The sequence below is a fragment of the Podarcis melisellensis genome, assembly GCF_964234715.1.
Source record: "Podarcis melisellensis genome assembly, chromosome: 9".
In the NCBI taxonomy this organism is placed as follows: Eukaryota; Metazoa; Chordata; class Lepidosauria; order Squamata; family Lacertidae; genus Podarcis; species Podarcis melisellensis.
Window position 1 is genome coordinate 45089636 of NC_138541.1, and position 1153433 is coordinate 46243068.

General features: G+C 41.9%; 7 protein-coding genes and 5 long non-coding RNA genes across 37 annotated transcripts; 4 read left to right on the forward strand and 8 right to left on the reverse strand.

Annotated features, from left to right (window-relative positions):
* Nucleotides 1–761: 761 nt before the first annotated feature.
* On the reverse strand, nt 762–5405 carry LOC309377245 (uncharacterized protein; the record flags this gene model as incomplete). The annotated part of the gene is made up of 3 exons (XM_081924236.1): nt 5032–5405; nt 4724–4886; nt 762–1336 (listed from the first exon to the last, which is right to left on the reverse strand). Exons 1-3 carry the CDS (start codon nt 5386–5388, stop codon nt 762–764), a joined length of 1095 nt encoding a protein of 364 aa, XP_081780362.1. The 5' UTR covers nt 5389–5405.
* A 298030-nt stretch (nt 5406–303435) lies between these two features.
* On the forward strand, nt 303436–756301 carry GALNTL6 (polypeptide N-acetylgalactosaminyltransferase like 6). Of its 4 annotated transcripts, none has more exons than XM_081926064.1 (13): nt 303436–303659; nt 304882–305214; nt 479998–480106; nt 491710–491848; nt 505161–505327; nt 659446–659631; nt 661144–661327; nt 705238–705355; nt 719893–720000; nt 726578–726799; nt 736908–737024; nt 744775–744924; nt 755379–756301. In XM_081926064.1, the coding sequence occupies exons 2-13, from the start codon at nt 305077–305079 to the stop codon at nt 755547–755549; spliced, it is 1809 nt and encodes a 602-aa protein (XP_081782190.1). In that variant the 5' UTR covers nt 303436–303659; nt 304882–305076; the 3' UTR covers nt 755550–756301. The 4 variants fall into 4 exon arrangements, with proteins under 4 accessions (XP_081782190.1, XP_081782192.1, XP_081782193.1 ...); XM_081926066.1 differs by lacking the exon at nt 303436–303659 and adding an exon at nt 303928–304020; XM_081926067.1 differs by lacking the exon at nt 303436–303659 and adding an exon at nt 303978–304000.
* On the reverse strand, nt 694380–800588 carry LOC309378244. 13 transcript variants are annotated; one of them, XR_014171921.1, is made up of 5 exons: nt 800469–800588; nt 793990–794028; nt 751534–751647; nt 750458–750627; nt 713952–714271 (listed from the first exon to the last, which is right to left on the reverse strand). It is a non-coding gene; the product is annotated as an uncharacterized lncRNA (long non-coding RNA). The 13 variants fall into 13 exon arrangements; XR_014171922.1 differs by having other exon boundaries at nt 751534–751650; XR_014171923.1 differs by having other exon boundaries at nt 800419–800568.
* An 834-nt stretch (nt 800589–801422) lies between these two features.
* GALNT7 (polypeptide N-acetylgalactosaminyltransferase 7) lies at nt 801423–844048 on the forward strand. Of its 5 annotated transcripts, none has more exons than XR_014171834.1 (13): nt 801423–801557; nt 822717–823177; nt 828623–828789; nt 830514–830644; nt 830891–830970; nt 832982–833164; nt 834263–834380; nt 835851–835973; nt 836572–836790; nt 837905–838003; nt 839586–839714; nt 841288–842273; nt 842311–844048. XR_014171834.1 is itself a non-coding variant. In XM_081926055.1 (13 exons), the coding sequence occupies exons 1-13, from the start codon at nt 801432–801434 to the stop codon at nt 841423–841425; spliced, it is 2157 nt and encodes a 718-aa protein (XP_081782181.1). In that variant the 5' UTR covers nt 801423–801431; the 3' UTR covers nt 841426–844048. The 5 variants fall into 5 exon arrangements, 4 of the variants coding, with proteins under 4 accessions (XP_081782181.1, XP_081782179.1, XP_081782178.1 ...); XM_081926055.1 differs by adding an exon at nt 832646–832828 and having other exon boundaries at nt 841288–844048; XM_081926053.1 differs by lacking the exon at nt 832982–833164 and adding an exon at nt 832646–832828 and having other exon boundaries at nt 841288–844048.
* Nucleotides 844049–846383: 2335 nt separating this feature from the next.
* HMGB2 (high mobility group box 2) lies at nt 846384–850490 on the reverse strand. Of its 2 annotated transcripts, none has more exons than XM_081926237.1 (5): nt 850341–850490; nt 849736–849919; nt 848290–848432; nt 847983–848157; nt 846384–847492 (listed from the first exon to the last, which is right to left on the reverse strand). In XM_081926237.1, the coding sequence occupies exons 2-5, from the start codon at nt 849883–849885 to the stop codon at nt 847325–847327; spliced, it is 636 nt and encodes a 211-aa protein (XP_081782363.1). In that variant the 5' UTR covers nt 849886–849919; nt 850341–850490; the 3' UTR covers nt 846384–847324. The 2 variants fall into 2 exon arrangements, with proteins under 2 accessions (XP_081782363.1, XP_081782364.1); XM_081926238.1 differs by having other exon boundaries at nt 850443–850460.
* Nucleotides 850491–860615: 10125 nt separating this feature from the next.
* On the forward strand, nt 860616–867643 carry SAP30 (Sin3A associated protein 30). The gene is made up of 4 exons (XM_081926227.1): nt 860616–861592; nt 863764–863886; nt 865525–865623; nt 867350–867643. Exons 1-4 carry the CDS (start codon nt 861254–861256, stop codon nt 867470–867472), a joined length of 684 nt encoding a protein of 227 aa, XP_081782353.1. The 5' UTR covers nt 860616–861253; the 3' UTR covers nt 867473–867643.
* Nucleotides 867644–871810: 4167 nt separating this feature from the next.
* SCRG1 (stimulator of chondrogenesis 1) lies at nt 871811–926872 on the reverse strand. Of its 3 annotated transcripts, XM_081926259.1 has the most exons (4): nt 926503–926839; nt 880916–881129; nt 877143–877413; nt 871811–874081 (listed from the first exon to the last, which is right to left on the reverse strand). In XM_081926259.1, exons 3-4 carry the CDS (start codon nt 877376–877378, stop codon nt 874027–874029), a joined length of 291 nt encoding a protein of 96 aa, XP_081782385.1. In that variant the 5' UTR covers nt 877379–877413; nt 880916–881129; nt 926503–926839; the 3' UTR covers nt 871811–874026. The 3 variants fall into 3 exon arrangements, 2 of the variants coding, with proteins under 2 accessions (XP_081782385.1, XP_081782384.1); XM_081926258.1 differs by lacking the exon at nt 880916–881129 and having other exon boundaries at nt 926503–926850; XR_014171853.1 differs by lacking the exons at nt 871811–874081; nt 877143–877413; nt 880916–881129 and adding an exon at nt 920174–921997 and having other exon boundaries at nt 926503–926872.
* A 2027-nt stretch (nt 926873–928899) lies between these two features.
* Nucleotides 928900–954148, reverse strand: LOC309378236. Its single transcript, XR_014171903.1, has 3 exons — nt 953842–954148; nt 929735–929988; nt 928900–929250 (listed from the first exon to the last, which is right to left on the reverse strand). It is a non-coding gene; the product is annotated as an uncharacterized lncRNA (long non-coding RNA).
* Nucleotides 954149–957474: 3326 nt separating this feature from the next.
* LOC309378268 lies at nt 957475–967030 on the reverse strand. The gene is made up of 3 exons (XR_014171975.1): nt 966539–967030; nt 964816–964905; nt 957475–958259 (listed from the first exon to the last, which is right to left on the reverse strand). It is a non-coding gene; the product is annotated as an uncharacterized lncRNA (long non-coding RNA).
* Nucleotides 967031–969888: 2858 nt separating this feature from the next.
* HAND2 (heart and neural crest derivatives expressed 2) lies at nt 969889–975717 on the reverse strand. 2 transcript variants are annotated; one of them, XR_014172021.1, is made up of 3 exons: nt 974467–975717; nt 970373–970717; nt 969889–970270 (listed from the first exon to the last, which is right to left on the reverse strand). XR_014172021.1 is itself a non-coding variant. In XM_081926335.1 (2 exons), exons 1-2 carry the CDS (start codon nt 975046–975048, stop codon nt 970619–970621), a joined length of 681 nt encoding a protein of 226 aa, XP_081782461.1. In that variant the 5' UTR covers nt 975049–975717; the 3' UTR covers nt 969889–970618. The 2 variants fall into 2 exon arrangements, 1 of the variants encoding a protein (XP_081782461.1); XM_081926335.1 differs by having other exon boundaries at nt 969889–970717.
* A 158-nt stretch (nt 975718–975875) lies between these two features.
* Nucleotides 975876–983090, forward strand: LOC309378333. 3 transcript variants are annotated; one of them, XR_014172022.1, is made up of 4 exons: nt 975876–975991; nt 976784–976849; nt 980177–980329; nt 982097–983090. It is a non-coding gene; the product is annotated as an uncharacterized lncRNA (long non-coding RNA). The 3 variants fall into 3 exon arrangements; XR_014172023.1 differs by having other exon boundaries at nt 976787–976849; XR_014172024.1 differs by lacking the exon at nt 975876–975991 and adding an exon at nt 976007–976074.
* An 89866-nt stretch (nt 983091–1072956) lies between these two features.
* On the reverse strand, nt 1072957–1097852 carry LOC309378227. The gene is made up of 4 exons (XR_014171894.1): nt 1097843–1097852; nt 1096200–1096252; nt 1079356–1079473; nt 1072957–1073105 (listed from the first exon to the last, which is right to left on the reverse strand). It is a non-coding gene; the product is annotated as an uncharacterized lncRNA (long non-coding RNA).
* Nucleotides 1097853–1153433: the final 55581 nt, after the last annotated feature.

Genomic DNA, 1153433 nt, shown 5'->3' on the forward strand with positions numbered 1-1153433 from the left:
ATCACGCCAAATATAAATATCATGTTTGAGTCAGCATAATAAATTTTCAACTTCAATCCTATACCTGGGAGTAAGTCCCACTGAACATAGTAGGTCTGACTCCAAGTAGACAGGCATAGGGGTGCATTGTTAGCAGTCTTAATGCTACTAGTTACTAATGTACAGTGGCATAGCTTGGGTTGCCATTGCCCAGGGCTGTGCAGAGGGAGGGAAACGCACAGAGTATGCATGCACTTTCAACTGCCTAACGGCTCTGTGTTACCCAGGAGATTGCAACTGCAGAGATAAGAAAAGAAGAGTTGTGTGCTGAGGTCCCCAAAACATCCCTTCCCCAAATAACTCACACATCACACATAATTTTTGTTTAAGGTTTTTGGCATAATTTTGGCCACAACTTTATTATCATACAAGATTGTGAAATGGTTGCTTAGGCATTGGTTATGACTAGCTATCCCCCCTGCCTTGGGGATAGCACTGACTCCCGGATTCCAGCGTAAGTCAGTGTGGAGGAACAGGCAGGGCAACTGGGGCTGCGACTCAGACCCTTCAGTTCCTCCCTGCGTGCGCCTTGGGGTCTTACACGGCCCGCACCCGATTCCAGGGGTTTGGACAAGGGGGATGGTAAGCCCCAGAATTCCTTTAACGGAATTCCCATTCCGCATCAGCATTGGAGGGGTAGGCACAGCCAATCCATACCCCTCCACCAACCAATTTAACCAATGCCTAACCGCCACCAGAGCCCTTATGCTCGCCGCCACCATTCACAAAGCAAGCCACACTCTCAACTTGGACACCACTGCATCCAACCATAAATCATTCCCAAACATGGAAAGATGAACCCCATCCGCCCTGTATAAAACCTCCTCCTTAAAGGAAATACGAGGGTGAGGAATCACCAATCCGCCCAAGCTCGCCACCAACTTGCCCACCGCGGAATTAATCCGCTTCCTAACCTTCTCGGTGGATGCTGGGCAAGGACTGCCCCGCCAAATGCGGCGCTGAAGCAACTGTGACCAAATCAATGTAGCATTAGGCACCATAGCCGCTAGCTCCTTTATGTCCTGCAAAATAACAGTACGCAACGTATAACACGGAAAAGAAACCACATCATTTTCCCCCAACTGCACCACAATCGCCGAGGGTGGACCAAGCAGGAGGACACGCCTTTTCATAAGTGGCAAGAATTCCCTCCAACGCATCCCCCTTCTGGAGATCCAGGACACCTGCACTTGCTGTGGAAGGCCCAGGCCATCTCCCAATCCAGCGTGACGAGCTCTGTCAGCAGCCCAGTGCACAATACTGTGGCCCACTATCCATATGTGGACAGTGCCCGGACCTAGGGTTAAACAGAAACGTAAGTACACAGCACATTATTACCGCACATAAGCCCTAAAGGCATTCGACCTCCACCGACCCAGGTCCTTTATTCTCTTCACGGATAAACCCCAATGGGCAGCTGTCGTTGCAGCACCAATCCGGAAGGAGTGAGGAGCGAATTCAGATGCCTTGAGCCCGCACGCTGCGATAACTTTACGCAGCACCTTAGCAAATTGATGCCTTACCAAAGGGTGCCCATCTTCATGAATCAGCAGGGGACCTTCACCAACAGGACGCAATGACATGTACTTGTTAAGATCCCTTACCGGACAAGGGCCAGCTTCCCCAGTTGCCAAGAGCCTGATAACGGCTCCCCTACCCAGCTGGTCCGTCTTAGAGTTTCTAATATGAATATGTAAATCAGACGGAGAAATACTCACGTCCTGCAACAACAGGCCCCTGGATCCTCCATCCCGCATAGGCTCAAGGACCACCTCTCCTACCCTTAGGGCCCCAAAGAAAGCCAATGAGAAGGCTGCTGAGAATAAACGAGTCTCAAATTTAGACCAACAGATGCTACGCAGTTTAGCATGCATCTGCGCCAGCAATTCGAATGTGATAGGCCGTCTAGGGGTAGGCTTGGAGGGATTGAGACGCCCCCACCCTTCCAAAGCTCTGCGCACCACAAACTTCCCACACGGATCCTTGTTAAAAAATGCCTTGCTAAAAAAGGAAATTGCTGCCGAATGCATTCGCAGGGTCCGGGGCGCCCGGCGCATCTGGAATAGATGCGCCAAATACCTGAGCACCTGGGAGGTAGAATGGGGGGCAGTGACCTCCCCAACAACCGTCTGTCCATTAAATAATAAAAAATCCGCCCAGGCCTTTTTATAAGACCTTAAAGTTGAAGGGGCAACAGATGCAGCTACTCCCTGTAAAACTAAGTGCTGCCAAGGTTCCAGAGATGATCCGGGAAAATTTCCGGACGGTCTCGAGCCTCTGGCGCCAAGGACCTGAATCGCTCCATCTGAAAACGGGACAGAGCATCAGCAATCTCATTAGAAATACCCGGAACAAAACGAGCAGAAAATACAATATTAAAACGCAAGCAATGCAAAACAAAAACCCGCAGCAAGGCCGCTACTCTAGTAGAGCGTGAAGCCTGCTTGGCCAGTATCTTCACCACCGCCTGGTTATCTGACCAAAAACAAACGCGATGGTCCTTGAAATACTCAACCCACAGATGCACAGCCACTACAATGGGAAAAAACTCTAGAAAAGTTAAATCCCGAGTTATAGCCTTCCCACGCCAAGCAGAGGGCCACCGCTCGGCGCACCATCTGCCGTCCCAGAACAAACCAAAACCCAGGGACCCCGCTGCATCCGAATGCACTTGAAAGTCATTATGGAGGTTCAAAGTGTCCTGCCACAACGACACACCGTTGAATTCCTCTAGGAATTCCATCCAGATACTAAGGTCAGCACGTACCTGGCTAGACAGGCGCACCCTATGGTGCGGAGCCTGCAAGCCCGAAGTGAGTTTAGCCAGGCGGGAGCAGAATGGTCGCCCAGGGGCGACCACCCTGCAAGCAAAATTCAAATGGCCCAACAGCGACTGCAGCTGACGCAGGGTGACCTTCCTCAAAGGCATCAATTCCTCAATAACACATTTTAAAGTAACTATCTTATCTGCGGGCAAGCTGGAGGTTTGGGCCACGGTATCCAACAAGATACCTAAATAAGTAAGCTGCGTGGAGGGACCCTCCGTTTTTTCCGCTGCCAACGGAACGCCCAGCTCTTCCGTTAAGGAAGCAAATGCCTGCAACAAAAGAACACAGTCCCCCGTATCACTAGCTGAGGCGACCAAAAAATCATCGAGATAATGAGTGACACCATCCAGGCCAGTTTTTGCCCGCAAGGCCCACTCCAGAAAAGAGCTAAAGCACTCAAAGGCTGCGCAGGCTACAGAGCAGCCCATAGGCATGGCCTTATCAAAATAAAACCCTCCTTCAAACTGAAAACCCAACAACCAGAAATCATCTGGATGGATCGGAAGCAGCCGAAATGCTGATTCAATGTCGCATTTAGCTAAAAGGGCACCCGGCCCAAACTTCCGAATCATCTTGATCGCATGATCAAGAGTAGCGCAGCGCACCGAACAAAGTTCCGGGGGAATCACGTCATTTACTGACGTGCCTCTCGGGTGAGATAGATTATGAATGAGGCGGAATTCTCCCGGGACTTTCTTGGGAACTATACCCAAGGGTGACACATGCAAATTAGGAAAGGGGGAGACCGGAAAAGGACCGGCCATACGCCGCAGCGCCAATTCCTTTCTAATCTTTTTACGCGCCACCTCTGGCATATCTTTAACAGATTTCTGGTTAACTAAATTCCCGGCTATGGGGGGCGATGCCACTGGAATCCTAAAACCCAAAGAAAAACCCTCACGCAAATAGGAGGCCGCTTCCTTGTCAGGATATACATCCAACAAGGAGAGCAACGGCTGCAGCCTCACCGGAGTGTAGGCTAAGGAGAACAGGGTACTATTTTCCGGCTCCAGCGGCTGGCACCTGGGGGGCAGCTTTTGGGGGCTGCTGAGAGCCCCCACCCTTGCGAAAGGGACGCCGCACCCCTGTACAAACAGACGCTGAGTGGCTCCCTGAGCACTTTTCACAAAGGTGTGTGTACCTACAGGACCGCCGCTGGCAGGCGCCTTTGTTGAAATCCCAGCAATACAACCGGCGACCCGCCTTTTGAGGGGGCGCTTTAAATCCCAGCTGATCAGGGGCCCTTTTGTCAATGCGAGGGGCAACGTAAGTAGTCCATACGTCTAAATCTTTTCGATCCCAGCGGGCAGTAGGGATCTTGGCTGCTCTACGCCTGAAATTTTGATCATAAGACAAAGCAGCGGTCTCTCCAGCCATCGTGAAAGCCGATCGGACTATGGACAGGTAAACCCATAGATGCAAAGACCTCCTAGGATAAGCTGCGGAGACTATGCCAGCGAACACTTGAAAACTGTCCAACCAACGCTCGAACGTCCTATCCGCTTTGGCTACAGTTGCCCGTTTTTTGGCGGTAGCATAGCCTTTGTCTAAAGGCTCCTGTCCCTCCAGCGGAGGGGCTAGACTAAAAATATCGACATAACGACCATTCAAAATCCTGGACCTCAATTTGGCCGGCAAATGAGCACCAGGAATAAGGTCCCTGGCTGAATTGGTGGAGACTTTAACGTCAGGCACCAAAACCCCCTCCTGACAATCCTGTACTGCCCCATACTTTGCCCTGTGGGAGTTCGCCCTACGCTCCCAAACCCACTTAGGGAGCCCTGAAATCTCACCAAAGCCCCAATAAAGCTTCATAGAAGCATCCTCATCGCTGCTGGAACTCTGCGAAGAAGTACCTGTCGAAGAGGACGAAGTATCCTTCCGTCTCCTCTTGGAGCGCCTCCTAGAGCTTCTTTTGCGATGGCGGTGCCCACCCGAAGAAGCCCTTGGCGGAAGAGGAAGACTGTCCTCGACCGATGATTCAGATACATCGCCACGTTGCGCAGAACCTGAAACTGACTGGAAAGAGACAGCCTGTGAGAGATCTAGTAATGAACTACCATCTCCCAGCGGCCGCGGCGAGGGACCCCGCCCAGCTCGTGCCCGCATTGGTGCCCTGCGTCTGGCCCCCCCTAGCAACACTCCGACCCCTTGGCGCAGCAACCTGCTGCGCGGGTAAGGCCGGGGGCTGGGCCAGTTGCGAATCAGGTAAGAAAACCCCAGCTGAAGACGATTCTCCTTCCTCTTCACTAGATGCCGACGCCGGCGAGGAAGCGACACGTGAAGATGCTGGATGCGCCGAGGAGGTCGCCGGGGTTGAGCGGCGCTGCATCATATTTTCCACCTCAGCCTCGACCCGTGCCAGAGCGACCGGGTCATTTGCCAAACCAGATACCATGGACTGAAGGCGCTGCAGCGACTGGTTGGGCTCAGGAGAGCGCAAGGCCTGGGAAGGGCCCTTTATAGGCCGCTTCGCCGAGCGGACCGGACCCGGCCTCCCTGTTGCCTTTTTAGGAGCCATCCCTACTACTGGTGTGAAAAAACAAAAGAAAAGTTAAAATTAAAATTAAATTGTAGAATCAAAATTACCAAATTAAAAAAAAAAAGTTGATAACCAAGATTAATGGCAGACAGAATTTAATTCAAGAAATTAGATTATTGACCAGTAAGTAAGTGACGCCCCAACCCCACCGTTCAGTGGCACGGCACACTTAAGGCAAATTGGATGAAAAACCCCCACCACCAGGGGGCGATTCGAGCAGCTTCAGCAACCAGCAATATCCCAACAACCACTAGAGGCCACCCTTGCTGCAAATAAACTTCTCAATTCCAGGGACCTTGCAATTACAATGCCCGGCCACCAGATGTCGCAGCGTGGCCAGAAAAGGAGGCAAAATGGCGCTCCCGCCGAATCACCACAAAATGGAGGGGCTGCACACACCACCCTAACCCGAGCCCCCCAGGAAGCCTGCCTCCGGCTAACGAGGCCCCCAAATCGCCGGGAACCACCTGCGGAGGTCGCCCACCACGCGAGGTAAGTCCGGCGCCCAGACAGCCTCCCCCCAGCACCACGAAGACCGTTTGGGATCAGCCGCGGTGCTCTCCTGGCGCCCGCAGGCCTTGTGGCGGTGAGCCAGCAATTCCCGGCCCCAGCGCAGGCCGCCGAAGCAACCGCGCGGCGCGCGCGCTGCGCGCAAGGATCAGGGCCTCCCCTGGCACCTCGAAGGCCGGCCGGATCCCCGCCGGGCCAAGGGGCGATCCCCGGGACCCGCAGGCCCCTTCGGGCACAGGCAGGGAAGCCGAGGAGAGGGAAGAGGCCACCCAGCCAATCCCACCGCTCCGAGTAGTGGGGGGGGAGACCCCGGCCGGGCTAGAGCAGCCACGGCGTGGTCACGACGCCCGCAGGCCTCCCGGCCGCGGGCCGGCAATCCCCCGGCGCAGCGCCGGCCGCCGAAGCAACCGCCCGGCGCGCGCTCCGCGCGCGAGGATCAGGGCCTCCCCCGGCGCCTCAAAGGCAGGCCGGCTCCGAGCCGGACCAAGGGGCGATCCCCGGCGCCCGCAGGCCCCTCCGAGGTACGGGCAAGGGGAAGCCGAGGGGAGGGAAGAGGCTCCGAGGAGATGGGGGGGTGAGAAGGCCCCGGCCAGGCTAGAATAGCCGCAGCGCAATCACGACGCCCGCAGAGCACAGGGCCTACCAAACCCCACGGGAACGCCAGTCATGCAGGGTTGTTTCCCCCGGCCCGGGTCCCAGGCTCGGCCGTGAACCGGGCCGTAAGCCACCCGGGGCCTAGGGTACCCTCCCCCTCCTGGACACAACTAAGAGGACCAATACAGAAAGGTAGGAGACAAATAGGGAGCTAAAATAAAATAAGAGTGATAACAATAAAATAAGGAAGGAAAAGGAGAAGAGAAAAGGGGGGTAATTAGGGGAAGATATACGACCCAACTCTCGCTGTTTCTGCTCCGGTACTGATCCGGTGTCCACAGCGAAAGAGAAAGGAACATTCTGTGGACCTGGTATAAATAACCTCTGATCCCACCCCTTAACTGGCAACATCAATTTTAGCCTAGTAACAACAACCACCAATCAATCAATTACCTTGCCACAGCCTGGCTGGCAACTAGGAATGCTTTTGCTGGCCCCAACCGCAACACGTGCTCTCTTTTAATGAGAACACGCTTTGTTCCATTGTCGGGAGAACCCACTTCCTGGTTCGCATGGAGAAGCTGTTTTCAATGGAGCCCAGCGATGGACGCACACAACTGTTTTGAGGCAGCACTGGGTGTTGAAATTTTGTGCCCTCTAACAATTTTGTGCCCAAGGCTTCTTCCCCCTCATGCTACACCACTGCTAATGTAGTTAGTAATTCCCAATGCAAGACCCCATGTCCTGAGCACACCAGCCCAAGGAGAATAACAGTTGATCCTTTAATTCTTTCTTGACAAAGCATGCACTTACAGTGGCTCCTAAGGTGCACCAAACACACACACACACACACACACACACACACACACACACACACCCCACTTCTGCTTACTAAGCAGCTGACATCCAATCCCCAGGCTTGTGCTCTGACCTGGAGTTTGGAGCAACAGCCTGACCACAAATCAACCCAAACTTTAGTGCCCTTGCCCGACGGGGTGCATGAAAACAACCTGTGACTTCTCCTACATGGGAGTTGCTGCTGTGCCTGCTTCTTCAAGCCCTTCCTGGTCCTGGGACATAGCTGAGAAGGGGACGGAGTGGATTTTACCAGCCTGCCCCTCTCAGGAACAGTCTCCACCCCTGGTGTGTCCTGCACCCACTTCCCCATCTCCGACTGCTCAGCCTCTTCCCCTTCCCCCGCCCTGCTACTGCTTTGTGGGAGGCACAAAGCCCCATAATTCGCCACCTCCTTTCCTTGACTCAGCCTTGAGCCCTGCTGCCTATCACACACTCCTCTGAGCCCTGCCAGTCCCTGCCATCCCATGAAATGTGCTTTTCAGAAGGCAGTGACACTCCATGGGTTAATGGAGAATTTATCCATTGAATTTTAGCAGTGTGGTGCTTATGATGTACAGATGTGTAGTTGATTTAATTTTTGGAAATAAGCGGTTGATTTTTGATTGATTTGCCCTGTGGGATTTTTTTTTTTTGCAGAATATTGACAGGAAGGTATGGTTTCAAATGAATGTTATGATTTTATACTGATGACAGGCATTTTAATATTGCTGGGGGATTATGCAGGGGAGAATAGCTGCAAATGAACGTGAAAAAGAAGGTCTGAATGAAGAGAAAATGCATGTAGAAGCAATTTCCTTGGTTGGAAGAAAATGAGATGGGAAGGATGTCATACTAATTAGAAAGTGTTACACAGTCTGCTTTTATCCCAGTCTGCATACAGGTTATATATGCCCATTACATAAAGTGGGAAAATGCAAATATGAAAATGAGCCTTTTTTCTGGTGCAGAAAGTACTTTGGGAACTAAAACTTAAGATTTGATTTACATGTTTTATGTAGGTTTTGTGGGTTTTGATCTTATGTTTGTCTACTGTATCTGCGAATGTGAGTATGCGTACTCTCTACTCCTCTAGTTGCCTTAATGCCTATCTAGTATGTTTTATTTATGTCTGATGGTGCTTTAATCTTATGCTGGTCTATGACCATAATAAAGATTTGATTACTGATTTGTACGTATTTAGGGAAAGTGGCATAGCCCTCCCTTGGTGAAGTCCATGAGTTTCACATAGATTTGTAAATTGTGAGTTCCACATTTCCCTTCAACAACAAACTTCAAATCCTTCCATTCCCTATTGCCCCAAACCGCGCACACACACACACACAGAGAGAGAGAGAGAGAGAGAGAGAGAGAGAGAGAGAGAGAGAGAGAGAGCTATTCAAATTCAGGACAAAATTTTTAGGCTGGCCACTTTTAGTTTAAAGGAAAAACAGCCACATATGGACCTGATTCATGGTACACTCCCAAATTCATACACACCCACCCACACCCATCCAATGTAACAAAAAGAAAAAAAGGAACATTGTCAGCAGCTATTAAAAATAAAATTAATTCCTCAGTCTTCACTTAAACATATATATTTATATAAGCAGTCCTTATATCCAAATAGATATCCAAATGAGATGGGTGATGATAAGATATATGCTCAGATGTAGAAAGAGAAGTGAGATATTCAGATCCCTAGGGGAGTAGATGGTGGATGTTTATCCCTCCAGACTTGAAATATAAGTTACTTTGTAACCCTAAGGTCACAGGATCCACTGTCGTTGTTCACAATCCCCACACCCCAGGAATATAATTTAAAAGTGCATGAGCTCCAATGTATATAAAGGATTTTGGAGGATAAAATTGAGGTTTCTCCATCAACTTGCATGGGGAAAGGCTTCAATAATATTAGTTTCTCCACCAAATCACTGCAATTGCAGTGCCCTGGGGAAACAAGCAACTATAGCCGAAAAGCAAGATGTGCACAATTGAAATATCCCTCATTTAATCTCTACCCCTCCCATCTAAACTCCTGGACACTTTCCCAGTACTGTAAGCTGGGTTTTGTTTCTCAGGGAAGCAAAAGTGGCTGTGCATGTTATTGGACGCTGAAGCCAGTTTGGAAGCTTAGAGTGTCTTTCATCCACCTTGAGACACCTTGCTAATAGAGCAATCCATCTGGGGAAACTTGAGAACTTTCCCTGAACCACCATGATTCCTCCTGTAACCTGGGGTGCACACAGAGCTGATGCACACCCCAGGATATGTGACGTGCTGCTCCTTTTGGCTGTTGAGATTTGTGTATTTCATTGAGGAAAATGATTATGAAGCAATTCAGCAGCTTTGGGTATGTACCAGTGGATCCGCTTCCTGCTGCAATCCTATTAAGGAGGTCTGGATTGTGATTTTTACTGCAGAGCTATGGAAAATATACTTCATTTACATTAGCATTATCGTGCGGGATTACACAGCTATTCAACGACTACGCCGTAGTTTATTGTATTCCTTTCCAAATCCTTTCCTCCACTTTAAGCTCAAGCGTTGGAAACTAAGTATTTTGTTGAGATGGAATAGAACCATTGGATATTAAGAGCCAAAATGGAAATAATGTGGGTTTTAAGTAGAAGGCATCTCATTTCACAGTCAGTGGTCTCTCAAACTTTGCAGTGCAGGCAAAATGTTTGCAAAATAATAACCATGCCTTTGCCATGGCCCAAGATGTCTTCTATACACACTAGATTTAGATTGCTTTGATATTTGCCCAACAAGTCCTCCAATTTTTCTTCAATGACATCTGAATTATTTAATGCCTCCTTTTTTATTATTTTTTGAGTGCAGCTCTCAGAAACAGCTTGGCGGCATGACCCTGACTATTACCGCATAAATAATGTATACCTGGTCTATATTTCAAGAGGTATGATTGGACCCATAAAAAGTATTTGAACAAGCTGTTTGTTATTTAACCCTCATCCGCACAAAAACTAATCAAACTCACACAAGCCTGTGAAAGATAAACTAATAAATCTTTGGGAAGAGCTATGGAAACCTTCAGTTTTTGCTTTTGAGAATGTGGCGCTGGTGAGGAGGAAATGTACCGGTGAGCAAATATTGATCGATACAACTATCCTCCCTAAAGCTCAGACGCTGTGGCTCATAGAGACTTAATTGATGATAGTCATTTAATTTTCACAACCAATCATCACAATTTATGATCTGGAACAAAGCTATAGGTAATCATTGTTTTTTTTAAATAACCCCTGGTGGAGCGCATTTACATGCAGCTTACATATTGAGAAACATATTGGTGTGGATTTTTTTAAAGCTAGATATCTTTCTCATAAAGCAGACAATTAGATTTAAAAAAAGAGTTTAAAACTGTGTTGAACTGAATCCTGGCCTGTTTTATTTTTCAAGGCAAAAATTGGCCAAAATGGCTCCCCAAAACAACCCTAAAAATGCAAAACAAAAACAAAAAAGCCCCTCCTTTCATCCTTTATTTTGCTGTCATTGTTCTAATGTCTCCCGATACTTTGGCAACTTGTTGCTGTGCCTCCTTCTTGGGAGCAGTCATACAATGATTTCTGGGGGCAGGCAGTTCACTGGGATTCCAGCTAATTCTGGAGAGTGGCCAATTGTTGGAGCAATAAACTTGAGAAACTGGGTCAATTAATCTTGAGGTCCTAATTTTTTAGCTTTGTGCTTGCTGGACTATCTAAATGGTGGTGATGTGGGCCTGAGGTTGTGCGAAGCCAGAAATTGTGACAGCTGTGGAAGGGGGGTGTTGAGATCATGCAGTTACACAATGAACAGTGTTGGCCCAACCAATAGGCAGAGTGAAGCAGCTGCCTTAGGTCAGGGCCGTCTTAAGCATATCCAGCGCTGTGGTGCAAAGATCCCTCAAGCGCCTACCTCCCCCGTTTTCCAGAGTTGCCGACCTTTTTTAGGGAGGACAGCACTGCCAGCGACGGGCCCAGCCTTGCAGGAGGCAGGCAGCAGCTGGAGGGCAGCTCCTCCAGTGGGGAAGAGGCTGAGGCTGGACGCGGCGGCTCCTAACTCAGCTGGCCGCTTTGTGCTGTGGTAGCCACGGCAGGCAAAGGCTCCGGGTGGTGCGGTGCTTCGGCGCGGCATGATTGAGGTGGGCAAGGGCAGCAAGCTGATCCTGGGAGGCACCACATCCAGCCTCCGCCTCTTCCCTGGTGCCCTCCAGAACTTGGTGCCCTGGGGCCCTGCGCCACTAGCCTCTATGGGTAAGACGCCCCTGCCTTAGGTAACAGGTATTGGAGGACATGGAGTGGTAAGAAGGTGTTAGAAGTGAGTGTACCACACAGCTTTTGCCCCTAAGCTAGCCTGCTGTCATCTGGAGAATGAAAAAGAATGCCAGAGTGGAAGGTAGATTCAGCTGCCGGACTGTTCAGCACCTGAATGAAGAATGGGGAGAAGGCATCATGATACAGTGGTACCTCGGGTTACATACGCTTCAGGTTACAGACACTTCAGGTTACAGACTCCACTAACCCAAAAATAGTACCTCAGGTTAAGAACTTTGCTTCAGGATGAGAACAGAAATCGTGCAGTGGTGGCGTGGCAGCAGCGGGAGGCCCCATTAGCTAAAGTGGTACCTCAGGTTAAGAATGGTTTCAGGTTAAGAACGGACTTCCAGAATGAATTAAGTTCTTAACACAAGGTACCACTGTATTACCTTAAAATGTCTTAGCGTAGGGAGATTTCTGTAGATTTGGAATGCTGCAGTACATAATTTGCAAAAATGGAATATAGTTTGTAATGCACAAACTATAGAAAGTATTTACTTTAATTAGTGAAAGAAAAACCTTTTCACAAAGGGGAGAGGGACACAGATAAACTAGGGTTACCGTAAAGAAGTAAAAATCTGGAAACAAAAGGTTGTTGAGCTTTTTGAGGGGAAGATTTTCAAAAACCCAGACATTTTGCTGATTTCCCGAAATTCCCAATGGACACTTATTCCGTAATTAGAATCCCGGACATGTCCAGGAAAATCTGGATCTATGACAACCCTAAGGTAAGCTGAACACCACATTTCCGCTCTGTCAGTGTCAAAATTATGGTTTGGCTACTGTTTTAATAATCCTGAAAACTAAGTATGATCAAACGTGATTGTTCATGTAGTACAATCATGAAATTCTCTTTGGAGCAGGTTAATTCTGGTCTTATGAATGGATCAATGCTTGTTTGGAATGCAGCCCATAAATGCTAACCACTGACTATTCTAATAGGCAGCCAGAAAAGCAGAAAAACAGGGCTTTGACAATTTTTATCCCAGAAGCATTTTTGGTATGGAAAGCATGCTTTTTTTGCTGGGTGTGTTTGTGTCTGTTTGCATCCATTTTACAGCTCTCTCTGCTTTTCTTTTAAATCCATTTTTCTTTGTTTATGAGGGCTTCTTCCCATTCCTGGAGATCCCAGGCAATCAGGAATCAAACGCTTTTAGATTTGACTGGGTGATGACATCATAGAGAGCTAAGAAAGCCTAGTAACTATGAGGCCAATGCTTCCTGCATTGAAATGCCTCCCCCACAGATTCAGATTCAGAACTGGGGTGTGGCCACTGCCTATAGAAGTCCCAGGGAAAGGATTCATTTATTTTTGAGGACAACTGAAAAACTGATGAAAGAGGGTCACTTTGTGGAGGAGACAAAAGTGTTCTGGGAATGTGACTCCCATTTTGGCTCAGACTTACAGGCACGTGCCATCTGTAGCAAATTTTACTGGCTCACGATACTGCATTAGACAGAATTTTTGTGCATGTTGTTTGTGAAAGACATCACCAGCACCACCACTTGATGACATCTTGATTATTCCCCACTTTTTTCCTAGCTACATGCTTAAATTTGCCTTATTTATGTATGACATAGATTTAAATAATCTGCTAATTTTGTCAAGGTTATAAATTTACACATACACTTCTCTTCTTTTTGCTTTTTGTAATCTTCTCAACAATAGAATGCATTTGAAAATGCTCCTGCCTTTCTAAGCACAGTAATTCTATGTTGATTCTTAAGCATTTCCCTTTGTGCAATTTTTCATTTTCTTGCTTCTCATTATCATCCGACTGACTGACATCCAGTAACAATACTGTGGCATATCTCCAGAGCATTGACAATTTCTAACTAATAATACAGCATGAGCTTCTGAAAAATGACTGCTCTAGTTTACTTGCAGAACAAAAGCTAATTTCATAGTGATATTGGTTTTTAATCAGATGAGACTAAGTACTGCAGAGAGAGTTTGCAGCTTAAAGCAAAAGCTGTTGAGGAATCTTAACAATATGTGTACAGTTTCTGCAGCGTTCACTACATAATTTGCAGCGTAAATGTAAATTTGATTTTGTATCTGAGCTATAAGAGACTCTGAACGACTTTCACAGATAGCATCCCATTAAATATAAATCTAACTATGTAATGCAGTTACCCATTTTAATATACTCACCCAACTCAACTTACAATGGTAGCTAGTTTTGTAAATTTTATCCTGATTTCCAAAGGAGGAATGTCTGGTCAGACATCTGAGGTGAAGCCAAATCATACGGTTTTGACGCAGACTAGTCTCCATTTTTTATTATACAGTGGTACCTTGGGTTAAGTACTTAATTCGTTCTGGAGGTCCATACTTAACCTGAAACTGTTCTTAACCTGAAGCATCACTTTAGCTAATGAGGCCTTCTGCTGCTGCTGTGCCGCTGGAGCACAATTTCTGTTCTCAACCTGAAGCAAAGTTCTTAACCTGAAGCACTATTTCTGGGTTAGCGGAGTCTGTAACCTGAAGCGTATGTAACCTGAAGCATATGTAACTGGAGGTACCACTGTATAAATAAGGAGGTTCATATAAGTACACCCCCATTACTCACTTCCCGTTGTGATTGGCATCTATAGGTTCAGTTTTAGAACTTGACAATATGTAACTGCATCTCTGTAATTTGTCTTTTATACTGAATATGCTCTTTACCTGGCTATATTAGTGCCTGCCACAAAGCTTCAGACACCTCCTCCTCCCAGTCTTCCTCTTCTCCCTCTGACCACTCATCACTTTCCCCCCACCAATCCCTGGGCTCTGAGTCTGCTTCCCTTGGCGGTTCCCAAGCTGGTGCCTCCCACCATTCCACCAATCCATTACAGACTATTTTTTAAAAAATACTTGAGAAAACAAACAGAATGTGCATATTGAAACCTCAGGTTCAGCTTCTCTACAGTTCAGGGGATATGTACAGGTGAAACTTGAAAAATTAGAATACCGTGGAAAAGTTCATTTATTTCAGTAATTCAACTTAAAATGGTTTTTTTCATCAGCTGTATGCCTTAATCATCACAATTATAACAAATAAAGGCTTGACGTATCTCGCTTTGCATGTCATGAGCCTATCTCATATATTAGTTTCACCGTTTAAGTTGAATTACTTATCCAAGTTCATTAGAACAGAAGTGGGAAGTGACAGTCATTTGGAAAAAGGCCTAGTCATCTTGAAAGGAATTTGCAGAACAAGTTTAAGGCTCTTTCCCCCATTTCTTCCTTCAACAAAATCTCTTGTTTTGAAAAACTGGGAGGGGGAGAGGGATGACATTAATTGTTTAAAAAGAAAAATGAAGAAAATTGCCAGTTGCTGCAGATGTGTGTCAGATTTATCTCTCTGCCAGCTTCGGTAGACAATGTGATATTTCTTAAAGCACTTATTTTAAAAGTAATTCTAGGTGAAAAGCAAAAAGATGGAATTGATTCTGTCCTCAGAAGACCTGAGCCAAAGCCTCAATCAACACTGTACTGCACATATGGACTCCTCCCTAATGCTGCTGTATTAGAGGGCAACTCCATTTAGGAGAAAGAGCTACCACTAGCATCAAATTAAATGGGGACGCCTTTTATGTGGCCTTTGCCGGTCCCTGAAAGGTGGAGTTTTGGCCTGACATACACTTTTTGGTAAACGCTAGACAGTGGGACTGAGCTGTGCATGTTAGGTTCATATACCCAAGGCAAGGAAGAAATAATGTGCTTCTACTAATTGGCTGGGGAATCACAGACTCCCCTGTAAATATGCCCATTGGCTAGTAAGATGCATCCCTACCAGATTTCTACAGAACCTCAAATGCCCTTATTTTCTGTGTTTGACTAATCAGGTTTCAGATCTGTTGTATTTAATACAACCATTTCGTTAAGTCTGGAATCTTCTTTATGGCTATAGGGGCAAACAACCTTTATGTAGCATTGTCCTGCACCTGCTTATATCTCTCTTACTTAGTTCCTAATAAAAGTTCCTCCCAAGACCTTAAAAGTTTGAGCTGTGACTTAAGCGGAAATGGGAGAACAGCTCTAACGATGTAAACTAGTTTGAGAAGAGCCTCAGTCATGAAAGCTGTTTGCAGATTGGGACCAAGTGGCATGTCAGTCAACTGGATAACACCTAAAGTACCATTCACTCAGAGGAACATAAGCATTGATGGAAAAAATTGGAAGAGGCAGGTTGAGAGCTTAGGGTTCCTTACCTCTCTTGGAAACCATATGTTTCACTAAAGTATTTCTTCAACATTGTCAAGCTGTAAAAGCTTTGAGGGAATACATGTAGGAAACAGCACTTCCTGAAGTATTCAGCTTTAGGAAGGAATGGGGAGACATCTGCTTAGCTGCTGCTTGCTCTCTGGTTGCTTCTTCAAGGCAAATAGCAGAATGTAGGCCATCCTTGTTTTCTTTTGGGTTTATATTTGGTGACTATGCTTCCTATTGGCTTCTTTATATCATATTTGCCTGCCTGCATCTATCAGGGTTTTCTTGCACTGAGCCACAGCCACGGACAACCTACTATTATTGTAAAGTACAAGGTACAAGTATAAAGTACAAGGTTCATTACGGAGCTTCATTTGAAAAAAGACATATCCCCATCTCCAAAGAGTTTATAGTCTGCATTTTGAGAATGGAGAAGACCTCAATGGCCTCACACTGAGAGACAAATGACCAACAAGTCCAAGTTGGGCAGTTCTGTTCATCTCTGAATATAAGATGAAATTTCCTGTAGTGGGTATAACTTTCTGAATGGATCCCATTAAAGAAAATATAGCATATTTAATCACCCTCTTAACAAAATCACCAACTGCGCAACAAAACAAGAATATTGGGGATATGGGTTTAGTTATTATATGCCATAAGGGAGGTCTATTAATGCTTTGCCCTGTAGTCCTATTTATTGTGTACTGAGGTATGCGCTAAGTTTGTGGTGAGTCAATCACAAAGAAATTCTGATTTCCAAAACTTTGCAAGGAACCCATCCAGGTTTTTCCTCAACATGCTTTAGATGTATGAGTTGACCATGAGCAATGATCAACCAAAGAGATATAAGATATATGGAAGTTGTGTTTTGCCTTGAAGCAGAGTTATTGGAATCTGTAAACACATTGTATGGCACATGTGCTCTGAAAGAATTCCCAGTTGCATAGAAAGAACACACAACAAAAGCATCTGGTTAAATGGTTGGAATATGGCCACATTTAAAGCATAAGGGTGCTAACACATCTGCAATTCCCAGCATTCCTTGGGAGGAGAGATTGGTTGTTAAACCACTCTGGGATTTGAAACTGTCAGGAGAATAGGAACAAGAGCCATACAATGTGTTTGCAAATTCCAATAATTGCCTCCAAAACTTGGGCACAGTTATCACCTGTGCAAATCTTTAACTATCAGGAAAGGATGCATATACCACTTGCACGACCTTCAAACGTCCTGAGCTGTTATGGGAGACCAAGGATACAAGTTCCTATCTCTAAAAAGTGTAGAAAATTCTGTGTGTCAAACATGTGCACATTAGGTAGAGTTAACCTCATTTATATCATCTAGCCAAGAATTTTAAAACAGATTATGTATTTTGAGTTCCCAAATTTATTCTTAACTGATTTGCAGAAGTTAATGAGCAATCACAAGATGCCAGTCAGCCTGATTCAAGGTGTTCCAAGTTAAGAGCTGCATCCAGAAGCACCTTAACTCCAGTTTCTGATGCTGACAAAAGTTTGAAAGATACATGTCTTGTCTCCTCTTGCCACTTTACTGCATTTCAAACTTGATTTGATGCGACACCGGTGTCACAGCTGTACTGAAGAAGGTTTAAATTCAACGACAGTTTCTAGTGAAGTGAATACAGACAGAGCAAAGCTGTGGTCAGCACATGTGGGGAAACTGATATCGGCTTTACGCATCAAAGAACCATTGGGCTCCACATCATATCTATGCAATGGCAGACTGGGGAAATAATGAACAGAACTGGTTTTCTGGAGACCAGCAAGCCAGAAACCAGAACAAAGCATACAAAAAGACTTGTGGGGGATTGTTGTGCACTGCCAAAGTATGCCTTGGAGCAAGATCCCTCTGCCCAGTTTTAGATGGTTGCTACCTCCGACTGAAATTCTGGTAATTTTGAATCAAGATGCACACATGCCTTTCAAAACATTATGAAGAGGTTGAACACGGGGCTTTGTGTTTTTGTGAGCTCTTTGAGGCATCTGCAGCAGCAGACTTTATTTATTTTGTTATGAGGTTGTTCTTGGATCAAACGACCTTTTGAAGTAATTGATTCCTACATGATAGCATGCATCCCTTTATCTTACTTGATACTCAGAGCACTATCCTCAGACGAGCATTAATCTATGGCTTTTTTATTTTATTTTATGTGCTGAGTCTGCGACTTTGCTGTGTTGGGTGATTGAGTTATTGTTCCCTTTCCTCATTCATATCAGTTCCAAGAGAAGACAATATTATTCAAAGTGAATAGATGTCAAGTGTTACATATCCACTTCATTTGTATGAGGAATAATCTCTACCTAGAAAGGGAGACCATCTGTCAGTTGTGCTCAATAAATTTTGAAGTATAATGGAATAAGCTCCTTGGACATGAACCTCAAGTAAAGACAAGGGCCATTGTTGGCTTTTTAAAGAGATGAAAGTTCATGGTTCCATATGAAGGCTGTTCTTCCAGTTGCATGCTCAGATATGGCAAACCTGCCTCTTGGGATGTGTGGTCATGATCTTGACCTTTACTGTATCCAGTGTGACTAACAGCACATATCTCCTGTTTGAAGGCTGGCCGCCCTTTTAGCCATTGCTCTTGATGGTGTGATTAGCATTATGGAAAATGACAGCATCAGTAACCTGTTCAGCAGGCGGTAGTGGTGTGTCCATTTTTATGCATCCTCTTCCTATGTGTGATGATGATTTGATAAGGCCCCAAATACGTTGCAGATTATAAAGCTGTATCATAATTAGCTCTTACAGCCATAGAGTCATCAGCATTGCCTGGAATCTCCCCTCCCCCATGGCTTATGCTCTTTTGTAAGACTGCAAGTGTGTGGATCAGTAGAACACAGCTATTGAATAGAGAATCACAATTACTTCTTGCATATGTTTTATTAAAGCTGGTGTCCTCAAGGAGTGTAGAATTTGCAATTTGCTGACTTTTGCTACCAAGGGGGTGGGTGGGTAGGGCAGTGCAGAGCAAGGGAGCCAACACACTACCCACCAGAAGTTTACAACTACAACTTTCGTCATCTCCAACCATTGACTGGCCATGCTGGCTGAGGCTGCTGGGAGTTGTAGTCCACAACACTGGGTGGGCACCACATGGACTAGTATAAAACCTTTAATGGAAGGATTAAACTTAAATGGGTTGTGAAGGGACATGTTCCCTATCAAAAACTGTTGTCAAGCAGAACAGCAGGATAGAAATATTTTAAATATTTACAGTATATGGTGGTGGTCTGGTGCCAGTAGAGAATTGGATGGGCAGTGAAAAGGGGGGAAAAGTGAGGAGCTGCTTTGGTATATGAGCCAATACTGGAGGGCAAATGGTGACATATTTTTCTAGAACAAGAGCTGTTGGAACTCACCATAAACACCTTCCTTGTTTTCTTATAATGGCAATGGCGCTCACCTGAGAGGTGCCAGAACTGAGTTCTGCCTGAAAAAAAGCCCTGGGGAAATGGTTTTAAAATTCATAGGAATTTGAAGTTATATGGGGCTTCTGGTTAAGGGATAGGATAGCACAATGGTACTGGATGGCAAGAGGCATTTTAAAAATAAATCACATTTTCTACACCTCTTTCCCTCCCCCATTTAAGTTAGTTCCACCCCCCCCCATTAAAACATCATACCCATCTACATTTCAATGTGGAACAATCCATGTGGACCATCTGGGTATGTTTTGTCACTCTCATCTGTCCAGGGATAATTCTGAATTCCTATATTTTACCTGCAAGCCACAAACTTTAAGGAAGTCAGTAAATATTTCCAAGTTTAGATCAAGCCCACTTTAAATCATATGCTCTTTGCTGTCAGCAAACATGTAAGTGAATTAAGAAGGTTGACATCCAATTAACACAGTCCTTTGCAGGTTTAATGAGCAGTGATAAATTTAAATCCTTTCTTTGGCACTTTTAAAGAAAGTGTAATTACATGCGGAATGAACTAGAGAGATTGTTGTTCCATTGATTCATAATAAATTTCTCCCAATTTATTTGCACTGAGTCAGAAGGCAGCGTCTTTGCCGTGGAAGCCATAGGTTATTTAAATAATCCCCTCTGTTGTAATAATATGCAATAAAACATTAATTCCTACAATATGTGGGATAATAACAGAGTAAGATGAGCTACAACACGTTATTACTTTTTATTTTTAGGTATTCAATTAGTATCATCTCTGCGTCTGTGTGTACCCTTTCTTAATACTTTTTGTTAGTACTGAGAAAATCTTTTGCCTTTTGTTGTCTAGGCAACATTAGACTATTGGACTTTTTAATTAGCAAATAAAGCCATCATATGCCAAATTGGTTCTACCTAAAGATGCAAATAAGTTTAACCGCTCTTTTATAAATGGTTTTTTCCATAAATTAAAGAGAGAGCATTTTTGTGTCATGCCATTCCCAGTGGTATGTGAAATGGGTATTATTTTAGGGTGGCAGCTATAGTTTGGAGAGTCTGATTTAGGGGAAATGTCTGATTTAGATCCTACATGAGGAATGATGCCTTACAGAGGAGATTCTAAGCCACTACCTTGGAAACAATGTTAGAAACTGAGATATGAAAGCTAGGAGCTAAATGCCATCTTAAGCTTAGGCTATGGGCGCAACAACAGAATGTCTAGGCATTCCTTTTCTTTATAACAAGAATACAAAGCTGAAAATGAATGAACTGCAGCTAATAATAATAATAATAATAATAATAATAATAATAATAATAATAATATATTATTTATACCCCACCCATCTGGCTGTGTTTCCCCAGCCACTCTGGGCAGCTCCCAATCAAGTGTTAAAAACAATACAGCATTAAATATTAAAAACTTCCATAAACAGGGCTGCCTTCAGATGTCTTTTAAAAATAGGATCGCTGCTTATTTCCTTGACATCTGGTGGGAGGGCGTTCCACAGGGCAGGCACCACTACTGAGGAGGCCCTCTGTCTGGTTCCCTGTAACTTCACTTCTCACAGTGCGGGAACTGCCAGAAGGCCCTCGGCGCTGGACCTCAGTGTCCGGGCTGAACGATGAGGGTGGAGATGTTCCTTTATGTATACAGGACTGAGGCCATTTAGGGCTTTAAATGTCAGCACCAACACTTTGAATTGTGCTCGGAAACATACTGGGAGCCAATGCAGATCTCTCAGGACTGGTGTTATGTGGTCCCGGCGGCCACTCCCAGTCACCAGTCTAGCTGCCGCATTCTGGATTAATTGCAGTTTCCGGGTCACCTTCAAAGGTAGCCCCACGTAGAGCTACCTTATGTTCATTTTTCACATGGTCTAGTCCTTTCTCTTCCCCTCATCCTAATATTCTTATGAGGGTCTCTTCTCTAATATTCAGAGAGTAGCTGGAATTGGGAGGCAGAAAAAGATCCTCCTTTCCTTTCACTCTGCAATTTTAATCTGAAATCTTAGGCACAGTACTGCGCCCAGAGCTCCGAAACTGCTCACACTACTGAAATTCCCTGTCAATGGAACAATGGGAACAATGGAAGTTTAGAACACTGCTTGGAAGTTGTACCACTCAAGACATTTCTCTTCTACCCCAATGGTGTTTATGAACTGATTGTCAACGTCTGGCTTGCCCATTATTTGACTGGGCACCTGTGAGCATGATCATGTGACTTCAGAAGATGGCCAGCTGCAATCACACTCAGTGACGGTGCATGAGGGGTGGGCAGCAGCGGCAGTGGTGCATTCACCAGGGTAGGACACAGGTAGGGGGAGATGCTGGGGATCCCAGGCAAAGTGGTCATTTGGAGGAAAGTCGTTGTATATTTTAACTGCTTTCCAAATCCAGTTTCTAGGGAGCCACCTCTTTTCCAATATTGGTATGACAAATATTCTCCATCATTGGCTAATGAAGAAGCTTTACCATTGAGATCAATGGAAAGTCTTTCCCAGGATACTTTCATTGGTAGTGAAATATAGAATTGTATCAAGGGTTGTGTACACAGCAAGGACAAAAAAACCAATGTTAGGTGCATGCACAGTTTGTGCTAAAGAGATGTAGGAATTGGGAGATTATTTTCCAATGAAAATTGCTGTGTGTTATTGAGTCCAGAAAAACATTGCGTCACCTATTTATTTTTCTTCCTTGCAATTAAGAATTAAGGATGGAATAAATCCTCGTGAGTTTTGAAACTTGATTTATATTGAACATTCTTTTTGCCATTCAAACCATCTCAAAATTTCCTGCTTGCCAGATGGGATTCTTGGCAAAAATTACTCAAAGGTGATGCCAACTTAGACTCTTTTGATTGCTAAAAGATTCCAGTATCACAGCACTGGTTCAGCTGTATGAATTGCCAGCCCGATGATTAGATTTGCATTGTAAGGGTGTAATAGCCAGAGTGACAGTAATTTGAGATTGGGACCTAATCCAACAAAGTACTGAAGATTATGATTAGCCTAAATATGATTAACCCCTTGCATTTAAACTCAATAGCTTTGTTAGATGAAGGTGCTATCTATACAATAATCAGCACACTGCTTACTTCATATGGTTCCTGTTTCAGTTTGACTAGGTGTATAAAGGATCTCTTTATTAAAACCATTTTTTTGCAATACAGACAATTTGATATCTTACAGCAGACGGAGAAAACTGAATCAACTTCGCAGCAAAAAATAGCACTGTTGGGGTTGGGGGGGCGTGTTGTCAGAGAATTCTTGCCACTGCATTAAATAGATGTGCTCCTTGCAAAAATCAAGCAGGGCACTAAATCACTGGAATATTTATAAACAGTAAGACAACAGCAATTCACTTCGATTGTAAATGAATAGTGCACATTCTAAGTGAGATCTCTCCTTTAGTGACACTTCATATACCACTGGCTCCCAATTGGCAAAAAATAGTAAATCACAAAGGATTATACTTTCTATCTTGCTGATACTGAATTTAAATGAAGATGTTGCATCAGTGGGATTTTACAGGTCAGTGGGTAATATGTAGATTTCAGTAGGTATGCAGCCTGATTGAATATCATAGAAGAAAACATCCATAGCTCTGTGGTAGAAAACATGATTTACATGCAGAAGATCCTCAATTCTAACTCCAGGAGGATAGATCAGGTAGCAGAAGATGTGAAAGGCTTTGGACTGTTGAGGTTTCTGTATACAGCACAAGAACAGAAATACTCATTATAAGAAATGTGAACAGGAAGGTATTGAATGTAATTTAAGTGCTAAACAAAACACAGCCAATATCTTGTTTGTTTTTATTTGGGACTCTGAGATATTAAGCTGCTGATTACAGGACACTATTGAATTGACACTTAATGCCATAGTCAAGGCTTCAAGTTATGATCAAATTTTTTAATACAACTTAAAAAAACAAAACCCAAGATAATTTGGTTGCTCTGTGTTATGAAAGACTCTGCCAGAACCAAGACCACAAAGTGGGTGTCATGATGTCAACCCACAGGTTTTACAAGAAGGGTGGGCTTTTGAAGAGGCTGCTGAACAGGGGCTATAGAATGGAACACGTGGAGAATGGACACATCACACAGCTACTTTGGAACTTTATTAAGGTAAACTTCAAACCACTTGCCCCAGTGAAAATTTCATAGAAATTCTGATCCCCCCCCCCCGACCCAGGAAAATGGCTGAGCCATTGGTATGCTTTTGGTATCCTGAAATTGGTATGCTTTTGAAATACCATTAATTTCAAAGGGCAGTAAAGGGTGTTATTCTTATGGGGTTCCACGGTATAAATAAGTATATAATAGGCACAACTTTGATAGAAGAAGACCCCATGCAGAGCAAATGAGTGCAGATTTAATAACCGTTCCCTCTCTCCAGGCAAGCCTGGGACTATAGGCCTGGCAGGGTGAATGAAGGCTCTCTAGCAGAAGCCCTATGAACTAAACTTCCCAGGATATTTGGAGGGGAAAGCAATGGAAATTAAGGTGATGTTACAGTATTGATATGCCCGAAGGTCCGTAGAATAAAACAATCTATTCTTGGCACAAATAGAATGGCAAATGGCAGTTTGTTGCATACAATATATAAATGAAAGAAAGTTTTGTTTGGCCCACATTTTTAAGCAAACTGACCTAATTTGCAACATAGGACCTGTAAATGGATCAAAACCCTTTGAATTTCACGTTTCTCTGAATTTTGTGAGACAGTTTCAGCTCAAGAAATGTACCAAACTGCACATTTTTGGCAGATTTTGATATAAATGTTTAGAAATGCATACATTGAGATAAAATGGTTAATCTGGGCCCTCATAGGCCTACGTATGTCACTCCCAGGAGTTATGATATGCTTGATGCACACAGTAGAGCTGCCATGAAGGATCAAAATGGATGGCACTTCTACCATGTCTGTAGAACTTTACCATTTCCTGTAGAAGCTGCTTAGACTTGGGTGCCCAGGCCCCCAGAGAACATGGAATTTCAAAAAACATTCTAAAAAGAGTTTAAAACATTGATACACACATGGTGATTTCAGAGTTGCCAGGATGAACAGTATCTTTCAGCCATCAAATACCTGGGTTAACAGAAATGTTTAAAGTCAATGTCAATAATGAGGGTGACAAATGCACCTAACCAGGTAGGGGGATTTCACAAATGGCAAACCACCACTGAAAAAGCCCCAGCCCAGGCCGACACCAACTGGGCAGCCCCTAGGGTGGCACCACCACCAAGGCTTCACCTGCAGACTGTAGCATCCAATATGCTTGATATTGGGAAAGGTGCTGTTTCAGCATTGAAGATAGTTGGGGATAGTGTGAGAGAATTCCTAATTTGGATGCCCCATGTTTTCCAGGTTAAGGGACCCAATCTGGGTGTCAGGGACTGGGCAGAGGAGGAAAGGTGGAGACCGTCTCCCCAGCCTGACCCTTCCAGAGAAGAAGAAGACAGTTCAGAATTACAACAGGGGTTTGAGGGAGGTCATAGCTCAGAGGCAGATGAGGGGAAAAGCTGGGAGGAAGAAGAAGCACCAAAGGGGGGAGAGCTGACGGACACATTGTCTTTAGAAAGCATTCCAGACCCACCCACCACTCCCAGAACCCAGCGAGCATTGAAAGTAGGGGAGCAGAGAGCTAAGAGGAAGAGGGCGCTGCTCAGCACCCGTAGTGATGATGCATGAAGAGGAGAGAAGGAGCGGGTGGAGACTCAATCGGAGCAACGCCATTATTCTGAGAGGCCACATTCCCAAGCCTCTCTCTGTGAATATCGAATAAAAGCCAATGGTAAGAACTATTCCATGTCTTGTCTGTTCCTGGCAACCTGCCTTGGGCGTTGGTTCCTCTGCTGCCTGACACTGGGGTCTTGCTTGATGACCCCCCAACATTCTGGAGCCTGCAAATCACTTCCCAGGATATTACATATATATGTATTATTTGGTTTGACATTTCTTCAATTTCCACTGGGTTGTTTACATAAACTGGCACTTCTTTGGTCTTTCCAGGGTTTTCCATCTATTTGGAATTATGCACACTATACCGAAGCACAGCTCTGAAGAGCTGGATGTTTACTAACCTATTTAGTTATCGTTTGCTGACTGCAGATTCTAAAAGGCCAAATGGGCACACTTAAAATTAAAAATACTGACAGCATTGTAGAGATTATGTCTCAGTTCTCTGTTTCTCACTACTGTATAATCTTAACAGTGTCTATGGGCAAAAGATTATTATAATGTTTTCCCCCTGATTAACCTGCCTAATCTGGCACCAGCTAATTACCCTCTTGCCAAAGCCTGACTATAATAACACACATAAAGATGAAAATTTTAGCTGAAATTTTGTAAGTGAACTATTACAGTCCATCCATAATATTCAAATATGAAAAAAAACAAGAGGAGCATGCAAAAACAGGAAGGACCAGAGGAGGCGGGAGGGTTTTTAAAAAAACCAAATAAATGCTAAGTGATTTAGAAGCTCAACAAACATTCACAAATATTTCTGTTTTCTGTTGTGGGTAGGAGTCCTCCGTTAGTCATCTTAGTAGTCACCAAGATCTTACATTAAAAAGGTGTTGCTATCATCTCAAGCTTCTTCTATGTTCATAGTTAAATTTATGTAAACATTGGCATTTGCTATGCCTCACTGTATTTAAACTCATTTAAATAATTAAATATACAAGTCCGGCATTTTCCCTATAGAAAACTGGATTTGCAAGGGCTTCAACACAGTTTCTTATTGCAACTATTATACCACTGCAAGCATATCAGAAATATTGCAATGGTAGGTGTTCCCACCTCTTGCAGCAAAATGTCCTGAGGCCATTTGTGATATTGGGTTGTTGTTGTTTTTTGTAGACAAAGGCATATTTCATCTGCTGCAAGCAAGGATAGCTGGACAAATGACCCAACTTGGCTCTTGGTGGTTCTATGAATCTCTCCTAATAGCATTTTTCCTCTAGTGGGGTAAAGGAATAATATATTGTGATTCGAGGACCCGCCCCCCGCTTGGGAATAATAAAGACACATGGACACGGCATATAAGGTTAATGGGCTAGAAAAGACCACAACTTTATTGATTACAGCATGTGAGAAGGTATTAGCTTAGGCATTGGACAAGAGCAATTTGACTCCACCCACTCAGAGAGGGGCGAGTCTGACGAGGGGTTAACCACCAGTAGGGGGAGCCTGTTGTTGCAAATACAGATATAAGCTCTCCCCTGATGTCACCAGGGGTCGTGCCATGGCCCCCGCCACAGAGGGCATCGGACAGGATCCACGGCTGCTGGATTCCTTTAACGGAATACCCATAAGTGAAGGGGTAGGCGATGGCCACACCTTGCCCTTCCATACACCAACAACACATTCCAATGCCTAACCGTCAAATACCAAGAAAGTTGAGACGATTGCTAAGAGGTAGGCAAAAAACCCAAGAGGCCTGTGCCAATTTGCCAATTGGAAAAAACTCCTACCAGGCCCCCTGGGCAACCAGGGCGACCAACCATGGGTCCATAGCAAGGTCAAGCAAGAAACTACACACTAAAGGGAGTGGTGGGTGGGTGACTTGCAGAACTCGGCATGGCAATGGTGGGGGAGAGCTGGCGTGGCTGCATTTGAAGGCGTGGCGCGCCAGTGGTGATGGCTGGGCAGGCGGCAAAACGCCCCCTGCGTGATGCGGGAGTCGGCTCCCGCTCACAACACCTCCCCTCCGGAAGAAGGAAAGGCCTTTTCAGCTACATGACTGAAACATACAAAAAAAAAAACCCCACCACTTCTCAGTGATGGCACCTTGACTTTTGAACTTCCTCCCCAGGGAAAGTGTGGTTGTTCCTCATATTCAGACACCAGTTAAGAACGTATTTGTTCACCTGGGCATTGAGGCCATATGCTGGTTCTGGGAGTCAACCATTTTGTTATTATGCTGCAGTGTTATATCATTTTAAGTGCTTCAATTTAGGTGCTTCAATTACTGATTGCAATTTTTAATGTTTTGTTCTTCCCTTTAGGGGGAAGGGCAATCTATAAATGGCATAAATAAATACATTGTTTGCCTCCAGCACTTCTGTTCTACACATGCAGTAGACATCTGTTTGTGGAATGGGACTTTTGCTTCCATTCCTCTCCCTTGCAGCCCCCCATGTATCTTAAAAATCTGCTCCAGAGGATTGGTGGACCCTCCAGAGGAGATTTTGGGGACACATGAGGAGAGGAGGTGGAAATCAAACAGAACTCCACTTGCACAGCATTGGGTTACAGATTGTTATGGTTATCACACATTCAACTTTTTTTATTCATATATCAGCTTGGATGGGAAAATTACTGAAAACCAAGCTTAATCTTCATGGAATAAAAGTGCCAGATTGTTTGAATTTAACCTTTGTTGTTAACTTTCATCTCATTTTTGAACACTGGGAAATAAAAATGCCCGGAGATAATAATATTTTAGATTCCCCCATCAACTTGCCGAGTAAAAGAGCTTTAAATGACCTTCTGAAGAACACAAGAGAAAATTGATGCTGTGGATACAACACTGTAAGACCAAGGACAGACAGAACATAATTCTGTATAGTGAACTTTTTTTTTTACTGGCTGGTAGCAATCCATTACAGTCTGTGGCTGAATGAATATCAGCCAGTTCTACAGAAAATGTTCACTTCTAGGTGATCTTTTTGATTAACACTGCTTCAAACTATTCACCAGATAAGTCAAATTCTTGCAAACAAACTTCTTTCTGCTGCGCGAATTGGCTTTAGGACAGTTTGGTTCAGCACAAAGTTCAGTTTCTCTTTAAATGAGCACCTGCTTCTTGTACTTTTCTAAAGATGGAGACTAGTTCCTGCCCTTGTAATCTACCCCTATGTCTTTGAACTTGGCTCTTTCAGTGTTTGCTCAAACTGAAAGTCCCAATCTTGTTTGACCAGTGTGGCTGCACTTGTCACATATAAGCACATATGCACATTTACATGAAATAGCATCTCTTCACGAACACAGATCAGTCTTCACCAACCCTTTCCCCTCCAGATCCATTATCCCCAGCTAGCACAGCTGTAGTCCAAAACATCTGGAGGGAAAGAGGCTGGCAAAATGTTGCAACAGGCCACTTAGATATTTCACTCCTGACAAGATCTTCCAAAAATTGTTGCCATATTGGTTAAGATTGTTCATAAAGTGAGAATAAAGTTGTTGAGCTTTTTTGGGGAAAATCACGAAAAATAGAGAGGTTTCTGAGCTATTTTTAAGGAAATTCACCAAAACATACACTTCCGACATGGGCTGCCATATGTCTGGATTTTCTCCCAGATGCTGTTTCTGTCAGCTTCGCCTTTGAACCGGTGCCAATGACTGGGCTCAAGCTCTTCAGCCGCGACTGGGCCTGGCGAGCTGGGAAAGCACTTCTTGAGACCTTCCACCGCAGGGAGCAGGTCTAAGTGCTTTGGACTCACAACTTAGAGCTGTGAGCACCAAACTCAGTTCCAAAAGTCAGTGGAGCACAGCAGAGTATGAACCACACGAACGACGGCTCTGAAGTATAACTTCTTTTATTCTTTACAGCTACTGCAGAACTAAAATAAACTAACTAAAGACAATTGGAGACGCTGGACTGCATGAGTGTTACAGTTGCTTGAGCAGTCACCTTATCTCTATACAGATAACACTCGGACTCCTACAGGCTGGAGCGGAAGAAGCGATGAGCAAATTCCGCCCCCTCCTTTCTGAAACATTGTCAGCAGATTCTTGCAATGGGAGGGGTGAAATATCCACAGTTTCCGACTGCCGAATCACAACTGTGTCCGAAACTTGGGGTGTGAGGGAGTCTGCTCACAGGATATGTGAGGTTACATAAAACCAGAGCTTGAAAAGTTCATTTTTTTAAAGGATCTGGTTCTAGGTTAAGTTAATGCCGTTCGAAAAGAAACACAAACATGCCTCAAAATTCATGCATCAATCTTTTTGGGTTGGGCGCGCATTGAATTTTTGGGGAAAAGCCATGGGCACCATAAGATGCTGCGCAGCACAAAGACTGCCACGGGGGAGGTGCAATAGCCTAGCACAAAATGGCTGCCACAAAGTCAAATGAATTAGAAGATTAACAGAAATCATTCAGAATTTTACCCCAAATTGAATTTAATTATGTTCAGTTCACCCAGCAATTACAACAACTGCTTTCAGATATTTGGCAACTAATTCAATGAACTTCATTCAGTCAAACTAATTAATTCCAAGCACTGCATAATACTGGAAGCGCAACTGATACTATACACCCTTTCTAAAAGTTTTGGTAATCATAGTTTGTAGGAATCACGATAAAACATCACAGAAAATAGGATCTCAAAAATACGTAATCTCCTCCCTCTCCCTCCCCAATTCTTTGAAGATCAATTTTCCTTTCACTCCAAAATTATTACCAGCTGTCATTTTGTGTAAGCGGATATCACTTTATTATACAGTGACTTTTGTTTGACCTAACACTCACACAAACTTATCACAAAATTGCAGCCTTTGGGTGATAAATCAGTATATTTCACTTTTTAAACTTTGTCATTGTTAATACTTTTTAATCCTACGCTGACTTATTGAGGAGAATTCACATGTGAAAACACACAGCCCAATTTCCCTTTTAGACTTCAAAGTACCACAGGGCTTACATTCAGCAGCTACAGCATTTATTCTTCAGGATAAAGGCTTTCACTTTCATCAGTGTTTGAACTTTAATAGTTTTATTATTCGAGCATCTTCATTGCTGTTCCCCCCCTCCAAGCATACCTGAAGTTCTCACCCTGCTTAAATACTTCAAAGAATTAATAGCAAACAGCTTTCTACTACACAATCTCATCTCTTGAAAGTATGCAAGAATGGCAAGAGGAACTTGTGAAAATTCTTATTTGAATCACTTCCTGATTGGTTTTCAGTATTGGAAAACTCTCTTAAAAAACTGTAGCCCTACCTCCACTAGCCAAAAGACATTCACAGTTAATGTACAGTGATGTACATTACAGTCTCTACTGTCCCTCATTTCAATAAAACCAAACCATGGGTAAGTGCCTGGAATCCCTGGAATTTCTCACTGCTTGGAGATAGTGGTGATGTGCAACCGTATATTACACTTAATAAGGTAAATTCCAAAAAATAGATACCAAGAGGTTATGACTTGGGGTGAAATCAGGTTATAATTCAGATGGGGTGGAGTACATAGAACAGGGAATGAAATCAGGGTTATAATTTTTGTTGAATCGCAACTGCAAAGAATTGCAGTTTCAAGCAAGAAAGATCTTAAACCATTTAAAGTAGATCTATATTAAAAAAAACCAGTGCGTTGAATGCTTCTACAAAAATCAGATTTTAAAAACAAGATCTTTCCTTGCCGCAGAAGAAAGGAAATTGAAATCAATAATATCGTATTCTTAAAAATGCTTCTCTATTCCCAAATCAAATGAAAAGCATGCTTGCACACACAGAGTAGACATGTATAGGAGAGCGCTGTTAAGAGTTCCATAAAGAAGTCCACACACACAAAGTTGAAGGCCACGTCTACACTAATGCGTAGAGAAATAAATGCCATAGGAAGTTCTCTTGTAAATGCTCAGTTGCAATGACCTCCAGTCTGCACCATAGTAAGCTGCTATTATTAGCCATTGCTATGAAAAAAAGTCACAGTCATCATACTTTCTTTGCCGCAACTTTGCCTGAATTCAGCTTTGCAGTTGTGAGCAGTGTTAAGTAGCTGTGGAGGGAATATTTCTCCATATTTCATGGGATGCCTCTCCCAATCTTTCATCTATTTACCATTTTGCAAGGTTATAAGGTTGACTACAAATCTGTGAAGTGCCACAGGTCTATGCAGGCATAGCACTGCTTAGAAAGAACAATGTGTGTGTGTGAAGCTTGCTGTCTAAAAAATGAGAAATGGAGAATCTAGTAATCCTAAGGCATTTATCGGTTGAAAAAGGAGAACATTGTCATGAAGCTGGTTTTATGTAGAGAGAGGAAACCTTCTCTCCTATATTTTCTCTCTCTTCCTCACGCCCATACATTATCTGTGTTAAAGTAGCCATTGTGAGTCATTTCCCTAATCTTTTTATTCAGCAAGACATAAAGATTCCTCTTGGGCTGGGATAATACATGATTGACGAGTATCTTCCACGTGGTACACATCAGGACACAATAAGCCCAAGATAGTCCCGTGGAGAGTAATTGCAGTTTTACAGCACGTATCATTTTCCCCCTCTTCAAGGAGAATATTGGGATCCTGATGCCACCATATTGTGCGCTTGCATAATTTTAGAATCATTTTGTTTACTGTCACATTGCCTGAGCTATGTTGCTTTGCAGTTTTCATTGTGAAACTCCTATACTCAGAGGCTTAATTCAGCAAAGCTGTAAAATGTGACCACCCAGTCAAGATATGCAATCCTATTTGCAAAAGATCAAACTGCTTCACATATGGAATTCCAATATATATATATATATATATATATATATATATATATATATATACACACACAGCACACCCATGTACTTTGCTTTGGATTGTTGTGCCTGTTGTTAAACAAAATCTGCCCTTCTTCCCTTATGGGGTATCCAAGAGCCCGTATAGAGTCCTTAAGTGGGTTCTCTATCAGTAGGAAAAAATAACAGAGGCCAACCAGAGAATATTGAGAAGCAAAGCAGCTAGTAAGCCTGATCTTTATTAAAGCTGTTGCAACAAGGTGCTCCCCTCACATGCAGGAGGACGGAGGAGGACCCAGAACAAAGGTGAGCCTGCCCTTATATAGACATTTTAAATTCCCTGCTCTGGAGCTCAAGACCACCCCTCCATACATCATACATACATCTCAGAAGGGGTGTAACCCAAGACCCCCCCCCCCACAAACATCATACCTACGTCACAGAAAAGGCAGTCTATAACAGAAATTTGAATGTTGTTTTTCCCGTCTGCCAGGTTATCTGATAATGCCTTATCTGATTGCCTTTCCTGGTAGTCTGGCCATTCCTTTGAGATGGTGATTACCCAATTCCTGAGACAATGGGAAGGTCCCCTCAACCCCTCCCTCCTTGCAGAGAAAACATTTGGTCAGTTTGGAAGTCAAAATGGTTCCAGGACGGTCTTCCTGTGCTGCTCCAGACATATCTATGTACGTGCTTGGTTGGTACATTTATGAACATTTATTATATATATAAGACATTAAATTTTTTATTACATGCCCTTTATGTGCCCAGTATACACCTTAAGGCATTATCAGAGATAGGCCAAAGTGTTGTGGGTCAGCTGCAGGTACTCCAGGAGGAAACTGATTTTCTGGGCCCATTTCAATGTGGGACAGAATCAGCCTTGGTTTCACTGATGGATAACATTGTCTGGGAGAAAGACAGTGGGAGTATGACCCTGTTAGTCTTGCTGAATTTATCTGCAGGTTATGATACCATTAGCCATGTTGTTCTCCTGGGGTTCTAGGCTGGGGTTTGGAGGGGGTGCATTATGATAGTTCAACTTTTCCCTGCAGGAACAGTTCCAGAGAGTAAGATTGCCCGTGCCTCAGCCCCCTTATAACCGAACAAGGGACCATTTCCATTGTTCCCAGTGTTCCCAGTGCTATTTAACAACTATATGCAATGCTTAGGAGCAGTCATTAGGAGATTTGGAATGAAGGACCATTAATATGTGAATGGTGGGGGTAGTGTTATGGCTTTGCAGGGGGCAAGAATCCCCTAAAAGTCCAGGGTGCCAGGTTCTGCCCATAATTTCTGAAATTAGAAAATGTGGGGTTTGAAGCCAAGCCAACTTTTCTCAGGAGATGGGCTTAGAGGTGCCATGCAAGAACAAATACAAGTGACAGAAGATTCATTACCCTGACAAAAGGTGAGACATTTGCCATCAATACAAGGAAGGAGAAGGCTGCCAGGATTACAGGAGGTGTGATGTCACCACATGAAAAGCTTCCTTTCGCAGGAGGCTTTTGAAACTGGAGGTTGCTAGGGTGACAAGGGGGATGCCGGAAGTGGAAGAGGAAGAGGAGAAGTTGTTTTCTGCAAAGGCAGCTGAGAAGTAGCCATAACTCCATGCATGCTGGCTGAGAGGAAGTAGCCATAACTCCATGCATGCTGGCTGAGAGGCTGCTCTGAGAGACCATGATTGACTGATTTGGACCCAGGCTTGCTGACACTATGAGAGGAGCAAAGAGAGACTCTCTTGGGATGTAATGTTCTGCACCCTCTCCATTGAAGGCTTTAGGCGAAATATGTGTAAAATAAACCATAATTCTTAAAGACATTAGTCTTCGCTGTGGATTTTCCAAGAGAAACCTAACATTCAGTGAGCACCTGGAATCCCTGGAATCATGCAGAGATTGGGGGTGCCACGAAACAACTGATATTATTTTCAGTAAGGGGTTCTGGGGTAAGAATCACATCATTGACTTATTTCCTTCATTTCCTGTCCTTTGAACATTTATCTTCAGGGTTGTAAAGGGACTGTTGTTTAAATTAACATGCTTGGTGATTTAATACAATGAAAGTATTTTAATGCAGTGTGTCCAATTCATTCCTGAAGCAATTTGTCAGTAGAATTAAAACTAGGTAGAAATCGTCAGACATTTCTAAAGAAAAAGAAACAATCCATGAGCCGTTTTCCATTTTTGGCAAGCAAGAAGTTTTTGAACAAAGTTAGTCAATTAACCTTTAAAACATGGTGCCAAAAGGAATTGTTTGGAGAACGTGTGCATTAGAGACGAGTGTTGCATGTTAAATGATAGCTCTGTGGTAAACTCTGCAGACTTCACATTACCAGTCACAGTGTTTTGCTTTTGTAAGATCAGCTTTGCCCCCAGACCGTACCCTCTGACAAAAAATTATATCCAAGGACAGTGTGTTTTTCAACAAACGTTTCTACTATATGCGACAATATATGAATTTTTCAGTCAAAGGGCCCGTTTGTTTCTGGAAAACACACTCCAAAGATTTCTGTGCATCATCTCACTGTACATCATACTCCATGTATCCAAGTACCCTATCATTTGGTCACCACAGGAGACAAATAATGTCTGCACATCACAGTGGATTGAAGGCAGGGCAAGGAGGCCAGAAGAGATGGCGTCCAAGCTGATTGAGCTTTTAGTGTGAGATGCAGGTAGAGGGAATTATCTTTCAGGATAGGTTTCTGCTCTAGAAAATGCAACGTTTTCATCTTCAAAGAAAGGCAAATCGACAGCAACTGTGAAATCTGCAAACATAGTATATTGGGGCAAAATATTGGGCAGAGCAGGTAGCAGAGAATCTTGTGTGACAAGGTAGGGAGCGCAGATCAGGTTGTTGGGTAGTCATTCAGCCTGTGGTCTGCTGGACATCAAGCAGGGCACAGCTGGTGCAGCACTGCAGGGTAACTTGTCAGAGTAGGTGATGTAATAACAACTGACACCAATAAAATTGTGCATGGTGTTGTTCCTGCTCTCTAGTCTGAATGACTTCATTTGCCTTGTCTCTGTCCGAGAATCTACTGTCTACTGCCCTACAACCTTGGCAGTGGCAGAAACTTCTATGCTGGCAGGGGGGCAAAGAGATCCAAAAGTAGGAATAGCTAAGCCTAAGTCAGGAATATGAACAGTATTTGGCCCGGAAGTCAATTTCTCTTCAGAAACATTAAAATAGCAAGGTGGGATTGTATGTACTTGGCTGGTTAAAACATGTAAGGTTATTATTATACCGTACAGTGCAAAGTTTGCCATTGAAATACTCATAATCAAAATCTGACAAGTGAGGATATTTCTGGATGAGAGAAATTAATTATCTTCCCTTTGCTCAATAAAGATGTTTTTCCCCGTGACAAATTCTCTATCTTGCTAATGGTCCAGAAAGCCACTCTGTCACACAGATGTGTGGGTGGTTTAATTTTTTATATATAAAAAGATCCAGGTTAAATCTGTCAGTAATAAGATCTATTACATTGTGATATATCAAGACTTTAATCTTCTAGTTATTGCTTTTTCTATAAATGCTCATTCATCAAAACTGCATTCTCAGAGAGAATTAGTGGAGATTAAAATAACAGCCATTTTAATAACTTCAATGTTATTTTAATGCATTTTGTAAAATAAGAGAAATCCTATTTGTAGAAGGAGGATTTATGATTAACATTTTAAAATGTTATTGCCTTTGTCAGTGGTGAAAATGAGAGGTTAAAGTGGTTTAATTCTGCACACCTAACCCTGATCTCCTGTGGAAGTCTGCTTACAGACAGGATGATAATATTTAACTGCAAAAAGTTGCGAGATTTGGTGACCTCATTTCTGCTCTGCTTAAACCATGTCACGTACCATTTCTGAATACATTCTGTTATGAAATTCTAATCCACCCCCCGTGCAAGGTAAGATAGACTAGCCTACTCTAGAAAGAATGAACACCTTTGACAGCAAAGTTAAGCCTCAGCCGTTCCATGCAACAGTAATTTGCTTGTCAACTAATTGGTAAAGACTCGTGAATAACAGAACCATATGATTAGATATTTCTTTTGTTAATTCAATTACAACTGACATCTAAGAGATATTAAGAAATTCTAATTGCTCATGCAGAAACTAAGTGTTCTTAGTGATAAAGTCAGTGGTGGGGAGAGACTGCGGGAAATGAAAGTGTTCACCATGCAATGCATTGTATAGAAAATACCGTATTTTTTGCTCTATAAGACTCACTTTTTCCCTCCTAAAAAGTAAGGGGAAATGTGTGTGCGTCTTATGGAGCGAATGCAGGCTGCGCAGCTATCCCAGAAGCCAGAACAGCAAGAGGGATCGCTGCTTTCACTGCGCCGCGATCCCTCTTGCTCTTCTGGCTTCTGAGATTCAGAATATTTTTTTCTTGTTTTTTTCCTTCAGAAACTTGTGGTCTGGGGCGTCTTATAGAGCGAAAAATACGGTACCCTGAGAGCCACAAAAATGTTAGTTCTGAATCCAAATTGCAAATTCCACTTTTGCATTAGTTATTAAAGCTAATGATATGAACAAAAAACTATACAGTTGCATACCCTTCAGGTTACAGACTTCGCTAACCCAGAAATATTACCTCGGGTTAAGAACTTTGCTTCAGGATGAGAACAGAAATCATGCAGCAGCGGCATGGCAGCAGCGGGAGGCCACATTAGCTAAAGTGGTGCTTCAGGTTAAGAACAGTTTCAGGTTAAGAACGGACCTCCGGAACAAATTAAGTACTTAACCCGAGGTACCACTGTATTCAATACTCACCTTTCATCCCATATTATTAAACACAGCCCCACTAAATACCAGTTGCTGGAAATTGGAGGAAGGCAGAGTGCTGTTGTGTTCATGTCCAGCTTGCAGGCTTCCCACAGGCATCTGGTTGGCCACTCGCAAGACAACATCTTGTTTTGCAGAATGCAGTAGTTTTATTTTTCAAAGCGATGACAAGGACACTTCCAGCCCAAGATCCAAAAATGTGGAAGAAATAGTTAATGATTCAAGTGCCCTGACCAGCATGAGATGTGGAGGCTGGAGCTTAGGTCAACAATGTAGTCAGAACAGGGGCAAGGGAAATGAAGCATTATTGAGCTCCGAAAGACGCTATTAACACAGCAAAGGTCCAGATGAGAGTAAGGGACTTATATTGCCACGACCTCTACCAGGTTCTCTGCTGGGTCATTTCCTGCATCTGGGTGATGGCTCGCATCCTCCCAAGTAAATTATTCCTCCCAAGTAGATCCAGAATGAAATAGTATTGGCAGCTAAATGTCCAGTCCTCCTGTGACTTGTGGCCTCCTGTCTGGGTATCCACTGTTGCCACTTGACATTACTATTTTTAAACTATTTTCTCTGATCATCAGCTACTATGGAAACAGATCACCTGCACCTGGCCAACTCTTTTTGTATTGTTGTTTACATTGCTGTGGCAGTGAAAGACCCTGGGGTCTCAAATTTCAGCGGTGTCCTGTGCAACACCAAAATTCTGCGGCCCCACCTCTTGCACTCCCATTCTAAGTCATAGCTGTGGTGTCTGCTTCGGCACCCAGTGCGACCGATCTGGTTGCAGTCCCCTAAATCTGCCTCTGGTTGTTATTTCATTGATTATGCCGCACCTCACTGGGACAGCTCACAATAAAAACACAGCATTAAAAGCACAAAGAGAACCACTGTTATTTAGGTTGAAGGAGAACAGTTTTTCTGGGTTAGTGGTGACAAGGAAGAAGAAGTTGGGAGGCAAAGAATACCATGCGGGATGACTGGCAGGCTGTAACAAAGAGACAGAAAACATAGATGATTCCTCTGTTCTTAGCCCCAAGGCTGCTGTGTGTATGGGAGAGGACAGCACCCCCTTGGAGAGTAATGTGTTGAACCCCTCCATCTAGACTCAGGTTGTATGTATGTCCAAATAAACCATATATCATTCATAAAAACACCACAGTCTCCTCTGTGCCTCATTGTCTGAAAGGAAACACAGGGCCTGGGTAAAGTGCATCCGCATTCCCTGGAATCTTGCACCACTCATGGAAATTGGTGGCATGTAACCATATTTGCTATGTTATTCAGAAATATGAAGAGGTTTCCTTGACCATAATCTGTCCTTCAGAGCAAAGTCGGGCCTACTGGGATTTACCAGAACCTTGTTCTTTATTTTATTCTACATTGTTAATGCAAGTGCTGCAGATAAAGTAGCCTGAAAAGTAACAACATCCAGAGGGAATTGTTCTGAAAGTAAAGTTCTGCATTCTAGCAAGATGTCTCTCTCTAGCAAGGTCAGGATTGTGTTAGTGGGTGATGAAAATGCCAGCATTCTTAATTTGAATTTTATCTTTAATAATGTTGAAGGGGAAAAAATATATCATTCGGAAAATAAATTATAATGAGGAACTTTAGAAGAGTGAATAATAATGACTGAAGCTGCACATTCATTAATTCAAAAGAGCAGGTGACAATTAGCATGTTCCACTTTCAAGTGCTTAGAGAAGATAGAATGAGATAGTTCAACTGATATAGAAGCAGACTGGCCATGGAAAGAGGGAGACATCATAGCTGAGGGCTAGGCAGGTATTCCACCACATTTTCAATCTTGAATTATTGTTTTTATTTCCTTGTGTTCCATTCACCCTGATTTCTACAAGAGGTCCTTATGCCCAACCACTCTTCAAGCTATGCACAAAATAGCAAATTGGCAAAGTGGATAGGCAGCGGATGTTGGGAGTAAAAAAATTAAAACTGAGATGGGAAACCTGTGGCTCTCCAGATGTCTTTGGACTCCACATCCCTTCAGCCCTAGCCAGCATCTCTGAGAGCAAGAGATAATGGAAATGGCTGACCAGCAACACTGGGGCGAGAGGAGGGTGCTGGATCCCCACCCCTGCTTTTAGCTACAGGTTCTTTATGAATAAAAACGAAAATCTCAACCAACTTCTATAAATCAAGGCCAGTGTAATCACTAACTTGTACTGGTGTAAAAGGAAGGACCTCTCTATAATGTAACTGTTTGCACATGTCTTATGACAAGGTCACCTGTTTTGTCTCAGGGCTTTTATCAGTTCTGCTCAGCAGCAAATCCTGCTTTCTAACTGACTACATGCTTTCAAGTATTTTTTAATAATGCATCATGTATGGCTGGACTAAGATGATTAGCACTGTATCATCTGTGGCTGTACCTTGAATGTAAAAGATGCAAATTCTGTTTAAGCTCAAAAACATCAATATCACCTTTTATTTTTTACATTCTGAGGGGATGTATATTTAAGTCTAAGACTGAGGTGCCAAACTTGGTGGGGGCAGAAGTGGAAAGGATATATATTTGAAGCGTTTTGAGGGGGGAAACTCTTTAAAACTGGATGATTGATAGCACAGAGGCAATCAACTCTAAATGAATGATGAATGTAATTAGAATGGCTCAGAATCAGTTAGCATCCACAACCAAGGCTGGATTAAGGTGGCTGTGAGTTCTGGAGCAGTTCCAACACCAGCCCCCGCCCCATCCTTATCGCCAAAAATGAACACGTGAAATCCTTTAAAACCCACAAAAAACCCACAGTGAATTAAAATGATTAAAACCTGCAAGAAAACTGTAAAGACATTCCAGAGTACCACCATTTTCCTTCCTTGCTCAAGAGCTCTGTTATAGCTGACCAGCCCTGTTAAGGTACAATCTCAAACAATACCACCCTAAAACAACAAAGCAAAGCAAAGCAAAGAGAAAGAAGGGAGAAAAGGTAAATGTTGCACTGAGCATGTACAGTTTGGCTTGCCCACTTGATGTATGTGAAAATGCAGAAATGCAGCAGCCTTTGAGGGTCAAATTCCCACCACTTCCTGGCTGCAGCATGTCCAGAATGTTGTAAATCTTCTCCCCAAACATCCCCACATTCCTCTTCCCATCTCCGCCCTCTGCACCTGATGCAAGCCAGAAAAGGGCAAGGCAAGGCAGTACTGGAGGTAGAACATAGTCATCATTGGTTCTAGGTATTAAGAATCTTATCCTCCATGAATTTGTCTAATCCTCTTCTGAAGCTGCCCAGGTCGGTGGCCATCACTATGTCATATGCATGTGAATTCTTCACTTCAAGTATGTGCTGCTGTGTGAAAAGTGCTTTCTTTTGTCTGTTCTGTTGAGTGAATCGTGTATTATTAGAAAGGGAGAAAGAAACTCCATCCACTTTCTCCAAACCATACATAATAGTATACAGTCCTATCGTGTTGCTCCTTACTTGCCTTTTCTCCTAAGCCCAAAGGCCACAAATGTTGCAACCTTTAATAATAATTTTATACACACACACACACACACACACACACACACACACAAACACACTACCCATCTGGCTGGGTTTCCCCAGCCACTCTGGGCGGCTCCCAACAGAATGCTAAAAGCATGATAAAAGATCAAACATTAAAAACAGGGAAGCTTTCAGATGTCTTCTAAAAGTCAGATAGCTGTTTATTTCCTTAACATCCGATGGGAGGGAGTTCCACAGGGTGGGCGCCACTACCGAGAAGTCCCTCTGCCTGGTTCCCTGTAACTCCACTTCTCGCAGTGAGGAAACCTTCCCTCATGGATGTGTTGCTGCAATCCCATTATTATTTTGGCTGCCCATTTCTGCATCTTTCCCAACCCTATACTATCCTTTCTGAGGTGTGGCAACCAGAATTGAACACAGTATTCCAAGTGCGGTCACACCATAGATTTGTATAATAGCATTATGATATCGCTAGTTTTACTTTCAATCCCTTTCCTAACATGGAATGTCTCCTTTTTCACAGCTGCTGCGCAGCTGAGGGCCCCTACAGCATCAAAGGCCCTGGAGCAATTGCTCTAATTGCACCATTATAATCTCTCCTCCGTGTTCACGACAGTGATTCTTGAATATCTGTGGCAAATGCACACTTATTCTTCACTGAACCTGAAAGTTCTAGAATTCTGATTAATCCCCACTGTGTCGGAGAATTTTAGGTGCCCTGGAAGCTGCTTTATGCGGAGTAGCGCAAGGGTCTGCTAAGGAGGCATATCTGCACCAATAATAAACTGTACAGGCAAAAAATAAAGCATTTGTTTGAAGAGACAGGAAGAAGAAGATATGTGCTTATAGCACATATATAAACATAGTAAAAAGTCAATTTTATTTAGTTAATGCATTAATCACCAGTTGAAACAATGACACTACAAGCACACTGCATGCCAAGGGGGAATGATCCCCACCCCTACATATAATTCAGGAATTAAACCCTAAGGCACCAGTTCTGTATAAAGGTACAAATGAAGTGCGGAGTGCTTGGGGAGATAATCCTGCAGTTCTTACAGCTCTGTTCTAGCAGAGGAGCTCTGAGTGGCTCCTGTAAACTTCAACCAGAAATCTAGCCTAAACACAATATTGGAAAGAGGGTAAAATTGAAGCTCTAGTTCTGCTATCTAAGGGCCAAGGTGCACCCTTGGTTAGTGGAATGTCTTTATACAAATCCATGGTGCGACCACATGATTGGGATGCTGCTAGTCTTGCGATTTTGCATCTGCATAAGGATATTATAGAGCTGGGAAAGGTTTGGAAATGGACAGCCAAAATAACCAGGCAACTGGAGCAACTTCACTATGAGGAAAGGCTACAATGCTTGGGATTTTCCAATTGGAGGAAAAGTGAGGAAGAAGGGACAGGGGAGATGTTTATATAAATGGATTGAGATATATTTTCTCTGGGGGCATCCAATGAAGCTGAATGGGCAGACAAAAGAAATACTTCTGCACAGAGTCCGTAGTTAATCTATCAAGTTATATATTAAAAGATGTGTGACCACTAAGGGCTTACCCACACCTCTATTTGCCCTGCCGCTTTCCCCCTGGAAAACCTGTGCATTAATGCTAAATGGGAATAAATGGCAACTGGGTTTTCTGTGGATTGCTGTTTGTTCCGATTTAGCACTAAAGAGTGGGTTTTCTGGGGGGGGGGAGAGCAGCAGGGCAAAGGCAAAACCACTTGGACCCATGACTAGAAAACACGGGGCTAGCAGAAAATTTCTCAGACCTATTCTCTCTAGTCATGAGACAAGCAGAAGTGTGGACGAGCCCAGACACATTAATGGGTGCTAAACCAATAAATGGTTGTTAGTTGTTGTCTCTACTAGCATATCTCTGAAGATCAGTTTCTGATGGATGTTTGGGGCTTCCTATAGGCATCTGTTTGGCGACTGTGAGAAGCAGGTTGTAGGACTACAGTCTCTGAACTTTACAACAATGATCACAGAGAGGGTGACTCTTACTAATCTCTGTTATAGTATGAAGCTCCCATGGGCTCTACTTTGGAACAAAACCACAAAGTTCAAAATGAAGCTCTGTACTGCTACAATATCCTTAGAAGTGGAACTGGTGGACTTTACAAAGAATGCTGAAGGGGGGAAAATACACATTGGAAGAGGGACCAAGTAGCTTTTTCCATGTGGAAAAAATCTCTTCATTTCCTGTTATAATTTACTCTTTGACTTCGTGTTGATAGCACCAAATTTGAAGGTTTATTAGTGGCAATAGGAGGAAAAATAGAGTCCCTTAATTTAGTGCCTTTCAAGTGATTGAATTGGATGCTTCTATTCATTTACATTTTGGTAGAGAGAACACAAGCACTGATTTTGACACTGAAATTAGTTTTGGAACACATTTACAAGCACTTTTTAAAATGTCTTATTATCATCTCAGTAATTGCACATCACTCCTTCGATGAAATGTCAAAGAAGGTTTTATTACACGCATTTGTTACTTTGTGCATATGTGGCCATAAATCTTTGTTGATTAGTTTACTTGTTCATTTGATGGTCAAACCATTCAGTAAAGAAAAACTGATGCCAATGTACTACACTGAAAGATAATTTCGTTGCTTTATTGCCCAACTTTGGAAGAGATTAATTTGTCACGTAGTTGCCAAAAGGTTAATATGATCATTGGTCTCTTTGAATTTGCAGTAATCAGTATATCCAGTGTAATCTAATGTGCCTACCTACAAGGCATACATCGCCGCAATAGAGAGATTGTGCATTTCTTTATTGCTTAATTAAAGGAAACATGAATAAGAATACAGGCGTACCTCATGTTATTGTGCTCCTCTTTATTATGCTTCGCAGATATTGCCCCTTACGAAGACATGGGTGCGGCTGCAGGCAGCCCAGCCACTTCCAGGGGAAGGACGTCCCCCCCCCCATCTTCTGGACATGAACTACTTTTCACTGAAAGGTCCTGAAGAACAGATGAGAAGCAAAGAGTGTGAGATCATGCCCTGCAGAAGGCATCCAAGGAGCTCATAGAAAGAATGTCAGATCTGAACAGCTGGCTTTCTGGCTGACACTTTTGGCCACTAAAATACACCCACCTCTTACTGGAAATAACCTCCCACAACAATGGAACATTGAGAAAATGTCCTCTACTGATCTCAAAGCTTGGGCAGGCTGTTATTGGGATATATTCTATGGTATGGTATGTTAAAGACATAAGAACAGCTTGCTGTATCAGACCAAGGGCCCATCTAGTCTGGCCCTCTGTTCTCACAGTGGCCCATCAGAGGCTCATGGGAGTTCCCCCCACTTGTGTTCCCCTGCAATCGGTATCCAGAGACACACCAACTCCTTCCATGGAGACAGAACATAATCATCATGGCTAGTAGCCATTGGTATGCTACTGCCAAACTCTGCAATGCAAAAGGGTGGAGCAACTGAGAACCAAAAGGAGATAAACGATCATTTCCAGCACTTGGGCTTGTGCCAGCAGGTAGGATTCTTTGTGTTCCTCTATTCCAGCTCCCACCCCCTCATCCAAAAGATTTCCCTTCCATTGAGAACAGTGGGAGAAGAATTCACTATGCCAGTTCTAGGGCTTGGTCCTTAAGATCCATATCATCTTCAGATCCACTCAAGCACATCCCTCCAGCCCTCCCTGGGACCATGGGATCACATAGGTGAAAGAGAGAATTTATTCCTAATGTACAAATTCTTTAGGAGTGTTGAATTGATCAAACAACAATGCTCCAAAGGCATATTGTTAATTTTGTAAAACTGTAAACTAGATATCAGACAAGAAGCACTTTTAAATTGTAACTAGCGAATTAGCTAATAATACAGCATGGTAGGTGGTAAATGAGCTAATAAAATATGTAATATACTTCTATGTTGGAGTCCAAAATCGAGTGTTAAAAAAACATTTACCATTGCGCTTCTTGTAATTTGTATAAGCCGCTTGGCAGGAGGCGAATTCATTGGACTATTGCAGAAATTATACTGGGAACAATCTCAGCACTTCTATCAGTGATGAGAGGAAAATCAAAGACTTCTCTATAAACCTCATTTTATAGGTAGGTACCTTCGACACAGATTGATAATAGGTGTTCTTCTGAAGTTGGAGGAGAAAAAACAGACTTTCTGAAAGCATCACTGCCTGCATGATAGCAGCACACCGGCTGACTGAACATTAAACTAAAAAAAATAAAAAGCCACTCAAACTATTTTATTCTATATAAAAAATGGCTCATGAAATGCATGTACAAGCAATTTCTGCTGAGGCTGCAAAAGATCCCAAAGCACAAATACTAAAAGGCAGCTGAGAGACATCATAAAAGTAGAAAGCACTTCAACACAGACACATACACCATTTCTGATAAAGAAATTCTGCCCTCTGGATGTGGAAGTAGATGCAGAGACAGTAATTAGAGTTCAAATGAGATGTAACTTTGTTAGATTGGTATCTAATACAGAGAGGGAAAGGCATAGCATGGACATCTCCATCCAAAATGAATTCTATTTTTTCCCCATTCTTCATCTCAATCAGATTCTAATTTGAGAGAGTGGCCTGAATTGTGCCCTCCAGCTGTCAGTGCAACCCTCAGTAAAGTTCTCAGAAGTCTATGGCCTACAGACAACATATTCAAAATAGCTCAATGCACAGTTAAATGCTCCAGAGTCAAACGTATGAGCCAATATCTTCACTCCCTCCAGCCATAGCTAACCAGTAGTTCAGACCCTTCTGACTGATGGCTGTTCTCTCCCCATCGTCCCTCTCACCTGAACCTAAAGAGCAGCATTCATAAGGTCTAGCTGACATTGATATCCTAGATGTTGCCCCAGGTCTTTTTGGCATTCAAATAAAAGCTAGGCTGCCTGCCAAAGAAAGTGCTTTTGCTCTATTTGGGTCAGAGGAGGAGATGAAAAAAGTCCAGCCAAGGTGATACGTTTCATGCAACCAATTTTTCTAGCTGAAATAATTAGTGAATATATACATTAGAAAGCCTCCTGGCTTTCTAATCTTGGCTTCCTGGCTCATTACAACAGTCAGTGGCCCCTGCTGGTTAATGTATTGTGTATATATAAAGAAAGAATGAACAAAAGGAGGCAGTTTTTCACACAACACACAATTAACCTATGAAACTCATTGGCACAGGATGAAATAAATGGTTTTCAAGAAAGGAATAAATGTGTTCATGAAGGATAAGTCTATCAGTGGCTGCTAGCTGCAGCTGGGAATGGTCTGATTATCATCTTGCTGCTTAAGATCTTCCCTGGCATCTGGTTATCCTACTGTTGGAGGCAGAGTGTTGGGTTAGTGAGAGCAATTGTTTCACCCAGCATGGCAATTCATTGGTTCTTATGCAGTTATGAAAGTGAACAAGCTACTAAATTGCTGATGTGACTATAAATATCTGCCTTTGAGGAGGGACTGCAGCTCAGAGACAAAGCACAGGCTCTGCAAATGGTCTCAGCTTCAATCTCTGGCATGTAGATAATATTGAGTTAAATCTTTAGGCACTAGGCGAAAATGTTTCTATGTAACCAGACCTCTGGATCATTAACATTCTACGGCCTTTTAAATATGTTTGAGGGGAGAGTTATTGGTTGTTTCTGTTTTCTTGTGTATTTTGTCTTCTTATTTTGTATTTTCATGTTGCGAACTGCCTAATGGTCTTTGGATGAAGGGTGATATACAAATAATAGTAATAGTAATGCACCTTCATATTGTTGCATATTTCTAAAAACAATGGGTTGTATTCAATGCCAGTCCTACTCAAAGTAGACCCATTGATGTTAATAGACTTGACTAACTCAGGTTCACTATTTTAAATGAGTCTATGCCAGGGGTCAGCAAGGTTTATCTTGCCTGGGCCAGATCAGTGTCGTGGAGATCCCTCCGTGTGCCAGATAGGGCGCACCCGTGAGCACATGCCCCCATGATTTCCGCTGTCTGTGCAGATGCAATTTTCAGCACCACAGAAGTGAGTCCCCATGTCTCGCTGAGCTGGTTTAGCGCAGCGTGTGAGTGGGCACTGTTCAACAGAAGTGGCTTGCTGGGTTGGGGGGATCCACCATACTAGTTTCCCATCAGGTGGGTCACTGTTGCTTACCAGGAAGGTGAGACAGCAGAGAGGTTAGCATGGTGCAAACACACCAGGGGGAGGACCAAATGTGTTTGCACCACATCAACTTCCCTTCCATCCTGCCCCTATCCCTCTCCTTCCTAGAAGCAACAGTAATCCATCTGCTGAGAACCTAGTATAGGGCCAGCTTGCTGTTAGATTTATTCTTCAAGCCTACCCAAGAAGGAAGACTCCTTGCTGATGAAGGGCATCACTGACACCACATCTGTCTGCAATGATATTGCATTGGGGTGTCTGATGTTTCCCTGAAACCTGCTTGACCCATCTCACAGATCCACCTATCAACCAACTGGGTCCTTCCCATGGGTCAGACTTCTTCAGCAAGTCCAGAACATCACTTTCTAGCCCCTTAGAACTGTCCCCCAAGTCAGACTCCTACAAATCCTCGATCTCTTCCCACTCCTCCTTGTGCTAAGACTACTCCCTCCAAGATGTCACCATGTTGCTGTTGGCATTGGTCTGTCTTGAGAAACAATGGAGTGTGCCTCCGGGGGCTGAGTCAAACTGCTGCAGTAGCAGCACTGAAGTGACCTTCCCAGGGAGCAAGCCTGGGCAATGTGTATGCAGGTCCTGGGCTGCCCAAATGACAAGTCCATGCTCTTGGCCTCACTGATGTGGTCCAAAGGAAAGCAAAGCAATACGTTCAGCACCAGATTGACTGCAGGAGTTGCCAGAAAGAGGTGTACAAGGCGTCATCCAACCATCTTAGGGTCTCTGCTCTGGATTTGTAGAGGGTTTATTCTTTAGCCTTTTCTTCTCCTGAAGATGTCCCGCAAAGCAGTAGAGGTTGAGGATCAGAGTTTTCCTTCTCCTAGGTGGGCTACCTTCCCAGGTGGACGAGCCCCGTCTGCCCCTCACTTCCCTGTACAGCACATGCAGACGCCACTTTATTGATCATGGGACCCACTATTGGTCTCATTTGCCAACACTTGTATTTGCATGCTGGGGAAGTCCCTAACTCACTGAAAGTTTGAGACCCATTGGCTACCATCACCTGGTTTAGTCGGCCAGCCAAAGCCATCCCCAGGGTGTGGCTGCTGTCACATGCTCACAGTTTCTTGGAAACTGTTTCCAGTTTCTTGGAAGTTTCTGAGTTTCTTGGAAGCTCAGGTGAGAGCTGAGTGCCGGTTGGAGATCAAAGGTGGAGAGACTACACCATAAGGAGCATGAAATGCCCCCCACCAAAGGTACTGCCCCTCCCCAATGCCTCCAAGAGACTCGTGACAAAAGGCAGCCCCACACACAGTGCAGTCTGGACATCCACCAAGGCCTGATTAATTGTGGTCATTGCATTGTATTCTGCTTGTGGGCTTCCTAGAGGCATCTGGTTGGTCCATGAGGGAAATAATAGGATGCTGGACTAGATAACCTGTTGGTCCTATGAGGCATCACGGACTCAAACATCTGCATGTGAAACACATGCCCCTTCCCCAAATAGCCTAGAGAAAGCACTTACAACATGCTCAATGGCATCTTCCTTACACTGGCAGAGCAAATGTAAGGTGACCTAATAGGTATAGTTAATTTCTAATTGTATAAAGCTGAAGTCAGAAACAGATCTTTCTTTTTGACTGCAGCAGAGAGTTAGGCTGGTGATGAATGAACTAAAAAGTGCCCTTTAGTGACAAAGAAAGATTAGGGCATTAGAAAACTGCTTTCCTGTGACTGAAACAGCTAGATCAACATTTGATTAGTTCCCAGATTGTAATTGAATCAAAGCTTTGAAGTGAAATGCAAAGGGGGAATCGATTTTTCTTGTTGACTAATCAAGAAGCAACAATTTAAATGCTGAGACGGGGGGGGGGGGAGGAGGAAAGAAGAAGTGTGCCAGAAAACGTAATTGCTATTAAAGCATAACATATGACAAAAATCAATAGATGACTAATATCATGCATGTCTGGATACTTTTCATTACTTGAAATTTAACGGGTTATGTTCTGTACTGACTTACACTCCAGCTAACCTCATTGATTTCTGTGTAGAAGCTCGCGGAATACCTGCACATCCATCTAATTATATGACAGACGTGTTGTGTTTCCTTTTCACCTGATCTACCCTTATTGGAGCAAATGACAAAGCTCCTGCTGGCTGAGCATGATTCAGGATCAAGCATCTGATGTTAACCATTAGACGCCCCCCAGCCTTCGCAGTGGACACACTGCGCTTCATCTGGGGCCTAATTGAATGTTCATCCAAGCTACCTAGTTAAATTACCATCCGCTTAAAATGCAGATAGCTGCTATGGACACAAGTGATTAAAAAAAATGCAATTAGAGTTCTCTGCTGATTGGGGGCAGTGGGAGAACCTGGCATGGTCTTTCTTTCTTTCTTTCTTGTTTGTTTGCTGGCTTGCTTTTCAACTACAGTGGTACCTCGGGTTACATATGCTTCAGGTTACATACGCTTTAGGTTACAGACTCTGCTAACCCAGAAATAGTACCTCGGGTTAAGAACTTTGCTTCAGGATGAGAACAGAAATCGCGCAGCAGCAGGAGGCCCCATTAGCTAAAGTGGTGCTTCAGGTTAAGAACAGTTTCAGGTTAAGAACAGACCTCCGGAACGAATTAAGTACGTAACCAGAGGTACCACTGTAGTTGCCAGATATGCAAGGGGCAAGTTCAGTTGTACCAGCTGGTTTTTATTTTATCTGACCTGCTTAGATGAAAAGGGCAGTATTTGTGCTGGGTTTTGCCCATCTGGACTTCAAGATCTGCTGTAGGCTGAACCCTCATATCAGGGGTTGGGGAACCTGTGCCTGTCCATATGTTGGTGGACTACAAATCCCATTAACCTTGACCATTGACAGTGCTGGCTAGGGTTGAAGGGACATTGGATCCAGAAATTTCTCTTCCCCCCCCCCCCCACACAAGAGCAAACCTAGACTCAGAATCCCACCTCTTCCCACCCATTAATTAGAATTGTTTATGTTCAGAATTGACAATCTATTAGCAGTATAGAAACAGTTTTTCTGGGCTGCCATATAAATACCTACTAGTAGAATGGAGGGTGCAAGTTTGCAGGAGCCGTAATGACATTAGCAGAAGGTTTTTGCCCCAGGAAGGTGTCCCTCTACTAATGCACTAGTTCACCTGGGTATTTGAGGACCGAGAAATTCATTTAAAAAAAGTAAAAGATATAGTGAATTTAGTTCAAATATCATCGTTCCTTCCCCCTCTCCTAAAACTGTAGTGTAGATTATTAAATGATAAGCTCAGATTCGTTGGACAAAACCAGAAATTGGAGGGAGCTGAACAATAAATAAAACTGCTGTCAGAAAAACAAAAACAAAAATTGATTTTAGGGAAATTTAGGCTGCAATCCCATACATGCTTACCTTGAAGTAATGGAGCTTTTCCAAGTAGACATAAATTGCACTGTTAAATGCACATTTGAACATACAGACCAAGGTGATGAAACTCTTCCTTGGCAGCTGTGGGTCATTTATAGTGTGCTAGACAATTGTTTTCATTTTGGAATCCCATTCGTTTTCAGTATAAAAATTCTCATGGATTTTGATACTAATTTGTTGAAATTACTGCTCTGTGAGTGTCAGGTGAGAATTAGTCTGTGTGCTTGTCATTATGAGCTTCAGTTTCTACCACTATGCTATTGCTCTATGGTGACTCCTAAGAGTCAGAAGCATTAAGGAGACTAACCTGCATCTCCCCCAAGATACATTGAGTTGTATGCATTGAAATTAATGGACATTACATTTTTGGTACCCTTCATGGATCACTGCCTTGTCATGGCGAAGGGTCTTGAATAACTCCAGGAAGCTATGAGATATGCCATGCAGGGCCACCCAAGATGGACAGGTCATAGCTGAGAGTTTAGACTAAATGTGATCCACCTGGAGAAGGAACTGGCAAACCACTCCAGTATTTTCCCAAGAAAACTCCATGGACGTAAAAAAGGAGAAGCTTTGAGAAGAAAGTGAGAGTTTCCAAGGCATTCTCTGGTTCATGGGGTCATGGAGAGTTGAACACAACTAAGACGACTAAACAACAACAATATTTTGGGTGCATTAAGTTCTGTGGGCCTACTCTGAGTAGATATTAGTTGGATGCAATGTATAATACAAAGTCATAATGGTGTTCACTGTGTAACTGAGAATCATGATACGGAGCTCCACCTCAAAATCTAAACCTACAAGCTCACCAGATTAATGGTTCCCCCACCCCTCATTAGAACACACACACAAAATTAGTCAACAGATTTGTGGGTAGGGAGCCTCTTTAAAATGGCCCTCAGCAATTTTCCATCTAAAATAAATGTTGTGCATTGTTTATTATTTGCTTGATGAAAAGTTCCAGACAAATAAGATGCAGACAAATAAGCATATGGGGCAGTGCAGGGTTTCTAACTGTGAAAGAATATCAATGTGCAGTATCTGAATGTGCATTCTAAACACATACGCAGAAATCAGAGGCAAGTCTCAAATCAACGCTGCATTTTGTTACATGAATAAGGTTTGTTTCATTTTATTATTAATCCTTCCAAAGCAAAAAGCAACTACAAAACCAGCAAATGTATTATCAACTTCCCTGCATATTGCACTATCATATTTTAAGAGTGACTCAATTAAATGTAAGATGGAGTTTTGTGTTAATATCATTTGTTATTGTTGTTGTTATTGGCATCCATCTGTCTCAGGAGACAATGGAAGAGTGTGCCTTTGGGAGCAAAGTCAAAACTGTTGGAGAATTACAGCGCCTGTTGCAGCTACAGAGACCGATATGGACGATACATGTTTTATTGCAAGATGAAGACGTCCTGTTTTGCTTCTACAGGTGCACCGTGGCATTTCTTCTCTGTCTCTGGTCATTCATCCTCTGGCCACTACTGTGAATACATGACCTGCCTGTCTCCAGGCACTGCAGTCATGCGCAATGAATTCCCATATGGCGGGTTTTCATGCCAGTCTTCATGTCACAAATGAAGACAGCTTTTAATGCAGAGTGCGTCTGCCAACATGCCTAGTGCCTGAAGCCAGTTCCCCATGGAGCCCATTCCATTCTGTGTCCATGACCATGCCAGCATAGATGTCACTGAAACAAAAGTGTAAACATGTGGGCTTGGGAGCACACATCTTTGTTTGAGACTTTGTCCTGCCAAGTGATGCCCAAAATCTTCCTGACACAGCGCATATAAAAGGCACTGAGGCATTGCTCCTGGTGGGTGTAAGTTGCCCATGACTCACTTCCATAAAACTGTTAGAATTCCTGCTACATGATTGCAGTCATAGGATTGTTGTCTTTCACATGACGGTATATGTTTTGACTCCACAGAGTGGGAAGTGACAGAGACAGGATGATTGTGTTACTGTGTTCCGTGAAGTGGGACTATTGTCCTTTGTTCTTTTTCTCTTTGCTGTCTGATGCTAGAGAGAGAGGGAGCCATGTTGCAGTGCTCCGTGTGTGTTTATATGTAAATAAAGTAGATTAACCAACATGCTGAATTGCTGAGGTCTGTCACGCGCATGCGACGCAAACTCTGGGGATTCCTAAGTGTGCTGGTGTCGGTTGGCATCGGTCACTGTGATGTTCGGGCAGAAGGAGGCTTATGAAGCTCGCAAATGATAGACCAGGAGGGAGCGAACATGCCAGTTGGGCATGTGTCTCTGCCAGAGTCCTACTCGAGTGTAAGCTGAACTCCCGACAAAAACAGCATGCTTATCCTGGTAGACCTTCATCTAGCTATTGGTCATTAGCATCTCATTCTTCCATACCCTTTTGGAGAGCTGAGCCATTGCCAATATGCTGCCTTGCCAATTCACAATTCCCCATCACTTTACTAACTGCAAACCCCCCTTTTTAAAAGGAAAAAGGGAAAAAAAGAAAGACAGAAAGCTTAAATCCACTTGAATTCTGCAAACCTAAATGATAAGCAGAGACAGGAGGATGATTCAAATGGTTTTGGCACAAGAACACAAGAAGAGCCCTGTTGGATCAGATTAAAGGGTCATTAGCCTGGTGTCCTGTTCTCACAGTGGCCAACCAGATGCCTATGAGAAGCCCTCAAGCAACAGGGCTCCTCCCAGCTTGTGATCCCCAGCAACCAATATTTAGAGGCTTACTGCCTCCAACCTCTTCCTTCATGGAAGACTCAAGGAAAGCTGTGGTTTAGTACATGATGAATCTGTGGTTCTGGGTGGCTGCTGTTGGATCTGGCAGGGTTCTCCTGATGTTCTTATGAGATCAATTACTTGAAAGTTCATTCAATTGCTTCAGTGAGAGATAGTAACAATTTCTGAAAGTCAAGCCACTTGTTTAAATCCCCCCAATGGTGCTTAAGCTGTACATTTTTTTTTTGTCTTAAATGAGTCACTGCAGTTGGTTGGAGCTTATCTCTATTTATTGCCAGTGCTGTATCCAGCAATGTGGATAAGGTCTCATTAAGCAAAATATATAATACCATCTCCCTTGAGTTATACTGGATGTCTTTAGTATTCACTGCGGTCTCTCATTTATTATTATTTTTTTCCAGTTTAGCCACCTAATGGGCTAGAGGATTTAAGGATTTGTCTATAATTGCTCCCTGATCTCTTTTTAGGTCAATACATCGCTGTTCATTTTCCATTTAACTGTAGAACTGTCTCTTTATTTTTTGTTCCAAAACTCATTAGTCCACATTTATCTGCATTTGTCATCCACCAGCCAGGTGCATTAATTACTCTGCTCATTAAGTATTACACCATTACCCACTATTCATGTTGCAAAAAAACACACCCTCCAACACAAAATTCCTCTGATTTATGAATATTTTAGCAAATAAAAATGGTAGTTCTGCAACTTCCATCAGAATAAGACATTATCAGATTTGTCACCAGACTATCAATGGCTCCTTCCAAAATTTGTCATGGAGGCTAAAAGTTTCTTAAGAAACTGACTGCTAGGTCAGGAATACCCAATTTCATATTTTGATCCTGATGTGGCCAGATAAAACTTTCATCTGCACTGATGCAGCTAAACAAAGATCATATGGTCCAAATGCCAAATTGGCTCTGCATCCTCCTGATTGATTCAAGTGTAGGCATGGGCCCATGACCAATTCTGGCTGACTTGGAAGTGCTTGGAATTGGACTAGAGCTTGCCCTGAAGCATTTCTCTCACTTTTTGGGAGAGGAAAAATCCCCACAAATCCATAAAAAACCACACGGAATATTCATACAATTATTAGGATAATTTATTAGATTTGCTAGTTGTTTGTTAGCCAAATGTCTCCAAATGGTTTACAACACATTTAAACACAAACATCAGACCATTAACAAATTCATACAAAACAACTTCCATTCATTTACACACTTTAAAAAATAAAATAAAAAGTAGACTAAGGGCTGCCTCTCTATCTACTCTTTGCTATCTTTTAAAAGTATGTTTTAAATTAAATTGTTGCCTCTTAAAAGTATGTTTTAAATTAAATTATTATTTTTTTAAGCTTTAAAAAGCGGCTCACTAGTGCATGGGGATTCTGCTGCCTTGTTGAAAACAAATCAGGTTGAAAGGTCCTTGATGTCATGCCATCACAATCCTGTTATGGGGAATAATATGTACAAAACATTGTGCAGTAAGCCTGCAACTTACGTGGGATTTATGTTCCAGGAGTCGCACCTAAAGCCAAAACCGTGTATAGTCAAAACACATTGGGTTCAGTTGTGGGTGGGATTGCCAAAGTCATTATTCCTGGAACCCTGACCCCTTTTTAATGCACAAATTAAATGCACATAAATTGCAGATTCCCTCCCCGCAACATACAGTTTCCCCTGAACAAATCACCAATAACTTTGTATTGTATGCGCCTGCAAACAATACATAAATCAATGCCTTTTAAAATTATGTTTTGACATTTCTTTACATTTAAATTAATGTATGTTACATAAAGTTTTGTAAAATAGTGGACAGTGAGATGAATAGTGTAGTATTTCGCAGAAACCAAACTGTAGTGGAATAGAAACAGCAATGATTGTGACAAATGTAGGTTGGAATGAAAATTGCTGCCTTCTTACAACACACCTACTCATACAGTGGTACCTCAGGTTACAAACACCTTGGGTTACAAACACTTCGGATTACAGACTCCGCTAACCCAGAAGTAGTATCTCGGGTTAAGAACTTTGCCCCAGGATGAGAACAGAAATTGCACGCCAGCGGCACGGCAGCAGCGGGAGGCCACCTTAGTTCAGGTTAAGAACGGACCTCCGGAACGAATTAAGTTCATAACCAGAGGTGCCACTGTACCTTAATAATTTAGTTAACTGTCTGCAGATCTTAATGCTGTGCAATAAAGATGACCTTTCTACTAAATACTATGTCTTTCGAGTCTTCTTTCTTGGTGTGCAGACAAGTAGCCTTTCCAAGGAGGCAAGTGGCTTTCATAAGCTAGTCATACAATATCTACTAAATATCATCTGCTGCTGTAATCCTTCCATCATTCAACTCCAATTTTGACATTTGTCGGTTTATGACTCATTTAGCAATGTCTACAGCATCATTTAAAATCTCATCCTGGCTGGCAAACATCCTGATGTATTTACACCTCATTCTTTCTTGGTACATATCAGGCCCCCTCCAGTATGTATAATAATCATCATTTTCCCTTGCAAAACATAATTGCATAAATATTTTTCTCTGGGAATAAAGCTGAATTATAAATTTTTAAGCATGGTTCAGTAAGCAACGATTTTAATATGTGCCATACATTTTGGCTGTAAGGCAATTAAAACTCAGAATATTTGCTAACATCTATTATAGAGTGATATTGATTTGTTCAGTTGCTCTAAGCTGAATGGATAGCACTCATTTCCTCATGCTGTTCATTAGAAAATGCAAGGGCTCAAGCAGGTGTAAATGCCTGACAAAATGTTTATGGGACTAGACAATGGAAAACCTTAAGAGGAAACGGAATGTTAATTTGAAATGGTTTCCATTTACCTTGGAACTACAAACTGAGCAAACCGTAGCCTGGTACTTATGTTCCTCACAACGAATGTGCTTTGAATGCATTCTAAAAGTGCAGGATAAAAAAAAAATCTCACCTTATTTATTTATTTTACTTATTTATTTTAAAATATCTGCAGTAAACGTAACAAAATAGTGTCTAGGTGGAAATCATAAACAGAAGTGGAAATCACAAATAGGAGGGTTGTTTTTTTTTTTTTTAAGAAAACAAGCAGAAGGGTTTGCCAATGCTGGATAAAATGTTTTTTTAAAAAGAAGAAAAGAAAAGAAACACAGCAACAGCACTCCTAGGAAGTTTCAAACTTACTTTCCAATTATATAAGTGTCATTCACCATCTGTCAGCCTCCATATCTGGCCATTTATCTGTATGATGAGTCACTGCAGGGAGCTATCAGTATTGCCATTACTTTATTTAATGAGGGCTTTCTCTAGTTGCACCCCATTTGACAGCTTGTGTCCGTATCACTCATTCATTGCCAGACAACCATCAACGTAGCAGGGGATGCAATGCACGCGGCCATTATAGCCTGCTGCTATTCATTCTGTTAACATCATTCCTGGGTAAATGTCCTACACAAGTCCATCCATCCTTTGAAGGCTGACAGCCCGATCCCAACATGTTTACTCTGAAGTAGGTCCTGCTGAGTTTGATAGAACTTACCTTCCTTGTTTAGGATTACATCCTGAGTCTACACTCCCCTGGGGGGAAAAATCATTTCAAACAATGCCCTGTTTTACAACACACTGAAATCAGAAGCAAGATTAAATGTGTCCAGGAAAACTGAACCCTTTTGGTTTTGAAATGTGCTTCCAGTAGTTCATTCTGGTCTTTGATGGAGAAACACAGAGACATCCTCATCTGAATGAACAGCTGCTTTGAATAATTTACGCTCAAGGGGCTCCCATTTTATCTGCCCCAAGCTATCACTTATTTGAGCAAAAACGAACCAGCTTCCTAAATCTTTCTGAGACTTTCTCTGAAAAGTCTGATGTCAAATGTCCATTGGATATTCAATATCTGATATTCATATTTGACACCTGGTATCTGATGGTATCTGATGTTTTGATGAAACTTGACAGTTAACCGACTGAGGTATTTAATTCCTGACACCTGTTGTTTCACATCAGGCATTTGACAGCTGATGCCATTTGATGTTTGACTTCTTATATTTAACATATGACAGCATCTGACACTTGTCACTCTAGATTCTAGAAATGTGAGGGCTAATGACGTCAAAGTGATTTGGAAGCTGAGTTGAATGAATCCACTATTATCTGGACTCCAGTTGTAGAACTTTTTTACCGGGTCTTTCCAAAATAAGCCAATGTCAGCATAATCCCATGTAACTCAAACCCCTCTTTACTGAAAAATTCCTTTTATGCAGTTATTGAATAACATAGATTCCATGTTTAAGGTGAGCTTTTGATTATCATTTTTATTATAAAATGATGCAAAGTTACAGTTGATCTGGTTAACATTGGGTCCCATAAAAAAGGGTAGCTAGACTGAATGATCCCACAGCGATGTTCTCCAGTGTAGAAACATGTTTGATGTACAATTCTGACAGTTCTTACAAGGTTAGCAAAAGTCAGAGTTCTGGTTCTGCCTTAAAATGTATTCCCTTCAAGTTATTTGTTCCTCCACAGCGTGGTGGGTAGAGATAGTGAAAAATGGTGCACATGTTGTCATGGGCTAGCCAGTTATATATAGAAGCCACTGCAATGTTGCTTCATATTTCAGAATCATAGATTCATAGAATTGTAGAGCTGGAAGGTACCCATACGGTCATCTAGTCCGACCCCTGCAATGCAGGAATCTCAGTTTAAAGCAGTTTAATTCCTTTCTTTCCTGTTAGAAGTTGTGAATGTTTGTACTGGCTTCTGTGGCTCCTTTGGCTAAAAGAGGTCAGCATATTTTTCTTCTTGTTTCTTTAAATACACAAATTCCAAGAATTTTCATGTGCACATAGAGATAAGAAAAGCTAGTTTTGCTGAAATCTACTCTCTAAATAATGTAATCCAGCCCACTGCCGAAAGCTCTTGCTTCCCTACTCCAGGTACATAGTCTGGAAATGACAGGACTGCTTGTGTGGATGAAGAATGTATTGTGTGAACTGGCCTTTTAGGGTTAGGTTAGGTATTGCATAGGTTAGTACTGAAAGCAAGTTGCATGTTTAAATGTTTAAGCTTTTTCTTCATGTGAAATAAAATTTTAATAAAATTGAACTAGCCAGAGACTGAGGACTATTAGTCAATTCTGACATCCCACTAATACTCACTGAATTTCTCAGATATATATAACCTAACCTAGCCAGTCAACAATGAAGTTATGCCGGCGTAATTTATGGGTTATGTGCTAAAGGTTAAGCCAGCAAAACAGCACAATGGGCATCCAAGTAAGTGCTCTGGCATTCAGACATTAAATATCAACTCAGTGACATTTACAAACCCTAATGCACTTAACCACATTTAATATTTTAATAGGCAGCTGTCAGTTCACGCCAGAACAGTAGCAACACGATGCGGAGTATAATGTAAAATAATGTGTCCAGTTGTGTGAATTATGGATTATTAATAATGACTCAAGGAAGCTAATGTAGTGAGATGAATGGCAAAAGGGAGGGAGAAATTAAGCCCAATAGATTTCATATAGGTTTTAGTGCACTGGATTATGGCTAAAATGCCATAAATAAAATTCAATTTCTTAGTCATAGGTCACAAATCTGTAACTATTTAGAAACAGTTCTACACATTGCACTCCTAATACTGACGAAGCTATCATACATACTGTACATTAAAAAGTATCTTCTTTATTACATCCCATACTTTCTGTTGTATATCCATCCAATCTGCTTCTTCCCACTTTAGCCATTGAGTTGTCCACAATGATAGCCAGATTCCTTGCTTTGAATGAGCTTTTGAAGTGGGAATGATCACTGTACTTCCATTTGTGAACACTATGTATTAGTTGTACAGAATAATCTGTTGCTGAAACATGTACTGCAGTCAAAGTTTTGAGAAACTCGTTCCCAAAGATATTATATATATGGGGGGGGGGGGAGAGAGAGAGAGAGAGAGAGAGAGAGAGAGGCTGTACAGTCTCGTTTCGTTCATTATAGCAAGAGCTGAAATAAATTGTTCTAAAAAAATTTCTGCTGTATGGGTTTTCATCTTTAATATTCTCTGGTACTTTGAACCTGTTTGAATATCTCATATAACTTTGACACCCAATGATACTCAATTTCATTATTTGTTAGCTGAGTGTTGGCACTTCCCAGTAGTTGACATGCAGTGTTGTTTAGATACAGCTGTATTAATAGCTGATATGCAATGGCACATCATGTCAAAGAAAATACTTCTGTGTTGCAAAGCATTCTATGGTTTGCCCTCAGTTATAAGGATATGGGTAGAACTGGATTGCATTGATCTTGCAAACCACTACTGCCACCCACTCCCCACTCCGCAAGATACTTCCCACTTGGAGCAGAGGAGACATAGGAGCAAAGGAGAAAATGGAGGCTGTGCTAGTTGTGGGCAAACCCAGTCCCCAGTTAAGATTTTTTCCCACCAGGGACTAGGACTACCAGTCCCAGAATCCTGATAGGAAAGTAACATTGCAGAACCTGTCCTGCCAAGTAGACCTGGGTCTGTATCACCGTAAGACTCCCTAGACCCACCTATTGACCTCAGATCTTGCCAGACTTGCCCAGCTGACATTTATCGAATGAGAAATACTTGCTTGCCATTGATAGTACGGGATTTTCTTTTCTTTTTTGTGTTTTTAATAATTCCTTACAACATTGTGACAGATATTGTGTAATAGTTGTTAATATATGTTACCATTTATGAGGTTCCATATCTGAAACATACTGAAATATATCACCATATTTCAAATTTATAGTTCACATTAGGAATGAAATTTTACCTTAAAATTGCTCAAAAACATGAATTATAAAACTGGAAAACTGAATGCTTTCAAATATTTGTGATTGTACTTGACCTAATGTTTTTTGAATATAATAGCAGACCATCCTTTTTGGGTTTGACTCTTATAAATAACTTTGGATTCTCAGCAGATTTACTAGCTTTTCTTCTGGATCAATAATAAATATATTTAACTCCACTGCTTATACTATGCAGACCTCAAGCTGGTCCCTGCTAACCTTTGACAGTGATGAGAAATGACCATTTATTTCAGCTTTTAGTGCTTTGACTTGTATCCAGTTGTCAATCCTTTAAAAAAATACTTTTCTAACATTTAAAGCATACATGCTGCAAAGCCTTCTGCGGTGATTTCCTTTCCCTAGAGGTATTCTATGCCACTTTCCATTTATTTTAGGGTATCAGTAAAGGTAAAGGTAAAGGTACCCCTGACCATTAGTTCCAGTTGTGGATGACTCTGGGGTTGTGGCTCTCATCTCACTCTATAGGCTGAGGGAGCCGGCATTTCTCCTCAGACAGCTTCTGGGTCATGGGGCCAGCAGGACATGGGAACGCTGTTTACCTTCCCGCTGGAATGGTACCTATTTATATACTTGCACTTTGAGGTGCTTTTGAATTGCTAGGTGGGCAGGAGCAGGGACCGAGCAACAGGAGCTCACCCCGTCGCAGGATTCGAACCACCGATCTTCTGATCGGCAAGCCCTAGGTTCTGTGGTTTAGACCACAGCACCACCCACGTCCCTTAGGGTATCAGTACCAGATTTGGTTGGATTCCAACTCCCTTCACTTCCCAAGTAAGCATAGCTGATGGTCAACATTGATGGAAGCTGTAGTCCAAGAACACCTGGAGGGCCACAGATAGGTTCCCCACCCCAGAACACAATATCTATACAGTGCTCTAGAATTTCTGGGGCTCATTAGAGGGGGAATCTTCTCTTCCTCTCATTTAGCATTGCCACAGTGGCATCTCATATAAATGGGCAAGTCACTTCTGAGAACAAGGGGGTATTTTCAAGTTTTATCTATGAAGCTATTATTATTCCTGCCACCAGTCTTACTTAGCAGGACATCAATGAACAGCAAGGACAGAGAGGAAGACCTCTGTGACAAGGATAAATGCTAGATGTTTTTTATGCAATAAAATAAAATAAAAAGCCACCTTGTTTGACAGTAGTGCATTACTCAGCATAGTGTTTCTTTCACCTTTCAATGTCAATAAATACTTTATAACAACAGTTGACTGAAAATGGTGTCTGTCAGCTCTTAGATCTTATCTGCACACGTATTGTTTTGTTTTTTGCTTTTGCAAATAACCATAGAAAAATGCATACAAATTTGTGGTGCCATGGCACTTTTTTCAGGGGTGGGGGAGCTTTTTTTCAAAAACATATATGGCTGGGGAAGACATGTGCAAAGAGAAGGGGCTTAGCAAGATTTCTCCAGGGAAGGAATGTAGGCAACCACTGGAAAAAATGACATGTCTCAGGGATTCACTCTCCTAATGGCTCAGATTTAAAGGGAGACTAGGGAGTAAACAATAAGGAACAAGTTCACATGGATGAAGGTATCCTTTTCATAACCGGCACAATTAACACTGAAATGCTTTGAAAGGAAGTGTGAATAAAGAAAAACAAAGAGTTTCATATGTATTGGAAGTAAATACTTTGCCAAGTTTCACACATTCAAAGTCAGGCTTAGGTCACCTCAGAATGAGACCAGCTGTAGATGATTTCATGCTATGTTATTCACTAACCATGCGGCAAATATGTGCCAAAGAAACTGTCTAGGGTTATCTATCTTGCCCTGTGCCTTACCTTTCCCCACAGACTTCTCATTTTAACTTGAAAAAGTACTTTTATAGCTTTTTACCGACTTTTGTTAAGGTCTTGGCACTTGTTGTGACTGTATCTGTGAAGATACTGAAACTCACAAACCCACTATTCTAATTTGTACAAGCTTTTCTGGCCTTTTCCTCAACTTCCTTGGTGCCCCTCCTGCCATGATATCTATCATCTATCTATCTATCATCTATCTATCAACCATCTATCTCATGGGTAAGCAAACTAAGGCCTGGGGGCTGAATCCGGCCCAATCGCCTTCTAAATCCAGCCCGCGGATGGTCCAGGAATCACCATGTTTATGTGTGCTTTTATTTAAAATGCATATTTGTGGGGCATAGGAATTCATTCATTATTATTTTTTCAAAATATAGTCTGGCCCCCCACAAGGTCTGAGGGACAGTGGACCAGCCCCCTGCTGAAAAAGTTTACTGACCCCTGTATCTATCTATTTATTTATCTATCATCTATCTATCTATCTATCTATCTATCTATCTATCTATCATCTATCTATCTATGCTTCCTATGAGATATCTTGAAGGAATTTACAATACAAATAGATAGATGATAGATAGATGATAGATGATACATAGATAGATAGATAGATAGATAGATAGATGATACACCGTTAAAACACATTTAAAAAACACTTAAAACAATTACATTTAAGAAACAATTACATATTGACAATTATAAAACAGTAACTAGATAGATATAAATATAGATTTAGATATATGTATATAGCTATAGAGAGAGTTATACAGATAGAGATAGAGATAATCAATTTCAAATCTAGTACAGATACCAACTTGGAAAACAACCTGCACTTAGAAGGCTTGCTGTTTTATGTTTTAACTGTCCCTCAACTCACTTTGACTCTCATTTTCAAGCTTGTACATATCAATAAGACTGGCTTGGGGCATTTTACCATCCAAAGAGAAGTTTGCATGATCTGAGAGAAACATCCTACCAATTAATGGATTCCACCCATTTAATCACCATCAGACCGAGCATAGCTTTCAAGTATCCTCTGTGACATTGCAGGGAGTTATGGGGGATTCCTCTCAGAATGCATGTTGTGTTGCTTCCATTGTTAAGTTTTGCTATCTCAAGTAACGGTGTGAATTACTTATGCATGCCAGTTAGCCCTTTCCTTCAGTATGTGCTGGTACCACAAAGCCTCATCCTCTGCATCTTTCTTCTTTTTAGGAACATGGCTGGATTTTGCTAAGTGAGCATGCAACTCCATTTCCTTATCATCTTAGTTTATGGTGATTTGCTTTCTTAAAATCTCATCCACCGTCATCACCCAACCGCCCTGATATCATTTCAGACTGCAAACTCATCAGCATGAAGGCCAGTTTCTTAATTTAGTTTTTGAAGCTGCATCAATTAATTAAGTGGCAATCAAGGCAAGGGTGGATGGGAAAAATCGTTAGCCAAGGCCGTGGGGGGAGGGGTGTCTTTGTCAGCTTTATGCACTCATAGAATAATTTATTGCCAAAACAACAGGCTTGTAGATACTGGATGCTACCAGTAAACTAATTACACTATGTCTTGTAACTGAGAGTGCTGGCTGTGTAAACGCTTATTAGTAGTAATTCTTTCATAGTTAAGGCAGCATATGATAGTTTGATTGCATAGGCAGCCAACATTTCCAGATGTTGCTGGACTACAGCTGCAAACAGCCCTAACAAGCATGGCCAACTGTTAGAGATGATGGGAGTTGTAGTCCAACAGAGTATACCCTGTTGGCTACCACTGCTTTAATGCAACCATTATCAATAGAATACTAGGCGGTCACATAAATTCTTCTGACTAAACAAAGGTGTACCAGGTTTCAAGACTGTTGGCAGATAGGAAGCTGCCTTATACTGAGCCAAATCATTGGTTCATCTAGCTGAGCATTGTCTACCCCGATTGGCAGCAGGATTTCAGACATGCATCTCTTCCAGTCTTACCTGCCAGGGACTGAACCTGGGATATTCTGCATGCAAAGCAGATGTGCTATTGCTGAGCATCACACCCTTCTTCCTATCATTCTTCAAAGAGTCTCCCTGATTTCCCCCAACTAGGGGAGGGAGGGCATATATGTGACTGTGTAAGTGCTAATGGAATTGAACCCTGTAAAACTGCAGGTGTATAGTCTCAATCCAACAGAGTAAAAGTGGAATGATGAAAAATAATAATATGAAATTCCGCCTGTTAGCCATATAGTAGAGAACACAGAACAGCTGAGTGATGGGATTCTATGGTGGGTCTTATTAAGGACTTTTTAAATATATATAACAAATCAGTGGTGCAACCACATCTGAAATATGTTGTACAGTCCTGGATGACCCATTATATATATATATATATATATATAGAGAGAGAGAGAGAGAGAGAGAGAGAGGGAGAGGATATATAGATATAGATATATATAACACCACAGGGTTGTATTATTGCCCAACTCTATTCATTATTTTCATTGCCATGATCCTACACTTTGTTGAAGGGAAACTCTCCACCAGAGTAGAAATCATATATCGAACAGATGGAAAGCTCTTCAATCTGAGCAGGCTGAAAGCAAAGAATAAGGTTACCGTAACTTCCATCATAGAGCTTCAGTATGCTGATGACAACGTAGTGTGTGCACACTCAGAGGATGACCTCCAAAGCATCCTAAATATCTTTGCAGACGCTTACAAAAAGCTTGGCCTATTACTCAACATCCAAAAAACCAAAGTGCTGCACCAACAAGTACAAAATAACCCCTCTGCAGCGCCACAAATCCAACTCAATGGTGTAACGTTGGTTAATGTTGATCACTTCTCCTACCTAGGCAGTTATTTTTCCATAAGGGCCAACACTGATGTCAAAATCCAGCATTGCCTGAGCTCTGCGAGAGCGGCTTTCTCCCGATTGAAGTGCAGAGTGTTTGAAGACAGGGACATTCGCAGGGAAACCAAAATGCTTGTTTACAAAGCTATTGTACTACCAACCTTACTATATGCTTGTGAAACATGGACCACTTATAAATGCCCTCTCCAACTCCTCGAAAGATTCCATCAACGGTGTCTCCGAAAAATTTTACACATCACTTGGGAAGACAGGTGAACTAATATCAGTGTACTGGAAGAAGCAAAGATCACCAGTGTTGAAGGAATGATTCTTCAAAATCAACTTCGTTGGACTGGTCATGTTGTGCGAATGCCTGATGATCGTCTTCCAAAGCAACTACTCTATTCCAAATTTAAAAATGGAAAACGTAATGCTGGTGGTCAACAAAAGAGGTTTAACGACTGTCTCAAGGCAAATCTAAAAAAATGTAGTATAAACACTGACAACTGGGAAAAACTGGCCTTCGAGCACTCCAGTTGGAGAACAGCCTTTACCAAAGGTGTCATGGGCTTCGAAGACACTCGAACTCAGGATGCAAGGGAGAAATGTGCTAAGAGGAAGGCACACTTGGCAAATCCACACTGTGATCAACTCCTGCCTGGAAACCAATGTCCCCACTGTGGAAGGACATGTGGATCCAGAATTGGCCTCCACCGTCACTTACAAACTCATTGTTAAAATCATGTTTATGGAAGACAATCTTACTCAGCTATGAGTGATCGCCGAAGAAGAAGAAGATTATATATATATATATATATATATATATATATATATATATATATATATATTAGTTACATGCATTGTTATAAATAGTACTTCTATAGTACCATACAGTGACTTAGTGCTGATTCTGACAGATTACTGCAAGAACTCCTCTGTATCATCATAAGCACCTGAAGCTTTAACCCCTGCATCAAAAACTAGCTGGCTAGGGGCCTGATGACCTCTCACTTAAATTGAGCCCTGGGCAATGCATAACCAATTTCCCAGGTTACGTTAGTGCTAACTAAGCATTTCAGGTTAAGAATTGTTGGCTTCTTTGTGCTGCATGAGACCTATACATCACTGCTGCAACAATTAAGAACAACATTGTCTTTAATCTAAACAGAGAGAATCAGAATCCCTCAAAAGAGGAAGCTAGAGTAAAGCATCTGAATTTATTAAGCTATTTAAAAACCAATTGCTCCTAGAAGTGAGAATTAATGGAAATGTACCTTAATTGATTCAAAATGCTTTCGACATCAATGTAAATGAACTGAATGAGCCACCACTACCCAAAGTGTGCTGATTTCAGAAAGCTGCATAAACCAAATTGCTATGCAGGAACTTGCCAAAGTGAAACACTTAAGTAGCAATAATGCTTCAGCTCAATGAGCATTTCTCCAATCAAGCACAAAAGTCTCATAAATAGACCTTTCTAATAGAAGCAGTGTTGGGTATCAGCCCGTCATCCTGTCATTCTCTCAGATGTACATTACTCTATGTTATAATTGTATCTTTTATTCAACACAGTTGCAAAGCATTATAATCTGAAAATGCACATTGCATTTTAATTTTTTTTTAAATGCTCCCGAAAGCTCAGGAGCGTAAATCCTCAAAGCACTTTCGACACCAGCAATATAAATCATGCTCACAATGACTTCTTCATATACCTAGAAGGAAAACACTCCGGGTGCGTCATTTTGACTTCACAAATGTGACAGCTTGAACTTTAAAAACTGAGATAGAATTTCAAAATTACTCCAGATTGCCCCATCACTCATCCATTGAAGTTAATCGACATTTTTTATATATGTATGCCTAAAAGAAATGTATTAGAATACTTTTTTCTTGTCAATCTTTGGTGAATAACTTATTTCGGTACATTATTATCTAATTTCCATTGGTTCAGCCTTCTGAGTTTACTTTTATTTATTACAGCTAGCATGTGTGAAGTATTGCTTGCTCTGAGTGACAACCTTCCCTCAATGGTGCCAGATGCAGATGTGATTATATAGCAGAGGAACATCCATACACTATCATTTATTTAAAAGAAGTATCTCATTAAGGGTAGTTTGCATTTTTAAAATACACTTCAGTGGGTGCTGTACATAGGCGGGCGGTGGAGAAGCATAACATACTTCTTTTGTATGGGAAGTAAAATGGATTCACAATAGCAAATGAAGATCCCATTTATACTGTTTATACTGTTTGCCTGTAGACACCAACAAAAAGCTGTAAAACCAGGTAGTAAAGAAAAGGTTTGAAGTCCTCTTAACTGAAACCAGTAAATGACTTCTAATACACTTACGTCTTTCCTATTTATTCTGCTTTGGAACAAAATGATGTTAATTCAGAAGTCTTTTTGTTAGGAATTGTAGGTGCTGAGATACCGAAGGAACTGAAAAGACTGTTTATGTACGCTACAACAGCTGCAAGGATGCTCCTTGCCCAGAGATAGAAAGATGACAGATGAAATTACTGGACTATGCAGAGATGGCAAGATTAACCGGGAAAATCAGAAATCAGGAGGCTCAAACCTTCATCAAGGAATGGGATAAATATATAATGTACTTGAAAAGGTAAAGGTAAATGACCCCTGACAATTAAGTCCAGTCACAGACGACTCTGGGGTTGCAGAGCTCATCTCGCTTTACAGGCCGAGGGAGCCGATGTTTGTCCACAGACAGTTTTTCCAGGTCATGTGGCTAGCATGACTAAGCTGCTTCTGGTGAAACTGGAGCAGTGCACGGAAACACCGTTTACCTTCCCGCCGGAGCGGTACCTATTTATCTAGTTTAACTTTTGGGGTGCTTTCAAACTGCTAGGTTGGCAGGAGCTGGGACTGAGCAACGGGAGCTCACCCCGTCATGGGGATTCAAACCACGACCTTCTGATTGGCAAGCCCAAGAGGCTCAGTAGTTTAGACCACAGTGCACTGTAAACACTTGAACTCTTTGGCGGCTTTAAATAACTTCTGCAATGATACATACTTTGGATATAATGGAGGATGATAAATTAGATAGATTTATAATATGCAGTTTTAAAAGTTAGTTAAGGAACTCATGGAGGGGAGGAGGGAAGTCTTGAGATTCAGAAGAATCTTGTGTAAAGTTTAATATTTGTAATAATGCTATTTGTGTGAATGAACTTGCAAAAATTTAATAAAAATTATTTCCAAAAAAGAGAGGAACAAACTGACGTTCATAAAAGCATAAACATCACCTTGCCAACAAAGGCCTGTATAGTTAAAGCTATGGTTTTCCCAGTGGTGATGTATGGAAGTGAGAGCTGGACCGTAAAGAAGGCTAATTGCCAAAGAATTGATGCTTTCGAATTATGGTGCTGGAGGAGGCTCTTGAGAGTCCCATGGACTGCAAGAAGATCAAACCTATCCATTCTTAAGGAAATCAGCCCTGAGTGCTCACTGGAAGGACAGATTGTGAAGCTGAGGCTCCAATACTTTGGCCACCTCATGAAAAGAGAAGACTCCCTGGAAAAGACCCTGATGTTGGGAAATATTGAGGGCACAAGGAGAAGAGGACAACAGAGGGCGAGATGGTTGGACAGTGTTCTCGAAGCTACCAGCATGAGTCTGACCAAACTGTGGGAGGCAGTGGAAGACAGGAGTGCCTGGCGTTCTCTGGTCCATGGAGTCACGAAGAATTGAACAATTGAACATGACTAAACGAGTAAACAACAACAACAATGGCAGAGATCTGGTTTCCAATCCGAGTCTGGCATGAGAAGACATCAGGATTGTGAGATCCATACATAAACATATATATATATATATATTGCTAGGTCTGAAGGGCCACCAACTACAGTAAAGCCAGGTGTGAAATGGTGGCTCAGGGGGCAGACAGGTACAAAATAGTGGTGCTGGGGGATGCAGACAGGCGCAAAACAGTGAGTGAAGTGGCAGACTCACCTGCATACTTCCCATGATCAGCCATACACTGCATAGCACACATATACACTCTACATGTGAATAGAGGAAGGATTATAATACAGTGGTACCTCAGGTTAAGTACTTAATTCATTCCAGAGGTCTGTTCTTAACCTGAAACTGTTCTTAACCTGAAGCACCACTTTAGCTAATGGGGCCTCCTGCTGCCACTGCGCTGCTGCTGCATGATTTCTCTTCTCATCCTGAAGCAAAGTTCTTAACCTGAGGTACTATTTCTGGGTTAGCGGAGTCTGTAACCTGAAGCGTATGTAACCCGAGGTACCACTCTAATTTTTATTTTTATTTTAAGTGGGAAGGGCAAAGCCTTTTTGTTGTAAAACTATTGGCAATCAGAAGCTTTCACCAATCTATCACAAATCATCCAGTGGTTATGTGTCAATGGTGATACGGTTCATGCTTATACCGGTAGTGATGATATGTTTTAATTGCTGTTTGTATTCATAATTAGTGTCCCCCCAATAATGGCACCATTGAAACATAAGTTGTTGGCTAGGCTGCCTTTTCTGACACTCTGGAGAATGACTGCTCATGAGCTTCCTATGTTTTATTCACACACACACACACACACACACACACACATGTATATAGTCCACATGCCAATTTTATACATTGCACATGCACAGAACCAAGTGGACAATATATAAGTTAACCAGCCAATGCACACACCACCTTTTCAGGCAAATTATCCAGTCATGCATGCATCTTTGGCTGCACTCCTATAACACTTTCCTGGAAGTAAATCCCATTGAACTAAGTGGAGCTAACTTCCACGTGGACATGTGTAGGGTTTCACTAAAAGACATGCAGTTTCATCTGAAGTCAGAACATCAAGTCTGGAAGAATTAATAGTTTATAGATCACACCTCTTTAACACATGCTTTTCATATTACAGTACAATATACACATTGATAACAGAATGTCCACAAAGCTTGGATGTTAATTTGAAGTACTAGCTGTTCATTATAGCTGTTCATTATTATCAGAATAATTTTGCACAAGACATAAATGACAATAAATGCAAATTTCCCTCCAGGTATGTTTAGGACTGCATCTTCAGATGGGAGTTTGGTCAGCAGATTTTATTAGCATATGTTTCCTTTCACTGACGCAATTTTATGAATTTAGATTTGCTAGATATAAATTATTTCTTATAAGAGCAGTAGCAAGAAATGGGTTGAAAAGCAGCTGTTCAGTGACAAATGACGGTCACATAAATTGTACCTTTGCTGAGATTACTTACTTCACATGTATTTTGGCAAAGTACACGATGAACAGAAGAGGAGAGCATGACCTCTGTGTCATAGTGGGATGTGGCAATTAATTTCTTTTCATTGACAATTCAGTGAGCTTTTCTGTTGCTATAATGTTTTACCCAAATCCCTCTTTTAAAGTTTTTAGCAAGGTTACCGGAAAAGATCATCTAAGCATGACTGTGTTAAAAGGCAGAGGTAAAGAAAACAAATTATTTCTATTGTGTACAAAATTGAGGTCACTTTAGGTTAACTGAATCTGATTCCTCCAAGAGATGAAGACTTTCCACATCATGAAGAATCATTCACAGAATTCTAATTGAAAAAAAGAAGACATCAGTTCCCTAGAAAACATACCCAGATTAGTACAACTGTGCAGGAAAATCTGAAACAGACTTTACAGACTGCTGCCTTTGTGACCCTTGGAAAAGAGCAATTGTCAGGTGAAAACAAAGGTGAAAGCTCTGAGGATTGCAACATTATATTAAACCACAAGGACAGTTAGAAAAAGGCAAAAACATCTTTAGCAGAAACCTTCAGTGTTTCTGCAATAGACATCCAGTTTCTAATGGTAACTATTCTTTAGAGATGGGATGAGTAGCTAATTTCATCCTGCTGCAGACTTGGGGCTCAATTCTAGGTTTGCTCTGTCCCCCCCTCTCTCTCACTCTGTGTGTGTGTGTGTATGTTAACTACACTTAAAAACCCTTTAAATGCTATGCATTTTGTACACACTAATTAAAACATGCATATTTAATGTCAAAAATGCACTTTCCAGTGCTTTTCAACGCACTCATCCATAAAGTACACATCTTTTATGTAAAATATGTTTTTTGTGCATACTTTTTGCACACCAAAGATGCATCACAAAATCCAGAGAAACACATAAGTTGCCTAGAAGCTGTCTTCTGATCTGCAAGCAAGTTTCGGAGTATCAGGTTGATCTGCTTTGAAACCATGTCAAACCAATTCCTGCCCATCTAGTTTTTTTCTGGAGCCTTTCCCCCTTTATTTTACTTTCCTCTGTGCTTTCTCCCTCTTGTTCCCTTTTGTTCACTTCAGTTTTGAAGAGGGCAGTGTTGCAGCTCTTTCCACATTCTGATGATAGACTGAGACCGAACTGTTTACCCAGGCATTTATAAGAGGTTAGTGACTGATGCAACGGATGAGACTTGACCTACAGTTCTGTATCCATTCTCTCAGCTGAGTATCAGTTTTGTTAAATGCTTGTTTATTGCACCTTATTGCTAGTTGTTTTAACGCTTTTGCTATCTTGGGATCCTTATGAAAGGCAGGATATATATAGAATTAAATAAATAAATACTTACATAAGTAAAATTAGTAAAGTATTGTGTTGTATAGCACTATTCTGGGACTAGCCAAGATTTCAGAGTCATAGATATTCAGAGCTAATTTCCCACAGTGATAATGACATTGCGTCTCATTCTCTTTGCAGTAACCTGTTTGTGACTCACCCCCTCCAGTGCTAGAAAGAAGCAAATGTGCAAGTCATCTGGAGTTATTGATGCCACAGCCATCTCCCTGCCACATGTGAAAACTATAGCCTGAAATGTGAAGGTGGATAGATGGTCCTGCTTTTTGGGGCAGGAGGTTGAAGGCTTCCAGGCCTTCCAACTCTCTGATTCTGTGAAATGAGGGCAACAGTACAGTTTATATCACAGGGCTGAGGCAACAGAGTTGATAGAGGTCTGACTGCAGTCTATTGCAAATTCTTAAAAAAAAAAAATAGGAAGGAAGAAAAGAAATTTCCTGCTGCTGCTTCTGCTACTACCACTACTACTGTTATTATTACTACCCATCATTCACCAGCAGGTCACAGGACAGGTCACAATGTGTTCAGTGATGTATTATTATCTCCCAAGTTGCATGAGCCCAGCTGTTGGCCTACACTCACTCATGGCAGAAGAGCAACATCCTTTACTTCAGCTGGGAAACAGGACAACACATGGCATCTAGTTTTACCTGGCAGCCAAATTTGGTTGCTGTAGCTACAATGACAAGCTTGGCCCATGGTGTATGTTGTATGGAAGTGTGAGTTTCTGCATGCAGCCCATCTTCATGTTTATTCTCTTTCATCAGATGCATTTGTTTTTGTCTTACCAAGTGACAAGGATTCAGGTAGCCAATAAAAGAAACACCAAGTTGATACTTTAACAGGGCTTAGTTGCTAAAGCAAAGTATTTAAAAACAGGGACTTCACAGCCCTTTGCATTGCTTGAAAAGTTCCTCCAGAAAAGCAGCACATGCTCCCACTCTGTTGCTGATTTTGGGATTTCCATCTAAACATAGGCACTACCAGGCCTTATATACTATTTTGCATCTTGTATAAATTTTTCTACTGTCCTGGTTGCTGGCTGGTGACTTCAAAGGCTGGCTAGTGGCTGATCCCATGCTGATCTACCTGGGCAAGGTAAGTATCTTACCCTGACTGTCTTTAAGGGAAGCCCACCACACTTGTGACGGTATCTTCTCATGCTGTGGTCTTATATAACAGATATCCCTAGCCCCTCCTCATGACATCATATATCTCCACACACAATTAACGCATAATGTAGGATGAAGCCTAGAAGGAATCTTCTATTAGCTAAGCAGTTTCAGGTTAATATACAGACTCTGTATACAGTAATACCTCAGAGAGATAACTTGTCGAAATGGTACTTTTGCCTCATGTTCACAACATGTGTTTTCCATACATAGCAAATGTACCTTTCCTCAATGTAAGAATGTTTCCTCTTGGAATCAAGTAACTTCCTTGGAGAGATAAACATTCCTGAAGTCCCGCCACTTGTGAAAACTGCTTTTAGAGCCTTAAAACACTTTTGAGGCGTTATCATCTGAGGAAGTTCTTCAAAGCCAGAAGAACTTAGCCAGAATCCTTTTGTCAGCTGCTTAGATCATTCTTCAATACAACAACATTTTTTCGTGCTGCATAGTTTGTTGTAAGCCTTGCTGAAGTGTATCTTTCACTGAAAGAAACCTGCACCTTTGAATATAGACTTTTGTGCATTATTTTTTTTTAAAAAAAATCCATACAAAATAGTATGGAACAGATCAGGATGGAATAAGCTGCTCAGCCCATTCCTACTTGTGAGTTATGCTGCCCAGTAGGCATTAAACCATAGCAACAAGCCTGTATTAAATGTTTATTCTTTCAGGCACCAATAACTAGCCATGTAGCTCAGTGCATTTGCTTGGACTATTTGAAATCTCCACATTGTAATATATGCTGTCTTTTCGTCCTAATGCAACTCAGAATACTGATGTTCCACTGGGAAATATTACTAAAAGTATAGTTCAAAATATTGTATGTGAATTCAACACTAATGCTTTCTGTTTTAATCATCTTATTCACTGGAGGAAAAGAAAAGTTTCATTTTGACATTCACATGGCTTCAAGGTTTCCTGATAAATGCATCCCAGCCTAGGGAATTACAGATGCTAACTGCCTAGTATCATCTTGCTTCCCTGCATCTCTGAGTATTTTCATTGATCATCTATGCTGAATTACAGTTTTATTTAAAACAACGTCAACTGGTTTGTTGGGGAGAAGGAATGCTAGGAATTCATCTGTCTTACTTTTAAAACTATACATTGCATGGCTGAGATGTGCTGTCACTGAGACGTAGGGTGTGCTGTTGCAGTGTTCCCTGGTGGATCATCCTTTCCTCCTTAGCCAAGGAGGGGAGTGGGATACAAATCCCAGTATCTCCAGAGCTATTCACATGAATGCAGAAGACTGAGCTCTTGAGAGGGAAAGTGCACCTGCCCCTACCAATCTACCATGGGTGAAAATTAGATTCAGACAGAATTGTAGCAACCCAAACCCATCTACTGTGGCATTCTTAAAGTATTGTTATTGTGGAGCAAATTCATAGGAAATCCCATCTGTAGTGGGCTTGAATCAAAGAATATGGCTGCAAGGCATAGACTGGCACAATTTATGGGTAGAGGATATGGCTGACCTTAGCCTTACTGCTCCACAGTACCAACATGATAAAGCCAGGAAGAGCTACTGTAGCTTGTTAGCATAGCTGGATCAGGTGACCAGGATAACCAATGGGGCCCTGTTAGTCTTGCATAGCTAAAGTCGCAAGGGTAACCTCCCAGCTGGAGGACTCAGAGTAGCTGCCATACAAACCTCTGCAACCCCACCTATGATTGCTTAGGAAATGTCTCTCTCAACATCATTTCCATGTTTTGGAATAAGTCCTGATACACAAATGGCTGAGAGTCAGGAATCTCTCTCTCTCCATTTACCAGCATGATCCTGGCTGATGCCAGTCCTCCTTAGTGCTCAGAAGCCATCAATAGGTGTATTGATTAGTTTGAAACAGGGTGGAAGCAGAAGGGTATTTATACTCTCTGTAGATTCACTGCTAATGCACAGTAAGTCTTCATTTGCCCTCTGCAGCCCATCTTCTTTTTACTTTGTCAGGCCTGCAAAATCTGTGATGCAGCTAGTTGGGCACAGCTCGCCAGCCCGGTCTTGTGTCGGCTGCCAGGCTCTTAATAACAGTAGCAGGCAAGTGAGAAAGAGGAATTTTATAAGGTCGCCAGTGGACCGTCATACATGTTTTGTGGCCTCATTTGGCTTGATGGTTCACACTTTGTTCTGACCTTCTCTCTGCAATCTCACAGAAGACGAAGGAGGAAATTGAATATCCCAGGAATTAGAAACTCCCCTTCCTTATACAAATGAACCAAAGCTAAAGCATTAGCAGGTGTAGAGGGCTCAGTCTGAACCAGGACTCTGACACAGGGAGAAGGAAGCTTTAATATTTTGCCCCCACCACAGCCTTGAAATGGAATCTCTGCCACCACTACCCCATATCTGCTCTTTGTATTGCAAGGAAAACTCCCATTCATGCCAATGGAATATTTTATTCCATTGCCAGTACAGAGGACCTGATCTTGATTAAGACTGAGGCACAAAGGATTAAAGCCTTCCTATGCCCCAGCAGGATCCCACTTTATACTGGACCCTCTGTTTCTGCTGTTTGTTTGTTTATGAAAGAGAGAGAAAATGTATACAATTGTTATTTATGTGACAGGTATCACATCTAATCTAGTCCTATCATTAAAAAAACTATATCTATAATTTGGTTCTCTGCACTCACAACTAATTTAGGAGTCTATTTCACAATTGGATTAGAAATTTCCAATCTAAATTTAATAATAGCCAATTTGTAGTCATTAGTTTTGTAGCTAGTTATCTCTTAATATAAATAACTTACTTCTCTGCTGTGTTATTTGTGACACAGCAGAGCTGTGCTGTACTATATTTAAAGAGTGTAATCATATTGCTGCTGTACTATTCTAATATATTGCGGTAGAGGAAAACCATAACTCAGAAGGTATTTGTGAAAAATGTCCCAACTGGGTTTTTGACAATAATTAGTCCCTTGGGGGAAAACATGCATTGTTGTACAGAAAAGGCTTTCTTGTCAAAGCTATTGCGTAGGTGTAGAATTCTACACACTTGCAAGAACTGTACATTACAATAATATTAGAAAATGTCATATATGTACCCAAAAGTGTGTGTGTGTTTTATTTATAATAACCAAGAAAATACATCCTGAGTATATTCCAAAGAGGCCCAGCATACTGCAAATAAAGTCATAACTAGATCTGCAATTCTAGAATATAGTGGTAATCATAAGTGATGGTAGCTCCTATATAATTATGGCTAAACAGAGCTGAAAATGTTCATATTTCTAACACTTGGAAACAGCCAGTGCTCAAGCTGGGTTTGTTTGCAGCTGTATCTTATGGTAAGTCACTGAACTGCATGCTACAGCATCTGCCTAAATCAGGGGTAGGGAACCTGTGGCCCTCCAGATGATGTTAGACTTTTCCAGCCAGAATGACCAGTCATCAAACTCAGTGGAAGTTGTAGCCCGGCAACATCTGGCCACAGGTTCTCCATTCTTGGCTTAGATAGCTAAGTATCCTCAGACACTGGGCTGACCCTACCCAACCTAGCTAATTACTGGCTTGTCCTAGACAGGCTTTCTATACAAGTTAAGCCTTGGTTGAACAACAAGTAGTTCCTGAGGCATGGTATCTTTCTATAATCTTTCGTCCTGACTTCCTGTCCTGCTCTTCAGTCCTGTCTACTTGCTTTGTCCAATGGCTCTTTGTCCAGCTCCCATCTGACCTGAGATTGCTGCCCATGGTTCAGCCTAGACACATTCAAGACCAGTGGTAGGAAACCTTTGGTCCACATGCCTAATAAGGCCTGGTTGGTCTCAGAGATTGGCCCAACTGTCCTTATTAGGCAAACTACACCCCCTTTTCATATGATGTTCACCAAGGGAAACTTCAAGCCATGGCTAAAATGAAGAAGAACCAGGACCACATACTAAGGATGCTCCCTAGGAGTGGTTTTCCTTTTTTTCTTTTCCTTTGTGGTGCCTTTTTCTGTCACCCTTTTAGCTGTGACTTGAATGCAAGCTGTGGCTGCAATGAAACTTTCCCCCTTCACATCCCCAACTTTAACTCAAGCTGTGTTTGCAAAGGAAGAAAGGAAAGAATCAGGAGAGCACAGTATGCACTCCTGATTCTTTTGTTGGAAGAAGGCTATCAGGTGACATCAGGTAATAGACAGATGGGTGGTCCTATCAACTTGTAAAAATGACCCATGGTGTGGGTGGGGAGCTCAGGTTATTGGACCCTGGCCCTGCCTTAGACTAACTTGCAGCCTAGGTCAGGGATGGTATTAAGGTGGAAATTTGATTGTTTCTTCCACTAGGATTGCCTTCAGTGAACAACTCCAATTTTGAGATGACAATTAGTAAAATATTTGAAGGATATGCTCCTTAGCAATGTGGACGGTGTTTCTGTGAATTAGGTAGGTGGGTAGAGTTATGGTAGTTCTGGAAATGGTCCAGCTTGCACAGAACAGTTATGAAGAAATGTGTAGCAGGAAAGCAGGAATACCAAGAGAGGGAAATAAAGGCAAAGAGCATTGTGAAAAGGATATCTAAATTAACAACTGCAACACAGACTAATAACGCTATTAGTAGCCCCAGTTGTTTGTAACATTTATCTGCTAACTTCAAGTAACTTGTTAATTCAAGAACACAAGGGAATACATTATGTTTGGATAACCCCATTGATTTCAATGGACTTAAGAATTCTTAACACTCTGCTGGTTTGTGGCCAAATCTCCCCACAAGACTAATGCCTGAATTTGGCTGAATTTAAAAGTCGGCCATTTTCGTATCATTAAGGAAATGGGAGGTTTGTAGCTTTGGGTTGCAGCTGTCCTCTTGAGTGTACACACAAACACACACATTTTTATTTTTATGTTCTTCATTCCTCAAAATAGTGGTGTGGTGGCTGATGGGAAAATATTCCCACTAAATTCAGACTTAATGGTCTTCTTTTCATTTAATTTCTTCGAAAGAAATGCAAGAAAGCTCCAAGCTGGAATGATTTTAATATGTTTTTTTTTTCTATAAAGCTTTCCACCTTTTTTTAAAAAAATATATTCACTTCTAATTTAGGGCAGACATAATCAAACGCTGTTGAAAATGGAGCCTATCTTTGAAAGGCTTAAGGGCTGATTTTTCTACTTATTTCCTACTAATTCCTTCCATGTTTTGACAGGCATTCCATACACCTTCTGAATGGGTTGTCACTCATTTACAGGCTAGCTCAGCATGAAAATGGCATGTTCTGTCCAAATATTAGAAGCTGGCTGAAGTTTGAATGACTGACCTTAATCCTTTAGAGAAAGTTCAGCATTTGATAAATGGGAGCCATTTGATTTGGCACCACTGGTTGCCATTGTAGGCTGCAATGTCAAAGGAAACCTCAAGGTGGCATTGGCTGCCTTTCATTGATTTTCTAGGGAAAAAATAAAAAATTAGTTCTACAGATTATATAAATTAAATCACATTACATTAGGGAAATATTGGCAGCTCTACAAACAAGCAGCCCTATAGTCCGTGTAACTTCTCCCCCTACTTCTCCTGCATATATTCAGGCTTAAACTATGTGTTATGAAGACCATGTGAATTCTGTGGAAATGCATCTCCCCGGTGATGTTTAGTTGAAGAAGATTCATTGCATGATTTCAATGAACTCTTGCTACCTGCAAGTGAAGGCCAATGAAGACTCATATTTATTATAACAATGGTTTTCTATCCCCTGACCATTTGAAAACTTCTGGAGATCTTGGTGGACCACTTAATGATTTTTCTGCCTATTGTAACAATTGTAAGGTACTGTGCTAGATGCTGCATGGTTTTTTTATTGGTTTTTTATAGATGTGCCACTTATCATCTGAATGAATCCTGGTGCATGGAGCATTGTTTGAGAAACCATATTTCGGCCTCAGTCCACTCCTCCACCTATATTAATTAGGGTTGAACAGAGAGGAGTTTAAAAGTGACTGGCAAGTGTCCTTTGTGAAGTTCCAAGTGATTGTGAATGATTGCAAATAACACTAATAGAATGCCACATAATATCAGAGAATGCGCTACCCTCGTGCATTGATATGCACAGCACATGAATGCTGTGACAGAATGGAAAAATCTCATTTCTTCACAGAAAGCATAAATGGGACAAAAATGTGTATTGCAGCACATCTCTTTTGGCTGGGGTGGGGGGAGCGCAAGCAGGGAGGGGAGGTGAAGAAAATGCAGAAAAGGATGATAATGAATAATTATCAGCTTCGAGGCTGATCATGAGAGCCAGCCAAATCCACACATGACACAATGGTGAGACATACGCAATAGACATAATTACTCTGATCACTCAGCATTTGAATGGGACTTAAGTTCCCATAATTGTAAAACATCAACCATGACTGCTGTATGTACAGGCAAAGCAGAAACGCCGTGGAATTGAGGTAACTTACAAAGAGATAATAAGTATCTCAGAATGTCTGGTACTTTCCCTTTAAATCAAGCTTTTGTTTGAGCTGTTTTTAAGGAAAGAAAAGGAAGAAGTTTCAAAAGTGACATTGTGAATGTTGGAATATGTATCTCTGTTGGTCCAGATCAGGGGTCAGCAACCTTTTTCAGCTGTAGGCTGGTCAACTGTCACTCAGATCTTGTGGGGGGCCGGACTATATATTTTTTTGGGGGGGGGGATGAACGAATTCCTATGCCCCACAAATAACCCAGAGACACATTTTAAATAAAAGGACATATTCTACTCATGTAAAAACACGCTGATTCCCGGACCGTCCGCAGGCCAGATTGAGAAGGCGAATGGGCCGCATCCGGCCCCTGGGCCTTAGGTTGCCTACCCCTAGTCCAGATGCTTGACCGAATGTTATATATGTCTCCAGGTAACTGCTGTGGTGTTTTTACCAGTTTTCTAATGAAGCATATAATGAAGACAATACACAGTTGAGTTTGAGGTATGATGGATGTTCTACTTTCCAAGGGGAACCCCATCTTCACGTACCAGATGACATGCTTAAACTCTAAAGTCTCTTTGCTGCTTTTCCAATTATAGTCTGAAAGATATAAATCCCACGGTGTGTGTTGTTTCTCTTCTAGATTACTGTCACTATGCACACCAGCTACTAGTTCACAAAAGAGAGTGCTTCTTTTCAGCAATGAGTTTAGAACAAGCACGTTAATACATGGTTCGTGGTACAGAGCTGTGTTGACTGATTAAGGAATCTGATAATAATACTAAATCAGGAATAGCAAAATTTTCTAACCACCACTATGTATTATATACATCATTCCAGCCTCAAAGAGTTGGGCAGTTCTTTCACAGAAGCTTATCAGCACTTTGTACTTGTGAAACACAAATTGTTAAGACAATAGTTTCTGTAAAGAGGCGCAACTCTTTAGCTTAGGGATGACTTGTTTGAAACTGCTATGCCTTATTTGTGTCACAAGGAGGAAAACGTGTGCCAGGAACCCCCACCCCCCCCATTAAAACACCACACTATATACTGGCAGTGATTTCTAGACTTTTCATGGTGAGAATTGTGACATGGATATTAAATAATTTTTCAATACTGGGACTCATCCCTTTCCTCCAGCACACTCCAGCATTGGTGATATGTGATAGGATGTGATGGAGAAGTACTTACAGCGGTACCTCGAGTTACAGACGCTTCAGGTTACAGACACTTCAGGTTACAGACTCCGCTAACCCAGAAATAGTAACCTCGGGTTAAGAACTTTGCTTCAGGATGAGAACAGAAATCGTGCGGCAGTGGGAGGCCCCATTAGCTAAAGTGGTGCTTCAGGTTAAGAACAGTTTCAGGCTAAGAACGGACCTCCAGAACGAATTAAGTTCTTAACCCAAGGTACCACTGTATTATATTGAAATAGTACAGATTGATCTATGGGCTTATATTCAATGTAGCACTAAGGAGAATGTTCTATCGATGCAAACATTTCTGCTTGTCCATTGGAACTATCTGCCCACGCCCTGCATGCTGTTTTGGGGATTCTCCTAATTCTGCCAAGCAGATTTGGGGAGGGGGGACATGCAGGAGGAGGTGAGGAGGGAAGTTCCCCTGTGCTAATGGGAATCATTGTGCTGGTTTCTGCTACAGCAACAATTGGGTTGGAGATGATCCATGGACTATTATTTTGATGCTTTCCAACTTCCTTCATCCATTCAATTTGTATGCCACTTATCCACCCCCCCAAAAAAATGTGCTCAAAGCAGCTTACAACAAAGAAACAGGAATGCATTTCAAACAAACAATACAAAAAAATTCATCATAAGATACAAAAAAATCACACATTTAAAAACTATAAATATAGCAAGATTACTTAAACAACATGCAGCATGCGATAGCAAAAATTAAAAGGGCACTTCACAGTTTTGCCTTAATACTAGGAACCCACCCCCTCCCTCGTTCACAGTCCCTCTCCTGCAGCAGCTTCTTATAAGGAGTGTAGCTAGAAACACTATTCCCTTGATGCTATTCACTTTATATCGGTGCCATTTCTCTTTGGGAAACTGAGTTTGACAAGGATGGATACAAACATTCAAGGAAATGCCAAAAGATCAGATGGTGCTGAAAACAAGAGGCAGGCACTGCCTTCTATGTTATTTCAAACAGGAGCTATTTTGATTATATAGTCTTTCTATGGAATGCAGAAGCTATTGTGGATGGAGCTGTCCAAGGTAGCAAAAAGACTGCTTCAGAGAGACTTGTACAGCTTATGAAGATGTAAATAGTGGCACAATTCTTTGCCAGAAGGAACCTCCCCAATTTGGCTTGATCGGCTGTGAGTCAATACCACTCATTCACATAGACAAAATAAGTTAAAGCGATTACTAATTTGGTTTGCCTCTTCCCACCCCACTTGAAAATGTTTCTGGGGTGCGGATCTGTCAAGCGCATGATAAAGAACCTGACTCTTTTGGTACCCTGGGGAAGATTTTAATTTTAGCTAACTTTGGTATTGGCACATTTTTCATTCTACTCCCCATTGCGTTTGGTACATTTCACATGAAAACTGACAAATGGTGCATATTTAAAAAAGGGGGGGAGGGGGAATCAGACCTGTAAGTAACCAATGTGGATATGTTGCAGGAGACAGAAGCAGAACTAATGCTAAAGTACACATGTTTGCAAGCATTTACCCGCTTCACCAACTATCCAAATTATCTTTAGTACATCAGCACCAAGGGTCCATCAGCATTTGAAAACATCACCCACTGAGAGAAGCATTAGAAGTAAGGTCACTTGGGGAAATATCGACATAAAGTATAAATAGTAAAATAACATTTAGAAACAAGGGTCCTTTGTAGTGTTGCTGGGTTGTTTTTTTCCTCATATCCCTTCTGCGAAGCATAGATGTCAAACACTGTATATTTTAACACCTAAAGACACACTTACGTAGTCTTTGGTGGTGTTTGAATTGAGAACTCCTGTTTTCACTCTTCTTGTTTTCTTCACACCAGAGATTCAGAAAAATAAAGTCTGGAAGGACAACTCTCTATTGCTTTGTGAATTGACAACACTATGAGGCTTCAAAGCAACAGGTATTCTTATGACAAATGTAAATGGGGAACATTCAAATAGTTAAAAATAAATAAAGAAAAGCCAAAAAAAGAAAGAAAAGGTTTCGCCCTAGACCACAAATTTTTTTGATGCCATGCTGATCTCACACAAACTCTTCTTAGTGCTTTGACTAGTAAGAACAGCTTCACCTTGACACATACCTGTTCCAGACATGTAGTTTGTACTCAATTAATGGTATTGATGTAGAATAATGTAGAGATGGAAGGTAGCTCATAGGTCATTTAGTCCAAACCCCTCCATAGGTGCAGAAAACTCATTGTTACAGCAACCCTGGTTGATGGATTTTGTATATTCATTATTTATTTATTTGTGTATATTCATTGTTTTTTTTATTTGTGGTTTTCAGCTATTGCTTGCCAGATTTTATTTGTTTGTTTGCAAATTTGTAAACCACTTCACAGCCTGACACAATCAAAGCACGTGCAACAAGACAAAGAAAGGTATAATGATTTCCTGGAGCAATTGTTTTCCTACTTGTGATGTTAATAAGATGAGGAATCTATCAACCGTACTTATTAGAAATGTAATGCTGATTTTGTAGTGGCACTGTTCGTCTCCTCCTCCTCCTCTTACAATTCTGCTTTCCAATTCCCTCATCTGGGTTCCTTAGACTGACAGAGGCAGAGTTTGGTTTTTCAGGAGACAAACAGTAAACCAGTCATTTTGAACAATGGCAACAGTAGTTTTTTCTCACTCCCTGAGCTGACTTTCCCCCTTTCTGCTATGGCTCAAATGATCACGTAAAACCCATCTGGCAATCTGGCACCCCATATTGGCTAATTAAACTCAGCTGCACCTGCAAGCTTGCAGATGAAGTCTAGACAAATGTTCCAGATCCATCCATACAGAATGTTCTCTGTCACTGAGAGAAGACTGAATGACAGAATTCTACTCAGGGTGCCATGGTGCCAGGCTGTTCTGACAGGTCCGTTATTACCTCCAGGAACTGGTGCAAACTTCAGACCAGGCCTTGCTTTATGCCAGTCAGGTAACTCCTATTCCCCCTGAGAAATCATGTTAGGGCAGCAGGATGGAAGCATTCTGTTCCATGCAGGCTGCAGAGAACCACCCCAATGTTGGTATATATTGTTGACAATGCCAGCACCTAAAGATCAAGGCTAGCATCACGGGAAAGACCTCTGAAGTTCAGCATTCTGGTCAGAATGTGGCTTCAAAATGCAGCCAACTTAGGAGTTTTAAACTTCTAATGCAAATGTACACTAAACAGTGACTTGCCTTTGTCCATGTATCATATATTTCCAATTTTAAAAATGGGTTTCCTTGCTATTTTCCCAACAAGGCTTCACCTTGCTGCACGATGACATCTGAATTATTGAAAGATTGCATCCTGACTGCAAGACTCACAGAATGTCTGAAAGAGCCTCAAACTACTCCAGACAGTATAAATAATGCATAGCCAATTCTTCTTTCTGCTGTTACGGCAACACTGCTAGTTATTTACAGCACATTTTCAGAGGGCAAAATATCACACTTTATTAAAACTTCTCTGCCATTCAGGAGACTTGATCACAGTTTCTTTTTGGAGCTCCTCAATACATTGAAACAAATGAAAAGAGGGGACAATCGGGACGTGACATTTTGGCAGCTTTATGAGGCAGCTGCTCTAGCTGTCGATTAGTTTTAAGGATGAGAATAGATTGCATCAGGCAAATTCAGTTAGAAAAATATTATTGATCACTCATCTCTGGCCATGTGAATGAGCTCTTATTTGTTACCAGGGCGGAAGTATAATTATTCCGGGGGGGGGGGGGGACAGTTCCAGTGAGGAGTAGTTTATTGGGAATTATGAGAGAATTTAAACAAACAAGCAAACAAGAATCAAACTAAGTATCATGAGAATGCAATAATGATTCTGTAAATAAAGTCATCTGCATCCCTGCCTTCACTCCTCCTGGAACATTTGCATAGCTGCTTGTTTTTAAAGTCTTCCCTTCTCTGAGATGATTTTTTAGTTTGAGTTTTATGGGCAACATACGGATGATTCCTTCCAGTAGCACCTTAAAGACCAACTAAGTAAGTTCTTGGTATGAGCTTTCGTGTGCATGCACACTTCTTCAGATACACTGAAACAGAAGGCAGGGATGCATACTTCTGTTTCAGTGTATCTGAAGAAGTGTGCATGCACACGAAAGCTCATACCAATAACTTACTTAGTTGGTCTTTAAGGTGCTACTGGAAGGAATTTTTTTTTTTTTTTTTGACTATGGCAGACCAACACGGCTACCTATCTGTAATAGGGATGATGTGAGAGTTGACAGACATAAAGCTCAACATGCAAATTTCCCCTGTTGCCACTCCTACTGCCACTTGAAAACCATTTTGAGTTTGGGGCAGCCCCTTGTGAGCTCAGCTCAAAGTGAGGTGTGCACCGTATCTTTAACACGGACCTATCAGTAACCCACACACATCCCTCAAGTGAAGCAACAAACATCGACAGTAAAGCCTGACTGACCTTGAGAAACAGTAAGAGAATAACGAGCTCCAGACATTCTTTTTCTTACTTGGATTGTTGTTGTTTAGTCGTTTCCGACTCTTTGTGACCCCATGGACTAGAGCACACCAGGCACTTCTGTCTTCCACTGCCTCCCGCGGTTTGGTCAAACTCATGCTGGTAGCTTCGAGAACACTGTCCAACCATCTCGTCCTCTGTCGTCCCCTTCTCCTTGTGCCCTCCATCTTTCCCAACATCAGGGTCTTTTCCAAGGAGTCTTCTCTTCTCATGAGGTGGCCAAAGTATTGGAGCCTCAGCTTCAGGATCTGTCCTTCCAGTGAGCACTCGGGGCTGATCTTCTTGCAGTGGGATGGGACTCTCAAGAGTCTCTTCCAGCACCATAATTCAAAAGTATCAATTCTTCGGCGATCCACCTTCTTTATGGTCCAGCTTTCCCTTCCATACATCGCTACTGGGAAAACCATAGCTTTTACTATATGGACCTTTGTGGGCAAGGTGATGTCTCTACTTTTTAAGATGCTGTTTAGGTTTGTCATTGCTTAGTGACTTAAAAATAAATAAATCACCAATCAAATTTGATTACTGGATGGTGAATATAAAGTTGAACTTACAAGAGTGGAAGATACAGTGGAAAGGGGTGGAAAGTTATTTAGACTCCCATCCTGGCTTTATGGTTCAGAACATAGCAACTAACTCTGCTGCAAATGCTGACCCAACACCACAGGCTATTAAGAGGGGCAATGAGTCATTATCCCTTTATAGCTACTTGGCTTCCATTCATAACATTCATAAAGATTACACTGGTTTGGGAACCCTGAGGTCACAATCATAGCTCTAGAATGACCTGAAACCACAGGAATCTGTATAATAATGTTCATTTTTATTTATTTAATTAATAACGAAGTGTGTATTTCATTTGTTGGTTGCTATATTCATTATTGCTGATTATTTGTTATAAAGCAAATGAAAAAGTAGATTTTTTAAAAGACCCATAAAAATGTTTTAAATAAAATCATTAGGAAATAATTTGGTTCCATGATCTACCCTTCCCTTCCCTTCTCCTCTGTACAATTTTCTATGCCCAGACTCCTTAGAGGAAGAGAAGAGGGAGTAGGACTTCTCAATATTGCCAGAGTCCCTGAAGAGCCTTTGGATCCAGAAAGTCCTACCCAAGGGCTGCCTGGTGGCTCTTGGACCTTTCCACAGGAACAGAGGCAATTTGGATTTTCAAAGCTGCCAGTAAGGTGCCTAGATAGTTTCATGAGAGGCTACTTGGGAGAAGGAGAAGCACATGGAAGCACCTGCCCTGAGAGCCAGAAAGAGGCAAGGCCTCTAGCTCCTACAGGTATATAGGCTCCTCACTTGAGCTGCTTCTTCTACACAGCTGGTTTCCTGACCTGGGAAATGGACAGGAATTTCTCTACCATCAAACTTCCTGCCCTGGCATATCCCAAAGTGCACAAACTTGCACAAAACCATTGTCACAAGCAGAAAGCAGATTTGACCTGCTTGAAGATTTTGGACACATGTTAGAATGTATTCACTAGTCAGATGCCCTGGATAAACTCTTACTAGCAGTAAGCTGAGATGGAATGGGGTGAACATTTCCCTCCTCCACTCATATCCACAATTAAATACTCCTGCATATGGAGTGGCTTTTGTGCATCCCTTGGTAAGATGGTGCAAAACTGTTCACCAGGGAGTGGGTGTCAGGAGGAAAAGTCTCAAGACTTTCCAGTTGCCAAGGCAACTGGGCTACTGTTTCCTCTCCCCTATTCTGCTGTGCCTTAAGTGATTTGTGTGAGCAGACAGTGAATGCATATTCCAATTTGCACCTGCATGCACATCCCATTGACAACAATGCAATGTAAATAAATGACATCTGAATATGAATGCTCCTCTGGATACACATTTTGAATGTGGATGTTGTTCATCCACACTGCATTGCTTTCAATGGGACACACATCCAGATTCACAAGTAGTAAAGGTAAAAGGTTAAGGACCCCTGGACAGTTAAGTCCAGTCATATTTGACTCTCACTTCAGGCTGAGGGAGCCAGCGTTTGTCCGCAGACAGCTTTCTGGGCCATGTTGCCAGCATGACTAAACCACTTCTGGTGCAATGAGACCCTGTGATGTGTGCCAGAGCACATGGAAATGCTGTTTACCTTCCCACTGCAGCAGTACCTTTTTATCTACTCACACTGGTATGCTTTCAAACTCCTAGGTTGGCAGCAGCTGGGACACAGCAATGGAAGCTCACCCCATCATGGGGATTTGAACTGCCAACCTTCCAATCAGCAAGCCCAAGAGACACCAGAGCAATAGTTTTGCCATGGAGGAGCGATGGGCAATGAAACTGCCAGAGCAGCACAACAAAGGAAAACAGAGGGAGAGGGGTTGCTTCAATTACCTGGGCAATGTGAATGCATTCTCTCTTTCCCCATATTTCGATGAAGTTGAAGGGTGGGGGAACTAAGTCACTTCCAATCATTGGCTATATGGCACTGTCAAGTCATAATATCTTACTATCCACTCCCTGACCAACCGAGGAAATAGAGAGGCTTAAAAACAAACAAACAAGGAAACCAGCAGCACATGAGGGACAATGGTGTGAAAAATGAATGGAAGGTGTCTATGCGGGCGAGGAGAGTTCTCAGCACTTTTGCCAGCTCTCAAAAGGGCAATTTTCACTTTGAAAATTAAACTTCTTGGAAGCACACCACAGCACTAGCTTATTAATGATGTTTGTGTCCTAGTGCTGGCACAAGGGGATCCATATTTTGGAGCTGGGGTTGCAGCTCCTTGTTCTCTGCACAAGTCTTTGCACCAGGCACTTGTAAAATTCCATTTAAAAACCCATAACATTAAAAGAAACTTACTAGATCTCACATAGGCTTTTAAATTTGAAATTAATGTTAAAATCTAATTAAGATCCTACTGGTAAGTACACATCATTGGAATATTATATGAAATGGAACTATTAATAAGATCTTAGTTGTTTAAATGGGGGAGGAAAAACCGACCTCTGCAAATGAAAATCAAGTTAATTCAATAAAGCCTTATTGGAAAGGCAGTGTAGAGCTGCTGCCTTCATTTTCTTGATAGTCTTCTTTGCAATTAACACCTAAAGGGCAGTCTGAAATTGAACAGGTACAGGTTTTTCCATCACGGCATCATTAAACCGAAATAAGCTTACCTGTTGCATGACTTCTTGTCAAAGGGCTTCTTGTGCAAGCAGAAGGCATTTCCTGTAGTCCAAAGGTGGTTCCTGGCTTCCAACTTTTTGTGCCTCCAAATGCAGGACCCCTAATTTTTCTGTCTAATGCAAAGGACTAGATGCCTCTGTCTTGCATTCCACGTACAGAATCTGACTGGTCTGGCACTTGACTTTCACTTCAGCACCAGGCATGGAACAACATCCTCCACCATGCCCAAGGACAGCAGGCTGGCATAGCAGGTGCAAAGCAGGCTAGGTTATGGGACTCATGGGGAATGGCTGGGGGCTGGTGCCACATCCAGTTTCTGCAACCCATTGAAACATTTAAAGGAGAAATTGAACTACTTCTATCAGCATACTGATGACAATGCAGCTCAAATCTCTGGATGACAAGTTTCATATAGATGATAGCATGGAGGTATGGAACCCCACATTGAAGGCTCCATGGGTCCAAGCAGCATCTCTCAAACACATTTCTCTGAAGACAGCCATCCAAATAGGACTGGAACCAATGCAGGGAAATGCCACCTAGTTCCAGTTCAGACAGCCAGTCCTAGAGGATACCATGGTTGGTGGTATCCAAAATGGTATCAGTGTTCCAGACTTGTGAATCAGGTGACGGATAAGCCTAAGACATCATCATCATTAAACCTTTAGTGGAAACCACTAAACGAGTGTGGTAATACTTGATTAATACATAAGAAACAAAGGAACAACTTTGATGCCCTGTTCCTACTTTGCACAAAATGGGAGAAATGTGTATTAAATTCTCTATTAAAACAAATTCTGATTACAAAAGCAACACTCTCTTCCATTCAACATTCCTGGGCCCATGCAATCAGTGTTCAATAGGTGGAAGGGAAGAGCAACAAACACAGTATTTTCAAGGCTTCAAAATTCATTTCTGGACCTGATTTTTCATAGGCATCTCTAGGAAAAATGCATCCCTTCCCCACTTATTCTCCACCATGCCCAGCTCACTGCCATCTATTTCTCTAGAATGTGGGGATTTTTTTTATTAAAAATAAAATAAAATAGAGAACTGAAAACCACAGAGAGGAACAAAGTTGGTATTGTTACTGATCAGCATTCCATAGAGAGATGTGGACTTTGAAAAGGGGGACAGAAATCAACCTGAAGCCATATTGTTGATTAGAGGCCGCCGTGGCTCCTTGACAAGTACAAAGGAACAGTTGTGTCATGTGAAATCTCTTCAGAGTCGTGCTTCTAAAGCATGGGATTTGAGAAAAACCAGGGGAATTCCAATTCAAAGAACATTGCAAGAATGAATTATTCATACCACCTGCTTGTTAAAATCTTGCTTATTATCAATCACAGGTACATGATCTTGCATCCTTGATGGCGTTTGTGAATATGAAATACGATGTCTGGTGTGCTGTACATCTAAGCTGTAGCATTTTACTGTCTCCTTCAACTATGGCACAATGCTAAGCCTGCCTACTCAGAAGTCAGGCCAGTGGAGCTCTATGGAGTTTACTCCCAAGTAAGCGTGCTTAGGAGTGCAACCTTAGTTTGGCACAGATGGTTGTTGCTATATCAGTCCAAGAGAAAGAACTCAGATCATTTCCTAAGCTAAACCAAGACATTCTGAGCATGGCGTTCCTGTTATAGTTCTCGTTGGTTAAACAACGAGGTGAAAGAGCTGGCAAAGACCAAATTATATATCACTGTAACAACATCCCTTAGGATGCTCAGGTCAGAATATATATATATATATATATATATATATATATATATATATAATAATTTTTTATTCATTTTCCAAACACATAATAAAAAACAGACAAAGCACAAAACAAAAACATACAAACATTTAAACATGTATAATTTCATACTCTTATCTTCATATACCTTCTTTCCCCTGACTTCCCCATACCTCCCTTTCACTGCATCCTTGTTTTACATTTCTTTAGCAACTCCTCCAATCAATTAACTTCTTAATTCCCTTTCATTAAATTTTCTTTAACTTATTAGTTACAGCTGTAGTTCTCTGTTTCTTATTCCTTGACATCTTAACACTCCTCAACTTTACAACACTTTTTAAGATATATTTTGAATTTCTTCCAATCCTCTTCCACTGTCTCTTTCCCCTGGTCACGGATTCTGCCAGTCATCTCTGCCAGTCCCATAAAGTCAATCACCTTTGCCTGCCATTCTTCCAGAGTAGGTAGTTCTTGCATCTTCCAATACTTTGCCAGAAGGATTCTTGCTGCTATGGTAGCGTACATAAAAAACGTCCTATCCTTCTTCAACACCAATTGGCCCACCATGCCCAGGAGAAAAGCCTCAGGTTTCTTAGGAAAGGTCCACTTAAGGACTTTCTTGATTTCATTATAGATCATTTCCCAAAAGGAAAATGCTCAGGTCAGAATATAAAAGCAATTTGCCTACTGTAAATGTGCTATATTAATATATGCATATTTCCCTCTGAAAATGCCAAAAACATTATTTTAAAATATAAGTACAGATGGTCAAACATTAATAAGTACACACTCCATTTTTTAAATGCACTTCTTCAATAATAACCCGAGGCAATTTTCAGAAGCAGAATAAAAAAAATAAAATAAAGCATGACAGCAGCAAAAAACACAACTATATTGTGCTTTAAAGAGTAGCCACTGATTCTTGAGAAATCTGACTTACTCGGTAGATCAAAAATGGTAAAACCTTACCTTCCTGCCTATTGTTTTGTTTGTATTTCTTTCTCACCTCTTCTGTCCTGCAAATAACCCTATAACAAAGCCCTATGTCTAGGTGTCAGCAGAAGAGAGCAAGAAAAAATGGCCTGGAAATAATATTCATGCCAAAGGTTCTGCCCAAGAACTTGCTTTGCATCACTTAGATGATTTGTGATTAGGGGTGGGCTGCTTCCCCCCAAGTTGACATTATTATCTCTTCTTTTGATTAACAAGTGACACCACGTAATAGATAACAGGAGAGTTCTAGAGGCTTGAAACTTTAATTATATTGAACTAACCACACCTTACATCAGATTTCCCCAACCTGGTGCCCTTCAACTCCCATCATCTCTGACCGTTAGTCATACTGGCTAGAGATTATAGGAGCTGTAGTCCCAGATATCTGAAGAGTAGCAGGTTCTGGAAGGCTGTCTTACATGAATGATTAAATCCCAGACCAAATGTGGTGGAAGTAGTATTTGCCATTTAAATTTACTGGCAAAATCCTGATTAGCTTTGGTGAAAGTCTGGTTGTACTCAACACTGGAAAAACCCAAACACATATTCAAATGGTCACAATGAGAATACTCTGGTATGGTGCTTCACTTCCATGATATTTGGCAAATGACTTCCATTGAAAGCTGTTTAATTTAATTAGAACTTCAAAGGCCTTTCAGTAATGAATACTTATCTACTTTGCCTCACCAGCCCGGAATGAAATTTATGATAAAAAAACCCTAGTTGTTAATCAAGTAAGAGATTATGGACTCACATAGATAGAGAATAGGAAAATCATTCAAGCCAATGCTGGGGTTGACGAGAACTGGCAATGACAGCCAAATCATATTTTACTCTTTTTGACATCTATTAAGCTGAATTTTGGCCTTCAGAAATAGACCTATGAGGAAGAAGTATAGAGGACCACCCTCTGATGTCTTGCAACTATTTGTGAAGTGATTGATTGACTTTAGACTCATCCATTCTTCCTTTTGTGCCACACATTCTAGGCATAGGTACACTATTTCCAGGTCCAAAAAGTCCCCCCCCCCTTTATCTGCTGCTTTCCCCAGGAAAGCCTGCGTTTTACTGTTGAATCAGAGCAAATGGCAATTTGTAGAAAAGCTGTTTGCAGTTTGCTCTGATTCAGCAGAATGTGGGTTTTCCTAGGGACCTGTTCCTAGAAATGTGGTACAAAGGGGAAGATTTATATGCTTAGTTTATTTATATGCCACCTTCTTCACTTGCCTTATCCCAGCCTCATATCTTCAGAAAGGAGCTACTGTATTTTTTGCTCTATTAGACTCACTTTTTCCCTCCTAAAAAGTAAGGGGAAATGTGTGTGCGTCTTATGGAGCGAATGCAGGCTGTGCAGCTATCCCAGAAGCCAGAACAGCAAGAGGGAATGCTGCTTTCACTGCACAGCGATCCCTCTTGCTGTTCTGGCTCCTGAGACTCAGAATATTTTTTTTCTTGTTTTCCTCCTCCAAAAACTAGGTGCGTCTTGTGGTCTGGTGCGTCTAATAGAGCGAAAAATACGGGTACTTCCAGAACTCTAAAGGCACTTTCTGGGCTTTGAGGTTTATTTATTTATCCTTTATGTAGGTTTTTTTTTTTACATTTTTATCCCACCTTTCCTCCAAGGAGCTCAAACTGGTGTACATGGTTATCTCCTCTCCTCTTTCCTATGAGATGGCTAGGCTGAGAAAGAGTGACTGGCTCAAGGTTAACCAGGGAACTTCATGTCTGAGCAGGCATTAGAACTCTAGTCTCCAAGCTCCTAGTCCAACACTCTAACCATTGTGCCACCCTGGCTGGGTTGAAGCAAAAGAGACAGAGAATAAGTTTTACCCAATATTAATATCAACAGTATTTCCGCAAAACGACTGAGAGCTAAATTCAGTTCTGGTACTGAAAACGATTTCCTAGGCTCATAAGATTCTAAGATGCACCCTGTTGTTTAATATGGATTATATATCTTGAGTAATTGGCTCTGAATAGGAGTTTGGGGGAGTTTGGGGGTTTTACTAAAAAAGCAAAGTAGATCCAGGATGTCTCAAGCCTACCCACCCATATATTATAATGTGAAAATTGCCATGGGATAGCAAGAACTAATATGTAAAACAAGTCTACATGAAAAGGCCTGGGGTCCCCCCCATCATTAAAATATCATACAATGATATTTCTGAGACCCTTTCTTCAGATGTAGAATTCTGTCAAAAATAGTAAATATGTATACCTTAACTGCAGTGCTGGAACATGTGAAAGATTGTTTGCATGTGAATAATGGAGTGACTGTAGTTTAATGAAAGAGATAAACTCTTTGCAAAGATTACTCTTCACAAAAACTTTTTCTTTTTAGGGGACACATCTAAATATTTCGCTCTTACAAATGGATTGCATTTCAAAGCTAAAAAAACTCCAAAGTTGCATTAGGCTGCATCTGTTCTGAGTGCCAGGGTTTATTTCAACAACATTTAAACTGTGCTTGTCAAGTAAATTACATAGCCAGGAAATACAACTGACAAGTACATTGGTAGGAGTACAGTCTGAACTGCTTTGAATGTTAAGCACTCTCATTTACAGTATCCGTGAAAGAAGTTCTTAATGGAAAACATCAAACTCCTCCTTGTGAAAGGTTTACATGTCTTGGAGCTGCAATTCCTGACTTCCTTTGTCCTTTCTGTCAAGAATTATTTGGTGGAAGCATAGATGCCTTCTTCCCTCTTGGATTCATCAGCATTCTTGCAGTGGGTTATTTCTGTTCTTTGCTGTTGGTGCTGCTTTCCATTTTGTGCTGCTGCACTGAAAAAAGTAGAATCTGACAGGCAAAGTAATGCAAAATATCCACTGACTTTAACAAGATTTTTGCTTTATTCTTCCTTGAAGTACATTTTTAAAGCATTCCGCTGCTGTTCTCTTTTTATATCACCTGTGTTATTATTGCTATTAATTTCATTCATCCAGAGTGTCATAGAGATGCACAAAATGCACAGAGCTTACAAATATTTAAATATAAATAAAACAAGAAAATTTGATACAAAGATGCTTTGTCCTCATTAACTAGTGAACCTGCAGTCTCATTCACTCACAGAGGGTACCAAAATGGCAAAGATACATTTCAGTGTCGGATAGAAAGCTGACATGTTAAAAACATCCCTTTCTCACAATGGCCAACCAGATGCCTGCAAGCTACACATTTGGTGCATGTGCCATGCCAAACTACAAAAATCTGCCAAGGGAAATGCTATATGTTTCTTGTGCAAACCACATAATCTGAAGATGGCACACTAGGCAGTAAACAGTGTGGAACTTCGCCTGTTGGATATTCACTTCATCAGCAGAGAGGAAGGAGAATGATGACTGGCAAGGGCTGACTGTGACCAGGAGTCATCATTGACGGGACAGAACTAGATGGTGTAGTACTTCTGTCTCCGGCTGCTGATTGGGCAATAATGAGCTGGGAGTCCATTAGGGAACCTGAATCAGGTGCTGGGTGATAAAGCAAAGCAAGAAGTCTGAAAAAGGAGAGTCACAAGGAGCTCCTTATGAGTGTTCTTCCTTGCACACCAAGACTGTCTTAAAGGCACTTGGTACTTTTTCTCTCACAGTAGAAGCAGCACGGTGGATCCAGATGTGGATAGAGGTAAACCCTCTAATGTCCTTCAGTTGAGGCCTGGTAATTCCCAGATGGGAAGAAAGGGAGTTCTCCTTCAATGAACACACTGGAACAGAGTCAGACCATTGGTCCATCTGCCTCATCTTTAGCTATGCTGACTAGCAGCATGAAGCAAAGCAGCCCCTTCTTATATAGAAAATAACCTCTACTTACAAGGGAGCAAATACATCTAACTGTGGACCCAGCATTATTTCTATAGTATCTATAGTTATTAGGTGAAAAGGGGAATTTTTCCTAGCAGGGTGTTAGAAGACCTTGGTGTTCATTTCAAAATCCAGTATCTTCATCGAGATGAACATTAATTAAGATAAATGGAGTGTCCTTACTCATCATTTTAATTGGATGAAAAGATGGTGACTGATTTGCTGCTTTCCCTTGCTGCCTCAGATAATGAGAAATGTAATATTGTTATTGAGAAGCGGGATATGAGGGTTCCATATACACCTGTGTTTGCGATAGCATTAAGAGCTTAATGAAGGTGGTGGAGGCCTCATTATCGATAAAATTCAACTGGTGGTATTTCATGAATTTCTTTTGTTGCCGAGCATAATTGCAGCTTTAATCATGTCTTGGAACACTGGGCCTATTGAATAATGTTATCTGTACCTACCGCTTTCAAGAAGGAGCTAATTAGGAAGACAAGGGAATGTCCCTTCTCAGGGCTAAGGCCTCCTGACGAACCACAATTGTACTTGAACATTCATTCTCTCCACTCAGCTGAAGCTTCTGCATAGATTAAATCACTCTCTAAATCCTTTCAGTGAGGATTTCCATTAGCATATGTTGCACCTACTTCACACATGAAATTGATAGAAATGTAGTGATGTAAGTGATCCGTCCCCTAGGTTAGCCTCTCTCAACTGGTGTCCTCTAATGCTTTGGACTCCAGCTGTCATCAGCACCTGTCAACTGGACCAATGGTGTGATGGGATTTGTAGTCCAAAATCTTCGGAAGGCACCAGGTCTGGGAAGGTAGCCCTAGGTAACTGAACATCATTTTGAGATTGTAAAACATGATGTTAGAGTTCAATTTTAAAACTTCTGAAATGGCTGTGTATTTTACAGTAATCTTGCAAAGCTGTTGAAACAGAGTTCTTGCATAATTACACAGATCATAGGAACTAACAAAACAGGGTCGTTCTGGTGAACATCTAACATTACTTCCCTTTTAATAATTATAATTCAGTAGGAAGAACGCTGGAAAATCTCCCCTTCCAATAAAAGCAGCAGTGGTTTGTTTGTTTGTTTTTAGGGCTGGTTGAAAATGTTTTCTCCAAATGTTCCATGCTATTTGTTGGTGGTGAAATTGAGCTGGAAGGGTAGATTTCCCTCAAATTGTTGATAGGGTGAAATTCTCCAACAGTTTTTTTCTCTCAGACATGTTTGGTTTGCTTAATATTGAATGAAATTCTAGAGAAGCGATGGCCTAAGAGAGGAAGCTTAAAAGGAGTAGGGAACAAGTCCATTGCGTCTTTCCATGATATTATAATATTTTAAAATAATAAAACTGAATGCAAAAGTTGCTCCCCAAATTCATGGAGGAATTCATTTTTCAGATTGAATTCATTTTCCAGGATAAATTCACCAGAAGTTGCATGCGTGCAGGGGGGGGGGAGGACTTGAAGGGGGGTGGAATCAAACATTTGACAGATACCTTTCTCCCTCAGCTCTAGTTTTGCCTCTTCCTTTTTACCCCTTTTCCTTTTCTTTTTTGTATGTTAGCTAAACAAAAACCCTGGGGAGAAGCTTCACACAGGACCTTTCTATCAAACTTTTCTACCAAATATTTTACTACAAAATCCACATTTCTGAACATATTTGCTCTCAAGGAACATGTTTTTGAATTCATTCATTCTAAAATATACTCTCTCTCTTTTTACACATTTTAGTATATATGTATGCATGGGAGCGGGTGGCGCTGTGGTCTAAACCACTGAGCATCTATGGAGAAAGTTCCTGCCAACCTAGCAGTTCAAAAGCATACCAGTGTGAGTAGATAAATAGGTACTGCTGTGGAGGGAAGGCAAACGGTGTTTCCCTGCTCGCTGGCACTCATCATGGTGAACTGTCCACCAGAAGTGGTTTAATCATGCTGGCCACATGACTCGGAAAGCTGTCTGTGGACAAACGCCGGCTCCCTTGGCCTGAAGCGAGATGAGCACTGCACCTCATAGTCACCTTTGACTGGCCTTAACCATCCAGGGGTCATTTACCCTTTACCTTTCCCCCACATGTCTGTACATCTGAGAACTGCATTATCTCAAGTAGTGTGAAATCTAAAGGATAACTGCTTGAAAATCTGCACAGTAGTCCAGAATGTTCAGGTCACTTTAGTTCACAGTAAAATTTGCAAGGAGAGTGTGCTTAGTTCAGTCTTCTCATGCCCCCAAAGATAAAGAGTGCTGAAAAAGAATTTACATCTTAGCATATTCACTTAAATGTGTATATGGGTGCTTGCCACTGAATTTCTATCAGCTAGTCAGGGCTATTGATATGAAAACCTCTCTCTTTGTTTTTAAGGTGCAATTTATTCTCTCCAGATGCATAAGCTCCTTGCTTTGAGAGAATATACTTCAATCATCAAAAAATGTCATGGGTTTCCATTTTTATTACTTTTTTAAAAATCTATTGACTCTAGAACAAGCTAATGTTCATTAAGCACATTGCACCAGGGTGAAACAGGCTGCTAAACAGAGGCAGGGTGATTCTATATAGCTCCTTGAGATTTGTTTATCTGGTGACTAATGATTCATCTTTGTTCTTTGATGGAGGAAAAAGAATACAGTACCCTGGTTGTCTTGGCCATGCATCTTGACTTATGTTAAGTCAAGGATTCCTCCTCTTACTGATCTGAAAAAGTTTGATCTGTGCCTAGAGAAAACTGGAAATCAGATGCCTGGAAATGCCTGCAGGTTCAGCCCTTAGCAATCATTATTATATTATTGATTCCAAAATCACCTGACATACTGCAACTTCTTAATGCTTATTCAAGACATTTTCTGTTCAATGGTGCAGTGCAGATATCTGGGAAGAGGGCATCATTAACACATTTACACAGGTTGTTAGGCTTGCCAGCCTATTATTTCCAAATGGTGGAGTGTCTTATTTATATGGAGATATAGTGCAGCTTCTAAAAACCTTCCTTGACCTCTTGCCCTAATATTTTCACTTCAAACCCAATAATTAAAAGGAAGAAGGATCAAAATTACAGTTTTGTTGCTGCAATTATCATTATCTCTATTTATAAATCCAGCCCTCATTTTGCCTTCTTTGTGTGCAGCTTGGTGTGGGATGCTGATGACGACAGCCTAGTCCATAGTTTCCAATAACAAACACATTAATACCATTAGACAATAGCAGGTGCTTTATGCTGTTGTAGTGGCTCAAGGGATTTGCCTTCCAGAATGATTTTACTTGCTGTTAATTAAATCACTGTGTGCAATAGTATTTGCTATGCAGTATCAACGCACCCTAGTTGGTTTCAGTTGTTAGAATAACTTTCTAACATAAACCTTTTTATGTAAACAGGGTCTGAGGATTTTACAGAAGCCCTCAGGGAGAAGTTTTGCGTTTTTTATTAGTTTTATCATTATTTTTGTAAACTCTCTAATAATAAGTTGAGAAGGGAAGGGAAGAGGAAAATATGAGAAAGGTTTTAAAAGCTGATATTTTAAATTAATGTGATTTTCTAAAAGGCTAAAATAATATTTATGTACATGTTTAAATACATATCTTATGAAGTACATTAAAACAAAATTTCATATTTAAATTATATTTTATTTCAATGTACACATTTCTAAATTTACATTCTGGTAGGTTTTTCGAACCAAGAACTATATCACAAAATTCAGAGAAATCCACTGATTAATCTAGGTTTGGAGCAAGGAACCTATAGCCACCCTGCTGTTGCTGAACTACAACTCCCATCAGCCCAAGCAAGCATGGCCAATGATCAGGCATGATGGAGGGTTGTAATTCAGCAACAGCTGGAGGACCAAATATTTCCCACACCTGGTCTAGGTGCTTTGGATCAGGCCAGTTTGCCCTGGGATTCACACTGTTCAAATCCTCCAAACAGCCCCAGTAATGTTGAAGTTCACAGCCATCCTTACAAGCGCTATTGTAATGCTCATTTGGTGGAAGTGGGCATTTCACTCCAACAATCCTCATCTTCCTTTGTCAATTTTGTAATATACAGACTAATTCTGTAATAAAGTAATAGATCATGGACTCCGTTTGTGGCTTCCCCAGCTTATGCCCTGTATCATTAGCAGTGTTATATCTGCTGGCGCTAGGCTTAGCATTTTTTCTCTGTTGACTCAGAAGAATGGGGGCATTACTGTTAGAACAGGAACTACTAATAAAATGTCATTAGATTGTGATTTATGTGGCTTTCACAGAGCATCCACAGGCTCTGTAAATGGATAGGAGGGAAAGGCAGTGTTTCTGATGGATAAGAACATGTTGAGACTCGGCAAACAGAGGCTAAGGGTGGAGATTCCACACAGCCAAACTCTACAGCTCTGAAGCTGTAGAATTCTTTTGTCTAATCATGTTGCTGTTCCTTCACTTTTTCCACTATTGCTGCTCTTACACTAAGAATAAGCATTGGCTCTCTGTTTTAAATTAAATGCAACATCTTCCTCCAGTTGTTGACATTTTAATTATTTTCAACTACTAACACAGGTGGCACTTTAGATCCGGAAAAAAATATCTCAGTAACAAATTACACAATGTATAAGGGAAAGAAGGGGATTAGAAGTGGGAATAAGGTTAGCCGTTTTGAACAAAATAGCAATATGAGAGTGGGGAGAGAGGTGGGGAGCAGTAAACTGGCTGCATACACACTGGCTGCATGCATTCAAAGTACACTACTTTCTGCAGAGAATCCTGAGAACTGTACTTTGCAAAGGGTGCTGAGAACTGTGCCCTCCATCTGTGAGGGGGCAAATTACAGTTCCCAGGACTCTTGAGGGAAGTAATGCACTTTAAATGTGCGGTGTATACATAGCCCACTGTCTCATGGTGAAAAAGCAAAGCTGGAAACCATCTTGCTATTGACAAAGATTTTGGATACATTGGATGCACCTGGACATAAGAATCTGCTGTATCAGACCAACGATGGCCCTTCAAGTCCAATATCTTTCTCGCAGTGGCCAAACAGGCATCGGTGGAAAACCCACAAGGCGGACTCAAGCACAAACCTCCCCTCCTGTGGTTTCCAGCAACTGCAAGTCCAGCATATGATGAGCAGGTATGAATAGCCCTATTCTACATAATTTTTCTCATCCTCTTTTAAAGGTTGGTGGCCATTACTGTCTCCTGTAGGATTGAGTTCCATAGTTTCACCATGTGTTGAAATTTTATAGCTAAAGTGTTCTTTATTGGTTTTCTAATATTAGAATTCCCTCCCACCAGCTACCTTTCTCTAATGCATGTAGAAAGTTTCATGTCTGGTTTCCCAGGGAGAAGCAAACAATGTCTGCTTTCATACGTGCTGGTCTCTTTCAACGTATTCAATCTGATGTGTTCAATATGATGCATCACTTTACAGCCTCTGTGCCACTGCATCACAGTGTTGGTTCACATTCGATATGTCACATTTCATAAAGTTGTGGCCTGGATGACTCTTGTGTCCATGGTGCTTTGGGAGCCCACTAGCAATGGCAGATGTGGTATAGACCGAAAAGATTGTGCTGACTTCACTTTCTGTTGTGGCCACTGCAGCCTCCCTGTTCATGAAATCCCAATCAAACACAGGAATTGTGCAGGCCTGTAACCCATTAGGACACAGGTGGTGCTGTGGTTTAAACCACTGAGCCTTGGGATTGCCGATCGGAAGGTCAGCAGTTCAAATCCCCGCGATGGGGTGAGTTCCCATTGTTTGGTCCCGCTCCTGCCAACCTAGCAGTTCGAAAGCACCCCCAAAATGCAAGTAGATAAATAGGTGCTGCTCCGGCAGGAAGGTAAACGGCGTTTCCATGCAGCTGCTCTAGTTTCGCCAGAAGCGGCTTAGTCATGATGACCACATGAGCCAGAAAAAACTGTGGACAAACGCTGGCTCCCTCTGCCAGTAAAGCGAGATGAGCACCGCAACTCCAGAGTTGTTCGCAACTGGACTTAACTGTCAGGGGTCCTTTACCTTTTTATAACCCATTAAATACAATGTAAAACTAGTAATTCCAAAACAACAACAACAATTTATTATTTCTACCCCGCCCTTCTGGCTGGGCCTCCCCAGCCACTCTGGGCAGCCTCCAACAAAAGGTTAAAAATACATTAAAACACCAGTCATTAAAAACTTCCCTAAACAGGGCTGCCTTCAGATGTCTTCATAAAGTTGTTTATTTCTTTGACATCTGATGGGAGGGCATTCCACAGGGTGGGCACCACTACCGAGAAGGCCCTCTGCCTGCTTCCCTGTAACTTCGCTTCTCGCAGTGAGGAAACTGCCAGAAGGCCCTCGGCGCTGAACCTCAGTGTCCAGTGAACAATGAGGGTTGAGACGCTCCTTCAGGTATACAGGACTGAGGCCATTTGAATTGTGCCTCGAAACATACTGGGAGCCAATGTAGATCTTGCAAGACCGGTGTTATGTGGTCTTGGCGGCTGCTCCCAGTCACTAGTACGTGATTATACTAGTACGTGTTAAAAACTGCAAGTCCAGGTAGGCTTGCTGAAGCAAACAAGCAAACAAACAAACAAATGAAAGGTTTTAGCAGGTGCCAAGATGCTTTTTAAGAATCTGCACACTTGGTCTACCTGGAAGATCATTTCACCTTAGTGCACCTATTTAATCTGTGGGACTTGGGTTGGAGAGGTATGCACAAAGACAAAAATCTCTCATGGTGATGAAGGTTGCAACGAAGACCAATATTGCTGCCTCCATCGCCTCCTCAGGTAACTGCCCATTTCATGTGCTTGTCTTTACTGTCTCTCAGTGCAGACCCAGGTTCTATTTTTATTTTATATGCTGTACTAAATGTGCATTTTATATTTGACTTCCTTTAGTAATGTTTTCTTTTGAAATCATAAAGATAATTTGTTGTGGTGGTTGTTAACTTTCCTGTGTTAAATGTGCACCCTGTAGTTGACCTCCTAAGCAATGTTTTGTTTTGAAATCCTCAAGATGATGTTTTAGTTTCCTGTTAATTATGCTGCTTTGTATGTATGCTTTATATTTGACTTTCTTCAGTAATGGTTTATTCTGAATTGTTTTACCTGATGTTTTAATGTGTTGTACACTGCTTTGAGGTTTTTTCCCTTAAAAATATAAAGTGGTATAGAAATGAAATGAATAATAATAATACATAATAATAATTGATCAAATCGCTTTGTGGAGGTTAATAACAACTGAACCCTAGAGTTGGGAAAGACAACAAATCTAAATTATATTTTATCATTTGCCTTATTTGGCAATTGTTTTTTCTGGATAATATCCACCCTCTTCAGATATAACATGTATAATTGCATGTTCTCTTCTATCCCTGATTAAATATTTTTAAGGTCACAACCTGTATGGTACTCACATGTGGAGATTATGCTCCAAATTCATGTTTCTTTTTTTAAAAAGAAAAAAAGAATCTTGACTATTATGAAATGTCTTGTGTTACATTGTTAGTTTTTGGCTTTTTAAAAAAATAAATCTTCAGTTTCTTTGTTCTTTCAAAAAAATCAACAAAAAACAAACCACCCCCTTCAGGTATTTCCCTACACAGTGATACCTCCGAGTTTCGAGTGTCTTCAAAGCTGAACATTTCGATTTCTGAAAACCCGGAAGTTATTGCTTCCATGTTTGAACGTGCCTTTGAAGTCGAACAGCTTCCGCTGAGTCGTCCCCCCCCCAATTTTCTCAATGGAAATTGCAGCTGGCCCTTTGCGCCTCGGTTTTTGAACGTTTCAGAAGTAGAACGGTCTTCCGGAATGGATTACATTCGAAAACCCAGGTACCACTGTACATATGTGGGTCAAAATCCTTGCAGGTTCAACTCCCATTGCCACTTTGCATGTTGCCTTATTTCAGACCTGCATGCGCTGAGAGTTAAACATCTGAACAGGACTTCTACCTCCTTCTGACCAGCTGAAGATGATCAGAACCGTTTTGAGACTTCCATGCTTAGCATGCAGAGCTGAGGGGAGGAGGGACATGGCAAGGAAGAGGTGGAACAAATGCCTGTGTCTTGGCCCCTGCTCATAATTAGTACTCCCATGATCAGGCTCAACACCTGAATAGTCAAGTCATACTTAGAATTGTTGCTTGAAGTTGTCTGGAAGTCATTTTCTAGAAACACTGCAAACAGCCCTTGAAAGGTACAGTCAAAATGTTGCTATACAGGCTTGGTAACATTTTATTTTAAAGTAAACCTGAGTCTTTCTTTCTGGATACTTTGTCCCAAACTGACAAGTATGCAAAATGCCTTAAGGTTAATGAAGTTTTTAAAATATTGTTATCTAAAGACATTCTGCCAAGTTAGGAAAGATAAAGTCCAGCAAATGATAAAAGTTTTACCATTTCAATGCGGTATGCATTAATGATAACAGAGATTTCCATCTCATTTAGGGAGATAAAGCAATTTGCACAGTGCCTATTACAACTGTACGATTAAGGAAATGGCAAATAAAATAGTCCACATTCTTTCCTGGTTGCTATGGCAAATGTATAATATGTACAATTTGAGAAGATAATAGTTTCGAAACTCAGGTAGCCAATTTTTCTGAATAAGATTGAAAACTATTTCTGGCAAAACCTAATAGAAAAACATTGCAATTGAATAATGAATTGAAGCGGCTACAACCAGCTCTCTGACTTGGAAAATAGACTTCACCTACAAATTAATACATCTAGAATATTAGAATATCAAGTGCTTTCTATTACAATAATTGACATTCCAGTCTTGGATTCTGTGAATTCTCATCCTGTGCCCACATCTTCAACATTTTGACAAACAGATATTGGAGAGATAAACTTAAGTAGATGGAAACTATAAACCTGAATGCAAACCTGGACTATTTAGAAATAAAAATATTGAAAGAGGAAGACTCAGTCAACCATTTGGTGAGCTAATCATTTGTGAAATGATTAGAGTATTTGAAGCTATTATACTATAAAATATCAACTGTTTTGTTTATTGCCCCAGCTTTGGCACAACATTGTCCCAACCTATCCAACCCCAAGATGGCAGGGATCTGGACTAATCATTATCACCATCATAAATCCTCTCCATTAAAGGTCCTGATATTCAAAGATATCCCTAGATTTAGTTGAGGCAATATTTGGAAGTGCTGGGGTCAAAACATCAGGCTCAAATAGCCTGTTCTTTTCTAATACCTGTTAAACAGCTATTGCTCAAAACAAATGGAAACAAATAATGGTTATAAAAGTATGATTATAACAGCTAGGATAAATGTTTGTATGTTTGTTTGTCTGTTTTTTTATATTGTAATGTTTTTTTTCTTTTCTGTTGTTTATGTTTGTTATAAATTTGAAAAATTAATTTGGAAATTTGGAAAAAAAGACAATGTACTATATCTTTGCATATTGGTTAAGTGTTTATGTTGAAGACTACTGCAATTATATGCCTGCATGTAAGCTCCACTGAACTCATTGGGATGGACTGCTGTTAATACTTGTTCTATTATGACTATGTATACTAAAGATTCTGTTTTGTAATATTTATGAAGTATATTTCGATTTGCTGTTAATATAACATATATACAAAGAGGAAAAAATGGCGAAAAGCACTCCCTGGTTTCAAGTGCATGAAATTACTCACCAAAAGACTTATAAAATTTTTGCCTGCTTTGAAAGTCTAAAATTTACAAATCATTGGTGAGTTATCTATTTTCACAATGGCACCAATCCAACTTATTTCAATAACTAGGGCTTAAGCTAGTCACTAATAATTCACCTCATTCATTTAAATGAGACTGAGGTGTGACTAACATTATTTGGATTGAGTCCATTCTCTCCCCCCTCCCAAATATGAACTAATAACCTGTTCTATAGCTCTCTGAAACAGGCTTTCTTCCTGACGAGCAGGTGCAATGTAATATTTAACCTGTCCCAAACGTCTGGTGCCCGATTAGCCGACCAAAGAAAATTATCGTGTTGACTATTGGTTTACTTTCCCTGCAGCATGTCGGAAATAAAATACATGGTGAGACATGTCATTGGTCTGATTGAGAATGGCAGCTCTTGACTCTTTGTAGCACTGCATGAGAGAAAGTTGAGCACACTTTTGTTATTCCAGGCACACAACTTTTATGTTCCACTGCTTGAGGCAAAATGGGTGCAATGTGTGAAACTAGAGTCTGGCAGAGTTCTGTTCACATAACCTTGCTGTAGAAGACTTGTGGCAGATGTAGAGTTCTGTCAGGTTAAATAGAAATCACATCTTGGTTAGCTATGTGACTTGGCAGGTCTAAAAATGCTAAAGGCTTCTCCATCACTGACACACCAGCTTTGTTTTCCTTGTTAGTTTTCTAGCAGGGTGGGGGACTTGGTGTGCCTTCCATGTTCAATCTCAGGTTTCAATCTGAAACTAAAGAAAAGACACCCCCCTCAACAACAGGAAGATTCAACTTAGAATATGGATCTGTTTCATGATACTAATAACACTGTGAAAGCCCTTTCTTGGATTTTTATATTGGACAGCTTTCTTCCAGGCTACCTAGCTTGTGCATATGCATCTTGCAAAATACTGATAGTTAATGGGTTGGAACTGGACTTAATTGCACTTGTTTCCCATTGATTTCAGTAGGACTTAAGTCATAACTAACTTGCCCCATTGATTTTGATGGAACCCACTTTCAACTCAGATCCAGCTCAATTTATATGTGTGAAGATCATTAGGGAAAATGCTTGTGAAGACTTTTAAGGTTATTTACAGCATAGTTCCTTCTTTTTTTGCAGAATCATTAATGTTCAGTAGTTCATTCTTTACTAGACTGCAGTCAGCAGCAGTTGGAGGAGTGGAGCAGGACAGAGCAGTGTTGTCTCTTCTCAATGCAGGGATCCCTGCCAGTTACCAAGAAGAAGAGGGGAAAATTGGTGGGGAGGATGGTGCAGATGCATTCATGGAAAAGTGGATTGGCTCTGCTGCTTCACCCATACTACACCGACATACCCACCGCTACTCTCAGTTACTGGCATTGACCACATTGGGAAGCTTGGTGTGCACTGCTGCCCACCCCTGCTCTGTCCCACTGACCGTCCACCTGTTTAAGAACCAGTTTCCTTTTCAACCACCTCATGCACATAAAGCCAGGCTGTTGGTTCCAATTCTACTGTTACACCAGTCTTGAGTATCCTCGCAGAAGGGATAGGTTATTTCCATAGCGCATCTTTGAAGAATTAATGCAAAGGTAAATGTTGCATTTTTTCCTTATAGAATTAGGCAGCATAGGATATAGCGTACCAAAGGCAACGAACACAGTAAACATAGCTGCTCTGAAATCCATAACAACTCTGACTTGTGCCTCACAACTTCAGCATTAAATTTTCCACTGAAAACAAAACAATCTGAAAAACTCATTTTCTAAAAAGTATTGCTTATTGAAAAAGAGCACAAGCTTCACTGCCTGTTTTGGCATTTTTTATGTGGACCTTTAAAACTTTTGGATGTTACTCAGTTGATTTCATTTTTCTTTTTCTGAGCTTGAAACTGCTCAGGTTGTATATAGCTTGAGACTTTGTAATGAAAATTTCACAGATGTCTAGTTCACTTGTGCTGCTTCTGCATCTAATATATCTAAGCACTCTTCTTGCACCAAATAATTTTATCTGTGTGGCTTGGAGCTGCTGAGCACCTCATGAGATACTTGCAAGATAAAACCAAAAGCTTTAAAACAAGCAGAGACAAAATGTATGCCATACTCAGAACCTCTCCAAGAATTATTCAGTGATACTCAGCACAGTTGTGGATGTCTCCACTGCTTCTGAATATCCAGTGCTTTTTTTCTGGAGGGACGCAGGAGTATGCATACCCCTAAATATTTTGTGAATCTAAGTTTGGCCTCATTGAGGGGCACTATTTCAATATGAGTAGGAAAATAAACATTTTTTTTAGAAAAAAAGCATTGTGAATATCATTCCAGGCCCAATGTCATAGTGGGGGTAAATAAAGGTAAAAAAGGTAAAGGCTGATGACATTATCACCCATCTTTAAAAAAAACCAAAAACTTTTTTTTTAGACAGTTCTCAGTAGGAAAACTCTGAGCACCATCTTTATTTTCCCAAAATGCCTCTGGGCCTCAACATTAGGTGGGTCCAGAGACATTGTTTTTCTGAGTGCTGCAGCTGCCTCGCCTGGTATTTCTCTGAATTCTGCCCATCCCTGCCACTTCCCTGGTAAGTTTATAGGGAGGTCAAGTTGCAGGCGGGGGCAGTGGAGAGAGGTGATGGTGTTCAGTTTAGCACGCACCAAGAAATATGTGAAATGGCATATTTCTGAGAGAGCACCAGAGTGGTGTTGGGAGGCAGCTTGCCCAGGGACCCCTCAAAAGGATTCCTTTCATCCTTTGAACATTCCTCAGTACTCTTTTTGCTTGACTCTTTATATAAAAACTGCTTTTTGGGGAAGTGTACATTTAAAGACACTGTCAAGAAACAGAATGTACTTTATTACTCAGAGATAAAAGGGAATGGCTGAGAAAGCTGATCAGAGATTTTAATGCTGATGAGAAGAGGGAAGAAAGTGTTGAGAATTCAGAAAAGGAAAGCACATGACATCTGCTGAGTTGGATGTGGGAAAGAGCTTGAAAGACGAATGCTCAAGAGTCATTTCTGGCGGGTGGGGAGGAATACCCTAAACATGCAATTGACAATGTTATCCATTCCAGTTACTTAGCTCAGTACAATTAAATACTCCATGCAAATAAACCAATCAAAGAAAGTAAATTAGAACTGCTCCAAAATATTTTGATAGTATTTTTCTTTGAACAGGCAGATTTGTTACTGAACTTGTGTTTATGTTCCTAGCAGTGCTATTTTTCTGGGAAAAGAGGTACCAGAACTCACCATGAACACCGCCCTTGTTTTCTTGGAATGTCAATGGTGCCCACCTGAGAGGTGCCAGAACTGAGTTTCGGCGATTTCCTGCTGGAAAGAAAAAGCCCAGGTTCCTAGTGTTTGTTTCTAAAATGTTGGGAGCCCATTTCTTCAATGCAGTTCTTGTGTTCTTTCTGTACTGGTTATACTTGTACTCTTGCCCATGAGAATGTTATCTGAGAATGATGGGTATTTTAAGGTGCCACACATGAGGGCTGAGCTGAAGCCCCCAAGGCTGTCACTGCTTCTCTCTTTTATGTTTGGCGATGAATTAATAAAGAAGATTGCACAGCTATATCCAAAGCGAGGTGACAAAGCAACTAACTGATGCTGCGCAGTGAAATCCCTGTGGTTCAGTATGTCATACAAAATGGATCAACATAGCCAATCCGATACAATATGGGGGTGTGAGGTGTGTTTTGCATTTTCTTTTTGTACTTTTATGCTGTAAGCCACCCTGTGGTCTTAGGATGAAGGGGGCATAAAAAATTAATAATATTAATAAATATTAATAAAGAGTACAAAAAATTATGTCTACAATGTTCATGGAAAAGTGCACAATTAAGTTGTGTGTGAATGATCTTTTCTGAAGACAGATAAAATGGGCCCCTCAGCACCTTTGTTTAAAAATGTAGCTTCCAACATTGTCTTCTCTGGGGCAAAATATGATCCACATTATGATCCCTTGGTCCAACTTCTTAAACAAAATCACGTCTTAATTACTTTGTTAGCACTACTCATTGCAGAATTGTTCCTGGATAGTTTTTGAACTGCATACTTAAGCTAGCAGACCCTCCAAGTGTCCCTATTTTCCAGGGATATTCCTGATTTAGAGAAGCCATCCCAGTTTCTGATTTGATCCCAGAATGTTCCGCTTTTCCTTAGGATGTCTCTATTTTCATTGGAGAAATATTGGAGGGTATGGAGTTATCTGACCCCCGAGCAGTCTGAAGGCAATCCTGTATAGGCGAGTTTTTTTAATATTTAATGTTTCATTATATTTTTATATATGTTGGAAGCTGCCCAGAGTGGCTCGAGCAACCCAGTAAGATGTGTGGGATATAAAAGGTAAAATTATCATTATGGAGTGGGACATTCCTATTTTCATTGGAGAAATGTTGGAGGGCATGAGCTAGTGCTTACTATAGGATTGAAAGTACAATTTACTTTCCAAAGTCCAGAGGCATTGCTTAGCTCCTGCTAGTGATATTGCTAGAGTTTGTTATTCCTTTATTCAGAACATGAATTTGTAAACATTTGGATTTGCTCTGAACTTAATACCATTTTCCCAAGACACTCTTTTCCAGCTCAAGACATAAAATGAGATTCTGAGCTTGAGCTTCCAGCAAACCATGTATCCAAAGCCAGCTGCCTGGAGCTACTGCTGAACCTCTCATTAATTGCTTTGAACTACTAACGCGGGTGGCGCTGTGGGTTAAACAACAGAGCCTAGGGCTTGCAGATCAAAAGGTCAGCAGTTCAAATCCCCGTGATGGGGTGAGCTCCTGTTGCTCGGTGCCTGCTCCTGCCAACCTAGCAGTTTGAAAGCACGTCAAAGTGCAAGTAGATAAATAGGTACCACTCCAGTGGTAAGGTAAACGGCATTTCCATGCGCTGCTCTGGTTCACCAGAAGCAGCTTAGACATGCTGGCCACATGACCCAGAAGCTGTACACCAGCTACCTCGGCCATTAAAGTGAGATGAGCACCACAACCCCAGAATCATCCGCGACTGGACCTAACAGTCAGGGGTCCCTTTACCTTTACTAACCAAGCAACACAGCTGAGTACCCCTTTGTGTGATAAGTGTGTTATTCCCTTGGGTTAATAGTTTGAGTGTCCCTTGAAAGCTGTTGGGTGTTAGTTTGCTCCCATCCAGACCTAAACCATCTCTTGGTTCTTTTAGCCTGGGCATGGTGAGAATGGTGACATTTCCAAATAGCTTTCCATCATGATTGGTTCTGGAAACTATAATTCCCAAGGGGCAATGCAATAAGTGTATGCATGCAGAGTCATCACCATGCAAATGCAAACTGCATCCTAGAAAATAACTGTTGGAAAACAGGTGAGTTTTTCCTCTCAATATTCACTGAGAAAGCCTTCATTATTGGGCTAAATTGAGATGACAGGTGTTCTCCCATTACTTGTCCTGCTGGTTTGCAGAGTGGTACTGTAGTCTAAACCACTGAGACTTTTGGACTTGCCAATCAGAAGGTCAACAGTTCAAATCCATGCAATGGGATGAGCTCCTGTTGCTCTGTCCCAGCCCCTGCTAACCAAGCAGTTCAAAAACATGCCAATGCAAGTAGATAAATAGGTACAGCTGCAGTGGGAAAGTAAACAGCATTTCCATGTGCTCTTGCGCTCATCATGGGGTCCCATTGCACCAGAAGCTATTTAGAGAATTTCATCAAAATGAACATCGGAATGAACATCATTTTCTCAGGCTGAATGAGAACTGATTGATGCCAAAAGATAAGGCACAGAGCGGGGGGGGGGGGCTCACAGGTGGGCAGTACCATTATTGGGACCAAGCAGAATGTCACAAAAGCATGTCAAGGTTTTGATTTCTGCAGAATTCTTCAGCAGGCAAGACGTTACACAGCAGAAAGACAATGAAGTCAGGGGCAAAGATTGTTGTGACTGAAGGCTGAATAAGTTCCTTCCAGTTGATACAGATATTGGGTTACCCATCCAGACTCAGTGGCTGCTCCCCATTCCATGAAAATAAAGCTGGGCTGATAACTCACACCTGTCCCAAACCTCAAACAAAACACACAGGTTTCTCTTGCAGTTCCAGAAATGTGGCAACAGCTATGAATTCAGGAAATATATTTTAAGCCAAATCTGAGTTATAATGTGTACTTCTATTATTCTTGTAAATGACACCTCTCTGATTCATTTTCTTATACACAAAATGTGTGAACTTTAAACAAAAACACATTATGTTTCATTTTCTTCTGCATAAGATTTTTTTTTCATAAAAAAATAAACCAGTGTTTACTTCCTCGGTTTCTCACAACAACAAAACTTCATTGCCATTCAGTACATTGCAAAAGAAATCAGTCTGGTATATAAGACTCCGGGTGTAGTTTAATCCCTGATAGTAGATTCTCTGTAGTGCAGAGGTCAAAAAGGAAGTTTTATCTTTAGTAGGATATGACAGCCATTCAAAATATCAGCATAAATCCATATCTGGATTTTCTACAAAGCTTTCACTCTATCAGGAAGCATCTCTTGCTCTCACTAAATCCCAAAAGGGATTTACACCTTGTTGATCTTTGACTCAGGTGTTAGTGTAATATGTGGAAGAAATATATGTTTCTCTACTGGCTGTCCATTTAAGTCAATACTATAAATAAATGATTTATTTGAAGCAAAAATCCTTGTAATCAGACGAATTTTGATACTCAGAATGTTATTGTAATCTTTCTATGATACATTTTATTTCAAATAATGTTTCGAAGTTGAAGAGGGCTTTGAAAACTGTTAGTTTTATTATTATTTCAAACAACCAATAAAAAAACCTATCTGTCAACTGCATCTGGAAATATCCTGAAATGCAGATTCCCATGGGTGATAAATAGCATGTTCATGTATCAGGCTGAAGACATTGACACAACATTGCTTAAATTGTTGGTCAATTATTTATAAGAATAGTTAGTCTGTAGGATTTCTGAGTCCCACCCAGTCACATTTAAAAGGGCATATCTCCCTTACATTTTTGTGGTTATCACCTTAACTATTGATTTTAGAAGGCAGTAGGGGGCCAAGATTTGATCGGAAGGAGTCAGGAGGTGAAACTTGATAATATGTTGCCAGGATTCTCATGTGCCTCATGGACTGGTCATGTTTTGTGGATGCCTGATTATCGTCTTCAAAAGCAACTACTCTATTCTGAACTAAAAATGGAAATCATAATGTTGGTGGTCAACAAAAGAGGTTTAAAGACTCTCTCAAGGCAAATCTTTAAAATGTAGTATAAACATCGACAACTGGGAAACACTGGCCTACGAGCACTCCAGTTGGAGAACAGCCTTTACCAAAGGTATCATGGGCTTTGAAGATGCTCGATCTCAGGACAAAAGGGTGAAATGTGCTAAAAGGAAGGTGCACTTGGCAAACCCTCACCATGATCGAGAGCCAATGTGGTGTAGTGGTTAAGAGCGGTAGACACGTAATCTGGGGAACCGGGTTCGCGTCTCCGCTCCTCCAATGCAGCTGCTGGGTGACCTTGGGCCAGTCACACTTCTCTGAAGTCTCTCAGCCCCACTCACCTCACAGAGTGTTTGTTGTGGGGGAGGAAGGGAAAGGAGAATGTTAGCCGCTTTGAGACTCCTTCGGGTAGTGATAAAGCAGGATATCAAATCCAAACTCTTCTTCTTCTTCCCACCTGGAAACCTATGTCCCACTGTGGAAGGATGTCTGGATCCAGAATTGGCCTCCACAGTCACTTAAGGACTCACTGCTAAAACAGTGTTTTGGAAGACAATCTTACTCGGCTACGAGTGATTGCTGAAGAAGAAGGAGGAGGAGGAGGAGGACATAAGAAGAACCCTGCTGGATCAGGCCAAAGACCCATCTTGTCCAACACTCTTAGAGTGGCCAACCAGAAGTCCAGGGGAAGCACCCAAGCAGGACCTGAGCACAGCACACCCTCACTTGTGGTTCCTAGCATTTGAGCTTCATGAAGTGCCCATAAATTAGTTGAGTTCTTAAATTATTATTGTTTTTAAAGGGCTGTCATCTTTCATGTGAGCCTGCCCAAACTGGCATTTTAAACTGGAATGCTGTTTTAACCACCTTGAAATATGTTGCTGAAGGATGGCTAATCAAATAAAATATCAAGCACCTCTGACAGCTGAATGAAAAGGGTCAGCTGATATATTTGAGTTACTTGTGTAAAGGCCTTGACTAGCACTGTGGAATAATTGACCCCACTTTCATTTCTCTACAGTTAACCTCCAGGTCATGCTGCCAACTGCTTTTGAAACTGGGAATTTCAAAAGCAGTTGGGCATGCCTGGTTCCAAGTTTGAGTGGACCTCCTGTGGGCTCCTTCTAGCATTAGCTGTGCCCCTGTGATGTTGGTGGGGCTCCCACAGGGGACGGCAGCAGTTTGATCTGTAGCAGGCAGTTATAAGCGGTCCCCTATTTTGAATTTCTCCAAATAATATTGCTCTAGGACACTGTGGGAAATTCAAAATGGCGGGTGACAAGCCCAGACCAGAAGAACAGGTGGGCGGATGGGCCCAAGCCTAGAGAAGGCATCAAATACACTATACCCTCTGGATTTCAGAAGATACTGGTTGCTGGTGCTGGGGCCACAGGTGGGCATAGAATGTGGGGCCACTGTTCAAGAAACAGTCTAGAGCTTTCTTGGGCTCATGGGAATACTTTAACAGTTAACTGTCTCAATGCATTTAAACCACCACCATTATTTCCCTGCCTCTAATTCCCAAACCAAAGGAAAACTATTGGTTTTAGGTATGAAGTAAAACATAGTGGAAAAGCTACAGTTGCTAAATAAGCTGAATAAAAGAATCAACCAATATTGGTGGGTTGTTCCCTTCCCTTCCTGCTATCCTTCCCTAAAGCAAGCCCAACACTTTTTAAGTGCATGCTATCAAAACTGTTAATACATCACTTAATTATTTATGGTTCATTCCTCTTGTCAGAATCCTGGCAATTAACTGGAAATGTGATCCGATAATGCAACTCAAGAGACGAGCAATTTGACATCTCTACCTTCATGTGTCCAATTAGAAAAATTATGTAAACCTGATAGTCAGTAAAACCAGGAGGGGGTTGCTGGAATGTTGTTTAAGAACAATAGCAAGCCTTGAAAATCATGATGGATTTGCTATCTTCAGTAACTGCTCCAAAGTTACAAGTTGTTGTTTTTTCCAAACCCACTCTGCAGTTAATATAAAGAGGGAATAAGGGACTTTCACAGCAGGACAAAGTTTAAATTTATCACATTTAAAGCATGAACACATTTTGTGTTCTCATGGGCTGGTCAGACTCTTGATATACTTGGATTAAGATATTTGTGTGCTTCCCATTATAATTGGCTTCATCCCAGATTATTATTTCCCTGCTTATAATATTCCAGCCCCCACTTTTCCCTTGTACTGCACTTGTTACACTACAGTCAATTCTGTATGAAGAGACACACAGTAGTGTCACGAACAGACTGTTTGAACAGCAAGACCACAAAACAGCAGCAGCAGACAGAAGTTTGCTAATGAGTTACTTCATGTATTGAAATAGCAAGAAAAAGAAAGCAGAAGGAAGCTAAGGCTGAGTCTTAAAATACATCTCCCCAGTTGTTTTTAATAGATAATTCAAGCATTATTTGACTTTAAAAAAGGAGCCATTTGTGCAAATCATTGTACCGGATGTTCACAGTGACTTAGTTGTATAGTGATGAATCCGGCTTGAACATGAAGTGTAAATGCCCTTTGTACTCATTTCAACAACACTAGGAATCTTTAAAAGGAAGGAATTTAAACTTAATCATAGCTACGTGAACATGCTAACATATAGTGGAGGTCAGCTATCATTAATCCTCATAAATCAGAAAAGCCAGGCAATGCTACTCCCCACACTGAATTTTGGGCAATCCTACCATTTCTCTGGACCGAAACTGAGCTATCAGACCCATTTTCCAACCCTCACGGCCACATCCATTCTCACATCAAGAGTACCGGAGAAACCTGTGAAGTCGTCTTAGACCACCGTACCACCAGATCTCTCCTTGATTAAAACTGTCCTCAGCCAAAGGGTTTTGTCGAGACATCCAAGACAGATGTCTCAGGTTGCCTGTTAAATACCAAACAAGGTTTTCTTCCAAGCTTGCTAAAAACTTGGAATGCCAGGCAAAAGCCAATCACTTCCCAGAAACCCCCTCAGATTAATCTGTCAAATAGACACCAACAAAACTGCAAGGCCCAGACAAACAAGGAACTCCAAATCTGAGTCCCCACCTCCCAAAGGTTAATGAGGAAATCATTTCAACAAAACACCTAATTTACTACCAGGCTCAGCCTACAGTGTCATGTTAAGTGAAATGTGTGTGGGTTGGTAGTTAATGTGAATTTAATTGGTCCCTACTAGCTGCAGCTAATTAGTCCCTGTTAAAAAGCTGTTTGTGTATGAGTACATGCACACACACACATGCACGCACACACACACACACACACACAAACAAAAACACAAACACTTCGCTGTGCTGTTGATATTCCTACTGAAATGAACAGAATGAGGCATGTGCTTCTTGAGAGAGAGAGGCCTTGGCTGCTTGTATTTTGACAGGGAGAGAAGAAATGCTTACTCCCAGTACAAAACTGATTTGGTCTCAATAGGGATGCTTTCATGTGCTGCTCTGGGGCTATCCAGTCTTCATGAAGCTTTCCTGACAGTGCTGTGTTGATCCAGGAGTTCCACATTGTCAGGATGTTAGACTGACAGCAAAGTTTCATGTTTTCATCCCCCACCCTCCAATCCTTACCTATTTTTCACTTTAGGAGGCTTCTTCATACTCCTAACCAAGGAAAGAAGAAGCTTAGATGTGGTGCTATGTAGTGCTCGAAATCAGCCATGGGCAGAAACAGGAGTATGCACCACTTTCAGTGGTGCAGTTAAGTAATTTTAGAATCTGGAGCGTTGATTTTAGGAATGCTGCCACCCTTTAGTTGGCAATGTGTAAGACTGCATTTACTTCAAAATATGTTAAGAAAGTCCTGCTGCATTTGAGGGCCTTCCTGCCCAAGTAGGGTCCTTGGCCTTTGTCCTCACAACCCTGGCCTGATGACATGAGGGAATTAGCAATCATAGCTGCAAAACTTAAAGTAATATGGATCCTTCAAGCCCTGGTGGCTGCAAAGAGATTTCTACTTCAAGGTTGGAAGGATAAGCACCCACCACCATTGATTAGGCAGAGGACTGAAGGTCCTGCTGTCTTTTCTACATTCTAGCATATATCTAAAAAATGTTAATCTCATTTGGATATATATTTAGGCACATGGACTTCCTATATGAATATATATCTTTAAGTCAGGACCAATTATTTTTATTGTGAATGTGAGAGCCGGTACTCCTTTTTTTTCTTTTTCTTATATTTTGTTATATGTTGTAAATATTTCTTTTTCTCGGTAGTGGTGCCTGCCCTGTGGAACACCCTCCCATCAGATGCCAAGGAAATAAACACCTATCTGACTTTTATAAGACACCTGAAGGCAGTCCTGTTTAGGAAAGTTTTTTTAATGTTTTATCCTGTTTTTAATATCCTGTTGGGAGCTGCCCAGAGTGGCTGGGGAAACCCAGCAAGATGGGTGGGGTATGTATAAATAAATAAATAAATAAATAAATAAATAAAAAAAATATAAAGGAACTAGAGTCAAGGTTTTACACACACACTAAACTTCTTCTCTGCTACTTCTACAATATTTGTTGTGTGGTGTTTTCTTCCTTTCCTACAGCACCAAGAAGGGATGGACCAATATGTCAATTTCAGTATCTCTTAATTCCTTATTATTCAGTTTTCCACAGTTCCACATTAGTTTGTGACTTCTTTTTCTTTTTTTTAAAAAAGGACTGTGTGAAAATTTGCATGTGTTTTCATGTGCATTTAATATAACATTCATTTATTTAAAATGCACATCTTTACAGACAATTTTGCCTAATATATTTGCAAGTAATTTTTCTGAATACAATGCATTTTAGTACATTATTTTATCCAAAATAACATTTTTTACACACTTTCGCCTAATATACACATTTTTGTATGCAGCTTTTGGTTGGAGAACAGCGCCCAAAAATTCAGATAAGTACAAGTTTTGAATGATAACTCCATGCATTGGTTTAGGAAGCACAAATTAGGTAGGTTTGCATTAAAAATGCTAAGTGAATTAATTTCTCCCTCATTTTTAGCACCAAGATCCTTCATATTTTGTGTATGCAAGCACCATTTGCATTGGCTATCAACCTGCTACCAGGCCCAGTTCAAGGTGTTGGTACTAACATATAAGTCCCTATAAAACTGAAGACCTGGGCTGGATCTAGACACATTAAAAAAGTGTTACAAGAAAACACATTCTAAAGCTCAGAAAGGAAAATCGCATTGCTGAAGGATCAAACTCTTCAGCGCCATCTGATGTCACAGGTTTATAACACACTTCTAATGATATAATTGCCTGAATGTAGCTGAGCCCCAGGTTACTTGAAAGACTGCTTCATCTTTTATGCACACAGTAGATCACTGCTGTCTGCAAGAGAGTTGCTCCTGAAAGCTCTAAAGTTCTCAGACGCCTTCTCTGCAGTAACTCAGTGAAAGGAGCAGCTGCCCCTGTTCTGTGAAACAGGATCTGTGTTGAGATACGGCAGGCGTCCATTATCTGCACTTTCAGGAAACATTTGAAAACATTTTTCTTCCAGCAGGCTTTCCCAGCTGGATAAATAAGTCTTTACCACAAGTGTCCACTTGTTAGAGTCTTAGCCTTGTTTTAAATATATGTGTTGTTGCTATTGTTGTGTTTACAATTGTTTTAATTATTGTGCTTGGTTCAGTGGTTTAGAAGGCAATTCATAGATCAATAGGGATGGTGATGGTGATAATACACCCACTGAGGAGGGCATAACAGGGATTTGAGAGTTAACCTGCCTTCTTTGTAGTCTCTTTCTCCCATTTCTTTCTCCTTTCAGAGCCACTCTAAGCATCCACCTTCAGCAAAGCAGCATTAAATGCTAGTCAGGGTGCTCTGTAGGCTCAGGGTTTTCTGTAGGGTGCCCTGGCCCTCCATTTTTCCTCCTACGTTTTGACAACTTTCTCTTTCCCAAACCAATATGTCATGAACAATTTCACCACCAAGGAACAAGAAATGCTTCACCATCTTAATTTCAGATTATAGGAAAGTCTTAATTAGGATCAGAAGGATGTTAGCATCTAGTAGTAGCAGCAGTCCAAGGAACTGTCTGTGAAAGAAACCTAGCAGTTGCTATCTGGTTGTCATGGAGAAAGAGTTGATGTCATAAATATGCTGACAGACTCTGTGCTAATTTACCACTTTGGTGAATGTTGCTAAAGCAGCTAAGGAACAAAAGAAGAAGAGATAAGTAATGATTTATTTCTTACAATGAGCTAATGCCATAAATAACAAAGCTACCACATCCAAACACTTTTCCTGTTCTTTTTTTAGGACTGGCGAATGGCAAAGCTGAAATTCTTCAGCACAGGGGGGAAAGGTGCCCAGAAGATGCACATATAATCTGGTTATATTTAGTACCTCCAGGAGAGCTGGAACCTACAGCAAACTCAACAAGGTCCCGTGCCAGCGCATAGCATATTTGCATACATGCCAGGACCCTAAGGATCCTTCAGGGCACACCAATTTTTTCACTGGGCCCACATCAGTAGGACAGGAAGACAGCCGGGCTAACTTAACTTTCCTGCACTATCACTTCAGTTACTTCATGAGTGCAGCATAAGGAATTTGGTTGGTGATACTGCCAGCAGGCCATATTGGGAGGGAGTCCATTGGGAAAACCCACAGAGAAGACCAAGCTGTTCTGAAAAGGCTGCACTGAGATCTCTCTGCTTTTTCTCCCTGTGCTTCAGGGAGCAGATGCATCACAAGTCTTCCAGTGCTTCTTCCATCCATCAAAACTGCTGTTCTGGACTTGTACTGGTATCCAATGTTCTTTATATACTTAGAGAACAGGTCCCGGCACACTGTGTGTCAGGGAAGACTGCTGACCCCCAACAGTTCCTGCTTTCCATTGCTGCTGCTCCTTCTAATGAGCCAGAGCCCTTGGAGAGGGACAAGAGCGCAGTGGTAGAGCACATACTGTACCTTGTATGCACTGAGACGATCAGGTAGCTGCTGGTGGAGAAGGGGGGACAGTCCCTCTGAGAAAAGCTGTCAGTCAGAGCAGATAACAGTGGACAAATAGGTAGCAATTTACAGTATAGAAATGTATTAAATAAAATTCATAAATAAATGCTGCTAGCTAAATCTGAGTCACAGGAGAATAACATTGTGGTGGTTGATCCCAACAAAGCTTCATTGAGCTTTATTAGGGTATCCTTCTGAAATTTGCCCCCATGCTTCTGGTGAATGACTTTCTTTGTGGCTCTCAGGGATGGGTCTCTTCACTCTTAACAAGGGATGCCATTTCTTGACATTCCACATACATTTAACTTAGTGATGGGGAACTGCGGGTCCTCCAGATGTTGTAATACCAGTGCATTTAGATGTGGGAACTATTGCATTACTTTTCCTGGTTATAATGCTAACACATCTGCCTTGGTTTCTAGTGTTCCTTTTACACTGCATCGCCTGTTGGAACTTCGGCTTTTGATAAATCTACCACTGTGTTGCACTCAATTACACACACAACAGTTGGCATGATGTGACACAACACTGGATCTCATTGGAGATATTACAATCCTTCATGCACATGTGTGCTTCTGTTCACCTGTGATTAACTCACGATGACACCAGGAAAGAACTGGAACACAACCCTGAATTTTATCACATGGCATGATCCATGTAAATGGCAGGAAAATTACACCACAAAACTCAAATTTTCTGGGTTAAAGGGGTTGCGAATATACTTTTCTGGGAGCAATTAACACAGAAAGGAGTGCTAAACCTCTGCCTGGTGTTGCTAGATTTCCAAAAGCAGCTTTTACACTGTGTGAAAGATCACACAAAACACAGAAATTATCATGTAAGGAAATGTCAGGGAACAGTTTAAAGCACTGTCTCAATGCAGACTACAGCTCTCATAATCTATGAACGTTAGCCATACTGATAATAGTCGAATTCCCAACAATGAACAATGCTGAGAGGGCCACAAATTCTTCATCCCTGGTTTAAATAAAATGCCCACATGTATTTTTTAAATATACTCTATGAAAGAACAATGTATATGTCTAGGTTAATAGCAAAAATCTAATAGCATTGCACTTATGCAATCCATTAGCTTTCCCCATATTTGTAACAACTATGGATTCAATTCCACCCCACTTTAGGGTTGTTTTTGTTTGTTTTTAAGTATTTATCCAGTTAACAGGCAGAAGTAATAGAGATGCTTCCCTGTCTTCAAGGGGGTTGCAAATTATTGAAGCAGACTGACCTTAATAACAGACCCATGGAACAGTTCACTTTCTGGTAATGAAAATGAAATCTCTGCTTAGCAAGGTTGGCAGCTGTCAACTCTCTTTGCACTTTAACAAGTCTGTTGCTATACATGTGACCCACAGTATAAGGAAAAAGTCAGAAATGTACTGACAGCTGCCTAGCTAAAGATTGCTCCACCCAATCAGACATGGCTATCAATATTTAGACAGCAGGAAGACTGCTTCCATGCATCCAAGAAGGACTATTCCATACTTCACTTGAAGAAGTCTGTGTGGAAATGTTTTTAGGAACAAGGAGATGCAGTTTACCGCTACTTGATGTAGCCTACAAAGTGACAAAAGGATATGAGAAAGAGACTTGGATGCGATTGCTGCCTTGTGTCCTGGAACAATGGTGTTCTGGTCCTCCTTCCTGAAGAGAATTGTTTGGCGCGGTGCGCAGAACTGTATGGCCGTTGAAAAAACCAGGAAACTCGTAAATCGGGCAGTGGCCTGTTGGGTGCGCTTTATGAATGGCCGAGTCATTTATCATGACCGTATCTGGATTGGCGACCAGGCCTTGTACCGGAATGACGGGGTGCATCTCTCAGACCCAGGGAATGACATTTGGCTAGTTAGCGTCATCAGCAGCATTAGGGATTGGTTACAGCTGTGAGGGTATTGACGGCAAGTCTTTTCGGGCTCGGGTGGCGGTTAGGCATTGGAAAAATGTGTTGTGGTGTCGAAGAGCTAGGTGTGGCCATTGCCTATGCCTTCAATTTTTTTGGTATTCTGTTAAAGGAATCTGGCGGTCGTGTATTCTGTCCGATGCCTGCTTGGCGGGAGGCCATGGCACAACCCTCGGTGACATCAGGGGTGAGCCTATAGTTGGATTAGCATCAACAGGCTCCACCTACTGGTGAATAAATCCTCCTTGTTCTAGACATCCAATGCCTAAGCCAATACCTTTTCACTGCTGTAATCAATAAAGTTGTGGCCTTTTCTTGCCCATTATATCACATGTCCTTACCACATGTCCTTATATCACATGTCCTTGTGTATTCATTCCACATTGCGGGGGTCGGGTCCTCGAACCACAACTGCCTAGCTAAAGATTGCTCCACCCAATCAGACACGGCTATCAATATTTAGACAGCAAGAAGACTGCTTCCATGCATCCAAGAAGGACTATTCCACACTTCACTTGAAGAAGTCTGTGTGGAAATGTTTTTAGGAACAAGGAGATGCAGTTTACCTCTACTTGATGTAGCCCACAAAGTGACAAAAGGATATGAGAAAGAAAAAATAGGTTGGTATTGTGAATGCACTGGCCCATTGTCCTTAGAGCATGTTTTTGACATCACTCCATAGATTTAAGGGCCAATCATAGATGGTCTGAACAGTCAGGGTCAAAATCCGGCATCTAGCAATTCTATCAAGGTCAGAACAAGATGGAAAGAAGCTGATGAGGGATAGGAAAGGAAAGGGGAAAGGGCAACAATACAAGGGGGATGAGGTGAAATTGAAAATGGTCAGATAGTGCAGGCATTTATTTCTACGATAGTGTGAAACAATAAATAGCAACAAGACCAAAGGCAGACTTTTAAAAACTGTCTGCAGAAACTTTAAGTCTCTGCAAGACCTGTTGTACTATCAGGAAAACAGCCACGCTGAAGGAGAAAAACTGTCTGCTTATGATAATAGAGTGCAATTTTTATTCTTTATTTTAGCTTTGGGTTATATGTTTATTAAGACTGATATCTCATCCTGAGGTCTCAGGTATCTATTCTCTTTAAGACAGGATGTGGATTAATAGGTGATTCCCAAGACTCAGAAACGTGTATGATCTTTTGCTAGATCTGTCAATTAATTAAAGGCTGATGACATTTTAACTCAAGCTGGACAATATCTTCTTGCAAAACTGAGGGAAGAAGATATATACAATAGTTTTTAGAAGGATGGATTTCAAAAATGTTAACTATGAAGTGGCCAAATGTTTGCTTTTTCTTATTTTTTTCAAAATAACTAAATAAGAAATAATCAACCAACAAACTGGCAAATATATCTCAAAAGGCCTTTGAATAAATGCAATATTAATTCAGGAATATTTCCCTTCATGTAAAGTACTTTTAAAATAAAGGAGCTTTGAAAACTAAGTGACAGACCTCATCCTCCTATCATCTGCCATTTATATACATGATGGACTCCATTTAAATCAAAGATGGGAAGACTGACTCTCTGCCAACATGACACACATTTGAAAAGCAGAAGAGTTCTGTTACACAATGCTATGGAACTCATAGGATGTCATTTATTCACTAAAAAGTGGGAGGCGGGAGGAAACAGAATTTCATAGTTAAAGCCACAGAAGTTCAAACAAGATTATAGGTTGTTAAGTGCTCTGATTGTTTTAAAGCGACTGTCGACATTATACCCATTATCATGTTACAGAGTTAAAAATATTCCTTAAATAACTGAGCATATTGCCTATCCATAGAGGACCATTTAAAACAGTGGTGATGATATACCAATATATTTGTATACCATAGAGAAGCTCCCCCCACAAGTCCCATTTACAAGCTCGTTATAATCTATGGCTCATTTCACAGAGCCATAGGATGCCACCCTCCTTTCAAATGAATCAATGGCTGATCTAGTTGGAACAGAGCAAATATAAAACTGAGGAGGGAAACCCATGATCCTATCAATGTCTCTGCTTGCTCCATATCTTTATCGTTTCTATCTTCTTCATCACCAGCCAGTGCGGTGAAGTGGTTAGTACTGAAGATTAAACTTCTTTTTGAAACAGAGCTTATTGCTCATCATTAATTGAAATATATAAAGAAGAAAACCACTGTAAATGTTAAAAATAATCCTTAAGCCGATTTTTTCCTCATCGAAACTATTATTTGAAACAAGTAAGAAATGTCTGGTGCTTCCTTCTGGAAAACACTTAAGTTGAAAGGAAATCTTGAATTTCACAAGCTGAACAATGCATGCTGAAAAGTATAATTTTTCTATGACAAAATAATAGGAACCTGGCAGTCTCTAACGATTCTGCTGCAGCAAACGTGCTAATCATAGCAGATTGCTATTCAAATGAGAAAACATCTATATCTGCAGAAGTTTTTTTCTTTCTTACTTTTTTAGCACAGTAGTTGCTTGAATTGAGGAAAACAGCAGAGTTTTAAGGATAAAAGGCAAAATCTTAACTAGGCACAAAAGTTTAATAATTCACTTGAGCCAGGATTCACCAATAAAATAATTTCAAATTACATTATCAGAAATCTAAATCTGATATTGAAATATATCATGCTAATAACATGTCTGTAAGTATATCTGATGTCAGCTTCATTTCTTACCATCAAAGCTTTTTGTTTTGTTTTTAGAATTGCTCTGTTTATTAATTATGAGCTTTGAAAGAAAGAGCATTACTTGCCCAATGTTAGAGCCTCTCCATATGGATAGGCCAACTTTAACTGATTTTGAAGACATGAGTTGAGGGGCATGAGCCAATTGCCCTAGAATGTGGCTTAAAGATGGTGCAATTCTTCAGCTTGCTACCTCTGGATGAATCATCTAGTGAAAACACCCAGCACAGAGACACATCAGCTGGAAAAGCCAAGGAACATGTAGGTCTTAATGCTATGTCAGGAATAAGCCTTCTATTGATCATTAGAATGTGATTTTGACTTGGTGGGGCATGGGCAACTGGCTATTTGGCCAGCCTGTGACTGCTGTTTTGCAAAGCTTTGTACAGCTCCCATCACTGTACAAAGGAAGCCAAGAATAGGAACACGGGGTGGTGGAATTAAGGTCAGAAGGAAGACCTTTGTTGAATTAATTATTGGATTTAATAGACTATTCAAGACTGCTTGGACATGAATTTAGATATGGCTTGTTTTGAATTTTCACATAAGGTATATTGTGTTATATTCACTTTGGTTCTGAAATTTTGTGTTAATTTGTTTTCTGTTCTTTGGACTTCCGAAAGGAAATAAATCAATATATAAGCAGCAAATGAAATTGAATATTTGTAGGCACTTTTCAGATAACATCACCAACATCTGCACTAACTTGCATGCCACACTGAATGCTGTTCTAATGCAGGAGGCGTTTATGGCTTTGGTCAGTTCCAGTGGCTTAGATGAGTTCCAGTTGATTCCATCTAAGAATGTGGGCAAATTAAGTGTTCACAAACAATGCATGCCCTTGGCCCTGACAGTTCCCATGTGCTTCGCTGACCAGGTTGTGGCTACCTGACCTATGCTGGCCAGCTTGGGTGAGAATATAATCAATGTCTCTCTTTTGGACAGGAAAATAGTAAGACAGGCACAGTATGCAGTGCTTGTAGTTTTGACTGAAGCCAGGTAAACAAGTCAATCAGTTCTTTGAAGCATACAACTCCTCTTTTATACCAGTTTCATTGGTTTGCAGTCCACTTCCAGGCTCAATTTAAAGTATAGGATCTTTGAAGCTCTATACAGCTTAGGTCTAGGGTTCTTAAAAGACCACTTCTTCCCACTTGCCCCTTGTCAAGCTCATGAACAACCAGGAACTCCCCAAATATGTAGGTGGGAGGTTCACAGCAGACGCATCGACTGGACCATAACACACAACCCAGAGATAGATAATGTTGATTAAGGCACTTTTTTAATTAGCAAGGAAATTGACAAACACCTTCTCACACCCTTTCCTAGAGCTTAGACATAAGCTTAAAGCAGAATAGAGTAAGGAAAGGCATTTGACACCTCTAGAGTTGGGAACTTTCATCAGAATTCTGGAAAGACGATACCTTCCTGAGCTTCAGACGTCTGCCTTTATAGTTTCAAAACTGACTTAGGCCCAGCCTCAAAGCATCATCTACGATCCCAATCTTACAGCGATTGCCATTGAACAATATTTATGATCTCATTTACAAACTCCCCCATGGGTTCATTTCAGATTGCCTCACCCTAATTTTGCAAAAGGATACATAACTGGTTTACTTTTGCAGGTGTGGTTAATATGAACACATATATGAAGGCCCCTTCTGCGTTGCTGCACTCAGGCAGTGGAATGCCATGTTCTTGGAGATTCATCTTGCTTTCATCTTGATGATTTATTCATTCTCTCTTGAAGATCTTTTTTATTTCAGCTGGCCTTTGATTGATTATAATTACCCAATGTTTCTGTTGTTTAATCAATTATTTTTATTTGCTTATATTGTTTTGTGTGTATATATTTATTATTTTGAAAACTGTGGTGTACACCTGTTGTATTTCTGCTTTAAAGGCTAGTTTTGTGATGATGGTGATGATGATATTAAGGAGGAGGGAAAGTTGGGATATAATCAAAGAGAGAGAGACACAAAGAGAGAGTTGGTTTCAGGGAGAAACAGGCAGCTCTTCTCACTAGAGAACTGCTTTTTGCCTCTTCTGAGACTGCTCAGCATCGTGAAGGCATTTCAATGATCTACCAATTAGGAGAACCCTCCATCTGACTTTACTTGCAGTGACTAATTTGCAGTTCCTAGAATGCAAGCATATTATGCTCTACACTAAAAGACGCGTCAATTAAGGGAATGAAAATTCAAGCTCTGGAGTAAAAAGGAAATCCTAAAAGCACAATCTGGCAGACATTTGGCCATAAAGAACCAAGGAGTGCGCTGTAGCCAAGTGGAATGTTTCCTCAGAACAGTTTAAAGAGTCATCTATTCCTTACTACCTCCAGGGGACAGATTGAATAGATTAGGCATACAGTGCAATAAAAAAAAGATCTACCTCCATTCTTTAAATGGCTCAAATCTAGCTTCCAAGCAGATAAAAGGAGATAGTCCAGGCCAGACAGAGGTGGATTTAGGGGAGTGCGACTGATTCGATCACACTGGGAATGGAGCCTCAGGGGCACCCCAGTGGACGCCACAACTATTATTTAAAATGTAGCATAAGATGTGGGGGGCACAGACTTTTGGCATTGCAGAGGCTGCCACTGAAATTTAGCACCCCAAGGTCCATCACTGAGGCCAGATGTAAATGCATATTTCTCATACCATTAAAGTTGAGAAGCCACGTATCTTATTATTTGCCATTGGACCTAGTCAAGAAACACGGCTGTCATTTGTTAGGTAAAAAAAATAAAATCAAATATTTTGTATGGCTTTTAAAGATGGAAGTGAGAAATCAAATTAGCTCCCGTTCAATGTAGAAATGAGACTTTAAAGATTTTATGCTTACAAATATATACTTATGTCTATGAGTAGATATGTCTGCTGCTGAATATTTCTAAAGATTGATGCAGTCTATAACATCTTTAATTTTTGATTTTCATTTTTAAAATGTCTTGAATTTATGTATGGCAAAACATTTTCATGGTATGACTGAATATGGCTTATGTTTATAAGAATCTTGATAATAAAGTTTATGTCATCTTTGACTGAAGTTCTTGAAAGAGTAATATTGGACTTGTTTTCAATGTTTATTTATTGTTTGTTGTACATATCCCACCTTTTTCTCCATGGAGCTCCATCTGGCTGCCATGGTCCTCCCCCTCCTCATTTAATCCCATCAACAACCTGCGAGGTCATGGCAGACTGGAGATTCAAACTTCTAGGTCCTAGTCTGATATTGTAACCACTACACTGCATTGGCTCTCAACAGAAGAATAAAAAATGAAAAACTTTCATTAGTAAGCACTGTTTGCTTGGACTAAAAAACCTCTCAGTTCCAGCCAGTGATAGTCAGTAGTTTGGGGTGATAAGAGTTGTAGTTCAGCAACAAATGGAGAACCAAAGATTAACTATTCCTTATCCAGTGGGGCTAGCAGCGGAGAAAACTGGTTTCAAACTTCCACTGATTCATGAACCTCATTTAGATAACCTTGGGAAAGCACCAACTTTCATAAGTCCTTGAACAATGACAGGATACAACTGCAAAAGACCTGTACCAGGACAGTTTGAATTTGCTGGTATATTCATATTCCCAATAGATGTGAAATGTGTCCTCCAATGAGTTTAGCAGCTTACCCAGGCACTATTCCACCCAGAGCCTCTTAGAAACAGAACTTTATTCTTACGCCTTCCTAAGATGGCGGGTGAGATTGGGCTTTCCATCCATTGCACATGTGTATAGTTCAGGTGTAGCCAACACAATGCCCTCCATATGCTGTCCCTTATCTCTGACCATTTGCTATCCTGGCTGGAGCTGATGGGAGTTGAAGCGTGATAATGTCTATAGGGCACCATCATCATAATCCTTAATCTCATGGGGGGGGGGTAAGTAGTAGAGCATGTGCTTTGTATGTAGAAGATCTGGTAAAAGGTGATGTGAAAGAGCTCTATCTTAGACTCTGGAAAGCTGCTGTCAGTAAGAATAAACACTGAGCTAGGTGGACTGATAAGCCTGTCCTGGCATAAAACAGCTTCTTGTGTTCTTATTTCTATGTAGGTGTGTCAGCTTAACTTCGAAGGGGCTATGTATTCAAAGATTAGGCTGAGGAATTGAGGCATTGATTAAAGGCAACTGATATCTACATTTACAGGATATAACTGGGCAGGGCAGTACATTGCAATGATTTCATGCAAGTCAAAATCAATTGTACAAAACAAAAGTACCGTATATCATATCTAGCATCTGCCTTGCCTATATCAGTGTGATTCTTAAGAATATGTGAGCTCATTTATGCTGAAGCTAGTTAAACAAAAATCTTGTGTGATTTCCAATTACAATCAAATATTTCTTAAGAGTTGTACAGCTATCACTTTAAAATATATTAACATAGCATACCCTCCAACACTGAGATCCAGCACCGAGGGCCTTCTGGCGGTTCCCTCACTGTGAGAAGCGAAGTTACAGGGACCAGGCAGAGGGCCTTCTCAGTAGTGGCACCCACCCTGTGGAATGCCCTCCCATCAGATGTCAAAGAAATAAACAACTATCAGACTTTTAGAAGACACCTGAAGGCAGCCCTGTTTAGGGAAGCTTTTAATACTGGATGAATCATTGTATTTTAGTATTCTGCTGGAAGCCGCCCAGAGTAGCTGCGGAAACCCAGCCAGATGGGTGGGGTATAAATTATTATTATTATTATTATTATTATTATTATTATTATTATTATTATTAAACATTCTCTTTATAATAATTGGGACATGAGAGTGGGACTCCAAACGACATGTGGCACCACTGTAAGTGCTAGCTCATCCGCAGGGCATTCCAGGATCAAATCAGAATGTGGGACGGCTTCTATAAACCTGGGAATGTCCTGTTAAAATAGGGATGGTTGGAGGGTATGACCTAGGCACTGAGCAGGCAATAAACACCCAAAAGTGCTTTCCTAAATTAAAGCTGTACATATCTCCACCCCCAGCTAAAATAAACAGAAACTTCCAAAGCCTTTGGTGAGGAATTCATAATGAATCCAATTTTTTTTTTTTTGGCCAGATTCAACTAATTTCTTGTATACAATGAGTCCTGCTAGCACAATGGGACTTCCCTGACTCTCATTTCTGCCAAAACAGCACATGGAGGATGAGAGGGGAGAATGTTTCACTGAGCAAGCAGAAATGCTTAACTGGTGGAATGATCTTCTTAGAGCTACGTTGAATTCTACCCAGTGTGTGGCTTGCTTAGTATTCAGTGAAAACGGGGAAAAAAAGTTGTATAGGAGAAACGTTTGGGGTGTGTTTCCATGCAAGTTCCATTGAAATGCACGGGAGCTGCCATGATGAAATATAGTGGAGGCTGGTCCATCAGGATGAATGGGGCACTGCCGCCCCCCCTCCATTTTGCTCTCAGGCAGCTCCCACCTACCTGCTTACTTACAATCAGACCAGGGGATAGAACTGACGTTGCCCTTGTAGACCTCAGCAGGGAGGAGGGTGATGGTAAAACTAGAATTAGTTGACTCTGCCTGACTTTGGCTCTGCATCCACCTATTTCACCAACTGTCCTTTGCCCCTACCAGCCCCAATGTGTCCCCTTCTCCTTTTTATATTGAATGATATGCAATTTAGTCATTCCTCGAATAGATGTACTGCTATTAATGGACTTTCGTACCTTAGCTCTGTTGGTTTCGGTGGCTCTACTGCTAATATAAAGAAGAAAAATCAGAGCAGTTTACTACAGTTATACATAAAACCACCTTTAAAGTCTTAATTACCTGCACAAGCCTCTCCGAATAGTTTTCAGCAGGCCTTTAGAAGTTGAAACAGGAGGCATCTGCTCTGTTGGAAAATTATTCCACAAGATGGGTTGATAATACTGAAGGCTTGGTTGATGATAAATCAGCCTCGCCAACTCATGGAATGACTTGGTTGAATATCACCCTTATTGCTTATTTGTTACACTATACTATTAGAAACTTCCACAGCAGTTATCCACAATAAAACCCACAATAACAATAAAAATCAGATGAGAGCAGACCAAACATTAAAGAAAGGGAACTGGTTAAAAACATAACTCAGTTTTAAAACAATACGAATTAAAAGCCAGAGAAGAAGCAAATTAGCTGCGTAGGCCAAACTTTCCTACAAAAAGAGGTTTCCTTGTCCACAGAAGTCCATCACCAATGAGCTAAAGGAGCATAGAATCAGAGTTGGAAGGTACCTTGAGGGTCATCTAGTCTAACCTCTTGCAATGCATGAATCACAGCTAAAGCATTCATGATCTTCCCTTGGTATGGAGTTCCAAAGTCTGGGCCCAGCTACTTAAAACACCCTATTGATAGAAAACTTTCGTTTTCATTTTATTTGCATGTGAATGAGGTGGCGCTTCTTTCATTGCACAGATTAGCTCTGCTTTCCAGCTATAACAGCCGTGCATTCTTCCTTCCTTTACTGTGTGTATTTTCCTCATTATATTAGATTTTGCCTAGAGAATTTCAGATGCACATTGATGTTGAATGCCTTTCCCAATGCACTGTCAAGAGAAATAAATACTTTAGGAATGATTGACTTGGAGAAGAGGGGGGTGGAAACCCACAGATGATAAGGAAGAAAGCAGCACGCAAGTTTATTTTCAGATAAATAGCCTAAAATCTGTGACTAATGCTCCCTGGGGATCTGGAAGGATCATAAGATTTAGTGAACTGGAAATGCAGAGTTCTTTTCTGTTTGGAGCGCTGTGGGGACTTTCAGGGTCTTGAGGGGGTAATATTGCAAGCAGATATACAAGGCTTTGTATTTTTTCCTCAGGCAGACCATTTAATACACAATTCTCTGAAGGCTGAAACACTTTAATGGAAACTTCTTATCCCGTCCAATTGCTTGTCTGAGAGTTTCTAAAAGTTATGATATTTGTCATATTGATAAACAGCTGAGGGATAATCAAGGAGATGAAGGTCTGCAAATTATCTAGGTTATTAGGAGAATGTAGACAGGAATAAAGAACCACAGTTTAAAGCCAATTCCTATTTCAGATCAACCCGCTGAACTAATAAGAGTAATGGGAGATTTGGGTTAGGCAAAAGCAATCTATGGCCTCAAAACCTTTCACAAAATTATGGGCTGCTAGGGATGGAGGACTGTTTTCTTGTACATTAGTTGCAGGATGTAGTATGCATTATACTGAATTCTCGTATCTGGGGAGGCCAATCTGCCATGTGAGCTCTCAACCCTTTAATAGCACAGTATTGCTAGGGAGGAGACATTTGTGCTATAAGTCCAACACAACATACCTGCCCCAGCTGCCAAAACTAATGTAATTGTTTGGGTTTCTCAAACAGGGCTGCCCTCCTTCAAAGCAACAAAACGTAGTCTGCTGTGGATTTTTCTGCTTCTGTGTATGTGTATAATTACAAAACAGAGGCTGAGGTAGAAGGTAAAGGAGGCAATCAGACTGTGTACACATCATAAATTTTAAACATCCCCAAAATAATCCTGGAAACTGACAGTGCTGGGAACTGTAGCTCTGAGAGGGGTAAACCACAATTTCCAGGCTTCTTTAAAAGAAGGCATGTGCATTCCATGGATACTTTGCAGGCAGCCACAAAGGACCGGCCCTGTGATGGGGCAGAGTGAAGCAGCTGCCTCACACAGCTGTTGCTGAGGGGCAGGCAGTGGACAGAGCTGTGAGGGCCATGCAGCCTCATTATTCTGTGCTAGCCTGCTATCCTCAAGTGCAGCGGAAGATAATTGGAGGGGAGGGTTCCATTTTGTCCTTCACCTTGTTGGGAAATAACGGGGCAACACCAGTTACCGGTAATCCTAAAGTCCCACTTGTAATGGGAACTGTAAAAAAACAAAACTATAAAAAAACAAAACAAAACACATGGAGCTCGACTCACTCTTTAGCCAAAACAGCTCCCAGAAGAGTTTAAATACAGATCTATGCAGTGTTTGCAAACTGCAGGAATTACAGGTTGTTAGATATTTAGATTTCCCAGCATTAAGCATTCACAGTTTTCCCCCTCTCAGAGTGAATAGACCAAAATCTTTGGCAACTTTACATGCATGCTCACTCATGCATCATCGAGCAGAAACAACATAGGCAAAAGCTTCTTCAGTACAAAATGGAAAAGTATCTTCAAACATAGAGTCTGGGCGAGGAAACAATCCCTACTCCCTCCCTCCTTGCAGAAGAGGGAATATGACATCACAGAGTCTACTCTACAAACTTAGAACTCTGTGGTCATTAACCCCTTCACATACTGACTAGCATAGATATGTATTGTTAGGTTTGACTGCAAAATCTTCCATACACCTCAGGCAGCAAAATGTCTTGAGCCGTCTCTGAAGCCATAGTAGCATTCACTAGTCTCCACAAGGACAGGTCCCCCAACCCACTACAGCAGATTTTGAGAGTGCAGTGGGGGCTGCAAGAGGGAAAAGTGAAAGGAGAAGTCCTACTTATGCAAAGCAGCATTGGATACCACACATGATGCATTCTTGAATCACTGATCAAGTGAGTCAGTTATAACACACTGAAAAGAAATTATTAACAACTGAAAACAGACATTACCAAAACCAATCTTTTTAATTTGACATGGAAATAAAAGATATCAATTAAAGAAGGAGAGGCTTTTACTTAAATGAATCGTTGGCGTATTTAGCTGGCCTCAATCCAGCCAGATGATTGGTTACCCCACAGAGCTATAACAAAGTAATTAAAAATAATAAAAGTTCACATAGTGATGTGTTTTGCTTTTTCATTATTTTACTGCCCCAAGCTTATACCTCAAAGAAAGAGAAGCAGCACTGGATATTATTTCAAGATGAAAAAATAGTCATATTCCAATTTACAGTGATATACCTCCCAAGTAGATCCAATGCATCCATGTTGTGGCCATGTTTTTGTACCCTGGACATGTACAAAATGCTGTCTTAAAACCTGTCTGTCTCTCCATTGAGGCTCCCTAAAGAATCACAAAAAGCACAAGCATCAGGAAGACAAAAACATCTTAGACATCAATCCAAGGTCCTCATGTGAATTTGGGTGTATATTGAAAGTGTGGGCGCTTCTGTTATGGATGCATCAATAAAGGTGGGATAAAGCACAATCAATGGAGGGGCACCAGCCATGGTAAGAAAGATAGCAAACTCTTCAATTTGTCAGTCATTATTAAATGCTCTGTCTACAGAAAAGAGTTTAGAGCAGCACTTTTCTCCCAGCCACCCTTTATGTCTCTCTTCTCACCACTACACACAGAGAAAGAAAGAGACAGACAGAGATAGAGAAATATTTCTCTAACTACTTTTAAAGATTCCTAAGCTTTCAACTCCAGCAGCTACTCAGTTCAAAGGAAGAACAGCTAAAATGGAGAAATATGGATTTTTGGAAATATTGACAAGAAAGCTGCCTTTTCATTTTACTTAAAAAAACACACCAACCACCCATATCCCTAAAAAGCAAGCATATGGGAATTTATGTTGCAAGTTCTTACAGACGTGAGCTAGCTTTTATTCTTGCAAGTGCCATCTTTTGTAGGTATTCTTGCAAGATCCAATCCAATGAAAGTAAGAGGAAATAGTGTTCAGACAAAAAAAAACCTTCCCATGCCATTATTCTGAACTCCTTCCAGAATTCATAGCAGCTGGCAAATTGTCTACATTATGTTCTTCTCTAAATATGAATTAGTGCATTGTGAGAAGGACGCAGAATTGCACTTGGCCCAAGTAAACCTTTGCTCACATCTTTGCTTAGCCATGAAGCTTACTTGGGCAAGCCACTAGCCCAGTTGAGATGTCATGGGAAACCATGATGTCCCACGTATTATATAAAGCTTCAGGTGCTCTCCATTCTCTTTACTCTTATGTGCATTTGAGGACTCTCCAGAGCCAATTTATGGGGGTATGAAGGACTGCAGGACGAGGAGGAAAGAAGGAGATGTTCCACTGCATCTGCTCATGCGATGTTGGATATTGCCAAACAACTTTGCATTCTGATAGAGTCTTTTCAGATAGACCTAGTATTTGCCTACTTTTACTTTAAATGACCAAAATGCATCTTTGAATAGTTTTACAGCAATATAATATACAAAGAGAAATGCAAACATGAACTGGTTCGGTATGTGATCTGTAAATCAAGATGTCTGTTGTCTAACTTGATCAGGCTACACATTTCAGTAATTCTTGTAGCCTCAGCGCTCTCATCAGCAACATGGGACTAATGATACTGACTGACTTTATAGAAGAGCTAGCCAACATGTAGGACTGATGGGAGTTGCCCATCAGGCCCAGTCAACATGACCAATAATCAGGGAAGATTGGAGCTGGAGTCTATCACGTCTGGAGGTCACCATGTTGACTGCTTCTGCTTCATAAGGTTATTTTAAGAGTTGTTGGGATAAAATATCTAAAGATCTTTGAACAGTCTCTAAGAGTAAGTATAAGAAGACATGTGGAATATAAAAGTTCAGATAATGGAAGGTCTGCTGAATTTACTCTTGGAAAAAGATAGAAAAGAGACAGGGTCATGATATACAGAACTTTGGTTTGCCATGCACCAAACTAGCTGCAAATAAATCTTGCCAGCTCTATTCATTTTTATCTGTTTATTTTATTGATTCATCACAGAGGAAATGCAGGGATTATCATCGATTGAGATTGTTTCTCTCTTACTTGCTGTGAGAGCACTGCAAGCATGTGGAGATAAATTGTACTTGTTAAAGTGGATTCTGGAAATTATATTTCTTCTCAATGGTATGAAAAATATATCACTTGGTATAATTTATTCATGTGCATTATACTGCTATGTGTTTGCTCTACACTGACAGAAAAGACTTTTAACATTAGCCCATGCTGGATGGAAGAAAGCAGCCGGATAACAATCTCTACCGTCATGTTTGGGTTTGAGATACAATATGTAAAGCTCATGAATCTCTCAGGGCTGATACACTACAATTAAAACACAAATGCCAAACAAGTTATGCACCAAGGCTCCAGAAAAGCATATTTTGGTTCCTGCCAGAAATATGTGCCCAACACAGAACAAGAGAGATTACTGCTAGAACAGTGCCAATGCATATTGCTCTAAGAATTTGTCATGAGAAGAAAGCAAAGCTCAAGTAATACAAAATAAACATTTGCTCTTGGAGCTGAGATTTCCCAAGGAGGACTGGTAGCAGTTAGATGTCTAATCATACAGGTGCTGAGCATATAATAAATACAATTAAATGAATAAATAAAATCAAAGCAAACTAGGTGGTTAATGAAGCTCAAATTAAGATAGGGAGAACTTCCAAATGGCTGGCTTTTGTAACTAGTTGAAGGGTAGTTGTTATTTATATTATAATTATCTCAGATCTTTCCCACATTATGAGTCTAATCTGGAAGAATTAGATCTGTGAGGGAACAATTTAAGGATCAGCTTTCAGTAACAGTACCCAGAAGTGCTATATAGTAACACTGGAAAGGTTGAGGACGTTGTGATTGCAAAAACTCTTCTGGATCATCCACATACCTTATGCCACTCTTGAAAGTATTTGGTGTGTGTGTTCGTTTACCTGGTTTCTTCTAAGTAAAAACTAGAGTTGCCACTCAAGTTTTGCCTAAAAAGAAATTATAAGAAAATGGTGGGATCTCTCCTTAGGCGCAATGACTGAAAAGTTTCAAGGAATGCCTACACAGCTTCAATATGACTAGTGACATTTCTTGATGGAGTTTTGCCCTTCATGCTTGTATCTCATCACTAAACACTACATGACTTATGTCCCCCTCAACTTTTGGTTTAGACTAAAAGTACAAAAAGATGCACAAAACCTCAGAGGGGATAAGCATGGCCATCTTCTAACTATGGGCATTGTAAAATAACATAGGTGAAGGCAATATCTAGGAATGATAGCTTGAAAGTGGTAGGTTAGGCCTTTGCTATGGTGGATTGTTATTTAAACACACATGATTACTGCGGTGTGTCTTCTTTTATACAACAAAACATCTCTGAACACTGCAGTACAAGACACGGTAGTGCAAATCTTTGTATAACCATACAGAGGAGTTGCAGATGCAATGCATGATGGTAACAGGAAGAGTGTTGAATAAATAATGAGGCATGCGTGTAAAAGTGCTCACTTCATTGCAGTCCTGAAGGAAGTTGGCAATCTGTTTTAAATATATATATCTGTACACATATAAAGCATTTTCCTGAAATATTTCTTGTGTCCATATTCACTCTTGTGCTCCCTAATTTCCTGTTTCTCTTCCATTTGTGACACAGTCTCAGTACTTATTATAATTGCAGCATGTTCTTCTGACAGCTTTTCATTGCTAAGTGCTTGGCATTAAGTTGGACTCACTGGCTTCTTAAAAAAGCAGCTGCATTTTGCCTTTGTCCAGGGAAAAGCAAATTGTCAACTTCCCGTCAAGCTGATGCCACACTGAATTACAGGCTGTGATTGTTAAGCAGTGTCCTAATTACAGGTAAGGTGATACATTAGTGCTGTAAAAATACCAGCTATGATGCAAGGAACATAGCATGCATCTCAATCATTTTATTTTGCACAAAATATATCGGGTCTGGAGGAGTCAATATGAAATGATTACACATTTCTGGAGGCATTTTGATTATGCTCCAGCAGCATTTAAACATGACTTGAAATATATTCAAATCTAACAGCAATTAAAGTTGTTTTTCTAGCATTTGAAGTGGGATCCTTAAGGGTTGTTAAAATGTTTAGTGAGTCCGAAATATTGCAGAACATGCATCAATCTCTTCAGAGTAGCCTCACACTCAGATTTGCCTCTGTTTCCAGTAGCAAGTAAGGGCCACTGAGCTTAATGTCCTAATGCCGTTGCACAGTTCCTCTTCATCTTAGTCTGCCTGATAGATGCAAAGTTCCTGATGGATCTGTTCTGCTCATGTAATGGCACTAAAACAAAGTATCTGATGGATTTATAAACTTCTGAGATGGCAGCTCTGGGGCTGCAGTTCGGGGGGGGGGGTTGCCTCACCTATTGAGATGTGAAATTAATCCTGAGGGGCAAGAAGACAATATTACAGATGACAGGGGAACACCTGGTACTGAGGATAATAGCTTCACTGATGCACAGAAAACTGAAGCTACAGAAACCTGCCAGAGGGCAGGAACCTACAAAAGGGAAGCAGCTGGAAGGAATTACTCATGGTTTCAGTTGTCTCTATACTAATACTCAGAGTATGGGAAGCAAGCAAGATGAATTGGAGCTCTTAATACACGATAGCAAACATAACCTAATAGGCATTACTGAAACCTGGTGGGTTGAGACTCATGACTGTAATGTAGAAATTGAGGGGTATAACCTATTCAAAAGCAACAGACCAAACAGAAATACAAGAGTAGCAGCATTATATGCAAAGGATGTGTACACATGTGAAGAATCCATGACCTGGAGCATGGAAGTCAGATGGAGACTATAGAAATTGAAGAGAAGGAAACAACACTGACCTTACTGTGGGTTTCTGCTATAGACCTCCAAGCCAGACTGAAGACTTGGATGATGCCTTCCTAGAGCTGATTAGGTACATCAGACAGCTACCCTGCTTTCTTGAACTTGCCGTATGGGATTAGCCAATCACCATTTGTTCTGAGTTGGAATTTTGGGGCTATTCCCCTCAATTCTCTATTGGGGAAGAGGGTCCATTACTTCACACTAAAGTTCTGTTTCTTCTTGTTGTTGTTTATTAATCATTATCAGCACTAGTAGCAACAATCTGATTCATGTTTTGCCTCCATCAAACAAATTAGTTTCCACTTGCAACAAGAATAAACTACCAAAAATGAAACACATAGAAAATATATCAGTTAAAAATACCATGGGGCAATTCAGAAATAAAAAGCCTAAAATATATTCTTGACTAAAGCAAGATATGCTTGACTAAAGCAAGATAAGCTATGCAGGCCATAGCTTAAATGCAAATAGTCCAAATATAAAAAGGCTGGTTGACATTAGCTAGCAATGTTGATAACAGACATGGTAACATAGACAACATTGTTATAACAGTCTTTGGCTCAAAATATTAAACTTTTCAGGATGCCATTCCAGCAGTTAAGGGAGCCACAGACAGAGGCTCCTGCAGTGAAATGTTATCATGTAAAAGAACAAGTAACCATGTAAGAAGATGCTAGTTTTACAGGAGTTGGTGAAGCATATGCTTCCAAAACATAGACAACTATCCAACAAGTGAACTGCAAGTGAACTGCAAGTGAAAAGTAGGGTGATTGGGGCATTTAAGGCATTTCTCCTTTCTCACAACAGTCTTTCATACTCTCTCTGGGGGATATGAAGCATGTGGCCCTCAAGCTGTTCTGAACTCCGATCAGTTCCTGTCAGAACAACAAATGGTCAGGAATGATGGGAGCTGTAGTAAGCCACCTTCTGGAGATGCTTCTCCTAGGCTGCAGGAGGGGGCAGGGACAGGAAAGGAAACTTTATTCCATTCTAAGTAGTGTGTGTGTGTGTGTGTGTGTGTGTGTGTGTGTGTGTGTAGATAGATAGATAGATAGATAGATGATAGATAGATGATAGATATAGTTTTATCAAGTGTAAATATTTACATTTTTGTACCAAGTTTTTTTGTCAAATCTTTTTTATTAAGTTTTATATTGATATTGCCAATTTACATTCAAACATTAAACATCAACATCGTCATTTAGGATTCCCTGAATATTTTGACTCCCCTCCGCCCTTCCATGGTTACCAATATCAACCCCAACCCCCTGCCTCTCTTGTTTTCTTTATTTTTCTTAAATGATAATTTTTTACCATAATTTTTTAGAACATTACAAGCGTTACTCAAATGCTGCCAAAGCTTTTAGTTGTTTACAGTGTATAAATATTTACATTGTACAGCAGGCATGTCCAAAATCCATTCCAGGGGCCTAATTTGGCCCACCGGTCGATATAATCCAGCCCCCGTGGCAGTATATGTCCTGGGGTAAAATCCCTCATGCATGTTCACTTAATCAAATCTGGCCCTCTATGAAAAAAGTTTGGGCACCCCTGTCCAAGTTACTAAGTTATCATTATTTATTTTTCCAATAATATGGCATGTCTATCCAGTATGTAGATGTGTGCTGCCATTTTCTCCCTTCCAGAAAGACCGAAAACATTTTACTCTGGCTTTCTCCTGACGGGATTTATTTATGCATTCTGATGACATATGGTTTATTTACACATATATACAACCTGAAGCCACAACGGAGGGCATTGCTAGTCCAAGATGTTCTGTCCCTCTCAAAGGCATGGCAGCACCCTTGCCCTGGCAACTTGCTCTCCCACCTGTTCTAGCCTTGCTAACTTTTCATAACACAGAGAGAAGCCCCATTCATCTGCATTCTCACACCTAATTCTTTGATGCTTTGTTGTGCTAATGGATCATTACTCCCAGGCTATCACCTCAAGGAAATTAGCTTTTACACGTGTTGATTGCCTAGGATTAAAGGTTGCCGCTGATACACAACTTAGGAAGTTTGCCTAGGTTAATTAATTCTTCACATGTGCTAATTCCAGGGGCTTTGAAGTAGTCTCAAACACAACCTAACATACATATGGATCTATCCTAAGACAGAAGGGTCGGACATTCTGTTTTAGCATACCAGTCTAATTAAAATTTAACATGTATTAAACCCAGGCATTTAGCCCCCACACAACCTATAATAATACCGTTTTAGCATGTAATGCAGAACAAGTAGTTTCTTCAGTAATACAGACAAACCCTTATAAATGCTGCCACAGAGCTATGGTGTCTTTTCTTTCACATTGTCTCATGCTGGTTTGCATAAGTGGAAGACACAACTGCATTTCTTGAACAGAAATATCTATTAGAAAGATAGGTCCTGGAGGTATTATACAGCCTCTTCAACTGCTCTATCTTGCCCACTACAGATAATTGAGCTGCTGGGTGAACCAGAATACATTTTTCTTTGTAAGAATGATGTGGAAAAAACAAGAATGAGTTCAGAAACATCTCTATAGCATGGACAAATATGTTTGTCCTACTTTGCCATGTTAGAAATCTAATTAAAAGTGGAATATCTTTGTGTGGTAAATTGGCCACGATGGAGTGATTTTATTGAAAGAGGCTGTTGAATTTACATACTTGAAATAATGAAACTTTAAAGCCCATCACGGATGGAATAAGAAGGAAAGGCTTGTTCTAATTGCTCTTATTATGTGTTCCAATTAGGAGGCAAGCACTGTTGTTTCATAGGTGTTCAGGGCAAAGTTCTCACCTCATCAATGTTACTGTTGCTCATTTTGTGGGAGCCTCTGGATGTGACTGATAAAACTCACTATGTAACTTTGATTGATGCACCATTCAAGGAGATACATAAGGAAAACATCAGCATGAAACTAATGGGTTTTTCAGCGTAGATTGCTAACATAGCATTGGCCAGTCATTTAGTACCAACCTTTCTATTTATTTGAACTGAGGTAACCAAAAGGCAGTTCAGTCCCTGACCTAAGATTTGTGTGCATGCATTAAACTGCCCAATTACTTCCATCCCTATCTCTGCATTTGGGAGTGCTTGTTGTGCAGATCTTTTCAACATTTCCTGAGCTAGGCAGCAGGACCATTCACATACTGTACCCAGCATGGGCTTTGCAGTAAAGTACTTAACATATGTCAACATGGGATTTGACCATGCCATCTTGTACCTGCTTTTTATAGAAACACTTCCGATACTTCCAGTTCACTGCTGAAGTATTGAAATGGGAGCGTGGAAAGCTCTTGGACAAACATATTCCTAAATTTGCAGTCTCATGATCTAAAGTGCCTGAATCCATTCTCACATTTAGCAGTATGAAGAGAAAGAGAGTCTGTATATAGGTTACAGTCACACAACATTTCCAGTGATTAAGGATATCTGCATAGTATATGAATGAGAGAAGACATAAACACATTTAGGCTTCCAGATTGCAGAGTAGTTGTTTTCGCAAACATGACCCTGGGGGAGATTACACACATAATCCTTAGACAGGGGCTATGGGATGTTTCCAAACACTTTGTGTAACCTGTAGAGATCTAAAGGAAGCCGCAAAAATATGAGACTCTAGTTCAATATCAAGCATAGAAATTGCATTTCCTCTGCTCCTTGTTGACTTTTAAGTGTTTACAAAAACTGCAGACTGGAATCTAGTTTTAATAAATAATCATTTCCATTGTATGTATAATTTAGCATCTGCTTTATTTTTGAAAGCAGTGAGCATATTGTTTAGTGCCTTGAAGTACACATCAAGCTACTCATTTCAAGTCAATGAAGAACTGCTTCTATTTTATATGAATTATATCAAAAGGAAACACCATAATCTTCTGATAGGTCTGTGCATCCAACTCAGTAGACACACTACTAAGACAAACATTATGAATAGTTAATAGGCAATAATCAAGCTATATTAAGTATATTTTTCTTGTTTGTAATGCCAATCCAGAAGTTGCGAAATAAAATACGATCCCTTTTTACTTTGTATTTGAAGTTTTTTCACCCTGATCTTTAAAACAGTATTTTGGAATAAATCTGAATGATGCAGTGAAGATGGTGCTCAGGGAGACATGCCTAAGAGCTTATCAGAAGTTTCCAAACCTCCTCGAACTCTTAAACATAGATTTCTATGCAGTTTGCCTCCAAATGCATAACTGCACATTGCTCTTTTTCTTTTAATAAAATGTTTAGGGGTACTCTCCTTTTAACTCAGGAAAATCACCATTTTATAGTTCACATCAGGGAAAATATAAACAGTAAATGGACAAAAGTACAAAGATTCACAAAATGTTTAGAGATCTGCGTACCCCCAGAAAAAAAGCACTGGGTCTAATAAAAACTTAACAGTTCAGTTCTATGAATATCAGTCAATTCCACTTAATTCAATGAGAGGCAGTTTAAGTATTTATAGATTGCACCCTGAATTCTCTTAAAGGAGAACATTATTTAAGTCAGCTTGTGTGAACTGGGTGCTACAATAATGTTCTCTGTCTCAAACTTAACATACCTGAAAGACCTTGCCCTCTACGGCTATGAAAGTAGTGACAGCAACCACAGGCTTAGAGATGGGAAAGTTTGACCCTGTTCACCACAGACTGAGTTAGAGATGAACCAGTTTTTTAAATATACACACCAAAACCAGAATACCCCAATTCTTTTCCCAAGTCAGCCGGGCTTAGGAGGGAAATCCACCCTGATAACCATCTGAATCTCCAAACATTCCCTTGAAAGCTCATCTCTTCCCAATACCCTCCAGCCTCTTGAAGACGTCTCTGAATGGATTGTGACTGGGGCAGAAGTGGGAGTGTGCAGGGAGAGAGGAGGAGACAGGTCTGACCCTTCTTTCCCGCCCTTGGCCTCCTGCACCAGTGCTGCCTAGTGCACCAAGGCAAAACACCCAGTGGTCCATAGGAGGGGTCTGCTGAGAGTCCCACAATTGCATTCTAATGCATAGGAAAAACTGAGAGTCTCAAAAGATAAAGCTTCCCCCACATGTACCACTTGCGGCGGATCTACACTCATGGATTATAACATTAAGGAAGAATTAAGGGATGGTTCTCATAACCTTCACGGACACATTGTGTCCTACTTTTAATGTTCATAATGCGTTATTAAAATGTGATGCAGAGCGACCAGGAACCGGCAGCAGGGAAACAGCATTTTTACAGAGGAAGGAACGTTTTTAATATACCATACCAGTATGCCCTGTAACGATATATCTAATATTGTTCTAATAAAGGTCAGTGTAGATCCAGCCTTGCTTGCTTGGTTGTTGGTAATGTGAGGAAGTGATTCCCCTTTCTATAGAGATCAACAGTGGTCTGCCAAAGAGCTGCTTGTCTCTTACATTAAGGTTACCAGATATCCCCATTTCCTAGGGACAGTCTCCAGATTTACAAATTAGTCCCTTGACAAAATCCACCCATTCCGATTGAAGTTCAAAAGTGTCCCCGGATTCATTGGAAAAAATCTGGTAACCTTATCTTACATACCCTTGCAGTACTTGATTTTAAGATTGGTATTCCAAGTGTTGTTTGTGTCATTTGAAAGTTTTAAATATTTGCATTAATCTTGGGGAGGGGGGTTGGGGGATATATTTACTGAAGCTTTGCTCTGCTTATGGATTTCTTTTCTTACATGTGCATACAATGTCCCATACCTTTTCTTTTTTCTTTTTTGTATACAATATTGCAACCGTTATGCAGTGGGATGATCACCAGCAGCCATCAATTTCATAGGAATCATAAACAAGAGACTAAAAACAATGGATTTTCTTCCCACATTTCCTACTGGAACAAAATAACTTCACATCCATATACTCTAAAGTAGCGTCACTTAAAAGCCCACTTGCATCAGTTACATTATGAAATGAAGACGGATCCAATTCCCCAGTAGCCTCTTGTCTCTTTTTACTATCTGTTAAGCTGAATAGCTAACACAAATTGAACTTAGGCACATTTTTAATCTCTTTTCTACTTCAGTTCTACCATCTACAATGCATCTTTAAAAAAATAAAAAAATCTAAAAGTTGTAAGACCTGCCCTAATAACTTGTTCCCCTGAGTGCTTGGATTAAACAGTTCCCTGTCATCTTTTCTAAAGGCTTTATTTCTCTTTTGTAACACTTGAAAGGGGCTTACGAAGTGCTCGTGATTTCACACCTATGGGTCTGTCACTGCAACATTCATGCTGATGATGCTATAGCCTGTGCAATGCCAACTTCAGGCATTTGGGATGATGGAACATGGAAATTCCATACCCTCCCTTGCTGACAGTGCTCACTTCTTTCCTAAAGACCTGTCGAACCTCCCCGCCACAGACACAAAGATGCACACATGGTGAGCGGAAGGACAGAATTGCCCATGCTCTTACAGCGCAAGAGTATAAGGGCTTCTAGGCTGTTCCAATTGTTCTGAAACTGATTCAGCCCTGCACCAGAACCATGGACAGGGAGGGCCAGTTGGCTGCACTGCCCCACCCTACAGCAACTATTTGCTCCACTTAAGTAAAAAAAAGTAATGAACTGCTCGTGATCTTGTACCTTATTGTTCCGGTACATTCTCTATAATGCCTATCAGTTTCAACATTTAAACTAAATCCCATATCCAATTCAACCAATCCCTTATTAACGGAGGTTCCTGTTGTTTCCACTTATGGCTGATTGCAGTCCTAGCTGCTGTATGTAAAGGCACAATCATTTATCTGTTCTCCTCAATGTTTCTCTTTAAACTTTGCCAAACACGGTAAGTATCAAACCAGATGCTAACTGATATTGTGACGTTTCCTTGATGATAGCCAACCAACACTGCTTCCATACACACACAGACAAACATACACAGACACAGACACATATTCTTTTTTTTATAATTTTGAAAAAACCCTGCATATTGTAAAAGCATGGTAGAACAGAAAAATACCCTTACTGTACAAAGCCTGAGGCTCCCTGCTGATCCTCCTCTGACTTTTTTTTACTCAACTTGCAACGGTGAGCAGTTTCTCTCAAGTGTACTTTTCCATTCCTTCCCCATTTGTCACACCCTCCTCTGATACAGTAAGAGGAAGATTGACTCACCCGCAGGGGTAACAAGGAGACTATTTGCGCTATAGGTGAGAAGTCAAGATCAGGCTATTTAAGCCCACTCCAACTTCTATCTCTCCTCTTCCCTCTTCTTATTGAGACACCCACCATCCCATTCCTTTTCCAGTTTGGCTTTTGCTAAATGCCTTCATTGAGGGGACTGAGTAAGTATTTGGGAGGTGACACTAATTGGTCCGTCATATCATCTTCTTCTTTTTGCTTACTTCAAGCCTGTTGGGTGTTGCCTGCATGACTGGAGTGATGAATTTGGCTAACTGACATTTGGTCCAGGTGGGTGAGTGGATTTTGGAAAATATCTGATTAATATTGGAGCCAGAGTGGTGTTTGAGCCTTCGGGGGGGGGATTATTTGCAAATTACAGGGAAGTGAGTGCTAAACAAGGAACTGGCTTTTATGTCACTTTAAGCCAGAAATAAACAGTTAGGAAAATGTTGGGGAAAGGAAATAAACAGTTGTGTTAATGCTGCCTAAGTGAATTATTCTCCCTGCCCAAGGGTAAGAATGGCTAGTTAAATTTACTCCGCTACATTTTTGTTATATTCTGAATGAGGCTTTGATTTGACAAAATAACCTTTGAAAATTCACACAAAAGAACCAGAACAAGGTCCTGTACCATATGAATTGATTAAGTCAGCAGCAAGCTGCTATTTGTTTAAATTAATAATGAAGGGCAGGGGAAAATGCCTGGTAGTTATATTCTTGGCCTATTTCAAGCAGAAATCTGAGCCTTTGACCTGGTATAATCATTTCCCCACCTCACACGATCCTTATGTTGCAAGCCACAGAGCTTAACATTTAGCTCATAAATGGATATAATAAAACTTGACTCAGTTCCAACTTTCTTTAAGAAATTTAATGAGTTTATTGATTAATGGGAATTATGATTCTGCTTTTAAAAACTTGGTGTGTATGACAATAACATATGAAGATTGATGAAAAGTTCCTTTTACATACAATTGACTTTTCCCCATTCTGTGCAAACTTCAAACTCTTTGATATATTTGACTCATGAGATTATGAGTGAGCACATGCAAAAATGACCCAGACCAGAAATAGGGTAATTCATCTATCCCTAATTTCCCCATATGGCAACAGAAGTTCATTTCAGTAAGAGACTTCCTCCATGATAGTGTAGGGATTTGAATCACCTTTCCTATATCCAAATTTGAAACGCAGAACTGTAGTCATACTGGAAAACTATGGTTAAATGTGTGACAATTCCTCAGGTAGCTATGGCTACAATCCTATACACACTTAACAAGGAGAAAATCATATTGAACTCATTGGAGCTTACATAGTGCATATGATTTCATAGAAAATCAGTCAGAGGAAAATAAAGTCAAAAATTATTGCTTAAAAAAAATAAATTAGAACTGAGTCCTGTAGCTTATACCCATTCTTGTTTAATGTTCCCCCTTGCGACCCATGTTACTGTGCTAAGAACCTTAGTTTTAAGCAATATTATATCTGGCAGGCAGGATCTTGATTAAGATGAACTTCAATTAAGATAAATGAGGGCTGCTGCGTCATCACTTTCACATGATGAGGCTTGCATCCTTGGAATAGTGCTGGAAGTAATGAGGATTTTCAATTTTCTTAGTGAAAGCACAAATTAGATTTGTGCAGGATTGCCTTCCCACCTGGGTTGAAAGTGTATGCACCTATTAGGGAGCACTGAGGCTGCAATTTCATTACAAAGCTCTCTTCTCTGTATAATGGCATTCTACTACCTTCCAAACAGGTGAGTCAACAGAGTCTATTTCTGAGCAAACAAACAAACAAACAAACTTATTTACATAAGGTTAAACTTTTTAAATATTTACTTTTAAAGTGTCAAAATGAAGACAGAACAACAAATACATAAGGATGAACTTAATTGCTGCTGATGCAAATAGATTTCATATCTCTTCATCCCCTACATATGAAATTAGTAGAAAATTGAAGGGGTATTTATAGCATGACCTTCCTCCCAGAGTGACAAAGACATCTTTAAAACATTGCTACTAGTCCCAACACAAGTATTCTTATGCCATTCACTACTCCTTGTGGTCAAAGGCTTCAGGAAATGTTGCTTATGTACATACATTGATGTGGAAATGTGGCAAACTGGACTGAAAACTGGGGGGGGGGGAGGAATGAGAAACTAAAATGGACAGATTCAGCCATCCTTTAATCCTATCATTGCTTACCTGCGAGTAAGTCCACTGGAACTCAGTTTGGCTAACTTCTGGGTCATCACCACTCACAGGACAGGAAGCTCAGTCAATAGAGTATGAGGCTCTTAGTCTCAGGGTTGTAGGTTTGAGACCTGCATTGGGCAAAATGATTCCTGCATTGCATTGTCCTTTCTACAATTCTATGATTTTGCCTCGGGCAAACCATCTCATCCTTTGCAAACTGGCCCCAAACCTGCATATATTCACCATAGCAGTCACCCTGTTAATCTCATTACAAAATTAATTCTAATTGGCAACTCACAGAATAGTTGAGGAGGAGTCTCTTTATGATATAATAAAAAGATACACTTAATATCCCCACACACCATTATTTATAGGAATGAGCTGTTTACTGATGGGTTGTTTCTGTTTTTAACATGACTGCCAACTGCCCTCAAAAATATCTGTGAAATTTGTACCGACCGTGCATTATTCATTGTTTACAATTTATCATTCATGAGCCTTATTTAAAAACTTTCAATCATCTAGTCAGGGTAGAAACAAATAAATCCCATGAGATTGTGGAATTCATTGAAAGCTTTAAAAACCTGAATCCATTTACCAGTTAGAAGCTGGTGTGTCAGTGGTTCATGAAGGGGGGGGGGAGCACATATTCTTCCAATTATGTACTATTATGCCTTCCCAAACAGTACATGTGGCTGCAAGATAAACTGACAAGATTGGTGTGCCTGCCAACCTGATTATTAACATCCCTGCAGGTCTCCATAAGGAACAATATTCCATTAGTATGGAATCGGGGGCAGGATGCTAACTGACCACCACCTTCTTAATTACAAGGGGTTAACTGTATACTTTTGGCCCTAATCCAGCTCTAGTGGACATGAAAAACATGTCTGAAATGTACAAATAAATGCATTATCAGATTGTGCCTGCCACTGAAAGCAATGCAGAGCAAAAAGCCAGCATGCTGCATTGAAATGCACTTTCTAACATGCATTCCTATGCACATCCAATATATTTTTGAAATTTGTAATACAAAAAAAAATATGCGTGCAGATGCCTGCTTATCTGCACCAATATCCTTTGCTGGATCAGGATTGGCATTGACAGTTTTAACAGTGTTGTCAGTAAAAATTCCCATTTTTCTCTAGTCTGTGTTTCCTTTGGTTCTAAACCTGCTGTGTCTAGTACACATGATTTCACCCGGCCATCACCACTACCAAGTGATTACTGAGGAGCCCAGTCTATCAAAACAGCTAATGGGTCTGATTGTAAGAATAATGCAGACTATATTCTTGTGTAGAATATAGGCGTTTAAGGCCCTTCTTCTCATTCACAAGAGCACATTTGGATGTTTGTTTAGGAGTGGAAACAGTAAAAAACAAAAATAATGTTGATGAACTTGGTCAGTTATAACAAAATGGAACCTCATTTAGGAAACTGATAGCCACTAAGAATAAGCTGGAGATCATGAATACAGTCAACATTGATTTCACCTTTGGGGTTGAGGACTGTTGCTATGTACAGGGCATGGGCTTGTTCGTGGCCCATGGGAATTTCAGATATAAACAGATAAAGAAGCACACCCACTGAGAGCTGTTGGAGCACAGGTATACGTGAAATCCTGTTAGCTTAATAATGTGTTAGACGTGCTCTACAGGATGGATTGAGTCATCTTATCAAAATATTGTTACAGCCTAGTTTGAAGCAAGACCCATTAGTCATTTAAGAGAAAGCACAGTGAATGTCATATTCCGTACTCTGGTAGCTTTCAAAGCTATCATGAAAGCTATCATAATAACAAGGTTAGGGCAAGATCATCTCCAGGCCATTGTCATTGGGAAATTCCAGCACTTTAACAAGCATGATACAAGTCAGCACAAAAAGAGCAGCATTTGAACGAATTTGATTTCAGTGTTTGAAAGAATGTCATAGGAACACGACGAGCCAATAGTAGTGCTGTGACAGGTTATACCAGGTGACCCAAAAAGCTGTTTGTTTTTTTAAGTTTCTGTGGGTTTTTTAAAGTTACCAAATAGGCTGTTAGGATGTGCAAGTTGTGTGGGTTTGGTGGGTCATAAGCTATACAGGTTTGTGCTTGGCTTCCTGCTTGTTTAAATAGATCCCCCCACCCTACCCCACCCAAAAAAGAGGGGGGGGTCAGATACAGTCTTTTCAAAGGGACATGGAGAGGCATGACTTCCTTACTCATTCGAATATTCTGGGAAAACTAAGCTGTGAAGCAGTGACATGCAGATAATACGTGCATTATGTCTATGTGCTTACAAAGATACTTGAATACATGAGGCCCATCTGCTACAGCTTCTCAGTGTTTTCCACTTGTGCATATGCAAATCTGTTTTAAAAAATCTGTGTGTCTCACTTTAGTCTTTTTAATGTGCTGGGAATCTTTGCCTTTCAGAGGTGGCATAATGTTGAATGGAATGGCTCCTTCCAGTACAGAATTTTGTACATCCACCTTCCCAGCTCATTACCAAGTTCCTGTTCAGCTACATCTTCACTGGAGATGGCAGATTCATTTGATGGCCTCAGTAAGGGAAGATAGAAGGCAAGTGCCATATGGGTATGGCTCACTACTGTCTCTCACAGAAGCAATTGACTACAATCAGTTCCAGAGTACATCAGTCACTATCACTTTGCAGCTGTGCCACAGGGCCATAACCTTGTTGAAAACAGTGAAAGGAGAAAAGACAGTGATAAGGGAAGAGCCTTAAATAAATGGGGTCCTTTACAATGTTACACACTCATTCAAGAGCAGAATAGCTTTGTTCTGACATTTCAAAGCAGGCAACAAGTTAGTTACAATTCTTCATACATGGGAAGGCTGTATGTGCACCTATAGATTTATCCTAAAATGTACCACCACCTGAAGTGATAACTTTTCTTTGTGATACTGCTGAGATACATTGTGTGGTAGCAAAGACAATAGTGAATTCTATTCAAGGGCTGATTAATAAAAGGGTTTTGCATAGTATTATAACACTCTTATAGTGTCGCCACATTTGGAATGCTGGGTTCAGTAGCAGCCAGCTGGATGGTCTGCCCAGCTACCCACCTGACACGGGTTGAACTGCACCATACCTAGAAAGTGTTGGGGTGAGGTAGGGTGGCAGAGAAGTTGGTGATATATGGACAGACCAGCAGAAACATCAAATTGGCTCAGTTCACCTGGTGTAGCCACATGATCCCAACCTCTGCTCCACCCGAAAACTGTCCAGGTAAACTGCAGAAATACCTGTGCCAGGAGGGCCATTCCTCCCTACCACACTGGCATGAAAGTTGTGGTTGCCCCATGTGGAAAAGGTTACTGTAGAGCTGAAAAATGAGAACCAAAGGCAGATATTCGGCGTCCCCTCCTGTGTTCCAAACGCAGCATTACGACTCGAGGCCTGCCTTCCATCTGTAGAAACTCAGACCTGGCAGAGAACATTCAACTATTGGCTTCGTCTTAATCTAAATCCACCTGGTCTACTGCCTCTAGTAATGCAAGACCCTCACAAAAGCAAGTGGTTCAAAACTGTGCATCAAAAACTCCTTACATGCGGTCTGCATTCACAGTCCCTACTATCAATGGGCCTCATTAAAGCAAAGAGTCTAATAGGCCAGCGCCTGAAAGACATTGAACGACAAAACAACCTGATTATCTTAAAGAAACTGTGCCCATGGTATACCTACTTTCCCCCTTCTCATTTTGACTCTCCAGCTTCATATTTGTTTAAACTAACCATCCCAAAATACAGACGTGCCTTTACATTGGCTAGATGGGATGTTCTTCCCTCTGCTGTACTCGAAGGTCGTTACCAAAAGACTCCATTTGAAAAACGACTTTGCCCATGTGGAGATGGTAACACGGAAACAGTGTCCCACGTCCTTCTATCTTGCCCCCTTTACAAAGACCTAAGGAACGAGATTATTACTCCACTCATTCTCTCCAACCCCGGCCGTTCACCAGACATTACACTGTATTTTCTATTATCTGATACGGATAGTCAGATAACAGAGAAGGTCGCGAGGTACATCGAGAGAGCTGCGAAATTGAGGGCCACCATCTGAGTGACAGACTTGTTCATCTGACGGACCTCCTTTTGCTTGTTCTTTTCTTCCTTTTATCCCTATTTTCACTTTTAACTCTTGTATAGCTGTGGCCTGTTGGCTTTGCTAATAAAGTTTTGATTTGATTTGATTCTCTATATATTGCTCAATTGCAAATAGAACCTCTAATATGTTTATTTAAAAAAAATTAAAATTGTTAATAAACACAGATGCCTTCTTTCTTTCTTTCTTTCTTTCTTTCTAAATCAAAATATAATTGAAATTAATTGTTAACATGAAGACAGATTAAAACACATGTGACCTCCTACATTTTGAGATAGGCTTGCCTAAACAAAAATGTTTTAAGCAGGCACCAAAAATTGTTCAGCGAATGTGCTTGCTTGCTGTCAACGTGCAAGGAGTTCTGAAGTGTGGGTGCTGCTGTGCTAAAAGATGGATTTTTACAAGTGTGGAATGAATATTTCATGGCACAATTGAAACAGTCAAGTGGGATACCTCAGGGAAATGGGTCCCAATCTGCTAAGGACTTTGTTTCTGGGCTGAGTTCAAGGTTTTACTATTTGTGTCTAAATAGTAAAGCTTTGAGCTCAACCCAGTAACGAATGACAATGAGTGTGGTGTTGGACTACAACTCCCATAAGTCCCAGTCAGGATCACAGGTATTTCTATCCAATATCTAGATGACACTACATTGGCATTTGGGGCTTAGAAATTTTAAAAAGCACACAAAGTGAAGACATGATTACATAAATAATACCCAGTTGTTGAAGTATGAACAGTGGGTGTGGACTCTTACCTTCCTACCTAAGTTGTGGGTTTTCTAAAAGTATATGGCTGTTGGAAGCAGAATACTGGACTAGAGGGAACTTTGGCCTGATAGACTGGGGCTCTTCATATACTCTTGTATAACTCCTTCTGCCTCTTTTTGGTCATGTTTCAACTTCAGGTTTTGAAAACTTGCATGAGTGCAAATATTGTAAGTTTGAGTTTGAGAAGATACTGCAGTCAAATGCTTTGTATGTTTGTCCTCATTTCTCAATATATTTCAGGCTTTTACTTTGATACTATAGAGTCTTTTGATAGTCAGCCAGATGCCATACAGTCAAATTTCAACATTCACTGAGAGATTGGAACTTAGGGAGCAGGTGAAGAAACCTCTTCACTGGGCAATAAAAGCCTGCACAAAAATTATGGGAATGCATCAACAGTGGCGTTAATCAGCCCTCGGGGTCAGTTTATACTGCTACAGTTATTATTGCAGACGGTGCTCTCAGCACACTGGATGGAACATGTTTGAAGCCAGATGTTAGGAACAGCATTTATGAGTATATATGTTTTTTGTGTTTTCAACTATAAAATTACAAAAAAATGCCATTGAACCTGACAAACAGCTAATAGTTGTGTGGCCCCTTCAAGATTTGCAAACTTATTTACCATAAATGTCTGTGATGCATGAAGTGTAATCCTAAATTGGCAGGCATATGTACACTTAAGGTATATCCCTCCACCAGTACCAGTTTAGGATTAGATGTCATGCATCTGACAAAGTAAAATATGATCCACAAAACATTACCCCATAAAAAAATGCTTAGCATTTCAGAAGCCATGGGAGTGTGTTATTTTTTGCTGCAGCTGACTAACATGGCTTCCATTCTGGAAATTAATGTAATGGGAGTTTCTTTGCAAAATGCATTCCAAGAATTAATTACACAGATTCCAGTTGTCCTGCTCCTCCAACATCTACCCAACATTTGAAGTTCTGAAATACCCAAGCTTTGTTTCCAACATGGAACCAGCATGTTAGGGATTCTCCTATTTCTGTTTCTTTGTTTCTGAACTTTGTACAGAAAGCTGTGTGCCACCCATTCTTTATTAGTAATACAAATGTGTATGTTCATAAAACGTCATAGTATTAGGGAGACACTACATACAGCGATTCTTTTTTTAAGCATCTCAGGGCCAATTAGACTTATTTATTTATGGCACTTGTATGCCACCCATAACATAAAGTTATCTTTGTGGCTTGCAAAGCAATTTTGATATAAAACACAGATCTATTAAAAACCAACCAACACCTCCAAAACTGAACAGATATTTAAGAATCAAAAGACTGCACAGTTATTTAAAAGGCCTGCATGAACAAAACGGTCTTCACCTGGTTTAGAAAAGACTACAAGGATGGTTCCAGGTGAGACTCATTGGGGAAACTTCTTCCATAACTGGGATGCTACTGACCAAAAGGTAGCCTTCCTGGTCCAGGGTCTTCTTATGGTTCAGGTAGGCATATATGAATGAATTTATTTCACATAGCAGTTTTTTTAAAGCAAATGCAGGAAGGAGTGAATATCGGGATCAAGATCATGTCATATGGGGGAAGGGATTTAACACTTTCTTCCCATGTCACAGTCCTGATAAAAATGGCTTCCTGCTCAGTCCTACTCAGTCTAGACAAGACTATTTATTATATTTAACATATGGTAAAATGAGGAATTTAAAAACTAGTTAAAGAAGAAATGGAAGGTGCACATAGGAATTCTTAGAATAGCTTCAGACTTAACCCTGTCACTTAAGCCAGGCAAATCAATCTGTTTTCTAGGAGAAAGATCTCTGAATGCATCCCCCCCCTTTTTTTACTAAATTTAGACTGGCAGCCAACATTTATGTGAGTTACTGAGTCTGACATCTAATTAACACAGTCTTTACAGGTTTAATGAGCAGAGATAAATTTCTATCCTTTCTTTGGCACATTTTAATTAGTTGTAATTATGAGTGGAGTGACCTGAAAAGATTGTTGTCCCATGGATTCACAATAAATTTGTATAATTTTTATATGTGGGGACAGAGTGAGCTTTTATGGATTGAAAAACTAAAGGTTATTTCAACCATTACACCAGCCATATAATGCCCTTCTGTAAAGCTTGGGTAACCCAAACACTGAACATTAATATTTTATTGCACTGCAGTTGATGCTTCATAAATTATATTTATTGTTTTCGATCTGAAGAATAAGTAAGCATGGTGATCATCGTTGGTCAGCATCAGAGTTGCCCGGATCATGTCTGTGGTCATTTGTCTTTAACATGGTTTTTAACTTTCAGAGCAGGGAGGGGGAATTCTGTGTGTGCGTTTTCTTTATTTATTTGAAATGCCAAGTAACTCCTAAAATGTAATTGACAAAAACAAGATGAAATGCAGCATCAAAACAGACAAAAATGTAGAACCCCTGAGCTAAAAAAAAGGGGGGGGACTTCATAAATAAACTGTAACGTTGCAGTTATTGCATTTAGGTGGAATTCTATACAAATTTACTTGGGAGCAAACTCCATTAAATGGCGAGGGGCTACAATTCTGATCACACTTAATAGGGTGCGGATAGCTAATGCCTGTCCCAGGTGCATGAGACCCCCCCTAAAGAGCCTACTGATTTGGCAATGGCAGCAAAGAGAAAAAGAAAAGGCACAACACTGGGGTGGGAAGAGAGAGGTTTAAACTGATATACCCAGCAATCAACCCGATGGTGATGCAAACTGACTCCTCCCCGTCATCAGATTAGTGGGCATGGGGTGATCTGCATCTCTACTCCACTGATCTATGTAGATCATCTGAGGAGGCAACTGCGTACCTCTATGTGTGCCTTGTGTGTGTGTGTGTGTGTGTGTGTGTACATGCACATGTGCCACAGTATGAGATGGTCACATCTGCTTTTTACTTTATGATCGTCAATCAGCAGTTTATAACGGGTCCGGCACACTTCTTCAAAGCTGCGCCACTCTTGCTCCCTTCAGGTCACGGCTTAGCAGAGTAGAACACAGCGGTGTAAAGCAGTCTTACTTCCTTCAGGCAAGCATACACAGACAGCTCCGTCTATTTACAGCTCTTTATTGAAACATTTCATCAACAGAATCCATCACTGCTTGTGGCCATATCCAAAGGCACTTCTTTCTCTCTCAGAGACACAGAGAGAACCGAAAGTACAGGAAACAAGCTCCTCCTTAGCTTCTGTCTCCTCCCAGCTTCTAAAAACTGACGTCAGTAGGTGACGCACTCACTCAGAACACTTAACCATTTAAGTTCTGAACTATCACAATATCCATATCATAGGGACGCGGGTGGCACTGTGGTCTAAACCACTGAGCCTCTTGGGCTTGCCAGTTGGAAGGTCAGTGGTTTGAATCCTCGTGACAGTGTGAGCTCCTGTTGCTCTGTCCTAGCTCTTGACAACCTAGCAGTTCGAAAGCATGCCAGTGCAAGTATATAAATAGGTACCGCTGCGGAGGGAAGGTAAACGGCGTTTCTGTGCACTCTGGCTTCCATCACGGTGTCCTTTTGCGCCAGAAGCGGTTTAGTCATGCTGGCCACATGACCTGGAAAGTGGTCTGTGGACAAACACCGACTTCCTCAGCCTGAAAGTGAGATGAGCATCGCAATCGCATAGTTGCCTTTTACTGGACTTAACCATCCAGGAGTCCTTTATCTTTTTTACCATATCCATCAGTATCCAGAAAATTGACCAAGGGTGAATGTGGCTTTTAGGCAAAAAAAGGTTAGCCACCCTTTCACTAGAGTTAAATATAGTGGCACTTACTTTTCAGTGTATGTATATAATATTGTACTGTTGGAAGGGGAATGCTATACACATACCTGGAATTAACTACTCAATATTTCCTTAATTAACTTTTGCACTTTTCTTAAATTACCACCGCCATTCCTTGTAGCATCGGTTACTTTTTAGTGCATGGTGACATTCCACCAGGGTATTATTTGAAATTAGTAATAATAATAATATACATAGCAAAGTGATGCCGTGTTGGTGTGCTTAATCATGATGAGACAAGAAGACGTTGCTAGGTGGGTGGTTTGGAGAGATGCATAAACATTGATTTGAAAACATCCTCCACTAATAAAAATGCCTAAGGTAAATAAAACAGTAATAGTATAGAAAAAAGAAAGAAAATATGAAGGTCCCAATATATGTCTTTTAAAGCCATGCTGGCCTTTTAACACTTGACCTGAGTCACAGTTGTGCTTAATTAAGCAGTACAAAAACTTTTTTGTTTGTTTGCATTTGGCAGCAAAATGCTCCCACCACTACGACAGTGAATAGATTTAGTCAATTTTACTTCTTCCCAATTAGCACTTCCTTGTACACCACTCAGAGTGATAAATGGAACTTGACTATACAGTACTTGCAAAACGTGGTGCCTATTTAACAGAAAACGGAACAGCCACCATAAAAATTAAACCGCAGTAGTTCAACTTTGCAGTGGAGAAAGGAAGTCCTAATTTAAAAGCAGCGCAGAAGGGAAAGAAAGGTCTTTTTTTAAAAGGAAATGGTGGACTTGATCCATAGTGCACATTCTATGAATGGAAAGACTCCTTTCATTAAAGAAAAGGACTGAAATCCAGGGACAGAGAAGAATGTTGCTTGGTCCCTGTTTGCAAGCAAATTAACCCAATTCACACCTCCTGTGTTAGGGATATAATTATTGTTTGGATTTTGCACTTCAATGACTTTTGTGATACAGTTCAAAAGCGCATTCCAAAATGCATTTAAAATGTGTATTTTAGAATTAAATGTCTTTAGAAATAGGTATCTTGAGATAAAATACATATTTAATAGATAAAAAACATATCAATGAGACTACTGGGCATGTATGAAATTGACATGGACCTACAGTGGTACATACGCTTCAGGTTACAGACTCCGCTAACCCAGAAATTATACCTGGGGTTAACAACTTTGCTTCAGGATGAGAACAGAAATCGTGCTCTGGCGGCGTGGCGGCAGCAGGAGGCCCCATTAGCTAAAGTGGTGCTTCAGGTTAAGAACAGTTTCAGGTTAAGAACGGACCTCCGGAACAAATTAAGTACGTAACCCGAGGTACCACGGTATTTGTCCATCCCTACTGAGGAATCAGCAAAGATGGTCTTCCCCACTTTCTCCAGTGAAAATCCATAAGTTGAATTCCACTCACAGGAATCCAACTCAGTACTGCTATTTTCTAACCATGTATCGCTCTACTAACTTGTGGAGGAAGAGGATCTGCATACAGTTCAAATGTTATATATTACTAAATATCAGTGGAATTAACAACAACAACAACAACGTGGCACTGTATGCTCACTTCCTAACAGAAATGTCCCCATTGAGAGTGCCAGCCTGCCTTTGTCCAAGATAAAATAAGCTCCTTTGGACTCAAGGAAGCCAATTCAATCTCTCCACCACTCATTTTTCAGTTTTTCTTTCCTGACTGATACATAACATTTCGAGGCTCCTAGTGTCCAGTGATCAAGTTTAGTCCCACATTGGCTTTTTTTTTGCGGGGGTGGTGGTATGTTTTGTGTTGGTTTTTTAATTGCATTTCTTCACATTTTGGGCTTCCCTTGAGCATGCTGTTACCTCACTCTTGTGTCTCAGTAGGTGCCTCTTTCTTCCATTTCTGTTGACATGAGAGCGCTGAGTTGGAGGGTTTTTTTCTTACCAGGGGAGAAAGGAGAAAAGGGATGTTGGTGTTCGTGGCAGCTCCACTTTTGCTGCATGACCATAAAATATATGTGATTGACTGTCTGCAACTGTGTTTAAAAGCAGCTCTTAGAAAAGGAAAGAAACTCTGCTGGTTTTGTAATATATGAGACGACTTGGAAAAGCTCCTGTGAAATCCACTTTCTCTCACTTAATGCTGATTTAGGTGTTACTTCATTAGCAGGAATAATAGATATGAGACTTTCTCTCCACCAAATCAGTTTTTCTTGTTAAAGGCAAAGGACTAACAAATGTAACTGCATTAAGAAAATACAATTTGCACAACTTTAAGTAGCCCACATTTTTTATTTTTTTGCATTTTCTTCTTTTTATTATGAGATAATGTACAGCTGGGGGGAAAACCACTGTAGCACTGTGGAATTAAAGGGTAAAAAGTAGAAAACACCATTTAAACCAAGGAAAACGAGCCTGTGGCCCTCCAGATGGACTCCAACTCCCCCTAGCCCTAAGCTTCCCACCCCTGATTTAAACCAAGAGCAACAATTTATGCAGCACATATTGGTATTACAAAAAGGAGCACTGATATTGTATTTCATAATAGACAGAGCAAATAATAGACAGAGTCAGGGACTAGGAGAAGCGAGACCACAACTTTTTTTATCCCTTGGTAATGGTTATAATCAATGTTGGCAGGATATAGGCAGAGACATATGTAGGGGTTGGCAAAACTGGCCCCATTAGGGGCCCATGCCCAGGGTGGGACGCTAATATCACCTATCAGACTATGGCGTGTATGGTTTGTATGTGTATGGTGGCGTGTCTCCGCTATTGTGAGATCAAGCACAGGAGAAACTTCCCATCCTTACACCAAGGCACAAAGGTATGTAGCAAAGTGATTTTTTGGGGAGGGGGTTGAGGGGTGCCAATAAAGCTCTTTGCCAATGGTGCAATGGACCCTTGGTATGCCTCTGGGTATAGGGCATGGATCACATGATCAAGTAGTTTGTCTGTTGGCTATTAACTTGCCAGATGGGGAAGCCATTAGGGAGTTAACAGGCATCAAGAGCCCACTCCAGCACAGGCCCTTTAGGTAGGTTCCACCTGCCAACATGGATGGGCAAGAAGTGTCCAGGTCTTTATGGTTATATAGGAGGACCTCCAAAGCAGTCATGGCTTCCCCCAGAGAATCCTGGGGACTCTAGTGTCCTTGTACTCTTACTGTGCTTCTTTTTTGGCTGGATGGGGGATAGAAAGGGTTGGGGTGTGTTTAAATCAGTCTACTGTACAAATATATAATTTATATTTATTTCTCCAGCCTTGGGCTGAAAATGGATCCCTATTCTTGTTATAGCATGATAACGCAACTACTCAAGTATGGCATGAGGTGTCCAGGAAACTTGGTCATACTGTATGAAGATAAAGTGCCTCACTAGTAAAGTTCTGGGATCAATCTATTCCATCTATGTTTTCCACCTAGTAAGCTAATTTCCCCCCTTCTAACACCTTATCTCCTCCCACTCACACTTTACTATAAAATATCTAATACAATTTGTTTCTGGCATAACCAAACCCAGTGCAATGTCTGTATATATCACATTCACAATGTGGTAAAGGATAAAATCAATGTTCTTGTTTTGTTTGGATGTCCATTGCTCAAACTTCCAAGCATAATATTACACTAATATGAATACAGTAATATTATTTCTGGCTTCCAAAAAAATATTAGAGTTATGAGAGCTAGAAGCTTTAAAACTGACAACTCCCCCCCAAAAGCCCCCTGACAACTAAAATGGTCAGGATTCTAATTCAAATTCATGGGGTTCAATAAGTTTCCTTGGAGAGAGGAACACATCCTGCCCATGTTGTATAATGATGACAGATATTCCCGTGATGTGCTAGCATTCATAATGATACACTTGTGGTGAAGGAGTTCTTATTGCATTGGACAGGTAACCTTCCCTCAGCAAACTGATACAAATGGTCTACTGAAGATGTTGATTTTTTTTCTGAAAGAAAACTTATTGGGGGGAGAAGTAAATTCTTGATTGCTTTTTAGATTTGTGATTTCATTTTTTTAAAGGGAGCGAGAAATGAAATGATTGGGTGAAAATATGTACATGGTTCAAATAAGTTAGTACTGATGTTATCTTTTAAAGCTTTTATCTTTTCGTGCCTGCAGTTATATTTAATGTTTTTCTTTTTGAGCCAGTTTCCTAACTGTCCAGTTGCAGACCAATATATTCACTGTGATATCATGAAGCCTGTGCAACGTTTCACAGTATCTCACAGACCTCATCAGTTGTCCAAGTGTGCTGTGTGCTGCTATCTGCTAAGGGGTCAGGAAGAAAGAGAAAGGAAATGTCACCCTTTTATTGCCTGTCAGGACTGGTTGTGATCATTTAATTCTAGGTCAAAATGGGCCCTTGTTGTGATAGCTTCAGCCTTCCAAAATATGCCATGGATTTTCTTCTTATTATTTTCATTACATTTAAGCTTAGAAAAATCACTGGACTGAAGAGTAACTATAGTAATAATAATATGGTACCCAGCTCTCTCTCTCAGTATGCAGTATGAGATCACATACCCACCAACTGTCCCATTTTAAGCGGGCAGGCCCAAGGTCTTAATGTTGTGGTTTAATAACATGGCCCCAGTTTTGTTCTATACCTTGTGTCTGAAACAATTACAAATGTCTTATATAAACTGGGTTCTGCCTTGGTTTCAGCTGTGGGTTTAGGGATTATTTATTTTCAAACTTGATTCCACTCCTTGCAAGATGATGGAAAAGGATTGTTATTGATCTGTTTATGAAATCTGGGTGTCACCAGCAATTAACTTTGGTTTGAAAAGCAAGACTGCTTCTTTTCTAGCAATCTAAATGCCTGGGGTGTGGAGCTGGGTGGGTGCTGAATTAAATAACTATCTCATCTCTGAAAACCATTTGTATGAGTAAACAAAGCAAACTCCCTTCACTTTCTTGCCAACCAGCATCTGGCCAGGAATGTGTTCTACCATAGTCATAGCAAGGTGCTTGGCTATTTTTTTAAAAAAATGTGTAGTGTTATGTGTGTTTTGCATAAATTCACTGGCGCCATACCTACCTAACACTGCAGCAAACGGGTGTAGTAGAAACACATTAGAAGATCCATTGCATTTTGAGCAGGCATAGTTAGCCTGGCACAATTGGTTCTTCATGTCACCATTATATGGGGGCTGTCAGAGAAGCAGGCCTTCCCAGCTTCCCTAAGCTTCTAGGCTGGCAGTGGGTAATATTATTGCAGAACCTTGCTTAGAGATATTATAGCTGTGGCACATCCAAAGGATCCCAGCATTAATTACACTGTTTAGCTTCTGGCTTATCCATTGGCACATAGCCCAGACCACAAGACCCCTGGTGCCAGGTGTGAATAATTTAGCAATAACACCTCATGCTGCATGACTTGTGACAGACTAAGGATATAAACCCCCAAATTTGACCTAAGGGGGGAGCTTTGACTCAGACCTGAAGGCTGGCATAGGTGTTGCATAACCTATTGGACAGCTAGGAGCCTCAACTCCACTGCTGTATCTCTGGAGCTCCCAGCAGCTGAACGGAGGTGTTCTCATTTGCTTGTTGGGCATGCCGTTATCCTTTTGAATAATTTGCCTGCTGTTTAATACATCTTAGACTTCCTCACCACCTGTGTTTCGTATTTGCTTCTGAGTCTCTGAAGAAGAACTCCTCGGCGTTTGGCAAGACAACAGGCTACTCATACTGTGGGAATAATCTGAAAGTCCTGCCCTGTAGTGAAATTCAACATGATTAACTCTGTACCCTTTCATGCATGTAAAACACCTGTCCCCTGCATGGCTATCATCAGGCTCAAACTTGTGCAGAAATCAGCAAATAGGAAGGTACACAACTACAGTTGGCAGTGATTTCTACAGTAGTGACAACAATTTTAATGACCTCTGCAGTCATGGAAACCACTGGTAGTCAGAGCCATGTACCACCTAGGTCACGCAATTAAGGCTGGCTGAGGGATGAACAAATATCCCAGTATCTCATTTTTCGAGCCATTTATGCTCAGTTTGCCCAATTTCTGCAACAGTTTTTGTGTGTGTTTTTAGAAAGGTTCATATGAAATTTCTATATATTTTTGTGTTTCTCGCAATATATACATCTTTTCCCAAGCAATTTCCCTTAATATACTGCATTTTTGTACATCATTTTCAAAAGATAGCTGGGTTTTAGCTCATGTATAGTACAAACTAAGTAGGTTCATATTAAAATGTATGCTGAATGAATGACCCCTCTAGGCTTAGCTTGATCCAAAATGACAATGGTCATTCCACTGTTGTTTCTCTCAAAGCAAAATGAGTTGTTTTGATTTGCCAAAATTTGGCAAAGTGGCAAAATAACTGATGATTTATTGCAAACACCCCTCTCCCCAAGATGCTGTGTAATACAGCCTGTATTTGAAACCACAGCCCAAGGTTTAATCCTATGCATTATTCTTTTTGTGAGGTGGAGGGTGCAAATAAGAGAATAACATTGAATACTACTTTCTAATCTGAACTAATCTCCGTTCAATTTGGTAGCATTTACTTCCCAGTAAATGAGTTTGAAGACTCAGTGCAACAAATTTAGAGTATTTCACACACAAAAAATCATAAATGTCATTGTCAGTTTTACAATTTTCTGATCAAATCATTGTTTTTTCCATGAGACAGAGTCCCTTCCATCAGCTTTGTCTTGTGGCAGAACTGCATCCCTATCTGGACAGGGAGAGCCTAACTAATGTTTTCTGTGCTCTGGTAACTTCTAGGATCTATCACTGCTTTGCTTTATATGTAGGGCTGCCTCTGACGATGGTTTGAAAATTCAGCTGGTGCAGAATTTGGCAGCCAGATTCATAGCTGTCAACTTTTCCCTTTTCTTGTGAGGAATTCTATTCGGAATAAGGGAATGTCCCTTTAAAAAAGGGGAAAGTTGACGGCTATGGCCAGATTGCTCCCGGGGCACGATGGTTTGAGTATATTACAGCCACGCTTTGGTTTTCAAATGTTTTGGAAGTCGAACGGACTTCCGGAGCTGATTTTGTTCAACTTCCAAGGTACGACTATACACCAATCGTGACCCAACTGCACTGACTACCTTTAGTTTCCAGGCCCAATTCAAAGTGCTGGTTTGGACCTAAAAGCCTAAAATGGCTCAGAACCGCAATACCTCAAGGAGCGCTTCTCTCCATATGAACCTACCCAGACCCTGCAATCGTCATCTGAGCTCCTTTTTCATGTGCCTTTCCTACAAGAGGCTTGGAGGGTGGCAACATGAGAAAGGGGCCTTTTCTTTAGTAGCTTTTGTAGAATGCTCTCCCTAAGGGTTTTTGTCTGGCACCTTCATTATATTCTTATAGGCACCAGACAAATATGTTCCTTTTCAACTGTGCCTTTGGCTGATTAACATCCTATGCCCTTTTAAATGTGTTTGTGGAATGGGGCACTATTGGTTTGTGAGGGTTTTCTCTTCTTGTTTTAATATGTATTTTGTGTTTTTATCTTGTATTTTTATGTTGTGAACCGCCTGAGATCTATGGATGAAGGGCAGTATACAAATTTAATAAAAATAAATAACTAGGTTATTACCTGGTTCAAGAACAAGTACATCAGTTAAAATGGCTCCTGACTACTGTTACTCTCTGAAATAGGAGAGGGCATAAAAGGATTATAGGCAAATAGTTATTATTTTAGTCCACAGAAAGACAGAGATTGGGGAAAGGCACTAAAATATGCAGAGATTTTCGCAGCTCTTTATTTAGAGTATATTTAGCTTTTTATAAGATAATTTTTTCAGCTCAAATTAATTTCACTACTTCCCATTTTCATGAAAAGTTGTTGTTAAACTGCACTTCTTTCTTCAATTGCTCTTCACCAAGACAATGGAAAGCAAACTTATCAAGTCTGCAATGTTCTGTAATATTAGAATATACATGTAATTGAGATTGTCATTTCATATTCCATTCCATTATATTTTCAAGTGTGCAATTAATTTTTTTTATTATGTTCTTCGATAACATATTTTCCCCGATTCTGCCTATTATACTACTCATTTCGCTCAGAACATAAATGTGTGCGTATGTGGGGGACGGGGAGGAATCTATTCCCTTCCCATAAATTTGTGCTATGAAAGTACAAAAAGAGTTTTATTAAGGAGATCTACCCATCCACATTTTTGCCAAAACTTAAAGGGTTAGATCCATTTAAACAAGGGGCTGAGATCGAATAGAGACTTCCACTGGAGTAGGAGGGCTTTTGATCCCCTCAGCTGACTAAAAGCAAAACTCTTTGTTCCTACTTCCTCCAGGTGAGTTTCTCATGAGCAGGGCTATTTTTCAGCCAGAACTTGCAGGAACTCAGTTCTGGCACCTCTCAGATGAGCACCATCACCATTTTAAGAGAACAACGGAGGTTTTTCTAGAAAAATAGCAATGCTCATGAAAGAAGCTCTACACTGAGGATCTAACCCAGTGTTTCCTAACCAGGGGCCATATGGCCCCCTGGGGGCCCCCAGGATATTCAAGTGGGCCCCAGGTGGAATTCGTGTAAATGGGGGGGGGGCAATGGGTAGGGCTGGGCAAGCCGGAGTGCTTGTTGCTTCCACCAGTGCTGGGCCCGGCGGCAACCTGGGTCTGATTCTGCAAGGTGCAGGGTACAATCCCAGCACCTAGTGGATCAGGGCCTTTGGATGTTGCCGAGGGGCGTAGGACCCAGCAGCAGCAGCAACCTGGCTCTTCGAAGTGTGGGGGTGAAATCCACCCCAGCGCCTAGCCCAGCAGGGTCATTTGGTGCTGCTGACTTGCATCTAGTAAATAACTAAGTGTCTACTGAGAAGAAAGCTGCCCTGAGTTCAGTGGGGCGTACTCCCAGGTAAGGGTGTGTGGGGCTATAGTGTTTTATCTAGGCAGCCAGGGCTCCTCCAGATGACAAGATCTTTTTGCACCAGGTCAGTGAGGACCAGTTGCTTTTTAAAATTATCCCATACATACATAACTCCCTGTTCACGTTTTGGACTGTGAACAGGAGTCTGGAGGACTTGGGAGTCAAATAAGTGTTGTTAGCTTTTTATAATACATGGAAGATGGATCTCCCTGGGGAGGTTTTGGACTCTCCTTCCTGGGCGGTTTTTAAGCAGAGGTTGGATGGTCATCTGTCATGGATGCTTTAGCTGAGTTTCCTACATTGCAGGGGGGCACTAGAATGATGACCCTCAGGGTCCCTTCCAGCTCCATGCTTCTATGTTTTTTCTGCTTCAACAATATTTCATTAAGTTCCTATCATTTTATACAATGGTATTTTGTATACCACTGTATACCAAGCTGAAGCTGAGGCTCTAATACTTTGACCACCTTATGAGAAGAGAAGACTCCCTGGGAAAGGCCCTGATGTTGGGAAAGATGGAGGGCACAAGGAGAAGGGGACAACAGAGGACGAGATGGTTGGACAGTGTTCTTGAAACTACCAGCATGAGTTTGGCCAAACTGCGGGAGGCAGTGGAAGACAGGAGTGCCTGGCGTGCTCTGGTCCATGGGGTCACGAGAAGTCGGACACGACTAAATGACTAATCAAATTTTATATACATTATATTTTTTATTGTTTGTTCTATTTACAAACAAAACATTTAAATAGCTATCTTTGTACTGGTAGGACGGGGAGGGGGCATGGGCGTAGCCAGGATTTTTGTTAGGGGGCGGGCTTATGTTAGTGGGGCAGAACCTCAAATATGTATTGATTTGTATTGATTTGCCTCTCTGCCCCGCCTTGACTATGCCCATGGGGGGGAGCACAGGAAGGAAACCAGGTCGGAAGGTCGGTAAAAGGTTGGGAAACACTGATCTAACCCACCCCTTTTTCTGGACTCAAGTTCTTTCTTTTAATGAGAGAGAAAAACAGTAATGGGGGGGATCTTTGCACTTAGGTCTCACTGAACCCAGTACAAGCACTTAGTCATAAACAACTTAAGTCCACTTTACTTTAATGAGACCTAAATGTAACTACCATATGTACTTGAATCTAATGCTCACCTTTTTTGACCAAACTAGGTTGCGAAAATTAAGGTGGGCATTAGATTTGATGGCACATTTGCATTTGCCAGCAAATACTTTTTTTTGTTTCAAGGTTCTGAAAATTGAGGTGTGCAGTAGATTTGATGGCACAGACTCGATTAAATATGGCAATTTGGTCTGCATCCAACCAAGCTGGGAAATCAATTGCCAAACTGAACCATCAGTTGTCAGTTATTTGCCAATATTTGACTGTAGTCAAATGTTCCATGAAGTTTAGAATTCTCGGTGCAGAGATGATAGTCTAACATTTTAACTGATTTATGTTGTCATCTGATAGCAAAGGTCCGATAGGCATCTGACTCCTCAGCCCAATGTGGATCTTGGGAAAACATATAAGCACACTTTTTCCCATGGGCAAACAATGCCTGACCTGGACTTTGATTGAGCCCTGATTTTGAAACTGATTTTTGTTCCTATGCAGATTGCATTTCTTTGATTTGATTTTTAAGAGAACCCGTATCTACCTGGGATTGTCTCTGGGTTTCTGAGAGAAGAGGAAATAATTGTCCAGTCTCTTAAATATGTTACATATATGTATTATTGTAACATTGTTTCACAGGATTTCATAATTTGTTTCAGTTCTGCATAAATCAATGCTTTCGATACTCAATCATTTGAAACCAGTTGAAACATCTGCCTGATCAAACGAACCCTTGTGGTGCCACTAAATTGTTCTTGTGGCATCTTAGTAACTTACCGTACATTCATAAACTTTATTGCGCTAGCCAAAGGCCAAGGCATCGTTCACAGGGGGAATAACCATAAAAACGTTAAAAAAAACATTTAGCACTACCGGTGCAATAAACCATTGTCAAGTCTCCTGGAGATTATTTGTTGCATAAACTGGAACAGCTGGGAAATCTCAGGTAAAATATGCCAGTTTAAATGTCCGAAGCCCCTTTGCAGTTGACCACTGTTTTATCTAGCTCTTTTCTCCTGATCTTCTTAGCTGCCAATGCATATAATGCTACTTTATAAGTTAGTAACTTACATAATAACTTGCATGTTTAATACATATTCTCTGCTTAGATGTGAAATCTTGTCATTTATGTGACAATTGCATTATTATCTCTCCTTTCTCATAGAAGTATTTCTCTTATAGGAGATCTCCAGGAAATCAAGCACAGAGATGAAGGTGAGAGGAGATCCCTCCCTGACAACTATCAACTTTCTCTAGCATCATTTGGTGTGTTCAGTCCTGTGCCAGAAACTACTTAAAAGATAGAGCTCTATTGTGTATCTCGTCGTTTCTGACATTTTATTCTTGTTCAGAAGAAAATTACTTTTCTATCTTTATTTCTGCAAGCCCTGAGGAACATAAAAAGTAGTTCCATTGGTATAACTTTATTGCTAACTATGTTGTTGTTTTATTATCTTTTAATATTTATTATATTTAATATTCTTTTTTAAAAAATATTGTGGTGTAGTGATTATCTTGGACCCCCAAGTGAGGGAATGGTGGAGCACAGAAAACATTAATTTTTTTTACATCATCTACCTTTCAGTAAGTAAAGAATGTCCCAGATACATATGTGGAATAAAAGTAACACTGATTTGTTTTAATTTCCATTAATAAATGTGTCAGCTGCAAGAAAAATAATCCTTGTTTCATTCATATAAAAGGAATCAGATAATCACAGGAAACATATACCCTTGAGAGACCAAAATTAACAAATAATTATAATGGAATTAGAGTCCAGAGAGGCCACTTTGAGTGTGGGGAAAGGACTGCTTAATTCATTTGCCATTTGAGTGACAGATGCCAGCATGGCAGCGTTCTATGAATCGTCATAAATTCAGAGCATTACAGATGTACCACCAAAGGTTATGACTGAATAATTGATGGCCTTAATGATACTAGGGAGCGATTAAGAGTTGCTCCTTTGGAATAATTTGAATAGAGATGATTAAATGCCACCTATTGCTTGGCATTTGCCGGCATTCAAAAGGACTTAAAAGAGCAAAGCTGCTTGGCAAAGGCACAGCTTCTGCTTAATAAGCACATATGAAATTACAAACAGTTGTTGTCATCACTGCTCATGTACCATCTTGCATTAGCCTAATACGTTCCTAATACTGAATTGTACCATATGGCAATCCTTCAGACATATTTTAATTATGCCACTCACCCAACCATAGAATCCCAACTAAAATTCTCTCTCTCTCGTCAAGTTACAATAGTTGTGGCCCAACCTGTTTAACATAACCCACTGTGGCGATCACACAGGGCCCCCGGACGTTTGGCAGTCTGTTGACCCTGTGCCACTACTGTAATTGCTTTTTTTGATGCCACCAACCCGTTTCTCCTCACGGGTAATCACAGAGTCCAGACAGTTGTTAACATTAACAAATAATCAAGTTTATTTTATAGGCATGAACAAGCTTATGGTTACAGTTAATTTTTCTTGGCAGTTTCTTAATCTTAGTTCCTTAACTGTCCTATTCATTCCTAACAACTTCAAACTGATTATCCCGACTAACAATCTAACTCCACCTAATAATTCCTCTAACTCTCTCACCACACAACTCGACCAACCCACAGACTTATATCCTCCCTCTTCCTTCACCAACTCCCAACTCTCAACTGACTTTCACACCACTCCCCCTCTAACCCTAACTCCTCCTATCAGTTTCCACTGGCCAATCACATCACACTCATTTTAACCCTTTCCTTATGACCCACCTAGGAGGTAAACGCCACACCCACTCTCCCCAGGGTTGCAGTTCTCAGAGAGACTGCATCTCTCCTTCCACCTGGCAGGTTGAGAGAGGAGAATTGTGCCCCAGTCTTTGAGTGATGCATGCTTGCATTGCATTGCATAATCATTTGGCAGTATATCTGGAGAAAGCTGCACCTTTCCCTATTTGATATCTCCTGCTCTTCTTGGGAGAGGGGGGTCCCTTTGTAGGTATTTTTTAAAAAAGACAAAAAATATATAAAATTGGAAAAAATAATAATCTGTACTAATGTCCAGGTTCTCTCAGACCTCTCCATGCCACCCTTTGATTTCAACATACGATTTTGCTAGCAAAATAAATATTAATTCCACACCACCAGAAAAAAACACAAAAGCAATTTTGTTGGTTTGTTAGCTCGTTTATCTGCAGCAGAAATACTTGTCTTCCAAGCTGTTCAAAGATATCTCTAAACAGCAGCTATTTCATTACAACCATATGTAGCTCCATAAGCTCAGCTTGCTCTACTTTGCTACCTACTAAAAGTAGCTTTCTTGTTGCAGAACAGATGGCCCATAAAACACACATCAGATATGTTTACATTTAATTCTCATGGCTGAATCTTACATTACTGGGCAAGGGGCGTAGGTGGAGAGGGAGAAAAGGGATCAAGATATTTTGAAATAGCTTGAAAAGCTGATAGGAAGCCAATAGGTATTGTAAACAAGACTTTTTAAATAAATATATAATGATGCCAGTTAAATATACATACGGAGTGAGTTTCATGATTTGGTTGCCACCGCAGAAAGGGCCTTTTCTGTAGCAACCACCAACCTAAAATCTGAATAGGTTGGTGGAGATCAAGATTTCAGTTTACAGACTTGTTTGTATGGAAATTCACAACAGAAAGGGCTGCCTTTATGGTGGCAGCCCTGAATTATTTGTAACATATAGTTTAACTAGTCAAACGCCACTGCCTCTTCAATGCAAGTCCTTACCCATTTAATGCACCTTAAGCGAATGCATTCATGAAGTGAGCTAGGGCTAAATTATATTCACGTTTGATGAAGCTCTAGGAGTTTTCTCCATGAAGCAATTCAAAAGGGGAACAAATAATTAATATTTTCATACAATCTTAATGTTCCCCTCACATATTATCTGCTGTACGTCCTCATTATCAATGGACCAGTACATTGTAAAATATAACGTTTAGTTGTGAGGGCTTTCTTCCTCTTAGAAACCAGTGATATATAGGACCATTTGGTTTTACTAGCTCCTCAAGTCATTGGCTAGCCTTACATATATTATTGTCACTTGAATCTCTGTTGCTCATCAATTACGTCAGGCGTAATGATAAAGTCCATTGCGGGATAGATTTCCTTGATTGAAATCTCAGCCTTGCCATTCTACGTGCTCCTTTTGTATATAATCATCTAAAACAGAATCTTAATTATAGAGTTACCACAGTTCAAATATGGTAGTGTTATTGTTATCCAAAGTAATGGGTAGCTTAATTGCAATGAATATGAAAAAAGATCATACATATTAATGAAACATTTAACACTGTTTTCTCGCACAGTGGGGTTTCATTGACATAAGAATATTAAATTTGAAACAGTGTATCTGAAAAATGCAAAGGTTCTGCTACAAACCACAAATGCTTGTAATTTAAAAGAAAGACACATTAGAAATCATTAACTTATGCTGTTGAACAGTAGGATACATGGACCTGAAAAGGGAATAGGTATCATCCCTTGGAATGTAACAGCCTCTCTCTTCCTCATTGACACAACAAACTATTTGGGGAAGAAGCAAAAGAATATTAAAAGTTTCAGCGACTTGCTAATTTATTTTTCAGTAATAATCTTTTTATGAAAACACAAAGTTTAACAATTATTTGACACCCTGGGGATGGAGAAGCAGATTTCTTTTTTTCATTTAATAATGCACATGAATGTGAACAGGTTTTGGAATAACAGCTACAGATTTGTTTTCAGTCCAGTTCACTGATCCAGTTATTGAGCTTATTATTCAACAGTTAGTCATGAATACTCCATGATATCATAACATCTCTGCCAATCATACTGGTAGATAGGAGGGGTAGCTGTGATGTACTAGCCTCAGATGACTTACAGGGAGAATTATTATTATTATGTATATATATGATCTATTAAATTGTTTCCAGCAACTGTCTCTAACAGCAGAAACAGAGCTTAACCATCATGGTTAGTAGCCATTGATAGCCTCATCCTCCATTAATCCAAGTTGGCGGCCATTCACTGCCATCATTGTCTTTACCATCGCACAAAACTGCAGAAAGCATGTATTGTTTGCCTTACCTTGTTTTTGACAATAATTTTATTTGTAAGACAAAGGGAAGAATACAGACTGACAAAATATTTTCTTTTTATGCCAGTTGCCACTCAGCTGGCATCTTTTAAACTTCCTATCCTAATCCTGATGAGACTCAATAGAAACAGTGTCCTTTGACTGACTGACTGACTGATTGATTAACTGAATTAAAAGAAAGAGGAAATACAGTTTTACTGAACAATGTAAAATTGTTTATAGATAGATGGAGGATCAAATTATGCATATTTAAATACTCAGAATAAGAGTGGTCCATGTATGAGTATATTTATATTGCCACAACAATAAGACGATGCACATGATTTTACTTAGAAAGACTATCTATTATGCATTATAAAAAGTTCAATTACATGGAGGAAGGTTGTATACTGGTAATAATCAATGAATTGGATTCTAGGACATTTGGCTCTTTACTAGTCTGTCCATCCATACTTAACCAAAAAAGAAAGAAAAAACTAACTGTATTATATTTCATTATTATTTTTTAATGTTTGAAATCAGTGAATAAACTAATTCAAATTTTCAAAGAGATTGTTTAGGGAAACCAGTGGCTTCCCTATAATCAGAGAAACTGTGGGTAGTTTTCTAGGGAACTCGCTTCCAAAAAGAAGAAGGTAGACAGAGCGGCGTGAAACCTCATCCCTAACACATGGCGTAACACCTCTCTATCATGGTAGTTAGCGACATGCTTATTAAGACAGCAGCTCCAACAAATATGTAAATCAGACTCCATGTCAGTTTACAATAAAGGGATTTCTGCAATGGAAGCTCAGTTTTCAGATGCTAAGCAGCAGCATTTTTAATATAGGGTCAAATGGCTTCCATTACAGCCACATATAATCTGGCAGCAACAAAGCAGCTTTTATTCTACTCTGTCTTCGAAAATAGAATCAGCTCTGCAGCTTTGTTGAGGAAGCATTGGATAATGTAATATTACAACAGACTGGAACAAGTGCTGAACAATGAGTTCTATAGAAACGGCTGCACACAAAAATTGGGAAGACAAGCAAACCAACAGGGAGACATAAAGATTGGCAAACATTGTATGGCGATGGTTTCATTGTTTCTCAAATAACGGAGGAGTTTGGATTGATTCTGTAGGTGATAATAGTTTTTGGTGTTTATGAGCAAGCCGTTCCACAATTCTAACCAGTAGCAAGAATAATAATGTCAGACAGATCCCTCTCAAATTTTGAATGGGACCTGGAGACAACTAGTTAGGGAAATGTAGAAGCCTGCTTCTTTCCAGAGAGTGCCACTCTACAGTCACACAACCATATACCACCTCAGGCCTATACACTTCCCTGGAAATACTGGTTCTAAAAAGAGTGAAGGACTACTTGCACATAGATCCTGGTGAAGCAATGTAGAACATAAAATGTATAAATATTGAATATATTTCAAAATCTGAAATACATTGTTCACTGTTGCAAGTCTTAAGATTAACAATGTTTTCTAGGAGAACTGTTTCAGCACTGAGCTACCAGGCATAAAAAGAATATTGACCTCCATGACCAACACTACATACCTGAATAATAATAAAAATGAAACTATCGAGAGTTCCTTCAATCTCTAATAGACAGAAAATCCAATATTCTGTACGACAAGAATGATGATGCCTATACTCTCCACTGGGAGTCAATGGAAATTTGAAAATTGGTATAATATTCATATACAGTACCTTTGACATTGAGAGAGAAGAGGAGCAGCTAAATTTTTGACCATCTGGGAATAAGGCAGTGAAGTGAAGCAGGTCACCTTGAATTAAATCTGATATATTAGACTCTCAGCTCCTGTGGCTGAGCAGAACGACATGTAAGCCATACCTTTTACTGGCAGTCCCAGGGTTCTCTTAATGAATGGGATGCTCTAGTAAAATAGTGTTTTATTTTCACTGATATCAAATATTCAGGAAAATAATCTATTCAGTGATTGAACAAAGCTAATTCTGCTTAGCCTCTCATGAATGTTTTCACACATTACAAACAATGTCTCCCTTTCCCATGATTTTTAAGCATGCTTTGTGAAAATATTCACTCATTAATTCATATATCCCTCACTCTCAGTTGCCCTCAGTGACATCATTGCAGAGCCAAATATGACAGAAAATGCAATATTGTTACATGATCCCATTTGCTTCATGGTCCGTGGCTAGATGGAATCATTCAAGCTGTTGTTCCAGGTTCACGGAAGGAATAGCCACCTAGAAAAAGATGATGTCAAAGAAGAAGCCAGAGAAAACAATGGTTTTATTAGCATTCTTAATTCTTTTATTAAAAAAATAGTGCCAAAAATAATTACAAAAGATACCAAAGAAACTAGAAGAGAACTGTAACAACTTAAACAAATAATACACAACATTATGAATATCTAAAAATGCCACTAGCATGAAACAAAACAAAAAATCACCCCCCAAAAAGAACTTACATTTACCATCCAATGGTATATATAATGGGACTGTCACACACTATCAAATGCCTGGGAACGGAAGGAGGGCTTAACCTGGCAGCATAATTTTCTGATGATATGCACTAAATCAAAATTGCTATTTTCAACTTGGCATGGGTGACTATTCAGTACAGTGTTACATGATAAGGGTAAGAGGAATCTATCCTCCCCATGTTATTTGCTTGTGAGAAACAGTTGAACTTCATAAAAGACTAGAGATTGGTGAGCTCCCCAAAGCTCTCCTCAGATTGGTTCAGATTTCTTTTGTGAGTGTATGTGTGCGGACCAGGAAACCTTAGTGGGAAATCCCAAGCCAATCCTAGGCTTCTGAAGAATGACACCCACCCTGCTAGTCTAGTGCTCCTAAATGCATTTTCCCTTTCCCACTCCTTAAATTAGAGCGGGGAAAGTGGCGTAGCGTGGGGGGTGCAGGGGGGGCCGGCCGCACCGGGCGCAACATCTGGGGGTTAGGGTTAGGGGGTGCAAATCCACGGCTTAGGGGGCGCAAATTACTTGCCTTGCCCCGGGTGCTGACAACCCACGCTATGCCACTGAGCGGGGGGCAAGGAGGGGAGATTTTTCAGCCTTAAGTCTGCATTCTTTCCTGCATAGCCTTTGGAGGAACACATGCTGGTGGTAGTTTGGGCCAGAGGCAAAAATGGGTGGAGCAATTAATATATATTATACTTACGTGAGTAGGCTAGTTTGTACACAGACACAAGCGCTCCTTTCTCTCCTCCAGCCAGACAAGCAAACGTCAATACCTGAGTTCAAGGACATATCCCAACCAGGCAAAACAACAACAAGTCCAAACCTTCAGGTCACACAAAGAGACAGAGAGGCCTTGGAAGGTTCGAGGTTCCTTAAACTTGCCTTAAATGGTGGAAGGGTGGTAGCTATGTGAGATTGTAGGATTATATCTCCCTTTATCTTTTCCACCACAGCATCTTGCTCAGCTGGTGCAATAAGGCAACAGAAAAGAGAAAGAAGAGAAATCTGCGCATGGTTTTACTGTGCCACTATTCATCTTTGAAACGAACTGTATTGAGGCCCTGAAGGTCTGTTTTGAGAGCCTGCTCCAGGGGGCTCTGCAAGCATTTCTATTGCAGAACATGAAAACAAAGAGAGGATATCCTGGGATGAGACTGCAGCTCAGTGCTAGAGCACATGCATTGTTTGCAAAAGGTCCTGGGTCCATTCCTTAGCATCTTAAGGGAGGGCTGAGAAAGACTCTTGTCTGGAGCTCCAGAGTGCTTCTGCCAGATAGTGTAATCAATACTGTGTTAAATGGACCATTGGTCTGAATTGTTATAAGGCAGCTTCTCAGGAGCCCGTCATGTAACTTTGAGCAACGCCTACTGTGTTACTTTCTTTGGCAAGCCAATCTACAACACAGTCTAAAATATCACATAGTGCGGTCATCTTCAGATGGGAAATGGTATGACTGAAGTTCCATGACACTAACATACAAGCAACCCTGCACATAGTGTGGTGCTTAATTTATGTTTTACCTGCAGAAATTAATTGACCATTACTAAGTTAAAGCCATTGAGAGCAATAGGTCTACTTTGAGTTGAACTTGAGTTGAATATCACCCACAAAAAATTACCCACATTACAATATTCTTCCTCATTGGCTAGCTTTCTATAAAGTAATAATATTATTAAGATGGGTGAGCATTCAGTCATGTAGATTGCACCAGAATATTAATCTCTATCTCTCAGTCTTCTTGCTCTACTAATAATTTTATTATTGAAAACTTGAATATTAAGACAGCAGTCTACACAAGTTGAAAGAAAGGAGATTCCGACTAAGCATTCAGAAAAAAACTTTCTGACAGTAAGAGCTGTTCGGCAGTGGAACAGGCTCCCACAAGCGGTGGTGGACTCTACTTTCTTAGAGGTTTTTAAACAGAGGTTGGATGGTCATCTGTCATGGGTGCTTTAGCTGAGATTCCTGCATTGCAGGGGGTTGGACTAGATGACCCTTGGGTTCCTTCCAACTCTATACTGACTTATTTGAGAGTAAGTTCCATTGAACTCAATGGGGTTACCTATGAGTAGACATCCACAGGATTACACCACATGTCTCTCATCAAATTTTAGGGAAATAGATAGATTTCAGTAGAGCAACTTACATTCTTAAATAGTTTGTTAAAATCACTGAATAGTTTCCACTGAGCATATTCTTATTGCTCAGTGACTTACTATCAAAGCACAGTCTGCTTTCATTTTAGAAAAACAGTTGCTTTTGATCTCACCTCTGAAAACAGAATTGATTCTCTTATTGACAAATTAATGATGTCTTGAAACTTTATTCTTACTGAACTTTACAAAAAAATCATCCAAGAAACAACATAAAGCCCAGGATTTCAAAAGCTACTTTAAGGCATTCCCAAGGGTTTGGTGCAATTTCTAACACACACACACACCTTGGCCTTCACATCATACCATAAACTTTTAGAAATTCCATTTAATTTCAAAGAAAGGTTGCCATGTATAATTAGAAATGTGTGGGGAAAGACTCCTCCTTGCTTTGAAATCTACCTGGGTTTTGTGAGCATGCCCTGTGAATACACTCCTGACAAATACCTCCCCCAGCAACAAAACAAAACCTAAGGAAGGTTGCAAGTACTTATAAGGAATGCTCAGATGAATACTGCCAGAGTAGGCCAAATTATAGACATAGGAATTTGTATTTTACCAAGGCAGATGATTGGTCTACATAGCTCAGGGCAGCCAACATGGTTCCAGCTAGGTATTGATGGACTCCCATCAGCCCCAGCCAATATAGTATGATCAAAGGTTAGGGATGATGGAAGTTATATAGTCCAACAACATCTGTAGGGCAGCGCATGAGCTATCTTTGACCTAGCTCATTATTGCCTATTGAATGGCAGTGGCTCTTCAGAGTTTGAGGCAGAAGTCTTCCCAGGTATATCTGGAGATTGTGACTGAACCTGGAATCTTCTGTAAAGCATGAGTTCTGCTACTGAACTACATACAGGTCTTGCATGCTAGGATGCTCACAAGCAGTCTGGCCATTCACTTGAAAATTGCACATCCTTTGAAATTTGCACTTCTCTGAATTTTGCAATGCAATTCTATGAATTTTGCAAGTAATGTGTTCAAAAATAAATTTCCTTCAGGTTACCCGCAACTCTGTTTCCACCTGAGCTCTCAAAACACAGCATTCATACATGGACCCTTTCTACTCCCTCCCCCCATTCTTAGGTGGCCATCCAAAGCATAGAAACCCTAGATCTCAAAAGTCTTCCAAAAGTCTGCAGAGAATACGCACAGCAAATTGTTCCTTTCCACAGAGCATTCTGCAGGGAGGAGGGATCTTGGAGGGCTCAGAAAGCAACAAGACATGAAATCTGTCCAATCTGCAGCACAAAGCAATGGGAACTTTAGAGGATGTCATTCACCGTGGTTAAATTGCATCTAAAATTGGACCTTTTTGTCAATCTGTCTAAAACTTGTCAGGTCAGATGCTTTTTGGTTAGCAGTAGAACGCCTGTAAATTGTATGTCATTTGGATGGAAACTGTCAAGGTTATAAAGCAGGAGAATACAGAAAGGGTCTCCATTGAAAGCAATGGGAAGCATATGGGATCTTATTCCTTGGGAATTACGCAGATAAGACAGACCCTTTGTTTTTCTGCTTGAAACAGCGCCCATTACTTTCATGCCATTTTGATGCAAAATCCAGAATTTTATGGGCAGCAGAAGGCTCGGGGTGTGTGTGTCCTCCACTGTAATCAGTAGGACTCAGAGGAAATAAGAAACTTGAAAAAGAAAGTCAACAAAAAAGAAGAAAGAAACTATGAGCCTATAATGAAAATGAAATTCATGGGTCTGCTAGAAATAATAAAACATAAAATACCTATTTTCTTTAAAGGAAAAAAATATCTTTGTGGTGGGCAGGAAGGGTGCTTTCTATTTACATCTATTGATGCTTAAGGAAGTATTTAGATGGAGACCCCTGAACAGAAGGAATGAAGTGCACATATGTGACTGCACAAGAAATAAAGGTTGTGCACGTGTCTGAGTGTTCTCTAGTTTCCAGTTCCCTTGTTCTTTTTCACAGCGCACCTTTCTGTCACCCTGACCATCTTTTTTCTCCCCTACAATTTAAGATAGTTTTCGTTTCCATGTCATCCTTCTGTTCTTCCTGCAAACCCATTCTCTGTCTATCTTCCGCCAACATTTTTTTTTGCCCTGTTATTATTTGATTCTTACAGTAGGCCATTCCCATATCTCCTGCAAATAGCCTGTTTCCACATGATCATCCCCACATGTGTACAAGAGACACCCAGAATGTGCTCATTTTTTCTCTCTCCCACCTTTTTTATTTGTCCTGTGATTTTTTTTATACTGCAAATGTTCCAGGCCCCTCGAGATGACAGTAATGTGGTGTCACTGGGGAAGCATCTCAGAATGGTGGAATGCTCCATAGACGGTCCAGGATAAATCCACCACTAATCCACTATTATTGCATCATAGAGTCCCCAAAACACAACGGTCTGAAGGCGCCCTGCAGCAGAGAAATGGAAGTCTTTCTCATGGGAGAAGACGAGTTTTCAGAAATTGGATGATAGATTTTGGCACAACACTGTTGCACTTTTATAATTGCCATTAAGTTTCTTCTGCGGTCATTGGACAGTTGCTTGTATCACTGATGTAACTTGAGTACAAAAACTAAAAAGTAATATTGACTTGCATTGATAGATGAGCAACCAGCATTTCATCTGAGCCTTTAATGTTTAGTCAATAGTCTCCCATCAGCTGCACTTTTATCTTGTTTATTAATCTCCCTTTCTTTCACTTTCCTCTTATGCAAAGTGTGCCATATTTACTTCTAATGCTTTATTATCGGCCACAGGGTCAAAAGTGAGATAAACAAGCACTCCTAAGCAGTTTTCTGCATGAATGATTTTTCCCTCTTACCTTCATCTTACAATAAGCTATGGATCCCCAAGAGAGCTTTCAATAAATAGTGTATTTAGAGGCAGTACAGCTGGAAGCCACAGTTCTCAGTGCAGAATGTCAGATTATTTGCTTGTGGGTGTTTGCCCCTCCAAAAATAACCACAACTGGTGACAAATAAAACATAGTATAATTAATACATTGTTAGACTTTCATGAACAAAGGTCCGTATACTTAAAGCTATGGTTTTCCCAGTAGTGATGAATGGAAGTGAGAGCTGGACCATACAGAAGGCTGATCGCCGAAGAATTGATGCTTTTGAATTATGGTGCTGGAGGAGACTCTTGAGAGTCCCATGGACTGCAAGAAGATCAAACCTATCCATTCTGAAGGAAATCAGCCCTGAGTGCTCACTGGAAGGACAGATCCTGAAGCTGAGCCTCCAATACTTTGGCCACATCTTGAGAAGAGAAGACTCCCTGGAAAAGACCCTGATGTTGGGAAAGATGGAGGGCACAAGGAGAAGGGGACGACAGAGGACGAGATGGTTGGACAGTATTAAGTAGTGGGTTGACATAGCAGCCGGCACAGCGATTTCTTCAAGTAGCTCTTTATTTTGTAAGCTGGAATAGAACTGACTCCAAACAGCTCAGCCGGCCTGCTTTTATAGGCAGCCGGCTGTCAACATTGTAACAACAGCCCAGAGTTCCCGCCTAAAATAACTGATGCGGACCTGAGTGAAAACTATCTACAGACCTGAGTGAAAACTATATACAGTATCCCCCTGTTGGCCCAGGGTGAAACTACACTACATAACACCCCTCCCCACCGAGATAAGGCGTTAGTTACAATCGTAATGGTATTCTTATATACAGCACTACGCGTAATGGTTCAATTAGCCACAAAAGCATATCGGTTACATTTCCCATACTTAGACCAACAGTGATACATGTCCAACAACATAGTCCTTTAAATAAGTTGGCCGCTTGGAAACTCTGCCAGACCGCCGGGGACTGGTAGCCAAGTCTGGAGGGCCACACAGTTCTCGCTGAGGCTGTGGTGCGACCCTAGGTGGCGTTGGAACCAACTCCCCTGGATCCGCTGCTGTGGGTGGAGCCTCCGCAAGTGGAGTGGTCTGAGTCTGTTCTGAAGCGGCTTGGTTCGGCTCCATGCTGGCAGTTTGCGAGGGAGGTGTAGGTGGGGCCTCGCCATCTGTACGTGTCTCTTCTGGAGCCGCAAGCGCAGTTGGGGGCACCTCGGTAGTGTCCAAGTCCCCAACCCTGCGCCTAAGCTGGTCTATGTGCCGTCGCCACAAGCGTCCGTCTTCGAGTGCCACCTGGTACGAGCGAGGTCCAGTGACTCCCACTACTGTGGCTGGCACCCAAGGAATGTCCCCCACATAGTTCCGGGCAAAGACCTGGTTTCTTGGGACAAATGACCGTGGCGCGTTGGCACAGCCTGGGGGTTCAGCCACGGCAAAGTCCGGGTGTAGCCGGTCGAGCGGTGACCTGAGGCGGCGGCCCATAAGCAGTTCAGCAGGACTCCTCCCTGTGGCCGCATGAGGGGTGATGTGTTGCACGAACAAGTATTCGGCGACCCGCTCATGCCAGTCTCCCCGGTCCAGGCGCGCCAGTGCCTCTTTTGCCGAGCGCACCATTCTTTCCGCTTGCCCGTTGCTGGATGGATGAAAGGGTGCCGTTAGGGCATGGCGGATGCCCAGTCCCAAAAGATACCGCTCAAACGTGCCTGACGTGAACTGCGGTCCGTTGTCAGAGACAAGGACATCAGGACACCCATGCGTTGCAAACAGGCCTCGCAGCACCCGGATGACAGCTTCGGTAGTGGTGGAGGGCATCAGGGCGACCTCCAGCCATTTGGAATAGGCGTCCACCACTACCATAAAGGTCCGGCCGTGAAAGGGGCCAGCCAGATCGATGTGCACCCTCGACCAGGGTGTCTTTGGCGTCTCCCAGGTGTGTCCCTTAGCTGACGGTGGTGCAGGCCTCGACTCTTGGCACGCTTGACAGGTGGACACCCAGGCAGTGATGGCATCGTCCATATTAGGCCACCAGACGTAACACCGAGCCAACGCCTTCATTTTGACAATTCCCGGGTGGCCAACGTGCAGAGCCTCCAGGACGCGCTGACGGAGTCCCTGGGGAATCACGACGCGGTCTCCCCACAGCAGACAGCCGCGATGAGCTGAGAGTTCCTGTTGTCTGGTTGCGAAGGGCTGGAACTCCGATGCAAAAGGCCCTTGTGGCCACCCCCTCCACACCCAGTTGAGCACCCGGCTGATGGTGCGATCCTGGGCAGACGTAGAGGCCACAGTGGCAGCCGATACAGGCGCTGCCGGAAGATCCTCAATCAGAAGGAGCGATGAAGCTGGAGCCGGGTCTTCCACAAATGCTGGAAGAGGGCAAAGGCTGAGGGCGTCGGCATGGCCCATCGATTTCCCCGGGCAATGGATGAGCCGGTAGTGGTAGGCAGCCAGGAAAACAGTCCATCGCAGCATGCGTGGCGAGAGGACCGGTGGAGTTGGACGATCACCGGCGAGGAGGCCCAGGAGTGGCTTGTGGTCAGTGATGAGGTCAAAAGTCCTGCCATAGAGGTATTCATGGAACCTCTTCACTCCAGCCACAAGTGCCAATGCCTCCTTGTCGAGCTGGCTGTAATTCCGTTCCGTCGGAGATAGTGTCCTGGAAAAGTAGGCGAGCGGTGCTTCTCTTCCATCTGGAAAACGGTGACTAAGGACAGCACCGATGCCAAAAGGTGAGGCGTCGCAGGCAAGGACCAGCGGCCTGGATTCACTGTACTGTACCAGCACACTGTCTGAAGAAAGGAGAGCCTTGACCGCGTTGAAGGCCGCCGTCTCCCGATGACCCCAGGCCCAAGGCGTCTTAGTGCTAAGGAGTCGGTGAAGAGGCTCAGCCACTGTGGCTTTGTGGGGCAGGAACATGTTATAAAAGTTCAGCAGCCCCAGGAATGCCTGCAACTCTGTTTTGTTCTTTGGGGTGGGGGCCTGCTGGATAGCGCGGATCTTGGATGTGGTTGGGTGAAGGCCGGAGGCATCGATAAGATAGCCCAGGAACTCTACCTGTGGAATGGCGATCTGGCACTTCTCCCTCTTTACCTTGAGCCCGGCCTCTTGGAACCTGGTCAGCACGGCACGGAGGCGCTCGAACAGCTGCTGGTGTGAGTCTGCAGACACCAAGACGTCATCAAAATATGGTACCACGCCCGGAAGCCCTTGCAGGAGACGCTCCATAAGGCTTTGGAAGATGCCAGGAGCCACACTCACCCCGAACTGCAACCGGCGGCAACGGAATGCCCCCCGGTGGGTGACGATCGTCTGGGCTTCAGCAGTGGCATCATCGACTGGCAGTTGTTGATATGCTTGGGCAAGGTCCAGCTTAGCGAAGATCTTACCCTCACCCAGGGAATGCAGCAGGTGTTGGACAACAGGAACCGGATAAGCGTGCTGCTGAAGTGCCTTGTTGATCGTGCACTTGTAGTCAGCGCAGATTCTCACCGACCCATCTGGCTTGACAGGCGTGACGATGGGGGTTTCCCACTTGGCGTGGTCAACCGGCTCCAAAACTCCTTGGGCGATCAGTTTGTCCAGTTGTTCGTCCACCTTAGCCTTGAGAGCAAAGGGAACCCGGCGTGGCTTTAGCTTGATGGGGGCGACTTGTGGATCAAGGCTAAAGGAGATGGGCGTACCTGTATATTGCCCCAAGGTGCCGTCAAAAACCTCGGCAAAGTCTTTGACCAGACCCTCAGTCTCTGCGTTAGAGATGCAGTTGATGCCGGTGACTTCCAGGCCGAGGGCATCAAACCAGTCTAGCCCTAGGAGGCTTGGCCACTGACCTTCGACCACCACCAACCGGAGCAGGCCCGAAAAATCCTTGAAGGCGATCCGGAACCGGCCAACGCCTACCACGGGAATGTCGTTTCCCTGGTAGTCTCTCAGGTGTACGCGGTGAGAGTCGAGTTGCCTTTTGGACACTCTGGGTACCAGTCTTCTGATGGTGCTCCATGACACGATGGACAGGGCAGACCCGGTGTCGATCTCCATGTCACATGGAGCTCCTTCAATGAGCACTGTGACGTTCAGCTTGCGTCGTGTAGGCGAGTCGGTTTGGCCAATCGTGGTTCCAGACGGGCAGCGGCAGTTGGTGAGAGCAAAACAACTTTCCTTGGCAGACTGGAGTGAAGACTTGGACTTGCGAGACGATGAAGGGGGGGTGTCAGACGGAGCCGATCGGCAGACCTTAGCGATGTGGCCCCTTCTGGAACACTTCCTACAGATGGCGTCTCTGAATCGACACTTGGCACGGGAATGGTTTCCTCCACAGCCGGCACATTCCGGTTGGCCCTTGGACTTCTGTTGGAACTTCCTGCGCTCCCGCTTTGTCTGGTGCACGTCATCGTCTTCACTGGAGGATGCCTCATCACTGCTGGCCTCTTCATGATGCACCGGAACTGGCTCCCTAGCATGACGCGGGCTGCTGGACTTGCGGATCTCCTGGGCGGAGCGTTCAGCAGCTTCTGAGGCCACAGCCTCCTCAATGGCTTTCTGTAGCGTGAGGTCTGGCTTGGCTAGGAGACGCCGTTGCAGATGGATGTCCCGGACCCCGCAGACGATTCGATCCATCAGGGCATCGTCTAAGTCTCGGAACTCACAGTGCATTGCAGCCTGGCACAGGGCAGTGGTGTAGTTGTTGATTAACTCCCCCTCTGCCTGGTTCCGGTGGTAGAACGCATGGCGGGCAGCAATCTTGGACGGCTTTGGTGCGTAGTGGTTGCGGAGCTTCTCTTGGATCGTGTCCCATGGTGTTGCCTGGACTGCTTCAGGCGCAACCAATGCTCGGGCCGTCTCAAACACCTCAGGCCCACAGAGGCTGAGGAATAGGCCCCGCTTCCGATCCTTTGATACTGCTGTCAGCTCATTGGCTTGGAGGTAGCAGTCGAACCGAGCGAGGTAGGAGTCCCATGATTCAGAGGCTGGCGCAAACGGCAGTAGAGGCACAAGTGAAGCCATGATTCCGATGCCGGAGAGAAGGGCGATGGATGGAACACAGTGCTCTAGCCAGAGCAGTCAGCTCTGAATTGGTTCTGCCCAGTGATTTCGCTCAGTGATTTCGCTCTGTGATTCAGCTCAGTGATTCAGCTCAGTTCAGAGGCTGGCCGCATCTGGCTGTGCTCTGATGTCCATCCATCCCATCCTCGTCGCCAGTATTAAGTAGTGGGTTGACATAGCAGCCGGCACAGCGATTTCTTCAAGTAGCTCTTTATTTTGTAAGCTGGAATAGAACTGACTCCAAACAGCTCAGCCGGCCTGCTTTTATAGGCAGCCGGCTGTCAACATTGTAACAACAGCCCAGAGTTCCCGCCTAAAATAACTGATGCGGACCTGAGTGAAAACTATCTACAGACCTGAGTGAAAACTATATACAGTATCCCCCTGTTGGCCCAGGGTGAAACTACACTACATAACAGACAGTGTTCTCGAAGCTACCAGCATGAGTCTGACCAAACTGTGGGAGGCAGTGGAAGACAAGTGCCTGGCGTGCTCTGGTCCATGGGGTCACGAAGAGTCGGACACGACTAAATGACTAAACGACAACAAGAATTTCATCATTTCCCACTGATTTACAAAGAATTTACCCACTTTGTATAAATCAAATCAAAACTATCTACTATTGCATTTCTATTCCACCTTTCTTCCAAGGAACTCAAGGCAGCCTATGTATTGGCCTCCCTCTACCCCTTATCCTCAGAACAATACTGTGAGGTAGGTTAGGGCTGAGAGTTGGTGACTACCAAAGGTTAGCAGCCAGTGATCTTCATGGTCATGGAAGGATTTGAATCCTAATCTCCCAGGTCCTAGACCGCCACTCAAACTAGTACACACTGCACTAGTGCCGGCTGTCTTCTGAAAAGAATTCCATTGAATGGTCTGCGGGCCAAATTAGATGTCAAGTGGGAATTCCAAATTATAGTTACAGATAGGTAGCCGTGTTGGTCTGCCATAGTCAAAACAAAAAAAATTCCTTCCAGTAGCACCTTAAAGACCAACTAAGTTAGTTCTTGGTATGAGCTTTCGTGTGCATGCACACTTCTTCAGATACACCAGATACACCGGTGTATCTGAAGAAGTGTGCATGCACACGAAAGCTCATACCAAGAACTAACTTAGTTGGTCTTTATGGTGCTACTGGAAGGAATTTTTTTTGTTTTTTCCAAATTATAATTCCACACAGCTTTCTTTCCTAAAAAGCAGCCGGGGGAGGTGCCTAGGACTCGGTTTCCCAATGCGCACACACATTCCACATGCAGAAAGAAGCCGTGTGGACTGGCAGCCCAGTCTTACCTCAACACAGGCAATGAGATAGCCTCCATCAAGCCTGTCAGTATCTACCAAACCTGACAGCAACAGGATAGCTTAGGTCTTGATGGGAACACTATGTGCTACACACAGCTTTATCCTCCAACACCACACTACTGCTCCCTCTCCCCTGGGATCATTTGTCCTCTGCTCCTAGCCCATCTGCCTATTGGTAGGGCTGGCCCTGCCCACCCATTTAGATGGGGTCTGTGGAGCAATTGTGGAGCATCTAACTCTTTGCGTTTGCACTGACCCATTGACTTAAATCAAACCAATCTTCTTCATAAGTATGTTGGAGGCGGGGAAGAGGGTAGTGCCCTAAACTTTGTGTTTGGGATGCTAAGCTTATTCTTGTAATGCCAAACTATGGTTGAGTGTTACAGCTGAATCAGCCCACCATCTCTAACAGCTCTCATTTTGTAGAATCAATGTAGCTAGTACACCACATTGATTCTGAAGGGTCCATCCCATTGATTTTGTGGGATCAATGGAGCTGTTCTACTATTGGAGTAGGTCATTTTACAAAATGTTTCTCTATATATTCCATACTAATGTGATTGTTATTTAATCCATGATGCGTGCTCCAAAAGTTTTCACTGCATAATTTATATTTCTTCTAATTTTAATATCAGTTTAATATCAAACTAAATGTAAAGGCTGGGGAAGCTGTACGTGACAGGCTTGTTAACACACTACGCTTCTTTCCCATAAACGAGTGTGCTCCTTTAATAGTACCGCAAAACACAGAGAGGGATCTTCTAATTATTTACCTGCCTATTTTAAGAGAGAGCAAACAACGCTCCACTGGGCATGTCAACTTCCCATGGATTTCAAGTGATTTAAAATACTCTCTTATGTAAATTGGAACATACTGTACTATAATTCAAATGCACCTCTTCTGTAAGGTTACCCAAAAAGCTGTTAATAAAAAAAGTAATTTCACCACCACCTGGGGGTAAATCCAGAATAGTGGTCATTCATATTAAATTTATATCAACTTTATGAGATTTTTGTCATCATGACACTTTTATGGAGCTGTTAAATTTTTGCTGCCTGGGGGATATAATGTACTTGATGTGACCCCAACAAACGAAGTCACGACCAAATGAGTTATACTTATTGAATGACATTCAGAATAAAGCAAGAGCCGATGTTGTTGGCTTTGGTTAATTTACATGGGTGCAGTTCAGAAAGGTATCAGCAACTGCACTGAATAGGCTGTCATTAAAAAACACACAAAAAACCCACTTGCACTTAACTAACCTGTTGCCTTTTTCCATCTGTGATATTGCTCGTGGGGGAAGAGTCACATTCAGCACGTCTTGCAGTGACCCAAATATGCTATATTAGATGCAGTTATGAATTAGAGAGCATGATCATATTTGCCTCTTAATTTTAACAATGAGTGCCAGTGCAGATAATTCACATTTGTAACATAGTTGGAGAGCGCCATGTTACAAGTCACCTTCGAGTCCACCATTTCTTCAGATCCTTTGATACAAAACTGGGCAAGATGAAAATATGCCCGTGGAAGCACTGCTGAGTTGAAAACTATCCCATCCCATCCCATCCCATCCCTTGCAATTTCCATGTTGCTCCTGCAGTCCTACTTACTGCTTCAAGTCAAAGGCCTTTGCAAACTGTACACTGCAAATAGTTTGATACCTATCTGTGCATAACCTTTTGGGGGTTGGACCAAGGAGGCCTCCACCTTTTGTGGTTATTTTCATTTTTATAGGTACTGTGTGGAAGGGAGAGATGGCTGTGGGTGCTTTCTGGTGAGAGAAGGAAGCTGCGGAGTTGGGGAGTGTGCTGGTTTTCCCCACCTTTGGGTGTGAGTTTAAGTTGAGGAAATAAAAGCGGGAGAGAGACTGCTATTGTCTCTGCTTTATTTTGGATCTGCTAGTAGTTATCATGGTCCCTACATACTAGCTGCTCAAGTTAGAGGGGATACTTTTTAAGATGTCGTGTGCTGCTCTTAAAATTATGAAATTCTTTGGTTTTTTAATTTGCATTTTTTTAAAAGTTGTTGTAAATCACTACTAGAATTATTTAAAATATGAAAGTGGTATATAAATTGCTTGAACTAAGTAATGAATAGCATGTTCCCTTTGGCTGAAAGTCTCTTAGTTCCATAAAAATCATAAAATGCAGATTGAAAAATGGCCTCATTACTTCTGGTTATCAACAGTACTAGTCAGTACTGTAAAAAAAAAAAAAGTTAGCAGCTACCACTGCTTTTCTTAATTTTACACTCTTCCTTTCCCTATTTTAAAAGTTGCAATAGCAAAGGGCTGCAAAGAGGCAGCCAAACACAGGTGAAAACGAAACTGCAGACTCTTGCTTCAGGAGCCAACAACCTGTTTTGTTACCCTGCAAATGAAGTTAGTTGGAGTTTGATTTATATGTAAAAAGGGGTTCATGCAAAACCTAGCATTGCTGAGACCCAACAGCGCCTGATGTGGACAAAGTATGTGCCCCAGAAGTTCAGTTTCAAATTTTCTCCAGCAGATATTTTATGCAGCAGAAAGAGTTCCCTCAAGCTATCAAGTTTGAAAACCACTTGATTAACCATTTTTCCATAATACTGTAGCATTTTTGTTCCCTTTGGCTGAAAGTCTCTTTTAGCCCTATGTAATGTTTTGTTTAGGGTTTTGTTTGCATGCACATTTGAACACATCTGAAGTTCAAATCCCTGTAACTGTTCAGTGAACTCACCGCATTTCTGATGCATGTTTTTTAAAAAAATTAAAAAGTATGCATGTTTGTTCAAGCGAGGCTTTTTAATTAATCATTTTAAACAGAGAAATACAGCTTTCATTTTAGCATTGGTTAATATCTAAAGAGGAGAAAACTGGCACCATTTGCATATTATTTATGTGGAAAATATAACCCATACCAACTAATATAATTATTAATTAATCTGAAGCCTGTTTCTGTTTCAGATGGCAAATTAGAGGGTTATCATGTTCTCTTACGGCACTTAAATCTAAGAACAGAGATTATGGGATGCAGAAGATGGGCTCCTAATGAAACATCTCCTTTTGTTATTTCCCCTTTCTTCTCAGCCTACGATCACATCACCATTCATCATCAAACTACTTGGACAAGATGAAAATTTTGAGACGAGTAGATAAACTTTTTCATTACATCTTTTATTACAGAGGTGGAAAAATGTTTTTCTCCCAAAATTAAAACTGTTAAAATATTCAAAAACAGTAAAACAAATTATTGAAGAGAGCCTGCTGTGAAAATTACATAAACCAAACTATTTAGCTCGTTCATTCAGCTGGGTAAAAGTAGAAATGGTGGAGTTTGCTTTTGGATTCTAAGCATGCCTTTGTATCTGCTTCATTCGGTTTGTGGAGGTTAAAATATGCATAATTTTGAATATTCCACATTCTGCCATTCATTCCTTTGAGAAAGTCAACACCTCATGTATCAACTCAAAGTTGTTGTTTTTTAACCAGTGTCCAAATTATTTTATAGTTTGTCAAACATGTCTGCCTTCTATATATTAGATTTTTTTTTGTCTTTAAAGTACACTGCATTTCTGGTTTCCAAAATGATATGCAATACAGATGCTACAAGGGATAAATCTTTTCCTCTTCAAGTCTTTCCCATGCCTCTCAGTCATTCCCGCAGTCAGCATCTACTAGCCGCTCTATGTTGCACACTCATGGAAGCATTGGTGCACCAGGACTGTCAGGTAGCAGCCTGTCACTCCTATTTACCACTTCCGTCTTGAGAGAAGGCTATTCCCCTTGAAACTTTTCCTTCAGATTCATATCTTGCAACCATTCATCCTCCTTTTGTCACCTAAGCTGGCCACGTGACAAAGAGGACAGACCATGCTGCATCTTCAATAGTTTAATAGTGACTGTCATGGGCTGGCCTCTGCCCTCAGATGGGTCTCCAAGTCTTGGTGATTCTACTGAAAGTAAGCCTTCCTGAGATCAAAGTCTCATACTTCCTTCAACCCAGGTGCTTAAAGCGGATAGTCGAAAAGAGCAACAGTCTTCTCTGACACTCCATTTGGTTCTGCAATCCTCTTCCTACTCCAAAGGAAAGACTGCTGGGAAACAGGAAAAGTCTGGCTCACATTCGCAGCCTCTAGAATGGGGCTGAGGAATCTGTGGCTTTCCGGACTCCAACTCCCAGGAGCCCCGGTCAGCATAGCTGAGGAAAATTATAGGCCAACATCTGGAAGGATCCAGATTCTTCTCCGTGCTCTACCAAAAAACAAAAACAAAATAGTTAAAAATAGCCACACATTGATAACTTCACACAGAATATATATGAGAAAATATTTTACCTCAAAAAACAAAAAAGCACAGCAGGAAAAGAAATAAAAAATGCCGTTTTCACACTTTTTCAACAAGCAGGCCTTTGTGTAATGAGCATGCACTGCTTTGAAAATTATTTCCCTAAGTATGTCTGTGGTTTTCTGTTGGCCTAACACCAGTAAAAGATTAAACACTGTGACTCCAAGGAAAAACTAGGTAGGTGGGGTGAACCCTTTATCAAAACCCAAGTAGGCCTCCTTTAAATTCCACCTCAGTTGCGTGAAAGAAGAAATTTCAGTAGGTGCATCTTATCTGATGTGATGAAGAAGAGCTGTCTCTGGCTTCTCTCTTAAGAGCCAGGGGCTGCAGTGGTTCCATGAGTACCTAAGGCTATTGTTGCCTCACACCTTAACTACTGCAATATGCTTGACAGAATAGGAGGAAGGTGTCTCATACCAAACTGAACCATTGGTTCAAACTAGCTCAGTATTGTCTATGCCAACTGGCCGTAGCTCTCCAGGGTTTCAGACAGAGGTTCTTTTCCAGTCCTGCCTGGAAATGCCAGGGATTAAACATGGGGCTTTCTACATGCAAAGCAGATGCTCTTCTACTGACCTATGGCTCTTCACCTAAAAGAAGTTCTGTGGAAGCAAGAGCAGCAAGTGCCATTGATCGATCATGTACAGGAGAGGCAGGCCAAGATTGAGGGAAAACAAGGTCTTCTTAGGCCTAGGAAGACCCTCATTATTTGGGAAGAAATAGGATATTCCAGCTCCCAGAGATACAGCATGGCTGGCAGTTGTGTGAAGCGAAGATTATAAAACACAATAATGAAAAACAAGCTTTGCATCATCTATGTTAACGTCCTGGTTTAATATCAGCTGCCAACAAAATAATGAACGAACTATTGTGGTAGATTTTGCAGTTGCTAAGCAAGGGAATGTCTTAATCACTTTTATATGGAGCAATACAAGTTAGCACAGGAAACATGAGGAGGGGACTTTATCCTTTGAATATTACCAAATCAATAAAATAGCTAATAAAGATTAATGGAAAAGAAAAAGACCATCTTCTGCTTTACTGTATAAACATCCCACAGAGCATACAGACCAAGCCTTGGAGAACTTTAAAACTTCATCTTCTGATTTAGATTTGATGCCATCAAATAAACAGTTTGGGTAATTTGGGCCGCAAACCAAGCATTGCAAGCAGCACAGTAGTTGCTTGACTTGCAGTTCTCCAATGCAATATACTAGACTGAGCTCATAATTTTTATCAAGTCCCCCCCCCCCTCTTGCAAGTTTAATACTCTGAATTTATACACAGGTGCTTCGACTTCAGAGTCAGTGGCAGTTCCTTTATCTTTCTGTGGTGGGGGAGAGGGGTGTACTATGAAGCTACTAACATTATGCAAAATTTCAGAGGGTGAAGATTCCTGTGTACAAGCCATGGGACAGAGAGAACTGGGTAACAAAGTGCAGGTGTCATTGAAGTATACAGACATGGGAATCTTCACTTATTAGCAGGGATGGGAAAAATCTGTCAATTTCAGTTTCTCACTTTCTCACAATTCTCTACACTTTTGCATCAGTCTGTGATTATTATTTTTAAATTCCTCATCAGCATCTTAGTGCAAATTTCTCCTACTAGACACAAGTTTGTATGTAGCTTTGTTTATTGTGATTTTTGCAAAGCAGTTGCCTCTAGTAGAATGCATTTGGCATGTTGTTTTCATGAATCCACGCTTTCTTATGCACACTTTACCCTAGTAAATGCATCTTTGTACACATTACCCGGCTGCAGTACATTGCAATCTTTGGAAAAGTGTAAATTTCAAAGGATGGGTGTATTTCAGTCTACATATTGTTTCAGAAAGTGCAAATTAAGGTGGTTCACCTGTAAAAATGACCATCATTTCATACTGATAATCGCAGAAAAGTGTACAGCGCTACCCTGACGACTGTTCTATTATTTATTTATTCAATTTATATCTTACCCTTCCTCATAAGATAGAAGTTCAGTACAGTGGTATCTCGGGTTACATATGCTTCAGGTTATATATGCTTCAGGTTACAGACTCCGCTAACCCAGAAATATTACCTCGGGTTAAGAACTTTGCTTCAGATGAGAACAGAAATCGTGCTCCGGTGGCCCAGCGGCAGTAGGAGGCCCCATTAGCTAAAGTGGTGCTTCAGGTTAAGAACAGTTTCAGGTTAAGAACAGACCTCCAGAACGAATTAAGTACTTAACCCGAGGTACCACTGTATGGGGATTCTCCTCTGAAATCTCTGCTGAATAAAGATGGATATGGGTTTATAAAAGAGGCCCCTTCTTAAAGGGTTATATCCAGAACAAACAGCTAAGGCAGAGGCACTAAGTGAGAATGAGGAGAATGAAAAGGTAGCACACACTTGCACTCACAGTATGGACCAGGGCCAGAGTGAGAAAGGAAGAATCACACTAAGACAGAAGAAAGGGTTAAAAATGGACACAATATTATTGGTTATGGTGGCAATGCCCAAAGCTTGGCCAGGACCTAAATTTATAGCCCAGGATTGGACCAGAGCGCAGAGCACAGATCAATCAGCTGACTGGTCTAGCATTCATGACAGGTGACAGCAATATATTTCTTAGCTCTCCCCTAGAAGGTAGACATCCATAGCTTACAGAAAATTCATTTGCTCTCATTGCAGATCTTGTTAAATAATAAAGTTGTTTTCCTTTCCTTTCTTTTCCTAATATCTCATTTTTTTCCCAGGGTGAGGGGCCAAAGGTATTTACTACTTCCACTTAATGATGTATTTTAATTTTACATACAGATATTATACATTTTTCCTAATTATAATTATGGTAATTTCAGGATTGGGGGAGAAATATGCTTTTTGTCCTTATTTGGAAACATTGAAAACAAATGTAGACATTTCTGTGTTTCTCCAGAGTGGCTAATGCAGTATATAAATAACATAAATTTTATATTAGTTTATCACTATTTAATGTGTTCTATAAAGTATTAATATATTTGAAATGCAAATGTAATATATTTCTATGTTGTCTTTTTACAAGCTTCGGATGGGTTTTTCTTCTTCATGTTACTGTTCCAGACATCAGAGTAATAAAATTGCTGTGCCCTTATCTGATAAGCCCAGAATGGAAACTTAGAAACAAATAGCTCAAAGCAAAATAAAAAGGATTGCACAGAATTAGCGTCTTGGGAAATGGGTAGGGAAGTTTATTTTCCTTGTTAGATTTATAGCGTATGTTTGATTTTAAACCATCATTAATGAACATATTCTTATCATACTCCTAAACTTGATTTTCCTGATCAGCACCCCAGTAACTGTTAAAACAAAGCTTGGCTTTGAAATGCATGCAGGCATTGTGTCTTTTACTGTCCAAGTTGTCCTGTTCAGTGTCTTGCTCATGGGTTCTACACAAGCAAAAGTGTCAAGTGCAGAACTTTTATGAATTGCTTTTCTGCCCTTCAAACATTAACCTGAAGGTTTTGAGCTCCTTTCAGGTTTTCTGCTGCAAAAAGCTATTTGTCATGTTTCAATAAATACTTAAGGAACAGCAGATGCCATCTCTGACACTAAACAATGAATGTTTCCATCTGAAAGCAAGTAGGTTCCATCTGTTATTTTTATACTTTGTGGGAAAGTCACAGATTGTGGTGTTGCAACTGGGAAATGGGAATTTAGGGGTTTATCCCACAGTATTAGTGTAAGGACACAGGTAGCACTGTGGTCTAAACCACTGAGCCTCTTGGGCTTGGCGATCAGAAGGTCGGCAGTTTGATTCCATGCAACGGGGTGAACTCCTGTTGCTCTGTCCCAGCTCCTGCCAACCTAACAGTTTGAAAGCACACCAGTGCAAGTAGATAAATAGGAACTACTGTGGCGGGAAGGTAAACAATGTTTCTGTGCACTAGCTTCTATCACTGTGTTCTGTTGCACCAGAAGTGGTTTAGTCATGCTGGCCACATGACCCAGAAAGCTGTCTGTGGACAAACGCCGGCTCCCTTGGCCTGAAAGCAAAATGAGCACCACACCCCATAGTCACCTTTGACTGGACTTAACCATCCAGGGGTCCTTTACCTTTATCTTACCTTTATTAGTCTAAATGATTATTTGACTTTAATCAAATGGGAAAGACATGGGCAAAATATGACTAAGATCAGGGCATTGTCAAGAGAGGATTATAGCAGGGGTGAGGAACCTCAGGCCCAGGGGGCAAATGTGAACCTCCAAACCTGGCTTTCCAGACTCCCCTCATGGCATCCCCCATCCACAGCCATGGCCCTCACCCACTCTCCTTCCTAACTTCCTTAGTATGTATACATGAGTGGAATGTATCCCTGAAATAAGGCTGCTTGCTTAACTTGGTAGAAGATTGAGAGAAGCGTGTGAGTGTGTGTAGAAAGAAGCCTACTATACAAAGTTTATACTCATTCCTTTCTTCTCTGGCTTTTTCCTCTGGCTTCAGTCACCCATGGGATGTTGTCCCCAGGAGGGACCTCAGAAGAGCAATCCAAGTGTCATGGACTAGTTGGATGCGAAGGAATGGTGGAAAGAACCAGCTGGGCAACCACCAAGAGAAGAAAGATCAGAGACCAGGGAGTGGTGGTGGGACAACGACGAGTGGCCAGAGGGAGAAAAGGAGGAAGATTGGGAAGAGAGGGTGTCAAAAGCTGAAGGGGTAACGGGGCTTAGTGAGTTGGGGGAGTCTGAGACAGAGAGCAGTCCAGAATCAGAGGCAGAAGCTGAAGCAGGAGGGTGGGAGGAGGGAGGCCAAGAGGCAGAAATTAGTCAGGCAGGGGAAGAGCCATGGGTGCTCTCCCCCCTCACCTCCCAGAACCAGAAGAGGCATGAAGCAGGGGGAGCAAAGACAGGCATACAGGGGCAGTCTCCGATTGTTTGGAAACAACCCTGGAAAGGAGGAAACAGAGAAGATGTGTGGAGGCGGGGACCTTTATTTTTGGCAACTGATCCATATGGCAAGAACTACCAGGGATGAGTTCCTGTGCTCATAAGGCCTGGCACTCTGTCAAGTCTGTGCTGCCCCTGTTCTTGATAATAAAGAGTTAGCTCCAATGAGCCACTGCTCCAAGGCTTCCCTTTCTTTCTCCATCATCACCTGTGTCTCTGGAAGACTCCCTTGGAAGGTGGTGGACTGTTCTTAATTGGAGGTTGGATGGCCATCTGTCACGGAAATTTTAGTTGGGATTCTTGCATTGTAGGTGGTTGGACTAGATGACGCTCAAGATGCTTTCTGACCCTACAATTCTATGATTCTGTGATATGCAGTGGAGCAAAGCAGCAAAGTGAAAAGGCAACAGAGAGGATTCCATCCATGCTATAAGGTACCTAAATAGGTTTCTTTGGGTCCACTTTAGAGTCCTGCATTGGGCCAAATAAGAGAGAGAGCGAGAGCGAGGGAGAGAGATCCTTTTGTTTGGTCTTGTATCTAAGTCAACATGATTGTTCAATACTTTTCTTTGAATTCTTTCCAGTTTGTCCAGATCATCTTAAAATGTATTGACCACTGCAACACTCAGCTGGAGCCACATCGTTACTGTGAAGTAGCAGTAGTAAGTCATATGAAAGTATTATTACTTTCTTGCTATTTTTTGCTACATTGACTATTTTATAACCATTCAAGCCAGGATATAAAAAACTGAGAGGCACTTGTCCCATGGTCTTAAGCTTTCCAAATCGTGGGAGAAATTGCAGCGTTTTGGCCAGCTTTTAATATTTCTTTTTCATTTCTTAGATGAAAGAAGATAGGGTGGTAGAGCAATTTCATCAGGTGTTCGTCGCTTTCAGGCACTCATTATAGGTTGTTTAAGAAATTGTGCTATTAGTGATTACATGGAAACCCAGGGTCAGAAATCTCCTATCATATAGAGCTTAGCAGCCTTCACATGGATTACTGTAACTGAGTAAAGACTCAGAGTTCTTACATGGAAATCAGATTGGTATCCATACACATTTATTTGAGGCTGAAATTAGTCATACCATTTTATAGTAATTTCTACCTGGTGTTTAATTCCTGTTGAGAATATAAGCCCAAGTATACATTTAGAAAAATGTTATTTTGCCTTTGAGCAGAAGTGGAGGCAATTTTAATCAGAACACCTAGAACTGTGACAGAACTCCCATTTTCTATCCCCTTTATAATTATTGCTAGCTATTACACATATTTAATTCTGGGTTAATTATTGACCCTTCTCTTTCAGAATCAGCTTTTCCTCGTGGCTGTTTCTGGGAACAAGGCCCCATACTGGCTAATTTGCCATTAACCTCATATAATCTATTATTTATTATTAAGGTTAAATATCCCACCCTTCAATCAAATTATCAACATGGTTTATAATATAATATTTTAAAACACAATAAAATAGCATGAACAGAAACGTTAGCTAAAAGCAGAAAATAAGAGCATCACTATATAATACAAGGCAGAATAAAACAGACCACTAAAAGTTAAAAAGCATAGGAAAATAAAATTTCACATCACAAAGACATTAAATATATCTCTGAAGAGAACCACCACTGAAAATGGCCTCTGCTGATGATCTCAGAGCATGGGTAGCATATGTGGAGACAGGCGATTCTAGATACCTCAGCACCAATCTGTGAAGGTTTTAGAAGTTTATTTTGGGTTGAAACCAACACTGCACACTTCCCTTTCCTCAACTCCAGAGGGTCCCCAAACACTCTAAAGCAGGTTTTGAAGGTATATGGGAGTCTGTAGGAGACAGAAGAGGAGGAGAAGCTTCATTATACCAGAAATCTTTTGCATGAGCAGAATGGCAGCACTGAACAGAACCCTAGATAACTGACTGTACACAAACACAACAAAACTTCATTTATTACTGCTGAATATTATCTGCTTACTAAAACAATCCTGCAGCCAAATTTTCCCACTACAATCTCAAAATCCAATGAAATTTAGACAAGGCCATTTGGGCCCAAGTGTAGTAAAATCCCAGCTACTGTTTGGCTTAAATCATTTTGTTTTCTCTCAGCCTTACTTATCTAATTTGGAATGGTCTGCTGCCTGCTTCACACCTATTGGTAGGATTATAATAATTGTGAAATAAATTAAAATTAATTATCCTGTTACAGCCACCTTGAATACCTTGTTTGGTAGAAAGATGAGGGGAGGTATTTTTTTAAAAAAATGAAAATTAATAAAATACTGAATATCTGGAGATGAATATACAACATGTGGAGAACCTTTTATTTAAACACAAATATCTTTGGCAATCAGGGCAAAATGGTAGAACCAGTTAAGTAATTTATGCTAATATTATAGATAACTGGAAGCTTTTGCCAGACTCTGGAGCTCATGGGACCAGTCTAAATGGTATCTTCTAACAAAAAAAGTCCCAAAGTTTGGCCTCCATGCCAGATGATTGAAAAGCAGCCAACATAACACCAAGGAGATCCAGGAAATTACAGACAGATAGCTTAGCATCTGTTCTGGGTAAGTTGGTTGGAAGTACTATTAACAATAAAATTATCAAGCATAGAGAAGAACAAGTTTTCCTGAAGAGGAATCAACATGGGTTCTGCAAGCTTACTGCAAGCTTACTCCAGGACCCGGACAAAAGACAATATTCCTAGCTGCAATTTCCTGGGAGTAAGCCTAATGTAATTCAGTGGAGCTTACTTCTGATTAAACCTGAATAGAATAGCCACCTTAGTGGGAGAGTAAGTAGAAATTGAAGTTGCATGTGAAGACCCCCAAAACCACCCCAAATGAAGACACAATAGACACAGATTTTAGTTTAAGGTTTTTGGCATTAAATTTTGGCCACAACTTTATTGATTACAGCATGTGAGTAGTTGCTTAGGCATTGGTTCCAGACTACCTGAACCTGCACAGTGGCAGAAACAGGACTGACCCTGGGCACCACCATATGTCAGTAAGGGAAAGCATCCTGGGGGAGCGAGAGGCTGGCTTCAATCTCACAACTCACCCCAGATGCTCCCAGGGGCTTTGGCGTGGCCCTAGCCCCTTGACAGGGTTCAGACAAAAGGAAGGTGAGCCCCCTGGATTCCTTTAACAGAATTCCCTAGCAACAGCAATGGAGGGGCAGGCAGAGCCAACCACGTCCCCTCCCCTAAACACTGAACCAAATGCCTAACCACCAACATTACAAAGTTGTGACGATTTGCTACATGGTAAATAAAAACCAAGTGGCACCAGCCAATCAGCCAAATGGCAAAATTCCTACTGGGCCCCTGCTCCAAAACAGACGACCCCATGACAGGCATATCAAGGCCATATAAGAGCAGCCCTAAATTTAGGGAGAGGAGGGCGGGTGATCTGCTGCACGTCGCAAGAAAGTGAAACTCTCCAGCAACGTGCAGCAGCTTAAGTAGCCCCTCAGCAGCCAGTAGCCAACCCAAATGAACAAATTTCTGCCCCAACAATGGAGGGGCAACCAATGGGGTGTTGTGGCCATCCAAAAGGTCCCACCTCACAACAGGGAGGCAGTTTCTAATGATCTCAGTGCAACACGTGCCCTCCTTGATGGAGGACCCAACTAACCCAAGAATATGTATGTGGACCAGTGCTTTTAAAATGTGTCCATCAATGTTCTGGAGTTACAGGTGAGCACAACATAGCCAAGGCTGCTGGTGACACTACTTTTTTCAAGGTGGTAAGAATAAAGAGATTTTTTGAAGAGCTCTACCAGATTTGATGAATTGGTGGAAAGGCAAAGGCAAAGGCAAAGGCAGGTCAGTTAGGTAAATATAAAGTGAGGCATGCAGGAACAAAAAATATATATCGTAAAACTTCACATATGATGGGGGGTATGAGATGGCGATGACTGGCCAGGAAGGAGGTTTTAGGGATTGTGCTGGCAAACTGAGTGGAAAAAAGTAGCAGCTGCAAAAAAGGCAAATCCCATGCTAGGAAAAGAAAGAAGCACAGCTGTTGGAAAAGCCCTAGTTTTGTCGTAGAAACAGATTAATGCATCCACAGATATCATGCTCTAAGCTGCATGGAAAATATACTTAGATGAATGGATTGAAAAGGTCATTACTGGAAGGAAAATAATATTAGTATTGGTGATGTGAGATTAAACTAAAGAGGAAAAATCATGTACAATCGCTAGTTCCTGCTTCTGACAGTAAACACGAGCCTGCAGGCTTATAGGATTGTAAAAGGCAACGTGGAGCAGCTGCCTTGATTTGAATAGCCTGAAGAACACAGGAGAGCAATCAAAACACACCCCAGCAAAGAGCAATCATTTCAGTACTTTAGGTGACTTGGAATCCAATAACAAGTTAGACCCTGAAGACTGTGAGACGGGATGCTGTGACATGGAATGGTTAACTGCTTTAGAGGAAAGGCATTTAGAAAAGAAAAGGACTGAAAATGTACACAGCAGCCAGAGACAGCTGCAGGAGGTAGTTTCTACAAGAAATGCTGCAGAAATTCAGGCTCAGTGTTGGCAGTTATTTTCTGTTCCAGAGGTTTTAGCAGCAGCCCGACATTGTGATGCCAAGAGAAAAGGACCCCCGTACATCTATTATTTTTGTAGACGTTGTGTGCTGTTTTGGCCAACACAGTTTGAAGTTGTGGATCTACTGAAGCTCCCTTTCAGAGGAAGCTTCCTTTAAAATAGGACACATTTTCGGCTGAATTATGCCACTAAAATGATGAGCTCTTTGCCAGGTTAACATGAAATGTGATCCCAGGTATAATTTGGATGGCAGAAAAGGAAGCTGGTGAAGCTCACCTGGTAGAGTGGGGCCACCACAATAGCTTCCCAGCACCAAAGTTGCTTACCAGGAAGGGGTGGAGGAAGGTTGCTGTGAGATTAGGGCTGCATGGATCAGGCATAGGCAAACTCGGCCCTCCAGATGTCTTGGGACTACAACTCCCATCATCCCTGACTACTGGTCCTGTTAGCTAGGGATGATGGGAGTTGTAGTCCCAGAACATCTGGAGGGCTGAGTTTGCCTACGCCTGGCATGGATGCATCAATGGAGCCAATCCAGGGCTTCCATTGGTGCATAAATGCATTGCTGACCTTGCCCTTTTCCTTCAACCTCCCAGCAAGCAGAAGCAACTCAGCTCCTGGGATTCTATTTCTGCAGCTCCACCCCACCAGGGAAGTTGTTCTTGGGTGTGTTTTTTTTACCCCTGTCTTCTATTAAAGATTCAAGAGCCCAGTCCTCTTGTCATCATCCAATATCATCTGGATGAAAAAGAGTGTTGAGGGGCTCACCAGGTGGTCTCCAAAAGTAAGAGACCACCTGGAGTTGTAAATATCCTTGGGTTGGAGTTGGAGAATTGATCCTAATAGTCAATTCCTGCATTCTATATAGAAAAAAAGGTAGGCATAATTATTCATGATACGCATAGCCTACATGGCTGGAGAAATGATGCGTTTCATGCTAGACCATTGCAGGCATCATTTCTCATGCTTCTGTGTTAGCATTAGAACAACAGTCTTCCTGCTAGTTTTAGACGAAGTGTCAGCAAAAAACAAAATGAAAAATTCAAACTATTTACCCCCAAGAAAACGGGCAAAACACCTCTAGCTCTTCCCAAAAGTACAAGCTACTGCTTCATTAATTCCAACATGCATATGCTATGAGCAAATGCCTTGAGCACTACATTGGCTTCCAATAGCAAGTAATGCAAATATATTAGTTATTATACATCATTATCTTTTCATAAGTCAGCCCAACTATCCTGGTGTTTTGAAGCGTGCTAAAGCTGTTACAATTCCATTCTGGAAACTTCAGGTGCCCATCAGTTTTGCGCTTGACAAACAGTCAGCTTTCCTGTCCATATAAGGAACAGATTCCTGTGAGTTGTTTTCTCACGGGCAAATAAATCAGTCATATTAAAGCTGAGCTGCAATTTCTCAAACTCCACCCCTTCAAAGGTGAGAATTTTGTAGAATTTGTTCCAAATATTCTCCACCATTTTTGTGATATCTTTCATCCCCCTCCACACACACACACAGTCTCTCTCTCTCTCTCTCTCTCTCTCTCTCTCTCTCTCTCTCTCTCTCTCTCTCTCTCCCCAAGTCACCATGCATGAAAAAAATAGTGATCAGGCTGCCAACACAATTGCTGCTGTCATTTGCAGGAACCGGAGGAGGGGAAGGCTATATTGGGGGCTGGGAAGAAAAGAGCTGTGCAACTGGCACTGCTAATGTTGAACCCCACACCTGAGGAAGTGTTGGGGGGGGGAATCTTATTTCTGGAGAAATTATGAATCAGCCTCACCACCCTCCAACAATATGCTTCCTCGTTTTTCCAATACAACGCCACTGAGAAGTCAGAATGGATCTCATCACTTTTTTCAACAATCACTGGAAGTGCTGAAAGTATGGCAGAGTATTTTTCGCTACTGATAAGAATATTGACATAAATCACACTCCTTTTAGCTATGGTGGTAGACATAATGGCTGCAGCCCTAACCTCATTTACCATTGAATTCTGTAGGACTTACTTCTCAATAGACATGGTCGGCATTGCACTAGATGTTATGGGTTGTTGTGATAATGACATGAAGATAAAACCTGAGCAGAAGCATTATGGTTGTATTTTTCAGTACAGCTTGGCAAATTCTGGTGAGAAATTAGTGGTCACTATCTTTCCCTTTTCCCTTTACTATTTTGCTACTGGCTATCTATCTATCATCTATCTATCTATCATCTATCTATCTATCTATCATCTATCTATCTATCTATCTATCTATCATCTATCTATCTATCTATCATCTATCTATCATCTATCTATTTATCATCTATCTATCTATCTATCTATCTATATCTATCTATCTATCATCTATCTATCAATCATCTATCTATCTATCATCTATCTATCTATCATCTATCTATCTATCTATCATCTATCTATCTATCATCTATCTATCTATCATCTATCTATCTATCATCTATCTATCTGTCTATCTATCTATCTATCTATCTATCTATCTATCTATCTATCATCTATCATCTATCATCTATCTATCATCTATCTATCATCTATCTATGACCTTAATAGCAATGTATGAAAAACCAAACAATGAACAAAATGGAAACAGAGGCCTTCTCCACCTGACAGTTAGTGCCCTTCCGTAAAATCAATATGAAGTCCTATTTATTTAACTTATTTTCTTAGAAAATATGTAGGCCCTGAAAACCATTATTGCCCAAAGTTTATTAGACCACGATTTATTGATTTTTAAGAGGTTACTATAGACCTGAACAATGCTGATAACAAAATAGTACCAAGGTCAGCACAATACAGTAGAGGCAAATAAATCTTGATATTCACTTATATAATCTGATACAGCACATGAACTGGGAACTGTATAGAAATGCATTTTTTTAAAAAAAAAAAAACTCCCTCCCCCCGCCTGCTCCAACCTCTTCACATTTTGTCTCTTATTGTGTTGCTTAAATCGGTAGCTATTCCATTTTCAAAGCCACTGAAAATAACCATGGAGTCTTCCAGCTATAGCTATGAGAAGAGGCAACCAGATTCTAGACTGGTGAATACTTAAAGCACTATTTATTTGTACCATGAATTAACTCAGGAATCTTTAAGTAAGCATAGAATCATAGAATCATACAATCATAGAATCATATAATCATAGAGTTGGAAGAGGCCACAAGGGCCATCGAGTCCAACTCCCTGCCAAGCAGGAAACACCATCAGAGCACTCCTGACATATGGTTGTCAAGCTTCTGCTTAAAGACCTCCAAAGAAGGAGACTCCACCACACTCCTTGGCAGCAAATTCCACTGTCGAACAGCTCTTACTGTCAGGAGGTTCTTCCTAATGTTTAGGTGGAATCTTCTTTCTTGTAGTTTGGATCCATTGCTCCATGTCCGCTTCTCTGGAGCAGCAGAAAACAACCTTTCTCCCTCCTCTATGTGACATCCTTTTATATATTTGAACATGGCTATCATATCACCCCTTAACCTCTTCTTCTCCAGGCTAAACATGCCCAGCTCCCTTAGCCGTTCCTCATAAGGCATCGTTTCCAGGCCTTTGACCATTTTGGTTGCCCTCCTCTGGACACGTTCCAGTTTATCAGTGTCCTTCTTGAACTGTGGTGCCCAGAACTGGACACAGTACTCCAGGTGAGGTCTGACCAGAGCAGAATACAGTGGCACTATTACTTCCCTTGATCTAGATGCTATACTCCTATTGATGCAGCCCAGAATTGGATTGGCTTTTTTAGATGCCACGTCACACTGTTGGCTCATGTCAAGTTTGTGGTCAACCAAGACTCCTAGATCCTTTTCACATGTACTGCTCTCAAGCCAGGTGTCACCCATCTTGTATTTGTGCCTCTCATTTTTTTTTGCCCAAGTGCAATACTTTACATTTCTCCCTGTTAAAATTCATCTTGTTTGTTTTGGCCCAGTTCTCTAATCTGTCAAGGTCGTTTTGAAGTGTGATCCTGTCCTCTGGGGTGTTAGCCACCCCTCCCAGTTTGGTGTCATCTGCAAATTTGATCAGGATGCCCTTGAGTCCATCATCCAAGTCGTTGATAAAGATGTTGACCGGGCCCAAGACAGAACCCTGTGGCACCCCACTAGTCACTCTTCTCCAGGATGAAGAGGAACCATTGATGAGCTCCCTTTGGGTTCGGTCAGTCAGCCAGTTACAAATCCACTGATTGGTAGCATAGTCAAGACCGCATTTTACCAGCTTCTTTACAAGAATATCATGGGGCACCTTGTCAAATGCCTTGCTGAAATCAAGGTAGGCTACATCCACTGCGTTCCCTTCATCTACCAGGCTTGTAATTCTGTCAAAAAACGAGATCAGGTTAGTCTGACATGACTTATTTTTCAGAAATCCATGCTGACTATTGGTGATCACAGCATTCCTTTCTAGGTGCTCACAGAAAGTATGCCAAAATCAACCAAACTATGCCTAAATCAACCAATGCAAAGTAATTTCTAATCATTTGATGATTTCACATGCTTTTTGTGGTTGGATATTAGTATTTGCTACAAAGAAAAGTTCTCATATATCTATTCATTGAGTGTACATGGTTTGGATCGCTCTGTACATCTCTGTTTCTTGTTTTCACCCAGAAAATCACCTTCTCCTCCTCTTTTCCTTTCTCTTCTCACCACAACCAACATATTGTTGTGGTTAGACTGTCAGACTAGGACCTGGGTGAACAGCATCGAAATCCCACCTGGCTATGATGCTCACTGGGTGACCATGGACCAGTCACTGCCTCCCAGTCTAACTGCTTCACAGGGTTGTTGAGCAGCAAGGAAAGAACCATGCACACCTTGAGCTCCTTGGAGAAATACATGAAATATACAGGGAGTTCATCAATCAAACATCACCAACTTGTTTCCGACTCTACTTGACTTCCTCCTCACATTGTATGCTGCTCTTTTCATTCATTCCACATAACACAGGGTGACATTCTTCAGCTAAGTTTCACTCAGAATAAACCACTGACATTAATGGACCTAGCTTAGTCATGTTCATTTATTTCAGAGGGTTGAATACCACTCATACCTTAGTTGAATACAAGCCATAATATTTCCTCTCCCCCCCTCACACCCCTTCAATTCAGCTGGCTCCTCATTATTAACTGAAATTTATACATCTCTCTTTACCGCACAAGACAGGTGTTAGTCAATATACAAAAAGTGAATATTTGTCTTTGAACGGCTTAATCCATAGTTCCAAATAAAATTAAAACAAACATTAGGGAAGGGGATTCAGCTGCCTAGCCCCTTCCTGCAGCATTGTTCAGGTTGCAGGAGTTTGCTCCTATTGCCTTCTCTATTTGCAGCCCACTAGTAAAGAGCTGCGCTTAGAAGAGACTTAACAGTCCTCTACATGTAACAAAAAGGGGGGGGGGAGGGAGAACCAATTTCAGCATCCCGCTTCCTTATCACACTCCCTTTCAGTATGTACAATGAAAGCTCAGGAGAGCCGAAGCCACCGGACCCCACTTAAATATGGTTTGCAACAGCATGCAAAATAGCCCACTTCTTGGGGTGACAAATGCTTTGTGTGGCCAGGTTGCTTAAAGCTGAGAGCCAGTGGGAAAGCAACATTGAAATGGCTCCTACATGCCCTATAATCATCAGTGTGTTCGTTGGACCAGAAACCCTGTACCAAACACCAGCTTACAATTGCAACTGTTCTGGATCTATTCGTTCCCTACATTGTAAAGCCCTTTTAAATGATCCACTCGGACGTAGTTATTGCTCCTGTGGAAAATATTTACTGACAGAGCAATTGTGTGAATGTCTACTCAGAAGTAACTTACATTGAATTCAATAGGACTTATTCACCAGTAAGTGTGTATGTGATTGCAGCCTGAATCAGGTTAAACTAATTTGCTGAATTTGGCTTGGCTTGGCTTTAATTTTTAAATTTTTAAATTTTATTTTAGGAAATTTAATACATTGATGTTGATGCTTAGACTGTATCAGACACTTTATATCAGACTTTAACTGGTAGCCTATAATTCTCATCACTCTGAGTTTTAAATCTATTTTTATCAACCTGAAGATCTCATCTGTCAATATTTGATTAGAGGTCCTTGCTGCCTGGAACAGCTTTTCTCAGTTTGATAGATAATCTCCAAGCTCCAAGATCATCGATTGAAGCTTCATCCCAGAAAAAAAAAGGGGGGGAGATCATTTTTGATTAGACTTCAACCCATGACTTCTCCTGCCTTGAGCCTCAGTGGAAAGACTGTATCTTCCCCCCTTATCACTGCAAAGACAGACTACCCCTGTATTGATTCAGACAGAGCAGTTCAAATGCATTCCACCTTGACTATTTTTTCATACCATTTCATCTAAGGTTAAAGAAAACTATCCTGAGCGTTTTCTTTTTCATCCTCAGCTTTATTTTATATACAATTGGGGGAAGATGCCACATAAATCAGGGTGAAAACATTGCACCAAAAATTCCTTAATAGGAAATCAAAGAAAGGTCCTCATCATAGGCATAGAAATGTGTGTGTATGTGTGCAGAGCTGCTCCTAAAGGGGAACTTTCTAATTTATTTTAATGGGGGAAAACATTTTTGATGTTCCATTTGCAATTTTTCCACTTCCCTGTTTACCGAAGTTGAGTAGCAGCTGCCACTGGGAAGCAGCAAATTTCCTTTTCCTCCTTGCACATCCTATTCACTTATGCCAGTCTCTTCAGCACATTCTTGCCTTTTTTCTGGTTCTCTGAAGATGGAACTGGCAGTACTCAGTGGGAGAAAGAGGAGGTTCTGTTCCCAGTTCTGATTTATTCTTCTGGCCTTCAGAAACACTGACCATGTTCAGAGTAGGGATGCTTGAGAAATTTAGTGGAACAACCTTCAAACTCAATCCATACTTCCTGGATTGGTGCATGGGTAACAATATATTCATCTATGGAATCCACACTCCAAAGAGGAGGTCCAAGGGCTGCCTTTAAAACTTGTTTGAAACAGAATAGCCACTTGGGGCTACAACTGCCATTGGAAGCAATGGGGTATGATGATGCACTCAAGGACATTGTGCAGGAAATATGTGGCTTCTCCAGAAGGAAGGGGAAGTTTGCTATTTAGATTCTCCCCAATGGCAATTCCAACAACACAGGCAAATGAGGAAGTGGGAGACTCAAAATGTGACATTGCAAAAGTCTATTTAAATAATAATAAAAGTGCCAAGGCAGATCACATTTTGGAGTTAGACATGTATGTTTTATATATATATTTAATGTAGTTTTTTAAAGTTGCACATTAATGTGCAAATGGGATACAATGGATTTGAAAATAAGGAAGCAAAATAGGCACAAATTTAGATGAATCTATTCATTCCTAGTTCATACAAAAGGCTATCGCTCCAATGAATGAATATTCATTGGGAGAGAGCCCATGCACTCCCTACACACCTTCCCCCTCCCTTCTTTCTTATACCTAAATGCAAAAATTCCAGGATTTATTAATTTACAGTGTGCTGTTACATACAAATCTGGAAACTCTAGTTCAGTCTCTGACCTCAAGTGGAAAGGCAAACTGCAATTTGATCCTGGTTTGCAAGCCAGAATTACAGGGGGTTTGGGGGCTTGGACATAACAGAAAATAGTGGTTTAACCTATTGTGTTAAGGTATGTTAGAGAAAAGAAAGGAGCAGAGTGAACGTGCTTCTTGATGTGATAAACCACAGATTATCATTACCTCTGGGGCATAATGTTTTCCTAACTGAGCAGCAGTTTGGGGCTAGCAAGGCTAGGAAAGGCTCTGGTGTGACCACTGAGTGTTGGGTAGATATACATCTTAGCATACCCAGAATACAAAAGGCTTTCATGCAAGCAGCTTAATCTCCCCCTTGGTCATAATGTAGCAGCTCACTGTGTAGCCACATGAGAATTGTACTGGATTAATGTGGTGATGGGAAAAGTAAGATTGTACGTTTCACTGATTGCTCTTAGGCAAATGCCTCCTGTTACTTCCAGTTAATTCTCCCCCCCCCCCAAAAAAAAATAGGGGAACGAGTTTCTTTTAAAAAATCAAAGTAAGAGTAATCAGCACAATTATCCATTCACAAGACAAAACAAAGCAAAAGTGAGAACGTCTGTGTTACATAGAACGATAGCTCTGGCTGCAGTAGGTCTGATACATGGAATGATTTAAGTCAATAGGCACAGATAACATCCCCAATTCATAATCAATTAACCTGATTAATCCAGTGCCTCTTTGGACTGTTTTAAGTCCACTCCTAGTAGTAAAAGGATCATCAATATTCTGTTAAGGTATTTAGATTATTCATAACTATTCCTTTCCTTAAGAAACAAAGAATCATTAATGCTGCTGAGACATTATTCCTATATGCAGAGGTTATGGTCCAGACAGCCTAAGGCAGGCTTCTTCAACCACGGCCCTCCAGGTGTTTTGAGACTACAATTCCCATCATCCCTGACCACTGGGTCCTGCTAGCTAGGGATCATGGGAGTTGCAGGCTAAAAACATCTGGAGGGCCAAGGTTGAGGAAGCCTGGCCTAAGGGCTCCCACTTCCTATGAAAAAGGGAGGACTCCATGTCTTTCTTTGCTCCTAATCAATTGAAAATGAAATCTTGTTATAAACTGTTTGTTTGTTTTTTTAGCCAAAGCTCAAGGCAATTTATAGTTTATAGACTCTACAAGGCACATATTGACAATTTTTACTAAGGAGATGAAGGTGTATTTTTTATCTTAACTTGATTTATAACATTTGCAACTGACAGTTCTGCCAAAGAGTTCTATGCAACACTGTCTATATGTGTTGTATTTCACTCTGTGAGGTTGGCTAGACTAGGTGACTTGCCTAAGGCAGCCCACTGAGTTTTATAGATAAAGAATTTGAATGAGGTTCTTTTAAAAATAAAATAAAATAATTAAATTAAACAAACAAACAACTTTCACATGGAATGCCCTGGTAAGAGCAGGACTAGAGAAATTAGTTTCAACAAAATACAGTGGATGCAAGAGAACTGGTTTTAATCCTGTGTATCTTGCTGTTGATTCAGTGCCCTTGAGAAGCCAATAAAAGTAGCCTATTCACCACACTCCATGAGTAGGTCTGGCTCTTCATGCCAAAAAAGCAAGGAAAAGCAGCAGCAATCAAATATGAGTGAAGAGGTTGTAAGGTTAAACAAATATTCCAGATATATGGAAGACAGAAGGCCTGAGAACACAATAAGACACTTCTGATTACATTTTCTGAAAAGCAGTCTGAGGTAAAAGTTAAGCAATAAATCAGTTCGAGGAGAGACTTTAAAAGTATGCCATATTATTGCAAATCAATGCAAATACAATCAATTAATTACCTACAGGAAATAAAATATTTTAAACAGCAATGTGAACCTTTTGCATATTTAACCTTTAAACACCCATAATTATTTCACTGAGGGAGAATGGGGATTTTGTATTTAGAATAATTAACATACCAATGTCTTGAAAAATGACTGTTCGGCTGGTCATTAAACATCCATTTTGTGGCATCAGTAGCAAGCCATACCTTAAGGCATATTTCTGTTTTCTCTGCTTAATTGACTGTACATAATGCTGTATTAATAATCCATTTTAACATTACTTTGCATGAATTAGACTTTTAACATTTAAAATAGGTCACGATATAACTATGGAAGAAAATGTTTGATATTATTACGAGAGGGCACAAGAAATCAAAAAATGTACCACGGAAGAGAAATTATGCACACACTTAGCTCTAGTGGGACTAAGAGATCACTACCCCATACGAGTATTGCATTTTTTTGCTTCAAAGAGTCCAAGATCCACACTGCGACGTCTTCCTAACCCAGTAAGAACAAAAACCACCCTTGTTTCACTTGACTTAGATCAGCAACTCAGTATTGCTAATAGTTTCATTATAAAGCGACTTGTTTGTTTGTTTCTCCTACGGTCCTCTGTGACCATCAATCAGTTCTTTAAATGAGTTCACCTAAGACGGCTGGAGCAATTATTCCAGGCAAAGGCCTCAGCAGTGACTGATCACCACCTAGGTTCATATGGACCCCATCTGGCAAATGACAAGCCCTTATTTTATTTATTTGTAACTTAGATTAGTTCAGTCAAGGTCTCTCTGTATGGCTCCGGATCAGAATATATGCCCCTCAAGAAAACATGTGCTCTTTCTGACATTTTTATTACACAGAGTTCAAGAAGACAACTGGCACCATTTAGCGGCTGGCATTCTGCCAACCAGCCCCTGAGAAGCCATCGGCATTCCCCACATCTTCCCGTCCTGACAACCGCAAATAGTAAGAAGAATAAAAAGAGTATTTCGCTTTGTTCGCCGGTTTTCCTTTACTGAGACCCCCTCTAGTGACTTTAGATTTTGAATGAGGAAGAGAGACCTATGTGGAGCTGGGTGATATAATAGCTAAATACTACTCTCAAAAGTGGTGGCATTAAGATGCTGCACTAGGAATGACCTTGGGACACTCATATAGGAATGAGGTAGTCCAGGAACTTACTTTGCAATTTCTTTTAAATGCCTCACAAACATTCATAAGCATTTTAGTGTGCATTTATCCTAATAATCACAAATTTGTAGGCAATTTTCCCTAATAATAATGCATTTTGTATGTTATGCTAACTAACAGATGCACTTTTATGCACACTTCTGCCCAATATATGCTGTTTTTAAAACAACTGCTGGCTGGCCATGAGGGAAGTTCTGAGGCATAACACATGGAGGCTGCACTAAGTGATAAAAGTCTGGATTCTGATTTTGATTTTTTTACTACTACTACTACTAAAACAACAACACATTACTGTGTATGGCTTCATTTTCCATTACTACTCACAGCTAGGAATACTTGCAGAGTTCATTCATTGTAATTTTCTATGTGAACTGGCCAAACATGCATCTACCAGCCTTGGCTTCTATGACAGAAGAAAGCTAGGGTATAAATGGAAGGCAATAGAAAATAATGTGCAAATAAAAACAGTTATTCTTCAGACTTTGTCCTACGGAACTTTGCAGTGCAGTTTTTGATTCAAAATGCATGTAAGAATGTATTTTTTTGGGGGGGGGTGTAAATTAGCAGACTTTAAAAGAAAATACAGTTAGAAAATAGGTTTGAAAATACATTTAAAATATGTATTTAAGTGTGCATTTTGTGGCATTTTTAATAAAAAATACAGATTAATGCATAAATATTTTAGACTAGAATTATTTATGAACTAATAGACCAATCTGCCCCTCCCCATCACATAGCACATATTTTCTATCAGACCTGGCTTTTTGCTGTATATTGAAGCAGTGAATTAGCAATAAATGCCATTACATATGATAATCTATGTATGGATTGGACATTGTTTTTCACCACAGAGGTAGGCACTTCGTAACATGGAAAGTAGCCCTTAGATGTACACAGGTTATTAAGCCTAATAGGGTTTTTCCAAGGGATGCAGGTGGCGCTGTGTCTAAACCACTGAGCCTCTTGGGCTTGCCAATCAGAGGTTTGGCGGTTCGAATCCCTGTGACAGGGTAAGCTCCCACTGCTCAGTCCCAGCTCCTGCCAACCTAGCAGTTCAAAAGCATACCAGTGCAAGTAGATAAATAGGTACCACTGCGGCGGGAAGGTAAACGGCATTTCCATGCGCTGCTCTGGTTTCAGTGTTCCGTTGCACCAGAAGCGGCTTAGTCATGCTGGTCACATGACCCGGAAAAACTCTCTGCGGACAAACACCAGCTCCTTTGGCCTGTAAAGTGAGATGAGTGTGCAACCCCAGAGTCGTCCTTGACTGCACCTAACAGTCAGGGGTCCTTTACCTTTACCTTTAGGGTTTCTCCAAATACTGTAATAAAAATGACATTTAAACACACACACACTTCTGGACTGAATAATTACTGTTATGAACTAAAAAACCATTGATCAGTACATGAGTCCAGTTGTATTTGTCCATCAGATGTAAGTACTTTGTTCAATTTGTCCATGACATTAAATCCTATACACTTGTGTACTGCTGAACAGGCATAAGCGGATTCCTGCTTTTCTATTTCTGAACACTTTCTAAACATGCTGCCAACAGGAGTGGAGGAAGGGGGTGTGGTGGTGTGGGTCACCCTGGGTGTCACTACTGAAGGAGGCGACAAAATGCCAGGCAGCACTCAGCACAGGGCCTGCAGCGTGCCCAAACCATGCGTCTCTCCGCCGCTGGCTACCAACAAAGCAAAACAGTCAGATCCTTACAAGACAATTCACTAATGAGACCACCTAAAATTCCAAGTAAGGGTAACTTAGGGGTTGGGTTTAGTTTGTTAGTTTTTTTTCCAGATTTGAGAAGCAATGCCCTTTGACCAAGAAGAGACTGGAATAAATTGTTTGTAAAGAAGGCTCAATTTTAGCTGTCACTAACAGTCCAGGTATCATTTTTAAAATGGTGTATGGAAGGCTATCCTGTCTCTAGCTTCTGACTTTATAAATGGCAAACTGCCTTTTCATGTCTAGATGCTTGATTTATAAAGATTTACAGCACTGTATTAAATGCTAACTAGGATGTTCAGCTTGTTCATTTGTCATCCAGTCAATTTCTGGGACACGTGTTAATGTGTCCTCTACTTCAATATGTAGATATACACCAAAATGCTCCTAGTAAAAAAATCTTTTTCAGTAAAACTACTGTTCAGCATCTTGATGATGAATTATTTTGATCTTTATTGGGAAAGTCAGAGTAGTGTATAGATTCAGCGCCAAAAAATCAACACCCTCTTCTACAGGTTTAACCAGTGATTCAGTGACAGTGATGCTGTTTATGATTCTATATAACTTCCATATATACATTTTTTCTGAATTCTCATCATTTTCACTTCTCTGAGAAAACAATATATGTAGCAAAGTCTATATACACAAAAAAATATAAACATTAAGAACAATTTATTTATTTATTTATTTGTTCATTTATTTGCTATATTTGTATAAGCTGCCCAATAATATACGTTTTCTGGGATGGTTCAAAAAATAAAATGCAATACAAGAGGAAATAAAGACAGTCTGAGCCACAGTGAGATACAGCCATTTTAACACCACATTACGCATTGAGTATTCAGAGTTCAGATTCGAAGATCACTTCACTTGAGCAGGCAGAAACATCTAAAGGAAAAGTTTGGAATGGAACAGAATGCCAAGGAATGCGGTGCAAACTTAATGATCAAGGAGCAAAGCTTGTGGAGCATTAGCAGTCAGAATCTGCCTTTGGTGAAACCAGGGAATAGATGCCACTCAGTCATGTGAACTGAATATCTATGATCAAATCTGCCCTTCAAAAAATAAGAACCTAAGGGGAGTTTTGAATGACTTCTTCAGCTGATTTTTTTCCTCTCTTTTTTGCTGTACAAAACTTGCCCTTGTCAGATAGGGCAAATGAACACAAATTAAAGCGATGGATGATATTTTGTAGCTGGTATAGAAAGTGAGCAAGGTTACACCAATGGAATGAGAATGGAATAAAAAAGGATTTTTTATTGTACCCTCTGCTCCATCATGTTGAAAAGCAAACACAGCTACGTTTGTGTATCTGTGGTCATCTGATTTTCATTTATTTATGCATGACTACATACATACATACATTAAATGTATCATATATATTATATGGAATCAGACAACTCATCGGTCGAGCCTAGTCATCTTTTCTCTGACAGCACCTTTCTCTGCTCTTGTGCAGAGATCTTTCCCAGCTGTGCTGTGTTGGAGCTTATTAAACTGGTCTTATTTTGCATACTGCACTGATATCTAATTCATGGAGGGTAGTTGATAAACAAACAAATAAATAAATAAGTAAATGCAGAACAAGCTAAGGGGAAATCAAGAAAGTTCTGTATGAAAAGTATGAGCTCTGGGTTGTATCCAGTGCCAGATTTACGTATAAGCTAAACAAGCTATAGCTTGGGGCCCACTCTCTTGGGCCCCCCAAAAAAATTTAAAGAAAACAAACCCTGGATGTACATTTCCAAAATATAACATAAAAACCAAATAAAATAAGACCTACATACAGCAACAGTATTTTGTGTTGGGCAGGCTCTTATCAGTTAAGTAATGGGCCCCGCCTGCTAGCCTACTCCCTAAAAAAAAAAAATCACTGGTTTGCTCATTTCTATATCAATTACTTTGATAAAATATATATTTTGTTATGTGCAAATGGTTTTAGATACCTATTAGGTCTATATATTACCATATAGCATATATTCAACACAAAAAGTGACAATTTGTTGTTGACAAAGGACAGCTGGACATATAAAGGGCCCTATTACCTTCAAACCTAAATCTGGCGCTGGTTGTATCCAATGAACTTCAGCTTGTGCTGAAGTTCCCCAGATCTGTTCTGTTGACCTCCCAACTTTCTGGAGCAGATTTTTTTTTGGGGGGGCAGTTCTGCTGTGCAAATGGAAGTCCTTGTGTGCATAGAACACCTTTGTTGGATCATGCAACCCTCTGTCGCTGATCATAAGCCCTTCCCTGGTCTACATACAAGAGACTATTGGGTGTGTTGCCATCAGTGCATCTGGAGATGTTTATTCCACTGCTCCACATTTGCTCATTTCCCGGCTTCATGTTGACGAAGGACAATGACTGGCTCTGACTGCTACAAAAATGGCCACATGCAAATCTGGAGCTATAGCAGAAAGATCTATGGCTACATACCGTATCTCCTGCCCTGCTGTTCCGGGGGGGGGGGGTGTCCATTTTTTTAAAAAATCTGGAATTTAAAGAATAGGTTTAATGTTTAATGTATTTTGCTTATAAATCTTGAACGGATTCCAGATGGTGCCCTTTGCACTCATGGAAGGGCTTTTAATCTTCTTTTGAGCCAACTGATGCCTTTGCTAATTTAATGTGAACAAGTGATTTGATTTGATTTTGCTCTTGTCGTTGCAACCTCCATCATCCCTCAAAAATCACATCCAGAAAGCTGGATGTTTTCCAGAACAGTGGGTGGTGGTCTGGGGACTTGCAGGGCGAAGGACAAATCCGGGGGGGGGGGGGGACATCCTGCTCTCACAGTGGCCAACTAGATGAGCCAAAGCGAGACCCACAAGCAGGACTCCCTGCAGTTTCCTGCAACTGGTATTAATCATTACTCCCTCTAACCAAATAGGTAGATCCATAGCTGTCAACTTTTCCCTTTTCTTGAGAGGAATCCTATTCGGAATAAGGGAATTTCCTTTAAAAAAAGGGGAACAGTTGACAGCTATGGGTAGATCATAGCCATCATGGCTGGTAGCCATCATTAGTGTCGTCTTCCATGAATTACACCTTTTGAAAGATACCAATATACATTTTTAAAGTGATAGTGAATGCATGGTTAAATAAGGAAATTTGGTAGCGGCAGTGGGCAAAACAGCCTTGTCTCGATCTGTATCATCACCATAAACTGCTGGCCCAGAGGCTTGCACTAATTTAAAGGCTTCTTGCTTTACAATTGCAAGATTTCAGGATAAGCATATAAACTTTAAAAAGAATATTACCATTAAGAAGCTTAATCTCCAAAGTTATTTAAAGACTAAACCTCAAACTCTCAAAATCCACTCAAGTCTGAGGAAATTAGTGAATATTGCTAACAGCTGGATTTGTTCTTAAAGAGCTAGATAGAAACAATCAAGGAGGACATTAAAAATACGTACTTAGGAATACTTAGGAAGACTAGTTAAAGATGAGCTGTGATTTGGGGAAAAAAATATGAAGTGAGATTCTGCCTGCAGTCTGCACTGGGAATGGCATGTAGCTCATTAATTAAAAATATGTCTGACTTATGGTATCTAATAATTTGTTGTGTTTCCTTGAATTCTTTTGCCAATTGAAATGTGAGCACATTTCTCCCAACTCTAATTATCTGCTGCAATCTAACTGTAAAGGCGGCACATGTTGTGCACTTTTATCTTACAGCCAAGAAATGCCTCCAAGGAATGTGCCATTAGATGCCAATCAAGAAACAGAGCACTGAAAAAAGCTTTCCATTCAAACACAATCCACTTTCACAGATGATGCATTGTTTGCATTAGGCAACCGCACATGACTGAGGGCACTACCACCTGGAAGGTCATAAAACTGTAGAATGACTCTACCATGATAGCGCACGTGTACAACCTATGATGCATGCATTAAAGGTAAAGGGTCCAGTTGTGGCCAACTCTGGGTTGCGGCACTCATCTCACTTTATTGGCCAAGGGAGCCGGCGTACAGCTTCCGGGTCATGTGGCCAGCATGACGAAGCCACTTCTGGCAAACCAGAGCAGCACACGGAAACACCGTTTACCTTCCCGCCGGAGCAGTACCTATTGATCTACTTGCACTTTGACGTGCTTTCGAACTGCTAGGTTGGCAGGAGCAGGGACCAAGCAACGGGAGCTCACTCCGTCGCGGGGATTCAAACTGCCGACCTTTTGATTGGCAAGTCCTAGGCTCTGTGGTTTAACCCACAGTGCCACCTGCATCCCTTTGATGCATGCATTAGGAAAGGTTCAATCATGCAGATCTATTCAGTGGGGTAGAAATCAATATGTGGAAGAAGACTTGAGATCATAGCAGCAGGCTCGTCTTCTGATGTCAATGCATAGATCTGTCTGGTGCGCCCAGAGCTTACATGTGCATAAACTGTACTCATGTGGGCTCTGTGTTCTTCAGAGTCACCAATCACACAGAGAGAGCTGCCATGCATACAGGTTGTATATGCATAGTCTGTGCACATATATCTGACCAATACTTGCTCCCTTGATATTTTCTCGACTCAGTAATTCTCCCCATTTAGGGCTTCTTTTCCTAATGATCTATTCTGAGACCCATGAGGGCCAAACTATATATATAACAGATCTATTGTATCTGTTGTAAAAGGGAGGTGAGGGTCATTTTAACAGCAAGATTGGTGTATGGGTGTCGAGTGCAAAATCCTTTCCTTCCTCAGCTTACCTCCCTACAGGCTGCCTACCAGGTGCTTTTCTCATCGACTGATGTTCTGTGCTGGAAGCATGCTTGATGGAGACAAAAGCATTGGGGGAGAGGGGCTACTGGGACATAAGAAGTAGTCATGGAGAAAGGTCTTAATTCCTTACCCATGTGGTCCATCTGCTGTTGAAACAAACCCCACCACCCACTTCCTATGTGACTGGGTTAGGTCCATATTTGAACACATGGGTTTAAATACCACTGTTACCATCATTGGTCCCCCAAGTGCTCTCCAATGCCCACATGGCTCCTGCAGCCAATCGTAAGCTGTGGAAGCCCTGTCAGACGTTTGGCTTCCAAAAGAACATTCAAAAACTAGAACACTCACTTCTGGTTTTCGATCGTTTGGGAGCCGGAACATTCAACTCCCAAGGCGTTCAGGAGCTAAGGTACGACTGTACAAGGAAACATAAATGGGAGACAACTAGATTTGTCCCTTGGCCCAGTCAAGATGAAGGGAAATAAGGGTCACAATTTAGCTTGGGCCTTCCCTTGCAGCAGTTTGTACATCAATAAAGAAGCCCTCCTCACCTTTTGACATTTGTAGGCCTATGACCATTAAACTAATTTGGATCCCTTTCAACAGTGCCTGTGGCAGGAGCTAATATCTTCTCCTGCAGGTTCAATATAATGCTAACCAAGTTCTGACCAGAATATTTCTTTGATTATTAACTCAGATGCTGATATTCATAGAAAGTTAACAAATCAGCAGCAAGAACAGCAAGAAGCTACAAACCTTAATGAGGGATGTGTTTCTTTCTATTCATTACTTTATTTACAGCTTGGCTGTTTATTTAATCAATTTGTCTGGAGGAACCAGAAGAAAATTGCTCTATACTGAAATTACATGGCATTTCACAACACAGTGGAGAAAGTGTGGGTGGAGTTTTAATTTCTTTTGTCAACAGGGAAAAAATAATGATCTTCCTAGTTAGTGTTATTAAATAAAATATTGGTTAAACAGAACCTTTATAAATAGAGCTTCCATTTACCTGCATGACTTTCAGACTGCTTATCTTCCACACTGACAATGATACTTTTCCCTGTGAAGAGGGTGTGATTAGCTTAGTCACCAAACAATAAATTGATCACAATGGAGAATCATTACCACCACCAGCATTATTTTACTGGCCTTTGGCATTAATTGTAACTTCCAAAGTCGAAACTCTTCCTAAGTATCTTCCTGGAATGCTCCCACTGTTAGTGACATTAAGCCAACTGCATGGTCCTTTTTCATGGAACCAGTCCTTGCAGAATGTCACCTGAGTGGTCAAGGAAGCAAATGATCAGCCCTCTCCTGTGTCACTGGTTTTCGGGTGTAGGTCCCCAGGCCACCCCTCAAATAACTTCACACATAACACGTAATTTTAGTTTTGGTTTTTGGGCACTATTTTGGCCACAACTTTATTAAAATACAAAATCAGTGAGTGGTTGTTTAGACATTGGTTATGACTATCTGTCCCACCGCCTGGGACAGAACTGACATCCTGAGGTCCGATCGATAGCCAGTAGAAGAGAAAGTCAAACTTGGGGGTCATTTGAGCTAAGCGTCGGACCCACGCCACTCACCCCAGCAACTCCCCGAAAGCTTGCCTGCCCGGTCCTATGACAAGGATTCCCATAACAGGGATTGGGCGGCCCTGGTCCCATAACAGGGATTGGACGAAATCATAGCAAGCCCCAGGATTCCTTTAACAGAATTCCCTTCAGCGCAATAGGAGAGGCAGGCCCAGCCTGACCCCTCCACCACCAGCATATTATAACCAATGCCTAACCGCAACCTTCCAAGTTGTGACGAATTGCTGAGTAGTAGGCAAAAACCAAATGGCACAGCCAATCACCAAATGGCAAAATTCCTACTAGGCCCCTGCTCCAAAGCAGACGACCCCATGACAGGCAAAGCAAGGTCAACCGGAAAGAGGACGGGCGGGCGGGTGATCCGATACACTCTGCAAAGAGAAAGAGAAACTAGAGTGCACCAATATTTAAAGACTATGGTCCCACCCACCCAATTTGCAACATACAATTTGCCCCAGCAACCCGGTTACCCAATCATGATGCCAGGCAACAACTATTAACCTGCCTGGCAACAAGAGGCCTGGCCTGGTGGCCCACACCGCAACACGTGCTCTCATTTATTGGAGAACACGCTTTGCTTGTATAATCAGGGCCTTCTTTACCCGGGGGTGCAAGGGGTGCAGGGCTCCTGGTGCCGAATTCTGGAGGGCACCAGGTGTCCACTGCTGAAGCCGCCTAAGCTCTTAACTATCTACCTGTTATGAAATAATAAATAATTTTGATTAAGCTAGAAAAACAAAATACATATATACTAAGGTATTACTGAAATGTATACCTACTGTTTCACTAAAGGATTTTCAACTTTGTGTGCTCATTTACCATAAACTCGCCGCGCCAGCGGCGGCGCTTATCATTCACAACAGTGCTGTGCACACGAAATTAACTCTTACATCAAAATATTATGTTACATATTGTGTTGAGCTGCTACACGGCAGCAGGGTCAGCAGCACCTTTGACACGACTGTTGTTTCTCCTCAGTAGGTGTCTAAACAATACTTATAAGTTGAAGTATGGTGGTGTTGTATACTTAAGTATAAGTGTATTGCAAATAAATGAGCAAATAAAAAAGTTCGTTTATTTTTCCTCCCTTCTTTCGTGAACAAGAGATAAGGCGTAAGCATGGTGTCTGACATAAGCATACTAAAAGTTAATTTGGAGGCTAAAGTGCATTTGGGGCACTGGGTAGATCTTTGCACCCCGGCAGCACATATGCTAAAGACAGCGCTGTGTATAATATCCCAGTGGCATGACAGCTGTTTTGGGAAACGTGGTTCCTACACAACTAGGATAATGTCTGAAAAGCCCCAGTAATTTGCTATGATGATTATAATAAACTTCCTGTGTTTTCAGGAGGTGTTTATTTCTGGGCAAGCTTGAGGCCTGGTGCTTACTGATTTTGAAAATAACAGCTGTTACACAGGCAACATATATTATGAAAGTTCTGCAATCTACAAACAGTGTACATCTAGCCTATTGGATTACTATACTTTGTGACCCAGGAAACCTATTTTTGCCTTTCACTTTAACAAAGTGATGTCTGTAGCAGGAAATCGTTTGCTTACCATACATGCCATACATTTATTCCTTTTGCTCTTTTGCATGCACGTGAATAGTTTCTTGGGGGTATGAAAGAGAAGAAGAGAGAGCTCTGTTAAACTGATAGGGGATGCTCTCAACATCATTCAGGGGGTCATGGACCAGACCATTCCCTTATAATCTATATAGCATTTTATGTATGTGCTCAATGCATATTTGCTCAAATTCTAAAGTGTTACTTTATTCACATAAAATAAGTGGGGGAAGTATACTGACCAACTCTCTTCTCTATATCTGACCTCCTGTGTCAACTTGCAACATCACTTCCAATGGCACCCCAATCCAGGAGCAGATTTTCAGGGGGCACACGGTGACACAGAGGAAAAATGAAGGTGGAGCAAGCTTTGCTCATGTAAGTAAATTTAAGATTCTTCTAATTCTGTCTGTAATTGTAATGCGTGGTTTTAAGCTGCTTTTAATGCTGTATTGCAAGCTGCTGTAACCTCCCTTGGGGCCTTCAGGTAGCCTAATAAATCTATCCATCATCACCATCATCCTTAAATATATCATGTGTTATTTCTACTTCTCATGGATGGAGGACTGAGACTGAGAAGTAGTGAGTAAGGTAACACTTTCCGGTGAATTCAAGGTAAATTACAGCTTGAATTGTGGGCTTCTGGCTACATCAGCTATTCTCGTGTCCGCTGTGCAATACCACATTGCCCCAAGTGCAGGTTCACCTTCTTTCAAGCCAAAAGAGGAAAGCAAATTCTTCATCACAAAGGGGGCCAGCCTGCCCAGTGAGGAAGTCACTGTGAGGAAGTGAGGAAGTCACCTCAGGTAGCAGATCTAGCCTTCAAGGAATGCACCGCTTGCCACATTCTGCGCTTGTTGGCTCCTGCTGCTTTTGCCGCCTGCCCTTCTCCAGCCTCCTCTTATCCCCCTGTTGCCTTCAGTGTGCTGATGTCAGGCACTGGCAGAACGTTGATGAGTGTGCATTGGGAGAGGAGGGCAGTGATTGTGGGGAACTGTACTGGCTAGGAGACAAGAGTTGGAGGCAAGAGAAACCTCAGAGCTAGAGGGTGGAGCGTGGGATGGGTCAGAAGAGGAGAAAGAAGATGCAGGTCCGGCATGTGAAGGGCTGGATGCTTTCCCACCCTCTCTTGCACCACTGTCTCCCAGAACCAGGTGGAGATTGAAGAGGGAAGAGTAAAGGCTTCCCATTACGGTGGCTTCTATGCAGGCGCACAGCCTGTTGGGAGAAGGTACATAAACTGGTGGCAGGGAATGGCCCTCTACTGCTGCAACAGCTGCACAGAGTTCAGACATGGTAAGAGCTGCCTAGATACTAGACTGGTGTGCAGGAGTATTTGGAGCCGTAGAAACGACTGTGCCAGCTTTGGCCATTAATTAACTTATCTGCTGTGTGCATTCCTATGCCTACGAGTGCCTTTAACTGTTGATTTCCCCAAGTTGGCCCATGCTACTTCAGATGGTGGCTGTGGAGGAGCAAGTGGCAGTGGCTGCAGATGAGGCAGTGGTTGCAGCAGAGGCAATGGCTGTGGACGAACAGGAGGCAGTGGCAGGCTGCAGAGGTGATGGAGGTAGTGGGGAAGCTCCAGAGGAGGCAGCGGTGGGAGGTGGTATTTTCTGTTTTGCCTCAGGCAATATTATTAGGTTTGTCAAAACTAAGCATCTAGTCTGAGAGTTTCTAATGCTCAGTGCTACAAGGAAATCTCTGTTCACATTTACCCTTTTCCCCCATGCTTATTTATAATCTGTTTAAAAAACAAGAACATTTCAGGGTGAATCATGCCTTAGTGGACAACAGGCAGTGTTATCTATTAACATGTCAATCAACATGGCTGCACTCCCCTAAAATTATAGGTTTGCTCTGAATAAGATAGTGATTCATAGTCCTGAACTGCAACAGAGCACAATCCTTCTCCTAAGCCAGTGAAGGAGGAAAATGTTTGGTAATAAGAGGGGCTGTGAGCCTATTCAGATCTAATAGACTTTGTCATGTATACAGCCAAATACCCTTCTTTCAACATAGAAACAGAATCGTAAGATCACAAAATGAGAAGGGTGCAGAGGGGGAGAGGCTGCTGAGCCACAGAATTTCTCAGCCAGTATCCAATTGTTGCATAAAACACAAAAGAAGCTATATTGGTATGTTTAGTGTTACCTTCTAGCAATTATCTTTCAGGCACCTTCTCTGTCTATTACATTGAAAAGAAAATCTGAACAAAGCTAAAGAAAGGAAATTGTGTAGGTAACTATTGCAGCTAGATTGAATTAATCTACAAAGTTTCTGTTTGCTTAAGTTTTCCAAAAATATCTAATTTAAAATGTTCCTTCTTCAGAAACCCTCTGGGTATCTGCTGTTTCTTATTTTATTTATAAATGTAGCTATGTACCACAGTCTGTATCCACATATAATATAAACATGTAGACATTTAAAATCAGACACCATGAACAAACAATAATGGAAATATCTAAATATATCTGTCCAAAACCTCAGAATGCTGCCAAGACTAAAATACCTGGCAACCAAAGAACCCAAGCCTGAGGAAAGAAAGGTTACTGAGCTCCATCTCTGACTTCTAATTTCCACTGAATCTTCTCCCTGTAAGACTTCTAAAAACAAAAATAAATATCTGTAAATCAGGGATGTGGAATCAGTGGGCCTTCAGATATTTATTGACTCCAGATCCCAACCCTGATATGCTCTGGTCAGCAGGGTCAATAATGATGATGGGAGTTGGAATCTGTTGGACTTTACACTGAAAGAGCTGGGGCAGTTACTGATGCCCAGTGGATGGGAACTTTTTGTGTTTGCATATGCAGAGAACGCAAAGAAGAAAATAGGTTAAAGAATGGCTCCCTCATACTAAATATAACTGGATAGATAGATGGTGCAGTAAGCGAGGAGAATCAAAGATATGGCTTGTATCCAAAGTCTCTTGTTCCATTAGTGCAAGAATTTACCCTTGTGTAATGCAGCTTTCCCCACTTGCCTTTCCCTGCACCCTGTCAAATTTGTTCTGGGGTTCTCTCAACTCTCCAGAGTACAACTGGGGAGGGTGTGTGGCACATGCAGATGGATGCATGTGCAAGTTCTGCTACACAAGCATAAATCCTTGCACTAATGGAATGAGGGCACCGGATATTGCCTGAGAAGACATACTCCTTTTTGTACTAAGGATGTGAATTTATACTACAGTTGCAGAGCTGTACCTTAACTGGAGCCCATGTGAGCCATTTTCTCTTATCATTACCTCCTAGGTCAGAAGCTTATGGCTCTCCAGATGTTATTGAACTCTCCGTTCCATCAGCCCCAGCCAGCATGACTAATAATCAGGGATGGAAGCTGTAGCCCAACAACATCTGGAAGAACACAGGTTTCCTATCCTTGATTTCCACAATGGTTACAAATGATCAATATCTCATTTGACCCATGTTAGGATGGTAGAGCTGCACACCAAACCATCTGAGACAGCACTAAGAGGTCATGAGTAACTCCCATCAATGACATGTGAGACAGGGTTAGAAACATATTCACATAAAATAACAATGAAAAGGATGGTACACCTCAAACGGTACTATAATGTAGTTATTCTCTCAATTTGTAATGAAACAATTGTAATACAATTTTTAAAAAGAAGAGAAAAAAGCTGAAGACTCCTATTTTCCATATAGTAAAATTACTTCATTTAAGCTGGTGGTTAATAAATCTATACAGCACTGTTGTAAATCATATATTCTAATTTGCTCCTATAAGCACATTTCTGAGAGCTGTTATTATTTACAGTAACTTTGAATTATAGCTTTGGGTTTCTGTTTTCCTCACATTCACAATCTAGACTCTACAAAGCATTCATATTGCAGGGCTCTTTTAGTACTGAAGAAGCTTCTGGCATGAATTCAATGTTGAAAATGCATAAATCTTACTAAATGTATTACATATTCCGAATTAGATAAAAACACAGAAAAATGCAATTATCTACATCGATTGTCCATTTGCTTACAGTTTTAAACGTCTATTACATAATTTATTGCTGCAGGAAACAGCACCCTGATGTCTTATCCCATCATTTTGGGAGCGAGCAGGGGGAATTCTTCCACATTTTGCCTTTGAGCTAACTAAATGTTGGCTCAGGTTTTTGCATCAAACTCAGGGCTAAGCATAATGTATGAAGAGCAGAGGGTGTGGGACTCATTTCCTTGGCAGAACAAACTACAGGACAGCGTCCCTTCAAGCCTGACCTAGTTGGAAGGTCTCAAATGTAATTATATGGCTAATGTTCATGTACAACTGTGAGCATAAAAGTCTGAATTGTGGAAAATAAAAGAGAATCACTTTATTATTATTTTTTCACTCTGGGCTGCTTGCTCATAAGTCTCCCATGCTGTTAGAAGGGACAAGAAGAAGCAGAAATTAAAAACTTGGCAAAGTACAGGTGCCAGGTCCAGATCCCGAGAAGGTTCTTGCCACAGCTCAGACCACATGGTTCCTACAAGCCACTCTTGAGTTCCTATACCAGTAATTTAGGAACTTTCACCACTTTAACTAAGCCAGGTTTTACAGCCTATGCAACTTTTTCTGAATGCTGCATGGGAAAGAACATGAACCTGAACTTTGGAGAGCTTGTAAGTAAACCAATTTTAAATTACCACACATTGTCTTTTCCATGTTGGGGAAGAGGGAAACTTTGGAAGGAACTCACAAGGGCATATTTTAAGGGTCTAACATCCTATATTTCCACGCTTTGTTTCATATTTTGTGTTTTTAAATCTCTTCTGGAGTTCTCTTGCCCCAAATCTGGATCTTGGCATCCAGGAATCCTCTATTTATATGTTCCCTACATGGCAACAACTCTTTGGAGTTCCACCACCCTCAGAGGTTCAAGAAGTGAAAAATAGGGCATTCTCTGTGGTAGCCTCTAAGTTGTGGGATTTCCTCCCCACAGGGGTGCCCAGAGGTACCACTATTAAGTAGGTTCCACAATTGTTTCCTCTTTACCCTGGCCTCTGACATCTGAGACAGATATATTTTAGGACCCACCCTATTCTTTTAACTGGAATTAGTTTTAAACTGTTTTAAAACTGTATTTTTAAATTGCTGCGACCTTGGGCCTTCTGGTGCTGGGCAGGTGGGAAATCCAATAAACAACAATATTAAATAATAATGATATCCACTATTAGTTATACACAGAGAGTTCTGGATTAGGATTAAGCTAAACCATAAATCAATGTGGGATAATACCTTTGTATTAAATACTTCACTTCTATAAGCTCTAATAATGGAGAAAGATATGATTACTAGTGACACATATGAATTATTTGTTGGACTTTTCAAACAGAGAAAAAAAATAGTCACAAAAGTGAAGGGAACCTTAATGGGCTTTCTGCTTACAAGAATATATATATATATATAATGGGCCGGAACAAGGTTTAATGCTAGAGAAGATGATTGGAGTCAGGTGTTGCTAAGAAATGCTTTATTATTTTATGCATGCATAATGACAACCACCAGAGCAGAGATAACAAATGTTCAACGTTAAACTGGAACCATTTAAGACTTTTATTTGCACACACTGCCAGGGGAATCCTAACTCTACTCTCTGCTGGAGGTATATGACACACAGGTGGTATGTGTGTTTTTTTAAAGAATAATAGAGAGAGAAAAGAACAGCAGGAACATTCAATTGAAATTCAAGGAGGGGGGTGCCCTCCTTCATCAGCTGAAGGATCCTTAATTGTTATGGGACTCCCTGGAAAGAGGGGGGACTGTATACTATTAAGCTTTTATCAATCAGTCGGGGGAAATATTTGTTGTGTCATTTCTTCAGAAAGGACCGAGTAGCTACAAACAAAAAATCCAATTACAATGAAGTGAAAAATGAAGCTGGGTGGGCTTTTTGTTTTGTATCTCCTGGCGCCAATGCAACCCACAAGGAAAACTACTAGGAAGTAGTGAAAAGTTATTTGTGGGCTGCAAAGGGACTCTCACCCATCCTTGCTCAAGTGGGGCAACAAATGAAGAATTTTATAGGGCACAGATCCTTCTCCCCGCCCCCTCCCCAGAAGTTTATAATATAATAAGGATGAAATAAAATTATATTCTAGGGATAGACCTATTTTTTGTTTTAATGGCAGAAATAATAATACATTTCATGGAGTTCCCATCTAAATAGTTGTTTCTGTTTTGTTTTGTTTTACAATCATGCATTCTAAAAATTTAAGAAATCAATCAATAAAACTAGGTCTCAGACTGTGGTGCATATATATTGGTAATGGACTGGATGAGAGCCAATGAACTGAAGCTCAATCCAGAAAAGGCTTGGACATTCCCTAGCTTGGATGACTGAGAGGTTGCCTGTTCTTGATGGGGTTACTCTCCCTCTGAAGGAGTGGGTATGCAGCTTGGGGCTCCTCTGGATCCATTGCTGTTGCTTGAGGCTCAGGTGACCTCGATGGTATGGAGTGCCATCAGCTTCAGTTGCACCCCTATGGAGCTGCCTCTGAAGACAGTTTGGAAACTTCAGCTGGTGCAGAATTCATCAGCCAGGTTGTTCACCAGGGCAAGAGAGTTTGAGCATATTACACCAATCCTTAGTTTCCAGGCCCAATTCAAAGTGCTGGCTTTGACCTATAAAGCCTTAAATGGCTTAGGACTGCAATACCTAAAGCAATTCCTTTCCCCATATGAACTGACCCAGACCCTGCAATCATCATCTGAGGCTGTTCTTTGTGTGTCTCCTCCATGAGAGTTCTGGAGGGTGGCAACATGAGAATGGGCCTTTTCTGCAGTGGCTCTCCATTTGTGGAATGTTCTCCCCAGAGAAGCTTGCCTGTCTCCTTTCTTACATATATTTAAGTGCCAGGTGAAAACATTCCTCTTCTCCTGTCTTTGACTAATTATACAATCTATGGCCTTTTAAATTGTGGAGGGAGGGGTACTGTTTTTGTTTGTTACTGCAGCACATGTTTTTGTGTTTTATATTGTAAACCACCCTCTGATTCTTGGATGAAGGGCAGTATGGAAATATATGATAGTATGGAAATAAATGATAGATAGATGATAATGATAGATAGATAGATGATAGATAGATAGATAGATGATAGATAGAAGATAGATGATAGATAGATGATAGATAGATAGATAGATAGATAGATAGATAGATAGATAGATAGATGATAGATAGATGATAGATAGATAGATAGATAGATAGATAGATAGATAGATAGATAGATAGATAGATATAGATGATAGATAGATAGATGATAGATAGATAGATAGATAGATAGATAGATGATAGATAGATAGATAGATAGATGATAGATAGATGATAGATAGATGATAGATAGATAGATGATAGATATAGATAGATAGATATAGATGATAGATAGATAGATGATAGATGATAGATAGATAGATGATAGATAGATGATAGATAGATATAGATAGATAGATATAGATGATAGATAGATATAGATGATAGATAGATGATAGATAGATAGATAGATGATAGATAGATATAGAAAGATAGATGATGGATAGATAGATGATAGATATAGATAGATGTAGATGTACACACATACACCATAGCAGTCAACGTTTCCCCCTTTTTAAGGGAAATTCCTTTATTCCGAATAGGATTCGTCGCAAGAAAAGGGAAAAGTTGACAACTATGACATACACTGACAACAATCCCACTGGACAGAAATAGTCCAGCCACAGTTATCCATGGCTTTGTAGATTCTAGATTGGATTATTGCAAGGTGTTTTACATGGAAGCGCCATTAAAGACAGTTCAGAAACTATAGCTAAACACCTTCTAATCCAGAACTATTGATAATGGCTGGAAGTGATTATTCAAAGGATTCAGACTGAAGTCTTCCTAAGACGTACCCAGTGATACTCATTGGTATGAAGTGCCATCACTTTTTTTTTGGCAGCCATTTTGTGCTAGCACCTGTTGCACTTTTATCAAGATATAAGAACCAGCACATAACTTTTTACCCTCCAAATAAGTGCTGGCTACATCTCTTTCTTTAAATACAATTTCATTTTTGGAGATTTCAGCAGAAGTGTAGTCTTTCTTACCCCTTCTATCTCGAATAGAAAACTGGTAATTAATGAACAAAGACTGAAATTTGCAACATTTTAGATTACAGGTATCAGAGTTGACAGCATTAGTGAAATATGTTGTCTGGCTCCAACCTACACCTAATCATAAAGTAATTCATTAAATGAATGTAAACAAAACAAGTCCTTTATAACTCAAAGTAATCAATGCACTAAATAGAGCATTGCATTTAATGAGCATACACCCGCAGGAATGCTTAAGTTCAGAACCAATTTAGGAAGCTTCCAAAGGAAAATTAAACTAAATTGGGGTCATTCTACAAAGAAGGATGTAAACACTAAATAAGAGATATTTCTGAGTGTGCTCAATCAAACAGGTAAAAATGAAAGCTAACTGAACCCCAGGGATGACTATGTAGCATTCAGACTTACAGGTTAACTCATAGCCAGTCTCTTCCCAGTTTAGCTCAATGTGTGAAGCAATTGGACCAAATCACTTGACTTATGTGGAAATGAAATAAAGGAATAGCATCCAACAAAATGTTGCTGTAATTTTGTGCAACCAGTACATACGGTTTGGTTGTGTGATGATGTCATGAAGTCAAGTCAGAGTGTGGGCAGTACCTTTACACCTCACTCTGAATGGACAAACAATTGATTTCTGTTTCAAAAACACACCTCATCACAGAACAGTACATATTACAGGGGATGAAATTTTCCACAAACACCCCAGGTTATGCTTGAGCCTTAGGAACACCTCGTGCTAAAGATGCAGACATTTGAACCAACATTGTTACACATTCAAAATGATGACGAATACATACTGTATGCATTTCCCCCCTTCAAATTTAGTAGTATAAACACTGTTCTCAGGAAGGAGCATCAGCACTAGTTTTACCTAAATAAACATGGCTCTTCAATAAGATAATAAGCAATAGTTTGACCTGAAAAATGAAGGATTACATTCAACTGAATTAGCAAGAGGAGCTTGTGCAAAGCATAGTTGATGTTGACAAGTGAACCATGGAGTCTGTCTTTTATTGAGTTTTGTTCAGTTCAATAATGTATGAAAATGACAGCAGGAAATGTATTATACTTATACATATGGATGGAATAGTCATGCATGAACATCCTGGACATGAAAAACTACTTAATCATTGACTCAGACAATGCTATCTTACATTGTTCTCAAAATAGTTTTAAACACCAACAGTCAATGTGACCGTCGCACTGGGATCCAGTTCCAGAGGTATTCTTTAAAAGCATCATGAATATGCATTCCAGTACCTCCTGCCACTGGACTAATTATCAATGATTGTCAAAGCTCATGTAGCGTGACCACAGCGCTTGGTAATCAATTCAGAAACCTATTACGCATAACAACTTGTGGCAGGGTGGGAGGGAGAGCAAAGAACTATATTGCTCAATGTTTATTGTTACAAGAAAATGTAATTTCATTTAGTCATAATAGGTGCCATTGGGTAGCAATTATATTTTTGCAAACTATGATAATAGCAAATGTATTTATAAAAACCACCCTTTCTTTCTATATAAAAAAAATGGGTACGTTGGATTTCCCTTTTATGGGCTCTGTTATATCACCCTTTTAAATAAATGGCTTCAGATGACCAGTGTACCTGAACGTATGCGTCCCTGAACAATACGTTTGGATCTTTAATGAAAAGCCACAGTGCCCCAGAGCAAAAACCGAGCTCTCTCTAATGGGGAAATTACCAAGATAACAAAGCAAACTTTAGAGCAATTGGATATAACTTAGGAGGAACGGAAGAGTGAAAATTGTAACAAATAAATGTGGTTTCGTACAGAAATTGATAGTTTAATGACAAGAGTCAAGAGTCAGTTTGGATTCTTTAGTTGGTTAAAGAAGGAGGTAAAAAAATGGAGTAAGATAGGACAGCATATGTGATGACCCTGTCATGACCCCAACACTGGGACCACACAGGGCATGGAGAAAGATTCAAAAGAAGGGAAGCTTCATGGTGCCATCCCAAAGTAGGACCTTTCTGAATGTTCCTTTGACTCCTCCAAGCAAGAAGATGTAGACTTCCCTTCATCTTCAGGCTCAGAGGACAAGCTGTCAGTCAACTCCTTAGCTTCACAGAAGCTTAAGAATACCAAGTCAAGTCTCTTTTGAGTACAGCCAGCAATTTCCAGAGTGCAGATCCTATGACAGAAAATGTATTGTCTGCTTTTTAAGGCCTTAGATTTCTCCAGCTCCCTGCTGTCTGTGGAAGTTCTTGCAAACTGTTAAGACTTTTTGAATGACTGTAATACCAATGCAGCCAGTTTCTCCTGACTGCTGAAAGTAGTGCAACCGACAACCTGTTCCCTTGATCTCTGTTCATCTTGGCTTCCTATAACTAGCTAGGAATAGCTGGGTGGGTTCAGGGAGTGAGCAATGACTTAGTGGAGGATGGGAGGTAGCACCCACCTTGAAGGAACTTATTTGAAAGGGCCTCCCTGCACCCAGAAGTGTTAACTATCCCCCAGTGGGAAATATCTTCTTTGGGGGCAAGGTGCTTAAGAGGATGGTGGCTCAGTTTCAAGCAAGTCTGGGGGAAACTGGTGATCTGGATCCAGGCCCAGTTATGGCACTGAAACTACATCAATTGCCATGGTGCTGCTGCATCCAACACTGTCACTGGTGGCATCAGGTGGCATCAGTGGTTTGGAGTGCCAATTTCCAGCTCCACTGAGTTCACCAGCTGTAGCCCCATTTGTACAAATTCACTCTACATGCAGCTGCCCTTGAAGAACATTTGGAAACTTAAACTGCTCCAAAATCCAACAGCCAGATTACTGGCTGGGGTTCTGTTTAGAACTCTCATAACTCCAGTATTTTTTAATTAAAAAAAAAAACTGTGCTGCATTTCCAGGCCCAATTTAAGACACTCACACGAGTATTTAAAGCAACATAGGCCCCTGTGTAGGTCTCTGAAATACTACATCCTTTCCTACAAACCTCCTTGGCTTCTAAGATCAGCAGAGGGTAGTTCCATTGTCCTCAGAAGTAGGAATGTGGCAGCCTGGGAAAAGGCATTGTCTGTGGAGGTCTCTATGCTCTGGAATTCCCTACACAGAGAGGTGTGTCATCTTGCAACTTCATTGTTTAATTTTTATCATATGCTATTTTTTTGTAACTAGTCTGGAACAAGAAGAAGTAGAAGAAGCTCCACCAAGACCACATTTTCTAAGGTTTTTTCTTCTTTCCCTAATTAAACATTAGCTCCACCTTCAAACTAAAGCAGTACTGGATATAAAAGAGGGCTAGGTAAATAATAATAATAATAATAATAATAATAATAATAATAATAATAATAATAAATTATACCCTGCCCATCTGGCTGGGTTTCCCCAGCCACTCTAGGCGGCTTCCAGCAGAATATTAAAAATACGATAAAACACCAACCAGTAAAAACTTCCCTAAAGAGGGCTGCTTCCAAAAGTCAGATAGTCGTTTATTTCCTTGGCATCTGATGGGAGGGTGTTCCACAAAGTGGGTGCCACTGCCGAGAAGACCCTCTGCCTGGTTGGCTCATGGCAGGTCAGTCTGACTGAGGGCCCCTGGATTGGAGCCAAAGGGAACAAGCCTGTGCACAGTTTGTCCGAGGCCCAGGGCAGGAATCTTGTTAGAATAAACTTATAAACTTCTTCTTCTTCTTCTTCTTCTCCTTCTTCCCCTCTGTTGCTAGATCCCATAGTTTCTGCCAAATGACTCCTGCCAGGGCTTTGCCTTAGTAACTGAGCCGGCTGCCCATGCCAGTTCTGATGTTTCCTTGCCTGGTTCACATTGATTTCTTGGGTTCTACAGCTGGGATTTTAACAAACACTCAGAAGAATGGCAATTGTGGGGAACAGTAGAAGGAAAATAGTATCCATTTATTATATGTTGGTTGATTAAAACTCACTGTCTTCTCTCTGAAACCTTGAAGGAAGAGCACTTTGGGTATAGCTGTCACAATATCTGCCAAGCTACAGTGATATTACATGCTATAGGGGATAGTCATTTTTAAATTTCCACAACAAATTATACAACTGTGTGAGATGAATTCCCTCCTCTCTCCATCCCTGGATGCTGCCAAATCATCCTTGCCAGTGACAATTTACCCAGTCTGCTCCTTTGAAGAACAAACTTTTGGCTTTGAAAGGATCCAAATAGTCCTCTCCCTAAACCCTACAAGTTATGTTAGATATATGGCTTTGAGAGAGTGGAGCACAGAGTAAATAAGATCCAAATCTATTGACATCTGACTTATAAACATTTCCTCATTTGCCTGAGAGATTCAAGAAAGGAGAGCGGGTCAATTGCAACCTCCCCCAGCCTCTCTGCCTGACTCTTGGGACTCTTCACAGGCCAAAGACCCTCCAAAGTCTCACCCTCACCAGCCCTGCTTTACACCCTCCCCCAAGTGATTTTGCCAAACTAGAATTTGTCCTTGAATGCTGATAATGCTTTTTGCTTACTGAATGGAGGATAGAGATGGATGCCTGAGTACAATGAAAGTCCATCATCTAAATTTGGGAAATTTGCCCCTAACAATGTGAAACAACAACAGCAAACCATGTGATTTCTCATGAGAACATGTAGAAAAGATAACAGACTTGCAACCTGGCAGGGACCATGCATGGAAAGGCCAGTGATACTGACAGGTGTCCACCTAGGGCCTAGGGCTGCCACTGGCATGATTTCTATAACTGCAGCAGCCCCTTTTCAAGTTACCATAATCATGCAAATCTTGGCAGCCACACATTCTCAAAATTATTGTTGGATTTTGCTCCCCAGGTCACCACATGGGTACACCACTTTGCCCTGGATCTGGAGCAAGCACATGATCGTATGTGATTAGGGATGAAATGCCAGATTCTGCTACCGTGAGGGCTCTCCCAATCTCCTGACAAGTCACAGGCATAACTGGGGTCCAGGAATCAGTTGACGCAGCAATTGTTCAACAGTATCCTGCACTGCTATGATGCGTGCAGAGCCATCTCTACCCGGTGGTGTGAGGGCGCCAGAGAGTTCGGGGAGAGTCTGGGCAGTGGCGGAGGAAAGGGGGAATGGCAAAGCATCTGCAAGCACCGGCACCCCCTGGCGGGCAGGCGGCTGCGCCAGTGGGCAGGTAGGCATGCCAATTGGCAGGCCTGGTGGGCGGGCAGATCATGCGGCTGCACCAATCGGCACCCCTGACGAGACTTCCCTCCCAGCAAAGAAGCTCCCTCCCCCCCAGCAGCAGCACCAGCAAAGCAGCTCCTCTCGCTCCCTGTCAAACCGCAAAGCAGCTCCCCCTTCCCCCACCACTGGGGCAGGCACCTCCTTGTATTGCTTTTCAAAAGGGAAAATAACCCATCAGTTGGTTTCCCCTCTTGTCTTTCTCTGGTGTTGTGTGTGTGTCTCTGTCTCCCTTTCCTCTGCCGGCTGCAGTAAGCCACCAAGAGGCAGCAAACTTGAGGGCTTATGCCTCCCAGTCCCTCACCAGGCTTGGCTAAAAGAAGAGGAAGCTTCAGCTGCCAAACAAAGTCACAAGCGGATCTGTGTTGGGAGGCACCTCCTTCCAACCTCCTCCAGGTCATTTTCACCCAATGCATTGTCAAATTCACCTCTGCAAAAGAGTGTTCTGCTTTAAATGTCCCGTTCAAACCTCAGTTTGCAGAAATGAATTGAGCGATCGTCTCCCCCTTCTGCTTCCCGCACCTTGGATCGTCATGATGCAAACCCAAGATATGCATTTGTATTATTTAATATTCTTCGTTGTTGGGAACACACTTCTTGGAGGGAGGAATCAAGTTTTGTAATGACAAGTAACAGAAGGCACCCCACCTATCAAGTCTTTGCTGGAGAGAAAAGATCTGCATATGACCTTCTCCACCTGGCCCCTCCCTTTTGCTTCTTCCCAGGAGGGGTGAGGGGTTAAAATGAGAAGGAGCTGGATTTTATTTGATCACTGGCAGTTTATTAATCTTTAAATCCTATCTAAGATAAAATGGATCAGCCCTATAGATAGATATAGATAGATCCTCAGCCAAGCTCTCCTGGGCAGCCCCTTTCCACTGTGGAGTGCTCCTTCGGCTCACCTGGTCTCACCTGGTGTATGGGGCTTGGGCTAGAGGGTGGTTTGGCCGGGCACATACCTAACTTTCTGTGGGATGGCTGCCCCTGGAGCCCTTTCCAGTGACTGCCACAGAGAAGCCCATTTATCTATTTCTTGGAGTATTTTAATCATAGGATGACAGAACTGGACGGTTGGAAGGACCCCCGAGAGTCCTCTAGACCAACTCCCTCCAGTGCAGGAATCACAACACAAGCAGCATCTCTCATTAAACAAGTTTGCTCCATCTTCCCTGTAAACAGCCCTTCAGATACAGCAGAATAACAGAACCATTCACAGAGTTGGAAGGGAACCACCAGGGTCATCTAGTCCAACCCCCTGCAATGCAGGAATCTTTCGCCCAACATGGGGCTTGAAACCACCACCCTGAGATTTAGAGTCTCATGCTTTACTGACCGAGGTTTGTTTATGTTTCCTGTTTTCCCAAGCAGAGATAATGTGTAAGCGTGGTGTCAGCTCCCCCCAAAAAGTCAACAACTTTGGGGTGTCCCCCCCTTAAAAAAGGTCGACAACTCTGGGAAAGGGTGGGGTCAGAGCGATCTTTGCACCATGGTGCTGGATATGCTTAAGATGGCCCTGGATGCATAAGAACACATCAACATCTCCCAGTGCAAAGGAACCATAAATCTGTAAAGTTCTGATTCTCAGTGCTGGTATGGGTGATCATTGCATGAATTTGTGATAACTTTCAGAGATACCTGTATCTGGGACTCATTGGTATTCACCGGTACTGAAGAAGCTTTTGTCAGTGCCACACATCAGATTGGTGGGCTGTGTAGGGACAAAATCTACAATAAGGTGCTGGTGTGTTGCTCTACTGGAGGCCTCCACTAATGGAAGAGGCAAGGCAACAGTTCCCCCTTCCCCCGCAGCTCTCTCAAATCTGAAAACCCTTCCCCTCCTGTTCTAAGAGGCCTCCACTAGATCAAAGAATCTCCCACAAATTAAAGAGCTCCCTCCATTCTATTAATGATTAATGACTAAACAAAAAATCTACAAAAAGCAACAAATGATATGTAAAAGTAAAAACTAGGAAGATTTAGGGAATCCAGATTGCCTGAGTTAAATATATCAAAATCAAATCTCATTAATTCCATCTGTATTTCATATCTATAGATCGTACTGAGATACATGCTACTCAAGGAAGAGAAACATAAGTTGGGTAGAATGGACTTCTCAACCTACTTTAGACATGAATGAATCTAGGAAACAAAAATTATTTGTCAGAATGCTGTAAAAATAAACAGAGACAAAAACCTTTACTAGCTTTGGGCTGCAATCCTAAACACACTAAGTAGGGAGTAAACCCTACTGAAAACAAAGGACATCCATATTTGCACCAAATCCACAGGATTGTACTGCAGAAAATATTTATTTACCTTCACTCATTTGTTTAGGTTTTGGGGGTTCTTTTCCTTGTAATTTTTTAATGCAAAGAGGATAAGTTATTAACATTTGAAAATAATCCTCTGCAATCTCTATCATAATATATCCATATTGACATTTTAACAGCTTCCTCCTGTGATAAATCCTTATGACCATCTGCCGAGGATCATTGTCAGCTATAAAACACAGCAATATACATTTTCAAATGACTATATTAATCTTCCTATGATAGACTGGCCCAATGTCTCAGCTCTTATATCTTCCCATGAAATTGTTCTTTATCTAACTTCAGCTCTCTTCTGACTAATACATCAAGAAATAAATAAAAACAACACTGGCAGCCATTTCCTGCAAACATGGGCATCCAAAGGGGTTCATGATTGGCTTCCAGATGCCATTTAACTACAGTGATTTAATTCACTGGGCCTGTCAGGCAGGTGATCCCCCACACCCACCCATTGCTGACTGCAAAGAAACTTCTAATCTGGATAATTCATAAAAACAGCCCTATAAATATATTCTGAAGCCTTATATCACAATCCTAATTAGCTTCATGTGCTCTTGATAGCTGTGCAGCTTCTTTGTTCTGTATGTTGTCCTCTCTCTGTCCTTTCTCTGTTCCTTTCTGTTTATGGGCTGTGGTCAGACATATGGCGCCGCCGGATCACATCAGTGCATAGAAATGTTGCGGGGAGCCATTGCATTATCATTTAATCATTGTTAATTGGCTACTGTTCCATCCCAAGGACCTCAGAGAGACATAAGTTCAATCTATTTCGTTCTGACTTAAAAACTCATGAGGTCACCATACCTCATCATGACCCATTAGGTGATTGTGAGGTTAAAATTGAATAAGGGCATACAGCACACCTTAAAGCATGGATAGGAGTCTATGGTCCTCCAGATGTTGTTAGTGTTGGATTATACCCCCCCCCATCATCCCTGACCATTGGCTATGCCAACTGGGAATGAGAGGAGCTTGATAGATTCATCAATAGCTGGGGGTCCAGAGATGTCCCATCCCTGTCTTGAAGCAAAGGTTGGGTACAAAGGCGATAGATGGTGATTCATGGCCATCCCTGTGCTTACCCTGAATAAATTATTCCAAGTATGTGCATGCCAACAACTTAGGTGTGTTACTGTATGTGCATACATAAACTGCAAGAGCTTGTAACTGCCTCTACTACTGCTCTCTCTTACCCAGTGCATTAGAGGCAGCAAAGGCAGTGACACCTGCTCCTCAGCAAAGCATCTTTTCCTGCAGCATCCTCAGTGACAACATAATGCTGTTCACATAGCTATCCACTGGGAGGTCTGAGTCCTGTGTCCCAGGCTCCATCCTTGGTAAGAAAGGACACCTCACTGAGGAGCTGGAGCACCAATCATTGCCTTCACCACACTACCTCCCCACTTCTCATGCCTCAGGCGAGCCTGGTGGACCCTTGAGGAGGCAGGGAAAGGTAGGCATTGGCAACAAGAGCTCAGTCAATGTTTGAGGTGTGGATCAAGCAAGCCCCACTCACTTTGAGAAGAGTCTCTATTTGATGTGCCATGATGAATACATCTATGTTATGCTCAGGCATTTTTTCAGCCGGAACTCAGTTCTGGCACCTCTCAGGTGGGCTCCATTGCCATTATAAAAGAACAAGGGAGGCATTTGTGGTGAGTTCAGTCACCTCTTTTTCTAGAGAATTAGCACTGGTTACGCTTGTGTGCCACCCTTCCTCCAAGAAGCTCAAGGAGATATACAGTGGTACCTTGGTTTACGAACTTAATCCATTCCGGAAGTCCATTCTTAAACCAAAGCGTTCTTAAACTAAGGTGTGCTTTCCCATAGCAGCGGGCGACTCAATTTACAAATGGAACACACTCAACAGGAAGTGAAACATGTTCTGCTTCCAAGGCGAAGTTCACAAACCAAAACACCTACTTCCGGGTTTGCAGTGTTCTTAATCCAAGTTGTTCATAAACTTAGCTGTTCTTAAACCACGGTACATGGTTGCCCTCTCCCTAATTAATCTGCACAAAAACCTTGTGGGGTAAATTAGGCTGAGAGACAGGTCACACAGTGAGCTTCATGTCCAACTGGGCATTTGAACTCTGGTCTGTCAGGGCCACTTCTCTTACCACTACACCACACTGACTCGACACCACAGATTAATGCCTCCATACGGAATAACCCTAGCAGAACTTGCATCGGATAGTGGATATGAGGAGGCAAAAGCATGCTTCAAAAATATTTACCACTCCAAGGCAGATGAGGCAAACAGAATGGCTCAGAAGAAGTTTTTCTCGAGGGGAGCATTTGGGGAAAGAGTGTTCCCCCTCCTTTCTCTCTCTCTCTGCACATATCTTTTGCCAGATGCTGATAAACAAGACGCAGAAAGCACAGACATAGCTCCTGGGATCTCTGTGAAAATGTAGCTTTCATTTCAGTATAAGCTGTAAATATTTCATGAAGGACATATAAGTTAATAGAACTACTCCAGATTGAGACCTATGCAACTTAGATCCGCATCTGGCCTATTACTCTTATTATCAGCGGTGGTAGCAAATGTGTGCATTGGTGTGTGCGTATCTGAGGGCAAGAACTATGCCTGAATGGGAGTACAACTGTTCAGAATGTTGTAACCCCAAGGCTTGAAATAAAGACAGAGTAAAACAACAGCGAAGCAGTCCTCTGAGCCATATAAACTGGCAAATGGAAAGAAAGAGCAACATTCTCGTCTTCTTTTTTTCTGACAGCACATGAATTATACACCGTACCGCCAAGTCACACCTCTGGTGACGTGTTTCCCATGGACAGTTTTTAGCAGTGTCTCGGCTACACTCCAGTTTTGCTTACAGCTCTTGTTTTTTCCCTCTTCTTACTTCCTAGCACAATCAGCACTTTGTATGTATTCAAGCTCCACCCTTATGAAATGTTTCTTTAGTTTTCAAATCATTTTCAAGCAGGCTTTTGTTAACCACTGTAGACAGCGACGTTTCAACAACCTGTCGTTCGCACTTACATTTCGGAAATCTAATTACCTGAGTAAAATCAAGGTTAATGTTCACGGGACTGCCTTCCGTATGCCATTTAGTGACAGTGATTGTTTAATTCACTGGGTCTGTCAGACAAAGGATTGATTAGTTGCTCAGTCAGTTTTTCTGGACCATGGGAAAGAAACTTCCATTTTCAGCACGCTAAGGATGCAATTCTCTTAGGGATAGAGAAGAAATTCAATTCAGCTCACATTTAAAGGTGAACTTAAGCAATTCCTGTTTAAAGGTGAACCTAAGTAATTCCTATTTTCCAAAGTCATCATTTCAAATTTGTGCTTCTCCAAAGTTTGTAGTGCAGTTCTCCAGCTAAGTAATGCATACAAAAATGCAAATACTAGGGTCAAATATGCAAAAATAAAAGCAGCTGTGACTGAAAATAATATACAAAGTGCATTATATTAGGGGAATTTGCTTTGCAAAAATGTGTATATTAGACAATGTTGTGTACAAAAATGTGTATGTTATGATAAAATTGCACGAGAAAGCTGAAGAATTATAAGGACTTTTTAAAAAATCATATGTTGATGTGGAAATGTGGAAAACTGGACTGAAGACTGGAATAATGAGAAACTAAAATTGCTAGATTCAGGCACCTGGGAGTAAGTCCACTGGTGCTCGGTTTGCCTAACTTCTGAGTGGTCACCACTCACAGGCCTGTTAAGATAAGAACCTGTTGTTAGTGTAAAAAGTGTATGACACAGAAATTATTCTTGAACTCATATATGTCACACCACATGATGATGATGTATTACATTTATTAGTCACTTTTGTTTTTTACAAACAGCAACCCAAAGTGACATATAAAATAATGCAAACATTAAAACTGAATATAAAAACCAGAACAAAATAAAAGCTTAAAAATGTATCCATACAAAAAGGTATGTGTAATACAACCCAATCCACTTCAAAAAGGTAAGGATATGAATCTACACAGTACCCGCCAAATGAAGCCCTCCAAAATCTGGGTAAAAAGAAAAGAGCAGATGAAGATGGTGCCAGGTGTGCCTCCCTGATGACAGCCATCTGCAAGTGGGGAGCCACCACTGTAAAGGACAATTCTTACATTGCCACCATCTTTACCTCCATCTGAAGGGGTGCATATTAAAGGGGCTCAGTTGATGAATGGAGGATCTGGGTTGGCTCATGGCGGGGACAGGGTGATGTTCAAGAGGTGGTGGTCCATTCTGCCACCAGAGGTGAAATGAGATGATACCACCTGCCTAGCTTGCTGTCCCCATCAAAGCCTCGCTTACTGGTGGTATGTGGCTGCAACTTCCAGGTTCCAGTTAGATCTCATGAGAGCCCGGGGAGATCTCATGGAAGCCTCAGTGAGATCTCTCTGGAACTTGGAAGCCATCAGAGCCACTGATGGGACGCAGGTAGGGGCATCTATGAATGCGCCCCTTGAATTTTGGCCACCTGAGGCACCTGCCTCAGACTGGCTGAATGTATACAATACTGTACATACATGCATTCATATTTACATACACACATGAAGTCTACATGGAGAGACCATACTTCAGACTTGCTATCAGCTCAGCCTGTTTGTTGGGCTCGTGTGTGAAATATCCTCCAAGAGATTGCAATAAAGCCCTGCCTAGCATTACAAAGTCAACAAATTTAGAGAGGCTGGTTTCTTAGCCTGCTATGCTTTAGAAATCAAACCTTGTGGGGACCCTAAATAAAACATGGATTTGTCTAATAAATGAGTGATGTGGAAGTCACCACAAATGTGTGATAGGTGTTGCTTGCAACCTTTATTTATTTACGAGCATATTTAAAGATTGTCCCTTTTTTTGCATAGCCGTGCAAGGTGTCTTACATATCATAAAGGACACAATTGCAAGAAGAAGAAAAACCTACATAATTTAAATGGCAGCCAGTTAAGAATAAAGCAGTAGTTATAGATCCAGTAGTTTAAAGAAGTTATATGTTGTAAAATTGCTCTCTAATTTAAGCTTTTATATTAAATTCTTTATAGTACTATTGCTTACAGGTTTTTATTTTTATTTTTGACCTGATGTAAGAAAGAAGAGAATCTGTTATTTTTTAAAAAAGAAAAGGAATTGGAAAACACTAGCAAATGAGAATATCATGTCTTTCTGGCTTGTGGCACAATCTGTCCCTGATAAATTGCTTCTAATCTTGTTGATATTCAAATATGGAGGATTGTAGCTAATGGCACTTCCATAACCATTGGGCACAACAACCCCACAGAGAAGGGAGAGGAAACATCTCAGATGTGATGGGATAGTTCCATTTTAGTCTGTCAACAGCCTCTTCTCAAAGGAACAAAAAGAGTTTCCCATCTAGGAGAAAACCACCACCAGGCACAGAATGAGAAAGTGAAATATCGATCTTTTAAAATATCCCTACCTGTGTGGTCCTGAAGTCACATCATAGCAATTCTGATAAGAGGAGAGAGGGATGTCTTAAAAGTCATGAGGTCGAGCATTTTTCTCCATATACGAGACATTATTGAAATATGAGGTGTACAATTTGCAAGGGAATAACAATTTTAACGGTATTACATGTTTAACACCCCAGCTGAATATAATGTAACTTTAGTACCTCATTTCTCCTGAGGCATCAACACCATTCATCATTGCTATTGCCATGTGGCATATCTGAACTATCATGATAGGGATTTTATGGGGAAATGAAAGTATTCAATACAATCTCTCTTCCCTAATGCTCTGAGGTCAGTGACAATGTTCCTAGCAGCGGTGAGCATGCATTTTTAACACACACTTGAGAAACATCTATTTGGCATATTTTATCATTTTTCTGGGTTAAAGCCTAGCCAAGCAGTTCTTTATTGGTGCTGACCTGGCATGGGGGCATTCTCAGTAATAGTTTTCCTGACGGGTGCAAAAGTTTTTCGAGCACATCGTTGATTGATAATACCATAAGGCCAGTTGAGTGGGTTTGTTTCGCAAGGGTGTTGATGTGTCTCCAGGAATATTGACATATTCTCCACCTCCTTCCAACAAGGAGAAGGACAATCCCAATTCAGCCTACATTGCTTCCAAAGTGCCTATCGCTGGATGGGTTGAGAGATGAGCGAACTCTCGAGATGTGATGCTCTCTAGCAGTTACAATTCTTCCTTGCTCTTCAGGGAACATATGCATGTGTACATGCATAATACACATGAAGCAAAGGGAGGCTATCAGGGTATTTGAAAGAACTCAAGACCACATGATAGTCAAGTATTGGATTCGTGTTAAGGTCTCGAGAGCTCAACGTGCATTTGATGTTTCTCCTGATCTCTTTAGTTCTCACCTTGCCAGTTTGCTTTTTAAACTCACATCATTATGGCCCCCTTTTTTAGCTCAGTGATATATCAGATGAAATACGCTGATACTTATCAAAGCTTATAAATGATCCAGGATAAATAAGTTAAGGTAAGGTTACACAGTTGGTCCTAATACAGTATTAGTCCTCAGCCCTGAAAAGAGATACTTAGGAGTGTTCGGATCACTTCATATACATTATTTCTATCATTACAACCCTGTAAGTTAGGTGAATATTATTATCTCCATATTGCACTATGGAACTGGAGGCTGAGAATGCATGACTGTGGAGAGGTTTGATCGAAGGACTTCCTGGCTCACACTCCAAGGCCCCTTTCAAATATTCAATGGGTTGGAAGTAAAGCAGCAAGCTTGGAAAGGAGTTCTACAAGTAAAGTGCTTAGAAGATTACCACAGACATTGAGAGAGTTCATGCAAGAAGAGGCGTTCTCTTAAACATTTTGTATCAAGCATCTTTACATCTGTGAAGATGGATGGTTCTGAGGGATCTGGGAATGTTCAGAAGTCAACAGGGTCATGAAGAGCCTAAAAAGACTACTCTTTATGGAGAGTGTTGCATTGCTTAATGCACTGTAGTTACATGCAAACTAAATTCTCAGAATAATAGACTTGAAGAGGCTGCACACTAATGAAAATAAAACAACAGTAAGCAGTGGGCTCTTTTAATTCTGCTGGTTAACATCTTGGCACGAAGACAATTAAATAAGCCTGGCAACAATTATCAGCAGCCTTTGTGCCTAGTTCTATACATGCTCCAGCTACATGAAATTAAATCAAACAAATATGACAGGACATTAACTTTTATCTGACCTCATCCTGTGGCATACCCTACCATTTGTTATCAATGATGTTGCAGGCAATGTCTCATGGTGGGGTTGCATACAGCTTTTGTATCAGCAAGTGTATCTGTCGGGATAAATTAAACGGACCCAAATAATCATCAGCATGCATATGCAGGAAAATATTTATTGTCCCTTGAGATTCAGTTCTTTCAATAAGGCGGGCATAGGGATGTAGTACAAACGTAGGACCATCACCACTGTATGTATACACACAGACTGCCCTCCTTGCTAATTGTTATTCTCATATTCCAGAAATATGCCTAGGTCTTTATCAAGCTACTTAGTTAGCTTTCACTAAATCCTTTAGGCTGAAACCCTCTACATATTTACATGTGAGTAAGCTCCAGTGACACCATGGGACTTGATTGATGTGTAGATATGTAACAGTAGTGTAGTGGCAAATTCAGAAGAGTCTCCACGAGACTCAAAACCGCATCCACTCACAGCCACGCAACTTCTAAGATTATACAATAACTTTATAATTACACAATACTAGCAATTAGGGGTGCATTGCAATGATCAATGCAGATCTCCTTGTGTTGCCTTTCAGCTGGATATACTATTTCTGTGCATGGGCAAATGATCTTTCAGAGTAACTTAAGCCATCTTGGCTATGAGTCCTGGAATAGCTGCTCCCTGTCTTGCTGGCCACATGGCCTAGGAGAGCAGGGCCCCAACCGACTCCAGCTACAAAAGCTGAGGTTGCTGAACCCCACAATCTGGGGTATTGCTTGTTGGTGTTTTTGTTGCTGTTATTGATTTTAATCTTTTGTATCTTTATTTTTAGTTCTTTGTATGATTTGTGTGGACATTCTTTAATTTGGTTGTGTACTTTTTGATGTGTTTATTACTGTTTATAATTAGTTATGTTTGTAATTATGCAAATCGTTTTCATGTTGTAAGCCACCTTGAGCATGGTTTTAGCTATAGAAGGTGGCATTCAAATAAAATGATGATGATGATGTTTTCCAAATTCCTTTGTATTTAACAGTGCATTCTCTTGAAACTAAAACACTTGGTGTTTTCAGTATGTATTCCTAAATGCTTTGCTTTGGTGCATACAGAACAATTCCTTCTTGGTATTTTTCCACATACCTTCTCCAGAGTGACCCTGGAGCCCATTCACAGTGACCGACTCACCTCATTTCACTCTAATTGGCTCCAATGAGCACAAAGAGTGACAAGACTTCTCAATGGATAAAAAACTCCCCTTTTGTTCTTTCAGAGTAGCTCTAGTACACTGGGACCCTGCTGCTGAAATAGTAACAGATCTTCAATCTCTCCACCCCTCACCGACTCCAGACCACTACACCTCTAGATATGCATTGGGCTGTTAGTAGTGCATTCAAAAGACTGGCTGAATCTACAGATAGAATTTGGCATAGTTATCCTCAATGGTGATTTACATAATAGGATTTCCCATTATAAAATCTGTTGCTTCTATCTTAAGAGGCACTCAGGCTGACCAAATGGAAAAGGAACATGAGGATAGCAGTGGCAGCAGTCAGTGGGAGCAATGGGTAGCTTCATGCATGGAAAAAGGTATATTGTCATGCACATTAATAACACACAAATGAAGCATGCAAGGCATCGGTCAAGGGTCAATGTGATAATGTTCATGCAAAGCGTGTTCTCACTGAACAGAGAGCACGTGTTGCGGTTGGGACATACAAGCCACCCTGCTGTTTCCAAACAGATGGAGGCAGCCAAAGGCGGTAAGGGTTAATTTGTGTTGCCAGTGAATTTACATATGGCCAATAAGGGAGGAGGGATCAGACGGTATATATATTCAGGACGCCTCTCTTGGACGTCCTCGTGGCTTCTGCACCGGATCAAGTAGCGGTCTGCTGGAACTGGTTGTATACTAAGCCCGATATTGCCTTGCTGCTTTTCTAATTCGTACTATTTGCTAATTCCTCTCTCTTCTCTTGTTTCTACTTTTAATTTCCTTTTCCCTCCTCTGCCTCTTTTATTTACCCATCCTTTCCCCCCCTGTTTTATTGTCTATTTAACCGGCAGAGTTGCGGCTGGGAGTGGGTTCTCCACCCTCGCCCCGCGCCTGGGGGGGAGGCTTCCTCCCCGGCCTGCTGGGCCTTTCCTGGGGTGAATCCGGGGGGCTACGAGGGCGTTTTTCGGGGCGGAGGGTTGCAGCCATCCTTTTCAGGCCGCGGCCTACCCCTGCGTTTCGGCAACTGCAGTGCCGTGGCTGCTGAGCGCCAGCAGGCCCCCCCCCCAGCGCCGCGGCGAACGTACCTTTTATTGCTGGAGACGTTGCCGTGCCCTCGTCCCGGTGCTTGGGGCCTAGTCCGCGCGATCGCGCGGTAGCGGTGAGGGGACGCCCGCCGTCTTTGCTTGCTGTTGGCCCTGTCTGGTAGCGAGCGGCTTGCGAGCGTCGCGCCGGCACGAGTGGGCCTTTGGGGACCTTGGGCCGGGGCCGCGTGATCGCGCGGCTGTAGAGTTTGGGCGTTCGGAGTTTGGGGCTGCTAGGCCCCGTCGGAGGCTGGTGCGGCCTGCCTGGCTTCGCGCACGCGCGCTCGGGCCGGCAGGGGCTTGAGGCCTGGTTCGCGCGACTGCGCAGTTGCGGCTGTTAGCGCCCGCCATTTGGGGCTTCTGCAGGCCCCATTTTCAGTTTTCAGAGGCCGGTTTGGCTCCGTGCTGCCGCGTTCGGGCCCACAGTAATCTGGGGTAACCCCCCGGCGCGGCCTGGGGCCTTTCCCCTCTATGTTAAATTTTGCTGCGTAATCGCAACTATTTCCCCGCTTTGAGCTCCCCCTAGTGGCCCAGGGTGGTACTGCACCTCCGTTTAATTTTACTTTGAGCGGCTGCCCCCTTCCCCCTGCTGGTTGTTCGAATATTCTGCACTTTTAGTTAATTAGTTGGACTTTGATTGTTGCTGGGCCGGAGGGGGGGCCTCTTGGCTTGGCTCCAGTGCTCCCGTGGGTTTGTGAATACCTGCTTTCATTGGTTGGGCCCGTATCTAGTTAACTAGGTAGCTAGTTAGTTAGTTAGATTGATTGATATTGAGTTATCTACATTTTTAAATTTTATCGTTGCTTTCAGCCAAGAGCTATTTCTTTGCTCATACCTTCGGTATAGGTCGTTTGCCTATTGGTTCCTTGCAGGAGTGGCTGGACAGCAGTAGTGCTAAGGCACGGCAGTGGTAATTCTGGTTGGAGATTTGTTCGTTCTTTAGCAACGTTCCTGCTTTGAGAATTAACTGGTTTCTTAATTTCTTTCCTGCTAGCAGGTATGGCACCAAAGAAAGCTGCTGCTTCCTCCGTCTCAGCCATGGCTTCAAAACGGCCTATTAGAGGCCCATCTCAGGCGCTTCGCTCACCCTCTCCCAGTCAAACAGTGGGGAGAGTGCAATTGTTAGTCGCAAGCATGGCTGGAGATCCTGCGGCCCTTTCCCGCTTCGCAGCAGAAATGGACGGTGTCCTGCAACGTTGTTCTTCGCAGCCATCCACCTCTGGGAGGCCGCCCCCTTCAGCTTTGTTGTCTTCGCCAGCATCCCCGTCATCTAGCGAAGACGGGAGTGATGGATCTCCATCAGGGGGATTACTAGGGGACCAGCATTCACCCCAGTCTCCTGTCCTTCCTGTTATACAGAACCAGCCCCGGAGGTCGGGCCACCTCTCTGGGCGGGCTTCCAAAAGAAGCGCCCCACTGGCGGTTTCTACTCGCCGGCGTACGCCCGCTCGGCCCCTAGCTGAAGTAGCATCGGGTTCTGGCATCTCACGCGTTGTCTCTATGCAGTCTGTTCCAGTTCCATCTCAGCCGGATCCCGATTCAGAATCCTCTATCGAAGACAGTCTCCCGGTCCCCGCCAGGAAGTCGTTGGGGGGGAAGCGTCGTTGCAGAAGGTCATCCAGGAAGCGTGCGAAGCGAAAGAAGGACGACTCTTCTTCCTCTCCTTCGGGTACGTCTTCCTCTAGTTCGGATGATGAGGGTAGTTACATGGAACTTTATTGGGGTTTTGGTGAATCGGTCTCTGGGCTTCCACGATGGGCCTGGGAACGCAGGTCGAACACTCATCGGGCGAAGTATGGGGCTGTCCTGGAATGTAGGGATGGCGTGTTGGTTCCTGACGTTAAAGTCTCAACTAACTCGGCCAGGGATATTATTCCGGGCTCTCATTTGTCTTCAAAATTACGGTCCAGAATTCTGAATGGGCGCTACATAGATATCTTCAAATTGGTTCCTCCTTCTGATGATCAGGAGAAGGGAAGCTCCTCTACCAAGAGGCGTTCCGGGACCGCTGCGGTTGACAGGACTTTTGAGCGTTGGCTCGATTGTTTTCAGGTCTTTGCCGGCGTAGTTATGGCAGCTTATCCGAGGAGGTCCCATCATTTGATGGTCTATTTATCTATTGTGCGCTCCGCCTTCACCAAAGCGGGTGAGAAAGCGGCGATTAAGTATGATGAGAATTTCAGGCGCCGTGCTGCTAAGATTCATTCTGCCCGCTGGGACCGTAAGGATCTTGACGTGTGGACCACTTATGTGGCTCCGCTTATCGACAAGAAGGTACCAGAGCAGCAGAGGTTTAAAAATTTTGCCTTTAAACCAGGCCGTCGCCTGCCGTGCTGGGATTTTAATAGGGCCTCTTGTCAGCGTCTAACTTGTAGATTTGCCCATACTTGTGAAAAATGCAACGGAGCGCACCCCGCTTCCTCCTGTTTTGGTGGCAAGCGGCCCTTTCGTGGGGGAAGAGGAGGTTCTCAGCAACCCCCCAAGCCCCCCCACCCCTCCACCTCCACCTCAGGTATCGCAAAGTAGTGTATTGACTTCATTGGCCTTTACTCCCGTTTTTTGCCGGCCCTGTTACGGTGGCTTCAGCTCTACCCTGACAGGGTAGCGGCGCGCTATCTGAGTGAAGGCTTCCCTGTTGGTTTTCGGATCCCGGTGGCCATGCCGCCGGTGGCACGGAATCCGTCTAATCAAAAATCGGTCCGTGATTTGCCTGAAGTTGCCCAAAGAAAAATTTCTAAGGAAGTGGCTATGCATCGGATGGCTGGTCCTTTTTCTGCCCCTCCATTTCCTAATTTGCATGTGTCCCCATTAGGTATTGTGCCAAAGAAAGCCCCTGGCGAGTTCCGATTGATTCATAATTTGTCACATCCTAGGGGTACATCGGTTAACGATGTGATTCCTCCGGAGCTTTGCTCAGTGAAGTATGCCTCTCTTGATCATGCGATCAAGATGATCCGGAAATTTGGGTGGGCTGCTTTGCTGGCAAAATGCGATATTGAATCGGCATTTCGTTTACTGCCTATTCATCCGGAGGATTTTTGGCTTCTGGGTTTCCAGTTTGAAGGAAAATATTATTTCGACAAAGCCATGCCTATGGGCTGTTCGGTTGCTTGCGCTGCGTTCGAATCTTTTAGTACCTTTTTGGAATGGGCCATCAAAGAGAAGACAGGGCTGGTCGGAGTTACTCATTACTTGGATGATTTTTTACTGGCTTCGGACTGTTCTACTGATAATTGTTCGGTGTTGTTGCAGGCATTCGCGGACCTTACGGTGGAATTGGGGGTGCCCTTAGCGGCTGAAAAGACGGAGGGTTCTTCGACCCGCCTCACTTACCTGGGTATCCTTTTGGATACGGTGTCCCAAACCTCCAGCTTGCCGAGAGATAAGCTGGTTGCATTGCAGACGGTCATTAGAGAGTTGCTCCCACTAAAGAAGGTGTCCCTACTACAATTGCAATCGTTATTAGGGCACTTGAATTTTGCATGTAGGGTGGTGGCTCCGGGTCGCCCCTTTTGTTCTCGTTTGGCTCGCCTCACGGTGGGTTTGAAGGCCCCGCATCATCGTGTGCGCCTCTCTAATGGGGTGAAGGCTGACCTCAATATTTGGCTCGAATTTTTAGAAGATTTTAATGGGGTGTCGTTATGGCAAGACACGTTGAACTTGCATAACGATTTCCAGGTCCACTCTGATGCGGCTGGGTCCCTAGGTTTTGGTCTATATTGGATGGGCAGGTGGTGTGCCATGCGTTGGCCTACGGATTGGCAAGGGGAAGCCATCACGTGGGACCTAACTTTTCTCGAGTTCTTTCCCATTGCAGTGGCAGTGCACTTGTGGGTCAAGGAGTTCAGGGACCGACGTGTATGCTTTTGGACTGATAACCAGGCGGTGGTGGATGTGCTGGCTAAGCTGTCCTCCCGTTCTCCGAGGGTGTCAGCCCTGTTACGGGCTTTCGTTTTACATTGCTTACGTTTTAACATAGTGTTTTCTGCTCGTTTTGTTCCTGGGGTATCTAACGAAATTGCCGATGCTCTGTCCCGTTTTCAGATGGAGCGGTTCAGACTTCTGGTTCCGGAGGCTCAGGAACGTCCAGAATATTTCCCGGATCATCTTTGGAGCCTTGGCAGGAATTAGTTTTTCAGGGAGTAGCGGCCTCTATTTCCTCTTCTACTCTCAGGTCATACACTAAAGCTTGGAATGATTTTTGGTTTTTTACGCATCAGTCAACCGGGAAGGAAGGGTTGACTTCACCCTCTACTTCTCGGGTGCTGAAATATTTGGCGCACCTATTTCAGTTGGGTCGCGCGCCTAAGACGATAAGGATCCAGGCAGCTGCCATTGCCTTTTTCTGTAAGGCTTACTTTGGCAAGGATCCTTGTGAGAAGTTCGTGGTGCGTAGAGCCCTGGAAGGGTGGGGTCGGCTCTGTCCTTCTCGGCCAGCTGCACGACACCCTATTTCATTTGATTTGCTGTGTAAGATGCGCAGAAAACTGAGAAAGGTTTGCTGGTCCAAGTATGAGGCTCGCCTTTTTTCTGCAGCCTTTTCTATCGCATTTTTTGGGGCTTTGAGGGTTGGTGAACTCGTATGGGAAGAGCATAAACATGGCCTTTCAAGGGGATTATTACTTTGGGATGCTCTGTTGTTCCCGAATGAGCTAAGGCTCTTGATTAGAAGTTCTAAAACTGACCAGAGAGGAAAGGGAGCCCTTCTTCGTCTTCCTGCCACAGGTAGGAATGGACCTTGTCCGGTTAAGGATGTTAGTAAATACCTGGCTATTCGGGTTCCTGGGGAAGGTCCGCTGTTGAGGCATGAGAATGGGTTGCCCCTGTCTAGGCGCCAGTTTGCAATGGTGATGCGGAAGGCCATCGTGGCTTGTGGCGATTCTGCTTCTGGTTTCGCCCCACATTCTTTTAGGATCGGGGCAGCCACAACGGCAGCGCATTGGGGCCTGTCTGCCAGCAGAATAAGGAATCTGGGTCGTTGGAAATCGGATGCTTTTAGAGGTTATGTTCGTTAACATATGTTCTTTATTTACATGTTCATCCCAGGTTTAGAAGCAGTCCGTATATGGATGGTGGGGCACAGCATCGTGCATTGGGCCTGCATCGAGGCCAGGCGGCGTGGACTGGGATCAGGTCTCGGCCTTCCTCCTCACGTACATGTATCATGGCTGTCCAGAAGGGGAATGTCTTGGACTGAGTTTCTACCGTTGATCCGACGGCAGTTGGGTTTTGAAGGTCCACCCACGGCCATTGTGGTGCAGCTGGGGGAGAACGACCTTGTTTCCATGGGCTGTGTTTATTTACGGGCTGCAATATTGGGTGACCTGGAAGTGCTGCACGCAATGGTGCCGGCAGCTAAAATATTCTGGTCAAGGTTTTTGCAAAGACGAGGTTGGAGAGGCAGTCGTTGCCCAACGGCAATCGAAAGGGCCAGGAAGCGGATCAATGCCGCTGTCTCAAAAAAGGTTTTTGAATTGGGCAGTGACGTGATTTCTCATCCCGAGATTCTTGCTAGGGACGAATCTCTTTTCAGGGATGATGGAGTGCACCTTTCGGCCTTAGGGAATAAGGCATGGCTGGGGGCTGTGATAGCCAAGCTGAGGTCTTGGCTGGGGCTGTGAGTGGTTTGGCGGTGAGCTTAGGGCTCCATTGGCGGTTAGGCATTGGTTAAATTGGTTGGTTGAGGGGTAAGTGCCTACCCCTCCAATGGTGATGCGGAAAGGGAATTCCGTTAAAGGAATCCAGGGGCTCAGCCATTCTTTGTCCTTGTCCCCGGAGTCGGACCTGGGCCGTGCTAGCCCCACAGGAACATGAGGGTGAGAGGTGTGAGACTGAGTCCCGGCTTCATTTTCTCACCCAATACTTGTTTCCCACGCTGGCTTCCGCTGGAATCCGGAAGACCAGCTCTGTCCATGGGCAGGACAGATAGTCATAACCAATGCCTAAGCAACCACTCACGTATTTGTATTCTAATAAAGTTGTGGCCAAAATTATGCCAAAAACCTTAAACAAAATTGATGTGTGAAGTGTGATTTTCTTGGTGGGTGGCCTTGTGGGACTCAACACGCAACAGATCCTCTAAGTAGACATACATGCATACAACATTCTATGCTTGAAGAGACCTCTTTGAAATAACTTGACTCCAGAAAAGTGTGTGAAGACTGTCAACATGAAAATGAGATGGACAAGTTTGCCCCGTAATAATAATAGATAGTAAACTTTGGTTTTTTCATCTCTCCTCCTTTTGAATTTCCTTCATTTTTGTGTGCACATTTTCAAAGTTTAACTTGAAAAAAATATATTAAAGGACAGGACAATCAAAGACAGAAAAGTAAATGACAAATGGGATGTAATGCAGTATAGGTTCACACAAGGTAGAGCTGCAAGATTAATCAGATAACATTGAAGATAACAGGTTTTTCAGCCAAGAGAATTGAAGGTGGCCTAATGTATTGGGATTTCAGCAAAGCAGATGCATATGCGTCATATGATGAAAAAGTCAATAAAAAAAAACATGGCATTCATGAAAATTAGGAAAAAGACAGGATTATGTTGAAAGGAAACCTTCATGTTAAAGACAAGAATGTCATGAGGCCTATGTTGTTTGATGTTCTTTTAGTGATCTGAGATATTAGAGAGTCAGGAAATGTAGGAAAGGAGGAAGGACTGTTAAAAATTATAAAGTAATTCAATTTCAAGCAGAATATAAAGATAAATAACAAGATATTTTAAAAGTTATGAAAGACACACAGATAAATAATTGGTCTTAAAATCGAGAACTCAGCTTGGTGAGCACAAAGGAACGCTAACACTAAAGCATCACAACACAAACACAGTGGTAAAGTATTAAGGTAAGAGGTGAGGGAAGCACCTGCATGAGTTCAGCTGCAGAATAGGGAGGCTAAGTTCAGTAAAGTCCCTTGTCCACTACAGCAAGCTTACAAACCAAGTCTGTAACTTTCAAAATGAAAATGTGAATGTTTTTGAAATACAAAACTAGCATGTTTACAGTGCGCACACACATTGGTACTTCTTAATAGGAAAAGTGACATATAAACATTTAAATAAATAAGTAAAAACAGCCCCCCTGAATGCTTCAGACTCTCCTCATAGGATTCATTTTAGTTTCCACTTTCTGTGCCTTTCACAGCTCCTTTCCCCTTCATATCATTTCCCAAGATGCAGTGACCAGATTGGTACACATTCTCAGTGCAACCGCATTATAGATTTATATAGTGTCATAAATTATACTGGACCATTTTAAATTTTAACTCCTTTTTTTAGTTATCCCTAAATGGAATTTGCCCTTTCCATTATTGCTGCTCACCACATTGATGTGGTCATTCAGCTATTCACCATGAATCAAAGACTTTTCCTTCGTTTCTAACTATCTGTACTGCAGGCCAAGGACCCCCACAGGACATATTCTTAGTTCTCTCTTATTTAACCATGATCAGTAACCATAGGACAACCATCAGTAACCGTAGGAGCTTGCCAGTATGGGCTCCTCTGAGAGGAAGGGTGGGACATAAATTGAATAAATAATATATAGTAGTGTACAGCTTGAAGTTAAGGAGAAGAGGCCTTAATCCAGATTTTGGATTCAGACAACATGCTTACCCAAACCTTGGCTGAGCTGCCGAACTAACTAAGGACTAAGGAGGTGCAAGGATGGTGCAAGGTTCTCTCCAGAAGCCAGCACACTCACATAATTCTGGTAAGCCACAGATAATTCTGGTAAGCTTGCCTTACTGTGATGTGCATACAAGGTCAAAGAATGGAGTTTCTTTTTGTTGTACCTGTGCAAAGGAGTTGTGGCTCAGTTCTCATCATTTCTGCAATCCTGCTGAGATTTGGGCGATTCTGAAATGCTCCTCTCCTTTCTTTCATAAGCACAACCCATCGTTCACTTCCAGCTGGCTACATTCTGGCTGTCCCTTGTCGAGTCGTTGAGTCTGAATAATATTATCCCAAACAATTAAACACGGAAAGGCTTAATTGTAGCAGAAACCCATACAAGTTTACAGTAATGGAGAGGTAACACCAGCAATCCTATGGGACCTTCTAAACTGTTCTGAGAACCAAAATAATTGCCTGCACTTCAAAGAGGAAAAAGGGATTGAACATAAATGGTTAGCTTAATAGAAAGCAATACTGCACATTTAAAAATGCAACTAAAGAAAAATTCAAGTATATCCCTAAAGCAGTCATTTATTTATTTACAGGATTTAATGCGACCAATCGAAACATTCAAGGCTGTAACCCTAAACACATTTTCTAAGGAGTAAGCCCCACTGACCATACTGGGAGTTACTTTTGTGCAAAGATGTATAGGATTGCACCCTAAGGTAGAGTACAGAAAGCCATCTAATACATTAGCATTCCCAGAGATAAGAATAAAATGTCACAATAAAATCAGCATACAACAGATATAAACATAAAGACCACAGACTCAATAATATAAACACAGACTACCGTACACATTGTTCAACAAACATATTTTTACCTTCATAATGTAGTCAGATATGGCAGTGCAATCCTAGAAGTAAGCTGTGGAAGGTCACCTCCAGACTGGAAAATAAGGAATCCAGTGCATACAAAAATTTTAGGTTTGTGAAATTAAGGCGGCTTGAAGTGTTCTGTCACCCTACAGCAGGTATGGAAAAACTCTGGCCCTCCAGATGTTACTGAACTGCAACTCCCATCTTCTCTGAATATTGGCCTTGTTTGCTTGGGCTGATGGGAACTGTAGTTCAGCCACGTCTGGAAAGCCAAAATGTTCCACACCTGCCCTAGAGCAACAAATGCACTTTTTTAAAAAATGACTTTTTGCAGCTAGGATAGTGACAGGGAAATACTCTGAAAAGTGTGGGCTGAACAAACAATTAATGGAAACATCTATAAACATCCCACAAGAAAATCAGGATGAATGCATATTGTTGTATGACCTCCTCACTAAAAAAATTAGAAAAAATGCTCAAGAAAGATTGGAAATAATCTAACCCCTGCATAAGCTTTGTGGAAGCAAATCAGGATGAATGTTCAATAAATAGGTTGCCTGGAGCAGTCAGAAGAACGTGGTTGGTTTAAAGGCTGGTTTCTCCTTTGAGACGCACTCTTCACGTTTCTGAAGCTTGTAAATCTAATACACCTATCAATCAAGACTCTCCTTATGTTCTCCATGCACCATTTCTTTTGAACAACCAGGCTAACGATAGCTGAGACCAATATAGCCTGTGCAGTCTTTATAGTTAGGTTTGTGGTGCACTGTTGTGAGGAGAGGTGAGATATATTTAGTTTCTGTTGGAAACAGAGATGAGCTGCAGTTCTAGTTCATAGCCTCAGGTGGACATTACTAAAGAACTGTCTGTTCTTCTGTGAACCCTTTACACCAGGGCTTCCTAAAGTTGGGTCTCCAGCTGTTGTTGGACTACAACTCCCATCATCCTTAGCTAGCAGGACCAGTGGCCAGGGATGGTGGGAACTGAAGTCCCAGAACAGCTGGAGACCCAAGTTTGGGAAACCCTGCTTCACACCCCTTAGGAACTAACTGGCGCCTGCTTTCTGCCTTATCATTGCAGCAGATTAAAAACATGGTAGCAGTGAGAACCAGGGCCTTTATGGCAGTGGTTCCTACAATGTAGATAAAAACAAAAATCAGTGTGCTTGCTGGGATTAAGAGGGAGGCACAACAGAAATAGAGATGCTCAAATTTAATAATGGTTCCATGCTTTGTATTGCATTCTGAATTCCAAGAAAGCAGTTTATAATTTAGATAGAAATATGTACAGTAATAAGTGCATATATAAAAGTATGCTTTAGAACTGACCTGCACATGTTTTCATTGAGTTGTCCATTTATCCTGAACTTCCTCCCCTTGCCTGCTGCAGTGAAAGACGATGTGCTAATTGCATAATCAACACTCCTCACTCCTAATCAGGCCTTCCCTTTATGCCTTTTCCACACTTCCCACCCAAAGAAGGGGCATAGATGTGTCTGGAATAGATCAATTTACAGCACACCGGAGATGTTTACAAGCATATTGACAGTATGAAACAAAAGCGTATATTCAAAAGACCTCAACAAGAGAAAGAGCCATTATTACCAGCTATTGAGGGAGGAAGATTTCAGTATTCATCCCCTTTTCCCAACTCAAGAAAAGAAGAAGTAGATAAACAAACAGCAATCGGAAGTGCATAATTATTGTCAAGCAGAGCAAATTAACAGGCAGAATTGATCAAAACAGACAATTATGTGTATTTAAATAAAAATAAAAGGCATCATTTCTCCCCTCCCCCAGGAGTACATTTCTGTTTTGGAGTTTGCAGCTTACTGTATTTTGTGTCTCAAATTAATGCATACATCTCATAATCAATCTAGTAGCTAAGGAGTTGAAATATAGTGTATTGAGGAGCAGAGTGTGGGCGAGAGCTGATCAGCTGTTCCTATGGAAATAGAACTGTCCAATTTTCAGTTCTTTCTGCAGCGTCTCATTTGTTATTTCACATATTACGCCCCTCTTCCTTGAAAGCTGCTAAATCAAGAAAGAAGCAAGAGGGAGCTGCACATCACAGAGATATAGAACAGCTACGTGGCACCAAAATAGATATTTCACCCAGGGAATGTTTCCATATACTCCAACAGTCTGTCACAAGTGTAATGCATTATCAATCAGGCGTGGCGTGGCCCGTATCACAATGTGAGATGAAACGAAAAGTGTCGTAGTCCCACACCAAGACTTGCTGACTGGGGTTGCGTGGTGGCAGCAGCTTCAGCAACATCTTATGAGAGTTCCATGAGATCTCACCAGAAGCCACCACCACATCGCTTTGCTTCTCTGGGAGTGATGGCAGGGGTAGGTGGGACATCGGAAGAGGCTCTGCCCCATGGGATTCCACCGCCCAATGCAGCTGCCTCAGTCCGCCTCATGGGCAGGCCGGCCCTGCTACCAATATAGGCAGACATTCATCAAGGAGGTCTTGATGGCTTTCCCGGATCCACACAAGGGTAAGCCTCTTTGTTGGAACTCTTGAAGCTTACCAAATGGTTACACACACACAGGTAATAGGAGATGTTCAGCCAATTCTTAGGAAGAATCAGGCTGTGACATGGCACAGCTTTTTATATGTGAACACGCTTTTGCATTTCTTGTTTTATGGTTCCTACAATTAATAATGGCATAAAATGTTGCCCTTTCTATGAATACAGAAACCTCCCTTTATAAAAGTCATTCCTTTAAAATGGATTGGGATTTATTCTAGGGAGTTTTTACGTGTATGTCTTGGTGGTGATTTCATACCATAAGACTGCATTAGAGTAACGCTGATAGAAGTGGAACATGAGTGATTTTTGCACGACTGAGCCGAGAAATTAACCAAGAGCAAGCACTTGTTGCACAGCAAAGCAGCAGCCAATTAACAGCACAACCCTATGAAAGTCTACTTGGAAGTAAGCCCCATTGCCTTACTCCTAGGTAAATGTGTAAGAAAGAATGCCTTACTCGCTTCTACTTGTGACTGGCATTCTCTTGCGTGATTCCCCTCTATCTAAATGGTGCACAGTTAAGACAAATTTACTTTAAAGCACACCCACAAAACAGAACAAAACCTAACTATGTATTCAAATAAATGGTGTGTGCTAATTATATCATATGGCAATTAATTAAAGAGTCCTGAATATTTCTAATTTCAGAGTCATTTGTTTCACCGAGTCTTCAGACGATGCCGAGCTGCTCCTGGCATCTAGTGCTTAGGCAATTTATTCAGGCTTTCAATATAGTCTGAAAATGTCGAAGTTAATGAAAGTTCTTGAATAAGTTCCAAACAGCCAGCATATATAAACAGCAGAATAGCAAAAACAACCCTGCATACATTTGCATCTTTGAGTCACAGCATTCATGCATAAAAATAGTCCAGAAGCAAATGGACAGTACAGATTCCAAATAATCTGAATAACAATATTTGGGATTTTAACAGGCTGTCAGGCATAACATAGCGATGCTTTGCAGATGAATTTACTTGATGATGATATCTTCATCATCGTCATCAATTTTTTTACCTAGGTGGCCATTGTTATCCCTTTATATATTCCGAATCTTTCTTTATTCTCTGATTGAGTCATAATGTTCAATCAGAGCCAGGGAAAATTTAATCTGTGGAAGATGTGGCTGATAATACAAATTAATACAAGTCATGCTAATGATCCGAGGAACATTTTGCCTTAACAGTAATATATTCAAAAGACGAAAATGAAACAATGGAAAGAGACACCTTTCACCTCTCTCACTTACACCAAGTCTCTCTCACCCACACCCACACCCACACCACATTTATTTATACTGGAAATAATCCATAGACTTGCAAGGCTGCTAGTCAAATTCACAGCGAGCAAGTGGCTAACATGGGGATTTTCTTCACCCAAAGGTGATGACTGCTGCTATTAAAATCCTTAAAACTTGCAAAATACATTTTATTTAAAACGGTCATTTAGTTCAAGGTGTTTATGTTTACTGTTCTGTTGCACTTGACTTTTATATAGCCTGCATAAACTCATCCACCCAAAAACCTGTCCCTTAAGGAAGGTGTTTATTGTTACATTTCCATGGGGCCAGGTTTGTGGGGGCTCAGGGCAAAGTGTCCTCAGGTACACCCCCCCCCCCATTGGTCTGCCAGTGGGTCTTGATAAGTTTACCAGGATTTAATAGCAGTTCTGTAAGCACCACTGGCTGGCTGGGTCTAGCCATGCGGTCACTTTTCTGCAATGTCCCATAGTGACCCTAGTGCTATTTCCTGTGTTGGGCCGGAAAAAAAATTGGGGTACTGGGCTAAGCATGGATGGATCTCTCAATTTCAGTTTATCTCTCCAGTTTTTATAGTTCTCCACATTTTTGTATCAATTTGCATTTTTTTTAAAAGGCATTCTTAAAAATTGTTAATTTGTTAGTATTTCCATGCACATTACTCCTAAAATGAACTTTTTGCAAAGCAATTTCACCTGCTATAACACATGTTATTTTTATTAATAGTCTGTGCATTTTTTGTACAATTTACTGCATTGCAAAACCCAGAGAAGAATAAATGCCATAGGATGGCTGCATTTTGGTTCACAAATGGTTTTGGAAAGTGGTGGTTCAGTAGATTTGCCCTTAAATACAAACTAAACTGCAAAATTCCCCAATCCCTAGACAGGGCAGGCATCCTCGGCTGGGGCCCTGACAGTTTCCCATGTAGCTGCCTGAAATAGCTCTTGACCCCAGCGCAGATGCTGATGCAACTAACAGTGGTGTTGTCAAGGCAAGACGTCAGGACAATCAACAGATTGAGTAGCAGACCCCCATCCACAGCAGGGCTTACTTACCACGTTTGGAATTAAGGGAATTAAAGCACAGTAAAGGTAAAGGTATATAGACCCATGACCATTAGGTCCAGTCGTGACCGACTCTGGGGTTGCAGTGCTCATCTCGCTTTATTGGCCGAGGGAGCCGGCGTACAGCTTCCGGGTCATGTGGCCAGCATGACTAAGCCGCTTCTGGCAAACCAGAGCAGCGCATGGAAACACTGTTTATCTTCCTGCCAGAGCGGTACCTGTTTATCTACTTGCACTTTGATGTGCTTTTGAACTGCTAGGTTGGCAGGATCAGGGACTGAGCAATGGGAGTTCACCCCATCGCGGGGATTTGAACCGCCGACCTTCTGATCGGCAAGTCCTAGGCTCTGTGGTTTAACCCACAGCGCCACCTGTGTCCTGCTAAAGCACAGTACAGAGCCTCAAATTACCAAACTGTACCACTGCAAGTGACCACAGCAGTTTGAATTGTGCATTATACTGCCTGGGTGCACACCATCAGTATACATGGGAAACAGGCGATGTGGCATTCAACCATGCCCAGTGCCACATGTAATGACACTGCATGCTTATGTACAATCAATTTGCTAGGTGTGCATAAGAGAAGAATGACAGCACTTGTCCACTCAGAAATAGACCCTATCAAATTAAGTGGGACTTACCTCCTTGGGAAATGTATATAGGACTGCAGCCTTAATGGTTATGTTGACTACAATAATATAGTATCTGAATTTGGTTTGACTTAAGATGAGGAGCATGGCAGTATATGCAAAGGGGTGAGTATGTATTTTCTTGTGATCCTAATTCTAGAAACTAGCCAGAGGCAGTTCTGCACCCAAAGCATGACATTACAATATTATGCAGTTTGACACTTTACCGCATGTTAAAAATATATTTTGGTCTCCTTTTCCCCATTGCTCAAAATCCCACAAATGTTATTTTAATATTAAAATATGCCACAATGAAACATGCTGTTTTGTCTTCTGCTTTTCTTTCTCATTTCTTTTATTATTCAAAATCCCTTCAGAATAGTTTGTATGTGGAAGGAAGCCTCCCATAACAACAAAAATAACTTAAGCCCCTTTATCCTTTTTAAATGTATAGTTGCCATAACAACTTGAATCTTCTCTCTAATCTTGTAATTTCATTATAAAATGCTAGGTGCCATTAAAAAAAAATAGCACTACATTCACACACAAATATATATTCCAGCAATGGATTTGAGAGACTGTACAGAAAAGCAAATCATGTGTAATTTTTCCTTTAAGGCAGGCCTAGCATCAGCAGGAATCGCAAACTGTCAAGGACACGTTCCAGTAAGGCAAAAACACTCAAGAAAGATGCAAAATAGAGCCAATAGGGGATGTGGCTGGGGACTGCATGTGGACTGGACAGTGTCCCAAAAGCTGAATGGAGCAGCCACATTTGGGCTCCATCCTTGCATTAGAGCACCATTTGGAAATCTGATATGCATACCTGGGGTGTACAGGGCAGATGGATATATGGCTCTTTCTTAAGCTCTGATTCTTCTCCAATACACTACTACAAGGGTATTTTTTTAAATTAAAAACACACACATTAAAAGTCATTCTTAGCACTAATATGTCAATCGTCAGAATGTGCAGTAGCAGGAGTAGCACCATTGATAGAAAATGTATTGGAATGCTTTTATATAACCATATTCAAAGAACAGAAAGCTGCAGATGGGTTCAAAACCGGCATTGTGTTAATTCATTTGCAGCTTGCAGCTTTCTTGCCTTTCCATGCTTTCTCAAGAATAATTGTGTGATTTTGATCTACTTTCTTCCCCATTCTGAAAGATGTGATATGCAGATAAAGGATTACTTTATCTCTTTTTAATCAAAATCTGCACTCGTAGCTGTCAAGGTCATCATTACCAATTATCCACATACTACTTTCTTTCTGCCCCCCTCCCCTTGTAAAACAAATATTGAAAACGTCCAACTAATTATTTCCTTGGAAGTATTACAGAGGTTCTGCTGACAAGCACATTTCAAAAGACGTGCATTTATAGTAATGAAAGCCCAGCTTGTCGGCAGTTCAATTAATTTCCTTTAACCAATTAAAAGTCCTGGGAGAGCTGCTGAAGTAATCATTAAGAGAAGGGATTCTGAGCTGGGGAATACCTGGATCAAATCCCACTTCAGGCACGAATTAACTAGGCAGGCTTAGGGAAGCTCAACAATAACCTCTGTCAACCTGTAATTTTTCTGCTGCCCCATGAGTAACCACACCTTCAGGGCTATATTACTTAAATCAAGGAAACTTTGCTGGGGAAAAGTTTAATCTCCTTGCAAATCACAGCCCTGATCTGAATGGAGGCAGGCAGCTCCAGCTCTACAACAGTGGCCCTCCCAAAACTTTGGTTCTCAAGAGAGAGCAAGAAGTCAGAGGTCAGCTTTTTAAAATTTTGACTAGAGTTGACCCTGCCCATAGGCTCATAGGGCAGGTCAGAGAGAGTTAAGGTGGCATATGCCACCCAAACAAGGAGTGTGAACATCTACACCCCCCAAAATCACTTTGCCCTTGGACTTATTCCCCAAGGTGGAGGATGAGGAAGCTGCAATCTTCATTTCCTCTTTCCCTCCTCCCATATTCGATTCTTCAGATTGTTGGAACAGTTCTAGATAACCTGTCACTCAGCAAAGGGAAGGTTAATGGCTCAGTGGCAGAGCGGTAGGTATGCAAAAGTTCCCACATTGATCTGCAATAAATAGGGATGGTAAAGTTTGAATCTGAAACACTGGAGAGTCAGTGCTAGTCAGTGTAGGCAATACATGGACCAATGCTCTGTCTCAGCATCCTCCTGGAGAAAGGGCTGTAGTTTAGTGGTAGACCTCATGCTTTGTAGACAGAAGGTCTATGTTCAATCCCCAGCATCTCCCATGTAGGGCTGCAAAAGATTCGTGATGGAAACCTTGACAGGATAGGCATTACTGAGTTAGAGAGACCATAAGTCTGACTCAGAATACGGCGGATTTATTGAGAAGGGAGTTTCAAAGCTGGCATGTGGCTAAGTCATTTCACTACGTAAATTTCTTTGATGCATGGGAGATATGATTATTTACAAAGAATTACTCATTGGAAACAACATATCATACATAGGATAGCAATATGTTTGCAGACTTGGAGCAAATTGGTAACAGAAAACAAGAAACTGATTATGTTTGAAGCCCCAAAATGGGATCCTCCTCAAGGAGGGTCCTGCTTGGGACCCCACAAACATCCAGGGGCTGGGTGAAGCCTGGGTCTCTCTGGGATGGCCCCAGGATCGCACCAGTCCCAACAGACAGTTGGGCAGGCTGGCGTGAGCATAGGGCATATAAAAATGGCAGCATAACACATCAGAGGCACTTCCTTTGTGCTGCCGAACTCCCGCCCACCCTCCCTCTTTTGGTGTCTGTGCTTTGGCCTTGCTTGGGACTTTGATTGGTTGCAGGGGCCTGGTAGGAATTTTTTCTTGTGGCAGGGGCCTGGTAGGAATTTTTTCCACTTGGCAGATTGGCACAGGCCATTTGGTATTCCGTTAAAGGAATCTGGGGGTCCTGGATCTCGTTCAAAGTCCGCTTGAGGGGCTAGGGCCATGCCAGGACCATGGGAACATCGGGGTGAGCTTTAGTCGATTTGCATCGATGGAGCTCCCTTATTTGGTTTCCCCATTTAGACTCCCTGCTGAGAGGGCAGGAGTCAGTTATAGTTTGTCAATGCCTAAGCTAATACCTCTCACATTGTGTAATTAATAAAGTTGTGGTCTAAATTATTTGCCCATCAACATTAAAGTAAAATATGTTTCTGTGTGAATTTATTTGGGGGGAGGCGGGTCCTGGGGTCCTTGAAGCGCAAGTGATAGTTATGGACAATAAGAGTTTCTCTGTTGCTGTATTCCATTGTTATATATATAGTACATTCCATAGCCATACAGTTTTTGCATCTACTGATGTGACTATAAACAATGGTGACAGTGAATAGCAATTTGAGGTACTTCTCAAATGTAAACATTGCATGGGATCATACCTTTCTTCTCCGGTAATTAACTTGCAAAATGCCTATCTCTCCATGTGAATATACCCTAGGAAAGGTTGAAGTGTCAGTTAAATCCTGTCAGTTTTTGTTTATGTTGCAAACTTTCTAACACCAATTAAGGAACCATCTGGGTCTCATTTTTTCACTTTACCATGTCGATCATACCACTTTACCACTTTACCACTTTACCTTATGGCGATCATGAATAACTCAATTATTAACATGTTTGCATGATTAACTATGGACTGTGTGCATTTAAGTGCAAAGAAAACATTTGATGGGGGCGCTAAGGATGTTTGAGATAATTATAATATTTCCCCCCAAATCATTCCAATGTCATATGGTAAATTTGGAAACTAAAATAAACAACACCTGAAAACTTTATTGAAGGACAGTGTCGCCATCACAGAATCCATAGTTTCAAGACAACTAATATATATTCTATATAGACAACTGTAATATATTCTGATGCTACCAGCTCTGCATAAGTGATTATTTTTTAACTGAAAAGCAGACTTTGGTGCTGCTGTCAGGAGCAAAAGAGCAGAGAGGAAGAAGATATATGGCCTTCACCTTCCTGTCATATGTACCCTCAAGATCTGCTGCTTTCCCACTTTTGGGGGGCGAGCGGTGGGGGGAGACTGCTTTATTGCTACATGGAGGAAGAGAAATTTGATTAACTTCACATTTAAAAGTGAGCCACTCTAATTCACACTTTTCAAAACATAGATATTGCTGAGCATTTTAGGATGTTTTTACTCTTGCTTTTAAACATAACATACAAATAACAAAAAAAAATGAATTAGGGGATAGGTCTTTGCAAAAAAATATACAGTGGTACCTCAGGTTACATACGCTTCAGGTTACATACGCTTCAGGTTACAGACTCTGCTAAACCAGAAGTATTACCTTGGGTTAAGAACTTTGCTTCAGGATGAGAACAGAAATCATGTGGTGACGGCGTGGTGACTGCAGGAGGCCCCGTTAGCTAAAGTGGTACCTCAGGTTAAGAACAGTTTCAGGTTAAGAACAGATCTCCAGAATGAATTAAGTTCTTAACCCGAGGTATCATTGTATATGTATATTTGGCAAAATTGCTCACAAAAAAACTACATATTCTGGGAAATTTGCACCAAAATGTTGATGAGAACTTTAAAAAAGAAAAGCAAGCTGAAGTGGAAATGTGGAGAACTGAGCTCAAGGTATGAAAAACGAGAGATGGAGAGAACCAAAACCTGACAAATTTATCCATCCCTATTTAGCAGTTATGAGTTTCAATGGCCAAGGTGGGAGATTGTAACAAGGCTTGATCCCCTGTTTTTAATCATTAAATGCATAATGTAAGAATTTGTTCTATGACTCATGTGACTCATTATTACCAGCGTTATCACCCAAATGAACAATTGATCTTTCTGTGTAACTGTATGATTAATCACCAAAATAACAGGCGACACATTGCTGGCTCTTAATATCTTTCCCCTCTAACGTTGTCTCCTACTCTCTCTCTCTCTCTCTCTCTCTCTCTCTCTCTCTCTCTCTCTCTCTCTCTTACATACATTTGAGACTCATACAGTGTGACCTTCCTCTCACTAAAGGACAAATTATTGGTAAGTGAATAGATCACATTTAACACTAATGATTTGTTACAAATAAAGTACTGTAATAAGCAATAAGATATAGCATCCATCAGTTTTAAGAACATTGCTGCAATCTAATCAGAACCATTGCCCCTCTTGCTGCCACACTTCTGCTGAAAGTGAGAATAATTACCCAAAACTGACCAAACTAGGAGGGAGGGACACCCACAATGGTTCATAACATCAGCACATCTATTTTCCCATGGAGGAAATATTTTGAAGGATACTTGGGTGTCATTGCTCAAAACTGTAATCCTAAACACACTTACAAGGGAATACACTGCTTGATCTCACTGGATTGTAATTAAAAAGAAGAAGTTATAATTCATTTGAAAAATGAAACGTTAATTTAAGAATTAAAATAAAATTTTACATCCTTTTTGGCAATGTCTGATGGCTCAAGCTCTTCATGGATGTTCAAAGAACATGTGAAGGATGCCCCACATCTATGTCCACCATGCATGCTGGCCCTGCTAGCTCCACATTTGATCTTCCCATGTTGAATGGGAAGGTCTGAATAGGGATTCTTCATAGTGTTTCTGCTGCGGACTGCAGGGAAGAGTCTAAGCACATTCCACCACATTCCACATATGCAACGAATACCCCTTCAGACATTCTCTCATGAAGGTCTAAGAATGCCATTGGTTCGTCCCGCTTTCACAAAACCCATCAAATAAGTCTTAAAAGAATCAAATAGACCAGGCGTGTCCAACTCCTAAGAGATTGCAATCTAATCTTGGGGGGGGGGGCTCAATCAGGATCCCATGATCGACCTGTAGATCGCGATCGACTGGTTGGACATGCCTGAAATAGACATTCTCAAGCCACTTCCACATGCACCTTATTCCAATTTCCACATATTGCCAAATGAAGGCATTAATGGGCACTAACTACTTTAAATGTAGTTTGACAGCAACCTGTGATTTCTACCCAATAAAACAGTTTTAGTCCTATAGCCCTGTACATGTCTATTCAGAAGGAAGCCCCACTGAGTATAATTAGGCTTCCACAAGTAAGTACCGGCAGCTATCAGAGTGGCTCGCTGCTTTTGGATTCCAGCCTAAGGCTGCAATCCTATGCAACACTTGGTCACTCTACTCTTGCTTGCAACATTTACATCCTGCCTTTCAAGGAGCTGAAGTGATCATACGTGGCTCCTCTCATGTATCTCTGTTTTAACTCCACAACAACCTTGTGGGGAAGGTTAGGCTGGCAGATAGTGATTGGCCCAAGGTCACCTAGTGAGCTCTGTGGCCGAGATGGAATTTGGCCTCCCCATGCCACCACATCCTGCCTCCACATACAGTTTGCTGTGATTCCAGTACTGCAGTAACATAGCTCAGCAGCTCAAGACACAGCAGTTCTCAATATATCCATTCAAATAAGTGTGTCTCATAGTAAACCTCTAACTGCATCCAGGATTGGCAGACAAAGGTATGAAATCTTCTGGAACCCAGGGCACACAGTTCATGAAGGTTTCCCCAAACACTGTCGCCATATACACAGAGGCTGCTTTTCTAATCTTTTAAATACAGTAAAGATAAAAGAGTATGAATATAAGACATTTAAAATATATAAAAAAATCAGGGCTTGTATTTTCTCTGGCAAAAGAGGACCACTGGGAGTCCCTTCAGGTATAACTGCGGCTTGTGTGGGATGTATCATGGAAAAACTGTAAATCAACCTAAGCTGGTATTTCACTCACATGCTGTATAAACTGCTTTATCCTAAGACTGCAGCACAAACCCCATTTGATTTGATTACTAATATTAGTCCACCCTTCATTCAAAGGTCCTAAAATGTGTGTGTTCCCAAAGTTGACAATATACACAAAAATGATCTGCATCCACACCATCAATAAATGGTTTAGCAGTAAAATTCACAGCAATTCAGCAACAAAATTAGAAAGCAGTAGCAGCAGCGATGAAGCATAAGCACCCTCAATACCCACTGCACCTTTCACTTTTACAAAGAGATGTATTATCACCTGCTGATGAAAACAGAACCAGGTTGCATCATGAAACACCTCAGAGAGGATGTCATTTTGCAGGTACGAAGCCACCACATCGAAAATCCTCGTTAGGTGAGGGAGCCACCAAAAAGGGATCCTTTTAATACATAGGCAAGATGGCATGGAAGGATGTTTCTTTCAGATATCTTTCAAATAATAAAATCCTTCTAATGAATAAATATTTTAATGGTACTATGGAGCCTAGCGGCTGTACTCCCAGGATAAAACCTGGGGACAGGTTGATCTTCCTTGCTGAATTCATGCTTGGTTAGAAGTGCTGAAACGTACCCTGCAGTCTTCCGGCCAGAGGCAAAGATGTCCCAAGGCAGTAGAAGCAGAATTCTTCCATGCACTCAGAAAGTTAGAACTACTACTAATAACTATTAAACAGTACCTAACATTTTTAACACTGGTATGTTTTTAGAAGTTTCTGAGCAATGGTATGTAGAAACTGCAGGTGTAGTCTACAGTTATAAGTACTACTAGGGTCACATTTAAATCTAACACTGCAAGTCTAACCATGTCTACTTAGAATTACCAGTACATCCAAGTAAAATCAGTGATGCTTATTTGCAAGTAAATGGTCTTAAGTCTGGAGCCTAAGTCTCCAAACATTTCACTTTTGGTTTTCATGCTGTTTCTAAACCTAAACCAGCAAGGGAATTCCAGGTTGTCCTCAAATGAAACAAGTTATCTGAAAGGCCCACAGATCTCTCACAGCTACATAAATTTTGCAAACAGGATCAAATCTTTGTACCCAGCAACAATGAAAAGGGGATATTTGCAGGCTCCTGTTCAGGCTGCAGTAAATAATCTACATGCAATCTAGGGCAGTGTTCACATCAGTGCATATTATTGATCAAGCCATATCATTATGCTCAGTCGTGTCATTATGTTGAGCATTGTTAACATTTATTTTCATTTAATAATGCAGAGGTTTACGCAGCAGAATAGAGCATACCTTGTTAAACAGCAAAGATGGATAAAGCATGAGAGAGATGATACATTCAATTTATAGGGAAGATGCATGGCTCTGCAATCCAAAATCTCACTAAGCTGAGATAATTGCCTGTATCACCAGGGAGTTCTAGAATACATTGTGTGATATGGTCCAAATCATTTAAAGTCTTTGAACCACAGGCACATCTGCTTACCTGAGCTTTGTTTTGGATGGTTTTGTTTATTTACAGCACAGTGTTTGACTTTTCTTCCCGCATCTTAGATCAAAAGGCACAGAAAAGAAGGAAGTGATTATGATATCCAGGGAATAGGAGATGGGAGCAGGCAAGGGAGTCTAAAGAGAAACTGGAGCTTTAACGATTGGCACTTAAAAAGTAATGGAGCCTGTAATGTCTCACATGACAATAAGCTCTGGCTAAAGCACCAGATTCATAGTAATATGTAGCTGTTTGTGACCAGGAGATGGTAATAAATTATAAAATTATTACTGAGGATAATATACAAAGCTGCACACTTCTTATTTAATCACAGCATATTTCAAAGCAGGCTGGATTCAAAGGGTAGCAAGGTGAGATATTTGCCCCAAACCAACCAATATTGGCAAACAGTGTCACCATTTATTCTTGGCAAACAGTGTCACTGATCTTGTACAAATGATGTCACAAGTTAGTCTCACTTTTCATGGAGCCTCAAAAGGCTTATGTATAGCATGCAAAAATTGACAGTTTGCACACTCAATCCTTACTCTGCCCGTTTTCTGTTTGTTCTGGCACTAATGCTAAGGAACACAACAAAATTATGAACTGGAAAGTGTATATGCTGAATATAGTTGTGGAGTATTTAATTTGACATAACCCGCCACCCTAAATCATAGTAGTAGTAGTAATAATAATAATAATAATAATAATAATAATAATAATTTATTTTTATACCCCGCCCATCCAACTGGGTTTCCCCAACCACTCTGGGCGGCTACCAACAGACTAAAAACAGAATAAAACATCCAAATTAAAAATTCTGTAAACTGGGCTGCCTTCAGATGTCTTCTAAAATAGCACTTTAAATGATCATCTACAGCAGGCATAGGCAAACATCTGGGGACTACAACTCCCATCATCCCTAGCTAACCGGACCAGTGGTCAGGGATGATGGGAATTGTAGTCTCAAAACATCTTGAGGGCCAAGTTTGCCTATGCCTGATCTACAGCCAAAGAAGGATGCTGCCTCAACTTCCACAGTATTTGTATTAAAAGGGGGGGGGTAAATTAATGAAAATTGTTGTTGTTGTTGTTTAGTTGGTTGGTCGTGTCCGACTCTTCGTGACCCCATGGACCAGAGCATGCCAGGCACTCCTGTCTTCCACTGCCTCCTAATGAAAATTACTTAATGAAAATTATTTCTGATGAATTAGTTAAAAGTTTCTGATGCTTAAATAGTTCTAAACTGAAAATGCTATGTTGTTGCTTGTAAATGTATGATAGATTTGGAAAGGCCCTGCCTCAAAATGAATTTTCAGCACTCACCTTTGGCATTGTTTCTTCACAAAAGGAAGAAGGAATGGCTCTCCCAGCCACCATTATAATCTTTCCATTATTTGATTTGTCCGCATGGAGCACATTGGATAGCACTCTTTGTTTTTGTCAGTCCCCACCAATCAATGGGGATGGGAAGTGGGGATTTGAATCTGCCAAGATTAAATGGACTATTTACAGTGCTTCATCAGTGGACCTCTAAAAGATTTAAGCTGCAACCTTGAAGACACTTGGAATCCTTTAAAGCTCTGGACTGCATTGCTAAACACATTTACCAGTGAATAAGCCCCGTTAAACTTTTGAGTAGAATCATCCTGTAAATGAACTCTGTTGCAATTTGGTGGTCTTTTCTTGTACAAAACACATTTTGTTATTATCTGAAGAACATTTGATATTTAATCTTCTATATATCCTGCAATATTTACTCCTACGTGGTGTCAAAGTTGATTTACCTTGATGCTTAGGAAAATGCTTGAATATGACTTGCTAAAATTGACCTTTTGCTACACAATGTGACATTTAGACTTCAATATTATGATAAAACAGCCTGCTGTTTCAAAGGTATTACTCACCCTGACCTTTCTTGCACTAGAATGTTGCCCCCAACCTGGGTAAACAGCAGTGGGGACTAGACCTTACCTATTTCATGGACCACGAGCAAGAGAATTTCCCAGTGTAACTACATTTATAAAGAACAGGCAGGTATCAGGTACTATTAGTGTACAGAGTTATTGGAGGCTATAGTATTCTAGAGAGTGAATTCTCCACCTGGATATTTCTGAATTATTTCAGCTTGATTATGGAATGGCCTGTCAAATGCATTTTGCTGCCTGAGTCAGAACAGCAAATAATGCCCCCTATGTTAATTCTGCCTGATGATAAGGTCCAGGAATGTAGTGGCAAATTTTTAAGGGCAGGGGTTCATCATGACGGTTCCCAAAAACATGTTTCCAGGGGAAAGACCAAAAATGGAGGCAGTTGTGTCAATTCCCCATCTCACACACATCTAACAACAGTAGTTTATAGCATAATATCCAATTTATTAGGCTCATATATAGTTTCCTGAGAAGGCTGATCGCCGAAGAATTGATGCTTTTGAATTATGGTGCTGGAGGAGACTCTTGAGAGTCCCATGGACTGCAAGAAGATCAAATGCATCCATTCTTAAGGAAATTAGCCCTGAGTGCTCACTGGAAGGACAGATCCTGAAGCTGAGGCTCCAGTACTTTGGCCACCTCATGAGAAGAGAAGACTCCCTGGAAAAGACCCTGATGTTGGGAAAGAAGGAGGGCGCAAGGAGAAGGGGACAACAGAGGACGAGATGGTTGGACAGTGTTCTCGAAGCTACAAACATGAGTCTGACCAAACTGCGGGAGACAGTGGAAGACAGAAGTGCCTGGTGTGCTCTGGTCCATGGGGTCACGAAGAGTCGGACACGACTAAACGATTAAACAACAACAAATAGTTTCCTGAGTGTAAGCTTCATTGAACATAGTGTTGCTTACTTCTGGCTGTTTAGATTCAGCTTGCAAAATACATTGAGCTTGATCTTTAGCTACGTGGAATGAAACCTTTAGCTCTTAATTTGGAAACACTAAAAATCTTGCAAAGCAGTTTTATCATTTAAGCCGCAAGGATAAAGTAGGAACTCTGGCAAAAATATATAAAAAACAATCCAGCCTCAGCTTTATTATTTTACCCATCCTCTGATTTTCTCTATACTAATTTATCACAAACTTAAGAGCCTCATTATCACCCCACCTTACTTGAGAGCCTCATTATCACCTCACTCCTTGCCAGAGCAAGGAGAGTTCATCAGTTCCCCTGCATTCTATCAGATGATTATTTTGCTCCTGTTCTGGACAAAGTCCAGGACCTGCAGCCTCCTGTGTCCCCCATCCGCAACACAACAGGTGATAGAGCCAAGCTACATAGCCCTCAGAACCCATTTCTTCACTTTTATTGTAAAAACAAACAAACAAAAAACCCTTCAAAGCAGTCTGATTTCCAGACTTCATGGAGTTTGCCACAACTCTAATTTCCCTCCTGTCATTTTCATCAGTTTCTTTTCTGCAGGCATTTGAATAAGTGCACCTGAACAACCACTTAGGTGAATTTATGGAACACTGCACAAAAGGGAATCACGGCTGACTTATCTGGCGGTATGTGGTGTTTTCATCAATGATCACTTGTGGCCACTGGTAAGGTGGTGCAGCTGTGTGGGACGATAAGGCCAAATGGAAAGAAATGAAAACCACTGCGGATTGCATCTGTGCCAGTTCCAGAATTCGTGTTGAACCGGAAGAATTCTGGATCAAGCACTGGCTGGCCAAGCAAACACACAGAACCAGGAAATTGCCCAAGCTCAGCAGTATTCCTCACCTATCGGAGTAAAACCCCATTCAATAAATAAATAAATCAGGGGATACTGTGCATTTCTAGATCAGGAGTGAGGGACTATTCCCAGCTTGCATTTCCTTGAAGGTGTGGGGTCAGAGGCAAGACAGGGCTGGGCCAAAGAATGTGCAGTATTGGCTACATCCCAGTTACACAAAACTCATCATATCTGACACCCATACCCATCTTTTATCCTTCAACCAAGGAAACCAGGGACATTATCAGATTTTAAGGACATATTGCAGTCAGGTGAAAGCATTGGGGGGGGGCAGCTGCTCTGAGGAAGCCTGTTGCCTAGGAAGAGTCTCAAGGGGGCAAACAGAGATGCCTGGTATGTAGGATTCTGTCCCTGAGCCCCGTTCTAGAGGATTGTTTTAATTTTAATTTTTCTGCTGCAGGGAAACAGGTCTCTACTGCCCCTGAGTATTTTAATTTCAATTTTCACACTGCAGGAAAACAGATTGGGAACCAGTGTAGGTCAGCAGAAATTACGTTTGTTGTGCCAGTTTGTTCTGGCTTTAGTGCCAAAGTTGCATACAAAACAATAAAGTTTGCCAGCTCAAATGACTTCTGTCTTGAGAGGACTGCTTAGCTCACTGCTTTCCTCATACCCCCACTCCACCCCCCCACCCAACCCCTCCCAATCGGAGAAGATAGCTTAATTGCTCTATAAACTTTTAAGGACTTAAAACGAAGAAAAATCTGCAATAAAATTAAATGAGATTTCAAAAGAAAAACGCTAAACACTTGTGTCAGTTGATTACTCCATTTTTGTTTTTGTTGGAGTGGAAAATGGGGTCAAGATCATTAAAATTGTGCTGGCCGAAATAAAAGTGGAGGCAGCAATTTGCCAAGTTTTACAGATGTACGAATGCAGCAGAAACTAAATAAGGAAATCAGAATTTTGTACTGTTTTGGCTCAAGGAGACCACTGAGACTTTCCAGTGTGGTGGGATGATGTCAGAGGTCAGTATTACTGGACAACAACCCATGCAGAAGAGCTGGCTTCCAGAGTCCCCTGGCCCTGCTGTGCCCACTTCCTTGCTGTTGGTCTTAACCAATTAGCAATGCAACCCAGTCTTCTTACTTGGTAAAATGTAGTCCAAGAACTATTCTCTGAGAAAGCGATCCATATGAGCAAGCTGCTCCTGCAACACCACACGCTGGTAGCTTCTTCTCCTGCCGAGAGATGACTCACTTCAACAAAGACTCCTCCATCTCCTTCCAGCATCAGTGGCCCATACACCTTTGAAAGAAAAACAGATTCCTTCAAATACAACATGTAAAGGGAATTGGGGTTGCTCGTGCGTAAGTGGCCGCTGCTCTAGGCAACGTTGTCTGGCTAAACCTTTCCCTGGCTGGACAGCCCTTTCTCCATGGCTGTGTCAGTCACTGGCAGAATCCGTCAGTGGGCGTTTCCTGAACTTCTTCCAGCATAAAAGCTCTTTGACACCAAGTCTCCGCCTAGCCTCCCTGCGTGGAAGTTTTCTGCGCAGAGTGGGTGTGGCCAGCGGAGGTCCTGGGCTCTCCCAACTGGTCTCTGTGGAAGAGTCTTGGAGCCATCTCTCCGAATCCCTCCCCTGCTCCCCTTTCTTCCTGGTGTCACGCTGATTTCCTTCCTCAGAGGAAGTGTTCCCTCTCTCCCTACTGGGCCCTTCTCCTGCATCGCTAGGGAGCCTTACCTCCACTCTTGGCTCCGATGGCAGTTCCCTGACACAGCGTTTAATGCACATTAAACTTACATCTTTAACATTCCTCTCAAACAGCTACAGTTCCCAGAGTGGTTTAGCAGTCACTCCCTCTTCAAAGGGAACTCTGGAAATTATAGCTCTGAGAGGAAGAGTGGTCTCCTAACAACTCTCAGCACCCTAACAACTATAGCTCCCAGAAGTTTTTGGATGAAGCCATGACTATTTGGCATGGTATCCTACAACATTTGGAGGGCCACAGGTTCCCAACCCCTGGCCTGGAGCTAATAATATTAAGTAGTCAGGCTATGATAGGGTTCAGACACTTACAGTACAATCTTACACATGTCTACTGAGAAGTAAGTTCCATGGACTTTCCTACCCAGCTTAGTGGATATAGCACTGCAGCCTTAAAGGTGAAAGAAAATAATTCTTCATTATGTTGGGTGACAGTAGGACAATAAGCAGTTTTTCTACTGCAGTACGGGCTCAATATTAAGAAATTGTCTCTCACAGTCTAGGAGCAGTTCAGTTCCAAATTCTTCATATTTTATGTTTACTTAAAGAAGCCATCGTGATTTGGAAGTGAGTGGAAATATATGAAGAATTGTTCTGTGCAGGGGGAAAGCTATCATTTCATTTTCATTTTTATATTTTAATTTCTGAAATGCTGAACTCATTTATTTTCACTGGTGATAGTCCAAGATGGGCTTTTAAAGAAAAACACAGGGGGGAATTTTGCTGATTACCCTAACACTTTAGTGCATTTTCATTCTCAGTTTCACATTCTCTGCACAGGCTGAGGAGGTGCAATTTTTTACAGCAAAAGAGCTAATTGTAAGTGGTACTTAAATAAAATGCTGCCACTGGAGAAAAACCTTTCAAAGTTTCAACATTGTGCAGATTAAGATAATACCCATCTCCAGAGTCATCTACATGTGCAGCTTTGTTAAGCGCTGCCATTATGGGGTTCAGTTGCTGGTTTTATTTTAAAGATTCCCACCCATTTTGGGTTAATTTTTATTGTATTTTATTGTATTACATTCTGAATCACTAGTCTACACATTGTCCCATCAAATGCCAGGGACAGTTCCTATGTTCTGATATATCAAAGCCCCTATTTAGGGGGATACCTTTTTAAAAAATTGTACTGAAAATGGCTAGAGTCCATTCTCCTGCTTCCTCCGCCAGAAGTTATGCTTTCCATATCCCTGACTATCTTCATTTCGTCATCTGGACATATTCCAATTTGTCTCTCACCTTCTTAAAGAACTAGACATCGTACTCCAGTTGAGTTCAGACTACTTCACCGTAAACTGGAAACTACTTCTGCTCAGAATAAAATGGAACTACTGCTTCACATGACTTGGAGACAATGTTCCTATTATTGTAGCTTAAAATTGCATTAGCCTTTCTTGCAGCTGCACCACAGGGATGACTCAAGGCTGTTCATCTTGTGACTGACTGCAGCCCTGGGGCTCTTTTCATATGTACTGCTACCAAGCCAAGAATTTCCCTATCCTACAACTGTATGTTCTATTTTTTGTTTCCCCACCCCCACCCCATGCAGAAGTTTGCATTTTTAGTTTCCAATTTTTTGCTTTCCAATTTCATTTTAATCATATCAGACCAGTTTTCCATTCTATCATGACACTTAGTGTTAGCTATTTCTCCCAGCTGTGTGTAGTCGGACACTTAAAAATAACTAAAAAATAAATAACTAAAACTACAGAGTCCTGGACTAGGCCCCATTGGGTTAAATGGAACTTTTCCCAGATAAGTGTTTATAGGATTATACCCTTATCATTATTCTTGGGGCACATGGACTGTTTCCCAAATTTTAGTAGTACTGAGTCAATTTAACAGTAAAGGCCACATTTTTTTGACCTCCCACAATTCCTTCATCCGCTATTCTCTCTTACCTGTGTAAGGTGCAAGCTAAATGGTATTGACTTATCCATAACCACTCATTATCCACTGCCTTTTCAAACTGAAGCCTTTACATTAAGCACAAGCCCTTTAAAGTCACAAATAAAGTGAAAGTGATCTAAATTAGAATAAATGCAGTCAAAATGGAGCTACCTTGAACTGCATGTTCTCGGGGGTGATTAATTCAACAGCCCACTATATTTCAACTAAGGAGTTGCTCAATTGGTTGACTGCCCATTGAATTAATCAACATTAAACCACTACTAGAGATTCTGAAAGTGCCCCCTCTGCATTCCTTTAACGTAATATATACACACATTTCTCAACAATATATCTATACCAGCCCTAACGTAAACTCTTGGGGTGATAATGATCAGGAGTTAATCAGAGTTCCGATCTATTCTTCATTTCAAGGGAAAAATCACTACCCTAAAATGACTTTTTGATTGTGATTTAATGCCTTCTGATGAAGAACGTAGTCAGAATTCAAGTGAACCTGACCTTTAACCAACTGTTAAGTATGTTGGAATTCTAGCCCGTCTTGAGGTATGTGCCTATCTGTTCAGGCACCGGCTGAATTCCTTAGACCTCCCTCCAGCGACTCCCGGCAGGATAAAACATACTCGAGGTCCGTTCCGGCGATTTTCCTCAGGCTGTGAGGAAAACACACCAACTGCTTCTCCTCCCCTTTGGTGTCCCCAGGGAGGGGAAACAAGCAGACAGAAATCTATTTACATCTTTTATTCCTGTCTTTTACTTCAGTACAGAGAAAACATGTCTGCACTCATCAGCAGTTAGAATAAACTCCACCCATGTACTTCCAGCACAGGTCATATGACAAACCCACTGAGCTAACATCCGGTGCTCAGTACAGAATGGACTGCCCCTTTATTCCCATGGCAACAGTCACAAACTTCCTGTTTGGCTTTCCAGCCACAAGCAGCAGACTTGGCTGCTATAGCCTTTGCTTGCTGCCGCATTGGTGCTTTAGAATAACATACTCCCCCTAAAGTATCAATGCGTGCTGCGAGCAAAGCGTCATCCAGAGAAGAAAACAAACAGTTGTTATACTTATAACATTTCCCTGTTGTTTCAGTTCCACCCTTGGAACTACCCGCCACTGGTTTTACCAATGTACCTCTCTGGTTGTGTGACTTCCAAGGAATGAGTGCATCTGCATTACCTTGGTTAGCAACTCTCTGTTGTGCCTTTGTCTCTGACTCAGACACAGCTTCAATTTGACCTTGGTCGTTTACAACAGCAACACATAAGTTAGCAAACTCTTGTGAATACCTCTTTGGTGGTACACCCTTCGTTGCTCTCTCAGACCTACGTAAGAGGTGCTGCTCTCCCTTGCTTTCTGGTTCAGCCTGTGAACTCTCTGGAGAACCAGTACTAAGCTTAATCAGTGGTTCATCCTCCTCTTCTGAGGGTCTAGTCATTATGTGAGATTTCCTCTCAATGACTGTGACAACTGAGCTGTCTGAGCTATCGCTGTCATCATCAGTACCACTGAACTCAATAAGATCAAACTCATCATCATCATCATCAGAATCATCATCACCTGTGGGAAATGTGTGAACAATCACTCTCTCCTGTTCAGGAGCACTCTCTAGAAATTTTGTGAGAATCACCTGACCAGATCCAGACAAAATTACTCTGTAGAGACCCTTTTCATAACCCACAAAAATGCCTCTGGCATTCTTTACTCCACCTGGAGCTTCTGTTCTCACATGAGACCCAAAAACCTTGAAATGGGCAACAGAAGGTTTTCTGTGGAACAGTTTCTCAAAAGGAGAACTTCCCAACTCTTTTGAAAACTTTCTCAACCACGTTTAACAGAATGACATTAGCGACTCAGCCCAGTACTCATGTGGCAGATGTGAACTAAGCAATTGCGCATGCATTCCCTTTTGCAATTCTTTGTTCACTCTACTACAGACACATTTGTTCCAAGCTTGTTCGGAACTAGCAGTTTTGTGTCTTATCCCTTTCTTCTTCAGGAACCTCTGGAACTCCTGTAAAAGAAAAATTGGCTTCTCATCTGTGCAAAGACAATCTATGTCAGCATCATGCATGTTTTTAACCTTGTCACAAAACTCTTTAAACCTTTCTAAGGCTTCTTTCGGTCTCTCCAAAAGATAAATCCAGACAAAACCTGTGAAAGAATCAACACATATTAGGTAATACTTTGCATTGCCTCTAGATGGTGCTAGAGGACCAATCACATCAGCATACACCCGCTGAAAAGCCTTGTCGACCCTCGAGGTGACCTGCTTGGCGTTCTTCTTGGCTACACCTGTAAAAGAGATCATGTTAGAATCACAAGAATTACATTCCATGTAATCACTTTGATTAAAAGTCAACAAATACAGTCCATCTTTCTCTTTGGCAGAAAGATACAACTCTCCATCTTTGTAGATCTCGCAGTTCTGATCATCATAGGACAGTTTTAGTCCCTTCTTGGCAATCTGCGAAACGCTGAGCAGATTATACTTCAACTCTGGAACCAAATAAACATTGTCTATAGTCAAGTTCAGACTTTTAAGATACACAGTCCCAATTCCGGTCGCTTCCAGCTCTTGACCGTTGGCTAGTTGCACAGCGAAACTTTGCTTCTCAAACGTAGAAAATAGTCCTCTGTGTCCTGTCATGTGAACCGTCGCGCCCGTGTCTAGGACAAAGAAGTTTCCCACCTCTGGTGTGGCTTTTAGCGACATCAAAGCTTTTGCTGTCTTTGCCTTTGGCTTGGTGTGACTTTTGTCTGACGCCTCAGACTTTGCGGAGCTCGCCTTGGCTCCTCTGTGCTGACGTGGCTTCTTACAGTACCGCTGAAGATGCCCAGTTTGGTCACAATTGTAGCATCGGACAACGTTTAAAGCTTCAGCGCTTTCTCCAGTAGCAACAGCAGTGGGGGTGTCAGAACTCCGTTCTTGTCTCCCCCTGTCTTTCACTTCCAGGGCGGAAAGTCTGTCATGTTCATTCAGAACCACGGCAAAGACCCTCTCCGAAGTCAAATCCGCTGCTGGGAGAGACCCCAGCTGACTGGCAACTGTTTTGTAAGTCCGATTCAGGCTGTTGATCACCATGAAGCAAAACACTTCCTCCTCCAGACGGAAGTTGCGTTCCACCATCTGTTGACGCAGAAATTACATTTCCGTCAGGTGCGCTTGAACAACTCCATCAGGTGCAAGCCTCAGGTTGGTCAGCTTCTCAAAATACAGCAACGCTGAAGAACCTGCATCTCTCTGATGTGTCCTTCTCAGCGTTTCCCAAACATCTTTCGCGTGCAGTAAATCTTGTATGTGGATCAACTGCGAATCTGACACGCACAGAATTATAGCAGTTCTGGCCTTCACATCCTGTGACTCCCAAGCACGCGTTGGTGCTGCTGGAATGGGGTTCTCAATCACCCCAAACAGTCTCTGATTCTGCAGCAGGGCCTTCATCTTAATAGACCAAGATGCATAATTGTCACTGGTCAGGAGGTCTGGAGTAGGCAGGCCTCCCCCCCCTTGGCATCCATTTTGAGTCCTTGCATTGACTCTCAAACACAAGCCTCTAAAATCCAATAGCTGGCTTGTTTACACTCTGTGCACCTGGCAGCTCTCAACGCTGGCTGCGTTGGAATTTTCCAAGAGCTCTTCAGACTGTGTAGTCAAAACATTCCATTTTAACTTTCACTTCTCCTCTCTGAGGCATGGCCTTCGTTGCTAAGCAACAGCATTCCTTCCCTTGAACAGGATTAACCACAGGAATGTTTGGAATGCGGTTTCTCTTTTGACTGGAGCTGTTTTACCCAAACGCTGCTCCCCGTGAAGCAGAGAATAACTCAATCTGCATTCACTCCTTTAAGCCCGAAAATCTCATACCTGGGCTCCGTTGCTTGGCTTTCAGATTCTTCTGGTCAGCTTCTGGCTGCAGAGAATCAGCTTTCTCACTTCAGGCTTCCATGGAGGCCACTCCTTGATGCAGAGGTCGATGAAAACAGCAACCATCCTCTGCTACCACTGTTGGAATTCTAGCCCGTCTTGAGGTATGTGCCTATCTGTTCAGGCACCGGCTGAATTCCTTAGACCTCCCTCCGGCGACTCCCGGCAGGATAAAACATACTCGAGGTCCGTTCCGGCGATTTTCCTCAGGCTGTGAGGAAAACACACCAACTGCTTCTCCTCCCCTTTGGTGTCCCCAGGGAGGGGAAACAAGCAGACAGAAATCTATTTACATCTTTTATTCCTGTCTTTTACTTCAGTACAGAGAAAACATGTCTGCACTCATCAGCAGTTAGAATAGACTCCACCCATGTACTTCCAGCACAGGTCATATGACAAACCCACTGAGCTAACATCCGGTGCTCAGTACAGAATGGACTGCCCCTTTATTCCCATGGCAACAGTCACAAACTTCCTGTTTGGCTTTCCAGCCACAAGCAGCAGACTTGGCTGCTATAGCCTTTGCTTGCTGCCGCATTGGTGCTTTAGAATAACAAAGTACAGACATATCTATGACCCAGTTTCCAGATTCTGTCATCTGGCCATGATCTAGTGTGACCAAGAGATGCAACCCAGGAATTATTTTTGGAAAGCTGGACTGGAGGCTATTTAGAAACTGGATCCCAGTCACTTTCTCCCCCTTAGACTTTCTAGCTGGGCAGAGCTATAAGAATACAGCTTCATATTTACTGAAATTAATGAACATGAGTAAATTAGGTCCATTACTTTCAATAGGTCTATGCTGAGTAAAACTTTGCAACTCAATTGATATAAATTAAGCAGAAATACAATGCATTTTACTATGTCAAGAAGTGCTGTTGTCCTCATGCCTTGCTCTTTTAAGTTTTCCAAAGGCATTTGGCTGTCTACTACTAGAGAGTCCTGGACTTAGCAGGAAAGCTGCCCAAGACCACTAACTAAGTACAAAGCAGAGGATAGGTCTGCATCCAAAATATCAGTTCAAATATTCAACCTGCACATTTGCTACTGCAACAAACACATTTGCTATTGGGGTCTATAGCCTATAGATCCTTATGAGGAATGGATTTTGCCAAACATATAAGACTAATTGGACTTTGCACCCAGACAGCTCTTCAAATACCAGATTGGCCTGCGTGAACAAGGGCCCCTTACAGCCACCATTGGAGGAGGGGACCTGCAACAACCTGGGATCCAGGCCTGTCTTAAGGCCAGTTTGGGTGTCGTGTAAATCCTACATGCAAGCAGGCAAAACATGGATTGGTTTGCCCCTGCATTGCTATCCCCACCGTCCTCCATGAGCTGGAGGTTGAAGACCCTGCAAAACTCTAGTATTTATGGCAAATGCATTCTCTAAATAAGGATCTTCAATCCAAAAATATCCCAATGAGAGCTGAGCATGCTTAGTTACCCCAAAACAATTTGGTGAGAAGTAAGGAAAACATTTAAGGGGCTGTCTTGAAAAACTGGTATGGCTGTAAGATACACAGAACCACAGCTTAGTTCCCTCAATTTACAGTGCATTAGTGATGGAAGTACACCATGCTGACTTCATCTGTTACCAGAAGGTGTTGTTCTTGCTCTTCCAGTTTGAGCTGGCCTGTTTATTTCACTGTGCCCCAGGAGACAGCTGGGAAGGACACTTTTTTCTGTAACCTCTCCAACTGGGTTTCTTGTGTCCAGGGCCACACCACTGCACATTCGCCTTTAGTGGAATCATAGACAAGCATACTGCTACACCCATGGCCCAGGTAAGGCCCAGCTACCACTTCTTGATCAGTCTCAATAATGGTGGCAGTTTCCATGTGAGAAGGTTGGGACCCATTGAGTACAACACAACACATTGTGTGTCCACCCTGCCAGTGACTGCTTAGTTCCTGGCCACCTGTTCCATCACTCACCAACTTAACCTTCCGGATTTTTGCTTTTATTCCATTTCCCTTTCTTTTTTTGGTTCGTTATTTGGCTCACATGTCACATTGCTCCAGGTGCACTTAATCTTAATGCCAGGATGTCTGATGGCAGCAGGGACTATACCTGAAGGAGCATCTCCACCCCCGTTGTTCAGCCCGGACACTGAGGTCCAGCGCCGAGCGCATTCTGGCAGTTCCCTCAATGTGATAAGTGAAGCTACAGAGAACAAGGCAGAGGGCCTTCTCGGTAGTGGTGCCCACCCTGTGGAATGCCCTCCCATCAGATGTCAAGGAAATGAACAACTATCTGACTTTTAGAAGACATCTGAAGGGAGCCCTGTTTAGGGAAGTTTTTAATGTTTGATGTTTTATTGCTTTACTGTTATTATTATTATTCTGTTGGGAGTCATCCAGAGTGGCTGGGGAAACCCAGCCAGATGGGTGGGGTGGTAATAATAATAATAATAATTAGTGATGCACTGCTGCAGTCCCTCACCCATTTTAAAGGATGGGGAGGGCCTTCCTGGCTTACACCACCCCCATTCCAGGAGAAAACTCAACTACTGATTGGCTATGAATTTGCTGAGAAATGATGCACACAGCTGGGTAAGGAGGCATCAGAGATCCCTCCCGCCATTGCTGTGCAGGGTGTACAACCCATCCCCACCAAACGCACACTTAAGAAAGGGAGTGAGTACTTAAGAGAAAGCTGGTATTTTTGTCCTACAGCTTTGGCAAAGTGAAACCCATTATAAAAGTTTGTGTGTGTGTTGTCTTCCAGATATCAGTAGTGACCTTCAACAAAATATTTAGGAAAATATGCAGAAGTGGATATCCTGTGGGCTGCATAATGGAGTGAAAAGTAAGGATGCCGCTACAGGAGTTCATCAATATTCAACAAAGTAAGGAGATGAAGCAACTGTGTGCAAATGCTCTATCAGGACAATGTTCAGAATTCTGTCGGATGAAGAACAGAGAGCACAAAGATGCAATTATTTTCTTGAAAGGCTGCAGTCACTATTGCATGGTCATATTTGACTGCAGTATATTTTTTAAGCATATCATTTCTAATTCAGGTATTCATAAGAATATTTTCTTTCTTTCTTTCCCTCATCAATTGTATACTACTAGAAAATAACCCCAACATAATGTGCTGCTAGGAAAAAGACCAGGAACGGGGGGGGGGGGGAATTGCAAATGCTCCACATTGCCACTAAATATTTACATGATCTGAAGTTATTTTTGCATCCCATTGCAAGGATATTCCAAATCTGGACACAGTGCACATGCAATCCCAAAGGAGAGGTCATCTGAAAAAGAATATTTTATAAAGGTTAGCTGCATTGCTATGTATCCTAACTACATAGCCTTGTTGAAGTGGTCTGTATTGCAGCAACAGGGAACCCATGCAGCTTCCATCAACACCAGCCCACATGGCCAATGGTCAGGGATGATGGGAGTTATGGTCCAACATCTGACTGCCTGAGCGCTTGAATCCCACCCCATTCACTCAGATAGGACCCCTGTAGATTATCTCAGTGAATGGGTTGGGATACAAGGGCTCAGGCAGTCACATGTTGGGCCACAACTCCCATCATCCCTGACCATTGGCCATGTGGGCTGGTGTTGATAGGAGCTCAATGGTTGGTTGCCCCCTGTGTTGCAGAGCCCCAAGTGGTTGCATCCACACATAAGGCACTTTGTGTAGCCAGTGCTATGCTATGGAACACTACATATGGACATATTTGTTTGTAAATAAATAAACAATTGGGGGAGCGAGATCAAAATTTGATGCCCTCCCAGCTCTCTTGCTGACTTTCCAAAGCCAGGTAAGTGAGGTGGTGAGCTTTGGGAAGGAGGCTGTGACAGGGTCCTAAAACTCTTCCACCTCCTTCCTAAAGGTGGGAAAGCACTATCTAGGCTTTAGGAAGGAGGAAGGAGGACACACTGGGACCCTGTCAGAGCCTTCATGCCTCCTTCTCAAAGCCTGGCTTTGGGAAGGCAATGCAAGGGTTGCAGGCAAGGGTTTCACTTGTTACTGATGGCCACAATAAAGGCATTGAGGTCCACAACCAGCCCTCAGGCCATTTGTTGAACTGCCCTGCACTAAAACAAAAACAAAAACATGTCAACATAAAACTGATATAATGTCAACATAGAACTGATATCAAGTAGTATAAAATCCATATCAAAAGACAGGACTTCTGATAAAAGGGTTGGGACTTTTGGCAAGGAGGCAGGGCATTTGTCTCTTTTAGTTAGAAAAATAAAGGGACTACTATTTGGCAATCGCGTTCAAAGAGACTCTCCCCCAGGTAAGTAGGAGAATACAGATTGTATTACTGCTTAGAGAGGGACTGAAGAATGTCTTGGGGGGGGGGGACCAGTAGCTAAATCTGAATAGGTTGCACAGTGATGATTCCTTCCAGGAGATGTAGCTGCTTGCTTTGTTTTGTAATGATAGTCAGTTTATTTCAGTTTTTGCTTGCATATTTCACAAGATTGTAGACATAGCATGCCTAGTCTGTGAAGTTGAAAGACTTCATTGTTAAAGATTAATGTGGTTATCAACACATTTGAAGGTGGGAAGATTGCGGAAACTTCATTAAAAGGAAACACCACAGTGTCCTATCAGCTGAGGATGCAGCATGAGCACAAGTCACACCAAGGAATGATGTTCAGAAGAGAAAGACTTCTCAAGATCAGCCCATGTTAGTGCTTGAACATCACTGTAGTTGTTCTATAATCTACATCAAAGAAAGGAGATTTCTCTGCTCCTGCTATTTTAATGCTACTGCATAATGAGACACAATCAAGAGCATAAAACTACATGGCGAGGATCCAAACATACTAATAAAGTACGCTGTTTTGAAGGCTCAATGAGCTTCACCGAATGTATAATTCTTGTGTCTGTTGCATTCATGCCCTTAGGCACTGTCTTTTTCTGGCGATTGCATCTTGTTAGCAAAAAGCAGACCCCCAGCAGCAAGAAAAAGCTCAGGCACTGCTGCCTAACTGCCCATGAATTGCAGTTTCCTTAGAATTCTGCCTAACAAGATACATGATTACTAATTTGATTTGTAGAAGAGTAAAACTCTGGCAAATTAAAAGCAGCAAACACTCCCAGCTGATTTACGGCAAAGCAGAACAAATTAATTGTTTGTTTTAATGTATGATGTTCAGCTCATCTAACATAGAATATTGCCACAAGCATCTTTCACATTAGTCTCTCAAAGCGTGCCTTGTTATAAGTTCTGGAGGCGTAGTGGGGTAAGCTTGCATAATTTTTATTACTGAAGACCAAGGTTCAAGTAGTAACTGCTATAGAACCTGCTGATACTGTATAAGAAATCCAGATACTTTGAAATCCATAGAAAGAATCTCATTCATCAATTTACCCCACTTCAGCTTCAAATATACATTTACACCCAGATTTCTTCTATTTAAATTCGGGTTTTGGAATGCACAGCGTTTGAAACCCTGGAGCATCTGAGTATCATTTAATTTTAAACATGGCCTGAGAGCCTTCCAAATCATTACTGGAGTTCTCCAACCACCTGGCACTGTTTCAGAATTTATAATAGGCACTCTCACCCTGACCAGAAATTTATAATTGTGGCAACCTTTCACAGACACTCACTGCAATCAGGGCCATGTCCATGACCCCCCATTCCCAACGTCTACCTGTTCATGTGAGCAGAGTCGGTGACTTCCACCCACCCAAATGTTCAGCAGGCAGGAGGTCAGTGCTGACAGAATGATACTTGTGTACCTCTGTCAGTGGTATGAGGCCAGCTTAGGTGGCAAAGCTAAGTGGAGGTGCACCTCTGCACAATCCAACCACAGCAGTGCAAGAGGGGTTTGGATTGCTCTCCCAGTTGGTAACTGGGCAAACAGAGCTTGGCTTCCTTGATATGGGAAAGCACTCTCTGAACCCAAAGCTGGAAGTACAGTAGTACCTCGGTTTTCGAACGTAATCTGTTCCGGAAGACTGTTCGAGTTCCAAAACGTTCAAAAATGGAAGCCTCAATACGGAAGCCTCAAAACGGAAGCCACGTTTCATGTTCAACTTCTGAGGCGCGTTCGAAAACCAAAGCATTTACTTCCGGGTTTACGACGTTCAAAAACCGAAATGTTCATCAATGGAGACATTCGAAAACCAAGGTACCACTGTACTCCAAAAGAGAACTTTAGGGCAAACTGTGGGACAATTTCAGGGACAATAGGTGGCCAAGATTATTCACTCAATTTTGTCTTACTTTGATACCTGTGTTGCATGGTGTGTGCAGTAGCAACAGTAGCATCCCTCTAAGTGTCTGTTAGCTAGTGATTGCCATTTTTTTTTCTCCCAGAAGTTCCCCTGCAAAGCTCTGTGTCAATGCTGAGAGGTGGCTTTGGATTGGTGGGGTAAATGGCGGCTACTAATAACAGCCACATTGCTGCTGCTCTCCCTGAGGTAAATTCTGCCTCTCACTTTCATTTACAAGCCATGAAAAAAGGCACCCAAAGTCTGCTCCCCATATTGACTGTCTGAGTATGAGGCAGCCATTTTGGTTCAGACCTTGACTTCTGTCAGAATATTTGTATCTGAGGAATACAAAGTCCAGCCTTTTTGCAGAAGTCTAAACGATGCCTTCCAGGTCTTTGGGTGGTTTCAACTTGGTCTGTGGCATTTGTTCATTCAATGGCTTTTTGACAGGCAGTTGAGAATAAGTGGCTTAAACAGCCTTTTATTGCCTAACCATATTTTATCTTAGGCAGCCTTTTATCCTACAACTTGCAAACAACAATTAAGTTTCCTGTATGTAAGCACATAGTTTCCACTAACAGAGGTTTAAGTCTAGGAGAAATCATTTTTATGAAATACTGAATATATATGAATTGTTACTTAGGAAATGTTGTTGTCTGGACTAGGATCTAGCCACTTTTCTAGCCTTGGCTAGCAGCTAAAATAACCAAACAATAAAATATAAGCCATCTTCTTAACCAAACACTAAATAATTATATTGCTACCCATCTTAGTTGTGTTTAAGGGAATAATGCTAAATAATTAACAATGTTATTGCAGTGGTTTTCCTGCTGACACAATTTGGATGCATTTTAAATCCCCACTATCAATAATATAAGCGACACTGCACAAAGAATATGAAAAAGTGCACTGAGGAGGTAAAAGGGGCCTGGAGAAAATTAGAAAATTTGAGTTTTCCTGGTTTGAATGTAAAACTGGGATTTAGATTTCGGGTTTTCCAACTGCCCTGCAATGAGGCCTCACACAAGTAACTTCTCTCTTAGGAAACTGGCAAGGAGTCCCTTACTGAGTTGGAGAATTGTGTTCATTTCACATTCTTAAGAGAAACAGCCTAATTTGCATTTTTTAAGACTAATACATGGATTTTGATGCAATTACCTTTTGGATTTTGCAGTCAATTTCAATTTTTTGCAATACATGTTTCAGGGTTTTTGTTTTTTTTAAAACTATACCAGACTGTGTTACAAACTGCATCTTTTAGAACATTAGTGTGCACTCACCCCTAGAATCACCCCTTGGTGAAGGAACATATTCAGTGGCAGAGCAGCTGCTTTGTACCCAGAAGATTCCATTGCAATCCCTGGCATCCCTTCCTGAAACTTTGGACAGACACAGTCAATCTGTGAAGACAATACTGAGCCAGATGGACCAACGATCTGTGCCAGTGCAAGGCAAGTTTTTTGGGTTCCTATAGCTACTCTGCAACAGAGCAGACGTTCCTATCCCTGTCATATACAATAGTAAATTGAGATGGTAAGCTGTTGTGGATGAAATGGGTTGGCCATGGGCTCCATCCTAAAGCTTCATTTCACGTCATTGCAATTGGTATTGTTAATCTCAGTATTACTACAAGAACATACCAGTAGTTGTCCATGAAGCCTACAACATGCTGGGTTTTGATGCGAAAAGAGTAGGCTCAGTTCCTTCCTCAGCCATGAAGCTCACGGACTTAACCTGGCCTATCTTTCAGGAGTTTCTTCTTGGGAATGTTACTTCAATGGTTCCCTGAGCTCCGCAGAGGAAGAATAATGGGCTCTCCATTGCTAGAGACCTTTAAGCAGAGGTTGGATAGCCATTTGTCAGGGATAATGTGCTTGCATTATATTTTACCTTCTGCACTGAGAAGGGGGTTAGACTAGATGATGACAAAGATCCCTTCCAGCTCCCTAGTTCTACGATAATTTACCTGCCACCGTTTCCATCTAAAATTTGATTTAACTTTTAGAAATGGAAGCAACTTGCTGGATTATCACAGGCTGCTTCGAGTTCTTTGTTCTTTAAAAAACCAAAAGCAAGACAAATCAAACAACTCACCACCTTTTTTTTTTTTTACTTTCAGTCTAAAAATCGAGAGAATTGAAAGCTTCTCATTTCAAGAGCAAATGTATTAAAGAAATATAAGCTGGCTTTGTAAAGTGGTGCACTCTGTCCTTTATACAATTTTACTTGCTGCTACACATCAGCAGACATTTTTTAATCCTAGAATTCATGCAAAAAGCTAATGTAAATGGCTCTCTGCCAGAGCAAGAGGAAAGTTCTTAAGGTGCAATATTAATGGAAATGACTTCTGTTAGGAAGCGGTCTAAAGTTTCCTCTAAAGCCACAGGTCTTTGCTAGCTTCTTACTTGAGGTGCTCCCATGAGTTCATTAATGAAGTAGGAAACAGAAATGTAGATTGCCAGGGTAACACTGCATACATTTACTAGAGAGTAAGCCCTACTGATTACAGTGGAATTTTCTGTGAGTAAAAATGCATACAGTTGCACTGTTAAGAGCTAAAGTATTCCTGTAAATATAAAAGTAAAATGGAAAACTGTCTCCCTCAGATAACCTAAGTGAATTAGGGACCTTTCTTTCTTCATTTCAAATTAACATATAAAATGAAAGGACCATCATTTTTTCCATTTAGCACAAGAAATATTCTGGGTTGTAGCTTTAGTTATATATTAGACCATTTAATAGTAGAAAAAATATACAATAAAAAGCATGAAATGACTAAAAGAATCATAAAAGCATAAAGAAGAAAACACAACCTGACGAAAATAAAAATCTATGTGCATCATTCAAGAACTGGAGTTCTAACATACAGTATTGGTGCTGCCTGTTTCATTGGGATTTAGTGCAGAAACGAAGGGGTTATTGAGATTGAGATGCAATAGAATTTGTATCCTTAGCACATTATATTGTCCTTACTCCAATTTGTTTAATAGGAAATGAGACAGGAATGTTTGTTCAAGGTTGGTAACTGGTCTTTTGCTTATACGTAAGTGACCTTCTAGGGATGCGGGTGGCGCTGTGGGTTAAACTACAGAGCCTAGGGCTTGCCAATCAGAAGGTCGGCGGTTCGAATCCCCGTGCCGGGGTGAGCTCCCATTGCTCAGTCCCTGCTCCTGCCAACCTAGCAGTTTGAAAGCACGTCAAAGTGCAAGTACATAAATAGATACCGCTCCGGCGGGAAGGTAAACGGCGTTTCCGTGCGCTGCTCTGGTTTCGCCAGAAGTGGCTTAGTCATGCTGGTCACATGACCTGGAAGGTGTCTGAGGACGAGCGCCGACTCCCTTGGCCTATAGAGCAAGATGAGCGCCAAAACCCCAGTTGTCTGCGACTGGACCTAACAGTCAGGGGTCCCTTTAACTTTTAGGTGACCTTCTATTATGCATGTAGGGCATTATAACTTCACTTGATAGGTGATGCATATTTTAAGATTAGAATAGAAAAAAATGAAAACAGTTAAAATCATGACTGAGGAAGGGGTTTTAACTCCGGTATGGTGGATCAATGCACTTCAAATACAGATGATAAAATAATTAGGTGTGACCATATCAATTGACATTTTAACCACTTATGTAATGTACATCCATTCCATCAAACTGTGTACTTCAGAGGGGAATCCAGTTACTTCTGCACATGCAGATTTCAAAATGGAGGTGGTGCTTTTATGTATTTTGTAGTTGGATTCCTGCTACCCAATAATAGTGTAGGGATGAGGGAGAAATTTGATTAAGGTCGCATTTTAACGCATTTTATTCTGAAATAATATGCAAACCAAAACTCAAAGGCCCTTCAAGATTCACTCCCCTCCAAATTTTGTGATGCAGTTCTTCTACCAAAAATCTTTATTAAAATACATCTGTTGGGGAAAGTGTGCATAAAAATGTGTTTTGTATGCATTAAAACAAAATACTTTAAAATACTTCAGAGTTCAGTCAACATGCAACCACTTCCACACATTTTAGCACATGTCTTCACACTGTCTTCACACAGTGGAGGTGTGTTTTCCAGAAATTGAAGTTATATTTAGGAGGATAGCAAACTTACCAAGTATGCTGTGCTAATTTTAAGTACTGTATAAATTTCTCCAAAGGTTTTATCACTAGCCAAAAGAAGCTGAAACAGAATCTTTGACTACTGGGCAGATTGGATAAAGAAACCACATTTAACCTGCAATTCTATGCAGTTACCTATGATTAAGCTTCATGGACATAGTGTGACTGACTTTTGAGCAAATATACATGGGAATGCACTGTTAGCATGAATTACATGTTATAGTTGAACGAATTCAAAGCTCTAAAATTTACTAAGTTTAGCATGCAGAAAGAACCGTTCAAATATGTGTGTTTTTAGGGATAGTCAACCTTGATATTGGGTTTGACTAGTATTGGATCCATTCCAGTTGATCAATTTGGCTTGTATTGCATTTTGTTGCCAATTCATTTTATGAACAATGCATTGTGAGAGGAGAGAGAGAACATTTCCCATAGAGTGGGTGGAATTGACTCCACAACAGCATGTGACCCCCACATCTGCATCTTACTCTAATTATATAGAAGCAGAATGTCAAAACACATACTTACAGCTGTGTAACATAGGGAAGAGCAGGTAAGTAAACATGAGCATCAAATGCAAATTGTCAAATCCATTCAGTTCAATGGGTTCCCCCATCTCACTTAGAAAAAGCTGTGCACGTCTAATGCAGTATCTGTGGTGCATACAAAATGGAAAACTGCATCTTGCTACAAACACATTATTTGTTTTACAGCAGACAAGTTCTCAACATGAGGTCTCAGAAATTACTATGCTAGATTGTAGAAAGATAAGAGAAGGAAATATACACAGACAGACAGAATGGAGCATGACTAATGATGTGGAAATATCACTAAAACCCTCAGTATGATGGAACTGAAGTAGTTATGTTGACCTATGGGAAAATAATCTGGAAATTATTCCTAAATAGGCAATACTAAGAGATTATGGAGGGGAAGAACAGAGTTTAAAGCCCTCATTTAGAACAGCATGGAAATTTAGATTTTCTTCTTTTGAATATCTGCTTAAATGATTTTCTTCTTGTCACGGGAGGCAATGTTAGAGAAATGTACTGATTCTCAGTAGAATTAAAAAATTTCCATTTACAACCATAGTACAGAACCTTTTTCCTGATAGCCAAATTCCTTCCTGGGTAGTTTTTCAGGGACTGCATGTCAGCAATAGGTTGACCAGAGGCAAAAAAAGTAGATAGTTCCAGAGGTAAAAGTGGCCAGAACAATTGATTGACTATTACCTTTGTATAGGGCTGCCATAAATTACTGGGATTTCAAAGGCAGAATTGATGTCAGGAAGAATTTCTGAAGGACGGTGCTTTGTCCTGGATCTTAGGCAAGTCAATCGAAAAATCATGTTTATGGGGCACTTTTGAAAAAAAAGAGAGAGAGAGACAGAAAGCTGAACAATTTTGGGCTTTTCCTAAAAATGCTCAACAACTTTCAGGATCTCCTGGTTTTTACTTTTTGAAATATGACAACACTACATATGTACAGCAGGTTTAGTCATTGACTGTTGATGAATGGGGAGATCAAAAGTCTCCCCAAAGTCTGAGTGTATAGTCTCCATAACCTCTAGATTCGAGTCAAACATTATTTGATAAACTCTTTTTTCGTCATTTTTTTGTTATGTCATATGGAGGAACAAGTCTCTCTGGGTTAGATACCCCTAAGGCTTCTGTGAGTCTTCATGGAATAGATGATCTGCAGCCATAAAGGGATCACTAAGAACTGCAACAGTTCATCTTTTTCAGGAGGAATTTATTCTGAGTTGGCATCCCAGACAAAGGAATATGAAAAGCCCAGTCACTACGGGGCCCTCTCCAGAGCAGTTTGATTCCTTGACCATAGAAAGTCCAGTTGAATGGGATATCTAGTCATCTGTGAAGTGGATGGCTAATAAATGCCTGTCTTTTCTTTCTATCCATGGGTTGTGGTTCGAGGACCCAATTCCCGCTTTGTGGAATGAAGACACACAGACACAGAGTATAAGGTTAATGGGCAAGAAAAGGCTACAACTTTATTGATTACAGCAAGTGAGAAGGTATTGGCTTAGGCATTGGACCACGACAGATTGACTCCACCCACTCGGAGAGGGGTGAGCCCAAAGGGGGTTTATTCACCAGAAGGTGGAGCCTGTTGATGCTAATACAACTATAAGCTCCCCCCTGATGTCACCGAGGGTCGTGCCATGGCCTCCCGCCAAGCAGGCATCGGACAGGATCCACGACCGCCGGATTCCTTTAACGGAATACCCAAATTTGAAGGGGTAGGTGATGGCCACACCTAGCCCTTCCACACACCATCAACACATTCCAATGCCTAACCTAACTGCCAATACCAAGTGACGATTGCTACGAGGTAGGCGAAAAAACCAAAAGGCCTAATGCCAATTGGAAAAATTCCTACCAGGCCCCCTAGGCAACCTGGGCGACCAACCTAAGGTCCATAGGGTCAAGGTCAAGAGAAAAACTAAGCTCTAAGGGAGTGGAGGGTGAGTGACTCGTGACGAGAAGGCAGAAAATGAGGCGGAATGGCTGGCACAGCAGTAAGTTAAACTGCAAACCACGCCCCCTCCAAGCCGCCCGGTTGGGCGCTTACCTGTGGGCATGGTGCGCCAGCCAGGTGAGTGGGGCAGGGGGCGTAATGCACCCTGTGTGATGCAGAAATCGCGTCCCGCCCACAACACCTCCCTTCTTGGATGAGGAGAGGCTTTCCCTGATCTGATCCTCTTCTCCTTCCAGTGACACAGCAGCTCTGAGGGTATCCCAAGTGAAATTCTGAGTTGTCCTCTACTCAGAAACAGCTGTCATTCCTCTGTCTAGGCAAGGAAGAGACATCATCACAGTTCAAAGGCACATTCCAGCCAGACAAAAGCACTCAAAGAAGGCATGAAGTAAGAAGAGTGAAGAATGTAGCCTGGGGAGGGGTCCGGAAGAAGTGGTGTGGCCTAAAGAGAGCCTCAGGGGCTGGGAAGAGAAGCCTGAAAGGTCACAGTTTACCACCCTGGGCTAGTGGTTCTTCATCCATATTTCGATGGAAGTGAGCCTTATTTATTTATTATTACATTTTTATCCCATCTTTCCTCCAGGAAGCATTCTTTCCCTCCACATTTTATCCTCACCACAATCTTGTCAGGCTGAGAGACAGTGATTGTCCCAAGGTCAATTTTAGGATGTGTGAAGAAATTCTGAGAAATTTTGCTTGTCTTCTCAAATTTCCTCCCTCATTTCCTCAGACAGTTACCTAAGAAAGAACCCCCAAATTCAGATTTTGCTTTAGAAGGTTTTTCCTTTGCTATTCAAGAGAAGCTACATGTGAGCATTTCCCACTGAAAATAGTTTCAGTTGTAGAAATGGGTTGAATATCACCAACCAAAAAAGCAAGAAAATTTGACTTGTCTCCGAACTGTCTGACATGACTGACAGAAGAAGAGAAGTTTTACTGGGAAAAGAAAACTCCTGTGAAACTTTTCTGTCCTAAAAGAAAATGAAATCTTTATTCGCTGGTGTAGGTTAAGGGAGAAAAGGAACTGCAAGAAACCAGGAACTATTGCTTGAAGGACTTTCTAAAAAACCTCCAGGGAAAACTTTAGCAAAGTCTTGAAAGGAAGCAAAGGCTCAAACTCTCCCCACAACATGTACTCCCCAAACACATGATATTTAAGAGGACAGCAAAGAGACCACAGATTCATAAAATATTAAATAAAATATCTCCTTTTGAGACAGAACAGGAAAAAATTGAGATGCATAGAAAGTATAAGGAAGGCATAAAAGAAAACTGAAGTTCAGGGACTCTGAGAACATTGAATAAATAAAACCCTCTGAGGGAACTGAACCCAAAAAAGCAGGTTGAAGTTGAGCCATTGCATATACCTCAGAATGAGAACCAAGAATCAAAATGGTTCCAGAAGTCTTGAAAGGCCAAACTAGACACTATGAAAGAAGTGAAGTATTCCTAAGCCTTGACTTCTCTCACAATACTAATACAGGGCTAAATGAGTCAATTGCAGAGAATAGCCAGGCAGTGGAAAGACCTTAACCTTTCTCCCTCTCATCAGGTTTCCCCCAGCAAATGCAGAATCTGGAAATTAATTTTTATTTCCAAGGAGGATCCAAAACCAGATATGAGCTTAGCTGTGGGATGGGGAACCTGTAGTCCTTGAAATGACCACTGGTCACCTGTCCTGGGTCAGATTGGAATTCAACAACATCTGGATTGGTGTTGGCTAGATTGAAGAAAATCAGCTTGGGGACATTTGTAACTATGAAACTGTGAACACAGTAAAATTAGGGTAACTTCCACTTATGTTTCCCTGTAAATGCCATTTTCATTATCTTTGCAAATGGGAACCATACCTTTGCTAGCATCATGCCTTGGAGAACGGCTACAGCTCACTGGGAGACATTATGACTTGCACGTAGAAGGTACTAGGCTCAATCTCTGGTATCTTCAGGGAGGGCTGGAAGAGAACATGGGGTGTTATCAGCCACCCATTGGAGTTGACCCACTGAAAGTAATGCACCTAATTTAGTCATGTCCATGAATTTCAATGGATCTGCTGTGAGTAAAACATGGTTGAATACCATTGCTTGTTTGATATTCTGGAGAACTGCTGTCAGTCAATACTGATGTAGATCGATCAATGTCCTAATTATAAGGCAGCTTCCTATGTCTATCTTGCCCCAAATCCACCACTAACATTATGAGAGAATCGATACACAAATATTAAGATTGTTTTGCTGACAGACTCTGAGCCAAGACTCTCTAGATAGTGGCTTAACCAACCATTTAATGTCTTGGTGGGTTTCTCCCCTCGCTTTGTTGATTTACTATGTTGATTTCTCAATAGAGTTCACTGCTGAAGTCTCAATTTTATGGACTGATCATATAGTTTAGGAGCTTCACAGTTACTGGAAGTGCTTTAGGCTCCAATCCTACACACCTAGCCTTCCTTATGTTTTGAACAACAGTTCATATCATCTTCTACCGTTGACCATGCTGGCTGGGGCTGATGGGATTTGGAATACAAAATGTCTGGAGGGCACCAGGTTGAGGGAGGCTGCTATGCACATTAACCTGGGTGTAGCCTGCCCTGAACTCATGAATCTTAGGATTCTAACAGTGTGCACTGTTAGAAAAACAGGCTACACACATAAAAGCAGTCATTTAAGGCCAACCAGGTTTTCTCCACTGGGTTGTTCTCGTGGGAATAAAAATATATGCCATAAGTTGACCTTCTTCCCCTTTGTTCACTATATTTGCAGCCCTGATTGACTGTTAAGCGTTTCAGCATATTTTTCTAGCACAGTGATATTGTCACATATAAAGAGGTTGCAGCAGGTGAACTAAGCTAATTCGGAAAGAGGTTAATATCTTTTCAGAAAGCATTGCCTTTGCTCTGACATACCTTTTTGGCTCTCAGTGACATCTGACTGGCTATGTGGAAAATAATCACTCTTACTAGAAAGAAGGCAATTTGAAGGGAGAGAAATGATTTTGAAGTTGCAGTCAATTAGGGTCTCACAATGGGCTGCTGCTGTCACAACCTAAAGGGCACTTTCATTTTCTGCCTTGGCTGATGGCACCAGGTGCCCAAACATGAACCTTCTGTCTACAACACACCTTATATCATTCTATTCCATTTGGAGCAGTTTTATTTTATTTTATTTTAAGCTGAGCTTTGACCCTAGGAAGACATAGGCATTGCGAATTAGTAGTTTCAATGCCCAGGAGACTGGCTAGTTGCATTTCCTCTGCAAGAGCAGGTTCTGAATTTGTGGGTGCTCCTGGACCCATCTTTGTTGCTGGAGGTTCAGGTAGTCTCGGTGATTTTTACCGGCTATGGCTGGTGCACCAGCTATCCCATTACTTGGACAGAGATAGTCTGGCTATGGTGATTAATGCTCTGGTAACCACAAGACTTGATTATTGCAATGTGCTCTACATGGGGCTACCCTTGGGTCTGTCTGAAGCCTCTAGTTAGTGAAGAATACTGCAGTCAACAGGGGCAGACAAATAATTTGTCAATAGCTTGCACTGCCTGCCCATATGCTACCAGGCCAGGTTCATGGTTCTTGTATTACTCTACAAGGCTGTTAAGAACTTGGATCCTGGATAGCTCAGATACCACCCGCTTCCTTATATCCCTGTCCAATCACTGAGGATTTTGGAGGAATCACTGTTCGTGCTCCTTCTCATTGGCTCACATGCCTAGCTGATATCTACCAAAAGCCATGCATTCAATTATGTGGCTCCAATTTTATGACCTCTTCAAGTTGAGGTGAGACACAGGCCCCCATCCTTTTCAACTTATGGGACATAAGGAAAGGTTTACCCCCCAAAAAAATTCAGCAGGTTTTTAAATTGAATTCTGATGTTATGGTTTTAACTCATTTTTAGTCTTATTGTGTCTCCTATATACCACTTAAGAGACAACTGTAATTACAGATTGTCAAATGAATCAGTAAACATCTGCAATTGTTTTAGTTGTTTTTATAATTGTATATTCTATTGTTGTAATCCGCCCTGGCACCCAATGGTGAAGGTAAGAAATCTTATAAATTAATAAATAAATAAATTCCTTGCAAATATATAAAGTACCCTGGGCATTTTCACTGTAGGAAGAATTTTTTTGGTTTTGTTTTTTAATCACTTTGGTTCATTAAAATAAATGGAGTTTTAAAATGATTTAGTAATTACATACAATGGCTTCCAGTTGGTTGTCATTCTAATTTCTGCTTAAGCTATTATTTTATTTACCCTGATTATCACATTCCCTGGCTGTAATTTCATAAACCTTCTTTAAACAACAATGGAGTTCCTTTCATTTGCATGTTTTCACAGGAACACAAAGCTCAATAATAATGTGTTATTGTCATCAGTCAACAGAAGTCCATCAGCAGGGACGGCAATTGTAAAAGCCTGAATGAACTAAAACTGTTTTGCATCTCTCTTAATAAAAGATCCACACTTTTTTTTAATTTCTAAAACATCATTCAAGGATAAGGATAGCAACAACTCAGAGGAAAATGTGAAATACTCTTCCAGTCTTCTCCCCCCAGACTCAGGTGCAAATAATATAGCCAGGTGAAAAAGAGGATAGAATGCCTACACATTTAATAGTTTATTTATTTCTTTGTGCATTAAATTTATATCCTGACCTTCATTCCAAAGGAGCCATGGGTGGCAAACAACGTGATCAAAAAAGAAACAAACATACATATTTAGAACAATCCTAATACAGATGCAAACTGGTTGTGTAAAAGAAGGCATAGTTTTTCAAGAGAAGAGTTTGGATTTGGATTTGATATCCCGCCTTTCACTCCCTTTAAGGAGTCTCAAAGCGGCTAACATTCTCCTTTCCCTTCCTCCCCCACAACAAACACTCTGTGAGGTGAGTGGGGCTGAGAGACTTCAGAGAAGTGTGACTGGCCCAAGGTCACCCAGCAGCTGCATGTGGAGGAGTGGAGACGCGAACCCGGTTCCCAAGATTACGAGTCTATCACTCTTAACCACTACACCACACTGGTGTATGCAAGTGAATGCAAAGGGGTATAACATGCTTGACAAACTATACCTCCTGAGATTCAGTCTTCTACACAACTATGAAAGGTGCAGGACTCTTGCCACCACTCCTGACCTGGTCACACTATGTAGGAATAACATACTTAGGACAGAAATATATGTTAGCACATATGGATCTCAGTTCAGAAAGAAGGGATGTTGAACATAGGGATGGGTGAAACTGTCAGTTTTGGCTTTTCTCAGTTTTCCAGTCCTCATGAAAATTAATCAGTGAATTTCTCTGAATACACACATTTGTATGCCATTTTGTCTAAGTTAAACATTTGCACAAAGCGTTTTCTTATAAAATAATGTGTTGTTTTTTACTTTTGCTAATATACACTCTCTTCCTCTCTCATAACACTAGAACTCATGGACTTCCAGTGAAGCTGAATTTTGGAAGATACAGGACGGGGGGGGGGGGGAGAGCTTCTATAGAACTCATTCCCACAGGAGGTGGTGATGACCGCTAACCTAGGTGGTTCTAAAAGAAGACTGGACAAATTCATGGAGGAGAGGGCTATTGAAGGCTACTAGCCATGGTGGCTATACTCTGCCTCCACAGCTGGAGACAGTAACGCTTCTGAATACCAGTAGCTGGAAGCCATAGGTGCGCAAAGTGCTATTGTGCTCAAATACTGTTTGCACCTTTCCCATAGGTGTCTGGTTGTCAGCTATGAAAACAGGATGCTGGACTATATGGACCCTAGGCCTGATCCAGCAGACCCTTCTTATGTTCTTAATATATGCATTTTAACACACAATTCACCCTAAATATAGGGAACTTTGTGCACATTACTGGGCTGTAGAACTACATTGCAAAATTTGGAGAAGTGCAAATTTTATAAAATGCCTGTACTTTGGTTGATGCATTGCTTCAGCAAGTGAGAAGTAGGTAAGTTTGCATTTAAATGCAAAGTGAACTGACCATTTGCCCTCCTTTCTTAGCTGAATGTGAATCATAAGCAGGGGCGTAGGGTACCTGACTGGAGAGGGGCAACGCTGCCTCTCCGATGTTTTGCCATTTAAAAATAAAACAACAACTTTAAGGAATGCAAGACATGATCAATATTCATCTAAAAGTGTGTGAATTCCCCCACCACATGAACTTTCCTATTTAGATACTCTCTTTATATCTTTTTAAAAGCTGATCAATTATAATTAATTATTGTAGTATTATTTCAGCTGCAAAAAGAAAATAAGGCGAGGGGTGTTACTTTTAGGCATCCTTACATAACGGATCCAGTAATTTATCTGTATATTTCCTAACAGAATAACTGCATATGATCAGAATATTGTTTGGTGGGTTTGGTTGGGGGTTTATTTGAGAAACAAATGTAAAGAGATACCTTTGGCTCCACCATGGAGCTGGCTTGTGTAACTGCAGCTGAAATTCTCGTCAAATAGCATTAATCTTATTTACAGCAACTGATGTGTTTTGAACTAAAAATGTTCCTTCCACCCCACCCACTTCAAAAAACCTATTTGTAACAGAGAAAACTGTGATACACAGCCATTCGGTATTTTTAAAGCACACACAAGTTATATGCACAAACAAACTGGAAACTGTGCTTCTATAATCAAAGGCATGGGTAGGCAAACTAAGGCCCGGGGACCAGATCTGGCCCAATTGCCTTCCAAATCCAGCCCACGGATAGTCCGGGAATCAGCGTGTTTTTATATAAGTAAAATGTGTCTTTTTATTTAAAATGCATCTCTGGGTTATTTGTGGGGCCTGCCTGGTGTTTTTACATGAGTAGAATGTGTGCTTTTATTTCAAATGCATCTCTGGTTATTTGTTGGGCATAGGAATTCGTTCATTTCCCCCCAAAAAATATAGTCCAGCCCCCCCACAAGGTCTGAGGGACATTGGACCTGCCCCCTGCTGAAGAAGTTTGCTGACCCTGATCAAAGGGCTATAAATGTCATTTGAAAATGAATATGTTTTTGATGTCTTAATTTGAAGACCCAGATTGGATGAAGAACAAACATACATACATACATACATACATACATACATACAGGTACTTAAGAATTTAAATGAAGTTGTGGTCTGAAGAGAAGACTTCTTACTTCTATTTGTCCAAAAAACACCTCTAATTTTTAGATAGCACCCCTTGCCCCCGTTTGAGCACATTATGGACTTATCATGATGGAGAGATTGATTGTACTTTCCAGAATGTAACTTAATTCATTCAAATAATTTTTACCAGCATCTTTTCAGAAAGCAGCTTTCAGCATCTATAATCATTTGTCACAAGCATTTATCCACAGTGCGTTTCACACTTGGCATCTCTTGGCATCTGTTTTCCAACAAGACAGACGAAGCTTCAGATGAGACATCTTCAACACTATCCCCAAACACATGCCGCCCTCACATGTCATCATAATTTATTATTTAGTGGCAAAATGCCTATCATCATTACACGTTTGTGTGGAGGGAGGGCTTGTATATTGCAAAGGCCTCTGGAGGTACAGTGGATATTCATGCCCTTCAAGAATACTTGGGCTACCTTCAGGATTACGGGCAGAAAAGACCACCTAGTTTTACAGGTGGAGTGGAAACTTTGCACCAAGCACGTAAGAGTGTCCCACTTACCTGCTTATATTTCAGGCAAAATAAAGGGATGTGCTTAAGGTCACAACTGGGTGTGGGACTAAATTTGTTCTCATCCTTCAGTAATGGGAGGGGTATAAATAATCATGATAAAAATGGTCATCATCATAATAACAATCATTATCATTATCATTATACCTGCAACTATTGAGAATCCAGCCTGTTTCTATCACACTCTGCATTCAGTTTCCTGATCACCCAGGGGCAGGCAGTAAAGACAGGGATCTCTCTTGGCCATAAAGGTAAAGGTAAAGGTAAAGGGACCCCTGACCATTAGGTCAAGTCATGGCTGACTCTGGGGTTGCAGCGCTCATCTCGCTTTATTGGCCGAGGGAGCCAGCGTACAGCTTCCGGGTCATGTGGCCAGCATGATTAAGCTGCTTCTGGAAAACCAGAGCAGCACACGGAAACATTGTTTACCTTCCCACCAGACGTGCTTTTGAACTGCTAGGTTGGCAGTAGCAGGGACCGAGCAACGGGAGTTCACCCCATCGCGGGGATTCAAACCGCTGACCTTCTGATCGGCAAGTCCTAGGCTCTGTGGTTTAACCCACAGCGCCACCCGCATCCCTCTCTTGGCCATACTTGGAGGTTAAACCTGGGACCTTCTGCTTGAAAAGCATGTGCTCTACCACTGACTTATGGCTCCTTCGTATGAACTCTTGCCTGCAAGAAATTGTTTATTTAGTTACAAACGTCCAACATTCAACCACAGAAGTAATATTTTAAAGGGGGGCAGGAATCCACTCTTTCCCTAAAAGCCAGCATTTAAAAAAAAAAAAAAAAATTGCCTTTTCTACTGCTGTTCCTGACAGCTAGGTCCAGCTTTGTTCACCTCTGAAGGTGCAACTGTTTCAAGCATCTTGTTTTCCATTTATTCACCAGAATGCCTTCCACGTATTTTGATCTAATTGGTTCCACAACCTACACAGCAACCCAAGATCTCTGAAAACATACATAGTAACAAACACAAGCACCCACAGTGCTGCAATCTGGACGCAAAGCTCACAGTTCCTCGACTTCTTTGCAGTAAGTAACACAACACCTAACATCTACCAGGTGCTATTATTGTACAATAATTAAAAGTAATAACAAGCCCCTGCCTGTGGGCTTTTAATACAATTAAAGACATGAAGCATCGCAGGGAAGGTAGAGGTTAAGTATCTGAACACTGGGTATGACGGAGAAATTCAGAAAGAGAAAGAGAAAAGGCTGAAAGGGAGAACATCTCATTCCAGCAGGTAACTAGGCATCAGTCTGTCCAGCCATTAGTGTCTGTAAAGCTTTTAGCGAGGTCAAACTGTTCATTGGTTTTTTCATTCTTCCATCATTTATCCTTTGACCCCCCCCCCACTCCACAAAAGCAACACTTTTGAATTTTAGTGAAATTGTTACAGGGAGGAGAGGTTATTCCTGAACAGTGATAAATCTGAAAATGGTACAGTATTACCATCTGCTGCCCTTCAGATGATTTCCTTCATTTATGCTTACAGGGTGTTTCTTCACAATAGCGAAGCCACAGACAGGGAAATGGAATAATACACACTGATTTCTTTTAAAAGTAAGAGAGTGAGCAGCCAACTGAAGCACTGCAGACATCCTCCCTGGCTTCCAACGTTTACAAGAAAACCCGGCCAAGGACATCATGGGGGTTTTCAGGAAGGGAAGGCCGCCGGGAAGACTGCAGAATGCAGATCATCCGACGACAGATTATTTGTCAAATGTAAGAAAAGACAATTTCCCCAAAAACTCAAAAGTAGGGCACAGCAACAAAACAACAACAAAACCCTGCACCCCACCCATGGAAATTTTCGCCAAAATTTTCCCTCTTCTTAGAAAATAAATTCTAAGACCATAAAGAATGGTTGAAAAAGCACAGAATAAGAACAGAACTAAATTTCTTTTTTTAAGGTAGAAGATATAAATTCACTAATTCAATAAGAGATTTCTCCTGATAGATGAAACACCCTTGTATTGTGGAACAAGCATGATTGCCATTGTGTATTCAGCAAGAGTGACAACCTCTGTGTGGAACCAGTTGCAAGGAGTTGTGTGATGAGAGGAATGGTATCTGGAAGTCAGGAAAGCTTGTTTTCTATGGCAACTGTGTTCACAATCCACACTGCCTTTTGCACAACTACTTTGCTGTTAGATTCCACACCTTACACGTCATACCACTCTTTTCACCACCTCTACAGATGGTGGAAAAAGAAATAATGGCACTTGGATGTAAACCAAGAATAAAGCATCATATGCAAGATCAGATAAATAATGAACAATTGCAGGTTACCTAAAATGTTTTTTTAATCACACACACATACAGAGAGAGAGAGAGAACTAGCTGTGAAATCTTACCAGAGAATATTAAGTACAACATATATATTGTGAGTGCGCAGAAATGAGTCTCAGTATAGATAATGAGATCTGCTATGATAGCAAAGCATGTCACTCTCCAACACTTGAATACATCAAGAAGACACAGAAGAGCTTCTGAAACTGGCAGTCAAATAATGAAAAGTACCAAATAGGTGTGATACTACCATAAACATCTGGTTTGAATTCTTAAGGCCCCCAATTTCCCTCCCTTGAACTCCATTTCTGGCTAGCCTTACCTTTCTTTTCCTGTTACCTACTTCCTCTCTGTTTCTCCATTTGTCTTGCTACCCTTCTCTTTTTCTTCATTAGGAAGGAGGAACCTGTGGCCAGTTTTCAGGGAAAACATTCTACTGTAGTAGGGGCAGGATGATGATTCCCCTTCACTCTCCTCTGCTTCAACACACCCATTCCTACAGATGCAAAGGAGAAGAGGGCATCAAGGCTTCGTTACAGGTGACCACTGAGTTATACACACTGCACTTACTCGTTAAAAGGTTTCACAAAGCACTTCACAACAAATGTTTCCAAACTGATGTACAATGCAAATATGAAAGGAACAACACGTGTAGCAACAATTAAGCATGCATACATGACAGCCTTGACAACACACAATTGCAAAATTCCATATACAGCGGAACATCGGGTTACATACGCTTCAGGTTACAGACTCTGCTAACACAGAAATAGCGCTTCAGGTTAAGAACTTTGCTTCAGGATGAGAACAGAAATTGTGCTCCGGCGGCACGGCAGCAGCAGGAGGCCCCATTAGCTAAAGTGGTGCTTCAGGTTAAGAACAGTTTCAGGTTAAGAACGGACCTCCAGTACTTAAGTACTTAACCCGAGGTACCACTGTACTATGCAATATAAAATGGCAGAGTCACTCTTTGATAGGAAGCTGATTCCACAGAGTTGGGAGCTGTAACACTAAAAGCCCAGCTTCTAGTTGATGTCAGGCATACAGTACTTCTGGGACATATGGGACTCTTAACAACACTCCAACAGAGAAATGCAATTACTGGGCAGGGACACACAGGGCAAAGCAGTCCCTCACATAACCTTGGTTGTCAAACATGCTTAGTAAATAGACAAAAGACCTGGTTACATTCATGCATAGGGAACCTTTCACCTTTTTTCTTCTAGCCAAGGGATTTCTTGTGCATGTTAAGTAAACCACAGCTTATTTGTAGCTTCATCATATGCTGTATGGTAGATCAGTAGTGCAGAACCTCAGACTATTTCTCCTGGATTGGAACAAGCTTGTGGAGTTGAGGCACCTGTGTGTTCTAAGCTGCCATGCTCCACGGTCAGGAATGAGGGCTGCTAACTGCACATGAGGATACATGAGCCAAGGCACTGACTAAAAGATTCCACCCAAGTAATATTACGTTGGTTAATAGCCACCAATCCTGGTTGCTCTGCTTTCTAGTATAAAGCTAGCCTTATTCCCAGTTTTCAGACACATCCTCCTACAACCACATGGTGTGTGATATCTCTGTAACATCTTGAGTTTACCTCTTCTGTGTTCAATGTTTTGTTTGTGGGTGGTTGGGCATTACAGCTTGAATAGGTTAGCTTTGCTGATTTATTCTAGTTTATAACTCCCAGTTGTATTATTCAATTGCAATTTTTAAATGGTGTTGTTTATTTGTATTTGGGTTCTCTTTGTTATTTTTTACTTGCTCAATAAATCTGTTTCCTTTATAATTCAGTCTACGTCTTCCTGGGTAAAACCTTGGTACTGAATCCAGTTCTTGCTTCCTGGTTACTAGCCCTGTATAATTTTGTTAGCTACTAGCTCAAGAAACATGATCTCCCCCCCCTTTTTTTCCCCTCCGGACTCTTAGTGGTGTTTGGTAAGGTCTGGAGGTCTCCTCACCCAGGCTGGTTAGACAGAGGGAGCAGCAGCAGAGTCCCATGTAGGTGTTGGACCCTGTGTATTTGGCAACTGCTGAGTCACCAAGGATGGGATCCTGGGTTTGGGGAGCACGTTCTTGACAGCCTTGCTTCATACCTTCGTTGAGCGCTTTCCCTGTGGTAGAGGGTAAATGACACACAGGGGGAATGATCTGTGAGCCCAGGAAGATACTGAGGAATGTTCTATGAGTTTAGGTGCTGGATAAAAAGAGAGTAAGTTGCAAATTACAGGTTGATGAGAGTTATAGTCCAGTATTTGGAGGGCCATAGGTTAGCCCCCCTCGATTCAGAGGCATCTTCTGCAAAGTGTTGGACTAGCACAACCTTCCCCAACCTTGTTTTCTGCAGATGACTGGAACAACCCCAGCCAGTAATTTCAGTAGTCAGGGATGGTAGGAATGCACTCCAAGTCAAGCAGACTGGCGAATAGGACTACACTGTCCCTTTGTCCAATTCATCAAGGTAATTCCTTTTCTATTAACACTGTCACAGAATAGCTTTTATTACTCTGTTTATATTTTGCTACTTTAGTATTATTCCAGTTGATTCTCTTTTGAAAATCATGAATAGTTTAGTAATTGCCCAAAGCCTAACTTGTATATTTGCACGTTGTCTAGGCAACCACTTTGAACAGCAGCCACCCATCACTCGTTGTTCAACCCAGTAATGATTAAGACTCTTGTAGAGTAGACTATCATTATACCTCATACACCTGGGACATAGTAGGGAGAACTGACTTGTTGAATGTCATTTATACATTTTTTAAAAAATCAGTATTTTCCATAACTTTTATAAAGCCATTATTGAAGTAATTATTATCGATATCAGACAGCAGAACCACAAATATGGTGACATAACATTCTACTACGTAGCTGCAAAGTCCCCAACAGTTTATTCTGTATTTATTCCATAATGACATAGCAAACAGACTAGGATTGGTGATGGATAGTTCCCTTCACATGAAAGGCACGAGAGGCCCATGTTGATCAAAATGACTCACACTGACTAAACCTGAATGCTCTGTACTGATTAACAGGATCAAAAGCTTCCTGCGTGTTGTCTCAGGACCTTAGCATATGCTTGCTGCTTTCTCTCCTAGCTGGAAAGCTGTTGACATCAGATTTTTGCCACAGAGGAGAAATGTGTCTGTATTGAAATTAAGTCCATCTGGGTCCAGTCACACAGTATAAAAGTGTGTAATTAATACACACATACAAACTTGCTATTCCGTTCATTGACATCCAAGAATGAAGACACCATTTTGGTTTTAGGCTGCACACACACAATTCATTTAAAGCATACCCCCACGCCTCCCAAAAAATAATTCCAGAAAGTTTAGTCTACCCTACACCATAGCTGTCAACCTTCCCTTTTTTGCGGGAAATTCCCTTATTCCAGCGCCGTTTCCCGCTGCTTCCCGCTGCTATCCCAGATTGTTAGATATCCTGTAGACTGTCCCCAGGACTGGTGAGGCTGCTGATCCCTTATTTTCGAGGCTGCTGATCCCTTATTTTCAAATCTGAAAGTTGACAGCTATGCCTTTCACAGAGCTGCATTTCGAAACACCCTTTGGATTGGGTGTGTGTGTGTGTGCGCGCGCACACACACACACACACACTTTAAATGTATGGTGTTTACACAGCCTACATCTTTTCCAGTAGAGAGAAACTTCAGTTACTTTCAGTGTAAGGAAGCAGGTAGCATGGGAAACTGCTTGTGTGAAGTCAGATCATGGGTCCATTCTAGAGAAGCTCTCTGTGGACAGCTCTAGCTAGAGATGTTGGTGACTGAATTGAGGAACTTCTGCATTCAAAGCATGTGCTCTACAACTCAGCCTTCCCCTTGACTGCAGCATATTTGGTGATATGTGTAAATCAGAGGATCTACAACCAGTGTCATGATCAGTACCCCCCCTCCCCCAACCCGGCTTCTTTCAGATGTCCTTTAGACAGGAATTTGCTAAATTCATTCTGCACAGTTCAAGTAACATAATTGATTTTGTTCTATCATTGTTCCATTATCTTTTTAAATGGGGATAGTGTTGCGGAGGATCGACAACAGATATTTTCATTTGCAGGATGGAGAAGGCTTGCTCTACATTCTTATGCATGTTGCTTTATACAAGGAAAGAGAAAAGGAAACAAAATAACAGAAATAGCCACATGGTATGCTGATTCAACATGGCATATGCCACCATCACAGAAGACATAAGGCTCCCATAAAGACACCTTAATAGCAGCTAAAAAGACACACGGGGCTTCTGCATTAAGTTATTCTACTATGGCAGGAATGTATTTTACATTCCTCAGCTAATTTGAAAAAGATTTCATGTACTGTACCTGTACATTTTTTGTGTGTTTTTTGTGTGTTTGCTCCATCAGTCCGTGTAATCTCTCATGTTTCTGACCAACTTTAAGGTACATTTCAACATAATCCTGAAAGAATGAGTTTTTGTCCAGGGAACTTGGTAGTAGGAATCAGAAAGTACAGTAGAGATCTAATTGCTACCAACTGTAATCACTGCCAAACACAACATATGTACTTAAGGAAAACACATGGAAAACTCACCAGCACTACAGAACTCAAAAGCACACAAGCATTCTTCATTGAGGAAAAGATTTGTTAAATAGGATGGTGATCCCAGAGGTGCAGGGTAGTTCCAGGTGCAACAAAGATCCATGTTAATTTCACTCTTGAGTAGTCATTGTTATGTCCATTTCATCTCTGAAGAGCTTCCTTCCAATTCCTCTATGTCTGGGGGTCATGAACATGCTGTTAAGATAATGCACAGTGGACCTTATTTCTCATAGTTGTTGTGAGGATAAGTTGTGAAAGGAATAATTCACGAGTCTCTATTCCTTCATAACCACTGGATAGATGAAAGCACGGAGGCTCACTTTGATTGTGTTTACATGCCACAGGAAATAGTTTAATTTGAATGAGTAGTGTTTATTTTTGGATTGCAATTGTGTTACCAGTTGTGGTTTGTTTGGAAGAAACAAGTTCACATGTTATGGTAAGCCAAAGCTTGTGGCTGTTGTATTTGGCTACAAGGCAGAAGGAGTGGAATGAGAGGGCATTATGGTTTACTACGACATGCAAATAGGATGGGAGTCAGATCTTGCAAATATTACTAGTGGTGAAGCGAATGAGATCTTGCAAATATGACTACCAAGACAAGAATTGCTCCCCACAGGCAAACCATCTGCAGCAGCTTCCCCATGGTGACTACAATCTGTTCCCAGATCCATAGTGGCTTTTGAAGTCCAACCTTGCAGTCCAGGAATCCAACCACCATACCCAAATTTTCCCGACATACATGTCTAACCTCTTAGAATATTCCATAACCTCCCCGAACAACTTGATTCATTACTGGTCTGCTTTTCTACAGATGTGATTTTTGAATGGGATAGCAACTGTATTTGTCCATGTTCCATTTTCTGCCATTAGAAGGGCACTGTGCAAAGACCCAAATGCAACTGGAGTTGGAGCAGTGCCAAACACACTAGTGGCTGCATTTCTTCTGTTGCCCCCATCGCCTTTGGCCTCAACTCTTTAGTAAAGCCAATAATTACACTGCCATACAAACTGCAGCTCAGGAGCTGTATCTTGGACTGTGCCACTTTGAGACCGCAGGTGGCGGTTTACATGATGGAATTCTTCCCATTTGGGAACATACATAGGGGCAGAAATTTTTCTATATTTGGAGCTCATCCTTCCTGCCAGGTGCTCTGGTTGGCACCCACCCATCACTCATGCCCATTTCATTGCCCCCAACAATCCTGCAAGGTAGAGAGACCACGCCAAGGTCACCCAGAAAGGTGTCTTAGGTGGCTGGATTGGAACCCAGATCTCCCTGCTCCTGGCCCAGCAAAGAAAACCAATATACCACACTGGCTTTTAAAGATATCCTCCTCCTTGGCTTCTTCTAGCCTTTGTATCTCGCGTGGACAATTCTAGCATGTCAACCCCTCGCCTTAAGTGGTACAGTCCAGGCACAGGCTTAAGCCGTTTACCACCCTCACCTGAAACTAGGCCCTCGCCCCAGTGATTCTGAGCGGCCGGCGGAAGCCTCTTTCTTCCTGAAAAGAGACGGAGCTTCGGCCGGGTCCTCGCTGGCCTCCTAGCCCAACTTTTATTTGGGGTACTCTTCAGCTGCGCATGGTCCCGGCCTCTCTGGCTCGCGTCGCCTCCGTCGGCTTCACCTCAGCGCCCACTTGCCCGGGGCCATGACGCACCACCAGGCCCCCCTCGGGCGGAGAGCTCCCCGTTCACCTGGCGGAGGCGGCTGCGGGCGAGAGCGCGCGGCGGAGCGCGGGCGGCTGGGCGTCGCGGCCGGCGGGGAGACTCCGCGCAGGAAGCCGCCCTGCCTCTCCGCCGGCAACGGGCTCCGCCACCGCCGCCTCTGTCGCGCCCCCTCCCCTTTCTGCGCGCCTTGTCGGAGAAGCCAGCTTGCTGCTGCTGCTGCTGCTGCTGCCGCCGCCAGCGCTCAACTGATCATGAAGGAACAAGAGGAGACGAAGAAGGAGGAGGAGGAGGAGACCAGCAGCCCCGGAGGAAAGCGCTGCTCCTGCTCAGCCGCGGCTGCTCCTGCTCTGGGGTGGGCAGCTCGGGACGGGGGGATCAGGTGAGAGGCGGCTGCTGCGGGGCGCGCCGGCTCTCCAGGGAGGGAGGCTCGGAAGGGCGGGCTGGCCACCCTCGCCCCCCGCCAGCCCAAGCCCCGATTCCGGGATTAGGATCTCCCGCACGTGTGAGCCGCCCGCCAGTATTTTGTCGGGTGGAAGGCAAGGGGAAGAGGCGGCTGGGCCAATAGGGGAGGGGGCAGAAGTCAGTGGGGAGGGGATCTTTCTTCTTGCCCACCTTCCGCCCACTGGATGTGGGGGGCTGCCGCATCAGCCGGGCGCGTTGTGGTCCCTCGTCTCCCAGCTTCAAGACGGTGATTTTAAAATGTTCCACTGCTGAAGAATGGTAACCTGATGAGTGCAATGGTGTGATTTGTTTTTATTTTGCCCTGGACGCTTCTCTCTCTCTCTCTCTCTCTCTCTCTCTCTCTCTCTCTCTCTCACTCTCTCACTCTCTCTCACACACACACACACACACACACACACTCCTCACTCAGCAATAGTCTGCACACCCCATTAGCCCTGCCTAGGAATGGATGGGGAGGGAAAGTCTCCGAGCCAGACCGTCTGAGGGTGTGTGTGTGTGTTTGCGCGCGCTCTGTGTGTGTGTGTGTGAAGTCATGCCAACTGGAGTCTGCCGAAGCGCTTTCCCTTCTGCCAGCGAGGTTGCTGGGGAGGGAAGAAGAAAAGAGGGGCTGGTCTTTCCGGAGGAGGGATGGTGTGTGTGAGAGAGCAAGGGAGTTGGAAGATGTCTTTTCCAACTGCGAATCCCCGTTGTGCGAGGTCCCAGGTAAGGCTGCACCTTGTGACCCATTTCATTGGTGGGAAAGGCGCGCGCGCCGCGAACCGGTTTCCGGGAGCCCCTTGCCACTCGGGGAGAAATCTCTGCTCTGGCAGGAAAGAAGATCTTGCCAAGTGCTCCTCCCCCGCCTCGTCTCCTTAAATTCTGCCACTGGCGATGGAAGAATGGGTCACCCCCGAGTTGGGTGACTCAACTCCCCTCCCTGCTTCCCCACCCCAATTGCTCTCTGTAACATCTGGGCTTCGGCAGCGGCAGCTCTGCAGCCAATCGTATCGATTCTATTGGTTGCGCGGGGGGGAGGTAAGGGGAAGGAACCGATCCATAGGCTTTTAGGATCTTTTCGGGGCGATGGGGCAGGGCTGTGGCTGACAGGCTGTGTCAGAGAATAGCAGGAGTAACTCCTTGTCTTTTCCTTGGATCCTTAGATTACAGACTCCCCCCGTGAAGGGGTGACCAAGCTGGAGGCAGAGTTGAAGTTTTTGCTCACTGTTTGGGGGTGAATCGGTGAGACTGAGGAGCGCAAGAGGGAAGCCAAAGGGAGCTCTGGACCACGGAAGGAAAAAGCGGAGAGAAGGATACCCACCACCTCATTTCTTCTCTGGCATCCGTTGCCACTGGCCATGAAGAGGAAACAGAAAAGATTTCTGCAAATGACGTTGTTGTTCGTGGTGACTCTGATTTTCCTGCCCAACATCGGACTCTGGTCTCTGTACAGGGAAAGACACCTGGTGAAATCCACCATGCTGGGAGAGCAGCAGGTAAGCAGAAAGCAAAAGACCCAGAGCAGCCCGGAGCATAGAGAGTTTGTGTGTGTGTGTGTGTTAAGTGGAGAGTTAAAGCATCTGTTTAGTCGCCATAAAAAGCTGAATGGCTCTTAATTGTGATGCATCCTTTTAACTTGAGGCTCTTCCTCCTGTGAATGCTGAACACAATCTAAAGACCCAATGAGGAAGAGGAGGATTTGGTACTAAGGTTTTCCGGAAGAAGGACAACTGTATTGTGAAGGGAGAAAGTTAGGAGAGGCTAATTTGTTGGATTTCCAAGAACAGTAATTGACTCTAACCTGGGTGTGAGAGATGAAACTGAAGCCCACTTCCCCTTCCCCAGCAGTGATCATAGCCCATGGTCTGTAGTGAGGCTAAATTTGATCCACAGAGGTTGGGCATGGGTGTGCCTAGGTGTGTGCATAAGAAGTTTTCTCCTGATCAGAATTTTGCTGTCAACTGAAAGGTCTGGAATGCAGTTGTGCCTAAGCAGTTTAATGTGGAATGAAAAAAAATATATGCCATGATATGGTTTTAGAAATAGGTATGCATGCCTCAGTATGGTCACATGATGATCATCAGCACTAATTTCATTTTTCATTGAACAAAATGTCTTATGGTTCTTATCTTTCAAACAATCCAATGAATAGATTAAGCTGAGCGATTAGCCTTCTGGGGACTTGCAAAAGGCCATCTAGTAAAGTTCACAATTTGTCTTGCAGGCAAACTTAGCATCCTATTTGATCAGTGCAGTCCTCTTCCTGCTAGAACCTGTTTCTCTCCCCACCTCGCACCCCCCCCCCCCCAGTTTCCTACTGTTCCACTAACACTTCAAAGTGTCCAGGTTCCTTCTTTCACCAAATGTTGTTCTAGTAGTCAGATTCTATAGCAAAAGGATGCACACATACTCTCTGTTCGTGGACTGTTCTATCTGCTTGGTGTCATGATGTGCTCCTAAGTATCTCTAGTTTATAGTCTTCGTCATCTGAGATTAACCGCAATTAATCTAACCTATATTTTTTGTCATAATTTTCAACTCATTAAGTTTATGTATGGCTCGTAAACCAAAATAAGACTTGCATTAAATTAAGTGCCTTTGAGAGAGTTGCTTTAATGCAAAACTTTAAATCATTGCTGCTGATAAATTAGGAAAGGCTATATTTCACTTGCAAATATTGCTGTGGGCCTAACTGCAAATTGTTCCATATAGATTTCAAACATTTCACACATGCATAAGGGTGAGAGATGCATGAAATAAAATAGAAATATATGCTGTAGCTTGTTTATCACTTATAATGCATTGGCCAACAGCAATATATATTAACTGTTACTTTAACGTCCTTAATTTCAAGGGCCATCAATCAAAGTGTATTATATCTTTTCAACAGAGTGAATGTTTATAAATTAGTTTGATCAATGGAAGACACACTAATGCACATTCAATTGTTGATTGATAGCCTGCTGTTGACATTTGCTGTACACAGTTTCTATATGTTAGGCTATGAAGTGCTCTGAAACAAGGCAGAGCTTTACACGTATAAAGCATCACTCTTTTTTAGAAGACTGCTCCTTCATAAAATGATTGTAAGGTTTAGCAGACTTTCACAGCACAATCCTCATGCTTACTTGGAAGCAACTCTGTCTGTTCAGTAGGGCTTACTCCCTGGTAAGTATGCCTAGTATTGCTGCTACAGAGCATACTATTTTTCTAAGGCTCAGTGTGTTTAACCATACTAAACTATAAATGACTTTTTAAAAAAAGTATAACTGCTTTTTAAGCAGCTGTTTGAAGGGATTTTGAGGTGAGAAATGCACATCTGAATGACTGATGCCCACTTTTGTGTTCTAGTTAACCGTCAGCCCAATCCTAGCCCTGTTTATGCAGAAGTAAGTCCTGCTATGGTCCATGGAGCTTACCCCTTGCTAAGTGTGCACAGAACTGCGGCTTAACACATTACCTTGAGTGGAAGGAAGAGTTGTGCCACAACCCTAAGTGTGTTTGATCAGAAGTTGAGCCTCATCAAGCTCAATGGGGCATACTAAAGAGTACATATGGAAAAGTAGGCTCAGAATTGGAACAGCAGATGAAGAGCAAAACAACAACAAGCAATAAAAACTTCCCTCTTAAAAATCAATGCATGGACAATGAGGAGATGAGCTCTGGAGTTCTAGGAGATCACTTGCTGGAACATGTAGGGTGAAATTAGCACTAATAAGGTCTTTAGAAATCACCCTGCTTGAGTAACTCTGTTCTTGGCTGTGCTGGAGAAGCAATATTACCTTCCCATTAGTAAAACAAGACTTTTAACAAAATGTTTTGAGCGGGCCTTCACATCACACAAAATAGTCTCTATAGAGGCCTGTGATTCAGGTTTCGAATAAGTGTGCAAAAGAAATGTATTTATTGTAATAAGAGGGAACGGAATAGCAAGTTGATGCTTGGTAGTGTGCATTTTGTGTGCAAGAGATGTGCTTTCCTGTGTTAATTATTAGTTCTACATCTCCTGCTTTTCAGCCAGATGTGCAAGAAATAGGGTGCAATAAACTTGGGTTCTAAGACTAGAAATTTGCATGGCATCATTTATAGTTCAATCTCAGGAATATGTGCTTCAAGAAGTGGTGCCAACATTTCTTGAATAGTTTCTCCACCTCCCATTATACTGGTATTGTACTAAGAAGCTGTCTGGCCTTCACATTTACATTCATTTGATCAAGTTCTAATCTGAATGGACCTGAGTCTGAGTGCAGCAAAACAGACCTTTTTTGCCAGCTTGATTAAAGGAATGTACTTTTGATATTTCAGATGGGTCTCTCACTAGAAGAAAAAGTATACCACATTTCAGTTATTTTTATGAGCGTGATTGCTATTTAAGATCAATAATATCCCTGGAGTGGTTGGATTGGGAGTCACTTGTTCTGAGGGCCAAAACAAGTGTCCGTTATACATTGGCGCTGCTTGCTCTAGGATTAACCCCCCCACACACACTATTTAATGCTATTAAAGACAATGTAGTTCTGTAGAGCCATCAGTCATTCTGCATATTACACCCTAGTGTGGCTTCTTGACACATTGACTGAAAACTTTATACAGTAAATATTTTCTATTTGTGAATGTTTTTTAATACACAGAGGTCTTCAAATTGTTTTTGTTTAAAGTTTGTAATGTACACATACCATAGTTTGTTAGGGCTGCAATCCTATATCCACTTACTTTGGAGTGAGATCTGTTGAATCCACTGGAATTTACTTCTGAATAGAGGTGCATCTGTGCAGAAAAAAACAGTGAAACTTGAAAGGTTCATGGTCTAGGCTGCATGGACTCGCATAGCATTCCCACCTGAAAGGAACTGGGATTGTGTACTATCAGTGGTTGTTGTTTTTTATTTAGGTTCGTTTGTAATTGGTATATACTGTATTCCTTCCGCTGCATGAAATATACATGGGAAATGATAGGTGGCTGATTGAGCCATTGACTGGCAAAAATAGCAGTAGCTAGTGTCAAAATGCAACACAATCACTGGCAGATCTGTTCTTTAAATAATCAGAGACAGGAAACCAGCCTCTGAGGATCCATGAGACAACAAAGGTGTGCAAGGATAGCTGAAGGAGAGTAGTGAAACTAGAGAGAAATGTTGGACAGATCCCCATGTCTGAACGATGCCCAGAAGTCACCTGAAGAGCTAAGGCAAATAGAAGTGACAAGACACGACATCCTAGGGCTAACTGACAAATTAAAGGCTAACCAGTGTCCAGGTGGGAATAGTATCCACCCAAGAATTCTTAAAGAGCTCAAATGTGATATCATTGATCGACAGCATTGGCATCCTAAGCAGAGGGCTGGAAAATAGCCAACATAGCTCTAGGTTGTTTTTTATCAAGGGTCTAAGGAGAGCCAAGAAACTAGAAGCCTATTAACGTAACTTCTGTCTTGGGGGCATAGCTCAATGCTTTGAGTTCAATCCCTGACATCTCCAGGTTGGGTTGGGAGTACAGTATTACATTGTCTGGAATACTAGAGAACTGCTGCTAGTAAATGTGGTGGTTGGACCCATGGCCTCACTTGATCTCCAGGTGGGGTAGAGCTGCTGCGCTAGTTTCCCTGTAGGTAGGTCACTGTTGCTTACTAGGAAGGTGAGGATGAGGTGGCAGGGAAGCCTGCATAGTGAAAAGATGCAAAGCAGCTGTACCTGCTGAGTCACCTCTGGCAGCTTCCTATATTCTTACGCTTTGCTCTGGAAGAATGAGCATGGCTCCTGCATAATGCCTACCATGACTCATCAGCCTTTTGGTGACCTTTGAGAGTGTAGACAAGCATGAATCTAGGAGTGAATTGGTAGGCTTTGATGGGGTAAAAGTTTCTGACAGACTCTCATCTCAAAAGGCTCCTGAATAAACTTAGTGGGCCTTGGGATAAAATCAACAGCTGGTTAAGACTGCAATCCTATACTAGCATATGGGGAATTCTGACCCATTGAACATGACAGGGCTTACTTCTGAGTAGACATGCATAGGATTACATTGTCAATTAGGTATGCATCAGTAGCTAGTTAAATAACAGGGAGTAGATGTAGCAGTGAATAGATGGGTTTTGCAGTAAAGGGAGGTACTGTAATCAGTCCCCTAGAACTTGTATTTGAACCAGCACTGTGCAGGTTACTCAGAAATGATGTGGAGTCAGGAGAGATCAGCAAGGTAGACACATTTGTGGGTGACATAAAAATATTAAGGATGCTGAAAATCCAACCCAAACTGGGAAGGGCCCTGAAATGATATCTCAAAACTGGGTGATTAGTTAATAAAATTGTATTAATTAATTAATTTGTATACTGCCCTTCACCCAAAGATCCCAAGGCGGTTCACAACAGTAACATACAAAATGAGAATACCTAATAAAACAAAAATGAAACAAAACCAATACCCCACCCCCCCTTTCTTGGTAAATGTGGTTCACTGTAGGTGAGTGTTAAGTGCTGCACACTGGGCAATAAAAACCCATTGACTTTCATGTGTACACTTATGGAGTCTAAGTTGGCAGTGATTCACCACGACAGAAACCTTAGCAATTGTAGTGGATAATAAACATGTCATTTCTTAGAACATTGGCTATGATATAGGCAAATTCCATACTGGGAATTAAAGATAACATTGCCAGTAGTGCAGTGCTACTGTGGTCTTTGAGAAAGGCACATGTGCCTGTATTCCACTTTGCAACCACATAGAGCAAGTCTTTCAACACCACTGCTTTCATTTTGTGAAATTCCCTCTGTCTGGGCATCCATCAAGCATCTGCAGTGCTGTACTTTAGACCAGGAATGGGATGCCTTTTTCAGCCTGAGGACTGCCTTCCCTTCAGAGCAATTGTCCAGGGCCCATGTGCAAGTGATGGGCATGGGCATGGGCAGAGGCAAAGGTGGGTGGCGTTGTGGTTGCAGAATTTACCTTTGCAAAGTAGGGAAGTTTCTATATGCACTCAACTTCCCCCCGACTTCCCGGTGTTTTCTATCCAGGCAAGCAAGATGCATTATAAGAGTTCATGGCCATATTCTATCCGGACAAAGACACACAAGCAGGGTGTGAAGTTGGGTAGGGTGGTCTGAGGTTGCGAGCCCCAGAAAGCCGCATTAAATCCTTGGGCTTGAGGTTTCCCACCCTCGCCTAAACCTTCCTTATTTATGAAGGCTTTTCATGTAGTGCTACTCGGTTGTGTGGTCTCTGCTACTGAAGATGCTTTAATGCTTTATTTCATTTTGTATATGCTCTCAAGTCTTAAAATGTACACCATTCAAGTATTTCATGTGTTAAGTAAGGAAATTCCTACTAAACAATGGCAACCCTTTCTCAGAAAAGGTTATCACGGAGCCGAGAAAATGTGAATAAACAAACAAACAAAACAGAGGTTGGTTGTGAGAACTTCGTAGTTCTAAAAAAACAGATGACAGGTAACAGGGAAGAATAAATATTTTCTAGTGGAGAGAAATTATTTTTCTTCATACCCCCTGATGCTAGTACTTTATTTTGATTTGGAGAACTTAAGTATTTCTTATATTCAGATCTTTAAGTGGTTTACAACAGAGGTTAAAGCATCTTAAATAAAAGACAAACATACAAAACACAGTTAACAAGTAAACAGAGCACCCTTTTTAGCATCAAAATAAACACTGCACATAAAACCCCACTACAAAAATACAACTGGCTGGCTGCTGAAATTGATTTACAGTTTTGATTCAGGACAAAAAAAAACCCCACCACTTCACCCAATTATGGAATTTGCTGGCACAGCATGTGATTATGGCCACTGGCTTAAATGATTTTTAAAAGGTTATTAGACAAATCAATGGAGGGCAGGCCTATTAATTGCTCTTAACCATGTTAAGTCAATGGAAACTTCACCAGAGGCAACATGCCCCTGAATGCCAATTGAGGGGGACCAAATAGCAGGGGAGCGTGGTGACCTTTATGGCCAGAATATGTCGTTGTTGTTTTTGGAATTATATGGCTGGCCACCATAGGAAACAGGATCAGGTGAACCTTCAGTCTGATCCAGCAGTGATCTTTTTTTATGTAGAAGGGAAGAGCCAACTTGGTGTCCTCCAGATGCTGTTAGCTACAACTCCCATCAGTCTTGGCCAGCATTGCCAATATAGTAAAGGGTGACATGTTCAGGTGGACATGATACATGGAGTTATATGGGGTGGACTAGCTCACCCATGAGGCAAGGTGAGGCGACCACATCAGGTGGCAGGGCAGCAGATCTGGCCTCTGTGGAATGCATCGCCTGCTGCCACTGCTGCCTTGATTGCATCTGCCTCCTCCTCAGCACCCTGTCCCCAACGCCGCCTCTGCAGCAGCCCCTTGGCAAATAGGGTGCCCTGCTGGCCTCATCCCACCCTTGTCCCTCTTGTAGAACTGCAACCACCCCTTCTTCCCTAGTGGGGTAGAGGACACCATTTTGGGTTCACCTCAGCTGCTGAAATGTCTTGGTCCAGCCCTGGCTGTAATAACTGTCTGATATGCGATATGAAACTGTGCTGTCCATGTTGCTTAGAACATAGCATAAAGCTTTGTTCGCACCCCATTCCTCAAAATTGGGAACCACTAGCAGCGGGGGTGGAGTGGTGTTGCTGGTGGCACTGTGGCGGCAGGAGAAAGGTGAACAAAATGCTGTGTGTTTGCTGATGGCTCCCTGAAGCCTGGCACCAGCCCTGGTTCCTGAGATTGCAGCCAGAAGATTTCCCAATGTTAGAAACATGCTGGAGTTTGCCAGTGGCATAAGCTGTCCTTTAAAGATAATAGCATTACACTAAGCAAATGTCTAGTATTTTCAAACTTGCCTGTATCTTCTATGTCTCTATTGATAAACAGTAGCAGGGTTGCATTGAGTCATATTCAAAGCAGACTCACTGGAAATCAACGGGACTTTAGTCATGACTATCTTAGTTCCCATTGATGCCAGTGTGTTTATTTTATAAATAAGTCTGGGTTAGACCCATATTCTTTTTATTTTATGGAATGTGCTCTGAATCACATTGATATGTAGGCCATACGAGTTACTTTTAAAATATCATTAAAATATGTTGATCTGAAGTGCAGTAGATGACATAACCATAGCAGCTCGATTTTTCATTTCATGTCATTGTGTTCTTCCAGTTCTTCTCATTCTCTCTTGTTCAGGTGGTGGCACACATTATCAGTGTACTTACATTTCATATTTTGTTTGAGCATGATATTTAAAATAAGATTCAAGAGCAAAGTAGTCCCTGATTAAGGATTTTCATTTGGCATACAATAAGACTGGTTTTTAAAAAAACAGCAAGAACAAGAACAACCAGAGGCTCATTAAAAATGTTGTTTGGAAGTGAAGTGAGAACCCCAAGTAATAAATATAAAGCTTCAGATTCAGAATGAACTAGCCTCCTATTCTCTATAAATCAGTCACTCTTGTTATACCATGAAAACCCAAGAAACTTAACAGAGGATGGTTTACTGTCATTTTTTTTACAGCCTTGTAAATTCCAATTGGTGCATTTGAGTTCTGTTTACAATTTTTATGGTTTATTTTAGTCTTTTTCTGACTCTTTCTTCTCTGTCATATTGTTTCTTACTGAAACACTCATATAAAAGCATGTAAATGCCTTAGCACATCTTTGCCTGGCAAATTCCCAAGACAGGGACTTGGGATGTTAAGTGATTTTTCATAACAGCATCCCTCTTTTTCTCTTGTTTTAGCACTCTTTCTTTCTTATTCTATTTCTTTTGCCTAATCTGGCAGTCACTCTTAATAATGGATAGGTAACCTTGACAGTATTCTTCCAGTGCATCTCTAATGAGTTTTTCTATATTTATTCCATCCAGCTCTTTAGCAGCATACAAAAGATATTCCTTATGACATAACAGAATGTAATTTCACCTCCGGTGCCTTTCGTGTGCTAACTATCCCAGAGGCAGGTGGGTGGTGAAATGTTCTTGTGATTGCATTCTTTGACGAGAAATTGGATGAAGAGGCAGAAGTATATTAACGATATTCCTCTGAACGCCTATTTTCTATGAGCTTATTTTCTTACCCTTGGCTACTCAATTTTTTTTTGTGTGTGTGTGAAATTATTCACTATTGCTATTGGGTGATACCCAGCATTAGTCATGTTCATATCAATTCGTTTCTGAGTTGGATATCATTCATTGTTTCCTGTGTTCTTATTCTAACCTCTATTTGGTCATTTGGGGCAGTTCCATTTTCCTTCCTTTTTTTAGCATCAAACTAAGCAGAGTGCTAAATGCAACCTCAGCAACCATGTTAGGTATAAGAAACCACTACCACCTTAATCAGAATTGCCACCAGGACTATACTATGCAGGAAGAATAGATGCTACCATTTCCTTCCCATATCATCCCCAATGAAAATCTCACCCCATGGTACCAGTGGGTGGGGTGGGGGATTTTCTTTGGGGCTGGGGTGGGAGATGAAAAATTTAATATCTCCCCATCCACTCTTTGAGCTGTAGTCCTGAGGAAAATTGGGAAGACCCTTCCCAGAGCCTGCTGGAGTGAGAAAAAAGGATAATTGCTAATGATGTTTTTAGCATCCTCTCTAGTTTGACCCTCACTTTTCTTCCTGGGATCAAATCACTGTTGACAGAGTCATTATCTTTCCAGATGCCCCTAGTCTTTGTCTCATTATTCCAAGAATTATGGAAAAGAATATCCATAATTCTTACATCTTTAAGCATCTAGCTCTCACCACAGAGAAACCACTTTTCTCTTCAAGCTAAGTACTAGGGAGACATAAGGGGTCGTATTCTACTAAATTTTACTTGGAGCAGACTCACTGAAATTAATGTGCATGACTGGTTAATTTCACTGGGTCTGCTCTGGGTAACACTTAGTTGAATACCACCCAGGGGGAAATGGCTTTTAGGTACAGCTGTCAATCAAAGGGCCTATTGAAAACTCCATCTCAACATGGATGAGAATTTTCATTTAAAAGTATTCAGATGCTCCAGATATGCTATCATAAAAGTGATAGTATTGGAAAACTGGCCTTCCAGTGTTGGATTGAAAAGATTCCAAGTGAGAGACGAGTGTGTGCCATGATGGAGCCGATATTTATTCATAGCTTTCATTTCCAATAAATCTTTGATGCAGCAGGAAGATGATTCTAATGCTGAATATTGGCTATGGACTAAAGATGAGTGAGCACTCTTCTTCTTTTTTTGGAGTAATTTGGAAAGGATCTGAGAGCCCTCACTCCTCTTTAAACTGTCATTCCATACCATTTTAAAAGCAAGACACCCCAGGGACAAAAAGGGAGACTTGGAGCAGAAAGACCATCCCTGACAGATGACCCACAGACCATCTTTGCCTCCCCTTCCCATAGCTGGCAGTGGAACAGGCTGCTTTAGCTGCTGGGAATTCCATGCAGCGACAGCCCATGTAATCTCCATCAGTAACCAGCTAAGTTCAGCCTTGCAGACTCCTGCAGGGAACCACTGAGGCTGGGTTACATGCTTGCCAAGGAGAACTCTCTTTCTCTCCTGCTTGAAAGCATTTGTTAGTGGCAAAGACGAGTAGGTCTTCCACAGCTTAGATTTGAATTTGGGGGCTTGTAAAGCTCGCTCCTTCTTTGAGTTGGCTTTAACAAGCCCCTGGAGGTTATTTTCCAGGCTTGACTTGGGGGAGGGGGGAATTCTGGCATCCCTGCCAAAGGCATTTTATCACATTCTTTCATGGAATGTTTCCAGGACTATTAATAGAAAGAAATGACCTTCTTTTATATTGTTGTGTCTCAAGTTGGGTGCGGGGAGAGAAAGAGAAGCCCTATTTAGATGCTCTAAGGCATGAGTAGGCAAACTAAGTCCTGGGGCCTGGCTCCGGCCCAATCGCCTTCTAAATCCGCCCTGTAGACGGTCTGGGAATCAGCATGTTTTTACATGAGTAGAATGTGTGCTTTTATTTAAAATGCATATCTGAGTTATTTGTGGGGCATAGGACTTCATTCATTCCCCCACCCCTTCAAAATATAGTCCGGCCCCACACAAGGTTTGAAGGACAGTGGACCAGCCCCCTGCTGAAAAAGTTTGCCGACCCCTGCTCTAAGGGAACTGTTGCTTGAGCAGTGAATATAAACAGCATATAAGCTCATAGTGGAAGCTTATAAATGTACTGGAGGCTCCACCCCTTCCTGGCTCTCAACCAGGATACTGGTTGTACTGTAGATGCTTGCCTGAACCTCCTCTGCTCCTTCAGCCCTCCTGAACCTCCTGAAGCTTGCCACCTCCTCTGCTCCTTCAGCCCAGGGGGTGAGAGTATGTGAGAGAAGAAGTCCCAAGTTGTGATGTCTAGATCGGATGGTTCCTCAGGGTCTATGGAAATATAGATGGCTGGGAGAAGAGTCCTGCTTTGCCATCTTCCTCTGAAGAGATCTTAGATTCTACATCTGGGCTCCACTGAACCCTGGTAGACTTCCCTTTTGACATGCTGATTTTATTTGTTAGACACGTTCTCCTCTTTTGTTTTTGGGCGGTGGAGAACGCCACTATGTGAATGGAAGACTGTATTCTGAAGTGATGAGAGGCCAGGCACAGGTTTACTGACTTCAAGTGCTGTATATAAGAACTAGGTCTGCCATGTGGAACCCAAATGTGTGCAGGCTTTGTTGAGACATCAGAAATCTCCCATACAGTGCAGATATTTAAACAAAATATGCACTTGTGTGACTGTACCACAGAGTAACCTGAACAAGCAACTTTTGAGGCATTAGAGCCTTTATTATTAAGCCTCAAGAGCACAAATTATTGTTTTTATTCATTAACAAGGTATTTCTGTTGTGCTCAGTTTGCTGGAGGGAGCCCTCCTGTGGCTAATTTAATACTTACTAATTTGCAGGGATAGTATCAAACAGAGCATATTTGGGAAGTTAAAAATGATGCTGGTGCTTCAGCCCTGTTTGCATTCCCTTCTGTTTACAGCATCAGCACGTTAATGTTTAAAATGGGATTTATATTTTCTCAGTGTAAGCATGAAACATAGTGTACAGTCAGCGTTTGAAACTCCCATTGTTCTAGGTGCGTTTTGCGACAAAGCATTTCATTAGCGCGAGCAGTTTCTGAGGTCTGGGCGCAGTCAGATTAAAACTGCAGAGTAGAAGGAAAGGAGGACCTTATTCTGCTTCCCCACTTCCAGCCACTCTCTGAAGACTGGAGAAGAGACCCTCTTAAGAATATTAGGTGGGCGAGCAGGGGAGGCATAGCTTTGTTTTTTCGCAGTCTTCAGATGAGGACTAGACCATGTAAAAAATGAAAATAAGATTTTAGCTGCATTTTCAGCTTTGTATTCTTGTTATTAAAAAGTGCACCTAGACATTCCTTTGTTGCACTCATAATCTAGGTTTAAGGTTCCATTTAGCTCCTAGCTTTCATATCTCACTTGTGGCTGCAATGCTCCTTTCTCAATCCTGCTGCTGTTATTCTACCCAAGGGTAAGCCAAGTAAACAAAAAACCAATCTTGGTTGTGGCTTGTCTGGAATGAAACAAACCATGAGCCCAGGTTCTGATGTAACCCTGAACCAGTCATTTAGCTCTGGATAACAGGGCAGCAGCATGACTGAGAATGGAGCTCTATAGCTGTAATCTGAGAACCTGCACTTTTGCTTGTTTGTGCTAAGCCACGGTTTAGTTGGAGTTACGTGCCAACTGGGTAAGTATGTGTAAGCCTTTTCACTATAAGAGAAATGATTTTATAAATCCTCCAGTGTAATTTAGGGAAATGGATGGACTGTGCAACATCTCATTTTAATCAAGTTTCCTCTCATTATGGATGAGCTCAGGGAATCTTAACTGAAAATCGCATGGACTTACTTTTGTGCAAATTGTCCACCTTTTAATTAAAATGATTTCTTGAAGTGGGATTTTATCTTTACGGAAATGTGACCACTGAAACACAATCTAGGTCCCGCCGCAACCTGACAAGAGTATTTCATGTCATTTGGGCTACTTGTGTGCCTCACAGAGCCCCTCAGTCCATATATAAAATATTCCTGGACTCTCAGTTGAATCTCACTTAAACCCTGGGGATGGTGAAGCATCCTCTACTTCACCTGAAGGCAGCAACCTTAGGAAGCAGAAAGCGGGCTGTGTGGCACAGCTCCAGCATGTCATCGCTGGAGCAGGTAGCAGCTACTCTGACTAATGATAGGGCTGGCCCTTCGTACCATACAGACTGCTGTGTGTGCAACCCCTTGCCTCCTTCATTTACATCATTTTGCTGTGCCTTCTGCTACCAGCTGATTCATTGGTAGATTCATCACAGTTATAGCCCACATTTTCTTCAAAACGCTGAAGGCTGTATATGTGAGGCTATCCCATTTTATACTGGCCTGGAAAGTGGTCTGAAGGTTATATGTTAACAGTTCTGTTAAGGAATCTGAGAAGGTCTGGCTCTTCAAGCTGCCCAGAGTTTTGAGAAATTATGAGAGTCATTTGTAAGCTCCTCCAAGCTTTTCGGAAGAAGGGTGTATATAAAGTATTAAGTCCTATCCAGAATTGAAATACAGACACCTCACATTATGCATGGGTGTTTGGTTCTAAGGTTTACATGTATAAGCAAAAATTGCATGCAGTCAAAATTGCCTTCGGAGCTGCCACCTAGTGCATGCCTAGTCCTCTTCCAAGGGAGAAAGAGATAGCTGTCCTACAACTAGCCAGCTTGCCTTCTCTGTAATAGCAAGGGAAGGGAAGGATCAGAGATGGGAGGAAGCTGGAAGCCCCAAGTAGACCTGGGGCCAAAAGAGCTTTTAAGCTCTGAGTCTTTCTGGCTCTGAAAGTTGTGGGGATTGTTTTGTGAGTTCTTGCGAGAGCATCCCTACCATTCACAGAGTCATCACGACCAAAGGCTCTCTGTTCACAGAACACACAGAATGAGACATGTAGGTTTGTGAACTGTCAGAAGAGAGGACAAATAGAGGCATGCAGAGAGAGACGAAATTGGGCACGTGTGGTTGAAATAGTGTATGTTAAACATGTGTAAAATGCAGGTTTACCGTAAATAGATCTACACCGAGTATGACTTAGTTGGATAGTACCCATAATAAATAATCCTCATATTGATAGGTTAACTTCATAGTGCCTTTTCTATTGAGCTTTGTGGCAGAGTTGAGATTTGAATCCAAGTTCTGCAGTCCATGTCCAACCACAATGCACCACATTGATGGAGATCTCCCACCATTACCGGAGGGTTACATATTTTAGCATCTTCTATGCTACTAAGGACAAAGGTCCGTATAGTTAAAGCTATGGTTTTCCCAGTAGTGATGTATGGGAGTGAGAGCTGGACCATAAAGAAGGCTGATCGCTGAAGATTTGATGCTTTTGAATTATGGTGCTGGAGGAGATTCTTGAGAGTCCCATGGACTGCAAGAAGATAAAACCTATCCATTCTTAAGGAAATCAGCCCTGAGTGGAAGGACAGATCCTGAAGCTGAAGCTCTAATACTTTGGTCACCTCATGAGAAGAGAAGACTCCCTGGAAAAGACACTGATGTTGGGAAAGATTGAGGGCACAAGGAGAAGGGGACGACAGAGGATGAGATGGTTGGACAGTGTTCTTGAAACTACCAGCATGAGTTTGACCAAACTGCGGGAGGCAGTGGAAGACAGGAGTGCCTGGCGTGCTCTGGGGTCACGAAGAGTCAGACACGACTAAACGACAACAACAACATGCTACTAAGGCAGAGACGGAGAACATATCTTCTAGATTTTGTTGGACTTCAACTCTTGTTAACCCTAGATAGCAAGTCAGGGATGGTAAGAGCTGCAGTGCAACAGCAACTGGAGGGCCACAGTTCCCGATCCTCCTGCTAAGGTAATGCTAGACAAAGTCTTAGTATAGTTTAAGGGCACCAATAGTTACAACATCTGCATTAAAGTAGTGTTATATGCTCGGAGAATACATCTCTCTTTGACTTGTAGATGTTTATACTGACCATTACCACCAACATGCAAAGTATCATAGGCATATTATTCCTGGCACTGTTTACAGGAGAGCAATTTTAAATATTTAAAAAGATAAAGTTTGTCTTAACAAATACTACTCAACATTTTGAAAGGAGGTAACGTGAAAAAAAGAAGCTGACTGGCCTGTCTGCATATCACATGCTTCTACTCCAAGAAAATCCAACATAGCTAAGACTTCGGGTTCATATTTGCAATTATCTAATAAGAGTATAATTCCCATTTCACCCATAATCATGCATTAAGAGTTGGGGGGGAAAACCACTCTATCACACATGAGCCACTTTGTGGGTGCAATTAGATGATTAAAAGAGCATTATAAAGTAACTAATCTGCATTACATAATCTTTAATATCAACCATTTTTTTGACTTTTTGCTATCATTACATGCATAAAATTTCAAATTTCAAAAATGCTTTTAAATATTATTTCTGCACTTACTCATTTGGCAATATTTTTTTTGTGAAAAAGCCATGCAATTTGTTGGGAAACCATTCCACCTTTCTGTTGCTAGCATAACACAAATCATTTCTGAAAATGAATTCATCTCATTTTACTAATTGTTTATTGAGTATTCATTTGACAGCATTAATTTGATAGTATTGGATTTTATTTTTTTTAAGCTTCAAACTTTTTGATTGCCTTTTACTATGAATGTGGGTTGCTCATTATCATGAAGTGTGCATGAACAACACACATTAATTCCACAATGGAAAAAGTGTATTGCTATTTTCCAGGCTCTGATGAATGTCTACAATTTAAGTTCCCTTTGATACATACACAAAATGAATGACAAGCTTGAATGGATGTTAGTTTGCAGAATGCTTGCAAACACACTAAAGTGACAATCAAACCACTCATGAAATTTTAATATTCCAGCAAAATATAAAACTAGAACTCGGAGAACCATTAAACAAAGTAAAGGATGTGGTATATAAAAATAATAACGGCAAAGCACACAGGAGAATGAAAAGAGTGGCTCAAAGTCATCTGATGCACCTGAAAACTGACATGGAAACCATCATAACAACGTATGATCAAAGTTTCATTAACTTGTACAGCATACCAAGTAGCATTCTGCATAATGCGAAGATTTCATTGCTGCTCTAAAGACAGGCCAACATCATTTCCCAACCGTTTGTGATGTATAGGAGAATAATTTATTTGAACATCTTATGGTGTTGCAACCTACACTTCAACTTTGGGTCACCAGATGTTGCCGGACTACAACTCCCATCATCCCTGGCCATTGGCTAAATTGATGGGATTATGGGAGATGTAATCCAACACAATCTGGTGATCTAGGAAAGAAGAACATTGGCCTACATGGATCAAGGAAACCTAGATTTACTTTTTCAGATGAAGACCTGCCTACATTGTTTGATCCAAAAGGGCACTTCTGCTCACAGAACGGACTTGCATTAGCACAGCAGAATGTCTGCATTTCCTTCCATTTAGGCAAGTTGATTCTCATGCTGTATCACAAACTGTGCTGAAATCCTCTGTTTCAAAAGCTGTTCAACGTGCTGCGTGGGGAGCTGCTGTTTTGGTAGTACTTTGGAACCTGGCTTAGTTTGGCGAAAATCGTGCATTGCCAGAAATATGACAAGCAGCACTGTTCACAAAGAGTGGCTTTGGCTGTCTGTCTGGCTGTTGTCCCTCTGGCATCTTGCCCCAATGCTTTTTAACATCTACTTTGAAGCTGTTAGGAGAAGTCGTTAGGCAATTCAGAGCAAATTGTCTCCAGCATGCTGATGACAGTCAGCTCTACTTCTTTGCAATACAGTCATACCTCGGGTTACAGCTGCTTCAGGTTGCGCGTTTTCAGGTTATGGACGCACCAAAACACGGGAGTACCAGAACGGGTTACTTCCAGGTTTTGGTCTCGCACATGTGCAGAAGCACTAAATTGTCCTTTGCGCATGCACAGAAGACCAAATCACAACGCGTGTGTGCATAGGCGCTGTGGGTTGCGGACGCTGCAGCTTGTGGATCATGTTCACAACCTGAGCGTCCACTGTATCTAAATTGGGTGAGCCTGTGGAACTTCTAGACCAATATCTGGAGCTGGTGTTGGGCTGGGTGAGGGCTAATAAATGGAAACTGAAACCTGGTGAGGCAGAAACCCCGTGAGTGAGTGGTTCCCAACTTTGAGAAATTGGCAGGTTCCCTTTTCTTGACATGATTGCACTTGCCCTGAAGGAGCAGCTTGGAAGTATTCTTAGGGACAGATGTCCTCAGTGACTAAGAGTGTCCCCCCCCCCTCTTCTTTAGCTGGTATGCTGGTCACAGCCATTTATGGATAGAGATAATTTGGTCACAGTGGTGTTGGCATTGGTAACCTCTGGACTGGACTATGGCACTTCACTCTATGAGGGGCTACCTTTGAGGTTGGTTCAGGACAAAAGAGTTCTGTATTACTGTGGTGCTGAAAGCTTTGTACTAGTATTATGGTACAATGCTCTAAATGGCCTAGGGCAGGCATAGGGAAACTTGGCCCTCCAGATGTTTTGGGACTACAACTTCCATCATCCCTAGCTGACAGGACCAGTGGTCAGGGATGATGGGAGTTGTAGTCCCAAAACATCTGGAGGGCCGAGTTTGCCTATGCCTGGCCTAGGGCCAGTTTACCTGAAGGACTCACTTGCCAATTTACACTGGTGAGATCACTGTGCTCAGCTGGAGAAGCTCTCCTGACTGTCCCACAGTTATCTCATGTTCACTTAGTTTCCACACATAATGGCACCAGTAATTTGGAACACTGTTCCTATTGAAATCAGACAGGTACCTACAATACTGATATTTCATTGCCTGCTGAAAACATATTTGTTTTGCCAATGTTTTGTAAGAGAATTAATATGATTCAGTATTGATCATTTCTGTATTTTATGATGTTCTAGTTTTATGATGTTTTCATGATTTTATTGTACATTGCCTTGATATTTTTTATGAGTTGTCAGTTTATGAATATTCGAATGAATGAATGAATAATAAATATTGTTAGAAAATGCAGGTATCTTTTCACCCAAGAAACATCCTCATTTTTCCAGTTTCTAAAAATAAAAATAAAAAGTGTATTTGAGAATATTAGATGACAAACAAATAAACAACTCCACAACTTTCCAAAGACATTTGAATGCAACATGATATCGGGAAGTTTTAATGTTTGATGTTTTGCTGTGTTTTTATTATTTTGGAAGCCACCCATAGTGGCTAGGGCAGACGGACAGAACAATAACTATTATTGTTATTGCTATTATTATTACTATTGCAGGTTTTCACATGCTTTGGCTACTGTTTTTAGGATGAAGTAGCAAAATAGATTTATTAGAAGTTGCTTATGCACACATAACTGAAAAACAATGGAAGGTATTGCTTTATTTAAATATATTATAATCTGATTTTGACAACACTGAAAACTGTTTTTTTGAAAATGGTTATATGAACGTTTTTATATCACCCCATGGATTTATTTATTTTTTGCCCAATTCTGTCAACATGGCTTTGGCTTTCTGGGCAGTTCTCTAAATTATGGTTCTTATTCCCCCCCCCCCTTCAAGATGTTGAGCTATTGAATAACCTTAAGAAGCTTCGCTGGTCATATAATTTTTGTATCATCATTCTGTTACATTTTTCCTATCATGAAATCTGTGCAAAACTTAGATTCTGTTTACTGTATTTGCTTATCATGTTCAATGATGAACACAAAAAACCCTGCCCTTGTTATTAGAACCAAGACCCTTTGATTTCAAATGAAGTTGTGTGTGCATATAACTGCATCTGTTGCAGCCAATCACACATTCCATTCATCAGTCCAGGATGTGGACATCCTTATTTCCTTATTTAAATAGAGGCTTCTTTTGTGCTGAGCATTCCATTGCAGAACTTTCCACCGCAATGAGCAGAGAATAGCTTAGACTTTTACAGAAATGTTCTTGAGAGTTTGCATGACAATCGACTTCTAGAATAGGTGCACTAACTCTTTCATTAGATTCACATCCTTTGGGGAAATATGTTTACTCCAGTGACTTTCCCAATGATTTTACCATTCTCTTGTGAAAGGCAAGGTGGACCTTTAAGTGCTTGAACTAATTCATTTGGGGGAGTAGGAATATGACAGAGCAGCTGAAGCAGCAAAGAAAGAAAAACAGAACTCTCAAGGCATATAACTTGCATTTTTCTTGATTTTGTTTTTTGGTTTTTAGGTGTCTCTACTATTACATATAATTTGCACTCACTTTGACCTTTCGTAGTGGCACCTTTGTATGACTTGAAGCCACCATTCGTTTTCTAATGTAATATGGTGTCATTTCTTAGTAAAGTTTTCATGAAATAGCAAGGATTAGAAATTAATGGAAACTGCTTAGAAATAACCCTGAAGTTGGTCAAATAGTGCCATAAAATAATATTTTATATTGATTCAAACTCACTGTTATTTTTAAGGCATATTGCTTGCACTAAATCATTTTGGTGGGACTTGTGTATTATTTGCTGTTGCAGACTTTGTAAAAAGATGTAAAAAGCATGAAACAAACTTCATTCCATGCTGTACTGATCCCAAGTGCTGTGCAGAACTGCTTCCTAGAAGTACTCATTCATCTACCCACCTGGTTGTATTATTTCATTTTTGGGAGAACTTCCCTAAGTATTGTGTAGCTTTCAAATGCTGCAGAGAATACAAAAGGCATGAATGTTAAGCCTGGATAATACTATTTTGTAGCAGGAGGTAGAAACATTGGCTTTCACTGGAAAGCCAGAGTTCAAACCAGCAAGTGAGACTCATCCCATTTGTTGAAAAGTGTATTTCTTCCTATGGAACCAATTCAGTTAGCTGAACAAGCTTTTCTGAGCATCTTCTGATTGAAAGGTCAAAGCCTACAGGGGCGCAGATGCTCTTCTGGCCAGTTAGGCAATACCACATCTTGTCTTTCTGCTTCCCTAGTCCCTAGGCTTTTGATATCTCAGAGCTTTGGGCAAAATCCTAAAATAGAACTAACAGAATCCACTTCTTTTTCTCATAGCTAGTAGGGTACATCAGTGAAGTGTGTGTGTTCCAATGCCCCCTGCTCATTTTTAAGGCCTGTGGTTTTCGTAGCCTGAGGAAAATCTCAGGTTCTTTGTATATTTATAATATGATGCTGGCTATACCATGCATATTGCAGTCAAAACCAGCCTGGAGGAAAAGCAGGTTTTGGATTTTGATTCTCTTCTTACATACAGGGCTATTCAAATGTCGAAAGGAGCCAAATTCCACAATGAACATGTGTGTGCACTGTGGAAATCCTCAAAGTAACAGGGCAGCTGTTTATAAGCATCATGAAAACATTAGGAACAGCAGAGCTCTTGTTTATTGTGCTCCACCAGACACACAAGCCTCTTCCAAATGTTTGCATAAATTAATGTGTGCAGAGGTAGGGAGTGAGATCCTAGTAGTAGGCTCCTACCCTACCTATGGGCATTCATTAAAACTATTCACCCTAACCTGGTGCCCTTCGGATGCTTTGGACTACAATTATAGTCATTCATGACTGTTGGACATGCTAGCTGTGGCTGATGGGAGTTGTAGTCCAAAACACCCAGAAGGCACTAAGTTGGGTAAGGTATCCAAACATCTGAAGAGAGCTATTGCGTGTTTTGTTGTATGCGTGGAGGGCTCTCTCTGCATGATCAGGCATTCTGCAAAGGTTCACATGTACATCTATATGTACAGTGGCTCTTTATCATTGTTATGAATGTCTGTAGGTAGGGGAAGCAGTCTGGTTCCATGATGTGGTCTGTTTCTTTGCCCTGCATGTGTCTGAAAAGGGCTGCAGCCTTTGTATACCAAACAAGCTTCTAGTTGCTGAAACAGGACCATTATGACTTCTGCAAGGGTAAGTCCTATCTCTCTAGTCTTTTAGATTGCTATAGGCATGTCAACAAGCATTTAGACAGAGATGATCCATTTGACATTGTGGAAGTATGCCTTGGCATGCCAGTTGCTGGGAATCGTAAGTGAGAAGATAGATGTTGTACTGGAGTCCTACTTATGGGCATTTTTTTGAGTGACCAGTATGAGAACAGGATGCAATACTACATGGGCCTTTGTCCTGATCCAATAGGATTCTTCAAACATTCATTGATTTCTGCTTTTAGGACAAATGCAGCCCCTGTAGATATTGCATCTTAATTTCATGATTTCTCTTGAGTTCAATTGCAGACAAATTTAATTAAAGCTTTACTGGCCCACACAAACAAGAGCAAACGTGCTGCTGTATCAGCTGGTAGAGCTGATGAAGATAGCTTTCCTTGCTCTCTCCCAACAAGGATATGAGAGATTCCCATTCAAGGCTATTAATTGAGTGCATATACTTCAGAAATGAGGACGGAGAAGAAAGAGAAGAAAACATAGCCTTGACTGAGATGCAAGCCATTAAGTGATGCAATCTGCTTCCATTAAAGTCAACATGTTTGCCACAAACCCAAGTGAGGCATAGATTGGCCACCAAATAAGCGTATTATTCAATTCCCTCTGCATGTTAAGAATTGTTTCAGCTTTCCTGGTTTCTAGCTTTATAACTAACGTAAGTGGTTATTGGAGGTCAGTGGCAGTATACGTCTTTCCCCAACAAATGCCAAACAAGCTTTGGCCTCCAGCCAAAGGGTCAGTTATAACTTTATAGCCTCCTACAAGGGTCTACTATAACTTTATGTGACTTCACACATTTCTAAGGTTATGAGGAAGCACACCATGGGTACCTCTCTAACTAACCATCTCCACATTTCAGCTTCGCTTTTATCTGCTTGTGATAAGTCTTCTGACACTTGATATCTCCCTAGCTGTGTGCACATGCTCCTTACAAGCTCTTGCATGCACCAGTCTGTGTGGATGGTTGTCATCCATTTGTTACATTTTTACCTCCCTCTTCCTCTTACCTCTCCCGCTTCCCCCCAAGTCTGTCTCTGTTTCTCCTTCAGTCTAGAGTGCAAACTCTTTGGGAAGTGACCTGCCTTCTGTCTAAGTAACCTGAGGAGTGCTATGTATGATTCTGACCATCATCACCATTGTTATCATCATGGTCAGTATAACTTGACCAGCTAGGATCTACAAAAATGCAGACTTTACTGATGTGTCTTATTACCTTGCAACACTTTCTCTATACCATGAAATCAGAGAGATGTGTCCCTACAAATCTGAACACTTAATAAAGAAGTTAGGTCAGTTTCCTCTCTATTCGTGTTCCATCAACATCTGAAGATGTTTCATCTCAAACAAGCTTTTGGATTCTGTTGCTGCTTGATTTATTTAAATGTGTTTATTCTTATAGTTTTCTGGGTGTTTAAAAACATTGTTTTTGATGCTGTTGACTCAGGTGGGGTTTGGTTAGTTGTGTTTTTATGATGGACTTGTTTTTATTTTTGTGTTTTTATTGTATTGTTAGTCACTTTAAAGTAACTCCTTCAGGAGTGGAAAAGAAGAGTATACAGTTTTAATATAAACGTATAAGAGCCATGTTTGCTGCCATCTCTGAATCAGGACGGATTTTAGCATTTTTTTGTAGTGATGTGCATGGAAGCCACTGGCTTTCAAGGCAACCTGAATGCAAGTCTATAGAGCACAGAGATCAACAAATGGCAATACTTTGGAAGCCAGCAGGAAATTTAGGAGTCATCCTGGGAACCCAGCCAGCTGAGCAGAGATGAATAAACAACAAAGGAAGGGAGAAGCTCAAGGACCACCAGGGGAATGACTTACTGCAGTCTTTGGTTTACAAGCTCCCATACCTTGCCTGCCATCCCCTTCGGGTACTCAGTTATTATAATAATGTGTGCATAGAAGCACCTGGATAAATAAATTTATCAATAGGAAACAGAACACAAACAAAGGCGTCAAATGGGAACAGTCAAGGCCAGGAAAAGAAGATGACATTTTAGCTGAGACACTGGCAGGGTTTTAAGCCATTCGGTATAGGCTTGAATGTCAAATGCTTCAAAGTTTCTCTATATCTACAGTACTGGCTTTTTTATACATACAGGGTGTAAGGGGGGGGGCAACCACACCTGCACATGCAGATATGATAATTATTATTTCTGCGGGATGAATAGTTCTATAGCATTTTGTCTTCACTCCAAAATTTTGTTTGGCATCGAAGGTGGGTTGCTTTTTTTCCAGATGTTTCTGCAAACCAAATCTCTCCATCGAGGCGTGTGCAGCTGAACTGGGGTAGGGAATGCAAGGAACAATCTCTTTCCCTAAATACAGGTTACTTACTGGAATACCTGCTCATTAGCATTCTATCAAATGTGCTTGCCAGAGATATGCCAGGTGCTTACCAGAATACTACTTAGAAGCTGCTGACAGCATCTCACGAAAGATAAAAAGCTGATATTTTGTCAGAAGGTAGCATAGTGTGCGGTTGCCAATGTAGAAATAGTCCATTGAAACAGTGACAAAGCTGCCCCACTTTTTTGAGGGGGCAGGAATTGATTTTAATTGCATATTGCTAAAGTGTTCACTTTGGGCATTAGAGCCAAAGGATGTGCTTAAGCTATGGGGATATAAGTCTTGTTAGCCGGAACACTACGTTTTTCTTTTTGCCCGCCTTCCTGCAATGTCTACCAATACATGTAAAAAGAATGGGAGACGTGCTTCCGTAGGGCAAGGGTTACCAAGTTGTGGGCCACAGACCACGAGTGGTCCATGAGCTTTGTTCACGTGTTTCACAGCAGCTGGCACCCCTCTCTGGGCTTATGCTCCGAGCTGGACTGTTGGAGCAATGGGTGGCCATGCCTCCACCCCAAACTAAAGTGCCCTAATCTGGCCACACCATCAGAAGCAACCTGCAACTCCTTTGACACTGAAGTTGTTGAGTTGTCACTGTGCCTGCCTCTTCAAATCCCTCCTGGTCTTGGGGGACAGCAGGGGAGCAGACAGAGGGGATTCTGCCACACCCCCCATTCAGGATCCATCTCCTCCTGCTCCTGGTGCATTCTGTCCTTCCTCCAGTGCCAGCTCCTTGCCCATCTTTTACTGCTTAGATCTCTCCCCACTTTCTAGTTCTGACTCCTGCCTCATGGGAGGTGCAAAATCCCATAAATTGCCCCTCACTCCCCCTGGGCCCCTCCTTTGAAATTCTTAATCTCATCAGCCTCTTTTCTTACTATGGTTTGGTGTCTTTATTTACTCATCCCTACCTCTGTATTTAAGGGACGCGGGTGGCACTGTGGTCTAAACCACAGAGACTAGGGCTTGCTGATCAGAAGGTCAGCGGTTCGAATCCCCGTGATTGGGTGAGCTCCCGTTGCTCGGTCCCTGCTCCTGCCAACTCAGCAGTTCGAAAGCACTTACCACTCCAGCGGGAAGATAAACGGCATTTCTCATAAACTTCACAACATAAAACCTACAATATGCATTCAGTTTAAAATGGATTCAATCTCTCAATGGTATATGTTTTTACATAACAAAATTTTAATCCTAGCTCCCTTGTGGCAATGTGCAGAGGGTTCACAAGCAGTCACCCATCTGGCCGTGGATCAGACCCAACTAGTGGCTGCATCATGCACTGACCTTGCCTTGAAGTGTAATAATATTCATAAGGGCTGCATTCATTACATAAATCAGCATCCCTTGCGGAAAATCTTCTGAGAGTTATATACAAGGCTGTGTGTTTAAGATATAGGTAAGTTTAGGTTTGAGATTTGGGTGGCTTTAAGAGCTTGCTCTTCAGGAAACGACTTTAAGTAGCACAATTTCACCCTTTCCCCCCAAATAAACTCTCACTGCCAGCAAGCCTAGTGAGAAATTGTTCTTGCACTTTGGTAGCAAAGCGAAGCATTTTCAATTTTAAGATAATTTCCTTCCCACCCCACATAAAAATGCATCTTCGGCTGGCAGAAAATTAGCATTTTTCACATGCATCTCTATGTGAAGGGAAAGTCACTAATTTCCTTCGACTTTCTAAAACCAAAGAGACTGTCCATAGACTGTATTAGTACTTAGAGGGTACATTATGCACCATAGTCAATGTGATATCCTCCTCTCAGTGGTTTCCGTGGAAATATGATCACAGCTGGTATTAGCTCACAGAATCCATCCCTATCATGTCAACTTTCAACAGCTTCAGAATGGGTCTGTAGTTCACTGGCTGCCTTTTCATAAGGAAGCATGGTAGCCCTGTTAGCCCTCACTATTCTTCACTCACATTATGGCACATTTTTCTCTTGCCTGATTCAGGTTCTCAGTTTAGGACTAAAAATAAGCAGATGGATTTGTTATTTTCTCCATGTCCCAAAATCAAATATATTTGATTGGTTTGCTCTTTGCAATGGACCAGCCAGATCCAACTTGTGGGTTGGAATGTAGCTCTTATTTTGATTGATTGATTGATTGATTGATTGGTTGGTTGATTGATTGATTGATTGAATGAAGGAAGTAATATCTGTACATGCTCATAAGAACTTACTATCATACCAAAGTGTTCCATTACTGAAACTTCATACATTGTGCTGCAGGGCCCTGGCTCAAATTAAGCCTCACTTGTTTGTGAGTGAGAGAAGTGAGAGAGTGAGAGAAGGTGAGATGGCCATGCCATAAAAGCCTGAACATCCTCCGCTGAATACACTTGCAGATCTGAATCACAGATGAATAGCTGTCCTTTTGTTAACTAAGCAGAAGCCACTCGGAGCCCATTGGAATCCGCAGATTCAAAACATTGCATTGATAGGCCAGGTCTAAAGTTATCCTTTGAACAACTGCTTGTTGCTATGGAGCTCATAGAAAGCAGAGGGCTCTCTCTGACGGCAGTTCAGCATCTGCAGTTGCAAAGTGCAAGGGAAGGATAAGTGTGTAGCTATAAAGCAGTGCTCAGTCCCAGACCCCCTCCTCCCACAGACGCGTTTCCCCCACTGCTCAGTGGTTTCTGCCAATCAGCTAAGTAGCAGGGGGCAGAATGTGGGGAGGGAAGGTAGAAACCTCACCTGAGGTTGATGCAGAAGCTGTTGGACAGTGCATTAGACTACATTGGAAGGTTGGATAGCAATCCAATAGGGATTCTTTAGTTGTGATTCTTGTACTGCAGAGGGCTGGAGGAGATTACCCTTGTGGTCACTTCCAGCTATACAGTTCTATGATCCCTCCCCCATTTATCCCCTGTGTTGCTCAGCTGATTGCCAGGAAACAGCTGATCAATGGTCAGGGATGATGAGGATGTTTGTCCAGCAACATCTTGGCACACAAAGATGGCGAAGGCTGTTCGAAACACCACACTATGCTATATCAGTTTGGCGTGTTCCAGGTTAAGAAAAGCAATGGCCCCGTTGTGTCAGAATAGATCCCCAGTACTTTCAAACTGGTATGTTGCCAGCAGCTGTTTTCAGTCCACCCATTCAGATGTCTGTTTCAATGACTATAAAATAAACTTGAGGGTGCAGGGGTGGAGAGATTCTTCTACATTTGCTTGATCCCTGCTGTAAACACAGCTTCTCTTTCCAGCTGTAGATACCATCAAATCCTGTGTGCCTCAAAGGCCCTGTGTCACAGTTTATTTACTGTAATGCATCAGTTTGTGCCAGACCAATGTCTGGTTGCTTTGATGAAGAATGCTTCATAATGGGCTGATATGGACTTCTGCTAATTGGGACAATTGCCTTTCATATTACGTTTACTGATATTAAATGTGTGATGCAGCAAAGGGGATTATTAAAACAAATGTAACTTTCCCCACAATTAGAAATCTCAAAGATTGGCCACCACTTGCCACTTTGGAGCATTTAGCATGTGGAACTGTGATGACTGCTTCAATAAAACACAGGCGATCAACCTACTTGATATTCCCATGAGCAAACTGACTCTGAGGAGGTGATTTGCAAGCAACTGAGCATAGCTATTATTTTTGTATTCTAGCGTACATACAGATTAATGAAAAACAAGTGAATTTTGAAATCCAAAATTAGCCTTTCCAAGTTCTACTGATTGCATATGGCTCCCTATGTTTTCACAGCTTCTATCACTCTGCTGTTCCTAATGAATGTGATAATTCAAAGAGGTCATATTTAATTTGGGGCATAAATGAATTCAGAAATTCTGAAGGTTTAGCATCTGAATAGAAAGATGAATCTCAAATCCTGGAAAAAGGATATCATATTTAAAACCTTTTTTCATAAAGAATTATGGACATAGCCTGTAAAGCAGAATCAAATATTGCTTTTGTTGTTGTTTTGCAACATGGACCTATGTAACATCTGTGGGTGTGTTTTTTCATTCTGGGATTTTTTTTTTCCATTTGGGGGAACTGACTTAATACTCTTGTATGCCAGAATGCAGTCAGTGCATACCATATGGGGCTTACTCCATAAATATCAGATACAAAGTATTTCACATTTGCCAGAAAGATGGAAAAGGGCTATTATCCATTAGATTATGCCATACAAAATGAATCTGCATGAATGCATCTGTTTGTATGAAAGATAAATTTAAAAATCAAAAGACTGATTTGTTTGGAGGACTGATACTTACTGTTTGTGCATATTCAGATTTGGTAAGTGACCATACAACAGGGCCGTATGAGCAGCTGCATCAGTTGAAGATAGCAATGAGATATGAGCCTGGACACAACTGATGGGGATCTTCCCAGAAGCAGAATCCAAAGCACTGCTTCATTTCTCTGCAATGGGTTCTTTTTGCTCTCCTGCAAAGTTGACATGTCTGTAGAAACAGGATTCAAAGCGGTACTTTAAGGTTAAGTTTGCACATCCATGCACATGCTTCATGAAGCACCAAAAGATGGATTGTATATGGGAAATGAGGCATCGCAGATGGAACAACAACTTTTCATAGCCTAGCAAAGAACTTCCCCAACTTTTCACGCTGGTGACACACTTTTTATACATGCATCACTTCGTAACACAGTCAGTCAGTTTTACTGGCAAACCGGAGGTAAAACTAACCCATTTCCAAACCCAGGAGGATTGTGGGGCGTGTCCGCATGACACAACTGCACACTGCAGCTGACATGCTAGCGTGTTGCAAGACACCGTTTGGAAATCTCTGGCCTAGCATGTGGGTTGCATGCAGAAGCTCCCAAAATCAATCCCTTACACCTCAGTTGATATATATATATATATATATATATATATATATATATATATATATATTGATATTTGATATTTTTTTTAAAGGGTTAGGTAGCAGGTGATGTGAAAGATGACCCCTGCCTGAGATCCTGGAAAGCTGACACCGATCAGTCTAGACAATAGATGGACAAATAATCTAATTGGTATAAGCTGATCCAATTCACATCGCAGCAAAAAATACTACTTTGGAATGGAGTCAGTTAATTAGCCACTGTATATGTGACTGAGTAAACAAATGATGACAAATCAAGTGTTTTATTTGTTCAACACCTAGAGGATTTATTTTATGAGTCTTGTGAAAAAGTGCATATTTTGTGCACTGGTCCTAAGCTAATTATTTGGGAAGAAGATATAGTGAAATCAGTTCCAGCAAGTAAATATGCTGAGTGTCAGAATGCCAATGAGGAAGCTGCAGGTTGCATGCAACAAAACTTACTGTCTTATTACACTTTAGAAAACTTGTAATAATATGGTTATAAAGACTATGTCTAGCATTTTCTAGTTTTCAAAGCATTTTTGCCTGCTTCTTCTAGTTGTAATTCAAACATGTGTGATAAGTTAGTAGTATTATTATATTATTGTGTATCAGGTCACTCAGTGTGTTCATAACAGAAGTGAAATTCAGTCTTGAGACTATGTTTCATCCCTGCTAGCTACTCTGTTACTGATTTTTGGAAATATTCAGTTGTGAAGTAAGTTGCCCTTTGGAAAAGCTTCTCTGCTAAGTGCCTAACAACCTGAAGCATGAAGGGTTCTTGTCCATATATTGTCCATCCAAACATGTGCATTCTGGCTTCCAACATGGGTATGCTTCTATTCCTTATTGTTCAACACTTTGGCAGGATCAGTCAGGAGCGCATCATTCTCAAGGAAAGCTGTGACCGATTGCTTTACAAATAAATGATACTTTGAATCAAGAGAGAAGGAGGTTCATTAAAACTCTTTCTGAAGAACTCCCATCACTCTTTCCCCATTGGATTTGACGCTGCCTGAGAGACAGTTACATATTATGTTTATTTTTAGAGTCTATTGTTCTCTTCAAGCTGAGTCTGTAGATGAAAAAAGTAGAAATACTTGGAGATGGAACTTAATTTAAGAGAGTGAGATACTCTGCATTTCTTTCTTCTCTTTTATTCTTATGGGAATTATCTTCTCAAGTAGCACCTTTCTTAAAAAATAAAAAACAACAGCACCTTATCTGGCTTTCAGACAATGGGGGAAAACTTAGGAAGAATTAGTGGCTGCTTCAAGAGACCTAGAAAAACCTCTGCAGCTTTTTATTAAGTGTTTAATGACATTTATGAGCCCGTACTAGAGTGTCACTTGCTCTGGTTTTTAATCATAAGCTTTGAAGTACTTAAAAGGAAAAGCACTTTAATTTAATTTCAGGGGTGTGGGGTGTTTAATCAGATTGACCTACTCTGCTGCTCCATTTCCTGCACAAAGTTCTGAGAAATCGGACTACTTCTGTTGGAACGCGCTTGAAAAAGACCAACATGTGCCTTTTCAAAGGTAAAATATGTAAAGGACCAAGTCTATTAATTGGCATCTTTGATCCTTATTAATAAAAGTTAACAGAGAAAATGATGCTGCACACTGTTTTTCCTCTGTAATCAGAGGCAAGCTATAAATGCTCCTTCTGTGGTCAGAGATGAAGGCGATGTGTTTGTGTGGCTTGCTTCCACAGATAATGTGAGGAGGGAGTGGAGGGAGAGAAGAGAAATTGCCAGCTGTTTAAGGCATAGTAGTACATTGGGAACATCTAAGCAGATGTTAGCTGGAGAGTGTATTACTGAAGAGCACTGCACTGGGATGCTCCAATTAGATTCAGAAAGTGACATCTGCTATTTCTGTTTGGCTGAATTGTCATCTTCTGTATGGCAGCTTTCAGGACTTTGCATTGCCATGATGTGCTTTCTCCTTATTCACGTCCTGTTGGATTATTGGGGTCTTGTTTCTCTTTTGCATTGTGCGACAAAACATAAGTGCTAGAAAAGCAGGCTGAATCCAAGGAGCGTTGCCATTTTCAATGTTCCTCTAAATAATAATTGTGTGGAAACTCAACCAATACAACACCATGACTTAGAAGATGCTGTTATTTCAGTTATAATTGGCTGTGATGGGTGGAGCAAATATAAGAATTGCTTACCTGCATTTCAGTCAGGATTCTGCTGTTCGGAAAGCACATGGAGCATTTGTCCCAGTTACTAGATCTTCTGGAGACTCTTTAGAATGCAGATACCTTGTTTTCCTGGAAATTTCACTGCTCCCAGTTACCACCCAGTAGCTTCTTTGGAAATTACAACTCTGAGGTCTTAACTGCTACCTGACTGTAATGCTGCATCCATGATAATGGGAGAAAAGGCGAAGAAGAGGTCCAATTAGATGTTCTAGTTGCATAATATCTCATTATATCTTAGGGCCTTATATTTAAAGTCCAGAGTTTTTATTTGTTTCCAGATAAAGTCTTTCTTTGGAGTAAAACAATATTAAAGTTCATGCCTCTTGGTTCCAACATGGTCTTGCTTCCTGGTCCCTCATTGAATTATTGTACCCAGCCTAGACAAAGACATTTCATAAAGGAGACATTAATTTAATGTCAATTATTGTAAATACAAAGTTTTTAGAAATAAAAAGTTGGAAATTGTTGACATGTATAAATGTCTTCATTGTTTGCAGTCTCAAAACATTTGCAAGTGCTGCTCTGTTATACACAATAGCACAGCTGGAACCTCAAACATTATACTGATTCTGGTGATATGTTATCTGTAAAAGAAGTCCTATTTTTTTACTTTTTACCAAAACATATATCATCTTTTCTGGAATGCGCAGCAGGAAAGGAACTGATTCTCGGTATAAAATGATAGTTTCAAATCCATGTCACAATTCAGGTTCACCCTGAAGAGCCATTAAAGCACCTGAACATCTGCCAGCAGTACTTCGGGGTAGTGTGTGTATGTTGCTGTTCTGCACATACAGCATGTGCTCTGTGTGCTCCATATGTTTCAGACTACAACTCCCATGGGAGCTGTAGTCTGAAATACCTAGATGCTGCTAGGGTGGTGAAAGATGAACAATGTGGTATGATGAACAAAGTTTTTCTTCCCTTTGGTTCAAATAAGGTGCAGCGCTTGTTAATTTATTTCTCAACTCGTGTACCTGTACACGTTTAGTACAGTCCCTATTTTGTGTTCCAGATATGTTCAATCTTTTCTTGTTATCTTCTGTTGATAATTTATTAACTCAACAAAAGCTCCCTCTCTCATCAAGCATCCCTACCTGATCGCAAGATTTTTGAGTTCTTATTTCTACAACTCTGTTCTTTAGATGCAAGAGTAGTACTAGGAATAGTATTAGCAAGTCATCTTATACATATAGTTTTTCCTTAGTGACTTGGCATGAAGCTCTTCATACATGTGTATTTAGGGTTTCTGACATTATCCAAAGGAAATGGAATGCTGTGGTTTGTGAGTGAGAAAGGACAGGGAAGAGATTGTAGCAAAAGCCACAGAAAATAACTTCAAGTCTGAAATGACAGAGAGGCAACAGGCGTGGTCAAATTTTGAAGGAGAGGGCCATCTAGAAAGTGACTAGAAAGCAAAATGTGCCTATTGGCATGGGACAGTCTTCCAAGTGAATGAATGGAAAATGAGTGCATTGATGTGTTGTCACAATTTAAATAAAAAGTACAGTAAGATGGCACCGATTACAAAGTCATAAATTTTCTACCCCAGGCATCAAGCTGTTTGCCCTTTAGATATTGTGGAATACAACTTCCAGGGATGATGGATTTTGTAGTCCATAGCATCTGGAGAACACTATGTTAGCTACTCCATTCTCTTGAAGTGTGATATCCTTCCATATTATTGACTCTATGGAAGCTGATGTTACAAAACTAGAACTTACTACATTGTGAATATTTTTAGGAAATCTGGGAAGAGCAAGGGATGCCAAGAAACCCCAATTTCCCTATGTTTTCAAAGGCATGCCAAGTCATTCTGGTGGCCAGCTTCTTGCCAAATAAATCACTGGGTGGCTGTTTTTCATGCTAACTGCTATGTTGAACTGGCTTTTTGAATGAACTATTTTGTTGAATTCATCTGGAGCAGTGGGTAAGTTTGTACTGAACAAGCATTAAGGCAAACCTCTGTTGACTGTTGATTCTGCCATTAGTTTGGCAACACTCCAAACACTTGTCAAACTGACTCTTGAAAGTGTGCTCTGTGGAAACCTTAGCAGTTGCCACTGCCTAGGCTCATTGTGTCAACTCTCAGTTTTCTGTTGCTGAAATTTATTTTGTCAGATTTCTTTAGTCTAATCCATTAAGAAAACGTGCTTGTCAAAGCTTCTCAACATAGCTTGAGACAGAGAGAGAGAAAGAGAGAGAATGATATGAGTAATTACTAAGTTTCTATAAGAAGAGCAGACATTCTCCATCTTGTCGCCTGCATTCTGTTAGCTAAGTAGTATATATCCAAAATAGGCCAAATTAGGCCCTCATGAAATCTTTGTAATCCCACCAAAGTAATAGGGTTGTACTGTTGTAAAACTCGAGAGGAGGATTTGATATACTATAAATACAAAATGGCTTAACTGCAGGGAGCAAATGAGTAAAAACCTTAGCAAAATAGGAAATGATACAGCCATAAATGGATTATGATGTGAAAAGATCACTGGGTTGCTATGTCATGACACCCAATAAATGCAATGGAATCAAAGGATCATCTGCATACAATGATTTTGAGGCTACCTACTTTAGACCCTCAAGTTTTATAAAGCCACTACTAAGAGCTGAGGGAATCTTCAGAATGATTGTGTGAATCAAGCTGACTTCTAAAGCAAGCAGAAATGCAACCATTAGTTCTGTATCAGATTCCCAAAGAGTAAAATAAATTTTAAGTGATTCTGCCTCTCTGACCTGGCTTCTCTATGCCTAAATTCAATGTGCAGCTCCTGTTTCTCTGTCCCTAGTAGCTACAACATCTTGACCTGAACCAACATACCACAGAGACAAAACTTCAGTTGTAATTTAGGATGAAGTGGAGAAGAAACCCTTAGAAACCATTTGCAGAATTTCAGGATGCTCCTTAGTTATAGAACTGGAACAAACTACATCTTCCCTATGGCTCCCAGAAGAGCACACAAAGATAATGGAGCATCACTCAGTTTGTCTTAGCTGGTGCTGAGCAACCTGTGCTTCTCCATGTTGGACAGCTCCCCGAGCCAGCATGGTCCATTTGTCAGGGATGCTGGGAACTGGGGTCCTGCAGCATCCAGGTAGCCATAGGTTCCCCATCTAATGGCCTAAGACATTGGTGGATGCTCCTTACTTTGTTGGGAGCTGCTAACCCTGCCAGAAGGTAGGGAGTGCACCTGCATTGCTGAGGCAAAGCAGAGAAGGTTTTCTTCCCTCATCTCCCATGCCCACTAGGCAAAACTAATTATGTGGAGAGGCCATGATTCCATGGTAGCACACATGTTTTTTCATGCCAGGTGCCTAGGTCCAAATCCTTATCATACTCAGGATCAGGGAGCAGTAAAGGGAAAGGCCTGCCTGAGACCCCAGAGAACTGCTTCCTGGCAGATGAGACATGTCTATGGACAAATAGTCCAACCTGGTATTAGGCAACGTCCTATGTTCTGGGATTCACGTGTGTTCCCAGCCCACCTCTCTCCCCCAGCAGCAGCTCTCCAACTTGATAGAAAGGGAAAGTCCAACTTCACAGCTTGCGAAAAGGGTTATGGAGTTGGAGCTGATGTTTCAGTACACCCCTAGTGACATCCCAAAGGCTGAAGAGAGATTTCTCCCCATAAAGCAACAGTATAGGCTTTTGTTAGACCTATCGCCTATCAAGTGCCGTGCTAAGGAGGCAAAACCATGTTTACAGGCCCATTCACAATAATCAAGACAGTTGAATTTGTAACCTTTTTATCAGTTGTGAATGTGGAGAGTGATAGAATATTGGACAGTTCAGTTGTTATTTGCCCCAAAATGGAGAACAAAGTACCAGAGAAGGAGAAATGGAATATGAAGATGTTGGAATATGCAGAGTTAGCAGGTCTGACCAGCAGAATAAGAGCTCAAGATGATAGAACTTATAAGGAAGATTGGGAAATATTTGTAGATTATTTTAAAAGTCAGTGTAAACAGGTAAATATGTAAGCAGGGTTAGAGTAGATTCGGCAGTGCAAGGTAAATTGAGGTAAAAAGAAGGGGGTGGGAAGGTATGGAATATTAAGAATATGCAGAGTAGATGGGAAACTGAACAAACCATGGAAGGGAAGTTGAGACTATTAAATTGTTTGGATGGTTATTGTATATACGTGAAATATGTAACAGGAAAGCAAATAAAAAAAAATTTATATATAAAAGAGAATGACAGAATAATGAGGCCTTGAAGATTTTCTGAAGATTTTCTGGATATTCCCCCCACCCCTACTATAATTTGGGAGTTTCAGAAAAACCTAATGATTAATTCCCTGCCAAGCCATAATACTAATTGCACACCGTTTAATAGATGTCATAAGGAACACTTTCTTAAGCCGTACTGCAGTTCTGTATACAACACAAATGCTTGAAGTTTCCAAAATAACGTGGTATATTGTAGCATAAAAATATCTGGTTGTTAGAGGCGCAGTAAAAAGCTGAGCTGTGATGTTAAATCACTGGTTGCAACTACTTATAGTACAAGATTAAAATAGGATTTCCGCTTTTTCAGAGACATTTCAGCACTATAACAGCAAATTCCCTCCCTCCCTAAAGCCCTACATCTAACATGCATCTATATTGAAGGAAACATCTATGGAAGAGAAATAAGCTGCACTTTTCACTGCCAGGAGGGACTCTGACAATGAAAATTGATGGCAGTATTCCTTAGATATTAAAGTTTCTTGTGCTATGCTACAAGTATATTACATTAGGTAGAGGAGAATGATAAAATGGAATGACTGCAGATGGTACCCACTGAGAAGTAGTCAATACTATTGGAAAGGTATACAACCATTTCATTCAGGATATATGTATATCCACTGCTACTGTTTCCTGTTTTAACAGCTGTAACTTTGGAACATTGCAAGACTGCAGTTTCCCACATGCACAAGATCACACATCCATATATTTAATATTTTCTTAAACTTAATTTAATTCTTCCCTTCTAAGTCCACAAGCATTAAGTGACTATCCAACTAAACATTAAAAAGCATCTGTTAAACATCACTTCAGGTGGAGTACACAATACAATTATGCTTGATTTCACATTCTGAATGATAAGCCTTTATTTGTTTCAATATTCAAGTGAAAAACATAATTAAATAAATTATTTAAATAGCATTTTTTTTAAAAAAAAACAACAAAGCTCTGCACCAGTCTATGGTTTTTACAATCTTAAAAAAGAAATGTGCAGCTTCTTGACTCATCTCACAATGAATATCTCACTGAGCAACCAGTGCCACCTGTTGAGAAGGGCAGTTGATGCTTTCCTAAAAAGTACTTCAGTATTCCAAAGTTCTATGTGGTTCTTGAGGTCTCACCTTAAATCACATCTTCTCTACCTATATTTGAAGATGGCTATCATATCTCCTCTCAGTCTCCTCTTTTCAAAGCTAAGCATACCCACCTCCTTCAACCGTTCCTCGTAAGGCTTGGTTTCCAGATCTTTGATCATTTTGGCTGCCCTCCTCAGCTTGTCAACATCCTTCTTAAATTGTGGTGCCCAGAACTGGACATAGTATTCCAGATGTGGTCTGAACAAGGCAGAATAGAGTTAGATTGGGCCCAGTTCACCAATCTGGTCATTCTGAATTCTGATTTTGTCTTCTGCAGCATTAGCTTCCTCTCTGAGGTTGGTGTCATCTGCAAATTGATGAGTATCCCCCCCCCATTCCTTTGTCTGAATCATTACAGTGGTGCCTCTGGATGTGAACGGGATCCGTTCCAGAGCCCCGTTCACATCCTGAAGTGAACGCAACCTGTCATTTTGAGCATCTGCACAAACAGTGTCTGCGAGTGGTGAAACTCGAAAACGCTCAACCTGAAGCATATTCAACCTGAGGTATGACTGTATAAGGACAGTGAACAACAACAGGCCCAGGACAGAACCCTGTGGCACCCCACTTGTAACTTTTTTCCAGGATGACAAGGAACCATTAATGAATGCTCTTTGGGTTTGGTCAGACACCAGTTACAAATCCACCTAACAGTTACCTGGAAACCACATTTTACCAGCTTCCCCACAAGAATATCACGAGGAACTTTGTCAAAAGCCTTACTGAAGTCAAGATACACTATGTTCACAGCATCTCCCTGATCCACCAAGCTTGTAACACCATCAAAAAAGAAATGAGATTTGTCCAGCATCACTTGAGAAACCCATGCTGGGTTTTAGTAATCACAACATCCTGTTTTAAGTGCTCACAGGCCAACTGTTGAATTATCTGTTCTAGGATCTTTCCTGGTATCGATGTCAAGCTCGCTGGTCAGTAGTTACCATATTGACTTAGGCAGTATCTTATGGCAGATGCTTTGTCTTGGTGTAAATAAATACAAAAGAAGTGTTCGGGACTTCAGCCATTACTGATGAAATAATGAAAGGTACATGGTGTTTGTGGGTTATTTTTTAAAGGAGTACTGACTGGCATGATTCCTATCTTTGTATAATTATTTTTCAGTACTTAACAGTACCTTAGAGAACAGACTTCAACAACTGTCATTAAAATTTATACGTGCTGAAATATAATCAATTCAGCGGATGTTCTGACTGGAAAGTTAATTGTGGTATCCTGTCTTGTTGGTTGTTTTATTAACTTCGCCTAACAGGCAGCAAGCATAACTTCGTTTGTGGAGTATCGGATGAACAAGTGGAATATTCTGCAACAAACTGCGCTTGCTTTTACACTAAAGGTCAATTCTCAAAATACCTGTTCTGTACATACAATTGGTCCATGACAGCTGTGATGGGGTGGTCTGGTGGGTTCATAGGTATGTTTTCCCTGTTCATGTATAAAGAGGAGGTAGGAGATGTCTGTTTGTATACACAGAAAGGATGAATCTTTCCTTTCCTTGCACTGCACTCCATTGTTTCAAGCCTGGCTCAGATAGAGCTTGGGGACAGCTTCAAGCAATGGACCTCAACAAGATAAAGGGAACACTCCTTTCCATGCAGAAAATACCTCCCACCTACACACTTTATATGTGAATGGGGCAGGCAGGTACATAGGCACACATGGCTTGCCCTATTCTGGTCCAGTTTGGCCCTGAGTATTTGTACAAATGGAATGCACAAGCCAAGTCTTGATAGGTTGTAGGGATGGGAGAATCCATCAGTTTCCGTTTCATTCCATTTCTCATTTTTTCCCATCTTAAGCTTAGTACACCACATCTCTACCACAGTTTCAAAGTCATTTTTAAAGATCTTAGGGGGAAAACGGTGAGCAATTTTGTGTGCATTTCTCCTATTCTATGCAGCTTTTCTTAACATAATGCATTTTGTATGTTATCTTCGTTAGCATGAGTATTTTAATGCACACATTCCCATAATATGTGCATTTTTGGACATGTTTTTTGGATGGAGAGCTGCAACACAAAATTTGGAGAAGTATGGATTTTGAAGGATAGCTGAGTTTCAATTAATGTATTTTTTGGGGAAGTGCAAATTAGGTTCATATCAAAATGTGAGCCAAGCATAATTTCTACTGTATCCCTGTATACCTATAATCTCGCAAACACCTGGCTATGTTAAAGACAACAGCACGTCCATAAAACCTACATTTCTACACACCCTTTGGCACAGATTCAAAGCACATTAAGGTGTCGCATTGAATCTTTGCCACAGGATGCACATCAAATCCCTTTTACTTCTGTACACAGAGGGAAAGGCACAGGGATGGGAGTACCCTGTTGCTTTTGGTAAATAACATGAGAAAGGTTGTGTTTTCGTAATGGCACTTGTGCATGCTGTTGGTGGACAGAGAAGAGTGGGATTAGAAAATGCAGACACGATCACAGTGTACCTTCACAGCATGCTCACTTCTTTCTCTTCCTCGGAAGATTTTTCTTAAAACCTGTTAATAGAATCGTAGAACTGTAGAATTGGAAAGAGACCCCAAGAATCGTCCAGTCCAGTCCTCTGCAAAGCAAGCCATGAGGTTAGCAGGCCAGAGGGTTTCTAACCCCTTGCATTTTTGAGAGACACATGAACATCACCAACCCACATTGACCCAATAATATGTAGCTGAAATGATGAAATTGTGTTCAAAGTGACATCATTTAGTCAGTGCCTCAACACTAAAAACTATATCCTGGAATGGTTTTCCTGATGCGAATAAAATTTGGCCTCAGTGGTAGTGCTTCCTTGCTGGACAGCTCCCCCATCTTGCTTCTAAGCCTGTGACGATATTGGCAAGGCTTGGAAGACAGACCTATCTAGGCCAAATTGATTACAGCCTAGGGGGCACTTTTACCAGTATCTTCAGGGCCAAATTCTCAAAGGGTGATTATACAGTGCAGTAGCCATTGTATTCCAGGCATCAATCAGCTGTTTCAAAGTTATCTGCACTGTGCTCAATAGAGAAGCAAAAGATAATCTGGGTGGAACTCGGAAATAATCAAGAAATGCCCCTTCAGTGCAATTCAGGATGGTTCAAAATGAACACAAATAATAAAAGAAGTACCTTTTCTCATGAAGTACCTCACACACACACCCCAATCTTGCAGCTCTCCCTGAAATATTATTAACGCTCGGAAAATGTTATTTATACTGCAGAATGCTTTTGCATAAAGATTTGCTCACCGATTTGCACTCAGTTATCTTAGGAAAGTCCACTCAGCTGAATGTAAACAGTGCAAGAGCAAGAAAGTTTTAGTCAGCTTCCATTTGTTTTTACTGGGATTGCACTCAAAAATTTTCATGTGGCCAATATGTCGTCTTTGTCATTGTCTTTCCTCTTAGCATTTTTCCCTTGGTCATCACAATGGGACTGAAGTTGTGGAAAGAGAGCATGTGTCTGAAGCAATTTCTTCCCAGACATCTCTGTTTTTTCTCATGTCACATCTGCCCCATAAATTACAGCTTCCCTTTCCATTTCATTTTGAGGTCCAAGTTTCTCCTTCCTTCCTTCCTTCCTTCCTTCCTTCCTTCCTTCCTTCCTTCCTTCCTTCCTTCCTTCCTTGGTGCGCATTCATGTCCTTGTTGCACACCGTTATCCATTTTAATCCATTCTGCATTTTGCTGATCCAACTGTTGTCCTGCTCTTGTTTAAGACAGACAATAAAGTTCTTGCCTAGCTTCTTTGCTGGTTTGTTCTTTAAGCCTTCCATGGAACTGCAGACCTCAATTTACCAGCTCCCACTGGGCTGCCTGGGTTTGCTAAATCCCATTTTAGCTACCTTGATTCATTGTTTCTGTCTGAGCCTTATCACCCTTTCCCTACAAGCAAATATGAGTCAGCAAGACTGTTCTTTGTTCTACCTATGCCTGTTCCTCTGTCTCTGTTTTCAGTTTTAATACAAAAGAAAATCACTTCTCCTCTTGGTTGCTCCAGAGCTTTTTTGAGGTTTTGGAACTCATGTTAATTCGTTTATTCTGTTCTTGCACAACACTGCTGCAAATCATCACTTGATTTCCCCTTCTTTTTCAGGGGTGTGAGTAAAATAAAAATGCGCTACATCAAATATAAGCTTACAAATGTTAAAAGCAGAAGAAAGCTAACATACCCTTTTATGTGTTCTGCTTATTCCTTCATTCTTCTAAATCTGTTTTCTGCCTGTTCCTCTCAAACAATTCCTTCACTCTGTAAACAAGCTTTTTTGTTGCCATAGGTGATGAACGGTTTGTCTTGGGGGCATATTACTGTTCTGATGGCATCTTGGCTGATGAGGGAAGTAATAATGGAATGGAAGGAATTGCCTGGCTCTCCTACAACACCCTACTGTAGAGATCAGCCGCAAGGGGTCACAGGGTCAAATCCAGTCAACAAAAGGTTTCTGCATAGCCTTCAGGGGCTGCTGCTTGGAAATCCAGAAATGAAAAGATGTAGAAGGAGTGGCTAAAAGGATCTGTGGGTGCAAAGAAGAGCCAGATGCAGAGTTACAGATTTAAAATCAGCCACAACCTTTATTGAAATACGCTGCAACTTGCAGAATCCAATAAAACTTTTAAAGACATGCAAATATTGCTGTAGCAAAATGTGACTGGTGGTGGGAAAGAGCCCTGCACTCTTTGGGCCAGAGGCCATCTCAGTTCTGAGCTGATGACATATTTCTCTGAAGTTTGGAGATCAGATTTTGTACAAATAAATGCATAAAAACCCATATTTTATGGCCAGATTTGCACAGCAATTCATATTTTAGGGGGGGGCAATGCATTAAAAGGCACAGAAACATGTGGGGGTGGGATGATGTATATGAAATGTATAAAAATATTGAACATTCACATGTATGTTTATGCTGGGTTGTTTTTTAAAAAAAAGGTTTGTGTGGGAGAATGACAGAACAGATCTGTGACTAAGAGAATACAGAAGTGACACCGGACAAAAATAGACTGATCTGTCCATTGCTGCACAGGATGTATAGTGAGCCCATATCCCAGAATGGTCTTCATCTGGTTCTGTGCCATGCAGGTGCAGCCTCAAAGTCACCTTATGGTGAATTACAGGTTTTGTGAGCCTGTAAGCCTTTGAATTAAGCCTCATCCAAGTGATAATGTGCTGTTAGCTTACACAATGATGTATCATTGCAAATGACGCTTTTGGAGGTGTGTGTCATACATACAGATGTAATTGATCCTCCCTTCGACACAAAGGTTTTAAAAAGAAATCATTCTTTCTCAGGAGCTTTTCTGGCACTGAGTGAAAAAGGAAGGAAACCCGGGGGGGGGGGAGAGACCCTGAATATGAACAGCTGTATGTAATGTGACCTTCCTTGATTACATGGATGGCATCTCTTTCTAAGATGCTTGTTCTGGCTGCCTGAGGAGGGGTGTGTGTGTGTGTGTGATTTTATATATATATATATATATTTATATATAATGTAGAATTATATTGTTGTTTGAATCTCTTGTCATGAGGAAAGATTCGTAGTTTGCCTCTTTCAAAGAGTCATTTTTCACATAGACAGAGATATCCAAATGCTTTTACAGTCAATACTATAAATCACGTTGCTTTCAGCTGAGATAGGATTACACCCTCTGCATCACAGATGCTGCTGAATTCCAATTTGTTAAAAATGTCTGGCTGGATTCTGGGTGTCTGGCAAAAAGTAACATATTTGCAAACAACTTCACCTTCTAAAAACCATGCCTGTTTTTCTATTGATCATTTTTGGGAGTAGGGGGTTCCGAATGGGAAACACATGCTCACACCCACATACATGCAGATCTGTGCTTCCTAACAGCTGCACCTACCCTAGCATAAGTTTCTCCCAAAAGAAAGAGAGATTCTCTCTCCAGTATCATTTGGTGGTAGCAGTCCTATCCCCCCTATCCCCAATTCCCAAAGGGCCAGTGTAGATGCAACATTATGGGGATTATGGTGCCTGGTTTTTTTCTTACATAAATAACAGTCTGAGTGGAAAAATCCTGAGTAGATGTGGAGCCATTGGGAGTGGTCCCCTGCCCCATCAAAAATCACCTCTCCAAATCTTCACTTTGCATTTCAATAGAAGTCTTGTAAAGAACCAGTGTGGTATGGTGCTTAGGGTGCTGAACTAGGACCTGTGAGAACCAGGTTCAAATCCCCATCCATTTATGAATCTCCCTGGGTGACCTTGGGACAGTCACTGATTCACAACCTAACCTACCTCCAAGGTAAAGGTAAAGGGACCCCTGACCATTAGGTCCAGTCGTGGCCGCCTCTGGGGTTGTGGCGCTCATCTCGCTTTATTGGCCGAGGGAGCCGGCGTACAGCTTCCGGGTCATGTGGCCAGCATGACTAAGCCGCTTCTGGCGAACCAGAGCAGTGCACGGAAACGCCGTTTACCTTCCTGACGGAGCAGTAACAATTTATCTACTTGCACTTTGATGTGCTTTTGAACTGCTAGGTTGGCAGGAGCAGGGACCGAGCAATGGGAGCTCACCCCGTCACGGGGATTCAAACCGCCGACCTTCTGATCAGCAAGCCCTAGGCTCTGTGGCTTAAACCACAGCACCACCCGCGTCCCTACCTCCAAGGTAGGGAGGATAAAATTGGGGGGGGACTATGTATGCCATCTTGAGCACTTTGGACGATATGAATGCAGGAAAGAATTAAGAAATATAATAATAATAATAATAATAATAATAATAATAATAATAATAATAATTATAATAATAGGCATCAATGGATGCCAGCGAGGGCAAATGGATTTAGGGCAATTCCTTTGCTTTGCTTTGCTTTGCTTTGCTTTGCATTACTTTCATTTGGCATCATAGCCAAATACCTTTATTATCTCATTACCAAATCTACTTGCTGTATGACAATATTACACCAGTGCAGCAGCCCAATCATCTTGTGAACAGACATGGAAGATGTATGTTTTGTGGGGAGGTTCTGACCTAGAAAGCTGCCTTATATCAGGTCAGAGTATTTATGATTCTATAATCCTCTAGCCCAAAGTCGTCATCTCTGACTAGCACTGGCTTTCCATAGTTGGAGGTAAAGAGGGTTTTCCCCACCAATTTTCCCTGTTCCTCTTAGCCAGAGTTGCTGGAAACTGAACATGTGATGGTCTGCTTTCTTTGTTCAGGGGATGTTTCTCTCTCCTAAATAAGCCCAAATTCACTACTGTTGAATGTTTGGGGGCTATTGCCCACACAGAGAATGAAGGAAGGAAGAGGAGTAGGACAAATCTGGCCAAGAAGAGCAGCAGGAAACAGCTGTCCCCAGTCGTCGCAGAAACCTTCATACTCCCATGACAAGAGAGCCTTAAATTAGATCAGTAAACAGTGGTGGTACTTTCAGAACTGACCTGAGATCAGAGCCCCACACTGTAATCTGACATGAAAGTTAACAGCAGCAACTTGCATTTGAAAGAAAAGGTTAATGCCAGCAGGTGCAATTTGATGATGACCTTTACTTATTACTTTAGTCAGTGCACAAATATCAGAAGAGAATGACTCAAACTAGACTGGCCAGGGTTATTCGTACACAGGTAGCATCCTGTTTGGACTGCAGTAATGCATTCTTTGTGGGCCACTTGGATAGGATAGGTTTATTGCTTCCCTCACTATAAAACTGGCCCTCCTGCATATTAAAATTTCCTTCCCCTCCATGTGTGACACAGTCTTAATGAAATTCAGGTAAAGAAAAAAATGAGACATAGCTACCCACTGTACGTTATACACTTTGTGTAGTTTGACCCTGAATATATAAAACCCTGAGGTATAAAATATCCAGCATTCAAAGATATCCTATTAAAATCTGTTTTACATTGTTTATATCCTACATAGAAGAACATAGATGGAGCCGGGGCCAAAAACTTCTTAATCTCCTAGCATGTTTGTTTACATTCTACAGTGCCCTAAAAAGAGAACAACAACAACAACAACAACAAAACTCATCATACTGTCTTGGGTACTTAAAGCTGAAACACCTGTGATTTCAATAAGAAGCCATAAAAATATTAGTTTAAAGCATATCTGAAAAGACAGAACACCTGGCAGACTTGCACATTATCTGAGAATGAGCACTCAGACCCTATATTTCAATTTCAGTAGTATTCCTCTGAACAATCCTATTCATCTTTGCTGTGTCCTTATGGCAAGCTTATTCCATAATGATTTCTGAGGAAGATAAGGAAAGTTTCTCTCAATGCAATATTGGATATGTACTTGTAGAAATATCTGCTGAGAACCTTGAAGTTTAAAAACTGATTTTTTTATTGAAGGTGTACATTGAAATGTTAATGGGGTTGCTCCTATCCTGGCTAAACGGAATGTTACAATCAGAAAACTCCCGAGGCTAACCTTGAACTGAAGAGACAGGTAACCGAGATTGAGAAGAATATGCAACCACCATGAGCTATCAAATGGTAGAAATGGCACATGGGTTGACTGATTCCATCTTGGACAGAATTCCCCTTCTATTAAGAGCTGTATAACATAGGCAAGAGATTCTGATTACTTTTCTAAGGGATGGTGGAGTGGGGTGGGGTGATGAATCATTGTCACCCTCATCATATGCCTCTTAAAAATCTCAATCCCGGTTTGATGATGTTGCTGTTGTTTAGTCTTTTTTTCCTTGGTACAAAAATATTCTGATGTAGTATTAAGGCTGCCATGAGGAATTGTTAATGCATAATTTATAGTCACAATTAAAAAGCATTTTTAACCAAGTGTCACAACACGGTGACAAGTAAATTAGACTGTGATTTACAGTAACAGTGCCTTGCAACTTGATTTAGTGTCACTCTGGAGAAACTGACAAACAGCCCCCATAGAGCAAGACAGTGGCTTCAGTAAAGAATGAATTCATTTCCCAAGCGCTAGCAGGTTTGAAAGATAGTTTGCGTGTGCCGGTGGAGTAATGATTAATAATTTGGTTTTATAAAATGCCAAGTGAAAGAATAGCTGCACTTTTTTTAATCACCCAGGAATATTCAGGTGAAGCGCAGCAGTGATGGATAACTCTTACTGTTATAAAAAGGAGGGCTGCTTTGAGTTTGCAAAACGAGAAGAAAAGAAGTGCATGTCTGACTTACTACCTGACTTATGTCCAAAAGCTATGATTAAGAGGCTGAAAAGGTCAAAGTATGGAAACAGAGATGGCATTAGAAGAAAGGTTGTTCAAACTGATTTGTCAAGAATATGGGAAATTTTACCCAGAGATGGTGGCAAGGTGGCTTCATAGTGACACCAATAGTATACCGACCAGAAGGAATAAGAGCTTGTTCTGTGTCAGTTTTACAAGACATTTCCTTTCTGTTGCCCTTTCTCTAGGGCCATAATGGTATTAGAGAACATTATTAAAATGTCTTAAAGCATCCCTTTTGAAAGGTTCTGTGTTGCTGGTCCTTTTACTTTCTCTCCAATACAAAAAGATCCTCAGACATAGATAGCAGCGACTAAGGTCAAAATCATGTTTCTGGTTACGTTGCACTCTGATCAGATCACATTTATTTATACAGACGTAGACCCACTATAAAATACAACTGGAGTAACAGAACAGAAACAGCATGGACTGTTTGTATGGCATGCCATACATTGCACTTTATATCCGTCCAAAACTCACTCTGGGGGCCATCCAAAAAGCCGACTCTTCTTGCAATATGCTAGACCTTTCCTTTCATACAAAATTCTAATGTAACACCCATTGGTCTACCAGGTACATGCTTTTCATTCATTTGTTGATTCAAAGAAGATGAAAGAGATAGGATGGGTAATGGAGTCACAATTCTGCTATAGTCTGTATTACTACCAATATTAGGGAGTAATTGAGCGTTTCTACAGAACACTGCAGGCCAGGGAATTTCCAGTCCTCTTTTTATCCCAAATGAAATGCCCTCCTTAGTTTCTCTTCTAATGTGTGTGCATGCATGTACACAATGCTAATTAAAATACAGTGGAACCTCGGTTCCTGAACACCTCCATTGTCATATGTTTCGGTTCTCGAATGCTGAAAACCCGGAAGTAAATGCTTTCGTTTTCTAACGTTTTTCAGAACCCGAATGTGCGACACGGCTTCCGCTGAGTGCAAGAAGTTCTTGCAACCAACGGGAAGCAATCCCTAGGTTTTCTAATGTTTTGGAAGCCAAACGGGCTTCCAGAACAGATTTCGTTCAAGAACCCGAGGTACCACTGTATATGCTTTCTTGTACATAGAAGTAAATGTAAGAGTTTCTTGGAATGTAAACATTACACTTTTTGTCATCCTATTTCACTATTTTTTTGCATTCTCGTAAGCCCCTCTGCACATATAAAGAATGCCTTCTTTTAGAATGACACACAAATATTTGTGTGTGCGCCTTTCCGTGGCTTTCTGAATTCATATTCCCTCATTCACGAAGAAGTCCTTTTGTCCAATACTAGTCCTTAAGACAAGGACTTACACCTCTCATTCATCTTCTCCTTCTCCCTCATCACTTTGAAGGAAATTAGAATAGACTCCCAAATCCACTGCACTTTGGTTCTTCTCAATGGTTGTGTTTTTCCTGGCTCGTCATTGCTTCTTCATGTTTAACTTTAGAACGTCAAAGTAGCACTTAGATACTATGAGTAGAATAGTGTTTGGGGACTGCTGTCTGTTAAAATATTGCCCCAGGCAGTCAATGGTTTACACCACTGAATTATGACATGATTTCATCATCCTTGAATGTGCCTGAGCTTTACCAACTGTAGGAAGGCATGTGGCTGTTAGGTAGACATTCCCAGTTTCAGCAAGAAACCTTTCTAGTATTCAGAATATGGAGGTGAAGCCTATGCTGTATGTATTATGTTTTCCTTATTATGTTGTGTAATCCAAGCCGCTCTGTATCAGCAACTTGCCATGTCAGTTGTCAAGGTTTCATTTTGGTCAATGTATCCTGTCTTAAATACTTGCTGGGCCAGAGTCTTCCAGTTTATCAAGATGAAGCTATGCATAAAAACATTGAATGAGAACCTCTGAAATTGTGCCTAATTACTTTTCTCTTTGACATCCAGATTCATTTTATTTGCCATACAACATTGATTTGGTTGGCAGCAGGAATATGGCCGATCAAAAAAGAATGTCATAGATTAACAGTAATTGGATACCACCTGGTTATCATTAAATACCAGTGTGTCTGCTTAAGAGTATTAATCCAGTGTTTTAATTCAGAGGCAGGCATGTTGCTTACTCTCATTTTAAATATTGCTTTTATCATTGGAGTCAAGTCCTGCCTCATTAAAAAAATCTCTTGTCACCGTTCTTGGAAATAAACAAAACAGATTTTGTTTTGAAAATGTTGACCACACACACAGCAGGAAAGTGCCTCCTAGCAAATGAACACAAGGTTCATTTATAGTTAAAGAGGGAGAAATAAATCAGCAGAATCTACAGCTATCTTGACTTACCGTACATTTGTTGCAGGGAGACATGCATTTACAATGTTGCATTTCACTGAGTGGAAGAGTCATTTCAGTAGGGCTAGGCTTGGACAAATCTGTCTGCTTTTGGTTTGTGTCAGTTTCACTTGTGTAAATCTATAAATATGTTCTGTCTCGTTTCCTCATCAATCTGCATGCACACACTAACTGCACAAAAATACAGTGTTTTTATTGTATTTTTCATAAAGAATGCATTTTTGTATGATTGCTGCCTAAAATATTCATTTTTGTATGCATGGTAACCCAAACCTAGAATCCCCTACTAGGCTGCAATCCTATTTTCCCTTACCTGGGATAAGGCCCCCTAAACTCAGTTGACCTTACATGTGCTTAGAATTGTGATGTAGAGTTGGATCCATGAGTTCTTACAGTATGCTAGTTTGCATTTGCTTTTTGAAAAACCACATTTTGTTTCTTACAACCCAGCAGTACAATTTTCCAAGGTTATTTTGAATTTTAATCTTCTCCTGTATATTTTTAGGTATGAAATATTCATATTACCCTAATTTGTTTTGAACATTTACCTGGTTGCAAATGTGAAAACGTTGCTGCATGACAGTTTTGGTTTTCATTTAACTGTTTAATGAGAAAAAAGCTTTCAGCAAGTCTTAAAATTCTGTTGGAAGTGCCTTGTTTCCACTTTCCATTAATCTCTACATCTAGTGATGTGAGGTATGAATGAATTCTAGCTCAGAATTTGGATGTGGATGCTGAAACTGCCAACGAAGTTTGGAAGTTCTGGCTAGGGTAGTCTTCTCCAAGCATAAGTATTGTTGGCTGAACAGCTGAAGTTTGCCTGTTCCATGGGAAAGTTCCCATTGATGCTTCATGCTTCTAAGACTGTTTTTTTGCTAACTGCAAGTGTTTTGTCTTGTTTATAAAAGGGCAGACCTATTAAAAACCAGTCCACCTGTCTGCTCAGATGGGATGAAGTCCATCCCGTCCTGTTTCTGGTTGTTTTTAAATGGAAACTCCTTTAAAAATCTGCCTGGAAAAAGACACACCTTTTAAAAATATATATTTAAGAGGTGGTCCAAGGGTTATGCACAGCTTTTATTTTCCTGCCCTATTCCTCCCTCCCACTTTCAAACTTCTAAAATAGGGTATCCAGTTGCCTACAATCTGAGGACCAACCATAGGAGTCTCCTTCCAGCCAACTGCTTTGAATGCTCATAGAGCAAGTCCCACTGGGAACTACTCAATGAAGTTCTGTCATCCCAGGGGCAGAGAAAGGGGGTGTGGTGGGTGTGGGCTGCCTCGAGTGTCACCACTGAAGGGGGGGGGGTAACAAAATGCCGGGTGGCACTCACCGCAGGGCCTGCAGCATGCCTGAGCCCCACATCTCTCCTGGCAGCTCTGTGTTGCCCAAACGATCCACCCACTGCCTCCCCCCAGCTGTACGGTGGCTGAGTGGGAGGAGGCAGGCAGACTCTGGAGGCCCCACAGTGCACCCCACCCCTATGGGTGGTTTGCACCGCCCTCCCCCCCCCCCGGAGCATGCCACCCCAGGTGCCTGAGTGGCTTCCTCCGCCACTGCCCAGAAGGAGTTGTATAGAAAAAAGGATAGTCAGAAATGAACACATACAATCCCATTATTCCAAGGCCATTAGAAGCTGAGCACAATCCTTCTCCAGTTTCTCTGTCTCTGTGACTGGGCACAAGCCATCACAACTCCCAGTTTCTCCCCCTCTTTCACATTTTTCTCAAATTTAGCAGGTAATAATCATAGCAGAAGTCTGGAAAATGCAGGGTTTGTTTTTAAAATTTCTTCTGACCCCCTTGACTGGGAGGAATAACAAGCTACATCTGACGAGTTAAAATGAGGAGTCAATATTTCTGGAGTTTATTCAGAGCCTACTTTCATGTCCCCTTGGAAGTGTCTAACACCCAGATTTTGGGAATCTGAACAAAGAGAGAAAACTTCATTTCAGAAAGTTAGAAACATAGGTAGGCTTTTAAGGTGCATTCTGATGTGGGGAATATTGTGTTAGTTTTCTTGATTGCTAGGTCTTCTTCCCCATTTTCTCATGTTCCTTTCACACTGCAGTACTCTTTGAAATGTGGCTTTTTTACTGATACATTGGCATGTTGCACTAAATGTCATTGTAGCACAACAACAAACAGCATTGAGCAGCAATGTTCCTGTTCCCCAACACTTTCTGCACATGTGTGTGTCTGTTCCCCCATGATTCCCCCTGTGAAAATAACAGAAAAGAGCTGTATGTCTGTTGTCCCCAATTTTGTCACTTTACTTCCACAGTTTTCTGGTTTAAGGGGGGCTGAATGTGATTCCCCCCCCCCCCGAATGAGATAACATGAAAATGAGCACTAAATATACAATCTATTCTATTAGTTTCCCAGAAACTGTGTGAAAGATCAGTTATAGTCTGGAAAGTAACTATCAGGGTAACACTGTGGAAATGGTATAAACTGCCGTGTGAATGCAGCCTTAGTTTTATATGGTCAGAAAATGGGAAAGAAATGGCCCTGGCAGATAATAAGAGTGTTAACACTGGAGATTCCTTCCAAATTCTGGAGAGTTCTTGGAGAAAGGCTGAGACAGTTTCATAGAATCTTCCAAAAAGCTGAAGTTCCATTCCATTTCAAACTGGGATGGGTGTGGTTTGCCCATCTCTATGTTTATAAACTGGTGTAGTGCAACTTTTGATTTTAGCCACTAATATTTAGAGATATTTTTGAGGGGTGGTTACATTCTGGAATATTGTTTTTCATTACATACAGTCCTTCATAAACAGTCCTTCATAAACAGTCTACAAAATATGTATTCCTCTGGTCTGACAAACATGTCCACTTCTTTGTTGAATCTTTCCAAAGATCTGGTCTCTTCCAATATGATTTCCGCAATCCACTGCACTGTGTATGGAAATGTAATTTTCTTTTTATCAGTTCTTCATTTCCCTCCCCCACCCCCACCCCCCGTTGTGGTCTGCCTTCTAAACGCCATTCATTATTTGATATAGTTTTGATCACATTCTCATCTCTTTTCTAAAATAAACAACTCCAATCTTTTCAATCTCTCCTTAGGAACAAATCTGTACTGTTTTTGACTTGCAGACTTTGCAATCTTAGGGAAATGAAAGGGTCTTTAAAAAAAATACTCCCATCACATTCATAAAAGAACTTTAGCTTTGATTGCTCTATAATTGCTTATTTACAGATTTTTCTCACACCAAGGAAGCAGAGAATCAACTCCCCATTTCTGTAAAGCACAGGCACAAAATCACAAAACAAATAAAAGAAGGAAGGTGTCAGCCTGGAGTAGGCAGGAACGTCTGCATTCCACACATAGTGGGCCACAAATTAAACCAAGATAGAGAAGGTAGTCTCAGTGGTTTTATTACAAATATCATTTTCTAAGTACTAGTATGCTGATAACAAATATTCAGTCTGGCCATCATCTTTCTGCACCAGCTATTTTACACATAAAAACAAGTAGAAGCGAAAAGGAAACAAAATGCAAATGTTGATAAAAATATGCAAGACATTGATCGTGTATGGCTTTTGGTGCTGTGACTGCTCCTTCATAAGAACTAACCTGATGGTGTTTCAAGGGTACATCTAAGCAGGCAAGTCCAATTTCATTTTCCATTAGGCCTCCCTTGAATACAATTGTGCTTGTCCAGTCTACCCACCCCAATAATTTGATGCTGTAAGACAGAAGAAGAGTGTACCTTGCAACAGCACCATGAAATAATTGGATTCAGTCTCTGCAATAATAAAAATTACATAGCAGACCATATTAGAAAGATTTCTTTGGTGAAATTTGTCAGAGAAAAGGCTTTTATTATGAGGGATGATAAAGTAGGATGGTAATGAACTATGAGTGTTGGCTACATTCAGATGGCATTTTATTCCATCTTCCCAACATTTCCTTACCTATTGATTTTCATGGTTTATGTGATGTTTCACATGATATAAAATCACTTCTGGATAGCTAGTGGAATCTGGCACACATTTATTACTAATTTCTGTGTTAATTGTTTCCAGAAAAAGTACATTGCAACTCTGTTAGCTCAGAAAATGGGAGGAGTTTGGTGGTGTAATTTTATGTGATGAAATGTGAGGTAGTATCCCAGCATCAAATTCTTTCCCACTATTTAAAATTTAGCATGAAATGGTGGTGTATTGATAAAAAAGTTACAGTTCCATAACACGGTAGGTACTGAAGTGTAAAACGAATGTCAGAAATAGGAACAGTAGCACTGGCTTTATAAACAATAAAACTAATGCAGCCCAAGTTTGACATGTTCTTATGGTGCATTAGGGATTATTACATTAGTTTTCCTGATTATAATGTTAGCACTTCTATCCTGGATTCTAAGTTCCTTTTACTCGTGTCATCATGTCCTGTTAAAAAAATTAATAGTGGGAAAGAACTTGATGCTGGAATGCCACTTGGAATTTCATCATGCGAAATTGCAACACAATACTTCTGCAATTTTCTAGGTTAATGGGGTTGCGAATGCATTGTTTCCTGGAAGCAAATAACACAGAATGAGTACTAAACAGCTGCTAGATACTTCTACTTTTCCAGAACTGACTTCTACATTGTGTGAAAGATCACATGAAATGTGGCAATTATTATGTAAGGAAACATAAATACAGAATAAAGTGTTGTCTGAATGCAGTCTTAGACTGACAATCCTGCATCCTTTTTAGAAAGCTTGAACTCCATTTGGGAGTCAACCTAAGGCTTCTGTATATTGCTTATGTATCATAACAACAAGAAGAAACTTTCCCTTTTCTTAATCTTTCTGTCTAGATAGTTGTTATCCATCAATTCTGAGTATCCTACAAATGTTATGCTATTGTACACAGTGGAGTTTCAAGTGACCACTATAACCCTAACCAGGTATTTATGGGAATTGAATGCATGAAGAGCCCTAAGAGTACACATGGACTAACCCCACCCTTAATTATCACATACCTGCCAGCCTGCTCCTAAACAGCACATGGTCAGCTAAGCCTGAAGACACCATTTTTCCCCCATGTAGAGTTTCCAACATAGCTATGGGCACCGTGATTTACTATGCATGCATGCATAGAAGAGGTTCCTCTTCAGTCAAACACTAAACATCCATTGATATTTAGGGAGTGGAGCTAGCCCCCCACCCCACTTCCTCAGGACCCTTCACGCCTTTGGAACCAAAAGGATTTGCTTTGGAACTGGGAATTGCCAAAGGGCACAAGGTGAGGAGGTTAATACAAGCTCCTGTTTGACCCTGTTTTTCCTATGGAGACAATGGCTGTGGAACAGCTTTAGACTTCCACATCCAGACCAGTAAAAGCAAGATCTCATTACTTCTGTAATGAGAGAGAACATTTGGCATGGTGAATATTCACTCAAAGCTGAAGCACTTAAGGAGGCACAGGGGGTGGTAGTGCAGCGCAGTTTGGCTTTCAGAGGATGCCCATACCAATAACACACTAGGGATGGGAGTTTCAACTTATTAATGCAGAGTATTCAATTAACACAAAGCATAACTTGTGTTCTTACATAGCCTTATGTCTCTGCTGCTACTAGTGATGCGTTTGCATGAGGCATTTGTTTTCCTGCAGAGCAAAATAAAAGCTGTCCACAGCGGATAACTGGCATGGCTTCAGGTAGGCACAGCAGGCTTTGATTACAATGAAGAAAAGGTCAATTTCAGCCTGCCCTATAAACCGGTGGCAAACAGTTTCATTTAAGAGGAACTCAGACTTTCCTCCACTGGTAATTTTATCATGACTCTTATGCTAGAGGTTTTATAAAGCCTTGACTTGTGATACTTACTGTAGTAGTAGTAGTAGTAGTAATAATAATAATAATAATAATAATAATAATAATAATAATAAATAAAATGTGAATCTCTGAATTTTTAGTGGATGAAAAAGTACGTTTGAAATGATGCTCAAAGACTCCCTACATATGTATGTAAATAAGTAAATGTTTGAAAAATAAATAAAACCATTTCAGCATTTCATAACATGATATATAAACCTTGGTCATTAGATACAGCATATTCTTGGGGGTCAGTGTAAATCTTTACTGAAATTTCCCTGAGTTTCAGAGAGTCTGCATGGTGTATGGTAAGGGTAGCTGACCAGAACTCTGGTGGGCACACAGTTGTGGTGTTCTCATTGTAAAATGGAAGGACCAGGCTGGGGTTTCGATCAAGAGGATTTAGAGCTATCAAAACATGACGAAACTATATGTTTGTAACTGAATTATTATTATTATTTTAGAAGAGAATGTTCATGAGAAAGAGAAGGAGAGGGATAGACCCACTGAAATAAATGCATATGACAACTTAAGTTCATTTAGTACATCTGAGGATGACTTACTGAGCAATCCTAACTGTGGCATGGCAACAGCAGAACATGATGCTGTGGTGTAACTTTTGCTGCATCTGCAGCCTCCATCCCCACTCATAGCTACTGGGGCAGAAGGAGGAAGTTGGTGTAGCAATCAGACCTAGTTCAAGCATGATATTTTCAAATGATAGCACTGGGGAAATTCAGGATGAAGTGGATCCTAGGTGGTTCAGCCTCTCCTTGTCCCCTAAAATCCCCATTTGGGTGTTCCCCACGGGCTGCTGCTGGTAGGAATCACATTGGTGGATGGAACACAGAGCAGAGACTAGTAAAGCTGTTTTGAACTGAGTGAAGAAATATCTCTACCCCATCCACCCAAACCTAGGATCAGGGGTTTAGATTGCAACATTGTTTTATTATTTGATTTTATTTATCATCCAGAGATCATAAGGTGGTTCACAACACAGAAGTACAACATGAGAACACAAAATAAATAATAATAAATTGAAAACAAACCAATGACCAATGATTTTCTTAAGTACCCTCAGAAAAAAGCACTGCCAATAACCAAATACCAAAGACCTGGTATTGTATTGTACTGTATTTTTATTTTATTTATTTTATTTTATTATTTTATTTATTAAAACTTCTTAAACTGTATATATTAACCTTTAGATTTGATCTGTCTAAACTTTAGACAGATAACACCCACTGGCTTCCCATGGCAGCTTACAACACATACGGAAGCATATTGACAATTCAAACAATGGACAGATAAAAATGGCATCACTATAAAAACAAAACACTTCTAATTCAATCCAAGCCAGCTCCATAAAAACAGCACACCTTTAAGAGCAGTCATGGGTTTTCAGAACCCACTTAAACAACCGCATAGTAGGTGAAGTGGAGCATGGGGCAGAACCAACCCGTCCACTCTTTCGTAATTGTTATGTTGATCATTTGTATCAAGATCTGAATTACAAGCTGGGTTTATACTGGAGTGCCGATTCAACTTAGGGCAGTTGCTTGTCCTCAGCTGCATAAAGATAGCAGCTTTCATTTTTCAGTCAATAACAGTCTAATAAAATCTGAAGTAATTATAAACAAACATTGATCCTATCCATCAAATGTTAAATGAAACAAAGCTAGAAACATGCCAAGACAATTTATTGGAAAAGCTACTTGACAGAATGGCCCTAAATGGATGAAAGTGGAGCTGGCAGTCATATGCTCCTGAGCATTGCTTGTAGTTCTGCCATTGATCACTCGCTTGGCGTTGGAATCCAATTTTGAAATCAGCTTAACTCTGCCATTAAGGCTTTAGGGGGATGCATGGCCTGTTTTCCTGGTTGCGCCCCTGTTTCTGCCTCTGAGATGTAACCAAGACCAAGCTGTCAAAATGTAGACAACTTAATACACAGGGGGATATGTGTATATTAAATTTCAAATTGTGCCTGTCGGTGAAATTTGCTTGACAGCATGGAACCAAAGGGGAAGTATAGCGGGGAGGATGGGAAGAGCAGGGCCAAGCTGACATCTTCATAGAGAGCATGATATTTATAAATTAAGACCCGTGGCACTCTTAAATCCTAATCTGGCTCTAATATTAATAAGATACATGATGGATTAGAGGGAAATGGCAACGTACTTCTTTCAGAAGATTTATTAAATACTATGAGAGAGAATGGAAGCCAAGCCTGATGCTGTCAGGTTTTAAAAATAAATAAATAAATGAGAAAGTCAGCCAAACATTCGGATTTTCTGGGCTTAATTTAAGGAGATAACATTGCTTTGTTCATCTGCTTTTGTGGTACTCTTCATTCTTTAACCTGGCCTCACCTTGCTTTTTTGCTGGGGAGGGGCAGAGGCAGTTCCTCTTCATTGCTGTGCATGGCAGAACACAAAATCATTGGACAATTGGGACATATGTCATATGCCAGGTTTATCCTTTCCATGGATTGTACTGGTTTATTCGGGGAATGTTTAATGCCTCATTTCTCTGAGGCTAAAAATAACCAATTCCCCAAGTTGTGTCTTTCTTTTTTAAGGTTTGGATATTTCACAATCTTGTAATTATCCTCCTTCTCTCTTTTCTTTGTACACTGTCCACAGATTACTATTATTATTTAAAGTGAAGGGCGATATTTAAATATTTTGAATACATGGATAATAATACTATGTTATGTGCATTTGTACAGTAATTAGATTCTGTAAAGGTTATAGGATATACCATGTCCCTTCCCTATATATTTCATTCAACAGGTTAACGTTTTACACACACCTCAAAAAGCTATCTATTCAGAAAGATGAAAAATATTTTGAAAAGCTTTCTTTGGCTATGTTTGAAGCAAGAGGAAGAACAAGCAAGTAGTAAGTCCTCTGTGTGGAGAAGATGGAGAAATGCTATTCGGTCAACATCAACTCTGCCTCTGTCTTCACCCAAAAGAAAAGTAGTGCCTAATTTGGGCATAGCAGAATAATTGGAACAAGACAGGAGCTACAGCCCAAGACAGGAAAAGAGGTGGTATCTATTTTAAATAAATTCAGGTCTCTAGGTCCAGATGAGCTGCACTCAAGGGTACTAAAGCAGCTTGCAGATGTAATCTCAGGCTCTGTCTATAATGCTTGAGAATTATTGCAGAACAGGTGAGGTCCCTGTGGTTTAGAGACAGGCAAATGCCCCTATTTTCAAAAGTGTGGGGGGTGGGGGACCCAGATAACTACTAACCAATCAGCTTGGCATTGATACCAGGAAAGGTCCCAGAACAGATCATTAAACAATCGTTCTGTGAACAGTTAGAAAAGCATACTGTGATTATTAAAACCAAGCTTGTTTTTTTCAAAAACAAGTGATGCCAGACAGATCTCTCTCTCTCTCTCTCTCTCTCTCTCTCTCTCTCTCTCTCTCTCTCTCTGATAGAATAACAAGCTTGGTGGATCAAGGCCATGCTGTGGATGTAGTGTATCTTGCAAGGCTTTTGGCAAAGTCCCCCATAATCTTCTTGCAAAGAAGAAAAATGTGGGCTGGACAAGGTTACTGTTAGGTGGATTTGGAGCTGGGAGGAGTACCTGATGCTGCAGAAGACAGAATCAATATGACTGTAACAGGCTGAAAAACTGGGCCAAAACTAACACAATGAATTTCAATAGGGCAAATGAATTGAGCCTGGAAATTGGCAGCTAGTGACGTTGGGCCAGTATTGGTGTTACATGCCAGTTATATGCTCAAACTGTCTTGCCTGATGAGCAACCTGGACGCTGAATTCTGCACCACTTGAAGTTTCTGAATCTACCAGACAATAGACAACAGTAGACAGGGGTACAACTAGACCACCTATCAAAGCTTATGGAAGGCATTCTGTACCACTGAGGCTGTCTGAGCCTCAAGTGACAGCAAAGGATCCAGGAGGACCTCTAAGCTACAAACCTGCTCCTTCAGAGCTAGTGTAACCCTATCAAGAGCAGGCAACCTCCCATCCATCTAGGGTACCACCCACTTATATGGCTCAGACTTATGTGGATTGAGTTTATTGGCTCTCACCCAGTCCACTACCAAGACAAGACAACAGTCCAGAGTATCCACTGCAACATCTGCAGATGTAAAGGGGAGGTAGAGTTATGTGTCACCAGTATATTGCATATCTTAAGTGGAGTCCAAAGGCATAGTAAACAGACAAGCAAATTTCCAAAATATACAGCTGATTTTTGATTGCCTACATCTTGCACTGTTTTGTAGCGGCCTCCACCCACCCCGTATTTATTTATCTACTTACATAATTCCATGTAACACATAAAGGAGTTATACTATCACAACTCAGATTATTTGCCCTACTTTTTTAGTGGGGAGAGAGAGATTCAAGTGGAGGTATTAGATTGAGAGAAAATGATATACACAAAAGGCAGCTGATCAGTAAACTGGAGTTTGCTCAAGTAGTGGCAAACATAAATCTGTGCCAGGCAGCATGAAAAGAGAGCCCCACCGGTTAAGGATGCATTGTCCCCAAAGCAAAGAGCTTCCAAAGTTTGCCGTTAGCATTATTTGGAATATGTCTTTTATTAGAGAAGAAGCCACAAAAAAGGTCTGGGAACTTGTTGCGAAGAAGGTGGGAGGCAAGTTGATAAAGGGGAGCCAAGATTTCAAGCATGTGAAGACATGAAAAGGGGCTTGTGAACAAAAAGCTACGAGAGCACAAGGAGGAGAAAAAAATCTTAATAGATCCACAAGGGACTTTGGTAAAGACATAATGAAACCTGCAAAGGCTTTGAGGTTTTGGAAGACCTGGTGGCTAACACAGACCAAAACTATAAAAGAGCCACTGTGGGATGTAATAAAGTTGTGCATTTAGAGTACAGCAGAGAAGGTAAAGTATCAGGAAGACAAATGCATCCTATCTTGTATTCACTGAGGAGGAGAAAGGACCCTATGAAAGGAAACGATGCACACAGTGACAAAGAATCGAGGGTGGCTGCTGCGTGGGTATTTTTATTATTATTATTTTTAAATCCTTGGGTTTCCAGAATATAGGAGCCTTTGAAATCTGGGGAAAGCCTGACACTGTCAGTATAATGGGGAAAGTTGTATTAACCCAGTGAGAAGAAACAAACTGAAGAATTGACTCTGCACTACTGGGGGGAAATAGAATAAAATAATGGCACAGCCTTTCAGAGAGCTGTGCACTCTTATATTACTGTAACAGTCATGCTTCTCCCCCCAAAGAATCATGGGAACTGTAGTTTGTTCAGCGTGTAGACCTTGCAGACCTACAATTCCCACACGCTGAACAAACTTTGTTTCCCAGGGTTTCCCATGACTGTTGAAGTGGTATAATAGTGCTTTAAATGTACAGTGCAGATGTAGCAAAGTGTTGGCGGACAGAGCTGTATGCGCTGCACTGCCTGCCCTGTGCCCCAAATTAGCCTGCTGTCCTCGGCTACGGTTGAGGACTCTGCCAGTGTCAAAGTAAGATACAATTGCCAGTCTAGTCAGATTCTGAACATGGAATTGTGGGGGGGAGTTACGTAAGGTCGAATTGTCTTTTGCCTCAATAGTAAACTGTTATTGATGCTGGCCTTGCAGACAAAGTACTATATATATGGATTTTCGAATAACTGCTTCCCACAGATGTGTTGTTTTAAAATGGCACATGAATTATGGCTAATTTGATTATGGTATCTATCATTCTGAAAATCCATTCCAAGGTGCTGAAATACAGACAGGTTGAATTTATTTCTTCATTCTGTAGTTATGCCACTATTAAAAGCTCAAGTGTCAACAGCATCACTATCTATACTATCTACAAGAAGTGGAAGCCCCTTCTTATAAAAGCCACACAGTCCTTCTTGTAGTACTAATGGCCATTACAAACACAGGAAGTTCCCTTATTCCCAGTCAGACCTTTGGTCCATCTAGCTAAGTATAGTCCACACTAAGTGCCAACTGCTCCCCAGGGTCTCAGACAGAACTGTCTTCCAGCCTACCCAGATATGTTGGGGACTGAACCTTCTGCATGCAAAGCAGCTGTTATACCACTGAGCTGTGGTGCTTCTCCACAGACCACCCCTGCATTTCCACTGTGGGTCAGCCAGTGGCGTAGCGTGGGTTGTCAGCACCCGGGGCAAGGCAAGTAATTTGCACCCCCTAATCCATGGATTTGTGCCCCCTAACCCTAACCCCCAGATGTTGTGCCCGGTGCGGCCGCCCCCCCTGCACCCCCCACGCTACGCCACTGGGGTCAGCCATGACTCTTATGAAACATATAAGGGTACTAACCTATTTGAAAAGCAGGGCTAGCAACTGATTAAAGAAATTTGACTCAACCATATAGATTTTACAGTGCATTCCTATACATATCTACTGAGAAATAAGCCCTACTGAATCCAATGGAACTTGCTTCCGGGTAAGTGTGTGTGTGGATGATAGCTGTAGCCATTTAATCATTTCAGTGACTACATGTGCATGAGCTAAAACAATAGTTCTGAAACAAAGAAACAAGGTTCCAGAGGTCTTCAGACTGATGTAGGCGAGAGCTCCCCACATTCGTCCTGGTTCTGGAAAGGGGTTAGTTTAACCTCCGGTTTGTTAGTAAAACTAAATTAAAGTGTCACAAAATGATGCATGTCGTTAAAGTGTGTCAAACATGAAAAGTTTGGGAAACTCTGATGTAGGCCTATTCTCCAGTGTAGTTATTCATTTCTGAAGTTTCATTTTTTAAAGAAAGAGTAAAGGCGGAAAATGCTGAGAATTGTATAAGAAATTTTTGTCTGGGAGAACACTGGGTTTGCCTATTTTGAATCAATTTTGCCTTACTGTTTCTGTTTGAATTACACAAAACCTAATGATTGCCAATCTGATATCTAATGAAAGAAGAGAAGCTTAAAATTACAAAGGATAAATTATATTCAATACATTGGGTAAAAATATTAACACTTTACCCTGAAGGGCCATTGCTAATAAATGGCTTTGGGCACAATGAGTAATTTTTATTTTAATGTCTACTATTTTATAGGTATTCAGAGAGAATGAGCTGAAAGATAATAGCACCATGATTTTAATAACATTAGAGATATAACCTTCAGGTTTGGAGGGAGGGAGAAAACCCTGAAAATTTTAATCTGTATCCCAATGGAGTTTTGCATGCAGCATTTTCATTCCAATGCAGTATCATTACCAAAAATCTCTGGCAGTAATAAAAATTCATTCCACATTTTGCCTTATCTAATTTTGTTAATTAAATACCACATGTTATATTCAAAAAGGTATGCGTTCTCTGCATTGAAAGACTAATGATGCGTCACATTGCATATCTTGTAATCATCAGCCATTTTTGCCTGACCAAATTGTAATGGAGACTTGCAGTCCGTCTTGAATAATTTAAAGGCAAGATTGAAAATAATATGAGCTGTAACATGCAACAGTTCAAATGCTGTTTGAAAGATAGGAGGATGAAACCCCATGTCTGCCATTAGAAGGGTTTTTTAATGTATCCCTGAATATATGAGGATGAAAATGCTCAAAGTTTTTTTTAAATTAAGAATTGCTATCTTAATGCATCCCTTCTGACACTAGACACAATTTACTAAACCCAACACAAGCTAATGGATAATATCGAGAGTCCATAGAAGTCCTCTATTTGAGAGGCCCTAATCTGTGTATTAAGCCAAAATGCTATCAGCCACATGCAAGACTGGACTACTCATTTTAGTTGTATACGTCAAGACAGAACTAGCTCAAGATTCAGCACAAACACACCTCCCACCTTTCATAACCCATTTCCCTGGGCTGAAGGGCTAGTTCACAGTGATCTTAAGCGGATCATGGAAACTTAACTTCATCTGAATTGTACAGATTGTCCTTTTGATCCTTTTTGGGACACTCTCTGTTATAAGTTGATGTTGGTGAAATGGCCCATTTTGTCAACACTATTGTTAGACATAGGCATAAGGAACTCTATCATGATTCTTTGGGATGGGTAGTTTCATGTGTGTGCACTTCGCTGTAATTCTGCTTAGTTCATGTTTCCAAACTTACAACAGCATATTAAGCTCCAAAAATATACAAGGCAAAGTACATCTCCAAAATCGATATTGTATGGGTTAATGAAATACGTTAAAAAATATCATCACCATATAAATACTATTCTAGATAAAACCGCAGTAATTTGCAGCCTGAACAACCCCAAGCTATGAATTTCATCAGCTGATTGCCAATTATTGCTAAAATGATTCTTTATTGCTAATTATTCCTTATGATTCTAATTTTCTCAAATTGATGTGCTCTCACAATAAATTTCACAGGAGTTTTAAAGATTGCTTGGAGCAGATGTTATCCTTCAGGATACAGTCTCTGTTTCTTCTAAATTATTCTTCCTTTTCTTTCAGGTTTGTTTATGGCCTATGTTTATTTGCTTTAAAAAAGGATGGTGATCTCAATTATTTTTTCTACTGGGGATTTTCCAAATATCTACATTTGCTAAGAAACTGGTGGTGAAACAATTTCTCATTCATTGATCCCTGCATGTGTTATTTCTCACTTTAATCTCTGTTTGAATTTTAGGTGGGTTATATATTTACATTCACTTTTTTCTTGCCTTCCACCAAACTTAGATATAGGACAATATCATTTCCTACCCACTAGTACAGTCAATAGCTCTTTTCTGCTGATACTAAATCTCTGCTCCTGTTTCACTTCCTCTACTGTCCTATCTTTCGATATATACTCGATCGACTACATAGATCTTTTTTGTTTGTCATGTGAGATGCACTGTTTTATAGTTTCAATATCAGTCCCATATTTTCTCCCATCCCAAGCAACTGGAAAGCAGTTGGTTTATTTAAAATATTTTGGGCCACCTTTCAATAATTCTCAAGGTAGCTTGCAACATTAATTAAAACAGCACACCATGCAAAGGCAATCAAGTAATAAAAGATACCATGAAATGTAAGCAATAGCACATGGTCTGATTTAGATGCCATGTTGCTTTCAGTACAAATATAGGTTTTTCCAGGAATTCATCCAGTTGGTAAATGTGTGTGCAATGGTGGGGATGGCTGGCGGGGCTGCGTTTGAGCAGCAAGCCACGCCCCCGCCGAGCTTCCCTATTGGGTGCCCAACCGGGGAGGGGCGTGGCACGCCAGCCCTGGAGTTGAAGCAGGGGGCGGAGCGCCCCCTGCATGACGCAGGAATCGTCTCCCGATCACAACCCCTTCCCTTCCTGGGAGGAGGAAAGGCTTTATTGTTATCTGAGGATGCTGACAGATTACACCATTCCATGTAACCTGCAACCTGTTTGTTTGGTCCTTTCCCATTTACTCTTATGAAAGTTTTCTGGGAAGAATGATTGACTGGGGCCATGAAAATATTAATGTTTAACTAAAATATACCATGATTCCAGTCAATCTATTCTGGGCTCCAAAACAGCCTTGAGCAACTTCCCCAGCATTCACATTATTACATCCAGTAAAACTCCAGAACTTTATTGAGAATTGGGCTAAATACTGGTACGTTGAGAATTTGGTGAAGAACTGTTTGAAATAGGGAATAAAAATTCAGCACATCATTTAGCATCATCTCTTTGTAGGATTCATGCAGAATAATCTGTGTACAGGGTACCCAGGGTACACATCTGCAATGTGCTTGCAGCAGGATTCTGGATTAGATACACTAGTTGGACTTCAAGTGAAGAAGAAATATGCATGCAGGGACCATAATAATTGCTTGTCTCTTCTGAACATGTCCAAGTGGAAAATCTAATCAACATATATGGTTTAGATGGAACAGACAAACAAAGGATATAAAGAAGCTGCCTGTGTCCTTAAAGGGAGGCAAATACTTATTGTCTGATCACTGACTTCAGCGTGCCAAAATCAGATTAAGGTTGCAATTCTGTACAAACCCACCTGGTGTAAATTCAACTGAACTCAATGGAGCTTAATTCTGAGGAGATATGAATAGGATTCTCGTGTAAATCTGTATTTGGGTGTGTTTTTTAACAAAAACAAAACGCAAGTAATCTTGTCTTTGAATGATAACAAGGAATGTGCTTCGTTGGACTTTTAGGGTAAAACAACATTCTGCCGCTCTCTGATTAGTTGACAATCATATGGGGATGTAATAAAGTGTGAATGGGAGTGTATGAGTTGATGAAACTACTTTGTCACATTCCCAGCTCAGCTCACTGATTCATGTGACTTCAGGCAAGTCTGTGTTCTTCAGTTTGTCCTTTTCTGTAATGAGCACTGTAAGACATGTGAAGAAATTTGAATAATTATAAATCAAGTGCTGTGGGAATCTCAGATGAAAGGCATTTTAGAAAAGCAAGATATTCCTACTTGTCTCCATACTGCAGAAATGAAACGGCACTCTTCAACTTTCGAGTCCCTACTCTCTCATTACATCATAGCTGAATTGTACTCTTGGGTTTCGTTGCTTACTTGGGAAGTTAACTTCTCTGGCGCAGCAGTAGGGCCTATGCAGCTCATATTGACCCAGGTATTAGAAGACCTCCAAGTGAATATCATTCCTCTGATAGGATAACATACCTACTTCATAAAATTTAACGACATCATAATTGACGTTAACTCTAGAAAACACATTCTTCGGAAAATGATGAAATATTGCAGAATATTGTGCTTGGAAATGGGGCAATGACTTTTTTTTTGTAAAAACACAATCCTATACACAGCATAAATTTTGTTTCTGATCACTTCTGCATCAGTTTAACATTGATTAACATTAACTATTAAAACAAGGAAACTGCATCAGTTTATTGATACATCTACCAGAGCTGGCAACTCTGCCAATAGGTCTGGAGTTAACTCAATACAGAATGCATCTGTCAAAGATACTGCTTTTACAATTGTTGCTAAACATTTACCAAGCAAGGAAAGTTCTTGCATCTAGTCTCCTGTGACATTTTTGGTAAATATCTTTCAGAACAGGCTGCACGAAATGATATGGAAGCGATGCCCTAAACAGATGGAACAGATTTAATAGGGAAGCTTGGGATAGCTTGTCAATCTGCATATCACTTTCATAAGTTCTTTTATGTGTGTTTTTAAAGCATGCAAGTTTGACTGTGAGGGCCCACGCAGGAAATATATTCATTTTCGAGTTGTCATGCCAATGAATTCCCTTACGCGTTTTCAGGATTTCTCCTTCTTCTCCTCCTTCATATCTAGGAACCTTTTGAAATGAGTTGTCTGTTCTTTCCCTTTTATATATCATATGGGGAGGGGGAACCTTCAAATACCTCCTTGCTGGAAAGAATATTAACACCTCTCCTAAGCAGTTGCAGAAAGACAGCCCATCATCGGCTGATAGCCCATTTGATAAACGTGTGACATTGCTTGGCTTAATTTTAATAATCAGATGTTAATTGCTGGAAAAGAGAAATCATGTAGAGTCAAAGAAACACAGGGTTTGATTGGGACTAGATATATAGTATAGCAGTCCAAAGTCTACAATACAGTACATGCTGTATTACTAGGCAATAAGCCCCACTAAATACTATGATGTTACTACCACACAGTGGTGCATAGGGAGGGGTAGTATCTCTGGTTGGGGATATGTGTTCCTTCTGGGGTGGTTTGTCCACATTTTGTCTCCACCCTGCACTCAACTCTTACCTTTGACTCCAAGAAGCTGTCAGCGTGCGACAGCGACCACCCCCCCCCCCCGAGACCAACTTGAAATGGCCAGCTAAACCTGTTGAGTGTAGCTGATGGGTCTCAAATCCTCAGTGTGTTAGGGACTTCCCCTGCATGTGAAAACAGTCTCTGGCAGATTGGGTATGTCTAGCATTCAGGAAGGTGGTTTTTCCTAGTGCTGTAAAGGGAAGTGAGAGGCAACTGGGGCTCATCAACCTGGGAAGGTAGCCCATCTAGCAGAAGTAAAACTCTGATCCTAAACCTCAGCTGCCTTGTGGGACATCTTTGGGAGAAGAAAAGGGTAAGGAGTAAACTTTGGGAGAAGAAAAGGGTAAGGAGTATACTATTCCCTACAGTGAAATGACTTGCTTACATTCAGAAAAAGACTCAGTAGCTATCACATTCCTGATAGGTAATGGAACCAAGACCCCAAATGCTGATTGTTAGGATTCTTTTGTCCTCTACTTGAGCCGAGCATAGCTTGTGGACATTGGCCTCAGTCTGTGCTAAAACTATTCATGGTTAGGGATTTGCTGTTCACTGCTTGGAATGGCAGCACACTATGCTTTCAGGAAGACTCTTGCCTGTTCAGAAACTTCCTATAGCCCACATAAGACTGCTTCCATATGAGCCCCACTGTTTTTGACTCCCAACAGGATCGCCACCATTATTGGTATATTCCGTGTTTATCTTGCTTTTTCTTTTGACTATCTACATGCATGCCACCTCAACATGCTTTTAGTTTTTTCTCTGTGCTAAAAATAATTGACCATGTCCTCTCGTTCCAGAACAGAGTTCATTCTGATATCTCAATAGGGCAGTCAGACATGACTAACAGTGAAAGTAGCTGTTTTATCCACTCCCAATTACGTCCTCCTCCTTCAAATGACTATGACATACTGTGCCCACTTATCATTCAGTGCATAGAAGAAAAATAATTGAGCCTAAAATCCCTTTTTTACTGAATGCAGTTGAAATATTTAATGTGATAGGAGTGTTAAGAAAAATCAATCATATATCGTTATTTTGCCTTATGTATGTGCTTCTAAATTGTGCAACATAATAATTTACAGTTTCAGTGTATCAGTAGTCAGCATCATCATTACAGAAAAATGGATAATTGTGCAGGAGAATATTTTCCCTGAAGACTGAATAAGATTAGCATAAGATCTATTGTTAGACGCTGCATTGTGCACACACGTTAAATTAGTCTTTGCAATAATTAATACTCTTCAAAGAAAATAGGCAGAAACATGTCTTTGGTAGTCACCTTGTCATGTTCAACCTGGCTGCGGTGAAGGCGTCATGGGATATAGCTGAGATTCCTGCATTGTTGTTGTTTAGTCATTTAGTCGTGTCCGACTATTCTGACCCCATGGACCAGAGCACGCCAGGCACTCCTGCCTTGGACCAGAGCACGCCAGGCACTTCTGCCTTGGACCAGAGCACGCCAGGCACTTCTGCCTTGGACCAGAGCACGCCAGGCACTCCTGCCTTGGACCAGAGCACGCCAGGCACTTCTGCCTTGCAATTCCTGCATTGCAGGGGGTTTAACCAGATGACTCAAGGTTCCTTCAGCCCCCATATAAAATATTTGAGGGGGCCACCCCCAAAAATAGTTGGTGAGTATTGCCATTCAAATGGTGTGTGTGCCTAGTGATATTCTCGAGAATATTTTCGATTAATGAGAATATTAGAGAATTGTCATTTAAAATAGGAGAATATTCATTTTAATGCATTGAAAATGATATAATTAGTTAATATACATGTTTATTCATGGGTAAACTTGTTCAGATGGCAACCAAAAACTGTTCAGATACTCTTATTCAGTGGGGCAATGCAGTGAATTCACATTCTTTGATTTTTTTGCACCAAACTTGAAATTGAAAATTCAACGGGAATGACTCACGTTAATCACTAAGCCTTCCACTGACCATATACTTACCATCAACCTCAAATTCTAATTATGTTGTGTATGTATGAAATGTAGCTTTTAAAATAAAATGAATATTTAAAAAAAAAACAGGTCCGCTACATGCAGCTGTCATTGGTGGCATATTTAAAATGACCACAACCACTCTGCTAAGCTTTGAACCAAAGCATGTTCCCTCCCACCAAACCACTGCATCCACTTTTCAACCAACTTCAATACATATGACTTGCTTAAAAAATCTTCCTTAGCCAGCTCTGCCAAAATATCTTGAATAGCAAAATGAATAGCTTTTTTAAAAAATGTTTTATGTAGCTCATATTTCAGAACTGCCAATGGTGAATGACACAATGCCCAGCAATGTAACTGGATTAAAAAAAAAAAACATTATTCATTACTTATACTGACAATATCACAGCTTGGCTTTTTATTTACTAGATTTTTTAAAATGTGTGTTGTAAAACTGATTCTTATATTTACAGTTTGTGGAGAATATTCTCTGGAGAATTTTTAGCAGAGAATATTCTCTTGAATATTCTCATTCCCGAGAATATTCTCACCTCACCTCACTACATGTGCCTCATCATGTGATTAATTATATGGGACAGCGTTTATCTGCCCCCAATATTTTATTCAAATTGACCTTCCTGCTTCTTACCATGCCTGTGTCCCTATCTATATTTGAGGCAGAGCGCTGCTGCTGCTTTTTCTAGGGATGGTGATAGCCAGTTCTAAGCATATTATTATTATTATTATTATTATTATTATTATTATTATTATTATTATCATCATCATCATCATCATTATCATTATTATTATAGCTTCCATTATTGTTCGTTCTGGAATGCAGAGGGTTAAAGAACCCATTTGCCCTTGTCTTGGCTTAAGTGTAAGTGAGTTAATGGACAAAGGCAATGTTGCTGCCCCTGCAGATGTCACTCAGTGGAAAATTAGTTGCTGATCAGGGAAATATACCCAGGGCATGATTTATTTATTTTTAAAGTTTGGAATGTAGATTTATTTGGCTTTCTTCTGAATCCTTTTAATACTCCTTTTTTTGTTGTTGCAAGTCCTCACTATAAGGCACTATACTTCACAGCACGAAAGAAGCCCTCCAGGAAGCAGATTTCAAAAAATAATGTTTTAATGATTTCTTATTGATTAGGCAATCAATACGTAGCTCTCTTCTCTCGCGACATGCAGTATTCTTGAAGTTTTATGAGTTCATTGACTTTCCACCTACAATTTTTATTTTCAGAAGGCACAGGGTCATCTTCTCAAAAGCTTGTTTAATGCCACATACTTAGAATTCTACAAAGGATACTTCTAAAGTGCTCTGTTCAGAATGCCTCTGGAAAAATGGTTGTGAATTCTTGAAAATTAGGATCAGGCACTAAAGGATGCAGAGTGTTATGTACACCTAAGGGAGCCTTGAGCTTAGATTTTCAAAGAGCATCCCCTGTACTGCTAGAGTTGCCAGGTGGATGAGTCTGTCTTGTCTGTCTCAATTTCACACACGCTCATTCATATTATAAGCTCCTTCCGCCCCATTTCTGCATTAATCTGTCACCAACCTTTTTAAAATAACAACTCTCAGCACCTTTAACAAATTAAATTCCACAAAATCCTTGGGGCATGTAATTGTGCAGATATAGTTTATTGAGGTTTCTGGTTCCTTGTACCCCTAGGTACCTGAAAGTGGTGCAGCAGATCATCATCTTTCTGATGTTGGTGAATTCCTTTTAGATACTCAGGGGGTTGTTGAAGCCCATAGCCTCAGATTTTGCAAAGTTTACCTGTCGGCACGGCACCATTATGAATGTGTTGAGTTCTTTAGTTAGGGTGCTTGCTGTGTTTATGGGGTCTGGTTTCATGACCATCAGGTCATCTGCGAAGAGCCTTAGTTTGTAGGTTTTACCTTGTATTTCCACGCCCTTGATATCTGGGGCTTCCATAACACATACACATTGAGATGGGGTTTTTTGTATGTGCATCTGGCCTCAGTCCTATAGCTGCAGATTCAGAGATGTCCACAGAAAATGGCAGACCCATGTCTCTGCCTCCTCTACCCCACCTTCCACCGCCACCGCTGTCTCTATGGCCTGAGGCAACTGGAGGTGGCTCAGGGAAGCCCCTGCCTGCTGAAAGTTATTGTGGGTTGGGAAGACCAGAGAGGAGCAAGCAGTGGTGGGGAAGGGCAGATGAGGATGAAGTCATGAGTGGCATGCTCCTTGGGGGCCCAGATCTGCTTCGTCTCCCAGCTGTTCCCAGCTTGTCATCTAAGATGACTGCCTCACTGAGCCTCATGGGCTTGCCTTTGAGGAAACCCAAAACCGTCTGTACCAGATAAGACTGTTGAGTAACTTTTGCACAGCTTCCCCCCCCCCTCCATCACTGAGAAAATAATATTGTGTATAAAACCACTAACCTGATTTACATATTTATACAATTCGTGCTTATGAGCCTAAACATTATGCATGTAATAGCTTTATGCATTTGGAGCAAACTAGGAAGAAATCTTTCAGAGTTCTAAAGGAACAAACACTGTCATTTTGGGATGCTTGTTTGCTTCCTAAAGAGTCTGTAAGTCGAACGATGAAAATAATGCAAATCTATGGAGAAAGTCTAACAGCTAATGACCCCTCGCTGCATTACCGAAAACTACTTTGACCCATATTTGCCAGTCTATCAATTTTGCAAGGAACATTTATGTTTTGTCCTGGGAATTAGATGCTGCTCCAGGAAATGTCTCTTCTAGTTTTCATCAGCTGAAGTAAAGCGGACTGCATGCAACTGATTGCGATTTCTTTTCTTTTTGAAGGAAAAGCCCTTTCTTCATCTTTTTGTAAAAATTGTCATCTGTAAACCTGCATCCAAAAGGGGAAGCTGACAAACCACATCTGGAGCCTTCAGTTTTATAAAAACTGCTCAAAGACAAGCACTAGGAAACACGAATCCAGTGGGAGGGGAAAGGAAGTGGCATGGATCATTCGAATGGAATTAAATCCATTGATAAGGTGGAATGCTAAGTCCACCAGAAAGGAGATAGAATAGTATTCCGCTCCACGCCACCCCACTTCAAGAACTCTGTGGATCTCAAAGTAATTATCTTTTCCTATAGTCTGGAAATAATTTGATGGAGTTGCATGTCAGATGCAAATGACCATCCCTTGGCAAAACATTAATCTTCCTTTCTCTTAATGACTCCCCATCTCTTTGATGTGATAAACCCTGAAAGTCTAATCTCTTTCCCCTCCACCCTCTTATAAGGAACTACAGTTGGAGAAACTTGTTAGCATCTTCAGTGAAATCAGGCTTCGTAGGAAGTACTATTGATGGCTATGGGAGTCTTGTTGACATTGTCTGATCCTAAATTAGCATCCTAAACAGATTCAGTCCCTACAAAGCTGATTAAGCCAGCACCCCAGAAGTCAAGTCCCTCCTTCTCTAGGGTTTATTTGACAAAAGGTTTGATGGATATGAAAAAGATGGCAGAGTGCCACCTGTTCTTGTGAAATCGCAGCCCAGCCCATTAGGGAGATAAAGGTAAAGGTAAAGGTACCCCTGCCCGTACGGGCCAGTCTTGACAGACTCTGGGGTTGTGCGCCCATCTCACTCAAGAGGCCAGGGGCCAGCGCTGTCCGGAGACACTTCCGGGTCACGTGGCCAGCGTGACATCGCTGCTCTGGCGAGCCAGAGCTGCACACGGAAACACCGTTTACCTTCCCGCTGGTAAGCGGTCCCTATTTATCTACTTGCACCCGGAGGTGCTTTCGAACTGCTAGGTTGGCAGGCGCTGGGACCGAGCAGCGGGAGCGCACCCCGCAGCAGGGATTCGAACCGCCGACCTTTCGATCAGCAAGTCCTAGGCGCTGAGGCTTTAACCCACAGCGCCACCTGCGTCCCTATTAGGGAGATATGAACATGTTAATTCTACTGCAGGAACTTTCTAAGTTTTAGAACAATGTCAGTGTAGTACCACTCATGTAGAGCTAGCAGAAATGTTAGAAGTATCTTTCACCTTTTGCTTGTTAGAAAGTTGCATTTCCCATGTCTCTATGTTTCAAAACCAGTGCAGTATTACAGATTTTTATCCATTCTCTCTCTCTCTCTCTCTCTCTCTCTCTCTCTCTCTCTCTCTCTCTCTCTCACACACACACACACACACACACACACCTCTATTTGGTAACATTTCTGCTTGGATAAGAGTAGCTATAGGAACAGTTTGGGCAACCCCTGTGCCAGAGAGATTTAAGGGGTCAGAGACCTTGTCCAATAATATACCTCCTCATTCACCTCTTCATTGTTTTCTCCTAACTGGGAGCAGATTGACATAATATAAAAGAGCTAAAGGCATATTGAAAAACATTTTGTTGTGTTTGGGGGAAGGTTGTAGCCCAGTTGTATAGCATCTACTTTCCACATAGAAGGTCCTGGGTCCTAAATATCCAAGGAAAGGCTGGGAGAGATCCCAGTCTGAAATGCTAGAAAGCTGCTTGAGAGTCAGTATAGATGATGCTGAGCTACATGTGCACATGGTCTGACTCAGTGTAAGACTGTACCTCCTTTTCATCCTCATATGACTAGCGGGGATACAGGGGAGAACATAAGAAGAATCTGCTGGATTAAGCCAGTAATTCATCTAGTACAGCATCCTGTTCTTATGGTGGCCAACCAGATGCCAACAGGAAGCCCACAAGTTAGGGGAGATGCAACATGGGAACATGGCTCTGGGCACCAGGATAATTAATGTATCTTCTTTCTGGCAAGTGAATGAGGTCATGATGAGGCTTTGTGACATATTTACACATAAATCAGAGAATGAGTGTGGGAGCAGAGACTGGATACTTCTTTCTCTTTTGGTGGGGTTCCTACTTCATGCTAACATTAATACTTTTTTGCAAGATGGCTTTCATTGCTAATTAAAGTCTAAAGTTTGCTTTTCAGTTGGTTGAAGATAATTTCTTAAAGCTCAATGCAGTAATCACCACTAAATTCCATGGCCCTTACTCCCAGGAAATTATGCATAGGATTGCAGCCATACTAATCCTAATAAGGTGGATATAATGTTACATATTGCTTCTCCTTTGTATGTGTGTAATAATGAATCTACTTCTGATTAGCTCCTTGTGTTCAATGTTCAGCACCACACCACTGCTGGTGAGGGGTTTCTGTGATATTCTTCAACTAGCTTGACACGTTTAAATGAAGAAAGTGAACTGCACTTCCTCTGCCCTCATTTGAGGTGTAAGGTCTTAAAAAGAACCTGTCAGGGTGAGATGCATAATTACAAGATGTGAGAACACCTCTCATGTCCTCCACTTGCAAGTTTCTTTTTGTACATCACATTGGAGGTACAGTAAAAAGGAAGCACCACTGACTTCTGCTTCTTGTTCCCCACTCCATTGTAAAGTATTAAGTTACCTTTTTTTCAGCTCCTTGTCATATTTTAACCATGCTCGTCTTTGGAAGCTTGCAGAGAACATAATATGAAGAGTGTTCTCTGTTTACTCCACCCATGGTTGTGTCTCTGTTTTCAGGTCATTTTTGTTATACTCTATGACATAAAGGTAAACGTAAAGGGACCCCTGACCATTAGGTCCAGTCGTGACCGACTCTGGGGTTGCAGCGCTCATCTCACTTTATTGGCTGAGGGAGCCGGCATACAGCTTCTGGGTCATGTGGCCAGCATGACTAAGCCACTTCTGGAGAACCAGAGCAGTGCATGGAAACGCCGTTTACCTTCCCGCTGGAGTGGTACCTATTTATCTACTTGCACTTTGACATGCTTTCAAACTGCTAGGTTGGCAGGAGCAGGGACCGAGCAACGGGAGCTCACCCCATCACGGGGATTAGAATCGCCGACCTTCTGATTGGCAAGTCCTAGGCTCTGTGGTTTAACCCACAGCGCCACCCGCGTCCCTTACTCTATGACATACTTGTTGACAATATCAGGTTTGGCTTTAGGTGTTGGTGAACTCTTAGACAAGACACCCACTGTGGCAGGTGTGGGGAACCTTTGGTCCTCTAGATGTTTAGGAACTACAACTCCCATCAGCCCCAGAAAGCTCCCCCAGTGAGTCTATCTTCTTGCTGTCATTGTGAGAAGCTGCTGCTGCTCCACTTCACATTTGATCATCATTGTTCCTACCTGTTTGCTTTCCAGGCAGAGAGCCAATGAGCAAATAGGCAGTGGCATCTCCTCCTCTTCCTTCTAACCACCACTGTTTATTGGGCCCGAGGGAGAGGCAGACAAACAAGCAAGCTGCTTGCAGTGGTGACGAAGAATGTGTCCAGGAGCACTTATCAGTGGGCATCCTTCTGGAATGTGGGCCTTTGGCAAATGTCTCACTGTGCCAGTTCTTGGTGCCAGTCCTGGATAACACAAAGCATTCCCTCAAAATATAGGTCTAAATTTAGCAATTACCTATTCCAACAGTTCTTGGACACTTTAGACTTGGATGTTATGGTTGGTCCAGATGTCTTCAAGGGGAGTATAGAAGAGCTCTGAACCAAACGTAATTGAAATCTGAGGCCAGTGGCATCAAAAACAAAACATCATCTATGTGACAGAAGTGCATCCTTACATTATTGGTGTTATAGACTAATGTAAGTTGACTTTCTGCTGCCCAAGCTATGAATATCATTGCAGAATGAAATAGTGAGGTCTTTGTTTATTCTGAAGGGCATACAAGGATATCCAGGTTAAAAATAAGATTAAAAGTTCTTTGAAAAATAAAATAAAATAAATCAAAGTGACTAGGATGGAGATTTTGGTTTTCCCTGTGAACTAGAAGGAGTCACAAACAAAAAGAGCACTGCTCTGAGTTAGCCTGTGGTACTTGTCGCAAGGAATAAAAAGGCTTTTGGAGAGGTTTGATCAGCTCTGACACTGTGGGAGCCTTCAATTTTTAAGCTGTAATGAGGAGCATATATAGTAATTTGTTAGTGCCAGTGGCTTTGCTGCTGAAAATAAATTTGTAACGTGAGTTCAAAAACATTTTGTAGTGTGTTTAACAGTGGTTAAGCTCTGAAATAAGCTTGGAGTGTGAACCTTGTTGTTCCTAAGATGCCATCAAGGACAAAATTAATGGTCGTATGTATTGTTGGTGAGCTTTGCAAAATGCTAGCCTTATGTTTGCACATAAAATTGCGACTCCAGTCTAGTCAGGTTCTATATAAAGGACTCTTTCCTTCAACAAACTCCTTCTTTGGGTTGTATCCAACACTGTCAAAGTGAATGTATGCTCCTGCAATATAGAAGTCGTATGTATTTTTCATATGCATGACAGTGACCCATCAGACCACGCCTAAAAACTGGAAGGGATTTGGAGCATGTATGGTAGAAGAGTGGAATGAGAGATTGCAGCCTTTTGGTCTTATGGAGAAATCTGAAGGTCCAGATGAGGTAAAAAAAACAAACAAACACTTTTAATGAAGACTGGTTTTGCATCATTGCTTGTATTAACAACACTGATTTACTGCATTCAGAACCAAGTACGCACACAGTATTAATGCAAGATCTTATCCCCTGAAAATGAATGGCATTAGAATAGTATTCCATAATTTCGTTTGTTGTGCAGTTCTTGGGGAGGGTGAAAAATTCATTTGTTGTTTTGTAGTTATGTGTTCCAAAAATAAAAAATAAACATATATAAAGGAAGTCATGTATACTTCTTCCTGGGGCATAAAATATCTCTCAAAAGGGCGTCTCAGACCTTTCTGGATGCCTGGCATCCCTTCACTGACATCTCTGTAGACACCTGACACATCTGGACTGTGTGATTGAAATATTCAGAGCATAAGCAAATCCTTTACCCTGACTCTGGACGCTGAACAGTATTTGTGATTTGAGATTTAACAGGTTTAATTGACTAGCCCTGCCTGGGTTTTGCATGTGACATAGAACAAACACGGGAATAGTAAGTTGTGCATCTTCTTTCCAGCATCTTTGGGAGAAACTATAATTCATATTTCATATGTAGCCTGTAGTGAGGTCTCTTCCTTTCGTTAATTACTTTTATTATTTACAGATCTGAGGTGAGGCAGGAATTGTTATAGGGATTGAAATAGCCATTTCCTTCACATGTACTATGATTCTGATAACAATCCTCTCCTTATAACTATAATTAATGAACAAGAACAAAGCAGGCGAGATGGCTGCACATTAAGTGTAACATGTAGTTTGGCCCTTAGAGGAAAAGCTTACAGTCTCATGACTGAAATGTGGAACATTTCCCTTCTAGTGAGGCACTGAGAGTCAGAACTCACCTCCATCTCATGCACAAAGTTTTAAGGCACTTGCTTAGCACACACACACACACAAACACACACACACCACCTGGAATCTCACACCTCCTCAGATATGCAGCTCCTAACTGGCATGAATGAAAAGGTTAACCTAAGTGTGTATTTTCATATTGATTTTTCTTTTTGTATCTTTGTAGAAACTCGAAATCAAGATCTATTTCTTTACTAGAATATATTCAGCTACAAGATGTGTGCTCTTTGATCTGATATTGTTGGGGTCCTCACCAGTGCTGATCCATATTTATTGATTTTGTTTTCATATCTGTGGAAGCTTTCTAAAAGGGGAGGAGGGAACCTACAAAACAATTGCTTACAGAGCTTTTTCAAAGTTAGTAAAAACTTTGTTTAGAACGTAGCAAAAAGGACAAAATAAAATAGGCTGAAGTTGAGAGGTACCATCTTTTTTTCTTTTCTGGTTTAGATTCCCATCCCAAAAGCTTTGGATATATAACAGTACTTCCAAACAGTGTGTGTGTGTGTGTGTGTGTGTGTGTTGTACACACACATAGTTCTTCTGTCAGTGCAACTCTCTGCAATATCACTCTCTGCAATATCACTGCATTTTCTGCTGGGCAAGCTTATAATAAATACCTTGTTGGATCATATCCAAGCTGCACCTCCTGAAGCAGTGCCCAATCAGATGCCCAGAGGAACGCAGGATGCTGCCTTTTACCAAGTCAGACTACTGGTCCACCAACTTAGCACTGACTATGCTGACAGGAAGAAGCTCTCCAGAATTTTAGACAGAGGTCTCTCCTGGAGATGCTGGGAATTACACCTGGGCCTTTCCACCTGCAAAGCAGATGCTCTGCCATAGAGCTGCAGCCCGCCCTGCTCCCCACTGCCACCACCCAGCCCCTGTGAAACTTCAAATCAGAGCATTACAATGGTGGCTGCTGAATGTTGATTTTGAGGGCTCCTCATAACTTGAGGTATTCAGTCTCTGAACATGGACTCTCCATATATTTACCCAGGCTTCAATCCTAGGCACACTTACCTGGGAGTAAGTCTCATTGTACATAAGAACATAACAAGAGCCAGTGGTATAAGGCCAGTTGTCCATCTAGTCAAGCATCCTGTTCTCACAGTGGCCAACCAAATGCCTGTGTAAAGCCTGAAAGCAGGAATTGAGCACAACAGCACTCTTGCAGTTTCCAGCAACTGGTATTCAAAAGCATACTGCCTCTGCAATGGAGGAAGGGCATAGTCATCATGACTAGTAGCCACTGATGGCCTTGTCCTCCATGAACTTATCTATAAGAACTTCATTGGACTTCTGAGTGCATAAAATTGTTGACACCTGCGCTTTTTTAATTTAAAAAATAAATAAATCTGAATCAGTGGTCATCTCTGCAATTCTATCATTATGTGTTGCATGAAGAAATACTTTATTTGCTGTGTCCCATACCTCTTGCCGGATGCGGGTGGTGCTGCAGGTTAAACCACAGAGCCTAGGACTTGCCGATCAGAAGGTCGGCGGTTTGAATCCCCAAGATGGGGTGAGCTCCCGTTGCTCGGTCCCTGCTCCTGCCAACCTAGCAGTTCGAAAGCACGTCAAAGTGCAAGTAGATAAATAGGTACCGCTCCAACGGGAAGGCAAACGGCATTTATGTGCGCTGCTCTGGTTCACCAGAAGCGGCTTAGTCATGCTGACCACATGACCTGGAAGGTGTACACCGGCTTCCTCGGACAATAAAGCGAGATGAGTGCTGCAACCCCAGAGTCATCTGCGACTGGAACTAATAGTCAGAGGTCCTTTACCTTTACCTCTATACCTCTTGTCAATCAGTTTGGTTGAATTATCCCTGCAACATTTCATTATGTGATTGTTCTATACCAGGCTCTCTTGAGCTAAAAATATTTTGACACATAAATTAAGTGCCATTTAAAAGGTTACATGGTAATAATATTTGTTGTTCCTTTCTGTGCTCCATGTGCTCTCACAGAACTTTCACACAGTTCCCCTCCTGGTGCATGAAGCAACTATAAATCAGTCTCATTATTGGTAGGTCCTGTCATCCAGACCTCATTCAGCGCTACCTTAAGCAAAGGGTTGTCAGGCTATCCAAAGTGATCTACAGCCTCCAGATTTATACCACTGATGAAAATGTGGTCAAAATGATCCTCTCCACAGTCAGGTTAATCAGCAGCACCATTGCTGTGGCTGAAATCAATCACGGTTTCAGATTACTGACAATTCAGGTGGGCTCACCCATTTCCCTGGGCTTGATGTGGTCTTCAAACTGGAAGCAATAATGGATTGGAGTCATTAGTATTTTACAGAAATACTCTTATCCAGAATAACATTAAGGATGAAAAGTACCAGAAAACCTAGGGGTCTTACCCAAGTGTTAATAGATTCCTTATTTCTACCTTTGAACATCCTTGTTTCTTTCATAGTTCCACTTTCTTTTACAGAAACATAAAGATAAGACATAATATTTTAGCAAAATATCAGACACTGATTGAAAACTAGTATTACTTGGAAGCAATTTCCACTGAAGGCAGTGGGACTTACTTTCAGGCACAAGGCTGGGCTACAGAGCTCAACAGTTTGAGCAAAGAGTTTTGCCTAGAGAGCCTTTTCCAGATGTAGAGGAGCATTCCTTCACATGTGAAACAATACAACTCAGCCTTCTTCAACCTGGCCCCATCCAGATGTTGTTGGCTACACCTTTCCATCCTGGTATTGGCCATACTGGCTGAAGCTGATGAAAGCTAGAGCCCAACAACAGCAGGTTGGGGAGGGTGCTAGGCTTGGGAAAGGCTGGTGATTACTATTATTATTTGCTCTTCATAGTGTGGGCTGTTGACCCAAAGCTGAGAAAATATTGCTAAGCAAACTCCAGTTGCTAGGATTATGTGTGGGAGGTTATGATGGTTAAACTGGCATAGCACCAGTATAGGTTTGAGGTGGCAGATATGGCATTAGATTTTAGAAACGAGTGTCAGAGAACTCCATGTTAAAGAACAAGTTGGTCTGAGTGTACGCTTGTGAGGAAATGTGTGTGGCTCTGTACTGCTGAGTTTAATAATAAGCACACAAAAAAGAACATCGGGTAGTAAATAGAAAAGAGCAGTTCACTGGTTAGCTCTCTCAATCTATACTGTATATAAAAACATAGGAACATAAGAAAAGATTGTTGGATCAGGACAATGCATCACCCAGTCCAGCATTTTGTGCTCAGAGTGACCAACCATATATTTACAGAAAACCTGCAAACAGGACCTGAGCACAAGAGCACTCCCTCCCCACCTGTGGTTTCCAGCAACTGTTGAAAGAGGGAGTTGAACTGTGTCTTCTGGCTCTACCTCCTCCCAGCCATTGGTGTTGTGCCTGCTGGCTTTGCCCTCTAATGTCTCTGTATTCAGCATAATACTGTAAAGGAGATGGGCTTCTCTCCTGATAGGGAACATCGCAAAGTCTGGGTCCACTAGCGTTGTTCACACCTTCCTTTCAGTGAACTGTACACTTGTATGATCATCTACACGCAATGTTCAGTTAATGTAAAGTCTGTGTGCCTGAGTTGTGCTGAGCTGTAGTTGAGCTGTGTAGATCCACAAGTGTACACTTTTTCAGACAAGGGTTAGAGACAGCTTGCACCTGTGTTTTGTGTAACGTGTGAACAAGTCTACAGAAGTGCACACATCACTGGATGGATCCAGGAGACAAGCAGAGGTGAGGATGGGTCAGGTGGTTGTAGTCTCACTCTTCTTGCTATGCTAGGTACATGACGTATGTTGAGGGCTAATGAGTGAATGGCACTTTGTCTCCTAAGAGCAACCCAAACCTCACTTTAGACTTCTATAGCCTATTTAGATAGAAGCGGTCTTGCTTGAAGAGGTTGGTGTGACACAACAGGGTGAGGGAGTCAAAAGAACAGGGATAAACGCAACCGTGGAACCTGCTCAAAAGAACCCGCTACATGAAAAGCATGAGGAAAAGAGGATTAGTGTGCGATAGGGTTTGCTTGCGTTTTCTGCCAGCCGAACTGGTACAAGATAAAACTGAATAGAAACCATTTGCTGGCTGAACTACAAGTGAAAGGAAATAAGGAGATCTAAAGGCACACAACAACTACCTTTGCCAAGTACGGTGTTTTTGTCAGTACATAATGGAGGTATGAGAAGGAAGAATTATCTCCCCAAACAATCCAGTAAGTCACTTGAAATATAAGGCATATTTACAGTAATAACCAGGGCAGCATGAAAGAAGAGTAAGGGAACATATGCTTCAGCCATAATCTGCTTCAGGGCAGCTAAAAAGCCTCTAAGAATGAGCAGTAATCCATCGGTGGTAGTTCAGCAGTGCTCTAAATATATGGCAACAGCCGTCTCGCCATTCCTGTTTACATTTCCTCTTGCGTTATCAAGCTTTGCTAGAGTTTTCTTGGGCAATCCCTTTTCTGTAAGATGCATTTCAGTTTGATAAATGGCATGCAGCTCATCTGAAACTGTAAACCCTGAAGAATAAATAAGTTCGACCCAACTTTATTCACTAACATCCTGCAGAATTATATCCCCTATTCAGCACTGTTAGAACATGCCAGTACAAACACTTTGTTGACATTGTGGCATTCAATTAAATATTTGTTGACTGTAGTTCATAACTCTACATATGCAGCTGTCTAAAAGATGAAGAACAGATTTCCATGGGGATGCTGGAACTATTTCCACCTGTCCATCACATGCATTAGGACCTATGTCCACCTGGGTTAGGACCATCCCACTGTGAGTTTCCATACTCCCCTTTGTGTCCAGTGTCCCTTACAACCTTGTATAACTCCCTGATGTAGGAGTTGTCTTTGACAGGGAGGGCTCCAACAGAAGCCTCCACTGAGACCATACAGTCACAGTCAGACCCGTTGCTACTGTGTTTGTAGCTGATGAGCTTGGCAAAGGGTGAAGGTGGCAGGGCAGGATTTAGGGACTCCTGGAAGGTTGAGGAGCTTGCTGGGGGATTTGGGGTATACAATCCAGACCCTCTTGTATTGTCAAAGACATCGGGAGCATTATAGGGTCCAAAACTGGGGGAGGGACCGAGATATTGTTGCAGGGTTGCAGCCAGTGATCGAGTGAGCAGATTGCAGCTCGAGCAAGTGATGTTTATTTTCTGTTCCAAGCCCTTAAGCACACACACCCTCAAAAAGAAAATCATCTCCTGAGGAATAGAAGCTGTGTTTCATGAGGCTGCAGTCACAGGAGGTTTTGGGGTAGCCTGACTGGTTTGGCTGCACTGGGTGCTACACTGCAGGGGGTACCACAACAATGCTGTAGAACAGAATATAGAGGCGATGGGGGGGGGGTTGCATTCCACAGAACAGCACTGAAATTTGAGAGCCCAAAGTCCACCACTGCTGCAGTGCGAGGGAGGAATAGCTCAAAATCTGCTGGAGTGATTTTGCATCAGTGGAGCTCCTGAATGGAGCAAAGTTCCTCCACCATTTTGAGGGTAAAAATGTCCGATCCCCTGGTATAAACTGAATAGAAAGGTGTATGACTGGAAGGGATGAAGCAGTGCAGAAGAGAGAGCTTAAGAAAGAAAGAGGAAAAACCAAATCATAGAAAGCAAGCAGTACCCTTAAGCTAAATAGCTAAAAGCTGAATGTGAAGCAAAATCAAATACACTTGTCAGTAATTGAATTAATTGCCAGCAGATGTCCTGTGTCATATAGTCTGGCAGCTTTCAAAAACTGTTGTAAGTGTTGTGACTTGTGGGGCTTTTTTGTATAAAACCTTTGATTTTTGAAATGTAAATGATATATCTAATCTAGTAATAGATTTGTTTCCTGACATGGGTTTTGCATGTAATTTAGTGTGAATATCTTTATTTCTATGACAGAGAAGACAGAGCGCATTTCGACACATGGTGTCAGGCTTTTGTATTGTGGGCTTTTGTAGACAGCAGCCTACTTCGTCTGATTCCTGTATCTATCACTTAACATTGATGGGGTCATGGCTCTCCCTCTGCTTGTTGCGATGGATTAACATGGATACTCTTATTGAACCACTCTGTAGGATCAATTTGGTACCCATTGTACTAAGGAATCTCAGGCTTATCAAAAAAGCAACATGTCCAGAGCCCATGTTTTTGTGAGCAGGAATGAAGAGATAAACCTACTCAGCTACATTCAGCTCCTGATCCATAGAGAAGCAAGATTAGTGATGGATAGAGTGGTCTTAATCTGGTTCATGTCCTTGCACACAAGTAGAGCAATAAGTTTCATCATCATCTCTTTATATGATCATGTGGCTTGTTAAGGCAAAATAAAAAATAAAAAACCCACCCCTTAAACCCAGGTACAGTGGTACCTGCAGTTACGAACTTAATTCGTTCTGGAGGTCTGTTCTTAAGCCAAAACTGCTCATAACATGAGGCACGCTTTCGCTAATGGTGCCTCCCGCTGCTGCCGCACTGCCATCACACAACTTCCACTCACAGCCAGGAGCATCTACTTCCAGGTTAGTGGAGCTCATAACCCAAAGTGTTTGCAAGGAGGATGGTACGTAACACGAGGTTCCACTGTATAGTAATATCCTTACTGCTAGCATTAGCTGCTACTGCAGGAGTAGCAGGATAGTAGCAACAACATAACTGCATGGCTGATTGCATCATACACATACAAACACACCGTTTTGTTTGGAAGCATATTGTGAAATTTGTTTGCCTATACCCATCTTTCATTTTAAACCAGGGCCGATCTCTAAAGCTTTTGCTAATACCTGATCCACAACACTGCCAGCAGGCAGGATGCTATCATGTTGTGACATTTCATCCAGTACTCTCCCTTGACCTCTGCCAGCTGCTGAACATGAGCAGCATGATACAAGATGCACTGAATCTCACTTGATTAGTGATTTGAAAGCCTGGTCCTTTCTTCAGAATGTTCATCTGGCTGCCAGAAAGCTGTGTTGGCAGTCCGCAAGTTGGAGGCCACGGCTCATTGAGAGAGGCAGTTTATTTGCTTAGTGAAGGGGAAACTTCACTCTTGTTGGGAGTGACTCAGGTTGTTTGCGGGGTTCCAAAGCAGATTGCAGCTGGGTGTTGTTTGGACTCTGTTTCCTGACGCTGATATGCTTGTCAATCCTGCCCCAATGCAAATGGAGATGCTGCTTCTGACTAGCTGGCGATCGGATCAGAGAGGCATACTGTGCTTGCTTTACATTGCAAGGCAGAAACAAATTTGGCTTGTTGTCTGTCCACACCAAAATGCACATGCATGTCCTGTATCAGATGGCCGCAAGAGGTTTAGGATTCTGCTAGAAATCTGTTGTTCTGTGGGAAGGATAAGGTGGGCAGAAAATCAGAGTAGAGGACAAGCCTTTGCAGAGGATCACACACAGATACAGGGAAGCTAAGAAGGTATCCTTCTGAATGGTACCAGATGACTGCATTTTTAGATTTCTCAACAATACCCCAGAGCAATGTCACAATCTATGCTCTGCGGGCACTGTAAAATAATAATAATAATAAATTGCAGCTTACATACCTGGCAGGGTGGGGTGCAGCTCTGAATAGTTGCTAGTGGGTTGTGGCAGGAAGCTCAGGTCCAAGCAGTTTCTCAGGGATGCCAGGCGCTACTGCTGTCCCTGGTCATGTGTGAAGGCTTGAGTAAGTGCAGGGTGAAAATGGGCACACTACGTAAAAGAGCAGCAGTGATCTCAGTGATGGACTGTGGGTCTCAGTAATGGATTGTGGGAAATTCTGATTAGAACTGCATTATGATTGAAACAAGGGGGTGATTTGAGAGGGGCATTAAAAAAATCTGAGATTATTTTTGAAAGCAGGGTAGTAAAATCAGATTGAGCTACAATGACAACATAATAAGTAATGAATTATAAAAGTATTGTGGGTTTAAAACAACAACAACATGGCATGGAGCATGCTAAACTTATAATGATAGAACCATTTTGCTGTGACATGTATTAATAAGATTAAACCTCTGCAAAATATTGGAAATTAAGCAAAGGGGAAAGTCATTCTATAATTACTTTATAATGAGGCATTACTGTAATTTCCTAAATATAAAGACATCAGTGTTTTTGTATCAATGCTCCATTGGTTCTGGAGCATCTATACTTGCCAGAACAAAAGTCCTCAGCTCTGTGTATGCTATCTAGTTTTTGTGTTTTCTTACATTTATTTGCTTCATTTTCCCATTGCCACTGGTGTCCATAAACTTGATTTCAGGACGTTGTGCCAGAAGCTCTCTCAACCAAGGGGTTGTTGAATCGGTGCCATCCACAGCTATTAGTGATGGCTAGCCCGCCAGCACAGCTAAAGCAGTACATTCATCTCCCTACACCTCATTTGTGTCTCTTATTAATGCTGACATCTGTTCAAGTCTTAATTACCACATTACCAAAACGAGTCCCTTGTCAAATCTAACCAAATATAAGATAGCTCAACAACAAAGGTGCCAAAGGCTCTATAAAGTAATACAGCAATAGCTGATTAATAGAATAAGTGGGTGGGGGGAAGAATGCTGCCTGCTGTCAGAACCTGCGACTACCCAAGCTGTGCATACAATGAAGTTTTCTGGTGACAACTTTATTTTTTTTTTTAATAAATATTTATTAAGATTTTTAAAGAAAAAAGAAAAAAATACATTAATAATAAACAGTATTATTTTGCTTTAACAAAGTTTCCTGTCATCTTTGAACTTCCTCACGCCTCCCGCTCCCATTTACATCATTAATAATTTTTTGTCAAGCAAATTATCATCTTATTTCCAACTTGTATACCAATAAAATACATTAAAATAATTGTCCTTCAACTTTGTTTCTCTTAATCTCTCTTGTCATCATTTCCTGATCTATTTTAGTGATGGCCAATTGTTTATAACCAAGCATCTTTTTTAACATTCCATTAAATCACAATATTTTTGTAAATAAGTCTTAAATTTCTTCCAGTCCTCTTCCATCCTTTCTTCTCCCAGGTCTCGGATTCTGCCGGTCATCTCCGCCAGCTGCATATAGTCCATCAGTTGCATCTGCCATTCTTCCAGTGTGGGTAGATCTTGAGTTTTCCAGTTCTTGGCAAGTAATATCCTTGCTGCTGTTGTCGCATACATGAAAAATGTTCTGTCTTTCTTTAACACCTTCTGGTCGACAATGCCCAGGAGGAAGGCCTCTGGTTTCTTAGTGAAGGTATACTTAAATACCTTTTTCAGCTCATTATATATCATTTCCCAGAAGGCCTTCACCTTAGGGCAGGTCCACCAGAGGTGGTAAAATGTTCCTTCATTTTCCTTACATTTCCAGCATTTGTTATCTGACGAATGGTATATTTTGGCAAGTTTAACTGGGGTCATGTACCATCTGTATATCATTTTCATTACATTTTCTTTCAAAGCATTACATGCAGTAAAATTCAACCCAGTGGTCCACAACCTTTCCCAGTCCTCAAACATAATGTTATGCCCAATATCCTGTGCCCATTTTATCATAGCCGACTTAACCATTTCATCTTGTGTATTCCATTTCAACAGCAAGTTATACATTCTTGAAAGTACCTTAGTCTTAGGTTCTAACAGCTCTGTTTCCAACTTCGATTTCTCCACCTGGAATCCTAACTTTTTGTCACTTTTAAAAACTTCCTTGATCTGAGCGTAGTGTAACCAGTCTCGCACTTTATCCTTCATTTTCTCCATACTCTGCAATTTCCAATTGTCTCCGTCTTTTTCTAGCAATTCCCAATATTTTGGCCAGTAGGCTTCCATATTGGTTCCTTTTCGGGCCTTAGCTTCCAAAGGTGAAAGCCACCTTGGTGTTTTATTTTCCAATAAGTCTTTATATTTTGTCCAGACATTAAACACTGCTTTCCTGACAATATGGTTCTTAAAGGCCTTGTTGATCTTAACTTTATCATACCATAAATATGCATGCCAACCAAACGCATTGTTATAACCTTCCAGGTCTAAAACATCAGTGTCCTCAAGAAGTAGCCAATCTTTTAGCCAGCAGAAAGCTGCGGCTTCATAGTACAACCTTAAGTCTGGCAGGGCAAAGCCCCCTCTTTCCTTTGCATCTGTTAATATCTTAAACTTGATTCTGGGCTTTTTGCCCTGCCAGACAAATTTGGAAATATCTCTCTGCCACTTCCGGAAACACTCCGTTTTGTCCACAATTTGCAATGTTTGAAACAAAAACAACATCTTTGGCAGCACATTCATCTTAATTGCAGCAATTCGGCCTAACAAAGAAAGCTTCAGCTTTGCCCAGCTTTCCAAGTCTCTCTTAATTTCAGACCAACATTTTTCATAATTATCTTTGAATAGACTCAGATTTTTGGTTGTTATATTAACCCCTAGGTATTTTACCCTTTTCACCAATGATAATTCTGTTTCTCTCTGAAACCGTTCTGACTCTATTTCTGTCATATTTTTTCCTAACACCTTCGTTTTTTGTTTATTTAGCTTAAATCCTGCAACCTGACCAAAGTCATGTATCAGTTGTAAAACTCTTTTCGTGCTAGATTCTGGCTCCTGCAATGTCAAAACTAGGTCATCTGCGAAAGCTTTCAGTTTATATTGTTTCGCTCCGACCTGAATCCCCTTCACCAACCGGTCACCTCTAATCATATTCAAGAGCACCTCCAGAACTGAGATAAATAACAGAGGGGAAATCGGGCAGCCTTGTCGTGTTCCTTTTTCAATTTTGAATTCTTCCGTTACCACATTATTAACTATCAGTTTAGCTTTTTGTTCTGAATATATCGCATCAATCCCATTTTCAAAACCCCGCCCCACTCCCATTTCTTTTAGGTTTCCCTTCATAAATTTCCAAGAGATGTTGTCAAAGGCCTTCTCCGCGTCTATGAATATCAGCATGCTCTAGTGTTTATGTCTGTTTGCAAAAGTTCCAAAATGTCAATAATGTTCCTTGTGTTTGCAAACATATGTCTACCTGGGAGAAAGCCAGCCTGGTCCTTGTGAATTACTTCATTCAAAACTTTTTTAAGTCTTCCTGCCAAAACATCAGCAAATATTTTATAATCCACATTTAAAAGGGAGATGGGGCGATAGTTCTTAAGTTGTGTCTTTTCAGTTTCTGATTTTGGTATCAGCGTGATAAAAGCTTCCTTCCACGATTCCGGCGCCTTCTTTCCCTCCAAAATTTCGTTGCTGACCTCCATTAAGGGTTGAATCAAATAGTCACTCATTGTCTTATAATACTTGGAGGTGAGACCATCTGGTCCTGGAGATTTGCCCAGCTTCGTATTCTGAATGGCATGTTCAATTTCTTGTCGTGTTATTTGACTGTTCAGGAGTAGTCTATTTTCTTGTGTGAGTTTTTTAAGGCTGTTTTTTTCCAAAAATTGTTCAATCTCAACCTCATTTTGCGGCCCTTGAGTATATAATTTCTTGAAATATTTCTGAAAGGATTTCCTGATTTCCACAGGGTTCTGGATGTTTTTTCCTTCAATTTCCAGATTTGTAACTGTGTTCAGCTTTTGTCTCTTCTTCAACTGCCAGGCCAGCAGTTTCCCACATTTATTAGCCGATTCAAACGTTTTTTGTTTCATTGACTTAATCTTCCATTCTATTTCCTGATTGATCAGTCTAGCATATTGTGCCTGGTGGAGTTTAATTTCTCTCAGAGTCGGCTGCGACTTCGGGTTTCCTCTTAGCTTCTTTTCTAACTCTTTTATTTTTTCCAAGATCTTATCTTTCTTTTCATTTTGTTTCCTTTTCTTAATAGCATTCTGTTGTATTAAGAACCCTCTCATCACGGCTTTACTCGCATCCCAAATTGTTCTTTTTTCCACCGTTGTGTTCAAATTTATTTCAAAATAGTCCTTCAAAACTTTTTGGGCCTTCTTAATAATCTCCTGATCTCTAAATAAATTGTCATTCATCTTCCATCGAAAGGAGCCGGATGGTATTAGTGTCAGGTCCATTCTCAAAGCGTTATGGTCGGAGCAGGTCTTTGGGCAGATTTCCACTTTTCTGACCTTAGGTGCCAGGCATCTAGTAATCCATATTTGGTCAATTCTTGTCCAGGTCAGATGGGCTTCAGAGAAGAATGTTCCTTCCTTTTCCAAGGGGTTCCTCGTTCTCCAAATGTCAATCCAGTCCATATTGTCTGTCATTTCAAAAAAGGTCTTTGGTAGTCTGCCATCTTTGGTAACTTTTTGACTTTGCGACTTATCCATGTTGGTTGATACAATTCCGTTCATATCTCCCATCATAATGATGTTGTCAAAGTCCAGATATTCCAGCATGCTCTCATGCAACTTCTTGTAAAATTCCGATTTCCCTTCATTTGGTGCATAAATTCCTAATAACAAAATTTTTTCTCCTTGGTGCTGTATTTCAACTGCCAAGATTCTGCCTTGTTCATCTTTAAATAATAATTTAGGTGAAAGGCTCTCCTTTGCATATATCACTACCCCTCTCTTTTTCACTCTATCCGAAGATATAAATTCCTGGCCAAGTCTTTTATTTACAAGTATTTTTCTGTGGAGCCTAGTCACATGTGTTTCTTGCAAGCAAATAATGTCCAATTGTTCCTTTTTTAATATGTGGAAAATTTTCTTCCTTTTCTCGGGAATGTTGCAGCCATTTATGTTCCAGCTCAGAAGTTGCAGAGACATCCTGTATACATCTGGTTATTTTTCGGGGGGTGGTACTTTGTCAACCAAGGGTGCCGGTTCCTTTGGTGCTCCAGGCTCCGGCAGTAATCCAAGTCCTTTGTGAAGGTCTTCTCCGTATTGGCTCAAAAATTTATCTCTATCTTCCAATGTTCTGATTTTAATCTTCCTTCCTCTAAAAGTAAATGATAGTCCTTGAGGAAAGTCCCACCTAAAGATGATTGAGTTGCTCCTCAGTAGTTTTGCTAGTTCCGAGTATTCAGATCTCAAATCCAACAGCTGTCTAGGAATATCCTTATAAATTTCAATTCTTTTACCCAGAATGTCCAGTGGATTTTTGTAATGTAGGCCCAGGATCTTGTCCCTTTCCTCCTTTGATCTCAGTGTTATCAAGCAGTCTCTGGGTTTGTCTTTTCTTATCAATCTTCCCAGCCTGAAAGCTGATATAATTTTAAAGTCTTTTTCCTCAAGTTTCCACTGCACCGAGATTATTTTGGTCAGGAACTCAGCCAGTTTGTCTTCCTCTACTTCAGATACAGATCTTATCCTTAAATTAGTCTCCCTATTCTTCAATTCAATCATCGAAAGATAGGTCTGATGTTCACCCACTTGTTTGTTGAGTGGTCTTACTTCTTTTTCCAACTGTCCAAGTCTTTGGCTCGTGTCTTCAGCCAATTTCCTATTTTCCCCTGAAGCCTCCTCCAATTTTGCAATCAATTGAGTGTTCTGTGCCACCTGCCCAGTTATTCTATTTAGGCATTCTGTGTTCTGATCTATTTTCGCAGTTTGCTCGTCGGCCTTCTTGTCCAAAGATTCCACTCTCTTGTCCAAAGATTCCAATTTTTCATAGATTTTTTTCTAAAATAGTAGAAGCTGATCCTGAGGCCATATCCTCCAATTGCAAATCCTCTGTCTCTCCTCCCCCTGCCTGTGGCAAGGAGGCAGCTTCTTCTTCAGAGAGTAAAATAGGCACAGATGATCTACGTTGCTGTAAAGTTGAGGCTAAAGTTGTTTGTCTCGTTCTTGGTCTTTGTTCTTTTTCCTTAGTCTCCTTAATCTCCTTTTTCTTTGCGCCACTCATTCCAAACTTATCTAATAGTCAAGGTCAAACTGACTGTTCCCATAAGAAAGAGACAAGCCAGGTGCAGCACTCAGCCAGCAGGCCAAGAAATAGAAAATAAAATAAAGTCACTGCCGTTCAGTCCAAAAACCTCTAGGGGGAGCCTAAAATGTCTTCTCGGAAGGATTACTCAAAAGTAAAAGTTAAAGTCCAAAAACCTTCCAAATTTAGTTTTTAGCAGAGTTGGTAATATATAGTCACAATGCCTCAAAACAGTGCTTGCTGGTACTTCAATTGATGTTAAAAAGTAGCAAAGTTCGTACCTCTCAGATTTTCCCAGTTATTGTATCCAACTGCTTGGGTCTGCAAACTGATTGTTACTGTTATCAGGCAGTTCCAGCCCTGGTTTCTCTCTTTTAAAATTATAACTTTAGCAGAAAGGGATTTCAAAGTCCAAGCTAGCATGTAAGTCCAGTGCTTAAACTCCTTTTCTGTCTTTAAATACACCTCAATAAATGCCCAGATCCAATCATAAAAAACAGGGTTACTCACAGCCTTCACTCCTCCAGCTCTTTGCATTCAAGTTCAATGGCGGCGGAAGACGGACTTCCTTTTTCTTTTTCATCCTCCGCTTTCAGCCAAATACAACACTTTGGTCTCGAATTGGTCTCCAATCGATTAAAAATCTCTTTTTACTCACGGGTTGCTTAGTTTAAGAGCCAAATCCAGGAAGAAAGGTCGGCGCTCACCGGCAACGTCTTCGCGGCTTCTCTCCGCCGATCGCGGAACGACCCTCAGCACCGCTGCCTCCTTGACGGTCCGGAGCCCCTTACGGGGTTCCTTCCACGTTTCGGGGACAGCTTCTGGCGCCCGCCGGGTCCCAAGGCTGCAGGCTTCTGCCGCCTGCAGTTTTCCGGTATGGGTCTCCGCTTCGCCGTAGCGGACGACCCGATCTCGAACGGAGTTCCCTTCCCGACTAGGAAAGGGCAGCCATTACCCTTCGCGCCGCCTCCGGAAGTCTCTGGTGACAACTTTATAGCAGCACAGGAAGCTGCTGTATACTGAGTCAGTTCCTTGGGTCATCTAATTCAGGGGTTGCCAAATTGTGTTCCACAGACTACCGGTGGTCTGTGAGCTTCATTCAATTGGTGTATAGTGAGTTTGGGAAGAACACCTGAAATTTGAATTCAGTGGAATTCTGTGGCATTGAAATTGTAATACAGTAAAATACAATATACAAGAAGCAGTAAAATTACAATTAACAGCAATTCTTCAGTAGTTCCTTGAATGACCTTACTGCAAGGTTTACAGACAAGTGTGTCTTGTTGTTGGGGCTTTATATAAGAGAAATTTAGAACTGCCTAGTGATATGTGATTATGATTTGTGTGCAAGGCATGCGCTGCTGCAATGCACCTGTGCATTCACAGATGTCACATTCCATGACATTTAGAAGCCTACATAGAGAGAACTGGGAATTTGATAACACTAATGCAGACGAATGTTACAGCCCAGCTTCACACCAGAGGCATCATGATCTCCAACAGGTGATGTTACTGTCAGGCACCAATGATTCATGTTGCTTTGCCCCAATAAGGTTTCTGTTAAGAAAGTGATACTGGATATTTTTGGCATCAGCTTCACACGACTTGTCAGGAGAGGGTTCTCCGTGATCTAGAATTATTTCTGTCAAGTTATTCTGTGGAGAGTAGCCTTGGAATCTGTGTCGAAAGGGAGGGTCTGGGAATACTAAATTTACTTTTCAGACTTGTCAAGTGTTCCTTTTCTTGGGCTCCTAGGTGTCCTCAGAATGCCTGGTTATCTCTTGTTAGCAAAGACACCTGAGTTGCCTTTTACATCTACGGTACATGCTAGAGGCTTTTCTCACCACAGGACATTCCCTGCTAAGAAGAAGACTACATACTCTTATTATGTGGCCCTCCACTGAGACAGACTGGCCAGATTACCCTTTGCTGAACCAAACTTCCCCTTTGGGGACTCTTATATTATCACTCCTGCTGTGTTTTCCTGCCGCCTTTTGAAATTTCTTCTGTCTCCCGTAAGTTCCTTGCAACTGTCAGTTGTCTTTTTAACTGTTCTCCAATCGTTTTTGTTGCAATCTCTCTCTCTCACACACACACACACGTGCTTTCTATCTACTTCTCTGTCTGCTATGTCCTTTTTTCTCTTCCATTCCTACATCCACACATATAGGTACCACTTTTCTCACTTTGCATCTCCATCTCTGCTCTCTGTGTTGTTCGCTCAGCTTTTGCTTGCTATCTCTCCCTCCACTTCCCACTATTAGCTCTCCTTCTGGGTGTACCCTGGGACTCACTCCAACAGATGCACCCACACTGCTTTTATCTTCCTCTGGCTCAAGCACACCTGCGGCTTCATTGTCCTCCCCTCATCATTCAATTTCCTTGCAACTTCTGGGCTGATTGCCAGTGCTGGCGTATGGCACCATGTCTGCTGCTGCTCCTTACAATTATGTCAACCAACATAATAATAATTTATAATAACAATTTTATTATTATTTATTCCCCTCTCATCTAACTGGGTTTCCCCAATCACTCTTGGCTACTTAACAGCTCATATAAAAACATAGTAAAACATCAAACATAAGCAACTTTTGCATGACTTGTATTTTTGAACTGCCCATTTTAAGTCTGGCTGCCCATGATTGTTAGAGAAATACCCAGAACAGAAAAGTTGTGAAAGTGTGCATTTGTGTGGTGATGAAATATGAAAACCAAGATAAAGTTTCAGGGATCTCTGATCATCTACACCTTAAAAAGGTAGGAGTCTCTTTCCTTTTTAAAAATATACTCCCATCAAGATATAGATGCATAAGAGCACATGGTGCTCCGGACATCAGTTAAGGGGTCATATGTTCAAACATTGTCCCATGTCTAAAAGGAATGTCCCATACATCAATAATAGTTGATAGTATTTTAGCTAAACCTTCTCCATGAGACTTTTAATGTGAAGTTGTTGGAGTATTTTTTAACAGGGGAGCATTCAAGCATGCATTCTTCTAACATCAGATGGAAGTACTTTTTATTAGTATTACTTTTTTCCACCCTGCTTCCTAGTATTTGAAAGACAATAGTTAACAGCTATGTCTGGGTTGTGGGTTTTTTAAAACAACAACAACCAAGATCATTAACATTGGGACAGCAGCATGTGTGAATGAAGGCTGTTCCCTCTCCAGCCCTGATGCTGATGGAGATCACCATCCCCACCCCAATATGGCAATCAGCGTTGGGGGGGGGGGCGCGGAATGCATTGGCACCAAAAAGCTCATTGTGTCTTTCTTTCTTTAAAGTAGTGCCTAGGTTGGTCCTGAGTTTTCCTGGAGAGAAAATTGCAGCATTGCTACAGCGCAACAAGAAAGAATGTCTGTCTATGTGCACAGTTTACTGTATTATCTTAGGTAGCATATTCTGCTCTCAACCAGAAACCAATCATATTTTGGCCCATGGACACATATTGTATGCCCCACACACACACCACAAGTATGTGCTGCAACCAGGCATGTGCACACATGCTGCAACCATGTATACATGCCAACAGACAGCTTATTTGAAGTGGAATTGTGGTGCGGTGGCCATTTTTCATGAGGGAGTCACAGATAAGAAGGGGAGAGTTACTGTATTTTTCGCCCTATAGGACACACTTTTCCCCCTCCAAAAATGAAGGGGAAATGTGGGTGCGTCCTATGGGGCGAATACAGGCTTTCGCTGAAGCCTGGAGAGCGAGAGGCTCTCCCTCTCTAGGCTTTAGGAAGCTCCGCCAAGCCGCCGGCCTCCGGAAGGTCACGCAGAGCTGCCTGCACTCCCGGGCTCCGTGCAGGCTCTCCCTCTCCAGGCTTCAGGAAGCTCTGCGCAACCCTCCGGAGCCCGGCGCCAAGCCACCGGCCTTCGGAAGGTCACGCAGAGCTGCCTGCACTCCCGGGCTCCGTGCAGGCTCTCCCTCTCTAGGCTTCAGGAAGCTCCGCCAAGCCACCGGCCTTCGGAAGGTCGCGCAGAGCTGCCTGCACTCCCGGGCTCTGCGCAGCACTGCATTCTGAAGCCTCAGGCACGCTGAAGAGCACGCCCGGGCTTCGCACAGCTGTCCGCAAGCCTGGGGAGACCGGCGAGGCTCTCTAGGCTTGCGGATAGCAGGCTGTTCTGGGGGCTGGGGTCGGGGAAGCTCGGGCTTCCCCTGCGCCAGCCCCGTGCCTGGGGGGAAATATTTTTTTTCTTTATTCCCCCCCCCAAAAAAACCTAGGTGCGTCCTATAGGGCGGTGCATCCTATGGGGTGAAAAATACGGTAACTCTTTGCAATCAGGCTTCAAAACAGCTTTCTGCTTGATGGAAGGCTTGTTTAAAGCCTGATTTCAACTATGGGAAGCGGTGAGGTGAATTGGACCCCATGGGCACCAGGGAAGGCCAGTGTGGGTGCAGATGCACCCTTAGGTGCTGCCTGGGCAGTTCATGAGTTGCAGCATTTTTCTTCCTGTCTCTTTATGACTTTATTTGATTCATGAATCCTAAAAAGACAAAAACACAAAAAACAAAACCCAAGATAGTGTTCGTATTGGAGTTTAGTCAGCATACTCTTTTCTGAGTGCATGGTCAATGAAGAGATGCACTTTTTCGGGTGTATGCATATCTACCTGAAATACATAATTGATCTGTGTAGTCTCTCTGTCCACATATGATAGGCTTGAAGTGGAGCAAAAAAAAAAAAGAGCAGAGTCATATAAAATTTAAGCTGCACATGTTGTTTTCTTCTGAGATTCCACCAAGCATAAACAGACCACATGTGTTCATTTGTCCGGACTGTAAGTATGACAGGTTTAAATTACATTTAAATGAGGGGTAATGTGCTAAGCGCTAACTATTACTCACTAACACTTCCGCATGGCTTGCTTCTGTGGCAGATGAAAAAGTATCTGACCCAAAGTTCATGCATAAGGTGCGGGGAACCCAGTTTGGTATAAAAGGATGTTGCAGCCTGCTTGGCTGTCATTTAATCTTTATTTTGTATTAGGGTAAATCTACATCCCTTTTTGTCCCATTTTACCTGGGACAGATGGGAGGCCATGGTGGGGAGAAAGGAGATTATCCATTTGTACACATTACTGTCTTCTACCATTCCTTCAGGTCCTGGAGTGCTTCTGTGCCAGAAACAGGCATCAGTAGCCCTGGGAAATGTAGTTTTCCCAGGTCTATTGATGCCCTTAGGATGTTCTGTGGAAACTACCTCTATCTCATCTGAAATGTCAGAAGATGGTGTGTTAATGCAAACTGATTGCATCCTATGAAGGTAGTTCTCTGAAAACACAGAGGCACTTAAAAAACCCTATTATTTCTTCTTCCTCCCCCCACCCCCGGTCTTGTATAACGCTTCAAGCCCCACAAAAACGTTAAGAAGAAAGAAGCTTTTTAGTAGAGCTGCATCATTATTTCCTCACAAATAGCTACTTTCTCACCTCCATAGGACATCATGACAAGTCTGCTATTAAAGCCAGGCTGTGCTATCCACCTTGTTTCTTATGAAATGGTAATATAAATCGGCAGCGCTACAGATAGCTGAAGGCTTGTGCGCTTAACACAGAAGCAATTCTTGGCCATGATTTATGATGAGTTATTGCCAAGCACTTTGGCCAGTGGGTTGCTAGCTTTGAATTTGCACTTCTTCCACTCTTTTTCATGTTTCAGCACTTTGTCAAAAGTTTGGAGGCTGTTCAGGTTTTTGGGTTTTTGTTTTATTTCTTTTCTTTTTACAATGTGCAGATGACACTCAGCAATTTTAGATGCTTTAAAAGAGATATAAGAAAATGTAGCACTCGCTCTCCTTCCTCAAATGCCAGTGTCAGCATGTACTTTGGTGTTGAATGCTTGCTTTACCGCATATCAGACTATTTGGGTTTTCTAGTGTGCCAATTGCATACTGACAATGCATAAGGCAGGGGATGGGGAAAAGGTAGGTCAGAACTCTATTAGCAGATCTGTGACATCAAAAAATTACCCCCACCTCCAATTATCCTGCTGAAATGAAGGAAGCAGGTCTGGCATGCAATCTGCGAGTAAAACCTCAGTGCAGTTCTGCTTCCCAAAATCAAATTAGTGGACTCTTAAATTAGTGAATTCTTTAATTTTAAGTGTTTATCTTTTGCACCTGGCTTCAATTGGATCTCAAATTCTAGGGGGAAAGGAAATAGATCCCACAATTATTTGAAGTCCTTTTTTCAGCTTTAGCATGGCTTGACAAGATTGAGTTTCTTTGGTTTGGGTGGTTCCCAAGTCTGGGATCTGGTAGAACAACCTGCTCTGGAAGGGTGGCGCTCCAGTAGATGTCCCAGCTTCCAAGCACAGTGTGCCACTGGTGCTTACAAGAGAGAAAGGGCATGGGGCAAGGCCCAGGGAGCTTGGTACTGTGCAGTGCAGTGCAATGGAGCAGTTTTGCCATTATGTGCCTGTATAAAGCTGAGCTCCCTATGCCTCACCTGTGTCCTTCTGCCTCTGGTCAGTACCAGCAACATGCTGTGTTTGGAAGCCAGGACAACTGTAGCACTCTGCCTCTGCCACCCCACCAGCTACTACTGTGACACTTCCCTTGAAGGAGCAGATTTGTAGATGGTTTCTAGAACCATTGTCTCTTGAACCCAGAGTGAATTTAACTGCTAGAGATGCCTACACCTGGCTTTGGTTTGGTTGCTTTTTCTGGACAGGAAGATCCTGGCTACAGTTATGAACATTCTGGTAACCTCCTGGCTGTGCTACTGTAATGTACTTCATGTGGGGCTGCCCTTAAAGCTGAGCCAGAAGTTGCAACTAGTGCAGAATGCAGCAGCCAAGGTGTTGATGGGAACAATGGGCCAGTTGCCTGTAACTACAATACTCTAACAACTGTACAGATTTCCCCAAATATCCTAGTCACAAAAGGTATATTTCTCTTGCCTGTATAAGATTTTATATATATATATATGAGGGAGAGGTAGAGAAAGGCTTATATTGCCAGTAGCAACCTCCCAATCTTATTTCAGCCTCATTACTGTAAAAGGTCTAATGTCAGCAGAATGGTCAATTCAGCTAAGAGCTTTAATGAAAATCAGGTTAAATATGCTTTCTACCTGCAGAACACAAATTAGTAAGTGGATTTATCCCTACAAACCAGCAAAATAGTTTACAAATAGTAAAATATTAATTCACTGATAAGGGTGATTTTCTAAATAACCAGTGGGGATACACACACACACACACACACACACACACACACACACACCTGTTAAGCAGTATAAGAGCAGTAATTGGACACATTGTGCCAGATTAGTAATAATTCTTTTCTAAATGTCATCTCAATTCCATCTCCAATAAAACCACTGTGTTGAAGAAACCGTTTACTTAATTTCAAATAAGCAAAATGAATTATTCGGCAGACAGGCTTAGCTGATCTGCGTGGATTACAGTAATATCTGACTCCTGTCAAATGTGTTTTATCTGTTGGGTTCTCACCCAATTAAATAAATTGTGCTTGATTGATTGCATGAGTTTTAGCCATACTATGACAGAGGAGAGTCTGGTTCAAATGGCTGTCTTGTCATAAAGCTCACTGGGTAAACTTGCACCAGTTTTGCTCTCCCTCTTTCTTTTAGCTTAACTTAACTTACAGGGTTGTCCTGAGGCAAAAAGATGGGGGGAAGTGTTCTGTGCTTTTCCAGGATTCTAAAATGTTTGAGGAGTCTTTGAATACAGAAGGCTCCCTCCATGAACTGGGAAGTCATGGGAATGACATGGGGGGCAGAGCTAGAATGCTTAAACCCACATTCCACCCTGCATGTGCTTTCTTCACACTTAAAGGTAACACCTGAAGAAGTTCCTGTGCAGAAGTTTATCAGCAATAAAACGACAACACTTTCCTTTACAGTTTTTCCAAGTTTGTCAGTTTATTCTATTTTAATAACAATTGTATCAGAAGAACGACCCTGCCTTTGTGCCATCTCTGCCTGAAGCAGACGGAAGCCTAAGTCCCATGATGCTGTTTCCTCCCACCCTACCCCTGGGAGTTGTCCAATAAAGCAAAGCCCCGTGAGGTCGCTTAAATCAATAGCCCAGCTCCGGTTATGAATTCCAATATCTCTTATGAATTCAGCCGAATGAGAACACTCCATTAAATGAGCTGCGTTCTCACAAAGTATCCAGCATACCTGTTTTGATTAATGAAGACATTTGTGAAAAATGTGATGTGTTTGTGGATAAATTTGAAGAGAAAGAAATGATAAATGTGACAGATAAATTGCTTGTGATGAATAATTTGCCCGTCTGAAATAATAAATAGGAAACAGGCTCATAAAAGTGAGGTTATAATGGGTTCAATGCTGCCATGACTAAGAGCATGGATCTTATATCAAACCAAATTCATTTTATAAAAGGGAATCCTTTGGGTGTAATTATCCTGCTGTACACGTTCTTTTAATGAATGGAGGTGCAAAATAAAAAATAAAACAGGTGTGGCCCTCCAGACTTTCCTATCAGTCCAGACAGAATGGCCATCAGGCAGGAGAGATGGGATTTGCAGTCCAGCAACATCTAGACTAGAGAACCACAGGTTAATCATCCCTGCTGTAGAAGATGGCAACATACTTCTGTGTCATATTTTGCAATTTCAAGAATCCTTTGGAGAACTACATCTCCCATAGACACCTGTGCCCTATCACATAGAGCATGTTGCCATGTGTGACCTGGCAATGAGATGAGAAGCAAAGAAAAACCAATTCTCCATTCTCTTCCTCACCTGCGCTTGTTGCTTCTCCCACATCCAACGGAAGGGGAAGTGGAGTAAGTTAGGAGGGACAGCATAGATGAACAGGAGGTGATAGGCTGGTGAGTGACACCATCTTTTCAACTTCTCAGAGTGCATTGTTATTTGAGGGGTTCCTCCACCCCCCGGGGAAACATACAGATCCAAAGTGAATTTAAGGAGAGCCTTGGTGGATCTCTACCCAACACGGATTATTGCAAGTAAAAGTATTTTTGAGAAGCTCCTTGTATTCTTTCCCACAGAGCAGTGTCAGCAATGCCAGTTAAGGGAGCAGAAGTATTGGCCCTAACAGAACCTTTGCAGAAAGGCTTAGCTGAAATTGAGGGTTTCAGAGAATACTGATGAAAGAAAGCAGAAATTGCTGCAGTTTGAGTGTGGTCAGGAATGGAAATCAGACAAGCGAATAGAATTAGTATTCATTCGCAACAAATAATGCAGCATTTGGTGGAAACCGAACTGCTGAAGAATGGAAACAGCGTTGATTGTGCCAAACACAGTTCAGAATGAAAATCGCTGCCCTCTTACATCCCTTGTTGAAACTTTTGTTTGTTTGTTTGTTTGTTTGTTTTCACTGAGCTGAGCATTCAGGATTGTGGGCCCAATGCTGCGGAACTCCTAGTTGAGATCAGGCGGCAACAGCACACCCAATTGAATTTCTGACACCAAGTGAAAACGTTTGTATTCCAGCAAAAAAAATTAATTGAAGTATGATTTTATAGTTTTAACTATTTTTACCTGTTATGTTTCTCACACACTGGTTAGAGACAACTGTATTTAAGTGGTATATAAATTGTTTAAATAAATTAGATAAATGAAAATGAGCCTTGCCCTAAGCCCTGACCTGATTCAGACTTAATGAATCATGGCTTATTAAGTTGAAATATGCACAAGATGTCTGCCAAATTGCACTAAGCCTTTACTTGTAATTTCTTGGCATGCTGCGATTGAAGATTTCTTCAGTTCTATAACCCAGGTTTCCCATTAAATTTGAACCCGATTACTGCAGTTACTGGGTCTAGGGTGGGGAGGGAGGCACGATCTGAAACTACACGAAGCAACTACTTAGAAGTGAGGACCGATGGGGTTGTGCCCAGTCATGTCTCAGTTTAAACCAAAATCTGAAGAATCAGATTTGCCTTTGGGATGTGGTAGGAGCTCAGGGGCTGCACTGCTTTCAGGTGGATGGGTGTTGCGCAACTCTCTCTAAACTGTGAATAGTGTCCAGGATTCCTATGAAAAGAAAAGACATACAGCGGTACCTCGGGTTAAGAACTTAATTCGTTCCGGAGGTCTGTTCTTAACCTGAAACTGTTCTTAACCTGAGGTACCACTTTAGCTAATCAGGCCTCCCACTGCCGACGTGCCAACGGTGCACGATTTCTGTTCTCATCCTGAGGTAAAGTTCTTAAGCCAAGGTACTACTTCCGGGTTAGCGGAGTCTGTAATCTGAAGTGTTTGTAACCTGAAGCATTTGTAACCCAAGGTACCACTATACTTTTGATGTCTGTGTGATTTGTTTATGTGTTTGGCAAGAGATTCCTCATTTCCAAACATGCAAATTTGGACACCAAGAAACTAAAGCATATACAAATTCAGCTCAGCTCTGTTTTTTTCTTTTTGTTTTTTGGCAAACTGACAGTTTTGCATTCGGCACCATTTATTTGTTTTCTCCACAGAAAGATTTCAAAATATGTAAATATTGTGAGGCAAAAAATAAAATAAAATTGCGTGCTTCCAAGTTTAACACTCTCCAAGTAATGTGGGTAGCTAAGGGTTTTTAAAACACACACACACAACAAATCAATCACAAATATATTCTTTAGATGTCTTCATTTTCCTCAAGTAAACATGCTTGTTCCTGAGTGCCAATATATACCTACATTCACGGTTATACTGTTTAATTATCAGTCAAACTATTTTTCATTTTTCCTAATTATTTAATAATTATTTAAGGCTGGAAGACTAGTTGTTGTAATAATCATACTGTCAGTACAGAGCAAGAGAAACCGGAATAGCAGGAAGATACATGCTTTATTTCCTTTTGATAAATAACTGTGGCATTCCCGGTGGTTAAAAATGTCAGTGGAATAACTAAATCTACTAGGGAGCAAATGGCAGCTTCGACATGATTATTCTGAATCGGTGACTAATCAAGAATTATAAGAAAATATTTATCTCCTTTAAACAAGGCAGTGTGGTTGCAACTTTAGCTTTTCTGTTTAGAGCTGTTTAGATAAGATGCTACTAGCTCTAAAAGCAATTCTCATTACAATTCATATAAAGATGGCTATCTAATAGAAGGCTATGAAAGGGCTGCCAATTAAGTTTCTGCTGCTTCAATTTTATATGAGGATCTAGGAATAATCCCTTTGTGCTAACTTCAACTATGCTTTGTTAAACAAAACGGCTTTCAGACAGTAGCTATTCTTTTCCTTTATTTTCAGTCCATGACAGAGCACACTTCTGGATTAATTATAATTAAAAACTCTAGGCAGGAGCTACCATATTTTGACGAAAGACCTTCAGCTAGAGTGGGAAAGGGTCATTGTTACAAAGTTCCAAACAATCACTGACCTCAAATACTTTGTGTATCTCAAGGATTGGGACCCTGGATTTCTCCAGATGTTGTTGGACCTCAACTCCTTAGCCCCAGCCAGCAGGGCCAGGAACAGCAAGAGCTGTAGTCCAATAATGTCTGGAGGACCTCAGGTTACCATCCCTGATCTATCTTGTACTTCTAGTTCATGCTCAGGGTGCACTGAATAATAAAACAATTTCAGTTGGTGCATATCAATGTACACACATTTCTGTCTGTACCAAAGTCTAGTTCATTGGAATGACATTGTTCCAATATCATACTAATTCAGACCACTGGTGTTGGGTCACAAACTCTGTAGTTGCGACACTAGATATTGTGCAGAAGAGTTCTAGCCTAGCCTTCTCCTTGAGACAGACTGAAAGCACAACCCTATCAAATCTATTCAGATTTTGGTCCCATTCTTAGCTGTCAACTTTCAGATTTGAAAATAAGGGACCAGCAGCCTTGATAATAAGGGATCAGCAGCCAAAATAAGGGCTTTTCTGGGCACAGGTATGTTCAACTTCTGAGCCCCTCCGAGCCAAAGGCAGAAAGCCCAGCCAGCAGCCAAACGAAGCCTCAAGCCTCAAGGAAAACCACCGTCATCTCTCCTCTGGGAAGCACTGAGCAAAGGCGAGTCCCCAGGCTATGGTCCCATTCAGTTCAGCTCACTTTACAATATTGACCCCCAAACTTGCCTTCAGTGAGCATGTTGCTATAAGACCTCTGAGAAGAACAGTGTGGGAAACCTGGAGTGACTTAAAAGGGTGAAACGTAAAAGGGTGTAAATTTATTATTGTTATGACTTTGAGCTACCATACACAATCAGTAGTTAAACAGTATAATATGAATGAGAGCGTGTCAAGTAGCAAAGGAACATGAGCACTGTTTCAGTCTTGGAGGCTGAAATGGAAAGGGAATGGCAGGATTTTGCTTTTCACTGTGTGTGTGTGTTTGTGTGTGTGTGTGTGTGCGCGCGCGTGCGCGTGCATGCATGCATGCATGTATGTGTGCATGTATGCATGAGAGAGAGAGGGAATTTTAAATAAGATTCTTTTTCATAATAAAGAATCATTGAACGGATTAAATCCTTGAGATGGAGGCAAGAGGGTCTTTCTTCTGCATTTGAATGTAATGGAATCTCAAGTTAACTACAGTGGTACCTAAGTACTTAATTCGTTCTGGAGGTCCGTTCTTAACCTGAAACTGTTCTTAACCTGAAGCACCACTTTAGCTAATAAGGCCTCCTGCTGCTACTGTGCCGCGGGAGCACGATTTCTGTTCTCATCCTGAAGCAAAGTTCTTAACCCGAGGTACTATTTCTGGGTTTGCGGAGTCTGTAACCTGAAGCGTTTGTAACCTGAAGCGTATGTAACGCGAGGTACCACTGTAATACAGTAGGATTCCCTAAATAGCGAAACTTATGTGTTTAAGCAAAGTAAAATGAATAAATTTGTCATTATTTCTTTGATAGCTGTTGATAGGTAGCCTGAGAATACTGTTGATAGTTATCATCCTGCTTTTCTTTTACCTCCATACTGAGTTGTGACACATGATCAAATGCAGGTTGTGGCACTTCCTAGATTTGTTTACCAACAGCTGGCAGCAGCATCCCTTAGTTCTGCACCACTGACTCCTCCAGACATAAGAATTACATCTCTTCTCTGAAGGACCTTTGGGAACATTATTTCTAAAGTGGTAGGGTTTTAAAAAATAAATAAATAATAACAAATATACAGGTTTTCACTTTGATGCCTGAATGATCCGTCAGTTACCCATAACTTTGCAAAAGGGTACAACTTTTGGGCACTATTCTGCTTTTTTAATTACATAAACTGGAAATAAGGTCCGGGTGTTTTTTTAAAGGCAAATGCCATATGTTGACTATAGAAATTAGTATGGAAGTAGAAGACATGGAAAAACATGGAAGTAGAAGAAAGTTTCTTTTTTCATATTCCTTTTTAATTCTTTTTAAATATAGCTTTTTTGGTTATATTATAAACTTTTTTATAAATATGAAATGAAAATGTATATGAGAACAGTGAAGGCCTGTTCTTTAATGGTTTAAGTCCTTTTAGTTCCCCATAAGCATCTAATATTTTACTGTTGTCCACACATAATCCATGTTCAAAACTATAAAAGCTTTTTAAAAAAATATTGCTGCTTTTTAAAAAAAAAATAGAAACCTAGAAAAATTGGAAAGCTGGAGTTAGCAACATATACCTGGTTTTGTACTGGCACACTGTGATAATCAAATCACATTAAATGTGTTTCTGGCCGCAATTTTTTATTTCCAGTCTGCCCCCCCCCCCACTCCCATGGAAATATATACTTGGTGCAAGGGTTAAGCCAGCATACCCTTAGTGCCTTGATTATTATGAAGGCTGGAAAACCCTAAGCCAATCCACAATAATTGACATCCAAGGGTAAACAGAAATTTGCTCAAAATAGCAGTGTCAATGTGCACAACCCCAAAGAATTCCCACCAACAAATTTGTGTTGACAAATTTCTTTCTCTCGTTTAAATCCTGCCATCCTTCTGGTTCAGAGCTTTGTTTTGCCTTATGTCTGCTCATATATCTTGTCCCTAACTACAGCTAGCTATTAAGATGGATGGTCTCTATGAGCAGGCAGTGTTTGCGAGATGTAGCTTTTTGTTTTGCTGGCTTGATAAGTGTGTAGAAAGTAGGTAGTGGTTTCCACACTCTCTCTTTCTTACACACACACTCTTTAGAAACAGGAAAGATTGATCACCTCCAGGGATGACAACACCGTTTCGTTTTAGATTAACCCCAGGGTAAAAGTACATCAAAGTGATATAGACTCTGGAACATGAACATGTATTAGTCAACGACGGCTCTTTTCTGTAGGGATTTTGTTAACCTTTCAGCACCCTGATTTAATAAGGTGGCGCTGTGGGTTAAACCAAGAGCCTAGGGCTTGCCAATCAGAAGGTCGGCAGTTCAAATCCCTGCAATGGGGTGAGCTCCCATTGCTCAGTACCTGCTGCTGCCAACCTAGCAGTTTGAAAGTACAAAGTGCAAGTAGATAAATAGGTACTGCTGTGGCAGGAAGGTAAAAGGTGTTTTCGTGTGCTGCTCTGGTTCTCCAGAAGCGGTTTAGTCATGCTGGCCACATGTATGCCGGCTCCCTAGACCAGTAAAGCGAGATAAGCGCCACAACCCCAGAGTCGTCTGCGACTGGACCTAATGGTCAGGGGTCTCTTTACTGTTACCTATTTTCCCTGGGAAGAAATGCTATCTTTGGCTATCTTTTCAGGATGTACAGAGACAAATGTTTGACAAATAGGAGCCAGGAATGCCTTGGCAGCCTCAGACGGTTCTTTGTAAGAATGTTTGGACATTGCAAATTACCGTATTTTTCACCCCATTGGGCGCACCGGCCCATAGGGCGCACCTAGGTTTTTTTGGGGGGAAATAAAGGGGGGAATTCCCCCCCCCAGGCCCGAGCTTCCCCCGACCCCAGCCCCCAGAACAGGCTGCTATCCACAAGCCGTGGAAGCCCTCCCACGGCTTGTGGAGAGCTATCCGAAGCCCAGGCGCAACTGCTCAGCGCGCCCAGGCTTCGGGGTGCAGGCAGCTCTCCGCAAGCCATGGGAGCCTGGCGGGAACTCCCTTGGGCTCCCAAGGCTTGCGGATAGCTTCCTGAAGCCTGCATTCACCCCATAGGACGCACACACATTTCCCCTTCATTTTTGGAGGGGGAAAAGTGCGTCCTATAGGGCGAAAAATACGGTATCAACCCCAATTACACCAGGGGATCCTGAGCTGCCTTCTGCCCACTACTGAAATACAGGGTGAGCTTCCTAAAGATGAGAGGGTAAGATATTGGGGCCAGACCTGAAGCTTAATTAATACACAAGGACTGTGGCTTAATTTTGGACTGCTGCATTTGTTTAATCTTGTGCGTACTGTACTTTCATTTGCAGCGGAGTCTTTGACTCTGTTGTCTGCTACTTATATGTGTCCTTGCCGTCTGGCTGAATTAATTCTGTGAAGTGTTTTGGCATTTGGTTTTTTACAAACGACAGCGTCAGCTGAGCAGCTACTATACTTCCTTAGACTGCCTACTCTTGAACACATTTGTAGTGTATGGCTTATGTATAATATTGTTACTGAAATGTGATTGTCCCTGGGGGTGGGAGGGAGAATACATGAAGAAACACTCATGTTGCTGATTTTTCTTTCATGCTAAACTGCAGAGGATACAGTTTGTCAGTGATTTGAATCGTGTGCTAGAGATGGTTACTTTAGGAAAGCTAAGAATAAAGCATTTGCCATCAAAGGTGATCCAGCTTTTATTTAAGCTGTTTGAAAAGCAATTGTAGAAAATAAGGCATTCTTTCGAACAGCTCCCAATTCTTCACAGTTTGATTTTTATTAGCATCTCAGTTTCCAGACTACTTCCAACTGCAGTTATATGCATTTTACTAGCCTTTGAGGCTTGCATTTGATTTGGAGATTCGTTTGAAAACTGCATCTTGCTTTATATCTAGGGGGAATGTGCCTTTCAGTTGGCTTCTACTTAAAAAAAATAATCCATGTATTTCTTGGTAAATCTAAAGCATGCTGCTGACTCTTTTGAAGCATACTGTTTATAAGGCAACAAATATGACACCTCCTATAAGCCTAGGCAATGTGCTATGGCTCTTCAGCATGAAACCAACTTCCAGAAAGGAATTACGACCTTGAAAATTCCCAGGGCCCATGTGCCATTGATACACAATAGATGATTGCTTCTTTCTTAGACAATAGACCATTCCTTCTGACGCTAGTTGTAAGACTGTGCCTCCAGCTACTGCTGGCTTTTCAAAGTGAATTATTAAAAGATACAGATATCTGAAAAGCCTTTCATACCAATCATTTTATTATGCTAGAAGGGTGGGAGTCCCTTCATCCAGACTGGTGCTCATATGGCTGCTTTTCAAAAACTGCATTTGTAGATGGTTCGTAACACTGCACTTTCCAGAGTTCATTTCAAATATATATAGTGTTCTGCCAAAATCAACGGGTTGCTAAATATTGGTAGCATGCTTCACAGAGACTTTTTGCAGCCAATTCAGCAAAATTTATGCAAGGTTATAAAGCTCTACGCAAGGTCTGTTTTATGTTCTTGTATCTGATCATTTGTAGGCGCACTAAGGTATTACCCAGTCTGAAGAAGAATATCTATTAGATAAGGAAACAAATATTTAGTAGCCTGTTTATCTTAATTAAATCCTTCCTGCTTAAACCGTTTATTGATGTGTACCTAATGCACATTCTGCTACTAACCTATAATGAAAACATTAAGAGAATTTGGCCTCAAATGAACTGGCTAAAGAATTTGGGACTTTAAAGTGCTAGCCTTCTCAGGGATCCATTATCTAGAAAAAGAAAAGCGCCCAGTGTTTTCTGGTTATTCTAGCTAACTGGTGCTAGTGTGGTAAATGTGAAGGTTCATGATGCCTCTTAGCCAATCAACTTTAAGTATATGACATCCCAAAGCTGTGTTAGCTATAGTGGTTGGTGAGGTGGCACTGATCACCTGTCTTCCCATCACTGCCCAAGAAAGGGAGATTGGCAAGTGGCTGGTAATTACTTAGATTTTCTGAATCCATGGAGTGTCTTACTACTGCCTCCAAGCAGGCAGGAACCACTCCCTTTCACAAGGAGGCATTAATCCAATGATTGGCGCAGCCAGCTGTCCCCTTCCTACTAGTTTTTATCAGCCAAGAAGGGCAAGGGTCCAGAGCGCAGGTGATTACCCTGACCAATCCAACCACCTTGTCCCTGTACTATTACATCTACAGCTAAAAGGTATTATGGCAGGGAGCACCAGTCTCTATAAATTATTGAAAAGGGATATATTTCAACATTGTATACAATTAAAAACATCCTTTATAGCTTTACATCTGAGCAATACAGGAAATGTTTTAATTAACTGAAAATCTCCCATAGCCATCTGGTCTAGTATGAAAATACCAGAAAGGCTAATATACTGAATAAATGCTCATATTTATATATCCTATAATTAGTGCTGATGTAAACACAATACTTAACATTTGCTTCAGAAGCAGGCAGCAGATTCTATCTGATGTTCACTTGAGATTGTTCAGAATAGGCCTGTGCATTTTGACAGAAGCATTTGAAACGGCACCGTGGAAGATAAAGATCAAAACAAAGGGAACTGAGAATATATTAGATCAAGACAGCTGATGTGAGAAGAGCTGCAGCTCAGTTGCATTGGCTTCTGAAGATAGGTTCTGGAAGAGACCCCTGTCTGAAACCATGGAGATCAGTGTAGACGATTCTGAGCTACATAGACCAGTGGTTAGCTTTCTAAGTTGCTAATTAAAGGATTGGGTTCTGTATCCAACACTGCACAAGCAGAAATAAGCTCTTTCAATTCATCTCCCCTCTTCCTGCCTTCAGCCCCTTGCCTCCACCGAGGAGCTTCACCAGAGTGTTGGTGGTCCCTACTTACATTGTGGCTGCATCCTACAGGGCGGCAGAACTGCACAAATTGCACACCTACACAAAATGGAGCCATGCAGGATTCTACTATGCTTCCCACTGGAGCCCTGTTAGACACAGCCTGCAGTATTCAGTAAGTTCCCCCCAAAACCCTCTGTGGAGGCATTCAGCGAGCTGCAGAAATGAGGTACGGGAAGGTTGTAGGAGCTGCCTTTCTCTCTTGCAATGTGGGATGCAGCCCAAGGGAGATAAATAAATGGCATTAGATGTTTTCCATAACTAAAATCACTGATATGTAATAAGTGTAAAAAATAAATAGTGCCATGGGAAAAATAAGCCACAGAAATAACAGGGATAAATAAAGCCGAAGGAATAACAGACAAGTCTGTTCCAATCAGTAGGGATTGTCTGATGATAGAAGTTGACTCAAATGAGGAAAAACTAATTATGGCCTCAGAGACACTTTGTGGCTTGCTGCTATTCCTTAAGAATTTATATTCTCATTGTAAAATAGAAAAAGATGAACTTACGTATATTCTTTGCAGCAAGGTGTACATACACAAATAGGTATGCTTGGAAATTTCATGTGTAAAGGGATAGATAGGAATTGCATTTTCTGAGACCAGTTCGCAACTGACCTTGCAAAAGTTTAAGCTGGTGTTCCTCCAACTTGGTTCCCCAGCTGTTGTTGGACTATAATTCCCATCATCCCTGACTAGTGATACTGCTAGTTAGAGATAATGGGAGTTGTAGTCCAACAACAGCTAGAGGCTCAAGTTTGAGAAATGCTGATTTAAGCTAACCCGGTGCTTTCCAGGTGTTTTGGATGGCAACTCCCAGGAGCCTTGAGCTACCATGGTTGTAATCCAAAAGATCTGGAGGACACCATGTTGGTAAAAACTGGTTTAAAGCTATGAAGAGTAATTATTCTTACAGGATTGGGTGGGGACAGAAATTGACCTTAAGGAACATGTGAGGCAGTTCTTCTCACAGATTAATATATCTTATTTGAGGTGAAAAATTTGTAAGATGTAACGTCCTCCCCCCAGGTTCAAGTGCATCCATATTGTCAATACCCATGTGACTGAATAACAAGGTAATGAATAATAAGCATCTTCATAACTCAAGGGTGGGGAACTTCAGGCCCAATGACTCAAAGCTGCTCTGTCTTGTCCCTTGGGACTCTTCCAAGAGCACGCACCCTCCTCAGCCACACCTTGTCTCCTCAGGGGACACCCATCTCCACTTCTGTTCCACATCCTCCTTGACTGTTTCTCCCCGGCTGGAATACGTCCTTGCAATCTCCTAATGCCCCTTGCTTACCTGGATGGAGTGTAGAGAGGGGGATGAGAGTTTGTGTAGAAACTAACTTACCATACAAAAGTAAAATTTACATAACTTCAAGAGGTATATTCCATAGCTGAATGTCCTAAAATTTACCAGATCATTGCTGACAGATGCTTGTTAACAGGCCAACTGTTTAAACTGTGTCTTGGAAATATGCTTTCATCTTGTATGAAAAGATGCAGTCAAAGGATAGATTCTATCCATTTTATTTCTCACATTCATACTCAGTCTGGTTGCATGTAGTCCTAAATGTGACGCTACAATCAACAAACCTCTATCTGTGACTCCTGGGTAATAAATTAATTTATTCTCAGAGTTATTTAGCATTCTTTGAATGCAGCTTCCACTGCCAGCTACTAATCCATGCTCCTTCCTTATTCAGCCACAGTCCTGTCTCCCTTCCAACGCAAACGAAAACTGTCATACAAGTATAAAAGAGTGGGGTTACATCTGTTTCTTTGTAGCTGTAGTGTAGAACTGTCACATTCCTGACCTTTGAATGGGCAATCCCATGCAGTCAAAATAGCTTTTTGATTTTCGCTTCCAGTCAATACAGTATGATGTATTGCTCACTAAAAATGTTAACATTGCCAGTTCGATTACAAGGCCCTTTCATCATGTACTCTGCCAAAATTAAAAATGTTGACATTGATTTAGGCATTCAAAATCCAAATTTTAAAAGTTCACCAGATTCTGAATGCTGGCAGTATCTTGTTTCAGAGCTATTATTTAGAAATACTATAAAATGACAAAATCAATGGTGTCACATGTGTACCATTTTGTAAATCTAATATCAAATAAAAGTTAACTTGGAATCATTCAATAATAATAATAATAATAATAATAATAATTATTATTATTATTATTATTATTATTATTTATTTCTACCCTGCGGATCTGGCTGGGTTTCCCCAGCCACTCTGGGTGGCTTTCAACAAAAGATTAAAAATACATTAAAACATCAGTCATTAAAAACTTCCCTACACAGGGCTGCCTTCAGATATCTTCTAAATGTCAGGTAGTTGTTTATTTCCTTGACATCTGATGGGAGGGCATTCCACAGGGCGGGTGCCACTACCGAAAAGGCCCTCTGCCTGGTTTCCTGTAACTTCACTTCTCACAGTGAGGGAACCGCCAGAAGGCCCTTGGCGCAGGACCTCAGTGTCTGGGCTGAACAATGGGGGTAGAGATACTCCTTCAGGTAAACTGAAGCATTGTCAGTATTTTTGTAAATTTTAAATCACGTACGTAAGTAAGTAATCCTGAAAAATGTATTGGTATAGTTTCTTTTGGCAAAACACATCTATTTTATTGTCCCAACATGGATTTTGGGGGAAAACTTATTTCTGGAGGTATTCAAGCTGATTATAAGTATGTGCGTTCACACATAAGTAGAGGTCCAGTAACCGAGGAATTATCTCTGCAGCCACAGAAACCTTCACAGCTGTGCCCCCACAGCAGGCAGGGCAAATAAGAAGCATTTGTAGAGAGAAGGTTGGGGGCAGTTCAAGGGAGGCTCTTCCATACCCCTGACACCTCCCAGAATGGGCGTAAAGAATGGGATCAAATGTGTGTGTGTGTGTGTGTGTGTCCCCATAATTGTTTTTGATTTGGCAGTTCATTCTCCTTTGGTGCTCTCTTCTCTTGCACCCCACCTGCTTTTGAGTTTGTCTGAACAATGACCAGTCCGTTGTTGGTTTGTATATTGAGAATTATCTGAGTTGAAGAGCAGAAAGATGCTTGAAGCAACTGACTGCCACTTGGAGGCCTGATAGTAATTTATGGGGGACATCTTGGCTTTAGAAAGTTCCTTCTAGCAGATGATTTGATTGCATTGCAAAAAAAGAAAAAAGTGCACTCAGTTTTGGAACTCACCCACATCTATCAGTATTAAAAGAAATTCCACACACTGACTATAACACTAGCCTTTGAGATCCTCCTATCAGGAAGGCCAATGTAGACCAACGGTAATGCTTTCAAAGCAAAGTAATGCAGGTGATTGAAAATACAGTAGGGCACTCTGAGCAGATGAAGGTGTGAATTTGTCCATATATCATCTTAATGGAAACATTTGCTACAAGGCGACATGGGGCAGTCCTTTCATATTTCATGAGTTCTATTTTCCTGGCTTCAAAATGCTAAATGTGCCACAGAACAGTACTTGAATATTCATGGGTTCCTTAGACATCTACTTGACAGTTGTCAACTAGAGAAATAGCTTCATCAGCATGGAACCTGACCTGCGATTTCCAGCACTCAGTCGTCCATGTACAGAAGCATGATTTCGTCCTGACAATCCCTTTCTTACACTCCTCCTTCCCCCTTTGTCCTCCATGAAATTATTTTAACACCCCTATCAGCCATACATGACTGCTAGTGCTGGTGTGTGGTGTGTGTGTCATACACTATGACACATTAATGTTTGAAAAGTAAGTGTTGCTTCTTCTAACACAGGAGCTACCCTTCTTCTCCCCCCCCCCAATCTTTCCCCCATTTTTCTAAATAACTAATCTGTAAGTAGTTATCTGGTACGCACCTAAACACATCTGAGCCTGATTTAAGTTTATGCCTTAGTATGGCCAACAACCGAAGAGGCTGATTCTGATCTTTTCCATTTTGGGGAACAAAACGTACATAATTTATTCTGGACAGATAAAAGGTATATAGAAATGAAAACCTCACATTCTAAAAGTGAATTCATTCTCTTAAGTGCTGATCCCTATGTAGCCAAAATAGCATAGCTTACTGTATTTTTAAAACATTAAGGTATTGCACTGTACAGGACATACACGTACAGTCAAACCTCGGCTCCCAAACGGCTCTGTTTTCGAACATTTTGGCTCCCAAATGCCAAAAACCTGGAAGTAAATGCTCTAGTTTTCACATGTTTTTCGGAAGTCGGATGTCCGACATGGCTTCCACTTGAGCGCAGAAAGCTCTTGCAAGCAATCAGAAGCCTCGGTTGTCGAATGTTTCAGAAGCTCAACAGGCTTCTGGAATGGATTATGTTCGACAATCGAGGTTTGACTGTATAGCATTAGAAGTCAAGTAAGGCTTTTCTGGGGCCACATTTCCTCCAGAGGAAGGAAGGAGCTCTTCTGTGAATAGCATCTAGGACTGACTACTGCTGCCTTTGAAAACAACAGCTAGGTTGGTGGGGACATACAAGGCTGGTAAAAACATATTTTCTGGTACTGAAAGAACAATGGTGCCTTCTGATGCATTTCTAGGTGCAACTCAATGTATGGGTGCTTACTTTCAGAGCTGTACATAGCCTAGTCCCTGAAAGAAGACCTGTTCCTATACCAATGTGTCTGTGTTGAGGTCATCAGAAGCTTTCATAAAGATGCCCCAAGGTAGGGTGATTGGAAGCAAAGAAGGAGCGTTCTCAGTGATGAGACTCTATATGTGAAATTCTCTGACAAGAAACACTTAGGTGGTATGAACACTGTTGTCTCTTTGGCATCAGGCAAAAGCATTTTTTTATTCTCCAAGCTTTTTTAACATACTGTAATTTGCTGTACTTTATTTCAGATTTTGTATCTTGGTTTTGTAAACCAATCTCAAAGCTTTGCTGAAAGGCAGAATATAAATATTAGATTATTATATATAATAATACATTATTATGCTAAAGATGAATAAATGCTGATAGAAAATAAGCTTTAGGCCTTGATATGATAAGCACATTTGATGCCTAAAAATAGCCTTAGTCATCCTAAATTAACCTGTAATCTGGATTTGGAGAAACATTTTTTTAAAAATAAAGGAACATAAGCCTTTCTTATACAGTCTTTTCACATACCATATAGTACTGTTTTCCCATCATTTGCCCAAGGCTGAAATAAGTTCTCATCTATCTGTGCACAGGTGTTTTAACATTCTGCCAGTATAACACTAGAACTACCTTTCCTTCATAAGTCACTATTTTTTTCTTCATTCTTTGATTAAACGTCTGATAAGTTCACCTCTCCACAGATGAACTTCCAGGGACACTTCGAGCAGGCTGTCAGGCTGTTACTTAGCAATGAGTCATTCTGGCCTTGGACTCCTTCATTCTCACCCTGTCTTCATTGCACTCTGTCTCTTTTTCCCATTCCCATCTCTTATGGTATCATCCCCCTTGGCCTCACCTTGTCACTCCCCCGATCTTCCCATCTTAATTTGTTCAGCCTGACTCACTTTTAAAAATAATGTCTGCATTTGACACTGCTTCTGCTGTAACCCCCCTGAGTCAGCTTTCCCGAATTTCTGCAAAGATTCCAATGAAGCAGTAGAGGCTGGGCTATTTGGAAGAAGTAGCAGTAGCAGCTGGCAGTGGGAGGCAGGTCTTTCTTATGCTGTCCATCACTGTTGGTTACTGAGAGGCAGAAGGGAAAGGGGAAAGCTGTGGGTGACTAACTCAGTACAGTGCAGGCATCATGGAGAGAGCGTTGGATTGGCTCTGCCACTGTGCCCACGCTGAGCTCTCTGCTGCTAGGGCCCTCCCTCTTGGTACCGCAGCTGATAGCAACATGCAGCATTGGAAGGCCAGATCAACAAAGCTGCCCTGCCCTGCCACCCACAACTGGTGACTAGGTGTCAAGGACTGGCTAGACGAGGAGGAAGAGTGGGAGGCTACAGCTAGGGAGTCCCTCCGAGAAGCATCAGAGTGGGAAGGTTCCAAGAAAGGAGAATGATGGTAGCATACAGAAGACAGGTCAGAGGAAGAGGTGGGGGCAGGTTGGGGGCAAAAGTTTAAGTGAGAGTGAGGCAGCTGAGGCAGAGGTGGAGGCTGTTACAATGGTACCTTGGTTTTTGAACATAATCCGTTCCGGAAGACCGTTGAGTTCTAAGACCGTTCGAGTTCTGAAACTTTGGAAACCGAAAACTCAATAGCAGACAGGTAGGCCTCAGGATCTTGCACTCAGCGGCAGCCAGGTAGCATGTTCGACTTCCGAGGCATGTTCGAAAACTGAAGCATTTACTTCCAGGTTTATGGCGTTCAAAAACCAAAATGTTTGTTAATGGAGACATTCGGAAACCGAGTTCCACTGTATATGGAACTTTTAAAAAGAAATAAATGAATGAACTGATTATAAGAGAAAGGCTAAGCAATGAGAAAAGGGAATCATATAGTAAGATAACTTAAATGACTTTTTGTTTTATGAAAAATAAGATGGATTCTCCCCCCTCAAATGCAGCAAGCTTTCATATTGGTAATCAATAAGTCATTAATCATAGGAGCAGTTATACGAGCTGCTTAGCATTGTATGTTATAAGTAATCAAGCTGAGCTTCTTCTTTGCCAATGGCAATTTCTGACCTTTTTTATGTAGTCTTATTACTGCAGAGATTGTTAATGTCACATGGATGCAAGAATACAAATTGAGAGAGGAGGTAATTTCATTGTGTATTGTAGATGTCCATATAGTCCGTGGAGACAGCAGGCAAGCAAACGTTAAAACCATTTAAAAGGTTAAAATCCCTGAGGTTAGGAAGCAAAGGGCAAGGCACACAAATTATTTGGGTATGAATCCGAAGCAGTTGCTTTTTAGCTTAAATGTTGAGTTTCATAAAAGAGCTATGACATATAATCAGGAGTTGCCGTGGTTAGTTTGAAAACATAATTTGAAGAAGGCAGCTTTCGAATGCACCAAGACAGACTAGGATCTAGCTGTAAACATTCTTCCCATGAAGTGGCCTAAAAAAGACAGAGATGAGAATCAAGCTTGCTAATAAGTTGTATGGAAGAATTATTGTGGTCCTTTTTTGCCTTTGATTCAAAAGACGACAAGAAGCCACACATAAAGACATTTCCTGTGATTCTTACCAGTTTCATTTAAAAAAGGGGGGAAGATTCAAAATGTGCTTTATGATTTTGTCACACTATAGTCCAGATCAGAAAATGAATTCCTTTGAAGGGATGACAAGAAGGCCTGCCAGACCTGGCACCAAAGACTAGTATCAGGCCTCAGGTCCTGGCCCTCCACCCCCCACTCCCCCGGCTGTCCTGGTACTTCAAGCGATGCCAGGTGGCTGGATCTAGCCAATCTTTTCTGCCACAGTTACCCTTGAACTTGGGAGCTTTAGGGGAAATTAAAAGAGCAATGTGACTCGGGAGGAGATAGTGACTGAGACAGTGTGGCCCACTGCCAGCTGGCTGGAACTCAGTCCAAGTGGACTAGATGAGGACAGGGGCTAGAAATCAGGATAAGCAGGAGTGCCCACTTTCCCTTTGTAAGCAGCAGAGAACAGGGAGGGAGGGAGGAGAAGGACAGGACAAAGAGACTTCTCAAGGGAGTACATTTAGGACAAACAGCACCAGGAAAAAGAAAAACACTGGTAATGGTTGGTTGATCTGCAAGAGAGAGGAATGGGCATGCCCTCTGTCCTCCTCTAGGATGAACTGGGGAAAGGTCCCCAGTCACATGGAGAGAGCCATATTACAAGTAATATGCGTGCAGGCTATGTACACAGTTACATGTTTTGGTTGGACATATGGAGGTTGGAGGGCAAGACCTGATGCTGTCTCTTGCTCTCCATTCAGCATACCTGTTTTAAGTCGATGGTGTAGGAAGTTATTGTGTGTGGTATATCCAAATTGCCAAGGACTGCCTAGAGCAGTGATGGCCAAACTTGGCCCTCCAGCTGTTTTGGGACTACAGCTCCCACCATCCCTAGCTAACAGGACCAGTGGTCAGGGATGCTAGGAATTGTAGTCCCAAAACAGCTGGAGGGCCAAGTCTGGCCATCACTGGCCTAGAGCAATACAGGTGGGGAAAGGAACTTGTGTGCCACAAATAGAAATTGTTTCATCTTGCCACCTCCCAAGTTTGAAGAACTATAATCTCTGCACATCTACATACTGGTGAACAACATACTTTTCATCCCTGTCTACCTATCTATGTTGATTATTTAATTTATTTTTCTGTTTCTTATTAAGGTGTATATGTTGCTTTAATTCGTTTGTAATTTCCACTTGTAAATATAATATGTGTGCTTGGGGGGACACAACTTAGAATCAAAATGCTCTTTAGTCTACCTTTATGCATTGCTATACAGATGTTCTGCAGAGGCTTAGTAGTTGTGTTGCTCCAGCAGAATGGAATCTGCAGCAATGTTCATCCCCATCCCCATCATTAAATTTATGAGTCACCGCATGCTAAAGCAACTTATTATTATTATTTGTATACTGCCCTATACCCGCAGGTCTCATTGTGGTTACAATGCAATTAATTCACACATACAATATAAACAATATTATGTACTTAATAAAAATTGTATACTTCCTAACTGTAAAAACAAAACACTGCTAAGTAATTTTCAACAATGTAAACAAAACATTAAAATGGTTGATTAAAAAACAGTTAAAACAGGCATTAAAATATTCAAAATATGACTCTGAACCTAGTTCCCCAAGGTTTGTCAGTACAGTGGTACCTCGGGTTACATACACTTCAAGTTACAGACTCCAGCTAACCCAGAAATAGTACCTCGGGTTAAGAACTTTGCTTCAGGATGAGAACAGAAATCGTGCTCCGGCGGCACAGCAGCAGCTGGAAGCCCCATTAGTTAAAGTGGTACGTCAGGTTAAGAACAGTTTCAGGTTAAGAATGGACCTCTGGAACAAATTAAGTACTTAGCCCAAGGTGCCACTGTATTGTCTCCTCCTAAACTGTCTAGAGCAGGAATAAGGAACCTCAGGCCCAGAGATCAAATGCAGCCCAACAAGACTCTCTCTCTGACCCTAATGACTCTCTCACTGGCCACATCCTCTGCTCTGCTTTGCATCCTCCTTGACCATTTTTACCTGTGCCCTTGAAGTCTGGCAATGCCATTTGCTCACCTGGATGGAGGACAGAGAGGAGGGTGTGTGTGGAAATTAGACTACAAAGGTAGAGTTTGCAGTTATTGCTTCTCTCACTTTTACTTCTGTCCCCATGCAAAGCTGGCATGTGGCATCCAGAGGTTTGTGCAGAAAAGTATGTTTCCCTGCCCTGACCTAGGGCTTCTCACGCGACCTGGGCAGTGAAGAAAGGTGTGATGCTGCGACAGCTCCCTATATAACAAATAACTTTTCATGAGGAATTTCAGCCTTCTCTGAGTCAGAGAATACAATACTTAGCAAAGCTTCTGTCACGCCTTGAATTAAGTCTTTTAATCAAGGGCTGCTTCTCAATTCTGCAGCTAGAGCAACTAAGAAGGAATCAAGTGTTTCCCATACATCATTATACCGAGTTTGACATCTAAAAGAAGTCCCTATCAGTGCCGCCACTTTAATTGACTGACCCAGCAGTTGCCACTCTTCACTTGCCACGTCCCCTGCAGCTCTCTATTGATGCTCTGCAAAAGCTTCATTGAGACGGCTGCACTCAAATTTAATTTTTTCCCCATTCAAATTTCTTCTCAGCTACTTTAAATAGACAACTCTGTGATGCTGCCTTGGCACAGGAATGTTCCACAGAAGTATATTAACAATTGCAGTAGCCTGGAGCATTCATTAAACCTGCAATACAGTATACATTTATTATCAGAATAGCAGAATATGCACCATTGGCTAAACAACAAATGTGTCAAAATGATGCATTATTGAATTTTGCTTTGGTGGTTTTTTGTTGTTGTTTTTTTTGTTTATTTTATCTTTGTTTCAGTTTTGACTTTGCTGTCCTTTATTTGAGAGCATGTGGTGTCTAGAAAAAAAAATTGCATAAGCTATAGAGCAAATGATTTCTGGAGCAATCTATAGATCTGATAAGAGAAGATCTTCTGAAAATGTCTCATGTATTGATTTCTAAGGGGGGAAACAACAATTGCATTATCAGCAGAAAGATCTGGTAAAGTGCTGACACTGGAGAAAGTCTGAAGTGCAGGAACCTATACAAGTGACTTTTTAAACCTCTTCACTCCAGTGCTCTGAAGGCGATGGGGAAGAAAAAAGGAGGTTGGAGAAAAGCAGGCAGTGACAGTGCCGCCCCTGCTCTTCCCAGTGGCTGACAAGTGCAAGAGGGGGCAAACAGCATTTTCCTCAGGGTCCTGGATCTGCCGCCCCTCCCAGTTGTACCCAACCTGCCTCCTGAGGCAACTGCCTCACCAAGGCTAATGAGTGGGCTAGCCCTGCTCCTGCCCCCAGAACCATTTTTTAAAGGAAAGAAAGAGAGAAAGTCTGAGGGCAGCTGAGGGTAGGGTGACAACTGATTCTGATCAAGGAAGCAGAATGTAATAAATGTATTGTGAAGAAAATTAATGCAGTTTCCAAGCACAAGTCTGCTTCAATCTCATCTCTGCTATGAATCTTTTAAGAATGCTTTGCAGACGTCTCCCAAGTAACTAAAAAAAAGAACTGAAAAGAAATTCCGAGAGTGCTAGTGTGGCTTAACTAAGCGCCTTTTGACACACTGGGGCAAACTTCTTTTTAAATCCTAGTGATGAGCGGCACCCCTCATCCCTGCCTCTGGTTTCCTTAGGCTGAGTCAGAATAACATGAGCTGTTTTGCACACATACTTGTAAGTGTATGTTTATATGCATACATACAATTATATGATTCTGTATAGTGCACTTTATTCCTAGCTAATCAGAGTTAAATAGATTCTGATCTCACTAGCAACCAAATGTACCTGTAAGCTCCCTTTCCAATTGCATAGTCACCCACAAGCCACTCCCCAGCCTTCAGTTTCAAGATAAGCACTGAAAGAAACTATATTTTCCAGCACTCCTGGTGCATGGCTTATTGTGATAGAAGTACTAATGCTAGTCAAAGAGAAACATAGCTTCTTCCTATTAACAACCATGAATGTTCAATTCAAAACTCAGCACTGATTCCCAATTGCTGGGGTCCCTGAGTTGCAGAATATACCTAAAATTTCTCGTTCCCAGGATGGTCCTGAACAAAACTTGAACCAGCTTGAACAAAATATTGGATGGGGGTCACTCTATGCCTGCACTTCTTTCCCCACCCATGCCCCCACATTTCTGTGGAGTGCACCTTCCTCCTCCATGTTCAACTGGGCATAGGCATCCCTTACCCCTCTTCCGCTCACCTGGTCACTTCTCCTACCAGCCTGCCTACCTGTCTGCTTATCCCCAGCTGCCCCAGCTCAGACACACTTGGAAATAGTGCCAAAATCTGGAAGGTAAGCTAGGAAAAGAGAGTGATGCACAGCTGGTGGAGAGGTGTCTGCCCAAGGGAGAGAAGGGTCAGCTTGCAGAAGATAATGGGTGTGGCCCCCTAAATATTTTATTGGGGAAGGGAGAGACCAGGGAGCCATAGAGTTGGCGCCTATGGTCCCGAGAGTAGGTTGGCTTCTCAGTAAATGTGCGTTGAATTGTGAGAATGCTGCCTTTTGTAAAGCCTGCATCAGGGGATCATAGTGATTCTTTTAAGACTTCATTTTTCTGAGTTTGCTGACTATGAAGCTAACAATGTAAAAAACAAAACAGGGAGCGACATGGATGCTCTTTGTATCACTTTTGCCCAGATAACCATTTTCATCTTCAAATTCATCAAACCTGTTCCTTCATAAAGAGAAAATTATATAGCAACTATAGCCTGCAAGTGTATGGAGTATTGCAAATGCCCGACCTGAAGCCTGGGAAACAAGAAAGGGAGTTCTAATTCTTAGAACAGGCTTTTTAGTCTTTCAGGTGCACCAGAGTTCTTCCAAGGCACACAGAACAAATTACTAGTTTGGAGATGAGCACTGTGGTTTGTTTCTTGCAGTTCTATTGCTTGGAGAGTAACAAGGAGTTTTGTTGCTCTTAACCTTTTTCTAAGCTTGTGTGAGCATACCAAAAACATTTATATGAGATCACTATCCTAATTAACACTTGTATATAGCCTCAATTATTTCAGGGGTCTATGCTTTGTAGAATTGCAAGCTATTTGGATTATAGCAATTGAGAAATGCTTTTGTTTGCTTGCTTTTAAACCAGAACCTGTGAGCTTCAGAACTTCAAACGCCTTACATGTTGCTAATGGTGCTGTCATAATAGGGGGATGATTCTGTCGCACTGTTATTTACCTTCTGAAACCAAAATATTTTGTTGACAAAATCTGTTCAGAGGCATCTGTGAAGAACAGATGCATGATAAGGAGAAAATAAATCAAATGAACCTGCTGATTGCTTCTTCAAAATGAAAAATATAAGTGAAAAATATTGTTCTAATAATATTTATTCCAACAATCTCCAGCCCAAGCATTAGGCAAAGGGAGGCAACTGCTCCAGGCAGCAGGTGCTGAGGGACAGAGAGTGGACAAGGCTGTTTGAGCCACATATCCTGCCTGGTTCCTCCTGAACTAGTCTGCTGCCATCTGTAGATGGAGAACTCTATCCCATCACCAGAATTAAAATAGTCTGGCTGTTTTTTGTACATGTTACGGAAGAAATATCCTCTTCTTCTTTGCCTTGTGCAGCTAAATGTCTTGGGCTGGCCTTAGACTAGCTCTGCCTTTTCTTCTTGAGAAGTTGAGAAATGGTAGGACAGGGTTATTGAACAGGGCCCAGAACTGCCAGAATTAGTGAAGGAGAAGGCCCAGCCACTGCAGTCTTCAAGGTGAAATGTGGAAAAACGTTCAAAGAAGAGGACAGCAGTGCAAGGCCAGTCAGAAGGGGGTAGGTTTCAATACAACCAAGTAGGTGAAAGTGAGTGGAAGATCATGGGGTGGGGGAGATCACAGCAGATGACTGCTTTCTAAGAGAAGAGATGACAGTTCCAGAAAAGGTAGAAGAAGGGAATGGTAGTTAATGAGGATGAGATTGGGAGACAGAGAGCCAGTGGGTCTATGATACTGAAACATGGTTAACAAGTTCCATAGTTAACTTAGATGCTTCCTGGGATGATTTTACTGGCACATCCAATTATTTGTTTCGCCTGCTGGTGTATTGATTTGGCTTCAGTCAAATGCATCTTATCATTTATCTAAAGTCATGGTTTAGTGCTCGTAAATTGGCTACTGACGATAAACTTCCCTTCTCTCTCCATTTGATAATTCCTTGGGCAGTTTTCATTTTGCTCTTCATTCCCTCCAATGTTGTATATTATCCCAGCGGGGGTGCCAACTTGTATAAAATATTGGAGTGGCCCAGGCAAGCCTCGCCCGACATAATTGATCACGCGACATGACACACACACGACATTTGAATGGCAGTGTTCATGAACTTTGGGGAGGCACAACCCCCTCAAACATTTCTTGGAGGGGAGCTGAAGGGACCTTGGCCCGTAGTAGTTGGCTCCTGTGTCCCAGGGTGTAAAATCTCTTGCCCAAGCCTAGTTAGAGTGCATAGAAGCCAAGCTATCTTCATATTGCTAGCTAAATGGCAAATCATGGGTGCAAATAGGACTATTCCTCTGTGTACCTCTATAGAGTTTGGCTTCCATCTGTTGTTTGGGAGAAGGAGCAGGGACTGACTTAGTCTTCTGTACCAAATAGCCGACAAGCACAATAGCAAGCATTTTATTTGACAGCTATACACACACACACACACACACAACTGAACTGGAGTCTCTGTGTATGTTTTTTCAGCTGGGTCTACTAACAGGCCAGAAACATTAACTTACCCATTAAACAGGCGCCCCCAAACCACAGGCTTAGGGGCATGTCCACTCACTATGTTCAGCATGCTTTGAATATATTAATCCAGTATACATGCAAAACAGAATTGTGGGAGGAAATGAAACTTGGATGAAGCTTTGATTTCTGATTTTGAAAATGAAATTTGACCTTGAGATTTGACATTCAGATTCTTATTTCAAGATCTTATTTTGAAAGACAGATACTCATTGGTTTAATGAATAAAACTGGCACAGGGGAAAAAATGACCTCACTTAATGTCACATGGCAGCTGTCAGATGCCAACAAATGTTGATTCTTGCTGTATTGTCAGCTGTCACTGTCAAATACTGCAGTTTTCTTATATCAATTATTTCCAAATGCTGACTCCTCACTGCATGGGCCAGTTCACACTATTCAATTTTTCTGTGTAATCACATCTGAAGTCAGTGTAAATCATGCAGGCCATACACATGGCAAGCTGGCAGATATCTCTCTTCCTTGACCAGAAGTGCAGTCATGAAAATGACTGCCAGGTCACTGTGCAGGCCGTCGCGTTCACACTGACTTTTCGCCATGCAGTTGTATGTCATCACAGAGAGAAACTCAGTAGCGTTTGTAAAACCGACTTGAGTCGCACATAACAAAACTGAATAGGATTGAGAGAACAGGGTATGCATATAGAAAAAAAAGCAGTGTGTATCTTCTTATCTTCATTTGATTAAAATTTCATTCTACACAAAAATGCCCTGATGCAGAATCAATACGCTTGACACGATTTGGGATTTAGGCTTTCTAATAGGTTATTCCGTGGTCATTTGTGAGCTTCCCTGTTTCCCCACCTCATAATGATGAACATGTAAAGGTTAGCCGCGTAATGATGAACATGTAAAGGTTAGCCGCGTTTACAGATTGTACAGTCCACTAATGCATCTTTCTTGATGGTAAAATTTCCTTACCAGCACTCGATGGAAGGAGGATTCAGCTTGTGCTGTAGAACACCCTACCGCCCACCTAGAATCCTGAAATGCCCACTAGTGGGCGGTAGGGACCAGGTTGACAAGCCCTAGTCTATATGATGTGGTGCATATACTTTATAACCCATTTCTTAAAGTGTTGTATATAGTGCATTTATTACCTGATGATATGAGCTAACGGCACAGCTATTGTATTGTAGGAAAGCCTTTTTAAAAAATGCAGCCAACTTTGCTTGACATTCTAATGTAAATGAATGTAAAGCTTTGCTTGTTTTAATTAGTTTGTGGGTTTTGGTTTTGCATTTTAGGATGCAAGATTTTTTAAATACACATCACACTGAAAGTATGCTATTAGCACATCAGTATTATAGAAGTTGGCACATGAAATGGTAGCAAAAGTGCAACATCTCAAGCCTCCTGATGTGTGAGATGTAGAAGGGTTTTGTTATGTTGCTAATTATGCAGATTCCTTGAATGGTGATGGGTGGAAAATCCAAATTTAATTGGCTTTAACTATCTCTAATGCTTTCAGTAAAAACTAGTCACATCTAAACAAACAAAAAGTGATACATACTGATGCTAACCGCCCCTGAAAGGATACAGGATAAAACCAAGATTGAAAGAAGTACGCAAATAATTCCACACACCCGAAACAGTTCTGGGCTTTTATTTCTTAAACAACAGCTTCTTGTAAATGATTTTGAAACGGATAGTGGCAGAGTTTGTGATACAGCATGAAAATCTGCTCTTCAAGTGTGTGGTGGGGAGATGTGGATTTCTCTTTTACTTTCTTTTTACAAAACTTAAATATGTTACTAAGGGAAGGAAATATTCTGTTTTGTTTTCCTGTTATAGCCTGTTTGCATCAAAGGTAAAATCATTAATCTCTTTCTTGGCCTTCTTGACCGAATGAATTGTCCCAGAAGATTTAATGAGGCAATAATTTGTTAACCTTGGTAACTGGGTATTTTCATTAGCATATATATAATTGCGAGAGAGAGAAAGGGAAACAAGTTTAGGTTAATGTATATTTCCTGAAATAGATTTAGCACAGAACAAGTAATCTTTAAATGCAATATATGGAATGCACTTAAATTCATGGATTAGGATGAATGAATGGCCACTTCCTTTTAAGAATATATACCATTGTATGTTTCCTTAATGCCATTTAAATTTATCATAGTAATACTTCACTCCTATACTTACTTATCTGAACCCAGTCTTAATGGAAATTACATCTTACTTCTGAGTAGAGATGTATAGGATTGTTCAATGGGACTTGTGCCTGAGTAGACATGCATATAATTGTGCTGGGGGGAAATCAAGCTGTAAAGCAGCAAGAGAGAGTTAAACTTTCCAAAGCATAGCCCCAAACACTCCTTATCTCGTATTATAAAATGTTCTAGATAAAAATAAATTACTCTGACCAAAAATGGTATCAGATGTACCCTTTAGGAGGTTAAAAGCTATACTAGCTACCTGTCAAATTCATTCAGAAACATTGCAGAAAATATTCTTTACTTAGTCTATGTGTAGCAGGTTTTCTGTACGTTTAAGTCAGATATGCCCATGGCTATTTGTGCTGCGCATTGGAGGTGTGGAGATGCATATGCCACATACTGGTCACTCTTGCATGTTACTAATCACATGCAACATGTTCATCTGGTACCACTATAGCTTGATCAGAGCCATTATAAGTTTAAGTAGCTATACCTGATCAGCAGCTACACCTCATAAATTTGTTTCTGAACTGCAACTATGCAAGCTTCTGATGGGATATTGAAATCTGAATACAATATGTCCTACACAACCAAAGTACAGTGGTACATCTGGTTACGAATTTAATTCTTTTCAGAGGTCCGTTCTTTACCTGAAACCATTCTTAACCCGAGGTACCACTTTAGCTAATGGGGCCTCTTGCTGCCGCCATGCGGCCGCTGCACGATTTCTGTTCTCACCCTGAAGCAAAGTTCTTAACCCGAGGTACTACTTCCAGGTTAGCGGAGTGTTTGTAACCCAAGGTGTTTGTAACCAGAGGTACAACTGTAGTATGTCAAGGTAACCCTTCTAGGCTAGCCATCTCCCAAGCTGCAGAGAATATATTTTTTTACACAAGGAAGTATTTAAGCATTTCAGACCTAGAGACTGAAACAACCACAGGAACATCAGATCAGACTCTAACTTAAACGAAAATGCAAAGAAGTAGCAGCTGCATGCTGACCCTTGCTCAGGAATTCCAAGAAACAAAAAGAAGTGCAGTTTTGAAAATCAGTGGGTAAAATCACTGGTGCAAAACGGCATCCAATTGTATTATATTGTATGATTTATTTACTTAATGCATTTATATCCCACCTCTTCTCCAAGAAGCTCAAGGTGGTGTACATGGTGTATATTTAATCCCCACAATAACCCTGTGAGGTAGTATGGGAGGAAATGACGCCAAGCATAAGAGATCAAAGGACCCAGTCGTGCAATATTTGGATACAATAACTTAAGAAGTGTCCAAATGCAGAGTGATCAGAGAAACAACTTTCCAAAATACATTGCAGATATGAAACATGCAAAGTTGTGCAAGATTGTGCTGCCTTTTTAAAGAAAAAATAATGTTAGTTCCTTGTGTCAAATTATTTTAGTTCAGTAATATGATTTTTTAGTATTTCTGACAGGGCTGCTCTTGTCAGCTTTGACAATTAATAATGTAATAGAGCTGTCTAGCGTGTCTCATGCAGTACTCTAACAATCTGTTACGGCAATATAATATTTAGACTAGGTTTTTGAAGAGAGAATTCTGAGGTGAATTTAGGCTTTTTTGAGCTGCTTTTGAAAGCTGCCAAGAATGCATTTGCTTATTTATTTAAATTGCATTGATTCTGTGCCGATTCACCATGTCCTCTAGGCGACATAAAACACTGGGCAAGACTATTGGATTTAGACTCCATGTAGAAAATGGTACAGTGGTACCTCGGGTTACAGACGCTTCAGATTACAGACGCTTCAGGTTACAGACTCCGCTAACCCAGAAATAGTACCTCGGGTTAAGAACTTTGCTTCAGGATGAGAACAGAAATCGTGCGCCAGCAGTGCAGCAGCAGCAGGAGGCCCCATTAGCTAAAGTGGTACCTCAGGTTAAGAACGGTTTCAGGTTAAGAACGGACCTCCAGAACGAATTAAGTTCTTAACCCAAGATACCACTGTATTGCAGTTGTTAAGACAAATTTAGGATGGACAAAACTTCTCTGTGCTATGGTGCTACACCCATAAATATTTCAGTTCCAGCCACAGATTATGGGCCTGTAGTGCCACTATATAGGCAGTGTGGGAGCCACCTCAGCACTGATCCTGCCGCAGTAACTGCAGCAGTAACATGACAACCTCCAGAGCACATAGGAGCTCCTTCCACATTAGTCCCCCTTCCTCCTGTTCAGTTCACCATGCTTGCCCACTTCACATGAGTAATGCTCAAGAAGGGTTCATCTGTGGTCCAGGTCTTCTCACTTTACCTGTTCATGGTGGATACAATCAGGGTTCCCATGACAGCCACACCACCAGGATAATCTGCACCCTGGACCTGTATATCGTGTTTTGAATACTAGAGTCCAGCTGTTAGTTCTGCAATGTGTTTGTCCTCTCCAGCTGTGGGTCCAAGGATTATTGCTGAGCAGTGGCTGTCGGGAGACGCAGTGCATTGCACCCTTCATCGCAGTCTGATCGTAGGGATTATCCCAAAACTACGGAAGAGCTTTAGGATGACAGCATTCAATAAGCAGTTGTCTGGACAGTGACTAAGCCTGTGCCTTTCACAAGAATGTGTCAAGAAAGTGCTAGACTACAAGTTAAAAAAAATAATGTACTAAGATGCTGTCACCCATTATTGTTACAACAATGGCTATAGTTCGGTTTTCATAGTGTTTCAGAAAGTGAGAATTAGGTAGATTCACCTTTAAAGGTGACCCAAAGGGTTAGAGCAGGCATAGGCAAACTCGGCCCTCCAGATGTTTTGGGACTACAACTCCCATCATCCCTGGCCACTGGTCCTGTTAGCTGGGGATCATGGGAGTTGTAGTCCTGAAACATCTGGAGGGCTGAGTTTGCCTATGGCTGGGTTAGAGTATGTGCTGATTAACGCCAAGGTTCGAGCCCCATAAGGGACAGCTGCATATTCCTGCATTGCAGGGGGTTGGACTAGATGATCCTCAGGGTCTCTTCCAACTCTAAAGTTCTATGATTCTTTGAAAAAGGATTTCTCTCCCAACCCTAGGAAGGAGTTAAATCTCAGAATAAGGGCCAGGAGAGTTGTTGTTTTGGGGACACCAGACCTAGCTGTATCAAGGGGAGGAATTGTAGGGGGAAAGGCTGTTCCAGGCTCCACATTTGAATTTTCAGTTTAGGAAGTCACTGGCCTTTTTTGTTGCAGAGATGTAAGGGGAAATGTACATTCTTAAGTAAAAAACAAATGTGCTTCAGATTAAAGGTAAAGGTACCCCTGAGCGATAGGTCCAGTAGCGGACGACTCTGGGGTAGCACACTCATCTTGCTCTATAGGCCAAGGAGACGGCGTTTGTCCACAGACAGCTTCCAGGTCATGTGGCCAGCATGACTAAGCCGCTTCTGGTGAACCAGAGCAGCACACGGAAACGCCGTTTACCTTCCCGCCGGAGTGGTACCTATTTATCTACTTGCACTGGTGTGCTTTTCAACTGCTAGGTCGGCAGGATCAGGGACTGAACAACGGGAGCTCACCCCATTGTGGGGATTCAAACTGCTGACCTTTCAATCGGCAAGCCCTAGGCTCCGTGGTTTAGACCACAGCACCACCCGCGTCCCTTGTCCTTCAGATTGGTAGGTACTAATTTTGTTATTTTTACTGAAATATTATTCTGTTTGTACCTGAACATTTAGATCACTTTGTATCTGGAATTTTTGCTCCTTCATATTGATTTTTGTGACTATTGCCAGAAGCTGACATTTGACTCTCCCATGTAGCTGCCCAGACATTGAGATTCCTCTTCCACCTGAAATGAGGCACCTGACAGGGCCCAGACATGGGGCCTTTTCAGTCCATTGCACCCTGGGAGGTTCACTCAGCACTATCTTTCTTTTTCCTCTCCTAGCATTGAGAAGAAAACAAACTTTTATTTGTCCAGGCCCTTTTAGTTGTTTTTATTTCTGTGCTAAAATTTTACATGCTCTGTAGCGATTTGTTTTATTGTTGATATTTATTGTGAGTGATTGTTTTATCTTTGCCAGCCACTCTGAGAGCTTTGGCTGAAGAGGGGCTAATAAATAATTTAAATAAATACATAAACGGCAGAACGTGGATGTCCCTTCCCAGTCCGCTCTGAACTCCCTCTCTCAACATTTCTGGCTAAGGACCTGCCTTGACAGGTTCTCCTTCAACCTGTTTCCAGGCATGCATTGGGATTTCAGCAGTCAGTAGAGAAGAGAAATAAGAACCTCTGTTGGCCTCAAGCTACAGCAAGTGTATAAGGGAATATGACATACCACCTTCTAGACTTCTATTATACTTCTCAGGAAGGAAACTTTCATTCTGAACTGTTGCTGTAGAAAATGCACAGGTTTTGTTTGTTTTCAAACCAACCACATATTTTAAGCACTTTTATAATGCTTAAACGGGACGTGGTTGGCGCTGTGGGTTAAACCACAGAGCCTAGGACTTGCTGATCAGAAGGTCGGTGGTTCGAATCGCCGCGACGGGGTGAGCTTCCATTGCTCGGTCCCTGCTCCTGCCAACCTAGCAGTTCGAAAGCACATCAAAGTGCAGGTAGATAAATAGGTACCGCTGCAGTGGAAAGGTAAACGGTGTTTCCGTGCGCTGCTCTGGTTCGCCATGCTTAGTCATGCTGGCACATGACCCGGAAGCTGTACGCCAGCTCCCTTGGCCAATAAAGCGAGATGAGCGCTGCAACCCCAGAGTTGTCCGCGACTGGACCTAATGGTCAGGGGTCCCTTTATCTTTACCTTTATAATGCTTAAAACAATCACGACTTCCCCCAAAGTATCCTAGGAACTGTAGTTTGCTAGGAACTGGTGATGAGAGTTGTTAAAAGACCCTTCACAGAGCTACAATTCTCTGCAGCCGTAACAAAGTATAGTTCCCAGAATTCTTTGAGTGAAGCTATGACCATTAAAATGGTACAAGAGTACTGTACTTTAAATGTATGGAGTGGATGTGACTGGAGCCTCATTATTTGCTTAAAATTTCACTCCATTATAGTGTGTGCACCAAGGTATCGTTTTTATGCATGAAAGGCATAAAAGCAATCGCACATTCCAGGTAACTCTCTTGCTGAAAGAAAAGGGGAGGACATATCAAAACATTTGCACAAACATATTGTCAATTGCTGTAATGTCTTCACTGCTATTCGAGAGCTAAATTGGCATGAACACAGACGGTTCTAAATAATTAAAAATGTCTCAGAATAATTTCATAATTCTTGCTATGAATAGGTTTTGAAGTGCATTTATTCAAGTGCCTTCAAGTGAGGCATTGTTTTTAAGCTTTAAATCAATATTTACATCCTCTTTCTAAGATACCCTACAGTGAAGAGAAAGATGCAGGCAGACCAGCAGGTGACTAGCTGCTGCAGGTGGTCTCTGCATGCTTGCGTGGAAGAGATTGTTTTCATGATGGGAGCTCCCAGCCTTCACCATGTCCTCCTTCTAGCCTGCCCATCTTTGCATTCAGACAAGCAGCAATGGTGGACATGGCAATATTTGGCAGCACCCGACGTGAGAACTGTCTCACCCCTGCAAGCCTGCAGGGAACACCTGAGACAAACAAGAGACAGCCACTGGTCTGCCTGTGTCTTCAGAGGACGGTTGCCATTCAGAATGTAAACTCTTCCCCCAGTGAAAATAATTTGAGCATCAATGCAGAAAGGGTCTAGAATACTTACGGTAACTTAGGGCTAGAGTCACTTAACGTACAGTGGTACCTCGGGTTACATATGCTTCAGGTTACATATGATTCAGGTTACAGACTCTGCTAACCCAGAAATAGTGCTTCAGGTTAAGAACTTTGCTTCAGGATGAGAACAGAAATCGTGCTCTGGCAGTGCAGCGGCAGTGGGAGGTCGCATTAGCTAAAGTGGTGCTTCAGGTTAAGAACAGTTTCAGGTTAAGAACGGACCTCCGGAACGAATTAAGTACTTAACCCAAAGTACCACTGTATTTGAAACACAAATGGCATGTTCCCAAGACCTGTATGTGCATGTTCTGTTACCTTCAAGAACTGCAAAAGCCACTGCTATGCAGCATATTTCCAAAACATCTTGTTAACAAAAACAATTTTAATTATAGCAATAATACTCCAGATTGAGAACTTGAGACCGCCCCATCTCCCTTTTAAATGTGGATTACAAAATATTTGCTGATGTTTTAGCAGGCAGACTCAAAAGAGTTTTGAATGAAGTAATTCACAAGGACCAGGCCGGCTTTCTCCCAGGTAGACACATGTTTGCAAACACAAGGAACATTATTGATATCTTGGAACTTTTGCAAACAAATATAAACACTAGAGCAGTTTTGATCTTTATAGACGTGGAGAAGGCCTTTGACAACATCTCTTGGAAATTTATGAAGGGAAATTTAAAAGAAATGGGAGCGGGGCGGGGTTTTCAAAATGGGATTGACGCAATATATTCAGAACAAAAAGCCAAATTGATAGTTAACAATGTGGTAACGGAAGAATTTAAAATTGAAAAAGGAACACGACAAGGCTGCCCGATTTCCCCTCTGTTATTTATTTCAGTTCTGGAGGTGCTCCTTGTTGCTATCAAAGGGTTAAAAGAGTAGCAGAAACGCTCTAATCACTGAACAGCTGGAGGTCATTAGGCTTCCAGGAACATGAGTCTGTATAAATAGTCCCCCTGTTTGTTTGTTCTTCCCCCCTCTCCCTTTTGGGTGTGTGTTTTGCTGAGATGTGTGGTTCGTCGCCAGGATTATTTTTTGGTGTTTTGTAAATAAACCTTATTTTTGATTTACAAACCGCATGCTCCAGGACTCCTTTTTGGGAAGATGCTGCCTCTCCTGCCCTTCTTAGCTGCTGCGCGAAATCCTCTGCCGTGGTGAGACTTTTAAAGAAGGAAGTGCACTGGGCATTTACATTAAACTAATTAAAGTTTAATGGGACAGGTTATGGTTGTTTGTACGTCAAGAAGGAGATAAGGAGAGCAGTTCAGAGTGATTTATGCAAGGACTGGAGTGAAGACAGAAGCGGTTGCCGACAACGAAAGCCTCCAAAGCAGCTTGAGTCCTGCAACGTGCCTAGAAAAGTTTTAAAGAGGCACTGCGCAGTTTGTACTCGCTGGAAGACGTCTGATTCCTCAAGGAGCCACCTCAGCAGCTGGGAGACGGTCTACAGGTGTGTGAGTATCGTTCCTAAGCCCCAGGGAGGATGGCAGAGTCCCAGGAAAGTTTTACTGTCCCGTTTACGTGACTCAATGGGAAAAATTGGCAAGATTGGAAGGCTAGAGTAAGGGTTTGGTTGCAAGCAAAAGAGTTGTGGAGCTGTACTGAAGCACCGCCTTTACAGGCAGCTGCAGACGCGTCTGCAGAAGCCAAAGCAGCAGCAGCAGCTTCACAGAAACGCGACAGGAAAGCCCAAGGTCTACTAGTTTTGGCAGTGGGACCAGAGCAAATGCCTTATGTTTCTGAGTTAAAGAACACGCATGAGGTCTGGACGGTTCTGCAGCGGTTAAATTCCAGAAACACTGCGGGGGCCAAGATCCATGCTACAAGATGTTTGTTTGATTTACGTCTCCAACCGGGAGCGTGTGTGAAAGAACATATTGCCAAAATGGTGTCTGCCTTTAATCAACTAAGGCAGCTGGGCATTCCTTTCTCTATGGAGCAGCAGTCATACATATTGTTGTCTTCTCTTGATAAAAGCTATGAGACTCTAGCTCTAACTTTGGAAGCTATGCCTTCAACTGAATTAACCCTTGAATACATTTCTTCTCGGCTTGCGGATGAACAGGATAAAAGGCAAAGAGAAAGAGGTTTGTCTTTAAAGGGGAGTTATGCTGTGCCTAAGAGTGTTGATGCTGAGTTTGAGCACACAGTAAATGCTTTTGCAGCTAGACACTGTTTTCGCTGTGGTTCCCCTTCCCATCTAATCAGGAATTGCACACGTGAACCTGGTCAAGACAGCAACAAGGCCGTTACCCCTAGTTACCAGACAAGGAGTTCCAGGGGACATCGAAGAAGAGGAGGAGGTTGTGGCTACTCCCACAGCACACAGCACATGGCTTCAGCAATGGCGTTGATGCAAGGGCGTGGCCAAGGCAGCAATCTACGCTGGTTGATCGACAGTGGTGCATCTCACCACCTGGTGGCGCCATCTAGTGTACGTTTGCAGAATTGCAGACATTTGCAAACCCCTAAAGTTGTGACAATGGCAGATTCAACTAAACGTTCCTTAGAGACTGTAGGCACAGTGTTCTTGAATTGTTTGCAAACAGAAATTGATGCCTACGTGCTAAAGGGACTGAAGGGGTGTATTTTGTCTGTGTCAGAACTTGATAGAAATGGGTTTAAAACTGTGTTTGAAAATGGGGTTTGCACTATTTCAAAGAATAACGTATCTCTTTTGCAGGTGGAATGCAGAAATGGGTTATATTATTTTGAGACAAGTCCAGATGAAGTTGAACAGGTTCATGCTGGTTGTGTGAACACGCCTACCCATAATTCTTGTGTTCATTTATGGCACCGCCGTTTAGGGCATATTAATTTTCAGTATGTTAAAAGGCAACCTGAATTATCAGAAGGGTGCAAATTGAACAAATGTACTAAGTATTTGGATTGTACTGCATGCAAAAGTGCGAAGGTTCATAGATGCAGCTATCCCAGTTCAGATAGGAAATCTGACAAAGTATTCCAACTTGTGCATATGGACCTATGTGGCCCAATGCCTGTTGCTAGCATGGGAGGTTCAAAGTATGCACTGTGTCTCTTGGATGACAAAACAAAGGTTACATGGTTTTTTCCTCTCAAAACAAAAGCAGATACTGCAGAAACAGTTAAAAATTGGGTTCATGCGGTAGAACTTGAATTCGGTACTAGAGTACTTGCTTTTCAGACAGACAGAGGGTCAGAATTTACCGGGTCTGTGTTGCAGAATTTCTTTAAGAAAAAGGGAATTAAGCATCGTCTGTCTACACCTTATTCCCCCCAAGAAGGAGGCGTGGCCGAACGTAAAAATAGGGTTCTGCAAGAGTTGGCAAACTCTATGTTGTTTGATGCTAAACTTCCTCAGAGTTACTGGGCGGAAGCCTGGCAGGCGGCTACTCATATTCTGAACCGAGTATATAATTCGGTAATTGATACTACGCCTTATTTTGCTTTATATGGGAAGAAGCCCAAAGTTAATTACTTTCGGGTGTTTGGATCTCAAGCCTATGTACTTATCCCAAAAGCGTTAAGGAAAAAGGGAAGTCCAAGGGCTAGGAAACTCATCTTTTGCGGGTACGAACCACATGCCAAATCTTGGAGGTTTGTGGACCCAGATGGGGATACTACAAGAGTGGTCCTCAGTAGGAGCGCTGATTTTTGTGAGCAGTCCGGATGGACTCACTTACACGCTAACCCTGACATTTTGAGAGATGATTTAGGCATTCATGCTGAGAAAGAAAGTCCAGAGAGTGATGAGCCAGAAGGGGATGGTGCACATGGTTCAGATGCAGATTCTGATCAGGCACGAGGTTCTTCTCCTAAGGTAGAAAAGCCAGAATCTAGGAGTGCTCCAACTTCGCCAGTCAGTAGGCCTAGCAGACAGCAAAAGCAAAGCAGGTCACCTGCAACACCAAGCCCAAGGGAGGTATCTAAACGGAGGTCTTTATCCCTAGAGGCGCGTCCAGACATAAAGTCTGAGACAGATTCTGACAGCCAACGGTCAGAGGGGGCACAAGAGGAGCAATTGCGCAGGTCAAAACGCGCCACGAAGGGCAAGCCGCCAGAGCGGTTTAAGGTGACAAGTGTATACGTAAATATGGCACAGTGTGAGCCAGAAAGCTATATGGAAGTACAACAGCTTCCAAGCTCAGAAGCCGTAAAGTGGCAGGAAGCAATGGAAAAAGAGATGGCTTCAATGAAGTCTCTCGGTGTGTTTACAAGTACAGAGCTTCCGAAAGGGCAACAAGCTGTAGGTTGTCGATGGGTATATCGTTTAAAGCCCACAACTACTGAAGAGTTGCAATATAAAGCCCGGCTAGTTGCAAAAGGGTTTTCGCAGCGCAAAGGTGTTCACTATTCTCAAATCTATGCCCCTACTTCAAGATCGGAGTCATTAAGAATGCTTCTAGCCTCTTCAGCTAAGAAGGGAAATAAGCTGTTTCATTTTGATGTCAATGTGGCTTATTTAAATGCAGACTTACAGGAGGAAGTCTATATGACACCACCACCAGGTTTTGAAGGAGACAAGCCAAACCAGGTCTGGCGCCTACACAAATCCATTTATGGGTTGAAACAGTCCGCCCGTAATTGGAATTCCTGCTTAAACGATGCTCTAGAGAGCATGGGGTTCAGAAAGAGCGCAGCAGATGCGTGTCTTTATCTAAAAGGCTCGGGATGTGAACAAGAAGCAGTTTTGATATTTGTTGACGATTTATTATACAGTGGAAAGGATGATAAACTTGCACAACAATTTGCCACAAAGCTTGGAGAAAAGTTTCAGATAAAATCACTAGGCAATGTATCTGTTTATCTAGGAGTTAAAATTCAGCAAGATGAAAATGGTAACTATTGGCTTAGCCAAGAAGCTAAAATCCAGCAGTTGCTGGAAAGGTTTAAAATGAACAACTGTGCTGGTGTTAAAACCCCAATGGAGTTAAGTTACACAAAGGATGCTCAAACTGAGCAAAAGGCAGAGTTCTGTAATCCCGGGGTTTACCAGTCAGCGATAGGCAGTCTACTCCACATTGCACAGTGGACTCGGCCCGATATAACATATGCTGTCAACATGCTGTGTAGACAAGCTGAAAAACCATCAATGCATGCTTGGCAAGGAGTAAAAAGAGTTTTAAGGTATCTCCAAACTACCAAAAGCTTTCGCTTAAAACTATCAGCAGAGGGCAGCACACAACTTGAATGTTGGGCCGACAGCAGTTGGGCAGATGCTGGACCAGATAGAAAATCAGTGTCAGGAATGGCGATAAAATTTGGAAATGCACTAATTGGTTGGAGATCAAGAAAACAATCACTTATAGCTTTAAGTTCAACTGAATCTGAGTTCAATGCGTTATCAGATATATGTAGAGAACTGGAATTTTATAAGCAACTGGTACAAGAATTGTTTGGAGAATGTTCCCTACCTATCAGAGTGTGGGAAGACAATCAACCTTGTATTAAACTAGCTAAATCAGGTCAATTCAAGGCGCACACAAAACACTTGGATATCCGTTATCAAAATGTATGCCAAAGTGTAAAACAAGGTTTAATTGAACTAAAGTATTGTCCAAGCCAAGAAAATCTCGCAGACGGTTTTACAAAAGCTTTGAGTCCGCAATCTCATAAATGTTTCTGTTCAGGTTTAAATTTGTATTAAGGTTGGTACAGCTCAGTGTTACGAGCGAGAGGGGGTGTTGCTATCAAAGGGTTAAAAGAGTAGCAGAAACGCTCTAATCACTGAGCAGCTGGAGGTCATTAGGCTTCCAGGAACATGAGTCTGTATAAATAGTCCCCCTGTTTGTTTGTTCTTCCCCCCTCTCCCTTTTGGGTGTGTGTTTTGCTGAGATGTGTGGTTCGTCGCCAGGATTATTTTTTGGTGTTTTGTAAATAAACCTTATTTTTGATTTACAAACCGCATGCTCCAGGACTCCTTTTTGGGAAGATGCTGCCTCTCCTGCCCTTCTTAGCTGCTGCGCGAAATCCTCTGCCGTGGTGAGACTTTTAAAGAAGGAAGTGCACTGGGCATTTACATTAAACTAATTAAAGTTTAATGGGACACTCCTGAACTTGATTAGAGGTGACCGGCTGGTGCAGGGGATTCAGGTCGGAGCGAAACAATATAAACTTAAAGCTTTTGCAGATGACCTAGTTTTGACATTGCAGGAGCCAGAATCTAGTACAAAAAGAGTATTACAACTGATACATGATTTTGGACAGGTCGCAGGATTTAAGTTAAATAAACAAAAAACGAAGGTGTTGGGGGAAAATATGACAGATACAGAGTCAGAACGGTTTCAGAGAGAAACAGAATTATCATTGGTGAAAAAGGTAAAGTACCTAGGGGTTAATATAACAGCTAAAAATCTGAGTCTATTTAAGGATAATTATGAAAAATGTTGGTCTGAAATTAAGAGAGACTTGGAAAGTTGGGCAAAACTGAAGCTTTCTTTGTTAGGCCGAATTGCTGCGATTAAGATGAATGTGCTGCCAAAGATGTTGTTCTTGTTTCAAACATTGCAAATTGTGGATAAAACGGAGTGTTTCCGGAAGTGGCAGAGAGATATTTCCAAATTTGTCTGGCAGGGCAAAAAGCCCAGAATCAAGTTTAAGATATTAACAGATGCAAAGGAAAGAGGGGGCTTTGCCCTGCCAGACTTAAGGTTGTACTATGAAGCCGCAGCTTTCTGCTGGCTAAAAGATTGGCTACTTCTCGAAGACACTGATGTGTTAGATTTGGAAGGTTATAACAATGCTTTTGGTTGGCATGCATATTTGTGGTATGACAAAGCTAAGATCAACAAGGCCTTTAAGAACCATATTGTCAGAAAAGCAGTGTTTAATGTCTGGACAAAATACAAAGACTTATTGGAAAATAAAACTCCAAGGTGGCTTTCACCTTTGGAAGCTAAGGCTTGGAAAAGACCCAATATGGAAGCCTACTGGCCAAAATATTGGGAACTGTTAGAAAAAGACGGAGATAACTGGAAATTGCAGAGTATGGAGAAAATGAAGGATAAAGTGCGAGACTGGTTACACTACGCTCAGATTAAGGAAATTTTTAAAAGTGACAAAAAGTTAGGATTCCAGGTGGAGAAATCGAAGTTGGAAACAGAACTGTTAGAACCTAAGACTAAGGTACTTTCAAGAATGTATAACTTGCTGTTGAAATGGAATACACAAGACGAAATGGTTAAGTCGGCTATGATAAAATGGGCACAGGATATTGGGCATAACATTATGTTTGAGGACTGGGAAAGGTTGTGGACCACTGGGTTGAATTTTACTGCATGTAATGCTTTGAAAGAAAATGTAATGAAAATGATATACAGATGGTACATGACCCCAGTTAAACTTGCCAAAATATACCATTCGTCTGACAACAAATGCTGGAAATGTAAAGAAAGTGAAGGAACATTCTTTCACCTCTGGTGGACCTGCCCTAAAGTGAAGGCCTTCTGGGAAATGATATATAATGAGCTGAAAAAGGTATTTAAGTATACCTTTACCAAGAAACCAGAGGCCTTTCTTCTGGGCATTGTCGACCAGAAGGTGTTAAAGAAAGATAGAACATTTTTTATGTATGCAACAACAGCAGCAAGGATACTACTCGCTAAGAACTGGAAAACCCAAGATCTACCCACACTGGAAGAATGGCAGATGCAACTGATGGACTATATGCAACTGGCGGAGATGACTGGCAGAATCCGAGACCTGGGAGAAGAAAGGATTGAAGAAGATTGGAAGAAATTCAAGATTTATTTACAGAAATATTGTGATTTAGTGGAATGTTAAGAAGGATGCTTGGTTATAAATAATTGGCCATCACTAAAATAGATCAGGAATTGGTGATAAGAGAGATTAAGAGAAACAAATTTGCAGGAGAATTATTTTATTGTATTTAAGTAAGTGGTTACAGATTTGGAAATAAGATGATAATTTGCTGGACAAAAATTTATTAATGATGTAAGTGGGAGCGGGAGACGTGAGGAAGTTCAAGGATATCATGAAATTTTGTCAAAACATGTTTATTATTACTGTATTCTTTTATTCAAAAAACTCTAATAAATATTTATATATATATAAAAAAAACAGATTGAGAACTTGAGAATTAAAGGCAAAAAACCCCACAGTTTGTGCACATGTGAGCAGTGTTTTCATTTCAGTGAAAGTTTGACTTTCAGAAACTCAAAGCTGACGGATTAAAATTCTTCCTCTACAACTTGAATAATGCACGTTTTATAATGGGTACTGGAGGGAGCTCTAACAGTAGTGCTCGTTACTTGTGCTTGGTTTCTTTTAAAATTAGTCAAGATGGCTGAGGGTAACAATATGTTTGAACAGAGAACATGCTATATAGATAAAACTATTTTAGGATATGATTTCCTAATATAAATGTAAATTGGGCTCCACCAAGGCAATACTTTGAAGTTAATGGCAAATCAGAATAAAATGCTGAGTTTGGAGGATACCTCCAGAGACAGTAGCAGAATCTCTCTGAATACAACCAGTCACTGGGGAGCAACATCAGGAGAAGGCTCTTTCCCTCGTGTCCTGTTTGGGGGTTCCCCACAGGCATGTGGTTAGTCACTATGAGGGATAGGAAGCTGGATTAGACAGGCCCCTGGTCTGATCCAGCCAGGCACTTGTGTTCTGATGATGCAAAAATTCAGTATGTGTACAAACTGTGGATATCTGGGAGAATAGGGTTGCCAACAAACCAGAAAAAAGTCTGAGTTCACTATTTTTGTTGTGTGTGTTTTTCTTTAAAGCAATTCCTTTGTGCTAGTTGCTAAAATATATTGTATGAAAACCAGAAGTGTCTGCTGATTGCCAGCTTAAAACACACCCACCCTAAAACTGGATTCTTTATCCAGTAACGATCAGCACCTGCATTTCCATGTATGGTGCATTCTTGAACTGTATAACCCATGTACACAAATTAAGGTACTAGAATGTTAAAGTCAGCTATGGCACCTCTCTCTCTCTCTCTCTCTCTCTCTCTCTCTCTCTCTCTCTCACACACACACACACACACACACACACACACACACACACACACCTTCAAGTGTAGGCTCAGTTCACAATGTTTTCCAGCATCAGCCAGAAGCATCAGCATCAGTCAGAGACAGCTTCTGCTACAGCCCTGCCTTCTGATCAAATAACAATACAGCAGTCTCCTGACCCTGCCCAGGTACCAGATTTTAAAAAGCAAATGTTTGCATCTTTTGAGTACTTGGGGAAAGTAAGCTTTTAGGTAAGTGCCCCTATAGCTGGGTGGCATATCCCAGAGCCCCTAAGCTTTGAGAAGAGCAAAGAGCAAATTTGGAAAGTTCTTTGGGAAAGAACTCTATGGAGGCAGCATTGGGTCCCCCCCCCCCCAGTGTTTGGGCAGAGTGTAGTCTCTGCTTGAAGTGGCTCTTTAATTTTCTTTGGGGAAAGGAGAGATACATTCACTAGTCCATGGGAGTCACAGCTTCCAGCAGAAGGTGACAACAAACAAAGAGCAGGGAAGAGGTTTCACCTGTTAGATGCCTTCCTTATCAGAACATTGCATCACACAATTGTTTCTAAAAGGGTGTTGTGGGAGACTTCAGTTTGTCTGTAGAGTGTGGCCACTTTGTGCCTCTTGTGGAGATCCTTGTATGTTTGATAAGAGTCTTATAAACTATATTTTTCCTCTTGAAAATCAATGTGCACATATATTGAATCAATAAAATGAAAATAGTGTGTAGTGCAAGCCAGTACATGTCTACTCAGAGGTAAGCACACATGAAGTCACTGGGACTTACTCTCAAGTAGGTAAGTATAGGATACCAACCTAAATCATTTGTAAAATGAGTTTTATCCCATTCGTTTTAATACAGCAATTTCAATAAAGTTTCCATTGTTTGCCATCTTTGAACTCCCAGTGAATCTCAACGGCTAGTTGAATACAAAATTATTACAAGATGGTTTCCTACAGCCAATGTTGTACTCTAAATACTATAATAATCCTTTCATAAATGGATACATAGAATTTTATTTATTCAGTTAATTAATTCATTATTGTATACATACTCAATTTTATATTTAAAAAAATCCATGAGATTGTATAAGGTTCATAAATGTGAAGAATGTTTTTGTGAGATGACTATACTTCCTGATAGCTTGTAAATATTGCATGGGACTTTTCAGTTTGTTTCCAAAGCTAAACACTTAAGAAAAAAGATGAGAAAGTTGTACGAATTTACATTAGCAAATGGAGATGCTCTGTCTCTGCCAGAGGCTAAGTGTCAACAAGAGCCAAAATCAAAACTTTCCATTTTGGAGAAAATGCTAAGTTAGGTTCTCACCTGCCCCAGACCTACTTCTGCATTTTGATGTAGCATCTTCCAGTTTTTCCATGTGAGTTAACTTATCAAAACAGCTTACAACATGAAAATGGTAGGTTAACTTCATCATACAAGGATGTAACCATGCACTTAATAACATGTGAATTGTTACTAAAGTTAAGAATTTCATCCTGTGCATTTCTACTCAGAAGTAAGCCTCAGTGAATTTAATCAGACTGGCTCCCAGGTAAATGTGCATTGTAGCAGTATAGCCTATTTTATTTTTAGTCACCCCAGTGTAAGCTGACAGATATTTCACCTCAGAAAACTACAGAGACAATAAAAAAAACCCTTCTCCTATACACAAACTCAAATACAAAAGGATAATTCCCCTCAGATTAGCGTTGGGCTCTGGGGTGAATCAGTCAGTCAGAACAGCCCCACCATAGCAGTTTAACTAGGTAGGTGTGAAAGAATAAATTACTTGCTTCCAAATACTGCTAAGTAATTCTTGAATCAATATGATGCAATGATCATTGATTTCCTTTCTGTCTTAAAATACCCTTCTAGCCTGGCTAGAATGCCTATCCTTAGCACAGCACTGTCTCCAGCATAATGAGGACAGAATTTATGCTAAGGCTGATTTTTTTTTAAAAAAATTGAAAATACAAGCTTTGGTCCAGTCACACTCTTTTTAGCTTTACTGGAATGCAACATAAACAACAAACTACTGTGTTGTAAGCCTGTGTTGTAGGCTCAGCAACATAGTGCATAGGTTCAAAGCATTCAAGAATATGTTGTGTAAGGTTGCACTTTCTATTCTTTACTTTAGAAATAAAACATGTATGCCATCTACTGGTCCACAGTACTTATCATCTATCATCTATCTATCTATCTATCTATCTATCTATCTATCTATCTATATCTATCATCTATCTATCATCTCTATCCATCTTCGATAACTTTTTTCCAGTCTTGTCCGTCAAACTATGTGATGCTTTTGACTTCTGTTAATACATCATTTAACCCTCTCCCCAGCTCTTTAAAATAGTTTGTTTTAAAGTAAAATGTCAGCAGTAGTCACAAGTTCAGTGTTTTGGATCCATGGCACACTTTCATACAAGTCTTAATACTGAAAGCACACTCTGGGTTCTAAACCCTAGAACACTTTTAACAGGGCTATTTAATTCTAGTCTCTGGTGATTACATAAATCATTAATGTCACTTTTCACGGTGTGTAGATTGAGCAGCATGCTTTCATAGCAGCACAGACCTATAATTTGCACCTCTCTGCAAATCTATATTTTCGTTTCCCTTATATATTTCATAGGTGTGTTGTTGCTGAAAGAAGGATTATGCTGTTGAATTGTTATGACAGAACTAGCAGGGCATGGGAAAGAAAAAAGAGAGACCAGCTTCTATTCCTTCCTCAATGCACTTCCCCCATACCCTCCAAAAGGTTTTCCTGGGGATCATTTTGAAAATACTAGGGTTTTCCTCTCCCACCCACCCCTCCCAATCATGGTTGTCACTCAGCGCTTTCAGAGATTACGTAGAAGTTAACATGATGATTCACCACTTGCTGATGGAATGGCACATTCTGATATGGGCAACACTGTTTTCATTAGTAAAGGTAAAGGGATCCCTGACCATTAGGTCCAGTCGTGGCCAACTCTGGTGTTGCGGCGCTCATCTCGCTTTATTGGCTGAGGGAGCCGGCGTACACCTTCCGGGTCATGTGGCCAGCATGACTAAGCCACTTCTGGCGAAACAGAGCAGCGCATGGAAACGCCGTTTACCTTCCCGCTGGAGTGGTACCTATTTATCTACTTGCACTTTGATGTGCTTTTGAACTGCTAGGTTGGCAGGAGCAGGGACCGAGCAACGGGAGCTCACCCCGTCATGGGGATTCGAACTGCCGACCTTCTGACTGGCAAGTCCTAGGCTCTGTGGTTTAACCCACAGCGTCACCCGCGTCCCTGCTGTTTTCATTAGAGGCACCAAATAGGGACAATGTTAATAGAAATGATAGCATAAAAGGGAGAATTATTATAGGTATTATCATTATGTGTTTGTTTATGATTACTTTTGTTCATATTACTATCAGCCTTCACACTTCATGTGTACAGAAAAGTCAGGAGGCAAGCCAAAAGGTATGGAAAAAAGCTTCAAATCATAGTTCCCAGTATCTGATTTCTATAAGCAACCACAGCTTAAATACAGTACTACCATATATCCCTAGCTACTCAGGCAATGCTAATGTGAACCTACATTCCAGCTTATTTGAAAAATAAATTAGATATTTTGAAATGGACTTTAAGTATAGTAATAGCAAATGAACCCCTGTTCATTTCCGAAGTGTAGTTGTATGTCAGACACTAATTTGGTTTAGTCTCCAGCTGCTCAACCATATCTGTCACTTTCCAAATTGCTATAATGAAGGCTATTTGTGTGTTCTTTGTTAGTGCTCAGTTTATTGTGGGGAGTTGGGGAGCCCCTAATGAAATCTGCAAATTTCACCGTCTGGCAGTCCTCAATCTTGGCCTGATCAGAGCTCCTCTACAGCTTTCTGAAAAATAAAAGGTAAGGTTTCCACAAAAAGTATAAGGAAGCTGATTACCCCCTGCCACTATTTAGTTAAAGCACTATTCTTTGTGATCCCAGCCTTTCATACAGTTTCCCTTAAAGCCCCATATAGGAAGTTGACTGACTGATACTGTGATTAGAACTTAAAGGTCTTAGATATATAATAAATGTTCATAAATGTACCAAGCAAAGATGTACATAAATATATAAACCACATGTCTGAAGCAGCACAGGAAGACAGTCCTGAAACCATTTTGACTCCCAAGCTGACCAAATGTTTCTCTGCAAGGAGGGAGGAGGTGAAAAAAACCTTCCTTGTTACAGGAATTTAGTAATCACCATTTCAAACAGTGACAGACTACCAGGAAAGGCAATCAGATAAGGCATTATCAGATAACCTGGCAGACAGGAAAAACAACAACATTCAAATTTCTGTTGTAGACCACCTTTTCTGTGATGTAGGTATGATGTTTGTGGGAGGTGGTCTTGAGCTCCAGGGCAGGGAATTTAAAATGTCTATATAAGGGCGGGCACACCTTTGTTCTGGGTCATCCTCCTTTCCTGCATGTTCGGGGAGCACCCTGTTGCAACAGATCAATAAAGATCAGGCTTACTAGCTGTTTTGCTTCTCAATATTCTCTGGTTGGCCTCTGTTATTTTTTCCTACCGATAGAGAACCCACTCTATACAGGCTCTTGGATACCCCATAAGGGAAAAAGGGAAAGATTTTGTTTACAACAATACATGACTGATACCTCCATGCCAGTAGCTACCATCCTGATGCATAAAGAGATCCATTGTGTGAAGCCAAACCATGCACTTCAACTGTGTTTGCACAGACCCACATGATCTTGATAAACAGCTAGATAAAGTAAGGCAGGCTTTCCTTAAGTCTAAAATAACAGTCCTAAGAAACAGTTACAGATAGGTAGCCGTGTTGGTCTGCCATAGTCAAAACAAAAAAAATTCCTTCCAGTAGCACCTTAAAGACCAACTAAGTTAGTTCTAACTTAGTTGGTCTTTAAGGTGCTACTGGAAGGAATTTTTTTGTTTAGTCCTAAGAAAGTGATTACAGTAGGATTGCAACTTGAACACATGTATATTGCGCCATCACAGCTGTATGCACTTAGTGGCTGGCTGGCTAATAGTGCGCAAATTAAATGCACATAAGGTTGGGAGCTTTAAAGTCATTTCTGCGCTGGGAAAACTTCGTGCAAAAAGAGCTTTTAAGTCTTGCTTACTGGTCTGTGGGAAACTCTTGCAGGCTCTGGATACCTTCACGATAATTTACTCATGACTTGCCTCTTGCCTCTGGAAGGTAACATTGCTTGCAGGGAGAACATTTCAGGGGGTTGTTTTAACTACATGTGATTTTGGCCTTATATACCCCCACCCCGAATGCGCAAGACGTGATCTTACTGTAATTGGATTTCAACAGCTGGACTGGTAACAGAAATGCTCTGCCTTCTTTATTATGCTGACTGCTTTGTCGGAGTAATCATGCCCAATGTAATGACTTACAGTTCTCAGTTAAATATTTTACACCAAATCATACAACCAGTTATTGAGGATAATCTTACTCTCAGGAATGCAATTGACAGGACACGTATGCTTGTATATAGACTATGCCCTGACTTTAAATGAGTACATCTTCATTTGATTTGGAACTAGAAACTAGACCTTGCAACGTACCTAAATGCAAAATGTGCCCCTTAATTAATAGCAATAGTATAATATTGTATAAATGTTAGCTAAGTTTGGAGATAAAATGTAGAGTTGAGCAAAAAGGGGGACAGCACTTTCATCAATATTCTACCTCTTTGAATTGCACACTCTCAGGGGACTTAAATGAGGGAGGGGTAAACATATTTGCAGCATAGCAGGAAATTGGGATGTGATCCTCCTTCTCCTCATGCTGCCATTTTAAAATAAGGCCACGCTGCATAATGCAGAAAGCACTGCCCTCAAACTGAATTAGCTTTGTGAGGTTGCCATGGAACCACATTTGATTGGCTAGGTGATGTTACGATGTCCTCATGCTTACGACATGGGATCACTATTCCTAGGAGAAATATATATCTTCAGATATCTGAAGGGTTGTCACATGGAAGATGAAGCAAGCTTATTTTCTGCTTCTCCAGAGGGTAGGACCAAAACCAGTGGATTCAAATTACGAAAAAGGAGATTCCGACTAAACATGAGGAAGAATTTTCTGACAGTAAGATCTGCTCAATTACCTTGGGAGGTGGTGGACTCTCCTTCATTGGAGATTTTTAAACAGAGGTTGGAGGGACATCTGTCAGGGATTCTTTAGCTGAGATTCCTCCATTGTAGGGTTGGATCCCTCCCAGCCATACAATTCTATGATTCTATGCAGCTGGACTGTGGTAGGGTTGCACCAAATCAGCTGCTGATTGGAGCAGTGGACAGACATGGGTATCCTCTCTCTCTCTCTCTCTCTCTCTCTCTCTCTCTCTCTCTCTCTGTGTGTGTGTGTGTGTGGACAACAATGAGCAGGGGTGTGGGTTTGTGAAGACTTCTCTTTTGAAACAATGCCCATGTGCAAACATTCAATGCAACCATAATAAAAATCAGTCCCTGGAGAGATTGAATGTGTACACTTAAATAGTAAATAAGTGTTTCCCAATAAGAAAACTGATTAGTTCCACCACTTTTCCTATAAACTGGCATCATCTAGTAAATATATGCAGTGAAACTGGAGAGGAATTATATGTTGTGATTTTGTTATCCTGCACACATGGATAACTGTGTGCAACTCTACTGTGCCTTTGTTCTTTTGTTGCCAAAGAGCAACCTTTCTAGCAGATGGCCATACTCAATAGACCTTAGATTGCCAGTTATAAATGAAGGTCTCCGTAACCTGTGGCAACAAAGTACTTACTACTGTGTGTAGTAGTTCATGAAGGTAGTTTGCCTGGTGATTTATAACATTCTGGAATTTTGTTTATATAGATTTTTAGCAAGAGAGTAATGCCTTCTCTGCAAATCAGCAAGTATTTACCTTTCTAATGCAGCAGCTTTCAAGTCACACCTATTCTTCATACTTTTTTAAAACTGCCATTAGTTAGTATCTCCTCACCTCCCTCTAGCCTAAAGCACATGATTTATACAACAGCCCTTTCTCATTATAAATACTGGCAGATAGAAAGCTTTCCCAAATGTCCACTTCTTTAACTATTCATAATAGATGCTTTTTATACTGCCTGTTAACCATCTTCCCAAGGTTGCAGTACACAAAAATAATAAAGCAATTAAAATATGTATTCACAAAGCAATAAAATGAGCTAAACACCACAACATTTAACCGTAACATAAGACAGTTGCCAAGATTAAAACAGCATTTTTTTAACTGGGTTTTTAAAAGGCCTTTGCCTGGTACGGAAATGACAAGGTAAACTTCTTGGGGCAGTGTTTTGCAACTAGGAGGCCTTGCAAGAGAAGGAACTCTCTCTGGTAGGGCCCAGTGGTGCTTGGTGCCCACTGGGACTGGAAGGGCAGAAGGCATGAAGATTGACAGTAGGTGGAGCCAGAGCCAATGACAGGTGGAGCCAAGTAATATTAGTTTTGTCCTCATCCTCTTCCCTGCTAAGATCTACAAGGGCAACACTAAGGACAAGCCTGGCAGGGAGTGCCAGCCCCTGAATATCTTGTAGATAAGAAGGCATGCCAGGGTTGGCTGATGCTAGACTGAGGTTGGCAGGGTTTTTGCCAATGGACCAACCTCCATTGGGATAGACAGAGCAGCATAATTCCATACCAGATGTCTTTTCTTCCTCCTCTACTCTTTGGTAGCCGTCTGTCTCACCTCTGATGGTGGTAACGCATGGAGCAGACTGTCCATTTCAGCTCTTCACATATGTCCATTTTGTGCCTATAGGAATCAATTATAGTGACTCATAAGTATATTGTGACTATCTCAACACAGCACCTCAATCTCTGGGCAATGAGATTCCAGGGATTCCTGGCTCTTACCCAGGGTTCCGTTTTCTTGGGATGGTCAGTGGAGACCGTGGAGACCATGATATATTATTTTATGTACATATATACAACCTGAGCATAAGGGGCTGACAGCATTAAGGAAGATCTTTCTCCATTGCCATAACCTTGGATTCAATACAAAGCAAGCATGTCTGTCTCTCCAGCTTCCAGCCTGTTTCTTCCTTCGCTTCCCCTCTCTCTCTCTCTCTCTCTCTCTCTCTCTCTCTCTCTCTCTCTCTCTCTAACACACACTATTGTTCTAACACCCACAAGTTAGGTGCAGGGAAGGCCCAACCATTTGGCTGGAGGGCAGCATCATTTAGCTGGAGATTTGCAGCCTGGGTTATTCTTTTGGGAAGCTGATGAGGACTCTTACGTGGCCAGCTCAAGGTCATGGTCTTACAAAGAAACTCATTTGACTAGTTCAACAAGCTGCTCTGTCAGAGTCTTACCCTCACTGGGTACTGGACCCCGAGAATTGGAAGAGACTCAGGGCATCATCCAGACTGCCCCCCCCCAAAAAAAAATACACAACAGGGGTATATAAGTAGTTCCTTTCCACGCTAATCTGAAGCTTTGGACATCACTAAAATCAGTGTATTCCTATACTCAGACAAGATATACTACTTGCTGCCTTTAGTAATCAGCTGACAAACTTTTTCCTCTTGTCTTTTCTTTTTTTTCTTTCATGCAGTGGACTCTATGAAGTGTGCAGTTTTTAATTATGCCACAGCAGGGGACACGAGTGATAATGGAATAGGTTTAAAAATGTAAATTGTCAGGAGGGTGGAATGGTGATGAGGCAAGCATCAGAGAAAATGAGGAAATGGATAAACTTTTTTTAAGCAATAACATTAAAATGTATTAATTGGTCAGGTATGCACACGAATTTTTTTCTCCTTGAAATTGGGCTCATGCTGTTGCAAAAAAGTTTTTGATCTTTTCTTTTCCAAATTGACTTTTAATTGTTGTAATTCATTGACCCAGTATATTCTTTATAATTAGAACAGTTGGAGATGCCTGGATCTAGTTTAGCATTACAAATTTTCCAGTGTTTTATAGGCTCCAAAGTAGTTTTAATATATGTGCTTCTTTTCTCCTTTTCTGTAATTATCACTTATCCTGACACTTTAAATGCTCTTGTTTCAACCAAGTAAACTAAAATGCACCATCATCATAATCCTTTTATTATAATTTATTAAATTTATATACTGTCATTCATCTGAATATCTCAGGGTGGTTCACAAGGTCCTACTCCCCCACATCCTATATGATAAAAGGCAACGACTGCCCTATTATTTTACATCTAAGGGCCAAATTTCACATTATCGTGGTGATCAATGATTTGGATGCCCATTTGGATCATGGAAACAGTGCTATAAAAGTTAGTTTCTCTCATACACTATCCTCATGTGACCCTCTATCCTAAGCAGATATTCAGTTTGCTGTCTCTGACTTTTCCTCTCACAGAGCTAATAGCAGTTTGGGGGAAGTATTTCTGTGGAGAAACAGGCATTGGGGGAAAAGGTTAAACCTTCTCTCCTAGGTCATTGCTTTGCTTATCTTCAAAATAGCAACAAAAGGTTTCTAATTATTAAAAAGGAAAGAGAGAGCTTCTAATTGGGCTTTGTCACATCTAGTTTGGCCCTACTAAGCTCATCTCCACTTTGTCTAGCTGACTCTGGATGTATAGAAACTGTTCTTACTGTGACTTCAGACCATGATGTGAAGTGGAAGACTCTGATGCAGGGCTTGTTGGAATTTCTTTATTGTTGCACGTGGAAAGAACTATTTGCTGACCTTGCTTTCCCCTAGACAAACACTGCAGCTGGACAACAAAAATGAACAGCCTCTGTCCAACCAGCAACCCCAATCCCACCCCCACCATCCTTCCTTAAGGAAGGCTAAGTTGAAAGAACGATTTGCATCGTAAAGCTGGGATCCGGAACTCAAACATTGAGCTGGATAAGGACAAAAATGATTCCACGTAATATGGAAAAAAAATCCATTTGAACATTTTAATGTTTGATTAATGTTGTATTAAGGGCATACATAAAATGACAGAAATGCAGTTGTAAATGGACTCATCTTTCTAGGTCAATGCATGATCAACAAACTAATGTGACAATTAATGAATGAATTATGCCCAAGACCAAATGCACTTTAACCCTGTGGGCCTTTTTCAGTTGTCAGAAGATTTACAACATACAACATGTCACAGAAAATTTAGCTGTGTGGCTAATCTATCTAGTGCAGCGAGCTAATCTGTGATAAAAAGAATGCAAAATACAGATTCCTTGCAAAGCTGTAAACCTTGATATAATAAAGATAAATACTCATGACTCATAACCATGAAATATATATGCACGAGTGGTAATCTTGATAGTGCATGAGCTAGTATTAAAAATTTATATCCTTAATACATTTTAACATTCTTATCTGGGATTAAAGTCACATTTTATTTTTTCCTACTATTTAAGAGTACTTGGTATCACTTTTTGTCCTCACCCGACTCAGCATTCAAGTTCAGTTTTGGAGGCTGGGGTCAGTATATCCTATATGTGTGTTTCTTGCTGATAAAGTAGGGATGCGGAAGATGTGGCTCTCCAGATGTTGATCATAATCTGCAGCCAGCATGGCCACTGCTCAGGTATGATGGGAGCTTGAAGGCCACAGCTTCCCCATCCCTGTTATGAAGCCATCTAGGGAAGTTTATAGCTGAGTAGCGACTGTCAGCACTACACTAGCTTTCTAATCTTATATGTAAACTGTGTCTATAGACCTGTGTCCAGAGAATATTTTCACACTACGGGGCTGTCAACATGCCATGCTGAGAATAAAAAAAATGCTGACAAATATTCATGCTCCCTCCTCTATCAAGTTGAATGTGGCTTTATTATTTGCGTCCACTGCACTATGCTAGATTGTAATATCAATATCATATAGACACTGCTTTTGTTTAGTATCTGACTCTCAGGTAAAAATCTATCATTTAAATTATGATTACACTCAGTCGATGTTACTGCCTGTAATTATTTCCCTCCATGTATTGCATACAAAAAAAGTAGTCTCACTTGTCATTGCTGAAGCAAATAATATTCCTCATATGTTCCAGTATGTACATGTTTTAGCAAGTAGCACACATAGTAGTATTCCTTTCTACGGCGGCAGGCTAATGCTTATAGCATTTGTTCTCAGGTACATTAATTTAATTGAGCACATTATGGCCTTTGCTGTATGATGTTTTCCCTTGTAAATGATTCATGTCGAGTCCAGACCTGGATGAACAATGAAGTTTCATCAGAAACAGATTGAAAAAATGCTCTAGGCCATTCCTAGCTAACTCAGGTACTCCAAGAGAAATCTGCAAATCACAGGAAATTGACCTCCATCTGTTGGCCAAATTCCATTCACCTCAGGCTTTAGATCTCTAGAGGAAATGTTTTACAAATAACAAGAACAGATGGGCCCTTATGTATAATACTCTGGAGTACGTTGGCTTATTCACTGGCCAATAAATTGCAAAAGTCCTCATTCTGAATACTGACACCCTTGGCAATTATTTCTTGCATGCATTTTAAAGAGGCATATAACGCATCCCTCTAGAGTGGAGGAATATAAAAAAATTCAAATTCCAGGGACCCTTTACCTTATTGAAATTTGGAACTGAGGGGCCAGTCACAATACTAACATATACACAATTCCAAGAACCAAACTAAACAAGATGAAAAATATGTAGATTCATTTATTTTTCTGTTCTTTTAGACGCTTATGACAGCTACAACAATAGCAACACCAAACGAAAGAGGTTCCCCATTCCAAAATACGTTTTTGAAATAGGGGGTGACATTTAGCTCTTTTCCCCCTGTACCATTTTCCAAAAGAAAATGCCCCTCCAAGTTGCTATTTTCTTCGAAAGGAGCACCATAAGGCATCAAAATTGCACAGCATGAAATAATAGGATACACAAAAGCTGACTTCTTTTTGGAATAAAAATTGGCCAGACCTGAATCTAGTGTTGCTGTTTTACCACACAGCCACAGGGGAAGACATGCATGTTCCCTGACAGCCATGCCACTGAATCGGCCCCAGGTGGTCCACACCACATTGTGCCTACAAATCGCCTCTCCACAAGAGTTTCAGGTGAGCAGCCAGTATCACTTGAAAACAAAATTTCAAGTTAAAACTGTGATGTTTTGTTCAAACATTCCAGGATCAAACCATGGTTTATAATCCTGGATTATTAAACAAAAAACAAACAAAAAAACCTCATTTATAAAGATTAAGCAACCAAAGTTCAATTATGGGGAACTCTAGCTGGTTAAAGAGAAGATGCAGATGTGCCATCCTATTTACTTCTTATCTACACTGAATCAAGAAATGTTTCTGCTCCTCCAGTGGCAGAAGTGCAGAGGGGGGGGGCATCCTCTTTACCTGGAATAATAGAACTCTCATTATTATTCTATTTAACTGATTTCAGTATTTTGAGAACTGGATCTTAATGCTCAGTTTAGATAAATCATTGGTTGACAATCGATCTTCTGTTTTTACCCATTGATAAAAAGATATTTGATAGAACATTTTTGTGTTTTCATTTTACAATTAATCAGGTTTCCTCAGCAGGAATCCATTTTGTTCCTTTTGCTCCTTTGCACCAGCTGCAAAAGCTTACTAATAAATCTAGCCCCATTATCTTTCAGCTTAATGGTACCATGCCATAAGTGGATGTCTTGATGTGCTACATCTACATTATAGTTGGTTGCTGCAGGATTGAATGAAACTACAGTCATTTGAAAGGATGGACTGAATTTCAGTAGAGCACTGGCAGTAATAATCTTCCATAAAAGAGATATTAACAGTAGATGAAGGCTTCCGTCATGCCATAAAATATATTTATGATCATTATAGATCATAATATCAACTATACAGTGAATGTATGGTTCCCCTCCAAGCACCCCCAACTTCAGAGGTGCTGACAAGAGACCACCAGGGTCTTCTCAGTTATAGCAGCCCACCTTTGGAATACTATTCCTGGATAAATTCATTTAGCACTAGCCATGGCTTTGGGTGTGAGCAGTGAAGGCCTCTTCTAGAAAAGCCTTGTTTCCACTTGCATGGTAGGGCTTCTCTTAGAATCATAGAATCATAGAGTTGGAAGAGACCACAAGGGCCATCGAGTCCAACCCCCTGCCAAGCAGGAAACACCATCAGAGCACTCCTGACATATGGTTGTCAAGCCTCTGCCTAAAGACCTCCAAAGAAGGAGACTCCACCACACTCCTTGGCAGCAAATTCCACTGTCGAACAGCTCTTACTGTCAGGAAGTTCTTCCTAATGTTTAAGTGGAATCTTCTTTCTTGTAGTTTGGATCCATTGCTTCTCTGGAGCAGCAGAAAACAACCTTTCTCCCTCCTCTATGTGACATCCTTTTATATATTTGAACATGGCTATCATATCACCCCTTAACCTCCTCTTCTCCAGGCTAAACATGCCCAGCTCCCTTAGCCGTTCCTCATAAGGCATCGCTTCCAGGCCTTTGACCATTTTGGTTGCCCTCCTCTGGACACGTTCCAGTTTGTCAGTGTCCTTCTTGAACTGTGGTGCCCAGAACTGGACACAGTACTCCAGGTGAGGTCTGACCAGAGCAGAATACAGTGGCACTATTACTTCCCTTGATCTAGATGCTATACTCTTCCAAAGGGTTCCATGTCAATAGCATTTCCCACACTGATCGTGTGATTCTATGCACCTTTGGTCATATGATGATCAATATAGAAAATGCTGTGAGGAATGCTTTTAAAGCCATGGGAAAAACCCAACATTTAGCCACCTCTGTTTTTTTGTCGTCACCCCCCCCCCAGCTTTATTAATTTTATTCCGTATTACATCACAGTGCAAATACTTTTCCTTTCTGGCAGGCAAAGACCAGTCTATGCCATAAAGCAATCTTTGACAGCCCAGCACCTTCCAGGTATTTTGAACTAAACTCCCATCAGTTCTAGCCAGATGCAGTCCAAAGCAGGTACCAGGTTGGTGAAGGTTGCCATAAAGAATGCAATCAGAACTAAGACCTCTAGGTAGTACAGGACCATGGATTGCAGTAAGCCACTCCTTCTGCAGCTGATTCCACAGAAGTAATGCCTTATTACCCATCCCTCTCAGAGTTCAATCCAAAGCTATCATAAAAACTTGATTCTGACCCAGAAGGGAGAGGAGTTCCACTTTTGTTTTTTGAACAGCAGAATCAAATCAAGCAGGCAGTTCTAGTGATAATTTCTAATCAACTTAGCAAAAATAAGAAGTCTACAATTTGGTGCTGTGGTAATTTCAATTTGTATGTAACATTCAGTGGATGGTCAAAAATTAGGGCAAGTTGCCTACCAGAGGCACACAGGAAAGGACAATGAAAAAAGAAAAAAGAAAAAGCAATTAATAGATGTAGATAAGATAAATACAACCTTTATCCTCTTATATTAACGGAATGTTCACTGTTAATTAGCTTCCAACTATGCGCATCTCACCTTTCACCATATCTTGAGGATTCTGTGAATGACAAAGAGTGGTAGGTTAAGCTGTGGAATCACTGTCATTGGGACAAGCTAAACATTTTAATGTGGGACAATACAACATTGCAGTCATTTTAGAAGCAGATAGTACCAGCATCATTATTGCATCCTTCTTTGCACAGCTTGTTTGCACAGGCAATGCAGCACCAGCTTGCTGCCGTGAACATACGAAACCCAGAATGCTGCATTCATTTTTTGACATGGCAAAGTCGCAAGTGGATTCTGAAATACTATTGTTGCCAGGAGAGCACTACTTACGATTATCCCTGACTGAATGAATAGTAAGTATGTAGTGAGAGGCTAGTTGTGCCCTTCAGTGCCATAAAACTTCTGCAGATCTCATATCTTGCATGTTGGAGAGTAAAGAAAATAAAAATGCTCACCAAATTGAAGTTCATGTAGATGTTGCAATTCAGCTGTTTTAGTCATGTATTTATGTCTTCCAGAGGATAACTGTTATTGGGGGGGGGGGACTGATAAATAGAATAAATTACTTAACAATGAAAAATAAATAATATATCTATTATTAGTAGGTACAGTAACACTGGTTTGGGGAACTCAGACAACAGTTATGGTTTCTTTTGAGGCACCAAACCAGGTGCCTGATTGGAGACTGAGCTCTTGAAGACCTAGCCTACACATGCAGAAAAATACCCCTCATCTGGAATTTGTACTGTACTGAAAACAACAGCAACAAAACTCTCCCCCAAAGAAATAAAAGTTGACACGTGTTCTCCAGACGGCTATGCAAGGGTCCTTCCACACATGAGCCCCCTTCAGGCATTTCACTTAGGTTAAAGTAAACATGATTATGACTGATAGCTCAGTCGGTAAAGTATGAGGCTCTTAATCTCAGAGTTGTGGTTTCGAGCCCCATGCTGGGCAAAAGATTCCTGTATTACAGGGGTTTAGGCTAGATGATCCTCATGGTGCCTTCTAACTCTAAAATTCTATGATTTTATGTATAATTGAGAATTCTATGACTCTATGTGAGGTAAGGCAGGGGGAATGAGGCCACTAGTTTTCCTTGCCCTCAGTCACTTTGTAGAAGTCAAAGATCAGACACAAGGAGCTTCCTGCAACTGCAGAAGTTCCCAAATCTTTTAGAACCCTGATTTTCCAGGAGCCCCTTCCCCGAGTACTAAAGTACCCTCGACATTAGACCTTTGACTTTTGTGAGTTGTAAATCAGTGGGGAGGATTATTTGGACAGACTTAGTGTTCTCCCTATTGACCTTCACATGTTTACTAGCGTAATTGTAACACTTGAAAAAGGCTAGGGGGTTGTCTAAAACTGGTGTTCCCTACCTGCACTCACATGATTTCATCTATCCTTTCATTTAATCAGTGCTGAAACTGGAGGTGGGCAAGAGGAGGCTTCTCCCTTCCTATGTGTGATGGTCCCCAGAACTACTGTTTTAGAGGGTTGTAGAGAGGACACAAATTTGCTAGAATTTGGATAAATCATAGGATGGGCCTTTTGGATTTCACTAAAGGCTAGGGAGGAAGCGAACAGCAGGCCAGCCAACACAGTTGGCGTCTGCATGCATGTGAGTGCATCCCTCATGATCCGCTCAACACATGTAGCAGCTAGATTTGGGTATTACTGTTGTGGCATCAAACAACAACAAGGCAGAAGCAGCATCTGTGGCAAAGCCATACATAGGAACAGGGGCTCAACTACAAGGGCTCAACTGCAAGATGTCCATGTGAATGCAAGGAAAGAGAGAAGTTGCAGCAGAATATTGCACCTGCAAACTTTTCCTCATTTGATTCTTCCTCCTAAATACACACGTCAAGTGGCAAACAGATTTAAGAAGTGGTTTAGAATGGGCATGTATATAAACCTGATCCCTAATACATTTTGAAAAAGTAGTGCTCGTGACATTCCCCACTGCCCTGAAATGGCACATACATTTTCATTATATTACTTCTCTTTATTTCACATTTGAACCGCTTGTGGGAAGGTGCTTTTGATCTATCATCTACTACTTTAATCACAGTTGTATTGCCGTCTTACCCTTTTCTGTGCTTCAGCTTTATGGCAATTCTGTGGCTGCGCGTTTTATTAGCTTCTCTCATGCACTCTCTCCCTCCAGCATGTGCTAACTCACATCAGCCTGATGCTTTATTTTAATATCTTTTAAACCTGAGCCCTCATTAATGTTTAATATCTCCTAATGAAAAAAACCCTATGCTTTCTGAGTTATGACAGTTTAATCTTCATGTTCCCCAGAACCAATACATTTTAAAAAGTTCAGCTTGATGAATTTAGGGGGAAAGAGGCTAATAATATTAAACTTCAGCACTTTTAAGTGGTTCCCGAGTAAAAAGACAGCATTTGGAAAACATCTATTATGCAGCAGATCTCCAGAAAGTAGTTTTTCTCTGTGGCAGATACTGGCAATACAAGGCTTTCTTGACACCTTGCATTTCATGGGATGCAAAGTTCAATAGTATTCACAGATACAGACCAGAATCACAGACATTCACTGTAACATAAGAATATGGATGGACATCAGATAACAGTTTCACCATTAACACCTCTTGAGCAAACACTTAAAAACAAACAAAGACCAGGTAGCATGCAGCATATAATTGTTAAGAAATCTAGGGGTCTGTAGTTTGGGGGAGACAGAAGGCAGTGGTGGGAGTTGTTGCATGTGCCCTGGATCATGAACTGGGTCAGAAGTTCTCAGTACTATGAATATTTAAGAAATCAGTCCTCAACAGAATCCCACTTAGATGCCTCTGAGAGCCTTTTGAAGAGTCATTTTATCCTAGTGCAGTAATTAACAAGTGTGTTTAATTAATATGCATGGGGAAGAGGTGCTATATCTCTTCCTCCACCTGCACATCATCACAGACTGCTTGAACAGAGTCCCCATGTAAAATGGCAAATGCAACTCAATGCAAACAAGTGTAAAGTGATGTGTATTGCTGCAAAAAATAATAATAATCAAATCTTAATCTGACATATACGCTCATGGGGTCTGAACTGGTGATGACTGACCTTGAGGTTGTAGTTGATGAAGATGTGGACCCACTGTGCGGCAGCTGTTGAAAAGGTAAATTCCATGCTAGGGGTCACTAGGAAAGGATTGGAAATAAAACTGCTGACAATATGATGCTGTTGTATATGTCTGGGGTGCACAAGAGGGGCAAGTGCTCTGCTTAGGTCCTGCTTGTGGTCTTTCCAGGGGCACCTGGTTGGCCACTCTGAGAAAAGAATGCTGGACTAGATGAAGCATTGGTCTGATTCAGCACTGCTCTTATATTCTTTAAGTGCACATGCAGTGGGCTTTATCCACATGATTGCGAACCCTGAATAATCTCATCTTCTACAAACATTTAATTCAACGTGAATGGCTAATCGGGACATAGGTAGCTTACAAATGAAGAGGCCACACATTACCACCCAGTTTGCCATTCTGAGAAAGAAGACAGGTGCATTTTATTTTGCATCTTTTTCTGGGGGCAAAAAGGAGAATTATAATGTGAATTTTGCAAAGTTATCGGTTTTAGCTAAAAACCTGATTATTACTGCACTGTTTGGGGGCAATCACTGTTCCTATTGCACCGATCATAACTGAAAGCCATCTAAACTCTTCAATTAGGTGTTTGTAATAGATGGGAGAAAAGACAACTGGGTGCTGGAGGTCACAAGCTTTAAAACTTTATTAGTTACAGCATGGGTGGCGAACCCAAGGACCATGTTTCCACCTGGGCAGCCTTACATGGTCCATAAGCCAGTGGCAAGTAGGACAGAGACAAAGTGAGTAGTAGAAGAAGAAGAGTTTGGATTTGATATCCCACTTTATCACTACTCGAAGGAGTCTCAAAGTGGCTAACATTCTCCTTTCCCTTCCTCCCCCACAACAAACACTCTGTGAGGTGAGTGGGGTTGAGAGACTTCAGAGAAGTGTGACTGGACCAAGGTCACTCAGCAGTTGCATGTGGAGGAGCGGAGACGCAAACCAGGTTCCCCAGATTACGAGTCTACTGCTCTTAACCACTACACCACACTGGCTCTCAAGGTAGAGTAGAACAATGAGTGTGGTTCTTTCCTTTGTACAGTAATTCACCTTCAGAGTAATTCACTTTCTACACTCACTTTCATACAACCGCTCCATTCTTCATACAGACAACAAAAGACAGTTAAATGACACATTCCAGCCAGGCAGAAACAGTTGAGGATGCAGAGAATTGTTGGAGGGTATGTGCAACCTAGAGAGAGTCCCAATGGCTGGATCATGGAAGGCCATATTTGGCTCCCCAATCCTGAGATTCCCCACTCCAAATTGCTGTACCTTAGACTTATCCTTGAGATCTACATTTCAGCTCCCAGGGAAAGCTAATGAGATGAAATATAAACGTAAACACAAGAGTGTCAATCAGAGCTATTTCCATCCCCATTTTGTGTGCCATTTAATCTGTTCTTATATAATTATATTTAATTTAGTCCTCTGTTTAGTAAGGTATGTTATTATTAGTTTTATCAGTTTGAAAATTCCAGTATACACTTCAATGGAAATTGAAAGGGAGTTATGATGTTGGGGGGGGGGGATATCTAATCATTTTATCTTAGCATCATTTCCAAAATTACTTTTATATCAGATAGGAGGGCTGACAGGTCTGGCACAAAACCAGTTAATAAGATCACTGGCCGAGATCCAGAGATAGGTTAGCACAGTTGTGAGCTGCCTGCAGACTGATGCCTGTATCTTCCAGCATCTTCAAACAGGTGATCTAGGCAGTCAAGCTTGCAGTCAGGAACTACTTTCAAAGCACAGGGTTCTGATCCAGGCATTGGAACGGTGTCTGTAGCACTAGTTAGGGCCTGCAGTTCTTGATCCAGCAGGGGATACATGAATGGCACATAGATAGTCCTGTCCTTGAACTGGCCAGTGGTCAAATCCTGGCTACTGCTGTGTAAAGAAGCTGACAACTTGCCTTTAAATTGCTGTTTCACCCAAACATGGGAGCATTTTGGGGGTGTTGTGGATTCTTTGGACAGAATAAGCGGTCCTTACTGTGGCACCAGGTGTAGTCATTTATTTTTTAAAGCACTTTAAAAAAACTGTTGTGGAGAAAACAACAGGCAGACAAACAACATCCCTCATCTTGCTAGAGGGCTTTTGGAAAGACACTAGCCCACCTGACTATTCAAAACCCATTTCAACTCCTTCCCTGAATAGCCAGACTCTCCTCCACCAGACAAAAAAACCCACCTGCAAATAGGGTGGTGGGTAGCCTGAACAAGTCCCAAAAGAAAGCTCCACCAGGACTTAAAAAAAATATTGAGCTGGGTCAGATTATTAATAAGGGATATCATCCTCAAAAGCTCCTCAATGCGGTAAGCAGAGATGGGGAAAGTTGGTGTTTTGCACAGAATGTCAAATGCCTCCTTATTATTACTGAGAGCTGAACTTTACAGCTATTTCCAAGAAGATGCATGGTTAAATTCATGTATGTCTGCTCAACAATAAGTCCCATTGAGTTCAATAGGCCAGCTCTCAGGTAAGTACCGTACATAGGACTGTAGCCACAATGTCCTGGCTTTTGAGGGATTATTCCATGAAACCATTTTCTAGCCTGAGTTGGAATGAGACAGAACAACAGTGTAAATCTGACAATTATTTTATGTTCTTCATTCAACAGCCAATGGTCTTTAAATGAAAGTCTGCTAAAGAAGGGAGATTATAGCCTGCTGAAGATGTTCAGACTGAATTTAGACACTGGAAATGACGCATAAATTTTAAGTATTAGGTAGCGTTGGATTTTGCAGTTTAAGAAGTAACCATTTTATTTTAAGAAGAGCCATCATTGAATACTTTTATTTTCTGAAGAAGAGGCATTAGCTTTAATTTTTTACATATAAAATTGTTTTGTTACCTTCATTTCAATATAGTGTGAAATTCAGTGTTAATATACATAATAAACTGGTGACTGGTAGTACATTCCAGTGTCTAGAGAATGTTCTCGTAGAATGAAGAGACATTTACGGCAGCCCAAGCAAGATGTTAGAAGCAAGCCCATGCTTTCCACTGGAGGTTTAGACTATGAACAGGAACCAGGGTTCTTCATCAGAGTTCAAGAGCAAGAGTTCCATGACCACTGTCAGGTTGCCTTACTACTGACTTGTTGCAACTGCCAGAGGTCATAGTTTGATCCTGGAGGATCCAGATTGAAGCCGCACCCTTTTAGCTGCATCAGCCTGCTAGTTAAAGGGCCAGTGTCCTTGATGCAGCTGTTGGGTTCTTCTCAATGGTGGGGCAGTGGAAACTTGGTCAAGTGATGCTATGGCAGGGTTTTCTTGATCCTCATGGAAGTAAGAGTCCATGTGAGCTATTTTGGAATCTTGGCATGATCGCCCCTTGTCCATACTACTGCATTTTTAAGATGGGCCCCATCATTTCTCCATATCAATGGATTTGTTGGTTGGGAAATTAAGTTAGATAGATATACTGCCATTAATTTGCTAGTTCAAAGAGTGATGGTATAAGAGAGGTATAATTTTGCTGATAACTTCTATCACTCTTAGACAACTGGCACAGTAATACCAATGTGAATTCTCAACTGCACTCAACTTGGTCCCTCTCAACCAAAAAGTTTGGTTGGAGTGGAGAAAGTGGTTACTTCAGTACCTGCTTTTGAGTTTGAGCTCAGTTGTGCTAAGTAACTAAGTCTCAGAGCAAGTTAGTCAAGAAACAATATTCTAGCTCTCAGTACGTGTCTTATATATCTAAGCACATTCATACATATACATGTACACATGCATATATTTATATGTGTCTCCATAAACACATTAGTTTTGATGGCTGTTATTCAGTTAATAGCGTAATAGCTATTGCTTCAATTTCTCATTTGAAAAATAGAGTAACTCTATTTACTGCAGAACAACTGCAGTTTCAAAGATAATATAAAACATTGCCTGAAGTTATTTGTGGATTCCCGCCCCCGCCCCCGTTCCCGTAATATATATCAAAGGGTACCAAAGCTCAGCATTTTTCTTGATACAATTTGACACAGTAACAAAGCTTTCTTCGAGAGGTTGAAGAAAGATTCGCAAATCCCCTTCGGTGCGTTGCTACCAAGTATAGCCAAAATATACAGCACTGCTCTTCAGTTGCATGCAGGTTGCCTTTAATCCAAGCATAATGAGTGCAAAGGTATGTTGCTGCCAGCAATTCCATCTCATCGTACCTAGGCAGGATTGCTTAATGACTGATATGAGTGACTAGAGTCTATTATACAAATGCACCCACCAGAAACTTGAACACAAGAGATTCCTAAGACAACAGTCTCCTGTGTCAGACTAGAAAGTTTTTTTTAAAAAACAACAACCCTAAAATATTTATATATTTTGTGCATTCTGTATTGTTTTGCCATATATATAGAGAGAGAGTGAGTGCAAAATACAGGAAACTTCTGATGAATATACCCTCCTAAATCTGCTCCAGAGGGTTGGGGAAATCCCTGTAACAAATTTAGGGGATGCATAAGGGAAGGGAGAATATATCATTGCATAAGCATAAATCCTTGCACTGATGGGATGAGTTGGTTGAAAACTAAAAGCTCAAAACATCTTAAACCTTGACAGTGATGATACAGTGTGGCGCCAGGCATTATGGGATATTAAAATGGGAAAGCCTCTCCTCCTTCCAGAGGGGAGGGATTGTGAGCAGGAGCCAATTCCTGCGCTTCGCAGGGGGGCATTTCAGCCCCCTGCCCTGACATTGTCGCTGGTACCCCACGCCTCTCGGAAGGGCACCCAATAGGGTACCAGCTCGGGGGCGCGGTTTGGCCGCTGCTGATTTGTAAACCTGTGTTGAAACGGAAAGCTTTTGCAGTTTATACTGTTTTCCAGCCTGAACTTGAGTTTTTGCGATGAAAGATCGACAGTCAGGAAAGTGACTGCAAAATGCACTGGAAGTGTGGAACAACACTTGCTTTGACACAATAAACGTTGGTAATTAAAGAACCAGTGTTGTCTAATCCCCCTGCAAATGAGCAAGGATAAATGCTCAATAAACAGGTCATCTGGACATGCCCTGACTCATATCCTCCAGTACCAGGGGGCTCTTTTGGCGCTTGAATAGAAAGAGGAGGTGGAGGAGTGGGGATGTCTTGCCCTGAAGACACATTTCAGGCACATTTGCTGGTTCTCACTTCAACATAAATATCCTGTTTTGTAATTTGCTAGCATCTGTCTGCCTCAGGGAGTGTGCTCCTGGGGGTGACCTCCCCAGAGTGCAAGCCTGGCCAGTGTGCATGGAGGCCCTGGGCTGCCCAGACATCAGCCTTGCTGATGTGGTCCAAAGGAAAGTAGAGTGATACGTTTGGCACCAGCTTGGCTCCAGGAGTTGCTGGAGTTGCTATATTAAGAAGGTGAATAAATTAGCAATGACCTTGCTAAGAAAAAAAATGCTTTCCTGATAATGATCTTTGCTGTCCCACAAATGCACTTTTCTAGGCTTGCCCACACAGTGGAAGTCTGCTTTTTTGCATCTCTCTAGCATTGCATCTTAGCAAGAAGTATTCAGCTAGACTGATCTTTTGTCTGTACATAAACTCTTCCACTTCTGTCAAGTTTATCATTTCAGGTTGCATTATTGTTTTTCTTATTTTTAAGTGTAACAACAAGAGCATGGTTGCGTTGACAGGGTGCAATTGAGGTGCTGTCCATGATACAAAAATAAACCACCGGAGCCACAGTTTGGCAGAGCTTCAAAAATTAAATAACATTGAGTCATTTAGATGTCATTGTATAAATCAAATACTGCCCTTCTTTAATGTGCCGAGTTAATTATTTCTACTAATGTAAATGCCAGGTCAAGGAACAGTAAGCTAAACACTAATAAATCAGAATAAATAAATGGTACAGAAAATTTCAGAGGAAGCAAACAAATGCTTCATAGCCTCTGCTTACCAAAAGTTATTTGCCAAGTATGTGGATACCTGCAACTCAGAAAACTGGCTGTGAGTACTTCATCTTATAGTCAATACAGCCCATTACTCCTTTTGTAAGTTGCTTAAGCTACCACAGTGGTTGTCTACATGTTTACCACCAAGGAACAATTTCCACATTGCAAAAGCCCTTGCAATGCATTGCACAGTTTCTGGAGCATGTTTCTGGGAGCACACTCAGTTCAGGTGGAGCATTTGGTCTGCTGGGTTTCACTTGAAATGGGTGCCCCTTAGATTATACTGAACCCTCTTCTGGGGCTGCACAATACAGAGTAAAGTTATAATGATGGGCAAAGTGTCTTTCAGGGGAAAGTGGCTTCTAAGGAACCCCTGGGTCTCCCACTAAGCTCCTATAAATATATATTAAAATTTGAAGAGACTGTACTGAATAGCAATGTTTAAAAACCTGAACAGGAAATCATTTTTCCTTGCTAGGTCTCAGGGAGGGGAGAATATATATTTTCCTAAATACAGAGTAAGGAATGGGTCTATTAATTTGGGGCTGAAACGGATTGTTCTTTAAGAAACCTTAAAACTTTCATTTTTATGAAACGGTTGTATAATTGTTTAACAGATGCTGAAAGTTTATTGCCTCCCTGACCCATGATGATTTTCGGTAGCTGTGCAAGCGGAATATTATGGTGATCCCATTAGCTAAAAATGTTCTTGGGTCCTCAGCTTGCTTCTTGAAATGTCTGAATGTCTGTGGGCTCTGGCAATGGGATTCCAGTGTAACTTTACTTTGTTAGAGAAGATCATTGCAACATGAATGAAGGTGCAAGGATTCTCAGTATTTCTTTTCATAAAATGATAACATGATTGGTGAGTGAATATGAACAGCCTGTTTGCAGTCTGAGCCTCTTTTTGCATTCAAGAAAAGATTCACAAGAAAACTTACATAAATGCCTTTATGCTTTTAAAAAATTGAATTTCCATGATGCATTATCCTCTTTAGCTGAAGATGTGCCTTCAAATATATATCTTCATGGAGTGAAATTAAAACGAATTAATTACTCAATGAAACACAGCTGTTACTAAACTTCATCACTCAATGTCATAGGCAAAGGGGCCATGTTCTGTTACTCTGAGGAATCTAATAAAAATCTGTGAGTGAGTCTCTTTGATAATCATGCGCCTTTTTGGCTCATCATATTTCTCTGTAATTGAACCAGATGTTAAATCTTCTCCAGAGGAGATGGATCTTCTGAATCTATGTAGTACTTTATTAGACTGGCATCCCATAGGGTTTGCGGGTTAATGTAAAAATCAAATGGTGAGACAGACGTTGCATGTAATGCTGCTGTGTTGGTAATCCCTGCTGGCCCGAACCACTTAAAAACGTGCCGGCTGCAGATGTCTACCAGGTGTAACAAGTGGCTGGAGGATATGCTATTCCGGGATTTTTGAGAACCACTTAAAAATAAGATATTTGCATGCACAGCAATGCTTCATTCTTACAAGAACTATAATAACCAGCAACTCTGCCTTCCCAGCCTGTGCTTACATGGTAAACGATCTGTAATATGAGACACTTGAGCCTCAACTACAGACTGTCTGCTTACAAATGTATGCACATTTCATCTAAATTCTATACATAATCCACATGTTCACGACCATAGCTGACATCCCAGCTAAGCTGGGTCACTTCATCCGTATCATCAGATGATCTCTTTGGCTCTTTGTTGTTGTTTTTAAGGAAAGAGGTAAAAGATGGAGGGAAATGAAAGAGGAAGATAAGAAAGAGGCATTGCTTCAACCCCGATCTGGCTCAAGATGTTGACAGGAGCAAGTATCCATAGCTTCTCCCTGTCCATGTGGCACACCACCCCCATATCCTATGTCCCTACCTGTATGCACTGAGCTAAATATACCAACCATTGACTGTGCTCGTTTTTGAGCTCCTTCAATGTATGAGGGATATAAACTGAATGAATTAATGAGATTGTCTGCTACTGATACTCCCCTCTTTCGGATATGTAAGCAGTGGCACTCAAACCCTGGGCATAAGAAATAGACAGAAGTATGGTATGTTCTGTTTATTTGTTTTTTTCACATTTTCTTTTCATAGATGTCTAAACAAAGAGAAATGTTTTAATTTTAGTCACATGCAAAATAAACGTGAAATAAATATAATCAGGGATGTGGACGCATGGTAGTCACAGAACTGTTTGACCCGTCTGCCCTTTGGAAGTGAAGGACATGAGGCAGGAGTTGATAATGCAGGTGAGCTGCGCACAGGTGAGCTGCAAGCAAGCTGCCGGCCAGCTCTGTAGAGGCTCCTTTTATTGACACAATATGCAAGCCCAGGCAAATACATTTTGGGCTGTGACCTTTACACATCTTCCAGTCCTGGGATTGTGGGGTGGTACAAAGTTATTTTGGCACCTGTTTCCACCGCATCATTTTCCTCTTGCACAGTGTATGACGAAAGAGATAAAGGTCTCAGAGACAAAGGTCACAGACAGGACACTGCAGCCTACTGAGATCGCAAAAGGTTAGACAGAGGGCAAGATTTTCAGACAGCTGTGGCTTTATCTGTGAGGGGGAGTGTGCCCCGCACCCCAAGGTCATGCAGGCAGGCAGCTGAGGCTGCCTGCAGGCGGGGAGTGTGCTCCGCACCCAGTGATCATCCCTACACCTTTGAATGCATTATAGATTTTGTGTGTATTTGCATTTCCTTACACATTTTGTATAATTTAAAGAGAATTTGACATTTCCAGGAGGGTCTGTAGATATACGTTGGTAGCACAAAGGTCAAAACTATGCATGAGTAGCATTGCCTATCGCTTATAGGTGTTTGAACAGAGACAAATGGTACCTGCACCTTTCCGCACTTTACTAGAGAATGGAAGCTAGAAACTCTAAAAAGCAAAGTGAATGTTTTGTCTGCGCTGCCTTTGCACTTCTATAGTCACGTGGGATACATAAGAACTTAACAAAAAAGAGGGAAACTGTGTCATAGATGGGGTTCTTTATTAGAATTTTAATACAACTTAACTTGCTCTGTTGCTTCCTATTTGTCACAAGCATCTAGCAATCTGAACTATACTGCCTTGAAACTTTGGCAGACCTAGTCTTCATGAGTTCACTCTTAAAAAAAAGCCATCTAAATCTCAGCTGATATGTTTAGGTGGACATGTGGTGCAGTCCTCCATATGATTGTACTTTTAAAGTTACAGATGGATGTGTCAGATGTTCTATCTCCTTGGATGTAGAAATACATCAAATATTAACACAGTGGTTGCCAACCTTTGTGATGGTACACCTGGAATTTTGAGCTAGCTTAAGCCAGGAATTTTGAATTACTGCTACCAGCCATGCACATGCAGAGTTGCATACTTAATGCTGACAAGTCTGTCTGTCTATCTGCCTATCTTTTCTTTGTGGAAAAGAAAAGAAATGCAAGGAAAATGGACAGAAAATACACTTTTGTCTGCACTAAACATACTGATTTAAATGTGTTAGCTGTTTCCCAGTTCAACTTTTTGGGGAAAGAAACCAGCCCTTTCACACAGCGAATGACTTGATCACTGTGTATCATGTTATCAGTCACATATGTGTTTGTGAGTAGGGTTTGTTTACACATCCTACTAAATGTGATTAGTGGGGAGGATTTCTGATCCCTGCAAGCAGTGTCCCTCTATGCTATGCTATGGTTGTCTCCCATGCTAGCTGTTTAGGCATCAATATTAAGATTCTTTTGTTTTCTCAAGCATTTAGAAATGATTGGTGTAGGTTGCTGCTGGAATTTTCTTCTTCTGACACTTTGATCTTTTGATCCTTCTTTTATACATGCTGTTGCTTTTAAGGTTTTCTTGTATTGATGTGTGCCTTGACCAAATGGAAACGCGTTGTGTTGACTTGGAAGTAATATAGTATTGAACTTCATTGTACATTGGGTTAAAAGGAAATTTGCAGCTGATGAGTAGCTGCCAAGGCCTATTGGGTGTGCTGTTAGAAATCTTACATGATATATGAGAGGCCTCCAAAGGGGAAAGAAAACTGACCTCAGTTCACAATAGAGTGAGACAAAATACAAAAGAAAGCAGTTCTAAAATGGAGATGGTGAGATTCCATAGCACAGAAACTGCTATTTCCTAAGCTTTGCGGGTGCACAGTGGCCAAAATGAAAGATCTGTGTTCATATCTGTATTTACTTCCATGTTTATTTTCCCTTGTAAGGCCTTTTAACTTTTATTTTGTGACTTCCATCGGCATTTTGCCCTTTCTGGGGTGTCAGACGAATAAAGATCCTTTGGATCTGGTGGATCCCAAACCATCCCTGATCCACCACATGTCCCTTTGCCCTCCTACCATAATTAGATCACTGCTGACTGTATATTTATGCTGGTGGACATTTCCACCAAGGTAGCAGGGGCTCTTCCAGGGGCATAAATGCTGCTCTAACAGTGGAGCTCCCCTGTGTCAGTTGGAGCGCCACCTTTATAAGATACTAAAAACAGCCTTTTAGATATAGTATATCTTATGTAAAAGGGACGCAGGTGGTGCTGTGGTCTAAACCACTGAGCCTCTTGTCTTGGTCTTGGTCTTGCCAATCACAAGGTCAGTGGTTTGAATCCGCGTGACGGTGGTGCGCTCCTGTTGCTCTGTCTCAGCTTCTGCCAACCTAGCAGTTCGAAAGCACACCAGTGTAAGTAGATAAATAGGTACTGTTGTGGCAGGAAGGTAAACGGAGTTTCCATACGCTCTGGCACTCATCACGGTGTCCAGTTGCATCAGAAGCAGTTTAATCATGCTGTCCACATGACCCAGAAAGCTGTCTGTGGACAAATGCCCGGCTCCCTTGGCCTGAAGCGAGATTAGTGCCGCACCCCATAGTCGCCTTTCACTGGACTTAACATCCAGGGGTCCTTTACCTTTTCTTATGTAAACTAGAGCTGCACAAATGGTAATCTTCAAACCCAGTAGAGCTGCACAAATGGTAACCTTCAAACCACCAGCCCGCATATGACTTTCTGTTTTTGTAGTCTGCCTGTGATTGCAGTACAAGGGTGCCAAGCACTGGTAAGCCCCAATACATGGGTGATGGACAATATCTGTCATGGCTGTTATAAATTGTTCAAACCTGGATTAAATGTGGAACTATTGCCATTGTTTATTCAGTTGCAAATGCTTAACCTGATATAATAGATCCTGCAATAATTCTGCAGTTACTAACAGAAGCAAAATAATAATAATACTGCTGGCAGTACTGAACATGTATTTTCCAGTTATTGAAAAATATTTGTCTTTATAGCAGCATGAAAATATAATCCACAAATAAAAGCATCATTAGATTTCACAAAATATATGTTGGCAAATAACTGAGCTGAATTAAACATAATTCATTTGGCGTTCACAAGCTGTATTCTACCCTCAGTTTGGGCACATTTATTATTTCTTAAAGTGTTGCTTTGATGCATTTTCTGAAATTAATATTTGGTTAAGAAAGGTCATAAGCACAATATTTGTTCAAATGCAGTTCATAAAACTCAGACACAAGCATCCTCATTTTTATTGTTTTTCTCCTTTTATGTTTGGCCAAAGTACTTCAAAGAACACAACTGTGAAGATTTGGATAAAATTACTTTTTCTAAGACAATCCACTGAGAAAAACAATTGGAAAGTGTTCTAATATAATACTACCCATTTTATTTCTAGGGTTGCTGTTGATTGCTGGCTAAAAACAGATTTCACAATCCAGCTAGGTCGGCTTTCTGAAGGGGTCTACTCACTCAGTGACGTAGTGTGGGTTGTCAGCACCCGGGGCAAGGCAAGTAATTTGCTCCCCCTAACCCGAGGATTTTAGCATTTGAGTCTCTTCCACTAGAGGTGCGAGTGCGAGCGCCCCCCCCCGATGTTGCGCCCCTTGCGGCCGGCCCCCCCTGCACCCCCTACGCTATGCCACTGTACTCACTTACCAAATCTGCCATGGGGATCCAGCTGATTCCTACTCACAAGCTTTGCTAGGCAACAGCTACATTCAGCTATAAGGAGCAAAGCAGGTTGAATGAACCAACTGTTGCCTATGTTAATTAATCCTACATTAATTACATTACATTAGATTACTGCAACATGTTATACCTGGGCCTGTTTCTGAAGACAGTTCAGAAAATTCAGCTGGTGCAGAATTCCGCAGACAGATTGCTCACTGGGGCAGGACAATTGGAGCCTATAATATCAGGTCTGGCCCAACTGCACCGGCTGCCAATTAGTTTCCAGGTCCAATTTGAAGTGCTGAATTTCACCTATAAAGCCTTAAATGGCTCAAGACCTCAAGGCCCGCCTCTCCCCATATGAACTAACCTTCTTCATGTGCGCCTAGTGCAAGAGATCCAGAAGGTGAAAACGTGAGAATGGGCCTTTACTGCTGTGACTCCCCATTTGTGGAATACTCTCCCCAGGGAGGCTTACCTGGTACCATCAGTATAAATTCTTTATGTGCCAGGCAAAAACGTTTCTCTATAACCAGGCCTTTGGCCTTTACTATCTATGCCCTTTTAGAAGTGGGTGGAATGTTTTCAACTACACACACACACACATTAATCAGCAGCTGGCATACTACACCCATGTGCAAATTAATTGAAACAAAGCATGTTTTCTATGCCAAATCAATCAGTCTGTCAAGCATCCACAAAAGAAGATGTTTGGGGGATGCTTCAGTTATTATGGTGTTGAAAGCCTGCAGCCAGTAGGAATGATGTGCTTGCCACAATATATTGAGGTTCTACGAAAAAGAGTTATTCCAGAACTGGAAAAGAAGTATCCTAACGGTACTGGGATATTGCAGCAGGACCTAGCCCCCTGTCATACATCGAAAGTGCTGAAGAAATTCATGACAGAGTAGCAAATACAGGTACTGGACTGGCCAGGGACTTCCCCAGACATAAATCCCATTGAGAATTTGTGGGCTATATGCGAAACAAACAATGAATTTAGTACAGTAGTTTATTGTACAAAACTCACATATACGTACATTAGTAATGGATATGACCTCAGCTATTTTTAAGCAGCATTTGAACGTGGTTTGGCATGGAGTCTACTAGTTTCGAACAGTCACTGTTGATTTTTGGATTCCTGTACCACACTTGAATCAGCGCCTGAATGAGCTGCTCCATAATCGTACAGTCTACAGTACAGAGGCGACTTTTGCATATACCCCACAAATTTTTGACACCATAATAACTGAATCATCCCCAAAACATATTTTGTGGGTGCTTCACAGACTGATTGATATGACATAGAATACATGCTTTGTTTCAATTAATTTGCACAAGGGTGTACATGCTACAAGCAAGCATTATATTAGCATGAAGAAACATGAGTTAGGAGACATACTTAATTTGGGTTGTGATCTTACAGTCCCTGGGCTATAGGTTCCTTAGTATCTGTCTTTCTGAGAATGGAGATACATTTGCTCTCAGAGACTGGATAGCACTTCCACAACATTGTCAAAAGGTCTGCAACTGGTTATTCTCCAATGTCAGAGAAGAGTTGCAGGAGACCTGTTCTAGGGGCATGTCCTTGGTGTGCTGTGCAGGATCCATAGCCTCTCATTCCAACAACACACCTCTGCAGCAAAATAACCCAGCTTAATTTCTATGCCACTTTTTCACAGTAAACTGTGTCCAAAGCAGCTCTCAGTAAAAAACAGCTTATTATCGAAATACAGCATCACATCCAAATTCAAATACTACAAAACAAGCTAACTAACACAGATAACATAAATTAATCACAATGAAATGATCTGAACTTAATACATAGCAAACGTAAAGCACCATCAAAACGAACAGGATTTAAAACAAAAACAATGCAACCCTCACTATTAGCTATAGCCTTGCTTTACCCCAGGGAGTCAGTTCAGAGCTCTTGGAAGCAGAGTCCTCCTACCAGGCTTGGCTCTGGCTCCCTCATCTGTCCTCCAAAAGAAGGTGTCAACAACAGAAAGGAAGTGTTGTGAAGTGGCAATGATGAGAAGTCCTCTTTCCCTACCTCCTAGATGTTCTGACTGCTAGTGTTGGCCTTACTGCAGCAGAGGACAAGGCCTTCCTTAGCAATTAGTGCTCATCCAAAAATGGCCCTCAAATTTACCTCTCAGATTAGTGATTGAAAGGAATTTGGGATCCATGGGGGGGCGTCTTTGGTGGTGTCAGAACAAAAGTGGTTTTTATTTCATTAAAAAATATATCCTTTTAGGCATTTCTTTTTCTCCATGCCGTGTGGAATTGTTGAAGCCTCTTCTTCTTCAACTCCCTTCTCTCCCAGTGCTCCCTTGAATAGCCATATCACTGTTCCACTAAGATTTCTGGGAAGGGGAAATGTTGGCCCTTTATGGTAGTCATTTAAGCTCACCTCACCTCCAAAACCCTATAAGAGCCATGTTACATCATTACATTGTCCATGGAGCCTTGTTGGAGCATGAGAGTGGTGGCTGCCAGGAGAAGCTTTGCCCACCTTGCGGTACACAGAAGTGGCAAAATAATTGTTTAAAGGAAGGGGGCAATAATTTAGGAGTAATGGATGGATGGCTCAAATTACAAAGGCATTGCTGCAAATGCTTCATTGGACTATTCATACGATCTGATTATATGTGTGCATGTGGTATTATTTAATTTGGCTTCTTCATTTTTTAAATGCAATACTGAATAGAAGTCACTGTTGAGGTTATAAGCCTTCCAACCACAGAAATAGCGCTCCAATAACTGAGTTTGTCGAATGGAAATTCCTCTGGCCTTAGGCATCACCAAGTCAAGGAAACTATTTTCTGAAACACTTTAAAATAATCTTGTTAAGCCATAGAACAACATCAAAAGGAAAGGCTTCCTAGATGTTCAGCTGCTGACAAGGGAAATCAGCAGCTTAGGAATTGCAGACAGCTTCACACCCCATTAATTTAAATTCCTTGCTTGCCTGGTGGAACATGAAGTTTTAGGAAATTCCTAAAAATCTGCTTCAGGCTCCTTGAGTAAGCGGAGTAGGGGTGGAATCTCCTACTGTTTACATATGGAGAAAATTTCATTAAATGTAATTCCCCAGGGCTCACTAATATTCACTTCCCCCCAATAGGTCTCATTAGGAGAATTAGTATGTCTGAATTCTGTTCTTCAGAAAGGACTTCCTGGGTCATCGTACTCTAAAAATAGGGGATAAAGCTCAAGCTCCCAAAGTTACTTTGATGCTGATTTTCTCCTCCTGCCTCTCCTTTACTGCGCTTTCTGTGGGGAATGAGAAAAGGGCAAACCTCTACACATTGTTGAGCAACGTGAATTTATGGTGGATACTGTGGAAGCACTATGTAAAGTGCTACTAGGGGATTGTCTGTCATTTTGACAGGCAGGGGAAGGGGAGAATGGAAGGACACATGAGAAATTTGTTCTTGGCAAATAGAACCTGACCTGGCCCTTGCCTTCTAGGCTAATGTGTTTGCTGAGAACAATTGCAAAATGTGAAATCTGAAGGATAATTATATTCCAATCTGCACAATAGGCAGGGAGGTGTGGAATCAGAGGCAATAAGTTGCTAAGGAAGGCAGTGATTAGCCTCCCATCCATTGCAATCTTTAATATATACCATACCAGAAAATATATTATTTCTACGTAAAAGCTATTTGGGGAGGCAGGTAACATGAACCATCAGTATATCTGATCACTTACAGTTGTCCTGATTCATACAAGTATGTGCTAAGTTGGAGGATTCCTCCAGTCGTAAACATACACAGTATTTTAAAGCAACTGATCTGGTATTTTAACTCACCATTTCTGTCAGGATAAAGGCAATACAGTGGTACCTCGAGTTAAGAACTTAATTTGTTCTGGAGGTCCGTTCTTAACCTAAAACTGTTCTTAACCTGAGTTACCCCTTTAGCTAATGGGGCCTCCCACTGCTGCTGTGCAATTTCTGTTCTCTTCCTGAAGCAAAGTTCTTAACCCGAGGTACTATTTCTGGGTTAGCAGTGTCTGTAACTGAAAGCGTCTGTAACCCGAGATACCATTGTATGTGCAAAAACATATTAACAGTACATAAATTCCTAAATGTAAACTTGATGAAAAAGTCTTTGACTGCTTCTTGTTAATGAAGATTTCCATTCCTTGCTTAAATCAGGCTTTGGGGCTTATTAATATTGGACAGTTGAAATTGCTGTATTATCCAGGGAAATTTGAAATACTTCAGGGAATCCGCTGAGTAGTTAAACTAAAGTTTTCTGCCATTTGGGGGAGAAGCTATTTCAAGTGATCAAGGGAAAGCAAATAAGCATGACTGACAACCCTAAAGCTGACTTGTAGAACACTGGTCTATTTAACGTACAGCTAAAGCAATAAAAACAAAAGAAAAAAAAGAAAATGAATTCAGCTGTGCTGTTTCCCCTTTGGTCTTACAGCATTTAATAAGTGTTTTGTTATTTCTCGTCATACTCTCAAAACATGTGCAAGATAATCTCTTTCGGAAGAAACAACAATTGTCAACTTAATTGACATGTGAGAGGATGGAATTCTGTGTTAATTCATTTCCTGTGCTGTATAAGTTGTCTGAGTCTGTTAATTTCTCTTTACACAATATACAGCTTTGGAACAGAGATTCCCTTTTCATATCACAGCACTTCTTTTCTGATTATACAAACTGCATATGTGACTGCATTTGGAACACTGTGTACCAGGCCAGTTGCCTTGCCCCAAAAAGGATGTTTCATTTTTCACAGATATGTGCATTTTAAGCACACTTTATTTCAGTGTATGGACGTGGGTGGCGCTGTGGGTTAAACCACAGAGCCTAGGACTTGCCAATCAGAAGGTCAGCAGTTCAAATCCCCGCGATGGGGTGATCTTCCGTTGCTCTGTCCCTGCTCCTGCCAACCTAGCATTTCAAAAGCGCATCAAAGTGCAAGTAGATAAATAGGTACCACTCTGGCAGGAAGGTAAACGGTGTTTCCGTGCACTGCTCTGGTTCGCCAGAAGCGTCTTAGTCATGCTGGCCACATGACCTGGAAGCTGTACGTCGGCTCTCTCAGCCAATAAAGTGAGATAAGCACCGCAACCCCAGAGTCGGTCACGACTGGACCTAATGGTCAGCGGTCCCTTTACCTTTACCTTACTGCAGTGTATGCATTTTTGTACACACTATTCGGCTAGAGAACTGCATGGCAAAATTCAGAGAAGTGCTAATGTTGAAAGATGAATATATTTCAGGTTGTGTATTGTTTTGGGGAGTGTGGATTTTGCCGGTTCCTCAACTCAATCAAACTTATTTCCCATGCCTACCTGTGGCCCTCCACAACTGTCTTCATACCTGACCATTGATCATGCTGGCTGGGGCCAATGGGAATTGTAGTCTAACAACATCTGGAAAGTCACAGGATTAACAATGCCTGCTTTAAAGTTTAAGATATGGGTATCTGTACATGGTCACAATTGGTTAAGGTTGGTAAAATGAGTGCATAAGCCTCAGAGTATAAGTACAATGGTACAGTTAAGCTAATTTAGAATTAATAACCCTACAGCGTCCCCCACCCCTATTTAGAATCCAATGTATATTACTTCATTCATTGCTGTGTCTGAGGCCGCCCTATTCTTTTGGCTGAAGAGGGTCCTTGACTTCTGCCCCAAAGTGCTACCTTGACAAACTATGCAGGTATGACTACATACACTCAAAAATGTATTGTCAAAGTTTGTCAGAAATGTATTACAAAGTTCATGAGGTCAGAGCTACCTGCTGGTCTGTTGGTAAACTATAAGAGATGGGTGTTTGCCACAAACACACAAAAACACAATTATGGGGGTGGCAGGGCAGAGTGCAGAATGCTATACTGAGCACAGAGACCATCTTTCTGAAAAATTATTTTTTAGAAAACAACATTTCTAGTTCTTAGAGTAGGTATTTGGATTCATTCCAAGAATGGTCATGCTACCTTCTCAGGCTAAAGCCTCATGGGCCTACCTGGTGATGGGGGTTTGGAGGAGGTAGGGATATCAAGGGCTATTCCTCTGAAAAATGGCACCTGAAGTCTTTTCCCCTGAAGATGGAGAATTGGGGCCCTGGCTCACGAGACTGAGCTTCTGTGGCTGCCAATTCAACAGGGGGACTCTGTAGGTTCAGGGCTTCTTCTACCTCATGGCAGCCATATTTCCAGGTTAGAAACACAGGTCACAGCAGTCTCTAGACTCAACAAATTACAGAAAGTTGGGGGAGGGGAAGAATAAAGGAAAATATGAAAATGTGAATAAAAGTTGAGAACAAATTAGTAGGCAATGCAATATACATTAATTTGACCTCTTAATGCTGGAATTGTTTTAGGATCAGTTTGAATACTGATGCTTTCTAGAGATTTCTTACTAACAATCCATAGTAGGACAGTAGTATAGGAATTATAAAATTTGGCAATTTTTATCTCAAACGCATCAGGGAGAAGGATGGGGGCCATTCACCTTGTCAGTTTCAATAATATGTTGCTTAGTATTTGAAATAAATACAGTGGTTCCTCGGGTTACAGACGCTTCAGGTTACAGGCGCTTCAGGTTACAGACTCCACTACCCAGAAATAGTGCCTCAGGTTAAGAACTTTGCTTCAGGATGAGAACAGAAATCATGCGGCGGCGGCAGGAGGCCCCATTAACTAAAGTGGTACCTCAGGTTAAGAACAGTTTCAGGTTAAGAACGGACCTCCAGAACGAATTAAGTTCTTAACCCGAGGTACCACTGCACTCGAAATAAAATAGAATGTGGCTAGTTTTCTTTGCACCAATCTTAATTGTTTGATTGAAATACTGTTGAAGTGTAATAAATTATTTAAGTCTATTGTGGGAAGTGTGCAGATGTTTTTACAGGCTGGAATGCAATCTTCTCCTGCGCTAGTTCAGTCATAACTGCTTGATGCAGAAGTTTCCACACTTACACAATCAGGCTTGGCGCCATATGGCGAGGGCCCTCAGCAAGGTGCCGTGTGGTGTGCCCCCCATACTGTCCTAGATGTGTGCCCCAAAGCTTATCAGAGGGCACAGTAAAGAATTGGGGGTGGGTGGCAGTGTGGAAACCAGTGCCACTGTATCTGCCCAGTGCTGTGAAGAGAAACACTTGGTGAGGCAGCTGCGAACACCGCCATTTTCATTACCCCCAGTGTCTCACTCTCAGCATAGGCCACAATCACACCATACTTTTAAAGCACTATGATGCCATTTTGAACAGTCATGGTTCACGCACACAATTCTGAGTGGTGTAAGAATATATCCCTCTGCACAGAGGACTCTGGGAATTGTGGCTCTGTGAGGGGTCTGGTATACATCTCAACTACCCCAATTAAATCAGGACATCCTGTTTTGGGCTGCCATGCTCTCAGCCTGGCACCTAAAAATGTGTGAGACCATGGAGCACAAAAATGTGTGTTTTGGGGGGAAATGTGAGACCACACAGGTCAGGTGACTTGTGCGGGAAAAACACATCCTGGTTTTCAATCTCAACATGTTGGAGGCTATGGACTGGGAGGTCTAAGCTCCTTACCAGAATTCTTGGGGAGGGGGAGCCATGACTGCTTAAAGTGGTATAATAGTGCATTAAATGTATGGCGTGAATGTGGCCATATTGTAGGTAGGGCCCCAAGGCACTGGAGATAATGAAGATGGTGGAAGCTGCAGTCACCTCACTCAGCACTTCCCTTTACAACACGGGACATAAAAATTTCGGGGGAGGGTCTTTGTTTTTTAAAAGGGAAGCCAGTCTCAGTCATGGTAGACCCTGGCATTTTCTCTGCTATTCTGGGTGCTGATTCCAAGCCTCCACATATATTGAACCCACAAATGATGCTTACTAACCTGCCTGAAATTAGTTTCTTGTTTAGTTCTCTGGAAATATGTATCTGTTTGTCATCTTTTACTTTCCTCCAAGGCCCTTAGAGTAGAGTACATTCGGCTCTCTTATTTATTTGTACAATATTCCTGTGAGGTACCTCAGGCTAAGACTTAGTGATTTGCCAGAGACCAGTGCTTAAACTACAAAGGACCATAGGCAGCCTGGTCATTCTCCCTACTTTTTGTGATGGGTCCCTTAGCCACACTTTTTAGAAGGCCACACTGTAGGTGGGGGGATGATTTGACTAAAATTGGGAAAATCCTTCGGCGGGGCTCCTTTCTCCTATCATTTGAACACCTTGTCATTTGAACACCTTGTCATCTAAGCATCACAACACTATAGCCATTTGATTTGAATCTTGATTTCTCCAACACACAACACAGTCTAGCCACTGTCCCAAACTAGCTTTTAAAGTGTGAATTCACCTGCCCTCTCTGTTTTGGTTTAGTTTAAAAAGGCGAAACATCACAGAAAAAGATAACATTAAAAAATCATTATATGGAATACGAAAAATGGCAACAATTTAAACAAAGGTAACAGCACAATACTACAAAAACAAAGAGGGGAAACAGTGAATAGCTGATCTTAAGATAAATTACTAAGCAGCAAATTGTTCTTAAAGCTTGCTAGACTAATAAGATATTTACTAAGCAGCTAAAAATAAGTGTAGAGGAAGCCTAGCAAATCTCTACCTGGATGAAGTCCCACTTTCTCAGGGCAACCCTTAAAGTGAATGTGAAAGTCATCCTGCATATGCATGAGTCCCATATGTATGTTGCAGATCCATACAGGGAACCTGACTGCTATCTGCCTTTGCCTATGAATGAGTTTGGGTTTCAGTAGAGAAGGTAACATTTAATTATACCTTTTCCCCCCTGTTTCTACAGACATTCCCAATGGGGCTTGGAGATGGACAGCTCTATACCTGGACAGATGGCTTGAAAAGAAAGGACTGGCATGACTATGAAAGTATTCAAAAAGATGCCATGCGTTCAGGTGGGATGTTTAGAGTAAATTAGTATTTAACTTCCTCCTTTACACACTGGGATACCTTCCTTTTTCTTATTCTTTTGCATTAGGCCTGGCAAAGCAATATCTGCAGGAATCTCTTTGGAATTTTATATATATATATATATATTTCACATTCCTATGTTATGTAGAATCAGAATCACGTGAAGAATTAAGATCAGTTAGAAATACTGTAGCCACTTGAATTGCCAAAACAAAACCTGTATCAATTGCATTATATTATTTAGCAGCTGATTTTTTATTTATTATAGTGTTGTAAGTTGTAAAAGCTTTAACAAGATCCACTTCTCTACATTATTATCAATTACTTTGAGGGTCTTTTTCCAGCTGCTTTGATTTCTTCATTCACTTGGATCCCACTCCAAAATACTTAGGGTGGCGCACATGTGAGGAAGATGAGGTTGTGGAAGAGTGACTTGCCAAAGATATCCTAGGGAATTTGAAGCTAGATCTCCCCAGTCATGGTCCAGCATTAGCCACACCATTCTAGAACTGGTACATCTATACCCCCCCCCAAAGGGTTTACTCTGCCAGTTGTGTGAGATCAGGCTCCTGGCAAGTTGTGGCCAGATCACCATCTCTCAGCCTAAAATATCCCACAGTGAGGATGTTGTGGGGGGCACCAAGATTCTTTGAAGAAGGATAGCTTAAAACGTAATTTACAGTTGCTGTTCTAGCAAGACCAGAAATACAAGTGAAGAGAATACTTTGCAAGATCACTTACATTTTCTTTAAAAACAAAAAAACAAAACTCCAAACATCATCTGTTTGATTAGCTACATTTAAATTTTCTAAAGTCTTGCTCCTAATTTTGTCATCTTCTAACCAAAGTTGTTTGTTGCAGTAAACAAAAGTCAATCATTTTAGTGCAGCTGGGGCATCACAGCTTCATTCTAATGAGAAATCAGTATTAACCTAAAAATAATCCTTACTTGTATCCCCTAAGGATCGGAATTAACAAGAGGAATTACATCTCTTGATTGGGGATTAGGAATTTATACTTTTCTCTCTTTTTTTAAACATGCAAAATCATGTCACGCTGACAACCACTTCACAAACACAGTTCTGAAAACACAACTTTGTGCATCAATGTCAGTAGTTAGATTTTGTGTGTCTGTTTCCCTGCGAAGGGCCTTTCCCCAAAATTTTAGAGCCCTGAGTTTAATCCACTGCTCTTTGGTGGCTATGTGATTCCTTGTGGTGCACATGCAAAGAAATGAACTCCTAGGCAATGCAGTAAGTGGCAATGTTACTTCTAGTTGGCCAGAGCAGTCACAGTGGCTCCCAACCAACACATGGTACCATGGGTTTCTGGCTTCTGGCAGCTACTGTGACTGTTCTCCTAAGGGATACTGCATTGGCATCTGTTGAACAGTGTAGGGGATGCCTGAAGTCTTCTGGAACAATGGCGGTTGGGGCACTGTCAGTTCACAACATAGGAGTATTTCACACTCAGAATATTATTACACATTTTTTTGCATGCAGTCTTCCCCTAATTTTGTGCTTCTCTTTGGTGGACATTGAATTTTCCTTACATAGTACTGGGAGCAAATAGAAACAATATGATACCTGTTGCTGTTACACTTAGTGTAAACCATGCAGGAGACTTTTTGAGTAGTAGTACAGAAATGTAGCAAACACACACAGGACAAGTAGTGCCTGTGACAAAATGTTGCATTGTAGAGTGCTCCTATTCATGGTCCAAGCCAGCCAACCATGCTCCTTTTCAGGATACTCCAGGCTTCCTCAAACTTGGCGCTCCAGATGTTTTTTGGCCTACAACACCCATGATCCCTAGCTAGCAGGACCAGTGGTCAGGGATGATGGGAATTGTAGTCTCAAAACATCTGGAGGGGTGAGTTTGAGGAAGCCTGGGATACTCCATTCCATTTCCCTCCCCTACAGTTTTAAGAGGTGGTTTCTTGACAGATATTCAGCATTCCTTGGTCACTGAATATCCTCAGACCTCAGTGTGTTCTTTGCAGGATGGGCTCAGATGTTTCCCCTTAATACTGTTGGTACTTTTACAAACCTTGGGTTGCCTCTGATAGTTTGCTCAGTAGGCCTGACTTGGCTGTCAGAAAACTTTCGAGTTTACTATTATAGTGCTAGATTTGTTTAATTGCTGTTTCCGTGATTGCAAACTATACAAAGCAAAGGAGAAGTGGTCAATAAAAAGCAACATGGATAGCTCATTACCACTCTCTTTCCCACATACTTCTCACCCATTTCCAAAGCCAAGCATACTGAAGGCAACACGTATGCTGCTAGAGCCGAAATGGTATTGTGCAAAGTACTGTGCCTATTACAGAATATCTTTTTGGTGGGAGGGAGCCCTTTAGTTGTTGTGGGCTGTAGACACTTATAATTCTATTCAAGAGATGCAGGAGAATGCTAACACACATTGAAATTGCTATATTTTAACTTTTTTATTATAAATCATATTAACACTTGCAGTGCACTTCACACACCCACTCACACACCCAAACACCCACCCACCATTTTAATCATGGATGACACTTCTATACAATTGTAGTACAATGGCCACATCCATAGTCTTAGAATCATAGAATTGCAGAGTTGGAAAAGACCACAAGGGCCGTCTAGTCCAACCCTCTGCAATATAGGAATATTTTGCCCAATGTGGGGCTCAAACCCACAACCCTAAGATTAAGAGTCTCGTGCTCTACCAACTGAGCCATCCCAACAGTGAAGGAAGATTAACAGATAAAAATTGATGGTGTTGCTGGAGATGATGCAAGTCAACTGATTTGGTATGAAACCACACATTGAGAATATGCATGCACACATAAGCACTATAAGCATAGAAAAAAATGGTACAATTTAGCAGCCACTAGTGTGTAATCCTTACAGGGCATGAATAGCTAGCTGCTGAAGTAACTGCTGCTCCAAGCTAGCATTACTGTGTATAAAGGATTAATCTTACTGCAAGGCCGGTACAATATTCTTGAAGCCAGTCTGATGCCAGTGGGCAGACAGCAGTTCTTTTGATGGCAGCCTCCGTTGCTTTGAGGCAAGGCAGACGCTTATCTAGTCAGCTGTGCTGCCAGGTAAGTGTTCCAGCATCAATTAGAAATCCATTTTCAAGCATCTGATTTCCTCCAGCCAATCCCAAGGCAGATGGCAAGCAGCCAGCTCCAAATGCTAAGCTTCTTCCATTCCCAGAATGCCAGTCTCGATCCAGTGCCTTATTGGCTAATCTTAACATATGTTTTCTCATGATGCTTAACATATGTTTTTCTCATGAAGTATAATTTTCAGTGTAAAGAGTCTAATGTCATATAATACAGAGCTGGTGTGCTTCTGAGTATTTTGTAGAAGTGGGAATTTCAGCAGTTGCAGCTTTTTATGGCAAGTTGTCCTGACCAAAATCCCCTCCTGTGTACAATTATTACTAGCAGAGCAATTCAGCAGGACATGTCGTACCTTCAAGCTCATCCTCATGTATGGAATACTGTTTCCAAATGGAGACATTAAAGACCTTGCAGCAGTCACATGAAGTCCACCCAAAAGCATTTATACATGGTGGTGGCACTGTATGAGGCAGGTGCAGAAGTTCAAACGTCTTACTAAGCACATTGCCTTAATGCAGCAAGAATTCTCAATCCATAATGCAGCAATAATGCTCAATCCATACATGCCTACCAGTGACTTTATGCATCTATCGTAAGGGGCAGAAGTGCTTTTTGGCACCTTTCACAAAGTTTAAATATCTTTTATGTTAGCAATTGGAAGAACTATTGTCAATGTAAGATACATTGTGATGGTACTTTGCTAAGAACTGGGTATTTGTCTGTGGTTGAGTAAGTACGTCTGCAGAAGAAAGAGAAATAAGGATATATGCATGCCTATACTATTATTGGGACGCAGGTGGTGCTGTGGGTTAAACTACAGAGCCTAGGACTTGCCAATCAGAAGGTCAGCGGTTTGAATCCCTGCGACGGGGTGAGCTCCCATTGCTCGGTCCCTGCTCCTGCCAACCTAGCAGTTCGAAAGCACGTCAAAGTGCAAGCAGATAAATAGGTACCACTCCGACGGAAAGGTAAATTGCGTTTCCGTGCGCTGCTCTGGTTTGCCATAAGCGGCTTAGTCATGCTGGCCACATGACCCAGAAGCTGTACGCCAGCTCCCTCGGCCAATAAAGCGAGATGAGCGCCACAACCCCAGTCGGTCATGACTGGACCTAATGGTTAGCAGTCCCTTTACCATTATTTTTTATTATTATTATTATTATTATTATTATTATTATTATTATTATTATTATTATTATATACCACAAGGATCACAGGGCAATTCACAACATACAAATTCAAAATGAGAACACAAAATACATAGTAAAAATTTAAAAAAATTAAAAAACACCCCTCCCACAAACACATTTAAAAGGCCATTTATTGTTTATCAGCCAAAGACCTGGTTATAGAAGAACATTTTTGGCTAAAGACAAAGGTGCCAGGTGAGTTGACCAGGGAGAACATTCCACAAACAGGAAGCCACTGCAGAAAAGGCCCATTCTCATATTGCCATCATCCAGACCTCTCATAGAGAAGGCACATGAAAAAGGGCTTCCGATTATGATCACAGGGTTGATTCATACAGGGAGAGGGAATCCTTGAGTTATTGCGGCCCTGGGCTGTTTAAGGCTTTATAGGTCAAAAACAGAACTTTGAATTGGGCCTGGAAACAACCAGTACAGTTGTGCCAGGATTGGTATTATGTGCTCACATCCTACCCCGGTGATCAACCTGGCCGCAGATTTCTTCACCAGCTGTAGTTTCCAAATCATCTTCAGAGGCAGCTGCATGTATAACATGTTGCAGTAATTTAACCTAGAGGTTACCAGAGCATAGACAACAGAGCATAGCCTCCCCCCACCTCATAAAAGGGTGGGAAGGTAATTTTCACAAGTTCTCCCTCCCTATCTATAGCTGTGCAGAATGATCCATTTTTAAATTATTGAAAATGGTTCTAATGCATGATTTGAGAACATATTGTTAAATACATTATTAAAATGGACTGATTATTTTCTTAGCCACCAGCTATAATTTTCAAATGGTAGATCAAGGCAACTTTTGCCACAAATTAGTACTATATTAGCAATTTAAGGTTGGATCTAGAGTTCCTGTGAGCAGAACTTTGGATGGTACTTTAGGATGCTTCAGTGTAAAATGATAACTCTTGCTAGAGGAATGAAGGAAGGTGGGGTGGGGGTCTTTTCCCCAATTCCTGCTTCCTTTCCTGCCAAAGCACTCTGTATCTCCCAAAAAACATGCTTCTGATAGTTGGCAAACCCTCTGGAAAAGAATGGGAGATGCCCGATAGGGATACAGAGGGAGGGAGAACAAGTGAAAGTTACCTTCCCACCCTTTTATAAAGGCTCCACTGGATCCCAATCCCCTCTGTCAATGGTAGGAGCCTTCCAGTTCAGAGAAGGGCAAGTCTAGATCTTATCTGCTTCACAGGATGGACTCTGTTGCTGCTCATGGTTGCTATCACCAGGAGAGTATTGTCTGGAAGCCCAAGGGAGGGGGAATTTATTGTAGCAGGGTAACAGAACACTGTAATTGTGCAAACCTAAATTTCAGGTATTGCTTGAATCTTTCCCTCATAATACTAACAGTCTTGAGGTGACCTAAGTTCAAAGTGACTGTAGGGACCGTGACTTATGTTTCTCTCAAGTTGTAGTCTTGCAGCTTTAAATATTACTTCTTTTACTCAGTGCCAGCCATGGTTTAGTTCACCTTCTCCAGTTTGGTTTTGCAGCACCTATTTAATTACTGCAGATGTAATAAAAAAATTATATATATATCTTATATATATAATAAATGTTCCTAAATGTACCAACCAAGCACAAACTTAGATATGTGGACCACATGTCTGGAGCAGTACAGGAAGACCGTCCTGAAACCATTTTGACTCCCAAACTGACCAAATGTTTTCTCTGCAAGGAGGGAGGGGTTAAGGGAACCTTCCCATTGTCTCAGGAATTGAGTAATCACCATCTCAAAGGAATGGGCAGACTACCAGGAAAGGCAATTAGATAAAGCATTATCAGATAACCTGGCAGACGGGAAAAACAACAACTTTCAAATTTCTGTTGTAGACCGCCTTTTCTGTGATGTAGGTATGATGTTGGTGGTGGGGGGTGGTCTTGGGTTACACCCCCTTTTGTGATGTATGTATGATGTATGGAGGGGTGGTCTTGAGCTCCAGAGCAGGGAATTTAAAATGACTATATAAGGGCAGGCACATCTTTGTTCTGGGTCCTCCTCCATCCGAGGGGAGCACCCTGTTGCAACAGCTTTAATAAAGATCAGACTTACTAGCTGCTTTGCTTCTCAATATTCTCTGGTTGGCCTCTGTTATTTTCTCCTACTGATAGGGAACCCACTTAAGGACTCTATATGGACTCTTGGATACCCCATAAGGGAAGAAGGGCAGATTTTGTTTACAACACAGACATTCTGCTACAACACATACCTTTCCTAGAATGTCACTTGGTTTGTTTAAACCCTGCAGCCTCCTTCCTTTAAAGCTGAATTCCTTCAAATTATCTGGGCATGCACTGGATTCCTTTTATCTATGCAGGTCAGCCCGTGATTGAATCAAAGCGCAAATGCTTTTAATGTTGAGATAAGTTGTGTTTTTCACAAGCTGGCTGGTTTGCTGTCTACAAGGCTTGGCTCTCGGAAGCAACCTGCTGCCAGTCTGTTCTTATGTTAAATCGGAGAAAAGGCATTCTAGCAGTTGTGGCATTTGGTGATAAGTAGCTGGGCTAAATAGAAGATATACTGCACATCCCCTGGCTACAAAGCTGTGATTAGTTTCAGCTGGCTGCAGAAAACAGAGTCTTTTTGGAACGGTGATAGTGCTGTGTAACTTAAATCAGAACATGGAGGATTCCTTATCTCCCATCGCACACTCTGGCATTCCAAACACACTGGACACACTTGACTGCCAGCGTTTATTTCTATTCCAATCTAACATTACAATATGTTGGTATTAGGGACTATATCAAACCTTCCTTGTTCTCAAAAATGTACTTGTATGTCCCATTGAAGCAGCCAAAGTGTGGTGTTTCAAAGCAAGGGTTTGCTTGTTTAGGGAGCAGCAGGGTTTAAACAAGGATTTAGAGATGTGTTCATCACCAGCTTTGCACCCTGTTGTATTCCCCCTGTGAACAGAAAATAAAGCAGTGGTATAGCAGGGCAGATAATTCATGCTGTGCATTTGCAAAATACATTGAAAGCAACAGCGGGGGCCCTGTCCACCACTCAAGACATATAAATCTGTCAATTTTGGTTTCTCTCTGCTTCTCATTCCCCCCCCCCCAATTTTAGGCTCAGTTTGCTACATATCCACATCAGTTTGCAATCAGTTGACAAGTCCTTACAAAACACCATCAGAATTTTAGTGGGAATTTCTCCTAATAAACATGTTTTATAAGCAATTTTACCTATTGTTGTTGTTTACAATCATGCAGGAAAAACAAGTAAAATTGGTTTTAAAACAATACCCTCCCCTCCAAAAGTCAGGTTTAAAACCAATAGAAATAAACACCCAAGTCAAAGACCTAAAACATGCCTCCCCTTAATCTAGCTAGAAAAGCTTGTTGTGATGGGGGGGCACTGTCTCTATTTGTTTCTGTAAAGCATAAGGATGCTGTTCCAAAGAACAGAGGCAGACACACTGAAAGCCCTACTCTGAATTGCTATGGAGAAGCTTCTGCTGTTTTAGATTTTCCTGCAGAATTCAGTGACCTGCTGTGTATGCATGGGTAAGGTGCTCTCTCATATAACCTAGTCTCAAGGTGTTAAGGGCCTTTTAGGTAAAGGGGAACCCTGACCATTAGGTCCAGACATGGACGACTCTGGGGTTGCAGTGCTCATCTCGCTTTATTGGCCAAGGGAGCCGGTATACATGTCATGTGGCCAGCATGACTAAGCCGCTTCTGGCGAACCAGAGCACTGCACAGAAACACTGTTTACCTTCCCGCTGGAGCAGTTCCTATTTATCTACTTGCACTTTGATGTCCTTTTGAACTGCTAGGTTGGCAGGAGCAGGGACTGAGCAATGGGAGCTCACCCCGTTGTGGGGATTTGAACCGCCAACCTTCTGATCGGCAAGCCATAGGCTCTGTGGTTTAACCCACAGCGCCACCCGCGTCCCTCTTTTATGATAGTGCAAAAAACCTTGAACTTGGCATGGTAACAGATTGGCAAACAGGGCTGGTTCTGCAGAGTTTTCCTCCACAACCATCCTAGCCACAGCCTCCAGACCAACCTCAAGGGAAGTCGCACATAGTGCATTGCAGTCTAATCTAGCCCTGTCAATGCATGGACAACTACAGTCAAAATATCCAAGTACACGACTGCCCATAGCTCTTACAAAGTTGGTGAAAAGCACCCCTGGCCATCAAGCTCACCACTGCATCCGCACAGTGTGCCTCAGTGCCTTCTGATGGTAAATCTCAATGCTGACCACTTCCTAAGATGGCTAGTTAAGACGCAGTGTCTAACCAAACAGGCTTTATTGACATTTTATATTATTTTGAATAAGGGTCCATCTCTTATATTCAGAGATGCCGAGTTCCACCCAACATGGGGGGGGGGGCTCATCACATGTGCATGATGTCACACATCAACACACATATGTGACATAATGTGCATTGGGATAAGGCCTACTGCCACTGCAGGGAATCCCAATGAGGCTCACCACTGCTGTGGGGAGGCCCGGCAAGGCCCAGCTGCTCAAGATTGGGGGCCTCAGCCATGTCCCCACATACTGGGAGGGGGGAGGCCTGAAGTGTCCTCGCATAGAGTTGGTGCCTGTGCTTATATTGTATGTTTCTTACATTTAACTGCTGCATATGAAAGCCACAACAAATTCAATCCTATTGTTTACTCACTAAATTCTGGAACACCTGCAATGAAAATTTTATTTTTTGTGTTCTGTGGTGTATCTGAATTTGGGGTGTCAATATGTAATTGCTAAGGAATGAAGGTATGATTACAAAAGATGGGCTTGTTTTTGAATAGGGAAGAGAGGGCCTTTGGAGTTTCCGGAGCATATTGGCTGGCTGAAATTCTGAGGGAAAGATAAATTGGTAGCCTCGTAAAAACTGGTGAATTCCAACTGCTGTCGGATTCCAGAATATTTGACTATAAATAACCATTTGGGAGTAGCAGCTGTACCATTCAAGAAAATTTCATTCCAACTGTCCTAGTCTGCACGTTTGCCTGAACAGTTGCATTGTATTAGCTAGCTAGGATATCGCGAATGATTTCCACAATCTCATTAGTTTTAAAATGTGCCTCAAATCTCAGGTTACTTCCATACCAAATATTAATAGCACGGTTATACCATTTTTGCAGTCATGAATAATCATGGGAACTGTAGTTTGCTGAGGATGCATATGTTACAAAGCTTCAGTTCCCAGCACCCCTAACAAACTACAGTTCCCAGGATTACCCTTTTAGAAAAATAAAATAAATAAATGGAGTAAGAGTGCATTTAAGGCTTAGTGTAGATGTGATCTGAGAGAAGCTGACTTGGCAAACATGCATTAGTTCCTGGTTAACAAGTTAACAATTGCTGTCACGAACAGTGGTTGCTGTTTTCTGTGAAGGTTTACATGAGTAGTGTCACAGTCTGGTTCACGGGTGATCTAAGTCCCGGCTGGGGATGTCTGGACTGGGGACAAGATGGCAGGGTGGGAGCAGGCGCGGGAATCCAGAAGCCAGGAGTCAGAAAGCCAAGAGTCCGAGGGTCAGAGAGCCCGGAGTCAAGAAGCCAAGGGTCTGAGGGTCAGGAAGCAAGGAGTCACAAAGTCAGGGGTCCAAGGATCAAGAAGCAAGGAGTCACAAAGTCAGGGATCTGAGGATCAAGAAGCAAGGAGTCAAACGCAGCAAGGCAGGGAACATTTTACTGTGGCAAAGAACTGAAGGGAAATGCTGAGCTTATATCCCTTCCCAGCTCTTGCCACCAGGTGCTGTGAGTTACCAATCAGCCTCACCTGTGTGGCTGCACCTTGCCTCTTCAGAACAAACTTAGGACGGCCCCAGTCCTGCAAAGTCCTATTGGTCACAGGGCCTGGCTCCTGCACGCACACCTGACAAGTAGGAAGAAATATGCTCTGAATAATTTCAAAATGTAAAAGGATTTTTTAAGGGGGGGGTCTTCCTACCAAAGTAGGGTGACTTCTTTTTTAAACAACAACAACACATATGCAAATGTTTCCTTTTCTACTCTTTGAGCTTAAGTGAGGATAATTACTGTAGAGTGAAAAAATATCTATATATGTTTAATGCTCTATAGTGTTGTATTCTGACCCAATTTACTCTATTCTCTATTATTGAGAATCTTAATAATTAACATACCTGGCTTTGACTGATAGAGTGCTATTTTTATGCTGTTGTGTTCTGTGCCTATTTAAGAGAATACTGCTCCTTTTCTTCTCTCACTAACCTTTTTTAATTTCTGGAATCGAGTGAAAAAAACTGTCTATCCCTAATGTCTCCCCATAATGTCTTTATTCTAGGCAAAATGTTGCTGTAGTCTAGACCCCTTCCAGAGGTCAAGATCTTCTGCACTATCCAGAACCAGTGGCATAGTGTGGGGGTGCAGGGGGGGCCGGCCGCACCGGCCGCAACATCTGGGTGTTAGGGTTAGGGGGCGCAAATCCACGGGTTAGGGAGTGCAAATTACTTGCCTTGCCCCGGGTGCTGACAACCCACGCTACGCCACTGTCCAGAACTGCCTGATAATTAGGATGAAGAAAATGCTGGTTGATAAAAAAAATATTGCACACCATGCCTGTTACAATTCAATTAGCCAGGTTGACATATTTCCTTCAACTCTGTGGATATTAAGCCATTTGAGGCAAGATACATTTAAAAAGATGAACCTCCTAGCCTTGCTGTGAAATTTTAAAAGAGCTACTGCAGAATGGAGACTAGATCAAACTATTCCAAATGTCAATATTCTATTGAATAGGTGATTAGTCAGCTGGGAATGCACGCAGCTAGTCCTATCGCTCAGAGGGTTGGCCCAGACTGGCCACACCCTTTGGCTAATGAATGATTGGTATCAGTCTGAAGGATGTTTCATTGATACTCTTCCCCAATGGAAACAGAACCTTGGTCAACATCCCATTGTATGAAACATTATGGCGGAATAGGGCTTATATCAGTTCTCTTTCAAAGGCCCATAGAGCTGGTTGTTTGGCTTTGACCTATCAACTACATTGGTAGACAGCCACATGCAGAAGCTTCTATTGTACAGTTAAAGCAGAAGGGCCTATAAACATTCTTGTCTATATCACTTACAATTTTCTGTCCCTCTGGTCTATTAGATCAGAGGGGAAATCTCAATGCACAGAGGAACTGCATTAATACTGTAATGTGCATTGGAGCGCCACTATTTCATACTTCAGGCGTTATTTGCAGTTTGCTTGTTAAAACATTTTCCATCACAGAACATCACAGCAGTTCTGGACACTCAAGCACCAATGATGGTAACTGCATTTTGGTTTTTTTGTTCCATTTCAGGGAAAGGTGAACAGGGAAAGCCTTACCCTCTCACAGAAGAAGACAATGATGATTCTGCATATCGGGAAAATGGTTTCAATATTTTTGTGAGCAACAACATAGCCTTGGAGCGATCCCTGCCAGACATTCGACATCCTAAGTAGGTACACTAATTCTGATTGATTGTTGCAGGGCATGCCTCCACTTAGTTTACCTTGTTTTGCAGAAGCTCCCTGATTTAACTGAAGATTAGAAAAGGTGTGAAGCTGCTGTGGCTAATTATCCTCTATCACTTCCAGCTGCTTGCAGTGAGGAGCAAAAGAAGATATTGGACTCCACTGTAGGTGTTTGTAGGGGAATGTGAGCTTTCTGCTGGTAGGTGTTTGTAGCAGGAGGCATGGAAAGAGTCGTAAGCAATATTGCTAAATGCTTCTCTGGGGATGCCAGATACAGGAAACTACTCTAAAGGTACATTGTTCCACTTTGGGAGTGGTTTTTATACCAGTTACAGTTCTATTTGTCTTAATGTAACATAATTTGTGACATTCTTGCATTTTGTAAGAGAGGCTGCATTAATGAGGAAGTTAACGATGCAACACTGTTACTGGCCTAGACTGGAGGCATGTGACATGGGGAAGCTTTTCAGGTTAAAGCATTAAATTGTGAACAGATTATATTGAATATCAGACAGGTGGGCAAATCTCCAATGGTTTTAGAAGTGTGTATATATCAGTTATTTTGACTGTCCAATTGACTCTGCGGCAGCTCCTATGCTGTGGAACAAACTCCCTACAGAGGTAAGTCTGGCTTCTTCATCATACAGCTTCTGGCAAATGCTGAAGATACGCCTCTTTTACCCTGGCTTTTGACACTTGAGGTGTATATTTTTAGTACACACCTTATTTCTATGATTGCAAATTATTTTAACCTGCTTTTAATTGTGTGTTTTAATGTTATAACCTGCCCTGGGATCTTAGGGTGAAGAGTAGGTAATAAAATATAACAACAACAACATTAAACCATCACTTACCATCATGTTCATCAGCCTTCTTGTCCCTTCCCTTCCCTATCTTTTACAATATTCAGGACAGGCCCTTCTTAAAGTCTCATCCTGTGAAAGGAATGCTAGGGCCATTTCATTGATGGCTTTGAAATTCCCCTGGAAGGAACCATGTTTTGCCATAAGCCTGTAATAATGTTAGGCACCAAGCAGAGAATGTGCAGAGAGGTTTCTGATTACTTTTCACAAAAGCTGTGTCTTTACAGACTATTGGGGGAGGGTAAGATTGTCATTTGTTACGGGAGCACCACTGATAAAATAAAATCTTGACTATACTAGTTAGGATCTATCTGGAACAGCTTATTTGGAAAAACAGGTGAAGATGTCAGTGAGTCTAATTCACTGGGCTGTTTTCCTGAAGAAGTCACATTGAAATAAAAGGAAGTTGCACAGGGACAGTGTAATTTTCTTATGGTACTCCGATTCACTTCAGTGGGTCTTGCACAGGAAACATTTCCAGTAGATTATGTCCTCTGCTGATCACTTAATATAGCATATATTTATTTGTTTATCTACTATTTATTGTGGGGGACAGGGAGGGTAGACACAATGCTAATTTCACCTTTAAAAGTTAATTTGAGAAAGGCTAAACATGCCCTTGGAAATCCCTATATTAATCTCTACAACCAGGGGTTGATTTGCAAATGATTAATGCTAAGAACTAACTCAGTTTTATCTAATCGGTTTCAAATATTTTGTCTTTGACTTTTGGCTGGGAAAACCATCCACAGGTCACCTGAAATTATCTTCAGCAATTCCCCCTGGCCAAATATCTTTCCAGTTAGATGGGATTTTAATACATAATTACAGAGCATTAAAGTTGCATTCTTGGCATGATAAATATGCACCACACAACAGCTTCTGTTCCAAAAGGATATCCTGATTTCTATTGGTGTTCAAAACAGTTCCACTGGAAACAATGCAGAAAATCATTAGGGACAAAATGAGGCTGAACTGCCACTTTTCCCTGTTGTGTTTGTCAATATATCTGCCACTAATTTGTTTTTCACTCACTGCTAGCCACATGGGCCATGGCATTTCTTAGGGTATCCCCAGAGGCAGGGCATTGTCAACACTGTCTCATTGGGAGCAAATCAGCACTATGGTGTTTGTTCTTTCCTTGTAAACAGCTTTCCTACCATGAACAGCACTGTTCTTTTGTAACTTGCCAAGAGCACTAAAATACTCATATAAGTCCTGAATACAGTGGGCAACATTTGCATGGAATAAAACCCACAATTCATGGTTATAGATTTCCAGGCATTCCAGGCCTATTTATACAACCAGTCAGGGTATGCCAAATGTATGTGTGGCACAGCCCTGATAGCCATGCTTTATTTGACTCTTTGGTACAGAATCAGTGTACACGGGGTGTTGGCTGATCAGGAATCCAGCTTTTTTGCGGGGTTGTAGATTGCATGGACGGAACCTCTGCAATTCACACATACAATTTTCACATGTATAGGCTCTGGGCAGAAGAGCCAATTAAATGCCCGGAGTTTTACTCCCTACCTTCACACATTCAGCTTATTGGTAAAACCTATTTGGAGTTTCGCAACTTTCTGACTAGTTGCAGGACCTTAGCCAGACCTAGCAGAGTACACGCCGAATCCACAGAAGCAATTGGCAACTGGGCTGCTGGTTGAAGCTGATGATAGTCTGACAATTTCACGAGGGAGGGGCACAGAATCCTGATCCCTGGTGTAGATCACTAACCAATGATCCACTAACCAATTCACTTCAGTTCTGTGTATGCCTAAGGTAAAGGGACCCTTTGACCATTAGGTCCAGTCGTGACCAAACTCTGGGGTTGCGGCGCTCATCTCGCTTTATTGGCTGAGGGAGCCGGCGTACAGCTTCCAGGTCATGTGGCCAGCATGACTAAGCCGCTTCTGGCGAACCAAAGCAGCGCACGGAAACGCTGTTTACCTTCCCGCTGGAAGGTATCTACTTGCACTTTGACATGCTTTCGAACTGCTTTTTTTTACTTGCACTTTGAAGTGCTTTCGAACTGCTAGGTTGGCAGGAGCAGGGACCAAGCAACAGGAGCTCACCCCATTGCGGGGATTCGAACCGCGAACCTTCTGATCAGCAAGTCCTAGGCTCTGTGGTTTAACCCACAGCGCCACCCATGTCCCTTCTGTGTATGCCTACTTGGAAGTAAACTGCACTGAAATCAATGAAATTTATTCCCAGCTAAGTGTATATAGGATTGCAGCCTAAGTTGTGGCATTTGAAACTGATCAAAGAACCAGTTCAGTCCAGTTTCTCTGGCACAACCAGTGACTTTTAGGCATTATATTCACATTTCAACTTCCTGCCTGATTCAGATGTATTCAGTAATGTTTATCCCTGCTGAAAGCTCTGAAGTTTTGAGCCACCATCGTCACTGGAAATTATTTTGCTTTCCCTCCTCTCCCCACCTCCAAGCTAATTTTACAGACCTGTCAAACGGTTGTGGAAATTACTGGTTATCATTGCGTTATCAAGTTCAGCTGACAAGTTTAGATTGGAATAGGAATGCAGTATGACTGAAGCTAGCCGCTGTAAATTGAATACTTTGACACACTGAGACAATTACTATGTAAATCTTTGCTTGAAAACGTTTTAGGCTGGTGTTTTTCGGTTGCATGCTTGTCACTAGTTTGATGTCAGGTAGGTATTGTAGTCCCCTTGATAAAGAGAGAGAAAAGGTCAGTTATTTTTTCTTTTCTTCTTTTTTAATTCTCCGCTAAGAATGGAAAACTCAGTGGAAAACTGAAACTTGCACTTTTCCCTTTTGTTCTGATTTTGTGTGGCATGCTCTTTTGTAAGATTTTTTTTAAGTGAGAAAGGGGGGGCGTCTGCTTTTATCATCTTTGAGCTCCTGCACAGTCTTCTCTCTCTCTTTTTCTTGCTTCTGCAGACAACCTGCACTGCATTTCACTTCTTCTGTGACATCCATCAGGAACAGCAGTTTACAAGCCTGTTGATATGTCTAGAAGGCATAAAATCTGGTGGCTGGCCAAGGTTCTGCCACTGGACTCCCGTAATGTGCATAAAATATTATTGCTATAACCATGGGGTCAAACAAATTGCAGCTTTTATGAATTGGCTTTTTCTATAAACTGACTGAAATGGTGCCAACATTCCCCTCCTTTCTCATAATTTAAAAAGCTCAGGCTGTTTCAAAATGTTCTCCTGCAGACTTTTGTACAAAGGGCTGCTAAAGGTTGTCATTTTGAAACTGCACATCAGAAAGGGACATTGTTTACACTGAAGTTACAGTGGTAATGATTAAATTTCTATTTAGGTTGATATTTTGAACACAAACCATTTTCTCTTTTAATAGTAATACACTGTAGGGAAATGTAAAGGTACAGAAAACACATTTTACATCCTAAAGAACAGTTGCTCCGTGGAAGCTATTTTAATTGGCTTTTGCATCCTGAACTATATAAATGGTTGCTGCAGAACTTAAGTGCTACCTGTTCAGAATGCAACCCAAAGATATCTTGGAATGGGGGGCCATTCTAGGGTCAGAGCACCAGTATGGCTTTGCACTGCCATTGTGAGGAATAACTCAAGAAATCATTGTTGCCATAATGTATGTTATTTATGTATTAATTACCCTGCTCATTATGCAGCAAGCCTCCCAGAGTGACTTAAAACAATGACACATCATTAAAAGTGTCACGTGGTCAGGTAGCAAAGTGCATAGCTTTTATAAAGAAGTGGTGATGATATTTCCCCTTGCTGCCTGCCACTACTTCTCCTCCTAGCACTCCCACCCCCAGATTCCAGATTGTGGAGGATGTGTGGAACAGGGGTTTTATTGCCACACCCCTTGCCAAGTCAGTGTGCACAGTGACAACCACATGTATCTATAGGAAGCCTGGCTCTTAGGCCACTTCTGGCATTGTTATTTTTTTAATGAACAGGAAAACCTGCAGTAAAGATTTCAAAGTCCTACCTGAGAGCCACATATATGGCACCTTGGATTCCATGATGGAAAAAAGGCAGGAGGTTGTTAAAGGGAACAGGCATTGCAAAACCCACTTTTCATCTCTTAAGGGGTTTATGTTTTTGAAAACTAAAGAATGCTTCATAGTATAGGAATAGTTTAGATGTCTAGATCTGATTGTATTTATTTACAGAATAGCAACATGTAATGTCTGGATATGTGGTGATAAAGAGATAGAATTGAAGCTGGTACAATTCAGGGCACATGTACTCACCATAACATTTTTAAAAAGCATCTCCAGAACCACTTTTATAAAAAAGGGGGGGAGAGAGCAATGGAAGGGACAGTGATATAGGAAGGGGCATTATGAGCAGAGAAATGGATTGATGCTTCATCGTCTCTCTGCCAGTTATCCCCTTCCATACTTCCCCCAACTTTCAGGTTTGCAGACATTTGCAAGGGTAAAGATCTGAAGACCCAGGAGGAAGAACATCTGATGTGATTTGGAACACACACAAAAGGCTGGTGGGGTTTTGTTTAAATTGCCATTGGGCTTCAGTGCACTCAGAATTTGCTTTAGAAGAAAGCAAGCTAGTTGATAGCTACTACTTAATGAGGACACTAGGGCAAAGCACTCACAAAACATGTAATTGTGCATTTGTTTCGAAAGAAGGGTGTATCACATAGCCTACTAAATCCTGGTGCTACTGTGCAACGACAGTTGTAGTGCTTTTTAATGTTCACCTTCAGCCCATTTTAGTGGATATACAACTGCCTAATGATTGCATAGTTAAGAATTCCAACTCATGTGACTTGTTTTCTCAAGAGTTGTGTCAGAAAGCATTTAATTGTGTTGTTGAGCAAAGTTTAGTTAATTCAAGCCTGGCTGTTCCTTGGCTAAATCATATTATGGTCCCAAAAGGACAGGATGCTATTTTGCTGCCCAATGAAGTATAGAATGTAGGCACAGAATCCTTTAGCTGCTTGACCAGGCATTATTTTTACATCTTATATTAAATAGCAGCCTACTTATCTATTGAGCATAAGTGGGGAATTTAAAGGTCCAGTGGAAACTCTGAATATTTTCAGATGTATAACAGTTGGCGATGCCCATACTAAATGACCTTCTTCATTCACTGTGGAAACTTGCAGCGCTCAATAGCCCTAAAAATTTCTCATTTCTTGCTTGAGGTAGAATGATCTCCCACATGGAAAAAAAAATATTAATCACATGTTTATCGTACTAGAAGCAATAACAACCACTGCAGCAAAGGAAAAGTTATGAATATAATACTAACTCTTTCTATTGAAATCACTAAGAGTAACTTTCTCAAAGTTTTACCTGGAAAGTTGAAATACATTAAAGTTGGTCTGTGCCTGAAGGTTAATATGGTGTTTTCGATAAAACTGTTGTGTGGTGGGAACAATCCTAGGCTTACTATGCCTGGGTGATATATCAATATATTGCCCAGGACCCAGTATGAGGAGCAGACCACAATGTTGGCTTCACTCAGCAGTGCATCGCTGGTGAATCCACCACAACTCCTGAGTCCCTCTGCGAACAACTTCCTCCAGTGAGCGTTGCTCGCAGAGGGACTCAGGAGCGGTGGCAGTTTCACCAGCGATATATCACTGAGTGAAACCACCATCCCACTCTGCCTTCATACTGCGCAGAGGGACAAAAAAGCTGCATTGACAAGGTGCTGATACAGCTTGTTCCTCCCTCTGCATCTTTAAACTGCTCAGCTGAGGAGTGTGCGGTTGCTGAGCAGTTAAAGGATCCCCCAGCCCGGTGCTGGCTCCCTCGCAAGCAGGGCTAGCATTGTGGATGGCTCTGCTGGGGGTGGAGAGGGCTCCTGATCCCCAGCAGAGCACAGCAAAGGAGCCCCGATGCTCACTCCCCACCCCGCTCAACCACAAGCAGGGGAGCACCGGGGTTGGTTCTGCTGGGGATCAGAAGCCCTCCTGATCCCCAGGACAGCCACACAAAGAAGCCCCGATACTCTCCCCACTTGTCTACGAGCAGGGGGAGCACCATGGATGGCTCAGCTGGGGATTGGGAGCCCTCCTACGCCCCAGCTGAGCCATACAAACAAGCTGTGGCAATTTCACCCAGTGCCTCGCAGGCTGAGGCTAATGCAGCTTGTTTTTTCAACATCGTGGTACATTGACAGACCACAATGTTTGGCTGGTGATATACCACGATGTTGAAAAGCTGATATCGCCCAGCCCTAAGACTTACTAACTAACATGATTTGATCTACAAAATTTTGATCTCGCTAAGCAATCCCTGTGTTTGTTCAGGTAGCATTGTTCATAATATCACTGACTCCTGAACTTAGCCACACCTTCTGCAGTGTCTGCATGGTTTTCTCCCATTATCTAAAGAAGGAAAAATAGTAGCAAGTGAAATGATTTTGGTTTGCAAGGACTCCGCTGCATGTGCTGGCACACATAAATCAGGGTGAGGGCAGATGATAGGGGCACAGAATAATGTCCATTGTTTTAGTTGAGGTGGAAAAAAGACGGTAGGGAAAGGGTGTGTGAATAAGAGGTTTATAAAGTTATGCACAGCATGGAGAATGGGGATAGAGTCCCCACCAAAAAAATACTATAACTTGGGATAATCTAATGAAATCGTTTTATCAAGAGATTCAGAACAAACTATGCACTGTGTAATAAACTAAGCCTTGAATTGGTGACAAGAATCGGTGATGGTCACTAGCTTAAATGGCTTTATTAGGGGATTAGATGAATTCATTGAGAATCCATTTATTCATGACCGCTAGTCATTGTGGCTGTATGCAACACAGCGAAGTTCAGAAGAAACAGTATGACCATGAATAATAATAAATAATAATAATTTTTTATTTATATCCTGCCCTTCCCAGCCGAAGCCGGGCTCAGGGCGGCTAACAACAATAAAATAAGACAACATTTTAAAATCATTTCATTAAAAAATAAAAATAAAATACTTCAAATCAAATTAAAGGCAACCACTGGGTAGAGTTCTGAGAAAATTGCCAAAGGAGGGGGTCAGGCTGTGCCCTGGCCAAAGGCTTGGCGGAACAGCTCTATCTTGCAGACCCTGTGGAAAGATGTCAAATCCCGTAGGGCCCTAATCTCTTGTGGCAGAGCGTTCCACCAGATTGGAGCCACAGCCGAAAAAGCCCTGGCTCTGATTGAGGCCAGCCTAATCTCTCTGTGGCCTGGGACCTCCAAGATGTTTTTGTTTGAGGATCGTAAATTCCTCTGTGGGACATACCAGGAGAGGCGGTCCCATAGGTACGAGGGTCCTAGGCCGTATAGGCCTTTAAAGGTTAAAGCCAGCACCTTAAACCTGATCCTGTACTCCACCGGGAGCCAGTGCAGCTGGTATAGCACCAGGTGAATGTGATCTCGCAGCGAGGACCCCGTAAGGAGTCTCGCTGCAGCATTCTGCACCCGCTGGAGTTTCTGGGTCAGTCTCAAGGGCAGCCCCATGCAGAGCGAGTTACAATAATCCAGTCTGGAGGTGACCGTCGCGTGGATCACAGTGGCTAAGTCAGGGCAAGAGAGATAAGCAGCCAACTGCTTAGCTTGGCGGAGATGAAAAAATGCCGCCTTTGTTATAGCTGCAATCTGCGCCTCCATGGAGAGGGAGGTGTCGAAGATTACACCCAAACTCTTAACGGACGGTGCTGGCACTAATTGCGCCCCCGCAAGAGATGGGAGTTGCCCCCCCAATCCCATATCGTCCCGACCCAGCCAAAGGACCTCTGTCTTCAAAGGATTTAACTTCAACCGGCTCCCACATAACCATCCAGCCACAGCTTCCAAACATCTGATCAGTGTGTCTGGGGCCGAGTCAGGATGGCCATCCATCAACAGATAGAGTTGGGTGTCATCAGCATACTGATGGCAGCCCAACCCAAAACTCCGGACAAGCTAGGTGAGGGGGCACATAAAGATGTTGAAAAGCATCAGGGAGAGTATCGCACCATGAGGGACTCCACACACCAGGGAGTGGCGCGATGACAGTTCCCCCCCAAGCACCACCCTCTGTCCCTGACCAGAGAGAAATGAGTGCAACCATTGAAGGACTGTGCCCTGAATCCCCACGTCGGCAAGGCGGTGGTGCAGGAGTTCATGATCAACCATGTCAAAGGCTGCTGACAAGTCTAGAAGAATCAGCAGCCCCGACCCGCCTCGATCCAGCTGCCTGCAGAGATCATCTGTTAGGGCGACCAGAGCAGTCTCGGTCCCATGACCAGCGCGGAAGCCGGATTGGAATGGATCCAGAGCCGATGTTTCATCCAGAAACCCACCAAGCTGTTCAGCAACCGCTCTCTCAATCACCTTACCCAGGAACGGAAGATTCGAAACCGGGCGGTAATTGGATAGATCTAAAGGATCTAATGACGTTTTCTTTAAGAGCAGGCGCGCCACTGCCTCCTTCAATTCCCCTGGGAATGAGTGCCAACTGCAAGGGGAACAACAAAGAACACTGTGAGAAGCAACAAGTAGACTAGGCGGTCTTTTGGTGTGAGCCAGCAGGAGTACTGTATTTTTGTGCTTTTGTTACATTTGGAGCTCATTGCATACCTTTCCACACTGAGTTGCTAGATCTGTTCTGGTTAAATATTGTGAACCTGGTGAGACAGGTAAGAGCAATGTGAACTAAACCAGTTCAGTATAGTGGTTAATGTGTTTGGCTACGATTGGGATATACCTGGATTCACATCCCTACTCTACCATGAAGCTCATGTGGTAGACCTTGGGTCCATCACTATCTCTTAGCCTGATCTTCACAAGATCATTGTGAGGGTAAAGTAGGAGAACCATGTACCCTGTCCAGAGCTCCTTGCAGGAAAGGCAGGATAAAAATATAATAACGCAAACCAGCTTTCCAACCCAAAGAGTAGTTGGTGCTGTTTAATATATCAAACAGACCCCATGTCATTGGATGATGGACTCAATGTACAATTCCTCATCCAGCCAGACATTAACATTATTTGTCTCTTAATTGCAGAATGTTGCATTTGGTTGATAAATATTAAAAGTGATCATCAGAATAAAAATCCTATCTATTTTTATCTCCTTAATTAGTGTGGGGTTTACCATAATTACTGAGGTGGTTTTTAAAAAAGAAAAAGAAAAACGAAATATATATTTGGATCTGCATAATGTTTCTCTTTATTCACACAGAATAAATATAACATCTTTTCTATAGAGAGAAGTCAGCTTAAATTCATAAAATGTATGAGCTGCCAGTTATCTGACACCTTTTGACTGATGCGCCATGCTCCATGGAATGAAAGATCAAAACTGACAATTTTTCACAAGCTTCTTTGCTAATAAAATTTGCTTTGCTCATCCCTACTAAATGCTCTTTATTATTTTTATATTATTTAATTCCTAATTAGATAGACCTGTATGTCATGAGATATTTTTAATACCAATTATGGTCTAGCTTTCTAGTGATAATCAGCTTTAGTACCTTTTTGCAGACAGTTAAAAGAAAAACCTTCCTGTTCTTCTACTTTCTCATATTAGCAAGCTGTTGCAATGAGAGTGTAACCCAGTTGTTTTCCTGTACAGCCGGGACTGGAAGCAAGCACTGAGGGAAGCTCAAGGTTAGCAACCTAACCCTAACCTTTGTGCTTGCGGATTCTAGCAATCTAACAACAGATGCTTTGATAAAGTTGATTAAACAGGAAAATGTTCAGTCAGCCATGCTGTGGCTCATAAAAACCGGATTAAAAATGTATTGTCAACTATTTAATAATCTTTCTGTGGTTGTCAGTTCAACCATGAACCTCCCAAGGCTCAAACCTTTCTTTTTCCAAGGTATTTCAAACACAGTCAGTTTATGTAGCAATAGTTTCAGGGTTATGACTACCTTTGTTTTTGACTGACTAGTAAGTATCTACCCAGTTTTTCTGCTTTCCCTTCCTTTTAACTTTTTTCTTTATCCAAGTCAGAATCAGTTCACAGAAGGGGCTGCTGGGAAATGTAGTCCCTAGATTTAGTCTTTGAATACACTACAGTGGTACCCCGGGTTACAAACGCTTCAGGTTATGCAATTTTTAGTTGCGCACCACGCCAAACCTGGAAGTACCAGAACGGGTTATGTCCAGGTTTCGATGCTCGCGCATGCGTAGAAACACTAAATCGTGCTTTGTGCATGCACAGAAGCGCCGAATCACGACCCACATGTGTGCAGACGTGGCACTGTGGATTGCGGACAGTGTGGGTTGCAAACGTGCCTCCTGCACGGAACACATTCGCTACCCAAGGTTCCACTGTATTTAATCCTGCCCATTGTATTAACTGTTGTACAGTTGGGTGTATCAGGATTTAATGTGTGCTTAAGAAGTTTGCTTGTGTGGCATGGAATTTGTCAAATCAGGCCATGGATTTCCACAGAAATTGGAAGAATTCCTTCAAAGCTCAAATGGAAGGCACAGTTTCACCATACTACCAGTTGCCTGGAAATTCTTACTAGGCCTCCAAAATCTCAAATAAATTATATTCTGGTTTCATTGGCTTGGAGAGTAGTATTGAAAACTGGCCTGGACAGTAGTATTGGGACCAAGTAATGGTGGGAGTCTATTGGACCCAGGTCTAATCCCTCAGGTACTTCCATGAAGTTCCTGGTGCCTGATCATTTTGGAACACGATATGCTGAGGCAGCTTAACTGCAAGATATTTATCAGATGCAGCTAAACTTCCTGGCTGCAAGTTAGGCAGAAACAATGAATGAGTACCATTTTCTTTCTTTCTCTACATTAACATAGGTTACTAAAAGTAAATCAGTCATTGTGCGGCTATTGAATTCTCATTCATATTAGTGCTGTACACTGAAAATAGTTAAAAACACAAAAACAGAAAATATACTTAAAACAGAACTGAAAGTGCACAGTGTAGACACTCATGATAAAGACCCATTTATCCAGCTGGGAAAGCTGTCGGGACAAAAATGTCTTTCAGAAAGTGCAAGTGGTGGGTACCTGTTATATCTCAACAGGAATGCTATTCCACAGAAGAGAGGCAGCCACGTGAAAAACCCTTCTCTGAGTTATTGTGGAGTGGGCTTCTGAAATCTTTCGAAATTTCAGAAGAAACTTTTTTTTTCAGAAGTATATCTGTTTTACGTTTAATTGTTTTGTATTTGTTTGTGTTGAAAATGTTGTGGAAACTTTAATAAAAATTAATTTAAAAATTTCAGAAGAAACTGTCCAGCAGTCCATAGTAATCTACTGAATGTCAGTGTTTGACCAGCTGACCTGTATGCGATTAATTTTGTAGCCCATTACAAATAATGAATAGCCACTCTTTGATCATTGCTTAGTTTCATAGTTGATGCACTACTGAAGTCCTTGTATGTTATTTTTTGTAAAATGATGAACTTTTAAGTGTGTAATTTTGTAGCTGGCATTATATAAATGCAGTTGGTGTCTAATTAAGAAGTTCATGAAATACCTTTATGTCTTTCCATTTCCATTTGAATGTTCACTTGCACTTGCCTGCTGATAGAAGCTTTTCTCTCCAGAGGCATATTTGCAGTTACACTTTACATTTAATGGTCCTGATTATCCTGAGTGTTTAGCTGCATTGCTTGAGTTGCATTAGCTCTCTCTGTGCTTTTGAATATGAATGAACTAAAAGAGGAATTGAAGGAGATATTTGAAGACAAACAGTAGATGCAGGCTTTGATTCATGAAATCCGGGGGGGGGGGGGAGTGTTGTATTCTAAACCTCTTCCTTCCTGTTGAATACTTCTGATAATTAAGAATGACCAAAGTAGGGTCATACTTTGGACCATACTAAAATTGCAGAGTTCCATTTCTCACTGGTTAATTAAATTCCAAAACTGATTGTTGAACTGGCCATATATTTTATTTAGTATCTCTTTACTTTGCATTTTATATCTATTTTAAAATGACAGATAAACCAGTCCTTTATGTAAGAATAGGATACAACAAAGGAATGGATTAGTACAGTGATTGCTAGGTTATGGGCAGCTGGGAAGTACTGACGTCAATATATTTATCTGAAATGATAGATGTGAATATCAGAAATAAGGAACACTGGATATATGGCTGCATTCTTATTCACACTTACTTGGGAGTAATTCCCTATTGAACTCAATAGGACATACTTTCCAGTAAGCATGCATAGAATTGGATGGGGTTTTTTTCTTTACTGTGCGAAATATAAAGCATTCCTTTAAAAGAGAGAATTTCTCTTAAAATGTCATCTGTCAATTATATCAAAAGACTTGATCTGCTTTCCAGTACGAAGTGTATGCCACGATATTGATGGCCAAGGCAGACAGATTGATGTTGGAGGGTACCCACAGTAAAAGGCATTTGAACTGTTTGAACATTTGCTCTCCCAATTTCTTTTATAAGAAATAATATTTGAAAGGTACCAAACCTGTCTTTATCTTATTCTTACATGGTCTTTTTTCTTTCCTGTCCTCAGCTGTAAGCACAAGGTATACTTAGAGAAGCTTCCGAACACTAGCATAATCATCCCATTTCATAATGAAGGTTGGACTTCACTCTTGCGAACCATACACAGCATTATCAACAGGACTCCAAGTAGCCTAATAGCAGAAATCATTCTCGTGGATGACTTCAGTGACAGAGGTAAGACAAATACTTTCACCACTTGTGCAGTATAGTTCTCTCATATAAATCAGAACAAAATCACTCTTTTCTATGGGGAAAAAAATCATATTACTATGATTTGCTTGAGAACTATGTGTTCAATTAAGTGTCCTTGGTAAGATTGCTCTGTTCATTTGTTTTTATCCAATGTCTGATAAATTTTATACCAAGGGCAAAAGAAGGTTTAGGAGTCTCCTATGTCCTTTTCCTAAAATAGCATGGCTGGTTTGGTGCATTGTTTCTGTAGTTTGCCAGATAACTAATGCTGAAAACATCTTTTTTGCTCAGTGTTATTCTTCTGAGTAAAAACCCATTAACTTTGACCTTTTGGGGAAGCTGTTTATCAGATTTCCCACTTTGTATTTTATTGCATGAGACAGCTTGATTTAACTGTAATGCCACAACAACATAGCAGTACATTACAATGACGGTATTATAATTCAGTATGTTGGGAGCTGGAAAGCAAAGCTTACTTCAAGATATAGGCTCCTCTAGATTAACTGGGCACAATCCAGATGCATCTCCATTTGCTTAACTTTGAACTTTACGGCACAATCCTACGCATGTTTACTCATAAAAATTCACACTGAATTCGGTGGGTCTCAGTACTTCCTTTTAAGTAGAGAGCAAGTGTGGTATGCAGGTTTTGGTGTCCTCGGGTGTCTTCCCGTGTAAAAGTTGGGGTGTCTAGGCGACGTTTCGACGAGGTCTCACTCGTCATCTTCAGGCTGGTGCTTTCGGCTTCTTGTTACTGGAACAGAGCAGGATCTCAGTGTTTGAGTTCCTATAAATACTGTTGAGGGGGTGTGGTGTATAGCCTCCAATGTTCTGGGCAGAGAGGAAGTTCCCAGGCTAGTGTGCCTTTTCTTCTTTTGTTCCTTAATTACTTGAGGGATATCTTGAGTGATTTCTTGAGTGATATCCTGAGTACCACTTAGTGTGGTATGGTGTGGTATGGTGGCTACAGCTTCAGAGTGGGATTAGGAAGCCACCAGGTTCAAATCACTACTTAGCTATCAAGTTCACAGAATGACCTTGAGCCACTTATTGTCTCTCAGCTCAGCCTATAAGACAGGGTTGTTGGAAGAATATAGTTGAAGGAAGTGAACCATCTATACTGCCTTGAACTCCTTGTCGGCAGCCATGTGTCCACTGCACCCACCCTTGGTGGAAAAATATATATCTCTAAACAGCCCCGTGAGGGCAGAGCATGCTCAGGCAGCATGGATTGGTAGCTTTGGGAGCAGAAAGAAAGAGGAGGAGAAATTAAAACAGGCTGGGGTGAAATGGAGCAGCATTCCACACTGTAACATTTTGTTGTTTTGCTACAAGGTCATCTGTAAATATATAATTACAGTGCTTAGAATTGCAGTCCAGAATTGCAGTGTTAGGCATGCCAACCTAGGAGGAAGTCCCACTGAAGATAGTGATACTTACTTCAAAGTAAATATGCATAACATTCTGCAGTGCATTCCATTAATTCACTGGTATTTTGGCTACAATATTAAGCCAACATACTAGGAAATATTTCCTGTTTAACCCAGTTGTTCCTGCTTTCCAGTAGACATGCTTTGGAATAAGATGGGAGATGATTCTATGTACCTAATTAATCTGGTAGGAGCCCACTTAAAGCGAGACAAAATGTGATTTGTGAAAAGTCTTTAACTGTGTGTGTGTTCTTAAACAGTTTTTGTCTGTGTAAACTTTGTAAACTTGTAAATTTGTAAACTGAATAGACATACCTTTGTTCTCTTATCAGAGTAAACATAAACATAAATGAAACTACTCTCTGCTCTGCACATTAATCAAATTAACTGATGGTACAAGCCAACTGTTACTGTTTCATGGTTTAACATTGTGAAAATCAAATAGCTTTCTTTCCATGACAAATGTGTGTTCATTGTTGGATTTGATCTAAGGTGTTCTGCGCTGGATTTTTATTGTTCATAGCTGTACATGTTTATTAGAGGGATTGTGGCGCATGTGAACAACCTTTTCCTGGTACTTGTTTGGAACTTTTGACCCACGCAAAATGGATTGTTGTGACATTTATATGACATTGGTAAGAGCAGTGGAAGACAAATGGGATTCTTGAATCAGAGCTTCTTGGATGGGAAGCCCTGTTGCTAAGGCAGTTCTCAGACGTCTTAGTGAATCAACATTGTGATGGAGTGTGTCTCGGAAGGAATTTCATTTTACAGTTTTGAAGCTAAAACCGAGGTGCGGCATATGCATCTCCCTGTCTTTCATATCACTGTCAGCCTTCTTGGAATGTGAATTTTGATGGACTGTCTCGCTTCGCATTAGCTAGCTTAGCTGCAATCATATAATACAGATGGTGCACATTTGAAAGCATCTATTCGGTGACCAAAGGCTTCAGGGAACTAGAGAAATATCAGACAGCATTGTGTAATTTCAGTGAACTTTTCAAGAGAATGAGAAAGTTGTGGGTCCTGTGTAAATATATGTGAGGTTCAACAGTATTTTAAAACTTATTTGCACACAGAAAACTATCATATTTTGGTGAAGTGTTCAGCCTAGTCTTCTTAACCCATACGCTATTTTCCATATGCAAGGAATTTTCTAGTGGGGAAGCATTTTGATATGTGATGTTCCACCTGCAGGCTGAAGTGGTCCTTTGCAAGGAAACCTTTACCACTTTATCCTGAAAGTTAGAAAGGGTAAAGTGGTAAAGGTTCACTTGCCGTTTCTACAATAAACTGGGCCTGAGAGTATCAACATTTCTCAATTGACACCAAATTGGCTGTCCTTAACAATATGCCATCTCAAGTGTCCAGGTGAAACGTTTGTGTTGTTGTAAAGCATTTGTTGGTCCAGCTGCTCTTCTTTTCTCTACACAGTAGCCCCCACCACAAAAGTTGACACATATGTCACCTCATATTACCAGAGTGTCTCCCTTTCTACTTCACCATAGCATATTAGCATAAAAGTGACCACTTTTCCCTCTTAGAATTGTATGCTTATGCATGTTACTATGGTAACACATGGCAATACACTTTGCATATGTGCCTAACAGCTATGGCTTGTTAAATGCAGGTGTGAAACCTCTTTCTGGTTCTTCTATATTATACTAAGGAGATGAGCTTTCTCCCCATAATACAGTGGTGCCTCGCAAGACGAAATTAATTCGTTCCGCAAGTCTTTTCGTCTTGCGAGTTTTTCGTCTTGCGAAGCACGGTTTCCCATAGGAATGCATTAAAAATCAATTAATGCGTTCCTATGGAAACCGAACTGCCTTCAGACCAGGTCTGGGGACAGTCTGTCCCCCGACCTCTTCTGAAGGCTGGCGGGGGTGAAAGTCTTTGCTCCCCCCCGCCTGCCTTCCCGGGACAGTCCCGGGGGCTTTTAAAATGCTGGCGGGCGGCAGCATTTTAAAATCACCCCGGAACAGCGGAGGAATTCTCAGCTGTCCCGGGGCGATTTAAAAGCCCCCGGGAAGGCAGGCAGGGGGGCAAAGACTTTTGCCCCCCGCCCGCCTTGGGAAGAGGTCCCCCCTGCCTGCCTTTCCGGGAAGGCAGCGCTACCTTTTCCGCTCTCCCGGGAAGGCAGGCAGGGGGGAGCAAAGACTTTTGCCCCCCCCCGCCCGCCTTGGGAAGAGGTCCAGGACCTCTTCCCAAGGCGGGCGGGGGGCAAAAGTCTTTGCTCCCCCCGCCTGCCTTCAAAAGCCGTCCGGGATAGCGGGAAGCGATTCCCTGCTATCCCGGACCGCTTTTAAAATGCTGGCGGTGGGGAGCAAAGCCTTTCGCCCCCGCCGGCCTTCCTGGACCTCTTCTGAAGTCCGGAGGGGGGGGAAAGGCTTTGCTCCCCACCGCCAGCATTTAAAAAAAGGTCCCCGAGATTTCCCTATGGGCTTTCGTCTTGCGATGCAAGCCCATAGGGAAAATCGTCTAGCGAAGCGTCGCAAAAACCGAAAAACCCTTTCGTCTTGCGGGTTTTTCGTCTTGCGAGGCATTCGTCTTGCGGGGCACCACTGTACTGTGTTGCTTTAGAGTCTTTTGTGCTTTAGGGAAAGGAGCAAGGGACTTTTATGGCCATTCACACCCCTTAAAATGTTTTCAAAACATGATTTGGAGTTAATCATTGTCTCGTAAGACCCTTTATTGCAAAAACTTTTCTGCAAAAGTCTGCTGAGAAGAAAATGCCAAGAGACAAACAAACTTGTCAGAACTGCAGTTATTTAGCAAGGTGGTAAATGTTTAGCACCTTGAAAGGTCTGTAAAAATAGATGAAGGGAATGGTTGTGCATTTCCAACTTTATATTCTTATCTAATGCTAATACTGAAGTAAAATAAAGGGCCTTCAGTGAAAGACAAGAAAAATATTTTACTGCATAGCATACGACTGAGGATTCTGCCAGACTACCTCTGAAAAGTTGTTTTGTACTTATTTATTTTTTACACATTTTTTTTTCCTGACCCGAAATCTTTGGATTGTTCGTACATAACTAGCAATAAATTCTGGCATTTAGATAATGGGGAACCGGAAGGACAGGAACACTTTTAAATCTTGGTAGGTCTCAAATGAGAGGGCCAGTGTTGGAAAGTAGAAAGACGGGAGCTGAAATGATTGTCTATTTGACAATATTTCCATTAAGAATTATGTGTCAGTTGACTGTGTGAGAGTCATGCTACCCCCCAGCCATACTACATTGCAACTCCTTACCCTACATATGGGATGGTATTGCTGTGCTGATATTAAGGTTAGATTGTATCTCATTATGTTTTTGCAAAGATTGCCTTTAGTATCTCTTAGTATGTTCTTCCATTTGTGAGCTGTCTAATCTGCGGCAGCCATTTTTGTTTTGCATCTAATTGACATAAGACAGACCTTCTGACATAATTGGTTTAGCTTGCTTTTAGAGGGATTAAATCTGTTCTACTGCAGTCACAAGGATAGTCAGAAACACAGCCTTTGATGATATGCTAATAATGACCTTTGCAAGTCAGCCTTTTGTTTTTTTTCTTAATGTCTGCATTAGCACTGCCAATCCTGTCAGCAGTTAACAGTGGATGCCTAGTGAGTAATCTTGAAAATCCCCATTTGTCAAGCAGCTATGTCTTTCAATACTTCTGGTTCTCTGCAGCAGTTTTTCAACTAAGGCATGTTGTTAATTGGATGAGAAAGCATTCTTAACTGCTGAATTCTTTTCAATAGTATCAAAAGTTCTTTTCTTTTTTTTATTTCACCCTGAGCCGTTGATTAGCATGAAAAGGTGTGCTGACCTGATATTCCACTCTTTAACCTTTCAGATCAACACATACTGTACCTGATAAATAGATGTGCATGTTGCCCTTCTGCTAGCTGGGGCGTCCAATGTGGCACCTTCCAGGTATTTTAGATTCCAGTTCCCATCAGCCCAAGCTAACATTGGTCAGAGATGATGGGTGCTGGGGACCACAACATCTGGAGGGCACCATGTTGACAAGCCTTATGCAAGTGGAGCATGCAGCCTACCAGGAGCAGCCTAAAACATTTTGCTACCTGAGGCAAATCAACAGTGGAAGGTAAACCTGTCACCCAGCTCTGGGTGGGACAACTCTGGAGACTGGCATAGCTGAGCTGGAGAAGAGGGTTGGCTGGGTGTGGCCTACACATCCTGCCACTGCTGCCTCCTCCACCCCATGGTGGCTTCTGCAGGGAAGCAGCTAGGCTTGGAGCCCTGCCCAGGTAGGAGGCAAGATCTTTGCAGTGCTGAATCTGCAGCAGAAGTGGCAAAGGTGCACGAGGACATTGCTCTCTTTACTTTGTTATTACTTAGTTGTTATTTCTGTTTAAGAATTTCCTGCCTGGCTTGCCTCAGTGCTTTTGTCATCTGGAGCCATCAGCTTGTATGTGATTTTATCCTTTACCTTTTGCCTGTGGCATCTCCAGACTCTCCTTCCCCACTCATGTGCAAAAGAAGTCTACCCTGTTTTGATCTGTAAAAGCTCTATTGAGTCCACATCCTGTTTCCATAGTGGCCAGTCTTACGTTTATGGGAAGCTATTAGGATGCACTAGCTTTTACACATTTCAAAACTTAAGTTTTATGGATTTCATAAGGCAGGGTAAATCCTCTACCACCACCTTTGGAAGTTTAGCAGAACACCAGTTTTAATTTGGCATGTCCAAATTTGTGAAATATTCTCATTAGAACAATGAAATGATTTGGGCAGTGAGGAAGAGCCAAAGATGCTGGTTAAAAGTCAGAAACAAACTCTCTTCCCTAGCAATTAGTTGCATGGCTTATTTTATTGCAAATGAAATCTCCTCTATTTTGCTTTCAGACAGCTACTTTGATCAATATACCATTGATGTGACACATGTTTCTAGATGGTTGGCTTCAGGTCTTGGGCAAGCATATTGGCTTCTGATGTGATGAAAACTTCTACAATAATTCATTATGTTGTAGCAGGCCTCTGTTGCAGAAAGTGCTCCACTCCTATTATGGGAGATTCCTTAATCCCTCCCATTGTTGCAAATCTTTCTTCTCTTGCACATACTGTACTTTTTTTAAAAAAAAGTTTGCAATATTGTATTATACTGCTAGTATTGCCAGGAGCAACTTCTGGTTCATTCAGCTGACAAAATAGGTATGTGGAATAGCATGATTTAGTTCTGCTACTGCTATAGTATGGCAGGGCTGGCAGAACACCTCACCACTGCTCATTCTCTGTCTGCCTGGAATCTGGTTGCTGCCTGCTGCAACAAATTTGGCAGTACATTGGTAGGGCCAGTGCACATCATGGTCTAACTGCATCTCTGTCCCCTGACTGAGTCAGGGGTTTTCCCCAAGTGGTGCAGTCTATAACACACTGGGGAAAGGTGACTAGAAGTCATTCTACACCATCAACAAGCAAGGGCCCTTTTAGAAAGACCTTTGATCCTCCTTGCCATGAGATGGGTTCAAGATTGCTACCTGGGTTGTCTCCATCGTAGTTCTGATCCTGATTTGACTGACACATCACTTTTGACACATTAATGGGTACAGATTTGGCAAAGTAGTTAGTAGCAGTAGTGGTAATAATAATAATAATAATAATAATAATAATAATAATAATAATGCATAACCTATCATTAGCACTTCTGAGTGTTCAAAGCACTTCCCATACATATTAGATATTAATCAATTTTAAGAATTTTGCTTCCCGGGACAGGTGTTAAATTGCCATACCTGAGTTACAAAAATTCTCTCATCACCAGTTACTGCTACCAGGCATGATCACCTTGCCAATTCTGTAGACTTTTGAGATCCCCTTGGTAATGTCACAAACCTCCTTTATCTCTTCAATTTTCTGGCCTTTTGGCCCTTCTAGGTGTTTCTGACATCTAATGATAGTATTTCATGTATCTGTTAAAGTGGGCCACAGCCCACAAAAGCTTCAGTAGTATTGATAGATGCTACACAACTCATTGTTACTGTTGCAATGGACCACCGTGGCCACAATGGATTCTTGCAACTCTTATAACAACCTTGTAAGGTATGTAGGTCAGTAATGGTATCTCCACAGTGAGGTTAGTGATCGAGGGTAAAAGAAAGACACTTGTCCAAGGCTATCTGGTGATTTCATGACAAATGAGATGTTTGAACCATAGACGTCTAGGTTCATAGCTCAATCTCAGTCACTGCACTAGATGACTAACAGCACAATCCTGTGCCTACTCAGAAGTAAGCTTCATTGACTTCAGTGGGGTTAATCCTAGGTAAGTGTGTATATGCTCATTTATGTAGGAACAAGTCCTATTGAACTCACTTTCAAGTAAATATAAATAGGGTTGCCATATTTCAAAAAGTGAAAAGTCATTTTTGAGCTAGGAAATTCGCCAAAATCTACACTTCCAACTGTATAAGTGGACTTAATAAACAATAACTAGTACATGTACAGACATGTTTGCACCAGAAGTCTTGTATAGTACAGTGGTACCTCAGGTTACAGACGCTTCAGGTTACAGACTCAGCTAACCCAGAAATAGTACCTCGGGTTAAGAACTTTGCTTCAAGATAAAAACAGAAATTGCATGGTGGCAGCGGGAGGCCCTATTAGCTAAAGTGGTACCTCAGGTTAAGAACAGTTTCAGGTTACGAATGGACCTCCATAACAAATTAAGTTCTTAATCCTTGGTACCACTGTATCAGAAGCAATGTTCCTACCTAGAAAATAGTTTGGTGACATTTTTAACCCACAGCCATGTATTTGAGCAATTGTCCATTACGTTACTTTAAGATCCTCTTGAGCTTTATCTTTTCATGATATGCTGCTAGGTGCATAGTTGTCTACTGCTGTTTAGATCATTTAGTCTAATTTACTCTGTCAAGGATTCCAAGAAAGCATGAGTTGCCAGCATGGGCTTTGTGTAAGTGTGCAATTTTATTTTGAAGCCACAGCTCTAGGAGAGTGGGTAAACCCCCTCACTGTAGGTTTCATGCAGAAGTAAAAAGTTTCCCTAATTTTACCAAGAATAGCTGCCTGAGAACAACTTTTTGCAATCTAGAAGGGATCATCAGTCATCCATCCCACTTGAGAGCTGTGAGCCACTCCATCAACTTTTTTAATTTCAAAAGACAGTAACACAATTAGATGTGCATTTAAAACTGTCAAGGTTAATCAATTATCCTCTGTGTTAAGTTTACCAATAAAAACAAGTTGTCCCTTCTGAATAATATATACATGATTAAATTTACAAAGGTGAAAATGCCTGAGGCTGACATTTTTTAAATCTTCTACCAATGCTCCTGTGCAATCTGCTAGTCACCCAAAGGAGACCCATTACAGTCAACTTGCATACAGTAGTAAAAGATGAAGCAAACGTTAAGCTTATCTGAATAAGCTTTTTTTGTAGAAAATTGTAAGCATAAATTACTTTGTAATTCCAAAATCACTTTGTCCAATGTACCAAAATAAATAATTAGACTGTGCACAGGAAAAAAATCACTTATGCCTGTGTATTTAAATTAGTTCAATGTAAGTTTATGAGACTGAGCTATCCTATTCATCGTTACTGCTACTGATTTTTAATATGCATGTACTTGGAAGAACAGGACTTACTGGAATATACTTATTGAAAAACAACAGTTGACATGATGCAGTCTGTGCCTACAGCAACCTAAATTCAGTGGACAAGAAGGGATAGGAATGCATGGAGTAAGGAAAAGGCAGTTGTAATGAAATCCTAAAACTCTGTTTCCTTTTTTCTACCCGGGACACCGTTCAGCAGTAGACACCAAAGCAAACAATAATAATATAAGCAGCATTTTGCATGATTTTATGTAGCGTTTGAGAGGAAACAAAGATTCATGTCTCCTCAAACTTAAGCCATTTCAGTATGCCACGTACCAAACCCCCATGCATGGCCAGTCCTACCATGAGACAGAGTAGGTCTGCTGAGGGGTGGGGAATCGACTGAGCTAGGTGTTCCATGCACCTTTCCCTGCATTCTCTAAGCTAGCCTGCTGCAGTGGAAGGTGCTGTTCCTTCAAAAAGCTGAAGTTACAAATCTGGGCAGCTTCTGTATCTGGAATAGAGGAAAGCACCATCTTGTCTTTCACCTCAGGCAGCAGAATGTCTTGAACCGGCCCTGCAACTGCTGCATACATGCAGTATCTAACACAGAATCCTATCAGATTGTATCCTTGGGTTCTCCTCACCAAAGCTTTATCAAAATGGCTAGATTTTGAACATTTTTTCCTCTGTTTCTATTTGCTGCTCATGCCCAGGAACCAAAGTTCTCCCTCATCATCTATAAAACTCAGTATAAGGTAGACAATTTCACTTATTTTATTTTTAACGTAACCTATCCTTTCTCACTCACTTTTACTCTTGGAGCTGAGTCACCAGGCTTCACTCAGAGGAACTTACTCCTGCGACCATTCTGTCTGATTAAACCAAGCAAATAATTATACTGGGATTTGCATAGCAGATTGAAAGGTATAGTTTTCCTTACATTAGGAGTTTGACAGCAAAGTGAAGTACACCCATTTAAGTGGTATGCGAATCTCATTACTACTATCAAACACAGGAAGAATTGCTTCTGTGTAAACATGTGCAGGATTGCAGTGTCAAGCATGCCTAAAAGACAAGGGATATATAGAGAGAGAGATATTCTGTGTAGGTGATTGCCTCTTATTTGTTGTTTCTTGTAACTGTCTTCAGTTTATGTAAAAAAAATATATTATTTGGGATTTGTTTTGGAAGTTTCTTTATTATGTTCCGTCTTGAAACAATGTTTGCCCTCCAGCAGAAATCCTGAGAGCAACTTGTTAACAACAGAAAAGAGAGTGTGGGGGCACAGCAAAGGGCATGTTACTAGAACTTCCCTGATAAGACTTGGCATTTGTATTGGTTTTTCTATAGCTGCTCAATTTCGCAATATCTGAATTGACTAGAATTGCTTTATCTACCTGGCCTTGGTGGGCAGGCCCTTGACTGACACCAGCTACAAAAGCTAAGGCTACTAAAAAGACTCATGGGCTAGAGTATTGTGTTTGGGGGGGGGGGGTTGCTGTTATTTATATTAGTTTTTGTTAAGTTGTGGGCGAACATATCAGATGACACAGCAATTCTTCCAAAGCAGCTCTTTATTTGTAAGCTGGAACAGAACTGAACTGAGGAGCTCAGTCAGCCTGCTCCACAAGAATGCAACAGTAACCATTTTCTGTAACTAGCCAATCACTGAACGTCACTTTCGATCCTTCATTTGCATAACTATCTACAGTATCCCCCTGCTGGCCCAGGGTGAGAACTTCAGTACATAACAGTTTTTGTATCTTTATTTTAGAACTTAATATGATTTATGTGGAAACAATTTAATTTGTACGTTCAGTGTTTTATTTATTCTTTATAACTACTTTTGTTAGGTTTGTAATTATGTATTTTTTCATGTTATTAGCTGCCTTGAGCATAGTTTGAATTACGGAAAGGTGGCATACAAAGAAATTTATGTGTGTATCTATTTACCGGTAAGTGGCAGAGATATGGTAAATTAGGGAGCTGTTTAGTTTAGAAGGCAACAAATTTACAAATTAATTGTCAGGCTGAAAATGGAATGCTAGGCCTAAGCCCATCAGTTTCTGCGCTGTTTGGAGTCCAAGCCCTCTGGTTTTCTCATCCTTACCATAAAGAAAAAGCATCCATCAGTGTGAAGGTAGCTGGCCTTGAAAATTACATGATGCTTCTCATGTTAATCACCTCATAAATGAATTAATCTGAACGTCCTCTTAAATCTAGCTAAAATCCAGTCACCACAAGCTTAGACACATGATCACCATATCCGGTTCACTTGGAAGTAAAAATAGAAATGAAATAGGCTTATGTCTTCCTACCATCATCAGTGCCAGAACCTTTTGCCTCTTAGTGGTTATGCTCCTCATGACTGTAGTCAAAGATCCGTTTTTTCTCTCCTGGTTCTGGGAATACCCTCAAAACCATTAAAAAAGGGCTCTGGAATATTTGAGTGTAGCTTTATGCAGAACAAAACTGTATGTGTTTAGAGGAGAGATGCATAATAGAATTTTCCCTCCTAAGATCTACTTGGTATCTAGATAGATGTTTTTATACCACTTTACTAATGAATACATATTTATTAAATCTGCATTGACAGCTGTATGAAAGCTATTGATTTTACATTAAAAAGTGCTGTCTACAGGGTAAGTTCAGGATGTAAGACACATTTTGAGTACAATGTTTTAAAATTCTGTAAATTTCCATAAGTTTCATTGTTCCCCACTTTTCTTGGCATGTGGCAATGTGACAACATAACTGTAATATTTATATACATTGTTGGAAGTCATGTGGCCAAAAATATTCTGAGCACACTATGCAGGGTTTGATGAAACTCTAAGCTACTGAAGGTAATGGGGCCCTTTATATGCCCAGCTGTCCTTTGTAAACAACAAATCGTTGCTGGTTTTTTTGTGTTGAATATCTGCTATATGGTAATTTATGGACCTAATAGGCATCTAAAGCCATTTGAACATAACAAAATATGTATTTTATAAAAGTAATTGCTGAACTTAATAAGTATATTAATAGTGGGGGGGGAGAGAGAGTGGGGCCCTAAGCTATAGCTTGTTCAGTTTATACGTAAATCCGGCACTGACACTATGCTGTGTTCCATTAACTTCAGTATAATTACTCTCACAGTGTGTGAAACTTTATTGCAAAAACTACATGTGAAAGATTTCAGATCAAAAAGTGAAGCTGTGTATAATTTCTGTACTCTCATTGCATTGGGGGGAAAATATTGTGGATTGTATAACATATTTGACTTGCGCAGGGGGAAGGTGCATTTAGAGAGTTCACAGCTTGAGCAAGAATGACATTCTACCTTACCTAAACAGCGTGTTCTATACCTGGGTACAGCAGCAGCTGCTGATTTCACCAACTAGAAGGAATTCTTAAGATTAAACATATTCATAAGATTGTGAACGAACTTAAACTTTCCAAGAAGCCCTTTAGAAACACAGCATTGTCCTTGCCACAAGATCAATGGAAAGTGAACAGGAAAGTTTGAAACAAAAGAAAACAAAATACTGCACACTGCACTATGCTCATCTCTTTGAATTTACTTGTATGTTTCCCAGTTCCACTGCAGGAACTTAGCTCCATGTACAGAGATGAATTGGCCAAGACTCAGCACCAAGTCAACCAATATCATCAGCATCATAGAATAGTTTTGAGTGGGTTGTATCAAATCGTTGTGAGAGTGGAAGGCGGCTTGTGCAACCAATCTTCCTTTTCCTTTCAACCTTCTGTAGCCCAACACCCCACAAAGAAAATGCCCGTCAGATTACTGATGGGGGAATTATTCAGTGTTGTTTACATTTTAATGAGAAAGTGCCTAATTTGAACTTTTTGAATCAATATGCAAACCAAATTCCCTCAAAATTTTCATGTCACTAAATTTTGTGATTCAGTTCCCCAGCCTTAAATGTGTTTTTATGGGGAGGGACACCAGGAGGAAGTGTGCTTAAAATGCATAGATTAGTAAAATTAAAAAAAATAGCACAGAAAAATTAATTGCATTAGGGAAAATAGCTTTCAAAAAGTGCACACAAAACATAGTTTCTTCTATATTAGGAGAAGGTTGCAGTAAAATGGTGTTGAATTTTCATCAGCATTTTTTAAAAAATCACAAATTACTGTGGAAAAGCAGAGAACTGAATTGTAAAAATGAGAAACTGTAAGAAGCCACAGTTGGCAGATTCATCCATCCCTATCCATTAGTGTCCAGGGTGGTGCTGAACAGTGGGACTGCTGGAGACCCTGGGTTGAGAGCCTTCTTTGGCACCCTGTTGCTTCTTGGTCATAGGTATACATTTCTACCTGTTTCTACATCTCAGGAGTTGTGAACCTGTGGCCCAAAGGCTACACAGAGCTCTCTGCCTAATTCCATGCAGGTGGGGGGAGTCCATAGAGAGAAAAGGTGGGGAGGGGAAACAGATGGAAAAAACCAAAGCAGGCGGAGTGATGGAAGATGTAGTAGACAGAAGCCATCAGCAAATGATCAGATAGCTGGAAATCAGTACTGTACTTCCTGCAGAAGATGATGTGTTGGGGGAGAAAGGGTAACAGGGTGGCTGAACAAGAAGTGGATCACAGAAAAAGAGAAATCAGGGGAGCAGAGAGAGAAAAGGGACAGAGGCAGAGAGAGCAAGGGGTGCCCCACCCACTTTGGGCTCTATGCTTATCTACCACTGGCTTCAGTCCTGCTCATTATCAGCTTACCCTTAAATGAATGTGCCCCTCAACAGAATAAAGGTCCCATTACATTCACTTATCTATGTATTAGTTACAGATAGGTAGCCGTGTTGGTCTGCCCATAGTCAAAACAAAAAAAAATTCCTTCCAGTAGCACCTTAAAGACCAACTAAGTTAGTTCTTGGTATGAGCTTTCGTGTGCATGCACACTTCTTCAGATACTTCAGGTACTCTTCAGGTATCTGAAGAAGTGTGCATGCACACGAAAGCTCATACCAAGAACTAACTTAGTTGGTCTTTAAGGTGCTACTGGAAGGATTTTTTTTGTTTTATCTATGTATTGCTATTGATTTTAGAGTTAATTTCTATACTGTCTTTTAGCCAAAGGGTGCCCCCCCCCGGCACCTCACAAATACATTCTTCTTAGTGTGTGGAGATGTATTTTCAAGCCACTTGTATTATGTGTCATATGAATCTGATACTAATAATAATGCTAATATTTCTGTTAGTCTTTCATGGAATCATAGAGTTGGAGGGGACCCACGGGTCTTCTAGTCTAACCCCCTGCAATGCAGGAATCTCAGCTAAAGCATCCATGACAGATGGCCATCCAACCTCTGCCTAAAAACCTCCAAGGAAGGAGAATCCACCATCTCTCGTGGGAGTCTGTTCCACTGCTGAACATCTCTTACTGTCAGAAACTTTTTTCGAATTTTTAGTCGGAATATCCTTTCTTGCAACTTGAAGACACTGGTTTGAGTCCTACCCTCCAGAGCAAGAGAAAACAAGCATGTTCCCTCCTCCATGTGGCAGACCTTAAGATATTTGAAGATAGCTATCATATCTCCTCTCAGTCTCCTCTTTTCCAGGCTAAACATACGCAGCTCCTTCAAGTGTTCCTCATAAGGCTTAGTTTCAAGAACCTTAATTATCTTGCTTGCTCTCCTCTGCACACATTCCAGTTTGTCAACATCCTTCTTAAATTTTGGTGTCCAGAATTGGACACAGTATTCTAAGTGTGGTCTGACTAAGGCAGTATAAAGGTAAAGGTACCCCTGACTGTTAGGTCGAGTTGCGGACGACTCTGGGGTTGCGTCGCTCATTCGCTCTATAGGTCAAGGGAGCCGATGTTTGTCCACAAACAGCTTCCGGGTCATGTGGCCAGCATGACTAAGCCACTTCTGGCGAACCAAAGCAGCTCACAGAAACGCTGTATAGAGTAGTACTTAAAGGCAGTATAGAGTGGTACTGTTACTTCCCTTGATCTGCACACTATACTTCTGTTGATACAGCCTAGAATAGGATTCACTTTTTTGCTGCTTCATCACACTGTTGACTCATGTTAAGCTTCTGGTCCACCAAGACCCCTAGATCCTTTTCACATGTACTGCGAGTAAGCCAGGTGTCCCCCATCCTATATTTGTTCATCTGGTTCTTCCTGCCTAAGTGCAGAACCTTACATTTGTCCCTATTGAAATTCATTTTGTTAGCTTATGCCCAGTTCACCAATCTGTTACGGCCATTTTGAATTATTCTTCGGTCTTCTGTGGCATTAGCAACCCCTCCCAGTTTGGTGTCATCTGCAAATTTGATGAGCATCGCCTCAATTCCTTCATCCAAGTCATTTATAAGAACGTTGAACAGCAGCGGGCCCAGGACAGAACCCTGTGGCACCCCACTTTATCCTGCATCTTTTCTGTGCTTGAAACCTTTTTGCCACAGAAGGCAATAAAGGCTTTAATTACATGACAAGGGACAAAATGGTCTGAAGTTTATGCACTGAGCCTTGGATCAGTACATTTCATGAGCTGCTTCCCCTTCCCAGTCTTTTGAAATGCCTAGAGCACAAATCATGTTATTGGCTGCAAGCTGTGCTGCTACCAAATGTAAACATAAAACTGAGTGTGTACAAAGAGCTGCTAACAAGTTCTTGAAAGGAGTGCATATAATTAGGGTGGATGGTGCTAATTCATGGTCATAAACTCTCTTGTACTTTGAGATGCAAAACAGTGCAGATGTTTTTACTGGAACACTCTACAGAATGATGAACAGTTCCACCATGATATGTTCCAGACCACATGTGATTATGCCTAAATTTTGGTCCAGCTACTCACAGGTCCTACACAATGAAGGGCTATTTTAAATTAATGGTCTCTGCGTGGTAGGTATGCATGGCCTCAATCCATTTTCTTCACTAACAACAAATGGTGCCTTTTTGTTGAGGACTGATAACATTGCTATAGTTTTTATGAAGTATAAAAAGAAGGAAAATAGGCACAACACAAGCTTTTAAAATGCCATGCTTTTTCACTTTTTAATTTGGCTGTAACTAAAAGCGGGCTTTAGGTTCTTGCTGAATCTTAATAAAAAAATTGTGTCCTTCTGAATCTGGAATGGTATTGCTGGATAGGGTCCAAATGTATTGCCCAAAATAAACTGTTTGCAGAACATATTCATTATACTGAGCGAATTCTGCTTAAAACTGATACTCATTTCTTATTTATCTTACATGTATATAGATAGATCATGATTTTATCCATACTCATTACAATGTAGTGTAGCTTACAATAAATTAAAAAAATTCACCATGGTTTGTTCTTACTGCGATGATTAGCTATGGCTGGATAAAAGGAAGCCAATTAAAGATGAAACCAGAAAACACTGATCTAACGCTGATGGTTAGCACAAGGTATGGTGTCTCAGGTTTACATACTTGTTGAACTTCTGCATCTAAAGCTTAGGTAATGGTAATAGCAAGATGTGCTTTTCAAAAGCTTTGTCCTGTGAAAAGACTGATTCTCTCCATCACAACCATTTTCATTGGAGGGGGGGAGACTCTTGCCCAGGGGTCAGCAATTTTTTTCAGCAGATTTCACTGTCCCTCAGACCTTGTGGCGGGTCGGACTATATTTTTTTTGAATGAATTCCTATGCCCCACAAATAACCCAGAGATGCATTTTAAATAAAAGCACACATTCTACTCATGTAAAAGCATGCTGATTCCTGGGCTGGATTTAGAAGGTGATTGGGTCAGATCCAGCCCCCGGGCCTTAGCTTGCCTACCCATGATCTTGGCCATTTTATAATTAATGGTTAGCCCACCCATATGAAAATTCTGAAAATTAATTTATTACTTGAAAGTCGCAAATATTTCTCTTCCCCCCCTCTTTGCCTTGGCCTTGATTAAAACAAGCAGACACAGATCAAGGTTGTATCCTGAAGAGTGTAGTACAGGGTATTTCTCCACAAGTTTTACTATTTCAGAAACACCAGGCCCCAATATATTATTAGGTCATTACTTACATAGAAAATAGTGTTGTTATGTATAGCATATGAGTGTGAATTTGAACATTGCTCATTTCATTTTGTTTCTGGCAGACCCATTTCATTTCATTTTCCATTCATTATTGTCTCATTCACTTTTCATTTTTTTAACCATTTTGCTGACTACAATGCAGACCCAAGGACCCCCAGCCCCTATAACTTTGAAGTTTTCCATTCAAATGCCATTACATCTTTAGGTGTTGTACAACTTTCCAATGCTTCAGTTTAAAATGTCCCAATCGTATAAGCATAATTTAAAAAGATGACACCCAGTCTTAAGCTTACCATTGATTTTTTTTTATTATTATTATTATTATTATTATTATTATTATTGAATTTATATACTGCCTTATACCCGGGGTTCTCAGGGCAGTTCACAGAATAAAATTAAGATATAAAACCACAAAATACCTAATATAAACCACAACCCAATAGTGCCCGCCCCCCACAAAGAACACATTTAAAAGTGCATAGGATGTAAATCGGATCAACCAAAGGCCTGGTTAAAAAGGAACATTTTTGCCTGGCGCCTAAATGTGTATAATAAGGCTTCAGGTGAACTTCTTGTTAGGATATTTCCGTTCCACCTTAAAAGGGAGCAGGCTTGTGAGTCACAGAGTCTGCGTATTTCCTGTTCACAGGATGTTTATGTTTGCTATTGCTTTCGTTTTCTCTCTCTGCGCCAGAACACGCTAGCAGGCAGTCATGTTTGTTCTTTGTTCTGACCAACGCTGAATAAACATTCTAAATGATACCCTCCTGAGTGCAACTTTTGCTGTGTGAATTCTGCTGATAGAGTGTGCATCAGCCCAGGAATGTGGCAATCTATTTCTGGAGCTCGTGTCGCTAATCGCTGATACTGTATCTACGGGAGATTGATGGATGTCCGGAGTTCGACATGGAGGCGGTGGTGGCCTTCGTCTCCCTGGCAGTATCCCAACACTTCTATGGGAAGAGCATTCCAAAGACAGGAAGCCACTGCAGAGAAGGCCCGTTCTCGTGTTGCCACCCTCCAAACCTCTCAAGGAGGGGGAACATGAAAGAGGCCTCAGAAGATGATCTCAGGGTCCGGGTAGGTTCATATGGGAAGAGGCAGTCCTTGAGGTATTGGCACATTCAGAGCACTCCGGGATCTATCCTCCCTACAGAATGTTCTCTGGCAGTAACAATATGTTTGGGTGTGCTAAGCAGTACGGTGAAATTTGTCTTGTCAGTTTGAGGAATCCCTGCGATAAGAAATAAATGAGAAAATGAAAGAAAAAGAGTGTTCATTTGTGTGTGTTTGTCACAGAAACAAATTAGTAATGAATTGAGTGCATTTGTTCACTTGTAGAGATGAATATGCACCCATAGTAGTTTATGGGAAGGCTATAATACATACATTGGGTGTGTAATTACCTGTGAGACGAGGGTTCAAATCTCCACTCAGCCATGAAACTCACTGAGTGACCTTGGGCCAGTCACCATCTCTTAGCCCACCTTGAGCTCCTTAGCAGAAAAAGCTGGTATATAAATGCAATATATAAATAAAATATTAAATCCGTTTAGGATAATTATTGAATACATGAGCGGCAGTGGGGAACCTTGGGCACTCCAGTTGTTACTGAACCACAACTTCCAGCAAGCATGGCCAATGGCCAGGGATGGCCAGAGTTGGATATCAACAACATCTGGAGGGCCAAAGGTACCCCTCACCTGCAGTGTCCTGGTCTTGCCAGATATCTAGGGTAAGCTTAATGTCTTACTATGGTGGTGAGGGAGGGGGGCATATTTTACCTACATCCATTTGTTGATGCTGCCTTCTGGAGAGTGCTGCCGTAGCTAATTTGACAGCATTTCCCTTTAGATTGCTCTTCCCTAATTAAGGGGAGACAATTCTGCCATATTTCTTTCCTTATAAAAATAAAGGTCATAGTTAAACCTTTTATGTTTTCCCTTTACTGTATGCAAATAAATTTTTCCACTCCTCCGCAGAAAGACAAAACAAAGAATTTATGTGCCTTTTTATTGCTGAAGTAGAAACACTAATGATGTGTGATACCCTATTTACACATCTGCTCAAATAACGGTGATTATCATTTTGATAGGATTCTGCAAGTGGAAAAGAATACTTTTCAGTATTCTCTGGGCTTTGTTATGAAGTCTTTATCTACATATTTGTATGTTGGTTCCCCCATCACCTGCAAAACATTCTGCCCCATTGTATTGTTGTCATGCAGAGAGACAATACAGGTAGCTTATGAATATGAATATGATTTAGCGGGTTCTCTGTTCATTTGCTCTGAAGATTTTATAGATCTTTATACAAAAAGTTTCCAGATTTCAGTATTGCAGAAAGTTCACAAGCAGTTGAAAAGTCTTGGGGACAGAAGGTGAAATAATAGCAAGCAGTATATGGTATGGACATGTGATTAAGATCTCTCTGCATTTATTTTCTTTAAATATTAATAAACTACACATTCATAGAAAATAAAACAAGGCAGTGTACAATATGAAATCCTGATACCACAACAATAACATCGTAAAAACATAAACAGCTTTTCAGTAAAATTGATTGGTATGAAAATTCAGGTTCCAATGTCCTGCCTAAACAGTACAGTTTTTAAAAGATGTCTAATAGAAAGCAAAGGATGAGTCCAGCAAGATGTCCCATAAGTAAGGGCCTGGCACTTTAAAAGCTATGCCCCTCTAGGCATATGGGGCATGCCCATCAGAAGATACAGTGGTACCTCGGGTTAAGAACTTAATTCGTTCTGGAGGTCCGTTCTTAACCTGAAACTGTTCTTAACCTGAAGCACCACTTTAGCTAATGGGGACTCCCACTACTGCCGTGCCACTGCTGCACAATTTCTGTTCTCATCCTGAAGCAAAGTTCTTAACCCGAGGTACTATTTCTGGGTTAGCGGAATCTGTAACCTGAAGCGTATGTAACCCGAGGTACCGCTGTATCAGCAACTGAAGAGGACCATAAGGAATCTGACAGTCCTTAAGTTCCAGCACATCTGATACAGCCCAAGTCCAGTACAGCCGAGCACCTCCAATGCATGTAACCATTGCAAAGGCTGTTTTACATACGCATGAGCATTTATTGATGTCACACACCACTCAATTCATTGACATATAGCGCTGATCAAAAAGACAGAGCGAATGATGTATAAGCATCACCTGCTTCTGCCTGATTGTTGACTAACGAATGTGTGAACCTACTCCACTGAAGAGCTTTGCTTATGATGAGTTCTGTGTGGGGTATTAGATCTGTTATTGCTCATTTACACATGAAAACCATCACTTAATTATCCATGTCGTTGAGAAGCAGGCATGAAGTTATTACTCACAGTGGAATGTTTGATTGACCTCTGTTGAAAGGTATTGTATTTGAGGGGAGATGAAAGCACTATCTCTGGTGATACAGATAGATCATCATGAGGGCAGCAGCCAGTGCTTTTTTTTTCTTGGGGTACTCAAGGGTACGCAGTACAAGCACCCTATTTCTAGAAAAAAACACTCCCCTCCTCCAGTTAGGCTATAGCATTTTGAGAGGTACGGAGTTAATAGTAGGAGTACATTTGACAGGCTGGAGAATGCAAACCTTAGACACAGGGGTCAGCAAACTTTATCAACAGGGGGCCGGTCCACTGTCCCTCGGACCTCGTGGGGGGGGCAGACTATATACTGGGGGGGGGATGAATGAATTCCTATGGCCTACAAATAACCCAGAGATGCATTTTAAATAAAAGCACACATTCTACTCTTGCAAAAACACAAGCCAGGCCCCACAAATAACCCAGAGATGCATTTTAAATAAAAGGACACATTCTATTCATGTAAAAACATGCTGATTCCCAGACCATCTGCGGGCCAGATTTAGAAGGTGATTGGTTCAGATCCGGCCCCCGGGCCTTAGTTTGCCTACCCATGCTTTAGAGTATAACCCAGCCTTCCTAAAAATCAAATGAAGTTTTTTATTGAATGCAGTTTGTGCCCCAAATCACTTGGAAAGGAAAATAATATTTTTAGAACCCAATAAATTATCATGTGAGAGGCATCCACTTTAGTCCACTTCCGTTTCCTCACTTTTAATTTTCACCCTTGACTTGCTTCAGACATTTTGCTTTCTCTGCTTTAATGCATTTAGAATCCATGTATAAAGTATATTAGGAGGAATGTGCTTGTCCTAGTAATAAAACAATTATGTTGACTGGAAAAATCTATGAAGAATTGGCTTGTATCTCATGTAGGACATCTAATTAATTTTACACACACCTGATTGGGTTTGTGAGACCTGCTTTGGAGGAGGGAGGAAATCAATCCCATAATGCTTAAATGGCATTCAAAGGTGGTGTCACTCTTAACGTAACAAGTATCACAAGCCCATCCTTGTTTATTCTATTTATTCTATACCTTTATTATAATGAAGTTAATCTGTTTCTAAGCTGTGAGTGCCTGTATGAAAGATCAACTACATACTGGTTTTGTGATGTGCTGGTGCTATTAGCATGTCCAATAGGATCTTATTGCCTATGTGATTGCTACTCATTTGGGTCATTGGTCTTGATTACACTGTTTTGTATTCTCTCAGTCTATGTGATTCCTTAAATGAAATGCCTCTTTCAATTATTGGTCACAACCATCTTCCTCCACAGGTCTAGTCTGGAGCTCAAGACATTTTAGGGCGTATTTTGCAGTAGCATTTCATAAAATCTTGCTCTGTTCCAGTTGGTTATTCTCAACCTAAAGAATGCATTGGCAGCTCTTTATCTGTTCAGATATACTCATGAGGTTTTCCTTGCAAAAAATGTGGTCTCATTTTTTCCCTCCAAAATGCCAATTATGCCACACATTGCAACCCACTGTCAGGCATTTCATGGAATGCTTCAGCAATGTGTGAAAGACTAGATATTTAATACCTCTTCTGGTGTCAGGGGGTCTATTTCCTAGATATTTTTTAGAGTAGATGAATTGGCAGTTTGCCCCTAAAACGAGCTGCATCCAGCACTGCATGCATAGATTTTCACTTGCACAGCGGGACTTCCCTTTCATCTCCTCTCTCTGCGCCACCCTCAAAATCTACTCCAGAAGGTTCTCCAATCGCCTGGTGCAGATTTTTGGAGGTGCATGATGTTGCTGGAGAGAAGAGCAAAGTTCCATTGTGCAAGCAGTTGTCTGCTGCACTAGCATTGAATAATACCCTATGTATATTGTTCATACCTTTAATGTGATATATATATATATTTTCATTGGAAGCCAGCTTAAGAAACCATGATAAGGCAGTGGTGGTATAGGGCACCTAAGCTACTCACTTTACAAGCTACAGTTACTATTATTACTTTAAGATTTGCAGATGATATTAAGTCTTATGCACAGTTTCTGAATATGAGATTTTAAAAGTGTCCAGGTAGATAATTGAGTGAAGTGGCAATAAAGGTCTTCACAAAAGAGCCTGTCTTTAAAATTAGAAAAGATGTTCTTTATCACTATCTGGTGTGCCTTTACTCCAGCCATGTATCTCTGATATTTGTCCCTTGCATGACATTTAATTTCCTGGGAGACTGGAAAGTATGACAAGGGTTTTTTTTCTCATCAGATGAGATTTTCTGTCACCTTGGGTAACCATTAGCCTTATTTTTCTTGGGTATGCTCTTTTATCTTTTCATACATAGCTTGTCCTATTCATACATCATATTGAGCTAGTACTGGTATCTGTTTAAATTATGTTAAGTATATTAGATTTATAAAACTGAAATATTTCTAAAACTGCAATAAATAAAATAGTGCAAACCATTCCATTTTATATGTTTAATAAAGGGAATAGTTGTAAGTGTCAGAAGGCTCTCAGATCATTCTTGCAAATTCTGTCTTTTGGCTAACTGGAGTAACTAAGAGTCAAAAGAAGTAGGTGTCATGATAATTGTATGGTCTTAATTAACATGTCTAGTTGCCCCCCCCCTAATTTGGGGAGATCAGAACCACGGTGTGTGGGTTTTCTCCCAGCACTGTGCTTCTGATTAAAAAACTGATGTTTATCTCAGGAGGAAAACTTACATAGGTACCAATGTAAGCTGCTTTCTCAGAGCAACTTTGGACCAGCTGGAATTTCATTAGGAGAGTGGTGCAGGGGAAGGGGCTTGTGTGCTGCAATCCCAGTCCTGGTGAATATGTTTCATCTTGCTTTATCTCATGAGTCCATGGAGAAGGCTGTTGAAAGAGAGCCTTATGTTAGGTTAAATAGAAGTAAACCCAGTCAGAGCTGGAGTCAATGTGCCTAAATGGCCTTCATTAAGTGCAAAACTCCCATGTTTGCCTCAAACCTGATGTTTTATGAAAAATAAGATATATATTAAGGTTGATTCCTCAACCTTAACAAGCTAGAGCTTATCACAACTTCACAGGGAAGCTCAAATATAGGTTATTTTAAACTTTCATGAATATTGCAAGTGCTTTAATAGGCAGAGGAAAATGAATTAGCATAGCTAATAATGATGACCTGCATATCTGAATCTCTGGCTGTGTTAGAGTTGGGAAAGTGCAGGGGCTAATTAAAATACTTAGGTTGTGCCACAATAAATCAAAGAGATTCAAAACTGATCATTTCTGTGTGTCTGATACAGAAGTTTCAGGGAGATAAAAAAAGAGAGATTTTTTTATTCCCACCCCAGCCTGCTTTGCATTGCTTCTGGGGACTCGTAGCTGTCGAGAAGAATTGCAGCAGAGTGATTGATGGGCAAGGTAAAAAGTCAGTGATGTAATCTTCATCCCAGAAGGCACCTTGTTTCTTGGTATTTTGGCTGTTTTACAAGGAAAGGCTTAAAGGAGATTGATGATGTATGAGGTAGAGCTCGAAGAATTAACCAGGAGAATATAGTATTCATCTAGACACTTTCCTTTATAAAGTGGGCCAAAAATCTATAGCAGTGATAATAATGAAATCCAGGCAACCTTAGGGCAAGTTATAAATGAGAGATTTATTGCATGGGAGAAAACAAGGAATGAAATGATCTCAGTTTTCATGTTATAACCTCCAGTTTTCATCGAATGCTGAAGCATTCAAAATTGGGAGCCAGCAGTGCATTTTCTTATTTTCCTGTCTTTGTCCATCTAGGATGGTGGTAATAGTTTTGATAGCTCCTGTGATCTGGCAGCATTGCACCAATCCAACAAGAGGATTTCCACATGCAAACAGGCTTCTAGAGGCACATGGGCACCTAGACTATTCTATACAATCATCTGAGCCCTATTGAACTGACAATCTGTCTCTCTTGATGCCAATGGCACCATCTGCAGTTGTAACAAATCACTAGTTTTCTGCAGTGACAATTGGATCAGAGACACATGTTAAAATGTGTGCAAAGACTAAACAATGGGGATAAGAATTTTTTAAAGTTTAGAATCATCTAGAACCCAAGAAAAGCAATGGTGGTAGGAAAATTCTTACCCCTCCTCCTTATTCTCTGTTATTTTTCCAGGAAGCACATTCAACATACTTCAGATTCCAAATAGGTTTCTCTTGGAACATTTTAAAAGTTTAGGAGTCGTTAAAGCATGAATAGGCTATCAAGTGTTGGCAGTCCCAAAGATCAGTCCAGACCATTTTGGGGTGGCGATAGAGGAAATGGCAGTTTCCACCAAGAAGTGGTGAAAGTAAATTCTTTTTAAAAGGCTTTCTTTTTTGAGAGATAACTACAGAGGGGGGAGAAAAAGAAAAATCTGAGATTTATTTTTTTTAATCTTCTGAGAATTTTTGTCTTAGCTCTAATATTTTGCACTATACGTTTTGCTACTTTAATATTATGCTTCTGGTTGTGAATCTTTTCCAGTCCTGTTGAGTTTTCTGGTCCCAAGAATTAAGTAAAAGGTGTGAAAGTTAAAGCCCCTGAATGCTTAAGCTGGCTGGGTGAAAGAATCTGTCTATTGAGGTCTTGCCTCAAAAGGCCACTTTTTAAAATGTAAAGAAGTAAATAATCAGTTTTGGGTATGTTAGTTTCCAAGTGCCCTTCAGGAAATTTTGTAGAGAACTTGTAGCCTGCGATATGTGGAGCTGTTGGTTACCTAAATCCACTGCAAAACCAGTTCCCAGGTGGTTCAGTGAAAATCACTTTCTGAGCACATTTTTCCTCAATAGTCTATAATGATTTCAGAAAAGAGTCTGTTTAGTGGTATGCAGCATCTGTTCCAGATGTACCAACATTTTCCCACTCCTACTGTGCTTGTAGATTTATCTCCTATAGACACATTTACATTTCTGGAAGTGCGTCTTTGAATCTTAGGAATGGTGCGTCATACTGTGTAAAAATCTTGCAAAAAGAGCATGATATGAAGGCTATATTTCACATGATTCATGATGAGTTTACCCTAGAGCAAAGCTCTGAACAAATTGTTCATGGCTGAAAAATAATCACCTAATGGATAGCAAAGTTAGGTATCGCAAAACATGCTGGTCCATCCTCTCCCCCCAGCCCTTGATAGTGGTGTGGAAATCCAAATGCCAAAATACACACACTTTCAGTTGCGAAGGCATCACTGGAACTGAAGAAAGGTCAGAATCCTGCTTCCATATATTTTAAAAGGGCAAGCAGCAAATAGTACCCGCGTGCATTCTTGAGAACTACTCTGGCATGCTTGCACTTCATATATGTACTGTATGTACTAAGGCTGTACTAAGATACAAAATACTACATTTGAAACCACTATAGACAAGATTTGATTATATATTTTTCAGTTACGATATGATACTGAAGCTCAAATTGCATACAATGGCTCTTGGATAGGAAGCAAACGCAAGTGTGTGCTTCACCACACAATATATATAAACACTGATCAGGAGCGGGTCAATACACTGCTTGTGTGAATTTCAGAGAGTTAAGCAGTTACAAGATATGCAAGTATACTTTGCTGGTTGCTGGTATTCTATCAGAGTATGAAAAATAAACTCTAAAACGCTCCTTAAATCATACAATTATTGGACATAGAATTATCCCAGGGACATAACAATATTTCTTAGGCATTGTCTCCCAAAATATGATGCTGCTTTAGGGCATTCCAGGTTGAATATTCAACCATTCTTTTAAATAGAAAGCGAAGAGCCACTATTGAATGTTTATACAGTATTGGTTTGTTTTATGTAAGTGGTTTTTAAATTGTGCATTGTCTGGTGGTAGTGGTGGTTTGCTTTTCTTACACCCTTCACTAGAATACAACAAACACAAAGACAACGAAAGCAGTAAGAACCAACCCCACTGATAACTCGAGAAATCCACACCACACATTACATTGAAGACACCAAATCAGTTCTTCAGTTTTCAAAGGCCAGGGTAAAGAGGTTTTCAGCAGCTGATAGGAACTGTAATGGGATGCTGCCAGATGCACTTCTGTGAGGAGTTCCACACTTTGGGTCCCACTAATGAAAAGGCCTTCTCACAAACCAGTGTCCCACAAACCTCAGAGAGTGCTAGAATCATCTGGAGGCTGTCCTCCGCTGATCTTAATCCCTGAGCTAGTCTATAGGGAACCATAGAAATGTAGAGTTGGAAGGGACCCTGAGGGTCATCTAGTCCAGTGTTTCCCAACCTTGGGCCTCCAGCTGTTTTTGAACTACAATTCCCATCATCCCTGACCACTGGTCTTGCTAGCTAGGGATGATGGGAGTTGTAGGCCAAAAACATCTGGAGGCACAAGGTTGGGAAACACTGATCTAGTCCACCCCCTTCAGTGCAGGAATATGCAGCTGTCCCAAAAGGGATCAAACCTGCAACCGTGAAAGAGGCCTGCTTTCAGATATTTGGGGCCCGGATCATTTATGGCTTTCAACACTAACATGTGCGCCTTTAATTGGGCCCAGGAGCTAATACACAATCAATGTAGCTGCCTTAGAAGAGATGTTTTATGTGATCTCACAGCCCTCTCTGCCAATATCCTGTCTGCTACATTTTCTGACGTGTTTTAATGCCAGCCCATTGTCAGGAGCGAGCCAGCAATAAATCACACCAAGTAAGTCAAGTTACCTCTTATTAGAAGAAACAGGATCTTCTCAGGAGTGCTGGACCTAATGAGCACAGCAACTCTTCTTCAGTAGGTTTTGCCCCTATGAGGCAGTTATGGAGACTGAAGGTCCCTGCCTTCCAAGAGCTGCCTAAGTCTCCTAATCTCCTGGGCCTTTCCCAAGCATTCTGAGACTACACTGTCATGCCTTCCTTTGCTTCTCCTGCTTCATGCCTCTTCTGGTCCTGGGAGACCTGGGGAGGGGAGCTTGCCATGGCTGGGAGTGGAGACACCCTTGCTTCTTCACCAGGTTGACTCATCTCTGTCTCTGGGCTTCCCTCATCCTACTCTCCAACTTCTGCTTCAGGACATTTCTCTGTCATAGACTCTCCCTTCTCACTAAGCCCTGTTACCTCTTCAGCTTCCAAGACCTCCTCATCCCAGTCTTCTCCTTCTTATTCCTCTTGGCTACTCAGCTTCTAATAAGACTGACTGGTGAGTAGGGATAAATGGATCATTTATAAATGGATCATTTTATTTCCATGTTCATTCATAAATCCATTCTGAACCATTTCCAAATTTTCTGCTTTGAAAACTTGGATTGTATTTGGACAAATTTTATTCTTAAAAAATGCAATTCTGATTTGCATTTTTATTATAAAACAGGTTTTTGAAACCTAAAACCAGAGAGCTACATTGAAAAAAAAATGGAGAAGTGCAAAAACTAAAGAATAACTGAGTTATGTGCAGTGTGTTAGTCCAGGCAGTGTGAATTTAGCAAATACAGACTGAACAAAATCCTTGAGCATCTGCCATGAAGGCACCCTTGAAGTCACTGAATATAAACTGTGTGATATTTAATAAACAATTTCAGACTCAAGCCATGGATTCTTTAACATCATTCATCTAGCTTCACTTTGGACATCATGTATTTTGCGCATCTCAAACACTATGATTGGTTGTACAGTGGTACCTCAGGTTACAGATGCTTCAGGTTACAGACTCCGCTAACCCAGAAATAGTACCTCGGGTTAAGAACTTTGCTTCAGGATGAGAACAGAAATCGCATGGCAGTAGCTGCAGCAGCAAGAGGCCGTATTAATTAAAGTGGTACCTCAGGTTAAGAACAGTTTCAGGTTAAGAACGGACCTCCGGAACGAATTAAGTTCTTAACCCAAGGTACCACTGTATGAGACATTGTTCATAGTTCAACCTTATTAGATTTTCCACACAGGAAACAAATTTGATACTCAACTAATGGACCAGAATTTTAGCCTGTCTCAGCTGCAGAATCTAGTTCAATTACAATTACAGCATACCCCATTATAAGAAGGCAGAATATCTGTTTCATTGGATTGACTCAGATTATCTTTCTGGCTAGAGTATTCTGCATCCAGTTGATAAGATTGTGCACTTGAGAAGCCTCATCCTGAATAGATTGTGCTGTTGCTTTACACAAGATATTCTAAAGACTCTGGAGACTATCTGATTGTTAACATAACATGAGTAGAATAGCAGGAAAATCTCGGTGGAGAGGCCCTTAGTTTGGCCGCAAGATTAACATACTTTGATGCTTGTTCTACATTTTCAACTTCTGCACTATTTTCTTGACTCCATAATAAGATCTTTTGACTTCCCAGCAGATTATTATTCAGCACTTGAAACGATTCTGGTTACTTTGTCTCATAGCCCATTATAATAGCTCTACATTTCGGCAGTGAAGCAAATATATGTAAGTAGCAGATGGAGTGGACTCTGGTGCATAATAAATGTGCTTGTCTTTAACATGCCACAAGATTCCTTATTGTTTTTAATATAAACAAGGTGCCTTGAAACCACCAAAGCACTGGATAAATAGTGAATAATGAGCACTTCGTCTCTTACTCAGATATAGCATGTGTTAATATAGTACAGTCATACCTCATGTTACGTTTGCTTCACGATATGTTTTTTCAGGTTGCATCCCAGAGCAACCCGGAAGTTCCAGAAAGGGTTACTTCTGGGTTTCGCCGCTCACACATGTGCAGAAGCGCTAAATCGTGCTTCGCGCACCTGTGCAGATACGACACTTCAGCTTGCGGGATTTCATGTTGCAAACGGGCCTCCAGAACGGATTCTTTTCATAACCAGAGGTACCACTGTACTCCTACTGGATAGTCATTTTGGTTTTTCCAAATGCCTTGATCTTGCTCAATGCTATGTGTAGACAGACAATAATGGAAGTATCATCCCCATTAGTACTGCGGCAACACTAGCTCCAATCCTACTTGATTCTTGATGTACCAGTATAATAAAGCAGAAAGTATTACAGGCAATTATACTTCTAGCTGTGGCAAACGGTCCATTCCCCTTTTACTTAAGTAAATATGGTAGCTTTTGTGCCAGAGAGAAGGAATGCCCAAAGGAAAATGGAAGTTGAGTCTTTGCTTTGAGTAAGCAAGTGACATTGCAACAGGTTCCCTCTCTCTTTTTAGAGCTGTACATGGTGATAAGCTTCAGTGTTTACAGTTTTTTTAAATCCACATTTAAAACAGTTCTCAAACTGCTCCAAGAATAGAAGTGTGTGACTTATCATGGGAACAGTGATATTCTTAGAATATCACAGTGCCCATGCAGTAAAGAAGGAACTGGGGTTCCTTGCTCATAAGAGTAAGTGCTCCTCTTCAATTACTTGCAAGTAAGTGCAAGTCGAGTAGGCGCAGCCTTACAACCTGCACAGTTTATAGGATTAGCAATGATGCTGTAGGCATGTCTGTCAGTATGTATAGCGGTGCTGAATTTGGTGTTTCAACAGTTGTTTTAGTGTTGCTACTGCTGCTGCAAGTACTTAAGAGTTTGGCCTAAGCTCTAAGCAGGTGTAATATGAATGCACGTGGTGGTAGAGGGGGAATGGTACCTGATCTCCAGTGTTCATTATGCAATCTGAAAGAGCTCCCCTACACAGTAACTCTGCTCTTTCACATCAAGTACACAGTGCCCCTCCCATGCATCTTCATCTAGCATCTAAAAGTGGCTTATGCAATGCTTGCAAAACTAGGTGCTGGAGGGTGGAGGCAACAGCAACCTCCCCGGCCACACTCTTGACCAACCTGTGCTATCAGAGTGTGCTGTCCTCAGGTGTGGAGGAAGCTGGTTTCCCATGACTAATATCAGAATGAAATGCAGCTGCCATTCAAAACAGCTTCTCTTGATGGAATGGAAGGAATATGCTTCAGTTTTGAACCAAAAGCAATAAAATGTCCTGGGCCAGCCCTGCTACTGCTATCTCTGGTGCAGTGTTTACCCAGAGTAGGAAATAGGGATGGGGCAGAAATCCAACACACTTGAATTTAAAGGCCATCTTACCTAACTCTCACTTTCTGAAACAATGTGCAAACTGAAATGCACCCATTCTTGAAAATTCACACTTCTCTGACTGTTGCAGTACAGTTCTCTAGCTAAGTAATGTATACAAACAGGCATATGTTAGGCTAAAGTCTGCCTAGAAATGCATATATTAGTCAAGATAACATTTAAAAAATGCATTATACTAAATGTGGGTTGGAAAAATGAGAAACGTCAAAGTGATTTGTCCATCCATAGCAGCGGAACCATAGCGTTGCCCTGTACGCTACATCACTCAATTAGACTTTAGTCAGCTTCATTCTCAATATTCTGTTATCATTACTTGAGGATCACATTACCCTCAAGCCATGCTTAAACCTGTTGCTTTGAGAGAGCTTAAGTGCTGTGGTCTGTCTTCAGAATTTCAGCCATTGTATTAAGCAGCCTGATTCTAATATTTTTACCTGTATTGTACCTATATGCGTTTCTAGTCCCTATGGAACTTTAACTTCTCTTTCCTTTACCACCCCCAAGACCTTCTTTGACTTTCTGGACACTAAGTGATGGCTTAGTCCAGGGAAACCTTGTGAAAATCGACTGTGTGACCTTTTTTTTGATACATAATAGATGCAAAGTGGTCCCTTGGTGCTGATAAATAGTCTGAGTATTTTCAGGTCTTTTAATTAGTGTTTTTATAGCTCTCACTAGCTTGATCTGGTTGGGAGGGGGATTCACACTTGACTTATAGGTCACGAACATGCTTGCAGACTGTGAACAAAGAAATCAAATACATTGAAACTTTAAAACTCTACAAAAGGAACTGTAAGACTAATCTGATGCAACGTCCACTTCTAGATTCTGTATTTTCATCCACTTAGAAGTTGGTTACCTATATACAGTGGACCCTCGGGGTCCACTTCAGGTAACGTAACTTTCGGGTTGTGAACGCGACAAACCTGGAAGTGTATTATTCTGGGTTTCGCCGCATGTGCATGCGCAGAAGTGCTCTATCACGCTGCGAGTGTGCACAGAAGCAGCGCCTCAACTTGTGGATTTTTGGGGATACATACAGACCCCTGGAACGAATTACATTTGTATCCAGAGTGTGCACAGAAGCAGCGCCTCAACTTGTGGATTTTTGGGGGTACATACAGACCCCTGGAAGGAATTATATTTGTATCCAGAGAGTCCACTGTACTTGGAACGTGTGTGCGTGTACACACACACGCACGCACACACACAGTAAAAAGCAAGCTTCTGATAAATTCTGCATAGAGATGAGTACTATATATTTCTCTCTAACACTAGTTTATTATTGGAGTTTCTCCCCACTCCCCCAACTCTCTACTCTTGATAAATTATAGAGTTTAGTCTTTTTCTGGTATGGGTTTACAGTTTTCCAAAACTCAGTAATGTGCAGTGGCAATTGTGGGGATCTCGTTATTATTTTTGAGTTAGATTATTATATGATAGAAAGAGTTAGCAAGATCATGTACTCCTACTTCCCAGCCTGTCCTTTCTGGATTACAAATCCTCCTCTTCCTCCTTCTCCCATTAAGCATGAGGGCAGTGCACACATTGGCCACTTTTGAATTTTATCTTGGCTTAAGAAGTTCTGTTGTCTGTATATTCAGGCCTAGTTGTATGATCCATGATTTTTTTGTCTTTTCCAAACCAGGAATCCAACTGAGGTATTCAGCAACTAAGTTAGCTGTTGAATACCTCAGTTGGATTCCTAGTTTGGAAAAGAAAGAAAAATCATGGTTCATACAAATCATTGGCTTGTTTCAAAGTTGGTAATTATAGCTTCTCAGTTTGAACAAAATGGAAAACTATAGCTTTTTAAGAGGTTTCCAGGTTTAACTGCTGTATGTGCAGGCAAAAGACTTGTTCATCTTTCATCTTATTAAACCAAGATATGATGACCCAAATGTGGTCAGTAAATGCGGTTAATGCTAACTTAGATTTGAAGCTGGTTTCAAACCATGATTAAAATGTAATTATGTCTAGCCTTAAATGTGTTGGTGTGCATACATATGTTGTGGGGTAAGCGGGAGAAGTCAATGGCTAGCAGCGCTTTTGCTTCTTAAGCCTATTTTCGAAACCAGCTCAGATATTTGGTTCTTTCCCCAAACCGCATTAAACTGCCTTGCTGTGTAAACATAGCAGGTTTGCATTTCTTATATTGGAAGAAAATTACTTTCCCCTTGGAGAATTAGCGCCAGTCTTCAATTCATTCTGCTGCTGGATCTTTATTCAAAGTATGGAGTGCCATCCAGAACAGATAGTTGAAGGCAGCAGCTTATCTCCCGGTCTAGTCCTTTCCTAGAAAGCTGTACATCTCTAAAATTAGGCAATTTTGATTACTTGTCTCAACGTATAGTGTAGTTTTGTCTCTGCAAGCCAATTATTTGTTTGTGTGGATTCTGCCACCTAGCTTCCCTGTTTGGTATTTTCTCATGTGATAGGGATCAGATTGTTGTCTTACAAAACACGCTTTCCACACAGCCACCTGTTTTGCCACCACTTATCTTTATTTTTCAGATATAATTTACTTAAACAAATAAAAAAGGGTATTTTAAGATAAACAAACAACCCAGAACAGCAATGCTTAGCTGCACGTCAGGGAGCATCTCTGCACATTCAAGCATGTGGATGGCAGTATCTGACTTTACAAAGCATTTGCAGGCAAACCCATCTCATTCTCCTGCTGCACACCATAAAAGGCATCAATAATAAAGGGAAGGGAAATAGCAGGGCTTTCATACAACAGCATGCTTTTCTATCTCTTGTCACATGGGGGGAAGCTTTTGGTTTGCACTTGGGATATGATAGAAACACTAAACTATTCAACAAATACTGTCCACCCTAAATTTTCTTTTTGTTACATTTGCATTGTGTTATGCTTAGTGTTAGGAAAGGGGTGAAATTATTTGGGTCAGTATAACGACTACAAATGATTATCCAGTGTGTTTCAGTGAAACCAGCAGAAGCTATAGCCCTCGTCAGTCTGGCACTCCTCTCCCCAACCCCCCATCCCAATCCATTGATTTTTATGTGTTAGGCAAGGAACTTCTGTAATTGGGAGCCTCCTCTACTTTTGTAGGCTATCCATATCATGGATAGGCAAACTAAGGCCCGGGGGCCGGATCCGGCCCAACTGCTTTCTAAATCTGGCCCACAGACTGTCCAGGAATCAGCTTGTTTTTACATGAGTAGAATATGTCCTGTTATTTAAAATGCATCTCTGGGTTATTTGTGGGGCATAGGAATTTGTTCATTATTTTTCCCCAAAATATAGTCTGCCCCCCCCCCAAGGTCTGAGGGACAGTGGATCGGCCCCCTGCTGAAAAGGTTTGCTGAACCCTGATCCTTATGGTTCAGAATTCTGAATTGCCAGCTTCTGCGTCAGTGGCTTCCTAACCATACTCAGAAAGTTGATTTTAACAACGTCCTAGTCCAATTCAGCGTTGCTGGTGCTGGTACTAATATTAACATTAATATTAATATTAGAATACCACAACAATACAGAGACATATTTCAAGTATTCTTTCTTTAACACATTTCAGAAATGTGATACATTATTACTTAAGTTTTGTTGAAAATGTTCCAAATATTAACAAATGAAGTCCAACATAAAACATGTATCCTAACAGTGATGACTGCTCTTCTGTGCTTTTTCTAAACCGTGCTACCTGAGTGAGATATAATGTCCATATCTAGCCTGCCTTCAATTTGAGGACTTCAAACATTTTTCTGTTTCTGTGCTCTAGTTATCTGAGCTGTAATAATTAGATGATTGTGGGTTTGCAGTAGGAGGCAATAATCAATAGACCTCAGAACTCATTGAACTTGGTAAATAAGAACCAATTTTTTTTTCTACAACAATCCGATCAAATGAAAATATTTATTTCTCTGCAACTGGGTTTGATCCAGAATTGTTCTTCTGCAATTGGAAAAGCTCCGTTTGTTCTTAGAAGGGGCTGAGATCCAGCACAGACTTCTGCTGGAGAAAGTATGAAGGAGACATTTGCCCATTCCTTCTGCAGTCCCCAGGCCCACCTCTCATGTTGTCATGAAAGATTCTTCAGCCAACTTTCCAGGGAGTTTAGGGCATCAGAGGAAAGAAGGAATCACCCAAAAACCCTCACATACCTTCCTCCAGTAGCATTGTCCCATGAATGGAGTTCCATTCACAAGAACACTAGATCCAAGTGTCCCAATAAAACATATTGCAATGCATATAAGGAATTGTGGTTTTAATTTCTATTTTATTCTTGCAGTGTGGGTGTTTCTAAAATGGTGCCTTCTTATGACAAACAAAGCAACTGACTGACAAGATTGTATTCATCTTTTTCCACCATTAGCACGATTTCCAATGCTCAATTTCCAGATGTGTAGTACACACTGGGAGAAAACCCAACATGTTTCTCCTCCCCAACCTATGCCCCCTCTTCCCCCTTTTTATTACACATATCACTCAGGTTCAGAGGGGATGAGACTCTAAATTATGCAGAATTCCTTAAGCATAAATCTTGACTTCTTCTTTAAATGCAACGCACTGTGACCTCTATGGAACCCACCTAGCAATTTCAATAGTATATGCTGTATTTTAATTAGGATTCTGTTATTTAAATGCCGGAGTGGTAATAGTAGGTAATACAGCCAATTGCAAACAGCAGCCTAATTTGTTGATTTCAAGTGAGGTGTAATTATATTGCTTCATTTGCTGAGCAAATCATAAGAGAGTTTTTCCTAAATCAGCCTGATTGTGTAATGAAGAGCTAATTACAAACAGCAGTGCTCTTGCAGTAAATGTATTGTAACTGCTAATGCCAGGTTGGCGGCAGTGTTACAATGCCTCATTACTGCATTAACAAAGGCAACAATGGAACGCTGCCCAGTGCCAGCCTAGCATCCTCACGGCTTTGAGATGGCTGCATTTATTACATCTTCGAACATATAATTGCTGAGAAAATGGTGTTTGATTTTTGTTCTTTTAATGTTGTTGTTTTTTAATGGATATCACTGTGACATTTTTAGAATGGCATCCATGCGAAGTAGAATAGGCTGACAAGCCCTCCTGCTGGTCTTCCATGGCTCCATTTCTATATCAGGCATAGTTTTTTTACATATGTATTTGGTCTGGAAGCTGTATCAAATGACTAACTATTGGCAAGCACTGAATTTTGTCATTTTACTATCGGTGTGAAATCTCTTCATTTTTGCCAATTTCCTTCCATTGTCTGGGTGTTTGGGCCTATTCACACAGCCACCCTGGCACATCACGTGTGGACACCAGCACTCACCAGCTACAGCTTTTGTAATGGACCCATTGATGTTTGTAAAATAATGTTTTAGAACTGAATCCTGTTTGTGACAATTCAAAATCTTGACGTCCAGAAGATGATAGATGGTTACAAAAGATGCATCTCAAATCACATGGCAAAGGTGTTTAGATTTAAACTCCCTTCATCCTTCGCATCCTGATGGGCTCAGGTAATTTTTATTTTAAAAATATAATAAAGTGATATTTGAAACACATCATTTGTAATCATCTTTCATCTTCTGTTCTTAAAGATTTTGGTGTATCATGCCTTTGTATTCCATTGTTGTGGTATAACTATCATTTTAAAATGCATATTTAGTCAGCACAGCCAGTTGTTTTAGAACTTATTTATGTGATATCACACACTGTATTTGCATTGCAATGTTGTAAAGGTTTTTAGTTATTATTGTACATTCTATTGGTTACTAGCCATGGACCTATTGTTCACATGCCTATTACATCTTCGAACCCATAATTGCTCATTTAAACTTGCATTCCATTGTAGCCAGCATCAGCACAAAATTGAACTTCTTCCTACACAGCAAATGAACATAGCAAAGGGTGGCTTGATTTCTGTTCCATGACACTTTTCCATCCTTTCACCCATAATTTTGTTCCATTCCATGTTAATCAGCAATTTAAAAGCCAATACAATTCACATTTAAATATGCATTTTAACATGTAATTAAATGTGTATTATTATTATTATTATTATTATTATTATTATTATTATTATTTTATTTTTAAAAAATGTACTTAAAGCTGCAGTCCTAAACATGCTTTGTTGTTGTTGTTTAGTCATTTAGTCATGTCCAACTATTCGCAACCCCATGGACAAGAGCACGCCAGGCACTCATGTCTTCCACTGCCTCCCGCAGTTTGGTCAAATTCATGCTGGTAGCTTCGAGAACACTGTCCAACCATCTTGTCCTCTGTCGTCCCCTTCTCCTTGTGTCCTCCATCTTTCCCAACATCAGGGTCTTTTCCAGGGAGTCTTCTCTTCTCATGAGGTAGCCAAAGTATTGGAGCCTCAGCTTCAGGATCTGTCCTTCCAGTGAGCACCCAGGGCTGATTTTCTTAAGAATGGATAGGTTTGATCTTCTTGCAGTCCATGGGACTCTCAAGAGTCTCCTCCAGCACCATAATTCAAAAGCATCAATTCTTCGGCGATCGGCCTTCTTTATGGTCCAGCTCTCACTTCCGTACAACATGCTTACCAGTGGGTAAGTTCCACTGAAACTTTCCTTGGGTAAATAAGCTTAGGATTTCACTATACACCGGAGGTTTATTTCCTATGAATTTCTAATTTTTTCAATCTGAAGTTCAGTTCTCCACATTTCCACATCAGTCTGCAGTTACCCCCTCCCCTCAACAAGTACTCAAGAACATTCATCATTATTTTAGTGTGAATTTATCATAATATGTACCATTTTGTATACAATATTGCCCAATATACAAAATTTTGCAAAGCAATTTCTCCTAACATAATGCATTTTGTATGTTATCTTAATGAATGTATGCTTTTATATGCACACTCTATCCAAGTATATGTATTTTTAAACCATTACTTGGCTGGAGGAGAGCAATGAAAGTTCAGAGAAGTGCAAATTTCAAAGAATGCTTGGCATATAGTTCTGGAAAGTGTAGATCAGGTAGGTTCACCTTTAAATGGAAACTGGATCCATTTTCTCCTTCATCCCTAATTCTGACATTTTCAGAAGTACAAAAAATATTTAGTGGTGAACAAAGTCTTCAGATTCGTCTGTGAAATAAAGAGCAGGATGTTTCATATAGAAGTTCAAAAGGATCTATTACTTCAAGCATCTTAAATATGCATCTATGTAAAGACATCCTTAGCTTGCACTGTGCGCCAGAAAAGACCAAGGAACTGGTGCATCTACTGTCAATTTTAAAGGCTTTTGACTTAAATTTTCTTGAACTGCAAAGGAAGAGGATTTAGTCTGAAAGACCAAGTAAGAGTGCATGCATGGAGGGTAAAGTGTAATTGTCAGTGAGCACATTATTTGAGTCTCTGTGTTTATTGCTTACGTGACTTAGAAGTTAAGGCTAGGTGCCCCGACTTGCCATTTCCATGCTTTTTGCCACATGAGTAAATCTTTAAGTACCTTATTTTCTTTAAATGGAAGGGATTTGCTCCCTCAATATGCTTTTTAAGAAACATCTTGCAAACAGTGCATAGAGGTCAGATGTGAAGGCCTGGTAATCTAATAGCAATTTATAATTTATTATGATCATTTATTACTGAAAAGGCCTTTGTGGAAGAGATCTGTGAAATTTTGTCTTACTTTCCAGGTGCGGTGTTGAAACACCAATTCTAGGTCTGCACGCATCACGCTACACACTTTTAGCCTGATTCATTTGTACTATATTTCCATCACTTTCAACTGTTTATAACCTTTTAATTTCAGTCTTCTGATTTCCGTGCTTATGATTACATCTATTGTGAACTTTACCAAATCAATGCCTTAATTTCAACTTTCTGATTTCCATGCTTATGATTACATCTAGTGTGAACTTTAAAAAATCAATACCACATGCTCAGCTTGCAGCTGGAAAAGAGAGAGAGAACAACAACAGAGCATGAGTGATTAATCCTGGGTCTGTGTCTCAAGCACCAGTTATTCTAAAGTTCTGTTATGCTTAAGGATACACGGTTATTTGAACACTTAGCATGTTCGATGCCTATAAAGAGTCCTATTTTGCATATGTTTTGTACAGGTGGAGCTTCTTTTAGAGACTTACTTGTAATGTCATATTTCAACACTTTCCCAGATAAACTATAATAACAGGCTCCAGTAGCTATCAGCCTTACTTTTGAGCTGAATGAATGGGTTCTTTCAAAAAAGAAACACTGTGTGGTATGATGGTTCATATTTGGGACTAGTCGATATGGAGCTCTTTGGGATTTTCATGCTGGGGGAGTAACTGGGTAGAATTTCCATGACTAGCATAGTAGATCTTTTCTTCCCCCCAGAAACGATTACAGTGGTACCTCGGGTTAAGTACTTAATTCGTTCCGGAGGTCCGTTTTTAACCTGAAACTGTTCTTAACCTGAAGCACCACTTTAGCTAATGGGGCCTCCAGCTGCCGCCGTGCCGCCGGAACCCGATTTCTGTTCTTATCCTGAAGCAAAGTTCTTAACCTGAAGCACTATTTCTGGGTTAGCGGAGTGTGTAACCTGAAGCGTATGTAACCTGAAGCGTATGTAACCCGAGGTACCACTGTATAAGAATTCTCTTTGGGTTGTGCAGATGATCATTTTTACAGGCTAATAACAAAAAAAGTAAAATTTAAACATTGTATACCATTTTTGAGGATTTTTATTTGTTAACAATCAAGTGACATGTGCATTCTATTAAATATTAATTAATTAATTAATAATAACATAAAATACAGGTAAGTGGGTCCCTACAAGAAAATGTTACAAGGTATATCCCTGGTGTGTGAGTGTCACATGAGCTGGAACTGTCATCTTGGATTTAGGGGATAATTGTCAGTTTGTGGCGGTGGGGTTTCTGAGGACCTCTCATGAATGGAAAAGTATGTCATAGAGTCATATAATTGTAGAGTTGAAAGGGACTCTTAAGAGTCTTATGGTCCAATGCAGGAATCTCAACAGGCTGCACCTCTAGTTTTTGTTGGATTTATGATCACACCAAGAAACAGCATGCCAACAGGTTTACAGTTTCTTGGATTTATTGGGTAATTACACAGTAGCTCAGTCTGAACCCTCACGGTCATTCATCCTCAGAAGAGTCAGATAGCCCCAATGGTTGGGCCCTCCCTTTCCAACAGAATAACTTCCGACCTGGACCCCACCTCCTGCAGGGTTGACGTCAGTCCTGGAGTTTGCTCATGCGGCAACTGTGAGGGGATTCTGGGCGGGCTTGCTCCTCCACTTCTCCTTCCCCCTCTCGATCCAATTCCAACTCAAACTCAGCCTGCCTCATGCTATCTCTAGAATCAGCAGCTGGCATTTCTGAAGAGGGAGGGTCACTCTCCCTGACCCTGTTCTCCCTCTGAGGTTTCACTGGCACTTGGAGAAGGTCAAAACAAAAAGAATTCCTTCCAGTAGCACCTTAAAGACCAACTAAGTTAGTTCTTGGTATGAGCTTTCGTGTGCATGCACACTTCTTCAGATACACTGAAACAGAAGTTTCCAGACCCTTCTATATAGTGAGAAGGTGGGGAGGGGTATTACTCAGAAGGGTGGTGGGAATGGGTGATTGGCAGATTGCTGTGATGAGCCTGTTGACGACTCTTAACGACTGCAATAGGTATTACAGGAAAAAGCAAGGGGTGAGAAGGTGAAAAGTGGCTTTGTCATGTATAATGAGATAAGAATCCAATGTCTTTGTTCAGGCCAGGTTTCTCCATGGTTTTAAGTTTGGTGATAAGTTGCAATTCAGCAGCTTCTCTTTCCAGTCTATTTCTGAAATTCCTTTGTAGTAAAACAGCTACTTTGAGATCTTGTATAGAATGTCCTGGGAGATTGAAGTGTTCTCCTACTGGTTTCTCTGTTTTGTGATTCCTGATGTCCGATTTATGTCCGTTTATTCTTTGGCGTAAGGTCTGGCCTGTTTGTCCAATATAGAGAGCTGAGGGACACTGTTGGCATTTGATGGCATACACAATGTTAGACGATGAGCAATTAAATAGTCCTGAGATGGTATGTGTGATGTTGTTGGGGCCAGTAATGGTGTTGTCTGGGTGTATGTGGCAGCAAAGTTGGCATCTGGGTTTATTGCAGGCTCTGGTGCCAGTGTCCGTGTTAGGTCTGGTTGTAGTATTATTGTGGGTTAGGAGTTGTTTGAGATTGGAGAAGGTGTGCTCCTGACAGTTCCCACTGGAGATCTATTGGCCCACTTGTTGTTTCCCTATCTCCTCTGACTCTCATTGAGCCTTTCCCCTCTTTTCCACTTCTCCTGCTGACTCCCACTTTCTCCTTCTCTCAGCTTTTTTCAAGAGCCCAGGGGCAAAACACAAAACATTTAAAAAATACAATTAAAAAGAAAAAAGCCAGTAGATACCCTCACAGCTAATAATTTCAAGATTGTCAGGAGCAGTGTCTTTCAGCTATCCAGTGCCTAACTAACCTAGAATGCTTAATGTTAATAATGAGAGAGACAGAAGGACCTAACCAGGAAGGGCATTCTGCAAATTGGGAGCCACCATGAAGAAGACCCTGCCATGGGTCAAGCCAGCTGGTCAGTGGTGGCTCAGTGCCAGTGGTAAGACCTGATATAGCTGATATCGGGGGAGGTGCTGTTTTAGATAATTGGGTCCCAAACTGTTTAGGTTGTGTCATTCATATTTTAGTGGTCATATATTATTCTTTAGCCCTCCACGCAAATATAAGTTGCTGGCTAACTACCTATGTGAGAGAAATCACATTTCCTGAGCGCCTCCTTGCTTTGTAGCAGCCATAGCAGCATTTTGTTTTTCGAGCCATGTGTTTATTCTTTGCAACGCAAAATCTGCCAGTAGTCTGAATTTTCACACAAGTAGTTTTTAAAACCCAAACCTAAAACAGATCCAAAATGAATATATCAAAATTCAGCATACTAGTTGGTTTTGAAGTGTCTTCATTTCTTCCCTGCTGGTCAACAAGTGCTAGAAACATCAAAGTAATCTAGATAGAGGGGGATCGAGGGTTCAGGAATTCTGTGAAAAGAAGGGTGAGAATGAAGCTCCTTAGGAGGCTCACTGTCAAGTGCTGAAGTGTTGATTAGAAATGATCTATACTGGAGGGATCTTCCATGCAGAGTTTTGTTTTTCAGGGATCTTCCCCCACTGCCCCCTGCTTTGGTGAGTTCTGCTTGATGCCAGTTCCTCTGTGATTGAAAATCTAAGTATTCATTCAGTGATTACTAGATTAAAAGTTTCTCAAATCCTACCTATGTTTCACTTGCTTAAACTCCACTTACCACAATCTAAATGTATCCCCATTAAACTGAATTTATGCTAATGGTGTCCTGATTAAACAACTGTTATTGCCATTTGCTATCATTAGCTAAATCAGTTTCCTGGGAGACGTCTCAGTAACATATCTGTCCCCATTCAAAGTATCCTTAATTAAAGAGATTTTTGTAATAGTATTACACAGCATTTATTACCCAGCACAAAGCACATTGCATTTATTTATTCAGAGCATTAGGTTTCTGTGCTAGAAAGTTAACATTTCACTAGCACAAAAACTGCATGTTATGGAGAAGATGTTCTTAATACTAATAGCTGAACTTAGAATACAGTAATAGGATTTTAATCTTGCAATCAGTTTAAAGTTTTTTTGCTTTTGAGTGTAGAGCATAAGGATGAATAAATCAATCTATTTCTTGTTGCATCACTTTTGCATGTATTCATCCATAAACCTGTTCCATTCAATTTCTGCATACATCTGTGACTTGAAAACAACTCTGAGTGTGCAGAGATCACACATGTAACAAGGATTCCTCTCCCCATATAACCCTCAAAATCTGCTTGGGATGGTTCCTCTGAAGTAGGTTTCGTGTGCTCATGGGGGGCTGCATGGAATAGGAGACAAAGGGAAATTTCAGTTGCACAAGTAATAGCTAGTCTTGTGCACCAGGAGAACAGTAGTATTGGATCCAAAACGATCATAAAATTTTGAATTTAAATACAGTATACAGTTCTCAATGTATTTTCTCTCAAAACACACACTGCAAAATTTTTGTGTACTTTGTGTGTGTGTGTTAACAATTGAATCAGAACTTTCAGGAAGTGTGAAAACCAATGGATAACCAGTTTGTACTTAACCTGGAAGATGTATATCAGGTCCATTTCTATCAGTATCTGCAAATAATTAGTTTCCTAAGGATCCCTAACTATTCCCATCCAGACCTTCCCCTAACATCTGTGCATACAGTGCAAATGCCTGTAAGGCGGAGGCCTTCATGCGCTTCATGTGTGAAGGTTTCCATAGAATTGGGTGCCAGTTCTTCAGGATCCAGAATCCAGGAAGCTTTTGCATGTACAACTAGATGTATGAAACACTCCATGTGCAGATGTTGGGAGAAGGTGTGAACGCAGTGTGCAATGTCAGAGTGGAGCTACTCAGCATGGCCCTATTCCTTGCTCCATGTACAGCAACTCAAGAGTTGATTAGATCTAATGGGAGCTTGTCCATCTGCCATGTATTTAGGTATACTACTGGCCCATGTGAGTTATTGTGGGCATACACAAGCCAAAGGACACTCTGAATCTGGTGACACTGTTATATGTGTGAACCAGCCCAAAGTGTTATGCATTCTTACAACTTCAGTGCTGTTTTGTACTGGTGAATAAAGATGCACATGTATAAACATCTTGCACCTTAATTAAAACAATCAGTTGACATCATTTTAAAATGCCAGCACAAATAAAACTTACCATAAATGCATTTTTTCAGACAGGGCCGTCTTTGCCTTGGGGTGCAAGGGGTGCACCTGGGTGCCAAATTCTGAGGGATGGAGTTATTGTTGCCACTTTTTATTTTTTCAAGTTAGTAGTTTTCGCTGTTCCCCTCCTTGACTTGAGTTGACCTCAACAACTTTGACCTCCCCCCCAAAAAAAAAAAATAATTGGGGGTGCTGGGCGGATCTCTGCATATGCTAAAGACGGCCCTGTTTTCGGATGTAGTTGAGATTTAGTTGTTGCATTGTCTTCTGCTTATTCATTTTAGGTTTCTGTTCTTTCCCCCGCTTATTCAAAATATTCTTCACCTCTCTGTAGAATGTATTTCCCTTAGTGGAAGTTAGTTTTGCTCAGAGGTAGATCTGTTGTGTCATATCCAACCCTGACAGCATGCAGATAACTGTACCTTTAACCACAGTTAGTTATATTATATGATGATTTGGTAGTGAGCACTCAAGTCCTGCTGTGGTTATGGCACAATGCTCACTTGCCATCAGTACTGAAATACTGATGTATAAATTTATGCAATGCTGCAGGTAATATTTCTGCTACAGGAAGCCAATCTATTCTGACAGTGTTACCAAGCATATCTTTTCTCTTCTTAATATCAGTTGAAGTTTACCTGCCAGAGAAAAAGAATTCTTAAGACAAAGGGAAAAAGGAACCACCTGTAACTACCTACAAGGCATGATATATGAGTCACCTTGGAGGATATAATGACAAATTAATTCACAGTGGCAGTCCAATGATCCCCTGGGACAAAGTGGGAACAGCAGGGCTAGGGAGGTGGTTTTAAATTCCTTTCCATCAAGTTATTGACCTTGCGTAAAGTTTCTTTAAAATTTACAAAATCTTTTTGGTGCACAAGTTATGGCTTAACATAGATTGTGCGAAATCTGTGTTTATGCCTATTTTATAATTGCCCAGCCTGCACATCATTAGTTAATCATTTGTTGTGCGCCTGCAGCAATATTTGCAGAGATTTGTGGGGGTTTTTATATATATAAAAGAATCCATCAGCTTCTTTAGTGTGAATTTCTCCTAATAAACACATTTTATATGCAGTGTTAACTAATGTACACTTTTTTGGAAGCAATACCCCCTAATATAATGCATTGGTGTGTGTCATTTTCAGCAATATATTTATTTTTATATACATTTTCCCCTAATTTATACATTTTTGTAAACACTGAGCGGTTGGCAAACTGCATAGCAAAATTCAGAGAAGTCCAAATTTCGAAGGTTAGCTGTGTTTCGGTTCACATATTGTTTTGGAAAGTGTAATTGGATAGATTCAGCTTTAAATGAGACATGAATTGAATTTCTCCTCCATTCCTATATAGCGTAATCTCTATATTGTATCAAAATTGCTTGGTTCCCCTGCCCTCCCAACTGTGACTTCCTTGCCATTATGGAGAGTCCCCTAATCATCAGAAGCTATTTGGGGGAGGTCACTTTGAAATGGAGAAGGAAGGACCTCTTTCATGATCAAAATGCCACTTGCTTTTCTTGCCTCCAAGCCACATTTTTCAGAGGAATAACTTGGCAGAAGTTGTTCATGGTATGCACTACAGTAGACTTTGGACGTGTATTTGAAGCAGGCAGGTACTGCAAAAAGAAGTGATGTTTTGCTTGTTTAAGTTATCCATTATTGATCAAATATCAGAGACAGTATTTTAGGACAGAGAGGTACAATGCATGTACAAAGGACCTGCATTCAGTCTCTGGCATCTTTATGCAGGCCTCCTGTCTGACATCCTTAGAGAGCCATGGCCAATCATTGTAAATACTGAGCTAGGTGAACCAGAGGTCTGTATGAGGTACTTTCCTATGTTTGGAATTGCCTTGAAACAAGCACAGAATTACACTTAACCCAAAATAAAATACTTATCAACAGAAGCTATTAATCTCTGCTGCTGTGACTCATCAAGCAATGCAGTATATTGGCTGTAATATCATCCACACTGACGTGGGTTAAGTTCCATTGAGTTACCGTAAATGAGAGTTCTGAGTAAATGAGACTATAGAACCGAAGTGTGACTGGTGCAGTGGTGAACTTTGGGCTTTAACATTTCAGTGGCACCCTGTGTAGTGCCAAATTTGGTGCCCCTCCACCTCTTGCCCTCTGTTATTCGTCATTGTTGCAGCACTCCCTGTGGCGCCCTCAGCAGGTGCCCAGTGCAGGTGAACCAATCCTGCTACCTCAAATCTGCCTCTGGCTGGTGTACATATTTATGTCACTTACCTCTCATTCTAATGAGCTTGACTGACCCTAAAATATAATTAGGTATGATGCATCCATTCTTTAGATTTGAGATACATATTTGATTCAATGCTTTGCAGACTTCACTGAACCATCCCAAGATATCTGCAGAATCGTTCCAGGGAGAGGAGATTTCATAACCCTCATATATTGGAAAATCTTAATTAAATCCTAATCCTAGCTTTAATTAAACCCAAGGTTTTGCTCCATATATATCACTTCATTGAAACTGTATTGAACAATTTTATTTCAGTAGACTGATTTCTGTATGGAAGATGATCCTTGTTAGTTTAGGAACTTGATCTGCTTCTGCCATCTTAAGAAAAGCAGATGCTTTCATAGTTGCAAAGCTTGACAACACAGGCATGCATCTTGGAGAGACACACCCCTGTCCATCCCTCGCAAACTGTTCCTGGCTGGTTTGGGTAAATAAGTGGCCATTCTGTTGAAAGAAAGAAATAGCAACATATATCCAAATTAGAAAACTGACTGTATTTAATACTTTAAAAAGTATTAAAATGGCTTAATTAAAATCCTACTAGCTTACATTTCCAACAAGATAGAATACAAAAATCTGATTAAGGTTCCTCTGTGTTTTAGGATGAAAAATAGAAATGCAGTAAGAGTTCTAGCATGATTAAATATTATCAGCTAATGAAATGCCCTTCTGCATATTCATGGCATGAATAAAAGAGCTAAGGGCATTGAGTTAACATTCCAGAATATGTATGCTCTGACAACACAGTTGAGCTGAGGTTGTGACCCAATATGGAGGCCAATTGGCCAAAATACTGGGAAATACTAGAAAGGGATGGAGACAATTGGAAACTGCAGAGTTTAGAGAAAATGAAAGATAAAGTGCGAGACTGGTTACACTATGCTCAGCTTAAGGAAGTGTTTAAGATTGATAAAAAGTTAGGATTCCAGGTGGAGAAATCAAAACTGGAGACAGAACTGCTAGAACCTAAGACCAAGGTACTTTCAAAAATGTATAACTTGCTGCTGAAATGGAACACACAAGACGAATTGGTTAAATCGGCTATGATAAAGTGGGCCCAGGATATTGGGCACAACATTATGTTTGAGGACTGGGAAAGGTTATGGACCACCGGGCTGAACTTCACAGCATGTAATGCTCTGAAGGAAAATGTAATGAAAATGATATATAGATGGTACATGACCCCAGTGAAATTGGCTAAAATATACCATTCGTCTGATAACAAATGTTGGAAATGTAAGGAAAATGAAGGAACATTCTTTCACCTCTGGTGGACCTGCCCTAAAGTGAAGGCCTTTTGGGAAATGATATACAATGAGTTAAAAAAGGTATTTAAGTATACCTTTACCAAGAAACCAGAGGCCTTCCTTCTGGGCATGGTCGGCCAGAACGTGTTAAAGAAGGACAGAACATTTTTTATGTACGCTACAACGGCGGCAAGGATACTTATTGCTAAGAGCTGGAAAACCCAAGATCTACCAACACTGGAAGAATGGCAGATGCAGCTGATGGACTATATGCAACTGGCTGAGATGACTGGCAGAATCCGCGACCTGGGAGAGGAGAGGGTTGAAGAAGACTGGAAGAAATTCAAGATTTATTTACAAAAGTACTGTAATTTGGTTGAATCCTAACAAGGAAGCCAGAGCAGAAATAACTGTCTACCATTAAATTATAATTTTTTATTTGAGTCTAACCTAAATATTGTACTTAAGAGCATAAACAAGATGATAATTTGCTTGGAAAAATTCGTTTTTAATGATGAAAGTGGAAGCGGGAGACGTGAGGGAGTCCGCAATAGAATGAAAGGATGTTATGAAACCTATTCTGTTTGTTAAATATGTATCTGTAAAAAATCTTAATAAAAATTTTTATAAAAAAAAAAAAAAAATGAAAAGATTTGTATTAGCATTGTGAGATCCATTCTGTTTATCCAGCACGATCAATGGGCCCCGAAGGAATACAAGGTCACTTCTAGAGAGCAACTTATTTAATGATGGAGTGCAAAGACAAGAATTGCTTTGGGAAGTACTTTAGGGAGATTGAGGCACTTCCTAGAGTAGGATCTGTACAGTCACTGACTAGGTGTTTACCATCACTACTGCCAGCATTGATACTGAGTGTCCATTTGAACAGTCATATTGAGACATATTGTGATGCTTATTCCATGAGCGTTAATTTTCAAAAGTACACCAGATATGTGTCGTATCTGCTCTTGACTGTGCTCATCTGAGCATTTTGACTGCTGGTGTATACAGTACACACTGCAGTGAACAGGCAAGAAAATATTGTTGTAGAGTGATGCAGCTATGTAGGGAAGGGCAGAGCCTCTGCTTTTCCTGGAAAAGGTCCCTGATTCAGTACCTGGCATCTCCAGGTAGGGCTGAGAATGTTCCCTGACTGAAACCCTGGAGAACAGCTGCCAATCAGTGTAGACCAGCCTTTCTCAACCTGTGGGTCCCCAGGTGTTGTTGAACTACAACTCCCATCACTCCTAGCTCGCAAGGCCAGAGCTCAGGGATGGTGGGAGTTGTAGTCCAACAACATCTGGGGACCCACAGGATGAGAACCGCTGGTGTAGACAGTGCTTAAGCTAGATGAACTAGTGGTCGGACTCTGTATAAGGCAAGTTCCTATGTCCCTGTGTTAGGCAATTTTAGACCCTGGAATTAATGGTCAGTAATTTCCCTTTTTAAACCAGTGGGAAACATTTACCTGAAAATTTAATGAACAATGAAATGTAATCTACAAACCTGATTTAAAAAAATTCCAGCATCCTGTATTTTAGCATTTCCTCTCCAAACAATATATATCCTCTCCAAAACATTTGTGGGATTCCACACATGGTTCTTGTAGATCAAAGGTGAAAAGAAGGCTGGGAAGTCTTCTTACCTTCGGCCACAGCTTAATTTATGGTTCAGGTGTTCAGGGATACATGAGGTACCACGATGACGAAATCTCCTTGCATATGGAAAGATTACAAAGGTGGGGCAGGACTAGACTAAAAGCAATGCAGATGTGTATTGGATTTAGAACAGTATCATGAAGTTGAGGTGTTCCTCTGGTGCTGCAGAATATTCAGGATGTTGCTTCCGCACGACCAGGAAATGAATGTCTTTGTTGCCACACGACCATTAGAAGATGGGGGTTAAAATGGACCCCGTTTACATTGTCGGTCCTTATTTGAAGCATGCCGTACACACATAAGAACCTAAGAAGAGTCTGCAGAATCAGGCCAGTGGTCCATATCTTTTGTTGGAAGCCAGCCAGATGGGTGGGTTAGATATAATAAATTATTATTATTATTATTAGTTCAGCATCCTGCTCTCACAGTGGCCAACCAGATGCCTACGGGAAACCCACAAGCAGGATTCAAGCACAAGAGTCCTTTCCCCTCCCATAGTTTCTAGCAACTCTGTATTGAGAAGCATTGCTTCCTCAAACTGCAGAGACAGAACATAGCCATCATGGCTAGCAGCCATTGTTAGTCTTCTCCTCCCTGCCTTCTCCACTCTGAGCCTTTGCTAGCTGTTGAGAACATATGGGGTTCATACATGGACACACATCTTCACTTCCCACTTGATGCATCAGGATAAACAAGCACTTGCCTAGAGAAGCCCACACTGCAACAAAGTAGTTCATATTTAAAAAGCCACATGGCTTTTTGTCATCTTTCCTGCAATTTGAGTATCTTTTCAGACTACATTGACCCCAACACTGCTTTTGCACTGTGCTTCTTGAGATATTATTTAAATGATGGCCTATCCCTTAATTTCAATAAGTAATTTCCACAAGGTTAAAAGGTTTTTGAGTATAACTAGGACTATGACGCAAAGTTGCATTTTATGAAGTTTCCTACTGGAATAGATCTTCAAAGGTTAGTTGCTTGATGGTAAAAGTAATCTGCAGCAAGATTTTTCATATACTCTAAACTTTTTCAAAAAGTCAAATGTCAATTTCCTTCATGGAGCATAAATACCAGGTCTCGCTGAATTTGATAGCACCATCAAGCCTGTAGTTCAAAGTTGTAACATTCTAGGTACTGTAAAATCAATCCCTTGGGTACAATGGAGCAATATACAAGATAATTTTAAAGGAATAGTTAAGTCCATGGTTTTTAATGCTAAAAATATTCTAAAATATGTTATAAATGCATATTAAATGAAAACATTTCAGTGTGCAGTGTTGTCTTGTTCAGCATGTTGCATTTATTAAATCTAAAACTAGCTTTGGAACTAAAGAGGCTGGTGAGTGGACTCCTTAAAAAAGCAGATGTTTTGTTGAGAGCTTTTCTTCTGATTCTGACATCTGCTTCATGAACATTCTATTGACAAAAGGATTTGCCAAGATGCTTACTTTTAAAAAACAAATAGATCTATTCCGCCAAGCATATAAACAAACGTGGGGAAGCATTTCAGACAAGAGCCAAGAGCATGCAATGCGGTTCTGCTAAGCCGATACTGACACTGCAGTATAATGAATCTTGAGGTTTGATGAAATGTAATATCTAATCTATGATGATATATTAAAAAATAGCAGTAGTTGTGTGTATGTGTGTGTGTTTAAGGGTGTTGGGAATTGGAGCTGTGTGAAGCTAAATGGCAGTTCCCAAGATTCCTTGGGGAAGCAATATGCTTCAAGTGCACACCTAGCTGCAGAACCTTTCTCAACAAATGAAACAAAAATCAGACCGAAATGGTCATAAGGAAGGTTTGGAATAATTTGTTTGCACCTGTGAAACAAGAGCTCTTATGTTGACATATTACTGTACCATCTCTGCTTCTTCTCTTTAGTATCCTGTGCATTTGTCATTGCAATGCATCCCGAAAGAAGACAAACAATAAATAATAAAATAGATCACAGTGTCACTTTTTCATTAAAATCTATGCTGAAGGAGCAAGTGCTGCAATATATAACTTTGCAGAAATTGTTCATACTTTAGGCCAGCCTTCCCCAATGGATGCTTCCCAGATATTTAAGAATACAATTTCCGTCAGCCACAGACAGCATGGCCAAGGTCATGAACAATGGGGGGTTGTAATCCAAAATATCAGTAGGCCACCAGGTTGGAGAACACTGTTTTTCTAAAACATTTATTCCTACTGAAATCTTTCTATAGATTATTAAGTTTAAAGTAGAAGGTCTTATGACCCTACTTTTAAATTTATAGATTGATTAGTTTATTAATCCCTCCCACCTCAGTTTTCAGAATTGATTACATGCTTGGTATATTTCGCTTTACTTTTTGGTACCAGTAGTTGACTAAAAATATTGGTTAGTTCGTTTGCCTTTGTCGTAGAATTGTGGTCCTTCATTTGATAGAAACATCACTCCCATCACCAAAAAAACCACCCCCTAATGTAACAGTTTTAACTGACTTTGTCAACAACTTGAGTTTATAATTGGATATAAGTTTGCATTCTGTTTCATATTGCAAGGGCATGCAACCTCATTGTAAATGTATATATGAAAATAAAATTACATTTATTCCAGTGGGATCTATTTATTTTATTTACAACATTTATTGGCCAACCTATAACAACGTGTTCCAGGCAGCTTACAACATTAAAGTAAAACTTAATTGCATATAATTTTGCATAGCATTGCAACCATAGTCTTCCTTCAACATTCACTTTATAAAAATTAAAGTCATGTCGTTGAGGATACACATACATCTTTTTATTCTAAGAGCATAATAATTGTGCTGTTCCTTTGTTTGTGGGCATTTGTTCTTGTTTTTTGATCTTGTGCTTGTCGCCATGTATTTTGTGTTTTTATATTGTATTTGATGTTGTGACCTGCCCTGATATACAGAAAAAGGGTAGTATGCTATCTCTCTATCTCTGTGTGTGGTAAGATTTTACATCAATTGCAAACACACACATACCAGAAAAACAGTATTTTTAAAAAGGGAAATCAACATTACAGTGGTTCGCTACACAACTATGGGAGCAATCCAGTGCTCAAGAAGCTGACCTAAAGCAAGCCAGTGGAAGTTAAGCCACTGTAAAGTTACACCAGATCCAAACTCTGATCAGTAGCACAGTTGCTTTTCCTGCTTTCTGCCTAAGCCTGGCCGAGGGAAAACAAGCCATTAAAATAGTGCTATATGCCAAGTTTGCAGGTCACATGACCTAACTGAACAGCCTTAGCATCCATCCCAAGTCCCCCACCCCCACCCTCTGATCCTGATCCTGCCACACCCACTGAATGCCTTATTTTTGAGACTTACACCTGCCTCAGCTCAGCCAGCTCAGCTGGGATGAGGAAGTTATGCCAGCTGAGCTGGGGTTGGGTACTTAATGCCAGCTGAGCCCGGAATCAGCCAGCTGAGCCAGAAATCTGTTGCATGCTAAGCTGCTCATCCTGGTAGATCTTGACACAGGATTGTCCCCGATCTCACTCACCTACATTGTTTTCAAACTGAAGCTTCTTTTACCTCTGGTAGAAAAAGTGTTAGGTTATGCCACTTCTCTCCTTTGGATGGTAAAATATATGAAAGTAAGCTTCAAAAGGAAATCTTGGTCAGCTTCAAAGTGAAGAATACAACTTCAAAGTTTATTGCTTTAGCATGTAATGAGCAGAGCTCTTACCTCGTAACAGTAATACCAATTTGGAGGCTTATCACATTTTGGCAGGATCCTAGGAACTAATGTTAGAGAGCTGCTACGGGCAGATTCTTTACAGTGTATTACTTAAGTGTGCATCATTTAGGATCTGGATGGCTTCAATTACTGGAGAATCATTGGATTCAAAATCAGCAGGGCAGCCAATTTATCAGAAGCGAAAAGATAAAAGCTTTTACCATTCTGCGTTTGGGATAATGCAGAAGATTTGTCTGACTGCCTTTTCAATAGGAAACTAGCCCATCCAAGAGATGCATGTGCGGCATTAAATAGGCCAGAATTTCCATCAGCAGTTTCCATGGCATTGCTCCTGCATGACTTTCAAGTGGGACATGCTTTTTCCTGGTGGAGTGATAAGACTGAAGTATTCCTGTACTGCAGGTTAGGGACACAGCTGGATTTTGAGCTTTTGCAGCAGCTAAAATGTTCAGTGGGAAAGGAAGCATCTCCTTTTCCAGTTCCGGAGCTGGACCCATAAATTTCAAGAGTTCTGTCCCACCCTTCCAGTGCCTACTCAGAGCTGGTTACCACAATTTAAAACCCAATGGCATAAAATGCAATAAAAAAAATAACAATCAAAGTGTGTTAAAGAATTCTACTTTAGAAATACAGCCAAGGCAGAGGCCACAGATAAAACATGACCTTTGCAGCAAATATTTAGCAGACAAAAGCTTGCCAGAATAAAATGTCATTACCAACCTATGAAAGACAGCCAGAGACGTCTGTATTTCATGGGGGGAAAGAGAGGAGATTATTGGTTTGTTTTTCTTCTTATTTTTATATTGGATTTTGTGTTTTTTTATATATTGTAATTTTATGTTGTAAACCACCCTTAGATCTACAGATGAAAGACAGTATACACATTTAATAATAATAATAATAATAATTCTAAAATATTGGTTCAGCCTTTACCTGCACATCTCCTAAAGTGCTTTATTAGTTACTTGATTAACTGTGTCCAACAACTAGAAGGGCTACAACGAGGGCAAGCCGAGAGCCCTAAAAGCAAATGTTTTTCCCTTTTTTATTCAAATGAAAGCGTTAAAGCAGCATTCCAGAATGGGTCAAAGGATGAGGTGGGATTGCTTCTTGAAAAACCAAAACACAATTTCAGTTTACATTTCATTGCTGAGGATTACAGATGCAGTCAGTGAATATCCTGCTGAAGGCAATGGGAATATCCCCATGAGCTTAATAGGCCTGCATGGACAAAAGCTTCTGGAGAAGTTGGTAATCATCTGTATGCATAACAAGGTTGATTCCTTTTTCTATTACTCAAATACAGTACAAAAAGTCATGGTGTGTAACAGTGTTTCCCAACCTTTTCCCAACCATGGCCCCTTTCTGACCTTGTTTCCTTCCTGTGCGTAGCCGGGGGGAGGGGCAGCTGCCCCCACAAGTAAAAATCAGTAAAAAGCAATACAAATCTGAGGTTCTGCTCCCCTAACAAAAGCCTGGCCCCAAACAAAAATCCTGGCTATGCCCCCACATCCGACTGGTAGAAAGATAAATGCTTTGTTTGTAAATAAAACATGTTTTATTTTTAAAAATTACAATGTATAGAAAATACAATTACATTAAATGATAGGAACATAATGAAATATTGTTGAAGCAGAGAAAAACATAGAATCATGGAGCTGGAAGGGACCCCGAGGGTCATCTATCTAGTGCCCCCCCCCCCGCAATGTAGGGAACTCAGCTAAAGCATCCATGACAGATGACCATCCAACCTCTGCTTAGAAACCTCCAGGGAAGGAGAGTCCAGAACCTCCCCAGGGAGATCCATCTTCCACGTATTATAAAAAGTAAACAACACTTATTTAACCCTAGTTACTTAACACAGGGGGGAAACCTACTGATACAGTCCAAAAGGTGCACAGGGAGTTCTGTATGTATGGGGTAATTTTAAAAGCAACTGATCCTCACTGACCTGGTGCAAAAAGATCTTGTCATGCAGAGGAACCCTTAGCTGGAAGTAAGACCCACTGAACTCAGTGTGGCTTTCTTCTGAGTAGACAATTATTTACTAGATGCAAGTCAGCAGCACCAGACGACCCTGCTGGGCTAGGCGCTGGGGTGGATTTCACCCCACACTTTGAAGAGCCGGGCTGCCGCTGAGTCCTACGCCCCTCGGCAACATCCAAAGGCCCTGGTCCACTAGGTGTTGGGATGGATTGCACCCTGCACCTTGCAGAATCAGGCCCAGGTTGCTTCCGGGACCAGCACTGGTGGAAGCAACAAGCAGCTCCGGCTTGCCCAGCCCTACCCATTGCCACCCCACTGCTGCACTTACCTGACCTGGGGGTTCTGGATCGCGGGCCCAACTGCTCAAAATGGCAGCCTTAGCAATTGCCTTCTCCCACAAAACCCAAACCAGGACTGCCCCAAGAAAACACACATGGCAAAAAGGAGTGCTCGGCCCTTACCTGCTTGTGACTGGCTAAGCGGATAGCCAGTCAATCAGGATTTTTTTTATTTTAAAAAATGATTCCTCCCCCTTTCACTTCTCACTTCCCTCTTTGGCCCTCTAGCCTCATGCTGTGGCCCCCCATTTACACAATTTTCAACTGTGGCCACCTTGGGATATCCTGGGGGGGACCAGGGAGCCATAAGGCCCTGGGTGGGAAACACTAGTGTAGAATATTATTATTCAAGCACTGGATGCAAACCAAGTTGACCATCTTTATTTATCAGCTCATCGGGGTCTTGCTTGGTTTTTAAAGGCACACATATGATAGGAGATTGGCCGTGTGAATGTGCCTTGTACAGTAAACCAACAGCTTGATGTTATTCATGTTTGCATTTTCCTGCACAGATAAGATACATGTTTCTCTGCAGTTAGTCTCATCCAGTCACCTGCATCCCTTTGAATCTCAAGACTTTTGTAGAAAGTGTATGATAAGCATGATTGGCTGTAAGTGCCAGAATGTAAGCTGCTGCCATCTGCTACAGGAAGGTAATGGGGAAATTACAATAACTTCAAGTGAGTAATCATGCATGGCTAGGTACATTTTCCCTTGCTGTACTTTATATCCATACCTGTTTTATTTATATTCCACACTTTAACGCCTGCAGCATGTGGAAGCAAAAATGACAAAACTAGATTCAACTGGAAAGATGTAGAAGAATACACACATACATATCTTTACCCTGGTTTAAGATGTTCCCCCTTCCACCCACCTACCCTGCTATTGGATGATAAAATTACACCTGGTTTCTAACTGTGTCAATTGCAGAAGAAGAAAGGGATGCATGATTTTAGGACGAGTGTCATCAATTTTGCACCTGCAAGTGATTGTTGTGATGAATGATCATACTTACCTGCTAAGCTGCCTGATTGGATCTAATCCCATCGTTTGTGCTTGATACTCATTGTGAGTACATTTAACGGGGAGGAATTAAATAATGCCAGGAAAATTATGCCTGGGGTTATGACCTTTAAAAAACTGTTTTGTTATTCAGTTGCACACTTACTCAAGTACTCACTGCACATGACTAAAGGCTTACATTCTTGCATCTAGGTGTCCGTTTCACTATTCAGTTTCTCTTTCAGTGTGTGTTAAACGAACATGTTTTAATCCCTGGAGCTCAAATTAGAATTACCGTAGGTGCTCATCAGGAATGCTCAGTCTTAAATCACTGGAGTAATTTCATTTATTTAATCACAATGTTATCCCACAATTTTTCAAGGCAGTGTACATAGTGTCCCCGCTTTTTATCTTCAGAACCACCCTATGAGGTATGTTAGGCTGAGAAATAGTGACTGGCCCAAGGTGAGCCAGGGAGCTTCATGGCAGACCAAGAGTTCAAACTTGTGTCTTCTGAGTGTCTTCCTAGCAGTTTAACCATTACACAGCCTAACTAAATAGCACTGTTACTGGGCAGCATTCAAATACTATATGTAAATAATAAAATTGTATTTTGTCTCTTAAGGCACCTTAAAGTGGTTATAATTTGTTTCTGGCATATCTTTTAATTCCTTTATACACAATTCAGAAGTCAAGTGGGAAGATCATGATATAATTCTTCATTCTATGCTTAGCTAAAGTAAATACTATCACAGTCTGACTCAAGCAGTTACATCCAATCTAATTATTCCGGTGACAAATGAGTACTCATTATTTATAAAGCTTCCCCATTAAAAAATGTCGCTGGTGCTCAACAAAATGATGCCTATATTTTCAAAATGAAGTCACAGACTTCTTGAATTAGCCATAATAATTTTGCAATTCAAACAATAGATAACAGCTTTTGATTACTCTGCATCCAATAAGTATCATTTTGATTATAGAAAGGGTGGAAATTTCTATTTCTGTCTAATTACTAACTTAAAGTTGACAGCTATTGAATGTATACAGCAATGTAATAGAATTTTAACTATCTTGATTAGTCACAGTGAAATAAAATGGGATTAAATTACTCATTTAAATTTGTAATGTGAACATTATAAAAAAAAACCAGACTGTAATAAACAATGCAGCTCAATAACTCAAGGAGAGCCTTTCCCCTTTTAGCTTTTGGTACATTGTGCTGATGTCTTTGTATAGTTAAAGTAAGAGAGAGAGAGCGAGAGAGAGAAAGAGAGAGCACTATCTTAATGATGATGGAATAATTAATAATAATAAAAGCAACCTGTCACCAAAGGTTTTTCTTTTACATTTCTGAAGTCATTCTTCAGCTCACAATGCTAGCCTTGGATCCCTCCAGTCCTTTGTAGCATAATATACTTCTGCTGGTCTGTTTTTGTAAACAATTTTGATGTTTTATCTGTAGTCAAGCAGTATATAAATTTCATGAAATAATAAAATAAAATTTATGTAGAGCAGGGGTGGAAAAGCCCTATCCCCTCCTGTGGCTTCCAGCAGCTGGCATACAGCATCCAATAGTGAAGGCAGACCATAGCCTTTATCATGGCTCATATATAAACCCTGGTTAATTTGGTTCATGTCAAGGAAAAAATAAATATGGAAGACCACGCAACCATTAACTGTCACTGAGTTTGGGATCCAAAGGCTCTAACCCAGCTGGGATTCTACCAGACATGACACCTGGAAAGATGAGACTCAGACAGACACTAGTAGCCTCCCAAAACCTGGACTACAACTCCCATCAGCCCGAACTAGGTAATGGTCAAGGATTAAGGAAGTTGTAGCGCCAAATATCTTGAGGGTACCTTGCCACATAAGACTTAACTACAATAACTCTCTAACCGTATATTACTGAGAGTCTCCCTCTTTCAGCTCATCCTGGCAAGTTCCTGTAATATATGAACAGGCCAAAATCAATTCAACTTTATTGTTACATTTTAGACTGAAGCTGGCATCACATTATCTGAGCAACTTCCACCTCCCTATTTCCATGCTAAGAAGCACTGAAATCTTCCTCCCATAATCTCTCATGTAATCACCAAGATTTGTGACTGGCTTACAGTGAAACAGCAGGAGCAGTTCATTTACTATACTGCTATACAGACTGAAGCTTTCATAGTCTTCTCCCTGGTATATCTGCCATCATTTCATGTAATTGTAGGATAGTCTTTACTCATAAGACAATCAAAGCATAAATAACTGTTCTGTGTATTGGATGGAATCACATTATAGACCAGAGCTTTCCAAACTCTGTGTCGTGACACATTAGTGTGTCAGCTGCAGTGTGTAGGTATATCGTGGAAACGCTCCCCGGGCTTCTCCCGGGGCTAGAAAGGGGCTAGTTTAACCTCTGGTTTGCTAGTAAAACTGAATTACTGTGTCACAAAATTGATGCAAAACTGAATTACTGTATCACAAAATGATGCATGTCTAAAATGTGTGTCACCAACATGAAAAGTTTGGAAAGCTCTGTTATAGACCAGCTGGGTCTGTGCCATTTCAGATTGTGCGCAGGATCTTAGAAATCCCTGCCTATGGAAAATTAGCCAGCCAGCCAGAAGGTCGAACTGGAATCTTTATCCTTGAAACATGCTAGGAAAAGTGAAAATTTAATGTTGATATGATGCAAAAATTTAACTGGAAAAGAACTGGAAAAGAAAAATAGGTACAAACATGTTTGCTAGCAACAGCATGCTTTGTAGTTTTTAGTTCAGCAGTGCAGATATATGTTCAGTGCAATATAAATTACAAGTTGTACATTATTAATTTTGCTTTCCTATGCCGTAATTTACATGACGTTTGTGTTTTGTATATTATGTATACATCTTTGATTCCATATCACTTAGAAGAATCATAATTCTAACTCATTGCATATTTTATTGAGTTTACGCTACTCATCTTACATATCTCTCTCCCTCTTTCTCTTTCTTCTGGATACACTATTCTGGTAGCTTTACAGTCAGACTAATCAAGGCATATCAAGTGGCCGTTTGCCCCAAGTCTGTTGTCTCAAAGATTCCATGTGTACTGTGATACCCCAAAGCTCTGTAGAAGGTCTCCTAATCAGTTTTCATCAAGGTCCAGGTTAATACATTTTACCCTTGGAAAACATTAGCAGACTCTGGTCTGAGTAAACATAGGGACAGACCAGATTTAGACTCTCACTCTGAGAAGGTTTGGCATAAGGATGCTCAGTCTTCTCACATGTGAAATTGATAGGTCCCTGCCGATTTTAGTTAACAGAGGCCTTTGCTGAGGACATACTTGCACAGCTAGACCTGTGTGCACTTCCTACCATCCATCCGTCTCACTCTATTTATGCTCATGTTTATCCAACCAAACTGTTGCTACCAGGGCTTTAGCCCACGGGCTGCATATGCATGTCTAGCTATTCAGCCACTTACAGCCAAGGTTGAAAAAGGTTTTAATTTAGTTTATCTTTTTAAAGTTCCATTTAACATTGAAAGGTCTGAGATGTTCCCAGACACACTGCTTGAAGAATAAAAGGATTTGAAAGAGCATAATTATTAGAATTAACAGTGGATTGCATGAAGGTCTCCCATTGTAAAAATTGTCAAACTGGAGAACTCTTGGCTTCTCATGCCAAATCTGCTAATAAGATGACTGTAAGAGGGGAGTGAGTATATTGGAAATGTATTTATTTGCTGAATACCTTTGAGTGTCACTTTGCCAGTGGCGATTAGTTTGTCTGCACCAACAGAAATGCTGGTGCATGAAAAGTTTTCTCATTCCTTGGAGTTTGCAGAATTCAGGCTGATAGTAAAATTTGGCTTTTTAGCATAGCCAATATTGATTCAGTGCATGATCTAAAACAAATAGCTTTTATCCAGTTGAGTAGGTTAAATTCTAGCAGAAATACAAAGGCTTTTTCCACCAGGACTTCATGACCCTACCAAGCAAATACACAATGAGGTATATAAATGATTCTCCCCTCTCTTATAGCTACTATAGCCTTGCCACTGTATATGAAACTATGGCACACCTATGCAGGAAATATACATTGATTTTGGGGTGAAAGGAGGGATGTAAACAGTCATCAAGAAGTATGTTACCAAAGTTATATGTACCATTTTGAACGTATCAAATCATCTAATTCCACCATGCTGTGATAAGGAACAACAAGAAGGATGTTGTAAAACAGGAGTTTTAAATGTGTTTCTTTAAAAATAAATATAAATATAAAAATTGTCCTTAGTCAAGAGCCCACATTCTCATCAACTATGCTTCTAATGAAGATTTTTAGTTCAGCTCCAACTATCTTCTTCATTTCTTTGAAATGAAAGAACATGATGTTTTCCATATTAAACTGAAGTACCACTTCACCTATAAGGACTGCTCCCTCTTCCCAAAGCTTGAGAACCCATCTATTAAACAGTGAATTGTGGCAAAGAATGAAGGATCTATTTTCTCCTTTTTCCTATCCTTTCTGTGCAGCTGTAAGTGAAGTAGTAGTGTGACATTCCTATCTGAAGAATTGAATGCAGATGCTATTTGCCTCTTTCGTCACTGAAGACTGATGGGTATCCAATGTAGAATTCTATTCTTTAACCTTGAAATGGGATTGACTCAGGACACATCCTGGCATGAACTGTTTAAGGCATTTCCCCCAGAACTCATGGCGGATTCTAAAGAGCAACTAATGTTAACAAGATACTGCAAATGCATTTGTGTAGATCAATATGAATAGCATAAATGTCACACGTAAAGTAACAGGCAGCTAGTTTTCTGGCAATGCTGCCTTTCCGAAAGGGTGTTGTTTTTGCCATAAATTGTACAGCTGTGAAGCAAGCAACATACTTAGATGTGCTTTCTAGTTGTATTAGTAAAACTGGATTACTGTAATACTTGGGTCTTGAATATGTATGGTCATGCTCCCTGTTGAAACCTTCTTGAAATGAATAGCCTTGTGCTACTAAGCAGTTTTGGCAATCACAGCTGGTAAGTGCCTGAGTGTCTGTATATCGATGTACTCTCAGAGAGACTTCCAGATCTGGTACATGGCACAGTTATATTACTCCGTATGTATGTTTCTGAAACACATTAATATATTAATATTTCTAAGTGCCAGATAAATGGTTACTGAAAATATGAATACCTCTTACAGTAGCAGGACTCTTCCTGAGTTGAAAATATAATGCCATAGAAAATAAGACTGCTTTTCTGATTTTTTTTTAATCCTCCTTGAGAAAGGTCATTGCAAACGATTGTAGCTATGTTGCTATTCCCAAATTGTCTTCAGAAAAGCAGGCACCAAGTGCATGGCTTAAGAATCCAATCTATTCTTCATTTATTATTATTATTATTGTTACTATTAATATTTATTGAATTTGTTGTAGCTTTCCCTTGCCCAGGGCAACCCAAAGTGACTTACAAACAACCAGCCAAACAGATGGACAAAAAAACCCAAAAACCCATATAGATACATTAAAATTAAGAGGAAATAAGAAACTAAAAGCATCCAGCCTATTTCTAAAAGGCCACAGGTAGTTAATGCCAAAGGCCTGATTTTGGAGGAAAGTTTTTGCCTGTTGCCTAAAGATATATAATGATGGCGCCAAACAAGCCTCCATGGGGACAGAGTTCCACAAATGGGGATCCACTGCAGAAAAGGCCTGCTCTTGTGTTGCCACTCTCTGGAACTCTTGTGGAGAAGGCACATGAAGAAGGGCCGTAGATGATTATCACAGGGTCCAGGTTGGTTCATATGGGGAGAGGCAGTCCATGAGGTATTGCGGTCCTGAGCTGTTTAAGGCAGATTATATTGTGGGTTGAAAAGTAGAGTTATGTGGACTGGAGTGCACTTTGGAATTCTAAGCTGTACAAATCAATATCTGCACTTGAGAGAGAATGTTCCCTAAAAATTATACACCAATGGCATGTTGGGATTTGCAGGATACTGGATAAGCCTGCAGGCTTCAGGATGATGCAATACTCTGCTGGGTCAGAGTGACTCAGCAGGAGTGTAATTAGTATCACCTGCTTTAAAAGGAAAGCCTGTGTAACAGTGGGTGTGGTTGGTGTGGTGGTTGTCCTGTATGGTGGTTGTGCTGTAGAGCTGTGGTGGAGGAGAGTATTCGTTTGTAAGTACTCTGTATGGACTGTTTCTTTTGTACATGCCTGTGTAAATAGCTCACATTAAAAAGACAGAACTGGACAAACCTGGAACTCTTAGCGTCTCTGCTGAAAGCTTCGCGTAGAATACGCGACAGGGTTATGGGCCCAGCACGCTTCCGCTGCGCAAGAGTACAGGTGGCAGGTATCTAGCCGTGGGTGCTGGAGGTGAGCTGCAGGGATGGAGCAGTCCAGAACTGGCGTGTTGCTGGAGAAGCTGACGGCCACTAACTACAGCATCTGGTCGGTCCGCATGCAACACTTCCTCAAGCGTGAGGGACTGTGGAAGGTGGTGGAAACTCCACCGCAGCCCCCTGAGGAAGATGAGGACGACGACGAAAAGCTGGCACTAGCAGAGGCCCAGCTAGAAAAGGATGAGAAAGCTTTGGCTACGATCATCCTTGGAGTGGACGACAGCCAGCTAGTCTACGTAGCTGATAAGGTGACGGCAAGTGAGGCGTGGAATGCGCTCAAGGCGGTCCATGTGCGAGAGACAGCTGGCTCACTGATAACACTGACCAGGAGACTGTACCGGTGTCGGAAGAAACCGGGGGACTCCCTGGTAAACCACCTAAAATTCCTAACAGGCTGTTTCCAGGAGCTAGCCTTAAGAGGGAGGCCTGTGGGGGAAGAGGACAAAGTCTTTATAGTCCTGAGTTCCCTTGATGACAGCTATGATATGCTGGTCAACTCCTTCGAGTCTGTAGAGACTGATAAGCTGACTCTGGAATACGTTACCGGACAGTTGTATGCAGAGGAGGACTGGCGTGCAGAGCGAAAGATGACCTCAGCCCAGCTGTTGGAGCATCCCAGAGGGAACAACAGCCGGGAAGAGCAGAGGTGTCGGGAGCCGGAGAAACAGCCAGGAGGAGCTGCTGCAGACCAGCCGGTGGTCAACAAAGTAAAAAGGTGTTTTTGCTGCAACTCCAGTGGACATCTGCTGCGGGACTGCCCGAGAAAACAACAAAAACAGCAGAATACTGTACTGGATACTGGATAAGCCTGCAGGCTTCAGGATGATGCAATACTCTGCTGGGTCAGAGTGACTCAGCAGGAGTGTAATTAGTATCACCTGCTTTAAAAGGAAAGCCTGTGTAACAGTGGGTGTGGTTGGTGTGGTGGTTGTCCTGTATGGTGGCTGTGCTGTAGAGCTGTGGTGGAGGAGAGTATTCGTTTGTAAGTACTCTGTATGGACTGTTTCTTTTGTACATGCCTGTGTAAATAGCTCACATTAAAAAGACAGAACTGGACAAACCTGGAACTCTTAGCGTCTCTGCTGAAAGCTTCGCGTAGAATACGCGACATGGCAATGTACACCTGTTCCACCATCTCACCTTATTTCCAATTCATCTCTGAACTGTTAGAGAGGTTGTGGGAGCAAATAAATTTTCTTCCATCTCTAGTAGCATTTATTCTGGAATCAAATTTATCAGGAGATATCAAAGATTATTAAAACACATATTCAAATTTCTCCCCAATTATCTATTAAATAGTGGGTGGACATAGCAGACGACACAGAGATTTCTCCAAGTACTGGTAGTTCTTTATAAGTAAGATGGAACTGAACTGAAGTGAACAGCTTTTATAGGCAGCTGGCTATCAACATTGTAACAACAACAACAACTCAGGGGTTCCCGCCTAAATTAACTGATGTGGACCTGAGTGAAAACTATATACATGATACCCCTGGTGGCCAGGGTGAGAACTTCAATACATAACATTATGCCCTCTAAATATGTGGACTGATACTATGAAGACATTTCAGCAAATGGAACTTTTGACATGGATGCTGGCACTGCCAGGATCTCTATATAGCAATACAGTGGAAATAGGATTTTTTTAAAAAATTGTCTATATCCTTATGATATGAAAATCACTGGAGTTTAATGGTTGAGGAGAGAATGACACATAAGTTACAGGTGTCTAAAGGATGCTATTTCATATAGTTTAGTTTCAGATTTGCAAGTATGTCTGTACCTGCACCATCTAGAAAAATATGTCGTGTTTTTAGTTTGAGTGCTATTATTAAATATGTTTAGATTTTGTATGCCCTGCCTTTAGTTGAATATGTTATTGAATTTTTGTTGTTTATCTGTCTTTGTGACTCCAAAATAAGCTGAAAACGTATTTTATTTTATTAAGTTACCAAGAAAACTTAGAAAATTGTGAAGGATAAGCACAAGGAATTTTATTTAGTAGTCTAGGACTACAACATACTTTGTTGAAGTGAAATAAAAGAGAGCAGTTTGGTGGCCTCTTTTCCACTCTCTAACATAAAGGTAATATTTCATTCCCAGGTCTTCAGAAGTTGGTCGTGGCTTTTTTCAATGTTAGCTTCCTTTGGAGAAAGTCCAATGGAGGGTTTATGGTGTCTGTGAAACTATTTACAAATGTACGAATTGAGGAAGAATGATAAGGGAGAAACAGCCAGTTCAGACAGTGTTAGTCCCAAAGCAATATCTGTTCATGTTCCAGACCTAGCCAACTTAAGAGCAAAGCCAGAATCCAATTTTTATTTCTCATCATCTCCTTTTCGGAAACTTAGTACCTGACTTCTTCTGAGCCTTTGTGAATAGAATGGGTAGCACTTCCTATCAATCAATAGGATTCCCATCCATTTCCCAGGATTTTATAGTATGATTGTCAATCAAAGCATCACTAAAAGTGCCCATTTTTACTACATTTTGGCTGTGACACATCTCTCCTTGAAGTGTGTTCATTTCCTGCCTGTTGCATACTTTTAATTCAAAGTGAGAAGCCAAAGAGCACAGCATTTCTCACAAATGCTCTGAAGTCTGTTAACCTATAATAGTTTTAAAAGGCTCTGAGAGCAGATAAACCACAATTTCATAAAGTAATGCACATGGCTGGATGTGGAAGGATCTGTCAGCAATTTTTACCCAGAGCTCCATCAGCCTAAATGTGATTCTGGGTCATCACATGTGAACACCCTACAGCTAATGGGTTCTAACGAGCTACAGTTCAATAGTTGGTAATGGGTTCTTTTTAGCTAATTGAAACGATATCAGCAAAACTAAACATGAGAATTGGTTTACTTCAAACATCACAAATTTGTTTCTGGTCTCAGGCTGTGTGGAGCTGGCTTCAGGAGGCAAAAAAAAAGCTGTAGTGGAGATGTGTAAATATGCTACATTAAAAAAAAAAAAAGGCTGGGCTTCACTTCCTTGTGCATAATGGAACTTCTTTTCCCTCTCCTGTTCCTTCCAGCCCCTGTGTGTCCTCAAAAACAGCCCCAGATGCTTTGGAGAACTTGAGGGCACGCCGGGGAAGGAAAGGAAGACAAAGTAGTGTTGGATACAACTATATTGTCTAGTACTTACTTGATTTCCCACTTCTTGTGATATTCATGCAGCCCACTTCACAGCTCTGTGCACATACAGCTGCTTCACCTGATTAGGGGCCATGTCCAGTCAGGGTTCCCAAATGCATGGAGAAGCTTTACATTCCTACAGCCCTTTTTCCCACTGACGTCAAGTGTGGCCTATTGCAAATATTAATACTGTGCAGTTTGAAGTGACTGGATGCATAAAAATACTGATTCTTTTTGGAATGAAGCATTTTCCAGACCCATTAGGTTGTTCAAAACTATACTTGTTCAAAAGAAGTAAAATAAACTTATAATCAGAGCTGACAGACATAGCTCTCTCTCACACAGGTTTCATTAGCCTGCATTCCACTCCTGGAAAGACATTTTACTCTTACGGAGCCTGACAACAAAGACTCAAGGAACTCCCTTTCAAAATGGATGTTTATTCAACCAAATATCTTTGTCACCTCATCTAAGATAAAATACTACATGTTAGATACTAGAGAACTATAATAGTTAATTATCAACTCATCAAGCAGTTCAGAGACCATTTCTTGCTGTTCTTTAGCTTCAGTGAAATCTCCCAGTTAAGCCCTTTCATAAATACAGTGGTACCTCGGGTTAAGTACTTAATTTGTTCTGGAGGTCCGTTCTTAACCTGAAACTGTTCTTAACCTGAAGCACCACTTTAGCTAATGGGGCCTCCCGCTGCCGCCGCGGTGCCAGAGCACGATTTCTGTTCTCATCCTGAAACAAAGTTCTTAACCCAAGGTACTATTTCTGGGTTAGCGGAGCCTGTAACCTGAAGCGTCTGTAACCCGAGGTACCACTGTACTTTAGTGCAAGGGTGGCATAATTCTAACCATATTAAATATATTCAGCTGAGGCTAGTAAATGTAAATGATAATTTTATGAAGTCCTTGGAAGTATACAAAATGCTTTTATGACTAATAATTGGAATGCAAGAATAATGGTTCAGTGCATTGTGTCATCCTGAGTTCAAGAGGCCATTATGTAAGTAGTTATATAGATTTTTCAAGATTAAAGGTATGGAAAAGAACACACTGCTTAATGTGGGTCAGAGTATAACCTCCATGCAAAGTGCACCCTCAAATTTATCATCATGTAATAACTGCAATTACGGAATTATAAAAGTCCATTAACAGGAAAGAAGATATTTCATTCAGTGCAGTGACATGTTTTTCTATGCGAGTGACTGATGGGATTCAACTTCAGTTTTAAAGTGTTGAAGTAAATCTTCAAGGAATATAGACAATATTAACTAATTACACAACTTTATTGGGCAACATTATATTCCAATTTAGAATTCTGACTTTCAAAAAGTGAAAGATTAGCTATTAATGCTTAATTGACTCATCTCTTGTACAAAGCAACTGTGCACTAAACTGAATGAATGAATGGCTCTGTGGAGAGCCATGGATTTACCAGCTCTGACCTAAAACCTTTGGCACCAGTGGTGAGCCTACATTTATGGGGCCATGAAGCTTGAACTGTCATGTGGACCCCTTCGCAACCAGCAAGGAGGTCTGGGTAAACATGGTTATCTTCTTCAAAGGGGTTGTTCCACAACAGATCACCAAACCTTTACAACATCTGTGCTACTGACTGTCAAGTTTTGGGATTGTTGAAATATTTATAACATATATATATTTGAGTTGTACTACTCAAATTGGGTCTACTAGACCCAACATTTTAAAGCAATATGAATTTAAGTTGCTTCAGGGCTCCTCCGAGATTAGGGGACCTGAAGCTTAAGCTTCATTAGTTTATAGTAGATCTGTCCCTGTTTGGAACCCTTACCTGAGATTTTAGTGCAATCTGTTATCCATTGTAGTGGAGATAACAGGGCCATATCCAATGCTGCAACTCTGCTGGCACAATGGACCTCCATGTGTGCAACAGAACTTTGTCTTCATCTCCCTTTCCCTCCAGCCTCCTGTACAGCCTCTGCACCGAAGAGACTCACATGGAATAGAAAAATCTGGTTGAAGATCTATATCACTGCTGCTTGATTTTTATTTCAGACTTTGCTCTCCTATATCCACCAGGGTCTTGTTATTCAACTGATTTCAATTAAAGGGTGAAATCAATTAGTATTCAGCTCATGGAAATAGATGGTATAGATTTTTAATTAGATTAAAAAGCTTGTTGTGTAATTAAAACCCTTGTCTGTGTCCATGTTCAACTGCTTAAGACCCTTTCTGTTGTTGTTTTCAGATGATGTTCTCACCAATCACTGTACTAATACCAGAAATAAAATGCTATATTGCAAGCTATTGCATTCATGGAATGGCATGTGTGTGAGTGAATTTGGTTAAAAAGGGTCTTTTATTTGAAAATGCCTTGACAACTGCTGTATACATTGAGGCAAACTACCCCTTTTTCCAGTTGTATGTCTCTAAAACTGCCTTATGTTGATGGGAGAGTTTGTTGGCCAGGGTGAGAATATACTTGGGTATCCTTCAAAGATGTCTAAACTCTGCACACAACCCTTGATATGGTAGCCATATGCTATATTTAAATGCATGGAGAGAGTGCAAGTCAGGCTGAATCCGACACACTACAGATCAGTCTAATGGCTTTCCAGTGGTAGCTTGTCAGAAGCCTATGTAAAGTTCATGCAAACAGGTGGAGACAACCTCGACTGATGCTTGCCCTAGCAGTCAAATGTATCCAATTGGTAAATACTGCTATTAATAGAAATTTCCTGCATTTATTGGTCAATTCCTTTAAAAAGCCATCTAAGCTGCATTTCATGGTTATTTGCTTATTGATTTATTATTTTAGAGACATTTCTATACTCACCTTCCACAGAAGTTTACAGATTGGTTTGCATTGAAAATGTGTAGAATATATAGAATTATTTTCTGTAAAATATATATAATAGAAATTAATTGAAATTCATTATGAATTGTGTGAAGAAGTGCAGTCTTTAACTTAACTTTCAAACAGTTTCACTGACTGTTTGGAGCAGTTTGATACGGAGCATCTGACTTCATTGAAATGTCCACCTACATTGTATTCTAATATAGTAACTAGCAAATTCACTTTGATAGCCTACTGCATATTTCTTTCATAAGTTCTTCCTGTGCTTCTTGTGAGTCTGCCCCAGGCCCCTTCAATAAAGCAGCAGCTTCATGTTGGAGATCAACTGCCAACTTGATCAGTCCCCTCTCAGCTGCGTAGTTCAGTAGCTTCAAGGATGCCTAGAGCTAAGACAGAGGTTTCTGGTGAAAGGATCCATTTTTCAGCATGACAGAAACAAGTAATTTCCCCCTTTTGCTTTTTTCCCCCCAGCCATGCTAAACATATGGGTTGGTATTCCATGCTAGTACTACTCAGAGTAGTATCATTGAAGTTAATGGGCATGACTAACGTAGGTTCATTAATTACAGTGGGTCTACTCTGAGTAAGACTTTGTTGCCAACTCATAGTGTATCATTTTTTAAAAAGCCCATTAGTTTCTCTCTGCCTTTCTTTGTGTTGTGGTACTAGAAAGAGGGGGATCTTGCCAGCTGCAATTTTAACTTTACTGTTTGCCAGAGACTTGAAAGAATATTCAGAGGTATTGAGACAGTACATGAATTTGAAGAAATTGCTGTTGTTTAGTCGTTTAGTCATGTCCGACTCTTCGTGACCCCATGGACCAGAGCACGCCAGGCACTCCTGTCTTCCACTGCCTCCCGCAGTTTGGTCAAACTCATGCTGGTAGCTTCGAGAACACTGTCCAACTATCTTGTCCTCTGTCGTCCCCTTCTCCTTGTGCCCTCCATCTTTCCCAACATCAGGGTCTTTTCCAGGGAGTCTTCTCTTCTCATGAGGTGGCCAAAGTATTGGAGCCTCAGCTTCACGATCTGTCCTTCCAGTGAGCACTCAGGGCTGATTTCCTTAAGAATGGATACGTTTGATCTTCTTGCAGTCCATGGGACTCTCAAGAGTCTCCTCCAGCACCATAATTCAAAAGCATAAATTCTTCGGCGATCAGCCTTCTTTATGGTCCAGCTCTCACTTCCATACATCACTACTGGGATGTACAGTACAGTAGTTTTCCCAGTAGTAATTTGAAGAAATTACAGTTTTTTAAATGTATGTCCCGGTAGCTGGTTGCTTTGGTTTTCAACAGGGCACCTAGTATAGCTGAGATAATCATAGCTATATCCTTATTATTACATAAATCACAACTGCAGCAAAGAGAAAGAAAGACAAAAGGAAATGGATGTATATAGAAACAACACCAAACTATGGTTAGCACTAACCATAGTTTGGAACCCAGACCATGGCTTGAACTTCCAAATATCCAGCTACCAACCATGGTATCCAAACACAAACCTACTTCTACATGTGAATCTACATGTTGTTCAGTGCAACTGTGTTTAAAAGATGCATTTGAAATTATTTGAATTCAGTTAATGGCACAACTCCAATATCTAGAAGAAAGACAGCTATTAATAAAGATATTGACCGCCATACTTTCTTGAGGAATGCCCTATGCAAGTGAAAGTGGAGAATTGGGAACTTTTATTGTCTAAATTTGCTGCAGCCTGTGCATGTTAATGCATCTAATGAAAGTATGCCCTTAGTTTTTATCCAGAATAGTAGCCCAAGAAGAGTAAAAAATACATTTCAAAACTACAGCTCCTGTATTAATGATATTGTGAATTTTTAATGTAGACATACTTGAAAATCTGTGTTTTAATCAACACTAGAATAATTACTATTTGGCAACTATGTGGCAGGAAACTGGTATTGATGTCACCACATACTATAGTTAATTAACATTTATTGCCCCTTCTTCCAGTCCTGTCCTTAATGAGATGACCATTTATGGTTAACATTCATCAGTGTCCTGATCCACAGCCCCAAAGTAGGAGTTGTGTGAGTGGTTTAATGCAGGGCTACCAAAAAAGGATGTCAAAAATTCCAGAATAGTCCATTCTAGAGCTTCATTAGAAGGAAGCGTAGAATACAACACAGCCTGAAAAGCCTTGCTGCCATTACCGGCTCCAGGCAAACACTGAAGCAGCAAGCAGTTGTCATGACTTGTCTGAGAGGTGCTGACAGGTTAAGCATTATTTATACAAAAAGCAGCATGCATCCATTTTGCCAGAACCTCCCATCAGTGCACTTTGCTGCTGAAGGCATAGGTGACTGGCACTCAAAACTCATGGACAGCTCCTTTCTGAAGGCCAATAGCCAAAGGTCCCAAGCCCACAGATAAACATAGCATCAAAGAAGCCAATTAGCATACATCAAAGCAAGTGAATAAACATACGTGATCTTATTCTTGCAGCAACTAAGAATTAGTGCCAGGGTTATACTGACTATCAAGATGGCATTTGCAAGCCTTCGAGAACATTTTCACCATTTGGGGCTACACAATCAAGAAGACTTCTACAATTAGGCCTGTTACAGCCCCCACTTAGTTCAGTCTTCTACCCAGAATATGCTCTGCTTCATATAGCCCTTTGGTTATTGCACCCACTTCATCTTTCTTTGAGCCTGCTCCAAACCCATGGATGCCTTCTTGAACCTTCCTTTGCCTATCTCCTTACTTCTCAGTTGTGTTCGTTGTTTTTCTCCTGTACCTGCTTCTCCCCTCCCTTTTAGCTGCACAAAAGTAGAGTAGACTGAGAGACACTGGCGTGTCACCCCGTGAGCTTCATGGCTGACTTGGGGATTAAACCCTGGTGTCCCAAGTACTAATCCAACACTCTAACCAGTACACTATACTGGCTGCTGTGTTCAGTTGCAGGGAATGCTGCCCATTTACAGAATACACTCTGTTAATGAATCAACTGGGGCAAGCCATGTATGCGCCTACAGAGCTCTTTGTGCACATCACATTAAAAATGCTGTTGTCTCCTGTAGTGTGTGAAGCCTTCCTAATGTGCACTGCCTGCTAAGCGCTATTAGGAGTGAAGGAGTCCCGCTGTGCCAACAACTGCAAACTATGAATCTCAATTGTGTGTTAAGGAAATATGGCAGCAGTAAAATTTCCTCTTTAGTTTTAAATGAATATGACAAGGAGACATTTGTCTTTATCCTATATACACTGAACAACTTGATACTGAGAATAAGGATAAACTTGCCCCATTTGGCAAATATAAAAAAGAATCCATGGTCATCCTACTCATTGAAGAGGGGCTGAGATTATGACACTTGCTTTTTAGGGGACAATTTTCAAAATTAAGATAAAAAAGGAGATGTGATAACATGAGTGGCATATTTTGAATCACCTTTGAAGCACATGGCTTCCCCCAAAGAATTCTGGAAACTATAGTTTCCAGAGAGAGCTATAATTCCCATCATATAATTCCATAATTTACCTCCACAGAGCTATAGTAGTTTGTTAAAACTACCGTTCCCAGGATTTGGGGGAGGGGGCGCCGAGTTATGTGATTTATCTCTGCTTTGAATGTATTGTGTGCTTGCAGCCTTTTATTTTGAAGGAGGCCTCTATCTGATGGGCTGTCTGTTTCAAATCCAGATTAAATATAAAAAAAATCACGAGAAGGTAGTGCAGGGGGCTTGGAGTTGTCCACCAACAGTTAGCACCTGGACAGCAGACCAATCAGGCAATTGGGTAATATGGAGACAGTTTGCCTGGCCTGTGTCCTCTCCCTTTTAACACATGTAAAAATGATTTTTCTTCCAGAAAGCTTTTTTTTACTTGCTTGGATAGATTATTGTTGTTCATTTTTACTTTTCTGAATGTTATTAATCTGTTTGTCAGTGTGTGTGTGTGTTTAAAGTTTTTTTTATTCCCCTCCCCCTTGTGATTTGTATTTATTTGTGCTGATTTTATTATTTTCCATCTCAGTAGCTTTTGCTGAGAGTCAACCTCTTTAAGTTTAAGAAACAAATGTGTGCATACATTTCTAAAGTGCTTTTGCATGCTCAAACACTGTCTATATTGTGCTTAAGTATTCTACAGCAGTTGTGAGATTTTAATGTGGTGCTCAGCTTTGGCAGGCTGGTGCTGATGCATTGCTCTTTGCTGCCTTGGTGTTAAAGGATTGGAAAGGAGCCCCAAGCTGCCTCCCAACACCCCTTACTAAATCTGGTATAATTCTCCACTTTGGCCTAAGACAACACCTACTTTAACCATGGTAATCTACTTCTGATTCTAGGTAACAGTGAATCTGGTTAAGAACATGCACCTTATCCATAGTTAAGGCCAACAGGGAGAAGCTATTGAGAATTTGTTCTGAGGTATTCTGCAGCCTTCTGCCCCAAATTCTGATCTCTTAATTGTGGGTACAGGATCAGACAGGTTACATTGACACCATGCGTGGCAATTTAGGGGTTACTTTTCAGATTTTCCCATTATTCAACTAATCTGAGTTAGTCTCTTTCATCCCATATTGGGTTTTTGTTTGTTTGTTTTTGTTTTGAACCTAGCAGTTGTGTCAGTATATCTATTGACATGCTTTGCATAGACTAACTTGTGGTGCCATGACTTTGGATCTATATCATATCTCCTCTACTTGTTTACTTGTTATCTTCAAAAGCCATTGCTGAAACTTCATTCCTTGGCAACCCAAAGCAACTTGCAACCAAGCAACCAAACAGACAGACAAAGAACCCAGTGGCGTAGCATGGGTTGTCAGCACCCGGGGCAAGGCAAGTAATTTGCACCCCTAACCCGTGGATTTGCGCCCCCTAACCCTAACCCCCAGATGTTGCGCCCGGTGCGGCCGGCCCCCCCTGCACCCCCCACACTATGCCACTGTCTATAGCTCACTCAGGTCGTGGAAAGAGACCTGCTGTCCCGATTCTTTTAAAGAATCGTCAGTGATGTCCAGGAAGGACCAGTGGCGTAGCGTGGGTTGTCAGCACCCGGGGCAAGGCAAGTAATTTGCACCCCCTAACCGGTGGATTTGCGCCCCCTAACCCATGGATTTGTGCCCCCTAGCCCTAACCCCCAGATGTTGTGCCCGGTGCGGCCGGGGCCCCCCCTGCACCCCCCACGCTATGCCACTGAAAGAACCCCACATAGATGCATTAAAACCAAGAGGAAAAAGAAAAACATTACAAACATCGCACCAACTTCTAAAAGGCCTGGTTATAGAGGGAAGTTTTTGCCTTGTGCCAGGACAAATTAAGGTAATTTAGTTCATATTACAATGATAAGACCTTCAGCTACAATGTAGCCAGGGAACCTTAATTACAAAATGTTGTTTATCTCATCATCATGGAAAAATAAAGGGCTCTTACAAACCCTACATCTGATACATGGGCAAGGGTCAAGTGAGCCACACAGCTGGCTGCATGTCTTCAGCAGGTATTTAAACAATAATAACTGGACCAAATTAAAAAGAACAACGCAATCCTACAATAGTCACCATGTATACATTTGGCCTAGGGTTCTACTTCAATATTGGCATGCAATATTTAAGACGTATGTGGTTTTATAACACACCTATGATTTTGCATAATGAGTCTCTGAAGGTTTTGTGAATATATTAATGTATTAATCTATATTTGACAAGGCTTGTAACTATTTTTAATGTGCACAGATGGCTAGATAGATATTTATTTGCAGCCAACAGCCAATGCAATTAGTGCACAAAATACATACGTATGTAATCACAACTGTGCAGCTATTTTTAATGTAAATAATTATGAAGGGAATGACCGAGAAGGATGAATAGATCTTTGTGAGTTTGCCAATGTGAGTTTACCAAAGAGGAAAACGGCTGCTGACAGCTAACTTAAATAAGCAGGACTTAAAATATAACACATGAAATGCTGAAAAAATATTACTTGGGTGGGGGGGATTATATTTCAGGACTGGGTGCATGCTTGCGCTACTAGACTGTAGGACTAGGTGATGTTGGGTTTTCAACATTGCAGTGTATCGCCAGACAAACATCGCAGTTTGGCGATATACCGCGATGTTGAAAAAATCTGGATTGGCCCCAGCCAGCAAGATGCTGGGTGAAACTGCCACAGTTCTCATCATGGGAGCTGAGGCGCTTTCAACACTGAGCCTCGCAGGCTGTGGCAAATACAGCTGGAAAGGTGGAAAGGCTCTTGCCCCCAGCTAAGTGGTGCCCCTTGGCCAGGCTCCGTCCTCAGCGAAGCCAGCCCCAAGTCCCCTGCTGCTCACGCTGGAGCCACAAGGACCTTGAGGCTCCTTGGTCAAGCTCCCTCTGCCTTTGCTGGCAAGGGGAGCGGGTGAGCTACCTTGCCTACTTGTCCCCCACTCCCTGAGAATAGACCAAGTGACAGTAGCCAAGTGCATGGAACCTGTCAGGCTCTGTGCGTTCGACTGCCATGCGGGTGCACTGTCTCTTTCCTCCGGTGGGAGGGGTGCCGTTCACCCCAGGAGGAATGATGCAGCCCACCCTCCCAGACAAAATCCGCAAAGCAAAGCCACCCTATCTGCACCTTGCGGAGAGTGGCTGCTGGAAGCTGTTGTTGAGCGCTGGGCCTGCCAGCAGCATCAAAGAGCCCCTGCACCACCTGGCTGCCTTCCACCGGGAGGGTGGGCTCCAGCTTTCTGGGAGGAAAGGCAAATCACACCCTCCCGGAGAAGGTAGCCAACCAGGGTCAGAGCTGGGGCTCTTCCAGCTGGGAAGGGCAGGCTTCCCACTTTGCAGCTGAACAGCCCCAATCCTGCTCCTACTCATGTTTAAGCAGGAACAGGGGCGAGGCTCTCTCAGCTGGGGACAGAGACCACACAGATTCAGCTTTATACTCTCTCTGCTGGGGCAGAGTGTGACGGCGGTTTCACCAGCAGTATATCGCTGGTGAAACCGCCACTTGAGTCCCTCTGCCTCCAGTGCCCAGCTAATTTGGTTCTCCCTCAGCGTGCTGGGCGCTGGAGGCAGAGGGCCTCAAAAACGGTGATGGTTTCCCCAGCAATATACCGCTGACTGAAACTGTCGTCGCGGTCTGCCCCCACATCCTGGTCCTGGGCGATATATCAATATATTGCCCAGGCCTATTAGACTGCCCAACTAGACTGCTGCCATTATTCTTAGGCCCTAGAGCTGCAGATTGCCCCCATGCCTTGAAATGGCATCATGTAGCTCGCTACTACTTTTTTTAAATAAGAGGAGTAGAATAGATCTGAAAGTACAAAGCACTGGACACTAATCCCTCTTTGGTGTTCTATGCGGCTAATGAAACTGGATGTTAATATCAGTCTTAATTAGCAGTGTGCTAATGTTTTACAGTTCTTGTCTGCTCTTTACTTGATGAAAATGATTTCTGTAAGTAATTACAGTAATGGGACTATTGGTTAAAGGAAGCACAATCAAAGGAGAATTAATGAGAAACCATTGATTGCAGGAGCTAATTGAATATGTAGCCATACCATTGTAAAACTTGTTGATTATTGTAAAATGATTTTTAATAGGTGACCAGGTAAGTGTTATTGATGAGGGGCTAAGTGTAGTGGCGGTGAATCCAATTCTGGATGGCAAAAGAGCTCTACATTTGATCCAAAGGCACTATAGCAAGTCTCCCCCCTGCCCCCTCATCCAGAGACAGTTTATAGCAGAGTGGTTAATCCAGTGCTAGAAAGGCAGAGAAGCACATGTATGTTTTAGGAAATGGATTGAACTAGAAATATCTCTTAGGATGAGTGAATACAGTCCAGTAGCTAAAATATTTGGTTTGCATATTGAAATCTCAAGTTCAAATCTCTAGTCAGCCCCAAAGCTATAGATCACATTCAGAATTAGAAGCAAACCAAATGTAGAGCTATCTGTTGCCTCCCCCACTTCCCCCATAGCCCTTTTCATGCCCCACTTAAACCGTAGGCAGCAATTCCTTGTTTCCTAAAACATCACTGTGTCAGCATCCGCATCACCAGGGACCCTGGAAAATGTGGTTTCTCAAAGGCAGCTTCCAAGTGACAGAGACAGAGGAAGACCTCATCCTGTGTCCCATCCAAGATGTTGAAGAATGGGACAGGTGAGGAAACAAGTTAGGCAGCTAGGCATTAACAATGAGTCGAGTTCCCCTTATGAGCTACGTAACTACTCATTTCAATGCCATCACCAACCCAAAGCTTCCTTCCATTGATATACAGTTGCTTCTGGAGACAACCTACCAATGGAAAAGTTCATATATGACTCTTGCTCCCTTATATAGTGATGCAGGTTCCTGGCAGTATTTCTTTTCTTTTTCCATAATCATAGTAGCTCATTTTGTAGAGCCTGGTTCACATCCAGTCCTTTCTTATAATGTACTGTTGACAAATGCCATGAAGGAAAACAGCAGCTAAGGTGTGATTCAGCCCTAGTTCTTAGCCTCATGCACTTCCAGAGGGCATGCTAAGCTAAACTGCTGTTCTGAGCATCTTGCAGGAAGGTTAAGATAACTCCCCCCGCCCTTCTACTGTTCGTTGTGGCACAGTATAAGCCATATAACAAGGATGCATTCCTTTTTCACATGGCCAATCAGCCTTCCTTTCTTCCATGCAGTGTGTTGCAGGTGAGGATCATGTTTTCCCATCCAACAGTTTTATTATTGCCTGATATTTGCTTCCATTTTGTTTTTAGTATTTACTACTGCAATTCTACAAGGAAAACTTAATCGTTTGCCAATAGGCATCAGGAAGCAAACATGTAAGCAATGTTATCCTTCCTGCTTTATACTTTTACAGTGTTGTAGATCAGGCATGTCCAACTCGAAGTAGCCTGTGATCTACGATCCAATATAAAAACTGGCAGTGATCTACCATCCAGGGATGGGTGGGTGGGCACACGCTGCCGGCTGCTTCTCCCGAGGGGACTGGGATAGATGCAGGATGGGCGGCAGGGATGGGGGCAGGAAGGGTGGCAGGGATGAGGGCAGCAGGAATGGGTGCAGGGTGGATGGGTGTGTGCTGGCTGCTTCTCCTAAGGGGGCAGGCCCTATCTGCTTCCCCCGAAGGAGCTGGGATGGGTGCAGGGTGGGCGACAAGGATGGGTGTAAGGTGGGCGGGTGCTTGCCGCCCACCTCCTCTGGCAGCGCCCACTTCCCCAGCCATGGCTGGGGGGTGCGGGGTGAGTGAGCTCATGCCAACGGGGCAGGCGTGGGTGCGCAAACAGTGTCAAAACAGCTCCTCCCACGAGAGGAGCTCAGGACAAGATGGTGGCTGCTCAGCCATGTCTCCAACAGAGGACCAGAAATCATACCAGGATTGCCTGATCGATCGCAGTTGATGCCTTGGACATGGCTGTTGTAGATGAATCTGACTGCTTTTGGCTCAGTTTTCTATTACTGTGCTATTAAAGAGATATAATCGTAGCACATCTTGCCTCCTTGGCTGATTTTCTATTCAAATCAGCTCAGATCTGTATTCCCTCAGCCACATAAATCTCTCCTCTAATGGCGGCCTCCTGCTTCCTTGTCGAATTTTGCATTGGCTGCATCCTTTCAAGAATACAAGACAGTAAGCTTAGTCTCTGTTTTCAGAGGGGAACATTTTTTAACAAAACATAACAAAAATTAGGGAGTCTGCATATTTTATTTCCTTTAAATTCATGAAAAAATAGGGAGCTCATTAATACAATAAAGTAAATGTAATATTTGTGCCCCAATCATTTGGCTAAAATTGAAATATCTTCCCACTTTAAGATATTCCAAAGTTTGGCTTCCTGTAATGGAGTGGTGGGGAATCTGTGACCCTCCAGATGTTGGAAGACTGCAACTTCCATCACCCTTGATCATTGGCCTTGCTTTCTGGGATGGATAGAAGCAACATCTGGAGCCACAGGTTCCCTATCACTATCATAACAGAAACAACAAATGCCTTATCCCTCAGACAGAAAGGTGTCTCTACACTGAAAATAGTGCACAATCTGGTCCTGGGGGTGGATAGATTTTCCCCGTTGCATTTGGAAACCTTCCAGTTATTCATAGACAATTTCAATCTTGTCCCTTTCATTCGCAGTGATGTAAGCTGATGTGCAGGTGCTGATGGTTTGGGAGCTATGGGAGAAATCCATCCCCCTGGTAGACCAAGCCCATGTTCTAGGAAGCTTTGTATTGCTCTGATCCACAGAGCAGTTTCTGGAGCTGGAAGGGTCCAGCCCGCTTCCACTCCAGTTAATTGTTCAGTCAATCTCAGTTAAGTGGCAGGGATGGTTTCTGCTCTTGGTTTGCCTTTTTGCTTTTCCTAGCAGGGACATGGAGTGGAGGGGTGGCCGTCTGCCCCCTCCTAGACCGGGGGGGGGGATTTTGATGGGAGGGGAGAAAAGAGGTAACAGGAATGCCTTCCCCATTTTGCTTTGTGAGCTACCTTCCTGCTGTTTCTTATATTTTGATATATGGTGGGGAAGAGAGCAGCAAAGGGGTTCCCTTCCACCTTTGCCTCAAGGTTTGCCACATTGCCTTTTCCTGCCCTGGAGGTTGTTTTATTTAGGGCTTTGTGGACTGTGCGTCAGCTGCATCATGTACCTATTTAAAGCAGCCCACAGACAGCAACAGTAGGTGAGTCACAGTGAGTGCACTTTGCTAACCTTGTTTGGCAGAAGAATATTTGATTTCCCTTTCCGTCCCTTTACCTTTCCAATTATTTTGCTAGATTTTTCTTTGTATTTAGGTTCCCTTTCCCAATTTAAATATCAGTAGACCAAATGGAATGCAACTTGTATCCTGGGTCCAATGTATGACCCCTGTCACCTTTGTTCCTCCGCTGGGTCTTTTGGTAGTTCAGGTTCCTCAAACTCACCTCTATTTTCCTGCCTGCAATATGTTTCGTGTCAGCGGGTCACACACACAAGGGCTAGGGGAAGTAAAGTAAAACATTTGCCTCTCTGATGAAAAATGTCTGTATATTCAACTCATTTGGCTGTTGCTGACACTCTTTTCTTACTGTGGCAGGTTCAGATGCTATTTAATAGTTAATAAGATCCAAACCACACAGCACTGAAATCAAACAACATCTTGTGGAGGTGGGGATGTAGGTGTCTGTGTTAATCAGGTTGGGTCCTGTTAGTTGTAGATGATCACTACGGATGTATCCTAAGAAACAGAAACACTACTTAGTGGAGAATCAGCAGCCCAGGAAGAACGGCTTCAGAAGGATGACCCACTGTGTAAGTGGCAGGGAGTGGCAGGGCTTTGTCGAATGTACGATGGAGGCAGGAGAACTGGATGCTGACCAAAGAGAGGAGGTCAGCGATTTATGGGGTTTTGTGCTACCTGCAAGGCAGGAGCCAGGGCAGGAGGAAGGGAAAGAGTCCCCTTCAGGATGTGTTGGAAGTGGGAAAAGAGCTTGTTCTAGCAACAGGCAGGCCAGTCAAGTCCCCACCGTCCCTGCCCCACCACCTCCTAGAACCAGGAGGGGCTAGAGGAAGCAAGTGTAGCAGCAACTTCCATGTAGGAGTCTTTGCCAGTTGCTTGCATGCACTCTGTCAGACAAGGGTACTTAAGCCGAGGTATGTGTGGTCCTATTGTTGCTCCAACTGTATAGCATAAGCCTGGGAAAGTTATTGCCAGCTGTGTAGTAACCCAAAGTGTGTGTGTGTGTGTGTGTGTGTGTGTGTGTGTGCATGTGCGTGCTGTGCACTTTAGGAACTTCTGTAAGTGCTTGTTTTTGTCAACAAAAAATTAAACTACCAGTGGAGTAGCACTTGCTCTCACAGAATTGGTGCATTATATGGCAACTGTTGTTGTCATTATTGTTGCATGTTATAACAATAATATCATGCATGTAGTGCAAGGTGACATTATATCTTCACAACAGTGCTACAAAATAGATTGGGCTGAAAGACAGTGACCTGCCCAAAATCTCCCACTGAACTTCACAACTGGGTGGGAATTTGAACTCTAGTCTCCCAGGCCAGTCAATCAGTTGATGCTTTATTATATAGCAATACCAGTATTCCCAATTTTGTGTCAAGACACACCCTCAGGGCAGCCATTTTGTGTCAAATCATGCCCCTTCATGGTAGCCATTTTGTGACTGGTGCCCACAACATTCTTTCAATATGCAAATGTGATCCCTGACCCAAAAGATTGGCAGCCACTGATCTAAACCAGCCTTGAGGTTGCATGAGCAATTGTGTGCACTCAGATACCACACTATTGTTTGAGCATGCTCAGGGATGCTTGTCTCAATGTCGCTTTGTAGCTGCCATTCATGTTTATAGCTCATGTCATGCACATGATCCCATCAATATTCTTTTCTTTTCTTTTTTTTCTGTCTAGCCCCATTTTCCCAAGTCATTTACTTGTGGAGTGACTTGTCACACATAGTAACTATAGCCTGGATGGGCATGTACATTTCCATTAAAGAACAAAGATTTTCAGAGTAGGGGGAGAGATGATTAGTTACAGATATATAATTAGGATTTATTAACAAGGGTTCACTAACTCTTCAAGCACCAGGGGGCCCCAGTGACAAAGCATAATTGGAAAGAGCCCAATAACAGCTACACTTTTGTATTTCTCCATTCAGATCAATGCACTAAAAGGGATGTTTGGAAATGAGTCTTTTAAATTTTCTGTGTCCTGGTGTTGTTTTCTGTTGCTGGTTTTAAATCTGGATTTATCCTGGTGCGTGTTTTAGATTTTATGATTAGTCATATTCATATTCATATTTTTTTACTTTTAATTTTTTTGTCAGTGTATACTACCCAGAGAACCTCTGTGATTGGTCAGTATATAAATAGTGTGTGCCAGTAAACAAACAAATAAAGTTGCTCTATGGAAATCCGTTCTCTGTCCCCTTCCTATGTTGCATGGTTTGAGGTCAGTCAATTTAGCAATTGCATAGCACCATAAGACAATATCCCTCCTCCACTTTGAGTCATTGTACCAGGCTTCTTAGTCTTGTGCTAGGCTTCTTGCTCTCCCATAGACATTCCGAAATTAGCTTTTGCTGTTACAACATGCAGTGGAATTGTGTAGGACTCAGGCCATGTAGTCATACCAGGAAATCCATAGTTTTTACCATAGTTTAAACTCCTTAGGGTCTCCCTACCCACCCCAGTCATAATTCATTTTGGAGGGCCCAAGACATTTTAGGTGGCATTTAACTAAGCTTTACTCAGAGTAGATCCATTGAAACTAATGAACTAAATTATGTTTATTAATCTCAATGCATCTATACTGCGTAAAACTTGGTTGAATGCTACCTTTTGAGTCTACTGAAAAAGGGCACAAGATGGACTGGGGAACAAAGGGATCTATGTCCTCAGGTTTAACAAAAAGGCTGAATGAATGGGAAAGGGTTCTTTGTTGGTGGGTTTAAGTTCACTAGTGAGGAATTCATGAGGGCTACGGAATTTCCCCACTACTTTATATGTTTGAAAAATGCCCAGCTTGACCTAACCTACCTCATAGGGTTGTTGTAAGAAAAAAGAGAGGAAGAAAGAACCATGTACCTGAGCTTTTGAGAGGTAGATTGTAATAAAGAAAGTGATGTGTTTACTCCCTTGTTAAGCTCCAATTCCCAGCCCTGTTAACAAGCCGCAGTTCCCAGGATTTTGGGGGAGGGCACTTTAAAAGTTATTTAACTGTATGGTGTGTGTGCAGCAATAGAGTTATGTGATGAGATCTGAGCAAGGGAATCTCCTTCCTTTCTAAACTGTGCCCCTGAAGAGTTACCCATGTTAGTTTATTTTTGACAACAGTGTCTCAGTTATTATGTTGCCGAGTGCTCAAAGCTGGAACATATGAATGCTTGAAAGTATCAAACAAAGTAAGGGAGAATAAAGCTTTGGTCTGTGAAAAACAGTAGTGACACTTGGAGACATTTTGATTCATTAACGTCCTTGAGTTACAATAAGATTTGGTGCATATTCTGTCAAATAGGTGCAGATGTTAGGTGTATTCTTTAATTTGTACACGCCACTAAGTGCTTTAATAAATCAGGCCCTGGGAGGAAATATTTACAAATTCTTTACTGTAAAGGTAAGGTGCCCTTTGTGTGAACGTCTTACAAACGCACCTGCGACATTAAATTTTCTTGCAACCGCACTTAGTCTGAAACCAAGGAAGACACCTGACCAGTTTATGACTAATATATACTGATTTTGTGGCTGGAGTGTTTTTAAATGGATTCTTAAATAATGCAGCAATTATCTCGTTTGTGCACTGTGTGGCGGCTGCTGTATTATTCTACCTTAAATTGCAGGGCACCACATGTAAGAGATGGAATAATTAAATTCTGGTGGAAAGGTGTAAAAAAAAAGTTGGGGAAACAAGCTGCTGACACTGCTGTGAGTTTCAACATATGCAACTTGCTGAACAGATGGAATTGTTTCCCCATGATATTTAAGGGACTTCTAGAGCATGGCGCTTTTCTAACATCTGGAGACCAATTTCTGAAAAATAATCCATTGGGTTCCTACCTCAGGTTTTTTAGGTAAATGAATAATAGATACGCCCTATGGCTTCCTGCTGAGATTCCCCATTCTTATTCAAAAAGAAATAAGCAGTTTGGAGGTTGGCTGGGGAAAGAGAACTACAGTGTTGGATCCCATTGCTTATATTTGTGGTAGGTGAAGTAATCTTTGTAAAATCCTTCAGTCTTTTATTTTACACACACACAAACACACCAGTATATCAAAATACTTGTTCAATTAATTCTGGGTGTGGAGTGCATCTTAGACATGACAAAACATATATGGGAAAGGCAATTCCATCCAGGAAGCAGCAGGTATGTGCAGTGTCAAATTTAATAGTGCATGCTGTGTTTGTGTGTGTACGCGCGTGCGTGCAGTGGTACCTCGGGTTACATACGCTTCAGGTTACAGACTCTGCTAACCCAGAAATAGTACCTCGGGTTAAGAACTTTGCTTCAGGATGATAACAGAAATTGTGCTATGGCGGCACGGCAGCAGCAGGAGGCCCCATTAACTAAAGTGGTGCTTCAGGTTAAGAACAGTTTCAGGTTAAGAACAGACCTCCAGAACGAATTAAGTACTTAACATGAGGTACCACTGTACTGGGAAGCTGTGGCTATTACTAATTTCCCAGTGGCATTCATGTACTTGTGATCAATAGGCATGGTAATCAATGCACCGTTTACCTGCTGCTTTGTACAAAGGCCTATCTGTGTATAAATTCAAGTGAAGCAGCTCTGTGAACATATATATATATATATATATATATATATATATATATATATATGCAGGTTTTGGTGTCCTCGGGTGTCTTCCCGTGTAAAAGTTGGGGTGTCTAGGCGACGTTTCGACGAGGTCTCACTCGTCATCTTCAGGATAGAGAAACACCCTCACAACATGAACAAGCGTGACGACACATCCCGCTTGCCAGACATCTGGAAATTAGCCCTCCCCACAAAAACTGACACCAGATCCAGAGGCACACAGAACGCTATCACCAATCAACCACACCAGACCCAAACCCAGACCCTCTCCACAGATAAATTACAGACACCATCCAGTAGCCAAACCATGGTGGCACCTCCGGATGCTGCACCCCCCTGCAATCCCTACACAGATCTGGCTGACACAGGCCACAAAACCACAGCTCGCCCCTATACACGAAGCCAAGCCAGAGCACAACTAAGTGCAGTACAGCCATCTTCTCAGAAAAACTCTTCACAAAGTTCAAGAGGTCAAGACACAAAGACTTTAGCAACTAATCCACACCTAATGACCCACCTAAGTGGTACTCAGGATATCACTCAAGAAATCACTCAAGATATCCCTCAAGTAATTAAGGAACAAAAGAAGAAAAGGCACACTAGCCTGGGAACTTCCTCTCTGCCCAGAACATTGGAGGCTATACACCACACCCCCTCAACAGTATTTATAGGAACTCAAACACTGAGATCCTGCTCTGTTCCAGTAACAAGAAGCCGAAAGCACCAGCCTGAAGATGACGAGTGAGACCTCGTCGAAACGTCGCCTAGACACCCCAACTTTTACACGGGAAGACACCCAAGGACACCAAAACCTGCATTCCTGTACCCGTGAAAATCTACGAAAGCAAATATATATATATATATATATATATATATATATATATATATATATATATATGCAGTGCTGTCTGCTATTAGTCCATGGCTTGTGCTTTTTTAATGGAGTTGTCCTTTCCAAGATGAAAGAGCCATAGCCTTTGCTTCCCAGTATTTTAAAAATAAGCCATAATTGACTGTACAGTTCTAAATCTTGTACCATTTAGCAGGGCTAGCCCTGCCATGCCACAAGATGAAGCGACCCACTCCAAGTGGCACCACTGCTGAGAGTGGCAGTGTTGTACCCTGGCACCGCCTCTGTATTTGCCCTCATGAGCGGTGGTGAACCACAAGGCATAAAGAGCAGCAGTAGATGCTGTTCAAACCTCCCTGTCATCCCATTCAGTGAGGAGTTGGACAGTGGCGTAGCGTGGGTTGTCAGCACCCGGGGCAAGGCAAGTAATTTGCACCCCCTAACCCGTGGATTTGCGCCCCCTAACCCTAACCCCCAGATGTTGCGCCCGGTGCGGCCGGCCCCCCCCTGCCCCCCCACGCTACGCCACTGGAGGTGGAGACACCTGAGATGGTAACCAGCCGTGGCAGAAGGAAGGAGGAGCTAGACCAGGCATCCCCAGCCTTCTGCCCTCCAGATGTTTTGGACTATAATTCCCATCATCCCTGACCACTGGTCCTGTTAGCCAGGGATCATGGGAGTTGTAGGCCAAAACATCTGGAGGGCTGCCAGTTAGGGGTGCCTGAGCAGTGAGCACCTGTGGCATACTTTAGCAGGAACAGCAAACCAACTGGTGGGGAGGGCAAGGGGGGGGAGGAATGCAGCACAGGCCTAGGCAGGAATTCAATAGGATTTACTCAGTGGGACTGTGCAGAGGAGAGCAACTTTACAAAATTGTAAGTAGGGAATAGTTGAAGTCAGAAACTGGTGTCTGATTAAAAAAAAGAAATAGTGTTGGACCTGGCATGCACCATTTGAGCTCCACTTCAGGAAGCAAAGGGCCTTGGGCCAGCACAATCATTCAGTATATAAAACAGCGTGTCACACATTTCTCTTTGCTTTCTAGTTCACTGTTTCTGTACCCAAAAGTAAAGTGCATTCTAATTGGAAATAAACGGCTCTAATGGAGACCTTAAAATCTTTTTCTCCCTTGAAATGTGTGTTTTATTTAACAGAAATGCTCACCCCAGCCCAGAGCACTTAGACAGTTAAATGTGGATTCTTCCGTTTGAATACTTTGGACCCATTAGTTGGAGAATGCTATTCATGAGAAATAAAGCAGAAAGGCGAGGGGTGTTTGGTAGAGTGCCAATTACAGATTGCTTTTTCAAGATGTGCTTCTCTGTCATAGAGGTTTTGGCCTCGTTAGCTTTTGGTTTTAGTTCGCTGTTCTTCTGCTGTTTCATGCTCACAAATGCAAGTGCTTGTTTGGAGTTTTAGTTCATTGGTGCATTAGAAAGACACACTTCTCCAAGCAAAATGATGAGAGTCATGTTATCTGCGGCTTCTCACTTAAGGGGTTTCTGTGGTTCAAGAAAGGGCATACGGTATATTGGATGCTGGTTTTGATATGCACATTGAAAGTGGAAAGAGAGAGATTGGAATGGAATGGAAGAATGATGCAAATGGCATGAATTCAGACATGAATTCTGGGCTAAGGATATAAATCTGACACTTGTAAAAATCAATCATTGCTTGCTTACCATAGAAACAGAACACAAAACTTGTTACATGGTTTTTAGGTTGATTCCCCTCCCCTTAATTTACTTATCAATACAGTACTATAGTTCCGAGATCTGTAATACCAGGCCAGGTTCAAGGCCCTGAGCAACTTGGGTACAGGATGCCTTAAGGACCACCTGAGCCCTTATATACCATTTTGATCGCTGACCTCATCTGGAGGGGTGCTGCTAGTTGCTCCCCATGTTTCAGAGGCCCAACTGGCCTCAACCAGAAAGTCAGGCAATTAGAATCACCAATTCCATATTGTAGAACACTCTTCCAATAGAGATTTGACAGGTATCCTCGCTTTTGAATTTCAGGCATCTCTTGAAGGCCTTTTTATTCCAACAGGCCTATGAAACTTATTACATTTTTTAATCAGCCCACCATTTTAACAATGATTTTGTAACATGCTTATGGCAATTATATTTTAGTGTATATGTTGCCCTACACTACCGTGTTATATATTATATAAATTGGTACCTCACAAATTACTCATTTTAGAGGGTGAGTGCATTAATTCAGTTTGAAACACATGGGGGAAAACAATGAATTCAACCCATGAACTGAGGTGTTGAATCTCCACTGAATCTCCTCAGATACGGAGGAGACAGACTGACATTTAATCGTACACAATGCTTGGAATGAACTACTGCTGCACTTCTCAGAAAAGCTGGCAGTGAAGAGGAACAATTTTCTGAAGTATGAATATTAGAACAGTGTAGCAGAAGTCAACAGTGTTGGGTCTATTTCCCTTTTCTCATTCCCTCTAAAGATTTGGGGAAAACGGGACACGCAAATCTCTAGCGAGAAAGAAAGGAAATATAGGGTGAATACCAGGGTCAAAATGAAGTGTTTTTTGTCCCCCATTTATTTCCATCAGAAAAAAACTGGGCATTTGCAATCATTTCCTTTATTAGAGTTTCCTGCAGAATTAAGACTGAGGCTATCAAACAGCTAGTTGGTTGTGTCTATTACCTTTGTGATGTCTATTGTGTTTCAAATAATAGCCCTATACCTGCTTTTACTCTAATAATAATAATAATAATAATAATAATAATAATAATAATAATAATAATTTATTTATGCCCCGCCCATCTGGCTGGGTCCCCCCAGCCACTCTGGGAGGCTTCAAACAAAACACTAAAATACAATAACCTATTAAACATTAAAAGCTTCCCTAAGCAGGGCTGCTAGGCCCTGTTTGTGAAAGACATCCACATGTAGCAGCAAGAGAGGGACTGCAATTCTAGCCCCCTTCTATACTGTGGTCCCCATTGCTGCACCACACCTGACTGCCACAAGTTTGGCACAGAGTTGTAAAAAGGGAACCATTTACACAAATAGCTGTTTGCATACAGGTGCTCCACCTGAGCATACCACCCATGGGCGTGCTGCTTGTGTGAAGTATATATACACAAGAAGCTGTTCATGCAAAAGATTCCCTCTTCAGATCTCTGCACTCAATGTACAAAGGTCAGAGGCAGCACAGTGGTAGGGATGGGCCTGCTCCAGTTGCTACATGTGAATGCTTTATTTCCAAGTAAACATGAACAAGGCTGTTGTTTTGAGTGCTTCACCATTGTTCATTTAATGTAGTGCAGTCAGGTATTCTCTGTGAATATGTCATATTGACAGGAGAAATTGTCTTTCTTTGAATAAGGAATAGAATGTTGAAGCTGAAACATGCTAGAACCTTTAAAAAGCAGCCTTAATATCAAGGCACTCATGTACCTATATCACAATAATACTTGATATTTGTACCATATCTTTAAGAATCCACAGATGATTTTCACTAAACCAGTAAGGGGAAATCACTGCAATATCCTTGTATTAGTGGGATGAATTCTAAACTGCCAAGAAGAGGAAAACTAAGGTATGCTGGGTATGCGCCCAAGAATAGGAACAAACACAGGGTAACTTTGCCTGAAAATGTTAAATTGCCATGTTTTATCCATCTACTCATTAATATTTTCTGATACTTGGCAATATTGTATTTTTCAGCAGTTGGGTTTAGGGCTGATTGATATAGATAGACACACAAATCAATACTGTGTGTGTGTGTGTGTGTGTGTGTGTGTGTGTGTGTGTGAAACAAATGTGCATTATGCAGCTGAGGTCCATGAAATTGCTGGGCAAGGCTCAAGGATGGAGAGAATCAGTCATTAGGAGAATGTGGCAAGCAAGAGGCATGGTCTTGCAGGATCTGAGAAACCTCCCTAGGGAACACAGATGTTGCTGTGATAATCACTTTGAATCAGAGATGGGGCACCTGTTACCGTCCAGATGATGTTGGACTCCAATTGTCATCAGCCTCAGCCAACAATGAGTGGCAATGAGTAGCAATGAGTGGCTACTAGCCTTGATGGCTGTGCTTTACCTCCACTGTCAGAGACAGTATGCCTCTGAATGCCATTTGTTGGAAATCACAATTGTGGAGTGCTGATACAGTCATGTCCTGCTTGCAGACTTCACATAGACATCTGGCTGGCCACTGTGCAAAGAGGATGCTGGACCAGAAGGGCCTTTAGCCTGATCTAACTAGCCTCTTGTATATTCTCACCTGCCTTAAACTCCTCCTTGAGTAGGCCAGCTTACTGGCAAACTCTAACTTGAAGCCTTGCCCTGCCATACTGCTGAGGGGCTACAAGTTCCAATTTCTAGCTTTTTAGGCAGGAGCCTATGTGTGAGTCACATACCCTGTGTGTCTGGTGCATTGGTGAAGAGAGTTTGGGATCCTAATTTGGTCATCTCAGCTCAGTGGCTTTGGGGAGCACAGTCAGATGTTGAAACCTCCTCAAGGTTGCCCTCATTTTCACAACTGGGTTGTGCCATGAGTATTTGTGAGCAGTCAGGGCCTGACTGCTCCTCATCTGCATCAAGTCCATCTCCTCCTAGTTATCACCATGTCTAAAAACAGTAGCAGATCACAGGATTAGTCATTTTAAGTTTTACATTTGAATTACAAATGAGAGAGGGAGATGGGGGGAGAGAAATATATACAAGCCAGTATAAATATCCCTCAGGAAAATTGCCCTAGGAAAAGGCTGTTAGTCTGAGTCTCCGGAATCAAGTTGTCAATAACAGTCTAAACTACTAAATAAATAATGCGCATACAGACAGGGAAGTACCACAGCTGTGTTTTTTAAGACATTGTTTCTTGCGAATTTGCAGTAGTTTGTAAAGCAAGCACTGCTCACCTCCTGTGGAGTACTTGACAGATCTGTTTTGGAAATTACTCTAATAACAAACAATTAGGTTCTCTATTGATTTATGTGTGTTCTCTTTCAAAATTAATGTAGCTAAATGTCAATCTACAAGCAACAATGCATTATATATTACATTGCTTCCTTCTAAAAACGTGATAGATTATATCAGCTAGCATCCCAGCAGAAACCAACATAGCGTGCTGGCACTCTTAATTAGACAGGTAAGGGTCTATGTAATGGAAAAGCTGCTGTTATTTGCAAACATCACCCATTTTTTGCTTTAGATTATCCTTCCTCTACTCAACTTGAGAGGGAAATGTGGAGCCTCAATGGGGAAAAATAGGACAATGGCTTCCTTTTTTAAAAAAACAACAACCCTGTGCCATTTCTAGTCCTTATCTTAATAGTGACGTGTTTCTAAGCCTGGAGTATTTTCAGTGCTTGGCAAATTCTCTCTAAATTTAGAATTCGGAACAAAACCTGTTAGCACAAACAGAATGTTGGCAGTTTTAACACATCCGTAACAGCTGTTATAATTTGCTATGATTTTTTATGCTACATCATAAAGAAAAGGTCATAACTCTGATCTCCTAATGCAATGGGCATATTCTTTCTTTTCCTGCTGTGGACTGCCAATTAAAAAGAATGAGTAATGAGGGAGTATACTCTTTGGAGCAGCCAATTCTCAGAACCATTCATTTTCTTTTATCCTCCAACCTAATTCCAGGAATGTACAAGACAAGAATAAGACATATCTTGTCATTTCAGGATAATATCATGTAATTTTAGCATTATAAAGCATTTTTCTCCCTTTTTTGATAGGGACAGAATATATCTGATATGGAAAAGTGCCATTTCTTTCTCTTCTGAGGGTTTTATCACTTCAGATGTGACCTTGTATAATTAAATATATTTCAAATATAAAGAGAAATGGCACTGGTGCAGGTAATAGAATCCTTTATTTTATGTTAAATGGTTCTGAAATGAAATTATACAGAGCAGGCAGTGGAATATGGAGAAGGGTGATGGATACTACTTATTGTTTCCTCTAGAATTCATTATATTTGATTTTATTTAGCACAATCATAGGAGGAAACAATTATGGTTTGTACTACATTACTGGGATTTCAGCCTGGCCCTTAATTGCCTTAACTCAAAAAAAAAAAAGAAAAGTAACAGGAATTGAAGCAGACACTAATTGCTTATTACTTTATTTTTAAAAAAGAAAATTATTACATTGTGCATAGAGCCACAAGCAGATTGCCATGCTAGTGTTTCATTTTTCTCCTGCAAAATAAAGTCAGGTATGGCCAGTGATAGCAATAAGGCTACTCCAAAGCCTTGCTTACTAAAGCAATAATAAATGAATTTGAAAGAAATCCTCATGCCACTTTAATAAAAATCCTTATTCTTCCCTTAAACTCATTTCTTCTAAGCCATAAATATGTGCAGCCAAGATTTCCTCTGAATCTATATCGCATCCCAGTAGACTTGCCTGATTATACTAGATACAGTTCAGCTAAGCTCTTTTAATTAAGTTGTATGTGAGAAGGGCACGACTGTGTTTTCTTGTGCCAAAAATCCAATACTTGAGTGAAATATTGGGCCCTCACCACTACAGTTCCAAGCATGGATGAAAGTTGCAGAAGACGGGGTTTGCTAAGACATGCTAGCAATAGAAAATAGCCTGAGAAGTAATACAAATGCCCCCTCCTCAGGAGAAAAAGTAAAAAAAGAAAGTTGATGGGCTTTAACTTTTCAACCTGCACTTTGTATACTGAATGTGACTTCTTATATTAGTTCTATTTTGAGTTTAACAGCTTTATATTAATCTAAAGAACCAGCAGCAGCTCTTCATCATTTCATTGTTCTTGGAAGGCAAGCACATTGGTTCCAGATTTATAAGTACTCTTTTCGCCTCAAATTACAGTTTTGGCACGGAATACCATCACCGTGTGAAATATGGCCTCGCAGATTTGTTCTCTCTCAGTCATGGTGATAGCATTCATAATTTAATCTCCAGAACTATTATTTCACTATGCTGTTATCTTGAAAGTAATACAGTGACATTGCTAGATTAAAAAGTGGCTTTTTATCCAAAAGTGGCTATTTATTTTGTTGTAGCAGCCAGAAGTGCAGCACCCTCGTTTTCATGTATTATTCAGTGAATACAGAAGTGTATGTTTCCAGTAGCCAGAAAGAGATAGAGAGACCGGCATACTAATCGCTTGCCATGGAAGCAGTAAGTGAGGCAGCCAGTATAGTGCAGTGGTTAGAGTGTTGGACCAGAGAGACCAGGGTTTGAATCACCACTCGGCCATCAAGCTCACCAGGTGCCCTTGGGCCACTCATTGTCTCTCAGACTAACCTATCTCATGGGGTTGCTGTGAGGATAAAAGGAGGAGCAGAGAACCATGTACACCACCTTGAGCTCCTTGTAGGAATACGGTGGTATATAAATGTAATAAACAATAATAAGCAGCCTGTCTTGGGATCAAATGTAAATATTATACTTCCCAAATAAAAGCACTCACATGTACTAGAACTTTGCTTACTGAGCTCTTACATCCACTGGGGTGAGAGCTCAGTTATCCAGGAAACTGTTCCAATGAATATAGCAGGATATTTGAACATACATTCATAGGATGTTTCTATTGCACTGTTACTACATGTGCCCCATATACACCAGTGTTGGCTTTTGTAGGTGCCCAGTTGGTTGGTCTTTTTGTTTTCAATGAATCCTCAAATTCTTTTTTTGCATCCTGCTTAGCTCGCTCGCATTTTTCTGTTTGAATTTGAGGCTGCGTAAAATACAGTCAGAGTCAACGCCTGTGTTTTAGTCAATGCAAAACTCCCTCTCTGTAGTCTAGAATATGAAGCATTAAGACACATCACACCCACAGATATAGCCCATGCCACAATTCTTCCTTACAAATTCTTCCCACTGGGCTATTTTCAACCTTCCAGCAGCCCCAGAATCATTTTTAAGACCATGACAGTTAACTTTTGGAGAACAGGGGTTTCACCTTCAGATTGCCTCATCTAACTCAGTTATGAGAACATATGTTTGCCACAATTACGTAGAATCCCACCTTATTAGCTATATATATATATTTCTTTTTCAATGAAGAAATGTTCTGGGTATAGAGAGGAGGCTGCTAGTAAGATAATCTGGAGAAAGTTTTCTTTGTGTTGCCACAGAAAAGTCTTTTTGAAATACTTTATGTTGGACTCCTTCTGCTTTCTGTTCTGTCCAATATTTTTTATTTTATTTTTATTGGAATAAGGTACTCCCCCCCCCTCCCCGATGATCTTCTAATTTTCCTTCCTTTTTACATTCTTGCACATATTGTTACCAAAATACACTGCTGTAAAGAAAGAGGAAGCATAATCTTTTCCATTTTATATGTCTTATTCTGGAACACACACAAAAAATGTTCTGTATCCTATCATTTTGCTGTAATTGGTTTTCACTACTATTCAGCCATTCTTCTTAAGTATAAAAAATATACTGAGTGGGGAGCTACATTCATATATTATATCTCAGTTGCTAAATTATTCACTTTTGTTATTTATACTAGCTTTCACATTTCAACTGATATAATTAGTTTACGGTATGGTAAACTGTTTAAAGTGCTGATAGTCACAGAGGATATGTAAATGGATTACACAAACTCCTATTCAACACAACCCAATTTTTTTTTCCAATGGAAGCTTATTAAATTCAATCAGTCCCATTTAAGGTTGCACAACAAAGGAATGCATTCCTAATGCCACATAAAAATAGCAGAATTGAAATTTCCATACGCTTTTATTTCAGCAATGCCCCAATGTTTTAGGTAGCAGTAATGTCACAAATAGTAGGTCAGTGACAGCCTGAATCATGACTCTGAGGGGCCAATTCCAAGGTGCCTACGGCATGTCAATGCCCTGTAAATGCTTCCCGTTTAGTAATTCTCCCTCCAGCAATTTCTCTCATTCATGTTCATTTATTATAATATCTTTATATCCCTTTAACATAATGACTAATTCAATGTGGATTCAAATCTGCAAAATATGCCAATTTTGTTTATAAAGAGCAATGTGGCAGACAGGTGCCAGAACTGCTGATATAACTGCTGCCTCTGATGTGCACAGTGATAGAGGACCAGGGGGGATTTGTTCAGTTTGCATTTTAATGCAAACCTTCTGGATGTGGCTGCTGGTTGTAGGTGTTGCTGCAAGAGATGCCTGCAAAGCTTGCCAGGCCTAGGCTCAAAAACAAGTTTGGGGGACACATTCTCGCCTTAAAAGAAGAGGTGAGCATTGCAAGGCCCCTGAACTATTCTCTGGTTTGTATTCAATTATAGAGTTGCGAAACTGACATCTTCACCAGTCTGTCCTCCAAACCCCTCTCCCATTTCCAAAGGACACTGTCAGATCTCCCTCTTCCCCGTAGCTGGAGCACTTTGTTGTTGTTGTTTAGTTGTTTAGTCGTGTCCGATTCTTCGTGACCCCATGGACAAGAGCACGCCAGGCACTCCTGTCTTCCACTGCCTCCCGCAGTTTGGTCAGACTCATGTTTGTGGCTTCGAGAACACTATCCAACCATCTCGTTCCTCTGTCGTTCCCTTCTCCTTGTGCCCTCCATCTTTCCCAACATCAGGGTCTTTTCCAGGGTGTCTTCTCTTCTCATGAGGTGGCCAAAGTATTGGAGTCTCAGCTTCAGGATCTGTCCTTCCAGTGAGCACTCAGGGCTGATTTCCTTAAGAATGGATAGGTTTGATCTTCTTGCAGTCCATGGGACTCTCAAGAATCTCCTCCAGCACCATAATTCAAAAGCATCAATTCTTCGGTGATCTGCCGGAGCACTACTTCCTCTTAATAGGGGTTTCGTGTTGCTTAAAGGGAAGAGGAGAAGGGGTGGGGAACTTGAAGGCTGAGCAAAATCTGAAGCTGGATTGGCTTGGGCCATAATCATGAGTGCATGCAGGAAGTGAAGTTGACCATCACTGGGTACTACTGCGATGTGGAGCTCCAGCCACCCAGAAGCAACAGGCATGCAGATATGTACAGATCTGAAATCAGTGAGTTGGTGTTAACCATATCAAGAAAATTCATTTCATCACTTTGCTTTTTGAGTAGTCAAATCTGATTCTTTATTTACAGCATTTGTTTTTAAAGGATGAGAACCAGTGCCTATTTTAACAACACAATAGTAGACATCTTCAGTCATGGTAGACTCTCACTCGAATGGGCTTATTTCAGTGGCTTATTTTCTTATTTACTTGTTTTCAGTTACTTTTGCTCAGTTTTTTTATACATTGCTTTTACAAAAAATAATGACTATTGAATGGAAGACTCTGCTTTCATTCCACAGCAGAGATGTAAAAGGTTAATCTATCCCAGATGCTCTCCTATGCAGTACTGCAAATGTTGACACCTTGCTGAGTGCAGCTGGCCGGGAATGTCTTTGTTAGCTTGTTTTTCACTTAAGATAATCCTGGAGGGATTGTGTGACTGGCTGACATTTTGGCAGCCCCTTCTATGACCTTATAATTACACAAGGAATCCTTCAGTGTTCTGGTTTATACTCGTAAGGCAGAGCTGACGTGATCTATGAATTACTTTGCTCACTTAAGCAGCACTGTTTGCACATAAAAGGCTCTCTGAAAGTTGCATCCATTGAGGCTTTCCTTTTCCCTCCAGGCTGATAATTCCACCACCACCACCCCCAGTACATAGACTGGACTACCAGTGCCTTATCAGTGTATTAGCTTAGGTGAAATTATTTTTGGATACTTTCTGTGTCATAAAAAATGTAATGGACACCAGGGTAGGACTTTTGAAAAGCTGCAGACTTCTGATCTTGAGATGGTTTTGCATCTCGTTGCAATTTTGTTTTGCATAGCTTGTCAATATGCTCCTTCTAATGTACATCAGTGGTACAGATGATGAGGGAGCACAGTGGCTGAGGGTACAGGCAGCCTCCATGGTCCTCAAGCTTCTCCAGGGATTTTTATGGTGCATGGAAAGATTTGTGTGGACCCACTTTTGCCAAAAACTGCATCTATCTGACAACGATGTGGACTAGATTTTACATTTAAAGGAGGATGAACGATGGATGGCAATTCTGGAGAAATGAAAGCTGCAGTAAAGCGTAGCCACAGCTTAAAGTATATTTGGTGAGAGGTCTTTGCCAAGGCCTCTGTTGATTTTCATTTCTGGTTTAGAGTAGGTTGAATAACTCCTTGTTTGGGTTTTTGCCCTTGCAAGTGTCCATCTTTGAGCAAAGTCCTTGTTGAAATTTTTATTTACTAACAAGAAGCTTATGTGTTTTATTTTTTACTTCTCTGTGCACAGCGCTGATCTCTGACCCTCCCTCTTTTTAGTGCTGGTGGAACTTGAAAAGAAGCATGCTGAAGAAAGAATAGGAGCCAATTTGTAAACCTTGTTTAAAATATAGATAGTAGTTTGGTGACAGCAGTAAGAGGCAAAGTTATCATCTCTGTGCAGACAGAAAGGGCTTCGGTATTTTGATTGGCTGCCCCAATTTAGTCTGTGGTGTATCTGTTTCTTAGGAAAGCAGCTTATTGTGGCTAATTTATTTCTCATCCATCAAGGCTGTGTCTGGTTTAAAATAGGTGGTCAGGCAGAAGAAAATGAAAGGGCTTCTCACATGCACTGTCTCAAAGGACTCTCCAAGGCTTATTTGGAACAATAAATCAGATATTTAGTAATGGTACAAAGAGCAAAACAACCGCTACATGTTCTTTTGGGATTTTTAGAATCCAGGATTACAAAGGATGAAAGAAAGAGCTGTACCATTTTCTCCTGATAGTCTTCTATGCTGATTACTGTAGATGGAAAACTGCTATACACAATGTTTTTACTGCTAGTAATGTAGGTGCAAACCCCTTAAATAATTTGATGAGGATGCCTCAGATGCCCACAGAAATTCCAGCTGCTAAGGCAAAATCTGATACCAAGGGTGGGAAAAGGTTGTGGATGATGTTGCATTGAATTCTCAATTATAGTTGAGAATTGACAAAAAGAAGGAAAAAAGTAGAGACAGCAAAGGGGTGGGAAACCACAGTACGGTGATGGGGATGCAAATCACACCTTGGACATCATAGGGATCATTTAATGAGCAGAGTGGGGATGATAACCCTACCACCTGCTCCTCAGGTGAGAGGAGGGAAGAACCATGTTCCTGTGTCTGTGTGTGTCCCTGGGTGCATGTGTGTGCATGTGAGACTGTGCATGAAAGTGAGTGAGTGGTGACACCCACTTTTGACCACACTCATCACTGGCATGAAACCCCAGAGAGTTAAGCCAAGATGACTACACCCCACAAACCAAAACAGGGTAGCCACTCCTAAATAAATAAAAGTATTGTGCAGAGAAATTAGAGTTGTCACTTTTCTATTATGGAAAAGGCTACACTTGGACTTCACATTATTCTAAGTTTTATCACCCTAATTTTGGATGAAATGTTTGGTCAAGGCATGTATTTCTTGCTCCTCCTTTAAATATCTAAATAGAGAAATCTAAATATCTAAATAGAGATATCTAAATAGAGACCATTATTTGTGGTGTGTCATCCCTTTTGCTTGTATTTATTTGTGCTTCAGATTTGTCATAGCCAATGGCTAGTACAAAAAAGTTATTTCGATTGGAATATTGTGAAGTTCCACTAGTTCACTTTGATTTCACATGTTACATTGAAATGAATGGTTGCATTGCTTTGGACCAAGCCTAGCTTTTGGTACCACATGTAGAGAATTCTGAAGTGTTCATCTGCATGACACTAGCTATGTCTCTATTTCCTCTTTTCTATTTTGTCATGCCCTATCATAAACACAGAGCTGTGATTCATTCCATAATTTAATTGTAGCTAATCACCTATTAGTTGCAGTAGGAAGATTATAATGTTGTCATGGGTCATAAACCTGCTTTTCCCGAAACATACAGGTTTGACATATTTCTTCTAAATTATTTGCATTCCATGACTGCTCAATGACTTGTGTCTTAACTAATTGGTTTTGAGAGTGACACACAGAATTCTAAAAACATTAGATTAGCTGAAAAGCCAGTAATCTCATCCTATTTTCTTTCATCTGTTCGTTCTTTCTTCTCTTTCTATTTTACTTGCACCTGTTTCAGCATTATAACATGATGCATTGTAAGAGAAAGTGGTACACACCAAAACTGTTATTATTACATTAGTATCTTACTTTTCCTCCAAAAAGCTTAAAGTGGTATACGTGTGTCTCCCCATCATTTTTTCCTCACAACAGCCCTGAGAAATAGGTTAGGCTGAGAGGCTTTAACTGCCCTAAGAGCTTCATGGCTAAGAGGGAAAATAAACCCTTGTTTCCCAGGCCCTAGTCCACCACACTGGTTCTCTCATTTTAAAGCAGTTGGAGCCACAAATCAGTGGAAGAACATGTGTTAAACTCCTGTCAGCTCCAGTAAAACAAGAGATAAGGAACTTGTGACACACACACACACCCCGCCCCAGATATTCCATCTGGCTTGCAGACAGAAGTTGAGATGGAAGTACCAAGGGTAACCATGTACCCATCTCCTCCCTGCTCTCAGTGTGCTGGAGGACACCAGAGAAGGAGTGAGAGGAAAGGCTCCAGGCAAAAGGGGTGCCTATCATGGACTAGCTGAAGGCAGAGGGGTGGTATAAGCTAGGGAACCCCCAGGGGAAGAAGGCTCAGAGCCAGGGGATTGGTAGTGGGACAATAATGAGGGGAAAGAGGGAGCAGACTGGGAGGAGGAGGTGTCGGAAACTGAAGAGGTAACGGGATTTAGTGAGCAGGAAGAGACTGTGTCAGAGAGCAGTCCAGAGGCTGGAGAGGAAGAGGGTCAAGAGGCAGAGATAAAGCAAGCTACTGAAGAGTCCAGGGAGTCCCCCCTCCTGATGTAACCATCTCCCCTCCCTCCAGAACAAAGAGAGAGATTACAAAGGAGCCTCAGGTTCATCAGGCATGACCCAGGAGAGGAGGAGACTTAGGGAACTGTGAGAAGGCAAGGACCTTCTGTCCTCGCCATCTATATCATTGGGGCAAGGTCTACTGGGAAGAGTTGCTATGCTATATCTACTTTCATCTGAGGAATACTGGAAGGTATGTGAACCACCCTGAGACCTGCGGATATAGGGTGATTAATAATAATAATAATAATAATAATAATAATAATAATAATAATAAATGATGTAGAAAGCCACCATAGTTGTGTGGAATTGGTGGAATTGTGTGTGCTGCCTTGTGTGAGTGGAAGTGTTTTCTGGTAGTGCAAAGTCATCATTACACTATCACTACACTAGTTTCCTGGCTGAGATGGCAGGAGGTCAACATCATGCAAAATCATCTGTGTAAGCAGCAAGTTGGCTCAGGCTGTGTGTTTGCATGGTGCCACGTTCCACACCACTGCACCCCTCTTTCGCTCAGTAAACAACAGCAACCCACCTGCTAGTATAGTTGCTCTGCCCCACCCAGTGAGATGCTTCTGGATATAACCTAGTCCAGACTGATTTACAGAATCCAAGTTCCCTAGAGGAATTAAAGAACCTTTTAATGAGGGTGAAAGAGGAGAGCGCAAATTATGGTTTGAAGCTCAAGATCAAAAAAACGAAGATCATGGCCACTGGTCCCATCACCTCCTGGCAAATAGAAGGGGGGTGGGAATGGAGGTAGTGAGAGATTTTACTTTCTTGGGCTCCATGATCACTTCAGATGGTGACAGCAGCCACGAAATTAAAAGACGCCTGCTTCTTGGGAGAAAAGCAATGACAAACCTAGGCAGCATCTTAAAAAGCAGAGACATCACTTTCCCAACAAAGGTCCATATAGTTAAAGCTATGGTTTTCCCAGTAGTGATGTATGGAAGTGAGAGCTGGACCATAAAGAAGGCTGATCGCCGAAGAATTGATGCTTTTGAATTATGGTGCTGGAAGAAACTCTTGAGAGTCCCATGGACTGCAAGAAGATCAAACCTATCCATTCTTAAGGAAATCAGCCCTGAGTGCTCACTGGAAGAACAGATCCCTAACTTTGGCCAATACTTTGGCCACCTCATGAGAAGAGAAGGCACCCTGGAAAAGACCCTGATGTTGGGAAAGATGGAGGGCACAAGGAGAAGGGGACGACAGAGGATGAGATGGTTGGACAGTGTTCTCGAAGCTACCAGCATGAGTTTGACCAAACTGCTGGAGGCAGTGGAAGACAGGAGTGCCCGGCGTGCTCTGGTCCATGGGGTCACAAAGAGTCGGACACGACTAAACAACAAAGACTATTACAAAATATAGAATCATAGAATCATAGAGTTGGAAGAGACCACAAGGGCCATCGAGTCCAACCCCCTGCCAAGCAGGAAACACCATCAGAGCACTCCTGACATATGTTTGTCAAGCCTCTGCTTAAAGACCTCCAAAGAAGGAGACTCCACCACACTCCTTGGCAGCAAATTCCACTGTCAAACAGCTCTTACTGTCAGGAAGTTCTGTCACCTATGAAGTTTAGCATACTCAGTGCCTAATCTTTTCTTTGCAGTGCCAAAACATGTTTTCTTATTAGGTTGAAACTGCTCCCCTGGCCTTCCATATTTCAAACAAATATCAGAGAGGCTTCCAAAAGAGTGATAAACCCTTCTTACTGCATAGATTAGATAGGTTCATAAAGAAATGCTCTCATTCCAAGTACATGATCTGTATTAAATACCTAATTACCTAATCCAAAGCAACCCCGAAACCACTTACTCTCATGTAATTTTGTTAGCATTAATGGGACCACTCTGAATTATTCTGATTTTGAATTTTTACTATTGCCTCTTAAGCAAGTGCATTGTATTTTATTTCTACGATGATTTCATGCAGCTACCCTTTTATATACCTTTAAAGCAACTTGGTTATTAGTATATATAGGTGGACTTCACTCATTTAGGAGGCAATAATGGGGAACTTCAGCTACCCTGAAGAAGGAGACTATACATGGGCATTACTTTGCTTCTAATCCCTAGTAAGAGATCAGGAGTGGCCCAAGGAACAAACTAGATAATATATTGGAAATCAATGCTCAAACTATTACCTCTTTTAATTTCTTTTAAAAGTAGCCTTGGGGCCTCAGATTTGATTGTGATTCTGATGCTGCACACACATGCCACTTTCCCAATTTAAATTGCCCCTAATTGTCCTATTAGGGAAAGCATGTACATATTGATATATTTCCCCTAAGATATGCCCCACCCAATTTCAGTGAGGAAAATAAGACCGCAAAAACAGCAACCCTCCTCCTCCCTCATCACAATTCCAGTCCAGAAGGCCTTTGGCTTTTATAATAGATAAATGAAAAGAAAGGAGATCTGGTCATGGTTCTCCGTTGCCTCAGCTATTTACCCTCTCTCTCCCAAGCTCTCCCTGGAAGACTCTCTAAACTACTATATAAAAATAATATTTTTAATGTGCCTCACATGATAAGACTGGTAAAGCTGTATTTTTGTACAGTAAATAAAAAATCAATGACAAGCAAATTTAGTGCCTAATTATTGTTGCTGGCATCTAAACATTTCCCTCAGTGCTAATATATTCCATTTCATGTAGGAGGCATGAATCAAAACTGGAGTTACCCCGCCCCTCCAAAAAAAGAACACATTGTCTGTGAGTGTGTAATATGCAGTCCATTGAAGCTGACTGGACAAAAACAGAACTCAGACTGTGAGCCAATCTGATAAAGACTAATTGTGTGTATGATCCATGATAGTTTACTGACGGGAAACCGTCTCTTAATGGAAGGCAAATGCAGGGAGAGTTGGACGTCTGAGATAAAGCGAGTAGAATGATTAAGCAATCTGTGGATATAATTAAGCTGTAGCTGTATTCACAAAAATATGGAGGCTTGGGCAAAGCAGAGGTTTTTGAGATAACTACATTACAGACTCTGAGAGCACCAAGCTGATTTTGCTATGTACCACATGCAAGTAGCAAATAATGATTTGCTACCTTATGGCCACATAATTCCAGCTCTGTTGACAAACATGAGGACAAAATATGTCAGAAGGAACTATATAATGGTCAGTAGGGGACTGCTGACCTCCAGGATAGTGATTAGGTTCTTCATTTTTCACATTATGCTCCCTTGACAGGAATTTTTCATTGGATTACCAGATTCACCTAAAAAAAACCACAACAACCCTTGAGAGTTGGCTGCTTCTCCTCACAATTTTATTTCTTATAGACTGTTTTTTTCTATTGGGAACACTGATGCATTGTTTAATAAAAGTAATTAAAAATGCAAAGATTGCATACTCTGTAAATATAAATTTAAGGAAGCTGCATACAAAATGGGATTTATTTCATTTATTTTTACATCAGCATTTTATGTTGCTTTCCTGTTGCACATACAGCTTTACTACCAATGTGAATTAACAAAATAAAATCAGTAGGCAATGTGGTCAATTCACCAATGTGAATTAACAAAATAAAATCAGTAGGCAATGTGGTCAAGTGAATTAATGAATTAACATTACAAACTTTCATTATAAGAGCAATATTTAATACCATCAGAGTCAAAGCAGAACATTAAAAGCTCACATAACAACAACAAAAATCACAGCCTTTCAATAATAGAGAAAATTGGGCTCCTGGAGAAGAGATTTCCATAGCTTATGCTCCACCCTTCAGAATGCCTTGTTCTGTATACAAACCTAAACCTGATCTTGCTAACTGTAGTGGTGATTACTTTTTTTTTAATGAAGAAAAAATTCACAAAGTATAATGCATTGAAGTAATTTTCAAGTCACACAAAAAGCCAAGGCACCCATGTTGGCCCACAAGAAAAAACCTACATTGCTTTTGCTTGGCCCAAAAACTGCCACAATGGCATGTGTAAGCTTTTCAGTTCTCCACTTGGGCTAGAAATAAGGTGAGGAACCTCAGGTTCAGGTACCAAATATGGGGTTCCAGGCTTCTCAATTTGGCCATTGGGACATTCTCCAGGCACATCCGTTCCCTAGGCCAAAATTTCCTCAAGTGCAGTGTTCCAGCTGAAATGTGTCCAGCTGTGATAATGTTTCTTGCTTGCCTGGAAGATGGAGAAAGGTGTGCAGTTTCTGGAAACTACTGGATTTTGCATTTTGGAATGTAACCCACTGCACAAAGTCACACCATCACTCTGCCAATTTTTTCATCTGGCCCCATCTACCACTGATATGTGGTCCCCAAAAGGTATTCTATAAGGAAATGTGGGCCTTGTGCTGAACATGTTTCCCCACTTCTGTGCCACATGGTAAACCAAGCAAAATTTCTGACTAAGATCTTTTAGAAATGCAAAAGCACATGAACACAAACAAATAATTAGAATTCCTCTGTCAAATACTATGGACTAAGAGTCGCTTGGAGTATACTGTCATTGCCTGTGCTAGACATCAGAGTATATTGGCATTCTAGGTCTTGATCCAGGAATAGCAAATCTCCTAAATCAGGCATAGGCAAACTCGGCCCTCCAGATGTTTTGGGACTACAACTCCCATCATCCCTAGCTAACAGGACCAGTGGTCAGGGATGAAGGGAATGTAGTCTCAAAACATCTGGAGGGCCGAGTTTGCCTATGCCTGCCCTAAATCTATTCCAGCTATTTTTCACAAAGCAGAGAACAATCCAAGAATGCAATTAACTTTGGATTCTGGTGGTGGTACCTCTAACTTGAATGTATACAGTGTGAATAGTCTTCTGGCCAGTGTAGAGAAAGGTAGGGCAGATGTTTTTAGCACAGTTAACTAAAACCTAGTTAGCGCAACTACAGTGGCGGTGGGAAATAGAAACACTACTATTTCATTGGGTTGACTGTGAACCCGTGATAATTAATATCATTTAGCAACAATGAGCATTTTGACTTTTTCCAGTTTTTGCAAATGTGAGAATTGCACATTTATATTTCAGGGGGGAAATAATGAAAGCATGAAGCAGAAGCACTTTCCCACATTCATGAGGGCTATAATTTATCTTGGTGTATGGATTTAATGGCAGATGAAAACCATGAATTATAATGGCTTGTTTCTCCCCACCTGTGAGACATGAAGTTTTGTAACTGATTCCTGCCAAAACTAACGTGCATGTAAGAAAAATGGAATAGATCACAGATTTGAAAATGCTCATAAGTTGTCAGCATACCATTTTGAGAGATAATAGGAAGAGTATAAATGCTGATTTCAACTAAAAGTTATTCAGCAGGAAAATACACGAAGAGTAAGAATACACAAGTTTAAGAAATTCATGTGAATAAGTGATTCTTTGCTTGTAATTGGAGAACTGCTTCTATCATGCTATAAGGTAAAGGTACCTCTGCCCATACGGGCCAGTCGTGTCCAACTCTAGGGTTGTGCGCCCATCTCACTTAAGAGGCCAGGGGCCAGCGCTGTCTGCAGACACTTCCGGGTCACGTGGCCAGCGTGACAAAGCTGCTCTGGCGAGCCAGCACCAGCGCAGCACACAGAAATGCTGTTTACCTTCCCGCTACCAAGCGGTACCTATTTATCTACTTGAACTTAGGGGTGCTTTCGAACTGCTAGGTGGGCAGGAGCTGGGACTGAAAGACGGGAGCTCACCCCACCGTGGGGATTCGAACCGCCGACCATGCGATCGGCAAGTCCTAGGCACTGTGTTTTTACCCACGGCGCCACCCGCGTCCCTACCTATCATGCTATGGTAGACAGAAAATGTGGATTTTCATGTTGAAATGTTAAAATAATAAAACTTAAGTGTCAGATGTGACACTTGAAAGCTACCAAGTCTTTTGTGTGAAGGTTACAAAGTAAAAAGTAAAACAGGAAACTTTAATAACCAGTAATCCTTAATTTATGTGAGAATGGAATAGCTTGGATTTCAATTTTCACCTTAGTATTCTAAATGCAGAAGTTTACTAATTGGTCCCTTGTTCTTTAATATCACAATCTATTTGTTATTCTCTCTGATAATACTAATATTCCCATGTGCTTTACTGTGCATCATTAAGCTTTATTTTCCCCCATTAGACTATCCTATACATCAGACCTCTAAGGTTTTAAAAGATTAATTGTATTTCTGCTCCTGCGATACTCAACACTTGTATGTGCTAATTAAACACATCTCTACTGCTAATCTGGACAGGTAATTAATAATAATGTTAAGGGATAAAGAATGTAGAGTCTCATCTGTTGCATCCAGAAGCAAAATAACAAAGCTGAGATGCACGGGGGAGGAAGGATATTGGGTAGTGACAACCATCTGCTTTTCAAGTTCTTCCTTCCAGCTAATACGAAAAAAGGGGGGAAAATTGTTTTTGTTAGCATTACTTTACAAAGGAATAATTTGTCCCTCTTGTCCATTTCCAAGTAGAGTCCAGCATCACATAGAACGAAAAGCATCCAAAGCAACATTTGTAACTACAAATCTGCATTTGAACAAGTTGATTTATGGAGTGGAAGCGGGGAAAGCATATGTAAAGAGAAGGCCTTATCTTTCTTGGCCAATTTCTTCTACTGGCAGTACAAGTCCTCCCTGGCAGGTCTCTGGAAGCTGTTTCTATGGAACAGGCTTTCATGTAAGATGAACAGTCACATTGTTTTCTCCATTCCCCTAACCAGCACCGCTTAAACCAGAAAATCACTTGAGTTTAAGGGTGCCGTTGTAAAAACTGTCTCCATAAACTCACAGGCATACAATTTCTTTCAAATTAACACCCTAGCTTCCACGTGCAGACACACTCATACACTCTTGTACACATGTGGTTAGCATCACACACTCTCTCACACAATCATGGGTGCACACATACACAGAGAATGGAAGAAGGGCCAGGATAACAAGAAGAAATGAGGGAGTCTCCTTCCTTCTTTTTGCCCTTCCATTCTCCCACCTGTAGCATCCATCTGTATGCATGGGCACCTGTAGCAGGGAGGCAAGGCAGAAATCACTCCTCTAATTAATGTGTAAGTTAAATTTCACCTGGGACAGAAAAAAGGCTAAACGTTTGGCAGCAGGCATCTCTCTGTGGGGTTCAACAAGAAATATAATCACTGGGGGAAACCCTTTCCCCAGTCACCACTTGCCTTCCCTTGTAGAAAGGCTTCTGAAAATCTGTTCAGTACTGAATACAGATCCATAGGGAAGTATGTACAACAAGGAACTAGTATTTAAGTTATATATAATTGCAGTATATTTTGCTGCTAATTCTGTTTTTCAGAAAATTCTGGTAGAACACAAATCTACTTTCTGAAGCTCTTGCTTTTTTAGCCTTTATGAGCTTGTTTTCCTTTCACACTGGTGTAATGGTGTATTTCCAACAAGAAATGTAAACTTGGTCTGTTCTTTCTTACATGTCTAAGACATTAATTAGTGCTATAATTACGCTGAAAATGTTTATACAGCTAGATTATGTGTCAAATTTCTTCGGCTGAGGAAGTGGCTCTTTACACAGCCAATTCATCAAGCATCAATAATAAAAAAGCACAATTAAAATTTGAATTTCCATGCTAATGTGGCCTTTTCCTTATTGTGCATGAATGCACATTCATCACATCCATAAACCTTGTTGTTGACAGTATACCATTGAAATAACCAAGACATAGTAATGTTCTCATTGTTTCATGAGTCAGCAAGATCAAGATTAATGTATGCTTCAGAAAAATTGAAAAAAGGTCAGAAGCACCTCACTTTTCAGTTGATGCCAGCCACAAGCAAAGACCATATTTGTGAAACCTGGTACAAACATTGGCCTGGACATACAAAGACTCTTCTTTCACGTCATCACTGTTTTACGGCAACATTGCACCCATAAAATAAACAGCGCAATTTTAATATTGCATATTAAGATAAATAAAGTAACAGAGCTCTGCTTGAAGTACAGGTGTTTATCAAAAGTACTACAAAGTACTTCTTTATATACTCTGTTAATTTTGTGATTTTAATCTGAATATATATTTGCAATTAAGTGACGGCATGGATAGAAAAGATGGAAAAATCTGGTCCAGTCCTTGATCAACATAAAAAGGATGCTCAGAGTTACTCACATACACTTGTATGGACATACACAATATCTTACATACCTTTCCATACCCCCACACAGCTGGAGACAATAGGATCCTTTGATCATCTGCACTGGATGCTGGAAAAGTAGACATTCATTTTGGGTGGGCTGGTGGCAGAAAGAGACTACATCTTCAGGTAAAGTAGGAAAGAGCAAAGCTAAGATGCTGATTCAAAGAACTCCAATTTATTGCTTTGTCAATACAATTAGGTAAAGGTAAAGGTAAAGGTACCCCTGCCCGTACGGGCCAGTCTTGACAGACTCTGGGGTTGTGCGCCCATCTCACTTAAGAGGCCAGGGGCCAGCGCTGTCCGAAGACACTTCCGGGTCACGTGGCCAGCGTGACATCGCTGCTCTGGTGAGCCAGAGCTGCACACGGAAACGCCGTTTACCTTCCCGCTGGTAAGCGGTCCCTATTTATCTACTTGCACCCGGAGGTGCTTTCGAACTGCTAGGTTGGCAGGCGCTGGGACCGAGCAGCGGGAGCGCACCCCGCCGCAGGGATTCGAACCGCCGACCTTTCGATCGGCAAGTCCTAGGCGCTGAGGCTTTAACCCACAGCGCCACCTGCGTCCCTGTCAATACAATTATAATGCTGCAATTCAGTCGTTCCCGAACTTTTTTTCACATGAAAACTGGTGAGGGTTTGCAGACACTTTGTAGTTTTTCTGCCTCTTGTAGCAATTGTAATGTGCCCTGCTAATTGCTGTATGATTTAAATTGTATTTTTATTGCTACTTTTATCTCCTGTATATTGTATTTTATTGATATACCATTTGAATTCCATAGAATTGCAGTAGAAGAAATAAAAGAAGCAATAAAATTATAATTAATGATCAGCATGACTATTTAATGTGATGGATTTGCTGCTTCCCACCTTCAACCACAAATCTACAGAGATATTGTGGACCACCTGGATGAAGCTCATGGACCACACTTTGGGAACCACTTCTACATTTTAGTACAGTGGTACCTCGGGTTAAGAACTTAATGCATTCTGGAGGTCCATTCCTAACCTGAAACTGCTCTTAACCTGAGGTACCACTTTAGCTAATGGGACCTCCCACTGCTGCTGCGCCGCCGGCATGCAATTTCTTAACCTGAGGTACTACTTCAGGGTTAGCAGAGTCTGTAACCCGAAGTGTTTGTAACCCAAGGTGTTTGTAATCAGAGGTACCACTGTATATTATTGTGCTATATTTTTTATTTTGAGATGCAAATGTTTTTTCCTCCCCAGGGTTCATGTTTTCCTCTGTGAAGGTAATGTAATTCTCTGAATGAAGTATTGTCTATCAGTTAGGGATAGGGGAGAAATTCAACTCAGTTCAAAATTAAAGGTAACCCTACCTAATTTGCACTTTCTGAAACAATTCACAAACGAAAACGCAGCCATATTTCAAATTTGCAGCTGTGTGGATTTTGCAGTGCAGTTGTCTGGCCAAGTAATGTGCACAAAAATGTATATGCTTGAGTAAAGTGTGCATAAAAATGCATGCATATTAGTGAAAGTAGCATACCAAAAATGCATTAATTATCTGAAAATTGCTTTGCAAAAAATGTTTATGTTACCCAAAATCACATACAAGCATGTGCGTGTTTGGAGGATTTCACACTAAAATGTTGCTGCATTTTCATGAAAACTTATGGGGGGGGAATCATAAACGAATGTGGCAGCGTGGAGAACTGAACATAAAAATGGGGGGTGGAATAGGAGCTGAAATTGGCACAAGATGGTAATTGAAATAAATCAATAGGCTTATTGATATTAGGGCAAATCTGTCAAAGGAAAAAAAGTAAAGGTAGCCATATTGGCCCATAAGAAAAGTATCCAAAATCAGCATTAGAACAATGCCTTTTATTAGGCCAACCAAAATGTCACAAAACAGCATGCAAGCTTTTGGGTTCTCCCTTAGGCTATTTAGTAAACAATTTCTGCTTCTGGTGAGAGTCTTAAATCTGAGAACAGTAGGCGGTTACAGACATTCCCCTTCCTCTTTCCCGTGCACCCTCAAAATATGTCCCAGAAGCTTGAGGTTGACCTTGAGGCACCTAAAGGGAGAGGAGGGGAAGTTCTCTTGTGCAACTAGAACACCGTGTGGATCCAACCTGAATTTCAGTGCTGAAAAGCGTCATATGCCGCTTATTTCCCTCTTTCCCTCCATTGCAGTTGGTAATATCTGTGCCGTAAATCCTCTTCAAGCCAAACGATCTTTCACTTACCCACTTGTACAGGTTCTTCTCTATCTCTCTCCCCTTTTAAAAAGGGAGAACAAAATATGCATTGGTAGGCATCTTTAAAGAAGGATCATTAATCCAAAAAGGTATGGCAAAGACACCAGTGCATGTCTGAGCTCATGCCCATCTCCTGATGGGAGGACTGCATGAAAAATGAATGGATTCTGCAATGCACACTGTGGGCTAAAGACTGCTTTTACTCATGCAGAGCTGAACCTAGTATTAGGTATTAAATTTGATATATTCTAAGATGTCTTTGAAAGCTGTCCTATCATGGCATTAAGACAAGGGATGAGGTTTTTAAACACTTTCTGCTCAGCTTTATAAACTTTTGACACTCTGTAGCAACATGCATATAGAAGGGTGGTGTATAGTCAAATTTCTAGTGCATTTTCCAAAATTGGTTTGCTAGTGTTCATTAAACCATGGAATACTCTTAACTTTCCATCACAAATGACTTAATTTAGATTTTTCTAAATCTGCTGAAACAAGTGTACACTGTTATGTACATATCTATTTTAAAGCAAGGTAAAATGTGTGTGTGTGTGTGTGTGTGTGTGTACCAACCAGGGAAGTATTCAGTGGAGAACAATTCAGTGGACAACGTCACCGTGTAGTTGGATAGGGAAAGCATTCTATTCAAATTATTCATTGTCCAACAGAAACAAAGAATCAAAAGATGGGTCTTAATGGAAAGTGTATAAACAGATTGAAGAACGTCAGAGAAATGACAGGAGTAAAGGCTGTTTGTGATTATAGCGGTGGCATGCAGGGGGTGTAATTATATGTCTCCAGCAATTTCTTGTTTGGGAGGTGGAATCTGTAGAAGTTTTCTATTTAAAAGTATAATGCATCTCTCTTCTATAATTACTTTAAATCAGCAGTCTAAAATTATAACAAAAGATGATGAAGATACTGTATTAACCTGTTGTTCTGTGCTTAATTATGTTTATAACTAGGCTGTAACAGCTACAGTGAATAGACATTTTATTTACCATTCATTTTATTCCATGCTTCCCAGTTGTGAAGAAACTGCCTATAGGAAGCACACACAAGGAATCTATGTGCATGTTGAGCTGAACATGCATATGAGGCCAGGAACAAGGACAGGGTACCTAACCTGCCTGCCTCCCAATGTGTTTAGAGTAAGGTGTGAACTTGTTTAAAAGTCTGAATCACAACTGATGCTCTGGGAAATCTCATTATTGAATGAAATCCTCTGTTGAGTTCGCTTGTCATTTCGTGCACCAAAATGTGTGGTACTGTTATGAGTTTTGCCATGCTGTTACTCAAATGTTCTTCTCAACTTTAACATGGCTTAGTCACTCTTGATGAATGCTGTTTAATGGGGGATTGAGCAGCCAGTCACCAAGCGCTTTTGGATGGTCAGGTCACACTCAGCAGCGGAGGAAGCTGCTCGGGCACCTGGGGCAGCCAGGGGTGGGGCACACCACGGGGCCTCCGGAGTCTGCCTGCCTCCTCCCACTCAGCCGCCCTACAGCGGGGGGAGAGGCAGCGGATTGACCATTTGGGCAGTGTGGAGCCCGCATGCCCAAGCCACCATGTCTCTCCCAGGAGAGACGCATGGCTTAGGCGTGCTGCAGGCCCCACAGTGAGCATCGCCCGGCATTTTGACACCCCCCTCAGTGGTGACACCGGGATGGACCACATCCCACGCACCCCCTTCCTCTGCCCCTGGTCACATTCACCCATAAAGAGCTTTGCCCAATGTAAAAGAAAGGTATGAGCTATGAGTCAATCTCTCTCTCACACACACACACTTAGCTCGGGGGCGGGGAGAGAAGATTAAACTGGGGCACAACATGATGGAGGTTTTATAGAGGGATTGTACATCAGCTTGAACCATACAGTATGATAGTTCCAGCTTTCCTCTAAAGAACTGGGCATTTATCTTACCTACCTTTCCCGTTGAGTTCATGAAGAACTCTGCTCCATCAGAAGGTCTTCAATGATTAGAACAGCATTAGCTAAAACCAATTGTTGCATTAAAAAAAAAAGTGACCAATTACTGGTACTTCCAAAAAAAAGTGTGTCTTCACATTATAATCAACTTTTCAGTCAAAAGGTGAAGGTTATTATTAATAGTGGCTATTCCACACCATAGCTTCAGTGTCTGTAATGATGCTTAGAGTGAAGATGAAGCTGGGGGAAAGATAAATATTTTTCTGATCTTTTCATAAACTCTGCACAATAAAAATCAAAAAGGGAGACCGAGTACCAATCCTTTTTCTATCAGTTGTGTCAGCAAACTGAGCTGTCAGGGCATGCATTTCTGAATTGGAGCTCTGCAAATGTTCTGGGAATCCAGTAGCTGGTTTTTGTGCCTGTGCTCCTTCTGTTTTCCCTATCTTTCTATGCATTTCCAGATTAATTGACATTACCGCCTCAACAAGGCAGAACCTGTACATTTTCTTTTATGTGCATCACTGCATCCAACATGGTGTGTGAACTTCTTAGATTAGACCAAAGCTGCAATTTCTCTCTTTGTCAAAATAGTTCTGACTTTTTCCCAAGCAGAATTAAGTCTTGTAGTTTATCATTCACATAGCTGAGACCTCATTTCTAAACATTTTCTGTAGGTAAGTAAACATTTTAAATATTAAAATCGTATTTGGTGTGGATGAACACTTTTTAACATCTCCCCGCCTTGTTGCTTAATCTTTGACTGTGAAATTGAAAAGCAAATTTTAATATTCTCTGTGGCGAAGATCATCCAACATTTTGTTTTCACTAAAGTGAGCCTTAAGAATCAGGGCTTCTAAGGAAGGTGGGAAAGATTGGGCACCAAGTCCACAAACCAGTGGAATACTACTACTGCACCTACTGCTATTACTTGAAAGTAACCCTAATTCTGAGTAAACATTCATAGGATAATATTATTATGGTTTCCTTCATATCAAGAAATGCATGGCTTAATATGTAGTCACAACTGCAGTTGTGACTACGTATTAGAGAGAGCCAATGTGGTGTAGTGGTTAAGAGCAGTAGACTCATAATCTGGGGAACTGGGTTCACGTCTCTGCTCCTCCACATGCAGCTGCTGGGTGACCTAGGGCTAGTCACACTTCTTTGAAGTCTCTCAGCCTCACTCACCTCACAGAGTGTTTGTTGTGGGGGAGGAAGGAAAGGAGATTGTTAGCCGCTTTGAGACTCCTTCGGGTAGTGATAAAGCTGGATATCAAATCCAAACTACTACTACTACTACTACTACTACTACTACTACTCTTCTTCTTCTTCTTCTTCTTCTTCTTCTTCTTCTTCTTCTTCTTCTTCTTCTTCTTCTTTTACATATTGCTCACATATTTTTTTAACCCATCTTTAAAAGTTATTTATTGTTGAGTAACCAAGACCTTGAACTAAACCAGATTGCTGATGGCAAATCATTTGAAAACATGTGGCAGAGCTGAGCATTGTTTCATGTGCTACTTTTGCCCAAGTCAAGATGAATCTTCCTTATATAAAAAATAAAGTTGCCTGAGTCTTTGAATTTGATTGAAAGTTGCTTTACTTTGCAGAGTAAAACAATGAAAAAGCACAAGTAATTGGGTTGTGGCTTGTGGGGGGAAAGAGAGAGATAGGTAGTTTATTAATAACACGGAAGATTCAGCTCTTTAAAAGTTTGCTTAATGACCCTTTTTTATATCATCTTCCATTAAAGGGGGAAAACTATGAAAGATTATCTTCAATTAACTCAGCCGGAGAGTTTCATAATTTAAGCCTATTCTCTAATTAGGCTTTGTTATTTCATTAATGATTTGATGCTCATTAGGAAAAGGAGGGTTTGAAAACTTTACACGCAGTCAGGATTTTGGGTTCTGTTTTCCACCTCCACCCTCTTCTCATTATTAAGTGTCATGGAAATTTAACTAATTCCTTAGATGTTTTAAGGAAGAACTTCCTCCCACCACCAGTTTGGCCCTAGGTGGAGTTTCCAAAATAAATTGCCAGCAGAACTTTATTGTTTAATAATATAAGTGTGAATATTAACTCTATAAACATTACTACGCATAATTAATGTCTCACGCATCCCATTAGCATGCCTTCCCATGAGCTCTTTTCTGAAACCTAATGGATGTGCTACCACGGGACATTAATTGGGCATGACATGGTTTCTGTTCTGTGCAGAACTCTCTTCTGTTGCCTTTATTGTAACTTGATTACTTTCCATTTGTTTCCAGAAACTGCTTTATATCAAATTATTCTCCTTGCGCACTGGAATACAGTTCTCTAATTAAAATGCTTGTTATTTTTGCACTTGGGTTAATGTAGATTGTTAATCTTGTTATATCATACTATAAGGCCCCAAGAACTGCTTCTAGAATCACTGACGACCACAACAGCATTTAGGCTGCAATCCAATCCATGCTTACCTAGGAGCAGTACCCTTTTTTGTGTAGGGGGGTGCCGGTACGCACCATGAAGTTGTTACAGTAAGTGCCACACTTTTAACATTGGGGGAGGGAGGTGCCATTGAGTACCCCCAAAAAAATAACAACCCAATCACTGCTTGGAAGTAAATCCTACTTAACTCAGTGGGACTTGCTTCTGGGTAGATATGCCTATGATTGCACAATTAGTCTCTTTAAATAATGGTACTGTAATTCTTGCCTACAATACAACAAGAGATCATTGTAAAAAAAACAACCAACCAAATTGTATTCAACACTGCATCGTTTCAAAAGCAGAACAGTTTTCTACTTGTTCAGTGAGACTTCCCCTTCCTTTCCTTTCCACTGCAGCTTCCTGAATACCCTCAAAACCTATTTCAGGTGGTTGTGGGACCATTCAGAGCAGAGTCTGGTGGTACAAGGGATGGGGGCTGCAAGCGGGGAGGAGAGAAAGGGGAAACCCCACTGCATTGGCAGAAGCCTGTTTTGCTCAGCCCAATTTCCACGATAGTGAATCCCACGGAATCAACCCAGCATCTGAGCAGGAGTGCATAGGATTACATCCTGAAATATTTTAAATGTATTCCAGACAGTTTGAGCATTTACAATTGACCCTGAAGTAGCATTACAGTTTTATAGATGATGGGCTTCTGCTAACTTCAAGCAATTGCAGAGACAATGAGGTATAAACTGGGATTTTTAGCTCAGTGAAGTCAACAAGATATGCAGTAACTGGTGCAGATCCAGTCGCAGAGGAGTCACCAGCCCTTCTAGCATGTCTTCATCCGTTCCTGCTTCAGGCATTAAGTGGAACAAGTGACTAAAGCCATCAAATGCTTATTCAGCTATCTTGAGGACCCAGACTCAAAGCCACTCACCTGTCAGGTTAGATTCCCCTTAAGCAAATAGTGTTTTAACATTCAGTGTGGTCTGCAATGCCCAAAGTATGAAAGAGATACATCTGGAAGTTGTCAAGGAGTGGTTTGTGTTACTTTCGTTATCTTAATTGTAGCCGCTCTGCATCACTTGTAATGCAAGTAAAGATGTCAACAACGTAATTTCTTCCTTGAGGAACTGCACTTTGCATCACTAATTGCCTATTGCAGCACAGCCAACATTTTAAACAATGGCTTTAGAAATGTTCTCTTTTAATGTGCCCTTTTTGTTTTTAGATTTGTGTTGCATTTTATTTGAAAACAGTAACAGGTTTGTTTGTTTGTTTGTTTGTTTGTTTGTTTGTTGTCTAAAGAAACATAAGTTTGCAGAATAGTGTGTTGATTAGAGTGGTTTTCCTGTTTCCCTAATGCTACGCTGATTTGCACGGCTGACATTTCTGAACCAAGCCACCGTTAGTGTGAAGTCATGGAATGTTTCTGAACTGTCTTGCCTACACAACCCAATGCGCTGAAGGCTGGAATTAGTCACACCATTTAGATCCTTTGTGCTACTAGGTGTTTTTCTAGCAGATAATTTCCTACTCATCTTCCAGTTCACTGACTGATGAGTTTTTGAAATGTATGAAGGACTGAGTATGAAGGATATTAAAGCTTCCATTGTTTGTCAGTTGTACTGAAGTTCAAGCTCCTTTGCTCAAATAGCAGAGCTCAGTTTTCACTGAGGCATTTCCTCCCACTTTTTGTATATTGCAAATATGAAATAATAGTGCACACTGTATAACTGTTAGCATTATTTCTCTTATATGCAGATTATAAGAGTTCTTTTTTAAAGGTAATTTGGATAAAACTTAAGTCACCTACAGTTATGGGAAAGATATAGGATCAAACCACATATTATATTAAGCCTGTGTTTTTAAAAGTGTTTTTACCAATCAATTAGTATTGGGAGTGCAATATGCAGGAACAGATTTCCCAAATGTTTACCCCACTTCATTAGCAAAAGTCTGTTCTGTTCAGCCCAATTCTTTTTGTTACTCATGAGAACGCTAAAAGAGTAAACTGTATGTAGTGTGGATCAACGTAAATACAAAAAAAAGGACTGCAGAAGTCAGGCAATCATCCCTCAGAAAAGGAAAAGAAATCTGCTTTTAGAATAATTTTGTTCAGTATGGAACCATAGAGTTGGAAGGTAAAGTGTGGTTCATCTAACTTAACCCTTGCCAAATGCAGAACCTGATGTACAGAACACATTTATAGAATCCCTAGCAGATAGACCTTGCTTAAAGAGCCGGTGTGGTGTAGTGGTTAAGAGCGGTAGACTCGTAATCTGGTGAACCGGGTTCGCGTCTTTGCTCCTCCACATGCAGCTGCTGGGTGACCTTGGGCTAGTCACACTTCTCTCTGAAGTCTCTCAGCCTCACTTACCTCACAGAGTGTTTGTTGTGGGGGAGGAAGGAAAAGGAGAATGTTAGCCGCTTTGAGACTCCTTCGGGTAGTGATAAAGCGGGATATCAAATCCAAACTCCTCTTCTTCTAAATGTCACCAGCAAAGGACAGCCCACTACCTACTGAGGTAGTCTATTTCACTGTCAAAAGAACTCTTTGTCATTAGGACGCTTCTCCTAATATTGAGCCAAAATCTGTTTTCCTGCTATTTCCACCCATTAGTTCTAGTTCTGCTCTCTAGAGCAACAAAGAACAAACCTGCTCCATCTTCTGCAGGTCATCTCTTCTAATAATGGCTATCAAGTCTCCCCCTTGAACTTCTCTTTGCTAAGCATACCCAGCTACTTCAACCATTCCTCATGGAACTTGGTTTCCAGACCCCTTGCCATCCTGTTGGCCTCCTCTGGACACGCTCAAGTTTGTCAAAGTCTTCCTTTAAAATGTAGCAGCCAGAATTAGTACTCCAGATGTAGCCTGACCAGAGCAAAATAGCTATATATTGTTTTGTATGAAATGTTAAAGTTATCCCACAGTTCACTGGGAATTCGTTCATCTAACCAGATGGTCCACATCTGAAGTAGGGTATAGGAAGCATTGACTGCATAGAGACCTAACAATATAGGTGACGTGGATCAATTTGTGCTGTCCTTGACTTTCTTCTTCTATTAGAATTCTGAAAGATCATTAGCTGCCTCTGGGATATATTTGATTAATGGGTTTTGTTAAACAAAAGAGGTGAGGTCAAGCGTGAGTGGAAATTATGAGCAATGTGTGTGTTCCTGGGAGATTTTCTACTTTCCAAATTGCAAGTATATGGAAGTTCTTTCTCTTGATTATAAATGGCAGAACAATGTTTTGCATCATTGGCCACCAGTTACACCATGTAGCTGGCCTATAAGGCAACTTTCAAGCTACGCTATGTTGCATGTTTAGGAAATACTAGATACATTATGTAATGGGTTTTGATTACTTAGTAGCATATGGAAAAAGAATAGGATACATCTTGAATCAGTGACTAGTAGTAGTTTACGGTTTTTTGTATAGTAAATAAATATAAGGTGAGGGACATCTGACTTGTCAGTATTGCATGTGAAAAGGATCTAGAGCAGTGGTTTTCAACCAGTGTGCCTGGGGTGCCTTGAATGGTGGTCAGGGGTGCCGCAGGCAACGCTGGCCTCAGTTCCTCTTTCCTTTACTCCGTCCTCTGATGCCCTCTCACATTTCTGCCTCCCAAAGGCTTCTACAGCTGTTTGTTGCAGCAGCCCTGTCTACAAGCTCCTCAGGTGAATGATGCCTCTTGGGCTGGCCAGGGGGTGCTTCCCAGGCCCCCGTGGGGCATTGTGAGGAGGCACCTTTCTTTGGGGCAGGGGGGCAGCTCAGAGATCAGGGGCAGCAGCTGTGGCTGCCCAGAGGACTCCCAAGAAAAGGGGAGAAGAGATGGGTAGAAAATGTGCATACAGTGGTAACTCGAGTTAAGTACTTAATTCGTTCTGGAGGTCCGTTCTTAACCTGAAACTGTTCTTAACCTGAAGCACCACTTTAGCTATTGGGGCCTCCTGCTGCTGCTGCACCGCTAGACCATGATTTCTGTTCTCATCCTGAAGCAAAGTTCTTAACCCGAGGTACTATTTCTGGGTTAGAGGAGCCTGTAACCTGAAGCGTGTGTAACCTGAAGCGTATGTAACCCGAGGTACCACTGTAGAATGTAACTTCTGATATAGAATCAGTTTAACCATGATTTATTTCTTAAAAATAAAATTGTGGCTGCAGAAATAACCTTGAAATCCTGTAAGTATCGACTTGTAAATATCAATAGCTAAAAGGGTACTAAGACTTCGAGAGATCAAATCACTGGACTTGATGCTGTTTTTGGCTCCTTACTGCTTTCCATTGCTGGAATAAGCAACTGTTTTAGTTTATATAATCTGAAATGTAGCACTAGGGTAATTTGGGTGCAGAATACATTTCCCCTATGCTATGCACACATTTCTACATTAACCCAGTTGCGTTTGACATTAATTCATTCAATATTTTCATTGTTTTTCTTTTGTTAAAGATGATGGCTATTTTGCCAATGTGTCTGGATTCAGGTAGGTAGCCATGTTGGTCTGACACAGTCAGACAAAAGCTTATACCTAGAACAAACTTAGTTGATCTCTAAGGTGCTACTGGACTATTTGCCAATGTGTGTAGAACTCCTGGTTGTACTTCATTATAGACTTTGCAGTTTTAAGGCTGAATTGTTGGCATCTGTCTTTCTTGGGTAGACAATGTAGGAGTGTGCCTTTGGGGTGAACTCAAACTATTGGAAGGTTACAGCTCCCGCTATGGTTGTAGATACCAATATGGGAGAGACATGTTTTGTTGCAGCTGGGGCAGGTGAAAGTGTCCAGTTGTGCTGCTGTTGTGCTGTCCTTAGGCTGAATAAGCAGTCACTTACAGATGTGTAGAGGCCCTTTAAGAGTTTTATCATAAAGTCACAAGAAAATACAAACAGCAAGGTGAGGTTCGAGTTTCACTACTCTGATATTTATATTGTATCTTTTCCTTGTACTTAACTGAAGTGAAATCTGCCTTCTGTAATTTTTATCCTCTTTTTTATCCACTTAACCTGTAAGTGAATGTCAAATCACAGCCTGAGGATTAATATCATGGTTATTTTGTGGTGCTAATTATAACATTTATCCATGCCCTAAGCCCTACATTTATCTTCTGTTCTGAACAGGCCTGAGGTTTGCTTCTTGTATATAATTAATCATAATTAACGAAGGGCAGCCTAAAACTAGAAATATATATATATTGCTCAGAGACTATGAAAACAAAAGTAGAGACATATTATTCTCCAGAATGGAAGAACATTTTCATGCAAACTCTGGCTATGGAGACATATGGGAAGGGAGTTGTACTGCATTTCTCAAAAGGCTGGCACAGATTGTGTTCTCCACTGTGTATGCAATGTATGACAGAGATGGTAGCTAAGAAAAATGATTCTGTACCTCACAGTCCCTTCCATAGGGCTAGATGCTAATATCAGAATGTAGCCTTATTCTTTTCTTTTCTTTAAAAGTTGGGCAGCTGCTTAAAATAATTGCATCTTAAATAACTTGACCAAACATGGGACCATGTCTCTGTTGTGATGCTATATTTTTATAGCACATTGTATCAAACAGGCCAGCTCATTTAGGAGTAATCAAGGACAGATTTGTGGCTGTCACCCTTCCTATTGTTCCAAATATCTGTGTCATGTAACTGTGAGAGTAGTTCGGTTGGATAACCTGGCAATTATCTGGCAGAGAACACTGCTTTAAAGTCTTGTTTTCCCTCTGCCATGTGGTAGGTCCCAAATTCCTAATGCCTCCTGTATGCAACAGACCTTCCCTTCCACATGGGATCAGCTTGCTCTAACAAGGATGTAAGGGTGCAGGCAAAGAAAGCTGCTAGCTAGGGCTCTGTGCATGGCAGCAGGGAGCTTGTGGGTGGCCCTGCTCTCTTGCCTTTTCTCTCATATCAGACTAATGCCGTTTGTAAATATCCCTGTAAATTCCCACTCCAGCGTGCCGCTTCTTGCTCAATAAATATTTGATTACAAGCACTCTTTTATTCAGAGGTCTGTTGACGCGATAGTGTTATCAGTGCGGCCAGCCTTCAAGTAAACTACACAGTTACATTATTCTGTTGCACACGGATCTTTTCAGCTAGTTCATCTTTTTTATGACAGATTCTTTAAAGGCTACTCCCAGGTGCTTGTAGCTGTTTCCTTCCAGCAGCTCGGCACCCTTTTCTCAGTTAATTGGCAATGCCGGCTGACTTCCTCTTCGCATCACCGTAACACTGCACTGGTACAGTGAGCATTTTAATTTTGATTTCTAAATTAAACATTAAAAGCATGGCACCTTCAAGTGCAAACATTTTATGAGGTAGGGTTAAACTTCCACATTGTGGTTTATTACTGCTACTATTTAATTAATACATAATGCTTATTTATAGCATTTAATAATGTAAATTGTTTTCATTTCTATTTTCAACCTTTATTACTTCAAAGAATTCTCAGTCATATATTTATATATACACAGACACACATACATATGCACAGAGGTGTAGGACGGTCAGGTGCTACCTGGTGCAGAAAATTTCTTGTCACCCCCCCCCCCCCCGATTGATTTTTTTTTTTTTTTTTGCCTGCAAAAATGGTTTTACGTTATTTCATATTTTCTTACAAAGGAATGTGGATTCTGGGCCTCTGATAACAAGTAGGGACTATGATAACAAGTAGAGACTATGGACAGATACTTAAATCTACAGGATGGATTGTGTTTTGGCTTGTGTTATTTATATTTATATTTATTGTTTATTTATTTAATAAAATTTATTTTAAGAAACCTGCAAAGTGGTTTACCAAAACTTAAAACAAAAAAACACCACAGCACCAAGAACACCAAAAAAAATTAACAATCCTACTTTAAAACATACAAAAGATAAAATATTAAGATTAAAATTACTTCAACTTCTAGGTATGCTTGCCTAAAGAAGAATGCTTTTATCAGGTGCCCGAAAAGAGTCTAGCAAAGGCACGTGCTTTGTTGCAATAGGCAGGGAGTTCCAAAGTGCAGGTGCTGTCGCAGTAAACAATGCAGTACAGATATTATGTGGAACCTGAAGTAGTGCTTGAAACTACTGAAGGGGAGGTTTTATTTATTGTGATTTCACCATGCTCTGTATTATCTAATCTATTCGGCCTAGCCTCATTTTCTTCACATAGGCCAACTTTCCAGGACCTGGGAAGCTCAGCAGAGGGTAGGGCAGTAGGGCAGTTCATAAAAAACATTTCTTTTTTTAAAAAAAATGCCTGCTCCAAAGGTCTTATCTTACTAAACTAGGGATTATATAGCTATACCTGAAATTTCATGCATATCAGTTAATATCTTGACCCTGCTCCACTGAATTGAAATTTCAGCCTTCACGACATAGGAAAACGGCCAAGTAAACAGCTATTTTCATGGAGGAGAGTCAAGACTGATATGCATGAAATTTCAGATGTAGCTATGTAATTCCTGGTGTAGTAAGATTAGACCTTTGGGCAGTAATTATTCCTTGATAATTTGTCACCCCCTCCATGATGGTACATGGGTCGGCACCCCACCCCCTTTCCTACGCCCCTGCATAACCATAAATATGGAGCTCCAGTTCATTCATAGTCCTATTCTAAATGAGTAGGGAAATCTAACCTTCTGCTTCTATTTCCACGTGGCCTTAGTACATTCCACAATCCAGCCTCCTCAGTCCCCATCAACTTTTCAGCATGAAAACTAGTTTAATCATTATTTTTATTTAATTTGTGTAGTGTTCTTCATCCAAAGATCACAGGGCAGTTTGCAACAATGTTGTGCAAAGTGTGTGACTGTTCATTTATTTGAAGTTGCAAGAGGCAAGTCATGTCTCAGCCTAGAGACGGACTTACATTATTTGCAAATACTGTATGCAAACATGTCCCATGCTCCTTAAATAATATAGCTCTACCCTCCAAACACATTGGTCACCATCACCTAGAAAACTGAAGTTTTAAAGCAAGTGTTTAGTCAAAAACCAATGACTTATGGAGCCTCTCTGCTTTTCTATCTTCCATAGATGTCTTTAGCTGTGTGGTTCTGTTCTATGTCAGCCTATAAAAGGTAAAGGGACCCCTGACAATTAAGTCCAGTCGCGAATGACTCTGGGGTTGCGGCGCTCATCTTGCTTTAAAGTCTGAGGGAGCTGGCGTTTGTCCGCTTCTGCAGACAGTGTTTTCGGGTCATTTGGCCAGCATGACTAAGCCGCTTCTGGTGAAACCAGAGCAGCGCACAGAAACACTGTTTACCTTCCCGCTGGAGTGGTACCTATTTATCTACTTGCACTGTGTGCTTTCAAACTGCTAGGTTGGCAGGAGAACAACAGCACCCTTAACAAACAATGGTTCCAAGGCTGTTACACTCGTCCAATGAAAATACAGTGGTACCTCGGGTTAAGTACTTAATTCTTTTCAGGGGTCTGTTCTTAACGTGAAATTGTTCTTAACCTGAGGTACTATTTCTGGGTTAGCGGAGTCTGTAACCTGAAGCATATGTAACCCGAGTTGCCACTGTAGGGACGTCCCATTCTATCATGATAATTTTACTATTTATACCCCACACACTAGGTTGCCCCAGCCACTCTGGGCAGCTTCCAACATATATTAACACATAATAAATCATTAAAACCCTTCCCTATACAGGATTGCTTTTAGACAGCTCAGGAGTCAAATAACTCCATACCCTCCAACATTTCTCCAACAAAAATAGGGACGTGCTAAGGAAAAGCAGGACATTCAGGGATCAAAGCAGAAACCAGGGCAGCTTCTCTAAATCAGGAATGTCCCTGGAAAATAGGGACACTTAGTCTGAAATGAATGCGGCAGATGTGCCCACTAAGAGGGTGACGTTTTGCTTGTGGGGAAGAGAAAGCTCAAAGCACAATGAATCCTTACAGCAAATGAAAAAGGATTCAAAGGCCAAAGCATGCAAAGCTGTAAATTGCAATGTGCTTTAATAATTTAATAAAGTAAATCAAAAGGGAACCAAACCTGTTGCTACCCAGGAAACTCTAATTTGCTTGAATGATAAAAGTGGCGTCTTCAGTTGCAAGCTATGGGAAACAAGGGAAAATGTTGCGGCGTAGAAAACGTTTCCTCAGAGTAAGGGCAGTAGAGGCCCACCTACATAAGTTGGGCCACAATTGCCACCTTTGCCTCAATTAACCATCTGTAAGAGACACAGCAAAAACATGACGAGGGCAAAAGAAGTCCTAAATGTAGCATTGAGGGGAGATTATGCTGGGAGGAAAATATATTTTTCTCCTTTTGCCCTTGAAGATATTTTTTTCCTACTCCTTAAGTACAAAAAAGAAAGGACAGCATGTATTGAAGTCAAGAGGTTCTTGAGAGAGAACAGCTTTAAGTGTGCTGTCTGCATCCAATAGAGCAAGGGTTCAGGAAGGTGACATGGTATGTGGGTTCCACAGACTGGAGAAATGTAAGCCTTGAATTATTTTTAAGTAAGACATCAGCTCAGACCGTGATTAAGCTTGTCACACTAAAACATGCTCAATTGTAACAGCATTGTCTAGAAAAAAAGAGAAAGTGTCGTATTATTTAGCCTACTTTGGTTTCAGGCCACAAGTCGCTTTTTCCAGAGTCTGCTCAAATGTGGTTTTTCGTGAAGATGGGTTGAACTGTAAGGGACTATAAATAGGATTCCTGTTCTTTCTCATTTAGATGGGCATAATTGTTACGTTTTACCAAATAGGGCCAGGCTTTGGATAAATACAAATATAATGAAGTTAAAAAATGCAACTCTAATTTTCTGTGCAGATGTGAAAAGTGCAGTCCTGCTTCATTAATGATGAAGTTCAACTCCATTAAAAACCACAAGAGCTGACCATGAGGTTCACTTCCAAAGCCACACAATATGTTCATTAACAAATAACATACCTTTGTATCGGCTGATGGGACTGCAGATCAGTTTGTGAATAGAAGAAAGTGCCTTTCTACTGGGGTAGGCAACCTAAGGCCCGTGTGCCGGATTCGACCCAATCACCTTCTTAATCTGGCCCGTGGTCGGTCCGGGAATCAGCATGTTTTTACATGAGTAGAATGTGTCCTTTTATTTAAAATGCATCTCTAGGTTATTTGTGGGGCCTGCCTGGTGTTTTTACATGACTAGAATGTGTGCTTTTATTCAAAATGCATCTCTAGGTTATTTGTGGGGCATAGAAATTCGTTCATTTCCCCCCATAAAATATAGCCCAGCCCACCACGTGGTCTGAGGGACAGTGAACCGGCCCACGGCTGAAAAAGGTTGCTGACCCCTGCTCTAGCCAGCTCTGACTGGCAGTGGCTCTCTAGGGTCCCTGGCAGAGGTCTTTCTCACCATCTGCCAGCTGCCCCTTTTAACTGGAGGTGCCAAGGATTGAACCCGGGACCTTCTGCATATGAAATACATGTTCTACCACTGTGGTTTGGCCCCTCATCGTTTATTCAGTTATATTATGTGCTACCCTTAAGCCTCTGGGTAGTGCCAATTGCAGCTTTCCTCCCAGTACAATTAGCCAGTACAATAAAAGAGTGATTTTCAGCAGGTATGCAGTAAGGGAGGAAAGGGTTAAATGCCCCCCCTTCCTGCTGCAATCTCCTGTATTGGCTGCTATTTCCTTTTTTTTACATAAGTGACTTTATAAGTGTAAAGATGTATTTAACAATTTGTCTAGCTTAAAGATAAATAAATAAAGCAAAGCAAATATACAAATTAGTGTTGTGTGTGTGCGCGCGCACACACACACACAGAATCTTAAAGAACAGGCAACGCTCAACTTACATGGGGGTTGTGTTCTAGGGATAACATCTGAAACCAAAATTGTGTGTAGTCAAAACACATTGGATTCAGTGGTGGTTGAAATTGCCTTTCTTCTTTCCTAGACACACACTCCCTTTCCGTCCCCTTGCTATTTTATTTTTGCCAAGTGCATAAATCTGAATGCACACAAGTTAAATATGTGTGAGTTACGAGTTACCTGTATCCAGTGCTTTTTTATGGGGGGACGCAGGGGTACTCCTAAACATTTCATGAATCTAACGGGAGAAAAAACAAAAAAATTAAAAATAGTTTCTTCTCTAGCACAGTGAATTGTCAGTTCTGTTGCTACCCACGATTGTGGCCTCATTCCTTCCTTTCCCCGTGTTTCCTGAGTATCAGATGGAATTGAGCATTTAATGTGTGAAGTAGGAGTTGGAATCTAGCACAGTGATTGGTCAGTTTTGTGGTTACCACCTCCGATGGCAGCTTCATTTCCTTTCCCGGTGATTTTCTTGAGTCAAAATGAGAATACCCCTAAACATTTTTAAGGGGGGGGAAAGCACTGCCAATATCCTTTAGTAGTAGATCAGGTGGCACAATGTAATAATACTATAAGAAATCATTCTCATTGAATTCAGTAGGACTTGCTTTTGGGAAATCATAATTAGGATTGGTCCATAAAGTAACTACTACTGATGACATCACCCCCCCAATCTAAAATAGCTCTCATCTTAACAACCCTGCAATTAGTTCAGACAATGCTCAATCTTTGTAGACATGGGAGGAGAAAGAATTCTGTTCTGATCATTAGGCAATTATTTCACACCTTGGAGTATGAGATTTGATTACCCTTATTATCCTAGCTTGCACAGTTATACAATGTCATACAATTATCCTTTTGGGTTTTTTCTGAAGGGAAAAAATCCAGCTACAGCAATTGTCTGCCTGATCTCTTGCAGCAATCACAAGCTCCTGCAGCGCTAATGCTATGCTTTGTTCTTCGTGTAGTTAACTGTAGGCTTCATAAAGGAATGGTGTATATTGCCAGGGATGTCAGTCTTCAGATATGTGACTCTCCTCATGGATTAATATTGAATCACTAGATTTTCAGGGCTGTGAAAAAGAGTCACACATCACTGTTTCGCTTGCATTTAGAAGCACAGGAGAGGGGAGAAAGTCCATTGATGTTTGTTCCCTTTTGTGAAGCAGTTTGGAAAGCAACCACAAATCATCCGAATATCTCACTTTGTGCTCTCTGTGTGGGTAGCTGATAGGTATTAAGACAAACTAGAACAAAACAGAGTTGTCACAAAGTTCTGCCGAGCTGGGCTCAGAAAAGAACTGTGCGGTGAATAAAAGACCATTTCAAGCAAGAAGTGAGTTTTTAAAGCACTTGGATTCACCTACAGCTACATTTCTCATGGGCTCCTAGTTTCACACTACTAAAATAATATACCAGGAGATACTTTATCTAGCAAAAGTGACCCATGCTTTGGTAACTATTGCAATGCAGTCTATGTGGGGCTGCCCCTAAGTTTGGTTCAGAAACAGAAACAATAGTTAGATTACTTCGTAGAGACTCCATATGTGTAATACTTGTGCTAAAGTAATCAATCACACGGGTTGTCTGTTTGTGGCAGAGCCAAGTTTAAGGTCTTGCTATGGACGTAGAAGGTCTTGAACAACTTGAGACCAGGCTCTCCAAGTGAACCTGTACATTCACTACCCTGCCTATCACTAACATCATTAGTTCTGTGAACTGCCCTGAGACCTCCAGGTATAGGGTGGTATATAAATTCAATAAATAATAATAATAATCACCATCATCATCACCATCATCATCAGACATCCTGCTAGTCATACCACATCCACTGGAAATCCATATGACAGCAAGTTAGAAGAGGGCCTTCCCTGCAGTGACACCCATTTTAGGCAATGATCTCCCTTCAGAGATGTGGCAGGTGCCTGCCCTGCTGGTGTTCCACTGCTTGTTGAAATCACACCTGTTTACCTGTTGATTCTTAGTGCCAGCTTTTAATGAACCTCTGGATAACTTATTTTACTGCTGTGGTTAGGTTGTTTTGTACTGTTGTTTTGTAGCCCAGCCTGGTATCCTCCAGATGTTGGACTACTACTCCCAACATTGCTGACCATTGGCCATGCTGTCTGGGGCAGATAGGATGTTGAGTCCAGCAAGTTCTGGAGGGCACCACATTGGCCACTGCTGTTGTAAACTATCTTGAAATCATTTTGGTGAATGATAATATATAAGAGATTTAAAATAAATAAACAGGCAAGAAGGGAAGAAATTGTTTATCCTCTTTTCTCTTCCCCTCCCCTCTGTGTGTTACCACTATTGCTGCCATCACCACTTGCCAAGAAAGGGAAGGGAAGGGGAGGAATATTTTGGGGGTGGGGCAAAGAGGGGTGGGGAGAGCCAGCAGGGACAGAAAAGTGTCATTTCCCCAAACTTCAGATAATCCAAATTCTTCCAATTTCTTTCCAATGTGATCTCAAAATACTTTTCCTGTTGTAAGACCTGTATGGTTGTGTTGACCAACATGGAACATAATGGAGATGTATAAAAAAAATGTTGTCATGTGGAGAAAGTGACTAGAGAGGATTTCTCTCTCTTTCTCATACCTACAAGAACTTGGTTTGCCAGGACATTTAGGGCAAAAAAAAGAAGTTAATGTATAGAATTCAGTACCACAAGATGTGACAGCCGCTTGATTAGATGACTCTACAGAGAGAGTAGACAGAACTGATGGAGGATAAGCCTGTCAGTGTCTAGTGATCATAATGGGGAGATACGGTAGTCATGAATGTGTTTTTCCTGGGATGAGACTCCAGGTGCACTGACTACTGGAATTCCCCCAAATACAGAAAACATGATGATATATATTATGGGAGATCATAATGGGGTGTTTCTGGGCAGCAGCAACAGGAGCGGCCAGTTGCCTTCATGACTTCCTTGTGGGCTTTCCAGAGATGTGGTCAGCCATTGTGAGAAGCAGGATACTGGACAAGGTGGGCCTTTGGGTCTGATCCAGCAGGGCTCTTCTTAAGTTCTTAGGATAGGACACCAAGTTCTGCTACTCACAGACAAAAGCTTGGGTGGCATTGCTGGAGCCATATAGTTCCAAGTACATGATGTCTATAGTTGATGGGCTCCAAGATCAAACTGGGTTCTCTAACTTTATACTCCTTTCATGAGTTGTTGTTTCCCCTCAACTTTGCATGCTGGCAACTGGCTTCTCAAAGTGACAAAAACTGTCAGTGATTATAGCCAGTAATTATGCTGATGCCAGAAGGTGATCCATCATGGTGTATTTTGCGTATGGCTGCAGATAATTAATCATGAGCAGCAGCGACCATTCAGCAGCAAAGAAATACATGCTCCAAAGGGCAAGACAGAGTTGGAGCAAAGGATATAATGAGGTTAGAGCTGGCAAGTTTTTCTCAGCTTCTTTCCAGTTTTGAAATTCTACAGAAAGCCTTTGAAATCATTGAAGAATGAGAGCCAACAAGAAGAAATACTGTGGTTCAAGTGTGAAATCATTTAACCATTAGGACATCTTTCTTCTTTCCCTTTCTCCACTAGAGGGAATAGCTAAATTTGTCACAGGTTGTGTGAGAGGTGGGCAGTCAGGTAGTTTTAGACTCTGGCCTTAGTGGGCCTTATGGGAACCATCTTCTTTAGCTCAGTAGTAGGTCATCTGCTTTGCATTAAGAAGGTCCCATGTCCAATCCCAAAAATACAGGTAGGATTCAGAGAAACCCCCTTCTGAAATCCTAGACAACTGTTTCCAGTCACTGTAGACAGTGCTAAGCTAGATTTTCCAGTGGTCTGACTAATGGTATAAATCAGCTTCCAGTTTTCTATGTGTGTGATCTTGTACTTCTTATAAAGAAATTTTACTAATTTGCCCTATCAAGGGCAGTTGGAGAACAGTTTTTACCAAAGGTGTCATGGACTTTGAAGACGCTCAAACTCAGAACACAAGGGAGAAACGTGCTAAGAGGAAGGCACGCTTGGCAATTCCACACCGTGATCAACTCCTGCCTGGGTACCAATGTCCCCACTGTGGAAGGACGTGTGGGTGCAGAATTGGGCTCCACAGTCACTTACAGACTCATTGTTAAAACCGTGTTTATGGAAGACAGTCTTACTCGGCTACAAGTGATTGCCGAAGAAGAAGAAAGAAGAAGGGATAGATTTCCACTGCAGACAGCATCACCTGCTTGCTTTGCTTACCTACCCCCCACCACCACCACAAAGCTGGAGCAGATCTCCCTTGCATGTTTTTAAAGTGACTGCTATAAGGTTTGCAAACCATTTCCACAAGTTAAAGGTGCTCTATAGCTGATCAGCCACAGATTCCTTAATTAAATACCAGCTGAAATTTCAAGGGCCATGAAGAAACCTTGAACTTGCATTAGGAACACTTAGAGCAGGCATCAACCTTTATAGAAGTTATGAGTTTTGCTCCAGCCTAGATCATTTTAGTTCTAATCAGTGAGTTGTTCTACGAATTAGCTTCAAAATCTATTCTTCCCCCACTCAACCATAAAAACCTTTCTCTCTCTTTAGGATTCTCCATTTCTTTCTGTCTCTTGAGTGCTTTTGAAATTCTCTTGACTATTAGCATAGCTGCAGGAGCAAAAGAGGCTTGCCTCTTGAAGGCTACTTTTCTGTCCTTCATCTGCTGATATTGAAGGGAGCTACTGCAAGACTTGTTGCTGAACCTGAACCACGGAGATGACAGCAATGAAGTAGCAATGTGGCAGCTGCATTAAGAATGGGGAAGACCCTGACCTGCTGAATCCTGAATTAATTGGAATTTCTGTACTGTAGTCCATCAGACAGAATGACACTAATTAAGTCTGGAGGTTTAAAATGCATGGATCAGCAGAGCCATGTTTTTAAATTATAGATAACATTTATGCGAAAATATTTTTAAGCCGAAAAATAGTTGTTCTCACAACTATTTCAGTATGAAATTCATAATGTAGAAAGCAATTGAGAAATGCACAAAAAGATTTTGCCGGAGCAAATGATTGCATCAAAGTTTGCAAGGTCTGAGCCAGCTGATGAACACAAAGATTATCAACATCCAGATGATAGTATCCTGCAGTGCCAGAGCAAAGCATTATTGTTTAACAGTGTAGAGCCTATTTAGAAGATGAAGGACTCTGTGTCTTAGAAAATTTATTTCAGATTTGCTGAGTTGCAAATCCACCCCACTGAGTGGGTACAGGTCAAAGTCTTAATCTTGTGGGAGGGGAAGGTTAAGTTTCCAGGAGTATTTTTATACCACTTTTTGAAATGGAAAGATGCTGTCCTTTGTATGAAGAGCCACTATCATAATGCTTCTGTGCTCTACTTTTAATTGTGCAAAGGTATATATTTAAATCTATGAAGGATGAGATAACAACCCTATGAGATGGACTACTGTTGTTCCCATTTTAGAGGCAAGCATCTTTTTCTCTTTCATACAAGTACAGATGATGGCCATGCAACAAAACCCTACTGTATGTTTGGAGGGTGGGGGTGTTTCTTGTGGTGTCTCATAAAATCAAATATCTTTTCTAAGTCACAGAATGGAATAGAGTATCTTGAATAGGAGCAATCCATACTGCAATATTTTGTTGCAGTTCCCACCTGTTATTTCCACTATTACCACATCTGCACTGTACATGGCCCTCACAGAGTTGTATAGACAGCAGAGCTTTGTGTCCAAGTAGCTTACAATCATGAACAAGGAGTGAGGAAATTGTGGAGGGAGAGAGACAGAGAAATGCCATTACCTATACTTAAAAGCCTAGATACATAAGGATGAATGGGTGTCATATGAGGTAGAATGCAGAGAAGAAGTTGATTGTACATGTCTAGACAATAGACATTTTACATTAACATTACAAAATGTTTTAGGCACAAACTTATTTAAGCTTCACATGTGAAAATTACCCCAAGAATGCCAATAAATGCAGTGTATAATGCCACAAATCTCCTCTGATAAACAGATTTCTTCTGTTTAAAATGAAACAGCCCAAAGGCAAAATGCGTTAGACTATTTATAATTTTAAGTAGTCTCTAAGTACTGAAGTGTGTACCTCGTGACCCAGAAGTTAGTTTAATTAGCCTCAGCTTGGAGGTTCATTTTCAACTCAAATTATGCCATGGTCTGATGCTTTTAAATTAAACTTTAACTACTTATCCATGTAAGTGTATTTTATTTTTAAAAGGCCTTTATAATCAAATAATTAATGGAAGATTCCCAAGGACCAGGCTGAAGTGGGACGGGTGCAGGAGGAACAAAGACAAGTGCCATCCTAGCGACCGTAATCACTGCTCTCAGAATGTTTTTATGAAAACCTCATTAGCCGAATGCAAACTGGATAGGCTCATGTCAGATTTCCCTGCACGATTCCTTAGCAAAAGGTTTTTTAGTGTCTCGCCTAGATTCACAAAGCGAAGGATACTGGCAGCAAATATTTAGCCACTGTACATCAGTGGTGAAAGTGCAGGAAAATACATGACTGCTCTCCTAAATGTAAAGAGACATCAGTAATCTTGTACATTTTCTTTCATCTAACCTAAATCACTCAGCAGCAAGAGTTACTGAAACCAATTGTACGTTGAACTGAGGCAATCTGAGATGAACCAAGGACTGATTGCATTCTGTTCACTGCCCTACCATGAACCTCTTTGAAAACAGAATCTGGGATTCATGCCTCCTTCATCTCTTTTTCTTTATTTCTGTATTTCACTAGGCAAAGCCTTGTCTTCACTCCTGGATCTCAAGGTCTTTCTTTTTCTAGAAAAATAAGTGCCAGAACTCACCATGAATGCATGCCTTGTTTTCTTACAATGTTAATGGCGCCCACCCAAGAGGAGTGGGAAATAAAAAGCCCTGGTTGCAGTCATTCATTGTAATGGATCCAACAGGAGAGTCAATGGAAAGTACTTCTTCACAGAGTGCATTATGAACAGCACAACCCCTGCACCTTTACTCAGAATTAATCCCACCGTGTCCAGTGGGGTTTATTCATTAGGACACGAGTCTTCAGCTGTTGGGTTTGGACCAACTAGTGGGTCATGGCCTGATCCAAGATGAGTTGTAACACTGTCAACATGTAATTTATTTATTTTTAAATGGATTCCTAAATGCATATTTGGGCCAAAAATGGGTCCTGCAAGTTGAAGTTGCCAGCCATGGGAAGTGTGTTTATGAATCACTGTACAATATATTGGGGACAAACACTTTAAATATCGAGGACAAACACTTTAAAATAGGCTGAAAAAATGGTCAAAGAGTACAGTGGTACCTCGGGTTACATACACTTCAGGTTACATACGCTTCAGGTTACAGACTCCGCTAACCCAGAAATAGTACCTCGGGTTAAGAACTTTGCTTCAGGATGAGAACAGAAATTGTGCAGCAGTGGTGCAGCAGCAGCAGTGGGAGGCCCCATTAGCTAAAGTGGTGCTTCAGGTTAAAAACAGTTTCAGGTTAAGAATGGACCTCTAGAACAAATTAAGTACTTAACCCGAGGTACCACTGTATCATTCTATCAGTGACTATTAGCCATTATCAGAGGGACCTACAACAATAAAGTTGTGATGTAGAGTACTTCTGTCCTAGACAACCATGCACTTTTACATAATAATCTATTTTCCCTGGGTCCCCCCCCCAAGTATGTGAGCATTCTGTGCCCAGTGAGCGTTCTAATGAGCATGGGTATTTCCCCCTACTTTTTGTTACTTCTGCAAACCTTGGGGTTCACCAAGTCTCTGACTTGTGTGTTGATGGTATCTGTGTTGCCTACATAAAGATAGGCATGTGGAGAATGAATGGGTTCATTTCTTTACTTCTAATTTTATTGTATTATGAACAAAAACAACGAGTGGGTTCACTATTTTAGGCATTATAGTTTAATGGAATCTCCACATGCAGAGATGGTTTGTGCACCAGTTGCTGCCTGGGAATAGCTATTGCCTTTCTGCCCTTCTTACAGACTTCCTGGAAACATATCTATTGGTTACAGTATAAAACAGGATGCTGGATTAGATGTGTCTGTTAGAAAGCGTTGTTGTGTTCAGAATCACTGGTTGCACATATGAACAAGCATAAATGCATTAGCTCTAATAGAAGTCACAAGATGGAAAGGCTTGTAGGCAGATTCAGAGTTCACAAGGACAGACATGCTTGTTGAACTTCTCACATTCCATTTCCATGCACAGTCAATATAACATGCCAGAGTACACCTGTGTTTTGGAAAACAGTAGGTACCTTTCAGGTGAGAGGTGCTAGTTTGTTTCTTTGTGATTCATTTTGACTGGAGAGCTGCTTCACTTGTTTCAGTGCCTCCTTTTTTAGAGCTAAAGTGTGTCCCTCATCATGTATGGATCATAGCACACATTTGGGGCCATGCAGAAATAAGCAGAGTGACAAAGGTAAGCACCTTGCAAAGCACTTCCAGTGGTATCTCGGGTTACATACACTTCAGGTTACATACGCTTCAGGTTACAGACTCCGCTAACCCAGAAATAGTGCTTCAGGTTAAGAACTTTGCTTCAGGATGAGAACAGAAATTGTGCTCCGGCGGCGCAGCAGCAGCAAGAGGCCCCATTAGCTAAAGTAGTGCTTCAGGTTAAGAACAGTTTCAGGTTAAGAACGGACCTCCGGAACGAATTAAGTACTTAACCCGAGGTACCACTGTACTTGTTTTGGATGGGGTAGCAGATCTTCAAGAAGCTCAGTCCCAAGTTCTAGAGTTGTCGGCAGTGAAATTGCAATGAAAGCATCCTATCTTACAGTCTCCTTTAAATTCTTTGTATGTTTGTAAACTAACAGCATAACATGAACTACTTTCCCCTTGAATAATCTCTAAACTGAAAGATGCAGTAATAACCTAGAATGGTTCCTACAAATGGCATGTGTGTTGTTGCGGTGAACCCTTGTTTATAACAAAGCACGTGATATTGAAATTCTGGTTCTGGAAATAAGGATGATGTAGAAATGCCCTGCAGGTGTTCCTATCTTTTCCTTGCTGTGCATACAGGGTCATTTACTTGAGGGTAAGACTTGACTATCTTATATAACAAATGATCATGCAAGTCAAAGCATACTAGATGTAGATGTAGATATAGATAGATTGCAGAACACAATAGGTTCTTGTTTATGTTTATGTATTTATATTTCTTGTATAGGCTGGTTTAAATTAGAATGTAGATTAATATGCGCCTGTGCAGTGAGTGAGTCCTGTAAGGGCTTCAGACATTTTTCTGATAGACTTGTTGAGCTTTTAATTCTGCAGATTCTCCTTCAGGCAGTACAAACTGTTTTGAGAGAGTGGGGAAGCTGAGATAACCTCTCTTTTTTCCCTTTTTGTTTTTGCAGGAGATTTTTTCCTTTTCTTTTTTTTGCACTGGAACAGTTGCCAAATACCAGAGAATATCACATTTCTTTCCTTTCCTTAAGGCTGTGCGAAGGCACTTGAGGACAAGAATGATCTGTGATATTCACTGCTTCATAAATATTAAAAACTCCTTGATTTCCCCCCTCTCTCTCCTGAACACCACTGTGTGTTTTCAGACCTGTAAATAGAGCCACAAGCACACTCAGCATGAGCTTTTACTCAATTGCCTTCCTTAGCTCAGAGCAGCCAAAAGAAACAGAGGGAGGAGAGGGAGATAAAGAAGTCAAAACTTGGCATTGAGGCTGGTAATTAAAGTATTGTGTTTACATGTAATGAGAAGTGTTTATATGTAGGGGGAAATGTAATAAAAGTTCTACTAGAAGGAGATATCCTTTCTGCGTAACCATGTATATCTGGGCTACTAGCCACAATGGTGACATTCTGCCTCCCCTGTCTGAGGATGTATTCCAGTTGCTGGACATTGCCAGAGTGCTGTTGCTTTTAGGTCTTGCTTCTGGGTTTCCAAAGACATCTGGTTGGCCACTGTGAGAACAGGATGCTAGCCTAGATGAAGAAGTGTTTGGATTTGATATCCCGATTTATCACTAACTGAAGGAGTCTCAAAGCGGCTAACATTCTCCTTTCCCTTCCTCCCCCACAACAAACACTCTGTGAGGTGAGTGGGGCTGCAAGACTTCAGAGAAGTATGACTAGCCCAAGGTCACCCAGCAGCTGCCTGTGGAGGAGCGGAGACGCGAACCTGGTTCCCCAGATTACGAGTCTACCGCTCTTAACCACTACACTACACTGGCTTTTGTAGGGCCTTTGTAGGGCTTTTCTTGTGGTCTTATGAAGAGAAGTGGAAAGCTAGGTATGCCTTTTGGCATAGCAATCTTCAAGACTCTATTCTTAAGCTATAGTACAGGCTTCCTCAACCTTGGCCCTCCATATGTTTTTGGCTTACAACTCCCATGATCCCTAGCTAGCAGGACCAGTGGTCAGGGATGGTGGGAACTGTAGTCTCAAAACATCTGGAGGGCCAGTGGGAACTGTAGTATCAAAACATCTGGAGGGCCGAGGTTGAGGAAGCCTGCTATAGTAGCAGACATGTTTTACTGCTTTCTGATGGTTTTCCATCATGTACTAGTGAAGAAACAACACTTTCTTCATGGCTTTCTGGATCAGGTTTTTCCAGTGTCAGCAGCTGGTTGCAAAGGCCACCTGTGCACCTTCCCTGGCCCTGCAGGGAGTGGGGTTTGCAGTCCTCCGTTTTAATTTATACAAGATGCTTTGGAGTAACAATACATTAAGTGGGAATATTATGAGAAATTAAAATGGCAGCTGCCAGCAGCTCCTCAGAGTGGAACTGTGCAGTAAGCTTGGGCCTATCAGCAGGAGAGGAGGTCAGATACTTTGCCTCCTCAAACCTGGAGCTAACTTTGTTTCAGTGTCAGGAACTTATTTTAGTGACACCAGCAACCCAAGGTCTTCCTTCCTACAATTACATGTATTCTAGGGTCTGTCTTTCTTTTTTACTATAATATGTGGGTCTAGGTAATTCTATTACTTTCCAAGTTTCTAAAGACTTTTTTTTTAATATGTAATAACCAAAGACTGGCTTTGCCATCTTATTGGAAGTGTCGCTTGACTAGACATAGAATTATTTGAGTTTCGAAGACAGAGTAAGAGAGAGAGCTCTTCTTAAGCCTTGTGTGTCACCGGCTTTGAAGTTTCTCCTTTCCACTCTGTTGGATTATGTCAGTCTGAGCTATACATCTTTTAATACTTGTCTCTTGAAAAGGCAATAAATGGCCTGGAGCACTATACAGATGGTCAAAAAGTTGAGCTAATTAAGCACAGCTCTTCCCAGACATGTAAGGTTGTAGAAGCAACTGAGAACTCTACAATGAGCAGGCTATTATAATTTATTTATTTTTAACCATGTGTTTCAAAAATGGCATGCTGGCATTAATAATTGTGCACAATCTTCCTCAGAAATGTTTCTGATCTTATCCATATTCTTTTGCCTTGTTCCTAAATCCCTTGAGTGCTTTTGGCCCAAGGAAGAATTTTCACATGTATTCAAATTTCACTGTTGGCAAAATCCAATGATAACCTATAGAGAGTGTGTGTATAATACTCTGAGCTAGTGGAAAGTGGACCAGGTGGGGCATCTAGGAGGTCATGTGGCTAGCAGCCCATACTAGGAGGTCATGTGGCTAGCAGCCCATACATGTGGCTAGCAGCCATACAAGTATTTAGCACCTAAACATCTTACCTTGCTTCTGAAGGAGTCTCAGTGGTTGCTTCTCCACTAGAAGAATTGTTTTGTGGCCCTAACCTGTTCTGGTTCTCTCCCTAGTCTTCTTTGTAAAGAAATGGCGGACACATAAACATTGCAGTATTGTTAATACTTAGCATTTACGTGTCTTACCTTGGTTCAGAAGTCACCCATACTGTGACTTTCCTTGAAGTAAGGTACAATGACACAATGGGACTTAGTTTTGAGTAAACATGGATAGGGTTGTTCTTGTTACAGGCTTCTCTTATGAGTTCCTACTCATAAATTAGATTTGGCCATGCTCTGTTGCTTCCAATTTCCCACTGAATCCAGTGGGAGTTGCTTCCAGATAAACATTCTATGGCATCCAGTTTTTCTTCCCTTCCTTTTTTTAAAACTAAGAATCCTCAGTGCCTCTTCCTTTTACCTGTTCACAAGACTTTCCACTCTTCCTGGGAGAACCTATGGCTTTATGACCAATGTTTGATTATATCTAAACCTCTGATATGGAATTATACCTTAGGTTTGATAAACCATACATGACAGGAATAAAAACAAAGGCTTTCAAATATTTATGACTTGCATTTTTCCCTAGTTATGATCGTTAGTAATCCCATCTTCATGGTATATTGCCATAACAAGTGTCTGTTCAGTGACATTGTTGGATATGCTATTTTTGCACATTGATAAAGAAAACAATTGTAAAACTCAAATAATGTTCAGGCTACCAAGGGCCAAACTAGATGAGGCACCATTTATGCAATTAGCAATTCGGTGAATGCCTCATTTAAAAGTAAATAGCAGACATAGGAGCCCCAATTTAGATTGCAATCCTGGCATGAGGCATAGCAGGATTTAATCCTTTGCCCCTCCATTGTTGTTCTGATCTGCCACACCTCTTGTGTACTTTTTAAAAAGCAATTAATGCAAGGGTGAGTTGCATGGATGGCAACTCTTCTGGTTTGGTCCTAAAATTCACAAAACTACCTGGAAACATATTAGGATTTGGTTTATAGCTCTATCCAGGATATGTAAAGGACTGTTTAAATCCTTGATAACAATATGTGGGAGAAAATGGTGTCACGCAGCAGTGATAGTCTACCAGCGAAGTATGACATACTATAGAAAATGAAGTACAGTGGTACCTCGGGTTACATATGCTTCAGATTACATACGCTTCAGGTTACAGACTCCGTTAACCCATAAATAGTGCTTCAGGTTAAGAACTTTGCTTCAGGATGAGAACAGAAATTGTGTTCCAGCGGCGCAGCAGCAGCAGGAGGCCCCATTAGCTAAAGTGGTGCTTCAGGTTAAGAACAGTTTCAGGTTAAGAACGGACCTCCGGAACGAATTAAGTACTTAACCCGAGGTACCACTGTACCGGTAATAGACTAATATTGATGTAGAGTTGATTATGTTGACATTTGGTAAAATCATGTGGACTCTTTTCAAATATGTGTATTTTTATGTATCATTTCTTCCAGTGTTGTTTATCCTTGCAGTGTTCGCAGTTCAAATGAAAAGGGTTTCATACAAGAATATTGCTGGGTTATTATATTTCTAGTTACTCAGTGTCAAGGCTCTTTGCCTCCCTTTGAACCTTGGCCAGAGTATGACTGAATATAGTAAGTCAGAGATGGGTGCCTGAGGGAGTGAGGGGGTAGGAGCGGGACATGAAATGCACTTTTAAATTGCTTTGGCTTAGCAACTTCTGTGGTTCAGTCGGTAGAGCTTGGGCTCAGTTCTGAAATACATGGATTAAAAACAGTTTGACCCCTAACACACTTGCACTGCAATTCTAGCTATGTCTATTAAGAATTATTTGGTCTACATGGTCTAAGGAGGTCCACAGCCAGTGAGCTATTTTGAGGTGTAAGATTCACATAAATTGGGCCATCACTTGCCCGAACTAATGTGTAGAGTGTGCACATGACACATTGCTCTAGGTTCATTGGGAGGGGTTTGTGCCAATCTCTAGTACATATTGGTTCATTGTGGCTGTACAGCTCAATGCTATAACTGGTCTTTGACCATCATAAATCATGGCCTAAATCCAACACAGACTTAAGTTTCCTTAAGCGCACTTCAGTTGCCAGATGTAAAGATGCCTAAATCTTGTGCTGAATTTAGGCCCCTCTGTTGTTTTTTCAGACAGAACGAATGCTGCCTGTTGAAAACTGGGGTGATTATTTGTTTTTTGCCATGTGCCTTGCTGAAAAAGTCACTGTTTATCTCTGCAGTTGTAGACAAATACATCTTTACATGTTAAATTCAACCTTCAATAATATCACTGCCGAAGTGCCTTCCTATCTAAAGTTAAATGTCAGCACACTTCTTTCGAGGTCATGTTAATAGCTTTTGGATTTCAGTCTCCTCTGCTTGGGAAATATCCTTTTAGCCATCAGAAGCATTTATCAGAAAGCCTGAGATTTCCACAAAAGGGTAGTTTAAAACTAATGGAGGTTTATTTTTAACTTTTATTATCTTTGTACACTCTCCTACCAGATAAAGGCAGCTGTGGATTATTAAATATATTAGCTGGGCAGAAAAGATTGGACACTACATTTGAGAACTTGCTAGGGGAGACAAATGTGTTTAAAGTACTTTGGATTACAAGGAATTTTAGAAGCTTATAAAAGTATGTACTTGTGGGGAAATTACTTATTATACAAAGGACATTTTTAAATGGTGTGTTTTGTTTTGTGTTTTGTTTTGTTTTGTTTTGTTTTTTTAACCGAAAAATAGCTGTTCTCACAACTATTTCAAAATGGGGATAGACCAAAAATGGGTAACATATTGAGCAGTTAGGATTCTGCTAAGAACATGACATGATCTACAGATGCGACGAACAAATGCAATCGTTCAGTGGCAAATCATAATAAAGAGATTATTTGTGGATGCTACCAAGCACAGGGCAAAATTATCTCTGCAGAGCCATTGTTCCTTCTGATCCACTACAATCTCAAGTTAATGTGTAAAGACTCTGGACCCCCTTGCTGTGATCCTGACCTGGATCAGCTTCCCCTTCCTTCCTAACTTCCTTCCTAACAATTGAAATGTACAGTAGCAGAGGCTGGGGCTCTGTTGCTCTCCTGGCTTTCCAATATGGTAGGTCGCTGGTCCTTACTGAGAAGGGAAGGGAAGAGTTGAGGTATGTGGAGCTCAGTGCATGGTGGCAGGAGCGTCAGGTTGGCTTTTCCACCCTGTGTGGACACATTATGTTGGGAAGCTGGGAGAGCAAGAGCGGTCCACCCATACCATCTCATTGGCTGCTGTTGGAAGTGCATAGGAGTTTTTTTACAGTGCCAATTGCAGGCACTGAGGACCTGATTGGGATTCTGCCTCTTCCCCCAGCAATTTGTAAAGAAAAAGCTTGCACACAAGGTCAGACTACATGGTTAATGTCACATATAGTTTGAATTGTTTATCCTTTTGTCATATATTCATATTATATTTGATATTATTTAAAGTTTAAATAATATTATCATATGAGTAAATAGCAAAGGGATATCAGTTCAGATCTACACTTCTGCTAACACTTTTGTGTAGCATCCTATGAGCTTTTTCATCCAGGACCCACAAAGGCTGGCATAAATCCCATGTGCTAGTGGGATTTTGTGTGGTCTGTGTCAGCAGTAACAGAAAGCAAGGGAAAGAGAAGTAGAATTCCCAACAGTAGACAAGATCTTCTCAGGGCTGTCTGTCCTGAGAACAATTCATTTAAAGCAGTATCATTCCATTTTAAACAGCCATGGCTTCCTTCAAAGAATCATGGAAAATGTAGCTTGTTAAGGGTTTTGAGAGGGTTAGGTAAAGGTAAAGGGACCCCTGACCATTAGGTCCAGTCATGGCCGACTCTGGGGCTGTGGTGCTCATCTCGCTTTATTCGCCGAGGGAGCCGGCGTAGAGCTTCCGGGTCATGTGGCCAGCATGACTAAGCCACTTCTGGCGAACCAGAGCAGCACACGGAAATGCTGTTTACCTTCCCACCGGAGTGGTACCTATTTATCTACTTGCACTATGACGTGCTTTCGAACTGCTAGGTTGGCAGGAGCAGGAACTGAGCAACGGGAGCTCACCCCGTCATGGGGATTCGAACCGCCAACCTTCTGATCGGCAAGCCCTAGGCTCTGTGGTTTAACCCACAGTGCCACCCGCGTCCCTTTGAGAGGGATAGAAATACCCTATTGCATGTCAAGGTCCCCAGGTCCACCCCAATAACTCACATCCAATCTCTCTTCCCATGGAACTCTGGGAACTGTAGTTCTGTGAAGGTGATAGGGGTCTTCTAATGACTCTCAGCACCCTTAAACTACAGTTCCCATAATTATTTGAGGCAAGCCATGGCTGTTTAAAGTGGGATGATACCGCTTTAAATGTACAGTTCAAATGCGGCCTGCAATTTAACTGCAGCGGTTCAAACTGCTATCTGTGCTGTGGCATCTTAAGCTCTTTCAGAGGATCGGAGCGCCATTTAAACTCAGGCAAATTTACAAAGGTTTATTCTCCCTAGCCGGCCTCTATGCTTAAATAGGCTTATTTTTGAACAGTTTGCAACTCCCTGTCTGACACAGAATAAAGAGTGGGAGGAATGGCTTTTGAATAGTTAATACATTCTGTGATTTGATTCCCCCCACCCTTTTCTTTCTCTTATCACTGCAAGTCATCGGGGCATTTTTGTTCTTAGAATGCTACGCTGTGTCTTTTCTCCTTTAACGATGCACACAACAAAGAATGTATAGCAACAACTGCTCCCCCTCCAAAAAAAGGGGGGCAGTATATAGCACTGTTCTGGCAAGGTTTCAAAAGCCCAAGCAGCTTATGCTTTGCTTTTGATGTTCTTGTTTTTGCTGGGAGTTGCGATACCAGCCGACAGGGTTCTCAAATCACAAATGAAGAAGCTGTGCTACAATGAGCTGTCTTAGAGCCAGATTGAGACTAAAACTGTGGCATAACAGAAAGCGCCGGGAGACACAAGCGTCTGAGAATACTCTTTCCTAATCAAAATGACTTTCCTCTTTAAAGGCCTTCTCAATATTAATAGGGGTCAAGAAGCCACTGAAATAATTCTGTGGGCACATATTTGTTTCTTCCTAATAGTTAGGCAGCATTTATGCAATTCATCACCATCATTTCTCTGCTGTGTTCTGTGACTCCTTCCTGTTTAATCTCAGATTGCAGTACAAGCATAGTGCTCAAATGGTACAAAAAAAGGAGAGGTAAATTTCTGTATATCTGCATTAAAGGTTAGGATTGTGTGATGGAGCAGGTGCAAATGTTCTGGATATGTGAGGGGTAATGGACCACAGCCATCTGTCATCCAGTCATCATCTTGTCATCATACAGCCATGTTTTAGCCAAAAAATATCCACAGCTTAGAAGTGATTCTGAGGTGCCTTGGGTTGATCTGAATTTCAGGCATGCAGCAGGATACTCAGTGAGTTGTTTAATTAAAGCTATATCAAAAAAAAGTCTTCTTTGAGTATTTATTACAAAACCCTCCTGAAAAATAATAGGGGCAAGGAGGAATTTCTCTGGAATTCTTTTAGAGGGACTAGCTACTTACCTTCCTTAGCCTTACAAAGTGGACAATTTTTTTCTGTTCCCCCCCCCCTTCTTCTTTTCCTTTCTTTTTTTTTAAAGATTAAGCCCCACACCTTCCTCCAGTTTCCTGTTGGCTGCACTGCACAGAATGCCTTAGGAGCATTGCATGTCATTTCACACCACTTTGCTCCCAAAGTATTCTGGGAAGTGAGGGCAGTGGAAAGCCATGCAGGACTCTCTCCACAGCTTCCTGCCCCCTGAGCTTCATGAAGAGACCCAGTAAGTGTAATGTCCCAAAATCGAACCATTTATAATTGCAATGACAAGTGGTCTTTTAGCAAATAAAATTTAACTGAACAGCAGTAAGGTTAGTGACAGCCTGAGCTTAGATAAAACAGGTTGCAGAATGGCTGTTTGTTATGGAGAATTTCATTTTAAGGCCAAGCTAGACATTTGCTGGATGCGTGGTGTCCAGCTATGTTTTTATGCATGTTTTCCTCCTCAATGACAGGTGCATGGGGGAGCAATCCATGCCAGGATAATGGCATCCAGAGATAGAAAGCGTATCTTATTCCTCTTCAGTATTAAAAGAAGCAATGGCCCCTCCCTGTATGAATGCATTTCAGAAGATGCACATACAGGTTGATGTTGTTCATCAAAGAAGCTGTTAAAAAAGAGTTGATGTATCTGGCAAAATGTGGCAAAAGCAGTAGTTGTTTAGGATAAATACCAGTAAGAGAGAAAGGCAGAACAGTCACTTGGGATGGGGTGGTTAGACTGTGGCTCTCCAGTTTCTGCTGAACTACAACTTTGTCAGGGAAGGGAGGCAACCAGAGAAGGGGGGGGGCTTGGAAGCACTTACCGAGAGCCCAAACAGCCCTTTTCCAGCCAGTCCTCTGAATCAGAGACTGAATTAGGGAGTGGCCAGTCTGTTCCAGGAACTAGCTATTTCCAGAAGAGAGGAAGTAAGAGGCGTTCCCTGCCTCTCTGGGCATGCTGGTCCAGGAAAAAAGTCACGAAAATTCAGAAGCGTCAACTGACTAAGCAACACGGACGCGTTGTTTGGAGCTCCGGTGTTGGCTTGGAATTTGCAGTAATAAATCTACCGGACAGAAGTGGCTCAGTGCCTGGAATGTTATCTCCAAACTAGCTTGGCAGCAAACACATCCCTCCCAAACTTCCATCATTGCTGGCCATTGATTGTGCTGGCTTGGGCTGAGAGGAGCTGTAGATCAGCAGCATCTCAACCATAGGTTAGTTACCCCAGAACTCAGTGCCCAAATGCATCTCTGTATCTAACGTATTGCTTGCTTTTTAAAAATGCAAATTGCATCAGTTGAAAGAGGCTAACTATTAATGGAATCACAACAGTGATCAACACACTGTGGAGCAGCAGTTTAACCCTTTCTACCCCAGCTATGATCCTGAGGAAAAGCCTTTCTCTGAATATACCAGTGAGTGCCGATTACTATCTTGAGAACATAAATTTTCCCTAGCTCTGCAGCAGGGAAGGGAAGGCTTAAATTGCTCTTCCACACAAGCTCTGACCCTATTAATTATAAGCTCCTCCTAGCTGATGCAATTTGTATTTTAAAAAATATGAACATTAGTTGGAGATGCACATGGCACATCCCTTATAGAGTGACTCTTTTGAACTGGAAGCAATTGTATTAGAGCAATGGGTTCTCGCAAATCGTCCATGTTTTCTCAAAAACAAGACCCACCATGCTCAATGAGACTTACTCCCACATAAGTGTGTTTAGGATCATGCTGTTAAATGTCTTACAAGGGAAATAAAGGGACGTCTGATATTCTGGTAAGCCTTTTGTTATCATGAAAGGATTGAGTTCATGTCAAACTATCAGCTCTATAATTTGAAGGAAATTGAGGCCATCTTAAAAGGGGGAAGAGTCAATATCAACAAATCAAATGTTATGATTAATTGTTCAGCCAGCATCACAAATAGCATCACAGCTTCTACATTCCTGATTTATACAACTGTCTCCAATGCTTCTAGTTCAGAATACTTGGTGTGACTATTACATAATGATACTGGGACCTACAGCCAGCACTCCGGCGTGCCAACAATTTAATCATTCAAGAGGTGTGGATGAGCTAATGGAACTGCAATCCCTAGTGGACTGCATTAATAAGAAAACAGTCTGAGTGATACAAGATGAATTTTCAGGTCAAAGAGCTGAGATTTGTGGGTGAGATACTGAACAATTGCGTATAAATGTTGCAGATGACTGTTGCCTTCAGGGAGATGCTAGTGTTGGACAGCAATCATAGATACTGTGTATGTCTACTGAAACAAATAAGCCAAATCAGTGGGTGGGTAATACAGTGGCTATTCTTGCAGCTCTCTCTCTCTCTCATTGATTGACATGTTTAGACATTGTGTTACAGAGAGTGGGAAGGAAGTGCTGCCGACTCTCAGAGTCTTGATTAAATCACTGGTAATATTTAAGACTAGCGAATTGCACATAATTACGAGGGACAGTATATGTGTATAGAGTAAGGCCTCCTTGGATCTATGCACAGATGTCTACTTCTGTGAAGTCCCTCTTGGTGAAGGGAGACGCATCCTGTGACAGGAGTGGTAGGCAAGCTTTGTGTCCTATGTAATGTCAGCCCGAAATGCAGTACTTGAATATTTACTCCCTAGGAAGTGAATGGCATGCTATTATTTTTTGGAGAAGGGTAAAGATTTGTATTCTGGTCCAATCTGCCACTGTTATCCAAGGCATGTTATCCCCTGCACATATGTCATGACTCTAGCCCAGTAATACTTGAATCTGTAGTCCTTATACAACGGTAGCCCCAATGAGGTGATGGATCCCCAGTCTTTCCCATATGGATCCACTGCCATTTGTGCCAGCGTATTGTCTGCTGAGCCTTGAAAAGACACCTCTGCCTCCAGATTCTATGGAAACAACTGTGGACTCCTTGGTGAATCAGGAGCTTCCCCCCAAGTTTGAAATCCTGCTGCCAAAGGTTACAGAAAAAGGCAACAGCCCTTTAACTGGAGCACCAGGCAGGTAGAACATCAGTCTTAATCTTTAAAGGTTGAATTAAAAGCCAAATATTTTTGTTCCCATCCAAAATATTTCTTAAGGAATGCTCAAAGGAACCCCTCCACATATTCAATGAACATGGTAGGAGTTAGCGATAAAGCACCCACTGATCACACCTCTTCCGTACCATATGCCACTGATACGTTGAAGCATATTGATGCATGTGTTTGTGTGTGTCGTGTTGCTATGTGCTTCTGAATATTTTGTGCTACTGCTTGTGTCAAAGACCTTCAGTCACTGGAGGCGTAAGATGAATAATCAAGCCAAGCTTCTTCTAGCTATATAATTTCTAAGACATCTAGCTAACATCATCCATTTCTTCGCATGCCCAGGCAGAGACTCCCCATCCCCAAGAGCCTACCCAGAAGAAATGAATGACTCATGACAAAGTGTTATGAGATTAAATTGGCCACAACTTTATTTAAACTTTCAGATATAGGAAGACCTGGGCTTAGGCATTGGGCATCCCTCCCAGTCCCCAGCTGGGGATCTGGGGCACATCAGGATTAGTCAGATCTATCTGGGGAGAGGGCTGGCTCTGGAAGATGTTTGTTTACACAGAGAACCCCACCCCAATTTCGCCGCAATGCTGACAACCTTTCAGTGTATGGCCAGTGACTCCCCTCCAACCCAGCCCCTTTAACGGGGAACCCTGGGATCGCCGCCACAGGGCGTGTGCGTCACCACTGCATGCGCTCCCCCCCCTTTAGGGAAAATAGACTAAAGGATTTTGCCCAAGGCCTAAAACCGCCAAAGTTGTGACAATTTGTTACAGGGAAGGCAAAACCTGCCAATGCAGGGAAAATCCTTCCCGGTCCTTTAACAGCAACCATTGTAAGACTGTAGCAGCGCCCACATACCTGTAAGGAAAAGGTTAACCTGTAATAACAATAATAATGATGGCATTAAATAAAGGGAGGGTAGGGTGGGTGAAGCTCTGGAGCCAACTGCGTGCTCACAGGTTGTTATACTCAAAGAGCAGACCAAGTGAAAACTGCTCACTTTTGGTCCACTCTGCTGGCTCCACCTCCCCGCACCACAAATAGGTTTATTTGAACTGAGGTTTGGTGGGAACCTTAAAGGGCAGTGACGTGGGGAGGCAGACCAGTAACTTTGCCAGAGAGTCTCAAGGGACCAGGGGTACTGCACGCGGCCACGCAAAGGGCACCCTCCGGTTGATGGGAGAGCGGTTATTTTGGTAGTTCCTGAGATACCCTTTGTCCCCTTTGTTATTACTGCATAGTGATTGTTTTGGTGGTATACCACTGATTCCTAGACGATTTTGTAAATAAATGGTAATATGACATTGATTCCTCTCCTCTGACATTTTAATACAGAGAATCATTGCCGTAGTAGGAGATCCTTAGAATCTCATTTAAAGGGGTTCTTTGATCTTTGTATTTAATAATGGGGGAATATAAAGTACATCTAATTAATCATCCTGGAAATCATGTTTTAATAACTAAGTTGTCTGTGTGCTTTGAACAAGACAAGGGATTAAAACAGTGATTTAACTTTAGCACCCTCTTCATCATAGTTTCTCATGCCACAGAATTATTTTTCAATCAGCCTAAAATACATGTTCTTTGTATGTTTCGTGATGTATAAAATCAATGAATGAATCTGTTTTGCAGTTTGCAGATGATTGGGCTGAGTAATGGAGGGGAAGGAACTAGGTATGCTAAGCTGAACTAGGCAGAGATGCTTCGAGAAAACTTGGGATATAAATGTAATAAAATAAAGAAATTAATGTTATATGTATTTTTAAAGAACTGAGAAATAAAGCTAAGAAAAGGTTAAAAACAAATAACAAGAGTATATGTTTGCATCAAAGCAGATGGCTCTGTCATATCCAAAATGCCTATAGGTGGGGCATTATCTGATGCTGTCTTGTGCAACAGTCACATGTATCACCCCAGCTATGTCCCAGAAAATGGAGTCAGCATCCTCATTCCAAGCCACTTGGATGCACTGGCTTTTTGGGATTGATCACAGTGCTTCAGTGTGATCCACTGTAGTAGTTTCATAGGTTTGAGACTTGAAGCAGATGAAAAAAAAGGGAAGGTAAACACAAATTGAAATATATTGTGTTTCTGCAGTGTTGTGATTTCTAAGCCTCCTTCCTGAGATTTGAAGGCGTAACTTAAGGTGTTTCTCTTCATCTATTCAGAAAGGAATATACAGCTTATAGATTAAATGTAACACACCCACTAGGGTGGCTTGGCGTTCTCCCTGAACATGAAAAAGATTGAAATATACAAATCAGCTGCCACTCTCCTTTCCATCCTTCCCCAGCTCATGATTAATTCCCAGTGTTCCTTGCTTCTGAGCAAGTTGCCTGTTTCTGTATTACCTGATGAAAAGGAACCTAATAAAATGTGAAATTAATCAAAACGAGGGTGTAGCAAACTGGTAACTGCAATCTTCAAAACGCTTTCAGTGAAATATTTAGAAGACTATCACAGATAGTACAGCCAGTTAAAGGCTGATCATGCCATTCAGTCTAATGAGGTTTTTGCACAGCTGTTTCATACTGATGATGTCTTATCTATTTTGGAATAGCTGCCATTATCAGCAACTGCAGCACTAAAAGAGCATCGCAGGCTCATTCGATGAATGTTGTTCCTTTTTCACTTTCACTTCCTCCAACAAGCTACAGTCATCAGCTTATGGAGGCTGAACTATTTCTGTACAACATAAATCCAACACTGACATGTTATAGCTGACAGGGTATTATTTTCAGATTGATGGCAGCCATATATATGTTTTCCAATTTTGAAAGCTTTCATTTAATTGTTTTCTAATATTAATTTGAAATGTGCTTCTGTTGCAAATACTTGCATCAGGCAGATGTTTGTGACAGCACTGCATGGAGACAGAATATCTACACAACATTCCAATAATCTCTCTATGCCTATCATATATTTAGCAATTATCTTTTAACTTCCTTCCCACATGGCATGCATCAGAAACTTAAGTATGGAGGGATTGTGACTCTATGCACGGAGGGCAAATTTTATTAGCCTTGTTGTGAATTGCAGTGAGTAGCACAGGGGGACCCAGCACAATGTTGACTTCCTTCCCAACTAGTTCATGCTACACTACAGTATGTAGCATCAGTATTCAAATATTTTTTTAATATCAAAAGCTACTGGGTGATCTGGTAAAATCCATGAAGTAATACTACCCCTCTCGTATTTTATTGACTTCTTATGACCAGGCCAAAAGCAGACTGGAAAGGACTGGGAAAAGTTTGCATCCTGCAAGCAATGCTCAACCACTTTGCTGGAAAGGAAGAGTGAGCTGGTCCTTAATAACTATTGCCTCCATTCAGTGTTGTTGTTTAAAGGGGCTTAGCACTGCCTTATTTAAAGAGCCAGTAAGTCTCCTCTCCCAAAGTGAAGGATTAGCTCTTTTTAAATAAATAAAAAGTCCAAAGGAGTCCAAAAAGAAGTCTACAGCAGATTGCCTTGATAACAAGATTCTGAATCAAGTCTCCAGGTAGACCACTGCCTAATAAATGAAAATGTTTTGTTGTTCCAAGGCTGCAGAGCTTTGAAAAAGTTTGGGTAACATTGAAATTGTTGGAACAGATGGAATATGGACTTACTGACGTTGTTGTTTTCATAATATTCTGCAGTGCAGGAAAGCTAAAAAGTCCCTGTGAAGAGTTATTGGAATAAGCAGTTTTGAAAACTGAAAAGCTGCACATTCAAAGAGAACCGCAATGGATTGAAAAGTTGTATTGTGTAGCCTGCAGCTTCCCCAAATATGCTGAGGTTCTTCAAAGGCAGTTGCACAACAGTGCTCCTGTCTGAAGAATTTCATCTTACCAAAACTCAAATTTATCTGAATGTGAAGCTTTAAAGTGATATGTTGACTTGGCATAGTTCTATCCTAATCCTTGTGCTTAGGAGCAAATATCATTTTCCATGGGAAATTCAACCTCTTACGCAGGTGTAGCACCCCATTAACTTCAGTTGGAGCTGTTTTTTAACTGCCAATTTAGGGTGAAACATTAGCATTTCCTGCAAGTAAACAATGTATTTTTCATGTCATTCCATCCTAATATCAGTCAATCCCAATAATTGCTGATGTAATTTCATGAGAACATTTTTTTTTCACACACACAAAACTTTCAGGGAAATTTTATTTTGTTTATTAGAATTATATTCTTCCTTTCAACATAAGATCTAAGGGTGGTTCAGAGAATAAAACATAGAGAACAGAACTCAAAATTGGGGAAAGGAGATACTGAGACATATTCATTCATTTCTAAATGGAAGGTAATTGATTTGTAAAGCTCTATAGATGGCCGAGAGACGTGCATCCATTTTATACTATGATATATGTTAAAAAATATGTATATTACCACATCAGTGGACAGTGAAATTTAAGAAATATTTGTGCAAAAGCAACCAATTGCAGCAGAACAGAAAATAGCGGCTCAAAATGTCAGAATTTATTGAAGCACATTTATACATGTCTACTTCTAGAACTTTCTATTGAATGAGGAGACATAGATTATTTTAATGCTTCATGAGCAGAATATCTGTGTGCATGCTTAATAAGAAAGAGGCTCTAGAGAAGGGGTGGCTATTCTGTGTCCCTCCAGATGCTGTTGTACTACAAGCCCTGTCATCCCTGGCCATTAACCACACTAGCTGAGGCTGATGGGAGACGGAGTCCAACAATGTCTGGATAACCACAGCTTAATCTACAGTATTCATTTTCATCAGAAGACTGATGGTTCAGAAGATGGTGCAGAGGAACAAGCATCCTGAACTCTGAAGCTTGAAAGTTTTAATCCCCATTGCAATGTCACACTTAATGGGATCCTCATTGGTAGCTGCAATAAAAACAAAGCAATGAAACAAACTATCTGTGGAGAATGACCTGCTGCTGTGTGTTTCTTTGATTCAACCCAACATAAAGTAATTAACTGATACCAAAAAAAAATGCAAGTGCCTCATTAAAGAACTCTGTTAAAAGTGAACTTTGTTTTATAATTAAAACGTATTTATAGTTTGCGTCTGTTTAAAAATAAAACTTCAGTCTGGGACACAAATGTATTTTCTTGTGAAACTTTCCTCTTAATCATATCACATCAACTAACCACAAGTTAAGGACCACACATATAGCTGAACAAACTTTGCTGAGGGTGTCCTAGAGCTGGCAAAACTACAGAAAAGGGCCACTGAGGCGGTAATCCTATGCACACTTAACCTGCAAGGAAGCCCCATTAAACACAGTGAGCCTTATTTCTGAGTAAATATTAATAGGATTACTCTAAGTAAGGACACAAAGGATTGCACAAATATATTAATGGCACAGAAAGCTTGAAGAGGATTAATTAATTACATTTGCCCAGGTCTTCCTCTAATTTCCCAGATAGAAGCTTTTGTCCTCACAGCAGCCCTGTGAGGAGGGTAGGCTTAGACCAGGGTAGTCCACCTTTCCATACCAAGTGGGCCGCAAAAGTACACAGGACTGGGGGAACAAAAAAAATTTCTTCCAGTAGCACCTTAAAGACCAACTAAGTTAGTTCTTGGTATGAGCTTTCGTGTGCATGCACACTTCTTCAGATACATGCACACGAAAGCTCATACCAAGAACTAACTTAGTTGGTCTTTAAGGTGCTACTGGAAGGATTTTTTTTGTTTGTTTTGACTATGGCAGACCAACACGGCTACCTATCTGTAACTAGGACTGGGGGAGCAAGACCAAAATTGGATGTTTCTCCCCAGCCCTTTCTCTGCTTTCCCAAAGCTGGCTAAGTGACTGTGGGAAGGAGGCACAAAGCTCCAGCAGCGTCCTTGATCTTCTGATCATCTCTACATGTGACATTGGAAACAGGGCATCTCCGCTGCCCGCCACACCATTAAATCACAACCTTATCTTTTTTCTGACAACAGTTTGTCATTTTTTGTAGAGTTGTGGAAATTTGTGGTGTGTACATTGGGACCATTTGGGGTGAGTGGTGCAGGCATTAGGAATGATTTTCCACAATGCCAAGAGTAGCTTAAGGTATGTTTTAAAGAGATTTTTTTGAAAATAAAAATAAAATAGAAGTATGTCAGAGAGGGTTTCAGGCAAAGCAAAGCAAATGTCAGCAAAATGACAGGTTGCAAAATTGGAGTGACTTTTCACAATCTCATAAATATGTAAACCTTGGCTTAGTTGACAAGTTATTGTCAAGAGCAATTTGAAATTGTTACCATTAATTATGTCATATGGGTGTCATTTAGACATTGGTGTGTTAACAATGATCGGATAATGTAAGTACGACATTCACAAAGTATTTATTTCTATCACAAAAATCATGCCGCCTCCGTTTCTCAGGCCACAAAATCGCTTAGCTCATTTAACATTCCAAGACATCTTAGCACTTGAACTCCTTGGGAAAGAGTTACTATATAAATTTTACCTGTATAATGAGTACGTTGGTTTAAACACACACAGACACTTCAGAAACAGAGGAGAAATTATGAGGCTACTTATGCTATATAATCTTCCTCAGATGGAGATATTTATGAGGCCAGTCACAGATCTTATTTCTTAACATGTCCCCAATTGTGTTCTTTCTTATTTACAAAATAGTAGCTTTGAGGTAGGAAATATATGCTGTTCAGGCCACATTCAATTCCTGAAGCTCTTTCTTTGACACTGGGTCTGAGTACAAAAATTCAGCTTCACATATTTTGAAAAGAAAACGGTTAGGGTGTGTTCACACCATGACTTCAGTCACATTTCACTTGTGTGTCTTCCTCACTCCCTCTGAAATAATCTTTATGTTGCTACATAGACATTTTCCATTCAGGGCTGGTGCAGAATAGTGACTAAGAGAGGAAACCATGGATCAGGAAGTTCCTGGTTCAAATCTCATGTCTGCAATCAACATGTCTGCAATCACTCCTTGTTTCTTCCAGTCCAGCTCTTAAAGGAGCATTGCTCTCACATCTCCCTTTATCTGATAATCAGATGGATAGCACCTATCCATTGTATCCAATAATATGTTCCAAGAAAAAAACAGCAGCATGAATGTGAAAGAAAACAAAAATCATCCCCACTCCCCTCCCCACAAACAAATGAATATATTAAGCGCTGTCTTTGTGGTGCTTTGTGTTGTCTTGTAGGTCTTCTTAGGAGTTTTTCACCCAGGGTAGGATATTTCTGGCTTTTGCTGCAGCTTACCATGGCATTGTTGAGAATCTGCTTTCTCAGCATGTCATGGTGCCCTGGGTTCAAGTTCCTCAGCGTTCCCTTCTATGAGTTGAAGATGCCATCTGTTCATCCTGTACGATTCACCACCCAATGTCAAGACCCTCTCACTCCACCCGTCTGGAGCTTGATAAACCATATGGTTGTTTTTTGTTGCATAGCAGGAGTGCAAAGCAGGGACTGGCAAGGCACATGTTGAGCATCCCCCTCCCTGTCAGTTCTTGATGCATTTTGCACTGGTGATTGACTGGAATTGTTTCACTGGTTATTTCAGTCATGGATGTTTATAGTTTAATGTTTTAATGGGGTTGTTTTATTGCTCGTTTTAATTATGGTATATTTTTAATTATTCTGTATTGGTTTTTATGTTTTGTAAAATGCTTAGAAGCCACCTGGGTATTAAGCAGTGTGTGTGTGTGTGTGTGTGTGTGTGTGTGTGTGAGAGAGAGAGAGAGAGAGAGAGAGAGAGAGAGAGAGAGAAAAGAAGAAGAAGAAGAAGAAGAAGAAGAAGAAGAAGAAGAAGAAGAAGAAGAAGAAGAAGAAGAAGAAGAAGAGGAAGAAGAAGAAGAAGAAGAAGAAATGTGTAGGCGTCATTCATACCCTATTTGCCACAATTCAGATAAATTATTAGAGGAAGGGAAACATCAAATAGTGTTACCACTGCTTTTCTGGGCAATGCCTTTGCATCTTTAACAACTGCATGACAGGCAGAAAATCAAACTGTCTAACTTTCACTATCGCTTCATGCTGCACTGTTTTAATTTCTTGTGACCACATAGCTACTTTAGGGCCAGGCCGTGTCAGTGGGGCAGGGGCAATTCTAACATATGAGCAGGAAGGTTGGCAACCTTGATTTAAGTGCATCTCAGGGAGCTCAGCCAAGCATTTGAGCATTCTGCTTGGGCACACTTAATTACCAGGAGAAAAAAGCAACTGTCTTGCTGCTATTCGTTCTACAAACTCATGTCTGCATTAAATGAAGATAAAGATGGCCACACACAACCTACAATGGAGAATTTGTTTATTGGCTATCAGTAAAGGGGCCATAATGCTGCCCTTCATCATTGCTTGTCATACGACTGACAACCTATAAAACTTCTGCTTCTGCATAACTCTTTATTTGTCTGTTCCTGTGCCAGCTTAGACCCTGGCAGGTGCCTGGCATGTATCAGCAGTATGATTTATTACCTCATTTAATAAACAATGTGAAGAAAAGAATGAGATATTTTCTCTTAAAATTACAAATTAGGAGCCTCCTCTCTCTGTTTAATGACAAGAGCCCTGGCTTCGTCTCTATTTGAGGTGCTCCATTTATTGCCCTGGCGGTGGGGATGCTGCCTGTTGTTGTTGTTGTTGTTGTTGTTGTTGTTGTTGTTGTTGTTGTTGTTGTCGTCGCTCTCCAGCCTGTCCCTGGAAGTGAAATTTATGCAATACCCCAGCATACAAATGAAAGCATCCTAGCTGAATATTATATTGACATGGCAAGCTTTCCTGAATGAATTCCACTGACAATAAATAGCCTGCATGTCTTGTCTCCCCAAGATTTAATGACCATTTCATTTCAGTTGGATTTCTCTTTTCCACATAACAATATAATTCTACAGAAAAATTGCCCAGACATTTCCCTCCCCACCCCACACCCTCACTTCCACTCTTGACACAGAGTATGTAGGTTTATGGGAATGCTAGACTTTGCCAGCTTTGAGCGGATTCCCGACTTTCCATGCAACCACTTCATGCTCTGAACAAACCAGTTGGACCGTCATTTCCTCTTTCCAGAGAAACCTGGCAACTGTCTATCTGTGAAGTAAACCAGGAGCATGTTAGTGTCACTAACCCCCACTACCTTCTGAAAATATGCAGCCAATGGTCAGGGTAGGTCTTGGACTCTTTGTGAGGTTTTTGTCACCTGGTGCCTGCCGCTCCTTCTTGTTGGATGCCCCACTCCCTTACAAGTACAGATTGCTCTGTGATCCATGGCTGTCTGTATCCAGCTCACAGTGGCGTAACGTGGGTTGTCAGCACCCGGGGCAAGGCAAGTAATTTGCACCCCCTAACCCGTGGATTTGTGCCTCCTAACCCTAACTCCCAGATGTTGCGCCCGGTGCGGCCGGCCCCCCCTGCACCCCCACGCTACGCCACTGCCAGCTCATTTGATGCCCAAGCCCCTCTGAATCTGCCCCTCTTGGCTCAGGACTCAGATGAATCCAGTGCACAACCCTACTGTTTACATAACAAACCATGTACACATGCTTGCATCACATTCACACAATTAATTGCATTCATGGCTAGCTTAGCCCATGATGGTAGGAATAGGTGAACTTTTCCAATATTATGTTCAGTTCTCTGCGTTTCCACACAAGTTTGCATTTTAAAAAGAAGCCATTGTGAAAATTATTTAGCATGTTGGTGTGAATTTCTCCACACTATTTTGCCTAAATGCACATCTTTGCAAATAATTCTTTTTTGTGTTATTTTCACTAGTATATGCATTTTATGCACTTTACCCTAATATATGTATTTTGTTACACATTACTTGGCTAGAGAATTGCATTGCAAACTTTGGAAAGTGTGAATTTTAAAGGATGAGTGTGCTTTGGTTAACATATTGTTTTGGAAAGAGTTGATTAGGTAGGTTCACTTTAAATGACTACTGGGTCAATTTGGGGGGGGCTGGGGGCATTCTTAACAACTGGAGATGCATATGGTTTGATCTGTTCAAAGAAAGAAATGAATTGATAGGGTGAGGTGCTTCATGCAGTGTTTTGTTTTTGGGTTTTTTTGTTATGAATGTACTCAATAAAGTTGTTTTTTGAAAGGGCAAAACTGCAGGCGGTGATACAATTCTGTTGTTTATGTTGAATGAGAAGGCAAAAAGAGAAAGGGAAAACTCCCAAAGGCACCGTCTCCTGATGCAAACACAGAAGGATTGAATAAGACAAAATACTGCTTGCTTTTATTAGCAAAGTCTTTGCAACTGTTCACATGCTACAAGCTGTTGTCCAATTGCTGAGGTTGCTCTAAAGTTGATTCCCTCTTGGCCTTACCCGTCAAAGCCCGTCAGTTATCCTGACTTCACAGCCCAATGCTATTTTTTTTCTGTGTGTCTTTTTGCATAATTAATAGGACTAGCAAGCCCACTTGGAAAGGGCATCATTTACAAAACCATATGCCAGAATGTTCATCTGGCCTTAGGCAGAAGGCACTGGAGGGTCAATGAACACCCTGCAGTCATTTTGGCTGTGATTATATGGTAGATGGAAGTTTGCCAACAGTGAATGTGCCGTGAAAAGGTCTGAAATGTCACTGGCTTCCTCTGTGTGTTTAAACGAAGAACATTTGCAATTTATTAAGCATTTCAGAACGGGTTCTACAAATAATAAGGAACTCTGAATGAGCTAGAAAGGAAAGCTATTGAGTTCTGTGTTGGTAAATATTATATGGTGTCCAGTGTCATATGTTCTCAGCTCAACCGTTCATAGGTAATGTTTCCATGTTCTCCTCCATGTCTTTGCAGAACACTTGAGAGAAAAGCTGGAGGAATATATGGCACGTTTTGTCAAAGTGAGAATTGTGCGCACCAAAAAACGGGAAGGGCTCATTCGCACCAGACTACTTGGAGCCTCAATAGCTAAAGGAGAAGTCTTGACCTTCCTCGACTCCCATTGTGAAGTCAACGTGAACTGGCTGCCTCCTTTACTTAGTAAGTTATACTGGAACTTACAACATTAGGGTTTTCATGGTACTGAAACATATACTTTACCTCATGAATACAATGTAGCTTCCAACATTTTATTTAGTACAACCCGCATCTATAAGTCACCTGTATATTTAGACCTGGAAGTGAAACTTCCTAGACTGTAATGCAAAATAGGATTAGCAGAGAAACATGATGAGAATTAAAATTTTTAGGATGGAACTCTTATTCATTTGGGCTGAATTCAGCACTGGTAGCTTGAGTCACCCACTAGTGGATCTTGAGAAGGCATGTTTTGAAACAGCCTTCCCCAATCTGGTGTCGCCCAGATGTTTTGGACCACAACTCTCATCAGACCCTGCCAGCACAACTGTTGTATTCTGAAGCATTTGGAAAGCAACATGTTGGCCGATAGCTGTTTTAGAACATCTGACCATATACTGTGCCTTTTATAGAATTATTTGTTTATGTTGTCCAACCTAGTGAGGCTGGATGAGCAACAATGGAAAACACAGCACTTGAACCAGGAGGAAAACATGTCCACTTGGATGATTCTGACACGTCTGCCTGGAAAATAATTCAGAACTGTTATATTTGGGGGTTACGTCACTGGAACTTTGGAAATCTGAGCCTGTTGACCATTTACCATCTTAATCAATGGCCATTTACCATCTTCATCAGTGGCTCCCACCAAGAGAAGCTATCATAGCTATGCATCTGATGTGTTCTGCGGGCTCTCTGTTTGGTTTCATTGGTGCTGGTCATTGGCCGCAACAGAAAAAAATTGATTTCATTTGACCTATGCACCAGATTTTGCATTTTTCATGAATGTTGTAATACACCTCTCAGCAACTTAACTATACATCAAAATATACATGCTGAGAGAAAATATACTTTTTAATTATTTGAGATGGGTATGTTGCTCAGATTAAAACATTAACAGAACAGAATTCTGTGTCAAAGTGACACAGTCAAGAATTAAATAGATATGCTCCTCCCTTGCATCTGCCCTCAGCTGCTATCACAGAAGAAGCTGAGTTGCAGGAGTCTGATGTTCATATTTTAGGAGCCAGAATGAGCAGCATTTTCTCAGTGCATTCTTGCTGTACACACTCAAAGCTAAAATGACAATTCTTTTGCTTTCTGGTTTTTATTTTTTGCTTGCTCACTGACTCCTTAGGTGACAGATTGGGGACAGCTTAGAGCAGCAAAGTGACAGAGATATAGATGACTTGACTTCTGTGGGTCTCGCTGGGATGTGACTCTCTTTGAAGAACTATAATGGCTTCTAATAACAGGCCGAGTGCGTCAAGCCCGTTGCAGATAGAGGCTGGATGCAGATTTGAAAACTGAAATGATTTTAGGGCCATGGGGAGATGCTGAGGCAATTTTCAAAACTTTGAGGGGCAGGGGAAGAGGAGAAGTAAAAGCCTAAGGGATTTACTTTGCGGTAAATGTGATAGATGGCTTGGCTAGACGTACCCTCTTTTTTTGTATTTTCATGCTTTCGTCTTTCAGATCAGATTGCGCTAAACCATAAGACCATTGTGTGTCCCATGATCGATGTCATTGACCACAATCACTTTGGGTACGAGGCGCAAGCGGGAGATGCCATGCGTGGAGCCTTCGACTGGGAGATGTACTACAAAAGAATACCAATTCCGCCAGAGCTCCTGAGGGCTGATCCCAGTGACCCTTTTGAGTAAGTAGCCGCGATACCAAGCATTAGAATGAGACATCGCAGGGAGCAGTTGCAAGAACTGTGGCTGCAGCAATAGAGGCAGGGCCTTCTGGGCAAATTAACCTCAAATTAAAGATGGCAAGTGGGAACCAGCAACAAGCAAGAGCATGGTGGGAAAGGTCAAGATGTGGAATCGCAAAAAGGGGCAGATCACTCTCTAGAGTTCCACTGCCCCCGCTGCTCTCATTTGAGCAAGGAAGAATCCAGCCAGCAAAAGATTCCTGTTCTTTACTGTTAGCAGGGGGTGGGGAATATTGGGAGTGATTGGGGAATAAATGCATCTGTGCTGATTTTCTTTACTATTCCATGGAGTGGCCTTTGAAGAGACATTAGTTTATTATTTCTTTGCTAGGGATTGATGCAGCAGATGAATCAAAAGTAAGCTTGTTTTCAGCTAGCAAAGCCCCTATGTATGATTGATGGTGTTGCTACCATATACATCCTGCTATAATTTAAACACAGGGGTATAAGGCAGCTGACTTGTGAATAATCTCAGATAAGCCATCGTCTTATCCCTGGTATTGGGTGGATGAGATAATTCACAGTAACAATCTCCCAAGGCGCCACAAAGTTGAGTCCATTTTTACTTTGATTTTATTTTTGCCTGTCATGCAAAGGGGGATTTATCCTCATCAGCCAAGAAAGTGAGAGGAGAGGGCACCAAGGGAGAGGAAGTGGAGTTATGGCCAGCGATCAAAACCACAAGCCAGTTAAACTGAAGTGCTTAGTATTCAGAAGCTGATTCAGTTCTTTTCATGTTAGAGGGACTAAATCAGGAGACGTTCAAGATGCTGCACTTAAATGGAGTCCCATGTATATAACACTAATGTCATCAAACACCATTATTTTGTGCATAGATGCTGGTTACTCTTATTAAAGTACCAAATAGCATTCAGACATGATAGCTGCCTACTTTCCTAGTTCCTTTCCATTTTACGACTATGAACAGGCAAGAAAGGGTATATGATTACTGTGGTCAAGCCCTCTTGGACAGTGGATTTGCATTCCTGAAATAACCACAGCAAGAAGACAAAGGCTGTGGGAAAGCAGGGAATCCCTAGCCCAATGACCCATTGACCCACACCAGTTTGACAAAGCACAGCGAGGTTGGAACAAGAGAGAACATGGTAAGATAAAGCTGAATGTAAGGCAAATCAGGACAATCTGGGAGCTTATTGGTCCAGCAAATGCCTGGAGCCAGCTGTGATGTTAAGTAGATTTATGGCAAAGACAGTGTCCCAGTCTCTTCCTCCTTAGGAACACTGTGGGTTTAAAGGAACTGTATTTTATTCTGAAGGTTTGTACTGAAGCCTTCTGCTGCTTCTGGTCATTGCATGGCAGTAGAGGAATAGCCTTCCCAGCTGCATGAGCTTCTGGAAATCAGTCCAGAGTCAGAGGTTTGAGGTTTGAGGTTTGCCTAACTTCCAGGCACCAGGGATGGAGGGATTGTCTTCCCCTACATAGAAATTTGAATCAGCCTCTCCCAGGTCCTAATCCAATCAGTCTCTAGCCATTATGCTACTTTGCTGAAGTTCAGTTCCAGGACATCAACAAAATTTCACCACCAGTCTTGAAGCTTTACACTTTTCCAAAAAGTGTGCTCAATTGCTTTAAGCACAATTGATCAGCCCATTTGTTTGGGATTATCAAGGCTTGCTCTTTTCTTAGAGGAAGCAACGCAAACTGGTTTCAGATTTACATTATGTTCCTAAAGTTTGGTAGTACATAACTCCCAGCGGAGGGACATGTGCAACTTTAAAGGGAGATTAAAATCTGTTTGTTCTGTTTAAAAGTCTAAGAACTATTAATGCCTCCCCTGGTACTTCTAGCTTTTAACTGCATTTCACTCCTCAATAAATCTACCTGCTGCAATAAAATAGGGAGCACACGACTGCAGGCCATGTAAACAGCACCAACGGGCCATACCTAGAGGTTTGCATATCCATTTGCTGTACAAAAAGTCATAGAGCTGAATGGAACCTCAGGGATCATCCAGCTCAACCTCTAGCACAATAAAGCAAAGTAAACTTCACTCTTCCAAAAATGATCAAGTGATAGTTCTGTCTTAAAATGACTTCCTTTGCTTTGGTTAAATGCACGAGGAAATTATATACTGCTTCAGCATGCAACATGCCCCCTTCTCCCTATACGTATAACTCCCTTTTTATTGAAAATTAAAAAATGTGACAATCTGATGTGAAAATGTGGAGAAGTGAACTTAAGAATGGAATAATGAGAAACTGAGGGAAACCAACAACTTTGCCCATCCCTAGACTGGATGCAAGACAAGGCTCTGGCTGAATGCAAGGCAGGCCAAGCAGCTTCAAGCCAGAGGTAAGGCGGGGCTTTGGTTGGATGAAGGCAACTTCCATGTTATCTCAACTCTGGGTTCTAAAATGACATTTTAGGCCTATCCTTGTAATCAATCAAATGCTCAACTAAAAAGCTTAAGACTTCACTGGACAAAGTTATTAAGGAAACAATGCAGAGAAAATAAGTTGAGGATTGCTGGGGGGGGAGAGATACTTTGGGCTGGCCCTGTGTGTCCTGTTGTTTTAAAACAATATATCAGCAACAGTCCCTTGTTTAATATCAACATCAGCCATCTTTACCTCACAAGAGGGCGGAGGGCAGCTGCTTGTGAAGCAAACAAATCACTGGGATCAAGAAGACCCAATGTCCTTGATAAGAGGATGTGGAGGATAAACTGGGGTGGGGTGAGGTAATAGGTCTTGCCCTCTTTTATGTTTTTGGAGAGTGCAGGCAAGACGATAGTAAGCCAGTTCCCATAGTCTTTTGAGACAGAATGCTGAATTCCAAACAGCTGAAAGAAAACTCCCGCTCATGGATTTGAGGGAAAGTGTGTGAAGTGAGGACCATTTCCTTAACTTTCCATGTGCTTTGAGTCCAGAAACAGCATGCTAGGTGGGAAGGAACCAGTGCACTAGCTTCTTCGAAGGTGGATCGCCCGTACTTACTGGGAAGACAGGGAAAAAGAGGGGAGATTGGTGCGCTGCGAATGCACTAGTGGAGCCAATCTGGTGCTCCTACCATTGTGTCTGCACTACACCAACCTTCCCATCACCTTGCCCTCTTCCTCATCAGAAGCAACAGCAACCCCACCTGCTGAGAAGGTAGCATAGCAGCCCCCCCCCCCACTGTCTGAGCCACTTCCAATTGCTCGGCATTCCCTTGCCTGCTGAATCTTGAAACACCAGGCTTGACTCTGAAATGAAGCTCTCAGAACAAAACCTGCCACTACAAACTATTCTACCCTGTCCTTATTACTGACATAAAACACAGGAAGTAATTAGCTGGTAGAGAGCGAAAGTTGCTGTTTTGTACGTTTAATTTGATTTTATGCTAAAGACTGCATTTGGTTCTATTTAATTAAAACTCCTTTGGTTAATAAGTTTCCTATGGATTCAAGGATTTCAAACGGTTGCCTCTACCTTTTGAGAAAAGGCTTGAAGATACTAATGAGATTAGTATAAGTAGGGTATAAAAAGAATAAACAAAGAAAAATAAAGCAGATACTGCCTAATGACTGCGCACACTTTTTAAAATTGAATTTTGTTCTAAAAAAAAAAAAAAGAGGCTTCAGCTAGCAAAGGTAATCTATAAAAGTATCCAAAAGTAAAATGGAGCAGGTTAGAAAACAGTTACCTGCTTTAAAGATAAAGAGAAAAGTCATATAGCTCCAGGCTCAGTTAAGCAGGAAATGAACATCTGATGTGCTTCTTAGTGTTCCCCCTCTATGAGTGGTCTGGTGGGTGGCAACCCAAGAACAGGGTTTTTCTGCGGTGGCTTCCTGTTTATGGAATGCTCTCCCCACGGAGGCTCACTTGGCACCTTCACTACATATCATAATAAGAACAAAAACCCCACCAGTAACTCCTTCCCACAAATACATTTAAAAGGGTACCACTTTTAGAAGGATTGTTTGCTCGGTGCCTAAAGAGTTTGATGGCAATGCTATTACTGGGCACTGGAAAAAAACTGCACTCATGAAGAGTGCTACATCTGCAATAAATTGCCAAGTAGAGGAACACTGATATGGTGTCCTTGGTTCTAATAACCATATTATCTTACTATGGTTCAAACCAAGTGAAAACCTAGCCTTTGGAGAGGAGGGTGGAATAGCGCTGGTTATGTCATGTTTTTAAAATAGAAACTAAAGGCAATGCATGCCTCAACACAATAAGAAGGTCACACCATCTGCTTCAGATGTGTCAGGCATCTGAAAAGAAACAACAATCAGTGTCTGGTCACTTAAAAAAAAAGATAACTGTCTGCCCAACTATTACGGCAGAGGATGCAAGCAGAGAAAATTGTATGACTATGTCTTGCCCCTACACAGACAATCAAAGCTATTCTGCCAGATAAACTTTTGCTGTGACAGTGCTAGGCAGCTTGCTGAACAACCATCGGCAGCCTTAGCAGGTAACATTTGGAATTAAATTACCTCTTTTGACCATCATCTTGTTTTGCAATGGGAGCAGAGGCTTCCTACAGGACACTTTATTGCTGTGCAGAAATGCTTGATTGTGGAGAATTGGGACACTCTTACACCCTTGAAATACGAATTGTTAGTTTATATTGCACTTACATCCACATTGTCGCTCACATGGCAGATTGCTTCCTGATTACACAGCAAACAAGAGCCCAGCTGCAGAAAATGCAATCTTTGTTTTGGTCTTGGGATTTTTTTATCCATCTTTTTTTGTTTTTTAATAATAGTAATAATAATCATTAAGTCCATGCACATGCAATTATAGAGAAGATAAAAGAAGAATTTTGTCTGAATATTTGTAGTCCAAGTTATGTAGTCTCCCATTCCAGAATGTATGATTCTGCATTCAGCTCATGGTAGGAGGCAGATGATGCATAGAAAACTTTATGCAGCACACTTGGAGACACAACCAGAGTCTTCTTGGGGCTGCTAGGCCACAGTTGCCCAGACAAACCAAAAGGGAATCAGGCACTCCTCTACAAAGTCTACCTTAGGCCTAAGAAGTTATGTTTGAGCTAGTTTCCCTGTCATTTCTTCTGCTTACTGTGCCTTGTATAGGTTGTGTTCTATACTGCAATAAGTCAATCAACAATTCTGAGTATGCAGCTTTATGATCACTTTTCGAAGACTATGCAATGCTATGCTATTTGTGCATAGCAGGACAGCATGCTATGTCTTTTGGTTTGCCGCAGTATTTTTTTCTTCCGCAGTGTGCATACCAGTTGCTGGTGTGCATCAAAGTTGTAAGGCAGCCTTCCCCAACCTGGTGCCATCTGGATGTTGTTGGAACACCAGTCCTGATGGGAGTCACAGTCCAACAACATCTAGATGAACCAGGTTGGTGGAGGCTGCTGTAGAGGATCCTGGGACATCTAGGACACATGCACCTCAATATCAGTTTCCTCACCAGTGTGCTAAATTGCAGGGGGGAGAGTGTTGCTATTCAGAATACAGTTCTATACCAATAAACCTGGAAAGGTGCCTCATTAAAGCCAGTGGGGCTTTTTCAGATTAGGCATGTAGTATTGGAGTGCCCGTTGGGACGCAGGTGGCGCTGTGGGTTAAAGCCTCAGCACCTAGGACTTGCCGATCGAAAGGTCGGCGGTTCGAATCCCTGCGGCGGGGTGCGCTCCCGCTGCTCGGTCCCAGCGCCTGCCAACCTAGCAGTTCGAAAGCACCTCCGGGTGCAAGTAGATAAATAGGGACCGCTTACCAGCGGGAAGGTAAACGGCGTTTCCGTGTGCGGCTCTGGCTCGCCAGAGCAGTGATGTCACGCTGGCCACGTGACCCGGAAGTGTCTCCGGACAGCGCTGGCCCCTGGCCTCTTAAGTGAGATGGGCGCACAACCCCAGAGTCTGTCAAGACTGGCCTGTACGGGCAGGGGTACCTTTACCTTTACCTTTTATTGGAGTGCCCTGCTGCTGAGTAAGTTTGGAGAGTCTGGACATAACGTTTGATGGGATCTAGTTTGATAAGTTATATAACAAATATATATATATGTTTCCAAGGCAAGAGGGAAATGTACACTCCGAAGCTAAGGTTTCCAAAATTCTGCACTGGTAGCATGCCCTTTGGATAAAAAGTTGATGGTTTGGGGAAAGCACTGAAGTTTCCCTGGTTTCTGCTCTCCATGGTTCCATGGCTCTGCTTTCTCCCTTTCTAAGTAAAAATAAATTGCTTCTTTCCAGAGCTGTCAATTTCCCGCTACATTCCATTAACTTGAAAGGATATTTGGGGGTGCTTTCATATGTCATGCAATTGGTATCGAATCAGGTCAGCACATGCGCTCCAGTGGCCAATTTCGGTGCGTGTCAAAGCAGTAAAGTGGCTGCTGTGCTGTATGCGGTGGCTCCCATGATAAGCATTGTGTTTGTTTGGCTAGCAATGTGACTCCAATGTGCCCTGCATTAGCTACCTCTGCCCTGAGAGATAGAAACCACTGAGAGCCTAGCCAGCAGCACTGCATATTAGTGGGCAGTTGCTCCACTGAATTTTGAAACTTCGTTGTCAAGGGACAAAGTTTCAGTCGGTGTCGGACTCGCCTGTATCAAGGCCCCACATCACAAGATTTGCCTCATACGGAAATTAACTTTCCTTATGTCATTGTGGTTCCTAAACCTTGCCTCATAAATTGAAGTAGCCCAAGGTTCGTTTTCCTAAACTGTCACGAATGCCTTTTAAATTGAAGAATCCCAGGGTAATTACTGGAGCCAAACACATCAGTAGGAGAAGGACAGGTGACCTGTTGCCCTGGGCAAACTGCTTGAGTCTGACAATAACATTTGCAATCTCCTTAAGAAGAAAGGTAAAGTATACTGCTTTTAAAAAATAATAATAATAACTCTGTGGAAAACCTTGGTCCAGAGCATGGGCCAAATTTGGGGCTAAATTAACAGTTTGCAAAGTGGCATGGATTAGAAGCTTTTCCCTACATAAAATTAGTTAAATTCACAGCAGGGGAGTTTTCCATCCCTATGTAGCTACCTGTGATGCCCTGGGAGAAGAAGGGGCAGGGAAGTTTCCTTCCATGAACTTCCTTAGGTTACCTAAGGATACAGGCCATTACTACTAACTAAATACTGAACAGCACTCTGAGTCAAGTTTAGCTTTTTCCTGCTGTGCAAGCATTCAGGTGTGACACGTCCAGTGGGGCAGAGCTACAGCAATAGTGTCCCAGCCACAGTGGTGCTGTCACTTTCTGGGAGGGGAAACAGCAAGTTTGTGTGGGCAAGAACATCAGATTGGCTCCATGCAGATCTTACCTCCTGGTCACCCCTCCCAGGAAGTGGCAGCAACACCATTGCTGGATGCTGTTGTTGATGCTGATGGTAAAGGAGGCCCAAGACCCATTTTTAAATAATCCTGGCTGTGTAGCAGGCACTGAAAAAGCAAACCAATGGCTATTTTGTGGGATGCAGTACTCTCGGCAACTTTATCCACACCAGCAAAGTCTCCCAGAAAAGGTGTTTAAGAAGTCACCATACAAACACTGAGAACATACTCTTTGTGCTCTTGGAAGCAACTTTGGGTGGTACTCAGTGTCATTCCTCCTAAGAGAAGACCCATTGAGGTTAATAGGCATGGCTAATGTAGGTTCCTCAATTTCAACTGGTTTCCAGCAAATGGTGAGAACCAAACTTCTTCAACCTCCCTGCTGGAAGAGCAGATTTCTGTTTATCCATAGACAAAGGAAAGGGTGGAGGTCTAAGCACGAAATTGTCAATCGCACCAACCACATGATAACTGAAATGGCAAGAATAATCTTAATAAGAAAAAGTACTGATACTGGTCAGTATAGTGAATTGCTGTCGGTCATGGCATTTCATGAAAATTCTCTGAAACGTGAATATAATAAGAAGCAATTGGCAGCGTGGTGGGTGACATTATCATCTGGAATTGAAAGACAGAAACTTACTTAGGCACCCGCCACTGCAATTACCAGTTTGAACTTGTGAAGACTGAAAATATGCTGAACTATTTCTTCAAATTCATGGCTCAGAATCTGAGGGTAAAATGTCACCTTGAAGTGAGAACTTGTAAATTGGTCAAGCCCTGCTGACTCCATGCATCCAAACCCTACATGATAAAAGGGAGAGACAATCATGGTAAGGGGGGAATGCAATAAAAACATTTCTTTTGGCTATAGATATATTTTACCTTTTATATGAACAAATTTACTCACAGACCATGATGTCATGGTGGCAAAAATTGACCATGCGTATTCATCTCAGATATCGAATTCCTAAAAGTACTAACTTACTTATTTACTTACTTAATACACTCCTACTCCAGGTTTTAGGGGAAACCCGCCCAAGGTGACTAACTGTAATGTCTGCAATTGTATAATCCTCATTTCTGTTGAGCTCTTAAGGCATGACATCCCAATACACTGATGCCGTATCATGTTACAGTACTTCATTGCTTCTGCCCGAATGGAACTCCCTGACCTAGATCTCTCCCTATCCTGCTGTAAACCATAGCAGTACATTGTGCAGCATAGTGGCTCAGAGGCTGAGCTGTGATTCAGGAACTCCTCCACTCATGAACTTTCTAGGTGCTTTCTCTCAGCCTTGGCTCCACCCCACAACTACTATCCTGGGAAATGATACCATGGACTTAGCTTAGCATTCTGGAGGGCTGGATGTAGAGCCCAACACCAGACTGTAATAATCACACTTAAGTGTTCCAAAATAGAAGCTTTGCAAATTGCAGTGGGGAACCTGCGACTTGGCAGGCATTCTTGGAGTGCATCATTCTCGAGGGCTGCTGGTTCTCCACTCCAGCCTTCCAGGGCTGCTTAGGGATTGTAACTAGGAAATGTTGGAAATCAGGCATAGGCAAACTTGGTGCTCCAGATGTTTTGGGACTACAGTTCCCATCATCCCTGACCACTGGCCCTGTTAGCTAGGTATCATGGGAGTTGTAGTTCCAAAACATCTGGAGGGCTGAGTTTGCCTATGCCTGTTTGAAATCTTGAAACACTCTAGAAATGGTAAGGCGATGATTGGGAGAGGCTCATCCATTAGCTTGATGCTACAGCAATAGGTAAAAGGTAAAGGATCCCTGGATGGTTAAGTCCAGTCAAGGGCAACTATGGCACTCATCTCGCTTTAGGCCAAGGGAGCTGGCATTTATGCACAGACAGCTTTTCCGGGTCATGTGGCCAGCATGGCTAAACCACTTCTAGTGAAATGGGACACCGTGACAAGTGCCAGAGAGCACGTAAACATTGTTTACCTTCCCGCTGCATTGGTACTTATTTATCTACTTGCACTGGTGTGCTTTCAAATTGCTAGGTTGGCAGAGGCTGGGACAGAGCAATGGGAGCTCACCACTGTCGAGCAGATACGAACCATTGACCTTCCACTTGGCAAACCCAAGAAGCTCAGTGGTTTAAACCACAGTGCCACCTGTGTACCCACAGCAAAAGCCTCCCAGCAAAAACATGCTGCTATTTTGCTGTAAAGGTGAGGGTGATGTGGCAGCAATTCTGGGGCCGCACAGACACGCTGGCAGAGCCAACCCAGCATTCCCGCCTGCAGCCCCAACCTCACTGCTGCCTCCTTCCTCCCAACAAGCGGTAGTGATGCTTCTACCAGGAAGCTTTTGCTCCTCCTCCGCCACAGAGGATGAGCCTCTCCTGATGAGGAGGATGATTAATGCAGCTTAGAGCTCTTTCTTCTGTGTCTGCAACTTTCTCATCCTCACTCTTCTTTGTTCCTTTTCTTTGTACTGTGCTGTAATTGCATTTCCAAAAATCCACAATTTACTGTGAGGCGAACAAAAAGCTTGAGGCTCAGCACCTTTGGGTTGTCTCCATTGTCTCTTAATTTTTGTGTTTGTGTATTCACATTCTTCCTAGCATTTGAAGCTATTGTTTACTTTTAATTACCCAATGGTTCAGTTAGCCACCCAGAGAGCACATTCCTCTCCAGGTAATGAGAGGGAAAGCTCATTGCCCACATTTGTGGCTTTGCTTTTTGCTTTTCCTGCCTGCACACAGAAAAGTGGGGGGGAAAGATTGGCTGATTCTGCAGAACTGCTCAAGTTTTTTGGTGGGGTTTTTTGTGAACGCCATAAAGGGTTTTGTGCTCCCTTGAGCGTTTGCACGTGGCCGAGCTTTGATTTGGAAGGGTGGAGAGGAAGCGCTCCAGAAATACAGAGAATGTGATAGTTGATATTTTATATTTTCTAAGCAACTATGCAGAACATTTGGAAAGATGCACAGATAACAGAATGGTGAACAATACCAGAAGGGATATATTTTCTTAAAGGAATTTCATTAAAATTAAGAGACATAAGGGTGGTTCCTCTCTGCACCAGGCCAAAAAATAATATTATGTGTACAGAGCTCTCTGCTATTTCTGCCTCTGTGTTTCCAGTGCTCAGCTGGCTGACCAAGGATGAAATGGAGCTCTTTCTTTCAGATTTAGCTCTGCAGTTGTTACTGTCTCCTGAAAGGGAGTGAGGAAAGCCAATGTAAATGATGCCCCTCACATCAACTGCTTCTCCTGAGTGTTTCTTTGCCTTAGGTTGTCATATATGTATCAATACTGTTGCTGGCCAATCATTTTCATTTTGTGAAGAATTTCACTATGGAAATTAGACTTGAAAGATTCAGGTTCATGTGTTACGTATGGGCTGCATCCATTCCTTTGCTAGCTGGGTAAATACCCTAAGAGGCATTTGAGTTTGGTTAGACCTGGCTGGAAGGCAGTGAAACAGGGGAAATTCTGATGCTGGAGTGGGAATGTGGGCATCAGTTACTACTAATGTGGGTGAGGCTTGAGGCTTGCAGCATACATCAAAACTTCAGCATTAGGGGATTCAGAAACTGGCTTGTCTGCAGCAGCAAAGCCCATTTTTGGATCTGCAGATCCAATGCACTATAGAAGGGTACAATTGCATGTCTGGCCCATGATATTTTGGAGATGGAGAAATTAAATGGTCCCCACTGCAAATCAAGGTGAACCAAACTCATATTATGGCACCTGAGGCAGAAAAGCCCTAAAGCACCTCTCACTCTCGCTGGCATAAAAATGAAATAATCAATTAAATAACTTATTTGCCGCCTTTTCATGAAACATAAGGCAGCTGCCTAACTCTGCCTAATGGTAGAGCCAACCCTAATGCCTTTTCCAAGCTTGTGGAGCTGGCATAGGCAAGCTCGGCCCTCCAGATGTTTTGAGACTACAATTCCCATCATCCCTGACCACTGGTCTTGTTAGCTTGGAATGATGGGAGTTGTAGTCCCAAAACATCTGGAGGGCCGAGTTTGCCTGTGCCTGTGTGGAGTAATTTGTTGGTGATGAGGATGAGCCATTTCAACTAGCTTGCCTGGTCCTTAGACAACACCTCTTTTATTTCAAGATGAAACTAAACTTGTTTTGCCACTTGTAAGGTCACTGAATTGCCTGTAACACCTGACCAAAAGCTAACAGCTTAGCATCTGACTTCGTTAAAATTAGCTTATTTGATGTTATTCCCTCCCCGAGTCAGAACAATTACCTTAAATTGGAAAAGTGAGGCTCAATGATGTGTCAGAATATTTGCCACGCATGATGCAAATGCTCAAATTGTAGGTGAAGCTCACCTCCCTCATCTATTTATTGTAAGGAAAGCTGAACTCAATTATTTTTCACATGTCCAATTGTGGACACAAGACTGCCAGCGGCCGCCAGACAGCTAGAGAACGGCAGATTACAGGCTTCTACCCCCACCTACTGGCAAAGAAAGGTAAACTTTACTTTAAAACTCTCTTCCAAAGGTTGGTCTGTTATTTAATATCACAAAACTAAACTGAGAGTGCAGGTCTCATTCAGAAAAGGTAGTCAGTGGCCTGTTGCTGTAATATATTCAGACACATTTTCTAATAGGCTTGTGAAGAGAAACACAGATCTGCTTCCTCCACACTAAAATACCTCATTCAGAGAAACTCTGTGGTCACAGGTACATGGAAAAGTGATGCTAGCGCCACTGGAACTACTCTGAGCAGTTATGGAAGGGATTTACCTGACAAACGGATACCAACAAAAAAATTGACCTGGCAATTGAGAAACTCCAGGGCCAACTACTCATGGCATTAGGCACATGTTTAAACAAGCACATTTAGCCTGTCTGCTTCTATTTTGGAGAGGAGAAAATGCACCCACGGATCCCCAATCTTAAATGTGCTGCTGATCTGGAATGGTGTCCCACTATTTTTCTGCTGGAATTCACTTCCCTTGTGGCTGATTTTTACCCCTGAAAGTGTGTTTTAATAAATTATATTTACAATTTCCATAACCACATAAACAAAGTGTGTTTTACGGTAAATAAGCACTTTCAAGAGCAAATAACAGGCAAACATCGAAATAAAATCCTGTAGAGCCATGATGATGATGATGATTTCTTTATACCCCGCCCATCTGGCTGGGCCTCCCCAGTCACTCTGGGTGGCTTCCAACAAAAGATTAAAAATACATTAAAACATCAGTCATTAAAAACTTCCCTAAACAGGGCTGCCTTGCATGTTGAATGATTAAAGAATGTTTGGCCATATGAATGGTCTAAGTAAGTTATACTCAAAAGACTATACCCACTGAAATCAATGGTCTTGAATAACCCCAAAATCCATTGGTTTCGATGGATTTATCGTGAGCATGGCTTAGAACCCCCACTCAACATTTCTTCTTCTATGACTGTGTTCATTTCCATTTAACAAATATAACAAACCAACAGTTGCAATCTGCATGCAGAACCAGATGAATCAGATATAAAGAGCCAGATTGTTAAACAAGGAAAAACCAAGTTGCATCTTGTGACAATGAGATGCTTATGGAATTCCCTTCATCTCCCTTTCAAGTGAGGATTCCAGATCACTGTAGCATATCCAGCATGTACAGTGGTACCTCAGTTTACATACGCTTCAGGTTACAGACTCTGATAACCCAGAAATATTACCTTGGGTTAAGAACTTTGCTTCAGGATGAGAACAGAAATCGCGCAGCAGCGGCACGGCGGAAGCAGGAGGCCCCATTAGCTAAAGTGCTGCTTCAGGTTAGGAACAGTTTCAGGTTAAGAATGGACCTCCGGAACGAATTAAGTTCTTAACCTGAGGTACCACTGTACATAGATCCCAGAATGAATGAAATAGCATAATCCAGAAGGGTTAAAATCAGTGAGGGGTTTCTCAGTGACTTCAAGGTGTGTGTAATTAGTCCAGTAAATTTTCCCCCTTGCTAATATATCTAATGAAGTTTGGGATTAGCATATTTCCACCTTGTTCTTTGCAACAGATTACTGAAAATGTCATCAGAGCTGAATGAATTGCATTTAGCTTCCCAATTCTTATGAATAGGTTGCATTCTGTGATGGGTTCCAGACATTCAATTTAAAAAAAAAAAAAGATTTATATAATTTTTTCTATGCATTGGATTAGCATTTTTTTAAAGTATAGCACTTATTTTTTCATGTTAAACCCCTTTGACTTATTGGCTGTATTTTTAGACCACTTTTTTTTAAAAAAAAAAACCCTATCTCAAGTTAGCATTGTACAGTTATTTGAAGAAAGAATTATGGCCATTCATCTTGCTGAAGGCTCTAAAGGTGGTGAAAACTTTAACACATTACACCGATGGCTCAGTGAAGATATTATCTTGCCAGCTGGAAATGTGCAAGGGAGCATACTATTAGACGAGAGCGGTTTTGATAATGAAACATGCAATGAGACTCTGGCGCTCTTTGTACATTTTCCATGTGCTCGAGTCAAGTGGGGTGTTAACCAGAAGGTCATGATATTTCTTTACTCACCGGAATTATTTTCCATTTGCCTGAGTCTGCACATAGGAGGAAATCAGCACAGAATCGACCAAACTAGAGGAGATCCTGCCATGAGTCTGAGTTGTTTTGAAATCAGCAAATATTAAGCCAGACAGTGTATGAGTCAGATGAAGGGCTAGGACCTAATCCTGTGGGCTATTTTTAAGTTATAAGTGGTGATGTAAGTCATACTCAGAGTAGACCCCTGAAATCGATGAACTTAAGTTTCTTGGGCCCTTAAATTTCAATGGGTCTGGTCTAAATATGAATATGACCAACACTGTTTATCACCCAATGGCGCTCTTTCCACAAACATGAGGAATTATTTTCATTTGCAGAAGAACCTTTCACCTTGCAAGGGCCTCTGCTAATGGAAGAAGAAGGAAGTGACTTTTACGGATTCCCCCAATGCCACATTTTACTCTGTTCTGGAGATTCTCAAATCCAGATGAGCAAAAATCATTGTCGTTTTCTTCAGTTAGCAGAGGCCTCCACTGTATCAAACGCTCTTCCTGAACAGAAGGGTGCCACTGAATTCAGCCCCATGGCTTTGAGCAGTACAAACAGTAACATGAACCCCCTGGATTAAAGCATTATCCAGCATTGTACAGTACAGGGAACCCTGGCCCCAACCAACAGCAAAGCAAAACTTCGTATCAGCAGGGTCAAACTACAGAATTAATTACATGGCGTATCCTTCTTGCATGCTTGCTTCTTGTTTCTGTTAAGTTGTGGGTGAACATATCGGACGACACAGCGATTCTTCAAACAGCTCTTGTTTATTCACAGGCCAGAACAGAACTGAACTGAAGGGTTCAGCCAGCCTGCTTATATAGAGCTCCACTAGAACACAACAGTAACCATTTTCTATAACTATCCAATCACTGAACATCACTTTCGATCCCTTATTTGCATATGTGGACCTAAACTATCTACAGTATCCCCCTGCTGGCCCAGGGTGAGAACTTCAGTACATAACAGTTTCCTTTTACTAAATAACAGTTGTGGGGAAGAGGAAACATCTGGGTAGGGACCACAGTCTAGCAGGGGGCAGAGCTGAACTTTAACTCTTTGCCCCTGCGCAGTCCTGATCTGAATATGTCTTCTCCCGCTTCCGCAAAAAAACAACCACACTGCTCTTTGCCCTGGGAGCATAAGTACCGGCTCCTAGGGGCTGGTGCAGTTTTGCACCCCCAATGTCTTTCTTTAAGGGGCTGGTCACCCTCAATGTTCAGAGGGCGTTTGGTTCTGCCCCCTGACTCGCCATGCAGGACATTGCATCAGGCGTCCTCATTCAACTTGAGAAGATGGCACCTCTGCTTGGGAGGGAAGTTGCCATTCATTCTGTTGTTATTTGAAATGTAGTGTCTGTAGCGCTTTCCTTGCCCAGGACAGAATAGCAAATGGATCTCATGGCATCTTGCCTTTTCATAGTCTAATGCCCTTCTGCATTGAAATAATTTAGTGCTGCGATTGCTTCAAATACAAAGAACCTCCCACAGTGATGGGAACTAGAAATCAGTAAAACTACAGAAGGCGATGCCCAGTTCTCTTTGTGAATGAATGTGCTTACTAAATCAACTGTGTATTGATTTAAACATTTGTGGCACTACTGTTGAGCAATAGATAATCCAGGACTGCTAAAAACGCAAGTCGGCTCTTGAGATTCTGGGAATGAAACCTTCAACTGAATCATTGGACTGGCTCTACAACAGTGTTAACAAGATGTGGAATGGGCTGTCCAGACCCCGCAATGCTACTTCTGACTTGCTTGGCACAAATCCACTCCATTAAAGATTCACTCCTTTAAAATTCTGGCATGCAGCACAGGATATGCAGTCAGTCAAGAGAAGAAAGTGCTCTCAGGAGAGTCGTCTGGCATTTTTAAGGAAATCGTTATTCTGTCTTTAAGGCTGTGGACTTGTGTTGCTTTTCTTCCTGAGATTTCAAAGAGAACTACTTGTTAGGGAAGCTCTTTGGCTTATTAGCTCCATACATGTTTGTATGCCTTTCAGTTTGACCTGTCAGAGGGGGTCTTCGAGGGCAGCCTTATTTGATCCATCGGTTTTCCTTCAGTGTACCCGACAGTAGCTGAACACAGTCACAACATACCATTCAAAGTGAGGAAATATAACTAAGACAGATTCGCAAATATTCAAAGCATAGGGTGTACACAGGGTAATGTGGTGCTGAAGGATCAGTTTAGCTGCAGTACATGAGTCCAATAGAAATACTTCAAATTTTAGATTTCCTGTGACTTTTGATACCAGTTCACCTGATCTGCACCTCCACACCAATATACAAATCAGAATATAGTTAATTCTTCTGATTTTGTACTTCTGGTGCAGGTTTTGGCTGAAAACATGTGTCACTTCTGATATAAAATACTTTTAGAAATGCATTTTTTGCAGGAAAATGAGACAAAAATATGTACTGTGTTTACTCCAATCTAATGCTCACCTTTTCGGCCAAATTACATTGCAAAAATTAAGGTGAGCGTTAGATTTGATCGCACATTTACATTCACCAGCAAATACTTTTTTTGGTTTCAAGATTCTGAAAATTGAGGTGTGCATTAGATTTGATGGTGCGTTAGACTCGAGTAAATACGGTAATGAATGCCATAGTTTCTTTTTAAGTACAGATAAGGAAAACAGATCACCTTTTTCCTAATGATCATTATAGCATCTTATTATCATACACAACTTTTTAAATATTATTCAGAGTGGGTATGGTGTACAAACTAGTATCACTATGCAATTCTATGAAAACTCAGCCTTTTAATTTTTATTTTGAAAGCAGACTTTTTATATACCTTTGCTACCTCCAGAAATCCCCCACCCCCAGTGCCAGCATTTTGATAGTGAAGGCAGCAGGGCTTAAAGTTTATTTGGATTTTTAAAATGAGCGTGTTAAAGTTTATTCTGCCTTTCCCAAATATATGGGCAAGGGGTGTCCATAGTTTCTTTCCTATTCGTTATGGATTAGACTTTCTGACCCCTTTTTTCATCTTGGGTGTATTCCCCTTTATGATTGAGGTTGGCCATTGAGACGGCACTGGCTGCTGTGTGTGAAGCTCTTGCAAGCACTTGCTTATTATCATTTGTCATGGCTATTATAACAACTGGGCAGTAGGCTATTGTGGAAGAGCTGGCCCATCACACATGGTCTTAAAGATGTTCTCTACTGCAGAAGCTTTGTTAGTGTCATAAGAGGGATCTGAAAGAACTTTAAAAAGGATGCCTGGGGCTAGGAATCCAGGAGAGTACTCTCTGCCGAGAAAGGATAAAAAAAACTGTCAGTAGACTGTCAGCCTTTTTTAAAGATAGGAAGAAAACAACCATCTTTGCTCTGATAACGTCTCATTAGAAGACTACAGAGCGGAGAGATCAACCTGCTTGGCTCTTGCTGGTGCTGGGAACCATCCGATCACACTCTCTAAGCACTGTGTTGCAGCTGTAATTTCCCCTAATGCTTGGGCACTCCCACAATGCGCTTCAGTGCAGCTGAAAGTTGCACTGTTCAATGGCTACTAGTTCTAATGAATACGTATTCCTTCCAGTTATCAGAGGCCTACTGCCTCTGAATACCAGTTTATGGGGGATATGAGCAGGAGACCCACTACACCCATGTTCTTGTGGGTTTCTCATAGTCATAGGTTTCTAGTTGGTTACTGTGGGAGTATAATGTTTTTGGGCGAAAACCCCACAACCAGCCAGTAGTTGAGAGATTATGGGAGCTGTAGTTAAACAGCATCCGTGGACCAAAGTTCAGGAAGGCTGACATAAAGGCATGTACCGCTTAGTTCCTCCAAGAGGGAAGCCTTTTAGATAGGGGTTATCTTGTGTACATCTGCATAATCAAGGCATTAAGGAGAGTATTAGCAGAAGCTAGTGGTGGAAATTTAACAATTTTTCATTTATTTGGCTCTTGCAATTCAGTTGTTTGAAAACAACACAGGGGGGAGTAACATCTGATGTGTTTTAAATGTGTTGTGGAAGGGACCATCGGCTGTGGTGAGGACTGCAGGGCCTGCTCCCTTCCAGGGCCTTTTCCAACTGGCCCAGGGGGCATGGCCCAGGCCCTTATTTGGAACAAACTTTTGGGGAAGTGTGGGAAGTGTTCTGCCATTGCTTCCCTGTTCCAAGTGGTTAATGTGTTTTAAAATGTCCTCAAGCAGTTGGTGGCAATTTAATTTTTTATTTCTTTTTTTCCTTTTTTCCTTTGTTGGGGGTGGGTGGGATGGATATTTGGTTGGGGATTAATTTTAGTATAATTGTTCTGTTTTTGTTTTTTGTTGTTTTATTGGTTCTGTATAGTTTGTGTTTTGTTTTTAAGGGGTGGGATCAGGGCTGCCTGGGAGTGGGGCCCCAGCCAACACGATGGCTGGGACAAGTTCCACGGGGGGCGAAGCACTGGGACATCCGATCTCAGTGATCATGGGCAGGAGGAGGAGTTACGCTAAGACCAGACCATGTAATTACCGAGGAGGCAGGTTTAGTCGTTGTTTGAGGACTATCCCTGCCTCCGGGTCTGGCCTTGACTGGATGGATACTGGAATCAACAGGGAAACCCACATGACCTGAAGGTGTTGCTGTGTAATGCCAGGTCAATTATGAATAAAACTACTGCCATCCACGACCTGATTGTGGATGGAGGATTTGACCTGGCATGTGTGACAGAGACCTGGTTGGAGGAAGCAGATGGGCCTGTCCTTGCCGCTGCTTGCCCACCAGGTTTCTCTTACGCACAGCAACCCAGGTCATGTGGGCGGGGGGGTTGCAGTGATTTTTAGGAAGTCATTATCTTGCATCAGGCGTCCTACTGGGAAGATCCAGTTTTCTGAGTGCATGTTCTGGAAGTTGGGCAATAGGGGCAGTACAGGATTCCTTTTGGTGTACCGACCTCCCCGCTGCACCAAGGATTCCCTGTCTGAGCTGCTTCAGGTGGTGGTGGATGTTCTCCTGGAGACACCTAGTTTGGTTGTCCTAGGAGATTTTAACATCCATGCCAACACGACCTTACAAGGGGCCGCTTGGGACTTCGTGGAAAGCATGGCCTCCATGGGGCTGTCCCTGAATAAGTTTGGCCCAACTGATAGTCATGGACATGCCTTAGACCTGGTGTTCACCTCTAGTGACGTGGGTGATCTGACACTAAGTAAAAGTGAAACAAAAGAAGTGCCATGGTCAGATTACTTCCTGGTGCAACTGGACTTCTCCGCGATCCTTCCCCTCTGCAGGGAGGTGGGACCAATTCGGATGGTCTGCCCCCACCACTTAATGGATCCAAATGGTTTCCAGAGAGTGGTAGGGGATGCTTTATCCCATGTTGTTGTTTTTTAATAATAATTTTTATTGGGTTTTCACAACAAAAAACATAAAAAGAATACAACACAACAAAAGAGAAAGACAAAACATATACACAAAGAAAGAAAGAACCTTACAAACTAAAAGACTTCCCCATACCTCTCCTACTCTGCATCCTTGTTTTACAATTTTTTAGCAACCCTTCAGTCCGTTTCTATATATCTTCTCCTTAAAATTTATTCCCTGCAATTTATAGTTTACAGCTGTAATTCTTTATTTCTTACCCCTCGACATCTTATCAGTCCTTTATTTGACAACAGTTCTCAAGATACACTTTAAATTTTCTCCAGTCCTCCTTCACCGCCTCCTTCCTCTGGTCGCGGATTCTGCCGGTCATCTCTGCCAGTCCCATATATTCAATCACCTTCGTCTGCCATTCCTCCAGAGTGGGTAGTTCTTGCATCTTCCAATACTTTGCTAGTAAAATTCTTGCTGCTGTGGTAGCGTACATAAAGAATGTCCTATCCTTCTTCGGTACCAATTGGCCCACCATACCCAAGAGAAAGGCCTCTGGTTTCTTAGGAAACGTCCACTTAAGGACTTTCTTAATTTCATTATAGATCATTTCCCAGTAGGCCTTAATCTTTGGGCAGGTCCACCAAAGGTGATAGAAGGTTCCTTCAGACTCTTTACATTTCCAACATTTATTCTCGGGCAAATGATAAATCTTAGCCAGCTTGACTGGGGTCATGTACCACCTATAGATCATCTTCATTATGTTTTCTTTCAAGGCAGAACATGCCGTAAATTTGGTGCCGGTGGTCCATAACTGTTCCCAGTCAGCGAACATAATATCATGACCTATCATCCTGTGCCCATTTAATCATAGCTGATTTATCCCATGTTGATGGCCTTTCAGCTGATTCCCTGGTGGCCCGCTGGAATGCGGAGTTAACCAGGGCTATCGACTGTCTGGCTCCGAAGCGCCCTCTCCGATTGCATGGAGCCCGGACAGCCCCGTGGTTTTCTTCGGAGCTGAGGGCGATGAAACAATCGCTGAGCATCGGTGGCAGAAAACTCACTCCAAATCTGACCAGACACAGGTTAGAGCTCAAGTGGCGATAGCAACGGTGAAGAAGACTTTCTTCACCGCCTCTATTGCATCTGCAGAAAATAGTAGCAGGAGACTCTTTCAGGTGGCCCGCAATTTAACGGAACCACCTTTACCACCGGGGCCTTGTAAAGACCCCAAGATCTCCTGCAACGATTTTGCAAAGTTTTTTGCAGATAAAATCACTCATATTCGGAAGGAGCTAGACACCACCGTGGGAGCAGGGCTGGGGCGGGAGAGTGCTAGAGCCCTGTCTGGTCAAGTTGCATGGAATCAATTTCAATCCATTACCCCCGAGGATGTGGACAGGCTGCTTGGACGCATGAAACCAACCACCTGTCTCCTTGATCCTTGCCCATCCTGGCTAATAAAAGCAAGCCGGGAAGGGCTGGGCGATGGGCTCTGCGGGGTGGTGAATGCTTCCCTCTGTGCGGGAACATTCCCAGATCCGCTGAAAGTGGCGGTCAAAACCATCTTTAGACCCGGCCAGTATGGCCAACTATCGCCCAGTCTCAAATCTTCCATTCTTGGGCATGGTGATTGAGCGTGTGGTTGCTGAACAACCCCAGGCACGCCTGGAGGATGCGGACCATTTGGATCCCTTCCAATCGGGATTCAGGCCTCATCATGGGACTGAAACTGCCTTGGTCGCGCTGGTTGATGATCTCCGGCGAGCTAGGGAGAAAGGTGAGAGTGGTTTCCTAGTTCTGCTGGATCTCTCAGCGGCCTTTGATACAATCGACCATAACATCCTTCTGGACCGTCTAGAGGGGCTGGGAGCTGGGGGCACTGTTATACAGTGGTTTCGCTCCTTCCTCCTGGGCCGTGTTCAGAAAGTGGTGGGGGGGATGAGTGTTCAGACCCCTGGGCCCTCACTTGTGGGGTGCCTCAGGGTTCCATCCTCTCCCCCATGCTTTTTAACATCTATATGAAGCCACTGGGAGAGATCATCAGGGGGTTTGGACTGGGTGTCCATCAATATGCAGATGATACCCAGCTCTACCTCTCTTTCAAATCAGAACCATGAAGGCAGTGAAGGTCCTGTGTGAGTGCCTGGAGGCAGTTGGAGGATGGATGGCAGCTAATGGATTGAAGTTGAATCCTGACAAGACAGAAGTACTGTTTTTGGGGGAACAGGGGGCGGGCTGGTGTGGAGGACTCCCTGGTCCTGAATAGGGTAACTGTGCCCCTGAAGGACCAGGTGCGCAGCCTGGGAGTCACAGCTGTCCATGGAGGCGCAGGTCAATTCTGTATCCAGGGCAGCTGTCTACCAACTCCACCTGGTATGCAGGCTGAGACCCTACCTGCCCACGGACTGTCTCGCTAGAGTGGTGCATGCTCTAGTTATCTCCCGCTTGGACTACTGCAATGCGCTCTACGTGGGGCTACCTTTGAAGGTGACTCGGAAACTACAACTAATCCAGAATGCGGCAGCTAGACTGGTAACTGGGGGCGGCCACCAAACGACATAACACCGGTCTTGAAAGACCTACATTGGCTCCCAGTACATTTACGAGCACAATTCAAAGTGCTGGTGTTGACCTTTAAAGCCCTAAATGGCCTCGGCCCAGTATACCTGAAGGAGCATCTCCACCCCCATCATTCTGCCTGGATGCTGAGGTCCAGCGCAGAGGGCCTTCTGGCGGTTCCCTCATTGCGAGAAGCAAAGCTACAGGGAACCAGGCAGAGGGCCTTCTCGGTAGTGGTGCCCGCCCTGTGGAACGCCCTCCCATCAGATGTCAAAGCGATAAACAACTACCTGACATTCAGAAGACATCTTAAGGCAGCCCTGTTCAGGGAAGATTTTAATGTGTGATATTTTAGTGTATTTTTGGTTTCTATGGAAGCCGCCCAGAGTGGCTGGGGAAACCCAGCCAGATGGGCGGGGTACAAATAATAAATTATTATTATTATTATTATTATTATTATTATTATTATTATTATTATTATTGATTTTGTGTTTTTATGTTGTGAACCGTCCTGAGAGCAACTCTGATGAGGAATGGTGGGGGTCTTCCCCTTCCCCTGCTCCTGACCAGGATCCTGAAGCTGCCCAGGAGCAGTGGAGCAGTATAATTTTGGAGCACTGGTTTGCAGAGGGACATAGTTTGGAAGACTATTAGAAAACCTATAATTTCTCTTAGGTGGGCATTCCATAGGTGTGGTGTCACCACTGAGAAGGCCCCTCCCTAGTCACTACCTACCTGAGCTCTGAAGGCTGAAGGAACACTGAGAAGAACTTTTACTGCAGACCTTGGCGTCTGGGCAGATTTGTATGGGGAAAGGCACTCCTTCAAATACCCATTTTTAGGTCTTTAAAGGTTAAAACCAGCACTTCAAATTGTCCCTGGAAAGTGCAGAGCTTTTAAAATGGTGAGAAATGATCAGATTAGCCAGCTGATGTGTAGTTGGCATTTCCTGGCAGTCTTCAAAGGCATCCCCATGTGCTGCACATTAGAGGAATCTAACCTTGATGTCCTTAATGCATGGATAATGTTAGACACAGAAAAACCATTTAACTATTGCCTAAAGAAATAAAGTAGGGAGCACTTTGAATGAGGGAAAATAGAGGTGGACATAGGTAAGCAAGGTGAGTAACTTTCTGAAAGCTCCTTCACCTGCAAGCCTTACGTGATAACCATTTTTATAAGACAATAGTGGTATCTACAGGATCATTTTGCAGAGTGGATTGAGGCATGGGCATAACCAAGGAGGGGCAGGGGGGCAGCTCTCCTCTCCTCCCATCAAGTAAAACAATAGAAATACTTAACTAACTGACTAATCATGTGGGTTCTAAAAAAAAAAAAAAACAACAAAAATCCTGGCTACACCCATGGATTGAGAGCAATTCTTCCACTTCAAAAATGAATCAGCCCTCCCAAGTTCACATATAAAGCATTTCAAAACAGTATGCTGTTCACATAAGAGGCTTCAAGTAAAGCGCTTTAACCTCAGATGCTATTGGCATAATGTGAATTCTAAAATGGGTTTAAAAGGGCACTTGCAAAAGGCAAGCCATCCCAGAATGCCTTCAGGCTAAATGAACAAGGGTGCCTAGCAGCAGTATAGAAGTCTGGTGCTAGATAGAATCTCAAAAAAGCTAGTTGTTGTTTCTTCCCTTCATTGCGAATGAAGTCTCAAGAAGAATTTATGGCTGATGATGATGGTGTTGGTGGTGATGATAATAATAATAATAATTAATAATAATAATTGTTAAGTTGTGGGTGAACATATCAGACGACACAGTGATTCTTCCAAAGCAGCTCTTTATTTGTAAGCTGGAACAGAACTGAACTAAGGAGCTCAGTCAGCCTGCTTATATAGAGCTCCAGAACAATGTAACTGTTGCCATTTTCTAAAACTATCCAATCACTGAACGTCACTTTCGATCCTTCATTTGCATAACTATCTACAGTATCCCCCTGCTGGCCCAGGGTGAGAATTTCAGTTCATAACAATAATAATTAACAATAATAACATCTTTTCAGCCAAATGACTTCTTTTACTGTACACATAGCAAAACAGAACATGTGTGAATGAATAATTAATAATTTTCCCATTACAGTGAGACCCACTGGCCTACCTACCTCTTCCATGAACTACAGTTTTTCTGCTTATGTGGAATGTAGGGTGAAGTAGCATTTTCTCCCGAACCAATGAATGAGACTGATCCCATCTCAGCTGTAAGTGGCACACTGAAAATCATTATAGGCCTGTTTTCTGTCCTTCCAGCCAACATACTGATATATAAACTTCACATATGTCATGAAATAGTTGCATATAAATTATTGATAGGTGAAACCAGCCCATTTGTGGTCCATTAAGACAGGGATAGAGGATCTTGGCCAAAACCCAGCTTTTTCAGCTCAAAATCAACATGAATTCTGTCCCTCTCTGTTTCCAGCTTTGTTTGCATCTTGGGCAACACCCAGAGGGATCTGTGTCTGCTTGCAAAGCCAGGGTGCCAACTTGAATAAAATATTGGGGGAGCCCAGGTAAGCCCTGCCCCACATAATCGATCACAAGATGTGGCATACGCACACCATTTGAATGGCAGTGTCTATCAACTTTGGCGGGGCCCAGACCCTTCTAATATTTTATTGGAGGGGCAAAGGACCTCAGCCCCTAGGAGTTGGCTCCTATGTCGCAAAGCAACTTGTGACTCCCGAGTGGTGTGGGCTGCTTCATGAAGATAAGCAAACATTCTGAAATTCTATCCAGACCCGTGTCTCAGTCACAAAAGCTAGCCCACCCTATCTTTGCCATGGAAAAAATACAAGCCATCATTTGTTTATGCATTTTTCGCAATACAGTACAATTACAATTATACACCATTTTATTTAATATTAAATAACTTCAATGAGATTGTGAGGATATATATATGATATCTATTGTCCTATTTTAAAACTTGTAAAACAGTGGTGATAAACTCCCTTATGCACTGCTTGGAACTTTAGCGCATTACTGGACCTTTAGTTTATGAAAGGGGTAAGTTGATGTTGATGCTGAAAGGACACCTCCAGTAGTCCTCTTCTCCGTTGGTTCCACTCCTGTCATCCTCAACCCTGGAAGGCTAAAAACTACCAGTGAGTAGAAATAATAGCATGCAGATATGATTGGGAAGTCAGGCAAATCTCTAGCAAGAAGCCCAACTCTATGCATTGGGAAAAGAAATCAGGAAACATAAGCAAACTTTTTTTAGTTGCTCATTTATTAACAATGCACTTATATATACAACACCACGTTTTGTTTTTTTCTTGTTTTTTGCAGATTTAAGACAGATTATCTTATTATGTAACACCTTGTTTTTAACAATGTTGATTTCTTTTTAATTTCAGATCTTTTTAAATTTAATAAACATCTAAATGACTGCAAAGCCAGTCCAACAGTTCTTTTTTCATAAAAACAATCCAAGAAGCTCACAGCAGAGCAAAGCCAGAAATTATAGATAAAGCCTAAATCTGGCAACAGACTGGAAGGGGTGTTTTTTTCCTTAAACTGGTGGGTGTGTTCATGTATGCATGTGTAAAAGAGAAAGAAATCTATAAGCAAGTGATGCTATGTAGCAAGAACTAGATAATGTGATCTGCACAGAAACAACAGAATTAGGAAGCATCATTGTTTTAAACAAAAGCAAAAGATCCAGAAGGAATTGTCAGCTGGTATAGCAGTGCAACACTTCAGGCCATTTTTTGGCACAAAGAGGACAGATCAGTGTGATTTTTCATTCTAAGCACTAGCAGGGCTTTTGTTGCACTGCCCACTGTGATCCAAGCCAATTCTGCTTGTGTTCCTTTTACGCACAATAATTCTTAAGTACACACTCTATATAAGATTGCAGAACTAGCTGGAACATATCCAAGGGAAAGCATATTATTGTTCAGAGGTGCTTTCCTTTCACAAGAGATTAAAGGGAAATAAACACAGAAAAAAAGGATCATCTTACATAATTATATGAGATAGTTCTCTGTTAAAGCGCCTGATAGGATATACTAGTAGTGGCTTATGGAACACAGGAAGCTGAATTTATTTTCTACTGTGACTGGCAGTGGTGAGGGTTTCAGACAGGAAGCATTCCCAGCTCTACCTGAAGATATTGAGGATTGAACCTCGGATCGATCTACTGCATGCAAAGCAGCAGCTCTACCACTACATGGGAATATATATATGGAGTTCAAGACAGCCTATGGACCATGTTCTGTAGTCTCAGATGCATGTGGGCCAGCCAAAATCTGACAAGTCACTCCTGGTCTTAAATTGCCCAAGCAAAATGGCATAGCTTAACCTGGCACCAAAATGAGGGAGAGAAATGCTGAACTTAGATATACCTCAGTCAGTAAAGCATGAGACTCTGAATCTCAGGGTGGTGGTTTCAAGCCCCATGTTGGGCAAAAGATTCCTGCATTGCAGGGAATTGGACTAGATGACCCTGGTGGTTCCCTTCCAACTCTGTGAATGGTTCCGTTATTCTGTTGTATCTGAAGGGCTGTTCACAGGGAAGATGGAGCATGTTGTTTTGTGAGAGATGCTTGTGCTGTGATTCCTGCACTGGAGGGGGTTGGTCTAGAGGACTCTCGAGGGCCCTTCCAACCATCCAGTTCTGTGATCCTATCATTAAAATACTCCAAGAAATAAATAAACGGGCTTCTCTGTGGCAGTCGCTGGAAAGGGCTCCAGGGGCGGCCATCCCACAGAAAGTTTGGTATGTGCCCTGCCAAACCACCCTCTAGCCCAAGCCCCATTCACCAGGCGAGACCCGGTGAGCCGAAGGAGTGCTCCACAGTGGCAACGGGGCTGCTCAGGAGAGCAAAAAGCAAGAAACCATCAACATAAAAACAGCAAATAAAGCACCAACAGCAAATAAAGTTAAGGCCCACCTCAATATTTAAGCTCCATAGAAGGTCTACCCTTTGAGTAGTGCTTTAAAAAAAAGAAAGAAACAGAAGACACAACATATACATGCAATTTATTCTATCTCATTTTCTGAACTACTGCTATCATTTTCTTTTTCTCTTCCTTTTTGTCATTTTTCTCATGGACTGCCTTTGGGCGAAATGGGGGGAACCTGTTTTTCCTCCAATTTTTCCGGTTTTTTTCCAGGCCTTCATATATGCCCTGTTCTAAGAGCTGCATTTTATAGTACTCACTTTATAATACTCACTTTAGTGTTTTAAGCCCGTAAATAACTTGGGCCTCACATAGCTGAAAGACCTCACAAGTGCAGAACCTTACAGGTGTTAAGATCAGCAGAGGGGAAGCTCTTGTGAGTTTCACAGCCCTCAGAATTTTTGGGGGGTGGCAGCCCAGAAGATTGTATTCTCTGTGGAATCCCCTAAATTTTGGAATTCCCTCCTCACAGTTATGTGTTTGGCTTCTTCACTATTCAGCTTTTGGCAAAAGATGAAGAAGATGAACCTCTTCGTCTTTGAGATGTGTGTTTTCAGGGCCCACTGTATTCCTTTGATTGTTAAGTGTTTAAAATTTTGAATTGTAACCCAATCTGGGACAGCTAGGAGCTCCCATCCCTCTCTCCACCCCTCCAGCTGGGAGCCAGCTAAGAGCACCCATCCATCTCTTCTCTCTCTCTCTCTCTCTCTCTCTCTCTCTCTCTCTCTCTCTCTCTCTCTCTCTCTCTCCTAGCTGGCTCCCAGTGGCTCAAAGGGACAGGGACCTCCAGCTACTCACTCAGGACATTGGCAAAGCTTCCAAGAACACTGTGAGAGTCAGGGGGCGGAGTCTTGAGGGGACAAAGGAGCAAGCAATCAGGCATCTGGGAATGGCTCTACACCCAATGACCCCCGATTGCACCCGCCAGGCACCCAGGAAGCCCCTGCGGGAGGGGATCCAAAGGGGCTTCCCTGAGCCAGACACAGTGTGCTCCAATGGGGGGCTGAGAGGAGAGGAGAGGGCTGCTCCAGAGCGGGGAAGGGAGCGTGCCCTGACTCTCCTTCCCAGACACTCAGCCTGTGGCACCCTCCAAAATCCTGGTGCCCTGGTGCCCCACGCCACTAATGTCTATGGGCAAGATGCCCCCCGATTATGGTTGACACTGTACAGTTGGACCACATTAAGACATGGAGGCAAAATAAGAATTGGTGTGCTGAAGTGATGATCAACCCTGACATTGTGTAGGTGGTGTTTGAAAAATGGTTCCTGAAGGGTAGATATTTCTAATGTCATTAATTCACCCCAGACTGCCACGCATTTCACTAAGAAAGCAACCTTTTTTTTCCTTCTTAATAAAGAACAGCCTTCAGTGATTTGTTAAGCTATTTAACACAGTCGAGGAACATAATTTAGAATAGATTTGTGTGAATGGAGCTTTCAGAAATCACTAAAACAGTTTATTAAAGGAGGATGTATCCAAGGGGGAGGCAGCCCAGCATTGCAATTAGACCTTCTGAGTTGTAGCCACCCTACCGAGCTGGGCTCTCCGCAAAAGCTTTTATTTCACAAAGTGTTATTTTTAAGATTAATAATCGAAATACCAATCTGAAGTGCCCAGTAAGCATATGGATAATTTTAGCATGTGTGGGTGGTACCATTTCAATTGCCTTGCTAGTCTAGCAATAGGCCTCTTCCAATGTATGATTTCTTTTATCATATTTATCTAAATAGTGCTGCAATAAGCAGGGTGATAATGACTTTTTAATTTAGAAAAACATAAGAGGCCCTATTCATCTTCAGAAACAATGTGCATTGTGTATCGCACAGACACTGTTGTCTGCACTTGAAAAAACTCCAAAGATGAATTATCCAAGTAGAAATGGAAAGCTCCTGGAGAGAAATTGACATTTTTTTTACACCTTGGGAAACAAATGGAATGTCTGACAGATCGTTAATGCATTATATAATATGCTGTAACTGCCTATGTTTTCATTTTCAACTACCCATATTGATAAGATCCATTCTTCCATAAAAACCTGGGTTAAATTCCTCTCAGATAAGAGAGGAATTTGGGAGTTTGAGTCATCAATTTCACATGCGTGCATTAATAAGTATGTGTTCGTGAATAAGTGTCTTTTTCATATTAATTCGCTTTTTAAAAATCTGTATTTTACATATTTGATCACAAAATACATATTTCTTCTCAATTTATCCATTCCTAAAAGTACTTTATCCTAAAGGACAGATTTTAACTTACCTTGGTACTTGTTTTTGAGCTAAGAACTTTATTGTAAAAGTGCTGAATCCAGAGGATAATTTCCCTTCTGATCGACACACTACTCCCCAAGGTGCGGATCAGATCATTCCCCATCAGTGTTCACAGAAATCAAATTCTTCAAGCATCTCTAGCCACTTTAAATGCAACCACATAGAAACTGTTCCACGCAATTAGATTTTCTTATGCAGTGGCTTGTGACAATCAGACTGGCACATTTCCACAGTGTAAACACTTGTGGGTGGCTTGTGGTAGGCATGCATTAGCTGCCCAATTCATATGGTGAGCCACTACATGCAAATGTGGGAGAGCTTTGTGGCTGGCTTTAAAGTATCCACTATGCCATTGCCTGTTGTCATGAATGATACATTAACCTCACCGCTTCAAAGTGGTGGGGGCACACCTTCATGTGACCGGATGCCTATTTCATTCTGTGAAAGGCCCTTGCCTCTTCTCAGTGTGGTGTAGTTGTTAAGAGCGGTGGACTTGTAATCTGGTGAACTGAGTTCAATTCCCTGCTCCTCCACCTGCAGCTGCTGGGTGACCTTGGGCCAGTCACACTTCTCTGAAGTCTCTCAGCACCACTCACCTCACAGAGTGTTTGTTGTGGGGGAGGAAGGGAAAGGAGAATGTTAGCCGCTTTGAGACTCCTTCGGGTAGTGATAAAGCGGGATATTAAATCCAAATTCTTCTTCTTCTTCACTATTTTATAGCTTGCCTAGAAATGTTTAACTAGTTCTGCCTAGAACCCTCACCATAGAGCTCATCTCATGGGCATTTGTCTCCCTTAACCCATAGTATTAACTTCATCCATTCCTTGTCTCACGTTCTACCACTTTTCTCATTCTCAAATCAACGGCCCTCAAACTGGTATTGACTTTGCCATTCAGCTCATCTATATTGACTTCCATTACCATTACAGAAGGCATGCTTGTGTATGTAAGAGAATACAAGTATAGAGAGGGGGATTTCTAATCAGATAATTGGGGGGCGGGGAATGGCAATCACACTCTTCTCCCCCTCCTCACACAAATACACTCTCAGGCTCTTGGGGAAGGGGTCTCTGGATTTCAGCCAGTGGAGTGGAGTCTCAGCCTCTGAGTTTCAGCACTTCAGAGCTCTGGTGGAAACCCAGGGGAAAGAAATGAAGCCTAGCACTCTAGAGATCTGGGTCTTCTGTGTTTCATAAGCAAGCTCCATCTGCAGAGTTGGCTTTCATTGGCCAGCTCTTGCAGGAAACAGTAGAAGAGTCACAAATATGAATAGGAACCTTGCTAAGTCACCATCAGTTCTCATTTGAAAGCATACCAGCCCTTTCTCTCTCCTGCTGGCTCCTGGCTTAGTTATATAAAAAAATACATGTGTGATTGTGGATTGGATTGGGCTGGGCTGGGCTGGGCTGGCATCTGATGTTTTGGCTCAGCCCTCATAGTAACTCAGGCCTACAGCTGTACCTCTGAACTTCTGGCATTAACTTTTGATCATTTTTAGTCATTCATTCTGATCTTGTGGCTTGACCCTTTGATCAGACAAAGTCATGGAGAATAAAGATATCAATGGCTAATAGCTGTGATGGCTATATTCTTCCGCCCCTGTCAGAGGTAGCCTGCCTGTGTATCACAGGCTGGCAATCACAAGCAGGAAGTGTGCTGATATGTTCCGGTCCTTCTTGCCAACTTCTCATAGGCATTTGACTGACTGCTGTGAAATGAGGGTGCTGGTCTAGATGGGTCACTGGCCTGATGCAGCAGGGCTGCTCTTATGTTCTGTTTCATACTTCCTACCTACTTCTGTCCCAGATGCTGACCACACTTTGCTGCCGCCCACGGCCCAGTGTCACACACCTTCCCTGATACAATGAATGTTACTTTTCTGAACTCGTTTGCTTTGGAAGGTCTTGCTACTGGGTCACTTATGAAATCTTCCTAGCTGGTGCTCCATGGCTACAGGGTATCTACATTATTAATTCTCTTGACTCAATAGAAAAACAGTGGGTCTGTTGCTGTTGCTTGCTGCTGCTTATCATTTTTCTCTTGTTTCACAACAGGCCATCTAGTAGCTTTCAGATGCCACCTGAAGTGTAGACTCAGATTACAGAAGATGGCACTGAATGAGCTTTCGCTGGTTCCTTTTACTTATGCTTTCTGTGTTCATCACGTTTACCAGAATTTGATCCCTGGGTATTCTCATCTGAGCTCTAAAATGGAACCTAAAGCAGGGGAGACTACTGAATCCCCACAGTTCTGCTTGCTAATCTTGCCAGTGCAGCAGGATGTTGAAATCAAGCCTCAAGATGAATTTCTCAGCAGAGGCACAGGGAGAAGGGGAGACTCGTTCATTTTAGATTTCTACGCAGGGAGCTCTTGACTGTGCAGAGTTGTCACCTTGGGAAATGCAAGTTTATGTGCCACTCCCAGAATGATAAGGAGGGAAGGGTATCCAAAGGGTATTGGTGCTGACAGGGAGATGTACGAGGGTAGAAAAATCACTAAAATGGAGCACGCTATGTCAGATATGCTTGTAGTTGTTGTCTCTTTCCTGGGAACAGAACAGACAGAGACAGAATGCTGACTTCTGCAAGACTCATTTTTCTCCAGCGAAATGCAGTCAATCTCTTTCCGTCTATTACTCTTTGCCGAGGCACTGCGTCTTCCAACTAACGAAGGTCTTGCCCTTCCAGGACTGCTGTAGTCATAAAAGATGGAAAGGGTTTGTCGAGAGTCCACTTTAATTGACCCCCAAAGACAACTTAGTTTCGACTGCATTTCTTTTGTCATAGCTTGAGTCCTAGTGGACAGTGTTTTGCATTGGAACTCCTTAATCCCATTCAGAATTTTTTAAAAAAAATATTAATAGAGATGTTTGTGTTTACAGCCTAATATAACTTGAGAGAAACCAACAGTCTTGTGTTATTTCAGCCTTCCCCCACTTGGTACCAAGCTGCACTGACCAGGTTTGGTGGGAGTTGTGGTTCAAAACATCTGAAGGCCACCAGGTTGAAGAAGTGTGCTATATGTTTCTTAAAATGCTGGCCTCTGCACCATGATCTTAAAGGCTTTGGTATGGTGCCTTTCTTAAATGCTTTTTCAAAAAAACGTTAAGACTTTTGACAAATTCACCTAGCTTTTAGCTTGGGATGGGGAATGATCTTCCTTTGCTGATATACTTTGGTCCGGCCTTCCACAAACCTGAAACTTCCAGATGTTGTTGGATTTCAGGTCCAATAAGCCCAACCAGTATGGTCAGGGATGACATCTAGAAGCTACGTTGGGTTTTAATGTATTTCTTTTTATTAAAAAAAATCATTTTTATTGATTTTCCAATAAGAAACATCCAGTTAATATATCCAATCATAATACTTCAATTAAAATAAAAAAAACTAAAATAAAAAAGACCAAATTATAATCCGAATTATATTTATTAATTGTTTGGAGCTCCCCACGGTCTGGATCTCTGAAGCAAATCTCCACATCTTAGTCCTGCTTCTCCGCGTTGTTTCCATATTTTCCACATCTCGATTTTAACGCTCCAGGGTTTTAATGTATTTCTATTGCTTTTATGTGAGATGCCTGGGTGGCTTTTTTTAAGGGTTGAAAGACAGCATATAAATAATTTTAGAATATCTATTCCTGCATATCATGACCAATGTGAGATAATCCTTTGAACACTCAGTTAAATCAACAACATTGGATCATGAACAAGTCCAGTAAGTACATACTGAAGAGCCAAACTGGGTTATTCCATGTGAGTTGTTGGCTTCAAAGGCTGATCTGATTCCATTATAGCTGAGAAAACATAAATGTGGGAATCATTTTTGCAGCCTTAAGATACTTCCTTTGGCATGGCACCATCTTATATTCTTATCAGAAAATGAAATGTGAACTAGAGGAAATGATCATAAACTTGAGAAGAACTGGTGTCACATAGACACCCTTCAAACTTGCCCTTAAATGCCTAAATACTTCTTGGTCCCATTCCACTGGTAGGCATGAGGAGTGAATGCAGGCCCCGTCCCAGCTTGTGTGCATTCAGTTGAATGTCTGCCTAATGATACTTACATACATACATCTCACTGTGAACTCTAGCAAAACAGTTCCTGGTCATAGGGAGAATGTATATGTGTAAGGTCTATGCAGACTTTCAGCTGGACATGAATCTCAGTCCCATCATGTTTCTCCATTCACCTGGATAGGACATCTGATCTGGGCTTTCCTCTCAACTTTATTCATAATTTTAAAGATTCAGTTGTCTTGAATCCACCACAAATATTTACACCACAGAATGGTTTCAGAAATCAGCTCTTGTTGCTAGAAACAGAAAAATTGTTCACTTAAGAAGGGTACATTTGTCCACACCTCACACTTAAACACATTTTTGAAAACGTTGCATTTCCCTTTACCTAGAATTCAAGGATACTGAGATACATCAGGTATCAAGCTGTTGATGTCACTGCTGTGTCTTCATTTTGTGATGCCAGCATTAGTAAGGGACCACAACTTGATCTGAGGTTTACCAGATGCAATTAAGCCAGGGAGAGAATGGGATTGGGTGGGCGTTGTTCCATTCACAATGCAAATCTGGCCAATTCATATCTCCTGAATCAATCGACAAACTGAAACAAAGCTATTCTTCAAAATTCACACTTGCCTGAATTTTGCAATGCAGTTCCACAATAAATTTAAAAAACCGTGTGTGTGTGTGTGTGTGTATCTCAGAAGAAAGTGTGCAGAAAAATCCGTAGAGTAGTGCAAGTAATGCAGAAAGTAAAATTGCTTGTAAAAATGAATAGCTAATGGAAGAAACGCAGACACAAATATGCATGAATTTTCATGAGGATTTATTTTCGAAGTTTGCAAACTGATATGGGAATGGGAGAAAATTGAAAAAAACAGAAACTGGAATGGACAGTTTGACCTGTCCCTACTAGGTACTGCTGTGCCTTACATTTCATAGGCCTACTTACCCTTCCCTTGGAGGGATCTGTTTGTGCAATGCCCCTTGTAGGTGCAAAGCCATACTGATAGATGCTTCTGCCTTGTCATCTGGGAGCAGAGCCACCTCCCAGGACCAGCCAAGAAACTGTCAGTGCTGGTAGTCCAGTACCTGATTGGTTTCTCTACTGCTGCTGTGCAACAAATTTTTGATCAGGCTGTTCTGTACAAATCACAGAAACTCTAGTTCAAATGGAAATAGTACTTCAGCAGTATCACCAAACCCCGGATTTTATTATTCAGAGGGATTCACATGCTAGGCATCATAGTGTTGATCCTGTGCCACCCTTCCTTGCTCTCTCTCATAACGCATGCTCTTAGAAAGGCTCATTTCCATCTCATTCCACATCCCGCCAAATGAGCCTGTGTAAATGAAGAGATACAATTTCATTTTGTTTTTATTACTAAACGGAGGCGCCCCCCTTTTTATTTAGTGGGAATGTGGAAACAATCTCTCTTTGTGGGGTGATAAAAGAGGCAGGTTCATTTCCTTGGGTGTCAAGAGCACTGCCTGCCCATCTTTGTTGCGACTTTGGATGAAGAGCGTGAGCTAACGCGAGACAATAAAGTGCTCAACCTCATCAGCTTTCAGCTCCTTCATCCTCTGCCAGGAAGTGGGTGCCAGTGTTTTTTCTGTCACTTCCATTTTTAAAAACTGCTTTCACGGCTTTTACAAGAAAATGTCATTGTGCCTCTGGTGCAAAGGAGGAGGAATCTAATTTCATTACAGTTAAGTGCCTGCCTCCCCATTACCTTCCATAAGAGCGTAACGGTATATTATAGAGCGCTAATAAAATAGGAAGGATGGAGGTAAGAGCACATGTCAGGAAGCCAAATTACTTTGGGCCACCTAGTTGCCTTCTCATTTCACCCGGGCGGCTGCCTTTCCCACAACCTAATTACAGCATTTTCTGGGACTTTGCTACCCAGCGATAAACGGCTGGCAATGCTTTTGTGTAGCTGAGACATGGCGCGGCGTGAGCTTTGGTCTTCATCCTTGCCACCAAATAATTGCTTCTGACGGCCGTATTAATCTCCAGAGACTTCGGAGTAAATGAAATATGAACATTTATCTTTTATTCCCATGTGCCACCGGCGTGGACTGGGGCAAATAAGTGGGAAAGGAGTGCCTTTGCAGTCCCTGACTGTATTACTGATCAAAGGGACAATATTCACCCAGTTTCTCTGCTCCGTGGCAGATCACAGGCCAGATCATTAACTGTGTGTCTCATCCACTTAGCAGAGTGTGAGGCCCTTGTCGGCTTGAATCAGTGTCACCGTGTGCAGGTTCGAGAGTGTCTGGAGAAAAGGCAGGCCGGCTCTGTGTGAGAGTGTGTGCTGTACTGCAGAATTCCTCTGATAAAAAAGAGTGGGTTGATCAAGTTTTACTTTATTTGAGTAAGAAGTAGTCTTTGGGATTGGGATTAACCCTTTGACATCCTTCTAGTTGCAGTTAACTTTGTTACAAGATCAAAGCAGGAAAGCTGCTAATATGTGCAGTGCCAGGTAACTTGAGCGCTGCAGCTGATATTCAGAAAAGGGCAACCAAAAATTATCAAAGACTATGAAGAAAGTTTGCAGCATATGGGCCTTTTTAGTTTCAAGAAAAGGCGAGTAAGAGGTGGCTTAATAGTTTAGAAAAGTATGCACAGCATACCCTCCAACATTTCTCCGATGAAAATAGGGACGTCCCATTCCATAATGATAATTTTACTATTTATAAATATAAATCTTACTGGGTTGCCCCGGCCACTCTGGGCAGCTTCCAACATATATGAAAACATAACAAAACATTAAAACATTTTTTTTTAAAAAAAACGTCCCTATACAGGATTGCCTTTGAACAGCTTGGGGGTCAGGTAACTCCATACTCTTCAACATTTGTCCAATGAAAATAAGGACCTCCTAAGGAAAAGTGGGACACTCTGGGATCAAATCAGAAACCAGGACAGCTTCTCTAAATCAGGGACGTCCCTGGAAAATAGGGTCTGCCACGGCATGGAGAAAATAGAGAAAATGTTTCCTTCCTTTCTTCCTCTCTCATAACACCAGATGCAGGACAGATAAAAGAAAGTAGTTCCTAACACTGCACATAGTTAAACTATGGAACTCGCTCCCACAGGAGCCAGTCATCCACCAAAGTAGATAGCTTCAAAAGAGGATTAGACAAATAACTGGAAGAGAAGGCTGTCATTCCTCTGCCAGTTACAGGGAAGCTCCTGGTGATGAAAAGTCAGGGAAGAGGGGCTCCTCCCCACAGCCTTGCTCTGTCACTGGCAGTTTTGCCGCTAGCAGGGGTGGGACGCTTCAAACTCAAAGACCAAATACTGCCCTCTAGGCTTCTCTGTCTGGCCCCAGACCACACCCCTCACCGGGCCATGCCTCTCCATGGCCCCGCTCTATGCCTTCCTGAAATATGCTCTTAAACTGTGATCATGTCTGTTGGTTGCATGGATTGAGAAATGTGGGTGGGTGTCAGAAATGCCTGACTAGAGTCTGATTTTTTTTAAATTAAAAATGCTGTACAACAGTAAGACTCCCTTCTCCTGCTCCACTCACTTTTGCACCGAATCCCATCCACGATTGGCATGTGCCCATGTTGTCCATGACTGAATGTGGATCTTGGACTGAAAAGGATTCCCCACCACTGGCCTAGGGAACCCCTCCCCAACCATCACTGTCAGTAATAATAATAATAATAATAATAATAATAATAATAATAATAATAATAATTTATTTGTACCCCACCCATCTGGCTGGGTTTCCCCAGCCACTCTGGGCGGCTTCCAACAGAAATGAAAAATACACTAAAATGTCACATATTAAAAACTTCCCTGAACAGGGCTGCCTTCAGATGTCTTCTGAATGTCAGGTAGTTGTCCATCGCCTTGACATCCGGTGGGAGGGCATTCCACAGGGCGGGCGCCACCACCGAGAAGGCCCTCTGCCTGGTTCCCTGCAACTTGGCCTCTCGCAGGGAGGGAACCGCCAGAAGGCCCTCGGAGCTGGACCTCAGTGTCCGGGCAGAACGATGGGGGAGGAGACGCTCCTTCAGATATACTGGACCGAGGCCATTTAGGGCTTTAAAGGTCAGCACCAACACTTTGAATTGTGCTCGGAAACGTACTGGGAGCCAATGTAGGTCTTTCAAGACCGGTGTTATGTGGTCTCGGCCGCCACCCAGTCACCAGTCTAGCTGCCGCATTCTGGATTAGTTGTAGTTTCCGGGTCACCTTCAAAGGTAGCCCCACGTAGAGCGCATTGCAGTAGTCCAAGCGGGAGATAACCAGAGCATGTACCACTCTGGCAAGACAGTCCGCAGGCAGATAGGGTCTCAGCCTACGTACCAGATGGAGCTGGTAAACAGCTGCCCTGGATACAGATTTGACCTGTGCCTCCATGGACAGCTGTGAGTCCAAAATGACTCCCAGGCTGCGCACCTGGTCCTTCAGGGGCACAGTTACCCCATTCAGGACCAGGGAATCCTCCACACCTGCCCGCCTCCTGTCCCCCAAAAACAGTACTTCTGTCTTGTCAGGATTCAACCTCAATCTGTTAGCCGCCATCCATCCTCCAACCGCTTCCAGACACTCACACAGGACCTTTACCGCCTTCACTGGTTCTGATTTAAAAGAGAGGTAGAGCTGGGTATCATCTGCATACTGATGAACACCCAGCCCAAACCTCCTGATGATCCCTCCCAGCGGCTGCATGTAGATGTTGAAAAGCATGGGGGAGAGGACAGAACCCTGAGGCACCCCACAAGTGAGCGGCCAGGGGTCTGAACACTCATCCCCCACCACCACTTTCTGAACACGGCCCAGGAGGAAGGAGCGGAACCACTGTATGACAGTGCCCCCAGCTCCCAGCCCCTCTAGATGGTCCAGAAGGATGTCATGGTCGATGGTATCAAACGCCGCTGAGAGATCCAGCAGAACTAGGAAACAGCTCTCACCTTTGTCCCTAGCCCGCCGGAGATCATCAACCAGTGCGACCAAGGCAGTTTCAGTCCCATGATGAGGCCTGAATCCCGACTGGAAGGGATCCAAATGGTCCGCTTCTTCCAGGCGTGCCTGGAGTTGTTCAGCAACCACTCGCTCAATCACCTTGCCCAAGAATGGAAGGTTTGAGACTGGGCGATAATTGGCCATCGTGGCCGCATCTAAAGATGGTTTTTTAAGAAGCGGTTTGATAACCGCCTCTTTCAGCGGGTCTGGGAAGGCTCCTTCACGGAGGGAAGCATTCACCACCCCACGAAGCCCATCGCCCAGTCCTTCCCGGCTAGCTTTTATAAGCCAGGATGGGCAAGGATCCAGGAGACAGGTGGTTGGCTTCACTCATCCAAGCAGCCTGTCCACATCCTCGGAGGTAACAGATTGAAATTGATCCCACACAACTTGACCAGACAGGACTCTAGCACTCTCCCGCCCCGGCCCTGCTCCCACGGTGGAGTCTACTTCTTCCCGAATCTGAGCGATTTTATCTGCAAAAAAATTTGCAAAATCATTGCAGGAGAACATGTGGCCCGTACTGGGCCCCGATGTTACAGGTGGTTCCGCTAAATTGTGAACCACCTGAAAGAGTCTCCTGCTGCTGTTTTCTGCAGATGCAATAGAGGCGGTGAAGAAAGTCTTCTTCGCCGCCGCTATCGCCACTTGGTAGGCTCGACGTTGAGCTCTAACCCGTGTCCGGTCAGATTCAGAATGAGTTATCCGCCACCGGCGCTCTAGCCGTCTCAACGATTGTTTCATTGCCCTCAGATCTGTGGAAAGCCACGGGGTTCTCCGGGCTTCATGCAATCGGAGAGGGCGCTTCGGAGCCAAACAGTCAATAGCCCTGGTTAACTCCACATTCCAGCGGGCCACCAGGGAATCGGCTGAAAGGCCATCAACATGGGATAAAGCATCCCCTACCACTCTCTGGAAACCATTTGGATCCATTAAGTGGCGGGGGCGGACCATCCGAATCGGTCCCACCTCCCTGCAGAGGGGATGGGTCGCAGAGAAGTCTAGTTGCACCAGGAAGTGGTCTGACCATGGCACTTCTTTCGTTTCACTTTTACTTAGTGTCAGATCACCAACATCCGTAGAGGTAAACACCAGGTCCAAGGCATGTCCGCGGCTATGGGTTGGGCCAGACTTATTCAGGGACAGCCCCATGGAGGCCATGCTTTCCACAAAGTCCCGAGCGGCCCCTTGTAAGGTCGTGTCGGCATGGATGTTAAAATCCCCTAGGACGACCAAGCTAGGTGTCTCCAGGAGAACATCCGCCACGACCTGAAGCAGCTCGGGCAGGGAATCCTTGGTGCAGCAGGGAGGTCGGTACACCAAAAGGAATCCTGTACTGCCCCTATTGCCCAACTTCCAGAACATGCACTCAGAAAACTGGGTCTTCCCAATAGGACGCCTGGTGCAAACTAATGACTTCCTAAAAATCACTGCAACCCCCCCCCCCCGCCCACATGACCTGGGTTGCTGTGCGTACGAGAAACCTGGTGGACAAGCAGCGGCAAGGACAGGCCCATCTGCTTCATCCAACCAAGTCTCTGTTACACATGCCAGGTCAAGTCCTCCATCCATGATCAAGTCATGGATGGCAGTGGTCTTATGAATCATTGACCTGGCATTGCACAGCAACACTTTCAGGTCATGTGGGTATCCCTTGCTGATTCTAGTATTCATCCGGTCAGGACCAGACCCAGAGGCAGGGATAGTCCTCAGACAACGACTAAACCTGCCTCCTCTGTAATGACATGGTCTGGTCTTAGCGTAACTCCTCCTCTTACCCGTGATCACTGAGATCGGTTGTCCCAGTGCATTCCCCCCTGTGAAACATATCCCAGCCATTTTGTGGGCTGGGGCCCATTCCCCGGCAGTAAAGAAATGTAGGTTCCTTGGACAGCCATTGTCAAATTCCTAAGAGCACAGGTCAGTTTGGTAGGTCATTCTCTCAAGCACCCATCATTCCTGACTGCTTAGATATGAGGATATCTGGATCATCTGATGTTCTTTTGCTTTTAGAACACTATGGGGACTTGTAAATGACTTGTTTTAGAATAACCCTACTCCTTAGAACAAGAAACCTCCTGTGTAAGGTATTGTACCACATCTCCACGGTGTTCCTTTGAAATCTGGACGTGAGTTGCCCTTCCAACATTCACATATAAACTGTATATAAATATAAATTGTAAGAGGTTTCATCAGGTATCACGCCTTTCTCACTTTGTGTTTGACTCATGATTCGGAACTTCTTGCTTGTGTTGATTAGATGCATATCAGAAACTTGAACATTTTCAGAGGCAGAAGGTAAAGCACACATGGATCCAATGTGGAAATTATAGAAATTTAACAGGTGTGTGTATGTGTGTTTACTTTATCTGTGCTTGAATTACTTTCAAAGAGCGTTCTTATGGGAGGAGGAGGATAAGATATCTGGGTATTGATCTACCTGCAGGGATCCATTTTCAGCAAAGGCTATCAAAGACTTTCTGCATCTTTAAGATTGCTCATGAAATTGTAATGAGCCATCTATAATCCTAAACAAAGCAAAAGAAAACCCCTGGGCAGGGCAGATAGTCCTTTGAAAGAGTTGCTTGTCCTCTGGAGTGAGGGGTAGGGATTGTTATAATTGGGTATTAATCCCCCTCTACCTGTCTTCTGAGTTAATTTTCTTTAAAATATTGTTCGGATTTACTTAGTTATGATCATCTTTTTTTAAAAAAGGCCTGTAATGCAGTAAGGGAGCGGGGGTGGAATCCTGCAACTAAAGATTGATCGCCTGGCCAGAATATTGCTGGCCTTGCTTGTATTTGGCAGTGGAACTTTAATCTTAAGGGGATGTCGGGATGATGAAAAATCACTCCCAGGCTCTCTCGTTAACTAGTAGCTTTTATGTTTGTTCCTTTTCAAACATTAAATGTAACTGACTGTTGTACTTCGGCACTGTATTATCATTCCAGCCTGATCTTTCATGACACCCAAGGGCAACGTCCTCCTGCCGCAAATTCCTGTACGCTTCCAGAGGCAAAACGTTCATTTTGCTCATTTCTAGTCCACCTGAACTATGGAAGACTTTCCCATAATCATAACTAATTGGAATTTCCCTACAGGACCAGAGGCAGCTATTTCCACATACCTGTGAAATTTGATTGCCACACAGTATATGTGTGTGCGCTATTTGTTTGTTTTGCTTTTTATTCAACCTTTTCTCCAATGAGTTCAGTGCGGCACAGGCGTTCTTCCTTTCTATCTCCATGACCTCCCTGCAACATAGGTCAGACCAGAGCTGGAGCTTGGGCTAGGATCACTCAGAGAGTTTCATGACTGAATGAGGATTTGAACCCGGGTCTCCCCACTCATAGCTCTGTCCACTGCATCATGTGTCACACCTACAAATGTGTACATGCACACACTTTATGTAAGGCTCAGTTTTCTGTGGTTTATTACATGTTCCAGATAAATACTAGGCAGTTCCAGAGAGTAGCAGAGAGGGATGCCATGTGGCCACCTGGCATTTGAGTTATGACTTGCCACAGGGCAGTATTTTGCCCACAATGCTTTTTAACCTATGAAACCATGTAGAGTGGCCTTATTTTGAACAAAGTGTCATTAGTATTATGATGACACACAGCTCCATAAGATCTGAAACAGAAGTGACCATGTGACCATGCAGGCTTTGGACTAGTGTCTGGGGGCAGTGGTTGGCTGGATGAGGACCAATAGCAGAGTTTAAACTTCAGCCAAGACAGAGGCCCTTTGAAAGAACAGGTATGTAGTCTAGGAATGCTGCTTGATCCATCTTTGCTATTTGAGTGAATTTTTCCAGCTTCAATTAGTAAGGCAGCTTCCGCCGTGCTTCCACTGAGATAGCCTGGCCACTGTGGTTTTGGTGATGTCAATACTACATTACTGAAATGTGGTCTATGTAGGGTTTCTTTAGGGCTTAACCCAAAAGCTGAAGCTAATGTAGGATGCAATAGCGAAGTTCTTTACCATGCGGTATACCAAGCGGTATACCATGGACACTATATAATACTTCTGCCAAAGGAGCTGTAGTGACTGCCTATGGGCTGCTGGATGCAGTTTTTTGTTTTGTTTGTTTCGTTTGTTTTGTTTTGGTTTGCTGTTAGCATTTAAAGCCCTAAACAGGGAACAAGGTTACCTAAAAGAGCCCCTTGCCCCATAAAGCAACTGTGTTCCTCAGGTGGGACACTGCTGAGAGTACTGCATGCTGCAGAGATGAGCTTACTTTTTATTACAACTGGGCTTTTAGTGTTGCAGCTCCAGCCCTCTGAAATCAAGCACCAGCCAAAACTGACATATTGATGTTTAGGCACCTACTGTTTATTTAAAAAGGTGATCCAGCCATTTATGAAACACTTGTTATACATCTATAGAAATGCTTTTATTGGGACGGATCCAACTCATCCACTCCACTAGTAGAAATCAGAGCTAGGACTCTAATGCAACAGAGCTGCCCCATTCCTCCAACTGTGTGCCCTCCATGACTCCTCAAAATCCCTTCTTAAGGATCAAGAAAGCACTCAGAACAGCATACAGGGGAGAACAGGGGAGATTGTTCTGCCAAGCAAGCAGAAATGTTTTCAATGAAAGAAAAATCTCCTCTGAATTCCACCCTACGTTTGTTGTGGACTTTGTAGGAATGGTTTTTATTGTTTTAGATCTTGTAGAAATGGTTTTTATTGTTTTTAGAATAATTCTTATACTTCATCTCATTTTATCATGTTGTATACCACTTCAACGACCTCTGTCTATGAAGCAGTTTATAAATCTGTAAAACAAATAAAGTAAAATAAATAGTGTTCTGAACATGGGCATGTCTTGAGCTGAAACTAATTGAAGTGAGTAATCAATTCAGGATGCAATTTTGTGGGGATTCCATTATTTATTGTGTTTCATAGCCATTGTGAAAAGTAGATGGAAAGGAATGAATGACACCACTGAAAAAGGGTAACCAACACACTGACCCCAATCCAGCTAAAGTTCAGTATAACTAAATGCCACTGGAAGCAATGAGCCTTGAATTGCTGGCAAGCCACTTTCCCCCTTGGTTTCAAGTGAGAACCTTAGCTGGATTGAGGGCATTATTAGCAATCAGTTGTAAACTGGGAAGGAATATGTGATTGTTTCAGTCACACATACTTTGGGTTAGCTACAGGCTGAGTTTCCATCGAGCATGAGAACTAGGGGCTATGCTGAAGGCTACAAGCTCATCTGCGTACAAAACAGGCACAATAATTGTGTTTATTATGTTGCGGCTCAAGGGCATTATTTTAACAAAAAAATACAACTTGCTTACTTTAGCTAGAGTTGGAAATGCAAGGTCAAAATCAAAATCTCTTGGTAAAACCATTCACTAAAATGCCACTCAATGTGTTCATATATTTGGAAACATCAATACTGTAAAGGTGAAACCCCATTCATATTCCATGGACAATATGACGTGAGACTATCTATGTTTTGCTGCAAAAGCTTTGTCTGAATGGGCTTTGCATACTATGGGTAATAGGCAGCTAAATCATACCCAGAATAGATACTTGTGCGTTTATTTCAGTGGGTTTACTCTGCGTACAACTAACATTGTCACTCCATGTGTTTTTGCTTGGAGAAACATTGTGTTCTTGTGGCCTTATTAGACTTTATAAACCCATTCCTTCATTCTCTTTCATGGTTGAGATTCCCATTCCCCCGTTTTATGCTCATGAGAACCACACCATGTACCAAGGACAGCCAGTGCGGTGCCCTCCAAATCTTTTTGGACTCCAGCTCCCATCAGCCCCAGCTAGAGTGGTCAAGGATGGTGGAAACTGGAGTCCAGCAGCATCTGAAGGGCACCCTTGTGACATAACATGCTGATAACTCCCACAGTATCTGTCTCCATCAAGCCCATTTTGCCAGTCATTTCAGCTTTTCAAGCATGCCATGATGATGCCTGCCATTGACAGTTTGTTATATTCCTTCGTCAGATCCCCTGTTATGGCTGGAGGTCTATTCGCTGTTAACAGAAAGTGGTTTTGGGATCTCGGTGGCTACGATCCAGGTTTAGAAATCTGGGGAGGGGAGCAGTATGAAATTTCCTTCAAGGTAAGCAGTCAAAATGTTTCTTCATGGTACACGCTGCTTTTGTATGGTACGAGGCATGCACTATATCTCTAAAACTCAAATGAAATGAGATGTAGTCAAGTGTATTTGTCTACTGACTTCGCCCCCTCCTTCAACCAAAAGTAGCCACAGGAGGCTGGAAGTTTTAGCAGAAGAGTAGAGGAGCAGAGTGCTGCTTAGCCCTTTACCCTCCAAGAGTTTTTCTGTTCACACTGATCCTTTCCAAGCTGCTTTCCCATATAAGAAGACACATATATAGTAGTACCTTCCGGACGTTGTTGGACTACAGCTCCCACCATCCCTGCTCATTAGCCATCTTGGCAGGGGCTGATGGGAGTTGTAGTCCTTGAGGATGCCGTGTTGGCTGCCCCAGGGTTAGCATGTCAGAGCGGGCCTGGAGTGGCTCAGGTTCAAAGTCCCACTCAGCCATGAACTTTTAGAATGACCTTGAGCATTGCCTACCTTTTAGCATAACAGGATTGCTGTGAGTATAACCTGGGGAAGGCTGGGGCAGACTGACCTTGAGCTTCTTGAAAGTAATTGCCTTAAGTTACTTGGAAGAAACATTGGGTAATAACTTTGGAGTAGTTGTAGTAGCAGCAGCAGCTGTTAATAGCTATCCACCCCATCCGCCTCTGTTGCTTTGCTCAAACTAACAACCTCTCAAGGCTTTTGGGGTGGTTGTTTATTGTTTTGTTTTTAAGTTGGGCCACATCTAGTTTTGGGTGTGTGATTAGCCTTTTGGCCCCTGGGATATTACTTCTTCTATGTATTGCTCTATAACATAAACTCCATTTTGAGCACACCAAAAACCAAAAGGACAACATTTACAATGTAATCACTACAATGTGACTCCTCTCTACCGAGCCACATTTTGAAAAATTACACAATTGCCTCCATATAATTTCCATTGCCCAGATACGTTGTGCATGTAGGCAATATGGGCAACTTATCTATGTGCAGTCATAGCTAGAAATGGCTGGACCCAAGGAAGAGTTGCAGAATTGCCAAAGCTTCTAAAGGAAAACCTAGCCTGGAGGGGAGATCTCCATTCTGATCTCAGCAGGGCAGTAAGAAACCCTTCCAGCTGCCTATACCATAATTATTTGGCTCCCCTGCACCTGGAATTACATAAGGAAAACCAAAACACATAGAAGCCTGCTAGGAATTTAAGTACACATCTGTTTAGGCCATGCGAGTGAATAATACTGGGTATGATGGATGAATAGTATAATCTAGTATAAGGCAGCCTTTTGTGTTTTAAAGCAGTACATTTCAGTCTTTCTGACATTCATTTATGTGACAATTTCTATTCTGCCTTTCTGCGCCCAGTGCATCCAAGACAGCTCACAAGGCAACTAAAACACCACAGACACAACCAAACAATAAAATATATTTGAAAATTATAGTTAGGTCCCAGGTTCAATCTCTGGCATCTCGAGACAGGGCTGGGAAAGATTCCCAGAGACCCACTGCCAAACGGGGTCAACAATATTGAGCAAGATGGACCTTTCTTCTTAGCTATAGCCCTTGACTTGTGCATGGTGATTTACACTTAAGCATCTACACTTAAGCATCCTTTGAGTCTCTCGTAAGACAGAAGGTTGCCAAGGCAAAAGAATGTGACTCTTCTATTAAGAAAGCTAGATGCATTTGGAAAGTGTACAAGGTCAGTTCAGTTGTTTCACATTTGAAAGTGTCATATAGAATTACAGCGGAACCTCGGTTGTCAAACATAATCTGTTCCAGAAGACCGTTCGACTTCCAAAACGTTCGACAACCGAGGCGCAATTGCCGGCTGGCAAATTGCTTTTCAAAAATGGAGAAACACACCTCAGAAGTCATTTGACTTCTGAGGCGCATTCGAAAACAGAAGCATTCACTTCCGGGTTGTCAGCATTTGGATTCCGAATTGTTCGGGTTCTGAAGCATTCGACAACCAAGATTCCACTGTGCTTTGTTTATTATGTAGTAGGCATTGTGCTTGATGCTGTTACTGTCTTCCTGCACCCCTCGAAAAGTTCAGATCTTGATGACGCTCACACCTGGCCTTCTTGCACTGTAAGATGTTGTTACTACAACTTTTTTCTGAAAGTAGCACTTGCATTTAGCTCCAAGTCATTGCCTAGTCTGATTTAATCCTCCATGATGCCTGCTCTGTGTTTACTACTGAATAAATTTAATGTGTCAGTCATTGATTGGCTTTGTTGCAAACCTCCGTATTCTCTTCAAGCATCAAAGGGGCCTAAAAGAAGCCTATCCTTTACAAACACGTTGCGTGCACACACAATTCAAACATGTGCACTGAATGAATTGCACAGAAGCTGTTGGGATGCCTCTCCTCTAGATTGCCCAAGTGGATTTGAGGGTGTTTTCAGCAGAATAAAAGTGACCCACATGAACTGAACTGGTGTCACGTAATTTCGAATCAATTCCATACTTAAAGAAAGCAAAAGCTGAAATACAAGAGGTGCCTACAAGCTAAACCAATGGACATTTTGTTTAGAGTACATCAGTTTGCACTCTCTGTTGTTAGGGTGTTTCAGAGATAAATGAATGCTGCCTCTTGCATCTCACAGTTCTGACAGGAGGCCTAAAGATTGTATTATTCCATTTCCTATTCCCCTGTTATTTGCCATTGGAAGGAATATAATTGCAAGGCAGTCCATTGCTCTCTGTGCAGAAACCATGGCAACCATACTGGAAGCTCATATACTAAATAGTCCCAACCTATTTTGTTCAAGTGACAGATTCTTTGGAGAGGGCTGTGTTATGCTGGGCCCTCATTTCAGCCATATCTCTTCATTCATCTCATTACCATGAGTTGACCTAAGGGTCCACGTCCTTCTGCATGAATATATTTTGAACAAGATGTCAACAGCCTTTTGTAGCATTTGCCTTGAAGAAATAAGAACTCACTCTGAGGTAGGTGTGTGAATGTAGGGAGCGCAGTAGAAAGTGCATGTGGAAAAAAGCATTTGGGGTGGGAATGCTATTGATGGGGTAAAATAATAGGGTGTGGAAGTGAAATAAAATGGAGCCATGGCTTAGCATCATCTCGTGAGAGTTCCCAGAGATGGCAGCTACAGTGCTGCACCTGTGGTCCTGCTGCTGCACCACCACTGAGAGCTAAGCCAAGACAACGTAGTGTGTGCACACTCAGAGGATGACCTCCAAACCATCCTAAATATGTTCGCAGAAGCTTATGAAAAGCTTGGCCTATCGCTCAACATCCAAAAAACCAAAGTGCTGCACCAACAAGCACAAAACAACTCCTCTGCAGCACCCCAAATCCAACTCAATGGTGTAACGTTGGGAAATGTCAATCACTTCTCCTACCTGAGCAGTTATCTTTCCACAAAGGCTGACATTGATGCCGAAATCCAGCATCACTTGAGCTCTGCAAGTGTGGCTTTCTCCCGATTGAAGTGCAGAGTGTTTGAGGACTGGGACATTCACAGGGAAACCGAAATGCTTGTTTACAAAGCTATTGTACTACCAATCTTACTGTATGCCTGAAAAACATGGACCACTTATAAATGCCATCTCCAACTCCTCAAAAGATTCCATCAACCATGTCTCTGAAAAAATTTACACATCACTTGGGAATTAATCACAGGTGAACTAATGCCAGTGTACTGGAAGAAGCAAATATCACCAGTGTTAAAGCAATTATTCTTCAACGTCAACTTTGTTGGATTGATCATGTTGTGCAGGTGCCTGATTATCGTCTTCCAAAGCAACTATATCCTGAACTTAAAAATCGAAAGTGTAATGCTGTGGTCAACAAAAGAGGTTGAAAGACTCTCTCAAGGGAAATCTAAAAAAATGTAGTATAAACACTGACAACTGGAAAACACTGGCCTGCAAGCGCTCCAGTTGGAGAACAGCCTTTACCAAAGGTGTCATGGGCTTTGAAGACTCTTGAACTCAGGACGAAATGGAGAAACATGATAAGAGGAAGGCACGCTTGGCAAACCCTCACCGTGATCAACTCCCGTCCGGAAACCTATGTTCCCACCATGGAAGGACATGTGGATCCAGAATTGACCTCCACAGTCACTTACGGACTCACTGTTAAAACTGTGTTTATGGAAGACAATCTTACTTGGCTACGAGTGATCTCCAAAGAAGAAGAAGGTTTGTCTTAAGTGTGCTGTACAACCTGAGCTCATGGTTTGTCTACTCCAGACAAACCACAAGCTGTAAACCCTGGAACAACCCTTGGGTACAGCATGAGGTTTGTCTGGAGTGAAACAAACCACAAACCTGGGCCATCATGCTAAGCCAAACCATGGCTTAGCTGCTCACAGCAGTGGAGCAGGAGCAGAGCAGGAGCAAAGCAGCTGTCATCACTTCTGTGGGAAGCCTCGTGCATCTGTGCTAAGTCATAGTTTGGTTTAGTGTTTTGTGCAAACCATCTCTTTCTGTAGACTGCTCAGGGGTGGAGTAGAAGAAAACAGAGTCTAGTGACCAGAGCCTTCTGTATAGGTAAAAAGGGATGGTAATGTTTAGCATTTATACTGCACTTATTGAACCAGCTACTGAGCCTTTGGGATCCTGTCAGCGCCGTTCAGCACTGGCATCTGCTCCAGGCCCCTCATATCAGGTGGGTGGTTCTGACAGCCACCATTCTGATTTCCCCAGTGCCCTGGATTGACACAAGGTCAAGCACTTTGGGGCATTATGGGGATTTATAATGGCAGCTCACAAATGCTTTGGGAGTGCTGCTGTCGCTACAGCTCACCAGAGGGCACGTTGTCCACTGCCCCTTCAAACATTGAATCTTCCAAGTCTCTATCTTAATAACAGCCTTGGAAGGTGGGCCAGCATAATTTCCATATTGTAAATTAGAGATTAAAGGACAATGACTTGTTTTTAGGGTATTGCACATGCAATTTCAGTTGGGGACTTTCTGGCTCATTGCTCACATCCTTACAGTTTCGGGTCAGATCAGACTTCATACATGTTCATTACCTGCACATAATAAGGCCATCGAACTTAGAAAGAAAGTTTGGACTGTGTTGAGCTATGGACAAAAACATGATTTGAACAGGGCTTTTTTTTCAGCTGGAACTCAGTTCTGGCACCTCTCAGATGGGTGCCACTGCCATTCTAAGAGAATGAGGGAGGTGTTCATGGTGAGTTCTGATACCTCTTTTTCTAGAAAAAATAGCACTGGCTTTGAAGAACACAAACTGAAAAGGAATTACAACTTTCCCATTTTGGGATGGAAAAGTGTTTGCGGAGTAGATTAACTAAAACAAAAAAGTAGATGACTTCAGTGGCCTGCCTGTCAAAATGGCCTGTGGAGAGTGGACCTGATTCCAGTCCAACACTGCATCCACTTCACCACCCCTGGGGTGCATTTTGCAGTGACTAATTGCAAGATTACAAACTACACTCTACTTTTAGCAATGGCCAAATGCATCTTTTTCAGCTAAGTAAAATCTTCCTAAAAGACTCTTCCTGAAATAATCTTGCTTAAAGGCTGATTGAAACATCCAGGCTAAATATGTTTGCAGTACAGCTTTAAAGTAACAACAGCAGGAAGCTGCTGCTGAAGACCAACTTTTTTACATATGTAAGAGAAGCAGAGGTTTGATATGCTAATTCCACAGTGTGCAAAGATAAGGCAGAAGTACTAAAAGACTCCTTGAGCTATTAATATGCATGCTAACCATACCAAATAAGATTTTTTTTAAGCAAACTTCTCTATTTTTGTTTGGAGAAAAGCTCAGAACACACTTTTGAAAAGGGATGGAGAGGGCGAAGATTTGCAATTAAGTAAACAACTTAATTCTGTGGCTGGCCTAAGAGGATTTATTAATGGGAGCCTTGGGTGGGGTGGTGGAGGAGCTATATTAGACACAGGTGCATGTAACAAGGTAGTGACAATGTTTATGAAGAAGCCTAAGGACTCAGGATGCTGAGATGCTGCGTCTCGGAGCAGACGGGAAGAGAAGGTTCAGTGAGTGCTTAACCCTGTCCCCCATTTTCTGTTTTTCAAAATGGACAACCAACTGCCCCCCTCCCTTGGTCCTTCATATGGAACAGCCTGTCTTATAGATCTCCATGGTCTCACCTAATTTAGCAGTCAGCTAATACATGAAGATTTAAAGGACAATGAAATACTAAAAAAGTTAAATGAAATGAGATACAGTCAGCCTGCAACTTATTTGGGGGTTACGTTCCAGGGATAGAGCCTAAAGCCAAAATCGTGTATAGTCAAAACACATTGGGTTCAATGACTGGCGAGATTGCCGAAGTCTTTTCCTCCGGAACCCCTCCCTCTTTCTGCCACTTAAAAAGTATATATATTATTTTGCTAAGCGCATAAATCTGAATGTGCACAAGTTAAATGTGCACAAGTTGCAGGCTCACTGTATGTTAAAGCGTGTTGTAGGCATGGCGTTCTCTTCCTTCAAACAATACTAATAAAGATGCATATTTGAATAGATGGATAAAGCTTGGATTCAGTCCCAGAATTTAGCCAGTCTGAAACTTTGAGAAGAAACCTAAACATTATAATTTACCATTTGTCTGCAGTCAACCATTTTAGCTGCAAGTCGGCCTTAATTTTGTGCTACCACTGTAGGCATGTCTCTTGGTTTTATCTGTTACATTTGACTGGTGTTGTTATTATCCACTGTGCCCTGAAATATATGAAGCTTTGATTGGACACTGCAAGACAGATAATCTTCTGCTGAACTCCCTGTTCCCTTGCCGTTTGAGAACCCAGAACAGCAACAAAGGCGGTGCTTTAGAGATCTAATTATCTCCTTCAGGCAGTATATGTGTGTAATATTCTTATCAGATGTCACTTCATTGTCACTTGTGCACTGCTTAGGTGAGCACCATCAAAGAAAGCAACCATATATATTTTGAAACTACGTCAAATGGACGTGTGTACTGTATTGTAATTCACAGCATAGGTAACTGCTGGTTTATTAAGTTCAAATCAAATATAGCACATGGGCGGATCATTCAGCATAAATGTTGGTGGAGCAAAATACACCCCTCCCGTGCTCTTCTGTGATACTGACAGGCTTACAGGTATTCACAAATTGAAAAACCAGTTTTTGCTGAGCACTGCTACCATAGGCATTTTTTTCAATATCTTCTGGCGTCGTCCCAAACACAGTTCATGCTGCCATCTGTGAGCCCTCAAGTTATGATGAAATGGTGGCGAGAAATAAAATGGTGTGCATGTGAACATATGGGAAAGAGTCTCAAACCGTACAACTGAGCTGTAGCCATGCTGACACCTACCACCATTGGTGGGAAGGCAGTTCTTGGCTGGAAATTCTCCCTGACTTCTTCTCCTTTTTGCCTTCTCTCTTCTGCCCTGTAAAGCTCAACTAAGAATTCAGATCAGGTTACCAGGAAAAACAGAGCCTCCTGTCACTATTGTGCATTTTGTTGTGTGGACGGAATGGCAGGGTCCATGCTGGCTCAGCTTATGGTCCTTTCAGTGCACAAGCACCATTTCTCAGGATACAGTGGTACCTCAGGTTAAGTACTTAATTCGTTCCAGAAGTCTGTACTTAACCTGAAACTGTTCTTAACCTGAAACACCACTTTAGCTAATGGGGCCTCCTGCTGCTGCCACGCCGCTGGAGCAAGTTTTCTGTTCTCATCCTGAAGCAAAGTTCTTAACCTGAAGCACTATTTCTGGGTTAGCGGAGTCTGTAACCTGAAGCGTATGTAACCTGAAGCGTATGTAACCCGAGTTACCACTGTACATTATATAGGCAACCCATCGCCATATCTTCTGTCCCTTGTCTTTTTTTTACAACTGGATTTATTAGTGCAGTTTAGTTTTTTGGGGGTTCCCTTTGTTTAAGCTCCTCACATTCACAGCTGCCTGATCTGTAATTATAACCAGACATGGCAGTATGTGTCTTAATTATGCATGAGTGACAAATGCCTTTTTAGACACTGTTCCCTGTGCTTGAGATCTAGCGTCAGTTCACCAGTGCACTCTGGAGAGCAGAGGCCCTGCTTGTACACCCGTATATGACCCAAAGCCTGCCAATCCAAGCAGCAGCAATGGCTCCTGCCGCCCCTGGGATCTCAACATCCCTTATTTTTATGGTTCTTTCACTTGCTTTCTGCATCACCCCTTGTCATCTCTTTCATCCTCTTCACAGGAAAAGCCGGTAGGAAATAAGGAGCTCTGACAGTGGTGGCTAGTGCCCATTGGGATTGGAAGGGCAGAAGGCAGGAAGGCCTGCAGTAGGGAAGGGCAGAAAGAGGCTGTGCCAGCAACTCACTGTTCAGAATAGGAATGGAAAATATCAATGTTGAGCTTACCTACAGAGGTTTTTTCCTGTTCCCATATTGATTCTTGATCTTGCCAAGAGGCAAGGTGTTGTTTTTTAGAGTTTTGCTAAAAATACAAACAATTCTCACATCATATATGCTTTATTATACGTATATTAGATGGATATTATACACATACATGGTAAAGCTTTCCTAAAGTGACCAGCACATAGAGATGCAGACAGCAATGCGTATAAATGTATAAAAATACTTACATATCAATGCTTACAAAGTTACGGTGTATAAATATTTTTGCATATTGTCTGTATAAAATATGTATTGTTGTCATACATTTTTGGATATAATTAGAGAGGCTTTTTATTTTTTAAAAAATGAGCCACTCATATATAAGTGGGCACTCAAAGAGGTGATATGAAGGGAAAGCTAAATCTGGTCAGACCCACCATATTTCACATATAAACCTTTTAAAAAACAGTTTCCTCCTCCACCCCTACTTCAGAACAAGCAATATTCAGCAAATCTTACCAAAAATTTATGTTGTTTGATTGTTGTTATTTATTAGATGTGTTAGGATGCTTGCTACCCAAAGGTCTCTGAGCATCTCACAACACACTGAAAAACATAAACACAAATGCATTGTTCCATTAACAGAATTCATACAAAACACCTGGGACTCAGCTACACAGCTGCAAATAAAACATTTTAAGTGAGTTTTAAGTGCAATAGGCTGGCCACATGACCCGGAAGCTGTACACCGGCTCCCTCGGCCAATAAAGCGAGATGAGCGCCGCAACCCCAGAGTCGGTCACGACTGGACCTAATGGTCAGGGGTCCCCTTTACCCTTTACCTTACAATGTGACAGTAGATGGCGATGGTGAGCCTTGTGGAAAATTCAATGTATTTTTTTAAACGTTTTTTTTTAAAAAAGCATTTTCAGACCAGATTTATGTGTATAGATTCCACCCTGCAGTTCATTAACACAACAACAACAACCCCTTCCCCTTAACAGCCACAGGATGTTTGCACCAATGTTGTCAACATGATTTTTTCTCTCTTGGAACTGGGCTTATAGCCCATGCTGAGACATCCTGGATTGCAGGTCCTCAGTAAAGTATACCTGTTAGTTACATTTATATCCCACCTTTCCTCCAAGGAGATCAAGGTGATATACATGACTTTCCCCCACTCCTATTTCTCTCCCCCATGCTTGGGCTCCAATTCTACTTATATCACAGGCAGGCGAGAGCTCAGCATATCATTTGCAGGGAATGGTGTCTCCTGTAGAAGATCAGCTTGCACAAGGCTGCAACAACTTTTCTCGTGTTATGTGCCAAAGTGCCCACCCCCTCTCTCTCCCCTTATCAGTCCTACCTCAGCACTGCCATTTAGCAGAAGCCAATTATAAAGGCAGTGAAATGTCGGCATATATTTTCATTAGCATAATACAGCAAACAGCATAAAAATGCTAATTCTGCATCCCAACAGTTTAAGACTTTAGGAAATTGCTATGCAAATAATTATTAAGAGGGGTGTGTGAGGTTCCCCCCGCCCCCCTTGCCAAGAACGTACAGTGAGAGCAGCTAACTCAGAGGGGATATATCATTATTATTGCTGCAAGGTGTACACTTGCAGTGAAATACTGCTTTTGTTGGTGGAAAACCAATGAAGGCAGCACCCATTAATCACAAGGAGCAGGTTGGTGCATGCAGGTCAGCTCAGGGCAGAGAGCCCAGTCGGAGTTTTGGGTGAAGGCTCCTGCGTCGAAAGTGAGCAACGTCTTTTTCTTCCTGCAGACATCCTCAGTGGTGCACTTTGGTAATATTGGATTCTGGACTTTAATGGTCTCATGGGTGTATGTATTCCTTTGAAGTGGGATAAGTGATCCCTGCTGCTTTGCGGGACCCTCTTGGTCGTTCTTCTGAGTGGGGAACCAAAGCCTTGCTCTGACAGCACCACTTAACTCCAATTGTGTTCTTTTATGTACAGTGTGTATGCAGACTATGCTAAGAAGAAAGAGTGGTGGTTTTCTTTGGAGAGCTTTTGGATGCATCCCTCTGTATGGGATCCCCACCTGGCAGTCAGTGTTTTAGCTTTGCTCACTCTTGGAAAGGGGAAGAGCTTGCCAGAATTGTTTGTGAATCTGCAAAATCCAGGTTGCATTATTATGCGTGGAGCTGCCTTCAGAAGGCACTTAGAACCTCAATTGGTTCAGAATACAGGGTCCAAGGTGGTAGCATTGGCAGGTGGGGTGGGCAGTTGCTGGTTCCTTCCCCACCCATAGGTGCCAACTCCTAGGGGCCCAGGTCCCTTTTCCCCCTATTACATTTAAGGGGGGCACCACCACCCCCGCAAAGTTGATGGGCAATGCTTCCTTCCTTTCTTTTCCACGTTTGGACTTGGGTTTCCCAACAACCCCTGTAAGCGAACTTATAAAAGGGTTGCTGGATGGCAAGAGAGCTGGGATCAAGAAGTGGGGTGAGGCGGGGGAATAAACCTTCACCAACACTAGGTACCTCCGTTGTTAAAATTGGGGGGGGATTATCTGCCCACCACCACCAATATTTTATTCATGTTGGCGCCCCTGTCCTCACCCTGCATGCAGGAGCTTCCTACGTGTGGTTTAGAGAGCACACATGGGTCAGAAAAAGTGGTTCTGCCACTATGCCTCCCCCTCCCCCATCCCCAACATTTGAAAAGGGACTCTGTTTATGACAGATCTAGAACACAGAACCTGAATTTGGATCCAGTTCCTCTCTTGAAAGCCTCCTTTTGTTTCCCTGGCTCCTTTGCAGTATTTGTTTTGTTTTAAGCAGCAATCCCCCCCCCAAAAAAAAAACTTATGTGGGGCTGTTGAGGGGAGGGGGGTTAGACCGAGCAGAGACATCCCTCCTCCCACTTCTGCTGGCTCAAGTAGCCTGATGTCACACTGCCAGCATGGACTTCCCCTCCTGATGCTCATCATACATGCAGACAACTGTTAAGCCCATCAGCAGTATTCTGACAACAGAGCCTGGTGGATCCTGAACTGCTTTCACATCCAGCACTGGCCAAGATAGGATCCAGACCTACAGTGGTGGCTCGCAAGACGAAATTAATTCGTTCCGCAAGTTTTTTCTTCTTGCGAGTTTTTCGTCTTGCGAAGCACAGTTTCCCATAGGAATGCATTGAAAATCAATTAATGCGTTCCTAGGGAGACTGCCTTCAGACCTTCTGAAGGCTGGCGGTGGGAAGAAAAGCCCTTCTCCCGCCGCCAGCCTTCAGAAGAGTTCCCGCAGGGCTGTCTAGGCTGCGGATAGCAGCCTGCTGCCCCACACAAGGGGCGCTCTTCTTCAGAGCGCCCCTCGCGCGGGGCAGACATCTGCAGCTTGGGGAGCCCTGCAGGACTTCCCCGCAGGGCTCTCCAAGCTGTGGATAGCAGCCTGCTGCCCCGCGTGAGGGGCGCTCTTCTTCAGAGCGCCCCTCGCGCGGGGTAGACATTTGCAGCTTGGGGAGCCCTGCAGGACTTCCCCGCAGGGCTCTCCAAGGTGCGGATAGGGGCAGCAGGCTGCTATCCGCAGCTTGGAGAGCCCTGCGGGGAACTCTTCTGAAGGCTGAAGGGCTTTTCTTCCCACCGCCAGCCTTCAGAACAGCCTTCTGAATGTTGGCGGTGGGGAGGAAAACCTTCCTCCCACCGCAAGTCTTCAAGACAGGTCCGGGAACAGAGGAGAAGCGCTGCGCGCCTTCTCCTCTGTTCCCAGACCTCCCACCGCAAGCCTTCAGGACAGGTCCGGGAACAGAGGAGAAGGCGTGCTGCGCTTCCCCGCTGTCCCCGGAGATTTCCCTATGGGCTTTCATCTTGTGAAGCAAGCCCATAGGGAAATTCGTCTTGCGAAGCCGCTAAAAATTGGAAAACCCTTTCGTCTTGCGGGTTTTTCGTTTAGCGAGGCATTCGTCTTGCGGGGCACCACTGTAATCTGACTGGTCCCCTTAACCTTCCACTGCTTCTGCCATAAGGGTGGTAGCTCCATCCAGCAAGTTTGGATTGCTGTGCCTGTGAAGAGAAGGGAAATAACCTGTGGCATAGTTCTGCGGTCTACACAGGAGAATGTTTTTATTCTAAGTTGGGTTTCAGGAAAATACTTCCCATTCTTGTTTATATTGGCTGCTGGCTCCTTGCTATAAAAGACAAGTGTTTCAGTTTTACAGCTTGCTCATTAAACACCATCAAAATTTTCAGGCATTAGCAGAAGTCCCCTTTGGGTCTGTTACATTTAGTGGGGTGTTTGTGTGTGTGTAAATTCAGGCTGCTGCTCTATTTTAGCACAGTCCAGATGATATTAAAAATCCATTTTTAAGGAGTATTGATCAGGTGATGTGTAGGGAGAAGGGATGAATGTATTTTGAAATGATAGTTGGAAAAGTTATTTTATTGGGAGCAGCAATGGTCGGAGGAAAATAGAGGGGACATCTGGGGGTTGGAAGTCAGCTTTTAAATTTGTATTGAATTTGTATTAATTTAATGACAATTTGTTAAAAATTGTGGAAAATCATAAAAATAATTAGCAAAAAAAAAAAAAAAAAAAGGAGTGCTGATATTCCAGAAGAAATAAGAAATAAACCTTTGGAATAATACCGAAACTGATGAACAAACAGAAACAGCTGCTAAATGTCCTAGAAGCCAGCCTGAGATTCATTCCAATTACGCCATAAAATGTACCTCTGATGTGTGCTGCAATTTGGTTTTTTTGTTTGATGCCTGCTGCATGTGCCAAATGTTATTTCCTCTTGGTTTTCACCTCCTTATCTCCAAGACCCTTCTAATTATTCCTATACACTAATAGCAAATTCATTCTCCCAATATCCTTATGGAGCCCAAAGAGTGCCAGTCATGCACAACCCTAAAAAGGGGAAACCCCTAAAATAGCCCAACGAGGTATTAGCATGCTCACAAAATTCTGACTGTTGGAAAAGGGATGGAAAACCTGGGGGAGGGGAATGGAATGGAATGGAGTATTGTGGAATTGGGCGTGGCTGGCTGAAACCAGGAGCACTTAATGCTGCAATGTTTCACTGTAGTTCCCACTTGTTTTCAGATTCATGTAAAAGCTGGTGAGAGAAAATAATGGGTGAGAAAGTCTTATTGGAACACTTTCGGATGTTGCTGGCCATTGTATGTCTTCTGACTGAAGCTCAGACTGTTCATTAAAACTGTTAAGTGTTTAGCATTGCTCATTGAACCCATCTTCTTAATCTACAACGCTTGTTTAGTTATAACATTTCCACCTAAACAAAAACGTTTCTGTTTATTTTTAACCGTAATTACTTTTTCTTTCCCAGGTGAATCAAGACTTCTTAATGAGATTGCAAATAACCTTAATATGAGTGTTTTGCTAACTTTCCTAAAGCTAATGTAATCAGTAATGTATATTGTCCTTTGGACACAGTTCCCTGTCTTTTCAGTTTTCCATTATCTTGCTTCTGAAAGGTTTAATTATACGTTGCCTTTTAGCTTCACTGCCTCAGTCATCTACACACAGTCATCTACACACATAGCCTCAGTCATCTATACACATAGCATTTTTGAAGTTTACGAAGTTCAGAAGATGCTTCAATAATTTGCAGAAATTGCAAGTGCTCAGTCAGGAGGTTGCCTTTGATACTTTCCAATTTCAAAATCCCATAAGATCACATATTTATGCTGTATTAACTATTACCTAGTGTGTACTTTATAGTTCTTTAAAAAAAACCAACTTAGATGCAAAATACATTTTTTCCTCCAAGCAATGACCTTCCCCACCATCATAATAAAAGCAATAAGCACAGTAATCTTGATATTGTCAATATACTTAGTATTCTTAATATTCTCTGTATTTCTAACACTTCTAGTATTTCTAATACTTTCTTTATAATGTTTTGATTTCTATCCTTATATTAATGATGGTATATAAGACTAGATTAAGCTTATCATGGTTATTTGGTAGTTTCCTTTTCTTTCTTTGAACTTGTACTTAATTTGTGCTTAACTCATGTCTCTATGTCCTCTTCAGTTTGCTTGTTCGGGTTTTGTTTTTTGTATATTTTTTCATTCGAAATAAATAATTAAAAAGAGCTATGAGCACAGAATGGGGGGGGAGGGGTTTTGCATACACTTGTAAGTTTTTCAGACCCTGACTTTTCTCTTTCAGCTGTTGCCAAGCACATCCTCACCTTACAGACATTCACTCTCTTTTTTTTGTTGTTGTTCCTCTCTCAGGTCTGGATGTGTGGAGGAGGGATGTTTGACGTTCCGTGTTCTAGAGTGGGGCACATCTACAGGAAATATGTCCCTTACAAAGTCCCATCTGGCACCAGCCTAGCAAGAGTAAGTAACTTATGTTCTGAGGTTCCTTCAGCTGTGAGACTTGACCGTATAAAATGCTGTCCAGGAAACCTGTAACCCAAAACGGAGGCTCCCTTCAAACAACACATTCCTCATCTACCAAACCTTACTTAGGAGCATCAGGAACAAGTGATGGTCTCAAGAACTCCTTCCATTCCTTCCTTCCCTCTCACATGCAGTTCCAAAGATGATTTCCTAATTTCCCCACACCACACTTTGCATCCAAACAAGCAAACTATGGGGTGAGCGATCCATTACACAGGAAAAGCTAGGGGAATCTACAAACCCCACATGGTTGGCCACTGTGGGGAAAAGGATGCTGGATTAGGTGGGCTTTTTAGTCTAGTGGATCAGGGGACTTCATATGTTTGCCCATGACCACCAGCTCATAGCCGTCCTGTAGCCTTCTAAAAATAAAAGCTAAGAAGACAAGGACCTCTGTCTTCCTTCCCCGTAATTCAAGCACTGGAACAATCTATCCAAATCAGGATTGCAAAACCATAGAGGGATCACTCAACACCCCGTTTGTCAGTTTGAACAGCATGGTAAATTGTGGTTTGAGGAAACCAGGTCATCTACTAAGCCACAAACAAAGTAGGAGGACAGATCTCATGTGCTTGTTACACTTTCACAATCCTCCAAGGCATGATTTGTAGGATTGTGAATGAATATTGCCACTGTCTTCATTTTTTTGGAGTAGCTAATAAAAAATATAATCTGCTTTTGCAGAGGAAAATGCCTATTTTGGATAAAAATGGATTGCTGCAAGATCTGATAACGTAGGCCAAATTTGCCATAAGTACCTTGGAAGGACAAACAACTCCATTTATTGCTTGGAAGCTCCTCAGACATAATTCTGAGGAGAGTTCAGCTTCAGCAGAGGACCCACAAAGCAAGTCTGGCAAAGTGGTTCTCTTAGGAGAAATATTGTTGCAGGTATCTGCCTGGCCCTTCAACTTCAGGCTTGATAGAAGCATCCGTGGGACTCTAAGCTTAAGGGCCGATTTTAACATTACTCTTGCCACTGACAGGAAATCAGTCAGTGAAATCAATTCCAGTTGGAAATAACAACCCTGGCACAGGTTGCTGCAATATATGAAGGGTATGTTGGAAATCGCCCTGAGTCAGCAAGCCTCATTTTGCTCTGATGCTCCCTTTGGTTTCAGTTCAAGAGGCAAAAGCTCAGCTGATTGCCCAATCAGTTCCCACATGCTCCATTTCCTGAGCCAACTGCCAAACAAAGGAGGCTCAGTTAAGTGATCTCATAAGGTCGTTTTATGGAATCAATGAATTGCAAGCTTACCAATTGATGCGTTTTCAAGAGCTCACGTAGAAAAGGAAAAAGGAATCTTTTGTGTAAAGATTGCAGAAGGAGGTACCTTTGTGAGCCCATTTGGACCTTAAATGCTGGCAATTGACAGGATAAGGAGGAGCAGAAGAGGTTAGGGAGGTGGCAAAACAGCATTGGGGGGAGGAGACACAGAGGAAAGAGGTGCACCATAGCTGTGGCCCATGTTTGGTGACTCTTTACATTCTGTCTGAGTTCTATTTATTAGTTGTTGTTGTTTAGTCGTTTAGTCGTGTCCGACTCTTCGTGAGCCCATGGACCAGAGCACGCCATGTGGGCAATAACATAAAGGAGGAGGTGGATGGCCATATAAGGTCCCACTTTCCTGCCAACCCCAGGAAGAGGAACATGAGAAGCTGCTGTGGCCAGCCCAGTAGCAGGACGACGATGGCCAAGATGAGAAAGAGGTTCTCCCCTTTGTATCCTGCTGCCACCACCACTTCACATAGGGCACAAGGAGGGAAAAAACTACTGCTGTCAGGGGGCTTCAGTGAAGACTTTTGCCTCCCAGGGCAAAATCTGTAGATCCAGACCTGGTAGCTGATGCTTGACTTCGTCTCCAGCCACTCACACCGTTGACAGAACAGCAGTGAGGCAACAAGTCCCCTTGAACTCAATGGGCCTGCTTCTGAGAACACATGTACAGGTTCACCCAGCATACAACAACAAGGTCTTCTTGATCATTAAACCCGATCACATATTCTGCTTCTGACACCTCCTCCTCCCAATCTGCTCCTTTTCCCTCCAACCACTCATCATCATTCTACCACCAATCCCCTAACCAATACCACCAAAACCTAACACCAACACTGATGGGCTCAGCCCTTTTTAATCAATGAACCCAATTCTCTCCTCCTCTTCAGATCTCACTTCTTCAGCAATGCTTTGTCTAACTTTCTTTGGCCCTTCCTCAAGTTTACAGTGCCACCTCCTCCAGATTCAACTTGGCTTCCCCAGCCGCCTTTGGTTATTTGCCACTTTAGCATAGAGGATTGGCTTTCTAGAGAAGGCCTTCATTCATGGGTTCTGCACCTAACGCTGGTGTGTTAAATAACTGGTAAACGGTCGCTGTGTCTATCCTTAAGTACCTAAGCTAGGAGCGACTGGCAAATTGCTAAATAATACAGCACATAGTATGATTTTATAAATGTGTTCAAGAGGGGGCAAACTTCTGCAAGGGTATCTCTGTGGCATCCTCATGAGGTTTGAAGAATTCTGCATTTCAATGATCTGGAACTGATGTGCAGCTGGGGAAGGGGTGCCATGTGCTTTCTAGTTTCTGTCCCATTTGCCCATACTGTCAAAATATGACGGCTCAGAAATTTCTCAGAAGGATGAACTTGTATTGTTTCTCATAAACAAACGAACAAACAAAAACTCCTGTCATTTAAGAACAAGGACTCCCGAGCTATCATCTCCTAAGCAGCTCTAATTTCACATCCCCAGTTCCTGCTGGCATAAATGTTTTTCTTTCTGTTGTGGAGACAAAGCAGGTGGTAACCTATCTTGCTGTGCCAGCTGAAATGTGCTCCATTTGTTCTCTATCTCGCTCCCTTTGTATTCAGATAAGTCTTATTGGTTCTGAGACATCTAGCTTTGTTCAGACGCTCGAAGCACAGCAGATTAATCAAATTCAAGAGAGGTGCTTCTAAATGAATGTCGGAAGCAAATCACAATGGGAGAAGTCATTCTAAGCAGAAACATTATCCTACGCCACAGATTATGAGATGAGTATTGCTCTTCATCTCTCACAGAAGATACCCTTCAGTGCTCTATGACTAGTACTCTATTAAACAGCTAGCGTCGCCGAGGTTGCAAGTTCTGCTTTTGAAGTGGGGTTGTATGTGACACGTCCACTCTCAAAACATCCTCTCAACGAAACCTTGATTCGGGAGTCTGATCAAAGAGAAAAATAAAATATGAAAATGTACTTCCATCTAGTGGGGAGAAAACAGAGGAAACAACAACACTAGGGTAACGCTTGCAACCTCCTGTTTTTAGAACGTGTGGGTGCTCCTTCAGATTAGAGGTGAACTGCAGGTAATTCAGTAAATGACACATCGAATCATAGAACTGAAAAATTGGAAGGGGCCACAGGGATTATCTAGTCCAACCACCTGCTATGAGCCCAATGTGGGGCTCAAACCCACAACCCTGAGATTAAGGGTCTCATGCTCTACACATTGAGCTACCCCAGCTTTTGTAGAGCCCTTCGAAGACTGGATTGCTGCAGATGACACATACTGTATTGCATTTTTAAAGGTTGTCTCATTTATTATTATTTTTAAAATGTTGCAGGTAGAAAATTCTAGCTGACAACACTCTCTTAGCACAAGGATTTTTAATGTGGGGCGAGCCATTTAAAAATATGATGCTCCCAGCTGCTGTCTGAAGTGCTACAGATCAGTTTTGGTGAGCTTAGACCAGTGTTTCCCAACCAGGGGGGGCAGAATATTCCAAAGGGGGCACAGGTGAAAAATGTGTGACTGGGGGGCCATAGCACAAGGCTAGGGGGCCACAGAGGGAAGTGAGAAGTGAAGGGGGGAAATCCTTTTTAAAAAATAAATCCTGATTCGCTAGCTATCCTCTTGGCCAAGTACAAGCAGGTAATGGGTCAGCCCACCAGAACCTAGCACTCCTTTTTGCCATGTGTGTGTTCTTGGAGCAGTCCTGGTTTGTTTCCAGCAGGAGAGGGCAATCACTGAGACTCCTGCTTTGACTAGTAGGGCCCGAGATCCAGAACCCCCAAGTCAGGCAAGTGCAGCAGTGGGGTGGCAATGGGTAGGGCTGGGCAAGCCGGAGCTGCTTGTTGCTGCCACCAGTGCTGGGCCCAGCGGCAACCTGGGCCTGATTCTGCAAGGTGCACGGTGCAATCCATCCCAACACCTAGTGGATCAGGGCCTTTGGATGTTGCTGAGGGGCATAGGACCTGTCGACAGCAGCAGCCCAGCTCTTCAAAGTGTGGGGTAAAATCCACCCCAGCGCCTAGCCCAGCAGGGTCGTCTGGTGCTGCTGACTTGCATCTAGTAAATAACTAAGTGTCTACTCAGAAGAAAGTCACACTGAGTTCAGTGGGTCTTACTCCCAGGTTAGGGTGTGGGGGGCTATAGTGTTTTATCTAGGCAGCCAGGGCTCCTCCAGATGACAAGATCTTTTTGCACCAGGTCAGTGAGGACCAGTTGCTTTTTAAAATAATCCCATATATACAGAACTCCCTGTTCACCTTTTGGACTGTATCTGTAGGTTTCCCCTTCTGTGTCAAATAACTGGGGTCAAATAAGTGTTGTTTACTTTTTATAATACATGGAGAAGATAGATCTTCCTTGGGAGGTTCTGGACTCTCCTTCCCTGGAGGTTTCTAAGCAGAGGTTGGATGGTCATCTGTCATGGATGCTTTAGCTGAGTTTCCTACATTGCGGGGAGGTGGGGGTGGGGGGTTGCACTAGATACATGACCCTGGGGTCCCTTCCAGCTCCATGCTTCTATGTTATTCTGCTTCAACAATATTTCATTATGCTCCTATCATTTTATGTAATTGTATTTTGTATAAATTATAAAAATTATAAATAAAACATGTTCTATTTACAAAGAAAATTGCTACCTTTCTAGCAAATCCATGGGCATAGCCAGGATTTTTGTTAGGGAGGCATTCTTTTGTTGGGGGGCAGGACCTCATATTTGTATTGATTTGTACTTACTTGGAGGGAAACTGCACAGGAAGGAAACAAGATGGAAGGTGCCCACAGTTTGAAATAGGGTGGAAAACACTGGCTTAGACCATCCCTTCCTCTCAGTATAAAATATGTGGGTTGGATTACTGCCACCATGAAGCATGTCAGATCTGTGTCTCAATCCTTCGCTTGGAAGCAGCTGTGATAATTCATGTTTACATCATTCCTTCTGATTGCAATAATATTTTATACTGAATGATCAAAACTCGGGGCATGGTGTTTACTTTTGTTGTGTGCTGAATTCCAGCACAGAACAAGTAATGTCTCATATAAGGTGGAACAATCCCTTTTAATAATGAACTCTGGTATTGAGTGCCAGTGACTATATAGCCATGCAAGGCCACTGAGAACCAAGAGGAAGGGGTCAGCATGGTTAGGAAATCCAAACATCTGCAGAAGTTAAACATTTTTTTTTGGGGGGGGGACTAAAGGACAAAGAACCTGCAAAGAACCTTGTAAGATCTGACTATGCTCAGTGCTCACATAATGGGGGTGGAAAAATGAGAGGCTGGAGATAAAATAATATGGAGCCTGCTGAAAAAGAGAGCATGATTCAGGAGCCCTGAATAAGAGCAATCCACACTGCAACATTTTATTGCAGCTCCCACTTGTAAGAACAAGCAGAGGCGGTGGAAGGGGGGACGCGGTGGGTGCGGGCCGCCCCAGGTGTCACCACTGGGGGGGGACACAATGTCAGGTGGCACTCACCGCAGGGCCTGCAGCGTTCCTGAGCCAAGCGTCTCTCCTGAGAGAGATGCGGTGGCTTGGGCACGCACAGGCTTCGAGCTGCCCAAACGGTCCGCCTGCTGCCTCCCCCCCCCCAGCTGTAGAGCGGCTGAGTGGGAAGAGGCAGGCAGACTCTAGAGGCCCCGTGATGCGCCCCACCCCTATGGGCAGCTTGCCCCACCCCTCGGCACGATGCTCCAGGTGCCCGAGCAGTTTCTTCCGCCGCTGACAAGAAGTTAGCAGTGTGTTGATGAGGCAAAACAGAAGTTTGTCTCCAGATATTAGTTTTTCAAGCCCAGGAATATATTGGGCTTTTAAGGGGGAATGTTAGGACATCGAATTATACTCCGTATTATCTCTTTAGAAAGAACTTCAAATTCCTACATATTTCCAAATGGAAATGATGTGGAAAATCAACTCAGGCAATCAAGCAACAAGAGAGATATCTGCAGTAAGATTCCATGGAAATAATTAAGTGAGCCTTTACTGTACCTCGTTAATTAAATCCCTTTCAGTAATTGCATTGAAGTTTCTGCGGGGGGGGGGTTGTTGTTTTTTTAAAGGAAGAGAGAAGCCATCAGTCTGACTTTTATCAGGCTCCTAATAGCAATTGAATGCAAAAGGCTTCCATTTGCTTAATGCACAACCATCCAAAGCTAGATAAGAGAATGGCGTATTGTAATTGTGTGTGTGCGTTATCAGTGCTAATACTTAAGCGGGAAGAGATGACTGACTCTTGCTTTCTGCCGCTCAGAACCTGAAGCGCGTGGCAGAAACGTGGATGGATGAATTCGCCGAGTACGTTTACCAGAGGCGGCCTGAGTACAGACACCTCTCCACTGGCGATATCTCGGCCCAGAAAGAGCTTCGCAAGCACCTGAAGTGCAAGGACTTCAAGTGGTTCATGGCTGCGGTGGCTTGGGATGTCCCTAAATATTTCCCTCCGGTGGAGCCACCACCTGCTTCCTGGGGAGAGGTGAGGAACATTATCCAATATGAGCCAGTTGCTTCAGGTGCTGTCGGATGCAACACTACATTCCCTGCGAAGTGGCTGCTATGGTGACAAAGCATTCACAAAATTAGTTCCAACTTCCGTGGCCAAAGAGGTCAGTAAGGGAGCAGGTAGCAGTTGGAACCACCACAGTAGCCGTGGCTGAAGTAAGAAACCTTTTGCCTGTGACCCTTTATAATTATCTAAGCAGTGTCTAGCAGCACCGCACTGTGGACGCACATGCGAAAAGGTTTTCAAAATGCAAAGATCCTTGTTGCCATGCTAATAATAATAATAATAATAATAATAATAATAATAATAATATGCTGCCTATCTCACTGAGCTGACCCAGCCGCTCTGGGTGGAGCTGCAGAGCCATCCTCTATTGGTGTGTAATTACTATTTAACAATTGTCTTTTATGCTTTTAAGCATTTTGTGTTGTTTTAATTTGTGTAAGCCGCCTTCAGTCCTGGTCTGGAGAAAAGGCAGGCTATTCGTATTATTAATAATAGTAATAATAATCTTGACACTGCTGCTTATCCAGGCAGGGCTGGGGCAAATGCACTGGCGGGAATGCAAGACTGGTGGCATACTTCCTGCCTGCACACTCATCCTGCTCCAGTCTTGCCATGACTCCATCCTGTCCAGATAACCAGCAGTGACACCAGTATCAGGGGTGCAGCTCTACCTCCCCACTCCTGACATGCGCTGCTACTGGTGGATTGGTGACTGCTGTATGTATTGTTGCACTGACTTCTGTGCCACTTCTGACATTTGAACCATACAACATTTGTGTGTTTGACAGTGTGTGTGTGCAAATGGCGGCTTGGCTTCCCTGTTTTCCTATCCCCCGTTTTCTCACATTTATACACAACAGCAACACACACACACATTTTGCCTTTCTCCTTGCAAAACTCTGTCTGCTGCAAATGAGTGATTGATTGGCAGCATGTGTTCTTGCAAAGGCTAAACGTGAATTTTGAACATCACCAAGTGTACCCTTGAAGCAACCTGCTATTTTGGGTTTCTTTGTGCCTCCAGCCATGCAGTGCTGGAAGGGAATGTGGTGCATCTGGCCTTCTGTTTTGCCTTTTCATCACTCGAGGCAAATGCGGAAAGTCAGATGGATTTGCAGAGGGGTGCAATGTGAAAGAAAGTCACTGCTTGGTGAATTCGTTGCTAGCTATTTTACACTTGGGCCTGTGTTCTGGCTGTGATTCTGTGGCCACATAATTTGTATTCCTCAAAATCTCACTAAAAAAAAACAAGGACACTATCCACCTTTGCATGGATGCAACCTCTCACATCTGGAGGATTGGCCCAGAGCTCACCAGAGTCCCCTTCACTGTCTCCCCTTTTTGGACTGACTTGTGTCAATTGTAGTCTGCTGGCCATTTTATAGGCTTTTGGTGCTCATCCAACTCTTGGTTTTCTCCTTCATCTAGCTCTTGGGGCTTCTCCAGATGGCCTATATATTGTGCATTCATCCTGGTTTGCTGACAAAAAGCTTATGTGAAGTTTAGACTGTCTTCAGAATACTTTCCAATTTGTTTGCAGGGCACTTAGATGACAATAAGCATTCATCCTTTTATTCGGGTGTTGGATGTGATGGGCCATTGTGCATCTTCCCATTAGACATTCACACATCTCACACTTTTCAATGTGTTTCCCCATCACTTTCCTAACCGCAACAAGTCTGCTTCTCTTTTAAAGTGGATTAGTTGTACTAGGGCAACAGAGCCCTTTGATCCATGAACTGTGCAGACCTAGATCTATGATATGTGCCTGAATGTGTGCCGCATTCTCTTTTTTTATAATTTTTTATTAAATTTTCTTTTACAAATTAATCAACACAGTCTTGTTCTCATATTTCCAATTTTTTGAACTTCCACCAGCTCCTCCACCAATCATCCATATTTTCTATTCATTACGCATTTTTCTTGACTTGTATTGCCAGTTAATAGTAACTTATCACTTCTGTTTGTTTTTTTTACAATACATCTTTAACAATCACAAAGCCTCTTTGAAACCGACTAACGTTGTCTGTACATCACATCTATTTTCCAGATAATCCGTAAACTTTCCCAAGTCCTCGATGAATTTGTATTCTTTCTGATATCTAATTCTCCCAGTCATTTTGTCCAATTCTGCGTAATCCATAAGTTTCATTCAAGAGGTAGATCCTCTTGTTTCCATTTTTGGGCCATTAGGATTCTTGCTGCTATTACTGCATATTGAAAAAGTTTATAGTCCCTTCTGTTAATCTCTCTTCCTGTTATTCCTAGCAAAAAGGCTTCTGGTTTCTTTACAAATGTATATTTAAACATCTTTTTCAGTTCATTATATATCATTTCCCAGAAACCCTTAACCGAATGTGTGCCGCATTCAGGGCAGTCAGGACACACCTTTACTCTTCCTTAAGCTCGGGCTATTCTGTCCATCTGAATACAGATGCTCACTCAGCCTCCTTTAGACCTAATAGCTACACCTTATGTAGATGAGGATACACAACCCCATCGAGGGCCAATAGTGCCAAGTAACAAAATGCAGCTAGGATTGTTTTGGGACCTTTTCATTCTCTGGACCCTACCCTGTTCCTTTTCTCTTCTCCTGCCACCAGCAATTCCCAAACCCATTGTGATGGATAAGCAAACCCACTTCCTGGCTTCTCCAAACTTGCTTAAATCTGAATGAAAGCAAGCAAGCTGCTTTAGCCTCATCTTTGCAGACAACTTAACTCATGAATCTCATGAGGGGGGTTGTACCACAGTGACATGAAGGTCCAAAAGGGAGAACTCTGAAGTTGGACCTAGCAACAAATGCAGGAAAGAATCAAAGTGTTAGAACTGACAAAGCTCCTTTGCTATGACATTAGTTTCAGAGTCGACACCGTGGCTTTAATGACCCCATCTCAGCCCATCGGCTTGCTGCATTTATGGTGGCATAAAGGCAATGGTTGAAAAAGAATCTCATCTGAAATGCTGACCCTCTCTTTGCCTGTCAAATTCCCTCCATCAAACCTAATGTCCTTCTGAATTCCAGAGACATTGTTTTATCTGTGCCTGAGCTTCTGTTCCCAACCCCTTTCTTCTTGTTTTTATGGCTTCTTTCTTTTTACGGCTTGCACAAAGGAATCTGTGTGTGCGTGTGTCTGCTTTAAAAAGTTACTAGATATCAGTTGGCTTAAAAGGCAGCTTATTGCTAGGCATTGAGCCTGTAGATGCTGGTTTGTGAAGTATGCACTGCTCTCTTTCTCTGTCTCGCTAATCACAGTAGCTATGTCTCTTCAAGCGATATGTGCGCTGCTTTAAATTTAAATGCACAGGGCAGCCTTCCTTCTTTTGTATTCTGCACCCTTGAAAATCTTTCAAACGCTCTCCAGTTGCAACACAGCCACTCGAGCATTCAAGTCACTGGGGCTTTGCTATGCGAAAGGCATTTGGTAAATTTGTGGGGCTTGGAAGCCTTTTATGATGCTGTATTGAACTGTGGCGACCCTAACAAGCGAGTCAAGGCACCGACTTTGATAGTCAAGGACAATACACTATTTGAACAGAACATTCAATTGAAAAGCATTTCTGACTTGATTTGCTGTGTGTTCCAGACACTAGAGATTGCTTCATTTAGAAGCTTCAGCCCTTTGCTACATCCAGCATCTGTCATTGTTAAATGCTGCTAGACTGCTGCCCTGTATTTTTCTAATACCATGTAAACTTGGTTTTCAATTAATCTTATCAGGGTGGAAAACAGTCATGGACCTGTCAGTTTGATTGACCAATTCATGGCTAGATCATTGCTTGAAAATGGAGCTTGAGTTGATTGCAAGTAGCCATCCCAGTTTTCAGATTACTACTGTTAGGATTTATCACATGAATATACCACACTTTCCCCAAGGAGACTATTTCTCATGATGATCTTGGGAGGTGGGCTTGACTGAGAGATGATGAGAGGTTCCTCAGGTCTCCAGTTTTGTCAAATGGATGGATTTCTCTGGCCTATTGCTGCAGTTTCTAAGAGCTGCATTAAGTGGACAAATGTGATCTCCTTTTCATGAAACGGATTGAAATTCTCTTCTAGTTACTGAACAAGAAGTATCATTTACCCTCTCATGTTATGAAAGGTTTTACATGCAAAGGGCAATTCCTCTTAAGTGTGTGTGTGTGTGTGTGTGTGTGTATGCACGCGCACACACACAGACACACAGTGGTACCTCGGGTTAAGAACCTAATTCGTTCTGGAGGTCCATTCTTAACCTGAAACTGTTCTTAACCTGAGGTACCATTTTAGATAATGGGGCCTCCCGCTGTCACCGCTGTACGATTTCTGTTCTCATCCTGAAGCAAAGTTCTTAACCCGAGGTAATATTTCTGGGTTAGCAGAGTCTGTAACCTGAAGCGTCTGTAACCCGAGGTACTACTGTATATGGATCATATGGATGTCCAGATTGACCCTGGGAATAGCTATGCATATAACAATCTTGTATTCATCATAGGGGGGCCAGATGCAAAAAATAACAGGATCCTTTCACCTTTAATAGTTGTGCAGAAGAGAGAACTTCAGCAGGTGTAGCTTGTATGGCAAACTATACCTGCTGAAAGTCTTTCTTCTGCACATCTATTAAAGGTACAGAAGCCCCATCCTCTTTGGCCACCGTAATTCATTGATAGGAAGTGACTCTTGAGAGTGGGATTGAGCCTTTAAAATATAACATGAGAAGTAGCCATGACTCATTCGGCCACATGTATTTTAATCGCAAACCTTGAAAGCTTTTTTTGCTGCAGCGACACAGTTCATAAGATCCAGAAGCAGCTGGATGGTTTTAGTATTTAAAAGTGCTGGGCTATAAGGATAATTCATTCATATTTCCATCTCATTGAAATGAAGCCTTTCACTGCTGCTGCCACCGGTAGCCTGACACTTCTGTTTTCCTTTCCCAGATCTTTTTCATTTTAAATTAAAGCAAATTTGCTTAATTAGGACTGTAGTTGGGGTGCCAATAACAGATGAAAGGGCATGTGGCTCTCACTGTGTGATTAGCGGGCTATTGTTGTGGGTCATTATTTTTAAATGTAGAACACTCATTTATAGTTATTGCATCCATTTCCCACCCCTGAAGAGTTAATGAGAGAGATTTAAAATAATTAAGGCATTTAGGGAGACAAGTTGAGAGGTTTTCAGGTCATCTGGAGGGGGATAAGCCTGCCCTCTAATAATAAGGCTATGCTTAAAGGCTGCGCTCCTATACACATTTACCTGAGAGTAAGTGCCAATGAAAACAATGTGACTTTCTTCCAAGTAGACACATATAGGATAGCATTGGAATGCCATATACAGGATGGAAAGGCAGGTGTAAGATTGCTCTGGCGCCACCCACTAATCTTCCCTTTTGGCGTTTTTACTTGGAAGGATGCAGTTCACCTGCCTGGTGGCTTCTAGACTCTAGTTGTGGCAGAGGCCAGAATCTCTTTTTCCCAAACTTCTGAAGTCTCAGGACATCTAGCACTCAGGGTAGTGTTCTTTCTGGCTGTGAAGTGGGGAGCAAGCTCTGTGCAGCTGCTCCTTCTCTGATGGCTGGGGCCAGGCAAGTCTTCCTCTTGCTAGAGTCTTCTTGTGGCTCTTTTCCAGGGCAAGGAGATTGGGTGGCTTCTTGGGTTCCTTCCATCTTTACAAATGGATTTCTGCTAAGGATTCGGTTTGCATTTAAAGGGGAATCTACCTAATTTATACAATTCTGAAACAATACGCAAACCTGTTGAAATTTCCACTTCTTCGAATTTTGCAGGGCAACTCTATGGCTGTAGCTATTTAACAACCTGCATGTTGAGCATTCTCAGAGGTTTGTAGCCATGCTAATCTCACTGAATGAGTGCCTGGGTGCTCTTGGCTTTAATTTTAAATCCAAATATTGATGCTGATGACACTGACAGTATGCCTGCCAATTTCCTAAATGTCATGCTTGTAGGGAAATAACACCACCCATATACTGGCCTCTCATCCATGTTAGATCTTATCTTTGCTCACAGTACGTTGTGAGCTAGATGGCCTTGGGAGGTTTCCATTAGGCATGGGAGGGGCATGCAGCCCAGCAGATGTTGATGGAGATAGGAGTCCAACAAGATCTGGATATGGAGCCTTTCCTTTATTCATGTGCTGGATCAGTTTCCATCCATCCATCCTCTGCAAATCTGTGATTCCTCCATTCTTGTTCTGTGCAGCTGGTACTCTCTGCTGATCAACATTGACAAAAATGAACGAGAGAGTCTATGCTTGGATTTATTTATTTATTTATTTATTTATTTATTTATTTATTTAGTTGGCTCTCTGTTTTCATGGACGTGCAGCATCTTAAGTGAATGTGCTCCCATCTCCTTAATGCTGGCTGACAACAGGACATGCTTACACGGTTTTCCACTCAGCATTACAGAGCGGCAATCCTTCATCTCTCGCCAGCCATATGTCTTGCAAAAGTAGTCCCCAAGGTGGTGCCAAAGAGTTTGCATTTCCTGCGCATATCTTTGCAAGCTGTTGTCGCAGCTTGGGCCACTTCAACTTTGCCTTGGCCTGGAATACTGTCAAACTGCCATTCCTTACCTGGGTCTTAGGAGGTTTCCGTTGAGATAGTGGCAAAACCCAATGAAGTCCATGCGTGTAATTGCAGAACCAACCTGTCCCCAGATGCTCTTGCCACTGGACCACAATATGCTTCTAAACCTCAGATACAGTTAGTCTGCAAGTTATAGGGCTAATTAGGCACCCAACAGTGCACAATAATATTGTTCAATATTTACATATTATAGCAGGGATGAGGAAGGTTGTTTTTTTCAGCCAGAGGGCTGCCTTACCTTCTGGGCAATTCCTCAAGGGCCATAGGCCAGTGGTAGGTGGGGTCTGAGGCAGAAGTGAGTGGAACAAGAAATGCAAATGTTACCTCTGGACAGTAGGCTACTTTCTACACACACTCACATGCCACACTGCATCCTCCAGCCAAGCAAGCAAGAGGCACTACTTGAGTTCAAGGGCATCTTCCAGCCACACAAAAAGACTCAAGAGTGTGACGCAGGGCCAGTGAGTTGGGTGGCCTGGGGAGCATTCCCAGGGCCAGATACAGAGGCCGCATTCAGCCCCTGGATCTGAGGTTTCCCAACCCAGCAGCAACACTTGGTGTTCAGAAGGTAGGCGAGCAATGCCACCTTACCTGTGCTGTCCCAGCAACCACTACTGACCCTGGTAAGAGTGGCATCTACCCCCTTTTTGCTTCTGGTCACACCCACTACTGTTGTGCAGCCCCCGGAAGATTCCACACAATGGCAAGCAGCCCTTGGGATGGATAAAGTTATCCACCCCATCATACCCAAAGGTTATGGTAGCTTCTATCTTCCTTTTAGTAGCCGCAAGAGATAATTCACCTCCTGCAAAGCAAAGCAGGGAGGAATCCAACGAGGAGCTGCTGGCATTCTCTAGGATACGAGTGATCGCCAAAGAAGAAGTAGTGCTGGTTCAAGTGACCATTGCAGCCCAAAGGCCAGTGTATATTTTCAAGGTTATTTAAATCCAGTAGCACCGGATAAGTCAGAATAGAAGGGGATGAGTCAGCCACGGATGCACCAGGTGAGAAAGAGCAATGAGACTAGCAACCGAATTCAAACCATCCAAGCAGGAAGAAGCTTCTTTTTGCCCAAAGGGAGGCAAAACGCCCTGAGGCTCAGCCAGCCAATGTAGCTCCGATTCCCTCCCCTATCCAGTTGTCTGCTACTGGGAAGCAGGCTTTGACAAGCCTCATTCCCATCACTCATTCACAGCCACTTGAGGCCCTGGGAAGATTCAGTCCAAAGCCTCGTCTGCTGAAGAGCAGGATGTATTCTTTCCCTGCTAAACCTCCACAATCTTCCTCCACCAGCCCTCAGGCCCTTTCTCAAGTCTTTTATCTGGAGCCATCTGACAAGCCTGGGTCCAAAGACATCTTCATTAGGTATCTGCTGGCTGCTCTGTAAGCTTCCACATGTATTCATGGCTGCATCCAGCCAAATCTGCAGGGGATTTAATGCCGAAAGAAGGATAAGTGCTGGGCTTCGGCTTAAGAACTTCTCTGATCTGTGATTGGTTCAGAAAGGAGTTCTTCTGACTATACTTGTCCCAGACATGTCTGGTTGCTAACGGAAAGCACAGGGGAGGCTTGTCCATTAGGGCCAGTGGAGCATTGCCCCACCAAGCTCAATCCAGCCTCAGCCTACTCAAGGTTTCCACCGACTATCAGCTGCCACTTCCTTAGCCTCAGGGTTAATATTGTAGAATTCAGCACCCAGTGCACCCTGCCCCCTTCCTAGCTATGCTGCTGGGGAGGAAGTCAGAACTAGTTGGCACCAGCTATTTTTAGCTCCAGCTGTGCCTGCTGTTTGGTTCTGACCTACTGTTGGCCTCCTTGCCTTCTGCCTAATGGGAATGGTCTCCACTGGGGAAGTCTGGTGGGTAAGCTGAACTTTGATCTTTCAGGTGTTACTGCTCACATGTACTCCTCATTCAAGTAGGTAAGACTGTAAAACTGCTTATTCCTAGATCAGCACAGCAATTGGTTATTTTGGTTGGCCCAGTGTATTACATATGTCAGGGATGGAAAACTTCAGGCCTGGGGGCCAAATGCAGTCCTCTCTGTCGGGTTCTCCCAAGGCCATGCTCCACCCCAGGCCAATCCTGCTCCACACCTTCCTGCAAGAGGCAGGAGAGAGAGGCTCATGCTCATTTTGGTCCTTCCAAGTCTCTGCAAACAAGAGGGAGGGATCTGCCTCCTCTTATATGGTTATTTAAAGTGCCATGACTAGGAGTGCCATTTAAAGTGCCATGACTAGAGCTCTGAACTCTCTCCAGACAGAAGCCATGGAGGGTGAAAGGGCAGAGGATCAAGCAGCACAAAGATAGTCTGAACAACTCAAAGCCCAAAAGGCACAAGCCTACTCTCACTTTCTCCTAAAACCTTTCATTAACAACACCCTTCCCCCTCTGCACAAAAGTGCACCAAGCATCACTTGTCAGAAAAAGTGTGTGTGTGTGTGTGTAAGTAGGAGCTAGAAATGCTGTGGAAAAGTTTAAACTTTGTCCTGTGTTCACTTTTTCCGTTCTTGGGAGTAAATCCCACTGTATCTGAGAAGATATATAGAATAGCGGCTGCAGATGGTAGCCCCCAAAAAGGTGATTTCCAAGGGTGTGGAGCTGGGGGACAAAAGCTTCACCAGTAAGAGCTGGGGGTGGCTAGAGGGGCATGGAAACCAACTAGGCAATTTGCATCTGGCAAAGACATCCCTGCCCTCTGGTGTGGACAGACAGTAGGCGGAACGGAAACACATTGAAGTGCAGTGTTGTGTACAACACTGTACACATTCAAATTGAAATACAACAATATAAAAACAACCTCACTGTGTTTTAAGCCAATAATGGGTACAAAGCTCTGATCCATTCACATTCCCTGAAATCTGTTGGTGATATTGACTAGGCAAGGTACTAAATTCTGATGGTGCTGTTAATTCATGCATTAATTCAGCCCGGACACTGAGATCCAGCGCCGAGGGCCTTCTGGCGGTTCCCTCATTGCGAGAAGTGAGGTTACAGGGAAGGAGACAGAGGGCCTCCTCGGTAGTGGCGCCCTCCCTGTGGAACGCCCTCCCTTCAGATGTGAAGGAAATAAGCAGTTATCCTATCTTTAAAAGACATCTGAAGGCAGCCCTGTTTAGGGAAGTTTTTAATATTTAATGCTGTACTGTTTTTAACATTTGATTGGGAGCCACCCAGAGTGGCAGTGGAAACTCAGCCAGATGGGCGGGAAATAAATAAATAAATTATTATTATTATTTTATTATTATGTGAATTTGCATAATTGCCACTGTTTATGCATAATGACCAGTCTATATAGCAGCAGGACCAGCCTAAAGCATTTGGCACCTGAGAAAGAGCAGCAAATGGCGTTCCCCTCCTGCCTCCCACTTAAGGTTAAGATGCATAGGACCCAAGGCCAGCCAAATGGCAGCTGGAACAGAAAATCTCTTCCTTTTCAGGTTTCCAAGCTGCATTACAGTTCATAATGGTGGTTGCTTAATTTTCCAGATTCGAAACGTGGCAGCAAACCTCTGTGTGGACAGTAAGCATGGAGGGACAGGCACAGAGCTGAGGCTGGACATCTGTGTGAAAGATGGCTTGGAACGGACCTGGTCACATGAGCAGGTATTTGGACCATCACATAGTTTTTTCCTCTATTCCAAGATTGTAAAGGGCTTCCTCAGGCTAGTCCCTCTGGCTGACACACCTCTTCCTAACACATTCATCATCTTTGTCTAGAATAGCACATGTACCCCTTCTTGCGCAGAGTCCTGAGCACAAGAGTTGTGATTTGTTATGAATAAGCTGAGGAGTCCAAAGGTCTCCTGAAACAGAAATGCTTCTTACGTTGCTGCCAATGTGAATAGATTCAATACAAGTGTATGTGACATAATGCATAGTCTGCTGGATAAATATCTGAGGCAAAACGATGGACTGTAGCAGAAGGTAGAGCACAGCAGACTTTGAACACTTGGCAAATCCTTTCCTTTTATGTTTTGTTGAAATGAAATAGTACCACGTGCAAGCTGCAGTTATTTGTAAAAGCAGCAACGTCCCTTTGTTGTAAGCACTGACTTGGTATTTGCAGCTTCTGTTGGCCAGTGAATGGTTGAAATACCCAAAAGCAGGGGTCAGCAACCTAAGGCCCATGAGCCACAAGTGGCCCACGGGGGTCGTATTACCAGACCATGAGCTGCCCCCGAACCAAGCCACCCGCTCAGCAAGTCCCCCCCGTGCTGCACTAAACTGGTGCACATGGATTCGCTTTTGCAGTGTCTAAAATCGCATCTGCGCAGCCGCCGCAAATCATGGGTGTGCGCCATCACGTGCACATGCGATCCAGCCCATGGAGGGATCTCCACCGGAGTCAACCCCTGCCCAAAAACAACAGCAGCTTAATATTATTTTATTTTATTTTATTTGTTGTTGTTGTTGTTATTTGGGAACTGACCAATAACACTTAGAGATCAGAGCATGTTTGGCCTGGAATCCATACTTTTAAGGGTGGTCTTGGGACTTTTAAGCCTTGCTCCAAGTGACAGTTGTAAGAATCCAGGGACCAAAGTTGTCTCTTGGGGAACCTCTAGCATCAGTCTTCCCCCCCTCATTCTTCCTCCTCCATACTGGGTTTGATGGTGCAGTAGATTCAATCAAACAAAAGCCATGGAATGTGCTTTTTCAAGAGCTTTTGGCTCATGAGAAAGCAACCTGGGGAAGGGTTGTGAATCAGTGGCAGAGCACAAGCTAGGCATGCAACACACTCCAGGTTCAGACCCTGCCAATCAATGCAGAGAATACTAAGCTACATAAACCAATAGAAGGACACCTTATAAGGCAGCTTCCTGTGTTCTGTTCATGGTGTTCTGTTCTTTTCTAAATCTTCTCTTTTCTTTTGCTTCTATATGGCAACTGTTTCCAACTGGCCGATTATTTCGATAATTGTTACATCGCAAGGTATTGCATTGTTCATCCGAAAGACTTGCTGCATGCTCCTAATCAGGCTAAATCGGAAGTAGGTCCTCCTGAATTCAGTAAGCAGGAGCAGCTCACCTGAAATAGCTTTCCTGTATGGGCATCACTATTGCTTACTGGCAGAGACCAAGTGGTAGTGAGTGTTGGAATTCTGCCACTCGGTCAGAGGAATGTGCCCTTCTCAGCCGTAGGGCAGATATTCCTTGGCGACCTCCCCGCTGCTACACTGCTGATAAGCAGCCGAGGTCTCGGTGATTCTTCTCAGATGTGTGAGAGGAACACACCGTTCTTCCTCTCTCCCCTTTGGTGTCCCCCAGGGAGGGGAAAGAAGCAGACAGAAATCTATTTACATCTTTTATTCCTGTCTTTCATATCAGTACAGAGAAAACATGTCTGACTCCATAGCAGTTAGAATAGACTCCCCCCATGTACTTCCAGTACGGGTCATATGACACACACACTGAGCTAACATCCGGTGCTCAGTACAGAATGGACTGCCCCTTTGTTCCCATGGCAACAGTCACAAACATCCTGTTTGGCTTTCCAGCCACAAGGAGCTGGCTTGGCTGCTAGAGCCTTTGCTTGCTGCAGCATTGGTGCTTTATGATAACAGTGAGGTCAAGGCTATGTGGGTAGGAGAACCAGATTAGCCCTGCCAGTATGGTCACACAGCCCTGACCTCACCACTATCCCCACTTCCCCGTAAGCTGCACCATCACCCCTGCTAGGAGGCTATTGCTGCCATTCCACCTCACCAGGAAAACTGCTATGGCTCGCAGGTAAGCAGGGTTAGGATTATAGCCTTAGTTTTCTTAGGGAGGTATGCTGGCATTTCTGTGTCTGCCCCCCTTTTGACAACCCCAGATCGCTCCAGGTGAACCCAATGCAACCCGGGGCTGCCTCAATCCAAATCAGTCTAATTCAGCCGCTGCACAGCCCTGGTTTTTACCTTTTAGCAGATAAAAATCCCTGACACTTCATCGGTTGTGGCAGAACTCCCATCAGTAGCAGAAAAGGCTAGGAAGCAGCTGTTCAATAGAGCAGCTGCTCACCCTGGAGACTTCCCTCGTGGAGGTTATTAAGGGTTGCTGCTATCAGTTTGTTTTGTGTTGCATTGGTACTTTGTTCTTTTATGTAGCCACTGTAATCAGTTGCTGAATTTTTTTGATTCTGGTCATTGTGTAATATTAAGGTGACTGTCTTTGTAGAACCAACTAAAATGTCACAAAGTAATGGACAAGCTTTCAAGTTTTCCAGAAATTTCTTCAAGCTGGATGTTCAGGTTTTGTTTTTAAAAGGGGGGATTAGCAAGAAGAGATAATGATGTTTCAGGGCAAGATGAAAAAGCCTCCAAACTGCAGCAGGGGCCTTTTTCTGTCCACACATGCCCTCCCTATTTGTTGTTTTGCTTTTGTTTTACATCTAGCTTAAAGAAGCATTATGAAGAACTCAAAAGATTGCTCACCAGTTTGTGGCATTTTAGTTGGATTTTCTCCCCCCTAATAGAGCTGTAAAGCCACCTGCAATTTTTATTTGATGCATGTAGTTCCCAGAACTTATCAGCAGAGGGCACTGCTGGACAAGCAGAGCTCCATGCTGAAGATGGAAAAGTTGATGGTCCTTTTGTTTTTGTTTTTAATTGTTGAATATTTTCAATAGAGAGCCTATCCATATTCAAGCAGACTGGGAAATGGCTTATACTGTACTGAGCCCATCTAGCTCAATTATTTTAAACTGTGATTAGCTGTGGCTCTCCAGTGCAACTTACAAAAGTCTTTCCCAGACCTGCTAGGAGATTCATGGCATTGAACCTGGGATCTTTTCAATGCTAAATGCATGCAAAATGTGTGCTCTGCCACTGAGTTATGACCCTTCCCAAGCCCTATAGGATTAGTTAGAACCAGTACATCATATCCAGAAACAACTGGTAGACACCCCCCTCCAAAAAAGTTTGAAAACTATTGTCACAATTATACATAAGTTCTGCAGCACAATTCCAGACACACAGAAGTAAGCTTTCAAAGGCAGCCCACACAATGCAGGAGTAGGAGTTTTAGGTCACCATAACATGAATAAGGATGTGGGTGGCGCTGTGGGATAAACCACAGAGCCTAGGGATAAACCACAGAGCTAGGACAGAAGGTCGGCAGTTCGAATCCCCGTGACGGGGTGAGCTCCCGTTGCTCGGTCCCTGCTCCTGCCAACCTAGCAGTTCGAAGCATGTCAAAGTGCAAGTAGATAAATAGGTGCCGCTCGGGTGGGAAGGTAAACGGTGTTTCCGTGCACTGCTCTGGTTCGCCAGAAGTGGCTTAGTCATGCTGGCCACATGACCTGGAAGCCTGTATGCCGGCTCCCTCGGCCAATAAAGCGAGATGAGCGCCGCAACCCCAGAGTTGGACCTAATGACCCCACGACTGGACCTAATGGTGAGGGGTCCCTTTACCTTTACCTAATATGAATAAAAGGGAGCAGAACAGGTGACCTGCGTAACCAATGGATTCCATATAAACAGTTGGTGCAGGCTTAGTCCCTCAGTCTGAGACACTGATCTAACTGAATAACCATACAGGCTCCTGTGTCAAACCTAGAGCTGCGTGGATCCAGAACCTGGTCATCAGCTCATCGACCATTGTGGACTTCTGCCCATGACAGACTGGACCCTCAGATGCAACCTGTCCTGGAGCTTGGCCAAGTGTCTGGCAGAATTTAGGAAATCTGAATTATCCAAGCCAGCCTGGTGCCCTCTAGATGTTTTTGGACTAGTGTCCATCAGCCACAGCCAGCATGACCATGACCTTCTGTCTGGGTATGATGGGTGTTGTAGTCCCAAAAAACTGGAAGTTATCAAACTGGGAAAAGTGGCTCAGAACGTGTGTGGCATGTTCTCTGAGTTGAAGGTTCTCAGGCACTTGGTTCTAGAAGATTTTATTAGGTCCGAAGTTGATCAACTTTAGATGAAGGTCTACCAGGCTTGCGTGTTGAGCATGCTGCTTTGTGGAAGTGAGTCATGGGCAACTTACATGTGCCAGGAACGACGCCTCGACACCTTCCACAACCCTTGTTTTAAGTTAAGGGACCACTGGAACCTGCACCTAGAAGTAGAAAACGTACTGTTCTTATGTTTTTTAAAAAGCTGCTGATTATAACTGGGACAAGTTCAGTCCATCAGGCAATACACAGGATCTTTGTTACATCCTGGGAAATAATTCACCCCAGCCGCCCCACACACTGCATTCTGGGTATTCATCCCCTTCTATCGTCATTTGGCACCAGCAACAGCCTTTCTGAGGGATTTGTCTTTGTTCTACCTCTGCACTGTAAGTGTCACATCCTTAGGCTATCTGCCATCCCCAATGCTGCCAGCTAAATGTAGCTTTATTTTATCTTCAGTGCTGGAGACATTTGTGCAAGAACTAAACGGGAACAAGAAAAAGCCATCCTGCTGTCTTCAGGTTCATATACTGCTGCTCTCTCTGCTGCAGACATGATAAACAACCTCAGCAGGTTCATTATCTGACTTTTCAGATGCCAGCAGAAGAAATGAGAAAATAGTCACAGTATTCACAAAGTGAGGATCGGCTCAAGATAAAATTAAGCCTGGCTTTCCCAGTGTGGCGCAGCATAATAACAAGCATGTTATCCGGGCAGATCCTGTCCATACAGATCAGCCCTTTGCCAGCCATTGGGGATAGGATGATATCATTTTGTTTTGGCCACATCAGTGATATTGTTTCATTCAGTTCAGTTTATTAGGTTTTGTAGAAGCATTCTTTTTCAGAAGAAAAAGACTCAGTGTGTCTTCGCAGCAACTGAAATGTACAGACAAGGCAGTGTAGTGTGATGATTAGAGTGTTGGATTAGGACCTGGGAGACCAGGCTTCAAATGTTCTTCCTTGCCTGTAAACCCCTGTGATCATTCAACCAGCCACCTGAAAGGCTTTAACGAGTTGTAATGGAGTCAGTAGCTACAGAAGAGGGTATTCTAAATGAGCTTTACAGCTGTGGTTCGGAGAGGGAAGTGACAAAAGAGAGAAATTAAACTGACAATACGTAGCCTTGAAGGATCCCAGCACAATTTAGACGAGAAGGTTGAATGGAACTCAGCAATGTGCAGCACCTTCAGAATAAAAGGAACTGCAGGTTACATGTGGAAGCTTATCTCTCTCATGGAAGGAGAAGGCTGTGGGGAGGGAAGCAAGCAATCGCTAGACTATTTAAGGTGGACTAATTAGCTCTTAACGTGCATTAGTTGGCTCTACGCACCAGCTCTAGCACACCATCAGGGAAGGCTGGGTTTATAAAATGTCGGTGTTGGAGTTTTGCACTTTTCCAAAGCGCAGTTCAGCTTTAAATTATAAATAGTGAAGTGTAAATAATGCATGTCAGCATTTTTAAAAAGAACACTCAGGTTTAATTTATCTTGAAGAAAGGCGAGTTCAGATATTCTAGGATTCTGTGTAGGGGCTTAACTTCTGTGGCAGCATCTGCCATAGATCAAGCGCCAGGCGAACCTTAAAAATATATCGTGGAAGTGATGGTGATTATCATCATCACCACCACTGACTGTGAGTCATCAAATGAAAAGCAGAGATTGCAAATTCGAAACGGCTTCTTCCTGGTGGCTGCCTGCTGCCGCCGCCACTGCAGTCATAACATCATTCTCAGCACCAGCCAATCATTCATAGCACCTGCTACAGGGAATTTCCATACTAATCTTAACCACTGGTGCTGAAACATTTTTTGTCAAGTTCCAGAATGATGCATTGGCCTAGTTCCTGTGTACCGATACCATTCAGATAAACTATAGTTTGTACTGCTAACAACATAGGAAGCTGCCTTGTGCAGAGTCAGACCACCAGTCCATCTTGCTCCTTATTGCCCACACCGACTGGCAGTGGTTTCTAGTGTTTCAGGCACAACTCGTAGAGGACAGCCCTGTTGAATGGTCACTCACACTTCACAATGTGAAGGTTCATTATTGTTTCACAAGTTGTGTATGTCTTTAAGGGCCAGGACCAGGACAAATAACGAGACCCAGTCTTACAGTCTTACAGCTGTGAAACATAGCAGGTGCTGCCGAGTTGTGTTAATCAAGCTGTGTCAGCAATTGGGTGTAGTATATAAGGAGCAGCACCTAGATCTCCCATTACCCTGGGGGGTGGGTTGGTGGTTGGGTCTGGTTTGTTGTTGATGTATTTAGTGTATAAGGAGTTTTTGTTTGTTATTAAAACCTTGTTTAAGTTATTTTGGGTCCCTTTTTAATGCATGGTCTCCCCAGCAAGCACTCTGCAGCGCTACTAAACTGCAAATAGCCAACAAGCCCTACCTGAAGAGGCCAGTGATTGAATCTAGAACTTTATGAATGTAAAGCATTGCACTGCAGGGCTGGCCCAGGACGTTTTGCTGCTTCAGGCAAATCAGAAAATGATGTCCCCTTTTCCACCGCAACTGCTTCCTCTGCATACATACACCTTACCTCCTCCTCCATGCCTGAACACTTTCTTGGTGGGCAGCCATGGAGGTGGTGGCCATGGGCACATGTGTGTGGAGGAGGCAGCCAGGAATGGACGACAAAACAAGAAGGAGCAGTGGCAAAGGAGGCCAGTTCTGCTGTCTGAGGCGACTGCTTCACCTTGCCTCATGGACAGGCCGGCCCTGATTTGCTTTACCACTGATCCATTGCCCTTGAACAAGCTGAGGCCTAGTCCTCGCTGAGGTGGCAAATCTCTGTCTGGGCTGCACCACTTCAGACAGCAAATACATTCTCTTGTAACTTAATGCTTCCCTGTATCAAATAAAATGAAAATGAAATTTTAAAATCTCCTGTCCAAGGCTAGGCTAGAGCCCTGATATCTAGTTTCCTACATGGAGGATATTGGTTGCATGGAGGACTAATAAATTATACAAGCACTCCTGAAGAGGTATAGCCAAATTTATACAGATTTACTACCTCAGTGAGAACTAGGCCTCAATTCTTCCTGTGAGGCTTCATCTCCAAGCTCTTTCACTGCCCTTAGGGCTCATTTCCCAGCTTCATCACCCATTATCTTGACAGTCTTTTGATTAGTTCTATAGAACGGTGGTTGTTTCTAATTTCCCCTTCAGCGGGATAAGCATTTTCTTGATGTTCATTGTGTACCTTTTCATACTGAGGGTTTCTTTTCCTTTTAATTATTGCGATTCCTTGCCAAAAACCTAGCCATTACTCCTTAGGGTTGCTCTGGGCTGTTATTAATTATTACACCGAAGCCAAATACCTTTGGTTTAATGGTTGGTTGGAGTCTACTGTCTAGTTATGCACAAGTAAAGCCAAGCCAGAAGTTTCCTACTATCTGATCTCCCAGTCAAATGCCAAGTTAGAACACAGTGTCACTTGAATGCTTCCTCCCACCTCGCCCCTTAGCTCTTCACCTTTGGTTGGAGAGAAGACATCCGTCCAGGAGAACCTCTTCACACCAGAAAATTCTGCTTTGATGCCGTTTCGCACAGCAGCCCCGTCACCCTTTACGACTGCCATGGTATGAAGGGCAACCAGCACTGGAGCTACAGGAAGGTCAGTATTGCTTTGCATTGTTTCAAAGTCTTTCAGCTACTGGGTTTTGGGCAGGGGCGGCCAGCTGTGAGGGGTGGTGCCGTGAACCTGGCCTCCTGGTACCGCTGATGCTGATGCTGCTTACAGGGCAGTGTGTGGTTAGCAGTGGTGGGCGTACATTTTTGGGGCCATGAAGCCTTTTTGCAACCAGCAATGACATCTGGGTAACCTTCTTCAGTGGGGTTGTTTATAGCAACCTTTACAACATCTGTACTACAGACTTTAAAACATTGGGATTGTTGAAACACTTAAAATAAAACAAAAACAAAAATCAATTTGAGATGTGTGACTCAAATTGTGTCTACTAGATCCATTAAAAAAAGCAATGCGGACTCCCTGGAATTGGGGCCCCCGAAGCCTAAGCTTCATTAGTTTCGTAGTAGATCAAACCCTGGTGGTTAGGGCAGCAGTGTCACAAGCGAAGTGGTCAGATTCCAGTAGTTCACCCGCACTTCTCTGCCCTCACCACCGTTCGCTCTGTGTCCCACTGCTGTGATACTGGTACCCGGAAGTCAGAGTTACAAATACTCCCCATCCTTGCTGGCTGCTCCTAGTTTTGGGTAACAGAGACTGCAGTGTTTGTTCCATCAGAATAATTCATTTTACACACTGCCTTGGTTCAGTTAAAAACAAAAAATACTTGAAATGTGAAATAGCACTGTTTCTTGAAGGTCTGCCATTATATAGGTCAAAGTTAACATTAATATGGATTTCACCCAGCACAAAATGAAGAGCACATCCCCTGAAAGATGCTTTGCCATTTTGGCACTTCAAGACATGTGAGTCATTTTAACAAAGGCAGCCCTGAAAATGTTTTTATTCCATGTGACAGGCACAAGAAAAGCTCCTAATGAATTAAATACAATATAATCTTTCTTTACTTTAAAGATTGCAATTGGCAGATGTACAAAATGCTGGAAAGAGCAGCTCTGTATATCTAATGAAACAAAATGGTTTACAATTCAAGGGTCATCGGTCTAGGATGCCGACTGCATTTCAAACCATTTTAAATAGCACTAGAAGCAGGTTGGCTGTGACAGAAATCGTGCATGACTTTTTCTTCTTCACATTTTACTAGTTACCATAACAATGCTTTGGAGTGACATGACTGATTGCTTTTGAAATGGGTACCAAGGAAGTGACCTTGTTTAACCTTCTCAGTGCAGGCCTTGGTGGAACTGCATGAGATGGCTGCAATTCTGGTGCTCTGTTTCACCTATCCCTCACCATCCCACAGCACAACTTCCTTGGCATTCACTATCCTCAAATTACTAAAACTGCAATCGTATGCACACCATTGGACACAGTGGGGCTTGCACTGCATGGATATGACACACTCCTTCATACACAGTGCCTTCACGTAAATGCTTCTTAAGGGGCTTAACACGAGTTCTGCCCCCAACCCCGTACATTGGTGTTTCCTCCTCCTATGCCCCCTGACATGTGCACACAAGCTCAGACATCCATGGCCCACTGAAACATTACAGAGCATGGAAGGTCTGTGTCACCTTCCTTATCCCTCCCACCCTGCCTAGCCCTCCTTATTGTCATACAGGGACAGAGCCCTGGATGTGGATATATGATGTCATGGTATCACTGAGCACGGGTGCTTCTTTTTTTGCCTTGGAACAGGACAGCCCTTTATTGAGCTGTACAGGAATACTTTGTACATGGGTGCTGTTTCTTCAATGAGGCTGGATCATACCCAAAGCTGTACAGAGACAAAAGCTATTTTGGCCATCATCACCCTAATATTTTCTAGTTTACCAAAGCATTCATGAATTTGGAAATAGATTAAAGGCAGACCTACGCTACACACTTCAGGCTTGTAGAGAGTCATTATCTCCTTCTAGGGAACCATGAGAACCATAGATAATGTGTGCTGTGGGTGGGTGGCAGCAAGGAAATTTGAGCCAAAATAATCAGCATTTCACCAGATTAAGGCAGTTAAAGTGGTTGTAAGACTATTATATGCTAGATGAAGGGATAGGATAACCAATGAGGAAGTTTAGTCATCAGGAGAGCAGGCAGAGAGGTTTAGAATCAGTGCAGAGATGGGGAATTCCCAGAGGAGGGAAACAACAGATGGCGACTCTGCCAGGGTTTATATTGTCTGAAACTGTGGGAGGGAATATATTGAGGGGTTTTTTGTCTGCAAATGTGTATCCATGAAAACTTTTGTGTGGGTTACGTGGAGGGGACTCTATTGCCATTCAACCCATGACTTTGGTTGATCAATTTTGTTTAGTATTTACACTTTAGCCAGAGAAGGATCAGACTTTGTAGGGTGAATTGAATTCTCATTCCTAGTAGAGGTGCCATTTGAAAGGCATGTGCTGGATCTTCAAATTATATGAGTTGGCACAACGCCCTCATAGTCAGAGGAGAAAGCTCCATTTATGTCAGATAAGGATCTGACTTTGTACAACTGCAGCCTCTTGCTCAAACACCAAAGTCAATTTATTTCCTGGATTGCCCAAGCTGCTGAAAAGAAGCTTGATGTCTTGAAACACTTCATTGGTGCCTAATGTACTAGGGGTGGGTGGGTATGGGGCAGCACAGGGCAGGCACAATTCTTGCATTGTCCTCTGTTCCTGGCCCCATCGTATTTTTAATCTGGACCTCGGTGGATGATCACAGTGAAATAACAGCCCTTTAAACAACCATGTGACATATGCCATTGGCCAATGGATAAAACACTGTCCTGTCTGCTGATTTATTTTTACTACTTGTGGGAATGAGGCAGCACATGGGAGTTTCTTGTTCCAAGGCAAAATCTATATTTCTGAGTGAGAAATTCTTCAAAAAGCATTTTTATAAAGGAAGTTCTGGCCAAGCTGGAGCTATATAACACTGATCTGGTAGCCATCAGTCCTCTCAAACAATATAGTGAGGCAAACACTTATGGTTGGCTATAAATTGCTCAGACAAGGAGCCACAACCATTGTAAAAATAATGCCTAAATCAATTAAGTTTATCTTTGGTCTAAGATGTATCTGCTTTCTGTTCACCTCAGTCCTTTTTTAAAAAAACAAAAACTTTTACATAATATAAGTTAATTAATGATAATGTGTCATATTTATACAGAACTTTCTTAGCATCCATAAAATTCTCAGCAAACAACCCTTTCAGGTAGGTCATTATTTTCTGCATGCTACAGACAAACCTGAGAGTTAATTGCTACTTGAAACCAATATTGTGGCCTTGAGAATGTGCTTGGGCTGAGAGATGAGCTGGGAATGTTTACTACATAGACAATGTGCAGCTACTTATGCACACACAAAAGCCAGCTGATCCACATGCAGAAGAAGCAAAAGGTGCTGTGGAATGCTGTCCTGCAGGTGTAAGTTTAGAGATGGAGATTCTGTGCCTAAGAAAAGATGCTGATCACTATACATGATTGTGTAGTTTCTATTTATTTATTTTTTCATTCATTCATTTCATTTTTATCATCCCCATTCTCCAAAGGTCTAGTCACTACATCATGGGACTTTTTCTACAACCAGGAGTTCTGATTCTTCAGACTTCCCCATTTCACATTATACACAGCATAGCCTCTACCTACGTAGCCATACACCCAGGAGCTCAGGAGTTCCAACAATGCATGCAGCGCTGATTCCACAACCGACACATTTGAATCTCAATTAAATAACATGGTATTCAAAATGTATTTGGATAAATTTGTAAGAGTCTAGGAATGTATTCTGCTAAAGGTCCTGAAATCACTGTATTGAACCTGAAATGTACCATAAAAATGAGACACTCTTATTACATTCCGTTCTCAAAGAGGAACCTACTGTAATATTGGGGAAAGTATGTGAGTCACAGAGTTGAACACACTCCGTAAGAATGGGAAACAAAGGCTTACACTGCTTGGGACACCAATACCCTTAGTTCAGAGAGTGGTGTCAGCTTTTCAACATCATGATGCATCGCCAGCAAAAAATCGCAATCAGGCGATATACTGCAATGGCGAAATGGAGGGAGGAACAAGCTGCGTTGTCCAGGCGCTGAGGCCAATGCAGCCTGTTGCTCCCACCAGGTGAAGGCAGCCAGGCGGTAGCCAAGCGGACAGAGCCTGCCAGGCTCCGTTTGCAAGGCTGCCTCCTCCCCAGTGCCAGCATCAGGCAACCTCTGCACTGCTCCGGAAAACACTGGGTGCAAGCCACCCCATTGATGCCTTGCAGAATGGGAGTGCCTGATGCTGCTGGCAAGCGCTGGACCTGGCATCAGGCAACCTCTGCACTGCCTGTCTGCCTTCGCCTGGGAGGGTGGGCTCCATCTTTCCTCCTGGGGTGAATGACTACCCTGGGGGGAAAGTTGTAGCCCTCCCTCCCTGGCGATGGCAGTACCCTCCCTGGAGAAAGAGGTAGCCCCACCTCACCCCCAGTGCCAAGGCAGCAATGCGTGAGGCAAGCGCATGCATGTCTGACGTAACCTGCCCACCCCCTGTGCCAAAGTGGCTGCCTTTTTCTTCTGTTGGCTACCATCACCTGGCTGCCTTTACCTGGGAGAGCAGGCGACGTCTTTCCTTCCAGAGTAGTCGTTCAGCCCAGGAGGAAAGGCAGAGCCCTCTCTCCCTGGCAAAGGCAGCCAGGCAGTGCTACGTCCGCACCCCTCAGCGGACAGGTCTAAGGAAGCCCCCACCCCATCTCCGGCTTGCGTAACCCGGAGGCAAAGTGGGGGGTCCATTAGAGAAGAATCAGGGCTCCCTCAGCAGTGGAGCTGGAGCACTTTAATGGAGCCCACACCCCACCGCTGGCTCGTCAAGGGTCCTTGGCTGAGGCAAAAGCAGCCTCGCATTTCTCAGCCAAGCAGTTTAAAGAATGGAGGGAGGAACATGCTGCCTTGTTTCTTCCTCTGCGTCGGTATGAGGGCAGAGTGGGATGGCAGTTTCACTCAGCGGGATATCGTTGAGCCCCTCTGCCTCCACTGCAGATTGTCTCTCCCTCGGCATCCGCTGGGCGCTGGTAGTAGAGAGACTCAGGAGTCGCAGCGGTTTCACCCACAATATACGTACCACCGAGTGAAGCCGCCATCGCCGTCTGCCCCTCATACCAGTCCTGGGCGATATATCGATATATCGCCCAGGCCTAGTGGTGACAAGGGAAAAGGGCTTTTCAGTAGTGGCGCCCCAGAGAGATTCTCCTGGCACCAACTATGGCATCACACATCAAGCAAAACCTTATCTATATATAGCATGGCATTTAACTGCTGCTTTTTAGGCTGGAGTCAGTTTTAAAGATTAACTATGTAATGATCATGTCAGTGGAGGTTTAGGAGAACTGTAGTATGTTTAACTGATGTGTTCACTGGTACAGAATATTTTACATTTTGCACTTTATGAGTTTCGCATTGCAATGTGACTCATCTAAGGTGATTAATAAAGCTAATAAATTAATCATTATCATTATCATGACTGTTCCAAATCACTGGATTTATTCATTAATCACGTATTTAGATTTTTTAAATACAAACTAAATTTAGATCCTACCTGATGTCTTTGGAAGAGTTTGCAGTTCAAATGTCATTCTTTTCAGACATGATCTGTTTACAGCCTTCTAGTTAATGGCACCAGTCATCCCACACAGCAGGCTGTGTGCACATGAAGATCTTCATACAGATGCTCATCAAAAATGAACAATGTTCTCAGTCTTGCCAATCCTAATAGCCCATTGAGAGAGAGGCAGAAGCTACGTTAGATTCAGTCCTTGCACTACCCCCAAACACATCCTCAGTGCCCTCAAATCTTACCACACCAAATATATTTTAGGATTATGTGCAGAACCAGTGAAGTAAGGATCACTGAACATGCAGCCTTGGATTTTTATCTCACAACTGGGGCCTATGCCAAGAGACTGAGACATATGTCTTTAATATGATTTTCCATAGGATGGCCCATGACATAGTCTTTCCACATGATTTCGTATCTAATGTAGTTCTGCTTTGAATGCAGCAACAAGTTGTGGGAGAGACATAAGAGTTGGAATTCAGGCATTCATTCGTTTATCGGGGCTATTGGACTTTATGCTACTCCTGAGAGAGCTGCAGAGGCGACATCTACTAGTAATTCAGACCTGGCACAAAAGACTCTTAAACTGCAATCCCATCAAGCATTGCAACCACATGTCCTCCATCTTTATCCCCATTAAATCAAGCTCTTTGGTAACAAATGGAGAAGGAAGCATAGCAGCCGGGCCTGGTGGATCGCACCTTGACTTTGCTGCTGAAAAGCTCACAGTGTGAATATCAGTTCTAATGGTGTGTTTTATCATGTGGACATTTGGTCTTATTGGGCCTATGCTGAGACTACCAACTCATTTCACAGAAATGACTGCAGCCGTCAGACGATAATGACTCTCATTGACTACTGACCTTGGCCATAGTTAAAGCAATGACCTAGAAGCAAGGAAAGGAACCTTGTCTCATTACCAATTACCTGAACTGCCCAGGCCTGCCTGCAAGTCCATTATCTTATGGAAAGGGTGTCACTCTGAAATAATATGCCTTCACTGCAAAAAGAAAGGGGAGAAAGAGTTTTTGCCCTTCCCAGAAGTAACTGAAACTTACCAAGAGGAAATGTTGGCAGTCTCTTCTTGGTTTTCATTCCCCAAGTGCATTGGCTGTGTTGTGCTGCTCATCTTAATGGACCTGGTTCTGTTTCTGATAAAGTCAGCCGAACTTCTGCTAATAAGTGGAGACAGATTGTCAAAAGCAAGCATCTTGTAACGGCCCAGATTTATTTTAAAATAATTTTCTGAAAAAAGCACTCACTAGTATAAAACACACACACATAGAGCTTCCTTTTTGGTTCAGATTATTTCTTAATGACTGAGAATGGCTATTTCAAAAGTCTGTTGGTGATACTAGTTTAAACACATGGAACTTTTTTTAAAAAAGAAAAGACTGTAAGAAGACCCTCCTGGATCAGGGCAACAGCCTACCTAGTCCAGCATCTTGCTTCCACAGTGACTAACCAACTGCCCATGTGAAGCCTAAAATGTTGTCATAGATCAGGCAGAGGCAAACTCGGCCCTCCAGATGTTTTGGGACTACAACTCCCATCATCCCTGACCTGTTAGCTAGGGATGATGGGAGTTGTAGTCCCAAAACATCTGGAGGGCCGAGTTTGCCTATGCCTGTCATAGATCCTCACCTCCAAGGTGTTCCTTGTCAAGATGCCAGCCAGCTATTCCCTCCAAGCAAAGCATTCCCAAATTAGTAAGTGGAAACAAGTAAGTGGGCTTAACAAAAGCTTTTCAACCTTGGGCATAGTCCAGGATGGGTTGAGGGCCACTGGCAGTAAATCAGGAACCAGTAAATGGGAATCAGGCAAAAAAGCCATCTAATTCACAGGTCAAGCCAGAAGATAGGGCTGATAGTACAAGCTAAGCATCAGAACTTAACAGCAATACCAGAAACACAACACATGCTAGAGCTCAAAGCACCACTGAGATAGGAAGTCCTCTTATACTCCTTCCTGCTCAGAAGGAGCCAAGGCTAGCCTGGAATGAATCCATGCTAAAGATTCTTCTCTGAGAAGCTGCAGTGACACATCTTGCCACATAGGACAGTGGTCCTCAGTTCCTGACACAGTTACAATGGCTGCCGACTGTGCTCATCAGAATACTGGGGAAGGGCAGTGATGCCAATAGCAACAGGCCCTTGAGGATGCCACCTACTGACATGAGCCTGAGGGTCCATATTTTTTTTAATGTCTGTTTTAGAGGAAACAAGAGAATGAGTTGGAAATGGGGGTATCGTACCTTCTATGACTACAGTAGTGGCTGAAGCATGTGGCGTTCAAAAAGTGAACACAGACCACTGGCTACCAAAATGTATGGGGATAAGCCCTACTAGAAAAGTTAACCAACCAACTCAAATTAGCATGGGGACAAGCTAACCCCAGTGTGATTCCCCTTTATCACATACAAAGCACAACACGACAGTGACCTATCTCCACCAACAACATACAAATCAACACGGCTAACCTGACCCAACAACCCAACCCCCACACCACAATGTAACCACCTGAACACAATCAACCAAGATTTGGACCCCTAACATCTCACAATGTGTCCACACACACACACACACACACACACACACACAGAGAGAGAGAGAGAGAGAGAGAGAGAGAGAGAGAGAGACTATCAACATGATGCTGACACAAACCCCTAAACTAACACTATGCAACAGAATGAAAGAACAACACACCCCATCTTCCTCCCTCTCTCCCCCCAATTGTACTATTCTTTCTTATTCGTCTTTTTTGTGATACAATAAAATATTTTTTAAACTAATTTTTTTTAAAAAACCAAATTGTATGCGCAATTGATCCTGAACTTGAGAAATGGTGATTAGAACAATGCCAACATAAGGACATGAGATCTTGCTGGATCAGGCCAGCCTCCTGTTCTCATAGTGGCAAACCAGATACCTATAAAAGGTAAAGGTACCCCTGCCCGTACGGGCCAGTCTTGCCAGACTCTGGGGTTGTGCGCCCATCTCACTCAAGAGGCCAGGGGCCAGCGCTGTCCGGAGACACTTCCGGGTCACGTGGCCAGCGTGACGAAGCTGCTCTGGCGAGCCAGAGCTGCACACGGAAACGCCGTTTACCTTCCCGCTAGAAAGCGGTCCCTATTTATCTACTTGCACCCGAGGGTGCTTTCGAACTGCTAGGTTGGCAGGCGCTGGGACTGAACAACGGGAGCGCACCCCGCCGCGGGGATTCGAACCGCCGACCTTTCGATCGGCAAGCCCTAGGCACTGAGGCTTTAACCCACAGTGCCACCCGCGTCCCTTAGCCAGATACCTATAAGAAACCTGAAAAAGGAACTTTATAAGAAAAACAAGAAAATTCTCAGAATACACTGGGAAGAAAAGTTTTTAAATGCACAAGCAATTCTTAATAAATAGGGCATGGTTTACTGGACAGGATTCAGGATAACACCCCAACGGATCAGGGTTCCTGTCCCCAGTGGACCATTGACTCACATCCTCTTCTTTGTTTACTTGCCGTCATCCTCGTGCTTTCCAAACTAGTTTAGAAATCAAATAAATGATGCATAATGGGCGAATCTAAACCCTGTTTAGGACATGTAGAGTCAGTTGCACGATTTCTGTGAAATTAATTGGGTGTTCTGTAAAGAATGCAACACTGCTTAACTTCCTCAGCAGAAAAACAGTGGGGTTGAGCATCTTATGTAATACAACATGGAAAAGACTGCTCTTTAGTAATTTATTGCAGAACAGCAAAGTCAATCCCCAGTCCACAGCAACAGGTCTTTGATGACCAATGCAACAAATATTGGAGCTGGTGGCTCACTGGGTCAAAAGAACCACTACAGATCAAACATCACAAACAGAATGTTCATACCTGATTCTTTTTGTAGCAGGGATTTTGATTTCATTGCCTGCTGCTTCACCTCCCCCCCCCCCTCGTTGGTAGTCAGAGTTGCTCTGGTTTGAGAGCTTGAACAGAACCCCCTTTGCTACCCTCTGCCAAATTAGGGTCACTGCTTTTGCTGGGCTTTGGGTGGTGGAGATGCAATCCTTTTGAGCTCTCTTCCCATTGGGGCTGCTTCATAGCACAGGAGAAAAGAAATTAGTTCCCTTTGTGTTGCACTGCAATAGTGAAGCTATGGCTGAGAGCACCAATAAGAGGCTTCGGAATGAAGCTACTTGCCCCGATAGCCTGGGCTACTTTGCAGATCCCATGATGCTAGCCTACAGACACAACTTCTGCCAGGATTGCATCTCTAGATGCTGGAAGAATAATCTAAATGAGGCAAAATGAGAAGGTGGAAGTGGAAAATAGTACCTATCAAACCAAACCGTGCATTTGAAAACCCACCTTGCACTAAGTCAGACGAATGGTCCATCTAGCTGAGCATTTTCTACACTGATTGTCAGCATCTCTCTCTGATTTCAGACCATCCTAGCCCTTTCTGGAGATGTGAAGGATTTAACATGGGACCTTTTGTATGAAAAGCAGGTGCTCTACCACTGCACTACTTCCCTTCCACAGTGGTGTTGGTGAATGATTCAGACAACCAATTGCCACAGAAGTGGTGCAGAAGTAAAGCTCAGTGATCAAGCATGTTGGCACAGTGTTGCAGTTGTTGGAAATGAGGGAGCAGATCCTCTGCAAGTCATCCAGGCTTGTCTTAAATATCAGTGCCTTCATTCATAACTGTTAAATATTTTACTCTAGACAGCCACCTACGTACAATACGCTGGAAATAGTCTGGAAGCATTCTACACCATTGCTCTGTTTTATTCTGGGCAGAAGAGCTGTCCAAATCTTAAAGAAGCTTGGCTTGACTTTTATAAAACCTCTGTTCCCCAAAACATGGCCATTTTTAATCAGCTGGCATTTGCTTCTTAATGCGTTTTTGTTCTCATCCCCACAGGACAAAACTTTGTTCCATCCGGTGAGCAGCAGCTGCATTGATTGCAATCCGGCAGAGAAGAAGATTTTCATGAACAGATGTGATCCTTTATCTGAAACTCAACAGTGGATTTTTGAGCATATTAATATGACTGTTTTAGAGAAATTTAACAGCAAAAAAACCAGCTCTTAGGGAGAAAAAAACAGACTGTTCTGTACAGATTGCAAACAAGATTTTGGCCAGCATCTGGGTCAAAGGAGTCAGAAATTAAGTTTCCTAGTGCCAGGAAATCTGTTCTGAAGATTAAGTAAATGCCAGGGCAGAAGCCAACGAGCTGTCATTGCGGGTGGACAATATCTGAAGAACTTGGCTGAAAACCTCACCAGCTGCTGCTGGAGGCCTCCTGGCTGACAATTTCCCTTGCTGGTCAAGGGAAAACTTTATTTTAAAAAAATATTTCCAAACACTCCATGTTAATAAAGTTAAACAGAGTTTTAGAGTTTCTCAGGTCAAACCCTACTATAGTGAGTAGCTATGAATAGTTGCTGTTACTTATGGGGGATACTATGGAGTGCATGAGTGCTATGTGGGAGTCTTGAGATGCCACCAGTAGAGAACTAGAAACATCAATGGATACTGTCAGTGTCTCAGAACTGTAAAACAAGATGGATGTTCTAGCGCCATTCCTTTCCCTTGGTGGAAGTCAGGTTTAAGAGGGTTATTTAAATAAGGTGTTATAACAGATAATGTTAAGAACCTCCCTATTACATTCCTTTCACTGTTGAAATGGGAATGGCTGAAAAGCAATGTAAGAGTAATTTTAGAGTTGCATTTTGAATGAAGCATGAAAATGACTGTAAGGTGTCAAATGACCATTTCTCTTCTGCAGTTGAAGAAAGAATAATTTCCATCACAGCAATTAAATAAAATTTCCATCCATTTTACATGGTGTTGCTGAACAATCATCTGCAATCATTCATACTTATCAAGTCACCATTGATGGGATGAGCCAAAAGTGACCACATCCTCCTTCATCTTTAAAAAGTAGATATGTTATTTATAATAGCAACACAATGGAAGGTTTTCAGAAAGGATTTCTGCTTGGAACACTGCATTTCTTTCCTGGCATTTTTTATTAAAAGATGCATAAGTGAATTTAGATCAATACAATCACCAAAAGAAGAAGCATAATGAGTCTGACAAGGCATGTTTGTGGCCAAATACACTCCCTGGAGCTAAAGGTTGTCGGATTCTACCAGTACTAACTCAGTGCTGCAGGAATGGCTATAGAAGGCTATAGGCAGTTGTGGAGTTTCTATTAAAGTAGTTGGGCATTATGTAGAATAGCAGCTGAAACTGTAGGCAACTGCCAACTGTTTCAGTTAATGCCACTGCAGGCGCTTAACTAAATCTACCATATCATGTTATGCAGCTTTTCTGTAGCTGCACACTGTGAACATCCTAAGAATATGTTTCCAATCTTTTTGGGGGAACCTGCTTAAAGCAACCTGCTTTCGAGAACCAAATTTCACAATCAGCAGAATCAGATGCTGCGCTCTTTGCTGGACACCAGTGCAGCCCACAGGTGGGGATCATTATCCTTCAATGTTTCCCCATACAGTGGTACCTCGGGTTACATACGCTTCAGGTTACATACGCTTCAGGTTACAGACTCCACTAACCCAAAAATAGTGCTTCAGGTTAAGAACTTTGTTTCAAGATGAGAACAGAAATTGTGCTCCGGCAGCGTGGCAGCAGCAGGAGGCCCCATTAGCTAATGTGGTGCTTCAGGTTAAGAACAGTTTCAGGTTAAGAACAGACTTCCGGAACGAATTAAGTACTTAACCCAAAGTACCACTGTATATATATATTTTTTAATATAATATGTGAGAACAACTGACTCCTAAACTTGATGTTATTGTCCCTGCCCCCCGATGTGTGGGGAGAATTTTATATGGGTGAGCATTCATATATGCAATGTCAAGTATACTGAAGAGTTACATCACATGATTTTGCTGATTGTTCGCCTTGGCTCTTGGCTGGCAAATATGGGTGAGCATTCAAATCTGCAGTCTGGATACGGAGAAGTTACGCCATGTAGTTTTGTCTATTGTGGGTACACGTTTTCTTTATGTATGATGTTAACAAGAGATGTTACCTTTGATGCTTATATAGAAAGTATGGATTATAGCACAGTAAATGCACATTGGAAGCTGCCAGCTTAAGATTCAGGCAAAATGAGAAGCTGGAAGTGAAAAATGGTAGTTATCAAACCAAACTGTGCATCTGAAAAGTAATTTTAGCTTTTAGTTACTCCAATTCAAGTCAGAATTGTCTTGTTCTTTGTTTCAAATCTTCACATAAAGCCTTCATATTTTATCATGTGAGAAAAAGCAGCTTAAAATTTGTTTTGCTATACCATTCTCCTTCCTTGACAGAGATGAAGGAGCAGACACCTTTCAGGTTCCTAATATTAAGAGGAGGGCAGCCATCTTTCAGTTGTACTTAAATTCAAAACTGAATGTTGAAGGAACCAAGGATGCAGATATTTCAGTTTTCATGATTTGACGTAAGTGGAGTAAAATACCACTTTCATTTATATCATGTGACAAATTTGTTCTGAACATCTATTTATGTTCCTTAGTTTGGCGATGTATTAAGGTGGAATGTTTGTTCCTTAGTGGTCTACATGTATGGCAATGGCTTTATCTGTAGAGCAGCAGTGCTGGTCAAATTTATGCATGCAGTGTAGAATGGATGAATTTCCAGATTGCAGGGATTGGTACATGCAAGCCCATCTGTTCACAATGCTTGCCTTCTTCCTTCTGTACCCCTAGCCACTAATCTGATTCATCTGCCATCAACAGGACATACAGTTTTGTACACTATGATTCCAACCCACACAGAAAAGGTTAGCAATAGCTAGATTCTGCTTGTGGCAAATGAATTGGACAACTACTTTTCTGTGAGCAGGAGGTGACAAGGGAGAAGGCATACATTTTAGGTCGCCAGGACATTCTAAGTGGGCCCATGTTATCTATAGCATTCGGATGCATATGCTAGAATGTCAAAATGTCCCATGTTAAAGTGAGATAGATTACTTCATATAGCTCTATTTCAAATCGTCATGAGATATATTTATCAAGTCAGGGTGCAATCCTGCATGCAGGGTGCTTAAGTGACTGGGAGTGAAGCAGGATTGTGTGAAGGATTGATAAACCCTGCATAAATCTTAGCCAATTGTGACATTAAATTGCGATAAGCCTTACTGAAGGACATCAAAAGAGAACCAGTTTTTCAAAGCAACATAGAAACCCCCAACAATGAAAACTCCCAACAGTGAATAGAAATATCTCAAACAGTGGCTATAGATTCAGGTAGGTAGCCATGTTGTTGGTCTGACACAGTCAAAATAAAAAACAAAAAAAAATTGTCCAGTACAAAAATTACCCAAAACAAACTTAGTTGATCTCTAAGGTGCTAGTGGCTATAGAGAGATTTCTGAAAGTTGTTTTGACACGGATAGAATCAAAAAGTTGAAAAGGGCCTTGATGCAGTAATTCTCCTTCTCAAAGATAAATTGTAATGAAAGCGAAACATTCACACCCAGTATCGGACAGTACAAACTAGGCTGAAAGATTGTACAAACTAGGCAGAGTTTAGGCGGGGGGGGGGGGTTCAAAGCCTCAAAAAACCAAAAACAAATATGTCATCTGAAATACTAATGAATTGTTGTACTTGGAAACAAAATATGCGTAATCGCTCATCTGTATTCACTTTACAATAATTGAGTTTAACCACTGCACACACTGGCACACAGCACAAATCCACCACAGTGTTTGACTTGCTTTAGGGCTACTGAGGTCAGTGGACTTCAGTGATCTTAGCATGAGCCATGTTGGACCACAGCCAACATGGCTTCTGAATTATGCAAAGGATAATTTTCCGTAGAACGTTGTCTCTGCCATTTTTTAATGACAAATGCTGGACACCGTTACCATTAATGGTGTCCTGGTACTGGCACAGCATTATAACATTTATTTCATATATTTCTATCGGCTCCTCAAATGTGCTTTGTCATGTCAACATGATGTGTGGCATCCAACCTGATTATTGTTGAAGTCCTAAGGTAACCCAAATGCAGCCCCTTAGCAGCCCAAACTTGAAGCTGTGAACCACTTAAGAAATGGAATTATTATTTGTTTGCAAAGACCCCATCCTGAAAACAAAATAAAAAAGTACTAGAAATATTTTCAGTTAGGCAATATTAGCAGCTCTTTCATCTGTGCAAGTTATTGACACAGCAAAGGTAGCTATCTCGCTCCACAGGTCATGACATGGTAACAAGGTCTCCATTCTTATTAGTGAAGATTTGATTGTAGAAAAGCTGGAGTAGTGTGTTAAAACACACTCTGTTCAGGACTGATATCAAGTGTCATGCTTGGATGCCTGAATAGTGAATTGCAATTCACACATCAATGCTCCGAGTATAGATGAAACGCTCTTAAAGAAATGAGTGTTTACTCTTCAGAATTGTTCTTGGGGATAAAAATGGCTTCTCTTAAAATAGATAGGGACTGATAAAATTGCCATTGATTTCTCTGACAAGTTGACACCTTAACAACGGTTGTATACTAGCTCAGTGAAATGAATATGGTGTTATTAGTCTATTATACAGTGGACAGATATCCCTTGAAATAAGCACCAACCAGGTTGCTTTCCATTTACTGGCAGTCTTATCATCAGCACCTGAGGTCTAATAAACAGGAGGAATAATGCACACCTGTTTACTGTGAGTAGCCAAGTTTAGGGGACAACCTGTCACTGAGCACGGTGGGGTATGCAGTTCTTTTGCTTGCACACTTCATGATCTCCCCCTTAAGTACCTATTTAAGGAGAAATGAGAAATTTCTGCTGGCACAGTAACCCTGCTGTATCTGTAGAGTAATGTAGGCCCAGCAAGCAATAAGAGGTAAGAAAATCTTGCTTGCCTAATGGCTGCCCAAGTATGTTTTACTTCTGCTTGTACAATAAGCACAACACCTGGATAGAATCATAGAGTTGGAAGGGACCCTGAGGATCATCTAGTCCACTCCCCTGCAATGCAGGAATACGCAGCTGTCCCATATCGGGAACGAACCTGCTACCTTGGCATTATCAGCACCAACTGAGCTATCCAGGCCCATACCCATCAAGAAAGAATTACAAATGCTTCAAACTGGGGGACATTCTCCTCTCGCCCAGGTTAGGCTAAAGTGTTTGAATATTACATAGTATAGTCCCATTCACTTTGTGGGGAGTAAAGCCATGTGAAATCCAATTACTCTGGCTTAACTGGGTGGCAAACGGAACTGTCAAAAAGGTGGACTATATTAATAAGGGTGATAGCAGAAACTACCAATAGGGATGTTGGGTAATATCCACACCATACATTTAAAAGCATATGACTCCCTATCCACACAAATAATAATAATCCTGGGTTCTGTGGTTTACCCATCACAGCTACAATTGTCAACACCCGTAACAAACTACAGTTCTCAGGATTCTTTGGGAAAGCCACATGCTTTAAATGTATGGCTTGGGTGTGTTTACCAATAAATTTGTGACTGCTGGTTTCTTCGGTAAGCTCATCATGTAAACCAAGCATTAGTTCTATGAAGTCTTCCCAAGGAAGAACATCAGTGCTCTTCTGTGTGTGGAATATGTCTTCTGCTTATTGAAGGGCTGCTTTTACACCTCACACTTGAGTACTGCATGAGAAAAGTGATCCTAAATCCAAAGACGGCTTGGCCAACCTATTGTCCAAAAAGAAGCTTGAGAACTACTATGGAACCCCCCCTGTGATTGTATTGCATGAATTACCATGCCAAGGTCAAAAACAAGCATTTATGGAACACTAGCAGCCCTTTTTCTTTTCCATGAATCATGGATATATGGTTGCTTCCAGACAACCTGTTTAATTAGCGTTCAACCTGATTTGTTTGTGGAGAGATTGGAGGATATTGGCTATTTAATTAGCATTCATCCTGATTTGTTTGTGGAGAGGCTAGATGGTGCTGCATCAAAGCAAGTGTTGTGCCACACTTTTCAGTGCATTTTCATGTCACTTTAGTTATTAGGAAAATGCCTGATCTTTTAAGGAAGTGGATTTGTTTCACAAGAGCTTCAAATCAGCTTTAACTGCACAGCCTGAATTTGTTGGGATGGGACTGAATCCCACCCCAAAATAGGGAGTCTGGAAGCTCCTCATGGCACTTGGGATACAGCCATGTTTCTACATAAGTACCGGTAATGGCTGTAATAATGTTCCTAAATCTCACTAGTATCCAAAGATTAAGGTTGCAATGCTGCAGTATAATAATAATAGTAATAATAATTTATATGCCCTACCCTGGAAGAAAGTCCCATTGATGCTGTAGATATCCATAGGATTGTGTAGACAAACACATAGACTGGGATACAAACAGCTACGTTAAATGCACCTAGACTAATTCAAATGCCCAATGGGATTTTTGAATCTTTATTCTGAATATGAGCCCCTGTGCACATCACAAATTGCTTTTGAAATCTTCATTTCAAAAGAGGTTTTCCACGCAGCTTAGTGTACTACTGTTCAAGAAACGTGAGTCCAGATCTCACACACATGCTTTCTTGGGTCTGTGCCATGAAATCTTTTTCTGGATTACTGAACTTTTTGGGGAACGGGCTGGTGGTGTTATATGAATTGTACATTGCATCTATACCAAAGTATGGTAGAACTTTAGCAGATGGTATAAATCATCATGTTTCGTAGTCAACGTTCGTCCAAACATTTGTGAAATAACTAAATTTTGTCATTTTGTATTGCAGCCCTTTACAGTATGCAAGCTATAGAATGATAACTTAGAAAGAACAGCAAATGGACTGGTTTACATGGAAAACCAAACTACAGTTTAGTGTTAGATTCTGACAGTTAAAAAACTAAGTCAAATTCATGCATTTGCCTATTCATCCAGCAAAACCATGAGGTGGTTTTAAGAAGCTTTATATTCCTTTTTAATCACGGTTTGCCATGCCATCTAGGTTTGCCATGTTCATCTTAATTATGCTTTGTTTAGGCCTCAGATGACAGTTTAATAAGCTGGCTTGTTTCAACAAACCATAGAATGCAAACATAATGCTAAACTGTAATTAATCAAAAACAAAGGGGCTTCTTATCTCCTCATCATGTCCATGTTGGAGGAGAAGAAAGGTGGTACTTGCAAGCCCAAGCCTCCTGTTGGGTTTTCCTAGGAAGGCTAAAACATGGTTTAACATTATGTCTGAACCCTCCTACTAGCATACCAGAAATGTTTGCCCAGAGACAAGCCCAGAGATCCCAGGTGCTTCCAAAAATCCATGTTGAGACAGCAGTATCAAAGGAACATATTTCGCTACTACATTATGATCTCCAGCTATTGGGAACATCCATGTTTTCTGCATTAACAGTAAATGTAATATCCACTTTCTTGAAGTCTTTCTCAAATACTTTGGATTAGCATTTGGCTCTGTACACAGAATCAACTTAACTGAAGCAGATAATACAAAAAAAAAGTTAACTGATTTTCACAAATCAAAATTAAATTAACCTCAGTTTACAGTTTGGACATAACACTAAACTATGGCTAATTGAAACCAATCAAAAACTTCTGCTAGCCTCGCAGCCATTCAAGGGAAGAAGAGATGATGGCAACCACACACAAGCGCAAGGCTTAGGCACATTAAACTAAGCTACTGCTATATATTGGAACCAGGCCAAATACTGTATGTTTATCAAGTTAGGATGCAATCTCCCCCCCCCATTCTACTGCTAATTGGCATTCTCCATTCATTTCAAGGGATCCTGCACATATGAGTCCTATTGAAACGAAGGCAGAGTGTGCAACAAGCAGTTAAGCAGATTGCACTTTTACTCCTGATGATACAATGAGCTCAGGTTCACATAGGTGCAAAATAGCCGTGGGTATGTTTGACATCACTGGTAGGTATCATGCAGAGAGCTGCCTTCCTAGGTATGGGTGTCTTTATCACAGATGTGTTTCAAGTGGCAAACCACTGCTGTATGCACAGGTGCAATTTCGTATCGGTGGGTCTTTAGGGGACATTAGCTGAATGAAAAGCAAAGTCTGAAGAAAATTGATTAGACAGCAATTAGTGTCATAGGAAAAATAAGGATGACCATCATGAGCAGACCCTAAAAGTGTAACAGGATCACTTGGCAGAGCAATACTCATCCACTCCAGCCTTCATAATGTTACTTCCTTAGAACCAAGATGTGTGTTTTTTCATTTATTTATTTTGAAAATCTGAATTTTTCTCCAATGAGTGGAAATTTTTATATTTTTGGACCTCTGATTTCTCTGAATGGTTCCGTATAATAAATATGAAACAATAACTTTACTGGGAAGTGTGATTCAGTGTTATTAAAAACAATAACTCAAGTTCACTTATATCCAACAGCACCCAAACAAAAGTGCCTGGGGGTTAGCAATTAAGCCTCAGCAGGGTCGTCCTTTATCCCCTTATGTCTGTGTATCATTGCTGCTGGATAGACTATTGCCACAACAACACTAAAGATGAAGTTTCTTCCAATTGCTTTCAGGACTATGGGTATATACCCAGATTCAGTGTTCTGTAAACGAGACTGAAACCTTTATTAAATGTAGGTGGTAATAATTGCGGCTTTCTAAATGGCATAGAAAACCAGGCAGCCAAGACCCCATGAGCTGATGAAAAGAATACGTTTCCTACAGTTTAACTACTGGAAACTTCAATTATTTGTCCTAGAAAGCTTTTGTGTTTAGTCCATTAATAATATGAGGGGAAATGCCAGTAGCCATACATGCAGCAGGCTTCTTTGAGAAAGGAAAATGACTGCACAGTTACAGTTTAAGATAAAATACAATCTTATCATATAATTGGAAATCAAGCCCTCCTGGAGGTTTTACTTTGCTTTCCACAAAAACCGCAAAACAAAATAAATCAATAACTCTTCGTCAAATTAAGGTGAAAGGGCTCAGTCTGAAAGCTTTGCACATGCAATGATTCCTAATTAGTCTCTATGTGACTAATTGAAGTGATCTCACCCACACACATGGGCAACCACCAGTAAGTATGACCTCACCAAACGAGGCCTCCATGCTTTGGTCTGTAGGCCTACTTCGGGCCTCTGGGCCTCGCCATTTGGCCAGTGAGGTGGTTTTGGTCAAAAACATGTATCAAAAACAGCATGGAAATAGGATGAGGCTACAGTTCAGTAGGAAAGCAGGTGCCTTATATATTGTCAAAAGTCGCAGGTTCAATCGCTGGAATCTGCCATTAGAAATAATTCCAGGGAGAAGAGTTAGGGAATATCTCCTCCGGAAAACCACCACTAGCTTGAATAGGCAGCACTGAACAAGAGGGACATCAGTCTGCCTCAGTATAAAGAAGCTTCAGACATTGAAATCGAGAGTTAACAGCATGATCCTATGCATGCCTGCTTATAAGTAAGTCCTCAATGGGACCTAGGGCTTGTCCACATTTGAGCATTATGTAGCTGTTGATCCATTTCCCAGCATTCAAATGAGATTGGAGTAGCAATTTGAATCTGACTTTGTTTATGAGCTGCAATGTTGATCTTTCCCTTTCATACCAATAGGTTTCCCTTTTCTGTTGGTCCACAACTTCTAGCAGACAGCTGCACACACTTGCAATTTAAAAAAAATTCTACCCACACAAAAGCACCGTCAGGCAACTCCAAATTCTCTGCACAAAATTATTTATGTGGCTTGCTTGTGCAGTTTTCCGGTTTTCTGCAAATCTGAGGGATCAAAATAAATATGTAAACGTATAATGCTATGCTCCTCTGTTCAGGAGCATGCTAGTTAGGAGCACAGCTAGAAAAGAAATGAAAGTACTAAGGAAATAGTGGGCATGGAAAGGGAAGTAGCAGGAAGTGGCAACTGATCCACCTAGTAAGAAATACTGAAACAAATTAATCATGTAAGTTGGTTTGGAGCCCAATTTCCCCAAACTTATTGGACTATCCCCCTATTGGGTATACCTGAATATTTGAGTTTCGGTGGGAGGTTGGTGTTGTTTAACATCATGAAGATGACAGAAATTAAATGGAAACACAAACAGCTGCAAACACACAGTAAACTCCAGTGTGGACAAGCCCTTCCGTTCTGATACATTTCTACAGGATTGTCCCCTAAATCAGATCTCTCTAGGTTGCTTCACTTCTTCCCCTGGATTGATGCCCTTAAAGAAAACAAATTGGTCCATTGCAAGTCAAAATCAGTGAAGTACATTTTTTAAAAAATGAAATTGTTAGTATGCATCTGCCTCGGGAGATTTTATTATATTGCGGGGGGGTCACCTTATTTTTCATCACTATATATGTTAAAGGCATTTGAATGTTTCATATCCAGTTACACAGACCTTTTGATGCAAAACACGAAAGCATACCCAACTGGGGCTGGCTGATGAGCCGGCTTAGATGTAGTACAAATAACGGATGTAGAAACACTGATCAATGATGAATGGTTGCCTCAAAATAACATTTTAATGACAGGCTTAAAGGATTAAGCAAGAGCACATGCCTGTATTAGATGTTTACCGAACATCCTGACTTGGAATAAAAACACTACCCCTCTTGTTTTTGTTTTATACTTCAATGTATTAAGACAATGGGGAAATGAGTAAAAACATTTCAGAACATTTTGCAAGCTTTGCTCTAAAGCTTTTGCTCTAAAATTAGTGTATTTATTCTTTTCAGCTTGAATATTTTCCAGAGCGATGTGATAACCGTTCAGATTCAGAACTTTTTACCACGGTTATACAAGATTTCATTGCCACTCCTATTCTCGCATACCTCATTTGCCTTCTCTCTATTCTTGAGGCAATTTTGCTCAGAAAGCACTTCTGCCCTGCATGTTGGGTGCTGAAACTTCCAGGTGGCCAAACTACATGTGTGTCTTAAATACATACAATGGTGATCCCTGGCAGTCTATCCAGCCGACAAATATGCAGGCATATTTACATTAGGCCGCCTGATAGCAAAAGACTGAAACTCATTTCTTCGCTCCAAGCACATTGTGTTCCTTACAAAGTGTTCATAATATATTTATAATCAATTTGCTTGCTTCCTCCTTCCACACTATGTTTACAATTCCCTAAAATGCATAAAATGGCAAATAAATATATAAATGCAAAACAATAAAAACATCAGCAATGGAACAGAGGACAATAATGCCAATATCAGAATCTATGGCAGGTATGCACGGCTTAAAAGCTTGTAATCCAATTGCTGCTCACTCTCGAATAATTGGGTCGCCTCACATTCGGGGGGGGGGGCAGATTCCAATGCTCATTGGCTGTGGCTCTTTCCCAACTTTCTGTGTACAATCTACATGTGATTGGGCAGTTCCCACAAATAACCACAGGTGTTTGTAGCAGACGAGAAAGATCAACACAGGCGGAAAAGCAACTGTTGCATAAAGAACCACAGCTAGTGCCACAAATGCCAGAGAAACCTTCTCCAACCTAGATGTTGTTGGACTATGGCTCCCATCAAACATCTGGATAGCAGCAGGCTGGAGGGGAGGGCTATGCTAGAGAATTCCTGAATCCAGAAGTGCTTTTGCCCTTCACGAAGTGGGCAGGACAGTAGTGCCCTTTACTACTGACTTCAGCTAGACTTCATAGACTGATTTAGCATTGTTTTAGCCAGTGCTTATTTATAGAAGCATTTTTTTTCTGAAGCCTCAATTAAGCAAGCATTGATTATCAATACCTTTAAATATATAGATAGCTAGGAACTCCCATTAAGATAACACATTGATGCTTTTCTAGGGAGCCGTGAAGGAGCCTGTAATCAAACACTAACTAAAAATATCAGCAAGTCATGAAGGATAACTATCAAGTCGACAGCCATTTTAATCACTCCAATTACTCAATTGTCTGCGCCTAATTCGTTATAGGCAGTTCAATTGTGTTTGCCTTGATTGATATCGCAGTGGTTGCCTTAAAAAAACAATGACATTTTGTGAATAACAAAGTCAGCACAAAAATATGCACCGGATCCCAAAGGAAGCTGGAGGAATTATAATTGCTCAGCTCCCCTTTGCAAATGAATAAGTAGGAAGAAAGATAAGTTATGAAAATAATAACAATCTAGTTTAGAATCAGATCCATCTAAAGCAGTTCTCCATCAATTGTAAGAGAATAACAAAGCTTGAAGGAGACCATATTAGGATAACGAAGGCATTTTCCTTCTGTGTCGTTTGGAATTCATAGCCTAGATAAACTGATTGTGGAAAACGCATCGAGAAAAACTAAAATTCTAATTAATTCCTTCGGTAAGAAAAGCAAACTTCCAGGGAAAGCCTAGGAAGATAATTTTATAGCGTGAAGGAAATGTGGGGTTTTTTAGGGTGGGGGAGTAGAACTTGAGATCAGGACGCATTCCAAACCTGCTGTATATTATTATGTCTAACATATATATTCCACCTTCCCTCAAAGGACTGCAGGATGGTGCACATGCTATTTTTCCTCACAACAATTCTCAGAGGTAAGTTAGGCTGAGAAAAGATGACTGGCCCAAAGTCACCATACAAGCAGAAAACCCAATTGTTATTTGTTCTGATTCAGTGATAAACAGTGGAGTTTCCTGCAGAAAGTTGCGGGACAAAAGAAAAATGCTTGGAGATGGATTTGTGCCTGGAAAGCACGACACAAAAGGAAATCTGGATGAGTCCTTAATGTGCTTAGAATTGCAGCCCTGTTCTTCTTCCACAGCATCACATTGCCTCTTAAACCTGCCTCCTTGCATACTACCGATAAACGCAATCTGGATGTCAACAGTAAGAGTAGTTAATCCAGCTCCTGATCAGTACCTAGAATTTAGCAAACCTCACAATGGAAAATTAATTAAGTAGCTAGAATCAGGACAATTGTCCAGTTGACTGGAAATACTGCTCAAAAAGGAAGTAAAACAGCATTCTTGGAAATCAAGCAGGACTATCAGCAGTACATTTGTGACCAAGGCAGTTGACCAGAGACCATATGCTGGGAAGAGGACTTTTCACATTGCCTTCCTTGACTATGGGGGCCATTCCTTCTGTACATGGGAAGGTTATAGGCAGGCAGAGGGAAAACAGGAATAAATCTATTTGCCACCTAGTTGAAAATGCACATTGTAGTATTCCAGCATGATAAACGCAGGTGATCTTTTAAACAAAGCTTAGCTCCAGGTAAAAGCAAACTGCAGCTATAGTGGTACCTCGGTTTAAGAACAGTACTGTTTACGAACGATTCAGTTTATGAACTCCACAAAACAGGAAGTAGTGTCCCGGTTTGAAAACTTTACCTCAGTCTAAGAACGGAATCTGAACAGTGGAAGGGCACCACCAGCGTGAGGCCTCATTAGGGAAAGCACACCTCGGTTTAAGAACAGTTTCGGTTTAAGAACAGACTTCCTGAATGGATTAAGTTCGTAAACCAAGGTACCAATGTACAATCCTTTTTACAGATTTTGGAGAATTATAGGCCAAAATGTTGCTCAGGAACAAGGAAGTCTCAGTTTCTTTGAGCTTGGCAGCCTGCCAGGAGATGTGAAGAAAGAAGCTGAGATCCACTTGCATGCGCACCCTGCCTCCTTTTTCATTGAATTCGTTTTATCAGGTTTTTAAAGCTTGGATAAGTAGCATCAATGCCCTTTTTATCTTGCTCTTGTTTTTCTTACGCATAAACTCACAATGGAAACTTTTCCACTATCAGCCAATGCTGGCGTGTACACAGAACTTGGAAACAGGGGCCCTTGAAGGCCATTCTCCAGCTATTGCATATAGGCAGAAACCCTCCCAGCATTCACACACCTCCCCTTTATGGATAATGATCTGTAGCTGTTGAGTGCAATCAGCATTGTGTCTAGAATCCTGCCCCTGGATTACTTCATGCTAAAGTTATTGTGCTTTTTTTCCTGTAAAATTGGCAACCTCATTGCAAATGTCTTCATCTTTCTGTGAGAGAGTTTGTGTTTAACCTGAACAAACATCCTGGAACTCCAACCCACCCAGCTACTGTTCCATCCTTCCAAGTTTCTGGGGGGTGGGATATCACAGTGCAAAACATTCCCTTCCCACCTCCCATAAGCATCCGTTAACGAGAGCCATTGAACGCACGCAAAACGGGAGTTGCCTGTACTACTTTAGAAGTAATTCCTTCGACCAAACAATCCTGGGAATGGTAGTTTGTTAAAGGTCTCTTTAATAACTGAATTGCAGGGGCTAGACTAGATGATCGTCAGGGTCCCTTCCAACTCTACAATTCTATGATTCTACAAACCCTCAGCACCCTTAAAAAACTACATCTCCCAGGAGTCTTTGGGAGAAGCTATGACTGTTAAAGTGTATAGGAGTGCTTTAAATGTATGGTGCAGGTGTGACCAATCACCTGTTCCATGTTTTTCCATGCACATTGGAAATATAATATCAATGTGGTCCTGTTGTTGTTTTTTAATATATCAGTGGTGGTCATAACACCAATATAATTACTGTTGTATATTAGCATACCCTAGTGTTGGACCAGGATCAGAAACATGCAGGTCTGAATCCCCACTTAGCTATGGCCCTTGCTGGGTTACCTTGGGATAGTCACTCTATCTCAGCCTAGCCTACCTCACAGGGTTGTCCTGTAGATAAAATGAGATGGTGGGTAACAAACATGACCTTGATCTCCTTAGAGGAAAGGTGGGATATAAACGAAACAAACACAAGTAGTGTGCAAAAACAAATTGAAAGGTCAGCCTCAGAGAGTGGCAGCCAAGGAAACCATTCAGAGGAACAGTTGAGTAACTCTGGAATAACTCAGCTTGGGCTAACATAGATACAAGAAAAATACTTAGCTGTACACATTTGGGAAGAGGCAAAAGGGAAAAGGCAATGAAAACACAACATTGAACAAAAGGCAATTGGAGAACCTTGCAATGCAGGCACAGCCAAAGCTGTTCATCAGCTGCCATAAGTTTCGATTGTGGCCAGCTATTCGGGTTGAAATTGGAGGAGATCCATTCAGCGGAATGAATTTTATTGATTGCCTTGATGTGTTCCTGAGTGATCTTCAAACAGAGGGGATTATATTGATTGGAGAGACCAGTGACAGTGCCAAAAAGGATGCTGCCACTATCTTAAAGGAAGTTAATTCTGGCCTGAATGCCAAGCCACTAGTTTCAGTCATAGCTGGTTTGACTGCTCCTCCAAGCAGGATAATGAGTCATGCTGCGACAATCATTGATGTTGGAAAAGGTCAAGCTAAAGAGAAAATAACTGCTCTTCTAAGTGTCAGAGTAGTCATCAGGGTGATTCTTACTCACCTGGACAGTGTCAGGTACAGTGAATTACAGCAGTGGAAAACATTTAGAACAGTAAGAATTCCCCCCATCTCCAAATGTTTCCGATGTTCAGGCTGTGAGGGCTATTGCTTCTGGAAACACTGAAACACGAAGGAGGCTGTAACAGGAGCTTGAGGAAACTCCAAGGCTTGCAGAACCACACACACACATAATATTTGGAGGGAGGGGGAAATTACTAAGGGGAAAATGCCCCCATTGAAGACTGAGCATGCTTAGTGTCCATGGAACACTAAGCGCTTGTTGCAGGGTAAGGGGTGGGTGTGGGTGTTTGCAGTCAAAACATCCATCCAATTTTGCTAAATAAGGGTATGACGGGGTTAAGACTCAGAGAGTTCCTGATTACTGGAGAAGACACTTTGTGACATCACTTCCCTTGAGTTCTCTGGCTTGTTTTCTCCTGCTTTGGAGGGTAGGAACCGTACCAATGGATTCAAGTTACAAGAAAGGAGAATTTCTGACTTAACATCGAGAATAACTTTCTGACAGTAAGAACTGTTCAACAGTGGAACAGACTGCTTCAGGAGGTGGTGGCCTTTGGGAAACTTCAGTCCTGGCCTTCCTTCCATTCTAGCAGAGAGAAAGTACTCAGCATACAATCTTGAGTGAATTCAGAGAATGATGCTATTAAAGTTATGGTACTCTCTCTCTGGAAAAAGACTGGGGGGGGGGGGAATGAAAATAGAAGACCCTAGAGGAGGAGATTGGAATACTATCGTAAACCCAACAGGAAACGGAAAAACAGGAAATGGAATTAAACATACGGAACTGGGCATGAACTAATATAATGAGGGGGTATGGAATACTAGTCCAATGTGTGATCACAGTGGAGAGACTTTAAGATGGAGATTATTAGAAGGTTTTATTAGCATTCAGTTTGGAGTTATGGTAGTGGGAATTAATGAAGGTAAAGGAAAAATTATGGTTGACATTTATCAATAATAACAATTAAGGAACCCATCTTGGACTTTTTGTGGGGAAAAGAAATGAATGATTCTGAGACACCCTGACTTAGAAGAAATATTGTTTAACAGAAAGCGAAGATGGATGTTAGCATAGACTGAGTGTTTTAAATAAACATATTTTCTTTTTTAATATAACCGGCAGGTGGCAAATCAGAACATTTCATTTTGTATCTTTTTCCAATGTTTCTTTTTCTTTTGTCTTTTTCACTATATTTTCTCTCTCTTTACTTCCCTATCTCTTTTCTTTCTTTTTACTGTCCCTTACTGTTTCTCTTCTTTGTTTTTCTTCTTTCTCTTCTTTCTTTGGAGTCCTCTGTTTGGGGCCTTTATTAAGGTCCAGAGATTATATATTCAGATGGAAGATGGTTGATGGGGGACCCTGGGTGAGCGACAAGGAAGGTTCAGTCTCTTAGAGAGGGAGGGCTGGGAGAAAAAAGGAATGATGCCAGGTGAGAGTTGGGAGGAGCCTCTGTGCTCAGTGGGTGGGAAAGGCTAATAATTACTTTTAAGTAGGACTCCATATTCTACCTATTCAATATGTATTTTCTGTAGTTTTACTGTATTATGAAAGAAATTCAATTAAAGAAATTAAACGAAATAGAAGTAGAATTTGCCTACCTTGCTTTTGTTACTGCTGGAATTGAGTGCTAGACTCTATGTAAGTAAACACTATTTTGTATGCTTACTTTACAGTCTGCGTGCTTCTTTTATTAGGAGAAAATATGAAACGTCCAATCTGCTATTGGAGGCTGGAGAAATAAAAACTAAGGCTACACAGCCTAGTCCCAAAGTTTCCACTGCAAGGGATGGTGTTTTAAGTCTTCTAAGCGTATTAAGTCTAAACGCTAAACTGATTTACTTTAAACATTCTGCTCACACACGTGAGTAATAGGGAAGATAAATTATACAAGAATACACACATTCTTTATAAAAGAATATATACTAGTCTACCTACAAAATCCATCCAACACTGGGGAGATAGAAAACTGGGGAGGCTGAAATTGAGTAGTGTGTCTGGAATCCTGAGCAGCAACAAGCCACACTGAAACATTTTGATGCAATCTCCATAAAGCACTCTTTTCTTTTCTTTTTTTACTGAAAAAAAAAACATGTTTTCACTTGCCTGAGCATTAGTGACATGCGGCATTTGAATTCAGTTGTGAAGCCATCAAAGTATTTCCACAAAAAAGACAGAAGGCAGACCTGCCTATTCTATCTTCCTATTTTCGAACTTGCCAGGCTGTGTGCTGAAGTCATTACCAGGGACAGTCACAGAGTTGGTTTAGGGTAGGGTTGTCAGAGAATTCTGACAGAAAAAGAAATGGGAGTGGAAATTGCCAGCGTTTGCTTATTCACTCCGTGTCCAAAACGGAAATCAATCCAGAGAATACAAGTGGCATTCACTGTTCTTGTTTTCAGTCTGCAAACAGTATGTAATGGATGACTCCCCCCCCCCCCCTTTCTGCATTGTCCTTCCTTTGCACTGAAATGTATAGCCTTTACAGTGAAATGAATGGTGTGGAGCTATGTAATTATAACCTGATTAACTACAAAAATTCTGCCACAGCAAATAGCAGAACTCATAACACCTTTTTGCCATAAGCTGAACCGCAGCAGAAAAGAAGCTGGCCGGAAAGGAAATCAATGTATTCTTACATCCACTGTTTAGGGTTTAAATGAACTACAGACGTGCAAAAAAAACCTCAACCCTGTTGGATTAGTATTACTTATCCACACTATTCCCAGCCCACAAAACGAATGTTTTTTGAAGAACAGGTTTTCAAGAACAGGTTTACTTTAAGGGGAAGAAGACAAAGCAAGTGATTATGTATATATATATATAACCCGAGATCACAAGATTCTGCAAAACACACACCTAAAACTCTCCCCTCCTTTAATGACCCAATCCTATGCCACGCTGGCATCTGGAAGTGCTGAAGAGCTTCCTTGTTTATACCTTCTACCCTTAATCTCTTGTCTGTGAAAGAAAGAAAGAGAGAGAGAGAGAGAGAGAGAGAGAGAGAGAGAGAGAGAGAGAGAGAGAAGGCATGACAAAGAGAAAAGGAGAGGCTTCAGATGCAGTCCCTAGCAGATTGCACCTGATGGAATGTGGTCTTTGGCAGAAAATAGAGTGATTTCGCCTCTGCCCTATAACAAGGAATTGTAGGGAGTTGTCTTTACAGAGGGGCTGTGATCCTCACTTAATGTAGGAACACAGGAGCAGCAATTAGAAAACGTATGCACAGATAGACATGGTAATGTTGAATGCTCTGTGTGATGGCACATTACATTTTTCGTGCACCTTTCGGGGGAAAGAAATTTGGGAGGACAGCTGTTTATTATGCAGCTATACACAGGAGCAATTTTCACTATCTTGTTCACTGTGTTTAGCAGAGAAAAAACATAAGCCTTATTTCTCTCTGCGTAAGATGCTGAAGGGAGTACAAAGGTTAAAGCAAGCGCATGTTTTATCCACAGAACACACCTTTGCTTGCTGAACTCCAACACGGAAGTGTCAATAGGAACCAGGACCCACTCCCTTCTCCAAGGCACCTTATGTTGTATCAGATAACTGCTGGTCATGTGCAATAAATTCTTGTGCTCTACAAGGAATAGTTACAGGCTGCTTAAACAGCTCCCAGGATTCAGCATCAATTTCCAGGGCCAGGGATCTCAAACGTCCGCTTGTGTTTTTCCAATTCATCCCATCCAAGGGCAAGAACAGCAATACTCATCCAAACTTGTATGACTTGAAGCCACATCCAGGTTTAAAACAAACCAACAAACTCAGATTTCCATTGGACATACTGGGAAGTTTTACCCTTCCCATTCTCCAGCCATGATTCTGATAGGAATATTCCCTACTGGAAAAGAACATAGAAACCAGGAGATTCCCCCCACCCCACTCCACCACCAGCTGTGGAACAGGGGCAATTTCTATCGGGATCCCAGCTGCAGAGTGAAGAGGAGAAACTCACCTGCCTGCAGTCTGGGGAACACCTAGGGTTATTTCTTTTAATCCCCCGAGTTGGCTGCAAGTCACACAATACCATGCATAGTTAGGTCTGCAGTTGTATTAGGCCAGGAGTAGGGAAGCTCAGAACTAGGGATCAAATCTATTCCTCCTGGCCTATCTGGCTTCAAGACTCTCCCTAGGCTATAGATTCTCCTTCTCTTCCCAGGCCATCACCTTCAGCAGACCTGCTTTGCAACTTCCTTGAATGTTTTTGCCTGACTCAAATTTGCCCTCAAACTCTGCTGATGCCTCTTGCTTATCTGGTTAGAGGACAAAGAGGGTGGGCGTATTAGCCTATTGAACGAAGATAAAATGTACATGCATTCATGGGCGTAGCTGGGGGGGCAGGGAGGGGCAGCTGCCCCCCCAAATCAATAAAAATACATAGCAAACTGAGGTTCTGCCCCCCAACAAAAGGCCTGACCCCCTAATAAAAGGCCTGCCCTCTCTAAAAAAAAATCCTGGCTACTCCCATGCATGCGTTGCTCCTTTTTCCTCAGGCCTAACCCACCACTAGCATGTGGCCTCCTGAAAGCTGACCAGAAGAAAATGTGGCGCTCAGTTGGAAAAAGCTTTCCCACCCTGTGCTAGAGGCAGAACTGGGGACATGAATGGCCACTTTGGTAAACCCAGTAAGATTGGCCCCTAGCTTAAATGGCTTCAAACGAGAATTCGATTTATGGTGGGAAGTCCTAACGATGGCTACTAGTCATAATGACTATATGGATCCTGCTTATTCAGAAGCAGTCTACCAGTTGCCTGGGAGCAACCCTGAAGACAAATGCCAGGGGTAAACAAGCTTCCAAGATGCTTTGGACTGCAACTCTCATCAGCCCAAGCCAGCATGGTCAAAGGTCTGAGCTGATGAGCAATGTAAGTCAACAACATTTAGAGAGACCACATTGGCTACTACTGCTGTATACTCAGCTTCAAGACTTCTTGGAAGCATCCAATTGTGAAAAACAATGCATTAGCTTGCATCCTTGGTCTGATCCAGTAAGCTTTCTTATTTTCTTCTAACCAAGATCCCAGAGAAATATACTGTGTCAGATTCAGGGCTATTAAAACAGTTTCACTGTGAGCTTAATTAGCTTAAGGAACGTGTTGTGGGAAGGATGATAGCATGAGGGGCACAGCCAGTGGCCGTGCTTAGTTTAGCTGCAGAGCAGCAGGAAACCTCAGGTTGCTCAGTGCAGCTAAAGCAAATTCTCAGCTTCACAAACTTAATTTCCCAGGCTGATAGGTTACTGCAAATCTGAGCATCCATCAGTGAATTTGCTGATGATTTCTAGTGAAAATTAAGGTGAAAGTATTATGGGGAAAAGATAGGGACAGGTAAAAAGGGGGAAGGGAGAGCATCTCTTTTATGTGCCAAATATCCAAGGTTCAATCCTCAGCCACCCCAGGCAGGGCTGGGGGGGGGACCCCCTGTCTGAAACTCTAGAGAGCCACTGCCAATCAAGGTAGGCAATACTGAGCTAGCAAAATGGTTGGTTTGGATTGGTTTAAGGCAGCTTCCTGTATCTGCCACAATTCATTTTAGCCCTCAGACAAAAAAAATCTTAAAGGTATTTTGAAAAGATCACCAAGCTGCTGTTGCTGTTTAACAATAAAAGGTCACAACTGTCACAGGTTCAGAGTGGGAAGGAAGCAAATAAAGGAAATCGGCCACAGCTACCCAAGCCGCCTTAAATCAACCCTCACTGAGGCTTCCATTTCTGCCTTCTCTTCTTGTTTCGTTCCTTTCTCCTTTGTGGAGGCTTATTTTTGGATGAAGAGCGTTCTGCAAAGATTCCATGACATCTGCAGAAAGGTGATTGTGCTGCCGCAGTCATTGTCCCATCATTATCCTCTCATTTCTAGCTATAGTCTTTGTTCATCAGAAGCCCAATAAATCTGCAGTCGGTTCAGGGAGAAGGCATTCTGCTTGCACAGCTTGTGGGTGTCGAATTAGAAACCTGTGCAAAGCAGCTTTTGATGGGAGAATAATGGAAGTTGCATACTTTGAACACACAAAATGCACTGTGCAAATGTAATAATAATAATAATAATATTTTAATCATCACAACAATGGGTTCCAGACCTTAAACAGACTTCTCCCATGTTTGAGACTCAAATCCTGGGGCATAAGGGGGAAGAAAATCCTCTAATGCCAGCCAGATGCCTACATTCTTGCTTGTACTTTTTAAAAGCCAGGGCAAGAGCTGGCATCCCATCCACAGCAATCCAGAAGCCCAGACTAAGTGTGTAGTACATAGCACTTTCCCCCTTAAGTGATCAAAGTGCTTCACTTACATTATGTCTTTAATCTTTACAACAACCTTATAAGGTAGGTCAGTGTTCATAGTACACATGTGGATATAGCTAGAATGGGAATCTGACTTACACTAAATTAGACCATTGAGCCCATCTAGCTTTGCATGGTCTGTACAGACTTGGCAGTGGCTCTCCAGGGGTTTCAGAAAACGGTATTTTCCTGGTTCCATTCCTAGGGATTGAACCTTGGCTCTTCTGCATGCAAAGCACATTATGTATAATTGTTGAGCTACGGCCTCTAACCAATCCTTACTCATTTGTCACCTGAACCCAAATTACAATTTGCCCCCTCCCCAACGGGGTGCCCTCATTAACCGACTTTTCTTTGTAGAACAAAAGAGCTACATGAGTTATATATTTTCCAAACATTTCAACAGCTTGATATGAGTCTCTCATACATGTACACACACACACACACAGACACACATATATATAAACACACACACATGCACATGCACCATGACAGCCTCAGGAGGGCTGCTCTTAGAAACTTGAAAAAAACATATAGTTACAATATCAGAAAACAGACAAAAGGTAAGTACTTCCTTTATTCCTGTTGTCTCTCCCTCCTTCTCAAAAACGGGATGCGCAAGGCCTCCCTTGCCCCCAATTTGAACATCTCTCGCTTTGCGGATTTGTAGAAACAAGTGTCTGCCTGCAAATCACAGGCTTGAGGCAACTCCTGAAACCCTGCTGTTAAAACATCCTAACAAAGTGTCAGCCAGCCACCTACCTACCTGTCCTTTCTTGAAAAATGAGAGCATTTTCACATGGTGTTGTCTTCACTAAGGACTGGCGTTTTAAAGCAGCCAGTGAATCCCTTCTCAAACAAAGGAATCTTTAAGATCATGTGGAGGACTGCAAAGACCTTCTTAAAGCCTTGCTCAATGGAGTCTGCACCATTGTCTAAGGGCACTTCCACCCAGTCATTGTTTTCAGGCAAGATTCAATCACATACTGCAAAATTCAGGTCGCACAATTCAGGTCGATTTGGAGCTCTTGAGCAACAAACCTGCTTCCTTACAAAATTGAACTTTATACGGTAAGCGAAGAGGAAATGCATTGGAAAGTGTAATATAGCATTTGCTTGAAGCAGTGTGGTCTAACCTCACTGCTAACAAATCAGAATGAATGTTCAGTAAACAAGTAGTCTGGAAGCAACCTTGGATGTGACGGAGGGTCACTACCTTAGGCTGCATTAACGTGAACAGGGATAAAGGAAACTGTCTTATACTAAAACCACTGGTTCATCCTGCTCAGTAATGTCTATACTGGCTGACAGCAGCTTTCCAGGATTTCAAGCAGGGGTCTAACCCTGCCTGGAAGTGCCAGGGATTGAACTTGGGACCTTCTTCATGCAAAGCAGATGCTCTACCACTGAGCTACAACCCTTCCCCAATACCACATAGGCATTGGGTTTGCATCCACCTTCTTCCCTGCCAGCTGCCTATCCAGGAATGTTGATATTCAACATGCAGAGAGATCTGAATGTCGGGTCAACTATTTCAAAGCTGACAATTTTATGCGGGGATAATATTGCTCAAGCCTGAGTTGTATTTTCAATCAGCAACAAGCTCCACTGGAAATTTACTGCTCTTGTGGTAAATCTATGTGCTGCAGTAAGCTGCAGATGGTCACACTGGAGAGAGTTAATAAAGACCACTCAACTGCCGAATCACCAGCTGGCAGAAGCAGCAACACAACAGAGCGATCTTTGGTGCCTCAGCCAGCCAGTCCTTCTGGGTGAAATAAGCACACCCACCGTGGTGCAGATAAATAAGAAGTCAACAACTAATAAAGTAAACAAATGAAAGGGTGAGGGGAAATCTGCACCATGTACACACAAAGACCTCAGTTTAAACAGCAGCTTTGCAACTTTATGCTCATCACTTGTGTCGGCAACAATGGCTTATTGAGCCCACAGATTACTCACTATGAGCCATAAGAAGGATGCTTTGTGGCTACACCATCACAAGATATGAGCCAAAAAGGAAGGGGAGGAGTAATGGATGAGTATCTGGTTAAATGTGAAAAATACATCTTAGCCAGGTTAGGAGGAGGAGAGAGGTGTGGGTTTTCCTACTATCTTGCACATAGATCATTGAGAAGATATTAACTGAGTCCTTTCACAGGTGCCTTAGGAGGTGTTAGCGGGCACATTGGTACCCACAGAGACTGCGGCTAGCAAACCCTGCTATAAGGCAGTCTGTTCCCAAACACCACAGGCTCAATCACACGTTATTCCAATTAACATCACTGTGTTAAAAACAAAAAAAATCTCTACTGCTCCGTCTCATAGTAAGGCTTCACTCAATTGAAGAACCATTGCAAAGGAACTGATTTCTTGGGGAAGTTTTTCAAAGCAATCTTCAAAGCAATGTATGGAAGCCTTGTATGCAAATTGTGTTATTTGAAAAAGCCGCTTAGTCCTCCAAGTCAACATACCAAAGAACAGTCAGGGGCATGATATCAAAGGCCTACAAGCATTTCCAGCCATTAGTTAATTTTCTTTTTTAAAGACAAAAAGGATTTGGGAGGATTTGCCAAGAAAGAATTATAGAAGTTTAAGATGTTAAGAAGAAAATTGAAAGGGATTGACAGGGTACCGCAGGAAGCAGCTGTGATTTAAGGCTGCAATCTTATGCACACTGGGAGTCAGCCTCAATTAGACAAAGTGTCACTTGTGTTTGCATAAACATGCATAGGATAAACAGGAAGATAAGGGTCCCCCCCCCACACACACACCAAATGAGGTGCGATTGGCAGCTACCAGAAAGATGGCCTTTTCAGTGGTGGCACCCTGGCTGCAGAATGTTCTCCCCAGATACCCTTCCTTGGTGCCTACATTGTGTTTTTTTCAGCTCCAGGTGCAGATATATTTTTTTACTTTCCAAATCTTTCCAGGTTTTTAAACAACATTTGTTAAAGGCAAAATGGCACATGAACCTAAACTCAAGTTCAGATACACTAATTACTTAGGCAAAATATTGTAATGTTTTTGTAGTGAGATTGCTCTCACTTTTCCACAGTGCTCCTGACATTTGACAGGTAAAGAAATGCAGGCATGAAATCTGAATATTTTAATCGCTTCCCCTGTCTCTAAGTAGTCTGTAAAACAATCTGCATCCCATTTACATTTGTAATATTTTTCCATTCAAAAAGCCAACGGCTGAAGCTATTTAAAGGGTTTTTCCCTCCCTGACAACTGACTTGCTTAACATGCAACAAAAACCTTTGATTAAAAATAACTCTCGAGATTTCCCTGATATATCTCAAAACAGAAGGTGCCACGGAAATATAAAAATCACACATGCTACAAAAATGTTTGGGTTGTTATTATTTTGATCCATAATTAATAGACATTAAAAACAGGTGCTTTTTCATCTTTACAGGAAAAGACGAACATTTCTAAATAAAATGCTTTCATAAAACAATGATTTTTTAAAAAATATATAAAAAGGTACATGAAGTTACCTTCTGGCTGCTTTTAGTTAACCTGGTTAAAATGACAAAAAGGACCAGATTATCTCCCCTCCCCAGCCCCGCCACCCTACCCACCACTTAGCTCAATATCAGGAACTATTTTAAATGTGCACATATCATTTATATGAAAATGGAGGGGCAGCTTTTTTTTTACACGTTGAGAAGTAGGGCAGTCTTAGTGCCCTCTCGTGCTCTACTACCAATGCAAAGCATGGTTTTCTCAAAAACAAGTAACGAATCTTACTACACCACAATTTTAACTTAAGTCAACAGTGTGATATAGCAGGGGGAAAAACACTAATGCTATTCTAGGCTGCATCAACAGAAGTACAGTGTCCTGATTAAGGGAAGTAATAGTCCCACCCTATTCTACCTTGAGTTTGACCAAGCTGCGGGAGGTGGTGGAGGACAGGGGTGCCTGGTGTGTTCTGGTCCATGGGGTCATGAAGAGTCGGACACAACTAAACGACTAAACAACAACAACATTCTACCTTGATGAGACCACACCTGGTTTACTTTGTCTGTTTCTGGGCACTACAATTGAAGAAGGCTATTGACAAGCTGGAACATGTGCAGAGGAGGGCAACCAAGATGATCAAGGGTCTGGAAACCAAGCCTGATGAGGAACAGTTGAGGGAACTGGGTATGCTTAGCCTGGTAAAGAGGAGACTGAGAGGAGATATGACAGCCATCTTCAAATATCTAATGGAGGATGAGTCAAACTTGTTTTATCCTGCTAGGACCCAAATCAATGGATTCAAATGACAAGAGACTCCAATTAAACATCAAGGAGAACTTTCTGACAGCAAGAGCTCCTTGCCAGTGGAGCAGATTCCCACAGGAGCTTATGCTCTCTTCCTCTTTGGAGGTTTTGAGGCAGAGGTTGGATGGCAACCTGTCATGTATGATCTACCTGAGAGTCTTGCATTGCAGAGGGTAAACTAGACCACTTTTGGGGTCCCTTCCAACTCTACAATTCCCTGATTCTATGAAAGTGCAGTGTAGCCTCAACAAGCCCATATCAAGCACAAAGAAACAAGATTCAGAAACGAGGTCAGGAAACAGCTCAAAATCACAGGGAATTCAACAAGGCGGGGGAAGTTGACACAGGAACCAGAGTTGGGTTGTTTCCAGCAGCAACTGTAAGGCCCAAGAGGGAGAACTTATCTTCTACTCTGCCCTCCTAAAACCACACCCTAACCACAACCACAGTCAACAGACAAGTCTCGGGAATTTCTTACTCAGGAGTAGACCTACTCCTCTCGGTCTGCAGAGATATATTGTGTCATTGCTCTTTGGCCTGGGCCCAAAGTTTTGGAGCTGGCACTCTCGAGAACTGGTTGTGTGTGGCTCCACCTCTTCTTCCGACAGTTTCAGAGGTTCTTCATAAATTATCAACCCAGAGGATCCCTCAAGGGGATCCTCACATTGGCTCTGCCTGTTCCTTAAGGTCATTGACCTGTGGTGTTTCTGGCTCACCTTCTGAGGACTCAGAACAAAGTCAGGCCAAGGCATGATAAGAATTTTGTATTTATTGACTTATTGCATTTATACCCAATCTTTCCTCCAAGGTCTCTACCCCATCCCTGGTGCCATTTTGTATTTGTAGCAGTCCTGTAGTTGTGGTCAGGCCAGGGAAAGATATTCTGGCCACTACATCACACTGGCATCTTGTCAGGTTGCTTTCAGGCCCAAGGATCAAATAAGTGAAGATTGAGGGGTCTGTAGTGGTATTTGTATTTAAATAATTTATGTGCCGCTTAACTACAACCATGTCTAAGTAGTGTATAGAAAATGACATTCAGAAAAGGTAAATTTCGTTAAAAGTATAACATTAAACTACAGTTAAAATGCCTGTTGGAACGGGAGGAGTCTGTAATAAGTGCTGGAAGTTCTACAGGGAAGGGGTCTGTCTGAACTCAACGGGAAGTTCCACAAAATGGGGCCCACAATCCTGAATGCTTGGCCCTTGGTGGATATGATCCATGCATCTGAGCCAGGGAGGCACTAACAGTGACTCCAGGGGATATAAGGGATTAGGCCCTCCCTCGAGGAATCCTGAACCTAAATTGTTAAAGGTCTTGTAAATGAATACAAGAACCTTGAACCTGGTAGCATATCGCCAGCCATTGTAAGCTTTTGAGCACCAGTGGGGGTAGTCTGTCCCCCTTATTCTAGTAGCTACAGGATTTTGCAACATTAGGCCCAAGGATAGCGCATTGCAATAATGCAAATGGATGCCTATTTGGTTTTGCAGAAGCAAGGCAGGGGTCTTGGTTTCGTTTCCAGCCATCTTCCTTTGGGTTTGGGTTACCAGAGCAAGAATGAGTTCATCATGAGAACAGGGATAATTGTAAGCTTCCAGACAGATTCTTGCAGAACCCATCCACACAACTGCACAAATGGGATCAGCTGGAATTCTAGACGCTGTTTATCACCTGGGCAGTGACTTCATTGGAGCTAGGATCCTACACTTTAGTTCAAGGACGGGGAACCTTTTTGAGGCTGAGGGCCACATTCCCTTATGCTCAACCTTCCAAGGGCCACCTACCAGTGGTGGGCAGGTCCAGATTCAAAAGTAGACAGAGCAATGGGTGTGACTCTTACCTTTGTTCAAGAGGTTACACTACAGCCATGCAAAATTGAAAGGTTTCTATAACTCATATATCCCCATTCTTTTTCAGCAACCAAAGGGCATTGTCACAGTTCAATTTTAGCAGGGCAAAAGCATTTAAAGAGAGTGTGGCCTGGGGGCCAAATAAAGAAGCCTAGAGGGTGGTATTTGGCCCCCAAATCCAAGGCTCCCACCCTCCACTTTAGCCTATTGAGACGCCTTTACAAGCCTCCTTCCCTCTCTACTGTTTACCTGAGTTGAGTCACGACATGAATTTCAATCATTCCGCTTGTCTGTGATGTGCCAGTCCATTCAACACAGAGAGACACACCAAAAACCAACAACTCTGCGGTGGCTTCACTATCCCAGTAATTGTTAAAGGAGGGTCACCTGCAAGTTGGAGGAGGCTTTTAGTCACTCCATGGAGCATCTATCACCATGTCACTCATGTGTCTCTTCAGCAGCTTTGTAACAAGAAAATGCAGGCAGGTTTCTACTTCATGGAGAAGAGAGCCATGGGGATTACTGAGCTCCTTCTAACTTTTCAACATAAATGAGATTTTCCTGCTAGTGAATACATGCATGAATCCTCTCTTTCAAAAAAAAAACCACCAACAACTATGTTTTAGTCGAGATGTGCTGGTGAAGTGCTGTAGCTTCACAGGAAGCAGACATAAGCAAATGCTCTGGTTTAGCACAACATCAATTTGTGGATGTCAAGCTTTTTTATGAAGGCAAAAAAGGGCAGCTAGAATAATTTGACTGACTGCTTCAACTGAATGTGCTGGCTGCTCAGAAATGATGCCCTCAAAGTTATCTAAGCATTTGTTCTATATCAATGTTTGGGGAGGTCTGGAGTCGTGCCCTTTTGTGCCCTATGCAGACTTTCCTGGAAGTAAGCACCATACATCAATTGCACAGGGGCAAGGGATCTAGTACCATGATACATAGGCTGCCTTCACATAGCAGTTTATTCTGTTTTTCTGACATTTCACATGGTGCAAAAGCCACTTCCAGGAATATAGCGGGATATAGTTCAAATTTCACGCTCATTCCTTGTTATTTGCAAACTTTTTTTTCCTGAGAGCAAGTAACGCATTCTGCTATATTTCCAGACGTGAATTTTACACCTTGTGAAAGCTCAAATATAAAGCAAAGATTAACAGTTAGGAAAACATCAGGAAAACAGAATAAATTGCTGTGTGAATGCAGCCATAGTGGGACTTACTTTTGTGTAAACATGGACAGGATTGCAAAGTAAGATTACTATCCTATGCACAGTTTCCCATGAGTAATTCTGAACCAAGTGGCACTTACTTATGAGTAGGGATAGGGCAGAAATTTGATTTAGTCTGCATTTAAAGGCAAACTTTAATCAAAACACAGCCATTCTTCAAAAATTCACACTTCTCCAAATTTTGAAGTGCAGTTCTTCAGCTATGTACGAAAATGCACATTTTGCTGAAAATAATATTAAAATGAATTATATTTGGGGAAATTGCTTTGCAAAAATGTGTATATTGGACAAAACTGCATACAGAAATGGGTCCATCAGGAGAAATTTGCACACACAAAAATCACAAATTGATGTGGAAATTTGGAGAACTGAATTTAAGATTGGGAAAATGAGGAACAGAGAGGAACTGAAAGTAACAGATTCACCCACCAGTGAAACTAGATCAGACTCACTTTGCTAGCCATAGTCTTTGACGTCTACAAGAAGCATAGATCTTGTTCTGTTTCTGAATTGTAATTCAGGAAAGCACATAAGGTTGCATTTATGTTTGCATCTGCTTGGAATAGCACCACGTCACATCTAGTGGCCACTCAGCCTTCTTATCACGTCTCTCTGGCAATGGAGAGCATTAGAAATCAGAGGGTGAATGTGATGTCATTCATTCCCATCAAGCATTGTCTTAAATATCTTGCCTGATATGCCCTCTAGTTCTTTTTATCTAAGTACAGCCATATAACAGCTCCCTGTTCACCTTTTACGTACAATTCATGGCTGTATTTATTTCTCTGAAATCCTTTTCTCAGCAATCTCTTTGATGAAAAGACCTTATGGCACATGGGCAAGCACTGTACTAAATCAAGGTTCCTTTGGAACTGGAATCTGAAGACTGAAATAAAACCTGCTAAAAGTCCCTTTTAAAAGAGGATGGAGGCCGTCATAAACCTCTATACATAATGCATTCGGGTCTCTTATTTACAATTCAGCTTTGAAAAGAAGTGCTATCTTGCAGACAATGAAATATTGATTTCGATGCAATGAACTCCAAAAATGGGTTGGGGAGAGGTTTGCCTCTGGATTTTAGGTTCTACCTTCTGTACCATTGCGGATTGGACCCCAAACTCTCCAAGCCCACTCCAGTTTGGATCTGTAATTGCCAGAATTCCTGCCTCAGCTTTCCATCGAGGCTGACCAAAGAACATGAAAATGGGAGGCAGGCAGGGCTTCAGTAGAATGGAGCACACCAATCAAATAAATTAAAAGAACTTATATAGCTGCACACTATGCATTAAGTGTAGCATGTAGTTCGACCCTGATTTGACCATGCTTCTTGTATAATTTTTTATTCCACCTTGCTTCTCCAGGTGTCCACCCTGCCTTGTGCGTCAAGCAGGCATCCGTATTGGCGCCTTTGAAACATTCCCCTTTGGGATGAAAGATGGGACCCTGAGTCACATCTCCTTGTTCCAGCTTCTCATAACCTACAAGCCCAAACATAGCAAGGCTGCTACCTATGATCATGTGTGTTGTTTTTCCCCTGCCTCATCATATAATTTACTGACACATGAGGATCAGGCACTGCAGGCTGGTTAGGATGCTGCAGCAGTTGGAAGCAAAACATGCCACTCCTATTGTTGCCAATCTGTAGGGCTATATAGACCCATTGCAATCCCAAGCATACTTTGTAGTTTCCACTGGGATCAAAGGAACAAATATCTGAGTAAGCCTGGTTAGGATACATCTGTCAATGCCATGGCGCATTGTAAGGAAGGAAAAGGAGAGATAAGCATGAAGAATACTTTTGTTATTTGCTCCAAACCTCAGCTTTAAAACAGATTTAGATTTTTCATTCTCTCCTTCAATACCAGCAGCCTATCCCTACTGATATTTACTTGCTGACAGCCTCATAGGTAATCTGCCCGTTAGATCTATGAGCCACATATTATATTATCCTGACTATGAGACAAAACAACAAAGCACTTGCAATACTAGCTTGTCTTTGAAACACAGGAAAAAGAGGCTGCAATCTTAGGCGCATGCTGTGCCAGTTCATACATTATAGAAATTAGATATTAAGAACAGAAAACAATCCCTGCTGAGTCAGACCAAAGCTCATGAAGTCCAGCATTCTGTTCTCACAGTGGTCAAGCAAAATGCCTATAGTGTTGGTATAGCCACCGTTTTTGGGCCTGGGGGCACATTTGAAATTTAGAGATGCTGAGGGCACTAGTCACAAGGCAAGAGGAGCACCAGGTTCATTCATTTCAAATAAATTGCTTAGAGTGCTATCTGCACATTTCATTTCGTAATTATCTTTCTAGGAGGGCTAGAGACTTATTTTTTTGTATATGACAGCTCTCAGTCTGGAGGCCCTGCCATTGGACACTGTGGGTTGTATAGTGCCTTTGCATGTCAGGTTGGCAACTCCTGGCCTGTGGGAAGACCACAAGCAGTACCTGAGTGTAATGGCACTCTCTCTCTTGTGCTTCCAAACAACTGGTATCTAGAGGCATAAAGGTAAAGGTAAAGGTACCCCTGCCCGTACGGGCCAGTCTTGACAGACTCTGGGGTTGTGCGCCCATCTCACTTAAGAGGCCAGGGGCCAGCGCTGTCCGGAGACACTTCCGGGTCACGTGGCCAGCGTGACATCGCTGCTCTGGCGAGCCAGAGCCGCACACGGAAACGCCATCTAGAGGCATACTGCCTTTGATATTGGCTGGAGAACATTGTGGATAGTAGCCACTGATAGCTTTACACACCATTAATTTGCCTAAACCTCTTGCTTATTCCAAGCTGGCAACCATCACTGCCTCTTATGGGAGAGAATTCCAAAGTTTAACTATTCGTTTTCTTGATTGATTGATTGATCTTTATTACGGCCATTGGCCCGTCACACCACTTTTGTCCGTCCTGAAGCTTCCAGCATCCATTTTCATTGGCTGAACCTGTATACCTATTCATACAATGTCATAGCTGTCAACTTACAGATTTGAAAAATAAGGGACCAGCAGCCTTGAAAATAAGGGACCTGCAGCCTCACCTGTTCCAGGCACTCCAGTCTTCCTGTCCTCCTGCAGTCTGTTCAAACTCATGCTGGTAGCTTCGAGAACACTGTCCAACCAACTTTGTAACCAGAGGTTCAACTGAATAGAATCTGAATCACATGCACCACAAGGCCTATGCAGCCTCAACTTAAGATGGCTCCCCAGCCTGGCTTTGCACTGCAAAGTTTGCAGCAGCACATGCAACAAAATGGCGTCCAGCATTCAAAAAACCCCTCAGCTTGCATTAACTAGCCACACACAAGGCATGCAAGCTCTACCCCCCAGTTGTTCTTAGACTTCTTATTGGGTGAGCAACACAGCCAAGCAACACAGTTGGAGCCTCCCTCCTCCCTGGCCGGCAGGGAGGGAGGGAGAGGAGCTGCTTCCTTTGAAATTTAAGGGACATTTAAGTGACATCCATCAATAAGGGACAGCAGCGGGACATGGCGCTGGAATAAGGGACTGTCCCTTCAAATAAGGGACACTTGACAGCTATGTACAATGTACATGTGTTTTTTTAAAAAAAAAGATGAACAGTGCATGCCCAATTTCTGTAACACATACACTGTCAGATATAAGGAATTTCTAGAAACCAATGAGACCTACATACAAGTAATGAATGGGTGCCCATCCATATCTGAAATCTTAAGCAGGAAGAACTTTAGTTGAAATGAGAACCACTGATTACAAAAGCCCAATGAACTCTAGGACTGTAATACGAAGTTCATTTACTTGGAAATATACTCTACTGAATCAATCAGACTTTCATCCAGGCTAATTTAGAATCCAAGTGCCAGTATAAAGTAATGGCAGGATAAGGTCATGCTGATGGAGCTTAGAACATATCCACCCAGTAAATGTCTGGGTGGAAGCTCCCAAAATTGAATGTTCTGTCTAAATGGAAAACATGGTGAAAAATTAATGTGACGACAGGAAAACAGGGGTGTGTGTTTACTGACTCATCCAAAAAATGACACTCCTTCAGAGTAAGAATGACTGTGAGCACAGCGAAACAGGGAGATGTATTAGTGACATCCAAAAACACGACACTTGGGTATACAAATTCTATGGTTGAATCGTGGCCACCCCTATACCCGAGCTTAAGCTGGAGCAGGAACATGCTGCTCTCTCCCACCAGCAACATCAAATACACAGTAACAGCAGTGAGAGAAATGAGATGATACAGCAGCAGAAACGGGGACTCTCACAGCATCCTTACAACTCTTTTGCAATCATGACATAACTGCAGCAGAAGCCTCCCAACAGCCATGCACAGAAGGCACCGATCAACGTGTGGTTGAATGTGGGAAGGCTCAGGGGATGGTGCATAAATTATTCCAGACACGTTCCCACAAAGTGGATGAGTCGAGAGTCAGGAAGTGCCCACAGCGCAGCTAAAACCACAGGCTAGTGAGCAGGGAAACAACAGCCCATGCCGTCACAAGTTCCAGGGTTCCCTGGCAAACCCAATACAGATAGCAGCTAGTAACCACCCTGTTGCCAGGGAAAAGGCAAGGACCATTTGGGAAAGATGTGCAGTTGCACTCCAATGCAACCAGGCAGTAGTTAGGAAGCAGCACATCAAACCTGTAAGCCACAGCTCCTCCCAGAAGAAGGGCTCAAGCCCTGTAAGGTTACAAACACTTCCACACAAACAGTGCTGAATATACTGCACGCACCATTTCTGTACTGGTGTCTGTGTGGTAGAACAAGCACCAGGTTATGACTTTGGGGTTCGCTTAGACATTTGAAAGGCATTACATTAGGCGCATTGTTCTTAACCTGTGGTAACACTTTACCTACTGGGGCCTTCCTCTGCCGCCGCCGCCACACGATTTCTGTTCTCATCCTGAAGCAAGGTTCTTAACCCGAGGTACTATTTCTTGGTTAGCAGAGTCTGTAACCGGAAGCGTCTGTAACCTGAAGCGTCTGTAACCCGAGGTAGCACTGTATAGCTGATGGCTTCCCAAAAGGATCCTGGGAACTGTAGTTTAGCCCCTCACAGAGATACGATTCCCAGGACTTGTAAATAACTATAGTTCCCAGGATGCTGTAGGGGAAGTCATGTGCTTTTAAATGTATGGTGTGGCTGTGATGGTCAAAGGAGCTTCCTACAGAAGGCGAAATGCAGCCTTCAACACCAAGCTCACAGGAGGTAGCAGTAAATCATCTGCTTTTCATGCAGAACGTCCCAAGTCCAATCCCTGGCATCTCCAGGTAGGGGTGGGAGAGGGTCCCATCTGAAATCTTGGGGAGCCACTGCCAACCAGTGTAGACAATACTGAGCCGAATGGACCAATAGTCTGACCCAGCATTAGGCTGGTTTGCTATGTTCCTACGGCAGACTAGAACTGTCCGCAGATCAACACACGAACCAGTCACAGAAGCAGATGAAAAGGAAACTCACAGTGGGAATACTACATCCACTTTTAGTTGCAGCAAGTCCTGTTCACTGAGATTTTTCAAGTAAGCATGGATTATTTGGGGGGGGGAAAGAGTTTGCCAAACTTTTGGGGTCCATGGGCAGCTTTGGACACCACACACACACACACTGCAACCAAGCACACAGCACAACCTAGTCTATTGGCTAGTATAGAATGCTGATTTCAAGCCGAATTTCAGCAGTGGAGGGGCAGGGGGCGGTGACTCTGTGGATGCTCAAGAAGGCCTCTATGGGCATCATGTTGGTTCTGAAGCAGCAGTTTCAGCTTTAAAAGGGTGAAAAAAATATTGCTATAAATTATATCTATTCTAATAAATTATATCTATTCTAATAACTCTTTCAGAACTCCCATGAAGTTTCTGTGCTTTACTTGACAATACAGTGGTACCTCGGGTTACATATGCTTCAGGTTACAGACTCCGCTAACCCAGAAATAGTACCTTGGGTTAAGAACTTTGCTTCAGGATGAAAACAGAAATCGTACTCTGGCGGTGCGGTGACAGCAGGAGGCCCCATTAGCTGAAGTGGTGCTTCAGGTTAAGAACAGTTTCAGGTTAAGAATGGATCTCCAGAACTAATTAAGTACTTAACCTGAGGTACCACTGTATATACCAACGCAACCCTGCATTTACACACAGTCCTTAGCAATATGCAATTAACTATAGTTTTATGCAGTAGTGGATAAAGTGCAAAATATTTAGTATGAAGTCCTAGTGATTGTTGTATCTTGCTTATCATGTTGGTTGCACCTCTATTCAGGGGTAAAGATGAATGCTCTATTCAACTTAAAGTGTAAGTCAGCAAATAACAGTACCGCTTTCTCTAAAAATCAGGATACTAATTACAAAAATAATAGTAATGCTAAGCATCAGTGCTTAACATTAAGCAAAGGACAGCAATCCAATGAATTAAAAGAAATAAAAAATGAAATTGGAGGACATTTCTTTCTATTTCATTCCCACCACTCCTAAAAAAAGTCTTAACAACAGCACAATATTGTGGAAAAAAGCACATCATAAGATTGGCAGCCTGCAGTCTACAGAGAGGCGAGAGTGAAGAAATACATATTGCTTTTAACAGACAGTGAAATGTGGGGTGAGCTAGAGGTGATGTTGCAGGAGGGGAATTCAGAAAGAGAAAAGGTATGAGTCATGAAAGAATTTAGTGGGCTAGACTTCATGACAAGAATGTCAACATGGAAGAACATGGAAGGAAAAAAGGAGGCCGAAAAAAGGAAAAAGGAAAAAGGAAGTGCAGTGAGCATATGTCAAGATATATTAGGAGGCAAGTAAAGAAATCACAGTGGCTCCTTTTGGCAGGCAGAGGAAAGCAAAAGTCTCTCCAGTACAAAAATCAGGGCAAGCCTCTGCTGTGTTTTTTAATGGAAATGTCTACCAAATGTCTATCTGAGACCCAAAATCTACACATTTAGGAGCAGGAGATAGAAGAGTCAACAGGGATAAACTAAGACCACATGCTCTAGGAATGCAAAGAACAGCCCAGGAACAGATAAGAGACACCTCAGAAATGAAACGGGAAGAAATGACAACATGCTGACATTTTTTTCTCTCTAAACCCCGCTGTACCTATACTTGCCAACTGAAGATAACATTCCATGGATCTAATGAAGTGAGCATGGGCACACAAAAGCCTGTGCTGCAATAAATTTGCTAGTATAATGTCTTTAGGGTGTCACAAGATCCTTTGTAGGTTTTACTGGTTTTATTTATACAAATACTTGTGTACCAAAATCTCATACAAAATGTCAACCGTTATATATACAAAATACACAACCACAAAATATATATTGAAGCAGATCACCACCTAGTATTACAGAAAGTATTTTTTTTTCTTAACTGTCTTCATAAGCAAGGATGCAAGGAAAGGTCTTCAGTGAATGTTTAAAGGTCAATATAGAAGACACCTGCTGAATCTCTATTGGAAGAGTGTTCCACAGAGCTGGGGCAATGACACTAAAGCCTCCATTTAATGTTGAACCAGCAACATGTATTTTTTTAAAAAAATATATCTTATTTTCTTTGCATTGATCCTCTGCCATGCCTAACCTGCAGTCCCACACTCAGATTCTGTATTGTATAAAGACAAAGGCTGCAGCTATCTGTTCTATGTGTATACAGAATTCCATTCATTTCATTTCATTTGAGGGAGGCAAAATGCTCCCGTTCCTTGGTGCATGAGGACTGCCTCTTTCCGTTGAGATAAATGGGATCCTCAACATGTGAAACATGTGATCTTTATGTGCACCAGTCACCCGAGCATGCAGGGAACTCAAGGTTCGGTTTGCAATCTATTTCTCCTCTAGCCTAAAGAATAGATGTGTGTAGTGCATCTCTCAATCAGCTGCCGCACACAGCTCTTCTCCTTATTCCTTAAGTCTTTCAGTTTGCAACAAGGAAAGGCAGGAAGCCTGAATTAGTGAAATGTGCTGATTGTTCACGTTCAGTTGCTGTGGTGCCAGGTGGAAGGCTGAACCCTCAAGAGTCGACATGTTCATAACAGCCTAAGGCTAAGTGCAGAAAAGGGAGTACATATGATGTAACTGATGCTTGGGAAGGGAAGACTTTAATATTCTAACCTTATTTCTGTGTCATAGACTTTCTGTACCTGGACAGTTTACTGTGCATCAGTAATTTTCCTCTCTGTAAAATGAGGACAATAATATTTTACTCTCCTGAGACTGAATTTATTAATACTTGCAGAACTATTTGAGCTCCACAAAAGGGAGGCTGTATTGAAGTGCAAATTAAAATATTATCTTAACAAAAGAAGCCATCATTAGAATCAATGGAAGTTAAAATGAAACTAGACAAACTTCCCAATCATTTATTAGCATGTTGAAATGATTATAATCCCCATGTCAAGACAGGGGAAACAATAATAAATAATGAAGAAAAAAGGCTCTAATTGGTAAACAGAATACTGAAATCAGCTGCTTAGAAAAACAAGTCTGAATCTAGCTGTTGGCAATTGCTTGCTTGTGTTATATGAAAATGAATCAAATTCAAAGTAAGGCAATCACATCACATATTTGTTAGCAAAATTAGCAAACAATGGAAAAGGGAAAAGAAAGGCAGACAGTTGTGTTTCTTTAGCTTCATAATCTTTCTAAATCTTGCCCTGAGTATTCCAATAGCCACACCAAAATTCTCCATCCTTAAATCAATGCACCACCTGTTCATCCTGGCCTTTCTAACAAAACTGTTGTCACATCTGCAATCATTATGATACCTGCACTTCCACATCATTTAGACATTTTTGTGCCAACACAGCTGTATCTTAACAAGTTAACCCTTTAATGCCAAGCCAGTTCCCGCAATATCACCAGCCCTTACCAGGTATAGCTTTGAGTGAAACAGACATGCTGTTCTTAAGACTACAAATCCTATAGTTTATTATCCCCTCAAGCAAAATAATGCATGAAAGCCTCTTGAGTCTAATTTCAGTGAATCAAACAACTGGCAATATTGACAGAAGAGGAGAGTGAACTAAATAGGCTGAAATTTGAACAGGCAAATTAACTTTCTACAGAAAGCAAGAACCCCCCTGGTTGGATCAGGATTGAAAACTGAAGTGGAGCAACTACTATGGCAGACCAACACGGCTACCTATCTGTAACTGAAGTGGAGCACAATATTTTCTTTTCCAGGTTTTGTAGATTATAGCACCCTTTATCACCATGACTGAAAGTGAGGCACATGTCTTGGGATGGGAAATTGGTTTCAGTCATTGCTGTACCAAACCAAATCTCTTCATCTAGTTAATTAGAAAACAAACAAATATGCGGTCATATTTGGCACCAGTCTAGCAAAGGGTGCACTAAGGTATGTATTATAAACAGGATGTGTTTGGCCACTAAAAATGGATGTGTTTGAAGCAGTAAGAGCCTGGTGAAGCTTCAGCATCCTCAAGGACACTACTACCTGAAAGCAACCACAAGTCCTGAAATTAATTACTTCATATGAAGTTAATTTAATTGCATTGCTAGGGCAGATTAATTTTCTCTTTATTAACCAAAAGACAAAGAGGAAGAAGAAATTATTAAATATAGTTTTGACATGCAAGGAAACATGCTGAATCTCCCTACCTGAGCTTCTCAGTGTAGCCAGTGGACTTGACACATCACCTGCAAAAAATAAATAGTACATTACATTACTTTATTTTTATTTATTTCATAAAATTAATATGAGTGATTGTAAACACAAACAAACAAAACTTCCCATTGGTCCTCCCAAGATGCTCAGGGTAGTTAGTTTCCCTCTTGATTTTATCCTGAAATAACACTGTGAAGTAGATGAGACTGAGGTATGGGGACTAGTAGAATGTCACCCAATGAACTTCATGGCAAAATTAGGATTTGAAACTTGATCTTCTAGGTCCTAGTTTGGATCTAACCACTACATGACTCGGCTGGCTTTCAAGCGTGTCAACATCAATGACGTCTCTTTCAAGAAGTTCAGAATATTTGTTCGGAACAAGTTTGTGTGGCAGCCCCTAGTTTATAAAAAAGGCTTATAAATGTATTCACTAAACGTCTTGCTGAGGGAGGTTGTACCAAGACACAAAGAAACAGAAAACGCTTGCACCACTACCTCCCAAAGTTCCATGGAAGAACAAGGGCTGCACTGACAGCAGGCACCCAATGTTGCATTGGTGAATTGTTCTATTCTTAAGACACTCTGAACTATTGTCATTTATCTTCTTTCTAATTTCCTAAGTATTTAAAGTCTGTAAGCAGACCCTCCCCTATTTCCTCACAGTGCAATCTGAAGTGTGTTTATTCAGAAGCAAGTCCAACTGGGTTCAATGGTACTTGCTCTCAGGAAAGTATTATAGGATTGTAACATTAATCTTCTTTGGGGGGGGGAGCGGGGTTAAATGGATCTGTTCAGCCTGTGTTCATAGGGTTTGCTTTGTAAAATTCTTCAGTATCTTTGCAACTCTCCTCAGATGCCCAGAACTAAAAATAGGCAGTTAAATGAGGTCATACCAGTGCTGAGTGGATCTGTACAATAATTTATTGAGTCTTAGAAAACAGTGTTCCAGTTGAATCCACCAAAGATGTCAGTGGCCTTTTAAGCTATAGCATCACATCTACAGTGAGATCCAGTTCACTGTTTGCAAAGCTAGTGAGCCTGTGTTCCTGCAGCCCTGGTAGAGATACAAGCCCTAAATCTTCTACAGAAAAGTGACCTAAATGGCTTATGAGATTCGTAATGGGATATGTCAACTTCAGGTTACAATAGTTCACCAGTTCAGCTAAGGCACCAGTGTGCTATTACAATACCATTTAAAAATGATTCAGCAGCAAATATAAACAAAAAACACCACACCTACATTGTTTGTAGTTTGTAACCAAGTTTCTACATTTGGCAATTCTTCATACTAATGTTTACAGAATAAACACGTGGTCTAATTATTCAGCTTGCTTTCTGCTTATTCTTTATGACAAACTTGTCCTGTGGGAGGTTTCTTTCTATCAGCTTGTACGATACCTATATAGCCAGTTCTAAAATGAAATGCATCACAGGGGTTGGACTAGATGACTAGAGTTGGGTACAACTCTACAATTCCATTACACGAGTTGGCTAAAGGAAGAGGATGAAGAGGATGCATAGCATTTTTAAAGTTTATTTAGGCTGCATTAGCTAAACCTCTGTTTACAGAATTTTGACAGAGTTTCCAATTGCTATGTTTACTGATTGATTGCCTACCTTTCACCATGCTGTCTCAAGGCAGGTACATACAGCTAAAAACAAGCAAGCAAGTCATATAATAACACTAAACCATCAATTAGACTGTATCAAACAGCAAGCAAAACCAGCAGGTTTGCATTCTATTTTCCATATTTTGGCCTAGACACACAATTCTTAAAACAACAAAGAGTCATGTGGCAAGATTCTTTATTGTTTTTGCTGCAACCAACTTACACAACTGGTCCCTCTGCAAATTCTTACTGTGTGTTTGCATCCCATCTTTGCCATATACTTAACCAGCACAAAACTTTTACTTTATTAATAGCAACCTCGTACTTGGTGTCACTCCAGAATGCCAAGAAACCAAAAATAAGTGCAGTTTTGAAAGTTTCAGTCCATCATTCAAAAGGTGTCCAATTGTATCCACAGACACCACTGATCTCAGGAACAGTACTGCAAAATTTGGGTTGCCATATTTCAAAAAGTGGAAATCGGCACACAAAAAATGTTGAGCTTTTCTAGTTTTGCCCCAAGTTATAGAGCTTTTTTGCTTATGGATTTTCCCAGACATTTCAGCTATTTCTACCCAGGCGCTGTTTACAAGGGCTAAATGTCTAGGAAATTCCAGACATTTAGCAACCCTCGGTTACGTTATCTTACGAGGTGTCAAAATGTACAGAAAACAGCTTTCGAAAATATTTAGTAGATTGGTAACCAATTGATTGCTTCCCAAATATCTAATAAATTGAAAACAATACCAAGTTAGGGTTTGGACAGTTAGCCTAGATAGCTAGTTTAAGGCTGCAGTCCTAAACCTGCTTCTTTGTGACTAAGCCCAACCATGTAGCTTTACAACGTTAAGGACAAGCCAGGCCTGTGATATCCCTGTGCCATAGCAAGGCCCATGACTTGCTGACCCTTTGGTCCACTTTCAAACCATTTCCTCCCCAGTGGTCAGTTGTCTACTGTTTGATCATTTGCCTCTGGTGTCAAACTAAGCTGAGCAGTCTTGGATAGCATGCACCTTGACCTGAGCAGGGTGGGGAAAACACCAGTTCCTGCTCCATCTTAGGCAACAAAAGGTATTGGGCCAAACCTTTACATGATGTCAGACAGCTACAGTACTAATGCCAAACTTGATTTTTTAAAGCTATACAACATAGGCTGAGAGTAACACACAGCTCTGGATTTGGCAAAGGCAGATAATCTCCCATAACAAGTGGGACCTACAGCAAAATATTGCAATGTAATCTCACCTCCTAATAGGAGTGGTCCTGTTTAAGATTTTATATATATAGAATACATATTGGGTTGAGATGACAATGTATCTTAGCACAGCATTATCTATTGAATAGATAGATAGATAGATAGATAGATAGATAGATAGATAGATAGATAGATATAGATAGATGATAGGTTTTCAATAGATAATGCTGTGCTGATACAATTGTCATGGACTGCTGAGTAAAATTACAGTGTGAGAAACTGAATCAGGAATAATTTGATGTGCACTGCAATACAATCATATTTACTTGAAAGCAAGTCCCATTATACTCTTTGGGGCTTACTCACTAGTAAGTGTGCTTATTAAGACTGCAGCCTTAGCCAAGTATTCTCTTTAGGCGAAGCCTGTGAAGATTTATACTTTTATTATCTATCTCAATATTCAATAATCTGTACTCTCAATAAACTCATGTAAAGATGATCACCTGCAATATCTGGGGTATTTGTACTCTGTGGAGAACTTTACAGCAGCTTAAACCTTTTATGGAGAAATACACAGCAATTTTTACAGACAGCAGAAATAGCTCCCATTGCTGGCAGAGCTCAGCCAGATTTCGAAAACAAATTAAGACTTTGCTTTTCAGATGTGTCAAGCTGAAGCTCTTAGCATTATTGAATAAATCTTAAACTTCTTTTACAGGGCATATTGTTCTTCACACAAAACTTACTCTGGTTTTAAAATAAAATATAATCTGGAAGGGATTTCCAGGTGTATCAGATACCACAGATTTCTGCAAGGTGCATAAGATTTAAAAGTACAGCACATATTCTACCCCTCTACTAATGCAAGCTAAATATATTACTCCAAAAAACACAGAAGCAACAGAGCAATAATAATAAGTTGGCATAGCTACATTTCTGAAAATAGATTTTTCTAAAATACTGCCTATGAATTATTGGGGAGATTGCTACCAAAATGCCAAGAATAAGTATCAGGTTAATCTACAAAAGAAAAAAAAAGTAGTCTATAATAAAAGAAGTGAGCAATGGTTTAATTTTGCTTCAGCCTGAGCTTGCTGAGTTTTGACGCCACGCTGCTGCATTGTAAAGACTGCAAATATTAAGTTAATGGGGGAGGGATTAGTTGGATCCCCAGGACCATCAGCAGGAACCTGAAGAGTTGTAAGGTTCAATAAATAACTAAGCAAGTATTAGACTTCACCCCAGAATTGGCCCTACTAAACATATTCCAAGACAACAATGCCCATTTACACCACAAAGAACTCATAACCCACCTACTTTCAGCAGCCAGAAACACCATAACCAGACACTGGAGAGACCTGTCAGGAGTAAGCATGGACCAATGGTACCAAATAGTATGGGAAACAGCCCTACTAGAAAAATTAACTAATAAACTGAAACTGACACGGGGACAAACAGAAGAAGACACCTTCACCCCGGTATGGCTCCCCTTTATCACATACACAGCCCAACAGGACAATGACAATAATCCACCAACAGCATACAAATCAATATGGCTAACCTGATCCAAAACACCCACCCACCCCACTCACACACAAAAACAAAGATCACCACAGCCAATCACAAACAAACAATCACATCCTAGGCAAACCCCAACCTCTCTCACCACCAAAGGAACACAAGTGAACAACACAAGCACGCTGACACCAAACTACATACATTAAGCATAATAGAAGCACCACTACCCCACCCCACCCCCATCCATCTCCCCTCCCTCCACCCCCCTCTTTCTTTCTTTTTTTCCTTTCTTTTTTTTTCTTCTCCCCCTAATGCCTCAACAATTGAAATGGATTTGTAAAAATGTTACATGGGGGAAAAAAAATACGAGGCATTACACTTACACTGTAAAACAAGAAAACCCTTAATAAACAAATAATAATAAGACTCTTTAAAAAAAAATACTATGCAAGATGTAGTAACTATTTTTACTGGAGCAGGAGGAGGGTTTTTTGTTAACTCTTTCTTTCCTTCCCTATTAATAAATCCGTGCATATGTTGTGTTTATTATATATATATATATAATATATATTTCCTATACAGAAATAAAACACAGTGATATCAGTAAGGTTTAATCCCAGGTCAAAGTGCTTGCAGCTGGAACCTGTAAAATTTGTTAACTCCATGGCACAGAACCACAATGCTGACCTTGATGCCATAAAAACACTTTCACACTGGCCAGATCCATCTGTAATGCAAGTTGTATCCAATATACAATTACATCATGGGCAGGACTGGATTTAGGTTTGATAAGGCCCTAAGCTACTGAAGGTAATGGGGCCCTTTATATGTCCAGCTGTCCTTTGTCAACAACAAATTGTCACTGTTTTTGTGTTGAATATATGCTATATGGTAATTTATGGACCTAATAGGTATCTAAAGCCATTTGCACATAAAAAATATGTATTTTATCAAAGTAATGGTTGAACTGAAATACAATTAAGAAGTATATTAATAGTGAAATTATTAAGCTCTAACTGTATGTAGGTTTTATTTTGTTTATCATCTTATATTTTGGAAAATGTACATCCAGTGGTTTTTTTCCTTTAATTTTTTTGGGGGGCCCCAAGCTAGAGCTTGTTTAGCTTATATGTAAATCCAGCACTGATCATGGGAGCCGGGTAACTGTTCCTTAGCACAACTTTAACATATACAAATCCAACCTGCCCATTTGCATTACTACAGCACAGATATTTCAAGCACCAAAACAATTTATTGACAAATTGTTGCCACCTCACTCAGCAGTTTACAGGTGTTTGACCAAAAAATTGTCTCGGATGCAAGTCACACACATAAAAAAGGGACAAGGATGGAAACAGAGGAAGGAACCCACAGCAGTTTTGAATGCTATTCTTTATTATGATGGGCTGCCTTCCTACGATCATAGAATCATAGAATTATAGAGTTGGAAGGGACCCTGAGGATCATCTAGTCCAACCACCTGCAATACAGAAATATGCAGCTGTCCCGTATCGGGAACGAACCTGCTACCTTGGAGTTACCATTCTAACCAACTGATGCTGTCAATTTTACATCCATGATCGGTATTGGAATGACGGCTTGCGGATGTTTAACGAACAGAAGTAGAGCACAAGGCCAGATGACCAGATGAAACTTACCACCTGCAAATGTCCTAATATATTATTTGTTCTGGACTTGCATATAAAGCTCACCCTTCTGAGCTGAAAGACAGCCTGTGTAGGAGAATCCTTACTGATGGTTTACACCAGTTCAAGGTGAGTAAAGATCCAGTTTGGGCAGCTGCCTTTTTACTATATATGGTAAGCCCACATCTTACATGCACATTCAGCTTTACACGCTTGGCAAATTTAAAAAAGGAAAAAAAGAAAAAGGAGCAAACATCTGAGAAAAAGACTTTGGCAATACCACCCGCCATTGAACCCAATGTGTTTTGACTACGGTATATGAGATTTTGGCTTTAGGCACGATTTTGGGGCTTACTGTATTCTCCCATAGGCATTGCTGTGTGACAAAAAAAGGTATACATTCAGGAGGCAGATCAAACGCATTATGAGCTAATTTTAAGGTGACTTTACCTTCTTCCTTTGATACAGAGGCATGCATGCATTCATACATGCAAGCACACCACAAAGAGATCTTGGGCTTTCTGTGACGGCCATCGCCGTTGTGCTAAAGGTACCACGGGGCATTGCTACTCTTTCCCACGTTGCAATTCTTGATCACACCTTTTACCGTTGGATTTGCTCCTGTGCCAGTCCAAAGACGAGCAGAGAGAGACAGAGAGAGCAAGCAAACCCACACTGATCCTCGTTTCCACCCTGCCAAAGCCAGGAGCCAAGCAAGCAAGCAAGCCTCGTATTTGCATAGCTTCTGCTGGGTTTGTTCTTCGAAATCTACCTCCGGATGGGGACGAATCAATCTCTCTCACACACTCACACCCACCCACACGAAAAGCCGCCTCTAAAGTCAACCTGAAGCAACCCTTCGGGCTGTAAAGCAGCCACGTGGAGCCTTTGCTTCTGGGGGTGGTGGCGGCGGCGGCCGTGGCGACTTCCTGCTTCATTTTAGCAAGCTGGGCTGAACATTAGCAAGGAAGAAGAGAGCGGTGGAAAAAAGGGGGGAGTGAAGACTCAACACGGGAGATACAAAGAGAACAGGAAAAACCAGAAAGCGGGGCGTGTTGGAGGGGGAGAGGAAAAAGAGGTTCTTTAAAAAAAAGAAAAAGTTTTTGGGGGGTTTGCAAGGAGAGAGCAGAGCAAGCAGGAGTCGAGGAAGGAGAGGAGGAGGAGGCAGCAGCAGCTCGAAAAAGGCTGAGGGGAGGAGTGAGGAGGAGAAGCGAAGCTGCAGGGAGGGAGCGCGAGTACAAGCGAGGCTCGGCGCCAGGCGCCTGCTGCCTCGGAGAGAGAAAGAGAGAAGGAGAAAGGCGGCGGTACAGTAGTGAAAGAGGGAGGAGGGGAGGGAGGGAAGCCACGCAGAGCGCAGCTCGGCACAAGTGAGGAGCAACAACAGCAGTCGCCGGGAGGGGGGTGGGAACGGCAGCGAGGAGCCCGGCGGCTTCGGGGAGCTCGTCGGGGGGCTGGCGCTGAGGATGCGGCTGAAGCTGGGCTTCCTCCTGCGCGCGGTGCTGCTGCTCGGCTCCTTCCTGGGGCTGCTGCTGCTCTGGTCGTCGCTCTCGCCCCGCGCCGAAGACCCCAGCCCGGGGGACAGGATCCGGGTGAGTCGCTGCTTCCCGGCCGAGGGAGGGCAGAGGGGGCGGGCGGGCGGGCGGACCCCCAACCCCCGGCGGCCCTTCTCCCCTCGCTGCCTGCCGCCCGGGCCGAAGCCCTCTTTCCCGCTGCCTGTGTGCCTTCCTCTTCAGCCTGGGCCGGCGGGCCGGGAGGGGGCGGCGGCGGTGGCGGCTGTCCCTGCCCAGGCTGAGGCCTGTGGCGTTGGCGAGGCCTGAGAAAGGGGGACTCGGGCGGCTTCGGACGGGGGGTCTGCCGTAAGCCGCGGGCGCCCCCTCGCCGCCTGCTGGTAGGGGAAGAGCTGCCTGGCGCCGGCTCCCCAAGCAGGTGGGCAGGCACACGCCGTAAGTTAGTCCCGGCTCCTTCAGGTGCGCTGCCGCTTCGCCCCAGACCTTTGACCTCGCAATTGCGCTTAATTGCGCTCTCCTGTGTGAGCTGGTTGTGGGGAGGCGAGCGGTGAACTCTGGGCTGGGACTGGCCCCCTAACTGCCTCACCCACTCGCAGTAGAAGGTGGCTGGGGCGAGATGTGGGCATTTCTATAGGTCTAGGAGTGTGTACCGTTTGCCCATGGAGTAGGGTGGTGGTGGTGGAGGTCCGGTTTTCACATTAATGTCTACTTTATATTCTGTTTTCTCTGTGCTTATTTTACTCCCCAAAAGATGCATAATCCCGATAACTATCACGGATTAGGAGCTCCACTATAACTACCACAAGGATAGTTGAAACTTCTTGGACTAAGTGTGGTGTGAGGCCCTGTGTAAATGCCATACCTGGCAGATAAGAGGAACAGAACATGGCATGCATCAGTAGCTCATTTAAACCAGGTCATCTCACCTGCTTGTGTACTTGCAGCATGTTGGGAATTTGAACTCAGCAGGTGTTATGTTGGCACCAAACACTGCCAGCTGGCAGTCCAGTCCTGTGCACTTGTTCAGAAGTCTACATGAGTTCAAGGGGACTTTTAAGTGTTTGTGTGCAGTTGTAGTGGTTGAGAGCCTGGTCCAAATGAGACAAGGCAGATGTGCAAAGCTTCACAGCTAAGTTCTTCTCGGGTGGTGTCACGTTTAAACTGAGCCTGCGTAAGCAGGCCTGGTGGTGTTAAGTAGCAGTGAATATAAATTTTGTAATGCCAACACTGCAGAGTTGCTACTCATTTTACAAGTCCTGCATCTGCTCCTTTTATTGCTGCCGAAATCAGGGGGGAAAATAGCTAGTGAAGTTTATTGCAATGTGTTTTTCAAAGTCAGAAAAAGTTCCACGGTTGAATTTCTGTGTGTTGGGTTGCTGTTAAAGGCATACAGTAAGGGCCATAAAACAAGATAGTAACCATGTTTAAGTTTGGGTAATGTTGTAGATGCAGTTCTCTCCTTACATTGTGACTTTGCATGATATGGTTGAAGAAAATGTTCCTTCTTGAATCAAGTAGTAGAAGCAGTGCACTTCCTTAACTGTGCTTGGTTATTTCCACATCAGCTAGATTTAGCCTTCTTCACATTAGTTACTAGGTGGCAGTGTGTGTTTATTTTTAAACTTAATGGCAAGGCGCTGACTCAAGTACATACAGTCAACATAATTAACACAACATTTAACTGCTAATGGTATACACTCTCATACATCAGCCCCAGGGTTGCTTTCCATCACCTCTAGAATATGCTCCCTCTGGAAATGTATATAAGTGCCCAAGTGTAGAAGGGTTCTGTAAATCATCACTTTCTCTTGTCTGGCCTTTTTCCGATTGACTCCTTAATGATTTAAGCTTGCTTTGTTTTCAGATTAGTGTATAATGTCTCAGTGAAGACTTATATTTAACTGTATCATAAACCTAGAGCAGAAATACAGATTTAATAACACACACACATTAGTAGCACATCATTTATGAGAATATAGGAGCAACCATACATGTGCAGTGCTCTGATGCCACATGAGCCACAATGCTTTTGACCTTGTATTGTGAGGCATTTCATTTTCAATAAACAGTTCTTCCTGAAGTGCCAGCTGTGGAGAATTTCCTTCCACCAACAAAATATTCTAGTTCAGGGATAGCCAAAGTAGTGCCCTCCTGATGATGATGGATTTGAAATTGCTTTGCTAGTGGGGAGAGGAAATTCAATAACAGGTCTTTCTCTGGCATTGGAGCGGCTCAAGGGACCATAGGACTGCAGGGCCCATCTTTTTATTTGCTCTTTGACTTATAGTGGATGAATTTTTAAGCTTTTGACTAATGAGATCTGCAAACTTACCTGAAAACTCAGAGTCATAGGATTCTAAAGACGAAAGTTTCATAGGTCACATTTGTTTGAGCAGTGACTTTAGTTTTATAAACTCCTGTACTGTTTTTGCTGGCAGAATAATTATATTGAGGAGGTGCTTCCATTGCCTCATTATTCAGACTGAAGGTGCTAAGGGACAGAAGAAAAACCTAAGGCTTTCTCCATATGCTCTTGCACTCATATTTGGCCTCACTGCCTGTTAGTCCCTAAAGAAGTACTTAGCAGTGTTTAGTTTTGTTTGCTTGAGTGAACCCAGCCGGATATTGCTGCAAATGACAATGCTGCATTTACAGCATAGAACAGTTAAAGTGAGGTCACACTTAATGAGCTCTAGGGTTGAAGTAAGTATGGAAATCAGTTTCTAGAGAATATTGCATGCAAAAATTTATAGGTGCCATTGTTTATCGTGTACTGTTTCTTAATGAAACAATTTGGACGTTAAATGTAATTTTCACAACCCTTAACATCATAGATCAGTGGAATTTTTAAAAAATTGGGCATGGGTCCTCAATATAAACATGTTCTTGCTTTTAAAGCCAATAAATGTTCTGACTTTCTGTTTTCAAAATGTTAAAGGCTCCTTTTAACCATTGCAAAAACCATGATCTTTATAAAGTTCTGCCTTTATAATACTGAAAGACCTATAGGGTAGAGAGCAAGGGCTTGAATTGCCAGGCTTCTGTCTTCTTTGCTCTGTGCCAAACTGTACTGTACTGTGGTACCTCGGAAGTCGAATGGAATCCGTTCCAGAGGCCGTTCGACTTCCAAAATGTTCATAAGCTGCGTCGGACATTCAGGTTCCAAATAAGGTTCACAAACCGGAACACTCACTTCCGGGTTTGCAGCATTCGGGAGCCAAAACGTTCAACTCTCAGGGTGTTCAGGATCCAAGGTGTGACTGTGTAAAGTGCAGCAGGACAGTGAAAGGCAAATAGGAACATAGGAAGCTGCCTTGTATTGAGTCAGGCCAAGTAGTCCATCTAACTCAGTGTTTTCTGCACAGACTGGTAGCAGCTGTCCAGGGTTTCAGACTGCTGTATTTTCTCTAGCCCTGCCTGGAGATGCCAAGGATTGAATCTGGGACCCTCTGCATGTATGAATGTTACAAAAACTATAATTTGAACATTCTGCAGAGAAACTTCCTTTTATTGTTGTTGATTGTAGTTGCAATCCCACACAATAGGGTTTTAGCCGAATACTGGACTGTAGTCTGTGCTGGACTATAGACTTTGTGTAAAGAAGCATTCAGTGCTACAAGACTATTTTCTAAAAAATGATTGTTTAGCAGTGAACTGTCTGCTTTTGGGGCAGTGTGCCATGAAATTGGTTTACATGTAGTTCACTGAAAAAATAACATCCTCACCAATGTGTTATACATATGGACAGAGCACAGATTGTTAAAGTGAGAGGTGCAATTCCAGCTGTATATGGAAAATATTGCTGATAGAATATGAAAAAATGGAAGGAAGAACAAGCCTCAAACAGGGCCATAAATCACAGCTTTCTGACACTTGTATGGCTTGTGAAATCCTGGACAGCTGAATACCTTGGTTGCAGAATTTCCTCTTAAACATGTGTTGCCGGTAGCTTGTAAAAAATAGTATTCTGTGAGGCCAGGCCAAAGAAACAGATTTGCAGGTTCAACAACTCTGTGAACTTTTATAGAGAATCTCTGTAGTTTAGAATCTATATTAAACTAAGCCAGTTCATTGTAAGCAAGAAATGAGCTATTTCACCATAGTGACTGGATGTTGTAGGCACTGCCTCAGGTAAGTTAGGGTTCAGAGTAGAAAATGTCGTTTAAAATAAAATTGCAAGTTGTGAGAACACGGAAAGGAAGAATAATATAGCAGCTACCACATTAAAAGGCTGATACTGTTGATCCCCCTAATCGTGCTGTTAAGGGGGATTGTGGAAGGGCTGCTGAAGGGGGAGAGGGTTTGGCATAAGGAAACTCCAGCATGTTTTGTGCATGAATTCATGTTTCAAACCCTAGGGGATCTTGCTTTATCTCTGTTCCCCTCAGTGTGAAGATCTGTTCCTGTAAACTCATGACATTTCCATTTAAAGTAGCTGAAATCTGTTTCTATAATAGGGCTTATTAAAAGTGTTAGTAAGTTGTACTGTGTGGGGGGAAAAGAAATTATGATCTCTGCCAATGATATTAAGTAGGTGTAATGTCTTCTGAGTAAAAAGTGTTTCTCGGAAAGCTATCTGTGGCTCTGAAAGTAAGCTTATGACTAGTGCTCAGGGCAAAGTGAATGTTACCATGGGAATTTCATATTTGGAGTTCCCCACAGATTTTTCCCTTTAAAAAAATCAAAAAGATGCAGAGAAGTAAAGGGTAATTTCATCTCTGTGTTAACCCTTTGCCCCCATAGTGATTCTTTGACTTAATTCCCCTTCTACTCTGAAGCTGCATAAAATCTAGGTTGGCTCCTGCCTCCTTTATGGGTGACTAGCAAAAATGGCTTTTTTAGGATCAGTCAGAGAAATTTTTGCAAACTGGAAAAAAAAATTGGCACTATTTTTCTTGAAGGTAGATCATGTGCCATGAAAGGTGTATCATAGATATGTGTGGGCAGACAAGGTGCTAAGCATTTTTACGGAATTATTTGCAAGTCTAGAATGAGGTTTATTAAAGGTGTAAGGTAATATATGCTAATTTATGTCCATATACTACACATTAGAGAGAATAAAATACAGGAATGTAGTATTTTCATAAGTGTCATATTTGCTATAACAGCCTTCAGTATTCATTACATTTTCTCTATAAAAGTGATCTGTCAGCTAAAAATCGAGTGGTGAGGGGTTGTATACTTTGGGGGATGATAACACTGATTATGAAACACTGTTTTTAACTTCAGCATCAGGGCTGTAATAAATTTGAGTGCCAGGCAGAAAAGCAGCAGGGTTACTGATGTGTTTCCTTGAATGCACACTTTCAGCTTCATTCAAGCAGTGAAAGCCATATCGGGTCATTTGTAAGAAGTCTCCTGTGACAACTACTCATAGCTGAGATTTCTTTTTTCTTACAAAACCTGTAAGAACAGGTCATAAATGAGAAGCAGTCCTTATGCATTTTTTCCTGGTTACTTATAGGGTGTATACTGTACATCATTGCCTTCTGGTTGCTTGAATAATTTGATTTAGCCATAGGCTGAAAAACTCTCTTCATTTCTCAGAAGGGTGGTAGCATTGGATTGTGCACATCAAATTCTCAAATGGATTGGCCATGGTTGGCAACTAGATTTCAGGAGGTCAAGCTGCCCCTTTGACACATGTCTGTCCTTTCTCTCAGCCTCCTTGGAAGTGAATCTGGACATGGGAGGAAAAGAGGAAAAGGATGGACAAAGAACGTTATGTCATAAAACTAAATTCCAGGGTGGATTAAAATCTTTTCTTAAAAAAAAAAAAAGTAATGATGAGATTGCCTTTAAATAATCAGGTTAATACTAAATAATATTGATATAAGCATGTTAGCCCTGCAGTTAATCTCTACACTGGCTCATTGCTTCTCCCAGATACATTGAGGGTGTTGAGCAATCCTAACTTTAGCCCCAGAAAATTGCAAGCTTAACTTGCTCATGCTGCCCAGAGCAGGTGGTAGGTTTCCTGATTTTTTTTCAACTAATCTGGTTCCAGTCTGGTATGGCTGAGAGGCCCAAGGATCAGACCTCTTGGGGGGGGGGTTCATGGGGCTTTAGATCCAGCCAATCCAAAGCATCTGACACCCATCCATCAACACCCCATTGAAGGACTTTCTGCTGCCTACTTCCAGCAGAAGAAATGCTGGTGGTAGCTTGCCACCTGAATGGGCAAAGCTAGGCCTCCTCTGTGGTCTTTCTGCCTCTCTGCCAGTGGTAGTCAGCAGAGAGCAGACAACACAGTATCCAACCCCCCCAGCCATTGACACTGGGTGTGCGTAGATTAGGATTGCATAGCTAAAGGTTTTTCTACGTAAAGGAATCAATTTGAGCACTTCTCAGATGGAAGTATATTTACTTTTCCTACCAAACACAGGCATTACTTTTCACCTGATGAAAATAAAGTGAGTGCTCTAGTCTGGCCAGCAGCTGTCAGACCTTGCTGCGACCTTGTCAGTCACAGTCATTTCGTTCTTGTTTGCCACTTATTTTGGGGAGGGTGGGGCTAGACCAAGGCAGAATTGCACAGAAAGGAGCCATGCTACGTAAAACAAAAAGAGGAAATTCTCCAGTGCACAAGTTTATGGTCTCTCCCCCCCCCCCAATGCTTAACCTCACAAACCGCCATGTGTATGAAAAACAATAAACGAATGTTTTAGACATTCCATTTATAGGTCTAAAGAAAGAGCAAGTTGGAAACTGTAAACATTGCAACAAAGAGATGCAAGACCTGGTTATAAGAATGAAACAACAGTATAAATCATAGGCTTCTTAGTTGTGCAGTAAAGTAACATTGTGATTAATTTGTGCCATTGTTTTAGGAAAATATGAAGTATCTGTGGGAAACTTCAGTTAAATCACAGCTTTAAATTAGTGGGTTTTTTCCTTGCAGATTAAAAACATTCTTTATGCCTTAATCAACCCACCCTAATAAATGCACTGGGTGTTAGTGGAATAGAATTCTGAGATCTGTATGCAAATCTCCAACCTGTCCGCCATAGCCTAACCTTGGGCTAGTCACAATCCCTCCAAATAACCTACAGGCAGCAAATATTTTGCACGGGAGTTCGGTTCCTGACCCCTGTACATGGTGGCAGAGCACACATAAGTCCGTTCCGCCTGCTCCATGTTTGGGCCACTTCTGGGTCAGCAGCGATGGGTATGTGCATAGTTGCACATCAATTGGACATGTGTAAAATGGTTGCTGCCTGTATTTTACATGTTGTTGTGATAATAACTTCAGAGGAATAAGGAAATCTAGTATCCAGTTTCCAAAAGTTCCATGGAGGGATACAAATTGGCTTTTGATATTTTTAGGAGCACCTGCATATGACCTAATTACATTAGATCAGGGGTGTCAAACTCAAATTCATCGGGGGCCGCATCAGCACTTTGGTCACCCTCAAAGGGCCGGTTGTATCAGCCTAAAATATTTGAGCAGGCTGAGACCCCCGAAATTGATGGGCTTTGAAATTTAAATGGGGTGTGTGTGGCATGTGATAAATTATGATGGTGATGGTGATGTGAGGTGGGGCCTACCTGCCCCCCCCCAATATTTTATTCAGGCTGACACCCCTGTTATGAAAGATTACTAAAGTCTGCCCCTGTGGTGATGTATCATAATATTGTGCAGGCCAGTCTGAGGGCACCTTTACCGGACTGCGTTTTGTGGCTGGGGCACTCCTAGGAATTTATTGGATTTCAAATCCCTGGATTTCAAATCCCATTGAGGGGGGGCAGGGGCGGTCTTTGGTAATATGGCACCCGCCCTGAGTGAGGACAAAATTTGGTGCCCCCCCCCAATAGAATAAATAGGCATCGTTATCATTATTTCGTGCTCCCTTGGCTCGGGGCGGGTGAGGCGCCTGCACGACCCCAAATCTGGCGCTGGTGGAGGAAGCACATTTCCACGACGGGCCGAGCAGCCCCTGTGGATCCTGCTGCCTGAGGCAGCCGCCTCCCCTTGCCCTCCGTGGCAAGCCGAGGCTGAGGGGGATGTTCACTTGCCCAGGCACCAGGCTCCCGTCCACTTGCTCCGGCGCGCCCGCTGCAGCCTTGCTGCCAGCAGCCGTCGGGGAAGGCGGTCGGCCGGGCTCCGGGGCTCGGTGGGGCCCGCCGGCAGAGGGTGGCGCTGCGCCTCACATGGGCGTGGAAGCCCTGCTGGCACGTTGTTTCCCACGCCGCGCATCCGCGCTGCGCTCCCGCCTCCATCTCGGCTCCCTCCCGTCCTTCGCCTCCACGCCTCGCCTGCCAGACTCACATCCCTGCCTGGCGGCGCAGCGGAGGCCAAGCATGGCGCCAGCAGCGGCTGCCGGGGCGCGCGGAGGAGCGTCCGGCCGGGCAGCTCCGTTCCACTTGCTGCTGCTGCTTGCGCTGGGCGCCTCCTGGGCGGCGCGGCAGCCTGCGGGACGAGGCACCTCCTTCGTGCTGAAAGGCGACACGGCGCACAACCAGGCGATGGTGCACTGGACAGGCGAGAACGGCGGGCCTTGTGTTTGACACCCGTGCATTATATGTTGCTCAAGAAGCCTTGTACATGAGAATACTGAAGTTTCTTAATTTTACAAATAATCCAGAAAAATACCTTTGAGGTATTTGAATAGTAAGTCCAATTCTAACTGCTTTTGTTTATTTTGGACTATATAGCAAAACATCATTTGTGATCTTTACAAAATCAATAAAAGTGAATCTTCACTGTGTCAGATATCTCTTGGACTATTGAAGAAATGTCTGATACTCCTGGAACTGCATGCATGCCATTTCCATCACATATCATAATACATTGGAACATACTAATTAAATATGTTCCCAATATATTTGTTATGTAAAGAAAACAGTTTGCTGTTCCAGAGCTACATTGTTTATGTAGGTTATCACTCCATCTAAAAGTGAATTCAAGAGGTGTGCACTTACAGAATTGTAGCAGACAAGAAACAAAAGCACATTCCAAAGTTTGCAAAAATACAAATAAAACTTTTAAATAAACCCCCATAAGAAGGAACACACACACAAAAAGCCTAATGTGTCAGTGCTGGAGCTCCAGAAGCTGTGAACTGTTGCATGTCAGATTGAAAAGTAAAACCAAGGTTGGGGGAGTTGGCTTGCTAGAATATCTAGTAGCTCATAGGGTTCCAGAGGATGGCATGACTGTCTGGCTTGAACCTTGAACAGGTGCAGGCGTGGTTGTGAGTAAAGGATATACTGCATTATGGGCAGCAACCATTTTAGGCACATCCAGTTCACACAAGATTGCTAACATGCATGTCCTTTTGGACCCGGAAGAAGGCAAAATGGTGCGGGGCACACATAGACGCACTCTACTGATGTGCACAGGGGCTAGAAAAAGAAACCCTGAACAAAATGGTAGCCACCTGTATTTTCTTGCAGGTCTCAAATTTTTTTGCTTGGACTGCACAATAATTATTTGGATGCCCCAAACAAGCAGTCAAATACACTGAAGTGTATCTGGCTGTTGATTTATTTTTTTAAAAGTAAGAACTTGGAATAGTAGACGTGGCTCTTGTTGCAATAGATTTCATATGCAAAGATGAAGCCTGACCAAGAGGAATGGTGAAACAAAGACAAAATGCATTGTGCTGCTTCTGAAGTAGGTAACAAAATGAGGAAAGTAAAAGTGATTATTTAATAATATTACTTAGTATTGATATATTACTTCCCCTAAAATCCTGCAGTGTTACATGTTCTCCAATTAATCCTTGCAACAGGCCATCATGACTGTCACCATATTAAAGCTGGACTTCTGAAGCAGAGAGATAGTGGCTTGCCTAAGGCCATCCAGCGAGTTCATGGCTGAGGTCAGATTTGAACTAGGTCAGACTTAAATACATTGGTAAAATGCTGGGCCACAGCTCATTTCCAGAAGCTTTCCTTTAGAGTAGGCACTCAGTTATTTTATTAAAGTTACTATTTACATTCTATAAACCCATCCCTATTAGCATAGCAACCAGGCTAAACTCATTCTAAATTTACAGGATCATCTTAATGCTTATTTAAAATTTGGTAAAAGAGGACACAGATCCTGTTTTGTGTTAATAAGCGCTAGCTCAGTTCAGTAAACTTGTGACTTGCAAATGGGCAGCAAAAGTTACTTAATGTATTATCCTTCCACTACTGTACTATGATGCTAGACTATTATGCAAGGCATTGGTTTCATGCAACATCCCTCTCTCTGAGAGTAGCAGTCCCTATAGATTAAACTACTGTGTTGACATTATAAAGTTTGTTAGACACACAAAATGTGAATTATATTAAGTTTCACGACATTATAAATAAGTTAAAGGTAATATTTTCAAAGGACATTGAGAGCATTTGGAAGAAACAGCAACCTTCTTTTCACTGGATGCTGAGAAAGGTTAAGGAATCCACAGGCACCTTTCTGTTCTTCTGAAGTTGCTGCCAAGTGTCCATTTATAAGCTCTTTAGCACTGTGTTTTAAAATGTCAGAGCAGAGAATGATGAAACTCCCCCTAGAAAGCTTTTCATTTGCTTTTGTGAGATTTGTTTATATGTCCTGTTTCACAATCAGTGAAGAATTCTTATTGAACTTAAAATATTGGTTTGGATATTTGGGGGGGGGGGACCACCAACATTTTGCCTTTTAGAAACAATTGAATGCTAGATAATGCAGAAAGGTAATTCTTTTTTACAGTGAGATTTGAGTAATGATATGTGGAACAAAATGTGATTTATTTATTCTGTTGTATTACTAGCTTTTTAATACAGTTTCTGAACAGTTCTGCAGCCCCGTCTTTTTATCTTTCTGGCTCTGTAGGTATTGCAGTTAGCTGTTGTATATGACCTTGGGCTGTTAATACTGCGTTGTTGGCACCTGTCTATCTTGAGAGAAAATGGAGTGTGGCTTTGGGGGTGAAGTTAGAACTGCTACGTTAGCAGCACCAAAGTGACCTCCCCAGGACGCAAGCCTGGGCAGTGTGTATGGAGGTCCTGGGCCGCCCAGACAATACTGCCCTCTCAGCCTCTTGGATGTGGTCCAATGGAAAGCAGAGCAATATGTTTGGAACTAGCTTGGCTGCAGGACTTGCCAGAAGTAGGCATACAAGGCACCATCCAACCATCTTAGAGACTCCACTCCAGATTTGTGTAGGGTTTACTTCTTAGGCAAGGCAATGAGTATGGCTTTTTCCTTGAGTTTTCTCCCAAAGCCTTTCTCACGGATGAGTATAGCCAGAAGACAGCAAAGGTTTAGGACCAGAGTGTTCCTTCTGCTAGATGTGCTGTCTTCCCAGGTTGATGAGCCCCATCTTCCCCTTACTTCCCTTTGCACCTTCCTGACCGTTGGACCCACTATTGGTCTCGTTCACTCAGTCCACCAGAGCCAGTCTTTGAATGCAAGGGAAATCCCAAACTCACTGAAGGTTTGAGACCCCTCACCTGGTTTATCCATCTAGTCAAAGCTCTTCCTGGGGGGGTGGACACTGTTGCATGCTGGCAGCTTCTAGGAACCATAGGTGAGAGCTGAATGCAGGGTGGAAACCAAAGCTGGACAAACTACCCCAGAAGGAGCACAACCAGAGGTAATGCCCTCCCCTTTACACCTTAGTTAATACTCAGTATAAGAGAATTCCATTATGTCCTAAAATCCCTGCCTTTGATGTAGAATGATGAGATATGCTTAATATTTTTTATGTGAGGCAAATAAGTGACCGTCAACCTTCTTCAGCCTGATGCCTTTCAGATGATTCGGACTGCGGCAGCTTTGCTAGAAGGAGCTGATGGGAGCTAGTCCAAAATGGTTTGGAGCACATCAGGTTGAGAGTGTTGTATAAAAGAGGAAACATTGTGAGGATTTGAGGCTGCAATCCTAAACACAACATTATGTTGCTCTGTGTTTCTCCCCCGTGCCCACTCAGTCCTTTGACCCTGTTGTAAGATTCAACCATTTAGCCTGGTCAGGTTTTGTACATGGAATGGGGGAGGTGTCGTCATGACTTCCATCTTAGGCCATCGTGTCTTGGGCTGACCCTGGTAGTAATAGTCACTGATAGACGTGTCCTCTGTAAATGCGAGTGGTTTTCCTCACATCTTCTTTGCAGCGAATTCTGTATATTAAATATGTGCTGTTTGACAGACTGTTTTCTTTTGTCTGTCTTCAGTCTAATGTTATCTGATATTGGATGACCTTGAGCTGCTGTATTCTATCCGCTTTCTCCACCCTATGCATAACTTTATCTATTTTCACTAATTAGTTCTGCCAGGTCCCCATCGAAAACTTGCATCGAAACTTGCATTAAACAAATTACTTGCTGATTATGCATATCATTAATTGTGCATTTTATACCAACATATTTTTTTCTTCCCCCAGCAAGTACCACATAAAGATGGGAAAGGAGCAATGGAATGATCTTCTTACCAGCCCATTCACACATAGGCCCAGGAAGTAGTAGATCTTTAATCTCTGCCCTGCCTGCATGTTGCAAGGGGGTGCATATTCCTTTCCTTGATTCTGCTGCTCCAGTAGCTTGTAAATAGCATTACCTTTTCTCCTCAGTTAATATGGGAAGTTGACATTTCAAGTATTAGAGGGACCTGCTTGTATTAATCCTGAACCCCACTTGTAGCTGAGTAAAATCTTATAGTAAAACTTTGATTTTAGTAGTAGAGTTAGAATGACATGTGCACATAGTTTGAAGAAATGAGTCCTAAAAATAAAAATGCTGCTTGAAAGTAAGTCCTCTTGATTTCAACGAGGTTTTATTAATTTCTGAATATACAAAACATGTGCTAAAGATCAGTAAATGGAAGATAATCCAAAGAATCAAAAGCAGATCTTTCTGAGCCCAGTGCACAGTTCACCTCCAGCCTCATCAACCTCAGCAGTTTTGAGTAAGACTCAGCTTGGCACCTGTAAAATGGAAATAATGGATACTGCACAGTTTTGTTATGATACTGTAATAAATATGGTGAATCCTGGTAAAATGCACAGCTTAGTTTCAAACTGAGCACTACAAATCAGAATATGTGTACATATGATTGTACACAAAAGTAGAGTCAGTTATGCAGAGCATTGAAACAAAACAAAAAACTGCACCGGAAAGAACCCAGTTTATTAACATCCAGGAGAATGGGATTTGACTTTATCTGTATACTGCAACAACTGGGAATGTTACTACTTTTGAGATAAATGGGCACTGTAATTTTCAAGCCTGGTGTATTTTTAAATAGTCTGAACACTTTGCATTCCCAGGATTGGGAGAAAGAACAGAAATTTCAAAAACTAGAGCAAAAGGCAAATCTAAAATTCAAATACGTGTATAAATAAGAAACCAGAAATGATGCATGCATGCATGCCGCAGAATATGTGTTAGTGGAATCAGTCCTGGTTTGCAATCTGTTGGAAGGGATTACTCAAATTCCAGCTTGCTGGTTCAAATGTCAGAGCAAACTGGTTTGATGAACCAGAATTTTTTTTCTATTAAATTGGATGCATAAGAGTGGGCATGTTTTCTGGTTCTACAATACAGACAAGAATGACAAACCTCAGTCATGTATTTCTCTTAGAAGGCATAAATCTAGGTCAAACTGCATGTGAAGTGTATTAAAGTAGAAATTGATTATTTCTTCTGCAATCCTTGAGCATGACTGCACACAGTTTTCTCAGTTGCTTGTTGTCTAGTCTACCATTCTAACTTTTCATGAAGTTACATAAAGTAGGTTGGTTGACTGATTTGAAATCTGAATTCTGTTGGGGGGGAGTCCCATTTTTGCCCTTATCAGTATTGCCTTAATTAACTGACTGTTCTCCAGCTCACCGCCTCCAACCCCACTGGTGTAGAGCTATCAAAACTTCTTATCGCACATGGAAGATTGTAGAAGGGGTGGTGTATTTTCAGGAGGAGACTGAAACCTCCACAAGTATTTCTCACACAAATAGATATTTTAAGTTATGTATTTGAAAACAGACAGAAAACACATTACTTAACAATAAATTAATCTCCACTGATGGAAGACTGCCCAAGAATCATATGTAAGCTGCATTGAGTTCTGTAGAAGAAAGGCAAGATATAAAATGACCTACATAATTATGATGCTTCATATATAGTCATTAGTAGTCATCAAAAGTATTCATAGAATCATAAGAGTTAGGGAGACCCTCATAGGCCATCTAATTTAACCCTCTGCTGGATGCAAGAAATTAAGAGTTGAGTATACTCAAGAGATGGCTGTGCAGCCGCTGCTTCAAGATCTCCAGTGAAGGAGAGAGAGCCCACCCCCAAGTAATTCAGTCATGAAGACTTCCATGTGGTATGAAATATTTCTGTAAGGGTTAGAGAATTTAATACTTCTTCAGAACACCATAAACGTATTTCTGGAAGACGATTTGGGAATTGGATCTGATTCTAATATAGCTGCATTGTATTGTAACCTTATGATTTCACAGACACTTTCTTCTTTCTACTGCCCAAGGTTATCTGTGACCTGTACTGTAAATAATTCGCAGGATAAGTAGATCACTTTTGTTACATCATATTTCATATGGGTTGCTATTGCTATCTCAATCTCTTCCTTTATGGTACTAAAGTCTGGGAAGCTACATTAGAGTTGGCAGCTGCCTGTGATGTGCAAAACTAGTGGCTTGCAGTTTTATGTCTAAGGTATCAGGATTCTACTCTGCTCTAAAATCACATGAATTAATTAGTTGAAGGGTAGGCCTTTTGAGCATGTACAACTTTGAAATCTCGCACAACTTGCTTTAGTCTTCGGATGACAAATGGATTGTTATAGGTCACATTCATTAAATATGTGCTCTATGTTCCCCATAATGTATTTCAATCGTACTGCCGAAAGGAAAGCTTAAGATGCAAATTCTAGCAGCTGCCTTAAGAGAGCGGCTGAAAAATGAGCAAAAATAATGTTAGGGCAGTCTTTTGGAGAGATGAGACACAAAATCATACGCCTTTTTTTTTTTTCTTTTTTTGACAGGCAAGTGCTGAAGAGTTGAGTAATAAGCCTCTTCCTTGCAGGCAAATAGATAGTAGCAAGCAATGATATGTTTGACTTATTGGCACCAACCAACTCTCCCAAGGCTAGAATCTACAAAACCTCATGAAGTAAGACAGGAAAAGAACAAAGCTTAAGGCTGTAGTCTTGAATACACTTACAAGGAAGCAAGCACAGAGGAACTTATATTGAGTAAACTGCACTGTTTGAGGGGTTTTTTAAAATCTCTACAAATTAATTTGCATGTTCTGTTGGATTACTTGTTAAAGTGTTGTGCAGAGGGTTCCTAGTTTGCTTTCCAGCAAATATGTTTCCCAAGCTTCAGCTTGAAAAAATATGTAGCCTGTAAACAACAGGGAACAGACAAACCTCAACATTTAAATAAAATATCCGCAAATATATTTCTAAGGCGTATGTAAAAAGGAATGGCAATTTGATTGGGGAGGGAGAGCTTGATGCAAAGGAAAGCCAGAATATGAATGAGTGTTTATATTTTGTTAATACTAGTTTTGCCAACTCAGCATGATGAAAGTGGCTTATTTGTGGAAGAACTGGGATTTTCTGATTCCTGCTTTCAGTTCTGCAATAATACGTCTAACACAGTAAAGAAGTCTCTTCCCACCATGCAATATAAGCCATTTTGAAGCGGAGAAAGATCTTAAAAACAGCTAAAGCCATGAAATGCACCAAATAGTCAGTTCCAGGTAATAATAATAATAATAATAATAATAATAATAATAATAATAATAATAAAAAATTATACCCCGCCATCTCGCTGGGTCTCCTCAGCCACTCTGGGTAGCTTCCAACAAAATATTAAATTTCATAAAATTTATACACGACTTGATTATTTAAGAAAACCAAGAAAAAACCACAACCATACTATGCAACATACAAAAGTTATAACACTAAAACAGATTAAAATTACCTCAACTTTCTAAGCATCTGGGTAGACTTGTCTAAGCAATAATGTTTTAGCACTGAAAAGAGTACAGTGAAGGCACCTGCTAGATCTCAACAGTCAGGGAGTTCCAAAGTGTAGGCGCTGTTCTTATATGCTGTTATATTCTGACAAGGCCTCACTGCTGTCAGCAGTCGTGCTTCGGAATCAAGCACAGGGGAAGCCCCACATAGAGCACATTGCAGCAATCCAATCTTGAAGTAACCAACACATGAACTACTGTGGCAAGGCTTTCCTGGTTAAAGAATGACTGTATCTGTCTACCAGTTGAAGTTGGTAAAAGGCACTTCTAGCTACTGAGCCTCCAGTGACGATCTCCGTGACTTATATGAGTGACCCAGTATAACTGGTAATATATCTACACTGGCACAATGATCTTTAAAGGGTAAAGGGGACCCCTGACCATTAGGTCCAGTCGTGACAGACTCTGGGGTTGCGGCACTCATCTCGCTTTATTGGCCAAGGGAGCCGGCATACAGTTTCCGGGTCATGTGGCCAGCATGACTAAGCCGCTTCTGGCGAACCAGAGCAGCGCACGGAAACACAGTTTACCTTTCCGCCGGAGCGGTACCTATTTATCTACTTGCACTTTGACGTGTTTTCAAACTGCTAGGTTGGCAGGAGCAGGGACCGAGCAACGGGAGCTCACCCCGTCACGGGGATTCGAACCGCCAACCTTCTGATCGGCAAGTCCTAGGCTCTGTGGTTTAACCCACAGTGCCACCCGTGCCACAAGGATCTTTATACCCATTTAATTGCTGGCAATGCAGATATTACAATCAGTATCAGAAGCAACGTGGTTAAAATCTGTTTTCCTAATCTTGCATGGTAGTTACTTCTGCCCAGTAAAATAGCTTGCTGGCCAGTGCCTCCCATATTCAGAGCCTTTATTTCAGAACAAATGCTTTGATGTGCATGTCTAAAGATGTTTCCTTTACATCTTTACGTGTTAGATTATTCAAAATGGCTCTGCGTATTTTAATTACTTGCTGTATGCTCTACCATGTTGCTGTCTGTATATCAAACAGCAACAGCTCTTGTGAAGAAACTAATACTCATCCATTAAGATTTATGATGATTCTATTTTTTTCCTGTATTGCTACTTCAGAAGTGTAACAGAGAGGCTTCTGTGAAGCACTTCCCTCAGTCGAGATAAGAATGAAATACATTACATGAAGTGATTTTCTTTTACAAATTTGTAAGAACTCAGTTCTCACTTGGACAGTCTTGGGAATCATCATAAGCCTGGGAATCAAACCAGTCAAACAAACAAGTGATTTATGATTTATTGCTCTTCCTGATGGGTGTGCTAATGTTAATGTAAAATTATTACAGCCCAAGTTATTAAATACTGTAGCTCAGTATCATATCAAATAAAAGTGAAATTGTACTCTTATAAATTAAAAATCTTAACAAGAACATCAAAGGTATAAAAGCTTTTCCTACGATCACAAGGGAATGTATAGATGGTTTTTGTATTTCTAATTCATAGGATCCATTCAGCTGTGCCTATGATTTCCACACAAGTCTTTACTGGGAGATATGGCTGGCCTGTGTGGAGGATGGCAAAATATACTGGCTTGTCTACATTGCTGCCTGCCCCAATTTTAATTTTGTCGTTTTGCATTCATATTTTATCCAGGCATTGTCTTTGGGAATATTTTACCATTCATATTTTAAGTCTGTGATAATTCAGGTTGGCCATTCCTTTATTTAAAAATTTACACCCTGCTTTAAAAAAAAATAACTCCAAAACAGCTTCAGAAAAAACTGTGAAATGCATAAAATAGCAGGGTGCCCCAAGGAATATGGATTATGCAGAACTCATTCTCCCCAGCAAAGGGAGATCTGCTGGATCCCCCTCCTGTTCTTTTGGCATGCCTCCAGCATTGAAGGATTTTCCTTCTTCCCATTGGAACAGGGGGGAATTATTATTATCATTAATATTTTAAGAAAAGGAAATGCAGTCCCCCTTCCCCCAGATTGACAGTTCATCTGAAGTGGCCTCTCCTGACATGATAGGATTGTTCTGTACATTAAATGCTATGAAAGTTTTATGCTGTAAGTGAAATTCCCACTATTGCAGTTGTGTGTGCTGAGTAGTTTCTCGTATATATCTGTTGATCATGATCATATTGTTCCACATTTTAGCCATACTTGGTTGTCTCTTATTTTTATGTTTTTGATGAGTTGAGAGCTATATCATAACCTCTGGAGTTGTCATGAAGTTCAGCAGCTAACTATGTAAGGAGCAGTAATATTATGTTCTTAGCTTTAAGACACCTAGTGAAAATTATTGTTATTAACTGATTGATTAGTTAGTATACAGCAGGCATAGGCAAACTCGGCCCTCCAGATGTTTTGGGACTACAACTCCCATCATCCCTGACCACTGGTCCTGTTAGTTAGGGATAATGGGAGTTGTAGTCCCAAAACTTCTGGAGGGCAGAGTTTATCTATGCCTGGTATACTGCCTTCCATCTGTAAATATCAGGGCAATTCACAACATAAAAATACAAGATAAAAAAGCACAAAATACACAATAAAAACAAACCAATAACCTCCTCCAAATTCCTTTTGTTGAATAGATAAACATTCCCAGATACAATCTAGATACCTTTGTTTATGTTACCACACTGTTTGTGCTGCAGTTAATGAAATCTGAAAGTACAAACTGGCCCACATAGTATCGGTATCTTTATTATCCATCACTGATTGAAATGCTGATTGTAATATGCTTTGGGAATGAAAAAAAGACAACTGCTATCTTTTCAGTTTGGGGTGGTAAGAAAATCAAGAATGCCCATGGGCCAACATTCTAGTCTGTATTTTATTGTGGTTTGAAAGGTTTGGTTTAGGAAGAAGTAACTTGATCAGTATTCAATTGTATGCTAGCTTGCATAGCATAGCATGTTAGAATATGGCATCTTTCTTGCATGTTCATGGATGATAGGCTGCATTTCGTCTCTTGTATTCAAGGCAATATACCTCTGAACACCATTTGCTGAAAATCACAAGTAGGGAGAGTGCTATTGCTATCAGGTGTTGCTTGCAGGCTTACCATAGGCATATATGGTTGACCACTATGAAAACAAGATACTAGATTAGACTGGCCCTTTGTCTGATCTATCAAAGCTTTATTCAGTTCTTTTAATCTAAAGTATCTAACACATTGATCCTCACAATTCCTACCATAGAGGTTGCCCAGCTAAACAGGTGTCAAAGGGCATCAAAAGATTGGATGTGATGTGACATTTATTCTGTGATTGAAGGGATATAGCTAAGAACAATGAGATGGAGGGAAAAGGGAAGGATGATGGAGTTTTCTGTTAAGTTTTTTTACTGTGTTCTGAACTTTTGATATAAGTCATTTTTAATTATGAAGGTGCTAGAGCAAACAATAATAACTCTTCGGGGCTCACCATTTTGGGGTTTTGAACAGAGTGCGCCGTGAATCCTCTCGATATGGCATGCTTTATTTTCTCTACTCAGGAAATAATACTGAGAGCCAGTGTGGTGTAGTGGTTAAGAGCAGTAGACTCGTAATCTGGTGAACCAGGTTCGCATCTCCAGGTTTGTTGTGGGGGAGGAAGGGAAAGGAGAATGTTAGCAGCTTTGAGACTCCTTCGGGTAGTGATAAAGCGGGATATCAAATCCAAACTCTTCTTCTTTATCTAGTACACAATAGCTTCATGTAGGCTGGTCTCTCCGAAGCCACTCAAAGGTGAAGATTCTGTTAATCTTAGTTCTGTTCTTCATGCTCACTTCCATTGTGTTGTGGAAATGTCTCATACTGAGTGAGTTTTAAATACCTTCCCTCAATGGTTTCAGTGCTTTACCTCAGTCCTCAGACAGTTCTTTTTTAATTAGAGCAACTAAAGCTGCTGTGTCAAATGAAGTTTGTGGCCTCTCTGTTGTTTTTCACTGCATTGAGCCCTGGCAGCCATTTTGGAAATAGCTCTTGCCTGCTTGGGATTCCCTGATGATCTGAGCCAGAAGTGAAAATCAGTCATCCAGAGTGCTGCTTTGTGATTCTCTAATTCTGCAGCTCACAGCCCACTTGGAACTGTTAAAAGTTTGAACAAGACTTCATTTTGGAGCAAGCTTAGCTATTTTTGATTTTGGGAAGGAAGGCGCAGCAGATGATAACACCATATTGCCTCGGTGATGTCGCCACCCCCTTGACTGTTTGAATTTTAGTTGCAGAGATTGCATTGGCAGTGTAGATCATTTTAATCGGGTCGGTGAGACCCACTTCACCAATTGCAGTTTTCTATTTTCAAGTGACATGGCCGAAATGATTAGTAAACAGTAGCGATATCTTCGTTCTTAGTAATGCCTTAACCTCCCTTGAAAACCAACTGCAGTTTCTCCTTCTCAGCTGTTCATCAGACACTGCCTTGCGTGTTATTTTTCATTTTCAGTAGTAGTTCTGGCTTGTGAGAAAGTGTGATAATTCAGCATCATGTGTTGCTGTCCCCCAATGTTCAAAATCATTAGCTAGACATTCAAGTTTGAGACACTTTAGTTTTCATAACTTCCAGTTTAAGAATTTTTGTCTTTGATTCAGAACCAAAAATCTTTTTTAAAGGCATCTGCTTATGTATGTATTTTTTTTTTCTTTTAAGGAAATAGAGCTTTTCAGGGCTCCAGATCATATTTGGCTTCATAAGTCTTAAATTTTCCATCTGCTACTGGTGCTATATGACGTCCTCCTGATGCCTCTTTTGTTCAGACATGTCGTAAAATTTGTGTGTGTTGATGATGTGTATGGACTTTGTTTATCACAAAAGTTGCAAATAATAATCTTCAAACAGTTAATTTATAGAATTTGGTGCCTACCTTTTGTAGGGTGCCTTTTTTGATGTGTAATATTTAATTATGTTGTTTTTAATGTATTTTTAGTACAGTGGTTTCATATTTTATAATGGACAAAGGTAGGGTTAGATGGAAGGCCACATGGTGAGCAAAGAGTGAGGAGGAGGATCAGTTCCATAAATAAATCAGAAATGCAACCTTTTTATATGTAAGTACTAGCCAGCAAGACTCAAATGTAACAGTATTAGCAGCTGCACAGGTGGGTTTCAAATATTGACATTTGTGTTTAACCTTACATTTACAGATAATTTTATTAAATTTTTCAAGTTGCTTAAAGAATACATTGACTTGAACAAATTCCACAGAGATTAGAGTTACACAATTGTTAGTAAAAAGGGCATAGGAAGCTGAAGTTGGGCCAGCAGCTCTTCCAGTTTCTTTGTTTTATAATTTTATCTCTCCCTCTTATGTAGGATAACAAGGAAAACAGCAATCTTTTGCCAAACAATGGAGACCATGGCCTGGTTCCTGGAAATGACAAATTCAAGCCTGTGTTACCCTGGCCTCACGTCGAAGGTGTGGAAGTAGACTTGGAATCAATTCGGCGGAGGAATAAGGCCAAAAATGAAGGGAATCCTCTTGGTGGCAATAATGATCAGCAGAACATCATGCAGCGACAGTATCTCACATTTAAGCCACAGACACTGATCTACCGTGATCCCGTATTACGACCTGGAATTCTTGGTAATTTTGAACCCAAAGAACCTGAGCCTCATGGAGTTGTCGGTGGTCCTGGTGAGGAAGCCAAGCCATATGTTTTAGGACCAGAGTATAAAGAATCTGTTCAAAGCAGCATTAAGGAGTTTGGGTTTAACATGGTAGCAAGTGATATGATCTCACTAGATCGAAGCATTAATGACTTGCGTCAAGAAGAGTAAGTACCTGATCTGCCTCTTCTTTCCCCCTCTTTTAATTGTGTTTTTGTTATGCGATCTGTACACTGTGACAATCATCTTATATGAATATATATTAGCGATAGTAAAGGAAAACAATTCAGCACTTCTTTTTAAAATGAGCTTTCCTTTTTCTTTTTAGCAGAGATGTAATCATGTGCATAACACTCCTACTGAAATTAGCAGAACTTAAAAAATGCATAACTATAGCTTGGTTAGTTCCCAGAAGTATTCTAGCAGGCATTCAGATAATGAGTAATAAATTACAGTTGCTTAAACCTTGATCACATTTGATAAGAAATCATTTTTCTGTGGTGGGTAGATAGGATTTAGCCTGATATTCAAAAGGCTTATGCAATTTTCCTACCCCCTTTGATCTGCTGGGTCTTTGATATATGACCCTTAACTCTCCAATAAGGCATGATGCCAGGTTCAGATGACCATATTGCCTTCATCTGAACCAATGTGTGTTAGCTGTTGCAACTGAGCTGTTTGTCTGAGGCAGGCTTTCCACTATGTGATCTGTGAACAGAACTCACCAGCTTGTACTTCTGCTTGTTTTTGTTCTTTGCATTTACTGTCTGTTACAGAATGTGTTCTTTCTGAGTGAATTCAGGGGAGAACAGTACAATGGCTCCTTTTAACAGTTATGAAAAACATTCTTCCCTCCATGTTTCTGTGGTAATTACTAAAATGTAATTGTGTTGTGCAAAGATTTTGTACAGAGTTCTCATTTTGTGTTCTCTGTGTGCGAGTGTTTGATGTAAACCATCAGGTTTCCCCCACTTTCTCTTACCATCAGTAACTTAAGAGCCTTAGAATTGGAGTTCTTTGCTTCTCTACCCTTAAAATGCATAAAACCTAGGAGAGACGGGGTTTGTTGACAAGGGGAGAAAACCCTATCCTCAGAAGATGTGATTTCCATATCACTTTTACTGTGCATAATTGTCTGTGAGAATTCTGTGCCCTCTATATCTTATTTCTGTCATTACTTTAGAACTTTTTGGAAGTAATAAGAAGGATCAGTACATTTTCATGATCAGTTTCTTTGACTACATAAAAGGTGCTTATGATGTTGGCATTAATGTGATTTGATTGTGGTACAGTATCAATAAGGTGTTGTTTTTTTTCCTGTAGATAGCATGATCTTGGCTTTACATCTAGATGGGTTGATTAAAGCAACCTTTGTTGCCTCTGCCGAAATATCTTACAATACCTTTGTACTCTATTCTCAGTCAATTTTATTTGCAGGTACAATCCTTTTCAGCAGTGTGTTTTGTATATCTATGAAGCACAGGTGGTAAATATTATTTATTCCATATCAAACTGTCCCACTGCTTCTAATTCTAACAATGCTGCAGACCCTGAAGCACATTTGATGATTAAATAAGCAAGCAAGACCGTGGCAGCTGTTCCTGAAATATTTGGCTGATTTCCCAAGCATATGGGCTTTTCCCCCTTTGAAATAACATGGCAAACATTTTATGGAGCTCAGGTAACATGAGAAACATGGTTGCTGAGGAAAACAGTCATTTAATGCTAGAAGAAGTTGAGAACCCTTTCATTTCTTGCAAAGTCCATTTTGAGAAACCTGTTAGAAACAGCCGACTTGATCCAGTTAGCCCATGGTTCCAACTAGCCTAGTGTAAAAGGGAAAGGGAAAGGTACCCCTGACCATTAGGTCCAGTCATGGATGACTCTGGGGTTGCAGCGCTCATCTCGCTCTATAGGCCGAGGGAGCCAGCATTTGTCTGCAGATAGCTTCTGGGTCATGTGGCCAGCAGGACTAAGCCACTTCTGGCGAACCAGAGCAGCACACGGAAATGCTGTTTACCTTCCCGCCGGAGCGGTACCTATTTATCTACTTGCACTTGACGTGCTTTCGAACTGCTAGGTGGGCAGGAATTGGGGCCAAACAATGGGAGCTCACCCCGTTACAGGGATTCGAACCACTGACCTTCTGATCAGCAAGCCCTATGCTCTGTGGTTTAGACCACAGCGCCACCTGCGTCGCCCTAGCCTGGTGTAGCGTCACCCTAGCCTGGTGTAGCTTTCTATAATTAGGAGCAGCTCTCAGGTAGAGAGAGACATATTGTAGCTCTGCTACCTAAGGTACTAATAAACTTGAGATGACAGGATTGAAGCTAGCACCTTATATACACACACTTCATGTGTTCTGACACATAGCATTGACACTTCCCCATCAAAATATTAAAATAATAGTAAACGCTGTATAGAGGAGCATGCTCAGATATGTGTGACTTGATCTACTTCAGGATTATGTGCAAACGTGGTGTCCTTTCACTTTTGGGGGCAGATTAAACTGGTTAATTGGGGGTAATGCCATAGCTCAGTGATAAAAGTACATACTTTGCAAATGAAGTTCCTGTTTCAATCCCAGTTATCTCCGTCTAGGACTGGAAAAGACACTCTAGCTAAGGCTGAAAGCCTGGACGGTCATTGTCAAGTGTATAGACCAGGCGTGGGGGAACCTCAGCCTCAAGCATCAAATGCAGCCCACCAGAACTTTCTTTCTTGCCCTCAAGACTCTTCCCAGGCCACGTGCCCCCTCTTCAGTCCTAATCTACACCCCTCTTAAGTACTCTTACATTATTGGAATGTGTCCTTGTACTGTGATGTCTCTTGGTTGCCTTTAGGGAAGATGAAGAGATGTGTGCTTTGCACATGTGTACGTAGAAACCTCTGAATTTTGTGTGGCAGGATACTGCCTGCAGAAGTAGTCACATCCATTGTCCCACTTTTGCCTCTGACCATGCCCCCCCCCCCGCCCCCATCATATGGTCCCCAGTAGTTTCCCTATATGAGGGAAAGCGGTTGTCAGGCTGAAAAACGTTTCCCATTTCTAATGCTAGGTAGTCTAATTGTCTGAATCCGCACAAGACAGCTTCCTATACATACAAACTTAATTTTTACATATAAAAAATGTTTTGTTGGGTACACTGTTTTGTGTTGGTGGGGCAGTGAAGGGTTACAGGCTATGGGTCTTATTCAACTAAGCTTTAGGACCATTTAAATCATGATTAAGTTAATTTCAATGGCTCTACTCTTGAGTAAAACTGGCTGAATACCATCCAATGAGAGACTGTGATTGAAGCTTTCTTTACTATGGTATCTAACGTGACCTATATAACAAAATGAAAGAGGTATCTGGTGTGCAGATGTTCGCATCTTCTCAGAGTTGCAAGACAGCAACAACACAGATGCTGTATGGAGACAGGAATATCTGATAATGTCTTTGCTCTGGCAGCTATAAAGATAAGAGCTAAAGTGCTGCTAAATCGGCAGCTTTGCGATATCAAGTAGAAGTACAAAAAAAATCAAGTAGAAACACTAGGTGGCAGGATGCATTTAGCTTTAAAGCAAAACACAATTTTAAAATGTATCTTATATATATATGAAGGCTTCCTTGTTTGCAATTAGAATCACTGCTGTTTTCATACAACTTAAGTAATTATTAACACTGTACAAGATACATTGGAAGTGCTTTGAGAATTTTCACTACTGACCAATAACGTTTAATATATTTTCTGAAGCTTGAACCCAATCCAAAACACAAAATGGGGTCCATCTTCAGAAAATCTTTTCTGAGTCCTTTAGAACCTGGCAGTAAATAATAGTGAATAGCATCAGCATCTTAAAATTCTGCTGTAACACTGCTCACAAGGGCAGAGATTGTCTACACTTGGTAGCTCAGTATTGTTCCCAATATCAGACAATGTGCTCTATAAACTACCCTTGTTCCACATTGCCCAGTGTGGATTTTTTTAAAAGCAAGAGCGAGAGTGGCAGCACTGGAAAACATAATTTATCATCATTTTTAATACTGAAATTGTTCAGTCTGAAACATAACTGAGCTTCCAGCATCTTATTTTGCAATCTTAAACTCTACCTTATTTAGATTAAGGTATATTAAATGATGACTAACAATTACCTTATTTCTATATCTTTAGTGGACAAGCTGCTAATTAACTTTATAGTACAGTGCTTAGTTGATAGTTGATGTTTAATATTTGCTTGCTGGTGTTAGTTAGTGAACCACTGGATGTCACTATTGTTCTTTGCAATAGCACTTGGTGTTTTATCCGGTAGTTATCTATCTGCTTGGGAACGTATTTTGGAACAAAAGTAGGTCATAGCAATTACAATGGTACCTCAGGTTAAGTACTTAATTCGTTCCGGAGGTCCATTCTTAACCTGAAACTGTTCTTAACCCGAAGCACCACTTTAGCTAAAGGGGCGTCCTGCTGCTGCCACGCTGCCAGAGCATGATTTCTGTTCTCATCCTGAAGCAAAGTTCTTAACCTGAGATACTATTTGTGGGTTAGCAGAGTATGTGGTATACAGAAAGCTAAGACTAGTTGATGCGACAGAAGCACCTGGTACTGCAAGTTGGCAGAAAATCATATCGGCCATGGGCTTGAAAGAGTCATGCAAATTGGCCCCAATTCTACAGGCAAACTCAGAAAGCAGTTAGGAGCAGAATGGGTATCATAATGTGATTGCAGGTTATTGAGAGGGTGTTGCAACAGAGGGGAGGCTTATGACAATTCAGAAGAGTGAACATTCTGACAAATTATAGTTTTCTCTGTTGTGATTATAACAACCATGTGATAACCTTTCCTTCTGAAAAACTACATGAAGGAGAAGGCTGCAGAGATTGCTGGCTATATGATGTGAAAACATTGGGATTGGTTTTTTTCCCCCTAGAAGGTACAGTGGTACCTCGGGTTACATACGCTTCAGGCTACATATGCTTCAGGTTGCAGACTCCGCTAACCCAGAAATATTACCTCAGGTTAAGAACTTTGCTTCAGGATGAGAACAGAAATTGTGCTCTGGCGGTGCGGCAGCAGCTGGAGGCTCCATTAGCTAAAGTGCTTCAGGTTAAGAACAGTTTCAGGTTAAGAACGGACCTCCGGAACGAATTTACTACTTAACCTGAGGTACCACTGTACAATGTAACATCAAAATGTTTAAATTACATACAACTTTCATGTTTGTCCTTGTGGACTTAGGTTTTGTTTTTTCATGGAACAAAAGAATGTCTTAAACATGGTTTTCATTCTGAAAACTGCTTCAAGATCCTTCAAAAAGTAAGAAGCAGCAATCATTACCATCCAATCATAACTGTAAGCTTAGCTTCTAAACTAGCTTCATAATCATGCTCTATCCTGAGTACTGTGTATATTTTAAGTCCTCTCTTGGGGGTGGGGAGCACTTTAATTAACTAGGTGGTACGAAAGGGGTATTATAAGAGAATTTTCTCCAAATGGTCTTATTTATTGCAGCCATAACTAGTGCTCTAGTTAATTCTGTTTTTTCACTGATAGTGGTTCTGATAACAACCATGTTCTGATTGTAGATATTTCAAAAATGTTAAAATATAACACACATATCTGTTGCAGGTGCAAGTACTGGCATTATGATGAAAACCTGCTCACCTCCAGCGTTATCATTGTCTTCCATAATGAAGGGTGGTCCACACTCATGAGGACAGTTCACAGTGTAATTAAAAGAACTCCAAGGAAATACCTGGCTGAAATTGTATTAATTGATGACTTTAGTAATAAAGGTAAATACATTGAATATCAATATTAAACCCAGTAAGAGCTGAATCTGTCGTTCTACAGGGAAGTTGAACCAACATAAAGAAATACTGTGCTGATAATGCAGTGGTTTCTGCTCTTAATAAGAAACCAGCCTGCAGATTTAAGAATATTGATCTGTGGATAGAGTCGGTAGCATGGTTTTCATTATAGATCAGTTTAAAAAAAAAAAGTTTGTGAATTAATGTACTTTGTTCTAGCCTATTGAATGAAGAAGCGTAAGTGCTATCACATTCAGCAAATATCTGTCTTTCTGTTTCTTTCAATGGAGACTTTGCAGAAAAATTCAATCCTTCTCAAAGAGTAATCATGGCTCAAATTTTCATTCAAGGCTACATCTGTTCAGAGATAATGCAAGGGTTCCCTTGAACAGGAATCAACACTCCTTTCCAACATATGGGTTTTTTTGACTGAAGGGTTTGTCAAAATGGATAGTGTAGGAAGCTTCACCTTTGCCTCTGTAGGTACTTCATCTGCCAGCATTGGATTTTCATTGCATTAAATGCTTATTACAGTAGCAGAGACTTTTAGATATAGTGTGAAATCTGTCCCCCTGCTCATGCAAATTGTTCCGCACACTTACGGAAAGTTTGAGACGATGAAGTGCTTAAGCTGAAATATGGGTAGGGGGTTGGATTCCTAACAGATAAAGTTAATGTAGATACAAATGAAGGAGCAGATAATCAGGGTAATATGTAATGCAAATGAACCAATATTCCTTCTATTCTGTGCTATCTTCCCCTTTATTTCTGATGTATATAGAGAGAATGCTACTGTTCCTTATTTTCCTTTACAGCACCTATGGCAGAATGTAATAGAGTTGCAGATGAGCATCTTAAACGTGTGTGTGTGTGTGTGTGTGTGTGTGTGTGTTGCATAGCCCTAAAATAGCATAATGCTGAGAAAATGCTATAATCCACAGCAGTGTTTTCCTGCCACATTTGACTGTGGTAGCCTTAAATGTTAATAAAAGTCATGAGTGTTTTCTTGAAGGTATTTCATAATCCTTTTTTGCATCCACATCTGTCTTCAAATTCAGACATTACTAATATTTATTGTGGAGAGTGAATGCTACATCTCCTGCACCACCTCCTGGATTTTGTTGCCTATAAATGTTGACATTTTATTATGTGAGTTTAAAGACTTGATTATATTCATTTTTGGCATGTCAGAGAAGAGCTGTGAATGTGTCACTCACCCACAGTTAGTAAAGCAATAAGGAATACACAGGGAAAAACTGGAACACTTACGACACCAGGACAACTTCCGTTGTTACATTTCCTTACTCATGTTATAAAACTATGGGGGGAAGTGAGTGGAAAAATTACTGGAGGTTTGTGCCTTTCTGTTGTCAAAAGAGTCTATAGTATGAGTTCTGAACTTTTCCAAAGTTCAGACATCACTTTCTTAGGTCTGACCTTTCCAACATTAGAAGGGCACACATCTTTTCTACTTCCATACATGTATTTTAAAAATCCAAGTATTGTTGGTGGTAGTTTTTAAGTGAGGTTACAGTTGTTATCAGCAAATATGCCAGGCAGTGATTTATGTAATATCCTTAACTTCTGAGTATTTAGATATTAAGTCAATTATATTTAGTTTGTTTTTAATATAGATTTAGTTTGTGTTGTAAGCTCTAAGCTAAATATTTTATAACAAATATGGAAACTTCTTTTTTATTATTTGATAGCACACTTAAAAGAAAGACTAGAGGATTATATTAAGCAGTGGAATGGCCTTGTAAAGATTTTTCGAAATGAAAGGAGAGAAGGTTTAATTCAAGCTAGAAGCATTGGAGCCCAGAAGGCTAAACTTGGACAGGTAGAAAACCATTTGCTAAATAAAACCCTTCTTTCCCTACAGTCTGAATTTTGCTTTTAACAGATCTTAAACCACTTGATTATTTCAAGTATAGTTCTTAATTGCAAAATGGCATATGTAGTCTTTTAAAAGATAGCTATAAACTGATGTCAACGTACAATGCAAAAAGCTCAATTAAATCAATGTGTGTTTTGTGTAAGGAAATCTCAAAATGAGTTGAAATCTCCTTTCCTCTTTGTTTTAAAGGTTTTAATTTACCTTGATGCCCACTGTGAGGTGGCAGTAAACTGGTATGCAGCACTAATTGCTCCTATAGCTAAAGACAGGTAATAATAATCTGCTTATTTTTATACCTCAGAAAGCCTTTAACAGTAGCCTTAGCAGTTAGTAATTCACCCAGGGCAAGTAGCAGCTCTTTCTGGATGAGTAACTTTCTAGCTCAGGGTGGTACAACATTCAGTCTGGGGGTCACACATGGCCCTTGAGGCCTTTTTTGGTGACTCCCAGCCCACTTGCTGCCTTCCCAAAGCCAGGTAAGTGAGATGCTAGTTAGCCGAGTTAGTACTTTCTCAGCTTTGGGAAGGAGGTGGGAGAGCTCTAGGATCCTGCCAGAGCTTTGCACTTCCTTCCCAAAGCTTTGCTTAGCTGGCTTTGGACAGGCAGTACAAGGGCTAGAGGGGTCAAATTTTGGCATTGCTCTCCCCCCCCCCTTCCACAATAAGTCGATTGCAGCCTACAGGTTCCATGTCAAAGTACTCTTGTGGCCCACTTGGTATGAAAAGTTGGGCCGCATCATTCTAGCTCATTCTCCAGGCTGCCTGAATAGGCATGATAAAAACTTGCCTGTAGTGCTGTTCTAGTGAGAAAAAGAACTGCATTAAGAAACTTGATTTGTTTTTTAAGCAGTAAAACCAATGTAAACATCTGCCAAGGTTTGAAAACACTAAATGCACAGCAGATTACACTTACTATGCAAAGTTTTTAATCAGAAAAGTTTTAGGGGGTTTGGTCAGCTTGGTAAATTGAAATAGAACAAAGTCTGGAACAGTATACTTTGGGGTTCCCCCCCTCCCCTTATGATGTTAAGGTGTTGTGGATTGTTAATGTGACCATATAAGCAAATCAAAGATACTTAAAACAAGGTATAAAATAATAAACGTCTGTTATGATAAATGTCTACATATGAGGATTTCCTCTCAAAAGTACAAACCAGAACAGTATTAAAAAAGTAAATTCTAGCATATGATGTTCTAACATACTCTTGGTTCTATTCCCTCCCCCTTCCCCTTTTTAAATAATAGAGAACTGTAGTTCAGGTCCTACAGTAGGAGAGCTGATTCTGGCTTTGCCACCTTGCAAGCAAGAAAAGCAGACACCTTCATTTGTGAAATGTTGAAACACATGCAAAATTCAAATGGTTTATCACCTGGTTTTAAATCATACCTGGCCTTTCAAAAACTCTTTCCCGTGGATTTAAACCAGTGATGGCCAAACTTGGCCCTCCAGCTGTTTTGGGACTATAACTCCCAACATCCTTAGCTATAACAGGACCAGTGGTCAGGGATGATGGGAATTGTAATCCCAAAACAGCTGGAGGGCCAAGCTTGGCCATCACTGGTTTAAAACAAGCCTTCTGTAAACAAGACAACAGTCCTCCTTACTCTCAAAGCTTAGGAGAGACAAATATATTCATATTTGCAAAAAGTGAAACACATAGCTTCCATCATTCACCTTGATATTTTGTTATCAGAAATCTTTGAAGGAAGAGGTAGATTGGTATGTTGATGTTTCTGCTTTCAGCATTAATGTATTCTTAAATAAATTTGACCTCATCCTGCTCATTCATAATTCCCACTCCCCTGCTTTCCTTCTGTAAGAAGAGCACTGTATGTATATGCTATATTTATTGAAGTTATATTGGAATAAAGTGTAAGAGATAGCAGATGACTTATTGGATTAGACAGCTTAATCTTCTCTCTTCCCCTTCCATAAATGTTTCAGAACTACATGCACTGTGCCTCTAATAGATTACATAGATGGGAATGACTATTCCATTGAACCACAGCAAGGTGGGGATGAAGATGGCTTTGCCAGAGGGGCCTGGGACTGGAGCTTGCTATGGAAGCGTATTCCATTAAGCCACAAGGAAAAGGCAAAAAGAAAATATAAAACTGAGCCATATCGGTAAAGAATGCTGTTTCATTCTATTGATCTTTATAACTCATGCTTATCTAAATCCTTTCATTTTTCCCCTTTCTTTTCCATGAACCATGTGATTCGTTTAAATGTGCCATGTACCTGCTTTCATCCTCACCGCCACCATCCATAATCCTGCAGAACCACATGCACTGTGCCGCTTATAGATGTCATAGATGGCAACACTTATAACATTGTACCCCAAGGGGGTGGTGACGAAGATGGGTTTGCTAGAGGAGCATGGGATTGGAGTATGCTCTGGAAGAGGGTGCCCTTGACCAAACGTGAGAAGGAAATGAGAAAGACAAAAACTGAGCCGTATCGGTAATCACTAAACCACTTACACGTTTCTCCTTTTCCTAAGGATGTACTGAACTATTAAATATTTGCATGAACTCTCCAGACCTTTAAAACAAAGCTAACAAAAGCAGATGCTCTGTGGAGATACATCGTTCTTTTCACTAATCTGTGGTCAAGCTCTTCTAACATAGCCTTACTAACTCCTTTTGCTCTTCTGTGTCTTGTACTTATATACTCAGTTCTTTCAGCAAAATGTAGGGTGGCTGCTAATTGGATTGTTTAAACGAAACCTGTGGTCTGCCATTATATCTTGATTGTGTTAGAAATTGCTTAGTATCCTTATTAGGTGCTGTTTTGTCCTGCCCGGACAGGTGAACTGACATATGGAACTAATTGATAGATATTTACAGAAAGAAAATGCATCGTCCATGTGTCTTTTGTCTAAGTAACCTGTTCTTTTAATGGCAAAGGGAAATGTTATGTTTCTCTGAATTTTTGCCTTTACCTATAAAATGATTTGTTCAAAAACAAAATTTGGCCAGAAAGGACTGAAAATGTTCTAATATACCTTCTTCTTCCCCTAAACTAACTAGGCTGCGATTCTGCTTTGGTTCACTTATGCTTCACTAATCCTGCAACTAGAATCCTTTTCATTTCAAAATTTCTTTTTTCCTGTAACCAAAGTAAATGTATTTTTGTATTATTTGAATATGCAATAATGCCATTTTAAGAATTCTGCTACTTTCATTTTACTCTCACTTTATTGTATTTTTGGAACTAATATTCCAAATCATTTTCAAGAAATTATGAAGCTTTGGGCGACACGCACACATTTTTGCTCCCTGACATAAAAAGTTGTAGGTCCTCTCACAGAAATGAGCATATTTTTTGCATTTATACTGTTAATAAAACAGTTCTAGGAAGGAGAAATCAAATCCAAAACGGTTTAGCCTGTTATCTGACCTTTGGAGTTCAAACAATTGCTATAAACTTTTTATTAAACACCATTAAAGCTTTATAATTTCTACTTATCAAAAACAATTGTCAGGTGATTCCTACATATAAAAGGGATTCCTTCTGGCCCATGGCATACAAACTGTTAGTTCCTCTTCTCGTTCCTAGGTCACCTGCAATGGCTGGTGGATTGTTTGCTATCGAACGTGATTTCTTTTTTGAGCTGGGTCTCTATGATCCAGGTCTACAAATCTGGGGTGGTGAAAACTTTGAAATATCTTACAAGGTAAGCAACCATACCAAGAGTTGATAACTATCATATTTCAAGTAAATATATGGCCATCATTCAGCTCAGTTCTTACAAGTTTTTTTGTTTGGCCCAGGGACAGCAATACTTTCCTTGTTTTCCATCAGCCAACTCCTGATTAGTGCCATACAGACAACTATGTCTTGCTGCACTTATTATGTTTATTGCTTTTGAAACTGTTGGGCCTACACCTTGTTTTCTGTGGGGCTCTTCATTTTCAGATGTACCTTTCTCAGCAAAGCCATAATGCTGCCAAATTCTTGCCTCCTCTGAACCAAAGACTCAAAACCACTAGAGGACACATCTGCCTCACATTTTGGCACATTATCTGTGGACTTAGTGGTTGCTAAAGTAAAGTCTGAGACCTGATTTTATAGATCAATAAGGGTGTAGGTTTTAGTCAATGGCACCTTATTCACGTAGCCCAGTTTTGCTTGTAATTCAGAGGCTAGAGCAAAATTGGGTTGAATTATTTTGTAGCATGGATAGCCTCTGAAGATTAGATGAGAGAGCTTCAGGTTTGGACATGTTTGCTTTGAAAGTTGCAACATTTCAGCTTTGTTGAAATGACATTGATAGTATAACACAATTCCTAGGGGCTAAGCACCACTGTACATAGTAGAACCTGCTTCTGAGCAAACATGCATAGAAGGAAGATCTTCATAAATATATTGGAAATCTTAGACCTGTGTCTGTTCCAGATGTGGCTTACTGGGTGGGATAGAGCAGCTACCACTAGCTTCTTGGTAGATGGGTCATTGTTGTTTACTGGAAGGGAGAGGGGCCAGGTGACAGGGAGATTGGCCAACCTCCCAGCTGTCTCACTTCTCCCTCCCAGAAAGCAGTTCACCTGCTGGGAAGCCAGCATAGGAGCTCTGCCCCATCGGCCAAACTGCTTCTGTTCTGCTTTGTTAAATAATCCAGAATAATACCAAGTTCTATGCAGCAAAGCAAAATGTTTTGTTTAATCCCTCCTAATAGAGAAAGAAGGTTTGAAATCATACAAACGATAGCTGAGCTTACTGCAGTTTAAGGGATTTACAAATACCACCAACAAATTCTGAAAAAGTGGTTAAAATTGCTCAAGGTGTTGAAGCGAGTTATTTAATATTTCAATTGAAAAACTTAATGGGCACCCTAAAATGACATGTAATATTAAATGAAATTAGTTCCTAATATTATCTGGGGATATAACTTCTAAATTGAATGCAATCCAGTTAAGAAATTAGGCGATTGTGACTACTTGTCAGTGGGTGCACTAATTATTTGACATTTTTTCTTTCAAATGATATGTAAGGTGGTGGTGGTGGTGGTGGTTAGTGACATCTTGCAATGATGCTGAAAGCTTTGAAAAATAATAATAGCTAGTACTGTAATTTAATGTTTACAAGTGTTTTATGAGGTTTTGAAAGTTGTAAATGTGTAATTCTCCCATATAAAAACCTGCAGATTTGGCAGTGTGGAGGGAGGCTTCTGTTTGTGCCTTGTTCTCGTGTTGGACACATTTATCGTCTCCAGGGATGGCAAGGGAATCCACCTCCAGCATATGTTGGATCATCTCCCACTTTAAAGGTGAAGTTTTATGTCTTTAGCATTTGATTCCTTAATTAAAAATCTTAGACACATTCAAATCTATACCTTTTTCTCTTCCCTAGATGATGAGTTTTATTCCAACTGAATGAAAACATGTAATTTGTTTTTTTTAAAAACACACCTAAGTTAATCGTTTGTGTGTGCGCGCGCATTTGTGTATCTGTAGAACCACTCACTAATCCCATGGTTTCATAACTGGACAACCATGTTGAGGGCTGCTCAGTGTTCTTCACCTCCTAACCGAAAAGAGCAACCTTTTATTTAATTACTAAACTTGGGAGCTTTTAAATTATACCTGTATTCCTGAAGGTGTCTTTATTTTTTAAATATAGAAAAGCACACACATAATACCAGCATTTTGTTCAATTAAAGTTGATATAAATATGACTGCTGTATAAGAATTTTCCTTTAACGTTCTGGAAAATGAAACTACAGTGTGTTATCAAAAGATTTACCCACAAATGAAGTATGTGCGCACATAAAGTGATAAAGAGAAAGCCTAGCCACAATTAGCCATGCTCTGGTGAACTCTTGTTTGGGTTATTGTAAAATGAATTTGGTATATTTTTTCCCACAGAACTACGTCCGAGTTGTGGAGGTCTGGTGGGATGAATACAAAGATTACTTCTATGCTAGTCGTCCTGAGACAAAAGCACTAGCATATGGTGATATATCTGACCTGAAGAAATTTCGTGAAGATCACAAGTGCAAAAGTTTTAAGTGGTTTATGGAAGAAATAGCTTATGATATAACTTCTCACTATCCTTTACCACCTAAAAATCTGGAGTGGGGAGAGGTAAGTACAGTGTTTTTGCAGATCCATTCCTTGATACAAGTCATTATTTCAGGTGTCCTGAGCTACAGCAGCCACAAAGAGTCCTATTCCCCTTGTTCTTCCAGTCCAGAATTAATTATAGGAAGGACTAGTGTGTGCTGGAAAAACAAGGGGGATAGGAATCTCTTTGTAGCAATATGCAGGGAAGGAACCAGCACATTCAAACTCTAAAGCTGTTTAGTTTAGATCTGCATGAATTACTTAAGAGTCCCAGGGCTTAAGAACAAAACAATAAGTTGATGTGAAATCAGTCCAGATTTTGATATAGGAATTGGCAAAAAAAAAATATTAGTACATATGTACATTTAACTCGAAGTTGACTGGGTGAAATGTGAACAGTGGACACAGAGAAGATAAAAAGTTGCAAGAATGCAAAAAAAAGTGACACTGTTTAAATTGCTAGCATGAAGATGGAAAGAGAGAGAAGAATCCAGATTATTTTTCTCAGTGTTGTAACTTTCTGTGTGCTAATCTGCTACTGACTCACTTGAAATATTCGTTATCTCCTCATTCACTCGGCAGAGCAGGGAGAACTCATCTTCCTTGCTCTGGCATGTGTGCCAGCTTCTAGCGCTGCTGATTTTCTCCCCCTCTTCCCCCCCCCCGGTGTGCACACTGCACCATACCCAAATCTGCTCCAAAGATTGGGTGAAACTCCCGTAACAGTGTTAGGGAATATGCAGTGGAGGGAGAGGTACCTCCATACAAGGAGAACTCCTTGCAGAGACAACTGAAAGATTTAGCTTTATGTGGAATACAATCCGCTGAACTCTCCTTGCTAACTGTATTTACTTATAGGAAGGCTATGTACCCCAAGCTCCAGTTCTGCTGTACCTTTTTGTATAGTATACCAAAAGGGTGCCCATAACATCCATTGGTATAGCAGATTTTCCCCCTCTTCTAATAGTTATCAGTATTTTGACTCCAGCACATTATGCTGAGGTCTTTGGTGAGCTGTGTGTGTCATTTCGGAAATCTCTGTACAACTACATACTTTTTTTCATAAGCAAGTTATTAGCTTCCTAATTTTATTTTGAAATGTTTAGCTACAATATAAATTATACATGTGTTTCAGATCAGAGGCTTTGAAACTGCTTACTGCATAGACAGCATGGGACATTCCAATGGGGGCTTTGTGGAACTTGGACCATGTCACAGAATGGGAGGAAATCAAGTAAGTAGTCTCAAAGCAAGACCTTTGGAGTGCCAAAAGGAATGCCAAAAGATTAAACTTTTTGCCTGTGGATTTTCCATCGCTGTAAACAGTACTAAATTAGTTGAAACACAACTTTACACAGAGAGAGAGAGAGAGAGAGAGAGAGCGCACATGGGAGCTGTCATGTGTGTGAAGTCCACTACTACATTATCACAATAAAATTATAAATCATATTACTGAACCACCCTGGATTCCTTAGGAAGGGAAGACAGGATATAAATTAAATAATAACCATTATTTTTAATTGTCTTACATAGGGAACTGTTGTGGATCACAAAAGCATTGTTGATGGCTCAAATTTAGATACTATTTGAGCTTATTTCTATGTTTCCCTTGTACCTTCTGAAAATCTGCATGGGGAATTAGGGGCTCCATATTTGCTAGGCAAAGTCCAAATCTATATTCATAAGATTTATTCATTTTATTTAAAAGCATTTCTAGACAGCTTAATATTTTAAAATCCCCAAGGGGTATACAAATATGAGAGTCTAGCGTAAGCGTATTTCCAATCAGTGTCACTCAGCTAACAGTGAAAAATTTCCATTGGCAGAATGAGAACGAAAGCAATTTTTCAGCATTTCCCCCTGTAGCCTCCTTGTGACATCTCTAAATCTGCTCCAGAGAGACCGCTAACTCTCTAGAGCCAATTTAGCAGGGTACTGCTTTGGGAAGAGAGAATTGTTGAAAATTGCCTCCTATCCTTTCCAGCTCATGGGAGCCTCCTATCAGCTAAGCATGAATACATCCCCATAGTCAGCCTTTCATGATGGGAGTTTCAGCAACATACAACTCCTTTCTTCTCCTTCTACCATCATTTCATACCATAGCTGATGAGTGCTGTTGGGATTCAGACCAGTAGCACTGACCTCTGTGATTCATTCAACTCATTACTGGTATTGAAGGCCAGTGTTTGGAATGCTGATGTTTAAATCAGAAGACATGTGAGCAAATCTGGCTTCTGATGAACAATGCCATTTTCCCCTTTTGGCCCTAACATTTGCTCACAGTTCCATGTTGTCTGACCAATCCAAAACGTAAACCGCTAAGAGGGATCAAGGGAAATGTTGTTGTTGTTTAGTCGTGTCCGACTCTTCGTGACCCCATGGACCAGAGCACGCCATATATTAGTTTTGTTAAACACAGTAAAAATGTTACGATTATTGGTGCTCAGCAAATTTTAGCTCTTTCCAGTTGCACAGCTTACTGTTTCCAAATCAAGAAAGCAATATTGGACCCACTTACCTGCAGACGTAAGCAATACCTCAATCACTGATAAACATGACCACATGACAGAGCATTGTGATGGACCTTGTGTATCCTTAGGTCATGCTGGGACTTCTGAGCTGACAATGTACTGTGCTTTTCTGTAAAAGTCTCTTGCCTTCAGTATACTTCTAAAAAGCAAAAGACAAGTATATTGAATAATTGTAATATTGCTTCTGAGCAGTATCATTTTTAACATGTCATTACTTTAGCATTTCAGCAATTACTGGTATAAAATATATAGTGGTTTTTAATGTTATATTTTTTTTCCTGTTAGTTGTTCAGAATTAATGAAGCCAACCAGCTCATGCAGTATGACCAGTGCTTGAGTAAAGGACCTGATGGCACCAAAGTTATGATTACACACTGCAATCTAAATGAATACAAGGAGTGGCAGTACTTCAAGGTATCTAATCAGTGATATGAATTTTCATCTTCTCTTGTGATTCTGTGTACTGAAGAATCTTAATTACTTTTGTTGCTTTCAATGATGGAGAAATAAGATTTGGGGATATCTAGCACAGTTCTTTCTTTCAAAAGTATCTTGCTCAGGCAACAGTGCAAACTTTATTTTATTGTAAACATAGGAGCCATATTGGAGGACACAAAAGATGGAAACTTAAGTGCACAGATGAGATAATATATCTTACCTCTTTATTGGGATGTTCTCATCTTCTACCAGAAAACCAATACATCGGGATAGACTAGCCAGGGAGTATATACAGAACTTAATTGACCTCTAGCAATTAATGAACAGAATCTCTCTGAGCACGATCAGGTGGATTTCCTTCCCAGCTGAATGAAATCAGCTCTTCCACCTTCACCTCAGGTTGGGAGTCAAGATTCACACTGTCTCAACTATGAATTTAATTTCCAGAGAGACTTGAGCCTTAACATATAGAAGGATGGGGGTAAGGGAAAGCATGTTAATAGGATCTGGGCAGGGGGAGAATGAAGGGGCACAACAAGAAGAAAAATTGCTAAACGGGAATAGAGAGGGGGCAATAAAATGATATTAGGTAAGAGTGATTGATATATTGTCTGAGACATGACTGGGGCACGGGAGCAAAGAAGGGTACAGGAAAGAATATCGGAGTAACTGATGGCCTACAGTACATAGGGGAAAGGTGCCAGGAAAAGAGAATGTTGATGTTCTCTCCCCACCACCACCACCTTCCCTTTGTAAATACATTTCGTAACATCTAATAAAAGGTAAAGGGACCCCTGACCATTAGTTCCAGTCGTGGATGACTCTGGGGTTGCAGTGCTCATCTCGCTTTATTGGCCAAGGGAGCTGGTGTACAGCTTCCGGGTCATGTGGACAGCATGACTAAGCCACTTCTGGCGAACCAGAGCAGTGCACGGAGACACCGTTTACCTTCCCGCCGGAGCGTACCTATTTATCTACTTGCACTTCGTGCTTTTGAACTGCTAGGTGGGCAGAAGCACGGACTGAACAACGGGAACTCACCCTGTTGCGGGGATTCGAACCGCCAACCTTCTGATCGGCAAGCCCTAGGCTCTGTGGTCGAATTATGTGGAATTTGAGGGGATGGGAGAGATCACCAGCCCATGCCTTTTGAGCAGTTGATAGCCGTGACCTATCCCAGACGCTGTGGCTTCAGAAACTGTTGTGACCCTTCCTCTCTCCCCCTCACACCCCCTGCTCAGAAATTTAAACCCTTAGTTATATATGAGCAAGGTTACCACAGATACCCTAATCATCTAATGCATTGATATCTGCATTATCTGAAACCCTTTATATTATTCAGATAATGCAGATATCAACGCATTAGATGGTTAGGGTATCTGTGGTAACTTTGTTCATATATAAATAAATAAAATGTATTAATCATTTTCAAGGCAAACCATATAGCAACTGATAAGAACGGTAGTTTCAGTAGGACTTGGACAACTTTTAAGAATTGGCAGATTGTTCTTGGGAAGTAACAGCTTTTTGCTTGCTTCTTGTTTTGCAGAATCTACATAGATTTACCCATATCCCTTCAGGAAAATGTTTGGACCGTTCAGAAGTTCTACACCAAGTGTTTATTTCAGAGTGCGACTCAAATAAAGCAACACAAAAATGGGAAATGAACAATATCCTTAATGTGTAGACAAAATAAGCCCAGACCTACCTATGACAAGTTGAATTCATATAGGACTGAAGATAGCCTGAAAACTGCTGCAACTATTAACTTCGTACAGCTGCGAGCCTGGAACCTCTTGATCTAGATGAAGGACGTAGATGGACAGTGATAGATTTATCAACTTGCAGTTGATGTTTACAAAAACTGCTCTTACCTTAAACTTTAATAGATGTTTACATCTCTCTCTTTTTTTGTTTCGTTTTTAGGATGTTTTTTGTTTTATGGTGCGTTAGTTAATAACTGAATGTGCTTTTGACTTTGTTTCTCTTTTACTAGGAGCAAAGCTAAAAACTTGGATCTGAAGTAGCGGGAAGTTGTTTGCACTCATGCAAAGGGTGCTTTTCTGCACCATCTTCTGGTGACAGCCTCCACCCCAAAAGCCCCTCCTGGTGGCTGGAGGAACTTCTGGAATGGCTTTTTGAGTGGCATAAAGGGCTGCGAATTGGCAGCTTTCCATGTGTGCATAAGTGCCATCCACTTGCACACAGGCAGGGGGATTGGATCCAAGCACGTTGTTGTCTTCTTTGGGATTACACTCAGGGGTCTGCAGGCAGTTTTTATTTTTTTAAACACTCACACTTGAAAAAGGTTGGAGTAACCAGACTTTGCTATAACGTGGTGATTATCAACCTGTTGTACGTTGTTTTGATTTTACATCTTACCAAGCACTGCCACAGGTTTTTTTAGCCAGGGTGGCCTTCTTTCACAGTCATGCTGCTTTTTTGAAAGGTGAATTTTCAATGTATTTAGTGCCTCTTTAATTTTTCCTCTGTAGTTCACAAGAAGAAAAATCATCATAGAACAAGTTAGTCGAAGTGTCTCCTTTTTTAAAATAGGGATGAGTTGGTAAAGCTCTTGTGGTTTAAGATATTGCCAAATTTACAATAACGCTCCTTATTTCATATGGTTAAGGGCAACAAATTGAGACACAAGTCATAACAGGGATACTGTGAGAGGAACCTGAAATAGTGATGCTAAAGCTTCACTGGAACCTTTGGAAAGAAGGTTGTAGTTAATATATACTTAGTAGCACTTAAATCCATGAGCCACTTGTGTAAAATAGCATTGAAGCAGCTTACATCTTCTGTGTTACAGTATATAGCTGAAACTGAAATTTAGCACTAAGTGATGCATTCAGTGGAAGTGAGCACTCCAAATTGCAACTAAAAAAATTCAAGCACTAACTTCCCTGCTGTATCATGCCTTACGAAACTTCTGTATATGTCAAAATTGAAATATGTGTACATCTGCACAATGTAGAACAGTAAAATTGATCCAATTCACTTTCCTTGTGATAAATGGGAATCTCAGAAGAACTGGATTAAAAAAAATCAAAATTATTTTACAAGCACTCTGCATGTAAAGGGATATTGTCAACTAGCTAAAGATCCATATATAGATTAGAAATGAGCAAATGGGAATTGAAGGTGAATTCAAAGGCTCTCTTCCTTCCTCCAAAGAATTAGAATGTTTAAACCTCAGCATTGTGTTATGACTCCAAATTATACAATGACGCCATGGCATGAACAGAAAATGGAAAATAAAGATACTGAAAAGATAAAAACTAAGGGAAAGTTTCTAAAAACATTTGTGCTGAATATTACCCTAAACGTGGTGGTGGTGGGGGAGAGATAATAAATGATACCTGCTTCAATATTTAATCCAATTCAAAGGCAGAGATACTAAGAGGTTTGGTATTCGTTTCTGGCCCCTGCTGTACAGTTATGCACACCTGAATTCTACTGAAATCATCTAGGTTCGTATGCATGTGACTCTGCAGGATTTTTAGCTCAAAATTAAACTCGGTGATTTGATTAAATTCCCATAGTATTAAATCCTTGATCTTCACTCAAGCAACTCCTAAAAGTGAGCAATGGAGATGCTTCAGTTACCAGGCCAAATCTTAGTTTAGGTATAGCTTAGTGTTGTGTTATAACATTTAGTGAACCCAAAATTTTGGCCTTAACAAAGGCCTGCTACATATAGTTTGGAATCTTTAATTATTTCTTTGGTGTTTATCTTTTGGGCCTCCTCTGAAAGGTGTGAATAATTAAATTAGAAAATGGAGGAAGAAATAAAAAGGATAATAAGGGTGTGGGTACATTTTATTGTTTGTATGTATGAAAACAGATTTTCATTTTCTTTGTTGGACAGAGGTTAATTTAATCACATTACTATGCATAAATGAAAGATTGCACATCAATTGTGCAGGCGCGTGTGTGTATCAAATGGGTATTGTGTGCAATTACATTAAAATCCAATACTGTATGTGAATATGGATCTGTATTTTTAAACTCCAAATCTTACAAAACAACATAAGCTGTTACTCCTAATGACTTTTCCTACTGTAACCTGCTTTTTGAAAAGTAGATTCCATATCCTTGCTTTGTAAGTTGATCACTATGCATTTCTACACATTTTATAAATTTGATTTATGCAGATTTTGATACACTGTATGTTTCTGTAAAGACTGTATAAATCTTCAAAAGTTTTAATAGGGATGAAACTTGGGTATCTTGTGTATATCTTAATTCTGGGTTGCTTGTTTTTTAGGTGAAGAAAATAAATTTTAACTTGTGGGTTTATTATATATTTGCACCAAAAATTTATTTTTCTAATCATGTTCCTATTGAATCAAAACGCCTTTAGAGTGTACATATGTAGTGCATACGTAATTGTTAAATAGAATCCTTTCATTTTTCTTGCTTGTTCCCTAACATAAGTAAGCAATCCTTACTATCAGCTAGAAGAGCAGTGAGACTAAACAAAGCCAGAACCACAGCAGCACCTGCAGGTCTGCTTTTTGTGGTGAGTGTGGCAGGCTGGGAAGTAATAAAGAAGTTGGGTTCATGTGTGCCAGCTTCAGCAGAGCAATCCTGATAGGCCATAGCTGAATCAGATTAGCATCCAGTGAATCCTTGAATGGTCCAATTCCATACACAAAATGCCCCATTCCAGGGCTTTCCACTGGTGGGAATACCAGTTAGTAGCTTCTACCCACCTCTGTCTTTGATAGGTGCAGCAGTGGCCTCAAAGCCTAGATGAGCTCAACAGAATTAGGCAACGAGATACTACTGCCACTTTCTAACCCCTTATGCTACTACAGATCAGGGGTTAGGATTGCTCTGCTTATCTTGTAGGCAATAGATAATAAATACCACATATTGGTCCACCTTATAGGCTCAAGTACAGTTAGCTGCATGAGGAAATTCCTGGGAAAAAGGATGCTGCAATGAAGATGTTGACCTACAGAAGCATATAGCATGATTTCTCTTAAGTGATGTGGCAAGGTTTATGGTGCCATTCTTCTGCGAACCTAGCAGTTCAAAAGCATACCAGTGTCATGAGGCAACTTGCCAACTTTTAGGATGCACTCTTCCTCTTCCAAAATTTAAGGTATGAAGACACAGTAACACTGCAAGTCCAGCAGGTCAGATCAGATACCCTTGAGCAGCTATGCTGTGCACAAGATTTGATGCAAGTTGTAAAATCCTGTAGTAGAATGACAGATTTAAATTGTATGTGGGGATCACATTTTTGAGTGCTCTAGTTGACACATCGCTCTCAACAAGTAGCAGCTAGCAGAGCAGGAAACTAGTTCTTTTGTTCTGAACTTTCAATAGAGCATCGAAGTATGGCACACCTTCACCTATAATCTCAAATTCAATCTTACCACCTCATACAGCTTTGTGCAAAGAGCAGATCTTATGTAAGAGTGTATGCTGAAGATCACTTAAATGCTATGGCGTGACACCATTGAACTTTTGAAGTGGCATGTAAAACAGCCATACCAGTAGCATCGCCCAAGGCCTAGAGATAATATTGCCAGCACTATTCACTGCCAGAACCTTTAATGGATGCTTTGTATCTACTGTGTCAATGCGGTAACGAGGGCCCAGGCTCTGTATTGAGGACCTACAGAATACAAGGTCTAGCTACTACAAAACAATATTCTTAACTAGGAAAACAGTTTCCAAGACATGAACCAGTAACTTTGCATCATTAGCAAGCTATGAAAATGTATTAATGTAGTAGTCTTGAAGGCAATAAACCAGCCAAATAGTTAAATTTTTCATTTAAAAGATCTGATGTAAACATCAGTGCCAACTAGCTTTGCACAGGGACAGGAAACCTCTTCAACTGCCCCATCCCTTTTGTAGGCAACCTTATAGGGGCTGCATGTTTGGCTGGAGGAAAGTGAGTTTTGTACAGAAACTCTTACTTCCCAGCCACAAGAGTGTCTCTGAGCAAACTATTACTGCAGTTCAGGATCCCTGTTCACTGACAGATTCCAGTCATGCAGAAGCACTCGAGGGCATGGAGCAGATAATGAAGCAGCATGACTTGGAATCTGGAGGCCATTTAAATCCCAGGCCTGAAGTTCCCCTATGGTAGTCTAGAATCATGTAGTCTTTACACCACTACCTATGAAAGTTTGTCTACAAGCAAGAATGCAGTAATAGCTTCTGTACTGCACTATATTGAGGGGTCCCCTAGCCACAATGAGCCAGTTTTAATCTCCATCATCCCCCCAAAGCTTCTGGTAAAAAAATAATTTTTGGAAGACTAATCATGCAATACAGTATTTCTGGACAACTTTCTCCAAAGGAAGGCCATGTATCTGATTTATAGGAATTAAGTGTTTCCTTATACAACTATGGACCTGACACACAAGCAATATTTGTAACTTAAAATGGGAAGCCGCCAACATAGAACTCAGTGCAGCATATTTCCAAGCACATTTTCAAAAAGGTGCACTTAATGCTAGCCCCTATTAAGCCTGTAGTATGAAGGGAGAAGCTTAGGTAGTTAAGTGGCTATTCCTTACCTTTTACATGTGCCACACTAACCTCAAATCAAGCAACATACAAAACCAACCCATGGCTGTATCATGCCATTTGCTGCACAATAAATCAACTCATCTCTAATGTGGCCAAATTTGACATTTTAATTTTCTCCTACAGACTTTTTAGGTCTGAACTTACACAAGATTTTTCATACTACAAGCCCCACTTCAGAGTACCACTTTAAGAGGCATGTGATACACAGTCCTAGTTACGCAGAGGAACATTTGCAATGCTGTACAACTGGGAGTGGGGAACCTCTGGCCCTCCACTTGTTCCTGAATCACTACCATCAGCATAGCCAGGGAAGGGAATTGCTGTTGAACATATGAAGGGCCACAGGTTGCCCACTACTGCTTTATGTGAAAGTTGCTTGTAATTACTCCAGTCTCAAAAGTTGCAACATGAATTAAGTCTAACATGGCTTCTCTAAGTCAGCCTTCTCCAACCTCATGCCTTATTAATGTTCTGGACAAATGTCCTTAAATCCAGAAAGAGTAAACTGTCAAGGAAAATGAGCTGCAGCTCAAAAAGTTTTGAGCGTACCAATTGAGAGAAGGCTGCTTTAAGGTTACCTTACCCTTCATGACATTACCACAGGCATATACTATAATTTCCAACTGTTTAAGCAAATTAACACTACAGTATAGTAACAAGAATAATGTACATCATTTTATTACAAAATTGTTAAAAAAGTAATACAATGCAATAGTATGCAAGACAAGGTTGACTACCAATTTTACTACCATTTTTTTTAACTCTGCTCAAAATCAAGCTGTCACTGAATCCAAAGAACCATTAAATATGCCTGAACATTTGACAATATCAGCTTTTAAAAATCTAACAGTAGTGGCATTCAGCTACTACTTACATTAGAATACAGGTCTCCCTACAATCACATTACCTATACACAATTCTGTACAGTTTTTATACTGAAGCTAACAATGAGCTGCACTCGACTTCACATTCTTAGCAAAATCATTGACTTTTGAGCACAAAATCTTTACAGCAGCTTTATAACTTCACTCTTCGTCTTCGTCTTCCTCCTCCTCCTCATCTTCCTCCTCTTCTTCGTCTTCTTCCTCATCATCATCTTCTTCAGGTTCTACTTTCTTCTTGGAGCCTGCTGGCCTACCTGGACCTTTCTTTCCTGCATCGCCTTTCCCCTTGGCACGATATGCTGCAACATCCTGCAACAGCAATGCAAAATTTAGTTTGAAAAAACACATCTTCAGAAAGATAAATTGGGATTTCTTCCCATTTGTTCTTTGGGTTGCTTCCCGACACTTTCAAAACATGCTCACAGCATCTATCACTCTCCCCATGGCAATCATCCTTGCTGCCATGTCCCTTAACAACATATAATGTAAGACTATGAACCTTAAAAACAGCAAGCGATGCTACTGGAAGACTTTTGCTTTTTACTGAAACCAGTTACTTTTGCATAGTTTTCCGCCAAGGGAGCTGTTCCTTAAGTGGTCTTCTAGTAGTGTTCTCAGGGCCAGTACCCTTTAGACTCACCAGTAGAAACTGTACCCTCAGGCTATTTTCTAGGTCATTACTGTACCAACATTAACTTTTGCCAAATAATCAACACTAATTTTCAGTTGGCAATTAAAGGTCCCAAATAGTAAAACCATAATGCACATGATTAACAGAAAACTAAAAGGAACTCATTACCTTCTCATACTTCTCCTTTAGTTTTGCTGCCTTCTGCTCAAAGGGCTGTTTGTCTTTTGCTGTTTGCTCAGACCACATTTCGCCTAGTTTCTTTGCTGTATCACCAATGGACAAACCTGGGTGGTCGCTTTTTATCTTTGGGCGATGCTCAGAACAAAACAGGAAGAAAGCAGATCTACAGGATGAACAAGGACACTGTGTCAGACAACTTGGCATGATTTCAGATTAAGGGGATGATAGAAATGTTCCACTCATTTTGAAATTAACTTACAAGCAGACCAAAAAATCATATCTTCGATAAACTTACGGTGGTCTTTTGGGGGCGTTGGGGTCCTTCTTCTTCTTCTTCTCCCCTTTAGGAGGAATATAACTTTTCATCTCCCTATCATAGCGAACTTTGTCACCCTTTGCCATGTCTTCAAACTTGCCCTTTTCTTTTGCTGACATTGTCTGTAGGGAGGGGAAAATGGGTGTTAAAACCACATATATTTAAGGTTTGGGGGCCTTGGCAACAACCATCCACTAAATACTGAGGGCAACATGTCCACATATTATGTACGTTAAGAAAAACTGCAACAATATACAGGAAGTCAATGATAAGGCAGGGACCATATCCAAACAAGCCAATTTGTTTTTTCACTTTGTTTTTTCCACTATGCTACTTCCTATTTTTCCAGATTTGCTTTAAAGCCTTTTGTTTAGCTACAGACACTAGAAAGGAAAAAAATGAATTCCTGCCAAACAATGGTTGTAAGATTGAGTTGGGACTTACAGAATTCTCATACAACCGATGAGCACAAGCATTTATTACAAGTCCAAGAATGGGCAAAATAATATTCTGTTCCTCCCACAGACCATACAGAAGACATTCCTTTTCCAATACCCCAGAAACCGCCAGAAACAAATATACACATATCTAACATTTATTAATATTTATTGCGGATTTAAAGTGGGGAAGGCTTAAGTAAAACTACACTGCCAAACCTACAGTTGGTATGTGAACCTCCCCATAACATATTCTAGTTCCTTTTAATTGTAGTTTAATGAGAATGTGAAGGAGGCACGGGCAAGAAGGTGCAAACATTAAGACATTCCAGTAGGTGGCCATTTTCAATCTGCTTAACTTTAGCAAATTTGCTTTTGTAAGCTATCCTGGCAATCTGCAAGTTTGTCCCAAAGAGCTGAGGAGTTCAAAGAGTATTATGGAAATACTCAGAACATCCAGTAGTTTTCTGTAATGTACTGTAATGAAAAGTGAAGCATTTTAACATGGGGAGTGGGAGACACAATTTGGCAAACGCGGTTTGGAAGTAGCTTAAAAATGCACAGCAGCCTTTATTGTTGCAACATTTCAAAGAACTCTCCTTACAAATTTACGGGCGGGGTTTCACCTTGCCTTTTTAAAAACATGCTAACAGCCTAGTAAACTTTGAACGTGCTCTAGTCCTGCCATCCCCGCTTACAAAACCCAGCCGCTCCTGCAACTTCGCACTGCTAGAAACTGCGGCCGCCTAAAAAAGCTCGGCAAGGGGGTGGAGGAGGAAGGGAAGCTGTTTATCAGGCGGGCCCGCTGGCAGGCCCGACTCCAGCTCCGTTCCCGCCTTTTAAGTCCTTGGGCGGGCGCGAGCAACTGCAACGCGCGCCAACGCCGCTGGGAGGGGGAGGGGGGAGCTTGCTGGGAGGCGGCGCCTAGCCGAGCAACGCCAGGCGAGGCGGGCCCTAGCTGGGCCTGGCCGAGCCGCTTCTTGCTTACCCGCCATTTCTCGGAGCATTTCTTGGAGAAGTCGGAAAAGTTGACCGAAGTGTCCGGGTGCTTCTTCTTATGCTCCTCGCGGCACGTTTGCACGAAATAAGCGTACGAGGACATCTTGCCCCGGGGCTTGTTCGGGTCGCCTTTGCCCATGGCTGCGGCAACGGTCCCTGATCGGTGGGGAAAACTGGGGGGGGGGGGTGGAGAGGAAAAGAGGGGAGGAAAAATTAACGAGTAAGCAACGAGGAAAAGAGGCAGCGACCGCTTACAATGAGGTTCGCATTCCGGGCCTTCCTCCCCTCGCCCCCCCCCACGGCCTGTAGCGACACTTTCCCGCCCAAACTACTTCGCCCCCCACCCCGCGCCTCACCACCAACCGCTCTTTCGAGGCTTCTTCACGGGCCTCGGAGAGGCTAGAAATTAATTCCTCCCCTCGCGCAAAGTCTTTCCTGCCCGAAAAAAACCCGACGCCTTCGCCCCCTCAGCCTGCCCCACGGCTCCCGGGTCGCGTCAGCCCCAAACAGCCCAGTCACCGTTTCTCAGCCGCGCCCCAGAGCTCAAGCCGCCCCAGCCCCGCTTTTCTAAGAAAGGGTGGGGGTAAAAATTACACGTTTGTGGTACTTAGCCCCTCGCCTGGTGGAGCTGAGGAAGAGAAGCAGCGGCCGTTGGCGACGTCGAGAGAGGGGGGTCAAGGAAAACGCACGGATCACCTTCCTTCGCCGCAGTCGAATGGGTCGTTTCCAACGCACTTGATAGCCTCTTGTTTTCCACAGCCCTACCCGCCACAGCAACTTTACCCGCAAAGCTCGCGGCGGGGCCCGCCCCTTCAGCTCTCCGGTTGGCTGCCCGGCTGGTTTGAACCTCGTCAAGCCTCGCCCCCGCGCCTTTCGGAGCAGGCGATTGGCTGAGGGCTCATACGACGCCGCCAGCAGAAGTCGCTGTGTTCGGTCGAGAAAGGGGGCGGGAAGAAAAGAGGGCGGGGGGGGAGGGAATTGCTTGCGCTTCATACCCGTTGAAACCGGTTAGGGAGTGTGGAGAGAGTGGGATTAAGAGCGCGCCTCCGATTGGAGGGCCTGTAGGGCTGGAGGGAAAAACCCGCAGAAACCCTTGCCATTGGCCAAGGCATAAACCAGGAGTTGCTATTGGTCCGAGGGAGGTGAAATCGCGTGGTTTAAAAATACAAAGGAGGAGGGGGAAGGGAAAAGAAGTGAGAAAAACAAGAAGAGCTCCATAGAAATGGGGGGGGGGAGGGGGGAAACATCTGCGGGTGGCAACAGTTTTACTGTGTTTGAGAGGGAAGGAAAACAGCTCGGGCGGGAGCGTATATGAGTTTGTTCTTTGCTCCTTGTTGTAAAGCTGTTGGAAGCTGCACTAGCCTCTGGCTTTAAAGAGAGGGCTGCACAACATTTGCCCTTTAAAGCGGGCGGGTGGGGGCGGGGAGAGAAGTCTTGTCCTCAGTTGTCCATTCAGTCCGACTTCGAGGGACCTTGGACGCCCAAGTAACCGTGCCCAGGCTCGCCGGCCGCCTTTATCTATCGCATGTCTACTCAGAAATTACTTTTGTCTTCTGCAAACCTTGCTCTTGCTGGTGTGAGGAAGCGGCTGCAAATCATCCGTGTAGATGATTTGCTGCCTTTTGAGGAAGTACCTCACACCCCTCTTCGCCATTCTTGCTATAGCAGATGGAAGACGGGTGCACGCCTTGCTTCTTTCCCGTGTTCCTGCCAAGCCTTCCCTCCTTTGCTTGCTTGAGGCAACTTGAAAGTTTTCGCATTGCCGTCGCCACCTGTTGCTGCTTCTCTTCGCTGCTTCCACGCCGTCTGCCTCATGGCCGCTTAGCCAGCTGTCCTTTACTGTAAAAGGCTGTTGTCCCATAGCCTGGCCAGCGGTGGCTGTCCCTCATCGATCCTCTTTAGCCCCCAAGCGGGGCGGGGGAGGGAATATGGTTTTTGAACATCTCAAAAGCTGAACAGTCCCTCGTCGTAACTTTCAGGGCTGTTCTTGTGTATGGGGTGGGCAGTAAGAGGAGACACGCACCTTCCCCACTGAACCATAATTGCCAGAATTCATTGCTATTGTTATTTAGAAGGAGTAAGTTTCTATTGATTGTAGAGCCTGAGATAATAAGCAAAAATCTACAAGCACCCCCCCCAATACCCTAATTCCACCTTTCAGGGTTTTACCATGCTCCTCCTTGAAAATTTTCTACAGCTGCCCATGATTGACAGACTCCCTTAAACATAAAGAAGAGGCCTTTGGTACACACACTTACCTACTTGTTAGTTTTCATTTATTCAGTGGATGTGGACAAGATCAAATATTGCCAGTCCTCTGTTACGTTTCAGAATGGATAAAATGTAGATTTATGTTCTGGCTGTATGTGCAGTATTTTTTTCCATCATGTGCAAGAATCACATTTAGCTATATTGATCTGCCGTTTGATTTGATGGGCCTAAGAGGCAGCATCCAAAAACACTGGGAATACTCCAAAGGCACCTGTAACAACAACACAACTACACGTTCCCCATCCTCTAATGAGATGCCTGATAAAGCATTTTTTTAAAAAAAAGACTAGTGTTATGTGTTTGATTACAAGTTCCAATATAATTCCCCATATTTACTGTGTGGTGATCTTAAGGGAATAGCTCCTCCGAACTGTGTGGAATGTGAATGTGCTGCTTTCATTTGGTACAGTATTGGGTCCCTCCAGAAACAAAATGGTTAGATTGTGCTCAAGTGAGTCACAAACAAAGGAATGAGTATAGCATATATAGCATATATTCCTCAAGAAACCCATGATCATGGATATACTGTAATGTGCTACTCCCCTAAGACAACCTCACTGCTTGTGTTAATCTTGTGTTATACGACTATAAATTCCAGCAGTAAGGAAGAGCAACTAATGTTGCAACAAGTTCTGATTTTGCTGAAACACAGAAATCAAGCCTGCTTAATTTTTTATTTATGGTAGCACTTAAAGGCACAGCACCTGGGTTGGAAGGGGGTGGAGGAGAGGAAGCAGCATTTTTAAAACTGTTAGTTTTAAATCAAGCCTGCTTAATTTTTTATTTATGGTAGCACTTAAAGGCACAGCACCTGGGTTGGAAGGGGGTGGAGGAGAGGAAGCAGCATTTTTAAAACTGTTAGTTGGTTGTTTAAAATTTTAATGGCTGATCTATTAGAGTACAGTACATATCTAAGTGGCTTTTAAAAGGGGGTAGCAACCAGACAATTTCTCTCATCCATTACATACAAAAGCAAAGTATGCTACTGTGGTAGGACTGGGGCTTGTATCAATGCTGGTTGCACAGAAAGGCCTTACTAAGGTGCATAAGGTGAGAAAGGGTTTTACTACTATGTCTTACCCTCACACATGGCTACTATTCTCCTCTTTCCATACACACTATACAGTGGTACCTCAGGTTACATACGCTTCAGGTTACAGACTGCTAAGCCAGAAATAGTACCTCGGGTTAAGAACTTTGCTTCAGGAAGAGAACAGAAATTGTGCTCTGGTGGCACAGCAGCAGCAGGAGGCCCCATTAGCTGGTGCTTCAGGTTAAGAACAGTTGCAGGTTAAGAACGGACCTCCGGAACGAATTAAGTACTTAACCCGAGGTACTACTGTACCTTCAAAGCACATCCTTTCCCTCAAAAGAATTTGGGGCAATGTAGTTTGTTAAGGGTTGCTGGGAACTGTAGCTCTGTAAACTACAGTGTCCAGAATTCCCTGAGGAGGGAAATAATGTACTTTTAAAGTATGGTGTGTACACATAAAGTTTCAAGGGGATTCCCCACCCTGACATATTTTTAAATCACTTAATGTTCTTTTATAGAATATGAGACAGCGGAGCAAGGGAAACTAATTCAACAAGTAACCATGATTTGTGTTCCCTGAGTGGGAAATGATCCATGAATGCAACACTTCCTAGCAACGACTTTTTAGACCACAACCCTTTAAAGTTTCTAGGTTAGGCCCATGCATTTTCATTTGCTGCCTCTTCCTCAACTCACTGAAAACTGCTAAAACAACGATGCATTGTTGTTCATTCCCAAATGGGAAATGGTTGTTTAATATCAGTTCACTAACCAAGATCTTAAACCATGTATGTTATTTAAGACTCTGGTTAGAAAGGGACCTTAAAGGGGCATTCCGTATTTTGGAGCATTGTCATTTAAGTTAACCAGGATTGGTGGGCTGCTTGGAAGAGGCAAGGGGGAGCACATGTTTCTGACTATTGTTTTCAGCTTCTGTGATCACACTCCCATTAACTGTGCACTCACTGCATTCCCAGTGCCAGGTGTTTAATCTGTGTTCACAGATGTTATCCAAAATGTGTATGTATCCTGCACTTTATTATAAAGTACAGCCTCCCCCGCCCTCAATCAAGTCCAGCTGAGCAATTAGCCTCTCCTAGAAGCAGCTGTGAAGGGAGAAGAGGCGTTCAGAGATTATTTAAAAAAAATAATTATATAAGTTGTGTGTGTTTCATATTAATTAAACTCCCCCCAGTATACTAGTGTACTTACTTAAAAAAAAGTCAAAAGGCAATACTGTATGTGTTTTATTGAAGCATATGCATTTTCATATAAATTGATATCATTATGCATTGCACGGGCATTTTGCAAATAAATAAACTAACATACTCTACATCAAATTAACCAAATAGGTTTTGTCAAGGTATCTGCCACTGGCGTAAAGAAAAACATGCTAAGGTTGCAATGCTGTATATATATAATTGGCATATCTCCAATTAAACACAAGTGGGGCTTAACATGCCTAGGATACATAATGAAATGAGTTTGATTTTTTAAATATAATATCTATTAGTATAAGCATTCAAATTCCCTATGGTCCTCAAGTCCTTCACTAGTAAATTTTAAAAGTAATATTTAATAGACCTTTCCACCAGGCATTTAAAGGCTATGTGTGAAGAAAACTTTTTGAAGTCCCATCAGATCTTCTTTTTTAGAAGTATTCTACTTTGCTGTACTTCAAAACAGCAGCCCTGGAGCTGTGATTAAAGAAACAGGCTTGCCCTTTATATCCTGGCACTGGGATTAAGCCAGATAGTTTCTTAAGGGAAATAGTTTCATTCTGCCTTTATATTGTGGTTTCCTTCCCTGCAGAGTTGAAGCCATCACTGAAAGATTAGAGTAACAATAAGACAGTAAACTATTCAGAAAGAATCTGTCTTTTGCAGCAGAAAGTGCTAGCCAACATTTGGCACAGTAGCTTTTGGAAGAAGAGTTATATGGGAAGTGAATATAGAAGAATTAATCTTCATGTAACAGAATGATCTGCTTCAGGGCACAAGTTGCTAAAGAATGTTCCTCTTTCAGATGGTTGGGGTAGAAAACAGGGAAAGCAGAATAAACAAGGGATGAACATAAGCAAATGCTGTTACACATATTTAGGCTTCATCTCAGCCAGGGATGGGAGTTTTAGCACTTACAAAGTATAGCCATGAAATGAGGTAAGAAATGAGTTTCTGAATTTAACTTCCAGTTTGGCACTCTGATCCTAAATGTGACTTTCTAAACTTATTTGCTTCAGTGACATTTACTTTCAATTTTATTTGTATTCCCAACCTAATTGCTACAACTTTTAGAGTTAACCACCCCACCCCAAACAGACAACACTCAATGAGTTTAATTCTTGCATGGGCAAATGCATGATTTAAAAGTCTTGTCTGTAAAATTAGTATTCCTAATGCAAAGTAACATTTGAGTGACATCCAGCAAGTTTTTATTTTCCTACCAGCACATTGCATTACTAACAACCCTTTAAAATTGTTCAGATATAGCAGCTGGTTAAGAAAATATTTGCATTCCTCCTGACAACAGTAAACTCTTGGAAGCATGTGTTCCAGGATGTATACTGACTCTTGTTGACTTTCAGATCCAACACAGACATTGGTTTGGAGTTTCCAGGGAAACATTTGTGCCAATTCTAAAAAGCCCTACTGTATACCTCCAACATGGGTTGCTTGTGTTACAACCAGATGTTATGGATGTAACTTGGGCAGTCTACACCCACCCTTCAAATTCTTACTGAGTTGCCATTGCTCCCCTGCTGGGCACATGTCCCTCTCCCTTTGCTTGGTTTGGAGTAGAGGTAGGTTGACACTGCTGCCAGACTGCTTCCAACCTACATCAAGGAGGATTTGTGCCCAGCCAGGCCACAAAACTAACTTGGCATAGCTGTAGTCATTATTACAGTGCCTGGCCATCTCTGCTTCAGATTCAGAGAAAGAAGGAAGAACTCAGGTGCTGAGAAGGCCAGTCAGGGCCGTGGTGCAAATATCCCTTCGGCGCCCCCTGCTTCCCAGTTGACCTTTTTTTAGGGCTGGAGGAGGCAGGCAGTGGCTGGAGGGCGGCTCCTCCAGTGGGGAAAAGGCAGAGGCTGGATGCAGTGCCTCCTGGCTCAGCCGGCCGCTTCGTGCCACGAAGGCGCGTACACCACTCCCACCAAGCATCGGCTTGGTTTTCCCCCTATTAGCCTTCTGGCGCCCCACAGAATTCGGCGCCTGCAGGCTAAAAGGGAAAAAAGTCTTACTCAGCACGCTCATTCGGTGTTCCCCAGACTCTTGCCTGGCACCCTCCAGAACTTGGCACCCCACGCCACTAGCCTCAATGGGTAAAACGGGCTTGAGGCCAGTGCACAGAAGAAAAATGAGTTAAACTACAATCCTGACTCCTCACAGTGAATAAGTACCCACTGAATTCAGCAGAGCTTTCTTCTGAGTAGACATGGTTAGGATTGTTCGGTTAGTTCATTAATGAACTATATGGCACTGTCAAATGAGTATGGGGAGGTAGGTACAGTGGTACCTCAGGTTATATATGTTTCGGGTTACAGACTCCGCTAACCCAGAAATAGTGCTTCAGATTAAGAACTTTGCTTCAGGATAAGAACAGAAATCGTGCTCCAGCGGCGCAGCAGCAGCAGGAGGCCCCATTAGCTAAAGTGGTGCTTCAGGTTGAGAACAGTTTCAGGTTAAGTACAGACCTCCGGAATGAATTACGGTAAGTACTTAACCCGAGGTACCACTATATTCTTAGTGATTGTTCCTTGAGTTTGGAATTTATTCCACATACCCTGGGGAGCCCTGATGAAGTGTAGGAATTTCCTGGAAGTGAATTTGTAGGTTTTACAAGTAGGCTTTCAATGGCTGTATATAGATATAAATATATGGTATCTATGTCTTTAATCTGATGTGCACATAGCAGGACTTCTGAGTAAACATACGTAAGATTGTGCTTAAGTCTTTGAAGTGTGTGACTTCCCCAGGTTTGAGGGTAAGGAGGCGTCAGATTAGGTTTTCTCTCTCTTTCATAAATATAAGTAATTAGAATTTATAGAAACTGATTCAAGTCAAGCTCATGTAGTTTTGTGTCCACAGGATTCGAGGAGCAGGATGGCCTTGGTAGAGTCAGTCAATATATTTTTATGGTGTGGATTGGGCCAAGTGAGCAAATTGAAAGTTATTCCAGACAAGACAGAGGTGCTCTTGGTCATTTGGAAGATGGAACAGGGAATAGGGGTTCAGCCTGTGCTGGATGAGGTCACACTCCCCCTGAAGACACAGGTTTACAGTTTGGGCATACTTCTGGACTCAGCCCTGAGTATGGATGCCCAGGTCTCTGCAGTGCCCAGGAGTGCATTTGCACAGTTAAAGCTCATGCGTAAGCTACGCCCATTTCTTGAGATGCATGATTTGGTCACAGTGATGCTTGCCTTAGTTACATCCTGTTTGGATTACTGTACTGCACTCTATGTGGGGCTGCCTTTGAAAAGTGCTCAGAAACGTCAACTGGCTCAAGAGCTGGTTATAGGAAGTGTACAACTCGCTCCACTGGCTACTGGTCTTTTTCCTGGAACAACTCAAAGTGCTGGCTATCAGCTTTAAAGCCCTACACAGCTTAGGTCCAAGCTATCCAAAAGACCATATTCTCTTATACTGTATAAACCTGCCCAGGTTTTGAGATCTTTAGGTGAGGCCCTTCTTTTGGTCCTGCGTCCACAGTCATGCTTGGGAGGGATGCAAGAGAGGGCCTTCTTGGTGGCTGCTCCCAGACTTTGGAACTCCCTCCCTAAAGAAGCCAGATTGGCTCCCTCCTTGTTGTGCTTCTGCTGGCAGATGAAGACTTTCTTGTTCCAATAGACTTTTGGGAACCAACTGGTTATAAATAAGGACTGGTGCCATGCTGTTTTTATTGTAATTATTTGTTTGGTCTTAATAGATGTTATATATGTATATAGCTCTACTTATTTCAAGGTTAAATTACTTTTTAAAAAATTCTTTTTATTAATTTTTTCCAACAAAATATACCATAATCAATACTAAATAAAACACACACACACAAATTGCATTTTACATTACAAGTGTCTTAATCAAATCCTGCAAGTGAGTTCATTTCAGTACATTGTTTCTGTATATACCATACATCATAACAGGTTTAATTACTTTTTAATTATAGCTTTTTCTATTATTATTATTATTAGCAGTTCTCATTTTTATATATAAGCTGCCTTGAGTCCCTGTAAAGGGAAAAAAGCAAAGTATAAATAAATATATTATAGTAATGCTTTTTTCTTATTGAATGGGATAGGCAGAACATGAAAATTCAAGGCTCTGCATGTTATCACCAGAGTATCCTTGAAGAGAGGTGTTATCTGGACAGAAAGTGAACTAGCCAGTTTTCAGCTGTTCTGTGTCTTTTATACGGAGAAAATCAACAAAGCACACTATGCAATGCCAACAGATAAAAGCAGAGACATATAATAAGAATGTAATGCTTGCAGAATATTGGGGTGCAGCTGCTCTGTCCTTAGATATTGCTTTGTCTACATTTTAAGTGAACTTTCTACTTTTGACATGGAAGTTAAATACATTTGGTATGTGGGGTGTTGTTGTCATTTATTCATGTCACCCCTCGTTTCTCTTTCATGTCCTTCTGAAGGTCTCCAGGCAACTGCCTGTGTAAACATTGCCTCTGCTGCTGCTGCTGCTGTTGTTGTATTGGACAGTGTACAGAATTCTTCCTTCAGTCAAATAAAACCTTATCCCAAGTACTAAGAACTGCATCCTTTGAAAGTGCTTTCAGTTGCTTTTTGTGCAGCGAAGAGATTGAGCAGGGATGACCATCTTCAACACCTTATTCTTTATTCATTGCAGTTATTAATTACTGTACTTTTCAGGGCTCACCCCCAGCTAAGCAACCTACCAAGAGAAATAAAAATATTAGAAACTCAGAGAATAAGGCATTGTGTTGAATCAGATGCAGATGCATAAGAATGGATAACACCATCAAGTTTCTCTTAAAGAAAAGAAATGGTAAATGATAAGTTTTCAAGGCCTTTTTTGCAATTGCCAACCCCGAGGGATAGCTCAGTTGCTAGAGCATGAAACTCTTAATCTCAGGGCTGTGGGTTCAAGTCGCACTTTGTGTGAAAGATTCCTGCATTTAAATAAGCAATTGTATATTATATTTTCTTTTTTCAGGACATGGTATAAAGCACTATGAATCCCAGTGCTCTGCATGTGTTGCTGCTGTTTGGTGGTGGTTGTTTTTTGAAGAGAGAGTGAGAGAAACCGCGGTGCCTGAACATCTGAGTGGGTCCACTGATTGAAGTAGCAAATGCAGTATGTACAGAAGCGGGGCTTTGCTTCTCATTTTAAATTGAAACATTGTTGGGCGTACCATTGTATCATGAGTCACCCTCTTTTGGTCCAGATATAAGGGATTTCTGCTTCTTTTTGTGAAGCCTCTTCAGTCATTCCACTTGAGTACACACAAATATTTTTCACAAAGAGGATTTTGTAGAATCGCGGCCGCTTAAAATCTCCCTGGTTTCAAGTGTAACTCTCCTCAGTGCTTTTATCCAAGGTCTACTTCTCTCCCCCTCGAAATGACGACGATCTCGGAGGCAGCGTCATTTTAACTGCAGGGAGATTATCTTCCCGAGTTTTGTATTTAACTCCGGACACGTGACAACACAAAAGGAGTTTCTCTCCGAAGCGAGAACGTTGTGATCAAGGCGTCTGCCCTAATGGATGTCTATGAGGTGGGGAGGGAAATTTCCTAAAATTGACCCCCAGCCCGAAGTCCCCAAATACGGTTCTAAATGTGCTTTTCAAACATGCAGCAGGCCCCAAGGAGCTGTTGGTAACGATTACAAAAGGTGTCCGTGGAGAGGAGGGGGCGGGCGCGCCGCGTTGCTCGGCTTTGCACTGTCACCGGAAGGCAGCAGCTGTAAATTCGGCTGCGCCGGGGCTTCCATGAACACAAATGGAAGAGATTACTGCGGCTTGAGCTGCAGCAGCACGAAGCAAGCTGCTCCATTTTCAACTTTTCCGAAGCATATCCGTTTCAAATGCGCTAACGGCTGCGAGGGGGTTACTGAAAGCGCCGCCTCTTGTGTAACTAATGCGCCCCTCACGTCCGCGGCTGTGGAAGGAGGAACGCGGTGCTTGCTGCGTATACGTACTTGGACTGCGTCTTTCTTCCTTTATTTTTGCAGCCAAGCTAACAAACGCATTAACCCCCTCCCCGTTGCACACATCCTCTAAGGGAAGGCGAGCGGAAAGACCTTTCTGGTGCGTGGTTTGCAAGCATCTCCCTCGCTACGAGCCAGTAAAATGGCCTGTTGTGTTGGTGCGCGCGCGCCCAGGCGAGGAGACGCTTGCAAATTCGTCAGCTCGCTCCCTTGCTCGCTTTGGTAAATATACTTAACCCCGGCGGAGGGGGCTTTGCGCCGCGGTGCATTTCGGGATCTGTAGTCTCTGGCCCCGTCCGCGACCTGAGCGAAAGCGGTGCCGAAAAACTACAACCCCCATGAGCGCCTGTGGAAGGCGGGGGTAAAAAGAGCAGAAGGAGCAGGAATGGGGAGGGGGGCGGAGAACACCCCTAGCGCACACATTAGGGCAGGTTGCTGCTGCAGTAGCAACAGGGAAACCGCTGAAAAGTCCGCCGCACATGACGTGAGAGGGAAGGAAGCGGAGTTGCTCTGCCCGTAGCCCGAAGGAGAGGGAGGCCAGCGCTTTGATTGCTCGGAGAGGGCGGGCGGCTGCGCGCAGTGCGGGACCCGCTGCTCGAAGGGAAGCGATTCCCTCGTCCTGTCCAGTCTTTCCACACACAGGGAGGAGGGGTGTTTGTGTCTTTCCTCCCTCCCTCCCTCCCGGTGTCCAACAGAGGACGGCAGCGGAGCGGACGTTTTCTGCTTGCCGCCCCCTCTGCAAAGAGTTGGAGGTGCGGGGTCCAAGCCCCCTACTCTTCCCTCCGCGCTACCCCGAGGGGCGGCTGCAAGGAGGGGATCTGGGTGGCTCTCGCGCCCTCGCCCGCTGCTGCCTTCCCTCCCCTCTGCTCCTTGACAAAAGGAGCGACGGAGGCGGCGTCTGAGCGTCCGCGGCGGGGCGGGGGGCAGCAGCAGCAACACCGCCCCGTTGAGTTGTACTTTACTTTCGAGGCATCGGCTGCCGCCGGAGAAAGCCCGCAGCCCGGGCGGAGGTAGGCGATGAACGGCTTCGGCCCCGACGAAGTGACCCGCGGCGGGGGAGAAGCTGCCGCCGTCCCGGCCGTGGTGGCTAACGCCGCCGCCGCCGTGGAAGTCCTGCCGCCGCCGCCGCCCCTCCCGCAGCCGCCGGCCGGGCTAGGAGCTGCTTCGTCTGCCGCTGCGGCCACGGCGGCGGGCTCGGCCGGACCTCCGGGCGCGGCGGGCCCCGGCGCGGGACAGCTGTGCTGCCTGCGGGAGGAAGGCGAGCGGTGCAGCCGAGCCGCGGGCAACGCCAGCTTCAGCAAGCGCATCCAGAAGAGCATCTCGCAGAAGAAGGTGAAGATCGAGCTGGACAAGAGCGTAAGTGCCGGCTCAGGTCACTCGCTTTCCTTTGCCGGGATAGCTTTGTCGCCTCCTGCCTGATCCCACCCGAAGGCGTCGCAGTTCTACGCCGCCTGCTCTCTCTCATTTCATTTCGCTCTCCCCCAGCCCCGCTGCAAGCACAGAAAACATTAGTAGCCCCCAGATCTCCTCGTTTAACATTGCACGCTGCGATGGAGGAGGAAACAAAAGCGAGCCGAGGGGGGGGGAAATGAATGGGCGAGATGGTCTTCCTTGGGAAGCCCAGTGTTACGCGGCATTCCTTGCCTTTTTGCCTCTTTGTAACTGGGCGATCTGGCTGGCGTTCAGTCCCCGGGAAATGCCCTGGAAGGGGGAGCCCAGCTAATAGCCATCTATCTCCTTGCCCATTCCCCTTGCAGCCCATCCATTCCCGGCCCCGAGTGAGTTAACAAGAAAGAAGGAAATCAATGAAAGGTGTTTGCGTGGATAGGCTGTTATAGCACCCCCGCTCTCTTTACCCGGAGTACGGAGGCAGTAAAAGGCAGTTGGATTTGTTTTTTGCTCTGCTTTCTTCCCCCTGGCTGGCCGTTGTGGGTTTCTCCCTGTTTCTGTTGTGTGTGCCCTTGCTGTATAGTTGGCTGCGTGGCTGACGTTGCAAAAGCTGGGCTACTGGTCTTTGTAAGTGCGGGTGGAAGTGGCTACTCTCTCCTCTCCCCACCCCCCTTCGGTTTGGCTTTTGCTTCTTCCCCAACCCCCTTTACAAATCGTAGTGATCGTGTGTGCTCGTCTCTTCGTCAGAAATCCCGGTTCTCTTTCGCTTTCTCCCAGGACCAGTCGTGTGTGTGTACGTGTGTGCTTCATGGAGTGTTTCTGTTTCTCTAGAGAGGGCAGTACTTGGCTGCTCCGCCTCGTGCTGCAGTGTTGCACGTCCTACTTTTGCCACTGTGTCGTCTTTCCCTTGGCAGCCATCAGGCTCTCTCGTTATAATCCTTTCTCTTTCGGCGAAACACCCGCAATCGTAGGAAACCCTGAAGGCTGGTCGTCCGACTTGTCTTCCTCATTCTTCCCCCACCCTCACTCCCTCCATCATGTTTAAAGGAAAGGCGGAGAGAGAGAAAACCATTTAGTACAACAGACATTCCTCAAGTCGGAGCACGTTAACCTGCGGAGTAAATGTCTGCCGGCTCATGGCTCCCTATTGCATGGCTAACACTCTGCTTGCGCTTTTTAACTGGAACGAACAAGTACAGTACTGTATTTTGAATCTCTTTTATTTTACCGACTCAGTTAAAAGTGTATTGTTGATGCCTGGCAGCAAATAAAGGTTGCTAATAACATACTGCAAATATAATACCAGGAGGTAACTTGAAGGGTTGGTGGGGGAGGTGTTCCTCAGTTTGTATTATGAAAGTAGTTCCTAGTAGATTTTCAGTCAATCCTGCAGGGTTTTTACTGTAAATCTATTGATAGTTCTGTGGGGATTTACTCCCCACTGAGTATATTTAGGATTGCAGCTTTAGGATGCTGTTTCAACACACTTTCTAGGTAGTGAACCCAAGTGGAAGCAATGGCTTAAGTAAATATGTTTGAGATGTATGCTGTTAAGTGTCTTCAGGTTGGCATTTGCATTCTCTATTTTGTTTGTTTTTTTAAAGACAGTTTTTGTGTACAGATGTATTAAATTAAAAAGACCCCTTTGGCCCTGAATCTTGGCAGCTGCTAACTCAGTCACAGCATCCTAAATTTTGGATTTCCAATCCAAAGAAACATAAGTTTGTATAGAGAATCTACTCTTGAATGGTGGAAATAGTGTTTACATCCATTAACATACTAAATCTTATTAGAAGTAACAAAAAAGATGTGACTTTTGTCACTTTCCTATCATTGAATTCTGCCCACTTTTGTGAAAAGGCTTTACAGAGTTTCTGATAACAGTATTTTTACTTAGCCAATGGGAATAAAATAGTGGTAAAAGGCATTTCCTGAGCCAAGCTGGTAACACTGCAGTAGCTTGTTAACATAACAAGATTTCTCTGGCAGCTTTTGGTACCCTTGAATGTGTTTGTGGCAACTTGACCCCTTTACTGAAAATCACTGGTGTCCTTTAGCTTGTGAGTTGTGAAGTTTGAGAATGTTGTTGCTGCCCAATGTTAACCTGTTGTTGTTTTTTTATTTTAAAAAACTTTCAGGCAAGGCATCTTTATATTTGTGATTTCCACAAAAATTTAATTCAAAGTGTCCGAAACAGAAGAAAGAGAAAAGGCAGCGATGATGATGGTGACTCACCAGTGCAAGATGTTGACGCTCCAGAGGTAGATTAATATTCCTGGTATTATCTCCATGTAGGCAAATGTTTTGTGGAGGCCATACAAAATAATGTTATAGATTGTTGTTTTTTAAGCGCTAGGTGATACAGACATTTTTAATTACTGAATCCCACATCCTTTTGTATGTTTCCTTTATTGTGCCTTGATTGTATTGACATTTAAGCTCATCCTTTCTAAAAAAAATGAGAAGTCGGGAGCATGAAGGTGCAGACCAGTCTTCTCCAGTCTGCTGTTCTCCAGAAATGTTAGACTGCAGCTTCCATCTTCCCTGACTGTGGTTGTACTGTGTGGGGTTGATGGGACTTAGTCCAAAACAACTAAAGTGGGAATCAAGTTGAGGAAGCAAGTGCACTAGATCGCCCCAGTGTATGATCTGTACAAAATACTTGTTGTAGAGTTGTCTGTTTGAAGTTCCGTTTCATTTGCTGTAAAGGCCCTTACTAGGCCTGCTTCACAATGTGTGTCTGCATTTTCCCACTGCCTCAACGTGCAGTGTGGATCATTGCATAGGCAGCTGCTGAATACTGCATAATGGCTATTAGTCCATCTAGTTCATAATTTTGGCAACATCTATCCAATGCTCGAAGCAGGCTTTTCCCAGCACCTACTACTTTAGTTGAGGTACTTTAGCTGGAGTTTCTGGGGATTGAAACATGGGCTTTATACTACTACTAAAGGGACGCGGGTGGTGCTGTGGGTTAAACCACAGAGCCTAGGACTTGCCGATTAGAAGGTCAGCGGTTCAAACCCCCGTGACGGGGTGAGCTCCCGTTGCTCGGTCCCTGCTCCTGCCAACCTAGCAGTTTGAAAGCACATAAAGGAGCAATTTGATAAATAGGTACCGCTCTGGCGGGCAGGTAAACGGCGTTTCCGTGTGCTGCTCTGGTTTGCCAGAAGCGGCTTAGTCATGCTGGCCACATGACCCGGAAGCTGTACGCCGGCTCCCTCGGCCAGTAAAGCAAGATGAGCGCCGCAACCCCAGAGTCATCCGCGACTGGACCTAATGGTCAGGGGTCCCTTTACCTTACTACTACTACTACTACTACTACTACTAATAATAATAATAATAATAATAATTTATTTCTCCCCCGCCCATCTGGCTGGGTTCCCCAGTCACTCTGGGCGGCTTTCAACAGAACATTAAAAACAGAATAAAACTTCAAACATTAAAAGCTTCCCTAAACAGGGCTGCCCTCAGATGTCTTCTAAAATTCAGATAGTTGTTTATTTCTTTGACATTTGATGGGAGGGCATTCCTCAGGGTGGGCACCACTACCGAGAAGGCCCTCTGCCTGGTTCACATTAACTTCACTTCTCGCAGTGATGGAACTGCCAGAAGGTCCTTGGTGCTGGACCTCAGTGTCCGGGTTGAACGATGGGGGTGGAGATGCTCCTTCAGATATACATGCAAAACATGTAATCTACCATGTTTAGAGTTTAGGATTTCTGACACTGCCTGTTCCAGGTGGTGGCTGTTGCTGGCAGAGAAGCTTCATGTAATGCAATATACTTAAGAGGCCAAGGGAAAGCACATTGCCCAGAAAGTTCTGTGCAGCATGCACACTATAAAATAACTCGTTGACATGGCCCTCGAGTTAACAGAATCTTGTCATTTGCTTGCAGGTTGATCTGTTTCAGTTGCAAGTAAACACACTAAGAAGATACAAAAGGCATTTCAAATTACAGACCAGACCAGGACTTAACAAAGCACAGCTTGTTGAAGTACGTGCAATTTCACTTATTTATACTTTAGTAAAAAGAAAGAAACAATGTGCTAGATTATGTGGCTCTTTTGAACTAGAGTTCTCAAATCCTTGCATTCTCATGACTTCTTTCTTTTTTGCTGACTTTTGCTTCCTTGATACACTTTCATACTGATGATTATGCAGCTTTTTGACAGGGTTAGGCTGTAATCCTATGAACATTTTAAATGGGAATAAATCTTGTGGGATTTGCTTCTAAGTAGGCATGCATAGGACTGTGTACATGAGATGTAACCAAGATTGCGCACAAAACAAAATCATTTGGGATGCTAAAGCCCTAAGCAGGTAGTGAAGGACCCTCAAGGATACCGGCAAGTTGGATGGCTGGGCAACATAATGATGATATTTGTTATCGCTGCAAAGAGCGTGAAGCAAGACAGCACTAATTCACATAAATGCTGGTGGAGGTCTGAATTGGCTTTAACCAGCTAAGAAAGAGGTCCTGGAGACATAGTGGAAAACTAATCGAAAATGTCAGCTGAGTATGCTGCAACGGTGGAACAGTGTATGATAATGATTCTTTCGAACTTGTTGCATTGTGTGGGTCATCTTAGATTCTACAAAGCTAGAGGAAGCCTTCAGCTTAAGGCAGACAGGTAGTTCTTCATGCAACAACTTCTGGAGTTCACTGCTTACCAGATGATTACTGGATGTTGTAATGTAGACAAAGCAATGGAGGGTGGCTATTAAGGCAAACACTGTTTTTGAGATTCTTAGGGGTGTTTCAGAAGTTTGGAGATCCTTTTGGAATGTTTTCATTTGGTTTAGCATGCTCAGTATTTTGGTATCATCTACAGACCTGGCTACTTCACTGCCTGTTTTTATTCTAGGTTGTTTTTGAATAATTAAATTCCCAGTCCCAGTACTACTTTTTTGTAGCCCATTGTTCTTCCACACTTCAAAATGTTGAACTCTTGAACAAGTTTTCAATAACAGCCATTACCTTTTTGTATGGGCTTTTGTCTTGCTTGGTAGAACTATATCTCTCTCCCTGTTTAGGGACCAGACAATGTTGGATCCAGTGAGTTGGAGCTATGCTCCTTCCAGTTGCTTTTTGCTGAAATGGACAAATGGAAATAGTTCCCAGTGGCTCCAGAGTTTCCAGTTACCACCACTGCTTTGGCCTCTATATTTGGACAGTTTAGGACAGACTTCACCACTCTGGTGCCCTCCATATGTTTTGGTCTACAACTTAAACCAGTAACTGTTCTGGTTAGCGCCAAGTTGTAGTCCAAAACATATGGAGGGCAGCAGGTTGTTAACTGATTTAGAACATCTCATGAGTTCATAGAATCATAGAGTTGGAAGAGACCACAAGGGCCATCGAGTCCAACCCCCTGCCAAGCAGGGTTGACTAGTTAAGTGATATGTTTTTGCATTGGATGAATGTAAGAAGAGCATTCTGTATTCCTTGGAAAATAGGGTAGAATGCTTTATCACTGATATTCCTAAACTTTTCTGGGAGTTTTTTCCACAAGGAAAGTGAGACAACAATTCTTTAAATCAGTATAAGATAAATACTGGTGTCTTGTTCCTTGTGTGCCAATTGGCACCACCTATTAAGTTCTGATGGTCAAGTTCTAAGAACTTGTGTTTGAAAGCCAGGCTAGATTCTACTATGTTTTCTTCATAAATAATCTGCACAATACCTACTTATGTTCAAGGATCTATATTTTTTCTTGCAGATAATTGGGTGTCATTTTCGGACGATTCCGGTGAATGAAAAAGACACTGTGGCCTATTTCATCTACTCTGTGAAGAACGATAAGAACAAATCTGATCTAAAAATGGACAGTGGTGTTCACTAAATAAGCAAACTTGAAACTGCAGGTGTAAAGACTGTTTTGGATTTGCTGAAGATTTCTTTGTAACTGGCATTCAGATGGAGAATTCTGATATTTTTCTTGGGAAAAATACTGCTCATAAATGATATTTCCATGGTAAAAATATTTTAAATAAATACTATTGGTGTTGCTGCACCTTCATGTGTATGGTGTCTGGCAAGTGTATAAGACTATTACTGTATATTGCTTTTCAGTTTGTAAAAATAAGCTGAAATGTGGATTGCCCTCCAAAAATATCTCCTATAAATCTCTCCAGGGCTGGGAGGGAGACAGCTAATGGTGTCAAGGTCGTGCTTCATGATGAATTAATTTGTGCTTCAGTTGCAAAGATGAGTGGTTATATTTGAATAATACGTTAAGAGACCTTTGTGTAACACAGCTCTTAACATACTTTCTGAAGCTTTTTCCTCCTCAGTATCATCTTTTGTTTGGTTCAAAAATCATCCCAAGCCATGGTTCAGAAATATTTCTTGGGGGCTGCTATGATGTCTGAATTGGCAGACCATGACATATGGTTAGGGTGGCAAACCAGACACAGAAACCATGGTTTGAAATGAGTTTTAAAGCAATAATTTGTGCTATTTGGTGGTTTTAACACAGTGCCTGAACTGACAACCTATTGGTATGGTTGTTGCTCCACTGCCCAAGGTTGCTTTGCCATAAAAGAGGGGAATAAACTTGTAAGTGCTGAGAACAGAAAAAATGAAAGCAGACAACTGACTATAAGGCAAGGTTTGAATATGTGTATGTTTAGAAGCTCCAACTATGGTTTGGGTTCTAAACTATGGTAACATAATCCACAGTTTAGCAGGATGTTCAAAATGAATCTTAATATTTGCTGTTGAGTCTTGCATACTTCCAAAAGAAGGTTTGGTCGCAGTTCCATATTGACTACCACAGTTATAAACAGCAAAATTGTTTCTTGTCTAGTGCAGAGCTTTCCAAACTGTGTGTTGTGACATGTTAGTGTATCTCGCGAATGCTCCCCACGCTCCTCCCAGGGCTGGAAAGGGGTTAGTTTAACCTTCGGTTTGCTAGCAAAACTGAATTACTATGTCGCGAAATGATACATGTCTAAAGAGTGTGTCACCAACATGAAAAGCTTTGAAAGCTCTGGTATAGTGCTTCTCCTATTGGGGGTGGGTGGGTTATAGTTGACAAACCATTGATGGTGTATTACTCCCACAAATTTTAGTAGCTTTAAAAAAAGAGGACTCAGTGGCTTGTAGCCAGTATAGTATTCCCACTGGGGAATAGTGTTTTGTATTGCTTTCTTAAGTAATGTATTTTGCACTGTTTGACTTCTGCACTTCAGTAGTAGAAAAGAGAAAACCACTCCTTTTGCCTTACTAAATATAACAGCTATGATGTGAAAAGTGACTGTATCTTCTGTTTGTAATACTGTGCAATATCAAAAGGTGGTCCAGCGGTTTTCAGCACTATAGGTGGACTGTCACATGGGTCCAACGAGCAATTTCCAAGTTGATCTGCTTTTCTGTTTAGGATGAGGGGGTGTATACACAGCATCTGGGTTGCAGATGCTCCAGTTGCCAGTTAAAATAGCTGGGATCAAGCTTCTTCTAGATAGAGCCATGACAGGTGATTGGTGTCCTAGAAACTAACTGTGATAATTGGCTATACAGTAGAAGTGGGTCTTTGTAAACACATCTTCAAGTGTGCAGCCTAATGTACTCTCTTGTTTCCTGGTCTTGGGCCCTGCTGTGTAGCATACCCTTTTCCTCTCTTCTGTGCCAGTGCACAATATGAGTAAGCCCAACCCTACATGCTATCTTCAAACCACCTGCTCTTCTCAAGGCCATCACCTGTACTGAAAGTCACATTTGATGTTTTGTCACTTCCAGTTTAGACAAGATGCAGCCTGCAAAAGGTAAGTGATACCTAAAGATGCTGTTTTATTGAAAACCACAACCAGTGTTTGACAGTTTGAGAACTTGGGTTTGAATTTGTGATTAGAAAAGCAACCGAAATCTCTATTTTAAATGCAGCACAAATCTACGCGTGTTTACTCAGTAATATGTTCCACTGTGTTAAGTAGGGCTTGTTTCCAGCAAAGTACATTTGTACCTTGGAAGTCGGATGGAATCCATTCCAGAAGTCCGTTCGACTTCCAAAACGTTCAGAAATCAAAGTGCGGCTTCTGATTGGCCACGGGAAGCTCCTGCAGGCAATCGGAAGCCTCGTTGGACATTCGACTTCCAAAAATAGTTCGTCAACCAGAACAGTCACTTCCGGGTTTGTGGCGTTTGGGAGCCAAAACGTTCGAGAGCTAAGCTGTTCGAAAACCAAGGTACGACTGTATGCATAGGATTGCTGTGAGGCTGAAGTTATAACACTGTCATCTTATACCATCTGATTGTGAGTATAAATCTTGTTTTTTGGCCAGAAGTTAATGCCAAGAGTTTCTCCAACATTGTGCTGTTATGTAACATTTTCTTAGAATTTAGGAATGAATCCCACTGACACAAAAGGCAAAGCTGTAGAAAGTTAGAAACCCTGGTTGAATTGCATGTAGTTATAAAAAAAGTTGTACTGTAGTGTTCGCTGTCATGTGAAATCTTTGCCTTACGGCTGAATACCGATTACAACAACCCACATAGAGGCACCTGGGAGATAAAAACCTATAAGCCTTTTCCTGCCCTTTTGTATGCTTTTGGATCAGAAGCAGAATAGTGCGGAAACATTGCCGAAAGGAATAGATTACCAAAGTTAGGCTGAAATCCTATGCACATGCTGGAGTAAGTCCCCTTGAATTTACAGGGACTTGCTTATGAGTGAACATGTAGTGTAACCATAACTTTTTGGTGGGGTGACTTCCTATAATAGCCTTCTAGCCCCCATGTGAGAAACCTAAATATAGCTGATTACTATACAGGTGTGTTTGTTTCTGTGGCCTCATGACTCTATGCATACCTAAATAAGAACTGCTCGATTCAGCTGCAAAAAAAGCATACTTTGGACAAGTATGCGACAGTGGTATTAAATTTTCTCAAGGGGAGATACTAGTACCCTTACATTGTACTGTTCAACATCATGATTAGACAGAAGACTGTAGATAATACAAAATTCAGAGCAGTCGCAGACATAATAGGCACAGCATTCAATATGACCTCAGACTGCAGAGATGGACTGGTGCCAAAAGTCTAGTTCGAGAAGGACAAATGAGCACTTAGGGGGAAAAGGACTATATGAGTGCTCAAAGGGATATTTAAATCAGTCTTGGTATGTAGGCGGGACGCAGGTGGCGCTGTGGGTTAAAGCCTCAGCGCCTAGGACTTGCCAATCGAAAGGTCGGCGGTTCGAATCCCTGCGGTGGGGTGCGCTCCCGCTGCTCGGTCCCAGCGCCTGCCAACCTAGGAGTTCGAAAGCACCTCCGGGTGCAAGTAGATAAATAGGGACCGCTTACCAGCGGGAAGGTAAACGGCGTTTCCGTGTGCGGCTCTGGCTCGCCAGAGCAGCGATGTCACGCTGGCCACGTGACCCGGAAGTGTCTTCGGACAGCGCTGGCCCCTGGCCTCTTAAGTGAGATGGGCGCACAACCCCAGAGTCTGTCAAGACTGGCCCGTACGGGCAGGGGTACCTTTACCTTTACCTTTGGTATGTAGGCAAGCATTACCTTCTTTTTGAACTGACCATACACAAATCATTATTACAAATGGGGGGGAAAGGGGCTGCCTATAAATAAATGTTAAGGTATTTACTGCATAGGCAGCATTTGTTTTGTGAAATACTTCAGTATGTAGAACAATCATAAATTGTGTTGTGATACAAGAGGATAATATTCTTGTGTTGCTAGAAGCAGACTTGGCTTAACACTTAGGAAGTTAATCCTGCTTTGTTTCACAGTAGCGTTAGACTTCATTGAGAGTACTTCGATTGGCTCTTGAGATTGATAAAGGTAAGATGAATGCAAAACACAATTATCATATTGAGAAAATTGAGCTAGGTGTGCACACTGTTGAATGAATGGCTGAAATCCCCGCCCCTCGCTGCTCTAAGAAGCTGCCTATCTAGCTTCTAATTAAATACTGCAAAAGATAAGCCACAACAGCCACAGGCAGCTTATTTATTTGCTTCCCTTAAACGTTTGGACAGTTTCGCAGTGTTTTATCATTAATTTTCTGGTAGCTGAAACATATTTCTTGCTCCAGTCTCAGGAATAGGATTGAGCATTTTTTTCTTCTACCCAAGAGCCTTTTAAATATTTGGAAATTGCATTTCTGTGCTTTTCCACCCCAAGCTTTTATTTCTCCATAGTAAACATACCCATTTTTTTTTTAAAAAAACCTTTCTTCCCAATTAGACGACAAATCGTGGCTGGCGCTAAGGAGATACAATCAGCTCAGAGCGTCACAAGTTGCGCAGGCATGTCCCACTAACCGTGAAATGTAAAATGCAACCCTATGTATACTCTGAAGTATGGCCCTCTGTGTTCAGTGCAGCTTACTGACCCATTCTTAAGCAGTGTCAAAATTGTTGGATTGTCCCCTGGTACATAAGTATCAAATAATTTTACTAACGGGCTACCTAGAACAATTTAAGAGCTGAAGATGGTTAGATTAGTCTCCTCTCATTGTACTTACTATGCAAAAATAAAACACATGCCAGCAGCATTTAAATACCTTAATGGGCAGAATCTGTAACAGATTATGAGTTATTCAATGTGCCTTCAGTGCAGGCTAGCCCTGTTAATAGTTTATATTGTATTTCCCTGCAGTTTTTAGGTGAAACACATTTGGAAGCTTCAGGAGTTTTCATAGATCAATGAAAAATACTTTATGCTTCCTGTTGTCAAATGTATCTGTTGCTTTTCCTTTGCCTTTTTTTTTCTCTCCAGGCACTTTTTGTCGACCCTTTTATCATTTCCACAAAGAAGGCTTTGTGTTTGTTAGTGCTTCCGCAGTTGCACAGAATTTCTTCTCTTTTATCCTGTACTTGGAATGAGAATTGCTGATAAAGCAAAAGAGGTCTGCCCATGCCCTGTTCTACATATCCAAATACTTCTGTCGCTGGCTGGGTGTTGATGGCCAATGTCATGCAAAATGCACACTGCAAAGAGCTGCGAGGAGTAAATCTAATTGGTTTTACATGCAAATAATTGCATGTAATGGAACACTGGTGCCATTTTTCCGAAAAGAAAAGCAGGGGGGGAATGGAGTGTTGGGAAGGAAAGAAATGCTTAACCCCTGTCGCAGTGACACACCCCACCCTGCCACGCCGTCCTGTAATAAGCACTGAACACTTACCCAAAATGCAGGAAGGAACATTAAATGGGACTTAAACTGAAAAAGAAAAACGCGTTGCTGTATTTTATTTTGCTTAAAAATGAATTTGCATGTCTGCACTCATGTCTCCGTGTTCTCCTTTAAAGATGAGACGCATTTAAAGTTATTAATGCCAGGTATTTTTTTCAGACATGGCCTGATCTAAACCAGCTGAAGTTGTGTTGTGTTTATGGAGCTTTGATTCAAGTCCATGCGTGATCAGCTGCTGTTTGATTGTAAGTCTGTTTTTATAGCAGCTGTGTCTCCTTAACCACAGAAAAGCATAAAGGTGTCTTTAGAATTTTATAACTGAAATGTATGTAGAAGCTTGTAAAGTCCCACTAGTCGCAACAGCCCCATCTTCAGAGAGATGGCAAGAGACAGGGAGAGAGGGCACGGGGAAACCAAAATGTAAAGAATTGCCATCAAAGGGCTCCAGGGTAGATAATATAATCAGAATTGTAGAGCTGGAAGAGACGCTCTGAGGGTCACCCAGTCATTCCCCTGTAATGCAGGCATCTTGACACATGGTCCCCCATCCAATTTCAAACCATGTAAGACCCTGCTTAGCTTTGCAAATGTGCTAACAATTTCTGTGAAGTGTGCAGTAGCTGTTTCAATGGAAACTACATCACTTTAAATGACCATTGAACTCCTTAAAAAGTAGTATGATGGGATTAATTACGCTTGCAGTTCAGTGTCTTAGTCTATTAAATGAGAGAATTGAGAATTACATCTTGCTTTATTTGTGTAACAACTGATGCTTCAAGTTGCATACAAATAGTTAAAACACCAAGAATTAAAGAAAACAGTCATATGCAACACTTTAGCTAAGTCTTAGATAATTTAGTCTTTGTTATTAAGACAATCCTACCCAAGCAGCACTGAGAAGAAGTGTATCTTCTATGGTATGTTACTTAGGTCAGGTCAACGAACATCAACATCACTACCAAATTAGATTTGAGAGCTCTGCTACATATGGGGTTTTATTAACTTTAATTTTACTGTCCCTAAAGTCTACTTCCTTGGAGGTAATACCCATGCAATGAATGGTAAACATGGTGCTGTTAGTCTTGTTTAAACATAACATTGAATGCCTAAAAAATGGTGGCTATTGTAGCTTCCGTATTGCATTCACAGTCCATCTTCTTTAGACCTGATGACCACATAAGCTTTATTCCACTCTTCATGAACAAAGTCCTGCATTTGCCGTCCTTTCTCAAACGCAATGTTTCTTCATGGCTTGTTGCAGGGAATCACAAATGATATTTTTGGCCCAAAAAAGATACCCCTGAAAGAAATTGGCAGAAATTCAAATCGGGAAGTATGCTATAGGTATTATACTTTCATTCTTCTTGTGTTTCTTAAATATGCAAAGTGGCTTACAAGAATAATGAAAACACAATAAATGAAAGACAGACTAAACAACTATAAAAGCAGACACTTTATAAAGCCAGCAATCAAATTAGAAGCAGGCAACTAAATGTAAAAAGGAAGTTGGAAATAATAAAAGTTCTCAGCAACTGTCTGAAGACTAAAAGGGAAGGAGCTTAGTAGGTCTCCATGGGGAGTGTATTCCCACAATTCAGTGATCATTCCATTTAAAAAGCTCTGTCTTGAATTCCTCCTACTAGTCTAATTCCATGTAAAGAAGGAATGACCTACTAATGCTGACCTTAACTTCTGGCCAGACTCTTGTGGGAGTAGGTAGTCTTCCAGGTAACCTGACTTTAAGCCATTTAGGGATTTAAAGGTTAGAACCCATACTTGAGTCAGGAAATAAGTAAGTAAGCAATGCAGATCTTACAAGAGAGAGGTGACAATAGTAATCAGGCAGCCACATTTTGGACCAATTGAAGTTTCCAGGTGGTCTTTCAATTTCCCTACTGCAACTGGAGGCAAATCATTTCATTAAATGCAAATTACCCAGGCTTCTACCTGAACTTTAGGTTAAAAGGCTCAGGACCACATGTGAGGTTTTAATAATATATGGGTCCTAAAATATACTTACTTAAAACTGCCCCGTTAAAAGCAGTGGTGCTTCAGAATAAGCTCCATTAGTATTCAAACACTTGTTTCATTAAAAGAACACTGCTAAGTTCTTTTTTCCTTTTTTATTGCAAACCATTTTTTGTTCTCTGTATACCAATTATGCTTATTGGTATACATATTGTATACCAATTATGCATATTGGTATACATATTATGCATATTGGCCACTGTCTCTGTATGGCCTATGAATTACACCGAGATGTAAAAACTGTGGCCCCCCAGATTTTGCAGGACAGCAATTCCCATCATACTTGTTAATTGACCATGCTGGCAGGTGGTTGATGAGGACTGTAGTCCAACAACAGCTGGACAGCTACAGGCTCCCCATCCCTGAATTAGATAGAGCTTAAAGAGCTCAGTTTATCTGAATTCCTAATGTCTCTGGAAATGAGGGTTATTGACCAATTTCTAAATACCAAGCCCATTTACTTTCCTCCCCAACAGCACAATGTTCTGCATGGTTATGTTGGGCTTTCTGCCAGATAAACAGAATAGGGTTGAAAGGAACTACTGGAGAAGGGAAAATGTGAAGCATCTAGCTCCTGAACCTACCTGTTACTTATTCCATATAACCTGATTTCATGGTGTTGTGTGTTCCAGTTACCATACTGCCACCACCTCAGTACACACACTGCTATCTCCAAAATACCACCCCCTCCCTTTGCCCCTCTTGTCTATGCTGCTCATCTTTGAAATTAGCAGCAACAGAGGTGCTCTTGTAATAACCAGTGCTGTCCTCAGAACAACCATTTCTACCCCAAATTCCGTGATGGACACACCTATTGAATCAGTGGCCCTATGTCCTATAGTTTGTGTTACACCAAAGACTTAAGTGGGCTTACATATTGTTAGCTATCCTTAGGTCCAAAATATCTGAATATTTATTAGGTAAGGAAAAGAGTGGTGGTGGTCTAAAATAGAAGTCAGAATCCACCCTGGGATTTTACAATGAAGTGCAGTATATAAATCTAATAAATAAAAATAAAATTAAGAATGACCCATCATGAAACTTGACATACCAAGTCAGACCATTGGTCTGTCTACTTCCATATTGTCTAAACAGACTGGCAGTGGCTCTGGTTTCAGGCAGGGAATATTCCCAGCCCTACCTAAAGTCACTGAGTGTTGACCTGGGGGCCTTTTGCATGCAAAGCAGATGCTTGACCACTGAGCTACAGTGCCTCCCTCAGACAGTGTACATCCAGGTTCTGACCTGTCCAAGGTTGCTTACTTTCGGCAAGATCCCTGTGCCATGTCTTCGGACCATAGCACTCCTATGTCATATTTTGGTTCTGAAGCTTTGAAATGAGCTTATTTGTCTTTTCATCATTTGGGACGTTAGATAATAATAGATGGAGGGTTTTTCTGCTTTTGATTTCAATGAAGCTATGAAATCCTATGCATATGAAGTCACAAGTAAGACCCGTTGAGTTCAGTGGGACTTGGTGCACATCATTAAACTTTAAACACTTTAGTTTTGTTTGACTGTCTCGCTAGAGTGGTGCATGCTCTAGTTATCTCTCGCTTGGACTACTGCAATGCGCTCTATGTGAGGCTACCTTTGAAGGTGACCCGGAAACTACAACTAATCCAGAATGCGGCAGCTAGACTGGTGACTGGGAGCGGCCGCCAAGACCACATAACACTTGAAAGACCTACATTGTTTCCCAGTGCGTTTCCGAGCACAATTCAAAGTGTTGGTGCTGACCTTTAAAGCCCTAAATGGCCTCAGTCCAGTATACCTGAAGGAGAGTCTCAACCCCCATCGTTCAGCCTGGACACTGAGGTCCAGCGCAAGGGTCTTCTGGCGGTTCCCTCACTGCAAGAAGCCCAAATTACAGGGAAGAAGAAGAGTTTGGATTTGATATCCTGCTTTATCACTACCCAAAGGAGTCTCAAAGCGGCTAACATTCTCCTTTCCCTTCCTCCCCCACAACAAACACTCTGTGAGGTGAGTGGGGCTGAGAGACTTCAAAGAAGTGTGACTAGCCCAAGGTCACCCAGCAGAAGACCTTCTCAGTAGTGGCACCCACCCTGTGGAACGCCCTCCCACAGATGTCAAAGAGAACAACAACTACCAGACTTTTATGAGACATTTGAAGGCAGCCCTGTTTAGGGAAGCCTTTAATGTTTGATGGACTACTGTATTTTAATATTTTGTTGAAAGCTGCCCAGAGTGGCTGGGGAAACCCAGCCAGATGGGCGGGGTATAAATAATAAATTTATTATTGTTGTTGTTGTTGTTGTTGTTGTATCTCTCCTTGCAAAGAAAAGAAAGCAAGAGTCAAAGAAGTTACTTACTTTGGGCAGCAGAGCAATTCATTAAAATTACAATAGCAGACCATCTCACAGCCCTTTCCCTCCCAGAAGTGATCTTGAAGAAGCCCGTCAATTGGACGAAGACTGGCCACTCCCTCTGGGACGCTGTGACAGTTGTGGTCTTTTAATATTTTCCTGTAACAGGAGAGGCGGCCAGATGGTGTTGGGTTGGTCCCAAGCAGAAAGCTCAGAAATAGAAGAGTGGAGAGCATCGTCATTTTTGTGCTATCTTGGCAAGAGTTTGCGAATAGTGCTAGCGAGAGAAAAGAAAAGGCGTTTAGCTGGGTGCCGACATACAATCAGTCTATTTATCAAATCCATCCCTTTAGCTCTGTTTTTCTACTATCCATGGATAGGAGAGGTTTGATTCCATTTGCATTTAAAGCCAAATCTTACCAAATTGTCACTTTCTAAAAGAATATGAGAACTGAAGCACAGCCATCCTATGAAATTCACACTTGCCCAAAGTTCGCAACGCAGTTCCCTAAGCAATGTTTGCAAATATGCATATGCTAGGGGAATGTGTGCATATGAATGCATATATTAGTGAAAATAACATACAGAAATGCATACTAGGGGAAATTGCTCACAGAAATGGGCACATTTGTGAAAATGGCATACAAAAACTAGGAGAAATTGGCAATTCCACGATGTTGTGATGGTCTTTGCAAGGTGTTGGGTGGAACTACACACATGCCCTCCTTTGTATTACGTTTGGCAGGAAAAAACAGTGAAATTATGTGAACATGTTAAATTCAAGTGATTTTTTCAGCAGGTTGTTTCAGAAAATGTTCTGAGACTTGCACAGATGATGAAACTGGAAAATGTGTTGCTAAGGCACAAATCCTTGCTAGAGCAATCCAGATTCTCATTCTGACCCAGATTGTCACATCTGCCAGAAGCAGAGGGTGTTTTAAAAAACACCGTATTTTTTGCTCTATAAGACTCACTTTTTCCCTCCTAAAAAGTAAGGGGAAATGTGTGTGCGTCTTATTGAGCGAATGCAGGCAGCGCAGCTATCGCAGAAGCCAGAACAGCAAGAGGGATTGCTGCTTTCACTGCGCAGCGATCCCTCTTGCTGTTCTGGCTTCTGAGATTCAGAATATTTTTTTTCTTGTTTTCCTCCTCCAAGGTGCGCCTTGTGGTCTGGTACGTCTTATAGAGCGAAAAATACAGTAACTTTAACCATAGCAATGGGATTTAACAGAGGCCACTGTGTTGTGCAGCGGCCAATATTCCTGAGCCACTCTTTTTCCTAGCTGCTAGTCAGCCCTCGTTTCCAGGTTGATGCCCATCTCTGACTTCAATCAGCACAGGATTTGAACCAGATAGTAGCTATCCCCAGTTGTATAGATGTACATCAGGATCTCTCCAGCACTTTGATCCCTCAGTCAACACAATAAGTAAATATTGTCTATGTTCCAAGTGTATCTATTGTTGTATCGTTTACAGTATTTAAGATGGTGATGGCATGGTGTTGCCAGTTTTAAAAAACAGTGAATCCTAAAATGTGTCCTCAGCTGTTGTGTGGATTAGAACTAAAGAAGCTTGTTGATGTTCTTTGAGGAAAGTCCAAATGATGTACCAAATAAGGTCCCAAATAAGATATTGAAGTGTTTACTCTTGGTATCCCAGCATATTTTCTGAGGCCTGAGGTGAAAGTGTGTGTGCAGAGGACCTATTGTTTTTATGCTCTAAACCAGGCATTCCCAAACTCGGCCCTCCAGATGTTTTGGGACTACAACTCCCATCATCTCTAGCTAACAGGACCAGTGGTCAGGGATGATGGGAATTGTAGCCCCAAAACTTCTGGAGGGCCGAGTTTGGTGATGCCTGCTCTAAACAATATGATATGGTTTGTACTATAAACTTATTAAGGGAGCATTAATTGACACCACATTGGTACCTCAGAAGTCAAACAGAATCCGTTCCGGAAGTCTGTTCTACTTCCAAAACGTTCGGAAACCAAGGCACTGCTTCCAGTTGGCTGCAGGATGTTTGGGTTCCAAAAAGCCTCTTTGGATGTTTGGGTTCCAAAGAACATTCACAAACTGGAACACTAACTTCCGGGTTTGTGGCATTCAGAAGCCAAAACATTTGACTTGCAAGGCTTTCATCAACCAAGGTACAACACTACTGCTTTAAATTGCTGAGTGTTATGGATGATACACTACCCAAATGATGACTTCAAAAGCACACTCCCTGTGCAGTGTTTTCAAGGCTCCTTTCTGTTCAAGGTTAGACTCCATCTGTTAGAAGAATTTGATCCTGTACAAAAGCAACCTAATTTCTCATATCAGATGTGCACATAATCTAAGATAGGCAGTCTTAACAGATTTTGCTCTTTGTTACACATTCTCAGCATTTTAAATGTTTCAAAAGAGAGATCTGAATATATGCTTTGAGTTAACAACATTTATTAATGTATTTAAATATGTAGTTTTAGGAAATATTTTTCAAAATCACAGATTAATGTGAAAATGGATTGTGGTGATGGATAAAAGCATGAGAAACAGACTCGGAGAAGTTAGTCTATTCTTTGGGCTTTTTGGAATGACCCTGATAAGAAATGACAGCAAAGTAACAGAGGAAGAAGAAAAAGTTTTAGGAGAAGAATCCAACTTACCTGTAAATTCCTTAATTGTGGGAATTTGGACAGTGGAAAACTGCCCTCAATTTTTTCCAGTGTGTTTTGCCTCCCATCTTACTGCCCAAGCTCCCTTGTCTCCCTCTCTGCTGGAGTACTGGTCTATGTTCAGAGGTATATTTCACATCCTGAGTTTTAACTGTTTCATGTCAAAAAGGTTCTATTTCCCAGTAATAAATGTGACTTGGACTGTGTGGACCAAATATCCACGTTCTAGCTACTATGGAAGCCCATTGACAATGCTGATGTGCACATCTTGTCACTTGTGTCTTATTTTCAGGCTTCTGTAGTAAGTGAGGTGATGTGAATTACACCCATCTGTTTTCTTGGAATCAGAAAGGTGTGCTAATCATTTTTGGTACTGCTGTGGTTCAAGCAGGCAGACTATATATATCTCTCTCTCTCCTCTTGTGTGTGTGTCCACTTATGAATCAAAGAAAGAGAGTTTAAAAATACAGGGTATGCAATACTACAGAGCAGTGCTGGAAATTATTATTATGGAGCGAAGAGTGGGCATGAAGATGACAAATAAGAATATCCATGTACATTCTGGTTTCTTTGGAGAAATTAAATGGGGGTTTAATGTCAAACAACAACAACCCTAGTGCCTCTAAAGAATCATGGAATTGATGGTCTGTTTTCACAAAGAGTCAATTCATGGAATCTCTTCTTGGTGGATTCGCTGCTCTGCTCACCATCTCACACATAGTGGTACTGTCTGTCTTGGCAAACTGGCAAACATATAATTTTAAGATATTCTAGTTCAATGAATGCATTTGTTGCTGACATTCACTATATTAAACACATCAAAATTTAATTTTTCCAGCACTGCTCTGTAGTATTGCACACCCTGTATTTTTAAGCTCTCTCTCTTGGATTCATAACAAAGAAAAGAGATTAGCTTTCCTCAGCTACTTAGTCAAGGCTGTTAAGCAAATTAATACCTCTTCATATCCACCAACTGAGGTGCAGGTCACCTCCACCTTCTTGGGCTGTTTTCCACTTGCCTGGGTTCAACGCACACGTGGCTTTAGTCTTAGCTCTTAGAACCAACCCAGAGAAAACTAATTAACTAGGATCATTTGCATAGGGCAGGGAAGAGACATACCTTATTTGTTTGCTTATTTTTCTTGCCTCCTTGCCAGTTGTGTCTTTTCAAATGTTGAAGCAAGCTAAAGGGAGATGCTGCGGGGAAGGAGGGCTGGAAGAAAATCCCGGATAAATGCTCCTTTGTTTGTCCTGACTCTTGATTTCCCAGTGGTAGACTGTCGCTAAGGAGAGAACGGCAAGGAAGCTGGCAAAAGAGAAATGAAGAGCTCTCCCTTTCCAACAGAAAGCAATTGGTCTACACATACAATTTCAAGCAAAATGTAAAATAAAAATAAAATTACCAAAGACAGGAAGGGGAAATATATCGCAGTGTGAAAGCAAATAAATAGCAAAGTGTGTGCATCAGAGTTGGGCAGCATGAGCTGAGGTATGTTTACTCACAAGTAAGTCCACTGAGAGCCATGGTGCCCTTTAAGCCAGTGTTTCCCAACCTTGTGCCTCCAGCTGTTTTTGGACTACAATTCCCATCATCCCTTGCCACTGGTCTTGCTAGTCAGGGATGATGGGAGTTGTAGTTCAATTAAGCAACCTTAGGCTACTTCGTGCAATCATCTGTCAATGTGAGCAGACCACAGTGCCCTTGTGGGGAATATTGGGTGATATTTAGCTAAGTTTTACTCAAGAGTAGACTTACTAAGATTAGCCATGCCCATTAATTAGCCATGAGTATAGCTTAATTGAATACCACCCATTACTTATGTTACTTGGCAAGATTTATATAGAGTAAGGAAGCCTTGTGATGCAATAGGTCATTGCAACTGGCAGTTTTCCAGAAGGTTGGTGGTTTGAGCCCACCCAGGGACAGCTGTGCACAGGATTCCCTTCCAGGTCCCTTCCAACTCTGATTCTAACAAGTGCATTTAACTTGGTGCACATTCAGCTTTGTGAGTATGGCAAAAATGTATTTATTTAAAATGTAAAGGGGGTGGGGCTCCAGGAAAAATGGCTTTGGCCATCCCACCCACCATTGAACCAAATGGGTTTTTACTATACACAAATTTGACTTTCGGTGCAAGCTCCAGAATGCAACCTCCTGTAAGTTATGGGCTTACTGTATTACTACTTCAGTAAAAAATATCGTAAGACACTGGTTTTCAACTTGCGGGTTAGTAGCCACTCTACTGGATCATTTGCCTATTCACAACAGCAGCACTGCTACCATACAAATATGGGGTGGAGGGTTAAGAAATGGGTCTCCAGATGTGGGTCTTGGTCTCAAAAGGTTGAAGACTACTGCTCTACCAAGTGGTTAACGTAAAGCAATCTAAAATACTCATTTAAAAAACTGGTAGTACCAATCATTTAAAATAAAATAACCTAATAAATATGAATAAAACACAAATAATCCTAATAAAATTATATGTCAAAATTACAGATTATATGTGCTCACATGCTCATAGGTAATCATGTGAACTCGGCATTTATAGATCCAGTCAGGAAGAAATGACACTGTTTTGGTCTCTGGAGAAAGCTGTCATGTTTGTTATTGTTTCCCCCCCACACTTGTCCATTTATTTTTATTTATTGCTTTTCAACTTTGATTCCAGCTGGTTACAAGGTTCCCATCTCCCCAAAATGTACAAATGCATAAAATTGCAAACAGACTATGAGTTGGCAGATGAAAGAACAGTCAAGAATACTTAAAGGTACATCAAAAGCTGCCTGAGCTATTTATGAAGTATTGAGAGTAAAACAAATAAGAATATTTTCATCTAGCACCAAAAAGAAAGTGCCATCAGGCAAGCGGCCTGGAGCAAGTCCCTTCCATAGCTGGGGTAGCTGAGTTCAAAATGGCTCTTTTCTATGGAGGCACTTGAAGAAGGCCATCAGCAGATGAACTATGAGCACAGAGAGGTGGTCATGGAAGATGGAGCTCCTTCAGGTGTTGTTGCTATTTATTTGATTTCTTACCTGTCCTTCACCAGGAGGCCCCTGAGCAGAATACACTAGCATAAAAGTAATTGGTTAAAACAATTTACAATCCAAAGCAGAAGGTGGTCCTAAAATATATACTATCTCAGGAGTCAAAGGCCATGTTAAAAAGGTACTTGTTTCCAATGGGGTTTAGAGCTTTAAAAGTGCGCATCAGTCCTTTGAACTGGTTCTTTTAAAACTGCCAAGAAGGAATCCAAACTAACATGCCCAACTGTGTATGTTTGTTTCAAGTATGTTTATCTCACCCTTCACCAAATGGTCCTGGGACAGGACTGCTTATACATGAAAACCATAATTTGTGAAATAATGCGTTACCATAACTGAAATCTCAGTGGAAATCTACATGGCAGCAGGAAGGGAATAAAACAAAGAAGGCGAGTCTTCACTCATCAACACCACACGCATCAATGAAATGACACGCCTCAGTGGAGAGTTTATTCCATAAGTGAGGGGCTCCCACCGATAAGGCCCTTCAGGGCATCCAGGTACCACAGCTCCCACTTAAGGCAGGCCCATAAGCAGGGTTCCTCTGCTGATCTAAATGTATGGGCAGGTTGGTAAAGGAAGGTGCTTTCTTTCAGATATTTGAGGCCCAACTCATTTATAATTTGGTCCAGAAGCCAAGATACTTGAATAGGGGCCAGAACAAAATTGGCTATCAGTTAACAAAGCATGGATAATTGTGACCAGGCTATCCCAGTCTAGGAAAAGCCATAGTTGGGAACAGATATTTTAGTCACTGAAGCAACATGGGCCTAAGGTTTCCTCCTCCTTGCTAGCAACCATGTCCTGTGTCTGTTGCACTTTCAAACAAAAGGGCAGAATAGCTGCAGGATTTGATTCCAAATCTCTAATCAGGAGGCCATGCTTGGACAAGAGTGCACAACCCCATCAGAAAGAAAGCTGTGAATGGAAAATATGCAGGAAGTGAACTATAAGCATGTTGCAATGAGTTTCTTCATCTCCTGTCCTGTGCTTTTCGTCTTTCATAAGGCCTGTAAAGCGAAGAAGGGAAATATTTGACCTGCTGTCTTGGAGTATTTCTTTAGTAGAAGGATTTCTAGCCCGCCCTTCATCGAGTGAACAATGCCAAGGTTGGCATACATTAAAACAGAAGACAATGCATTTGTAGGTAAAACAACATCAGCAGGGCAGGTTAAACAATGAGTCAGAGCAGCAGACTGATGGGTATTAGTAAGAGGATATATGAATTACCATATATTTGATCTTCTACAGACCCACTTGTGTGGGTTAACACAAAAAACAAACAGCTTGTGCTCATCCTGTTTTTTTTTAATAAATAAATTTATTGATTTTCCTCCAGTTATACATTTTAAACCGAATACAACAAATTATACCTCTTTTGAACTTCCTTCAGCGCCTCTGACAATCATCCATATTTATACCTTTGATACACATTCCCTTTTTTCATATTGCCATTATTCCTCCTTACTCCCATTTTTTTAAAATAAATAATACTTATTCGTATTTTTACAGTGCCTCTTGAAATCCCACTAACGTTGTATTTATACCACAAATGTTTTTCAGATAATCCACCAATTTTCCCCAGTCCTCGATGAACTTTTGGTCTTTAGTAAATCTGATTTTCCCAGTTAATTTGTCCAGTTCCGCATAGTCTATCAATTTTAATCTCCATTCTTCTATCGTCGGTATCTCCTCTTGTTTCCACTTCTGGGCCAACAGGATTCTGGCTGCCGTTACAGCATATTGGAAAAGCTTATAGTCCTTTCTTCTTATGTCCTTTCCTACAATACCTAAAAGAAAAGCTTCTGGTTTTTTCACAAAAGTATATCTTAATATTTTTTTCATCTCATTATATATCATTTCCCAGAAACTTTTAACTTTCTTACATTCCCACCACTGATGAAAGAACGTCCCTTCTTTATCTTTGCATTTCTAGCATTTGTTATCAACCTTATACATCTTCGCTAATTTTACAGGAGTCATGTACCATCTATAAAACATTTTCATTACATTCTCTTTCAATAACGTAGCTTGTGCCTGTTTTTAAAGCGCAGGGTTTGCACATAGAGGCCCCCAGGAGCAGAGTTTAAATCCCATTGTTAGGCAGATTTAATAGATGCATAGGAACAGGTTTTTAAACCACTTTTTAAATATCCCTGTCCAGGAAACACTGAAGCTGAATAACCAGTTGAAGATGGTGAAAGGAACACTTAGCTACTCAAGCCTCTTGGGCCTCCAGTGACAATGAAGGAATCAGTAGCATTCCCATATTATGGGCCTCCTCGTTCGAGAGGAATGCAACCCCATCAAGATCAGGCCTTCTACCTAAGTTCCACACCAGGGCACGGTCTCTCCTTTGCCAGGTGTCATTTTATTGGCCCTCATCCAGCTTCACCCAACATGGTCCATATTCTGCACAGCCTCATTTGATTCAGATGTCAAAAAGAAACAGATCTAGGTGTCGCCAACATATTGATAGCGCCCAACTCCAAACTACAGTGGTACATCGGATTACAAATGCTTCAGGTTACAGACTCCGCTAACCCATAAATAGTACCTCGGGTTAAGAACTTTGCTTCAAGATAAGAACAGAAATTGCACGGTGGCAGCGGGAGGCCCCATTAGCTAAAATGGTACCTCAGGTTCAGAACAGTTTCAGGTTAAGAATGGACCTCCAGAACAAATTAAGTTCTTAACCCAAGGTACCACTGTACTGACAATCTCACCTGTGACTTCATATAGATGTTCAGTAGCACAGGGGACAAGATTAAACCCTCTAGTACCTTATAGGACAAGCACCACAAACCTGAACAACACTATTCTACCATCTGATCCTGAAGTTAGGAGTGGAACCATCATATCAGAGTCATAGCTGTCAACTTTTCCCTTTTCTTGCGAGGAATCCTGTTTGGAATAAGGGAATTTCCCTTTAAAAAAGGGAAACGTTGGCAGCTATGATCAGAGGGCCACCAGTTCCCAAACTACAGAGCTGGTCCAGTAGGTGCTTTGCACCTTGCCCCAAAATATGGAAAACAGCAAAAAAAAAAAGAAAGAAAGAAAGAAAGAAAGAAAGAAAAAAAGAGAAAAAGAAAAAAAAACCCCCACCAACCTTTAGAACCATCTTTATGTATGCAACTACGGCGGCTAGAATTTTAGTAGCAAAAACCTGGAAATGAGACTCATTTCCCACGAAGCTTGACTGGTAGATGAAGATGATAGAATATTTGGAACTTGCGAAAATGACTGGGAGAATAAGAGGAAACTCAAACCAGAAAGTGTGTAAAGAATGTATAACATTTAAAGAATATCTAAATATTTTAAAAATGCAAATCTGACAGGTCTAGATTGAATCTTGAATATTAAGGAAAACTATAAATGTAGAAAATTTTCTGGATATGTAATAGATATAACAGGAAATGTGTAAAGGTTAAGAATATGTAGAAAGCACAACAAGGTGAATTGGAAGTCAAAAGTGTGTGTGGTGTTAGACGATGTGTTGTTAGTTAACGTTTAGTTGCCACTGAGGTATTGTCTTGGTTTGTCTGTGTTGTTATATGTAAATTGTTTTGCAATAAAGTTTTTTTTAAAAAAAGAATATATATATGGAAAACAGCATTTTTGTAGGACACCGTTCTGGGAAAATTAATTTTGTTAGCTGCAATGAGCAAATGTAAAGGTAGGATATAGGTTGGATGGATGAAGACATGCACTTAAGAATTATTTTCCATCGTTGACTGTAGCATTGCAAAAGGTCCTGGGAGTGACATTTAAGTGACCAGGAGCTGCAAAAAGTTTTAGATCACCACTAGCACAGGCAGAAGAGAAAAGGAATTGCCTGATTTACTCTTAGTATCGCCGCTTGAGGCTCACAATTTCAGGTTACCTGGCGCCACCTGGTGCTATAATGGAGCATAGATAGTGTGTTTTTAAATCGTTTGCACATCTTTTGACTCCATCAGGAATTATTGCTTGTGTGAATTTGCTTGTAGCAGCTAAAGCAGGTGGGACTCTTCTGCCAGCAGAATCACAAGCATGCCATTTGCTACAGGGCTCTGTTACCACATATTTTAATTTGATTTATGTGTGTTTCAGCTTCAGGGAAGCATGTAACAAGGGACACAACAAACTTACAAAACGTATCATCAAGGATCTTAGCTTCTATATTTCCAAATAAACTTTTTAGACTTGTGTCATCAAAGATCTCTATTAAAGCATCATATATGCTACCAAGATAATATCTCAGTGGTTTCAAAGCATTGCTCTGACTCTTTCACTCAGTGGCTTAGCATTTATGCCTAAGGCAGATACATAGATAGAATTTGCCAATGCAATAATTATTTCCCTGTTGATACAGGTAAATAATTATAGGTCCTTTAAATCGAAATGAAGAAACTAGTTGCTTCCAGACAACACTTTTAATGTATGAATTACTTTTAAAAAAATTATAAAATTCTTCAAAATAGAAAATAAAATTTAAATATTATTAGAGATGTGTAATATATAAGAAATACTACTCTGTATGAAACTGTGACCCTCAAACGTCAGTCCTGCACCCCTCTGAGGTCTGCACACTTGCTGGCCTTGTGATAGTCCTGGTTCTGCCTGTGAGTCCTGATGACTTCATAGATACAGTGGAAGGGGACAATTATTTACTAATTCCAGTCCCATATGATCTGATATTTGCACCTTCCTTTGATGTTGTCATGCTACATTTTTGTTCCCGGGTCTTGGCAGTTCAGTTCTGCCATACCAGGTCTCTTCCGCCGCACTGAAGGGAAGAGTGAGGTGGAGGAAGCCGGAGTCTGCTATCATCTAGCTGTGTGGTATCTGATGCTCCTTTTGAGGATGAGTGGGGTGTGTGTGCAGTGGTTGCAATGTTCAACTGGGAAAACCTGGGTTCAAATTCTAACTCAGCCATTGAAGCTCACTAGGGCCAGTCATGGGCTCTTAGCCTAACCTACCTCACAGGGTTGTTGTGAGACTATATTGGGGAAGAATGGGAGAACCATGCAGGAAAGGTGGGTTATATGTGAGTGGCTGGAGATGCCTTGATTCAAGTTCATTGGGTGACCTTGGTCTAACCTTGTTCACAGAGCCTGTTGTCAGGATAAACACTGTCTTGGGCAACTTGAAACAAAAGTGAAATATATAACTGTACGTATCATTTTGAGCTGAGGCCATAAGAGTTGGCTTGGACAGGTCTGTATCCATCAGAATTAGTAGAAACTGTTTTTGTTTCCTAGTCATTGAGGAAGAGACAAGTGGGATCACACAATGTAAGATACACCCACAGTCACTCCGGCTTAATCTGTTGTTCTTGGAGACTTCCGGAGGCGGCGCAAAACGGCAATGGCGGTCCTCTTTACCGTGTGAAGAGGGGCTCCGCGAAAAAGGGTCGTCCGCTGCGGCAAAGCGGAGACCCATTAAGACAAACCGTAGGCAGAGCGAGCCTGCGGCCGTGGGACTCGGCGGGTGCCAGAAGCCCCCCCAGAAACGAGGAAGGGACCTCGTAAGAGGCTCCGGAACGTGAACGGGGGAGCGGCGCTGTGAGTTCATCGCTCTTTTCGCGGAAGTGAAGCTGCGCTGCTGTTGCTGATGAGCGTCGACCTTTCTTCTTGAAAATCATCGGAATTGGCTGCAATTTACCCGTGAGTAAGGGGTACTAAAGATTGACTAAAGATTGATTTAAATTCGTTTAATTCGGCTGAAAACGGGAGGCGAGTAACAGGAAGTCCGCCTTCCGGTCCTGCTAATCAGAGCAAAGCAAAGAACCCGATGTGGGCTGAAGCGCTCAAAAGAGACTTTGAAATTAGTATGAAGGGGCATTAACAGACTGTGTTCTTCTAGAAATTAAAAAGATTGAAGGATTAAATCTGTTGGTTCATTGCGCTAAGGAATCTTCCCCCTATTGTGAAGTGACGTGGAATTGAAGGGGATAACCGAGCTATCGGACTGCCAGTGTTGCAAAGGAGTACTGTCAGGCTGCTGAAACTTTTTCTTAAGTACAAATTGTTGCATTGATGGATACACTATCGCTTTAATACTGATATTGGAACCTTTCCGTTACCTTGTGGCACTATTTTGAAACAGAACTATCTGAAAGCCTCCTTTTTGAACTTGGGGACTATAAAAGTTGAAATAGGAACTTTGATGGTGGAAAAGAAACTTTCTTTCTTATGAAAACCCCCCCTAGTGGATTTGCGGAGGCATAGAGGTCTGGGAACTGTACCTTATTGGGATTTTTTGTGGTTTAATTGTTTACATTCTGGACTTGCCTTTCTCATGGATTGAAAGACTATTTGACCTTGAACAGAGGCAGCTGGGGAATGAGTGGCCCAGGGAAAACAAGAGCATCTAAAGCTAAGGAAGCTTTAGCTGAGGAAGCTAAAGAAAAGAAAAAAGATAAGAGAGCTGGGCAGCTTGTTCTAACAACGTTGACTCATCAACGCAGATCCTCGGTACCAACTGTGCTGACGGCGCAGGAGGAAGAAGTTGAAACGCTTGCAACAGAAGATATGGCAACTGGAGGAACTGATCCAGTCTTGAAACAAATTTTGGAACAACTGGCACTTTTGAATAAGAAGGTGGACGATCAGTCATCTAAAATTGACAGAGCTACATCTACTATCAGCAAGTTAACAGATCAGGTTTCCCAGCATACTCAGGCTATTGAGAAACTGCAAGGAGCTACGGCGGAGAACTACAAATTAGCTGCGGAAGCCAATCAAAAAGCTGAGCAAGCGTGCAAAAAGGTGGAGGAGATCAAAGGGGAAGTAAGACCTCTGAAAAGACAGGCAGGAGAACAGCAAGCCTACCTGTCAATGGTGGAACTGAAAAGTAAGGAATGTAATCTTAGGCTGAGGGCCGTCCCAGAGCTGGAGCAGGGCAACCTAGAGGAATTTTTGACGCAGTTGTTTTCTAAATTTTGGGGGGTTGAGGAAGATAAAGACTTCAAAATTGTGACGGCCTTCAGATTGGGAAGATCGGTTAAGAAAGACAAGTCCAGAGACTGTTTGGTTTGTTTGAGAACAAGAGAGGAAAGAGACAAGATACTAGGCCAACATTTTAAAAAATCTCTGGAAGTTGAAGGCAAAAGGGCAGAAATTTATAGAGACATTCCTAAATATCTGTTGGACCTTAGAGCCTCATATACAGACTTGGCTAAATTGTTAAGGTACAACGCAATCCCTTACAGGTGGGAATTTCCTCAAGGTCTATCATTCACCTATAAAGGAAAGAAGGTAAGAATTAAAACACCAGAGGACCACCAGAAGTTCCTACACGACAACGAGGAGGACCTCCAAAAGAGAGCTGCAGATTCTTGGCCTCCACCACCGGGATCACCACCAAGACCCGTACCATCTGGAGGCGGACCGGCACCACAGCCTTCGGGAACGGAGGACAAATTAGATACCCAACTGTGATATCTAAGAAGTAGACCAGGATGTCTCTACAGCTTCTTAGTTGGAACATAAATGGCGGGAATTCTCCAGAAAAACGGAGAAAAGTATTTCATATTTTGAAAAAAGAACAATTGGACATTATTTGCCTGCAAGAAACACATGTGACAAGACTCCACAGAAAAGTGTTAATTAACAAAAGGCTAGGCCAAGAATTTATCTCATCGGACAAAGTTAAGAAAAGAGGAGTGGTGATATATGCAAAGGAGAACTTGTCACCAAAATTCGTATTCAAAGATGAACAGGGTAGAATTTTGGCAATTGAAATTCAGACACAAGGAGAAAAGTTTTTAATTCTAGGAATATACGCCCCAAATGATGGAAAATCGGAATTTTTCAAGAAGCTGCATGAGACTATGCTGGACTATTTGGATTACAACAACATTATCATGTTGGGAGATATGAACGGCGTCGCCTCAGTGAATATGGATAAGTCGCAAAGTGCTAATATAACGAAAGACGGCAGACTACCAAAAACCTTTTTCGAAATGACTGACAATTTGGATTTGATTGATATATGGAGGATCAAGAACCCTCTAGGGAAAGAAGGAACTTTCTTTTCTGAGGCCCACATGACATGGACGCGAATCGACCAAATATGGATAACTAGAGGGCTGGCACCTAAGACCAGAAAAGTGGAAATCTGCCCAAAAACCTGCTCCGACCACAACGCTTTGAGAATGGAATTGAGATTAAATACAACCGGATCTTTCAGATGGAGAATGAACGACGCTTTGTTAAGAGATCAGGAGATTGTTAAGAAGGCCCAAAAAGTTTTAAAGGATTATTTTGAAATAAACTTAAAGACAAATGTGGAAAAAAGAACAATCTGGGACGCAAGTAAAGCAGTTATGAGAGGGTTTCTAATACAGCAGAACACGATCAAAAAAAGGCTCTGGAATGAAAAGAAGGAGAAGATTTTGGAGAAAATAAGAGAAGGAGAGAAAAAACTGAGATCCAGGCCTAAATCAAAGGAAGTATTGAGAGAAGTGAAGTTTTTCCAGGCACAATATTCGAAACTGATAAATCAAGAGGTGGAATGGAAAATTAAACAAATGAAACAAAGATCCTTTGAATCTGCTAATAAGTGCGGGAAGTTGTTGGCTTGGCAGTTGAAAAAGAGACAAAAGCTTAACACAGTTACAAATCTAGAGATTGAAGGGAGAATGGTTCAGAAACCCGAGGAAATTAGAAAGTGTTTCCAGAGATATTTCAAAGAACTTTATTCACAAAGGCCACAAAAAGGTTCGGAGGTGGACCAATTTGTCACAACTAATGGATTACAAAAAATACCCCAGGAAATGAGAGCAACCCTGAACTGTAATATTACAATCCAAGAAATTGAATGCGCCATTCAGAACCTCCAACTGGGCAAGTCTCCGGGACCTGATGGACTTACTTCCAAATATTACAAGGCATTGAAGGATTCATTGATACAACCATTGTTGGAAGTTTGTAATCAGATTATGGAGGGGAGGAAGGCACCGGAAACGTGGAAAGAAGCTTTCATCACGTTGATACCAAAATCAGAAACTGAAAAAACTCAACTTAAAAACTACCGTCCTATCTCACTCCTAAATGTGGATTACAAAATCTTTGCAGACATTTTGGCAAGCAGGTTTAAGAAAGTATTAAATGAAGTGATTCATAAGGACCAAGCAGGCTTTCTCCCTGGCAGACATTTATTTGACAACACAAGAAACATCATTGACATTTTGGAATTTTTACAGATTAACTCAAATACAAGAGCGGTGTTGATCTTTATTGATGCGGAGAAAGCCTTTGACAACATTTCTTGGATGTTTATGAAGAAAAATTTGGAAAGGATGGGAGTAGGGCGGGGGTTTGAAAATGGAATAGAAGCAATTTATTCAGAACAAAAAGCTAAATTGATAGTAAACAACGTGGTGACAGAGGAGTTCAAAATTGAAAAAGGGACACGACAGGGGTGCCCTCTATCTCCTCTGTTGTTTATTTCAGTCCTGGAGGTGCTATTGAACATGATTAGAAATGACCGGTTGGCACAGGGAATTGTGGTCGGAGAGAAACAATATAAACTGAAAGCATTTGCAGATGACTTGGTATTAACATTACAGGAGCCAGCCTCTAGTACTAAAAGAGCGTTAGAATTAATTTCTGACTTTGGTCGGGTGGCGGGATTCAAGCTGAATAAACAAAAAACTAAAGTTTTAGCAAAAAACTTGACAACTACTGAAATAGAGGAGTTCAGAAAAGAAACAGAACTAAATGTGGTTAAAAAAGTAAAGTACTTAGGGGTGCACCTGACCTCCAAAAATTTGAATTTGTTTAAGGACAATTATGAGAAATGTTGGTCAGAGATCAAAAGAGACTTGGAAACATGGTCAAGACTGAAACTTTCCTTGTTGGGCAGAATAGCTGCTATAAAGATGAATGTATTGCCGAAAATGCTATTTTTGTTTCAGGCCCTCCAGATCGTGGATAAGGTGGAATGTTTTGGAAAATGGCAGAGGGATATATCTAAATTTGTCTGGCAGGGCAAAAAGCCCCGAATAAAGTTTAAAATACTAACAGATGCGAAAGAAAGAGGGGGGTTTGCCCTGCCGGACTTGAAGTTATATTATGAATCTGCAGCCCTCTGCTGGTTGAAGGATTGGATTTTGTTGGAGAACACCGATGTCCTCGACCTGGAGGGATTTGATAATGCTTTTGGGTGGCATGCATATTTGTGGTATGACAAGGTTAAAGTTCATAAATTGTTCAAAAACCATATTGTCAGAAGGGCAATTTTTATGGTCTGGTCAAAATATAAAGACTTATTGGAGAGTAAAACTCCGAGGTGGCTCTCACCGATGGAGGCCAAAGCACGTAAAAGACTCAATATGGAGGCCCACTGGCCTAAATATTGGGAAATAATTGAAAAAATTGGAGATAAATGGAGGTTGCAGAGTATGGAAAAGTTAAAAAACAAGGTGCGAGATTGGTTGCATTATGCTCAAATTCAGGAAGTTTTTAAAGCGGACAAAAAAGTGGGTTTCCAGGAGGAAAAATCGAAACTAGAGACAGAGTTGCTTGAGCCAAAATCTAAGCTAATTTCGAGAATGTACAACTTGCTGCTTAAATGGAATACACAGGATGAGATTGTTAAATCCTCCATGATAAAGTGGGCGCAGGACTTGGGGCATAACATTATGTTTGAAGACTGGGAAAGGTTATGGAACACCGGAATGAAATTCACGGCATGTAGTGCCTTGAAGGAAAATATTATGAAAATGACATACCGGTGGTACATGACCCCAGTCAAGCTTGCAAAGATATATCACCTGTCTGATAATAAATGTTGGAAATGTAAAGAAGAGGAAGGGACATTTCTACACCTCTGGTGGACCTGCCCGAAGGTGAAGGCCTTCTGGGAGATGATACATAATGAACTAAAAAAGGTGCTTAGATTTACCGTACCCAAGAAACCGGAGGCCTTCCTCCTGGGCATGGTAGACCAGAGGGTGGCCAAGAAAGATAGAACTTTCTTTATGTACGCTACTACAGCAGCAAGGATCTTGATGGCAAAGCACTGGAAGACACAAAATCTACCCACACTGGAAGAATGGCAGATGCAGCTGATGGACTATATGGAACTGGCTGAAATGACTGGCAGAATTCGAGACTCGGGAGAAGAAGAAACGGAGGAAGTTTGGGAAAAATTTAAGGACTATTTGAAAAAGCATTATAAGTTGTATGAATGTTAAAAAATGCCCCTTTCTAGGAAAGTACAGCTTCAGTATCGGCAAATTTTTGAATTGGTAAATAAGGCACAACAAGACAGAAGTGGTGTAATGAAATAATTTTATTGTGTTGAAACTAAAAATTAATGGATTTGGATTGAAATGTTTAGAGACCAGATATCACGATAAAATGGAAGATATATTATTATTTTTAAAATAAGTCAACAAATTGCTGAGGTTTTGGATTTACAGAGAATGCAGTGCTCGGAAGATGGGGGGAGTCCACTAGATTTATGGAAACATGTATTTGCAATTTGAATTTTGTATATTATAAACCTAATAAAAATTATATTAAAAAAAAAAAATCTGTTGTTCTTGGAGATCAAGGTGTTAACCTACACAAGAATCACGCCAGACAATTTGGGCTTCTTCTTTTTAAAGAAACATCCCTTGCCATTCACTCACATAGCCAGAAGAGGTCACTAATGAACTCTCTAAATACCACTGTAATTGTCCCCCCACCACAATAAATATATGCACTCGGAATCACTTTGAAAATGACCTGAAAATCGCTGCAGTACAAACCAATGGAACCTCTTACAACAGAACCAGCACCACACACACACACACAAATTCCACACACAGAGACTCACAAATGCAACACAAACTGTCACCTTTCTCTGTTTTGTCTTCCTTGATGCAGCTATTTTTTTATTTACAGAATGCCGACTGAATAACAATACCACAATGATGGAGATTATTCCCACCCTTTTTCAAGGAGTTCAGGGGATGTGCTTGTATATGGGAGAATACCTACAAACTTCAGAATGTGGGTTTGGGAAAAGCCACATTAGTACACACTGGTTAGTCACCCAGGATGCAAAATATCAAATACCAGTTGGCACCTGTGGCAGCTTTATTCAATAGTGAAGGAAGTGTTGAACCTCCTTTCCCCATGCACTGTGGTTCTGGTGAAAATGGGAACCCCCTCTATTATTAATTGTAAAAATTGCAATGGTGCATTAGTGTTATGTGCGGCTTGGTCTGGGCACTGAGAAAATGGCAGTTTTGCTATGTTCTGTAGCTGAAATGTGATTCAGTCTAGGGGCTTCTTGCATTGTAGCTATCTCCTTAGCCCCTATATGCTATAACCTTCCTTCAAGAGGTACAGAATGGCATTTTAGTTTCACAACCACCCTGTTGGGTAGGATCACCTGAAACAAGCCCCCACCCCCCAAAGACCGTGATAAGCAAACAACTGAATCTGGGTTTTCCAAATACCAAAAAGTCCCTACGATTTGGACTTTGTCTATGACTTCTGGGCACTGACCCAGTTCTACAAACTGGTTCTCAGTTTAATGTTGGCAGGAAAGAGAAGGGGGGCATGAATCACAGTGAGTAGTTATGAGCGCCAAATGATTTCCAGAAGTGTGTACCTGGGGGTTTCAATGCTTTGAAATTGCATTCTTAAATTAGTGCCCTCCACCATACCTTAATGCATGACACAACTTATGTTTCCACACCACCACCCCCTTGCATACTGTTTCTGCACTCTTAAAGTAGAACAGACTTATGTATAACTCCTTGAAGGTGTAGCAGTAAATGTGTTAGGAGGCCATTAAGCAGATCTTTGTTCCTTAAGATACTCAAGGTGTGTATTAACAGCCTTGTAAAACATGCCGTTTTGTGCACAAATACAACAGCCCCATGTCCCTTGGGTCTCAGGTTTTATCGTTTGGCCAAATAAAATGGGTAACTTTAAGACAAAAAGGCAAGGCTCTAAAAAAAATAAAATTCAAAGGGGACATTTCCCCATGTTTTTGTCAGTATAATTAAAATAAAAATAATAAGAGACGGATTATGGAAGAAAGTCCAACAACTCTCCCAGCTCCCAGAGATCTCCTTCCTCTGTTCTTTATGGAACCACACAGTTGGAGGGGGCCTCAGAAACCATCAAGTCCAAGCTGCTACTCCATGCAGGAAACTGAAATCTGGGTGACATTTGCACCATACGTCTAAAGCATGATGAGACCACTTTAAATAGTTGTGGCTTTCCCCAAAGAATTCTGGTAGCTGTAGTTTCTTAAGGGGGGCTGAGAGTTGTTAGGAGGCCCTCTGCCCCCTCATAGATCTAGAATTCCCAGAGTTCCCTGTGAAGAGGAATTGATTGTTAAGCCGCTCTGGGAATTATGGTGGTGTGGAGGTTGGGACAGTGCAAACACAGTGGTGGAGCCAATCCAGTGCCCCTGCTGGCATGTTTGCACCACGACAACTTCACAGTCATCACCCAGCTGCCTGTTTCTGTACCAGTATGCTTCAGCAACTCAGCTGGAGGGAGGTTAGGTGAGGAGCATTCACTGCTGGATGGGAAGCTGGTATGTACTCAATACTTTACACATGGATTCATCTGACCTTTAAAAAAAGCATCCAAGGTGGGACATTGAGTGAAGACAAGTGACTACAGTTCTCACTTGTGTGATAACTTCCCTCCCCATATCTCTCTCTCTCTCTCTCTCTCTCTCTCTCTCTCTCTCTCTCTCTCTCACACACACACACACACACACACACACCATCCAACCTCTTTTCAATCCCAGGTTCTCATATCCCCTCATGGCAAGTGCTGGATTTAAGAGAAGAACAGGCTAACCTGGCTCCCACAGTACCATTGGCACAAATTGACAGAGGCCTTGGCTACTACTTCATGAATTTTATTTCATGGGGAATACTAAAGTAGATGACATCATTCTAAAGACGGCAGCAGTAAAAAAGAACTAATGGAACTGGATTGTAACACTGAGCATTCGGTGTGTCTCCCCGAGGGGGAAGGCTCAAAAACAGGGAAATGCTGGCTTGCCATTGAAGTCAATGGCAAAAACATTCACTGACTTAGATTAATGCAGGGCCTTTTGCAAACTCGGCTTGTAGGCCCCAATCCAGAAAAGCACTTAGGTGTTTGCTTAATTTTTGGCAGCTGACTAATACTATGAATCAATGGAATAATCAGAATGCATCTCCTGCTAAGAAATATATATTCTGATTTAACATGCTTTTGCATGGTGACTCCTCATCATGCAGGCCCCCACCTGGTATCATTGCTCAGAGGAGGGTAAGACAGAAATATCCAAACCACCGCCCTTGCCCTCCACATTGCCCTAGAGCACCACCAGATCAGGCACTGAAAGGACTCACTCCTGCTAACAGAGCATGTGTCTGGTCAGATGGAGGAAAGAGAATCATGTGTCCGCCCTCCATCAAACTTATTCCTCACAGTTTTGTACTGGGGCTGCAGCCAGATCCAAATGGCTCCATGCTGTGGCCAGCAGCTTTGTGCATCATTTTTTTTTCATATACATGGGCAGTTATTAAAAAAGTGGCAAAAGAGAATGGTACGATGTCCACTCCTGTAAGCTCAGCACCTGTGAAGCAAGCAAGCAAGCAAGCAAGCAAGCAAGCAAGCAAGCTTAAGATAAACTTGTTAGAGCTGCTTACTAGGCAGTGTATAAATTTAATAGTTAATAGTAAATTAGTAGTAGTAGTTCTAAATTGGTTGGGTTGTATTCAGTGGTGGCTTTGCATTAGTAGAAACCACTTCTGCTCACCCAAGTTGGGGCAACTGGTGTTTGGTGATTCCCACCTTAAAAAGCTGCTCCGGATTATTAGGGAGCCTTCCAGAACAGATGGAGATATGGCACAGAAGTAAAGGGGATCAGTGAAAACTGGATGCCGTGACTTGCATGGGGGCAAGGGCTTTTCACAAAGGCAAGGCTAGCATGTGGATGCCTGCAATAATTATTATTTTCTTAAATTAAAAACATAAGCAAAATAGAATTACCTTATAAGTAGCTCTAAATTAGCTTGCATATAGAGTTTGCTGAGAGTTGGAGAACAAAACAGCAGCTCTTTACCACTGGACCTAGGAAACATTGGAAACCTTATTATCTGCCTTAATAACACACACATTTTCTCCATATCAAAGGAGTTGCAACGTTTTTGGAACCCAATCTAAGACTGAATTGTGGCTTCTGGAAGGAAACAAGAAAAGTGAAAGTAGTATGGAAAATGTGAGAAGAATCTGAAACAGAATAGCAGGGGATTATATGGACAAGAACATACAATTCCCCCAACCCACAAAAGCTCATCAGCCGCAAAGCAGCCAAACCAAATTTAAATCAAGCATGGTAAGAATTATGTCCATAGTTTCAGCCAAATGGAAAAGAGAGGGATGTTTTTATTAAGAGAGATATTTGCAAAGCTTCATCTGTATGTCCTAGTGGATAATAATGAGATGCAGACAGACATGTGTATATTGGAGAGATAGCTATAGCCATGTATATGATAAGGTGCAAGATACGCAATACTCACTGTCCATTATTTCACAGTCATCAGCATCGTAATATTTCTGAATAAATAGTCTGACCATATTTCCTATTCCGATAATAGACAAACTTACTGCTAGAATATATTGCTCATGTCTCCTTGTCTATCTCATATTGTATTTCATTTTGCTATATCATTCCCTCTAGTTCCAAGGTTCAGAGGCGAGTGCCAGTGGATATGTAGCCAAAATAGTGCCATGAGCACATGAAAGGGAGGTCTCAGAAGGCTCAGGAAAATTCAAAGGTTTCCTTTGTACAAGTACAAGCAAATAAAAAAACTTGTTGGCCAACTGGATAGCTCAGTTGGTTAGAGTGTTGATAATGCCAAGGTTGCAGGTGTGTTCCCCAAATGGGACAGCTGCTTATTCCTGCATTGCAGGGGGTCCACTAGATGATCCTTGGGGTCCCTGCCAACTCTACCATGCTATTATTGTAGTGAACGGGCAATCCCAAAACAGCCCATCCTCCCTAGACCTTTTACATTCACTTCTTCCCCAGTTCTTGTGCTATTTTTTTTATTATAAAATATGAACCTTTTATCTCACTTTCTAATTTTCTCCAACACCCTCTCTTGTCCCCAGTGTCCAAGCACAAGGCTGTTTTTAAAAAATGCATAGAGATTTAGCCACGGTGAAATGAGGTCTATATTCCCAATGTCATTGTTAAATTTCTTGTGTACAGAAAAAACAACCACCCAGGTATGTGTTCCAGCATAAATGGTCAGACACCAAGTTTGTTAGATTTGATTCTCCATTTTTAAAAGCAGTCTAGTGCTTGGACAATGGGGCCCTAATTATTTTAAAATTATTTTTGCCAAATACATTTCTCAGGGACTCCTCATTTGGAGACAAGCCTTTTATACTTCTCCTCCTCCTCCTAGTCAAAATAGACTTCTAAACAGCTTACAAAACATCTTACTTCTTTGTTGGGTGTTTTTCTCTCCCTTGTTTAGTGTCAAGCTGTGAAACTAGGTTAACTATTATTGCTTTATAGAATGTTTTGTGGATTTAGTATGTTGCTGTGTGCCACTTTGGGAGCAACTGTGGAGAAGTGGCATGCAAATAAATCAAAGAGAAGGATGATGAAAACCAGTTGCACTACAATGTTCAAATAATTACAGCATAATTAAAAAATGTGCCACAATTAAAGCACACAATAAATTAACCCCAAATTGATACATTAAAATTTAAAGTTCCGTAATTATAATATGCAAAAAAAACCAACAACAACAACCCAATCCCATGGGGGTCATGTTTGTGTGGGGCCTACCCATCCTTGTGAGAACCATCCTAGGCTTTTCCACAACAGGTTCAACATGGCCTCCATCAGACTGGCAAAGGTTGGCCTACCTACTTTGGTTCTAAAACGTAGAAGTTGTTGATGCCCTCAAAGCTGCTCCATGATGTGCCCTCCTTGCCCTGCCCGTGTCACTGTCCTCCTCTCCTGTTTTGCCCAGGACCTGTGTCTTAAAGCAGAACAAGTGAGCGTGACAGCTTGTAACTTTTCAAACAGCTAATCGTTGGTTGCATAAAAGAGATAATTTCACTCGCTTGACATCTCCCCGAAGACAGATTATTAAAGACAGATTAAGAGGTTGCTGCGAGCACGAGCTTTCATTTCATGAGGCACCAGCCCTCTGCATTCTCCCCGAGTTGGATTCTATTGCAGGGCATTTCTGCCAAGCTTTAATTAGCAGCTGATTTCCAAAGCATCTTAAACTTTAATCAGATTATATAGTTCCCATTGAATTTAGGGGATATAGATGTCTGCTTCCCTGACAGTTCACTTGGATCCCTGCCTGTTTCTATTTATAGGGCATTTTTATGTGGAGCTGCTTTATTTCTATGACTGTGCCCTTGTCGTGTTTCGACAAGAGGGAGCTCTTTCTACAGCAGGATTTTGTGCTGTATTTCCTCTCCTGGAATTGCATAGTTCAGCAATCGGAAGAGAGTAAGTTGCCTTATACCAAGTCTGACCGATGGTCCATCTAGTTCACAGCTCTGCAACTGATGTTTTCCCAGGCGTTCAAGGATAAGTGTGCCATTTTAGGGCACCTCCAAACTGGTGTCTTCTCCAACATGTCATTGACTTAATAATAGTACATTGGTGGTGGATTTATACTGAACCGTCCACATATCATTGTGTTTGGATTTTTTGCTCTGCAATGCTTAGTCTTATGACATTATCACCATCTGGAGGGGCACTCTTGCACTATAGCACAACAAAAGCAGGACAACTGCCCGCCCTGGAACATTTGTGCTATAAAAAGCAACAGGATTTCAGTTGCAAGCTACAGGTTAGGCAGCAATTGGAAATGAAACAGTTTAGCTGCCCCCCAAATATATTTGCAGGCACAAACACTATTGAAAGCAGGATGATCACGTATCACCATCCCAATACCATCATGAGCACGAACCATCATGTGCAATACAACAGGTCATCTGGAGGGGCTGCCTTTTCTTTCTCTATGGAGAAATTGCTGGTGATGCCTGACAACTGTGTTTCCAGTCTCTGGACTAATGATGAGAACAAAAGCTGGATAGGAAGGACAATTTATTTCAGAAGATGACATTTTGTTTTGTTCATAGTGTCCCAAATGATGAAACTTCTTAAGGACCTTGATTTCAGGTTTTGCTACGTCTTTTTCTTGTAACTATATCTATGCCCTTTGCAGGCAACTTGCAAAATGCTTGGCCAGCAACTTACAAAGTGCATGGCCAGTAACACACCAAGTTCCCCTTCCCCTTGTTGAATTCTATTTCCCTTTCTCCCTTCCTATGTGCCCTCATTTTTGTTGATTGAAAGGCCTAATGAAATTGAGCTTGGTGGCAGGGAACCTAATTGTGTTGTGATAGGTGCACTAATGGGGGGATGTGTTTGATCAAGAACACCTCTCCTTTATGAATGGGTATATTTCCCTGGCCGCCCCCTTCATGGGTTGACAATCTATTAAAAAGGAAGTTGAGAAGACTTTGGGCCAGGGAGACCTTTCATTGCATGTTAGTCCTACCACGATTGCCGTTGTTGATTCCGGTTTGCAGTAAATCATCTTTCAGTTCATTATTCACTTTTCCCATACCACCCACTCTGTTTCAGGTCAGGCTCCATTTTCTTTTACCCATTGTTCTGTATCTTTCCTAAGCCTGCTCTGTTAACTGCAGAACTCTACCGCCGGCAGGGAGGGTGAGGAAATGGCTCCCTCAAGAGCAATTTATCATGGTCATAAATGTTGTACATTTTACTAGGAGGCCATCAAAGGTCACCAACAAGTGGAAACAAACCAAACATTCCCTGTATTTGGTATTGCTACATCATATATTGTGTGTACACACACACACACACACACACTGACAGACATAGCAGAGAGTGAGATCCTTGCAGGAAGATCCAGAAATACTTTTGATTCTTCTGTGCAAATCAAAATGTGTAACTACTTGTTCTATTGGTTTATCCTTCTTTTAATGCAGTATCTCTGTTTTCTACTTTTCTTCCTGGGATATATTAGTTTTAGTCACTTGGTTTGGGCAGATGTCCACAAAACTGGTGCCAGCCAAATACCGTACCAAAAGCGGCTCAGCCTCCCATGCTGCCTTTTCTCAGCTGCCTGTCACATTACTGTTTATACCTAGCAGGAACAACTGCAGCTCCTCTAATTCATCCCAGAGACTTTGGGTTTCAGGAATGGTCCGTGCCTAGTAGTGCTTTGGTCCAGTGAAGTTCACAAAGCATGTGCTGGATGGTACAACGCCCTGTAGTTCTTTCCAGTTCTTGCTCCATCCCAGGACATTTCCCTGGTGTCATAAATTCTAGGGGAACTTCTGGCTGTTTGAAACACCCCAGATGACCAAAGAGAGCCAGACACAACTTTTTACATTATCTACTATCCATGCAACTTTCATTTCATTTCATATAGCATTTAGTAAGACATGGATCTCATTCATTCCCAGTATTTATATTCACCACACTCACACTACTGGTGAGTACAAATATTTGGAGAGTCTTACATTAAAAGATCTAGAGAACCTGTCATACAACCCTTTTGGAGAAAGACTGGGAGACCACCGTATACACACCTCTGGGGTTGAGTGATGGTTCTGAAATAATGCAATGGCATCCTTTTCTTATATACATTCCTTGCTTATCACCTCTTCTTCCTTATTTGGAATTCTAATTCATTCTCACACTTCACCTTATGACCAACGCCATGCTGACCTTTAGGACTAGCCAAATTAGTGTGCTGTTTTGAAGTTGGAATCAGAATCCTCCAACATTTGGAGGCGGGGGAAAGTTCCTAGTCTTGTTTCTACAGCTGTTCTCTAGATACACAGGAGCATTCAGATCCCTCTCCCTTTTAGAAACATTGCTTTCTCCAGCTTTTGAGGGCTGCGTGCCCAGTGTTTTTTTCCAGAGGACACTCAAGGGTATGCAATACTGGCACCTCTTTTTTGTTGTTAAAAAGTGTGACACTTACTGTAACAACTTCATTGTGAGTACCGGCACCTATTTTTCTAGGGGGGTGGGGGAAGACACTGTGCCTGCCTTATTATATTCCATTCACAACATACCAGTTGCTGGAAACTGCAGGAGGGGAGAATGCTCTTGTGTTCGAATCCTGCTTGCTTTATCACAGGCATCTGGTTGGCCACTGTGGGAAGAGGATGCTGGCTGAGATGGGTCATTGGGCTGACCCAGCAAGCTCTTATGTTCTTATTGTTTCTGGGCCAAACACCAACTGAAGCTTTTCAAGGCAACTTGATCTGCTCAATAAATTCTGGCATTGGGGTTTGTTTTGTTTTTCAGCTGGAACCTCCATTGATACCAAAACGGAGGGAGCTCAGACCAGAACTGAATCCCAAGAATTTCTAAACAGGAGCTCAGGATATATGGCAAATTAGCACCAGGTTTCCTGGGTTTTTGGAAGGCGGTGGGAATGTGCTTTAAGCATATGGTGTGTATTCAGCCTTTGTTCCTTTGAAATTGCTGTACCTAGACTTGGACCTTGGTGCTGAGGTCCAGGTCACCACTGCCTAGGGACTCTCACATGGCTACCCAAAGAGATACAGATTATGAAGGCAGTGGCAAACAGGAAGCCCCCTCCAGCACTTAGACTGGCATGGGCATGATGTGTGACACAGGGCCTGGCTCTTGCTGCTACAGGATCCTTCCTTCCTTCCTTCCTTCCTTCCTTCCTTCCTTCCTTCCTTCCTTCCTTCCTTCCTTCCTTCCTTCCTTCCTTCCTTCCTTCCTTTCTTTCTAAAATACTTTATAGCCAGGCAGAATGCACACGCACGCACACACTGTTTCTCCACAACAAAGTGGTATTTGCCAAGTAAAATGTGTTTAGTGTCAGTATAGCAGAAGCAAACCCAGTTCGATTCCCACAGTCACAGCAGTGCTATGGTTTAAGTGAGCGTAAAATGCAAAACTGTACATGCTCAGAGTATTTCTTTCTTTCTTTTTCTTATTGGGGTGGTTAACTGCTTATTTGTTTGTTTGTTGCTTGAATATAGCAAGAATGTAGAAGCGGTTGTAAAGCACGGAAGTGTAGTGGGGGAGAGAGAAAAGGTTAACTGTGTGCTTTGGAACTGAATTAATACATAATACACATGGTCATCTAAAACCCACCCACCCCACGGCAAGGCCAGTAAGTCCAGGGTGTAAAATTAACTAGCTGCGCCATTGCCAGTTAAACTAATGGGACAAGCTAGCCATGACTAATTTAGCCTGGATTCAATCCACTGAAGATTCCCTCCCCCCAGATAATTAACTGTCTGGTTTCTAACCTATTTAGCCAATTAACTCACTTATTACCTTTTTGAAAAAATGTGCATATTGCAAAACCACACTGAAGGTCTGTCTTTGAGGATCCTAAAGGAATACGCAAGATAATTTCATAACCAGAAACTGCCATTCACTGCTAGAAGGAAAAGTCATCTTTAATCATTCATTTTTCATAACACTTGGAAAGATGGACTGTTGCCAATAATAGCAACATACCAAAATGGCTATAATAGCAACATACCAAACCAAATGATTCTGAACGCTCAAATTAAAGGGTTACCAAAACTGTATCTACTGTATTTTCACAGATTGGAAAGGGGGGTTCTCACTGGTGCTCTTTGGGACTGGTAAGGCAGAAGAAAACCAGTGTGGTTTAGTGGTTAGAGTGTTGGACTTGGGCCCGGGAGCCCAGGGTTCAAATCTCCACTTGGCCATGCGAATGTCCTCAAGAAGGAAAGCACACTGCCTGCACTTTGGGGTGTGTGTGTGACTTTCTAAGCTTTGCTGTTAGCTTTTGTTTGAACAGGCCAGGGGGCCTCCTAGTCCACCATCCTGTTCCCACACTGGCCATGTGTGCAGGAAGACGGGTCGGGAGGAAGCACCATGAGAATTGAAACAAAGAGGAGGAAAAGGTCCAGTGCTTACAGGTTCAAGACAAGACTCCTCCTCCAGGAGCTTCAAAAGATTGAAAGGCCTCTATATTAGGGTTACCAGATGTCCCCGATTCCTGGGGACAGTCCCCGGATTAGCATATCTGACCCTGGGCAAATTCTGTTCCCGGAATGTCCCCAGATTTGTAAATCTGTCCCCAGGAAACGTAGCAGCGGCACCTTTGGCCCTGGCTGGCTTCAGGAGCTGCTTGCTGCCATGGTGCCTGCCATTCTTCCTCTCTGGAAGTCCCCATATGATGTGCCTTGTGTGCGGTTTTTCTGCCGGGCAAAGCAGTTCTTTCACACCCTATGAAACATAAATGTGCAGTTTTTAAAAAACTAGGCTACGGCACGCCACCGGCCTGCAACTCCCAAGCCTCCCCCCAATCTCCTGTCCCCTTCCTCCTTTGTTTGGACAAATCAGGGGAGGCTTGGGAGTCATGGGCGGGCGGCCGTTGTCCAGTTTTAAAAAACTCTGCGCATTTATGTTTCACAGGGTGCGAAAGTAGGGCTTTGCACCTTTATACAATATGCAGGTGTGCTTGGGCCCAGGGTCTTTTGCCTCACCATCCCCACTACTGACTCCCTGTTGCTACTCAGCTTAAAAAAATAAACAAATCTGGTAACCATACTCTACATTCAGAAACAACAGATCTGGGGGGATGGGACCCACCTTTAAACAAGTTAATAAGGCACATTTTTATTCTCCCCACATCTCTGAAAGAAGAGTGCTGCTAGATCTGATCAAAGTCCCATCTAGATCAGCAACCTGCTCCATCTGTGGCCAACCAGGTCCTCCTGGCATTGGCTGATCCTCCTGAGATTGAACAAGAGCAAGGACCTCATCTCCCTCCCTCCTAATTTCACTGAAGGTGGAAGGAGTTGTGCTGTGAGTACCAGTGAAGTAGCAAGTTTCTGTTTCATTCATGCCACTTACTTGGGGGTGTAAACGCAGGTACATCTAGGAGGGCAGATTCCTTGGGTGTAGGGATTGGCAAATTCACCCACCCATTAAGGCTTCTCTTTTTTCCAATCTTAAATCAGTTCTCCACATTTATACATCAGTTTGTGGTGGTCGTTGTGTATGGTTTTTTTAAAAGTCCTAATGAAAATTCATATAAACATTGTATGCAATGCTTAATATACGCATTTTAAAGCAATTTTTCCTAATATAACACATTTGACATGCTGTTTTCATGAATATATTCATTTTTATGCTCACCGTACCCTGGTGTATGCATGGTTGGGCTTGTACACATTATTTGGCGGGAGGAAATTCAGAAAAGCATGAATTTCCAAGGAAGATTGCATTGTTTCAGAAGGTGCAAATTAGGTAGGTTGCCTTTAAATGCAAGCTATGGTATTTTGAAATTATTCCCCATCTTCACTGGTGAGAGGAGAATCTCTGCATTCTTGGCTGCACAATAATTGGCTGGGTGTGGGTGTATTGTTTTGCTTACCTCGCCTTCCTCCTTACTTGGGCAGTTTATTTTCTGTGTGTGAACAGAGGGGAGTGGCAGATTGGGGAGAATCTGGATTCCAGTTCTCCCTGATTTATGTAGCGGGGCAAACTGTTGAGGCAGGGGCAATTATGCAAAAAAATTATTTAAAAATAGATACACAAAATATATTTTTCTATTTGTTTACTACAAGTCAAAGTGGTGGGAGAGAAATCCTTTTTCAGCCCTAACGTTTTGGTTCCACTTCCCTGGAGAGCTGAAGTTGTCAGTAATGTTATAGAAAGCCATTGGAATTTGACTATTAAAATGTGCAGGGTCTGTAACAAACTAGGCATGCTGGAGGTTTGAAGAAGCCTCCGGAAAAGTGTGCCTCCTGGTGGGTTTGCCTGGTAACAGACGCTAGAAAAAAGTCTCTATAGAGTCATTGCTTGTTGCTGGATTGCAGGGAAGATAGATGTTAAATCTCTGGTGAAAGCTTCAATTCAGGAGTAGGGAGCCTCTGACTCTCCTGATATCCCCACTATCTCTCACCATTGCACATGCGCACCACCTTGCCCCCGTGATTGACGGGACCCGAGGCTGTGTGATGTCAGTGCACCATACATGACGTGTGTGCATGATGTCAGTGCGCCCCACCTCATTAGGAATTTGGGGGGAGCCTTGGCCCCCACAGCCCCCCCATACTTAATGTCCATGCCATTGAGTGGCTGGGGCTGAGGGAGTTCGATTTTAACAACAGCTGGACCCATCTTAGTTCATCCTCATTGTTAACTTTATTCCCCAGCCTTATGGGTTGAATCCAATGTTAGTCCGACTCAGAGAAGACTGATTGAAATTAATAGGTATGGCCAGCTTAAGTTTATTAATATCAGTGGGTCGACTGTGAGCAGGACTTAGCTGAATACAACCCTGTACGTTTCAGTTTGGAAGTAAGTTTTGTGGAGTTCAACAGAGCTGGCTCCCAGTAAGTGGGTATAGGATTGTTGCCTAATTCTCTCTCTCTCTCTCTCTCTCTCTCTCTCTCTCTCTCTCTCTCTCTCTCACACACACACACACACACACACACACACACACTGACATCATAATTGCATACAAGTAAAGGACTGTATTTCTATTATAGGGGCAACTTGCAAATGTGAGGCCAAGAACTTGTAAAAGGGGAGAAAATGACAAACATTCAGCTGTTTTTGGTTTGCTTTAGAGGTGATGGAAAGTGGCTTAGGGAGTGAAAATGTGCAATGTGCTTTTTGAAACAAAACAAAGCTGATATCGTAGTTACACTGAAGCCATTTAAGCACACACCTATTTGGCACTCTACTCTACAAGACTGATTAACTCATATTATCCAGAGAAGAATTAGATACAAATGAATTTAGACGAAATAGCAGAAGACATTGAATGGTTGTGAATCTATAGCAGAGCTGGTAAGCCAGTTTCATGTTCACTATCAGCACCAGAAAGGAAATGTTTTAAAAACAAGGCTACTCCCTGCAAAGATTTTGAAAACACTAAAAGTACGAGATGAAAACTTTTTATTATTATTAAAGAAAAACTAATCCCCTCGCCATTTCAATATTACAGCTAGCTTTACATACAATTTATTTTATTTGCATTTATATATGCATAGAAATGTCATTCATGTCTTAGACACATTAATTTTCTCTCTCTCTCTCTGTAACACTCTTAATTGGAAGAAAATATGTTGCTCCTGATTTATGAACTTCAGTAGTGCCAGGGATCATTTTAAATGTACACAGCTGCTCAGCAGTAGTTTAACTTGGCAAGATAGTATTAAACCATAGAATTGTGTCATTTATTTGTATATGCATACAATGCATTCCTTGTGCAGTTTCTTCAGCAAGAAGAGTTGCACTGTAGATTCGGAAATGTGGCCTAGAAACCAGCTCAGAGCATGACTCATGGTTTGGCTGATTGATTCCAAAGAGAACATCAAATATGAAGAATGAGACACTTCTAGACCTTGCTGATAACTGTCCCAAAGCAAAATCATCAGAAAAGGACAGGAGAATGGGCCAGGAAGAGGTTAGGGGAAAGAAGATACAAAATAGGAACGGTCTCACTTTCAGAAGTCTGATCCCTTCACTCACTGGACAAACTGAAGAGCATTGCACATGTTATCTTTGGCCTGGCTCAAATGTGTACAGCTCAGTTTATTAAGTCAAGATTTGCTTGCGCCTACGTGGCGCTGTGGGTTAAACCACAGAGCCTAGGACTTGCCGATCAGAAGGTCAGTGGTTCAAATCCCCACGATGGGGTGAGCTCCTGTTGTTCGGTCCCTGCTCCTGCCAACCTAACAGTTTGAAAGCACATCAAAGTGCAAGTAGATAAATAGGTACCGCTCCAGCGGGAAGGTAAACAGTGTTTCCGTGTTCTGCTCTGGTTCGCCAGAAGCGGCTTAGTCATGCTGGCCACATGACCCGGAAGCTGTATGCCAGCTCCCTCGGCCAATAAAGCGAGATGAGCACCGCAACCCCAGAGTCGGCCATGACTGGACCTAATGGTCAGGGGTCCCTTTACCTTTTTGTGCTCCATCTTTGTGCCACACCTTCCTGCCTTCCTTCTTCCAGTGCTGTGAGAGTCAAAACTATGAGTTAATTCACCATAGTTTCCTATTACATCTGAACCAGGAAACTGTGGTTTCCAGGTTTAGAACAAGTCAGATTTTTAAACCAACATCCAGTGTTTCATTTAGATCCTGGCCTGTTCCAGTCCTGGTACCCACAGTTGACCAGATTGGACACAGCTAATGTAGAAAGTGTTTAGTTGTGGCATACTGAGAAGGAACAGGAGAAAAAGGGTGGATGGAGATGGACCATGCTTAGAGTTCATGTATATTTTGGCTTTGAAAGTTAGAGTGTGTATGTCTGAATTCTGTAAATTCAGTTCTCTTGCACTGGAGCAGGGATTTTGCTAGCAGCCTTGTAGCATTTCCAGCAGGCAGAATTTGTACGACACTTTCCTAACAATCTAAACTGTTAGCCAGATGGAAGCTGGAGGTTACCAGAGTTGTAATAATTCCTCTCCTGGGTACAGATGGTGGAATGGTATAGAATATGTATGATGAAAATATTAGTGCAACAGTACCCTGGGGAGCCTTACAACAATGGCCAATGTCTGAGTCATGCTGGAAAACTGTCCAGTTTGAACAGATACTCCATCCAGTTTTGAAATCCATTTTCTTGCCTGTTGGCTTTGTTTAGTTCAAAATCATATTTATTGCAGTTTTATAAAACAAGTGGCAATTAAACTAATTTTTCCAAGAATTAAAATGGCTAGTTCAACATAAATCAGGCTGCAGGACAGATTCTCTGCAAAATTATTAAAGTCAGGCTTGCAAAACTTGAGCTGCTAGATGGAAATTTCTTAGGGCCCTCTTTAAGCTACACTTTGCTCAACCTCAGCTACTAATCATCTCAGATCTAAGGTCAGGTCTTGCAAAGAATCCTTCCAACAGTAAGCCAAACAGTGTTGCATAAGAAAGATTGAAATCTACTGTTCAGTCTTAAAAGTTTTATTATTAGAACCATCTTAATATCCTCCCCAAGCACCATCTTTCTTTCTTTCTTTCTTTCTTTCTTTCTTTCTTTCTTTCTTTCTTTCTTTCTTTCTTTCTTTCTTTCTTTCTTTCTTTCTTTCTTTCTTTCTTTTAACATTTCACAAATTGAGATACATGTTGAGGTAATTTGCACTGTCATAGACTGAACAGTGGAACAGCAGATAAAACATTTGCCGTCTCAAATGCTGTGTGAATTATCTTGGGAACAAATAAGTCCTCCGTTATATGAGAGAGGGAGAGAATCTCAGCAATGAAATATTTGATTAATGATTGGGTCAACATGCTTAACAATCTGACCAATAACCTGCAAAAGTGCAATATTTTTAATTAAGACTGTAAAGTAGCCATGAAGGCCATCATAGGCACCCTATTGTTCCATGTGGTTTTAGAATTTGCTGGAAGCCGGCCCGAGTGGCTGGGGGCAGCCGAGTTGTTGTTGTTGTTGTTGTTGTTGCTGCTAATGGATTTGGAAACCCGAAAGCCCCCTCCTTTCTCTCCATCCCTTGGTGCTAACCATATAATAAAAGTATCTCAAAGGGGTTTCAATTAATTCAGGGCAAACTGTGACTTACAGTTGTGAATAATGCATCTCCTTGGAACACAGCAACTCGGAAGGGGGCATTTTGAGCAGAAAAAAAAAATAGCAGGAGGGAAGAGGTTAAGCAGCCCCTCTTATGCCCCCGCTGGAGCCTCTATTGAAACTTCCCTCATCCAAAGGCCATTTACAATTTTTTAAAAAGAAAACATCCCCTATAAAAGATGCACACGGCTGAGTGTAATGTGTTGCTTAGCCCTTGGAGATCTTTACTGGCTGATTTAAGGACTGATTGATAGACATCGCCTCCTGATGATCATAGCAGAACGTCTGAGGCTGATGATTGCAAGTACAGGCCTTCTCTAAGGCTGAATTTATACCTTGGATGTTGGCAGCAGTAGTCTACTTTTGCTGTTATTTCCCTCTCTCCAAATAGATCTCTGCTGCTTGACAGAGAACTCAGGTTCTGAGCCAAGAGGAAAACTAGAGGCCTGAAGATCGAGGAGACGGTGCTCAAATACAGGGGAATCCGCGTTAAGGAAAATGAGGGCATAAACAAATAAACCAAGCCCGAAAGTATAATTCTCATACAGTTAAATATACATCCTGCAGTAGGTATATTCAAAATATAAAAGCACTGCAGAAACTAAAGATCAAGTACACATGTTCCACTTTGAGTGTTTTCACCTACTGTTTGGTGAAACAATGAAATTCAGATTTTAATGTTCCTGTAATAGATTTTTAAATAGACTGGTGACCATGTAGGAAGGCGGGTTGCTGATTTCTTGCCTTATTTCAACCCTGCTCTGCTTTTGCATCTCATATGAACAGACATGTTCTGTATGAAGCACAGTGTTGTCGTCTGCTTGCTCCTCAAGTTGGTCATATTTAAGAATGTGGGCCTTTTCATATTGTTTTGAGTTTGGGGGTCAATCTGGATGATACCCTAGGCTAGTTCCCTTCCGATCATTGGGATTCTATATCCATGAGGGTAAATGTATGAGAGGAAGCTTTCTTTGTCAAGGGTCATGGCTTTGTCTGGCAAGTTAAGTACCACAATTTAGCATATCCAAAGAAGTTGGACTCACCTGGCTGGTACTTGGTAGAACAATACAGAGTTGTTGTGCGTGAGAGAGCTGGAAGCTGGAGGACATAGAGACATGTATTGTACTGTGCTGGACTTTGGGACTCCATTGGAAACCTCTATGGGACTGCTAATGCTGTGAAGGCCTCCATCCTATGCTTGGGTTATGTGTGTGTGTGTAAATAAAACCATATATACTAATGACACCACAGTCTCCAATGACCTTCATTCTAAGGAAGCTGCACCCTGGGAAAGAGCTTGGAACCCCTGTGATGTCTCACTACTTGGAAATCAGGGTGTACCCTAACAATACTTTGAACTCCTTTTCCTTTGTAGATTTGTGAGTTTTGCTCACAAATCTCTTCTCTCTCTTGTCTCACACATCTTCCTTCTCTGCACTCCGAATCGTTTTTATATAATCTATATGAATGTATTTTCAGTTGTAAGTACAGATAACCTGTCTAATTCAAAAGAACCCCATACCTTCTCCCAGTTCATTCCATGTGCCTATATCATTCACGTGGAGGTAAAGTTATTTAACAAACCATGTGTAAATACTGAGATCAATTATTGGCATTAAATAATGTCACGTTCATTGTTTCAGCAGAATACTTCAGAGATTGCCTGGGGTCGACGGTGGAGTCTTTGTCCTCTTACTGTTTCTGATGTGTTGAATAAAAATGTACCATGTTTCTGCAAAACCCTCTTCGTTTGGTGTATTTTTTAGAGCCTTAAGTTGCAGAAATAGTTTTTCTGTGAGCACAATGTTCCAGATCTTCTTGTACCATGCCTCCAGTGTCATATTAGCAGCTGTCTGGCAGCCACCATAAAAGGATTAATAATTCTTTAAACAGTAAGTCCTTTAAATCTTCCTGCTCTCCAAAACTGACAAAATACTGGACAAGCTTCACCTGGCCATCTCTCTTCCAAGTTTTTCTTGCTGCTGTTGCTCTGCAGAGCAGAGGAATAATTTTTGTTTTTTATTTTTCTTAAAAAGGAGATGTATAGGGACTACAATTGGTGTACTCAACACTGCTTAAATAAGAGTGAAAGTCAACCAGTGAAACTGACAATATCTTCCCATAGCCTTATCAGCTTCACTGGGGATATGGATATGGTGGCAAAGGAAATGGAGGTTGGGTGGGGACTAAAGGATACCTGAGGGATGCACCTGAGACTAATAATCATGTAAGTCAGGTAAGGGGGAGTCTTTCTCCCACATTAGCTGGAAGGCTTGTGGCAACATTTAAAATGACAAAGATATAAGATAAGACACATATGATAAAAACCAGTGTCATTATATAATGCAGGTGGTGAAAATATAGCCTTGCCTATTACTAATACTACTCGTGTAGACATGGAGGATAGGAAATAGTATGGTAGGAGAGTTCTGGGCCAGAGAGGACATGGGCATCATTCAAAGTGCTTCGTGGATGCAGGTTCTACAAACTCTTTAAAGGGCAGGGGCATAGATCAGAGCATGCATGGGTCTTGCACCTACAGAAGGCTCCAGGTTCAATCTCTGGCATCACCAGGGATAGCTAGAAATGGCCAGTCCCTGAAGCCCTGGAAAGCCACTGATCATCAGTGTACACAGTATTGAACGAGATGGACTAATGATACTATCTATGTTCTTAAAGTCCATGTGCAGACTAGGAGATTAACTGACATAGGAATGGGAAAGAGAGGGCAAACCATCCACTCTTTGCCCTGTATCTCCCCACCAATTGCAAGTTCCTTGTAGGCCCCCATGACTTGAACATTCTCATTTATATGGCCCTGTTGCCATGGCAATTTTTCTTTTCTTTTCTTTTTTTGCTGGAGGCAGATAGCAAAAGTGTTCGTGATTAGAATCTGCTTTTACTTAACTTGACAAGGAGCAAAAGGAGCAGCCTTTAATGTCTACAGCAGATGTTCCTCAGCCCATCATGTTAGTAGACATATTCATTTATTATTCAGGATTTCTGTAACTGGATTTTGACAATCCTTAACCTTAAGATTTTATTCAACACCTCCTGAAAGTACTCCCTTTCCATGACTGCATCTTCTTGATTGACTATGTTTATTTATTAAAATACAGGGGTTTAGTGGAAATTTTGAAAATGACAAATTCCAGCTGTGTTAGTCTGTTGCAGCAAACACAAAAGAAGAATCTTGTGACACCTTAAAGATTAACAGATTTATTATGACATAAGCTTTCACAGACTAGAGCTCTCTCCATCTGATGCAGTGGGCTCTAGTCCAGAAAAACTTATGCCATAATACATCTGTTAGGCTGCAGTCCTAAGGTGGAAGGAACAAAAACCAAAGGCACTTCAGCCCCTGTATCCAATGCCCTGTTCGGCTCTAGCAGGCAGGGGAGACGTGAACACATTTCTTTATTGGTTTTCTGGTTTAAATTTCTAAGAACTTTTTTCTACCACTGGAAATAATGAGAAGGAAATGGGAGAGAGAGAGAGATCTAGATACCCCCAGGTTGGGTGTTTGTGTGTGTCAGGGGTCCGTGGCTGTGGACACACTCCCATTTTACTCTGCCTCCAATCCACTCCCACCATTGGTTTGTGAATCCATGTGCAAACAACATTAGCCCCAAGTCACACCTATCCTGTAGTTTCTTACAAAATACTGCATTTTGATGCATTTGCCTCCCACCCATCTTCAAACCAAATTGAAAACATAAGTTATATGAAAAACCTCCATGTTCCCTCTCTGCCCACAGGTGTGAACAGAGAACAGGCAACTTAAGAGACACATTCAACTGTACTGTACTGGTGGGTACAGCAACACACAAAATGCAAATTGAAATGCAGCATTAAAAAAATCAGTCTTGCTGCATTTTAAGCTGGTAATGTGTTACAAAGCCTAAGATAGCTCTGAATCCTTTGAATTCAAGCTATTCCCTGCTCCTGCCCCAGCGCACTCACCTTTTGACCTTACTGATGTTGAAACTCTGGTGTCAGTTGGGACAGGGTGTTGACGGATTCAGTAGCAGTGGGAAGGGGGAATTTAACATCAGATCTCCCTCTCTGGCATCAGAGCTATTTCTCTAAAATTGGAGAGGAATAGCCAGTGATGACTGGCATTCCCTGCAAAGACCATAGGATTGCACCATTAAGGTTTTTGTTAAGTGCCACGATATTCTGTTTTCCATTTTCAGAAAGGAATGAGAGTTGTGTGCTAGAGCATCAGACTAAGCCTGGGAAGATGTAAGTTCAAATCACCACTCGGCCATGAAGTTCACTAGGTGACCTTGGGAGAGATTGTCTTGACTCTTCACAGTGCTGTGAAGATAAAAATGTGGAGAAAACTTGCCTGCAATCCTGATTTCCTTAAAGGAAGGGAGGGATGAATGATACTAAATAGACTGCACCATACGTCTTTCCCCCTTTTCCTTTTATACAATGCGTGATAGTATAATGTAATTTTTTTAATTACTGGTGAGAGTTTTGAATCTAATTAGAAAAGCAATACTTTGTATATAAATGTCTCCTTTGCTGAAATCCTCTTTTTCGTGAATAAAAATGTTACACAAGAGAATGAAATCATTCAGCTGTGGCCTGCCATCACCTCTAAAGTAGAACAGATCTGAGGCTCTGTCTTTTGGATGCCAACTTTACAGTGTGGTAATAATCTTCTTGCAGTCAGCTAGTTGGAAATGACACTTCCCTGCTGCAGGCATTCAGTATCCCAAAATGTGCAATGAAAAAGGCAGGTGTGAGTAATTGATTTAACTGTTATGCTGTTTGTTCCCAAAATAGGTCTTCAGCCCCAATGGGGAAATGCTATGGTTTCATTATTTGGAATTTTGCAGTCTAAGAAGTGTGCCCATCCTGCTTCCTCCATTTTGAAGCCCTAAGGGACAGATCAGTTGGTGGAGCATGTGACTCTTCTTTTAATATTAACTTTTATTTGTTTTATTCAAGCATGTGACTCTTAATCTCAGCGTCATGGATTGAAGCCCCAGGTTGGGTGAAATATTTCTGAACTGCAGGGGAATGGACTGGATGATCCTCGTGGCCCCTCCCAAACCTACAATTCCATGATTCTGTGATTCAGCAAGGGAGATCTGCAGGTAAATACAGGCTTCTTCAATCAAATTCCTTTTCTGGGCTTGGAAACATCCATGGAGATGGGATGTGAATGTGCATCTACAATGCAGTACCATTCTGGATGCAGAACATCAAATGTGATCTCTATCTATATTGTAAGCATGAGTAGAGATGTGATTCCAATTGGCTTGCACTGCAGAAGTGCAGGGGCCTTCGGACTGAGAACCCTCTTGTCCTGTCCTGAGCTTCTAGACCTGCACAACATAATGGCCATGCATGGTTAACTCTGAGCTGGGGCTGCTTTGTTTCAAAGTTACCTGGAGCTCTGTAGCACGGCACCTACATTAGAAGCACTTCCATGATATGTACCCCTCACTCACACTGTGAAATACAGATGGCATTAGCCATGTGTGTGCATGAGAGTGTACTTGTGTGTGCATATAATATGGGGAGTTTTTTAATGACTGATGTTTTAATGTATTTTTAATCTCCTGTTGGAAGAGTGGCTGGGGAATAATAATAATAATTGAAATGTAACACATAAAATGATCTTCAGAATGTCCTGGTCATTCCAATATTTGCATTAACCAGAGAAGCAAAGAAAAACACTGTGCCTGTGCTTGCATTTCTCTCTTGCATATGGATTTCAGCAGATGAGAAGCTGCAGTTAATGTCTTTGATACAAAGACTCACCCTTTGGCACAGAGTCAACAAGTTCTTTAATCTGACCACATCCAAACTGGTTAAGACCGATACATTAGTTTCCACAGGAGCACAGAATCTGTGTAGTCATGTGTTCCAAGGAATTTGTTGCAAGCTCCACACTTCAAGCAGAGTAAACAGAAAAAGTGGAGTAAAATTTTGCATCCCCAATGTGACTTGAATGACCAGGAGTGCCATCTTCCTTAACCTGGAGCCCCAGGCAAGCCATTTCCAACCTTGGATGCCCAGATGTTAGACTACAATCCCCAACATCCCCAGCCAGCATATCCAAGGTTCATGGATGGGTGGGGGTTGTGGTTTAAGAACACACTGGGAATGTCAACACAGATCATTTTAGGACAGAGCAGGCAGGCTCAGAACAATATTTGACGGCTAGTGAACTTTGGCTGCTGCTTGGCGTTTGGCCCTGCCACTAGAGTATGCCTTGACAGGGAGTTATGGCATATCCTATGTTTGTACCCATATGATTCATGTACTTGCAACTGTGCATTCATATGTCACATGGGGGGCACATAAAGTATTTTACGTGTACATGTGCAGTGCACTTCTACACATGTGTACTTGTAAGTAACTCCCATCTAGTCCAGTGGAGTTTACACCCAAGTCAGAGTGTACAGGACTGCAGCCCAAATGTGCAAAGCAGCCCTTACAGATGGAAGGAAAGTGAAAAGTGGTTTAAGCTTATGAAAACAGTCTTTATAGTCAAGGCCTGGTAGCCTCAAGACTTCGATGGAATCCATCCAGCTGAGGTATTTGACATTGTTCTGTTGAGGCAAAGAGTCATAAACGTGGTTTAATGTGGATGGCGAAGGCAGTTTATGGTGACTTAGTGTTCCCAGAATAAAGCAGAGAAACAAGAACACTGGGCCATTTAATGAGGCCTTTCTTGGAGCAGAGAGAAGGATTTTCATTCATCCAAAGCCAAAAAATGAAAGTATTGCTCTATAGGTTGGGATGGGGGGTGGAATCCAATTGTTGGCAGTAATAGGTACAGTAGAATATTCAGCTGCTTCAAATGCTTAAGCTTTGAGTACTGTTAGTTTAATATTAATGTGGAATTTTGATTGCCAACAGCCTGTTTCCCACCTGCTCTGAATCCTAAAGAGGTGCCTGTGTTCCGATGGTTGGATCCCAACTAGCGAAACCATCTAATCTGAGCTGGAAGTTGTTGGGGAGGGATAATTGGAAGCCGCTTTGAAGAGAAAACTGCTTTTTAATTGGAAAAGTGTGATTCCCTCCCCACCTTGCCCTGAGTAGAATGATGGGGGCATAAGCCCAAGCTTTACAGGGACTGTGTCATGCGCAAATGTTTGCAGAATGATGTCAGGGTATTAGCAAGCGGCTCAGGCTTTCATAAGTGGAAAGTGAACATTTTGGATCTCCCAAAAATGTATTTGCACCCCACTTAAAAAGAAATCTTCCCAGGGTTTCTTATACCACATCATTTTGTACTTCTTTATTTGCTTAACAGATTACTCTTCTGCCCTTCTAATGTCTATGTGCTACTTAGGGTGGCTTAAAACAATTTAAAATAGAAAAATAGAAAATTACAAGAAAAAATCATAAAAAGCAATACAAATTAAAATTAAAATACATTAAATAATAATTTATTGTTTTTAACAATTTGGTTTTTGTAGCAGATGAACTGGCAAAGAGACTATAGAGAAAGTATGGTCATTATGGCTGATAGCAAACAAAAGCCTGCTGGAATAATCATGTTTTCACCAATTAGTGAAAGACAGCCAAAGAAGAGCATCCATGCTTCACAGAGCAAGGTGTTCTGCAATAATGAGAGGTGCAGCCACTGAAAAGTCCCTGTCTCTTGTTACTCTCCACCCTTTGTGGGACACAGAGAATGGTCTCTCCTTCTGAGCTTCGAATCAGGCAGCATGGGATGGTAGGAGGGGATCCTTCAAGTATTTTGGAACCAAGACACATCACCAAGATTTTACAATCATACTCTTTGTTAATTAATCCCAGAACAAAGAGCATGTCTCCTCTTGTTCACATTGATATTAACTAGTGCAGATTAGAACCACTGTTTGCTGCTTAAGCATATTTATTTATGAAATCCTTGAAAGATTCCATCAATGGTGTCTCTGAAATTCCCAAATCACTTGGGAAGACAGGCGAACTAATGTCACCAGTGTCAAAGCAATGATTCTTCAACATCAACTTCATTGGACTGGTCATGTTGTTTGGATGCCTGATTGCCGTCTTCCAAAGCAGCTACTCTATTCCAAACTTAAGGATGGAGAGTGAAATGCTGGTGGACAACAAAAGAGGTTTAAAGACACTCTCAAGGCAAATCTAAAAGGATGCAGCATAAGCATGGGTAATTGGGAAACACTGGCCTATGAGTGCTCCAATTGGAGTAAACAGTTCCGACTGGTCTGTGAAAATGTCTGCACTGAAAATACGTGGTGGGCACTTTCCCCACTGCAGGATTGCTTGATCTCTGAGTTTTGATGCCATGGAAACTAGAAAAAAATTGCTGCAGATACCTACTACTCTGGCTATACACCAAGGTTAAGGCCCTGATCTACGATTTTCACTACAGTATTCCAAAAATCTACAGAGGCAGAGCGTTTTGCTTTCCAACTCACTTCATAACCTATTAGGTCTACTTGAATGGTTCCCAGATGTGTTGCAGTGTCGAAAAAGGTAAATTGAGTTTTATGAGATTATCTGCCATACTTGGATTCTCTTCATGTGAGGGGCGGGGGCGGGGGATAAAGCAAAGTTGGGGCCAAGTCATTTTATGCATTTATCGTTTATTTATTACATATATAATAAATTAGAAACCTCAAAACAAACATCTTAAAAACCATATGAAATATCAAATCATGGCATTTTTTTAACCAAAAAAATCTGACAAAAGTTAAAGGCCAAACTTAGACAGTATGAGAGATGTGTGGCTAGAAACTGTGGGTATTGTTTTGAAAAAAGAAAAAAGTCACATGGGGGAGGGTTAAACCTGGATTGGTACCTTTTCATGTGGGAATTGGAATTTAATCCTTCCATCTGTGCCTGGGCATTTAAGAACATAAGAGCCCTGCTGGATCAGGCCAAAGACCCATCTAGTCTAGCATCTTCTTTTCACAGTGGCCAGCCAGATACCTATAGAAAGCCTCTAACCAGGAGTTAACTGCAACAACACTCTCCCTACCTGTGTATCTCAGAAACTCTCTCTGACACTGTAAGGTAGCACATAGTAAGAGTGGGCACCAGCCCTGATATTCTATCTGTACCATAGCTGTCAACTTACAGATTTGAAAATAAGGGACCAGCAGCCTCGAAAATAAGGGATCAGCAGCCAAAATAAGGGATTTTTAGAGCACAGGTATGTTCAACTTCTGAACCCCTCTGAGCCAAAGGCAGAAAGCCCAGCCAGCAGCCAAATGAAGCCTCAAGTGGTGGTTCCCACAGGGCAGCAACCCAGCAAAGGGGATGCAGCAAGGAAAACCACCGTCACCTCTCCGCTGGGAAGCGCTGAGCAAAGGCGAGTCCCCAGGCAACGCGGCCGATTTGATCGGCACGAGGCATGCAAGCTGCACCCCCCAGTCGTTCTTAGACTCCTTATTGGGTGAGCAACGCAGCCAAGCAACACAGTTGGAGCCTCCCTCCTCCCTGACTGGCAGGGAGGGAGGGAGAGGAGCTGCTTCCTTTGAAACCCGGGAAATTTACGGGACATCATCAATAAGGGACAGCAGCGGGACATGGCGCTGGGATAAGGGACTTTCCTGCCAAATAAGGGACGGTTGACAGCTATGATCTGTACCAATGCTTTTCTTTTAAAAATCCAATCTGCTTGTAAGTCACTCTGTGCTCTGGCAACTTCATTCTGTGAATCAGGTTTTAAGCTGCTCGGCATAAAACAAAGCTCTTTATTCCCAATTCACTCTTATGGGGAATCTAAGGGTGGCTATACATTTCCCCCCCTTTTGGGCAAAAGCAGATGAAATTTCCAGGCACAGGAACCCCTCCAGAGTGAACTGAGCCTACTAAATGACAGATAAATTGGTCCAGGGGCTTTTGTGGGGGAAGCAAAAGGATTTCACTTTCATCTATATTAGAGCAATACTTTTATTACACCAACTAAATGTCCAAACTTCATATTAGTTTCATATTTTTGAAGTGGGGAGTGTTTGTTTCTTGCTCTTTCTTACCTTAAAATTAGGTGGCTGAGTGTGGTGTCTTCTTGATTGTACATTTTCAAACACATTTGCAGCTTCACAAGGCCAGCCTAACTTTCTGGGACTTGTTTGTGTTTGGAGAGAAGGCACATCTTCCAAAAGGCATTGCAAACTGAAGCTGTGCAGAATGCTACCCATGGAGTGCTGAAGAGCTCTAGAGGATTTTATTTTCTACTATAGAAATGCATGGTTTTCAAAAAGTTAAATCATCCACACCTCTTCAGAGCTCTGAAGGCATCATTCTGGACAACCTCACTTTATTCAAAGTCCATGGATCTAGAGAAACATAGGAAAACACAAAGATATAGTATCAGGAGAGGAGAGAGTACAGAAAAACAGTGACAGACCAACACAAGCTTTACTAGGGGTCCTGATCTGACTTGGAGTGCTTTGTTCACATTGCAGAAGTAGCATTCACACCTTTAGGCAGAGCTTTCCAAACTTTTCATGTTGGCGACACACTTTTTAGACATGTATCATTTCATGACACAGTAATTCAGTTTTACTAGCAAACTGGAGGTTAAACCAACCCCTTTCCAGCCCCGGGGGAAGCGTGGGAAGCGTTCACAAAACACATGTACACACTGCAGCCGACACACTAATGTGTTGCAACACACAGTTTGGAAAGCTCTGCTTTAAAGGTTAAGAACAGGATCAGTCCTAAATCAGCTGCCATCAGTTTTTCATCTGATCTGCATGCTAATCTTGACGTTTATTTGCTCACTTGGCAACCCAAGAGCACATATCAACACAGGATCCTTGATGTTTCTGTGGCTGTACTAGCTCAGCAGACCCTTTCAGAAGTGACACAAAGGGCACTGCTATAGGGATCCATCTCTTGTGAAGATCGTAAATATGATAGAGCAGCCTTGCCAACCTGGTGCCTTGCAAATGTTTTGGAGCTGCAGTCCAAAAACATCTGGAGGGCATCAGGTTGGAGGAGACAGTGAAACAGAGAGGGGTAAAAACTAAAACCATTTAAAAATCAAATGTGCATTCTGTCCAAGGAAGGTTTTTTCTTTCACCGCAAAAGCAGCCATAGTGTGTCCCCCAATCTTACCGTTTGCAGTTTCCCCTCTTCATTCCTAGGTCTACATTGAACTGGGGCAGGGGGGTGGACAAACAGCTAAACAATGCTGAAATGTGGGCAACCCCCTAGAATGTGTTCCTAATTTCATTTGCATATCCATCAGTAACCACATGAATGCTTGTGCTGTTCTTCATCAAATATCCCATATGTTGTGCCGAGGCATGGGAAGTCTCTGCTTTTGAATGTCGAGAAATGTTGGTTTCTCCTCAATCTCTCTGAATCTGCTTTCTCCCTTTCTGATTGAACTGTGGAAGTTGCATCATTGCATTCTTTCTTGAAACAACTAGCGTTCTTCACATGGCTTAAAAAGCCCTTTCCCTGTAGAGTCCAAATTACATGTTACATTGTGGGCATCTGTCTGTCTCAAGAGACAATGGAGCATGCCTCTGGGGGTGAAGTCAAACCACTGTGTTGGCAGCATTTAAGTGACTTCACTGGGGTGCAAGCCTGGGCAGTGTGTATAGAGGTCCTGGGTTCACTAGCGATTAGAACATATTATGTTAGTAACATTTTTATTTTAAATGTGTTCTTCACATTGCAATTTTTTCCTTTTTAAAAAATTAAAAAACCATTATATATATATATATATATACACATTCAGGATGCAAAAACAAATTATAAACAATAAAATGAAATTAACAACTGCTTTACAATATAATCAATATTTCATAAAATGGCACCTTATCCTGGATATTATTGTTGCTACACAAAACAAAAATGTTTTGAGAAAGCTTCTATCTCCTTGTCTCCCATCTCTGATCCTAATAAAGTCAATGAGTTTTAATATAAACATGATCCAAAACCCTCAGCAATTATACAAACCTTCTTAATCTTTTGGGATGCCTCTAGACATCCATTTGATTTAGCGGTTAAACACAATCACAGTTTCAATACCATTGCACAAGTCCTGGCTTACGTTGCTTCTTTTGCAAAAAGTCCATGACCTGTACTTTCCTGGAAAAAAAGACTGTAACTTTTCATACCATAAATGTTCCAGGAAGCTTTCTTTTTTTGTCCTGCTTTTACTGCACTGTATAAACAACCGTGTAGTGGCAAATTCAGAAGTGCAGGGGTCCCTTCTTGAGAGTGACAGCTACTGTATATCCTCTCACAGCCATGCCCCCTTCTATGTTCTAAGATTATTATTATTATATAATTATAGCTCCCAGAATTCTTTGGGGCAGTCATGACTGTTTAAAGTTGTATAACAGTGCATTAAATGTGTGGTGTCCATGTGGCCTCAGACTTCTCAAATGACTGTGGGCTCTTATTGTATAATATGACTTGCCTCGCAGATCCTGAAATCCTCCTTCCATCGTGCTATTTAGTGCACATGTTCCAAATAATCTTTTTCTTTTAGTTGCTACAAAGCATCTACCTGGGGTTTCCTTCAATTCATAGTGTATTTTCGAAATGTTTCCTCATTGGTTTCTTACACACAGACTTTTCTGAAATTTAATTATTGTATCTTTGCTCTGCTGTCAGAGGTGATGGCGACACTCCCATATGGTGCATGGACTTAACAAAAAACAAAGCCTCCAAACCCATATGTTTACTTCAACAGCTATTAATACAAGTGACTTTAAAGGCTTCTCAACATATGTTATCCATATTTACCATCTAGCATAATATAGCAAGAGTGTGTATGTTGTGAGCCTCAGATGTCATTGGGAACCACTGTTTAGCATTCATGTCACGTTGACAAATGTCTCTCCTTTTGCTCCTCTTCCCTCTGTTGCCTCCTCTGCTCTCGAAATGAAGAGTGTAAGTTCCTTGAGGCAGAAGCCCTTTCTTCCACATTGCTGCACACCAACCCAATCTCCAAGAGGTGTGAGATTCCAGGGGTTTCAGATGCTTACCTAGGGACCATGTTTCCTTTGGAATTAGATATAGCAGAGACTGTGGTGTCTTTATGATATATGGTTTATGTACACACATATACAGCCTGAGCCCACGATGGCAGGGTTCACCCTCCCAAGAGGGTCTTGCTTCACTCATAGCACAGCCTTCGATTCAAACAGAGATTAGGCATCGCTCTTCCACACAGGTTTCAGCCTGCTTATTCTCCAGCTTCTAGTTTACACACTCCTACTCTCTGTTCTCAACTCTGCCTTTCCCCTTCCAACTACCCACAAGTTGAGGGAGGGGGTGCCACACAGAGCCCCATTCCTTTGTTCCCCTTAATGGCCCGTCACCCAGACTAGCACCTCCCTAAGAAACTAGCCTGGTTATTCCAAGAATTAGGGTCCAGGCATTAAGCCTAACCATCACTCCACATCCACACCACCAGACTCATGCTACTTTGTAAAGTGCTATGTTATTTCTTTCTTTCTTTCCTGCATTTTTGTAAAAATTAAATGTGGTGTGTACCATATACAAGAATTATAATATTAAAACATCAATAAGGTATCAGGAAAAATATCAGGCCAACTCACTATAAATAAAGGAAAATTCACATTTCTAAGGCTTGTTTCATTTTTAGGCAATGTCTAAAAGAAGGCAGGAATAGCTTCTTCCAAACCTTTACCGGCTAGGAGTTCCACAGGGCAGGGTCTGCCACACTAAAAGTTGGTCCCTAGTAAAGGCTAACTAAACCTCAGGGGTGTGAGCAACCATAGAAGTGCCCCATCAGAGGATCTCAGTGACTGAGGTGGAGCATTGATGTGTGTGTCTGGCTACTGATCACATTGTTGTATATGTATGTATAAATGCATCATCATCATCATCATTTTATTATTAATATGACTTTGCTTCTACCCTGCCTTCTGAAGAGTCCTGGGCAACCATGCAACATCCTAATTAAAACATTCTAATTAAAACAATGTCAAAAGTTTAAACAACCAAAAGACCACGTCTAAACATGTACAGCAATTTACATCTGCTTAAAACCTACCCACCGTTCACATACTACATGCCTTGGTGGACAAAAATGTTTTCAGTTTGTGTTTAACTGATGGTAATATAGAGGGACAAGCAGATGGTAATATAGAGGGCACTGCCCTCTAGTCCATGCTCATTGATGACACTGTGAGCAAGGCCACCCCTGCTGCTCTTAAGGCTCAGGTTGGTTGAAATAGGAGAGGGATGTTTTAGGTACTTGTGCCCCAAGCTGCCTTCTACCACCAGATTGATTTTGACCCACCAGCTCACAGGCTGCCAAGGCATTGCTTCTAGGACCAGCAACACATGGCATTACCTCACTGCTTAGCTCAGCAGTCTGCCTGTCACATTTTGCACCAGCTACAGTTTCTAGAAGGGTAGCCCCATGTAGAGAACACTGCAGTAGTCCAAATGGGAGGAGAAGTAATTAATCTATCCACTGAAAATATCCCTGGCTTGGGCCCAGAAGCTGACATCCTGGGATTTGATGATCTTACTTCAAATGCCTTTATTTGTTGAGGATATTTATATCCCACCTCTTTTGCATCATGGAAATCAAGGCAGTGCAATATACACAAAATCCCCAGGCAATCTCCTGTCCAGATCCAAATGCACTTAGCTGCAAGTGCAAAGTGGCTGCCAAATGTCAGATAATTTAGTTGTTTCAGGCGAGATCTGGAGCTGACTCAGGTTTCCTCAGCATGTCATAGCCCCATCCTGGAATCAACTTCTCCAACTTCTCCATGATAGCAGGGCAGCTGTCACTTTTTAAAGTGTGCAAGTATGTGAATAAGGTCTATCATGCGAGTCTTTCCTCTAGAATAGTACTCATGCTCCTGGTGGTGATAGTGGTGGGTAGTGCCTATTCTGAAGGAAAGATCCTGACCCTAGGCCCTGCCCATGTGGTTGCAGGCTTTTAAGTATGGCAGCAACACTGTTGGGCGAATTCATAGAAAAGCAGCTCCCGTGATAGACTGGAATATGTAGCCAGCACCTAAGGGATCATCTCTGGCTAAGTGATTCTAGTGTGCCTGCAGAAAGGGAGATCCATTTGATCAAGACATTTCTTTGTGCATATGTGGATTTCCTTTAGGAGCAAGGGTTTTTCACTTAGTGGAAGCAAAGATTTTGCTAAGTGGAAGAGACAGCAAAAGGGTGCCTGTCTATGAACCCATCCTTTCTACTGAACCCCAGAAGAGGAGATGGCCATTCTTGTAGGAACTTCATAGATGCATGGAGCAGTGTGTCAGCATCTGAATGTTGTTTTCCTTGGCTTTTTTTATTAAATCCATATATCAGCTGCATCATGTATATTACAGCTGGTTCTGCGATAAATAAATAAATGCATATGGAATGATATGTTGAATAAAACATAAATCTGAGTGATATGAATAGAATTTTAATAAAATTAAAAATATTGGCTTATAATTTTAATCATTTCAAAAGTTTTGGGCACTGACATCAAAACATTCTGGATCTGGATCTCACTGCTTCCCCACCAAGATGTAGTCAAGATATTTTTTTATTATTGACATATTCCCTTTGCCAGTTTATAAATTGGGTGTAGAGGCATTCAGAACATGACATTTGTATTGGAAAAATACTGTAATGTGGTTTATTCTCTCCCCCCCCCCCCCGCTGAATATTCAAACAAATAAACAAAACGTGACATTTTTATTAAAATTCACCAGGTCCCTTGGAATGTCCTTTTGCTCTCTACAAGTCCAGATTTAAAAGAGAAATGTGTGTTGTTTGAAAAATACTTCATTCTGACTACAACATGTTCGTATTAGCGAAATGCTTGAAAAGTTGCTTTTCAGCATCTATTTAGTCTCCAAGCCCTGAGGAATAGCTCCATCCTCTAAGAGTTTAGAAGCCCTTAGGACCCAGCAGGAGAGATCAGTTATAACTATGGAGGAACAAGCTCATCTCTAAGTTGACTTAGTTGGTGTATTTAAAATGTTTTCATGTATAGCAGGTCATTTATATAGTAGGCATGAAATTAAAATGTCAAAGAAAGAAAGAAAGAAAGAAAGAAAGAAAGAAAGAAAGAAAGAAAGAAAGAAAGAAAGAAAGAAAGAAAGAAAAAGAATTGACACTGACCTTGGTTGTCTTGTGCTTCTGATCCATGCATGAACGAAGACTGGTGCCTCTCTCTCCCCACTGAGTGGCATCCTAGAGGCACTCCAGGTCTCTCAATCTTGACAGATTTTTTTTGGGGGGGTGGACCCACCTCTTCTGTTTTGTTTAACATATATTGGAATTGTTTTATTTATCTTTCCAATTGAATGAGCTTTTTAAAATTTCATGATAAGTTTGTTGTAACCCACCCTGTGGCAAAGGGCAGGTAAGAAATCTTACAAATGAATGAAATCAGTACAGTGGTACCTCGGGTTACGAACTTAATTCATTCCGGAGGTCCGCTTTTAACCTGAAACTGTTCTTAACCCGAAGCACCACTTTAGCTAATGGGGCCTCCCGTTGCCACCAAGCCACCGCCGCACTATTTTTGTTCTCATCCTGGGGCAAAGTTCTTAACCCGAGGTACTACTTCCAGGTTAGCAGAGTTTGTAACCTGAAGTGTATATAATCCGAGGTACCACTGTATCTGTTATTTGGAGTCTTTTCTCAGCCATGCCCCTCTACCTGTGCCACACCATTCATCATCCCTGCTTCACATAGTTCTTGAATAATATTTGCCTAGCTGGAATGTGCCCTTGAACTCTGATCGTGCTTCTTGCTTGCCTGGATGGACAACAGTGAGAGGAGTGTGTAGAAAACAGCCTGGCAAACAAGTGTGACCTTCGGAAAGCTGGCAAGAATCAAATGCAACCATCTGGCTGGGAAAGTCCATCCCCCTCCAGCTACCAGCTGCTGAACCAGCTGCTGTGGACCCTCCAGATGTTGTTGCTACGCAACCCTCATCAGCCTCAGTCAGCATAACCAAAGGTCAGGGAAGAAGGGAGTTGGAGTTCAGTATCTTTCAGTGAGCCACAGATTCCCCAATCCTGCCACAGACTGTAGGGACAGAGGTAAAAATGTAAAGGTAAAGGGACCCCTGACCATTAGGTCCAATCGTGACCAACTCTGGGGTCATCTCGCTTTATTGGCCAAGGGATCCAGTGTACAGCTTCCGGGTCATGTGGCCAGCATGACTAAGCTGCTTCTGGCGAACCAGAGCAGCACACGGAAATGCCGTTTACCTATTTATTTACTTGCACTTTTTTTTGACGTGCTTTCGAACTGCTGGGTGGGCAGGAGCAGGGACCGAGCAATGGGAGCTCACCCCGTCGCAGGGATTCAAACCGCTGACCGGCAAGTCCTAGGCTCTGTGGTTTAACCCACAGCGCCACCTGCATCCCAGGGACAGAGGTAAAGGCTGGCAGTTGGGGCAGCTAATTCTACATCTCTCTCCAGGAGTAGAACTGTGTTTGCAAGATGTGTTGCTACTTGTGTATTAAGCCGCTTTCTAGGATCAGGTTCATCAGAGGATATTAGGACAGCCTACCCCAACCTGCTGGCCTCCAGGTGTTTTAGACTACAACATCCATCAGCACCAGCCATCACAGCCCTTCTGTCTGAGATTGGTAGGAGTTGCAATCCAAAACATCAGCAGGCCACCAGGTTGGCAAAAGCTGCACTCGAACAACAAATTACTATTTACCTGCAGTATATCCTCTATTGTAGAGTGATCTTCCATTTTGCTTTTGCTCCTGCTGGCCCCTGATTTGAATGGAGATAGACCACCTTGGCTATATACTCAAGTTCTTTGGGTTTGTTGGGCTGCAGCTGGAGACTGATTCCCAAACTCACCACAGGATGGGACCTGCTTGTTGCTGTCCTGGTGCAGCAATCTTGTTGTACAAACATTGCTATGATTTTGTGTCACTGCAAAGGCCCATGAGCAGGGTGTGTAGCCTTCCCCCTGTCCACCCTCAGCCTGTTCTGATCAAATTCCTTTTCACCTCCACCCTTGTTGAAGCGTCAACATTAGTATAGAAGCCAACTCCTAGGGGCCAAGGTCCCTTCACCCCCCATAAAATATTTGAGGAGGCTGCCCACACAAGCTGATGGGCATTGCCATTCAAATGGTGTGTGTGTGTGTGTGTGTGTGTGTACTGTGTGTACTGGGGTTAGAACTGCAGAGGCTTCCATGGTATTAGGATGGGAACCAATGAGGTCAGGTCTCCAGTACTGTACTGCTGTACTCACTTGATATGGCCATGCTGTAAGATCTGGACTCCTTCCATCTAAATTCAGGTGTCAATTTATGAATAAATCCTATTTCTTAAAGCTATGACAGCCTCCATCACATATTGATTCTCAAAGGAACACAGACCCTTGGTGAGCACCTGGAACCGACTGAAATCTTGCCACAGCTCAGCAGAGATTGGGAGTGACAATCCTTGTAACCATGTTTTCCCCTTATATTGCTACAAATTAAAGCTGTGGGGGGGGGGAGCGGAGGTTGAACATGGAGAGACATAGACTACAGCCCTTTCAAATTGCTGCCTGTAGAAATAAAGTTAAATGGCTATAGTAGTTTCTGTATGTGTTTTTAAATAGAACTGAGCAGAACTATATCCATAAGATATCTGTTGCTATCGGGACTGAGAATTTAATCAAAACACCTCTCCTTCTCTTTTCAAAACATCACACCCTAAAAATAAGTGGTACATGTATTATTCCTACCGGATCGTGAACAAAATGGATCTGACAACTTTTCCTGAGTGCCTCTTCAATAGTCACTTAATGGAAACATTGGAACGGAGAAGTCTGTTTAGAGTTCTTTCCTTCACTTGCCTCTGAACAAAACCTTAATGGTGTGTTTACGGCCTTGAGCTATGCTGCCTGTGAAGAAAAGAAATCATGGGTGGGTGGGTGGGGTGGAGGGAGAAGCTGGAAAACTCTAGGAAACACGTTTCTGCCGGTGAGGCCTCTGGAGCTGCCCATGTGCGTCCCACATTGTGCCTTGCACAGGCTTTGATGTTTCTCCCCCCCCATCCCCACACGTAAAACATACCTCATGGCCATCTTCCTCCCAAATAGGTGATCTGAAAACTCCCACTGATTTCGGGGGATGGGGACAGCAGGATTGCCTCTGAATACGTTATACACCAGAGATGTGTGTATGTACTTTTAAATCCGGCATGCTTATTCAGAAACAAGTTCCGCTGCCTTTCTGTGGGGCTTCTGTTTAGGATTATTGCTGCCTCAGTGTATATTCAGACTCTTTTCTTCATTGCCAAATATCTCTTAAGATGCTGCCACCATGCGAGCTAAGAAGAGTTGGTTTCAATTGTCCACTAATGAATTAATTGCATTTCTATCTCACCTTTTTCTCCAAGGATCTCAAGGTAGTGTGCATGGTTCTTCCCACTCCTCGTGTAATTTCCACAACAACCCTGTGAGGTAGGTCAGGTTGAAGGTCACCCAGTGAGTTTCATGGTCAAGCGGGGATTTGAACCCTCGTCTTCCAGGTCCTAGTCTGTCATGACACCACACTACTTTCTGAAGGAGCGTCTCCACCCCCATCATTCAGCCTGGACACTGAGGTCCAGCTCCGAGGGCCTTCTGGTGGTTCCCTTGCTCCAAGAAATGAGGTTACAGGGAATCAGGCAGAGGGCCTTCTCAGTAGTGGTGCCCACCCTGTGGAAAGCCCTCCCATCAGATGTCAAGGAAATAAACAACTATCTGACTTTTAGAAGACATCTGAAGGCAACCATGTTTAGGAAATATTTTAGTGTTTGATGTTTTATCGTGTTTTTTTATATTCTGTTGGGAGCCGATGGGCAGGGTATAAATATATTATTATTATTATTAGTCATCACCCTAATTGTTATAGGTAAGGACTGCAGCCTTAATACTTACTTTTCCCATTCCCCTTGGAAGGAAGTATGGAGAACAGGAAGGGAACAACCAAAATGTATAAGAGAGAACTGTAGAAAATAGGAACATTGAAAGCTGCCTTATACTGCGAGGGACCTTCAGGCTATCTAGCTTCCTGTTGTCTACACTGACCGGTAGCAGCTCTTCAGAGTTTCAGGCAAGTGCATTCCCAACCCTATTTGGAGATGCTGGGGATGGAACCTGGGACTTTTTACCTGCAAAGCAAAAATCCTACTGCATTAGCCATGACCCATATCCATCCGGCAGCTTCTTGAGAAATGCTGCTGCTTGATGTGCTTCCCTTCCAACAAGCTTCCCTTTGAAAACTTAAGCCACTGAGGTCTGTACATGAGAGATGTGCACAGATGTCACCATAAGTGCAGATGGCAGTTTCATGAATAGGAGTTCGGGGAGGGGTTGCAGGTGTGGGGAAACCAGACAGGTGATATGCATTGGGTGAGGACATCTCCATCATCTCCATCATCTCTCTAGTGTGTACAGCAGTGTGCAATGCAACTTGAAATGTGAGGGAGGTGGAAATCAGCCTCATTGCAGTTTAAGCTGCTAATGTCTACATAAGGGACACGGGTGGCACTGTGGGTTAAAACACTGAGCCTCTTGGGCTTGCTGATCAGAAGGTTGGCGGTTCGAATCCCCGCGACGAGGTGAGGTCCCTGCTCCTGCCAACCTAGCAGTTCGAAGCACGTCAAAGTGCAAGTAGATAAATAGGTACTGCTCTGGCAGGAAGGTAAACGGCATTTCCGTGCGCTGCTCTGGTTTGCCAGAAGCAGCTTAGTCATGCTGGCCACATGACCCGGAAGCTGTACGCCGGCTCCCTAGGCCAATAAAGTGAGATGAGCGCCGCAACCCCAGAGTCGGCCACGACTGGACCTAATGGTCAGGGGTCCCTTTACCTTTAATGTCTACATAGCCTAGCAGAGTAGTCTTCCACCCTTCCTTCTACCCTGCCATCTCAAACACAGCAAGGTACAAGGCTAAGACACTAGAGCTTTCTTCCTATTCCCCACCTCCCTTGGATTTGCAGCCTTAATTGTCTGCATTTTCCCCAAAATCAATGTGTTCTTTTGAAAGAATATAAATTAATCAAAAGAACCGCACAGATATTGCTCGTATGCACATTAAAATAAATATGCAACCCTCTACAAAAAGGAAGATGCACAGATACGTGTGTGTGTGTGTGTGTGTGTTTGTAAAATACAGAGTCTGCTTTTGCCCATTTATAGTCATTCTCAGTCATATTGGGATTTCTGGCTCAAGCCTGCAGTTAAATAAGACATAACATTCGAAATGTGATCCTCTGTGGGACTACTGTGGAATTATGAACAGGCTGTTCTCATTGCTATCTTTCCCTAATGAAGGGCAGGGGACCCCAGTGGTATCTGGCTATCCAGTATAGATTTCTCTTTGGGATACAACATTTGATGCCTTCCTGGAAAGCTTGTGAATAGCAAACACATTCCTCATTAGTTCACAGAGTTCTACAAATTCCAAAAATACAGTTTGTGTACTGATGACAATGCCACCCTTTCTCAAATAAGTTTAGAAACTCATCAGGCTTCTGGGAGGTGAGTGTTTGAGACAATTACGTTACATAATAAGAATGAATTGGTAGATAACAAAAGTTGATTGACAGCAAGTACTGAGTTAGGAGCCTTCTGTCAGTCTTCAGGGAACCTGTTAGAAAATATTTATTATTCTACCAGTTCTCCTACTACTAAATACTTCTTGAATTCCAATGAGATGCTACGTCAGGGCAGATGGTGTTGTTTGTATGGTAGTTGTGCTACCCTGCAGTATTTAGCATTTATATAGCACTTTCAAATGTCCACAGCATTTTGCATGACTTCTCTTGTTGTGATGCTTACAACACCCTGCAAAGTAGATCAGTGCTCTTATCCCCATATTGCAGATGGTGGACTGGGGTAGATAGAGAACGGGCTATCTCTTTTTCAATGCCTATCCTACCTTACTGCTGTCATGGAATGCAAGGGTTCTGAAGTGGCTTTCCATTCATGCACACTGACTAGGCCCATGCCATACCTTACTGGGTTCTACAAGGACAACACAGAGACTGAAGAAGAGAGAGCTGACAGGCAGTGCCACCTACTGGATGAGGTGTAAGAAGGGAGACTGCTGGGGGTGGTGGAAGGAAAACAGATTGGTAGGGCATTGCTCCATCTGCCCTAATGGACCAGGTTCCACTGCCACCAACCCTGACTGCAGCCCCTTGCACCTCCTGAAAGCCTCTCTGAAGGTCTCCAAGCATCTGGAGGGGGTTTTCAGGGCAGGAGGGAGCTGCTTCCAGGACATGGAAGCACAAATGCCCCATTCCATAAGCAAAATTAACTCCATGCTGCTTTAAATCCAAGTCCATCTTTCTATCCAGCTGTTCTCAAAGGTGATCATAGCATTGGCCCATTATATTTTCCCATCAACCCTGTGAGGGAGGTGGAGAAACCATGCTGACTGGGGGGGGGGAGAGGAACCAAAGGAAAGAAAAACTTACCATGCACCCCACTCCCATCTGATTTTTGGGAGTATTAAGTGATAGAAAGCTGTGATCTCATGCCCAAGCTGGCCAGATGATAAACAGAGAGAGAGAGAGGATGGAAGACCATGCAGGCTGAAGCAGCCAACTATCTTTATGGACTTGCTACATAATATCCCTGCCTAATTTATGACATGACTTTTCAAGCTGACACTGCCACCAAGTGCTCATCTGTAGGATGAAAGGAAAAATAAAAGAAATAAAAGAAACCACTTACAGTCAGAGTCTACTTTGCCACGTGCTTCATAGTTGGGCAGAGGGTTGGCAAAGACTTCAAGGTCACATACAAGTCCTTCTTACATTGAGGAAAGTTCTTTTTCAGATCCTACCTGATAGCCAAGTCCCGTGTGTCACGGTCTTACTGCGTTAAACGTGCCATGTTGTTGTAGGTATTGGATGGGGTTCAAATCATTTAAGTGTGGTTTTTCCAGAGGATGCTAGTCCATTAAAGTGAATGGGTAGTTTTCCCACCCCCACCTCCCTCCCTCCTAACTTACAAGCCCAAGGGTGGTGCTGCCTCCCAGCTTCCTCTTCCTTAGCCATAGCATTGTCCTTGTAGACCTTGGTGGGAAGTGGGGAGCAAGAGAGAGAAAACTAGAATATGTATGTATGTATGTATGTATGTATGTATCATTGGCTCTGACTCCGCCTACTGTTGGCCTCCCAACCTTCCACCCTACCAGCATGAAGTGCACCAGCCACCACTGAGGTTTTCTGACACCTACCCAGAAGGTAGGAATGATAAAAACAAATTCACAGTAAAATGCATGCAGTTTTAGAATTGGCAATCTCCTAAACTAGAGGTTCCCAAACTGTGGTCCACGAGCTTCATTCAGGCAGTCTGCAATGTGTCTGTGGATTTGTGGCTGAACATGGGAGATGTCATATGCATCACCTTAAATATTGCTTGGAGCTTCAGGGATTGAATTGGAGACCTTCTGCATGCAAGGCAGATGCTCTACCACTAAGCAATAGAGGAAGAAAGTCACAACAACTGTTGACTTCGCTTTGAACTCTCCAATGTAACCTTTTCATGGAGTTACATTTTCAGGGTTTGAACTTTGAACATTGCACCAATTCAGCTTAGGGTGGTCATGTGATAGCATCTGAGTCAGCCTGAAGAGGGAGTTCTCTGGAACCGAACAGCTGGCACACTCCTATGGCAACTTAAATTAGAGTTACCAGATGTCCCCGGTTCCCGGGGACAGTCCCCAGATTTGCAAATCTGTCCCTGAGAAATGTGGCAGCGGCAGTCTCAGCAGCCAACCTGGTAGCGCTATTGGCTCTGGCTGGCTTCAGGAGCTGCTCACTACTGCCGAAGGAGCAGAAGGGACGTACAGTGGTACCTCGGGTTAAGTACTTAATTCATTCCAGAGGTCTGTTCTTAACCTGAAATTGTTCTTAACCTGAAGCACCACTTTAGCTAATGAGGCCTCCTGCTGTTGCCGCGCCACCGGAGCACGATTTCTGTTCTCATCCTGATGCAAAGTTCTTAACCCGAGGCACTATTTCTGGGTTAGCAGAGTCTGTAACCTGAAGCGTATGTAACCCGAGGTACCACTGTACACTGGTATAGATCTCCTTCCCCCTTCCCCTTTCCCCCTTTGTTTTGACTGATTGGGTGGCTGTTGCCCAGGAGGGGCGCAAGGCGTGTGGTTTCTCTGCCAGGCAAGGTGCAAAGCCCTCCTTTTGCACCCTGTGAAACATAAATGCGCAGAGTTTTTTTAAAAAAACTGGGCAACAGCCACCCGCCTGTGACTCCCGTGACCCCCGATCAGTCAAAACAAAGAAGGAAGAGGGCAGGAGATCAGGGGAGGCTTGGGAGCAATGGGCACCATTGCCCAGTTTTTAAAAACTCTGCGCATTTATGTTTCACAGGGTACAAAAGAAGGGATTTGCACCTTTATACAATATGCAGGTGTGCTTGGGCACAGGGTCTTTTGCCTCACCATCCCCACTACTGACTCCCTGTTGCTACTTACGGTAGCTTCCAAAAAAAAAAAAAAATGTCCCCAGATTCATTGAAAAAAATATATCTGGTAACCATAACTTAAATGAGTTCAAGATCTGCTTTAGGGATGCCCAACTGGCTATGATTCTATGTTGCCCTTTAACTCCATATGCAAACAGTGAAACATTGGGTGGAAGACACTCAGATGCTATGGGTTCCAAATTAAATCTGTCAGGGAAGAGGAATCCCATCCCACAGCAACCCAGTGAGGGTTGAATATGGACATAGAATGCAGACTGGCTGCTGAAGGAGGTCAGGAGCAGAAAACCGGAGAGAAGGAGGGAGAAGTGGATGGAATTGTTGAAACTCTGAACAGAAGCACTCCACACTGAATTGCAATATTACAGAGGTCCACTTGTTCCTTCAAGTTCCGACGTTCAGGGTATGAGTGATGCTGCTGATGTAGCCAAAACAACACCACCAAGGCAGGAGGGAGGTACTGTCTGGATTTGGTGAACCCCAAGATTTGGAGAAGAATACAAAATCAGGGGAAACCCCCAAATGGGAGGGGAGGATCTTTCAGTTCTGTGGGTTTGCAGCCCAAACACAACTTTGCCAGCTCATCAAGAGCAGGGCCTTATCAACAGCCAATCCTGCACCGAGTTTGGCCTCCCTTCCTAAGCCTCTGCTGATTGGGAGGGGTTTACACAGGAGCCGAACTTTTGACAGGATTGGGCTCAGAGTCAGACCTTTCTCGTTCCTCCTGCCTTTCCCAGCAGCGACGCTCTTTCGCTTGGCTTCCGCATAAGAAGATCCACCCCCATCTCTCTCTCTCTCTCCCCCGGCCCCAATTCCCAACCGAACCGTGTCTTCTGGTATTTGGAGCAATTATGCGGTGTGTGTTTTCCCCCTTCCTATTGGGACGATCTGTCAACAGCTTCTGGAAGCAGCTTATTCATCTTCATTAGGGCTCCAGCGATATGTCATTCCGGAGAGGAGGGGAAGACGACGAAGCCAATTTGGCTGGGACGATCAGGGAGCGAGGTCACGCTGCGCACCGAGGACTCGGTGGGTGCGAGCAAGGCTGGAGCGTGGGCCCGGCCGGGGGAGTCACTGGGGTGTCAAAGGACCCGCCGCTCCCCCGGGGAATCGACGACCCCTCACCCCCCGCCCCGGGCTCTTCACATCCTCGTTAGCCATCGCGATCAGAGGCCGGCTGTGTGAAGGGCTGGCCTAGGACTCTTTGCAGAGGGAGTTTTAGGCTGCATTCCGAAGCAGGAAGAAATCCCGCTGGAATGAATGGGACGCATTCCAAGGAAATGCGCGCAAGACGGAGAGGAAGGGAGAAGCAGGATTCAGAGGGAAGGCAGAGCCAGGGCCGAAGGAGAGCCTCGACGGGACTGTGGAGGGGGACGTGCAAGGGCATCGACGTCGGATTTCATGGGAAGCTCTTCGCCCCCCGCCTCAAACACCCCCTGGAAGCCTAAACCAGTAGACTGGCTTCTGTTAAGACGGGTTCAGCACCTGGCAGAGAGCGAGACACCACAATTCTCTGCGTACATATTGTTAGCAAACAATTTTTTTAAAAAGAAAGCCATGTTAGGAGCCCCAGTGGCACAATGCGTCTGGCTGTTAACCAGAAGGTTAGTGGTTCGAGCCCAGCCAGGGACGGCTTGTGGGCAGGATTCTTGGGGTTGGACTAGATGACCCTCGGGGTCCCTTCTGTGGTTCTAAGTACACACAGAGAGTTCTTTGGCACTTTGCAAGATTAACATGTTTACTGTCACACCAGCTTATCTTGACCTAAAAAGACAGAGAAACACACACTCCCCGCGCGAAAAGCGGGATATGAAAAGCGATTACTGCAACCATAAACCAGTGATGAGGAATTTTTGGCCCTCCAGATGTTCCAGAACTACACCTCCCATCGTCCCTGACCATTGGCCATGCTTGCTGGGGTTCATGGGAGTTGTAGTTAAGCAGCATCTGGATGGCAAAGGTTCCCCACCCCTGCGGTCAAGAGAAGAACTCCCAACTGCAATATTTTATTGCAGTGTCCCAGTTGCTCCCTAAGTTCCCGATCCAATCCCGATGAGGGTCCTCTAGGCCAAGACACCGCTTGCCACAATCACCTGCCCTTTTGGCAGTCCTATACTCATTTTCCCGGAAAAACGCCCTTCCATTTGAGGGCGTGTAAAGGGTGCCACGATAAATCGGCTAGCCTTTAAGGGGCCGCATAACCACATAGCACATCTTGAAACAGTATATCAGGCTGTTAATTAAGGGCAAAGCCACAAGCATGGATTTGGGATTCTTAAATCATTTCTCATGTTATATGTTATATACCGCATAGATCACGGCGAAGACACACTTTCCTAACTCAATAAGGTTGCGAGTCCAAGCACATTTTCTGAGAAGTTCACTCAATGTGCCTTCCTTCTAGGAAAGGGCTTCCAAAAACACAGGATTTATTTAAGTGTCCATTATGTCCTGTTCACCTTATAGACCATTATCCTCTTCTTAAATCTCTTCCTCGCTCCGTTTTGGAAATTTCCATTCACTTTTGTCGGTTATTTATACCTCCATCTTAAGTCATAGTACTGATGCCAGAATTTGGCAAACCGCAGCTTCGCCATTAACACCTTTTTGCCGAGTCTTTCCCACTGATATTTGCCGACAGGGCGTTTCGAAGTGATTATTGCAGTCCATCCGATGTATTTCCCATTCAAATCGCTCTCTGGAGAGCCCCTAAGAACTCTGGAGTTGGCAAACTCGGCCCGGTTGGAGCCCAGCCCTGAACGCTGCCAAAAGTATGTTCTGCGCGCTCTTCTTGCTTTTCCAAAAGAAAGCGGTGGGTGGCGCTCGAGTTCCCCCGTATTATTAACCCGAGGGATGCTGTGCGCCACAGGCTGACTCAGGCTGGCTGGCACACGTCTCTAGGAGAGACCGAGGCAGAGAAATGGGCAGCTGGAATGTTTTTAGAATAACGTTTTTTATTTTTTAAAAAATGGCTGCTATTTAAAATGGTTAAAATGTCTCCCTAGACAGAATTAGGGATTCTAGGAAAGGCTATTTTTGGTCAACCAAAAAATGCTTATATTCCCAAACCGTTTGAAGAATCCCCGCGTAAAGGATTGGATTAGATCACATAAAACAGTTGGCGTTCCTGTAATATTCAAAGAATGGAGATTTTCCCTGATTTAGCAAGAGAAAGAAAGATCAAATCTGTTATGCTTCTGAAGCCAATTGTGTTTTTTTTTAAATCACATTCATAAACAGACATTTTAGCAGAATAAGATTGTGGGCGGACACATAAACCAGGGGATCGTATCTCTGAATGCTTCCCCCATTTATTGTTTCTTAAAAATATCGACCTATAGTAGAAAAGGCTGAGCTAAACTCTTTCACCCTATATGGTAGATTGCAAGACTCAAGCCTAAGGCATGCGCTACCCCAGCAACAGAAAGAATGGGAAATGAGGTGGTTGCATAACAATGTCACTTCTGACAACAGATGAGGGGCATTTAAATATATCCCTGCAGGTAGAAAAGTAATGCATCAGGGAGTGCTTTGGATCAGAGAATGTTGCACTATCTCACAGCCAGACAAGGCTCCTGACCAAATATTCATTTACCAAGGAATCATACCCATACACTTATATACGCAGGCTCCCGTTCCTTATATTGCGCTTGTGCACGTCTGTAAAGGTGTGCGCAAAGTAAAGTGCCCCCCCCCTTTCAAAGTCAAGGACGACCAAATCGATTTTCGGAGACAGTCAAATACAATTATCCCCGCGCTATGGGACACAAGGCAACGCTGCGCTGGAATTAACCTCCTTTCAAGATTCTCTAACGATCACACGATTCATTTGCTCCCTTAATCCTAATAACCTTGCCAGCATCAGTCTCAATAACAGACTCCATTGAATAAGCCAACATCTGAATACATTTATGAGCTTGCTGAGATAACATTGCTCGGCCCCTTGTACTGTCCATTACAGACAGCCTGCGAAAGTGTTCAGACGGACTGGGAGACAGAAACGGAAAGCGCCATTCCACACGGGCTGATAGAACACCGGGAGAGTGACAAGAAAGCGACACCCTGGTCCATTTCTCTCGTCTTTGCTAGTAGAATTGGGTATCCGTCCTTTGCTCTGGTTGAGTTCGCTTCTCCACGAGGCAGGAGAAGGGACTGTCCCAGAGCAAAACGCCTGCCCGCCGCATCTGAGCAAAAGCCCAGGCCGTGCAAGAAATGGGAAAGATTCCAAACCCTTTCTTGGGCAACGTTCACGGACAGGTTTCTCTTTGCTAAGATACCACCAAGCAATCAGAGACTCAAAACCGAAAGGCTTATATTATATTAGGTTAGAAGGGGAGGAAGGAAAGTTGTTTCACGCCAACGTGAACTTCGGAGACTCTTTTTGTTCGACTATTCGGGACTAGCCTAACAGAGGACGGGAAACTGTGCAGCCAAGCCCCGCGATCAGACTAAACTGGGGCAGGATGGAGTCCAGAGGCCAGTGGCATCTTTCCCCATTTTATCACGGATAATATATGTCCAGAGGCTGAGTCCTAGATCAAATCGAGCTCTGAGGATATTAAGGCACGCCTTGCGTGGAGGACATCCTTAAGCCGAAGAACAAACAGCACTAGACACCCCCTTTTTTTGAAAGTATTAGTCAGGGACAATACTGTCCCCCCTAACTCAAGTAAATAAATAGAATTACAGTGGTGCCTCGGGTTACAGACACTTCGGGTTACAGACTCCGCTAACCCAGAAATAGTACCTCGGGTTAAGAACTTTGCTTCAGGATGAGAACAGAAATCGTGCTCTGGCACCGCGGCGGCAGCGGGAGGCCCCATTAGCTAAAGTGGTGCTTCAGGTTAAGAACAGTTTCAGGTTAAGAACGGACCTCCGGAACGAATTAAGTACTTAACCCAAGGTACCACTGTACTTAACTAACTGACCAACTGCGTCACAGATAACGAGGTTCTGCCACCTCCCAACATAAAGCCTGCCCCCCCCCCCAAATCCTGGCTTCGCCCATTGTATGAGTCCCCTTGGACAAAAGGCTCCACGTTTAGAGCGGGGGTGGCCTGTCCCCACTCTGACCACAGCTCCATTAATAAGCCCGGCTCTTTCCTTTCATCCATGATGTTTTGGGAGTACACTGATGTCAAACAAGCGGTGTATAAGATCGAAATGTCAAACTGCAATTACAGCTTTGAATGTGCTGCCCTTTCTCGGTTTCCTCACCTGCCACTGTGAGGAGCGGGGAATCTGTTTTATACCACGTGGTTTCTCCTTCTTCCATCTAGTCCAGAGTTAGCCACCGTGGTGGCTTCCAGATATGGCTAGACTACAGTTTCCATTAGCCCCAACCAACGTAGCCATTGATCATCAGGGAAGATAGGAGCTGTAGTCCACATTGACTGCGGCTGCGGCTAATGTGAATTATGGTTCAATCCCATCAACCGTTGGCTACCCCGATCTAACCGAACATTGCCTTTTCAGTCTTCTCCAAACTGGTGCCGGGCAGATGTTTTGGGCTACAACTCTTTATCAAGCCCCAGCTTGATGGGTCTATATTCTGACTAGTCCTCCCGAGTCTGCTACTTGATCTTTTTTTAACCCTAAATATGCCACTAAGGGAACTTGCACGTGTTTGCCCATTGAGCTAAAGGCCCGGTTCTTCCACCTGAATATTCCCGTGGTGATTGACTGGGCAATAGTCGGTGCTGCAAGCGAATAACCTCATGGTAGGATCTGACCAAGGCCACCCATGGAAACCTGTGGCAGAGAGGCAGGAGGCCTGCGCTCCAGATGTCCTGCGATATCAGACACATTCCAGAAACCGACACCACCCATAGCCTCCCTCGGCTTGGAGCACACAACAAACAGCTGCTGTTTGCACGTTGTAAGCCACCGTTTCCTTACAGGCAATGTATACAGTTTTCTGTAATACACCCTCCCTTTTTTATCAGTGAGATATTGCAGGGATGGCTCGCAGCTCCTCCAGACGTCCCTCTCTTTCTGCACTTACAGCCAATTAAAATAAAGAGAGCAACCCACGCCAGGATGGATTAGATCCAAGGCTGAACAAAATCTCTGGTCTTAACCAACTGTCTCTCATATATTTGCAAAGAATATATTTGCAAAGAAACAACAACAACACTGCTCAAGAATTAAAATACAGGCACGTTTACTCAGAAGTTTCATTGAGTCCCATTAGCTGTTCCAAGGACCACTTTAAAAATCACAAAACGGTAAACTCCCTTTCCAGTATTACAGGAATCTTCTCCAAGTTCGATGTTAACAACAGGAAGTTGAGGGGAAAGAAGAAAAGAGTCGAATAAAAGATGCGTTAGTTTAGACGACGTAGCGGAAGCTCCGTCTCTTGCTTGTTAAGCTGGCGTCAGGATGGCGATTTCTGTTAGTTGCAAATCACTGTTTGTCCCAAAGCAAAGCATCCTGGCCGTGAAGCATTCTGGGAGCAGGGAAGGCTGTGGCCTCTCTCTCCCTCTGAAAACATCAACGCCAGCAGTTATTGGAATCGGTCTTTGGTAGGAATCGGAAGTCTCAAGTAGCTTGAAAGTCAGAATATGGGAGGGTGGGTGGAACCAGAATGAGAAAGAAATATCAGAATGCGGTGTATATGTGTGTCAGAATGAAACACACAAACACACACACACATACACGAGGAAAGGTGGCAGTCTTTGCTGTTAGAAGAGCTGGAGGTTTATTTTAGATGAAGCAGAACACATCAAAGCCAAATTCGGTAGTATTGCCTAGTGGTCGGGAAAGGCATGTCCCTACGCCTTCAGACACAGCGCTAGCCCTAGCTAGTACGTGGCCTTTAGGATTCGGCTCCTGCACAGCTAAACTCTGGGTATCCTCAAAAACGCAGACGGGTTGTTAATGTCAGAAAGAAGAAAAATAATTTCCACTTGCTTTGGTGCAGCCAGTGATCTTCTGCACTGGGAAGAAACAAAACTAACCGGTCTGCTAAGAATGTCGTTGAATCACCCAGACTATCGTGCGCTGCGGAAGCGGCTTCAATCATGACCCCCTAGGAGCAACCATTAGAAAAAATATACTTAAGCCACACACACACACCAGTTTTGTGTAACAGACAAAATGAGAGTCTTCCGCAGGATAGCTGTATTTGACTGTTGCAAGGAGATCTCGTGGCACCTTAAAGACAGAGAATGAGGCAAAGTTTTGCGAAAGGTAGCTACAGTATTCTCATACGTATCCTGTTCGGTACTGTTGTTGTTTTTAACCGACTAAGGTCCACCCAGCCCTTTTGCATTTTTATTTTGCGTCTCTCTTTTTTTGCTTTCTGCGGATCAGAGGACGCTCCGTCCTGCGCATAGCCGATCCATTTCATCTCAACTGCATTCCTCGGATTGAATAGGATTCTCAGTCCTGCTGCAAATCCACACACAACCCCCCCTGAGTTGCAATTGCACAGCCAGAACTTTAAACCCACCGACCGAAGCCAATGACTGGAGTAGCAGTCAAGCCTAAGGCGCCTTCTTTGGCGCTACATCCAACTGAAATGAAGGAGAATGTGTTGAGAATTCCAGCGATGCCCACATGATGCCAATCCTATGTGTGGGCAGCAGTTTAACAAGGTTGCCGAATGGGCCTCTGTTGGTCCTGATTCTGCGTTGTTGCATTATATTTTAAGTACAATCCTCCTCATGCCTGCTCCGAAGCAAGTCTCAGAGTATCCAATGGAACACACACACATAAAGTGAACATGTGGAGGACTGATGCCTTAATAGTGGTGTTTTAGATAGATAGATAGATAGATAGATAGATAGATAGATAGATAGATAGATAGATGATAGACAGATAGATGATAGATAGATGATAGATAGATAGATAGATAGATAGATAGATAGATATAGATATATACACACACATGCTTCTATGTCGTATTGAGAAGGGAAAAACAAAGAAACGAGAAGCTCAGAAAATGCAGTTTAGGCTGCAGTTGTATACCCAATTGTATACCCAATTGTATCATGGGGAAGTAAGCCCCATTGAACTCAATGGGAGTTACATCTGAGACAGAGGAATGTGTTGCTGACCTTATTGTGTAAGGCCATAGTCCGAAACAGGCTTCCTGGGAACGTACTCCCTTGGCTTTTCTGGCGGTTTCCTCAGAGTAATCCTATTCAGAAATGGATTGCAACCCTATAGCATCTTTGATATGTTGCCATTGATAACAAGGAGGTTATTTCCTAGATTTGACTGAAATCTTTAAAGTCTTGAAGGAATCCCATTTATTTCTGAGCAAACGCCTTGAGGATCACTGCATCCCTGTCTTCGGATGTATAATGGCATACTTCTTGAATATGGCAATCTGGTTTAGCTGATGGACCAGTTAATCATTTATCTTACTTACAATTGGGGGGGGGGGGTGTCTCTGCGCCAGCGATATAACTAAAATCCGTGGACTATTATGGAGGCACTCTTTGGAAACTGTCAGTGTCTCAATTATAAAATGCTTCCTTTGAAGAGTTTTATAACACATAAAAATTTGCTCTGGGCAGAACATTAACATATCAAGTCTCACGCCAAGAGTGAATTTTATGGATATGATTATTTATTTACATTTAAGGGAGGCGGGAGTTCGACCTCATTCTTTCAATCCTTTCTCAATGTTGTTCATACTTTTATCAACTTTTTAAAATTTTATTTTAAAATAAATAATTCTTATCATTCTTCTGCATTCATTTCAACCCACAACAAACCCTGGCCTTTAACACCTGACAGATTTATTTTAGGACACACACAATTCTCTTGAGTATAGCCTGTTTTAACTGTTTATAATAATGTATTTTAAAGTCATTGGAATTCCTCCTCGCTTTTTACCTGGGGGAGGTAAGAAATCTAATTATTAATTTTATTAAGAATAACTATTCTTCATCTTTCAGCGTGCTGCATAAAACGTCTCTATATTTTTTTATTAAAGGGTGGTGTAAATTTTATTTTAAAAATCATTTTGTAATAATTTGTTATGAATGCAAATAAAATGGTAGTATGTCTGCCGTTGATTCCTTCTTCCCTTCTACATACCTGACGATTCCTTTGTATGAAGTCTTCCCACTAAAAAAAGATGTGGCGGGACTTCCAAAACCCCAGACTAACAGGGCTCCAGCACCTATGCAGAAGATCTATGTTGTGTATGCAGACATTTCAGAATCTTAACCGGACACGGGGCGAAAAAAACACGAAGAATTAGAAGAAAAGAGGAAAGGGGGGATGTTATAGTCAATGAGGACAGCGCTGAATATTTAAAATGTGTCATTAGGCCTTTTTAATGTATTTTAAATGATTACGAAAGTAATTAGATTACATAGGCTGTGCATTAGCGGTCGCTGATAGTGGTGAACTTGAGAAACAACTTAGACCACACCACAAAACAGGGATGAATGCCTGAGCCATACATAGGCCATCACTCATCATAAATCCCGAGTGCCCGAAATGCATGGTTTTAAAATTGAAGGCAAGTGGTTTTTACATTGAATCTTAAACAGGATTTAGCGAAAGAGTATAACTCATAGACATAAGCACAAAAACAGAAAGATTGAATCGGGATCCCAAGTACCTCTTAAAAAAAGAAAAGAAAAAATCATGAGGAACCATCGTCTCCATGGCAGCTCAGTCTAGAATGTAATATCAGAATTATTGCGTCCTATTTCCCAGGATGTGAGTTTTCGAATTGGGCATTATCGTTTCCTTCAACAAGCTGGAACGAACAGTTGATTAAATAATTAACTTTTTTTTTCAACCAGCTGCCAGCTGTTTTATTAAAAACAAGTCAACAAATAAAAACTCCCATCGATTCACTGAACTAGAGGGGAAAAGGCGGTTGGCATTGAATTAAAAATGCTTTGTCCTGAATGAATGGTTTCAAATACGTGGGATATTTTTTATGTTGTCCAGAGCCTTTCCTGCATCCCTCACATCCGGTAAGAATAAAGCCCCCGCCCAGAGAATCGGAGCTAGAGGATTCATCTGTCTGCTGCTGGCTGCAACTCCCAAGTTACTGGGAAGCAAAAATCTCATTGGATCCACATCAGTGCTCTGCACACAGTTAAGATCACCCGGAGCGGCCCAGTTAAGTTTTACAACACTTTAACCACGAAAAGGTGGATTTCTTCTCCATTATTACATTTCAGGTTTATGGTCGGCAGGAGCAGGTATTCTACACGCCTTTTAAAATCAAGATGGCAAAACATAAAAGTCTCCAGCCTCCGGGACTGGGCAAAGCCTTCGAAGGAAGAGCCGGAGGATCCTCGAAACGCCGGAGTAATGAGCCAGCCGCGAGTAGGAAGCCATGCGGGGAAACCTTAAAAGAAGACGTCATCTGCTCCAATGTAGTCCACGGAAGATCAGGTTATAATGCTGCAATAGGTCTGCAGTAATGGGCATGGATGGACTGCAGGACTATTTTAAAGTGGTGTCAGCCTGCCTACTTGGGAGTCTCAGTTCTGTTAACCTAACACTGGCATGTGTTAGATTAACAGAAAACAATGGGGATGTTTAGGGGGGGGGACATAAGCTGCAGCTTATTTTAAAACCTTTTTTGTTTTAAGCAATACACTTCCAAACAGGCTGCAGAACAACTCCTCAGATATATACCAGAAGAATATGTTTAGCTCACCTCATGGCCTGCGTGCTTAACACAGATTAAGTGCCCAGGAGAAGCCACAATGTGACCGCGGTTTCTACCTTCTTCTTGAGTTAGATTGCCGCGGTGGTGGAACAGTTGTAAGAATCCTGTTGTTGGCTTTTGTCTGCTGACTTTACCATTAGGCAGTTAAATAATTAACTCTTATTTAAGTCAATATTATAGTCTTAGCGCGGGGTAGCATTCGGATTTCCTGCCTCGGGCCGAAAAGACATCTTGATCCTTTTCTGGTTGTTGATTACTGAAATGTTTGGCGTTGGCAGCATCCGGTGAAGTTTAATTCCAGTCCTCGGGTTTGTCTGTTGACTGAGGCGGCCTCCGTCTCCTGAACTTGAAAGCAGTGCTTTGAAAAGCAGCGACCCTATGCATGCTTCTTTGAAAGCAAACGCCGCTGAACAAAGTGAAACTTGCTTTCTAGCAAACGTATTTGGAATTGGCCTGAATCATTACCCTTGTGTTGGGTCCCATGCTGTGATTGTGCCAGGAAGGGAGAGGGAAAATGAAGAAGCATCTGAATGACATTGCTATTGGGAAACTGAGTTTTTCCAGGAAGGGTTCGATAATCTGCCATAAACGAGGAGGGAAAAGGGAAGTGGGTGTAGTACAATGGGGCGGGGGGGAGAGCACACACCCACACATCAAGAAAACTGAATTATTACAATGATAGCAATGCGCCACTGAAAGAAAACAATTAAGGAGTTTTTGCAGATTTTCGATCGTGCTCTTCTGTAAAGCAGGGTGCGTGTGGATGGCCCGATCCGAATCAAGTGGCAGTCGATTCCACAGGAACTAGCAACCCTCTCGGCATCCTCTTCGCTTCAAAGCTCGGCCCATGAGTTGAGTGATTGCGGGTCGCAGTTACGAAACGGACGAGAGCCCATCCTGAAGGAGAATAACTCCGGTAGCCCGAGCAGACGCCTCTCTTCAGACCTCGCCTCTGCGTCGCGAGCGTTTCCCATACAAGTTCTTCATATTTCACAAGTTTCTGACATTCCTAACTCCAGTGGAAATGCTTTCAAGAACACTTCCAGGAGGGGCGGAAGGAGAGCGGGGGTAGTTGGGGAGAGAGGTCTGTAAATGCGCAGCCCCTTGAACTACATAGCATTTTATGGGCACTCAAAACCATCGAAATTGCCCATAAGGCTCCTCGATTTGTCTGTATACAGTCATGATATAGAATAACGACGCATTTAATGTTTCAAATCGCCGGCGGAGTAAACCAATTCTCAGGTGTAAACGATTACAAAACGCCTTAATAGCCGTCGCCGTTACATGCAATTTACCGCACTCCCCTAACTCCACCCTCTTTGTTCCTTGTTCGCAAAGTTGTGATTTACAGACCCGCTCGAGCGCCAGGGTGGTGGCGCTTTGATTCCAGCATTAAGACTGAGCCAGTAATTCCCTAACTAGCCTAGACAAGGAGAGGGAGAGGATCTGGCTGGGAAACGATTGCAACAACGAGTCCCCAAACCTAGAGGTTCTTCTCAAGGAACTGCTGCAATTTCTGGTTTCGAAAGAAATAAAATTCAGTTCTTGACTCGGTGGTTGCTCTTTTTATTTTCTTGGGCATTGCGACAGACGAAGCACAGCAACCAAAAATAGAAGCCTGGCGCACTTAAACCGAAGTGCCTGCATTCTAGCAGACTTCCAAATAACAGCTGAATTTTGCACACGTCTATTGAAAAACGACATTGCAATCCTAACCAATAATAGTGGTTTTCTGGACAGAGCTGTTGTATCAGTCCCACTGATTATTCAGAGCAAGAAGTTTCCAAGGAAGTTTCCTTAGGATCCAAAACCTTTCTAACCAATGGGATTTATTCCCAAATTTGTGAGGTGCAATGCTAGTTCAGCTCACTTCAGCATGGGGGACGGGGGACGGGCATGAATCCTTGTCCTTCGGCTTAACAGGGCTGTGGATCGGTTGTTTACTAAGAGCAAATTAGCGGTCAGATGCTTGTACTGCTATTCAGATCTCCATACTTTGCTTTCCTTAATTCTACAAAGCCCATTGTAGAATTTATTCCAGACTCTGTATTTCAAATGAAATAGAATTTCAGTGCATTTACTTGGAGGTGCCCCCGGGATCTGCTTTCAAGTCAGTCTGTTTGTCTCAGCCTTAGTGACTTTAAAAATTGCACTTGCGTTTCTAGTGGAAATTTCGTTTTAACTCAAATGAGGAACTTGGTATTGTCGCATGACACTCCCAAAGACCTCCTGCCTTGATTTGGGCTCTGGTTAGGCATATTATAATCAATGAAAAGTTTTTAGTGATTCATTTCCTCTTCTTTTTTTTTAAAGCAAGCTAAGGGAACACCATTTCAAACAAAACTAGGGATGAATTTGAGGGCAGCTTTAAGAGGCCATGTTAGTAAATTTGTATCAACTAAACTGTTATAGGGATTTGCTCCACTACCTACCATGTCTTTAACTGATCAATAGATTAATCAACCACTTCACATTAAAGTTTTCTCAGTCTTTAAGTGCAGTTCTGAGGATAGGGCAATCTGAACAGTAGATAATTGGAACTGAAGATGACTTTGTAGTTGCTACAAATAGTAACCTGCTTGCTTATAAGATAATTTAAATTTAAATAAATTGACCTTCACTTGGAAGAAAAGGGTGTGTTTTTTAAGGAAAAATCGGCATGTGAGCACCATTAAATGATGGGCCACCTTTTTTCAACTGAAATTCATTCGATTTGGCTACAATGGGGGTACTTGGGAGAAAATCCCATTGAACTTGGCTTTTTTATGAAAATCTTTCTCTGGCACACAACCTGGGAGTCAGTCCATCTGAAATCATCCCGAATAGCAAAGAGTAGCTTGTGCCCACTTAAAGGCCGACGGATTTATTGTGGGATGAACTTTCGTGGATTAGAACCCACCTCACCTGGTAATATGCAAGGTGCGTTGTACACACACACACTTGTATGGGGGGTTGGGATGGTGAAGAGTGGAGCCAACGTAATCTTAGAGGTATAGCAGATCTGTGTACAGGACAAGAACAAAACATCTCATTCATAAAATCCACTCTATTCTGTTGGGTACCCATCAAAACCTGAGGCAGCAAACATTACCCTGTCCCAGCCTCGGTTGATTGGAAAGACCCAAGGCAGCTCCAGAGTAACTAAACAGCGTAAGCACAGCGAAAGGATGATTTCTACAATCTTTCCATTGGAAGGATATTGGTACTAACCTTAATAACCATCGCCGGCTCCTGGCCTAAATGCCATGCGTTTTGATTGAGCTGGGAGTCCTAGGGGATTTCACAGGGCCTTACTTGCAAGTAAACGAGTTTTGGATCTCAACCTGCCGAATCTGTACTATCAGCTACTATAATATAGTAGTAATATAGTAGTAATATTATTACTACTTCAATTTGCACAACACTTTCAAGCAAGCCAATCCATGTGAAGTCTCTATCTATCTGCATTCATTTTAAAGGCAATTTGATCTCAGTGCTAGGAATGCTTACTCAGAAGTAAGTCCAAGTGCTTTCCAAAGCGCTTTCCCTCAAGTACAGAAATGGGAGAAAACTGTGCACGCAGGATTGCAGCCTCACAGCATATTGATGTTTCCTCAAAACTAAGTATGGCAATCCTACGCACATTAATTTTGGTCCCATTGAAAAGAATGGAAAGTTACGTCTGAGCAACCCTAATCAATTCTGGGCAATGATGGGCACTTAAGATTCCCCACCGCCAATTTGGTAATCACCACTATTAGGGATGCTAATTTGAATGAAATATTGGGGGGGGGCAGGTAAGCTCCGCTTCGCATAACGGATCATGCATGCACACCATTTGAATGGCAATGCCAACCAACATTTTGGGGACGGGGCGGTAGCCTCCTCAAATATTTTGTGGGGGGAGGGGACCTCGGTCCCTAGGATACTGTTGGCTCCTAAACTCATTATAATCCTATATGAAAAAGAAGCGTATCGGCTAACAACAACAACGACAATTTTTTCCTTCGCGCGCACGATAAATTATAGTCACCTTGTCAAACCAGTGGGAAATCTACATCACTCTGTATCCTCAAAAAGTTACAGAGGTGGTGGGAGAAACGATGTAAGATTTTAGATCTCTCTGGAAATGGGAGATCGCTCAGGCCAGCTAGTTTCTGTGTATGTGACAGAGCGCGCTCGCTGTGACGTGGATTGGGGAGCGAGTGGCGGGAGCGGGCCTGGCGATTGTTTACTGTTCTCCTCGCCGCCGCCTCCGAGCGCGCCCTGCAGGCTCCTCGGTCCGGGGGACTTTGATGGGAGCGCGACTGGACGATGAGCAGAGTCTCCCTTTCTCTGGCACGCCGGCCGGAGCCACTTGGGAGGTCCTGCCCAACTAAGGCAGCCACCGCTAACAACTCCCAACAGGAGACTTCGTGGACCAGCCCAGGGTCACAATTAAAAACAAGCGCTTAAAAGAAAAGAAGAGAGACCTATCAAAGGCTGTGGGGGCAAGGGGAGCGAGGAGTCTGGAAAGAAAAAGCCACTTCCATTCATCAGAGGCCAGGAAGGCCGGAGCCCGCTCCCCTCCCCCTGTCCTACCCCCCCACCCCGGTTTAGTTGGAGCCTTTGCCAAGGCTGTTTGTTTATTTGTTTGCACCAGGGGCGTCTTCAAGCTGGGGCCATTTAAGCAGAAGACTAGCTTGAGAGCAAGTCCTCCTGAATCCCGCGAGGCTGCAGGCGAAGAGGGTGGGTCAGTTGTGATGGGAAGAAACTCTCCAGCATTCGGGAGTGCGGCGAGGACTGTCAAAACACATTCGCAAGAGGAAGAGAGAGGCATTGCAGAGACAGCCCCAGCCTCACCCCAGGGACCCGCTAATAGGAGTGGGCGAAGGGTTGTCTGAAGCACCCACCGGCTCCTCTGCCTGAGTACAAAACCCTTTTTGTTATTTTCCAAAATTCCCTCTGGAACCTGCTTGCAAATAAGGCGCCAGTCCTCTTGCTTCGTAGAAAGTCCTATTGAACTTAATGGGGCTGACTTTTGATGAGCCATCTCTGACCTATAGATTTGCGCTGCAAGTGTTGTGTCACCACAAAACCATACAAAGCTAAGCCACGATCAGTCACCGGTTCTTACTCTCTAACTGCCTTATACTAAAAGTCAAGGATTCCCCTGTAATTGGTGGGATTGCCTTGCACCTAACAGGAGCTTCTAAGGAAACGTACTGATAATAATAAAAATAATGATAATTTTACTATTTATACCCTGCCCATCTGGCTGGGGGTTGCCCCAGCCACTCTGGGCGGCTTCCAACAAATATAAAAACACAATAAAACATCAAACATAGAAAAACAAAGAATATATATCTTGTGCCTTGCAGCTGTGCAAACCCGATCCGAAACACCGGGAAGGCTAAGAATCCTATGTAGACTTATTTTTTATTAAGTCCCATTCAGCTCAATGCGACTTACTTCCGTGTTAACATGCACAGGCGGATAAGGATAATAATAATTTATTATTTATACCCCGCCCATCTGGCAGGATTCCAGCCTAATCCTTTGTACGTTTACTCAGAAGTAAGCCTCGTTTCCAGGTTACTGTGCACATGATTACTAAAGCCTAATAGATGCTTCAAGACCCACCGGCTTTCGGGTCCAGCCAGATAAACTGCGTAGACTCCTGCACAGTCCACAATCTAGGGGAATCAATGGGATCTTGCTTGGATCTGAGCTGAATTCAGTCCCCATTAAAGCCACGAACCTGATCCAAGAACATCTCACTGGGCCGGTTTGTAGTTTGGGCTGTAATTATATGTAATGATTCTAGATTTCAGGTAGGTAGCCGTGTTGGGCTGACGCAGTCGAATTTTTTTTAAAAAATAAGATTAAAAAATTGTCCAGTAGCACCTTATAGACTGACTACGTTTGTTCCGGTATAAGCTTTCGTGTGCATGTATCTGAAAAAGTGTGCATGCACATGGAAGCTTATACTAGAACAAACTTAGTTGGTCTATAAGGTGCTACTGGACAATCTTTTAAATTTTTTATTTTTATATGCAATAATATTACACATGGTTTTATGAACTAAGGAAGGCATTTGTTGTGGCCGTATTTTACCTACAGGAACAATGACAAATGATAAAACAAGCCACATCTTTTTGAAGATTGGATCCCTTCCGTCGCTAAAATCAAGCCATGACACCGGCCGGTGATTTGCACTGACTATTCCGATTTATTTTGTTTCACGTCCATGCGATCATAGAGAAGAAACAAAGCGACGCATCTGTCCATCGGGACCTCGCCATGCTTGGATCGACCCTCATGTGAAGGAGCAAAGACGCTTTGTTTCCAGATTACTCCGGTTTAAGAGCCGAGGGACCAAGTGGTGACGACCGCTCCCTTGAAAGAGAGCACGAACGAAAACGCCTGGGCGATCCTGCAGTGTAAACCCTAAGAAGCTTCCTCATCGCCTCTTTCCATTTCCCCCCATATTAAAAAGAGTATCTAGGAACCAGGAATTAGAAAGCTCCCGTATTGGAACGGTAAGAGACTGATAACAACTCCCTACCAAAGATGCGATTAATAGGGTGATCCTGAAATTACCCACAAGTAAGTCGCACGGGCTAGACCTTTCTGCTTAGGAAGTGTGCTTAAGGGGGGTGGGGGGTGGGGACGGGACAAATCCAGGCTCAAATAAGCCTCATTGAACATAGTGGGAACTAACGTGATACAAAAGGGTGACGTTGCAGGGAACCAGGAACCAAGGAATGACCATCCATTGGATTTTCCCTCCAGATATAATGTTCCGAGGATCGGGGTGCAAGCATATATATAAAGTCGCCACTTACTTGGAAAGAGTGGCAAAACCTCCATTCATTTTAGTGGAACTGGATTGCAACGCATATTGCTAAGGGCATTTATTACATAAATAAATGGAACTTTTTCTTTTTCTTTTACTTATTCCAATCAACAATAAGTGCCAGCTTTAAAACTGAAGATATCCTGGGAGACTGGCAACTCTATTTAAAAGGAAGAAAAGTTCAATAGGGTTTCATTAGTAAAATCTGTTTCCCAGTAAAGCCAACAGCCAAACCTTTGTCACTCTGAATGAATCTGATCGCTCGCCAGAATTATAACACTAGCCCTTTACTTTCTCAAGGCAAGGATGGGCTCTTCCAAAACACTGTCTTCGAAGCAAACAGGTATGATCTGGGTATCAAGATACTGCGTGTATATGACACACAGGGTTGCGTGAACACACGAACCCAACAGCTTTCTGATCCCAAACCCGGTTTAAGCGCCTCTCATTGGCGTTTGATTGTTCAGAAAACCTAAGCATGCCAATTTAGAAGACAACCCCGTCTAAATCAGTGGGATTCACTTGAGAGTAATCAGCCATAGCCAGGATCCTTCCACTATAGAAGCCTGACTCTCCACACTCACCGTCTGCATCTTCAAGTGGTCTTTGAACCACGCGAGTAAACCCTAACATCCTGAGGACTACATCCTTGGGCCAGTTTAGCAATGCAAGCAGAAATCAATTTACAACCCGGTCACTAACTTTTGCTAACTTGGAGGTGAAGCTGCGTGGCTCTGGAAGGCACTAAGGGCAGCAATCCTATGAATACTTTACTTGGGAGGCAGCCTCAGAGAAGGCAGCAGGACTTCTGAATAAACATGGGATTGTGCTAGACAGCGATTTAAGACGCTTTTTAAATTGGGAGGCGGATCCTGCCGTAAAACAAACCCGAGTCATAACTAAATATTCGGCTCAATTATTTTTGGAGCTCGTCGAGGGCGCAACAGCAGGGGCGGAGAAATCGACCTATCCGGACTGCTGGTGCCGACACCTCAGTTTCTCAGGGTGTGGAATGAGGGATCGGGCCCCGCATTCAATCCAGATTACCAGCTCTGCTGCCTGCCTATCTCAAGAACCTGCAAGTTAAAGAGTAGTGTATGTGTTTGTTTGTTTGTTTGTTTGTTTGTTTGTTTGTGTGTGTTTGTGTGTGTGTGTCCGGGTCCGGGTCCGCGCGCGCGCCTTCCCTGGGATAACTGAGCGCTCCTAACCACCCAACCCCCTCTCCTAGCCTTGCGCGGGAAGAGGCCCTCGCTCCGGAGCAGGAGATCACAGAGAAACGCCGAGCCCCAGGGACTACTCCCTTTCTTGGCTGCCAAATATGCTCAAGGCCAGGCCCTTTCGGCCTCTCCAGGGCTCGGTGGCGCTGCGGGAGGGGGCTGCGCAGAGCTCCAGAGGGGCCAAGGGAGGGAGTCTGGTCCTAGTGGTCTGCCGACACCGCTTTCGTGTAAACGCGTGCCAACAGGACGAGGACTCTCCCCCCCCCTTCCCAGCGTCTCCCCAAGGGCCCAGTTGCTAGTTACCTGAATTCCCTTCCCGGTGCGTTTCAGCGGCGTCGATCTCTCGGCGTCGTTTGGGGGAAAGAGGCTGAGACGAGGAAGGAGAACTCAGACGGCGGGTTGTTCTGGGGGAGCAGAGGGGTTAGGAGGGCGGGGAGAAAGTCCCTAAACTGGAGCCCTGAAAGACGGCCTGGACTTTCCCCGCCGGAGCTGACGAAGTGGGGCTGCAGCAGCAGGATCTGGGGAAGGTTTCTCCCTGGTTGGGGAGGACGTCGGTGGAAGAAGGGAGGGCGGAGGGCGGAAGGACGGGAGGTTTCGCCTGAGAAACTTAATCTGCCCTACAGTAGCGCCGGAGTCTGGGATGTGTCACCGTTGACAGCAGCTTCGACGGGGCGGGGGGCGCGCTCGCTCCCGTGCGCGCGCGCGCGCGCACACACACACGGAGGCAAGTTGGTCAGTCAGGCGAGCAGCAGCACCGCCACCCCACCTCCCGGTTCCTTCAAAAGAGGGGAAGGGGCTGTGTGTGGGAGGGGGCGATCGATGACTTTTTTGCGGGGGGGGGGGGAGATTAAGAAGAGAGGGCGGCAGAGAGCCCTCCGACACTAGCTGTTGAAGGGCAATGTCATGTTTCAAGGCCACCAAAGGCCATAAACTTCAAGCGCGGCTTTGCTGGGGCTCCTCGGAATGACTTTAATGAATAATTTCGGAGACAGTTACGGCTTTGAGGTAATTGCTGCCGCGGCTCTATGAAAACCAGACGTGGCGGCTGGCTCGGGAGAGGGGAGCTCTTCCAGCCGGGCCACTCGCCTGGCTCCCGGCAGAAGCCGCTGGTTCAGCTTGAAGAGAAGAGCTGCCTGGCAACCCGCTCCGTCGGACCTGGAAATCGTACAAGCGCAGGCAAGCGCAGGCGGGGAGGAAGGGAAAGGCCTTTCTGCGCATGCGCGGTCTGGGAAGTTGTCCTCGACCCCGCTCTTCCAACTCTTAACAGTGCAACTCAGAAGTAAGCTCTGTATGGAGTTCAATGGGCCTACCCCCAGGAAAGTACAGTGCTTGCAGGATTGCAACCCAACAGTCAGTGGAGGTCGATCCATTAGGGCGCTGCCCCACCTATCTCAATTTTCCTTCAGCCAGTCAACAGCTTACCATAATCCCATCCATGTATATTTAGAAGCCCACTATATAAGACCTTTTGAATGGGAAAGGTTTTACTTCAAAGTGAAAGTCAATGAGATCCAGGGGTGCCAACTTGAATAAAATGTTGGGGGGGCAGGTAAGCCCCACCTCACACAATCAATTACATGATTCATGCATAGTAAAGGGTAAAGGGACCCCTGACCATTAGGTCCAGTCACGGACGACTCTGGGGTTGCGGAGCTCATCTCGCTTTATTGGCTAGGGAGCCAGCTTACAGCTTCCGGGTCATGTGGCCAGCATGACTAAGCCGCTTCTGGCAAACCAGAGCAGCGCACGGAAACGCCGTTTACCTTCCCGCCGGAGCGGTACCTATTTATCTACTTTCACTTTGATGTGCTTTTCAACTGCTAGGTTGGCAGGTACAGGAACCGAGCAACTGGAGCTCACTCCGTCGCGGGGCACCCGCGTCCCTATCGCATTTCCTGACCGGGAAATGAACCAGGGCCGCGGCGGTGAGAGCGCCGGATCCTAACCACTAGACCACCAGGGAGATTCATGCATGCACCCCATTTAAATGCCCAGGGCCGGATTTAGGTTTGATGAGGCCCTAAGCTACTGAAGGTAATGGGGCCCTTAATATGTCCAGCTGTCCTTTGTCAACAACAAATTGTTGCTTTTGTGTGTTGAATATATGCTATATTGTAATTTATGGACCTAATAGGTATCTAAAGCCATTTGCACATGTTGCCATGCAACCAGTCCAGGCAAAATGTAGGCACCCTATATATAGAAATGAGCAAACCAGTGATATTTTAGGGAGCAGGCTAGTAGGCGGGGCCCATTACTTACATCACAGAAGCCAACACAAGACAAAACACTGTTGCTGTATGTAGGTTTTATTTTATTTGTTTTTTATCTTATATTTTGGAAATGTACATCCAGTTTTTTCCCCTTTAAATTTTTTTGGGGGCCCCAAGAGAGTGGGGCCCTAAGCTATAGCTTGTTTAGCTTATACGTAAATCTGGCACCGACAACTCCCATCAACTTTGGGAGGGTTGGCCCCCTCAAATATTTTATTTATCAGCCCCTAGGAGTTGACTCCTATGGTGGGATCTGTCTGCAAGGCATTGAAATTAAGTTCCTGGTCTTCAGTTGTGTTCATGGTAGGTTGCACCATGTCCATGAGATAGATGGTGAATGCTCCACCAAACTTGGGTCAAAGACCCTTTATAGACATGAGAGGGGAGAGCCAGCGTGGTGTAGTGGTTAAGAGCGGTGGACTCATAATCTGGTGAACCGGGTTCGCATCCCCGCTCCTCCACATGCAGCTGCTGGGTGACCTTGGGCTAGTCACACTTCTCTGAAGTCTCTCAGCCTCACTTATCTCACAGAGTTTTTGTTGTGGGGGAGGAAGGGAAGGAGATTGTTAGCAGCTTTGATAACACAGAGCCTAGGGCTTGCTGATAAGAAGGTCAGCGGTTCAAATCCCCGTGACGGGGTGAGTTCCCATTGCTCGGTCCCAGCTTCTGCCAACCTAGCAGTTTGAAAGCATGAAGTGCAAGTAGATAAATAGGTACTGCTCTGGTGGGAAGGTAAACAGCATTTCCGTGTGCTGCTCTGGTTCACCAGAAGCGGCTTAGTCATGCTGGCCACATGACCTGGAAGCTGTAAGTCGGCTCCCTCAGCCAATAAAGTGAGATGACCACTGCAACCCCAGAGTCGTCCATGACTGGACCTAATGGTCAGGGGTCCCTTTACCTTTACCTTTAGGGTAGTGATAAAGCAGTATATCAAATCCAAACTCCTCTTCTTCTTCAACAACAACTCTTGTTCTAAGGCAAGGTTTGCAGGGACCCCTCTGGTATTGTTGCACTCCACCATCAGCCCCAGCCAGCATAGCCAATGGCCAATGGCCAAGCAACATCTGCAGGGCCCCAGATTCCCAAACCTTGCTCTGAAGGCAATGTATACAAGCTGCAATCCACCACCCAGCTAATGTCCACAGGCTCAGCCAACACTGACTGGGGAAGCAAGCCGAACAGTTAATCCAGCACAGAAGACAATGGCGCATTGGCTTTACAGAAGATCTTCTATCTATGCTGCCTAAAGCTGGGGGTGGGGAAATAACATTCTTCCCCCTGCATATTACATCTGATGCTGTATGCTCTGTTGTAAGGGTGGGCCAGGCAGAAATACGTTTCATCTTACAATAGAATGTTGCTTTCATTTCCCATGGACACCCTCGGCAAAGCTAGCCTGGGTTAGAAGCTTCCGGCTCCAGCTGTTTTAAGGTACAGGCAACAGAAAGAGAGAGAGATCTGGGAGCAACATCGCCCTCTTGTCTGACAACCACGTGTTTCTTCAGTGGGCGGAGGCTGTGGCGTCAGTGGGTCTTTGGTCTCCACTTGCAAAATGTGGCCTAGGCGTGAGTCGGATCCCGTGGCCGCACAACCGGATCTGGTCCTGCCTGTCAAGGGTACGCCCTATTATAACAATTTCGCGTTGAGGAGAGGTGGGGCGCTGTTTGTGGTTTCTTATTATCTTTATTACCACTATTATTACCACAAATAACTAGTTTATTCAGGACTTCCATCATTTCCTGGGACGCAGTAACAGTATTCCCTCTTTGCTCCCTTCTATATAGTTCTCTTACCGCTTCCCACCTCCTCAAATCTACCATCGCAGGCATTTTTCTTTCACATTCTGCCATTTTCACACGTTCCGATACAAAACTGCCGTGCTTTGGGAAAGTAAGTTCGCGCTCCTCTACACCGTTCCTTTTTAAAAATGTCCCACTTAAAGAAGGATCGGCCCACTAAGGAGTTTCGTCTCAGTTTAAGCATATTTACTCGGGGGCAGGGGGCGGGGGACGACAACTTTTGTGGGGGTTCAGTGAGGTAATTGCAAAGGAAGTGGGCTCATCAAGCTTAATGACTAGGGATTAATTCCTCATTGAACGGGCAGCGTCCGAATCATCTTTACTCAGAAGTCCCACAGTGCGCAATGGACTTGCTCCCGGGAGAGTGTGTGACTAGTACTGCAGCCTAATTTAGGACTTACCTCTGAGTAAAATACTTAGAATGCAATCCAACTGAGTCATAGTACCATAGAAATCGATGGATTTGCGTGAAGCTACTCTTGAGTATGACTTGCACACTCCTGCACGCCGGCTTAATTGGACATAATTCAGAGGGACTTACATCCGGTGAGCAGGATATTTTTTTTCTGATTGCAGTCCTGAATGGAAGTGTATTCTTCATTGCTAAATACAGTTCTCCAGTGCTCTTTCTGTAGTTTTTGTGGGATATCTAAAATAAGGAAGTCAAAACCAACAACTTCTGATTGCTGGAAAGGCACGCACACACAGAGGAAGTTGGATCTCACAAGGTCTACTCTACAGGAAGTCCTCCAGGTGAGAGCCTTCCCCAATTGTGTCCAGACAGGTAAAGGGGCACAACCTATATAAGCTGCTCACAGCCCAGCGGCCTGCTCTCTCTGATCCCTGCTATCTGATCTCTTCTCTTTGATAAAAATGAAAAGGCTAAATCTATTTTATCAACGGTTTCCTTATTTTTGCTGACAAAGGGATGCTCTCTGCTGAACTCACAAATGTAAGAAAGGATGATATCTAATAAATATATCCTCTCCTAGTTTCTATGCACATCCCCAAAGTTTTCGCTTCAGACACCGGATTCCTCCAAGTGCAAATTATTTGTGTCGTCTTTTGAGGAAAACTGCGCTCCTCATCTAGTCTCCTCAAAGCATAAACGCAGAGGTGCCTGACGTCTTCATTTTGATCAGGGTATTAATTGCACCAGCCGTTTAAGAATAAGACTCGGAGCACAATCATGTCTGCTCAGAAGCAAGTTCTATTGAATTCAATGGGGCTTCCTAAATCCGTGTAGTTGCTTGCAGCGCTTCTCTCTTGCGTTTAGGGTGCGATGCTAACTTTGAAAGACAAAATATTTTTAGTTCCTGAGAAACGATTGCCGTTTTAATCCCGCCTATTTAGGAGTACACTCGTTGACACCAATTAAGATTTATTTAGGAATTAATTTGTTTTAGGGTCTGGGTATAGTTATCACGTCTGCTTTCTTGCTTGATTTCGATACTTGGAAATATGTGTTGCTATTTCTTTCCTCCCCTACCCCGTCAAAGTTCAAACGCCCCATGTTTTCCTTTCGGATGTGGTTGGACCAGAACCCGAAGCCTCAGCTCTGCATCTCCCTTGGCTTAACGAGGAATTGTGGCTTTCCTTTTGCAGACAGTGAATCTTGGCCGTGTCATTGGCTGCAGCAACGAAAGCCTCTCGTCTCTCAGGCCAATCAAAGCTCGGCCCGTGGCCAACCTTCGGCGTCTTCTCTTAATCCGGCGCACAAATAAACCCAAGATTCTCTCTCTGCCTCCTCTGGTGAATATATTATCAGTCGCCCCGCCTCGCTTTCCCGGTCCCACCATTTTAGGGCGACTCGAAAGATCCGCTTGCTGCACATTCTGGTTGAGGGATATTTTTACACGAGGAGGATCCCCACAGCTCTTTTAGAGCAAGTTTCACAGGCTGCTTTCCTGGGGAAGGGGAAATAGATTTTGGATCTGGAGCCTGAGGAGCGAAAGAGGGCTTGTTATGAGACAGAGTTCCGCCCAGGATCGGCTCTTAGATGTGTAAAGCAGGATTATCGCACTTTAAACATCTATGGCATCCTCGCAATAGTCCCGGGTGGGAACTGTAGTTTTGAAGGGCCCCGAGAACTGTTAGGAGACTCCTCTTCCCCTCACAATTCTCAGAGTCTTCCTAGGGAGTTCTGGAAATTGTAGTTCTATATCAGGAACAGGGGCTCTCCTGGCAGATCTCAGCACCCTTAACAAACTACAGTTCCCAGGATTCCCAGGCAGTATGCCATGACTACTCGAAGTGGCATGATACTGCTTTAGATGTATAGTGTGGATGGGGCAGAGCTGAGAACGGGTACCCTGGATGGAAAGAAATAATGTACAGTATATAATATAATGCATTTAGATTAAGTGCAGGAGGGGTGGGAGGTGCAGAGCTACATTTAGCCACAGGGGCCTGAGGTTACCAGTCCCTGGACTAGAATTTCCAGGGAATGTTGCAGCTTCTAGGCAAATCTTTCTTCAGATACTTCTGGTGCAGAGTGGAAGAAAAACAAGAAAGTGGCTCATCTATGTTCAGCAGTGTTGTGCTATATAATCTATCAATAGGTCTGTCTACTATGATATCAATTTGTCCTCTCTAGCAGTTAGTATTTGTGCAAGACCATTTAAATTTAAGGGGGAAAGCATCCCATTCACTCTGGATTCATAGAACTTTAGGGTTAGAAGGTATCCTGAGGATCATCTATTTCAGCCGCCTGCAATGCAGGAATATTCAGCCGTCTCATACAGGGACTGACTCTGCAACCTTGCCATTATCAGCACCATGCTCCACCAACTGAGCTACCCGGGGTGGGTAGATTACATCTATTGAAATGGGGGGGGGGGATTGAAATGAAGGGGGTTTCAGATCACTGTAGGCTTCAGTTATGTTCCTCCTCTTACCTGGGCAGCTGATCAGCTATCTTCAACAGAGGAGAAAGAAAAGGAAAAAGATGGGTGTAAAAGAAGCACTCTGCCCATGCTTTGACCAAGTTGCTTGCAGCGTATGTATGTCTCTAGATTTGCATTGTGCAAATCTATTGAAATATTTCCATCTCACACTCTAATGCAACTTATTTGAAAATGAAGATATTTAACTGTGTAAACTGGAAGCCTTTGAAACACACAAATGATCTCAGGATGTTTTTTATTTCTAAGGGATTGTTTATTTTAAAAGAATACCAGCAAACCCATCCCCAGGTTCTGGGGAGAAAATATGAACTCCTCTATACCCTCCCCAACCCATACCTTTGTGATTTTTGTGCAGAGGATCAGTGAGTGCAAGGAATGCCCAGCAGATATGGCAAAGTACTGTGCTGTAAATATCGAAGTTTGTGCTACATTGTGAAACCTGGGCCAGCCCTACCATTAGGCGATTTGAGGAAGCTGCTTTGGGCAAGCAGATTTTGAGTATCATGAAAGGGCAGCAAGTTGCTTGCTGCTTAATTTATTATCATTGCATTTTCCCCAATGTCAGCAATGGGGAAGAGGTTGGGGGGGGGGCGCTTCTGCCTAAGACACCAAAATAATTTGATGGGACTTCAGTAGTTTGCATCATATGCCAGCCCTGTTTTGAAACCTGGTGGACCCCTTAGGTGGCAGCCCAGCCAACCCAAGTCTTCCTCTGGTTCTGTCCATTGCAGATCCCTGGCATCTATGTCGATTCTGGAGCAGAGTTCCAAGCTGAAAATGACCCAAATTTTGAGAAGAGCATTGCCACCATTGTATCCAACGAACTTCTCCTCGGAGTAGAACCACCCAATGGAATGGACATAAATTAATCACGTCTATCAATTTCAGTGCATCTACTTTGAGTCGAAGTAACTTTCGATACAGCCCATTGTTGAGGGTTAAGAAGACAGACATTCCCAGGTCCTTGGAAATATTTTCCAGTGCTTCCATTATCTGGTCATCAGGTTCCCCGCCCCCCCCCCGCGCCTTCCAAGAGATTTGCAGCAAAGCGAAATGAATCCAGCATGTAAAACCTCAAAAAGACAAAAAGGATTCAGAAAACGCGAGGTTTTCTTGGATGAAAAGACAGAATTAGGAGAGAAGAAAGAAAAGAGAGCAAAGAAAGGCTTCCTCTATATCCCCTCGCATTCCAGCTGGTGGCCTGGAACTTCAGCTGGTGTTTGGAAAGCGGCTTGGTGATTACACCCAAGTCTTGAGCAGGATGGCTCCTCGCCGTCTGATCTGACGTCAGGGTGTCCATAGAGGCTCTCATTGCAAGGCAGGAGGGAGGGAGGGAGCGAGAAAGGAGAGTTCTAATCACTGCCAGATGTCCTTAATAGCAAATATCAAGACTTATATGGTGCCTAAGAATAAATTTGTAATCAGGGCTCCGCGCGAGCCCATCATCAAAGCAGTGGCATTGCTGAAGGAATAGGAGGGAGAGAGAGACGCTCAGCTTGAACGGCTACCTTTGGGGGTGAAGGGCGGGGGTGGAGGAGAGAGAGGAGAGGACAGGCCCTCCAGAGAGTTCCCTGAAAGGAACAGGTCTCTAACCTCGCCCCGCCCCGTTCTCGAGGCCCTCCAGAATTTATGTGAATATATAATTCAGATAACCATTGCGCTTTAATCTCCATTAAAAGGGGGAGGGAAGGTTTAAACAGCTGAACCGTAATCGGCCAATTAGAAATGGAAAAGATTTGAAGGTGCTGGAGTGGGGAGTGTACATATTTCATAGACTGCAAAGCAGAAAGAAGAGCGTGAGAGAATGATAAGCCTGAGTTATAACCGCAGAAGAGGTTAGAACAGCGGCAGGAACGTGGCCATCCGTTTATTTTCCACTGTCAAGGGCAGCTCCATTCACAGGAAAGAGACACAGTCCAGTTAAAAAGGGTCCCAGTTTTCAAGTCCAAAAGCACTTCCACCGCCAATGGTAGGGCTGGACTGCAACCTTATTCGCTTTATTTCAACGGAATCTCCTTCCACGCATAACTGGGATCGCAGTTTAATGTTGCAAATCTCCTGCACTTATTGCCAAGCGTCAAAGACAGGCGTAAAAATCGATGATACGCGCGTTTTAAACGGCTGCGGGTCTGGAGGGTGTAAGGAAATCCGAATAGTTTGACAGTGTAGGGTCTTGCAAACGCGATCCCCCTGTCCGTGCTCACTCAGAAGAGAACCCATTGAAGTTCCATGGGGCTTACACATATAGGGATCCCCAAGTGACATGCGGATCGCAGCCAGAGGAGGCCAGCGAGACGCTCCGCGCGTCATTCTGACGCCAACTTTGACGGAGAGGCTCGCCATGGTTATCTGGCTCGAAGGAAAAAGCGATGTAAATTTCAGGAACAGGGCTGGGGTGGTAGAGTGAGCAATTCCACGGAACATGTGACAAATCCACAACACAGAGAAATCTCACGGAAGAACTACCGACAAGGGCGATCGATCCCAGTGCTCGAAATACACTCTATTAATTCCTAACACATTTTCTTTCCAGTTCCTACTACTAACGCCATCTGCTGTTTTTGGAATAAGTACCGAAGAAAAAAAGGAATGAATGAAAGGAACGAAAAGCCTTCTTTTTCAAGCCTGACCTCTTTACCTAATCATCTAACAAAAGTAAGATTATAGGAATCCTGGAATACATCCATACACCCCATTCCATAAAGTATAATCTTTAAGACTGGGGAATTTTCATGGATTATCAACTCAGTCCGATAGACGTCTTCTAAGCAGCAATCGCTTTGAGTTCAGTAGGGTTTAGCCCAAGTAATTGAACTGAACACAAGGGTTGTTTACAACAGCATTGAAATTCCTTTAACAGATGTATGTCCGCAAGTGTCTGATGCTTATGGGGGTGGGGGTAGTTCTCATGAACTATCATTAGGGGAACTTCAGCTTGTAATTGATGGGTGCGTTGCGTAGATTAGGCTGCAGTTCTCTCGTCCGGGGTTAGGAACCTGCGGATCTCCATTTGTGGTTGGACTCCAACTCCCATCAACCTCAGCCAGCGTGAGTTATAGTCAGGTATGATGAGCCAAATTAATGGTGGGTCACATGTTTCCTACCCCTCGGCTATAGGACTTCAGGCAAGTCCTCGCAGCTCGTCTGTTACAATTGAAGGTACCCTATAGTTCATGAGAACTGTCCCTCATCACCGCCAAACATGCACAGGCGTAAGTCTGTTAAAGAGGTTTCAGTGCTGGTGTAAACAGTCCCTGGTTCAATGCAGACAAGATAATTTTCAACCGAGGGAAATACTGATTTCAGAGAATTTGTTCTGTCATTAAATATATTCCAACCCATCACTTGCACTGAGGAGCTTCAGTGTGAGTTTGGTAATGGTAGGCCCTGTTCAGACTAGGTAGGCCCTGTTCAGACTAGTGGAGACTGATTTCCATGCAAATGTAAATCAGTAGTAAAATAACAAGTGTCTACTATACTATTACTACTTAAAACAAGCTATTCTGAAATATGTGGACAGGAGGAAACTATCTGTAGTAAACATGCAAGCAAATCAACATTATCTTGCATTCCTAGGGTATTTGAAGCGCCCTCTTGAGCACAAAATATATATTTGGAAGCATATATTCCAAATATTTGGAAGCATTTCAAATTTGAAACGAATGGTACCTCTTCCAAGCAGATGTATTTGGAACAACAGTTGTAAGAAGAAATATGTGGAAAGGATAGTGGTACCCCAAATTGGCCAGGCTCTCTTTTAAGTTACTTTTGGAAATCTAAGATGTGGGTTGTACACTGAATGAAATCCAGGTACTTTATTCCAGCTGTGAAAGCGGAAGGCCGTGGAGAGGGAATATATTGTGTGGATTGAAATAGCAAACGGTCCACACATTTATATCTACATATTAAATCTAAGACCGGGCAAGCTGACTGGGAGAGACACATAGTATAATTCTAATATGTGTCGATTTGGAAGGAAGACCCACCCCAGTGAATATGGTTTTCTCTCTGGTAAAAAATATATATATGTATCTTGTGAACCGCCCTGAGATCTTCTGATGAAGGGCGGTATAAAAAAATAATAAAGAATAAATAAATGAATAGGCCTGTAATAATTCAGACTTTGGCCAGATTGTGGACAATAACCCCGAGCGCCAGGACCTCAGCAGTTATCCTGAGCTGCATCTTGTCTACAAACGTAGCTCAAAGGTTAAAGTAAGATATACTTAAATAACTTTGCATGTTGATGGAGAGAGAGACGAAAAGATGGCCACAAACAAAAACAGCAACAAAACATACTGGTTGGTCGGCCTTCGATGGCAGATTCTGAAATCCGATTCACGCAGCTGAATCAGGGCCTTTTTCTAGTGTGCAGCTTTTAAACAGAATCTCAGCACGTGAATATTGTGGATAGTTATTCTTTTCGCTTCTTCAGGCTGTGATGCATTGCGGCTTAAGCTTCCCCGCAGGAAAATGAAAAGCAAATAGCGCATTCTCGGTGGCTCCCAACAAGGGCCGACCTCCTAAAACTTTGCATTTCCCACCTATTTCAATGCAATCCACTTCCAAACGAGCAAACCTTCAGATTCCCAACCTACAGTTTACCCCTACACAAATAAACGATTTTCGCGGGCTCTTAAAATAAATCACCGCAGCACGGCTGAAGCTGTGGAGAGAGCAACACCCCATACTGAAGACATTATAGATAAGTGAAGTCCCATTGAAATCAAAGGGAGCTAATTCCAAGCAAATGTGTTTAGGATCGGGGCGCCTCCCTGCAATCTGGAAGCCAGCTACTCTCGCGTAGCTCCAGTTGCCTATTTAAAACAAGTGACGGGAAGGAACAGAGTCCAAAAGGTACATTCCTGTCCCACATTCACATATGTGAGATGCTCACCCGACAGAAGTCAGAGGGGCTTCATTCTCTCAAGAAACGCTTTTCAGAGCCGCCTTGTTAAAGAAGTCAAACAGTAGATTCCACGGCCCCAATCCTGCCCGCGTTTGCTCTGCAGGCCCCACTGAAGCCCGCAAGGCTGGAGCTCAAGAAAGCGTGCAGAGTACTGCAGCCTTAAAACTATTCCAAATAATCCTTTCAAAACAAAACAGGGAAAGTAAGTAAAGATAATTCACATTAATAAGGAAGATGTTCTATAAGCCTTCCAAACACGATTCTTTTCTTTATGCTAGTAAGGGAAAGGAGAGGCAAATGCTAGTTTTGAAGGCCATGATGGAGAATTAAACACACTTGTGAGCTATACTGTATCTGAAAATCATTAAACACCATGGCATATGCTACTATCACTTTTTTTTTATTAAAAAAAGTATATTCCATTCTCGCAAAACTGTTGCCCACAAGCAGAATACATTTGCATGGAAGCGAGTCCCTAGGGAGTTAATGCTGCACGCCAGTGCTAGAGGATGGGGTGCAACCCAGGTTCGCACGTGTTTACCCCCAAGTAAATGATCATAGACAGGCTTAAAGGGCGATCCGCAGCCGATAAAAACCATCCAGGGATTTCAATTATAATGTGGACTGTTTCCTGGTCCCATTGCACTGGGCCAGAAAACCAAATCTATTTCGAGGCAATTTGCTTCCCGAAAAATGTATTCGGGATCATGAGGCTAATGACCGCAGCCTGGTGTGGCGTCTCATCCTGGGAAGATTTGCTGGGAAGCAAAAGTCCCACGTATCAGATAAGAATTCCCTGCCTTGTTCACTGTAGAAAGTCGCCCTCGCCACAACCCCCCAGATTTCTGCGTCAACACGCAGGGGGATGGCTCTGCGAGGGTGATCTGACAGAGGCTACCAACCCGATCCTATGCATGTTTACGCTCAAGTGAACAAACGCGCCTAGCAGAGAGGGGAGTGGGGTCTCCTCGAGGATTAAAGAAACTTCAGGGAAACTCCCGCCTTGCATCCAGGCGCTTCGTCCTCTCTGCGATGCGCGTTTCCAAACCAGCTGCAGAAGATTCTCTCCTTGGCTGTGGCTCATTCATTAATTTCCCCTCTCGGATTACCTACCAAATAGTTGCTGCGGCCTCTTAAGCCATTATTGCCAGCCAGGAGGCGACGCGAGAGAAAAGGATCCTGATCTTTTTCTCAGGCCTCTCTATCTTTTCCCTCCCTGTGGCGCTGGTTGCGCAGCGGTTATCATCCCAGGGAAGGGAGTGGGGGTGGACAAGGCGACGGAGAAGTTCAGGCCTGACCTTAGCGAGAACTTTACAGATAGAAAGGGAGAGAGAGACGTTGCCAGGCTCGTCCCCAGTTCCCAGCGAGTCGCTGCCCGAAAGGACCACGTCCCAAGAAGCGAGAGAGGGCCTTATCAGGCTCGCAGCTCCCGCGCAGCGATCTGGGGCCAGGGCTCCTGACATCCCAATCGACCATCAATTTACCTTCCACCGCCCCGCTTCCCCATTTAGCTTTTAACGTCAAAAGCTACATTTTTGTCGGCTCCGGCCTGTCTAGGGCTCTTGCGATTTAGCTCCAGGAATGATTGCTCCTGAGAAAATAGCAACAGCCCCATTACCGAGCAATTAAAAAGGATCTCTCCCCCCCCACCCTTTCTCTCTCTCCCTCTTTCCCCTCTTAACCCTCGCCCGCCCACCCGCCATCACCTTTCAGTGGGTCCGATGGCCCCACTCGTTTAGACAAAGAGAGGGAGGAGGAGGAGGACTGGAAGCCAAAAGTCCTATTGATCATCTAGTGGAAAGGGGAAAAAATGCCGGTCAGTCAACCTGGTCTGTTTCTATGGTTGAGATCCCGTTTCAATGGTTGACTTTGGGTGCGATCCTGACGATTCTGTAGCATCTTTCGATTCTAGGGTGGGGGAAGCTTTAAAGTAATGCATAAACATGTTCACACGGAGTTAACAGTCTCTCTAATACCACCTAAGGGACTGGATGATCGACTATTTCGACAATACGACGGGCCTTACTCCCTAGGAAGAGTGGCATTGGTGACCCTGTGAGCTCGTGCGTACACGTGTGTGAGAGAAAGCCTAGATCGCTCAAGCGTGCTCTCTACTGCAAACAAACAAGTGCAGGTTTTCCTTTTCTGCTGCTGTTTGGTAAGGAAGCGTTGAGAAGTTTGAATGAGGAATAATTTATTCATTAAACTGGGGGGGGGGTTCCTAAAAGAAGAGGTGGTGGTGAAGAATCAACCCTTAAGCACTCGCCGCAGCCTCGGGACATAGACCCGCTTCTTCTAAAATCCTAGTTCAAAGCACTGCGTGGATGTAACAGTGCAAACATAACATAGAAAGACTTGCCAGTCGATATTCTGGGCCAGAAATCTACAAACACGCGAGGACGGACGGCGTCTGGGAGTGGGAAGTTTTCGCGATCCTTGAACCAGTTGTTTCTCTTTTCTATCCAGAACTTTGGATAGCGTTGAGCAAGATCTACGAAAAATCGTACTGGGTTGGAAAGGAGAGATTGGATCCAGCTACAACAGCAGCTGGAGTTAACTTTTTTGAAAAGAAAAGTGTGAGGTGGTGGTGGTGGGGGGGGGGGGTAGAGGGAATGTTCCTTCCCAGGCAAGTGTCTGTAAACACAGCTCTTCCCAGCCTCAGCTACCTGACCCCGGGACTGGAAGAGGGCACACCACGTTGGCCTCGTTGTTGTAACCTCGCAACCTTCCTGTTGTCAAGGCGGCCTGGCCAGCGGTGTAAAAGGCCCCTGCTTATCTTTTTATGGGCAGCTGGAAATCTACCTTCTCTCTTCGTCAGAGCACGGCCAGGGCGAGCCATTGAAAAGAAAAGAAAAGGGGGGGAGGGTTTCAAAAAACAACAGCCACGCACATCAGAGACATCTGGGGCAGAGCCAGCCAGCCTGCGCGGATGTCTTGTTCCATTCACGCCGGGAGCCCGGGGGCTACAGGTCTATAAAAGTGAGCTCGGGAGAAAGAATGAAAAATCCTCTCGCTTAACCTTGAAAGCCCGATTAAGACCCAAGCAAGCTTCCTCAGGGGACAAGCTTAAACCCCACGCAAAACGACGGACGCCATTCGGTTCCTAAGTCCTCAACCTCAACTCCGTTAGCGCCGCGTTTTCAGGCCGGTCAAGAAAAGGCTGAAAAGAAAACTCAGGACTGAGCAGCAGTATTGGGAAATTTTGGGCAATGCTGTGGCGAAGAGGGAGCGAGGTCCTTTGAAAAGGGACGAGACTGACGGGGTTTTTCTATTTCGGGACACCAGAGTTTCTTCGGGTTGTTAGAAGCCAGCGTCGCCTTATCGAGGCGGTTTCTAGCCCTGGTCAGTTTCAAGGAGCTTCAAGGCAGGGGAGTCTGTTTCCCGGCCTGGTGGCGTTTCCATCCCAGTTTTATTCTCTTCCTCGCTCCCCTTAAGAACATTACAGAGCCCAATTCGGAAGCCCTTGCCAGAGTAGGATTACACTTACACACACACACACACACACACACACACACACTTTAAATAAATGGACTCGCTGCAGTCAATTGGAAGGAAAAGTGCAACCCAGGAGAGTTTTAGGGAACCACAAAGTTAATATCCAGGTCACCGTATCTCACTGTAAATCTTGCATTTCTCCCCTTTCCGAAATCCCTAGCCTCGCTCCCCGTTTCATACTTGACATAAAGCTCCAAGTTACATAATCACTTACGCGGTATACCGAGGTTTCCTAAACCATCTTTGGCCTGGCCCCAGCCAAAGCTCGAGGGCGCTTCCGCAGCACAAACCTCTCCCTGCAACGCCCTGCCGGTTGCCACCTCTGAATACAACACGCTGAGAAAAACAGCTCGCTCCGATAAGCACGAAATAAATATCCAGATTAGCTCCCGTCCGCAGTATCCTCCCCCATTCGCAAGCAAACACCTTTAGAAATCACTAAATTATTACAGCTTCAGTAAAACTAAACAACCTCTTTCTCTCACTCCTCAGAGAAAACAAAGCAAAATTTGTTTCTGACTTGATCTAGTGCTCTACTACGGCCCATATAAAGTACTATAAAAATATCAACCTGAGAAATAGTATTTGGCCCAGTGTAAATGCTTCCTTGCCCCCTGAGCACGGGTGGAATTTACTTCCGCGGAAACGTGGTCAGGATCGCAGCCAAAGTCTCGGGGGAAAAAACATCTCCCGCCTTTGATATTTCTCTTTTACCCTTTCACCAGGGTCAAAACTAAAGGCATAAGCTTGCTACTCCAATTCCTATGCCGCGCGTTTACTCGGAAGTAAGTGTCGCCGCTTCCAACGAGGCTTTAGCAGGCAACACCAGCCCACAGGATCTCACCTTGATATGTCATCCTGGCCATTTACTTCCAAACGTTAGCTAACGTTTGGAAGTAAATGACCAGGATTACAATAGCAAAACTCAGGAAGGAAAGGGGTTAAAAAACATTTCAAGGCATCGAACATTTTCGTTTTAGAAAACACACACACAGTGGTTTATTGAATACGTACAGCGTTTACACCTTTGCGTTATTAAATTCAGCTCCACGGACGATTCGTTTTTACTTTTATTTTAATTTTTAACGTTCGGTTCGTTTCCTTAAGGACCGAAGTGCACTTGAACAAAAGAGCTGTCGCAAAATCTCTCCCAGCTCTCTGAGCGACCACAATGGGGAAAAGGACAAACCTAGGAAGCCCCGGACTCGGCCCAAGACGCAGAAATTGTGGGCTCCTGCTTTGAGATCGCCATCAACACGTTCACCCAACGGGGCAAGTATTAAACACATACACTTCACGTGACACCCTAATGCCTGCGAGATTTCTTTCTTTCTTTTTGTCCCGTGTGTTCTATACAAATAAAGCAAAAATAACATTCAATGAAGGGGAGAGAGGAGGAAGGAGGGGGGAAAAACAAAACAAAAAACTATGGAGACGCCATTATCCCCTTACCACGCCGGAGTTTTCTTCATATATTCAAATATGGAATGCTTTTCTTCCAAGATCCGCGGTTTTTTGGGGTTTTTTTTTTAAAGGCGAGACTAGGGGAGGGAAATTGCACATAAATAAACCAGACGATTCCAAAACAACAACAACAACAAGTCCTCAGCTCGACAGCGGCTCTCTCGAAGGCGCAGAGAGTCCTCCGGCAAGACGAGGCTTCTTCGGGCGCTCCTTCCCTGCAGTCCTGCGAGCGCCTCATTGCTTGAGCTCCAGAGCCCACACGTGCTGCGGCCAGCCCGTCCTGCCTTTCGTCTTCTTGTCGTTGCTGCTCACTGTACTTTTCAGGATCTCGTTCTGTTCCGGGAGAGGAGACGGAGAAGAGAAACAAAGAGATTATCTCTCTGCGTTTTATCTGGGTTAACCTCCTGCCGCCCGCACCTCTTTGGCAGGAGGGAGGCGTAAAAGGAGCCTCGGTCCGTTTGCTGAGAGGCCTCGGAGCAAACGGAGCAAGCTCTTTCTCTGAAACGGGCTTTCTCGCAAAACGTGGAGGGATCAGATCCGCACACTTAACACAACCCAGCTAGGGCTGCGGAGTTGGTGCAATGGAGTACGCTTCCCTGAGCCTTCTGAGCAGCCGCTGTGTGTATAGGATCGCCGGAGGAGCCGGATGCAGCGCAAAAGCGCAACCCTTGGGAAGGAAAGCGGCTCCCACGGCGACCCAAGTCACCCAACACACGTCTACCGTCTACTCAGTTAAAGGCCTGGGAGTTCTGTGGGGTTTACACCCAAGCGAAGCGTGCACAGAATTGTAGCCTCGTCTATAATATAGTATTTGTTGTGGCCTGCTTAATTTTCCGGCTTAACGGTTTTCTGAATCGGCTCGCCCTCCAAACGCGAGCGAACAGTGCTTCTCCAAATATAGGATGAACTTTATTTTAACTATAAAAGACTTTCATATCTGCAGGCGTCGGACACACACTTTAAAGCGAAGCAAAGAAAAAAAATCCTCCGGCTCACTGAACAGCCCAATAGTGTATAAGCTACCCAGAATCTCAGGTTGCTGGACAAATGGCCTGTGAGGTTGTGGGATGTGTGTCTAAGTAAACACTGAACCTACAAAATAAATCAGCCCCCCCCCAACGACTTTGCATCTACTCATTCATCATTCTTCCCCCCACACCTCAATACTGTCTACACAATAACTCTCTCTCTCTCCAACTGAATGGAAAACGAATAGATTTTAAATTCCCCTATACACACACGTGTTGCATATGTTTACTGGTTATAAATGGCCAAGTCACAAGGAAGGATAAGACCCAGGGGTTCTTCTTGGAGACGACAGTCACCAGAGCCTGCTTGTAGCCTTCCTGTATTTCCAATAAAGTCCCTTCCAAGGCAATGAATGCGTCCCCCCGGTATCCCAAGATAAGGAATTCATGTATGAGATGTGTTGTATAGCCTCGCCCCCCCCATGTTAACTTAGACCCTGAGCAGACCTGGAAGCACCGACCGCTGGTTTTCTTGTGAAATAGGCATGCTTAGGATCTGAGAGTACTGATCTACTGAGTATTGTATATGGGCAATATCCGAGTCCCAAAATACTTGGAAATATCTTCCCACCACCACCCCTTGGGGGATCGTCTCTTTCGAATATTGTGCACCCAAACCTTTTTTCTCTTTTTTTAAAAATCCAGTTCAGAGTGCTAAATGCAATTATTTGGATATACCACCTATTTCAATGGAAGATGTTTCCTAGCGCTTTAGGATAACACAGCAAATGTATGGGGTCTACTTTGGATTTTTATTTTATCTTATTTTATTTAAAAATGCATCCCAAGTGTTTTTGTTCAGGATTGTTTGTAACCTTAACCATTCTAATCCGGGTTGAGATTCAATTTCCAGCTCTTGGTCCCTTAGCAACTGCTGTTTTTTTTTTTTTTTAAAAAAACATCCTTCCCGATTATATTTAAAGAAAAACAGAAAACTTGTGATTGTAACCGGTTTCCTCTTCCCGCTCGCGATTAACTAGGCGTATTCTTGGAGGAAAGGAAGAGGGCATGATATTTTGAATTATTGGTGGAAGGCGGAGCTCGCCCCGCAATACATTTGCCTGATAAATTCAAAGTAAATAGAACTTTCCTGACTTACTGTGTGATCAACGCGTAGCTCAGGAACTCCAGTTAAAGGGTTCAGTATTAGTATGTGACTTGCAGATTACAGCCTTATGAGGAAGTGAGTTCCAAACACACACAACCCTCCGCTGGACTGCAGCCTGCAACAGCACATCTGAAACCCCACTGATCTTTTTTAGTGTGTGTGTGTGTGTGTGTGTCCTACTCCTTCCCCAAAGGGATCTGTCTTTGTCGACGTTTCTTTAAACCGCAGGCTCTCTCAGGAGATTTGCTGGCTGGGGCCTCAATCCACAACTCATCAGTTCCAATCCACAACTCACTAATTTAAAGGCAATCCCGTTTGCTTTAAGGGAGAGTCCCTTGAAATCAGCGACTTGTCGATTTGGAGAGCGAGCCGGTTAGAGTTTAGCTCAGGAAGCGGAGCCGGGACATTTCCACTCGGATCCGCAACTGAGGGCGAAAGCGAAAGGCTGGCATTGAAACCGACTAGAAATTTGTCCCTAGCATCAAGGGAGTCTCTTGTGACATTTTGGTTACTCTAAGAAAGGCATTGCCCTAACGTGGATTTTGGAATTTATTTCCAAATGGATACGTTTGAAAATGGTCCCTTCGGTTTTCACGGCGACTTTACTTTGGAAGGGAGTCTGCGTTTAGGGTCAAACGTTTAGGGATGGCCTCTGAAACAGCTTCAGTCCAAAGCCTACCAGTTTAACCGGTTTGCGGAGATTTTGCCTATGCTGCAGAAATTAAAATCACTCAAGAGGCTGGTTCAGGGGTTTACGGGCATCTCCCACGCCCAATAAAGGCCGGGGTCCTTAAATTTAGAGCGTCAGAACAATGTTCCAGCGAAGTCAGTGGGAAACACCCCATTCCGTATGTTTTGAAGGGCCAAGAAGGATTACTTTGGGATAGCGAAGAACAATCTCTCTAAACCAGTTTGTTTAGAGACAAACATCCCTTGCCCTGCGATGTTGCTGAATTACAAAGCCTTGGCCCTGCTGGCTGAGGCTGCCGGGAACTGTAGCCCCCCACCCCTGCCCTAAGGCCTCTCAAGTCGGAGAAGGAAAGTGATGGAGTGGCTCTCGCTTGCGCGTTCCCTTCCTGGAATCTTCCACGGATTTACGGATTCACAGCCTTTCTATCAAATAAAGAACGTGTGTGCAAGAGGGAGCCTGTAAACGAGTCGGGTCCTACCTACTGTGATCCCATCTGGAAGAGGATAGGGAAGTATTTCACGTGTCCAACACGTTGGTTTCCCACAGCCCAGAGAGCAACCTTCGCAGCAGCCTGAGATCTTTCGTGGGTATGAATAGACTTGGAGCTCAAGCCAACGCTTTAGCAGAGGCTGCCCTCAGAATATTTCCTTGGAAATTAAATCCCATGGAAAGCAAGGACACGGGACGCTCCTTTCCCCCACAATAAGGTGGAGGCAAACCTTCCACAAGTTAACGGGATTTCCCCAAAAGCAACTAACTGCGTTCTTAGGTACACCCTACTGGTTTCAGTGGAGCGTTGCTCCCCTTCGAGAAGCTTAGATCTCCCTTTCCATTCCATTCTCTCAGGACGTAGCCTTGATCCTAGACGTGTTTGCACTTCACTGGGCTATGCTTTTCAGGGGCTCCAAGAAGTCCTCTTTGGACACACTTTCCCTAAAGTACAGGGGCGGGAAACCTGTGGTCCTCCACGGCTTGATGGGCTACACCTCTTATTCCCAACACCCTTGACCATTGGCCATGGGGCCGGGGAAAACTGCATTTCGACAGTCGCTGGAATAGGAGGAAGAGGCCGCCTCCCTCTTCTTGACTGCTAAGGAAGCAGACTTCGAGAGCAGCTACTTCTGGGGGAAAGAAGGCCCTGCTCCTAACTCAGGAGAAGAGCGTCCTTCTTCGGACTGGGCTTGGGAGTGTGTGTGGTTGTGCTCCAGCGCTCCCTCCCCACTCCTTCCCTCCCTCCCTCCGGGGCCGTACTGACCAGCTCCTTCTTCCTCTTGTCCTCCTTGACGTCGGTCTTCTTGATCTCGGCCTTGAAGGCCTCGGCCTCGCCGTTGGCGTCGTCCTTCGCCAGGAGGTCCATGAGGTAGGCGATGTAGCTGGTGGCCAGGCGCAGCGTCTTGATCTTCGACAGCTTGGTGTCGGCGGGCACGTTGGGGATGCACTCGCGCAGCTCGGCGAAGGCGCTGTTGATGCTCTGAGTCCTGCGCCTCTCCTTGCGGTTGGCCGTGCCGCGCCGCTTGACCGGCCGCGGGCCGCCCCCTAAACCCGGCGGCCCGCCGCCGCTGCCCGGGGGGGCCACGCCGCCCACGTAGTGCGCGGGGGGCTCCAGGCCCGGCGCGCCGTTGGCGTACTCGGGGCTGTAGGAGAGCGCCATGCCGTAGTCGGGAGGAGACATCTCCGAAGGGTGGCTGCTGATCAGCCAGCCGTGGAAGTAGGGGTTCTCCTCGTGGCCGCAGCGGCTGGCGGCGGCGGCAGCTGCGGCGGCTGCAGCGGCGGCGGCGAAGGGGTAGCCCTCATGGTGGACCACGGGGTGGTGCGGGAAGCCCCCTACCAGACTCATCGCCGGGGCCTCGGGAGCCCCGCGCCCCCGATCCGGTCCCTGGATCTGCGCTGCCGAGAAGAGCGTCTTAACAGAGGCTGGTGGCCATCGGAAGAGAGCTGCAGAGCCCCCCGAGCCCCCTGGAGGCAGCAGGATCAGGGCCACCCTCGGCACTCATGCGGCCCGGGAGGTTGGGGCTGAAGGGGCGAAGGAAGACAAGAAAGGGGAGCAGGGTCCCCCCTGAAAACAGGGACCCCTCCCGTCTCCAAGAGGTGAGGTGGGTTTCCCTCGCTGGCTTTTTTCCTGTGGCGTCTTCTTAGAGGGATTTTAAAGATATATATGAACACAACTTGGGGGGGGGGGATGTTTACTTACACCTGCATTTTCCTCCGACAGCCTCCCCTTGGCTGGAATGTCCCCCCCAGCTTGCCCAGTGGGTCCAGTTCCTTCTCCTCCCTGGACGGGAAGCGACTCCTGCGGTTAAATCTGACCGGCTCCCATCCACTTTGCTGGCTGCTTCGCAGCTGCCCCACCAGGGAAATCCGCAGCTCTTCCTCGCCCCGAAGGAGAAGCTGAGGAAGAGGACGAGAATGAAGAAGATGGTGGTGCTGGCGACGATGGAGGGGGAAAAAATCAAGGCTCAAAAAAGGCTTCCCGGTCTCGGAGCTGCGCAGGGCACTGGTCGAATTTCCCAGCCGATCTCCATGTACAGCTACATGTTTAGGGCAGCTCGGGTTAATATATGTCGTCAGAGGCTCTCCGGGCCAATCCGGGCAGCCGGGAGGCGGGGCCTCCCTCTGCGGGCCATAAAACTTTTTTTGATCTTCGCGCTGCTAATTGTTCGGCTCCTCTTTTAGGATTGGCTGCGGTTCCTATCCATAATATAATTAAAACAAACGAGGCAAAGGGTCCCCCCCTCCAAGCATCAACAGAGGTTAACGCGAGGGTTTAACAACGTTTCGCTGTAAGTATGCGGGCGTGCATGCATTTATTTGGGTTGATGATATGGAGAGCCAGATGGAGGAACAGATAGAAAGGCTGATAGATGTAAGGACTAAAATAGCTGATTATCTCAATTAAGGTGTTCTATGGTTCTAAGGTTTGGAATATACTCTGCATGCAATATAATTATGTTATTATAATTATAACGCACCCGTATGTGAGTATATTTTCTATCACTGTATGCTTGTTTATGATCTTGCAATAGGGACTGTGTTACTCAAAGAGCAGTGACAGCAGTAGCGGAGAGGTGATGGATTATGAAGTTACAAATGTTTGTTGGGACTTTTTTTCAGGATTTTTTTTTAGGGTAGTGTGGGACAATCAGAATATTTTCCCCCTAATGAATGCCACAATATGCTATCACTTGGAAGTACCCCCCCCAAAAAAATCAATGAGATCCATTTCTACCTACAATGTAATCGGAATCGGTGTAACAAGGAAAAATTCCCTGACAGTGCAAAATGCAATTGCAGTGGACCTTGTTAATGAGTTTCCTCCCGCAATTCACTTTACAGCAGACTTCTAGTTTGCTTAGGACTTATCCGGAGTTGTCAATCGCACTATGTACGTGGCAAAAATTGAACAATCAAAAACTAGATCGAATCAGTTGCAAAGCGGGGGAATTTGTTTCCTGTCTGTACAAAACAGTCCGTTGCCCAAAAGGCCAAGCACGGGGGTCGGGGGCAAGAGAGATTTTAAGGAATAAATTACTTTTCAAAAGAAAGCAATGTGAACCCGAATCAATTTATTTCAGTAGTTTGGGCGTTCACACAATCCCTGCCTGAACTCAGCTTCCCCTTCACTTAGCCAGCCCAACTGGGTAAGTAACCAAATCTTTTTAACAGCACGTCGTGACCTTATTTTCTCCTTTCACCAAAATTTAAAGATCTGCCTGTCTTTCTCTTGTTCCACCAATAATCATAATACTGAATATATCTATCTATATCGAAATGCCTAGGCAAACTTAAAGTAAAAGGGGTTTCACTTATGAGCAGGGAGTTGTTAAAAGAGATGTTTAATAGGCAGGCCCGGCACAACGCCAGCAGATATAGGGATAGATTTTTGTGCTTGGGAGATGTCGAACACATTGTAACAGGAAAAAGGATCCCCGACTGCATTTCGCAGAGAAACTGGTAGCTCGGAGAAAGGATTCTGAGTACATTCCCTGTCTCCTTCCTCCAAGAAGACTCAATGGCTGGGCAAAAGAATCTTTCCAGTCTTGGCAAGAGAACTGCTAGGATTTGGAGCAGATTAGGACGCGGTTCCAAAATCGGAGTTCAACAAATCACCGATCCAGGAGAATCCTTGGAAGGAAATACGATTTCTTTATTTGTGGTCGCTTCCATGGGCTCAAATCCGAGCACATCGGCTTAACTGTTTGCACATCGCAGGCTTTTGCAAGGCCCACAGAGGGGGGAAATGTTCTTGGTTTCCTGATATTTTGAGAGAAGGAAGGGCAGATTAAACATGGAGGTGCGGATCCATTCCAAGGTCGCTTCTCTTGTCTTCCAGTTTATTGGTTACAGTCTAATCTGAATGGCAAAAGTGAAGGGAAAATATTAAGGCTGCGGGCCCATGCGCCCTTACTTGAATTATCCTCATTACAACCCTGCGGCGTTTACTCCCGAGTAAGCATGCTAGGACCGTGGCGAAAGGCTTATAGGTTCTCCCTGCCATGCATCCTCACAGGGACAGCGGTACTGAACCTAATTCAGCTGGTGCATTCCATTGCAATGCATAGCACACCTAAGACCGGAGCGTGCCCTCGGCTTTAGTACGAATGGAAATTGAATGAAAGGGCGTGGTTGCTGTTTTGCAGCTTTGCTTAGGGTAAAAAAAAGTAAATAAGTCTTATACTCTTATCCTGTTGTATTCAAATAGGGGTGCAATCTGGTGTACAATTGGATTATGACTAGGATTGTGAACTTTTAACATCAGAGTGTCAGGAACGGTCTGCCGCCGGCGATGATCCTAACACCAGCGAGATCCTATATAATTTTAAAACCGTTCCTCTCGTTTGCTCCGAACAGAATACTGTGCGTCTGAAATAAACCTAAGTGCACGGTATATCCCGGTGGCGTGGGTGTGTATGTGTATCTCAGTGCGGGAGTGGAGAGCTGAATTAAATATGCAGAGTAAATAGCGGTAGTATAATGGAAACAAACAGAAATATAAGCCACATGAATGTTATAATGGGACGTGAAGATCTGTTTCCAGTATATTGCGGCGTGTTCCTGTCTCAATCCAGGGCGCTCTCGTGGTTGGCTATTATTCTTGCGAAACCGTGATGTACAACGCAGGGAAGAACACCGAATGCAATCCTAACCATTCAGTCACACGAGAATTGGGCCATGGCTTTCGGTGGGACTTGGGTCGCGCCCACTTACAGTGAAGTATGGCAGTCAGGAGAGCAGCGAGGACGCGAAAATCACCAGGACCACGGGTGCATCCAAGCGTTTGGCCCGGTTCCGCTTTTCAGGTCCAGGCATATGTTGGTGGCAATCCTATGCCCACAGTTATTCTGGGAGCAAGGCCCTTTGAATTCAGTGTGACTCGCTCCCGAGCAGACATGCAAGGCATTGAACTGTAAGACGATTAACACCCAGATCTCCAAGCAAAGTGATCCCGCATTTGGCCTCAGTTGATTTTGTTTGCAAGGAATATGCTTCGTTGTGTGTTCTGACGCAGCAATCCTGTGCACACGTACTGGGAAATAAGATCCCTTGGACATAGGCAGCGGGACTCATTTCCTCCTAGAACAAAATCCTTTTAGATTAGGATCTGAGTTGTTTGGACCACAATCCAGTTTTGAGTTTGTGGATTCGGCTGTTCACCAAAGTTTAGCAAGAGTTCATTGCTCCAGAATAAAGCTGTGAGGGGATCTGAATAATAGTTGGATGCGTTGTGGTTGGATGCATGCGTGTGCGCGCGTGTGTTAATTAATCAATCCAGAAATGTGGGCTTTGCAGAGGCTGAATGGACCTATTTGTTTGCAGACAATTTCGAGTGCAAATAAATGGCGTGCCATCTCTCAGGCGTGCCCCCAACGCAAGCCTGAAAAACTTAAGAGCGGCTGTGGTGAACCGCTGCAGCTGGTTCCCTAATATCTCCAGGGATAAAAAGCTTTGGCAAGCAAGCGGCAGAGCGAAATGCGACCAGAGCCACCTGAGATACTGATCAGAAGAGCAGCCCGCAAACCGTTTAAGGAATGCCATTTGGGGTGGGAGGGAGCGGCTTCCCTTATCTAGACGCCCAAACCGCGGCCTTTAAAGCGCCACTTCTGGATTTGCAAAGCGCGCCAATAGGACGCAGCGTCCTGCGGTTCTCAGAAGTTGTGGCTTTATTTATTTACCCCAAACCGCCAGGCCGACTCAGCCTGCGCAGGATCACTTATTTTCCTTTCCCATAGTCTGCTTTGAAATCTTCTCCACACACCGGCATGCACACTCTCCGTGCCTCAAACAGATACACACCCTAGGAATAACACTAATAAAAATTGTATGCGCTTTCTTTTCCACTCAAATCCTAAGGGTGTGACTTCGTATAAATGCGCACTGAACTCCACTACAATGCAGCATTGATTTCTATTTCTTCGAGAGGTTTTATGATAATTTCCAAATATTGGTGCTGCTTATAAATTGTAAAACAGACAGGAGCTCACGTTCGGTGATAGTAGTATATATTATTACCTCAGACTGAAAATCTACACACTTATAGGTTGCTTAAGTAAATGATGGTTTGCAGGAGAGCGGTTGTGGGATTCAGTCGAATTAGAGCAGGATTCTAAACGCTTTATTGCGGATTAGACGTGTTTAGGAGGATGGATCCAAACCGGTTTCAGTTCCAATATTTCTGCTTCCTGGGATGCAGGATAAATAAATAAACAAACGGAGACACAGATGGAGGATGTTCAGAGTTATGGATTGCGAAGCAGGAAGGGGAGAAAAGGAAAGGTGGACGAGCAAAGGAATAAAGGGAGGGGAAAATTATAAACTAGGAGGATGGCTACGAGGAAATGCGCGGATGCTGATCTGGAGGATAAAGAGGAGATAAGGAAAAGAAGAAGAAGAAAGAAATAAGGTTGCTCTCTTTGCCAGATTCTAGTCCCAGCAATACATTCATAACTGCTTCTTTGTTGCCTTTCAAGGGAGCTTCGTTGTCCTTCTGGCCTGAGCCTTCTCAAACTGGTGTGGAAAAGTAAAAGCAGCCTGGGCGGAACTGGAGCACGGTGGAGTGGATATTCTGCAAGTCCGAGGGAGGGCGCAGTTCAGTAAAGTGTGTCACTGAATCGCAGGTCAAGGTATGTCCCGGAGAGGGTCCTGAACTACGGGTGCCGGGAGGGCTCCGCCTCGTGGACGCGGACAAGAGTCCTCCGTGCGCAAGGCGCTGGACAGGTGACAGGTGGGACCGGCTAGATGGCTGCGTTGGGACCCTTTCGGTCCACGTGCTTTCAAGCCACACATTTATTTCTTGGGAACCAAATTATTTCCCTTGCCTTCTAACTTCCATTTCCCCTTTTGCTTTTAAAAATGAACCCAAGTAGGGAAAAATATGTGCTTATATTATGAGTGTATGTATCAGAGGGGGGGGGGGGGAGCGAGAGGTGCCCTCTTTTGCAGGCATTTGTTTTCGCTTGCAAAACTCATACCAAAGGAGCCTCAAAGACTAACTGAAGGGGATCGAAAACAAAACGCTTTTTGTGTTTTAAGAGTTAGTTTTTATTCGTCCCCCTCCCAACTTATTAACAATGAAGGAGCCGGCACACGGCTTTTAAATTGCCACTTAAAAATGAGTTCTAAAGTCACGTAGCCAAGCGAATGGAGGAAAACAGGAATATAATGTAAGCTGTTCAGTTGTAGTTTTGATGGGTAATACAAGAGCGCTCTCCCCCTAAGATTAAAAAAAACCAAAACCCTCTGAAAGCACGGCGATCTGATTCATACTGACTCGGAAGCAAATTCTGAGATTTACTTCTGTGCCAGTTTTTGTTCCCCGGTATTGGCTCCTCCGCCTCTAAAGCCGCTCCCAAATACAATCAAACAACAACAGGATGAATGGGACTTGCTCCAAAATATAAGCGTCCGTAGGACTGCAGTCACTGACTTGTACTCCTAAACAGCTTCTTTGGGCTCCCAGTGAAAACAGCAGATACACCAGGAGACAGGACGGTCCCCAAGAAGAATTGCAACCTCTCCAAACCAGGCATCGTGTGGCCCTCGTTCTAATCTACACACTGCGGCACCTGATGCTGTCCTTTTCTTTCTTTCTTTCTTTCTTTCTCTCTCTCTCTCTCTCTCTCTCTCTCTCTCTCTCTCTCTCTCTCTCTCTCTCTCTCTCTCTCTCTCTCTCTCTCTCAATCTTCCCAGCGGAAACGACCGCCTGCATTTATAACCTGAATAAGGCGCGGATGCTAAACAGTTTTCTTTAGAAGACAATCACCACTTTCTCTCCCGCCTCCCTCTTGTTCGTTCCTATCCAAATTGGGATTCTAAACCGTAGTGACTTTTCGTATCCCAATCAAAACCTGTGTTTTGGATCCGGCTGCGCTGTGCTCTTTACAGGTTGGTTCACCTGGAAGTAAATCGCAGTGAAATGAAATCAAGTCCTGGGTGTATTAATCGCCTTTGAAATCGTCCTCCTTACATTAGCTGGTGGGTCTTGCGAGCGGGTTCTGCCAAAGTTTCAACTCAGCATTAGCTCAGCCATAGTAAGGCCAAGGAGTAGTAAATATTTGCAAGGTGGCACCTGAGGTCGTGCGCCCTTCCTCTTTCACCCCCCCCCGACCAGCTGTCATTACATGATGTGTTGTTTGTTTGTTTGCATGTTTTCAACCCCTCCCTTGTACTGCAATAGCAATTCTTTCTCGTCCCCTTTCCTGGGAACTGCACCCCACGATTTTCAATGGAGGCAAATTATTGCCTTTACCTCCTTCATCAGAATTCGCCACGTTCATGGAGAGAGAGAGAGAGAGAGACAGACAGACACAGACAGAGAATCCTTATAGGGAAAGATCATAATGCTGGCATATTTCTTATAGCTGCATATTTATATCCCGCTTTTCTCTCAGATGCTCTCCATTCGTGTCACGCCCAGTTTCTTTGGATTCCCTTCCACTGCAGAAGGACTTCGAGTCATTCGCGGGTCGGGGCAGCGAGAATGGCAACGGAACAGTCTACTTCCCAGCTCGACCGGAGGCGCTGGATGGATTTAAAGGCTGTCCTGTGACTCCAGCGGGTTTGTGGTTTGCATCTCCTCCTATTAAACCGATTAGAGGCAAGCCAGGAGAAACGGTTGGCTTAAAACGCCACAGAAACAAGTTTCACTGAAGTCATGAGGAAACACTGGCAAGCAAGCTTGATTGTGTTTTAGGGGGGTCAGGCTACAGCTTGACAGGTTTATTCGCAGAGGCTTGTATCATCTTTCCGCCAAACCTTCTTTTTCTTCAGATTATTAATTTATGCAGAAATCCGGGAGTCTTGAAGGCCAGCTGACATCTGGCGGGCTGCATCTCCCCCTCCTCTTCCCTCCCGCCCCCACCCCAGCAGTTCCAGTTACACAAATCGACCAGGGGAGTAGAAAATACTTGTTTGTGGGTGGGTGGTATCAATAAAGTGTCAGGGCTGGCTTGTTCGACGCGCTATCGGGGCACTGGAGTGCTCCTAGGTTCTTAAGCCATTTCCCAATGTTATTATTCGACAAACTAGAGAACTATTTGAATGCATGAAGGAGTGCCCATGCTCGCCGCAGATTTAAGGTGCGACGGACCCAACTCCGATCTCAAGTCCTGTTTGAAATGCACTATGGTACTTAAATCATATGGGCAGAAATTTCTGCCCTGCTGAAGAATCTCTAAGAGAAGTCTTGCTAGGGTGACTTTCGCTTTTCTCTCTCTCTTTTCCTGCCCCCCTAAATACAACAAATATGGACACTATATTTAAACAGTTGTTATTTGCATGGTTTCTTTCTCATCTCTACTGTAATATCGTCGCCCCCCCCGCACATTTTATAATTTGTCTTGGGCATATTTAAAGGTAAAAATAAAAATAAGCATCTCTCTGTGATCTTCGTTCCATGTTTTCTTTTTGCGTGTAAGAGTCTACAGACCCATGGCACAAAGTCTCTAGAATTAAGCAGAGTAAATTACATGCGATTTTGTTGCTATTCCGTGTCGTCTTTTTCTTTCAATAATCAAATTTTAGCTGAAGGTGATAGCCTTGGAAGTAAGGCTGTCAACATTGACAATGTTTACTTGGCGGGGGTGATTCATGGACTTCTTCCTATAGTTGCGTACAGCAAATATTAGTTGAAATCAAAATGAGTTGTAAGCAATGTTAGTCCTACTCAGAGTTGGCCCATTGGAATCAATGTGCCTAAGTTAGTCACATCCGTTCATTTCAATGGGTCGTCTCTGAGTAGGAGTAAGGTTGGACACAGCCTAATGGATCTTGCAACATGATGCGGAGATCCTAAGCACGTTTACTAGGAAGTAACCTCTTCTGAACAGAGTGGGACTTACTTCTGAGTAAACATGCAAAGGATTGCACAGTAAGACTGCTCACTCAATAGGATCAATATAAGATTATTGTTCTAGTCAAAGGCCATGACAAACTCACAGCAACAGTACCAATAAAACAATGCAGATCATACAGCCATAATATGTGCCAACATCCATGAGGACCAGAGACTCAAACAAAATTCAATTTGATTTCAAGACATGTTCTCATATTGGGAGGAGGGGGGAGGCAGGAGAAAATAAGTACTATATCTAGGGACCATTTTTTAGTGACAAGTTCTTCTGATGACCAGCTGGGATGGAAACCGATCAAGAGGAGGAGGAGGAGGAAGCGAGAATTGCTGGTCCTTCAGCTGCACCAGAGGAGTGGTCCCTGGGCCCCTGCGCCCCTCCTCTTCACCCGCTGCTACAGCCTGATGGAACTGCGTGACCGCGGATGGAAGGCGAAGCCTGGCTTCTCAGCCGTGCGGACGACGGCCTTGCTCCCCTTCTCTCCATCCTCAGAGCCCTGCAATTGTTAACAAATTGAGCGCGCGTTACCTCATCTCCCCTGCCAGGGTTCCTGTGCCTTTAAGGGGCGCGCTGTAGACAAGTTCTGCCTGCCCTGTAACTGAGTGATGGCAAGAAAAAAAAGTGACAACCCTAGCTGCAGATTTTGAAGTTGACCTCTAGGTAGATCAATATTATGTGAGTAATGGTAATAGCTAAGAAAAGTAAAACATGGAGAGTCGCCGGAGTCAGACGACGACCATCTTTTGGAAATACTACAAAACTGTCTTGGGGTGATGGGGGCTCCGATTACAGTGGCGGTTAAACTCTTAGGGAGGATTGGCAATCCTACATTTGTTCTGCACTACAATATTTCCTTGCTTTTGGCAAGTTTGTATTCCTACACGACTTGATACTTCATAAGAGATCCCTTGCTCTATACCCGCCCCCCATGACACATCTCACGACTAGTGGCTAACTGGGCGCCTTTTGGCGTTTGCTTTCAGACCTCGTTTTTGGATGAGCGCGGTCTCCTTCGGGTTCACACTAGCCTTCTAGAACAGGCGCGACTAAACTATGAATCCGAACCTCGGGGCACGTGAATACGGTACATTTTTACGCAAGTAGCGCCCGCTTCTACCTGCGCGATCCCATGGTGCTCAAACCGACGTGTGTTTTTTAGGCTGAGCACGTTGCACTGGCGAAAGTTGCGTGAGGTTCTGCGCTTCCACACTCAGAGAAAGAGAGAGAGAGAGGTGTCGGCGTGCCTATATTTGCGTATCCAACCCCTCCCTCATTCGCCCCCCTTCCTCAGTCTCTCTCTCTCTCTCTCTCTCTCTCTCTCTCTCTCTCTCTCTCTCTCTCTCTCTCTCTCTCTCTCTCTCTCTCTCTCTCTCTCTCTCTCTCTCTCTCTCTCTGTATCTAAATGTAATTGATCTGGCTGAGTGAGGCCGTTTTGGTAATTTGGATACACCGAGTCTCCAGATAATGACATATAATCAGACTTCGGGTCACTTGGTCATTCTCTCATGACAAACCCCTCCTGCTCTCTCTGATCTCCTTTCAAACTAAATTTCACACAAACAAATAAAGCAAGACAGGGCAAATTCTTTTTCTTTTTTTTTTTAAAAAAAACAAAATAAAAAAGCGGACACACCAGGGAATGGCAGGCTGGGGCGTGGGGGGGGGAAGGGAGTTGGGAAGAGGAAGAAATATTAGAAAAAAGTCTGTTAATAAAGAGTAGTAAACACGCTCGGAAAAAGGGAAGAGGTGGGGGAATATACCAGGGGGTATGTATATGTGTGTGTATGGAAAAGGACATACTATCATGAAGAGAGTCACTGTGTACAAAAGGCGAAAGGGGAGAGCAATGGTCTGGCTCATGTTAAAAATGACATAAATTAAAATAAAAAATAATTACAAACAGAAAAATGCCATAACGTAAACACAAAGAGGCTTACTGGAAAAGCGGCGGGGCGCGCTGGGAGTCTCCCTCCTTCCCTAGCCTGCCTGCGTGCGCTTTCTCCTTTGCAAGGCGCCAGCAGAAGGCGACCCCCTCTCTCCTCCCTCCCCCTCAGTTGGAAACCCGGGAGGCTGCCGACCGAGCTGAAGTCTTGCCGGGTGTAGGTATGTAGAGGGGTTGAATACTGCTAGTGGCGAAGAGGGAAATCCGGAAACTAATCCCTGCTCCCAAAAGGAAAAAAAGTTGGACAGGTAGAGAGAAGGGAAACAACAACAACAACAACAACAACAATAACACTTCCTAGGGGATCGTTGGGCCTAAACTCAGTAAAATCAGAAAGAAGAATTGGCCTTTCAAGCTGTGTCGGTGGGTGAACTGAGGCTCGCCAGATCTTGTTAGACTGCAACTCCCATCATTCCTGACCATCGGCCATGCTTGACTGTGGGGCTGATGGGAGCTGGAGTCCAGCAACATCCGGCAGGCCACAGTTTAGCAACCCTGCCTTAGCAGTCCACCCCCCTGCATGTACACACCCACACCCACCCACCCACTCACTCAAACCCACTCAGAAGTTAACTCCATTAAGTTCAATGAGACTGACTCCCTGGAAAGGGGTTGCTTTTTTCCTTTTCTTTCCTGATATTATTGTCTAAATTATGCCAATAAAGGCTAGCTGGCTGGCTGGCTGAATGAATGAATGAATGCACGGTTCCCAGCCTTACCAGCTTATGATGGCATGAAGTACTGTAGGCAAGAGACTACATCGTCAGATTGGACCTTGAAGATACCAGTAGATGGACAGGCGGACATACAGAAGTGGAGAAGGACTGTATTGCAATGATATAATAATAATAATAATAATAATAATAATAATAATAATAATAATAAAAAAATGAAGGCACACTGGCATCAGAAAGAGCCTCCAGCCACGAGTAAACAATTGCCACATGATTTCTTAGCTGCATAGAACAGAATAACCTTTTTGAAGCGTCATGAACGAATGTCCCAATGAACGGCCTTCTTGAATCGTGCTTCATATTTTCATTGTCAAAAAATATAGTTCAGCTGGTGTATTTTGACCATCCTTTGCGGTTTTAGCTTTCCATTTCTGCTTGTTGGGGAATATCTTCCTGGGATCGAGCCGGCTGGAAGCATTTAGGCAAAACAGGCAGGACTACTCCCAGGAGATATTCTGAACATAAGAGGGGGGAAAGGAAGTCCCATTATTCATAAGTCCTACTTAGGATCGGGATGTTAAATTTCGCTAGAGGAGAGAAGTGAATCAGTGAAATGGCAATAATTCTACGCCCAACAATAATGGCAAAGTACTGGTGACATCCAAGTAAGTCACATTCAGAGCAGACCCACTGGAATCCATATTCTAACGTTGGTGATCACCCGCACATAACAAGAGAGAGTCATTTAGATAATTTACTCAGTTCTGATGGTCCAGCCGTAAACAAACTTTATTTGTGAGAAAGTTCAAGCGGATGGAATCTCCACTCTACTGTGAAATCCTGACAAAGGTGCATTGACTGAAACAGATCAGGATAGTTCCCAAATAAAGTAGTCTATAGTATCTACCAACCTACTAACCCCTGTCTCTATCTAGTTACTCCAGAAATAGTAACTGTTTGCTCTCAATAAAAAAAATCCTCGTGTCAGCGTAGGCAAAAAGTGAGCAGTAGATAAAAGGCAAGGAAAAGTTTGGAGGAGTCTTTTATAAATGCAGGCATTGATACATGCTTTAAATAGTTGCTTTCAACTGTTTTAATTGATCATGTCATTGTTTTATTATTTTTGTAAACCGCTTTAGTTATTTATTAAAACAATCAAGCGGTATATAAATTTTAATAAAGATAAATGAATGCAGCTGTTTACTCCTCTATTTTCATTTTGAACCTGATAGGAATGTTTCTATGTATGTATCTAGAGAGAATATCCACTAGAAATAGTAACTCTTCGCGCGAACCAAGTGTGTAAAATCAAACGATAACTTTCGCAAATGAACTACAGTATGGTCGAAATTTATATTTATATGGTCGAGATTTGTATCTTCAGACACACACAAGAGTTTTTGCTATTCCCTTCCCAGAAAGGGATTTAATCCCTTTATTCTTTTCTGAACAATTTCAGGAAAGTCAGACTCAGCAGAGTCAACCTCCTTCCCTAGATCCCGACGTCTTGAAGGCTTACTCAGCGGGAATTCTGCATTAAAACCATTGGGAGAGGAAGGCAAATTCATTACGAACTCTCCCTCCCCCCAAAAAACAACCGAGGAAGCAAAGGTGCGTGGGCAGAGGATGGCGTGGGAGTGGTTGGGAGGTCAGTAACTCACGTAAAGATCACGGTCCTGAAGGCAGTTTGAAGAACAATCCTGATATCAGTAGTCTTGAACTTGTTTCTGCACCGAAATCAAGAGGATGGATCAAGGTTTGAAGAGGTTTTCTCCTGCTCCGGAGGGTAGGACCCAAACCAATGGCTTCAAGTTGCAGGAGAAGAGATGCTGACTAGACACCAAGGTGAACTTTCTGACGGCAAGAGCTGTTGGACAATGGGACGGACTCCATCGGAAGGTGGTGGACTCTTCTTGGAGGCTTCTTTGGGTGGCCGTCTGTCACGGATGCGTAAGATTCCTGAATGGCATGGGGTTGGACTAGATGACCCTCGGGGTCCCTTCCAACTCTCCCATCCTATGATTCTATGAGTACCAGATGCTTGGGGTTAGGCGCTGGCTACGCCATCGGAGAGCGAAACGCACTCCGCGTTCATCTTACTTTATTCAAACAACCACAACAAAGAGTTTTGTGGCATCTCAACAAGTAACAGGTTTCTTATGACATAATTATTATTTTTTCTGCATAGCGTATGCTTCAATAGTTATTCTCAGTTGACAGGGACGTAAAATGGGCATATGAAAGAGACAATATAAACAATGGGGCCAAACCGCCGTAAAACGCCGAAAGCACAGTCTGTGGTAATTCTATGAAAAGGTTCACCTAAGTAAACTGACTGCAGAGTTAAGCTTTACGATTGAGGCAGACTGTCTTTTTTGTGTGTGTTTCACGGCCATTTGACCCACCGCTGATAACAATCGTATGTATTAATTTCCCCACATCCATATTTATTCCATGACTTGCCCATATTTATATGGCAGGAGGATATCACCTGGTGCATCTGACGAAGCGGGCTCTGTCTAGTTCGAGGTCTGCTACACTAAATCTGTCAATCTTTAAGATGCCACAAGCCTTGCTGCTTTTCTTGCAGAAGACTAACGCGGCTGCTCTTACTGTTCACCTATTGAACATGCTGGATCCTAATACTTTCCAAACAAATCCGAAGGGTGGTTCAGTTTGAAGCCCCGGCTTTTTTTTTTAGCCGGCGCCATTATTCCAGGAAATACGACGAAGACCCACCTACGTGCGTAATCTCGTTGAGGAGCGCCTTTGGGGCTGGCGATTCCGAGGACATTCTTGCTCAAGCCCTGCCCACCGTGTCCTCTGAGCCTGGCCCGGGCTCTTCGGCGCCCTCGTGTTATCTAGGCGCGCATGGAATGAAGAGCAGGCCTGTACTTTCGAGGACCTGTTAATCCCTCCAGAAACCTCTCAGAAAGCTGACCTCGCTGGGTGGAGTAGCAGGTTCTGTGGACCGGGAAAAAGTGGGCATGCTCGTCATTTATAGGCATTTTTCACAAATGACACTCACCTGCAAGCCTTTGAGTTTTTTTAATTGGGCTGTGGAGCTGGTTAACCTATTTCACGTACTATATAAATGCATGCACTCCAGTGTGCACATGTGATATCATGGCTGGCACATGTATAAATGGGCAACACAACTAAACGACTAAACAACAAACAACTTGTATAGATTTTCACATTTGGTGCTAAGATCAGTGCAAAACCACTTTTAATTTCCCCTCCATTCTCGCCAATATTGCAATGCAAATCAATTGAAGCAAGAACCTTGCTAGCCTTCTGTGTAAAACTGTCCTTCACTTTCATGTATATTATATCCATTGCAATACCATGTATATTAAATCCATTTTATTTGTATTAATTATGCAGAAAATGGGGGAAAACTGATTTAGGTATTCATCGTGAAATCAGTCATATGTTTGAAATGCAAAACTCAGCCTTAAGCTTTCTTTGTCACAATGAACTAAAGCAGGGTCTTAAGAATTTGAGGTTGTAATCCGAAACAGATTTACTAGACCACAGCGCCACCCGTGCTGTCCCCATTGTGGGGATTTGAACCTTCTGATCAGCAAGCCCAAGAGGCTCAGTGGTTTAGACCACAGTGCCACCTGCATCGCTACCAGGGGGTAAAGTGCACTGAATACTGTACAGTCATACCTTGGGTTACAGCTGCTTCAAGTTGCGTTTTTTTCGGGTTACACACCCACCAAAACCCAGAAGTATCAGAATGGGTTACTTCCAGGTTTCGGCAGTTGTGCATGTGCAGAAGCGCTAAATCGCGCTTTGCGCATGCACAGAAGTGCCGAATCGCAACCCGCATGTGCGCAGATGTACTGCTGAGGGTTGCGAATGTGCATCCCGCACGGATCACGTTCGCAACCCAAGCGTCCACTGTACTTGTTTAGGGTTGTACTGCAAGACAAGGGTCACAACCCTATGCCCACTTGCCTATTGAACTCAATCTATTAAAAACTAATGGTGTTTAACTGGTAGCTGTTTTCATCATACAGATGATTGCATTGGCAATACCTTCTTTTGCTAGTATACTTTGAGCACATCACTGCTTTCTGTTACTTTTGTATATTTATTCAGTGTTCTTTATAACACAGTTCCTGGATGGAGATACTGAGCTCTATAGAAGTATATCTGAATCCTGACTGGTTTCAGCAGGATTACTTCTATGTACATTTATAAAGAACCGGAAGCTTTAATTCAGGTAAATCCTAGGATTGCTTGCTCCTCCACACTCTATTTTAACTGCTTATGTTATAAAACCAAGCAGCAGTGTGAGATGCTCTGGGTTTGAACTGAGATGCCAAAGAGAAAGCAATCTTTGTCAATGAGAAAAAGAAGAAGGCAGAACAGAAGCAAGAAAATGGAGATTCAACGACAGTGAGAGAAAAATAAAGATAAATGAGTGTATTGATGAAGGAGAGAAAGGAGAAAATAAGATAGCTGTCATTTGTCAGAGGAGATATTGGTGGCATCTTTGCAATAAAGCTGGGGAAGCTGGGGAAAAGGAAAGAAAGAGTATAGGAAACTGATACTGTTGAAAATAAAGATGGAAAGGAAGAGTGATGGGAAAAAAGGGAGAGGCACCTATTTCTGAGATGAGATGCTCTGTGTACGCATTATACTTTTAAGGCAAATGTGAAGCACATTTTCCTGTTCAAAGAATTCTGGGCACTGTAGTTTATCTGTCACAGAGTTAGCATTCCCAGCAACTCTTAACAAACTACAGTGCCCAGAATTCTTTGAGAGGTAGAATGTGCCTCAAATGTGCCTTAAAGGTATAGTGTGCACAAAACCGACAAACAGGATGGATTTTAACTCCTAGGGGCTGAGTTCCCATCAGCGCCCCTCAATAATATATTTGAGGGGGTCGCCTCCCTAAATTGATAGGCATTGCCATTCAAATGGTGTGTGTGTGCCGTGTCTTGTGAACAATTATGTGGGGTGGGGCTTACCTGCCCCCCAATATTTTATTCAAATTGGCAGTGACACCATTGGAATGGATTAAAAAGAGATTAAATAGCAGATACTGTAACTTCTTTTTCTTCTTGGTAGATTGTGTATTCCAAACCACATTAGTGATAGTTAACGGAAAAAAATCCAACTGGTTTGCATCCCCGCCCCCCCATGTGAATCAATTCTGGTTCAGAGAGTGCTCTTGCATTTGGGGTAGAAGATAATAAATGGCATCAGCTGGATGTGAAGCACCTATCACAAAGCCCACCCCCAATAATAGTAAAACTGAGCTGTGAACATGTCTAGGCGTTGCTGTGATTAAACACTTTCGGATATTTCCCCATATTCTGTATATCACTCCTTTAACTTAGTGTGTGAAAACCTTTCTTCCAGGAAAGGGTTAAGTCTCCTTCCCCACCCCCTTGCACTACTCCATTATTTCTGACCCCCCTGCACACCATTGCTTTCCTCTAGAGGTCTCATTAGGGAAGCCCTAACTGCTATTTTCAACATTTCCTCAATCAAGTGCCAGTTAAATATAGCTACACAAACAAATGGGCGGCAAAGAAAAAGCGAGAATCTTGTCACTGGCAGGACCAATCTAATATTTCACCTCTTGTTTCCTTTGTAATTACTGCTTGCCTGGTGGCTACCTTGTCCTCCTGGCTATAGTTGCACATGGCAATCAATGTTGAGCGCACTCTTTTCAAAGGTTCTAGAGGCAGACTTTCCTGAGAGTAAGGCCAATTGTACATAGTGGGAATTACTTTTGAGTAAACATGCATAGGATTGTGCAGTGAGTAAATATTCCATGCAAACATATGTACATAACCTAGGTGTAAGAGTCTCTCATCCCCAACCTCAGCTTAATTTCTAAAATGAAATAGATTATGACACTTGAGATGCCATCTTGCTTGAAATCCTTATCCGGAATGCCTAAGGGATGGTTGTTGTCACACCCTGGCTGTCAAAAACACATTTTGCACTTTCTCAAAGACACTGTTTTGGACAGTTTTGACCCACATCTGGGTGGAAGAACTTTCTCTCTCTTTTTCTTTGCGCAGTGTGTATGCACAAAAGGGTACACCTGAGACATGCTGGCAAAAAGCATGCACTGATTCAGCGCGCAGGCCATTTTGCTGATCAAGAAGCTGAGCAGTGTTGCATTATGTGAAGTAATTTAGCTAGAAAAGAGTTGAGCTGCGATGTAAAGTGTTTTGTCCTGATCTTCCAGGTTCAGCTCTTGGGGTTGCTTGCGAAGCCAACCTTTGTGAACCTCATCAGAACAAAGGAGAAATGCAGGGATCAGATTTCAAAGTGAAGAAAGGGAAAGGGGGTCAGCCCTAAAATTGAACACCTCCCATTCAGCAGGGCAGAGGTATCCAAGTTAATGTCAAGTTCCAAGAAAGACACTACTTATAGACTGTGCGTATACCATAGCCATTACCACGAGCTTCCTCTCCTCTTGCCTCTTCTGTTGAGCATTTCCGGTCAGGTTCATGGCCAGATAACCTGCATCCCAAGCATCCTCCGACTCATCTGTTCTTCTGCTTCTAGGCTTTGTCCATCGCACTGGCTATGCCCTGCTGTGTACCTTTCATCTGCCAGGGAGCTACACTCACCATTTTTAATTAGATCCTTGTGTAAGCATCTTAGCGGTAAGAGTATGGACAGAAATAACGTGAGTGGAAACATGTGGAGAGCATTTGGAGAATCTAAAAAAGTTCCCTGGCATTTTTAGGACATGTTCTTTCCAGGAATGGTGTAGGCAGTGAAAGTGTGGGTCCAGATGCATACATTGCAGAAGACTAATGGATTGGGGGATAGACTAAGATTTTGGAGTGGTCCCCTCCCCTCAAGAAGGTGATAATGTATTCAGCAGATACAAGTTTGCAGCTCAACTGATGCTCAATAAAGCCAGATACAAGTCCACAAAAAGAGAAAACAGTATCACTGCAGCCTCAAAGCTATTTACTAATATTGTTATCCTACTAGCGTCTGTGCTTTCTCTGCAGCAAGAAGGTTTTGGACAGAAGGAATATAAAAAAATAACTATGCAAAAAGGAAATATATATGTATATCAGACTCATTCTATTAAATGGCCTGGTTCCAGAGTTGAGTGCAAACAACACATACACAGCTTTCCCTTGTAATTTTTTTTGGGGGGGAACCAGAATGTTTATTGCAGAGCTGGACTCTAAAACAAATTGAAAATACATATTCAGTTTAATTTCTCTTCATTGACCAACTCTTCATTGACCAAGTATGGTTGAGAGGGAGGGTAAGGCAATTTTGCAAATGACAGTAAGCCCAATTGATGTCAATGGGACATTCTTCTGAATAGAAATGTGAAGCAGGGCTTTGTTGTCCCACTGAGAAACAGCCTGATCCCAAAGTCCCTGAGACCAGAGTACATTGATGCAATACATTTAGTGCTGTGGTACATAATGGCTAAAATTCAATAATCTGTTTTAGCTGAGATCTTCATCAGGCTCAAAATGGCCTGATTCACATTTGTAGTATTTGCTGTCTAAGCAGTTTTGAACAATATTGTTTAGACCCCTGGAACTGCCCCGAGATCCCTGGATATAGGGTGGCATCATCATCATCATCATCCAGTAGGGCTGACTCTCATAAGAAGCTGTACTACATGGTAGCCAACTGAAAAGTCTGTGCATATTTGGATTCCTGCAATGCTGCTGATGGCAAGCTTCACAGTTGTGATTAGCACCATGCACAATAGAAACTTTTGTGCAAATGGGCAGGCACTCCACTCCAAAGCCATGAAGCTGCAGTGGTACATCTCAGCTGAATTCTGCTGTGAGGACTAGTTAAATATAACAATAGGCATGGAGCCTATATGTTCACACACCCCTCGTAATGTAACAGACATGAATGGCTATCCCAAAGCAATAAAATTAAACCCTCCTATAGCCATTTGGTATTGGATATTCATTTCTGCAAACATACCTTATTTTGGCAATGTAAATGTACTTTTATATCCAAAGAAGGAGATAACATCCACAATTAAGATCAGTGTTTTACAAAGCAAAGTTAAACTCAAAACAGTGGGTTTCTTTCAAACAGTAGCAAGGGGAATGATGCAGCCCTCTAATGGTTTAGTTGTCCAAACAACAACTAGAATTGGATAAATGCTTTCATCTGGGATCACTTTCCTAATACCTTTGTAGGTAATGGGATTCCCAGAGAGGGCTGCTGTGTGAACATCAGACAATATGCATTGGGCAGGAAGTTCCTCTTCTAGATCAGACAATATTATTATTTTTCTATTACAATATAAGATTTACGTTTTGTAAATCACTTATTTGCTGGGGCATTTATATGACAGTAGTAGTGTAGAAGAACTGTGGTGGATTTTTAAATTACATATTTCCTGATGTTTTGCCTTGTTCAAATATTAACAAAAAGATCTGAAATGCTAGCAGCTAGCAGCAACCAAACCATGCATTTCATTTGTAGCATGGAATTGTAGCCTCAGTTGCACAATTACTTCAGCTGTATAGACTCCATGTGTCTATGCCAGTGAATGGACAAATGTGAGTCTTTGGTCCACCACTCTGAAATTAACAGCCATTCAGCTCTACGATAGTGATAAAGCTGGAACTAACCACGGGATAATAACAATTGCTTATCCAATATTGCCTAAGTAGCATGCCTGTTAAGGCTGTGGCCCTTAACAGCTGTAATTTCTGGGCATTTTGGAGCTTGGGTGAATACAGAGGGCCCTTTACACAACACGTGAAACTGATTTTCTTTTTTTTTAAAAAAAAGATTGAGTCAGTACAGCAGATAAGTTTGTTACTGTTCTGGAAAACAAAGCAATTCATTTTCTGCTTTAATGTGCTACACACACACACACACACACTGCAGAAGCCTCCCAATTCATTCTCAGAAAGCTGGAGAAAATATAATTTCTCCCAAGTCAAGCTAGGAAAAAGTAAAAACAAACAACACACAAAAGCATCAATTTATGTTTATCCAAAATAGTAATAGTAGTAATAGTAGTAATAGTAATAGTAGTAGTAATAATGCTAATACTAATACTGATATTAATACTGATACTAATACTAATACTGCCCTGGTTGTTCTGAAACTACATAGAATTGTTTGAAGGTACATAGAAAGGGTGGGGAGATATACTTTATTAAGCATAAAAAGTGATGAAGAAATGATCAGGGATGATGGATCTTTGATGGGATAGAGGAATAGAGCAGACAGGAGGCATCAGAGGCCATATAAAATGAGATGTGAGCCCTGTGCTGCAGGGATGGCCACCTATTGTTTATTGCATGTTGATTTAATAGTCCTAACCCCCCATTAAACAAATGCTAAGAGTTTGTTTCCCAATAGTCTATTTAATGCACAGTAATCGACATGTTGTCTTATAACAGAGCTCTGTGTTGATTTGGTATAGCAATTTTGGCATACAAATATACTTATTTGAGAATGGGAGCTATAATGTTGATTTAAGGTTTCACTGAGCTAGGATACCAAATTTCATTTTTAAAATTTAAATCAAATAATTTAATTTTGCTTCTCTTACTTTACATTTACTGGATGTGTATGCTACAATTCTTCCCCACAACAAAGCTTCCAATAGATCCCAGAGAATATCGTTTGGTTTTGTTTTCATTTGAGTCACATCTGATGTTCTCATCTAAAGGCAATACAGCATTTTTTTACGATGGCCAGTGGACAGTGTGTGGTATTGATAGGATCAATTATGTATGTCACAGTAAAAACAAAAAAAAATTCCTTCCAGTAGCACCTTAAAGACCAACTAAGTTCTTGGTATGAGCTTTCGTGTGCATGCACACTTCTTCAGGTATCTGAAGAAGTGTGCATGCACACGAAAGCTCATACCAAGAACTAACTTAGTTGGTCTTTAAGGTGCTACTGGAAGGAATTTTTTTTTGTTTTGACTATGGCAGACCAACACGGCTACCTATCTGTATGTCACGGTAGTCACATTGGATTGTAGTAACTGGCTAGTTAAAAATAAAATGAAATGGAATCTAAAGCTGATCTAACTTGCTAGTGAAAAAATTAAAATTAAAATCAGTTACGAGGAGAAATAAAAGTTTAACTTCACCTTTTCAAGGTGTAATCTACTTCAGATACCATATGCATTTAGTCTTCCATGTATCCTAAAATTTCCTCTCTAATTTTAGCAGATTACTTCTCGAGAGACAATTAGGTACCTCCTTAAAGTCTCCTCTAGTAATCACAAGATGTGCCCCTTCCCTAGTCAGTTACAGAATAAAAAACTATGGAAAATGTCCAGAGAATATATATTAGGGGCATAAATATTCTATCATATCATTGGTTGACATTCAATTGATATTTTTAATGGGTGGTATTCAACTAAGTTTCACTCAAAGTTGACCTATTATTATTTATTCAATTTATATAAAACCCTTCATCTGAAGATCACTGGGCAGTTTACAACATAATTGAAATTAATGGCCAAAACTTAGTCATGTTCATTAGTTCCAGTGGATTTACTTTGAGGAAAACTTAATTGAGTGCCATCCAAAATTTAGAAGTTTCCTCCTGTACCAGCTTCATAATCTAATTTCTGATATACCCAATAATTCCACGTTCTTGGTAAATTCCCATGATCATGAACTATACAAATCTATCTGCTTTCTAATATGGATGGCTGTGCTCTCTCTGTGTGAGTTCTTGTAAAAATATAACAGCACCCCAGTTATTAAATTCTGCAAGAGGCTGCAGATGCTTGCTGGGACCACTAATATATCTGATATTCCACAAAACATACTTGCCTGTAGTCATGACATAGCTGAAGAAGATGTGCTTGCATCACAGATATTACAAAGCATGAGTGATTCCCTATACTTTGTATGACAAGAATTTTCTCTCAAAGTCTTATTCTTCTTAGCAAGAAAAAAATAAAGAAAAAATGGAATATCAGGAAGTGGGGAGGTGTGAGGGAAGAAATAACTAAAAGTTAAGAAAAAGATTGTTTTAGAAAACATTTAGAATAAAATGGCATACAGTTCTTATATAGATGTTGATTTAGGATTATTGCAGCACTTCCAAAAGTAACAAAGAAGAATTCAAATGTTTGCATTCAGTAGCAATCTAAAACAAAAACATCACCAAATCAATCCCCTATGTTTTCACTGTTCTAGCCCTCCATAATAACAAACTGTAATTCATTCTGTCTAAAGATGTATTTGGGAGGGAGGGACAACCCCCGTCCCAAAAAACACACAGTGCCAGGTGTCTTGAGAGAGATTGTAGATAAGTTAGACCCACTCTCTAAAGTTTTATAGTGTGGGAGTTCGACTTGAAAAGGAAAGAAAGATTAGACTGTAAATAAACAGTAAAACAACGTGGAAGAACTTGAAGAAGATTGCAGAGTTGTGGATGGCTGTTCCTGGGAGCTGTCAGTTTGAGCCTACTCCCCTTCAGCCAAGTAACATGTTTCTAGGTGCTTTATTAACATTCTCTGAAGTTGGAAGATTGTGTTCTGAGGGGTCTTGCTCACCATTATCACTGGATTGCATCTAACTAATTTCAACTCAGAGTAAACCCACTGAAAATAATGGGGCCAAGTTAGTCATGCCCAATAATTTCAATGGACCTACTCTGAATAGGACTAGCATTGGATACAACCCATTATACTTATAAATCCCCACTTTTCTGCAAGAAAACAAACATTTAAAAGTGACTACATCTGGTGATGCTAGTAATAAACAGACCCATAATATTTGTATGTGCCCTTTGTTTGTTCCAAATGCATCATGGCTATGGAAATATTCAGTTCCTGAGGTTTCCAAGAACCATCCTGAGTAGTTGCCCATTCTTAGCCTCTCCCCAAAAAAGGAGGGGAAGAGGAGGAGGAGGCAGGAAATAAAGACAAAGCAGTCTAGCTCTCTTTGTCATGTAAGTTCACAGACCTTTCCAAAAGACCCCTCTCTCCTTGTCAACTACTTCATTGACCAGGTTTTGAAAGATGGTGTCATAGGGTGGTATTCAGCTAGTTTTACTTAGAGCAGACCCACTGAAATTAACAAATATCACTAAGTTAGGTCTATTAACTTCAATGTATTCTAAGTAGAACAACATCCGTGTCCTGTGAGTGGGGGCCCATGGGGTGCAATAGAGACAGCATCAGGACCACGGACAGCTCCAAACAGAACCCTCACATGACAACTGAGGCATTTTATCTCCATTTGGTTAGATAACTCCCTTCCTTGCTTTGCCCCATTCATCTCTTTGCCAGTAGTACAAAAAAGACAAGAAATTATCAAAAACAAACCAAGTGGAGTCATCACAATCAGAGGAACATATTCCAGGACGTATCCTTTTATTGAACTAGGTGAAAACATCTTTTGGAAAATGATACATAATTTGTCTGTGAGTTAATTAAACTTTTAAACCACCCTTCATCCCAGAGCATCCCAGGGTGGTTTCCATTTTTTTTTTAAAAAAATATAAGAACATACGTGCTATAAGGTCAGCACTAAAATATTTTAAAGCAACAAGAACCAACAGCAGACAGCAATTCCCATTACAGTTTAGCCAACTTCACCAAATGCTTGAGTGAACAAATATATTTTAATCTGGCATCAGAAGCCAAAGTTGAGGCCATCTGCACTTCTAGGGGGTGGGGTGGATTCCACAAAAGGGGTGCTATTACAGAGAAGGCCCTATTCTTCATCAACATGCAGCAAGCTATTTTTGTCAGGGAGAACAATGAGAACATTGCAATTAAAACTGTGATTATGCCAGTACAAACAATTCAAGAAAATGATCAGCGATCCCTGTTCTGCCTCTCTGCTCTTTTGAGCTCAATGCGCCCAGTACTGTTTATCCAAGGATTATCTTGTTTATCTTATGGTTATTGCTCTTCATAGACTCTAATCATACTTCATTTTATAATGACGAAACGTGGCTGTGTTTGTTGTACAGCATTCCTCAGCTTGAGATAGTGTGATGTTTAATAAAGTGTTTATAAGAGAAGATTAAGATAGTTTATCAGATCTTGGAGTAATCTCATAATAATAAAACGTCTCTGAACCTGAACGCCAAGGAGTGCAATTTATAATTTTACAAAGCAATGTTTCCAGAGTTATTAGACATGGGCAGGCTGCCTGCTAAGACAATAGGGTTCTAAAACCTAAAAATTGCCTCTAAAATATTGGAGGTTTAATGGTTTTGTACATACAGTCATGTATGTATTTTAGTCCCCCGATCAGTTACTAGTTTTATAGGAGTGCTGCAGTGAGAAAGGGTTGAAGGATGGTGCACCAGTCTCTCCCCCAATTTCTCCAGTTCACCCCATTTTGACAGACACAATTTTCTCTTCTCCCCTTTCGTGCATCTGGGCTAGGAGCTATGGGTGACACATGTGTGCTGAGTCAAGGGACAGCATCTCAAAGCCTGGCAAGTGACAGGGTCCTAGAGTACTCCCACCTCCTTCCCAAAGCCTAGTTGGTGGTTTCCCAGCTTTGGGAAGGAGGGCTCTAGAACCCTGCCAGAGCCCTTACACCTCCTTCTCAATAAAGGTAACCAGGCATGAGGGGTCATTTGTATAACTAGATTGTTAATTTTGACTTGCTATCCTAGTATTGTTAATCCTGAAAAAATAAACTGTCTATATAAACATGAAATTCTAAGAATTTTAGCCACATCTTATCTCTTGACTGTTTGTGAATTATGAACTTCATCCATTACAATCATATGTCCATTATAATCCTATATCGTGGAATGAAAGAGTGGTAAATTAAGGTATTGCCAAGTTCCTTAACCTTATTTCAACATGCTTGGAATAAATAAGTTCCCTTTGAACCTGCAAACTAATCAAAAGTGCATTTTCAGTGGGGATGGAGTAACCAATATGGTGCCCTCCAAATGCTGTTGGACACCAAATCCCATCAGTCCCAGCTAGCATGGTCAAAGGTTGGGGATGATGGGAGTTGGAGTCCAACATTTGGAGGACACCATGTTGGTCTCCTCTGCTTTAGGAATTGTGATCATGAAACAACTGATCATGTTTAAAAGGTCTCAACAGAGTCTTACAATAGTTTGTTCACAGACTAAGCATGTGTCACAAGGTAATGTCACAGATTCACAACAATATTAATCTCAAAGCAAGGGCAGCATCATATAGCTTCTGCCAGTGAACTCCAAAACCTTTGCATTGATTTTTATCTCTTTCCAGCTAAATTCCAATCACTGCTTCAAGCTTTCTTTGGCACATTTTAGTTCCCATCCTGGCAAAAGGATATCTTCCATAAATTCATCATGATATATTCTGGGACCAGGAACCTGTATCCTTCCAAATGTTGCATCTCCCATTATCCCCCTGATCACTGGCTAGGCTTTTTGGGGCTGATGGGGATTGAAATCCTACAACATTTGAAAGGCCACAGGCTCACTGCTGCTTGACTCATCAGTTTTGGCACATGGCCAATTTGAATTACCAATTAGTTACTCAACCCACAAGCTTGAGATATAGGGCTCCCTCATTTAGAGGGTATAATATCTGAACTGCCCAATAATTAGAGTTGTACCTATAATTATTGGGCAGTTTGTATATTATGCCCTCTAAATGAGGGAGCCCTATATCTCAAGCTTGTGGGTGGAATGAAGAGAGAATAGTAAACATGAATATAGAACACCTTTTCAAACAGCACTCAGGGCTCCGCAAACTTAGAACCATTCCATTTTTTCCCTTCATCCCTAGGTATAATGGGACTCAAGCTCTACATTTCAATAGGCACACGAAGAAAAACCTTTATCCCCTACGCAGAAGGATAAAAATATGATCAGGCTAAAAGTTAAGCTGTGCTTTGTGAGGTTGAATTAAGGTCAGTAGTGGTGAGGGGAATCAATTGCAACTTTTGAGATGAAAACATCATCAAAGCTAAAGGAAGCGTTTCAAAGTGGGGTTTAATAGCAGCTATCATATTGCCTTCAGTTCCTTGACCATTTCTTATGCAGCTGTTTTATTTTAGAAAGATCCAACCCCCACCACACATGTACCGTTCTACACGCTGACCTGAGTACACACATCCAAGCACTTTGGTCACTCACGATAACTATAAACCCTTCAGTGAACTACTAGAAAGCTAGTTCAAATGGAAAGGGTGTAATTCAATCTAGCGTTTAACTTGGTCATTGATGAAGGGTTAAGCCAAAGGAACAGTCAGTAAGGAAGGCAAAGGGGGCAAGAGACAAATATGTCAATTAATTGATGCCTGGATGTCAGATAGATGACAGGGGTGGTTTTTTTTTTAATAAAGAAAACAAGAAAAATGTAATCGTAGCAACATTTCCATTGAATATGGGAAATGCACAAAATTAGAGAGAGAGAGAAATGTTTCAAGCCTTATCTGGGCAAAATAAATTTGATTTCCAAATTGCTTGAAGATGGCATTGCATTTTGAAATTTGAGTTTAGGTTTCACAAAATTGAAAATGCAATTGCAGCAGAGCAATTGAAACAAAGCCTAGGTATGTGCTTTCTCATATTTCATTCATTCATTCATTCATGGTTAGTAGATGTCTCTTTCCTCCCTCCCTTCCCCCTTCTTCTGTCCTCTCTTTTAAGTTTATATGATCAGTACTTTTGGCCAGGGGACTGTCTTTCCTGTGCTCATAATTTTATTTAATTTCATTCCTTGCTTATGTCCCACTGCTACCACAAACAACTTGGTTAACATAAAATACCAGAATAAAGGTTGGTTTATTTAAAAATTAAAAACAAAGTATATATCAAAAAACCCCCCACAAAAAACCCACAGGTCAAAACCAAATTTGTGTCAAGACAGTATGAACAATACAATAAATCCATAAGAATCAATTCAACAGCAAGGGTCCTCCCTCTGGCCTTCATTTCCTCACCACAGGCTTTGTTTATGAGGGATATAAATGATATCATCTTAGGATGATGTCATATCTTTGTGTCCTTCAATCTTTTATCATACCTGTTTTGTACATTTTCAAAAAAACTAAAAATGCAGTTGGAGTGCCAGCCTGTCAAATGCGGAAAGACAAAATGTCCTTGAGGTTTTCAAGGCTTCTGTGCCTTTAATTAAATGTTTCCTGCTTGCCTGTTTTGCCCATTTTATTGCTTCCTCTTGAGTGTCAGTGAAATTAGCAATAAACTGTTAATAAGTCTTTCTTCATTTCTCATTAATATTCATTCTTGTTTCTCTGGGTGTGTTAATCATTGATTTCCTCCCACATTCCTTTTCACTTTCATATCTCAAAATAGCCATAAATTGGTAATACCTCTTCCACACTCAACAGGAAACAATAATATTGATAAGTCTGGTTAATATTATAAGAGACTTCTGCTGAATGAGTACATGATAAACCTAGCTCCTACTTCATATCCAGTTCAGCCCTACTAATAGTTGGAGAACATATAATCTGTTTGCGATTGTGAGTGAAAGTCCTAAAGAATTCTATAGTATGCAGTTTCTTGCAAATGTTGTTGCAGGCTTGCTTTTCTATTCTGTTAAGTAAAATGGTACTGCATTCATTTTCTTGGGGGCATGGGAAAAAGGCACAGTTAAAGTGTAAAGTGAGCTCAGTTTGGCCAGAGAAACTGGCTGGGAAGAGGTTACGAAGACATTTCTTGGTAACTTAGTAAGATTCCAGTACTTTCTTCCGTCTGAAGGAAAGTGACCTGTTATGCTGCTTTCAGATTTTCATTCCAGTGACAGCACAACCCGCAGCTGTTTTTCCTCTAGATGTTGTGGTATAGAAAGCATCTTTTAATAAACACTTTAAACAGTATCTTTGTGGTTTTTCACGTGAATAATAAATTTCGCTTGCGCAGCGTCGATAGCGATCTGTGTTCCTAAATATGTAAGTATACATACTGGGCTACATTTATCAAAAAGGCACGAGAGAGATGACATAGATTGGAATGTTTTGAATAAGATCAAAGAACAGAATAATGATGCAGGAAACAACAGCTAAAAAGGAAAACCTCGGAGGCCAAAGAACTCATTTATTAATTTCAAGACTCCCTTACCGCCACCTGGTTCTCCCCACATGACCAATCAGCATTTTACAGGGTTCCTTTGTTTCAGTGATGAGAATCTCTATCTTAAATAAATTACATGGAAGAGCCAAATCCCATAGGAACTTTTTTTTTGGGGGGGGGGATGGAATCACTGGAAGCCTGTTTTTGTACACACAGTCAAAAATAGAGTGACTCTCTTCCACTGTGCGTGCTGGCTTAGAAAGTGAGCTGGTGCTGCCACTTTACAACACACACACATATTTGGCGATGTATGCTGAATTCTAGGATAGATTCACCTAGTGCCACAGCTACATTGGCCCATCTGCAAAGCATTCAGTGGCGTAGCGTGGGGGGTGCAGGGGGGGCAGCCGCACCGGGCGCAACATCGGGGGGGCGCGCTCGCACTCGCAGCTCTCTGCCCCTACCTGGCTACCACGGGTTAGGGGCGCAAATTACTTGCCTTGCCCCGGGTGCTGACAACCCACGCTACGCCACTGCAAGCATTGACAAAGAATGGTAAGCATACACAAAGGCATTGATACACCCAGAGACAGGCTAGCTCCCACCTACTTTATTCTTATCTTCTGCACTGCAGAGCTTTGTCTGCTCCTGATGCTGGCTGCTTCATAAATGTTTTCTATCTGCCTTCCTATGTAAAAATGGGCGCTGCTTGCTGTCAGCCTCTGTGCTATGAGTTGCAAGACTTTTCAGCACACTCAGAGCAGAAACAAGGCAGTCATAGTTTCTTCACTGAGACGTTCTCTAATATTTAGATTACAGCACTGTCCTAGGCTGCTTTCAGGTCGGGACATAATTTGCATGAATGCCATTGAGGTCTTACTGATGGGCTATTGGCAACATGTTCTTTTTACTTACTATGTTTTCTCCAGAAAGGGTATATCTAGATCAAAAGGGAGGGTGGGAACAGTCTGTGGTGGTGTAATGGTTAGCTTGTCAGAATAAGACCTGGGAGAGACCAGGGTTCAAATCTCCACTTAGACATGAAGCTCACTGGGTGACCTTGGGCCAGTCACTATTTGTCTCAGCCTAACTCACCTCACAGGGTTGTTGTAGGGATTAAATGAGTTGGGAGGAAACCATGTACACCCCCTGGAGAAAAAATGGTGGGATAAAAAGGAAATAAGTAAATAAATCAGGAAGAATGTTCGCTAGGATAAGGTTGTCTGGAAGTGACATAAGCCAATGCTGTTTTCTCATGCAAAATGTAAACAAACTGTGAAAGACTCTAAAAATAAAAAATGGAGATGTTATATGTGTTGTGATATAGTTCCATTCCACCTTAAAAGGGTACAGGCATGACTGTGTGTCACATGCCTGTTTACTTCCAGCAGCACAGTCTGCTGGGAACTTCTGTTGTATGTTGCTTTTGCTATACTGCTGTTTTTGCTGGACACAAAGACAAGCAGACATGTTTTCCTTTGTTCCTGAGCTATGCTGAATAAAATGCTGTAAATATGCTTGCACATCTCTCTCTGTCCGCCTCTTCTGCTGTGAGGTGATTTACACACTCTGCTGACAGAGTGTGCACGGGTCTCTAAACGAATCTGAGGCTTGTGTCGCTGACTGACTGGTGCTGTTCCATGGGAGACTGGCGATCGTCCGGAGCCTGCTGGGGGCCTCCTTGATGCCCCTGACTCCCCGGAAGTATCCCAACAATATGTACTTTCCCTTATTTATTTGTTTTGCAACACAAGAAAATCTCTAAGAAAACTATTTTTATTTTTTAAAAAAAGGAAGGGTGGGGTACCAGCCAGCATTTTGATGCAACAATGTTGTTTGGATGCTGCAAAAAAATTGCACTCCCAAGGAACACAGATCCAGCTATAATCACTTGTCGGGAAGTGCTCTCAGCTCATAGACCAAAGTCAAGCAGCCTGTAGCCCTCTAGATGCTGTTGGACTGAAGCACCCACCATCTCTGATCATGCTGGTTGGGGATGGTGGGAGTTGGAGGCCAACAACACCTAGAAGGCCACAATTTAGCCATCCTCGACAAAGCTTATTTAACAACCTTGTTAATTCCTCCTTGCCTATTACATTGGCCTGGGTATAAAAAGATACAGCTTGGTCATCAGCCTAAATCCCCCTTTAATTTTTAGCTACAATGTTTTCCATGTCAGTGTGCTTAGGATTATGACCTAAAACTTTATGGGGAATGGTTGTTTATGTTCATTTCCTTTCAGATTCTTGGCACAAGTACTGGGCAGAATTCAAGCATCTGATGAGAGTTTCGGATTCCAGTTTCGATAAGTCCAGTTTCCCAGAGTTCTGTATTTGACAAGGGAAGATTTATTCTGCTTTGATTTGCAGAGAGCAATTGCTTTATTTACAAAAGGTCAGAATATTTGCTACAAGAATAACATAACGAACACGTCTTCAGCTTTATAGTCATTCTTTGTCCCTTTATGACTAGACACATGCCTACCATGTAAATGTCTGCCAGAGAACACTGCTAACACCGTGCCATTTGAAGGTTTGGAACTCACAAGACATTGTTTCAAAAGAAACGAAGGACCCTCCACTAACCTGCAGATGAAAAGAGGCTCACAGAGATCTTTAATTAGATTGTGCTCTTGGAAGACAATAGTATGATAAAGAAGATTTAGTAAAGCATTTTGTCATTTTATTACTTTAATTTCAAGCAAGATGCTTAACTTCAAAGGAGAGCCAAGCTACTCTCCCTCTATCCAATGAATAACTCCCCAAGGAAGAAGAAGAAAAAATGTCCTCATAGCTTGGCTGATGCTGTTGAGGGTAAAAAGATCAATCATAGTCTTTCTTCTTGTAAGGATGGGCATAATCCACATGGATGTTTTGCACAAGCTCTCTCTCTCTCTCTCTCTCTCTCTCTCTCTTAAAAAAAAAACATTTTTATTGATTTTCCAAATCATTACAGATCAAACCAAATTACTTTAATTTAATACAATTTCTTAAAATCAGGTTTCCTGCTTTCATTGCAATCATATGTCCAAGATTCCCCCCGTAGCTGTTTCATTTCTTATTTACTCTCCCGTTGACATCCTTCACTTACCATCAAACCATTCTTCAAGCTGTCTGCTTTTTCACCTTACAAAACAGCACCTCAGTTTCATCTTGTAAATACGGTACTGTCTTACCTCACTTTGCTTTGTACCATACTCTCAATTTCATGTACGTTACATTTGCCGTAAAGTTGCAGAGTTTGTTCCACACAGGAGAGCTATTTATTATCACATTAGATTGGCTGCCAGGTGGTTTTTACCAACTTTGTCCAACTTCATCTAAGACTGGGTGTTGTTCCCCCTGCACTTTGGTATATCCGCTGCTTAAGCTGAAGCATAATTTGTGACCAACCTTAAACTGAGGTTTATTTTATTTTAGTAGCTCTTTCGTGACTAATTTGAACTTACGTTGGAGTTTAGAGAAATATTTACACAGAAATAACCTGAGATTGTGTGGTGTAAACGCAGTGCCATTCAGCTATGTAAATAGCTGCAACAATGTTTAATTGAATATATAACACTAGTAAAATGGAAATGCCATTCTCGTTCCACTTTGGTCTATGCCCCAGCTTTGATAGCACACATGAACAGGGCTAATTGATAGTGGAAGTTATAGTTTTAAACAGGGGCCCATAACTCTGCTATATGTCTGGAATCCTTTATTGTTACAGCCTTTGCCTTTTGTCAAAGTCTTTTGGCCGGCTTCAAGCATCAGTAACCTGTTGCATCCAAGTTATTTGTTCATCATTCATAAACAGATTGTTCCTAAGTTTGCTTTTACCAGCAGATTTATCTACAGCCGGGCTTTCTCGCTGTGGTTTTCACCGATGCCATATGGTGATCAAATGTGGCTTTTTCTCTCAAGTAGACTTGGAATTGTCATTCAGATATTTACAACCTCATCTTGTCTTTTCTTTATATCAAGTTTTTCATTGGTCAGTTCCAGATGACTTATTTATTGTCCATCCAGATTGATTTGCAGGGAGGCAAATTTGCAGTTGCTGTAATTCACAGAAAGGCAGAATGCTCTTGCGCTTTGGTTGTGTTTGGGGGTTTCCATGGGCATCTGGTTGGTGACTATGAGGACAAGATGCTGGACTAGATGGTCTATTGGTTTCCACTTTCAAAACACTGCGCACAAGGCTATGCATGGTCTTTGCAGATGCCCTCAATCAGCTGAATGCCAGCACTTGCATAATTCTGTGCACAGGGCTTTGTAGGTGCTACCAATCAGCTGATCAGTCATACCTGTAAACCCCCTTTATCTCCAGCCATGTCTTTTTTTCCTGTAGGGCAGGTGTGGATAGTCTGAACAAAACTGTGGACCTGATTAAGCCCAGGTGCTGGAGGTTCCTCACTGCTGTTCCTGTTCTTTAAGCCTCTCCTTGAATTTGGAGACAGCAGTGAAGGGGACAGACATTCTAATGGCCAGTTCTCTCTGGCACTGTCTCTTCTAACTCTGAGCCTTCCTGTAACTCTCCCCCCGCAGAAAAGCAGTTCATCTAGATAGAGCTTTATGAAGTGACTGATGGACCTGACACTTATGCTAGGACAGATCTTCCAAGTGTCCCTATTTTCCAAGGACAGTTCCAGATATACAGAACATGTCCTGGATTCTGATTTGATCACAGAATGTCACACTTTTCCTAAGGACATCCCTATTTTTCATCGGAGTAATGTTGGAGGGTACGGTTATGTGACCCTGAGCCAAAGAGCCAAAGAGATACAACTTTTAGAATACATCTGAAGGCAGCCCTGTATAGGGAAGGTTTTTAATGGTTAATGTTTTATTATGTTTTTATATATGTTGGAAGCTGCCCAGAGTGGCTGGGTCAATCCAGTCAAATGTGTGAAAATAAAATAATAATAATAATAATAATAATAATAATAATAATAATAATTATTATTATTATTATTATTATTAAAATAGGATGTCCCTATTTTCATCAGGGAAATGTTGGATATATTCGATTGGATGGAGTTATGGGCACATGCAAAAATATCCTAGTTATAAACATACTTTAGAAGGCACATACTTTGGGCAGTAGAATCAATTGTTGACCTTGAGGTTGTTTTAAGTAGTCACCCAGCCCTTCCACAAGCCTCTATATCTTCTCCATGGATGCAAATATCAAATTAGACCTTCATACATTTGAAGGCTTTCCAACAGGAGAGAATGAAATAGTTTAAATGTTTACTTCCAGGGTGGTTAATACCAAGTCTCCATGCAGTTTGACCAGCGCTTTCTGTTTCCTGTTGAGAGTGGCGATTTGAGTGTGGCCACCAATGCTGGTCAAAGAAAACATTGCCATACAGATCAGCAAGTATGGAGCAGTTTCCCGTGTCTGAATCACGACCCTGCCACCCAAGTGGTGGCTCTCAAATAAAACCTTGAAACCAAGGGCTGCATGCTGCTTTTGCTTCCTTTCCCCTGCTCCTATCTCTATGGTTTAATCTATGGATTTGACTGCATTTTAATGGCAGACAAGTTTTAAGTTGCCTGTCCTTTGAGATGCCAGTCACAAGATCCTTCCTGGGATTAAAAAACAACAACTATGGTTTAAGGGAGTGTATTTCTTTCAGTCCTTTGGCTTGGAACTCTCACCATCCCGTCTAAAAGAAAGTAATTGAGCATGGAGAGACAACACATTTTTATATGGTGCTAAACTGAAAAAGACTTTCCTTTTCAGTCTCAAAGTGCCCAGACGGTGTTAAGAACTAAGCAACTGAAAGTTTCTCAAAGTTTTGTTGAACACAAAGAAGTATTTTTTAAAGTGTCAAGAATATGTAAATGTTGCCATTTGGCTAATGCCCAAAGTGTTGGCTGCTACTTGGCATTAATATAAATTAGTATAAATTGCTGTTTAAGTTCTGCTTCTTACGTCTCAGAGAGTATAAACATTGTAAATTACAGTACAGTGTTGTGGATCTATATGACTCTCTTTAAAGCTTAAGCCAATTTTTCCTGGGGATTGGTGGGGTAGCATAGGACCAACCCTTTAGAAGTAAATTTTGGAATTTTTTTTTACTCAACTCATTTCCCAATCACTATATTATTTTTATGATAGGACCACATGTTTGACTTTAAGCTGCTCTCCTTCTTTGGCTGCAAGTCTTACACTATTCACTACGTAGTTGGCCAATTGAACTAAAAGGAACACAGGATTCTGTCTTGTACTGAGTCAAACCAACTGGTCTATTGAGCTGAATAATATCTACACTGACTGGCAGAGACTTTTGGACTGGGGACTTTGCCAGACCTAGTTGGAGATGCCAGGGATTGAACCTGGGACCTTCTGCATGTGAAACAGATGCTCTGCCACTGAGCTACGGCCCTTCCCCATTTTGGAATGCTCTTTCAGAATAAAGCAGTGGAGGACTACTCTATATCATGCACATTAATGACTGGGCTACAAAGGCCACTGGAGTTTGAGAGTTGCAGAAAAGCTGCTGCCATCAAAGTATATACTCTGTCTAATTTAATGAAGTCAATTCTAAGACTGTGGCTTACTAGGTGAAGGTTATGTGTGTGTGCATGTGAATGTGTGTTCGGTATGCATAAAAAGGAGTCACTGTAGCTTGGAAGTGAACACCCTTTCTAGATACAGGTACTACATCCTCGTTCTGTTTCTAGTCAGTGCATGTTCCACAATTTCTGCTGCATTTCTGTACCCTTTTGAACCTCAGATGTTCCGAATTATGTTTCTTTGGCCCATTTTTGTGGTGCTTTAGTGCAAGAGTGTCCCTCCAGATCGCAATTGGGCGATAACATGGGGAAAGCACTGCAGAACGGCTAATAAGAACATAAGAAGAGCCTGTTGGATCAGGTCAATGACCCATCTACTCTAGCATTCTGTTCTCACAGCAGCCAACCAGATGCCTGTGGGAAACCATCGATCAGGACTTGAGCAGAATACCACTTTGCCCTCCAGCAGTTTCCAGCATTCAGAAGCATTACTGTCTGCGACTGTGGAAGTGGAGCATAGCCATCATAGCTAGTAGTTGGCCTCTTTCTCCTCCATGAATTTGCCTAATGCACCTTTAAAGCCATCTAAGTTGGTGTGGGAGTGAGTTTCATAGTTTATTCAGCATAGTGGGATGATGTGTGGGCAGTCCAGGAAAAATCTACCACTAATGAATGATTATTGCATCAATGCCATGTTGCAGAATGCACCCATGAAAAACACATGTGGTGATGCTCATAGACAAGCAGTCAAACCTAGCAGCCAGCAGACTGTTCCAATGGGGAATTGATGGCTTAACCACAAGAATCAGGGCTGTTGTAACCCATTTCTGGATTGGACTGCTAATGAAACAAAGTATTCTAAATCAACAAAGGAAAAATGAAAAGGTGATATCGTCCAAATGACACAATTCTAGAAAATGTTAAGAGGTATATTTATGATCTATTTTGGACCATTTTACTTTCCTGTTCATGAAACTGTGCATACTATTGTAAAATTTCTGTGGAGGAGTGTTAAAAGACTGAACCAAAAGAATAGCAAATAGTAAATCTACTGAATCATGTGGTCCTTCTTTGAAATATTTTTCTGAAGGAGTTTTGCCTACACATTCTTCATCCGTAGTGTTTAGCCTAGAGATGTATTTGTCAGGGAGCCTTGCTCCTTCACTGAAGGCTTAAAAGCCACTAAAATCAATGCAGTATGTTTGCACTGGAAATATATAGTTGCAGCTCAAACACACAATGATATGTTTGTACAGCTTTAATCAAACGGGCTCTCACACAGTTACCAACGTGATTAAGAACATTTTGAGAAACTTGCCACTTCACACAGTAAAGACTGAACGTGACCTTTAAAGGGTAAATTAGTGTGCCCAATAAACAGACTGGCTTTTTAACGCTCTGTGCAGATGTTTCATGTTTACGATTTTATCTTTACTACATTTTAAATATTCTTAAATGCATGCTCTTTTCAGTTCTGACAACTCTTTATATAGCAGGATGATCCTTGAAATGTTTTAAACACGATCGCAATGGACGCTGGGTAGATCTGATCCTTAGCTTCATGTTATTGAATGTATGGAATTTGCCACCAAGATGGCTTGGTACATTCTGATCGTAAGCATATTGATTTGAAAATAATTTCCATTTGTTCCTGACTTCAAGAAAATGTGTGATTAGCCTTGCAGCTTTTCCTATCCATGCTTATCCACAAGATGTCCCACTGAGTTCTAGAAAGCAATTATATTTACTATTAGGATTTAGCCATTTCACACAGCCCTAGAATTTGGAAGTAGGTCACAATTAAATGCATAAAAGTTGGGGCTGAGCAAAAAGGGCACCCCCAAATTATCCACAATGTTTTTGGACAGTGAACTTGAGGTAGAGTTGGGCAGGTGGCATATTGCTGAGTATTTTCCAGGGGATGACTGAAATTCTACAGATGTTCAAGAGAATTTTTTTTAAGAAGAAAAATTTAAAAGAACTGCTGGAGGGTCAGGGGGAATCTGAGAAATTATATATCATTTATAGTAATATAATGAGAAAAAAATACCTTTTCTCCTACAACATACAGTGGTACCTTGGGTTACATATGCTTCAGGTTACATACGCTTCAGGTTACAGACTCCGCTAGCCCAGAAATAGTGCATCAGGTTAAAAACTTTGCTTCAGGATGAGAACAGAAATCGTGCTCCAGCAGCGTGGCAGCAGCAGGAGGCCCCATTAGCTGAAGTGGTACCTCAGGTTAAGAATAGTTTCAGGTTACGTACGGACCTCCGGAACAAATTAAGTACTTAACCCAAGGTACCACTGTATATCTAAAACTGGATGCAGAGAGACAGCCTGGAAAAACTAAATGATCATGCAAAGCATGGTATTTGTTTCTTCCCCTGTGCCATGAGATCCCATATGAAATACTGCATTCCAGAAGGTACAGCAATAGATAGTTCTGTTTCTGTGTGTCTGGGGTTGGAGGAATCCACAAATGGGGGGTTTGCTATGGAGCTGAAATCAGAAGGGTAGATGGAGATTCATTCGTTGCTCAGTGTACACTGAAATGGTGTAATTTCAATTTAAGTGCTTATTTTTTCATGAATGATGAAGGTCATTCATTCTAAACTAATCTAAAGACCCTCTAGAAGACAAGTGCATTCAAAGCTAAGATGCTTCTATTCCCCCAAGTTTTGTCCTGTTGGATTTTGAAGTGGAAGGTCACGGGCAATGTATGTGATGACAACCAAATGGTACATTTCTCAGTGACATAGATGGATTGGTAGCATTTGTGTGTTATAGTCAGTGAGAGTGCATAAAGTAACAGTAGCATTGGTAATGACCGCAGGTGTCTGGGCATGCATTGCAAATCAATAGTGACAGAAGCTGTATAAAAACACCCCAGGAACCACAGACCTCATGGGACCCACATTTCAAACCATAACTTAATCACAACTGTTTATCGGCAGCATTTACCTAATGGATGAAGTGTCAAAAAGTATCTTTGACATTATGCTTCATACTGTCCTCTGATTTATGTATTTATGCAGGCTACACATACAAAGAATGACTAATTTTTTTCTGTGTGTTTGAAAGGTGATTGGAAATATTTGCTACAACTTTACATCCATATAATTCACACTGTGCAAAAGACTCCTTCTTGTACGTGCAAGTGTATTACCTGAAAAAGAGAAGAATTTGCATTGCCATTGAGTAGAAGGAAAATTATTGGAGGGAAATGGGTTAATACTGAAAATAATATTTCTATTCATTGTAAAAAGGTTTATAGCTACTGCTGCTGGACTTGTGCTTTAGTGTTGCATCTGCTCAATGTGAAAGGTATTGCATTGTGTACTTCTACAATTCAAGCTCCTTGTCCTTTTAAAACAAATAAATATGCACTCCATCTATTTGTATTAAAAATGAATGGGGAAACAATGAATAGGGGAAAAAAAATGAAATATCATTCATTTCATTTTCCCATTTGTTTTGTTTCATTTTTAAAGGCATTGGAAGAACTTGCTTGCATCAGATACTTTGGGATCTACTGTATTCAAACAATCCTTTTTGCTTGCAGAAGGCAAGACTCCTGCTAGTGCAATGACATTTCTTCCTCTCTCCATTCGTGCCTCCCCTGAATCACTCTGGAGGGTCAAGAGAAATCCAGAACGTCACACAGAGGAAGGAAAGGGGAGATTGTTCTCTTGGGCAAGTAGAACTCATTGTACTGGAGGAACAATCTTCTTAGTGCTACATTGAATTCCACCCAATGTCTGGACACATTTTATAGTTCACATAAAAATGCCAGTTATGCCAGTTATGGGAGGCTCATCAAATGTTACTGTAGAAAATATCTTTGAAGACTAAAGGCATGGATATTATAACCCTTGGAGCCCTGCTTTTTCATGCAAGTATCTTAGAAACAAGCAATTGAAAGATACAACATGACTTAGCGAGGATGTATATCACAAGAAAGTCAATGGAACATAAGAACACAATGGAAGTCTGTTGGATCAGGCCAATGGCCCACCTATTCCAGCATCCTGCTCTAACAGTCGCCAACCAGATGCCTGTGGGAAACTCAAAAGTCTACCATGGATTACAGTAGCTAGAGAAACCTGCCCCTGCTATTCACTAATATTCTATAAATTACATTCTGGGAGCTAAAATGCAGAACACTTAAACCCTTAAAGGATTGGCCCACATATCTGAGAGCTAAAGAAGGTTGCATGATGGAATATTGGAGAAGGAACTTCTGCTTCCAGATCACTTGTGCTGGTGGTGGGACTTAAAAAAAAACCAAATGTCAAATTTCTCATCAGCAGGACTTGACATATACACTTTTGCAGTAAAGCTTGTTAGCCAAACCTTTCATGTCCATCCAATGGGCAAGTACCAGTTGTACCATGCCTGGTTTTGGTGCATGTTAAAATGGATTTGAAAAGCAAGAGCAAGATTAGTAATTATGAGAAATACCAGCTGAACTGTACCGGCATTGTGCAATATTTTCCTTGAACTCTGATGACTCACGTATTGTCTAAGGACAATTTTGCTTCACTATGTAATCCCCACATCTATTCCCCCCCCCCCCAATATACTGAAGACCATATTTATCCTGCCCTTCCACTGTAGTCATATTGCTCAGATCCACTAACAACAATTTAAAAGCTACAAAACAAGGACAAATATAAGAAAACACAACAAAATGGAGAAAAGTCTTGGTTAGAGGTCCCAAATCCATTAAAGCACTATAATGCTCAGTGATCTTTGGCTGGGAGACATGGGAAGTTAAACAGATTAGAAACAAGTTTAAATCCATAGTTTATCATATGTTCAAAGCATAATGTAGTAGCCGAAAGCTCATAGGCTTTAGGCCAAGGGGGTGGAGCTTGGAGAAGGTGGACCAGAAGAAGAGACTCATAATGCTTCAGTTCACCTCTGGCTTTTGTAGGACCAAGTTGCTAATTCTGAGTAATCTATGGTGTTGCAGCCGTTGGTCTGCTTGCCACTATGGATACCTGGGACAGATAGGGAACCATAACAGGGAACTTAAAAATGGCTATGACCTTCTCACCTTTGTACATAAGTGGATAAAATTTGAAGGCAAATTATCTCCTGGAGACTGAATTAATACAATCAAATTTCAGGGTTTTTATTGAGCTGATACCTTCTGAAATCTTTCCCTCCATGCCATCATGAATGCAAATTGTAGGCATAGTAACTTCTGGTGCAGCAGTTCTCCCAAAGGGGCATGACTGATGGGAAAAAAGAAATCATATTACCATCACTAGCTTTTTTTGGGGGGCAATCAGTTTGAAAACTGGGGGCATGAGGGACACACCAGAGAGCTATGACAGAATGGATTTGGGGGTGGTTGTGTAAAAAGGGAGTGTCTGAGAGAAGCAAATGGTGGTTTTATATGGAAGGCTGAGCCTTTGATGGCACCTTGAGAGTGTTTCCTTCTTCCTTAACAGAACATTTTCCTCCAAAGAAACACAGGAGTTGTAGTTAATTAACCACAAAGTTATGATTCTCAGCACTCTTAACAAACCACAGTTCCCAAGAATATTTTTTGGGGGGTGTCACTTAAATATATGGTATGTACACAACCTGGGATGTTTTCAGGCACCATCTGCTGCTGTTGTTTACTTATCGTTTTTAATGTTGCCTGATATAATGTTGGGCTTTCCTCCACTAATCTGAAAGCTCTGCTGCTATCATTTTTGGCAGCAGGACAGCTTAGGGAGAGAACCCATTACATGAAAAGTCTGGCATTGATTGCTTACTTGCAGATTAACACAAGGAAGGCACCACATGCATGGACTGCAATAATGCAGCCTAAAAGGCAGATGAGGACCATTCAGTATCCTTTGAGGTTACTTGCAAAATCCAAGCTATAAAAGTCATACGATAGTTCTTTAGATGATACTGTTGCAAGAGCTTTACTATTATCTGCCATGTGTGTTCATTAGGGATTGTAGTGTGTGTATATGTTGAGGGGAGAAGGAAAGAGCAACATCTCTGTAGACTTCGATGCTACCCACTGTTAAATGGGGGGAAATGTGGTTGATGTGCAATGCACATCCCCTCAGAAATAAGTCCCATTGAATTACATGGGACCTTCTGCCAGGTAAGTATACAGCAGGGACAGGGAACATATGGCCTTCTAGATGTAGAGTACAACTCCATCATCCTGATCATTATCTTCAGAACTGCCCTGAGACCTGCAGGTATATAGGCGGTATACAAATTTAATAAATAATAAAAATAAAATTATTGATTATTCTGTGAGTGGTTGATGAGAGTCCAACAGTATCTGGAGGACCACATTTCCCCTGGTGTGCAGGACTGCTGCAATCCTATTTACTTTGGAGCAATGCCAGTGAAATCAACAATGCTTATTTTGGGCAAGACATGCCTAGGAGAATGAATCAATCAACCAACCAACCAATCCTATACATGTCTACTCAGAAGTAAGTCCCACTAATTTCAATGTGGCTCATTCCCAGGTAAGTGTGTATAGGATTTGTTTATTTTAGCATGTGTTTCCCTGGGACACAGTAAACAGGGTTAGTCACTAATGTGCAAATATGTCTTTCTATCATAATAAAATTTTGATCTACTAGAGGATATTCTCCAGTTACAATACTGAAGGCTGATATACAGATTTTGTTCCTGGCACTGCTCAAAATGTGCAGGGCACATACAAAACCCCAAAGCCCCGGCAAAGGACCTGTGATCTCACTGCTAAAGCCTAATAAGCTGCTCCCCTGGAAGACGAAAGCTCAAAGAGAGAAGCATCTTTGGCAACAGCTCTCCAGTTCTGATATTTCCGTCTCCTGAAGGTCTGCCAAAGTTCAAGCCTGACCATCTTTCAGGGATATAAGACAGTTTTTTTTTTTAAATAAAAAAGAAACCAAAACAAAAAGTTGACATTTAATGACTATGAATAAGCATAGGCTTATTTTAGCTACCTATTCATCTTCTCCAGCTATCTTTGAAGAATGTTCATTGTGCTCTGTATTGAAGGGTTAGCATGGCATATGAATATGAGTAAGGACCAAACTCTAGTTATATGGTTTGAGGCAGTCATATGTGTTTTATTTAGGATTCTGCCCTGTTCCCCTACAAAGCAGGGATAAGAAGTAAGTAGGTGTGTAGGGGTCTTTAAAAACAACAACAAAAACCCTTTATTTTAATTGAATTGTTATCAAAAATAAATGTCCTAGTAAGATCTCATTATCCAATGCATATTTTATAACTGCACCCTTAGTCATGTTAGATCAGCAGGTGGGTCTGTTTTTAACATGAAATGGACTATGAGGGTGAGGGGAACTAAATCCTCTCTCACCCCTCCCTCCTTTGCTGTGATCTGATGCTTCAAGAAATTTTCTGTCTAGCCCAGCTCACTTCTCTTATTGGGCTGGAAGAAATTTGCTTTAAGCAACAGAGTACAACGAGGTAGAGTTGGAAATGGGGGAAAGGTTTGACTCCCCTCACTTGCATCCTCTTAATCAGGCTTCCTCAACCTCGGGGCTCCAAATGTTTTTGGCCTACAACTCCCATGCTCCCTAGCTAGCAGGACCAGTGGTCAGGGATGATGGGAATTGTAGTCTCAAAACAACTGGAGGGCCGAGGTTGAGGAATCCTGCTCTTAATTATGTGTATGTTTTAAAAAGTGCTCACCACCTCGTTGGGGACTCCAAATGAATGACAGGAATATAAATCAGCAACTTGCTTCTAAGGTAGAGCAAAGTTTTTCATGTAAGAGTATGGTGATATGTCAGGTTCTGTGAAAATTTGCCTCTGGCATTTGATCTGCAACGTCTCATTCACACAAACAGTTCATCATTTGATGCTGCCCCACCTCACTGTAGTATAAGCACACACTAATCACCCCTAAGAAAGGAACAAATAGCCGTGTTCTGTGAAGTGACACACAAATGGCTAAACAGTGAGGTCTGCCTGATGGATAAATAGATACGCTTGCAAACTTGTGTACAAATGCTTCCAGACTTGACAATGAAACTGTAAATGCAAGGAACAAGCCTTGCTCTGCTTGGAATGTATTCAGATAGCTGGCCATTTTCCAGGCAGGGCTGAAGGGGGTAAGGTGCAGTGATGTGATCTAAATCCACTGGTTACATGCAGAGGGGATTAACATCTGCTAAAAGTATTACGGACATCATGCAGGTGTTTCAATATTTGTATTTAGTATGTGCTGCAGCAACAGTCTCTGAGAAAGCGTTCAGGCTGCAATCTGGTCATTTTATTGTCTGAATCTGTCAGGACAGTCATTTTGTTCCGCAAACTTTGTGATCCCCTCGCAAGTTGTAAACTATTTAATGAAGTGAGTATATTGAGAAAGATGACAGACTTTCTAACTTTTGGAAGAGGGTATTACATCAGAGACATTAGTTTTTACTCTGGGGAGAATGTCTTAATACATATATAACGAAAAAGCTGAATTAGATTGAACGTTTCCAGAATTCCAGTAAATTCCTGTGGGCTGGTCTATATTTGACATAGCTTTCATTATGTCAATAAACAACACACTTTGGTTCCAATATTAGCAAGATATAAACAAATGCTTTGGTGAATTACCAAACTGAAAGTGTAATTATAGCAGACTTTGAAGAGCTTTGTCCCTTGTGTCTGTTAAGATTTTATTGCCCTTTGAGAAAACTTGCACATTGTGTAGCTTGCAAACATAAGTTGTTTGCAGAGGTTAGCTATTTTAAAAGGGATGTTGGAACTCAGCGCTGCATAGAAACTCTAGCCTCTGACAAGGACTCTCCATTCCAAATAAGTAAGGGTTGCTCGTGAAGCCCTCTGCACATGTTTAGAGACATTGGCAAAGATGATCGCCAGACATTCAGGTCCACAGCTTGAACAGAATCTAAGTGTATACATCTGTATGTGTGTAGGCTCCAATAAGCTCCATTTGGTATCCTAGAAAACTGAGTGTTCCCAGTGCATGTTTCAGTTTGCATAGGTAGGGTCTATGCAAAATAATATTTGGAGGCAGGCCAGCATGCATAACCCCAGCCACCTCTTTCTACACATTTGTTGGCAGCAAAAGAATTGCCTGCAGGGATGTTAACCCCTCATATGAAGATGGAGAGAGGGAACCAGAGCACTTGCTCTGCCCCCGCCGCAATGCAGTTTGGAAAACCAGTCTCCCAATATTCTAAATCACATGAGGGAAGCTTCAAAAGAAGAACAGTCCCCATGTTGCAGATGTTCAGCCCTAAACAGGGTGTGAAAGCAGTGATGGTGACATGAGGGATGGCCAGGGAGATGTTGCCTTCCTCCCCTCACACTGTGGTAGTCACAACTGAGAAAATGTTTGAAGAGTGCAAATGAACATTAGAAAAAGGGCTACAGCCATCACTTGCATTCTAAGGTTGGATCCTGGCATTCAACGAAAACTATAAATGGGGAAGGGCCATAGCTCAGTGCTAGAGCAATTGTATTGCATGTCCAAGGTTCAATTCCTGACATCTTCAGTGGGTCTGGAGGAGAATCCTGCCAGAAACCTTGGATAGTTGCTACAAGTTGTTGCAGAGAGTACTGAGCTAGTACTGAGCTATTAGGATAAGGCAGCTTCCCACATTCCTTTGTAAACTGTATTCCCAGATTGGACCCAAATGAGTTGATTCACATTACATCCTAGTTATTCTCCATTAAACTAACTAAAAACCCATTAAACTATCAAGTAAATATTGCATCTTCTGGTGTGCTGAAGGGCAACAGCATCAGAATAAAAGGCTTAGGAAGCTCTGCTGGTCTGTAAAAAAAACAAACTCCAAAATCCGTAGTTTGGCAATACTTTTATTAGGACCAACAACAATGCCACAAAATAGTGAGCAAAAACCTGGCTTGATGTTCAGCTCATAAAGTCTGCATTTAGCTAGAGTCTTCAAGATGGAATATCAGCTAAGGAATAGCTGTGAAGCGAAAAAAAATGAAAAAGTAAAAAAAGGCCACAATATTTTGCAAACATATCCTTAGTAAAGATATGCTCACTGATTTCTGCGGTTTCAGATTAGGCCCAAGAGAACAAATTTCCTCCCTGGTTCACATCTGTTCAAATCCATTGTTTTAGGGTTAAAATAAAGCTAAGACGTCTCCATAGTGTAGATAGTTTTCTGTTCCAAAGAGGTTACAGAACAAATTAACATCAGGCATATGTGCACCTATGATGTATTTCTCATCTAGATATTTGAATATGTTTGTGCAGCATCAAAAAGTCCAGAATACATTCTTAACAATAATATCCCATAAAAGAAAAAAGATAAAGAAAAAAAATCACCACAGAACAGCCACAATTTTCACCTGTTTCTTCAGAAGCGTGTATAGTTTAAGAAAAGGCATAAAAAAATTCTCAGAATCACATAAATTGAAACTTTAAGGGAATATATGTATATATATTCAGTGGATTGGGCTCACATGCTTGAAATTAATTTTATTGGGGAGACATCACGTAAATCTGGCCTCCCATGTGAAATGACACCTGTATGGTTTCCTGTTTAAGCACATCAAAGTGCAAGTAGATAAATAGGTACTGCTCCGGCAGGAAGGTAAACGGTGTTTCCGTGCGCTGCTCTGGTTCACCAGAAGCAGCTTAGTCATGCTGGCCACATGACCCGGAAGCTGTATGCCGGCTCCCTCGGCCAATAAAGCGAGATGAGCGCTGCAACCCTAGAGTCATTCACGACTGGACCTAACGCTCAGGGATCCATTTACCTTTACTTCTCAAAGTGATCATGTGAACCAGGCATTAGCACTAGAACACTGAGAAATAGCACAGCTCTGTCAGGAAGTGAAAGGTGAATTTATATGTGCAGTAATGAAAACTTCACCCAGGGCCAAGGGACAGGAGGAGCTTTGTGTTACTGTGTTGGAGGAGAAGGGTAGATTGTGCAAGGGAAAAGCAAGGGAACTCCAGCATCTGAGGAATTATGGATTAGCCAGAAAAAAACAGATAATGGCAATGCGACAAGGAAGTAAGGAATTTCATGTACACTTTTGAACTAACTAGCAAAATCTTTTGCTGTATAGGTCTCGTCAATTCAGATTTCTAGAAACAATCTGAAAACACGACACTTCAAAATATGTGCATAAATCCGGCTTACACCGTCCCCTTCATCGCTCTTTCTCTCTTTTAAAAATCATTTTTATTTGATATTACAAATATAAATTTATAACAATACCAAATAAATAACCATATAAAGAGATTTCTCTGCATCTTGAGACTTGCCCCCCATCCCCTCCATGGGTCCTAATGTCAACATTTTCAACTGCATATTATTTCATAATCTATATTTTATATCTATCCATATTGTCCATAGCATTTGTTATATTACAAGTGCGATTAAAATCTGGCTAATGTTTTCATCTGCTTACAGTGGTCTCCTAAATAAATTATATTTTTTTCCCATTCCCTCCTGAAGTTTTTGTCTTCTTGGTCCCTGAGCTTTCTGGTCGGTTTTGCCATTTCGGCGTAGTCTAAAAGCTTTGTTTGCCATTTCTCTCTGATAGGGACTCTTTCTTCTTTCCATCTCAGGGCTAGTAGCATCTGTGCTGCTGTTGTCGCATACATCGTCTCCTTCATATCTCACTTCTACTTCAGGAGGAAGAGCAGCTGGATGACCTTAGTGTCCTTGATACTAATCTCTGCCCCAGCAGGGAGAATCTTTGAAGATGAGGATGGTGTTTGTGTGTATACAGTACAAGAAAATGTGTGGTCCCTGAGCATCCACCCAAGGCTGCATGCAGTCCTCAGGGGAAGGAAATCAGGTGGCCTACCCCCTGTTTTACACATGAAAATCACAAGTGTGCTAATTATTAACTTCTAAAGCAATTTCAAAGTGCTTTTCAACATGTGCCTCTTGCTTTAGCAGCCATCAGATGAACACGAGGCATTTCTTTCTTTCTTTTGCAACATCTTATGCTTTATTTAGATCTTCCGAATAAGTAACATCTGTTCCTGCTGATGGAAAATATCCTTTTGGTCACAGAGGGATCGCAGTCACATGTTACCCCGGGAAAAGCCTGTGTGTGAATCAACAGTCAGATAGACTCATCACTCTGCACCTAATAGATATATACCGAAATGAAGCCAAGGCATTCCTGTCCAAAGTGGGAGGTAACAACTTGCTCTCCAGTGGATGACAGAATCAGACAGCTTGTGGGGGGAGTGGGGGAGGAAGAAAAAAAAAAAGCCTCCATAACTTCTTAAAGCCAGGACTCTTCCCCCTCCCCACTCCACATGCAAACATTGTTTATTGTTAGCTCAGATTCATCATTGCTTTATTATATATTACAGCTTTACAAATGATGACTAAAACAGGAGGCCCATCCCAAATGTGTGGGATAGTTTTAGGCACTTACGGGCTAGATTTAAAACAGAGCTGAGTTTATTTATTAGATGCATCATTGGATGAGCTTTTAATCTGAAGCATCAGTAGCTTCCTACAAAGAGCAGATGGGGAGTTTTACTCTTAGTTTTCAGAGTTGTTTGTTTTTATTCTCCTCTAGCGCAGTGTTTCCCAACCGGTGTTCCGCGGCACACTAGTGTGCCGCGAGACGTTGCCTGGTGTGCCGTGGGAGGGAGGCGGGCGAGTCGGGCGGCGGGAGCAAGGCTTGCGGACGGCAGCCGGCAGCGCGGAGCACGGCGCGCCCTTCGGAGGATGCCCCGTGCTCCGCGCTGGTGTCGGCAAGCCTTGCGCACCCGGGGGATCTCCCCCCGAGAGCGCAAGGCTTGCGGGCGGCAGCTGGCAGCGCGGAGCACGGGGTGCCCTTCGGAGGACTCCCCGTGCTCCGCGCTGGTGTTGGCCAGCCTTGCGCACCCGGGGGATCTCCCCCCGAGAGCGCAAGGCTTGCGGGAGGGAGCTGGCAGCGCGGAGCACGGGGCGCCCTTCGGAGGACGCCCCGTGCTCCGCGCTGGTGTCGGCAAGCCTTGTGCACCTGGGGGATCTCCCCCCGAGAGCGCAAGGCTTGCGGGCGGCAGCTGGCAGCGTGGAGCACGGGGCGCCCTTCGGAGGATGCCCCGTGCTCCGCGCTGGTGTCGGCAAGCCTTGCGCACCCGGGGGATCTCCCCCCGAGAGCGCAAGGCTTGCGGGCGGCAGCTGGCAGCGCGGAGCACGGGGTGCCCTTCGGAGGACTCCCCGTGCTCCGCGCTGGTGTTGGCCAGCCTTGCGCACCCGGGGGATCTCCCCCCGAGAGCGCAAGGCTTGCGGGAGGGAGCTGGCAGCGCGGAGCACGGGGCGCCCTTCGGAGGACGCCCCGTGCTCCGCGCTGGTGTCGGCAAGCCTTGCACACCCGGGGGATCTCCCCCCGAGAGCGCAAGGCTTGCGGGCGGCAGCTGGCAGCGTGGAGCACGGGGCGCCCTTCGGAGGACGCCCCGTGCTCCGCGCTGGTGTCGGCAAGCCTTGCGCACCCGGGGGATCTCCCCCCCCCCCCGAGAGCGCAAGGCTTGTGGGCGGCAGCTGGCAGTGCGGAGCACGGGGCGCCCTTCGGAGGACGCCCCGTGCTCCGCGCTGGTGTCGGCAAGCCTTGCGCACCCGGGGGATCTCCCCCCGAGAGCGCAAGGCTTGCGGGCAGCAGCTGGCAGCGCGGAGCACGGGGTGTCCTTCGGAGGACGCCCCGTGCTCCGCGCTGGTGTCGGCAAGCCTTGCGCACCCGGGGGATCTCCCCCCGAGAGCGCAAGGCTTGCGGGCGGCAGCTGGCAGCGCGGAGCACGGGGTGTCCTTCGGAGGACGCCCCGTGCTCCGCGCTGGTGTTGGCAAGCCTTGCGCACCCGGGGGATCTCCCCCCGAGAGCGCAAGGCTTGCGGGCGGAAGCCGGGAGCACGGGGCGCCCTTTGGAGGACGCCCCGTGCTCCACGCTGCTGTTGGCCAGCCTTGCGCACCCGGGGGATCTCCCCCGAGAGCGCAAGGCTTGCGGGCGGCAGCTGGCAGCGCGGAGCATGGGGCGCCCTTCGGAGGACGCCCCGTGCTCCGCACTCGTGTTGGCAAGCCTTGCGCACCCGGGGGGCGCGTGGGGCACCCTGAAACAGAGGGTTCCCCATGCTGCGGACTGTAGCCTGCCGCCCGACGCGCGGGGCGCCCTGAAGCAGAGCGCCCCTTGCGCCAGGCAGACATGGGCCAGCCCCTTAAGCTCGGGGGACAGCGGGGAGGCGCAGCACCACCATCCCACTGTTCCCCGACCTGGTTTGGGGGGGGGAAATAAAGGGAAAAAATTTCCTTTATTTCCCCCCCCCCAAAAAAAGTAGGTGCGTCCTATTTCATAATAAAGTAATTATAAAATACTTTCTTTGTGTTTATTTGATGCCTATTAAAGAGAGTTACTTTATATATAGTCAATATAGGCACACAGTTAATTTTTTAAACATTTTCTAATGGTGGTGTGCCTCAAGATTTTTTTCATGAAACAAGTGTGCCTTTGCCCAAAAAAGGTTGGGAAACACTGCTCTAGCGTGTTAGCCGGGATGGGCCAAAAAAAGAAAGAAGCAAACAACAGTGGGTGGGTGGATCTGTTGCTATAGGAAATTTTATTTTGGGGGTGCAACTGAAATCCTGCCTCTGAAAAAGAAGGGTTCCACACCGAGAAAGTAATAACTAAGCTAAAATCATAACATCTTTAGGTAGCACTTTTGTGTCTGTGTTTGCATTAACCAGCTTATCATATATTTTTTTTCTGCTACAGATGCTGGTGCAATTTGTATCCACTCCATGACTACGAAAAGGCAGATGTTCACCACAGGCCACACTTAATCATTCAGTGGTGCAAGTGGCTAAACAATATGCCATGCAGCAAATAAAAGGCAACCCATGGCAGGGCACCAGATCTCTTTCTCCAAAGGCAGATTGGAAGAGCTCTGGGGAAGGACCTGAGGAAGCCTTAGGTTCAAAGGATCCAGTGTTTTCCCAGTCCCCTGACATCCCCACAAACTCTGGAGTTGGCATATTTGTCTCCAATTGTTTCCAATAGGAGGGGAATGTTGTTGTTTAGTCATTTAGTCGTGTCCGACTCTTCGTGACCCCATGGACCAGAGCACACCAGGCCCTCCTGTCTTCCACTGCCTCCCGCAGTTTGGTCAAACTCATGCTGGTAGCTTCAAGAACACTATCCAACCATCTCGACCTCTGTCGTCCCCTTCTCCTTGTGCCCTCCATCTTTCCCAATATCAGGGTCTTTTCCAGGGAGTCTTCTCTTCTCATGAGGTGGTCAAAGTATTGGAGCCTCAGCTTCAGGATCTGTCCTTCCAGTGAGCACTCAGGGCTGATTTCCTTCAGAATGGATAGGTTTGATCTTCTTGCAGTCCATGGGTCTCTCAAGAGTCTCCTCCAGCACCATAATTCAAAAGCATCAATTCTTCGGCGATCAGCCTTCTTTATGGTCCAGCTCTCACTTCCATACATAACTACTGGGAAAACCATAGCTTAATTTAAAATTCTGCTCTCACTTCTGTTCTGCTGGGAAGTGTAGATGAAACCACTTTAAAATCTCCTCCGGTTCCCCAAAGCCTTAAGACGTAGGTTTTCATGTATTTGATCCCATTGCTTGAGCAGGAGTACAACATTCCATGAACCTTTGGAATTCACTTTCCTTAGAATGAGAGCAATGAGACTGAACACCTTCAGCCAGGCAGTTCTTTGGCTCAGTGTGCTGACCATGTCATGAGTCTTAACAGCAAAGCTCTGCAGGCTGTACCTTTGTATTAACACACTGTATTGATTTTATATATGGGAACTAGGGCTGATGCCCCTGCTCCTGTTGCTTGCCTACCCTGCACCCCATTGCTAACTCACCTCATCCTTTTACATCTCACCCAACCCCGCCCCTTCCCCTCACAGTTCCTTCAGAACCCCTCATCCCCTACTGATGGCCACACAAACTGCAGATTACCATTCAAAAGGCTGTCTCTACAATGACAAAACAATAAAGGGTTGAAGTACATGTCTGTCAGTGCCATTTGAGATTTGCTCCCTTCTCAATTCCTTATCAGTGTACTTTGCCAATGTGCTTTCTCTGCTTTCACGTGGTGCCCTTCTGATCTGACCTCCTAATAAAGTGTTTGCTATTAAGGGTGAGCTGCTCCAAGCTTTCTAGAGGAAGAGCAGAATAGAATAGTCCTCGTAATTGTAATAACAACAGCACATTTAAAGTGTTCAAGGAGCTTCGCATACACATTTTTAGAAATCCTGGCATGTATGTGATAATTCAAACTGGACATTGCCAGACTGAGCAATGTTCTTGCGACAGTGCTATAAAAGAAAACGTGTAATATGTCCTACAAATTATGGGTGGCAACCACTGGAAGGGGTACAATGTATCAGGGTCACACATGTTTCAACTGACACAAAAGTATAAAGCAACCTTTTTCAACCTTGGTTCCCCAGGTGTTGTTGGACTACAGCTCCCATCAACCTTGACCACTGGTCCTGGTAGTTAGGGATGTAGCCTGTCTTCTGCCAGGGTTAGAACTGGAGTGTGAAACCTACATTGGCAGTGTGCCTAACAAACATTTCACCTCCTCTATCTTTCACTTTCACAGAAACCTAAACATAACATAAGAGGATCCAAGATTATTTTAGCCTCCTGTGTGGCAATGCTTTGCAAGGTGCTTAAAGAACTGAGGCAGAGACCCACAACATAAAAGCTGCATAAAAATCTGCATAAAATTGCATAAAATCTGCATATGCTAATTTATATGCATAAATGTCTTTGGGAAATTAAGATAATAGAAGCAATCTCTTTCTAACCCCCCCCCCACACACATGGGCAGAAAATCTAGAAGCTGCCACAAATGCCCATAGGTTCCCCTGCTGCCTTCTGCCCCTTGGAATGTTTTGCAGTCATGTAGGGTCAGGTTTGTTGTTGTCCTTTTATTGTTTCCTTGCTCTTCAGTCCCAGTAAAATATATGCATTGCATTGCCACATATCTCTTGAAGTTGTTGCCTTGACTAAAAAAACAAAACCAAGTATCGTTTCCCTAGACCTCAGCAAGGTGCCGATCAGTGAATGCTAATAGAGAAGAAGATAGAAGTCCAAAAAAGTGAGTATGTGCTAATGAGATGGGACTAATAAAAAGGGGATTGTTTAAAGTAGACAGAATGGAGCTGGAAACCAGCTATCAGAGACAGCCTTGACAGCGAGCCATAAAATGGAAATCGTACGTATAGCTTTAGCAGGCATTAATGTAGCAGCCAGACTTTTCTAATGATCTATGAATAACAAAGAAAGATTGTCTTCCTGACATCTGTGAGTTACGGTTACCATTAAAGATGATAGCACAATCGGGAAGGGAAAGTGGCACAGCTCCTCAAATATGGAATACTCATCCATCCCAGCCATTAGCCTCTCACAGAAACGAGATGAATATGAATTAAATGCAGAACCTCAGGTTAACCTCCCCAAAGTTCAGGGTTGACACTATCACCAACTTGACAAAAACAAAGCAGAAGAAGAGGTTGCCTTCATTATAAGGTATTTCTGGGAGGAAAGGGGAAACCTTGGCTCATGGGTGCCTAAAACCAGTTCCGTGAAACAATGTTTTCTGAACCCTTTATTGGTCTTAATGCTACTTTAATATCAAGCACTCTCTTATTCAGCTGGACAGACCAGAGAGGTCACTGCTGTTCCCAGGGCCCATTAGAATGCCACAAGGAAACAAATCGTCTCTCTTTACCAGCTTCCTAATATCCTTCTACATGTTTCCTCCTTGCCAACTTCCTTTTGTGTATATAATCACATCATGGCTCCAGTTCTGGCTTCTTTAAAGAGCCTGCTGTGCAGCTGGCAAGCATGATGCCATATGCCACTTTTGCTCAGAGGTCAGATGGCCCTTCTCTGAGGCCTTCAGATTGCAGTCCTGGGAGTGAGTCCCCCTGAAATCTTGTAGGATAGCTCTGCTACACTTTGGCCAAAGCAGCAGTCGTGCCATCACACCTGAAGTCTGACTGTTTGCGCCAAGCAGAGCACAAGCTGCAGGGAGAGCTTTTCAGGGATTTTTGACCATGTCACCTCCAGACATGAGCTAGACAGACTTATATCAAAGATCCTGTTCCATGGCAGGTCCAGTTCTGTTGCTGCCCCACGTTTTGGGGTATCATTGGTGATAGTGTTGCAATCTTTCACACTAGTTTCTGTGGCTGTGGTGGAGGCTTCAGCAGCAGAATTCCAAACCCTCCAAGTGTCCCCATTTTCCAGGGACATCCCGGTTTCTCATTTGATCCTGGAATGTCCCACTTTTCCTATTTTCATTGTAGAAATGTTGGAAGGTGTGGAGTTATCTGACCCCCCAAGTCGTCTGAAGGCAATCCTGTATAGGGAAGTTTTAAAAAATGTTTAATGTTTTATTATGTTTCTCTAGATCTTGGCAGCTGTCCAGAGTGGCTGGGGCAACCCAGTAAGATCTGTGGGATATAAATAGTAAAATTATCATTATGGAAAGGGATGTCCCTATTTTCATCAGAGAAAGGTTGGAGGGTATGGAGTTCCTCCCTGCCAGCTGAGACCAGTGGAAGCTAATAGAGAACAGCAGATGGGGAGGGCGTGTCTGATAAATACGATACAGATCAGAATTGCAGTCTAAGTGGCTCATCCCTAGTATAGATTTTTTTTAATCAAAAAATTAAGATGATCTCTGCTTTGCTAAGTTTTCTTGCACAGAAAAGGTGTCAATAAAGCATATTAATGTCCCCAGTTTTAGCTTCTGTGGATTTTACATATAGGTTTATTGTTGTTGTTGTTGTTGTTGTTGTTATTATTATAAAAAGGAAAACTGAACTAATATCCCCCCAGGAATTTTACATCAGTACTCTTTGTTCTTCCTAAGAGTTAGCAACATAGTCAAACTTCTATATTTTGTGTATATATATATATATATATTTGCTTTCGTAGATTTTCACGGGTACAGGAATGCAGGTTTTGGTGTCCTCGGGTGTCTTCCCGTGTAAAAGTTGGGGTGTCTAGGCGACGTTTCGACGAGGTCTCACTCGTCATCTTCAGGCTGGTGCTTTCGGCTTCTTGTTACTGGAACAGAGCAGGATCTCAGTGTTTGAGTTCCTATAAATACTGTTGAGGGGGTGTGGTGTATAGCCTCCAATGTTCTGGGCAGAGAGGAAGTTCCCAGGCTAGTGTGCCTTTTCTTCTTTTGTTCCTTAATTACTTGAGGGATATCTTGAGTGATTTCTTGAGTGATATCCTGAGTACCACTTAGGTGGGTCATTAGGTGTGGATTAGTTGCAACTAATCCACACCTAATGACCCACCTAAGTGGTACTCAGGATATCACTCAAGAAATCACTCAAGATATCCCTCAAGTAATTAAGGAACAAAAGAAGAAAAGGCACACTAGCCTGGGAACTTCCTCTCTGCCCAGAACATTGGAGGCTATACACCACACCCCCTCAACAGTATTTATAGGAACTCAAACACTGAGATCCTGCTCTGTTCCAGTAACAAGAAGCCGAAAGCACCAGCCTGAAGATGACGAGTGAGACCTCGTCGAAACGTCGCCTAGACACCCCAACTTTTACACGGGAAGACACCCGAGGACACCAAAACCTGCATATATATATATATATATATATATATATATATATATATATATATGGAAGATCATAGTCATTTTGCATATTTTGAACACACATATATGAAAAATCAGAATTCATTTCTGCTGATAAACAGAAAGGCATGGAGTGAGCTAACTTGTTTTGAGGTATTCAAACAAGGTGATAGGTTTGGGTTTTTTTTAAAAAAAGAAGCAGCAGAGATCTCTGTAAAAACCCCAGCTTTTAAAAAGTTTTATAGTTAAATCAGCCATTGTTTTTGGCCAATAAAATGGAAAATGTGTGCTTTTATGGGTTTATAAAAAGGCAAACTATAGTTGCATGAAAAATAACTTTCACCGATTGAGTACAGGTGGAGACTTGTTTAAACTCCTAAGACATAAAGGCTTAGTATGTATGACTGAAAAAGGTAACATGGTACAATAAAAAGTCTTCCTTTCTTCAGTCATCAATCCACCGGGTATTCCATGTCAAATAAACGCTGCAACAATTTACAGTAAAAGTACACAGTGGAAGTGCCAACGTTAACACTTCTTAGGTTTGGAGGGCGTCCAGATTTTTCACGCCAATATTTAACGCGGACTGCAATGTCTTTTCCATTGGAAGTGTCAGCTGCAACATGCTTTGCTATATTTGGCAACCGGCGTGCGCATGTGGAGCATAGAGTCCAGCGTGCGTGATGTTCATTTTTATTTCAACCATGATAAATTGTGGTTCATTTGTTTAAGTGCACATGGCAGTTTTAGTGTTCCTACTATAAATTTTGGCTAACTTCTATTGACATGCTGTATTAAACTTAAGAAAAACAAATTACACTTCAGCCGTTTTAATTGACTAAATGTGTCAAAAACACAATAAGGATAACATTAGAGGTCAAGGCCTCAGACTGCACTATAATGGGTGTTGTGGCAAGTGTCCAGGTCTCCCCCCCCCTTTTTGGTACATTTCATTTTTCACAAACGTTTAGGGGAAAGCCAGGCATTTAACATTCTTGGGTGCTTCAGGTCTGATGCTAGAATTCTCTCGTGGTCTCTAATCAGGTTATTTGAAGTTTTTGTCTTATTTAAAACACTAATCCTGATGATTATTTATGGCCACCTGTAAATAAACCGTACAAACAGATACTGGCATTTGGAAGAATGAAATAATGATTTATGCTGCACAATGCAATTGAAAGCAGAAACCATGTTTAGAAGATATCTTCCCTTTGCTAAATAGATGAGCAACTCCATGGTTCTGTGCCAGAAAAATCTTGGCAATACCTCACTCCTAGGAGACTTTACTGGAGTCTGTCAGTTTTGACTCATGTCTTTTATATTAAGTGCCTGACACACATGTCTTCCAGAATTTTGAACCTGGTTGGTATAGCCCATCCTTTGCCAGCCGGGTGCCTGCCAGATGTTTTCGACTACAACTCCCAGCATTGGTTAAGACTGATGGGAACTGTAGTCCAAAACAACTGAAGGATGCAAGATTGGCAAAGGCTGACATATCCTAACAAATGAAAACTAAGACTGATTTTTACAGTGATCTGACATCAGAATTAGATTTTTAAAATTAAATTAAAAAATCATGTTTACATTGTTTTTCAGCAATCCGGACAACAACCCTGTTAGTGTTATTGTCCCTGAATTGCAGGTTGGGAAGATACTGATTAAAACCACTCAATGTCTTCATGGAAGAGAAGAGATTAAACAAGTGACTTATCAGATCACGGCTTAGTTTCTTAGCTACAATTCTACAGTAACTTTTACTTTTTAGAAAGCAAATGCAATAATCCTTTAGCTCAGTCAATCACCAGTCTCATTCATAAAGAGAGATTCATGCCTTCTCATTCTTGTGAATAGTATATCCTGCTGGCATGAACCCAGATCTGTAAAAGATTGCATGGTTTTTTTCCTGACTCCTTTGAAGCCAATGGGCTTATTGCCATTCACTTTGACAGAGGCTGGATTTCACCTTGTGCTTATAAAGCATCATGGAGCTTTGTGGAGGCGTGATCAGATCTGAGGAAAATAGTTGCTCAGTTCCATTGAGGTATGTGGTTAAAGGTCACAATAACCATTGTCTATCGTCTGTCCTCCTATTGACAAGCAGTTCCTGCCAAGGCTTGAGGACTGAATGGGGAAATGCAGTGGTCTCAGCAACAGGCTTCTAGTGATGCTTTGTAAAACCCATCCATTTCTTCTGGTGGGGGGAATGGTGAAGGCAAATACTAGAAGGGATTGTTGACTATCTGTGTAACTTAGTAAAGCCTAGTGTACTCCAAAGTGGTGGGAGAGTGGATATCTCACTTCCTTAAAAGATTTAAAATGCCCTTTTATAAATCTATGGTGTGTTCACATTTAGAACACTGTACAAGTGGAGCTGCAACAAGACATTGTGGCATGGGGTGTTGCTATTCAGGATTCCAACCACTCTGCTTTGTATCCCTCCTTTCAGGTTTTCCATTTACATCCTCGGCCCCAATAGCCAGTCAACATTCTGTGACCATGAGCACATTCACCACCCCCTCTTAGTGCCCCCCAAGTTTTGTACTTCTTCAAACCTAGGGATGCCCTCAAGCTTGCTGATACCACCTCTTGTGTGAGGATGAACATTGTACAGTGGTACCTCGGGTTATATACACTTCAGTTTACATAAGCTTCAGGTTACAGACTCCACTAACCCAGAAATATTACCTCAGGTTAAGAACTTTGCTTCCGGAAGAGAACAGAAATCGTGTGCCGGCGGTGCAGCAGCAGCGGGAGGACCCATTAGATAAAGTGGTGCTTCAGGTTAAGAACAGTTTCAGGTTAAGAACGGACCTCCGAAACAAATTAAGTACTTAACCCAAGGTACCACTGTATATATGATACATTACTGTTTCCCTAAGTTCTAGCCATGTATCCTGAAAAGGCTGTGGTTTGAATTATGACGGCTACTATCTCCTTGCCTTTCTCTCACACTGGTTGCCCACTTTGTTTTTATTATGATTTTCAAGGAATCCAGCATGATTACCTAATTAAGCATTTCTTATGTCCTTTGCCAAAGTCTTTTTCACACACACACACACACACAGAGAGAGAGAGAGAGAGAGAGAGAGAGAGAGCGAGCGCTTCATGGCTGATACAAGATCAAGCCAATCAGTGACATACAGAGACTGACAATCCAGGCACTAGCCAATCAGCAGAGCCGGGGCATAGCTTCATGACTGACACAAATTCAAGCCAATCAGTGTGCAAAACTATCTTCTTCTGAAACAACAGAAAACAGGCTTCCCTGACGTGTCAGAAATACTGTGAGTGTGCTTCCACAGTAGTCTTGACACTGATACTGCATGTTTGTGTGCACCAATAGAAAATAACAACTAGCATGAATACAAGATCAGGTCATCTTCGTAAGAAGAAAGGCTTCAGGGGATTGGGGTTTCTATCCAAAAAAGTATGCAAACATATGAGGAATGAAGCTCGTCACAGTAAACTGGTGAGCTTTCCAGGAACAGCTGGCTAGCCAGGTTGGAGACAGAATGCTAGATGGAACCAGCCCGGCTGCTCTTATGTCCTTATCTGAAGACAAAAAGATTCCAAAGCTTTCCTGGGAAATTTGTTCCATAGCCCAACTGTTCCTACAGAAAGGATGTGTGTCCTTTTGTGCTGGCGCTGGCTGATAAGCTTTGCATTTAAATGGTAAAATGTTTCCTTTCATCTGTCAGAACAACACATCTGATCCTCTTTCCTTGCCAGAGCCCTGCTGCAACAGGTATGAATATCCAAAATCAAAATCTGCTAACATTTCCTGCTGTTGTTAAATGGGCGTGATGTTCCACTTAAAGGCTCTAAAAATGTGACAGATCAAACCCACTGCTCAACAGTTTACAGTGGACGGATTTGAACTGACAGATTCATTGAACTTCACTGCAGTGTTTGATGCTGGCCTGTGGGGAATACAAGGGCTACCTAGAAGAGCTTTGATTTTTTTCATTTCTAAGTCATGCTGCCCACTTTGTCATTAACTTGGAAGATAAACTGGCCCACTTTCAGTCTGACATGGAGAAAAAATAATATCTGAGCCTTTCCTCATCTTTTTAAAATGTAGCATGGGATAGTTACCATCTCAGATGATGCTCATGGGATACGTGGGGCTTGCAATCCCAAAGTTAGGGAAATGGGCATGGGAGATCATTGTACACATCCCGTCCAGTTTTATGCTGATTATTCATTACTGTTTTATTGCTGACATTTGTGATAATGAGTTTATGCTGGTGACTTTTTTTTTTTTAAAAAAATGCTGCTCATCTTTACATTTTGTAATATTGAAAGTTGCACAGAGCAATTCAAAAGGATCAATGGAGAGAGAACAGAAGGCAGAAGAAATGCCATTAACTATACCTTGGTGGGCTCATGCTAGCAGGGCAGAAGCCGGGGAAGCCAATTTCCCATGTTCTCCTTCCTCTTCTTTTTCTTCTTGCTAGGAAGTTTCTCAAAAACCCATTGATTTTAATGTGAGGGCATCAGGAGGTCTAGAGGGTGGCAACAAGAGAATGGGCCTTTTTCAGTGGTGGCTCCATTTCACTTGTGGAATGCTCTCTCCAAGGAGGCTCCCCTGATGCCATCATTACAAAGCTTTAGGCACCAGGCAAAAATGTTTCTTCCCCCCCAAGACTTTGGCTCTCAGTTATCTGTGTCCTCAACTGGGTGGAATGTTTTAATCCTGGCCATTAAAAATAGGATTGTCTTTCAGATTTTTCCTTTATGCTGGTTTCATTTTTTTTTAAATATAAATTTTTATTAAGGTTTTTTAATACAAATGCATATTTAATAAACAACATTGATTATTTAACATCTTTTCATTACTGCTTTGGACCCCCTCACGTCTCCCACTCCCACTTGCATCATTATAAAATTGTTTCCAAGCAAATTATCATTTTGTTTAGAATCTTAAATCCATTCATTTAAACACAATCTCTTCCTTTCTCCGAAAAGGAATATATACTTTCCTTATTTCCCTTATCATTAAACTCACATCTAATTTGATGGTAGACAATTGTTTCTACTCTGACATCCTTGTTAACATTCAACCAAATTACAGTACTTTTGTAAATAAATCTTGAATTTCTTCCAGTCTTCTTCAACCCTCTCCTCTCCCAGGTCTCGGATTCTGCCAGTCATCTCAGCTAGTTGCATATAGTCCATCAGCTGCATCTGCCATTCTTCCAGTGTGGGTAGATCTTGGGTTTTCCAGTTCTTAGCGATGAGTATCCTTGCTGCCGTTGTTGCGTACATAAAAAATGTTCTGTCCTTCTTTAACACATTCTGGCCGACAATGCCCAATGCTGGTTTCAATGTATGTGTCTGATTGCTTCTATCTTGTAAGTCCCTTTGAGTTTCCTTGACAAAAAAGACCAATAGATTTAAATAATAATAATAATTTTTAAAAATCAACTCCAGGTATGGTGTAGTTTGTCCCTCTTTTTACAGATGTGTTGGGGAAGTGGGAGGGCTGTAGATCTTGCAGATCCTTAGCTCCACCCCCAGCAAACCCCTGGAACGCCGCCTCCTTGCCCTCTCCAATGCAGGAGAAGAACTGGATGAAGGCTTTTTCATAACTTTACAGAGGAAACATCTGGCACCAGATCTCCTTCTCTGAGAGTGGAGCTCTCTCCACCTTAACAGAAGGGGATTTGATGGATCCTACAGGTCCTGGCAAACCATCACAGGGAGCACAGAATTGCAACATAAATAAAATGTTGCTATTGTGGTTTAAATTGTTGTACGATGCCTTCAGAGAACTTTGTTTGGAAAGGTAGCCTAAAACTTCTTAAAGTAAATAAAATAAAAGAAAGAGCAAAGGATTCAATTAAGCTGAGATTTATAGCTGAGCCCTGGATCTTTATTTTTTATTTCATAGATTTCTATGTCACCCACCCTTTAGTGGCATTTTTATTTTATTTTAAATATGCATCAATAATACATAAAATAAATAAAACCCATAAGAAAACAATAGGAAATCTAAAAACTAGAATGGGGAATGGAACCTGTGACCCTCCAGACATTCTTGGATTCCAGAAAACCCAAACCAACATGATGATGGTTAAGGATGATGGGAGTTGGAGTCCAATTACGCCTGGAGGGCCACAGGTTCCTCTTCCCTGAGTCAACTTAAAAGACCTGGATGAATAAAAATGTACTTGTTCGGAGCAAAAAGGGCAACAATGCAGGTATCAAATAGTCTCTCAGGGGCCAAGTATTCCACAGATGGAGCACTTTTGGTGTTTTATTGCAGGTGTATTCTATAACATGTTCTTGAAATAATAATACTTAATTACTGGTGCTTTAGTTTGTTCTGCAATGGTCCCACAATTCTATCACATTATTGCTGTTTGAAGGGGCTCAGTCAAGACCCACTTTATCTCAGATGAAGATCTTCTGAGGCTCTGGTATGGATACTTTCACTGTAGCCCTACCATGGAAGTGGTTTTGAGATCAAGGATATTGTATGTTTAGCTAGGCCACAGAGATGGTGGTGGTACTGGAAAGATAGCAATCCAGATGTATTAATATTTCCTTGCTACATTTGGCACATGTTCAATGATGGAAATATATGGTATTCTAAAGCTTTTATATCGGTGGCAGGCCAAGACAAATTGCTTCCCTTAAATCTGGACTTGAATATCAACATTGGTTTTGAAAAGTTCAAGAAGTGCAATTTCACTTTAAACCTATATGAATTTATAAGCTGTTGTAGAATAAGGAAATAATCTCTCGGGAAATGTGCACAAACCTTGACTATTTTTCATTAACAGTCTGTTTTCAACATTGACTTAACAAGCCAAAGTTTCTTTTTTGAAGCCTGATTGCAATTTATTCCTTTTTTAAAAATGAAACAAAATCTTAAGAAAGCAGCAGAAGACCAATCTTCACAGTTGATCTGAATTTGTACTTTTAATGTCTGGCATTCCATTGCTACAACTGAGATAGACAATTGACTAAGTGCCATTTTCATTCATAATCTCAAAGAATCCCAGCTACTCATTTGCTTCTTGACTGCTTTGATTCTCATTCTTAGTTACTAATGTAATTATTCCCAAATGGACTCACAAAGGAGTGGAAATATGCATAGCATTCTGGGAAGAAGCATTAAAACAAAAGCTCAACAGGTGAATCCTATGGATGTCTACTCAGAAGTAAGGCCTGTTGAATTCAACTTTCCCAGAAAAGTGTGCAAAGGATTGTAGCATTATTCTGCTGATATAGTTCTCTGAAAATAGGAATAATCTATCCAGACTATGTGGAATATTAAGATAATCAGAAGATGATTACAAAGGAAGTGAAAATTTCAAGATGAGCTATATGTCTGTTTTTCTTACTAGAAGACTCTGTTTTTACTAAGAATTATTTTTCATGCCTTTTGTCTGTCTTCTGCCATATGGATCTAAAGCCGTACTTTAATATCTTCCTTGGATATCCTTGTCTAAGGTTCCCTTATGGTTTAAAACACAATGTTTGGGTTGTATATTTATCCAGGACAGGGTCTTCTCAACAGTGACTGCAATACTCTTCTGGGAGTAGTTTATTTTGCCCTTTCCTTGCTTTAAAAAAATGTTTTTGGGACTTTGAGTTTGAACGATTTCCTTTCCTGGATGCTTTTCTTGGTTTCTTTTGCTGTTTTTTGTGTATGTTTGCTTACCCTTGGTTATTGGTTCATTTTGTGTGTGAATTCTTTCTTTACAGTGGTGCTATTATGAATTTTATCATTTTATGGTTGTCAGCTGACTTGTAGATCCATTTGGTAATTTCCACAGAAGCCAATGCAAACAATCTAGGCTTCCACTTCCATGTAGTCACTTACAAAAATGAGGATGATGTGGAAAGGAAGAAATGATTTCCTAGGGAATGTCTTCTACACCAAGAGAAAGGAAGTTAAGTACTCCAGTCTAATTTCCTTATCTGAGCTTCCTATATGCAGCTATCGCTTTTCCGGCATGGCTTTCATTTTACTGTAAAGAACAATGAAGTGCCTCTCTATCTATGGAATCCTCCCCACACCCACACACAAAGAACATAAACACATTCATGACATGGAAGATTGGAAACTCTGCTTTCAGCATCTCCCATTTTCTGCGTATGCATAAAAGAATTGCATGTTCTTAAAACAAAAGGTATCTCTTCCACTGCTTGTATGATATAAGGACATGGGACAGAAAGGCGGGATGAGGATGAGCTACGTTAAGCATGTGTGCCATCATGTGACATGTCAAAGAGGCCTCAGTCACAAATCTAAAGCCATTCCATTCATTCTCTGTCAGCAATCCTGAGTGGTTTGGGGTTGTTGTTGCCGAATTTCAGATGAAATGCCTAGAACAGGAAATAGCTAGAAATGTTATATTTGAACACTGGAATTAAAATGGTTGCTTGAGTGAAAACTTAAAATGTGTCAGTACTTTCCATTTTTCCAGGTAAAATCTTTTTTAAGTGTAGCATTTTAACTATGCAAAATTCAGCAGACGAGTGGTTTAAAGATCAAGGCCTGGGGAGTGAACATTTTCCACCATCATCCCCTGAAAGCCTTCACCAGGACCTCCTGCCTCTAGGAGCAGTTACAAACTGGAGATATATTTATTTATTGAATTTATATCACAGCCTTCCTCACAAGGGAGCCCAGGGCAGCAAGCACACCATCACAACCATCACAATCAACTACAGCAGCAATGCCAACAACAAAAAAAGCATTCTAAAACAGTTAAAACATTCAAAAAGCAGTTGCATTAAAAACATTATTTCATCTAGCAAACAGGATTCCTCAGCCACCAAATGTCTGGGTATACAGGCATGCTCTAAAATTCCTCCTGAAAGTTCATAATAATGAGGGCAGATGCTTCAAGTCCAAACATAATCAGTTGCTTGTGGGTGTTTAGCTTGCAATACATGACACAAAAGCCTGAACGTTACCCTGATCTTAGGCAGTGCTTCTCATACCATTGGTTCAATATCATAATCAATAAAGTGTCAGTGGCACCCAGGTATTTGAGCACCTTAAACTTGTTGATGCAGAAAACATGGAAACTTTTCATGAAATTTGTGACTGATTTAGTGTGTGAGAATGTTTATCTCTCAGTGGGCAAAAAATAGACAAATGCCATATTAGAGATGTCAAAGGGAAGGTTTAATTGGTATGATTTAATATATGCAGAAGATCTTTTCTCCTGGCTGATTGCTACAGAAGGAGCCAAACCAAAAGCATAAAGTTGACAATATTTTTCCTTATGACCTTATTCACTTCAATTCTTTGATAATTATATTTGTGTAAAAAATACCAAAAACTCCCCGTGGGATTACAGTCTTGGAAGTTTCATTGATAAACTAGGTGCTGATCCCAGGGCTGGCATAAAATATCTTGTTTAGGTTGTAAAAATATATTAGCCTGTCATGTTATCTTCATAAATTTCTCTGGCACATAAGGCAGGTAAGGTCCCTTGGATCCCAAGACTCATTACCACTTCTGTTCCCTACGACCATTCATCAGCTGCTTTGTCGCATATTGCAGGTCGAGTTTGGAAAGGCTCTGATTCTGGAAGGGTACATATCGAATGAGTTATTAGCTGCAATGGACAAACTTGTTTCCAAGCACTCTCAAGGAGTTCCTCAACGCAGCAAGGCAACAATTGTGAAGGTGTTTTCGGTGTGATGCCAAGAGTGTCACAATGGAACCAGATGGGTATTCCTCTCTCCCTCCACCCCCACAATTCTTCCACTATGTGTTAATTATGAACTTCTGGAACTTTCTGTAAGCTCAGCATATTCAGATCCCACTTCAAAACATTCATGTTTCTTTTAATAGTACAGCATCCTAGTTCCATTTAAGAGAAGAGATCTACACTGTACAGCTGCATTGCTCTGGCTCTTGTGAGAATTTTTACATGGCCAATGTAAAATGGATCAAAATGTCTATACCAGGGGTGAAGAACCGCAAAGAGGTCTACTTTTCTGCTCTATTCTCTGGGTTTTGCATGTTTCTGAGCAGGTGTGGCTTCCCTGTGGCCCTTCACATGTGGACCTTCACATGTTGGACAACCAGCATGGACAAGAGTTGGGGATGATGATAGTTGCAGTCTAGCAACATCTGGAGAGCCAAAGATCCAGACCCCTGCGAAGATGCAATCCTATAATATAGCTGGGAAGTGTGGTTACTTATGGAATTTGGTGGCAGGAATCACCTGCTGCCACTGTAGGAGCAATTGAGAAGGGAAGGAAAATTGTGTCCTCAGGGCTGTCCCTACCATTAGGGGAATGAGGCTACTACCTCAGGCAGCAGGTGCTGGGTAACAAGGAGTGACATCAATATGTTGGAGGACAGAGCTGTGTGGGCAGCAGCCTTCTGCCTTCAGGTGCAATGGAGAACGCCAGAGATGAACTTGCAGTCTGGCAGGCTTCTGCAAGTGGAATGGATGGTGGAAGGAACCACCTTGTTCTTTGTCGTAGGCAGCTGAGAGGTTAAGTCTGGCCCTGCATGTCCTTACAAAACATGGGTGGCTGTGCAGCAGGGAACATCTCAGTGCCTTAGGCAAGTGGTAGTTCATTGGTGGAGTATACAGTTTGTATGCCCAAGAACCCTGATTCAACAATTTCTAAATCTATTTAAAAGCATCTCAGGTGGTAGGTGCTGAGAAACTCATGTCTTTGAGACTCTGGAAGGCTACCATGAGTCACAGCAGGGAACCTGGGTCAGGGAACCAGAGGCTGCAGGTAGTTGTATTCCAATAGACCTTCTTGTGCCAGCAATTTGAAGTCAATGGGAGCTTTTCCCTACACAAGTTTCTGTGGAAGGGACCAAACCCATATTAGTACCATGGCTAGAGGCAAAGTCCACATAATAGGGTATCAATCTAGATTTGTTCTTTCCATACTTGCAATGTGTGTTGTGGGAGAACAAATCCTGCACTTAAGGGAACAGGTACAAAACTAACATATTAGCTTGTTTGGCCTTTGGTTGCCCAGTACTATTCAATGCATTTGAGCACAATATCCTGTATAAAAGAAATAGCTTCTATGGTGTATTCCATTTGTATCAGTGATTTTTGTTGAACAAACTAGGAAATCAATGAAAACTGTGAGCATTGTAAGTTTAATTGTAGTCATTGTAAAAAATGGCACTAATTTTAAACCAACATTTTATAATTAGAGTGGGGGAGAGCACATTTCTCTTCCTTTCGCTCCTTCCTTCCCCATTGGATTATGTCAAGATCAGCTGTTATTTAAGGAACATTGTACAAAGTTTTCCAAAGGATTTTCTTTGTAAATGATTACCACATGTTTGCTCCATTTAATCAGCTTGCATGTTGGGATATATAAGATTGATTGATGGCATTTGTTCAAGTTCATTTTGTGACTCACTTATTCATTAGGAAGAATTTATTCATGTTATTTATTAAATGACTGGCAAAAGACAACTGATTGATTTTCATTTCAAGTTTCTGGGAAGAAACAATTGTATAACAAATCCACAAAATGTAGTACATGTGTGTAGTCGGCATTTCTATTGTATTGTTACATAAAAGCATCCAATTCTCCTTGCTTCCTTCCTTTCTTGATGGGCTAATATAGCACTTTAGTCCATTTTCCTAAGGGGGGAAAAACATTTTTTCCTTAGACATTTCCCACCTACGCATGAACTACTAAATGAAATTAGAATTGCATTGCTGCACTCTCTCTCTCTCTCTCTCTCTCTCTCTCTCTCTCTCTCTCTCTGTGTGTGTGTGTGAGAGAGAGAGAGAGAGAGAGAGAGAGAGAGAGAGGTGGGGAAGAAATTTGATTCAGTTCACATTTAAAGGTGAACCTACCTAATTCACATATTCTGAAACAATACAAGAACTGAAACACAGAAGTTCACACTTCTCTGAATTTTGTAGTGCAATTCTCTACCAAATAATGTGTACAAGAATGCATATACTAGTAAAGTAAATGCATATATTTTTGAAGAAAACATACAAAAATGCATTACATTAGGGGAAATTGCTTTGCAAAAATACGTGCATTAGGCAAAATTACATATACATATACATATACATAGGGACGCAGGTGGCGCTGTGGGTTAAAGCCTCAGCGCCTAGGACTTGCCGATCGAAAGGTCGGCGGTTCGAATCCCTGCGGCGGGGTGCGCTTCCGCTGCTCGGTCCCAGCGCCTGCCAACCTAGCAGTTCGAAAGCACCTCCGGGTGCAAGTAGATAAATAGGGACCGCTTACCAGCGGGAAGGTAAACGGCGTTTCCGTGTGCGGCTCTGGCTCGCCAGAGCAGCGATGTCACGCTGGCCACGTGACCCGGAAGTGTCTCCGGACAGCGCTGGCCCCTGGCCTCTTAAGTGAGATGGGCGCACAACCCCAGAGTCTGTCAAGACTGGCCCGTACGGGCAGGGGTACCTTTACCTTTACCTTTTATACATATACATATGGATAAATTCACTCTAAATTATTATTAATTAATTAATTATTATTTATTATTAATTAAGGGCTGGTGTAACAAAGGGTGTCAGAAGTGACCAGACTGATATGCTCCACTCTTCTGAGAGTGTCACTGGTGTTGGTTATTTGGCCCAGCATGCTTAAAGAACATGTATATATGTCTTCAAGCTCTTCCATCTTTCAGTACCAAGTGGAATTCCCTTGTACAGTGGGTGGGGTATGCATTTGAGCCTTTCCATATTGGTCATCATACTGTGTTGAATCTATCAAATAGGAAGACTTACTTTGTTCCCAACCCGATACAGTTTTTGGAAGCAATGTTGTGGCATTGTAGCTGATTAGAGTGGTTTGCATGACGTGCTAACTTAAACCTTACCTTAGCAAGACTGCACGAACATGTGGCTTCAGCGAGGATCTCATGGCTGGTTTGCTCCTCTGCAAGAGCCTGCATGTTCATACTGTCTCACTAAGCCAAACTTTGGCTCAGCAAACCAGACCAGTGTGTTGGATCCAAACATTTCCTTTTGTCAGTGGAAGGAATCTTTCTTCTATGGTCCACCCAGTATTAAAACTTGTGAGCTGCAGTTATCCATTTAGAAACTGTCTCCAACATCTCCTTCATGAGGCTGTTTTTATGGTAGAACTCCAAGGACCACATCACTTTGCGTGATGGCTTGGGATGAGACCTGGTTTTGCTGACAAAATGTTTCATTAGGTGGAAACAAAATTAATAACCTCAGAACTGTGGAAGAATTAGGGAAAATGTTGCCACGAATGGCTGAGGAGTAAAAATGGAGAGTGGAACTGATAATTTGTGATGGCTTGTTTACACTTCTCGGATAGAATTGAGTGATTGTGGAAATTTGGAAATGCCAGTTTGGTAGGTTTCTGAAATGAGGTGATAAAAATATTTCCAGTGGCTTAACTATGGAAACAGACAAAGGGAAGTGCTATTGGTGGAGATTTGTAACTAGTAAAGTTGTTCCGCACTGCACCATTATAAGAAGCAATAGCACAATAATTCTAACAATGTTTTATGATTTCATCCTGGGAAAATGTTGTTATAGTAGTTATAAGAACAACTTCTGGCATGGTAGAAACATTGGCTTTGTATAGTTTCTAAAGAGAATAGGTTTTGAGATGAATACTCCATAGAATTCATTCCAGAAGCCAAACTAGTAAAATAACAATCTTACAATCAGTTAAACAGTAATTCAAAATAAAATATTTATGGATGTTATTGAAGGGAAACAATTTTTAATAATAAAAAATCCATACGTTTTGTGGCTTTTTATTTTAATGAATTATTAGAATCTGATACCTGGCTTGGAATACCAGAATTAACAACAATCTAAATACTACAATATATTAAGGCAAGATATGTTGCTCTTAGATTAATAGATCATACATGAAGTGCAATTGGTTATATATATATGGGTAGAGGTACTTTCAAAAATCCAATAAATTTTACAGTCCAATCTATCTGTAGAATAATCTCCATGCAGCTTACATGTAATGATGCCCAGAATATAAAAGCGTTTCCCTTAACACTTCTTATTCCTTATGGTTTTCAAACAACTTCTGATCTTTCTAAATAATAAAAAGTGGGTTCCCCCCCACATATCAAAAACTATCTTCTGGGTGTGGGGTGAATGGAAGTGGAAATAGGAAACGTACTACTGTTTAGAGCAGTTTTTTAAAAATAAATATATATGCATTCTCTACAAAGTGATCATTTTTGGGCCTGAAAACAAGCAATTCAGAATAAAGAGGAAGTTCACATGTTTGCTATAGAAAATGTATCCACACAAAGCAACATATATCTTGTTGTGAAACCAATAAAATGAATGAAATGAATAAAAGTCCATAGATGATGATGAAGACAATAATGAATGCATTACATTTATAATATAGCAAACCTCGCTTTGGGGAAGGATTGACTGTGCTAGGGCACTCCCAGTCGGCAACTATGCAGTGTAACCAGTCCCTGCAGGGGTTGATCTTGATGCAGATCAGCTGATTGGCACTGACAGCAAGCCTTGCTTGCCAAGGAACAACTGGGAGTGCACACCTGCCCCACACCTCAAATGAACATTTTTGTATGCAGTTTTGCCTAAGGCACACATATACTGGAAAAATGTATTCAGAGAATACATTTTTTAAGGATGGCTGTGTATTGGTTTGCAGAAAGTTGGTAAGTTTGCCTTTAAATTTCTTTTCCCCCTCCATCCCTACCCCTAGCTTTTATGCTGTCTTGGTGGAAGTTGTTGTTATTAAAATCAACCTTTATTATACAGAAATATTAAAATACATAAAATATAAAACATTACATTTCAGACATTACAAATTATAAATATACAAAAGAATACAGAAGAGGAAAAAAGAGAAAAAAAGAGAAAAGAAATAGAAGATGATTTTATTTACAATAAAAAGGTTATTATTATTGAAGGGAGGGAATCTCTTCAACTCAGGACTGGCAGACTCCATCATGCATCCTTGACTGTTGGTGAATGGAGGGTAGGGAGAGAGGAAGAAAGAGGATCTTAGCCTAAGGGCTAGGAATCTGTAACATTCCAGTATATTTTTATATTCATATTCCATGAGCCTGACCAGCATAGCCAATGATTGGGAATGTTGGGAGTTGTAGTCCAGCAACATGGAGGGGGGCACAGGTTCACCATAGAGTTTAGACTATTATCCCTTTGCCCCAGTGGTGTAGCGTGGGTTGTCATCACCCGGGGCAAGGCAAGTAATTTGCGCCCCCTAACCCGTGGATTTGTGCCCCCTAATCCATGGATTTGTGCCCCCTAACCCTAACCCCCAAATGTTGTGCCCGGTGCGGCCGGCCCCCCTGCACCCCCACGCTACGCCACTGCTTTACCCTGCAGTCTCCTGTGCCACCTCTTCCAGATAGACTGCCGATGCTAGAGAAAAGCTTTTTTAGGGAAGAAAAGGGAGCACATGGGGAAGAAGGAACTGGTAATAACTACCTCCCCCACTTCCTCCAGCAAGAGAATTCTGCAAGCAGAGCTGCATTCATGGCAACTCTGGATCCAACCACTTGAACCTGGAAATTGGCTACTGGGGACCAAAAACCTCTTCCTGAAGGGGGCCATTTTGCCCTGGCAGCCTTGTCTCCCATTGATGCAAGACACAATAAAAATGAAGGAGGGTTAGGAACACGGATGAAAGGCAATGAATGAGGAATGAGTCAAATGTGATTTTAACAAATAGCTGTATGAATGAAATTTTCAAGAACGAAAATAAATGAATTTTTTTTCTTGTACTCTCTATGGCAGTTTGGAAGGGTTGCCCTCAAAGAGCTGTTTGTATGGATCTCTTGGTTTTTCTCTTTCACTCTGAAAACATGGTTTCCTTTTGCATCATGCCAATTGTTGTGGCCAGCATGCCAGCTAAGCAATATTTTGTCACCACAAGTCAACTATTAACCTATTACCTCTTAAGGAGTTGGACTGAAACACAAATATTGCAAGCCAATTCCAATAAAGAAGTAGTTTGCTTTGTTTATTGAGGAACATTTAAGGACAGAGGAAATGAATGAGCATGAAGTAAAGTTGGGGTATTAAAGAGAAACCTAGAGGACAACAGCCAAATACCCTGAAGCAAGGTGGTTTAATAAAACAAACAGAAAAAAGCACCAGGATGCTTTCTTTGTTGCATTATTACCAATGGGTAGTAAAAGAAATGAAACATGACACGTACAAAGCAAACTTAAGTGCTGACCTTGTATTGTTAATATTGTTAATCAGTCACACTGATGTCCTGCTGTTAAATGCAAATAAACTGGTCGACATCTAGTAACATACAGGAGGCCCATCAAAAAAAAAAGCTGCTGTATATTCCATTGAAGACAACACTTAGGAGGTGGTAATCAGTGTAAACCTATGGGAGGGAAATTAAAGCAATTTGATACAAGCAGGTGGCATGCTATTTGCCCTGATGCTTGCTGCTCTGTATCAGCTTCTGTGCTAATAACCAGGAGTCTGAATAAACAAACAAAACAGAACACATGGACCATTCTCTCCATCCTATGGATTATTAGCCACACACCCACCTTGTAGAATATTGCTTTCTGGGATTACTACCTCCTGACCAGGAGGCAATGCTATTGTTTCAAGAGCCACAGGACATCGGCATTCAGAAATCCTGATTCTTGTCCCTGTGTTACTAAGTTGTGTTCTCCAACTCTTCTTCCCCTCGAGAAAGCAGGCCTTCAGTTCTAGTCTTGCTTCATAGCAGACAGTGGAGGATGGGAGAAGCATGGACTGTTACAGGGCCAGCATAGGAGTCACTATTCTACCTCGGCCAGAACTTTATCAGTGCAAAAGTTGCTGTGAACCTGCTCTTTCAGGGGGAGTGCAACCCCATGCTGGATGGGCCACTGCTCAGTTTCTGAGACAAGGAAGCTACTCACCCACGAGTGCCTCTGTCTGGCCAGGATTCAAGCTCATGCTGTTTTTCTTTACTCATTTCACTACTGCATCCAGGCAACGGCCCAGGGACTGCACAGCCTCTCTTGATTCAGGAGTTATGGAGAAATGGGGCTGAGTATTCTTAGCATACTGATGGTACCCCAATCCCAAAACTTCAAATGACTGCTCCCAATGGCTTCATGTAGATATTAAATAGCACCCGAGTTAAGAGAGTCTCTTACGGCAACCCACAGGGTAGCATTTGGTATCAAATGCCAATGAGAGATCAAGAAGAAGGAATAAGGTTGCACTGCCCCTGTCCTGCTTTCTACAAAGTTTATCTGTCAGGGCAACTAAAGCCAACTCATTTCCATGGCCAGGCCTGAACCCAGATTGGAATGGATCTAAATAATCAGAAGTTTCTTTACATAACCATGCCAACACTATAAATCTGGTCCAAGAGCAATTGTTGACTGTGCTGTAGATTTCAAGGTACATGTTCTAGGACAGGAAAACAATGACACTAGAATAAAATGCTAAAAGCTACCACTTGCTCTTTTCCAAAGTAAAAAGGGAAAATACATTTCTGTTTGCAAAAGCCTTGCCAAATTGATTTCACCGATAAATCAATTCACCTATCATGTGATAAGAATCTCATAATTCAGGGATGTAATGATAGTATTTTATAAAAGCATAACTGGACTTGGCAATGGGCATGTAGTCCTTTTGGGAGTTTAAATGGAGTTCATATAATTTTCACCTCTCCCGGTTGTGAAAATGCTGACAGCTCTACATTTTAGAAACCAAAATATATGTCTTTGCAAAAATAAAATACCATTAAAATTGGCCAGCATATTCAGAAACATTGAAAATGCATGTGATGAAACTGCTTGAGAAGTACACACGAGTTCTCAGAAGTGTCTGATATCTTCTTCCCTGTAATAGAATTAGACTTGATCACTAAAGTATCAGACCATATCACATTGAGACTATGGCAGTGAAGTATCTGATATTGATTGGATGAGAGGATGAGATGGCTTGGAATGTTGAGTCCATCAAGAATTTAAACAGTTTGCAGTCAAGCGAAAGTTCTGTCACCTGAGGCAGCTACCTCACTCTGCTTAATGGCAGGACCACCCCTAGGTAAGACTGGATGGAACAGGGAAAGGAACCAATAAAAAGAGAAGGGCATTTTAATGAGGCATGGTTAAACTGGTTTGTGTTTAAATGGCTCTACCATGAAAATGTGAAATCTATTTTTTCCCCTTATACAGAGAGAGACCTGAGAGGCAAGAGCCGCTGATACCATTTGCCCACCAAGGTATATCAGACTCCTTGTCCGAGAAAGAGAAATGAAAACAAGCTGTAGTGAAAATTTTAGAGTGAAGAAGTTTTATGGCAGAGGCGGGGAACCTGTGACCCTCCAGATGTTGGTGACTGACCATGCCGGCTAGGGCTGATGGGAGCTGGAGTCCAGGTTTTCCACCCCTCTTTTAGGGTGTTTTCATTGCTGAATTTTACTAGGTAACTGCTTTGAGAATGTGCTGTTGAAAGGCAGTATTGCAAACAAACCTATAATAAGCAGTATACATTTGAGTTTTTGAAAATTAAACATGCACAATGATAACACAAGTCAAAATGTTACTCCACAGCCAATGACTTGAAATTATGAATGTACGACTTATGTCTTACAAGTCAAATCACCCAGATGAAGACTAAAGATGTTAATGGAATGGCATAATTTGATTTTTCTTCCACCTTCTCCCTCGCATTAACAGTATTCATATGTCACACAAATAGCATGAAAGAGACTTGATTGGGCTGGGAGAATCAAGAGTCTGTTACAGTCCAGACATATTAAAAAAAATGTAGCAATTTATTGTGGCCAAAGGTATGTCATTATAGTGTTTTTGTGGCTAGTGCATTGCTTTCATGCCGAAGCTATTAAATATAACAAAGGCCTATTGTGTTCAATGTGTGAAAGCAAATAATTTTTAAAAATGCGATTAATTGTTCAATCATGGACCTTTTAACTACATGTGGCAATCGCTTTGCCATGGGAACGGCACTTATGGCTCTCCCAGCATGTGTCTGATGGGGTAAACAAAAAGTTAAAATGCACCCCATAGTCTCTCTGGCGTTCATTAACATAACTCAGAAAGCGGGAACTAACCACATTTTATATAAAAGGGCTCAGAAATCTGTGTCTACTTACATTAACGTTACTCAGTTGGAAGGTGCCAAGTATGCACACAGCATATTTTATTTATAGGTCTATAGTAGTCAAAAACATTGTATTGTAGAAATGTGGTACTCATTAATTCATATTTTTCGCAGGTCCTTCCGCTTTGGTTCTTGAATCTATCCAGGTGTTTTTTCAAACACTGAAGGTGATTTAACATGAAGCAGCATTCCTGTTCACTCTAGCTCTTAAATTCAGTGAGCATAATAGTCCTTTTCACTGAGAATTTGATGTTTTGTCTATTTACTGTGTATTAGCTCAAGCACAACGCAAACTAGAAATGTATTTTTGGAAACCCCATATCCACCAACCAGTGAAATTAGAGATGGGATGAATATTAGAGCTGCTACTTGGGGGAACAAGTGAAGCTGACCCTCTCTAAACCCCACTATTTATTTTGCACACAAAAGTACATGTCATTTGTTCTATCTATGCCGCAGCAATAAATTTCTGCCATGTACCGGTAATTCATCCCAGTAGGGGAGACTCCCTGGCTTCTTTAGCAGCCTGCCTCCACTCTGCCTCTTGGTCCCACCTCCCACTACTTCTCTGCATCTAGCCAGTCCGTGATGCAAGTCTACTGCTCAACTCTGATAGCTGTTTCACAGTTAGAAGCTACTGTGTGGTAGCTGCAAATAATTTTTATCCTGTGAACTGCCCTGAGACCTGTGGCAGTATGCAAATTATTTATTTATTTATTTATTATTATTATTATTATTATTATTATTATTATTATTATTATTATTATTAATTTTGTTGTGAGTCCTTATGAATTATGGGTAAAATTGGGGATAAAAATGGAGCAAAACATCATTTTCTGGTTCCTAGTATCTCACAGCTGAGTCTAGGGTGGCCAGTTGCACATTGCCAAAAAAACAAAACAAAAGAAAACAGAAAAGAGGGCACAGATTTGTACAATGTGTGCATATGCTAATGCTTATGTACACATGTAAATTTAGAAATAATTACCATCATTTATAAAACACATCTCTTCATCACCATCAGCAAATCTGCTCCATCACCAGGAAATTATGTGTTCCCACAAGGACACCCCTTTTTGTAATGCTACAGTAGAGGAACAACAAACACTACAGCTGACGTTAGGAATAGATTTCTTCCTTTCCCGCCCTAGAAGCTACTACATAAAAATACAGTGGACCTTGGTTCTCAAACTTAATCCGTTCCGGGGGTCTGTTTGACTCCAGAAACCGTTTGAAAACCAAGGTGCGGCTTCCGATTGGCTGGAGGAGCTTCCTGCACTCAGCTGGAAACCACGTTGGACATTCGGCTTCCGAAAAACATTTGAAAACTGGAACACTTACTTCTGGGTTTTTGGCATTTGGGAGCCAAAACGTATGAGTACCAAGGTGCTTGAGAACCAAGGTACAACTGTATAGCCACTAGAAATCATGAAATGTGACTCAGGTTACTCCATGATCATATGCTCTGACCCTACTTTACAGAGGACTGTCCAATATTCAAAAGGATGTCCTGTCCAAGTCCATTTTAAAGGTTAAGGACTGTAAGTTGCTTGGAGTCTTGAAGTTGCTCATCAACACTTTGCACCTAGACAGGAGACTGAACAGGTACACAGCAGGTTAGCTAGTTACCGTCTTCCTGGCCTTGAATATATTATTTAAATTATAGTAATTCTTTCTAAATTCCCCTATGTACATGTAAATCAGTATATGCAAATGTTATGCAAATCAGTGTCCTTTTTTTAGCGACATATTTAGTGCCACATTTCCTCTCTCTCTTTTTTTAATGATGCATGAGCATCTACTGTGCTCAGGTATGAAAGTAAGACTGAAGTAAAAGATCATACCTATATCATGGTGGCTTGGGGCTGTTAATAATAATGTCTGTAACAATAGTTTGTGGTACTTCTTTCCTGGGATAACCCTTTGAGGAAGGGAAAATGTTGAAAGTCTGGGAATGAAACATCATTTCCTGCAGGAAGCTTGGAAAGTAGAAGCCACTAGGATGGTCTGTGGTGGTAGCCCAGCTGAACACTAGGAATTTGCTGTGATACTACTGGGACATTGACAACTTCCAAACTATGTTACCTGGTTAGGGGTGGCTTTTACCTTCCATTCCCTATGTGTAATTAGTACAATCCCCCCCCATAATTATATAAACACAAAAATAAGAAAAAAGCCACAAATTCTTAATATCACCATAATTGATCAACAGATAACTTCTTTAAACCAATGCAAACAAAGAATAAGCATATTAACAAACTTATAATTAAAAAAAGTAATAAAGAGTAGCAATTTCTTAGCAAATTGATCCTTGTTCTCCCTCCAGTCAGAAGTAGTATGCATCTGAATAAAGGTAAAGGGACCCCTGGCCATTAGGTCCAGTCGTGACCGACTCTGGGGTTGCGGCACTCATCTCGTTTTATTGGCCGAGGGAGCTGGCATACAGCTTCTGGGTCATGTGGCCAGCATGACTAAGCCACTTCTGGCAAACCAGAGCAGTGCACGGAAACACCGTTTACCTTCCTGCTGGAGCGGTACCTATTTATCTACTTGCACTTTGACATGCTTTCAAACTGCTAGGTTGGCAGGAGCAGGGACCGAGCAATGGGAGCTCACCCTGTTGCGTGGATTCGAACTGCCGACCTTCTGATCAGCAAGTCCTAGGCTCTGTGGTTTAACCCACAGCACCACCCACGTCCCTTCATGCATCTGAATACTGGCTGTCATATTCAGGTCCTGCTTCTGGGCTTCCCATAGGCAACTGGTTGGCCACTGTGAGAACAGGATTCTGGTTTAGGAGGGCTTTTGGCCTGATCCAGCAGGGTTGTTCTTATGCTCTTCCTACATTGAGTTTTCCCAGACCCAAGTATGAACTGTTAATGCTAGACGGCTGCAAGCAACTCCTATGGCTGGTTGCCCAGGAAGGTACAAAGACAAGGAAAAGTTTTTTACCATCCACTTTTTTGTTCAGTATTTACAGAGAGAGGCTTTGGAACACAGCCTCTTGGATAATGGTGTTGTCGCAAGTGAATCTCCACCCCCTTCTCTCTCACTTCCTCACTTGTCATCATCATCACCTTTTCTATGGATACTGCTAAGTGCCCTCTGTCTTTGAGCTCTTTGCTCTCCTACTTTTAAGGCTCACCAGGTTCTGGGAGTTGGTGGGTCTGGAATGCTTTCTAGTGACAACGTGTCAGCCAGCTGCTGCTCCAGCTCTGCCTGCTCCTCCTCCCCTATTATTTCCCAACTTTCCCCCTCATCCGCCTCTAAGCTGTGACCTCCCTCAAACCCCTGTTGTGATTCTGAACTGTCTTCCTCTTCTCTGGAAGGGTCAGGCTGGGGAGACGGTCTCCACCATTCCTCCTCTGCCCAGTCCCTGACAGTTAATTTATACATCACACCTGTATCCCACATCTCATGAAACCACTCTTATAAGGGGGCTGCTACCTTCTTCCAAAACCTTGCAACTGACATTTTTGTACTATGAATAAAATATGAACCATCTTGACACCTATACTTTCTATGCATTGTTCTCATACTTATATTTGGGTAGTTAAGGATCTCTCAGCTGAAACTGCCCAGCACTTGAAGAGGCAGAGAGAGAAGTGCTTGAACTTCTATATTTGTAGTTACTCCACAGTCAACAGAAATCATCCTAAGTGCCTGGACAAAATTGTTGTCAAGTTTCATCCTGAGGCATCAAAGTTGATAATCGATCAATAGGAGAGATGGAAGACTCCTAATTAGGTCCTTCTTTTAATCACTCAAAAACAATTAGGACTCCCTCTCATAAGTGTTTGAGCTTCTGCAACAGAACCTGTTGGTAGATATCCTTCAGTGAAGGCTGGTCCGTTGAGGAAAATGAAGAAGAGTCGCACTACTGTCCGAAATTATTAAAAACAGTAATAATGCTTGATACCAATATTGCAGCATGATCATTCTAGATGAATAGACCTTATAATAGTGAAACACTAGACAAGTTTTCATATACCCTAATATCTTCTTAATAGAAATGCTGAATTATTCCTTATAAAATGACAGTCTCCCCTCTCTCTATGCTCTGCCCACACAAGGATGCCGAAGACTGCCCTTGTTCCCTTTCCGATTGTTTACAGTCTCCTGCTGTGCTTTCAATATGCTTGAATTGTCCTTAAACACATAAATTTGCCTTCAAAGGCAGCTTGGGAGGCAGAAGTGTGGCTAGGGAATTTTAAATGGAGGTGACATACAATGTGTACAAAGAAGGCCGGGGTTTTTTAGTAGTAGGTGTTGCAGTTTGTTCCAATTACAGCACACACTCAAGTGTGAAATGTTCATGCCAATCTAATAAAAAAAAAGTGCACGCAATGCTGAAATTAACACCTTTGTAATTGCAAGCATGTTTCTTTACTGCTATGAAGTAGGCACAGTTGAAACTGGGTGGGAGCTATGGCCGAGGAATCCCCACGAAAAGAACACTGACTCCCTCTCCATACAACTTGCTAATGTATCTCTGATACATCGGTGACTTATCTGCAACCTAAAAATCATCTATGCTGTTAAGCACAGATAATAAAAAACCTTCAACTTATCACTGACACTCCTATAATCAGTTCTGATCTATTTAATCAATAGTTTCTTGCAATTGAAAGCTTGGAATACAATCTCCCATCTGTAATTAACATCTCAAAACTGTATAACTGGACTTTTCCCATAATTTATAACGTTTTATTATAAGCAAAAACAGTAGCAAGCAGTTCTCAGCAACAGACGGCTTCAAATTCACTATCTTGGATTCATAGCAAAATGGACCTTAGGAGGTCAGAACTTGCAATAGATGCATTCAGAGGACCATCACATTTCACTTGTGTTTCCACTGTAGCACCATAGAGGCTTTTTGACACATGGCAGCTTAATTTTTCGTTAGAGTAACTTGCCAAACAAATCTTTTCCCACATCATCATGTCATCTTCATCCCCTCCACTCTGTGCTAAACGGATAAGATAATGCCAAGGCTGATAATGTAATGTGTGTAAAAAAAAGAATTCTTCTCCCAGAAGGGCTTTAAACATCTATTTTTAGGTGGTTTTTTTTTTGGGGGGGGGGTGAATCTGCATTGTAGTAGTTAGATCTAAATTACAGGAAATCTACAGCACCTGGATTTAAGCCTGTTTAATTCCACTGGCTCAAATCCAGGTCTTTTCACTGAAGTGAGGTTAGTGGATCAGGCAGCGTTTTCCCAAACTGAAGTCAAATGAATCAAACACGTGTTTTGAATAGGTCCGTTCACTCCCTTATCGGGCAGGCGGTTTGCGGGCAGCCCTTGGGCCTCCCTGGTAAAGCAGCCTATCACCGGCTGGGTGATCTTCCTGTCGCTAAATGGGCCAATGGTGGCTGGAATTAGGAGGTGTTCCTCTGGGCGTGGGACCAAACAACCAATTGCGGCCCTTAGCACCGTGCTCAGAGGAAGTTTAAATGCCTGGCCTGCGGGGCCTTTTGGCCCCTGTCTCACTGGGCCAGTTCTCCCACCCACTCTCCCTCAGATTAGGGTCCCCCCCCATGGATGGTATGACCTTGCTATGGATGTCGGTCACCTAAGTTATAGGGGCCGAGCAGGGATTTTCCCTGCTTGGCTAATTGGAACCACCATTTGGGTTTTCGCCTACCTCATAGCAATTGTCACAACTTTGTAAGGCAGATAGGCATTGGGTAAGCCTAGTCTTGGTTGTAGAGGGGATTGTAGCCTCTGCCTGCCCCTCCATGGGTAAGGGTATCCTGTTAAAGGGTATCCTGTTAAAGCACTCTCAGCACATGGGTGGAAGTGACATGCGCTGTTGCTTACCACAATGCCTATGGCCAAACCTCACATATGTAACCAATAAAGCTGTGGACTAATTTGATCCCAAAACCAATATGCTGTGTGTTGTCTAGTTATTTGCACCTTAGAGGGCAGGGTGGTGACAGGCCTCAATACGCAAATAATTTCTATTTCTGCCTGAGCTGAGATGAGAGAATTCTACACACTGAGCTGTCAAGGGCTGCCCCTGGATTACCAATTTATCCTGCAGTGTCACTGTGTTCTCTCCACTCCTCTTCTGTCTCAAAGTAAGCAAAAATATACCCAGAAGGGTTGCTATACACCCGGAATTTCCTGGGCATGTCCGGGATTCAAACGGCGAAATTAGCCATACTGTGAGAACCCTACAGTATGGCTATGGTGGCTAAGAATCCTTTCACTTTACCCATTGACCAACACATTTAGTGTAACTGTATTGCATAGAATGTTCTTCCAATTAAGAGCTCTCTCTCTCTCCCCTCTCTCTCACACACAGACAGTGGACACTGGTCCATCAGAGCATTTGGGTAACAGTCCCACCTGCCTTCTTACATACAACAAGTTCAGTGGGTGGCCCTGGCTGTCAGCATCCTCCTCTGGAGTCTTAGTGCTCCCCTTGTAGAACTCTGCCATTATTTTACTAAGGGTAGAATTCTAGGGAGGTCTTTTGGGTTCAGGGGAGCCAGCAGCCACACTCCTAGGCCATCATGGATTGCATTTCTGCTACAAGCCTTGTAGACTGAATCATATTCTTGGGGAGAAGCCTATGCAGATACAGATGTTTGGGTGTAGGCTCCCCTTGATTCCATTTCATCAAATGTGCATAGGAGCTGCATGGACATCACTGGTGGGGTTGGCAGCCCCAGTATCGCTGAACTCTCCATGCATATTTGTGAGTGTCGTGTGTTCTTCTGAATCTTCATATAAAACTGAATAAATGGTGTGCAGGGAGTTGCTTTGTGCTTAAGTGTGAATATTCAAAGGTAAAAAAATGCAACCCTGAAACTGCAGCCTTACAGGTACAGTTCAATAAAAGCTGCATTGCCTGATGATGCATGGATTCACTCAAAGAGTCAATTATGGGAAGAACCTGTAGGTGGAATGCAGAGAACAAGGAATGGAAGAATATGGGAAGAAGGTAAGTACCTTTTGATTAATTGTGAAGGACTGTTGACTAGACACATGCTCCTCACCTTTTCAATGCTATATTGACCCCCTGTGTTGCCATACACCTGGCTGACCTCAGGAGAAGAAGAAATCTTCTGATGATAAGGCACAGTTTGAAACCTTCGAGTGTCTAGCTTACTCTGTTTTATTTTGAATTTTCTTCTTAGAGAAACTATTCTCAGTCCCACCCCCTCTGTAGAACAGCCACTGCCTGCCACAAATCTGCACACTGGGATTTTCTGGGAGATGTTTGTGGCTTGTGGCCAGTCCCTGATGCTCCATCTGTTCTTGTTAATCTGATTTGGCTTCCTTTCCTGGAAGTAGCGTGAGACACTACTTGTTAATTTCCATAGCAGCATTGCTTCAGAGGAGGCTTAATAAAATTTAGCATATTTACTGGAAGTATAAGTAAATTAAAGTGAGGACCAGTTCATGCATGAGGCTGACACGTCCCCCCCCCCATCCTATATGGATATCCTGTACTGGATGCAGTGTTGATCACAATTACAAGGAGGAAGTAATGAACAGGAAGTAATGCATTTGCTGAAATTCCTGAGCTTATGGTGGTTTCAAAAGGGCTGTAACTTTGGCAGTCCACATAAACTTGTACATATACAAACTAGCATGCAATTTACAGCTTCCTTGATACAAGCAGAATCAAAGGAAACCTAAGGATGCTCATGTAATAAGGCTACTGCATTTGTGGATAGACCCTGACAGCTGATTTGTACTGTACAAGGCACAGAGTAAAGCAGAGACACATACACTTGCATGTCTGTTTTTCATTCAAATTTGTGATGCAAACAGTAACTTTATAGCCAAATGATTAAGTGTATATCACTGTAATCCTATGTCTGGCAAGAGGGACTCAGCCAACTGCCTCTGCTCTACTTGTTAGCAAAAGTGCATCCCTAGTTGAGTTTATGCACCAGGTACAAGTTACGGTGTCAGTAACACCAATGAACTAACAACTGGACTGGTGCAGCAGTTAGAGGGTTGGACTAAGAGGGTTGGACTACAAGACCTGGGTTCAAATCCCCACAGAGTTGTGGTGCTCACTGGGCCAAATCACCTCTCAACCTCATGTACCTCCTAGGGTTGTTGTGAGGATAAGATGGGAAGGAGGAGAAGAATATATGCCACATTGAGCTCCCTGCTGGAAATGCAAGATATAAAATACATGACAGGTGGCATAGCAAGAAGGTGGAAAGAAGTTCTGGGGTTTATTTTGGGTTTATTTTGTCCATGTCCTCTATTGCTCCATTCAAAACTAAGTGGTCTGAAGTCCACGAAACAGGCCCCAAGCAAGTATTCATAAATCTTGCAAATCTTTTATGCATCTACCAATTGTCCTTGTTACTATAATTAGCCTATGCAAGCATCAGATAGTCAACGCAAAATTCTTCGAGATCCTTATTAGGTTATTGTAGATCTTTAAGAAGGTCAATGTGTCTTTTTGGCATGTTTCACATACCCCGTACGGTGCTTTGGTAGAAAAACAAAATCATTCAACATCCTGCTATGTGCAGAGGGCCTATGAGACAACAGAGCAAGTGCTTGGCATGTGCATACCTCATATTTGTGGTTTGTTCATTTTGCCATACTTAGGCATAGTACTCCCCCACCCCTCCAATCTCTTGTTTTTAAACAAATGACAGCATTGGAAGTAGTTCCTGGATGATTTATAATTCAACTTAAGTGTCCTAACAGAGCAAACAAATCATCTTCGTGACATTAAAAAAACCAACAGATTAGTATCATTACAACGCAGTTTATGGAAACAGCTTTTGTTTGCCATGTTTGAAATCCCCTATCTGAGACTTACAGATACCCATTGTCCAGGTATGGGGAACTTGTGATCCCTCTCTCCCACCCGCCAAATGTTTTTGAACAGCAGCTCCCATCATCCCTGGCCACTGGCCATAATGGCTGGAGATGGTGGGAGTCGAATTCCAACAACATTTGGAGGGTCACAGTTTCCTTGCCCTTGTCATTTCCCTCTGGATGGAAATTGAAAATGCTTAATAAAAGAATGGTGATTATTCTTAATCGGCCCTAAGCTGTTTTGATGACAACTCCTATTATTACTGCAGAGGATGTTATGAGCATTGTTTGAATCATAATCTGAACACTGCTTGTATGCCTCCATTGCAACCTGTATACAATGTGATTCCTGCACATACATAGCATCTTGATTCTATGGTTTTCCCTGAAGTTTCATCCATCATTAGTGTAGCATTAAGAATCATAGATATGTTGAACGCTTCTTTGCAAGAGTGCTATTTAATGAAAACCTTAAATTGTTTTGACAACAAAAGTAACAGGAACTATTTTACTGGAAAGCCATTTATTGTCCATCTGCCTGTTGGACTAGTACAAGTTAATAAATATGTATATGTGAACCTTAGAAACAGTATTATCACCTCTTATTTTAGCTGCCACGTTGCTGGGCTATTGCAGCATAAAGGTGTTAACAACATGGCAATCTGAGTGAGATGAGTGCAGTGTCATCATTTCCAGTATGTTTACTATGGCACATTTGAATGGATAGGTTGCAAAAAATAAAATTGGTTGGCTTATGTAGTTTATATATATTTAGCAGAGTAAAAATAGCTCGGAAGCTGGAGCTAACCCACCACCCATTGGCTATCACATTCACACATCACTATCATTGCTAAAAATGTAAAATAAAATGTACAAGAGTCACATTTGTAAAGAAAAAAAAGATTATTTACTACGCCATGAGAGGCAGGTTCATGGCTTTGTTCTGTAGGAGGAGAGAGCAAGAGCAGGAGAAAGGGGTGGAGCTTAGGTGTTTAGTGGGAAACCACAAAGTGTATTTTCCCTATCTTTTAGTCTCAACCATGCCCTCTACTGACTGGAGGCTTGCATGTTGCTTATAAACTTCATTCATTAGCAGTCCATTTCTAGGCCTGGTTAGAACTATACATATAGCCGTGTTGGCTATTTCCAGCATCAGTCTCACTATACCTTCTTGCAGTGCTGATATGATGTTCAGGGTTGGTAGACAAGACCTTTGAGGCCTTTAACAACAAGACAATGTACGTAGCAGCTCAGGATCTGAAAGAAGTTCACCCAGTGGCCAAGCCAAGTATTAGGGAAATTCAATTATAAACATATATTGTAAATATTAAGACTAGAGAGCAAGGATAGATAAATTGCAGAGTTATCAGCATCCTTTTAAGCCCATGAGGAAATAGGCACATTATTTCCTGGAGATTTTAAAAATGAGAATTATGAAGTGAAGCAAGAAGCATCTTTAATTATCTTGAAAGGCATTTCCTACTGAAGTGCAAGAATATTGGGGGGAGTTGGAAGCAAGTGTAGAGATTTATAGGCAAATGGGGAATTGTACGCGGGAGCCATTCAGAATTTATCCACCAACTAGCATAAGTTTGAGGGACTGGCATGCTTACTTCTATAGTAAATTTATTGTATCCGGTTTTTAACATCATTTATATGCCGGCTTTTCGAGCAAAGCCTACCCAAGACAGCTCGATGTCAGCATCGCCCTTGAGCCAGTGTACCAACTGGACTCATGCACTACAGCCCCGACTGGGCTAGGCGAGCTAGGTAGCACTGCCGGAGACCTCCTTTCCCACAGGAACTGGTCACAGTGCTGTGGACTCACAGCTTGGAGCTGAGAGCACCGGATTCACTGTCTCAATAATGCAGTCGTTGCGCAGCAGCGTTTTGCAGAGTCTTGCAGAGTATAAACCACTCGGAGAGCAGCTCTGTAAAGTATCTTCTTTTATTCTATAACTACAGCTATAATACAAACTATATACAGAGCTAAATATTCTGAGCATACATCAATGCTACTCTGAGTGCCTGCAGCTGCTCTTAGCAGCAATACTATCTCTTACACTCACTCTCCGACACACTGACTGACTGACTCTCTCACACATACAGACTCACTCACTTGACTAATTAAGTAGAGAGCAGTACATTGCTCCTCCTCTCTGTAGAGTCAGCAGAGACCTCAGGAGATGATCAGGAGATTCTTGGGTATGGGAGGGGTGAAATCTCCTCATCCTCCCCCATTTCATCCGACCATTCAAGAATCTGTAACATAACTGCAATTTGCACACACACTCTAAAAGTTGTTCTCTGCTTACAACCTTGGTAACATACTTGCAGGTATCTCTCTCCCCCCTTATCTAAGACACTTTATCACATCATTAAACAATTACTACAACCTTTCTGTGTCTATTAGGAAAGAGTTAAAACATAAATCTCAATCTGCAGTTTACACAAAATACACATTGTGAACACACAAATGAATAAGCAGCTTCTGGAAAAATCTTCATACACGTTTCTCACTCTCAAATGCAAATTGACATTTCTAATTAGGCAGATTTGAACAGATCACTTTAAACACATGCTTGCTCCTTCAATCCTGATCCTTTTAACATATTACACATGAACCACTTAAGGTCAGGTAAGGAAATAAATGCAGCGTTTTGTGCCACTACTCTCAGCACACTTCACGCTAGGTTTAAAAACCCCACCAGAGTTGCATGTGACCGCAGCCTTTGCAAACTCTTCAGAAAACCTTTTCGGCGGTACCCCCTTGGTTGTTCTCTCGGATCTGCGCAAAACTCTCTGATCCTCTTGTTCTGGTGCTTCCTCTTCTATGGGAGAATGGGGAGCTAAAGTATATGAAGCTGCTAAGTCTGAATCAGCGTCAGACTCACCTGAGGCTTTTGGGCTCTGATAATTAGTGCCATCATCTGGATCTACGTTGGCATCAGAATTATCAATCACATCAGAACTTGCCTCCCTCTTAACTTTCTTTGCCCCTTTTGCATCATCATCACAAATGGGATGGCACTGAAAAACGCCAACTTTGTCCCATTGTGGATTGTCGTCAATGCTCCTGGTCAGCCTTATTGTTTTCGTGTCTGTGATCAGGACACGATAAGACCCTTTCTCATATCCTAGGAAAATACCATGTTCTCCACGCTTACTCAGTTTGTCACCCTGCAAGGTGTGCACCCAAACTTCCGAACCAAAAATTTTAAAGTGTTTCACACATGGCTTTCTTCCGTGAAGCATCTCATATGGGGTGCAATTTACACTAGACTGGTACCTCCTGTTATACACGTAACAGAAAAACGAAAGAGCTTCGGCCCAAAAAGGATTGGGCAGCCCCGAATCATGTAACAGTGTTCTGATTCCTTGCTGCAGGGTCTGGTTCAATCTCTCACATAAACCATTCTGCCAGGGCGATCTGGGCGTGGCGGTCCTATGCTCAATGCCCTGTTCAGAAAGAAAAGCCTCAAACTCTTCTGAACAAAACTCTCCACCCCTGTCAGTGAAAAGACAATGTACATTCTCATTATGTACATTCCTGAGCCATTTACAGAACTGACGAAACTTAGTAAAGGCTTCAGACTTTTTCTGCAGCATATAGACCCATGCATATTTAGAGTAGGAGTCTATCAAAACCATGAAAAACCTTGAATTGCCTCTAGAGAGCGCTAGAGGCCCCACTAAGTCTGCATGAATGACTTCGTATGGTTTCTTGGCCTCTCTCCCAGACTCTGTACCTTTGGGAGCTTGCTTTGCCTTACTTTCAGCACAAGAAACACATTTCATGTGGTAGGGACATTCTTTCAACTTCATACCCTGAACCATATCAGGCATTTTTGCCACAGCCTGGAAATTCAAATGACCATAAACACGGTGGTAATAATGAATACATTGGTCATGCATCTTCTCATTCTTATCAACAGACAAATTGCAACACTCTTTCTCAGTTGCTTCTGCAGTACCTGTACCTGAAACAAAAGGCAATTGATACAGACCATTTACACATTTTGCATATAGAATGAGCTTGCCATCTCGACTAATTTCACAGCGAGATTTAGCAAACACCACCTTAAAACCCTGATGATCAAGCTGGGAAACACTCAACAAATTGTCCTGAATATCAGGCGCATACAGGACATTCTGAATTGTTGCATTCAGGCTCTTTAAGAACACAGTTCCCTTAGCCTCACTCGTGAGAACTGTCCCATCTGCTTGATGAATTTCTTTCTCTTGCTTCTCAAGCTGAACAAAAAGATCATTATCTTTGGCTACGTGGTTGGTACAGCCAGAGTCGATCACGAAGAAACTCCGCCCACGTTGATTGCAGCAGCGAGAGAGCAAAACCTTTGAAGTAGCAGGTGCTTGGGGATTTCGTCCTCCTCCCCCTTTGCCTCTGAAGTTTCCCTTCTTCTTTGAAGATTTCTTGCAGCACTGGAAACTCAAATGGCCTTGTGCTCCACATGAAAAGCACCGCTTCAACTTTAGTGCTTTAACAGCAGCAGTTTCACTTTCACTTTCCCCTGCTGAAGACTCAGGCACATTTTCAGGCACATTTTTAACAGCACCATTGTCCCGGCTTTCTCTAACAGCCTGTCTGTGATCCCACTCATTCAAGAGCACGCTAGACACATAATCTTCTGTTAGCCGGTCAGAAGGCAGTGTAGAAATCTGGGCAGCTACTCCATCATAAGACTCATCTAGGCTATTTATCATCAGCATTGCAAACACAGCCTCTGAAATAGCCAGGTCTCGCTGAACAAGGTCCTGTCTGAGACGCTTTAACTGAGATAGATGGCTAGGCAAATCATCACCTTTCTGCAACTGCAACCTGCACAGCTTCTTGAAGAAAATCACACTGGAACCAGCATTTTGTCTCAGATGCATATCTCTCAACTTATGCCAAACAGCTTGTGCAGTCTCTTGACCCTCTAAGTTTACCAGCAAGTGGTCTGAAACACTCAAAACAATTGTCCCTCGGGCTTTCATATCTGCAACATGCCACTCAGCCCAATCATCATCATCTTTATCTGGAGGGTCATCTTCTATGGTGTGAAATAGCTTTTCCCTCTGTAAAAGCGCTTTCATCTTAACTTGCCAAACTGCATAGTTTTCAGGCGTGAGGAGGGGAAAGGACATAGCCACCTGGCCAGAATGTGCACAGGCCATGTCTGCTATTACTTAGAGCAAGACACTTCCCTCGTGCAAACACAGATAAAGCCTTGGACTTCTTCAGCCACTCTCTCCCCCACTCAAAGTGCAATTAACAGGCAAACAGGGATGCTATCTTCTTTCTTTGGCAGTCAGCAACATACCTCAAGCAGCAGCAACAGCAACAGCGGCAGCTTGAGCACTCTGCTCCAACACAGCTCTGCTTCTAGGCACCACAAATCAGTCCAGCATGCAGCCTCCGTTCCGCCGTCCAGCGATCAGCAACAGACACCTCTGGCGACTGGGACGACTGGGATGACTGGAACAACGACTGGTCAGACGACTGGGCCCATAACCGATGTCAGCATCGCCCTTGAGCCAGTGTACCAACTGGACTCATGCACTACAGCCCCGACTGGGCTAGGCGAGCTAGGTAGCACTGCCGGAGACCTCCTTTCCCACAGGAACTGGTCACAGTGCTGTGGACTCACAGCTTGGAGCTGAGAGCACCGGATTCACTGTCTCAATAATGCAGTCGTTGCGCAGCAGCGTTTTGCAGAGTCTTGCAGAGTATAAACCACTCGGAGAGCAGCTCTGTAAAGTATCTTCTTTTATTCTATAACTACAGCTATAATACAAACTATATACAGAGCTAAATATTCTGAGCATACATCAATGCTACTCTGAGTGCCTGCAGCTGCTCTTAGCAGCAATACTATCTCTTACACTCACTCTCCGACACACTGACTGACTGACTCTCTCACACACACAGACTCACTCACTTGACTAATTAAGTAGAGAGCAGTACATTGCTCCTCCTCTCTGTAGAGTCAGCAGAGACCTCAGGAGATGATCAGGAGATTCTTGGGTATGGGAGGGGTGAAATCTCCTCACTCACAGCATCACAGAACAACACAATATCAAAGTTAAAAATGGCATACACAGAAAATTGTGTATTTGTTAATTTGTTAAATAATCTCGTACCCATTTATTATTCAATTCAACTTCATGAAGATTTGAAAGAGAGAATTCATTCATTTGGTTAAAATTATTTATAGATCATCTTCCACTGTGAAAAATAACAAGGCATTTTACAAGATAAAATCAGTACAATAATCTAACAGTAAAGCATGCTGTTCAGTAAAAACAGAGTTCAGTAAAGCTAGTGCAAAGGAGCTTAGGAATGCCTATGTGAACATGTACAGTATTTACGTGAATCTAATGCCCCATCAAATCTAATGCGCATCTCAATTTTGAAACCCCCAAAATATTTGTTGGCTCCATTAAATCTAATGTGCACCCTAATTTTCATGACATATGGTAATTTGGCCAAAAAAGTGCACATTACATTCAAGTAAATATGGTAAGTTTTTATCAACTGGTGAAAACCTGCACCATAGGTGTCTGCCATATTCCCCAAGTGGAGGTCATTCTGCAATGTGGGGCCACCACAGAGAAGCCTTTCCCCCAACTCTCTGGAGCATATATGAGGATGGCAAGGGGTGTACACAGAGGGAAGAGCAGGGAAAAGTCCCTGCACTACTACACCTATTTAGCTGAATACTGCACAGTCCCCTAGGTGTTAAGTGGTATATAAATTGAAGGAGCAATCAGAAAACAAATATGCTCAAGATAACCTATTGATATCAATGGGCGCTACATCAGATTAATGGATCTGCATATATTTCTAAAAAGTTATTTGCTTCCCTAGAACACTAAACCAATTTATATGCAAAGACTAGATCACAATATTAGAATCAAAGGGCACTGAAAGTCCAGAAGAGATGACATGAGATGAGAAGCAGCAAGTCCTTTGGACTAAATATGTGACAGCCTATCTGGTATTCAACTAATGCCTTGTAAAAGATTTGCATTTTGGACTCTCTGAAGTCTAGCACAATTAGTTGCCTAAACCATCATACTTGGTTCCCTTTGTACTTAGGTTTCGTATATGTGTGAGTGAAAGTTCAGGCTAATATCACTTCATTCAGTGGCAAAATGAGCACATGGTAAATAATGTGATTAAAGTTGCTAAAAGCTAAAATAAACACTTATAATTATCTCAGGTTAAAAAAAACCCAAACACCTCTGGGTAATGCAAGGGAGAACTCAATAATGTGAAACTCAGCTTCTGTAATTCCACTTTTCCTGCACAATAGATCATAGTTAAAGATTTGTTAACAGACTACTTGCCTACTAAGCTTATGGTTTGCTTCCCCAAATACTGGCATAATGTGGATTTATGTGAGAGGTGCAAATTGGATGTTGTCTGCTACTGGAGCCACTGCTAAAACAGGAATCGTACTGTAGGGTTAGCAGCATGAAATACATTGCTTTGAAATGACGCAGCAGGGGACTGCACTAGCTGGTGCAGCTACTTTTAAAGACTTGGGCCTTGTATTGTCTGGCTATGATTAAAATCAAAGTGGAGGGCTCTTTTCTGGCAGCCAATAAACTGGGCACAAAACAGAAACAACCTAGATCCTTTACGATTTGAAAAATACAACATGAGCCAAGCAAAAATAGTTTACTTTTAAAAGCCATTCTTATTATTCTGTACTAATTATTCCTAAAAGAGGCATGTGCTGTGATATTGCTAGAGTTTAGGGCAAAGATTCTCAATTACAGTGCAGAGGGGAAACGTGCTGAAGGCTTTGCAGGTTCCAGCTCTGCAAAGCTCTCTGGCATTATAGGCAAAGTTGCAGACTAAGCAAAAGGTTCATGGGGCCCCACAGAGTACCTTTTCCATGCCAAAGGGAAGACCACAGGAAAACAATGATTGGCTCCCATCGCTGCCAGTCAGCATGTGGTGGAACCTAGAGTCCAGCCATCCAGGTTGTCACTTGAATGTTTACTCTCCCCAAATCTATGTCAGTGCGGAGGACAGCTGCCAATAAAAACAAAGATGAAGATGGCTTTTGAGTCAGTCCAGGCAATCTTTCTGACTTCCACTGAACAGGTAAGCATTGTAATAGGTACTGTAGATCTGTTAGGGGACCATTTACCTGAACTAGATTGTTCTTCCTATCTTCTTTACTGGTGCTATGACATAGTTTAACGCTAAAGTCATGTGGACCAAGTCCAGGTGCTCTTTCCAGCTTTTCCAACGAATGAGTCCCCTAATATAAGGAGAAGAGAAATGGTGCTCAGATTGAGGCCTATTTTGCATATTTAATTCACATTTGAACCATTTTGAATTATACCATTTTAAACAGCTTACCTTAGCTGTTTAAATCCTGGGAACTGTATTTGTAAAAGGTGCTGAGAGTTCTTGAGAGTTCCCTATTTCCCTCACAGACCTGCAGTTCCCAGAGTTTACTCAGGAAGAGGTATTGACTGTTAAAATCACTTTGAGAATTATAGTTCTGTGAGGTATATAGAGCGTCTCCTAAGTAATCTCAGCACCTTTAACAAACTACAGTTCCCAGGATTATTTGAAGGAAGCCATGACTGTTTTTGAAGCAGGCTCTGAATCCGGTCTGGATCCTTCTCTTTGAAAAGATGATCTAGCACAGACCCAGCTGTTCACTGCTGCTTATTAGGGAGTTACCACCAGTGCTAAGGGACACAGAAGAAGGTAACCCTATCCTTGTTTCCTAACTGAACTAAAAGTGGTCCATGGGGACACTGTGCATCTTCTTAGGGTGAGCAAGGGGTTAACAATGCAAAATAGTGGGGGAATGGTGTCTAGGGTTCCACAGGGATCAGTTCTAGGGCTGTTTTTAATTAAGTATTGTATTCACAGTTGGGAAGAAAAAGTAAAGATCACATTAAATAAATTTGCTGATGATGTGGCATTGGAAGAACTTGCAAATACCAGTTGAGAACAGAACAAAAATGCACAGGAACCAGAGTCGTTAGAAGTAAGAGCAGGAAATTAAAAATAAAATTCAACCCGGAGAGCTAACACATCTGTGGGGAAATAATAAAGAAAAAGAAAAGAAAAGAAAAGGAGGAAGATGCTAGAAGTGTTATGTTGCCGAATTCCTGGAATGATATTGACTCGCAAGCTAGTTATGCCACAGAGTCAGAGGCCCTGAGGGGTCCAGGTGGTCACCAAGTCCAAACTCTTGCCTCAAGACTAGAACATCCATATATCAGCTTCCTCCCATCCCTAGAGATTCTCCACCACAACCACACCACAATCAGTGTGCAGAACTACACATATAGCTTGCCATGGCCTACCTCAGTTGTTGCCATGTGATGTGGATGTTTAGGGAGTGGTGATGGATACAGGCACACACAAAAGCATGGGAGTCAGAAGAAGAAAACTTCCACCTCAGATTGCTTACCTAAATGTGTCTCTGCTCCTAATTGACTTCACCGTGGCTTGTGGGGAACAAATTGATCCTATGGCCTTTGAAGCATTTCCCAAGAATACTTTACATATTTAACATGATCAGAAAACACAAATTAATCATTTGACGTGAATGATTAATTATAGTTAGTATTGGTTACAAATGCAGAGGATGAAGGCTTTCAGACTGGGCTGTTTCTTAACTTCCAAACAAAATACATTGAGGTCATGCTGTTTCTAAATAAAGCACAGTGCTGGTTTAAATTCCAATATGTTCATGCTTTCCCCATGTCTGGTGGTAAAATATGACTTTTGCCAATGAGGAACACCTTTCCCTTGGGTTTCAGAGCAGATTTGACTCCCACATCCTGCCATGCCCAATAACCATGGCCACCAATCAAACAGGAAAAGTGGGAGGTGGGGTGGTGATGGAGGCTTTGCCAAAGAGTTGGTCTCTGGGCAGGAGCTCTGTCTGGATAGTTGCAAGAACTCCCCTCCATGCTGGCCTTGTTCATGCTATTTGTGTTTCTCTTTAAAGTTACAGCCAATTTTAATCTGGAATCATGTGGAGGAATCTCGCTTCTGCAAACTATAGCAAGGCCGTGGGACGCAGGCAGCCGTATATTTTAATTTGAAAATTGTACGGAGTGATGTAGCTATGTCCAAGTAAGCAAAATTCAATTTAACTAATGCAAAAAGATTGCCTTCATTTGTAGGTGACACAGCCTTTAGTTAAGGTTCTGATTTTTAAAAGAGATGGGGAACACAAGTCTGTGCTTGGTGGTTATTCAAACTACTATCTGGAGGTTTGGAAACTACATGTAATATGTAGTATAAACACTGACAACTGGGAAACACTGGCCTGCGATTTGAGAACAGCCTTTACCAAAGGTGTCATGGGCTTTGAAGACACTTGAACTCAGGACAAAAGGGAGAAACGTGCTAAGAGAAAGGCACGTTTGGCAAACCCTCACCATGATCAACTCCTACCCAGAAACCTATGTCCCCAATGTGGAAGGACGTGTGGATCCAGAATTGGCCTCCACAGTCACTTATGGACTCACTGTTAAAACCATGTTTATGGAAGACTATCTTACTCGGCTACAAGTGATCAGCAAAGAAGAAGATGCCATTGCATGTATTACTGAATCTTGAGTGTGGCAGTGGATGCATGTAGTGCTTTGCCTTAGCACTGCATGCAGAAGGTCCCAGGTTCAATCCAAGTAGTCCTGGAAAAGACTCTAGCCTGAAACCTTGGAGAGCACTGTCATGACTGGCAGTGGCAAGCCTCTGGTCTGAGGGCCCACAGAGTCATGTTTCCCAAACCATGCTAATATCAGGTGAGGGTCAGGTAAACACATGGCTCCTAAGGGACAATAATAGAGCATGCTCCCAATTGTTATTGGTAAGTGGGATTGCATCTGGCAACAAATCCAAGCTTCCTGTGAGTGGTTTCACCCAGGGGTTCTGATCAGATATCCCAAGTGGAGCAGATCATTATTGAAAGTTTGACCTGTGGCTACTGACAGTTAGTTAACCAGTGGCAACTGCAGCTCCTAGTTCCTTTGCCTGTAGAGTCTGAAATCAAACCACCATGGGCAAAGAAACAGCATTCCTTTGCAGAGCAGCTTGAATTCAAGGTGATGTCAGGGTGATGTCTGGTCCTTGACATCTGTCTGGCAGGGTTGGGAGGCAATCAGGTTCTTGGCTATTGGGCTAGATCAGGGATGTGAAACCTGCAACAGTAGAGCCTCTTGATGCATTTTCAGGCAGGTGGCAGGAAGTGGACATAAAATTAGCGTGAAAGGGGGTGGCAGAGAGAGTGAAAGTGGGGGTTGAAGAGAGGCAGGCAGGCAGGCAGGCAAGGGAGGGAGAAAACAGACAACTCCACCCAGTGTTGGCTCCAGCTCTGCTCATTGTTGGTATGCTCTTGAAAGGGGAAACCAATGGTTCAACGCAATGTAAGGCCACTTGCTATGTTCAAGTTGCCTCAGTGGTTATGAGCCAAGTGGTTGTGGAAATGTCTCACAGATGCCCTTAGGCAGATATAGGGACTGTCAGGCCCAAGGGCCAAATGTGGCCTTCTTGATCTTTCTGTAAGGCCCCCAGGAATCTGCCCAGGCCACATACCCCTTCTTCCCTATACCCCTCACTGGCCTTGATCCATGTCCTCCATGAATACTTCTTTTTCCTGGCTGTAATATCACCTCGAACCGTTTCTTACTTGTGTGGAAGAAGAGATATGTTTATAGAAATGTCTGACTTTTGTGTGGCTGCAATTCAGCCCATTATACAGTGTTACATCTGTTCTCGATCCTCTTTTGTCCCTGGCTCTGCCCACTACTGGCAATGAGGCAATGTAGCTCTTGGGCTGACAAATGATTTCCTCCCCCTGCCCTAAGGTATGAGTGAAATCTACCTTGCATATGGTCATAGACACTCTTTCTTCCAGTGTTGAACCAGGGCTTTGAGAACAAGTTCCAGGGCTACACCTTTCCAAGCTTTGGCTCCAAGTAAGCCCTGGCTAAAAATGAAAGGAATTTAATACCCTGCATTTCTGGAAATTGTGATATATTTGATCTGCTGAATCTTTAAATAATTATACATAAAATACAGACAAAATTGCCCTGTGTTTGGTTTTCTTCTTCTTTTTAAAAAAGCACAACAACCCTGTGCTTAAAATTGTCTGGATAAAATCATTATCACAATCTGGCAAGACTTTAGCAAGGAAAGCCAGGCCACAAAAGCTACTGTGGGACAATTATAGGGATATCTGGAAGCATTAAAATGTCATTTTCAATGTTTGAAAGAAAATGATTCATCTCTTTTTGTGCTGTCATCATTGGTGGAGTTGCACAAAGCTATGAATAGAACAGAATGGTTGACAGTTAAAAAGAAACTTCAGGGGTTTTTTTGCCACTGTTGTAAATGTCATGGGTCTGATTTTTATTGTATTATTACATTTTTATCTTAACCCTTCTTTCCAAAGACTGCAAAGTGGCATACTTGGTTTCCTTACTTGTATTATTACATCCTTACAACATGGTGAGGTAGGTTAGCGGGAGACAGAGTGACTGGCCCCAAGTCAGTCATGAAACTTCATGATGGAGGAGGGCTCCAAATCTGGGTCTCTCCTATCTAGTCCAACTATCTGTGCACCACAGTTTGGTGGATCAAATTTCAATCTGTGACTTGTCAAAATGAATATGAAAAAAAGACCCATATCTGGATAGATTCAGATGAACTGAATGCTCAGCCAGGTCATGGTGTTTTGGCACCCAAAGCAAAAAATCCAAGTGATTCCACAGTAAAAAATATAAGACTCAAATAGCTGGCAATTTGTCAACCTTCTATGGTGCCCAGAAGCTGCCACCTGAGGCAACTCCCTCGTTAAATCATAGACATACATTTATTTATATCCTGCATTTTTTACAAATACATCGAGTTCAAGGCAGTTCATGCAATTGAATTGACAGTGAAAGCAAGGAGGAGCACCAAGAGTAGAAGGATCTGAGGATCAGAGGTTGGGTCCCCTCAAAGGGAGCTTCAGCAGGTATCTGACAATGCTCAACTCTTACATTGGCTCTGCTGTGTCTAGACTGTGTGCAGCAACATGCAATTTGTTACACATACCTAACCACACATCATCCTGACTGTGCAGAGAAGAAGAGGGAGAGAGGAGGAAGAAAACTGGAGAATGAAATCAAAGGAGTGATTTGGGAGTTTTAGGAATATATGGAGAAACTGGCACTGTGAGTAGGTTGGTGAGACAAGCACCTGCAACTCAGGGAAGCAAGGTGTTGGACAGGTGCAAGGAACCCATGGGAACCTTGAGAAGTTGCTGGACCCCAACTCCCATCATTCCTGACCCTGGCCCATGCTGTCTGGGGCAATGGGAATCCAACCACAGCCTGAAGGGCCACAGGTTTCCCCATCCCTGGTGTGGATGAAAGGGAGGCAAGCAGTATTACAGTGGTGCCCCGCAAGACGAAATTAATTCGTTCCGCAATTTTTGTCGTCTAGCGAATTTTTCGTCTTGCGAAGCACGAAATCCCATAGGAATGCATTGAAAATCAATTAATGCGTTCCTATGGTCAAAAAAGGTCTAAACAAAGCCAAATTTGGTACAACAACAGTTTATTAACTGCTCTTTAAAGTCACACATACTGTAAAGAGCAGTTCAAAAACTGAAGGGAAAATAAATTAACTTTATAAACAAAACATGTCTTTGTTTTTAGACGTCGCGAGACATTTTCGTCTTGCGAAGCAAGCCCATAGGGGAAATTCGTCTTGCGAGGCAAATCGAAAACGGAAAAACCTTTCGTCTAGCGAGTTTTTTGTCTTGCGAGGCATTCGTCTTGCGAGGTACCACTGTACATGTCTTGCTTTTGAGTCTCCAGAGCATTTAGAGGAGTGGTGGCCAAACTTGGCCCTCCAGCTGTTTTGGGACTACAATTGCCATCATCCCTTACCACTGGTCCTGTTAGCTAGGGATGATGGGAGTGTTGCCCAAGAACAGCTAGAGGGCCAAGTTTGGCCACTACTGATTTGGAGGGATAGGGATAAGACAACCAAGAACCATGGGGATTTGGTATCTGGATTGCAATCCAGGGTGGGCTCCCAAAGCTTAGTATAGGCCATTCCCAGTGACCAGCTCTGGGACATTTAACCCCTCATCTTTCAAAATGCTCTATTAGCTAGACCATGCCCTACCATAATACATCAGCATTATGGGGACAAGCGCTGAGTGTTTCATTGGCTTATGAGAACATTTGTCAAACAAATATATAAGGAAATGACTTAGCCTCTCTGGCCCCCAAATTAATCCTTTAATCCTTTGAACTTTTAAACCAAACTGTTTAGAAAACTCAGATCCTTCTGGAATTAACCTCCTGCCAAGTTTTATGAAGATAAGTTTAAAGGTATAAGGAGTTTTTATCTCCCATTAGTATATGCGTGACACAAGCTTCACGTCGCTCTGGGTAATAATCAATATGCGGTTCACCTTGCTGTTGAGCCCCCACTAAGCTGTGAACTCAGTGAGTATTGCTTGGGAGCGGAGCCATATGGCTAAAAATAGTGAGGGGGGAAACGGTTCCAGACTAGACTGGATTTATGTCAGCTCATTAAGAGGCTGCTGTGTTGCTGTTATCTCCTCACACTCTAAAATAAGGAATAAAACAGTATAGGACACCTTCTGATAAACATGCCAAAGACTGGCCTTGGAGGGTGAGGTGATGTGGCTCCCCCAAAATTCATGAGGATGGTGTGACTACATGCAAGTTAGGAATACAACATTGGCAGGGAGGGAGGCAAGCAGGCAACACACTGAGGAGAATTTATGGAGCTCCATTATGTTCTTGTTTTTCATTTGTCCTTTAAAACACAAAGCATGTGTTCTAGGCCTGGCTGTAGGCTTAAGCTTAAGCCTGAGGGAGAGGTGAATGAGCTTTTTCAGCCTGAGGAACACATTCCAAGAGCCTCATTCCAGTGGTGGTGGCCAGAGGCAAAACTGGATGGGGCAGCAAGTGAAAGCATTGGCTAGTTTCTACACACTCTCACACCCCTCTCTTATCTCTCCATGCCAGGAAGCAAGAGGCATCATCACCGTTCAGGAACAGATTTCAAGCAGGCAAAAGCACTGAAGGAAGGCATGGAGGAGGGCTGCTGAGAGGTGTGGCCTGGAGAGAGTCCCAAAGGATTTGTGGGTTGCATTTGGCCCCCAGTCTGAGGTCTAGGAGATTACTACAAGTGACTGCTTGCCACATAGAAGTAGTTGTTTATGCTTATCAAAATCACGTGGGGAGCTGGTGACCTATAGCTTCTAGCTATATGGCAAGGCAAATTTGATCATGAACTGACAATAAATATGGGCAACTGGATTGTGCATTTTGAGGAGGAGCCTACCCTCCAATATGTTGCAGTGGAAAAGCGACTGCCCGTCTTTCAGGGCTGTTCTCCTGCGTGAGTCACGTGACCTGCGTGAGTCACATGATCCCAAGCAAAATGGGATGTCCCAATGGATAGTTGAGGGGTATGGGGGTGTTGCGTGGGTGGATGTGCAATTGACAGTTGGTCTTCACTATCTGCTTGTGTTAAGTGTAAATGCTGTTTATCTGTCTATCATTCATTTAAAATATAAGTGTATCTATAAGTGTATTGGTGTATCTGAAGAAGTATGCATGCACACGAAAGCTTATACCCAGAACAAACTTAGCTGGTCTCTAAGGTGCCACTGGACAATTTTTAATTTTTTTATTAAAATATAAAGTGATTAAGGGTCTTTTTATTTTCATTTGTTTATAACCATTCAATAATTTCTGAGGAGCATCACCAAAACTTGACTTTCAGTATCTGTTTGTGAATTAGACCTGTGTGTTACAAATTAACAGGATACTTTTTATCTATTAATGCAGGTGGTGTGAGGAGCTGCTTTACAACTGCAAAAAAGCACAACTAAAAGCTAGCATGGTTCAGCTGCTTGAAGGTGGGAATCTTTGTTATCAATACCCTTGAGGTATTGTCCTGTAAAAGAAAAGAGAGTGAAATAAAAGGATGTCCTTAACACATTAATTGTTATTCATATCAGATTCAGAAACAAGAAATCTGTATTTCAAGAAATTCTTGAGATGTGTGCATGAAGGTGCAGGGTGGGATTGAATAAAGGGCCAGATCCTGCTTCGACAATTCAATACATCATTGTTTATACAAGGTAAGCAACACTTAAACCCAAATGTGTTTGGGTATATTGTCAGGGGGGAAATTTATGACACGCAGCCCATAATGCCACATTTCAATATAACAGGGGTAATAACTGAGCCCTGAACATTGCCATGTCTGTTTGTTCCACTTGCCACTTAATTTTGTGGGATTAATGGTGGTGACACTGGAATTTCAAAGCATAAATCATGCAGCACAGTATTAGCAGCTATTTAGACACAGTCCTTTTGGTCCTGAAACAGATTATCTGCAACTAATAATAAAAAAAGGAAGGGAATTAATCCTCTCAAGGTCAGGAGTTACCTGTTAGAACTTCCCCTTTCAAAACTATATGGCTTGCAATTTTGTTGATAGTATCAATTTGGTGCAGTGTTTGTGGAATAAAGTATTCTTCTAGAACAGGTCAATTGGACCAAGGAGGCCTGGGAAGAATTGTTACTTGCAAAAGTCATATTTTTCATTTTTCATGTCTGTTTGTAATTGCTGTCATCTTTGTTTCTCGGGGTACAGCTAGGAAAGGTGATTCTCATATTTATTAGTAGAGGATTTCAATAAACATTGGCGCAATATGGTAGGCCCAGGAATGATTTATTGATAATTTGTCACTTATATTTATGGGAATTTGAGACCCTAGAGCCGTACAACTGGTAAATCATGTTATGCATTTAGACTTTTTTTCCTCCCAGGGAGGGGTAATTCTTTGCTGCTTAAAGAGCACTCTGTCTGAATGCAAGCTGCCTTCTGTAGTTGCTAACAATGCACTTGCAAATGCAAAAAGAAAGCGGGGGAGGTATATAATTGGGCATTTATTTTATTTGAGATATGTTTGCAGCAGAATCCAAAGCTACACAAACAATAGCCTGATAAAATACAATTGCAAGGAAAATTACAGTCTAACAAATGCAAAGATAGTGAAAGTGTGCAAACAAAAGGAGCTCTAAACTGGGCTGAGCTTTCCCACTCTTTATTATTGTACAGTTGTAAAGAACTTCCATACAGTTCCCAGGTGGAAACAGCTGTTTTTCTATTGCTGTCCAGGGAGGGCTGGTACAAATGGCTATTGATCATTACGGAAGACCCTAGTTGAGGACTGGCTGAATCTGAGAAGACACTGGGCTGTATCCAATGCTGTCAAGGTGTTTTGAATTCATTTGCTATTTTTGCCACCTATTCTATTCCTTTGGAATATTATTATCTGCATAGCGAAGTCAGCTTAAAGACACAAATATAATATTCATACTCAAAGGAGTTTGTTTATAAGAAAGGGCTCGCTATCAGCCTGGCAGCTGCTTCCTCTTGATAAGTGGATGAGTACTTAATAGCATGCCCATCCAATGGTTCCAGTGCCCTTTAAAAATGTGATAAAAAAGCACGCCAGATGGCCGCATAAGCAAGGTTCTCTATCTCTAGTCCCGTTTCCAAAGGCTTTGTACACCTAAGTGATTGTAAAAGTGAAATGTGAGATATTGTTCTTGTAAAGGGGATCAAAGAGAAAGGAAGACAAGGTTAAAGAGACTTTAATTAACAGTGTGTGTGTGTGTGTGTGTGTGTGTGTGTGTGTGTATTCATTTCTTATCTGCATTTACCAGTCATCTCATAAAACAAGTTCTGTAGGCAATGTATGAGTGTCTCAGGATCAGGTAGGAATAGAGATAGTAAGGGCATCAGAGCCTGAAATCCTAAGAACCTTAAGAACAGAGAAATCTCTGCAGGTGCAACAAACTGTTGGAAAACCTCCTTGGTCTAATACAGGGTTCCCCAGCTTGCAGCCATTGAGTTATTCTGGACTACAGCTCCCATAATCCCTGACTATTGGGCATGCTAACAGTCAGTGATGGGAGTTGCAGTCCAGAATATCTCAAGGGCTGCAAACTGGGGAAGGCTGTAACTTCCTGGACAATGCTTTGCTCTCTTAATTTGTGTTATTTTTGCTGACACACCGCTGAACTGTCACCTGTTGACTGGCATCCTATCTTCTAAGACTTCATAGAACTCTTCTAGCTTAGTTGAACTATTCCCCAACCCAGCTGGAAGACTGGGAACGATATAAGAAGACAACATTTAAAAAAGTCATAGGGACAACTAGAAGCCCTGGCTGCCTGGGTGATTGGGAGTCTTGCTGTGGGAGCCAATGTGATGTAATGGTTACTTGCTCTGGAGGCATGGAAATGAGACAGAGAAGCCCTTTGAGTCACCCCGAATAAGTCACACCATCTCAAACCTGGCATCCAGGGCTGCCCTGCCTTGAGGAGGGTTGAGGCAGCTGCCTCGGGTGCAGAAGCCCAAAAGTGATGTCCTGATGGGAACCCTACTTACTCTGCCACTTCTGCCACCAGCAGAGAAGTGGAGCCAGCACCACCAGTGGTTTTCAGCAAGATCTCACTGGAACCCCCTGTTGTCACTTCGCTTTGCTGCCACACAACCAAGGTAAGGGAGACTTTGATTGGGGTGGGGCGGTTGCTGGGTGGGGTAAAGGTAAAGGGACCCCTGACCATTTGGTCTAGTCGTGACCGACTCTGGGGTTGCGGTGCTCATCTCGCTTTATTGGCCGAGGGAGCAGATGTACAGCTTCCGGGTCATGTGGCCAGCATGACTAAGCCGCTTCTGATGAACCAGAGAAGCACACGGAAATGCTGTTTACCTTCCTGCCGGAGTGGTACCTATTTATCTACTTGCACTTTGAACTGCTAGGTTGGCAGGAGCAGGGACCGAACAACGGGAGCTCACCCCGTCGCAGGGATTTGAACCGCCAACCTTCTGATCGGCAAGTCCTAGGCTCTGTGGTTTAACCCACAGCGCCACCCGCGTCTCGGTTGGGTGGAGTAGCACCTTCCTATTTCACCATAGCTTGTGAGGGCAAGCAAATACTGTATCAGATGTAGTAAATGCTGCACAGGTTAAATATATTTATTACTAACAGATGGAGGCCCCAGATGTGAGTGTGGAGCTCTCCTTTCTTCAGCCATTCCCTCTTTCCATGGCATGTGCACAAGGGGGAACAGTCATGTAGCAGTTCAAGGATCAGCCCAGTTCCAAAAGGAGGAGACATGCCTGTGGCTTGGATGACAGGAGAAGATGATTGTGTGTGAAAAGTTAGCAATGGGGGAAGTTGGAGAGGAGAGAAGGTGAACTGGGGTGGGCATTAATTGAAGGAAGATGTCCAGTTCAATTTGCCCCTCCAAAGAAGTGAGATGATGATTATGATGATGATTATGTGGTATGCAGTGTTTAATAAAATGTTTTATATATTAATTGCATTTTACTCATTTTATTTCTAAATGTTGTATCCCTCCTACAGGATTACTAGCAGTAGAAAAAATGACTTAATGAGTTGTATCATAAAAATAAAAAACCTATCATTTCCTCCTTTCATATCTCATTGCATGCTATCTTCATATCTTTTTGCTCATTCATAATTGCATATATATGAAGGCCAGTACGTTCTCCCATCATATATTTCCTTAAGCCTACTATCAAAATAAGACATATTTCAGAATTTGGCTTCTCTCATAGCCAAACATGTTTTAAACATCAACGTTCTTGAAAGATTTAAAGCTGTCATATTGAAACAATCTTGTTGGTGTGTGTGTGTGCACATGTGTGTGTATGTGTTACAAGTTGTTAAGATAGGCTTCTTACTTACAGTCCAGTCTTAGGAGCAGTACATTTAGGCAGAAACTTTACTGTCAGTGGTTAAAGGTAAAGGTACCCCTGCCCGTACGGGCCAGTCATGTCCGACTCTAGGTTGTGCTCCCATCTCGCTTAAGAGGCCGGGAGCCAGCGCTGTCCGGAGACACTTCCGGGTCACGTGGCCAGCGTGACGAAGCTGCTCTGGTGAGCCAGCATCAGCGCAGCACACGGAAACACCGTTTACCTTCCCGCTATAAAGCGGTACCTATTTATCTACTTGCACTTAGGGGTGCTTTTGAACTGCTAGGTGGGCAGGAGCTGGGACCGAAAGACGGGAGCTCACCCCACCACAGGGATTCGAACCGCCGACCATATGATCGGCAAGTCCTAGGCACTGAGGTTTTACCCACAGCGCCACCCGCGTCCCTAGCCAGTCACTGGTTGCTTGTATCCAAACCAGAATAGCTGCTAGTTTGTCTCTAAGGGCTTATTTATATGCACAGCAGTGACAGGCCCTGGTCCTCACACAGAACACACCACTTTTGCCTTCAGATCAGTAAGATGTTCTGAGGATGCCTCTATAGGAAAACCATGTTCCAGGTGAAAAACATAGGATGGAATTCAACGTACAAGAGCTAAGGAGGTTGTTCTGTAGGTGCATGTATTTCTGCTCGCCTGTTGCAACAACCTCCCATTTCCTCCTCTTGTATGCTGTTCTGGGGGTTCCCCCATCCCTCCAGAGTGAATCTGGGGGAAGTGGTGGGGTGGAGAGGGGGAGGGAAGCCCATTGTGCTAGCAGTAGTCCTTATGCTGGCTTCTGCTAGTGGAACAGGGTAGCTGAATCTGGCCTATTGGGTTGTATTCAACACATTTTTACTCAGAGAAGTTGCACTGAAATTAATGGACTTAAACTATTAATGGCTATTAATCTCAATGGGCCTACTCCATTTAAAGTTAAATAAAGCATGGCACTGAATACCCATACCATGGCAGAAAAAAAAGGTACTTCTCAAGCCTTCCTTAAAATGCATAACATTTTGAAAAATCTATTTATGACTCTGCCCTGAGCTATTATAACACTGGAAAAGGCTGCTTTTCACCACCTCATATAAGGCTTTTCACCATTCTCATATGTAGCAGTGGTGTCACAGTACATGAATATTAGTAAAAGTATTAGGGTAGATTATTATTATTATTATTATTTAAAAATGGTGCTTAAAATCTTATTGATGAGAAGGCTGTTTTGGGGGAAACTGGATATTTGTATAACTATATTTTTTATCAATTCTCATATATAATTAATACAGGCTGCAACCCTATGTACATAGGGGAAATGACCTCTGAAAATCAAAGGGCTTTTGCGGGGGGAAATTGCTTACAGGTTTTATTATAATCAAGCTGCATATAAACATTGTATATGAAATAAAATGTTTAGAATTACTGTACTCTGTAATAACAATAACAAAAAGCATAATTGAGGTTATTTGGCAATTGCAGCTAGTGCAGAAATCGGCAGACTAGCTTTTTGCTAGAGCTACTCCACATGGGCATATTACATTGGTACTGAAACCTGCTCTGCCAGTACATCAGCAACTGAGTTCAAGGTATTCCTGTTGGCATATAAAGCCCTGAATGACCTACAACTGGGTTACCTGAAGGACCATCTTTTCCCTTCATTACCAGCCAGATCATCTGGAGAAGCCCTTCTGTTTCCCAATTATCACATCTTTGTTTTGTTTCTATGCAAACTAAGGCCTTTGGCATGGTGGCACCAGTACTTTGAAACAACGTTTCTGTTAAAATCAGACAGGCAATCACAATTCTGATATTTCATTGCCTGCCCAAAACATGACTGTTCCACCAAGCATTTTCAGATAAATAACTGGATCCGCTGTTAGTCCCTTGCTCTGTATTTTATTATTTTCAAAATAGTTTAATGATCTTATTGTACACTGCCATGTTGTTGTTTTTAACGACTTGGCTCAGAAATACTCTAATAATTTTTATTTTTTATTTCCAGAAGTAAAAACCACACTAGTCCTACTCAGAGTAGACTAACTGAAATCAGTATCTGAAGAAGTGTGCATGCACACGAAAGCTCATACTAAGAACTAACTTAGTTGGTCTTTAAGGTGCTACCGGAAAGATTTTTTTTTGTTTTGACTATGGCAGACCAACACGGCTATCTATCTTAACTGAAATCAGTGGACTTGAGCAACTTGATTCCATCGATTAAAGTACTATTCTTGAGTGCAACTAAGTTGGATATTACCCATAAATTAAAAAAGGAAAAAAGGGGGGGAGGAATCAATTTCAGCTATTTAAATTCAATATGCTTACTCTTAACATTTTAGCACCACACTCTCTTTATTGTGGGCAGAAAGGAAATGCCCTCCCAAAAGTAATTACATTCCAATATACATACCTTAAAACGGACCTTTTGCACCTGAGGTTGGAAGTCTGGAGTTGAGCAACAAGAGGGAACTCCAGGGGAGAGGCAGCGGAAGTAAGGGAAATCTGCCATGTTCTCTGGATCTATCATTCTTGTGGAAAAGGAGAATCTATTAAAAGGAAGCATAAACAGTCATCCTAGTTACATTCATGCAGTGCTGAAAACTGCCTTTAAATTCTCTGTCTACATTTCCAGACAAAATCCAGCAATGTAAGGCCAGATTGGGAGGTTCAGTCGGGCTGTGGGTCCTCCGGTGAGATTATGACTTCAAAACTATGCAAAAATTAGCACCACCCAATGTTTAAAATATGGTCCGAGTTTTGCCGAGTTTGGTCACAGTTCCCCATTAATTTGCCTCCCTTGCCTTTCTGACATCTCACATCTCTAAAGTGCTCAATGACAGCCTGTAGAGGTTTCACCGTAATCCACCTTTATCCATTAACAGACACTCAATCACTAAAGTGCTTACTAGACTAAACATATTTATCCAACCAAATCACACTTTACAATGCAAAACTGCCAATCAGACCTTGGCTATTAGCAGGAAACTGCTTTGAGGGGGGGATTTTGGTGTTTGCGCTGTGAAGAGCATGCTTACCTCCAGCAAACCACTAAACCAAATTAACCTAGCTGTATCCTCATAAAAGAAACCAGATATCCTGTTGTGAAAATAGAAAGCTTGGTGAGACAGGCCTTCTTTGATGGCCAACAGTGTGGCAGACGAACAGTTCAGACTGCAAATCTGGTTACCACAGATTCATATCAACCACCCTTCCCCCACCAATTAAGAGTTTTGTTAAGTTTAAAAGCAATTCTTCTCTCTCTCTCTCTCTCTCTCTCTCTCTCTCTCTCTCTCTCTCTCTCTCTCTTTAAAGTATCATTTGGGTAATTCAAGTAGGCTTTCAGGTTTCCTATGTTACTAGTATAATTGCAATAAGTGCTGTACTTATTGGCCAAGGCTCCTTTAATTCTAATTGCTCTTTTTCGGCGCAATTATGTTGTAAAAGTACTTGCATTAGCCAAATAAAAAATCCAAAAAAATCCAAGAGACACAAATGTGGTAGTAATAATAATTCTTTTTATTAGCCTGGCAAAGAGGAAGAGAACAAAGCTTTTAAAAAACTTCAAAGTTCTGACCACGGAGGGGGGCGGGAATCCAGAACTGGAGAAACATGCCTACATCTCAATCCTTTTATTAGTCTTATACAAACCAAGTGCCATCACCACAACTCTCCTGACATTTTCTCCCTGGGAAATAGAAAAGGCTACAACATCCGCACAGTGGGGCTTATTTAAAGCCCTCTGTCAGAACGGCATAAAATGGCCCTGTGTGTTTTCACTAGGAAAATCTTAATAGCTTTAGACTTAATGGTATTATGCCTCCCTTAAATACCAATAATTTAAAAGCAAAGCTTGACATTTGCTGGGCTTAGTGTACTCTACCACCAGTGCCTCTGTTTAAAATAAGGGAGGAAGAGGCAAAATCTTACTACGAGGAAGGCAGCTAGAGCAGTACATGGAAATTAATGAGGATTTGGGTCCCCCTGCCTTTTTATGTATAGCTCTTGACTGCTAGTCACATGACTGAAAGGTGTTTTCCAGAGGCTTTGTGAACTTACCAAAAACAACAGGAGAATTTCTCTGCAGCTAGCTGTTGTGGAGAGAATTTTATGAGCAGTTAAAATGAGTCCCACTTTTGGGAAGTAAAACTTCAGCTGGAATCATTTCCAAAACGATGAAAGCCACAACATGTACCATTTTCCCCAAACATCACAGAGCAGACTTTCTCAGTTAGGGTTGGGAACTTATAAAGTACAAATGAAGTTGTCATGTTGCAGAATGGCAGCGATGAGCCAATGACAGAGACTAACCGCTAAAGAAAGCAGAAGGGAGAGGAAGAGAGAATGCAGCTTATCCAAAATAGAAAAGCCTCATCAGCATAATGTGAATGACATGAATTTAAAATGAACCTTCCTTTTATGCACATGTGATTATTAGCATTATTGTAAGTCATCTGAACTGCAGGCATACATTGAAATGAAACTGTATCAGTTCTGTTTAGATGTATTCTATTTAGTACTTCAAAGCCATCCCAACCAGAGAAACTGGAATGTAAAATATCCAGGTGATGCTCACATGACTGAAAGGTATTTTAGAGGAAAGAAGAAGAACTGATGTTGATGATGAATGAATAAATGGGAGAGAGGCTGTGCAGAGGCAAGCAGAGGCTGAGGATCCATGCAGTAGGTGGGCTGATGGAGGGGGTGAGGAAGTGTGTGTGTGTGTGTGTGAGAGAGAGAGAGAGAGAGAGAGAGAGAGAGAGAGAGAGAGAGAGAGTGGATCCTCCCCCTTTTTGGCTTGGGGACCCCTTAGCCACTTTCTCCTAAGGAAATGCAGCCCTTGATCTTCAAAAAGGTTGTCCATTCCTGCTCTCTCTCTCTCTCTCTCTCTCTCTCTTTCTCTTCAAATTATTGCATGTAGAAGTCAATGTAAGGCAGATTCTATCAGACATGTTAGTTATTAGTTGTGGTGGTTTTGAAAATGTGTTTGCCCATTTGGTGTTCTGGTATTTCAGGAATTGAGTTTAATATACAAAATAGACCTCCAAGTTTTCCCTCAACTCGCTTTACTTGGAATAAAGGACATGTCAACTCCACCAACTGCTCATAAAGAACTTGTGATGTTCCTCCTCACAGTGGCATATATGGAAATAGTCATGCGATGGTGCACTGCCTTGGGCTTGAACATTGAAGCATGGTACTCCAGAGCATGGACAATAGCCCTGTCCAGAAAAGCTGATGTGCCAGATTCATACAACCAAAGGGAATTCTAATCCCTATCTTTTCTATAATGTGTGGCAACTGTTTTTGGATTATATGTGTCAAGAAGATTGTGCTTATAACCCCCAAGATCTCATGGTAATATGTGAACAGGTTTTCTAGAGTGAATTGTAAGAATTTGATATTTTTAAGCAACGTGGTTGATGTGTTGTGAGCCAGTGTGGTGTAGTGGTTAAGAGCGGTGGACTCTTAAAGGGAGTGAAAGGCGGGATATCAAATCCAAACTCCTCTTCTTCTTCTTCCAGTAAATGGTGTTGTACTTTCTGTAAGAATAGTCTAAGTTGCTTTGAAACTATACCTAAAGGTGGGAGTTCACATTACTGAATGCTTCTCTGTAGAAAAAGGTCTCTTGCACATAGATAGCTAACATGTCTTTTTTAAAAAAAAATCTTAATTTTCATTTTTTCACATCACACGAAGAAGAAGAAGAAGAAGAAGAAGAAGAAGAGGAGGAGGAGGAGTAGTTTGGATTTGATATCCCACTTTATCACTACCCGAAGGAGTCTCAAAGAGGCTAACATTCTCCTTTCACTTCCTCCCCCACAACAAACACTCTGTGAGGTGAGTGGGGCTGAGAGACTTCAAAGAAGTGTGACTAGCCCAAGGTCACCCAGCAGCTGCATGTGGAGGAGTGGGGACGTGAACCCGGTTCCCCAGATTACGAGACTACCGCTCTTAACCACTACACCACACCGGAGTGCTTTTTCACTGGCCTTTTCAAACAGCTTAAACATAAAGTAAAAGTTTTCATTAAATTTCCATCTCAGTTGTAAAATTAATAATGGGTTTTACCAAGATATTTTACTGGCTGAGGGAACAAAGGAAGCACCCCTATGGTTTCACATACAGAAACCAATGGAGTGGCAACTGAATCTACATGGTGATTCATGGGGAACCTGGGAGATTCATGGAGATATACTACACAGCCTCTTCTGTAACCCCTAAGTTAGCCTGTGGTCCTCAGATGAGGTTCTTCCAAGCACACATCTATGTTCCTCTTGTGTGTGGATGGTAGCATTTTTTTTCTGCATAAGGATAAGCACTCAACCACTGAACATGGCAAATAGAAGGAATGATGTTATTGAAATTCTTTACCCTACTGCTTTGTAATAATGTTTTCCAATTTAATGAACAGAGACAACATCAGCTCCAGCCATGAAAATGCCCTTTTGGTATCTTCTCTGGACTGAAGCACTACTCTATGGAAATTCTAGTTCTCAGTGTTCCAGTCTGTTGATTTTCACACACCCACCCCTGCAAAAATGACATTTGCTTTTAGACTTACACAATTAGTGAGACGAGGAAACTTTCCTATCACCAGAGGGGTGGCGAGGAAAAGTGAGAGAATATACTGAATGACATTTTGGAACCATTAATATGGAAATGAAAAACACAACAGCGGTGTGTAAACATTTAATGTTTCTTTTAATCTGCAAACTGGCATGTTATGTAAATTTAAATTGATTTCAGGTACATTGCACAAATGTGGGTAGATTCAAGCATACAGACAGACATACACATACAACATAGACAAAAACATGTCACATACCAAGTTTTTCTCTGTCTTCCTTGATACAGTCCTTTTCAAGATCACAGGATTTGTGTCAGTGTAGCAGAAAACTATATAATTTGGCCCACATTCCTATTTCCAGTATTCTTTTCCCCCTTCATCCCACAAGTCACATCTAATTGCAGCACTAATTGTACTCACTGTGCAGGCTTGAAAAAGGGAGAGAATCAAATCCTCAGTCTTATTTTTCATTTGCTTCTTGAAATACATTTTCCCCTCCGCAGTATGAGATGGTCATGCAAACTGTGTCTTTCCCACCACTTGGCTAGCAACAGCCAGTTTGTAAGTTCCCAAATAGCAAGCAAACTGGCTATTTGGAAAATTAGTGTATTTGGAAAAATTAACATATATTTTACCAAAACATCCTTCCAAGTGTTCAGTTTTCCACTAAAGATAATGTGAGGAGGACCATGTCTGCAATGATTCCACTGCATGAGTTTTTCCTTTTCAAATGCATCTGAAAACACGTTTTCCAATAACAAAAGAGTCTACTTTCAGTGCTATCCAGATTGAGCATATTCTAATGTTCAGCATCTTTAAGAACTTTGTAAATGTATCACAATGTTTATACCACTAGGCATGGACCATCTCCCCCTTTATGGTCCTTTCCATCAAACTTTGAACTACAGTTACATGACCTAAAAAGAAATTCCACCATCCAGAGTAAAATGTCAATAATAATAATACATTTTTTAATTTATTATAAAAAATCTTGTTCAGACCCTGAAGTCACATATTTTTCATATTTGACAATAGTCAAACCTTTACAAAACAATTCTTAGTATTTACTCAGATGTAAGCCCCATTTGGTTTAGTTGGATTTACTCCCAGAGTCCAAGATAAATGTGCACAGGATTGCAGTCACAGGGTAGAGGCATTGACATCAATGGAATTGCTCCAATATAATTATTTAAGGCAAACTAAAATAAAGATAATACTTTCCTGGAATTATTACAAATCCTTTTTTTTTAATCTGGAGAAAAACACACAGTAATTGACTATTATATCTTCCTTTGTTTCAGAAAATAAAAATATGTGATTGCTTAATTGTTTTCCTATTTCTAAGAAATGTGTATTTTCCCCTTTAAAAAACAAAAAAGGCAGCATTTTCCATTAGGGCCTCTAGTTTAACATCTGGTTGCATGATCTTTTACTTAACTCACACTTTGGGAAGGACATCACAATCTGATTGGAAGATGTGAACTTTTCAAACTGAACAATGTGACTCAGTCCTTCTTCATACATGTTGAGTTCAGTCCAGAGAAAGCAAGTTGTATTTCTATTCCATTGTGACTTAAACACAATTTACAGTGTAATCGTATACAGGTCTACCCAAAAGTAAGTCCGGTTGAATTTAATGTGGGTAGACATTTCTCTGGATCAGGGCCATTATGTTGTTTCTAAGCAACTGTTTCAAAATCTTTAGTAAAATGGTCAGTATTGGAATATACCAAAAATACAAGTCAACTTGCTCCAGTAATCCCATCTTCATATTGTGCAAAGTAACTGCAGCACTGGTTTGTAAAGCTGTACAAAATCACACAAAATGTAAGCTTACACAACAGTTTTCAGGACTTAGATTTCCCTGAAAAAAAAATGCAAACAAATCACAATGTGGAAAAATATATTCTTACCCTTTTCCTTAAACTAAGTTCCATGTTTGCTTTATACAAAGTTTTAAAGCAAATACATTTCACGATCAAGTTAAATCAATAACAGTTTAGAATAGAAACAGTTTATTTCCACTAGGGATGAATGAATCTGTCAAGTGCAATTTCACTCGGTTTCTCATTTTTTCAGTCTTAAATTTGTTTTCTACATATCTTTAACAATCTGCACTTCCCTATGTAAATTTGTCAGCATTTTAGTAAGAATTTCTTCTAATGAAAACATCTCTCTCTCTCTCTCTCTCTCTCTCTCTCTATATTCCTAATGCAATGCATTTTGTATGTGTTTTCCACAATTCTTTTCCTCAATATACACATTTTTGTATACATTGGCTGATGAATTGCATTGCAAAATTCAGAAAGGTGCAGGTTTGAACGGATAGCTATGCTTTGGCTTGCATTTTGAGTCAAGAAATGCATATTATGCAGTTTCTCATGAAAATATAAACAAAATTGAGTTTTTCACCCCATGCCTACTTTCATGTGTACATGTATACATGGCTGCAGGCTTTCACGGCAGAGCCCATTTTTGCTTTTCACACAATCTGACTTCTAAAGATTCAGTAGAACAAGGTCTGGGCTTGATTTCATATTGTCTATCAAAAGGAGAGAGAAGCTCAAATGAAAACTGAAGAGGAAAGTTTTAAACAGAGGTTTAGGGTTGAGATTTTTCTGAACCAATCGGGATTTCCCCCTTGCATGTTGTAAGCCCCACATGCATACATTGGCACAGGCATGAAGTTCCCTTTACACAGCTGTCAAATGCTGGCACATAATGTTATTGTTAAGGGGGCCCAGCAGGTCAGCACAACAGCACAACCCCTTCATGTGTATTTTCAACATGTGAATGGGGTCAGGGAACTTCCCTATGGTCAGGAGCATTCACATAGTCCACTGAACGAGAGATTACACTCAGATGTGGGGAATCACCACTCGGAAGCAAGCTTCCATATACAGTGGTACCTCTGGTTAAGTACTTAATTCGTCCCGGAGGTCCGTTCTTAACCTGAAACTGTTCTTAACCTGAAGCACCACATTAGCTAATGGGGCCTCCCGCTGCCGCCGTGCCACTGCTGCATGATTTCTGTTCTCACCCTGAAGCAAAGTTCTTAACCCGAGGTAATATTTCTGGGTTAGCAGAGTCTGTAACCTGAAGCGTATGTAACCCGAGGTACCACTGTAGTTAAAGTTACATGTAGATGGTCCCTAAGGTAGAGAGGCAAATTAATGGTGAAATGTGTCAAAGCGATACCAACAGCAGCACCACAAAAGGATAAACAGGCTGATGGAAACTGTTGCTTTCAGGAGGGATTTTAAATAGGATGGATGGTGCCCAGAGTCCAGTTTCAAATTGGAATACCAGAGATTTTTTTTTTTGCTCATAAATAAAAATAAAAATATTCCTGCATAATTGCAATTGTGCTCTTGTGGGAGGGCACTGAAAATAAATGAATGAATAGGGGAAGCAATTATATGGGGAATAGAAACCCAGAGAATTGAAACCCAGAGACTGAAACCCAGTGCAGAAACCATTTTGATAGCCACTGTGCTAAACAGGGAAAGTTTCTATGTCCTAGGACTACATTCACTTTTGGCCAACCTTTGGAGGGTCACATGTCAGTGGTGGGTGGAGCCAGAGGCCAATGAGTCTGAATGTTACCTTTGTACAGGAAGCTAGTTTCTGCCCTGACTCACTCAGCCACCTGTGTCTTCTATCCAGACAAGCATTAGGCATTAACAGAGTTCGATGGCACATTCTAGCCAGGCAAAAATGCCTGAGGGGTAAAGCAAGGTCAGTGAGGGTTACAGCCCAGGGATAGTTATGAGGGCAGGCAGAGAGGCCTGGAGGGCCATATTCTGCCTCCAGGCCTGAGGTTCCCCACCACTTACTGAAAGAAGACAAATATGATATGAAATATGCAGGGTATCTGAACATCTAATTATACAAAATTTAAACAATCTTGAATACATATTGTGCATCTGTTGATAAGGAGTTTTTTCTGTCCATCTTTCTAAAAATACAAATGAATCCAGTGGGTCTCATCTCATCTTCAATGGCATCTCATCTAGGCAGCCTCTGAACTGCATCTATACCAGGAATTTGCCACAACCCGGCAACCTGTTCTGGTGCGGCAGAGAGCAGCGTCAACTCAGTACAGTACAGAACCTTTGTATATCATTCTTTAAGGCTGCACTCATAAGTATCCTTCTTCGCAAATACTTTCCATTGAAATCAGTGGGGCACACTTCCAAGTGCACACAACCCTAAGGTTGATGTCAACATTAGAAGTTTAGCATTCTGTTCCACCCCTTTCATGGCTAAGTCACATCCTGTGCAAATGCAAATGCATATATTTCATGAAGTAAGACATAATCCACCCTTCATCTGAGTGTTTTCCAGAATACATTTACATAGCTCTCATTCACTTGGATTGCTGCACATATAACAGGGCCCTTGACCATGCAGGCTGTGCAGACACAAGCTTGAAGGGTCAACAACTTTACATGAATAAGCAAAGAAAGTCCATTCATGAATAAAATCTTGGAACACTTTCTAAAACACTCAAGCAAGGGCTGCCTCATTAAAGCTTTCATTTATACTGAGGTAACCACATTTGTTTGTCTTACAACCCAGTAAATGTACTAAATTCATCTGTTTTATAGGGAGGAGAACTATAAATTGACAAGGTTTCCTGGCCAAAGTCTCTTGTTATTTTATTTTAAATCCTTAAGCTTTTCAAGCAATTGAGTCAAGTAATTCAGCAATGTCCTCCAATGACTACTGGTGGCAGGTTAATGTAAATAATATGAAACCACTGAACACAATTACACCTAAACGAGGTTTTGCGTAATTATGAAAGGGCCTCACAACACTAGCAACCTGGGCATTACAACATGTGATGCCATGTAATAGTCATCCTATTTGTTCAAAATTATGAATGAAGGTAAAGGTAAAGGTACCCCTGACGACTCGGGGTTGAGGCATCCATCTCACTCTATAGGCCGAGGAGCCGGCGCTTGTCTGAAGACAGCTTCCAGGTCATGTGGCCAGCATGACTAAGCCACTTCTGGTGAAACCAGAGCAGCCACGGAACTGCCGTTTACCTTCCTGCCAGATTGGTACCTGTTTATCTACTTGAAATTTGACATGATTTTGAACTGCTAGGTGGGCAGGAGCTGGGACTGAGCAACGGGAGCTCACCCCATCACGGGGATTTGAGCTACTGACCTTCTGATTGGCAAGCCCTAGGCTCCGTGGTTTAGACCACAGCGCACCCGTGTCCCTATGAATGAAGGACAAAGGTAATAAAATAGTTCTAATGGTGCATACACAATGGTGGTGTTGCAACTCAGCCCACCAAAGACATAAAGGCAGGGTGTCAGACAAAATTATTAAAAGGGAAACAGAACATTTGAAAGGGGTGGGGAGAACTCAGGAAATAACATGTCAGTGGTGTAACCACAATTGTCTGCTATCTAAATCTAGTAACCCCACCTGAAATGAAAATGATGTAGTAGAACTGGAAAAGGGAAAAAACACAAAACTCAACAGCAACCATGTTCCACATGTGGAGAAGATAAAAGACGATGACTTTTTTTTTTACATAGGTGTAGGATGAGGGATATGATAAACCTGCATAAAATCATGAATCGTTTGGAGTAAGTGAATAGGAAACAGCTGCTTGTCCAGTTTCTTATGGCAATAAATAGGAGTTGCTTGATTAAATTAATACATTGTAAAAGAAATGTTTACAGAAACAGCTGACCAATGCAATTCACTACCGCAGAGCCCCATAGTCTTTTGCAGTTTCTATTATCCTGTTTATTCACTAGTATACTCAAAGGACAGAGTGCACATCTTCCAAGATCAGTGGGTCCCTTCAACATCTTAAACAGCTGGAAGCTACATATGAAAGATAGGAAACAGGTCATTCAGCTGGTGCCTTTAGCTCTTCCTCTTATTTGGTCCATATCACTGATGGAATGCTTTGCTGGACACAGAATACCCCTAGGGAGTTTTCATGTGTTTTTATACTTACTAGAAAGAATGAACTTTGAAACATACATAGATGGCACAGGACAAAACCAAGCATTAGAAAAGGTTAAATGTTGAACATATTGTACCAAGGAAGAAAAGTTTTTATAGTAGTCTGAGTAGAATATTTCTATAGTAGGCTGGTAGTTTCTCTATAAGGGTCAGTCTTACCTAATAACTTCTATAAAGCAACAATTCATTTATGAATCCACCTTGGTTCAGTAACTAGCAGGCGCAACACACAAGAGTACTTTAAAGATTCACTCTTTATTTCAGGATGCTGCCCAAAGATGAAAGTGAAGAAGAGGAGGTTCTAGTTTTTTTTTTTTTAAAGATGCTTGATATAGTTTGGACAGTTTGCTCTAAGTATGGAAACTGGTGCTCTTTATCCTCATGTAATTTGTGTACATGCTGTCCCTGACATTGAGGAGGAGAAGAAGAAGAAGAAGAAGAGTAGTTTGGATTTGATATCCCACTTTATCACTACCCGAAGGAGTCTCAAATATTCTCCTTTCCCTTTCTCCCCCACAACAAACACTCTGTGAGGTGAGTGGGGCTGAGAGACTTCAAAGAAGTGTGAGTGGCCCAAGGTCACTCAGCAGCTGCATGTGGAGGAGCGGAGACGCGAACCCGGTTCACCAGATTACGAGACTACCGCTCTTAACCACTACACCACACTGGCTCTCACATTGCCTTTCATTTAGGTGCTTAGCAGACACATGTACCTAACAAAGCTAATTCTCTTCCCTCCATTCTTCAAACGGCACATCAGCTTTCCAAATGCACAACACCCCCCCCAAATGCTCATTTCTCCTTCTCCAAAAAACCCTCCTTGTATCTAAGGTAATGGACATGATGGTGCCTTCCCATGTACAAAAGCTGGCTGCTTAAGTTTAGACTTAAACAAGTTGAAACTTACTTCAGTATTGGCAATGAGACAATGCCCTCCATTACATCTGAACACAAAACTGGCTAGTTTAGAAGCCTAGGGCAGGCTGCTTGGCACACTCTGCTCTGTCATTCCCTGCCCCTCAACCTCTACTGTCTGAGGCAGCCATGTCCTTCTGCAGAATGCTAGGGTCGACCAGCTGATTACATTAGGATAGCTGCAGTCATTTCAGTGATCAAGACTGTATTTTTCAGCCGAGCTACTGCAAACACAGAAACCGTTGGTTTGTGTAAACGACTGGTTTGCACTAAAGTTTCTCCATGTGATTGTGTTCATGATCACACAGAGAAAATAAACATTACTAGAATGTGTGAACAAACCCTCAGATTCAAAAAATGAAGGGAAATGTGGAACACATGCTTTCTATGGGGAACAGCTGAAAAATAAGATGTGCTGTTCCTTCTCACATCACCTTGCCTTTTACCTTAGCATTGATCATAATAACCAGAATGCCAGAAGTAGTGCCGTGTTTTTGGCCTGGAAGCATGATTTGGCCTTTATTTAGCTAAAAAAATAAAATAAAATAAATCACATGATTAATTCTTCTCTTTCTTACAGCATTTAAAGAATGTCAAGTAAGTCAGCCATATAGTAAAATTACTTTAAGAGTTTTCTGAAGCGGTAAAAATAATTCCAGCTTTTTTTGTGTGTGCTGGCACAATTAAGAGCCGGTCCAATTATTTCAAACCTCAGATAAATCCAAAACATATTTAGAGTCAAGAAGCATATCCTATCAATGGGTAACTTTTAAAAAGTACAGTTCAGTGCTTCTGATTAAATTACCTAAGTATTATTATTTTTTAAACTTTTGATAGTGAAAATCACATGCTGAGCAAATCTACAGATCACGTTCGCTTTTAGGAAGCTTAAAGGCTCCATTTATGTTATATCTTAGGAAGGTTTCTAAACTTCAGCCCCTCCCTTATTTTGAAACAAAAATACATGTAACTTTGGCAAGGTTTTGTACCATTTTCATAGTAAAGTTAGCTCTCACTGTCACAAGGTACGCGTAGTTCTGAGGGGCTGCCACATGTGATTTCCACATGTGCATAAAATACAGACACGTCTGCTCTTAAAAAGAGAAGCAATTCTGGGATGCGAGAATCTGAGAGTGAAACAGGCCTGAGAAGTGATTCTCTGTGTAATATTTTGCCCACTGATCCAAGTTTCCTATCCCAGCATATTTTCCCCCTCACATGAATTTACACTGAGGGTGAAAGAGGCATTATTTTCATTTGCATCAATAGGAACCTACCTAATTTGTACACCATGAACCAACACACAGTAAAAACTCAGCGACTATTCAAAATTTGCTCTCCCACCAAAAAATGTTTACCTAAAAACATATATGTGGGGAAAGTGTGTACAAACAACTGTATATTAGTGAGGAAAAACATACAAAATGCATTAGGGAAAATTGCTTGAGAAAACAGAGCATCAGAACATGTATTTTGGGAGAAATGCACAAAAATATTCATGCAGACATTAACCCCTTTCCCCAAAAAGTGCTGGGAGAAAGGGGAAAACTGAATTCAGGATTGGAAAAGTATGAAACACAGAGAAGCCAAGCTTGTCAGATTCATCCTTCCCTCATTTGTCAGCCCCTGAAGGGTTTTCCACAGCTGTTTTAAAACCAAAAGCAGTTCTGTGATTCTGTAAGACTATAATATTCATATCAAAGAATGTTTGTTTGCTTCTTCATTCATTCATTCATTCATTCATTCATTCATACTAAAATCTAAATACTTTTCTGTGCAAATGCAGACCCATGAGAGTCTGCAATATTTTACATGACAATTCTATGCATTTTTTTTACCTAGATATGTCCCATATTCTTTATAATAAGCTTGTTATTATAAACAACAACAAACCTGTGAAGTTGGGCCTAATAGCTGAGTGAGGATTTGAATTCTGGTTTACCAGGTCCTAGTCCAATGCTCTGACCACTCCTGAAAACTAAGCTGACTCTTTCTCCTTTTGGTTGATACTTCAAGGCAGAGCTAGACACTCTCAATTTAATTTCTCACATTAATGCTGGAGCAGTGTGCAGGAGAGGTGCATGATAGCAGTGCGGAAAAGTTTCCATCGCCCTGGCTGGCCTGGAAATAACCCAGGCCAGATATGGCCTTTAAGGCTAACAAAAACAACATGGTTTAGCCTAATGCTTCCCCAAGCAACAATCTGGGTGTGGTTTGCTGGGTGTGACATGTGCTGTTGCATGCGCCTCATACAATGCCCATCAGCACAGCCCTTCACATGGCTGAGCCAAAAAGAGTTTTGAGAGAACTCTTTATGAGAGCATTAGAGAGCAGAGCCCGTCTTTCATGTTATTTATGATCCTGCCTGGCTGTTCTTCAATATTTTCCTCATCTTCACAGGGATTGTGTTTCTCTTCCATGGTTTCTCATGTCCTCTGGGGCCCTTAAACATTCACGCAAGCACTCAACAGGTGAAATTAAAGATACTGTACGTGACCCTGTAGCTGATTGCTGAAGTCCTGTATTACTCTAGAGTCATGAAACTTTGCCATGTCTTTGCATTTTTGTTCTAAAAATAAAAGAGCTCTGATGTTCAATTACAGAATCTGTACACAGGCATCAATGTTATTTTAAAGGCTTGCTATAAATACTTATTGTTTATAGCATGCCTCTCCCAAAATGGTACAATTCATCTGCTGCCACAGATCTGATAAGGTAGTGACTAGGCCCCTGTTCCAATTAATTTCTATATTGAGGGCCAAGTTCTTTATCATTGACAGTTATGGAAAAATAGTTCTTACATTGCTTAAACATTGGTTTTGTTGCAAGGTGGGTTGCATTTTGGTGCCAGAGCACATGCTTTGCATAAGGAAAACCCATCTAGTTCAGTATTGTCTGTGTGGATTGGAAGCAGCTCTTCATAGTCTTTCAGTTCTACCTGGAGATGCCAGAGATTAAACCCAGAGTCTGCCAGTGGTGGCCAGATGGTAGATCAGAATCTATTGTTGGATCACTGGGTAACTTGTAATGGTTTCTGACTCTCAGCAGGATAACAATAACAATTACTAAAGAGCTTTCACTTCCATAAATTAGGTTGCTGAAAGAGAAGGAGAAAACCAGCAAGGACTTCTTGCATGAAAGGACCCATGAGCTTGATCACAAGTTCCTCGGTTGAGTAGGTGTTCAGTTGCATCTTGCTCCTTAATTCCACCTGCCTGAGTCATGATTTCACTTCTGGCTTCAGTTGATGGACCTTGGGGCAGAAAAAGGTGGTCAGGTGGGGCAGAGCCACTGTGCTAGCTTCCCAGCAGGTTGTTCACAGTTGCTTACCAGAAGGACTTCAGGATGGGGCAAGCACACTTTGGGTCTTCCACATAAGGGGGGCATTCCTTCTGCTGCTCAGCAGGAAAAAACCCCACAAACCCCCCCCCCCAAACAAAACAAGTACAGGAAATTTTGGACATCAAATTTTTCCCCAGGACACCATTTTAGGTGTCCAATTTCCTGGCCTACACTCTCCAAATCTCCCATGGAGGAGCTCATACAGAAGAGCCTATGGTGATGGCAGGGTCTGAGCTTGTTTATATGAGGAACGGCATACAGAGAGGTATTGGGGCCATTTATAGGCTTTATAAATCAAAACCAACATTTTGAATTGAGCCTGGAAACTAACTGGTAGTCAGTGCAATCAGGGCAGGTTTGGTGTTATGTGTTCAGACTGCCTAGATGGACCTATGGTGTGACTCTAGATAAGGCAGCTTCTCAAGTTTCTAGTTCCTACATTTACAGGAAGCATAAGGCCTCACCTCAGTTATTGGACTGGTTATATCCCTGTCTCACTGCCACCAGGAAATTCTGACAGCAGTAAAAAATTGTAAGACCGTATAACAAATATTAATAAATGTAGTGCTCTTCATGTTCCTATGCAAAATGTATCCATAAATGAAAAGCTTTCTTCTATGGTATTTGTAAGGAGTGTTTTGCAACAGTTTATTGGACTGCCTAATGGATTCCAATGGCTTATCTCTGTACATCGCTTAATATCTATGTGCGTGATAGCCATTTTGAATCACAATAGCCATTTGCAGAGCACATGGTTCATTGTACAAGACTGGTGGCTAAGAAGTGCATTTCTCCATTTGGCACACCAAATTATTGTGCACAGAAACATCTTGCAGGCATATAGTATTTCAGTCTTCTAAACTTAAAAAGCCTGACCCTTTTAAAGTCAAAATCATTATGCATTAGTAGTAACAGGGGGAAATTGCAGTATCCCACACCATTCTCAAGTTGAAGTGTCACAAAATGTCAATTCATAAAATTATTGGCCATCATCAGAGAGATGAGGAAAGAATTTGTCCACTGTAGAATGCAAAGGCACAGGCATATACATAATTTTAATTCATATAGTCCTGTTATTTTTTGCTTTAGTGTTTTACTGAAAAAAAGTTATAGCGGACAAATACAGAGTCGTATTGAATTTGACCAGGTCAGGGCAGTTTCATTCAGAAAACATAAGTCCTAATTTATAAGAACCTAAGTCCTAATTCATAGGCTGCTATAGCAGTGAATGAGGCAATCTGGCTGGGTAAGGAAGTTTGGAAGAAGGGAAGGGAAAGTTTTCCACTGTTAAGGAATGGTTGAATATGTCATACTGTGGCATTACTGGAAGAGGATGGAAAGGCGAAGCAGAGAAGGTGGAGAGAAAGCATAGAAAGAAGCAGTTATTCCATTAAAGAGTTCCCGTGTCCTAACCAAGGCTGCAATCCTAACCCCATCTAAAATAGAATTCAGTAAGATTTACTTCTAAATAGACATGGTTAGGAATACAACCTAATTGCTTACGAACCATTAATTGTCACTGTTTATATTGTTGTGAGTTTTTTTGGGGGGAGGGCCTAGAAATTAATAAATGGTAGGATTTTGATTGTTTGGAGTATAGAAAGGAAGATAACAGGCCATTGGAAAAATACAGGCTAAGCTTCCTTTCCAAGCCAGGGCCTCACTTGGGATAGAGGCATTAACATGACGAAAGGTGTTCTAGGAGGAATCTTGGGCCTGAGCAGACAGAAGGTTGCCAAGGATAACTGGATGTAAGGTGACAGGAAAAGAGAGTCATTGGCAAGGTGTGCTGGCAAGAAGGAGGAGAACAAAGACTGAGATCCATTTTGGGCAGGCTGCCTGAAGACTGACTGAGAGAGATGCCTCTGGTGTTGCATTGCTGTGGGGAACAAGCCCTTCTTGAAATGACCATGCTGTAAGATCTTGACTCCATGCAGACTGAAGGTGCAAATAGGTGAATAAGCCATGACAGTCTCCACCACGTTTTCAATTCTCCAAAGAAGCACAAAGTCTTGGTGAATGCCTGGGACCCCCTGGAATCTTGCTACCGCTCAGCAGAGAGTGGAAATGGTACCCAACTTTTGTAACAATATCTATGGAGGACAAGGCTATCAGCAGTAACTAGCCACAATGGCCATGTTCTACCTTCACTATCAGAAGCAGTATGCCAGTTACTGAAAATCACAGGTGGACAAAGAGCTGTTGTGCTCATATCCCACTTGCAAGCTTTCCATAGGCACTTTAAATGAGCTAGAAAGTAACAATGACTCTCACACTGAGTTGACCCTGCCATTCTGAAGCCCATCTAAAAACAAGATTTTATTAGGTTTCTAAAAGATGCTCATGCTCTGGTAAGCCACTGTTAGAACAGGATGCTGAACTAGATGGGCATACTAGATGGGATGAACTAGATTAAATCTCATTGGTTGAGTTACCTTTTTCCAGAACAAATTTGGATTTCATCTGCCAGCATTTGGGAGTTGCTGCCCTGGAAGAGAGAGGTTGGTGTGTAAATCTGTTTACATTTCTATAAGCCACACAGAATAGTGTTTCTCAAACTGTGGGTAAGAATCCACTGGTGGGTCTTGGGCCACTTTCATCTGGGCTTCTGGGCCACAGCCTGTCCAGGGCTTCCTCATTTGACTACCTCTTATCTTAGCCATGCAACAGCCTTTTGCATGGACCAATGCCAGCACCAGCAACTCATTGCATGATGAGTAAAAGTGGCTGAGAGGGAGAGATGTTTGGGGGAGGGGGTGTAGGAAGGAAGGTAGGCCTTCAAAGGTCCAGAGGACGGGAAGGGCAATAAGGGAGCCTATTGATCAGTAAATTCTGCCTAAAATGGGGATGCTGCGTCACATTACCACCAGAGCAAACGCATGTACTGGAACTCCTTTTTACAAGGAAAATAATTTAGCAAGCTCTAAAAATGGATTAGATCTCAGTAGAAAGTCATGTCTGTAATTGCCAGCTGATTGTGACAATTTTTGTTTACCTCTGCCACCATTTTTTGACTGGCTTTCCCCTTGCCTGCAGCACCATTTTGTGACTCAGAAATTTTCAGCCCTCTCAAGTGGAGCCTGGGAGTTTGAGAACCACTGGGATTAGAAGTCTGTTTTAGCATTAAGTGGTATGTAAATTTAACAAAGGGATCAGTGATTTGAGAGGCCAACAGAGGCCATCAATACAATTGTTGAGGTTAGATTTGTACGTATGTAAGTAGAATGGATTTCCCCAATAATCATTAATTTATGCAGAGAGCATTTCTTTTTCTTTTACTGTTTATAATCTATCACAGATGTATTATTTATCAGAGCCACTTTAAATGAGCTAGAAAGTAACAATGACTCTCACACTGAGTTGACCCTGCCATTCTGAAGCCCATCTAAAAACAAGATTTTATTAGGTTTCTAAAAGATGCTCATGCTCTGGCAAAACTTTCACAAATTAGCAGTGCAATAGGCTGGCTCTTTCTGCATTGTTGTAAATTTCATTTTGCAGAGGTTGATTTATTGAAAATGAAAGTCTTGCTAATTGAGCAAGCACCTGGGGTGATAATATCTGACTGATACTGTTGCTAATCTTCATGTAGAAAAAGAAAGATCAGCAGTAGAGTCAGGAGCCTTAGTATTTAGGCATTATATGCATGCTGATAAATCTCCTTCCACTCCTACTATTAACTTTTAGATTCCAGCAGTAATGCTAGTAATTTCCTAGCATTTCAGTTGGCCTTTCTTTTCTCTGTGCAAGAATTCTGTATTAGTAGGAAAGCACTAAGACGCCCTTGCTGTTTTTGCCATATATAACTTCATTAGACAAAATAACTGCATTAGCTTCCATGCACAGTGCATGATCTCTTTGGGAGAAAGACGCTCTCAGAACATCTACTGTTGTATCAAATCTATTTCTTCATGCATGCCATATACCTTGAGATAACTTCCTAATATATTCCAGCAAAGATATGTACTTGCACTGTCATTATTAATAATCTTTGTACCAAGATTCATGCAGCAAAGACACGTAGAGGGTTTTTGTTAAGGGTCTGTAAATATGAAACTTCCTTTCCCTGGAGACTCACCAAAGTCGGAGTCCTTTTAGGTATGCTCTAAATCCTTTCTGTTCCATGATCTTTTTGTGGCAATACTGGATTAGGCTGTGCTAAGTGAGTTGTTTTAAATTTGCTTGGCATATTGGTATAGTTTCAGCACATCTTCCTTTCTCAAACCCTCCTATGTTCTCACTGTATAAATAATACGACCACAGTTTTCCACAGACACATTTCATGAAGGAAAACATACAATACGGCACAACAAACTGTTTGCAATGGGTGATAAGATAAAGACATTTTTCCTGTGGGTTTGTTTTGGGGAAAGAATAATCTGGTGATAGTGATAACTTGGTGGGGTTTTCTCAGTCACTTTCCTTCATCTGTGCTTGGCTGCAAGAAAATATTTAGATTTATTATGGAACCTAATTAGCATTCAACTTCTTTGAAATCAGAAACCTGAAGTTGGGGTCATATCAGTTTGACCAACAAAGCATAGGAAATTGTAACTTTTCCTGCTTTGGGGTCTATAATTCTGTATTTTACAAGTCAATTGATCTTTGCAATGGAAAAATGAGATATGGGGAACCAAGATTATTTTTAAATCGACTAATCCCATGTGTAGAATCCAATGGAGATAAGGGAGCTACATCAGAGTCTTGAGGTAAATGTAAGGCACTTTTTGGCTGTCTGTTTCTCTAAACACTTTGCTTTCTTGGAGAGATTTTAAACTAATTTAAATATCCACTAGAAATGATTTACACACAACTTTCTAATTCTATAGAAAAATGGGGGGAGGTACTCTATGAAGAAACACTTTTGTGAAAACTCAACATTTTAAAAAGGACTTAGTCAGAGAGAAAGAGACCTTTGTGACCAAAACCTTCTATGTGAAGTGGATGTAGACTCTGTTTACTGTTTTGATTCTAATACCTATGCACTAGGTATGTTTTTACAGCCTGATAAATTAGGAGGAAATGTCTAAGACATTATTTTTAAAACAGACTGAAAAGGTGCTTGTGGCGAACATGGGTTTATAGGTATGCTGGAATTAATATTTGTACCACTATGCAACTATAGCAAAACAATTTGGGCTGAAGGCAGATCTCTCTATTTTTATTTCACCTGTGACCCAAAAGATAAACAGTTCGTCTGACAGACCCAATAATCTGCTGTGGAGTGAAGCTAGGAAATATGTTGTATTAGATATAAGGTATTTTGATGCTGGACATTATTTTAACCAAATGTAGTAGCAAGCTGGTTTTTTGTTTGTGTATTTTGTTGCCTTTCTGCCTTTCCATGTGTTCAGCCACCAATGACTGGTAGACAATGACCAATTTTGCACATAACTAAACTATGGTCACACTGGAGGAGGGGAGAGGGAAGCTGGTGAGTCTAAGGCTCATTCACATAATGATAAACCATAGTTTAGTATTACACCTAAACAAAGTCATTGGCCCAAGGGAGAAAGCTGTATTTCTTGTGTTTCCCTCCTGTTCCATGGCTCTTTAACTATGAATAGGGAATTTAAATCAGTTTGGCAGCTACTTGGCCTCCATGCACAAAGTGTTAAGATAAGCTAGGGGAAGAATGATGAAGGGAAACCTGGAATGCAGGCATACCATATTCTTAACGTATATTTATATTTGGGAAAAGGTTCTTAAAAATAGTCCAGAAACTTCCTTACAATGTTGGTCTTCCTTCATTCTTTTTTGGAAAAAGACATAAGGCATTAGACATTGTTTTAGAAGATGGTAAGGTTTTTTTTGGTCATGATTTAGACACAAAGTATTTGACCCCTATTTATCATTTTAATTTCAATGTTTTTTTCATTCTCTTTGTTATGAATATGACGGTGATGCTACATTTGCCTAGAGTCACATGGAGGTTTTTTTTAAAAAGAACCATCTTCAAAGACCAGGTAGCATTTGACATAAAAAGTAGTTTAAGATCTACTTTGATGTTCACTGAATGTCCAAGGTGGAGCTATTATCAGACCATGCTGCATTCTTGATTGATGAGGTAAGGGATTTTTTTTTTTTTGCTTTTTGACCAGAATCAAAGAAGCTCTTTCCCCCAGAAATGAAATGGTAACACTGCACATTCAGAATTATACTCTAGTCCTTAATTAAATTGCAATTGCAGTGATGCTTAAAAACAAATATTATTTCTTTTTTACTCCACATATACTTGGCTTTACTGATTCTCCCTGAATAATACCTTGTTTGAAAGAATAATACCTATGTACCTTCACATAGTTGTTCTTGTTACTGAAATCCTAAGCCAACCCTTTTATCTAATACATGTGTTGGAGATCATGAACATTTGTCATTGATATCTATGACATGCTGTTAATCATTTTAGCCCAGAATAAGTGTTTCTCTGTCGGTGAGAGGGATTAAAATATTACACTGTGTTTTAAGGGTACATAGAAGCTCCAGGGTAAAGGGGGGGGGCAGAGTGTGCATTTGCTAGACTCTTTCCACACCTCACACTCAAAAAAGAGGGAGTATATAATAATGCTCTTGCCATCATTTTAAGAATAACAAATCTGCTTTTATTTCACGCAAGTGTGGGCAGCTGATTAAACTTAAAAAGCATTCTAAAGCATATCCTACAGAAACAGAGCAATCCTAGTTTCTAGACATACTACCTATTTTAAAGAGACCTTGTAATCTCGGGATGCCCCAGTGAGGCAGTTGAGAAGACTTCCCACAGCTCCATAAGGCCTTATTCTCCCTTGGGTCCTTCCAAAGCAACCTGAGACTTCTTTGCCTTGTTGGTCTCTGCTTCACCCTCTTTGTACCTCTGAGGGTTCTGGGAGACCGGGGTGGGGAGCTGACTCCCTATCTTCTCAAGCAGCCTATCTGATCTCTGCCTCTTGGCCTCCCTCCTCTCCAACCTCTGCTTCTGATTCTGGATTGCTCTCTGCCATAGCTTCTTCCTGCTCACTGAACCCCTTTACCTCTTCAGCTTCTGACACCTCCTCCCCACTCTTCTCCCTTTGACCACACTTCATCTTCCCACTACAGATCCCCTGGCTCTGAGCCTTCTTCCCTTGCAGGATCCCCAGCTGGTGCCTCTCACCTCTGTATCTAGCAAGTCCATGACAATGGTGCTCCAACACCCATCAGCCCCAGCCAGCATACCCAATGGCTAGGCATCCTGGGAGCTGCGGTTGAACAACATTTGAGCGGTCGCCACATCAGGTGCTTCTGGTTTACCATTTGTCAACCACCATCATGATCAGTGACTTAAAGAGGCCATTGCTTGGTACAATGAGGTAGACTCTGGGCTTAATGGTCCACCTCATCAGGTGGTAAATTATATTATTTCACAATGTGGTAAAGCCAGCCCTACTCTGTGTGCATGGATTCCTGCTCATTCTACCTCAAAATCCTGCCCTGAAGGCCCCCCTGAATACTATTCCTCTGGAGAAATCCTAGGGATTCTGTCAGAAATTATGACAGATTGTGCAATTTCCACATAACAGGGTTGTGGAACCATTTTCAGCCCCTAAGGCTGAATTCCCTAGTAAATGACCTTCTGGGAACCACATGCCAGAAAGATGAGGCAAAAGGCTAATGTGGGCAAAGCAATGAATGTACATTTTTCCTGGGTATAGCAGACTAGTTTCTTCCTCCATACAGAGAAGGAAGAAACTTTATCAGAGTTCAAAGAAGCATTCCAGCCATGGAAAAGCACTCAAGGAGGGTCAGTCGGGACTACAGCTTGGGAGAGAATGGTGGCAGCTAGGGAGAGTCCTGGCGGCAACATTTGTGGCCCCTTGGCTTTCCTCTTCCTGCTGTACAGCATAATCCAGACCTTTATACAAGAAGGAGGAAAGAACACTATCCATTCCTGCCTCCCCAACAATTTTATAATTTCTTTTTAAAAGAAAGCTTAGTTCTCACATGTACAAGTTTATTTTTGTTAGAAGCACTTTTAGCCAGCAGCATTTCCATTTGTTGGTTTTAGCCTCATCAATAGTAACAGGTTTAACAACTGCTGCAAAACTCTGTGTCTACCAAAGAAACACGCACATGTTTCTCTGTTACATAAAAAGTCTAACTTTAAATGTCAGGCTACGCTATTATCTGCGAATGTGCCTGGCTTTTGATGATACAGACATTTGGTATTTATTACGAGAGCTATTTGTTAACTATTATGGAGCCAAATGCTTCCCTTGGACGAGGAGCTGATCCTGGTGCCAACAGGAGCCATACACGCACGTCCAAGGAGTAGTTGGGCCCTTGGTTTGTAAATAGCACCCTGTTGCTGAAGGCTGAGGCCACCGATAGGATACAAATGATGTAAGTGGGAGCGGAGGATCAAAACAGACCCAATGCTGATATTTGATTTTTATTGGGTTTAAAGATTCATTTTTAGATTCCATTAATAACTGGCCCTAGTTTTTACAGGAGTTGATCCTTGCTTCCTTTTAGTCATTATGGTTCTGTTTCCCCTATTTTCAGCCAAGCTCGACTCATTTTTTATTCATATGGCAGATTCGGAGAGTGAGCAAATATTTTCTTACTAGGTTGTTGCTTACCATCTACATAGCAGTGTGTTTCCTGATACTAAACACCAAATAAAATGTAAGAGAGTTTAAGTGGATTTAAGCTATATTTGGCTTTTATGTTGCTGAAAGTGAAACATATCGCTTGCCAAAAGTCTGCAGACTACACCAGGGCTGCAGTCCTGCAAGCAGTTACATATACATCAGCCCCATTGATGTTAATAGATAGAGACGAACGGGGACAAATGAGCCATCTCATTTGATTTTTATAGGACCAGAAGATGACTCAAATGCAATAAAGTCCAACCCCAATGCTGAAATAGAATCCTGCAGGCCCAAACGTCCCACACAGATCCATCCCTCATTTTAAATCCTAAATAAAATGACTTGTTTTAAATCTGTGTGCAATACTTAATAATTTTGGGTACATTTAACAACAACAGCAGCAGCAACAACAACAATGCAATAGGCAGAAAAATGCCATAGGTTTCTATATCATGAACACTGTTTTTTCTCAGTTGTAGGGAAACCTCTTAAGATGTTCTTCCAAACGCACATGCCTGCCTCCTGCCTACATAACTTGTTCAAAACCAGAATAAGACTTGAAAGTGGTTATGTGTTTGGAATATATCTTTCGTCTAGTAGTGAGGAACTTTTCTGTCCTATATACAAACATCAAGCTCAGTTCTGCAACTGCCAGTCCTAATGTATCCAAAATGGCACCATCCATAGGCTTGAAGGATCTATATGGCTAGTAGTAGGACAAACATTATCTAGGAACCCCCAAAGAGCCTATTGAGCATGCTCACTGGCCGGAGAATACTGTTGGTGGTAGTGATGGGGGAGTTGAAAACTGGGAGGAGGAATGGAATGCAATGTCTTGAAAAGGGCATGGCAAGCTGGCTAGAACTTTGAACAGGAATACTACACACTACAACATTTTATTACAGGTCCTATTTATTTTAATATTACTTTCTAGGTCAGATTAACTCTGTGCATATGAAAACATTAGGTAACTTCTTAACCCAAAGAACTAAACCTAGGGCAAAACGTATTTTATGAAGTCTGTTGCTGTGCTTTCGATCAGAACAAAATTGCTTGAGAAAAATGTAGAGAAATTCACACCATTAAGAGATTTGGGGCTGTTTATTTGTAATCAACAAGAAACTGGTGTAAGGACCTAAGATTTATCAAAGCTACCTGGTCCCTTAGTAATAAGCTCGATTGCTAATGTAAAGCAGCTGTGGGAATTTTTTACAAAATACCTCAAGCTGTTGAAAAGCCATTAGGCAACTGATATATAGAGAATATAAGGACCCATTCAGCTTTTTTTTTTTTTTTTAAAAAAACATTTCCCAGTATGTAGCACTATGCTGTTTCTTAAAACCATATTCCTAACTTTACACGCCACAGAAAGCTATTTATGGCCATGCATTGGAATTTTTGGAAAAGCAGGCTGAATCCCACCACACACCTAAAATTTCCCAGGAAAATAAAATCATAGTTAAGTTTACATGGCTAGCCAGTCCAAGAATCATACCTGACAGAAGTCATGGTTACATAGATATGATATGAACAGTAAGCAGCTCCATGTAAATTTGTTTTAGTCAAAATAAAAATAAAAATGATAAGCCCTAATAAGAACAAAGTTTTCCCAGACTTTTTTTTTAAAAAAACAAACTTGTTTGGTGAGCTACAGTTCTGGAACTGGCCCTTATTGGTGGTTTGATTCATTTTCTAGTAAGAGATTAGGCAAATAAATGGAGGCTCAACTAGCAAACTCTTCAAGTGTTCCTATTTTCCAGGGATGGCCCTGATTTAGAGAAGCTATCCCGGTTTCTGATTTGATTCCAGAATGCCCCACTTTTCCTTAAAGGTAAAGGTAAAGGGACCAGTTGTGACTGATTCTGGGGTTGCGGCACTCATTTCGCTTTACTGGCCGAGGGAGCTGGCGTTCAGCTTCCGTGTCATGTGGCCAGCATGACCAAGCTGCTTCTGGAGAACCAGAGCAGCGCACGGAAACGCCATTTACCTTCCCGCCGGAGCGGTACCTATTTATCTACTTGCACTTTGACGTGCTTTTGAACTGCTAGGTTGGCAGGACCACTTTCCCTTAGGATGTCCCTATTTTCATTGGAGAAATGTTGGAGGGTGAGTTATTCAACCCCCGAGCCATCTGAAGGCTCTTTAGGGAAGTTTTTAAATGGCTGGGGCAACCCAATAAGATGTGTGGGGTATAAATAGTAACATTATAATTATGGAATGGGCGTCCCTATTTCATTGGAGAAATGTTGGAGGGTATGAATTAGTCATAATGGCTGTGAACTGAGGATCAGAGGCAGTATACCTCCGAGTACCAGTTGCTGGGGACCACAAGCAGGAAAGGGCTCTTGACCATTCTCAGATTGCCTTTTCTGGGTTCCTTCAACTTCATAGAAGCACTTGGTGATCTGGGACAGGACTCTGTGATGGCACCCCAGTTCTATGTTTGCTACCTCCAAATAAATCTTTCTCAATGCAAAGTCTGATGCCTTTTTGTTACTGGGTAAAGACCCAGCACTTTTAAAGTGAATGTGCTGGTGCACAGCTGTTTTTTAAATGGTTTTTACTGTTTTCTTTATTATTTTGTGTTAAATTTCCTCATTCTGAGAGTCCTAGTAGGACTAGACAGTAAGGTACCAAATATTATAAATGAACAAATTACTGAATGTTTGCAGTGCTCAATGTGCCACATACTTCCATGTAGTATTATTATTTCCACTATTGTTACTGTTATCCAGTGATCAATCTATGGCCAACACTGAGAAATAATACATTCCTGTGTTGCCAGTGACTACCAGGTGAATGCCAAGACTAGAAATAGAGGGCACATTATCTTTCAGGGAAGATGGTCTTTGTGGCTCCGTCAGCAACACAGCTTGCAAATAGCTGGGCTAAATGTACCGCAGTATTCCTCTAAAGCTCTCTGTGTACATAAAGTTAGGCTCTGGAAAATGAGAAGGATATAAGAGTAGAAACTGAATCCTACTGACCTTGCACATCCATTTGGCCATCCCATCTCCTCATTGTATTACTAGATTGCATTATACCATTATACTAGATTGCTAGTTAATAATGTGCTAACAATTTTAATTAAATCCCAGTTCATATGTGATATAACTTAGAAGAATTTCTTTTCACCAGAACATGATCACATTTCCTTGGTGTGGGGGGTGGGATGGGGGGAATTAAATAAAACAATGGCTGTTCTTCACTTACATTTAGAGATGTATTACATGAGACCCGAGGCATTTATGATGTAGAGGTAAAAATTAATAACGAAAAGGCGTATTATATTTTGTCTAAAAAGACTCATTCACATTTGCTTGCATCTGTTTTGATTTTTCAACTGATGTTTTATAAAGGTTTTAGGCTACAAATTTCAAAGCAGGTTGTATAATGCCAAAGACTTTTTCTTAAAAAACAACACCACCCCAACATGTAAAGAGCCTTTGTGGGAAGTGAATCACAAACTTCCTGGATGTCTACAGTTAGAATCCTTTATAATATTTGGCGATCCTTCATCGCAGGGGTGGTCTAGCTGCAGCTCACAATAAATAAAGGATAGTGTACAGAAATTAAATTATGATTTGACCCCATATCATTATATGCCACATAACTAATTAAAGCACACATTAACAATGTAGTCTTAATGTGCTTGTCTGTTAAGTCGTATGACTCACTCCCCTTTTAGGAAGAATAAGTGATTTGTATTAGGCTTTGAGGGGTTAGGGATGTTTTTCAAGATGACCAATTGCTGTCATTGCTATGTTAAACTGCAGGCCCAAGCCTGGGATAGAAAGACAGGCTTATCGTGAGCCAGGAAAACAGCAGCACTAGGGCTGATAGCTCTGACTTAGGGCCTTGTTTCCAAACGTATGACTCAGTGCAAACAGCCAAACATCCTTGGCCTTCTCCACTTCACTCCAAAGCAGCCATTAACAGCTCTAATGTTCAGGTTGCGTGCCTCTTTTTGATTATATCCAGGAAACAAGACCACAGCAAGCTTTTTACACACACACACACTCTCACAACATTCAACTTCCTTTACTGGATGAAAGAATTTCTCAGTGAAAGTGCTATAAATGGTGCTTGGAATGGGCATTGCAATAGAGCACTGCAATCAAGAAGAAGCATGTGCTGTGTGCACCACATGGGTTCTAATGCGCAAATGGTTCATGCACAGTGGGTTGCCCCATTGTCCACAACATCAACAGATGCTGAAGGTACACACATTGGACGGACTGCAATATTTGAAGAGAATAGGACATGGCAAATTCCATGCTAGAAATTATTAGCAAAGGAACTAAGAATGAGGCTGCCAGTATCATAATATCAAGGATGTGGTCACATTTGGAATTAGAGATCGGTGACATCCCGCAGCTCAAGATGGATTGACTTGAAAATAAATTGAGCTATTTCCCCCAGAAAGGAAAAATGGCTTCTTATTTCGGCAGCAGTCTGAATTCAATCATCCTGCCACCAGTTTTCCCATCTTCCACTTAAATGCCCCTTTCCCTTTAAATAAGCAGCAGCACCATGGCCCTGCAAAGATTACCAGGATGAGAAGCCTCAATGAACTGTGGGAAATGTAGTTTTCCTAAAGATGACAATTGGATTATAAGTGTTGCGACACCAAGAAAAGAAATAAGGTGAAATAATGTAGCATCTTGGATGGTCTGCTCCCTCTTCTTCCTCTGACCACTAATTGTTGTCCCAAAACCAATCTCCTGGCTCTGAGCCATCTTCCCCTGGGGATTCCCTAACTGGTGCCTCCCACCACTTCTCTGCATCCAGCCAGTCCATGACACAGTCTCACACCTACTGCATCAGAAGACTACCACATCTCCCACTCTTTAATCCATGCTGCTAGCCACTGATGTCTTCAACAAGCCGGCATAGGTCAACTCACAGGAGTACCCCTTTGGCAATACAGTATGGCTCCAAAGCTTAATAAGGCAAAACTGGACCATGACAATCTCGGCCAAATTTGCTGGTCCCAAGCACTCTGTGCTACCCACCTGGATTTGGGTCTGAAAAACCAAGAAAAAGTGTGGATGCATAGAAGACAAGTTGTGAGGAAGCATGATTTGTGCATTGTGTAGCGTCACTGCTGATCACAGACATTACGTCTCTTAAGGCATCACCCTCATCTCCCAAGATCCTGCTTTTGTGAATCTTGAGCCTGGCGTTATCTCCGTTCATAAAGAGGCAGAGTTGTTTAATGAAATAACCACTGAATAAATAATGCAGACCCATTATTTGAGACCCATTAAATGAGGCCTTGAGCTTTGGGGGCCTTCAGCAATTTGCAAGTCCTTGGAGCTGCAGCCTCCACTTGGAGACCAACACAAATCTTTCTCCCCTGCAGGTGTTGCTATGGAGTGCAAGGAACTCTGTAGAGCAGCACAGAAATGCAATACATTCATAAACACACATAGTTTTTTGACAGGGTGGATAGGAGGAGTGCCCGATGTATATAACAAGCTTCTAATTGCATCTTGGGAAACATTTCTTTGTTTGACATCCTTCACACCACACTCTGAGCTCTTTCTCCAGTCCAGCATACATCTGCATATTAGTCATGCACTTGGTGGTAATGTGAGAAACTCTAAATACTGGCTTTTAAAAATTTACTGGGCTGAGTTTAGAAATGTGTTAAATTAGATGCAGAAATAAACAGACACACCTAAATAAACAAAAGGACGTAGGGGGATAGGAATAATGCTGGGCTGCTAGCAAAAGCAGGCGAAAATGGGAGTTTAAAGGGGCCACTGAGCACTATGAAAATTTCTGTGTCTCAGTAAAAGGAACACCTGGGTCTACTCAGCTTGCAATGGTGCATCAGAGAGCACAATGCTCAATGGTGTTTCCAAACTCTCAACATAAATTGCAGGGGGAAAAGATAAACAGCTCTTTAAATATTGATATGAGCTTGGGGTGGGGGGAAGTAGGCTGCATGCAGAGACCCTCCTAACCCCTGGATCCAGCAAGTGTTAAAATATAAGCCACGCTAGCTTCCCGTTGAGGTGATAGCCTGGGCGATGAGTCATTAAGGAATACAAAGGAAAGCGTTCTGTGTGAGACAGCAAATGGAGCCTTCTCTCGGCTCCAGCTTGTGGTTCGTGTGAAAGACAAAAGTCCGCAGCAGAGAGTTGAGTTATATGAGCCGGAAGCTGGAAGAAAAGCTGCAGAGAGAGTGCCATATTTGATTTCTTTTTGAATCCTAGGCTGCAGCTGTAAGAGAAACAAGACCAGCTTAGGGTATTAATGCTGTGAGCCTCTATCATAGGCTCAGGTTGTATATATGTGCAAATAAACCATATATCATAAAGACACTACAGTCCCCGCTGTGCTTCATTCCCAAAGGAAGCATGAACTCAGGGCCCGTATCCTCCAACATTCCTCATATGAATGTAGGAATATTTCTCACTCCCTGCCAAGTGACCCTCCTATTAGGAGAACGGCAAGTGGTACCACCACCACACCAATGGGAGACAGCACACACGGCCTCCGCCGTCTTGAGAAAACCCCTTAATCCCAATTTGATTTGATTTTATTCTTTGGTACATTTACAAAAAGAAAAGTACATGCTAATAAACAAGTTTTAGAAAGGGGCAAGATTAGATGCAGATTTACAAAGCATTTTTTTAAAAAGCAAGACTCCTTGCACCCCACTTTGCTCCCCCTTTCTTCCCACCCAGGGCAGCCCTACCTTCTACCTGCCCCTCAGAGCTGGCACATCACCTGGGGCTGGGCCTCAGTGTTTGCAGCCTTTCCTCTTCCTCACCCTCTTTCCAGCAGAGATGCTTTTAAGCAGATGTTGGATACAGTGGTGGAGAAAGGCGATCAGGTGCCTGGGGCGGGGCCAGCCGCCTGTGGGGTGGGGCAAGTCAGGACATGACACTCTGCGGGGCCTTTGATTAGTCTGCCTGCCTCCTCCCACTCAACCACCCTACAGCTGAGGAGGAGGCAGCAGACAGACAGTTTGGGGCAGCGCGGAGCACGGAGACGCATGGCTTGAGTGCGCTGCAGGCCCCACGGTGAGTGCTGCCTGGAATTTTGTTACCCCCCTCAGTGGTGACACCCGGGGCGCCCGCCCCTACCGCACCCCCTTCCTCCACCCCTGGTTGGATAGTCCTCTGTCATGGATGCTTTAGTTGAGATTCTAGATGGACTAGATGGGGGATTGGATTAGATGACCCTCAGTGATCCTTCCTGTTCTACATATCTATGATGCAATGACTACTCTCTCTCTCTCTCTCTCTCTGTGTGTGTGGTAGCTGCATATATTACTAATGGAGCAAAACAGGCCACATTCTCCATAAGACAAATACAGAACTGTTGTTTATGTTTTTTTAAAAAAAACACTGCTATTATAAAGACACAGATATGTTTGCATTTAATTATACTTGAGGGCTGATTGGGACTTGAGAGCCCTATGATATCCAAAAGTGCTTTCCTGTTCATATCAATATGTTTTAGATAAAGTCATTACAACGATGCAATCTCTAATTTGAGGAACTGACTCAAATAATAAATTTCCTCCTTTTAAAATAATAAAAAAGACATTAAAAACAAGGAGGCATTGAAAGCTTTTTCTTTAATATGTTTCTCCTCCCTTTTGCTTCTTGGCAATAATACCTGCTTCTACGAAGAGGTCATATAAACTTTAATAGCACAAACTGTGTGAAGAGGATTTTCATAATGTCAGAAAGGAGATGAATGTTGGCCTCTGCTAGGCATGACTAACAATGTTGCAATAAAGGAGACGAAAGTTCCTGTGGGGTTATATCGATGCATTTATTTCTTCCAGCTTAGAGAACAGCAAAACAATCACTATTGTCTGGTTCTTTCTTAGCAGTGTGTAGTGTGACCCTTAAAACAAACCACACATGTTTATAAAGACTACTTTAGGTAAGAAAGTGACATGGAGAAGACACTATCACTGACTCATGATGTCACAGGGGATATACCCATAAAGCAGAAAACAATAGTAACATCACTGATCCTCTTATATGGCATAAAAACTAGAAGCAGAACTTGGCTATCATTTTAAATGCATTTTGGTTATCACTAAGTTATTTGAAGCAGGACAAATGTATCCATCAGATACACAGCAGTAATCTATACTATGTTGACCTTGTGATGGTGAAGCCTTCGGTATCATTTGACTGAGCTGAATATTCCAACTGTTTGGGAACAAAGTCATTAGAATGTTTGCAGTCCACTTCCTCTGAAGGGAGGGGAATTGTTTAGTTTAGCTGGGGTTAAGACCTCACACCAGCACAGGAAGATCTTTGTGAGGCAGGTTGAGGACTGGAAAGAGGCCCCTTAAGGCAGAAAACTTAGAGGCAAGGGTTCAATTATTGGTCTCACTAGATTTAAAAAGAATTGGATGTAGGACATCTCCCTGAGACCCTGGAGAGGTGCTGTCCATCAAAGTAAAAAAAAAAGTAAAGGTAAAGGACCCCTGGACGGATAAGTCCAGTCAAAGGTGATTATGGGTTTGCGGTGCTCATCTCACTTGCAGGCCAAGGGAGCTGGCGTTTGTCCAAAGGCAGCTTTCTGGGTCATATGGCCAGCATGACTAAACTGCTTCTGATGCAACAGAACACCATGACGGAAACCAGAGCGCACAGAAACACCGTTTACCTTCTCACTACAGTGGTACCTATTTCCCTACTTGCACTGGTATGCTTTCGAACTGCTAGGTTGGCAGGAGCTGGGACAGAGCAATGGGAGCTCACCCCATCACAGGCATTCGAACCTCCAACCTTCTGATCGGCAAAGCCTAAGAGGCTCAGTGGTTTAGACAGCGCCACCCGTGTCCCTGCCCATCAAAGTAGACAATGTTGGATTATGTCAGGCATAGACAAACTATTACTTTTGGAGGGAAAGGACAGACCTGATGGCCAAAGTGGTATAAAACAATATAGGCTTGCAATGTAGACCTACATGTCACGGGCTGTTCCAGCTATATATAACTGTACGGCAGAAATATCCTATTACATTAGTCTTTTATGTTGCTTCTATTAAACTTCATGGAGCATGCTCATTTGCTCACAGCAATTTCTCTCTCTCTCTCTCTCTTTGTGTGTGTGTGTAACTATCCCACCCACCATAAATAAAAGCATCTACATTAATTATATTAGAGGTACCCTATGCAAAAGTTGCATAATTCTGTGCTGTTATGACTGTCACTAACCTTATTTTCTTATGCACACTTTCATGGAAGAAGCCCCATTGTACTTAGTGGGGCTGATTTTATGCATAGGATTGTGTGGTAAACAAATGCTAAACAAATATATTCAGATGTAAAGTTGATTCTAAAAAGTAAACACTAAGGGAATTCAACAGTTATCTGAAAATCTGAAATGGCAAGCTAGCTTTACTGCCTTTGGGCATATTGGGAAGATTTCCAAAGTTCTTGGCTACAATATGTCAGGAAGATGCACGTTAATCAATCAAATACTAGAAGTGAGTCAATTGGGAAATGGGTTATTAGGAATAAACAGAGTTCTAAAAAAAGGAGAAATGCAGTGACAGGCAGCCTTAACAAAGCAATTTTGTTTCTAAACATAGAAGCGATTTCAAGACCACTCTGAAGGCAGAGGAGACAATTATTGGCTAAACAAATAAACTAGTGTCTTTGAACTCCAGGCATTGACTTGTATGTTAGCTTGATACTCTGTGGTTTTAAGCAACATTATACTTCAACCTCTTCTTCCACTTGGCATGCTAATATGTCCCACTTTAAGAGATTGATTAGATGACCTGAATAGAATGCATGGGTATATTTTGAACAGTTCTGCTGTCTTACAAAAAGAGAGAGAGATTTGGTAATTCTTAGAAAGCAAGGGGACAAGAGATATAAATTTCTAACTGCCTATACACTATGTTAACAGTCAAATACTATTTCCAAACACAGGCAGAACACGAGTAAGTAATAAAGAGAAGTACTGTACCTAGGAATTACCACAATGAAGTGATAGCACAAAAATGCTTTATAAGTCTCATTTTCCCAACATGAACAAAATCTAAAAATGAGTCAAAAGCTCACACTTTGCACTTGAATTGGGGGTGGGGGGGGTATGGCAAAACCTCCCAGAAGGTTAACTTTTTTTGTTTGCTTCTGACAGTTGCATAGCAATAGCCGCATTGCTCTATCCAGTGGCAGCCATTTATATTACCCAGAATTCAACTCTAAGCAATACATGGCATCACTTGGAAGGGGTTTTAGCTAAGAAAAATTGACTCCAACTCTTCCCACCACTGTTGGGAAGTTTTGTGGTGCCTCCATTCACTGCTACCCCTTAGAAGAATTGGAGATATGGATGCCTCCTTTGTGGTCTGAAAATGGGATAGTGAAGTAGAGGAAACTATGCACTTTGTCACTTGTGAAATGCAGCGCAAATATATAATTGTATAATGCAAGCATTGAGGCTACTTGCTGCATCTGTACATGCAGTGAAAAAACACACTAGACATGAAACACAATGAATTATTATATATATATGGAGTATCATATATGTGCAGGCAGCAATGAGAGAGAGGCTGCTCAAATAAGCACTTGCAGGGTGGGAGATGAACAGAGGAGTGGAAACCTTTACATGGACCTTTAGTTTGACCTTCTTATGCACTTACCATGCACTCAAAAATCCATTCCTGGCTTCCTCCAAAGCTTTCTTGGTTTCAGTAGCCTAACTGGGGCCTTTTGTTGTTGCTATTGTTAAACGATCAGGAATCACAACCCCCTTGTGGAGCTACTGCAGAACTCCTGGAGATCTCTCAGTGAATCCAGATCTACCTTCTGTTCAACCCTGGTCAGAACCATCAACATATTATACACAGGCAGTTTTCTCTCTTTGGTGATCACTCGTAGCTGATTAAGATTGTCTTCCATAAACATGGGTTTAACAATGAGTCCGTAAGTGACTGTGGAGGCCAGTTCTGGATCCACACTCCCTTCCACAGTAGGGACATTGGTTTCTGGGTGGGAGTTGATCACGATGTGGATTTGCCAAGCGTGCCTTCCTCTTAATACGTTTCTCCCCTGCATCCTGAGTTTGAGTGTCTTCAAAGCCCATGACACCTTTGGTAAAGGCTGTTCTCCAAATGGAGCGCTCGCAGGCCAGTGTTTCCCAGTTGTCAGTGTTTATACTACATTTTTTAAGATTTGCCTCGAGACAGTCTTTAAACCTCTTTTGTTGACCACCAGCATTACACTTTCCATTTTTAAGTTCGGAATAGAGTAGTTGTTTTGGAATACGATCATCAGGCATCCACACAACATGACCAGTCCAACAAAGTTGATATTGAAGAATCATTGCTTCAACACTGGTGATCTTTGCTTCTTCCAGTACACTGATATTAGTTCGCTACACACTAGAAGGAGGTCAGCATGTTTTTCTTGGGAGAAAATTCTTTCCTATTCTTAAAGGTGGTCAAGCTTTTGAGGATATGGGCAGTCACTGGTGCTTCAGACCACATGCTGGTAGGGTGGGACCAGATGAAAAGTGGGCAAAGCAATGAATGCTACCTTTGTACTTTCTACACACTTTCTACACACACTGACACAACCCTCTTTATCCTCAGATAAATAAAAGACATTATCAGAAATTATCAGGGACATGTTCAAGCCAGACAAAACATTTACAGTGTGAAGCAGGGGCAGTAAGGAGCATTGACTAAGAAGAAGGTGTGTAGCTTGGGGAGAGTTCCCAGAGCTAGGCAGAGAGGTCTAGGGGGCCGCATTCAGCACCAAGGCCTGAGGTTTCCCACCCTCAAAGTGAGGAAAATATGGGAGACAATGACTCAACCCTTCCATTTCCCAGAAGGTGAAATCTGGGTCTTTCCTAATCCTTCATCAAATTATTTCTCTCTGCCTTGATGCTGGTGTAAGCCTTTTTGCTTCCACAGCCAGAATCTCTCAGTTCCAAGAGGTTAATATTTGGTTTGGCGCTGCTTCCAGATTTCATTTGCTCTTATACTGCATTGGATTGTCAACTTTCTCATTTTGTATGATCATGGTGATCTCGATCTCATTCCATATCTCTTCCTCCTTTGGGAAATTTATATCTTGTTCTGGCATCACCTCACATCCTCCTTAGTTAGTTTAATTCCTCACATTATCTATAGTACTTCTCATGTCATTCTGCAGTGATCCTCCTAGTTCATCTCCTAACCTCTTGTCCCTTTCACATTTTTTAAAAAATGTTCAGTATAATTTACTCAATCCTTTTTTGCAAAATTTATTTGCTTTAACTCACTGATTTTCAACTTCATTTCATAATCTTCCAAGTTACACTGGTTTCTTGACACATTTTATAGTTCTCATCTACCTCATTCGTGTTCTCCTGGCATATCAGAAAATCTCATGTCCATTTTTTATTAAATCAATGCAATTTAAAAGCCAAAAATACTGGCTAGTACTCTGTGCACTGAAATTTAGATATGATAAATATCTGAAGTAAGCGCTGACTTGGTTTCTAAGCTTCCTTCTATGACCTCACCTGTCAACAGGATTACAGCAATTCCTTTCTTGAATCTGATAACTATAAAATAAAACTGGAACATTTTGGTGCTTTTTAATTGTTCGCGAAACCCCAGCAGAAAAAACCTACAATATAAGTAAAGCGACAACTATAATTTAATTAATTGAGAATGCATTAACGAGATTAACACAAAGAATTAGGTATAACAAAGTTGCAAAATTAAAAAGTGAGTGGAGTAAATTTCTAAGCTATATGAAGATTAATTTAGGGATTAATAATTTAACGGTAGACGGTAATTAACACCTACGATGTGTTTGGTTATTGTGAGAACAACTGCAGGAACTGTATAAGTTTATGTAAGCCTAAACTGAGCTGGATGGAGGTCCACTGTTTGTAAGTGTATAAGCTTTCGTTTTTATCATTGTAATGTGCATTCTTTTCTTTCTTTTTTTTTCTTCTTTTTTTCTTTTTTTCTTTTTTCTTACTCCTTTTTGTCTTTTCTCTTTTTCTTTGTGTTTGGAATGTGTACTTTTATAAAGAAACCGCTTAATAAAGATAATTTATATATAAAAAAAAGAGAATGCATTCAGGTGTTTCTCTAGAAAACCATGGGCCACTTGCTATCAATTGCAGCCTAGCTTCCTAAATAAACTCAGACTGGCTTTCTGCTCAGGATTTTGTATAGATATCTATCATGTCAACTCACTAAATACATTAGTTTGCTTTCAAATTTAACTGAAAGGTTCCTTATTTTTACATTATGATGATAAAATACGATTCATGGCAGCTAGCACATTTTTAAAAAGATAAGAATCACAAAATTTAAAAAAAGATTTCTAACAATGAAAAAAAATAAACAGCTGAAAAAGTCTGTATAAGCTTGTAAAGTATTCAAAGATAAACTATCAGGTCAACTGGAATAAGGATTTTAAATAAATTTATTTACTTATACAAATATTCATATACTTCTGTATCATAAAAACCACAGCAATTTACAACAATATAAAACAATTTCTAGCGTTTCAGGCAGAGGGTTTCCTCTCCCCTCTTCCATTAGCAAAGTAAAAGACCACACATTTGGTCCCTTAAAAATGGTTTACTTACAGATTCTCCAAAGGACAGATTCATGTGCTTTTCCATAGAACATTCAGAAAAAGTTGCACATGCAGTAAAACTTGGCTTAGTTACAATGGTGAAAGTTCCTAAATTATTTGGATAGGAACATAAGAATGGCTTGTAAGAGCCATGCAGTCTGAGCTGCAGCAATCAGCTTAGCTTCTTCACAGGTTGAGCTTCTCTGGTAGGCTGGAAGAACTAATTCATTCCTAAGGTGAGCTAAGCCTGACAGGACAGCTTATTCTATGGTCTTATCCCTTTCATGTGTTAATTAGACTTAATCATGTTGGCTATATGAGGCCGGTTATCTCACAGCATCAACACCCTAAGAGGTGTTTCTCCCATAGAGAGAAGCAAGCAGAAATCAAGCATGGCTCTCACTCTCTGGCTTCTGCCTGCTTCTAGTCTAGCTCACACAATTGCCCTGGCCTTTATCTTTCTCACTACCAGACAGGTGCCCTCTGGATCAGAGCAACTTCCACTGTCAGACTAATGACCATACTTAGGTGGTAACTATGGAGGCAGCTGCGGCCTTTATCTTACAAAGGAACTTGCCTAGCTAATTCAACAAATGGTTTCTCCATTAGATTTTAACACTTTATTATTATTATTATTGCTGGACTCAGGACCCCAGGAATTGGAAGACTTGGGCATCATGCAGGTCAACCCCCCCCAACTCACAACAATATTTTGCCAATTTAGGATGCTGCTTCAAATGTCCGTCAATCAGCTCTAGCCCACAAACCTTATTCCAAAAAAATTGTTAGTTTTTAAGGTACCACAGGACTCTTTGTTGTTTCACTCCAGAATTGCTTCTCTAAAATGCAAGCTCATACAATGCCTACAGCCACATTTGCACATGTGTAAAAGTTTGGCTATACTTTGAAGGAAGATGACCTCACTTAAAAAAAAAAAAGGGCGGCGGGGGGGGGGAGGGAGAATGTTATCTATCATTTACAGATCCGCTTTCCTGGTCACCTGATGATGTTGAACTACAGCAACACATGGAATTAATAAACCTGCCCCGTTAACAAATGTTGATGAACAAAGCGAATCTTTACTGCTGGAATTCTAACAGCCTTAGGATAGGCTTACACTCCAATCTTTAAACACATTTACCCAGAAATAAGGGTTAGTTTACACATTATGGCTGTTATGCAGAAGTCACTTTAAATTGCTTCATGTGGAGCCTGTTATCATATGGTGTGCCATTTTCAGTACAATGACTCAAGACCCAGGTGAGGAGACCTTGAGTTTTGGGAAGATGTGTTGGTAAGGTCATGACTTACTAGGAGGTAGCGATTGTCATGTGGAATGATATAAAGTTGCTTCCATTTCAGCTACAAAGAAAAAAATCCCTAACTGTATAAATTGGAATGGAACCACTTCCAAGCAAACCTGTTGTGTCTTTCTATATGATTAAAAGTTAGAACTAATGCCTCTCATTTCTTATTGATAGTAAACAAATAAGTCTCAAAATCTTGTCATTTCCTAAAAACGCTAGCAGAATCGTAGAATTCTGGGCATGAGACAATGGGTGAATATGCCAGTTTTGATTCCTCTAAGTTTATAATTTTTCATATCTTAAATTCGGTGCTCCACATTTCTACATCACTTTACATGGTTCGTTTGTTTTTTAATAAAAAAAAGTCTCTATGAAAATTCATCAACCTTTTAATGCAAATTTCTCCTAATTTGCCCATTATTATCTGCAGTTTTGCCACATATACACATTTTTGCAAAGCATGTTTATGTTACTTTCTCTAACATACAGTTGCACCTTGGTTGTCAAACGCCTTGGTACTCTTCAATTTTGGTTCCTGAACGCCACAAACCCGGAAGTGAGTGTTCCGGTTTGTGAACATTTTTTGGAAGCCGAACATCTGATGTGGCTTCTACAGCTTCTGATTGAGTGCAGGAAGCTCCTGCAGCCAATTGGAAGCCATGCCTTGGTTATTGAACATTTTCAGAAGTCGAACGGACTTCCGGAGCGGATTCCATTCAACAACCAAGGTACAACACTATATGCATTGATGTGCACATTTCCCCTCCCCCGAGTATATGTATTTTTGAATGCATTAATTGGCTGGAGAACTGCACTGCAAAATTTGGAGAAGTGTGCATTTCTAAGGATGTCATTTTGGAAAGTGTGAAATACAGTGGTACCTCGGGTTACATACGCTTCAGGTTACATACACTTCAGGTTACAGACTCTGCTAACCCAGATATAGTACCTTGGGTTAAGAACTTTGCTTCAGGATGAGAACAGAAATTGTGTGGCGGCAGCGGGAGGCCCCATTATCTAAAGTGGTGCTTCAGGTTAAGAACAGTTTCAGGTTAAGAACGGACCTCTGTAACGAATTAAGCCGAGGTACCACTGTAGGTATGTTCACCTTTAACTGTTAACTGAATTGAATTTCTTCCCCATTGAAACATCCTGCTGGCACCATGCACCCTCAGAACAAGTTCACTAGCAGTGTAGGGAACTGTCTCTTCTTATTCCTCACTTCCAGTGCTTCAAAATAACATTCTAAGTAACATTTTAACTTCTAAGTAACATTTTAACAACACCCCGACCAGCTCCCTGAGGCAGCTACCTCACTCTGCCTAATGGTAGGGCTGGCTCCTTTTTTTTGGCAGTGTAAAATGATACATAAATTGAATAGGGGTAAAATTGAATGTTGGGAGCAGACACAAGTGAAGAATTCAAATTGTTGCCTTCTGAAGCTGTGCTACATTTAGGAAAAAGAAACATATGTGATAAATCCTAAAAGAGAATGGAGAATAGGAAAAAGAAGAAGAAAAGTGCTGGCCCTGATATGTATCTCAGACTGCGAGTGAGTAGACAATAACATTGTGTTCTCATATGTTCACAAGGAAAGTTATATATTGCTGCATAATGCTCAAAGAACTTCACTCTCCCCCCAAATGCAATTCGGAATCTTTACACAGAGATTAGTGATGACATAATCTCATGTCCTGAAAATATAACTCTGCTTTCAAGCAGCATGCAAGCTCAGGATTTTATTTTTTTATCTGGATCACCTTCTAGCTCAATCTGTGCAAGGATCTTTACTCTATAGCTATGCAAAGCTTCCCCATGTCAATTGGAGGAGACACCCGGCTTAGTGGGCTCATGTACAGCTTTTATAGGATGTCAGAACAAAATTATTTATTTTTTATTGAGGAAGGGTCAAACAAGTTGTGCTTTTTGTTGTGTCACACTGAACAATATAGGAAGGGTGGGGTTTTTTGTGGGGTTTTTTTAAAAGAAAAGGGGCTGGGGATCCTAAACTGAGGCTCCCCCTAGAAGGCCAAAGCCTTGAGAAGTGATTTAAAGCTACATTATCCTGTTTCTAATTCCTTCCCTTTTGTTCCTGCGGAAATGTAATTGCAAGAGGCTGGGAGAAGGGACTGGGGCACTGGTTTCTATGTCAGCCTTGTAGAAAGTAATAAAGTCTTTTTTTATGGGCTTCTCCTGAGCCTACGTCTACTTTTCCAAATTAGAGGAGACAATATGACAATCTCTGCCAGCCCTGATCTTATATCTTAATTTGCAAACTCAGCAACAATATTAGAGCCCAATTTAAGCAGTTAGGAGAAAACATTCCTGAATTTTTAACCTGCTCCCTCTTGAGCTGCAGGAAAAGGCACTGTGGATAAAAACAAAACAGAACCCGAAACAAACAAAATTGAGCAGATTTCTTAAGGAGGTGAGGGAAAAAGAGCAGTGTAATCATTTTTGATGCCTTAATAAAGCTGAAGCCCATGGATTTCGTGATAAGGTGTAACTTGAGAGGGAAAGATTAGTCCAAGACAGCTCAAGGATTTAGAAACTGGATATAAACTCTGGGAAATCCTCACAGTAAGCTTAACCACACTGAAATGGCATAGATATGAGGTGAAAACCACATCCACAGCAAAGTAAATGTCAAAATTTCTGTTGACATTGAGTAGAAGAAAATGGGACTGCACCCACAGCCATTATGAATACCTTCCGAATGCATCAAATCAGGGCAGAACTAGATGTGATGAGAAACATGGAGTTGTTGTCAAAAACAGCAACTTTTCCACCCCCCCCCAACATGCTGAAGACAGGCAGTGGTGGGCTTTGGGCATTCAAATTTCAGCAGCGCCCTGTGCGACTAAAATTTGGCACCCCCCTGCCTCTCACACTCTGTTCTAAAGCATTGGTTTGCCATCCCCCTACAGCGCAGCTGTACTGGCCGTGTCACCCTAAAACCAGCTATGAGACAGGGAGGGGGCTTCGAGCAACCGCCGTGATTGCTGCTCTAGATTTTTCAGCCTAATGACAGGCCACACAAACTCTCCAGATAGCCCTGCTCAAGAGAGGACTGCAGCTATGTAAGAGAAAAAAAAGAAAAAGTGACAGCATAAAGGCAACTCCTTCCTGGCCTTCAAGCTAGAAAAGGGAGCTTTGTGTACTGTGCAAGACTGGAAAGGAGATGCCCACTTGGGTTTGTCTCCCTTCCAGTCTTCGATTTACCAGTACTGCAATTTTGCGCTCTCTCTCTCTCTCTCTCTCTCTCTCTCTCTCTCTCTCTCTCACCCACCTTTCCAGACTTAGAGATCATATACTGGCTCACAGCCTTCTGAATACAGCATTTTGTTAAACAGAAGCTTTAGGAAGGAAGGACAAAATAACAAATCCTCATTCTCAACCTTCAGCATGAAGACAGTTCATTCGAGGCTGTGAAAGCTGTGTTCTGAAAGACAAAGGCCATTTTTCTCTTGCAAGAGGGAGACCTTTGCACAATGATGGGACTCTACTGGACATCTAGCAATTATAACTCTTCCCCAGGCCCAAAAGGCATTTTGCTGTTGGAGGCAAGGGATAACATAGCACCTCCCCCATCCAGGTATAAAAGCCAAGCACGGTTGATAGCACTGTGTCTTCTACCACACTTGAAGAAAGCAAGGTAGGTTAGGCTATGCAGGGCAGCTTGAGTGGCTCCCACAACTGGATGGTTAAGTCCAGTCAAAGGCAGTGGGGTGTGGTGCTCATCTTGCTTCAGGCCAAGGGAGCTGGCATTTCTTCACAGACAGATTTCCAGGTCATGTGGCCAGCATGATTAAACTGCTTCTGCTGCTATAGAGCACTGTGACGGAAGGCAGAGAGCACAGAAATGTTGTTTACCTTTATCTACTTGCACTGGTGTGCTTTCAAACTGCTAGGTTGGCAGGAGCTGGGACAGAGTAACGGGAGCTACCCCGTTGTGCAGATTCGAACTGCCAGCCTTCTGATCGGCAAGCCCAAGAGGCTCAGTGGTTTAAACTACACACCACCCACGTCCCATAAGTAACATAGTAATACAAGTAACATAGTAAAGTCATAGTAATACAGTATTGCCAGGATACTTCCTCATCACATGGAACCTTCCTCCAGAACAACAGCAAATGGATTAGCTGTTTGTTATGAAATGCATTGTTTTCCAACACTGCAATGGATGGAAGCCTCAGTCGCTGTACATGAATTATAGACACTTACACAGAACTATAAATTTAAAGACCATTTGGGGTGGATAGACAAGTCTGTTGAATCGGTGGTGGCTGGTCATGCTCAGATGTGGTTGGAGGAAAATGACTATCTGGATTTATTTCAATCTGGCTTCAGGCCTCGATTCAGAACCATGAATTATTTTGCATTAAAGGCTTGGGAAGAAGGAGAAATCACAGGGGGAAATGTTGATCTTGGTGTTTTGGCCTCTACATTGCTCTCTCTCCCAATCTCTGTCTCTTATTTAATGTAACTATTGAAGAAAGATCATTCTCTCTCTGCCATTAGTGCACCTCGGTCATGACCTTCAGGGACCACCTAGTTCTGGGGGTGAAAATATAATTCACTGTCCATCCTCACTGATTCTTGAGACCCTCTGTGAAACAACAAAACAGAACAAGACGTGCAAAACTATTCCAATCTGGTTGGAACTTGGGGGCTTAAATTATTTTGAGGGTTGACTTTAAAAGATGCAGACTATATTTTTCTTTGCAGACTCCAGCCTGAAACACTACTAGAAAACTTGTTTTGGCCAGAATTATTCTCAGATGCACGGTATGTGACTGATCACTTCTGAAGCATTAATCGTCTCAATATATAGCCACTGAATATAAACCTATTATCCATTGCTGCACAGAAACACATACAAAAAGAAACAGCTAATGATAATTAGGGATTACAGTGTTGGAGGAAACATTCCTTGATGTAATAGAAAATGTAAGTGATTTAGCAAATCAGAGTTAGTTGGACCGCAAACAAGCATCAAATAAAAGGAACAGCGCACTAATTGGAAGCTTGATCATTTAGAATACATTTGTTGGCATGGATTATGGGATTGCTATCTTTAAGCAGCATTAAATCATTGCAAGAGAGCACTGCCAAAAAACCTCTTCATTTCCTTTTAGTGACTTCTTACTGCCCTCAGTTCAAGTTTAATAGAAAAGGAAGGACATGATGTTGTTTTAATGACAGGAAACCAATGCCTTCCAAATGAATAAATTCCATCACCGACTGCCACAAAGTGTGCTAATTATTTCCTTTGATAAATTAAAAGCTATAAAAGCCTCTAAAGCGTAGAACATGTAGCTTACAGTCATTGTCTGCCCCACTGCAGTGCTAATCACTGATATATAAACCTGGTGGTTTTTATGTAATAAGACTCCATTTTCTTTTAACATTGGTGTCTTCTGTGTAAACCAAATTTGATAGTTTGCCCCCAAATCAAGACAGTCAGTGAATTAAAAAAGTTTTTTTAAAAATAATAATAATTAATGCATCTATTCCAGTTAACAAGTAATATTTGTTGAAACCAGGCATTATAAAAATATAGTTTAATGACAGGAAAATCTTAATCTTCGGTCAGAGCATGTAACTTCAATTTATGACAGCTTCACTGGTTTCCTATTTGCTTCCATGCTACATCTAGCCTTTAAAATCCTAACACAGGGGTGGGTAAAAGGTGGCCTTGGGAAGTGTTTCGGGACCACAGTTCACATCATTCCTGAACATTGGCCATGCTAGGGCTGATGGAAGTTTGAGTCCAGCAACATCTGGAGGGCCACAGGTTCCCCAACCCTACCTAAATGACATAGGGCAAGTTACTATAAGAGACCATTTGCTGCCAGTCTGGTAATTAAGATCAGTGCCAGAGGCTTTAATCTCAGTGCCATCTCAGGAGGTTTGGTGAGTGAGCCCAAGAGACAGGGCTGTGTTGATGCTGCAATGGGAATGCCCTTCCAATGGAAATTTGTCTGGTTCCCCTCTTTGTGTGTCTTCTACAAGAAATTGGAGACACTTTCATTTACTGTTTTTTAAACATGTACCATGCTGATCATTTTAATGTAAAGTAAGCCAACAATTTATGCAAATTTTGTGCACATTCACTTGGCAAAAATATAATAAAGGGGGTGGGCATCTGTGAAAAAAAGACTTTGGCAGTCCCACCTGCCATTGAACCCAAAGTGTTCTATATGCAGTTTCATGGCAACCCATGTTAAAAGTGTAGCTTTTGGTGAATTCCCTTAAAAATAGCTAAAAAGTTCATTTTGCAAAAAAAGCTGAACAACTTTGGGCAAAATTTTAAAAAGCTCAACAACTGTGTTGGGTCCGGATTTTCACTTTTTGAAATATGATAACCCTACATAACCCCCGCATAAGTTGCAGGCTTACTGCATAACATTACTGCTAGATATGTGAGTTGCATCCTTTTACGGATTAGTACTGCCTTTAGAAATTGTTGGTTGAATATATCATATGGACATGTGTGTATGTTGCTTTTTAGATACACACATCTTCCAGGCATAGGTTGTCCTGTGACCTTCATTCCAGTGAAGGGGGCAGGCTTCTGTGTGCCAAAGAACTACACAAACAGAACAGTTCCCCTTATTAAAATGTTGGGGAGAACAGTTGCAGAGTGTGGGCAGGAGTGCCACACCTGGAAGAGATCACTGGATTAAGGTGACAGGCTCGTATTGATTACCTGTGTACACACACAAACATATTTTAAACTTGCAAATGACTTAAGGCAGCCTATTTGTACTTAAGTTAATTCAGCTCCATTGAAGTCTCAGGAACTGAACCAAATTTTCTGTATTTATCTAATTTATGAACTGTAGTACTGAAACACTCCGTTTTCCTCACACATTTCAGTGAGGCCAAATTGGCTTAGCACCAAGTGTGCCTGCATTAAATTATTTGGGAACTGCCCTCCTTGCACTTGTGTGGCTTGCTTGCAGCTGGAGCATGATTCCTCTGCAAGATCCTCGAGTTGTTATTGTTTAGCAGTGCAATTTTAAAAACAGAAGTTGTAGAACAGTTGCCTACAGCCCTGTTGCAGGAGGTGTGGGGCCATGAATGCCAGCACCACCCCACTCAATGGATTTGAGGCCTGGGTGGATCTGAGCCGGGCATGCAAGTAACTCATCGTATTGGCAGACACCTGAGCTTTGAATAGGACTATTGGTTTTCAGTGTGCACAAGCCCCAATGTGCACAATGAGGAATCCTGAAATTGGAGGGAACCCTGGAGGTCACCTAGTTCAAATTCTTGCTCAGAGGAAGAAACCCAGATCTAGAGTACTGCCAACCCCAATGGATCACTATGCAGACTCTGCTTGAAGAATAGATGCATGTAATTACAGTATTAGTAAAAAAAGTTTTTGTGATGGCATCTGCTGCAATCAAGTAACCTGTTCTTAATGAGTATACTGTATAACATGCTTTCAGAACCTGTTGCCTATCAAGCAAGTGAATTGCTGGGTAATGTAATGTTGCAATGTAAAGTTTCCCTTTTGTGCTAGGTGTAAAAAAAGAGCAGAGTTACATATTGAACGATTCCCTTGAAGTTCTAATTTGAAATCCCATCAGGGCCACTTGTTTACTAGCACTAATAGCTGACTAGCCCACAGCCTTTAAATTACTGCTTATTACAACAGGGCTGTTCACACCATTCTAGTTAAGGACCTGTCAGCATTTTCATTGAAGTAACCCTGTGTTCAGTGGTTTATTAGGGCTTTGTGAAACTATTTGCTATGTAGCCTGGCAAACCTTCTGGCTGGAGGATAAAATTATTCTTCTTACCTGGGACAACCCATTGTGGTGGCTGTTTTAATTTGGCAAGCGAATCGTTGATGGATTTGTATGTCCTTCATTTATCTCTTGTTGTAGTGAAGATATAAAGTCTCCAGTCTGTCAGATTCACCTGCCATTTTCTTTCTTTGGATTTCTTTTAAAACATATATTGTTAACATTATTTGTTCTGTTTGGGTGACATACAAGATAAAACAGAAAAGAAAACACAAAGCCAATAAAACATGAATCAATAAAGCAGTTAATAATAACAAGATAACCATTTTGCATGAGGGGGGGGGGGAATTGCAGCAACAATTGATTAATACAAAAGGCTGAAGGGATGGATTCCACAGTGTTAAACAACCATGCTAAAACCACAGAATAATGCAGTGATTAATTTTGTTTGTTTGTTTAAAGATTAGAAGGTTTTAAGAGGCCTAGGAGAACAAAAAGGGCTTTGCAGCCTTAGCAGTTGCTTTGATTCTAGGCTTAAGAATTAGTTAACAATCAGCTGATGTATCCATAACCTGCAGCATTCTTAGTTTCTTGTCCTCTTTTGACTTTGCTATGTGAAATTGGCTTTAAAATACAAGTATACTGGCAAGGTTTATTGATCAGCTGACATTGACAAAGAAATAAGGGTAGGTTTTTGTGTGTATTGCATAAAGTTTGCAAAACGCTGGCTCCTCTAGCATGTAAGCCTGTAAGGAACTACAGAAACATCACAAAAATGGTACCCATAAATGGTACCCATCAGATGTTCATGTCATTTTTTATTTAGAATATGTTATTAATTTAATGGTAAAATAACATTGATCAATTCCAACAATACCTGTACAGCATTATATGTTTATATCAGTCACATATATAAGAAAGAAACTGAGCAAATAACTATCAAATAACTGAATCACTGAATACATTGCCAAGGTTTCAGCTGTCTATTACATCACCTCTCCATAAGTTAACATTATTTTATTTTTGTATTTTTAAAAGTGCAAAGCAATTTATATGCTAAGTACTTTATGTCTCTGGCATCTCTTTAATTATCTGTGCTGGAAAAATATTTTCCTTAAGATGAGGAAGCAAGAAAACTACTTGAAGAGGTTGGTTGTGGAAAGTGAGAAATAGTGGACTGGGAACTTTTTGAGTACTAGTACTAGTCTGCTGATGTGATGGGCTGGCCGTTGTGTCAGCATTTTAAAGGAAGCATTTTGCTGCTGCAGGGCTTTTTTGTAATGATCCCTTCCCCCCCCCCCAAACATCAGAAATGAGGACTGTTGCTTATGGAACCAAACAGTACCATTCACACACAAGAGGGATGTATGTATGAATGAATCTTTATTTGCATCAGCCATAGCAATAAAACAACAATACGATATACAAAGAATAGAAATAAAATGTCAATTATATAAAATACATTTTAGGGTTTTGAATCAATAGTCAAATAATGGATCTTATTCTGATTGCCCCAGCTAAAAACCTTGCAACCTTTGCTGTCACCTGCTCATCTTGATCTGCCAAGAGAAAGGATACTGTGGCAGTGGTTGGGCGACCCGGAATGGACAATAAAAAAGGGGTGATAATCTCATTCCTCAATTCTTTATAAAGAGTGCAAGCCAGAAGGGCATGCACCACCGATTCAGTACTGCCATCTCCACAGGGATGTATGAGATTTGAGGGGCTGGGCTCTTAATGGGGGAAGAACCCCCAAACAGCTGAGTAAGCCCCCTCCACAACATCCTTTTTAATTGTGCATGTATATATTTTTTATATAAATTAATTCATCGTTAAATTGTAAGGGGGGGGAACACACCTCAAGGCAGTTTAAATCCTGTGCTCATTGGTCTTTCAATACTGTATGCAATTGTGGATGCTCCAAGATGATCATACTGCTTCATTTCCAGTCAGTGCATATCCTGTAACTTCCTACCTAAATCTTATACCTTTTCATACCCAAAATTATCTGGGTTGCGTAACACTGCCCCTCCCCCACATTTTGCTGAACCAGAGCTCTTCAAGACAGCGATAATGTGGTAGTACCACAATAATGTGGTAGTTTAGGTGTGTCTGAATGATGTGTGACTGCACACCTGCACATGGCGCTGAACCCGGAGGTAGCCCCAAAACATCATTAAGATGACATGAAAAGGTATGGGGGGGCTGAGGCAGAGCAGAGTGGGCTTACACACAGATCTTGGCAGAAACTGGTGCCACTGCTGGTCGGGTGGGTGGTGGAAGTGAGGCAGGCACTGCTGCTCAAGGTAGCGCCTCATCTTGCCTCATCAGTGGACAGGATCTGATATGGATTACAAACTCAGCACTGGAAACACATGGAATGCACAGCAAAGAGCATGAACGCAGCCTTTGTTGGACAGGGGACAGGTAAGCCTGTCTAGGGGGGAAGGGAAGACTCCCTCCTTTGAGGGAAAGAGTCTGCGGAGGTGTTGAATGAAATTTAAAAGAAAGAAATTTAAAATTTATTATTTTTAATATTAATAGTGTGAAATAAACTGGGAGCCAAAGGGAAGGGGAACAAGAGAGAGAAGGAAGGAGAAGAAAGTGAATGCAAAAGAAGCAGGTTAGGAGGAATAAATGAAAGTGGCAGTCTTTGGGAGATAACATACAAGTGTGAAAATGGGAAGGAGAACTTACAGAAGATGAACAGAAGTACTTTTGAGAGGTGTGTGGAAAAGGGAAGAATCTTGACCAAGAGGTTTTCTTCACTCGGAGCTTGTGGACCAGCAAATTCTGCCTAAAAATGAGGATGCTGAGTGACAGTCCCTCAAGCACCAGTGCCTGTACTTCACTTGAGGAAGACTGAACTATTGAACTCCTTACCACAAGGAAATCACTGTGGCAAAGATTTTAACTATTTCCAAAGAGGAAATAGATATGTTTAGAAACTGTCCATAATTACCATCTGACTATGCCAGACTCCACCTCCAGCTGCCCTGATTATGGCGCTTGCTCCACCATTTTGTGACTGATTGGCCTCAGTAATTTGCATCTTTCCCAAGTGGGCCCTGGCAGTTGGAAGTTTGTTAGCCCTTGCTGTAGGCCATTTAGATGCACGACCTAAAAGAAAAGCTGCTCGTTCATGATTTCAGGACAATGAAAATGCAAAAGGTCCTGAGCCTGTACAAGGCTTAGGTGACCCAGAAGAAACAGGAGCAATTGCTAGCCTTAAAAATGTGTCATGATCATGTAAGCCTACTTAGGCAAAACCACATAGTTAGAAGTAGAGACTTGTTTCCAAGGACAAATGTGTGTTTATGGCTGGTTGTCAATCAGTATGTGGTTTAGTTCTCAATAGCTAGTCTTGAAAGACTTGTTTAGAACGAATCCTGCTGAATCATAGCAATATATGCAATTTCATCTACGGCAATAGACACAGTTTACATCAGGTCCTGTGCTCATTTGTGCTTTTGAGCAACTCCATTTATTTCAATAGTATCTACACTATAAATGAGTTGCAACTGTTATCTCAATTCACTGAGCTTAGCATGAACATAAGTTACTTTGTTGTTATAGCGGATTTTGGTCTTTTAGACAATGTACAGCAAAACTGAAAATGATCCAAGCTTGAGCTGCTCAAATACAAAAGCCTTTATAGAGTCAAAAGTCCATTCTGTTCATGCAAGAATAAGAGTTGATGAATGCAGATTGTGTTGTTCTTTTGCTATAGCCACTTAAAATAAATCCTTCAATAGAACTTTTCTTTAGCTAGGTTTTTCATTATTTCCAGAGGCAAAGCTGGCAAGGCAATTTATAATTCAATTTTTGCTAAATCCACAACACCTAATATATATGTCAGGCATTTCAACAGCAGGGTACTTTGGGGGATAGGTGATAAATTGTGCTGATTATAAGTGCAAGCTGTTCTTCCAAAACATCCCATCAAAAAGAAGGCATAAGTACTAATAAGAAAATGTAACGTATCTTCAGAATGTCCAGAAACATAAGGGATAATCATTTCATGTGGCCAGTTTCTTCTTGGAGTTTTATTGCTAAATATTAAGTTCTTACCTTTTCAATAAAGCTTCTCTGGTGTGGAAGTAAAATATCTGATAGGTGCACACAGCCATCCTATGCTAGCTGGTAGTATTTCAGCAGGCACAGGGCAATAATTCATTTCTGTCTTAAGAAGGGGCTTACTGTGGAAGCTGGAACATTGTCTGATTACACAAACTGATATGAAAAATAGAACTGTTAGGATATAATCACCCCTGATCTTTGAAACAACCTTTCACAATAGCAGTCTGAATTTAAAGGCTTAAATGGCTTGGGACACACATACTTAAAGAGCACCTCTTCCCATACCAGCTTAGATCTTCCATTTATGTCATTCACCATTTGCCTTCTATATCATAAGTGTGTTATTAAACCAGAAAGAAGATGGCTTTTTTCAGTAGTGGCAACCAAGCTTTGGAGCACCTCAGCGGCTTGCTTGGCACCCATATTGCCATATGAGGTATATGCCATTCTGGAACCTGAATTAGATGAAGGGCTACATATAAATATTTGAAACAAAAACGAACAATACAATACATATTTACACAGAACTAAGCACAGTTGGGTTCAATGGCTCTTTTCAGAGGAAAATACACAAAACGGAAGATCTTTCAACTGTTTTTTCTGTCCATGAGTTGAAAATAACCGGATGTTACACAGAATAAAGTAGTGCTGTGGTTATGATAATAAGCTATGAATCTGGAAGTCCCCAGATTGAATCTCCCTTTGACCACCACTTACTAGGGGCTTTTGACAAGCTATTTACTTTCAAACACTCCACCCCTCAATTTTCAGTAAGAAGGCAATAATACTTGACTGCCTTCCTGTGGTGTTGCAAAGACTATAGCACAGTGTCAATCTTTTATCCTTTTATTCAATGGATACAGGCTGGATCTAGACACATCAAGAAAGTGTTTCAGGAAAACGTGTTCTAAACTTCATAAAGGGAAATCACACTGGTGAAAGACAGGACTCCACAGTGCCATCTGGTATCACAGTGTTTTAACACATATAAAGTGATTTTTCTTTGCCAATGTAGCTGAGTCCATAGTGAGGGTTTCTATGTTCTATTTAGTAACGTGCTTCTGAGGTGGCTAAACAGGACAGAAGAAAAATGACAGTAAACTAAGAAAAGGAAGGCAGGAAGAAACATTAAGAGGGCAGAAACAAATCTAGGAAAGTCAGTGAAATAAAATTGATATGATCTGTTATATAAAACTTCATAAATACTGTACATAACAGGAGAAGGAGCAAAGATATGTTAAATTTGTCTACCCCACCCTGGTACAATCACAGATGTCTTGGACCATGACTGTGCTTGCTGGGGCTGGTGACAGTTGTAGTCCAATATTTTTGGAAGGCACCAGGTTGAGGAAGGCTGTTCTAGAGAAAGAATGCAGAGAAAGCCTGGAGCTACTTCATGGGGAAACTAAAGTTCCAATTTCAACTCATAATTTGTTTATTTCTGCAGATAAAATTATGGAAAGCTTCACAAAGAGACTTCTTTCAGTTGTGATGGCTTCTATTGTAGAAACAGGAAACATGTGACTTGACTATATTATTTCTTCAGTAATGTTGAAATGGTGGCTGTTACCAAAGAAGTGGCCTCACATGTGACAGCTTCAGCAGTAAACAGCAAGTGTGAGTTTCTTGCACATCCTGTTTAATATGGAAGTTACCCTGTTTTACACTTCTCTTTGTCAAAATAATTTTCTTGAGGAGCCTGTCCATGATGGTACATGATTAATGCTACCTGTAAAATGTTTAATTGGCATGATTTTATGTTGTTGTAGGCTATCCAGTCGTTTGTTTGTACATTTTCTCCCACTAATGATAACAAGTGTCTAATTACCATCCGAATGTAGTTCAGTTGATTTAATGACAAGGCTTCTGCAGACTTATTTTGTCATGCAGACAATGGATTCACTTCCTTTCAAGTATAAAATTAAATCAAGCTCCAGTTAAGAGGCATTTAAAATAATACAGAGGAATAAAATGAATATTTAGTTATCAAAAATTAAAGATTCAGAGCTCTGATACAGTAGGAATCAGATGACAGAGCTGTCATTGAATTCAGGGTACTAAATAGAAGCAAATATTGAAATTGACATTTGGCATCATGATTTGCAGAGATTTTAATTATGTGGAGAAAAGTTATGAGAAATATGTTCTCATAGTGATGATGATTTATTATGATGATTTCTTATAATAATAATTCAGAGTATTTATATGATACTTTCAAATATTCAAAGTACTTTACATACATTTTCTTATAAACTGTGAAGATTATCTCTTAATTGCAAGAGTTGTGTCAAGGCTGAGAGAGCATGACTTGTCTACAACCATCTTGGACATTCAAGGCAAACACAAGATTCAAACACGAGATACAAAATGAGAAGTAAATATATATAAAAAGGGGATAAGAATGAAAAGAAGGGGGAAAGAAGGAGTGGGGGAAGGTAAGGTGATTTGACTTTCCATAAGCTGCATTGAAAGGACAGAAATAAAACCAAACTAATATCACACCCACTGTAGTGACTATACTACTGTCTTGCTTTGTGTACTTCAAGTTCAAACCCGCAACAACTTCTTCATTTTTAGTTTACAGAGTTATACTGTTTCTGGTGTTCCCATGGGATAGAAAAGAAAAGGGACATTGGGGGTCACTTAGAGTAACAATAGTGTCAACACAGAATAAATTATTATAAAAAGTTTGCTCTGATATAAAAGAAAACAACCCTTGAACTATAGCTAGACTAAAAAGGCCAGGTATTGAAGCATTCCTCAAACAGTAAGAGTACAGATAAATGGTATCAATTAAGCCCTAGCAGTTCAGTTTTATTGGGTGGAACCTGACACGGTGGTCTAGGACTTTGTGAGTGCAACAAACATGTGTGTTTAATTAAATGTATAATTATTTCACATTGGGGTTCTCAGAGGAACAGCCATTTCCAAGGCACATCCACTTTGCTATTTCTAGAAATACTTTGGCGAGAAACAGGTCCTTCTAGTTGTTTTACAAATGTCTGTTGGTAGGCCATTGATAGTATATAAAATATTGCATTTCAGTACCAATCGTGGCCCCAATATTATGGGGAAGCTCAGCTGAATCCACCCTTTTAGACCTTTAAAAAAGACACCATAAGGCCGCTTGACTCACCTGCCTTAACATACTCTTCATAATTATAGTAATTATTTATTATTTACCCCGCCCATCTGGCTGGGTTTCCCCAGCCACTCTGGGTGGCTCCCAATAGCATATTAAAAACAGGATAAAACATCAAACATTAAAAGCTTCCCTAAGCTGGACTGCCTTCCGATGACTTCTAAAAGTCCGATAGTTGTTTATCTCCCTGACATCTGATGGGAGGGTGTTCCACAGGGCAGGCACCACTACTGAGAAGGCCCTCTGTCTGGTTCCCTGTAACCTCACTTCTTGCACTGAAGGAATCGCCAAAAGGCCCTCAGAGCTGGACCTCAGTGTCTGGGCTGAACGGTGCGGGTGGAGACGCTCTTTCAGTAGCAAAAAAAGACGTGCTGTGGCACCTTTGATTTTGACCCTGAATCACATAATATGAAGTCAGGGAGAAGCAGAGTCAGATTTTACTGGCCTTGGTGCCTGGGAGGAATCTTATTCCAAAGCTGTTGTGGGCATAGAAGCTGTGTAAGCATCCATGTTGCTTGTTTTTGAGAATATAGAGTGAAGAACTGAGAGCACAACAGGCTGATCTTTAACAGTGAAGCTCTGACACCAGATGCAATCCTCTGGCCATCGAATAGGGCAGCTCCACATAGAGCGCATTACAGTAATCCAGACTTGAGGTTACTAACATATGGGTCACCTTCCAGTGTTTTGACCTATGAATGCAGTGGCATAAACTGATGAACACACTATAAAAGCAATATTTAATATAATCAAGTGTGCAGAAGAACTCCATCCCGGTTAAACAAATACAGAAATGCACTGTACCCAGTACTTGAATTTATTTATTTCTGATCTGCAATGATTTCTATATCTTCTTAGATCCCCCCTCATCCCAAAATCTCTGGTTATGACCTTGACAGTATGCAGTATTGTTTTGTAGCATCAAAATTTCTTGCTGGGGGCACAAAACCATTTTTATTTCTTTTTATTTATTGAACACAAAGCATTTAGTGTCTTTTGCTCAAGGCAAAACTTTTTTTTTACACAAAAGAATAGACTCACAATGCCAAATATAACACCTAGCCAAATGACAAGCACAATTCATTTTTGTCCATGTGATTTTCACTGCAGCTGAGTTTCACATCAGAATAGAAAGTACAGCTGTGCAGAAAAAATAGGATTGACTGTGCCTGTATAGCATGTGTCACCAAACAAGAAATAACTTCCTCATATGTTCTATTTGGGGTTGTTAGTACTAATACTAATACTAAAATACTACTACTGCTATTGCTGCTACTAATAATAGTATACTGCCCTTCATTCATATATCTCAGGGTGATTCACAACATGAAAATACAAGATAAAAAAATTACAAAATACATAATAAAAACAAAAACAAAGCAAAAACACAAGCACATTTAAAGGGGTTATTATTGTAGTTTTTGGAGTGGTTTCTGTAACTAGAGTAAATTCTAGGCAAATATTTACTGCTGTTGTAAAGTGTACTAATTGCATTAAATGTAAATTATTAAGTTTAAATTTTGTGACTCCTGTTGCGTGAAATCCTTGCTGACCTTTCTTCTTCTACATAAGGTTCTCTGTCCAGTAAGACACAAGGTACCTTGCCACCTAATATATTATACCCACTAGCAGGCTCTTTCAGTTCCTTTATTATTTGATCAATGGGAATAAATGGGTTTGATGAGGTTATCTCTCTCAATTCACCTTGCTGCCTAAGCATCTTTATAAAAAGTACATGATTATTTCCTGCACACAGAGGAACAGTTATTTCAAATATGTGGAAATGTCCTGTGCTTTGAATACGAGGAACTGGCTCCTGACCACCATGACCCAAGAAGTGTAAGGCAGCTCAGGCCAAGGTAGCTGCCAAAAAAACGAGCAAGTTCTGACGTACAAGCTGCTAATGGATAACATTCATAGCAAAGACAATGGATACAATCTGGAAATACTGGGTGTCAGCCAGAGAAAGCTGGAAGTCTGAAAGTTGCGTTGAAACTGATTGGGCTGAAATACCTAACGGTGCCAGATGGAGTCAAAATATTGTATACCTCCAACAAGTAGATGAAGTTTGTTTTGTGTTTTGTTTTGTAACAGATAAGCTTTGGAGCCAATTTTCTTACTGATTCCAGGAATATAGAAAGCTATGGCCCCAACAGAGGGAAATTTAGACAAAAAAATAAGTCTTATCAATAACATTGGGATCAAAGTATTCACAGCAAACATAAGTCCTGTTAATTCCAAGGGGACTTAAGTGGGACTAACTTTCTCTGGTTCAGAGTTTTTATACTCAGATAAATAAAGCAAGCAAGTCCTTCTTTGGTTTTATCGCAAAAATCATATTGATGCAACAATAAATTATTTTTGTACAAAATGAGGACTTCTCTGTTTTAATTGACTTCAGGGTCCCCACTCTTAATTTGCCATTTTTAACAAGCTATCTGCTAAGACCGCCCCCCCTCCCCCAGTCAATCACCACCTCTTCAGTCCACATTAGTATATATATGACATTGGGAAATTTATTTTGGTCTCAGTACGCATCACTTTACACTTGCTTGTACTGAATCACATTTGATGTTCTTATGCCCATTTACCCAGTTTAGAGAGATCAATTTGGAATTCCTCACAATCCCTTTGTGTTTTGACTACAGTGGAACCTTGTGTTATGTACTGTCCCCCTTGTGAACGCTGCGGGTTACGAGCTCCACTAGCCTGGAAGTAGATGCTGCCAGTTGTGACCTTTGCCCCGGGATGTGAGCAGAAGTCGTGTGCTGGCAGCAGGGGGAGGTACCATTAGTGAAAGCGCACCTCATGTTACAAGCGGTTTCAGGTTGAGAACGGACCTCCGAAATGGATTAAGTTCCTAACCGGAAGTACCACTGTACTCTGAATACCGGTAATTTACTATCAACATCAGCAAATTTACTGCTTGTCCTTAAGTCAACTCATTTATGGACAAGCTAAAAAGTACAGGTACCAATACCAGTCCTTGGGAGACTCCACTTTCTACATCCTTTCATTGGGAAAACTCTTTATTCCTACCGTGCTTCCTGTCTAAGGCTGCCATATTTTGAAGAGCAAAAAAAGTGGACACATTTGCTGACTTCTAACAATGGATCACTATGATGACTTTACCCATGAAAAAGAGGATGTGTCTTGGAAAAAGAGGACATATGGCAACCCTACTAGAGGACCTCTCCTTTTATTCCATGACTGCTAAGCTTACCCAGACATCTGTTATTCCATGACTGCTGGGTTTACTTAGAGCTGACATCTGACTCCAGATCCTCTAGGCTGATGGATCTGGTCTGGCTGGTCCTTCCTAATATGAGTTGGAGCCTAGCCTGGTGCTGCAGGTGGAGGCCCTCCTGACAATAGTTTGCCATGTGGATACAGAGTTGAATAGGAGTCATTTAAACTGGCCTTTATTTTGTAGTCAGTTTTGTGAGCATTATCTCTGACCCAATTCTCGTGTTAATTGTTAGCACGCAATACTCATATTGGATGGCAAATATCCAACCAGGATGCACCATCACGTGGTGACATTTGGTTTTTACCATGCGAGATAAACTAAGATCAAGAAATGGGTGTGGTTAGGTAATCCCAGGGTGCTTTTTTTATTTTAAAAAATCTTCCAATTTCATCAGATCTAAATCTTAAGCCCAGCAATGTACTTAGCATATTGACTTGCCAGATCTGCTTCACCTAGATATTAGCATATATCCCTGGCATACAGGCCACATTATCTACTAATTCAACAGGATGTAAATCACTGTTGAAGTAATTGCGTCTGTTCTACTGATTTATCCCTCGGTGCTGTATGCCTGAGCACTTTATTGACCTGCACTTTGCTTGTGACTATTGCTAATTTAAAGAACTGCCTCTGAGAAACTTTCATTATCTTTCTAGATCCAATTAGTGATGACTATTCTCCAAGGCCATCTTAAGAGAATATGCCAAAGACAAGGAGGGGCATTATCATTTGTGTATCCTTGTCTGTTCACTATTAGTGGTGGTCAAAAAATCACCTTTATAATAATCCTTTTAGAAAGGCCTGTGATTATGGTTTTTATTGCTTCACTTAGACTTGAGAGTTTATTAGTGGTGTTTAGCCTCTGGCCAAGAGTGTTTTAATGTCTCCAGATGGTACAATGTCTGGCACTTAACATTTGGGGAGATATTCCACCCCCCCAAAAAAATCATAAGAGCATAAAGTACTTTTTCTATAATGATCTTCATATGCTATTTTCTAAACAAGGTTGTTGAATTAAATTATCATTTGCTGTTAATATGATTTTTTTTCTTGGCAAGGGGCTGCTTGGTTTTGTTCAAAATTTTAAAAATGCCATTTTGCTTATTGCATAAGTGGTGGAGTTTTATTTAATGTCTCTAGCTTTGGATACAAAACCTTTGTGGCTAAATGTTCACAGAACTGTGTGTTATCCAAAGTTCAGATTTTACAAATTGGGAAAAAAAAAATGAGACATTGCTGTAACCTCATTTGCTCTCCATAAAGCAGACCCACCAAATATCATAATGGTACCATAATCATGTACCATTGCACAGCACTGCTTATATTAAAAACAAAAGCAAACAAAACATTTAAGAAATGGCGTTCACTGTTCCCCAAATCGTCCCAGATGCTGTGTCAGTCAAAATAATTGGGGGGAAAGAAAATGATGCTTTATCTGGGCATGGAGGAGAGGTGGTTCATTCTAGTTTATGCTTTGCACCCAAAGAGACATTAAAGTAAGCCCCAGATGAGTCTCCCTTGAAGTGCCACTGCTGAGAATGCACTCTCCTCAGCCATCATCTGTCCCAACTTGGTTGTTGGGGGAATATGGAAAAGGACTTTTGTTAATGAACAAACTGCATAGGAACATATGGCTGTAGCTGTATGCTCTGCCCAGAATGTGGGAAACAAAGATGGCTACCCTCACCAGTACCTGTCTGTTTTAAAGAAAGTATTGTTACTTTGTTGTCCCAACTTTCCTTTGAGGCTAGTGTCTAATGGTATTAAGGTTTATACGTCTTTATTCTATATTTCTTCATTCTAATTTGTATCAACTGGACTAATAAAAATAAACTTTCTGCCTTTGTTGAATGGAAATTGTGGAAAACTTTATTGCCAAATTCTTAGTTTAAGGTCAATAGGAACACAATAAATTCATAAAGAACTGGGAAATCTCCATTTGTTTTTGGTATGTGTAATACACAAACTATTGGTCTGTCTAGCAGAGTGCTCTCTGTGTGGGCTAGCAGTGCCTCCCTAATGTCTCAGTCATTTCATATAATCACTGCTTGTGCCTTTTTGAACTTGAGATGGTGGGAATTAAACCTGGGACTTGCAGCAGGAAAACCATGTACTATGCTACTGAGCTCTACTCCCTCCTCTAACCAAAATCTGCATGCAATAGACATCTTCTTGATGGTTTATTTGGTCATGATCACAGGGAGAAAAGATGGTCCAGTGTTTACTGTGATGTATCAGTAATCACTATCTTTCTAGTCAATGCCAGCTATTTACGTTAACTTTCTCCACTTTTCTGATATCCTGTCTCCCTTTGCAGTTGAAGTATGGGAGTTCCTCAAGTTCACTTTTGGTGAAATTTATCTCAGAACGCAGTCTTATCAACGAGATCAGCTGTCACCTGCCAAGTAAGATACATAACAATCTTGCTCCACAGTTTTTTACTGTTGTTATCAGGAGAAGCCCTCAGGCCTAGTTTTCAGACTCCTTAGGTTCAAATGGATTATTAATGTCTCCTGCAAGTTCTCAGATAGTATATGTGATGGGTATGCTTTTATTTATTGGGGGGCATTTACACTTTGAGCATCGAGTTTCATGTCCAATCACAAATGCAGACACAAATTAAACATACACAGATCAATGGGGCAGCATCTAAAGTGATCAAACTGAATTGTGGCATTGTTACTCTGCTACTCCGGTGACAAAGATTCCATTTAATAAACACAGTTGCCATTTAGCAGTAATTAATCAACCAACTGCGATGTCACACTGAGGTCAAAGAAACCAGAAGACCAAATGAGGGGAACATGAAAACTGAGCTGACATACAAAATGTGAATGCAGTGCCAAGGGAAGTTAGGAGGCATTAGCAGTGGTGAAACATTTAATCCCAACTTCATTTTAACATTTCAGTTCAAAAATAATCACATTCCCTTGGTTCAAATTAAGGTCACTTTTGTAACTTTCAGATGCTATTTCCTCCGAATAGCCTGCAGAGATGCTTAGAAAGGCTGGTGCGTTTTACAGATGTGCCTCTGTTCACTCATGCCGTCTGGTTCCTTTTCCTCTTAATTTTAAAATGACTCCTTACTTGGCTGATATTGCTTCTAACTTAGTCTGAAAGCAAGAGTAAGCAGTGAAGCAGCACACATTTTAGAGAGGAGCCACATGGTTATGCAAAGCTGCTTCAAAGAGGCCTTCCCCCTTTCTTCTCCCTAAGACATTTCCTTTCTGTTCCCCAATCCTACCACAACAAACACAGTACTGTGGACCTCTTGCAGAATGCTATTCCCCCCTTGCTTTGTGGAAATGCTATTAAGATGACCCACCCTGCCCTTAAATGCATTGTTACTTTATTTGCTTTCCTTTTGAGATACCAATGATACACTTCTATCAAGGGTACAGTTTAGTGAGATGGATCATGCTTAGGTAACTGGCAGTTCAAGGAAGTCCTACCTTAGGTTGTTTACATGAACATGTTTTAGAACAGCTATTTAGCTTCCATTTATTCCACCCTCCTGCCCAGCTGTAAGTGTGAATGCCGGCAGTGAGTCCATAGGTCGCTGATAAACTGAACCCCCATTTGCCAGGCAGGGAAGTTAGAATGATAAGGCACTTGATTTATGTTTTTCTCTGTCACTAGATTTTCAGTAAAGCTGTGCAGCCAGCCTTAACAGAGTGAGTTTTGCTATCACCTCTGTTGCTTTGGCTTTAAGTGTACCAGATTCATGAGCTTCTTCCCTTAAGAACAGGAAAGATACATATCTGTTAAATGCCACATTCCCCAAATCTCTTATTCTTGGATCTTCTGGGAAGTTTTTCCATGACTGAAACTATACTTTGTTAAAACTAATGCACATTTCATGCTGCTATAAATTAGGGACAGTTTTATGCTTCACATGTTTGTATTACTAACCACTATATAATAATTGAACCATAGTCAGTTATGAAAGGTATAACTGGAATATAGCATGGGGTATTACAGTATAACCCTAGCTGTGTCTTCTCAGAAGTAGTTCATTTTAAATTCAAGTGGATTTACTCCCAGGGGACGCGGGTGGCGCTGTGGGTAAAAGCCTCAGCGCCTAGGGCTTGCCGATCGAAAGGTCGGCGGTTCGAATCCCCGTGGCGGGGTGCGCTCCCGTTGCTCGGTCCCAGCGCCTGCCAACCTAGCAGTTCGAAAGCACCCTCGGGTGCAAGTAGATAAATAGGGACCGCTTTCTAGCGGGAAGGTAAACGGCGTTTCCGTGTGCAGCTCTGGCTCGCCAGAGCAGCGATGTCACGCTGGCCACGTGACCTGGAAGTGTCTTCGGACAGCGCTGGCCCCTGGCCTCTTGAGTGAGATGGGCGCACAACCCCAGAGTCTGTCAAGACTGCCCCGTACGGGCAGGGGTACCTTTACCTTTACCTTTACCTAACTGGAGTTAGGATTGCAACCCTAATTCAGTTTAATTATTTAGTTAGTTAACTAAACAAAACAAACAAACAAACAAACAAACAAAATCTTATGCAGCAGCAAACAACCAACCAACACAACAGGACACAAAATACAACATACAACATAAAACAGTGACATCTCCTAGTATTGTTTTTCATCTTAAAAATCATTCTCCATTAACCACCATGGAATGCTGAGCAGCAAATCTGGCTTCCTTAAACATAGTAATTTTATTACACTCAGAAACAAGGAACTCACTTTTATCAGTATCATTAACTCCCTTAACCTATATCAACAACTCTTCAAGCTGTTTCTTCCTTGGCAAATTATAAATTGGGCAACACAATATAATATAATAATGTTTGTGTTTGTGTTTGTGAAACACACAAAAATGCATTTTATGGGGAAATTGCTTCGGAAAAAAACCTGTATTTTTTCAGAATTGCACACAAGCATACTTGCTTAATTGGAAGACATTTGTGTACATGAAGAGAAATTCTCACTAAAATTTTGATGATTAAAAAAAAAAATGCAAACTGATATGGAAATGTGCAGAACTTAAGACTAGAAAAATGAGAGAAACCAAAACTGCTCATACCTAGTGGTGTGACTGCCCAAAGGAAGAAAATAGTACAGTATCCTCAATTCAAACATATATGTTTCAGTCCCACAAAATGTTTTGATAGAAGGATAAACAGCAAAAACAGATGAGAACCTACTATATTCCATACATGGAGGGAAGCACTATGGATACATTATTTCTTTGGTATTATTCTAACTTAGCAAGTTTTTCTAAACCAAAACTCACACACAGACTATGCAGACAACTGTGCCAAGCATTTAGGTAATGCATGAAGGAGAATGGAGTCTTACCCTCTGGCCAGTTCCCCTGACCTTGGCATGACACTTGACCATGACCCCCAGTGATTGTGTAGTGTAAAAGGGCACCTATGTGCGCACAACTGTATCACACAGTCCCACTCACAGGTGTGCATTCATGGGGTGCATGAGAAAGATGCCTGCATTTGAATGCAGCCAATTATGACGAGTCTCACCTCTGTTTATACTCTTTACATCTTCCAAACAACTTTTTCACAGACTGCTTTCTGATCTTTTATTAATACATCAATGGATGTAAAATATAATATCCGATGGGCATAAAACCAACTTCTACACGAATACATGCCACCAGAGTTAACAACTCCCTTTTCAACAAGTTCTGTCTTGAGATTGGGGGGCTCAGCCTTGTCCCCGCATACTTTGGGGAGGGAGATGAACTGTCCTCAGCTCCATAGAGGTGACACCTATGCTCAACATAAATACTGTGGCAACAAAACTGGGAATACATTAATCTACACCCAGAGCATTTTGCCAGCCATTAGGAGCAGAAAAATGTGCCCATCTCCAATGGCATTGCACATGTGGTGCCCTCTCAGGAAACTGGCAATTGCATCAGTCTGCCCACTCAATTTCCTTGACAGCTTATCAGAAGCATTATAGCTGGATTAGAAAACTACACTGGGGGAATGAACTGCATTTCCAGCACTCCCCCCTCCCCACCATGTGTGATTCTTCAGGCAGCTAGGTATATGCATGCAGAAGATTTTGGACACACCAATGTGCCTCTGATGAAAAACTGCTCCACAGAAGAGTATCATGCCATTGTGTCTTACTGGCATGCATCCAATGCCAAACAGAGTCACAGTATAATGCAGGGCATACTGAAGTTTTCCCTGTGTCTTAGAACTTTACATACAAGTCATTAATACAGGCCTTTGCTTTGTATTTTGCTGTTAGTATTTTGTGACCACAAAAGTGCTTTGCTATCTGCGCTTCAGGGTCTTCATCTTTCAGTCACCCTGTTCTTGAATTTAGCTATTATTTTAAAAATGCAGCTAAATTCCATTACCCACTTTTTGCACATCCATAGTTTATCAGTAGGTGGATCCATAACTCCTGCTTCTCATTCCCTGAACAGCTGCTGCCTCTCCACTTTTGTGGCTTCCTCTTGCCCTATGGTAAGCTATAAAACTGTTTATATTCATTGCCGAAGTATTTTCTCTATGTGTGCTTAGGGACTATAAACCTCAAATATTTCTTCACCACTAATGGGCACAAAAAGAAAATGTTTCTAATCCTTTGTTTACTGGCAGCACACACAGTACCTAGTGTTTTACACTAGTATGTGCCCATGAATCAAATTCTTCCACCAGTCTGCTTAAACCACTGAGATACAAGAATTTAGCTTTATGCAGATAAAAGAGCAAAGCAAAAAAATGAAGAAACCTGGACTCTTTCCCAATTTTAAATGGATTCTTTCAAATGGGATTTCTCTAGATTTAACGGATTGAAGATTTTATTTATTTTGGATTAAATAAAAGTTATATATCTCATTTGTCATCAGATGAGTTGGCATCCAAATAACTTTAAAGGGTACCAGTTAAACTGACCATATTGTTATGGATTTGGGGGACCAGAGTTTAGGGGTACAAAAGTGCCCATAATTCTAATAAGTTACCGAATGTTAGAAATTTCTAAATGTGTGGAACCGTCCCCTGGGATGGAAGTCATTAAGCATGACAAAGGTGTTGATGGCCCATCAAAGGAAGATGCTTGGGTCTGTGAAATGGAGGTTGCCATGGTAATGTGGGTATGATGTCACACAAGAAAAATGTTGTCCTTCTGAAAAACAGAGGTCTGGAGAAGGGGGTTGAGCAGACAGAAGGTGATGTGTTGCACTTGGCAAGGCATTCTGGGAAGAAGGATGAGGATGTAGGAGAACTCCATGCAGCCACTGGTGGGATAAGGCTGCACCGAGAGACCGGGGGCCATGACAGACTGCTGTTTTGGAACCAAACTTGCTGAAGCTATGAGGGGACCAAAAATAGACTCTACTCTCTTGGGGTGTAATGTTCTGCACTGCCTCCATTGAATATTTTAGGTGTAAATATATGTAAATTAAACCAGAATGGGGCAGAATGGAGTGGGGCTCAAATGGGGCAAAGTGGGCTTATGCGTGCTCTACCATCACATGCAATGACCCAGAACATGACCTTCATCCAAATCGGGGGTTGCCTGTACACATAATTGTAAACAACTTTACCCTTCAGCACAGTGCTTTGTAGGATAAGATTGGATTTAAAATATTGTGGTTGGGGAAGTTAAGGTACACCCATTAAGGATTTCATCTTTTGTTTCAGTGAGACAGTCAATATACACAAATGAATAGATAGCTGTAGCTTCACCTCCATTACAGTGAATGGGAAGCCTTACAAAGTAGCAATAGGGGTGAATGAGAATGCACACAGAGATCAAGATTTATAACCTTGCATTTAGTTTCCTTAAGGCTCTTTCTAAGGCAGTTTCGAATGTGTTTGTTGGACCTATGCACATGGTATTGCATCCAACATCAACAGCATGGACATTCTCAATCCAATACAATCCAAGCTGTTTGTTATTTAGATGCATTGCTAGTTTAATTAGGTTCCTCAAACAGTAGCCACAAAATATTGTCTTTCATGCACGCTTGAAGCCAAGAACATTTTTGTCTCAATCCACTAGTGTTTGGAGAGTAGCCAAAGCTATCTGGAAATGCAAATAGCCATCTTTTATGTTCAGAGGGACCTCAATTTGTACAAACCATTTAGGAACATCTTAGAATATAAATCATGCAGAATAGAAGTCTTTTGTCTCATAACTAGCCCATCTATAGCTTCAGGGGGCAAAAATTACATTTCATTTGAACCCGTAGACTACATATGGCTTAAATTAGTTTCATTTTCATTTTGTGAGTTTTATGACTATTTTAAAAAATAATTTTCCTGTTTTCTGAGCAAATTACACAAGACATCTGCCCTATATTTAATCTAGGAACCTCATAAAGGCAAGAGGCAGACATTTTATGAGATATATTATAAAAATTAGATAATTATCTTGTTTATTTTAGCAGTTTCTACTTAGTGTTTTAACAGTAGTCTCCCGTTAAAGACTTAAACATTCAGTGTTGCAGTAGGCCAATGTAATGCTCAGATATAACACTAAAACTCATAATACTACTAATAAAGCAGCTTAATCCTATGAGCTGCTGGGGCATGGATCCAACTGGTATGAGTTGGGACATCACAAGGCTGAAGCAGACCTGAGGGTGGCAAAGCAGTATGTTTAAATCCAGGCCTACCCTAATCACAGAAAAAGTAACTGTAGTCACAGAAAAAGCATGGAGTGTGGTGTGCGTAGTGATTTCTAAAGCAAAAGGGGTATGCAGGGAGAGTAGGGGGGAGCTGAATTTTCTCCATCTGGAGACGAGAGACCACAGCTTCCTAAAGCCATCCCCCTTAAATGCTTTCCCCCCAGTTAAACTCTCTTCCTGTATCAGAGCTCAGCTAAGAAGGAAAGTACAGTACCATACCATACACAAAAGACTGCGTGGAGCTAAGACCATAGGTGATGGGGCAGTTTATCAAGCCCCTCCATGTTGCATCTGCTGTAAAAATCATACCTCCTTCCCATGTTTTACAGGGTTGCTCTTCCACTAAAACCAACAAAAGCTAAGAAGAGAGGGAAACCACACTTTCATACTTGAGAGGGGAGACCATAAAAAATGTGTGAGTGTGTTACAAGGCAAATTATCTGAAGCACTGAAACACTTTCACTCCACGAATGACTTACTCCATCGTAGTTAAAGCACAGCCCTGCTTTATATTATGCATTGTGAGTGCTGACATAAGAAGCTGATGATATGAGTAGTTAAATGAGAATTCCACTATTTGTCTAGCTTTAGGTATATGAAAAGAATATTGTGAAAATCCGAGAAGTGTGAAAATCTGAGGGCAGCAGCTTATACATTTGCCGAGTTTCGTTGTGAACCAGCTCATTTTTCAGGCAAGTCATAAAGAGGCTCAAAAACAAGCATTTCACTGTTGGGTGTTTTTCTTTTTTCAAATGAGGTTATTTCCATGTGACTGCTATTCATCTGACATCATTACTGACATACCTTCCATTAGTGTGGTATCTGATTAAGGCTTCCAGCCACATTGGAGCCAGACATAAGTAGTCCAAGTAAGGTGGCTAAGAAAAATTAACATGTCAGTACTATTCAGAGGTGAGAGTGTCTGTCTTGATTTTGGTTTGGTCAAATAGGATTGAAACTATAGGTACTCAGAATAGGAAGCTTTTGAATATCTTTGAAGCTTTGGAAGTAGCTGATATTGTTGTATAGTACCAAACTGGAGCTGAGGATGAAACTAAAAGCAATAGAAGAGCAGTAAATTAGGATTGTAATTCTTTCTTTCTTCTTCCTTTGCACTGTCAGTATGTTTCTCTCATAGCCATCTCATGTCAGGAGGTGACCTGTGATGAAGAGGAGTGTTTGGATAGATAGTTACTGTTACTGCTACCTGTTACTGAAGCAAATGTTGGCAGAAGGCAGTCTGCCCGACTTACATAGGCTCCCTGCACAAGGCAGAGCCATGGAATATTGGGGTTTTAAATTCTGTGGGAAGCCAACACAAGTAGAAAAGAGTTCCTGGTTTCCTTTTTGAACACAAAAAAATAGAGAACCCAATCAATCACCATAATTGCTTAGCTTAAGGCAGAGATAGCTAACCTGGTGCCTTCTAGAAGTTGTCCACCAACCCCATCCATCAAGGCAAATTACGAGGAATAATGGGAACTGGAGTTCAACTACATCTAAAGGGCACCATGCTGCTATCTCTGGTTTAAGCAGATAATATGGAACCTGTGGCTCTCCAGCTGTCATTGAACACCATCATCTTGACCATTGGCTGGCCAGGGCTGATGAGAGTTAGAGACCAACAATAGTTGGAGTGCCATAGGTTTCCTGTCCCTGGTTCAAGGGAAGAGTTAAGATGCTCACAAATTCACTCAACAACTTAAACTTTAATTTCATGTGTGTAGGTTTAAAAGACGCCTTCTCCTTGGGAGAAAGGCGATGGCAAACCTAGACAGCATCTTAAAAAGCAGAGACATCACCTCGCCAACAAAGGTCCGTATAGTTAAAGCCATGGTTTTCCCAGTAGTGATGTATGGAAGTGAGAGCTGGACCATAAAGAAGGCTGATCGTCGAAGAATTGATGCTTTTGAATTATGGTGCTGGAGGAGACTCTTGAGAGTCCCATGGACTGCAAGAAGATCAAACGCATCCATTCTGAAGGAAATCAGCCCTGAGTGCTCACTGGAAGGACAGATCGTGAAGCTGAGGCTCCAATACTTTGGCCACCTCATGAGAAGAGAAGACTCCCTGGAAAAGACCCTGATGCTGGGAAAGATGGAGGGCACAAGGAGAAGGGGATGACAGAGGACGAGATGGTTAGACAGTGTTCTTGAAGCTACAAACATGAGTCTGACCAGACTGTGGGAGGCAGTAGAAGACAGGAGTGCCTGGCGTGCTCTAGTCCATGGGGTCATGAAGAGTCGGACACGACTAAACGACTAAACAACAACAACAACAAGGTTTGTGGATGAGTTTGTAAGCACCTTGACCTCTCTCATAAACCAAAGGGGTTTTTGTGCCTAAAATAAGCTGTTAAATACAAATGATGTTTGAGGCTTCTTCTGCTGATGTGGAGAAACTACAGCTATTTAGTTCTTCTAAATAAGATTCAGTAACACATTGCTGAGATGAAATTATTCTTCAGAAGTTCAGTGGGCTAGGATTGAGTAGTTCAGCTGATAAGGCCCTGGCTCTTCACTTATAGGACAAACAGTTCAAGCCTCTTCCAATTTCATAAGTTAATTTAGTTATGCCAGCTATGCTTACAATGATAATACAATAGACATGCCACACATAGCTGTCCTTGTATGGCTATACCGAACTATAATAATAAAAAAGAACTGAGTGCCTTGACTTGGCTTTATGATGGCATGTGTGAACCTAGTGTAAATGATGCAAATAACAAGGTAAAAATGAGCAACAATTTCAGCTGTCATTTGTCTGCACCAGAGAGATGTTACAAATACCTCTTGAGTCCAGTGCTGCAGTAATGGTGTGCCTATTCCAACATGTTCTTCACCTTTCGGTGTCGTTTTGAAGTGCCTCCAATCACGATAACAGAAAAAAACACTGATTCTTGCAGAGAAAAATACACACACAAAAGTGTGTATGTGTGTGTGAATGTAATAAAATGTTGTAACATTGCAGAAACACTTTACTACAGGGTGTTGCAAGCAACTGTGTCACTTCAGTAGTACAGCACTGAAGTGCCAGTATGTGAATACTAGAAACCCGGATGCACATCCGTCCTTAGTCACTCTCTATCATATAGACAGCAGGTTCCTTTTAAAATGCTTCCAGGTACATGGGGGCAGCCATCATTTTACCAGTGAATTCCCCAGGAAGTGACTGTACGTTGTGATGTACAATCACTTCCTGGAAGCATTTTTAAAGGATTTCTTAAAAAAACTATGCAGTCATGAACCTGCTCAAGAAGTTAAAGGAAGAAAGAGGCACACCTCAAAACACCTCTTAAGTACAGTGCTTACAGTAAGTATGCAGTGCTTTTTTTTCTTTAAAAAATGTTTCCTACTCATATTGAAATACTGCCCCTCAATGAGGCCAAACTTAGATTCACAAAATGTTTAGGGGTATCTGTACCCCTGCGTCCCCCCAGAAAAAAAGCACTGACAGTATGGCTTCATAAGCACTTCAGTCTGTTGATTATGTGGTTTAATCTGCAAATCAACATTCTGATCCAACTATGAGTCTGAGGGGGACAAAATGAGAAATGCGGAGTGAACTGGAATCCTCCCCAACTCTGTTCTTGACCCTTGTGTATCCTGGCTAGTTTGTGCAAACTGTGGAGGGTTAACTGGATGGATCCAGGGTGCAAATAACACTTTATTGCTTGTTGGTGTGGTACAGTCACTACTGGGAATAAAACCCCACCCTGGACAGGGTTTTATGCCAACTACTGCCCAGTCATCACTATACATTTTTGGAGCAGGGTGATTGAGGAGCAGGTTCTGGTTCAGAGGCAGTTTCTCTTGGATGAAAGTGATTCTCTTGATTCATCTAAGTATCAGTTGAAGACCAAAAGAGAATCAGTCTTGGTCACCCTGGTGGATTACGTTTTTCAGGAGACGGACAGAAGGACATGATCTAGTTTATTTTCCTCGCTCTCTCAGTGGCTTTTTATATTGGTGAATACAGTATCCTCTGGCAGTGGCATAACATGGGGGTCAGGGGGTCCGTGGCCCCAGGCACATTTTGTGAGGGGGTGCGACCAGGCATCCCACATTGGTTCCCTCATTAGAGCTTGGCTACAAAAACTCCCTCTTCTGACCTTCACTTTCCATAAGTTGGAAGGTGATGAAAACAGCAATGCAGGGTGAGGATAGAAATCCTTGCTGACCCCCTCTCATGTATTGATGTTTCTCTTACTGTAATGCTGGAAGAGGACCTAAAATATAAACAAACAAATTGGCTGAGACAGCTGAATCACTTACTCCTGTGTAGCCTTACTGACTTTGGTTTGGGTCTGGCATAAATGCTTTGAAGATATGATCTGTGTGCTGTGAATGGGAGACTGCCAATGAAATCTTCCTTTGCTGTGGGGAAAATATAATACATCAAATGACCTTCTTGTGTAATCTAGGTTTGTATCTTGCTGAAATGATTCATATTTTTGGGTAATAATCCTTCTTTGTTTGCATCACTCTTGTGATGATCAAACTTCCCAGGAATGAAGAACCATGACACTTAAGAGTTTATTAAGTTTTCACATTTGTCATGGAGCAAATATCCTGGTGCGAAGCCAAGTCTGCAATTTCCATGGAAGCATATTAAGAAGAGTTCAAATCCCTGGTGTAAACACACTTTGTATGAACTGCTTTGGATGTCTTCAAGGAATATATCAGAGAGTGGATGCTGGTATTTGTGTGTGTGTGTGTGTGTGTGTGTGTGTGTGTGTGTGTGTGTTACTATTATCCATAGCTTAATAGGACTAATGCCACTTCTGGGCATAAGAATCTGGGTCCATCATACATAAGTGACTATCCCCTTTCCCACTTACTGTGCTACCATCTAGGTAGCAAGTTTGGGCTGCCATCATGTACACAGCACCAGCCTAGACACAACACTAAATAAATATATGATTTACAATGTCATCTGCTTTTATTTTTATTTTTAAAAAATTAATAGCAGGCATATAGTGTGGATTTTCATTAAGACTGCAGCATGTGGACATGGGATGTTTTAACCCATTCCTAAAATCTCCCTCCCTAATGCTTGCAACCAGCAGAAAGCCTCTGCTGGTACTAGAAGCACTGTTCTCTCCATTCACATGTACTCTTAGGCTTCATTGCTGCCACCTTCATTTTTACCTGCCCCAGTCCAGGCTCATTTAAAAATGCCTGCTCATGTAGTTCAGTGTCACCAGTGTAGAAGCAACCGCAGAGGTTGTAGCAGCCATTCATTTATTCAAAACACTTACATGCTGCTCTTAATCTGAATACGTCAGGACAGGAAGCAAAACCTCCAATAAAATAACCATGTCAGACCAATAAAACCACAGAAAGGCATTAAAAATATACAGAAATACAGCATATCAGATATATCTTAGCTAAGCATCAACAACAATTTCCAAAAGCTTGAGGTGTCTAAATGCCAGTTGTAAAAAGGTACCATGCTGCCAAAGAAATAAGATACTTTTATATTAGATGGCTCTTGAAGCAAAGCTGTCAACCTAATTAGATATCAGTGCCTACAATGGTGTTCCAACTCGTGGTCAGGATTGTTGTGTTAAGTAAATTGCTGGTTAGATACTCTACCATGGTTGGCTAATGTTTCCTCAATGGGAGCTAATTGTCAGGACCATAAAGAAGGCTGATCATCGAAGAATTGATGCTTTTGAATTATGGTGCTGGAGGAGACTCTTGAGAGTCCCATGGACTGCAAGAAGATCAAACCTATCCATTCTTAAGGAAATTAGCTCTGAGTGCTCATTGGAAGGACAGATCGTGAAGCTGAGGCTCCAATACTTTGGCCAACTCATGAGAAGAGAAGACTCCCTGGAAAAGACCCTGATGTTGGGAAAGATGGAGAGCACAAGGAGAAGGGGACGACAGAGGACGAGATGGTTGGATAGTGTTCTCAAAGCTACCAGCATGAGTTTGACCAAACTGCGGGAGGCAGTGGAAGACAGGAGTGCCTGGCGTGCTCTGGTCCATGGGGTCACAAAGAGTCAGACACAACTAAACGACTAAACAACAACAATCATACAAAGGGGTCTCCAGGTGAACATATGGAGCCATGCTGTTGGTCTTGCCTCTGAGGTCATGCATCTCCCTGGTTCCACCTCACAGAGCAGAGACATCTGCAAGAGGGAAGCACAGAGAAGCTTCCAAATGATTATAGGACTTCAGATTCATAAAGGTCTATACGTATAGGCTTCCCTCTTGCAACATGTTGACTTTGAAGGGTAGGTGGGATCAAAAGCCGTGAAATTGCATGCAGGGGCCTTCAGTGATGCACTGAGAGATGGTGAGAGGTCTGAAGCACTAAAGGGGATGCAGAACATCTTTGAGTATCTGAGGTGGGATGGCTGGTCTGCTGCCTGGTAGAGGAACACATTATTTGCCAACATTTAAGTTATACTTGTATATGGAAATAAAGCAGCGATTAAAACAAGGGACAGTGATGAAGGGAAGGGAGTGTGTTTTGATTTGCTTAAGACTCAGTTGTTAAATTGGGCTCCGCTCTTCAGCTTGCATTTCTTTGGCCACATCCACGCAATATATTTAAAGCACTATTATACCACTTTAAACAGTCCTAGCATCCCTCAAGGAATCCTGAGAAATATGGCTGAGAGTTGTTAGGAAACCCCCATTCCACTCACAGAACTGCAATGTTTACCCCATCAGGAAATGCCAATAAAAGATAGTGGGAAGGGCCTGCCAAAATGTGCCCCCACTTGACCAAAAGTTCATTGCTTTTTCCACTTATTTCAATATGAGGTCACATAGTCTTGTGTTAATGAAAATAAATGTTAATGAAAATAACATTCTACACAAAACTCCTGCTATCTTCTTTGGAGGCTGTAGATAACCAACATAACATAATGCTAGATTGCTAGTTGGCAAGGTTTTTTCTGTTGTTTTTTATTTTTTAAAAAGGCTCTTTCTTTGTATATTTGTGCCGAAACTGCAAATACCTGGCAGGAGTAAAAAGGAAACTGGTATTTTAACAAAGTTTATTTGAGCTGAATCTTTAATGGGTGCTGTCAATGCCAAGAGTCTGTCATAGGAGGAAGACTTGAATCATCTTGGTCTAAACACAAGCATATCAAACACATTTTATCACTGTTTGACAAAGACTAACCTCCATGTCTGGTGAAAAGGAAGATGAAACTCATCTGTCTGCTCTTCCTGGCCCCAAATTTGCTTTTATTCAACCTTATTAAACTTCTATCTTACTTTGTCTTCTTGAAGGCATTTTGGCTGCCTTTGACAATTTGATATATTTCCCCCCCAATATTGCATTTCTTCAGGAAATTCATATTAACATTCATGATGCTGAAGATTCTAATAATTCCCATAAATCATTTTTAATTGCCATCAGGATTAACCAGGAAATTTGTGTACTGAGCCTGTGTAACAGTGTACTTCCTCTTAATCCCTGCATTTATTTTCTTAAAAGTAATCCCTAGCTTTCCTACCACACAGATACATTGTCAAATACATCGTTGTAACTTTCTGTTGTTATTAGAGAACCTGGAAGGCAGTTCACACAATGTATGCTTTCATTACAGAAGCAGCCCTGGCTTTCCTCAAGCATGTGTTTGCATTGAATAAACATAATGTGTGAACTAAGCAATTTTGGATATGAGTGTAGCAACAGCCTTTAATTTCCAGCTACAGCAGCTTGCAGTAGCTACAACTTGTATAGGGATGGTTTTAGGTTTTGGGGTGTCTTCAGCAAGGGGCTCTCAGTGGTCCTGCTCTCTGTGAAACCTCCTCTTCTGCAAGGCATTGCTTCTAGGGATGGGGAAGAAATGTTATTTGGTTGACATTTAAAGGCAACCTGCCTATTTTGCACTTTCCAAAACAATATGGGAAACAAAACATATCCACCCTTTGAAATTCACAAATTTCGGAAAGCACTTATCTAGCCAAGTAATGTGTACATAAATGCATAAACTGGAGTAAAGTGTGCATAAAAATGCATCTGTTAATGAAAGTAACATACAAAAATTCATTTTTAGGGGAAACTTCAAATGTACACATATTTTGCAATATTTGTATATTAGAAAAATCTCATTCAAAGCAGTATAATGGCACATTTTGGACATTTGTGTAAACTAGGAGGAATAATCACTAAAATTCTGATGGATTTTAATAAAGTCTTTAAAAAATGCAAACTGATATGGAAATGTGCCAAACTGATGTTAAGATCTTAGAAAATGAGAAACTGAAAAAGACTGAAATCTACAGATTGGTCCACCCCTAATCATGACACACTCAATTTCCTTTTCACTCTGAGCCCATTCCATACAACCAGGCAGGAGACTGATGCTGCCATAGGACAGAACGGACATATGAATACACACAGGTGAAATGGATAAAGGTGCTTACTGTGATGGGGAGTGGTGAAGCAGAAGGGAAGTTAGCATGGTGTAGACACATTGGTGGGAACACCAGCTTGGCTCTTCCAGTGCACCCATATCATGCCATCCTTCCTGCCAGCTCACCTCCTAACCCCCAGAAAGTGGCAGTGACCCTACTTCCAGGAAACGTGCAATATGGTTCTGTCCCACTGAGTGAGTCACTTCTACTGTAAGGATGTCTTTTCTAATCCCTCCTCGAACTGGAGCCAAAACCTGGATCAGGTCAATATCCTGTATTGGTAAGAAGATCCAGAGTCGTGTGTTCCCAGTCCCTGTGCAAATGCAGCACAGATGGGCCTTGTGTGTTCTTAGGTTACCTGGTAGAGTGGAAATCATTGCAGCTCTGGTCCTTCCTGCAGGACCAGATAATGTGAGAACCCCCAGAACATGCAGGAGTAGCCAAGAGCATGGATTATCTCAGGGTGATTTCCCTAGAGACTGGCTACCTTTGTTGTGAGGAAAAGCTGTAGTGTGGAGTCCACCTCCACAGCCAAGACCTCACATGTTGCTGGAGGAGTAATGTTGAAGCAGTTCAGTTGCTGTAACTGTCAGTGAAATGCGGATGTGAGGCTCTGTAGAAGTATTTGCTTCCAGGCAGCTCAGTTGCTTCATTGCTAAGATTCAGAAAGGATTTTGAATGATGGTCCTTCTCAGAACACGAAACTGATAAGAGCGTCTTGGGCAAATTTTCTGGGATTGCATGTGACTCATAAAGGATTGCAAAACATTTTGCTGCTGCAATGCATGAACATTTTTTGTGTCCCGTGTGAGTTACTGCTGCAATGGTAGTGGATTAAATTTCTTCTTGAGGTTCTATAATGGAACATCTACATTTCTGTTTAGAGACAGTAGTCATTGTGCAAGGAAAGAGAAGAACATGGAAGG

Bases quoted from the DNA above. Each gene is read 5' to 3' on its own strand.
- HAND2 (XM_081926335.1), bottom strand. From the start codon at position 975,048: ATGAGTCTGGTAGGGGGCTTCCCGCACCACCCCGTGGTCCACCATGAG. The intron at 970,718-974,466 runs GTCAGTACGGCC...CTCCCGGAACAG, and splicing joins ACAAGAGGAAGAAGGAGCTG to AACGAGATCCTGAAAAGTAC.
- GALNTL6 (XM_081926064.1), top strand. From the start codon at position 305,077: ATGAAGAGGAAACAGAAAAGATTTCTGCAAATGACGTTGTTGTTCGTG. The intron at 720,001-726,577 runs GTAAGTAACTTA...TCTGCCGCTCAG, and splicing joins CTGGCACCAGCCTAGCAAGA to AACCTGAAGCGCGTGGCAGA. The intron at 737,025-744,774 runs GTATTTGGACCA...CTCGCCCCTTAG, and splicing joins GGACCTGGTCACATGAGCAG to CTCTTCACCTTTGGTTGGAG.
- SCRG1 (XM_081926258.1), bottom strand. From the start codon at position 926,653: ATGTTAAACAAAACAGAAGAGGTGGGTCCACCCCCCCAAAAAAAATCT. The intron at 877,414-926,502 runs GTCAGTGTCAAT...TTCTCTCGCTAG, and splicing joins AGAAGCACAAGACAACCAAG to CACTATTCGCAAACTCTTGC. The intron at 874,082-877,142 runs GTAAGTAACTTC...AATTTCTTTCAG, and splicing joins GAATTGCTCTGCTGCCCAAA to GGGTATCTTTTTTGGGCCAA.
- GALNT7 (XM_081926055.1), top strand. From the start codon at position 801,432: ATGCGGCTGAAGCTGGGCTTCCTCCTGCGCGCGGTGCTGCTGCTCGGC. The intron at 830,971-832,645 runs GTAATAATAATC...TAAATGTTTCAG, and splicing joins GCTCCTATAGCTAAAGACAG to AACTACATGCACTGTGCCTC. The intron at 832,829-832,981 runs GTAAAGAATGCT...ATAATCCTGCAG, and splicing joins TATAAAACTGAGCCATATCG to AACCACATGCACTGTGCCGC.
- SAP30 (XM_081926227.1), top strand. From the start codon at position 861,254: ATGAACGGCTTCGGCCCCGACGAAGTGACCCGCGGCGGGGGAGAAGCT. The intron at 861,593-863,763 runs GTAAGTGCCGGC...AAAAACTTTCAG, and splicing joins AGATCGAGCTGGACAAGAGC to GCAAGGCATCTTTATATTTG. The intron at 863,887-865,524 runs GTAGATTAATAT...ATTTGCTTGCAG, and splicing joins AAGATGTTGACGCTCCAGAG to GTTGATCTGTTTCAGTTGCA.
- HMGB2 (XM_081926237.1), bottom strand. From the start codon at position 849,885: ATGGGCAAAGGCGACCCGAACAAGCCCCGGGGCAAGATGTCCTCGTAC. The intron at 848,158-848,289 runs GTAAGTTTATCG...TTCATCCTGTAG, and splicing joins AACGCCCCCAAAAGACCACC to ATCTGCTTTCTTCCTGTTTT. The intron at 847,493-847,982 runs GTAATGAGTTCC...TTGCTGTTGCAG, and splicing joins TAAAGGAGAAGTATGAGAAG to GATGTTGCAGCATATCGTGC.